The following is a 959,860-nucleotide window of genomic DNA, read 5'->3' as shown; positions in this document are numbered from 1 at the left end:
AGAGAGATACCTAAATTATGTTTCAGACTGCCTGTTTTAGGTCTTACTTCTGATTGCTTAATTTGTTTTCAGAGCTCGTGCCATCAAAACCAGAGCTGTACATGGAGTAGGTCTTTTGGTCAGTGATTGAATTGTTTGGGTCAGCCTTCTGAGGCCACCTAGATGTTATGAACTGATGTCACTGGCCTTTCCCTGACAGTATTATTGTGACCCCAAACCTTTGCTCTTTTTTGTCTCTATGCATGGGAAGCACCAAGTACCAGTCCCCTCTGCTAATTATGGGTCCCTTAGCCTCATGAATGCAACTCTATATTGTGTGGTCAATAAAGTCTTCCTGATCCCAGTTTCTGTATACATACATAGGCTCAGAAGTTGAACTGTGAACAAGAAGGGACCCAAGGGGGATTCGGACTAGGTACAGGCTGCCCCCCACTCACTCAACTTCTCAAAACAATGTGCCTGTCCTTATAACAAGGTGAAATCTCCCTTTACTTCTGTTAATTGGAATAATCTTAGTAGTGGGTGTGTTTTACTCCTACTACTGATTTCAGTGTCTACTGTCACGTTGTCTTTACCTATGCATTCCTAAAAACACGTGTGTGTGTACCTGTTAGTCCCTTGTGCAGTTCTTCCCTGTCACTCAACCCTTCTCTAGTGAAAAAAGGGGGAGGGGGGTTGGCAACGCCTCACGGGAGCAACCACCAAGGAGGATGTGTCAAACTGGTTCTCGCTTGACTCCCCACTATATCATCATCAGCAGTTGCCAACCATAAAAGTAAAGGGGATAAAAAATTGTGCTTTAGAAAAGAAACTCCGTGTAGTGATGTGAATGACCCACCTGCGTGATAGGGCCTACCCTCCTGGATGTGAATTGTAGGACCTATTCGGTTAAAAAGAACTTGGCTCCACTAGCACTTTCCCTTTTATTCTTTGCCGTGTGCCTGTTCTAATAAAAACCAACAAGTTTCATCGCCGCTTAATGTATAAAGCGGCGATGAAACATGTTGGTTTTTTCACTAGAGAAGGGTTGAGTGACAGGGAAGAACTGCACAAGGGACTAACAGGTACACACACACGTGTTTTTAGGAATGCATAGGTAAAGACAACGTGACAGTAGACACTGAAATCAGTAGTAGGAGTAAAACAAACCCACTACTAAGATTATTCCAATTAACAGAAGTAAAGGGAGATTTCACCTTGTTATAAGGACAGGCACATTGTTTTGAGAAGTCAGAAGTTGAACTGCCCTGGTTTACAATGGGAAATCCTACATCTGGTGGTACTAGAACATCTGCTTTTTTAATCTTGCACCTGCCTAATGCAAACTTTTGGTCAGAGAATGTATGAATTGTAAGCCTTCCCATGAAACACTCTGGCGGGTGTTACTGCTGAATGAAACAGATGCCTTATGTTGAAAGAGATTCGTTTAACACCCCCACTCCATTACCCAGTTCACTTCTGGCTTTGTACCTTTGATTGGGGCTTAGTGATGTCAGTGGGTTGGTTTTAGAAATGGGGGTCTTTAGTTGGCAGGTTGTTACCCTGTCCAAGTAGGGAACCTTCTTCCTAGTCAGGATAAGGGGGATACACTACTGAAATAACCCCTGCTCACCCCTTGGTAGCTTGGCATGAGCAGTCAGTCTTATCTCAGAGGAAGTGTGTAAAGCATTTGTACATACCCAACAGTAATACAGTGAAAACACTACAAAAGGACACCACATCAGTTTTGGATTAATAACCAATATTTTATCTGTGCAAACAAGACAAAAATCTATAGAATCCACCATACAATTCTCAGAAATATAAATATCAGAAATAGACTTAAAATACAGTGCCTTGAAGTCCGGGGCTACCACGACGTTATGAACCAAAAATCCAAACCGTTCTGGTTGACAGCGGCATCGCGGGCCAGCTATGGCATCGGGGAAACCTGTAAACCAGTACCTTTAGAAATGCAGGGCGTCGGTGACCTCTCGTTGAGCTCTGAAGAGCCAGCGTCAGCAGGCGCCGGTTTCCAGAGGTCAGTGCATGAGTCGTTGGACCCTTGAAGTCACACGCGTTGCAGATCGAACTCCTCGCAATTAAAGTCGTGAGTGCTGGCGTCGGCAAGCATCGGGGCTGCAGTGCGACATGCAGTGGTGTGGCATTTGGTGCCCCTCGGGTCGCGTTGCAGGCAGCTGCTCGGTGATGGTTGTCCAGTGGCATCAGTGAGACCAGGACTGCGGTATGTAGTGATGCGGTACTCGTCGCGGTGCTGCCATGTCACGGTGCATGCAGCGGCGTCGTTGTTGCGGAAGCGATTCTGTCGGCTGATGGACCGGAATTGATGGCGCCGCTTCAGTAGGCCACGGCTGTGGTGTGGAATGAGGGTGGTGTGTTGTGTAACTTACGAGCGGTGCCCTTGAACCATGGTGCAAGCAGGGACGTCGATGTCGATGTGGAGCAGCGTTGTCAAGGATACCAAGGGGTGTCAAGAAACAAGGTGGTGCGAAGTATGGTGCCCACAGGTCGTGGTGCAAGCAGCGGCTTGGTGTCGGTGTCAAACTATGTCGTCTGTGAGACCAGTGTTGCCATGCGCAGTGCGGCGGTGCCCTCTGTGGTGCCTTCAGAACACAGAGCTGGCAGCGCCATGGTTGACGGCGTCAGGTTGCTTTTTTTCTGTTGCAGCACAAAACACACAGTTTCCAGTGCTGGTAGCAGATGAACTTGAATTATTTGCTGTTCCTGAGACTTTTTGAACAGGGGGCATGCTCTACCTCACGCCATTGGAGAAACTCAAACAAAGAAGTTGCAGAAAGTTCAGTCCAGTCCTTTCTCTGCACAATACAGAAGCAGCTACTGCAGGCCAACACAGCAAAGCACACAGCAAAGTAGTAGATCCTCCTCACAGCCTCTCCAGCTCTTCTTCTTCGCAGGTTTCTGAGTCCAAAGAGTTCTAAAGACCCGGGGTCTAGCCCCAATATTTATACAGCCTTTTCCTTTCTTCTCTTGTGGCAGAGAGTCTCAAGCCAATTCTGTGCTCCATGGTCCAGCTTCCTGGCAGGAGGTGGAAGAAGCATTATGGAAGGCAGACCAGGCCAATGCAGGTGCCAGGAAATCTCCTCCTACTACTCTAAATGCAGCCCAGGTCTATTGAGCCCTGACTCATCCAGGAAAGGCAAGACACCTCAACCCCCCCAGTGGCTGTCTACAATGAATGCACATCCCCAGCCCCTGTCACTCCAAAGATAGACAGTCAATCCACATCCCAGCAGAGGCACACAGGATGGTTAAGCAACAAAATACCTACTTTCTAAAAGTAGCATTTTCAACCACACAATATAAAAATCATCTTTACTAAAAGATGCATTTTTATATTCTGAGTTCAGGCATACAAAACTCCCTTTCTCTACCATGTCCCAATGGAAAGTTACACTTGTAAGCTGTTCCTTTGTATCTCCCATTCTATTCTATGGAACACATAGCCTTTTAATCGTGAAAAACGAAATACACTGTATTACTCTGACAGGACATGTCACGCACACACCAGTGCATGTCCTACCTTTCACCTACACTGCACCCTGCCCATAGGGGTACCTTGGGCCTACCTTAGGGGTGACTTACATGTAACAAAAGGGAAGGTTAGGGCTTGTCAATTTGGTGCCCTTGCCAAGTCAACATTGCAGTAAAAACTGTGCACAGACACTGCAGTGGCAGATCGAGATACCTTAACAGGGCTACTTCTGTGGGTGGCACAACCAGTGCTGCAGGTCCACTAGTAGCATTTGATTTACAGGCCCTAGTACTCTCAGTGCACCTTACTAGGGACTTGCCAGTTAATAAAACATGCCAATCATGGAAACACCTATCCATAACATAATTTACAGTAGGAGCACTTGCACTTTAACACTGAACAGCAGTGAGAAAGTGTGCGGAGACACTAAACCAGCAAAAACAGAGTCACAACCAGGACTTCAGAAAGCAAAAAGACAGGGGAAACACGCCAAAAGATGCCAGGTTTAACAGTTGGTGTGCAGTTTGTCATCCTACTCTCTTAAAAGGGCTTAAAGCTGGATGGTATTGTGGCCCATTCACCCTTCCTTTTCTGTTCTCCCCCAACTGAAACATAACTGATCTTGACACTTAATTTGCAGACTTCCCTTACTGTGATTCTCTCAGCAAGTATCTACTATTTCTTACTCTGATTTGGCCCATGGTGCATCCACATTGAAGACCTTGTGATTCAAGATTCAAGTTTGGTTCAAATGTCCAGTGGTCTGCTGCTCTGTGTGCTGGAGCCAGCCGTTCTATGTGTTCTCTCCAGCTTTTCAGTGTGTTGTGTCGTCCACTTGAACAATGGATCTGAACCACCTCTGTATAAAGTCTCCACTATTTTTCCCCTCTGTTCTACGAGGAACTCTCCTTATCCTGATATTCTGCCAGGACAGGTTTTCAAGATCCTTGCATGGGCCTGTAGAGTCAGGCTTTGCATTTGCAGCATCAACAGTTCCTGCCTTCTGAATTCAACTTCCTATGAGTGGTTGTTACTGGATTCACCTAATGGAGAAACCTGCTGCCCCAGCTCACCCACATCCTTCTTAGTTTCTTGAACATCCGCCTTTAGGCCCCTCTCTGGGAAACAATGTCATCTCATTAGCCTTGGAAGAGTTCCTCCTCAAATTTCTTTGTGATCTCCGTGTCAGTAGTCAGATTCCCAGGGAAGTCAGAGTCCGTCGGCAACCGATCCCTTGTGTTTGCCCTACCTTAAGTTCTCTGCCTTCAATGCAGAGGGTTTCAAATTATCTCCCTCACTGATTTATCCTACTTCCCTGTAGTGGCCGCCATCTTTCCTGTGCTTGGCACCTATCTCCATTCTTCCACTGGAGGCCTGTGATCTCCTTTACTGCTATCTTGCACTAAGGTGTGGCGAACACAGTCCCCTGATGGACCGGAGAACAGCCGAAAACAAGATGAGTGCTCCATAGCACTCAGGACTGCCATCTCTATTTGCCCTCTGCACCACTGTTTCCTGTGAATATTGCTTTGAGTCTAGGACTATTGCCCTGCTGTGGTTCAGCATGGTATTACTTTTATCCTTCTTGACCTCCGGTCTGGCATGCCCTACAGGCCTGGGGCCATACCACCATCCCTGGGTCCACGCCAAAATCCCAGAATAGTTCTTTGCATCGCCTGCATCAGGAAATAAGGATCTGGGACACAGGATAGGGGCCATCCTGGCATTCCACATCATCTTAGCTCCTGGACGGTGTAGCACCTTCTTCCCACAATACTCGGTTGACTTCTTTTGTTTACTGTTTCTGAGTGGACCCCTGGTTCGCAGTCACTCCTTGTGCAGGTTGTACAACCTGATCCCTCCTGTATTAAACTTTGGCCTTGGGGTGCCCCTTCTCTATTTTGCCGTGGGTGGGAGGCCACCAAGTCCTCTCAGCTGTTCCCAGTTGGTGGGGTCATCACTATCTAATTCTGTGAGGTTCTCTTTCTGTGGGGTTCTCTTTCTGTGGAGATGGTGGATGTTCACAGTACCCTCCTGTCTATCCCCGAATGAGCACCAGTTGCCCAGGTGCCACCGTACACAGGAGTGTGGTTTCCCTCTGCAAGGGCCATTCCCAAGGAACCCCTTGTATTGTCTTGCTTTGCCTTTCTTTAAAAGAGGCAGGGTTTGTTAGTGCTTTCCACATTGAGATGTTGAGAATATTGTATACTGACCTGAGGACATTGCTTGTGATGCTAAGGCACTGAGGACACAGGCCTACGAATAGTGGTTTATGTACTGGCGTTTTGTGGAAACTGACCTTGATTTGTGGCTTTACATAATAGGGCATTACAAATACTCGCATGTGGATAGTGCATTATACTCAGGAACAATATGGACACTGGTCTGGAGATAGAATTTTACACAATGGGTCATTGGGAATACTGGCCTGAGGTTGATGCTCTACATACTGGGCATAGTGGATTTTGGCATAGGAAATGGCTAGTGATTAATATATTGGAGCATTAGGAATACTAGCCTGGATGTATGACATTACAACGCATGCTTTTACATCGCATGCCTTTACAACGCTGTTTTTACAACGCATGCCTTTACAACGCATAGTGCTTTGGGGCGCTGGATAGTGAATAGTTTAATTTACTATTCCAACTCCAGTCCCCGTGGATAGTAGGGAAGGTGTTGAACAGTAAATTAAACCTATTCCCTACCCTAGAGCGCCCCCCAGCGCAATGCGTTGTAATGGTTTGCGTTGTAAAAGTTGCGTCGTAAAGGCACTGCGTGGTAAAAATTGCATTGTAAAGGATGTTTCCCTATTAGCCTATGGACGGTGCTTTAGGAATTATGGATACTGGCTAAGCTACAGTTCTGGGGAAATACTGGCCTGGCATTGGTGCCTTACATACTAAGACATTGTATAAAATGGCCTGACTACAACATTCTATTTAAATGGACAATAAAAAACTGGCTTGCTCGGGTAACCCACATATTACAACTTTCTGTCAAGAATAGTGACTATAGTGCTGTGTGTGCTGGGCCATTGCAGATATGTGACCAGCTAATCATTTTCAAATAAAAGGAGCAGTGCTGGCCTATATAATGTGGTGCTTTACACTGTGGAGTTTTGTGTAAACAGCCCTTTCCATAATGCTTTACATCCTGGAGCATTGTGGGAATTGCCCTGTCTATGATGTTTTACATGAGGGGCGATGTGGAACTAGCTTGACAATTGAACATTACCTCCTGGAGAATTAGAATATTTCATTAATTTATCTTCAACACTGCTTGTAAAATCTATTGCTGTGGAGTAAATATATTTAATAAATTCTAGTGTAAAATGCACTGATTGACCCAATTTGTTCCAAGATTGTGTTGGTGATGAAAGAACCCCTCCAGCCCCAAAAAAGCATCTAATCTGTGAATGGTGAGAGCTCACTCTCAGTGCTCACTTGCTCAGTGCAATTTGTGGCTGGTATTAAAATGAATTCCAGGGATGTTACGTGTTTCTATCCCTCTAAAAGACAATCACAAGCCAGCTAGAAGTATCCCTTCCATCATTCCTGTGGGAGCTGTTCTCAAATTGCATTTTGTAGCACGTTTAGTAGTACCACAGTATTACTACTGAAGTACTACAAAATGCTATTCACAAACCTATGAGTGCAAATCTCTATCTCCACCTCTGCTACCTTTTCTATGGGGAGTTGCTCACACATGTAAGTTTACTACTTTGGAGCCGATTACAATGTTGTTAGGAAAGACTCTGGATGGGATTCGGTATTGCAGAATCGGATTCAGAGTCCTTGTTTCCTACCAAATCGTTCAGATTTCCCAACAACCGATTACGATGTGCGGAAACCATTGTTTCCGAAAGGCATCCAGACAGGCTGGGTCTTTCAGTGCTGAATCGTACAGCTTTATGGACACGGTTTCCGGATTAGCGATTGCGATGACCGATTCGGACAGCCATACCGATTCAGCTTGTGCGAGACGTAACAGCTGCCGAGATCAGTCTTTAGGGACCCGTTGCGGCCCCCCTTCACCCTGAGTCCTCCTAATGGGCCCCGTGGGGGTACCCATGGCATCCATCTCCCCAACCATGCACAGTGTGGCAGGCACCATGGGGTGCCCGCCACAGGGTTCAAGATTTTCCCCAACCACCCATTTTGTCAATGGTAGCCTGTGTTCACGTTCGGTACACAGGCTCCCATTGAAATCAATGCGAGTCTGACCGAATTATGTTGGAATGCATCGTACTCGGTCGTCCGGACTTACAGGACCCGAGGCGTTTGGAAACTGTTCTGGAACCGATTAGTTCGGGACAGTTTCCTAACGACATCGTAATCGGCCCCTTAGTTTTAAATGTGGGAGGGGCAATGGGGAGTGGCTCGAAAAAGGGGCATACATACTTCTAAATGGGAGTGGTTTAGGTAGGAGTAAGGAGGGATTTAGGGATGCATAGCGAAGGGTTTAAGGAGGGACATGCACCCACCCACAAAAGCATAGGCCCATTCCTATTTACAAACTGCATTTCTCAAGTTACTGCACCCAACAAGCATTGGTAAATGCATTAGGTTTTGCCTATGTAATTAATACTTTTTTGGGGCTGTAAATTTTAGCTTGGTCAGCAATATAAGTTGCTGAAACCTCATAAAAGTGTTATGACTTGTTTATTGAGAAGGGCAATATGTGCAGTAATGGCGTTTTGTACACAGTTATGTATTTGCCGCATTTGTCACATAATTCATCATCAGATGTATAATCTGCATATTTAAAAAAACAAAAGTTTAAAAGTTACTGAAAACGCAGTGACATATGTTGCCGCACAGTGGAATGCCCTTTGCAATGGTTGACTGGTCACCTTTCTGTTGCTTATTGCTATATTTGGGTGTTGCACTGATACTAATGAGCCGCGACCTATGCCCAGACAGTGTTAACAAGTGTAATAAGTGCTGGAGGTCAGTTCAAGTTTTGAGACTGACACCTCCCCCAGCAGGCACATGCATCCTTGCTTCACCTCTGTATGATGTACTTGAAGCTCCCTCCGTCAGACAGCTGAAAAAAGCAAGGCTCAGAGTAAGAATGTAATGGCTCAGACGTGGTGTAACTGCCAGAGCTGCCAACTTTGGAGCTGGGGGACCAGGTTTGAGTCTTGGCATCGACTCAACATCCTGTGATCCTGGGCAAATCACTTAACCGCCCTGTGCCTACGAAATGTGTCATCGTGTAATGTACCTGGTGATCAAATAAAGCGCTCCAATACCTTCAAGTCCATTGTGATGTCTAAAAAAAAAAGGAGGAAGTGATTTTTCCACAAGGGCTGTGATGACACTACTGGGAGGGTGACAGACATGTAAACAATCAGTGCAGCGCTTTGAGAGTCCATTACACAGAAATAATGTTCCAAAAAAGCACATGTTCACAAACTACTTGCAGTCGCAAAAAGACATTGATTATAAAGTAAAAAGAAAATCCTGCAACAAAAGCACTCCATTGCACTGAGGCCCCCTTGGTTGGAGCTTCGCAGTAGACACCTCCAGCAGCCATATAACATAGTTTCTATGAGAGGGGGCCTGCATTGAGGGCAGTGGTGTAACGAACCTTGAGGGTGCCCCCTGCAGGGTAAGTGAAGGGGCCCCCTCCGGACTCAATCTAGAGCTCCACAGCAGAAGTGCGGTGCTGACGGGCCCTTTGGAGAGTGGGGGCCCCCCGCACCGCGGGGGCTACAGGGGCCTGTGTTACGCCCCTGATTGAGGGGGGTTTGCGAGCTGCGGTTAAGGAAAGTTCTTCAGACTCACACCGGATTGTATTGGACTGTGAATGCTGGGAATACAGTGGAAGCAATGTTACCAAACAACTCCAGCACTATACACTGCACAAAAATGAAAGCAAAGCGTTTGAAGGCACGACAGCTTACCTAATGGATTTTATGCATGTACTCTGTAGTTTATGCAATACCTTCATGGGGATAACACTCAGAAGTATAGCAATTACAAGATGGCACATTTTACAATCCACCCACTCATTATACTACTTGTACACAAAGCAAGAGCCCTCTAAAAGGTTTATTCCAGCACACATTAGCAGCCTTCCCCTGTAATTTCAAGTTCTGGAGGGCAGCGTAAGTTTAGAGAGGGACAACTCCCACAGCAGGCACATGTATCTTTACTACACCTCTGCATTATATGCTTAAAGCACCCTCCACCAGACAGCTAAAGAAAGCAAGGCTCGAAGTAAGAGTGTATTGGTTAGGATGTGGCATAATAGCCAGAGCTGACAACTTTGGAGCTGGGGAACCAGGTTCGAGCCCGGTGTCAGCTCAACATCCTGTGAGTCTCTGCAAATCATTTAAACTTCCCAAGCCCACCAAAAAAGTTAATATGTCGTTGTGTAATGTAACTGGTGGTCAAATAAAGCACTCCTATACCTTCAAGTTGATCGCGCTGTCTAAAAAAAAAATCAAGGAAGTGATTTTTCCACAACGGTTGTGGTGGCACTATGCAAGCGGTCCCTTCTTTCTAAGCATGGGCGGATTTTGCGAATTGGCAATCCGCGAACTTGCGTATTTACGGATTCGCAATCCGCAAAATCCGCGAACTCTCGCGAATTTTTTTTTTTTGTGTTCGCAAGGGTTTCTGCCAGTTCGCGAGGGTTGTGTACCAGTTCGCAATTGCGAACTTACTTGTCGCTCGCAACGGCCGCGACTATGTTGTTTCTACGTCTGGTTCATCATCACAGGTTCACAGCACCCTCTGTTTCACCACTGCCACCCTCTGGTACACCCATGCCACCCTCTGGTACATCACTGCCACCCTCTGGTTGGTTTATCACTATAGATTATGGGGGTGAAAAAAAGCAAGCACACCTGCCCTGCTTCAACTGACATGAATTAATTTGGGGTTGATTAATGTGTCACTGAATTTAAACTTCCAGTCCGGCTGGCACCTGCTTCCTTATCTGTAATTTGCTTTCTGTTGCAGTGCAATTTTTTTTCACAGGACCTTTGTGGCCTACTTGTAGCTATTCTATGAGCCTGCTGTGAGGGTCAGAGCAGGGTCATAGAATAGTTGCAAGTAGGCAACTGAACTCTGAAGCGGCCCCTCAGGAAGCACTACAGGGAATGGTTACTAATGATAAGATTGAACGTTTGCACCTGCTGAGTGCTTTCAGTTTTGTCTGTAATTGCTTTCTGTTGCAGTGTAATTTTTTTAACAGGACCTTTGTTGTATACTAGTAGCTATTCTCTGAGCCTGCTGTGAGGGTCAGAGCAGGGTCATAGAATAGTTGCAAGTAGGCAAATAAACTCTGAAGGGGCCCCTCAGGAAGCACTACAGGGAATGGTTACTAATGATAAGATTGAACTTTTGCACCTGCTGAGTGCTTTCAGTTTTGCAAAAATCCAAATATCCAGCAGCATCCACAAAAAGTAATCCTTCCAGGTCAAGATCCAAATCAAAGTGACCAGCACATGAAGAAAGCACTGGGAGGAGCCTGCTGGACAGGAACAGGAAGTTGGAGACTGTGGGGCACTTCCTTCCTCCCAGCCCCCCCCCCCCCAAAATGGACTCCTTGCAAAGAAAAAGTGCAGGCAAATGTCAACCTGAGGAGTTATTCTGATAAAAATCATAATTTTCAAGGTTGATGCTGCCTGCTGGTGGATTTCTTGTGCGAAATTGCAAATTTTGCAATCTCGCAATTGCGAGATTGTCGCTGCCCGCCGCATCTACGTGTTCGCAAGTGTTTACTCCCGCGAAATTGTATAGAATTCTAGTTGGCAAGTGCGACCAAGCAAAAATTCCGCTTCGCACGGATTTTACGAATTTTCGGCAAGTTCGCGAGAGTTCGCGGATTGCGAATTTGCCGAAAATCCTCAAATCCGCGAGCGGAACGGATTTTCCGCTCATGCTTACTTCTTTCCCTTTTCTGTCGCTCGAGTAGATTTTTACTCAAACGGCAGCTTTCTCAACACGAACAAGCAGTTTCTCATTGCGAGCGGTGGCAGGCATACGCAACTACTCGCAATGAAAAAACCTGACCACCCCGCGTTGAGAAATCTCGCTGGGATGTTTATTTTCCACGCTCGCACTCGCCAACTTCAAGTTGACGATCGCGATCGAGGATAAATCTCATGGGAGTTTGATTTTCCTCACTCGCCAACTTGATGTTGGTGAATGCGAGCGAGGAAAAAACTCTGCTCCGCTAAGCGAAGCAGAGTTTTTCAGAACTCCGCGAGCTCTGTGTCACGCGGTGTGCGGGACAGTCCGCAAACTCCGAGAATGGAGTGGTGTTCACCGCCTAGGGTTAATACACTGATTACAAAGTAAACAAGCATTTACAATGCAATAGGTCTCGCAATGACAATATTTTGAGCTCTTGACATTGGTAAATGGCAATGCCTTTAAAAAAATTAAAAGGCATTGTTATTTACAAGACCAAAAGCCACACCTATTGCATTGCATAACGCGGTGTCCGTAAGACGGCGCCACGCTTATTAAAGCAAACATTTCATTTTTTTTTAAAGAGTGGGTTGGGGAGGAGCAGAGCCCCTGTGGTGACTCACTGGAGAGCACCTTGAGTGCTGTGCCCAGCTCGGCAGTGCCAATGCCGCCCTGCCAGGGGCTCCCCGCAATTTATCCGGGGCTAACATTATCATTTCCATAAGGCATCCCGTGTGCCGCATGGCAGGGACAAGGGTCCCTGACAGCCACCCCACACACACAGCACTGGCCGGTGTTTAACCACACTGTGCCCTCACTCCAGTAATCTCATGGACAGAGCACACAATAATAATATTCACACAAACCTCACACTCACCCGGGGCTCTTTGCTGCGGGGGGGACGGGAGCAGCCAGGGCTGTCTCTCCCTGAAACGTGTGTGGGGAGGGCAGCCTCCCTCCCACCAGGGCGGGTGCCTCAGATTCTCAGTACAGTAAGACCAGGGGAAGAGCTCACAATATTAATACCTGTGTACACACCCAGGGCTCTCTGTCTGCATGGGGTGAAAGGTCGTGGCCGTGTAAATCTTCCTGAAAGAGAAAGTCATGCAGACACCTCCAACCCTCCCCCTCACACACACAGCTAGGCATCTCACCACTCTGTGCCCTGCAGTCCCTAGAACTCTGCGTACAGTAACACCAGTGACAGGACAAACACTATTAATGCACGGCCACACATCCGAGGCTTTATCTGCTCGGGGTGCATTGCCCCAGCCAGGGTCGACTCTCTCTGAAAGGGAGGGGTGGTTTTTTGACCTGCTCCCGCAAACTCTGCGAACTGGGAGTACAAGATGCAGCTTTCAGCTTCAGGCGCTGACAGGTGGGAACAGGAAAACCAACTAGGAGATCGTCTTCTCCAAATGCTGAAAAATGTAACCCCCACCATCGTTCTTTATGGACTAAGTGATGAAAGATGGCGTTTTCTGCCAAAGGGCCCTTGTGCTTCTTTTGGCGCTTTGAACGTAAACACTCACTAGAAGCATCACGAAGTTAATGCATGTTTTGCAGACAGAGATATTTCGAGTTAGTGCACACGCTCAACACTAGTGGCACACTAGTTTATATCTTTATTTTACGTAGTGCTGCTCTGTCCCCGATACGTCGGTGTTTTTCTTGGCCTGGCAGAGTGCATCAGCCGGCCAGAATAGGGCACGGTAAACGGGCGCTCCTGCGTATGCGCACTCCTTCAGGAGGGCGTGGTTTAGTGATAAGGACCTGACACCAGTTATTGACCTTGCCGTAGGCCCAAATAGGACGCAGAAAAATTAACTATTGCATAATGTGAATTGATATGTTAGTTTCGGATAGAAAATACCTTGTACTAGAAATATGTTAAGGTTAGCCATCGGAATACCTGTATATATCAATTGTAACATTTTCTGCGTAATTATGTAAATATTGTTTATTTAAAATTTTGATTTATTTTGTATATTTGAATAAATACCCCGCCTTCCAAAGAAAGCCCTCTCACGTCCTGTTAATAATGTTATGTTGGTTAACGGAAGGGTGGGAGTCCTCCGGCAGTCCCATGCCATATAAAACGTTCTCCTTCACGCAATGCGACTGCCCATAGTATAGACCAAATGTGGAGGCTGAGGCTAGCAGCCACAATGTAAATACATTTAGGAATATAGCTGCTGCTATAGACAATTGCTTAGGCAGTTCCAGCGGTTGTACTCTGGTCACGTGATAGTAACATCTGACCCACGGGATGTTTTTTTTCAAGGACGACAGCTCTTTGCGGTGTGAGCTTAAAACCAGTTTTCTCGGAAACGAAAGCAGTGCTGATAAAATGCTCGAACAGCCCTGGGCAGCTGGAAAGAATGGTACTGGTGGGGGCCGCCACTGAGATCCAGAAACCAGCAGTCTTCATACATCCCCCTCCGCAGAGCTTAGTAGAGATTTTTCTAGGAATGTGACTCCTATTCGTGTAAATATAACCTCTAAAATTACTCTCAATAGGGACAGCTGGGACGTGTGTCACAGCGTCCTGAAATGTTACTAAGAAAGGCACAGCAAGTGAGACAAGTAAAGCGACAAGAGCTCCTGTGAAACTTACGGTGCGGCTAACTTTGCCCTCCACCTCAGGAAGCCTCAGGAAGCCCATGAACAATGAACAGAGCAACTCTGGGGAGTTTGCTTTTGGATGGGTGAAGGGGAGGGAGGAGCTGGTAGGATTTCCAATGAGGAGCCAGCGTTTCCCATAAACAGAGCTGGCAGCACACCCTCCTACGTCACGCCAAACAAAGATGGCGTGGGCCAGTCCAGGTGGGCCGTTCCAAAAGGCAACAGGGCGGTAACAAAAAAACCCGATATCGAATCATGCGCCACCGATTACAATGAAGGATGACTCAAGCCAATGGGAAAGAGGGGCAGGGCTTCAAATCCCCTTCTCAAATTATCAATTACTATAGCTCTCGCAGTCTGTTGGATGAGGCTCCCCAGGTTGGAGCTTTGCAGTAGACACCTCCGGCAGCCCCACACCACAGTTCTTATGAAAGGAGGCCAAATTGAGGGAGTTTTGGAGGTGTGGTGGCGAAGTCAGCCTAATGTAAGAAATACAATTTACAGCGCAAGTGAAACCAAAACCAGATAAACTAATGAAGGATATCGGATGGTGAAAACCTTTGACAAACTAATTAAAGCCTCCGAACAGAAATGACAGCACTTTAAAACTAAAAACAATTCAAAACCTTTAAAAAATAGTTTCACAGTAGCAGATTGAAAAAGTACTTGGTCGCCGGGAAACTGATGAAACTGATAAGAAAAGCAAGGAAAGCAAGGGGGCGGGATGTAAGCCCCTCGTGAGATTTATATTAAATATAATAGATTTCATAAGCACAGCCCAAGTGTTGTGCAGGCAAAAACCTCAAAATAGATCCACAACATTATTAAATTACTCCAACTCAGAGCTGGAGTACAACAAACACCATACATGGCTTACCAGTGATACTGCTACACCCTTCTATAGAAATTAAAGGCAGTAGGGACTTAAAATATTCCCTTTTAGGAAATAATGTTCCATTATATAAAATAGTTAAAGATATAAATAAATATAATTTATAATAGTATTTTTGATTTTGTTCTACATTTAGAATCCACATATAAAATTAATTTACATTAATATTCAGTACAAAATAATTTTTTCCCAATTTTTATGAGTTAAATAAACTGTTTTACTTTTCCCTATATTATTGTAGGGATCATCATGTGCCAAATTATAGGGACAACAACAAACAAGCATTTGCAATGCAATAGGTCTCGCATTAGGAAAGTTTGAGCTATTGGTATTGTAAATGACAATTTTTTTATTTATGTGTTGGTTTTGAAAATAGCGAAATTAATAGCTTTGTCATTTACAATGCCAATAGGTTTACCTTTCACAAATGTGACACCTATAGCATTTGTAATGCAATATGTGTTGTATTTACGTGACTTAGATGTATCGATATTACAAATAACAATGGCTTTTAATTTTTTTAAATAATTAATACTTAAATAAAAGTTATTGTAATTTATAATGGCAATAGCTTAAACTTTTGTAAATACCTTTTGCGAAGATTATGTTCAGTGTATTTTATTGTGACGAAAATCCAAGAACAGAAGTGAAATATTAACATCTTTTTGTGACATTTGTAATAAAGCTTGAAACATTGAGAGAACATATTTGAACCAGTTGTTGAATGGTTGCACAGATTGATGCTGTGGTGGCGCTGAGTGATGTGGTGGTGACGAGTGATGCTGTGGCGTTCAGTGATGCTGTGCTAGCGCATAGTGATGTTGTGGTAGCGCATAGTGATGTTGTGGTGCCCCTGAGTGATGCGGTGATGGTGCTGAGAGATGCTGTGGTGATGCGACAGATAGATAGAGTGAGGGCGATAGATAGATAGAGTGAGGGCGATAGATCGATAGTGAGGGCGATAGATAGATAGAGTGAGGGCGATAGATAGAGTGAGGGCGATAGATAGATAGAGTGAGGGCGATAGATAGAGGAGGGCGATAGATAGATAGAGGGAGGGCGAGGCGATAGATAGAGGGAGGGCGATAGATAGATAGATAGAATGAGGGCGATAGATAGATAGAATGAGGGCGATAGATAGATAGAATGAGGGCGATAGATAGATAGAGGGAGGGCGATAGATAGATAGATAGAGGGAGGGTGATAGAGAGAGGGTGATAGATAGATAGAGGGAGGGCGATAGATAGAGGGAGGGCGATAGATAGAGGGAGGGCGATAGATAGATAGAGGGAGGCAGATAGATAGATAGATAGATAGATAGATAGAGGGAGGGCGATAGATAGTTAGATAGATAGATAGAGGGAGGGCCATAGATAGATAGATAGATAGATAGATAGATAGATAGATAGATAGATACCATACAATCTATTCCAGTTCCAAGGAAAAGAATCATGTCCGCATTAAGAGCGGGGCAAGAAGGGGAAGAAGGGGTACATAGATTAATATAAAACAATAACATTTTTATCCATCAATGGTAGGGGGAGAAAGAGGAACCCAGTTTTTGTCCCACTTAAAAAGCCCTCTACGGAGTACAAAGTGTCTAGGCAGCAGTTTACTTAACAGGTCAAACGCACAGATTTTTCTTCCTGCACTTGCCTGGGGCCTGGCTCAGTGTTTACACTATAAATAGTTAAGGGAGCCAGGCGACGGAGCTACACGTCACAAGGATAAGGAATGAAAGAATGGAGAGATACACCAGACAAAGTGGAGATAGATGAAAGAATACAGAGAAAATGCAGAGAATGGATAGATAAAAGGGAGAGGACAGATGAGGAATGTGCGGAGAGACGCTGGGGATAAGGGAAGGAGAGAAAGAGTTAAGAGAACAGAGAAATACAAGGGAGAATAGAGATTAAGAGTGAAGAGCAAATGAAAGAGTGGAGAAAAACAGGTAGTACAGAGAAAAGAAGAGGGCTCAGAGATGCAAGGGAGAATGGAAAGGTTCCGGAGCGAGATGTAGAGCCTAGAGAGCAGAGAAAGAGGAGTTGGTCCAGAGAGAAAGAACGAAAGACAAAGAAGAAAACCATAAGAGGAGAAATGTGTGAACTGTAAATAAAGATAAAAAGACTGAGGGGAGAATGGGAGCATGTAGAGAAGAGTAAAATGAAGGGATAGAAGAAAAGGGACAAAAAGGGCCTAACGTAATTTAGTAGAAAAAAAGAGAGAGAAGCGGTGAGCTAGACATAGTGCACAATGGAAATATCTCCGGAGACTGGATAGAAGGGAAAGTGGAGAGATACGTGTAGGAAAGGTGGGGCGGGGTGAATGAAGAAAAGCAGTGAGATACAGAGCCACCGTGAGGCAGGTAGATGGAAGATATATATGGAAGTCTGGACAGATATGGCAGACAGAGGCAAGAGCAGGGGACAGTTAAGAGATAGAGGGGACAGAGCGAAAGGGACAAGAATTCGGTACTGCTGCGCAGTCACTCACAGTAAAGGTGAGGATTTCAGCAGACACAGGCAAAGGATCACACGCTCGGGTGAGAGGCTGACGAGATTCACAGCTCCTCCCAAGGTATCACTTGCACAAAGGAAGCCCTTATCTGCCAATAGTCCAATTTCATGCTGACAGGAAAGGGAAAACATCTCTCAACAAGCATTGGCAGCCGCAAAATTAACGTAAAAAAAAATCCATTTGGCCTCTGCGAAAAGCTTCTCCTCGGCAACTTGTAGTAAAGGGTGACAGTAGCACGTTACACATATAATAGGTACACACTCGCCAATGACCACTCGATAGCAACCGCCTTCATCTGAAGAACATAAACTTAGTCAGACAAAGAGAATGTAACCTCATGCAAAAGAGAGAACGACGGTTATCGCCACCCAAACTGAGTCCGTACAAACAGCAGCACACAATTCACACCAACACTGAACACTGACACCAGATATGAGAAAACTCCACTAGAATAAAAAAAATACATCACTGTACTTTTGATGGAGACTACCAAAAGCACATCAAAATATTCTAAATGCATGATACATACGTACTAAATATATATGTACACTCCACTTTTAGAGGACATTGGACCGAGCACACAGAACACAGTTTAGAGCAGGAAATAGCCACAATCCACCTTTGAGGGAAACAAACGAACATTTAGCAATCACGCCACACTCTTGAAGAATCTCCTCCCCCCCACATCTAACCCCGGGGCTGGTGGCTCAGTGGACTAATGCGTTCACTCTAGGGGACTATTTGACCTTATGGTCGCAGGTTCAAATTCCGGCGGGTCCACTCAGCCTTTCATCATTCGGAGATCGATAAAATGAGTACCATTGAGTTGGGTAACAATAAGCATCTGTTATTCAGCACTAAGTTGCCCACGGGTGAACGTGCATTTTGTGATGTTATAAAGCAGTTTCCTCCACCTCTCAGTAAGACAGGAGCACTCCGACTACCAATATGGAGTGAGGAAATGATTTATGTGATATGGTATTCAGAACCTATAACTATTTAGCACCAGGTAGGTCAGCAAACAGTAGAATATGAAATTTTGGAACAGGGCCAATACAAACAAACAAAACCCGATGCATACTGGAACCTCGGTAAAGAGCACATTGCTCTCATACAACACCCTCCATTCTTTCAAAGTGTCTGGAGTCAACACATTCGACGCCTTAGTGCTTATTCACTTAAGCAACACATTGAAGAGTGCACAGGTGTTTGCAACCTCCGTGAAGGTCGATGCACCAACCAAGAAGCTTGCTAGGCAATGGATAGCAGCACCTTCAAACACCACTTTATATGCACTGTTCTGCATTCCTTTTCCCTGGTGGATGCCTTTCCTGTCCTGACTCCCCCGGCCAAGTTACCTTTCCCGTACCTAGTGCACTCCTCCACCTCACCACCGTTTCTGCTCCCGCTATAGATTTCTATCCTGGAAACATCGGCGCTGACATGGCGTGACCAGCACAGGTGTGAGATAGGAAACACGACGGGTAAACAGAGGTGTGACGGCAGCGCGGCCGCGCGCATGCCGGAAACAAGGATCTTGTTCACAGACTTCAGCGTATTGGATCACGGCGCATGCGCAAGCACTGTGCTTTAAAGGGACAGCACACGGATGAGCTGCGCTCGCTAAATTATAGGTTTGTAAATAAAAGAGCACTATCCGTCCGCGCTTGCGCGGTCATTCTAGGCATGCTTCTGATCATCGGCTGACCACGCTCCACACGTCAATGGTTGTGCTTTTTGGATTTGTTTTTGGTCAGGTTGGTGCAACTGCGGGAATGCTAATGTAACAGGCTGAGGATCGCCTGGCGCGAAGCAGCGCGGTGGGAACGGACGTCGCCGTGAGCGTGCACAATGGATCGCCGGAGAAGTTAGCCGACCTCCGAGTCTGCCTGCTGCAGACACTGACCCGCTGCAGAAGGAGAGGGAAACGCGGAAAGAGCCGGTGAATGGGGGGGGGCAGAGAGGGAGGGTGTGTGTGTGTACGTGTGTGTGAACAGTGTGCTGCATGTGGCCATCTCTTGTCTGAATGCTGGTTTGCCTGCGGGACAGAAGATGTGCACGGCTCCGGGAGGCTGGGATGCGCGTCCACGATGTGCAATCGGCGCTCGTGCCCAGGTCTATGTCCCTTGAGACCCAACTCGGCAGCAATAGGTCTCGAGCGAGACCTAAAAATTAATTTCCATTTTCTGCTGCTACACTCCAAGGAAGAACTACCCTTCGCTTTAATCTACAATTAATGTATTTTATTGGGCACCACTATGATTTTTCACCACAAAACACGATTATCAAGTCTTGGCAAGGGCAAGTCATCACCACTAACTTAGCAGCAGTCAATAGTAGAAGCACTAGTAAATTCAGACCAAATAATTACAGACTACCAATTGCCACCAACCTTTACTCAGGCTCCTAAAGGCAACGATCCTTATGTTGCCCCAGGAATAGCACTTCACATACCTTGCTTCACCACAAGCTTGACTCAAACCCCAATGCCACCACAAGGGTCTAATATTCAACTTGCTTTCTTTGGCCGCCTAGTTCTTTCAAGTAGCTACATTTGTGAAATGCTTTGGCACTCTGTCAAATCCTACCCATGAACAAATTGTGAGAAGTGAAGAAATGTGGTGGACTCCGAGACAGTTGGCAGTGCAGGACATGTATGCAGACTTCGCTCAGGGAGAAGAGGGCCAATGAAGTACCCGAACAGGGTGGGAAGAGAAGCTGCTAACATGGGGTACAACTAGTCCCTTGAAACTTAGGGCAGATAAACACAGTAGACCTATGTGAATAGGTGAGTGTAGAATACAAGATTCAGCAAGAGGATGAAGAAGGGATATACAGACTAGACCGTAACAAGTGGCATGTTTCAAGAAAAACAGAACTTCAGAGGGCTTTGTTATACTGAAGGCCCTCAAAGCAACTCACAGGCAGCACATCATATCAGCCAAACGCAAAGTACTAGACCATCACCACCAATTAAACCAGCAACAAAATGCTTTAAGACAATTTGCCACTACATTAGTCCCCCTGCCAGGCTAGCCTATTCCTCACTCTATAGGAAGTCCAATGCCATCAACTTCTTCTTCATTGAAAAAAAATACAGAAGATCCAACAGCACATTGACGATACCAAGCCTGCCTCATCTATCACCTTCACTCCTCTCAGTAGGATCAGCGATAGGCAACCTTAAAAAGCTTACCTCTCACACATCGGGCTGACACATTAGTACCTCAAAGCCATTTCCTAGGAAGATTGTCTTACCATTGTCTTTCATTGAAACACTGAGGCTGATCTTACCCCTACTTACCATTGTTAATGCCTCCCTCACTCAAGGCCTCTTTTCAGAAGCTTTCAAGAATTGCCAGATCGTTCCACTCCTAAGAACCCTACACCAGACTGATGACTTCATGAACTAAACACATATCACTCTACTACCGTTCATCAGCAAGATCACTGAAAAAGCAGTCTATGGTAAACTCCAAGATCACAGCAACGCTAATAATCTCCGGCATGGCCTGCCAGTCTAGCTTCAGATCATGCGGCAGCACATGGACCGCTCCGTTACACATTGTAAACGATGCACTTTTGACCACAGATGAAGACGACCCCCCCCCCATCTCCTCTTATTTCTGTAAGTTGCCTTCAACAGTCTAGCATCCCTCCCTCGAGTCACAAATGAGATTCATCATCAATGTCTTTTAATGCTTCTCCTCCAACTGACACCAGTTTCTTCATAAAGGCAGCTCTGGGTCCCAATAGACCCCCATCAGATGTAGAGTCCTACAGAGCTGCTTATTGTCTCTTGCCACCTTGAACCTACACATGAAGCCTTTTGGTGCTCTTCTCACAGATAAAAACCAATCTGCTGATGAAACAACTATACTTAAGTCTCCTCTGCTTTGGAGAGCCAATGAGTCAAACGCTGCTTGTACATCACCCAGACCTGCCTAACTGAAGCTCAACCCAATCAAGACAGAACGCCTGCTATTAGCCTAGAACAATAGTCAATATACAGTGCAAACCTGTCTGAATGATATGACACGCGACTGCTTCAAACCCAAACTCTCACTGAATCCCAAATCACTTTGATTCATTCTGAAAACCAACCTCTCCCTCGAGGAACATGTTACCAAAAAACACAAGGAAAGCCTGGTACCAGCTCTCCCTTCTAAAGAATATCAAACTGTATCCTCCAGAAAGTAACTTTAGAACTAATGTTCATGCCCTTGAAGTCTATTATCTGTATTTAAGAAGTGACATACTCCATGGCCTCACAGACTCTACACTGGCACCCTGTAGGGGCATCCTACATGCTTCAGCACATCTTATCCACGGCCTGACGAAATATGATCACATCACCCCAATCTGATGGAAGTGCTTTGGCTCACATTGCCAGCATACACCATCTTCAAGACCAGCTGCATCATTTGCAAATCTATCACAACCAGCACTCCTGCTTATCTTGAAGGTAAGCTCACCCTGTATATTGGTTTTCAGAATACCTGCATAATGTTGGAGTGGGAATTTAAGAGCTAAATATGTTCACTTTCAGAGTTCTGATGTGTGCAGAGCACCTCTCGGGAGCTGTAGATCACCAGGTAGTGATCACATAACTAGTTACAAGACCCTCCTAAAGAACCCTGTATTGGATTAGAGAAACCACGTTGGAGAGAAAGTGTTGCTCTACTACTTTAAACCATTGGTCTGAATTAGTGTGTTTTGGTATTCTTGTGTTTATTTTGATTTGTTTGCATCTTTCCCCAACGTAACATACTGACATACTGACATTTCCTGCAATGTGCAGTTCCGCCTGACGTAAGAGCTTTGAAAACTTGCCCACATTAATAATGAGGCAGCATAAAACACTTACATAACAGACTTAACAGGTCCGAGGGCAGAACTCTAGTTTGTTCTGCGTGTATTTGCTTTCACTCTAGCTGCATCTAAGATGACAAAATAATTTGCAAGGTGCATAAACAGACCTGTCGCATAAGGGCAGTGCATGAATTCTGCTTAGGCGGTGAGGATGAAGTAAACATGCTTGCAGTGCAGGAATTCAAATACGGTGGAGGAGCGGTAGAAAGATGTGAATCGGGTATAGAGGGGAGGGTGGTCTCTGGAAGGATGAGGGAGTCATACGACTCGGATGGTGCAAGCCACGGAAGAAAGGATTGAGTAACACTGAACTGCAAAAGGGCATGCTGAAGCAGGAAAGTGTAGAGGATTACACAAGCACTACACAGTGGGACGGCTGGGGGCCCCATGGTGACTGCGGGCGAGGATTTCAGACTTACTAGTTGGGCACATTAAGAGGCGGGGAGGAGGGGGGGTGGTGGTGGTGGGATTAGGCCGCAAATGGCGGGAAGTCGGCCTGAGCTCTGACAGGAATGTCACCCGCCAACAAGCCTTTCAGGCAGGAGCGCCGCATGCCCCCGGCCTGAGGAGACCCGCGCCTCAGTCCTCCGGTCTGAAGTGCGCGCCCTGCCTGAGGAGCGCCGGGTGCCCCCCGGCCTGAGGTGCGCCTCCTTCCCCCCGTACCCGGTACCCCGTACCCCGGCAGTTAGTTCATGCCCCGTCCGGCGCCCCCCACACCGGCCTGTGGCCCGAGTTACCTCCGACTCCGCTGAGGAGAGGCGCTCCCTTCCCCGGCACCTGTCACTTTCCTCCACCGATGGCCTCCTCCCTTTCCCGGATCCCTGCCGCCCCGTTCTCCGTGCGGCCACGCGCAGGCCGGAAACAGTTCACAGACTTCAGCGTAATGGATCACGGCGCATGCGCAAGCACTGTGCTTTAAAGGGACAGCACACGGATGAGCTGCGCTCGCTAAATTATAAGTTTGTAAATAAAAGAGCACTATCCGTCCGCGCTTGCGCGGTCATTCTAGGCATGCTTCTGATCATCGGCTGACCACGCTCCACACGTCAATGGTTGTGCTTTTTGGATTTGTTTTTGGTCAGGTTGGTGCAACTGCGGGAATGCTAATGTAACAGGCTGAGGATCGCCGGGCGCGAAGCAGCGTGGTGAGAACGCACGTCGCCGTGAGCGTGCACATCGGATCGCCGGAAAAGTTAGCCGACCTCCGAGTCTGCCTGCTGCAGACACTGACCCGCTGCAGAAGGAGAGGGAAATGCGAAAGAGCCGGTGAGTGGGGGGTGAGAGGGTGTGTGTGTGTGTGTACCTGTGTGTGTATGTGTGTGTGAACAGTGTGCTGCACGTGGCCATCTCTTGTCTAAATGCTGGTTTGCCTGCGGGACAGGAGATGTGCACGGCTCCGGGAGGCTGGGCATGCGCGTCCACGATGTGCAATCGGCGCTCGTGCACCAGTCGATCTCCCTTGAGACCCAACTCAGCAGCTATAGGTCGAGAGAGCTCGACCTAAAAAGGTTTATTAAACTTTATTATACATTAGTAAAAAATATGTTTATATTAAATATTATTGTAGATTAATTTTATATATTTATTTTAAAATCTAGAAGAATTGAAAATAATGCTTCAGCACTATTAACGTAGCTTGTAATTAAATCTTTAACTACTCATTGTAATATATTAAATACAAATTATTTTGCAGATGTTTGAGAAATAAATTCCAACTCAAAGTAAAAAAAAGTATTTATTTGCATTAATGATGATTAAAAGTGATTTACAGAATTAATTAGAATAATGTAATCATATTTTATTAAAATGTAATATTACATTACTTTTTAATTCCATAATTATATAATACATGTGTTTTATTTTTAAATATATATTTTCTTAATATTCAAGTAAATGTACTTGTTTTTTTAACTATTTAAATGAGTTAATTTAACTTAACATTTTTTCCTAAGGGGGTTTGTTGTCGAAGTCTGTAACTCTGGTATTTTCAATAGGATGCTGTTGCAGTATCAGTAGTTGGCCATATGTGCTGCTGGTTTAACTTCGGTTTCAGTTTAGCAGTACAAAATGACACTTGTAAATTAAGCTACAACCCTTTTTCAAAGGGTGGAGACGTGTAAATCTCAGATTTTCTGAATAGCCGTAAGAAGTAAAGTTACTCAAAAATGTAAGAGTATACTAACGTGTAAATTACTCACAGGACTAAGCTACCTTTGTGAATAACACCAAGGGTGTCGAGACCATTTTATGTTTGATGGTGCAGCTCATTCATAAAGTGGGTCTCACTTTATTTTATGACCTCTCTAGGTTGGCTTCTTCAATTGACATTGTTGTATTCTTTCAAAATATTCTTTGGCAACTTCAGTTGACTTGAGCTGTAACTAGATGGAAACTATCGGCTTGATGTGTGTAGCTTTTGTGAATGGCAGGTCTGTTGGTAACTGATCTGAAACAGCTGAACAGAAACAGTGCACAGTGTTGTAAACCTCAGTGCTAAAGTGATAGCACATCATGCAGCAAAAAGGTAAATACGCAGATTGTTTGTGAGAACTGTGTTATCTAATCTAATGATTTCTGTATAGGGATTGGTAAATGATTGTGCAAAGCATTCACAAATAGTTAAGTTATAAAACATGAAAGTGCACTCACTCATAAGTGGTCATAATGCGGAAGCTGATGGTAACAAGGTACAAAGTATAAAAAGAGACCAAAAGGCAGCACCTATTTTCAAAATGGCAGACTTCTGTGTCATGATTAGATGGAAGCCAATCTTGGAAGCCAAGCAGAGTAGACAGGAGTGAATGTTATGCCTGTAGTTATATTGATGAAATAGACGAGGAATAAGTGTGTGGTAGAATCAGGAGGCTAGTCATCTTAGTCTCATTAAAGAGCTGCAGCCAGTGGTAGGCAATCAAACACTGCCCATACAGGCAATTCAAACACATGTTCTGGCCCTGTGTGCACTACTCTTGCTGCTTCTGTAAGCTACCTAACCACAAATGCCGTGGCTAGTGGCATATCACAGAGTGCTCTATTTAGAGCTTTCAGGATATTTCTGGACTTTGTTTTCCAAGATTCATGGACATAGCATTTCCCAAAATGCAAAGGTAATCTGCAGGACATCAACCAGCAATTTTCAAGATTCCAAACTTCCCTCATGTCATATGCTGTGACGATGGCACACATGTAGTGTTTTGTCTCCCCCGCACCAAAAACAAATAATTTTTGGGTGGCACACACACATTATTGTCTCCTGTCAGAGAAGCCAGCATTCAAAAAATACAAATGGTGAGCAATGCTAAATGTTTCAATGACATGTTGGCATGTCATACAAGAATCACACACAACTTATGCACGTCCGACCTCTCTAATGTATATGACTGGCTTGTGAGGGAGAGCTAGGATTAAACTGATGGTTAAGTGAGACACCAATACTAAAGAGCCACTATGTTCTTAGAGACATGCCCAGTGCACCTATAATGCCCATAACCCCTATTGCCCCTGTGGTTCTTGACATCATACTTATATCCACATATGGTATGGACATACAATAGAATATAGGGCACAAACAGATCAGATCTGTAGTGGAAGGCACGTTTGGAATGCTAAAAGGTAATTTCTTGGTGCCTACACCAAAGTAGCAGGACACACGAGTATTCCACCAAGATATGCTACAAAATCACTTCTACATTTACAGTGTTGCATAACATTGCAATCAGAAATGGTCTGTCTCCAGGGATACATGATGAGGAATCTGATTATGAGAACACCCCAGCCCACTTTGCCCTATCCTCCTGGACTGGAGTTCGTGGCAGCTGCAAAAGCAAAGGCTCTTAGGGTAGGAATACCAATATCTGTTTCAGAGGTAGGCAACACATATCTTATTAAAATTAATGCACATGCATAAAATACTCCACTGCCAACAACTGGTCTGTGTTTATTCACAGGTGCACAACAAACACAAGACCAGAGTCCACTTTTGGACTGTACTCGATGACGACATTGTCTAAGAGTACCATCAATATGAATAGATTGCAAATTAAACTAATCACGTCAACTGTATGACATCATAGCCTTGGTCTTTCTTCTCCTCTCTCTGCCAATGCAAGGGCTGTCACTATGGTGTCCCTTGTTACTGCTTCCAACATATCCACTCTACTGCTAGTATGCAGCACTGGGACATCTTCCAAAACAGATCTACTGCTCTTGCGTGAAAACTCCATGCTCTGTTCCACTGGTAGAGCAGCCCCAATTACAGCACTGGATAAACTGAGCCTTTAGTGCAGATGTGACCTTCACAAGAAAAAAAACCTTAAGACATCTCCTCTACAGTGTACCAACTCGACCTGTATGTTTTCAGCGCTTCTTTACGGGTCGCAGGTAGTAATGGCCAGTCTGTCAACAGATTGACTAAAACTCATTAGGCAACCTTCAATACGATGGTAGTAATGTCTATGTGCCAAGAATTCACCCTTTGCAACCCACACAGCCTGGTGGGTATTTGAAACATCTCAGGCACTGAGTGTCAGGGTCACAACAACATTGTTCACATTAATGTTAAGATCACCCACGTTCACATGTATGTATGTACGGGCAGTTGTATCTCGCAAACCCAGCTGGGAATTAACATAGCACTGACCGAACACATTCCTCCTCAGCACCTGATTGCTCTTAGATGCCTGTGCTGCACTCTCTGGATTGCTCTCTCTGATTCTCTGAATTCCCTAGTTGAACGTGGTACCACCGTCATCATTAGCTGCCAATGTGTGCTGTCCTCTAATGTTGGCCCCCTTTATTCATAATGGCTTTTGACAATGTCAATGCTGGTTCTCATCCTGAAGGGGTGTGTGGTACACAGCTCTTGCTGCTGACAAGTGTGGCAGGGGTGTAGATTCCCAGGCTCGTTGTGGAGCTGGTCCTGCTTTGGAACGGATATAAACACTTCTGCAGTCCCATTTGTCCCCATTGTTTGGTTGTCCTCCTCGTTTGGTTGTCCTCCTCTTCTGAATGCTTTACATCAGCATCATCGTGGACTTGTAGGCTGGCTGGATCCAAGCGCAGGGAGTTAAGGGAGCGTGCCAGAGTGTAGTGCTACTTAGCATCTGCACACTCTATATGTGTACAGAGGACACAGACCTGCAGCTCTTGACGGGAGTTATCATACAATGCATACTTATGTGTAAAATTATGGACATGTTGCATGTTTACACTAAGGTCTCAGTCCTCTAATCCTTGGAGGTTGTAACTCTCCCACGCACATTTATTTCTTATGTTACATTTTATTGGGTGAGTTCACATGGCACTGTAGGTTCAATTGTAGATGTGTCAATATTGCTTACTCCAGCATCTCCTTCAAGTTGTAATGTGCTCTCTATGAGTTCCTTCATGGTTTTTACACTTGGACATCACTTGTTGCTGCTGTCTCCTGTTTTCTGGTGTCAACCCTCTCTTCTATGCAACTGCAGGTTGTGCCACCTCTTATGGATCTCATCCTTGTATGGTTTGCATCCCAGAAACATTGGTCCTCTGCTGCACACCCATATTCGTTCGTTTTTGTGTTGCTTCTGAGACAGTTGGGGAGGCACGTTAAAGCAGCTTGCCAATTTGCAGCACACAGTGTTCCACTAGTGTCTCCAATTCAGGGTCACATACATTTTTCTATCACTTTCTACCTGAATCACTTGTCTTGTGGCTCATAGCCACAAGAACCACTTGCCACAGTGATCCAGGGATGTGTGCTGGTGCAGCCTTATTTTCCTATCCTATCCTGAATTACTGATAGTTTCAGCTTCTTCCGAATCACTGTTTATGTTTTAAACACTTATTTATACCGATTCCTTATGCAGGTATGATTAGTACCGACTGTCTTGTGATTCTTCATTTATGAGTCAGGATCATCCAACTTTCCAATAAATTGGAAATCAATATTACAAAGGCAGAGATCATGTCAATAGAGAACAGATCAGATGTTCCTCTGAGAATTAAATTAGGTAATTATAGTATAGAAGAGGTTAACACCTATAAATATTTAGGCTTCCACTTTAATAAGAACTTTAACTTTCAGACACACCAGCAGTACATGAGTAGAAAAAGTAACGCCTTAATACAAGCCTTTTGTGCACTTGTAAAAAAAGCTAGACGGTCCCTCTTGTCAGCCATTACTAGCAATCATCAATGCAAAATTCCTTCCCACACTAGTGTATGCAAGCATGGTGTTGTACGGTAAAGATGCTAAAATCGTTGATAAATTGCAAATAAATACTTATAAGCATGTTTTGGTCTAACTTGTAACGCTCTGCCTGCGCAGATCCAACTGGAATTTGGATTGACACAGCAAGAGATCTGCGACAAAACATCAATTGCCCGAGCTACCTTACCCTCTCAGTTTTTCACTACTACAGACACCAGGTGGATGCCAGAGTTGAAAGGCAGAATGGCACTTCAGACATAGGAGCCCTAGGGGGCTGGAGGCCCCTTCTTATGTCCCCAGGCCTGGGTGAGTCCTTGTTCTGCCAGGGGTGAGGTGGGACTCCTGGGAGGCACAAAGACCCTTTCACAGCTCCAGCAAAGCTTGGAACACCCGCGTGACTCACAAAGCTGCCCTATCTTGTGGCTCCCACTTGTAGGAGGGTGCAGGAACAAAAGGTTCAGTGCAGGCTTGGCATGGGGGCACAGGAGGCATTCCTGGCAAACCTGCACCACAGCTCTGGGTTCCTGCCAGGGTGAGCTCATGCAATCCTAGGCCTCTCAGGCTCTTCAGTCGTCAGTAAGATTGCTGGACTGCAACTCAACAGCTTTTTCACCAGAGAAAGATATAAACTCACTAAAATGTCTTAAATCATAAATAATTCAATCGTATTGCTTTATTAACCTTCCTGCTTCCTCGAATTTGCTTGAAAATGCATCATCTGTCCAATCCTTTTTTCAAAATTTTCTCGGGGGAGAACCTCCACGAACCCCCATAGGTTGTTTGTCCTCGCTTGCTATGCTCGCTCGCCACAATGCAGTAAAACAATAATTTTATGCCTCTACCACTTTCAAATGTCACCAGCCGCCACTGCTTATTCTGTGTATCAAAAGAAAAAGTTACTGGCTATTTGCCTAGGAGTACTGCCATCCATAGCGGACAATCCCCCTTGGAGATACAAAGGTCCTAAAATATGCAGGCTAAGTGGCGCCTTCACAGAGGATTTTTTGCATTTGGTCTGCATATGTTCTGCATTAAAGAAAGCATGCTTCTCTTTGTTAAAAAGTATCTTCAGCGAGAGGGGGATTTGTCCCTGCCGAAAGGCAATAATGAGGAGCCTTGACTCTACAGAACCTCAGCTAAATTGTTAACTTTGGAAATTTTTACAATTACATGACAAATTACTCAGCAGGGCACAGAGGGCACAGCGCCAGCATGAGAAAGCTGGTCTGCATAGCGATTAAACAACCAGATGACTGTGAATGTAAGACAGCTATATGACTCTTTAAAAACTTGGGACTCCGGTATTTTGCACAAATCGAAATAAAAAAACTTGTCACCTTCAAGCACAATGACACTTTATAACAACTTAGGTTTTTTTTTTCTTATTAAAAGTTTTGCAGTAGCATACAGGATAATCACATTCTATAACAACTTAGTTGAAAGACATTGACCATTTCATTTGAAGAAAACAAAATGATAACACCTGTGTTGCTAAATGAGTTTATTACATTTCATATTGTTGAAATAACAAAGTAAACGTTTAAGAAATTGTCAAACCAGAAAAGTAACCATGAAGTATTTTATTCAAAACGGTTTTATTATTTTTGCATTATCTGAAAAAAATATTGTGATGATTTCTATTAACTTATAGCAATACATCGAAATTGGAGTCAGGATCATTCACAAATCGAGAATCACAAGTTTTGATGTTTGAAAATCAGGCCTTATATTCTTGCCAACATATCCTTCCCCACAGCCAAGTGGTGCATTTGTATTAAACAAAGTGAAGTACCCAACCTCATCACTATCTTATTTACCTTTGTCTATTTAACTTGTCCTTGAGTTGGCACTGTCTAAAAGGTCATTGTTCCATTTTGGCACACATTAGTTGGTGTGTACATGTATTACTAACACATTTTAACAAAGGTCAGAAGACTGCAGAATCTAAATCGAGTATGTCTTTTATTGCACACTTGAAAGTCCTTCTCTGTGTAATCTTACACTTTCCTGCTGCATTGTTATTTTCCCTGATAATGGACCTTGTGACATGATTATTGTATGACATGGTGCTTCCGACCAATTAAACACGCTGGGTTACTGAGTCTCATCTTCTGGGTAGCTTGGTTAAAAAACACAAGTACTCAGTAGGCTTATTTTTATAGAAATTTTATGCATATATATTTATGAGTATTACGTTGATAGTACTAGATCTGGTTAATGGTGGTTGTTTACTGGTGTAGGATCACAAGAAGAAAGAAGATAACATCAGATTTCTAGATCTTTACTGGAAGGTATAATATTTTTTTTTTAAATCATGGCTGCGTCAACATCCCAAGGATATCATTCTCTGAAAAGGGGAAAGTGCCTTCTCCTCAAAGCAGGCCAGCTCCATACTTCCTAAAAATATCACATTTCTTGTGCACCAGGCGCCTATAATCATTCCTGATGTTACTGATGCAGGCAATCAAAAGGGCTGCTTAGCATGGGCTGGTTCCAGTCGTTGAGATGGGGACCACTATGTTGCTTAAAGCTTGAAATTGGTACACAGTCCAGGGCAGTGCATTATAACCAGATGACCATGAGAGGTCCTTGGAAAGATGCAACAGACCAATAAAGAAAAAACGCAACAGACCTTGCAAACTGCCATCTGCATTCTGTGTTGTTTCTCTACTACTTACTGATCGTTGTTTTAAAATCGTAATCCTATAGATAATCACAAATACTTGACTCATGTGATGCCTGTACCTGTGATCACAGCAGTACTGCCTCTGCTCCCCGCAAAGTGTCAATTGTGTTTCTCATCCTCCCTGTGGTGCTCCTTGAAGAGTAACCTTCTAAGCATCTATTTATTTAGCAATGGTCAATATTCTAAGTGGCATTGCAGTACATCATTTTCTGCCCACCATGCCCTCTCAAACATGAAACAGCAATATGCAAATCAGCCTTGGTACTGCTCCATTAGGAACAATTCAGCCCAAACATACATGGATCACAAATATGGGACGCAGAATCCTACTTCAAAATGTCCTTTGGGCTTTTAATACATGTTTGTGCTTTCTTCAGATAGCCTCAATGTTGCCACACTGAAGTATGGGACACTTTCAGCATTCTCTGGTGAGATCTATTTGATTTCCTCTGCTGCTTGCATGACTTCTTTTGTCACACGGCATTCAAAGTACTCTGTTGCCACCTGTACTGTTTCAGTGCTCCCTTTATGTAGTGTTCTTCTCGGGTGTATGGTAAGTGAATGTTACAGTGTGGTGGCTGAAAATATTGGTCTATGCTAAACCTTTTCTCCTGACTTTTAGTTTCATGTGTCCTCTTGTAAAAATATACTCTACCACATTTATTTGGATGCCATCCACAAACAGCAGGGCTTGGTTTGTGTGTTTCCTGCTCATGCTATCACAAAGCAAAGAGCATTTTCCAAATGTTCTTCAGATCACCATCAAGGGTGCTATTGCCTTTGCCTTCTGCACCACTGCATTGCAAGTTCCTGGAGACTGATATCATCTTACTTCTGGCTTATAGTAAACAGTGCTTCAAAAATGGTACCTTAGGGACTTTCTTATGTGTGTTTCAAGATGTCAATACACTTCCCCACAAACTAAATCCAATCCACAGTTGCCCTCAGCCTTCCCCGAGTGCAGGAGCGCTCTTCACAGAATCAGAGGTTGTTTCTTTATTGGTTCTCTTTATGTTGCAGCTTTCTTTTGACTCTTTAAATGAATCCTAATTAATAAATTGTGCTATCCTGCTCCCTGTTGCTTTCACTTGCCTGTTTTTGTTTGTTCCTTCTGAACCTATTGATTTTGAAGGTGCTAGTTGTAGCCCATCCCCAAACCAGGCCCGGTTCACCCAAACAGGAGCCTTGGCCCTCGCAGCGAGGGCTTGAAGGCAGGCGTGCAACGCACAGGTCGTGTGTGTCAGCCCGGGCCCAGACAGCTTCCCTGGCGCACACACACACAGTTAGTTTTAGAGATATTATCGCAGCCGCACCCGAGTAGTTCATAGGTCTTTAAAGACCATTTACATGTTAACGAGGCTTTGTTTATTTTTTCACCCCTTCATCTCTGAATGGCGGACAAATCCTTTCTTTGACAAGGGTCACCTTTAGTAAGCTTTGCCTACTGTCCTGCTGCGTTGATATTTCTTTTTCTATGCAGCACAGGAGAAAAGAAGTTTGTTTATGCCTAGTCACCTTTCCTGACCCCTGCTGTGGCTTATCACATCAGGCTGTGACACAAAGTTTGACTAATGGAGTAGGTAAGAGAATGTGTTACTACATTTTTTTCTTTTTAAATCTGCACAGGCCCAGCAGGACACATACTTCATGTGTGCTTCATTTAAACAGTTTTTATCATTATCATGGCCGATGCAGGACAGCAATAAGACAATACAAAGTGCCCAGATAACGCTGGTGATTAATGATCCTGCTGGAGAGCAATCATTTGTCTGTTAGTAGTTTTTAAATGCAGATGAACTGTATTTTGTGTGCATCGCTCAGTGGGATACTGCCTTTGTCACAGAGATCCTTGTGTTACCTGTAGTTCAGAAGTTTCAATCCTAACATAAGACAGTGGCCAATGAACTGTCACCAAAGAGATGCATACAAACATAAATGGTATAGTTATAACTTCGCTTTTATTGTTTTGTGATATAGTTAGAACTTCCCCAGTCTTTCATCATTTTAATGTTGCTAAAATGAGTATGTTTAGTCAGATATACATTTTTATCTGTAAAGCTGACCCCCATGGAATACTCTTTAAGTCCTAAGGTTGTGTTTCCCCAGACCAAACCCTCTTAAAATATCCTACCCACCAGTATGGATGACATGTGATTCATACAACCTGTAATCCTCATTGGTTTATGTGACATCCCCTGTAGGCTGATTTACATACTTGTATGATTCATTGTCTCTGTATATGTGTGTGTGGTGTAAAGTACTGACACACACTACACTATGAGTAGCGCTATACAACAAATGAAATGCATATGAGAACGGGGCTATGTAAAGATAAGGGGTACTGTTGGAGGGTGACAGTGAGGGAATCCGAGGAGGTGGTTGTGGGAGGGGCTACGGCGAGATGAGGGGCACTGTTGAAGGGTGGCAGTGAGGAAATCCGAGGAGGAGGTAATGCGAAGGCCTATGGAGCGATGAGGGGCACTGTTGGAGGGTGGCAGTGAGGGAATCTGAGGAAGAGGTAATGGGGTGGAGGGAGGAGCTAGGGAGACATGAGGGGCACTGATGGAGGGTGGTAGTGAGGGAATCCGAGGAAGTAGTCATGGGGTGGAGGAAGGAGCTAGGGAGAGATGAGGGGCACTGATGGAGGGTGGCAATGAGGAAGTCTGAGGAGGAGGTTATGAGGGGGAGGGGCTACAGAGAGATGAGGGGCACTGGTGGAGGGTGGCAATGAGGTAATCCGATGAGGCCAATAGCGGGGGGCTATGGAGAGATGAGGGGCAGTGGTAGAGGGTGGTAGTGAGGGAGTCCGATTAGGAGTTCAATAGGGGGGGCTACAGAGAGATGAGGGACACTGGTGGAGGGTGGCAGTGAGGGAATCCGTGGAGGAGGTAATAAGGGGGAGGGGCTATGGGGAGATGAGGGGCACTTGTGGCGTGTGGCAGTGAGGGAATCCGAGGAAGAGGCCAATAGGGGGGCCATGGAGGGATGAGGGGCACTGTTGGAAGGTGGTAGTAAAGGTATTTACGTAGAAAGAGGTTATTGGTGAGACGCCAAAAAAGACTTTCGCATCAGCGCTGAAGCCAGCCCTGTTATAACCTTTCTGTTTTTGTTTATTTAATTAGCAGTTAGGCCATAAGGGCTACTGTGGAACATACTTTAAAGTGTGTGCTAATTATATTTACTGCTATATTCAATGTTTAAAGTATGAAGGTGATTTTACTAATGTTTTTACCGGAAAAAATGAAAGTGGAGCCCGATGCTGCCTGATATGGGGCTGGGGCCCATGGTCATCTGTGAGATAAGGTGCACTGGAGAGGAATATTGGCTAATCAAGCCTGTAAGGGAGTGCATTGCAGAGTGCGTGGTCAGGTGGAGGTAGTAATGAAGAGGAATTCTCCCTGAAGGCTCGCACAGAGGGAGCCAGAGAAGTGTCACTTGCCTGATACTCCCACCTCAGAAACCTCTTCTTCCCGTCAAAGGAACATTACATGGAAAAACACTTTTTGAGAGTGATAACATTAAAAAGAGATTTGGAAAAGAGTGAGTTTTACTGGGCCTTGTAAGACTAAGAAGAGATAAATGAGGGACCTGAAGCAGGCCTGCCTAGACATATATGCGACAAATCAAGCCCGCAGTGGCCCACCCAAATGCACCATTGGTCCTCCCAAATAAAAATTCCTGGAGCCGGGCCTGCCCCTAACGTACTTTGTTCCATTGCTTCCAAAGTACAGCTCCTTCTGGCCATTAATATTTTTTTCATTGATTCTACCTAGATACCCATCTTGACTGAAGCAAATAGAAGATTATGCTCTTCAAACAGGACATGATACAACAGGGTAAAATATGACACCAAGGTAAGACCTCAAATTGAGATTACCCTAGTGTGTGAAAGCCAACACTGCTTGCTAAATACCTTTGTTTTAGGGCTCTTTTGTGTGTTTGGTTCACTTTTTTGTGCATTGTGTGTGATCAGCAGAGGCTGCTTATACTGTGTCCCTGGAAATGTGAAGCATTCTTTAGGAAGATTTGGTTCAAGTTGAAAGTTGGTATGGTATACCTCTTTTAGTGCCTGCCTCGTGATGCTTGATGGCCCTGTCTGCTTGTACAATAAACACTACATCAGCTCTTCGAGACGAACCAGATTGTACTGCCTTCTTGAACTCCTGGTGGTCTTGGATGTTTCTTTTCTTTGCTGGGAGGGCGTTGCATGAGTTTCCTGCCTACAAGGAAGCTCCACTGATGTGTTTGTTTTTAGAGGGGAGCTTGATCAAATGGGAGTTTGAAGCAGACCATTGCCTTCTGGGAAATGCAGAGAATCCTGAAGGTTACGCGTTTGCCTATGGGCAGCCACGGAAGCACTTAGAGGGCTTGTTAGATGTGGTACATAGGCGAAAATGTAGGAGGTGACTTGCTGACATATTTTGAATTCTTGAAGTATTCAGATCTGGTCCCCAAGATGTATTTATATAGCATGAGGCGTTGAAGCGCCTTACGATGAATATAGGATTTCTATTGCACTACATTATGTTTTGATATCAAATATGACGGTTGTACGTGAAGCACGAAAACTGTTTTTCAAACAGACTTCATGATTTTGGTTTTACAGCATCGCGTTTTGTAGGGAAGTTCGGCACACTTTATAATATAGCTCAGCCAACATAAGTGTGAATGGAATTCTGTCACAGATTGCGCTCCTAGGGGGGGTTCTACGAAAAATTCGGTGATATGATCATTTCACGAGAATTTCTCTGTATTTTATTAAAATTCCACTAGATGTCGCTGTTGCTACATAGTCATTGTATTGCAACCATGCTGCTTTTTTATTCGGTTGTGCAAAAAAAAAAAAAACACCCTGCCTCTCACCTTTAAAAGGGAAAAACACAACCACTTAATATGAGCCACCGATCTTCCCATAAAATCACGGATCTGTAAATGGCAACTGCCAGAGGCTTCTCCATTCCTCCGAGCATGATGGTGCATAGGGAAATAAGGAGATAGGCGCATTCTGAAGGATTTACAATTTGCAAAACTCGAAGCCCAACCTCTAAAGTTCCTTAATCAACCATCAGATGGCAGTGTTGTTTACTACAAAAATAAGGTATTTTGCTTCACTGTATTTGCTGCAGAAACACCCTAAGGCCGTACGTACTCAATGCAAATCAATGCAAATTATTATTGCTTCAAGGGAACCATGTATCAAGAAATAGTAATATTTCATTCACAGCAAGGTTCCATACTTTCTCCCCAGAAATTGCATGAAAAAAACCAAAAGCTGTAGTTTACCTTTAAATACCACCTCTCGCTTTTAATAAAAAAACAGTTTGATAAAGGGAGGCAAAGCTTGTAGCACGTTAATGTGGCTGATTTTATATACATACATTATGGCCCAGATCGTCTAACGCTTTGTGCCAGAGCACAGCAATGCACAACAAGTCATGAGCATTAACTATCCAGCACAACGGTGTTTTGTGCTGGAATGGTTCCCTTTTCTCAGCTCAAAAACATATAATGTGCTGCTTTCCATTGCATCAAGTGGGTTTTAATGGGGTGAAACTGTGCAAACATCCATGGGTTTTGATGCAAAACTAAATTCACTAAGATAGGCAGACTAGGCTCTAAGTCAAAAAAGTGCCACCTAATTAAAGAAGGGGAAATGTGATCATGCCTCAGAAAAGCCACACTCTGCACGTGTGCTACGGTGCACAACACACATCTAATGCAAGGTTACCTCTGAGTTTGTCTGCTCATAGAAATGTGTCCTGGAAGGGTATGCTTCCTGTAAAAACAGGATGCTAAACAACACACTCACCTCTGCACTGTGGTGTGAAGCTGTGCTTCCCACAAAGCCATCTTGTAATAAGATCAGCTCAGGGGATGACAGCAGCAGTAGGCCAATTTTAGTAGATATAGCTCTTTGCAAATTGGGATGCAGCACTGCATAAAAAATGACGAAATATGGGCCTGTAAGCTCTGATATGTGCGGCTGAACTAAGGGCAAAAACGTGTTTCTGGAGGGTGGGTGAGACCAGGATGGCAAGGAATGGCGAACAGGCATTGGGGTAGTATGCTTATAAGCCACTAGTGAAGATAGAGCCTTAGAGCAGCTTTGAAAAAAGGAAATGAGGTGATTGCTTGCAGGTCACCAGGCAGTGAGTTCTAGTTAATAGTTTCAGGGGGATGAAGGACCTGGATCTGGATGCACCACAGGGGGGTTTCAGTGGTTTGGGAGATTGTGGATGGCAGGTCTCAGATTTCTTGCAGGAGCGTAGATGGAAAGGGTTTAATTGAGGTCTACTGGGTACATTCTATTAACCATATTGAATTTAGAGTAAGATTTTTACATTGTGCTGTTTTTGGTGGGGAGTCAGGAAGGTGAGTGTTAGTATTTGATCTGGGTGTTTGTCATGAAAAGTTGTAAAGGATTCACTAAACAAAGTTAATTTTCTTATCGGGGGCTGATTACTTCTCTGCCAACCCTTAGGCATACAAAAGGCTGGTTGTATAATGCCCATTTCCCTGGGCCACCCCTCTGCCACTCCTGGGTGGACTCCTCAGGGATACACTATACCTTGCTGCAGAGTACCTTTTCCCAATGGACTCGTGTGATGGCCATTCCTATGAGTTGCTCCTCTGCGGCTCCTGGGTGGATTCCTGTGGCGCATGCTATGGTATTCTTGCATAAATCCAAGTCATATGAACCTGTTGTTTAGTGTCTATTCCTATGAGTTTCTCCTCTGCTGCCACAGGGTGGACCGTTCAGAGTATATACCATGGCTGGTTGTATAATATCCAATCCATTGGGGTGCTCCTGCTCCTCCTCCTGTGTGGACTAAAGAACATGTTCTATAGTCAATGGAAAATTCCACCTCCAAAGTGTAGCACTCTTCTATGGGCACTTCCTGACCCTGTAAGCACTGTGGGTTTAAACTTTATAATATAGTTCTCTATGAAGATGGTAGGTATTTACATGCATGACCAGGTTTATTCTTACACTCTTCTCCTTCATCCATGTGCATATAGAAGTACATATTTCCTTGATCTCAGTTTAACCCATCTCTTCCAAAAAGGCACAGAACCAAAACACTTCCTGTAAGGTCACACTGCACACACCCTTATTGTCCCTCCATACACTAGTGTCTAATGTGTAAGCCCTAATCACACACTTTTTCGCTTCAAATAAGGTCAAGGCACTGTGACAAAATATGCTAAGAGCACAAATCAAATTCAATATTGAAATACTACACATAGGCCGCATGATAGACAGGGTTTTGGTTGTGCCAAAGATTGTATGGAAAAAGATCTTGTTTATGATCAGAAACTGAAGTCTGTCTTCTCGACCAACAGTTCAAATGAAGCTTTGCTGGTACATTCTTCTGTGAAAGAGTACACCAAGGTTTCTAAAAGAGGGGTATAGAAATAGAGTGCTTTCAGGAAAAGAATAGGGTCATGTAGTGTGTGTGGTGGTAATGAGGCTGGGAAGTATAACATTACCATTTTGAGTATGTTCAGCAGAAAGAAATTGAGAACCATCCAGTTATGAAGGTATGAAGGGAGACAGGGAAGAACGATAGGGAGTGGAAAAAAATGGGTGTTCTCAGTCTGGTGTGATAGAAGTAACCAAATGGGAGTATTATTTTACCTAGTAAGGCTGTGTACAAAGATGAGAGAGGACCCATGAAGTGCTATGGGGCACAAAAGTGGGTATCAGAATTGTTGTCTAGTATTAGGAGTACCAGGTGTCTGAGAAAGATTCATTGGAGAGATGAGGGGAGAACCAATAAACCACAGGGTTAGATGCTAAGGGTTTCAAGTGTTGGGACGGTTTTAGGTTACCACAACACAAGGCACTAACACACACAGTTTTACAGCACAAGCTTGCAAAGCATACCATTACAGCATGTCTGCAGATTTATTACTAAATTGATAACTACAAAGCAAACCAAACAGCAAAACAACAATGCCCTGAATATAACATTTTAAATGCATGGTGAAAAACATTTGCATTAAATATGCAAAAGAACTACTAAAAGAAAGCAAACACAGTTGACTAGACACTTAAAAGAAAGCAGACAAAGGAAAATCTAAATACTGAAAAAATACCTACTCCAACATGGCTGCCAAACGAATTTGAAACACTGTAAAAAAATAGTACTTTCCACAGATCTTACATAAGGAATAGAATACTTTCCCAAAACACATTTATAACAAATGTCTTTTTACTATTAAAATTACTTTAAAAATCAATCTTAAGTCTGAAATTGTATCACTGCTGATAAGACGTCAAGAGAGTATACACAGCAACTGACAATAAATATTCTCAAACACGTTTGAGTTATATTTAACCAGTATTTCAAGATATGGAACATTAAAATCACATTGATTATAAGCCAATAACTATAACATTAGAAAAACATAAATTTTAGACATTTAAATTTATAAACATGTTTCAAATGAAATATATAGAAGCAAGACATTCACAATATTCTAAAGCCTTCCTTATATAGGGAGCCCCAGGCACCAAGATTGCGTGATGATTGATGAATCATGGGGGGCGGCGTCTGACGGGATGCACATACTATTAGCCTTTACGCTGATTATGTCTTTGTGACAAACAACATCCCCCTGTACTCCTGCAGCATTCTTGGTGGAGCTGCTGCTCTTCAGGATGGCATCCAGCTTTGAAGTACACTGCAAGAAGTTTCAGGCCCTTAGTCTCTCGGCCACATTGCGTCTTCAGGCGCAGCTGGCTACCCTAAACCCATTGGCTTGGGTCCCTCCTCTATTCCCTATGGCGACGTTCAGATAGCTGTCGCGATTGAGGACACAGTTGCCATCCACTATCGCTCTGTGCGGTGCAAGATTAAGACAGACCTCTCTCAGTGGAGAAACTACTGCCTCCTTTGGCTTGGCCATATAGCAGCCCTGAAAATGACGGTATTTCTTATGGTCCTAAATCTATTTCATGTGCTTCCACTAACACCCCTACGGCACACTTAAGATGATGCAGACAGACCTCCTCCAATTTTATTGGAATGGCAGAGGCCCATGCATGCACTGCTCCTTGACTTATTGCCCTGTGGCGGATAACAGACTGGGGGTCCCCAATCTAATGTGATATTACCAAGCAGCACAACTTTGCTTCTTAGGGCCCGAATCCGATCTTGCTTGGAAGGGCACCGAACGCGATCCAGATGGAAAAAGTATGAGCCGTATGCGTGTTTTCCACCCCACTCATACAGCTGTACGAGATTATTTTTTACATGTATATTTGAAAATAGTGTAAAAAGAAAATAATTCATAGAATAAAAACATTATATTTTAAATTGAGAAAATAGTAATATATATGAAGAATACGTGTTTTTAAATACAGTGTATGCAGTTATTTAAAAAATAAAATGTTAACATAATTCTTTCCTCTTAAAATAGTTAAAAATTAAAAAAAATGAAGAGGCAACGTAAATAAATTAAATAACAAGCAACAGGCTATTAATTTAAAGAATACAAATACTGCAAAGAATGAATGCACTACCCCAAAGCACTTTGAATATTGCTAAAATATTATAGTGATCAATGTCTAGGGTTGGCCATTTCTCTTGGGGATAAAGAATGAAAAGTAACAAAAGAGAGCCACACTGACTCTGCAGTAAAAAAAGGGATTAGAGAGTCTGTACGTACCCTTAAAGCTACAATATCTGCATCTTATACCTGATGATACCATAAGCATAATAGAAAGGCTGGAAAACCACCCTCGATTCATAACATAAAAAGAACCAATTAATAGAAAAAGATATTACGAAAAAACTATCTCCCTCAATCACTCCCTCAATCACTAACTTTATCTGGCATTAAAATTCCCAAATGTTCAAACATAACAGACACTAGTAAAGCTTTCCGACAGTATGATAATAACAATAACGCAAAGAGAGTACTAATTTTCACCACAACTTAACATTTGCTAACACTAGAATAGAGACAGGTTATTAGATGTTTGATAGTACCATAAAAGCATGCTCAACACTCTTCACCCAAACCTACACAATGCATTGAAAGATAAAAGAGCATACAGTACCTCTAATTTACACTTTGATTCCTGACAAAAGTAATCAGGTATATTCAGAACTTTTATACTGGCTGTTGTAAAAAAACCTAAATGCAATACTCAAAAAGTGTAATTCACTTTGAACTTCCCATGTTAAATACAATTTTAAAAAATCTATCCGAAAATACACATTTATGGTATTTTCACTTTGGGCAAGCTATGTGGAGAAAAATCCCCAAAACAACCTAACGCAAGAGTACATCAACAGATAGCAAATTACAGCATGAACTGAAAACAATAACATTGTTGGCTTTTGTTAATCTAATCAAGTTGACCAACACCATTAATGCTTCATGCCAGAGTGAAAACTTTGCTGAAAATGAAAAAAAATACCACAATTCTTAAACTAATTTGCGGGCACATGAATCAGAAACTTGACAAAATTGGAAAACAGGAGACTTCCTAAATTTGAAATAGACTGTTACATCTTTTATACACTTTGACTGGTAGGAGAAGCAAACCCAAACTATGCCATTGAAGGATTACGCAACTACTTCAACTCAACCACAGCAAAGAAACATCTTGACCTTTACAATTTCTTGGAGACTCTGGGAAAGGAACAGGGGGGGATATGTTCAAGGAAGTGGCAGAACGCGGCATTAGTCTCCTCGGCTTAAATCCGTGCTCGGCATGGATGGCAATGTGCTAATCCTATTCTTAAAGACTTTGATAGAAAAGCAGGCATTTGAGGTGAGCAGATTTAGAGTGTCGCGGGTTTTGAGAGTGCTCTATACTGGAGCTGCTTTCCATCTAAACTTGAGAACTACCCAGAGTTCTCTGCTTCTTTTTTGCATAATTTATGCATCACTCTATGCCTGAAAGGGTATTGTTTTGATATATGTATATACTTTTGTAAATGTGAGTGAAAAATTACTAGTATATGTTTTTGAAAAAAATATATATATAAATATATGTTTACTATCTTTCACTAATTTATGTTCTATTTTGTACAGGTTTCTTTAATAAAAATGCTCTTTTTCAATTAATAATATACTTAACCATTTTTTACTGTACCTAATAATCTAATTTATTATTGAACTACCTTATTTAAAATTGTTAATCTGTTAAGAAAAAAAAACTACTACATATTCCAATTTTATATTGCAAGTCATTTTATCTTTTATCCTACAAATGTAATGGATGTATATTATTTGCTATAAAAAAAGCTAATAGAGCATCCTATTAAAGTGTAAGTAAAAAATAATGCTTTCTATTTATTGTAGGCCAATTAATCTTACTCTCTCCTTTCAGTTTATGTTCTCAACCGTCCTGCTCCAATCACAGTGATAAGAAAAAGCAAGAGTAGGAGCATGGACCCACATTTTACAAGTCCATGTCGCTCCTGCAGGAACAAGCACTTAAGAATGTTAGTGCTTTAATTACTTTAAAGCTAATAACATCTTAAAATAATGTAAAATATATATAATATGGTGTATAAAATGTCTTTTTTTATTATAGGTTAGTTTAGATTTGTTTTTTCTCTCTATATAGATATTACTCCAATTTTTGTGAATTTTGTGGACAGTCAGCAGAGTCCAATATATATGGAAAAGGCTACAATGTATTTAAGTCAGTCTACTCAGCATGGCACTCTTGAATTTTACTTCGGAAACCTGGTGCAGGGGATGCTGACTTGGAGAGATGGTATGTCATAAATTAACAACCAGAGCTGCTGACTTTGGAACTGGGGTGCCGGGTTCGAGTCCCGGCATCAGCTAAACATCCTCTGATTCTGGGCAAATCACGCAATCTCGGCGTGCCTACAAAAAAATGAATGTGTCATTGTGTAATGCAACTGATGCTCATGTAAAGTGCTCCAATACCATCAGGTCACTTTATAAAACTGCAAAAAAGACGATTTAAGCCGAAAAGAAAATGCTGATTGGGAGCGTCCACTGTGATTGCCACAGTTCTCAGGGAGGAGCCTTTTCAGCAGCATCACTGGTACTTCATAGAGACTCACCCATGCATACAAGGCCCTCCACAATACCGGAGTAGCATACCTGAACTACCCTCTCTCATTCCAAACACCCAATATACCCCTCTGCTCAGCACAACTGTGACTGGCTACCGTCCCACAGATCACAGGACCAAAACCAGAGGAAGGTCCTTCTCCTACCTCACCAACAAGACCTAGAACACCATGCCCCTACGCCTCAGGCAATCCCCATCCCTGACCCAATTCAGAGCGGACCTCACGACCTGGCATTTAGAATGAACCCATCGCCCAGGCAAATCTAGAGTCCCCCGCGCCATGAGACTCTCTTGGGGGTGTAATCACGCTTTACAAACCCCTGATTGATTGATTCATTAAAGGTGACAGTGCCACTTGGTAGATTGCGCAAGCCTCATTTGAATCTTCATTCTTTCCAGAATGTCAAAGATGGACTGCTAAACAATGCACGTTTTTGATAGACACATATTAACATACTTATTGATGCACAGCCAATTCACTTTGTTCTCCATCTTAGTGGCACTAACCAACTCCATCCTGGTTTTCAGGATCTCTGCAACCATGCCTAATATTTAAATTGCATTATTTTGACAAGAAAGCAACCAGAAATAAACGAGTTTTCTCTATGTAGTAGGTTCCACGTAAGTGAATGCTGTTGTTCTACTAGTAGAACTGGTCTCTACAAATTTTAACTAAATTCATATTGGCCATAATTATAATTATAGCACAAAATAGTGGACCAAAATACAAATAGTTCACGTTTACCGCAGTTAGAGGTAATAAAGAAAATGGGAAAAATAACCAATCATCCTAATGTGCGTAGGCAATGGCACACAATTAACTCTAGATTGTATCCCCTACAGCTTTGATTCGAAGTTCTTAGGCTCCACCCTCTGTAATATTGATATAGCATGATCATTTTAATATTGAGAGTCAGAAGATTAGGTGTGCATGGAATGAGGATGTGGAATTTTAATACTGAAATATTCCATTGCTTCATCACGAGGATGAACATTGTAGAAATGTCCACGTGACTTAATAATATGAGTCACACATGTGTAATAAAACAAATAAGTATTCAAAACATGGTATCAGGTGTGGCTGGACCATCAAGGGTGGAACTTGATAGCCCAGTTTGTTGGGACACTTGTGCAGGTTTGTTAAAGTAGCAGTAGGGTATGAGCTGAAATGGGGCATGCAGGACACAAATAAGTGTTGAACGCAACTTAATTTTTCTTTACCATCAGCCCTATATTGCACTTAGCAAGTGAGGAGCAAGAATTGGGGGCTTATTAGGAGTTTGGCGGTCCGACTGCAGTAGGACTGCATCCTCCCCGCCAGCAGCCCACGGTGCTGGTGGTCCAAAGACCATCATGTTGGCCACGGGGCCGCTGGTGTGGAGGCGGGGCTCTTGCATCAGTGGTGAGTGCTTTTCTCAAATATATTGATGCCTGTGTGTGCATTTCGACTGCAGGTGTGTTGGATGCACACATATGCATGATATATGCAGAAAAATACCATATACCCATTACCAGGCTTCAGCCCATATTTTGGCAGTCATGGCAATGGGTATATGGATTTAAAAGGACTTACCTGTAGATCGCCACAAACAGGATCATAATCCTCGGCGTGAAGATCCTCCTGTGAAGGGGGACCTGGAGCAAGAGATCCACGTTGGAATCTGCCTGGAAGAACAAGAAAGTGGTGAGAACGCACCCCAAGTCCTTTGTCACTGCCACTTTGAAGCAGGCAGTCAGACGGCAGCGGTTCACTCATGGAACAGCCAACTTGTAATATGGACGGCAGTGCAGCTCCCCTTTACTGCCCTATGGTGGCTGCCTTTCCCCAATCACAAACCCAGCTGTCGGCAGTCTGCTGGTGGCCTCAGTGGCGGTCTTCGCACAGCCCAACTTGTAATACGGAGGTCAGATCACCAAGCTTTCCACGCTCGGACCGCTGATACATCGGTCCACAGGACCGGCAAACTTGTAATAAGGCCTATAGCGTTCTAAACCACTTATATGTCACAGCCATTTTCCAGATATACTCACAGTAGGTCATAGATTGTACTTGCTGTTCTCATGGGTAGCAATATTTCTTTGCAAGAGCAAATCATGTAAAGTACTGTTGGAAACTTGAGTGCGTCTTCCTCAGGGCTTCATTTGGGCAAATCTCAGTCCACCCAGCCTTGAAATCAGCGCCATGTCACACATCTGACTAGTGATGTCCCTGTGTCCAGTGCTGGGGTCAGAAAGGTGCAGGGGTGTAGCCCCCTTGACAAAGGTGTTTTAGTTAGTCATACACTTTTGTACCCCTGCACTGCAATTCACCTTCAGAGCAAGCCTATTCTCTGGCTTTCAGTGAAACATTAGGGCTTCATGATGCTTGGCAAATTGCTGCCTCTAAATTAGTGGGTAGGAAGAACAATTTCAGCAAGTTACGCCGAAGTTCCTCCAAAGTTCATAACTTATAAGGATATAGAACTGGCAGGAAAAAGCATCTACTATTTCCTCCTTGGATTAGCTTTAAAGTTTCTGAATGAAGAAGCATTACAATTTGAGAATTTTGCCTCCTATGCAAAGAAAGTTTTGCGGATTTTGAGGTCTTTTGAACCATAACATAAATAGTTATCCAAATGCTTATTTAAGTGCAATCTCGTTTTTGAAATTTCATACGTCTATACTATAAATAATTCAAATAAATCACGGAAGTGGTCATATTTTCTGGCAAGGAGTTACTTTTTTTTACGATTCCAGTTCTGTCTGTCAGACTCATTTGTAGATTCAGAACTTTCAGAGGGGCTTTTCATTAACTGAATTTTAAACTGTCAGTTTGAAATGATATTTGCCTGCATTACAGACAGGGCATATCTACAATGAAATCTCAAAGAGCGGATCCGTGCCAAATTTGGCAGTGCTGCGCTCTGACGTTTCCAAAATGCAGGGATGCGCCATATTTGCAACAATACGGCGCACCCCTGTGTTTTCCCTAGCGCTGGTACTAAAATTACCTGCCTAGCGCCAAAGCAGGTGCCTTTGCACCATAGTGCAAGAGTGCCTGCGTTGCTGGGAACAATTGTGTATGTGCAGGAAGGGACAACTTCCAGCACATATACAATCCATTATGGTGATTTGTTACTTCTATGTAAAGTGCTAAGTGCAATTCGAAGGACCTTTTTGCCACAAAGAAAAGTTGTAAACATAGACTCTAATTTAGCAAAAAAAGAGGCAGTTAAGACACAGGGATTCGCAGAAAAAACAAAATTAAATAGCGGCAGAACAGACATTTAATTCAATGAGACCCTGCCCAAAATGATTAATGGAAGAGAGTTCCATCGAGAGAATAAATCCTGGACTTTTCGCAGAAGTGGGGCAAAATTTAAATCAAATAATTCAGAAATTCCGTAAAATAAACACCCAGATATCTTTTTGGTTTTATATTCAGACAAGGAAGAATATTGAGATGTAAATCCATAGGCTCACATCTACACTGTATAATTTATTTTTATTGATTTTATATCCGCCGAGCAACTCCAATTGCTCGAAAATCTCAAAGGCTTTTGCTTGCACCTCCTTCTCAAGCTTTATAATGAGCATGATATTGTCGGGGTGTAATTTCAATATTCCCATAGTTGTCAGTGGAGGGCAGATATCCAACTGTTCCTAATGGCTATCGCCAATGGCTCGATAAAAAAGGCGAATAACACCGGAGACAGTGGGCAGCCTTGTCTAGTCTCCCGTTTAACATTGACTTGGCCGACCTCCTGAGGCATTGATGATAATGTTGCCTTCTGCATTCAAGTATAACTTCTGAATCAACCCCGAAATTTTGGGAGGTATGCCGAAATTTGACAGAATAAAAATTAAGGTCTCCCAAGCAACTAGGTCAAATGACTTCTCTGCGTCTAATAAGAGGACCAGAGCTGGTATCTTCCGAGTATCAAAATAATCAAGTGCTTCCGCTAGATAATGCGTATAGGTGCCGAAGGGCCTCCTGGCGATATAACTGTTTTGATCAGGATGGATCAAGTGCAAGGCAATATGATTAAATCGATTAGCTAACAGTTTAGTAATTATTTTAGAGCATGATGGGGCGATAAGAATTGGGATCTTCACTATCCTTTCCTTTATTCGAAAAGCTGACTATATTCCCTTTTCTAAATGAAAATGGTATTACCTCACCCCTCTTAAATTGAGTTAGCATTCAGCAAAAGATAATCCGAAATAGTGCTCAAAAAGGTTTTAAAAAATTCGTCCGGTAGGCCATCCGTGCCACAGGCTTTGCCGTTCAGGAGATTTTTAATATCCTTCCCCAGTTCTTCTTTCGTGAAAGGACCATACTCATTTTTTCGATGTCTGAAAGTACGGGCAATTCATATCTCTGAAGAAACTCTCTCAAAAATGTCCTGTCAATGGGCTGTTGTTGGCCATATATATTCCTATAATGTTGTGACATTATATCCCCTATAACTCCCGGATACTGGTTTTTGGACATCTCAGTGCACTTATCTGTTCGGTTACTGCCTGCTCCCTGGCCTGCCACGCGAGAAATCTCCCAGTATAATTACTCTCTTCATATACCTTTTGCCTATGGTGCTGATAAAAAGATTCACTTTTAACATAATATTTTTCTCTAAGATCCCATTTAGCCTGATCAAGTTGCCGCTGGTTAAAAGCGGAGGGGCCATTGAGAAATGTCTCAAAAGACCTTGGCACTTTCTGCTCTAAAATTTGCTTTTCTTCCTTAACTTTCCTTGAATTATCAGCATCTTTTCCGATGGCTAGTCCCACACATATGCTTTAAGCGAGTCCCAGACCACGTCCGGAGGTGCTGAGTCATGATTTCGCTCAAGAAACTCTTTAATCTCAGTATTAATAAAGAGCACCCATCACTCTTTTAATAGATATTGCCTATTTAATATCCATCTTTTAGAAGTCATGATATATTTACCCAACTCTAACTCCAAACTGACCATCGCATGATCCAAAAACCATTTGGAAGGATTCTCTGCTGGCTAAAAGCCAGTCTCCTGGAAATGAGAAAAAAATCAATACGTGAAGAAGTGCGAAACCTGCCTGAAAAACAAGTATAGACGATCTTAGCTGGAAATGCTTCCCTCCATGGACCAGATATGCCCAAATGCATGCCATAGTTTGGTAAAACTTTTAAAGTTTTGGGTTTTAGCTGTTATTTGGATCTAGCTGAGGAGTCAATTTTAAGGTTTATTAGAAAATTAAAATCCCCCCTATGATCCCTATGAATTAAAGATTGAAAAAACTCTTCATATGGCATAGGATTATCCTCTACTGGGGAATATATGCTGGCAAATGTTAAAAGTCTGTTCCTTAGATTACAGGTGGTCCAGCATCACCTTCCACTCTGATCGCTTACAAAATTAACTACCTCAGCCTGAAGTTTTTTGCTAAGGAAGATCGCCGTACGCTGATGGGATGCCGAAGAGGAGGAGAAGCCCCTATAAGCTGCCCAGGACTTAAACATTGGCAAATCTGCTAGTTTCCCCGCTGGTATATGAGTCTCTTCTATTAAAATGACAGCAGGATTTTCTGTCTTAATCAATGCGTCAATGGCCCGTATTTACTTATTATTATTGAGGACATTTACATTGAAAGAGACCACTTTCAAAAATTCCTTTTCTCCACTAGCAGATGGCAAGATAGTATCTGAACAGCCTAGCAACATAGACAAAAATGTTCTGGAAAACTACGACATTGGTCAATAGCCCCATCCTAAGTCTAACAAAATAAGAGTCTATTAATAATAAATGGATGAATCTGGATTTAAAAAATGTATTTTTTTAGTCCCTCATGCTGCCTCTTCCACCCCTGTGACACCACCCTCCTCCCAAAGCCACAATGAGCAGATCTCCGTCCCTGCTCACACCTGACAGGCTATCCCTCCCCCCCTTAACTGGCACAATAATTTGGTGCCAAGTGCTACCGGTCTACCTACCCCACCCTTCAATAGAGAAAAAAAGCAGGGGAAAAAACCGAAGAAAAAAGAAAAATAAATAAGAAAGACAGAAGGCAGTAGAAAAGAGACTGCCTAAGAAAGTATGCCTGAAAAGGAAGAGACATCAGTATAAAAGGCCAAGAATAAATATCAAAAGAAAGATAACATTTTGTAAACTTATTAGGTTACCACTTTCGCATGATATTCACATTTTGAGATCTATAGGCTATTAAAACTTATCCAAAGAGATTTGTTGCAGTAATTCCTGTGCTTCCGGAACATTACAAAATACATGGAACCTGCCTTTGACAAGCACTTTTAACTTGCTCTGTTGGGCTATCATTGCCTTCGCCCCCTGTTCCTTAAACAGATGCAACATTTTAACAAACTCTTTCCGCCTTTTGGCTGTGGGAGCTGACTTGTCTGGGAAGATATGACAAAGTGGGACCTCCGACGATGTGAACTGTCGCTGCTCTATGGCCTTGGATAGAATTTGTTGCCTGACCCTGAAATCCCCCAAATTAGCCAGGATTGTCCGTGGAAATTTAGCATTGGGAGGAAGATGTGCTGACACCCTATGGGCTCGCATAAGAGTTAGATCACCATTAAACTCTGGGAGGACTTTTTTTTAAATAAACAAGTCAACCCATTGTAGAGTCTGCTGGCCCTCGAGGCCCTCCGGAATACCAAGAATATTTCGTATTGTTGTTAATTCGACACATCCCTGTGCTTTGAAAATGCGCAGCACATCACAGCTAAATGGTTTGCAGCACCGTGCTGCATCATCTTCGTATAGATGAGGCCCGATGTCTTTAAAATGACAAGAACTAAGAGAATTAATTCAACTACATTTTTGATTGTCTTGTAATGTTGCCATACACACGTTCAAATAACTTAAAGAAGTAAAAAGTGCTCTACATGTCTCAATAGTGGTAGAATTTAAAAGGGCACAGGTGATGGTATAATTCACCTGTGAATCAAGATAATCAGTGAATGGGTAAACTATTTCAACAAACATGATGGTATCACACTTGCAAATTTCTTTCAGGCAAAAGTAGATGTGTAATTTTTCTCCAAATAAACAAACCACCTCAGAGGTAAATGACGATTGACTTTCCATTGCAGCTATCTAAACTTTCTGCTTTTTCGACCCTCGTACAACCAGGCAGTTAAAACTTGCATTTAATTCTACCACCTCGGGCTCTCCACTTGACCCCTGACTCCCTAAAATGATACAGTTAGTACCAGAGATCATAGGTACTCACCTCACAAACATTTTCAATTGAATGTTTAGCTCAGGGTATTTCCCAAAACAATGGAAAAAGGCATATGTACTTCCTTTAATAAAAAAAAAACCCAATCTCATCCCTCAGGGACCTATATTGTCCTATTTCGTATTTGCCACTGCTAGCCAAAATAGTGGAAATCCCATGTAACGGGAACTAGCCTCCTTTGTCAACATGAACCATCTCCTTGATTCCACTCAGTTTGGATTCAGGAGTGGACACAGCACTGAATCAGCCCTGATTGTTGCCTCAGATGACATAAGGCCTATGTTAGATAGGGGAGATAGAGGAGCCCTCATTCTAATCGATCTATCGCTGGCATTTGACACGGTCTCTCATGACCTATTGCTGACCATCTCCCTAATATTGGAATCAGGGAAGATGCATTACCTCTGTTGGGATCCTTCTCTCAGAACAGGAATTATTTGTTGCCCTGAATGAGTTTGTTTTCATTCACTTTCCCTTGCCCTGCGAAGCCCCCCTAGGGTCGTCTTTGAGCCCTATGCTCTTTTTAATATGTATGCCACACTACTATCCAGTGTAATCAAATCATCTGGCTTCTCTTTGGTGTAATATGCTGATGACACACAAATTGTGGTCTTGTTTTCCAGCAATCCTAATGATACTGCACCTAGATTCCACAACTGCATGGTGGAAGTAGGCAACTCGATGATTGACAATTGCCTCAAGTTGAATACAGGAAAAACTGAGGTGCTTCTCTTTGGCAACATTGTCTCCTTCTCATCCCCTGCCTCCTGGCCACAAGCACTAGGTACTCTTCCAACCCCGGTTAAGAAAGTAAGGAATTTAGGAGTCATGTTTGGCGACAAACTTTCATTTGAAGGTCAAATGAATTCCATCACCTCAGCATCCTTATATTCCCTAAGGGCAATTAGGAAAGTTCTCCCATGCATTACCTTCAAATTACAGAAGACTGTTGTAACAACCCTTGTCTTATCAAAAATAGACTATTGCAATGCTCTTTATCTGAACATACAACAAAGACTTCTTAACAAACAGAATGCAGCAGTTTCTATGCCTATAGGGATTCCCTGGTTCTAATCAGCTTCTCATGCCCTAGGAAAACTGCAATGGTTACCATTCAGAATGTGCATTGCCTTCAAAGGTTCTTCATGATACAGGCCCAGAGTACCTTAAGCTCAGTTTTACTTGGTACATCCCCAATAGGGCGCTCGGTTCCACTTCAGCCAAAAATGTCTCTGCCCCCATGATCAGGCAGTCCTTTTGGGGCAGCAGAAGTTCTGCCACCAAACTCTGGAACAGTCTACCCCTTAATCTGAAATCAATGACCAGTCTCCTGCTTTTGAGGAAAGCTTTAAAAGCCTGGTTATTTGTCAACAAGGAAGGACCCCTCTTGAAGGGCCCACTTTCCATCAGAACAGCAGCAGTGCAGAGACACCTCCGGCCATTCATGCGCTTTATAAAAATACCTTTCATTTCGTTAAAAATTTACAACCAGTGAGAAAATGTACCAAAGTCTCTGGTTCAGAGAGCCAAAAGTGGCATAATTCACTTGCTGATTTTATCTGTTTCTGTAATACTACCAAATTGAATACACATCAAATGCATTACTTTCTGGTGGACAAATAGATCATCATTTAACTCAATAGGTGGTGCATTTTTTCACATTGAAACATATATACAATGAGCAGTTTTGATTCACAAATAGCCTAGATAGGCAAGAAGAGATATGTGTTTAATGGATCATCTCACCTTTTGGTTTTTTAAACTGAAGCAGTCACACCAAATCCATAAAATAATTGATCAATCGTAAGCCAATCTGAGAAAAAGCAATGGTATCAAAATATTTTTTACTATTAGTCTGTGGCAATTAAAGAAAATCAAGATATCAGGTGCTGCTTGTACAATTGAGTTTAACTAGGTGAGAGTGTCCTTCAAGGTGAGAGCCGACATTGATGTTAGACCAATAGCCAGCCTAGTTAGTGTTTGTGTCAATTGGAAAATTAAAAATTGGCTGCCAAATGGGTCGTCCGTAAATTAATTAATGGAGTATATTTTGTTAAATATGTTTGTGCCATTGGCCATAATGAATAGTCCCATGATGAAGATCGACTTTTCCCAGCATGCCCGTGATTAAACATAGTGGTTTCCTCTTTGGTTTTTATAAAGCAACTTTAAGTAAGAACATTATTGAAAAGAAATCCTATATATCAAAAAGCTGTTATTAACTCTAGTTGTACTTTGTTTAAATAGTAATAGGATTTGAAATTATATTTATGAAACCAGAAAAGAAATATTCGTTATTCCTTCAAACAATTAACAAAGTGTTAAGCACTGAGTCATAATTGGTACAGCACAATGATTCAGCACACTAGTGGGTCTTGGGTTGCAATATTAAGATATAGCCTTGCTTGCTACTTTGGCGTCCCATGCTTTCTATCCCACCTCTGGGACCAACAGTGCATTTGAGCCTATCCACAAAAAAGGCCAAATCTTGACCCATCAGTCTGATCACCTTTTCCTTTAAAATCTTCACTCAGGAAATCTTACTTGAATATAACCACTAGTTAGATGAAACCAATCTTAATTCGTTCAGAGCAGTGGCTTCCTTTCCCACATGTGGGACCAACAGTACCATTATTCCTAACTGCAAAGAAAACTGATTCTGTATGATTTACCAGAGGTTACATTATACAGCCTCATCAGTCCAATCAATATTCACTGTAAATTCTTCTCTTGGGTAGTTATAATTACATCAAACTAGCCAGCAGACAACGTTTTATCGCGCATACAAGGTGGCATTCACCTTAGTCTGAAGCCACACTGTTCAGCATATTTATTTCAGCTCCACAAATGCATCAGTTCACTGACAGCTGATAATTTGTGAGCTGCTGTCCCTGTCAACATATCCATAATACAATTGTAAACTGAACATACATACTAATCACTTATTGAGTTATTTTGATAACATAATTGTAAACTGAACATACATACTAATCACTTATTGAGTTATTTTGATATTGATGCAGTTTGCTGCAACGAAAAATTAGCATTTCTTTGTGTTTATTTTCCTAGCAGCTCACCCTAAAGGGAAAAAGGTTGGTTCATTGAAGTGCTGATTAGTATTGAATTTTCCCTGGTTCATGGTAAAGAAGCAGATTTTCTGTCTCATTGAATTATCCCAATGCTATTTCATTTTTTAGGGTTGCTCAACATTGATCCACTAGTGTTGGATCTATGGTGGGTTATCAGAACTCTAATAACTATGTAAATGAGCGTCATTTAGATTAATATTATGTACCTTTATGTTGTGTGGTTAGCATAAATATATATCTTGTACTCATTGATCAACTTAGGACAGACCCCCTTGAAAGGTCTTAAGATTTCAATGCAAATGTCCATGTGCCCCAAAAGCTGCAAACGTTTGCACTGTCTGTGACTTCTTGTGGGAAGAGATTTATAGATTGAAATAGCAAGACAGATACGAAAGATAGAAATAGCAAAAGATAGAAAGAATGCGCATATTTAAGATTAAAATTCAAGCTACTGATCATCCCTGCATACTCAAGCTAATAGCAACATGGATACCAATTGTCTTTCATTTTGCATAGATCTCTTTAAAGCTAACATGGATGCTTTGATCTTTGCTTTTTATTTCCTGTAATGTGTGTCACTTACCTTAAACATTTTATGGAACCTTATATCCCAATCCTCTTGCCATTCCCCTTCTCTCCTCTTCTGCCCCTCGTGTCTGTTACAACTTTAAATTTACATTACCAAAGTTCTAAATACTGACTTTTTTACTGACTTTGCAGGAACATTATTTAAATCTGCAGCTTATGTTATGTTTTACACATTATTCTGGAACACTTTCATCATATTACCAAAAAGATATTATTAATATGTGACATTGACTGATTTTAATAAACTCTGGTGAAGATTTATAAACAGATGTCATGCAAACCGGCACAGCGTTTTGTTTTGGGATTTGCATTGTAAAGTAGCACCAAAATTCAAAAATCAATGCTTCCTTAGGGCTGGTGTAAAGTTTGAGAAAAATTTTGTTTTCTTAGAAAGATTCCAATTTTGCCTGTTTGCTGCACTGTACTACCCACAAACAAAAGGGTATAAGCACTAAAATATGTCTGAGCTTAGTACTTTGTACTGGAAGGGTTCACTTGTGGTACGAAACCTATGCTTGAATGTATGCTTGAATGTCTGCTACCAGTTGGGTCTTTGATGGTTCACAGTCCATATGCTGACCAGTTAGATGTTTATAAATGGTCAAGCTACCAAATAGCTGCCTTCCTAGACATCAGGAAAAACCTATTTCAATGGAATGATGTGCAGTGAAGGACTACTTGTGGTACAACATGGATTATATTCTGCACTTGCTAGCTTGCCCAATAGCTGCTACAGAACAAATTCCGATTGGAAGTGCTGCAGTTGCACCGCTTGCTGGCTCACATCTGTCTTCACAAATTCCACATGAACTTTTAAAGCCACGTCTATAAGATGATAATATCCATGGAAATGCACAGAAATCAATATCCAATACAAAACTAGTGAACACCACCTTTATCAAAATAAAATTCTATGCAATCAAACTGACAGTCTCAATTACCCCAAAACATCTACTTTAAGGACTTGCCCCAGATTTATACACACCACATCCATAGCCTCTCATACCAGAATCTGATCATCAATCTACCTTGATTAAAGCTTGAATATGGAGGACACCATGCATCCGGTTTTATGTATCTGTATGAGAAAGCTTCATCCTAAAAGTTTCCACCAAGTATAACCACTTCCTCAAATAAGAGCTGCTTTTAGGAGGGCTGGTTTTCCAAACTAGATTATCACTACATCTGGTCCCTTTGATTCAAAGATCAGCTACTGAGGATTTTTTTGCAAAAAACATACAATTCTGAAACACAAATGGTCACAGAGGCCAATCAATCCACTCGTACAGCCCCTAAAATAAGAAAATGAAAATGGGTCCCAGTCAGTACCTACATTTTCTTCATATTGTAATAATGTGATCATCACGTCCCAACTCATGCACGGATTTTGAAGTGTGCTATCTCAAACCATCTCCACACATTTTTACACATGCCGAAGATTTTGTGGAAAGCCTACTGTTCATCCATCATCCATGAGTGGGAAAAGAGATAGCATATCAGACACAGTTGTTGAATGCAGGTTTACCACGATGAAGGTCCTGTTGGTACTGACTGATAACCTATGTCTGCTGTTATCCTGGGATACTTCTATCATCAGCTTTGACAAAATGAGAGGCTGATTTGATCCACTGGGTTTCAAATGTGTGACCATGGGAGCGAACACAGATTCTTGTATTACACTAAGCCAAATGATTTAGTCCAGTGAGTCAAAACAATCGGCTTACTGGTTAGTGTCTGATGATCCTGTGATCCATTACTACCTAAAAAAATACATAAAATTTGCTGTAAACTCTTTGATATCAAACATTTCTGCTACCGATTTGATGTTAAGTAGTTTTTTTGTTTTTCTACGTGAGATGACCTAAGTGCAACATATATGCTCACTGTACCATTGGCCTGAAACTGCACCTTACTTGAGAGGCTGAACTAGGCCAAAAATGGTCTTTGGTTGTGTGTGTCCCTTTTGGAAGGGGCCTGGCCTGGTAATTCTGGCTGTACTGTTCCTATTGGAGCAGGACCATGTCTGATTTGCATATTGTCTCTGTCTAGGATGGCACACTGGGTACAAAACTCATTACAGGTAGCTGAGATTCAAGCATTCTGCTCATCGCTTGTTTATTCTCTATCGGACCTGTTGACAAAGGTAACTTACACTTGTAAGTAATTTACACATGGAAGTTTACTATTTTATTTATTTTTTTATTATTTTTTTTGTCCTCATACCACCGTAAGCGTCTGCAATCGTAACATGTTAGACCCCTTTGATCCTGGGCGCCCTGGTCCATGTTCCTGCATTCGCTATGGGCCGCCAGGCCTGCTTCTTTGTACGAGGCTTGGTGTAATCCTTGGACAATCTTATATCAACCTTAGTGCCTTCCCCCAGCACACCAAGGGCGTCCAAATGTTACCTTCTGTACCGTCAAGCCTTGCCATTGCAAATGCGGCCCGGAGCCATTTCTCCTACTCAGGAGCAGCTGGATCATAGTATGCATAATTCCCATCGGGCCAACAGAATCAGATTTAAAAAAAGGCCAGTCTGTGCTCTAGATATACAGTTTTCCAATAAAGAGTTTAAACCAAAAATGACCAATGCTGGGTCTAAATTAACCGTGCGATCAAATATACCCGTTAATGCCAATTCCACATTCTGCCAGTACCTTTTTAATTGAGAACATTCATAAAACATATGCAGATCGTCTGCCTTAAGCATACCACATTTAGGGCACCTAGGGATTGGGTTACTGACAAACTTAGCAATTCTATAAGGGGTATAATAAATCCTATTGATAGTAAAGAAGTGTTTTTTTTTTCAAAGAAGCTGATTTTACGAACTTGTAGAGGTTTATAGTAAATGGAAGATAAAACTCTACAGCTCCCTTTTCTAATATTGATGTTCTCCAAACCTGAAAAGATGGGGGAAGTTCGATGTCTTCTCTATCTAATAGACTCCTGTACCATATCCTGACTTCCTTTTTCAAGGGGGTGGGGTTTTGGAATTTAGACTCTATTTCCCAATTTCCGCCAATATTGTTTTTTTCTGCAATATACCATGAGCGTAGTTGTATAAATTTAAATCGTGAGAAAGAGTCTCCAATCCTTACTCTCAAGACCTCCCAGGGAAGAATCCCTTCTGCAGAAATTAATTCAGACCATATGGCAATGCCAGCGATTTAATCGGCACCGCCAAACTATCCTTTAGACAGTCAGGAAGCCCAGGAGAGTCCCAGATTGGGGCAAAATCTGAGTAATATTTTATACCCCACCTGGTGTTCAGATACTGCCATGAATTAAGTGCCGCCCGGGTTAACCTTTAGACGGACTTTCTTGAAAAACCTTGTAGCTCCAAATTTGTACAGAAAGCCTTCTCCACCCCCTTCATGTATTGCCATAGCCTTCAAGATCCTCCTCCAATTGTTATCTAGGACTGGACACAAGACTACGGATGTTTTTAAACTGAAAAGAAAGGCAATAGCAAAAAATATCTGGTAATGCAAGCCCCCCCTTAAGTAGTCTCCTCTTAAGCTTCTTCCAGGACAATCTGGAGCACTTGTTGGCCCATATAAAACTACCGATCTTACTCTGGATTTTCCCAAGAAGCTTAGAGGGGAATTCGAGAGGGATGGTAAAATTACCATCTTAACTATATTTATTCGGCCATATATTGTAAGTTGAAGGTTTCTCCATCTAAGGAAAAGTTGATCAATTTCCTTTGTTACTCTATTTAGGTTTGACAGGGGGATACTCAGCAAATCTTGCTCTATCATAATTCCCAGGTATTTAAATCCAGGTCTCTCTCGTCTTTCCCAACCTTCGACCCCCCAGCACATTATCTCGGTCTTAAGGGAGTTGACTTCGTAGCCAGAGAATCTTCCAAACTCGCTTAAAGAGTGCTCGACCTTTGGGAAGACCCCAGCTGGGTTGCTAGTATAAACTAGCAAGTCATCCGCGTAAAGAGCGAGTTTGATATTAAGATCTTGAACTCGGAAGGGGGTTATTTGGGGGTCTAGCCTGAGCATTTGCGCCAGTGGTTCTATGTAAATATTAAATAATAGGGGTGAAATAGGGCAACCCTGTCGGGTACCTCTCCTTATTTGGAACCTAGGTGTTAATTTTCCATTTAGGAGGAATGGAAGTTTACTATTACACTTTTGAGTAACTCTACTGCTCTTGGCTATTTGATTCGACTTGATTTATTCATTTATCAAGCGCACTATCACTCCAGAAGGAGCATTTTGGCGCTATGTGGGAGTGAGCAGAAGAATCAGACCGTTATAGATTACACCAAAGAGTGACAGAGGGACTCGGGAGCTGTATAAATCCAGGTCTTAAGCGCTTTCCTGACAAGCATCTCTCACTACAAGAGTCTTAGTTGTGTAGGCAAAAGGTTCCATTCTCTTGTTCCTAGACTTGCCACGGACTTTCCTCATCTAGATTTGAGTCTAAATAGGGGGGGGGGGGGGGGGGTTAAACAAATTAGCTGAGGAGGATCTGAGTGTTCTGGCAGTAATATAGGGTTTAAACCTCGCAGTCAAGTATGAAGGTACTGTTTTCCTAAAGGCTCTTACAATAATTAAAAGGAGCTTGAATACAATTATTTGATGGATCGGCAGGCAGTGATGGGTTTTCGGGGCTGCCCCAGCCAAGGAGCGAGTAGGCAGTTTCAAAACTAGTCGAGCAGCGGCATGTTGAACTATCTGTAACTTTTTTAGCACCTGCTTATTTGCCCTGTTATATAGGCTATTACAATAATCCAGTCTAGATATAATCAGAGCTACTGCTACCGTTTTCCTGCAGCTATGGGGATGAGATCAAATATTTTTTTTGTGATTTGATTAGATTAAAACACATCCTTGCCACTGCCAAGGCGTGTGACCCGATTGAAAGAGTGGCGTCAGATTTGACCCCAAGATTCTTAACTATGTCCACTGTATTGGACGGGCCGGTATATCTTCTGGCCACCATTTGACTGGATCAAAAGGGTTGTCTTTGCCTATTAGCATTATCTCAGTCTTATCTGCATTGCATTTAACCGCATGCGTGCGGCGGCTTTTTTTGCGCTGCGCGGCTTTTTAAAAAAAGACGCGTTACATGACGAGCTCAGCTCGTCATCAGCGTGCGAGCGGCGCAACTGATGACGAGCTGAGCTCGTCATCAGCGCTTAAGTGGTTAAGGTGTTTGGAAGACATCCACTGAATGACCTCTGATAAGCATTGCTTAAAATTCTGTTCAGATTCATTTGAGTCCTTATCCAAGACTAAGAGTATCATCTGCATAGGATATAGTTTTGTTTGGAATGATGAGATTAAAGATATTAGTGGGGCCATGTAGATGTTGAACAAAAAAAGGCTAAAGGAAGAGCCCTGTGGCACACATGTCGAGATAAAATGTTCTTTAGAAAGGAAAGTACCAAAGGCAACCATTTGCCTACAATTGTGTAGAAAATACTGGATCCAAGCTAGGACCGAGTGCGATATACCACAAATTTTCATTCAAGATAAAAGAATATCATGGGAAATGGTTTTGGATGCAGCAGATGGATCTAATGGGATCAGTACTGCATTCTTTCCGATGTCAAGAGTGAGTTTCAATGTATCTTCCACTTCTAGTAGGACAGATTCTGTTGAATATCTAGGTCTCAATCCTGACTGGTGAGGATGAAGAATGCTGGCCTCTTCTAAAAGGCAGATAACTGCCTATTAACACATTTTTCTGTAATCTTGCCGAGGGTAGGACGTAGTGAAATAGGACGGAGATTAAAAAGCGTGGACGGATCCCTGACTTGTTTTTTCTGGAGTGTTTTAACCACTGCCAGCTTCCATTCCTGAGGAACAGTTGCTGTGATTAGCAAGGAATGTATTATGTTGTTAATAACTGTATTAGCAATCCACGCAAAATTCACGAAATCTGATGTAAAGTTACTCAAAAGTGTGGACTTGCACATCTCACAGTGGAGTCAAAATTACAGGTGAAGGTTACTACTGCCAAAAAGAAACAATAGTAAGTCCACGCAAATGGCCAACTACTCATACAGCAACTTCCTCCCATAGAAAACAATTGAGGTAGGGACCTTTTCTAAAATCTCATATAAAATAATGTTACATCAAATTAAGTTATTTCAAATAGATACAAATTTAAATACATAACATTTTATGTTGATGACATTGATTAATACAATATACTTCTTTAATTATAAAATATTTAAACAGATTTATTTAACTTTTACATCTAATGTAACATTAGATTTAATAAAATATAGATAAATTAACTCTAATTGTATATGTGACTTTTAATACATATTAATGCATAGTAAAGCATTAATAGTTTTACATTAGATAGAAATTAAACTTCCCATTTTTTGAAAATTTAACATATTTACATTAATTAATTTAGAATTAACCTAATAGTCCTGTAGCATTTTGGTATTTAGTTTTATAATTGAAATAAATATATACAAATAATTTACGATAATATTGTGCGTAAAAATGATTTTACTAACTTTTTCAAAGTTTAATAAACTTTTTCACTTTTCCTTATATTTTACCATATGGACATCTCCACCACTGACTACACAGTTTCCCTATGGTAAATATGGTGCTTGGCTTACTTCAGCTCTGAGCTAGATTAATTTACTAATGCTTTGGGTCTTTTTTTTAACTGTAGACTTTAAGAAGGGCAATTTGGGAAAAACTGTAGCTTTACCCTTTTGTGGGCGGGTGCACATCCCTTCCTAAACCCCTCCTTGACCCTCCATAAACCCCTTCTCCCTCTTCTTAAATCCCTCCCCCTTAGTCGTAAATATTCCTAATTTTCCAGCCTTCCCCCCTCTGTCCCTCCCTCAATTACTAATGAAACTTATACTTGCATGTGCAGAGATTCTGCAGTCAGAGAAGACTTCGCCACAAAGAAAAAGAAGTGGCAGCGGTGGAACATCCACACGTAACCGTGTGAATAACATTTTGTAGTACGTTAGTAGTATTGTTGTAGTAGTACTACTAAAAGCACAATAAATTGCAATTTGTGAACAGGCCCCTACATGTTTATGTAGTTAGCCATTATGGAAAAGGAAGCATGCCATTATATAGCCTTATAGCCCGCCGTAGCGGGCTATACGACTATTAAAGGCCAACTGAATCGTTAAAGGCCCGAGCCGAAGGCGAGGGACTTTAACGAAACAGCGTGACTTTAATAGCCGTATAGTCCTGCTACGAAGGGCTATAAGGCTATTAGAACATTCTGCCACTAGAGGGCAGAATGTTCTAACAAATTAAACAAAGGGTTCTCGAAGCGCGAGGGGATATAAATCCCCTCGAACTTCGAGAAGCCTTTGTAGAACATTGGAATGTTGCCCTGCGGGCCTTTACCGGCCCGTAGAAGCAGGGAGCACTCCATTGCCTGCAATGGAGCTCCCAACATTCCAATGTTCTAATACACATTAGAACATTGGAATGTTGGGAGCTCCATTGAAAACAGTGGAGTGCTCTGGGCTTATAATGGCTGGTATAAGCCTGGAGCTCCAACATTCCAATGTTTCTTTGTTCACAGCTCTGGCTGTGAACAAAGGCTTCAGGGAGCCTGAGGGGATTCCAATCCCCTCACGCTTCCAAAAGGCTTTGTTTTTTTTGTTAGAACATTCTGTCCTCTAGTGACAGAATGTTCTAATAGCCTTATAGCCCTTCGTAGATGGGCTATACCGCTATTAAAGTCCCTCTCCCTTGTTAAAGGCCCTCGCCTTTGGCTCGGGGCCTTTAACGCTGGAGAGGGCCTTTAATAGCCGGTATAGCCCTCTACGGCGGGCTATAAGGCTATATTCATGTTTGTGAAGAAGCATATTTGACACCACACAGCTGTTGGCTACTTTGGCTCATATATCTGTCTGCTATCAGCTATATTTTTCACTCTCACGCCGTTCAACTACTTCATAATTGTATTTTTCTTAATCAGTATTTAATCGAAAGCATTAAAATGCAATTGGCATGGCATCATGGCGGCAAAAGCCGAATGCCAAAGCAGACAGGGCTTAACTCGGTGAAGCATTTAATATATGAAACACATTAGCACATCTTAGTTGAATTAGAGCACAGAGGACACAAGGCAGAAGTCTCCCTTGGGTCTTGAGAAATGTGATGCCCGGGTGCACTAGCAGGGAAGGTCTGTGACCTTCACCTCCCCTGACCACAGCCCAATTACGAGGTTAACCTTACCTGCTCTGTATGCTGGAGCAGCGACTGCGAGCAGAAGCGCCAAGCCTTTTTCTGATGTGTGAGTAACAGAGCTATTTCTTTAAAATATTTTTGAGGACTTGATAATGTTTTTTTCCAATTGCTTAAGAAACAATATCCATAACATATAATAAATAAACTGAACATTCAGCTATTGAAACTTTGATAGTGCTTATAAAGTTTACCCCCTTCTTTCCCTTGTTGCAAAATGGTAAGTTCTCGTTTTTTGAACATTTTTATTAATTTTCCTTGTTTAAGCTTAAATAAAATATAGCTCATATTTCAATTGGACACAAAAACCTCTAAGTTCTGTTTTTTTATCACGAACCCAGCTGAGATTTATATAAAGATCTCTTAAAAAGGCAACAACTTTCAGCATAAATTCAGATTAAAAAAATGCACAAGGCCTAATGTACAAAGAGCAGGTCAAAATTCTGTGAGTTTTTTGCACACTGACTAGTTTGTTACCTGACTTTAATTTTGCTCTGTAATAGCTTTAGTAGTTAATCGTAGCACAAAAATGCCCATTCAGCAGGACGTCGCAAAACTAGAGAGGAGGCTGGAGCGGTTTTGTGCCCCACTGCGAATGATTGCAATAGCAGAGACGGAGGCCTGTTAGGACAGCAGACCTCCATGCCTGCCTTCGCATTCCCCGAATGAGCACATTTCATGAATTGCATATTAATAGAACTTTACAGTAGGATGAATGTGAGGAGTGCGATGGGAAACATCCGGAACAACAAGGCCAGAGCTGGCGTAACGAAAATTGAGGGGGCCTCCCTGTAAGGTATGTAGAGGGGCCCCCTCCGGGCTCAATTAGGAACTCTCCGGACAGAGTGCAGTGCCGAGGGGGCCCCCTGGATCTTCGGGCCCCCCTGCACCGCGTGGGCTGCGGGGGTCTGTGTTACGCCCCTGCCAGAGCCACGAGTTCCAGAAGCCCGCATTGCCCGAACAACGACTGTGCCTTAACCATGCATGTGTGTGTTTAAGGCAAAGTCGCTCTAGTGTTCGGGATGGGCGGGGAGAGAAGGGTGTCGGAAAGCGGACACGGACAGGTAAGTGGGGTTTCAAGGTAGTTTCATGAAGGGTGGGAGTTCAGGGTACTTTTTAGGGGTAGGGGGTGGGGGTAATATTTAGGGGTGAGGGTTTGAGGTAGTTTTAGGGGTGGGGGTTCGGGGGAGTTTATAAGGCAGGTGGGGTTTCAGGGTAGTTTTCAGGGGTGGGGGTTCTGAGTAGTTTTTAGAGGGTGGGGATTGGGGTAGCATTTAGGGGTGGGGGGGATCTGGGTAGTTTTAAGGGGTGGGAGGTCCGGCATTGTTTTTTGGGGAGGTGGGGTTTCGGGTAATTTTTAGGGGTTGGGTGAGTTGGGGTAGTTTTTAGGGATGGGGATTCAGGGGGTAGTTTTCAGGGGTGGGGGTTCGGGGTAGTTTTCAGGGGCGGTGGGGGTTTCGGCTACTTTTAAGGGATGGTGGGCGTTTAGGGTAGTTTTAAGGGGTGTTAGGGTTTCTGGGTAATTTAGGGGTAATTTTTAAGAGAGTTGGGGGATTGGGGTAGTTTTGCGGGGTGGGGGGTTTGGGGTCGTTTTTAGGGGATGGGAGGGTTTGGGGTAGTTTTCAGGGGTGGAGGCGGGTTCGGGGTAGTTTTTTTCGGGTGGGGGTTTGGGTAGTTTTCTGGGGTGGTGGGGGCTCAGGGTAATTCAGGGGTAGTTTTTAGGGGAGGTGGCGGTTTTGGGGTAGTTTTCTGGGGTGGGAGCTTCGGGGTAGTTTTGAGGGGGTGGGCATCAGGGTAGTGTTCTAGGGTGGAGGGGATTTCCCGGGAACTTTCTGCGGGGGTTCGGATTATTTTCTAAAGGGGTTATTTTTAGGGCTCAGGGAGAGAGATGGGGGTAGTTTTTAGGGATTAGGTGTATATGGGAAATATTTAGGGCTCAGGGGGAGGGGGTGGTAACCTTAGCCATGCATACCCATTTACCATGCATGGCTTTACCACGAAAACTCATGGTAAAGGCATGCATGGAAAAGCAATTTGTGGTTAAGACGCAGTCATTATAGACACTGCGTTGTTTAGGTATGCGGGTAGAGGAACTTGTTGTTCCGACATACAACTGAGTGCCATATCAATTATGCATTGCCTTGAAAAATACTTACAGCTTCTAGAGTTAAGGCAACTGCAGTGCTTAATTTGTAAAATAATAAGTGCCGGGCCCAAACATTTTCTTGGTAACTACCACGGGCGCTGCCGAAGGTCGTGGAGCTGAATAGAAAGGCTGTGTAGTTTTGACTTGTCCCCCGCACCCTATGCATCTTTAATTCATTACCAGAAACTCTCTACCCCTCAATCTATTTCCTTTTCACCCCTGCTTTCTCCTTTTGTTATTATTTTTCTGTCTTTCTTCACCCCTTTTGTGTTTTTTAATCTCTCTTGTTCTGGGTTAAAGTCTGATGAGGAAAAATGAGTGCTGCTACCCAAAAATACGTGCCGGTGGGCCCCACATGCAACCACTTGCTCAAATTGGGCACTCGATACACCCCACCCAGGGTAACAAAAAAGAAAAATACTCAACTGGAGACTTAAAATCCTTGTACCCGCTCTCCAGTGAAGTATTCTCCACGTTCAATGGCATAACATTTAGTTAATTAATGATAAGCAAAGGCCCACACCTATGTTTTCATTCACATTGTCTTAATGATGCAAAATTGTCTATCTTTCAACTGCAACCCGTGCAGGTAAGAGCGGTGGGGTGGTGAGACTGGGTGGAGGGGGTTTTGACAGAGACAACGAGGGAACATTTATTATTTAATTTCTCCTTGTGGTCTTTTGTCGAACACTATTGTGTGGCTGTAAAGCCTGTGCTTTGTGGAATTGCAAGTTCTGCGACTGGAAAACTGTTTCGTAAAACAGGCCATTAGTTCAGTAGAAAAACATGAAAAATCAAATGGTTTCTACTTTGAATAGGATAAGAAGACAAAAACGGTACTTTAGCCTAATGGTAGAGCCAAATGGAGCACTTTATGTAGTTAATTAGATCTTTTATTTCTTCATATTTGGCCACATAGAATTTTGGCATCTATTGTGAGTATTTCATTGACTGGAGAACTGTAATCCATGAATTATTTTCTGTTGAGTGAGCCTTTCAGTTCCAATTGCAATTTCCAGATGCAAAAACACTAGGAATGACTGGTCTCACTTTGGAATCATCTTTCCTTGCCAACAATGCTGGGATTCTAGACCTCAAAATATGATTCCGTTGCAGGTTGTTCTTGGCAAAGGCAATCTCAGTTTTCTTTACATAAATTGAGCCAACCCTGCCTTGTCTTGCCAAGATTTTAGGGAAAACTTTTAAGAAAATATAGCGTGAGGTTAATTTATTTCAGTTATTGACAGGCCACTGACAAAGAGTTAGTCCAAATTATTGTTTTCTGCGTCTCCAATAAATGAAACATATTGAATATCACATTGCATATCAGAGGAGGACTCACTTTGATATAAATGCCAACATAGAGTTCAAAATAAAATACTCCAAAATAGTGTTATTTCTATTATTTAATGGTTTAATTTCTTCTATCATAAAATGGGCAGGCTGTTTTTTTGTTGAAGGCCATTTTTACTGATCCACAATAAATGTGTTTAGGTTTTTTGCTGCCTTAACTTTCACAAAACGCCTGTGTAAAAACACCTGTAGCATCTGAAATGCCAATGTTAGCATAATGCACAAAATTATTTTTTTGATGATTATCTTTTGTTGAAGGTTGGTCTTCAGAACGTGAATGTTTGAGTACTGTGCACATTGGAAAAAGCACCCATGTGAGAGCTTGTTAGATGAAGCCTACCAGGCAGCACAAGCTGTTTGGTTGCAAAACACCTATTGCCAGCTTACCAAGAATTTATTTTGGAATAAATGCCCAATGATTTCATTTTAATTAGTTGGCTTTGTTGTCACTCGTTATTGCTTGCTTCTTATTCGATGGCTTGCCTTGTCCATCTTGTGTGTGTGTTCTTCCCCCGGATCATCGCCTTTTTAAATGTGTCCTTCCACTGCTCACTTTTAGGGAACTGCTTTTTACTTTTTACTCGAGCACTCCGCAACAGTGAATGTGTTGTTTTCCAGATGTCTCTCACTTGTGTGCTTCTCTCTCTTCCCTGTACTCCATGTTGCTCTCGCTCATTCGTGTGTTTCCCTCCTCTGTGCCCCATGTTGCTTTTGCCTATGTGCTTCTCCTTTTGCCACGTACTGTTCACTCTCTCATGTGTGTCTCCCTATCCTCCTTGCTGCTCCCTCCCGCGTATACTTTTTCCCCTCTTCTCTCCCCCCAAACCCGAACCCACTTCTTTGCGTCCCCCGTGGTCCTATTTTTTATTTTAGCTTTGTTTGGAGGGCCAGGCATCATTTGCTGCCATCTCTTCAGCTTTAAAAATAAAAGCCCCTTGATGCTACTCCATTTTCAGAATGGGGGTTGCGTGCACACTGCCTCACATCCCAGCACAGTCCGCCCCTTTACATCTTGGTAAATGCAGTACACAGTTCATGCTTACTTATAAATTAGCTGGAGTTTTTCACCAGTTGGTGCAGACATTGCTGTATATCTCTAGACACATGTTTCTGGGTTGAGCCCTTCATCAGCTTGGCAGTTCGGGCTGGACTGTTTCCATGAGGCACAGGGTCAGACTGATTTGCATATGGCCATGTCTAAACTGGGGTGGCAGAGTGGGCTAAAGAACGGTGATGGATTAAACCCAGATCTGTTGACTGGGTGTGAGTGTTTGATTGGTTCAGATGCTCCGTCCATCACCACCCCCTTTTGTACTGCTTCATCAGTAGAGAGCAGCAGTATTAGAGAGCAAAGAAAACAATCTCTGGGGTTGAAAGAATGCCAAGTTCCTCTCAGCTCACAGTACCCCTCATAGGCACACAGGTGCATCTCTGTCAACTTTCTGGCTCAAGGGAGCCTTTTAAACAGAATGGGCATCCCAGCACAGTTTGCCCCTTTGTTACTTCATTTTCATATGTTTTTTATTTATCAATTGGTAAATGTAATAATGGTACCTGTCTTGCTAGTGTCCTGGATCCAACTGACACATAGAAGAAGTGGTGGAATCCTTATAACAAGTTGCCAGGAGGTCCCTTCATGTTTAGTCTGGAAGTTGGATGTATATGTGGGGAACGAATGTTGTACATTTTAGAGAGATCTAGAGCCTGCACATTTTTATGTAACCTGAGGCATATTTTGGTTAAAAGCCTTTGAAGATTTTGGGGAACGGTGCTGCATTGTTGGAATAGTCTGACTGGAATGATGGTAGTGATAGGGTGCCTCAAAGTTCAACACATCTCGTCCTCTACAACTGTAAATGTGTCCCTATGGATACAAATCTGGCTAAAAAAAGCCTCTATCATGATTTCTTTGTTAGCAGCACTGAAATGTAAGGAGTTTTACCCAGCAATGTCTTCACATTTTTCCTTATGTGGATTGTTCTAAAAGTGGCAAAAGCAGTGGCAAGTCCACAGAAGCTGCAGTGTGACCATCCATAGTGTTTAGGAGTCAGCCTGGAGAATGTTCTGTTTCTCAGGACAGAACTTCACTTGAGACGTCTTGGAAACTGCTCTTCTCTAACCCTTGGAACGACTGCTAAGCTCTGAGACATGGAGTGTTTTAAAAGAACAAAGACACACAGGAACCTTTTTGCTTCCTTAACCGGCAGCACAGCCCTTGTGACTCGATGAGTCCAATCAATTAAATCCTGTTAACATTATTCTTCTTGTACTCCTTATTTTAATCCATTTCTTTATTCAACTGTTTTTTTCTTTGTCTTCAATTAATTTTACTCATTGTAGTTCAATCGGGGATACATCTCACAAACACAGGAGGCAAGATGATTTCCAAATGCCACGAGTTTTATTAAGTAACCCAATGTATTTGGGGACGAATCCCTTCGTCAGGGGTATCTACAATACAAAAAATGAATATACATTGACACCATAGTTACACATCAACCTGTGGGGTATGCTAAATATAATCTGCATAATTGTGTTGTACATAATTTGTACTCACTACAGCGAAAAAACATACTGAGAACATAACAGTTATTTAAAAACCCATTAACAACGTCACCCTTCCTTTATTTTCACATAGACCATAAAAATTTGACTGATACCTCTGCCTTTCTTTAAAGCAATTCAAAAAGGGGGGTGGTGATGGACAGAGTATCTGAATTAAGCAGAACACTCCTACCCAGTCAAAAGATCAGGGCTTGATCCATCACCGTTTTTTAGCTCACTGCACCATCCCAGTTCAGAACCTGGCTACATGCAAATTAGTCTGTCCCTGGCCCAGTGCATCATGGGAACAGGGCAGACCAAACTACCGAGCCAATTCTTTACTGGAAAGGAAACAAGCTTCCGGGGACTGGTTTCTGGCATTACAGCCGTCTTCGGCCCGCCTTGCTTGAATCCTGATGGTGCAGTGAGCAAGGGACTCATGTCTGAGCATACCCTGCCACTCCTACAGTGGCCAAAACGATTCAGAAAAGGGGGTGGTGATGGACAGAGCATCTGAGTTAAACAGAACACTCATACCCAGTCAAAAGATCAGGGCTTGATCCATCACCGTTTTTTGGCTCACTGCACCATCCCAGTTCATAACCTGGCTACATGCAAATTAGTCTGTCCCTGGCCCAGTGCATCATGGGAACAGGGCAGACCAAACTACCGGCCCATTCTTTACTGGAAAGGAAACAAGCTTCCGGGGACTGGTTTCTGGCATTACAGCCGTCTTCGGGCCGGCTTGCTTGAATCCTGATGGTGCAGTGAGCAAGGGACTCACATCTGAGCATACCCTTCCACACTTGTGGTGGCCAAAACGATTCAAAAAGGGGGTGGTGATGGACAGAGTATCTGAAGCTTGTTTCCTTTCCAGTAAAGAATTTTGCTTGGTAGTTTGGTCTGCCCTGTTCCCATGATGCACTGGGCCAGGGACAGACTAATTTGCATGTAGCCAGGTTCTGAACTGGGATGGTGCAGTGAGCTACAAAACGGTGATGGATCAAGCCCTGATCTTTTGACTGGGTATGAGTGTTCTGCTTAATTCAGATGCTCTGTCCATCACACCCCCTTTTCTGAATCGTTTTGGCCTCTATAGGAGTGGAAGGGTATGCTCAGACATGAGTCCCTTGCTCACTGCACCATCAGGATTCAATGCCAGAAACCGGTCCCCGGAAGCTTGTTTCCTTTCCAGTAAAGAATTGGCTTGGTAGTTTGGTCTGCCCTGTTCCCATGATGCACTGGGCCAGGGACAGACTAATTTGCATGTAGCCAGGTTCTGAACTGGGATGGTGCAGTGAGCTAAAAAACGGTGATGGATCAAGCCCTGATCTTTTGACTGGGTATGAGTGTTCTGCTTAATACAGATGCTCTGTCCATCACCACCCCCTTTTCTGTTTCTTTAAAGCAAGCACACTTTGCAAACTGTTCAAGCCTTTCTGCTTTATACTGCCTTGTTATGTCTTATTGTGCTTAGTTATGCTTACCGTGACATCTGTAGTACGTCTTTCACGGTAAAGACCACCATGCCTGTGATTGCTTTTAAATAAAGCAATTTGTTTTTAAAATGCAACCGTTTTTTTTTCTGAAAGAAAAATGGAATGCGTTAAAAAAAAAAGGAAAATGCATGCTTTTTTTTCTGTGAGTATGCAGTGGTCCGTGGGACCACTGCCTACTCTTAAAATGTTTTGGTCAACATTTACAACGGGGAAGAGGTCCCTTGGGGATCCTTTCTCGAATGCAAATGTCCTATCACCTCCTTTGAGGAAGTGGTAAAAGATTAATGTTCTCTAACCATTATTTGGTAGCAAAACATTGATACATACTGTATTTGCAATGAATCCCTTTAATACACCCTTGCCAAATACTGCATCAGTATTAGGTCCACACCCCAAATTGCCATTTGGTAACTTGTTACTGAATCACAATTTGAGGTTTTTACATAAGAAAAGGCATTTTTCTGTGAATCAGGCTGTTTGCAGCCACAAAAATGCTTATATATCTGACACTTAGTAAATTGTTCCTCAGAAGATGGACACTCCCTCTTGTATCATTTTGCTTAACATTGAATGTAGAAGTGTGAAGGCATGTTTTATCTTCAGTTAGTGCAGGTAATGAAGACTACAGATCACCACTTTTAGAGAAACTTGATGGTAAGCATGATGGATTAGAGAACACTTGGGGGGGGGCAGGGACAACCACAGAGCTTTGTTGACAAGGTGCTTTCCAGGGGTGTTTTGAAGTAAATTGATGTTGCCACAGAAAGATGGCCAGGCCCCGGTGGATGGGGTCCCCGGGGCCAAATTCGCCCCAGGGATGGGGCATGCAGACCCCCTCACCCATTTGTAAATAGCCAGGCACCGGAGTTAGGGTTCCCGGGGCCAAAATCACCTGGGGAGGGGGATACGTTTCCCCCTTCCCTATTACATATAGGTTGGGCCCCAGGGGAAGGGCTCACCGGGGCAGGAAGGCTGTACGCCTCCATCCCCTATATAATTTTTTTTTTAAAGGCCGGGCCCTGAGGGGATGGGGTCCCTGGGGCCGAAATAGGCCAGGGAGTCGGGCTGCGTGGCCCCAGTCCACAATTTCAAATAGGCCTGGCCCTTGGGGATGGGGTACTTGGGGACGCAATTGTTCCAGAGAAGTGGAGCCACGCTGCCCCTCGACCATAATAAAAGAAAAAAAGGCCAGCCCCGGGAGAAGTGGCCAGAACCCTGCCCGATTTCTTAAACACTCTGCAAAGGGGCCTCCTGGCACACAACATGTTGGTGGGGTGAAGTCCCCTTCGTTGGTGAGGGCCCTTGGGGGCCAACAACTCCTCCTGTTGCCTCAAGTAAGTCCCACACTGTGGGATTGATGAGAGATTGGCGAGGCCCCTCCACCTTTCACCACCACTTTGCAAACACACCCCTTGCCACACTACTGGTTGGGGAAGACGTCCCCTTAGAAGCTGAGGGTCCTTGGGGTCCAGGAACCCTTCCTGTTATCTTTAGTTAGTTCCACACAATGGGGCAAACCACCTTTCTCCACCACTCTGCAAATGCGCCTCCTGGCACACTACTAGCTGGGGGATGAAGTCCTCTTGAATGCCGAGGGTCTTTGGGGGCCAAGAACTCCTCCTGTTACCTCCAGTGAGTCCCACAAAGTGGGATTGCTGTGAGCTGGTCAGAGAGCCTGCCCCCTTTCTCCACCACTCTGCAAACGCTACTACTTGTTAAAAAAATATAGAAATTCACTTAAAAAACAAAGGTTACAGGGACGTATTACTAAGGAAATAGAATACAAGAAACATTATGAATTCACTTAAAAAAACTAAAGGTTACAGGAATGTTATAGTTAGGAAATAGAATTTTAAAAAACATAGAAATTCACTGAGGTTTTAGGGATGTTGTAGTGAGGCTCAGATTTCACTCATACACAACCTGTGAAATTCAGCAGTTATAGTTACCTGAGTCTATTGTAGATTACCCCCGCAATGCACTGCTTATAACCTCACATACTACATCACTCATGACATGGTCAGTGACATCACTTATGACAACACTGATGACATCTCAAAGTCATCAGTGATGTCATTTGAGATGTCATCAGTGATGTCACTGATCATGTAATGAGTGATGTAAAATCTGAGGTCATAAACTGTGCATTGCCAAGGCATAAGTTATAGTCAGCTCAGATAACTATAACTGCTGAATTTCACTGGTTTTGTATGAGTGAAATCTGAGCCGAACTAGAAGGTCCCTGAAACAAGAGCAGTTTTGCTGTTCCTAATTAGTTTGGTGCCTTTTGACGATCTCAGCCCCTTCCTGGAAATTTTTGGGGTTATCGGTCAAACTGGAGCTGACAAAAAGTCAGTTCCAAGTTCCAAAACACTTTTTTTCCATGCACTTTCCTTATCGATTTTTAAACAGGGTACACAGAGTAATTGTCTAAATAGAGTTAAAACAAATAGATCTTTACTCAAAAAGTGTTCTTTTTGTGAGTTGGTGGAAATATGTTCAGCGTTTTTTGAGATATTAAGGTTAAAAAGTAATGACATCTGGTACTGCAGGACGCCAGCAGCAGACCCGCAGGAAAAAAAGACAGCAAAATAAAACAATCTGATTGGCTGGGCCCACGATAACAAGACCAGCCCCCTAGAACAGACAGCTGTTTTTGGCTGGCCTCAGCATGAAGAGAAATATTGTAACTGCCATTACAGGACTCTGTGACTCGTCCCTGAGTCCTAAAACAAGAATTAAAAAAGGCAATAAGGGGCAGTGCAGGGATCCCCTAATCCTTGTGTGGGAGGGGTGGTGTCCCAAATGGACTCTTCCTGTAGTCCTAATTCAAAAACAAATTGAAGGTCATCACAGTCCCGGGGGCACCGGAAGGAGCCAACGCGACCCTCGTGTACTTCCACAGGACCGAAATCATTTAGAAAAAGGGTTAAGATAGGGTAGGAATGTATGGGGCATTAACTGCCAGCGGGGGGGGGGGGTCGCCAACCACATGCCATGCCAGGCCAATGCAGTGCACAGTGTAAGGGTTGCCTGCAGACGTATCATACAAAGATCTTGTTGCCTTTAGACATAAGTCAGGTATTAAGAGTTTGACTTGCATTACAAAAGCCTTAGAATTCACTGAAAAAACTAAGGGTCAAAGTGGAGTTATAAGTAGGTCTTCTAATAATAAAGAAAAAATTCTTTAAAACTAATAAAACACTGAAATTCACCAGTTATACACAACTGACCTTAGTATAACATGCTACTTTACATACTACATTACTGATGACATATGAAATCTATGGCGGGAACCCCTTCTGTTCAAAACAAAAACAGTGAGTAGGGCATACTAAGTAGCTTGTACCAAGGTACCAGCGCTGGTACAGAATACTGCAAATTCTTTAAAAAATATATACATGGTGTGGGAACAGAAACGAGACAAGAGAGGGTGGGTGGGAGGGGTTGGGGAGATAAAGAACAGCAGGGACCATATAGACCAGGCGGGAAAGGGACAGCACTCAGACCACGTAAGGTAGGTGGGCAGGGCAGGGCAGGGGCAGCAAATAGACAACGGAGGAAGGCACGAGGGACAGCAAGCTGAACAACGAGGCCAGGTGGGAGGGGCAGACGCAGCACAATGGGCAATGAATACCAGTCAGGAGGGGCAGGGGCAGCGCCCAGACCATGGAGGATAGGCTGACTTCTGAGAGTAAACTGGAGCTGCAAGCGCAGCACAATGAACCAGGAAGGGAAGACAGGTGATGCATGGATAGTACACAGACCACGTATGACAGGCAGAAGGGGCACAGGCAGAAAACTGACCACAAGAGGAATGCGGGGGTGACAGGGGCAGAAAAATGGACTACGCAGCGCAGGTGGAACTAGCAGAGGCTGCGAATAGACCACATTAGGCAGGCAGGAATGAAAGCAAGCTGACCACAGAAGGCAGGGGGTAAGGCAGGGACAGCACAAGAGATCATGGACGGCTAGTGGGAGGGGCAGAGCCAGCAAGCTGGCCAAGGAGGTGTGGCAGGAGGGGCAGGGACAGCACAATGGACAGTTGAGGGCAGGTGGGTGGGCCAGGAGAAGCACATGGACCATGGAGGGAAGATGGGAGGGACAGGTTCAGCAAGCTGATCTCAGAGGACAGGCAGAAGGGGCAGGGCAGCAAAATAAATCCTGGAGGGTAGGTAGGAGGGGCAAAGGCAGCACAGTAGACCCGGGAGGACAGGCGAGAGAGGCTGGGTGGCACATGGACCATAGATGGCAGGTGGGAGTGGCATAGATAACCCAACAGGCCACCAAAGACAGGTAGGAGTGTCAGGGACAGCACAACTGACCACAGAGGTCAGGCCAGGGCAGGAAGCTGACAATGGAGGGTAGGCAGGAAGTGAAGGTGCAGCATGATAGACTAAGAAGGGCAGGCGGCAAGGTCAGTGGGTGCATATGGGCCATGGAGGGCAGGTGGAAGGTACAACGCAGCAAGCTGACCATGGAAGGCAAGCGTGAGAGGCAGGTAGAGCCCACCAGACCATGGAGGACATGTGGGTGGGGTTGGGCAGCACATTGACCACTGATGGCAGGCAGGAGGGGCAGCACAACAGACCACCAGGGCGGGTGGGAGGGGCAGCACGAAGACCACAGAGGGCAGGTGGGAGAGGCAGGGGTATCAACCTGAACACTGAGTGAAACCAGGAGGAGTATTGGAAGCACAGCAGACCATAGAGGACAGGCAGAAGGGGCAGGTGCAGCACAATGGGACCACTAAGGGCAGGTGACAAGGTCAAGAGATGCGTATGGACTATGGAGAGCAGATGAGAGACACAGGGGCAGCAAGTGGACCATGGAGGCCAGGTGGGAGAGACGGGGCAGCACAAAGGACCATAGAGGGCAGTCAAGAGGGGCAGGGGCAGCACAACAGACCACAGGGGCAGGTGAGAAAGGTAGCACAAAGGCAATAGGGAGCAGGTGGGAGGGACAGAGGCATCAAGCTGAACAGTGAGGCCAGGTGGGAGGGGCAGGGGCAGTTGGGGGACAGGGAAAACACCACAGACCACGAGGGGGCAGGCAGAGGGACAGGGGCAACACACTGGCCACAGAGGGCAGGTGGAAGGGACAGGGGCAACAAGCTGTCTTCAGAGGGCAGACAAGACAGGAGGGCAGCACAATGGACCACAGAGGGCAGGTGCAGCACAACAGCCCACATATGGCAGACATGAGCAGAGACAGCACACTGACCACAAAGGGCAATTGGGGGTGGTAGAAGCAGCACATGGATCAAGTAGGAAGATGGGAGGGGCAGACTAAGATGATCACAGAGGGCAGCCGGGAAGCACAGGGGCAGCACAACAGACCATGGAGGACAGGTGATAGGGGCGGGGTCAGCACAGAGCCCACACATGATAGGTGGGAAGAACAAGGGCAGCAAGCTTTATAAGGAAGGCAGGTGGGAGGGGAAGGGTAGCACAACAGACAATGGAGAACAGGTGGGAGGGGCAGGGGAGCACACTGACCACACAGGGCAAGCGAGAGGGGCAATGGCAGCAAGCTGATGGCTGAAGGTGGGTGGGAGGTGAAGGGGCAGCACAAAACACCAGAGAGGATTGGCAAAATGACCAGGAACAGCACAAGGACCATTGAGGGCAGACAGGAGGGGCAGGTGTTACACAATGGACCACGGGATAGGCAGAAGGGGCAGGGGCAGCAAGCTGAACACAGAGGGCAGGCGAGAGGGGCAGGGGCAGTAGACCTTGTGGTAAAAAAGCACTGTTCAGAACCTAGGCTGTGTGCATTGGGAGCTGGCCTCCTGCACTAGTTTGGGCACACAGACAAAGCATGGCTGCGCACTGCTGAAGGGCGTGTACAGCAAGGCGTTTGGATGCCCATGACGGGTTGGGCAGGGGGCCTGTGTAACCACCCACTGTGCATGGGCAAATGCCATACATAGCAGGAGTTTGGCCATCTGTGAGGTGGTGAGCCTGGGCCAAACCACAGTTGCGCATGGCTGATAGTCATGTGCTATGGGGTTGTTGGCTGAATATGATCAACAAACCTGAAGGCATTCTCTGACAAAAACGAAGATTAAAGACATGTTCTAATTAGATATGTAAAATGATCTTCCCTAACAATGAACCCCTACCCCAGAAATTTGCTGAAATAAACAAAGGTTACAGTTACATTAGGGTTAGGTGTTGAATTGGATTAAAAACTGATGTCTAACAAAGAAACTGATGTCTAACAAACAAACTGATGTCCATCACACAAAAAAACTCCTGAAATCACCAACTATAGTTCAGTGAGCTAACTCTAACCTTTGCCCTCGCCATGCACGGCTTATCATCTTACATATCTGATGAAATGTTAAATGATATGATTGATGGCATCACTGATGACATCTCAAATTACATCATTGATGACATCACTGATGACGTCAGTCAATGAATGTGGCAGTTTGCTACACACTTTTCTTACTAGAAGGTATTCAGGGAGCTACACCTAGACCCAATTTTCTTTCACCTGTGTAGTCCTAATGGGCATAACCTTTCGCAACATGCTGGACATGAAGAATATCTATGAAATTACCCACATTTAGTAGAAATTATTCTTATTTTACTGGTATTCAGGTGTGAGAGAGCGCTAAACTGAAGTGAAAAATGGTAGAGGTGCATCATATGTACAAGTAGTCAGTACCCGTATATATAAAGGGTTTACTAATCATGTTCAAATGCGATGTAGGGTTGAGAACTGAAGTATTTAATGTTAGAACTACCTGCAGAACAAATGATTAAGGGTTTTGAAACACTAATGATGCCGTTTTAATAGATTATCATTGCGTGTTTAGGCCTGCTTTATTAAAATTCATATTGCATTTATATATATTCATGATAAGCTTGCTTAAAGTAGAAAAATGCATTTACTTTGAGGTTGGAGGCCTAAAGAACGAAAAGATTGTTCATGTAAGATGTTGGGCCTATAAACGTGCAGAGGTCCAGTCCATGGAAATCGAGTAGGCCTGACTGGAAATGTTTTGCTTAGCATTAAATGGTAGAAATGTTTAGTAAAAACGGCCCTTGGCTAAAACTAATCAACGTTAAAGAATGTGTGAGCCGATTCTCATGTATTTCCTTGCAGGTGCCGGACCAAGTAGACAGTAGAGTAGAAGGGCCCATTGTGTATGAGTGTTAGAATGTTAGACTCAGACATGGAGGAGTAGCCGAGGAATTTAAAGATACAACTTGAAGCGACGGAGAGTCTGGGACCCAAGGACGTTTGGACCGACACGGATGGAAAGGTGCCATAATGGAAAATTCTGGAAACCAACACCTTCGAGAGGGGCGTACCTGAAGGCGTGTCGCCGTATTGTGGGGTTTTGCATTAGGGACAGCACCCCGAGGGTGGAGGTAGAGCAGATGGGCAGAGGAGTTAGAGAGAGCGGTTGGATGGGCAAAGAGCTTAGCTAGGACTGAGGATTCTCTAGACTGAGGAGAAGTGAGTGAACTTCTTTGGAAGTCACCACAGCTGACACCTTTTGCTAGGGTGGGCTATTGTTGAGTAGGGATGTCACATAGTGTAGTATAGGGATAGATTAACTTGACTTTTTCTTTTCAATGCATACCAGAACTCAAGTTACAGCAATTTTTGTTAGCCTGATGATTCTGGAATTGATTCTCGTATTATTCATAAGCCGCCTAAGACTTTTCCGTAGGATTATGTTTGTATTAGTGCCTGTGTATCTTCTGAACCTCGTGTTGAGGTGTTTGTATCTTCAGCTGTTTTCATTTCTGTAATAAATCTTCAAACATAGTTTTAGTCAGTGGTTCTTTGGGGGAAGCAACTGGGAATTCTAGAAAGTATTGACTGTTGGTACATAGACTGCCTAATTCACTCTATGACAGATAAAAAGGTCCAGTCGACCTGTGACGGGATTCTGGAAAGTGGTAAGCAGGTTCCAGAATGAAAATCCCGCCTTCTCAGTTGGTAGCAGAGGATGGTTTATCTTCTGGAGTGAGCGTAATCTAGAGTAGGTTGAGATTTCCCGAGGCCCATAGAGAACCAATGACTAGTATCCAGAAAATCGCGGACGGAGGATGGCGTTCCATGGAAACTGACGGAGAGTAACGGTGCGGCAGAAAGCAGCAGCTCGGAAGAGAGTGAGTATGAAAAAGGGTCATGCGTGTTAGATTGCGGTGATACGGTTGTATTGTTGTGTTGTATTGTCTTGCGGAGTTGAGTGCCTGTAGTGTGTGAGGAAGATCAGGTTGTGAGCGCGCAACCGGAGAAAATCTTAAGCTCAAGGGGAGTATAAGTGGTTCGGGTGTATCGAACGCCCATAAGTAATTGTCGACCATTGAAAAGGGGGTCATGAGGTACCATTGATCGCCCGCAGGACCGAGATAGGGGGAATGAATGTGTGAGTGCGTGGATAACGGACGCTGGTCGGAAGTTGCCGTGTGCCTGTAACCTATCAGTGAGGCGATTGTCCGGTCGTTCGTGGACAGACATTTGCCGGTTCGGTGACAATTACAGTTAGACTGTGGCCGTACAGTCAAGGAAGTGGCCGCTTGGTCGGAAGTGATCATTTCCAGTGTATGATTGGGATGCATGCGTGACCGGGAGACGAGCGGAGAGAGGAGGGGAACTGCTGCGAAACGGAGGCGAGTGACGTCAGAAGGAGCAGCGCGGGGATAGGGCGGCTAGTGAGGAGCCGCGCTGGGATTGGTGGATTGTCAGTGGGAAGTAAAAGAGCGCTGTAAACAAAGAAACATTGCTGTTTTTCATCATGAAATGTTTAAAAGTGTTGCGAGATTGTTTTAGAGGTGAAAAGAAGTTAGAACCTCGGGGTGGGGAAGAGGCTCCACCCGAGGATACCCCAGCCTATTATATGGCTACGAATGTTGGGTTGCATACCATATTGTGGCTTGAGAACTGGTGCAAGATGACTGACAGAAAAGAGGAATTGACTTTTCCTAAATATGGAACTTTTAGACTGGAGGTGCTGTGTCAGCTAAAAGCGATTATGACTTCTTTGCAGCCCCTGCCCAGACCAACGCAGTTTGAAGCATTGAATGCGTGGATCAGGGCAGCCCATGAAAGAAACAGAGATAGGAGACAGGAAAGGGTGAAAAGATCAGTTAGGGCGGTTCAAGATGCGAGATGGGATGCATTAGCCAAGAGGTGGAGAGTGCAGACCATCGAAGGAGACAGGTTGTACCCGTTATTGGTCAAGGAAGGGGACGCGCAGAGAAGGAGTACCGAGGATGAGGACAGTGAGACAGACGACAGCCTGATAGAGAGACTGTTGTCGGAGAGACCACCTCCATATAATCCGGAGACGGGAGGGGGGTCAGCACCGACGGGGAACAAGGGAGACCCCGACATAGACGGTGGTGTCCCGATGGAAAGCTGTTTGAGCTCCTTAGGGGACAAGTTTGGCCCGGCAGATGGAGAAAAGGCACCCCAACCATCCCCCACAACGAGAGTAGTGGGAAGATTCACGGTGCAAAAGGTGCACACTGAAGAGGGTGTAGATTCACAGAGATTGCCAGACGCCCTTACGGTGCCTGTTACCATAGGTCCCATAGTATCAGTATACAATCCAGAACAGACAAAGAGCGAGGGTCCGCTACAAACAGAGAGAGAGAGAAGTGTCAGTGAAGGGAGGAGTAATGTGGCGGATGGATGGTGCCAATGGCCAAGGCCGGTAGAAAGGAGCACCCCTTTGGCAGCATCGGCAGATTCCTCTGGAGAACAGGGGGGTTTGAGAGGACCGATGGATTTTAGAGGACCCCGGCCAAGGTCCATTAGAGAATTAAGGCCTGACTTGAGAACTTGGGATACGATTGTTGATACCCAGAGCAACAGGTCGAGGAAGGAGTTCGACAATGGAACCTAGGAAATTAGGGGGGTGTCTCACTGCGCGCCTAGCGAAAGCAGGCAGGAATGGGAACACGGAAGTGTGGAAAGTAGGGGGGTATCCCACCACACCCCTGGCGATAATAGACAGGAGTGGGACCATGAGGGTTGGGAAAACAAGAGGGTTCCCCCTAACACACCTGAAGAAAACAGACGAGGGAATCAGGACGGTGGCGGGAGGGACTTTAATGGAAATTCTAGCCAAGGAACATTGAGAGCAGCAATAAAAGCAAGAAGGATTGATGTGTTGAGACTAAAATCTGAAGTGGAGGAAATAGTGGAAGGTACATTGCCACTAGAGAGAATAGAACTCTATGAGCCAGATGAACTGTTGTTTGTGGCAAAGGATGTCACTCAGAGGGCTAGGACAGCACATGAGAAACTGTCTGAGTTAGCAAACAAGTATGTTGTGGATTTGACAAAGACAAAAGCACTACAGGGTGGCCATAGGTTACAGTACTCAGACCAAGACCTAGAAGAAAAGAGGGTGATCGGATTAAAAACCCACATCAGGGAACTGATAGTGGGAATCCGAACATGGACCCAATTGGACAAATGGGAGGAAAGGTGGTCAAAGAGAAAGAGCGTTAGACGAAGCGCTATTGAGACATCCCCGGGAGGAGGGTTGATGCAGGCAGAAGCGTACCCCTTACGGGAGGTGGCTCACGGGGGATATGTACATGTACCCTGGAGTAGGGAGATTTGGCTGCCTTTACGAACTCATTTCCAAAGCTGCGAGAGAGTCCAGTAGAATGGTACAAACAGGTAGAGAGGGTTGTTAAGATCTCAAAGGTATTGTAGATTGATCTAAACACACTGTTCGACATTGTAGTTCCAGGAGACCTGTGGGTTAGTGTCGAATCGCCCACAGAGGAGTCGGATCGAGACACTAGCACGAATGGACCCTCACCCAAGGTGATGATAAAATATGAGCAGGTGATCACGTGGTTGAAGACTAAGGTACCACCACAGGACATAGACTGGGTGAAGATAGATTGGACTAGGCAGGAACCGAAGGAGACAGTCCATGAGTATTATGAGCGGCTCTTGCAGATTTTTAAGCAGTACAGTGGATTGGACGTGATGGATCCAAAGGACATGGGACAGTTTGTGTCCAAGTTTGTCCTGGGTCTGAGACCTGATATCTGTCTCATGATACAGCAACATTTAATTTGCTGGCAGAACAAGCCTCTGGACGAGATCTTGAGGTTCGCGAGGTATTGCAGTGATGAGATAGACTCCAAGACAAGGAAGCTTAAGGATAAACTGATGTTAGTACAGATGCAATCGGGAGGGCAGGGTCAGACTGGCAATGGCACTTTGGGGAAAAAATCGGGGGGACAGAAAAGGGACAATGAGGAGGGTCCAAGGCCAAGGATAGACTTGGCGGCTCTGAAAAAGACGACAAGGTGTCACCAGTGTCACGAGATCGGACATTGGAGACGCGAGTGTCCCCATAACCCAGACAATCAAGTGCAAAAAGAGAAGGAGGAGGAGGTCCAAGCCCCTCCGGAACCGAGAGTAACAGTAACTAAATTTAAGACGACAAAAGGGGGGACTTCAGCCCCTAGGGCTCCGGTTCCCCAGCCACCGAAGATTACGACAGGAAACAAAGTTTACAAGCAGATGCCCTTCATTGTTGAAGGGGATGAGTATTATTATTTTGATCCAGTGTCAGGATGGTGCCTGAGTGGGGAGGAGGACTGCACCCTCGGGGCAGTGCTGGAGGTAGATCAGAGGGGACCATTCGTAGAGGCCGATGTAGCTGGACACCCCACCACCTTTTTGGTTAATACTGGTGCTTTCCAGTCTAGTGTGCGGTCTGCGGTTGTCCCTAATTTTCCCCTTTCAGGACAGACTATCCAAGTGGTAGGGGTTGCGAACAGAAGAATGACAAACCCTCTGACTGAACCAGTCCCGGTCAAGATCGGGAGTTTCAGGGATAACCACCAATTCGTGGTGTGTGATTCCAGTCCTGTGTGTCTGTTGGGGAGGGATCTCCTGTGTAAACTTAATTGTACCATTTATTGTACCCCACAGGGAGTAGAGTTACAGACGAATGATGATGATGCTGCTTCCAAGGTTGCAAATACACATGTGTGTATAGAGTTGTACCCTGCTTTAACTGTGGAGGAACTCCCTTGGGACCTGAGGGATGCAGTCTCACCGGAAGTGTGGGACTTCACAGGAGAGGAGATCGGGTTGATCAAAGGGGTAGAGCCAGTTAAGATTCAAGTAAGACCGAACGCTGAGTTCCCAAGAACACCTCAATACAAGTTGACCCCAGAGACTATTGCAGGAATAAGACCTGTGATCGAATCCATGATTAGACAGGGAATTTTGAAGGAAGTCATGGGCAGTCCATGCAACTCCCCGATCATGGGCTTGCAGAAGCCTAGCGGGAAGTTCAGGATCGTGCAGGATTTGCGAAAGGTGAACAACATAGTTGTTCCATGCTGTCCAGTGGTACCGAATCCATCAGTGATACTGTTTCATATACCGTTCCAAGCTGAATGGTTTTCTGTGATTGATTTGTGTCAGGCTTTCTTTTTGATCCCATTGCATGAGGAGAGCCAATTTCTTTTTGCGTTCAAAATAGAGAACCGCGTCTTAACATGGTGTCGTATCCCTCAAGGGTATACAGAGAGCCCTTCGATTTTTAATCAGCTACTGAAGAGGAATCTTGAGAATCTGGTGCTGCCACAGAACTCCGTTCTGGTACAGTACATAGACGATCTCCTTGTTGCGTCAGACACAGAAGATGCTTGTAGAATTGACACCATTGCTTTGTTGAACCATTTGGCCGAGAATGGACATAAGGTATCCCCTAACAAGTTACAGTACTGTTTGTCTGAAGTACAGTATCTGGGTCACAGGATAGAGAAAGTAAAAAGGAAAGTGTCGCCAGACAGGATTGAGGCGATCATGAAAATGATGGTGCCTACGACCCAGAGAGAGGTTAGGATGTTCCTGGGTATGGTTGGCTACTGTCGCCAGTGGATTGCCAATTTTTCCCTGAAGGCGAAGCCATTGCAGAAACTGACGCACAAGGATGTCAGTGATCTGGTACCATGGGACAAAGATTGTATGATGGCTTTTCTTGAGTTGCGAGAGGACTTGTGTCGCGCTCCGGCTCTGGGAATGCCCGATTACACCAAATCATTTTCACTGTACTGCTGTGAAAGGGAGGGGTGTGCTTTGGCAGTTTTAGTACAAGATCATGGAGGAGTCCGTAGACCAGTTGCTTACTTCTCGGCTACCTTGGATCCAGTAGCCGCAGCGTTGCCCGGATGTCTTAAATCCGTTGCTGCAACAGGTGTCAGCATTGAGAGGTGTGAAAGCATTGTGATGGGTCACCCACTGATAGTACATGTGACCCACTCAGTGGAATTGTTAATGACCAGGACCAAGACACAACACCTGACCAATAACAGGCTCACACGCTACGAGCAGGTTATACTTGCTGCGGAGAATGTGAACCTTAGGAGGTGTTCGGTCTTGAATCCTGCTACCTTGATGCCCTTACCAAATGACTTAGATGATGATTGCGAAGACCATGATTGCCTTGATGTGACTGAACTGTGCACCAAACCCAGACCGGATATTGTCGATGAGCCACTGGTAGACCCAGACGAAATTTACTTTGTGGATGGCTCATGTGTAAGGGACAATACTGGTCAGTTGAGAGCAGCGTTTGCTGTCTGCACTATCTCTGGAATAGTCGAAGCGGCCTGCCTGGAAGGAGTACACTCCGCGCAGGTGGCTGAGATAATTGCGTTGACGCGTGCCTGCCTGGCAGCCAACAAGATTCGGATCACCATATATACAGACAGCCAATACGGGTTCGGTGTGGTTCATGATTTCGGTCAATTGTGGTCCCAAAGGGGTTACATGACATCATCAGGTTCCCCTATCAGGAATGGAGAATTTATCAGGTTGTTGCTGGAGGCTCTGCAAGGTCCAGCCGAAATTGCCGTCGTGAAATGCACTGCACATACAAAGAATACTGACTTTGTGTCCATGGGCAATCGTTATGCTGATGAGGTTGCACGTTATTGTGCCGAGCAGGGATACTAATTTACTGAACAAACAATTGAGGGGGTGCAGGAAGGAACCGAGTTAAGCATGATGCTTGAGGTGGCAGATACCTGGGAAGAATTGAAGAGCATGCAGGAGCAGGTGTTCCGACTATGAGAAGAGAGTGTGGGAAATGGCTGGTTGTGTCCGAGGAGAGTTGGACCTATGGGTTTCGGCTGATGGGAGAGCGGTGTTGCCGAATGAGCTGGTGAGTCCGATGGCACGACAGATACATGGTCCTGTACATCTGGGAAGAGATGCCATGATGTGTGTGTTCAGACAAACTTGGTACAATCCAAAATTCAGGACGGCTTCGGAAGCAGTGTGTCAAAGGTGTGTTACATGTCAACAAATGAACGTTGGGAAAAGAACGCCAGTTACTATGGGTCACATTGGGAGGTCCGGCGGACCTTTCTACAGGATGCAGCTGGATTTCATTGAGATGCCGAGGTGTAACCGCCTTAGGTATGTCCTGGTGATCATGTGTGTGTTTTCCAGGTGGGTTGAGGCATACCCAACTCGTAGGTGTGATACACTCACAGTAGCAAAGTTGTTGCTGAGGGAGCTAGTGCCACGTTTCGGGGTTCCGACCTCTTTGGAATCGGACAGAGGAACACATTTTAATAGTGAAGTTGTGAAAATGCTCTGCTCTGCACTGAACATTGACCAAAGACTGCATTGTAGTTACCGACCAGAGGCTTCCGGCATAGTGGAGCAAATAAATGGGACCCTCAAGGCCCGAATGGCGAAGGTGTGCTCATCCACGTCCCTGAAATGGCCAGATGCTTTGCCGTTGGTACTAATGAGCATGCGTAGTACACCAGACAGGAGGACAGGACTCTCACCTCACGAAGTACTGATGGGGAGGGCTATGAGACTGCCATCTATTCCTACAACCGCCTTGCTAAATATCACAGATGATCTGATCCTTGATTACTGCAAGGGACTTTCTGATGTCATTCATTCTGTGTCCCTTCAGGTGCGGGCTGCTGAAATTCCGGCTTCCAGAGACCTTTGTCACGACCTGTGCCCAGGTGACTGGGTCCTGGTGCGGAAGCACGTCAGAAAAAGCTGCCTGGATGTGCGCTGGAGAGGACCTTTTCAAGTTATATTGGTGACGAACACTGCTGTGAAGTGTGGAGGGTTGCCAAACTGGGTCCATGCTTCTCACACCCGACGAGTACCAGCACCCTTGGAAGAAACAGCTCCTCTCGTGGAGGGCAACACTGACGAAGAGGAAGATCCACAGGAGGGGACAAGTCAAGCTGTGGGGGAGTCCGAAGAAGCTGGTATCTCCTCCAATAGAGCTGAAGGAGATCACGACAACAGTGACACTGAGTCTGCCTCTGAAGGGGGAACTGGCTGTGAAGGTGATCTGAGCGCAGAACAAGCTGAAAGTGGTGATGAACAGGGTGTGCAAACGAGAAGCAGAAGAGTGAAGAGTGCAGAGGCTCATTGGCCTGAAAGGCGGAGGCGCCTGAACGTGCGATTGGTCTCAGAAAGGGATCTCGCTTCTGTGTCTGAAGAGTCTGAACAGGGCGAGGGAGAACAGGAGATGGAGCAAAGAGGTCCGAGGAGGTCAAGGAGGGTGAGAGTACCTTGTCGAAGATACGCCACTCCCGAGTGGATGTACCCTTTGACAAATGCCAGGTGTACTGAGATCAGGGAGGGTGAGGTCAGTGGCAGTGACCAGTACAATCCCAAATGTTAAGTTGGAAGTGATACTGTTGGTACCTGGACTTGAGATTGAAGGCGTACTGACACTTACCATTCCCAATCCCCCTTAACTGAGCAAGATACGTGATCTAATCTTGGATAGACTGATTTTTCCTACATTTGGTCCAGAAATACCATCTTATGAAGCAGTAGTCCTTCGCATGGAACTGTTGGATTATGTGCTTTGTGCAGTTGGAGCAAATATCATCATAGATTATTAGAGACTTTGTAAATAGCTGTCAAGACCAACCTAGCGCCGAGTGGAGGAAGAAGAAAGTTAGGGACTTTCCACAGAGGACGGAGAAGGGCAAGGGTTGTCTATTGTTGCTGCAGAAGAAAAGGCTGCAAAAGAAAAGCGGAAGGGGGATTTCTGCCTTCAGAGGTGTGGTTCGAGAGACTCAAATAACCAAGAAAAGAGACTTTGAATAGTTGTTGAGAACAAACTACCCTGTCCTGAGACCATGGAGGCTGGAAACCCGACTCGTAGAGCTAAGTGTATAATAGGTACCCTTTTAGGAGGAGTGATACTCCTTATAGTATTAGTAGTTGCAGTTTCCTATTTAGTACCACACGAGCAGGCAGTGAAGGTTGAGGGAACACCGACACCCATCACTCCTAGCAAGAAAGAGGTCAAAGTAGGAGTAGAAAAAGCTTTGTTAGCAGAAGAAAGCCGTAGGTTACACGCAGATCTGTCTAAGGGAAATTTTGGACAGAATGCGTATGCAAAGTTGTTGTATGAATACATTGATGCGATGGATGCGAAAGACTGCTATGTGTGTATGCAATTGCCGGCTTCAGTAGATGAGGGTATTAGATACCATCACCTTCCATTGACATATGGAATTTCATGTAGTATACTGCTTAGCATACTTTATGGGCGTAACCATTTTGAGTATTTCTTTTCGAATTATGATGCTGTGTTACCGGAAGTCCCTGCTTATAAACACTTGAATAAGTTTGACTATTATAAGTCAGAGGACAGACTTGGATATTTTTTCATTCCGACACAAGAATTAGACACCTCATATGCTCACCGACACAATTTGACGTGCTTGTTATCAGAAACAGAGAAGAGGTTCATAGAACAGGTTGAGGACAGGTACACGAAGCAAAAACAGTTGCGAGATTCAGGGCAAGGTAAAGTTGATTGGACCGAGGAGGAGAAGCAGCACAAGTCTAAAGGGAGTTATGGTCCGATAGCCCTAGATGAAGTGCAGAAGGGGAAGTTATGCCTTCACAGACCACAGACGTATTATGAAAATGTGTATGTGGGTCATACTACATGTGAACATACTTTCACACTGGAGTATTATACGAAAGATTTCTTGAAGAGTGTGGTGCAGGTGATTCCAACGGTATACTTTGTCTGTGGAAGGAATGCGTATGTGAGATTGCCGGAAAAATGGTACGGGACGTGTTACCAAGCGATCATTTTTCCCAAAATTTACCATACTGAGGATTTTGCTTTCCTAGAGGGAGGACATCAGACAAGGGTAAAGCGAGGTGAAAGTGCGGGTGCGATAGTGGGAGATGTGTTTGGAGCAATGATACCCATGTTGAGAGTCATTCTGAATGACGTGAAGATACGGCGATTGGCAACTGTGGTGGATGAACTGTCAATGAATACAGCAAAATCACTTGTGTTGGTCGAGGGTGAGATGTTGTCGATAAGGACAATGGTTTTACAAAACCGTCTTGCCTTAGACGTCCTTCTAGCCAAAGAGGGAGGAGTCTGTAAACGTTTGAAGGTCCAGGAATGTTGCACATATATCCCAGATAATTCTAAGGATCTGGAGAAATATATCAGTAACATTACTGCCATTCATTATGAGATTGAAGATTTGACACAAGAGAACGTGTGGGAGAAGGTTGGCAAGGGATTTGAAACCGTGGGAAACTGGTTTGCCAAGTTGGGAAGGAGTTTCCTTGGGTTTGTACTGAAACCCCTCATCATAGCTGAGGCATGTGTGATTGGGCTGTGGGGTTTAGTGAGACTGTACAAGTGGTATAGGTCAACTAGATTGCAAAGATCGATGAGAGTGCAAGAACGAAGAATGGAAAGACTGCAGGATGGTCAATATCGCAGCCTGAGAGCATTGGAGATGCTTAAGAGAGGGCAAGTGGCCACAAGTTCTGTTTAGCTCGGTTCTTACCCTGAGGAATGGTGTGATGGTGGTGATGACACAGGTCATCAAAGGGGGGAACTGAGAGAGCGCTAAACTGAAGTGAAAAATTGTAGGGGTGCATCATATGTACAAGTAGTTAGCACCCGTATATATAAAGGGTTTACTACACATGTTCAAATGCGATGTAGGGTTGAGAACTGAAGTATTTGATGTTAGAACTACCTGCAGAACAAATGATTAAGGGTTTTGAAACACTAATGATGCCGTTTTAATAGATTATCATTGCGTGTTTAGGCCTGCTTTATTAAAATTCATATTGCATTTATATATATTCATGATAAGCTTGCTTAAAGTAGAAAAATGCATTTACTTTGAGGTTGGAGGCCTAAAGAACGAAAAGATTGTTCATGTAAGATGTTGGGCCTATAAACGTGCAGAGGTCCAGTCCATGGAAATCGAGTAGGCCTGACTGGAAATGTTTTGCTTAGCATTAAATGGTAGAAATGTTTAGTAAAAGCGGCCCTTGGCTAAAACTAATCAACGTTAAAGAATGTGTGAGCCGATTCTCATGTATTTCCTTGCAGGTGCCAGACCAAGTAGACAGTAGAGTAGAAGGGCCCATTGTGTATGAGTGTTAGAATGTTAGACTCAGACATGGAGGAGTAGCTGAGGAATTTAAAGATACAACTTGAAGCGACGGAGAGTCTGGGACCCAAGGACGTTTGGACCGACACGGATGGAAAGGTGCCATAATGGAAAATTCGGGAAACCAACACCTTCGAGAGGGGCGTACCTGAAGGCGTGTCGCCGTATTGTGGGGTTTTGCATTAGGGACAGCACCCCGAGGGTGGAGGTAGAGCAGATGGGCAGAGGAGTTAGAGAGAGCGGTTGGATGGGCAAAGAGCTTAGCTAGGACTGGGGATTCTCTAGACTGGGGAGAAGTGAGTGAACTTCTTTGGAAGTCACCACAGCTGACACCTTTTGCTAGGGTGGGCTATTGTTGAGTAGAGATGTCACATAGTGTAGTATAGGGATAGATTAACTTGACTTTTTCTTTTCAATGCATACCAGAACTCAAGTTACAGCAATTTTTGTTAGCCTGATGATTCTGGAATTGATTCTCGTATTATTCATAAGCCGCCTAAGACTTTTCCGTAGGATTATGTTTGTATTAGTGCCTGTGTATCTTCTGAACCTCGTGTTGAGGTGTTTGTATCTTCAGCTGTTTTCATTTCTGTATAAATCTTCAAACATAGTTTTAGTCAGTGGTTCTTTGGGGGAAGCAACTGGGAATTGTAGAAAGTATTGACTGTTGGTACATAGACTGCCTAATTCACTCTATGACAGATAAAAAGGTCCAGTCGACCTGTGACGGGATTCTGGAAAGTGGTAAGCAGGTTCCAGAATGAAAATCCCGCCTTCTCAGGTGCATAAGAAATGTAATGTCTTTGGAGACACTAATGTGATCGTAACCTTAAATGCCGGCTAAAAGAGTCTTTGGTCATTAATTATCTCAATGGTATGTATGTATTAAATACCTCATCTGTATTAGAATTTTAAGTCAATGGCTTCACATGTGTGCACTAGCCAATGAGGGTCAGCCAGGCCAATGGACAACCCTTTGCAGTTTGTAAACTACACTACACATGTTCCTGAAATGAGCATAAAGGCACGCACACTTAGAACAACCCTTACAATCATACTGCAACTTAAACCCTCTAGGAGTCACCCATACATTCTTTAACAATGTGTAATGTCTCAATGTTTCCACTGAATTTGTGTAACAAAATACCTGTACCTTACATATCTCCAATTTATATGGAAATTGTCTGTAACACTACATGACAACTTTTAACGCCAGCAAGTACACAGAAATCCATAGGTGAATAATGTATTGTAAGGAGAAGCTTTAGTTTTTCTCACATATATTTAGCAAGAAATCTTTGATTTACCACTAGTTGTGCTCAATCTCTGTCATGCTTAAACAAAGTACTTTTTGCACATCTAATTTTATTCACATTTTTGATGATTTAGGCCCAATTCACAAAGACATGGATGAATGTGTCAAATACTTTACATACTCCCCAATACCTTGGGAAATACGCCCTAGAAAAGGTAGGAGAGGCCAAGGTGTCTGCTGGTGGGTTAGAGAATCCCATTTTGTTGTACTTAAAGTAGTACTATTGTAGTAGTGCATCACATACTAAAAAATGCAGTTCGTGAATTGGCCACATTAACTTTAATTTCTGCCTGCAAGCAGGTTGGGTATCATAACAGCATGTATCGCTTAACGTGGTTGATAACTCAGAGCTAATGTTTGGGGGCTTTGCCCTCTTAGGTCTTTGAAGATTTCTTCCTTTGCAACAAATTATATAGTAACCCAAGTCACGCATTGCTGTGTTTTTAAGTTATCATTTTATTCAAGGGTGCACCAGGCATTTGTACAAGATGAATGCTGCCAAGCTTTTCATCACCTAAGCAATTTTTTAAAACATTTTGAAAAAGATGCCACATTTTTTTCGCTGTATTTATACATTCTTTGTAGCCACCTTATGTCTGGCTTCTTCACAAACAAGTCCAAAAGACAAACATTTTCCGAATTGGAAATCAAAAACTTCAACTTTATATCACCATATTGGGAAAAGAGTTTGATCATTCCCACCTGTTTTTTGTGCTTTTATAATCAATTCCACCAACTTGAGTTCATTGTAAATCAGTACAAAATACCCTTAAAAACAGCATCATCATGACATTAATGCCTAGTATTAGTTGCAGCCGAGCTGTGAAATATGGCTTCGTGGTAGCTTCACTTCGACTACACACTCTTTTTGACAGAAATTCAAAAATAATGATCTTGGTGCCAAATATTGTTTTCAGTTGTAACTTTTCCTTTGACATGTTTAATATTCAGGTATTAGTGCCCATTCTGGATGTCTGTTTGTTCAATTCATTCTGGAAAGAAGAAAGGCTTAGTTGATATTACTGTGCATTACCTGATTTGCTAGCCAAGTGGCACAGTTCAAATGCCTACTACTCGTAGATCTCAATTCTCCAAAATGCAAAGGTGGGGGAAGTGACATTGAGCACCCTTTCACTACAATGTAATCTCAGGATAATTCCTTGCACCAGCTTTCCCTCTTCATCGGCCTCCTGTTTTCTGCTTATGTAAGATGGAAAGGGCAATGTGTGGGAAAGCACCGAAATGGCTCTATCATTTCTATAAATTGCTATTTCTGCTTCTGCTTCTATGATTCTTTAAAGTAGGACGAGCAAGGGAGGTGATGTTGTACGAATGGTGTTGTTGCCCTTGCTACCACTGGCTAGCCCTAATGGATTGATTTGCTGAGTGTTAGGCACTGTTGTGTATTTTATTATGTAGAGCCAATAATGCTCGCCATTTTGTGACTTGGGCGTGAATTTATTTTGTGGTAATTTACTATATTTCTGATCATATGCCATTTTGGTTACATAGACAACACTGAAATAATTATTTGATCACTCACAAACTCGCAAACAGAGCTGCCCAGACTTGGGTAATAAGCATAATAACACCTAGGATGTCTGATCATTGAGGTAGAGGGGAATGCCCCTGGGTATGTCTTAGCGACAAGGGTTGTTAGTGCATGTGAAGAAAATTGGGCTCCTGAGAACCTAAAGAGAAGGAATCCAAGTGTTTTTTCTTGGAAACATGCAATCCTCTCATTCACACAGAGATTTGGAATGAATTCCAGTTTTTATGATGCACCCTTCATGCGCCAATCAAATTAAGAGAATGGGAACAACTATTTCAGAATGTGCCACAGTATTGCTGACATTATAGCCCCTGGCATCTGTTGGTCTAAAAGGACCAAAGTTGCTAAATGTGGGCTTTGTGGGACTGCTTCAAATACACAAGAGTCTTTGACATAATCATTAGATTGTGGCATTGGCTTGTATGCCACTATAAACCTATGATGGCTTGAGATGCACAAGTGGTTTCAACAACTAATTTAATAGAGAACATAGGAACAGGTATAAAAAATGTTTCTAAAAAGATTTGAATAGCGTTTTTACCCTAGTTAAGGGTTTAAGAAAGTCTGTATCATTGATGTGTCCTCCTAATTGACTCTATTAGACATGCATAGCCCTAGTAACAAAAATCCCCACCTGCTTTGTTGAGTAATTATGTGATCCACCAGGTGGAAATCCCTGGTAGGAATATATTACACAAAGTAATCACTCCTCATCAGGATAGATAGAGAAAAAGGCCAGAACCTTGTCCAGTCCCCTGGGCTATGGCCATCTTTTGCACAACAGGGTGGTGGGGAGGAAATACGTAGGCCCACCCGTTGGAGAGGACTAGTGTCACTATATGATGAATAGATCACTGTGTCCCATCCTTGCAGGTGGATGGCATCCGACGCACACTTCCAAACTCAGTGGGCTTCAAGGAAATGTAGGGCTAAATTTACTACATTCACACAATGTAGGGAGACTGCAGGACCGCACCATATCTATTAAGGGATGACAATGCTGCTGTCATCCCCTGCGCTGGTTCACTTTAGTCTGAGTTTCGCCATGCACACCGCCTTGCACCTTAGTGCATGGGTGTTTGCATGATGCCTAACATAGGTTTAGTACTTGAAGGATACTTTCCAGTATCAAATATTATTTTTAGAGATAGTTTTAATATTTTCTAACTTTGAGTGTGGTTGTTTATTCTCTCAAGCTATTCTCACACCTTATGCCTGTCTCGAGGAGGCGTAGTTTTAATATTTTCTAACTTTGAGTGTGGTTGTAGATTCTCTCAAACTATTCTCACCCCTTATGCCTCTCTCGAGGAGGCATACATTTTTGGTGCAACGCCTTGTCTACTTTTTTAGTAGATACAGTTTTGCATCAAAATCCATAGGAAGCCACCCATGGATTTTGCATGGGAACACACATATACCACTCATGGGCTTCCCCCTCTACACAACGTAGCACAAGCTACTTTCCTGCACAAGTCAAGATTTGCACTGGAAAGTAAAACCCAAATCAAGCCTTAGTGCCTGCTCGCATCATTAGCTAGAACGTTCCTCTGTCTACCAAATTAACCACAAACTTGAAGCTTTACTTCTTTGTGGGCATGATTTTATAATCAAATGAAAAGAAAAAATAAAGGCAATGCTGGCATGGAGGAGGATTTCAATAAGTTTCAAATATTTAAGAACGAAAACAGGCCCACTTGAAAATAAGTAAACTTAAGTTAATTTACATACAAATATCGTCATAAGCATAGTTATAAAAATAATACGAATGCAAGAAATATTAAATACCATGTCCACTGAAATAAATCTTCGCAAAATATTAGAAAGCATAGCACCATTGCTTCGGGCTTTTAGAGCCTCACAGAGCCTGATCAGTGATAAATACATGCATCTTGGCTAGAAAGGTTGTGTACGTCCCTTGACGCCACAACTTCATTTCTACGTCTAATAAGAAGTCCTTGGGCTCCTTGATCTGCCGCTGGAGGAAGACGATGCCGGTGTACTGGTTCAGCTTTCTGGTGCTGAAGTAGTTTTCCTCATTTCCTTTGGTGATTGTGAGTATAATGTTGTCTCCGGCGTAAGCCGGTGAGGGTCCAATGCGGAAAATATGCGACGGCACCACAATGTTGCTTGGGAAGGTTAGAGTATAGTACGTGATTCGCACAGGAGTGTTCTGGCAATCCATGTAGTTCATGCAGTTGATTCGTTCACACCTCCTAAGAGAAAGCAGAAGAATATATGTGAGACAATTGAGTTAGGTAGCTAGACAATCCACCAGCCTACAGTTCATAGGGCAAGCATATGCATGAAGCGGCAATATCGGTTAATGGTACCTTGAATAGATTGATCCGTCTGAGGACTCTTGGCATGATGGTTCTCGATCACAAATGTGACCAAGTACCTGTTCGACTAACCCCTTGGTCTGCCCACTCTATTTGGAGTTGGGCGGGCCATCCGTTTTTTGGCAGTGGCGCCCTCACTGGCATCACTGTCAGAAAATGTACTCCAATTGTGTGATGGAGTAGGGGACGTCAGAGTAAGGTATTAGATTACCCTTACTGTTTAAAGCAGAAGATCTAAAGTCCTTTTTTTCTGTCCTCGTGGTAACAAACAGAAAAAAAAAAATAATGACCCCCACACCCTGGGAGAAAATTCCCAGGGCATGGCTGGGTCTTTCGTTTTCAAAAAGAAACTCCCGCTTGGGGAGTTTTTTTTGAAACACAGAAAAGCTCAGTGCGTGGCCGCCTAAAAGATGGCAGACCCGCACCAAACTTTCAATGAGAAGAGATCACTGCTGGGCCGGCGTTGAACTCAAAATATAGAGAGCTTCTGTCTATAAGGGTGGCAGATATAATGTATTCCACCATTTCGATGGACAGAGTAAAGACCTCCAATGGTTAAATCAGATCTTTATTTACAGCAAAACATTTTTTTGCCGGTTTAAGTGTAAAAATGTTGCCCCATCTCTCTTCACTTTCAGTAGAGAACAACAAAAAAACTACACAAAAAGCAGTAAAAAAAAATACACGAAATGGCCACTGCTACACTGTAAACCTTGAATTTCACTGCTGTGTTGGATTTTACGCTCCACCTGTGCGTGGTGTATTATGATTTATTGGAATTTCTTTTACGTATGGAATTTTAATGATCTTCTCAGAATTCCTCTGTATTGTATGTATTATTTTTTCTGCAGATGGTGGTTTGTGCACCAGTTAGTAGTTAGCCTTTCCTTTGCGATCCACTCCACTGTCCATTGGGAGCAGAGGGAATGTCCGGCTCTACATTGATCCTATTTTACCGGGGCTATGATCTGTTAGGAGTTCCATTCTTGAGGCTTGAAAACTCTGTAAATTACCACTTATCTGACTGTTGGAGTAAGGTAGTAAAATTACTACACCCGGATGATCTTTGCTTCCACTTGTATCTCTTAATAGAAGTAAAATGTCTATTTAAGGTGCATCTTTTAAATTTGACGAAATTACTGTATTAAACTTGTGCTGGTCTTAAGTGGTTCAATGCTCTCACCCACTGCAGAGATCTGTTTGTAACCCCACAGTCGCAGGGTCAAGCCCCAGTAGGTCTACTCAGTATTTCATCCTTTTAAGTTGATCAATGGAGTAGTACAATTGAGTTTGTCAACACAAACTCTGAATTATACCATAAGAACCCTCAGGATGGCATTGCAGGTTCTACGAATATCCCTGTTATGGTTTTAATCTTTATTTAATTTTGATTATGTGACGCAGTAGTGCTGGGAAAGGGATTCAAATGTTTCAGTATGCTTGGGTCTATGCTGACTATGCCACAACTCTATCATTCCTTTAGATGCCATATTCTGCATCTACAGCTTTTCAGAGATGATACTGACGTGCCTACGCCCAGTACTGCACATTTTTCAGTGACATGCCTGTCACGTGACTGACTATTATTCAACAATTTTAGTTTTATCCAGGTGATATGACTACCTCTCTACAGTCCTGCCGTCCTGTCAGGTACAAGTCTGCAAATATTTAAGAGGGGATACTGATATATGACCGCACTATTTCCAAATTACTGGAGGCCATGGGTTATACCGCCAGGCAGGCCAGACCTTTTACCCAACAGAACCCTGCCTTATGGGACATGTAGTTTTGCTTTAACCTGTATGTATTTGTGTATGCTTTCAAGACTCAGCATGTGAAGAGTTGTTTAACATTAAACCATTTACTGGCTGCAGGTGTTGCACTAGACATGTGGGTGTCTGTCCCCCAGTCCTAGCAATCTTTCAGAGCCAGGTTACTGAGTAACCCTCATACATGCAATAAATACAAATTATGTCAATGGCTCAAGAAATCTCTTGGATTATTAAAATTATACTCAAATGATAGCTTTAAATATTATATTTCTATCTTTCCATCTATGAAAAACAAAGGCAGGCTCAAGATGTCAGAACCAGGTCACTGACAGTGGGCTATCGAAGGCTCCAGGTATGCAGAAGGCCGATAAGGTCACAGGGGTGCTGCCACTGGCAAATGAATTCACTTGCCACTTGGTAAAGAGGGCCAATCCACTGGACCTTCGATCAATTTCAGTCGATGCGAGGACATATTTCAAAACCTGCAGTGTTTTAACTTTTTTGGATAAAACTGGGATCTAATGATGGTTTCCTCCTGCAGGGGAGTGGTGGCGGGGCCCAGGGGTATATTAATGGATGAGGAATGCCTCCGAACTTTCAGGAGCAGATGTAAAATATTCCCTGTGGAGTCCCCAGCTCGGAAAGCGATGCAAAGCAGCACAAAGGACTTTTTGTGCTGAAAAGTGGACCCATTTAATGCTGCACCTGACATACAAGATGTGTTTGACAGTTCTTATCTGTTACTAATATTTTATTTATCTATCCTCATTTCAGCAGTGCAGAGCTTTTCCGTGTCTCTAACCCGCCCTGTTCAAATAGGTCTTCTTATCCTTTCACATTTCTACCTGACCCTTTTCTTCGTAGTGTGTGATTCTCTCTTAACCCTACTCTTTTCACATTTGAAGCCCCCTTCTGTATCCGACTCTCACAGTGGCGGCTACTCCTCTATGGCGGAGGAACATCACCCTACTGCTTTTAAGCAGTGTGAAGTAGAAACATAAAATGATAATAACTTTGAGTTATTATCATTTTATGCTTCGTGCTGCTTTGCCGGGGGGCGGGGCTGCTCTGCTCTCGAAGCAGGGCAGGGTTGGAGTGGTTTGCCCACTCTTAAGTGCGCAAGGACTGTTTGGTCAGCCCAAACCAGTCATGCACACTTTCCCCCTTCTCCATGCAGGCTGCATTACAGCTTGCATGGAGAACATGCCCAGGTCTCCATTCCCTGGCTGAGCGTCCAACCTGGATGCTCAGACCAATCACCCGAAGCAGGGCAGGGTTGGAGTGGTTTGCCCACTCTAAGTGCGCAAGGACTGTTTGGTCAGCCCAAACCAGTCATGCGCACTTTCCCCCTTCTCCATGCAGGCTGCATTACAGCTTGCATGGAGAACATGCCCAGGTCTCCATTCCCTGGCTGAGCGTCCAACCTGGATGCTCAGACCAATCACAGCGCTGCACTGCAGCATTGTGATTGGTCAGGGGAGCCTGGGTGCTTACCAATCACAATGCCTCATTGCAGCGTTCTGATTGGTCAGTGGGGGCTTCTGTGCTTCCTGTTCCTTGAGTTCCACGAGGAGAGAAGGAGAAGATATGCGGGACTCGGATGCAACGTAAGTTAATTTTATTATTATTATTTTTTTATATTCACCTTCTTGCAAAACACCCGCGACCTCTCCCGCAACCCCCCAGCGCCCGCCATGCCAACCATGAGCTATGCCTGCATCCACTGGACTCTCAACCCCTCTTTTCAGACCCATGTCTCATTGGAATAGACTATGATTCTATGCAGTAGTTCTAACTGCCTCAGTCATAAGACCTTGTTCTGATTGTGCAGGTTTATTCCATCACATTCGTCTTTATTTCAGTAGATTTAACTGCTACATTTACTAAAACAGAATCCCAATGCCATCGACGGCCTAGCCTTTTCCATAGGAAACCGAAGAAAATAACTTGTCAGTGTAGCACAACAACCATGCAGTGCCCTGAACGAGAACTAAACATACAAATACAGTGGAGTAGCAAGGGTGGGGAGAAGCAGTGCTTAATTTGTGAAGATGGCCGGAGGTGCAGGGCGATGGCAGTTATTTTTGGGGATCTGGACTTATATTTCATCATCATTCTTTGACTAAGAGAAAGCGAGTGATAGGTAGAAAAAGGAGAAAGATAGAGGAAAAGAAAGATGGAAAAAGAATGGCATGGGTAGAAAGGATGGATAAACGAGAACTGGCAAGAGTGAGATAAAGAGACTGTAAGTATAGGGTGTAGAAGTGTAGAAAGGGACATGAGGTTGGATCAAGGCTAGAGAGCCTTTGTATTCGGCTGTTCTCATGGGTGTTACAAATAAAGCACTGTGGTCAAGTCTGCAAAAGAAAACAGGACCAAGATAAGAATTTGGAGACACAGTAGATCCAGAGGAGCGATAAAGGCAGGAGAGAGGGGTGAGAGGGAGTGTAGGGGTGCTAGCTGCACCATGGTTGTCATCCTTTCTAAGGTTTCAGATTTTTACTGCCCTGCCTCATTCTCCTTGCAGTTCTGTCCTGCTCTCTGGTGAATTTATAGAATAATGCACAAGTAGCTTTAAGCTAGAGCTGGGGGTTCAGAACGGACTGTGCAGTACTAACAATTCTACTTTTACCAACTTCTCCAGAAAATGCCTCTACTAAGCTTGGTCTTTTGGTGTGGGAAACACTGCTTGCCCATATCAGTAGTCACACTGCACTGAATGTGTTTACAAACTGAATAGCAGACCCTAGTGCTGTGCATGAACTATATTTAGAAGCGCCTTGTTATTTCTACTCCAACTATAAAACCAGTGTGAATGACGTAAGTGTATGCATGCTTGCCCTATAGACAAATAGTCCTAATATGTAACCAGACAGCTTGTATAAAACACGAATCAAGGGAGCATTGTGTGAAGTGTATGGTCTGGCCTAGGAACCTGAGACTTGTCACACAGCTGCATGCTCTGAGATCATTCGTTTGATAATCATCCCCCACCTCCTCCCCTGGATAACATGCCAGAAAATAGAATAGTCCAAACGAAATAAAGGGTAAGTTGTGACACTGAAAATATTTTGTTAATTAGCCACACCATGGGCCCATATTATGGTGACTACCTTGCTCTGGGACAGTATGGACACTATTGAACTTTTCACCTACAGAACCTTTTTTTCAGGTGTGCAATTTTAATTACTTTACTTTAATGGAAGCAAAACGAGACTACAACAACCACAAAACCCCAAGACTGGAAAATGTGTCCAAAATCACCTGAAGGGAGGCGGTCACGTTCGCTCACATATTTATCTCAATAAAATAAACATTAAATAACTGCTGAAACCCGTAAAAGTAAAGGTGTGTTTGATACTTGTGCACTCTACAGCCAAGGACTGACAAAGCGAGTAAAGTCTTAACCAGTGAAACGTTCAACACAAAACATTTTTGCATCTTTAGTTTACGATCACAGCAACATATATTTAAAGAAAGTTAGACAAAAATAGAAATATGGACAGGGTACAAGCAGTGCCTAATTTGTTAAAATAAATCTATCTATCTATCTATCTATCTATCTATCTATCTATCTATCTATCTATCTATCTATCTATCTATCTATCTATCTATCTATCTATCTATCTGTCTATCTGTCTACCTGTCTATCTGTCTATCTGTCTATCTGTCTATCTGTCTATCTAGCACTGGATATAATTATGTGGTGCATGGGTGCCATACAGTTGTGGTGTGTTATGATGCTGTGGCTCACTCTGATGATCGTCCTGGTACTCTCGAGGATTGACTACTGCAACAGTCTATAATTTTATCTTGAAGTAGGTCCCAGGAAGAGGCTCCAGACTGCAGAATACAGCTCCACACTTCCATTTTAAAATACCAAAATATGAATCTGCCAAAGAAGGCATCAGGAAACTTCACTGGCTACCAGTCAGAAAATGGTGTAAGTTAAAGGCTCTCTGTTTGGCCTACAAATCACTGTATGGATCGGGACCAGGCTGTTTCAAGGACAAGCTCGCATGGTATGTCCCAGGGAGGACTCTCCATTCAGGTTCTGCCAAGAACCTGACTGTCTCCCATTTTTGGAAGACCACCTGGGGTGGAAAGAGCTTTTTTAGGGCGACTGCAGGGCTCTGGAATAGTCTACCACTGGCACTAAACACTGCATCCTCCTTACTCATCTTTAGAAAGTAGTTGAAGACCTAGCTTTTCTCACAAGACTAAGAGGCAGTTGATTCCCTGCAAGATAGATTTCTTTCTCACAGTTTTACACCTACACCCCCTTTCTGTAGCGCCAAGACGCCCCCGGGGATGAGTTTTGCGCTTTATAAATTACATTCACATTAAAATTCAAATGAATACTTAAAATCATGGAGCTTTCGCCACCCACAAGCAAATGACCAACTGCTCCAATAATCCGTTGGGTTATACCTAAGTGATTCTTTTTATGTCTGGCCTAGATACATCTTTACTGTTTCTTTAGCCTCTTGTAATGAAAAAATCGTAAGTGAAAAAAATGCATACATACACGCATAGAACAGCATAGGGTCAACCCTCTTCGTCCAAAGGTCTGTTTAGCTGTGATTAACGTTTTGCTTTCGCCCACCACTGCATACAGCATGGGGCAATGGGTAAACCAGCTTTATACAAAACAACTTATTTATTTAGGGTCCAAGGGCATATTTAAAGACCTCTTGGGTAGCATCCCCCACGACAAGATACTAAGCAAACAAAAAAGCGCCCAAGGGTCAAGAACAATTAACACTTTGTACTAAAAGTAAGACGGAAAACTCCAAAAGGAAGTGAAAGGCTTTCAGGGATAGAAATAAGACTTCTAGACCCTTATAGGTATTAAAGGATACCCATCAGTAGCCATCCTGTACCGCCCTATTTATCATTTGGGCTTCCTCGTATTCTCTATCGTAAGTAATCACCCAAAGGGAGTAGATGTATATCTCCCGTAGGTTGGTATGGGCGGGATAGAGAGAAAAAAACAGGGTATAGATGTTGTGACTACTGAATTTGCAGTGCAAATAGTGTTGTGAAAAAAGAAATATCTAGTGTGTGACAATTAAAATTGGAGAGAATGGGAGAAGAAAACAATTTTAATTGTGTCTCTCATTCGTCCAAATATTAAAAACAGTGCAAAATAGCAGTATGTAACAAATATCTGCTATATCTAGTATATGGTCGACATGTTTCAGCAGACTAATGGACACAAGTGTCCTCTGCCTTCATCAAGACCTGTAGATAGGTGTTTTATATAGCCACTGCAAAGTTAGGTGAATAAATTAAAGAAATATAAATGAATCAAAACCATATCACCTGAATCACTAGGTGTAGTTTATTTCTACCTCCTGACGTAGGAATTGTGCTGGAGAAAGATATCCGTCATAAATGAAGAACAAAGAAAAGAAAGATACACAAAAAGACACATCATATGTAATATATCAATCAATAGTATCCATCACGTCACGTTACGGTCTGCCCTGATTGTGCTGTTCGTGACGTCACACGCCAACAGGAGAGAGTCCGCAGCAGAAACCACACCGCGGACCCGGACCGCGGAGCCGAGAGCTTTCATCAAGCCGCGCCGCGACTTGCACCGGTTTTCACTGCCACCGGCTTTCATTATCATCTGAAGTCCGGTACCCGCCCGCCTGCATCTCCCCGCTCGAGAGCCAGCTCCGTAGGGGCCGCCAGGGGCTGTTAGTGAGCCGCGGGTCCGAGCGGTGGGTCCAGGCGGGTCCAGGCCGATCGCGCCGCTCTAGGCGCTCCAGCCCGCCCCAGCCTGTCCTGGTCCGGGCCCGCCCACCTGGAAAGTGATTACAATGTCTGAGGGCAATCGGGAGCAGCGGGCGCAGGGGCTACGGGATGCTCTGACCCAAGCCCGGTCCTCAGCCTGTCTTCTTCCGATGCCAGGGGCTAAAACAGGCTGAAAGCAGCGGGAGATTCAGCGAGTGAGTGAGTGAGCCTGGAGCCTGGAGAAGCGAGGAGCAGGAAGGTGAGCGGGGACTGCGGGTTGCGGTTGCTTGCTGTTGCTTGCTGTCTTCGCCGGCGCCATCTGGCGCCACCTGGGGGCTCTTCTCCGCTCGCTACAAGCCCTGCAACTCAGGTCCCTGGACCCGGGATTCCGGGACTCCGGGACTTCGGCAGTTGCTTCGCTTCGCTCCACTGTGCTCATTCGTTCGGCACTGAGGAGAAGAGGCGGAGAGGGGATAAAAGGTGAGACCACGCACCTGGAATCTCTTTTACCTATCATCCCCACTCACCTTCATCGATCATCGACCATCGTCCATCGGCGAGGCACAAGGTCTTCCAGAGGCGAGTCTACAAGCGCGAGCACCGGTAGAGGCGCCGCTAAGTAAGAGCCCGGGGGGGTCTGACAGGCAGTCCGACTAGGTCTGACTGACCTACGGCCTCTTTGCGTGCTCCGCTCCGCTCAAAACACAGCCCGCTCACATCCAGCCAGCAAGCTTCTCTGCAAGGCCACACACAACCAGCCCTCTCCCGTGATCTCCGCTACACCCACACATCAGCAGCTACACCTGCTAGAGAGTCTCAGGCGCGGGAGCTCCCAAACGGCTCCTACCGCCCTCGTTGCATTGTCTCAGCGCGCTCAACCCGGCGGGTGCTAGTCCACGTTTTCCAGGAGAGGAGAGAGAGGCGATAGCTGCTCCAGAGAGAGAGAGCGGGACGGCACCTTCAACTTATGGACAGAAAATCAGCGAGCCTACCATCATCGCTACTAACGACATGAGGTCAGGCAAGGTCAGGGGGCCCCTGGAAGTTAAACCAAAGCCCACAGCAAAAACTAACGAAAAACTGGGAAATGGGAAAGGGCACAAGAAAAAGAAAAGGAAAACGAGCGCAAACTCGACCACCGGCACGGAGCCGAACCTCTCTACTTCAGAGCAGGCATTGGGGCTGAGCTGTAATACAACAGAACAAGGTCCTCCAACGGTCCTAATACCATAGACCGTAGCAAGCATATCACAAATGGCTAAAAAACTCTATCAGCCCAAAATATATACAAAGTCTGAATTCCTAAAGGATGCGGGTGCAGCTATATTCTCGAGCAACGGACACCTGTCCGGACTGCAAACACCACTGCTTCCCGCTGTCTTGGGACTAGCACGCTCTTCACCACCACTGCTTGAACCCGAAGGCCCGTCGCCCCAAGGGGGCCTCTCGTCGGATCCTGCGCAGGGCAGCACCTCGGGGCACGGGAACACTAGCACTCCTCTGGAGACCACAAGCGAAAGAGGGAAGCCTTCTAATTCCGTTGTCTTCAACAAGAAGATTTTGCACGCTCATCCAGCTGGCTTGGCTCTTTGCAGCCGGGAAAAACATCTTATCACCCCCACTAGATGATCTTAAAGTCAACCTGAATGAGAAACTCATTTTAGCGCAAAAACCAGCTGACAAATTAGACAGTTGCACCACTAAAGGGGCTTCCGGGGCAGGCCTACAGACACCAGCGCCGGCACCAGCAAATAATTCAGCACCATGCCCGGAGCCAGACTTGCAACCCATGAGCCATACCCATATCACACTCATCAAGTCTCACCCAACGGTTGAACGCGCTCTACCAACTACAGATCAGGAAACCCTCAACTTAGCAAGAAGCGCCTCTGGCAGGGAGGCTGCAAGTTCCCACAATTCCAGCAGCAAAGTCAAAGCAAGGGCACTAGTGTCCTATCTCAATACACAAGAATGGGAAGATATGCTAGCCACTCACACACCTGATCACAAAGAGACTCATGCCCCTGACTCACCCTTGGCAGCCAACAACTTAAACATGCCCGGCAAGGACTCTAAAGAGAATGAGCGAAGAAAGGAACAAAACATCGGAATGTGGAATTCACTGCTAAATACAATCCAACTAGCAGTAGATACCCTGCAATACCAATCAGAGAAAATGGAGCTTCAACTTAATCTTCTCAATACACTGGCAGTCTTCACAGCTGGCATTGACGACAAGCTAGGCAACCTAAACAACCTGATTCTGAGAGCACAATCAAATACCTATCTGAGCTGCAATTGCAGTCAGGCATTAGACAAAGTAGCCTCACTGCCCTCAATGCTAACTGATTTAATAGGAGACATGAAGACTCTACACAGAGGATATGCAATTAAAGAAATTGGTACCACCAACTCTGAAGCAGGAGACATCAGGAGCGAAGCACCCAGAACCGCAGCAGAGCCAACCACCCATTCCACACCCGTAAACGAAGAGACAACCCATACGGGACAGGAGCACTCGCAAAAACTCAACGCCAAACAGCGACATCAACAAAAAATAAAAGGGCGTAAGCAAAAAACTGAAACATCCACGTCTAAACACTTCCCCATCTTCTATGACACAAAGGAGAGATTTTGGGATAACACAAACAAAGCTAACCTCATAGATAGCGAAAACCACTTGCCCTTAGGCTCACATCGGCAGCAGCACAAAATAAACAGCAGTCAGCCGAATCAAGAAGGGCAAGGGTCCCAAGGACCTCCGACAAGAGACCAAACGGAACAAACAGAGGGATTAAGAGAGGCGGCAGCAAAGATCAACCACCCTATATTGCCAAACTGTGCCAAGAACAAGACAGCAAGAGCCTCCGAGGATCAAGCAGGAATCTCAACACTGCAAAGCAAGGAGCCTCCTCTCCAAATGGAAAGGGGAACATCAGAACTAACTACCAACCAAGACTCACCATCAATAGATGTTAGGAAACATCCACTCAGTCCAAATTCTGAGGTGGGGGACAGGAACGGAAAACTTGGCCCAATGCTAAGCCAAACTCATGAAGCCCATGTTACAGAGACATCGGACTTAACTAATCACCCTGTTTCTAATCAGACTGAGCGTCCCCAAGTAAAATGGCCATCCGAAACACGAACAACACTAAACCAAACACCTTCATTCAAAGCATCAACAATTACCGCCAATATGCCAGGTGAAGGCTCTATCCCGGTACCTCGCGAACCTCACACAGGTCATGCGTCACTAACTCAAGAACATCACTCAACAATTCAAGGAGGCAGGAAGCACCAAACAAACAACAGAGACGCAGGTCTTTCTTCCGGAATATAAGTCACAAGGGCAGCACGACACGCTCAACCGTGGCAACATTCTCAAACTAATGGAACATATTCCCAGTCTGGAGGGGTTAAGCACTAAGGACTTAATCTCGGTTGAATTCTTGCCCCCCGCAAATCCAAACAGCCCGGAGGGGACCAGAACCACCTGGTCTTCTAACAATGTCGCGGAGTCCATTGCAGCAGAAGCAGAGCAATTCAAGATCTGGGGCATCAAGTTAGCCCCCATACTAAAACCAGCCTACCCCTCACCCCTTCAGAGGAGGACAAGCTCAAAATCGGAGGCAAGACAGGCAAACACCCTATTCAAACATTAATACATTGAACGTGGCTTTGAGCCACGTAGGATGAATGGGCACTTCTAGATATTGATATGCCAAAACCCGTCAGTCTAACTAATCATGTCCTAAAGAGCGTTTTTTTCCTTTTTCGTTTTTTCGCTTTTTCGTTTTTTAACATGCATATATGAGGTACAGAATGTGATGTAAGGACATTCGCTAAGTCTATACATAATTTCTGCCTTTTCAGCGTGGTGCTCCTTCTACCTGAGCTGCAACCAGGTGAGGTGAGGGAAATCCCTCCTGCACACTAGGTAAGAGGTATGAGTTCCCCTGGGAATCATTCTCAGGGGACATTAGTGTTGGATACACTACATGGGTGACGTGATGGATACTAATGATTGATATGTTACCTATGATGTGTCTTTTTGTGTATCTTTCTTTTCTTTGTTCTTCATTTATGACTGATATCTTTCTCCAGCAAAATTCCTACGTCAGGAGGTGGAAATAAACTACACCTAGTGATTCAGGTGATATGGTTTTGATTCATTTATATTTCTTTGATTTATTCACCTAACTTTGCAGTGGCTATATAAAACACCTATCTACAGGTCCTGATGAAGGCAGAGGACACTTGTGTCCATTAGTCTGTTGAAACATGTCGACCATATACTAGATATAGCAGATATTTGTTACATACTGCTATTTTGCACTGTTTTTAACATTTGGACGAATGAAAGACACCATTAAAATTGTTTTCTTCTCCCATTCTCTCCAATTTTAATTGTTACACGCTAGATATTTCTTTTTTCACAACACTATTTGCACTGCAAATTCAGTAGTCACAACATCTATACCCTGTTTTTTTCTCTCTATCCTGCCCATACCAACCTACGGGAGATATACATCTACTCCATTTGGGTGATTACTTACGATAGAGAATACGAGGAAGCCCAAATGATGAATAGGGCGGTACAGGATGGCTACTGATGGGTATCCTTTAATACCTATAAGGGTCTAGAGGTCTTATTTCTATTCCTGAAACCCTTTCACTTTCTTTTGAAGTTTTCCGTCTTACCTTTAGTACAAAGTGTTAATTGTTCTTGACTCTTGGGCGCTTTTTTGTTTGTTTAAACCAGCTTTAGCCAATGGTTGTCTTGCACTGTGATGGCAGCATTATGTTCACATCTACGTAAAAAATATGTCTTTTTCAGTGCCAGGACTGGTAGACTAATACTCTGCTCTGGTACTGCTTTTTTCTTTCCATTCATTATCGTGTTTTTATGTCATCTATGTATATTTTACTACATCCTCGAGTTGCTAGTAATTCAAAGCCAATAGTACCTTCTCTGTGCAAAAATAAAGAATCATATTTTTCTGTAATGTGCACCAGCCACGGTCCCTGCAGGTAACAGTGTTGGGCCAGGTAAGGGGGGATTTTGAGGGACGATGCGAGGGAAAATTAATTATTTATTTAATTTTCCCTCTGCATCATCCCTCGAAATCCCCTCTGACTTGGCCCGTCACCCCACCACTGGTACCTGCATGGACCGCGGCAGATGTGCACAAAAACTTAAAAGGATTTTTTTATCTGTTCTAAGGTTGCCTGCTCGCTTGGAAGGACCCGTATTGCTCTATTAAAATTATATGTGATCGTTAATTTACTTTTACATTTAACATTTTTTTTACAGGCACATGGCCACCAACTTTAGGCTATGGCATGTTGTCTGTTTTTTCTTCATTTCAAGTTTATGATATATTCTTGCAATAAAAAATTAAAAAATAACAATCTTACTACATTCCTAAAGCAAGACCTAGTAGCTTTGCCAATGCTTGTTTCTACATTGGTAGTCCAGCAGGCAAACAGATAAAAGGTTGATAAAAACAGAATACCAAGTGAAAGCAGACGAGAAGCACAATTTGAACTCTTATGATCTGGACAAAGAGCTTTAGACAAAGTGGAAAAGTAGTGTAAAAACAACAACATGAATCAGTGTAATCCTTGCTTTATCTAAGAGCTCAATTGAAATTGTCAATTCAGGTACCAAGTTCCATTTTCTGACCAAGCTTCACAGAACTTTAGTACCATTGTGTTGGGTAACTTAAAACAGTTCTATAATTGTTTATTTATTCGAATAGAGGAGTATTGGACGGCCGGCTGCAAAAGATCAAAACAGTTTATCATCCTCCAAGACTACTTTCAGGGCTAATGGCTGTTTAGGTTTGCACTACTAGCAGGGTGATCAATTATTTGGGAGGCCTGTGCACTGCAATCCAATTTCGCCATTTCCAAGCATCTGTCTGTATCCCCATGTGGTTTATTTTCAAGAACAGAGGTCTTCTTGTAAATACCCTCTATTGACTACTGAATTGCATGTGGGGCCTAGGTAGGTTAAGACTTACAAATGTAGCCGGTGCTATTTCTAAACTGAGTTGCAATAGGGATTAAGAAATACAGAGGTTCTAATTAGACAAAAAGTTAATTAGTGAAAGCGTATGTCTGTTAACACACAACTTTATGGAAGCAACTGTTGCCAAGATTTGTCACCTCCTCTTGCCTCCCAGATCAGGAGATGGTTCAGCTCGCTTATTTTTAGATTTAAAACCTCATTTTGAGGCCCACCTACCTTCAGAGCAAGCAGAGTCCCTCACCACCTCCTCCTCCCCAGCAGAAAGTACACCCACCAGTGCACAGGATGCACTTTTAACAAAGCTGAATTCTGAGCAGGCTGGCATTATATTGCTGCCTACTTTGAATATTTTTTTGATTTTCAGACCAAGCTCTCCTCCCAATATTGTTGTTTGTTTCCGAAGAACAAAAAAAAACTCCCTCACATTCAAGGGGTTTGTTAGGTCATTTTTCTCCTTTTCCCCCAGTTGTTGATGCTGGACCCTAAATAGGGCTGGCATACACCACTCTGACCGATCAACCTTGTTGCAAATGGGCTGCCAGGTCAATGGATTCCAATGGCAGTTAGCTGGATCTCTGCCATCAGAAACCTGAGGTTGCTAAACATCTAAATAGGATATGACTCACAGGTTTGGCAGAGTCCATTCATTTTATGGTTCAGCTCCTGCTATCCTAAATTCTGCTTGAATATGTTATTCTCTATAGATATGTTGGAGGCTTGCATCTTTCTTCCCCTCGAGGTATCACTTAGTCATATCTTACAACACCAGATACTATGCAAGATATGAATGAAGGCTTTGGGGTCTGAGATAGTCTGGTGGGAGATCTCACCACCACCTCTTTCAATGAGGATGAATCACTAGAGAGCTGCCTCCTCCTTCACTGGGATTGAAAAAAGGTAGTCACACAGGGAGTAGGGAGGATGTGTTGAGGGGCATCAATCCAAATACCAACTTATAAAATGGAAGTGACTGACACCGGTTTCACAACTCTGCAATGTGAGGTTGGGCAGAGGCATGATACAAGGGGAGATTTTGAAGTTAACTCTAAATCTACCAAAAAGGAAATGTTGGTGGTTGAAGACTACCATCTTTCTCTGCTGAGGTTTAATATTTACCATGGTAAGAAACTTTGAAAATTAAACTTAAAGGAATTATAACAACACAGACATGTTGTGTAGTCCTGTAATACACATTTTTCTTATTTCAGTAATGGAGGAGTACACACTTACATGTCTGCTACTTTTCTGTAGTTATCAGGACACACAAATGATAGACATCTGTAACTGCCCTGTATGTTGTAGCAAGACTCCCCCGATGAACAGTTGTGGGATCCTATAGAACATTCATCAATGTCTGAAGAGAAAACAAAAGAACACATAAATATTTGTTACATATAAAGGAGAAAACATTTGTCATTATCTAGAACATTTATTGTGAATCAAAAAGGACACTCTCATTCAAATATATAAAATCATTATTATTTAATATCACATATTTAGCTCCATATTCTATTGCTTCCAATACATAGTTCTACATACCTTTCTGCCAGTTGACATAGATTATGGTCAAGACAAAAAAGACTCGGTTGGATAAAAAAAAAAATCTTAGGCTCAATATTGTTTGACCATAAAAGTACAGGTTTAAAATGTATTTAACGCATGACAAGAAAACATTAAATGGCACTTCATCAGCAATCATCATCGAAATTGTAGTATATACCTTGGTCTACTACATTTCTAAATATATATCAGTAAGAGGGAAACAACCACACCTGATAAAATATTTAAAAACAGTCTGGATATTAAAACTCATAAAATGCAAATAGGCCACATAATGAAAAAGAGGAATAGGCTTTCCAATACAGATTTACATATAAGACAGTATTAAAAACAGAGTAACAGGCCCAATGATAAGTTGGAATCCTCCATAATCTCTATCACTCAGTTTCCAAAAGCACAAATCTGCTAAAAAAAACTACACTTATCTCATCAGATCCTTCTAAAATACAATGCAATGAAACATAAAGTGCATGTGACCTTACAAGAGCTTATAGAACAATACTTTCCATAATATGAACAGCGCCCCATATAAATCAGGCAATACTGAAACATATCAGTGGACCCGTCAAATACATACACATTTTAGGGCAGCCTTATGATCCCTGTTATTTGCAATAAAAAAAAGGCTTCAAATAATATCTCTGCAGTCTGTCATAAATCCGGCAAAAAAGCATAAAGTGCTTTGCTTTGAGGTATTGTCACATGGACAAGCACACCTATCAATGGGTCGCTATTTCATAACTGAAAAAACAACTAAAAAGTGTGATATACCAAGCCGCAGCCTTATTCAAATAAATTGATGGCGGGGCTGTGATACTATGGACAAGTATGGCTGCTGAAAACCTTCCTCAGAGGAGTTTGACATATATAGTGCAACTATATGTTTCGTACCTGCGCTAAGCATCCTATTTTCTGCCCTTGTGCCTAAGAGTAAAGTTTTTATTTCATTCTTATGCAAAGTGATGATGTGTGGTGATGTAATCAGAGTGTGGAAATATAGCCACCTAAATATGTCATTAATCTTGGCAAGCCAGTGTATATTAAAAGCATGATCAGGTGCTAAGCAGTCCATGATAATAGCTCTCGTGAAGGACGTTTAAGATTTGGCCCAGATGAACTGCCAGAGCAAAATTGGCTTAAGTGTAAGTAAATCTTCCAGATAGGTTAACTCGACCTCTTTGTGGGTGATATACGCTGAGGTAGAGAAGGGGATACTTGGCCGCCGTTTGAAGAAGACGTTCTCTTCAGTCTGCAACGGGCCGCACAATGCGAGGCCTTGAATTCCTCCTCTATACACGGCAACTGATAAGGCTTTGGATTTGTATATATTAATTATTTATCTTATAGGCCGACTGCCCAGCTCACAAGAGAATCTAAATACACCCTTGCAAATCCTACTCATTTTTGATCTTGTGTTTTGTACATCATTTCCCCAGGAACCATTGCTAGCAAATGATATACCTAGATATTTAAAAGTGTCATCCCTCACAATCAGGAAGCCTTTAAAGAAATTAGTTCTACATTTCTGGGGTTTTATCCCACAAATCATTGTGAAAGTCTTAGTGCTGGTAATCTTTAGCATCCTCTCCTCCATATAGTCAGCAAATGCGTCCATCAGCCTCTGCAGACCGACAGGAATTCTTGAAATCAATACCTCGTCATCAGCATAGAGTAACACAAACCAAACGACCGGTATCTTTTGACACTAGGCCATGTTCTTTTGTTAGTGGCAAGTTTGTTCTGCATTGGTGTTGCTATCGTTTCCACCTCACCAATGTAAACACAATGCAATTAGCTAGTTTATTTTCCTTACCTCTGCAGCTTCTTCCATTGGCCGCCATTGTATAGCCATGATCAGGACACGCACACTGGTAACTTCCTGGTACGTTTACACAGCGGAACGTACAAAGACTGCCGATACTTTGTACACACTCATCAATATCTGCAAAATGAAACAGAAAGTTTACAGTCCTGCAGCCATCGCAGCATAAACTTTTATGCTTTTCTATGCATTTTAAACATAGGTCTTGGAAGTTTAATTTAAAATATAAGTACCAAACTGACGCAGATAAGCTAAACAATACTAAGAGGTTAAATAAATGTGGATGGTAAGGAAAAAAGATGTTTTGGGAACTATTGGGGATTAATATACCACTGTTACGAACGTTTAACAAAATGTATCTCTCTTAATTATAAACTGTGTCTAAAAAAGCTGGGAGATAGTTAGACCATAGTGATTTGTGGGACCTAGTTCTCCAATCCAAGGGGCAGATATATAAAGACAGGGACGACAACTGTCCTCTCTGTACTGTGTGTATTACAACACAACTCCTTTATCGCAGCCCAAAGCCAAGGTGCAGGCATGCCTATCTGGGAAAAACTGCAGCTACAAAAGATCATGGCAGCAGTCTTTGACCATAAATGACATTGGGTACAACCAAGAAAAAGGTACTCAGTCCACTAAAAAAGGGGCTCTGGCGCCAATTTGTATAAGAGTGTTGTGGCTCCTTTGTATCTATATTTGTCTGGAAATCAAGCTAAATTGCAAGACTACGAAGGATGGCCGGGACGTGGTAGTGTGAAGGGTCCAACGCAACAAGTTCTACTGACATAATTCAGCCCTGCTGCAGGATCAATTCGATTATTTATTTAGTTAGTTATGAGACATTGTCCATGTATCCCAAGGTTGCTCCTTCAATCGTTGTTGAATGTGTTCTCGGCCTTATCCTCAACCCTTCATTGTCAATAAAGAGAACAATTGGAATATTTGTATATCCTTGTTGCTATAGCTTCTTTGTTCTTAATATTTGTTGCCCAAGAGCGACAAATAATTGTTCTTATTTTTTGATTGTCTTTGTCTCCTGAGGACTGTATATAATCACCTTTCTGACAGTTCTGCTGTATATGCAAACATCTTTCTTCATGAAATGCATAATGATCTTAATTGACTAGTCTGATTTACATAAAAATGCAAAAAAGCTTGGGAATTAAATTTTTTTTCTCAAATCAATCTAATCTTGTGTTGCTGGTGCTGGTAATTCAATACCTCAACGTAATAGCTATCAGAACTCTGTTTTTAATCTGAAAAGTGTTTCAGTCTTGCGTTATGCATTGGTTCAAATGGAAGCTTTATACGCTCCCATAACAATATTTTATTCCCAAGATGGTGCCATAACTGTGATGGAGGTTACATCTTTTTTGATCCTTCCAGAAATGATTTAATAATTTGTTGTCAAAAAAACTGTTTTCTAGTGACACCTATGTGAGTGCTAGATTTGTGAAAAAATAAATGAAAGAATGAATGAGCTGTATTTATAAAGTGCACAGCTGGCATATCACGAGAGTAACAGTGCTGTCTTAAGTTAAGACTTGAAACACTTTTGCAAATTAATTTTGGCAAAACAGCCAAGTTTGAATCTGTTCCCTGAAGAGCACCTCCTCACTGTTTATAAATCAGGGAGGGGGCAGGCAGGTCGTTCAATGCTTTTGTGGCCAGAAAATGCCAAGGATCTGTCTCCTAACTAATCTCATCTTTGAGGCATGACATAGCTTGGCTTAGATGATCTTATGATTCTCTTGGTGGTACAGTGTTTGAATCTGGCCCTTAAATACTTGGGGCCTGTCCCTTAGGAGGCTCTATCTGCAAATATGAGAGAATTAAAAAGAATCCAGTTGTGCACAGGTAACCATTGCAGATTTTTTAGGTGGGGTCTAGTGGGTGTTTGTTGGGGTTTAAGAACCATGCATGTGGCAGCATTCAGCACTATCTGCAGATGGATCATAAACTAGTTGGTAGTCCCAGGTAAAGACCGTTCACAGAATCAAGTATGAATCATGGTGTAGACTACCATTATTGTAATTCGAACGGTAGGACCTCCAGTGGTGATGGGAGATCCATGGACCACCAATCCTTGGCACAAAAAACGGTGATTTTCCATAGAGAAATATCTCTTATTTTATTTTTATTACACTTAAGATGGCTGTCGTTCATCCATTCCACTATCCTTCTAAAACTGACCTTAAATGTTTGTTCTGATTCAATGAAGTTCTTGTTCAGTGATAGAATCAATTGGGTATCATCTGCATAAGATACTACGGTGATACCACATGACTATCAGAGTAACTAAAAGAGCCATGTACAAAAGAGCGCTTTAGGATGATCACTGAGGTACTCCACATTTAAGAAGATTTTGTGAGGAACAAAACGCGGAGAGTGCCACTGCTGGCTTTCTGGAGGAAAGAAAGCATTGTTGTCATCTTAGTGCATGGCAAAATTATTTAAAATATTATATTCTTATGAATTATTTCCCTTCTAGGGGAAAGTGAATGTTTCCACCCTTGATCTCTGAAAAAGAACTACTTCTGGAGTATATGAGCGAGTACCTGAGAAAATGACATTACAAACTCCAAAGACATCTAAACATTGACTCCTTGTCCAAGCCTTTGACCCTCAACAGCCTCCTTATTTTTGCTGAAAGGTTTTGCGCGGAGTGTAAACTACAGAAAGTAAATAGAACTCTTTACCCTTGCAAGAATGGCCATCTTCTGCGAGCTGGTAGCCTTGTCTGCAATAACACTGATAGGAGCCGTAGACATTAGCGCACTCCTGACTGCATGGATTGCTCTCACATTCATTCACATCTGAAATAAGAAAAGCAAAAGATGTTAAATCTGATGAAAAATGCAAACTTGTTTTAGCAAAAGACATATTTGAAATGACATAATTTTTTTTAAATTAGGTTTGGTTATGGTATGGGCCTTTCTGTGACAGAAGGTAGGTACACTGGTGATGACATTCGTAACATCAAAAACATTGGTGTAGTAAAAAAATACAGACTTCTCATTGAAGATGCTTTTTTCTACAAGTCACACTGTGTTTTTTTATTTTTCCCGTTGCCTGCTTGGCAGCTAAAATTAAAAGTTAAGTAGATAATTAAAAAGCACCAAAGTTGTTTCAGACATGTATGTGCACTTTTTTGCTGGCTTAAACCGTGTCCATGACAATATTTTATCCTGGTATTTGGACAAAACATTATCACTGCAAAAAGGAATTGGAACTTTTCGTGGAATGGTCATCCAAACTGAAAACTGAAGAGTTCGGCCTTGAGCAATGAGCTTGAGATCATGATTCTGGCTGGTTTTCCTCACACTTCGAAGTGCTCAGTGTAAGTGCTAGCTGTACCTTGACAATGTGACTCGATGGGCAGATGTAGCATCCAAGAAACAGAACAACAATATGCACCAAAATAAAACAAAACAAAAGAAAGATAATGTATTTCAATTGAGGCTACAACATATGATTTCCACTAATATATGGCACGATTTATATTGAATTTTGCACATGACATCTTATGACTTTTATGAATGTCTTAAACATGGCACTACATCGACAATTAATGTTTACTGTTCTTTATTTAACGGAATTATCCAGTGTTTTAAGCACAGTAGGCCAAATACAGGAAGAAATGAAAAAATCTGCATATTACAGGATTCTGGCTGTTGTGTGTGATTTCTACACGTTTTAGGATTCACAAAGTCTTAAGGTGCACGTATCCGAAAGGGACACAGTCGTAGATTTCTATGTATCTTCGCCTGCCTTGCATTTTTCCATATGAAGAAAAGTCTCTCTCAACACTACTGAAAATATGCAGGTATTTGGGAAATGTTCACGAATTATTTGAACATTAACTATTGCAATTTGTTTATGATCAAAGTTGTGTGTAAATGGGGTTTGAAAAGCTAATACAATCGTTTGTGAATACTGACAGAGCTCCATCTTTGTGTGCCTTGACGACTTTTGATTGCGTCCCTACTGCTCACCTATGAAGTCCCATGCCCTCACTCTTAACCTGATATTTACACCACTTAACAATCTGCTGATTTCCACAGTTGTCTATGTCGTGTCTTGACATTATGAGCACTAGGACCCTTGCGGTTCTGGGCTGTCGCTAACCAGAATTACGTAATCTTCTGGGAGGTGTTAAGGTGTGGTTATAAAAGTTATGATGCAACGCGTGCAGTGTGTGATAGTACACTGAGGAAATAAGACGTCTGTTACAGAGCTCCGTGCTTGGCATGCCCATTTGCTTGCCTCAGGGCTGGGGAAGACGCTACAACTAGCAGCGAGTAGGGGATACTTGCCCCAAAGAAACAAGGCTGCTCTCCCTGAAAGTTTGCAAAAGTACAGCACACTGCTTGTGTGTGCCCTTGCTCCCCAATTCGATGCAAAGCAGTCTTCTGTTGGAGTATGTGGAGTCAAAACCCCACTCCAACCCATACACAACCATCGAAGAAGTTGAAGGCCCTGCAGAGGAGCACATTCAAAAAGTCAGCTAAAACCCGCTGATAAGGCTGAAAGAAGAGAATCTGCGCCACACCATAACACAGAGGTTTCATCCATACAAAACAAGCACTAAAGGCAGTGATGACCAAGAACAAAAGGCAAGCGTACTTACTGGCACAAGCGAGTGAAGTGCTATACAACCTCAAAATCGGACGAGACAAACAGGTCCAAGCATGCATGAAGAGTGCTGCCTGAACAGCACGTGCTCTCAATTGCGACGGAAGGGAGTGTAAAGTACAATGCAGCTACATTCCTGAAGCCACCACCACCGTTTGACACTGTGATAAAACTGAACATCGGTGCCAGGTGAACTGCATGGATCAAAACGTTTGATGACTTCATAGATGCAGTAGAAGAAGAAGATAAGAAATTCCTTAAATATTTGAAAAACTTTTCCCTTGATGGAGTGAAAGAAGTGCTAAAGAAAGTCTCACAAACTGATGCAATATAGTACCAAAAGATAAAGGGAGCATTGGATGCCAAGTTCAATCCAATGCCGAATGTCCACTATGAAAGGTACATCTTCACCAAGAACGACAACAGGTTGGTGAAATGATGAATGAGTTTGTTGAGAGACTTCATGCAGTTATCAAACAAGCATCAAAACAGTACAACTCTCTGGCCCCAAGCCAATGGTGTTGCTAAATGGTTCATGGGCACCTTCAAGAGGGTAATTTAACGAGCATGGATCGAAGGAATCGGTCTAAACCAAGCCATGTGTCAAGCCCTTTGTGCACATCAATCAACTCCCCAGTCCATAACTGGTGAGAGTCCTGCAACCTTGCTATTTGGGAGAGCCATCGCAACCAAACTACCACAATGGACATAGGACCGATCGATGAATGCCGTTAAACTTCATGTCACAGACGGACAGAGTGCAAAATGAAAATAAATGCCAGTCAGCGTCAAAACACATCCAGGATAAGGTTTTCGAAGAAGGAGATTGGATACTGGACAAACAGAAGTGGACGCGGAAAACGGACACTACGTTTGCTGCCGAACCTTTGAGGATTGTAACGTGCAAAGGACACATGGGGATGGAGCATTATCCTGGAAAGTTCATCACACATGACTTGAATTGAATTGAATTGAATAAAATGTATACCGCGCAAACAGTAACCCGAAGGCATCAAGGCGCCTAACAAAACAGATCAGAAAGAAAACGCTACATCACTGCAGGTACGCTTGCACAAAGAGGTATGTTTTTAAACCCCTTTTAAAAGCCTGAAGAGTAGACAGGGATCTTATTTCCAGAGGAAGAGCATTCCACCACTTGGGCGCAAGAGTGGAGAAGGCCCTGCCACCCCATTTCACTCTCCTGAAACGTGGGGCAGATAGCAGAAGTCTGCCCGAGGACCGCAGATCCCTAGCAGGGGTGTATCGGGACAGAATAGATCCCACACCAGTGGGACTGTTTCTGGCCAAAGCCCTATATGTCATACATAAGGTCTTAAAATGAATGCGAGACTCGACAGGAAGCCAGTGCAGCAGCTTTCTAGCCGCTGTAGCGGAGGTGCGCCCGGGAAGATCCAAGACGAACCTAGCAGCGGCATTCTGAAATACCTGTAAGCGCTGCAGTAGGCTCCTGTTCATGCCCGCATACAGCGCATTACAGTAGTCCATCCTGGAGCCGATAAGGGCAACAGCAAGCTGTTTCCTTGCCTGTAGGGATAAGTAATGTCTGATCCTCCTCAGGACATGAATAATGCCCCAACAGGTGGAAATGGTTCGGCTGACCTGCTTACCCATATCAAGGGAAGGGTCAATCACAACCCCCAAATTTTTTGCGGAGGATGTAGGGGTGGGACAGGCTCCTAGTGAGTCTGGCCACCAACAGGATGACCATATGTCCTCTCTCCCTCCGAACACCATCACCTCCGTCTTCTCTCCATTTAATTTGAGTGAATTTAAGATCATCCATTGACCGACTGCCTCCATACAAGATCTAAAATTGGAGGCAGTAGGGACGCTAGCCTGGGAGAGAGAGACAAGGATCTGGGTGTCATCCGCATAGGAGACTATCTCCATCCCATAAGATCTAATAAGCCTGGCAAGTGGGGTCACATAGATGTTAAATAGGGTCGGACTGAGAGCCGACCCCTGAGGGACCCCACATTGCACAGGAAGGGATGGAGATAGGAACTCCCCCAGCTTCACCCTTTGAACTCGGTGGGAGAGGAAAGACGTGAGAAGGTCCAGGGCTGCACCTCGCACCCCAATCTCCCTCAGCCGTGATGTTAAAACTGAGGGAGAAAGGGTGTCAAAGGCCGCTGTCAGATCTAAGAGGATCAGGAGGGTGGACTCACCACACTTTAAACACCTACCTCGATTTTCATCAACTCCTGTGGTCACCAGTGAGGCAACCCTGCCTAGTGGAGTAGTGTGGCTCACTGGTTAGAGGCGGCAGACCCGAGAGCAGAGGACGGCCCGGGACCAGGGTTCGATTCCCGACGCGGCAGGTTTCTGGAGCAGGGTCAGCGGACTCGATAATTCTCTCGCCTCGGTGCCCACTCTGATCAGCGATCACACTCGGCAACTCTGGGCACTAGCTTGCCTCATCTTCACTAACGGCCCCACCAGACCGCTGGGGATGCCTGGTCTCACCCTGGAGATACCCATTAAGGGACCATCTCTCAGGGAAGCCAGGAAGGGTTTCGCAGCGGTCGAAGCGCGGAGGTACCCCTTCGGGAGTGATTCCAGCGCTATATAAGCACATAATTAATTAATTAATTAATTAAATGTCCAGGTCAAGCATCTGAGCCTATGTCATCGGTGCCCAATCAAGGCACTCCTCAACTACCTCATTTCACCTGATCTGGCAGACCAGTGCAAGCACCTTGACGACTCATTGAGGAACTATGTGATCAAAGGCGTAGATTCAGGAGGGTTGTATGGGGTGTTTCACCCCCCTAAAAGATGTATTTTCTCATAAATAGTTGGGTACAGAGGCTTTCATCCAGGTATTGAGAGATGTCAGTCGGATTTCACCAGGGATGTTTACATAAACACAGGCAAAAATGTACATACACTCTTTATTTTCAAAGTCCTCAAAATATTGGTTATTTTTCTAAATATTATGTTTTCTCTCTTAGTACTCTTACCAATCCACATTCCTTTCCTTTTCCATTGCCCCTGAGGCCCCTCTCATGCATTGAAACATTATGTGCAAGCATGATTGTCAGAAAGTCTAAATTTCTCCCCGCCCAAATATTACTGACCAAGCATCGTCCCTGTATGTGATGATGAAAACAGCTTATGATTACAGCATGCATACATAGCAACTCAGTCCCAGGGTCGGGCACTTAAGATATAAATAATCAGCATCTTAAGCGTTTATTAATTAGTTCTGAAGCACGAGAAGCTGAATATAAGTCATCTAAGCATGCAGGGAAGAGGGAAACATTAAGCGTTAGTTCACAGCGAGTATGCTACGATAATGATACCGATGAGAAAACGTGGTATACAATCCCAGAGTTAGGCACATTAGTAGAAGGCAGTAAGGGCAGTTAATTTGTAGTCTGTGAGTTGATAGAAAAGTACTGGATATTGGGTAGGGTGCTAAGAGTAGCTCTGTGTAACGAGTAGGTAATTTCTGTGCACTGGTGTAAAGATAACAAACTGATTTCTGTGTACTATTTTTTGCATTTATAGTGACCCCTGAAGAAGTGCAAACATGAGCGAAATGCATTGGGTTTTTACAAAATAAACACTGTCCTGAATGTAAAATGCTTAGTCGTGTTTTCTCTGAGAGGTCCGGATGGACACGGCGGGAACACTAGAAACCTGGATAAAATGGCATGAACACTCCGATTGAGGAAAATGGAAAAACTTGAAAAGATTAATAATGGATGAACTGAGAAGCATGTTAAAATGGAATATATTATGGTATACTTGATGGACAATGTGCCAGAAGGCATTGATGCTGTGCGACGGATTGGCGCGGAATGGCGTTCCAAACTGGTGTTGCAACTACATTTCTGAACACAAAGAGCTTCAGTTTAAGAATTCACAAATATTCGTTTTTTTCCATAGTCCCAACAACTTACAAAATATCCTATGAAATAAGACAATAATATTTTGCCAATTGTGCAAAAATGTCTTCTTTTGTATTTTGATATAATGCCATTTGGTCATTATTTTGTTTAGTTCCAAAACCATAATTCACCCACTGTTTGGCATAGTATGGCTTACGAGGATGTTTTAAATAAACAGGGACAATGAGTTGGCAAGATAGCATATATATCAACTGAAGATATATGCACAACTGTAAGCAGGAAATTCATTTCTGAGATCTATACCCTTAAAAGATTTAAGACCTGCATTATAAAAAGTGCTGTCCTCAGCAAGAACGCTTTTGCCTCAAAACTCATTCAGCAGCACCACATGAGAGTCATTTCAGAAAATACAACATTCAAGAAAGGAAACGACTTATATTACATGGAAAGAAGCATAGCTTAGGCAATGGGGTTGGGGTCTGTGAATCTCAAATTTCCCAACTAAAAATGCAGCTGTTTGCAGGGTGAGGGGTGAAATGACCAAGGTTCAGAATGGGTGGTTTTCACCAGTAACAAGGTCGGCACTAATATGCATTAGGTGGTTCCCTGTCTAGAGTGGCACAGTGGACAAAAGACAATGGGTTAGAATGCTGCCCTGAGAGATTGCCACTGTTTAGACTGATTACAAGCATTCTCCCCACCCATCACCTTTTGGTGTTTGGTTGCCAGTAACATGCCTGCAAACCTGAAACTGGCACAGCTTTCCAAAACTACTATTGCCAATGTGTGTGAATTCCAAAAAAAGGACATTTGCACCCACTCAAGGAGACCTTCTATGGGTGCAAATGTACTATTTTTTTGATAAACCACTTTATACATTTAAGTTTCTGCTCCCCAAAAAATTAACAAGTAAAAAGTTCTTAGCGAAATGAAAACCACAGGAAAGCGGACACAGACATAGCAAATCTGACTCGGGGCCCTCAGGCCTAACTACCAAGCCAAGAATGCATTTGGAGAGTGTCACACCCAAAACAAAAAGCTACTCCCCTGCCCATCTCACCTGGGTATGGTAGTTTTTCCTTGAAACTCATGACTACGGTCACATACAACACAACAGCCTAGAATCCCCTGGGATCACTTATTTTAAATGTATTTTCACTGAATATACTCTTCTTCATGCTGCTACAAAAAGCCTTCATGCAGAGTTGTCAAATCTGTGCATGTAGGCAGGGCTCCAGGTTTCCACTCCTCACCATTTACATTTCATCAAGTGATAGGCGGTCCCATGTACTAAGCCCAAGTTGCAAATAGAGGTGGGTGTGCCTGTAAATTAATAGGGTGACCTAAGTCAGAGCCAAGTCAAGGGCCTGGCTTGACTCTATGAGTTCAAGCACGAACCAAGCCATGGAAACGTTTGGCATGTATGTTGTGCAACAAAAATATGATACAGTCTCCACAAAATTTTAAAAAAAGTGTACTTCTTTAATATGTGGAAGTGCTTCACCTTAGTACATCAGATTATATCACTACATAGATAGACGTTTATTAAAAGTGACAGTTTTTAAACATGAACTTAGAAACATTGTTGGCTCACCCTCAACCACAATGCAGCTAGAGAACTAAGAGGCAAGTCAGTAGTTATGTAAAGCCAAAACATTTCCCAAATTCTTATTATAAATGGAGCAACATTACAGTCTATTAAATCAAACATGATAGGTGCTTGTACAATGCACATCCTGAACTCAAGTGATTAAAAAGGCTCTCATATGTGAAAATAAAGAAAAGGGAGGCTCTGTCAAATTAAATGTTTGCCTGGGTTCTCACAATTGGGAGAAGCAGGAAAACTGGTATTGATCTGGTTTCACATTCTGAAATTCAGCCGGCAGATGTACATCTCCGTCCCTCTCTCTCTCTACTGTTTTACAACAATGGTCACTGTTTTGTATTTTATTCTTGGTGCAAGATGAGGAAATCAGACACAGGAACACAACTCAGAGCCCCCAGGCCCAACTTCCAAGCCAAGAATGCATTTCTTTGGGGTGGGTCACATCCCACACACTACTCATATATTGCTCATATTTTGTTGCTTCTTGCTACAGATTTGGTTCAGGCGGTAATCATGATGGAATTACCACCAAGTGATGTAGTGATACAAGTAGAGCCATTAAATAACTTGTATCCTAAGATAGCTCGTGCCCGACATGCCGACTTGTCATTACTGATGTCATTGCAAATTTTGCAGCGAAATTAATTAGGTCATAATACATGCCACAAGAGATGTAATATGCATGTAATTAGCTGTGCATGTCAAGGGCGTGAGTTATAGTTACCTTAGGGCACAAGTTATAGTTACCTGAAATAACTATACCTGCTGAATTTGAGTGGTTTTGTTTGTTTAAAATGGTATGATTTAACTGACATCTTCTCTGTGTAGTATTACTGCAGACACGAAACCAGGGCTGTTAGAGTGACACTCTTCAGCTAGCGTACATCTCTTGTTCGGGAAGGTATGTTTTGGTTGCTTATGCAAGAAGACGCTTAGTTTAAGTCTCTGACATTTGTGCACAAAGAAGTGTGCATATTAAAAACAGAATACATGTCTGCCATACCAGATGGAAAGAGAATTATGACCATTATCTAAATCAAATCCATTATTCCAAGGATGGGGGAGAAACTATCCCCTTAGTGGTTGCTCTATGGAATGACTTGCCAGAAGATCTTCGCCTCTGCCCCAATTTACAACCTTTTGAAAAACACACATGGTCTAATCCAGCGTTACTGATAGTATAGTGCTCAACGCTTAGATGCGAGATGTTAGATTAATAACAACAGTCAAATTAAGTACTCAGGAGGTCTAGGGTGAGAGCAAGGCGGCCCACTGTCCTCCAGGTGTGTCCTGGACATAGGCAGTCAACACTTTTATTCAATTTCCCCCAATTTGATTTGACTCAGCTCTATAAACAGCAGGAAGATGAAGATAATGCAGATAAAGGCAAGCAAAACTCGTCCTTTAAAGTAAAGCGATGAAAGAACTCTTCTGATGGAGGAGCACTCATAAAAAACACACAGGGAGACAAAATAATATGTTCATCATAATATAATGGAATGGATTAATAAAACTAATTGAACAGTTTAAACTACCTACACACACGAAGTGGATCTTCCATTCCTTTATCGCTGCACCTTAGGCGGGAGAGATCCCCAGACAATTTACAGGATGTGCGCACTGGCCTTTGGTGAAACAGAGACACCCCGACAAAAATCATATGAAAACCATTGAACCAAGGGTGAAAACATGTTGATGATTCATAGTTCTTTAAGTAGCAACTCCACTGGGGCAATGTGTCTCTAAAATCCCATCACTGAATGACTTGTTTCTTACAAAAGAGTCACAAGGGATTCAATTAGTGTCACTTGTCTTGTTTCTATTGGAGAAGTGAACAGAACACCTACACACTAAAGGCTGAACCAAAAGTATCACCTGATTTTACATCAGCCATAATACACAATCCAACATGATTGGATAATAGTCCCCTATGATGGATGGCCCATGTAGTGTAAGACCCTCTAACCTTGGGCTGAATATACATGCTAACCAACTTCCACAACATTGAATCTGTATCAACAACAAGGCAAAGCAGGTAAATTAAGAACAGTACCTTCACAATGTTTCCCGTCGAAGGCTAACCGAAAGCCAGAAGAACATGAGCAGCGGTAGGACCCTGGGGTATTTTCACAGGTGTGTTGACAGAGCTGTCCTGGATAATTCCAACATTCATTTATATCTGTCAGCAAAACAAGCAAAATGCATTCACTGTGAAAAGAATGGATTGCAACAAAGAGAGAGAGATGGTAGGATATTCTGACGGTGGCGTAGATTGATGTGTACAGTGCAAAACCGCAGAGCCAAGGACTTCATATTTTCTGAGCGTTTACTTTAATTGGGGTACAGTGCTGATGTAACTTAATAACATATATTTGGCTTGTCATGCGTTGCTACGATGAATACCCCTGTGACCTTCAGGAAGATGAATTTAGCCCACCTGGGGAAAGCAAGGTAAATTGTCTGAAGGGAATTGATGGACTAAATTAGAAAGCGTCAATGTATCAAAATCTGTGGAATCAGCTCAATTATGACAGAGAGGAATATGGAAGGTACTGGAAATAAGATTGGTCATGAAAAAAACGTGCCTTACAAGTGCTTCCTCATTTAGCAGCTGGGAAAGGAAAAACCCCAAGACATTAAATAATATTGCCAAATCGCATTTGGTTTAACAGATCATCAATCAGAGATCTCCCACCAATCATCCAAACCATCCTCCTGTCTCACTTACCAATGCATATCCTGCTGAACGCATCCGCTTGATACCCCCTCTTGCAGTCACAGTGGTACGTTCCTGGAAGATTGTGACACACCTGGCCCTCTCCACAGCGGTGTACGCCAGTTTCACATTCATCAATGTCTGCAGAAAACAAAAAGGAATAAAGTGGCAGTCAGATCCCTGGTGAGGTACACTATGTGGTGTAAAGATCATGAAAGGATCATTTACAACAATGAAATTCATTTATATGGCAGGAACGCACTGTCTTCGAGCTGAAGGGCACGCACACAGGTTCATGGAGAATGGGTTACACTTCATCATTGTATCCCATGGCAGAACTTTGAAGACATTTATATTTCTAGTGCTGGTGTTGAAAGATGCCAGAGGAATGCTCTCCAAAATAGTTATTTTGCTGTTTTTTTAAATAATAAAAAAACAACTTGTACAAAAGCAAGACACCTAGTTTTTAGATGGAGCCCAATTAGAACATTCCATTGATGACGTGTACAGCTAGAGCCTCAATTAATAAAGACACTTAGAATACTGGAATGTTCAGGTCTCCACTGAAGACAATGAGCTGACAGAGGGTCAGTAACGACTTCTCCTTTAACATTCCAATGTAATGTTTTTGTTTCTCCCTCTTTAATTTAGAGCACTCCACCAGTTTGGTGGAATGCTCTAAAAACATTCTAACCAAACTACATAAGTGTCCCCTAAGGAATTGTTTATCAAATCTTTACTATTTATAAATCGTCACATAGAGTGAACGTATATTACACAATACAAGGGATATTTTGCAATTCTTATTTATTTAAATCAAGAATTTTGTTATGGCAACGACAATACTACTGACATTTCAAATCCCATCGTAAGTAGTATATAACATCCTTTGCTATCTTTGCATGGACAGATAATATACCATACATCAACGAGTTTCAGTTCAACTTATAACTGTTTTCACAATGACACAGAGGTTCACTTGTAAGCAAATCGATGTTAATAGCGTCGACGTTTCGGTCCGCTAATGGTGAAAACATTCCCCTGGACCATCCTCAGGACGATAGATTGTTGCACATTCTCAGAGCTGAAGTCCACAGTAATTGAACGTGCTCAAATCAGAAATTTCACTTTTCTGCTGCTCTGTGTCTTGACTGACTACTAGAGTGAAAGGGCCACGCTGTCGTCTCCGACCGATCGGTAATCCTGGAGGATGGTCCAGGGGAATGTTTTCACCATTAGCGGACCGAAACGTTGACGCTATTAACATCGATTTGCTTACAAGTGAACCTCTGTGTCATTGTGAAAACAGTTATAAGTTGAACTGAAACTCGTTGATGTATGGTATATTATCTGTCCATGCAAAGATAGCAAAGGATGTTATATACTACTTACGATGGGATTTGAAATGTCAGTAGTATTGTCGTTGCCATAACAAAATCTTGATTTAAATAAATAAGAATTGCAAAATATCCCTTGTATTGTGTAATATACATTCACTCTATGTGACGATTTATAAATAGTAAAGATTTGATAAACAATTCCTTAGGGGACACTTATGTAGTTTGGTTATTATCATACCCAGTCCTCGAGGGATTATTGGGTGGCTCTGTCTTTTGTACTAAAAACATTCTAGACTTTCTGCCTCGGGCTTTATCAGTTGTTAAAGTTCCTCATCCACAGCTGGGGCCTATACCTTAGGTGCAGGGCATTCAACAACTGTTATCGCCCATTGCGGCGGGTATTAATGCTATATTAAGCACAAAAGGAGAGATCAAACAATAGCCAGAAAGTCTGTGGTTTTTCCAGTTGCACTCCCTGATCTAAACCGTTATTTAGTGGTTCGCATTGTTTTTTTAATTATGATGTACCATACTCAACAGCTCATAAAAAGATCTGTGAGCTCTATAATAATTCTAATACATTTGAATTTAATCGCAATTTATTCAGCTAAAATCTTTGGCAGTCATTAATTGATAAAACTGTTCTTCTCGAAAAAGTCCAAAAAACGTTCATGTTTTAGAAGATTGGTTGTTTGATTTAGGTTGGATTTTTAGTTTACCAGAGTTTAAAAAGCCTCCTCTCATCTGCCCTTGTAGCTCTTTTTCGAGTGCATGTGTTCTGTCACTTTTTAGATACTGCTTTTTGTCAAATAAGTATCAGTGTTGCGCAGATTATTCACTTTCCCCACAGTAGTAGACCTCCAGAGTTTAAAACCATATATGGAGTCAGAACAATTCCCAATCATTTTGCAGCCCAGCTTTTTTTAGAATATAAAAGAGCCTTCCTCCTCCACCATCACTCCCTGGACCAACATCTATATTAAAAGCTCTGTTTCTTGGTAGAGAGAGTCACACTTTATAAATCAAAAACTTCACTTCATACATTTATTATTTGAACATCCCTTGTGTATAACTTCCAGCACAGAGGAATATTACAGGGCTATGCAGAGTAAGAAAGCAGAAATGAAGGCTTCACATTAAATTGTGGTAAATGCTATTTTATATACCACTTACTTTGTTGAGCCCACAAAAAATGATCAGATTTAACTGGCTTGCGGGGAAGATCACCCTTGGCTTACATGTAATGCAAGCATTTAAAGGGAGAATTGTGCAAGGGAGCAAACCTGCATAGCTGCCTAACTTCATTTTATCACTTCCACTCAATGTCCTGATCAATGTGAGGGGCCATAGATCACTTATGCTGAAAAAGAACATAATAATACAGCTGGGTGCAAAACGTTTCAATTCCTGTTTGCAAGGACAAATGTATGTTCGCTGTGCTAGGGCAGCCATCAATATGGAAATTTAAGTACCGAACTACTAAGCTTTTTAACTATCACACTTTGCTAGAAATCCCACTGCCCTCAAATCTAATTTTAGTAGATGTAACATAACGTGTTTTTATAAAGCACATGCCCACCCTGAAGGGTATCTTGGCGCTGAATAACATATGTTTACTGTTACACAACGGTACTCATTTTATCGACCTCAGAAGGATGTAAGGCTGAGTTGACCAAATGGGATTCGAACCTGTGAACATGAGGTCTACTAGAGGACCCTACAGTAGATGAGTTAGTCCACAAAGCCACCAGACCCAGTGCCCTGTTATTTCTTTATGTTAAATTTTGTAAAGCTCATAAGCACTGCAAAGTAACAAAAAATAAATTTACAAGCGTGCAGACTGGAAACCTTTACCAATTCACTCACCCCAGTATTTCCTTAGGGTAACTAATTTGAAGGTCAAATGGGGATCCTCTTTCGGTTAGCAAGTGTTTGGATGCTTCGATAACAACCCTACTTTTCAACCCCCCCCCCCGTTTTCGTATCATCCCATCTCTTCGATGTGGATACTCTTTATCACACACGTCGCCTAACTAATCTAACCTATCTAACATCAATAAGCTCTGTCTCCTCACTTGTACGCCTGTGTAGCCTAAACCTGCTAAGATTCTCCTCAACTTCCTTGAGAATGAAGATGTGGCTTTCACCTCTACTTCATGTCCTTTCCCACCTTCTTCTCACATTCCCCATCCTCCTCTATCCTACCACGTGCAGCTAACCAACTCCACTCCGCCAATTCCCAACAGCTGAACAGTCTAGCCACTATTAACTGAACTATGTGCAAGTAAGTGACACAATATTTTATACTTAGACTTTGGCTTTTGCACTGACTTTTTCTTTTTTAAACTGAGCTTCTAAATAACGCTAGCATCGCTGTTGCACTTTATTGTCCGATGTTCCTTATTTTTAGTGGTACCTGCTTCCCGCACTGACCTAGAGCAGGGAACGAATCAGGCAGCAGGGGGGGGAGCCTGTAAGAGCTCAGAGCCCATATGTTGTAGGCAGCAGTGTGGACGTTCTAGTAAGTGGCAAAATATTTTAGCCTTATTACTTGTTTGGTGATCTGACTGCCGTAGGACCACGTTCGCCCCCACCAACAGCCCACGGTCCTGGCGGTACAAAGACCACCATATTATGAGTTGGCCACAGGGCCGGAGGTGTCGGGGAAGGGATCTTTCAGCGGTGGTGAGTACTTTTACCAAATATACTTGTGTGCATTTCAACTGCATATGTATCAGAATCACTCATATGCATGATATATGTAGGACAATTGTTCATGGTAAGACACTGAGAGTGTCAAGAGAATGGAGGCGTGAGAGTACCTTGATGACACACTTGCTTATATGAACATCAAACTCATTCACGGGCTAACCACACCACTATCAAATCTTCATTATATTTATCATCCTGAACCTTATTTTTTGGCAAAACCCAATTTTTTGGGGAGTTGCTTGTAACACTGTTTACCACTCCAATATGGCGTCTGTACATGCACAACGGCACAGGACACGGCCACCGGAATTCAGGCAACCGGACGTTAGGCAACAAGGACAAAATCTACATGATAGACGCCGCCCAACAGTGTGGCCACAATTCTGGCACGCATGGTCGAAGGTAGGTGCAGCGAGAAGCGCACTCGGCAAAACCGTAAGCAGTTCTATCTACCTACTGAAGGTAATAACAATGGGACCACGACTCATGCTAACAATGATCTAGGCTTTTAAACATGCCTCCTCTTTCTTCCCTGTTCCCCTTTGATATTGACAGTCCGTAACGGTGCAGTCACTGTGCACTAGCTAATGAAGATCGATTACTAGAAGAATTAGGTAAGACTATGTAGTCTGTCTGACTATGATCTGCATGGCGTTCTCACATTACTACGAATAGCGCAGCGTCACAGAAGTGATACTAACATACAAGGGGCATGTGGCAAGGACAATTATATCACAGTATATAAGATGTTCATAAAGTACTCGAGAGGCGCGATGACCTTGAAACAAACGATGGTGCCTGACAGTGATATTATGTGTTGTACGTTTTAATAATTGTTTAATGACCAGTGAGTCTTTGTCTGATGTCTGTGAACCAACTGGACATGATCCTGCTGGACACCATCTAATATGTTTATTTAATATGTTTGTCTATGTACTGTCTCTCTTCTCTCCTTTCCTCTCTCCCAGCTATCTAGGTCGAACCAACGGTGATAATTATCACGAGCAGGTGCCACCCTTCAAAAAGAGAGGGGGGTGCTCATTCTGAGTCTAAGAGTGGGGTTGACTCACTATTAACTTATATTCATTTTGGTCCTGATGAAGTGGCCAGGATCAGTTTGACCATTTCTAGGCATGAAAATGTTGACCTTTTTTTAGCTACTAGGGGTCATCATTACCCAATAAGTAACACTAACCTACGGGTTTTTTACTCTGACAAGGTAATCAGCATATTAAAACCATTGTGATATCCCCTAGAGACAGTTTTGATTATTTAGTTTCACACTCACTTCTCACTACCCCACTAGGACACTCGCACACTCATCAAACGACAAAATAACAAAGATCACCACTAAAGTGACCCTTTGGAGGACGCTTAGGGCTTTGGAGCCTTGGCCTGACGTGGAGCACCCGCCCGATGATGAAGCATGACATCCCTCGGGATGTGTGAGGGCAAAAAAGAACATTCTTGTTGACTGTCCTCTAAGAATTGGTGCAGTACCTAGTTACCTACTCTCTCGCTTCCTTTCTCTTGACACTCTTAGTGTCTTACCAGGAACAGTAACCCCCCTTGTTGAATTGGATATCGTCTTTTGGAGCACGGTTACTAGACCTTGATTAGCTCCTAGTCCCCCTCTCCCTTTATTTGATAATATGTGGGACAATACCGTATACCCATTACCGGTGTTCAGCCCATATGTGGGCAGTCCTGGCAATGGGTATATGGTATGAAAAGAACTTACCTGTAGATTGCCGCACAGAGGGTTGTAATCCTCGGGGTGAAGAAACTGCTGTGAAGGGGGGACCTGGAGATAGGGCTCCACATTGGAATCTGCCTGGCAGAAGAAGAAAGGAGTGAGTACGCACCCCAAATCCTTCCTTACTGCCACCTTGAAGCTGGCGGTTGAACCGCCATGGTTCGCTTGTGCAACAGACTACTCGTAATACGTACAGGGGTGGAGCTCTACTGTACCGCCCTTTGGCAGCTGCCGTTTCCCGACCGCGAGCCTGGCAGTCTGCTGGCAGTCTCAGTGGTCCAGCGGCAATCTTTGCAAAGCGGATCCACCCAACTTGTAATACGGTGGTCAGACTGCCGAGCACACCGCGCTTAGACCACCCACGCCGATGCGGCGGTCCACGGGATCACCAAACTCGTAATAAGGCCATCTGTCTTTTCCCCTGACTTATTGCACAACTTTTTCATTTTTAAACTGAGCTTTTAAATAACCCTGTCATGGCTGTTGCACTTTATTGGCGAGGGTTTTTGTTTTTAGTGGTTCCTGCTTTGTGTGCTGACCTAGAGCAGGGAACCAATCAGGAAGCAGGGCAACAGCCCGATGCGCCGCTGACACATCAAAGGTACACCAAAGGGAAACCCGCCTCTGCCAGGGCAGTGCCCAGAGCCAGCCCCACTGCCGGTTTCCCACTCCCAACTCAATACTTTACTTAGCTACATGAGGGAAGACTTGCTGAAGCTCTATTCTTCAGGTAAGAACTGCTATTGTTCCATTCTTGATCCCCTTAATTTTGCGGACACTCTGAAGTGTCCAGGTTGTAATCTCACTTCAACCAATCTTAAAATTGGCACAGACAATTTGTTAAATCTGGTAAATACCAACATACCTATATCTCAGCGAATAACATGCTACACTTTAATTAATGCCATAGCCCTTGTGCTAAACGCACTTGAGTTTTCTTAATTTTCTTCGGTCCTGAAACCTAGAATTAGCATTAAGCATTGAAACCTGGGCAGATGCCACTTCGGGTCCTGAACTGGTCCGTCCAATTCTAATGGGTATACCACCTTAAGGCTCGAACGAACAGCGAAGAGAGGTGGTGTACTCGTTATAAATTTCACAGCCATTGAACAGCCACTTTTTCAGCTGTGCCCCCCTTATTTGAGTGGCACTTTCATTTAAAATTGAGCTCAATAACAATGTCACCATCAAAGGTCTGTTGATCTATTGCCCACCCAGTATGAGATTATCGTATACTCAAGCTTTAAGCCACTTACTAGAATCTAAAGTTAACTTTGAAGGCTATACAGTCCTCAGAGATTTTAACTTTCATTTAGGAAACTCTCAGGGCAAGGACTCGGAATTACTGATGGACATGATGAGAAGTTTCGGTGTAGTTCAACTGGCCAACTCCACAACTCATGTGGCTGGCCATCTGTTAGATGGACTTTTATCAGATAACACCTTCGTTTCTCCTACTGATTTACTACCTCTTACCTGGTCTAACCCCATGGCAGTTATGTCTCTGTTAAAGATTCCAGCCAGAACCACGATGGGTATTACCTCTTAATCAGCCATGTAAAACCGACCTTGGCACAAAATTGACTCCACCCTACTAGATGCAGCTCTAGCCTCTCCATGCCTACAATCTCCAAAAATCTTGACTCTGTCACTTCTGTTTAGATTCAGCAACAAAACAGCTAGCTCTTGAAAGTGTTATCACCAATCAGAGAACCACTCCATCACAACCGTGGTTTTCGGTGAATCTTAGATGCCCTAAACAAGTCTGCTGCTGACAGGAGCGCAGATGGAGGCAGAATTATGATCCAATTGAAAAAGATATTTACAAACAAAAAAAGTATGAATACAAATCCTCTTACGTTATCCAGAAGATAGAAACTTATAAAAACTCCACCAAAGAGTTGTTTCCAACAATAAAAAAACTTGCCACTATTCCAGATAAAAACAATACCATCAGCAATCAGTCCTCGTGTAACACTCTAGCCACTTTTTTTCAGGCACAGGTAGAGGATATCTATAATATCTTTATCACAAATAGGCATCAGGCCATATCCTCAATAGAAATTATCACCTGAGCTAGAAACCGGGGACTCATCTCCAGGCCATCGTGTAAACTCTCCTCTCCCACTGGCACACCTATACTCTCTTCATTTCCATTGCTCACGGACGATCAGGTACTGAGCCAAAAATCTAGATCCCTTCTAGACCCAGTCCTCCTAAGATAATTCAATTAGTCCCTGAGATTATATCAAGACATCTGGTTAATTTCTTCAACGAAATGTTCAACCAAATGTTTATCCTTAGATTTTACAGAAGAAATCCAATCTCAGCCCCTTGGATCCCAGCAATTTCTGGCCAATATTACACCTCGCCTTTCCGGCCAAAATTGTTAAAAAGGCTACAAGCAAAGAACTGGCTTTGTTTATCAATTATAATAATCTCATTTTGGGTTCAGGAGTGAACACAGCACTGAATCAGCCCTGATTGTTGCATCCACAGATTTAAGAGCTACTCTGGACAAAGGAGTCAATCCAGATCTGATTTTGTTAAATTTTTCCGCCGCATTGGATACGGCCAATCACAATTTGTTGACTGTCTCCATTTTATTGGAATCAGGGGAGCAGCGCTTGGCCTCCTGAAATCCTCTCTGTCAGAGATGGAACAATTTGCTACTGTGGATGATGATTTCCCATCTAGAAATCCTTCTCATTTCCATGTGGTGTGCCCCGTGGCTTAGCTCCGTGTACGCTCCCGACTGGAGGAAGCTGCACCACTTTTATCCCCAGGCCAGTGCGAGGTGTAGAGACTACGCTCTACACTTGGCCCCCGGCCGACGAGACCCGATAGGAGTCTTAACGAGCGGAGAGAAGTCGCTCCATGCCTTGGGTTTGGCCTGTGAGGCCCGACTGGAATCTTTATGTGCGGAGGTGAAGGCGAACAACAGGGACGGCACCGTGAGCTGGCAGGCCACCCAAACAGGAGTGCTGGTCGAGCAAGTTCTCTGGAGTAAAGCACTGAAAAGCAAGGTTGGTGCAGGGCAGCTCCGCGTGGACCCAGGGAGCCGCTGTCTTTCTCCCTTGGCGCAACGGTCCAGTGAGGGCGCTTGTGATCCTCGGGGAGACCAAGAGAGAAATCTCTCCTAAACGAGGGCGCAAGTGGTTCAAATAGTGGCCCGCGCAACCTACACGGTAAGTGCTGAAGTGCTGTGGTAGCGTAGATGAGATAGAGGTGAGAGGGAGAGGAGTTGGCCTAACGGCTAGGGCGCTCGACCTCGGCCCTGGAGGAACTGGGTTCGAGTCTTGGTAACGACGCCAAACATCCTGTGATTCTGGGCAAATCACTTAATCTCCCCGTGCCTAACAAAAATGAATGTCTGTCCTCATGTAACGTAACTGGTGCTATGTAAAGCGCTCTGATACCCGATTCGGTTTGGGTCTAGTTCGCGCTATATAAAACTCTATAAAAAAGGTGCACGCACTTCGGTGCCAGTAACTGAAGTTGTCTAATGGGCAGATGTTGTCCTGATGTAAGGGCACGTTGCCGGTGAGAAGCCCATGTAGTTTGGATTACGTTGGCTGGACTACACCCTAGATATTCAGTAAGGGTGACCTGCAGATGCCTGAGGCGGGCATACTGGGATTAGATGTGCTCCAGAGACTCTGTGGGCATGATATCTCCCTGTGCGATGCCCTGCTAATTCTGTGTACCTAATGTGATATGCTTAGCAATCCTGACGTAATAGTGCTGTGGACTGCATTCCCAGTAATTGAGGGTTTCTCACTATTAGGGGGTGCTATGGTACACAGCTGATCATGATATACGCATAATGTGGGCTGTTAGGGACAGTCTCTGCCAGTAGTGACTGAGTTGTGCTAATGATTTAGTGCACTGTTGCTAATTAGGATGTTGGCCTAATATGTTTATGCTAAGTGTACCGTTATCAGTTGTTATTGGTTGTTTTCACTAACTGTAAGTGGTGATGTTATGACAGTGGCCCGATTGGCCCTGTAGTGTATATAATCCCTGTAAAGTAATACCTAGTGCTAGGTGGCACAGTGTATATATTTGATTGCGTTCTAATGTGTTTTATGAGTAATACAAAGGCTATTTGTTTATATAACCTTGTGTGGAGTTTCTTTTGTGGTGTGCCTAGTGTGTCGCTGCTGTGTGAGTGTGTTGCACAAATGCTTTACATATTGTCTCTGGGATACGCCTGACTGCTCGTGCCAAGCTACAAAGGGGGTGAGCAGGGAGTTATCTTCAAGGTGTAACTCCCTTGCCCTGACTAGAGTGGTGGTTTCTGCCTGGCTTAGGCGCTAGCCCTAGCCAACCAGAAATCCCATTTCCAACAGCCACCAACAATTTACACATAGGTTGAATGTAAGATTTTGAAACTATTTAATGCCTCCGATAATTATCAGTTGCGTTAGCCTCAACCTTTGTTAAATGTCAGCAGGTCAAACCTGCTGAATTTTAACAGGGGAAAACCATATGGTAATTACCGTAACATGCGGATTTTGGTGCACTGATCAACAAAATCTGCATGCTATTCCCTAGAAACTCATAATAGGTGCTATTTATCGTGCCGGTTAAATAATTAACGCTGTTGTATCGTTATTAACCAGGAGGAATAAATAGCACCAACATTTGTAATCAGGCCCATTGTGTTTTAAATCTACCGAAATAAATAAATGTACTTTTTGACTCCTTGAAGTAGTCTTCTGGACTAAAGTTAGAGGAAAAAAGAGCCTATACATACAGTCAGCCGCAATTAACATAATACCTGCGGCAAAATGCTGCAATCTCAAACTTTAAATCATGACTACTGTCGGCCAGCCAATTTTGACACAAAGCTAAGAAATCTCAGAACTTTATAAAGGAAACTTTCTAGAATAAGATGCAATCTATTAAATCCTGTGGTTTGTGTGGATCCTAGTCCCAGGAGCAATATATAAAAACGTTCTGGCTTTGTTGAGGTTTAGATAAAGCCTCCTAGAAACTAGAAACAGGTCTGCTAGACTGGGAAAAAAGGCTGTTCTGATTTAAATTGTGACACAATACCTTCTGTATTAAAGAACTGTCACTCAACTGAACAAACCCCATAAACAATTCAGAATACATTTTTTCATCCTGCTAAATTAAATGAATGGACTGATATAGGACTGTTACATCAAGTTATCTTTGTCGCTATTTGCCATAGTTGTCTCATTTCTTTATTTTTTACATTTAACCACTTCTAACGCCAACCACAAGGTTAGGGTCACTGAATACAACTATGACCGTTATGCACACCTTATAATCAGATTGAAATATTTGTCCTAATCATCACCCACAATCAGCTTTTACATAATTTGTTCTCTGTTTCCCAAAAAAGATAACAAAGGGAAGAAAGTAACGTCTTGTAGCTTGTAAGTTCAAAATTCAGAAATGGTCATTTTTTGACACCTCACTAGATATATGGACATGGGACATGTTACATGGGACATGTTGCCAAAGGCAGTAGGTATCTGGACTTGTTCTGTCTCGACTGTCCCCGAGTACATGGACTTCTACTTGTCCTGTGCGCCTTTGATCATCAAAGCTGCTCAGGCATTCTTGTTTCTCCTATGTTTATTTAACAGGGGCTTCAATAGCTCTCTTTTCCTGCTGGGGTCTCTGTGGCTTTAGTCACCACTCGAGTCAGCAGTTTTCATAAAGGTCTACCTAGCTAAGCCATCAATTTCTGCAGATCGTTCAAAATGCTGTGGTGCTGTTGCCTACAACAGATAAGTAGCAGGAGCAGGTGTCTCTTCCATGAGAAGTCTGCATTAGCTGAGATGTATGTCACAATATGAGTGACAAAATATTGTTGCGCAATGAAACTGATTCCAGTATATCAACTACCACAATATTGTGAATTTAAGTGTATCTTGGGTCAGTATAGATTTACCATTCTTAACTCCACATCTACCTACCGTGATGATGATGGCGTATATCTTCAAGGTACATATTTTCAGGGTTAAGAATAATAAATATGTAGCACCTGTCTACATACTTCAGTTTACAATATCTGATAGTTGATAATCTGAGTAAGATATCTTGTCAGAACGATATTTAAGGCTTGATATTGTGGCAGAACATCCACTGAAAGAAGTTTAACGAATTCATTGAATTTACGGCTCTCTGTATAGTGCACCTTATACTTCACTATATATGACCTTAGTTGACAAGGGACCACCCCACTATCATGTGCAACCCACAGCCTTAGATTCTTCAGCTCCTGGACCACTGATGCAAAGTCACTATTTTTGGTTTGAATTTAATGACATGCTAACATGTAACACGTATAAACAGTTTCTCCATTTATGCACATGATTTTACATTTGGATTGACTATAACGAGTGATTTTTATAATAAAGATTAGCTAAAATTAATGTACATTCATATCAATTAAGATTGAGTAGTGCTCAGCCTCAGAATGATAGCTCCATTTTAATGAAATGTTGTATTCTTGCTTGCTGTGCATAATCTTTCTTTCATGTCAGACTCCAGGAGCTACTGTGATCTTGTTAGTCTGAAATGTTTTGATTGAAACTTTATGCGACTAATTATTTGAATGTTAGTTTTTGCACCTGGGAAGGAAGGGAGTCAGAGGAGAAGAAGATCTCCCTTTGTCTGATATTTCCAAAGGCTGTGGGACTGGATCTGCTATTTGCCTTATCATGAGAAAGAGACCTACACCAAGTACACTGTGAATGTTTTGATTGTATTGCTTCTTACTCTGTGAGGACTTGTGTAATGTATCTTTATGTGGTAATTTCATGTTTTATTTGTGTGACTCAGACCCTAGTTAGTTAGACTTGTCCACCTTTGCAGAAGAACTTTCCTTTCCCTCTCTCAAGAAGCCTTATTCCTTATTTTTCTGTTCATTTGAGGCTCCAGGAACTATAGTGATGTTGTTAGTTTCAAATGTTATTGAACTTTATGTAAATAATTATTTGAATGTTAGTTTCTGCACCTGGGAAAGAAAGGAGTCAGAGAAGAAGAAGAAGTCCTATCTTTGTCTCATATCTCATAAGGCCGTTGGACTGGAGCTACTTGTTGCCTAATAATGTGAAAGAGTCCAACACTGAGCTCACTATGAATATTTAGATTTCATTGGTTCTTACTTTATGAGAACTTTGTGTAGCTTTTTTAGGTGTTTCAAGTTTTAATTGTGTGACTCTGGCCCTAATTAGTTAAACTTGTCCGTGTCCAACTTTATTTTTTTTTTATTTATTTATTTTTTTAAAAAACCTTTATTTGAGTAAGCAAAAAAGTACAAGGATGGGCCTACAACCACACGGGCCGGCCGCTAAAAGAGGAGTAGACACATATCATATATGCCCGCAGAGGTAAAAGTCAATCAACAATGCAATACTCAGCACTATTTACAGGACAAAAACAAATTTTATTTATATGAATAGAACAAACACACACAAAAGGCGAAAGTATAGTACCGAAGGTCAGCTCAATGGATGTAAGGGGGGGGACAGCAACAGAAGTACAGCAGCAAAACACTAAGCACTGAGGAGCTCGGAGGGGGGGGGGAGGGACACAGAAGTCAGTACAAAAAAGGGGAGGGGGAGGGCCGGAGACACCAGCACAACCCCTATATGAAAGGTTCCAAGAACGCTTGCCTATGGAGACAGGGCAAGCTCAACAGTGCCCACAAAGGGAGGAGTACAAATGTCGCCACGGTAGTCGTTCCATTGACCCCACATCTTCACCCATGCCCTGGGTCTGCCCCTGGCCACATAGACAGTTTTCTCACGGAACATGGACCAATCCATGTTATCCTCCCATTTCGAGAGGTCAGGGGGCCTGGAGGCCCCCAGAGTTGTGCAATGTCTCGCTTCGCAACCATATAGCCCAGGGTGGCCCATCTAGTCTGTGCCACCGAATAGTCCGTGGGCTCCCAAACATTCAAAAGACATCGACGAGGTTCCGGACACAAGGACACACCTGTCACCACAGCCATCACTTCAAGCACGGCCGCCCAATAAGCAGCCACCATCGGGCACTCCCAGAGAATATGCAGGAAAGTAGCACGCAAACCACACCCACGCTTACACAATCCATCGGAGGAAAAGCCCATCACCACCAGTCGCGGTCCCGTCACGTACACCCGATGAAGGATCTTCAATTGAACCAGACGGAGACGAGCCGGAATAGCCACTTCCTTCGGGGAGGAGAGGGCTGATTGCCAATCCTCATCATCAAGTTCTAACCCATCTCCCATCCACAATTCCCGAAGTCGGGCCAATAAGTCGGTCCGATTGTTAATCAACTTTTTATAGATCAGGGAGATAGTGCTATCAGGAAGATGTCCATCAAGGATACGGTCCTCAAGGGGGGAAGAGTCAGGCGGAATCTCACCAGGAGCAAACACCGAGGCCAGGGCGTGCCTGAGCTGTAAATAACGAAAGAATTCCCGACCACTCAGGCCATAGTCAGCCTGGAGGGCCTGAAACGAACGCACAGAACCCTTAGAGTACACATCCCCCACCTTGGAAATCCCAATCATGTCCCAACGGTCGAAACCCTTGGAAGACCAAAGACCGCCCAGACGTTCTGAAGCATAAAGCGGCGTCGCCAACGTCAAGCGATCCTCCCAGCCCAAGCTCACATTCGCGGCACGCCACACCGTCAAAGCAGTCAATGTAGGTCCCACAAGATGGCGCCCAGCGGAGCGAGAATAAAGCACTCTGTTAAAGTCACCTCCCGGAAGCTGAAGTTTATCCATTTCAAACGCCGGATTACGACCTGGCGAAAACATAGCGTGATTGATAGCGGACAGATGGGAAGCCCAGTAATATCTCTTAATATCGGGGAGCGCCATGCCCCCATCATACCACGGGATGGAAAGTTTCGCGAGAGCAATGCGCGGCCGCCCATCCCAAATAAGCTGCCTCTGAAGGCTCTCAATCTCCCGAAAATAGGACTTAGGGATAGGATCAAAATAATTCTGGAGAGCATAGAGAAACCGCGGCAATGACATCATCTTAAACAGGGCCGCCCGACCCAGGGGAGAAAGGGGAAGTCTGCGCCAACGGGCAACGTCCAAACGTAGCCTAAGTAATGGGGGAAGGAGATTATGATCAAAACGAAGGGACGAGTCCAAGGTAATAAAAACCCCCAAGTATTTGAAGCCATCCCTGGCCACCTGAAGAGGAAGTCTGCTCGGCAACGGAGGCAAGACACCAGACCAAACATACACACAGGATTTAGTCCAATTGATGACGAGGCCTGAGTTGGCGCCAAAGGACACAAGAACGTCAAATAAAACAGTTAAAGACTTGCGAGGGGAAGTAAGGTACAAAAGGATGTCGTCCGCATAAAGCGAGACGCGGTCCTCGAAGTCCGGGGCCCAGCGAATCCCTTTAAGGGACGGTTCCCACCGGAGCCAGGCCGCCAATGGTTCAAGAGCGAGCGCAAACAACAACGGGGACAGGGGGCAACCCTGACGGGTACCCCTGCCCAAGGAGAAGGGAGCCGACACTCTACCGTTTACCACAACTTGTGCCAGAGGTTCCGCGTACAACAACTGAATCCAGCTAATAAACTCGCACCCGAATCCGAATTTCTCAAGAGTCGCCCATAGATAGGGCCACTCCACAGTATCAAAGGCCATAGAGGCATCCAGGGACGCCAAAATGGCCGGCTCAGTCAGAAGCCCCGCCCTCGCCATCACGCCGTGAAGGCGTCGCAGATTCAAAGCAGTGTTGCGATGCGGGATAAAGCCAGACTGGTCCGGATGGACCAAATCCCCGAGAACCGAAAGGAGACGAGTCGCCAAAAGTTTCGCCAAAACCTTGGGTTCAACATTTAACAGGGATATGGGTCTATATGAGGAACAGAGGTCACGTGGTTTACCATCTTTAGGGATGACGACAATTGTCGCCAGGCGCTGATCATAGGGAAGGATGTTACGTTCACGAGATTCTAGAAACATGGCGCGAAGATACGGCGCCATCTTATCGGGGCGTAGCTTGTACAACTCAATGGGCAACCCGTTCGGGCCCAACGCTTTGCCCGAACGGAGCGAACGGATAGCAGTCGCTATCTCATCATTCGTAAAAGGGGAGTCCAAAGCAATACGGTCCAGGTCGGTGACACAGGGCAAAGTGATATCGCGCAAGAGTAAGCGGGAGTCAGCCACGTCCCTCTCAGACACGGGAGCATATACAACACGGAAATATTCTGCAAAACGATCAACAATGGCAGTCGGATCAGTCACATTCTCACCACTCGCAGACTGAATCACAGGCACCACACGATTAACTCTTTCCTTCTTGTCCAACCACGCTAGGAGTTTACCCGCCTTATCACCCACATCGTACAATCTGCCATGTTGCTCACGAAACATCACCTTAGCAGCGTCTGTGACCAGGGATTTATATGCAAACTGTTTTAGACCCAGGGCATGGAGTTTCTCAGGCGTGACACCAGATCCCAACTCATCCTCCAAAGCAGAGATCTCCCCCTCAAGGTCCACCACCTCCCTCCTCCCGGCTTTCTTGGCTTCAACAATCAAGGAGAGGGCCTGTCCACGAATCACAGTTTTAAAGGCTTCCCACAGGGACACAGCCGAAGGGACCGACCCCTCGTTCTCCAGGAAATATGCATCTATGGACTTGAGCAAGAGGGTACGAGTCTCAGGAGAGGAAAGATACCATGGGTTAATTGGAGCCACTCGGCCCGCTGTCTCCACCCCAACCTCGAAACGAAGCCAGAGCGGCGAGTGGTCAGAAATACCCCTTGGCAAATGCAAAATCTCGCGAACCGCTGACGACTGGGCCGCGGGCATCAGGAAATAATCCAGCCGAGACAGACTGCCATGAGCCCCAGAATGGAAAGTGTATTGGAGCTGAGTGGGGTGCAAAAGTCGCCAGCAGTCCACAAGGCCAAAGGTATCCAGAAACCCACCCAACCACTGCTGAGCCTGCGGAGTATCCCTAGGGGGATGGCGATCGTGAAGGCCGGAAAGCACCGAATTAAAATCACCGGCCAGGAAGAGAGTACTTTCAGGGAGATCTAACAAAACACGGCCCAAATCAGTGAAAGTAGAAGTCTGTAAACCCGGGGGAACATAAACATTAAAGAGAGATAGGGTGCGGCCCTCATATCTACCCACCAAGACAGTATACCTCCCACGGTCATCCTGAATCACCTCGTCAATCGCTAGGGGGAGGGAGGTTCGAACAAGGATACCCACACCCCTAGATCCGGAGGTAAACCCCGAGTGCGCCACAAGGCGGTAGCCCCATCTATTCATCGCATTACAAACATTACCAATCAAATGGGTTTCTTGCATGAAAACAATATCTGGCGACAAACGTCGTATACAATTCAAGACCACACTGCGCTTAATACGATCTCCCAGGCCATTAACGTTCCAGGAAACAAATTTCAACCCTCTACCCCCCATCCCAACCACCCGAGCCAAGACCCCTCATCCACGAGCAAGACACCAGAAACAGCAGCAGAAACAGGAGCAATTCGCCTTGAAAACAACACACAAAAAAGAAAGAACTTCCCAGCCCCCCTCCCCCAAACTGAAGAGAAACACCCCCCACCCTGCACCCCTGCAAAAAGCTAAAGAGCCACCCCAACCTGCAGTGTGCCTGTCGCCCCATAACCCCTAGTCTACACAAAGACCCCGGAGGAGGAAAGGTCTCCGGTCCACCCGCCCCTGACAAACATCAAGAACGAAAAGTAACAAAAGAAAGATAAAATAATCACAATGCAGAGGAACGCCGGTCAACAATCCTGAAAATGTATTCAAAATAAAACATGTGAGCCAAACAGTCAGATCTCCACACCACCCTCGGCACCACCAGGGTGAGCGGCGGATTCAGTCTCAGGAGCACGGTCAGGCAAGGAGTCTAGCCAGTCATTAACAGCATCTGGGCGATCAAAGAAAAGGGTACGCTCATTATACTCGATCCGAAGTCTGGTGGGATAGAGCATAGCATAACGTAAGCCCCGATCCCGAAGACGTTTCTTTGGCCCCACGAAACTCCATCCGTTGTTTCTGAACTTGTTGGGAAAAGTCCGGGTAAAAGTTCACCGTAGCATTCTCAAAGGCCACCGGGCCCTTCACCCGTGAGGCCTGCAGGATAGCGTCCCGGTCTCTATAGTGAAAAAGCTTCGCTACAATGGGTCTCGGCGGGGCTCCCGGCCGAACCTTGCCCCCTGGAACACGATGTGCGCGTTCCACCGTGAAGAACTTCGTAAGGCCGGAAGGGGCAAGATGATTCAAGACCAGATCCTCAACCAGGAGATCCACCGAGTGGGGTTCAGGGTTCTCCGGTACACCAACCAGGCGAACATTGCAGCGACGTGCCCTATTTTCAAAATCCTCCAGACGTCGGGTCATGAAGTCGTGCACCCGACGGAGATTTCCGACTTCTGTCTGGAGCTCGGAGACGTCCTTCGTGAGGCTGGACGATTTAATGTCCAACGATTGCACCCTCTCATTCGTCTTGCCGAGATCAGCACGAATAAGATTAACCTCAATAGCCACTGTGTCAAGTTTATGGGCCAAGGCCTCGTACTGTAGGCCGGTGGATTCCCTCACGCCCGAGATGGCGCCCATGATGTCCTGTAGGGAGGGCTCCGCCGACTCTTCCAAAACTCGTTCGGACGCTGTACTAGAGCCAGGCAGGGCAGCTCCGGGGGACCCCTTAGAATGAGTATAGCGGTCCATGACATTTGATTGAACCGGGGCTCCCCGCAGAGGTGCTTTCGTCTTGCGCGTCTCTCTGTCCCCTCTGCCCGCCATTTTGAAGATGCGTCACAGGACAAGCCACCAGGGTCGACGGGCCCGACACCCAAAGCACAGGATCAAAAGTACACAAAAATGAGGGGCACAACTCGGGTAGAGGTCGCCAAGCCAGCAAATAGTCCGCAGGAAAAACCCAACAGCCGATCCGCCTCCAGGTCTCAGCCGCAACTCGATAGTCACACCCGTGGCCCAAGTCGGAACAGAATCGAAACCGAAACTTAGGAAGGGGGACCCACAAGGCCAGATCTCCTGCCGTTGTTGTTCAATTCCAGGACGGCTACAGAACCGCACCCCGTCCCGGGCGCACCTCGAGGGCGGAGTCCAAAAGTTCAGACCATCATATCTCAGGAATAAGAGATCCAAATCAATTTCTGAAAGGTGCCAGGCTGATCAGCCAAACGTCCTCCACACGGATTCTTGCAAGAAATCAGGATTCAGTCAGGATAAAATGCCGGGGGCGGCGAGGGTCCGGAGAGCGCTGTGCTCAAGCGGCCATCTCGGATGCCCGCCAAGCTCCTCCCCCGTGTCCAACTTTAAAGGTGGAGTTTCCTTTCTCTCTCTGAAGATGTTATACTCCTTATATTTCTGTTCATAGAAACAGTTTCAACAGCAAGTACATTTCTCTCTTTCTTGACCGACACCTTCATTTGGTTCTATTTGCAATTCTATATTTGCTGACACCTGCTACTTTAAAATTCCCCAATTTGCCTGCACCTTAGCTTAGCGTTTGCGTAGTAGCAACCAGCACTGATCGGGAGTGGCGGGGTGGGCGGGTGGTGGAGTGGGGGGTGCACAGGGGAGAATGAGATGTAAATATAAAAAATAAAAACACTTGTCTTCTCGCCGCTCTCCCGCAACGCACGTCCTCTCTGTCTCTAAGGGCTGGAACAGGAAGCAGCCAGGCTCCCTCCCCTAAGCCAATCACAATGCGGCAATGCAGCGTTATGATTGGTCTGAGAGCTGTGGATCGACGCTCAGCCAGAGAATGGGGGCCTGAGCATGTTCTCCACGCAGACTGCTTTGGCCGTCCCCAGAAGGCCGGCCAAACAGTCACTGCACACTTGGAGTGGGCAAACCACCCCTGCCTCGCACTGAGAACAGAGCAGCCCCGCCACCCTGCAAAGCTGTGCAGCAGGAACAAATACAAGGATAATAACCTTAAGTTATTATCATTGTATTTGTTCTTTATTTTACTGCTTTGCAGCAGAGGGGCGATGCTTCTCCGCATTCGAGGGGGAGCTACCACTGCGTTAGGGAGTCTACTCTTAAGGGGGGTAGAATTTATCTAAGTTTGCATACGCTGTCTTTTAATAACTTGCTTTCACATTTGCTGTTTGACCCATTTAGATTATTATCACATATGCTGTATTCAGGTGATTATCTATTCAAGATTAAGCTGTTTCGATTTGTGATTATATCTTTATCAATTTGTTAATAAACTTCATGGTTTGCAAACGTACTCCTTTCTGTCATTACTGTGGGGCAAAGTCTGCTTCGCTGTCATTGAGATGCTACTAAATTGGTAGTTTTGAGCCTTAGTCTGAGATCAACATCCATCCAAGTGGTCATAGCAGATGCCAGAACCCCTTTCAGATGGCCAAGGGGCATGCAGGTGTTACTGGGCCTAACTTTGGTGGATGAGGCCTTTTATTCCTGATGCCCAGGGCCTGACCTACTGTGGATCCCGAGCAACTGGGCCAAGTACTCTTTCTGCACTTGACTCTCAGTGGTAGCTGTGGTCGAGCTGTCACGACCCCTCAGGGGAGATAAGAGATGCAGATACAGGTCAGTGACTCATAACTCAAAGTGCAAATACTGCAAACATTAATTCAATGTCCAGTCAAAACACATGCTTTTATAAGAAAAAGTAGTATTTTTATTTCTAACTCTACACCTGCAAAGGAATATGATATTCAGAAGCAACAACACAACCCCTTTGAGGTCAGAGCTATGGTAGTTGTCAGGCAAATCCCTGTCCTACCCTCCTTCATGTACCATGTACGCAGTTATTCCCGGTTCACTGGTGGCACATCCAGAAAATACTCACTATCAGGCCGTACTCAAGAGTTACCATTTGACTCTTCAGGTTTTAGTCAACAGTGTCTAAGGTGTCTCAGCACCATTAGCAAGAGAGTTACCTGGGGTCCAACTGGCCCAGTTCATGTCTTACTCGCACTTACAGCACAGAAGAGTTCAGTGGTGCAGTGAGTGCTTTCAGCGCAGGCACCTGTGTGTCCTGTTCTGCTCGGATAAGTCTGACTCCTTGTGGCAGCAATTGTTGATGCAGACCTTTTCTCCGGAGCGGCGCTGCTGAAGTTGACTGAGTTATCAGAGCAGATCCAAGCTCGTGGAGAAGTGGTAAGTTTGGCTTTACCCAATGGGAGGGAAGAATACTTTCTTCAGCTCCCGAATGATGCAAGCAAGGGTGCAGCGTCACCCGCGGCGCTCTCTTCAGTCTTCAGGGGTGAGTTGGGAGCAGTTCCCTCACAGTGCGGGTCCACCCAGCCAAACATAGCATATGTCTCTCCTTCAGGCAGCATCCAGAAACCTTTGGCAATGTTGGTACCGGTAGTGCCTCCTGGCATAAGGGGATGCCATGGTAGAGGATAAAGCGGATGCAGGCTCCTCCGGAACAAGCAGCCTTTGTAGACGATTGCAAGTCTCTACACCTCTCCAGGTAGCATCTTAACCTGTGGCCCCCTCTGGCATACGGGTCACCGCAGCACAGGGGTACAGACTTAGCAAGACCTGCACTGCGCTCAACACACGGCTCAGCCCATGGTGGCCCTCTCTGGCATGCAGAGATTGCTGAGTTGACACTGCACATGGGCAAGGACCTGATCAGTGCACAGCCGAATCCTCACACCTCGCATAGCAAGTCCCCATGGTAGGGCTCCCTACTGGACCTCGCTCCCTCAACACTCTTTTCTTCCTCACAGTGCAGCAGGTGCTGGTACTCTTGGCTTCAGAGCAGGTGTCTTGGTTTCCCTGGGTGATGTCCTCTGACCCAGAAGGAAACTAGCAGGCCTTTGTCCTCAGTTCTGGCCACAGGCAGAAGTCTTGCAGAGCTTCTTCTTCTCACACAGCCTGTGTGGCTGCTTGGCTAATGAAAAACCCCCATTTCTTCTAGTCCCTTTCCAGACATCAAAATGTAATTCAGAGTCTCAGTCTTTGAAGTTTTCTGTTGGGGTTCTGCTTCTCTTGCAGTAGACACTTTTCTTTTTCTTGCCTCATTAAAGACTGTCTGTCAAATGCTAGATTCTGAAGCTGATTGTCCCTCAACAATATTCATCTGAGTGACCAGAGTTCACAATTGGATGTCAGCCACAGTGGGAGTGCTGAGCATCAAAAGATTAATCCCAGATGCCCTGCCCTGATTCCCTTATTGGCCCCATCTCATTTGCTGAGATGTGTCCAAGCCACATCCTTGATATCTATTACTGAATCAAAAGAGCAGTCTTTTGAAGTGTGAAGGGAGTCTCTTCCTTTTCTCCTTCAGTGTGTGACAATTTGCCCTCTAACCTCCTTTGACTGTTTGTTTTTACTTTGTTTTACAGGCTTCAGGAATCTGGGTACTTTACCACTGAAACCTGTGCTAAGGTGCATGTGCTCTTTACTTAACCCCTTCTCTGCTGAGTTAATTCCCCCGCGGTGCCCAGGGGGCCAGGGCCAGTAAATCAGGGGCCCGGGGCCTTTAAATCAAATGCTACTAGTGGGCCTATGGCACTGATTGTGCCACCCACTAAGTAGCCCTTTAAATATGGCTCACGCCTGCCACTGCAGAGCCTGTTTGAGCAGTTTTAAACTCCCATGACAACCTGGCAAGTTAACCTACTTGCCATGCCTAAATATTCCTTTTCATTACATATAGGTCACCCCTAAGGTTAGACAGCCCATGGGCAGGGTGCAGTGTATTTAAAAAGTAGGACATGTACTTTTAAGTCTTACACTGCAGGAAATAAATGGACTCTATGCATTTCAAAGGTCCTACTCAGTTTAAGTACTGGACCTTTGGCACCGCCAAATCAGAACACTTCTGGTACTTGGGACATTTTACCAGAAAGAAGGACTGTTGTGCTGCTGGAGGGACTGCCAATTTACTGAACTGATTTGTTGTGTTGCCCTGCTGCCCTGTTGCCTGTGAGTGAGTAGGACTGGACCTGCATCTCAACATCCCAGAACCTAAGTATCTCCAAGGGCTTGTTGGCCTTCCTCCTGTTTTTGAAGTCTCAGGAATATCAAAGACTTCTCTCTTCAAACTGCAAATCGCACCTGGACCCTGTCTGCTGTGAGTAATGCTCTGCTACGTTGTGCTAACCCAGTACTGGGCCCTTAGAAGTGAGTATAATGTGCTGCTTCTGCCAGAACTGATTGAAACCAATGCATCCCCGCCGTCGCACTAGGAACTGCTGCATCTTGTAACCGGCGCATCGCTCTCAGAACCAATGCATCACCGCCGTGATGAAATTCAGTGCATCGCCTCTGGAACTGGAGCACCTCGCCTCTGGAACTGGAGCACCAGTACCGACACATCGCGGTCACTGCGATGGGGAGGATAGAAGCATCACCTGTGCAATGTGGGGAAACACATCGCATTCGGAACCGATATATCTAGAAAAAGGCACATCGCTCACAGGACTGGCGCATCATTGCCGTTGCGTGTAGCAATCCGGTGCATTACCCCAACTGTGTGTTGGATCATCAACACATCTTGTTGCTGGTGACTTGGATCAAGGTACTTTGCTCAGCGAGCCCTGCGTGGGTCCTATACCCAGCATATGCTCCATCGCATGTGGCCTGAACTCTTGACTCTGTTCTGTTTCAGCATGACCAATTAACTCATTAGGCGCGTACCACTTCTAAGAGCTATTTTCGCATTTAATCTTTAAAAATTCATATCTCCACTTCTACTGATTGGACATTTGCTGTTTAATTTATAAAAGTATTCTTGTTTTTCTACACTGGTGTGGAGTATTTTTGTGTTTTTTTACAGTGCTTCTGTTTGAAGTGTTGCACACATACTTTTCACATTGCCTCTTAAGTTAAACCTGACTGCTCTATGTCAAGCTACTAGAGGTTGAGCACAGTTTAATTTAAAGTGTGTAACTGACTTGCCCTGATTGGTATTGTGGTTCCTGCTTGGACAGGATGCATACCTCTGCCAACCAGAAACCCAGCTTATAACAGTGGCCCGCCCAGCTCTTAGGAATGCAGCAATACACAAATCTGTCTGAGGGGGATTGATCTCCTCCTCATGTCTCCACCAGGCAGGCCTTAGCTTTCTTGAAGGGGAACCCAGAGACTGCCATGTAACGTACCATTGCAGGCACACTTACTCACTGCACATTCACAGCACAATTACTGTCCAGCACTTTTACCCACATGTGTTGTACCATTATAGGCACACATGCATTCAGCACATACACTCAGACTGCATGCACTGTTCAGCACTGAAGCTGCCTATATATAACCACAGTGTGCTATTTACAAACACACACACACTACCAGCACACACACTCACCATGTGCATGCTGCACAACAACACTTCATCCTTCATGTATTGTAGTTTAAACAGGCACACATATACCCAGCACATGCTTTCATTTCTCAAGCACCACACAGCACATTTCTCATCTAATATATTCCTCACAGACATACATACTCTACATCTCAACAACATTGGATTATTTCCCTTCATAGCCATCAACCATTTCAGTCGTTTATATTCTGGTTCCACCACAAACCTAGTGGCTAACACATTCTGGATGGAACTTACGTAAGGCGCACACTATGACAAATCACACTTTCTCAATAGCTGCCCAGTTATGTTCTCAGGATAGTAATCTCCAACTAATAAAGGCTACCGAACACTCTCTACCTTTGTCATCCAGTTGAAATAACACTGATCCAACTCCTTTGTCAGAGGTACCCGTCTGCAAGAGTGAAAGGCTGATGTAGTCAGGGTCTTTCAGTACCAGTGCAGTGCATAGTGCCTTCTTCAGTTCCTCAAATGATTTTTAATCCGAGACGCCTAGCCCTACTTCTTAGGATTATTTTATCAGCCCCATCTCCTTTCCTGAAACATGTCCAGGCCCCTCCCTTGTGATCTACCACTAAATCAAAGAGCACTCTTTTGAATTGTGAACGAAGTCTCTTCCTTTTCTCCTCCAATGTGTGTCCCACTCAGCTCACAGAAATGCAGCAATACACACATCTGACTGGGGGATTCCTCTCCTTCTCAAGTCTTCACCAGGCATGCCTGAGCTTCCCAAAATGCAACCCATGGTTCTCAATATATTGTACCATTGCAGGCACTCTTAGTCAGTGTACATTCACAGCACACTTACTGTTTAGTGAATAGCTGACAGAATATCGGAAACAAAAATATTGTGTGGACAAAATATTGTGCCAAAAATATAGCCAACTTAAATATTGAGAAAGTAAGTGCAAATAAATATAGATTTACTCTTCTTAACTCCACGTCCACGTACTTTGAAAATATATAAATATTGTCAAGGTACATACATGTGGAATTATATATAGTAAAACTTTGCTTACCTACAGTAACTTACCTTCAAGATATTTTTGTCCTCGATATTCCTGACAGAATATTTTGTCCGCACAATATTTTTTCTTCTATATTTTGTCTAAACCCTGTCCAGCATTGTTACCTCCATGCATTCTACCATTACAAGTACACATGCAGTCAGCACACACACTCAGTCTGCGCACACTGTTCAGCACTGAAGCTTTTCTATGTTTAACCAGGGTGTGCTATTTACAAACATTCACACTGCCAGCACACACTGCCACCATGTGCATGCTACACAACATTTCACCCTTCAATTATTGTAGTTCACACAAGTATACATACACCCAGCACATGCGTTCATTGTCCATGTACTGCACAGCACTACATCTCTGATACAATGTATTACTCACAGGCATACATACACCCGGTACATGCACTAACCACAGTACGGCTCTATCCCTGTACGGTACCCTTCCAAAGCTCATATACACCCAGCACAGTCACTACTCTGGTGCTGCGCAGCACTCCACATCTACCTAATGAAGGTCAAGGGTGAGTTAAGCACACAGCAGTGGAACTTTAAAAACGCGAGTGAGCCTGTATGCCCCTCTCTAGTTACACAGGGTAAAAGGTTCTTGTTTTCTACTACTGAGCACTACATGGAATGCTCCCACCACAAACTCATGCTGATTAACTCCTGGTAAAGGCAGTATCCTTCCACCACTATGAGGGTATCGCTTTGGGTGCCCCTCCTGGTCCAACAAGACCGCTATTTGTGAGACAGGCCTATGTAATGGCGTACCTGCATGATGCATGTTTACCTATGACAAAAGATTAGCATTAGGGATCTAGACAATAGTACAGTTGGGCACTCAGGGCAGAAACAAACGTCTCTTACCATGCGCAAGACTTTTCCGCCTGTAGATTTTCGAGTTTGCGCCAAGAGTTTGTGGTGTAAATACCATCCTTACCTTTACAGCTATCACTTGTGAGAAATACTTTTGCAGGTAGCTAAGCCATTTTGGTACAGGCAGCCACTATATAGAATAAACTTCCTCTCACTTTAACATTAAAGAAAACCCTTATCATTGGTTTTTCAAAGTAAGGGCCATCTTTAAAACAGTGGTCTGTCATAGCAGGAATATACCGTTCCCTGATCAACAGTGAAACCTATAAGATCTTCTATAACAAAACACACTGCCATGATTACACTCACTAAGAATAAATAAATATCACAACTATTTTTTATATAGTCATTAATAGTATTTCTGGAGCGTAGATCCTACCGTAACCAAAGAAGAGTGCTTGGTATCAATCTAAGAAGAAGTGCCAGTAGTAATTGGGGAAGAGTGGTGAGGTAGATATACGATGAAGAAGTAAACAGATGTAACTGAGGGCTGGTCATATGAAGGGCCGGGGCGAATTGCAGACACTGTTTGCACATATCTGCAGTGGGACCCAACAGTCCACGATCAGGCTATTCTCAAAGATAACATTCATGACAGGTTTGTGGTTGCAGGGCAGAGGTGTTTTAAGGTTTTGAGATGGAAATTCACCAATTTAGTTCATGTGTTACAGATATCACATCCCGAAAATAGTGAGCAGTTCTCCCTGTTTCCAAGCTATAGAACACATCTTTCAGGATATTAGAGTGTACTAAGCTGTACCTCGAAATGAGAAAAGCTGAAATAATCACATCCTCAAGAGTGTGTGCAGGAGCTACCTACCATCCATCCATATCAGGTTAGCTACTTGTCGAAAAAGCACAGTTCACCGTTAGTGAACTGACTTCTGGCACTCAAGCTTAGTAGAGAGAAAGGTGTGATATAATTTCTAGAGATGCCTCTTTCCCTCCAAACCTCACTAAAGTTCAATATATTAAACATCAACAAAAGTGGCACCCCCAAATGTTTTACAGGAAACCTGAAACATGATATTTGACCCACATAGCATCACAGGAAGTGACTAAAGTTAATTTTCCACAACCTTGGAGGAGCTATAGTTTTTTGCAGTATTCTTATACTTGGATCAGTCTTGACAATAAAGTGGTGCAGCCACTTGGTGTGCTAATCAATTCATACATTAAAACCAGTATTTTTATGACAAAGTGATTCTACTTACCAATGCACCGGGAGCCATCCTCGCTTGAATGGTAGCCTCTGCTGCACATTAGAAGGTTCCTCTGACAGGTGTAGGAGCCCACGGTGTTTATGCAGTTAAATCCAACTTTGCACGGCTCAGGAAGGGACGTGCACTCATTAACATCTGTGAAATGAAACACAGCCGATGACTCTTGCAGTTAGTCAACACAAGAGCTACACTTAATACCATTTCTATTCATTCAGCAAAAAGTGACACCTGGGCAACACAGGTGCAGTGCTCCATTGAAGATATTTCTATTCAATGATTAACATTTATTGACATTTGTGAAACAGAATAGAGCCAGCCACTAAACCTGGGCTCGTATTATAGAAGTGCAACTGGCGTTTGCGCCTCCGTTGCGTGCCCCCGAGGCACTTCGGTATTACAGAAAGGGGTGCAGATGCTTGGGCGTCCTCTTCTGTAATACTGAAAGTGCTGGCGCACATACAGCTCCAGCGCTTCCTTAAGAGGGCGTTCCCTCATTTGAATGTGGGCGTGGCCCCATGCAAATAAGGGATCCCTTTGCCTCTGCACCCGCGCCATATTACAGATGTGGGAACAGAGGCCAAGAAGTTCTCAGGAGGCGCACTGTCAGTGCACCCCCTGATTGCAGCCCTCTGGCGGGGGGGAAAGGGGGTCCCATGGACCCACCCAGACATCCTCTTGCATGCGGGTGCAGTCACTCACTGCACCCGCCTGCAAGGGGATCTCTAATCTCCTTTAAAAGTGCAGGCGGTTGCCGCCTGCACTGTGAAAACACAGAGTGGGTTTAAAGCAGCTGGTCTGTTTACATGAATGCACTGCCCCAGGAAGGCCCTGGGGGCAGCGCATTCACCATATTGCGTTGCATTTTCCTGGTTAGTGCTGGGGGCATCTTTTGAAAGGTGCGCCGAACGCTTACCAGGAAATGTGCCACGTACATCATAAGGCCCCAGGTAGTCAACACAGGTGCTATGCTCCACTGGAGACATTTTTATGGGGTCAATACCATTCCATACATCTGTGAAATGGAATAGAACCCGTCACTAAAGCTGGGGCCATATTACGGAAATTACCCGGGGGAGAAACTAGCGTTAGCGCCCGCTTTTGCATGCCCCTTTGACAATACAGAAGGGAATGCAGATGCTTGTGCTGCTTCTTCTGTAATACTGAAAGCGCTGACGCACATACAGCGCCAGCGCTTTCTCAAAAGGCGTTCCCTTGTTTGCATGGAGACATAGCCCTATGCAAATCAAGGAATCCCGTTGCCTCTGCACCCACGCCGTATTATAGACTCGGGCACAGAGGCAAAGATGCTGTTAGGAGGCGCACTTAAAGTGCGCCATCTAAAAGTTGCCACACTGTCAGTGCGCCACCTGACGGCAGTCCTTTGGAGGGGGAAAATGGTGTCCTGTGGAAGCCCCTGACACCACCTTGTAGGTGGGTGCAGTCACTCATTGTACTCGCCTGCAAGGGGATCTCTAATCCCCTTTAAAAGTGCAGGCGGGTTGCCCCCTTCACAGTAAACACAGGGCAACTGCTTCAAAGCCGCTCTGTTTTTCACGTGAATGCTGCCTCCCCCCAGGGCACCTCGATTATGCGGCTGCCCTGGGAGCAGTGCATTCAATGTGATAGGGCACCCTTTCACCTGTTTTAACGTGCCCCGTGGCGCAAACAGGGAAAGTGCGCATTAACCATGATACGGCCCCAGGTAGTCATCACACGTGTCCTGCTCCACTGGGAATATTTCTATGCGTTCATTAACATTCACTAACATCTGTGAAAAGGAATAGAGACAATCACTAGACCAGCTAGTTAACACAAATGCCGTGCTCCATTGAAGAGATTTCTATGCAACCATCATCAGTCAAAAACATCTAAAAACAGAAGCTAGCCAATCCCTAGACCAGCTAGTCAACACACAAGCCGCTCTCCAGAGAAGACATTGCTTTCATTTTCACAAAGTACAATGTAAGGATCCATCACCAATGCACTGTCACTTCTTTCTTCAAAAGACTACGGGGCATATTAGCAAGGACCATATCGCTGCTTTAGCGGCACTTTTTGCTGCTAAAGCGGCAATATTTTTATCGCCCTATTAGTAAGCTGTCGCTAACAGCAGTTAGCGACAGCTTTTAGGCGAGAGCGACCGGTTTGGGGCCCACTTTGCATGTCAGCGATATTTATCGCTAATGACATGCAAAGTGGGCGTACCCAAACTGTTAGCTACTGAAAGCAGTCGCTAACACAGCTATTGCCTATTAGCAAGGCAGGCATAGCGATAAAAAAGTCACGCTAAGCACGATTATCGCTATATTCTAACGCCTGCTAAAAACATGACTTACCTGTTTATCCAATGGGAGGTGGATCTTCAGATTAAGTCCCCATTGGCGTTAATGCGTGAATATCGCTGGATTTCCAGCGATATTCACGCATTTCACCACTATTGCTGGATATTTTAGCACAATGGAGAAAAACGTTGCTAATAGCAGGTTTTCTTCGCTAACATATCCAGCGATAGGCAGCGATAAGAAAAAATGCGCTAAGCGCATTTAGCGATAAATATTGCTATTTCTTGCTAATAGCCCCTTCTCCCCAGTTAGGGGCATATTAACAAGGGATTTATCTCCGCTTTTTTGGCTTTAAAAGCCAAAAAAGCAGAGATAAAATGATCTCCCTATCAACAACAGGGTGCTAACATGCAAAATCGCATGTTAGCACCCTTTTTCTCTACGCTTCCCTTTGCATCTCTAATGAGATGCAAAGGGGGCGTTCCAGAGCAAAATAATAGGAGAAATGTCGCTAAGCAACATTTCTTCTATTATCAAGCTTCACGCTAACCATCTAAAAGATAAAAAAAAGCAGCGCTAACCACGGTTAACGCTGCTTTTTAAAGTCTGCTAATTTTCAGATTTAGGCATACCTGTAATGGGAGGTGGATTATGTGACTGCAACCACAGTCACTATCACCAAGGTTATCGCAGTTTTTCATTGAATATCGCTGGAAATCCAGCGTTATTCAATGTAAAACGGCGATATTCCTGCTATCCCTGTTTTTTTTTATCGCCATGGCGCTCAGTGTAGATAATACTGCACTACCATGGTGATTATCGCCACGGATAGCCAGCAAAATATTTTTTAACGCTAACAGTGGTCAGCGATAATTTTGGATGCCGCTTGTTATTATGCCCCGTGGTTCTGCAGCAGGCTTTACTTAATAAAAGAAATATCCCACAAAATACTAAGTATCCATTACAACAATAGTTGTTTGCCTCTTAAATTCAAAGGAGGTATGTAAAATAAATAAGGGTGGTCTTCTATGATGTTTTTCATTAAGATGTCTATTATTTCAGTGAGAAATATATCTGATTTTTTAGCTGAAAATTGGCCGTAAAATGTTTTCTTTATTTTTACATAAAGTGCACATTTAGGATCCCAAACCACCTCTCCTGCACTAGGGCATTTGACCTCGAGTGCAGAAAGACGTAGATAGGTGTACTCTGAGAGGTGAGAGGAAGAGATTGGTAGATTGTTATAAGACTTTGCTACCCTCTAAAGCTTCAGTGCGTCAGTAAGCCATCGGGGAAAAAATGAGAAGGGTTCTGGAATGGGCGAGTCAGTGCCTCTGGTTAAATAGGGTGGGTGGGGTAGGAGTGAAGCACTTCTTTGGTATGAAAAAGTTCTTATGCCTGGTCGTTTTGTGCTGTCACGCTACCCTCAACATAACATACACATTTGTTTGTAACAGAACAGGCCTTTATTGTTATCCAACGTAATGGTACTCATTTTATCGATCTCAGAAGGATAGAAGTCTGAGTGGACACGCTGGAATCCGAACCTGAGGTCATGACACTCAGATTTCTGTAGCGGCTGCATTAGCCTACTGAGCGACAAGACCGACTCAATAAAACGAACACGAGGTTGAATAAAAACAGATATTTCACTAGTTTGAGTTTGTCACAATTAAACCGCTGTTACTATGGACCATATGTATCATCAACCTGATTTGCGATTCTCAAATAGCGATTTTTAAGAAATCGCTATTTGAGAATCGCAAATAGGTATGTATGTACAAAATAGCATTTTTTTTTGCGATTTCTTAAAATTCCTTAATTGCGATTAGCAAATTGTGAATCGCAATTAAGGAATACTTTCACATTCATTTCTATGGGCCAAGAGGCCCATAGGAATGAATGGGAAGTTATTCTCAATTTGCGATTCGCAATTTGCTAATCGCAAATTGAGAATAATTTCAAGGGTGCAGGGGTGTCCAAATTACACCCTGTTGCACCCCTGAAATATGCATGGGTGCACATGTGGTCACATGGCACTTTGAAAAATGCAAAAATGTGCATTTTTTAAGGAATTCACAACTTTTGCGATTCCTTAAGGACATTTTGCTAATATTTTTAGCTTCATACAATGCATTTAAGGAATCGCAATATTTGCGATTCCTTAACTGCAATTGCAAAATAAGGAATCGCAAATTTTGCGATTCCTTGTTTTGCACCAGATTTTGCTTTATATATACCATTTAGCAAATTCGCATTCGCAAAGGCCGAAATTCTGCGAATTTCGGCCTTTGCGAATGCGAATTTGCTTGATACATATGGCCCTATGTCCTGTCTCGGATGTGTCAGTGAAAAGTGGACGTCACTGCCCCACTACTACATGCATCTGCTGGATTTGTGAACTCCCCTACTGCCCCTTCACACTCATAATTGTAAACGAAATCCAAATTGTTGGTCCCCCACTTTAAGGGTCAATGGTGGGAGACATGTTTAATGAGCTTCTCTTTAAGCCATCATTTGCTCTTTGAAGCAAAGTGTGCGCCATATAAACACCCTAAATAAACTGTCATAATGAAATAAGAATCCTTTGGGGTTTCACATAAAATACTCTAGTATACCAACTCATGTCCGGTCAGGTGCTGTCCTTTTACCAAACACAAAAAGAACAATTGATGGACGGAACGCTAAACAATGTTAAACATTCACGCCTAGTACAAAGATCTGGGCCTAAATCTATCGCTTTTTTTTGCTAGTTTGTTCCCAGCCATCTGAAAATCAGTCTTGACCCTGCTCCGCATGGGAACAATCCTGCCCGAATTTTCCAAACAACACATGGATCGCGCTAGGACTTTTGCCCCGATGGGGAGACTTGTCGCGCTTACCGACACAGTTTCCGGCAGGGTCTTGTATGAATCCATCACGGCATCTCTGCTTCAGTTCACAGTAAAATGAACCCTTTGTATTCTGACAAACAGAGTTCACCTTGCAGTCGTGAGTTCCACGCTCACACTCGTCAATATCTAAATAGGAGAGTGAAAGAGAAACAGGAGTCAACAATCTTGGACAGAGCATCGATAATGTACCCGTGTAAATGAACTATCGGTATTTGTGAAAATAACTGTGGGGCATATTATCAAGACAGGAGATAAAATTATCGCCGCTTTATCGGCAGAAAACTGCCCATAAAGCGGCGATAATGGGCTTGATAATATGCTCTATAGAATTCCAATCGAAGTCCATGTTAGACGTCCTCACTTCTAACATGGGCTTCGATTGGAGAGCTTATTATCAAGCCCATTATCCCCGCTTTTTCGGCAGTTTTCTGCCGATATATCGGCGATAATTTTATCTCCTGTCTTGATAATATTCCCCTGTTTTCTTTACCAATTAGTCTTAAGGGCAACAGAGCGATGTACCAGAGTACGTAATTAACAAGAAAAGTACAATGTATGTTTAGAGAGATACAAATTATTAGGCATGTTAGCTTTAAGAAATTATAATACATTATTTTTCATTACAAAACAGTAATAGTGATCTAGAAGGAATCTAGAGGGATATTATCAAGGGTGACGATAGGGAATTTTCACCGCTTTAGCGGCGGTTTTCGGCCACCAAGCGGCGATAATTCTATCGCCCTATTAACAAGCTGTCGCTAACAGCAGTTAACTACAGCTTTTAGGTGATAGCGAGCGGTTTGGGGCCCGCTTTGCATGTTAGCGATATTTATCGCTAATGACATGCAAAGTGGGCGTCCCCAAACTGTTAGCTACTGAAAACAGTCGCTAACATCGCTAGCGCCTATTAGCAAGGCAGGCGCAGCGATGGAAATATTTGCGCTAAGCGTGAATATCTCCAAATACTAACACCTGCCCAGACCAGTTCTTAGCCATGTTATCCAATGGGAGGTGGATAATATGGCTAAGAGCATTTCGTCGCTAATGCGTGAATATCGCTGTATTCTCAGTGATATTCACGCATTTCGCCGCTATCGCTGGAAAATGTATTGCTTTGGAGATAAACGTTGCTAATAGCACGTTATCTCAGCGATAAATTCCGGCGATGCTCAGCGATAAAAAAATCGTCACTAAGCCTATTTAGCGATAAATATCGCTACTTGTTGGTAATATGCCCCCTAGTGACATCCAATTGGTGTGATAAGAATCTGTTAGTGTTTTGGTGAGCTTGTGAATCACATGCACTCAATATGGTTGGAGAAGTGTGGCTCACTGGTTAGAGGAGGCAGACCTGGAAGCAGAGGTCAGCCCGGGGCCAGGGTTCAATTCCCGGCTCGGCGGGGGTCTTGAGTCCTAAAATGTCCATGGACTCGACAATTCTCGCTCCGGTGCCTACTCGATTCACGGGTTCACACTCTGCGACTCTGGGCAATAGCTTGCTTAATCTCCACAATGGCCCCTCGCGGCGGGATGCCTGGCTTTCACCTTGCGGATACCCTGCCGGGGTTATCTCACAGGGGAATACCAGGACGGGTTCCCTAAGCAAGCGCTTAGAAACTGCTTGGTGATTTGCGCTATATAAATTCCTGTACATTTACATGCACTCAATATGGTTATGAAGTAGCTGGATAAGTGGTAGGGACAAGAGGGTTGGGAGGCATAAGTTAAGAGACGAGAAGAGCTTCAATGACCCAAACCTCAGCTTGTGTCCTATCCCGATGTATTTACCTTTCCATTACTTACCAGACCTGCACTGAAAAACCAGGAGACTATATATGGGAGGCGGGAGAGTTCAACAGTGGGGTGAGATTGCATCAATCAATGCATTACACAACCAGAATCACCGGACTTGCACCATATGTAAACTGGTTTAGTCGTAGTAGAGGACGTGTCTGGTTCGAAGGGGGTTTAACACCACATTGGGTACAGTAACCAGCAGTGGTGGATGCTGGAAGGAAGAGTTATGGAACTAGTGCAGACAATGATGGTGCCGACTGTTTGGGGAGAAGATGGGATCAGTTCTCAAAACTGCCGAGGAGAGTAGGGGGGCACAATACTGGGGTTGTGAGTAATATATCCAAGGCAGATTACTAAAGTCAAGTGAGATGACAAGGGAAAGAGGACCTAGGTGAGGCACTTCGATCAGAAATAATCATGAACAAATGGTGGCAGCCATCGTACTTTTGGTCTTTGCACCTTGTGAAATAATTGTTTATGGATCCTCTTTGTAAGATAAGTTTCAAAGAACTGGCTTTTTAAGTTTTTCGTGGGACAATTGTGCAAAAGGGAGCAATGGAACTCTGATAGAAGGGATTCCCGCATTCTTGGAGTCCATCAGCCAAAGATTGTTTCAATGTTTGATTTCTCTTGAAAGAGGGGATCATCAAAAAGGCCTTCTTTTTATTGTGCACCTCTCAGGAGCCTCTGGATACGGATAGCTGGCCAGCTAACTGCCAGGTAAGTACCCTTATGCACTTTGGTGAATGATTTATTACTCAAATAGGCGCCTTGGAAAAAGCAACAAACATCAACTTGAAGCCAGTTGAGGATGATCAAAGAGTTTGGTGGAAGCAGGGCACGTCTGAAAATAAATAAACAGGTCTGTGGATATTGCAATACCTTTAGTAAGGGGTTGCTGTAGTCCAACCTTGAGGGGCATTGTTTTTAGAAGGGCTTTAACCCAGCCAATCTTCTGCTTCGTTAGGAAATACCCTTGACTCAGCAAAACGTTTATAACCATCAATCATCACGGTTCGTCTTTTTAACTCATCTTCCAGCATAAGATGAGTGAAATTCTCCTGGCCTGCTTTTTCTGCGTGGTCAGTTACAAAGACCATATTTCTTGAGTTAAAGTAAGCAATGTAAAGATGTAACTTCATGTGCATTTTTCTTAAAAGAATTCGGAAACTGATGTTTTATATTGAGGATGGAAAGGTGGTTTGTAGAGGTGGACATTTTCAGACTTAATCGGAAATGTTATTCATTCTCTTTTAAAATGCTTCTGTCTCTGCCTTGTTCTGTCTGTGTTTACATTATCTCTATCACACCTTCATGTTGTTCATAGGAAACAAGCATTGCGTGGCGGGTGTGATATTTACCATATACTTCCTGTGGCTCGCAAAAACCTCCTTTCTGTGATACCCACCTAAGGAAGGTCTGATTTATTTTTCTTATTTTAATTTCATTTGATCTTATTTTTCGTATGTAGGAGAGGAAACACTTTGCTGATAATACCTGTCATTTTGTTGTGATATGCACATTGTAAGTCTCTGGCAACCGTTTCTATGTATTTATTTATTTATTTAGTGTTTTATAGAGCGCACAGCTACCTCCGACGGAGGTGTCCCGGCGCTGAAGACCTTATCTCAGAGGAAGGAATGGGGGAGGAACGAGAGTTTAGATCTGGGAGAAGAACCAGGTCTTTAGTTTTTTTCGGGAAAGGGGTTCTGAGGAGGCGAATCTTAACTCTGTGGGTAACTGATTCCAGAGTTTAGAGGTGACAACGGCGAAGGCCCTTCCACCCGTGCGTGTGAGGCGGAAACAGGGGGTAGTGATTAGACGTAGGTTGTTAGATCTGAGGTTACGCTGTGAATGAGAGAGTCTCAGTCTGCGTCGGAGGTATGCAGGGCCACGGTCATTGAGGGCTCTGAAGGCCAGGGTCAGGGCTTTGAATTGTATACGCATTTTTATTGGAAGCCAGTGAAGTTTGATAAGGTGGGGGGAGATGGAGTGTCGAAAAGGAATGTTGTTGATTAATCTGGCTGCTGCATTCTGCACTCTCTGTAACTGGTTGATGAGATAGGCAGGTGCCCCCAAATACAGGCTATTTGCGTAGTCCAGGTGGGAGGTTATCAGGGCATGGACTACTGTTTTCCGGGAGTCAAGTGGTAGATAGGGAATGATTTTTTTTAACATGCGTAGCTTTCCAAAGCAGGCAGAGGTTACTTTACTGATTTGGGTTTTGCAGGAGAGAGCAGTGTCGAATTGGAATCCTAGGTTTCGGGCCGCTGGGACTGGCACAGGGGGAGGGTTTAGTTCGGATGGCCACCAGATATTGGGGGGTAGAGGAGATTTTTGATTAAAGAATAAGACTTCCGTCTTATCAGTGTTGAGTTTTAAGTTGTTCTCGCCATCCATAAGGCAATTTTTACCATGCAGTTGCGGAAGTTGTCAAATGATTTTTCATCATGGTCTTTAAAGGAGAACACCAGTTGTGTGTCGTCGGCGTAGAAAGTCACCTTGACTCCACATGATTCCACAATTTTTGCTAGAGGTTTAAGGTAAACATTGAAGAGGAGAGGGCTCAGGGCAGAGCCCTGTGGGACTCCCCAGGTCAGTGTTTTTTTGTCAGAGAGAAACGACCCTAGCATCACTTGTTGGGTTCTGTTATTTAAAAAAGATTTTATCCACAGGAGGGGAGGGCCGCCAATCCCTGTCTCTTGCAGGCGAGTCATTAGTGTGTCGTGTGAGATGGTGTCGAATGCAGCGGACAGGTCGAGGAGTACCAGCATGGCCTCCTCTCCCCTGTCCGTGCATTCTCTAATTGACTCAGAGACTTCGAGTAGTGCAGACTCGGTACTAAAGTCCGGTCTGAAGCCTGACTGGGTGTCATGAAACAGGGTGTTAGATTCCAGATAGTCTGAAAGTTGGAGCTGGACTGCTTTCTCTAGTACTTTGGCGGGTTTGGGCAGAAGTGAAATCGGACGGTAGTTACTCAGACAAAGAGGGTCCATCCCTATTTTCTTTTGGATAGGGATAAGGAGCGCATGTTTCCAGGCAGCAGGGACCACACTGGTGGAAAGGGAGGAATTCCAGATTTCGAGAAGGGAGTCGATAATTAAAGGAGCAATGTCATTCAGGATTGAGGCTGGAGCAGAGTCTAGAGGAGAGCCCGACTTGCAGTCCAGAAATAATTTCATAGCTTGTTCCTTAGTGAGAAGTTGGAATGCTGTAAAGGCCAGTTTATGATTGTGGTTCGTGTCGGGACTTTTGGTGATGACCTTGCCATTTTGTTGGATGGTGGTTGCAATGTTGATAAATTTCTCTTCAAAGAAATTTGAGAGACTGTCGCATAATGTTTGCGACAAGGGGATAGGGGCAACGAGGGCATTGGGCTGTGTAAAGTCTTTGACTATATTGAAGAGTGTCCTGGTGGAATTCTTAGCTTTGGCAATGGTATCAGAGAAGTACGTGCTCATAGAGTGTTGTTTGAGTTTACGAAACTCTTTAAGGCCTTGTTTGTAGAGTGCCTTGGCTGCAGGGTCATAGCTCTGTCTCCAGAGACGTTCAAGTTTCTTACACTTGCTTCTATGTGTCCTGAGTTCTTGTGTGAACCAGGGGGCAGAAGGTTTTTGCCTATTGGAGGTGAGAGGACGCATTGGGGCTATTTTTTCTATTGCAGAAGTGAGGTCATTATTTAGAGTGCACACAGCGGTGTCTAGGTCCTCCAGAAGAGGGCTGTGAGTTGAGGCATATATTTGTTCTAAGGCTGTAAGAGAGAGTTTGTGCCACTTTCTGCCATGAGTTCTTATGGCGGCGTTGTGTTTAACAATTTGGGGTGGGGAGATCTGAAAAGGTACTAAGTAGTGGTCAGACCATGTCAGGGGTAAAGGGGGAGAGGTTGTAAGTTTCTCATGGTTAGAGAAAATGAGGTCAAGAGTATGTATAGCTGCTACATTGCAAGTATTCCAAACGTGTCACGGTACATAAGTGACATGTTATGACTCATTTTTGGTGGGTTTTCATCTCACCTGTGTGTGTGCTTAATCTGCTGAATTGGGAGATGATAAGCAGTTGATCCAACCAATCACCTATTATGTGATCTTGAATCAAAAGATTGACCTGGACATAATGATGCTTAGAAGAGCACCCCTGTCTTCGGGTGAGCATGTAAATTGCTCTCTTAAGTCATTTGTTTGAAGAAATGATGAGTGAAACATTGTAATAGTTGTAATAGTGGGACTGGGAAACTACCACATTGGAGGTTTAGGTTCCACAGTAAGATATTTGAGTCACATGGTGGTCTGTGCCAATGAGTCTCTGCAGGTCGTTTGACAGATGGCACTGAACCATTTTTCCATCTGCATTATTATATTACAGTTTAATTCATGTAGAGTGTCGGTAAATTCTATGTGATTTGCCATGGTAGAACGGCGATTTGTGTGAGGCAGTTCAAAGGTGTCATTGCACTAATTGTGAAGGAGTTTCAATAGGAAGTTTTATACATTGGGGGTGTTATGTTTAAAAGGGTTCAGCCTGTTGCGGAGTCTATAGGATAAAGGTTGTACAAACATCTGGGTTCAACTGTTAAATCCAGTGATGTTATATGAAATATCACAACTGATAAAGCAGCATTCAAGTCACTCAAAAGAAATTGTTAAAGTAAATCTTGCCTTCATTCTCCAGGATCAAGCTATAGTGGTAGTAATTTCAAAGATACTAAGAAATGTAACAAGCATTTACAATGCAATGGTCTCTGCATCATTAAAGGTAGAGCTATTGGCATTGCTCATGACATTTCTTTTATTTTCTTTAAATCATAAATAAATGGCATTGTCATTTACATTGCCAATACACAGCACTCTGCACTCAACAGCACACAGCACTCTGCACTCAACAGCACACACCACTCTGCACGTGCACTCACTGTTCTGCACACTCACTCTGCACTCACTACTCTGCACTCACTACTCTGCATTCTGCACACACTACTCTGCACTCACACTCTGCACTCACACTCTGCACTCACACTCTGCACTCACACTCTGCACTCACTACTCTGCACTCACTACTCTGCACTCAATACTCTGCATTCAATACTCTGCACTCACTACTCTGCACTCTGCACTCACTACTCTGCACTCTGCACTCACTACTCTGCACTCACACTCTGCACTCACTACTCTGCACTCACTACTCTGCACTCACAACTCTGCACTCACAACTCTGCACTCACTACTCTGCACTCACTACTCTGCACTCACTACTCTGCACTCTGCACTCACTACTCTGCACTCTGCACTCACTACTCTGCACTCTGCACTCACACTCTGCACTCTGCACTCACTACTCTGCACTCTGCACTCACACTCTGCACTCACTAGTCTGCACACTCACTACTCTGCACACTCACTACTCTGCACTCGGCACTCACTACTCTGCACTCTGCACTCACTACTCTGCCCTCACTACTCTGCACACTCACTACTCTGCACTCTGCACTCTGCACTCACTACTCTGCACTCTGCACACTCACTCTGCCCTCACTACTCTGCACTCTGCACACTCACTCTGCACTCACACTCTGCACTCACAACTCTGCACTCTGCACTCACACTCTGCACACTCACTCTGCACTCACTACTTCACACTCTGCACTCTGCGCACTGCCCTCACTACTCTGCACTCTGCACACTCACTCTGCACTCACACTCTGCACTCACAACTCTGCACTCACACTCTGCTCACTCACTCTGCACTCACTACTTCACGCTCTGCACACTCTGAACTGTGCGCACTCTGCACTCTGCACTCACACTATAATAATCCTTATGTCCTGTAACCAAGGGTTTGTGTGTTTAATACACTCCAGCACTGCCAGTTACCAGCGGTTCAGTGCCCCTTTGGACACTGCACAACAAAGTGAACACAGTGTGCTCCGAGGGCAGGGGCTTGTCCCGGCTGAGAAGGGAGGGGGCATTGAAACTACAAAGATTTGTTGATCCTGTACAAATCCGGGCTGACGTTCTTTAAAGAGCCTAAAACAAATCAAGAGCAGCTTAGCGTGTACCTGTGTGCCATTGTACACCCAATTCAATAGTTACGCATAAATGAAAAAAAACTGTATAACAGGCTGGAACAGTTTTCTTGTGCAATTGTTCCAGCGAAACGTCCATTATTGATATAGTTCACTGCAATAACCTACTTTTCTTAGCCTTTGACATGTACTTTACTAAGAACCGGCATGTTAATAAATAAATAAATACGTGCGACGGCAATAAAGCAGCATTGAAAGCGATCACTTTCGCGATCGCTATTGTTAAAAAATGCACAGTGAAGGAGCACACAGCAAAGAATGGGGCACGCGCGCCCGGCATCTGGCTTCAATTACCACGGCCCCTGACAGCTGGTAATTGATAAAATATAGCCTTCTGCTGCGCGTCTCCGCATGGAATATGCAGGAAGCGGAGCAACTCCACAGCCTATGGCCTATTGCGTGCTGGCTTGTAAAAACACAGCCATGCGAGGGCCAATTGCCATGCAGCTGCCATTTATTTATTTATTTATTTATTCAAAGTTTTATATAGCGCGAACAGGATCCTTACAGATATCAGAGCGCTTCACACAGACAGGGTAGGGGCAGTAGGAGTCAACAGGAACAATGGGAACAATATAATAGTCAATAACATGGTAATAACATGGATAATAAAAACATACATAAAACCAATCCATATACAATCAGGTAAGGAAGTAATATAGGACAGCACAAGTCATTGATCCCACTACAGAGGTGTTTAGGTGGATCAGTAAACCAACGTGTAACATATCTTGGTCGGTAGTAAGAGAGTAGCGTAGTAGTGCCCCCAACAAATAGAGTATAGTGCCAAGGGATAGGGTGAGCAGTGGTATAAGGCAATGCAGAGTCTCTGAACCAACATCTATAACGATCAGGAGATCTTGGCCAGAAGGATTGTTTTCACCTCTTTCTTGAAGAGTGCAGTGGAGGAGATCAGTCTGGTTTCAGGAGGGAGCGCATTCCAGATCCTGGGTGCCATTCCTGAGAAGGAGCGCTTGTAAGTTTTCACTTTCCGCAATCTACGAGGTTTCAGGAGTAGATTTTTTGTACTCCTATTGGATCTCGAACCTCCTGATATAGACAGCTTTTGAGCGAGGTAGTTGGGTGCCTTGTGGTGCACGGCCGCGTGTGTCATAACTGCAATTTTTAGCTGTATTCTGGCTTCAAAAGGCAGCCATTTTAGAGACTTTAAGTCTGGGGATATGTGCGAATGCTTTCTAGAGCCAGTAATGAGTCTCGCGGCAGCGTTCAGGGAGGCTCTTAAGGGTGCTGTTGTGGATAGCGGGAGACCGCTGAGGGCCGCAATTCCGTAGTCTATTCGAGGGATGACTAAAGCTTGTACAGCAGTTTGGAAGTCTTTGGCCGGGAGGAAGGGTTTAATTTTCCTCAGCGTGTTAATTTGGAAATTAGCTGCTTTTGTGGCTTTGCTGACGTGCTGCTGCATGTTGAGCTTGGCGTCGAGTGTGATGCCTAGGGATTTCGCCGAATCCACGATGGTAGGTTGGACATTGAGTGCTGTTAGGTTGTTGAGCCAGGTTTGGGTGGTGGAGATTTTCGCCGGGGGTGAGATGAGTAGGAACTCAGTTTTCAGGGCATTTAGTTTGAGGTGATTATCGGCCAGCCAGGATTGGGTGTTAATAAGTGTGGAATTCAGATGTTTGATATCTTCCGGGGATTGTAACTTTAGATAGAGTTGTGTGTCATCGGCGTACATATGGAATTGAACATTGGAAGCTTGAAGCAAGGTGGCGAGCGGTTCCATAACGAGGTTGAACAGTGTAGGGGAGAGGGTGGATCCTTGTGGAACACCTAGATCTGCAGGCACAGGTGTAGATAGCACATTGTCGATCTTGAACCTCTGAGACCGATTGTGAAGGAAGGACGAAAACCACTTGAGAACAGTTCCCGATAGCCCCATTCTAGTACTTAGCAGCTCTAGCAAGTTCTCATGTTTGACCGTGTCAAATGCTGACGAGAGGTCAAGAAGGATGAGGAGGCAGGACTCATTGCGATCCAGAATTTGGAGGGCATCATCAATTATGTGTGTCATAGCTGTTTCCGTGCTATGTTTCGCTCTGAAGCCTGATTGATGAGGGTTGAGGAGGTCATATTGATCAATGTGTTTTGTTAGTTGGAGTTGGACACATTTCTCCAGCAGTTTGGCCAGGGTGGGGATATTGGTGATGGGCCGATAGTTGTTTAGGTCAGACGGATCAGCTGTAGGTTTCTTGAGTATAGGCGTGACTTGCCCCACCTTAAGGGAGTCTGGAATGTGGCCTTGTTGCAAAGAGCTGTTGATGATCTTGGTCCAGAGAGGGAGGAGCAAGGGGATAAAGTCTTTTACAGCGTTAGCAGGTAGAGGGTCTGTGAGATGATTAGAGGGCTTCAAGGTGCAGAGCAGTTTGTGTATTGCTTCTTCCGAATAGGTATCGAAGTGCTGCCAGGATGCCTTGTTTTTAGGTTGAGTGTCTGCCATTCTGGTGTGGTTGGGGTATCGGCTTACATCCATGATGAGGTCATTTCTTATGTTGTCAGTCTTTAGTTTAAAGAAAGCGGAGAAGGCTTCACAGTGTGGGGTATCATTTGTTGTGCTGTTTGATTGTGTGGGTTGTGCCTTTGTTTGGGTCTTGATTAGCTCGAACAGCTTTCTTGGCCTGTTCTTCGCTTGGTCCAACTGGCGGCTGAAGAAGTCCGACTTTGTGCGCTTTATTTTCCTAAAGTAGGCATTTCTCTTGTTCTTAAGCTTTTTGAGATGCAGTGCTGAGGGGTCCGATCTCCAGGTGCGCTCTGCCATTCGCATATTACGCCTTTCGTCATTGAGTCTGTCATCATACCAGGGGTTAGAAATTTTGGTGGAGACTCTCTTCAGTTGCAGAGGGGCGACTTCATTGACTATTGTATTCATAGAGTCAAGGTAGTGGTCAGTCAGTGATTGAACATCTGAGGCCCCTGAAGGGGGAAGGAGGAGGTTGCCGATGTGGGGAGGTAGGGTAGAGGGGTTGAGATTCTTCAAATCCCTTTTCCATGTTTTGGTTTGGTTGGTTGAGTAGGGTTAGGTTTAACTTTTTCGTTGATAAAAAAGGTGATAATGTGGTGATCTGACCAGTCGCAGGGTAGAATCGCCTCCAGATGAATAGCGTTCTCTTTGGCAATGATGAGATCGAGTATCGCGCCTTTGTCGTGTGTTGGTTTATCGCATAGTTGGGTGAGGTCAAGCGCATTGAGGAAAGTTTTGAGACTATTCACCACGGTGTCTTTCTGATCGTTCCAGTGGAGATTGAAGTCACCCAGGTAGACTTGAGTGGTCTGCCGACCGGCATTGGAAGTGATCAGGTCCATGAATTGTTGGGTGAATATGAGATTGTCACCAGGCGGGTGATAGATAAGATGTAAAGCACAGACTTGTTTGCCCTCACTGGTGATGTCGAGGCAGAGTAGTTCACAGGAGGAAAGGGAGGGGGAGGTGACTTGAGTAACGGAGAGGTTGCTCCTAAAAATGCATGCAATTCCCCCGCCCGTCTTGCCAGGAGACCTGTCCAGCCTAATGATGTGATAATTGGGGGGGACTAGTATGTCCATAATCGGGGTAGAGGCTTCAGTGAGCCACGTTTCCGTTAGAATGGCTAGGTCCAGATCCCTATTTGAGACGAGATCCGCGATGTCGGAGGAAAGTCTCTGGGCCGATCTGCAGTTTAGTAGGATGCATTTGAGTTTGGGAGAGAGAAGGGTGGTCGAGCTTTCTAGTGTGAGGGGAACTTTTCTGAGGTTGTTAGGGACGGAGCCTCTGTTGTTGAGTGTTGGGAGCCTTAGAGGGTTTGTAAGAATTGTGGGTATGGGGATGTGTGAGTTGGAAAAGTCTTTTACCGGACCTGGGCCATAAGAGCGTAGGAGAGAGCATAGGTCGCAGTCCGACAAGGGGTTGAGAACACGACGGGGGCGGTGGGAATTATTGCGAACGGGGATAGTAGGCCATTGCTGGTGTCGTCGGGGGCGAGGGTATGTAGGGAGGGTGCGTCGTTTGTAGGGTAGTGGGATGGTGGGAGGTAGACTGGGCTGTGAGGAGAGAAGGTTTTTGATTGCGTGGATGTCTTTTTTGATTTGTAAGATTTCCTCTTTGACTTGTTGGAGGGTGGATAAAGTCAGGTCAGGAGGGTCATTGGGGAAGGTGTTGGTGGAGAGAGCCGTTGGTGAGTGGTTGAGTAGTGGTTGAGTAGTGTGCTGGAGAGCAGGCAGGGTATCGGGGGGGGGTATACTAGCCTTGTTGAGGGGTTCCGCGGTGCTAATGAGTGGGATGGTATTCACGGTGTGAACGTGTTTGTGGGCGAGGGGTGTGGGTGAAGTGGGTGAGACAGGCGGTGGGTGGGAAGCATAGGTAGTGACTTCAGTGGGAGACGGTGCCGGTGAGTAGAAGAGTGAGTGAAGGCTGAAGACAGTGGGGGAGACAGGAGGGTAGTGAGGGCTGAGAATAGGAGGTGGGAGAGAGGGGGATGCTAAGGTAAGGGAGGAGGTATGTTCTGTATCTTTTGTTGGGAGGGAGATAGAATTGTGAGTGGGAGTGGGGAGGGAGCAGGGAAGGGAGAGTTGTCTGCCGTGGGGGGGATGGGTGGATAAACTCCGAGTGATGGTGTGTGCAGATGTAGGCGTGTTGTGGGTGGGAGTTGTTGTGTCAGGTGTGAGAGACTCGTGGGTGGGAGTGGGGAGGGAGATGGGGAGGGAGAGGTGTCTGTCGTGGGGGGGATGGGAGGGGGGTGGATAAACTTTGGGCGGTGGCTTGTTCAGATGGTGGTGTGTTGTGGGCGGGGGATGTTCTGTCCGGGGGGGGGAGGGATGGAGGGGGTATGGGTGGGGATAAGAAGGGTCATGTTAGAGGGGCTGCTAGTATGTGCGGTGGAGTTATTTGTGACTGTCCTTGGGGAGTGGGGGGCGTTAACAGCAGATGGGCCATTTACTGGGGTGCTAGGGGTAGAAGTGTAGTAGGTGGTGGATGCGACGTCAGGGGTGATAGTGCTGGCGGAGTTCTGGGTGGGGGTCCTCAGCTTGGAGAGGTGCTCTTTGAACTTGGGGAACAGGTTGTCTAGTAATTCCAGGTTCTTGTCCGTGGATTGGATTAGGACAATCCCGTTATTGTAGATAGTAATGGTAGACCTGCCCGGGAAGAGGTGGGAAGGTGTGATGGTGAGAATTAGGCCATGAGTTGTTTTCCTGGTGGTGGAGACTGTGAGTAGGGATAGGAAAGTTTTTCTCCATTGGGCTCTGCGTGAGGTGTGGAAGATGATATCAGTATTCAGGGCTCCATTGCCCAGTGAGAAGTAAGTGTCGGCAAAGGGTGTTTCAGGGTGCGACCTCAAGAAGTTGTGTTTAAAACGTTTAGTGGCATTTTTGGAGAGAGGAGTGGAGGGGTAGTTAATTCTAAAAGTGTGCTTGCCGTTGAGATCCATTTTAGAGAGGCTGTGGTGTTAGAAGTAGGAACTAGGACGATAGTACAAACTGTCAGCCGCTAGTTACAAGGCCAAGGAAGACACTAGTGAGTGTCACTAGTGATAGCCTATAATATAAACAATATACTGGAATAAAAATAGAATACCTAGGCAGGCAGTAAAATACCTGAATCGAAAGTGACAGTAGTGAGTAGTCAAAAATATGTGAGGTACATGTGTCAGTAACAAAATACAATTGCAAACAAAAGTCAAATGCAGAAAAAGTATTCTCATTCTGTGCATTACAATGTTCAAAATAAAGCTAGGAGTGTAATACTGCAATAATAGGCAGACATTCTTTCATATATGAGGTAGCAATCTGTGCGATACATATGTTCAAAATATAGGTAGAAGTATAATACTACAATAATAGGTAGACATTCTTTCACACTAGTCTAAAATACTAAAGTCCAATAGAGACTAGTCTAAAATGGCCGCCAGGTAGTACAGATCGAGACAGTAGTCCTCTGTTTGTTGCTTCGATAGCAGGGGAGAGCAGCTTCCCTTCACAACCATGCAGGCAAGGGGAGATAGAGACATTAGTCCTCTGTCTGCTGCTATTACTTTGAGATTACACCTTCTGTTTAAGCAGGCAGAGCTCAAGTCTAGCTGGGAGGAATTCTTATCTCTGTGTGGGGGAGTTAAGCTGAGGGGCCTCGTGGACAACAGAGGTAGGTGGGGGATTTATTACTACAGTTTTATGGCTCCAGCCATTTTGTACAAAAGGAGTTAGTTTTTAAAAGAGAGCAGGCGGGTGGGAGAAGTAAATACCTTAGGTTTCTGTGTGCCTGTTAATTTTGCCCGTAGAGTTATACAGGAGCAATGCTTTAGCCCATGATAATGATGATCCCTTCCGCTTCGTAGATGTGACATTTCATTCACTCCTATAAATAAGTTCTTCTTTTTTTTTTGTTTGTTGAGCTGTGCTTAGCATAGTGATGCCCCTGTGTTTGCTAGCAACCTGCGTCCCAGGCCCCTCTCAGCCCTCAAGACCGTTAGCGTTCCTCTGTTGGGTGAGGGCGGGAGGGGGGGGGTTGCGTTGTCGTGTCCCGGTGCTGCTATCTGCGTCCTCCGCTGCCTTCAGGAAGGGGTTCCTGCTTCAGGTCGAAAGTGGGGGAGGGGTCCGGTGCCCTTTTCGTTGCGCAGAGCGAGGACAACCGCTCTGCATATAGTGTCACCAGCTCCGGTGCAAGCCCACCACACTCCGGTGCAAGGGAGGGGGAGGGGGTCAGCTTCAGAGCCGGTAGTCACCCTCAGCAGCGGCTTTACCGCGCCGCGAGACACCCTCAGCAAACACTCCTAACGAGGTCATCAGAGGCCAAGTCCGGCGCCTCTATGGTTTGCGCTCCACTGCGGCACTGTGAAAGGCGAGAGGCTAGCGGCGGGCAGCCGGTGGGGCAAGGACGAGGACGGCGCCGTCGTCCCGCATCCGGCAGCCGGTGGGGCCAGGGTGAAGTCGTCGGCCTCAGGGGCAGGAGCCCTTCAGGTATCCACAGTCCGGTGGAGGGGATGAACTCCAAGCCGACCGCCGAGCCTCCATAGGATCGAGGCTTGTCGGGAGCAAGAGCCCTGCAGGGTATCCACACTCCGGTGTAGGGGGGGGAGGGGGGAGACTCAATGAGAGCAGGAGTCCTTCACTATGTCCCCAATCCGATGCCGGTTCCACCGTCCGATGCAGGCTCCTCAATCCGGTGCAGGGGGGGGAGGGGGGAGACTCAATGAGAGCAGGAGTCCTTCACTATGTCCCCAATCCGATGCCGGTTCCACCGTCCGATGCAGGCTCCTCAATCCGGTGCAGGGGGGGGGAGGGGGGAGACTCAATGAGAGCAGGAGTCCTTCACTATGTCCCCAATCCGATGCCGGTTCCACCGTCCGATGCAGGCTCCTCAATCCGGTGCAGGGGGGAGGGGGGCGAGCTTCGGAACCTCCGTTGTCCCTCCGATGCAGGCTCCTCAATCCGGTGCAGGGGGGAGGGGGGCGAGCTTCGGAACCTCCGTTGGCCCTCCGTGCAGGCTCCACAGTCCGGTGCAGGGGGGGAGGGGTGAACTTCAGAACCTCTGCCGACCCTCCGTAGGCTCGAGACAGTCCGTTGAGGGTGGTGATGTCTCTAGTCGATCCGGACTGAGAGACGAGTGGCTAGTAGCTGGCTCCAGCCCTCCGCCGTTCGAGGTAGAAAGATCAAAAATAAATAAAAATATGCTGGTTACAATCCTGTTACTCTCATGTAGTCGGTTTCACGGAGCGGTGGGTGCTGACAGGGATAAATCCAACAAGTGGGATCCCCAGCACAGGGAGCTCTTAGCAAGCTCCTGCTCCGTCGGCCATCTTGGCAAATGCCATTAATAACGAACAAAATTCACGCGCTTCTCTGGAATTCGTAGGTTAGATTTTCGAAGTCCTCTCAAAAGGACTCTGAAGCCACACCCACTTCGTGGGATGTAGGCCGAGCCCTAAAAATGATGATGCTGGAAAAGTGCAAATATGTTGTCCCCTCCCTCAAACCGATCTGAGCAAAAAATTGAATCCTAACCCAGACATGCTGTGGCGGATGGGGGTTGGGGAGGTGGCACTCAAACGCGCTGTGCTAATAAGATTTGGGTTAATGCGCCTCAAGTCTTTTAGTCAGACATCCTTCAGAACTCAGTAAAACTGACCCCTGCTGTTATTGGCAATTCAGGTCCCAGTTCATGCTGTATAGAAAGAACACCATTAATACTGAAACTGAATACAGCCATATTCATGCTGACTTTGACTTGAAATGTCACAATAAAGTTTGTAGCAAGCAATATACACACAAACAACACAACCACAGTGTTGTGTCTGTTTGAGTCCTTGTTTGTCCACTATTCCAGTGGATGGATTCAATTCATTCCATGGACTCATCATAACACAGAAGCTGGTCAGTAAGTTATAAAGCACAATGCTATATGACTTTAAATTGCATTAATGTATATATATTGATTAGTGGCCAATCTGAAGCACAGTCTAACCCAACGCTTGCTTTAGATTACTACTTTGAATGCATCTGCACCCCACCTCCTGTTCAAGATCCCTGCTGGAGACTAAAAAGCCAACTGCATGTGGGACTTTTAGTAGGATAGTAGTGTGAGAGTAGAACAACTTTCATTACTAGGAATAGGCATTAATGCACATTTTCTATGTGACAGATGAATCTCCCTTTCCCAAGATGAGCTGACGCAGAGCATGTGTACTGCCAAAGAAGGCAAGGGATTGGTATTAGAAATGTTGTTCTTGGAGATCACATTTGATCACTATGTTTACAAACAAGGAGAGAGCTGATGTATTGTTTTGGCTGCTCAAGCAACGTGTTTCCATGCAAACTTGTGCTGGTGTTGCTGTAGTTTGTGCTTCCTGCTCATTTCCAGCCATTGTGATCAATATTAAATCAGAGGTCCCATCTGCACGTCCCTGTGCTTACTTGTTAGCAGCTAACATTTAAAAGTGTTGCTTGTCACCAAGGAGCAAATAACAAAGCACATTCCTCTTAGGAATATAGAGAACTTCCTCTCTGGTGCACGTAGTAGGGAAAGAATTTGAACACAGGAACATTTCTTAGAAACAAGAAACACTCTGGGGGAATGTGAGAGTTTAGAAAAGGCAGGATTCTGACGGAAGGCTTTTACACTGATTTAAGTACATGGATGGGTGGTTCATTTCAAAAGTCACACTTTTACTGAGGTTGAGTTCATTTTTAATAAGCTGACCTGTTCCTTATTTTAGAATTCTGTAAAGTACTAAAAAGCAGCTGAACCCATTTAAGTGCCCGGAATCAGGAAACTATCAAAACCCAAGGTCTTTCAATGATTTGGTGCATCACAGGCAATAAAATGATTAACTTTTCTACTTGTAACAGTCAATGGACCGCAACCCTCTCCTGAAACAGGTGACCCACTTTTAACTCCATGATAATGTGATCATCAGCCATTTAATGATTTACTACTTAATTTCATAGTCTAATGGAATCTGAGAAAGTTTGGCTTAAAAAGACAATCCTGTGACCACAAGACCTATGGTCCACAGACCAGTGGCTAATTTGTGAAACAAATAGTGCCGGAGCTCTTGTCAGGAGGCAGTTTGCCCCAGCCCGTTGCTTCTATTAGCGCTGTCCATAACAGAACTAACTACTAACCATGAAACCCTACAAGTGGGGAGAGGATGCAGCATAACGGCCAGAGCTGCAAACTTTGGAGCTGTAGAACCAGGTTTCAGTCTTAGGCGTGGGCTCAACATCCTGTGATTCTAGGCAAATCACTTCATCTCCCTGTGCCTACAAATATGAATGTGTTCTTAACTGGTGTTCATAAAAAGTTCTCCAATACCTTTGGGTTGAGTTCGCACAATATGCGCCGGTGTTGACGATTAAGTGCCAGTGCAAAGCACCCAAAACCACCAGCGCAAATTGAGCTTTGCCGCAAAGTAGGGTCGTGTCCGTGCCGGACAAGCCTTTTATTTCACAGGGCATTTACCCAGCTGCCTGGAGCTCACGGAGATGGCTTTTGAAATTCCAGGAGTGCTCCTAGTGACTTTGCCACTTTCCCCAGCTCCCCGAGCTTCATAGCAACAGAATTGCAACAGAAACAAGAGGATTCAAGAGAGAAAGAAAGAACGAGAAGGAGGGAAGGGGAATGTACAGAGAGAAGTCGATCAGAGAGGAGGAAAGAGAGAATGGATGGATGGATAGAGAGCAACAGCACAAGAAGTTGAAGACAGCAGGCTGGTTTGAACATGTTTGCCTGGGTTGCTTTTGGTTCCTCAGTACAGACCTGGGCCAAATCAGTAGGTCACATGAATTCAAAGAAGGTTCTGCGCTGTGTCAAACCAGGTCCTTGCCACGCATATGCTCAAGAAAGACTAAATCACAACTACATACACTTTGACTTGTATTAAGTCACAGAACTAACTTTTTTTTCATCCCTACTAATGCTTCATTAGCTTCCTATAGGCTGCTGACTAGCTTTTGTACCGCTTTGTTAGCCATAAGTTGGCAGGGTATGCTCAGACGTGAGTCCCTTGCTCACTTTGCCACTGGATTCAAGCAAGCCTGGCTGAAGACGGCTGTAATGCCAGAAACCGGTCCTAGGAAGCTTGAGTCCGGTCCAGGGAAGGCATGACTTGGCAGTTCGGGCTGGACTGTTCCCATGAGGCACAGGGTCAGACTGATTTGCATATGGTCATGTCTGAACTGGGGTGGCAGAGTGGGCTAAAGAACGGTGATGGATTAAACCCAGATCTGATCACTGGGTGTGAGTGTTTGATTGTTTCAGATGCTCTGTCCATCACCACCCCCTTTTGTACGACTAGCTTGGGGAAGGCACAGGGTAGAAACTACAGAAGTTACAAGTTGGTAAGGCTCTGTGTGTTTTCTGTCCCTGCTGTCACCTTACTAGATTTGAGGGAGTCATAGCAAGGCCTGGTGTACCACCTGCTGCTTCGGACTAACCATGACTGGTATCAATGTCTGCAACAAATGCAACTTTGTCTGTTATCACAGGAGCTCTCTTTTTTTTAGAACAAAAAATATAATCATCGTGTTTAGTTTGCGCTACATAAAACTGCAAAATACATAACAAAACCAATGTGTTTTGGCCTAAAGCAGAGGATAAAAGTGGTGAGATCAGCTGTAAAGACTGAAGAATGCACAACAGAGGTACCTCTGGGTGCCGGGAATACCCAAGGAGCCAGACATCCTTCTAGAGTAGATAGCTGCTTTGATGTAAGGCTGCCACTGCTGTATTTGCCAAGAGTTATCTTGACGTAAGAGATTGCGACCTCTCACTAGTAAATTCTGATTGACCTTCCTGTTCTAATAACCATGATGTTAGCCATGTGCAGCTTCCTCTGGTGCATGTTTTCCAGAATGCAAGCAGCGCCCTCATTGTGAGAGTCTGACATGTGGGATATCACGTCATTATTATATCTGAGCTGCCAGGGGTAGTATGTAACACTACACAGAATAAATAACATTAAAAACCTATACTTCAGAGACTTGAAACAGACTTCCTAATATTTTATAAGGGACTGATGACACATTAATTCCAAGATTAATCTTTATCACCCTCTACCCTAAAGTGCATACTCGTCCTCATCCAAGGTTGTACCACTATACCTTGGTGGGTGATCTGATTGAAGACTTTAGCTGGAGTCAATTCATCTGTACCTACAATGTATTATCTGCACCCCTCGGGCTGTATTACACAAAGTGCTCCGGAGATGCAACGGGTGTGTGAGTCCACTTTCTGTGCCCCCGGGGCACTTTGGTATTACAGAAGAGACTGCTAACATTTTTGCACAGTCCCTTCTGTAATAGTGATAGTCGGTGCACGTATTGCACCACCATGATCCTCATTTGCTCACTCCCTCTTTTGCTTGGTGGAGGGACCGCATGCAAATGAGAGAAATACTTTATTTTTGCCCCTGCCCTGTTCTATGTTAAAGTCAACAAGGGGACTCCAAACCAGTCAGCATAGGACCTTGGGGAGCATACTATTTCAAAACAACAGTGGTCCCATGGAAAAGAGATGTTAATAATGCAATAAATATAGACACAATCGATTCTATATTCAAAATGACATGTCCAGCCGGACAGAGGTCTCAATCTTTACTAATGAAAAGATGCACGGAAAAGGATTTCTTTTTCAAAACAACAGTGGTACCATGCAAAAGAGATGTTCTAGACATGAGGGTAGAGGTAAAGAGGCCCTCAGGAGAGACACACGCTGTGCCGCAGACAGGTTAAGCACACCTTTTACATAATGTAGCACCAGGTGAACGACCACCTCAATGCCACCAGGCTAATCCATAGCTTCAGCAACCTCTTTTAGTGGCAGACCCAAAAATCTATCACCTTCGAAGAATACTGCAGCTACACCTGTATTTCCTATGTAAAGCCCTCCATACCACCCAAAGTGCTATGAAATGGATTTAGCTGTTTTGCGTGCATCACAATAAAAAAAAAATAATGTTTCAAAACATGACCTGATGCAAACAAGACGTAGATGCATACTATCAGTGCTCATAAGTCACAAGTAAGCTGCCAACTTACTGTCTACAGGATCTTTATGTAACTGTGACCCAACACTGGTGGTTTTGTTAGTTTGAAACTATACGTTAATGAGAAGATGGAGCATTTGATGTTTCCTACACTGTGGTGAACCTCTTTCCACAGTGGCACAGCAGCATAGCGAAGGTGTCATGGGCACTCGTGCAAGCATGAAAAATGACCCACCAGCCCCTGGTTTTGTAGTAAAATAGCAATATTTGGGGTGTAATGGCCCCACAGACCCCTTCACCCCTGGGCCACTGCACCTGCTGTACATGCCCAAAAACACGTAATGATAAACTACTTGAATTGTAAAGGCAAGAGATGAATAGCTTAATGTTGAGGACAGAATTCTAACAGTCTGTCCAACAAGGCTTGGTGGACTATTCCCTGGCCCAAATTACACCCAATGCTAGGTGCAAATGTTATTTATGATGATCTCTTTTGTACCCAATATTTATATATCGGTTTAAATGAGGATAGACGTGTTTCAAATGATTGCCCACTTATGCACAGACAAGCATTAAAAACACAAACACTAACTACATTTGAAAACTCGTCCTTACCCACACAGATGTCGTCCTTGTTTTCGTAGCCTGTATCGCAGACAACCTCTTTCAGGCACGTAAAGGACCCCACGCTGTTTATGCATCGCTCGCCCCTCTGACACGTGTGTTGCTCTGCCACACATTCGTTAATATCTGGAAGGAGAGCAGATTAAGATTTAGTCAATCATCAAGATGCAGGGTAGAAAGTATCTCAGACACTTTGGTCGTTTGCCAAGGAAGCTAAACTAAAGATGCAATAATTTTTTTCAGAAGCTTATATTGGTAAAAGATTTTGTATTACCCACTGGATATTTATTATATGTTGACTCAACATGGAAATATATGTAAATAGTGGTATTTATTAATCTAGCTTAGGAGCCCCAAAGGTCTGTAAATCATGACGATGCCATCTCATATACATCACATTGGGATTTACATCATTAAATTGTAAAATTTTAGTCCATGAGGGACGAACCCAAGTCAGCCTTCCAGGAAGTCACGTGAGATACATTTATACAAAATTCATAAAAAAGTCAAAGATTTTCATGAAAATGTGAAACAGCTCAACCAATTGCTTGCCAGCTGTGGATGATGCAATAGCCCATAAGCAGTCAGCTATTTTTCTAGATCCCCACCCTAACCTCATTTCCAGATATTTAATTATGGATGCTGCTGGGTTGCTTGGTTGCTTGGGGAGGTCTCTGGTGTAAATACAGCTACTATTTAAAAATAAGCACCGACAAAGCAAAATAGCTTGCAAACATTTTGAGACCTGACCAAAACATCTCTAAAAAACATTCTTAAAAAACCTCCTGCAGTGGAAAAACAAAATGAAAAAGCAATCATTTTCTGTATATAATGCATCTATGAGATACATAATTTAATGTGTGATGATCCAGTTCACTTTTGAAATGTAAAATAGCCCATCATGCATTGCAATGGATGTTCTTCACAGGAAGGGGAAAATACAGCAAACAGCCATTAAAGAAGTGAGTGAGAAATAGTCCACTAGAGAAGCGGAAGCTTAACATATTTTAAATTATTAGTAACAATGGCTTTGCATATAACTACAGTGTCAAACCAGACCTAAAAAAGGATTTTACATAAAAACACAAAGTATCATTTAGAAAACCATATCGAAAGACAGTGGAAGAAAGATATTTTTTAGGATCATTTTACAAGACATCACCAATTTGAATATGAGTGCTACTGCTTCTTAACAGTGATGATAATTGCAATGTTCAAGTTTACAGCTTAGTTTACGCTTCTCTTTAGATGCAGCAACTTTATTTACCTTGTAATGAGCATGGGTTAGGTAAGAAATTTAGCATACGGCTGATAAAAACAATATAGGGAAAGCATGAAATCACACGTTGGACAGGTGGAAACACTGAAGACTAAGCCAACTATATGGCCACCACATGTGAGTCTTCCATGCGAGAGAGACCACTCCACATTGTCTAGATCTGTGCTGGTCAATTGCTAGGGCTTGTTATTCCAACCAAACTAATGAGGCATGGTTTCATGGTACATTTCCACTAGAAGCGTCCCAAAGACTTCTGCGCAGATAGTTATCAAGTACACTTCAGACTATATTTTTAGCACCACCACATTTATTACTAATGGAAGGGCGAGATTTTGATCGATACCTCATCACTATTGATCCAAACCTCGATCTGGTCGACTGAACCTTTGTTGCCTGTCTTTGAGGAAGAAAGTGCATCTATTTCCAAGCTAGTTCACCCAATAAAGGACTCTGCTCCCAAAGATCACAAACAACTTCTAGCTTTCAAAAGTTTATTGTAAGGATATGATAAGCTGCAAATACAGGCATCTCAGAATGAGATTCACGAGATACACAGGTCCAACTACATACATGTGCTCTCTGAAAGCCCTCAGACGAGCAACGGAAATTACTAACACAAGTTCTAAGAATAATAAAGCTATCAGCATTGACGCATATCTCTCCTTCATTTAAGTTGGAGGAAAACGCACAGGTTAGGCTGTCCCTACCCTGCTCTAGATGGTATCCCTACTTAACCAAATCCCAACCTAACAAAGGTGTCAGCAGTGAATGACCCCCAAAGGAAGTCACTCACTCTTAGTCTCTTGGTGAAAACCTATAGTTCTCCAGTCATGACCCCTCTCTGTGTCTTAGGCGCATTCATTTTCATGATCGCCTCTATCCTGTCTGGTGACACCTTTCGTTTGCCTTTCTCTATTCTGTGTCCCAAGTACTGCACTTCTGTCAGGCAGTACTGCAATTTTCCCGGGGACACCTTGTGCCCATTGGCAGCTAGGTGATTTAACAAAGCAATGGAGTCCTCCCTGCAAGCTTCTTCTGTTTCTGACGCCACGAGGAGGTCGTCTATGTACTGGACCAGAACTGACTTCTGGGGCAGCACTAGACTTTCAAGATTTTTCTTCAAAAGCTGGTTAAAGATCGATGGGCTCTCTGTATACCCCTGAGGGATACGACACCATGTTAGGACGCGATTTTCCAGCTTAAATGCGAAAAGAAAATGGCTTTCTTCGTCCAGAGGGATCGAAAAGAAAGCCTGACAAAGATCGATCACAGTGAACCACTCAGCTTGGAATGGAATCTGAAACAGTATCACTGATGGATTCGGTACCACTGGACAACACGAAACGACTATGTTATTAATCTTTCGAAGGTCCTGTACTATCCGAAATTTCCCATTTGGTTTCTGCAGACCCATAATCGGGGAGTTGCATGGACTACCCACGATTTCTTTCAGTATTCCCTGTTTAATCATGGACTCGATCACGGGTTTTATGCCTGCAATCGTTTCTGGAGTCAATTTATATTGGGGTGTTCTCGGGAACTCAGCATGCGGTTTCACTACAATTTTCACTGGGTCCACCCCTTTGACCAATCCTATCTCTTCCCCAGTGAAATCCCATACTTCTGGTGCCACTGTCTCTCTCAAGTCCCAGGGGAGCTCATCTACTGTCAAAGTAGGGTACAGTTCCACGCATATTCTTGAGTTTGCAACTTTGAAATCTGCGTCATCATCATTGGTCAATACCTCCACTCCCTGAGGTGTACAGTATATAGTACAATTCAATTTACACAACAGGTCTCTCCCTAGCAGACACACAGGACTTGAATCGCAAACCACAAACTGGTGCTCATCGCTGTACTTCCCTATTTTCACCTGTACCGGTTCTGTCAATTGGCTGGTTATTCTCCTGTTTGCGACCCCCACCACTTGTATGGTCTCTCCAGACATGGGCAGGTCTGGAACTGCAGCTGATCTGATCGTGGATCTAGTGGCTCCTGTGTCCACCAGAAATGTCGTGGGGCACCCTGCTACTTCTGCTTCAACATAGGGTCCCCTCTGGTCCACCTCCAAGGCTGCCCCGAGGGTGCAGTCTTCTCTTTCCACTCTCTGTCCGGTTAATGGGTCCACATAATAGCACTCTTCTCCCTCTACAAACAGGGGCATCTGTCTATAGGTCTTACCCATAGTCCCTACTCGGGGAGGTTGCGGGAACTGGGCTCGGGGAGGAGCCCCCCCCCCTTTGAGCACCTTTCCCTGGTATGGCATCACCCCTCTTGTAGGCGCGCTCTGGACCTCTTCCTCCTCTATCTCTTGTTCTCCTATCTCTACATTGTAGGGACACTCGCGTTTCCAATGCCCCACCTCGTTACACTGGTGGCACCTAGTCGTTTTCTTCAAGGCAGCTATGTCTATTCTGGGTCTAAAGGTGGAACTCTCCTCATTGCCCTTGTTCTGACTGTACTGCTTCTTTCCTCCTGTACCTGTCCCTTGCTGCTGTTGCTGCTGTCCCCCCTTCCCTGCTGCCTGCATCTGTACCACCATCAACTTTTCTTTTAGTTTCTTAGCCTTGGAGTCTATCTCATCACAGCAGTACCTGGCATATCTCAGTATTTCGTCTAGGGGTTTACTTTGCCAACAAATCGAGTGTTGCTGAATCATTAAACTAATATCCGGTCTCAGTCCCAGGACGAACTTGGACACGAATTGCCCTATGTCTTTTGGATCCATTACATCCAAGCCGCTATACTGTTTAAACGCCTTCAGCAATCTCTCGTAATATTCGTGAACTGTCTCTTTAGGTTCCTGTCTGGTTCGGTCTATTCTGACCCAATCTATGTCTTGCATTGGCACTTTCTCTTTCAGCCAAGTCATCACTCTCTCGAATTTTGCCATCACAATCTCGGACGGCCCATTAGTCTTAGCATCTCTCTCTGGCTCCGTTGTGGGCCACTCAGCGCTAACCTTGCATGCTGTCCACAGATCTCCTGGTACTACAATGTCAAACAGCGTGTTCAGATCTATCCATAGGACCTTTGAGATTTTTACAAATCTCTCGACTTGCTTGTACCACTCCACTGGGTTTTCCCGCAATTTGGGGAAGGAGGTGGTAAAAGCAGCTAAATCTCCCCTACTCCAAGGGACATGCACATAATTCCCATTTGCGACTTCACGCAAAGGGTATGCTTCTATTCCCTGCAGTCCTGGTGTCATACCAAGCGTGCTTCTCCTGCCGGTCCCTTTCTTGGACCACCTCTCTTCCCACTTATCTAGAGCCCTCCATGTCCTTATTCCAGTAATCAGTTCCCTTATGTGCGTTTTCAGCCCAATCGTTCTCCTCTCATCTAGGTCTCGATCTGTATAATGTAGCCTGTGGTTACCCTGTAATGCTTTGGTTCTTGACAGGTCCACCATATATTTGCCTGCTAGTTCGACTAACTTCTCATGGATTGCTCTCGCTTTTCGAGTAATGTCCTTTGCCATATACAGTATTTCATCTTGCTCATACATTTCCATCCTTTCTAAAGGCAGGGTACCATCTATCATGTCATCCAGGTCTGACCTTAAGCTGGCGACATCAAGTCTCTTGGCTTTTATCTCAGCTCGCAATATGTCTTTCGAAGGGGGCTCACTGGTCTCCCTACCATCCCAACTCCGAGCTCTACGTTTGGGCTCGGGAGAGTTAATGAGTGGTCTCCCTTGCTCCCATCTCTCCAGGTCCCATGCTCGGCCATCCGATCTTGGAAGGTGATGGAACACGGGCCTGTTACCCCCACTCTTGATCTGCCCACTCTCTTCTTCTTCTCTCCTTTCACCGTACGCCTCTCTGTTATTTTCCCTCTGGTCGCTACTCTCCCTTTGCCTAGTATCGCTCAGTATCCGATACGATCCTTCCTGGTTCCCCATTTTCCCTGGGCTGCGCTCATTTCCGTCATCACAGGGACTATGGTGCGACCTCTCACAACTCCCATTCCGTTCTCTGGTGCCGGGCACACAGTGTGGACACTTAAAGCTGTTTCTGTACTCTTGCGCTCTCCTCTCCTCTTCACTGAGTATTGGGCGCGCCACCCTCCCATTCCCGGGGCCCCCGTTTTCCAGGTCTGTTCTACCTCCACTCCGGGCCCAATGGGTGACTCCCCTACTATCTCTCTCTCTACAGTCCCACTCCGGGCTGCTCTCCCCAGCCCCGCAGTGAGTCCGAGCTCTGCTGTCCTGACTTTCCCTTTCAGCTTCTGCCGCTATGATGCTCTTGTGAGCCTCCACTGCCTCATCCCACTTCTTCATGTACTCATTTAGCTCTTGAAAGGATTTTCGTCCAGATCCCCTCAGATCCACTGGCCATCTAGGGCCCCCAGGGTCCTTTTCTGGATCCCCTGCTGTGTGCATCGGGGTGCTCCACTCTCTGGGTATCGGCATCTGACTTGGGGAATTAATCGTATCGTTCCTCCTTGCCGTCCCTGCTCTTTCTCTGTCCTTCCGTACCCGTTCTTCCCCTCTTGCTCTCTCTTGGTCATATATCGATATTATAGGACCTATGGTAACAGGTACCTGTAGTGCATCTGGTAATGCGTAGGATGTGGCACTCTCCGTTTCCGGCGCTCTTTGTACCACAAACCTCCCGACTACCTGTTGCACCTGACTAGGCTGGGACAGCTCTTTCTTTGCCTCAGGATCCCACTCTGAACTGGGAAGCGGTCCATGCTCTCCTGCATTGCCCCCCTTTTCTCCTTCACTATGCTCGACCTCTCCCCCTGCTCTATTATACGGGGGTGGCCTGTCTGTCAATAATCTGTTTATCAGGCTATCCTCTGTTTCGCTCTCATCATCTTCTTCTAGGGGACTTTTATTACCGGGCACCTCTAACACTGGATACAGTTTATTTACTTCCATGTTATGCACTCTCCATCTTTTAGCATCCGCATCCCACCTGGCATCCTGCACTGCCCTTACCGATCGTTTCACCCTTTCTTGTCGTCTGTTCATATTCTTTTCATGCGCTGCCCTAATCCATGCATCAAGAGCTTCAAACTGGGTCGGTCTAGGCAAGGGTCTCATTGAGGTCATGACTGATTTTAATCGATGTAACACCTCTAATCTGAACGTCCCGTACTTCGGGAACGTCAGTTCCTCATTTCCTTCCGTAATCTTACTCCACTCTGATATCCAAAGGATCGTATGCAACCCAACATTTACTGCCATGTAACGAGCCGGCGTACCCTCCGGCGGGGCCTCTTCCCCTTCATACGATCCCCGCTTCTCTTTTTTAAACACCGCTCTCAGCCATTTAAAACACTTCATAATTATGCGCACAATATCCAGCCTCGCTACTCTGTTTACTTCCTGATGACAATCCACCAATCCTGTCGCGGCTTTGCTAACTTGGCCTATCGCAGCGCGGTCTTTCTCCGGTCGGCCAATCACGTCGCGACACTTTCTGACGTCTTTGCTAGCTGGCCTATCACAGCGCGGTCTTTCTCCTGTCGGCCAATCACGTCGCGACACTTCCTGACGTCACTTTTCTCCGCTTCGCAGCAGCACCCCTCCTTTCTCAACTCGTCTCCCGGTCATGCATGCGTCCCATTCATACACCGAAAAATGACTACTTCCGACCAAGCGGTCACTTCCCTCGACTGTACGTCCACAGTCTATATGTAATTGTCAACTCTCCGATAGGTTGCTTACACACACAGTAACCTCCGACCAGCGTCCGTTACTCACGCACTCACTCTTACGTTCCCCCTATCTCGGTCTTTCGGGTGATCAATGGTACCTCATGACCCCCTTCACACTAGTTAACAATTACTCTGGGTGTCCGATACACCCGAACCACTTAAGCTCTCCTTGAACTTAAGATTTCCACCGGTTGCGCGCGCTCACAACCTGTTCCACAGTCACTCTACAGACATTCGACTCCGCCAGACATTACAACATAGATACAATACAAAAACACCGCAATCTAACACGCATGACCCTTTATACTCACTCTCGACCGATACTGCTGCTTTTTCTGTCTCACGTCATCCGGATCTTCTTCAGCGGGCGGTTCTTCCGATCATCGATCTCTAGGGGCCTTGGGGTAAGCTAACCTGGCCTAGGTCACCGTCCTCAAGAAGGCAACCATCCTCTATAGCTACCAACTGGAAGGGCGAGATTTTGATCGATACCTCATCACTATTGATCCAAACCTCGATCTGGTCGACTGAACCTTTGTTGCCTGTCTTTGAGGAAGAAAGTGCATCTATTTCCAAGCTAGTTCACCCAATAAAGGACTCTGCTCCCAAAGATCACAAACAACTTCTAGCTTTCAAAAGTTTATTGTAAGGATATGATAAGCTGCAAATACAGGCATCTCAGAATGAGATTCACGAGATACACAGGTCCAACTACATACATGTGCTCTCTGAAAGCCCTCAGACGAGCAACGGAAATTACTAACACAAGTTCTAAGAATAATAAAGCTATCAGCATTGACGCATATCTCTCCTTCATTTAAGTTGGAGGAAAACGCACAGGTTAGGCTGTCCCTACCCTGCTCTAGATGGTATCCCTACTTAACCAAATCCCAACCTAACAAAGGTGTCAGCAGTGAATGACCCCCAAAGGAAGTCACTCACTCTTAGTCTCTTGGTGAAAACCTATAGTTCTCCAGTCATGACCCCTCTCTTCCTACCCATCCGCTCTCTAAAGGGTCCTCAGGTATCTGCTCTAACTCCACCCAAGGGTGCTGTCCCTAATACAAAACAGTCAACAACATTTGAGACGCCCCTCTCGAGACGCCCCTCACGTGGTGTAGCTTCTGGCTTTTTCCATGCTGCTTTGTGTTGGGCCTCATACGTTGGAGTTGACCTTGCTTCTCAGACTCTTCTCCGGCCCGCTGATACCCCTTAAACATTCCAGAACCCTCCTCCATGTCTGGGCCGTCTACTGAACAGACCTCTATTCATTTTATTTATAATTGGATTCCCCCTTTTCTCTTGCAGACAGACATCTGCAACCAAGATCCCAACTCTCATAGACTTCCAAAAAGGTTTGCAACATTTCTTGGCCCAGACATGTACGTGTAAATCAATGTTAAAACATTTCAGGCCTACAGCATTTCTCATAATAATTATAGCATTCAACTTCTTCATTAATTAAAGCATGTTAATACTCTTATTCTATTATTCAGTAAACACATCTATAAATCATGGCCCATTAATGCAATGACCAAAACATTAGTACAATCTATGTCGTGAAAAGAAACACCTTCCCTTTTTAGCTCTGGCCCTGAGGCCTACCACATTCTGCGTTTAACCACATACCATCTTACATTTTAACAGCTACACGACATGGATTCAGGAATAATCACATCTAATAAAATCATATAGTGTTACACATTTCTGTATTAGTTCCACTTCTACTTACATCTCTACATTAGCTATACATTCAGAATATAATTGCAGATACTACTAGCACTCATGGCATTTCTCCTCATGATTTGTGCTTACTACAGGTAAGTGTGATGCACTCATACATTTAGGTCAGTTTGCGCTCTCTCACTAACAAGAGCAGAGTTTACCATCTCAAATTCTTTTTTTATTCTTCTGTCATAATAAGCTATTTTTCCATCAGTAGCGGCTCGTGGAGGGAGTGTCGCAGGGAGGTAGGGCGGGGGAGGGGCAGGGTGGGGGGTAGTAAACTCTGGCTGAATGTAAATAAATAAAACGAATTTCATTGCGTGGCGTTTCAGCGCGTGCAATGAAAGTCGTTTAATTTATTTATTTACATTACTCCGGTCCGCCGTGAGCCAGATTTTATTACCCCCACCCTGCCCCTCCCCTGCCCCGCATCACCGCCCGCGGCACTCCCTCTTCAAGTACCAACTATTTACCATCATTAAAATTAAGCCTGCTAGAAATTTAAACGGCAACGCAATTCATGTAATTTTGGGAAATTTAGGTTATGCCAAATTTCCTAAAGTATGCCATTTCACCACATCGTGTAAGTATGCCACAGTTTGTGAAAAAAGTATAGTGTGGGACCCTGAGAACAATGCAAACAACCAGAACATGAGCAGATGTTAAGGAAATAGTGTTTTTCGCAATATGTTTTTTAATTGTGAAATGCATCCATGCATCAAAAAAGGAGGACACATTTCATGCTAAAATATAACACTTAAAGAGAGATTTGTATTTCACATAATTACACAAAATCCCACATCATTTTCCCAAGATTTCAAATAATTACACAAAAGCAGATTACACAAATGTTGCACACCACTTCTTAAAATGCAGGCTGTGTGATCAGCAGGAGTCCTAACTTTAGGACTCCTAAATACCTTCTGTGAATACTGAAAGTCTTAAAGTTAGGATTTTTCTCAGTTTAGTAGTAGTAAAGTTGGGACTCCTAACTTTAGGACTCTTAAATGCCTTCTGTGAATACCGAAAGCCTTAAAATTAGGATTTTTCTCAATTTAGTAGTAGTAAAGTTAGGACTCCTAACTTTAGGACTCCTAAATGCCTTCTGTGAATACCGAAAGTCTTAAAATTAGGATTTTTCTCAGTTTAGTACTAGTAAAGTTGAGAAAAATCCTAATTTTAGGACTTTCGGTATTCACCAAAGGCATTTAGGAGTCCTAAAGTTAGGAGTCCAAACTTTACTACTACTAATTTGAGAAAAATCCTAATTTTAAGACTTTCAGTATTCACAGAAGGCATTTAGGAGTCCTAAAGTTAGGACTCCTAACTTCTGTGAATACCGAAATGAGTAAGTGCCTTCTGTGAATACCAAAATGAGTAAGGGCCTTCTGTGAATACCAAAATGATAGTAAGTTTAGGATTTTGTCTTAAGTTAGTTCTGTGAAGGGGCCCTATTTTTCTTAGTGCAGTTTGTGAGCGTGATATTATAGAGATCAAAATACGTTTGTTTTCAATCACCATGGTGTCCTTAGATCTCTGTTAAGGGACTGTTAGTAAACAAAACCAAAAGCATTTATGCCACTTTAACTATATACTGTGTGGTGTTCTGCGGGTCAACAGAAACCTGTCTTTCACATTCAAGCGGTGGTGCATTGAACTAAGTTCACTCATGTCACCTGTGGGTGTGAAAAAAGCTGTGTAGTGCTGAGTCAAAGATGCAGTTTAAGCAACATTGGTGGGACCTGATTTTTTTTGGATCGCTTGAGTAGTATTTTTTGTAATGCACACATACATGAACCATTATTCCATTATTTGGGAGACATCCATAGTAATCGTGGTCACTTCCCACAGGGAATAAGGGAGTATCTATTGCCATAGGTTTGTCAAGGTTGACTTTTAAAAGGTGATTACCCATTCTGCGGGTTTACTAATTCTTTGAATTCATTTCACTTGAATTTGTATGTTTACATCGCAGCCCTAGTTGCGGAAGGAGTCAATTACCCTGTTTTAGTTGCTCAGCACCTCAAGCTTCAAGGTGTCCCCAATGTGGGGGGCAAGTACTTTCATAATAGCTGCTCACACAGTGTGTGCCTTTGAGATGTTTTAATCATGGGTGGAGTTTGAGGCTAATTATACTGCCTCTGGGCATTTTCAAACTTTTAAGATTTATAAGGCAGTACCACTGCATACACATTATAGGGCTTACCAAGATCTAGAAATGCCTTTGACTTACCCTAGAACACCAGAACTGGTTTGCTGCTCAGTTACCACACATGCACAGGAATGTCTTCCTGGAACCCCTGAGCAATGAAATGACTACGTGGCCACTATTAGCTGGTTAAAGACCTATTCTACATCCTAAATTAGCACTTGCTGATGTTGTAGGGATCTTGAATCACACAGTCGCTTTACACACTAGACTTGTACACTTTGTGCTAAGTGCCATAAACTCTAAATCAGCTATTGTGGTGGGACCAGTAGTTCAGACAGGTACAATATATCAATTCATGGACTGTAAAGGGTACCATGGGAAAGATGCCAACAAAGAGTTATGAGATTGCCTTCTGGGTTGCTCACAAGACCAATAAGTTAAATGCGATCTATCCACACAAGACACTCCAAGAAAAACATAGAATACTAACTATGTGTCTTTCTCTAGGGACAAAGTCACCCGAAGAGGAATGCAACACCTGAGGAAGCATATTTTCCTTCATCTATACTAATGCACATGGCACGCCTTCATTGACAGTTCTCTCCAAAGTATTAAAACAAGTACGAACGAACATGGAGCTGCACCAACTTTGGACTTAGAAATGTCATTAATTGGGAACTTTTCTACAGCTTCCTCAATCATCCTGAGCAACACTAAAGGAGGAGAGCAACACTAAAGCAGAAAGTTCGGTTCTCTACAGAAAATAACTGCACCTTTGCAGGTCATGATACCTTGGGTTCATGAGCCGTTAAGCCACATTTTAATCCCCTAAAAGTGACATTGAGGGTTCTGTTAAAGAGAAATCTGCAATTGAATGTAGAAAGAAGCAAAGGAGAGGAGAGCAAAGATGGACTGGATCTCCTGCACATCTTGGCCATTGGATAGGAGTGGTTATAATTTGAGAGACCATAGGAACATTTAAACAAGCATTAGAAATGCAATCGGGCTCAGATTTATTTGAGTTTGAGCTAATGGCATTGTAAATGCCAATGTCTTTTTGCCATGTGTTATGGAGTGTGTGCATGTGGTGTGTAGTGGAAGTATCTTGGTTGAATTGTAATTTTACCAATGGTGGCATGCTGTGCTTTATATGAATATGTTTAAAAGTAAAGTGTACCATACTGCGATTGCTTGGTGGAAAAGTGCACTGCCGGCTGGAGGTGTGTGTGCCTGGTGGAAGGGTGCACTGACGGCTGGTGGGTGTGTGCTTGGTAAAAGCGTGCACAGATGGATGATGGTTGTTGGTGTTTGTGCATGGTGAAAGCATTCATTGACGGCTGGGGGTGTGTTGTTGTGTGTGTTGTTTTCTGTGTGCTGGTGAGTGTGTGGTGGTGAGTCTGTGGGGGTGAGCCTGGGGAGTGAGTGTGGTGGTGAGTGTGTTGTGTTGAGTGGTGACAAGTGTGTGGTGTTGAGAGACTGAGGTGTGTGGTTTGTGTGTGCGTTATGTGTGTGTGGTGTATGTGTGTGTGGTGTTTTCTGCACACTCACACACTGCCCCTACACATTCACACACTGCTCACCCGCACACTCCCAATGTCACCCTGCATAGTCACACACTGTTTACCCTGCACACTCATTCTGCACACTCACACAATGTGCACCCTGACACACTGTCTCTGCAGTCACTCTGCACTCACTGTCACTCTGCACTCACTGTCACTCTGCACACACTGCCACTCTGCACTCACTGTCACTCTGCACTCTACAGTCACTCTGCACTCACTGTCACTCTGCACTCACTGTCACTCTGCACTCACTGTCACTCTGCACTCACTGCCACTCTGCACTCACTGTCACTCTGCACTCACTGTCACTCTGCACTCACTGTCACTCTGCACTCACTGTCACTCTGCACTCACTCTGCACTCACTGTCACTCTGCACTCACTCTGCACTCACTGTCACTCTGCACTCACTGTCACTCTGCACTCACGCTACAGTCACTCTGCACTCACTGTCACTCTGCACTCACTGTCACTCTGCACTCACTGTCACTCTGCACTCACTGTCACTCTGCACTCACTGTCACTCTGCACTCACTGTCACTCTGCACTCACTCTGCACTCACTCTGCACTCACTCTGCACTCACTCTGCACTCACTGTCAGTCTGCACTCACTCTACAGTCACTCTGCACTCACTGTCAGTCTGCACTCACTGTCAGTCTGCACTCACTGTCAGTCTGCACTCACTGTCAGTCTGCACTCACTGTCACTCTGCACTCACTGTCACTCTGCACTCACTCTGCACTCACTGTCACTCTGCACTCACTCTGCACTCACTGTCACTCTGCACTCACTGTCACTCTGCACTCATGCTACAGTCACTCTGCACTCACTGTCACTCTGCACTCACTGTCACTCTGCACTCACTGTCACTCTGCACTCACTGTCACTCTGCACTCACTCTGCACTCACTCTGCACTCACTCTGCACTCACTCTGCACTCACTGTCAGTCTGCACTCACTCTACAGTCAGTCTGCACTCACTGTCAGTCTGCACTCACTGTCAGTCTGCACTCACTGTCAGTCTGCACTCACTGCCACTCTGCACTCACTGCCACTCTGCACTCACTGCCACTCTGCACTCACTGCCACTCTGCACTCACTGCCACTCTGCACTCACTGTCACTCTGCACTCACTGTCACTCTGCACTCACTCTACAGTCACTCTGCACTCACTGTCAGTCTGCACTCACTCTGCACTCACTCTACAGTCACTCTGCCAATGTCACCCTGCATAGTCACACACTGTTTACCCTGCACACTCATTCTGCACACTCACACAATGTGCACCCTGACACACTGTCTCTGCAGTCACTCTGCACTCACTGTCACTCTGCACTCACTGTCACTCTGCACACACTGCCACTCTGCACTCACTGTCACTCTGCACTCTACAGTCACTCTGCACTCACTGTCACTCTGCACTCACTGTCACTCTGCACTCACTGTCACTCTGCACTCACTGCCACTCTGCACTCACTGTCACTCTGCACTCACTGTCACTCTGCACTCACTGTCACTCTGCACTCACTGTCACTCTGCACTCACTCTGCACTCACTGTCACTCTGCACTCACTCTGCACTCACTGTCACTCTGCACTCACTGTCACTCTGCACTCACGCTACAGTCACTCTGCACTCACTGTCACTCTGCACTCACTGTCACTCTGCACTCACTGTCACTCTGCACTCACTGTCACTCTGCACTCACTGTCACTCTGCACTCACTCTGCACTCACTCTGCACTCACTCTGCACTCACTCTGCACTCACTGTCAGTCTGCACTCACTCTACAGTCACTCTGCACTCACTGTCAGTCTGCACTCACTGTCAGTCTGCACTCACTGTCAGTCTGCACTCACTGTCAGTCTGCACTCACTGTCACTCTGCACTCACTGTCACTCTGCACTCACTGTCACTCTGCACTCACTCTGCACTCACTGTCACTCTGCACTCACTCTGCACTCACTGTCACTCTGCACTCACTGTCACTCTGCACTCACGCTACAGTCACTCTGCACTCACTGTCACTCTGCACTCACTGTCACTCTGCACTCACTGTCACTCTGCACTCACTGTCACTCTGCACTCACTGTCACTCTGCACTCACTGTCACTCTGCACTCACTCTGCACTCACTCTGCACTCACTCTGCACTCACTCTGCACTCACTGTCAGTCTGCACTCACTCTACAGTCAGTCTGCACTCACTGTCAGTCTGCACTCACTGTCAGTCTGCACTCACTGTCAGTCTGCACTCACTGCCACTCTGCACTCACTGCCACTCTGCACTCACTGCCACTCTGCACTCACTGCCACTCTGCACTCACTGCCACTCTGCACTCACTGTCACTCTGCACTCACTGTCACTCTGCACTCACTCTGCACTCACTCTGCACTCACTCTACAGTCACTCTGCACTCACTGTCAGTCTGCACTCACTCTGCACTCACTCTACAGTCACTCTGCACTCACTGTCAGTCTGCACTCACTGTCACTCTGCACTCACTGTCACTCTGCACTCACTGTCACTCTGCACTCACTGTCACTCTGCACTCACTGCCACTCTGCACTCACTGCCACTCTGCACTCACTGTCACTCTGCACTCACTGTCACTCTGCACTCACTGTCACTCTGCACTCACTGTCACTCTGCACTCACTGTCACTCTGCACTCACTGTCACTCTGCACTCACTCTGCACTCACTCTGCACTCACTCTGCACTCACTCTGCACTCACTGTCAGTCTGCACTCACTCTACAGTCACTCTGCACTCACTGTCAGTCTGCACTCACTGTCAGTCTGCACTCACTGCCACTCTGCACTCACTGCCACTCTGCACTCACTGCCACTCTGCACTCACTGCCACTCTGCACTCACTGCCACTCTGTACTCACTGCCACTCTGCACTCACTGCCACTCTGCACTCACTGTCACTCTGCACTCACTGTCACTCTGCACTCACTCTGCACTCACTCTGCACTCACTCTACAGTCACTCTGCACTCACTGTCAGTCTGCACTCACTCTGCACTCACTCTACAGTCACTCTGCACTCACTGTCAGTCTGCACTCACTGTCACTCTGCACTCACTGTCACTCTGCACTCACTGCCACTCTGCACTCACTGCCACTCTGCACTCACTGTCACTCTGCACTCACTGTCACTCTGCACTCACTGCCACTCTGCACTCACTGCCACTCTGCACTCACTGCCACTCTGCACTCACTGCCACTCTGCACTCACTCTGCACTCACTCTGCACTCACTCTGCACTCACTCTGCACTCACTCTGCACTCACTGTCACTCTGCACTCACTGTCACTCTGCACTCAGTCTGCACTCACTGTCACTCTGCACTCAGTCTGCACTCGCTGTCACTCTGCACTCAGTCTGCACTCACTGCCACTCTGCACTCTCAAACTGCACTCTAAAAATGCACTCTCAATCTGCACTCTCAATCTGCACTCTGCACTCTCAAACTGCACTCTCAAACTGCACTCTCAAACTGCAATCTGCACTCTGCACTCTGATTCTGCACTCTGATTCTGCACTCTCAAACTGCACTCTCAAACTGCACTCTCAATCTGCACTCTCATACTGCACTCTCATACTGCACTCTCAAACTGCACTCTAAAACTGCACTCTCAAACTGCACTCTCAAACTGCACTCTCAAACTGCACTCTCAATCTGCACTCTCAATCTGCACTCTCAACTCTCAAACTGCACTCTCAACTCTCAAACTGCACTCTCACACTGCACTCTCACACTGCACTCCCACACTGCACTCCCACACTGCACTCTCAAACTGCACTCTCAAACTGCACTCTCAAACTGCACTCTCAATCTGCACTCTCAAACTGCACTCTCAAACTGCACTCTCAAACTGCACTCTCAACTCTCAATCTCCACTCTGCACTCTCAAACTGCACTCTGCACTCTCAAACACCACTCTCAAACTGCACTCCCAAACTGCACTCTCAAACTGCACTCTCAAACTGCACTCTCAAACTGCACTCTCAACTCTCAAACTGCACTCACAACTCTCATGCTGCACTCTGTAACTGCACTCTCAACTCTGAAACTGCACTCTCAACTCTCAAACTGCACTCTCAACTCTCAAACTGCACTCTCAACTCTCAAACTGCACTCTCAACTCTCAAACTGCACTCTCAACTCTCAATGTGCACTCTCAACGTGCACTCTCAACTCTCAATCTGCAAACTGCACTCTCAATCTGCACTCTCAAACTGCACTCTCAATCTGCACTCTGCACTCTCAAACTGCACTCAAACTGCACTCTCAAACTGCTCTCAAACTGCACTCTCAAACTGCACTCTCAAACTGCACTCTCAAACTGCACTCTCAAACTGCACTCTGATTCTGCACTCTCAAACTGCACTCTGCACTCTCAATCTGCACTCTCAACTCTCAAACTGCACTCTCAAACTGCAGTCTCAACTCTCAAACTGCATTTACAAGTTGTGAAATGAATTCTTTGGCAGACTGTTCTAAAAACGACATAATCAAAGTATGTGTTCCAAGTTGCTAGACTTGGGGAGTTCTACAAACTTTCCTACCAATGTTCTTTACTTTATAAAAAATAAAAACAATAAAACTTAGCACACTTCCTCTTTTGCCATCGCGCAAACGCTGCAACTAGCAGGATACCTAGATTCCATTCGGGGTTTCTCCCAGAGCTCGGAAGAATAGAATTTAAGTCAAGAACGGAAATCTACTTCTGCTGCTCCGCCTTTCAGCACGACGGTCAATATACAGTCCCCAATGTTGATAGGGCGCGAGCATCTGTATCAGCCCCACGCAGCCCTCGTGACACGCTTTGCCAGGCGCGTCTTACAAGCGCAGCTGTGGGCAGTCAATTTTCTCGCAAACACCAATCCCATTAGGAAAAACAATACCAATAAAAACCCCAAACGAAGGTCCGTAACTGCAAGCAAACAGTTACCTCATCTTTCGTTGTGTCAACAACTGACGGGCTCCTTGAATCATTCCTTTAAAACTCTGCTTGCTGTCTGAAGGAAGTAACAAGGCGCATTATTCAGAGAGAACAAAACTGTTGGAAATTCGTGTGTGGAAAAAAGTTGACGCAGGCGGTATGGGAAAATACAAACAATACAGCAGCCTGTCAGACTATGCTGAAGTTCAACACCACTGCAGGACTCTGCCCAGAAAGCAAACAGTTCTAAAAGGCGCTGCCTGCCAGCTTGCTATTCATTACCTCAGCTCCGAAAACAAAAGCTGCTGCAAAGAAACACATTATAAACTCGAGAGAACAATTCCATTCACACCGGCCACGGACCATTCCAGAAAAAAAATGAAACTGAGATTAAAAGAACAGCCCATGACAGAACGTCAGACTCTTGTTCTTGAACTAATGAAGCCCTTTCCCCGGCCTGGCATGGAGCAGCTGCGCGCTGAGCGCTGCTGAATGGTGAACGCGCCCGGCCATCTGGATTCACTTACGGAGGCACCCTGACAGCTCCTAATTATAATTAATGTACTTCTTTGCGCGCACACGAACGAAAAATGCCCAACATGGCGGACGAAAACTACATTTACCCTATCACTTCATGGCTATTAAAACGACACCACAACGAAGACGAATCACTGGCCAGATGACATAACACACTAAGGAATGTGTGGAATTTGTCTCGCCAAAGCCCTAGGAGATACTTTTTTTTTTTCTTTAACATTAGGATCTCGAAACTCCTCCCACTTACGTGGGCGGAGGCCGAGCCCTAAAAAGGAAGAGTATTACTGTTCTGATAGACGCTCTTTATGTTCATTTCAAGACACTGAATGTGAACGAGCAGAGAGAGGCAGTTGATCCGAGTACCGAAGAAAGGCAGAGTGTAGCAGGAAAGGTGAAACAGGACAAGAGGCTGAAGTCAGAATGAAGAGGGAAGAGAAAAGGATGTGACCATAAGACTCCAGTTAAAAATATGAAAGTAGCAGGACTTTTTAAAAAAAACTTGCTAATAAGAGTTATGCATTCTACTGCAAAACAAGACTTGGATGAGAGTGCTTCTGGACAGTGCTGTCAGACATCTGAGCCTCAAGATAAACATTAGAGTCCTCCTGATGGGGTGTGCAATTTAGAATGACAAGTTTATGGGGATGTACCTATTCCCCATGTCATTCCATTAGCAGTGAACCTTAAGCACATGCTTAAAACCCTTTAAAGCCAGAAGCCTAGCTTGGTATATAAACAGTATTAGATCAATTGGAATAGCAGGGTATAATAGTACCTTGCCTTTTATCAATGAATATTCCCCTTTTTCCCTACTTTTAACTTGACTAATCCTATAGGATAATTTTAACTCACATATGCGAATATATGCGGTGCAAAATGCGCATAGCACAAGTTTAATGATGAGCCTGGTGCGGAAAAAATACCAAACAACCCTAGACATTCCAAATGGGTTTTTCAGTAAAAATATGATGCCTGAAAGTAAGTTTCTAACAGCCTTTAGTTTCAATAGGGTGTTGTTCTTATTTTGCCGCTTGCCTATGAGCTAAGAACAGTCCTGGCTTATTCTCAGCACATATCATAGAGATCTTACAATCAGATATTGTGATATTATCATATATTGATGATATCTAATTTACTGATGATGACTTGGACGTACACTGAACCTGGGGGAGGGGGGCAGAGCTGTAATACTATTAACATCACACAGTTACAGGATTAATGAGGCCAAGGGTCTGGCTTCTGATTTTCTGATGTGTGCTACCTTGCAACCTCCTCATACATTGAAAAAGTTGCAATCATTGCAGGAAGTCCTTAACTTTGGACCTACCTTCTGCCTCACTATGCTGAGCGGCTGAAGATTTTTTGTGACTTAATTTCCTTAAATACATAAACAACAAAATCTGGTGGTCAAAGCAAAAAGTAAAGGCGCGACACCTGGTTTCTTAACCCACAACAAGTATATGACACCAAATCACATCTCACCCTTTAGGTTAGACTAATATGTGAAAGAGTGACTATTATGAATATGATAGGATTTCCATCAACTGCCCTTAATGGCCAGTGTCATCATCTGGATATCCTTCTTTCCTACCACAGCACCTCTTATTCACAGAGGAAATCATGTGGATCGGATTTCATACCAGTCACTGAAATCTCGGCAGAAAAAAGGCAAGTGAAAATCTAATAATAGATGGTTTGCAAGATACTCTGACCCTAAAGGGTGAGATGTGATTTGGTGTCATATACGTGTTGTGGTTAAGAAACCAGGTGTCGCACCTTTACTTTTTGCTTTGACCACCAGATTTTGTTGTTTATGTATTTAAGTGATATTGGGGATAAAATCTGGTAGTTGGTCGTAAAACTGTCCCTAGGACCCTTTTTCCCGTATGGAATTGTATGTAGTGACTTAATTTCCTCCCATGTTTTCAGCAAAACAGTGGATGAACAGCCAAGATATAAGTACTCTGCATCCTGCAGAGCAGTGTAAATTGTAGTGAAAGACTGTGAAATCCCTCTGCAGCACACCCAAACTTAGATCTTAGGTGACAGCACTGCACAACACAGATCTCAATGCCCTGGTACTTGCATTACAGAAGGGTAATTCATCAATGTTTGCACTCATGGTGTCTGATTTATTCTTCTGTGTGCAAGGGTACAATGTTGACTTGCAACATAGGCATTTTAATAGATTCAAGGATTCAAAGGGAAAACCTATTAAAAATAAACAAGTCTGGTGAAAGGTAACTGTCTTACAAGATAAGCTCCCATTGGTGCATGTGAGGCACACTTTGGCCTATAAGCGTGATGGATTTCAGCCTATAGGGAACTGTGTCGCTAACTTAGCTGTCAAAGCTGGAATTCAGACTGTCATATAAGCAGCCTTAACCAGATCTCAGTTGAAAATTGACCCAGATATTTTAGCAGCCATACACACAATCAAACAAGGCAGAAAGCCTCATGCCGGCTTTCATCCTAAATATTATTACGCCCTTAATTTAGACAACCTTCCTTCAGCTACTCAACCAGGAGTGGGAGACAGAATATATTCTAATAATCTGGTTATATTAGATTTAATTCAGGAAGCACATAAGGAATTAGCATCTGCTCGTGTTGGGGTAAATACAACTGTGGCAATGCTACCGCAACAGTACTGATGGCGTTGTTTATATAAACAGACTTGAGACTTTGTTAGAAAAATTGACATTTGTCAACAAATCAAAACATCTTTTCTTTAGAGACCCCTGCCAACTCCCTTCAGTCTCTCCAACATCCCATTCAGGGTAATTTATGCTGACCATATCTGCCCAAAACATTCAATTAACCAATACAATTATATATTAGTAGCCATTGATTCAGGGTCACAATTCCTATGGATGTGGCCACACAGAAATGAAAATGCTTCAGCAGAAGTAAATGATTTGCAGGGTCTGGTAGCGATGGGAGAATCACATTTATTTCACTCAGATAATGGTTCCGCATTCGCCTCCAAGGCTGTGTCTGATATGGGAATTTTTCTGCAATTCAGCAATCCGTTTAGAACAGTATCCAAAAGGTTAGTTGAGCCTGCTGTTGGCATGATTAAAGAAGCCTTGACTGCTAGGGTACTAAGTTCAAGTTTAAGTTGGCACCATAATCTGTATTGAGTTCAGAAAGCATTAAATAACTTGCTTAGATGAGCATTTGTGGAAAGGCAAACTCCATACAGTGTTCTCTTTTTGGGGTTCCTATGTAAGTGCCTGGCCTAGATAATCTTGTGAAGGTGGGGATGAAGAAATGTTCAACCTGGAAAATGTTTGAATGTCTTACACAGTATCCAAGAGGTCAAAGCTAAGCTGCCTAATATGAATCATTCTGAAGCCGTCACAAGCTAAGGGAAGGTTCTAACTACTGCTGACGGGGGAAGGTCACTAAAATAAAGAATCTAGCTCGACAAAAGATCCATGACAAACAAGCTTTTGAACTGTCCTACAGACCATCCATTACAGTCGTTGGTCTAAAAGACAGATATTTAATTCCACCTTGGATCTTTGCTTGGACCTCTCTAGGAGTGTGTCTTTTCCTCTTATGGCTATCAACGATAATCACAGTTAAACTCTTACTGAATCGAAATTAAGTTCCTGAAAGAACAATTGCACAACCTTTGCTTTGTGAAGTACAACACATCTTTCATCTCCCAAAACTTGATGAAATTTCTGCACTGCAAACATCACATCTTATCCTGTGCCCTAGGGTATAGCTGAGGAAAAGACCCCTTATCAAATTATGGGACCCAGTGAGACATTGCAGGTACCTTATGTCTTAAATGTTTAAATGAATGATGTAATATTTCCTGGCTCTATTTTAGATGACTTGGACATGTCTGATTTATCACATATTTCACTTTGAATAATGAAGATCCTTATTTTAATTTGGTTAATTATAAAGAAATGTATTGCTATTATCACTATGCACACTATTACATACATAGAACTAGCTAAACTGGGGAAATATACAATTACACACAAATGGAGCATTTTGAAGCTTCGGCTACTAATAGTCACCCAAATGTCTTGAAGAAGTTTCCTTTCTTCCAGATCGAGGATAGGTCACATTACCCAACTTTCTATTTTTCACAAACTTCTCAATAACTTAAAACAAATCTAATCACCACTAACAGACTGGTCTATTCAAATGAATTCAGTCAGAAATTTGCTATGCAAGGCTCTGAGTTTTGAAAAATTCAAGGCAAAGAAGCCTTATTTTGGGAGTACATTATGCCTAAAGAAATTATATTTCTGAACAAAACCTTCCAGCAGACCACTTTTCTGTGATTTAGTACTATGAAAGACCTTAACAAATCTTCTATACCAACGGTTGATTTGACCCTGTTTGATAATTATCAGTTACTAATAAACATTTCTCATGCTGATTAAATGAAATGATCTAAAATGAAGCTCAGTTCTCAGCTGAAGATTTACCCTTATGCCTTATGATTCAGACACCTACATGCATTGTTTGGTTTTCTTTCCAACACCCCTGGCCCTAAAGCGAATCATACACTTGTAATAGTCACCACACACAGTGTGGGCAAGCTGTGCCAGTGCTGGTTAACACATTCCAGTCTTTTGGCTACAAAGAACATTTATCTTCAACTAAATAAAACATGGATTATTTTTTATTTCCTTCTGGGTCCAAGTCCCAATTGAAATAAATGATTCATGGTGACAGGATTACATGCCATTTATAATGAATGGAATAAATACTCAGAACGAGAAGCTGCAGAGAGAATTAAGCAAATATATCAAGAAAACATACAAACAGTTTTTAAAGTTATTGGCAATGGCATGCATACAATCTCCGAGAGAGTGTCCTCGCCAATCGACATCCTGTCCTCAGCTTCCTCAAGGGAGACTTTGGTCTGTTACAACATGGTCAAGCTCAATTAAGAGCTATTATACAACTAAATTGGGTTTTACAAACACTCAGATCAGTATGTTTTGTGCCTTGGCAACTTCTGAATGAAACAGCTTTTTTGAGCCTTATAATTTAGCCTTAGCACAAAAAAATAATAGCTAACAAAGAATCTACATAAACTTTGCTAAGTATCATCAAGTGGAAGACGCACCTTTTTCAGGTTGTGTCCATCTACCTGTTGCATGGTTAATACACATCATTATTTCTCAACCAATCCCAAATTTCTATTTTCATGACTGTCAGAAATATAAATCTTTAGGCTGGTACGAAACAATGCACAATTTACATCTGTGCCATTCATGGAAGTTTCCTTTTCTTACATGTGTTTGCAATAAGATAACTCTGTGTTTATAAGCACATGCAGCTGCAGAAACTGCTTAGGTCACTCCCTCCTGTGTAACACCATTTCCTTACATGGAGTGTGTAGTACTTTGATTCCAAGGTTAAGCTGTATTTTATCACTTACTCCTATTACATCCATACCCACGCACCATTAACTACTGTACAATGGTTCCTACTTGATACTAAATAATGTTACTTGTTGTTGTTTGAAACCAGGTCAATTAGACTTGATTACGGTTTCTAAAACAGTACAATATTGTGTTGTGGAAGAACCCTGTACCTAAGTTCCTTGGTCTAGTATTGATATGAGAGGCAGGGCGTTTTGACAAAATTGGCAAGTTGGTTGCTGAGTTAGTACAAAAAGAAGTCCCTTTGATCTCTGCAGCAGCAAAAATGCAATTTGCTGACAGCCAGAACTGCTTTAGAGATTGAGAGGCCATCACAAACACAATACCAACTCACTTTACTGATATTGTGCATATGATATTAAATTTGTCAACAACAAATGGTATTATAAATCTATTAAGGACAATGGATTTGGTCTAGAGACTGGATTAAAAATGGTAGTTGTTCTGATACCATTATTTGTTTCCACTCTTTATTCTCTAGTCTTTTTGGATGATTTCTGTCCTTTCTACTGGTCATCGGCTCCGGTCTTGTCATCTTTCTCCTGATCCGACAAGTAAATCAATAGAAACGAGTACACATATCCAGCCGAACAAAGATGCAGAGAACCTCAGTACGCTATTTGGGACATGCTTGTCTTTCCGAACTTAGTGAAAACTGAATTCTATCTTTTCGTGACCATCCCCACTTTATAGTTATCCACTGTGGTAGCAAAGATATAGGACACTTAACTGGAATGAGATTGGAAAGTGAGATGAAGGAGACATTTTCTATCTTAATGTCTATGTTTCCGTACACAGTTTTGTGTTCTCATATATTTGTCAGAGAGAAAAGTGGAAATGGTCTACTGTAAATGCTGCTAAGTTTGAAAAGACTCGAAGAGATTTGAACAAGACAGTGTCAGCATTTCTTCACAACCAAAAAATGTCATCCATTTGTCATTCAAATATAAAATATACCTATGCAACACTACATCCTCTTGATGGTGTTCATTTTCCAACCTATGGAAACTTTGTTTCCATTTCAAACCTGAAAACTTGGCTTGACATACAAATATAAATTTGTTTATTAATAAAACACATCCTATATTATGTCTAAGTGTATTCTGCCATATAATTGTTTTTAATATTTTAATAGGTACCACTAGATAACTTTGTGATAGTACCGTAGTACATCCTAAACCTTTAACACTTTCCCCTAACTCTAAAGACTTTGCTAAACTGCTTCAGTTCTTCCTCTACATTACAAAAAGGGTAGTAAGATATATTTAACGTAAAAACACAGAGCAAAGATAACGTGTGGTCTAAACAATATGATGACCTGTTTATTTTCCAAGAGCTTTGAATAACCAATAATATTGTGTTTGTTCATCGCTATGTACCGTGGTATACCGCGAAGGTACAGCTGTATCCTGTGGCCTGATATAGCCCTAAAATTTTGTCTTTAATTATTTGAACACAACTGAACAAATGAAGATCAAATAACAAAATGGACCCTTTCCACACCATAATCTATATTCTTGCCAAAATTCATGTTAATCCATTCAGCCTCTTTGCTGCTACATCTATTTGGAAAGTCTACGCAAAAAAAGACATTGGTAGAAAAATGTATTCTGGGACACCCACCTCCCCCGTTTTTTCTGTGCACCCCTTAGCTAATCACCATGAAATCCTGCATCATTAGCCAATCTTGAAAAAAGAATAGGTCTGTAAAGTTTCGTGGAGATTCAACAAACAGTGACAAAGTTATTACCAATCAAAAATCTGAGGTATTCCTATCTTTGGGAATTCTAACTATAACTAAGGAGTGGCTATCACCAGGAAACAGAATCAATAAGTTGAGGTTAATAAGAAGAATGGAGTAGTTGCGTGGAGGCTACCATGGATAGCAGGTGTTAGTGTGGTAAAAGTAACTGGTGGCTCAGGAACTCAGGGCCCATTTAACAAAAAAAGTAAAACTATTTGTTGAGCTTTTCACTCCTGTGTGGGCATTATGAAACAGTTTTTATGAGTCACAAAACTTTCTAAAGCTACGCTTGGAAATCTGTACAAGTCGCAGCTTCTTGATAGACGTTTTGTGGATTATGTGTTTTTGCATAATGGCTGCCATTTTAACACGCATTTGCAATGCAATAGGTCTGGCATTTGCGAGATTTTGAGCTATTGGCATTGTAAATGACAATACCTTTCATTTATGTGTTTAAAAACCTGCAATAATAAAAGGGATCGTCATTTACAATACCAATAGATCAAAGTTTCGAAAATGCGAGACCTATTGCATTGTAAATGCTTTTTTCTTTTGTAACTGGTCTAGTTTCCGACACCTTTTGATTTTATCATGGCAGAGACTGCCGAATGAAACTAATGGCACTACTTCCATCTTAAATGAGAGTTGTTGCTCAGTCAACTTTTTCAAGTCAAGGGCATGTGCTTAAGGACTTGTGTCCCTAAACTTAAACAAAGTGACACCCATCAGTATTTGTCTGCTGACATCTGGGTGCGGCACGACATTGTGCAAATGTAAGTACTGTCATGTTAGCCACCTGTGCTGATCCTGAGAATGCTGCAAAGAGGTATTTGTCCAGTTGGGGGCGGATTGCTTTTCGCAGGGTAGCAAACATCGCCAAAATCAAAAAAAGTGGACACCCTCTACACTGTCTCATTATAGTGCGATAATATGAAATGTAAAATTCGGTGTGCTGTTGGAGTTGTATTTTGCATAACTATAACCAACAGACTTTATTAAATGGCTTCCTGACCGATGACTCCCCTGCAAAACATACCTATTGCAGTTTATGGATCATCGTTTTCATGCCAGTCCCTTATGCATGTACACCGACCCCTGTGCATGAACTATTTCGAAACGACTTATGGCATATGTTGCAGAAAGGAAGCTTTCTTTGAATCGTGTTGCACATTTAAAGAGTGCTCATGAAAAATGTGCTTTTTAAGTATGGTGAAAGTGTAATGCGCCTTTGTCTATGGCCGAGTTACACCTAGAAGTGCTGAAGGGTTGTTTGTTAAACTAATATACAGTTTCCTAAAAACCAACTGGCATGAGAGAAGAAACTGCAAGAAACTTAAAAAACATACCCTCACTGTTCTTCAAGTTGCAAGCAGGAAACTGCTGGAGTTCTTGGCCTCGGGCGGTGGAGCAGACACTATGCGGGGCAATGGACCAAGTCAGACCAACCTCCAGTAACAGTTCACATGCAGAGCCGCCCTTGCGCCATGGAGAAGGAAACAAAAGCGGCGGCAGCCATAGTAAAGTCAAAGTGCGCTGTATTTAAATAAACATGGCACCATGGTGAAACAAAGCTTGGCGCCCGTCTTCATAAAACGTACGCATGTCTGTATGGTAATAAAAAGGAAAAGAAAGGCGGACTGCCATTGTAATAGTATAAGCGGGCGCTGAGCTGACACATTAAGCACGGCGCCCGGGGGCAGGATGGGGTGACGGACTGCGAGCCACGGGCGCATTGTTAAAAGTGTGCGCCCGTGTTATTGATAAAGCGTGATATGCGTTTGGGGTAAAAAAAAAAGTAAAACATAAGGCGTGCACGCTGGTATAATAAACAAGGAGTGAGGGGCACGAACCAGGCGCCATGGCAAAAAAACTACGAAGTAGTCCCTAAATTAAAAGATACCGCCCTGCAGCGTAAGTTAACTGTAGTTGGTTGATGCTGCTTCCCCCAGAAATTAAAGAAAACGGAAGTGACGTGTCGGACCACTAGCCAACAATGAGCGAGATAAGAAGAGCAATTCCAGATTTTACCAATGGCAAGCGACAAAACAAAGAGAGACGCTGTGGGTGGAGTTTCACTAGTAATACTGATTACTTGATGCCTCTGAGAGGCAGTGCATGCGCTGCCTATGCAAGACCTAAAAAGCGTAATTGTTCACGGAATACAACTGAAAACCGTCAAAAACAAGTGACTTTTCACACTGGCACTATTAGAAAAATATACATATTTTCCTCTCCCACCCCACAAAGTTTTGGGTGTTGTGTTGTTCCCACCATGGAAAGCGATTTACTCCTGCACTTGTCAGGAGAAATTCTCCAACTATTTTCATGGTGGAAAACATTCAGAGAGGAGTTAGTGAATGGTAATGCAATGGTATATTTGTATGACATTCACAAACCTTCAAGGCTGAGCACACATTGAAATGCTTTGGGTGGAATGTACGCCTGCATAATAGTATGCTGTTGTGTGATAACGGTCCATAGAAGTAACATGATTTAAGACTTCAAGGTAATCGTTTCTGAGTTCCTTGGAGTTGTAAATTCTGCCATTTGCGCCTGTAATATAGCCTTACAAGTGCAAATGAATTTGAGAATCTGCCCATTAGTATTTTAGTGGAAGGTACAGAGACCCTTATTTATGAGGCCTTGCGACAGTTTTGTGTTGCCGTTGCGTCACTTTTTGGGATGCATCAGTGGCGTAAAACATGCCCCTGTTGAGCCCTATTTACAAAGTGACGCATCTAAGCAGATGTGTCACTTTGTAAACCCCTGCGCTACATTATACTTGCGTCAGGTATAATGTATGCAGGGGGGCGTTCACACGCAAGTAAGCCTCGTAGAAGTGACGCAGTGAAATCTGTGAGATTTCACTGCACCACTTCTAGGACGCAAATGCATCCCTATCTTACGCCTGCCTCACAGCAGGCGTAAGACTGACGCAGGCCTTTTTACATGGGGCTTGCCCCATGTGAGCGGCCATATTGCTGGAAATGCGTCACTTTTGTGACTCTCTCCAGCAATGCGTCACTTTTGTGGCTACAGATAAGTCAGAAATACTGACGTATCTGTAAATTCTTGCAACATGATGCAACATACAGTAATATGACGCATCCATCATGTCACAAGGAGGGCACACTGAGAAGTGATGCATCGCTGCTTTCACGCAGCAATATGTCATTTCTCATAAATGAGGCCCAGAAAGTTTTGGTGTCAAACATACAACTCAAATGTGCATTATCTAGCAAAATTGTAATGAATGGTGAATTAAGAGTATTACTCCTCACCACATGCTCTGAGGCGGCACACTGCTACAACACTACAGAACATGCCCATCAGGAACAGTTGTGCTATTTCTGAGCATGCTCTGGTAGTTAATGTCTTACTTATGTGGACACATCGTAGACCTTCACCTCTATGCTGCCTCTAACCATGGAATTAGTGCTATTGCTCTTTGTTCTGTGGTGCTGTGAAGCTCTGTGGTGATTCACTATGCATTTGCGATTTGTGCTTAATTTTCTGGTACTGTGCTGCATGACGTGAGTGCTGATATTTCTTCAAGTGAGAGTGTGCTCTCCATTTGGTCAAGACCTGAGGCGGTATTAACTGAATTATGAATTATTGTTTACTACTTTCTAATGCTCATAGGATTAGGTGACTGCCCTATGTTAAAAACAACTTCACACAATTGGTAGGAGAGAGCTATTTTTCATTCCGATATCTATTGATGGTCAGACCAGGTTATTTGTGAAAAATTAACTACTGGAGCATACAGTGGAGCAGACATGGGAGGGTGAGCGGAAGAAGAGTAGGGTTGCTGATGGACTTACCATTGTGCACCAGGCACAACATCGAACCATATCTGTTGAGAGTGCCTAGCCACCAAAGATTTCTTTTGTTGAGATTCAGATTAGACTTGGTCCATTTTCTCGTGTCCTACCCCTCTAATGTTTATTTTCTGAGAGGGTTCTGGAGTTATGCCAATGTAATGCAGTTACTCCCCAATCCCAAATGCATATGTTCTTTTTTGTGAGCTTTATAAAGAACAAAGAAATCGTTTTTTTAAAGACACTTTTGAGAATTTTTTAAATCAGGATGTGCAAAAAGGTCTTAGAGCACATAAAATTGCTCCAGACAGATCAAAGGTGTATTACGTTATATAGATTTCCTGCTCACGTTATTAAATATAGGAAATTAATAATGAGTTTTATTAGATCTAGTCTTTTTATTAATGGAATATTTTATTATTAGGGTCATTGTTTTAAATCTGCATCGTATCTTTTTATTACAATATGTATTTTATGATGAATTCTCTGTATATAATATAATCTGTATAATGCTAAAGAACGGTGATGGATCAGATGCTCCGTCCATCACCACCCCCTTTTGTACCGATGATGAGTGTAGGCAGTGAAATGTTTTTTTAATACCTTTTATGACATAAGTAGCATTTGTACGGTTGCATGCCACATCTGCTCTTGATGTGATCAGTTGGGAATAAGGTCGATTTTTCAAAGTTATGTCTGTGCTTGGTGAGATACACGGGTTAGTCAGTTCCCAGGCTTCATGAGGATAAACACAGCACAACTAATTGTCTACGGCCCTAGAATACTCTCCAGAAAAACTGCAATGTCCTTATTAGATGTAGTGTTGTGTTGCCTCTTTATTCTGAGCTGGTTTACCTAAAACACCTTCGGCTCTCTTATCTAAAATGAATTGTTTACTGAATCTACCATACATATGTGTGCGTGTGTGTGTGCTTTAATCTTGGGGCACTCTTTAGAATGCATGTGCACATATAGTTAAAACAGGCATAGATGAATGCACATGAACAGATTCATGAGTGTGTGGCTGGATGGAGTAATGGATTTCTGTATGGGCGGAATTAAAGGTGGATATATGGATGAACCATTATATTGATACAAGTGGGTACACAAATATTTACATTGATGGAGTAGATTGATACAAGAGAAAATAACAGACATATTGAATTTGATTTTTATGATGTTGACAAGTTGACTTGTTATCTGCTATTAAGCACATTATTGTGTCTCCTCCTTTGACAACTGACAGTGTTATACATTTATTGTTGCAACAACAGTGGGTTTACACTTCAATTAAATATTTTTCTACACCATGCACAAAAATTAGTCTAAAAAAATGAAAGCAGAATTCTAATATTCTACGGTGAGTATTTCTTACACTGTTACATACAACTTTTTATGTTGGAGGGGTAGAGGAGACTGAAAGTAGCCAGCGTGAACAAATGAATGACCCACTTTAGTGTAACAAATGCCTTGGAAAAGTAAACATAGAAACAGTTGCAGGATAAGCAACCAAACCCTTTACATGAATGTTCAGAAATGAAGGCTATTATTGTAGAAATTTCACTTGACTTATTGCAAATGGTTTCTGCAGGATCAGCATCTGTTTTTTTCTAGCCATTAGGTTATGTGGATCCAGCAAAAAACAAAATAAAATCTATGAGATTAGGAACCAATAATCAATTCCAGGATGCAACTGAAATAAAATATTAACTTATCCAGGCAAGTTAATACTATGTACAAACTCTCATATGTTAGTAACTAAACGGAGCCGCAACCATTTGCAGCTGATCAAATGGAATTTCTAACAGATTAGGAGTAGGTGAAAATTCAGTACTTCTGCTCCACTGACAAACTCAGAAGCGACATAATTACACAATGAAATCAACATGGCATGCTTATGATTTGCAAGGGAGCAAGCAATGCACCTCTATGTATATTCAGTTGTAAATGATTAGAAAATGATAATAAACCAGAGTTTCGTAATTTTTTACCTTCCCAAAATATGTGTAAAAAACCCCCACAATTTGGCAAATATCCTGATGCGTAAGTACACAGTGTGTGCTTCAACGTCCTGCAGTACAAGTACCATGGCTTGTAGGTCTGACAAGAAACATACGTCAGTCACAGAAGATTAAACAAAGTCAAATGAGATTTGCCCTTGTATCATCAACCACATTGACCGCATAATGTAGCTTTATGCTATAGGACAAATATAGAGTATAGCTGTGAAGCTGTTCAACTGAATGGAACAATTTCCATTCTCATGTTCTGCAGAGGTGTGTCGAATGGCGCTCTTACATACCTGCCAATCTGAACAAAAATCTCACTGTGTGAGGAGGGGGTGGGGCCTTGGAGGGGGCGGAGCCTCGTGCCAAGATGCACCTAAGAGGGACTGTGTAGCCCCCAAGCAGCCCTCAAGACCCCTCCTCCAAAGACTACAAAAAAAGCTTGCTGAGGCTGGTGCTAATTTCATGGGCGTCTTCTCATCCCTTAATGGACATTAGCAGTTCAAAGCCTCGCAAAACGAGCTTGAAAGCCACAATTTACAGTGGTATTTAGCTTGGTGGAACCGTGTGAGTTGGAATGTGTGCTCGTAGATGAGTAAACTCCTAAACACGTTTCAAAACTGTGCTGGTATGGCTTTTATGGAATCTATTTTTCCACTAGTTAAGACCATAAATTCTAGAAATCACTCCTTGTTGCAACTGTTACAATCTTCAACCTAAACAATGCAAATTGATTTACTACATATTAAGATCAGTAAACTGGAGGTTAATGCCAAAGGAGAAAATTAAGCGTATATGTTTCTAAGAGACTGACAGTGGCATAGCGATGCTGTAGCAGAAATGCTGAGAGAGCCCTTTAGCACAGTTGGTTGAAATGCTTAGCATGATGGAGTGCGGCGCTGTCTTGCATGGCGGAAAGTGATTGTCTTACCGACACAATGCCTATAGATGTCGTTGTATATAAAGCCCTCTGCGCAGTTCACTCTCTTGTTGACACAGTCAAATGATCCCAAGGTGTTCACACATAACTCTTGACTGGAACAGGTGTGAATACCTGAGAGGCACTCATCAAGGTCTATGTTTGTAGGGCGTAACCAAAAAGGGAAAACAGAATTCCATTAGAAAGGTTATGGGAAAATGTACATCTTTCTTTGAGTACCTGTAGGAAGGTTGTATTCTTGTGGAGAACAAGATGTGGAGCTTCTGTTGAAACAAATCAAGTCTGTAAGTTATAATAACAATGTCCATGTACAAGTGTGTGGGTGCAAACCATTGCAAACTGCACCCAAAGGTTGTTTGATCTAGAAGTAAAACAGTATAAACAAGGTGCAAAGGATGTGCGAGCTTTTGCACATACCGCATCTATTTTCTTTGATTATTTAGGGCCCGATTCACAGAACTACCTTAAGACTAAATCCTAAACGTACTACCTTTTTGGTATTCACAGAAGGCACTTACTCATTTTGGTATTCACAGAAGACACTTATTAATTTGGGTATTCACAGAAGTTAGGAGTCCTAACTTTAGGACTCCTAAATGCCTTCTGTGAATACCGAAAGTCTTAAAGTTAGGATTTTTCTCCATTTAGGAGTAGTAAAGTTAGGACTCCTAACTTTAGGACTCTTAAATGCCTTCTGTGAATACCGAAAGTCTTAAAGTTAGGATTTTTCTCCGTTTAGGTGTAGTAAAGTTAGGACTCCTAACTTTAGGACTCCTAAATGCCTTCTGTGTATACCAAAAATCTTAAAGTTAGGATTTTTCTCCGTTTAGGAGTCCTAAAGTTAGGAGTCCTAACTTTACTAGTCCTAAACTGAGAAAAATCTTAACTTTAAGACTTTCGGTATTCACAGAAGGAATTTAGGAGTCCTAAAGTTAGGACTCCTAACTTCTGTGAACACCGAAATGAGTAAGTGTCTTCTGTGAATACCAAAATGAGTCAGTGTCTTCTGTGAATACCAAAATGGTAGTAAATTTAGGATTTTGTCTTAAGTTAGTTCTGTGAATCAGGCCCCTAGTCTTGTGACTTGCAGCTTCAACAACAAAGTGAGATTTCAAATGTATTGAAATTCTGTTGTTAACCAATAACTAAGCTGTACTCATTGGAGCAACGTTTAGGTGGAATTCAAATAAAGGGAAAAGAAATAACATAACTCTTAACATTTTTGGTCGACTTTTAGAAGGAATAGTAACCGAAGTAATCCGTGTTTTAAATAGAGTCCAAAACAACAAAGATAACTGGTGTCCTCATATAATAATATATCTGTTGTCACCCCAATTTAGTGAATAAGCAGATAGTGTGTTTGGAGTCACAAACATCCCATACGTTCTTAAGAGTAGCAATAGTGTGCTACACTCTAACACAGATTAAATTATTCAGTTCGCTAATAAAGTAGAATGATTACCAATGAAACATAGGTAACTGCTGTCTATAATGTATCAAATAAAATATACAAACTAATGTATGCAGGCATTTTTACTTCAAATTGTGTCAGCCTACATCTGACTATGTATACATGTGCAGCCAGGGTGAAAACCAAAATTAAGTGTAAAATGCCCTGCACGATTTCAGATATTGTTGATTGTTCTATTTGTTTAATTTGTTGTAATGCCAACCAGAAGCATTTTAATAAAAATGTCGGATCGAGCAGCAGAAGGGGGCGCGTGGCTCCTCTATGCATTTGGATGATTACATTTAGGAATTATACAGACATTCAAAAAACTGAACATAAATATAGTAAACAAACTAGACTGAATACTCCGGTAGGAAAATCACACTTAATACTTTAAAAAACGGAAAAACCTCATACAGAGTACATTTTTGTATGGTTTTAGGCAGGAATAAGGGCGAAAGACCTCAACTGCTTTTGCAGCTGCCATGTTTTCCTTTATCTCTGCAGGTTCCTCTGTATTTATGGTGCTGGCAACCGTTTGGCAGAGCCCCTGAAATGCTCTAATGTTAGTGTACCATGAGATTGTGAGACATAGTCAGGGAAAACGCATGCTGACCTCTACATGTACAGTAAATCCAATGATTAAAGGCAGATAGGTGCATATTTTTACTGCGTTTGAAAATATTTGTGAACATTTATATGCATAGGTTTTGCTTTAATGATCATGAACAACCGAACTTGTGCCATCAGGAGAATGTTTGCAAACACCAGCAGCCCACCTCTCATTGGTGTTACCCTTGGCAGAAAGTAGCCATTACAAGATGGATGATGATTGCACCACAGAGAAAAACAAGAAAAGAGACATACACCTCTTTTCCTACTCTCTTGCTCGCTTTTCCTGAATACTTTACATTTTTTTAAATATATTTCTATTGGGAAAGTTCATCGATATACACAATTCATGAACATATAACGGACAAGCTCATCAAAATTTAACACAATCTGACCGCTACCAGCACCTTTAAAATTCAGAGCATGATAAAATATGATCATTTTAACCAATCAATCACCTAAATACCTTTAAAATGTTTAGATTATATTAAAGGCATCAACACATTACACCATAAAACCCCACCTTAGCCAAATATTTACCACGGTTTAAGAAATTTCCTATGTGACCCAGATCTTAATGTGTATCTTTTTTCCAGCTCTTTAATCCTATTTATTCTGGCTCTTAAATGTTGAAATTTAGGAATTTCCTCGGACCGCCATTTTGGGAGAATTAAATATCTAGCTATTAAAGTCACAATGTACAGGTGTTTTTTCAGTGGCAGATAGGCTTTTAGGTTGGGCGAATACCCAACAACAGCTGTCTGAGTGTCTAATGGCTGTTCCTTGTCCTGGATACTTGTATAATGGTCATCTACAACATTTCCTATCAGGGCAGGTCCAGTAGAATGTACGTCTGGCTAACTGTTAGTAGGCTGTAACCCCAACAATACTTAGGGATAATGGCAAGCGGTGCCTTTTTTGTAAACCACTCTGACGATAGAATCTTCACCAACTTGGTTTGTTGGAATTTTTTAATTTAAAGATGTACAGTATCATTGGCAGTGAGTGTGCTGCTGCTTAACTGTCAGTGCATGGACAAATATGCTGGAGTTTCTCTTCAGTTTACCAAACACATTTTAGGCCCCAGGCCTGCATGGGCCCTGCTAAAGTAAGTGCTTCTGGAGCATGGAACAAGTGCTGCCAATCACTCCCCAAACTCTGAGATAATCTAGTTTTCCTTTGCCGGGATACTGTAACATGCCTGTTTGATTTGCAACAGAATTGATGTTGTGTTTCTTTGTGCTTGCAATCACCAGGTTTATGAATGTATGTGAACCATTAGAAAGTATCAGGTTTTTGTTGGGGGATTGCTTGCCTTCAGCGTTTATTCATGATCATGTACAGTTTGCAAATATTACACGTTTGTGAACAATGTATGACCAACTCAGTGGTATTACTGTAAATGATTTTTTTTTATTGCCGTATCATACCTTTGCATTTCTCTTTTTTATGGGTACCCCTTTATGCCAAGGTTTACATACATTATTTCTGCACATGAATTTAGCCCTTTGTACTGCATACATATATAAGGGTGACCCATATGTTAAAAATTACTCCCAGTATGTCACAGCCAACATTTCTCATTGTTTGTTCCCCCCAACAATGTGCCATGGTTGCCAACTAGTATCTCCAGTATGCCATCACCATCATTTTGCCATATGTGACCACTGTATGACTGTAGCCAGTATCTCAAAGCCTACGTTTTTCAACGGGTGCCCTTCTTGACACCAAGGATTACTTTCAATATGCCAGCAAGTTATCTTGGGTGTTCCTATCTGCCAGGAATAATGTTGATAATGCCATGACCATCAGCAGACTCACAAACATGAAAGATGCTAATGAGGACAGTCATACTCACTTATACTCATACTCACTCATACGTACTCTCTATCTCATTCACTCTCTCATTTACTCTTTCTGATTCATACTCACGCCCAGTTACTGTCACTAACATAAAAATTTACCCTTACACTCACTGATTCACACTCTCACTCACAAATACTCTTTCACAATAATTGACCCTCCCTCAGGCCTCTTGTTCCTGTTGCAAATGCAAGTCCTACATCATTAATAGGGGCACTCCTGACTCACTTCCACTCCCTCTCACAGTCTCTCCTTCATTCATTTATTCTCACACTACTTTACTCACTCCCTTGCCCTCACTTGTTTATACTTGCTCTCACGGTCACTCATTGATTCATACTCTCTTTCACTCTCATTGACACTCTCAAACACCCTAAATTAACATTCAAACTCTCACTCAATCTCAATCCCACTCAATCACTCACAAACAATCTTTTACCCACATATGCACAGAGAAACAATTCTATTTATTTTTCATTAGCTTTCTTCAGATGCTGGCAACTCAAAGGCTTTGTGGCAGAAGCAGGACAGAAACTCAGGCTAGACAGTGAAACCAGCAAGCCGTGATTTCCAGCAAGAAGGCAAAGAGAGCAACAGGGCCAGGTTTAAGAGGAAGACCCACCTCAATCCATTTCCCAGGTTCCTGATAGGACTGGAAGCACAGCCCTAAAGGAAGCTGGGACAGTGCTGGAGGTCCTGCCTCTGCTGCTCTGTGTGGCTACTCATTGGCCTCAATGAGACATTGATGTCCACCCTGACAGCCCCATTTTGGAGGATATAATGTACTCCGTGAGGCATGTGCAGTATGTCTGCTAAATTGAATGAATTATGCCTATGTAGAGGGTATCATAGTTAAACTATGCACCTCACATGTGCAATCCAGATATTCATCTACTGCGTTCTATGGTTTCACACAAAACTCTGTAGAAGGATTGGATTGTTGCTCAGCCCTGTCCCAATCGTTCAGTTATCAGGAGATCAGACCAAAGGCCAAGAGGGCTGACTTGCACACTGGTAGAGTTCACAAAAATCATATATTCATGAACACTGCAAACTTAAATGATTAGCAGTGCAGGCAAAGGCTCAGAGCATCATGTTGCACTTCACAGGTGGCATGGCTGAAAAGATACCAAGAGTGCTATTAACTTCTCTTAATACTACACATAGGGGCGTAACACAGGCCCCTGCAGCCCCCTCGGTGCAGGGGGCCCTCACCCTCCAGGGTGCCCCGTCAGAACCGCACTTCTGCTGGGGAGCTCTAGATTGAGTCCGGAGGGGGCCCCTTCACGTACCCTGCAGGGGGGCCCCCTCAAGGTTCGTTACGCCACTGGCTACACATATATTTATACCTAGACACAACACTAGACCACCTCCTTTCATTGGACATTCACTGCTCATCTATCTCTACCTGCAGAATCAAGGAGGCTTGGTCAGCCAACTTTCATTGCAGACCGAGTAGCGTGGAGCACCAGCACTCCCATCTTCAGTGGAGCATGATAGTCCTTGTGACTTTTAGGATCATGGAAAAACAGCCTGTCAGAATCGATGGTTCTAAGGTCATCTCTCATTGTGGTGCTCCACTAGAGAAAGGTGTGGTTTCAGGGCAGTTTTGAAGAGAGAAAGGTAATACCTCTGAGCTCATTGTGGACACAACTGTAATGCAAAGGAGCTACCGACCTGAGGGACTGGAATCCCCAAGAGGCAGAAAGTCCTTTTGCACATTTAGTAAGCTGATGCTCACTGATCACAGATCACAATTAAAGTATTTAAGGAGGCTTTCAGACAGCTCTCTTCATCCATTGGTCTGTTGTTGTGTCATTAACATTTTGCTTACACCCATTACAGAATAAAGCAAGGGGCAGCGGGCCAGCATACATCAGCCACTGACTAAATTCACTTTGAGTGACTGCATTTTGTTCTTTTACAAGGTTACATCCACACAGAATGTAGCTCCTGTCAATATCAGTGTTTTTTGTTTGTACTTAATTATTACTTTAGTGTTTAGAGTCTGATGTGATAGCAGTACACTGTCCAGCTTCATCAGTTCCTGTCTACTGCCGATGAAATTGTTAATTCCTTTTAGAGCTACATTTGTTTATTTGATTGTTGCTGTTTCAGTCTATACTATATTGTGTCTCTTTGGATTTATTCCTTGTAGATGAATAACTAGTTCTCTTTTTACAATGCACACAATGAAATGCATTTATAATTGCACTCCTGTGCTATCTATCTATCTATATATCTATCTATCTATCTATCTATCTATCTATCTATCTATCTATCTATCTATCTATCTATCTATCTGTCTGTCTGTCTGTCTGTCTGTCTGTCTGTCTGTCTGTCTGTCTGTCTGTCTGTCTGTCTGTCTTTCCGTCTATCTTTGCAACTCTATCTTTGCAAGTCGGTTTGACTTTGTGATCCTCTCTATCTGGTTTTGTAAGCCTCTCTATTTATCTATATTTTCAACCCTCCCTATATGTAATACAGGTTTACCAAAACATTTAGAAAAAAACATTACCAAAGGTAAGAGGATGGCAACCAGCACCAGATTGACTGACTTTTTGTAGGCTGGATATTAATTTGACACTTTAATTTTACTAAAAGTATGTGTGTAACATAGTTACTGATAGGGGTTTTCAGCCAGACTTCATCCATAAGTCTGTTGTCATTCACATTTTTCTTCTACCCGCAGCCCACTTCAGGCATTGCCCGACTTCAGTGTGAGATACAACATGCTTCCCTTTCACAAGGAGAACATCCACACACAAAGTAGTTCCCTTTAATCCCAGGACCTACTATGGTACTGTGTGCCTTTTCGGCCCAAAAAATACTTTTTCCTTTACTCATTGTTTATATAAATTGGTGAGGACCTGACAACTTCCTAACAATAACTTACCTGATGCTCGCTGTAAAAATAGCAAGGTGGGCTATCCCTGCCTCAAAGCCATTAAGGTAAAAGTAAACTTCTACTTGTCCCTTCCATTGGCTCCTCGGAACTATGAAGGAAGCCACTGAATCACTAGTAAGGAGGTTAAAAGAGGCAAATCCCGTGACATCAATACGAGTCAAAGTATATGTATACTCTTCTTGTATCTCACACTGAAGTCGGGCAATGCCTGAAGTGGGCTGCGGGTAGAAGAAAAATGTAAATGACAACAGACTTATGGTTGAAGTCTGGCGGAAAACCCCTATCAGTAACTATGTTACACACATACTTTTAGTAAAATTAAGGTGTCAAATTAATATCCAGCCTACAAAAAGTCAGTCAATCTGGTGCTGGTTGCCATCCTCTTACCTTTGGTAATGTTTTTTTCTAAATGTTTTGGTAAATCTGTATTACAAATAGGGAGGGTTGAAAATGGAGAAGTGTGGCTCAATGGTTAGAGCGGCAGACCCTGATGCAGAGGTCTAGCCCGGGACCAGGGTTCAATTCCCACCTCGGCGGGTCTCGGGCTCAATTTCCTCGGATCTGATAATTCTCGCCTCGTGCCTATTCTAATCATGGGTCCCACTCTGCAACTCTGGGCAACAGCTTGCTTCATCTCTACAACGGCCCCAACAACGCTAGGATGCCTGGCTTCACCTTGGGGGTACCCAGGAGTGGGCACAGGCGTCACTAGGGGGGTGCGGGGGGTGCGGACCGCACCGGGTGTCACCCATCATGGGGTGACACCAATCTTACGCTGGCTGTCTCGCTGTGTGCTGTGTTAAACACAGCACTGCTTAAACAAATACAGCTCTGCACTGCAGTGCATTGTGCAGCCTCACCTCTGCTCTCTGCTGCTTTATTAAAGTGCATGGTGCGCAGCACACGCACCGGCTTTCAGATGAAAATACTGCAGTCATTGCAGCGCACGTCGCCACGCACGCACGCACCACCTACTATAGTGGTGATGTGATTATGGTGCGATGCACGGCGGCGTACCCAGTTTGTGGATCCCAGGGCCGTCAATCTTTAGCTCTACCAATGACGGCCCTGGGACAACCCCCGCGCGCTGTGTTTCTCTGACGCTTTCCGGCGGTCGTGTCTGTGGAGAGACAGTCAGGGATTAAGAATTGTCACCGACACCTCTGTTGGTGTTTGATATTGCACGAGCGCCGTCGTCTCCCTCCCCTTCATCCGGTAATTGTGGAGGCCGAGGTGAGAAATATAATGTATATATTATTATGAAGTTTACGTGTGACACCCTTTCCCTCGCTGGGCCGGCCCTTAATATATGCAGATTGATTAAGGGCAGCAGGGGGCCTGAGCTGAAGTCGTCGCACATGTATTCATATGTGTATTCACTGTACAAGGCTTTAAGGTTGCAAATGACACTTTCTAATTCCCTGTGGTGTTATTGTGTTCTTTGTTTAGTGTTTCCTAACTGTGTCCTTAATGTCAGATATTACCGAAGCCTGTGAGCAGAAGCAATTGAATGTATCTTTTGTACTAGTGTTTTGCTTCATGACTGGGTAGCAATAAATACGTTCCTGAAGTTTGCTAGGAACTTTACGCATTACACAGCGATGGTGGCATGTACACATTTTGCAACTGATTCATAAAGGTTGAAATTAAATAAAAGGGGGAAAAGCTACGCACCTGATTGCCGCCACCGCCACGAGTCAGAAAGCAGCCAGCAGGCTCCAGGGAACGCCGCCATCTCCGCCGCCACTGCCAAGAGTCCCAGGATACCGGACTCCGCGCCGCCGCTCCGGGAGACCACAAATCCCGGCAGGCCTCGCGGCGGCGCGTACGCAGTGACGCGGGTCGCGCTGCTGAGAGCGCCAGAGCCCTTCAAAGGGAGGAGAGCCCCCGCGTCGCGGGACGCGAGCGGGACGCCCGGGGCGAAGCCCGGGCAAAGGGCGGGCCGTCTGTGGCCGTCCGGGGCAGGAGGAGGCAGGGCTGGGCCACCCCTCTTACATCTACTGCAACAGGTCCTAGTTCGTGGTGCTTCACTGCGGGTCCGGATTCCAGCATGTCAACCCGTTCCGGTAAGGCCTTGAGGGGTGGCGGTGAAAGTGCCCCAGGGGGCGCCATGTTCGGTTCTATGGACAAATTCCTCACCAGGGTGGCGGCTGTTATTGACAATGAGCTCGCCATATCAGAACGGCGCCTTTCTTTTGACTTCCCCCCTTCCAAAAGTCCATCTTCAGCATTAGTGATGTCCTCATCAATCTCCATTTCCCCTGCACCCTTGCTTGGGGATTTACCTGGGGTTTCTCACATTGCACCACTAGAGGTTGGAACAGATGGGGTAGAAAGCTTGCTGATTGATCCTCACCTCGTCAGCCCTTGTACCGTGCTCGTAGAGTCCCGCCCCGACCCTCCCACAGCCGGTTCTCCTGGCATTCAGTCCCATTACTGCTCTGATGCTCCCACACCCGATCCACAACTTCCGCCCAAGACTCGATCTATCCATGGGCCTATGAAAAGGAAGGGGAAAAGGGCGACCACCATCCGAAAGGGCTGTCACTTCACGCTTATTAAGCATGCCAGGTACCAACCCCAGAGGGGCCCCACACTCCCAGGTGCCGGAGGATCTGTACCACCTGGGAACTCTAATGCCCCTCCAATCGCAGCTGACACAGTGCTACCCCCCCTGCTGGTCCCACTAGTACCTGACCTAGCCAATGAGGGTCTCTCTCTGGAGTTGATCGAGAAACTGGTCAGGTCTCTTTTGGTACCACTTACTGACCAAGTCAAAAGTTTGGGGGATAGGCTTGACCGCTTCGAACAGGTTCCCTGAAAACCCTGTTCAAATTACAGCCGAAGCCCAGCGAGGATAGGACCGATAGGAACACTGGGAAAGAGGTTTTAGTGAGACACCCTTTAGGAGAACAGTTGACACAGCCGCCCAAGCGACCAGCTTCTGGGAACGCTTCCTCGGTTGCCTCCCAGGATGGCCCGAGGCAGACAAGGCCGAATGTCTCCACGCATGCTGCACAAGTGCATGCTATCCCTCCCCCAGTTGTAACAACCCCTGTGCCTAACCAAGGCCAAAGGAAACACCAGAAGGGAGGGACGGGTCCAACTTCACAACCGGGGGCCGCTTTACACGCCAAAACTGGCGGCACAGTGACAACCCTTAAGGCTACACCCACCACTCTTCCGCCCAAAAACCCTTCTCCATTGGCTCTTTCTCAGAAACCCACACGAAAGTGTCCCCCAGTTAACCTCCCGCCTGAGTGCCATCCGTTCGTTGTCGTCCTCACCAAAGTCCCCCCTATTAGGAGTACCCAGCAGGAAAACCACCAGGCGCTTAAGAATAAAGTCATCCATTGGCTGAAAATCAACAGGCCCCTCCCTCTGGGAGTGGATGGCATAATTCTTGGCGTACGCAGGGTGGGATGGATTGGTCACGGGAAAAAATCTATTGAAGGGGATTGTGTGGTGGTTAATTTCCAAGACGCAAGAGTCGCCCATTTGATATGCTCCCAAGGGCGATCCACGGCTGGAACGGGTATCGATGCAGTCGACTTAACATTCTTCTACCCACGGTCTATCACGACCACTCCTACCATCCACCTTGGACAACCCCCCTATAATAGCAGTCCTGGGGGCCAATTTTTCGTAGAAAATATCGTCCACGCTCACTCTTCCCCGGGAGTTTTCTCACAGCAGTTATATCCAGCTCCTGTGATACAGAATTGGGGTTCCTGGGGTTGCTGACTCTGTGACGTTCCCGGGGAGGCCCTTGTGGTTTTGAGTCCTGCTGTCGAGCCTACACCCCTCCTTAAAACCCGTAGCCCCTCGATTACATCGCAAAGCCAGGCTACTGCCGAGTTTGTAAAAGAGCAAGGGGAGACCGGGGCATCTTTTGACCTTCTGGTTAGCCTCCCTGGTGTGGGTGTTGTGGACATACCGCACCCTGTCGAGGACTGTAGCATTACGGCTGTGACGGACCCCCCGATTAGGGTTTTCAGCTGGAATGTGGCGGGCCTCGAGAGGAAGCTAGCGCTGCCGGACTGGAACGCGCTAGTGGAGCAATACTCCATATGCCTGTTCCAGGAAACCTGGAGTGGGGCGCCCCTGCACAAGGCAGGATATTCCACCCACTTTTTGCCAGCAGTTCATAGTACAACTGGTAGGGGCCGCCCTTCGGGTGGCCTATTAATTTGGGTGGCTTCAGAACTCAACTGCAGGGTGGTGGAGCGGGATACCAAATGCCCGGATCTCCTCAATATATTGTTGAGAAATTCCCAGGGCCGAGTTATCCTAAATATTTTTAACATTTACGCCCGAGGCACAAAGGGGGGTAGAGAATCCCCAGTAATAGCCTGTCTAGAAGCCCAGCTTCGCTCGTCTCCTTATAGGTCTTGTACCTTGTTGGCGGGCGATTTCAATTGTACCTTTGAGCCCCTGGACCTTGAAATTCTAACTGATCAAGAGGAACATGACAGTAGGTGGGGGATTCCGTCCCTTGAACTCAGTCCCATCAAAAAGTGGACAGAAGTGGCCCTCCAGATCAACTCATTAGCTATGGAGTTTGGTCTGAGGGCTGCCATTGGCAGGACTAGGTCCGACAAAGTAGGGGCCCATACCTACAATAGGCCAGGGCATACGTCACGGATTGATTACTTTCTCCTTGACATACACCTGTGGAGCATGGTGGAGGACATGGTGATTATACCATCTGTTGAGAGTGATCACAATCTCCTCTCTCTCACCTTGTCCCACAGGTGGCTAACTAGCACTGCGAGTAGAACTTCTCGTAACCCCGCCCCGGACCTGTCAGTAGTCGCCAACTGTGGACGGCGGCTAAAGTGGGCGAAGTTGGCACTTTCAGAGGAGAAAACTTCTGCCATTAGGCAGCTTCTTGCCTCAGCCCTAGTCAATCTTGACCCCCAAGAGGATGGGTTGATGGAGGTGGCCCCAAGGTTTTGTACCATAACCCAGGCTATTAGTGACCTCTTTGTAGTTCCAGCTAATACGAACAGAAGGAAACCAAGCTCACGAGCTAGACAGGGCTGGTATAATCAGAAGTGCAGGGAGGCGAAGTCACTTCTCATTGAAGCAGTCAAGTCCAAACTACCGTCCAGGACTAGGGAGGCCAGGAGACACTATGCACTCTGTCAAAAAAATGCTAGGATGGAGTGGGAGGATAAATTCTGGCAGGACCTCCTGGCTGCCAGTCGTGGGAAAGACGCCAAAGGTTTTTGGGACCTGGTGGGCAATAGGAACCGTCCCGATGACACCCTGAGGACCTGTACCATCAATGCCCAGACATGGTTCTCCCACTTCCAAAAACTTTATTCTGCCGCTGAAGGCCCACTAAACTACCCTTTTAACCTCCCGCCCTTTACCCTAGTTCAAGACCTGGAACTTTTTTCTGTTTTGGATGTTACAAAGCAGATTAAAACCTTGGTACCATTAAAAGCAGCTGGTCCGGATGGCCTACCAGGCGATATCCTCCGAGCTTATCCGGAAGAATGGGGGGTACTAATCTCTGCACTCCTCAATGCGATCGTTGTGGGAGGCCCTGTGCCAGATTCCTGGAGAGGTGCGGAGGTGGTCCCCATCTACAAAAAGGGCAGCCGGGATCTACCTGGGAATTATAGGCCTATAAGCCTAATAGACTCGAGCCAGAAACTGGCGGGGAAAGCCATTTTGGGGAGGATCTCCCAATGGGTGGACGATAACCACATCCTGTCCGATATGCAAGCTGGGTTCCGTTCAGGTACAGGAACTATCGAACAGGTCTTTAGGCTCCTGTTACTATACTGGAAGGTGGTGGAACTGGGCAAAGGCAGTCTTTACTTGGCCTTTATTGACCTAAAGACTGCCTTTGACCTGGTACCTAGGGAGGAACTTTGGAGGGTGCTTCACGGACTAGGGATGCCCCCGTATATATTAAACCTCCTTATTAAACTGCACACCAACACCTATGCCCAGGTCAGATGGGGGCTGAACGGGGAAAAGACCGATAAGATCAGGGTCGAGAGGGGAGTAAGGCAGGGTTGTGTCCTGGCCCCCACCCTATTCTCCCTCTATATTAATGGAGTGGTAGACCATCTACTCGGCGTACCAGCAGACGCTCCCACTCTGGGAGGCGTAAAAATTCCAACTTTGCTGTTCGCCGATGACACCCTCCTCATCTCTAAAACCCCCCAAGGTCTCCAGACACTTCTGAACCGCTTTCAGGACTTTTGCACTACCAAGGGACTTGTCATCAACGTGGAAAAAACCAAGTACCTAGTTATGCACCCACCACGCAAACTTGGCCGCCCTCCCATTCTGAACTCCATACCCCTTGAAAGAGTGGCAGAATTCGATTACTTGGGAATTCGACTTAACGACGCGATGAGCTGGACCGCCCACATCAATAAAATGACAATGGCCCACAAAAGGGTGGGGGGGGCCCTCCTCAAGGAGTTCAACAACTCAACAAAACACTGTGTTGCCCCTCTACTAGACATATACAAAGCACGTGCGGTCCCTGCGTCACTCTATGGAGCCGAACTGTGGGGCTTGGGCAAAGTGGACTTACTGAGCAAGGCCGAAAACAAATTCATCAAAGATCTCCTTGCCATTCCATCGAGTAGCCCGACTATCCCAGTGCTCATGGATACTGGCTGCAAAGCTATAAGGGATCAGGCCCGTCTTCGACCCCTCTTGCTCTGGGCCCGTCTGTGGAGGGTTCCTGAGCTAAAATCTTATGCCAATGGTCTAGCTGAGGTGATGCACTCCGACGGTTGGCATAGCATTAAATGGCTGAAGGACATTAAACATCTTTTAGGGGACTTAGGCCTGGATTCCTGCTGGCATGGCCACTCCGCTCCCCCGAAGGAGACCTTAAAAAAAATTTTTTGGGAGTGGGTTTGTGTGAAGCGCATCAGTAGCCAGCAGCACTGCAAAACCACCGCAGCTTTTCTGTTGTTAAAAGATGTTGCCACCTATGAGCCGTACATGGACATAATAACAATTGCCATGGATCGGTCCTTGTACATCAAATTCCGGTTAGGAACCCTACCCTTGGCCGACTTCTGCTCCAGGTGGAATAAATCCCAGCCCCCATCATGCTTCTGTGCTCTTTGTCCCGATAAACCAGAGACGGTGCCACACTTTCTTTTCGAATGCCCGGACTATGGTCGCCCCAGATCACGTTGGCTTGGTCCTATCTGCAGAGAACTGGGTACCCGCCAGCACTCTGTTGCCCTTCGGATTCTTTTAACCAACACAGCCCCTCCCATTGTTTGTGCTGTTGCTAAGTTTTTAAAATGGGCTTGGTTGATTAGATATAGAAGACTGTCCATATCAATTTAATCCTCTTTTTTAATTAATTTATGCTGATCTAATGTGTTTTATTCTTTTACCAAATGTACAGTCATACTTTTTTTCGACATGCTGTTTTTATCTTTTGTACTGCTTTTATGATATATGCATATCGAAATAAAGCAATCAATCAATCAATCAATAAAAGGGGCAAACCCCAGAAGCAGAACTCCGTTCAGCAAAGGCAGTCAGCCTACCTTGTTAAAAAGACGCCATCATATTGAAACAGACAAAGATGTTTTCAAACAAAAGGATTTATCTTGTAATAGATTCCCCGAAGGTGATGGTTAGAGGAGCATCTCTGTAGTCGTGGGGCAGAAGTTAGATTTATTTTTCAGTCCTTTTATGCTGTTTTCCTCCAGGCATTTTTTTTTATCTAAGTGAAAATAGGAAAATATTCCTCTGTTAGAGACCCCCGCCCCCCCTTCTTTTCATAAAATTAAGCCGAAGCAGTGTTTTGCGGAAAGGCAATCCACAAATGTGGGCAACTTTGTAGCATGCCTGCGCCTATTTTCGACCACAATGCAACTCTGGCATTTACACAGTATGCATTTTATTTCCAGCAGTAAGAGCGTGTATGGCCGTTCACTCTGGGCCCACACTGAAGTTTTTGAGCTCTCTAAACGACAGTCTGCTGCTTTTTTTAAACTGAGTGGCAAGCTCTGGGCTGGGGACCAAGGATTTCACATTTGTTAAATGAACAGTAGTTTTACGCAGAGGCATATTTGAAATATTCCTAGTGGATTAAGAAAGCCATTCCTTTTGGACAACTTGTACTTTACTCTATATTCAGCAGTCCTTTAAATTGGGATGAAAAAGGTGGGGAGTCTGTAAAAGGTAGTGACCAAGGAAGCATAACTAGAAGTCCTTTTCAAGAGACCTATGTGGCACACAACAATCAAATCGCAATCGCATTAGACTCCCAGTCCCCAAGGCTGGCCCAAGACAGTCACAGTGCTATAAAAAAGGAAGCTTTAAAGATGTGTCAAGGAGCGATCTAATGGTTTCAGCGCTGGTGCTCGCTATCGTTTCATTATTTATGTGCGTTGCCGTCTTTCTACTCTTTGGGGGTCGGGTTTGATACTGAAGGTCACTGCATATCCGATACCTTTTAAATATAACCAGGCGGCACCACCATGTCCAGGCACCAAATGTGTGCCACCAAACTCAAAACCCCCATTGAAATAGCAGCACCTGCACCATGATGCCGTGTGAGGAGCTGGCCGGTGTCAGGGCCTGGGTGCTCCGGTATCTGTAGCCAGCAGGAGCCAGACAAGCTTGTAGCTTGAAGGAAACTTCTGGATGCTTCGACAATTTGGATGCTGAATTACTTACGCGCGTGACATCATTTTCGCTTTTTTTCCCCCAAACAGGAAGTTTTTTTTTCAAGGGCCAACAAGAATTAGATGAACGATTTGAGCGGGAAGCTAGGGCTGATGGCGAGTGTAACAATGTGTGTGAATTATATGAGAATGAGTGCACAAACCATATATTGCTTAAAAACAACAATAAAATGGCGCCTTTTTGTAAGGACGGACAAAAGGCTTCCTATCTTGGATCTCACTGGACGTGCTCCTTGTTGTTTTTTAAGCCCGCTGGGGTATTGGTACAGTGCCCCCTCCCCAGTCTAAGGGAGACAGGCAGCTAACTGGTGGCAGCTATGACTAGTGAGTGGAACAGGGGGGCTTATTTACAAGCCCCTTGTGCGACCAGTGCATCACTTTTAATATGGGAAAAAGTGGTGCACCGGCGGCGCAAGGGGCTTGTAAATAAAATAAGTCCCAGGGTTTTTACTGGTATCCTTGGTGTCTTCAGGAGAGGAGTCTATTGACAGCCACTCTGTAAAATATGCTAGACTCTCCCTTTAACTAGTGATTCCCCCTTAACTAGCGTGTTCTTTTGTGGTGTTAGCCGGTGACTGAGTGCAGTATAAGTTGGAGTTTATCTCCAGGTTGCCTTCTGATTTTTCCTTCCCCCACACAGAGCCCCTCTACAGTGCCCTGATACCCATCTTGGAGAATCCACACTCATCCCTAGCCAGACGTGAGTCCTTCCAGAGGACACAGTACCTAAAACTGTTTATGCTTGTTACAGACCTGTCTGTAGCTCTGCAGAACTTTGATCAACTGATGGTTGATGTAACTGTTCTGTCTTCTCTTAAACCCACGTTATGTGGCCTGGCCATCTTTGGTCCTGCAATTACAACTCTCTTGAAATTGCAGTGATCCCATATAATAGGAGTACGCCCTCCTATTGAAATACAAGTTCAGTTCTTCGTGTCTGCAGCCACTCTTTCTATGTGGTGAAGTGCTAGGAACCTGTGCCTTTTGGTGGTTGACCTGAGAATATGATTTTGTACACATGGCACCTTTTGCCATGCCCTGACATCCCCCAAACCCTGATACTGATCCCCTTGCCAAAAGATTATATTTCATCTGGACATCAGAGGGAACTTGTTGCATCAGCACAAAGCAATGTTTGTCAGAAGCAGGGTTTTGTGTGCTTGTTCTTTTTTTTGACGAATGCCTATTGTGACCTGGCCAGTAAGAGGATGAAGCCATACACAAAAGCGTAGAGATGCGATGGACTCTGTCCAGGAGGACAAGAAGCGAGCAAAGTAGTAGGAAGCACGCATCAAGGTTGCTTTGAATAGGTGAGCCATTCAGGTACTGAGCGATAACCATCGAAAAGTACCAGCATCATGAGAAAAACCCATCAAATTATGTATAAGATAGGATGTGTGCATTGTTATGTTACGTGAATTTGTAGAGCCTGGCTAATCACCCGATTGAAGTATCACAAGCCCAGGGATGTCTCCTACCTCGACATATATGTGAGGTATTAACGTGAAGGAGATGGGGAAGTAAGAGTTAAGAAGGATTTGTTTAAGTTCTCATTTTTAGAAGCTGCAAGACAGAGTTTATTCCGGAATGTAGGTGGGATAGAATTCCAGACTCTATGTGCACAGCTTGAGAAGGTCTATATCAGGTTTTAGTTTTTTGAAGACCACTGTGTCAAAAAGCAGAGTGTCAGAGCTGGTGAGCTGTAGAGAGTCCTCTTCCCCTGCAGTTCAGATTTTTGGATCAGGAACATACTGCCATTATTGGCTGCTACAACACAATTACTACCCTGCTGGTGCCTTCCCCGACCAAGAAATGGCAGTGAAGTGGGAAATGCCACCAGTCAGCCACACTCCTTGGTGCTGCACACGATTCCTACAGATAGTTGGAAAAATGCATGTCGAGGTTTGTGTTTCACATTACCACATGCTTCAGGGAGCTTAGTCAAGAACCTGGATGGCTTGCAGGGCACAGTCAATCAGCAGATTGTAACGTGTTCAGTGGGACTAAGAGCTGCAAACTGCACTGACAGTTCTTCAGCACCCCCTAACCAGGGAGGAATGGCTAACGAGCTCAAGGTGCACATGGTGGTAGCTAAGCTCAGATGTGGAGTCACAAGGACGCTTAGGGTCACCACAGTTCTTGAAGAACTGGTCCTGTCCCGGGGGTTGCTGTGCTGGTGTTTCACGATGATCCAAGTGTAACCTTCCTCTGGTTAGCTTAATCTCTTCCAGGTAGCTGGGTTGGGATCCCCTTCAGCCAGTTTTCCTTCTGCAAAGGCATATCGAATACTTCGCTTCCCAGAAGCAAGGGCACATTCCTTTCCTGTGGGAGATCTTCGATGCTTCCAGGGGGATTCCTCACTCTTCAGGTTATGTTCCCTAAACTTGCAGTGAAACTGGCTGTCATGAGCACCAATTCTGGATCTGAGACGTTGGCTGTAAATAACTCCTCCAGACCCCAGGACCTTTCTTTCTGCCTTATTTCATTACACTGAGACCACTAGTGCTCATGCTTGATGGCCATAGGTGCTGAGATGCAACTAAAAAGCATCCGCAGACTTGGTACATGTCATGAGTAAATCAGGGCAGGAGTGACCATACTACAAAATGATGCAGCGGACATTCCCCACCCAGCATCTCCCCCATCAGCCATAATTCTGAGCATTAGCCTTAGCCCACCCATTATCATTAACTTGCCCCATTAGTTTTCTTTTTATTAGTCATAATTTGATACAATAGTTGTATCTCCTTTCATTAGTCCGAACGTTCATTTAACCTTATTGCTCCATCACGCTGGTATTAATTCTCACTGATAAATATAACTCTCAGAACTAACCTTAATTCAAACTGATAATTTTAACTCTCCATTGTAGCCTTAACTCTCCTAGTTTGCTCCATCTCTGCAAGTTAACTTGAACGTTCCAGTTAAATTAACTCTACCATTAAACTCAACTCTTGACGTCCTCCTCACCCTTGTTGACCAAAGTTCTTGTGTGATTAGCTTTCTCGCTCCCTGTTCACCGACCTTATCTTCATTCTTAGGTAAATCTTAGTGATTTCAGTGTTGGCTTAAACTTGCCTCATTTGTTTTAACTCTTCATATTGGACTTAACTCTATCCATTGCCATCTTTAACTATTGCTGTTAGTTTTAACTCTCAGCCTTAGATTTATCTATCCCATTAACCATAACTCATCCATTTATCCTAACGCCTCTCTGTTAACCTTAACTCATTCCGTTAATCTTGCTCTCAATATTAGCAGGCCCTTAAATTAGCCTTACCTTGCCCTTCAGCCTTAGATTTTCCAGTAGGCATATGTCACTTTTACCCCATTGCTGTACAACACATTGCGGAGAAAAACCATCACTTGAACTACTGACACACGTCAACCACTCCACCCCAATCAAAGCAAAATCTTCTCAAGAGTGGTAACAAAGCAGCCACAACTTAAGTTGAGGAAACGGCCTGGGTCTGCATTAAGGACTTTCAGAGATATACTCTATCCGTTTCAGGTAGGTGAAGAAGCAAGAATGTATTGCATCTGGGGTGAAGCTTCTTAGTTTTATGTGGGTGTTTTTAGAAAAACATCTATGGTAAACTGAAAGACCATATCTGTGCATTTACTCTTTCCACGCAAACATGTATTTTCTGGAGCAAATACATGTATTCCACCAGACAGCATAATTGTGGCACTGCTTTTTAGTAAATATAACTTTTTTTTTTTTTTTTTTACTCAAACCACGCAGTGCAAAAAATAAGATAGAGAAGAGGGCACTTTCAAGATGGTTTTGTAAAAACGGTGGAGGGGAAATGAATCAGTTATTCTGAGCTCGCAGTTTCCCAGGATACAAGCGTGAGGGGGTGACACCATGAGTTACCCGCACCGGGTGACACCAACCCTAGTGACGCCACTGGGAGTGGGCACTTCACAGGGAAAAGCCAGGAAGGGTTTCACATCGGTATACGTACAAGCGCCGAGATGCCTCATTAGTGATTCGTGCGCTATACAAGTACTACAAATTTACATTTTATATATATAGTGTACTAGTTTCTGCAGGCTAAGCATAACTAGAATCCATATCTGCTGCATATGTAACTTTGTTATCACAGGAGCTCTAAATTCTATTACTAGTAATAATTGTCATATCTAGTTCGCACTATAAAAAACCTGCAAAATAAATACATAAATGAACCAATATGTGTTGGCCTAATGAGGAGGATATGAATTTTGAATTTGGTTGTAAAGACAGAAGGTTGAACAACAGAGTAGTGTCCAGATGTTGGTAGTATCTAAGGAGCCAGACATCATTCTACAATAGATAGCTGCTTTGATTTCATGCTAAAACTGCAGTATTTGCCAAAGTGGGGAGGGATTGACATCTCTTGCTGGCAAATTCTGATTGATCTTCCTGATCTAATAACAATGATGTTAGCTATGTGCAGCTTCCTGTGGTGCATGTTTGCCTGAACACGGCCAGAACCCTCATTGTGAGAGTCTGACATGTGGGAAATCACTCCATTACAATATCTGAAGCTGCCATGGGTAGCATGTAACACTATACACACAATAACCAACAGAAAATACCAACACATCAGAGACTTGAAGTAGACTTCCTCAAATTGTGTAAGGGACTAAATACACCCTAACTCTAAGACCACTATGTATCATTCCCTATCCTATTGCCTAAACTTACCGGTATATCCCTCATTCAAGGGTGTACCATATAGCCATTCTTTGGTTGGTGATCTAATGGAAGATATTACCTGTAGTCCATTCATCTGCCCCTACTATTATCTGCACACCTGGGGTTGTATTACACAAAGTGCTCTGGAGGTGCAATAGGCTTGTGGGCCCGCTTTCCGTGCCCCTGGGGTACTTTGGTATTAATACAGATCACATTGGTTCATGTATTGCACCAGCACAATCATAAGGGGGCATTTCTGCATTTGCATGGGGGCGGTGGCCACAGGAAAGTAAGGAAAACACTTTGCATCAGCGCCCAAGCAGTATTATAGAAATGTAAGTAGAATTAAAGAGCCATCAGGACAAGACACACTGACTGTGCCACGGCACAAACAGAGACTGCACCCTTTACATAGCGCGTCCCCTGGTGAATTTCCACGCCAGATGCCTCCAGGCCAATCCATAGCTGCAGCGACCACTTTTACTGGGAGGCCTGCAAACTTATTATCTTCGGACATTGCTGTGGCTCCACCAAAGTTTCGTATGCAATCCTCCCATCCCACCCCAAGTGCTTTTGCTGTTTTGTGTTCTTCAGGAAACCATAACATTACGGAACAAGACCTGATTACTATAAGATGAGGCTGGGTGCTATCTGTGCTCATAAGTCTCAACAAGTAAGCCACTAACTTCAGGAACTTCAGGTATCTTTGAAACAACACAGGCTGTACGGTAATCCCAGAAAGAAGCAAAAGACTTGAACGTATACGTTGAATAGAAATTGGATAATTTCATTTGTCCCTACCCTGTGGTGAATCTCTTGTGACAGTGGCAGGTTACCTCAAAAGACAGTGGTGCAGCGAAAGTGGCATAGGCCCTCATTCAAGCAAGAAAAATGTCCCAATGCCAAGTTTAGGGGTAGAAAAGTAGCTATATTTGGGGCTTAGTGGTTTCCATAGAACCCTGGCCCAAGGCCCACTGCACCTGTTGTGCCTGCTCAAAAACAGGTAATGACAAACTACTAAAATTGTAAAGGCGCTGAACACCTCAGGAGCTTAAAAGGTTAATACTGAGGAATTGTAAGTCTGTCCTGCAAGGCGTGATAGACCATTGTGTAGCAGTTTTCTCATCTTAAAAGCTTATTTAGCATGTCAGTAAATGATAAAACGGATATCGATTTTAAAATTTACTCCCAAGAGGAGGAGCTGGTGTTCTTCCTCTTTTTCCAGCCACTCATAACCGACTTTCATCTGGTGGAAATTGCCACCGCAATACAGTGAAATACCTGCAACATGGACTTCAAATCCATTTGTTCGTTGATCTGTAAATGTGGTACAAATAACATCCAACGCTCAGTGCAAATTGTATTGGTGGGGATATCTTTTGTATCCGCAATTTATACATCGGTTTAATTGAGCATAGAAGTGTTTCAAAATGTTGCCTGGCAAGCATTAAAAACACAAAAAACCAACAGCATTTGAAAACACGCCCACTTACCCACACAGACGTCGTCCTTGTTTTCGTAGCCTGTTTCGCAGACGATCTCTTTCAGGCACGTGAAGGATCCCACGCTGTTTATGCAGCGCTCCCCCCTCTGGCAGGTGTGTCGCTCTGCCACACATTCGTCAACATCTGGAAGGAGAGAGCATGTTAAGCTTCAGTTTAGTAATCAAAATGCAGGTAGAGAGTAGCTTTGACACCAGGTCTTCACCCATAACAGCTAAACTAACAATGAAAGTATTTTTGCAGAAGCTCATATTATTAAAATATTTAGGGCCATATGTATTATGATTTTGCTTTTTGCGTAGGTGTTGTGCTACTTTTTTGGCACAGCCTGGATGCAAATCTATTTTGGGATTTACAAAGCCATGCAAAGCCCCATTCATTGCTCTGTAAACAAAAATGAAAATGTAACACAAACACTGCATACTTTGTGTCAAGGAAAATGCCCCTTGGGTGGAGTATTCACATTTATATGTATCCACTCATGTATTTTGACACAGTCCCATATATATAAAGATTTGTAAACATGGGGTTGTACCAAAATGGCATAACAAGAAGAAATATATGTATTTCTCCTCATTACTTCCTCTTTCCATGTGTGCTGCATTCTGCATACAAAAATGAATGAGCCTCAATGGATGTTTTTTGTGCCAGAAGGTAGCCCTTCCCGCACAAATACTACCCTGACCTTAATACAGTTACCCTGCGCCATGGCACAAGGGTACCCTCATTCTAAGGCAGCACAAGTTGCACCAGTGCAAGGCGAGAGCTGAACTACTGCACCATATTGTTGTAAATATGGCACAGCTCTGCTCTCTCCCTTTCACACAACGCAGTGCTGCAACATCCCTTGATGCACTGGATTGTGTGAAATCTTAGTAAATATGCCAGAGTACTATTCATTTAAAAACCTTACATATTGAGCCAATATGAAAATTGAAAACTATGTATATAGTAGTATTTGCATAGTGCACACCCAGCTAAAGATGCCTAGAGAACTAGACTTTGTGTCTTGGAAATGTACATCAAGTTGGGATTTACATCATTAAATTATCAATTACAATCACAAATTACCATTGCATTCCAAAGGCATAATTTGTAGTTATTTTTCTAAACACAGAATTTTGTATAAATCCTGTCAGTGGTCTAGAGCCCTTATAGATCTATTGTTATTCTGGTATACGTTCTTAGACATGTACTTCAGTCTTGGGTATCTTACTTTGGTCCATGAGGAACGAAGCCATGTCAATCTTCCAGAAATTCACTTGAGAGTTGCACAAAAAATGAACAAAAAAGGAATCATTTCCATAGTCAGCGGTTTTCCTGGAACTGTTTAACAGCTCAAACAATTGCTTACCAACTGTAGCGAAGGTGATAGCCTATAAGCAGTCACCTCTTTTACAAGATCCCTACCCTAACCTCATTTTTCCGAGGAAAAGCAAAAAAAAAAAAATTCTGAATATAATGCATCTAGGAGATAAAGAGTTTAATGTGTGATGATTCGGTTTACTTTCGAAATGTAATATAGTCCCTCATGCATTACAATGGAAGTATTGGGAGGGAAAACACACCTAACAGCCAATAACATGAGTTGAGAGAGCAATGCTTCTCTGGTAGAGCCGAAGCCTACGCTATGTATAATTGCAATTCTCAAGCTTACACATCAATTTCCAATTCTCTTTAGAAGTAGCAACTTTATTTGCCTTGGAATGTGGATGGTTTAGGCATTAAATCAGCAGACAGCTGATTTTCTTTCGGCAAAAGATGAAATCTTACATTGAAAAGGTAATGCAAAAATACCCTGGCCACTAAACCAAAATATATGTCCCCCACATGAGAGTCTTCATGCGAGAAAGACCACCCAAATTGTCTTCACTTGCGCAAGTCAATTGTCAGAACTTGTTTTTACTTCCAAAATAATGAGGTTTGGTTTTAAGTTGTATTCCCACTGAAAGTGTTTCCACAAACTACTGTGCAGCTAATTGTCAAGTCGATTAACACAAGCAGAATTTACCATCTCAAATCCTTGTTTTTAAATATTGTGTCGAACTCCTGATGACAAGGACCAAAACACAGCATTTGACTAATAACAGGCTGACAAGGTCTGAACAAGTTCTGTTTGCAGCAGAAAATGTACCTTAAAGCGCCGTTCTGTATTACATCCAGCTACCTTGTTGCCTGTTCCAAATGCTGATGGGGAAGATTGTGAAGACCATGACTGTTTGGATTTTACTGAGCTTTGCACCAAAGTGACATTGTCGATGAACCATTGTCTAATCCTGACCAAGTCCTGTTTGTTGATGGTTCATGTCTCAGGGACAATGAAGGTAATCTGAGAGCAGCATTTGCAGTTTGTACCATCTCTGGAGTTGAGGATGCTGCTTGTTTACAGGGAGTTCACTCCGCACAGGTGGCCAAGATCATTGTCTTGACCCGTGCATGCCTTGTCTCTGAGCAGATCCGAGTCACCATCTATACCAACAGCTAGTACGGTTTCGGGGTAGTTCATGACTTCGGACAGCTATGGTTGCAGAGAGGGTTCCTAACATCATCAGGATCTCCCATTAGGAATGGGGGATATATGAGACAGTTGTTGGAAGCATTGCCAGAGGAAGTGGCAGTCGTAAAGTGCACTTGACACAGGACGAGAGATGATTTTGTCACCATAGGAAACTGCTACATGGATTAAGTTGCTCGTTTTGTGCCCACACTCATGCATTTTCAATGAAGAATATGTTTGCGAGAGTACAGAGAAGACCGAACTCAGCATAATGTTACCTGTTGCAAATACATGGGATGAAGTTAGGCTGTTACAATTGGAAGCTACAGATCAGGAACAAGCGAGTTGGATTCGAGTATGCTGTGAGAAGGGAGAAGATGACATTTGCATTTCAACTGATTGTATGGTAGTGTTACCGAATTGATTGCTGAATCCAATGACAAGGCAGATTCATGGAACAGCTCACATAGGGAGATATGCAATAGTGAGATTGCTCAGGCAGACTTGTTTTAATCCGAGATTCAGTTTGATTGCAGAGGAACTGTGTCATTGGTGTGTTGCACGCCAACCAATGAATGCTGAGAAGAAAACCATTCTTGCTTTGAGCCACATTGTGAGATCGGGCAGTCCTTTCAATCGGATCCAGTTGGAATTTATCGTAATGGATTGAGATACATTTTGGTTGTTGTGTGCATCTTTTCTCGGTGGGGGGAAGCTTACCCAATTAGAAGGTGTGACAGCCTCACAGTAGCAAAGTTTTTATTGCTGGAGCTTATACCACGCTTCGGATTTCCAACTACATTGTAGTCGGATAGAGGAACTCATTTCCACAGCGAAATCATGAAGCTGGTATGTACTGCCTTGAATATGGATCAGAGACTGCATTGTAGTTACAGGCCAGAGCCATCAGGCCTTGTGGAGCAGATCAAAGGAAGCTAAAGGCAAGGCTGGCAAAAGTGTGTGCTTCAACATATTTGAAATGCCCCGATGCCTTGCCCTTGGTCCTAATGAGCTTGCACAGCATTACTGATAGGAGAACTGGGCTATCTCTGCAAGAGATCCTCATGGGAATGGTGATGCGCTTATCTGCAGTGCCGTCTACAGCTTTGATAAACATCACAGATGACTTGATCCTTGACTACTGCAAAGGATTGGCTGATGTGATTCGTTTTGTGTCTCACCAGGTTGGATCCACAACTGCACCGACATCGAAAGACCTCTGTCATGACCTGAGCCCCAGAGATTGGGTGCTGGTCTAAAAGCACATAAGGAAGAACTGTCTTGACTCATGGTGGCATGGACCACACCAGGTGATATTGGTGATGAATATCGCTGTGAAGTGTGGAGGAGTGCTGAAATGGATATACGCTTCACATACCCAACGAGTCTCAGAGTCCTCTGATGAAACAGCTCCTCTCCCAGAACTTATTCCAGCTGTGATCACAAGGTCACCAGAGAGAGCCAGCCAAGCTGTGGGGGTTACTGAAGAGGCTGGAAAACCGCTAGGTCGAGCTGAGGGGGGTCAAGCCGCACAAGACCCAGGTATAGACCTTGAAGGAAGACGGTAGCATTGTGAGTGGTATAGAGTCTGACTCAGCAGAAGAGACCGGTGTGGAAATTGGTCATGTGCAGTCAAGGTAGAAAAAGGTCACAAATGAGCTGTGGCCTGTGAGACAGAAAAGAAGAAACTTGAGACGTGCATTTGAGAAAGAACGTGCAACCGATAAGTGAATCACTTGAGTGAGTCTGAACAAGCTCAAGGAAGTGTGAAGAGATCAAGGAGAACAAGAGTGCCATGTCAGACATACTCCTCTCCCGAGTGGACTTATATAGCTACCAATGCCGGGGAGAGCGAGATTCAGGACTTTGATACTGATTGTTGAGATCCTGCTGAGAGTTCCTGGAACAGAGGCTAATGCAATCTTGTCATTGACTGTGCCTTATCCACCAAGGTTGAGTGGTTTATGTACTCTGATCTTGGAAGACATCGAATTCCAGAACTTTAGAAATCAGCCACCTCCTCAGGATTTTGCACTATTTAGAGCTGAACTGTTACAGCTAGTCATCGATGAGATTGGCTCTGACCTCATAAGGAATGCAAATTGAACTTTAAATAAAAACTTTGCTTGAAAGAAGATAACCTAGGTCTGAGTGGAAGAAGAGTACATTTAGGGATTTTCCATTTAGAAGACGAAAGAGGGTTAAGGAAGTCTTCCAAGCTGTGTAAATATTGTGCCAAAGACTGTGGTGAGAATTTTGGATCCAAAATGAAGTTCTTCAAAGGCTTTGTTGCTAGCACATAAGAGGCATAGAAAAGAGACTATGTGTCTAAATTCTCTTAAAGCTACAATCCGAGCCACTTTGAAAATGGAGTCTGGAAATTCGAATCTTAGGCACAAATGTATTATAGGTACACTGATTGCAGGAGTAATCATAGTGATAGCTGTGGTCATTACTGAGTCCATTATAAATGCACACAAAGCTGTGGTACAGGGAGTAGGGGTACATGGGACATCCACACCTACCACTGTTGCCTCAAAAGAGGGTACATTAGGATCCGATAGAGGCTTACTAGACCAATCTAGTCGCTTGTTAATAATAATAATAATAATACAGCTATTTATAAAGCACAAAACAGTTACCGCCCGATGGAGGTGTCCCGGCGCTAAAACAACAAAGCAACAGCACAATAAAAGGACAAGGGCAGAATCAAGAATCAAATTCCCCTACAGAATCAATCTTGGTTCAAAAGCTAAGTCTTGACTGCTTTCCTAAATAAGCATTCTAAGTCCATTTGCCTTAAAGTGGGTGGCAAGTAATTCCAGAGTCTAGCTACTCTCACCACAAAGGATCTACCACCCCAGCGCTCCTTCCTAATTCGTGGGGTGCATGTAGATTTGTCTAAAGGTGATTACACTCTGAATGCCTATGCAAAGTTGCTGTATGAAAACGAGAATACTATGGACGTGTGTATGCAATTGTCTACTTGGGTTGAGGAGGGCATCAGGTACCATCCCCCTACCCTTGACATATGGCATTAGCTGTAGTTTGCTCCTTAGCAAAACTGTTCTTGATTGCTTGGATGAAGAGAATAGGATCAGGCAAGTGGGACTATTGAGATCAAAAGGCAATTGATACAACATTTGCATATCATTCGAGGTATCAGTGTAAGATTCCGGTTGCCACCAGTGCTACTAGATTTTTATTCTCAATAGCTTAGGGGAAAATGGGATATTCACATGGGAATAAATGGCTCCTTGAAGATGGATGGGGATAGATTTTCAGATAAACAGATTTGTGGAATTTCCAGTGTTAGTTGGCCGGTGTACAAATGACATAGTTTCAGAAGTGTAATACAATTTTTGGGGGGTTATGAGAAGGTGTTGGGTTAACAAGAGAGGGGAAATTTCATAAAAATTGCTCTTTTTCACCAAATTAATTTCAACAGTTGCCTGAAAGAAAAGTGCACATGAGTTTATAGCTTGTCTTAAAAAATCACTTGAGACACCTACAGACTAATTAGAGTAGAAAATGTCTTTGGGCCATGGCACATGTAAGTTTCACAATTCATGTGAGACATATTCTGCTGAAATCAGGCTCCTGTGGGTGAAAATGGCCAGAAAGGGGAAAACTACACAACATATGCCGAACGTGAAAAGCTAGGATTACGCAAGATCTTACTCGCATGATGAAAATTTCAACCAGATCTCGTTCTGTAGATAAAAGCTCAACACTAAGGATACAACCATTGTGAGGATTGTGTGCAGGGCACCTATGTCGACTAAAAGCTAAACAGTCGGAGGTGAAGTAAGAGAGAATCTAAAAAGTCCAACAGGGTGATAAAAGCAAAATTGAAGACTTTTAATACAGGCAAATGAGTTCTGTGGGAGGCCAATAAAGAGGATGTTCCAGAATTCCAGCTTTCTGAAGACTAAGGTGTTGGTAATCGTGTCTTCAGTGATTAATGTGATGCCAGCAAATATCTTTTGGATGATGAGTAATTGAAATAAAATGGCTGCGACTTTTGAGCAGATACTGGTGGATAGGGATATGGTGACTGTCAAAGATTTTCTTTATCGTGTAGTAAAATGTGATGATATGTTAAAAAACATTTGGGTTGATTCTTAGGTCTGGTGTTTGCCAAGACATTTTGATTTCATAAAATATATATGTATAATATGCTTACTTCAAGGGGCTTTCAACCAGCTCTCTTCATCCATTGGTCTGTTTTTGTGTCATTCACATTTTGTGTACACCCACCAAAGCATACAGCATGGCGCAGTGAGTCAGCCTACTTCAGCCTCAGGCTAACTTAACGTTGAGTGAATGTATTTTGCTCTTTCATGAAGAGCAAATCCACACAAAATGTTGGTTCCACCAGTACCATTGTTTTTGTTTGTACTAAATTATTAAATTAGTATTGCCTTTGCGTTTAGAGCCTAATGTGATAGCAGGACTTTCTACCAGCTCTTCAAAGCATGCGACAAATTCCAGCTTTATCAGTTCCTGTCTCCTGTCAATGACGTTGTAAATCCTTTTGAAGCTGAATTTGTTGTTTATCTGATTGCTGCTATTTCCGAGTATACCAGATTGTGTCCATTGGAATCTATTCTTTATAAAGTTTATTCTCTTTTTTAAAATACGCGCAATAACACACATTTATAACTGCCCTCCTGTAATTATTCAAATTGAGGACTACAGGTATTCTTTTAAAACAATTTAGTCTGTATTTCGGCTTGTATGTCTTTCTAGTTTGATTTCAGTGCTCTTGTATGTCGGACTTACATAGCTATTTAACTATTGTATTAGTATTTGAATTTGTGCAGTGCGGTCTATCTATTGATCTATTTATCTATCTTTGCTAGTCTATCACTCTTTCTTTAAATTTATATATGTAAGTCTATCTGCCTGCCTGCCTGCCTATCTATCTATACACTACCTCTGTTTTTGTGAGCCTCTCTGTTTTTGCAAGCCTCTCTATGTATCTATCTTTTCATCCCTCTCTATTTGTAATAAATGCTTACTAAAATAGGACCAAAAAAAATAGGTAATGTAGGAGCCTGACAGCCAACACAAAATTGAGTGACTTTTAGTACATTGGATGTTAGTTTGACCTTTTGATTGTTCTAAAATTATGTGTGTAGCATAGTTATGTATAGGGAATTTCAGCTAGACATCATCTATAAGTCTGCTGTTGTGTCAACCACATTTTTCTTCAAACCACTTGAGCCATTTTATGAATTCACATCAACACAGAAAGTAGTTCCCTTTTGGTTCCAGGGACTACTATGGTAAGATGTGCCTTTTTGGACCAAAAACATATTTTTTCTTTTACTCTGTGTTTTTTTAGATTGATGAAGGCCTGACCACTTCCCCAACAATAATGTTTTGCAAAAGCCATGATTGAAAAAAAACAAGAACTGCCAAAGTCAAAAGGCTGGAGGCCAATGCCAGACCTCTTGGCTTTGCCAATGCTTGTTTTTTTTTATAAAATTTCAACGTAATGTGTTTTGTGATTTAGTTAAAAGTTTATGCTGGACTTACCTTCACATGAAGCACCATTAGTCATTAAAGTATAACCAGGAAAGCAGGAACACACAGCCTTTTCTTCAATAGTGTTGCACAATTGTTGGCAGGGTCCATTATCTATTTGGAATACATATTTGAAGAATGAATACTTACGATGCAACATAATACACAAATACCTGCACAGTTAACGCTCCCAAAAAGAAATAGATGAAATGCTATGAAGTGATGTCTATCACTTGCTTTTTGGTGAACGTTTTGTCTGGCAGTTTATGCTGCCAAAAATACCCCCTCCTTTTCTGTATAGCGGCATGTACGAAGAATGTAAGGCCTGAGTAAATCTGATGGAATATGCTCACACACCAAGATCCAGTATCTCAATAATTCTAAATTAAAAGACAATTTCAGAAAACCCAAATTATTTTCTGTTCCAAACGTCCATTCATAAGATTAGCCTCCAGTCCAGCTTTACTCCAAGCTTTAATTCACAAGCTTAGGTTCCAGCCCAGCCACAACATGTTTCGTCAAATGACTCAATGACTTCATAAGGGCTAGGAGAAATACAGAGGATTTGCCACAAATTGCTTGGATATAAACAATGCACTGAGATACCCCCACCAGTGTGGGCAATGCATAATTTCCCATTCATCACCATTTTATGCCTAACATGCCAGAGTTTAAAAAGAAAATATGTGACATGGCAGTAGATTGAACATTGCAATTGCATACATCAGCCTGTGTGAATGGCTGTGTGTACTGGGAATCAACTCAGTGCCCACAAATGCTTCCACAAAATATAGTAAGGGCACCACAACATTAACTTAAAAAATGTTCAGCTGTGTACAAAATGAAACATCAAAAGGGGAATTGAATTATCATGGCTGTGTGCATCACCTCTGTGTATTTAAAATTCGCCTTTGTGTAATCTAGGTAGTAAGTTCACACGCAAGTAATGGAGTGTTTATAACTATCTACTAAAGTGTTCAAGGGATGGCCCTACAAGAGTAGTTAACTTCACATTTCAAACAAGTAGCTGTTTTAAAATTTTAAAAAAGACCCAAGCATTTAGTATCATTCCCATTAGGTGGGAAAGTGTTTTGAGTAAGTTATCAGGGAGGTTTACGTAGGTGTTAGAGTGGAGGTCTAGACCTGGTAAAACAACAAGCATATACCCAGAATAAGAAGCCTCAAACGTGTAATAAAATAATATGGGTCCATAGTGAATCTGCATATCCTTTTACATAAGAAGAATGGCATCCTTCCACATCGTGCCGTGTGTCTCTGTATGCGCAACATGCATTTGAAGACATGTGTTAGGAAGTGTGATTTTAGACGCTTCTGATTCTGGGTGTACCACATATGTAATCAGGGTCTAAAAATGGTTAAATGTAAATGTCAAATGTCGGAATTTGTAAAGCGCACAGCTACCTCCACCGGAGGTGTCCCGGCGCTGTCCGTATACCGCTTAGGAACCCTTCCTGGCTTTCCTGGGAAATGTCCACTCCTGGGCACCACCCAGGTGCAGCCAGGCATCCCAGCGCTTTCGGGGCCGTTGTGGAGACTAAGCAAGCTATTGCCCAGAGTTGCAGCGTGGGACCCATGATCAGAACAGGCACTGAGGCGAGAATATCCAGTCAGGGGAATTAATGAGCCGGAGACCCGCCGAGGCGGGAATCGAACCCTGGTCCCTGGCCAGAGCTCTGCATCAAGGTCTGCCTGCTCTAACCATTGAGCCACACTTCTCCAAGATGTAATTCCTGTAGGCAGATTCTGGGTGCTGAAGCTAGTCTAAAAATAGCCAGATGGCATAAGAATGGGGATCACTGAGAAAATAATACATTGAAATATATATGCTCTGATCACAAATCGCCTTTAAATTCTGATGGGGCCTGTAATGGTTCCACCTATAGCTCCTTGAAGTTTGGGGTGTAAATCTAACTCAACGTGATCAACCACTAGAAAATTGGACTTGGGAATACTGATTTCTTTGTAGCCCTTCAGGTTTCCAACTCATATTGGGCTGGATTTTCCCCGCACCCTAGATATTTCTAAATCCCTGTACCTTAGGTATTTGTAACTCCAGGTCTACTACTAATGTTCTAGCTACACCATCATGCGGAGCATCTAGCATAACACAACTATTGATTGATGATTTAGGCATCAAGACCGGTATGTACCAAAGGCATCATGTTGTAAGACTATGATCGTATCACACGAGGGGCACAATGGCACACCATTGCCTTACGTGGAGCTGGCACATAGTGGAGGTAGTCTGCTATAGCAGAGACACATCACATCTGGGGCCAAAGGTCTTCAATAATATATGAATGCTACATACAAAATATATAACTGAAAAACATAGTTATGCTTATTCAAATAATAAAATTACATTTAATAAAAAAGGCATACCTATGCATTGATCTTCTTGCAACAGGGGAGCTGCAATGGTTGCCAGCTCAAATGCATTTTCTTGTAGAAGTTCTGGAGCAGGGGTATTGGGTAATAACACTGCATTCTCGTCAAAATCATCATTTTCTGCAAATACACATGAATATTGATTTATTAAGCAGACATGAATATGTATTAATTGCAAATGCATACTTAAATAATGCTTTATTAAAAGGTTGATTGTGATTTTGATTGCCAGTCGAATTGCAGCACTAGAATGTTGCTTTGTCCAGTGTCAGTTTTTAAAGGTGGATGTTCCAACATAGTGCACATATGGAATGTAAATGTTCTCTTTTTTGTGACACATTAACTGTTTAGTATCCTGTTTCCTAGTTTTACCAATTGTCACAGTTGCGATAATTGAGACAGGGAAAGATAGTAAGACATAGTTGTGTTGAGAGGATGTGGAAAATGACTAAAATTAGGTATATATAAGCGGCGTTCATTCATGCTCACCACAGCCACTGTTGAAAGTAAAGAGAGAATCGTGAAACAGTGGCCACGCCATCTTGTCCCTTTTAGGCCCCATCATGCACGTAAGTGGCAGCCATTTTGTGTGTCGTGACCTCTCTGCCCACTGCCACTAGCCTGCGCGTCTCTCCCCCTCACTCCCCGGCCCCGCAAGCATTCCCCCGCGCCCCGACAGCCCCCGGTCTCTCCTGCTTGGGCCATAAACGCACCTCTAACGCGACCCTGTCTCCGAGCCACATCCCGTGCTGAACCCCCTCGCTCTTTCATCTCATTCAAAGAACAGGCCCTTTTGATAACCTCTTCCTCCCTGCCCGATTGTCCGGCCTGATCCCAGGCCATCACCTAGCCCAACAGATGCAGTTTATTGCCCCCTACAGTAGGACCTCGCCTCACATCAAAGGAGCGGGGATTAATCAATGCTTTCACACCCCGAAGATCCGACTGATCACACACATCCCCGTTCCCAGCGGAATGTCCAGCTGCGCGATAACCACCACATGCTGAGATCGGGGTGGGAACTCTACTGTAGATGTGTGTGGGAACGGGCCTGGACCGGGGATTCCGAGGATGTCTTTTCTGTCCTTCAAAGAAACATTACGGATGCAGTGTATGTAATAAAGCCATAAACCTGTGTATAAGAGGCCAGGCCTCAGAGATGCGGTTAGAGCACCTCGAGAAGACACCCTGTTGTCTGATTTGATGTGTTCTGCTCCGTCGGAATAAACTCCTGTTTCCTGCCTTCTGTCTCCAGCGCCTGCCTCTTTGTTTGGTAATCTCGAATGGTATGAGAGGCGGCTAACGCCGGGCAAATACTGAAGGGTTCTTGGTCAAATTCGGCCCTACATTTTCACAATTGGCGTCCCAAACGTGGGGCCCATCAGCGACACGTGGATCCAGTGGGAGAGGTCCCAACGACAGAGTGAACGACTGCAACGATCGGGAAGTGCACCTGCCCGATAGACCCTCGTCTGGCAGCCGATCATCCGAACTTCACTGGTTCCGAGCAGACCTCTCTCGAGTGATCTACGGTCCTGACTGGGAACCATCAGTAGTGCCACAGCAATTACGGAGAATAGAGGATGATCAGGTGCTGGAAGCGGAAGACGAGAAACTGTCCATGCGGTCCGGGTAAGGTCCTGTAACACGACAAATTGCGAATTGATTGTTTGATTGTTTGAAAATACTAGTATTACTCATTTGATTGTTTCTGAGAGATTCTCTATTTGCAAACAAGCACAGAGTCGCAATACTCTGTTTAGTCTTTGCAGATAGTGAAGGGTAGGTAACGCAGGCCTTTGCCCCCATTGTAATCCGTCGTGCCTGCTTCCCTCTCCATTTGATTGATTGTTATCCAAGCATTTACTGTTTTGGAATTGGTTCTCTTTGGATCATTCTCTATTTGCAAACAAGCACAGAGTCGCAATACTCTGTTTAGTCTTTGCAGATAGTGAAGGATAGGTAACGCAGGCTTTTGCCCCCATTGTAATCCGTCGTGCCTATTTTTATCCCTCATTTGATTGATTGTTTGTCCGAACATTGACTGTTTGGAATTAGTTCTCTCTTTGGGTATTCCCTATTTGCGAATACTGTAGAATAGAAATATTCTGCCTAGTCTCCGCAAAGTAGTGAAGGATAGGTAGTGCAGACTTTTGTCCCCCTTGTAACCCGTCATGCCTATCTTCTCCCCATTGTTCAGTAGTTGGTTCAGCCCGGACCGTTATTAGAGGTCGATCATCCGGCTCCACTGGAGGACACCCCTAATAAAAAGGACATATATATAAAAATACGGATTAGCCGCTGTATCGTGCTAGCAAACTATAACATAAAAATCGTTAGGGAAAACAAAAGGAATCGAGCAAAATCAGTAGGCCACTGATGGGATCTTTTTGACCCCGCTAAAATAGAAACATTAGGAACAACCCCTCATGAGAAATATGAAACTAGTGAGAAGAGCCGAGCTCGACGCCATGATGGCCGCAAGACAGCTCGGCTCCGCCCCCCACCCCGCCCAAATAACGACAAACCCTATGCAAATATTATAAATATATACAACACTCCAGCAAAGTAAATGTTAAAACGTTTTATTATACAACTATTTACATGGCAGCCGGCTGCAACAACAATCCCAATACATTCGCTGTCTGCTTGACGCTGTTCCTGTCCCTCCTTCCTTAAAGTAGCAATGTTGGGCTACTTTGGGCTACTTTTTAGTTGGCTTTGGGCTATAGAAAGTCTACAAAAGCCATCAGCCGGCGAGGTAGCGTCGGTGGCGGCCTGGGGTGGAGGACCGTTGTGCAAATAGGCCGGAGGCAACCCAACGCGCCGAGACCCGTCCCCGGATCGTCCAGAGGTGATGTCCAGCAAGTCGTGTGCGGGGGATGCCTTGCTGATGGCTCCCCCCTTTGTTGCCTGGTCCAGCCATCTTGTATATCTACGCCAGGAGATGGCGTGGGGCGCCCGCGGAGAGACGGCACAGACGGTCCCCTCTCCCCCGCCCCCCCCCCAGGTGGAGGTTCCTCTCCCGCACTAAGACTGCCATTAGCGTTCCACTCAACGAGCCCCCGCGGTTGACTGGCCGGGGGACCCGCTCCGGCGGCTGTGGTGAAGGGCAGCTGCGGGAGGGGCTCTCAAGATGGCGGCCGGCACCCCGGATTTGGGCCTGGTCCGCTAGGATGGCTCTGGGCTACCATGGAACTCGGATGCTTGCCTGCTCGGGCATGAGCCCCACTCTTGAAGACGTCCTCTCAGTTTTAAAGATTCTACGAGAGTCGTTGGCCCTCGACTCCCGCGGACTTCCGGTGGGGGCAACCGCCACTGTTGCTCGACTATCCCCCATGGATATGCCGCTGCCCCGGGCGACCGCCGCCTTATCCACATCTGGTGCCGTAGGAAAGACTGATTCCACGCATCTGTGGAGGGATACGCCTGCTGTCCCGCTCTCCGGAGTGGCCACAACGTTGTCACAAGATGGTGGCGCTCTCATGTTGACACCAGCCTTTGTCCGAATTACTAAGAGACACTGTAGACTGCCAACTCGATCAGTTCCGGTGGGACCTCAGCGTGACCCGGTAGGGAAGATTTTGCCTTCCTCGCCTTTAAGTCGCGGTTCATGCCGCCTGTCCCTTCTGCTGGCGTTAACGGAATTTTCTTGAACTGCCGAAAGGGATTCTGGTCCGGCCGCTAGTTATTGGAGGCATTCGAACTATACTCTGGACCCGCCTAGCCTCGACCAAAATGGCGCCAGTATGGGCGGGACTTGCAACTCCTTATGACGTTCTAGTTGCTCAAGCCTTGATGTTATGGGGGATGTATGCGATCTTTGTGCACATGGCGGGCGGGGAAGTGTACTGACTGGACATGCGGACAACCCTATTGATGTCGTTTTTTTTTACTATTGATTATTGTATTATTAAAAGCTCCGAAGTAATGTTACTCATGATACTCGCCCATGGTATGCGTATGAACGATTTTATTGTAACTGATCCTGTTATACTTTTAATTATAAAATCAACCTTCACTGATCCTGCAACCGTTTGTCACGTTTAGTTTTTTTTCAATTAAATGGCTTGCTCGTTACGTACTCCTATACTACAGTGTAATCTCTCCTTACCTCATGCGTTTCCCGTCTGCCCCGTGGCCGGCCTGTATGGTTGGAGGCCCGTATTTGAATGCTGACATTTTTACAATCAAGGTTTTAAAAGAAAAATATATGAAACTAGCATCGTAACAGTCAGTTAGATTGATAGGGTTGTTTTTTTTTTAAATACCATGCTCTGCGAACAGGAACGACCCTATACCACCGTAAACCTTTTCTTTTCCTCAAATGAAAACATGAATCCGTCACCCCCCCACCTTATACTGAATACCCCTGGCTTTTGACCATCTCCTACACGCGGTCTGTACTACTGCCCTCGGGCGATCTATGTAATGAACAGACTACCATTGGTTATCTTTGCCGCACTACCAGTTCCTCTGGGCTTCAATGCCGAGACATAAGGGACTGCATCCCAGAGAGATACGTCAAGTACGTGGTAGGTAAAAACATTTTCGTGTTTATGCGCGCTGATGTGCTTTGAACGCTGCCTCCCCCCCTCTTTTTTTTTCCTTTTTGCAGGTTACATCGGAATTTCAGCTGAAGTATGGAGAAGACCTAAAACCGCACCATGTTCCACGCGAGGAAAATAGGCTAGCTCTGTGAGACGGTACATTATATGTAGGAGCTATCTCTGGGAGCGTGAAAAATTGAATGGTATGAATGTGCGCATGGGCCCTGATTTGTACGGTATGAATGCGTATGTGTGGCGCACGTCTGGGTCAATAAAAGAATGCTTTTTGTATGATTGAGGCGTTGGTCGAACGGTTAATGGGATAGGAAAATTAAGCCCGAACATGGTACCTGCATGTGAAAGACGAATAACAATATAGCACTTTCCTTACTTAGGAACGACTCTCTCTGGAGCTAGCGAATGGGAGAGTGGCCTACACCAGAAACTTGAAGGCTTATTTTAGTACGACGAACCCAACCCAAACCGATATCCCAAATGTACACCCAAAATAATGCGTACCAGTGAGTTAATTTATGTGCTGACTAAATAAGAAAAGTTAAGAGTACCCCTGTTTGGGGTTCATCCAGAATCCCCCTCAGCCCAGATATTAGGGATATTGTTATTTTTTTAGATTTACACCTTCTTCTTCCACCCTCATAGAAAAGTCAGAATTGTACCATCGCACGTCCGACTGACACCCCTCCTTTACCTCAGCTTGGATCATCATTTGCTAGATGTTGGAAGACCCCACCGTGAGTATAAGCGCGACTGGACTAGTGTCCGACCAATTAAAAAGGAGTAAGTATTTTTCGAAGCGAGGTTACCGACAAAAATTGTCTACTATTAGGAAGGAAGGAGAACAAAGAGCTCGATCCCCAAAATGAATTAAAAAGAATACTGAGAATACGCAACATACATGACAAAGTCCTTTTGCCCAAAATAGCTCTGTGTTCTGTCTTAGGTTTCCGTACTTGATGTATGTACTGTCGCACCCTATCTGGTATTTGTGTGTACATAAACTATGAATTTATGTTTTCCCTCAGCTTGTGTTTTATACGTGAAACCGACCCGTACTGTTCTATATGTGTGTGCACTGAATAACCTATTATTATACACGTTTCTCTCTCTCTCTCTCTTTATGTTGTACGTGTACTAATAGCCTATTTGGTGCACACGACGCTCTCTCCCTCTGAGGGCTCCCTTGCTCCCTTTTGAATAAATGACGACACTGTACCTCGCCGGCACAGGTATAATTGGCTTTAGACACGACAGTGTTTGAACAAATTGACAGAAACAAAACGATCGTATTTTGCCATATTACTACCTCTCCTTTCTGTAAAATGATGGAACTTAATTGGCTGAGAAAGAAAGGACAGGTAAGACGACTAATGTCCCCTAATCTGACCCTTAAAAGGGAACTATATGTCAGTGGCTTTTGTTTTAGTGCTTTAGTAACACCACCCTCATCATTTGGATTACCACCGCCCATTGCACAAAAGTAGAATGTCCGAAACGTCCCCGTTTTTCCAGAATGGTCCCAGTTCTGTAACCAGCCGTCCCAGAAAATCTTAAAGACTGTAGCTGATGACCTTGTTTTTAAAGATAAATCGTCCAAAAACTGATAAAAGTTAGCCGTTGCTGTCAGAAAAGAGAAAAAAATGCTTAAAGTATGTCCTTCCCTGGAAAAGGTAGCTGTAAGCCCATGATAATAAGCACTTCACATTTTTTATGAATTAGCAGACCTTGAAGAAAAATATAGCTCAACAGGATTTGTTTTAGAAAAACACAAGTCTCTACTGGAGGAGCCGGTTTTGAATTCGATAAACCATGTAATTGTTGGATATCAGACTTCTTGCCATGCTCGCGAATATAACAGGAATAAACACCAGACTGACATGATGTTTGAAAATAGAAAGATACTTGCAGACCTGCACCACAGCCATGATGCATGAGTTAACAGCATACACCGATGTAAGGGTTACTAAGCATCCACCCTATCGTGACCAATAAACGTTTCCCCAACTACTTGGGGTTGGGAGAGAAATTAAAGTGTGTAAACATCTTCCCCTGCCAGTTCTTTAAGACTTGTTTTTTTGTACTCATTTAAAGATAACGTGCGGTCGTCGGAGGAGATGGGCCGGACTTGACGCACAGCCTGGCTGCAGATCGGGGAATATCTATGACCTCGACCAAGGTGGAGCCACAGAGCAAAGGGTTGCGGGACAAGGCACCATTCTCAACGTGGAAAGTGAAGGAAAGAAGGGCTGTCCAGAAGCCCCTGCATGTTGATGAGCTCGTGCCGAAAGTCCCAGCCCATTGTGCCCGATTGATGGGCCCACTTGCTTGAAATTTCCGCCCTCCTTGGTCCGTTTCAGACCTGATCCCACTCCACCCTCTTTTCCCTCGGCCTCCCAAAGCACGCCCCCATCACCCCTTTTTCCATATGGAGTTTTTGAACTTGACTTAAAGAAGAAACACAGCACAAAAGATGGAATACGGGTACCCCGACTAAAGTACCTATGGTAGATTAGTTAGGCAACAGGACAAACATGACTGTGGTCCGAGAGCAAAGAGTGGCCACACCCTGCAACGCGAAATCTGAATCCGAGCTGGACGCATAGCTCCACCGCCGGTGCTCAACAGTGACAACGAAAGAAGAAAAACAATGAGAGCCTACCAGTGATGGCTCGCTGTAATAAGACACTGGAAAGACGAACCCTTTTTTTGAACATTGCCACCCCTTGACTGTCCCTTGTATTAAGTCGAATTCCTCTCCCAACCGCTTTGTATTGATTATCACCCAATTGAGCTTTCGAAACCTTACATCAGTCACTTTCAACTGTACATGGATAACTAAGAAGGCGTTAACTCTGTATCTTGATGATTGTAGAACACCAGTTATGCACATGAACATGCTGTCTAGTTTTGACCCCCATGGAGTCCAGACCTCAAGTGATAATAGCCCTTATCCTGCCAGAACATTTTTGTATGACATCATGTTTGTATTCGAACGAATCTCCTACATCGTTCAATGTAATGTCCCCGCCTCCAAGGTCTAACGTATGACGCAGCTAATGTAATTTTGTATGCACTGTCTCCCCGCCCATCACATTGACTACATATGGTTATGTACGATTCTGTCTGCATTGATAGCGGAATTATTTCCATCTGCCTGTAATGCATATGGGCTACCAAAGCGAATTGTATAACTAACGTCAGCTTGTACATCCTCACCTGTGACATGAACAGGAATGAACTAACTTATGATAAAAACTGGGGACTGTGGAAAATGACTAAAATTAGGTATATATAAGCGGCGTTCATTCATGTTCACCACAGCCACTGTTGAAAGTAAAGTGAGAATCGTGAAACGTGAAACAGTGGCCACGCCATCTTGTCCCTTTTAGACCCCATCATGCACGTAAGTGGCAGCCATTTTGTGTGTCGTGGCCTCACTGCCCACTGCCACTAGCCTGCGCGTCTCTCCCCCTCACTCCCCGGCCTCGCAAGCATTCCCCCGTGCCCCGACAGCCCCCGGTCTCTCCTGCTTGGGCCATAAACGCACCTCTAACGCGACCCTGTCTCCGAGCCACATCCCGTGCTGAACCCCCTCGCTCTTTCATCTCATTCAAAGAACAGGCCCTTTTGATAACCTCTTCCTCCCTGCCCGATTGTCCGGCCTGATCCCAGGCCATCACCTAGCCCAACAGATGCAGTTTATTGCCCCCTACAGTAGGACAGTAGGACCTCGCCTCACATCAAAGCAGCGGGGATTAATCAATGCTTTCGCACCCCGAAGATCCGACTGATCACACACATCCCCGTTCCCAGCGGAATGTCCAGCTGCGCGATAACCACCACATGCTGAGATCGGGGTGGGAACTCTACTGTAGATGTGTGTGGGAACGGGCCTGGACCGGGGATTCCGAGGATGTCTTTTCTGTCCTTCAAAGAAACATTACGGATGCAGTGTATGTAATAAAGCCATAAACCTGTGTATAAGAGGCCAGGCCTCAGAGATGCGGTTAGAGCACCTCGAGAAGATACCCTGTTGTCTGATTTGACGTGTTCTGCTCCGTCGGAATAAACTCCTGTTTCCTGCCTCTGTCTCCAGCGCCTGCCTCTTTGTTTGGTAATCTCAAATGGTATGAGAGGCGGCTAACGCCGGGCAAATACTGAAGGGTTCTTCGTCGAATTCGGCCCTACCTTTTTACAAGGAGACATTGTAAATATTACACAAATCTCAAAAATATCATTAGCCAGTTAGGGGGCTAGTTGGGAACGAGGGGTTAGCAAGATGCTATGGCCTGTACCAGCAGGCCATGAACTCATAGATAGTCTATTTTATTTTGCCTCACCTCTTCCAGAAACGTATAAGAGGTGTGTGATCTACTTGGTGGTAGAGTCTGCAAAAGGTGGAATGTGAGTTCTACTGCAGGGAATGGCAATAAGAGTGGAGGTTGGCACCAGTACGAGGATGGTGGCTCCAGCTGGCACATCAGGGTTATCTGGGTATGCATTTTCAGCATGTGGGGGCTCATTAATTGGGGTCACAGTCCTGAGAAGGGGTAGCAGCTAATGCTGTATGGACGCCATTGCTCCAGTTTTCTACCTTAAATTTGATGGCATCTTCTTGCATCTTAATTGCAAGGACATGATCTCAAGAACAGCCTGTTGCAAAATCCTCCTACAGATTTAGAGAAATAGACATAACAGTGTTAGCTCCTTCAGACTACCTATGCAAAGTGCTCCTAACATATATGAAGGCAATTTCATTGTAATGCCATAGGCCATATTTTCACTGAAGGTTGGAGCGCCCAATGACCTTAATAGAGTTCAGTTGATCATTAATTGTTTTTTTAAATATTTTAAAGATGGAACACTAGAAATGTTCCAGTCACTTTCCATACTTTATGCCTAATGCTAGCTTTTTTAAATAGAGGAGGTAGCCTTGTCATGCACTCTGGCGAAGATAATGTGCCAATTGAATCCCTCAATAGAAACTTGATATATTCTGTGAACATCAGGCAAGAATTGGCGCACAATATTCAGAAACTCCCACTTATTATACATGCTTCAATAGGTTAAATCATTGAATCAGGGGAAGCTGATGTGAGTTCAATATATATGAACACACCCTTTAAAGTTTAGTAAAGTGGATGGAATAGAGAGACCAAAAGAACTTCCAAACACCAGCCCTGCAAATTTCCCAGGTCCAGCCGTAATACATTGCTCCAATTTCTTTCTTTGAATTCAGGCACTTGTAGTTCTGTTTTTTTCATTACAAAACCAGGACTACTAGTTCTATAATTCAAAATATGAATACATACTTTAACACAGGGAAATGGTGAACGTGTTAGAAAACACCTTTTTCCTCAAGAAAACAGAAATGAACATGAATCTGGAACAGAAACCATTATCACAGCTATAGAAGATAAAAGCAATGTTTCCATTCAGAGTTATTTCTCCGTCTGGTAAGTGTGCAGCCAAGAATGTCAGTGTTTGCCCCCATCCTCCTGTCTACTATTCCTCTGCTGTTTATAAAATAACAAATTAGGGTGAAAGCAAACAATAGTTTTATAAACTGCACTTCCCCTCAGTTTTTTCTGAACGTCTAGGCTGAGCCAAATTGTATGAATGTAAAACTGCACATTTCTCATATTAAATTTTGTGAACCAACATATGTTTACCATGACATTGTCAAGGGAGTTGCAGCTTTTAGGGGCTGTGTTAAAATATCTCAAAGACTTAGAAAATGCGTGAAACACATCGGCCCTCATCACGAGTGGCCTTTTATATTGCGATCCATTCACCAACACTTGTTTATGCTGTTTACAATTACAAGCGGTGCGATGTTTATTGCACTCGGTTATTATCACGTGCGATAAAGATTGTACCATTCGCTAAAGTTCGTCCGGTAAAACCTGCTGGAATTTAACGAGGGGAACAGGTCTGGTTCCCCTCCATACCCCGAGACATGATGCTTTTGGTGCGAAAATCAGAAGCAGCTTGGTGCCTGGGATGGGTCTACCACCAGACGTGAGATGAATAGAGAGGTTAACAAGGTGCTTGAGGCAGCAGCAACCCTGTCCCTCCACCTCTTGTCCAGGTCCTTTACTGTCAGTATTACAATGTATAGTGCTGCTGTATGAGCAGCATGATAATTGAGAACAAAAAAGGTCCTTCTAGGTATCATTTGTCAACTCATTCATGGATTTGACCAGCCTGAAAAAATAGAGGTGGGAGCTGGTCATAGGGAGGGACTGAGAGGAAAGAGAATGAGATTTAATTTTAAGACACATACCCTAAAATGCAAAAATATAACTTCATACATAGGATGTGTGTGGTAAAGGAAGATGCGCAGTCCAGTTGTATGGTTGAGTAATCCTTTATTGTAACTTGGTTCCAGGAGAGAGAGTAGGAGAAGATAGATAGTAGAAACACAGCCCCACCAGGAGCAAGCTCCTAGCAGCTCAGCCTGAGATGACCACCAACTGACACTCTAGACACAGAAAGGCACTCAATCTGTATCTTCATTTACAACAATGTGCCTGATGTCCAAATAGTTGTCTAAAATGTAACTGAGTGTAGCAGGTAGACCCCGATGGAGGTAAATAAGACTCCCTCAATGGACTGGTCTGTCGCTGACACCTCAACTCTCCCCTCTTTCCAATCCACCCAGAATGACTGGAATTCGGACACGGAGACGCTCTGGGGACACCTAACAGAAGACAACTAGGATTACGCCTTTAAGGTGTCGTGTACCGAGCTGAAGGAACATCCCTGGTATGACGTAGGAACCTGCCGGTTGGAGAAAAAGGAGAAAGCCCCGGACTCGGTGTGTGACGACATCGAGAAGGAAGCGAGAGAAGAGTGGCGAGGACGTAAGCCAGAGGAAGGAGGACGTGAAGCCGAGTGAAAAAGGAAAGAAGCTGAAGAGGAGGACATGCCTGGAGGACAACGTTCCCGCAAGCCGCCCAGCCACACTCACGGAGGAGTGTGGCTCTCCCAGGTACGACAGAGGGTGTCGAGCTAGGTTGGGAAGCGGGGCGGGTCTGAGAAGAGGTAGTGCCGCTGTAAATATCGAAAGCACAATCCCTGTGACTCCACGCACCATTCTCTTCCCCCCCCTCCTATTTGCACCCCCTTCACGTCAGTGCACTTGAGACGGTCCACCTATTGTATAGTCTCACCAAAGCACCGGTGTTTCCCTCACTCCCTGGGCTCCTTGGCATACGAGTAATCAGACGGATACCTGATTGTTCCACTCTGTTTTTGTTTCTCCCACGCACATGGTCCGGAGGGTACGTCCTACAACTCAAAGACTTCTGCCTTGGTACGAATAGCCACAGAGGAAGCAGCCCTCAGAAGCGGGCCCAAAACCCCAAGGCCATCACGGATCCTGCTGCGCGCACTCGGGAAAGACTCACAACAAAGAAAAAGAAGTCCTTTACAAAAATAAAACCTTACCAGATCTAGTCTCCGGTCCCTTTCTCCTACCCCGCCACACTGAGCCTGGCAAGGGCCTGCGTTAGCCATAGTGGATTAGAAGCATATTTCTACCACATGGTTTCAACATGCCCAGTAAGGTGTACTGGGGTGCCATATCACATACACTAGAAATTACACTGACTACTGTTCATAAACCCGAGATGGACCTGCTAGGATTGATTACCCAAAATAGGAGGTAGAATTTGAGAGATGATTTCTTGAAGTAGTTCCAGTAATTGTCAAAAATGTTAAACACAGACCTGAAATTCAGCCAGAGTGTCAAGACACTGGCAATGGGTGAGACACGTATTATATTGGGCAGACGTTGAGTGAGAAGTCTCTCAATCAGAAAAACAGAAGGGTAAAGGTGGTGCAAATGTGGTCCTGTACTGCGAGGATGTAATCGTACAGCCTGTTTACAAGTATAGGTGTTATTTATCACTCCTGCTATATAGCAAGACCATGGGGGTTGTTATTTATTGGGTGCAATAAATATTACCTATTAAGGTTTTTCTGGGAAATAACAAACAGATTTTGGTGTTTATGGCACCAAAATCTGCATGATACAGTTAATAGTGTATGCTTGTCCTCATTAAATTTCGTTAGGTTTGACCTACCAAAATTTTACAAATGTGGATTTATTTAACGCATTTGATAATAATCAGATGCATTAAATAAAACCAAACTCGAAATTCAAGGGTCAGAATTTAACGAGCAACTTGTAATCTGGGCCTTAGTGTTTAGAAATACCACAATAGATGAAAGCCTGACCTACAAATATCAAGGAATAGGAACTGGGGTCTGGTTGGCTTCTCCCCTTGCAGAAATGGACCTGTAAGAAAAAGCTTGGCATCATCTACTAGAAAGTGCACCCGCCTTTATGGAACTCTGTGGTGGTATAGCAGCCCACTATTTATTTTATTTTAAACAAAATGTTTTATTTTCAATTAAAAACATAAAGCACTAATTACCAGGATATGCTACAAAAAAATTATTAATGCACTGTGACAGTACATAGCAAATAGGTTAAACAAAAAGACAACCAAACAAATACATATAATAAAGAGGATACAAATGACAGTTAAGCAAGTACACATAATAAATAGGTTGAAAATAAGAAGCCAGCAAGTACATATAATAGGTTACAAATGACAAGCAAGCAAGTACAGTCTGAGTGCAAAACATATTCAACCATACCATAGACCACTACAGCTTCTAGCTAGTAAACAACAACATCTAACTCCCCCACCTACAGTAAGCCCTTACCAAGCTGTCATATGTAGTGCACCACAGTGGCCAACATCTTCAAAGTTTAGCACAGTAGTTTTAAATCCCGGTCACAGTAGCCAACATCTTCAAAGTTCACCATTATAGTTTCAAATCCCGCCAAGATGATCCATGCAAGGTCATTTATTACCACCCTCTAGGGGCGCCTGAGAAATCATGGAGCTATTCAACATATCCGTGACATCATTCGGGTCCAACCAGCAAACCACAAGGTGTTCCCATGCTCTCGCCCTATCAATCAGTCCTCGCCCTATTTTCAGCTCTCGAAAAACAGCACTCTCAAGATCTGCTTACTTAACCAGTTCTTCTCACAATTTAATCATTTGAGGGTGTTGCGGAGACTTCAATGCATTGTCAATTCACGTTTTGGCAGAATCAATGCCAAGTCAAAAAATCTAGTGGTTTTCCGCTTTTTGGGGCGAGGGTATCCCCCGAGTAGGCAGGCCAAAGGAATACAGGGATCATTCGTAAAGTTATTTAATTAACACAGTTCATTACTGCTTTCCAGAACTCAACCAAGGATGGGCAGGACCATACCAAATGGAACTTTTCTGGCCCTAACTCCCCACATCTTGGACATATCGCAGCAGCAGTCACATAAAACCTATTGATTTTGCCTGGTGTAAGATAAGCTCTGTGCAGAATATAAAAATGTATTAATATAAACCTGGAATTACGAGAGATAGCAGGTATATATGCTAAAACACTTTCCCAGTCCATATCAGTAATCTGAAGCCCTAGGTCCCTTTCCCTTTCAGATCAGTGAGGGAAGTAGGAACAAAAGCACTAATAGCACAATATAGACACGTGACCGCTTTTACATGACCTGATGTTGTACAGAACAACTGACACACAACGTGTGTTACAGGCTCATCACCTCCATTCCTCCAGTGATTCCTAATCGTGGCAACCACTGCCATGTGCAACAGGAATTGACTTCCTGGTATATCGAATTCTTCAGCAAAGTCTTCAAACATAAGCAATATTCATTACCCTCACTAATCCCCTACATGATTAACCACATAGTCAGCCCACCCCTCAATACCCCCCAGCGCTCCTACGCGAGCCACTATTTTCAACCACTTTACTGGCAGATCAGGTGAATAAGGCACTTGAACAGGAGTCCATTGTAGACAAAGTCACCAGCACTTCGGTATTACTAGGAACTCCCTAGAGACCACAGTTAAGTGTTGCCAGGAAACCAAGAGGACCTGCAATGAGTCCTGCAAATCAAGCGGCGAGCCATTGATACTCTCTACTTCTGGATTCATTCTGCAGTAAACACACTGGTTTAACCATTGCAGTTGGGCCGCCAGGTAATAAGACTCTAGGTCAGGTGCAGGTCCTCCCTCCTCCACAGGGTGCTGTAATTTAGTTAGTGCCACCCTGCGCCTACCTGCCCCCAGATCAGTTCCAAAAGTAGGGATTCCCGGTCCTGGAACAACAAACAAAGCATGGTGAAGAAATAAAGCAATCTTGGAAGTGCCATCAATCTCAGCCACTGCTATTCTGCCAGCCATGGATAATAGAAATGTCTTGCAAACGTTTATTCTAGTTCAAAGAGCTCAGATGGCTGCCCCAACCTTACCATCTAGCATATCTTGTTGGTTATGGTATATTTTAACACCTAAATATTTAAGACATGTAGGGCTCCAGGCGAGTCTCCTCAGGTTCAGAGGAGGAGCGGCATCTCCACAGGTAGGGAACAAATAGGATTTCTGCTGAATAATATGCAGGCGAGAGACTGCACCTAAGTGCTCCAAAAAGTCTATTGTTTCCAGCAAGTCCACTCCAACACCTCGGAGAAAGAGTAGTATATTGTCAGAATATGATGCTGCATAATGGGACTGCCCTCGGGTTACTCCAACCCAGAGAATACCCAACTCCATGCTAGCAAAGTAGGCCTGGGGCTCCACTGCAATGGCGACTAATAAGGGTGAGATTGGACACTCTTGGCTAGTTCCGCATCCCACATCGTAAGGTTCTGCCAGTGTGAACCCGTACCTTGGGACCCATGTAGAGAAGCATTATCCAGAGAATGAAACCAGGACCCAACCCCATTCGAGCCACCACTTGATGCAAGAATTTCTCAACTTGAGCTATCAAAGACCTTGTCAATGTCAATCGCCATGACAGCAGCCAACCACTTATACACAAAATCATTTGTTCAGAAGTGAGATGAGTCTCTGGATAGTAAGTGTCCTATTACAACCAGGAAGAAAACCAGCTTGATCTATATAAATCAGAGTGGACACATGGGGCTGGAGTCGGGTTACAAGAATTCGAGTACGAATTTTATAGTCCACTTTGGGCATGGACAAAGGCCGGTAGGCACTGGCATCTGTGAAAGGCAACCAGGTTTCAGGAAAGGGATGAGAAGAACTTCACATGTAGACACCAGTAGCTGGCCTAACTACACAGCTGCAGAGTAAAGTTCTACTAGTTTTGGTGCCAAGCTGTCCCTGTGTGCAGCAAGGAACTCCACAGGCAGGCCGTCTGCTCCAGGAACCTTACCACACACCATGCTTTTCATGGCAGATTTAACTTCTTGTATAGTGATATCTTCCCCCAAATCATCTGCATCTTCCCCGTAAGTTCCCGCAGACGACTCAGGGACAGAAAACCCTCAAAGTCCAGCAGGTGAGGCCTGTGTGCTGGGGCATAGAGGGATGTATAGAACTCTTGAAATCTAGCGTTGATGGTGGCTTGGCTATATCTAGGTTCTCCTGTGTCAGAGTAGCAGCCCACTAGCCAGTGAGAAGTTGAGTGTCAACCTCGTCTGCACATTTAGACCCACACTGAAAAGTTAACACCCACCCAGGTTAAGGTATTCCGTGTTTTTGTAATAAATGATGAGTGAAATTACAGTGCCTTTACCTTCAAGTCAAAAATGTGGCCTCATAGTTATTACCAACAATTCTGTATGAAAAAGGAGTTGACATTGTTGAAAGTATGGTTACCTACTTACAAAAGCTGTTGATTATAAGGAAAAAGTTCAATACAATAAGTTGGGAAAAAAGCATTGCAGTATTGGGTAAAGGGAACTGTATTTTCCTTTTTACTGAATTAGCTGTTTAATATGCTTTAAAGACAACAAAGCACGTCACTACCCATTATTTGACCATCTCTCAGTCTCTCGCAATTTTTCCTGTACCTCTCGTTCTCCCTAATCTCTATTTCTCAAAAAATGTCTCCTTCGCCTTTTGATGCTTTTCCCATCTCTCTGTTCTTTTACATCTGGCTTTTTTCCTTGGGCTCTCTCCTGTTCTTTATCCTCTCTTCAGCTTACTTGCTTTCCCTTCTTTCTCTTTTTTCTCACTTCCTCTTCCACTATTTAGCTTCCTCTTAGTCTCTCAACAACTCCATTCTTCTCCTTCACATCACTTCTTTTATTTGCTCCCATTTATACTCTATATTTTATCTCTCCATGGCTGTCATTCTTCCTCTTTCCCCCTAACTCTGTGACGTGACTCTGTATCTCTCTCTTACTTTGCTGATTTCTTAATCTCATGCGTCCTCATCTTTTCTTGAATGTTGCTTGAAGGAGGGGGGTGGGGCAGCATTACTTACTTCACCCCAACTGCACTGTAATCTTTTCCCAAGACAATTTACCAAATAGTAAAATGGGGTCTGCTGTTTCACACAGGAAACACTGCTGCGCTCAACTAGTAAACTCTCTGTTTGGTATATAGGTGACTTTGAGCACTCTACTCCTAAATAAGTAACAATGGAAACCCTGCCCATTTGTCACTGCTCACAAATAAAGCAAATGCACAGAATGCGCACATTTAAATTCATGTACACACTCAAAATGCTTTCAGACGTGGCAGCTGCAACACAACACGGATAAAGTGATTTTCCATGGATCAAACAGTGTGATTGATTGGGGAAAACAGGATTATAAAATAAGCCAGGGAGTTCAATTTACCGCTACACCATATGAAAATCATTTTCACTCATGCAATCTCACAAAACCATGAACACAATGCATATTGTTACACAGGCATGAACGTCTCTTATTTGTAAAAAAAACAACAACAAAAACTAGTTGATGGTATCGATGCATAGTGCTTTCTTGCCACATTTACTCTTATCTCCTTTATTAAGTTCCATTCTCTAGTCACATGTATGCTTTGAATCAGGCCTTTCAATTTTTTTTATAATATAACCGAAGGGGTGATTTAGTAACATCTCACCAGCACAAAATGTTTTTTTTAGTATTTGCTTTTCAGTGAAAAACTTGTTTTGCTCTGGAAATTAACTAAAAGTAACGCAAAGTGCTCCTTGCATTAGTTAGCATTTACAGGGCATTGCATGGGCTTTCCGATGCAACCACCCAACCTTTTGACTCAAAACCCTATCCAAAAATGCGAGTCAGGGTTTTGCATAAAAACATAACGCCTTTTGAAACCAGGCATTTAAAGAATATGGGGCATATTATAGAGGAAGAGCGGTAAACATCGCTAAGCGCACTTAGCGGGTTTCTGTTTATCGCCATCTATCGCTGAATTACATCGCCGTGTTAGCGTCGTATTATCAACGCTTTGCAAACTGGCGATGTAATTCCAGCGATAGACGGCGAGAAACAGAAACATCGCCTGAAATCCAGCGATGATTATGGAGATGCTTGCTGATAGGGGAGTGGACTCGTAACATGGCGATCCACCTCCCATTATCAGCATAGCTAAGTAGAAGAAAAAGCAGACGTTAACTTCATGCGATAACCGTGGTTAGCGCATTTTTTTACATCAATGGGGCCGCATTGTTAATAGTGAGAAGGTCTGTCTGCCAGGTAAATCATGCAGACATTGTGAGGAACGCCCATTTTGCATGCCATTAGCGATAATAATCGCTGACATGCAAAATGGAGAGAAAACGGCTACTGAATCAAGGAAACACGTGTTTGCGTGTCCTTGAAAATAGTGAGATGTTTATTTCACCACTTTTCGGACGACATCGGCCGCTAAAGCGACGAAAATGGGCTTGTAAATATGCCCCTAAATGTTTTCATTTCTCCTTTCTTTTTCAGCTTTCCATGTGTGCTGCACTATACAGCACACATACAAATTAGGAAAAGTTTTAGAAGTTGTCTAAGCATCGTATTTAACTCTGGAAGGGAATTCTTCCAGTACAAAACCTTAGCTTGATTCTCACACACACCGTTGACTGATGTTAATTCTAGGTGAGAGAATCAGCTCCCATCAGTTAGATGAAGGAGCTGACCACATATGCTCACTCTGCCACAGATGCACCCATGATTGAAGGGGAGAGCCTCAGCTTTCGCCGGCGCCGCGCTGTATATATTCCAAGGTGAAAACGCTTCATTTAACCCGTTGCGTGCACATGACGGAACCACGCCGTCATGAGCCACAGGCGGTGTGTGCTCATGACGGCGTTGTTCCATCATGCAGCATTAATTCCGCCCACGCGCATTAATTCCCCGCTTGTGTGGGCGAAATAATGAGCGGGTGTGGCCATGAAGGAACCATGCCGTCATGAGAACAGGCCGCCCGTGACTCATGACGGTGTGGTTCCGTCATGAGCACAGCGGTGCCGCGCTCACCCCCACCCCCCCCAGTGCTGCGACGGAATTCGCGCAGCGGCCAAGGGGTTAAATAGAAAATGTGCGCAATCCTTAGTTTTATAATAAATAATTACCTATTTATTTCTGTCAAACCTTTATTACACTAAAAATTCTGCCAGCGTCAGGGTCATTTAGAGAGCTGCAAATGAACATTGCCTGGCCTGGCCCTCAACCCCCCTTCTCCCCATGGCTACGATCTTGCACTTTGCCATATTGATTTAGGTGGTTTTCATAAAAACCAGCATACAATTTCTGTAGGCTACGTTTTTTAATAAGTTCAGACTGAGATTCTATTTCCGTGTAGCATAGCTCTGTCTGCAACAATTCGCATCCCACAGACCGTAAGTTCTTCACATTTTGAACCGCCTTTAAATAAAATAACATGGGAATCGATAGGGTTTTCAGAGAACTAAATACAGGTCCAATTTTCACGCATGCATGGAAGCACTTTCCATCTGTCATAAAAATGTGTCATATTGAGTTCAGTAGCTAAGTTATATACCGCATACGGAAACCATTAATTGCATTTGTCTGAAAGCACAAAACAGGTGTTAATATGACCAAACTCGCATTTACTATCTTTATTGAACTCAGAAGAATAACACCTCTGCCATCCCACCGTGATCGAGAGTGGGACATCTTTCTAGCGTTTCATGGATGTTATGGAGAAATAGTATCAGATTGGTGCCATGGTGATGTTTTAGGGGCCCTCAAGAGAAGAACCCTGTGAGGGGGCTTTTCCTTTCTCCTACTGGCCTTATTACCTGAGAGTAGGCCAGCAGTGTTCCCAGTGGTAGATACATCTTATTAAGACATATCCTGTATATTGGCTCCATCAGTGAACCAACATGTATCCCGGAAGCCTTCGACCAGCAATGTCCACGTTGCAGTGCATATTCTGACGTGGAAATGGTTCTCTTCCATAAATAAGACCTAACTTGACTTTCACAAGTGAGGTGGACTGTCTGTGAGTGTATTCACAACGCAGTAGGACGCTGACCTCAAGAGCAATTTGGAATGAATGAATGAAGAATTTGTAGAGCGCTGGAATCACCCCCGGAGGGGTATCTCCGTGCTGACAGCGGTAGAAACAGAGGATGATGGGACGCTCAGTTAATAAAAAGTTAACTTTTCAATAGTTTCCTGAATTTAAGACGATTCGGGCACTTGCGTAGGAGATGGGAGCAAGTTCCAAAAACGCTGGGCAAGATAGGCAAAAGATTTGCCACTGGAAATTCCGGAATACGATACGACAGCATGCTCCAAAGAATTCCTTCAGCTGTAAACGATCTAGAACCCAATCAGCACCAACCCTGAGAGGTGATCGAGGACCTGCAAAATCAAGAGGATCACTACTGGATGCAAAATAAAAATGTGAATGCTCTAACTACAACATCCCTGAGAGGCGAGCCCGGAACAAGGACAATAACAGGATAGCAGGAAACCTGGGACTAGAATGTGTGTTGACTATGGACCGAGGAGAATGTGCTCTCCTTAAATAATCAGACACACATACAATATTTAACTTATTATTTTGGAACACGTGTGGCAAAATGCGCCACTCGTACCCATTTTTATAAGAACAAAGTCTTAGGAAGGTCCAGACACTATCCGGTTGAAGGGATTTTGCCCAAATAGTAAATCTCTTGTTCAATAACACAAATTCCCCATGATTATTGTGAGCAAATGAAACAGCCAATACCGCTGCTCTGACCATTGCACCAATGAATCTGATGGAATTAACAGTCATACTCCAATCTAGTTGAGTGACTGGTGTACACCTGAGAATTGCCTCTGAGTTTCTTTTAAGTGGATCATTCACTAAACTTTAGCTCAATATCGTCATGAACAACCTCAGTCTGTTGATAAAAAAGTGTCACCACCATCAGTATTACTTGGTCTATCTGCAGCTGACCACTGACATCATGGCCTGATAGGCTTTGCTAAAACTGTACTAAAAGGGGCTGTATGTTTTCTGTGCAAGCTTCACAATGGTAGTATCATTGCCCCTGTTTACATCAGTTTTCCATTCTTTAACTTGTGGTGTACCACAGGGGTCTTATTCAAAATCGTATTTTTAAGTTTCGCCTGAGACAGCACATGCACTGTTGTTGCAAAATCTCTGTAAACAAAAAAAACATCCTTAAAACGGGCTTAGAGTCCCCCCTACTTATCATTAGTTGCCATTGGTTGGCTTTGACACCATTCTCATTTCCTTGCTTCTCATTGGTCAGAGCCTCCTGCTTCCACTTTCTCCTTGTGTCTCCTGCCTTCCATGGAGCATGGACCAAGCACATATTCCTGCCTGCAGCAGTGTCCTTCACTGGCTGTACACTAGCAGAGGTACACATTTAGATTTTTAATCTATGCCATACGAGGGAATGTGTTGTGTACCTTCGCCGTCCATCCCACCCACTACCATGTCCTTGCTGCTTCCTCTGTCCCTCCCACCCCCTCCTGTGAACTTCTTTGCTTGTCTCTTCCACCCTCTATCTCAACTTTGTGGCTTCCCCGTCCTTCCCACACACTACCACTTTTTTGTTGTTTGCTTCTTCCCTCCCACCCCGGTCACAACTTTGTTGCTTATCCCGTCCTTCTCACCCCCTCCTGCTTCATCGTTGCTTGCCAAGTCCTTCCAACACCCTCTCGATCCGTCATTGCTTGCCCTCCCACCCTATCCACTTCCTTCTTTCCTTCTTTCTTGCCCACCCCAGTCCATCAGAAAAAGGTGCTATGACGTGTTTCAAAGGCTATGCCATGACACTGGCCATTGTAATTAGAACATATGGCCTAATTTAGAGTTTGGCAGGCAGCGTACTCTGCCACAAATGTAACCTGTCCTCCAAACTGGTTGTTCACTGGCTTAATTTACTCATGTTTCCGCCATTGCTGGCCCCATTGGCTCTGCCAGTGGAAGTCTTACAATGAAAGTAAACACCTAATGGTCCTGTACATAATAAAAACTCTTCCATGCCCAGGGAGAAAACTTCTGCTTTGGGAAACAAGAATGTTTGCTGAGTGGCCACATGAAACATGGTGTTCTCTCTCTCATCAAACTATCAGTGCCTCTGCCTGGCAGGTGCAGATCACTGAATATAGTGGGTTTGTATGCCACCAGGGCTGTGGAATGCATCCCTCTGGTCCCCTGGAGGAATTAATTGTATGCTGCCAGGGTCTAAATGACCATACGTTTTAGCCAGATGATGCTGGAGAAACAGCTGCTATTGCCCAGAAATAGGTAACAAAGGTAACCACTTTGTTCCTGATTAAATTAGGGAGCTTCAGAGATTTTAGTCCTTCTCAAAAATCTGATCCTTTGCTTGGAGCTAGTCCAAAATGCTGCAGCCTTTACTACTTTTGTATCTTCCTTGTAGGGGGCACTAGTTAGGTCATCTGGGAAAGCTCCATTGGTTTACTGTTAGAAACAAACATTGTCAAAGACAATAGGCCGGGTCTTTTTAATCTATTTGTTAAGCCAATGCTTTTGCCAATTATGTGCAGCATCGGCAAAGAAAAGTGCAATTGTATGCGCACATAGATCACCATGCATTTGGTTTGTTTTTTAATCATTTCAAGATTGCGGATGTCAATCTTGGAGTAGTAAATATAGAACAATTAATTGAAATTTGTCCAGAAGCACATTTCTAAACTGGAGAATATATATTTTCTAATGGATGTGATGGGTGGGGTGGCAGAGCAACAGAGGATTGCTTGGGGGAGAAGTCAACATGGGGTGAAATGGGAACTGAGCATGCGCAGGGGGAGCAACAGAGGCGCCAAGCCAGGGATGACACAAAAAAATTAATTTAAAAAGCCAAGGAGCGGTGGAAGAAGTAATGTAGGAGCTGGGATAGGAGATGTGACAGCAACATTTAGTGCACTTGGAGGGTGAGTATTTGAGGAGGGAAGCAGATCATAAGAGAGCAAGCCAATGAGAGTGACTAGAAAGCCAACCAAAGGTAAGGTTTTGCCACGGTCCACAATAGGTCTTTTGACAACCAACAGCTAAAAGCTTTGTATAGGCGACAACTCGAAACAGCAAGGTCTGGCTCTATGGACACTGCTGCTGATATCAAGTATCAATTTGCATGAAAAGGAGATTCTCCTCTCACATTTCCTGACCTGTCTTCCAGCTCTTCCCATTGAATTAAGTATTTACGTACATCATTTCAATCCAATCCAGTTCTATAATTTTCTCTATTGCTTTGTAGGATGTTATCCCATGAGCACTTTTTATACATTCCTAGGCATGTCAAATTGGTATGTCTTGGTCCACGTTGGATCGTTAAATAAATAAAATGAAAAAATGTATGAAAGTTTTCTTTTTAAAAGCGAGTTGTGTGGGTGGGACAATACATGGTGTGCGGAAGAAACACAGGTGGAAAGAGGGGAAGCAACATTGAGGGCTTGGATGGGACGAAGCAACACTGGGCTGCGGTTGGGGGAAGCAACACAGAGGGCATGGGTGGGGGAAGCAACATGGAGGGTATAATTGGGGGGTAGAAAGGTGCATGAGCAAGAAATTAACATGGGGTAAAGCACACGAGGATGAATTTATCACAAGGGGGTGGGGAGAAGCACAAGTGTGGGGGAGAGCAACATGGAGCACAGAGGGGAAGAGAAGGATATTAAAAAGACAGCTGGAAAACACATGCAGTTTTGTGGAGTGTTGAAGACAAACGAAGAAAACAGTTCCCTAAAAGTGTGCAGTAGAAGAACAAAAGTAAATTGGAAAAGCTGCAAGGGAGGGGCAGACAATCGAATGGCAAGACAAACCATTGAGTAAGAAGCAGGGAAATGGGAGTGACAGTAAAGCCAAATAATCGTTAGCAATGGGTGTGTTGCAAGCCCCTCTAGGTTCTTGGTAAGCCTCAAATATGTCTTCGAACTAAAAAAATAACATTTGCACCGACCGTCTAGTGCAAATACTATTTTTGCAATGATTGGTTAATACAAATGTAGAGGCATATTTACTAGTAAAGTGGCGAGGCGTGTCGTTAAGCCAAGAAAGCTAACAACACGCTCCGTCACTTTAGAAATGTAGGGCAGCACCATATGGTCAAGATTATGGTGCAGCCCTGCATTTCCCCCTGTACTAAATGTAGCTGCCTAGCGCCAACGCAGGTAACCTTGCACCATAGTGCAAGGGTGCCTGCATTGCAGGGGAAGATTGTTTATGTTCAGGAAGGTGTCCCTTCATGCACATAAACAATCTTTAAATGGTGTTTTGTAACTTCTATGTGTGCTGCTCAATGCAACACAAGTAGAAGTTGCAAACCCTATTTTTTTAAATGATTGTTTATGTGCAGAAAGGGACACCTTCTTGCACATAAACAATCATTGGTGTTTTGCTGTTTCCGTGTGTTCTGCACAACGCAACATGCTTGTAAGCAGCAAAAACAAGGGGAAATTAAACATTTCCCGCATTTCAGCAGGGTAAAACCAGGTTTATCCTGGTCTTAAATTTGGCGTAGCCCCATATTTATGCCACCCTTGTAAATATGGGGCAGCGTCAAAGTCAATTGGTGTTGCGGTGGAATGCCCACAGCAACACCCATTGCCCTTCCCTTTAACGCTATATGATGAAAGGGGGCCTTATTTACAAGGCAGAGTTAAGGCAGGGTAAGCCGCGTTAAATGACTCAACTCTGCTAGTAAATAGGGCAAAGCCCCTATCACCACCACAACATTCTGAAAAGTGATGTTATGGTGGCAAAAGGGGCTTGTAAATAAAATCCGTAGTTTGTTAAATATCTTTCTTCCCCTGGAAAGTTAGTGCAAATGCCAGATTCCCCAGCACTGTTGGTGCAAATTTTTTTGCACTGGTTGGTTATGTGCAAAGTTGCACAGCACAAACTACGCACCAAGCTCTGGTCAGATGTGCAACAAAACAAGCACTTTTAGAAGCATTATACTTCTTTGCGTTATCATTTTTTTTTATATAATTGCAAGGTGAAACTTTTTGGAGATGCTTTTCGTCTCTACTTTCCAACTTTGAAAAACACTTCTTTAAAATTCTCAAAACACAAATTCTCCATGGGCTACCCTAATTCGAATACTCAGAATCCCTCTAACAGCAGCAGATTTGTAAGTGCATTTAAGTTGCTCCCCTAAGATGTTTTGATGTGAGTTGTATATCTGCCTCGCCAGGTTCTAAGACATTAAAACAATTTGTTTGACTGATATGACAGAGACACTGACTGTAGCTTCCAAGGAGGGGCTCTTACAACACGACAGGAGAAGAAATCATGAAAGAAACAGAGACCCATTATCCTGACAAGAAGAAATGTCTTATACTTCAGTGGCAGACATTAAAAACCTTCACAGGAAAAAGAAATACCACATGAGACTCACGGAGAACTTATAAGAAAGTAAAAGCTCCGTGCTGCTTTTTTTTTATCACAAAACGAATGATCTATTTTCCATACATCATCACAGCGGACCTGACATTTGAAAACAGCAGGCAACCACAGGCTGGTATCAATAAATTGTATATGAAACCAAACTTCCCTCATCGAAATGAGACCAAAACACGAATGTAGAAGTTTGTTTCCAATTATTTTAACAGCAGTGAAATCTAATATCGGAGCGCCTGGCTCCTAACACCTGAAAGCTGCCAGCTGTGATATATAGAGATACATACAACGACATACCTTCTAATGCTTGATCATTCACTGTACAACTTTGGCCAAACGCAAAGAAAATGCCTTAACACTGAAATATAGGGCGAAAATGAGTACAAGGATGCACGATGATGATTCAGTAAAATTGCATTGGGCTGAAACCCAATACCGAATCGCAAAAAGTGGCTCGAGATTGTGGGGCACATGCATCAAGCAAAATACCGGTCGCAAACGGGCCGATTTTCAGAATCGGCCCGTTTGCGACCGGTAAAATGCTATTTGCGATGCATCAAGCCAAAGGCATTTGCAAAACAGGTAATCACAAAATACAGGTAATGGCAAAATACCGGTCGCAAACGGGCCGATTATCCGAATCGGCCCGCTTGCGACCGGTAAAATGTTATTTGCGATGCATCAAGCCAAAGGCATTTGCAAAACAGATAATTGCAATTTCTGCAATTACCTATTTTGCGAAGGCAGTTAGGGAATCGCAAATTGCATTTCTCTAATTGCAATGTATCATGCAATCGCAAACTGCGTTTTCCCAATTTGGAATCGCAAATTTCGATTGCTTTGAATAATGCACTAAAATGCATTTTTCAAAGTGCAATGTGGTGCACACACATGTGCATACTTACCTTTTTCGGGGGTGCATCAGGGTGGCCCTTTGGCCCCCTTGCACCCTTAAAATTGCTTGTGCAATTTCCAATTACCTATTTGGTAATCGCAAATTGCGAATGCTGTCCCATTCATTCCTATTGGCCTCTAGGCCCATAGCAATGAATGGAAAGGCATTCCTTAATTTGCGATTTGCAATTAAGGAATGTGTAGGAATCGCTAATATTTTAGCAAAACCTACATGCATAGGCAATTGCGATTCCTTGATAGTGTTTCCTTAATAATCACTATTAGGGAATCACAATTGCCTAGCTTGATGCATGTGCCTCTGTGACTCGAAATTGCGAATCCCAAAAGGAAAATTGCTAATTATATATACACGCAAGTTAAAAATTGTGTATAGGCCCAAAATTGCCAATTTGTACCTGCAAAATACCATCAAATGGAGTCAGGTGCGAGGTATTAACGCACCTAAAAGGCAATGTAAACATCCACAATGGTTGACTTCTTTAGGATGGTGGTGAGGAACATGCACTGGGAAAGTCACTTTATGATCAGCAGACAGATGAGAAGGGGTATGCCAGATCCAGGCTGAGAAAGCCAGTAAGGACCTGATTATGAGTCAGTCCTTTTTTACAAACCTGTGCGGAAGCCACTGTTTATACCTGGGTTGGAATTATGAGTTGAGCATTATTTAACGCATCTGAGACTATGGTGGTGAGCAACATGGACTGGTAAATAGACCCGACAAATGAGAAGGTGTGTGGCAGATCCAGGCTGAGCAAGCCAGTAAGGGCCTGATTATGAGTCAGTCCTTTTTTACAAACCTGTGCCGAAGCCACTGTTTACACTGGGTTGGAATTATGAGTTGAGCGTCATTTAATGCATCTGATAATTATCAGATGCGTTAAATACCTCAACCTTCTTTAAATTGGAGCAGGTCAAACCTGTCAAAATTTAACAGGGGAAAATCAAGAATTAATTACTGTATCATGCAGATTTATGTGCGTTAAACACCAAACCTGCATGTTATTACCCAGAAACTTGTAATCTGTGGTATTTATCGCACCCAATAAATAACGAATCCGTGGTATTGTTATTTTCCAGGTGCGATAAATACTACCTCTACTTTTAACCAGGCCTATTTGTATATAATGTATTTAGTGAGGTCCCAGACAGTGAAGCAGGTCTGGGGGGATGAATCTTAACCTAACCAAGAGCCTGATTTCCTCCCCCCATGTCCTTTTGTAGTAGCCATGATGGCCAAAGAGCCTCACACCCACCCCTCCCCCATGCTAAGGGGGGGTATTAAAGAAGGTTATGAATGACAAGTAAAGGCCGTAAGGAGGGAACGACTGACAGTCATGACTCAAAAATGACCAACTATGAGGGCACCTCACCATTTGAACCTACGTATGGGAGTGTAACAGGGCAGGAGGATAAAGGACCCTCCTAGAGTCCTCATCAGCAGTTTCTGCCCTGCAGGGATTGGAGGTACATCGCAGGCATCATGGTGTCGGAATTGGCAGCAGTAATGATAGAGGGCTGTCTCAAAAAGATCAATGACAAGCTCGCAGGAATGACTAATTGTTGCAGTCATCCCTTAACCGCTCACCTTGAGATACCAAATGGCTAGGCCACTGGGGTTGACCAGGAAGTAAACAACGGGGGGTGCAGTGCGGACATGGCACTTCCAGCTCAAGCACAGTGGAAGCGGCTGAAAACAGTTGCCAAGGTAACAAGTTAAGCTTAAACACCGCAGTTGGTCAACTGCAACTGGAAGCCATAATTTTGTTTCTCACTCCCTGTCGGTCAGTACTGTAGATCTGCAACAGGGTATTGTCATCAGAAGGCCAGTATTGTTTCCAAAACTGAGGGAAATGAGGATAGGCAATCTCCAATCGAAGGGAAGAAAACTTCAAATTATGACTCCATCCATCCCTGAGCAGAGAGTAACTTTGCAGGCATTTTCCCTAAACTTTCACACTCAAAAAGCAGAGAAGCTACAAATGGACTAAGAAATGTGAATTGCAAAATTACAGATTAGACATCACAAGTGTGTTAAGGTGTTACTTTGCAAATTGGGAAACTTAACTCCCCAAGCAGCTAGGCAGCCAGAGTGGTATGTGTCAGATGCTGTTTCATGGCAGAACTCTGGGCTTACATATACTGCAGTAAAAGAACCAGTATTTACACAGACCATTCTCCATGTGACCCATGCATACCACAACCAAACAGCATGCCTATAAGGTGAAATGAAGAACTCCAGGATTTGGATAAAGGGTCAGTAGAAACCGCTCCTAAGGGTGAAGGCAAAAAATCATGAACAACTGCCAATTGATGAGCGTCCACCAATGTTTACCCAACAAAGCAAGTACCTAACCACTACTGGTGTGGTTTAATTTAGGTATAACCCGAATCCATCTGAGACTTGTGCTCTACTAGGAAAGCAAAACAACTAATCAGTGTTACCCAGAAAAGCAATATAGGACAGGATGACACAGCTGTCTGCAGCACTCAGAGCTCTTTCAGGCATCAGCAGCAGGTTAGGATGTCTCATTATGAAACAGTACAAGTTTTTTTAAAAATTGGATAATTGCTCACTAATGCTAGTGGGAAATTTAATTTCATAACAGGCCAAGGGGTGTATGAGAAAGTCATAGGTGATGGAACGAAGAAAATAACAGCTTGAAATTTTAGAGAGACGTGATGAACCCTGGAGGTGGGAGGAACATTTGAATAACTTGATTTAAGATATGCTAAGACAAATCTTTGTGTTGTGGGGAGGACAGTGGTGGGGATCGTCAATGCTATGTGAAGTGCAGGTTTTCTGAAACACCATGTTTAAATGCCATTGCCCCAGCTCCAGCAGCACAGTGCAATAAATGGTTCAGCTGTGGGGAGTAACAGGCAATGAATCTGTTTTGAGACCAACTGCCCATTGTTTCTCATAAATACCTATCTTCTATGTAGTTTAAACAGAAGAGAAAGGGTTTAGGTAGGTGTTAGAAATTGGGTTTCTGGTTGGCAAAGGGATGCACCCTGTCCATGCAGAAGCCAAAATCCTAGTCAGGGGAAGCTAGAAACACACTAAAAGATAACCTGTGCTCACAGTCTGTCAGGCTTATCTAAAGAGGCAATGTGTAAAGTATTTGTGCAACACACACACAGTAACACAATGAATACACCACAAAAATACTCCACACAGGATTATGAAAATAGATTATTATATTATAAACAAAACAAAACTGAAACAACAAAAATCCAATGTATAGAAGTTGGGATATTGAATTTTAAAAGATTATGGGCCAGATGTAGGTGGCCCATTACCGATCGGTAAACCCGAAATTCTGTAAATTTCAGGTTTACCGACCGGTATTGAGCCATTTGCTATGTAGGGGAGATTCGGTAAATTCCGAATCTGTATTTACCGATTCTGTATTTACCGAATCCTCATTTACTGATTCGGTATTTACTGAATCGGTAAATGACATGTAGGAAGCACTTTGAAGAGAGGTTCTGTGCTTTAAGGATTTGTTATTTACCACCAACTATTAGTTGGTGGTAAATAACGAATACCTCTGTAAATGCAAATCTGTGCATTTACACCAGTGCCATGTGGCAGACATACATGCCCTTAGGGCATGTATGTGTGCAACATGTGCACACAAGCACTATTCAGGGGTGCAACAGGATGTCAATGTGACACCCTGCCACCCTTGACTCTTTCCCTATTTTACCCATAGGAATGAATGTGAATTACCGAACCGGTAAATACCGAATTTTTCCCTACATAGCATTTACCGATTCTAAAATACAGAATCGGTAAAATTCGGTATTTTAGAATCAGTAAATTTTAATTACCTACATCTAGCCCTAAATGCAGTAAAGCGCATAGAGGCAAGTAGTGCTAAAAGGTTACTTTAGATCATGCTGGAGTAGGGCAAAGTCAAAGTTTGGGCCAACCACAAAGAAGTGCAGGCCAGCTACAGAACCCACACAGTGCCCGGTTAACAAAATACCCTTCCTAGTCACAAACAGCAAAATGCATTGATCTTCTCTAAGCAGTGATGGGTATGCATCTGTTCCAAAGACGGGTTACAGAGTTGAGAGGCGTTGAGCGATGCGCGGGATTCTACCAGGCAGTCGAGGGGATGGGCAATGTCACAAAGCTTCAGCAGCGATGATACACTGTCCGATGCGTCAATCTCGGGAGGCAAAGCGCTGGTTCCAATTTGATGCTACACGCAGACGGGAGATGTGTCGAAATCCATGGTGCAAGTATCTGGAACCCCTTCCAGTGAGCCAGGCACAGAGCAGGGGTAGAGACTTTGATTTCCCTGAGTTTCAAGCAATAGGAGGCAAGCCACCAAGCCCTTGGAGATCACTTGGAGGGAAGACAAAGTCAAGCTCTCCTTCGGCAGAGTCAGAGAGCAGAAGGAAGCAGGGCAACACAAGAGAAAAACAGGCCTTCTAAGTCTGCAGTCCAAAGATGTGTTCTTTAAGCAGCACAACAGTCCTTGTAACAAAGGTTCAGTTCAAGATCCAGAAGTGTATGATTTTAGGGGGTCAGAGACCTAGTACTTATGTCCAAAAGTGCCTTTGATGTGTGAGTGACTTCAAAGCAGTTCTCTGAATTGCACATGTTCCACTTTCAGCCCAGTCCTGTCTGTTTGGCTATCAATGGGGGGTAAATCAACCCTTTGTGTGGCGGCAGGACACTACCTATTCAAGTGAAGTGTTAGCCCCCTCCCTTTCAACCTGCCCATCATAATGCAGATGTATGCAGATGGGAGCTCAGACACACCTATCCTTCCTGTATGTGGCTGTCTAATGGGAATGCACAAAGTGTAGCTGTCACCCACTCAAGATGTGTATTGGAAATAGGCTGTCAGGCACACAGAGCAGTAAGTGCAGAGAAATGTCCACTTTCTAAAAGGGGCATTTATACAATAGTAATGTTAAATCCAACTTCACCAGTAAGTAAGATTTATCAATACCATTCCAACCATATGAAACATGAAAAAGCTATCCCTCTCTGATCAGGAATTACAGCTTAAAAGTGTATGAAGGAATTCCCACTGCTAACGTATGAGAGGAGTAGGCCTCACTGTAGTGAAAAACAAAATAGGCTTTGTCAGTACCAGGACATGCAAAATATAAAGGACATATCCTTTATACTTTTTGCATAGATATTATCCTGCCCTTAGGGCTATCTAGGATCTACCTTAGGAGTAACTTCTATGTAATAAAAGGGAAGTTTGAGGCATGTCGAGTAGCTTTAAATGCCAAGTCGACGTGGTAGTAAACTGCACACATAGGCACTGCAGTGGCAGGCATGAAACAGGTTTGAAAGGCTACTTCTGTGGGTGGCACAATAAGTGCTACAGCCCACTAGTGGCATTTAATTTATAAGACCTTTGTATATGGTATACCACTTTACAAGGGACTTACAAGTAAATTAAATAGGTCAATCAGGTATACACCAATTACATACATGTTTGGGGGAAAAGCACATGCCCTTTAGCAATGATTAGCATTGGTAAAGGGCTCAGAGTCCTAAGGCCAACAAAAAGATTCAGCTAAACGTGGAGGCAAAAATCAAAAATATTGGGGAAAGACCAGCCTGAGCCTGACAGGTCTAACTGTATGGCGGGTATTTATAATAAAACAGCTTTTTTAATTATGGGCACATTGACAGCTGCTGCCCATGGGACCATAATTTCAAAAGTGCAATTTAAATGCAATGAGCAGTACCCATAAAGGTCCCTTACTTATATCCCTGTACAATGCTGGTTTTGTGGTGTAGTCCAGATCCCAAGCAGTACACACATGTTTTAGGGACCAAACTGCACCACATATTTTGCTACGGACACCACAGCCAATGCCAGGCAAAGGGTGTGGCATACTGAAGGGTAAAAATCATTCCACAAGTAGAGAACATGGAGGTCTTCAATTAGCTATGAAAATACCAAGGATTCGTTAAACAATAAGAGCGCAGATGCATCACTTTGGGTCCAATTCATAAAAAAGCGGTAAATATGCATGCAAATGTATTACTTGTTGATATTCACAAATATTCCCAGTAGTACGCCTGGAAAACTGCACCAGGCACACGTTTCCAAGCATACTACTGGAAATGTCAAGTGGCATATTACCCAGGCACCTATTTCCCCAATGTATAATCCAAGGTTGGCTCTGATCATGAGTGGATCAATTTCAACTCCTGTGCAAATCCTTGTCTGCACAGTGGTCAGAATTTCAGTTTGTGTGGTATTTATCTCACCTGGTAATTACCAGGTGCATTAAGTACTTCACCCTTTGTTAATTTTCGGCAGCTCAAACTTAACAGAATTTAATAGGGAAAAACAGTACAGTAATTACTGTAATGTTGATTTTTGTACAGTAAGCACCAAAATCTGCATATTATTCCCCAAAACTCGGAATAGGTGCTGTTTATTGCACTTGATAAATTCTGAACCTCGAGAAGTTGGATTTTATTGGGACGATATACAGTCCCTACTCCTCCAATCCACTCATAATTAAAGCAGAAAAAACAGCGTAGAGGAGCCCACTATACAAATGTACATCTTTTTCTCATTTGCTTTTGACCTGGAAGGAGAGTTCATTCGCATTGCGGAAATGGTTGGATATGAGTTTGTGAAGACCTTACGGTGACTTGTGCACTATATAAGAACGTTTGACATTGACATTGACATTGAATGCCCACAAACCAGAAGCTTGTGGGCATTCTCAAACTTGCATGATTACCCACTCCTTGGTACGTCCCCTTCCCACCCCTTGTATTAGATTTACTATCAATAATTTGTCTGTGCTTATTAAGGTCTTGGCAAATGTAAATGTAGGTATTTTTGGTCATGGAGGTTGGTTTAAGGACGAAAATGCAATTGTGGATTGGGCCTTTTATATCAAATTAATATAGGCAGACAGTGGTTACTTTGTAAACAAATAAGTGCAGGAGGTTTCGTCAAGAGGAAGCTTGCACCAGCTCATTTCTCTTGTTAGCGCCGCCTAAAACAGAACCAACTAACCCTGAAAGTAGGGAGAGGATGTGGCGTAATGGCCATAGCTGCCTACTTCGGCGCTGGGAACCAGTTTGGAGTCTCGGCGTTGGCTCAACATCCAGTGATTCTGGGCAACTCACTTAATCTTCCCATTAGCTTGTGCCCCAATCCAGTTTCGCTCTTGGCCTGCAGCCATTTTGTTGTTTGTTGTTGTGCCTTCCTGCCCGGACCTCCACCCCGCTACTGCTTCCCAGCTGCTCCTCCCTCCCACTGATACTGTAGGCTTTACTTGCCTGCATTCACGCTGTGACCGTCCTGAAGCCTTCAGAAGCGGTTGCTCCCCACGCAGCTCCCCGCACTGTTGTGGTATCGTAGCGCTTTGCACTGCCAGACTGCCTTAGTCGCATTGCCATTGTTGCCTGCTTGCTATTAATTATTCTATTGTAGCGCTTTATTTGTAAAACGCGCATTAGTGCCTGTCTGCTGCTCTCTTTAATTATTTATCGTAGCGCTATATTTCGAAAGCGCGCTTCCAACAGCATTGTATTGTGCTTGGCTGCCTTAGGCTGAATAATTTCCTCTGTGCATAGCGTTAATTGAAGGTTGGATTTTGATTTGTGCATAGCGTTTATTTTAGCTTGTGCCCCAATCCAGTTTCCCTCTTGGCCTGCAGCCATTTTGTTGTTTGTTGTTGTGCCTTCCTGCCCGGACCTCCACCCCGCTACCGCCTCCCAGCTGCTCCTCCCTCCCACTGATACTGTAGGCTTTACTTGCCTGCATTCACGCTGTGACCGTCCTGAAGCCTTCAGAAGCGGCCGCTCCCCACGCAGCTCCCCGCACTGTTGTGGTATCGTAGCGATTTGCACTGCCAGACTGCCTTAGTCGCATTGCCATTGTTGCCTGCTTGCTATTAATTATTCTATTGTAGTGCTTTATTTGTAAAACGCGCATTAGTGCCTGTCTGCTGCTCTCTTTAATTATTTATCGTAGCGCTATATTTCGAAAGCGCGCTTCCAACAGCATTGTATTGTGCTTGGCTGCCTTAGGCTGAATAATTTCCTCTGTGCATAGCGTTAATTGAAGGTTGGGTTTTGATTTGTGCATAGCGTTTATTTTAGCTTGTGCCCCAATCCAGTTTCGCTCTTGGCCTGCAGCCATTTTGTTGTTTGTTGTTGTGCCTTCCTGCCCGGACCTCCACCCCGCTACCGCCTCCCAGCTGCTCCTCCCTCCCACTGATACTGTAGGCTTTACTTGCCTGCATTCACGCTGTGACCGTCCTGAAGCCTTCAGAAGCGGTCGCTCCCCATGCAGCTCCCCGCACTGTTGTGGTATCGTAGCGCTTTGCACTGCCAGACTGCCTTAGTCGCATTGCCATTGTTGCCTGCTTGCTATTAATTATTCTATCGTAGCGCTTTATTTGTAAAACGCGCATTAGTGCCTGTCTGCTGCTCTCTTTAATTATTTATCGTAGCGCTATATTTCGAAAGCGCGCTTCCAACAGCATTGTATTGTGCTTGGCTGCCTTAGGCTGAATCATTTCCTCTGTGCATAGCGTTAATTGAAGGTTGGATTTTGATTTGTGCATAGCGTTTATTTTAGCTTGTGCTCCAATCCAGTTTCGCTCTTGGCCTGCAGCCATTTTGTTGTTTGTTGTTGTGCCTTCCTGCCCGGACCTCCACCCTGCTACCGCCTCCCAGCTGCTCCTCCCTCGCCCCTCCCCCCTCCACTACCCACATATGACAGATGCTTTTGCGCGCAGCGTTCACGCGCAGCGGAAGCGCCCCATGCGCGCCGAAGGTGCGCCAAAGGTAAGCCCGTCTACGCCCGTCCGCGCCTGGACTGCGCCCAGCGCCAGATCCCCTGGCCCCCGCAAAATCCACTCCGCCCGCATAACATACGACGCCTCAACCCTCTCCGCACTTAACCCCGGCCGACTCCCAAACTGCTACCAAGCCGCCCCAGGACACACCCATGGACCCTTCACCTGCAATTCCTGCAAGTTCGACTGCATCAAGACCCACACCAAATCCACTAACTCCAAACAGAACTCAGACAACAACCACCTAAAGTGCATCCTGCTCAACACCCGCTCGGTTCACAGACACTCCATTGAACTTTGGAACCTACTCGCCACTACATCACCGGACATCGACTTCCTTACAGAAACCTGGATGAATGCCTCATCAGCGCCCGACATCGCCATAGCTATCCCGGACGGCTACAAGATCATTCGAAAGGACCGCATCAACCAAACTGAAGGAGGCATAGCCATCGTCCACAAGAACACCATCCGCATCACAACCAGCTCTGACGATAACCTCGCTACCGCCGAACACCTTCACTTCCAGATTCACACCGACCCCAAGAACACACTCAGAGGCACCCTTATCTACAGACCTCCAGGACCCCGCACACAATTCAGCGAAGACATCACCGACTTCATCAGCCCACCTGCCCTCCCCTCCGAGAACTACATCCTAAAGGGAGACCTCAACTTCCACCTGGAAAAGAATAACGACAACAACACCACCACCCTTCTGGACAACCTGGCCAATCTCGGACTCAAACAACTTGTTGACACCCCCACACACCTTGCCGGGCACACGCTCGACCCAATCTTCACCTCCAGCAAACACATCTCCTTCGACCACACTACAACCCTCCACTGGACGGACCACAGCTGCGTTCACTTCAACTACAAAAAGACCACGACCCACAACCCCCCACAACCTATTTCCCGAAGAAATTGGAACAAAATCACCACCGTCCAGCTCTCCTCTTCGCTTCACCTAAACCCCCCTGCCAAATCATCGGACCCAAACCAAGCAGCCACCAACCTCACTCAATGGATCACCCTCAGCGCCGACGAACTAGCACCCTCGAAAAACCATCAAGTCAAGCAAGGCACCAAAAAAGCCCCCTGGTTCAACGATGACCTTAAGAAATCCAAGAAGCTCTGCCGTACTCTGGAAAAAGCCTGGAGAAAAAACCCAACCATTGACAACCTGGCCACCTTCAAGAACGCCACCCGCAAACACCACCAGCTGATCCGATCCACCAAGAAATCAGCATTCAAAGATCGACTCGACAACAACGCCCAAAACAGCAAGGAACTATTCAACATCGTAAAAGAATTTACCAACCCCACCGTCAGCACCAACGACATCACTCCCTCCCAAGACCTCTGCGACTCTTTATCCTCTTTCTTCCACAACAAAATCGCCGACATACACAACAGCTTTGATAACCAGTCCGAAGAACAGTACACTCCGCCCACCTCCGAACCAAAACAGCACTCTAACAACCTTTGCGCCTGGAACCCAATCACTACTGAAGACACCATCCGCCTGATGAACTCCATCCACTCAGGATCGCCAACCGACCCATGCCCTCACCACATTTTCAACAAAGCAGACTCCATCATCGCACCCCATCTCCGCGATGTCATCAACTGTTCCTTCAACTCCGCTACCTTCCCGGAAATCTGGAAACATGCCGAACCCAGCGCCCTTCTGAAGAAACCCACAGCAGACCCCTCTGAACTTAAGAATTACCGCCCCATCTCGCTCCTCCCATTTCCTGCCAAAGTCATGGAGAAAGCAGTCAACAGTCAGCTCGCCGCCTTCCTCGAATCCAACAAATCCCTCGACCCCTCACAGTCCGGCTTCCGAGCCAAACACAGCACCGAAACCGCCCTCATCGCAGCTACAGACGACATCCGAACGCTACTGGACAACGGAGAAACAGCTGCCCTCCTCCTACTTGACCTCTCCGCCGCCTTCGACACAGTCTGTCATAGCACCCTCATACAACGCCTCAGCAACGTCTGAATACAAGGAAAAGCTTTAGACTGGATCATCTCGTTCCTCGCCGGAAGAACCCAGAGAGTCCGCCTCCCCCCATTCAAATCAGAGGCCATCAAAGTCATCTGCGGCGTACCACAAGGATCATCACTCAGTCCCACCCTCTTCAACGTTTACATGAGTCCCCTCGCATCCATCGCGTGACAACACAACCTCAACATCATCTCCTACGCAGACGACACCCAGTTGATCCTCTCCCTCACCAAAGACCCAAACAACGCCAAAACCAATATACACGAAGGAAAGAAAGAAGTAGCCGAATGGATGAAGAACAGCCGTTTAAAACTAAACTCGGACAAAACGGAAGTCCTCATCTTAGGATCATCCCCCTCTGCCTGGGACAACTCATGGTGGCCACCAGCCCTGGGTACAGCACCCATACCTACAGATCACGCACGTAACCTGGGCTTCATCCTAGACTCCTCCCTCTCGATGACCAGACAAGTCAACGCCGTCTCATCTTCATGCTTCAACATCCTACGCATGCTCAAAAAAATCTTCCGTTGGATCCCCACCGAAACAAGAAAGACAGTCACCCACGCACTGGTCACTAGCCGACTGGACTACGGAAATACCCTTTACGCCGGAACCACAGCCAAACTACAGAAAAAACTCCAACGCATCCAAAACGCCTCAGCCAGACTCATACTAGACATCCCCCGTCAAGCTCACATTTCCGATCACCTGAAAGACCTCCACTGGCTCCCCGTCAACAAGAGAATAACATTCCGTCTCCTCACCCACGCACACAAGGCCCTCCACGACCTAGGACCCAAATGCCTCAACACTCGATTGTCCTTCTACACACCCACCCGCCAACTACGATCATCCAATCTAGCCCTCGCCGAAATTCCGCGCATCCATAGATCCACCATGGGAGGAAGATCCTTCTCCTACTTAGCGGCCAAAACCTGGAATTCTCTCCCCACTCACCTCCGCCTTACACAGAACCACCTCTCCTTCAGAAAGCAGCTAAAAACCTGGATATTCGATAAGTAAAGCACCCTCCCTCCCTCAAGCGCCTTGAGACCCTCTGAGTGAGTAGTGCGCTATACAAATTCCTGAACTTGAACTTGAACTTGAACATGCCCATGATTGTATTATTAACAGGTGCTCAAAAGCACTGGTGTTGATAATTATGTGCAAGTACTGAGTACCGGAAACCACCGGCTCAAATTAAGCACTGCATGCAGAGGACTGATATGCTGCTTTTTCCATGCACTGTAGCATCGCTTCGTCATACATCAGCAATGCACAGGCTGCTGCAGTTGCCCAAACTTTGAAAATACCATAGTGTTTTACTGTTAAAATAAGATTGATTTAGGTTTTGGCGCTGTCAGCAGCACTGCCGTAAACCCGGAGATCATTTTCCCAGGACAATGTTCTTTAGTGGAATCTGGCAGAAAATACATAGGGGCAGATTTATGACTTCTTGCGCATCTCTGCTAATCAGCAGAGATGCGCCAGAAGAGTTGTGATGCATCTGCCCACCCGTGCGCCACCACTGATGCGCCGCATTTACAATGCGGCGCACATTGGCGCTCGGATGGGCAGATGCATGACGCATCCCTGGCGGAAATGCGGAGCATTGCTGGAGTTGAGTGGCAAGCGCGACGCAGCTCCAGCAAGGCTCGAGGTTGCCCTATCTCTAACATGCTGCGTCAATCCTTACGCCTGCTTCAAGCAGGTGCAGAGTTTTGACGCAGCATGGCCCTAAACGTGACTGAGTGAAAACTTGTAGATTTCACTCATCCACTTTTAGGAGGCGTTCCTGCACCGGAACGCCCCCCCCCCTGCGCAAGAACGCCTTCTTGTGGCGCAGGGCTTTACAACGTGATGCATCTCCCAGATGCGTCACGTTGTAAGTACCCCACACCATGGCGCTGGATTTGCGCCGCCGCAGTGTCACAAAAGTGATGCAACAGCGGCGTAAAAGAGGCGCAAGGGGCTTGTAAATCTGCCCCGTACTGTTTAAGGCATGAAAATAGAACAGAGGCATTCTTCTTCCATCAAATAACTAAACAATTAAGAAAGAATGTCTGAACTTTATGAAATCCGCCAATGGTTTGAGCTCTGGCTGCCAGACGTCAAAACAACTGCAGCACAATGGCCTTTTTTGACATGACTTCCCGCTGAATTCTGAAACTTCAACCTAAAATATCTGGGGCAAGGGCAGGGATGTGAGATAAAATAAAAGCCTCTGGAATAAGACCATGTGTTTAGATTTGATAACAATTATCAGGGGGAATCGGAAAGTTATTTCTGGCTTGTCAAAGGCTAAAGGGAATGTGTGTAAATAAAGATCCTTTAGGATTTTATGGTAAAAAGATGAATCAGTGATAATAAAATCACTATTGAAGTACCTGTCAATTGATGTCTCTTGTGCATAATTGGCCTTCACATACTGATAAACTCTGTGACTGACCAATGGTTGCTTAAAACTGAATAACGTTTTAGTGTACACAAAAGTGATGGGTGGAATTCTTGAATTAATCTCAAAAGACACAAAATAGATGGACGGAATGAAGAACAAATCAAAACATTCACCCCCAGTCAAGAGATCTGGGTTAAATCCATCATTCTTTTGCTAACCATGCCACTCCAGTTCAGACATGGCCATATGCAAATCCGTCTTGACCCTGTGCCTCATGGGAACAGTCCAGACCTAATTGCCAAGCCAGGTCCTCAGCCACTAATAATTACTCTGGGCCGCATCCCACTCAATTGCTTTTCACCATCTATGCCACCTCATTTTGGACCCAGCCATATTCAAACACGTCTTGATGCTGCTCCAGAAGGAGCAGGGCTGCCAGGCCAGATCCTCCCTGGCCGGGAACACAAGCAACCCAAGACCGGCTTAACCCTGACTGGGGTTTGTCAGCAGGGTGTGGCTTGGTTACAGTAGCACCGTGAAGACGGGACTCAGGTATGGATATATGAGTCAGAGTGAAGAATGATAAAAGTGATGGATAGAATCTTGAATTAATCTCAGCCACTAGTAATTACTTGGGCCACACCTGTTATTTGGACACTATGCCACCTCAGTTTGGACCCAACCATATGCAAATCAGTCTTGACCATGGTCAAGTAAGAGCGGTCCAGCCCTAATTGCCAGGTCAGATCCTCCTGAAACACAAGCAAATCAATACCGGTTTTGCCATGATTGGGGCTCATCGGTCGGATGTACCTTGGTTCTACTGGCAGAGTGATCACAGCACCCATGTCGGGGTGTTCCAGTTCAGGGCGGACCTTGCCTGCCAGTTTGAGCAAATTGCTGGGTCCATACTGGGTCCAAACGAAGGAGGCATAGTAAGCAAAAGAACGAAGGGTTGTAATGTTACCCCGAGCAATTGCTAGTGGTTAGACTTATTGCAAGCATTCCTCCCATAAGCTGTTGTGTGCTTGATGTACCACCCTGAGTGGCAAGTGTATGCCTAGATGAAGGTCTATGCATATGAATGAGGCTGCTTGTGGAGTGTAGAATGTTGCATAAGTAAAAGAGGGTGCTCTTTGTGGGGTGTACACATTTTGTATGTCCAGGGCAGGATACCATATTCATAGTGTAAGAATGCTGCAATCGTTAGTAGAGTGTGGCATAAGCACTGGTAGATGATGCATTAAGAGTAGAGAGCTATGAGTGCACTGCAGGCTTCTCAATACAAGTGAAAATTATGCAAGATGAAGCACATAGAGTGCTAGATGGATGTGTGCTGTAAGGTGCTAAATCTGTAGCGAAAGATGCGCCATGTTCTACACAAAATGCTTTATATATAGTCTAGCACGTGCATTTCGGATGCTGGATGTGTAGTGCAGGGAGCTGCCCACGTAGAGCAGAACGCTCCTTATGGAGGGTATGAATGCAGCATGTGCAGTTCAACATACCACATTTGTAAAGCATTAATGCTACACAGTCAGTGTGGGGCATGATACACATTGTGGTGGGTGCAGAATTATAATTATGGAGTACTACATGGCCAGTGAAGGATGCTCTAGGTCCAGCTGAAGTTGTGAATGTGCGGTGGGGGTTGATGTGTTAACCGTGTCAGGTGCTGTATGTTCAGCCCAAAATACTATATGTTTGTGTAGGATGCTGTTGTGCATGTAGCACTATTGGTGTTGCATAGCATGCTATGTGTGCTGTGAGCGTTGCTATATAACAGTGCAGGATGGTATGTGCCATGTGCATAATGGCAGTGCATAATGCAGTGTAAGGTACTAAGGGGCACACTCATCGAGGTGGGATTTTGCGAGTCCTTAATTGTGATTATTAAGGAATCGCAATTAAGGACTTGCAAAAGCCTATGCATGTAGGAATCGCTATAAAAATAGCGATTCCTAAACATTCCTTAATTGCGAGTCGCAATTAAGGAATGGCTCCCCAATGAATGGGAGATTGCATGCGCAATTTGCGAGTACCAATAGGTACTCGCAAATTGCGCCTGCAGTTTCAAGGGTGCAAGGGTGTCAAAAGGACACCCTGGTGCACCCCTGGAATCGTGATGTGTACCCATGTTGCGCAAGGGCATCTGTGTGCGCAACATGAAACTTTGAAAAATGCACTTTAGTGCATTTTTCAAAGTTTTTGTAAATTACCGACCAGTTTAATTGCTCGGTACTTTGCGGCCCCAAATAGCAAAATCGCTATTTAAAAGTGGTTTTTGCATTGCATTTAAGGAATCGTATATTGCGATTCCTTAAATGTAATCGCAATTTAAGAAATCGCAATAAATTGCGATTTCTTAAATTGCGAGTGCCTTACACCTTGATGCATCGTAAAAGCCCTTTTTGCGGGTGCAAACGGCTGATTTTTGCGAATCCCACCGTTTGCGCTCGCAAAAAAGGTTGATGCATGTGCCTGCAAATGATTGGAGTAGTAAACTGTGCCCACACTGAAGGGTGCTGAATATTGAGTACAGAATCCTATATGCACTGTGAATCATGCTGTATTTGCAGTGGAGGGTGTTGTACGTGTAGCATGGAATACTATATATACAATGTAGAAATCTATATATGCAGTGAATGATGTTTTAGGCTGAGTGTAGTATGCTGTATGTGCAATGCAGGATGTAAATGTGTACGAGAGAATATTTATATAGCGCAGCTACATGATGTGCTTTATATTCAGTGTAGGTTGGTGGTCATAGTATAGTGTGCTTTATGGACGCTGCTGGATGTGCAAAGTATGATGTTGAGCATACATAAGAATTACATTTCTGAGGATTCCTATGCAGCTTGGGATGCTGCAGTGATGCAGTGCGGAGCACCGGACACCAATGCACATAGTCCAGTCCAGCCCAGCTAGACTAGTAACGCATCTGCACAGCACATAAAGCTCTGAATCACACCTCCCCTGTTTTTTTATGAACAAAATCTCATGGTATAGCCCTAATAAAAGCATTCGATCAGACACTGACAAAAAAAGTGTTAGTTCGAAAAAAAAATCATAAAGCCTGGGGGTAGCAGAAGCTACATCCCTTCTCTGGAATCGTATGCCGTGGCATTCGAGAAGTCGGCTAAGTCTACAGATTTTCAGAAAACATCTCAAAATTTGATGATTTACTCTTCCCATGTGGTTCTATACTACAGGCAGTTTTTGGTCTTCAGGCAGTCGGACAGTGCCAAGACGCCTACGGGCATATGCTGCTCTCTACAAAACTTAAATCAAACCTAGTAGTCAGCACCCTACAGACCAACACACTGTTTTATAAGTTTTGTAGCATGGGTCTGATATACCTTAATGTGAGGCAAGTGGACCTCTTTATCTCCTCAGTGGTTAATAAACCATAGTCACAATTGGGGTGCAGTTTGCCATCACCTCCTTGGGCTTGGTGCCAATGTACCACCCGCATCAATGATAGCTATGCCCTTGTGCTTCATTGTAAGACTGAAAAACCAACACATGTGAGGATGTTCTTTTCCAGATGCCATACAAAGGGCGTCACAGCATAACACAGAGCCACTGCCATATGCATAGAGGCCTCACCGTGAGCTAAAGGTGAACATTCTCATAATAACACTGAATTATTCATAATATGGCCAACAAGTTTTTGACTCATAGGAGAGGATGGGCCCATGTTGCTTGTATGAGAGCAGAGCGCAATCAAGCCCCTCCTAGAAGTTACTTCGGCACTACTTTTTTAGGTGGAGCCTCCAGACAAACCTTATTTGAAGTCGCAGACAATTGAACAGCTACCGACACCTCAAAGGAGATATTAACTGATTCGCAAAGGGTAAGATGTCCCCGTTGGACAACTTCTCCCTTGGCCACTTTGCTGGGCGACCCTAGGGGCACAGGCAGTGGTCCTGATGATGTGTTCCCAAACTGGGACCTTTTTTTTTGCAGCACGGACTCCGTTCAGGTGCAATGAGGAACAGGGCTGTTCTAAGTGTTTTGCCGCCCTAGGCGAGAATTGAAAAATGCTGCCCCCTCCCTTTTACTACCATCACTCTCTCCCCCTGTCATTCAGGCTAGAAGAATTAATGCATTAGAGATTTCCAAACTCATATTTTTTGCCACCCTCCCCCTTTTGCCACCCTAGGCGGCCGTCTAGTCTTGCCTAATGGTAGAAACGGCCCTGATGAGGAAGTGCAGGGGGAACCATCTTGAAACGTACACGAAGACAGAAAACTTCCAAAGCCTCCTGCCTCAACTCACTGCCTCTATAACTCACCCGCCTCTTCCCTAGTGACAAACCTCCACACTCTCGCAGAGAAGGGAGGCGCAGCAAACGCGTTTAGTGACAGCTTTCGACATGATTAGCACCGTGGAATGGGCTATTTGTCAAGCTCCCGCTGGCCGAACCACCATCGGCGCACGACTTCATGCCTGAGTTGAATTCCACAGGGGACATTTGCATGTATTTTGCATAAATAACAACTTGCCCATCTTATGCTAAACACCTTCAGCTTTTCTGTTCTCCTTTGGATCTTTTCAGTCAATTTTATTACCTGGCTTGCAGCTGACACCATCCTCCTGCATTATGAATCCGGGGAAACAAGCGCACTTGTAACTTCCCACTGTATTGATGCAGAGATGCTGACAGAGCTGTCCTGGATACAGAAGGCATTCGTTCAAGTCATCTCCAGGCAACATGTCATGACTTTCATCTTGGTTTTCAACAGAAAAGGCTTCATTGTGCTCCAGGGGCTCTGAAACTATGAATACATCAAAATTAATAAATACATTACGAGTATAACTTCAACAAAGTTCGGGAACTGGTGTGGATTACAACAGCCAAGTACATACTCTTATCAACAAATGGTATTTACCAAGATGTATAAATAAAATCAGAGAATAACTCATTAAAAACTGTCTACTAAAAGAATAGGTCCTTATTTATACCTGGGCAAGTAGGAGGCTTAAAACTGTGAACAACAAAACAAACTAGAACGTACAGGACCTCCTGGGGCTGTTATAATATGACAATTAAATGTATAGAGCTTTCATAGGATGCATATTCCTATTATATTGCATGCCTAATCATATGAATAATAATTGCATACTTCGACGATGCAGTGAATGTGATATTAATGCACGTCGATATAATTGATCAGTAATAATTATATAATGCCACACACTTCCTAGGAAGTTTCTATAGCTTAAACAACATATGCATTTATGTGCACTGAATGCACCCCCTGTACATCGTGAAGATATATTCATGAGGTGACCGGTTGATCTGACAGTTTCAACTCTATTGAGCAAGCTAACACATTGTCCTGTCAGTGAAATGCTTCGTCCATCTTAGCAAAAATGCCAGCAAACAAAATATTTTAATGCTGGAATATCTTCCTGCTACTACGGTTAGGCCAAGCTCACCCTGTGTCAAGTTTGGGTGAGAGAGTCAGTTTGACATTGTTGTAAGGTTTACTGGATTCCTTCTGGATACTCCACTCTGCTTGAGGAAATACGGTAAAGCTGCATCTCAGACTGCCTGGGAATTGAAAGGGATTTCGAGTGAGGAGTCACTCACAGGGGTGATGGATCAGTTGATTGCTTGAAAAAGCATGTTTTAATGCTGATTTATTTTGAAATGTTTAATGCTATCCTGCACCACCATCCTGCTAAAACCGCCTCCTTTGCATAAACCATTCGTAACCACCGACCTCCTGCTACCTCCTCCTTTACTTGAGCCATCCTGCTGCCATCACCTCCATTACATTAACCATTTGTAGCCACCAGCATGCTGCCACCACCACTTTGTTTGAAACATTCGTAACCATCAGCCTGCTGCCACCACCAGTTTGTTTGAACCATTCATAACCACCAGCCTGCTGCCACTACCTCTTTGTATGGACCATTCATAACCACCAGCCTGCTGCCACCACCTCTTTGTATGAATCATTCACACCACAAGCCTGTTGCCACCACCACTTTGTATGAACCATTCGTAACCACCAGCCTGCTGCCACAACCTTAAGTATGAGCCATTCATAACCACCAGCCTGCTGCCACCACCTCTTTCTACGAACCATTTGTAACCACCAGCAGGCTGCCACCACCTCTTTGTATGAACCATTCATAATCACCAGCCTGCTGCCACCACCTCTAAGCATGAACCATTCATAGCCACCAGCTTGCTGCCACCAAAACTTTGTTTGAACCATTCGTAACCACCCGCCTGCTGCCACCACCTCTATGCATGAACCATTCGTAACCAGCAGCCTGCTGCCACCACCTCTTTGTATGAATCATTTGTAACCACCAGCATGCTGCCACCACCTCTTTGTATGAACCATTTGTAATCACCAGCCTGCTGCCACCACCTCTTTGTATGAACCATTTGTAATCACCAGCCTGCTGCCACCACCTCTATGCATGAACCATTTGTAGCCACCAGCCTGTTGCCACCACCTCTTTGTATTCAAGTGTCCTGGTGGTACTCTTCTGAGACTCATCTTCTGATAATCATCAGCGCAAAAACTACAAAAAACTGTCTTCCATGGCTAATGCTAATTTCAACCACTCTCTCCACAACCCATACAATTTACACTTACTATACACCCACAATACTGTTAAGCAAAAAACAACTCTACCAAAGTTGAGACCTATCGGCAATGCTGTCAATGCTTGTTCGGTGTCGCCTGGCGTTGGAGCGCGCATGCGCTCCTCCCCTGCGAGAGATATTGTATATAAAACATTTCTAAAAGGAACTGTAAGCCCCGCCCCTCATTTCCATTGGGTAGCATCATCGATTATGGTAAACACTGGCTTCCCATTGGAAAGGAGGGTTTTTGGTTGCCGCCCAGTCCGTTTTTTGGACGGCCCCTCCGGACACCATTCCCCGCTTCGCAGCGGTCGTGAAGACTTTTCTTATCTGCTTGTTTATTTAACAAGCAGGCGCAAGTCCTAACAAGCATTTGCAATGCAATAGGTCTCGCATTTGCGGGAGTTTGAGCTATTAGCATTGTAAATGACAATGCCTTTTATTTATGTGTTTTGAAAACCTGCAAGTAGTGCTTAAACACGGACTTTGCAGTTATAGTCCTTGCTTACGAGAAGCAAGGCTGGCAGTAACTGTGCCTCTTTTACTGGCAGCCTTGCTTCTCATAAGAAAGTACTATAAGTACAAAGTGCGTGTTTAATCACTACTTGCAGGTTTTCTAAATACATAAATAAAAGGCATTGTCATTTACAATGCTAATAGCTCAAACTCTTGAAAATGCGAGACCTATTGCATTGCAAATGCTTGTTTTTATTAGTCACTCTGTTGTCAAATGTTCTTCTTTCAGCATTGGAAAATAGAGGTCACTTACTGAACAAGGAGGAGACAACCTTTTGCATTGTGAGGAGGTCCTTGTCTGCCTTGAACCTGATCATCTGTCCCTTGGACAATTCGAGTAGGCTTGAGTACCAGGTTTGTCTTGCCCATTGAGGGGCTATGAGTATTAGGCTTGTTCTTGGTTGTCTGGCTTTACCCAGAACCCATTGTAGTAGAGAAATTGGAGGAAAAGCGTATGCAAATATCCCTGACCAGTTTAGTGGCAGGGCATTCCCTTTTGATAGGTGATGTTGAAACCTGGAGGTGAAGGATTTTTGTTCTTCATTGTTGCGAATGGGTCTATTTCTGAAGGTCCACAGAGGTTGAAGACCTGTTGCAGGCTCTTTTGTTTTATCTCCCATTCGTTTGAGCAGCTGTTCTGTCAGCTGAGTTGATCTGCTTCAGTGATGTCCTTTCCTGGCATGTGAACTGTCTGGAGGCTGATTTTCCTTGGTTTGGCCCATTTCCATATTTCCTGAGCTAGTTTGTTCAGGGTGAATGATTTAGTTTCTCCTTGTCTGTTGAGGTAAAACATTGTCGTGGTATTGTCCATCTGCATCAATACTGTCTTCCCTTCCATGTGGGCTTGGAAGGCCTTTAGTGCCAGGAACACCGTTTTCATCTCTAGGAAGTTGATGTGCTTTATAGAGTCTGCATTGTTCCACTGATCCCGTACCCTCAGGTTTCCTGAATGTGCTACCCAACCATTGTGGGACACATCTGTCGTGATGGTCACTGAGGTATTTAGTGTTTTGAATGGTCTGCCTAGTGTTATGTTCTTGGATGCCCACCATTGTATCTCCACCCGAGCCTTTTCTTTTACAACCACTAGATCTTCCCAACTCCCTCTGGTTTGTGACCAACTGCTGCATAGCCACTCCTGTAGAGGGCGCATGTGGAGGCATGCATGAGTGATGAGGGGAATGCATGATGCTACGATGCCCATGCATTTCATGATAGTCCTCATTGTCAGAGACTGACCCTTCTGATAGAGGCGAGTTTCTTGTCTGATAGCTTGTATTCTCCTTTGGGTCAGGTATGCCCATGCAACCTTGAAGTTTAATTTTGCTCCTAGGAAGGTCTTTTCTTGTTCTGGCTTTGTTGATTACTTTGTGTGATTATTGCAACACACAATTTTTGCAGTGTCACCTCATGAATGTGTGTGTAACATCTTTGCTTTGAATTTACCTTCACCATCCAGTCGTCTAGGTCAGGATATATATGCATTCCTCTCCTTCTTAGGGATGCAGCAACTGCTGCTAGTCACTTTGTGAAGACTCTTGGTGACGATTTTATCCCGAAAGCCAGGACTTTGAATTGGTAGTGAATGTTCTCGTGGAAGAACCTAAGGAATTTCTTGTGAGTTTGGTTCATGGGGATGTGCAGATAGGCATCCCTTAGATCTATTGTTGCCATGAAATCCCCTATTTGTAGCTGTGGGATTACCTCCTGTAGTGTTGACATTTCTAAATGCTGCATGCAAATGAATTTGTTTATGAATCTGAGGTCTAAGATGGTTCTTAGTGTGAAATGTTGCTTTGGTACCAAGAAGTAAAGTAGATAGTTTCTTTTGCAGTGTTCCCTCCTTGATACCGTGTCTAAGGCTTGTTTTTGTAGAAGTCCACTAATTTCCTGTCTTAATTGTAAGAGTTCTGTTCCTTGGAACCTTTTCTTTTTTGGTGGGGGTTTGTTTGTTAGCTCTATACAAGAGCCATGGTGGACCATATTTAAAATACAACTGTCTGTGGTGATGTCTTTCCATTGAAGTAGGTGGTGCACTATTCTGCCTCCCACTGGTGTTGTGTGGGGGTCCTTTGTTGTGGGCAAGTCATTTGGAGTTTGCTCCTCCCCCTTTTGAGGGTTGTCCCCTGCCTCTTCCTCTGCCCCGAAAAGGGCTGCCTTGGTTGCTCTTGCCAGGCTTGGTATCTGGACCGCTGGTTTGATTGCTGTCCACCGCCCTGAGTTTGATGGTGTTGTTGTTGGCCTCTTTAAAAGACTCTCCTTCCTGTGTGTCTTCTGAGGTTAAAACCCCCTCTCTTGAAGGTGCCCCTCTGTTGCAGGGCTCCCACAGGGCGACTCCTGTGAAGGGTCTTTTGATTATTGAGGTTTGGACCTCTTGCTTGAAGCCTGATATTCGGAGCCAGGCGTACCTTCTTAATGTTGTGCCTGTGCTGATTTCAGGTAGGTGTTTGCTATGTTCTTTCCCTCCTGTATGGATTTAGTCCCCATTTTATCTTCTTCTGGGAGCTTGTTCATCAGTTCTTCGATGTCATCCTATTGCTGGTGGCCATACCTGTTCAAGAGGGCATTGGAGTTTGCAATACACCATTGTGTTGCAGCTTCTTTCTTCATCTTTCTCCCCACTATGTCCATTGTTTTGCTTTCTCTCTCTGGAGGTGGGCCAGTGGAGGAGTGAGGGGAGCACCTTCTTCTTGCCATGATGACAATGATGGAGCCGGGCACTGTGTTTCCCTGAATGTATTTAGGGTCATTTGTGGAAGACTTATATTTTTTCTCCACCCTTGGGGTTACCCCTTTTGCTGAGACAGGCTCATTGTAAGCCTCCTTGCCCTGGTTCAGGATGCTTGTTAGCATTGGGAGGTATTTTGTCCCCTTGGTGGATGGTGTAAAAGTCTCTAGGAGGAAGCAAGAGTCTCCTTTCTCTTCCTCTAAGGGGACCCGAAGGTATCAGCTGCTCTCTTAATGAGGCTGTTGTAGAAGGCTATGTCATCTGGTGGCAAATTCTTCGAGGGATAGCTACAGACCTCTTCTTCTGGGCTTTCTTTGCTGAGGTCATTCCGTTCTTCCTCAAACATCCCTGAGGCTTCCTCCTTTTCTGGAGCGTCAAGCTCCTCTTCGACATCCTCCTCGTGAGGTTCAGGACTTGCTGATGCTTCGAGGATATTTTCCTTCTCTTCTGCGTTTTTGTTAGTGGTGGGTTGCGCAGAAATTTGGAATTCCTTCAATGGCTTGTCAGACTCCTTTTTTCGTTGAAGAAGTGCCCCCATTTCCGCTTCCAGGTGCTTCTTCTTCTCCACCTCGAGGGCCCTTTCGGCATCTGTGGCTGCATAGATCCGCTACATGGTTGTGGTGGATTCTGCCTTTCGAGGATGTGGTCTTTCCCTTCGCGGCCTCTCGTTCGGTGCTTGCCTTTGTCGATTTCGACAATCTTCCCTCGTCGGTATCCCTTGGGTGGGATCCGTGGGTTTGCTGCATTGACGTCTTCTCGAGTCCCATACTGTGCATATCCCGGCATCTAGTGGTTGGAGAAGAGTCAAGCTGCAAAACTATTGTTACAGGTAAGTAACTAGTTTCCTTCTTTTGGCCGCGGCTGACCCTCAGTCGTCATTTTCTTTGACGCCTCAGCTGCATTTTGTGCCTTCTTTTCTGGGCCATTGGTTTCGGATGGGTGAGGGATTCTTACCTTGTCCGTCTTCTTCTCTGTGTGCTTTGTCGCCTACTTTGGGTACGCCTCTTCTCAGTGACCCCTTCGAGAATCTCGATGTCTGACTCCCATGTGTTGATTCTGCGACCACTCCCTGTCGTCCTTGTCGCTTGAGAGGCCCAAATCACTCAGCGATGGTTGTTTCTGGCTTTGGAGCATGCAGCGTGATGGTCTTCCCTAAGCTTTCGGCGTACCTTGAGTGCCTTCCACAAGAACACCGCGCGGGCCTAGCAGTCTTCATCCTTGCACTCTCTCTGCAGGCAGAGATTACAAACGTCGAACGGAGTACATTGTGCAAACTTGTGGTGGCACTTTTGGCAAAATTTGAAAGGGGTATTTTCCATGGCCCCAATCTCGCCCTCTTTCGATCCATCTGCGTTGTTGCTCCGTAGGGCTCCCCTGACGGTAAAAGGTGTCCGGAGGTCTTGCTCCAGTTCCGGTGTCTTCTCAGTCTGTGTTCGATGGTTTTTTCACTTTGGAGTGTCTCCCTTTGCTTCCAGACCCAACCCGGAAAAAAGAATCTGAAGATGGCTACCAGACACAGGAACTCCCAGGGCATCATCAGATGTCACACAAGGGATGGACCTGGTTGACGATGCCCCAAGTAAGCAGATTTATCTTTTTTTTAAACGAAGACAATTTCGTACCCAACCACTAGATGGCACATGTTGAGCACCCCTGTGTGCCTCAACATATGTGTGAGGCACAGGGGCCCCCTGTTAGTGGAACCACCATGAAAAGCCTGGCGGAGAGGAAACACGTAATATGCTTGGCAGGACCGCCAAGCATATTGCTGCCACTCACTGCTGCTTATTCGCCAGGCAACAGCGGTTCGTAATGGAGCAGTTGGACCACCGGTGGATGCGCCACCGCCGCACCATCACAAGTCTGGTGGTCCTCGAACCGCCAGACTCGTAATAGGTCCTAGGAGTCAACTTTAAAAAGCTACATGAGAGAAAATTTGCCTCTGCACACTTGCCATGACGATTTTGGAAAAATAGCAAATTACCAATTTTAAGGACTTACATTTGAGAAAAAGATGTGATTAATAACTTTGCCCACCCCAATAGAACACCAAGTTATTACTAACATTAGTTGGCAGCCAATTCATGCTTAGTGGGGTGCTTAATGAACCTTTTGAAATTAGTTTGAAATTATTCCATATGTGCTGCATACTTAAGTGGCAAATGTTTTATGAAAATGGCCTTTTAAATTACCTTCACAACCAAGTAACTTAAAGACTGTTTCACTATGTCATCATTAAGGAAGAAGTATATTTTTCTATTACATTTACTTTCATCGCCTAATCAGGCAACATTTATTTTTTAGCATCCAAACGAGAATGATTATACTTGTCAACAATAAAATGACTATTAAGTGAAGAGCAAGTCAATATATCTTGAGCTGCCTGTATATAAAAAATTAATTCCATTTATGACATTAATTTCTTTAGAGAGTCGAGCGAAGTAATTATGATGACGTCAGCCATTTAGTTCCAGAATATGTTCTATCACACTGTAGTTCCTCATTGCGATAGAAGACTTATGAGGATTGCACACATCTTTGAACGAAGTTCAAGCTATTTACTTAGCAGAGAGGCAACACGCAATTACACCACATTAGAAGTTGTTATTAATCCATACAAATGAAATATTTTACAACACGAGACTCGGAGTCAAAACATACATCTGAAAGGGATATTACCTAATCTTACTTTTTCAAAGGATCTCGAGCTAATGTGACTTAACAGAGGAATATGTTTTATTTTCGCCTGAAGCATTAATTACAAAATGTGTACTAGCTGAGTCAATTCTTATTAGAAACAGCAGTTTATAGGAGCCAGCTAGTGTAGAGAAAAAACAGTTCTCTTTATTTCGCCCTACATCTTTACCATTGACAATCAAAAGGCATTCTAGAGCTTTGTGTTATGTCCCTATGTTATGTGTAGACTATTCAATAATAGCGGCGGGAGCGTGTATTGACCGCTGCTGCTTCACGGGCTAAGGAGGGAACGCGGATCAACTCTGGAGCAGTGTGGCGCGGCTGGGCACCGAATTACACCCGGCGAGCAGGGGCAATTTTGGATTGGGCAACAAACGACATAGGGTGCACTGCGTTGTAATATTTCTGGCAGCCATTTAAAAAAAAATATTTTTATTATAAACAAACAATAAAAAAATTACAGATTTACCGGTGTTGCCATTATCACATTTCTGTGGGCTTCAAAGAACACCATTGCTGCCTTGACAATCAATAAGTCCACGATATTTAAGTACAAACCACCCTCTACATCTCCAAGTCATCCAGGGCGGTACGATCTGGTAATTGGGGCGGGGTACATATGTTTCCTCTATATGAATTCCACTTACTCCATATTTGCATCCACTTTTTGGGGCATCCCCTGACAACATACACTATTTTCTCCCTGAACATACACCAATCCATATCCTCAATCCATTCCTTTACTGTTGGTATCTCTTGTGCTCCCCATTTTTTTGCAATATTTCTTTTCGCTACCATTCTGGCAGCCATTTTAGAGGAAAATTATACGTTAACCTTTGCTTTCAAGGAGTTAGCAGTTAAGCTTCACAAATCCAGTGTAAAGATTGGCTACAAGGAGGAAGTGGCACAGCATTTTGTTATTTATGTTGCTAGTATTCAAATCGGTGTTTACAAAACGTGCGTTTAAAACCGATTTCACAGATTACACACATCAAATAAAATGAAAAAAATAGTCTTTATCACGGCAGTGTGTTGTTTCAGGAAGCATTTTAGTTGGTCACTTCTCACTTTGGAAATTACACTTTAGTTTGTGAAGAATGGACAGCGGGTTTTTGTACATTGTTGCACACAGAAGAATTCCACATTCTATATATTTATTCTACAGTGTGTATTGGATTGTTACTACAATGAGCCAATAGACATTTTCATTAAGTCCACCGCAGGCGTTTTGGGTGGCAGGATCGGAACCAGGGTTGAGAAGTAGCGAATGGAAGGAATATTTCCTGAATTATATTAAAACGGTAGATTTGGATGGAAAAATGTCTCCAGAACACAAAAAATTGATTCTGTTACATTCTCTAGGCCCACAAAAACTAAGATCCTATAACTAAATGAATACAACGGTTACAGGGGTGATAGGAGTGCTTTTATTTTTGCGTTTTGGGATTTGGATATGCATTTTTTCCAAGGGTTGCATAGGGATAACAAGGTTCACATTTTTTTCAAAGGAAACAATTGAAGTCTGAGTCCATTGACGATTATGTTAGCGAATTAAGGAAGTTAGTGACAGACTGTGCATTTGGTGGATTGTTAGAGGATTTAATCTGTGATCTGGTAGTTATGAATGTGTCATATCCTGCAATTCAAGACAGGCTGTGGTTGAATGGTGATGCAGGTTTGGATGATATACTTGCAATTGTACACGAAGCAGAAACTTCTAGGGGATGTGCGAGTGCATTGAGGACAGAAGTAAAAGAACAATTGGAGACTGTTGCAAAAATAAAAGCAAATGCAAAACAGAAAAGTGCATGGAATACTTCTAGAAAGGATAAGGTGTTTAAAGACTCACCCAAGTGGTATCGGTGCGGAAGTGATGAGCGTTTGCCGTTTGTGAAATCGTCTCCTGCTAAAAAAGTAAAGTGTAGCACATGTGGTGTGATAGGGCACTACTCAAAGGTTTGTAGGAGAACTAAAGCAGTCAAATGTGTAAAAGAATATGAGAAATCAGATGGCGATACTAGTAGTAATGAGGAAGTCTGTTCGGAATGTAGTTCAGAATTAAGAACTAAACTAGTTTTCAGTATCTCAGAGGAATGTTTGGTAGTACAGAACAAACCCAAGTGTTGGATGAAAATTGTGGGAGGGGGTTTGGAATCAAACTTCAGGCAGATCTCATGGCGCCTTATACAATAATAAACAAGGATGTATGGATTAGGTACTTTGTGGGTCAAGTGGGCAGGAAGCTTTTTTCTCCTGATATTGAACCCGAAAGTTATGGTGGAGAAAGAATGGCAATTGACAGGAGGCAGCTGGTTCAGCTTTGATTTTAAAAACAGTAGTGCTTCTGGAAAACTGTTTGTGGCTAAGAAGGGACCATCGGTACTTGGGTGGAAGGATCAAAAAGGATCGCATATTATTCTGGATCCTAATGGTAAAGAACAAGTTTTGATCATGGACGAAGGTGTAAATGTTAAAGAATTTTCCCTCTGTGTTTGAAAAAAAGATTGGAAAATGAAGAGGTTGCAAACATAAAATCAGTCTCAAAGAAGGGGCTGTATTGCAGATACACATAGTAAGAAATGTTTCTATATCACTGAGAGAGGATGTGGCGAAAGAATGTGATATGATGGTGGATGCAGCAATAATAGAACCTATTGAGGCATCCGCTTGGGTTTCACATTTAGTTGGGGCACACAAGGGTAATGGGAAATTGAGATTATGCACCGATTTACACCATGTGAATAACAACATTATATTTGATTGATTTCCTTTGCCAATGATCAATTAAATGTTGTCATTACTGAAAGTGGCCAAATGGTTCTCGTCAATTGATTTATCTTCGACGTATCACCAGATACCATTGTCGAGTGATAGCAAACTATACACTGCATTCATCATGCCACAAGGCTGTTATCAATATAGAAGGATGCCTTTTGGTTTGCCAGCGGCAGAGGCTGTGTTTCAACGATTAATGCACCACCTATTTGGCAAGATCAAGGGTGCAAAGTTTTCAGGTTGACATACTAGTGTATGGTAAAAGCAAATTCGAGCATGATAGTATCCTGAAGGAAGTGTTGAGAATTCTGGGTTCACATGGTTTCTATTGAATATGCGAAATGTACATTTGCAGAGAAAAGTGTCACCTATCTGGGACATTTAGCTGGACTTACTGTTGAAAAGTGTGTAGACTGCTGAGTATGAGTCAGATTTTTGTAGTGTAAAAAACTGCATTAAGAATGGAGCTTCTTTGAAATGTTTTGACCCAGAGGTCCACAGTGCAATTACTACAGACCAAGCAGTAAGGGGCTAGGGGCTGTCCTGTCCCAGGTTGGGGAGTAATGAAAAGGAAAATGTGATTGCTTATGCCTTCCAATCACTTTTGCCTATGGAGGAAAAGTAGTCCATCATAGAAAAGGAAACATTAGCTTGTGTTTGGGCGACTGATCATTTGAGGGTGTTTGTGTGGGGGAGATGTTTCACGCTGAGATGCGATCACAAACCGATGGTGAAAATCCTTACCACCAAGGGTACACTCAATACATCTGCTAGGGTGGTGACATCGTTGACTAAACTACAAAACTACAATTACACAGTATAATTTGTTTCTTGCAAAGAAAATGGGATTGCTGACTTCCTGTCACGGATGCCTAAGCAACTGGATGTTAGATAAATTGTGAATAGAGTATGTACATGACCTAGGAGATAGGGATATAATAAAGAAACATGGGATACTGAATACCTTAAGGATGAACTGTTAACCAATGTTAGGGAATATCTGGACAAAGGATTGCCAAGTTAAGCAAGATTGGGGACTTTGATAAAACCATTTTAGGAAGTGAGATATGAGCTAGGTGGGCTGGGAGAGTATGTATGGAGAGGAGAGAGAGTAATTCTTCCAACAGGTTTGAGAAGGTAGATAGTGAACTTATGTCATGTAGCAGATTTTGGCATTGTAAGAACTAAACAAGCTGTTAAAGTTTCATTTTGGTGGCCTGGCATGGACATGGAAATTAAGAAATATGTTCAAGACTCTGAAGTATGTAGAAGAACTGATGAGTTCTTAGTCACATGAGGCCTCCAATGGGAGGAAGTCATGTACCTAGTGTTCAATGGAAGTCTGTCACTATTGATATTATGGGACTGATCGGTATAGAACATGGTACTCATTGACATGTATTCTAGATGGCCTATTTTTAAGAGTGTGGAGAAAGTGGATACCAATGAAGTATTGCAATTTTTGGATCATGTGTTTTTGGTAGAAGGCACTCCAGCAAATGTACTTATTGATATTGGGGTGCAGTTTACATTAATCTGAGAGACTGTAGTTATAGATTCCTTTCCTTTAGAATTACCCCTAGGTGTCAGACTCGATCCAGAGAATTTTTGTGTAGCAGTATCCCTGCACGTTGGTAGGTGGCGTCGGTCGACCACACATCCGTCGTCAGCGTCGTGGTCGCTGGGATGACGTCACAATGTCTACTTAGACGCCACACCTACGTGCTAACGTCAGTTCTTTCCTTTTCCGCGTCAACCTAGCGCAGATCCGGAGAGAGCTACCCCTTAGTCACTTTTTGAATATCTTTTTTCTCGACTTTTGTCTACTTCTTTTTCGAATCTGTCGACTCTGGTGTATGAGGGATGTTCCATCGTTGGACTGGGTTTCAGCTGTGCGAAGCCTGTAACCAGCTAATGTCGGTTACGGACCCCCACCTCGTGTGCCTCTGGTGACTGGAGCACGACCACGATTCGAAGTTGCGCTCCGACTGCTGGGCTTTAAATCTGAAGCCTTTGCTGGAGCGGTCCTGAAAGCTCTTGGAGGCCCGGCAGTAGGCTCTGCGTCATTTGAGGTCCAGGTGGAGAGGAATGTCTTGGGACTGGGTACTGAGCCACCATCACCATTCGTCATCGAAGCTCGAAGAAGGCGAAGAAGCAGCGTCACTCTTCACCTGCTCCCCATCCGTCAGCCAATACGATGCAGGACGCGGAGCGTCGTCGATCTCCAGCTCCGTCTTCGGAGCCTGCTTCTTGAACGACTCTGCGCTTCCCTTCTTTTTCAGGAGCGTCCCCAGACCAGCTCTGAGCTTTCTATGAAGCATTTCACGGCATCTTTGGACAGCCCGACTCTGAGCTTTGGGCCCCGTGGACTCGGCTGGGGTCCTGGGCCTTCAATGCCGGCGGCTCTGGCCCCAGAGTCAGAGGGCCAGAGGAACCAGGCCTGTATCCGGATCAACGCCGGTCAACCTCATGGTACCTTCCTCAGCGCCAATTCCATTGACGATGCCCCAACGCCAGTTGTGCCCCGACCGGCGCCGACCCCAGCCTCACCCCTGACTTGCATATGGCACCCAACGTCGGTACCGGCGCCGGAAGGTGTGTTAGTGCCTCTGTTTGTTCCTGGTGTTCCTTTCAGGATGAGTGGCAACCAGAGGAGGGTGAGAAGGACTGGAGGGGTCTGTGGACCCTTTGGTTGACCAGCTTGACGAGCCAGACTGGTGAGAGGAATTGGGTGATGCCAGTGGTTTGGAAGCCTCCCCAGACCTTGGTATGCTCTCCCCTCTAACGTGGCTATGGAGGAGGGAGCTTTATATGCAGTGATGTTGCATAGGGCGGCTGAGGCCTTGTGCCTGGAGCTTCCTACAGTGGCAGTCAGGACTAACCTCCTGACAGAGGTGCTTCAAACCGCAGCAGCCTCTTTGGAGCCTCTTCTGCCTTTTAATGAAGCCCTCACTGATGTCCTTCTGGGCACGTGGTCCAAGCCCAGCACAGGGGCTCCTGTGGACAGGATGATTGCCCGATGACCCACTTTTCCTCCCTCAACATCTGACTCCTGAGAGCTTGGTGGCCCAAGCCTCATCCTCTAAGGGCGCATTCCCTACTGCTCCCCCAGATATGGAATCCAAGAAGCTGGACCACCTTGGGAAGAAGATGTTTTCTTCTGCCAGCTTAGCGCTGCAGTCGGTGAACACCGCATTCCTCTTGGGCTGTTATACCCTTACGGTGTGGGATACAGTTGCACAAGTGCCATCACAGTGCCCAGAGGAGGCCTGGGCCATTCTCACCTGCTCAGTGGCAGAGGGTAGAGATGCAGCTAAGTTCACCATTAGATGTGGGCTGGATATCGCTGACTCTCTGGGCATAACGGTTTCCATGTTAGTAGCCTTGAGGTGCTATGCCTGGTTGAGGACGTCTGGTTTCTCTGGGGATGTCCAATCCACCCTACTGGACATGCCCTTTGATGGTAATCATCTGTTCGTGACAAGGCGGACTCCGCGCTCGAGTGCTTCAAAGATTCTAGGGCTACGGCCAGATTATTGGGCCTCGCGGCAACCTCCCGCCCCATGCAGTCTGTCTTTCACCCCTTTCGTGGCTACGGAAGGGGTGCCCCATCACGTTCACCCCAGTCTAGCCATAGGGTCCTGCAAGCTATCCAGCCTATGCGTGGCCAGGGACATGGGACCCTGCGACCCAGGTCTGGGGCCAGGGGGCGGGCCAGTCCACCCATAACACCCTTGCAGCAGCCTCCAAACCCTCCTAGTCCGGCCTTTCAGGGCCACCAGAGACCAGTGGGTGGCAGGATTTGCCATCACCTACCCCACTGGCAAAACATCACTTTGGACAGGTGGGTTTTGCAGATAGTCCCAATGGGCTACTCCCTCTCCTTTGAGACTACCCCTCCCTCCATGCACCCTCCTTGCATCGCATGTCAGAGGATCACTTGGCCCTTCTCTGCCAGGCAGTTATTTTATTTTATTTTTTTGCAGAGTTTTATATAGCGCGAACTAGAACCGAATCAGTTATCAGAGCGCTTTACATAGCACCAGTTACGTTACATGAGGACGGACACACATTCGTTTTAGGCACGGGGAGATTAAGTGATTTGCCCAGAATCACAGGGGGTTTTTGGCGTCGTTACCGAGACTCGAACCCAGATCCCCAGGTCCGAGGTCAAGCGCCTTAGCCGTTAGGCCAACCCCTCTCCCCAAGAGAGCTATCGAGAGAGTCCCTGTGCCAGAAGTGGGCCGTGGTTGCTACCCCCACTACTTTCTGGTACCCAAGAAGGACAAAGTCCCTTCCCTCAACCACTTCTTCCGGAAGGAGAAGTTCAAAATGCTCACGTTGGCTCAGGTCCTGTCTGCCAACGACCCCGGAGACTGGATGGTAGCGTTCGACTTGCAGGATGCCTATTTCTATATTCCCGTCCTGCCAGCCCACAGGCGTTAGCTACAGTTCACGGTAAGCCACAAGCATTTTCAGTTTACTGTGATCCCCTTTGGCCTTACCACCGCCCCTCAGGTGTTCACAAAAGTGATGGTGGTGGTCGCAGCTCATCTGCACAGATCAGGGGTTCCAGTCTTTTCCTATCTCGACGACTGGCTGTTGAAGGCGGGCTCGCCCCAGGCTGTTGTCTCCCACCTCCAAACTATAGCGGATCTCCTGAACACGCTGTGGTTCACTATCAACATCACACCTGACCCCCTCTCAATAGCTCCTTTTCATCGGGTCAGTTCTAGATACGATACAGTTTCTGGCTAATCCTCCCAAGCAGCGAGTCTGGAATATTCGGGCTACGATACCGATGTTTCAGCTTCTATCCCGTACTTCGGTGAGATTGACTCTGAGGCTGCTAGGCATCATGCCACCTGCATCCTGCTGGTGGATCATGCCAGGTGGCATATGCGGGCTCTGCAGTGGAACCTGAAGTTCCAGTGGGTGCAGGATCAGGGGAATCTTTCCAACGTCGTCCAGATCTCGTAGGGGACTGCATGTCAATTGCAGTGGTGGCTCATGAACCAAGATTGGGTCAGCGGCAGATCCCTCTCTCTTCCCCAACCAGACTTCACAGTAGTGACAGATCCGTCACTCCTGGGATGGGGCGGCCACTTGGGAGAGGTGGAGATCAGGGGTCTCTGGTGGAGTTCGGGCAGAGTTCGGTCTCCACATCAACCTTTTGGAGCTCCGAGTGATTCGTCTTGCACTGAAGGCATTCCTTCCTTCTGTTAAAGGAGTAGTACAGGTGCTCACAGAGAACATCACTACCATGTTGTACTGCAACAAACAGGGCTGGGTGGGGTCGTGGATCCTATGTCAAGAGGCTCTTTGCCTTTGGACATGGCTGGAACATCAGGGCATATCCCTGGCGGTTCAACACCTGGCAGGTTCTCTGAACGCCAAGGCGGACGAGCTCAACCGTCGGCAAACATGCCAAACTCCCAGTTGTAATATCCGTTTGCATCTTATAGCTCAAGCTGGATAGGGGTGACTCACCTGCAAAGCAGATGTACGTATGCACTCCAGTTACCGTGCTGTCTTCTCTATGTGGCCAGACCTTGTGTGTGCGTGACATCCATTGTTTGGCTCCTGTACACAGGGCCATGAATAAGGTGAACAAAACAATGGGATGCAGTGAATTTATGTGCAAATGCATCAGGCAGTTGTGCATTGTAATGGAACAGGAGATTGGTGAATTCCTGCATGTCGCTCAGTAAATTATGGAGGGTTTTCATGGTGTTGGCTGTACAGCCTTGGGTTTATGAACAGTGGGGTTTTGGCAAAGGATATCCCTAAGGGTTACCAGGTGCTGAGATATGCTTGTGGATTTGATACTGACACTCTGGATGATCTTCAAATGTTCGAAGGCAGAAGTTCAACATGGGCTACAGCTATCAATGGTTCAGAGTCAAGTGGATTTTAAGTCTTAGACCTGTAATGTTATTGCTTACTTACCAGTGGAGGGAGCAACATCCACGTGCCTGGTGTTACACTCCCACAGAAGTGTCACAGATGAAAGAGGAAAAAGTTGCCTTCTAGCGTGAAAATATATCCCTGACTGACTGGCTAGGAAATAGCCACAAATGTTGTTCTTGGACTATTCAAACTATTTATTAACATCCCAATTCACTGGTGAAGTCAGATTTTTAATAAGTATTTTATAAACGGTAATTTTAAGAACGTTACCTTCCCCCTGCCTAAATAGCTACTCCCAGAACTAGCTTAGAGTGACCATAGAGGAGGGGGTGCATATTACCTTGGCCACGCCTCAGTGGTGGGTACACAGGTTCTGCACAAGGGGAGACAGGTTTCACCATCTTGGATTTAGACTGAGAGGGGCACTGTGGGATTGTTTACAATAAGGCACCAGGAAGTCCTGCAAATGTGGGTAGGGTAACCCCTGGGAAGTTTGACCTCATTGATTAGAGATGAGTCACTCCCACCTACATGAGACCTCACTGGTGATAAGTGCGCTATATAAGAGAATTTGACATTTGACATGTGACATGGTAGTGCGAGGCATAAATATGACACCCACCGTACCTCTTCAGAGCTTTACTTGACCTGTGGAAAGTCAGAAGAGAACTGAACCTTATGTCTGAGATGTTAGAAGACCCTAGAAGACTGGATCTATTCACCCTCTTGTACCCAGCACTAAGAAGTGAACTCCAAGGGCCATAAAGACGACAGGGTCACAATAAGTGACAAGAGGCATTTCCTGCAACTGACCAGCTGATCAGTTCCAACTGGATCTGCCGTGGACCCTGCTGCTGGCCTCTGCTGAAGTTGGTTTTGACCACCTGTTGCCGTCCCCAAGGTCCTGGGACTCTTGGCTGTGTCAAAATGCATTCCTCCTAATTTACTCTAAAACCTGGGACTTAAAACTTTATGGCTCTTTAAGATCTCGGGAGGACTATCATCAACCTCCCAAGTCAATCCAATGAAGGTGCATTGCAGTTGAGCTGAAGATTTAGGTTGCTCCCACTCTGAGCTTTTCCACAGCAGTAAATCTAATTCAACAGGACCTCGCAGTGAAGGTATCTGGCCTTGTGGAACCCTCTTCGGCTATAGCATGCAGCCTTGCTCCGCTCGAAGAATCTGTGCTCCAAAAAGGTGACTATGGATCTCATGTACGAAGAATGCATTAGGTAAAAGGGGTTCTAATTTCACACTGATTTTGACCAAATGCACTCCTATTTTGCAAACTGACATGCATTAATAAGTCAGAAGGCAAAATACATAAACATAGTGTGTCACATTTAGAACTACCTCATAAATATTATTGAGGCAGGTCGCAAACTCAGATCGGCTTCAATTACATACATCATGGCCTTCTGGGGTCAGCACATCACCATGTCTATGATTGATTTTAAATAAGTGAGTTTTCTTTTTAAATTCAGCCTGTTTTCCTAAATGTAAACTCGGATGTTTTCAAAAGCATAAAAATAAAATGCTTGGAAACTTTTTTTAAGATTAGGCAGTAATCCATGGGACCACGGTCTACTCTTAAAAAATGTGGTTCATGATTCACAATGGTAAAGGGGTCCCAAGGGGACTGCTTCCTATCCTATTTGAGAATGGATTACCACCTCCTGTGAAAATATTAATGCGTTGTGACTGGATTTCACCCTTAAAACACCTCTTCCAAATAGCAATTCCTTAATGTTTCCTAAACCTTTGTTGCTGCCTACGGGGCTTACCGCCATCTCACCGCTGTGCTGCCAGGACTGTAGCCTCCGCTGCCTTCCCTGCCGCCCCCGCCGCCGCAGACCACTCGCGGCCGCCGAGAGGGGCTGGGGGGAAAAACTACAATCCCCAGCGTCCCCTGCTCTGCGGGGACGCCGCCAGCCAGCTGGGACTTCCGCCGGGAGGCGTACTTGAGAAAGCCCTTCCTTCGGCAAAGCGGGGACCTTTGTTGCTGCCTATGGGGCTTACCGCCATCTCACCGCTGTGCTGCCAGGACTGTAGCCTCCGCTGCCTTCCCTGCCGCCCCCGCCGCCGCAGACCACTCGCGGCCGCCGAGAGGGGCTGGGAGGGAAAAACTACAATCCCCAGCGTCCCCTGCTCTGCGGGGACGCCGCCTGCCAGCTGGGACTTCCGCCGGGAGGCGTACTTGAGAAAGCCCTTCCTTCGGCAAAGCGGGGACCTTTGTTGCTGCCTACGGGGCTTACCGCCATCTCACCGCTGTGCTGCCAGGACTGTAGCCTCCGCTGCCTTCCCTGCCGCCCCCGCCGCCGCAGACCACTCGCGGCCGCCGAGAGGGGCTGGGAGGGAAAAACTACAATCCCCAGCGTCCCCTGCTCTGCGGGGACGCCGCCTGCCAGCTGGGACTTCCGCCGGGAGGCGTACTTGAGAAAGCCCTTCCTTCCGCGTCGCGGGACGCGCGCGGGCGACGCCGGGCGGAGCCCGGGCAGAGGGCGGGCCGTCTAAGGCCGTCCAAGGACGACCAGGGACGGGACGGGCCACATCCCTAACAGCATGGGTAAGCGTAAATTAGTCACTCCGGTGATAGGAGAAGTTAAAGCCAAGGTCCCAAAATATACGACCAGCATAATTACATACCTGACAACAAAAGTGGACGAACTATCCACCCAGATAGCTGTCTCTGAACGTGCACTGGGCCTGGAAACTACATCTGGAAGCCCTAGTTCTACAATTTCCTCGCCCATTAGCTGTGTTCCACTGGAGCCGAGGGTTATAATTGAATCATGCCGGACAAACTTGGCGCAGACTCCCACAGTTTTGCCTTCTCCAGTACTCCCTATTACTGTTATACCTCCCACAACTGAGGGTATGGATGTCAAAGAAAACACGGCAAACATTCAATCTGGGGATCAGCGGGCATCTTACATCACTGAGGAGGGTCTCAGGTTACTTCTGGAAAAACTTTTTTCTGATAGGCTAGAATCGGCCTTAATCCAGATTGCCACAGACATAACTGAGACTCTGAAGGATTGTGTTAATAATTTGCTGAAAAAATGTGAACGTATTAATGATTTTTTGATTAGTCAAGCCCCTGCACCACCATCACTAAATTTGATTTGCCCCCATGTCCCCCAGGTTTCAGTACCTTTAGAAATTGACCCTCCTTCTAACCCAGTAATCGATATGCCCGCAGAAAACTCTGCGCCTACTAAAGGGAAAGTTGTAAATGGAAGATACACGCCCATGCCGCCAACAACGTCTAACCTTGTTTCACTGGGAAAGCCGTTAGGTCTTCTGGGAGACCGGACGGGCAGGGTACCTCCAGTGCACCTACCCCCCGATGCAACACCTTTTGTAGCCGTGCTGGTAAATGTACCCAAACTAGATGTGGGGGAGACAGAACATCATGAAACGCTGCGTAACCATACGGAAAAATGGTGCAATGCAAATTGCACGGGTGAAAGCAATATCGCAGCTAATATACTGATGTGTAGAAGGGTTGATTGGGTGGGCAGAACTAAGAAGCGTGTGGCAGGTGACTGTGTTATTGTTAATTTTAAATCTCGTGATGTCATTAGCCGCCTCTTCTGGGATGCTTCCCCCTTGGATCCATTAGTCAAGGGAGTGCGCGCCATGCCGCTGGGTTTCTTCTACCCACCTGTACTTATGACAGCCGTAGGCGGGCATGGCGGGTCGCAGCTAAATAACAATCATGGGTTTCTGGGCAAAAAAATTCTCCCCTCTCAAGGGAATGGATGGGTGACAAAGAAAGCGAGGGGCGGCACCGTAGTTACTTCTGCAAAGCACACACAGCCAGATAACTTGCCACTCTCAAACAGATTTGCGGCTCTCGCTAATCATGACAACATGGATTGACTAGAGCCCGAGCAAACAAACCTGTCAGGCGATGCCCTGGATGACTTTACTAACATCTTCACCCCCTGTATCACTGTTAATATCCCCACCCCCTGTAATGTTGCAGCCAATGAAGGGGAGGTGACAACAGAACTAGGTAACAGAAAGGCTAGTATCTTATCCTGGAACATTGCTGGCTTACGCGCCAAACAGGATGACCCAACTTGGTTGGGTAAGCTGAAAGAACACGACATAGTAGCCATGCAGGAAACTTGGGCAAGGGATAATTCATTTTGGCTGGATGGTTACTCTTCATTCTTTGTCAAAGCACAGTGTACCCAGGCGGGAAGGGACATAGGCGGCCTGATGTTTCTGGTCTCACTAAAAATAGCTGGGAGTGTGAGGGAAATTTCTAGCTCCTCACATTATTTTCAGCTCTTAGAGATCCGCCACTCAGATAAAAATAAGACAGTTCTTATTAACTGTTATAACTCTCTGCAGGGCGGTCCCCAAAATTTTGTTTTAGAAAGTTTAAGTTTATTTATAACTGATTACATGTCAAAACAAACCACTTTCGTACAAATTATTTTAATGGGTGATTTTAACGTTCATCAGTGTGACTCAAATTGCCAGATCAAAGACTTTAATGGGCCTGATTTTACGACTCCTCCCCACTTTGAGCATAATTTAAAGGGATTAGCAATGGAACATTTGCTATCAGCAAATGACCTGTATGAACCAGGCTTTTCTGACCCAAATGATCGTGTGGTCACATATAGTGCAAGGGGTAGTGAATCTATCATCGATTACATTTTTTTGTCCCCAGGGCTTCTTCACTATGTTCACTTTTACAACGCTATTGAAAGTAGATTCAGTGACCACAACCCAGTCTGCTTAATCCTGGATGGGTCGCTTGGATTGCTCAAGGGGGCTTTGTTGGCCACCTCCGTGAAGCACGTTAAGAGCAAAGACCAAGGGAGGCGTTTAAAATGGACCAAAGTTTGCCCAGAGGACTTTTTGAATCTTATTGAACAAGATATGATGGTGGAATTTCAGACCTGTAGGGATCCTGCCAGGGGGGATAAAGCGACTATTGCCGCCTTTGAGGCTATCTGCTCAAGGGTGGATAAAGAACTTACTCTTAGTCCAAAAAGGGGACCTGCCCCAGTCTCCGGTTGGTTCGACCACTCTTGTTCAAAAGCCCACTCTGCATTGATTGCAGCGCTTAAACACTCCCCTAGAAATAAGTTAGTGATAGCGCAGCTAAGGAAAAAATATGCTGAGGCGGTAAAGTTACGGAAAAAAGCTCTAAAAGAAGAAGCATGGGACGCTTTTGTAGTGTAGTTCCTATCTTCCCAATAGGCTCTGCGCATTGGAATAATACCTACAGCAGTAAAGGCCTAGACCAGACGTTAACTAGGTCTACTACTGTCGATACTAGACTTAAGTTTTGGGTTTGCCAGCGTAGCTCAGAGTTCGCTAGAAACTTTCTCGAATGTTCAAGGAGGAATTAACTTCCCTGATTAGACAAGAAGGGATTTCGTTTCTGACAACCATAGAACATGACAACTTTGCTCTCCCCTAATCAAGAGTCAATCTCGAGAGTCGTGTGAACAAAAGGCAAATTATTTTACTCAGTCAGTACGTGCATTCTTAGTCTCATCAGAATGTAGAGAAAAGGAAGAGACGGGCGTGTTCAATAAAAAGGTGTTATTTATTGATCAGTCTCTTTTCTCGTACAAGAGAAATGGATCGATATTATTGCAATACTTATAGTTAAGTAAAGTGCATACATTAAAAGCAATAGTATAAAGTAATACTGTAAAAACATGGATATGGTTTCTAAGCCATAAGATGTTTAAAATGAATAAAATATATTTACATACACATATACATTTGACTAAACGTACTCAACTGGTGTTTCTAAATACGCCTACCCCGTGTACCTGACCTAAGCCTAATACGTGGGCGGGAATAGAAAGTTACAGTTTAAGTTAAGTTTGTTTTTGCCAAGTGAATAACTAAAGAATTCTCTGTGAGGGGTTATTCAGTTCTGTACCTGGAAGTTAGGATGAATGAGGAATGGTATCTCTTTCTCTGCTCTCGATATTCCAGGCTGCCTGCGAGGGCTACCCGGAAGCGCCGGTGCTGGGTCTCTCGGCAGGAGATAGCAGCGCGTCTCTCAGCGCGTCAGGAAGGCGGGGCTGCTGCCAGCGGGGTCTGCTCTGCTTCTGGGCTTCGGCAAGTGTGGCTGCTCCGTCTCGTCACCACGCGTGTGTTTGCATATGGCAAGATCGGTAATATTTATACCTTTAAGGTGCCGAGATTGACGTAAGGATGGACATAGATACGTCAATAAAGATGTCATACGATTTGCTCGTTAGCACATTCTTTACTAAAGTTCTCGGTGAAATCGAAACAATGGCCGCAGGGTTTTGCCCAGGTTGTCATAGGTTTGATTTGTTATGAGAACTCCGTATGCCTTATCAGGGGCTGGAGGAATATCGCTTGTCTAATTAGATCGCAAGCGTTATGACCTAATCAGATAACACGTTCCTGTGCCGTAGTGTGACTGCGTCAGATAACGGTATCTGCATCATGGGGAATTTCTGCCTCATGGGCTGACTGCTAGTTAACTTGTTGGTTTGTTTAACTAGAATAGGGTCAGGAATAGGGGGATCGATTCAGAACCGATAGGAATACATGATGACACCCACTCCACGCTAACTATGGACATATTTACTAATCTAGGCATAGTATAACATAGTACAACATACTATAGAGTAGTGTGTATACCATACCACCCCAAAATACATAAATGCATTTTGAAACTTTCAAATATACTGAAAAGTTGCAGACATAGTATGCACTCAAGCTGTAGAAAAAATGCCAAAGTAACCGCATTTGTATACATTATTGCTTATTTGGTATATGAGATTTACACATGAAATGATTTCTTACAGAAAAAAGTTTCAAGACCATTCCATCACAGAATAAAATATCTTTATGAACATGCCAGCGGGCAGCTAATGTCTATAAGCTATCTAAAATTTAGAAACCTTAGTTCTCTAAGAATAGTTCTTACTTTAAGCAGAAGATAGTGTACCGAAAAATATGCAAAAATATTTGGGGCTGCTGAAAAAACTGCTGTCCGTGAACTTGAGCGAAAATGTTCATGTGACTTTATTTTTAAAGTTGAAGGCCGAATTCAGGGAACGCCGTGTGCGCGCTGGCTCAAAAAGTCTCTATTTCTGTTCGGGTGAGAACATCATATCATTTAGGCTTTCGAAAAAACTGTCAACAGCTTCCTGGGAAAGTTCCACTAACTCGGAAATAGGTGTAATCATGCATTCTTGCGCATGATTGTCTCCATTGGCATTCTGATTTGCATTACTGACAGAAGGTCGTACCTGTTCGATGCTGCTTTCATCTTGAACTTCACTACCCATCAATCGTAGTGGTGAAGCTTCCACGAATGCCGTCATCAGGATTGGTAGCCTTTGAGGGCAGCACAAAGCATGAACCTTGATCGGGCTCAACAATGTTTCTGCATCCATCGGCGCATCCGATTGTAGCGTCAGACAGGTGTCTAACACGCATTCTTCTCCGCATAGCAGACACCTCAATACAGGTAAAACACATCTTTGCCACATTGGTCGAAATGATAGAAACCAAGTCATGTTCAGGTCTCTAAGCCGGGAGAGTCCCAGGATTTTTGATATCCGGTCCCGGTATCCAATGGCTAGGATTGTTTCTTCCCTTGTCGCAAGAGTTTTGTCTGTGACATGGGTTGCCATAACGAAAAATAAGGACTAAGAATAGTATTCCTGCAATTAGTCCCAGGATCAGGGGAAGTCCGCCAAAAATCGAATGGACGAAATCTGGAAAGATACCCAGTATGGCTTTGAATGGTGTTAATGCCATCGAAAATACTGTCTTAAATACCCCTGAGATCCCATTGGTATCAGAAATATTTAGGATTTCATTCAGGATTTCCGCGAAATGTACGGGGGAATTAGTTGATAATAATGTATGTATCTCTGCAGTCGTCCTTGCGACTTGTAGATAATACGTTTCTTTTGATGACGAGAGCCTGGTAGGCGTCTGAAGAAGGACTGTTTTCATTCTGCTTAAAGTATCTATTCGAATAGAAGTAATTTTCAAATCGGGCCATGCCCTTGCCTCCCTGTCTGGGAAGGAGCTGGGGAACAATGAGCGTCCACAGCACTTGACCTTCGCAGTCGTAGTAACTAGATAAGGAGTCCCGGGCATAAGACTACAACATCTGCGGTCTACAATAAGAATGTAACTCCCATTATAGAGTCTTTGAAAGAATGGTTCTATTTCAGTTGCAGGTGCGCCTTGCTGGTGACATGAAAGGTTGTATGAATTCCCTTCACAGGCTCCATGCAAACTAATTCCGTAACACAGAAGTGTGCCACTTAGTGACATCGCACAATTGTTGCCACTAAGAAACACTTTCTGGCCTTTATTACTGACACATGCATGTGAATAGGGCAGGTTCCAAGTTGTTTTAAGGTACCCCTTTCCCAATTTCTCGTACATGCCAGCCTGTATATATTTTTGGCAGTATTGAAACCTGAAGGTTGAGATTGGAATATTTATGATTCCGTGTATTATCCATTCACTGACAGGTCGTTCTGACATTGTCATTGGTAATCTTTCTAGTTTTTCAATGCTCAAGATTGTATAATCAGCACCCTTTTGCGCCATACCGATTTGTCTATCAGTAAGGTTAAAGATTTGGAATAGTGACGTTGTGTTGATTAAACGCCAAGGCACATAGCCTGAACGCAGATTTTGTAACGTCCAGCCAAGCTGTACAATAGAACGCAATTGTGACTGACCATGTTGTAATAACAGTAAGTCCTGCTGTAATATATCGATTGCTGAAGACACAATGCTGTCCAATGAAAAAATTCTGGAGGACAGAGTCATTAACCCATTGTCCACTACAGAAAGTGATTTTTCCAAATTAATACGGTCAATTTCCCGTATTCTTTCTGCTGTTTCAATTTGATTAACCTTCCAGGCCTCATTGTATGCTGCATATACAGAGGCTGCTATGAAACGCTTTTGACGCTGTTTGCGTGGTCCCAAAGTGAAATCACGCAAGTCAGCACCATCAGTAAGTAAAGTTAGGTTTTGCTTAATTTCAGGCAGTGTGGAAGTTTGTAGCCACTGAAGGCATAATTTGCCCACACTGTAGGTGGTTATTATCCCTGGGTGATGTCTTTGAGGATATCTAGGGTCTGGCCTGTTCATTTTGAAACCTTGTGTTTTGTTCAGGAATCTGTCTTGACAGTTATTAGTATCTGTGGGCCAGATCAACCACTGTTTCCAATCAGGATGTGTTCTGTTTTGGTTTAATATATTGTTTACGTCTATCTCTTCATCTTTAGAAGTGTTGCTAAACATTGTTGGCTTTGGAATAGACGGTTTATTTAAATCTTTGATTTTGGCTAGGCCAAGACAGGTGGTTTGTTGAACAGTGTCATTTAAAAATATCATTTGTTCTGGGATCATGCAGGCTCTAAACAAAGCTTCTATACCCTGTACTTGCCAATCTTTTGTACCCCAAACACTTTTCAATTCAACATTTTTGTCCCAATAATCAAATCCAAAGGTATTTATTTGTTCAAAAAATGAGTCTGAATATAACAATTTTGTGTTGGTTATCATGGTTTTGGTTCCTGTCTTGTTTGACAATTTAAAATAAAATGTTTCAGCATTACTTGTGTTATAACCTGAAAAATATGAATATTTGTCGTAAACGGTTCTTGAGCTCCCTTTTGGAGGTGTTGCACAATGTTCCCATTGATTAGAATTTAAAACATTTCTAGGTTGTGCAGATCTATGTAAAAAGTGATTACCATAGTGGTTATAGCAATACATACTGTCATAATTTGTAGAACCCTGCAAATAATCATGTTTGGTAAATTTAGCAGACATTACTAAGTCAGACATCATATTATTAATGCTTTCGAAGTCCCAATCATCAGCAAAAGAGTTTGGTTTTGCAAAGTCACTCAAGGAGATCTTAATTTGGTGTGGATATTTCAGGATCTCGACCGGACCATAAATTTCATAGTCAGTGTTGTCCCAGGCTACCCCACCAGGTATAGGATTGGCTGTGAAGTTGGCTGAAGAAAGTTCTCTTTTCTCGACGTGTGAAGATGTGTGTGGTTTGAGGATCAAGTTGATGTTCTGACTTGCTGTGTCCATTTTAGCATATTTTCCCTCAATGAAGCGTCCCAAAGTAAATACCATGATGAGCCAAAGTATGAGGATAAATGCACCAAAACCCACCCAAAATTCAATCCATGGAGAAATCAGATATGTTTCTTTCAGTTGTTTCAAAAGTTCCTTAGCTTTGTCTTTAAAGGGTTTTGATGATGGCTGTGTCTTTGATTCACTGAGGCTTTCAGAGGAATCATCGAAGTTTATGAAGTAGCCGGATGCAGTTCTGTCAATTGTTCCAATTGGTTCAGGATTTTTGTTTCTTGTATTTTCACTTGGTACTTCATTATAGATTGGTGTGTCTCTGCTAAATGTTTTTATTTGGGTTTTCAGAGGTCTGAGTTCTATTGCATTGTTGCATAGTCCTTCTTGTTCTTTTGTAGGCGTTTCGAATGTGATGAGCCTCTTCGTTAGGACCTCTGTACTGGTAGCAAACCTTGGTGTTCTGCTACTTATTGGGAGTCCACTTGGCCTACTGTTTGTTATCGGCCACATGTTGTGGTTTTACCAGGTCGATGGATACAACTCGGTTCTCCTTTTTTCCAGCAACCGTTGACAGACAAGACAGGAACTGCTTTTCTGTAAGAAGGCCCAAATTCCTTCTTTACCGCGATCTTTTCCCTGACTAGATCCCCGACTTTTGGAATCCAGACAGGTCTTGCTGGGACAGGTGGTGGTTCTTCAGTGGTTGTTGGCTGTTGTTTCAACTTTATGTTGCTCAGGTCTTTTCTTGTTTTGTTTAAGTCCTGCAAAATAGCCAAACGGTCTTTGATATCAAAGGTTTTTTCTTTCACCACTGAAGTCTGACTATCAATGTCAGAGATAATCATCCTAGTTCCAAATAATAATTCGTACGCACTGAATCCCTTCAGAGAATTTCTTGGCAAGTTATTGAGACTACGTTGGACACTTATTAGATGTTTGACCCACCCAGCTCCCGAACCTAATACCTTCGCCGTTATAGATTGCTTTATGTCACGGTTTTTTCTTTCAACAATTCCGTTCCCCTCAGGGTGAAATGGACAAGAGTACCGCAATGTCACGCCCATGCTGACCATGGCCTCCTTATAAGCCCGGGAGCTAAATGCAGGACCATTGTCCGAATGCAGCATGCCAATTGCGTATGTGCCGATAAAGACTCGCAAATCTTTTATAACAGTTCTTGCGTCAGCCGTTCGCTGGGGCCACATCCATATGAATCTCGTGCATGAATCCACTGCCACCAAGATATATTTATAGTTACCATCCCTTTGTAAGGGACCGCAGTGGTCTAGATAAACACATGCTAATGGTTTATCCGAGATTAGAAGGGGCGTCTGAGCTGGACGTCTCACCGTTGATACTTTCATTCTTTGACATATTTCACATTCTAGAACATAGTTCCTTGTTTGTCTTCTCATTTGTGGCCACCAGTATCTCTGTTTTAATAACGATACTGTGGCTGAGACGCCAGCATGTATAGAAGCCAGCCCTTCGTGTGCCGCTATTATCAGTCCTAACCTATGTTCCATGTTTGGAATTGCCCTATCCCCCACTCCAGGGATTCGAGCAAAAGGAACATTGTTTGCATCAGTTATGTATGAGTATTTTACTGGAAAGCCTTTAGGGAGTGGTTCTATCGAATCCTTTTCTGAAGCGCTGACAGCTTGTAATATTTCGCTGTCTATTTTTGTTTTTGACCGGGTGATGGCAGCTACGGAAGCCGTTTGCCCAGCTGCCTTCGCGGCCTCATCAGCCAATGAATTCCCTTCAACGTGAACGCCATCACGTTGATGACTCAACGTATGTATCACGTGAGTCTTTGGTAGTTCTTTCTGTAAAAGAACTACTTGTTCCCAGAGCATTTTATGCTTGATTGTGCCACCTTTCGCATCCTTGAAACCATTCTGAAGCCAGATCTGCAAGTATTCATTGTAAGATTGAACGCAATAATACGAATCGCACACTATGAGTGTGGGGAATTCTCGATCGGTATTTTCAAGCGCCATCTTGAACGCCAGTAGTTCAGCTCGCTGAGCTGTACAATCTCCCAAAGATTGTGTTTTAGTGATTGCTGGTTGAAATTTTCCTTCGTGCCAGCGGCCTTTAACGATCGCGCACGCAGCACTGTAAGCTTGCTTACCCCCCACTGCGGGTTGTGCTGATCCGTCTGTATATATTATACAGCCGTAGTGGTCTAGAGGCAGAATTTCGGTTGGCAGAGGACATTCAAATTCATATTGGAGGAATTCTTGTGTTTTTAAGTAAGGATCAAATTCGTACACCACGTCTGTTGCAGCAAGAGAATTAGCCCATTGTATCCATCTCGGATGGAGTGCTTTAGCATTTGGAATGCTTGCCTTTGTTACCGCCTCTAGGGCTGGTATTGGTGTCACGATTATTATTCGTTTACCTTGTGCCAGGGCTCGTTCTTTTGCTATAGCTGTCTGTGTTGCTGTAAGAATTTTTTCCGTTGGGCTAAATTTCATTTCAGCCTTAGTGTACAAGTGTGATTTGAATGCAATTGGTACCTTTTCTCCCTCATTAGAGGTCAGGTATGTGAATCCGCATCTCCCTGGGATGACTCGAATCACAAGATTGCGTGTGTTATCACGTGTTTCTAATTTTGTTTTAATTAGCATGTCTGTTTGTAAGGATCTCAAAATTTCTGTGTGTATTTGAGTCCAACTGGATCTTTTAAAGTCTGGTTTAATTAGATCATAAAGGGGTTTGACCCTTTCTGCGTAATTTGCAATGTATGTTCTTCCGAAATTTAGGAAGCCTAGAATCGACTGTAAGTTTTTTAGTGTTCTAGGTGCTTGGAGTACGGCACATTTCTCTAGGAAATTGTCAGCCAGGCTTTTGCCTTCACTTGATAACTCATATCCTAAGAATAGGACCGTCAGATGGGCAATTCTGGATTTTTTAAAGTTGAATTTGTAACCCTCTGCAGCGAACCCAAGTATTATGGTGTTCACTCTTTTCAAGTGAGTCTCCAAGTCATCATCTGTTAAGTAAATGTCATCGACATAAGATAATGCTTCATCATCATATAGTTGTAGTAATTCTGTTACTCTCGATGAGAATACCCCCGGGCTGTTCTTGTACCCCTGGGCTAACCGACAGAATTGTTTTTGAGTGCCATTTACTGAGAATGCAGTTAAATATCTGCTCTCTGGTGCTATGTTTTGACAAAAGAATCCATTGGAGATGTCCAAGGTTGTTTTGTATTTTTTGCGCACTATGTTATTCATTAGTGCAGCACTGTGTGAGTTTTGCACTGCAAAAGTTTTGCAACATGTGTTAGGGTGTCGGTAATCCAAAACTAGACGATATGAATTGTCTGGTTTGGAGACCGGAAACAAAGGATTGTTCATTTGTGAGGTGCAAGTTTCAATCACCCCCTGGTATTCTAGCTGATCTAGTATTTCATTTACCTGTTTTTTAGCTTCTTGCTTAATTGGGTACTGCCTTTGTGCAGTAGGTTGTGATTTTAACTGGATTTTGCGAGGAGGAGAATCCTCATCCCATCCTACGTGATTTTTATATAAAGCAGGTGCTAGAGCCACTGCCCACTTTCTAGCAAGTGTGTATTTTTTATGAATTGGAATTTGATTTGAGAAGGCAGGCATAATTACTTCTTCGCCATGAGGGCACTCCCTGACAAACTCTGGTGGCCAGTCTTTTTCAGCTAGAAGGATATCATAGCCCTTGGAGAGATTATCCCAAAATAGTCCCCTTATTTTCCTAGTCTTATCTCCCTCTATACGTAATGTTATCTCGTATATCTTGTGGGGTTTGCTAACTCTGGTGTCCGCAGTTTCCACTTGAAGATATTCATTCGTGTCCACTGTCTCCAGATGATTCATAAGGACTTTGCGAGCTATGCTCACCTCTGCTGTGCTGTCTAGCATTGTCTGAGCCCACTCTCCGTTTTTCAGTTGTGTCCTCAGTATTAACTACCTTGATACTGGCTACCTTCTTTTTTGGAAATTGTAATTTCTTTTTTAGTTGAGCAGGTTCCTTGTCTTTGGACTTGGCGTGCTCTTCTCTTTGTTCTGATCGTCCTCTTCTTTCCGATTTCTGTGAGGAATTCTGAAAAGATTGAGAGGGACGTGTATCAATGTCTTGATATCTATCAGGTTTTTTAATATTATCCCTATTTCTAAGGTTATATCTATTCCCAGAGGGGTCACTCTGTGGTGACCTCTGTCTTCGGTTTGGAGATTTTTCTCTTCGCCTAGGAGACCTTCCTCTGGACTGGAATTTCTTTTCTTTAGGATTGGATTGTTTGTTTCCATCCCAGTTCTTTTTTGGTGAATTATTAAAAAATATTTTTTCTGGACTTTCAGTCAGTTGCGGTTTTACTGGTATTCCACCTAAACTATCTCTACCTAGTTCCTCATAGGATTTTTCTATGATTCTGGCAATTTCAGCTGGTTGGTCTGCTATGTCTGTCTCTTTTAACCTCTGGCGGATCGCCACGTTTGCTGCTTCACCTTTTATGTTGGCTAATAATAATAATATAGCCGAGACCTGCTTGAAGTCTTTCAGTAATTTCATACCAAGGGTTAAAGCAGGCTCTGGACCGTATTCGTCTTGAATTTGTTTTAGCACATCTGGTATCACCGAGATGGATGGAACACCGTGCGTTTTAGTGTAGATGGAAGCAAAGACTGTACCCCAAGTGTCACAGTCCTCTATGTGTGGTGCGATTCCCATTGGAAGACAGATAGTCAGAATCCTGTGTTTTTCTAGCGGGGTGGTGTCAGGAAACACCGCCTCTATTTGGGTAATTTTCTGTGCCAACCAGAATGGTATTTGTTCCCGTTTAGCCGGTACTTTACCTAGGCAAGACTGGATGTTCTGTGGTGTAATCTTATTTGTGTTCCCCTGGTGAGGGGTCAGCTGTGGAAGTTTAATCGTTGGCTGAATTGTTGAAGTCCGCATTACATACTGGACTAATTGTCTATGAATTTTTAGTAATTGTTTCAGCTGTATTAACAGCTCTCCTGTAGACATCCCTTCGATGTCTGGGTGTGGTGTGTATCCGGCTAAGACCGGCCACGTTGCTCCTGGTCTACCTAAAGGACCGAGCCTTGTAATGTGATTGTTATGTATTAGGGCACCATCGAATAAGAGCAAATGCTCCTGGAATTTGAGTGGTACTTCCACCTCCTCGAAAGGAGTGTAAATGTCAGGTGGTACCTCTATTTTGTAATAGTGGAAGTACTTTGTTACAGCATTTGCTGCTGGAAAATGTATCCATGTATAGTATACCTCTGTCTGCCGATATTCGTGTGCCTCAATTACGAATATGACTGTGCCACCTCTAGGTGTCAGTCCATTTTCTAAAAGTTTTAAGGTTATAGATTTCCTTTTGCTGACCGGAATGAGTATTATATCCGCGTCTGCATCCTGTAGTGCAGTATCAGCTGCTGCTATTTCAGCTGCTAATCTAACTGCCTCTCTTTCTTCATCACTGTCTGTCATTTTACTGACTGGATGGTTATTTCTTTTGTTTGCAGATCAGGTTTCTTATGGAAACAGAGATTAGATGCACAATATTTTGGAACTGTGTATCCTTCAACGTTGACTATACCAAGAACCATACATAGGAGTTCCCTCCTGCGAGGTCTGGCGGATATAACCTTTCACCCACTCCAGACGTCTTTGGAGTATTTGGGAAAAGGGGTCTGAGTGAGAAAGCACGACTGAGTTACTCTAAATGTCTTACGTTAGTTTTATCGCCCTTTCCAAACGCGTTGGGCGCCATGTAGTGTAGTTCCTATCTTCCCAATAGGCTCTGCGCATTGGAATAATACCTACAGCAGTAAAGGCCTAGGCCAGACGTTAACTAGGTCTACTACTGTCGATACTAGACTTAAGTTTTGGGTTTGCCAGCGTAGCTCAGAGTTCGCTAGAAACTTTCTCGAATGTTCAAGGAGGAATTAACTTCCCTGATTAGACAAGAAGGGATTTAGTTTCTGACAACCATAGAACATGACAACTTTGCTCTCCCCTAATCAAGAGTCAATCTCGAGAGTCGTGTGAACAAAAGGCAAATTATTTTACTCAGTCAGTACGTGCTTTCTTAGTCTCATCAGAATGTAGAGAAAAGGAAGAGACGGGCGTGTTCAATAAAAAGGTGTTATTTATTGATCAGTCTCTTTTCTCGTACAAGAGAAATGGATCGATATTATTGCAATACTTATAGTTAAGTAAAGTGCATACATTAAAAGCAATAGTATAAAGTAATACTGTAAAAACATGGATATGGTTTCTAAGCCATAAGATGTTTAAAATGAATAAAATATATTTACATACACATATACATTTGACTAAACGTACTCAACTGGTGTTTCTAAATACGCCTACCCCGTGTACCTGACCTAAGCCTAATACGTGGGCGGGAATAGAAAGTTACAGTTTAAGTTAAGTTTGTTTTTGCCAAGTGAATAACTAAAGAATTCTCTGTGAGGGGTTATTCAGTTCTGTACCTGGAAGTTAGGATGAATGAGGAATGGTATCTCTTTCTCTGCTCTCGATATTCCAGGCTGCCTGCGAGGGCTACCCGGAAGCGCCGGTGCTGGGTCTCTCGGCAGGAGATAGCAGCGCGTCTCTCAGCGCGTCAGGAAGGCGGGGCTGCTGCCAGCGGGGTCTGCTCTGCTTCTGGGCTTCGGCAAGTGTGGCTGCTCCGTCTCGTCACCACGCGTGTGTTTGCATATGGCAAGATCGGTAATATTTATACCTTTAAGGTGCCGAGATTGACGTAAGGATGGACATAGATACGTCAATAAAGATGTCATACGATTTGCTCGTTAGCACATTCTTTACTAAAGTTCTCGGTGAAATCGAAACAATGGCCGCAGGGTTTTGCCCAGGTTGTCATAGGTTTGATTTGTTATGAGAACTCCGTATGCCTTATCAGGGGCTGGAGGAATATCGCTTGTCTAATTAGATCGCAAGCGTTATGACCTAATCAGATAACACGTTCCTGTGCCGTAGTGTGACTGCGTCAGATAATGGTATCTGCATCATGGGGAATTTCTGCCTCATGGGCTGACTGCTAGTTAACTTGTTGGTTTGTTTAACTAGAATAGGGTCAGGAATAGGGGGATCGATTCAGAACCGATAGGAATACATGACACTTTGATGGATTCGACCACCCTCAAACATAGCTCCAAATTCTGGTCCATAATAAATAACCCCATATTTGCCCAAACACGTAACCTAGATCTTGAGACAAATATACCTGAATCAGAGTGGCTTAATCATTTTTCAGTTATCTATGGGAGCAATCAAGTTTATGAAACATTTTGTATACCTTGCTACTCTGACATGCAACCCATTTTAGATTTTACTGAAAATGATGTCAAGGTTGCGATTATTGGGTCTGCTAAGAATAAAGCCCCAGGACCCGATGGGGTCCCTCTGGACTTATATAAATCAAACCCAGAGTTGTGGGCAACTATATTAATGAATGTTTTTAATCGTGTACTTGTAGGGGGATTCCCCAGCACCTGGGCATGTTCAATCATTGTCCCAATTTTAAAAAAAGGACTAAGAAGCGACCCGAAATGTTATCGCCCTATATCCTTGCTGGATTCTTCCATGAAGATCCTGGGTAAAGTACTGCTGGCGAAAATCAATATGTGGACACTAGAGAATGATATTTTGTCCAATGCCCAGTATGGTTTCCGGTCAGGCAGAGGGACAGAGGATCAATGCCTAAACTTGCACATGTTAATTTCTAAATACACTAAGGCAAAAAAGGGGGCAATTTTTGTTGCTTATATGGATCTATCCACAGCATTTGATTTAGTGAATAGAGCCAAGCTGTGGGGCATGTTATTAGAAATGGGATTGGATCCTCCTTTGGTTCACTTCTTAGCTGAACTCCATAAGGATTTAAAGGCTTCCATTAGAATGGATCAAGATGGACATCGTACAGCATGGTTTAAATCAGGCAGGGGTGTGCGGCAAGGCTGCATCCTTGTCCCTATGCTGTTTACTCTTTACATAAACTCTCTGGAAAGAAATCTTCTGGCTGCGTCTGCGGACACACCGCGTGCAGGAGACACTCATATCCCAGTGCTCCTGTACGCGGATGATGCCGCCTTAATAGCTAGGACACATCTGGGCCTCCAGAGACTTCTCAATGCATTCAGTGATTTTATGTCTTCTCTTGACCTTGTGGTTAAAAATGCAAAATCTCATGTTATGGTTTTTGGGGGCAGCTAAAAATAATACCAAATCCTTTTATTGTAAGGGGGAAGTAATCACTAACGTAAAAGTCTTCACTTACCTCGGTGTAATTTTTGACACTAAGGGCAGTTGGACCCCCAGTTAACAGCAAAGACCAAAGGAGTGAGGAGCTCTGTTAACGCTATTCTAAGCTTCTCAAGGAGACTTGGGGGGAAACGAAGTGGTGCACTATTAGCTTTGTATAGGGCAAAATCATTGGCTATAGCTAGGTATGGAGCTGGATTGTGGGGATATGTAAAAACTGAAACCATTCAAATAGAGGTTAATAAGTTTTTCTGTTCTATATTAGGACTTCCTTCATCAACCCCCACTTTTTCTGTCCATCAGGAGCTTGGAGTAGGATACATTACTGATATCCTCTCTATGGCACCTATTCTTTTGTGGATAAGGGTCTGGATTAATAATAACCTAGGTCTTAACCACAAAATTCTGATGGATTGTTTAAAACTTGACAAATATAAAGATATTGCTTGGTTGGCATATATTTATAAGTGCTCTGTAGAACTTGGACGTCCGGAGATTTTCTCCTCCCCGCTTGACCTAAAAAAAGCAGACTTAATCTGGGTGAAGGAAAACTTTTATAAGCTTAAGTCTTTGGAGAGAGAACAACTTCAGTTATTAAAACCTATGGTTAGAGCACATTTTATGACAATCACCTGTATAGCCATCCAACCGTATCTTGCCGTAGTTACCATTCCGTTTCACAGGTGGCTTCTGGTTAAGTTTAGATTTAACCAGATTTATTTGGTACTCTGCGACAGACAGGGTTGGTTCAAGCCTGAGGATGCACCTGTATGTAAATGCGACAATTTTTCTATTCAAGACAATATGCACCTTATGTTGTTCTGCCCTCTTTATCATGCTCCAAGGCAGAAGTATCTGTTACCTTTGTTAAAGGGGAAAGCCTTTATGCAAGCAAAACCAGCTCTTCTATTTTTACAAATGCTTGATTCGCCCCTGGTAATGTTTAGTGTAGCAAATTTCCTTGTTGCTGCTGTGCGAATAAGGAAGAGGAAATTACATGCTTAACAGTGTGGAGTGTGACGAACGTGGAATACCTAGCTTTTTTGCACATGTAGAGTCCATTTTTAAACCTGATCTTTTTATTGTGTTTATATTGTATTGTACTGTATGAAACTTTTAAACATGCACTTGGACTGATTTTTAATTGCTGTAGTATGCTTTTATGATTTTTAACAAAATCGAATAAAGTGGTTTTTGACTTGACTTGACTAAACCCATTTATCAATTTAGAAAGTATTTATGAATCGTTAAATGTGGTTAGTACATTTAAAAAAGTGTTTTAGCAATCACAAACAGATTTACAAAATCTGAGGGATTGCAACCATTAAAACACTTTGAACATAAGTCCTCAGGTCTGAATGCAGAAATCTTCACCGGGCGAAGGTGGTAAAATGTATCTGGGTGGGAAGAGACCTTCTCTGGTTACAAAATTCAAATTGCTGTCACTCTTTTCCACCAAAAGTCAACAGCTTCACCAAGACTTCGTCCAGCAGCTATGCGACAACTTTGAGCCCTCTTAAACTACGCCTGCTGCCTTTCCCCACTGAAGATTGTTGACTTCCACTTCAGAGACTAAGTCTGAAAGTAAAACCTCTGAGTGAATCTAAACTGGTTTCTGTATTCAACCTGCTCTCCTTAATCTGCCTTATTTTGTCCGAGGTACCGGTAAAGTGCAACCAGATAACACGGTTTGAGCTAAATGCTTTTAATGCTTTTTGGAACTAGTTTGAACCTTGAAATAGGTTAAAGCAGGTCCTTCGTGACAGCTCCCCCTCCCCCCTTTGCTGCTTCACTGCCTCTCTGGTTTTCTAAATAGTTTGTTATTGTGTTATTGTGCTCAACCTTGTTTAACTCATCTTTGTTCGATGCTGTTCAACTTGTTTACTTTTGTACTGCCTTTGTTTTAATTTCAGTTTTTTGTTGCTCTCCTGCTGTTTTTCCTGTTTCATCTCCCTCTCGCTTCCTGCACCCTCGCCGACCCCACAGACTGTTTCCCAGCGCCCCTCCCTCCCTAGGACCTACTTAATGGAGACCGCAGTGTGATCCCATTGACCAGGTCATTTGCGACAGCTTCCCCCTTGCTGCTTCGCTGCCTCCCTGGTTTCTGAATTGTTTACTTGTTTTTGAGTTATTATGCTCAACCTTGTTTAAATCATATTTAGTCAATTTTGTTCAACTTGTTTACTGTTTTTCTGCCTTTGTTTCAATTTCTGTTTGTTTTTTGCACCAGCTCGCTTTCCCGCTGTTTTTCTGGCCCCATCTCCCTTATGCTTCCCGCCTTCATTGGCCCTGCCCACCACCTCCAAGTGCCCTTCCCTCCTCCCAGGACTTAATTAATGGAGGCCGCAGCGTGGCCATGCTGATGGCATGTTGCCGGTACACCAAAGGCAAGCATGTATGTTCCAAGTTCGCGCTCTGACCATGCTCAGCCCCAGGAACACAGGCTCTTCCTCTCCTCGCAGCTACACCGCTGCCAAGCTCCAAGCCCTGGACCACAAACTCTGCAAAAATAACTGCTGCTGCACCTTCTACGATTAACTGTAAGACCTTTTTCTTGCTGACACTGCCTCTTTCCCAGCAAAGCCAGAGCACCCCACGCACAATGACCAGTACCACACTGACCATGTCCACTTCAGTACAACTCCACTGCCTCCTGCTCAATGCACGATCACTCTGCAAGCACGGCACCAAGATATGGGACAACATCGCCTCCCTCTCCCCGAGGTCATCTTCTTCACCAAGACCTGGCTCAACCCTGCATCCTCAGCAACTCCAGATGGCTACAATATAGCACAACAAGACAGCATCAACAAACACAGAGGTGGATACACCATCATCCACAAAGAAACCATCCACTGCACCACCACTCCAGATGGCACCACCTCGATTGTGGAACACCTCAACTTCCAACTCCATACCGAAGACAAAGCCACCATCAGAGGCACCCTCAGCTACAGACCTCCAGGATCTCGCTCCAGCTTCTGCTGCGCCATCCCTGAATTCATCGTCTCACTCGCATTTGACTGACTACAAGCACTACATCTTCCTTGGAGATCTCAATTTTCACCTCCACAACCTTAACAAAACCAACACTGCCAACCTCCTCAAAAGCATGAACATCGGCGTCACCCAACTTGTCACCAACCCCACACACATCGCAGGACACAGACACGACCCCAACTTCACAGCCAGCAACAGAGTTAGGTACAGCAATGTCACAGAGCTCACCTGACCATGCCATCATTCACTTCCCCATCACAGGTTCCCCCAACACCACCACCAAGGCACTCAGCCCCTCCCACTACAGCTGAAACAAAGTATCAGAGAGCCAGTTGACCAACGTCCGCAACACCTCCCACCCTGCCCCCACGACAAAACAAGAACAGGCTGTCAAGAACTTCTCCGCCAGAATTACCAACTACGTCGAGTCAGGCCAGTTGGTACACCACAGCACTGAGAATCACAAAACAAAACTGCATGTGACTGGAAAGGAAATGGCGCACCAGCAAGGAACCCACAGACCGAGCCACATGCAAGATATCCCTCAGCCAATGTTATGTTATATGAAGTGTTTTTCGAAAGTGCTTGCTTGCCCTAAAGGGAAAATGGAGGATGTCAAGAAACAGTTAATATGTGGCAAAAGGTAGCATTGCGCTACGCTGCTGTGCGCTTGGCGCTTTTTACCGCTGACTAGATAGCGTATTTTAAAACTTGCTGTTATTTCTTGTGTATTTTAGCTGGGATATCCTCCCCTTTTGTGTGCCCCCTTACCTGCACTATTATAGTTAAAGCACCGCCGCTTGTGCGGGTCCGGTTCTGGGGTGGGGTCCGTTTTAGGATTGGCCGCCATCTTTGAGTGGTGTGGGAGTGTAGTGGTCAGGGACTACTTCCGGCGAGCGCTCTAGTGCGCAGGAGCGACGGAGGGACAGTTACTTAAGGCGAGTCGCCCTGGAGCTCGCCCTGACAAGGTAGCATTGCGCTACACTGCTGTGCGCTTGGCGCTTTTTACCGCTGACTAGATAGCGTATTTTAAAACTTGCTGTTATTTCTTGTGTATTTTAGCTGGGATATCCTCCCCTTTTGTGTGCCCCCTTACCTGCACTATTATAGTTAAAGCACCGCCGCTTGTGCGGGTCCGGTTCTGGGGTGGGGTCCGTTTTAGGATTGGCCGCCATCTTTGAGTGGTGTGGGAGTGTAGTGGTCAGGGACTACTTCCGGCGAGCGCTCTAGTGCGCAGGAGCGACGGAGGGACAGTTACTTAAGGCGAGTCGCCCTGGAGCTCGCCCTGACAAGGTAGCATTGCGCTACGCTGCTGTGCGCTTGGCGCTTTTTACCGCTGACTAGATAGCGTATTTTAAAACTTGCTGTTATTTCTTGTGTATTTTAGCTGGGATATCCTCCCCTTTTGTGTGCCCCCTTACCTGCACTATTATAGTTAAAGCACCGCCGCTTGTGCGGGTCCGGTTCTGGGGTGGGGTCCGTTTTAGGATTGGCCACCATCTTTGAGTGGTGTGGGAGTGTAGTGGTCAGGGACTACTTCCGGCGAGCGCTCTAGTGCGCAGGAGCGACGGAGGGACAGTTACTTAATGCTCCCCGCCTAGCGCAGCGGTAACGCGCAGCGGGCGCGTCCTCGCGTGGCCGGAGTCGTGCCAGAGTCCTGCCCGTCTGCGCCCGTCCGCGACAGGACGCGCTAGACGTGGCTGGGCTCTGACTCTGCTCTTGGCTGTCCATCATCATGCTCTGCTATTCTAGAGATAATCTTTTCGCCATTAATCAGTCACAGGGGGTCTGTGGCACGCCTCGGATTGATCCCTTATGCGGTCCTTTTTCGTGTGGGTGCGGAGGTTTCACACTCTCCGCCCCCTTACGTAGGGGCTGTAGGGATGACATCGCTGTGGCAGTCAGTCCTCAGCCTCCCATCAGCATTTGGAATATAAATGTCAGGTCACTTGTCAAGCATCATCTAGACATTTCTGACCTGCTAGGCAATGATTCCCCAGACCTTTTTTGCCTGACCGAGACTTGGCTGCAGGACGCCGATACGGCTGTTGTCAACTTGGCCTTTCCGCCGGGATATTCGGTATTTACCCTTAACCGAGCTTCCAGAGGCGGGGGGATAGCTCTTGCAGTTAAGTCATGTTATACTTGCACCTGGCAGGCTCAAAGAATTTCTGGTTGCGAAAGTGCAATGTTTAAAGTAGCCATCACGCCTAATTTTACCTTGTCGGGGCTACTGATTTATTGGCCCCCAGGGAGCGAAGTGGCTTTTAGAGCGGCGCTACCAGATGCCATTAGTGCACTGGCGGCAGGGTGCTCTAATTTCTCCATTATTGGGGATTTAAACATGCACTTCGATAATCTTGCTAGCACGACGGTGTCCAGTTTTTTGGCAGATCTTGAGGCGCTCCAGCTGACTCAGCTGGTGTCACAGCCTACCCACTTAGGGGGCCACATCCTCGATCCGCTTTTCACTAACCTTTCGGAAACCTGTATCTCCAGCTATACACCACTGGCATGGACGGATCATTATTTGATACAGATCCATTGCCCTACACCGGCTATACAACCTAAGTCGGTGACGTGTTCCATCCCGAGACGACGATGGAACAAGTTAAAGCTGGATGAGTTTTTTCATCTTTTATCAACTAACCCATTTGACATCACTGGGTCAGTTGATCAGGTCTATGATAGGTTTTGTAACTGGGTCACTAGGGCTCTAGACACCCTTATTCCAATTGTATGCTGTAAAGTGGGGGCGGGCAAATCCAGCCCTTGGTATGATGACTCGCTGCGGGTATTGAAGGTCTCCTGTAGGCGTGCAGAGCGGGCCTGGCGTAAATCTTACAACAGCGGGAAGAAAATCTTGTACCTGTCTACGGTGAAATTGTATCACCGGGCAGTGTGCAGAACCCGTGCCGCCTTCTATGCCGCACAATTCAGGATGAGTTCTAACCCGTCTAAGGCTATCTTCAAGGTGCTGAAAGATCTTACGGCCAAAAAGGTAACGACGAACCACCAGAGCTCTGTCGAGCACTGTGAAAAACTAGCTGTTTTTTTCCTGGAAAAGGTTAATGCCATCTATCGGGCTTTTCCGTTGGCGACTCCCCTGGACATTTCACCTCCTAAGCCATTAACATCTGAGGAGTTGCACTCTTTTCCTATTTTAACATCAGAAAGTCTCAACACATTGGCCCACCAAGTGAAGTCGGGGTCCCCTGCGGATCCGCTTTGCTCAGCGGTGTTCAAAGACTTAGCGGTACATGACATCTCACCGTTATGTTCTTTGATTAATACATCGCTTACTTCTGGTGTAGTTCCACTTAAGTGGAAACAAGCAGTGGTTCGTCCTATCCTAAAAAAAACCAATTTGGATGGCAGTAAGCCTGAGAGTTACCGGCCAATCTCACTTTTACCATGGCCTGCCAAGGTGACTGAGGCGCATGTCAACGCGATCCTCTCGGAACATCTACGTCGTGCGGACATCCTCGACGTGACGCAGAATGGTTTTAGAGCCGGTCATAGCACGGAGACGGCTCTGCTGTATATGGTGGAACATCTTCGCTCCGTGCTTGATGCGGGTAAAACGGCGGCGCTGGTGCTATTAGATCTCAGCGCCGCCTTTGACACCGTATCGCACCCGATCCTTCTGCGTCGCTTAGAGGAAGTCGGTGTCACCGGCAGCGCTCTCCAGTGGTTCCGGTCGTTTTTAGCCAATCGGGCCTTTAGCGTGACCGTCCCGCCGCACCAGTCCAAATACCATTCTTTGGATCTGGGGGTTCCTCAAGGCTCCTCGCTGAGCCCTACGTTGTTTAATATCTACGTAAGGCCGCTAGCTGAGGTTGTCAGGCAATGGGGGATGACAATGGTGTCATATGCCGATGACACCCAGCTTGCGGTCACGATCAGCGGGGATGCCGACGTTGATGCCCCCAGATTCCAACAAGGACTGCGGGCTGTCGCTGGCTGGATGACGTCCAACTGTCTCCAGTTGAACGCTAGTAAGACCGAGGTCATGATTTTTGGCAAACAACCGGAACGCTGGGGAGAGAGATGGTGGCCAGGGGATCTGGGTCCGATTCCCATCCCAGTTGCCGAGCTTAAAAACCTCGGGGTCTGGCTGGACCCGTCCCTTTCGTTCGCTTGTCATACCAAGCGCACGGCGGCCTGCTGCTTTGGTATCCTGCGCGGGCTTCGTCCAGTGCTCAAGTTTTTTGATGCCCCCACCAGGCAGCTCATGATCCAAGCTACTGTCATCTCCAGGCTGGATTATGCGAGCTCCCTGTTGGTAGGTCTGAACCAGGCTGAGATTGGACGCCTGCAACGGATCCAGAATGCCGCAGCAAGATCGGTGGTAGGGCTACCTAGATCTTGCTCTACTTCCAGTACCCTGCGTTCATTGCATTGGCTCCCCGTGGCCCAGCGGATCCAGTTTAAGGTCCTCTGTGTCGCCTATAAGATTCTGAAGGGGTCTCCGGCTGTAATTCTGTCAACTCTTCTGGCCCACTACATTCCAACCCGTGCTTTGAGATCTGCTGAGTTAGAACTGGCAGTTGTCCCGCGTTTTAAGCGGAGCAGAGCGGGCGGGCGCTCCTTTAAAGTTCGGGCAGCGGTGCTCTGGAACTCCCTCCCCCCGGAGATTCGTGCCCTTGGGGACTTGCTTGCCTTTCGTCGTGCGGTGAAAACCTTTTTATTCCCTTGGTTCATCTGGTCTGATTATTGTTTCGTTGTGTTGTGCAGCTACCTTGTCGGGCGCCAGGACGCTCCTTGGCTGGAGCATCTGTGCGCCTAATAAAAACGCATAACATAACATAACATAACAAAAATCCAAGTGTGTAACTTCTTTTTAAAAGCCAGTAAATTAGTTAGGTCTTTAATATGTAGAGGAAGGGCATTCCAAGCCTTCGAGGCTCTGAGCACTAAGCTTCTCCCTCCCTGGTTAGCATATCTAAATCTAGGAATTGTCAACAATTTTGGCTGATACAGTGCACCGAGACTGACTTGGTAGATACCAATTAAAGTTCTTTCTCAGAAAGTTAGGGCCTATCTCGGGCAGCACCTTAAACACTGTACACAGGGCTTTAAACATGACCGTCTGCCTGATCGGAAGCCAGTGAAGTTTGGCAATGAATTGAGAGACCGATTTGATATTTTGAATTTTACACAGCAATCGAGTGGCCACATTCTGTTGTGTTTAGAATGTTATTAAGGACCTGGTGATGGGTTTTAAGATAGAGCTCATAACAATAATCACCTTTTGAAATGACAAGAGAGGTAACAACTGTTTTCAGGATATGAACAGGTAGAAAAGGAAGCATTTTCATTATTGTTTTTAAAATGAAAAAAGCTGCAGAGGATACAGTGTTTACTTGAGCAGTATAGGGGAGTTTGTTATTTATTAAACTCCTAGATTTGTAACACATCCGACAGGTGAAGGAAGTGGGCCAAGCTCACAGGACCACCAGTCAGAGGACCAGAATGAGGGCTGGGCACCAAATTCCTCCAACTCCTGAAAGAGACGAAAAGGCTCGCCTCTGCCAACCGCATCAAAGCCATTTCTAACCCCAGCAAATAACTCTTCAACATCGTCATAGAGTTCTCCAATCCCCTCAGCCACCGAAAACATCATCACCCCTTTCCAGGAACTCTGCGACACCCTGTCAGACTTCATCCACGACAAGCTCACCAACTACAAAAACTTCGAACCCCCAACCCACTGCCTCAGCCTCCTCACTCCCACAGATACACCTGTTGACCATATGGGACCAGCTCACCACTCAAAACACCACAGCCATCATGAACTCCATCCACTCAGGAGCACCCACGGACCCCTGTCCTCACTGTATCTTCAACCTCTGGAGCAAGACGATCAGCAACAAGCTCATCACCATCTTCAACGCATCGATCACCACGGTCACCGTTCCCGAAGAATGGAAACATGCAGAGGCCAAACCTCCTGCTCCTTTTTTTATTTTATTTTATTTTTGCATTACATTACATTAAGTATAGCAGCATGCACAGATGCGCAAGCAGCAACAGAATAAGATGATTCAAAGGATACAGAAATGTATCCCATCCCCCTGGTTACATCTTTAAATAAACATCTAGGTGTGCAGAGCAATGTAGTAATTACATCACATGCGTGGGTCTTCTACCCTCAGAGTTCCTGTAATACAGTACAAACATAAAAAATGCCAGTTACTCGTAAGTATTTTATACCATGTCAGGATGTTCCATCAAGTACGCAGTCAATGGTGACCAAAAATCTTTCGGTTTTGACGCGTCTACAGCTCCTCAGCATAAATGTCCATTTGTTCTTTAAAGTACACCAGGTCTTTGATCCATCTTACCAGAGTTGGCACATATTGACCCCCCAATGCATTGTGACAGCACATTTTGCGAACTGAGTAGAAATAGCAACTATGCATCTATTACTAGACTTTATTGTCTTCACCAACCCCAACCAGCAAAGTTCCAGCTTACATTCAACCATTTCCAATACCATATCTGATAGTACCTGAGTAACTTTCAACCAAAAGTTATGAATAGTAGTACAACTCCAGGCCAGATGCACAAAGTTCGTCCCATCAGCCTCGTATCTGATGCACCTTGCATCCTCCCTTAGACCAAACCACATAAATTGTTCGGGGTGTAATACAACTGGTGAAAGTATTTAAAGTGTATTATTCGAAGGTCACAGTTGGCAGTCAATCTCCCGGTCAGTGCACAGCACGCCTCCCAATCCTCCCAAGCCATAGGGTCCACCAGCTCATTATTCCAATTCTCAAGGGATGGGGAACTAGACACATAATCTTTCCTGCTGAGACGCACAGTATAACTTAGTAATCAGAACCTTGCTCTCTCTTATAATCAACACCAATTGCAATGCTTTCAACATCTTCAGCTCATGAGGGAACTCACTGCCTTGCGTAATCTGGTATATGTAAAGCCATGCATTGATTTATATGCTTGCCCAGCAACTAAACTCTCCAGGGTCATAAAAAGGCCATTTCTATACATGACCCCCATCGTTGTGACTCCTGCATTTTGCATTACATTTAGTGCCCCACGTTCTTGGGAAGCTAAGATACCTGGGTGAGCAGCAATTGGCATAGCAGGTGCATATAAATATTCCCTGTCTGCACGACCACCCAGAACCCTCCACCCCCTGACAGTGCTTCTGACCAGGTTAATCTCCATTCTGGGACCGCCATTTTTATCATGCAGGACCATATCAGTAAGTGAGACCGGGAAAATCGTGGCCCCCACCCCACAGTAAATGTGGCAGAAACCGCTGAGGAAAATACCAGTAATGCGTGAATTGCGTTTGAGCACACAAATAGTACAGTTGAAGTCTTCCGCCTCAAACCCTCCCCGCTCAAATGGCAGCATCAATGTGTTCCAGCTATACCTCGGCTGCCTTCCAGCCCACACCAGAGCCAACAAACAGGACTGTAATGTTTTAAAAAGTGCCCTATTTAGAGTTATCTGGATGTTTATGAACAGATAGAGACGCCTAGGGAGAAGGGTCATCTTTACCACTGCAATTCTGTCTGCCAAGGGCAGTGGGATCCACGTCCACCGGATAACTTGTTTTGTAATTTTGGTTATTGCCTGCTCATAATTCATACTGATCACTGTATCTGGGTCTCTATGCACCCAAACACCCAGGTATTTCACTGGCTCAGCGGACCATGTGAGTGGGTACTCCAATACAATTTCTTGAGTGCAATCAGTTAATGGGAATACTGTGGACTTCGCCCAATTTATGCCCAGCCCCAAGTGCCTCTCAAACAAGACATAATTACGAACACAGGTGCCAGATGCGTAGCTGTCTCTTGGACGTTAAACATCATATCGTCCGCATACAATGAAATGGTCAGTGGGCGCTGCCAGAATCCCAATGTAGCGTCAGAATGGAGCTGCCAAACCTTACAGGCCAAGGGCTCTAGCACCAACGAAAAAAGCATTGGGGAGAGACTGCAGCCCTGTCTAGTGCCCCTGCTTATTGTGATTGGGCAAGATACCCAACCAATGACCCGCACTCTGGCGACCGACCAGTGTACAAAAGTTGCACAAAAAACCCCTTCTCAAGAAACCGTCCGCTGACCCCAGCGAACTCAAGAGCTACCGTCCCATCTCTCTGCTCTTCTCTCCCGCCAAAGACCTCAAAAAGGCCCTTAACTGCCAACTCATGGAAAACCTGGAGAACAACAATCTTCTGGACGTCTCCCAATACGGATTCCAGGCCACCCGCAGCATCGAAATAGCCCTGATTGCTGCCATCGACAATATCAGAATGGGGAGAAAAAATTACCCTAATCCTCCTTGACCTCTCAGCAGCTTTTGACACCATATCCCACTACACACTATGATGAGGCTTCACCACATTGGAATCCAACTCAACACAGCCAAAATGGAAGTGCTTATCTTCAGGAACTCGTTAATAAGTAATAAGACATTAAAGCTTATGATAATTAATTAAGGTGGGTTTATTAAAACCTCATCCCAGAAACAGCCATCAGTAACTGACAACAGTCAGAACATTGTCAACACATACATTCTTAGAATATAGAATGTGGGAAAGGAATCTGAGGAATTAAAGGGGAAGTGTGTAAGACATTACACATCTCCCTCTTATACAATAAAACAAAGAACACCAAAGGTGATATACTGTAAAGGCTCTATATAATATAAACTCAAACATAGTCCTTCAGATAAGCAGGAGCTTTTCGTGCTCTCAGACTTTTCCTGGAAGAAACCGAGGACCTGCGAGAAGAAGAAAGGTTAGAGTCTAGACGAGTACCAATACACCGATTATCATCATAAGCAGGAGCATGAGAAGATATTAGATCAGCATTAACAACTACAATTCGACTCTTGTTCCAGATTCTACCATCATCAGTTTTAACAGCATTTTTAAAAATCTTGACTACGGATCTAACATCAGTGTACTTAGACCAAGGTTTACATCCTACAGGTGTCTTAATTCTTACAGCATCACCCACCTTGACCTCACATGGAAACGCACGTTTCCTGAGATCAAAGTTTGTCTTCCGAGCATCTTGTTTGAGGACCTCTTTGGTTCTCCACTCACCAACATCATTATCAACAAGACCCTTGTTAAAACACATCCACCCAGGACACAACAAAGTGTTGGGAGCCCTCCCTTTAAACAGTTCAAATGGAGACTTACCCGTAGTGGAATGGGGGGCAAAACGATAAACATTAATCCTGTCCTGTAAAGTGGACTTCCAATCTAAACCAGAAGAACGGGCAAGCTGTATGGACTCTTTTAGAGTCCTATTTACTCTCTCCACTGCACCATTTGTTTCAGGATGATAAAGTGAACACTTTTTATGGTTTATACCACACTTTCTCAGATAGTCAGCAAACAAAGAGGAACAAAATTGGGGACCATTGTCAGATAAAAGACTATTGGGAAAACTTTCCTTATTAAATATAGGCTCCAAAAACTTAATGACGGAATTAGAAGTAATTTCTCTGACTGCAGAAACTTCAATCCATCTTGAATATAAATCAATTAAAACAATAAGATACGGAGTATCAGAAACCCCAGAGAGAGGACCAAGAATGTCAATTGCAACCTCATCCCATGGATGAGCAGGTAATACCCTCTTCACCATTGGCATTTGTCTTGTCTTTAAGATTTTGTCGCTAGAGCAACATTCGGGACATTCACGAACCATTCTCTCAATCTCTAAGTCCATGCCAGGCCACCAGAACTGCATCCTAAGAAACTCTTTTGTCTTAACTATGCCCAGATGACCAGAGTGAGCAAGGGCCAACAATTTGTTCCTTAACGAGCAAGGAGGAACAAGCTTAGTTCCACGGGTTAAAAGACCATCATTTACCGACAGTTCATCAGCAACCAACAACCAAGGTTTGTCCAAACGAGAGTTATTCTTCAAGGAAAGAATAACCTTTGAAATGTCCTCATCTTTCTCCAATTCAGCTCTCCATTCAGACTCAACAATGGCACCATCGGTCACTTCACACACATTTACAAACTCCTCTGAATCACACACCTCATCTTGCTCAGAGTTCTCATTTCCAACCAATCTGGATAAACAATCCGCAGATTTGTTGGCAATCCCAGGGATATACTCAACTTCAAATTCAAATTCCTGTAATGAAACAATCCACCTTCTTATCCTGGATGAGATTGCATCTAAACCTTTTTTTGAAAAAACCTCTTTTAAAGGTTTATGGTCATACAAGACACAGATTCTGGTCCCCCAAATCAAATTCTTTAACTTTCTCAATGCCCAAAAAATTGCTAATGACTCCTTCTCTATTACAGAGTAATTTAACTCCGATCCTCTTAGACAACGGGAGGAACAACATATCAAGGAATCTTTTCCATCCTTCTTTTGAACTAAAACTGCACCAAGTCCCTTATCACTTGCGTCAGTAAACAAAATAGTGGGTAAACCAGGGACAAAGGCATGGAGTGAGGGTGCCTTATTCAAATCTTTCTTTAAATTCATAAATTCAGATTTGCAATCAGATGACCAGTTAAAAATAGAATTCTTTACTGTTAACTTTCTTAAATTGTGTGTTTTCTCCGCAAAATTAAAAATGAATTTCCCGTAAAATTCTACCATCCCCAAAAAGGAGAGAAGTTCATCTTTGCAAGAAGGTTCCTTCACTTTATCTATAGTATCAACTAATTCCTTTTTTGGAAAAACCCCATTACACGTGATACGATGACCCAGATAATTGACTTCCTGTACTCCAAACTTGCACTTTGTCCTTTTTAAAGTCATGCCAGCTCTTTCTAACCGTTTCAACACCATTGAAACACGAGTATCATGTTCCTGAGCAGTATCACCATAAATTAGCAAATCATCTTGGTAGCACTTCACACCAGTTAAGCCTTTCAAGATTCTAGACATAATCCTCTGAAAAACAGAGGCCGCTGAAACTAAGCCAAACGGCATTCTTTTGAACTTAAATGTACCCATAGGTGTAATGAAGGCAGTTAAGTCCTGGCATGAATCATCTAATTCCACCTGGTGGTAGGCAGAGGCAAGATCAAGAGTGGTAAAGTATCTTGCTCCTTCCAATGTACAAATCATTTCATCTATATTAGGAAGTGGAAACCTGTCAACTACCACCTCCTTATTTAGTGACCTTAAATCAATGCAAAGGCGAATCTCACCTGTGGGTTTCTTTGCTATGACAACAGGGGCAAGCCATTCTGTAGCTTCAACTGGGACAATTATTCCATTCTTGATGAGCTTATCCAACTCATCTTGTACTTTAGCCTGTTCTGAAAGGGGAATTCTCCTAACTTTGGCCACAACTGGGAGAGCATTGTCTTTTAATCTGATTAAATGTTTATATCCACGCAAACACCCCAAATCATCTTTAAAGACATTAGGAAACTTTTTTGCTAATATCTGAGATAAATTTTCATCACTCGTTGTATTAGGTGCATCAGATATTTCTTGAATTCGAACTTGAGGAACAGCATTGGGATCAAGGGTGACTCCCAACTGTCGTTGATGCAACCAACCTAACAATGCATCTCCTTTTCTTGAAATATATACTTTTCCTACAATTATACGAGAGCCCAGTTCAATTTCAGCCCAAAAATAACCCAACATAGAGATTGGTTTTTCACTGTAACCTAACGGAATAATATCACATTTAAACAATTTTACATATTTCGCAAATAAATCATTAAACATTTTCTCATTTATAATTGTTATCTTAGAGCAAGAATCAAACTTTAAGTTTATCATGTTATTCTCTACTTTGACAAGAAACGAAGGATGATCAGATTCATCATCATTTACTTCAAAGCAAATAGATCTTACTTGAGTTTGTGACCACCTCCTCCTAGGATTAATACCGTTTTGTGGTTTAGATCTGCAAAATCTAGCATAATGACCCCTCCTATTACATAAATTACATGTCGTTTTCAGGGCAGGACACATGGGAGAATTAGCTAAATGGTTACTTTGACCACATCTAAAACAAGACAATCTAGTGTTAAAAGAATTCATTTGCCCAAATGCCTTCTCTTCAAAATTTGCTCCATCAGTTTTTTTAACTTGGCAAATCGTTTCATCAACTTTTATTTCCTCTTTTGAATCTATAACAGAAGGTTTATCTTTCTCTTTTTTAAGTTCACCGACACATTTCGTCATGTGTTCCACTTGTTTGGCAATCTCCAGTACTTCTTCGAGAGGCGGTTCATCTTTCAACCAAAGTTCTTTTCTTATGTCGTCATGAGCACATCTTAAAACAAACTGATCACGAATTCTCTCATCAAGAGATTGGCCAAAATTGCAAGAGGATGCAAGTTTCCTCAAGGATGAGACATAGTCTTCCACGGACTCATCTTTCTTCTGTTCCCTCAGACCAAAATGATACCTTTCCATAATCGTGCTGAGTCTAGGTAAGTAGTGTCTGTCTAGTTGTAAAATAGCTATCTCATACTCATTCAAATTCCTTTGTTCTGCTGCTGAAAGGTCAGGCAAATGTTCCAGAACATCTTGTCCCTCTCCTCCTAAACAATGCAATAGGAGTGAATGTTTTCTTTCTGCACTGAGATTAGTTCCACAAACACTCGCATAGTTTGCAAAAATCTTCTTCCACTTTTTCCATTTTACATTTGGTTCACCAGGACTAACGAGAAAAAATGCAGGCTGAGTAACATTCTGCATCTTTATATTGGATTGTGTACTTGAATGTTTTAATATCCGGCCAAATAGTAAATAATAGGATGAATTTAACTTCAGGCTTCGTCCCTTTATTTATTTATTAAAATTTTTTTTAAAATTTTTTTTTTATTGCCTTTGTAGAGCAGAATTTAGTCTTATTAATTTGCAGAATGACAGAGAATGTTTAATTGAATTTGTTGAATGAGAGAGAATGTTCAATTGAGTTATTATCTTTCAAGTGGTTATGAGGTCATATTATTTCCATTCCATTAACTTCTTCAGGGAGAGATGTTCCTTAGCACAATACAAGAACTATTTGCATAATTGTTCTTTTGTTTATAATGCTTCTAATTGTAGTAGAAGTTCCAAAAGAATAAATAGAACTTGTTGAGAAGCAGTGTTCCTTTGCACTTGCGCGCTCGTTTAATTGTATGGAACGCTGTGTAGCTGACTCGTTGAGCTACTTCACGCTGAAACGCAGCGTTGCCAAGGGACTGACACGCAGCGCACGCCTTCTATCAAAGAAACGTCAAAGATATGCGCGCGCAGCTCTGTCTCGTGAGTAGGATCAGAACGTTAAGCTCGCGCATAAGAAATAGCGCGTCAGTTAAAAATCCCTTAAAATCTCCTTTCTTCCAATATCCCTGATTATTTTAATTTAGCGATTATCCTCCCGCTCTCCTCACCGCGTTGTTGACATTGAAGCAGCCGCTGGGAAGTCGACGCTTCACTTCATATTTCTTCGTTCAGCCGCTGGAGGAGAAAGCGAGGTACTCTTCTTTTCATCTTTGAGCTGGGACGCTCAAGGGCAGCCATGCGCTTTATAAATTTCTTTTCATTTCATTTCATCAAGTTGTCCTGGTTGAGGCGTCCAATCGTCGCCAGTGTGAAATTCGTTAATAAGTAATAAGACATTAAAGCTTATGATAATTAATTAAGGTGGGTTTATTAAAACCTCATCCCAGAAACAGCCATCAGTAACTGACAACAGTCAGAACATTGTCAACACATACATTCTTAGAATATAGAATGTGGGAAAGGAATCTGAGGAATTAAAGGGGAAGTGTGTAAGACATTACAAACACCTCCCTGTGGAGCAATGCCTGGTGGCCTTCCAAACTCGGACCCTCACCCACTTTGACAGACGATACCTGCAACCTAGACATCATCCTGGACAGCAAGCTTGCCATGAAAAACCAGATCATTGCAGTCTCCTCTGCCTGCTTCTTCACTCTTTGTATGCTTTGTAAGATATTCAAATGGCTCCTCATCAACACCAGATGAACTGTCACTCAAGTCTTAGTCACCAGCTGGCTGGACTCTGGCAATGCACTCTACATAGGAATTACCTTGCACCTCCTGAAGAGACTGCAAACCATACATAATTCAGCGGCCAGAAAAATCCTAGGCTTCCAAAAGCGAACCCACATCACCCCCCTCAAGAAGCTCCACTGGCTCCCCATTCAGAAGAGATGTCAACTCAAGATGCTGATCCACACCTTCAAAGCCCTACACAACCAAGGACCAGCATGCATCAACCACTGCCTGAACTTTCAACAACCCTCCAGACACCTGCGTTCCGCTTCCCTCTGCCTCGCTCACACTCCTCGCATTCGCCGATGTAACAGTGGAGGACACTCCTGTTTCTACCTCGCTGCGAAGTCATGGAAAAACCTCCCCCTTCTCCTCCCGACCTCATCTTCTCTGTTGGAATACAGGAAGGGACTCGAACTGGCTGTTCAACTGAACTATCCCTAAGCAGCAGGTTCTCAGCACCTGGATACCCTCATGGGTGATTAGCCATGCTTTATAAGCCCTGTTTGAATGAAACTTTAAAAATTCATGTCTTTGGTTCACCTTATTAGATTTTTGTCATTTTTGTCTAATTTTATTAAAATGTTTTCTATTTGTCTGAACCGGTTTGGGATTTTTCTTGTGTTGTGTTTTGACTTTATTACTGTTTTGGTACAGCATAAATAATTTACACACTGCCTGTAAATTAAGCCTGTCTGTTCTATGCCCCCATTACTAGGGAGTTGAGCTCAGGTTAATATAATGGCTTTACTGTTTCAACCCGACAAGGACTGTAGTTATTGCTTAAGGTGGGTCACCACCTCTTATAATTATTAACCCCAATGGTATTGTATTGAATACATATAATGATACCTTTTTTTCTGAATTCCTTTACAAAGCCTAAGCTTGCAACTGAGGCTAAAGGAACTATTTAGGGTCAAGGTAGAAGATGGGTACATTAAGCACGTGTAAGAGTGTGGACCTGCCTCACAAAGGTCCTCTGCACTCGTGGCGGGGGCCCCGCTGTCCTGTAGGAGTCAACGCACTTGGGTGGAATCTCCTCATTAGAATTCTCAATGAATCAGGCCCTTAATCTTTAAGTGTGATTACCGTACAGGCGTACATCACAGATATTCAAAAGGCCATGTGGTTGTTCGACTGGCATATTAACTTACAACATGAGTGTGAAAGTCTTGAACTTGAAGAAGATGCTACTTTAAACTCAATTTAAAGATGTGCAAGATTAGGTATATTTTTACTCCCTTTATATATTTTTTCTTGAGAAGGTAACAGACAATAGCCACATTAAGTTTTATATATATTAATTTGTAGCAATTTTCTTCTAAATGCAGTGATGTTTTGCACAATGTTTTAACATTTGGAATTTTATGACTTGCCAATGACTTCTTACCTTTTTCTGGCAGGAATGTTGGTTCCGGTTCAGGCTGCTTCTTGATTTCTGGTGGCATCAGCTGCTCTTTCCTTTCACAGCAGGCTAGCATCACTTGATTACAGGGATAGCCGAGATGTTGGTTTGATTCACAAGTCTGCCCCTCACTTTTTACCTTCAATCCAAGGGCACAGCACTCACAGCATTGCTATAAAGTACAGAGGAGCAGAAACAAAAAATGGTAGCTTGTTTTGATTGTTTGAGGTTGTTTTCATAATACTATTGTAAAAAAAATTACTTTTGCATTATCATGTTTTATTGAAGCATAAGAAATTAAAGTGCATTGTTAATGAAGAGTCAGACTGCGTATGAAGGGAGGAAATTACAAAAAGGAAAAGTAGGAATATGCTAATCTTCAACAAATTTATTTTAAAGAACTTGTAATGTTGTATAATGGCATGTAGGACATAATTCTGGCCACACTGCAGATCTCTGACAAGGAGGCTAATAAAGCAGCCAAGGAGGGTGTTAGACCTCAAATCAAATCAACAAGCCCCAAAACTGGGCCGGACTTGGAAACCAAAGCAGCCTTGGCAAATCTGATCAGACCAGCCCCCATATTGTGCACAGAGAGTGAGCACAGCTTGCGAGCAAGAGGTGCTTGGGGGGAGGGTCTCCGCAACCCACACTACCACTTGCGGGGACCGACACTAAAAATCGGACTCCAGGGGACTGAAACCAGCCTCCAAGGGCTCCAGCCTCCCTGGGGTTTGCCCGCTTGCCGGGCTGGCCAGTCCGGCCATGCCCTAAAAGAAATAAAGCTGACAAACAAATAAGCACTAGTCAAGAATCTGGATGCCTATGTTCACAGTAGTAGACAAGTACGTCATAGGTCGACAGAACACTAAACATGCTCAAAGAGAACCACAAAAACAGAAGAGGTCTGTTTGACTGAGAGTGGGAGGGCTCTAGGTATAACTAATGAGTAATTCAATCCAACTATCTGATTGTTTATCGGGAGGAATTCTACCAACAAAAAGGAATGACTGTTAGGAGGTATGTCACCCAGAGTTAAGTGATCTTTTTGCAGACGTGAGCTCACTAGGTAGACTTCTTTGAAGGCAACCTATCTATGCAAAAGCTGTAGGAAAAGGTGGTGAAGGTGGAGGGACTTGTAAATATGCCCCTCTGTTTTTTTTAGTATTAAGCTTTAGCTTTAGCCAACTGAACAATCATTACTCTGTTGATTGTTCAGTCTAAGCAGCAGTTGTGTGTTGTCAACATAGGTTTACAATTGGACAAAGATAAAGATGGTAAGACGTCTGACAGACCAGACAGGTAGGCAGAGAGCACAGATACCTGGGACACCCAACAGGGGAAGTGTTATCTTAAGGATATTGGGCGCCATGAGAAAAACATGTTTTGGGGCCCCGTAAACAACACATTTGAAAGTTATTACCCATTTCAAGTCCACATGATGCCAAACAATACTAAATTATGTTACATTTTTACACAGTCACACAAACACTGTTGAAATACCCTTTGCCTTAATTGTCCTAAATCATTACGATAACACTGGATATCGAAGGTTAGCTAGAGGTAATGGTGGGCAGAGAGGGAGAGAGGTTCAGATAGATAATTAGAATAGACAGAGGTCAAATAGATAAAAAGTTCATTTTTCCAGGTACCCCATTAGAAGGTGGGAGACCTGGGCAATTGCCCACTTTGCACAGGGAACTGAGTCGATTGGGAAGATGGAACATCCAAACGCTACATTCTGAGTTCCAAGTCGGGTCCTCCATTGGAGGAGGAGCATCGCCCCACTTAAATTACCCACAAAGATTAAAAATGAAATGGTAATACATTACCATTTTATCTTTCATCTTCCTGTCCCGAGCCAAGCGTCAGGACAGTGGTGGGGTCGTTGCTGAATGCCAGCAGCAGGAAGGATGGTGGGCTGTCCATTCATTTTTCAAAGTGCCCATGTCTCTTTGGCCGTCCGTCTTGCGACCACCAGTCAGACATACACAATTTGAAACCTCTAATCCAGCTTTCATAAGACAGCTTGGTTAGAGTAAGTGCAGGCCTCCAGAGAGCTGGGGAGCACCAGTGAAGGATGCGCCCTTCAATCAGGGTTCTGCTCTCACAGCCTGTGAGCAGCACCAGGATTGGTGCCCACACAGCAGCTTGCAGTTCATCAGAAGAGATCCGAAGCTGAGGACGTCTGTTCAGGTAAGTTTTATCTTTTAATATTTGCACATGCGCACCTGACCGCTACCCCCCACCCCCCAGGTGTTGCCAGCTGCCACTGCTGTGCTCTTTCTGAAAGAAGTGAGCCACTTGGACCTTGTTTCACAAATGCCAGGGCTGTGTGTGCTTGTAATAGCAGATGGTATATACTGGCATATACAATAAAATTACGGCATTAATACTGTTGATGTCTGCAGTTAGGCAAATATCGTTGCAAACACAATTATAGCACTTTTGGTCCTTCGGTTCGGACAAATACCAACTTTCACATTATTTGCATTCATACAGCGCATACTACCTCGGACAGCGTTGATGCTAGAATGTTCAAATGAAAAAAGGTGCAGAGTTGTTTGGCAGCATGAGATTCAGAAATCATGGATGCCTCAATCAGGAGAATAATGGGGCAGAAGTTGGACTTGTTGAAAAGCTCTGGTTTCTTCATAAGTGGAAGTACAATGCTCAATTTTAAAGGTGCAAGAACTGTCACATGGGTGAGAGACAATTTAAGAATACTATCAAGGTTTCAATACAGGCAAGAAGCATTGTGGAATAGAGTATAAAGGGAATCACAATTTTCGGCCTTCTATATTTGTACTAGGGTGGAACAACCGAGCAGCTCAGATTCTGTCCAAAGTTAAGAGTAGGTTTGACTAGAAGAAAAAGATAGTGATATATGTTGAAAAAAAATCCTTGGCCGAGTTGTCCTTCATCTTCGATCCTTTAGAAATAAAAAAAAAATCCTCCAATTCATCACCCAATGATTACGAAGTAATCAGAGTCTGCTGACGTGGCCGCAGAAGTCACATCAGTGGTGAATTTGATCTAGTGTTGCCCACTACCTGGTCTCTGATCTTGATTGTGTACTCCTTGTTGTTTCACAGTGTTAACCTCCATTGTACGGAGTTTATTCATGCTTTTGCCTCTGTGTACAGCGCTCTGACACCTGCAAGGGTCATGTTCACACTTTATAAAACTTTCCAAATAAATGAAAAAAATCCTTTTGAGTGTTTTGGCTGCCAACATTCTGGAGGAATAGAAGTGTGGGGAGAATCTTTTTTATTGCTGCATTACAACTACGTAGAGCAGATTTTATATTCCATTTTCATCCTGTGATAATGGTTTCACCTCCGCTGGTGTTCATGCGCATCCGTCTATGGGAATCAGGGACTAAGGAATCCCGACCCTAAATGATCCCATCATAGTAGGCTGTGTAGTTTACTGAAGAGCCACCTTGGAGAAGGTTGAAGGGAAGGGATGACTGCAAGGTATGCTCTAAATGAGCGAGCAATAGATTCCTCTAACCTCTAGGCTGTTTTTAAAGGCTCGAAGGCATGTGAGCATGAACTGTTTCAGGAAATGATCTGACGAGCCTGTAGGGGAGATCAGAGTAGGGGATACAGAATCATCAGGGTTCATGACCAAATGTAGATTATGTCCAGATTTATGGATGGTTATGTGTGAGAACTGGGATTACACATGAAATTACTGAAAATTGAGGAAACTTTGAACAACAGGATCAGATAGTACATCAATATAGAGACAGGAATCACACAAAATAATAGGAATTGAGTGGGGGTGCTAAAAGAGTTAATTGCATCACCAGAGGAGACATGCGGAGGAGGGGTTATAGTAGTAGACAAAAGAGGATTTGGTGATCATAAGAGGATGCTCTTATTACTAGGACCTTTGAGCTCCTAAGAAGGAATGAGCAAATACCCTACTGGAAAGAGTTGTGGGCAACGGAAATGGAAGGAAAATGTGGAGATTAGTGGGAGAGGTGTTGGGAATACTGTTTGTTATGTTCTTAAATTGGAAAACTCAATAAAGAACATTGAAATCTCAAATGCAGTTCTGCCACTCACTTATCATCCATGTGATCAGCACAGAAGTCAGAATATAGCTCCGACCAGAGCCATGTTGAACAAATCTTTTATCCAAATTTCCATCCTAAAAGCGATATGAAGGTCTTTTTTCTACTATAAACTCGGGAATTAAATGAGCATGTTTTGTGAACAGGGCAATACTTTATCAGTGAAACCTTTGAAGGTTTACAAAGGCCTGAGGAAAAGCACGACTAGTGGTTGCTGGAGTGCTTTAACAGTAATAAATAATCTAATGACAGATTCAGCAGGAGAAATCCGCCCTGAACTAGAATAAAACAGTTGGGAGATCTGATTTGGATGAGTTTGGAGACAAATAGAGGTTCTTGGTTCTGTGTTTGGCTGGGCATAGCCTGACCCAGGCAGACGCTGGCACGACTGCCGCACGTGCCTTCTGCGCAGCTGCACAACGGGTGAGGAAGTGATATTACCGCCAGACCTGTTGACTTTAAAGGTGAGGAAGAAGGTTCAAGTCCAGGCATCGGCTCAACATCCTATGATTCTGAGCAAGTCACTTAATCTCCTCACACTGAAGAAAAACCTTATCTTTGGTAATGTAACTGGTGCTCATGCAGCACTCCAATGCCCATGGGCCAAGTTCGCGCTAGATAGAACTGCAGAAATAAAATAAACTCTTTTATGTCAGCAGGTTTCCAAGCACATGCAGGTGATGTGTAGGAAGGATGCCATTCTCCTGTCTCTGATCAGGCATCCAGGGAGGACGCTTCTACTCTTCAAAATGCGCAGGTGCATATTCCAGAATGAGCGACATGAGGAATGAGAATATTGGACCTTATTACAATCGTAATAATGACATCATTGTCTTCATATAGTGGTAACGCAACAGTCTTAAAGACTTTGCGGTCTTTAAATAGCAATTTCTAAGTTATGTTACTAAAACTCCCATCAGTGCACGTACACAAACAGCCAGATTCATCAAAGGAAAATCGGCTCGCAAAGGGCCAGATTCTGCGAATCTGGCCCTTTGCGAGCGCTATTTTTGCATTTGGGATTCATCATCCCAAATTTAAAAATCGCATTTGTAGAAATCGCAAATTTGCGAATAACTGAATTTAAGGAATCTCAATTAGAGATTCCTTAAATGCAATTCATAAGCCATTTAAAAATTGCGAATTCGCAATCTGGGGCCGCTATTTACCGCGAAGTCTGACTTCGTGGAAAATAGCGAAAAATTTGAAAAATGCACTTTAGTGCATTTTTCTAAGTTATATGTTACAGACACACATGTCCTGTGGACATGTGTGTGCGCAACACTAATGTACATGAGCATTTCAGGGATGCTACAGGGAGTCCTTTGGACACCCTGGCGCCCTTGAAATCGCTTCCTTATTTGCGATTCGCTAATTGCTAATCGCAAATAAGGAATGACCCCCCATTCATTCCTATGGGCCTTTAGGCCCATAGGAATGAATGGGAAAGCCATTCCTTATTTGCGATTAGCAATTAGCGAATCGCAAATAAGGAGGCAGTAGAAATCGCTATTAATATTGCGATTTCTACATGAATCCCGTTTTGAGAGTCTTTAATAGCGATTCCTTAATAATCGCTATTAAGGACTCGTAAAACGGGACTTTGATGAATCTGGGGGAAAGTCTTTAAGGGTTGTAGGACAGAACAATGCAGGGAAATACTCTGCATGCCTTTACCACCATTTTTTCACCTGCATTTCTTTAGAACCCATATGCTTTCACAACGTATGCCTTTACCACGCATTGTTTATATATATTTTTATACATATAAACAATGTATATGTGGGAGGAGACCCCCCACACCCTCGAACGCGTTGTAAAAGCATTTGTGTTCTAAAACCATGCCTGGTAAAAAAATGTGTGGTAAAGATACAATGTGGTAAAAACCTTGTTGTAAAGGCTATTTCCCGACAATTTGACCTTTAAATATGTAGGTTGCACACACGTCTCTGCAGCAGTCAAGTTAACTGAGCTGAGCAGTCTTAGCCATTTAAGACGTTGTTGCGGGTACATTGGAATGATTCCTTAATCCTGAGAAATATTTTATAATGCGCTATAACAACTTTTATCCAAAAGAACATAAAAACTGAAATTGCTATTGTAAAACAACTGGAAAATTGATATCTGTGCACCATTGTGATAATGATAAACAGCAAAGAACTGCACGAAGCTCCCTCCTGGGCAAATCGCATTGTAATCCTCAACAAGCTCCTTAGCTAGATTAGCCTCTACATGACATTGGACACATATTAATTCCTGTGTTCTTATGTTGCTGTCACCTAGAGCAGAGTTGAGCTAGAACATAACACATGTAAAAAGTGTTTGATCTCTGAGCTGACATTCTACTTCAAGGTTGGTTTATTTGTTCAGGGAGCTGCCTGAATATATTTAGGGAGACACTGGCTCTGGAAATAATTGCATTCCTTTGTGCAAATGAGTATATTTAGGCTGTAACAATGATCAACCATGCTGTGCCAATTACAGGAAACGTGTTGGACGAGTGTGTATCTACCACCGCCAGGCCTGGATTCCATGCTTCAAGGGTCAAATATTGTTGAATTATTTTCAAATTATGTTCCTTATTATGTTGCCATTTTAACAGACGAGCAGTAACAAAAGCATTTAAAAGAGCAATGCACTGCCTCGTCATGCATGTCAAATAGACCATGAGTTTGCATCCTGACGCCACCTTTACGTAATTACTTGTAATCATTAACATTAGTTGGATTACCACTTGTAATTAGTGATGCACGGCTGCAATAGTACATTATCAATAAATAGGGTTAATGACGTCATGGAGACGACATTTCATAGATAATTCTCCCAAATTCATATTGGTATCACTTGGGGGGTAGTGGATGTGAGCTATACAAAGTGTACCATCATCGTCAAAGGCAACCTCATAAAGAGGTACCCTGTAATTCCGAAGAGGCTGGTAATAGAGGTTATGGCCCCATCAAAATTACAAGATTTATTGTAACTTCTCAGATGTGATGTTCTTCACCCAAAAAGCACAGTGACAGATGCCTTCACTTGAAGTTCTGGTGGTAAATGAAGAACGTGGGATCGTTTTATCTAGGAAGTGGAGCGGCTGAACACGCCACATCGGAGCAGGTAAAGAAATTGACCCAAAAAGATACCCATGTGGATGATTGGATTAAGCATCACTAGGAGACGTTTTTAAATATCGAAGACTGCCAATAGATGCATCTCGATAGAAGATAGAAAAAAGGTTTATATCTCAAAGGACTCCATGAATAAATATATGGAAGCATAGAATCTCCGCCCATGATGCACACTCTATTCGAGCTTTAATGAAGATTTGAGGACTTTAGATTCTTGGGCTCTGATCATTTTCGAACTAGGTGTAATGAATTCATGACAACTATAGGAGAGACTAATTATTAATTGTCCTGAAGAAGGTGGTTGCATAAACTGTCTAATTACCACCGAAAAGCGTTGACGCCCTGTTGGTTGAGAGTTATACCCAAGGAACTTTCGGGGTCCCACTTGATTATTGAATAGTGGACATCCTTTTATGTTTGATTGATTCCCATTGGGATAACCGTTTTTATGATGTTTTTAATGTTTCACATGTCTTTTGTCTCTCCCAAAATTTTAATATATTTATATTTGTGATATTATTTTGTGTAAACACGCTTGTGATATTGTACTGCACTGCAATTTTTAATGAATTCTTTATGAGTATAAATAAAAGTAATTTTCATAGAGATAAACTATATGTGTTAATGAATATCTCAGCAATTGTTTTTCAGGGTTCGTTTATATACATATATGTGTAAGGAATGTGTAAGACTGATAGATGCATATGAATGGTTTGAGTATAAGCTTTCTTCAAAATAGTTGTTCCAAGAGAATTTCTGTTTTACCTACCTCTGGTACCCTGTCTCTTGGTCAGTGGGGTCACTCCCTTTTGTTTCCTACAGGTAAATGAAGACTAACCGAGGGAACTGAGATCTCAATTTAAAATTTCCAGACTAATTCCTTATTTCTAAGGGGATCTCATAGTACCACATGCAGTACGCAGGATATCCTTCCAGGTGATAGTGGGCTCTGCCAATCTACATTACAGATCAAAACAATATACCCATGCACTGTAACCCCTGTATCAACAACTCCATACAAGCAATTTCAGCGGGTGTAACTCCAGGGCCCTCGTAATGAAGCCAAAGATCTTGAAATCAGATGCAGAGCGGAGAAACTGTTGGAGACACCCGCTTGCAGGTTCGTCATCTCATACAGGCTTGAGTCCCCAGGGTACATTTGATGCCTTCCAGTACCAATTCTTCTGGAAGTGGAAGACCAGTGTGAGAGGATCTGCATGTTTCCTCACCAGGATGCTGCTGCTCAATTCCTATGGGAAAATGAGCAAGGGACCCACATCGGCCATAGCTGTTACATTTGGTCCTGCACACAGAAGAGAACAAAAAAGTGAAGTATGGAATGTTTGAGTTTTTCTCAGCTACTGGTAATTACTCTGGGCCACACTTACATTTTAAAAATATTTTAATCATGACTCAATAATGGAAGTGCCTTTGGCTTCGCCAATGCTTACTCTAAACCTGCGTTTTTCAGTCCACCCTTCCATGTACCATGTAAAAAAACCACTACCTCCCTCACATTCACCTCTCCATAGCTCATGCTCTGTTGAGCATGTTTTTTTTTATTTTAAAGTATTTGATTGATTTTAATTAACAGATACATCAGCATTACTGTCGCAGGGTTAGCCAAACTTAGCCTGTGTTACAGTCATTACAGGTATATGGGTATATGCCTAGCTAAACCCCTCTACGTGGTTTGCAGGAAAAGAGAAAAAAAGAAGAAAGAGAAAAGGGATAGGGTGACAGATAGAAAGAGACAGTAAAGAAAGAGGTGAAAGACAGGTACGGGAATGGATCCGTAGCGGTTAGTCTGACTGGGGCTATAGTCAACTGACATCCCACTGGTTAACCTATGGCGGATATTGCAGATCCGCAAGTCCCCCCCCCCTCAGGGGCGTAGCAAACACCCCTGCAGCCCCCGCGGGGCGGGGGGGCCCCAGTCTTCAGTGACTGATGGGGGCCCCCTCAGCTCTTCGGTGAGTGCTGTGAGAAAGAGGCTTTCTCTAAAGCAAGCCTATCTCTCTAACCAGTAGCTGTCTGCACTGAGCTGCTCCCGGTGACCCAGGACTGAAGAGAAACAAAGTATCAACATAAACAGAGGTTTTAAGGCATGGGCAAAGAGGATCCTGGCCCAGGGCCCCAGCCTTTAAGGGGGCCCCCTGATAGAGCCAGCTCTGTTCTGCAGAGAGTCTTACCCTGATGATCTTGACTAATTCTTAAACAGTTGCAAATAGCATTTTTCTTTAATTTATTTTTCAAGTAGTTAATGTGTGAGAGTCTAGTGCATACATTTCACAGGCAAATGTGTTTATGTTTCATGCAACATACATATAAAAAAGTTTCTTTTAGAGCCCAACAGTTTATCACATATGAGAAATGGCTTGGTGTTACAGAGATGTTTTGCAGTAATATTAGTGAACACATATCACTATCCTTGAATATTAGATGTAAACACATTTAGAATTTGGACCAGTGTGCCTGTACATTGTCAGTGACCTGGACAAAGAGGACATGAAAGAGCTGAAACTGGATCAGAAATTCAAAGCTGATCCGAAGAGGGGTCCCTAAAATATGTTTGACCCAGGGCCCCCCAAATCCTAAAGATGTCCCTGCTCTGTAAGTAGGTGTGTTAACCCAGTGACCTTTCTGCGTGGGGCGGTGGTGGTTGGGATTTTGGGGGGAACAGGATTATGTTGCAGTGGAAGATTGATCATGAATTAAATGGTGCGCAGGGCATGCCCGGCCTCTTAATAAATTAAATGGAATGCTCGCCCCCTGGGCCCCGGCCTTGCCTCAGAGGCTCACCTCGGCTGGGTTCTGAGTGTCTGCGGGCCTCCTCTACTTCTAAAATCCACCAGGAGGGCTTATGCAATCTGAGGAGTGTGGTGTTCATTATATCACCACTGAATCTGGTGTTGGGTAGTGAGAGGCCTCCTGCACCACAGGACACGTGGTGAGGGGCCCGCAGGCAATAACTCCGTGTGCACCCTGCGGGGTTGGGGCAGGGCTGGGGGATAATCTATCTGTTGTGTGGGGGAGAGGTTTGCAGGGCCCTTGGTGTCATGTCACTCAGCGAAGTGCTAGGCAGTCAGGATTGATGTGCCGGCACTGTTGACTTTAGGTTGCGGACACTGTCCTTTTCATCCTATGGCGGCCCTTCCAAGAGGGCTGGCCTGGTACTGCCCATTCCTGCACTGGTGCTGGAACGGTCCATTTCATGCAGGGTGTCCATTGCTTGTGACTGGCACTGTCCCTTGTGGTGATCTGGCCAAAAGTGCTGGTACTGTCCATTTAACACTCTGGTGTCCCTTGAGAAGTGCTGCACTCTCCTTTTAGGCGCAATGGGGTACTGTTCAGAAGTGTCGCCACTGTCCATGAAATGCTTTAGGACCTGTATTTACTGCCTATGAAATGTCAGAGGTCTGCAAGGATTAATGTATGCAGTGTCCGATTTGTGTATGCACTTTTCATTGGAATGCTGTGTGTCTTTTTAGAAATGTGGTTCTGTCCTATGAAATTGTCTGAGATCTGACTGGGTGTGCCTATATTATCCCCTGAAACATTTGGGACTTGTACTGTTGGCACTGTCCAAAGAAATGTTCTGGGAACTGTTTGTACTGCCCCATGGAATGCTCAGGGATATGTTTGTACTGTTCCGTGGAATGCTCTTAGGTCTGGTGGTGCTACTGCCCGGTAGAATGATCAGGGATATGTTTGCACCTCCCCATAGAATGCCCAGGGTTATGTTTGTAGTGCCCCATGGGATGCTGTTACATCTGTTACTGCTACTGCCCCATGGAATGCTCAGGGATCTGTTTGTACTGCTCCATGGAATGCTCAGGGATATGTTTGTACTGCCCCATGGGATGCTTTTAGCTCTGTTAGTGCTACTGCCCAGTGGAATGCTCAGGGATCTGTTTGTACTGTTCCGTGGAATGCTCTTAGGCCTGGTGGTGCTACTGTCCCTTGTAATGCTCAGGAAACTGTTTGTACTCCCCCCAGGGAATGCTCAGGGATCTGTTTGTACTACCCCATGGAATGTTCAGGGATATGTTTGTACTGCCCCATGGGATGCTCATGGATATGTTTGTATTGCCCCATGGAATGCCCAGGGATATGTTTGTACTGCCCCATGGAATGCTTTTAGATCTGTTAGTGCTACTGCCCAGTGGAATGCTCAGGGATCTGTTTGTACTGCCCTATGGAATGCTCAGGGATATGTTTGTGCTGTAGCATGGAATGCTCTTAGGTCTGTTGGTGCTACTGCCCTGTGGAATGCTCAGGGATCTGTTTGTACTGCCCCATGGAATGTTCAGGGATATGTTTGTACTTCCCCATGGGATGCTCAGGGATATGTTTGTATTGCCCCATGGAATGCCCAGGGATATGTTTGTACTGCCCCATGGAATGCTTTTAGATCTGTTAATGCTACTGCCCAGTGGAATGCTCAGGGATCTGTTTGTAATGCCCTATGGAATGCTCAGGAATATGTTTGTACTGCACCATTGAATGCTCTTAGGTCTGTAGGTGCTACTGCCCCTTGGAATGCTCAGGGATCTGTTTGTACTGCCCTGTGGAATGCTCAAGGATCTGTTTGTACTGCCCCATGGAATGCTCTTAGGTCTGTTGGTGCTACTGCCCCGTGGAATGCTCAGGGATCTGTTTGTACTGCCCCGTGGAATGCTCAGGGATATGTTTGTACTGCCCCATGGGATGCTTTTAGCTCTGTTAGTGCTACTGCCCAGTGGAATGCTCAGGGATCTGTTTGTACTGTTCCGTGGAATGCTCTTAGGCCTGGTGGTGCTACTGTCCCTTGTAATGCTCAGGAAACTGTTTGTACTCCCCCAGGGAATGCTCAGGGATCTGTTTGTACTACCCCATGGAATGTTCAGGGATATGTTTGTACTGCCCCATGGGATGCTCATGGATATGTTTGTATTGCCCCATGGAATGCCCAGGGATATATTTGTACTGCCCCATGGAATGCTTTTAGATCTGGTAGTGCTACTGCCCAGTGGAATGCTCAGGGATCTGTTTGTACTGCCCTATGGAATACTCAGGGATATGTTTGTGCTGTAGCATGGAATGCTCTTAGGTCTGTTGGTGCTACTGCCCTGTGGAATGCTCAGGGATCTGTTTGTACTGCCCCATGGAATGTTCAGGGATATGTTTGTACTTCCCCATGGGATGCTCAGGGATATGTTTGTATTGCCCCATGGAATGCCCAGGGATATGTTTGTACTGCCCCATGGAATGCTTTTAGATCTGTTAATGCTACTGCCCAGTGGAATGCTCAGGGATCTGTTTGTAATGCCCTATGGAATGCCCAGGAATATGTTTGTACTGCACCATTGAATGCTCTTAGGTCTGTAGGTGCTACTGCCCCTTGGAATGCTCAGGGATCTGTTTGTACTGCCCTGTGGAATGCTCAAGGATCTGTTTGTACTGCCCCATGGAATGCTCTTAGGTCTGTTGGTGCTACTGCCCCGTGGAATGCTCAGGGATCTGTTTGTACTGCCCAGTGGAATGCTCAGGGATCTGTTTGTACTGCCCTATGGAATGCTCTTAGGTCTGTTGGTGCTACTGCCCTGTGGAATGCTAACGGATCTGTTTGTACTGCCCCATGGAATGTTCCAGGTTCTCTTTGTAGTGCCTGTGGAATGTTCTGGGATACATTTGTGTACCGTCCCGTGAAATGCTATGGGATCTGTCTATGCTGTCCCACGAAATGCTGTGGATTTGGGTTGGGTGTATTGATACTGTCCTATAAAGTTCTGTTGAGAAGTGCTGCTTCATGTCCTAGAAGATGCTCTTAGATCAGTTTGTGTTTTCACTATTCCACCGCACATGCAGCAGACTCGCAGAGATCCGCATCATATGTACTGCCCCATCAGCAGTGGTGGATGCCTGCTGAGACTGCTGGCTCTGCCTCTGCCCCACTAAAAGTAATCAAATTCTTCAGAAAAGTGCTTCTGCCAGTCCGTGGAAAGCAGTACAGGTATGGTGAGATGTTCCTGGGGTGTCCTGTTAAAAGTGTGCTAAGCCTCAAGCTCGCACTGTCCCTTTAAACGTGATGCACAGTTCTTAATACTAAGTGCTGCTACTATGCCATTGAAAGTGCTTGAAGGGGTGAAGCAGGCGGTGTCCCTTTAAATGTGATGTAGCTGTGGATGCGAACTGCTATCACTGTCCCATTGGTGCGGTTACAGGTTTTGGTTGTGAATTGTCGGTAATTTGGCTGATTTGGCTGATTTATTCTTCGTCGTGTATTGGGTGAGTTACTGCGTTTGTAGCTGCTGTTGTCATGTCACCGTTAACTCATTCAGGACAGTGGGTATTTTGCTGGCCATCCAAGCAGGGAAGAGCCAATGTAGTTACATGAAAGGGACAGCTCTATCTGTAAAGTGCCGCTACTGACTAAATGAATGTGTGTTCCCCGTTGTGAAGTGCAGCAAACAAGTACATTAAAGGCGCTACAGTTAGATATGTACTAAACACATTAGAAGTGCCTTACACCCACTTGGCAGTAGTGTAAGGCTTGCTTTTTTTATGTATTGTTTATGTTGGCCTTCATGTCCTTTTCTTTAACATCAATGGTGTTCTTGCAGAGTGTTGTGTGAGCGACTTTGAAGTATTGGTCCAATCTTTGTGTCTACATCCAACAATGAAGGATTTTGTTTATTTTTATTTTTTCTGTAGATCAGTTTGTCAGGTCTCCCTATGACGTGTATATAACATCGACATGGTCGTGTGTGCTGCCAGGTCCCATTGGATGATTATCAGTGTCACTTCTACAGCGCATAACAGTTGCGCTGCGGATGAGAGTGACAGCCTTGGCCACGAAGAAGGATGTATGGTGGCCAAAGCAGTGTTGGCAAGTGTTGGCCGCAATGGGTTTCTTCCTTTGGGGATTTATAAAATCCATCAGCTAATGGACAATTCCTGTGGCATTGTGAGCTATAGAAAGAGCGGGTCATCCCTACATACTCCACAGGGGCCTACAGTTGTAGTCAAGGGCACAAAGACATGTTGGGCCAGTCTGAGGCATGTCAGCAAGAGGACTTCATGGGGTCACACCTTCTTGAAGGTTTGCAGAACACTAGCCATGAAAGGACAGATGCTCATTTAACAGAACAAATATATTAATAAATACATGATGCCAAACAATAGATAATTAGAATAGACAGAGGTCAAATAGATAGAAAGTTCAGTTTTCCAGGTACCCCATTGGAAGGTGGGAGCCCTGGGCAATTGCCCACTTTGCCCATGGCTTAAAAAGCCTCTGCACAGGGAACTGAGTCGATTGGGAAGATGGAACATCCAAACGCTACATTCTGAGTTCCAAGGCGGGTCCTCCATTGGAGCTGAGGAGCATCGATGAAATGGTAATACATTACCATTTTGTCTTTCATCTTCCTGTCCCGAGCCAAGCGCCAGGACAGTGGTGGGGTCGTTGCTGAATGCCAGCAGCAGGGAGGAGGGTGGGCTGTCCATGCATTTTTCAAAGTGCGCATGTCTCTTTGGCCACCCGTCTTGCGACGACCAGTCAGACATACACAATTTGAAACCTCTAATCCAGCTTCCATAAGACAGCTTGGTTAGAGTAAGTGCAGGCCTCCAGAGAGCTGGGGAGCACCAGTGAGGCTGCGCCCTTCAATCAGGGTTCTGCTCTCACAGCCTGTGAGCAGCACCAGGATTGGTACCCACACAGCAGCTTGCAGTTCATCAGAAGAGATCCGGAGCTGAGGACGTCTGTTCAGGTAAGTTTTATCTTTTAATATTTGCACATGCGCGCCTGACCGCTCCCCCCAACCCCCAGGTGTTGCCAGCTGCCACTGCTGAGCTCTTTCTGAAAGAAGAGAGCCACTTGGACCTTGTTTCACCAATGCCAGGGCTGTGTGTGTTTGTAATAGCATATTGTATATACTGGCATATACGATAAAATTATTGCATTAATACTGTTGGTGTCTGCAGTTAGGCAAATATCGTTGCAAACACAATTATAGCACTTTTGGTCCTTTGGTTCGGACAAATACCAACTTTCAGATTATTTGCATTCATAAAGCGCTTACTACCTCGGACTAGGCGTTGATGCTAGAATGTTCAAATGTAAAAAGGTGCAGAGTTGTTTGGCAGCATGAGATTCAGAAATCATGGATGCCTCAACATGAGAATAATGGGGCAGAAGTTGGACTTGTTGAAAAGGTCCATCTCTGGTTTCTTCATAAGTGGAAGTACAATGCGCAATTTAAAAGGTGCAAGAGCTGTCACATAGTTAAGAGACAATTTAAGAATACTATGAAGGTTTCAATAAAGGCAAGAAGCATAGTGGAATAGAGTATAAAGGGAATCACAATTTACGGCCTTCTATATTTGTACTAGGGTGGATCAATCGAGCAGCTCAGATTCTGTCCAAAGTTAAGAGTTGGTTTGACTAGAAGACAAAGATAGTGATCTATGTTGAAAAAAAATCCTTGGCCGAGTTGTCCTTCATCTTCGATCCTTAAGAAATAAAAAAAAAATCCTCCAATTCATCAACCAATGATTACGAAGTAATCAGAGTCTGCTGACGTGGCCGCAGAAGTCACATCAGTGGTGAATTTGATCTAGTGTTGCCCACCACCCGGTCCCTGATCTTGCTTTTGTACTCCTTGTTGTTTCACAGTGTTAACCTCTATTGTACGGAGTTTATTCATGCTTTTGCCTCTGTGTACAGCGCTCTGATACCCGCATGGGTCATGTTCGCGCTTTATAAAACTTTCCAAATAAATGAAAAAAATCCTTTTGAGTGTTTTGGCTGCCATAATTCTGGAGGAATAGAAGTGCGGGGAGAATGTTTTTTATTGCTGCATTACAACTACGTAGAGCAGATTTTATATTCCATTTTCATCCTGTGATAATGGTTTCACCTCCGCTGGTGTTCATGCGCATCAGTCTATGGGAATCAGGGACTAAGGAATCCAGACCCTAAATGATCCCATCATAGTAGGCTGTGTAGTTTACTGAAGAGGCACCTTGGAGAAGGTCGAAGGGAAGGGATGACTGCAAGGTATGCTCTAAATGAGCGAGCAATAGATTCCTCTAACCTCTAGACTGTTTTTAAAGGCTCGAAGGCATGTGCGCATGAACTATTTCAGGAAATGATCTGACGAGCTTGTAGGGGAGATCAGAGTGGGGGATCCAGAATCAGAATCATCATGGTTCATGACCAAATGTAGATTATGTCCAGATTTATGGATGGTTATGTGTGAGAACTAGGATTACACATGAAATTACTGAAAATTGAGGAAACTTTGAACAACAGGAACAGACAGTACATCAATATAGAGACAGGAATCACACAAAATAATAGGAATTGAGTGGGGGTGCTAAAAGAGTTAATTGCATCACCAGAGGAGACATGCGGAGGAGGGGTTATAGTAGTAGACAAAAGAGGATATGGTGATCATAAGAGGATGCTCTTATTACTAGGACCTTTGAGCCCCTAAGAAGGAATGAGGAAATACCCTACTGGAAAGAGTTGTGGGCAACGGAAATGAAAGGAAAATGTGGAGATTAGTGGAAGAGGTGTTGGGAATACTGTTTGTTATGTTCTTAAATTGGAAAACTCAATAAACAACATTGAAATCTACAATGCAGTTCTGCCACTCACTTACCATCCATGCGATCAGCACAGAAGTCAGAATATGGCTCCAACCAGAGCATGTTGAACAAATCGTTTATCCAAATTTCCATCCTAAAAGCGATATGAAGGTCTTTTTTCTACTATAAACTCAGGAATTAAATGAGCATGTTTTGTGAACAGGGCAATCCTTTATCAGTGAAACTTTTGAAGGTTTACAATAAATATTCCAATGACAAATTCAGCAGGAGAAATCCTCCCTGAACTAGAATAAAACTGTTGGGACATCTGATTTGGATGAGTTTGGAGACAAACAGAGGTTCTTGGTTCTGTGTTTGGCAGGGCATAGCCTGACTGTTGAAATTTTACGCTATTGGTAATCCTCACATGTTTGTTACATATGTGCTATAGTGCAAACATTTTCAAGTGTATAAAAGTGTGTTGGCTTTCCTTAAGGTAGTGAGCCATTTATATACTCAATTAACATTGAAGTGCTCAGTTGTTTTGAATTTTGCTTATATATTGATTAAAATACTACACTGAGTTAGTATATTTAATGGAGGGAGCCATTCTTATGCTCAACTTAGGTTGAGGTGCCCCGTTGTTTGAAATTCAATTTTCTGGTATGTAATTTCTTTTATGAAATCAGCCATAGTGCAGAACCACTATTTAGGTGCTCAAAATTTTATTGAGGTGTTCAAATTTATTAATTCTTACTTTTAATGAACCACATTACTCAGTACCCTAAAATTTTAGAGGGGTTCATATATGTTACTGAGAGGAGTCATGCATTTTCTTTTATTGTTGTGAACCACAAATGTGCTCAAATTATTTTGAGGTGTTCTTTTCAGAGAATTAGTTATCCTAATATTAAATTTATTGGATGTGTATTATGCGGAGCCACATTTTGTGCTCAATTTTGAGGTGCTCCATTTTTTCAAGTTAGTTTTAAGAGCAGTGCTGTGCTCTATTTTGCGGAAGATGTTAATTTATACAAGGAGTTATGCAGTGTTATACGAGGAATTATACTGCTTCTAGATTTTATGTATAAGGTTTGCATCCGAGGATGAGCCATTTCTCAGAAATTTCATTGTGTTAAAAGCGTTAGTGCTGTGCTGAACCACTATATTTAGTGCTCTTATATTTTAGAGGCGTTCAGTTTGTTAAGTTTAAAAGAGCCGTTGGTGGCTCTATTTACAAATGTATTTATGTATCTAACCCATCCATTTTCATTCTTGTGGATGTTATTATGTATCAAATCCATATTTTCCATTCTAGTGGATTTTATTAAGTTATGCATCAAATCCATATTTTCCATTCTAGTGGATTTTGTTGTGGATGTTGTTATGTATCAAATCCATATTTTACCATTCTAGTGGATTTTGTTATGTTAAGGGTGACTGTACTTCTTTCACCAATTGAAGTTTTAACCTTTTCCTATTCACTTTATTTATATATAAAATAATTACTGTATAGGTGTAGTATGTTCTATCTTCTCTACACTATTCATTTTTCATTCTTGTGGATTTTGTGTTTTTATGCATGATTGTATTTTCTTCCATGCTTTCACTATTTTAACTTCCTCCTTTGTATCTTTTCAATAATATTTGTCATGTAGACATTGTATGTTCTTTCATCTACTTTTCTACTTTCTTTGTTTCTCATCTAATTTTATTTCTATTAAAGGGGGAGATGTGTTACATCCTACTTTTCTTTCTTCTCTGTCCTTCTTTAGTGTTTGTTATAACTTGCTCAGCATACATCTATGATGTCACATAGAATACTGGTTGTGTATGCTTGAGAGGAGAGTCAGTTACATCTGAGGCTGAGCAACTGTCCAACTGCTCCTGGTGGGATTATAATTGAATATACTTAATACTTTATTATCATCTTGATCTAATACAAATCTTCAATAAATCAGATCTATTTCTATCAACTGGATTCAAGGCTCCTCTTTTAAATGTTACACTGACCCAGGCAGCCGCTGGCACGGCTACCGCACATGCCTTCTGCGCGGGTGAGGAAGTGACATTACCGCCAGACCTGTTGACTTTAAAGGTGAGGAACCAGGTTCAAGTCCTGGCATCGGCTCAACATCCTATGATTCTGGGCAAGTCACTTAATCTCCTCACACTGAAGAAAAACCTTATCTTTGGTAATGTAACTGGTGCTCATGCAGCACTCCAATGCCCATGGGCCAAGTTCGCGCTAGATAGAACTGCACAAATAAGTAAAATAAACTCTTTTATGTCAGCAGGTTTCCAAGCACATGCAGGTGATGTGTAGGAAGGATGCCATTCTCCTGTCTCTGATCAGGCATCCAAGGAGGACGCTTCTACTCTTCAAAATGCGCATGTGCATATTCCAGAATGAGCGACATGAGGAATGAGAATATTGGACCTTATTACAATCGTAATTATGACATCATTGTCTTCATATAGTGGTAACACAACAGTCTTAAAGACTTTGTGGTCTTTAAATAGCAATTTCTAAGTTATGTTACTAAAACTCCCACAGTGCACGTACACAAAGTCGTTAAGGGTTGCAGGACAGAACAACGCAGGGAAACACTCTGCATGCCTTTAACACTATTTTTTCACCTGCATTTCTTTAGAACGCATATGCTTTCACAACGTATGCCTTTACCACGCATTGTTTATATATATTTTTATACATATAAACAATGTATATGTGAGAGGAGAACCCCTACACCCTCGAACCTACTACCTTAAATACGTGGTAAAGGCATACGTTGTAAAAGCATTTGCGTTCTAAAACCATGCATGGTAAAAAAATGTGTGGTAAAGATACAATGTGGTAAAAACCTTGCTGTAAAGGCTATTTCCCGACAATTTGACCTTTAAATATATAGATTGCTCACACGTCTCTGCAGCAGTCAAGTTAACTGAGCTGAGCAGTCTTAGCCATTTAAGACGTTGTCGGGGGTACATTGGAATGGTTCTATGACGTTACAACACATACTTTTACAACGCACACCTTTACAGCACATTTTTTATAACGCAACATCCATTACAGCGCATTCCATTACAACGCATGCCAATACAAAGAATTTTTAAAAACTACCTTTACAGCGCATTCCATTACAACGCATACTACCTTTACAACGCATACCATTACAACGCATAACATTACATTGCATGTATGGTAAGTGTTGGATAGTGTAGGGGTAAAAATTACTATTCTAACTCCAGGGTATGCAACAGTAAGGTAAGTGTTGGATAGTGTAGGGGTAAAAATTACTATTCTAACTCCAGGGGGTGCAACAGTAGGGTAAGTGTTGGATGGTGATGGTATGCGCTGTAATTGTATGCGTTGTAATGACTGCATTGTAATGACATGCGTTGTAATGGTATGCGTTGTAGTGTCATGCGTTGTAATGGTTGCGTTGTAATGGCATGCTATGTAATGGATGTTGCGTTGTAAAAGTTTCTTTGTAATGGTAGTGCATTGTAAAAGATGCGTTGTAAAGGTTGTTTCCCCATTGGGTATGATTCCTTGATCCTGAGAAATATTTTATAATGTGCTATAACAACTTTTATCCAAAAGAACATACAAACTGAAATTGCTATTGTAAAACAACTGAAAAATTGATTTCTGTGCACCATTGTGATAATAACAAACAGCAAAGAACTGCACGAAGCTCCCTCCTGGGCAAATCGCATTGTAATCCTCAACAAGCTCCTTAGCTAGATTAGCCTCTACATAAAATTGGACACATATTAATTCCTGTGTTCTTATGTTGCTGTCACCTGGAGCAGAGTTGAGCTACAACATAACACATGTAAAAAGTGTCTGATCTCTGAGCTGACATTCTACTTCAAAGTTTGGTTTATTTGTTCAGAGAGCTGCCTGAATATATTTAGGGAGACACTGGCTCGGGAAATAATTACAATCCTTTGTGTAAATGAGTATATTTAGGCTGCAACAATGATCAACCATGCTGTGCCAATTACAGGAAAAGTGTTGGACGAGTGTGTATCTACCACCGCCAGGCCTGGATGCCATGCTTCAAGGGTCAGACACTGTTGAATTATTTTCTAATGATGTTCCTCATTATGTTGCCATTTTAACAGACGAGCAGTAACAAAAGCATTTAAAAGAGCAATGCACTGCCTCGTCAGGCATGTCAAATACATAGAGACCATAGGGCAGATTTACAAGCCCCTTGCGCCACTTTTGCGTCACTTTTCCCATGTTAAAAGTGTTGCAAAAGTAGCGCATGGGGCTTGTAAATCTGCCACCATGAGTTTGCATCCTGACGCCATCTGTATGGCAGTAAAGCAACTATTAAAATACTAATATCACTGTAATGGAGGACTGTGGGAAGTGGTTAGAAGTTTGGTGTGTTGACACGTTTCTGCTCTGTTCCTCTAGCAAGTTTTTAAGAACTCTATTACTAAAGGGCATTCAAAAGTAGCGTTATATTACTTAAATAATTTCCGTGATCTTCATTTAGTTATCAGATACATGCCTACCACCAAAAATATTAAGTCATCTCCATACATTTTCACTGTGATCCCTTTACGTAATTACTTGTAATCATTAACATTAGTTGTATTGCCACTTGTAATTAGTGATGCACGGCTGCAATAGTACATTATCAATAAACAGGGTTAATGACGTCATGGACACAACATTTCATAGATAATTCTCCCAAATTCATATTGGTATCACTTGGGGGGTAGTGGATGTGAGCTATACAAAGTGTACCATCATCGTCAAAGGCAACCTCATAAAGAGGTACCCTGTAATTCCGAAGAGGCTGGTAATAGAGGTTATGGCCCCATCAAAATTACAAGATTTATTGTAACTTCTCAGACGTGATGTTCTTCACCCAAAAAGCACGGTGACAGATGCCTTCACTTGAAGTTCTGGTGGTAATGAAGAACGTGGGATCGTTTTATCTAGGAAGTGGAGCGACTGAACACGCCACATCGGAGCAGGTAAACAAATTGACACAAAAAGATGCCCATGTGGATGATTAGATTAAGCATCACTAGGAGACATTTTTAAATATCGAAGACTGCCGATAGATGTATCTCGATAGAAGATAGAAAAAAGTTTATATCTCAAAGGACTCCATGAATAAATATATGGAAGCATAGAATCTCCGCCCATAATGCACACTCTATTCGAGCTTTAATGAAGATTTGAGGACTTTAGATTCTTGGGCTCTGATCATTTTCGAACTAGGTGTAATGAATTCATGACAACTATAGGAGAGACTACTTATTAATTGTCCTGAAGAAGGTGGTTGCATAAACTGTCTAATTACCACCGAAAGCGTTGACGCCCTGTTGGTTGAGAGTTATACCCAAGGAACTTTCGGGGTCCCACTTGATTATTGAATAGTGGACATCCTTTTATGTTTGATTGATTCCCATTGGGATAACCGTTTTTATGATGTTTTTAATGCTTCACATGTCTTTTGTCTCTCCAAAAATTGTAATATATTGTTTATATTTGTGATATTATTTTGTCTACACACGCTTGTGATATTGTACTGCACTGCAATTTTTAATGAATTCTTTATGAGAATAAATAAAAGTAATTTTCATAGAGATAAACTATATATGTTAATGAATATCTCGGCAATTGTTTTTCAGGGTTCGTTTATATACATATATGTGTAAGGAATGTGTAAGACTGATAGATGCATATGAATGGTTTGAGTATAAGGTTTCTTCAAAATAGTTGTTCCAAGAGAATTTCTGTTTTACCTACCTCTGGTACCCTGTCTCTTGGTCGGTGGGGTCACTCCCTTTTGTTTCCTACAGGTAAATGAAGACTAACCGAGGGAACTGAGATCTCAATTTAAAATTTCCAGACTAATTCCTTATTTCTAAGGGGATCTCATAGTCCCACATGAGAACCCTGTTGGCTCGAGAATTGACTACTCGAACATTCTTTATCTCGGCCTGCCAGAATATCTGCTCCAACGGTTGCAGGTGGTCCAGAACTCAGCAGCACGGGCAATTTTTGGACTATCTCGCCGTGCCAGAGCCTCGGGCCTCCTGCAGGCACTGCACTGGCTTCCCGTCCGGAAGCGGATTATCTTTAAGACCTTGACTTTGGCGCATAAAGCTTTGCATGCCTCCGGAGCGAAATACCTTCAAAAAAGGTTGGCTTTTTACCATCCAGCCAGGCCCTTGAGGTCAGGATCCTTGTTCCTTGCCGCAGTCCCTCGGGTCAAAAGGGCGCGTATTGGAGGCCGCTCTTTTAGATTGCTGGCTCCCCAGCTATGGAATGCGCTGCCAGTGGCCTTGCGCAGTACTTCAAACCTGCTGGCCTTCAGGAAGGGGCTCAAAACTTGGCTTTTTACTTCTTAGCTGCTTCTTTGTTTTTTTTTTTTTTTTTCTTCTTTCTGGATTTTTTGTTTTTCTGTTGTCTTTTCTTGTTATGTTATGAGATAGGTGTGCAAACCAAAGCGCCGGGACACTCTTTGAGTAGCCGTGCGCTATACAAAACCAAGTATAACATAACATAACATAACATAACACATGCAGTACGCAGGATATCCTTCCAGGTGATAGTGGGCTCTGCCAATCTACATTACAGATCAAAACAATATACCCATGCACTGTAACCCCTGTATCAAAAACTCCACACAAGCTATTTCAGCGGGTGTAACTCCAGGGCCCTCGTAATGAAGCCCCAGATCTTGAAATCAGATGCAGAGCGGAGAAACTGTTTGAGATACCCGCTTGCAGGTTCGTCATCTCATACAGGCTTGGGTCCTGGCATTCTCGGACACCCCCGGTTGCGAACAAGTCTCAAAGGGAAGAATGTCGGCTTGAGAATGACTCTGAGAAATTTCCCACAAGACAGTTTCAAGTACATTGAATGGAATTAGCACTGACAGAAACCCACCTCAGACATTGGTTATGGCGTCTGATGCCTTGAGTCCTGCTGTCATATGGAACAAAGACTAGAATGTAAAAATGGTTGAGTAGTTTTGGAAGATTAATGTAACAGTTTTGGTTAAAACGACATTGTACTGCGGTGCTTGCCTAAAGTTGGTTTGGTTTGGTTTGCATTTGTATCAAGTGTAAAAGATCGAAATGCTGTATAGTGCATCAACAAGTTCACAAGAGCCCACCATGGTGATGATGCTCCTTTTCGCCAATTAGAAATACAGGTGACAGCACATTAGTTTGATGGCAGGTTCATCCCCGGTTTGACAGCACCATAAAAACAAAAAGTAAAGCAGCCAAGTCCTAAGGTAGAAAGTAACAAGCTTAGTACTATTTAGTGCACTAAGTGAATGCTTCCCTAGTAATGCTGCTTATGAGCAGAGAACTTCAGATTATCTGTTCATCTTGATGTACAGAACATGATTAAAGAGGTCTGAATAATACACAACTTGGACAATATGTACTGCTGTGCACTAGATCTGAATGAAAGATGAGCCATACCACCGTACCTCTTGACTAGAGACTCTTTGTTATGTTATGTTATGTTAGTCCTTTTTTAAAGCACTCAGATTTCTCCTACTGGAGCATCCCCACGCTAGGATCGCTACCCTGTCAGAGCAGAAAAAGACAGAAAGGCGACACAGGGAGGCTAACAGAACCCTAGAAGAAAATGGCAGCCAAAGTACAAAGTGAATGCCACGGCCTCTAAAGGCTAGAGAATTAACTCTGTCTAAACAGCCAGGTTTATAGTTGTTTCCTAAATATAGCCTCAGTAGGTTTAAGTCTTAGGTACAATGGAAGGGTGTGCCATAGCTTGGAGGCTCGAAAGTCAAAGGAACAACCATGCATCCTGGCTTTTTTTGCTCACAGAATTATAGCTATTGCTATAAATGAGGATCTAAGACTCCAACCAGGTGACTAAGGTTTCACCAAATTTGGCAACTAATGTGGACCTCTATTGTTAATTCTTTTTTCACAGAGGCACACAGCCTTAAAAGTGATGCATTTTTCCAGTGGGAGCCAGTGATGTTCAGACAAGGGCTGGGAAACGCGTGCTCGTCCAGGGAGTTTCAAAAGAAGTCAGGCAGCTGCATTCAGCACTCTTTGGAGCTTCTGGATTCTCCCCTGGGAGACTTTGATATAAAGGCTGTTACAGGAATCTAGGTAGGTACAAAAGGGGGTGGTGATGGACGGAGCATCTGAACCAATCAAACACTCACACCCAGTCAAAAGATCTGGGTTTGATCCATCACCGTTCTTTAGCCCACTCTGCCACCCCAGTTCAGACATGGCTATATGCAAATCAGTCTGACCCTGTGCCTCATGGGAGCAGTCCAGCCCGAACTGCCAAGCCATGCCTTCCCTGGACCGGAAACAAGCTTCCGAGGAACGGTTTCTGGCATTACAGCTGTCTTCAGCCCGGCTTGCTTAAATCCAGTGGCAAAGTGAGCAAGGGACTCACATCTGAGCATACCCTGCCACACTTATGGCGGCCAAAGCGGTACAAAAGGGGGTGGTGATGGACGGCCTCTAAAGGCTAGAGAATTAACTCTGTCTAAACAGCCAGGTTTATAGTTGTTTCCTAAAGATAGCCTCAGTAGGTTTAAGTCTTAGGTACAATGGAAGGGTGTGCCATAGCTTGGAGGCTCGAAAGTCAAAGGAACAACCATCCATCCTGGCTTTTTTTGCACACAGAATTATAGCGATTGCTATAAATGAGGATCTAAGACTCCAACCAGGTGACTAAGGTTTCACCAAATTTGGCAACTAATGTGGACCTCTATTGTTAATTCTTTTTTCACAGAGGCACACAGCCTTAAAAGTGATGCATTTTTCCAGTGGGACCCAGTGATGTTCAGACAAGGGCGGGGAAACGTGTGCTTGTCCTGGGAGTTTCAAAAGAAGTCAGGCAGCTGCATTGAGTACTCTTTGTAGCTTCTAGATTCTCCCCTGGGAGACTCTGATGTAAAGGCTGTTACAGGATTCCAGTCATGAGATCACAAAGGCCTGCCAATCTAATAAATATAACTATGCTAGTGCAGACAACTGTTACAAAGAAATTAGGGAGTTGCAAAAATGCAGCTTATTGATTTGGCATGAACTAATAGCCTGTGCAGGCTCCTGGGTGATCTGACACCGCGTCAAGGGAGCCATGCTTGGACACCTGTGCAAGTCTGTGTAACTGATGTTGTGTAAGATGAGTCTGCAAAACTAGTCTGTCCAACACAGTGGTGCTTAACACTGTCGAGAACAGGGGTCATGGGCATTTGCACTACAAACGATTCTTCTCACTTAAGACCAAACAAGTGCTCAACAAGAAGTTGGCTGAGACCATTTGAGACCCCAGGGCACATTTAATGCCTTCTAGTACCAATTCGTCTGGAAGCGGAAGACCAGGTTGAGAGGATCTGCATGTTTCCTCACCAGTATGCTGCTGCTCAATTCCTATGGGAAAACGAGCAAGGGACCCACATCGGCCATAGCTGTTACATTTGGTCCTGCACACAGAAGAGAACAAAAAAGTGAAGCATGGAATGTTTGAGTTTTTCTCAGCTACTGGTAATTACTCTGGGCCACACTTACATTTTTAAAATATTTTATAAATGACTCAAAAATGGAAGTGCTTTTGGCTTTGCTAATGCTTACTCTAAACCTGCTTTTTTCAGTTCACCCTTCCATTTACCATGTAAAAAAACACTACCTCCTTCACATTCACCTCTCCATAGCTCATGGTCTGTTGTGCATGGTTTTGAGGAGGTCATCACACTAGCATGCTTCATGCTCCATGTTAACCTCTCCTGGATTTCAACAATAAATTGCAAATTTCTAACAAAACTTACTTTTCTTGTGGATTTACCCTCAAAGGCCTCCCTAGGCACCGTTAATTTACTATTTGTTTTTTATTTTGCATTTCAAAATCAGTAATGCACCAGAAACAGAGTATAGCTAAATATTTGGTTGGTAGAAAGAAATGCCTGCAAACCATGGCACACTTCTTTTTAGGTTGAAGTTTACCAGGCAGCACGCTGTTCGGTTTCAAAGACATATGAGGGACATTCAAAAAGCACACCTAGGAATGCATTAGGACAATTGCTTTCTACTCGCTTTGTGTTTTGCCACACACATTTGCTTGGTTTCTATTCACTGACTTTATTTGTTTTTAGCTCGTCCAGCTTGTGTTTGTCCCTCCCATGGAGCATAGCCTGTTTACCATCTCTCTGATCGTCTCCTTCTATGCTTTCATCAACGTCAGATTGTTTGTTTTCCATGAAACTTCCATGAGAGTCCATTTGTTTTCCAGCAGTCTCCCTTCTGTGCTTCTCTTCTCACCATTAGTGCTAGGCCTGGGCAGAAAAGTACTACGCGGTACGCGAATTGCACATAGCACAGTGCAAAAATGCGTAGCGTAGCGGGCATTTTTTGCTAGCTCGCGGTCCTCAACGTCAAGTTGCAGATGGCGAGTGTGGAAAATAAACCTCCCGGCAAGATTCTCAACGCGGGGAGGTCAGGTTTTTCATTGTGAGTGGTAGCATATGCTCGCGACCGCTCGTGATTAGAAACATACCAGTCCGCTTTAAGAAAACTGCTGTTCGGGTACAAATCTACTTGAGCGTCAGAAAACGACCGTCCGCACTGTGCAAGATGCCGTTTGCAATGATTGCACAGTGCTGACAAGCATCCGGCACTGTGCAATCATTGCGATCAGCATTTCCCTACCGCACTACGTAGTTTGCGTAGTGTTACGCGTAGCTCGCAGTCTACTAACTACGCCCAGGGTTAATTAGTGCTCCAAATTGTTTCCTCCTTTGTGCTCTGTTGTCCTCCCGCACTCTACTTTGTTGTCTTTTGCCCGGATCCTTCTCCCCCTGTCCTCCATGCCTCCATGTTGCTTTATCCTCCACCCGCCCCCGCCCATGTGTTTTTAACCCATGCTCCACATTCATCTCTCTCGCCAGTGGGCAGTTCTCCCCCTTCCAGAAGCTTCTAACCATCTGCCCACCCTCCCTTTGTTGCAGATGCTGTTTTCTCTCAGGCCACCATTCCTCTGTTGCAGCTGCTACTTAGTGTCTGCCCTCACTCCCTTCTGACCCCCGGTTGCTGCTGTTGCTTTTTCCCTGCCCTCCCTGTAATCTCTCTGTTACTATTTTCCTGCCCAACCTCCATTACACTATTTAGTAGTATCCACCATACCTCCCTCCCTCTTTTGCTGTTGTTGGTTTTTCCCCGCCCAACCTCCCTCCGTTCCCTCTGTTGCTGCTCTTGCATTTAACCACTCTCCCTCCCTTCATTGACGCTGTTACGTATACCCCATCCGTCCTCACTTTGTTGCTACTGTTGCCGCTGTTGTTAGGTGTCTGCCCACCACCATTGCTGTTGTTGCTTTTACCTCATCCCTTACAGAGTGTCCCTCTACTGCTGCTATTGCTTACTGTTTGTCACCCTCTCTACATTCCCTCTGTTGCTACTATTGCTGTTTCCCTACCCATACTCCCTCTGCTGCTGCTGGTGCTTAGTGTCCGTCCACCCTCATCTCCCTCCATTGCTGTTGTTGCTTTTTCCCTGCCCATCCCCTCACTGCTGTTACTGTTGTTTAGTGTCTGTCCACCCTCCCTCCATTACTGCTTCCTGCCTGTTCACCCTCCATCTGTTTTAGCTTAGTGCCCTCCCATCCAACGTCCCTCCATTGCTCTTTCCCGCCCATCCTCTGTCCATTGTTGCTTTTTGTTGCTTTTTGCACACATAGCCTCTGTTGCAGTTGCCCACTCCCTATTGTTGAATTTCGCCTTGCCTAGTCACCCTCTGATTTTGCTTCCTCTGTCACATCCCGTCCTCCATTTCCATTGTTACTTTCCCCATGGTTTCATTTTCTAAAACTCTTTGGCGAAATCGGCTTTTCCAATGGGTCTTAACAGCGATACCAATTAGTTTTGCCACTGCTTGTTTTTTTCACACACCAGTTCAGTCTACAATGTTAATTAGTACAAGATTCACAGAGTTGGGAAGATGAAAGCATTTGTGAAATGTGGAATGTATTACTTAAAACGTAGTCCAAACCACAAAACTCAGTGGGCAAGTAAGAACTCTGTACTAAGCATGTGCTTTGTTTATTCAACTTCATGTGGTCCAAAAATGTCATTGAATGCAGAAATCCATTCCTTTGTTTCTACACCGCTGCCATCATAAGTATCTACTCCTCAAATCCAAATACAATATACAGAAAACAGTGTTCATGCTCGGACCAGTGCCATACAAAATGTTCAGAGTTTCTCTAAATTATTTCCAAAATGAATGTATGTTCTCGGAAACAATGTCTGAGTTGTCTCTCAGGGCCATACAGAAGGGTAAAACATAAGTTACTTAAAGATTTATGAGAAATAAAGGGTATTCAAGAAAATGGAGCAAAATATTTTCAATTTTAATCTGGTGATATGTGGTGAAGCAGTAAAATAATGTACTCTGATGAGTGGGATAACAAACATTTCCCCCCCGTTTTGCTGCATCTACAGATTTGTGGTAATCACCTCCAAGCGTGGTAGTAATTACCAAAATGCCATCGGCATATAAAGGCTACCAGTGAGGTTGTGGTACTCACTGGCGTTTATTAAGGTACTGCTAATTATTCCCAATGTGTATAAGCTTTCTTTACACACTGTGGTTATTTCCATTACATCTAACTTTAACGTCCTGCTGTGATTACCGACAGCTGATGACTATTCCAAGCAAACTCAGTAAAGATGCAGAATTTGCCAGTAGTAAATATGATACCACTGATTACTCTCCAGTTTGACTGGTAAACTCCTAATTACTGTGACCTGTAGTAACACTATTTGTACCATAGGTGTCCGCAAGGGGGGAGGGTAAGGGAGGCACTTGCCCCCACCCAGGATCATGGATTATTCCCTCACCCTTTGAAAAAAATTAAAGATCGCACTGACGGTATTATACCGGCAGCGCGATCTGGATTTTTTTTTATTATTCCCCCCCCCCCGAAAAAATGTACGCGGACGCCCATGATGTGTACTGGTGGTAATTACTGTGGAATCTGGGAAAACATTGCTATCTATGTTCCTGAATTTAAATGAGGTAGATGGAAGTGGGGGTTGATCGAAATATGGCGGGAAGAGGTATAACGTCCTCGACGTTATGGAACTGTGAGTTTAGTGTACGATTAAGGAAGTCAATTTCCATCCCGCTTGATTAATAGTAGAAAAGTTGATGAGGATAGTGCAAAAAAGGACATATAAATTTTCCCAAGAAAACTAAGTAACTTCTTTATTCGAAAATGTTATATATTTTCAGATAAATAAAGGAATTTGAACAGATAATCATGAGGCTGGTAGAAAGGCATCACTAATCAGCATTTACGCACAGGGCATTTACAAAACCATTTCAAAAATATATATGAAAGAAACACTGCAAGAAGAGGAAGAGGGCACAGAGGCCTTCATAGCCTTGCCCAGTAACCCCCAATAATGGGACATTGCGGTGCCAGAAGGTGGACCAAGACTCGAGCCTTCAAAGCCCAAACGTCCGCTCTGAATTACCCTTACTTACCTTTTCCATTAGCCACCCTTAAACAAAAAAAAAATCACACTTACCTCCCTTTACCACTACCGGCAGATAAACCATTTTTTATTTGAAATATCACAATAATTAGATTATTTGAAAAAGAATACTTACCAAGTATGGTAAAGGTACAAATACTCACCTGTGTGGTACTTATTGGCATGGTAAGGGCTGCGTGGTAAAGGCATTGCATGGTAAAGACTGTGTTGTACAGTCTGCCTCCCAATTTTCACCAGGACCAGACTGGCTACCAGGCTTTTCAGAGGGCTGGTGGGGTAGGGGGTCGGTGTCACTGCGGTGGGGGCCAGTTTTTATTTTTGGGAACTGCTGGCCACGTTCCTACTTGCAGCGCTTCTAAATAAACAATGCAAAAACAAATGGTTATAAAGAGTGCTTAAAGCATACTTTAAAACCATTTGTTTTTGCATTGAGGAGTGCGAATCTTGGAGCGGGGATGCCCGGGAACGTTTTTGTATGAACACAAAACTGTGTTTGTGTGTAGTGACAAACATCTTCTCAGTCCATTCTCTCACTGGACACAGATGGAAATGTACTTCTGTCTAGAGAAGGAGTACATCTGTTTCTAGGTTGGGAAGTTTTAGATTACACCCTAAAGATTGGTCTGATGTAGGCTAAGTGGTGCTTAATTTGTGAAGATGGGAGCTGGTGATGGACACCAACACTCATTTTGGGGACCTGGACTTTTATTCATCATCAGCCTTTGACCAGGTGCAAGAGGGAAGAAACAGAAAAAGAGAGGAAAAAGGTCAGGAAAGATAGGAAAACAGTGGCAAAGGAAGGAAGCCTAGATGAAAAAAACAGGCAAATTTCAGATAAAAAGACAAGAAATAGAAGATGTTGGAACAAAAAGACATGCAGTGGAATCAAAGCTATTCAGCCATACATAGTATTCAGAATCTCTGGAATGCGTATATTTGAAAGGAACCCACAAAAGGATACGGGGTACCCTTTGGAAAACTAAGCCTCCCAGAGGAATTCATGAAAATCTTTGTTAATTCCAAACATATATGTCTTCTTCAAAAGCATAAATTAGTTTTTTTTGTCTGAGACAGAAGTAGCAATAAATGCAAAACTCCACAAGATATAGGCATGAGCCCAGGCACCTGGGGAGTTACATATGTTTTGGGCAATGTAGCCAATAGTTATTGAACACTGTAAGAATCTTATTATTATAAGTATGAAATGATTTATGAAAGCACATCGTGTTGCAATGCTTGCAGTACATGTTAACGATATGAATCTATCTGGCAGTTTTCAGCCAAACTGCTGTATTTGCACTTTGCTGAGAGAAACCTTTTTATTTACTACAGTTTTTTCTAAAGTATACAGTAAAACAGAATGTATAACCTTCACATGAAACAACAGAAAATGGCTCAAATGTCATAATCTATCACTACTTAATGGCTTGATAGGGTACTTTCTAGATAGTACTTGGCAGGTTTCAGCAGAATAGCACGCATCATTTACACGAGCTAAGTGTTATATTTTATTTATGGGCCGCATCTTCCAAACATTTATTTTCTTGCTAAAATATGTTTTCTTTGGCAGCAATATCCACTGCCATAGCTGACTGACACAAAAACGCTATGAAATACTTCTCTGTCATGCATTTTTTAGAAATCCTTGAGTAGGATAATAAACTGTAAGTTCAGTGAGAAAGCTAGGGGGGGAGGCTAGGGGGGGAGGCGGAGGTGAGCAAGGCGTGTCTGTCAACTACCACCATTCCCCCGCCCCGAGAACATGTTGTCTGTCGGCCACCAACCCCCTCCCCGGAACAAGTCGTCTGTCGGTCGCCACCCCCCTCTTACCTACAGAGGGCAGCAAACTTAGGGTCTGCCCCGGGTTGCAGTAGGTCTAGCTACACCACTCTGTAAGTTCTGTCACACTGATTTTAGGTACGACTTACTTTGCCAAAAACTTGAAAAACGTTTGCGTCTACTTTATTCTAGTGTACTCTTGGCCAGTTCAATGTGCCAGTTCAATGTTCCACTATACCCTTGACCTTTCTTAACATTTTTGTATTTCAATATATCCTTGCACTTTCTTAACATTCATGTATTCCACTATATACCCTTGACCCTTCGTAAAGTTTTTTGTATTTCAGTATATATATCCTTGACCCTTCTTAACGTTTTTTGTATTCCGGTATATCCTTTTTTTTAAACATCTTTTTATTAAACAGAAGACATTTACAACTTTAAACTGACCAGAGCGCATTGAGTACTACATTTATACATATAGAGAACATAGACTTCCAGAGGTATACAAATAATGCAAAATACAGTTAATAGGTTTAGGAGTCCTCCAGATCTACACCTGCTGGGTCTATCTCAGGTGGTGTACAGATGTCCCCCCGATAGGCGTTCCAAGCACCCCAGATCTTACCCCACTTACGAGGATGCCCCTTAGATACATACACAGACCTCTCCTGGAACATGCACCAATCAAGGTCCTCCATCCACTTCCCAACCCGAGGTGCCTGAGTCGCACCCCAGAGTTGAGCATTATTGCGCTTAGCAAGTGCGCAAGCAAGAGTGACCCGGATCTTGCCATGGACCGAGAGGTCGGAGGGCTCCCAGACATTCAACAAACAGCGACGCGCTTCCAACTCGATCCGTACACCCCACACTTCACTCATCTTCAAGTGTATCCTTGTCCAGAAATCACAGACACTCCCATAGTATATGTAGGAACGTTCCTGGCCCCCCACACCCTCTCCGGCAATCCGCAGACACAGCCAACCCCATCTTAAATAATCCAAGACCCGTGGTGTAGGAGCGGTGTAGAATCCTAAGTTGGACCAAACGAAGTCTCATTGGAACTGCCACTATTCTAGGGGATGAAACCGCCTCTCTCCAGTCCTCCTCATCCAAAACAAAGCCATCTGCGACCCACTGATCCCTAAGCTTCGCAAGGGGGTCCTCAGTATGATTAATCAGTTTATTGTATGTCAGTGATATGGCTCTGGTCGGCATGTGGCCGTCAAGTAATCGATCCTCAAGCGGAGAAGCCACCGGAGGCTTCTCACCATGAGGGACCACTGCACGTAGAGCATGACTAATCTGAAGGTACCGAAACCGGTCAGTGTCGTGCAACTGGTATTTGGCCTGCAGCTCCTCAAACGTCAACATCCCTTTCTTACCCCACACATCTCGCACCTGTGCAATTCCAATCAAATCCCACCGGTCAAACCCTTTTGTCTTCCACAGTGTCCCCAACTTCTCTGAGCTCCACAAAGGAGTAGCCATTGTTATATGCCCGGCCCAGTTAAGGGCCCTTGTAGCCTCGTGCCAAATCTTCGTTGTCGTCGATGGAGGACCTACCAAGGGGAAACAACCGCATTTCACGTATAACACCCTAGTGTACTCTCCCCCGGGCACTTGGCCACGATCCATAGCGAAACCCGGATCCATCAGCGAGCCATAGACTATCTGATTGATGGGTACCAACTGGGACGCCCAATAGTATTTCCTGACCAATACCCCCGTCGTACCAGGGCAACATCAATTTCGACAATGCAATACGAGGCCTCCCCTCCCACAAAAGGCCTCTCTGCAGTGATTCTATCTCCCTAAAATACGACGGGGGCACCGGATCACAGGAATTCTGTAAAGCATATAAAAAGCGCTGGAGGGCCATCATCTTGAAGAGGACCGCACGGCTCAGTAAATAAAGAGGGAGTGTTTTCCACCTAGCAACATCACTGCATAATCTGGCCAGTGGGGGCAATAAATTCAATCGGAAGCGAACCTTGGGGTCTCTCGAAATCTGGATACCTAAATACCGAAAGCTAACTAGTTCCAACTTCACTGGGCAATTCTCTGGAACTCTGGGAGGCTCCCCACTCAACACGAAGAGAACCGACTTCACCCAATTAATAGCGAAGCCCGAGTACCTCCCGAAAATCAAAAGTATATCCATAAAGACCATCAGGGAACTACGAGGGGAGGTCAAGTATAATAATATGTCATCTGCGTACAACGAGATCTTATCCTCCCAGTCCGAAGTCCAATGCAATCCCCTGATCGAACGGTCCCACCGCACCCAGGCCGCGAGCGGCTCGAGAGCCAGGGCGAACAAGAGAGGTGAAAGAGGGCAAAGCTGACGAGTGCCCCTCCCAAGTAAAAAGTCGCTGGATTTATGGTTGTTCACGACTACTCGAGACAGTGGGCCCGAGTAGAGAAGGTGGACCCAACCGATAAACTCGGGGCCAAACCCCATCTTCTCCCGGAATATCCTTAACCCTTTTAAAAGTTTTTTGTATTCCAGTATATCCTTGACCCTTCTTAACGTTCTTTGTATTTCAGTATATCCTTGACCTTTCTTAACGTTCTTGTATTCCACTATAGCCTTAACCCTTCTTAACGTTTTTGTATTTCAGTATATCCTTGACCTTTATTAAAATTCTTGTTTTCCAGGATATCCTTAACCACTCTTAACGTTGGCTGAACACATTCACTTTAACCAGTGGCATAACGGAACTTGAGGGATCCCACCTAAAAATAACATGGAGGGGTCCCCCCATGCTTTGGACCCATTTGGAGTTCTCAGGCCAGGGGCCCACTGCCCTTTCACAGTACCGGAGGGAGACATCTGGAGCCCGGGGGCTATTGTTACGCCACTGAATTTAACAATGTTCCTTTAGTTCCGAAAATTAAGATTAGTTATGTTCCTACTTGTAGAGGAACAGTACGTATCAATTTTAGGTGCGACTGTACCCTTTCATATTTATTACTGCAACATATCGTATACCGGGGGCCAGATTTCCAAAACCTTTTGCCCCGGATTTGTGTCAAAAACTTGGAGAAAATGTTTTTTGCTGGATTTACTTTTCAGCGCAAAGCAAGTTTTGCACTGAAAAGTACAGTTTCGCATAACTCTGTGTCAAGTAGGCGTTCCACGGGTGGTACTTGTATGTTCCCATGCAACCGCTCAGGGTTACTGGACCAAATCTCTATGTACTAACAATAGTAGACTGGGTTTTGCACATAAATTAATGCCACTTTGAAGCCGGTGTTAACCTTTTCCCCGTCCGACGTCACTGTGGGCGTATGCGGACGCGTCATTTTTTTCCACACCGCGGCGGAATGGCAGCCGCAGCAACTCAGCTAAAAAGGAGCAATGCTTTTCTTTATCCTAACTTTTCCCACTTTGCATCTGTGTTGCTCTGTGCAGTATACACCCGAAGTGGGAAAGCTCTAACGTTAATTTAAGCATGGTATTTTGTACTGGAATGGTATCCTTCCATTACAAACCCTATGTTAGGTTCACACAGACACATTTGCACTATAATGCACGTGTGTGTGTGTGTGACGCTCCGCTGCTTGGTTGTGTGCCAGTGCTAGAGCAAGAGCTGGATAGTGCCATATCTCTGTAGATATTGCGATTTCCTTTTGTGTGACAGATTGGTAAATCTGGCCCCAGGTGTCCTTTTTTATGGTCTGACTTGGCAAGACAGCTGTCGCCAGACAATTATGTGAGCATCACTAGAGAGGGTTTGGCTGTTCCCACATGTTGGGAGCCGGGAGTACATGGTTTGTTTGGGCAGAAGTTGTCTGCTTCCACAAAAAAGTACTAGCCCCTCACACATCTATGATCATTCGATTTATTTGTTTAGCTACTTGAGATTTAATGTTTAGGGCACACACATGACATTATAATGCTTTTCAAGTGTCTTAGAAAACTAGATAACTTAGGGTGTTTTCTCTGGCAGCAGTACAGAAGGAGGAGGGCAGTCATTAACCTACATGGATTTGTAGGTCTGAATAATTAACTTACATTAGTATTATTCTACAGTTCTTGGCTTTCACACAAATGCATCAATCAATCTATCAAACAGCATTGGTATAATGCATCACTGTCACCCCTATGGGTATCTCGGTGCTGTGCCTCCATTGAAGAGCCAGATCTTGAGTCTCTTTCTGAGGTCTGCCAGTGAGGGGGCTGTACAGAGCTGGAAGAGAAGGTCATTCCAGGTCTTGGCAGCGACGTATGAGAAGACACGGCCGCTGCTGCGACTGATGCCGCGGGTGTGTGCGAGTGCAAGTGAAGAGGAGTGTAGGTTTCTTGAGGGCTGGTGGAAGTTCAATTGATTGTTGATGTAGACATTACAGTACATATCCATTACCATCCTATTTACTCATTATGCTTTGGGTTACCATACAACATTCCTTTAAAGCCAGACTTATTGGCCTTGCCAATACTTGTTTAGCTGATTACAGCCAGGGCAGAATATTTGGCGTGGTGCTCTACTAAGAAAAGCTACTAAGGTTAGGCATTCTGCCATTTATATTTCCACTCTAGGAATAATTACATCTTTGGAAATTCAGTAGCCATTTACATGTTTGTGAGTGAAGAAGCTCTTGTACATATGCTGGAAAGTCCATTCCACCACCATCTCCAACTTGTCCACATTCGCTAAAGGTGCATAACATCTAGTCCAAGAATGCTAATGATTCGGAAATACTTTTTAAGTGCCATCAGGCTTCTAATAATCAAAAGACTTGCATCTTAGCACAGTCATCAACTTTACATTACACCTTCATCACCCGTATGCACAGTGTTAGAACACCAGGGATTATATTATCAAAATATTCAGGTGGACTGTTCCCATGGGGATTAGGGCCAAGACGGATTTGCATAGGGCTTGGTCTAAACTGGAAGGGTATGCCCAGACGTGGGTCCCATTGTCGCTATGCCACCAGATTCAAGCTAGCTTGGCTGATGAGGGGTGAAACCTCGGAACCACTCCCAGGACGCTTGTTTCTGGTTCAGGGAGGATCTGGCCTCACAGTTCAGGCTTGACTGCTCCCATGGGGATCAGGGTCAAGACTGATTTGCATATGGCTGGGCCTAAACTGGAATAGCGTGGCATGCAAAGAAATTGTGGATTTAACCCAGATCTGTGACTGGGGGTGAATGTTTGATAGGTTTAGCATTCCGTCCATCATTGTTCTTTTTGCCTTTGTGGCCCTAAGTGGGAAGTGTATGTCCAGACGTGGGTCCCATGCTTGCTACCTCATCAAATTCAAGCTTGCCTGGCTGATAAGGGGTGAAACCCCGAAACCGATTGGGTTCATGCTTTTTTTGTCTACTGTTATACCCAGCGGTGACTGTTAACATGTTACGCTCCATATTATCTATGGTTCTTCACTCTGCTCTAAAGTACTGAGTCCTGCTCTGTGTAATTTATGCCAGTAGCGAGATCCCACGTATTGCAATATTTACAAACTTATGTCATGCTAATCATGTTGACATAAAACAGCATCCTTTTTGCCTCAATCAAGTAACACTATAGCTGCTTTGTGGCCAAATACAATTATCTAATTAAGTTATGTTTTCATGCTGAAATAAGCCAGAAACATATTTCTTAAAATTATCCTTTGTTTTTGGACTCATTTGTTTGTTTTTGTTTCAGCGTTATTGTTGGGTGGATGACATACTTCAAACATGTTGAACAAGAGTGATATTTCTCAAAGCAAGTACCTGAAGAACTAGCCAAGCTAGACTTGTCAGAGGTAGTGCAGAACAGGGTTTAGTTTGGCTTTAGGATCCAGATGACTTCTCAAGCCAGCACGATCTGCCTTATTTCGCCTTTTCTGTTTTGCATCATTTACTTCTCAGTAACTCTCGTTAAGCAATATTTGTATAACTTTAGCTGCAATTACACTTTGCTACTCTGGGAGGAGGACCATGGTTATTTATATGTTTGATGCGACACTACCCTGGCTCTCTTTGTTGGCAGGGAAGTTTTCTAACAACAAAAGTAAGGTCGTACAAGGAAACCAATGTACCAGGGAGGATAGCTCCTTTTCATTATTAATGAAAATGAATGCAAAACCAAAAAAATGAATGGTCAGCACGAAAAAACATACATTTAATCAGCTGTGCCTAAAGCGTGAAAGAGCTTAAAACAACCTACTGCCTGTAACCTCTAGTTATGAAGCAAACCTGGAGTTGTCACAAGGCTTAGAAACTTCTATAATAATGTCAATAATCAATAATGACTTCATGATTAGAGGTTTACATCTGTGTATCTGTATGGTTCTCTCTCTCTTTTTCTCTCACACCTTCCACATACACACACACACACACACACACACATATAGTGTGACAATAAGTGGCTGGCCTTGTTGCAGGCCCTGCACTTTTAATCACAGTCGGGGTGTTGACAAACTGGCCTTGCATTGGTTGGCTGGCCAGTGCCTGTGGCCTTTGCTCTTTGCTGATGCCTGCGTCTGATGACGCCTCCCTGTCACATGAGTCCAACCAGGATTCACTCTCTCGCCCACCTATTTGCATCCTGAGGCCAGCGCAGTAGAGTCAACCCGCTGCTGGTCAGAGGGCCCAGCTGCCCAGGTCCAGCATTGTGCAGCACACATAAAAACAGCAAAACGCCATGCATGATTGTTTATGGACAGGAAGATGTCCCTTCCTGCACATTTTTTTTATTTATTTATTTGAAAAGTTTTATAGAGCGCAAGCATGACCTGAACAGGGTATCAAAGCACGGTACATGTAAGCAAACCATAAAAGAAGTTAAGCAGACATAGGGTGATCAACACAGATATAGCATAGATATCTGGAGACTAAGCCAAATATGGTTAAGTGGTAGATCCTGGCTGTAAAGCATAAGTGAAAAGTAAGTTTGGTGATTTCAAGTCTAGAGTTGCAGGCAGCTTTCACGGAGAAGAGCGTTCCATATTCACGTAAACAATCATTCCCCATAACTCAAGCACCCTTGCACTATGGTGCAAGGGTGCCTGCGTTGGCGCTAAGCAGCTGAAATTGGCACCAGCACAGGGGGAAACGCAGGGCTGCACTGTATTGTTGTAAATATGGTGCGGCCCTGCATTTAAGAAGTAGCAGAGCGCGGCGTTAAGCCAAGAAGGCTAATGCTGTGCTCCGTCACTTCTTTGTAAATATGCTCCCTTGTGTCATTGGTTCTCTTTATTCAGAATCATCATTTCATCAGCATCGTAGGGGCAGCATAAGTGGCAACACCCACTCTTCAGACACCCTACCACTGACAATGACATCACAGAAAATGACATCACAACATGAAGTTTGATCCCACTGATGAGCATTTATCCGAAAAAAAGGAGAGCAGTGCAGTTTGATGTGCAGTGGCTCCCAATAGCCACACACAACCAGTCATTTAAACCAAAACCATCTAAATTAATGATTAATTTTAGCTAGTGATTATTTTCATTTACGGCAAAAGTGCTATTTCCTTTCTCTTTCAAAACCCCATCTCCTCCTTTTTATGCTCACCTCCCACCATAATAAATTAAATGACTCCCTTAGCTGAGCTGGCAATTTCTGAAGAGTGATTGCTTCGCACAGAAAAAGGCCAGCTTTAAAACATCAGCGTTCCCGCGTAAGATATGTAATTTCAGGCTAATGATTCCATCAAACTGCAGAGAACATGTTTCTGATGGCTTTTATTAAATACGTTTTTTTTGTTGCAACAGACATTCTTGAGTTGTAAAACCAGCATGTCTTCTGATATCTCTTTCAGAACTGCCAGGAAGAAATGACCCTCGACTATGCCATTATATCATCCTTCAACCATGCTACCGCGCGGAACTGTCTAAAATCTGTTAACCAAGCAAAGCACTCGAACAGATCTCAATCCAGTGCTGTACTTCTCTTCTGCATGCTTCATGAAGACACTGATGATACTGGCATTTTTTAGTTTTTTTTTCCTTCAAGCCATTAGGGTATGCATCTTCGTGGAAGAACTACTTATTTCTTTACAGCGTTGCTAAAACTCATAATAACTTTAAGACCAAGCCGCATAATTAAAAAAATGAATAGGCCATATCTATTTTATAAGTTTATTGGTTGTTCACTCTGATTTAATGGAAATGTCTAGCTTTTTGCTATTTTTGTACCACGATCTTCGATGTGCGCTGAGATTAAAGGCATTTAACATCTGCCTTCACTTTCCCTCATCTTTTCCTGTTTAAATTAACCCAGGGCAAAGCACTACGCTACGCTCACGTAGTTTGCGTAGTTTACGCAACTTCACACTACGCGAACTGCACGTAGCACAGTGCGAACATGCGTAGCGTAGTGCAGCGGCCATTTTTTGCTTGCTCGCGGTCCTCAACGTCAAGTTGGCGACCGCGAGCAAACAAAATTACATCCTGGTGAGGCTTTTTCCTTGTTCGCGATCAGCAACATCAAGTTGCTGATCGCGAGCATGGAAAATAAACCTGCCGGCGAGATTCTCAACGCGGGGAGGTCAGGTTTCTCATTGCGAGTGTTCGCATATGCTCGCGACTGATCGCGATGAGAAACTACCAGTCCGCGTTGAGAAAGCTGCCGCTCGAGCGGCAGAAAACTACAGCTCGCACTGTGCAAGATGCCATTTTCAATGATTGCACAGTGCCGGATGCTTGTCCGCACTGTGCAATCATTGAAAACGGCATCTTGCACAGTGCGAACAGGGTACTACGCAGCTCGCGCAGTGCTACGCGTAGTTCACGTAGTGCGAAGTGCACTTCGCGTAGCTACGTTTAGCGCTACTTCGCGAACTACGCCCAGGGTTAGTTTAGATGTCTAAGCCTTCCTTCATGTCTACGTGCAATGAGGTGTATGTCTCAAAAGCCACCTAAAAAGCAGAAGATACAGAAATTGATGGCAGATCATGAGCCTCAGACAAAGAGGCACCAACAATGTGTAAAAAGCCCACAGGAGCATCAGTAGTTGAGGGAGATTATCACATTATAAATCATGTGTACGGCCCATACTACATCTAAACAAAATTACTTGGCTACGGTAATACATCTCACGATATGCATTTTTTGCAAACATACACAATGTGTTTTAAAAGTAAAAATAGTAAAATACCTAGTCTAAAGGTGGAAGCCCTTTAAAAAATAATTTTAAAAAACTTAAATGAAAGCATAAATATAGTGTCAGATACTGGGTCTGCAAACAAGACGGACTCGCCCTATAGACGGGTAAATGTGCCGGAGTAAAATCTAGTCACTCACAGAGACGAGAGACATTGGCTGAAGTGAGCTCATCCATTGTACAATGCTAGATGCTGTGATGTGGAAGATGGAAGCAAATTGTGAATGGTATTTGGACAGACCAATGGATGAAGAGGGCTGATCAAAAGCCCCTGCATATATATATATATATACACACACACACGCAAACACACACAAATGCACGCACGCACGCACGCACACACAGAGTCTTTTTAGGGCTTGCGCCCTGCGTTGCAGAGCGCAGTCCTGCTCGCGCAGGCCATAGTCCTTTTGTCCGGGGTTTGAAAACTGAGCCTGGAATCGCACACGCTCTTCTGTGCTTTTCCTTTTGTGTTCCGCTTTTGGGCTTTGTTTGCGTGTTTTTTTTAAACAGAGCACGCAATAGGCCAAAGGCTGGCGCATTGCTCCGCCCATGGCCTATTGGTGTCTGTTACGCGCACCAAAACCCATATGTTTTCAATGATCGTGCCCAGACACGGGCGCGATAATTGAAAACATATGGCTTGCATAGGCGCGCGAGCACCACTCGCAGGCGTGTTTTTTACATTTACACTGAAATGCTCAGTGTTCCTTTATTTACCAGCCTGTCACGGTGCCCCACGCCACCTCCAGATGGCGCACTTGCCTTCCACTGGGTCAGCACCCTCTCCTTGTCGGGCCTTCCTTCTCCCACTGGGCGCTAGGCCCGCTACCGCTGAACATCGCAGCACTGCTATGCCCAGGTTCTTCTCCTCGCCGGCTTAATCTCCGGCGCTGGCCAAGTGTCGGGCCCAACCGGGGCTGCTTCCTCAGTCCTGCCGGCCACGCACCCACTGCAGCCACGGGCAGGGCACCATCGCCGACACCCACAACATGACAACATGCAGCTGGAGACCTCCTGCAGGACACCGTCACTTTCTTTCCCCCCAGGGTAAGTGCTTCTCTCGATTGACCACAGCCTCCGAAGTCGCCACGCATATTTGTTGCCAGTGTGGCCTCATTTCCTTTCTGGCAGCGGTCAAAGGTTCTTTCCCGGCCTGCACAGGGGCTTCACGCTGCCTCTGCACCACTCCTTCCTCTGCAGGCTGAGCACTACTTTGACCACACACAGTTCACAGAGCACTGCACCTCATCTCTGCCCTCAGTGCTGTTTGTACTGGGGTATGCGCAGTGCTATTTGTACTGGGGGATGCACAGTGCTGTGCTGTTTGTATTGGGGGATGCACAGTGCTGTTCGCGCTGTTAGATGATAAGTGATGATTGTTCTGTGTGATGCCTTCGCTGCTTGTGATGAATAACGCGGTGCATAATTTGTGGTGCTCCGTGTGATTTGTGTAGTGTGATGCATAATACTGTCTGTACCCTGTGATGTCCTGTGTAATAAGATGTCCAGTGTTTTGTGTCGTGTGATGCTACATGTTGTGTGTGCTAGACAGGACTGCTTGTAAGTGATGAGCACAGTGTTCCTTGTACAGTGTGATGATAATTTTCGTGTGTGCTCTGTGATTGGCAGTGTTGTAGGATTCCCACTGCTGTTTGTGCTGTGGGACGACCGTGCTATTTGCACTTTGTGATATCAGCATCTGGGACATAACATGGGCCATACTGCTGGTGCTCTGGCACGTGCCATGTTGTTTGTACCAGGGACGCACACTTTTGTTGCGAATTTGTGGTGAACAGTGCCGAGTGGTGCGTGCGCCGCTTTACTTAAGGTGTGATACACTTTGTTGGTGTGTCGTCCAGTGCACCGTGGTGTCTGTGAAGGATACTGTGATATAAGCCTGCACTGCGTGATGCTCAGTTCTTTCTGTGCATCATGCGGTGGGTGCACTGTGCTCTTCGTAGAGTGATGCACGAGACAGTGTGTCCTGCTTCGGGCTGTGATGTTGGTGTGCTGTTGGACAGGGTTGTTTGAGCTGTGTGATGCACATTACTATTACTGCTCGTGTCGTGTTGAATTGTGCACCATACTGTTAGAGTGAACTATGTATAGTGTTTGATAGTATAATGTGTAGTGCTATTTACGCTCTGTGATAGTCTGTACTCTTTGATAATGTGATAGAAAGAATGAAGAACAGTCTGTGCTGTCTGATGGATAGTGCTGTTTGTGGTGTATAATGCACAGTGATGTTTCTCCTTGTACTGTGTGATACATTGTGCTCTATGCTGCTTTGTGATAGGTAGTGCTGCGGTGTGCCTGCAGATTTCGGATTGCAGTTTCTTGCCCTTCCTGGAGTACTTTGAGTGTGTGCTGTTTCTGTCAGTTTCTCTAGGCTTTGGTGAAGTGCTGCACTCTACCTTTCTCTTTTGCTCATCTTTCTGATCTTCTCAGATGTCCATCGCTCTGGCTACTCAGATCTCTCTGGGCCTTGGGTGCCCTATACTAACGATCCCTCCATTCTCTTCAGATTCGCAGCAGTCCATCTCTTCCATGCTTTTGATGTGGCACATTGAAGTGGCCTGTGAGCAGCACGTGTCGACCAATAAATCATTGATACATATTGTAAAAAATAAAGTTCTGGCTCAAAAACACAAATGCAATAGGTCTCGCATTATTACAATTTGAGCTATTGGTATTGCTAAATAATGCAACACCAATAACTCAAACTTTAATAATGCAAGACCTATTGCATTTCAAATGCTTGTTTAAAACCTGAGGCGGTCAAGATATGCAAACCCAGGCTAGGCCTAAAAAAGGGATATAGTGCTGTCCTATTGAAGCATTAGTGGCTAAGTCTGCACTCTCTCCTCGGTTATTCTTGTTGGTAAGAGTCACAATGTTATAATGGCTTATGGTGCTTAACAAGACAATTTCGGCTCTGATTACCTCTCAATCAAGCCCTCGCACATCAAGTGCTCTATCTGTAGGCTCTAGGATAGTAATGGAGGATACACAGGCAGTAACCAAAGGCAGTGCAATTCAAAATGATACTCCTGCAGCAGAGAAGCAGACAGAGGAACTAATGGAATTTAAGCTGTTAGCATCAAAAGTAGCTATTGATGTTGCAGAGTTGAAAGTCCAAGTTGGAATGCAAGCAGGAATGCCACAGTACTAGAGATGATTGAATAGCTAGTCACTGATGTGCGTCAGGCTAAGGGCATTATTTGCACTGTGGCAATGTGGGATACTCCGTGACATTTTGATGAAGTCTCCAATCCGTTAAAGTCTAAATAAAGCCTACCCCTGACTCAGGCAGTGACTGCTACCTTGCTCATTAAGATGATGGACAACATTGACACCAAACCTGAAGTGCTTTCAGAACAATGGGGCATATTTAAAAGGGTATTGTATCATTTTTTAGGACACTCCTGTGGCACAATGCCCTGCTCCAAATTTACAGAGCGGCGTTAAGCCACTTAGCGTGGCTTAAAAGCCGCTTTGTAAATATCATACCTTTTAGCGCAGGTATCTGCTTGAACGGGATGTGTAATGGGTGTTGCTTTGGGCCTTCCACCGCAACACACATTACTTTTTGACTTTTCCCCAGATTTACAAAGATGTGAAAATCTGAGGCAGTGTCAAAAACTAACACCACAGGAAAGTAGGCATTAGATTGGCGCACCGAGGAGAGATACTTTTATTTCTCCTTGCTTTGGTTTTTCTATGTGTGCTGAATTTTGCGGCACGTACAGAAGGAGGAAATTGCCTTTAATTATTGTTTATGTGCAGGAAGGTGCCACTTGCAGCACATAAAGAATCATCCCTGCAACACAAACATTGTTGCACCATGGTGCAATGGTGCCTGAGTTGCAGGGATGATTTCCTGCAAAGCAGGCATCCTTGCACCAAGGTGCAAGTATGTCTGTATTGACACTAGGCAGCTTTTTTAAGTGTCAACTGAAGGGGATAACCCAGGGGTGTACCTTATTCTTACGAATATGGCACATTCCTATGTTTTTGAAATGACGCAGCACTTCGCAGCTAAATTCCTTGCAGCACTGATCTGTGTCATTTCTTTGTAAATATGCCACAATATGTTTCACATGTTGAGACCTCACAGACAAGAATGCAGACTTAGGCATCACTTATAAGGAAGGAACTGTTATCCATACAAATTAAGCAAGAAAATTTGGAAAATCTGTCTTCTCACACTAATTTGAGACGATTTGGTATTCCGGAGTAAAAAGAGGAGGGCTCAGATCTAATTGAGTTTCTTATCATTTTATTGGCAGGGCCTATTGTCCTGGATGCCCTAGGGGGTTAGACTATTTATTGGGCACAGAGTGTGCCATGACTGGTGTAGTAGGAGTGTGTTAAACCCCACACTATTTTAACCAATTTATCAGAAAATATAGTGAAAGAGCTAGTCTTTTCCAAGGCAATAAAGCTGAAATCTGTGAATGAGCCAAATGAAGAGAGTTTTGCTGGGCACTCAGATCACTGATGTGCTGTTTCCTGGCAGAGGTGGGATCTGGGGCCTACATTCAAGAAGGGCGGGACACAGGCACAACTCCTCCCAATCAAATGGAGAACTGACATCTCACTGATACTTAATGAATCAAGTAAGAAGACTGCAATTCTACTTGTGGCCTATTTGACACACTCCAGGCAGTGAGCGCCATTAACTAAATATACTCAAGAAAGTGTGATCCAGTCGAATCTGAAGTTGAGCCAGCCAAAATGAAAGAAATGGAACACAACCCCTTTATTATATATTCATATAATGTTGATGTATAGGAAATTAACCCTACAACAGAGAAGAAAACCTTAACCTCCACTCAAAATAGACTAGACTCGGAAACGTCTAGATCCACTCATACAAAAGAGGATCCTGATCTCAATCATCTCTATTCACAATCAAATAAGACCTACAAAGCCATGCTTGCAGCCATCAGAGACATGAAGAACTTGCTTTGCTTATCAGAAAACTGGTTGGCAAAAATGAAGGCCCTTCAGTCATCCTCTTTTGTTACAAATGATAATCGCCGCTCTACTCCCTTAGCGACGTGAAACAGAATATGCCGCTCACGCACGCAACTAAACTACCTGACAGACAATGACTTGACATCCATTCTATCCACATATGACCCTTTCCATACTTCGCAAACTAAGTTAAGTGTAAACAATATCAAAACTATTGTATCTAATATGGACAGAACATCCCAGGTTAACAATAGAATGGCCAACACAAGCAACCTAAAAATAGTGAATCTAATGCCTGAAACGTTAGATCCACATATGTCCAATTCCCAGAAACCCTTTTGTTGCATATTACTCAACTGTCGATCTGCAAATAAACACACAGCAGACATAGCCGACCTCATACTAAATCACAAAATTGACGTTACCATTTTAACCGAAACTTGGCTTTCCGACGCATCTTCCCCTTGTCTGGACATGCTAGTTCCCCCAAACTACCAGATTTTGAGACTGGACAGACAAATCAGATTGGGGGGAGGCATCGCGTGCATTCACAGGTCAGACATTACCATTACCAAAATTCATTCGGATCCGTTAGAATCTTGTGAATATCTAGGCATGTCTTTAAGATCTGCGGACAACCAAAACTGTAAACTCCATGCATTCTACCACCCGCCTGGCACAAAGACTAAGTTCCTAGACCAACTGATGGAAATCATTACAGTCAACTCCAGTCTAATGATATATTCCTAGGTGATTTCAATATTCACTGGGAGAATCAGGCTGACAATCAAATCAAACTATTTAAAACGTTCCTGGAAGAACAATCCTTAGTCCAGGGATGTCATCTCCCCACCCATTCCAAAGGTTCAACGTTAGACTGGATCATAGCCAAAGAAAAAGGAATTGAGAACATTACAATCACACCATGCGGTTGGTCCGATCACCACATAATTACATTCGAAATTCCTCTGAGGAAAACTAAACCGACCTCACAAGCTGTTAAGCCAAAAAAATGGAGCAGGGACACCAGAGGAATCAATATGGAAAACATAGCAGCTCGTTGTGAAAATGAACTGCAGACACCCAAGAACATGATTGATGTCAATGACCTCACTTTGCACTATAATAAATCTATTTTAAGCATTATCGAGGAGGTCGCCCCTCTAAAACTTAAAAGGATCTCTGACAAAGACAAAAATCCATGGTTCAATAGTTCCCTAAACGAAGAAAGACGTTCACTCAGACTCTCTGAGCGTAAATGGCGTCAATACCCTACCGCATCAAACTTAGGCCAACTGAGACAATACAGGAAAGCTTATAACAAAAGCATCCTTAAATCAAAAAAAGACTTCTTTAGGAAAGAACTAGACAATGCTACAAACAGACCTAGGAAACTATTCGATATACTCAAAGAACAGTCGAATAAATCTGTCAAATCAGCACCGATCTTCGCCAAAACAAGCTTAAATAGTGAGGATTTCTCAGTCTTCTTTAACAACAAAGCTAACACTCTAGAAAGGGAACTTAAAAAATCAGCGGATGACTTGGAAAGGGAGAAAGGTTTCTTGGATCAACCACAATTCCAACAAGAAGATGACAATCCAAAAAACAACGCGCGATAGTCAGGATTTAAGCCAATCAGCGAATTAGACATTTCAAAGATCATTGCATCTACTAAACCTAACAACCATTATAACGACCCCCTTCCAGCAAAGTGCTGGTCCTCACTTAACCATTTGTTAATCCCATCGTGGACTAAGATCATAAATGCCTCGTTATCTCAAGGTCAAATCCCAGACTGCCTAAAAACTGGGGAAGTCACTCCTCTTCTAAAAAAACCAACTGAAAACCCTTCCGATCCAAACAACTTCAGACCTGTTACTAACATCCCTATGCTTGCCAAAGTTCTGGAAAAATGTGTCCAGCAACAACTGAGTCTTCACATCTTGGATTTCAATCTTCTAAATGATTACCAATCAGGGTTCAGACCGAACCATAGTACAGAAACTGCAATACTGCAAATAGTAGATGACGCACTAAGAGCTCTCGATCACAATGACACATGTCTCCTAATACTGTTCGATTTATCATCTGCGTTCGATATGGTAAATCATGCCAGAATCTTGGATAGGTTGGAAAAGAGAATGGGGCTAGATGGTTTAGTACTTAAGTGGTTCAGCTCCTTCCTAGAGAATAGATCTCAAAAATTCATTGTCAACCAAACCCTGTCAGGATCTACCAGAAACACAATTGGAGTTCCTCAAGGCTCTACGCTATCCCCGGCGATTTTCAATCTTTATGTAGAACCACTAACGGCTATACTACAAAAAGCGAACATTGCATTCCATATGTACGCTGATGACACGCAACTGTACATCAAGGTAACATCAACTGAAGACATAAAAACTATGAACCAAGCCCTTACGAGTACCCTCCAATGGCTAACCCTAAATCACCTGAAGCTAAACCCGCAAAAAACTGAATTCTTACTGATTACACCTCAGAAAAGTAAACTCAAGTCAGCAGAGTGGTCAAGCTTTATCACAGCTTTAAAATGCACCCCGAAGATTGTCGACTCAACTAAATCACTGGGAATTACTCTTGACAAAAATCTGAACATGACTGCACACATTAACACTATGGCAAAGAACGCCCGTTTCCACCTAAGCTACCTGCGGAAACTAAAACCATTCCTAAATAAAACAGATCTGAAAACAGCAGTCCAGTCACTGGTCATCTCAAGGATAGAATATGGGTGCACTACTCTGGCAGGGCTTCCTTAGATCACAACAGCCCCTTTGAAAGCATGTCTTAATGCAGCCGCAAGACTGATATCTGGATCAAAAAAGTACGACCACATCTCCCTCCATCTGAAAGTACTCAACTGGCTACCCTTCGAGGCAAGAATTCACTTCACGTTAGCGTGCATCACCCATAATGCATTGCACCATACAACTCCGGTCTATCTTGCACAAAAACTCACGCTGTCAGGAGGAAACAGAGGCACCAGGAGCAAAGACAATCTTCTTCTGCAACCAGGTCGTTTTTGTAAGAAAAAAACGTATGACCGAGCGTTCTCTGGGGCAGCACCACGAATTTGGAACGCTCTCCCCCCTAGCATTAGAAGAATTCCATCCACCGCAGCATTCTTTCGCCCCATCTCGATGCTCCCTGCCGCTGCGAAGATGCTGGAAACGCATCTCAATAAGCATCTTACGGCTTTTCTAGAAAACTCTGGTCATTTAGACCATTCGCAGCACGGATTCAGGAGGGATCATAGCACCGAGTCGGCCCTTACCATAGTGCTAGATAACATCCGCACCCGAGTTGATAAGGGCCAGACCACCCTCCTCATCCTGTTAGATCTTTCTGCTGCGTTTGATACCCTTTCTCCCTCGGTTTTAACATCTCGCCTGAGGGAGATTGGGGTGGAGGGGTCCGCTCTTAGTCTGCTGACCTCCTTCCTCGACCAGAGGGAACAAAGAGTGAAGCTGGGGGAGTTTCTATCTCCATCCCTGTCTGTGCAATGTGGGGTCCTTCAGGGGTCGGCATTAAGTCCGACCCTCTTTAACATCTATGTGACCCCACTTGCCAGACTGATAAGATCTTTTGGGATGGAGGTAGTCTCCTATGCCGACGATACCCAGATCCTGGTCTCTCTCTCCCAGTCTATCAGCGAGGCTGCCTCCAATTTTAGATCTTGTATGGAGGCAGTCGCTCAATGGATGACTTACAATTCATTGAAACTCAATGGTGAGAAGACGGAGATCTTGGTGTTCGGAGGAAAGGAGGATATCTGGTCGGCAAATTGGTGGCCTGCCTCATTGGGAGCCTGCCCGGTACCCGCTGCTCTGGCTAAAAACCTAGGAGTTTTGATCAACCCTACCCTCAATATGCGTCAGCAGGTGAATAGAACAGTCTCTACCTGTTGGGGCATAATCCACATCCTGAGGAAGATTAAACACTACTTATCCCAGCAGGCCAGAAAGCAAGTCGTGGTTGCACTTATAGGCTCCCGACTCGACTACTGTAATGCGCTGTATGCAGGACTCAACAGGGGGTTGCTGCAGCGTTTACAAATGGTCCAAAACGCGGCGGCCAAGTTTGTGTTGGATCTACCCAAACGTGCGTCAGCCACCTCCGCAAGGAAATTGTTACACTGGCTCCCCATTGAGGACAGGATTTCTTTTAAAATCATGTGCCTGACTTTTGGCGCTCTAGCGAGAAATAGGTGAGTAGGGATTGGTGCTCTCCTGGCCCCCTACAGCCCCTCTAGAAATGTGCGCTCTGCCAACAAATCTTTGTTATCAGTACCACGCATTCGCAGAGCTAAATGGGGAGGCAGAGCTTTCTCCACCATAGCACCTAAAATGTGGAATGCTCTTCCTGTGGAAACCAAGGCCCTTCCTACTCTGCAGGCCTTTAGAAAAGCCCTGAAGACACCGCTATTCGCCAAAGCATACCTGTAGTTTTGTTTTTGCCTTTTATGATTTATTTTGATAGGCGCCTTGATGCCCTCGGGTTTTAGTTGCGCAATATAGATTTTCTTTCATTCATTTCATTCAAAAAAGAAGCGAAATTGTTCTATATGGGAAAATTCTACAATGAGTCCTGACATCATTAACTCTGGATATATTCTCTCCACATTTGTACCATTCACACGCCAGCATCTCTCTTCACTCATTTGAGAGGGCACATTTGTAACATACATGGTGGGGTGATATAGTTACGCTTCGGATATATCTGTTATACGCTTTCCCGAAATGTACTGTTGTAAAGAGTTTGTTTGTTTTCTGCAATCTATGGTTATAAATGGTTCTATTATTGAGACATCTCTGTAAAGCGCTCTGATACCCCCGACAGGGTCATGTTCGCGCTATAAAAAACACGAAATAAATAAATAAAAATAGAAGTGACTACTTCTCTTTCTTGAAAGTTTATATGGAACATCACAACATTCTCTAACCTAGCTAGCACAGGTAAACACATTTCAACCTAAATAATGTAATGAACAAAAATGGAATTCAAAATACTATTAAAAGCTGTCCATACAACATCTCCGACATTGGGTATAACCATGGCAGCCTTGAGAAAACCATGTACACACTAGGCTCAAGAAAATAGCTGCATTAGGCAACAATCATTCCATGGGCCCATGCAGAGCAACATTTTTTTTCAGTTTAGCTATCTCTATCTAACAGAGGGGATCATTAATGGCTAAGAGTCTGGAGACATTCTAGAACATATCACCAAGTAGCAGGAATCAGAATGCTGATTGTTTTCATAACACAAAAAACAGTTGGGAAGCCTGATACACCCGTAATATCCAGAATCAGATAATATTTCCTAGCAGTCTATCATGTGTAATCCTTTCAATTTAAATGTACAAAATCCACTTAAAGATAAATAATTTTTTTTGCTCAAACTGCCATTAATGTTTTTTTATTTCATTGATGATAATTCACGTAATAGCCAGCATTAAATACCTCAGATTTAACGAGAAATGCATCTTATTGTCCTCCCTACTAGAGGTCAGAGAAAACAAATAACTATCTCAGTTTCCTTGATATTTACGTGCATTCACATTAACCCCTTCACTGCTAGGCCTCCCCCCACCCCCACCTGTGCAACGCCTTTTTTTGGTAATTTGGGTAGTTTGTGCTTAGGCCCGTACCTTTTTGTCCACATAAGGTATTCACGCCAAATTTGAGTCCTTTTCTTCTACCATCCTGAGGATTCTAAAGGCACCCAGGCTTTGTTGATTCCCCTGGAGGGGACCAAGAAATTAGCCAAAATACACCTAAAGTTTGTTTTTTTAGGGAAAAATGGGGAAAAGTGCTGCAGAAGAAGGCGTCTGTTTTTTTCCTTGTAAATGGTATCAATAAAGGGTTTGTGGTGCTACAATCACCATCTTCCCAGCCTTCAGGAACAGGCAGACTTTTGTCAGAAAAACAAAATGATCTACACAGTTTTGGCATTTTACTAGGACATAGCCTATTTTTTATGCTTTCAACCTCCTTCCAGTTAGTGGTAGAAATGTGTGTGAAAGCAATAATGGATCCCGGAAAGCTATTCATTTCTGAAAAGTAGACAAAAGTTAGACTTCTGCAAGGGGTCATTTGTGTAGATCCTTCAAGGTTTTCCAATAGAAACTAACAGTCAAAATAAAATCATTTTGAAATTGAGTTGAAAATAACCAGCCAATTGTGCCAACGTTTTCACCTGTAACTTCTTGTAAGTATGGCATATTTTTTAAAGCAATGCACCGTTATATCTGCCGGACACTTCTGGTTGCAGGGACATATAGCACTTCTAGGTTCAACAAGAACCCGAGTTACCCAGAGCCAATAACTGAGCTGCACCCTGCAATGGTTTTTCATTGTGTACTGGGTATATAGCAATTCATTTGGTAAAATATAAATAGTGAAAATAGGTATCAAGGAAATCTATGTATTTTCTAAATGGGAACAAAATATTGAGTTTAGAAGCAATGGTTATTTGCACATTTCCAAATTTGTGGGTACCCGTACTAGCATGTGAATTAGAACACATTTTTCAAAATGTCTTCTTTTTTACACATTGTCTTACATTTGGAAGGCAGAGATGCATAGAAAGTCAATTGGTAATAACACTTGTTCTACTGTTCTGTGTCTCCCCAAGTCTCCTGATAAAAATGGTACCTCACTTGGGTGGGTAGGCCTGGTGCCTGGGACAGGAAATGTCCTAAAATGCAAAGTGGACCCATCACATTTTTACAGTGAAAAGGGACACTTTTTTTACAATGTGACTTGCTGTAGATTTTCGACCCTCGCTCAGTTGGCACCTAGGGAAACATAGTGAACTTGTACATTTTATGAAGACTAGACACCCAGGGAATACAGGACTTGTGTGGCTCTCACAAGCTTCTATTATCCAGAATCCCTAGCAAACCTCAAACTTTGTCAAAAAAATACATTTTCCTCACTTTTCTGTGATGGAAAGTTCTGGACTCTGTGCGGAGCCACAAACTTTCACACACCCAGCAATTCCCTGATTCTACTGATACCTCACTTGTGCGGGTTGGCCTGCATATTTTTAAAAACTGCACACTCAGGGGAATCCAGGATAGGGTGACATGTATGGCTCTCATTAGGTTCTTTTACCCAGAATATCTTGCAAACCACAAACTTTGCCCAAAAACAAATTTTCCTCACTTGTCTGTGATGGAAAGTTCTGAAATCTGTGGGGAGCCACAAACTTCCACCCACCCAGCATTCCCCCTAGTCTCTCGATAAAAGTTGTACCTCACTTGTGTGGATAGGTCTGCTGCCCGTGACACGAAACAGCCCAAAACGCAACGTAGGAACATCACATTTTTCCAGTGAAAGCGGGCCGTATTTTTGCAAAGTGCCTCGCTGTGGATTTTGGACCCTAGCTCAGCCGGCATCTAGGGAAACCTAACAAACCTGTACACTTTTGAAAACTAGACACCGATCTGCCTCTGCAGGGGGCAGGAGACTGTATAATTTATTTGGGGGTGGATATGGGCATTGGCATGCCCATTCTGGGCACCCCCCACCCCTACATATATAAAAAGCATAATCCATGGTGCCTAGTGGGATCTCTGCCCCCCGGGGAGGCAGATAAGGGACTATTGCCCCATAACACTCCGGGGGGTGGGGGGGGTGCAGAAAGACTGTGGCACATATTTTTGGGTATGTGGAATTGGCATGCCCATTGTGGGCAGCCCCCACCACTATGTCTAAAAAAAGCCATAATTGCTGATGCCTAGTTGGTTTTCTGCCCAACCCTCCTGGGTGAACTGATATGGGGCTACTGCTGCCATTTGCCTCGCATGGTGGGAGGCAGAAAAACAGTGGCAATGTTTTTTGGTGGCTGAGGGCATTGGCATTCCCATTGTGGGCAGCCCCCACCACTATATACATAAAATAAATACACCTCTGGTGCCTAATGTGCTTTCTGCTCCCAGGAGGGTGGGGGGGGGGGTAGCAGATCAGGGGCTATTGAGCATCTGCCTCCTGTGGGGGGGCAGAAAGACTGTGGAATTTTGGAGTGGCATTGAAATGCCAATTTTTGGCAGCGCCCATCCCTATATACATAAAAGAAATAAATCCTTGGTGCCTAGAGTGCTTTCTGCCTATTGCTTTCGGAGTCTATTGTCCCCATCTGCCTCCCGGGTAGGGGCAGAAAGACTGTTTGCAATTAGATTTGGGTGGGGGCAGCCACAACCCTATTTTATATAAAATATAATAAATCCCTGTTGTCTAATGGGCTTTCGGCCCCCTTGGGGATGGTGGGGCATAGGCATGTTGATTTTAGGCAGGCCCCACCCCTACATTTGTATAAAAAAATCACTGGTGGCTAGTGTGCTTTCTACCCCTCTATAGGGGGGAGGAGCAGAAAGACTAAATATGGGCAAAATATTTTGGGGGAGCAAAGGCTCTTGCCCATCGAGCCACTCTCGCCTTCCTGGTGCCTAGTGGGTGGATTCTGGCTTGGGGGTCGCCCTACTGCCACGATCACCAAGCAGGGATCCACCAGGGAGGAGTACCATTAACAAGGGGAGATTCTCCCCTTTCCAATGATACCTCTCCCGCCTGCCTCAGTGCTCAGGGGGCTGCTATAGCCCCCTGAGCACTGAGGCAGTTAAAACTGAAATGAGACGATCAGCTCATTTCAGTTTCTGTTTCACTGAAATGACGTCAGCGCGACCTGTGTGGTGATCGTCATTTCAGTGAAAGAATCAGAACAGCCGCGGGATCTGGGGAAGCTCTTCCTCAGCTCCTGAGGCATTTTTTGATTTAACCCTTTAGGTGCTGCCGTCGGCCAACGGTCGTCACGGGCACTACCTCCCCAGTGCTGCGTGCGACCGCTGGACGTCCAGTTCAGCACTGGATAATGGACAGCGCAGCACTGGGGAGGTTTGTTTACGAAGCTCCTAAGGTGTTAAAGGAAATCCTTCTGGTGCCGGCACCAGAGGGATTTCCTGTGTCATGTGTGCGGATGGCAGGGAGGCGTCCGACACACATGGGCACTGTAGCGTCGGATGGCTACCTACCATCTAACGTATGCAAAGGGTTAATTAGAGACTGTCCTCAAATTGTCTTCGAACGTCTTTCTTCATAGAACATTGGGCATCTTACTCACTCAATTTCACTGGGATTAACCTGCACTCAAGATACAAGGACATAATCTTTCTTAATTCAGAAACTAAATATCTTCTGCAACATATTTTTTAATATAATTGCAAGCATTTTTTTTAATTTACAGTAAATAAAAAAGTTGCCTCCTCGTTACCTAGTTGAGCCAATTTGCAGTTGAATGATCAATAATCTCCTGAGGGTTGGGTCAAGTCTAACTAAACTAGATTACTTTTAAAACTACCCATCCACCCAGAGGGTTGGGAATAATGCCATATAATCCTATAGAATATTCCCTTCACTCATCAGACATATTCCTTGATAGCAGTAGAATGCGTTCGCTGAAAAATGGTACTGTATACAGGAATGTTTAGTAAATTAACCCATACTACTATGAATACATTCATCTGTTCATTACTTTACATATTAGTATTTCCAAAAAGAAAAATTCCATCTGCAACTCACTCAGTTTTGGCACTATGGGTGTCCGTTGATGTCTAAATGCATACCTTTGCAACTGTTAGTGAAGTGGTAATCCATCTATGCCATTGGTTGTTTATCTAAGTGATGCTAGAGGTCTCATGCAGCACAGCTAGCTATGAAGAGGCAGTAAATACAACAGAAAATGATATACTTTCCCGAAAAAAACGGACAGAAATAACCTGATTACATATTGTATGGTGTAGGGGTGCCAACATTACAGGGTCTGGGGTTACCAACTCCCACTAGGAGTTGCACTCCTGCACTGTGCAATTATGAGTTTCCCACCATGCAGACCCTGAATTGTCAGATCCTTTTCCACATGGTTATCCCAAACTCTGAAAACAATTATGCTTCTCTGAGAAGGTGCTAAATGGAGCAGGAGGACAATTAAGCTGAGCTTGAAGGTCTTAAGGGTGTATTCAGTCTATGTATGCAGCCACTGTATGGATCTGCACTTGATATCACCTATTGGCATTGCTGCCTGGTAAAATCAGCCACATAGTCCCTGCACTCTGTAATTCTGGGTGTAGGAACACAGAGGCACTCGTAAACGGTTACAGCTTTCTCCCAGAGGGATACCGAAGGGGAAGATACTGCTCTACTCAATCTGTAATCTGCCCCAGAGTATATCAACTTGTGTTAGTATTTATAAATGCCAACCTGTCGTCATCAGACTTAAATTTATCCTAAAAATCCGAATTGGCATAAAGTGTATATTGTAGATTGTGTGTAAACTTTCAAACCATCCCAAATGGTTGTTTTCTATATGCATCTCTACAGAAAGAATGTTTAGAACATTTCTGCGAAATAAATAAAGCAACTATTTGTCTAACATTAATGTATGTCACCAAATCTGATTCCCATGTAATTGCTCAAATTATTTAATTATGTAATTGCTAAAATTATGTATCTTAGGGTGTCTTGCCACATTTCGTCTCAGAAGCTTTAGATGGTCTCATATTCATGCATAATTGCTTTATACTAATTGATGGAATTTAAAAGTTATAAGAACTCTGGTACTGTGAGCACCTTTATAACAATTACATCCACAGGGATGGGCAGTATGAGCTGTGTGATAATTATCTCACCCTTTCAGTTTTTCCCTGATATATTTCGGTAGTTCAATTTGTCAAAATTTAACGGGGAAAGGGCTTGGAAAATAAGGCAAATCAGGTGAGTTTCAGTATGTTAACACTGACTCTGCATGTTATGCCCCATTTTCCATGTGAAAATGCAGAATAGGAGATATTTACATATGTGAAAAATACCTCATCCTTTGTAACAGTATTCCACTTGTAGAAAATACACCGCTTGTTGCTTAAAGTGTGAAACAGATGGTTTCTGGACTGGGGTGTCCGAGTAAGGTCCAGGAGTGCTGGTTCTTAGTCAGCTGGATCCAAGTCAGATTTTCTGAATATTCACATAAATTTAAAAAAATTGAAACTGAACCCATTTACATGGTGATTGGTTGTTTTAAATATCTGTCACGGATCTGGTCCATTGGGACATTTGTTAGCCCAACCTTATTTAATTCATAGTTGCTAAAATTTCGACACTGTGTACTGATCATAAGGATTACAACCTTGGTGATTTTGCCCTTTACTTCTCATACTACAACCTAATGGAAAACATTTTTTAAATGTGGGCTCTGATTGACCCCTCACTGTACTCTTGTTTGTTTTCAACATTGTAAAAATGAAAGTCCACCAACAGTTTATGCCAAAAACTGCACTTCAATTGAAAGTAAAAAAGATGGTTTTACTGAAGGCAAAAATGCATACTGTTACAGTTCATGACTACAAAAGTAACAAAACATACATTTAGTTAACAAAAAAAAAGGAAAAGAATAAAAACAGAAATTATGGAAACTTCCTTCAAATACAGAACAATACGATTTGTTAAAAAAGTAGAATGGTCTTACCTTATAATAAGATCCTCCACACGTGTCAGTGTCATCAATCACACAAAAATCACCTTCTTTGGCTGCGATCATGCCTGCCACACAGCTGTTTTCTTTTAAGTCGGCTACACAGCAATGATTCTGAGCAATTCTGCAATGGAAAAATAGGACCAGGCATCAGCTGAGAGATATGCCATAGTGCTCACTGGTTACAGGTGTAGGTTTACCAAATATACGAACAAATATGCATTGAATACATAAATCTGAAGGCATAATGCATAGATTACACACATTTTTCACAATGGAAAAATTGAATAATAATGTGAAGGTAGTCCAGATCATCTGAAGCACTGCCGAATATAGCGCAGGAAGCAAGAGGTTTCCAAATACACCACATATCTAGTAGGGTCAATGTGAATTAGCCTCGGGGTGTTCTTTAACTGACTAGAGATACATCTGCTAACATTATGGGCCAGATGTAGGTAAATATATTTTACCGACTCATAAATACCGAATTTTACCGATTCGGTATTTATGAATCGGTAAAATATAAGGAGGGAGATGTAGGTAAATCCAGATGTGGATTTACCGAATCTGTAAAAGTCGGTATTTACCGATTCGGTAAATACCGACCGGTAATGCCCATTCATTCCGATGGGCTTTGAAGCCCATAGGAATGAATTTATTTATTTATTTATTTATTTGTTTATAGTGTTTTATATAGCGCGGACAAGACCCGTGGGTATCAGAGCGCTTAACATAAAAAGATTACAGATTACAGATTGACATTATAGTAGCAATTATAACAACAAACATATATGAGGTAGTAGGCGATATGCTATCAGGGGTGATTAGATAAATATATTCCTAACGTCTGTGTCATTAGCATTAGGAGGTGCATAGGCTTAGCTTGTGTCATAGTCATATCGTCAGGCTCGGTGAGGTAGGGTTACATAGTATTATCAGTACAATTCCATGAGTAATTAGCAATAAGAGTTGGATAGGTTTAGCTTGTGGCAAGGATTAAATAGATAAACCAAGTAGGGTAGAGAATTATATCATTATGGGTGTGAGATACAGTGTAGAGATCACATATATATGAGGTAGCCTTAAAGTGCATAGCCGAGGTTTGATCGGGAATCAGTCATTTGTCTAATTGATCTTCAAATTATTCATGATGAGTCCGATCTTCTTTGTCTTGAGTGTTCATATTAATGGTCGGTGCGTGAAGAGGTGTGGCGCCGCGGCCAGGGCGACTGACGCTGGAATCTGGGGACCACGGTTCGATCCCCGGCTCCGGCGGCAGGTTAGCCCAGCACCATATGACTCTGGGCAATAGCTTGCTTAATCTTCCCGACGGCCCCCCAGCGCCTAGAGACCCTTACGGGTGATTGTGCGCTTTACAAATGTGGACTTTTGTGGACTTTATCTCTATGTAGGGTATTTACTCATCAAGTGGTTCTTCAGTTCCTGTATGAATGTTACAGTGTTTTGAATCACCCTGATGTTAGGAGGGAGTGAATTCCAGACTCTGGGGGCGGCTCCGGAGAATGCTCGGTCATAGGTCTTTTTCTTCCGGAAGAAGGCCGGTCGTAATAGCAACTCTTTAGCGCTTCTAGTTGGTCTGTTACCTCCCGATAGCTTAATTTTCTTGGCTAGATATGTAGGCGTGTTGTAGTGAACCGCTTTGTGGGTAATACAGGCCATCTTCATTTTAATTCTAGCTTCGTAGGGTAGCCAGTTTAGTGCCTTTAGGTGGGGAGATATGTGATCGAATTTCCTCGTTCCCGTGATGAGTCTTGCCGCAGCGTTGAGACAGGCTTTTAGTGGTGCAGTGGATGTTTTCGGTAGGCCAGCTAACGTGGTGCAGCCATATTCAATTCTCGAGATCACTAGTGATTGGATAGCCAGTTTTAGATCTGCTTCTGAGATAAAGGGTTTCAGTTTTCTTAGATAGTTCAGGTGGAAACGGGCGCTCTTGGCCATTGTGTTGATGTAGTCTTTCATGTCGAGGTTCTCATCTAACGTAATTCCTAGTGATTTAGCTGAGTTAATTAGGGTCGGAGTACAGTTTAGCGCAGTCACCAATTTAGTCCATTCTTTTACCTCTGGTTGACTCCTTGCTGGTGATATTAGTAGGAATTCTGTTTTATCGGCATTAAGTTTCAGATGATTAGCTGTTAGCCATTGTAACGCTCGCTTTAGTGTTTCATTCATTAGGTCAATGTCATCCCGACAGGCGATCTTCATATATATTTGCGTGTCGTCTGCGTACATGTGATAGGAGATCTGTGATTTTCGAAGAATCTCCGTGAGAGGTTCTACATACAAGTTGAATAGATCTGGGGATAACGTTGAACCTTGCGGGACCCCTATTGCGTTAGGGCACGGGGAGGAGATTGCTTGGTTGACCAGGAATAGTTGTGTCCTGTTCTGTAGGAAGGAGTTAAACCATTTCAGTACGTTTCCAGATAAACCCATCCTGTCTCGTAGCCTGGTCATCAATAATTCGTGATTTACAGTGTCAAATGCTGATGACAAGTCTAGTAGGATCAGTAGGCACGCATGATTTTGGTCTAGGGCTTGTAAGGCGTCATCAACAATATGCAGGATCGCCGTTTCAGTACTATGTCCGGTTCTGAAACCTGATTGGCAGTCATCTAGTAATGAGAACTTAGCGATGTGTTGACTCAGTTGGCCCTGCACGCATTTCTCAATAAGTTTGGCAAGTAAAGGGATGTTGGTCACTGGTCGATAGTTCTTCGGGTCTGTTGCATCCGCTGTTGGTTTTTTGATGATGGGAACTACCTGCCCAGTTTTTAGGCAGTCAGGGAGGGTCCCTTGTGCAAGTGAAGCATTTATTATCTCAGTCCAGATCGGAACTAGGGTGTGGCTGATTTCTCTTACACACTTTGCCGGTAAAGGGTCTTGATAGTGGTTGTTCGGTCTGAGTTCTGCTAGCGTTTTGGCGATCTTTCCCTGGTCATATAGTTCAAATGTGTCCCAATTTGCCTTATTTTTTGTTTGAAGACCTTCAGTTGTCGCATTAGCCTCATTTATAGGTGAGGGAAGGGTCATGAGGTTAGCTGCTGCACTTGTGAGCTCAACTTCTAGTAGTTTGTTTTTTTCCGTGAAAAATGAAGAGAATTCCTCGCAGCTTATGGGAGTTTTTGAGTTCTCTTGAGTCGTTTTGGCTAGTTTATTTGACTGTTGTTTTAAGATCTCGAAGAGTTTTCTTGGTCTGTTTGTGGCATTGTCGAGTTCAGTCCTTATAAATTCTTTTTTGGTGTCGATTATCTTTTTGTTATATTGTTTTCTAGTTTTTCTGAGGGCTTTCAGCTCAGGGGAGGAGGGATGTTGTCTCCATTTCCTTTCAGCCATTCTCAGTTTTCGCCTGTCCTCGTTCAATGCCTCATTAAACCAAGGATTTTTTGGCTTTTCCGAGACACTTTTCAGTTTTTGAGGCAAGGTGTCATTGACTATATTACTGATCGAGGTTATGTAGTGATCCGTCAGCTCGTTGACATTGACATTCTGCCTGTTGTTACGAGGCTTCAGGTCTTTCTCACATCTTTCAACCAGTAGTTCAATATTAGCTTCTTTTGTATCTCGAATCAGTTTTTTGCACTTGCTGGGTTGCACGGTCCTGCCCTTTTTCATTGTGGGTATCGTGAATGTTATGGCGTGATGGTCAGACCAATCACACGGGTCTATAGCAAGGATTGAAGTCTCTTTGTTTCTTGAAATAATCCAGTCTAGAGTCGCTCCTTGTGAGTGAGTGGGCTGGGTGCATGCTTGCGTAAGGTTTAGCTCATTGAGGAAGTCTTTAATCGAGTTAACCATTTTGTCATTGCCGTCGTCCCAGTGGAGGTTAAAGTCACCTAGGAATATGTTGTTGGCATCCGAGTTAGAGTTGGCAGTTATGATCTCTATTAGTTGCTCTGTGAACTTTGTGTTATCTCCCGGTGGGTGGTAGAACGCATGCAGGTTATAGCTTTGATTATTTAGTGATCTTATGTTAAGACCAAGGTATTCACAGGATTCTATGGGGTCAGATTGGAATTGGTTGACCTTAATCTCCGAACGGTGAATGCACGCTATACCTCCTCCCACTTTCCTTGGTCTGTCTAACCTGACAATGTTATATTGAGGTGGTACTAGGAGATCAATGGTAGGAGATGATGATTCACTAAGCCATGTTTCCGTGAGGATGGCCAGGTCGATTTCCTTGTTGATGATGAGGGCGGCTATATCTGACGCATGTTTAGTTGCCGAACGACAGTTAAGAAGTAGGCATTTTAGGGCTTTCTGTGCGTTAACGGGGTTTTCATTTTCAGTTTCGGTTGTAGTTACCTGAATATGTTGTAAGTTGTGGTGGATTGCTTTCCTGTCATTCTTTCTGGACGTTCTATTAGAGTCAATAGGTACAATTTCGATATACTCCTCCTTTCCCCGAGCCGGTTGTTCATAAGATCGAAGTAAGGCCAGGGCTTCTTCATTTGATAAGGGATTGGTCCTGTTTGGTCTGTTGGGTCGGAGTACAAGATTCTGGATGTGTGAGACCTTCGTGTGCGTATTTATCGTCATCTCCCAGATTTTCTCAATTGTCTTTGCGACATTCATCGAGTCTTGTGCCAGGTTGCCTATTAGTTTATTGAGCTCATTGACTTCTTTCTGTGTTCGGGTAGATTTCTTATGTGAGATAGACCTGGCTGTATGCGTTCTACATTTTGCTTTCCTCCGTGAAAGGTCTGTTCTCATTGCCACCGATCTTACCGCTGTATCCTTAGTTTTGTTATGATTCTTGACTTTATTAGGGGGTCTCCATTGCTTCCTATGTTGTTAGGTGTAGAGGGTGTTTTTGTGGATAAGGATCTATGGGACTCCAGACTCGCATTCGAGGGAGATTGGGGAAGGTCGATAACCTCTACCTTGTTCTTTTTGTAGTTATCTTCATAGGCGGACTCACTCGGAGCTGGGCCACCCTCTTCAGGTGTTGTGGCGTCGTGTGGTATCGGCAACGGCTCTTCCATTGGTGCCTGGTTCTTCTCTTTGTTTCGAGGGTTAGGAGATACCGCTATCCTTTCAATCTCCTTCTCCGGTATGGCCATCGCAGTTTCAGGTAAATCTCCGGCGTTAGGGATATGATCGTTCCGGCAGTCCGTTTGGTTGGCTTCTCTGGTGACAGAGTTGTTTATGTCATTTGTGATATCTGGTGGGGTCATGTTTTGTTGATGATTAGGTCTTTCTATGGATTCCTTTAACGTTTGGAAAGTTATCTCAAATTTCTCGAGTTCTTTGTTCGTTGCTTGTATCAGCACAATTCCTGTTTTATACATAGTAATGCATACTTCTGTATTACATCTTTTAGTTAATGAGGTCGTTATTTTTGTGCCATGTGGTATGTTTTTTACAGTTTTTGTGAGCAGCATTTTTGTAAGGGCATTGCGCCATTTAGCTGTTTTGTCTGTGTAGAATATCAAGTCATTCATCATGACACCTTTAACTCTATCGAAATATGGGTCAGCGAACAGAGTGTCCGGGTTTTTTCTCAATGTGTTATGTTTGAATTTTTTGGCAGCATTTTTGGATAGAGTGGAAGGATATTCTATCCTCTTTGCATGAGATCAGGTCGACCCTCGGTATCTTTCCTCCATTTCCGCTTCACCTTCACGTTGTGCGTCTTCAGAAGCCATTGACTATTAGTACTGTGTAGTTCCCTGTTGGTGCTTTGTACTGTGTAGTTCCCTGCTGGTATATCGGGGAGGATATAGGAATCTAGGTAACTCCAGTACTACTGTTTCATAGTGGTAGATGTGCTTTCTTTGTAGTTTGGTTAGCTCTTATTATATATTTGTAGTCGTGGAAGATATAGAGGTTGGAGTGACTTCTGCGGTACTGTTCCGTAGTTCTTTGTAGTTGGTATCCTCTAATTAGTCCTTTGTAATTATGTTATCTTATTGTAATCAATCCTTTGAAATTATGGTGCCATCCACAGTAATTAATTACACCCTTTCCTATCCTTATTTGTGAAGAGATTTGTCTTAAGAGTCTCTAATTAATCCTTTGATGTTATGTTGTTTTATTCTAATCAATCATTTGTAGTTTAAGGTGCTATCATCAGTAAATTAATTAATTGATTGACTATCCCTGTTTGTGAAAAAGGGGTTGTCTGGTGATAAGTTAGCCAGTGCAGGATGTCAGCCGAATCTGTCCATATTATTTCCTGAGGGGAAAGGTCTTTCTCTCTTTCCCCTCTTGAAGTTGTTTTAGTCCCTTATCACTTTTCTTTGTCCCTTCTCTCTTTCCAATCAATCTTGGTTGGTCCCTTGTCACTGTTCCTTGTTTGTTAGTGGGGGTCTGGGATGATTCACTTCCTTTCTTCCACTCGTCAGTCCTCTTTCTCCGTCTGTGCCCCTGTGTTGTTGATCAGCAGGTACATTTCCGATTCAGATTCATCAGACGTCTCGCGCGGCCACCATTTTAGGGTCAGGCGAGCCGTTTTTCATTCCTCTTCACTTTTAATATCCCGCGTTTTCCCTTTTGCGAGTCCTAGGGGTGTTGTAAGCGGTTGTTGGGGCTGCGCAGGGGGAGAGGATGACCATACCTTCTCCAAAGGTCAGCGCGGTCTCTCAGCTCCGTCTTCCGTGATGGCCAGTCTGTGTGTCTACCGGCTCCGGAGCTGCTGCCGATGGCTCCTCCGAGATCCCCCGCCAAGCGCAAACCAGGGAGGCATCGGGTGGCTCCTTTCTTATTTAAGGTCCGCTGAGGGTCTTCTCCGCCCGCTCCACATCAGGCTGTTCGCATCACGTGGGGTCCGACGTCCTAGGAGTCCGAGGAGAGGAGGCAGCCTTGACCATCGACCAGGTACTGTATTCTTTCCTGCGTCTTGTTTCTCCTGTGTTCCTCTCGTTTTCTATTTGTTCCGAAACATGCAGCAGTTGTTCCGCTTCGTCTTGGGCTGTATTGAGGGTTGTTCTGGGGTTGTGCAGGGATTTAATCCATATTTGGAGATCCCTAGCCCCAGCGCTCCTCACTAGAGCTCCCCTTCAGCCGCCATTTTCCTGTAGTTGAGCATGAATGGGCATTGAGTTGAATGGGCATTACCGGTCGGTATTTACCGAATCGGTAAATACCGAATTTCACAAGGGTGCAGGGGGTGTCACTTTGACACCCTCTAGCACCCCCAAAACAGGTTTGGGTGCCATGTGGCAGGCAAACCTGCCCTAAGGGCAGGTCTGCCTGTCATATGGCACAGGTGTGCATGCACACAAGTGCATGCACACCGGAATCGGTATTTTACCATCAAATTGAATTTGATGGTAAAATACCGATTCTGTAAGGCTTGTGGGACTCAGAGGAGTCCCACCTACATATCAAATTTACCGAATCGGTTAAAATACCGATTCGGTAATTTACCGATCGGTAAATTTACCGATTCTGCCCCCTACATCTCAAAATCCATTTACCGGTCGGTAACGGCCGAAATCGGCCGTTACCGACCGCCGTTACCGACCGGTAAAAGCCTACCTACATCTGGCCCTATGTATGTTAGTATGTATGTTTACAAAGATGTAAACTATCCATCTATGTATTACAATGCCTTTTATAATGTTCCCGCTGGATTCCCAGCACTGAGCTCCAAATAAAGAAAATACTTAAGAGAAAAAATAATCGAAAGGATGTCTAAATGGGCAAAATAAAACACGTGAATATATAGTTAGCTCCAAATTTCAATGCATGAACTCTGGGAGAAAAAAAGAGTCTTCCAGAATATCAACAGCAGGACACCACAACCGAAAATATCTTTCCAAACTTACGATTTCATCAAAAATCTGATATTCAGTCAATGTACCAGTGGCTGAGCACATATCCCATGTTTCTCAATAGTGGGTAATCCTACTGTGAAAGATAACTTACCAGTGTGGTATAAAACTTAACAAATAATGTTTACATTTTAAAATACTGTTGCATAATTAATTAGTGGAACGTTCGATTATAATAAAATATTGAATCAATCAATCAAACCAGATTTGTAAAGCTTGGCTAATCACCTGTGAGGGTATCGGGGTGCTGTAGATCGTTCTGCGGGGGCTCAGGCCTACAGCCAGGTCTTGAGTCCTTGCCTGAATGCCAGCAGCAAGGGTGTGGTCCAGGGTTGAAGAGGGAGGTATTTCCCGGCCCTGGCCAAGAGGTACGAGAAGGAGCGATCTCTGCTGTGGCTTTGACATATGTGAAAGGTGTGAGCAAGGTGAAGGGAGGTGGAGTGCATGTGTCTGAAGGGTTGGTGGTAGTTGAGGCGGTGGTTGATGTGTGCTGTGTTCCGTGGTTGTGCAAGGCTTTGTAGGTGTGGATCAGCATCTTGAAGTGATATCTCTTCTGAATGGGGTGCCCCTGGAGCCTCCTGAGGTGGGGGATGATGCGGATCCACTTGGGGAGGTTGAGGTTCAGTCTGGCCTATATTGTCTGTTGTCTCTTCAGGAGGTGCAAGTTGATTTCTGCGTAGATTACATTGCCATAGTCCAGCCTGCTGATGACCTGGGCTCGGATGATGGTACATCTGGTGTTGACCAGGAGCCATCTGAAAATCTTGCAGAGCATGCGACGAGTGAGGAAGTAGGATTCTCTGGGTTGTTCTGGTGAGAAAGCAAGCGATCCACCTGAGGGCATCTCCCTGAATTTCAATGTGGCGAAGTCTTTCGATGAGGGTATGCTGGGATACGGTGTTGAAGGTCACTGAGCGATCGAGGAGGATCAGGGCTGCTGTTTCCCTAGGTCCAGGAGAGCTCTTATGTCATCTCTGGTGGGAGATGTCCAGGAGGTTGTTGTTTTCCAGGGGTCTCGTGAGTTGGCGATTGATGGCTTTCATGAGCACCTTGGAGGGGAAGAGGAGAAGAGAGATAGGGTGGAAGTTCTTGACTTCCGTCTGGTCGGAAGATGGCTTCTTGAGAAAGGGCGTGACCTCAGCATGTTTCCATTCGTTGGGGAAGATGGCCGTAGTGATGGATACATTGAAGATGCTGGTGAGTTCTTTCTTCATGTTTTGCTCCTAAGGTTGAAAATGTGGTGGCGATAGGGGTCCGTTGGTGCTCTTGAGAGGACGGAGTTCACAATGTCGGTGGTGTTTTGAGTGGTGAGCTTGTCCCAGTTCGTTAGTGTCAAGCCTACCTGTTCAAAGAATTCCACAGGAGGAGAAGCTGAACCCAGTGCCTGTCCTTCAGTATTTACACTGATGAGGGCAAAGGGGAAGTAGATAGAGAAACATGAAAGACTGCCTTGTAGAGGATGATATCACTGCTATTCTTGGATTTCAATCTTTTCCTCTTGTTTATGGGTTATACTTTATTCAGAGCCTGCAGTTTCAAGTGTAAAATTCACATGAACATTTCCTATATATATATTTAAAACTTCAAACTTATTACACCACATAACATGTATCATATATAGATATATACATTTGCCTAATATACACAAAAATGGCAAGGTTTGAGCCACTCTCTCACCAGTAATAATCGCTGCTAGTTCTTGTAAAGAAAATGGTTGAAGTTGACACTTGTGACTGGTTTTATGCACATGACAGTCTTAAAAAAATGTTGAACAATTTCAATTAATGTTCAAATGGGTTCCAGCATATTAAAAAAGTTTCCAATAGAATGGAAAGTTTTTGTAAGAGATCTAAATTATATACAATGGAAGAGCTTGTCCTGGTTTCTCATAGCTTCAGATGAATTTAGCTAAATTTCTCCATCAGCAATATTGCTTGTATTTTTTGGCTGATACCTCCATTGTCTTTAAAGATGAAATGGAAAGAATGCCTTACCAGATAGTCAGCTGAGATACTACTCTTCTGTGGTAAAAACGAATACATAGCCGACCTGAATGAGAGGAAGACTGAGACACTACTCCTTTCACAATTCATGAGTTTCTGTCAGGATTTGCTGCAACGTAAATTCACAAGATTTCTGCTCAGATGCAGAGTGGAGATACTAATCTGCATGCGCTTCACAAGCGCTGAAAATGGAACACTACTTTTTCCTTGAGTCTCTGTCAAATTCTCCTCATGAGAGAGGCGCAAAGAAGAGACACTCCCTGTGGCTCAAAAAGATATCGTTGAAGTGTGACGTTTCATAGCTGAAAGTGCGTGTTGAGGAGATCTGAACAGTGCCTGCACTCAGAACTGAATGCTGACCTTGTTTTCACATCAGACGTCCACCATTTTCTCGAACCAATTCTGGTGGAGACTGACAGAAAGTGCAAAATAGAGTCTAAACATAATTTTGTAAATGACTGTGTGAGTTTCCAATGTGTGCATTTTTGTGCTCTCGTCAGTCTGAAGCCTTTCTTTGATTTTGATGCAGAAACAATAACTCCCACTCCCATGCTCCAGACAGTTAGCAGGTGGTCAGGATTTGGTTCTGTGGGAGCAATGAGGATTAGGATGTCAGCGGTGATAGGTTGGGGTGTGCAGCTCTTGTAGATGTTGGAGATCTTTTTGTGGATGAAGTCTGCCAGGATGTTGATGTTTTCGGAGGCTGAGGGGTTGGTGATCTCTCTGACAATGTTGAATAGTTCTTTACTGCAGTTAGCGCTTGCCTTGAAGTGGTTGGTGAAGGAACTCATCTTTGTCTTATTCAGAAGTTGATAGTATTGGTTGAGTGATGTTTTGTAGGCAGGTCAGTCTGTGGAGTTCTTGCTGGGGAGCCACCTTCTCTCTAGTTGCTTGCAGTCATGCTTAGACGTTATTAGTTCGCATTGTACCAGCTGGCCTGCTTGGAGAGTCTCCGGTTTTGCGTGCTTTATGTGGGTGACTGGTATCGGTAAAAAATCGATTGCTGGGTTATAGCACAAAAACCAATGAATCACTTAACCCCATGCTAATTATTTTGTTACCAACATGTTTCGACCCCTATGATAGCCTAAAAGGTCTTAGGTCTTCTTCAGGGGAAAAATAATTATAGTTAGTGATGTAGACACATTGTGCATGCAAGTAAAATACTCAACCCCTGCCAGTTACCTCGTGCTGTTTGCATCATCTGAGATATGCTATTCTACAGGCTTTATGGTACATTGTGGGTTGCAAAGCCTCCATAGTCTCCATAGTCACACATTCATCAGAAAGTCAGTGCTTCCACTACACCTACAGGTGCCACCTTCAATGCCGTATTGATAGAGGTGTCTGGATAGCAGGAGTTGAGGGCGTCAGTCCATTGGTTTTCTGACACTTTGTTCCAGCTTTGTTGAGTGGTGCAGGGCTGTCTGGTGCTGGTGCTGGGTGGCCATGAAAAGATTAAATGAATGTGGTATGTCCAGGTGAGTTTGGTGATTTGGTTGTACTTAACTCTGTTGCTGGCTATGAAATTGGGTTCAAGTGTGTGACCGGCAATGTGCGGGGGTTGGTGACTAGTTGAGTGAGACAGAAGGTGTTCATGCTTTGAAGGAGTTTGGCGGTGTTTGTGTTGTCCGGGTCGTCAAGGTGGAAAATGAGGTCTCTGAGTAGGATGCAATGCCTGGAATCAATGGCGAGCGGGGCCATGAAATCTGGTATGGCGTGGAGAAGTTGGGTCAGGGTCCTGGAGGTCTGTAGGCGAGCGTGTCTCTGATGGTGGTTTTGTCACCAGTGAAGAGTTGGAAGTTGAGGTGCTCCTTGATCGGGGTCGCGTCATCTGTGGTGGTAGTGCAGTGGATAGTTTCTTTGTGGATGATAGCGCGATCCCACCTCCAAGTTTGCTGACACAGTCTTGATGTGTTATCTTGTAGCTGACGTGTGGCTAAGGCCATTGGGGGGCGTATGCGGGTTGATCCAGATTTCAGTGAGGAAGATGATGTCAGGGTGAAGAAGGCGGTGGTGTCCCAGATGTCGGTGGTGTGTTTGCAGAGAGATCGTGCATTGAGCAGGAGGCAGTGGAGATGTTCTGGAGCAGTAGTGGTGGTTGCTGTATGCGGAGGTGATCCAGTGTTGCAGGCAGAGAGGCAGTGCCGGCAGGCAAAAGGTCCTACAGTAGACTGAGGCGAGGTGCAGCAGCAGTGGTTGCTGTGATGTCCTGGGTCCATATCTTTGAGGTCTGAGGCAGTGTGGCTTCAAGTGGCGGGAGCACCAGGGTTCTTGGTGCTGGGCTCAGTCCAGGCACAGATGGGTGAAGACGGACTTGCCTTTGGTCTCCATTAAGTAGTTCCTCGGAGGAGGAAGAGGTGATGGAAGGTGGGAGTGGGTGGGAAAAAAGAACGGCGAAACAGTGGGAAAAAGCAAGAGGAGGTGATGGAGCATGGGAAAAGAATACAGAGTACAGAAAGGAAAAATAATCGGAGAAACAGCAATGAGGTGCAGAGATAAGCAAACTGACGCGATACAACACAGGGGCTATGAAAACAAGTTATTGGCTATACGGGAGGGAAATTCAGCAGAATCGGATAAAATGTAACAGCCTGATAACAATACGATACAATGTAGTCAATTACAGTAAAAGGCTATGCAGTCAAACCGTTAGCTCTAGCAGAGTGTACAATGCAGATAAACATGCAGCTGGGGGCGAGCGAGTGACATTCAGCTAGGGGAGCTGTCACAAGGACCGGCTCAATGGAGTCGCGCTGCGGCCCCCATTAAATAGGTCCTGGAAGGAGGTAGGGGTGCTGGGAGGTGGGAAGTAGGATGGAAAAGATCGGCAAAACAGCAGGAAAAAGTGAGCAGAGGCATGGAAGCGACATGAACAGAATACAGAGCACAGAAAGGAAAAATAATCGGAGAAACAGCAATGAGGGGCAGAAACAAGCAAACTAACGAGATAGAACACAAAAGCTATGAAAACAAGTTATTTGCTATATGGGAGTGAATACAGCAGAATGGGATACAATGTTACAGCATGAGAACAATAAAATACAATGTAGTCAATTACAGTAAAAGGCTATACAGTCAAAATTACATTAGCTTTAGTATTGTGTACAATGCAGGAAAACAGGTGGATGGAGGCGAGCGAGCAACACACAGCGGGGGGGGGGGGAGGGGGGGGAGGGGGAGTGCCAAGAAGACCTGATTAATGGGGTCGCGCTGCAGCCTCCATTAAGTAGGTCCTGGGAGGAGGGAGCGGTGCGGGTAGGTGAAGAATCAGTGAAATGCCAGGAAAACACGAGTGGCGGGAAGAAATTACGGAGTACAGAAAGGGAAAATAATCAGAGAAAAAGCAATAAGGGGCAGAGATAAGCAAACTAACGAGATACAACTCATAAGCTATGAAAACAAGTTACTGGCTATACAGGAGGACATTTAGCAGAATGGGATTCAATGTTACAGGATGAGAACGAAAAGATATTGTGAAGTCAATTACAGTAAAAGGCAACGCAGTCAAAATTATACTGTTAGCTTTAGTAGAGTGTACAATGCAGGAAAACAGGCAGCTGGGGACGAGCGACACACAGCGGTGGAGCTACCATGAAGACCTGTTCCTTAAAGGATAAATAACTCCCTACTATACTTTATAGGCATATTGCAAGTCCTAGAGGAGAGCTATAACCTTCAGCCGAGTTCCTTTATAAGGTTATGGAACCCCGAGTTCACTTGCCATATCCTTATCATGTATGGCTGGGGACAATTTATTCCATATAATACATGGTCAAGCCATAACCTTTCTCACACACCACTTAAAACCTTGGTGTGCAGCTCCTTCATTTGAAAGAGAGAGAATGTTTTCAAATATGAAGAATAAAAATAGAACCAAAATTAAAAACGTCAAAAACCTGTTAGATATTTGTTTAAAAAAGATGTTAGAAACAGTTCAATACTTGTCAGTTTAAAAAAGTAAAAGCTGCAGTCTCAGAATGTGTAAAAACATGCACACAGATTCGAACTTTTTAGGTCTCGCGACCTATCGATGCGCGCATGCGCATCGAGCGGAGCGAGAATTCAAGCGGCGAAAACATCATGAAACCACCAGCTTTTTGCTGGCGTTTTCATGGCGTTTTCATGCAGTTCATGTGAACCACGTGAGCAACATGCACGCGCATTCACGGCCAGGGCTTCTCCTCCCCTAATTATTCATGGCCGGCCACAGGCCGGCCGTACTTTCAGTTTCCCGCTTCTCCTCCCCTAATCATTCATTCCCGGCCGCTCACAGCACATCAAAGGGCTTCGCCCAGCGTGCGCTCTGCATTCTCTCCCCAGCCAGCTTCCCCCAGGCCGTGTTCCCTCATCCCTCGCACCCCCTCCTTCTTCAGGCCCCCACCATTTGCTTCCATTTGTTTTTGCTTGTTTTTAAATGTCTTCCGTCCCCTTTCTTGCCTTCCTTCCTATTCCAAACATTATTCCCTCGGTTCCCGCGTTTCTTTTTCTTTCTTCCGTCGTCCCCTCCCATCCATCCGTACTCCCTAGCTTGCTTGCTCTCAGCCTTACTTCCCCGACTCCCTCCTATCATTCCTCCCGCTTTTATATCGTCTGGTGATTTCGTTTTGCGTATCCAGTGTTAACTTCAATATGTTTTGTTAATAACATAGCATAGTAAATCCGACGCTCAATTCGGTGAATACTGGTGGTGTGTTGGGGGGGTCGTCACAATACCTTTCATTACATCGTCGCCTTTCAAAATGAAGACTACAGTACCGGAGTGCAAGAAAGCAGGGAAACGAACTAGTCACATTTGCCGTCGGACACCGCCCGACTAATATTCCATATTACAGACTCCCTTGCTTCTTACGCCACAGAGCCATGCCGCGCGCCGCTGGTGCGCCATGTCCAAGCCAGAGTTGTAAGACTAGCCAAAGACGCACAACTCCAGCATTTCTTCCTTCGCTGCGTGCCTGGCTGTGCACGCCAGGGGCGCGCGCATGCTGCAAGACGGCTACACGAACATGTCCAGTCATAGCAGACGCAAGTGACGGTCTTTTTGGTGTATTCTGGGACTTGTTGTTTTGCCGTTCACGATAGTTGATCAAACGCACGAAGCAGACGGTGGGCTGCTCATACGAAATCCATACTCCAGACCAAAGGAAAGTATAATTGCCACTGGCTCCAGAGCCGGCCCTTGCTCCAACAGCACCATCGCCACTGCTAGTTAATGAAGCGAGGCAGCAGCCCGTTCTCACTGGCTGGCTAGCTATATTAAAGCAGCGGCAAGCCTCGAATATACATCGCCAAGGTAGAAGGAAACTGGTTTGCAGTAAGTTTTTATCGTCTAGCCCGCCCATGCGAGATACCGCACGGCCCGGCTGCCTCACACAGCCAATTAAAACGGAGGACATTCTTCCAAGTCAGATTGTGCTTCTCGTATTAAAAAGAATAAAAAACAAGCATTGGCATAGCCAATAGGTAACGCTTGTGGGACCTTATAAGTATTTAGTTACAAGGATATTGTGCTGCCAAACAAAATACTTATAAGGTCCCACAAGCGAGACCTATTGGCTATGCCAATGCTTGTTTATATCTATTTAAGGATTGCAAAAATAATCTTGTTCATTCTGCTTGTCACTGTAAGATAGAAAAAGAGAGCAGAAGAAAGAAAAGCAATGTTTCATTTTGGTTGCTTTAAACTACTGCTCCATGACCCAACCTGCCTTTCACCTTAGCTGCTGGGGCTGGCGGCAGGCACTGTGATGTCAGAACTCAATTACAAAAACTTATTACAGTTGGATTCTGACACCTTTCCTTTGTAATTCGCGACTCAGTGCATCACAAGTCACTGTTTATAAAGAAATAAGAGACAGACGTTTATGAAGGGATTGAAGAATACCATGCATTATAAGGTTATATAAAGCTAGCTGGAGTGTTCTGGACTACATCTCTATAAACACAATGGTGGCCAGAACAGTTGAAACCTGCTCTTCACGTAAAGAGTTTCTTGAGAATACTAACTTGGAGCAAGTATGTTGTTGAAAGTTCCTTAACCAGCCACTCCTATGCAACGCACAAATTATTGGTAAATCCTGCATTTTTAATCCCAGAAATAGGTTTAGGACAAGAACCCATCGGATTAGGCCAGAATGTGGGACTCAAAAATCCTTCACTCCCTCCCACCACTGTGGTCTCAGTCTTATCTGAGTTGTATTTAAGCCAATTGCAGCTCAGTTAGTCAGCAATCACCACCATGCACTACTGAAATCACGCAGCTACAGCATCCAGAGGGCCTTCCATTTTCAGAAGAACCTGGGTATCAGTCGCAAACGTGTGGTAAAGGATGGGCGTTGTAGGAGGTTTGACATAGAGGCTGAACACGATGGGGAAGAGTGGTAAGTCCTAGGACACCCTGCATACCAGCAGCTAAGAATGGCAGTGGTACCTTAGGAGATCTTTTTTTGAGAAAGAAAGAAAACCAAGTAATTAAGTTCTCGTGTTTGCAATCTTCTTACAGTGGACGGAGATAAGGATGTTAGTCAATGATGATCTTACCCAAAGGTGACGTAATATCATCGCAGTGACACCACTGATATTGGTCTCATATCAACTACACCTAAAATATCCTGAAACTCATTTAAACTACCAGCGGTTTCAGTGTAGTCTTAGAACTGTCATATTCTTTCTGAAGGCTAGTTAGAACAAGAAACTGGAAGATAGGCCTGAAAATAGAAGCCACCAAGGGGTTCAATGATAAAAAAAAAAAAAATCTCACAGGACTTCATTTAAAGCGAGACCATATCAAACTTATCTAATTGGAAAAATGTCAGACAGAAATCCCTATATAATATATTCTCGTTTAATTTATGAAACTCGTTTAAAAAGATGGTACAAAAGGCCTGGGATATGTGATGATGCATAATATTATACTATAATCATTTATACAGGTGACAATACAAAGCAAGTACTGCAACAGTGATCACTATACATTAGTTAATTGTAGAAAGCAGTCCAAAATCTAAAAATAAATACACATTTACAATGTGGAATTACAGTTGTACACATGAATTAGCATCAGTTATTTGTTTGAAATAATGTGGATGCCACCAATGAATGAACACCAATAAATGGATGCAAGTTAAAAACAAGCATGTGCAATGCAATAGGTCTCGCATTAGGAAATTTTGAGCTATTGGTATTGTAAATGGCATTTTTTTTATTTCTGTGTTGGTTTTGAAAATAGCTAAATTAGTAGCTTTGCCATTTACAATGCCAATAGTTATAACTTTCGCAAATGTGGCACTTATAGCATTTGTAATGCAATATGTGTTGTATTTACGTGACTTAGAAGTATTGCTATTACAAATAACAATGGCTTTTAAATTTTTTTAAATAATTAATACTTAAATAAAAGTTATTGTAATTTATAATAACAATAGCTTAAACTTTTGTAAATAACTTTTGTGAAGATTGTGTTACGTGTATTTTATTGTGACGGAAATCCAAGAAGAGAAGTGAAATATTAACATCTTTTTGTGACATTTGTAATAAAGTTTGAGACATTGAGAGAACATATTTGAACCAGTTGTTGTTGAATGGTTTCACAGATTGATGCTGTGGTGCCCCTGAGTGGTGGTGCTGAGTGAGTGCGATAGATAGAGTGAGTGCGATAGATAGATAGAGTGAGTGCGATAGATAGATAGAGTGAGTGTGATAGATAGATAGAGTGAGGGCGATAGATAGATAGAGTGAGGGCGATAGATAGATAGAGTGAGGACGATAGAAAGATAGAGTGAGGGCGATAGGTAGATAGATACATAGACAGATAGAAAGTGCCTATAAATAAACCCATCAAAAACATAAAAACCTAATAAACAAAAATGCCTGATTATTGAAAAGGAATAGACCAAGATATCAGATTTGTGCAAATACAATAAACAGAAGCAAGACAGTGAAGGGGCAGGAGAGAGTGAGACGGAAATAGAGGAAGAGTGGAGACGCCAAGACAGTGAAGGGGCAGGAGAGAGTGAGACAGAAATAGACGAAGAGTGGAGAGGCCAAGACAGTGAAGGGGCAGGAGAGAGTGAGACGGAAATAGAGGAAGAGTGGAGAGGCAAGACAGTGAAGGGGCAGGAGAGAGTGAGTAGGAAACTGAGGAAGAGTGGAGAGGCCAAGACAGTGAAGGGGCAGGAGAGAGTGAGACGGAAATAGAGGAAGAGTGGAGAGGCCAAGACAGTGAAGGGGCAGGAGAGAGTGAGGCAGAAATAGAGGAAGAGTGGAGAGGCCAAGGCAGTGAAGGGGCAGGAGAGAGTGAGACAGAAATAGAGGAAGAGTGGAGAGGTCAAGACAGTGAAGGGGCAGGAGAGAGTGAGACGGAAACTGAGGAAGAGTGGAAAGGCCAAGACAGTGAAGGGGCGGGAGAGAGTGAGTAGGAAACTGAGGAAGAGTGGAGAGGCCAAGACAGTGAAGGGGCAGGAGAGAGTGAGACGGAAATAGAGGAAGAGTGGAGAGGCCAAGACAGTGAAGGGGCAGGAGAGAGTGAGGCAGAAATAGAGGAAGAGTGGAGAGGCCAAGGCAGTGAAGGGGCAGGAGAGAGTGAGACAGAAATAGAGGAAGAGTGGAGAGGTCAAGACAGTGAAGGGGCAGGAGAGAGTGAGACGGAAACTGAGGAAGAGTGGAAAGGCCAAGACAGTGAAGGGGCAGGAGAGAGTGAGGCAGAAATAGAGGAAGAGTGGAGAGGCCAAGGCAGTGAAGGGGCAGGAGAGAGTGAGACAGAAATAGAGGAAGAGTGGAGAGGTCAAGACAGTGAAGGGGCAGGAGAGAGTGAGACGGAAACTGAGGAAGAGTGGAAAGGCCAAGACAGTGAAGGGGCAGGAGAGAGTGAGTAGGAAACTGAGGAAGAGTGGAGAGGCCAAGACAGTGAAGGGGCAGGAGAGAGTGAGACGGAAATAGAGGAAGAGTGGAGAGGCCAAGACAGTGAAGGGGCAGGAGAGAGTGAGGCAGAAATAGAGGAAGAGTGGAGAGGCCAAGGCAGTGAAGGGGCAGGAGAGAGTGAGACGGAAACTGAGGAAGAGTGGAAAGGCCAAGACAGTGAAGGGGCAGGAGAGAGTGAGTAGGAAACTGAGGAAGAGTGGAGAGGCCAAGACAGTGAAGGGGCAGGAGAGAGTGAGGCAGAAATAGAGGAAGAGTGGAGAGGCCAAGGCAGTGAAGGGGCAGGAGAGAGTGACACAGAAATAGAGGAAGAGTGGAGAGGCCAAGGCAGTGAAGGGGCAGGAGAGAGTGAGACGGAAACTGAGGAAGAGTGGAAAGGCCAAGACAGTGAAGGGGCAGGAGAGAGTGAGTAGGAAACTGAGGAAGAGTGGAGAGGCCAAGACAGTGAAGGGGCAGGAGAGAGTGAGACGGAAATAGAGGAAGAGTGGAGAGGCCAAGACAGTGAAGGGGCAGGAGAGAGTGAGGCAGAAATAGAGGAAGAGTGGAGAGGCCAAGGCAGTGAAGGGGCAGGAGAGAGTGAGACAGAAATAGAGGAAGAGTGGAGAGGTCAAGACAGTGAAGGGGCAGGAGAGAGTGAGACGGAAACTGAGGAAGAGTGGAAAGGCCAAGACAGTGAAGGGGCAGGAGAGAGTGAGACAGAAATAGAGGAAGAGTGGAGAGGCCAAGACAGTGTAGGGGCAGGAGAAAGTGAGACGGAAATAGAGGAAGAGTGGAGAGGCCAAGACAGTGAAGGGGCAGGAGAGAGTGAGACGGAAACAGAGGAAGAGTGGAGAGGCCAAGACAGTGAAGGGGCAGGAGAGAGTGAGACGGAAACAGAGGAAGAGTGGAGAGGTCAAGACAGTGAAGGGGCAGGAGAGAGTGAGACGGAAACTGGGGAAGAGTGGAGAGGCCAAGACAGTGAAGGGGCAGGAGAGAGTGAGGCGGAAACTGAGGAAGAGTGGAGGGGCCAAGACAGTGAAGGGGCAGGAGAGAGTGAGGCGGAAACTGAGGAAGAGTGGAGAGGCGAAGGCAGTGAAGGGGCAGGAGAGAGTGAGACAGAAATAGAGGAAGAGTGGAGAGGCTAAGACAGTGAAGTGGCAGGAGAGAGTGAGACGGAAACAGAGGTAGAGTGGAGAGGCCAAGACAGGGAAGGGGCCGGAGAGAGTGAGACAGAAATAGAGGTAGAGTGGAGAGGCCAAGACAGGGAAGGGGCCGGAGAGAGTGAGACAGAAATAGAGGAAGAGTGGAGAGGTGAAGACAGTGAAGGGGCAGGAGAAAGTGAGATGGAAACTGAGGAAGAGTGGAGAGGCCAAGACAGTGGAAGGGGCAGGAGACAGTGAGGCGGGAACTGAGGAAGAGTGGGGAGGCCAAGACAGTGAAGGGGCAGGAGAGAGTGAGGCAGAAATAGAGGAAGAGTGGAGAGGCCAAGACAGTGAAGGGGCAGGAGAGAGTGAGACAGAAATAGAGGAAGAGTGGAGAGGCCAAGACAGTGAAGGGGCAGGAGAGAGTGAGACGGAAATAGAGGAAGAGTGGAGAGGCCAAGACAGTGAAGGGGCAGGAGAGAGTGAGACGGAAACAGAGGAAGAGTGGAGAGGCCAAGACAGGGAAGGGGCAGGAGAGAGTGAGACAGAAATAGAGGAAGAGTGGAGAGGTCAAGACAGTGAAGGGGCAGGAGAGAGTGAGACGGAAACTGAGGAAGAGTGGAGAGGCCACGACAGTGAAGGGGCAGGAGAGAGTGAGACGGAAATAGAGGAAGAGTGGAGAGGCGAAGACAGGGAAGGGGCAGGAGAGAGTGAGACATAAATAGAGGAAGAGTGGAGAGGCCAAGACAGTGAAGGGGCAGGAGAGAGTGAGACAGAAATAGAGGAAGAGTGGAGAGGCCAAGACAGTGAAGGGGCAGGAGAGAGTGAGACAGAAATAGAGGAAGAGTGGAGGGCCAAGACAGTGAAGGGTCAGGAGAGTGATTCAGAAATAGAGGAAGAGTGGAGAGGCCAAGACAGTGAAGGGGCAGGAGAGAGTGAGGCGGAAACTGAGGAAGAGTGGAGAGGCCAAGACAGTGAAGGGGCAGGAGAGAGTGAAACAGAAATAGAGGAAGAGTGGAGAGGCCAAGACAGTGAAGGGGCAGGAGAGAGTGAGACGGAAACAGAGGAAGAGTGGAGAGGCCAAGACAGGGAAGGGGCAGGAGAGAGTGAGACAGAATGCTTCATTATTGTAAGTGTGTGCAAAGAAGGTAGGCATTGGCCCACGGAGCTTTTGTGGTGAACACAGGTTATATAAAAAGCTGTATCGGTGGAACCATAGGTGGATGTATGTGGCCTCCCAGCAGCACTCACTCTGGTATAGGCAAACAGTTGGTAGAAGAAAGGTAACAAGGGGTTGTGCAGTAAGTCTCTGCCTATCCTAACCGGGGTATGCTCAAAGGACAGGAAGTAGAGTGTAATCCAGACCTAGGTGACTGGAGAGTGGGCAGAAACCAACCGGGGGACCGGAAGCACACAGGTTTGTCCCCCATAAACAGGCAAAGGTGGTAGAAGCATCAGAGGAAGGGGCTTAATAGGGACGAAGGCAGGAAAGGGGGCACAGTACAGCAGAGGTCCGCCATTACTCACAATTGAGAAGAGAAAGGAAGGAGAAATAAACAGCAAACAGCAGTTTAGATGACGAGCAGAGGGAGACAGGGATTCGTCATGTTTTACGACGTCCTAAGTGTGTCTTCAATTAATTGCAATTTTACTACCCTTGCCCTGTCAATGAATAGATTAAAAATACACTTATGTGTGATTAAATATGTAGTGTGCTCAGAGCGTAACCAAATACCTCAAATGGCGACTTGCTTTTCTTAAACGTTTAACATTTTGCCTCACTTTTGGGTTTCAAGTGGTTATTTTCATAAACCTTGAAAAGGACTTCCACCACTGGTGAAAGTGTGATTTCATGCACAGGGATTTGGAAAAGAACTTGAAGAGGTAACCAGCTTTCTGAAATTACGGCAGAATACCTTTCCGATCCCTAAGTAGACAATAGTTAGGCTGATGTTAGCGCCCAGAAGCCAGGGTGTAGTGATTGTGAGCTTTATGAAACTAACTATGTAATGTAGCAGACTGAGTCTTATCGAAGCCGACATTTCCTTATCAAAAAGCAATGTAAACAAAAAGGGTAGCTGAACCGTTCCTGGTAGTGAAGAAGCTGTGTATTAGGCGTGACCATGGGTGTGTATGTGGCACCCTTGGGCATCCATTTTGTTGGAAATATTTGCCTCACACACCCGGATGGGTGTCATGCTTCATCATCGGCGTTCCTCCTCGTCGGGGAGGCGGTGCAATCCCCGACGGGCTCACCTCAAAGACGGGCTCTTTGACGGAGATCTTTTCTTCCAACAGCCTTATGGTGAAGTGCGGGTATGTGGGCAATGGAGTAAGAGAACTAGAAGGTGATTAAAATGTAGTAGGGGGTACCAAAAAAGTACTACTTTATTCTGGGGGTCTCCCTCTACGGTTAAAAACGTGAAAACAACTTCCTAAGTACCACTAAGTTAAGTGTGGTGGGACTCAGTGAAGTTGGATATTGACATGGTCAACATGTTTCTCGCACAAGGAATTTTCCGCGATTCTTCAGGACCTATAAAATATGTACTATGCAGTCATTCAACAACATGCAGGTGTCATGTGTGTAAATGCAAGCACTGTCGGTTTATTTTACCTCTGTAGTAATATCCTCTGCCTGGATTGGAGAATAAAAATCATGTAAACAAAGTTAATTGCATTGAGACATAGCAAAGAACTCAAGTGTGATCACGCGAAAGTCACACACAGGGTGTCATGCCAGTGTTGGACAATAACATGTCTACTAGCTATAGTGAACTAACGCTGCCAAATGGCAGCGTGCAGTGAGCACATTCCACCAACCATTCGTGTCTATGAGAGTGCTCTACAATTAAAAACAAGGCTAAAAACAATTTAAAAGTAGCAGTATAATGAGGAACTTATATTGTGGTGCACATTGGTTATAAGTCGTGCTAGTCCGGTGATGGTGAATTATGAGGGCAAGCACACATCCATCTCACCTAATAGTCGGGGGTTAATTACCACATGAGTCTTCGGCGGTAATAGAACATCAGGAGAGAGCCATAAGGTGTAGCTGTAGGGGAACAAATGTATAGGCTGAGGGGGACTTGAGTGGAACAATACCCATTAAAATATAGGGCAAGTGGGCGATACCGCGAGGGCATAGGTCAGGGGTAGACATATCATTACCAAAGCATGCCATTTAAAATAACACTCCCCCATCTTTAGGTCTATCTTATGGTCTATGGCCATGAGTGAAAACAGGGGGGCAAACATCAAGGATGGACCCGTTATTACCAATTTATGCCGATTAGAAACACAATCCCCCGTTTCTCAATCTATGTTGTGGTCTATGGCCACGAGCGGACATAGGGAGGTATACATCATGGACGAACCCGCCATGTAAATACCGAGGGTCGCCTTACCTCCATCAGCCCGTGTTCCTGCTCCTTGACCTACCCGTGACCGGCGAGCTCGAATAGGTGATAGAGCTCGGCGGCGCCCGCCATATCAACTATTTCGTGTTGATGGAGTCCCGCAAAGCTCCGCCCATCCGCGGGGATCACGTGACGCGTCTCAGTATCGCGTCCGCCATGTTGGAATGGCAGAGATATCCAATATAACCGGGTGAAATCTCGGATAAGGGGGTAGAATTATTGGGTTCAACTGCGTCTGTAACATTATATGCAGGGCCAATGTGAGTTTCTTAATAATACCTTCGGCGGCGTGGTGCACTGGCCATTATATGTTGGACTTATGTGGGGGTGCTCACCGCGGTCGCCATCTTGGAGAGGTTAAATAAGGTATAAGTGCAAACCGGATCACCTATATGTAACCACATTAGGGCTATGTAGATATAAGCGTGTGTGTTCCGGTGGTCTGCAGGAACACCTAATTTGTGGGAAGATTGCGATGGAGAGGTTGTACCCTGGATATATTATATATAAGTGAGCGATCAGAAAACTCATTAGGCATATCAGTATGTATATTGATGATACAAGGCGGTTGAGTGTGGGCCCTGGCCCTGTGATTTATCTGTCAAGAATAAAGGAGCCAAAGTCATGGTCTGATAGAATTGTGATGACATGAGGACTGTGGGTATATCCAAATTGTATATTATCATGGGTGATACGAGGTATGGTGTCCCCATCATGACACTGGAGGTGGTGTGGTGTCGGAAATGGCACTTAAACAGCGATAATGCTGAAGTGTATCCTGAGTCCCCTCTTCAGTCATAAGGCTCATGTGCCTCCATGGTGTATAATGCTGTCGTGGTAGTTGTAGCAGTGGGGAAACAGGGGGGCCTGTGGATGATTGTGATAGAAGACTGTAATGTGTATACAGTTGCATAGTCACCCTGGCAAGTTGTATTTAGAGAGCATGCCAGGGAATATCTTCATTCAAGCCTCTACTATCGGACGCTAATCGGTGGACCCATCTTTGCTCTTTGCGAAACAGGGCTTGTTTAGGGCAATTGGGGCTAGATTCCAACACAAGCCATTTCAGTGAATCTGCAGTGTGATTCAAGTCGAGAAAATGTTTACACATTTTGGTGTTCGTCTTCTTGCAGCGGAAGTTACTGCGATGTTCTATAATGCGGGTTTTGATTGGGCGGGTTGTCATCCCAATATATTGTAATCCGCATGGACACGTAAGCATATAAATACAGTGGGAGGTATTACAGTTAGTATGGCCCCTTAATTCCCAGCTGAAGGTGTCACTTAATTGGATGATCTTGTGTATGTCCGTATAAGTACATACTCCACAGGATCCACAGGGATAATGGCCTCTGACTGGAGGTAAGTTCCACAGGGTTTGTTGGGTCACTTTCTTTTGTACTTTCGGTCTTGTGCTGATCAGAATGTCTTTTACATTTTGAGATCTTTTGAAAGCAAATCTGGGTGTCTCGAAACTGAGACTGCCAGTATTGAGAATACCCCAGTGCCGCTTAATTACACTTTTGATCTTATTGGACCCTGAAGTATAGGTCGTGACACAGGTCATGGGTTGATTCTCAATCGGTACCACTTCACGTGGTTCAAGTAAGGCTTCACGATTATTGTTTCTAGCTCTTTTTTGGGCCATGGTCACCTCTCTCCTGGGGTAGCCTCTGTCTAATAAATTCCTGGATAGAATAGCAGATTCATGCTTGTAATCAGCTAGCGCACTGCAATTTCGCCGGACCCTCAGGAATTGTCCGAAGGGAAGGTTTGACCGTAAGGCTTTGGGATGGTGGCTAGAATAGTGTAACAAGCTGTTCCGGTCAGTGGGTTTCCTATACATGGTGCTGCAAAGTACTCCCTCTTTCAGTTTTATCGTGAGGTCTAAGAAGGAGATCTCCGTGGGTGAGGCAGACATTGTGAAATGGAGATATGGGTTGATAGTGTTCACCCAATCAAAGAAGGTCTCATGTAGGGTTGGTGGTCCTGTCCACAAGATGAGAATATCATCTATGAATCTTTTCCACATCCTAATATTGTCAAGGAAGGGATTGGACTCATGATGAATGTGCCGTTGTTCAAATTCTGCCATATACAGGCAGGCCACCGAAGGAGCAAATGTACTGCCCATTGATGTCCCTTGGGTTTGATGGTAGAACTGACCCTTAAATTCGAAATAATTTTCCGTAAGTGCTAGAGTGGCACACTCCATGATGAATGTCTGTGGAGTGCTTGAACTCCAGGTCTCAAGTCCAAGTCTTTCCTCTATTACCTCAAGTGTGGCCCTCTGGGGAATGTTCGTGTAGAGGGCTTCTACATCAAGGGTAATTAGAAGATTAATCTGCCCTGTATCATGGACAGTGTCCAGAATGCGTAGGACATCTGAAGTATCTTGAATATAGGAAGGGATTTGTTTCACTAAGGGTTGTAGAAAGTGATCACAAAATTGTGATAATGGTTCCAAGATTGAATCAACTCCTGAGACAATTGGCCGCCCAGGTATAGGTCTAGTATCCTTGTGGGTCTTGGGGAGGATGTAAAAGTATGGGACCCTAGGGTCTTTTTTGGACAGGAAGTCTGCTTCTTTCTTGCTAATCCACTGTTCGCATTCTGCGTTATCCACCAAACCTGTAATTATGGTACGTAGGCGTGGTGTAGGATCACCAGGGATCGGTGTATAGTATCGTCTGTCATTGAGTTGCCTCATACACTCACGATCATAATCTACAGTATTCATCAAAACTGTAGCACCCCCTTTGTCCGCCTGTTTGATGGTAATCAGTGGGTCTTCTGCAAGTGATTTTAGGATGTCCATCTCTTTGCGGGAAATATTGCAATGTTGTCTTTGATGGTCTACGGTTTTCAGGTCTTTCAGTACGGCCTGTTCGTAGGTGAGGACTTCATTGGGAACCATCCCATTGTGAGGTGTAAAGGTAGAGGGATTATGGAGGCCAGAATCTTCCTCTTGGTCCCTGGGTCTCCCCTCAAAGAAAGCTTTCAATCTGATCTTTCGAAAGAAAGACTGGATTTCCCGAGTTTGTAAGAAGAGGTCAGTTTTTGGGGTCGGTACAAAGCCCAGTCCTTTTTGCAAAACTTGCTCCTCTTTGTCTGTCAAAGGGCGGTCTGATAAGTTAACCACCAGGCTTATCTTTGTCCTGACCGGTTCGTGTTCCGTGTGTCCATCCCCTGTGGTCGGGTGTCCTCCCACTGTACTGTCTTCTCTGGAGCGTTGCCTCGCTTTCGCCCTCGCCCTCTGCCCCAGCCTCTGCCTAAAAAAGGGGGGCGTGGGTTACCTTGTGGGGCATAATAGGGTGGATACTGCGGTGCAAAAGGTGGTTGGAAGTGGGGGAATTGTGGGTATTGCCACATGTGTGGGCCCACGGGAGGTCCCTGCGGTGGAAAGTTTTGATAAAACTGTTGTCCACGTCCCCTCCCTCGTTTTCCTCTTGATTGTATATGTGGAGTTCCATAGTCCCCACTGTTATCGGATCCGCTGCTAGATCCCCTTCTGGAAGAGTTAGTGCTTGAATCTGAGTTATAATTATTGCCTGATGGTACATAGTCCTCCTTCAAATAAGGGTAGACTTTTTCTTTTGAGAACCTCTTAATATCCTTTTGTAACTTCGTTACTTTTTGGTTCATGAGGTATTCTCTGTGTTCAGCCATTTCTTTATTGAGTTCCACCAGTTTGGTTTTAAAACCTGGATTGAGAACTGCGGTTTTCAAAGCCGCCTCTGCCGCTTGAATGCGAGTCAATAATTCATCGGCCAATCGTTTGGCAGTGTTCACGATCAGGATGAGGAGGTCGTGGGTACACTTCCATGAAATCTGTGACCACTCTATTTTGAATTGTCCATCTTCCCAGAAGATTCTTGGGAAGTTTTTGACAATTAAGCCGTTTGGTGCTATTTTGGCTTTGAAATATTCGGCCATCATTGCCCCATGTATGGTAATCCTGATCCATTCTCGTTTGAGATCTGATATAGTTTGCCATTCCACTGTATTGCTCCCTGTAGCCGGTTCAATGTCTAAGCCATTAAGTGATGGAGTCCTCATTATAGCTGCTGCATCTTCCTCCCCAAAACTTAACCCCTGGCCATCCATCTTGACGTCAAGCAGACATTTTCCTACGTAAAACCAGAGATTAAGACTTTACCTTAATGGTTGCCTGTCAATCACTATGATTCAACTCCACCAATGGGAGTGCATGAAGTGGATCCCAGAAGCTCGCTTGAGGAGGCAATACAAGCCCCTACACCGTTCTGAGCGGACAAGCAGCGTGTAGTGCCAGAACCCTACAGAAGGCTGTTATTGCATCCAGCACAAAGTGAAAGAGGGTGGGGGCGTGCTGCCTGAGTGTGAGGCAGCATGTTAGTGACTGGGGAATACAAACAAGGGCAGCAAGGTGTGCAGACGTGGCTTAAAGACAGACAAATCGAAGAAGCGGTGATACAAAGCACACCCGCCGGTGGCTTGAGTATGGGAGAAACATCCGGGTGCTAATTGCTGTAAGCCGATTGTGGGGTTTACTCCCACGAGAGTGAAGGTACCACGCAGCCAGGAAATGTTGAGTAGAGGGAGGTTTATTAGTACGGTAGTCAGGGTAGCACACGACACTCCCTTGCAGCTGCTCCAACAACAACTGCTGGAACCGCCACGAGGGACCCTCCATGCCACGTCCCACAGGCGTTCCATAAAGGAACAAAGTACCCAACATGTAAACATAAAGTAAACCGAACACTAACATACTTTGAGACCAGGTGGATAGAAGCGGAGTCAAGTACGGAAACGGCAGAATCCCCGTGTGGCCATACGGTAGCAAGTGGTGACTGCATATGCGCCCGAAAATACAGGCTCGCGGGAGTACAGGATGGTCTGTGTGGAATGCCTGCATATAGGACGCACGCGGGTTTGGTACAGTGGCTGTCACTGTAAGGGAAGACAGTTCAAAACAGACAGTTAGGTATTTAGTTTCCACACACGTTAGTTGAATGTACTGCACACGCGCTGTGACAAAATAAAAGATCAACGCAAAGATTGGAGCGGAAATGCCCCAAACCACCATAGTCGCTGATTTATTGCCTCCTCCCCTCGGGTAAACGAGTCAAACAAGCATTGGCGGCCGCAAAAAAAAATAATCGCCCGCGAAATGAAAATAAAACAAAAAACACGAGTGAATACGCGCGTAGCTGTGTATGTGAAGTAGTGTGCATATAGTGCGTGCGTGTGTAGTACATGTGGATGCACGGATGGTTTGTGAGATTGGTGTGTGTGTGTATGTGCGCATTTCTCTATTGTTTACTGTTGTCAGTGGCCACAGGCTGTCTTGGCATTGCTGTAGGGGCGGGGGGGGGCGGGGCGGGAGCGCATTGGCGGGGGAGCAGCTGCCTTTGATGTGCGAGCGAGTGTGAGGGAACACCATATGGGGTGTGATTAAGAAGTGACCTCAAGCACGGGCTGAGGAAGTGTCACGCTTGAGTAACTCACATGCATTGTGGCAAATCCTCTCTGGTTTCAAGAGCTGTTTTGCCCACTATAATCTCGCAGAACATCGCATGCACATTGATTCAGCGAGACCTAACAAGAAATATTGACAAATTGTGCAGGAAAGGTGGACTGGTTCAAAATAGTTGTGTAAGACAGTCTAGAGAAATTACAGGTTCTATTGGGAGTAACTAAACAAATGTATACTAGAGGCACGGTTCTTCAAGAGTGGATGCAATGGCACCTTTCAGCCCAGAAGAAACAGCAAGAGTGGTCAGAGAGATCATTAATGATGATTAAGGACCAACAAGCCGTTGAGTCAATATCATCATGCATACTAGATGCTGTGAGTCTAGCGGCACAAATCCCTTTACGGTGGAGCACAAGGTTTGTTCACTGCTATTAGATCAAAAGTATGGAAAAGGTGAATTATCAGTAGCATGGCACCTGTAGCTGCCTTTCCCCTCAGTGAAACGTCTCTTTCTAAGATATTTGACCACAGTTGGTAGTTTTGTTTTTTTTCTAAACAAATTCTAAGACAGTACTTTAAATGGGCAGGTCGTGCCAGGTACTGAGCACCTGCACTTCAATAATTTTAATGGCGTGCCTCAGCAGGGAGGCAATGCTTTTAAGGGGAGAGTACCTGCACTTCTTGTTAGCTAACACACTCGGAGACAGTGAGTACCTGCACTTCTATATTTCCATTTCAAGCACTGTCTAAAGAGGATGACAACACCCCATGGAAGGCTCTTGCTACTGTAAACATCACTGATTGCAGGGGCATAGCTATCAATAGTGCAGCAGGTGCAGTGGCTCACTGCATCCCAAACACAGATGCACTTTACTACCAACTCAGGAAGAGGGGTACTGTTTTCCTTGCTTGAAATACAGTAAAATACACCCTTGCTAAGTCTTTAGGAGGTTAATAAAGGCAAAGAGGTATAAAGAATATTGTGCCATTCGAAGGTTAAGAAAGGATGAAAACATGAATTTTCATTTTTGGGATGATTTACAGAACCTGCCTGAGCTGCATTTGTAGCAGGGTCAGAAAGCCCAGCAGTGAAATATGCAAACCGGAGCAGAAGATGTACTGGATTTAACAGGAATGCATGCATCAGGTTCAAGAGCTTTGAAATGGTTGGCAATAGCATCAAACAGAGATTGCCATCAAATTTTTGTTTGGAATGAGAAGCAGATGAGGGTACCCACAGCTGACGATAAAGCGACTACTGGTAACTTTGCCCAAACTTCTCACTGTACTTGCTAACAAAGATGCTTTAACAGTTTTAAGAACATCTCCAAGAAGCATTTTACTGCATATTTTTATAGTGTATTTATCATTAAAGGCTTACACACAGAGCTATTCAGGATTTATTCCCATGCCCAACTACTTGATGAAACTAAGTTCTCCCTGAGTGTTTTATTATAATTCGGGTACCCTGTAAAGAGGTCCACTGCTGTTTTGGCTGGGTCATCACCATAGAAATATGTATAATAAATGCATCTATTCAGAGATGTTGCACCACAGTATAGGAGACTAGTCTGAATCCAGCCATTTATATAATCATCCTTACATCTTAAATATCTACCTTCGAATCTCACACCCAATAGACTTAAATAATAGTAGCCATTAGCTAAACATGTGAGCTAACGTGCAGCACCCAAAGACTCTGCAGACATCTAAGAACATTGCAATCTTTCTGGTGTGATGCGATTAGGGAGCATCAGTGCTCAGCCAGACTCCAGTGAGCCAACCAGTTGGTTTCTAGGAAAAAGAACCAAACCTTGTCATGCCTGCTTTTAAGGCTTTGTATTATTTGCGTTCAGTAAAAGATACAGCGCGTTTGCAGACAGTGTTATTCAGAATCAGTGCCATCTGGAGGAACCAAAGCAACTCATGGAAGAATGCCCAAACCAGCCCTGCTCCCTTCGTCTCCTCGCACAATCATTTGCTTTCCATCAAGCCATGCTCCCACTTTCCTTCTAGCCTCTCTCTCTTCTCCCTCTCTGATCGCTTTCTCTCTACCTTTCCCCCTCTCTCCTCTTTCTCTCTCTCTTGAAGCCTTCCCATGCTTCGGGGAGCTGGGGACAGTGACAGAGGCACTAGGAGCGGCCATCTACCCTAAAAACCATCATCCCAGGGCTCCAGTCCACTGGGGAAATGACTGGTAGAATCAAAGGCCTGTCCAGCCCTGTTCAGAAGCCAATCCATGGTCTCCCCGTGGCTACCCAACCAAGGTTCTCAAGACTTACCAATTGACCAGATGTTTAAGGTCCATCCAGATCAGCCTCCTGGCCTTTCAGGCATCCAGGTACAAAGCATTTGACATAATGTTCTTTCATATCATGGACTCTGCACTCTTGAAAGTCTTCGCGCCACATGCGAACTTGAGGAAGTCAAAGACCGGCCCTGACTCTCATTACAAATGGTACTTGTGGATCCTTGGTGGGCGCGACCACTCTAAAGGGTCAATTTCGTCTCATCAGGGCAAGAAATTGTATTCAACTCTGGCATGGGCCTACAAGATTGCACATCTCAATTTTGTCTTTTGAATTTGTAGAACTGCCCTGTCACCCTTTCAAAAAGTGATCTGGATTGGCTGAAATTCAATCAATTAATAGTTTATTGTATGATTACTTAAAATCTTTACAATGCTATTCAGAATGCCAACCCACGTTAAAATATTGCATTAAAATCACTGTAGGCATAAAACATGGTGTCACCATAAGGAGATAGTAAGTCAAAGTTCCAAAGTGCCACGTGCAGTGGATCAGATTAAAAGCAAGAGCGAAAATAAGAACTATACGAAATACGGAGACACTGACTTACGGTCTAAACCACCTCAATTAAAAAAGAAAAACATAAAGGGTGGGTGACCAAATAGTCTAGAAGTAACATAAGTAACACTGCATCCCTACGAGTTACAAACACAGCAGGAGTAGACAGTTCAAATGAGCAGAGCTTTCAAAGTGCAAGGTGCCAAGTTATCAGAAATGATAGAATTTCTCAAGTCAGTGGAGTCTCCAGACAGAGACCAGCAGCATATGGAGCAAAGGTGCAAATACTTTAAAGTGCCAGGTGCAGATTCGACACCGTTTCAAGACTGGCACATTTTTCAAAGTGCAAGGTGCCAAGTAGTCAAGCCATAAGGAATTACTCTGTACAGTGAAACTATGAGCAAGATTTAAATCATATGGGCCAGCAAAGTTTATAAACATGCAAGTCTTAAAGTGTGAGATGCCACGATGTCAAGATATGACGAGCCTATAGACTCGCTGCTCCGTGCTTATGTTCGTACTTGATGCTATCAGAGGGATGGAACCGGGAGTGGGCCAGCGAATCACAGTAGCCTTCCAGCACTGGCAAAAAACGTGCTAATCCATGCTAGTTCCATCGAGACATCAGATGACAAAAATGTAAGATACTGCCTCTTTGCATGTTCTTACGCCCTGCTGCAGGAAAAGTGGGCTTCTGAGGGAGCAGTATTAGGCAGCAACGTGATCTGTGTGAAACGGATTCTAGAGAAAGAATATGAGCACAGTCTGCACTGCCTATGTCCTGGTAAGTTGCTCTTCCAGAGTTCCCTGTATTCCCATACCGGCAATGTCAAGAGGTGGCCAGGAAAATGTTCTTTAGGGTTTGTCTTCCCAAGGCTGCTTACATATATGGCTGGCAGGCAATATCTTCATCTGAAACGCTCCTCAGATGTTTCTGATTGTGTTAATATCTTGTTCCCTTGATATGAGCTTGCCCTGTTCTTTTAAAGCCCTCTTTAGGAGCTGTACTATTACAAGTGGGTCATTTAGACACTCTGTGGTCAAATTCAGGGTGCCTATCGCATTGCCAAGGTACCTTGACCAGTACCTCTTTTTGTCCTGAAATATCACTCGCAAGGCTCCTTTCATTGAGTCCGTATTTGCTCTGGACATTTGATGGCAGTTATTTTATTAAAAACGTTTCACATTCAATATTCATTTTTGCTCATCCAACCTCTAAGCGAATAAGAGTGGCTCTAATAGTTTTGGGGAGACTGAGGGGCAGATTTACAAGCCCCTTGCGCCTCATTTACGCCGCTGTTGCGTCACTTTTGTGACGCAGCGGCGGCGCAAATCCTGCTCCATGGTGCAGGGGTACTTACAACGTGACACATCTAGGAGATGCGTCACGTTGTAATGCCCTGCGCCACATGTAGGCGTTCCTGTGCAGGAGGGGGGCGTTCCGGCGCAGGAACGCCTCCTAAAAGTGGCTGAGTGAAATCTACAAGACTTCACTCAGTCACTTTTAGGCCCTTGCTGCGTCAAAACCCTGCGCCTGCCTGAAGCAGGCGTAAGGATTGACGCAGCATTAACTAGATAGGGCCTCCAGAGCATTGCTGGAGCTGCGTCGCGCTTGCGACGCAACTCCAGCAATGCGTCACCGCCGCATTGTAAATGCGGCGCATCCATGATGGCGGAGCTGTGGCGCACAATTACTGGCGCATCCCTGCTGATTTGAAGGGATGCGCCAGTTATTGTAAATATGCCCCTGAATATTTTCCTGTATGCAGCTGTACATCAGCACTCTAAATTCTCTATAAGCATGCCAGGAAATGCGAGAAGCCCATAGCTTATGGTGGGTAATAATTTCACCCTCGTTACTGTTCGGATCCACTCAGTCATAGGCATACGCGGTCGGTAGTGGGAGTACCTGCCGGGCGGTGACGTGGGGAGGGGGAGGGGCAGGCTGGGGGCTGGTAATCTATGGATTACAGAGCTTTACAGGTAAGTAAACATATAAATAAATAAAACGAATTTCCTTGCGCGCACTGCATCGCATTTGGGGATGCAGTGCAAACAACAAAATTTGTTTTATTTATTTATATGTTTATTTACCTGTAAAGCTCCATAATCCATAGATTACTACCCCCCACCCTGCCAGTCCCCACGTCACCGCCCGGCACGTACTCCCACTACCGACCGCGGCTGGTCATAGGGCTCTGTAGGTTGTAATGCAGTTTGGTTAAAGCAAACGTAGTTTTGGCTGCTTTTTCTTCCAGGGCCTTTGAGTGCAGGAAGGAGTTGCCAGTGCTCGTAACCAGATGGCAAGATAATTGTATTTGCACGTGGTGCATATACTTAAATGGCCCAGCTGCCATTCCAGCTGATGTTTCTTGGCTCTATTGGCCAAAAAGCAGGACTTTCGTTTTTGGAGCGTTTGTAAGCAGGGCGTTCTTAGTGTTATAGGAAAGTATGCCCAAGGCCCGTTTCATCCCAATTTGTGTGTAATCCAACAGCACCAAGTCATCCGCTTACTGAATGATAGGTAATTTGGTGTAGCTTAGCTGAGGTGGAAAAATATTTACTTTCAACAACTCCACACCTAAGTCAGTTGTATATAGGTTGAACAGGGTGGGAGCAAAACCGCATCCCTACCACTGACCTTTGTTTGTTTGTATTTTTGCTATGGTGTGAGTTTGAGTTATCTTAATCCGGACCCTGGTGTCTGTGTACAGTGCTGTGATAGCAGCCAGGAGCTGCCTTGGTATTCCCCAATCCGCAAGTTTAGCCCCAAGATTATTCCCGTAAATTCCATACAACGCATCACTTAAATCAATAACACAGGTGCAGAACAAGGCCATGAATTTTCCAATGGACTTAGCGCCCAGGTAGGAGAGAGCTATCACATTGTCCATTGTTGAGGTATTCGGGCTAAACCCCATCTGACAGCATGGGATGATGTTGTTATCATTAATCCAGCCCTCCAACTCATGTAAGAGTACCTTCGCAAAGGCTTTACCATCCACATCTAGTCAGGCTATTAGCCTGTAATTTTCAGATAAGTGTTAGGCCCTTTTTAAGTAGTGGATGTAGAATGGAGCTTTTCCATGAATCTGGGATGGCAGACAGAAGAGTACATTTGTTAAAAGGATTGCACATATAAGGGCCCAAAATTCTTCCAGATTCTTCTTGAAGTTACTCCCAGGTAGGGCGTTTCGGTCCAGAGCTCCATCCTTCCTGACTGACTTAAGGATGCTTAATGTTTCCTTTTCAGTGACTTTGGATACACGAGCAACCCATTTTGCAGTTGAAAATGCGTTCGCCTTGTTTGTGGTTTTACTTGCCAAGGGCCCGATTCACAGAACTAACTTAAGACAAAATCCTAAACTTACTATCATTTTGGTATTCACAGAAGGCACTTACTCATTTTGGTATTCACAGAAGGCACTTACTCATTTCGGTATTCACAGAAGTTAGGAGTCCAAACTTTAGGACTCCTAAATGCCTTCTGTGAATACCGAAAGTCTTAAAATTAGGATTTTCTCAATTTAATAGTAATAAAGTTAGGACTCTCAATTTTCACATCACCCGCCGAGCTATCTCATTTTACCGAGTCGTGAATACTCATTTGCGAGATCTATCCCTTATACAGACTTGGTCAAACATGTTTGTAAAGCGCCGATGTGAAAGGTCAAATCCAATGATGTCATTGTCCTAGTTGGCATTTTTGAAACGTCAGAAATCCTATTTCTGGACCTGGAATGTTGGCATGCATGCCAACGCATATCAACCACTTTCTGCATCCCTTTGAAGTGCGACGCCGCAGCACAGTGCCGGGAGTGTTGACATAGGGGTAACGTGAGCTCTGGGAAGAACATGGAGGCCTCTGGTGGGAGCGCCCCACTGATGAGATCAACCCCTCCTCCCCTGCCTAGCTGATCATCGACATTGAAACAAGTGGGTGTGATCCCTAGACCAGGCCTGCTACAATGTCAATAGATGCAGAAGATAAACTATTTAAAAGGACACCGGTACTAGGGACTAAAGTCATAGAGCACGGAAACACGCGGAATGCTTGCAGTATAAAACAAGAAGAACAGGTACATCAGTAAACATGGTGGATGTGTAGGTGTAAGCGAATGACGTTTTCCACTCCGAAACAACACAACCACCACTTATCGTTAGTACTTTGGCCATTCACATGGTGCAGAGCAGTGCTTCAAATGGACATGGAATCACGAGCACTCAATACATGCACTTCTTTAATTTAAAAGGGAAAGTATCTGCACTACTTGGCAGAAGTGCAACACTTTTAACAGGAGAGTACATGCAATTGTCAGTAGAGAACAGGTACTCGCGATGGTAGGCACTTTCATTATTTACCAAATAATGAAGAGCACAAACCGAACAGTCCCGTTTTTGCGCTCTATTGCTCAACATGTTATCAGTCAGTGAACGAGGTCAAATAAATTAGGTAAGTACCACAAAAAAGTACACATATTTTACTCATCTGGGTTGCAAAAGCAGTTTGAGTAAGTCTAATGAATAATAAAATACATCGAAAGGATGAGGTAGTGAAATAAATCGAAGCTATGAACATTTGCGATGTCTTATACCTTGTATTCAGTGAGTCCTGTTTTCAGGATACATATGCGTGGACCTGTTAAATGCTAACAGAACACAAGCCTGCCTGCATGACACACACCATCCTAAATGCACATCTGATGCAAAGCTGAAGTAGCGAAGGCTCATTTCCTGGCGCATAAGAGATGAAGAGCCGGATCCCGGGGCGGCGGCAGGTGTCTGACCGAGAATAACCCTGCCGTGGCAGACAGGCTGCACGCTCAGGGATCGGAAGCTTCCTTCCCATACAGCTAATGAAAGCCCACACACAGGCCTCCCACCCACATGTCTCTGTGTGTCTTACACACATGCAGCGTGTCCTCACCTGACGGCGCAAAAGGCGCGCAGTGGGATGCAACCTTCACGTCATCCACCTGTCATTCTGTTGACAGCGTTTACATAGGGACGTGTGGTTCACTGCGTGGCCTGCAGTACCCCGGAGCACAAGCAGGTATCCACTTCTGTCATTACAGCTGATTGCAGCAAAAAGACAGAAGTGGATGGCTGCTTGTGCCCCGGGGGATTGACATAAACAAATAGGCGTGCGTGCCTCGCGCTGGCAGCAGGGGGGAGGAAGATAGGAGGGGGCCTGTGTCTGCTTCCCTCACGGAAACGAGCGCTGACACCATATGTTTGTAAGTTAATTACAAACATATGGTGTCAGGGCTCGAGCCCGCAAGGGAATAGCCACAAATGCACGCGTTGCCATTAAAGGCAATGGGACACGTGCATGTTTTGGCATGAAAAGGCGCATCCATGGCATTAGGTCTCTGTCCTAAGCAGCGCATGCACGCTGCGTAGGCGAGACCTAATACAAATTTAACTGTTCGTTTGTTCAAAATCTTAAATCTCCGAAAGTTCTTCACCGATTCCTTTGAAATTTTGACAAAACGTTGGATTCGCATACGCGCATGTTTTTCTATACACAACATTGGATTCGAATACTCGCGTCGAATACGTGTTATTAATCGAAATTCCGAACAGACACATAAAAATGTAAATGTTCGTTTGTTCAAAATTTTAAATCTCCGAAAGTTCTTCACCGAATGCTTTGCAATTTTGACACAACGTTGGATTCGATTAACCCCTTGCATGCTGGTGACGAACCCCAGCCGTCACGCTCCGCGGTGCTCGTGTGCGGAAGACGGCTGGGGTTCGTCACGGCCCCGCCCCGTTCGTTTGTTTACCGCACAGCGGCGGAAACGGGCCAGCATCAAAGGGGTTAAGCGCGTGTTTTTATTTACAAAACGTTGCATTCGAATACGCGTATGGCCAATACCCGTGTGTTTCTAATCGAAAGCCCAAACAGACCCTATCGATTTGGTTGCTGCGCAACAACTACAAGGGACGCATAGAGACAACAGTCTACATATATTACGCTTGTGGCCAATACGCGCATGTTTTTAATCGAAAGCACAAACAGACCCTATTGATTTGGTTGGTGCGGAACAACTACAAGGGACGCATAGAGACAATAGTCTACATATATTAGGGATGGACAGTTGGTGTCATGATGGCAGATCAGGAAGTGGGTGGAGGGAGGGGGGAGGAGTTGGTTCAGATTGCAACATAATTTAAAAGAACAGGGAGGGGGGAGGAGTTGGTTCAGTTTGCAACATAATTTAAAATAACACGTTGCAACCAAAAATAATAAATAACAAAGCTCAGGGCCAATCTTTAGAATTGTGCTGTTTAGATTTAGACACGGATTGCTTCTCACTTGGACAATTATATGTTGCGTGTTCTAGAGTCGGCAAACCACACAATCTCTATATCTGCACAGACAATGGAACAAGAAAAACATATTGTATACTCACAAGCATTGTGAAATTAAACATATTAGAAACGTGCGCTTACTCTTTTCTTTCTTTTCCATTTAACCAGACTGAGCCATAGCAACGTGTGGCTGGGTACAGCTAGTAAATAAATAAATAAATTAATAAATGAATGAACTATTGAATAAATAAATACGTAAATGCCAACTGCATGTTTGGCCCACGCATGGTTATGTACTACTCAATATTGTGTGTAGTCGGGCTGGTGGTGAGTAGCAGAGGACTGGTATTATAAAGTCTGTCATTAGGATACTGTGCACATTTGAAACAAGGATTTGCAATGCAATAGGTCTCGCATTTATGAGAGTTTGAGCTATCGGCATTGTAAATGACAATGCCAATAGCTTAAACTTGCACATAAGCGAGACCTATAGCATTGCAAATGTTTTTTTTTTAAAGCTCCCCATGCCGCGCTTTCACATTAATGGTGGCTGCGCTCCTCTCTTTAGATCCAGCTCGTCTAAAGAAAGGGTGATGGCCTGCATTAAAGTGAAAGCGATGTACAGATCCCTTTTACAAAAGAAGAATCTGTATATCAAGTTGAACAACAAGTGCTTTGTTTTCAACAGGGCCCCATGCCATGGTTTCACTTGAATTTTGGCCGCAAACCTCTCTTTACACGACCTGCGTCTAAAGAAGGGGGCACGGCCGCCATTTAGATGAAAGTGCAGTGTTGGGCACTTGTAAACAAAACAAGCAGATTTCTTTAATTAAGACAGCACCCCTTTGCGGTATTCCGTGCAGCGGGGTATGGAGTGGGGGAACGTAGAGCATTTAAAAGTTATAGCGCAACGCCCATTAAGCGGTTGCTGTGCTGAGTTACTAAAACCAGATGAAGCGGCAAAGAGTTTGGCAAGCTGTGCATACCCGCGCATCCACCACTGTCAAGAAATTAAAAGTAAAAAGATAGAAAAAAATTAAAGTAGTGCGGTGAGCTGCAAATAAAACAAGAAATGCAAATGATAAGTCTGTTAGGAAGTGGACGCCATTACAGAGGCTAGCGTCTCGTAAGTGCTGTGTACATTATTTAAGTAAATAGTTCTTGGAACTGCTAATGAGAGCTCCCGAGTTAGGACACATGTAAAAGGGCTAGTCCACATGTGAGGTGACAACAGAAGACAGGGACGTCCTAAGGAGGGACTAAAAAGCCTATCAACAAATCAAAAGCCAACATTTACAAAGGACAATGATATGAGCCAATTAAAAATATGGGAAAGGAGTGGGTGGGGCTTCAAGTCCACATCTAAAAAAAAGCATTTCTCACAGAGCAGTGCATGTGCTGCCCAGGCTCGACCTAAAAATTGTTTCTGCAAGGGATGAAAATAAATATGATCTATGCATTTAAATGGTCTGATCAGAGCTCCATATGGGCCACACAGTTAAGGTTGCCAGCTTACTCCATGTTACAAATTATACAATGTTATAGGCCTTTCTATTACATATCGTTGTTTTTAGGTGTGCTAGCATCATTTAATCAATTGAACATCACCAGAGTGCACTAGGATGCTAAACTAAAACATAGTAGTGTGAGCACTACATCCTAGATAATATGAGTCATTTGGTAACTTTGCTTATAGTACACATGGTGGAAATGTATACTGGCTGCTGGCACAATAGAAGTTGTGTGTGAAATGTTGTCATTTATGCCACCTTGTCTATTTAAATGTAATAAGTACCCAAAGGGTTAGAAATGAAGATAATAAGGACCTGGCTATACATTTCCAACTCGTACTTATAACACATTAGTAGTAAGTAGCCTAGTTCCAGCTCAGTCGTCTCATCGTGCCTGATTCTAGTCTTAGAAGCTCCAAATATTCAAGACCCACCAATGTACATATTCTGCAACTACACGCCAAAATAAGGGGTCATTTACAGTTTGGCAGAGTGGAAGCACCGTTGTAAATTGACAGTGCTACTACCCCCGCCATACTTGCCATTCTTCCACTCTATTCAGAGTGGAGCAAAGTGTTTAGTTTCCAATGGCAGAGCCTCAGCTGGCTCTGCTGTCAGAAACCTCTGACCTGACGGGCCACCACCAGAAGGTCATTTGCTAACAGTAAGAGTCACCCTCCCTACTTAAGGTAGAGCAACTGTCACTAGAAAAGGCATATTTGACTGCCTTCAGTGGAGCCATGGCAGCTCCACAGTATGCAGTAAGTTCTCAACCTGCCTGTCATATACTTAACACGGCCCCAAAATGGCCACTTGGAGAAATTATACTATTATTGTGGTAATTGCACACAATCTGTAACCCACTGAAGTTCACCATTATCGGTAACTTATACATTAATAACTGCCTCTAATGCATTGGTCTTGACTACACAATGTTGCAGATTAATGATTACATCCCTGATGACATCACATATCTATTCAAACTTCACACCATTGGAAACATCACTGAAGTAATTCAATTACAATGCAGTCCACAGTTCACAGAGCTCAACCTTTCAATTAACCATCTTGCTTGAAGTGCCAGAATGGGTCCAGCACTTTAACTTTAGCATTACACAGCAAGTACTGAATTCAGGGTTTGGCCTTTGGCTTGGCTTGCTGAAGGGGAAGTGGTTCAGAGGCATGAGTCTGCTTTGACTATATCCAGGGGTTCTGTGGGAAAGTTCTTTGACCAGGCCTGCGCGGACTTACACATTGCACCCCTTTTCCCTTCTGCCAAAGCATTCTTCTATACCCAGTGGGTTCTGGGTGTGCACACATGCCCCCACATGCATACACACCCACACACACACACACACACACCCTGCCTGGAATAAAAGGCCTAAACAGTTAGTTATATCTGGACTGTTGGTATCCATATATGCGTTCACATTTATGGACACCAATGTCCAGATATAACAGTTTAACCCTTTTATGACCACTCTGAACACCTCCATAAACTAACATTTCTCAAACATGCTGAATGTATTCACACCAAATAATGAAAAGCCCACTTTCTTAGTAAAGTTCGAACTTTCTGCCAAATGTGGTGTAATTCTGTTAAACCATGTTCCTGTATTACTTTCCAATTTAACATGGGAAATCAATGTTTGCCCCCCTTCCCTTTTCTTGGCCACATTTGATGGACCAGATTTCCTGATTCACAACTTTTTAAAGGGGACTGGTCAATTGTGATTGACTGGCCACAACCCTAACATTATGTTCTGGCAGCGATTGTGGGAACGAAGGACATGGTTCCTGTGTCTTTAATTAAAAAATATATAAGGAGGCAGGGTGAGCACACCCTGACCCCAGGGGGCATGGGAAAGGGAATACTGGCTGGCCACAACATAGATACCATATTGTGGCAGCTATTACCGAACTCAGGGGCATGCTGTGTATTAAAATGCATGTAGTGAAAGCATGTTTTAAGAGGGTGACAAAAATGACACATGAAGGGTGATAACAGACGTTAATCACAATATAAATCATTAGTTAGTGATACCATACCAGTTTTAGGAATTTTGGTGTGTTCTAACGTGATTTTAACCTGTGGAAAATGTTGATCCTGTGCTGGGATTTGATGAACCATTTCGAGGGAAAACTGTTTTTGCTTATAAATTTCTCATAGACGTTATGAAAGGTGCTTTAAAAGCTAAATGAGAGCACTAACACTTGCAATTTAGACTACCAAAACTTAAACTAAAACCTACTTATTAAAAGTTAGTAGTATAATTAATAGCCTAATTGACAAAATCACAGGGTTCACAGGTCTGACCCAAACTAAAACCTTGGAGCAGGTATGAGTGGTAATTGTTCCGCAAGCTAGCACCCTTTAAATGATACCAATACATGCTTATTCAAAGGAAATACCAACAATGTTAATTATTGAAACACTAATAGAAGGCCTCTGACTCTCCTTTCTACACGTTTTATGTTACAACTACGTAATGTTTTAGTAGGCTGGTGATTAGAATCAGTATTAGGTGACTAGGGATGTGCAAAAAATAAGATGAAAATGGCTAGTTAAGCATTAACGTAGTGTCAGCAGCACAAACCACAGACAGGGTGGGATCTCTGAAATTTCAAATGTGGCATCTGGCAATGTTTCTATTTGTAAATTCTGTAGAAATCATACTTATGTCACACAGCTTCCAAGATTCTGTCTTTGAAAGTAAGCATATGATATTCCCAGATTCTATGGATCAATCAACTGTCTAAGCTGCCAACGCCTGTCCATTGTTGTTCTACAAAAATCCGATCGAAAAAAAAAATTGTCAACAGTGAAAGGCGATCAAGGACCTGCCTTCAGAGAAACAGCCTGCCGAAGCAAAAAGTTCCCAAAATAGATAAGAAAGGGACGTAGAAAGCGAGCATTTTGCCTTCGTTGCGCAAGTGGGAGTCTATGGGCTCTTTGTATCTGACAATCCCAGTCCCAGTCTCGAAGGTCCGGAAAAGCCCTCTGCATTATCTGAAATACACATGCTCTAGAGTCGGACCTCTCGAGTCCTTCTGGAATCCAAAACAGTTTCAAATTCTGCCTCCTTTGACAATTTTCCAAATCCTCTATTTTAAATTGCATTTTCTCCAGCATCTCATCATGTCCCTGAACCCTACTGGATGTTTTGAGTGTTATTTCGTCGCCTTCTGCAACTCTAGTCTGTAGATCTGTTACTTCGTCTGTGAGGGTCACAACCTTTGAAGTTATTTCATTCATTGTTTGCTATATACCTTGATTATCAGCCCTGACTTGGGCAAAGAGTTCCTGAGTTTCCTCTCTTTGCTCTTTAAGAGATTGCAAAATTAATGCCAGCATTGACGTTTCACTTACTTGGGAGTCCTCATCCCCATCAGATATCTCTCCCTCCTCCTCCCTAGCCGGTGTTCTCTCACCATGCTGAAAGCAAGTCTCCTCTAATGTTTCCACAGGAGTCCCTTCAACTGAAAGTCTGGGAGCCCCACACACATCATCAACTAGGCCTGCATCCGATAGCCTAGAAATCAGGGATTTAATCCTCCCTTTTGCTTGCACCCTTTGTCGCATAGGGCTCACAGTCCCTGAATATTTAGCTTCCGTCTTTTTCTGACTGCTGAATTGCTGACCTGACCGAGCAATTAACTCCCTCTTTGCAGCCCTAGGTGTCTTAGACTTAGACTTGGCTCTTGAGTGATTCTTCTTACCATTCAGAGGGTTTAAAATGTGCTTCCTTTTCACCCCTGATGCTGTTACTATTGTATTCTGCAAGGAATTTTGAGGGTTTTGTCCATTGTCACCATTCTGCTGTTTAATATTATTGTTGTTATTAACTGCTAGAGACTCATCCAGGAGATCTATAGCCGGAGTAGTAGTACCAGTTTTTTTCTTCTCCTGAATAGGTAAAGAGCTACCCTCTGAATCATGCCCGATACTCATTACTAAATTCAGACCCTCAATCTCATCACTTCTCAAGTCCAGCACCTCGGGTGTTAATGTTGATGGCCCCTCTTCACTTACTTTAATAATTTCCTCGAGTTCAATATTAGCAGCATGTTCAGTGGTCGACTCAGTTACCATTTCAGCCTCCAGAAAAATATCTGCTTCAACAAACACCTGATCCTGCCTTTCCTTGCAAATGTCAGAGCAGTTTTCTTCCGCTCTCTTTGGGCATATACTGGCTCCGCTCTCACTATTTGCTGCCAAAAAGCCGGGGGACACCATGATACTTTGTTGCTCATTCATAGCATGTTCAAGCATCTCTGCCAGTCTATTGCCAGCGTTTGCTTCAATTGCCCCTTCCGTCATAAACAACTCCGCCGACTGCTTCGTTTGCAAGAAGCGCAAAATCGGCTTCCCAAGTTTTTCAGTCCCCCTTAATTGTCCGGGAGCTTCCGTTTTCTGGGTCCCATCGCCTAAATCGCCCTCCACAGGGGCACAAATGTATCTACAGGAACCAGCACGCTTGAAAGTAATACGGGGAGGGCATTCACAGTTCTTTATGTCTGAAAGGGAAGCAAAGGAAGTGCTTTTTGAATGGCAGGAATCGGGGGGGGGATAGGTACTAAGAGCCAGAGGCAGATATAGTATTTGTTAAGGATCAGCTAGGGGTAAAACCTTAGATAGTAGGCATAACAATTATTTTTTAAGTCAGCAATGGGGAGTGAGCCTCTGGAGCTATCGCGGGGGGCTGGATCTCAGGTAGCTGCCAATCCAACTGCAGCTTTTGAAAGAGGATGAGTCCTCCTTCCAGATGCGGGGGGTGGGTCAACCTCCCACGGAGGTTGGGGAGGTGGGGGGGATGGTGGTGGAGGGGTTTGGAAAAAAATGAGAAAAGTCAACTAGAAGTTGATTAAAAATAAAAAAGATAATAAAGAAGTTGCAAAGGGCATTGAAATGATAGAGAACAAAGCGATAGGAAGTAGTGTGTTATTTTCGCATGGCATGGTTTAATTGTTTAGCATGGAATGTGGCAGGTCTGAATAATAAGATTAAGAGACAATTAGTGGCAGAGGAACTAAAAATGTGTAAAGCACAAATGGCATTGCTGACAGAAACACACTTGGCGTATAAGGATCGTGGTTTACCAAAACAATTAGGATTTGAGGTAGTAGTTAGTACAGCCCAAAGTGTTTCCATACGGGGGTGGCCATATTAAAACACAAAAGGTTTATGGGGGAAACGATTAAGACAGTGACTGATAAAAATGGGAGGTGGCTATAGCTCAGATGATGATCAGGGGGAAAAAATACATATTTTGTGTTGTATATATCCCTAATACAGATGACCCTACTATATTTGATATGATAAATGTCGAATTGTTGAATTGGGAATGAAGGATGTGTGGCGGACACTATATCCAAAGGTTCCAGTTTATACCTATTACTCTGCTCCACACAAACTTTATACACGGATAGATTTGGCTTGGGTCACAACTTCTATTTTGTGGACAACGGACATGGAAATATGCCCAAAAGTGACTTCAGATCACAACCCTATCCTTTTAAAATTTCTGATGAGCATAAGGCACCCAGAAACTTCTCGTTTCCAAGGTATCTATTGCTAGACAAAAAATATGTAGATAAGACTAGAGGACAACTTGAAGCTTTTTTTAAGGAAAATGCAGGATCTGCCTCCCCCACAGTGATATGGGATAATTGTAAGGCTGTTATCAGAGGCCATACCCAACAATATGTCTTACAGCAAAATAAGGATTTGAGAAAGGAAGCTAAGGAAACTATGCTGGCAATAAGGTTGGCAGAAGATCAGCATGCAGAGGCAGCTTTGGGTGGGGTTAAGGATTTGGGAAAATTGGAACAACTGGGATCTAGTCTAATTGACCAGATCAAAATTGAAGAGTAAATTCAGGGAAAAAGCTATAGCAAGTTATAATAAACATCGTAGGACGCAATATGAATTCGGGGAGAATATTGGCAAGATTCTGTCCTACAAGGTAGCAGATGACAGGGCCAAGGCTCACATAAAGGCTATTAGGGGGTTGAACGGTATTTTGTATGAACAACCACAACAGATATTAGAACAGTTTGTTCTGTAGTATCAAAGTCTGTATACTCCATTATCTTACCCTAAGCAAGAGGATATTCTTAGCTATATTCAGAATAGCTCCCTGAAAAATATGGGGGAGGAGGCGCTTGACTTACTTGATTCAAGCATTTCAGTTGAAGAACTGGACAGGGCAATTAGTGCATTACCAGCGGGTAAGGCAGCAGGGGAAGACACAAATCCCCTAGAATTTTATAAGACCTTTAAATATGTTTTGCTAGCACAGCTTAATCAGGTAATAGATTTCATTGGTAATAACGGCACGATTCCTGATTCATGGAATAAGACTCAAATACATTTTTTTCTGAAAAAACATAAGCCATCGGAGAAATGTGGCTCATACCGGCCAATTTCACTTCTAAATGCTGATGTAAAAATATATGCGAAAACTCTGGCCAATCGGCTATCCCCTATAATGCCTAATCTGGTTTCCTGCCACCAGCATGGGTTCATTCAAGAGATGGACACAACAGCCCACGTCAGCATGGCAATAACCGCTTTTGATGCGGCAGATGTTAGATCCACCCCACTTGGCATGATCCTATTAGACGCGGAGAAGGCGTTTGACCGAGTGGGGTGGAGCTTTCTATGGGCTACATTGTCTGCTTTTGGGATCAAGGGCGAATGTAAAAGACTGATACAAGCCCTATATGATAAGCTGTGTGCTAAATTAACATATCTAGGGCTGCACTCCTCAGCTTTCCCAATACTTTGTGGCACTCGTTTGGGGTGCCCTCTCTCAACCTTACCATTTGCTCTTTATATAGAGCCGTTTATCCAAGCCTTACAAAACAATCAGCAAATACGGGCTTTTAATGCGGGAACTAGTTCGCTTAAAGCTATAGCATATGCAGACGACATTGCTGTTTTTCAATAGACCCAGTAGAAGCCCGCAAGCGATAACAGAGGCAGCTAATAAATTCGACTTAATCTCAGGTTATAAGCTAAATGTCAATAAGACACAGGTTCTTCTTAATTACAAAACCACAGTTCCACTATAGGGAGTTTGCTCGGTGGTCACATATCTGGGTGTTAAAATAGCTGCACAAATAGGTAGAATTTTTTCTTTAAATTACGAAGAGCTACTGAAGACAACAACATTGGGCCATATGTAGGTGGCCAAATACCGGTCGGTAACGGTCGATTTCGGCCGTTACCGACCAGTATTTGTAGTTTCAGATGTAGGGGGCCAGATAATTACCGATTCTGTAAATTTACCGAATCTGTAAATTACTGAATCGGTAAATGTACAGAATCGGTAATAAGGGATATAAGGGTGGCACTGGAAACAGTGCCACAGGCCCTTAGGAATTCGTTATTTACCATGAAATACTATTGCATGGTAAATAATGAATTCCTGTGTACATGCACATCTGTGCATGTACACCTGTGCCATGTGGCACACCTACATGCCCTAAGGGCATGTAGGTGTGTCACATGGCACACAAGCCAGAATCAGGGGTGCAACAGGGTGTCAAAGTGACACCCTGTCCCCCTTGACAAATTGGTAATTTTACCGAATCTGTATTTACCGATTCGGTAATTGCCATTGATTCCTATGGGCCTCAAGGCCCATAGGAATCAATGGCAATTACCGAATCGGTAAATACCGATTCGGTAATTACCGAATCTTAACGATTCGGTAATTGTTACCGAATAATTACCTACATGGCATTTACCGATTTGTAAATACCGAATCGGTAAAATTCGGTATTTACGATTCGGTAAATGCCATTTACCTACATATGGCCCTAAGTCTTTAAAAAAACGGCATAAACTGCATATAGGCATTATTGGTAGAATTAATACTATAAAAATGAAGGTTTTACCTAAGTTTCTTTATCTTTTCCACTCCATTCCATTACTGGTTCCGAATTTATTTTTTAAGCGATTGGATGGAATTTTCAGTAGTTTTATATGCGGATACAAGAAAGCGCGACGAGCGATAGATCAGCTAAAACTACCCTTTAGGCAAGGGGGATTGGAATTTCCGGACTTCAAAATGTATTTTTGGTCTGCCTGTTTTACTCATTTTCGGAGTTTTATTAACTCAGCAAATACCCTTTTTGTCACGAATTCACATTATCTACTGAGATTAGGATGTTTCTGTACAGAATCAATGACCCAAATTATTTTAAAAGGGTTAAATTTAAGACAATAAGAGACAATGTATATATATGGTGTGCAATTATTCTTGGCAAAACCATTTCTCTCTACCATTGTAAATTTCCACTGTGGCACAATCCAAGCCTGCCAGGGATATTTCAGGATGTAGCGGGCTGCAAATGGGAAAGCTGTGGGGTTAAAAGTTTGGGGCATCTGTACGACCACAACAACTTTATTCCATTTGAGAGACTGCAGACTAAATATAAATTACCTGATAATATGCTGCTTAAATATTTTCAGATCCAGGATTATTTTTTAAAGGATGTAAAACTGGTAAATACAGTAGATTCTGAGATTTGGGACTTTGTATATGCAGTAGAATCTAAGACATTGATTAGTAGGGTGCATAAATGGTTAAATAGCTTTAGAATTGATGACGGGGGAGATTATAGGATAAATGGAGCAGGCTGCTGGGTGAGACAGTGGCACCCAATACTATATCGCAAGCCTTTGGAATAATAGATAAGGCCGATCACTCTACTAATCTACGATTGCAGCAGCACCATATGCTGTGTTTTTTATACTACACCCCGAATAGGATAGCTAAGTGGTCAGCAGATAACACTATGATTACCGATCGTACAAAGTGCCCTAGATGCAAACTATTTGCAGCTGACATCACACACATATTTGTAACATGTCCAGTACTAGATACTTTCTGGCTGGATGTTGGGAGGGTTCTCTCTCAGAAATTGGGGATAGGGGTATTGCTTTCACCCTTGGAGATTATGTTGGGGTATAGTACGGAATATCTAAAGAATAATAGCTTATATTCCATACTACTGGTTTCGGCAAGATTAACTATAGCCAGAAACTGGATATCACCAAACCGCCATCTGTTATGGATTGGTGGGTTTTGGTGAGACAAACATATGATATGGAATAGGCATTGGCCAAAGTTAGAGGTCTTCGCTCAATGGTAAAGTCTACAACAATCTGGGGGTCTTTGTTTTTGACGGAATTAATTTCTTCTTTGTTTAATTGCAATAATTCGGAACAATGTAAATTCAATGGGTATATTTGTTTCTTTTTTTTCTATATATCATGTATATTGTTTTTTGTTTCTGTAATATCTTTCAGCTGACAAAATAAAAATATTTTTTTTAAAAAGATAATCCCAGATTCTACTGCATTAAAACTTGCTAATATTTAGCCAGAAATATATCAACATTAATATTTTAACAGATATAATACATATCTAACTGGATTATTCAGCATATGAAATAAGTAAGGTTGATCCAAGTAAGCGTAAAAGTCATGGCGAGAGGAGGAACAGTAGAAAGCCCGGCTGGGCGTTAGTTAACATAGATCACTTCCTCATGTCAGCTCCTACTGGCAGATACATTATTCAGAGAAAGTAAGAGCGCAGGCAAAGAAAATGATAATGCTGTCACCCTGCAATCAATTAAGAATGTGAGGCTACAGTATCAGAAAATTGGCCAGTTAATGGATAAAGTTAGACTGTTGTAATATGACTCCACAAACTATGGTTTGCAAAATGGAATCCAGAAGGTCAGTAAAAGCTGGGGTGGCAGGAAAATAATGGTAAGGACATGAAATAATATTAGATCTTCAAAACAATGAGAGGCACATTAAGGTATCCCCATATAAATCTTAGGGGTATGTTAATAAAGGCATTTTAAAGTATGTAAACTTGTATTCCTGTAGTAGTCCTTTACATAATCATATTAACTTTATTTTAATCTCCAGGATCATCAAAGTGCACATATAAACATACACCATCACATCAATATACAAAACATATTTTAAAACATCAAAAAATAAAACGTCATATGTTTGAAATAACATGCTCGCATAAAACCCATAATAGTTGAGTGTCCGGCTACTCAAAAGATCTGAGTCTGCAGTGCAAATATTCACATACCTCAAGTTCCCCTCTTTCAAAATAGTCCTTCAAACCAGTTGGAATAAGGGGACATGTAGTAAAACATAAAATTTAAAAGGTCAATCATTACCCTCCCCACAAGAGTACACAGCTGACATTTTTTAACTACCCAAGTTAACATGCGCAAATTAGTGATAAAATACATAAAAAATTATATAGCCAGTAAGACAACATTGCTCAATTTAAATATAAAATATTAAGACATTTTTACAAAGGGGTATTCAAAAACATTCTTAGTTACTGCTACCACTTTTGCAATCCGCCTTGGCTTAGTACAAATTGGCAATACAGTAAATTAATGCATTATCTGTCCAACATAACAGCACTAATTAATTGAAATATAAAAACAGATACAAAAAAATGAACAGAGGACTACTTAGCTCAGTGAGAATATAATCCGAATTTCCTAAAACATGATTGTGATATACTTTTACAGGGCCAGCCCTTTAACACCCAGGAACAAGTACAGAACGTTCAAGGCGTATTACCTGCAGAAAGGGTATATCATCACTTCTCATCCCTGGCTCGCATACACTTACTGCGTCAGATCCAGAGTGACATAAGAAGTTTCGCAATACAATATACCACAAACCTGTTAGTGTCTGTACTAAGGATCCTAAAACAATTTAGTGGCCGGTGACCAATTTTCTACAAAGGGGAACTATCCACTTTGCCCTTTGGTAGAGAAAGGCAGGACAAAAAAACATATAGCATCTATTACCAGGCATGCCAAAACTACGCATGGCTTAACAATGCAGTCAAACCACGACTGTGTTGTTACCACGAGTTCCATTAAAACGTAAGTCATTACAATGACTTGCTTTAGGGAAGCGCTGGACTTTGAAATAGTTTGAATTACTATTCCAACTCCAGTCGATTTATCAGTAGGGAAGGTGTTGGACTTAAAACCCAACACCAGTCCATCACCGCATTCCCTAAAGCAAGTCATTGTAATGACATGCCTTCTAATGGAACTCGCAGTAACGTCGCAGTTGTGGTACTGACTGCGTTGTAAAGGCACTATGATGTAATGCCTGCGTTGTAGTAGATGTTTCCCCAGAAAAAACATTATATGGGTTAAGGACTCAGGAGCACCTTCACAGGCAGGACAAAAATCTCCTCCAGGTACCGCTTCTGTCCACTTGCTACAGAACAATGTTGTAGGGAGGGATTTATAGCTGCATTGGATGTACTGCGTTTGTGCAAAAGGGGGCGTTATTTCATCTATAGTTAGCTCATACTGAGGAAAGGGTTTGAAGTCAATAAACTCCATGGTCATTGTTCCCTCACATTTACTAACAGTTTAAACAAGCACTAATTCCCAGAACAATTCTTTTAAACATGTGTTGGAAACTGCACCTAAATCCTCTAGGGATAACCAAAATCTCTCTAATTACAATTTCCCCAGCAACACCTTAACATGGCTTAACCAGGGAATTTTCCTTACAGAGGCAGGAGACATAAGGTTTCTTAGGCCATCACGGTAGGTTTCCAATTCTTTCACAGTCCATAATCGATACCAATAAGTCAGTAGTCTGCACTCTACTTTCTGGGCTATTCATCTTAAAGCCAAATCCCAAAACACTGGAGTCATTGGCGTACTTGATGGCAGAACCAAAAGTGCTCTTACAGCTTATTTTCATCCATTGACAAAATATTAGCATTCGCACACACCCAGATTTCTGAACCATACTGGTGTTCCCCCAGAGCCTTAACGTTATATAACTCTAGGGCTGGAACAACCTTCTTGGATGCTGTCCTTTTGTGTACCTTTGAGATGTTAGTTGAATGTAAAAAAAAATTTGATTTCTGCTCTTGCAGAACTCAATCTAGATTTGGTGTTAATCTAACACCCAGATAGTGAAAGCTTTAAATCTGGTCAATTGGATTCTTGCCCACATACATGTTACTCTTTCGATGTTTTTGCTTACCAAGTCTAAATGTTATAAATGTAGTCTTGGAGCTATGCAGCTCCAGCCACCGTTCAACACAGAAAGCATTCAAACTAGTTCACAAATATTGTAAGCCCTGGAGGGATTCCAAGAGCAACTAGTTTTCATCTGCAAAAAGCAGGACTGGCACCCTTCGTCCACCCATGTTTGGAGAAATACACCAGTCCCTGTCCAGGCCTTCCGCAACCGCTACAAGGTAGGGGCAAGAGCTCCACCCTGTCTTACACCATGATTGACTTTGATAGGATTTGTTAGTTGACCATGCTCCTCTCAACTTACTCTGGCAACATTTCCTGATTGTAGGCACACCAAAATGGCCAGCAAGTTTGGAGGAGTACCCATTTCTTCCAAAACCCTCCACGTGTTACCCCTGGGGACAAGATCAAAAAGCTGCACGCAAGTCAACAAAGCAACATACAAGTTGTCCCTATTAAGTATCGAAGTCTTCCAATAGAGGCTATTAAAACAAAAGATCTGAAGCCAGCCTGAAAAGCCATCACCCAGTCATTTTCCTGGATCCAATCTTGAAGATGCGGCAACGCCTGTTTACAAAAAATCTTTTGTAGTGCATCAATCAAGCTTATTGGCGGGTAGTTACTCTGTGAAGCATGCTGTATTAGAGTATGGACTTGAAGCCCCGCCCACTCACAGCCCATATTTGTCATTGGCTTGTGTCATTGTCCTTTGTAAATGCTTGCTTCTGATTCGTTAATAGGCTTGTTAGTCCCTCCTTAGTACCGCCTTCAGTTGTAACCTCCCATGAGAACTGGCCCTTTTACTTCTGTTGTTACACGGTATGTCTTATTTAGTCTGTAAGCACTATTTTCTTTAATGAGCCTCTCCTACTGCAGGCACAACATGCTTTCCTGCAGCGTTCAACGCACCATGCGCTATTTCACTTTCCAAGTAGCCCAGGACAATGGCGGGCGCTACTTTGAAATGAAATAAGTTCCGCATTTACAAGAGTTTGAGCTGTTTGTAAATGACAATGCATTTTATTTCTGTGTTTTTTTGCATTGCAAATGCTTGTTAAAGATAGGAATAATCTCTGCCATTCTTCAGGATGGGGGAATATCCATACCCTGGAGAATATCATTTGATAAGGCATTGATGTTGGGCACCAAGCCTCTGGATGGCCCAAATAGAGGTCATTATTAGGAATCATATCAGGCCCTGGAGCACTTAAAGCAATACTAGACTTAATGGCCAGTACGGTTTCACTAAGCTCAAATTTAAGATGCTTTTATTTACCCAGGTTAGAGACAGCCAATTGACCTTCCTGGTCCCTACAAGAATCTTCTCCCCTCATATATAAGCTGCTAAATTGACCACCCAATCATGGGGTTGTGCACACATTTCAAGTCTCTCTGGTTACCAGTTGCACTCACTGAGGCTTTTTTCCAGCAGGCTTTATTGTCCTTGGATAACATTGCACTGTGTAGATTTTTCCACATGGCAGTCTCCCAATCTCTCTTGGCTTTAGCTAACTCCCTCTTATATGTAGGTCTACATCTCACCAAGGCATTCCTATTCTTGGTTTTGACTGCCACTAATAGGTCAAGTTCTGTAGTCTTGCATGCCATATTATACCATGCCACCTCCTTTTGATTATTGTTATGAACTACTATGTCACGGGCTAAAAGCTCTCTTATCCGTGCGAACAATATTTTGTTGTCTTTCCCTAGCACCACAATTCTTTGCTAGGAGGAAAAATCTTTAAGTTTTTCTACCTCCACATTGTCCTTCCTAGTAACTAGCGCTATATAAACCCGCAATCAATCAATCAATCAAGGCCTCTGGATGCTTCACTACCCAATCCAACATATAGTTTTTCCATTATTGGAATGGGAGATATCCCCTATCAATAGATTCAGGCTCGGGGTATTATGGTCACTATTCATCCTATCCAACACAATCATGTTTGACAAAAATGGCCAGAGTTTAATGTCAACCAAAATTAGTCAATTCGACTGGTATAATAGTCCTTTACATACTCTTACATGCATTCTTGAATTGGCCACAAAATGTCACAACGCCCTAATAGTAAAAATGCAAAGAGGGCACAGTCCTTTCTATGTTATGTATTTGTATATGAACATTCCCTGAATGTTCCTTTTTTATTGTTGTTTTAGATGTTTGGGGCTGATTCAAATAGGCCTGCTACAGTTTTAAGTATCCTAAATACTTTTAGTTGAGTAGCTTGTAGAAACAATACTGGATTCTGATACACAGTTGGTGCATGTATAAGGACCATAGAACTTCAGTGACATGCAATGTGATAAGTGGTTTCATCTTACAAGGGCTATTGGTATTTTTACAATATGGCCAGTAAAGTGCGTGATGGAGGAGACTCTGAAGTAAGTTCCAATTAGTATCTTGGGAAAGCCAAAAATGCATCCAGGGAGGGACTACAGATCAACCAATAACCACAATACTCCTGTAATTGACAGAAGCAGTACTTCATTATCAAAAATAATATCCTCAGATAAGGCTGATAGAAGCCAGATAGAAGTCACATTGGTAATCTAAATCGTGTTGCTTCTTCAGAAAGGAGGCAAAGAAAGGCAGTGCTTATTTCTGACTCTCGGGACAACACACTTTGCTTTACCTGTGCTAGAAGATGCATCGCTCAAATATGTAGGCACTTGTCTTTAATAGCATTTTTCATCTTAAAGTTACTCAACCTTATTCACTTAAATATTTAATATCTTCTTAAAACTAACCACCCACAGTAAATAGATTCTTTCAACTCAAACACTTTCCCATCGTTACTGCATGATGGGCATGTTGTCCACAGCACATTTGATTTAATCTGCAATGTCATTTACCAGTCCATATATAGTTCACTATGTGAGCCGTTCTGTACGCTTGTTATGGATGGCGAGAAATAGGCCCTATGTAGCTGTTCTTTAGGGGGTTCTGGTTGCAGGGGGTGGGGGTGGGCTTGGCCCAGCTGCTGGGTACTAATCTGGTGTTCTAGCACGGGGACACTCTGTTGGAGTATCCAGGCGCTCTATAAGCTGTATAATAATAATAATATATGAACTGTACACATGGAAGCTCATTCATTGGACTTACATTAGCTGTTAAGATGTTTGTGGCTCTAGAACCCTTCCTTAACTTAAAATACCCCAGATTTCTGAACATTTCTTAGAGTTTTCAGAAAATGTGCTCCATGTAACCTTAGAATTACTGTCCAATTACCAAGATCAGTTTTCAGCACGTCATCACATTAATTCCTGCCATGTTATACTTTCCATTGTTTTCCTTCAACTTGCTTAATTTTTAATTGTACTTTTCTATTTTTTCTTCTATTTTTCCAATCCAATGATGTGTAAAATGGTAATGAACTGTATTGTAACGGAATGATTGATATCTTCCCAATTAAATACTGTACTGAAACCATTGCGCATTACTGCTTTATGAAAGCAGTCCATGTGGACCAGATCAATACCAGATTTTCAGAATATGTGAATAAAATGAATTTACATACAAATACTTTGAGGGGAGCTCAGGCACTAAGTGGTTATCCTCCTAATCTGTCTTGGATCCAGTAACTTCTTGACCAACGTTGGAATGCCAGGGTCTATAAAATCCAATCCAACTAACAAGGCCTCGTCAACTGATGATGCATCAATAGATTTTAGGTTTTTCATATGGAATTCTAAAATCCAATTTATTCCAGGATATGGCTCACTAGAACATAATGTACTACATAATGTACTACATATCATGACTAGATTCCTTTGTGAAAAGGAGTTACCAATGGCAGACAAATTCCTACCTGGTTAAGGAAAACATTGGTTGATTGAAATACTTGCATGTATGCCAGGTAGAGGTGTGCATTTGCATCAATTCTACTTTCTCTGGTACATCAATGCCTTTAAATCCTGCTGATGACTTGCCAATGCAAAGAACATCTTTGATATTTCACTTTACAATCTATGTCCCCTGGTTTGGTCTGTATACTTACATTGACATCACTGCAGATGATGAGCATAACCTCTAAGGACTCTCATCTTCTGGATCGTAAAAAAGCTGAAGCACAACATAAAGGGGTATAAAGGGAATATCAGGGCGATCTCAGTTTTAAATGGAGCTGCAAAGCTGCCTTGGCATTGGTGTACTGAACTGCAAAAACTCCAGCTAGTAGCTGCCTCTTCTGCATTTAAAAGGTCTTTGTTTCAGTTGGAAGAATATTAAGTCAACATGACTTTCTCAAGTCATTGATTTGTACAGTCATGACTTTTTAAAGCCTACGGATACTTTGGGCATCAACCCTATTCTTGTAGTCTCTTGTCACTAATGATGCCATTGATGATGTCATTTGTGATATCAACTGTGACACCATGTGTTAAGTCACGAGCAGGGAATTTGTCGGGAGAAGTTTGTCCATTCTCTTATCTAACCATAACTGGCCAATTATAGAGCTGTTTAGGTTTTGTTTCATGACCAAGTTATTTGTTTGTTTTTTGTCACGGAATTTCTGAGCTATTTTAAACTTAGCTTAATATCTTATGATAAAAAGAAACCATAGCTTACACTTAATATTTTTAAGTGAATGCAACCCGGTGTACAGTTAACCCAAATTGACTGGGGGGGTTTGTACACCAGGGTTTAAGCCCTCTCCCCAAACAACTGCACAGCTCTAACGGCTGGGCTGTGTAGTTGCCATGTGTTTTTCATGTCCCAGGATCCTGGGTTCTATGGAGGGCCTCAGCAAAGTTTTGCCTGCAGACCTCGCATAGAAACTGCAGTTTATTTAAGCCTGCATGGACTCCTTTGCCCACATTATACCCCCACCCTTATAAGATATGCTCCGCATGACTCCTTAGGCCCCCGGTATCTTTTTTCACATTTCGGGATCTAAGCCCCGCATTGCATACTGGTAGCCACAAGTAGCCAGCCAGATTGTGTTTTAGTTTTTTTAAATCTGGTTTGTCAACCCTTGTTAAAATCTTACTCAGCAAATAGTATGTCAACGAACCTTTAGGCTATACAACTGATTAACCCTTCAAAGCCCAAACAACACCTTTTTGTAATGCAAATATCACAAAAGCATGCACCAAATTTAGTACAAATTGGTCAAATGATGCAAAAGTTATACGGGGGTTCCAAAAATATCACAATTAGAAAGTTAAAAAAGAATTTTCACATTGCTAATTTCTGGCATGCATAAGTCTGTAACCTCTGGATGAAAGTCCACAAACTTTAATGATGAAGAAACCATTCCATCATATGCTGCCTGTTTAGTTTGGTGACTATTTATTACAACAGTTTCAGAGGTACAAGACAAAATGCGAGATTCTAATGCAGATGCACCACTACTCTATATTTTGTAAGTTGTTGCAATAAAAACATTAACAACCCATCATAAACAATGAAAATAAAAAATAGTGTTCATGCCAAATTTAGGGGCTTGTACAGTAGGCACTCAATTCTCCCTCTTTCCTTAGGTCCACAAACTTAGCAGTGGTTACTAGCACCCCCACCCCATTGTAGGCAGGTCTTCCTCGTTGCCATAGAGGGATTCGTTTGGGGCCCACCCTCCTGCTGTTGTTAAGGGAAGGGGGTTTCATTTTGCTTTCCTCTTCGGCTTTGCCTCAGGACCAGGGAAGGCAATATCTTAGATCTGCCAAGTACATTGAAATATATCATGGTGTCCCACTACCCCACCACCTTTTACCAAGTACAAGTGTGGTACTTCTTACATCCTATTCCTTGCCCAAGGATGCATTGCTTACTAGTAAATCCCCACATTGCCAAAGATTGAAGGGGCATATGCTTGGCTCCTCATTACACAAGGGCTCCTCCAGAGACTCATGGTAAGGCAGTATGCTTTTTCTAAAGCCGATCGTCTGATTTGTTAAAAATGTATTTCAATGCTCTCACCACAATTACTCTGCACTTTCATTCATGTTATTTGGTCAAATTTCCTCTAAAATCCTTAGAATTTAAGGGTGAGCCAGAATCTTTTAGGCGCTACTAGAGATACAGTCTGATTTCTTACTGTCTTTGCTGCACATTTGGGACTTGGCATTTTCTTTGATTTTGTCACTTTTCTTTACTGGTGGCCTTTATTACAATTGATTTCTATGTAACACAACTACTTTTGCATTTAATATCTTGTATTGTATTGTAGGTGGGAGAGGTGTGGTGCTGCGGCCAGGGCGACTGACGCTGGAATCTGGGGATCAGGGTTCGATCCCCGGCTCCGGCGGCAGGTTAGTCCAGCACCATGCGACTCTGGGCAATAGCTCGCTTAATCTTCCCGACGGCCCCCAGCGCCTAGAGACCCTTACGGGTGATTGTGCGCTTTACAAATGTGGACTTTACTTTACTTTTGTACCCTTGTATCTCTAATTTCTCCATACAACTCACTTATTGTCAGTCCTTTCTAAATTGACTGTATTTTTGATATGCTGATTCTATAACTTATCTTGGGACACACTGTGTCATGAAATTACAATTTTAGTTGACATGCTATTCAAAGAATTAAGTTGACATACCTGCAAACAGCACTGTCATTTTCCTTCAGAGGGATTCCAATACATTCACCATTATAAATCGCCCACTGACGCCCTTCCGCACAGCAAGTATCAATCGCATCTTTTGCTGAGACTAAAAATAAAAGATAGGCAAACATGAAGGTGGCATCTTTAATTTCCATGCTAGCAAAGCACAACATATGACCATTACAGTGGTGTAATGCAAAAGGCGGCCTGTCGCAAAATGTGGTGAGGGTGTCTTAAAATGTAAACTACAATGCCCATGTGACAGATCCACATACGCCTACAGTTGAACGACCGCTTTAGAGTTGTGTGCCTCACATACTGCCAGGGCTCAGATATTGGATGATCTATTATGCCATATTAAATAATGGTTTCTTAGTTAGTCAGTGTGCAGTATTTGCAAGTGATTTCTGGGCCTAGTTTCGAATGCTCTCTTACAGGAAAGTGAAACATTTTTAAATCTTAATTGACTGCCTGTCTTGGGTAAGTGATTTCACTTGTTACCCTCTCCCATTTCTGCCTACTGAGCATAGAATTTTCCTTTGCTATGGCCTCTTTCCAAAAAGCAAGAAGAGACATGTTTTTAGTAACTGCATGAAGTTATACAGCTATGCGTGGATGATCTAGTATGTAGATTGACTGTTGCACAGAAACATGCATTCAACAGTAAGTGTATGTCCTTTGCAGATTTTGACGAATACACTCAATAATATAAACTAATTTTGGAACTGATTTCTTTTTATTATCCATCTTGTGTCATATGTCTGTTGTTCATTACTGTTGGTCAATTACACCCTTCTAGGATTAAGAGTCATGCATTGAATGAATGAATGAAATGAATGAATGAATGAATGAAAAATAACTTGTATTGCGCAACTAAAACCCGAAGGCATCAAGGCGCCTATCAAAAAGTTCAAAAGAAGGCAAAACAAAACTACAGGTAGGCGTTGGCAAATAGCCGAGTCTTCAGGGCCTTTCTAAAGGACTGCATAGTAGGAAGGGACTTAATTTCCACAGGTAAGGCGTTCCACATTTTCGGTGCTAAACTAGAGAAAGCTCTGCCACCCCATTTAGCTCTGCGGACGCGGGGTACTAATAGCAGCAACTCATCAGTGGAACGCAGATTTCTGGAGGGGATATAAGGAGCCAAAAGGTCTCTTATCCCACCTGACCTATTTCTTGCTAAGGCCCCATAGGTCAGACACATTATTTTAAAGGAAATCCTGTCCTCAATCGGGAGCCAGTGTAAAGATTTCCTTGCAGAAGTGGCTGACGCACGTTTGGGTAGATCTAACACAAACTTGGCCGCTGCATTCTGGACCATTTGTAGTCACCGAAGCAACCCCTTGTTGAGTCCTGCATATAGCGCATTACAGTAATCAAGTCGGGAGCCTATAAGTGCAACCACGACTTGCTTTCTCGCCTGTTGAGATAGATAGTGCTTAATCTTCCTCAAGATATGGATTAAGCCCCAGCAGGTGGAGACTGTTCTATTCACCTGCTGACGCAAACTGAGGGTAGGGTCGATCAGGACTCCCAAATTTTTAGCTAAGGCAGCAGGTACCGGGCATGTTCCCAATGATGCGGGCCACCAATTCGCCGACCAAATGTCCTCCTTTCCTCCAAACACCAAGATCTCCGTCTTCTCACCATTTAATTTCAATGAATTGCAGATCATCCATTGAGCGACTGCCTCCATACAGAGTCTAAAATTGGAGGCAACCGAGCTGACAGGCTGGGAGAGGGAGACCAAGATCTGGGTGTCGTCGGCGTAGGAGACTACCTCCATCCCAAAAGATCTAATAAGTCTGGCAATTGGGGTCACATAGATGTTGAAAAGGGTCGGACTGCATTCAACACACCTTTCTGAAGTACTACTACCATTACTACCACTACTACATATATGTACCAGTACTAGCACTACTACTACTATTACAACAACTAACAATAAGGATTATTAGGATTATCATTATAAATATTATTATTTGTATAGGTTACACCTAAAATGTAACTGCTGGTTGAGATTCTATAGCATATGTTGTTAATAATTAACAATGTATTTAATAAACCATGCTGATCGACAGTGATACTGCTAAGACTAGTATGTTAGTTCACACAAGTTGACCACCTAGGCCTGACCTACAAATGTCAGGTCTGAAGGGACTTTCTGCTGTTTGCAACCCAACCTCAGTATTGTACTTAGACTGATGTAGAAATGAGTTGCAGCGCTAAACTACCACTGGCAAAGAGTCACAAGTTCTGACTAATGATTTTCATTAGGCAGGATTCCTTTTGCAACTCGTTATGAATGGCTGTGAAAGCTGGAATGCAGGCCTGCTAGGAATAGCAGAACTCCAAGAACAGCAGAACTCTAACCCTACATTCGTATTTGCAGAATGCCCAGTTTTATTTTTATTTCAGCTGCAGTGATAATGCGTGCCTGATTCACTTGAGGTCTGATTTTCCAGCTGTAGACACCATTGCCAAACGACCACATATGGTGTAAACATGCACGCACCTAGTACCCACATGAGTGGAGAATAAACAGAGACTACATGTGTGCCAAGTAATAGCAGCTGTGCGCACATGCTCCAATCAGCATGACCGTTATACACTAACAGGACATTAAAAGACAGAACACCACCACTCACTAGAACGAAACAGACTACATTGGAGGTTTAAAGCAGTGACAGGGTTGGGGGAGGGGGTGATTTGTGGATGGGGCAAGCACCCGGAGGTGCGAGTGAGCAAGCAGAGATGGGAGAGAGAAGGTGAGGGAAAGAAAAATAAAAAACAATAGGAAAAACTGTGAAGTAGGAGGGGTGATCTGTAGACAGGGCATGAGGGTGAATTGTGGGAGACAGAGTTGGTAAAAGAACAAGCTCTGTGTAGAATGCTGCAAAAGAAAGAAAACAGTAGGTCCTAAAATGGTCATAAAAACGGGAGCAGTTGATGTTTATAAGAAGTAGTAGTAGTAAAGTCTCATTATTCGGTTAAATAAATAACCATAAAAGATATAAAACAGATAAAAATTAATGAAACATGCAAGTCCAATCACAAGTAGATAAAATACATTAAACAGGGTCCAAAAAACATAGGTGATAAAACAAGCATAGTTACTGCATGTATCAATAAAAGAAAATGGATTCAATATATGGAGCTGAAGGGCGGGCAAATAAAATACAATCAATTAGTGCAGACAATTAAGGCCAAGTGCCTCGAATCTTAAAAATACTACTTTAAAAAAATGACCCAAGTTTACACTGGTGCACATCTCTCCCAACATAGAGAGGAATACCATTGCTGGCCTTACTTGTCGAAACTGAGCCTCTCTCAGAATGGGAACCAAAGCTTTTTCCTTGGAAGAGTGTATAGTGTACAGAACATTATGACATGCATCATGGACTGACCTGATGTTTTATCACACTCACAAGGGCCTAAAGAGCCATCTGCAGCCCGCACTTTAGGAAAACGTACCAGTGGGAGAAAGGAATTCAACCTAAACCTAGATAAAGCTGAAAATGGTTGACGTTATTAACCCAGGTAAGGTATGGTTAGATGTAACTAACCGTTTTTATTAAACAGAGAGCTCAGACAGCTGGTTTGTATAATTCCTGGTCCTCCCAGAGGAGTGATAGAAAATTCTGCTTGAGCCACAGGTAGATAACCGTAACAATTTCCTCAGGTTGCCTCAAAAGGTTAGGGCGGCCCAAGGCTGTCAATGCAGGCTAGATGTAATGCAACCAGGAAATTGCGTTAGAGTTGGCTAAAGAAAGGCAATCCCACATAATCAGCCTATTAAAAGTTGAGAGCCAACATAGTATGGGCCTGAGTTTGACAATATGCGAGATGTATCTGAGACCAAGTTCCTCATGTACAGCAAATGCTGGTGAACTTGCGGGTACCCCCAGCAACAGCCTAAAAACTTGTTTTTCCTATAACTGAAGGGTACAGTAATCACGATACCCCCAGATATGTAGTGAAATGCAGGATTTCTATTACTTGTGCACTGCTATAATATAATGATGCAGCCAAAGAAACCTTTCAAAAGAGACTTTTAAATTCCCTAAAATGCACCTTTTTAAGTTCAGACCACAGACTGCAGGACTCTGTTTAATGCAAAAAGAGAAGGCCTGCTCCCCACGAAGTGTAAAGAATTCGTTTTTTTTCTAAGACAAATTTTCTCTCTGTAATTTACCTTTCAGTCTTACTGGCTATATCCTCCAATCCAAGTTTTCATTCTATTTTAAGGCAGCTTGGGCTCAAGCGCCTTACGACACCATTAGAGGTAATTTAACATATCTGGTTTTTATACCTAGTTACAGAACCTGGGCCCAGATGCATCAAGGTAAAATCTGCTCGCAAAGGGGCAGATTCTCAGAATATGACCTTCTGCGACCGGTATTTTTGCATTTGGGATACATCCCAAATGCAAAAATCGCAAATTAAGAATTCGCTAAATTGTGATTACTTGCATTTAAGGAATCTCAAATTGAGATTCCTTAAATGCAATGAATCAAAGTTAAAAATTAGCGATTTCGCTATTAGGAGTAGCAAATTACCATGAAGTTCAACTTCATGGTAATATGCAAAAACTTTGAAAAATGCAGTTTTGTGCATTTTTTAAAGTTTCATGTTGTGCACACACATGCCCTAAGGGCTTGTGTGTGCGCAACATATGTGCACAGATCAATTTCAGGGGTGCAACAGGGTGTCCTTTGGACACCCCTTCACCCTTGAAATTGCATTCTCAATTTGCGATTCGCTAATTGCGATTCGCAAATTGAGAATGTCTTCCCACTCATTCCTATGGGCCTCTAGGCCCATAGGAATAAATGGGGAGGTATTCCTTAATTGCAAGTCGCAATTTGCGAGTCGCAATTAAGGAATTTTAAGAAATCGCTATTTTTTAGCAAGTTCTTCTTGCATAGCATTTTGCTATTCCTTATTAGCGATTCCTTATTTTTCGCTAATAAGGAATCGCAAAATGGATGCTTGATGCATCTGGGGGTTAGTCCTTGCGGCATTTCCTTCCCTTTGAGTTTATATCATCTATTTCTTCATTTCAGAGTCCATACATACCATCCTACTCCGTTTATATATGTTGTTTATCTTCTTCTGCATGGTCCATAATTCATTTTTTAATGGTAAGCATCAAAATCATGTATTCTTTCCTATTGGCCACTTACCTTTTCAGTTTATCACGGTGATATGGACAACACAATGCTATCCACTTTTTAAGCATTATGTCTCTCCTGGAAGGTATTGCATGACCTTAGGGCAATATCTATACTTTTTTAACGGGTCATTCATTCATGGTGAAGGTTTACTCCCTTTAGTCACTCCTTTTTCTTTTGAAACTTTATCACAGCTATCTTTTCTTTTCAGTCATAGAGTTAGAAAGGTTTTTAAACTTGTTTTAGTTGTTATTTGCATATAGACTCAGTGTACACTTCTTCATTTTCATGTTTAGGAACTATTGTGGCTTTCCTGAGGAAGGCGTCTAGTACGCCGAAACGCGTGGATAACGAGAAGATCCATCAATCAGCCACTTGATTAAATTATATTTCATTTGAAAGATTGGGCTTATTTTTTTGACTTAATCTTGTAGTTTAATAATATTTGTTATTTGTTATGTTAAGTTAAAATGCACGTTTGTCTTCTGTATTTTTCTGTTGTGTTTATTTTGTGAAGCATGCTGTGAAGATATTGTTTAGTACCCTATATCTGTGGAATTATTTATACATTTTCTTTGATCAGATCAAATGAAATTATATTAAAAATATGAAGTTTTAATGGAATTTTGTGTTCAACGCTTTATGCCACGTTACATAAAGGGGGCTCCTATGGTTGGTACATGTGCGTTCCCACACTACTACCAGTTTTTTTAACGCAAAGCCGAATTTACTAAACATAGGATCATTTTTTTAATTTCTTTAAATGTGCACACATTAAAATGGTGCTGCACCAAATAGCACATGTTAAATGTGTGAAAAGTTTAATCGTTTTTCTGGGCATTGTGTTTTGTAATGGAAGGCTACCCTTCTAGTATAAATGCTATGATGTTCATCACTCATACACCTTTGCATGGATGTCTGCACTATGGTTCAAAGATGTGTGCATGCCACCAGGCAGTATGTTGATGCACCTGCGGTGGGGAAAAGAACAGGAGCACAATATTTTAGTAGACATGTCTCTGTACTGGTTTCTTCCCCCAGCGCTACTTTGTTGCGTGCACTATTTTTTCAAGTAAATTTGCCCCTTGTATGCTGGTAAGTGTTTATGTTTATGGATTTATAGAGCGCATAGCTGCCCAAGGGCTTCCCATTGCTGAGGAGAGGCAGTGAGGTGTGAGGGAAATAAGAATCATCAAGGGAAGAGCCACGGTGTTAATTCATTATTTGCCTGTTAACACTCAAATGTCTGTTTTTATCAGTCCTCAGAGCCTCTACAAAGATATTTTCTATGAGGTTAGTCAATTTATTTTCCGTGTAGCTAGTTAATTAATTACATCTTTACATAAAATGTTTTAACAATGTAGAAAAATATGCTTTGGAAAAAAGACAGCTGATAAGAAAATATACATTCTCACATAACTATGGTCACATTCAAAATTCATTAAAATATGTCATGGCTAGCACATTGCATCTTTTAAGGAGTAACTCGTTATCATTGTTTCTGAAGCTGCTGCTCTAATTACCACTTACACCAAGTCTATTATAACCTCTAAAGGGAGCTGCAGTTATGCTTAAAAGATAAAAACCATAAATCGAGCAACATCAATTTTAATTGGATGCTTGCAGTGCTGGGCTGTCTCACATAATGATCACATGGATCTGTTGCCTGGGCTGAACTGAGGTCACCCAGATAGAAAATTACAGTTCAGTGGAAGAAACAATTCGAAAGTATTCATGATCACCAGACCTATATGCACTCTGTCCTCTTAAAGAAACCGATCCTGTACACGCTCCAGCTACACACTTTATTTCATAGTATTGTACTTTGGGCATGATTTAGGGTCTGATTATGAGTCTGGTGGTCCACAGACCACTAGACTCACGGTGGCGCGGTGGTTGTGGTCCAGTCACTGTAGCACCGGCGGACCGACCACCCCATTACAAGTAGAGCAGATGGACCGCCATTGCACTGCCGCAACGGCCATGGATCAGAGATCACTGGCGGTGGCATGGCAGTCTTGAGGCCGCAATATACTTGGCGGGATCGCTGCGATCCAGTTAAGCATAAAATGAGTTTCTTCTCCACCACGTTTTTCATGGTGGTTCCTCCTCCATGAAAATTGTGGCAGAGAGGAAACAAAGGGGGCCCTACTGGACCCCCTGTTGCCTCTGGGCCATGGGGTGCATGCAAGGGGGCAAATGTTGTGTCGCCCTGTGCGCATGCACCCCCAGTACTTCTACAGCATGGATTGCACCAGTCCATGCCGTGCAGGTACTGCCTTTGACGTTCCACTGTGGCGCCGCTGTGGGAACGCAACAGAACCGCTCACCAGTGACTAAAAAAGTCACAATCTGGCATGTGGTGAGCACACAAGTTTGGCGGTGCGGGAGCAGGATGGTGGTGTGGCGGTCCCAGTCCCGCACCCAAAACTCGTTATCAGGCCCTTAGAGTTTGGCAGATGGGGTTACTCCGTCACAAATGTGACAGATATCCCGTCTGCAGTATTACAATTCCATTATATCCTATGGAAATCATAATATGGTGGACAGATAACTGTCGCGTTTGTGATGGTGCAGTAACCCCTCTGTCAAGTTCTAAATCAGGCCCTTTGTCTGTGTAGGGACTTTAGATTAATGAATACATACATTAATTAATGATGAATGAATCAGTAAAAAAGAAGTTAGTGATTAGACTTGTACGGATGCCGGAACTGCAAAGTGATTCAACAGTTACAGACTGATTTTATGGAAGGGGTAAGTGGTGGGACAATGGGACATCAGGTTTAGTTTAATTGTGTTGAGTTTCCAAATTAAACACATTGCGTGCACTGAACATATCTAATAATAACAATATCATATTCTTATATCACTTCATACACCAGATTCCCCTATTGCTAATCATTGTAAATATCCGGTGCTGCATTTGGTAACATGGTGCATTGTCCACCAAGCTTACTCTCAGGAAGATGCACAGTTTCTGACTGGGACAATTCACCAGATAAAAAACAAGCCAATGTCCCCAGGAGAGAACATTTTCCTGTACTGGGGAGAGGGTGGCTGTTAGAACTAGTTGGTAATGGTGTACACCTTTGACCAAATAGGGACCCTTGCTTCTAAGTCAGGACAAGGGAATTACACTCCTAGATAACCCCTGCACACCCCCTTGGTAGCTTGGCACGAGCAGACACGCTTATCCCAGAGGCAGTGTGTTAAGCATTTGTGAATATACACAGCAATACAGTGAAAACACTACAGATGGAACCAACACAGGCTTTTATAAAAATAAGTATTCTTTATATAGACTTAAAACAAGACCACAAACGACAAAAATCCACAATACTATACTTAAAGTTGATTTAAAGATGATAAAAGTTGCTTAGTTCTAAACAAAGTACCTGGATGCGTCACGCAAAACAAACATAAGACTCGCAGTGTAGGAGATGCATTGGTTCCATGATCCGGGGGAAAGGTTGCGTTCTGCATCAATGCTTGCGCAGAATAGGGGATGCGTTGTGATCCTTACCGGTGCGGAGATGATGTGTAGATTCTCGGCCTGTGGGCCCGTTGCGATGCGCAAGATGGTGCTGCGATGCGATGATCCAGTTGCAATGCGAGAAGATGGTGCCCTTGATGCGACGATGTGATGATGGGTGTACGCCCTGGCAGCCTTGCGACAACTCTGTACTTTGGAGCCGCGACAGGCCCTGCGACGCGCTCCTCCGGTGATGCGATGGCGACTCTCTCGATGACATCACGCTTCTCCGGTGATGCGACAGCAGGCAGCTTCGATGAACACACGCTTCCTGGGAGATGCGGCGGCGGCGCGCTTCTCCGGCGATGCGATGATTTCAGCTGCGGCGGCGACACGCTTCCTCTCGGTGCGTTGCGCTTCCAGTTCCCAGCGACAAGCAAATGTCTGTAGGTAGAATTCCCAGCAAGGAAATTCACAGGGGGAGCTGGAGGTGAAGTCTTTTGTCCCTGAGCCTTCAGCAGGAGGCAAGCACAGTTCAAGCCCTTGGAGAATATTCTGTAGACAATGAAAGTCCTTAAAAAGTTATTTCTCCTTTCCTTGGCAATGAAGTATCCACTACAGGCAACCCCAGCAAACAGCACACTGGCTGAGGGGCAGTCCAACTCCTGCAGAATCCTATGGAACATCTCCTTGGCAAAAGGTTTCTTGTTCCCAGAAGTGATCTCAACTTTTTGGGTCTGAGTTCCAATATTTATACCCCAAAATCCTTTGTTCTCTGAAGGAAGAGAGGCCTCTGCCTGGTCCAAACCAGTTCCTGAGCACTTTGTTTACAGGACTCCTTCTTCCCTTTCACAGTGCAGGGCAGAAACATCAGACGCCCCACAGGAGGTGGAGCCAGCACAGTGGAGGGAAGGCACAGCCCTGGAGCACTTTGTTGACATGATTTCTTCTCTCCTTTCACAGTGCAGGGCAGAGACATCAGACAAGCCACAGGAGGTGGAGCCAGCATTGTAGAGGGAAGGCCTAGCCATATTCAGGTCCCAGGTGCAACTCCTCCCTCCCATCTAGATCCAGATCTCTCTATTCACCACTGGGCTACCCCAGCCTGTCTCCTTGAATCCCCAAGCCCTGTCACTCACAAGGATAGGCCCATTATATTCTTTTATTAGAACATTGGAATTGCCAATGATGCCAAGTCTAACAGTGGCATTAAAAGGTGGAACTGTGGTTTGAAATCTCAGTTGGTCTTTCAATAGTAGGGTCCAAGCAACAGAGTTTTTAGGGGGCAGGGATCTCCTACAGCTAACTTCTGTGCATAACAGCACTCACCTGAGGGGATACCAATGGGTCCCAAGGACCCCAAAGTCTGGCTCCCAGGAGGCACCCTTTGGGGGCCCTCTGACTGTATGCCACCTCTCGCATGGCACACTCAGTGTATATCCCATCAGACACATGCCCCTTCACCCACTGTTTAATAAGGCGCAAGTGTATGGACAAAGGCCTTGCCTCCTTTGCATGGGGTCATACCTCCTTGCAAAAAGAGAACCATCTTGATATTGTGCAATGCATATTTTATGTCACCGTCATCCATATTACAGAAGAGCTGCACAATTATCTATGGGACGTTCTATACTATCAAAGTGCTTAAGGTATGCAGACAATGGGTGAAAATGCCCACTGCACCCCCAGAACACCATATGGAATGTAGACCCTTGCATTACTATTAACTAATTTAGGGGCCATCAATCTGGCAGCCTGCATTGGTGTTACTGGGATCTGAATACATGACCTGTACAAAAACAGCAAGGGTTTAGCTTAATGAGTCGTCTTGCTGGTTTGCAGAAATGTAAATAAGACATTTCAGAAGCCAAATTACTGGTTAGGGGGTACTAAGGGTGATTACGGTACAGTTAAATAAACTAAAAATTGCATGTAATAAAAATTACCTTTAAAATTCGACAGTTTTTGAATTGCCACAGGTAATAATGAAGGACACAACACCATTGCCTTGACAATTTCAACTTGACTTTAATGTAGTCAACATTTTTATACATGCAACCATGCGCGCCCTGGTGTGCTGGTAGTACCCTGAAGGTTTGCCAAAGGAAAATCCATCTGTACCGTTCACAGCCGTGGCACCGTTTCACACACCTGACAGGAAACACCTGGCTTGCCAATCCTAGTCTCAGGAAGATCTTGTTGTTTACTTCATAACTAAAATTAGGATCAAAGATACCTCTTTGCTGGAAATTGCTCTTTGCTACCAGTCCTGTTTATACAATCATCCATCTTGACTTAAATAATTGCATGGACAAAAAACAACAATCAATCCTGGGAATCCCTGACCATGCAAGCTCTGGACACTAAGGGTGCACCCAAAACAGAACATGTCTTCTTCAATATCTCTACAAATACTTTTTCTAACATCATAGTTATCTTGGTTTATCATCCTCTGGGCATCGCCACTTAGGTTTGCATCGGGTTCGCATATTGCATCTTGCTGGAAATTGCGTTACCGGTTGAGGTGTGCCAAACTCTACTCAAGCCTGAACAGCAATTTCGGTCAGAGTGAAACACAAGCAAACTCCAAATTAACCTGTGCTTAAACCTCTGATAAATAAGAGCATTTTTCTGGATATGTTTCCAATACCCCGTATTAATGAATTGTTATCAGTAACAAAGGGAATGAAGTGGTTCGCCACAATAAACCTCACATCGGCTTACCACCATGTACCACTACATCATAGCAGTAAACATTTAACTGCCTTCATTACCCCTAAAGGATGCTTTCAATTCAAAAGGGTACCTTTCGGGTTAGCCTTAGCTGCCGGCATGTTCTAATGTCTCATGTTTAAGTTATTCCAGGTTAGGAAAATGTTTATCTTTTTCCAAAATTACATGTTGATAATGGCAAAAGTCAAAAGAGACCACGACCAAGAGTTGTGTGAGATACTTAGAACATTATGGATTTACAGCAGAGGAAACTATACGTGGGTTTGCGGAGAACCCAGTAAAGTAATGTATTTGGGACATAACATTAGTTACAAAGGTTTCACCCCTAAAACCGAGTTGGAAGATGCTATAAGAAAGGCCCCCATGCCAAAAAACAAGGGTGAACTGCAGTCATTTTTAGGATTGTCAGAGTTTTCTCTAAATGTATGTATAATTTCTCTGGGAAGATGTTTTATATCAGGCAACTACTGACGAAGGGTTGCAAATTCTTGTAGACAGAGGATTGTCAGAAAGGTTTTGGGAGTATTAAGGAGGACATTTGCTCAGCTCCGGTGCTTCATGGATTTGACCCAAGAGCTTTATCACCATGGATGCTAGTGGGAAGAGCTTAGGGAAAGTTTTGTCCCAGCTACAGGAGGATGGTACAGAGCATGTTGTTGCCTTTGCTTCTTGAGTGCTTACCCTGGCAGAGCAGAAGTACTCTGTCATTGAGAAGGAAACTCTTGGATGTGTTAGTGGGCTAACACATTTCAGACATTTCATTTGGGGAACTAAGGTAGCTGTAAGGAGTGACCACAAACCCTTTACCAAGGTCTTCCCTTCCCAGGGACTTAGTAATGTATCTCTGATAATAACCAGGCTATCTATGCAGCTGTTAGATTATGTGTATGAAGTATGGTATGTCCCTGGAGCTCGTAATGAGATAGCTGATTTTTTAAGCATTTGACTATAAATGAAGAGACTAAATGTGATTGGGATGTTTGTCTGGTTGCTATGGTAGTTGCAGAGGAATTACAAAGTATAGAAACGGATATATGGACAACATCCCTAGAACATGATGTTGTATTGACTACCGTCATGAAGCATATCAAGGATGGATGGCCAGAGAAGAATCAATTAGAAAAGGAGTTGGTACCGTTTTGGGATGTGAAGAACAAATTATCTGTTGAGGAAAAGTTCTTGATGAGAGGGGGCAGATTGGTGCCTCCCAGAGAGTTCAAAGAGAGAGTTATCAATTATGCCATGAAGGTCATCTTCGCATAGTAAAAACCAGTAGCACAATCAAGCAATCCTACTTGTGGCCGGGTGTTGATAAAAATATTGAAAAGAGGGTGAGAGAATGCATCAAAGGTACTAGTTCTGTCAAGGTGATGATTACATGTGAATTGCCTTTACATCCTGGTAAAGGTCTATTTGTGACATGTGAAGTGGTAGGAGTGGACGTGTTTGGTACGGTGCAGGATATTAATGGTGTTTTCAAATATCCTGGTAATGGTGGATCATTTTTTCTAAATTACCTAAGACCAAGGTGGTGTAAAAAGCAACTCCTTGGGCTTTTGTGAATTTCCTGGATGAAGTGTTTTGCTGGGAAGGTCTACCATAGGTGGTAGTTAGTGACGATGAGAGATAGTTAATTTCTGATGTATTCAAAACTTTTGCTAAGAAGACTGGGAGTGCCCACAAAACCACAGCTATATATCATCTGTTGGACAGGCCGCATGGTCGGGCTGCCCCCTCCCCGCAATGGGACCTGGACCCTGGCTCCCCCTGCATCCCCCAGCCAGAGTCCCCGACGACCACCCGAAGTACACTGCAATTCCTCACCCACAAGACACCAGCTCCGAACCCAGCTGGCCCGGGTCACCATCCACACCACGGCCTCGGCCCAGCCGCCATCTTGGACCACTACAGCACGAGGCCGCGTGGCCTCAACTCGACCCTCACCCCGGGCCCGGCCGGGCCCGACATCGAGGCACCAACCTCCCCCCGGGAGGCAGAGTGACCACTTGGCGAGTCAATGGGAGAAAGGAATCGTCAACGGCTCTCCTCCGCCAGGTGTCGATCACCCCCGGCCGCCTGGGCGCTGGCTCCACCCCCATGCTGGGTGTCTGGACTCCCTCATCCCGGACCTCCCGGCCCCCCAGGCGCGAGGGTCCGGACATCAAAGGGGACCAGACCTATAACTGGGGCAGGACCAGACCAGGAAGGCAGTTGTATCCTGGAGTCGAGAGACCCGAGAAGAACTCATCCGTGACTTGGCCTGCTGGCGCTGCCGCGGCCCCTGCCTCGTGAAACCATCGTCTTGGCCTGCTGGCGCTGCCGCGGCCCCTGCCTCGTGAAACCATCGTCTTGGCCTGCTGGCGCTGCCGCGGCCCCTGCCTCGTGAAACCATCGTCTTGGCCTGCTGGCGCTGCCGCGGCCCCTGCCTCGTGAAACCATCGTCTTGGCCTGCTGGCGCTGCCGCGGCCCCTGCCTCGTGAAACCATCGTCTTGGCCTGCTGGCGCTGCCGCGGCCCCTGCCTCGTGAAACCATCGTCTTGGCCTGCTGGCGCTGCCGCGGCCCCTGCCTCGTGAAACCATCGTCTTGGCCTGCTGGCGCTGCCGCGGCCCCTGCCTCGTGAAACCATCGTCTTGGCCTGCTGGCGCTGCCGCGGCCCCTGCCTCGTGAAACCATCGTCTTGGCCTGCTGGCGCTGCCGCGGCCCCCTGCTTTAAGAGACTATCACCTTGGCCTGCTGGCGCTGCCGCGGCCCGATCCCCAGACACTCCAGCTCGAGGATTGTGAGCTCGCCTGTTCCCACTACCTGTACCGATCCGGTACCAAGACTGTCCCGCTACCCCCTTTCCCTACAGAGACTAGAAGTGAGAGGACCCCCGGGTCCAAGATCTCCTGTATCGCTGATATCCTTGCCTTACGAACCTTCTATAAAGCATTGAACTCGACTTGGTGTGGTGCCTGTTTGTGGGGAGGGAGGGTACTTGTCTGTACGATCGCCGGAGACGGTCCCCCTCGGGGATCTCTCCCTCGGTATCCGGCCGACCCTCAGGGTCCCCGTCTAACATTGGTGGCCAGCGACGGGATCCGAACCTACGCATAATCGTACAGAAAGTCACTCGCCCCACCACACACAACAACCATGTCAATAGAGAGCGGAACAACGGAGAAATTTCAGATGGAAAAATTGGAAGACTACAACCACCGGGAACTGAAGCAATATTGCATAGAACTTGGACTTCCAACCACAGGTCTTAGCACAAAGGAAGACTTCAAACGAGCCCTAGAAGCTTGGGCGGAAACGGGTACGGCCGTACCCCGAACACAAACAACCGAGACGAGCCCCGCACCAACTAAAGAAAGAGCGGATCTCTCCCTGGAAGAGATCCGAGAAAGAGAAAAAACCAGACTCCACGAATTAGAACTTGCCCGACTTCGCTTGGATGGGGAACTCAAGCTGGCAGAACAAAAAATAACCCTGGAACACTTACGGCTCAGGGAAGAGCGGGAAGACAAGCAAAGACAGAGGGAGCTAGAGGAAAAGAGACTAGAGTACGAACATGAGCGCAATCTCAAAGCCCTGGAGGTCCAGAAACAGAATAAAGACCTCGGGCTCCCCGAACGACCGACCCCGTCTGCCTCGACCGAACCCAAGGTTCACATCCCCAAAGATGTCATCCGGGAATACCACAAGAACGATGATATACAGCAGTGGTTTAAAGCCTATGAGGTGGCAATGACCTCCCACCGGATTCCCCGAAGCGATTGGGGGGCCGGTTTATGGGGGAGGTTTGTCAACGAAGGGCGGGACGCCCTGCTACAACTCCCGGACCAGCTGATGACCTCCTACGACCACATGAAGGCCGCCCTCCTCACTCGATACGGGCTCACACCGGAGATGTACCGCCAACGGTTCCGCGACTGCAAACGGATTCCGGGTACAACTTGGGTGGAGTACGTGAACTTTTTTAGCCGAGCCTTCGAGGGGTGGATCAAGGGCAACAAAGTAACCACCTACGAACAACTCTTTGACCTTATCGTATGGGAGCACCTGTCGAACAACTGCTTCGTGGAGCTCCGGCAACACCTCCTGGACAGTAAGCTAACCGACCCTCGACAACTAGCCGTCGAAGCCGACCGGTGGGAAAGCACCCGAGTTGGCAGGAACGCACCCAGCGAATTATCCAGACCGTATCGCCCCCGAGGGGGAGGAGGAAGTCAGGGTCGGGGGAGAGACCCCGGCCCCTCGTCACCCCCCAGAAACCCCTCGACCCCGGTTGGCCGAGGAAGCCCTGCCGTCCGGGCCGGTTTCCGGGCCAACATTACGTGCCACAGGTGCCAGCGACCCGGCCACTACGCCAGTGATCCCAATTGCCCAAAGAACCCGAACACTACCCCCCGCCAAGTTGCAGCGGCGGCCCTAGGGGAAGAACTAATCCCGGAAGACCAGGAAGAGTACGAGACCGATCCCTCCGAATGGGCACCCGCCGCCATGGCACTGGTCTGCTTAGGGGAGAGAGACATGATTCCGCGGGCCCCCCTTCCCGCCAACACCCAGAAGTACGGTCAATGGGTCAACATTAATGGCCGCCGGGCGGAAGCCCTCCGCGACACCGGGGCCAGTGTAACGGCGGTCCGACGCCACCTCGTCACTCCAGACCAAATCTTGCCGAACATTCTTTGCCCTGTCCGATCAGCCGACAATTCCGAAAGCCTATGCCACATGGCCTGCGTCCCCTTCGAGTGGGGGGGAGTAACAGGGATGTTAAAAGTAACTGTCCGCGATGATGCCCCCGTGGACTGCCTCCTAGGAAACGACCTTGAAAGCTCTCCCTGGGCAGCTGTCGAACGGAGGGAGCACCTGGGGATGCTTGGCCTCCCCGAATGGGTCTGCGTCACGACCCGGTCCATGACCGCCCGCGCGGTCCCCAGCCCAGAAGAGCCCGAGTGGCCAGAACCTCCTCCCGCGCTCATCCCCGAGGAGGCCGCCCCAGAAGCCAGTCCATTGACCCAAACCGAAGAAGGATCCGACCAGCTTCGGGACGTCCCTGACCTGGCACAATGGCGGCAGGAGGGAGGCCCCACGCAGGAACAATTCCGGGCCGAACAGAAAACCTGTCCCTCTCTCGAAGGACTCCGGCAGCAAGCCCTGGCCCAGAGCGCCGGGGATACCTCGGGGGCCCACTGGATCTACTGGGACCAAGACCTGCTCTACAGCGAGCAGAAAGTTGCAGAACTAGGGGCCAGTCGGGTGCTGGTGGTGCCCCTTCGCTTCCGAGACTTCCTCCTGAACTTAGCCCACGATGTCCCCCTTGCCGGACACCTGGGGCAGGATAAAACCTACGACCGCCTGGTGACCCATTTTTTCTGGCCCCACATGCGGAAGGATGTCACCAACCACTGCAAGGCCTGCCCCACCTGCCAGGCCAGCGGAAAAAGTGGCCGAAAAATCAAAGCACCATTACAACCCTTTCCTGTCGTCACCACCCCGTTTGAACGAGTGGGAATAGACATTGTGGGGCCCCTCGACCCTCGAACAGCCCAAGGACACCGGTTCATCCTGGTCCTGGTAGACCACGCCACCCGCTATCCCGAAGCCATCCCCCTTCGGACTGTGACGGCCCCCGTGGTGGGCCGGGCCCTGATGGGGATCTTCTCCCGGGTGGGGTTCCCCCGGGAGGTCGTCAGTGACAGGGGCACGAACTTTATCTCCAGATATATGAAGTCCCTCTGGCAGCAATGCGGGGTCACCTACAAATTCACGACCCCCTATCACCCGCAAGGAAACGGACTGGTCGAGAGATTCAACCGCACCCTCAAGGGGATGATTATGGGTCTAGAAGAACCCCTTCGACGCCAGTGGGACGTACTGCTTCCATGCCTCCTGTTTGCCTATCGGGAGGTCCCGCAGAAGTCCCTCGGCTTCAGCCCCTTTGAACTACTGTACGGGCACCCCGTCCGGGGCCCCCTCAGCCTAGTCAAGGAAGGTAGGGAGCAGCCTCCCCAGAAAACTCCCCCGGACATCTACCGATATCTCCTGGCTCTCCGCAACCAGACCCGGCGGTTCCGAGACACCGCCAAAGCCAACCTCGAGGCCAGTCAGGAGGACATGAAGAGGTGGTACGATCAGCACACGTCCTCCATTGAGTTCGAACCTGGACAACAGGTCTGGGTGATGTCCCCGGTTGAGCCCTGTGCCCTCCAAGACAGATGGTCCGGGCCCTTCAAGGTAATCGAACGCAAGGGGCCCGTCACCTATTTAATCGACATGGAGACTGCCCGGAACCCCCTACGGGTCCTCCATGCCAACAGGCTCAAACCCCATTTTGTGCGATCCGAACTCAGCCTCCTGATGGCTACCGATACTGGGACAGAAGAAGACTCCGAACCCCTTCCAGACTTACTGAGGGCCCTCGAGCAGGATGGCTCGGTGGAAGGGGTCCAGCTCTCCGAGGCCCTGTCCCCGGAGCAACGCCAAGACTGCCAAACGCTCCTGAGGCAGTTCGCCTCCCTGTTCTCCCTCACCCCCGGAGTCACCCCCTGGTGCCTCCACGATGTGGACACCGGGGACAGCCCTCCTATTCGACACCGGGCATACCGCGTACCAGACCGGGTACGAGCCTGCATCCAGACCGAGGTGTCCAAGATGCTGACCCTAGGAGTGATCGAACCCTCAGACAGTCCCTGGGCGAGCCCAGTCGTCCTGGTTCCCAAGGCAGCTGCCCCGGGCGTTGCCCCTGAGCTCCGGTTCTGCGTGGACTATCGAGGGCTGAATGCAGTTACCCGGACCGACGCTCATCCCATCCCCCGGGCAGACGAGCTAATTGACCGGATGGGGGCCGCCCGCTACCTGAGCATCTTCGACCTAACAGCGGGCTACTGGCAGATCGGCCTCACCCCTAGGGCCCAAGAACGATCCGCCTTCTCTACCCCAGACGGGCACTACCACTTTAAAGTCATGCCCTTCGGCATGAAAAACGCCCCGGCAACGTTCCAACGGCTGGTAAACCAGGTACTGGCGGGCCTGGAAGACTTCAGCGCCGCCTACCTGGACGACATTGCTGTGTACAGCCACCAGTGGACCGACCACCTCCGCCACCTGCGGGAGGTTCTACACGCCCTCCAGCAAGCAGGGCTCACCATCAAGGCCAGCAAGTGCCAAGTTGGCCAAGGGTCCGTGACCTACCTGGGACACCAAGTGGGAAGCGGGCTGGTGGCCCCTCTCCAACTCAAGATTGCTGCCATCCAGGCCTGGCAACCCCCGACGAGCCAAACGGAGGTCCGGGCCTTCCTGGGGCTCACCGGATACTACCGGCGGTTCGTGAAGGACTATGGCAGCATCGTGGGGCCCCTCACAGAGCTCACCTCCAAAAAGAGCCCCAAAACCGTCAACTGGACCCCGGACTGCCAATCAGCCTTCGAGAAGCTAAAGACCGCCATGTGCACGGCCCCCGTGCTCCAGGCTCCCGACTACAGCCGGGAATTCCTTGTGCAAACGGACGCCTCCGATCATGGTGTGGGGGCCGTCCTCTCCCAACTCAACGCCGAAGGGGTCGACCATCCGGTGGTCTTCATCAGCAGACGCCTCTTGCCCCGAGAACAGCGCTGGAGCACCATTGAGAGGGAGGCCTTCGCCGTAGTCTGGGCACTCAAGAAGCTCCGGCCATACCTCTTCGGCACCCACTTCCGGGTGCAAACAGACCACCGACCCCTGCAATGGCTGATGCAAATGCGGGGGGAGAACCCGAAGCTGTTGCGCTGGTCCATCTCCCTGCAGGGGATGGACTTCACGGTGGAACATCGTCCAGGCCAGGACCACGCCAACGCCGACGGCCTGTCACGCTTTTTCCGCCTCAGCGAGGAGAGTCCCCAGGAAGATGGCTGACTCTCCCCGCCTTCAGCTGGGGGGGACGCATGTTGGACAGGCCGCATGGTCGGGCTGCCCCCTCCCCGCAATGGGACCTGGACCCTGGCTCCCCCTGCATCCCCCAGCCAGAGTCCCCGACGACCACCCGAAGTACACTGCAATTCCTCACCCACAAGACACCAGCTCCGAACCCAGCTGGCCCGGGTCACCATCCACACCACGGCCTCGGCCCAGCCGCCATCTTGGACCACTACAGCACGAGGCCGCGTGGCCTCAACTCGACCCTCACCCCGGGCCCGGCCGGGCCCGACATCGAGGCACCAACCTCCCCCCGGGAGGCAGAGTGACCACTTGGCGAGTCAATGGGAGAAAGGAATCGTCAACGGCTCTCCTCCGCCAGGTGTCGATCACCCCCGGCCGCCTGGGCGCTGGCTCCACCCCCATGCTGGGTGTCTGGACTCCCTCATCCCGGACCTCCCGGCCCCCCAGGCGCGAGGGTCCGGACATCAAAGGGGACCAGACCTATAACTGGGGCAGGACCAGACCAGGAAGGCAGTTGTATCCTGGAGTCGAGAGACCCGAGAAGAACTCATCCGTGACTTGGCCTGCTGGCGCTGCCGCGGCCCCTGCCTCGTGAAACCATCGTCTTGGCCTGCTGGCGCTGCCGTGGCCCCTGCCTCGTGAAACCATCGTCTTGGCCTGCTGGCGCTGCCGCGGCCCCTGCCTCGTGAAACCATCGTCTTGGCCTGCTGGCGCTGCCGCGGCCCCTGCCTCGTGAAACCATCGTCTTGGCCTGCTGGCGCTGCCGCGGCCCCCTGCTTTAAGAGACTATCACCTTGGCCTGCTGGCGCTGCCGCGGCCCGATCCCCAGACACTCCAGCTCGAGGATTGTGAGCTCGCCTGTTCCCACTACCTGTACCGATCCGGTACCAAGACTGTCCCGCTACCCCCTTTCCCTACAGAGACTAGAAGTGAGAGGACCCCCGGGTCCAAGATCTCCTGTATCGCTGATATCCTTGCCTTACGAACCTTCTATAAAGCATTGAACTCGACTTGGTGTGGTGCCTGTTTGTGGGGAGGGAGGGTACTTGTCTGTACGATCGCCGGAGACGGTCCCCCTCGGGGATCTCTCCCTCGGTATCCGGCCGACCCTCAGGGTCCCCGTCTAACATCATCCATGAGGGGTTAGAAATGTTGAGCACTTCAATAGGGTAATAAAAGGTGTTATTGAATTATTGAATGATAAGGGCTTGAATTGGGAGAATAATTTGTGGGAAACTATTGATGCTTATAGAATGGCACTATGTTAAGCGACAGAACATAGTCTTTTTGAGTTGATGAGAGGGATGTCTCCCCGCACAAAGTATATTATGGCTTGGTTAGGGAACAATAGAAGAATCAATTGGTCACTAGGAAGAGTGAGGACTCACATGGAAACTAAGCAAGTGAAATACAAAGATATAACTTTTTGCATGGGGGAAGGAAGTGAATCTCAAGGTGGGAGATGTGAACATGAAAAAAGGAAGATTTGTGAGTAAGGGAGAGAGCAGGTATTCTGTACCTTTGAAGGTAATCAATTCTGTGTAATTCTGTTCTCTTTTATGATAGTAACATGTGGTATGCTAAGAGATCAGCAGGGTTCAAGGGGAATGTCCAGAATATAGTTCCTGGAACAAGGAGGCATGCGCTTAGAGCTAGGAAATATGATTGGATAGATGATACACCTACCAGTGTGGATCATGGTCGAGTGCGGAGCATAGTCAATCAAGGGAGAAGGTGAAAGCTGGAGTAGGTCTAGCAATGAGGAATGTGCAAAAAAAATGACCAAGTCGGAAGAATAAGTGTGAAACCCAAATTTCATGGAATGTCGTGAGCTCATGAGTGGGATGTAGGGTGGTGAGCTCCCGGGGAAAATGTTGGGAGCAGATTGAAGAGAAGGACGGTTGCGGGAAGTGGTATCCTATCCTGCTGATGGCAGGGGCTTGAGTCTATGAAATAAACCATTGAACTTGATCTAAGTGTTGCTGGTGTTATGGACTTAACATATAACACATTCCAAGACTGCCTTGTTTCCATTTTTTGCTTTTAAAACATTGTGAGCACAATTCCGTCTTTCAGCCGGTCTCTATTGCCCAGGGCAAAAGACTCAAGACATTCAGAGCTCTTGCGAGGCACTCTAAGTTGCAGACAAACATTCGAAAAGTGAATTCTGAATTTTGTAATGCCTTTGTAAGCATCTATTGAAATGCTAATATGCTAGTTTAGGAGGGGCATGGGACTGGAAGATGCGCTAATTCCAAAGAAGCTTTACAGCTGCCGTCAGCACTGAAGGTACAGTTGGATGTTAATGATAGGCATTATTCGTCAAAGGAAAGTTGCGAATTGTTGTGTTTTTGTACATGGTGTGATTTATGCAAACAAAACAGACCCGGCAAATGAAGCGAGCATGCATTGAGAGCACAAACATAACAGCTTGGAAGTTTACATCTGAAGTGGCTATAAATGGCTTTGTGACGCACATTAGAAAGAATACCGCGCTTTCCACCAGCCTTTCTCACATACCTTTCACTGCATGAATAAACACAATTGCAAGCTGATTTAAACGACGGGAATAATTCATCACAAATACACAGTGCCATTCGCTAGCACAGAAGCGCTGCATATGTATTAGCTTCGGTAAAACCTTGAATTCCGCACGAAAAATGTAATTATCCTTATCAGCGAGATTGCAGTCGGAAGCAAAAAAAAAAAAAAGTATTCACCGAGAAATGAATTCTAAATATCCACATGTCCCCTCAAAGAATGCTTTCAAACTGCTATCTGATATCCTGTAATTTTCAATTTACTACCGTGTAAAGAAGTGCCTCTCGGAGTGATATTTTAAGATTATCTTTTAGTTGAATACATGATGTATTTGGGATGTTTGACAGCGAGGATAAGGCCAGGCCTCTCAAATTGTTCCAAGTTTATTTAGAAAAGTTGAGGGACGTGCCGTGGAGCCATCACATATATTAAAAATGTCAACACTATGCAGTCAAATTTAAAAGCAGCAAATAATTAGAAACTTTTATAACGAAAATTCCTCCAGAAAGGAAAATGGATCTATGTGGCCAGTAGTCTGAAAGTCAGGAAACAATATATTCTCGGATAAGGGAACAAAAAGGCTTATTTTTTAAACAATAAACCTGATGACTGTGGATAATGAAAAATCAAAGCGACCCTATCCTACCTATTGTGATGAGCGACTTTGTTCCCCCCACAACTAAACATTTTGGTAGAAAGTGCTCCCCATTCCCCACTTTTATAACAACCTGTGAACATGTGCATCATAGGTTACTACTTCACCTACTCCCACCGCCTCCTATCAACCTGCTATGTTATGTGTATTTGTATAGCGCACAAGTCACAGGGGAGTGTATCCTGGCGCTGAAGCAGGGGCTGTGTGGGCCAAGCCAGGGTCGGGGCTAGCAAGAGGGGAGGTGCTGGTAGGCAAGGAACCGTATCCATCCCGCACCAGGAAGCAGGGACTGTGGTAGTGTGCACTCAGAACATCCCGCTTACCAGAAGCAAGAGGGCATCCCTGAAGAATGGGATGTAGCAGGAGGATGCGGGGTGGTAGACTCCTCATAAGACACAGGTAGCTCAGCAATGCAACAGAAGGACAGATGGATAATATATTTAGGGACTCCTTAAAGGTGGGGGGAGAGGAGTGAAAGCAGACAAAGTACACCCCATGAAATTTCAAATTCTATGGTCATCTATAATTCCCAGTGGGGAGACCGCTGGATCATGAGTTTGTCCCTGGGGTTCACAGTAAAATGAGGTATTACCAATGGAATAAGGAATACTGTCTACAAATTCATTCCTCACTTCTCCCATTGTTCATCCGGACATGCTGCCTGCTGTCTGCAAAGGAAGTATCTAGATGAAGCACTCCTACCCAACCTGCGGTATTCCATTAAGATTTGTAAGCCATATGGGCCTAACAACTAATGATACTGGACCCATAGGGGCTTATTTACAAGCACCTTGCACCACCGGTACGTCACTTTTTCCCATATAAAATGCAGCGCACCTGCGGCACAATGGGCCCCATAGGAATTAGAGAGTCCTTCGTAATGAGAACCTAGGAGGTGAGGTGCCAAACAGTCAGCAAGTCAGGCTCTGAGGAAACTGTGGGGGCCATGTAGTATGAGACGCACAGGGAGTTGCGTACAGCTGCACAGCATGTACTTACGAACAGACAGAGTTTGAGAGTGAGATCATGCATGAAACCACTTCCTTTGCACCCAGTATGAGTGAACATGTATTTACCACCTCTACAACAGATGTGTTGCTGTGTATGCCTGTACATCAAACAATATAGGCACTTCACATTTGTGCTGGCTAGAAACACAAATTCAGGAACATTGCTTAGGTGTGTGATTTACAAATGTTGCAACAGTCTGCAAGTTTCGTGCACCTGGGACTCAGTGGGAAAATGGAGAGGGGGTGGCAGGAATAGGCATGGCGATGCAAGCAAAATCTTGCAGATGTTGTTATATTGCATGGCATAACCCTTTGCTGGATGCGGCCCCTACAGCCAGAAGAATCTTCATGATTCTGGGTTTGTCACGGGAGGGTCTGTATACCTCTGGAAGATAATCTTAAGGATTACTGGGGCTCCCGGAAAAAGATGAGGTGCAGTTTACAGCACTCAGACCCTAGTCTCCACGGTCAGCTCATCACCAGCCTTCCTTGCCACATAGCCATTTAAGAATCGGGATTGTTTTTTTTTTTTTAAATTCTTTTTATTAACAGATTTTTAGATATTTTCCACCCTCTGGGACTCAGAGGGGGTGTGGAACAAATAAACAGTAGTACATAATCATAAAATATTTGCACAGTACAACTCATTATGCCATAAACAAAAAACTTCATCTTCGTGTCAAAATGTTACGTCAGTCCCTATTAAGATGGAATCACTCTCCTTGTAATTACATATTGGAGTCGTTTATATACATTATATACATTAGACACTATTTACCAATTATATACAGAGTATATACATTTCCTATACAAGTCATCCTTCTTCCTTCCATTTCGTTATTACCTCCCATATTTTCAGACCTAGCTTCCTCGAGTTTTTCCCCCTTCTTGAGTAGATTGCTCTTTCTAGATTGTATATACTCAACAACCTAGCTAACCATTGCTGGAATGATGGTGCCATTTGTTCTAACCATGCAGAAGCGACACATAGTCTGTACACCGCCATGGCAATAAAAATACAATATTTCCCTGCCTCATCTTCATTACTTCCATCTACCCCTAGCAAAATAATCACAGGTGTTAAGTTAGCGGCTAGTTTTAATGCCCTTTGTAAGAACATTTCTATCTCCTTAAGTGTTGTAACTAAGCATGGACATGTTGCAAACATATGAATAGCATCTGCATTTACACTCATGCACCTAGGACAGTTTATACCAGTTGTCGCCCCCCATTGTCCTAATTTAGCCGGGGTGTAGTATAGCCAGTACATAGTCTTGTAGTGCTGTGCCTGTATTGACGCAGAGCATAGAATTTTTATCCCTAATTCTAATGATACATTAAAGCATTCTTGTTCTATTCCCAACTTCATTGACCAAGTTTCCCCCCATTTAGCCATGTCGTCTGGTCTAGGTTCATTTAACTCAGCGTATAACCTTTTAATTGTACAGTCTACTCCAGTCTCTATTATTTCTAATATGTTGTTTTTTACAAATCCTCTTGTCCCACCTCTTTTATTTTGCAAAAAACTTCTTACTTGTAGGTATTTGAAGAAGTGACTTGTTGGCAAATTAAATTTCTTCTGTATTATTGCAAATTGTTTCATCCCTTGTGTCCCCATAACATCCCCCAGTTTTGTTACCCCTTTCCGATACCACTCTGCATATACTGAGTCAGAGAATATATCTCCCGGAAATACCATATTCTCATATATCCTCGTATACCTATTGAATTTTCCCAAACCAAACTTTTTCATAAAAGCCTTCCATATATTGTATGCTCCCAACATAGTCTTGAAGCGTGTTCTTTTAAAGTATGCCGTGTCAAAGTTTTTCAAAAAAATATTTTTGGTTTCTTCACCCATTAGTATGCCATATATTGCCAATGACCCCAGATGGTCTTCTCCTTCAGCTTCAGCTCCACCTATTAGTCACATCATATACTGCAGAGCAGTAGCCCAGTAATAGAGCTTGAAGTCTGGTAATGCCCATCCTCCTCTTTCTCGTGGGAGTGCCAAGAATCTCGCAGCCCTCCTAGTTTTGCCTTTGGACCAAATGAATTTATTGATCATATTCTCAATCTTTTTAAACCAAACATTGTCAAACCATAAGGGAATTGTTCGAAAAAGGTACAAGAATTTCGGCATAATTAACATTTTTACAATATTTACTCTTCCAACCAAAGTAAAGTGGAGGTTATTCAGTCTATCTAACTCTCCCCCTACTTTCCGTACAATAGGATCAATATTTAGTTCAACTATCTTTTCTAAATCTGAGGTTATGGTTATTCCCAGATAAATTCCCGTCTGCGCCACCCGAGAGTCCTGGCATAGAGCCTTATTATTTTTTATAATTTGTGTTTTTCCAGTGTTCAAGGAGTACCCAGACACCTTCCCAAATTCTTTTGCCTCTTGTTCCACGTATCTTATAGCCTCTGTGGGTGAAGATGTTATAACCGCCACGTCATCAGCATATGCCAAAATCTTACACTCACCCCTAAGTGTAACGATTGGGGGAATATTCCTATTTAGCTCCAGTCTTCGAATTAACGGGTCTAGATATATGGCAAACAGTAGCGGGGAGCATGGGCAACCCTGCCTTGTGCCCCTATCAATTTTTACTTTATCCGTTAACCCCGCATTAATTCTAATTGCCGCAATCGGATCTCTATACAATGTCTTTATCGCTGTCAAAAAGCCATTACCAAATCCCAACTTTTCCAAAACACTCCACAAATATACCCATGATACACAGTCAAAAGCTTTTTCAGCATCCAGTAATAATACCGCAAATGGGTCCCCACTAGCCTCTGTATTATCCATAAGGGTAATTAATTTCCTTACGTGATGCGTAGTCCCCCGTCCTGGTATAAAACCATGTTGGGTGGTAGTAACTAGAGGTGTTATTACACTGGCGAGTCTAATTGCCAGTGCCTTCGAATATATCTTTGTATCTGTATTCATGAGAGTGATTGGTCTGTATGACCCCGGATCTGTTGGTATTTTTCCTTTCTTAAGGATGACCACAATTTCAGCCTCAGACCAGGTATTCGGTATTGAGCATCCCTTCTGTGCCTGTTTCAAAGTATAAAGCATATCTCCTCCTAACTCCTCCCAGAACACCTTATAAAACTCTAACGGGATTTTATCTGGACCGGCAGCCTTTCCTGATGGTAAACTCTTCATAGCTGCTTTTAGTTCCTCTAGATCTAACAAGTTATCGATCCTCTGCTTCTCTGTTTCATCCAGCTGCCTCCCCTCATAGTAGTTCAAATACTCCATTATGTCTTCAGGATTTTTTTTTGGACTTTCAGAGTATAACTTCGTATAGAAGTTCCTGAAGACTTCCCTTATTTGTTGTACATTGATTACCATCATCCCTGAGCTATCTTTTATTGCTTTTATCTCACCAAGAGATGCCTTCTGTCTAGTTCTAGCTGCTAGCATTTTGCCAACTCTTTCATTCATCTCATAACAGTTCTCTCTATTCACTGTATATTGTTTAGCTGCCCTCTCTGCTATGTACTCTTCTGCTTCCATTCTTATTTTTACAATTTTCATATATGCAGAATCCGTTGGAGCTCCATTATCAGTTTGCTCTGTCCTATTGTTTAATTCCTCCTCTGCCAACAATAACTCCCTCTTTACCCGGTTATTTCTTTCTTTCTCCAGTTTCCTTTTTCTAGCTCCAAAGCTAATGGTCTCACCCCTTACTCCAGCCTTAAAACAATCCCACACTATCCCTACGGGTGCTGTATGCCTATTTATATTAAAAAATTCAGTTATCCATCTCTTCATATGTTGAATGTATGCATCCTCCACTAACAGTGCCTTTTCAAATGTCCACTCCGATATCTTCCTTACCGCTGTCATACCCTTCAAAGTGGCAATAAGAGGATTGTGGTCCGATAAGAGCCTTGGTATTCTTTCAATCTCTACCCCATCAATACGTTGACTACTAATTAAAAAGTAATCTAATCTCACGCTTATTCTATGGGGTGCTGAATAGTATGTAAAACCATCTTGTCCTGGGTTAAGGGTATCCCATACATCAAGTAATCCATTATTCCTGGCTAAGTTATAGATTGCTTTAAAAACTCTTTTCTTCCTTCCCTTATATTTGACTGGGGGTCCTAGCCCCAACCCCAATCCCCCTGCTCCATTAATATTAAAGTCTCCTCCTATCAATATAAAGGGAGCCCAGGTTGCCAACTCAATGTCAATTTCTTCAAAAATCTCCGGATCATCTCCTGTAGATCCGTAAATAGACCCAAAAGTAACCCATGTTTGCCCAACCAAGCACTCTACTAAGGCCCATCTGCCCCAAACATCCTCCCATTTTTTTCCAGTGGTGATATCTCTTTGCTTTGCCATCACAGCAACCCCCCTATTCCTAGTTCCCTGCCTGGAGTGTGCTATAACAGTAAGGCCTAACTGGTCTAGGAGCCTAATTTCAGACACCTGTATGTGGGTCTCTTGGAGTATTAAAAAATCTAATCTTAAGTTTTTAATCAAGACTGCTGCCTTCTGTCTTTTTGCCTTATCGTTAAGACCACATACGTTCCATGTCATTATTCGAATACTCATCCTGGATTTTTGACAAATATAACCATAGTTTTAATCATTTCACAAAAAAAAGTAACACACTTTGTTGCCACGGCTTTACACATCACAAATATTTCTTCCATTTTGTTTATCCTCTTATTCCATATTATTTCCTGTGTACCAGATTTCCAGCTTACTCTGTGTTCCTTGCCCCCCTGTGTCCCCCACCCTGGACCCCCACCCCAGCTATCCCACCCCCCCTACAGGCAAATAGGTCCAAGGGACCTATGTGTGACAGCTGTGTCTGCTTGGACCCCGCGCCCCCCCGCCCCCCCCACTCCTGTTGTCTTCCTACCCATTGGCAAAGAAGATGCACACTTATTGATACCTATCTACAAATTTACATAGCAATACAATACTATACAATTTTACATTCTTATGCTTCTTCTTCTGCTTCCAGAATCCTTACCCTATATCCTGCTATATCCGGCTATATCCTGCTGTCTTTAGCTAATAGATCTACCACCAGTTCCCTATCAGCATGTGTCTGGGAGTGTGTGTGATTCTGCGATTTCCTTTCTTTAAGCCATGCCAAAAATTCGGCCGCTCTGATCTCAGAATAAAAATTTTTGAATTGTCCATCTTTTACCACCTTCAGCCTACTGGGAAACATTAAATATGCCTCGCAGCCAATGCTCTGAAACGGGGCTATTAGTTCCTGCAATCTCCACCTACGTTCTACCGTTGTGTGGCAGAAGTCTGGTCTAGCAAAAAACTCTACCTCCTGATATCTGCATTTTGCCTGTGGCCTTGCCTTGGCCATTATCTCTTCTCTTAGTAAATAGTTGCCCACATAGATTAAAATTGCTCTAGGCTTATTTGAACCATCCCCCTTCTTCTGCATGAATGGAAATCTATGAGCACGTTGAATCTCTGATTCCCAGTCCCAGCCTTTTATGTCTGGGAGTGCTCCCTTAAGAAGTTCTATTGTATAGGCTCTAACATCCTTTCCCTCTCTTCCTTCCGGAATACCTAGGAGTCTGACATTATTTCTCCTCTGCCTATTCTCAAAATCTTCGAGCTTCCATAATACATCACTATTGGTCTTCTCTTGATCTTGTCTAAATTCCTTCCAGCCTTTCATTTAATCTTCCAAAGTCACAGTTCTTCCTTCAACCTCCTTAAGTCTCCCTGCCAATTCTGTGCATGCTTTATTTACTTTTCGAAGGGAACTTTGTATTTTTTTGCTTTCCTGTCTGGCTCTCTGGCTCTCTACCCTTGCCTCAGTTTGAATTTGTTTAAGCATAGAAAAAATCATTTCGAGCCCCATAGGTGAGTTTTGATGTTGAGATTGTCCCTGGCTATGGGTCCGGGTTTCAGGTTGGCCTTGCTTAACTCCCTCATCATTCATCCGTAAAGAGCCCATGGTCTCATCTAGGGCCGCAGCACCCTCTTTATACATCTGAGATGTAGCTGCATAACCCCAATCAAGCCTCTTTACAACATTCATAGCTGCTGAGCTTATAGATCCTTTTGCTCTTCTCCTTTTTTTAGTCAAGACTTTAGATTTGCGTTTTGCAACTATATCTTGGCCAGAAACCTCTCCAGAACCTGATGTTGATGTAGACCCTGTTTCTAGCCCTGACAGTGTCTGATCACTCCCCAAGTCAGCAGTAGAAGAATCCTCCGACTCACCTCCCCCAACCGCCCCCACCTCTGCTCCTTCCTCCTCACCTTCATTAACAGAGAAGAAACATTCATCATTCGGAGAACCAATTAGAGCTATCAGAACCTTGGGGTCACTGTTAATCATGTCATTCATATTATTATCACCATTACCATTTCCTTTTCCATCCCCCCCCACATCGGAATGTTTACTTATATTGGCCTCGTTATTATCCACCCCTTTAACAGACAGATTAGGAGCGTTAAGACTTCTTTGTCTCCAAGATGTTATCTGATCCCGAGTTTGGAGGTAAAGTACTCTCCTCAGCAAGATATACAGTACTGCCATTCTCTATAATGCCAACGTCTACATCTATATTGCTTGGTACGCTATTAGCATTGCCATTGTCAGTTACCACTTCTCCCTCCTTTGTATGCCTCTGTTTGTCCTGCACAAAAAGGCTCCCTTCTTTCTCCTGTAATGAGCCTCCTTGTGGTGGTTCAATATCTCTGCAACCTTCCTTATTCAGAGTTACCACCTTATCAGTCTCTGTTGAGAAGCTAGATACCAAGCTAGATACCAACAGGTTACTGCCTACCTCTTTCACGAGGGGGCCGCGGTCAGGGTCAGGATGTAAACTCACAGTTTCCACAATTTCCACAGACTCTGGTTGAGCTATAGCGGTACCAGACACCAGGGAGTTAGTTACAGAAACAGGAAAAAAGGTCTCTGAAACTAGCGGCTGCCTCAAGTTCCCTTGATCCGTTGGTTTTCCTTTATTTCCTTTATTTGTCAAAGCCGTCTTATTTTTGTCTTTTTTCTTAGGTTTCTCCCCCACGCCGCTGCCAGCCTCCTTACTTCGTACTGTGCTCCTTCCTTGGTCGGCAGGCTGTAGATCCTCAGCCCCCTCCTGGGTCCGTGTCGGTTTCTTTGTACGGAGGTTAGCCGCCGGAGCATCAGACTCGCTCCAAGCAGCTTTCTCCTCTCTCAAAACTTTTGAAATCTTCGGCGCCATTGAACGCCAAGTTGTGGACAACGCTACCGCTGTGGAGCGCTGCTGCCGATATCGCTTCAACTGCCGATACTGTTGTTTCCAGGTATTCTCCTTCACCATCAGCTGACGTGCATTAGCCAATGCCCGCGTCAGCACTACATCCACTGCCGGGAAGGTTAGTACCTCCGTAATTGCCTGCATAAACAGCCACATAGACTAATTTTCTCCCCGTTTTTTTCCAGAATGAAAGCCGCTGCCACACAGAGTAGATGTAGGCTTTCAAAAACGCCGCCGTTCTATCGCACCATTCTTCCTCTTTCCGCACGTAAGATCAGGAGCCGGGGAGCAACAGGGAGCGCGTCCTCTCCCTACAGACTGTCAGCAGCCATCTTGCCCCCAGCTATCTAAGAATCGGGATTGTGATGTTCCTGCCATATGATTGGTCATATTCTCTCTTCCTGCCACATTGCAATTGGCTGCTGAGAGGCAGATGGGAGGACTGTGGCGGAGGGAGGCTGGATTTTCTGGCCACCAAGGTTGAAAGAGAGGTCTAATTGATGGATAATTTGCTCTCAGATATGGAACATACGGGTACAGATTGTAAACGTCCAGTTAATATTCTTATCAATTCTCAGCACATGGGAAAATGGGAATGAAAAAAAAAACGCACACAACTGTATCATTGCAGGCAGAAAAATGTCAGCCAGAGGGTCTGAAAACAAGCAGACATTCCAATTTAGGACCCCAAAGTTTAGGAAAATAATCATTTTTTGACGATCTTACCTTTTCTTTGAAACTGAATATGCCGATACTTTATTGTTGAATGGCACAGACGTGGAATGTAGTGATTTGCGTGGTATATGGAGGTAAATAAGCAACCTGGCATCTTTGGAACATGCATGATAGAGCCCAGCACAAGGTACTTATTTTCGCCACAGTTTAAAACCATATACACAGGAATATTATGTACAATGAAGAAGAATGCTTTAATTGTCAAAGCAGGTATGTAAAATCACGAGCTGTGCTCAGTCTCATTAGGACATAGTCATTCTCTTTCATCAGAGTTACAGAATGGCTTTATACCAGGGACCACAGTATCCGTTCTTCGGTGACGTGTAACATGGTATCTAACAAAGAACAAACCACTGACCATTTTCTAATAGAGGTGTGCGAAGCTAAAGAGTGAAGAACACAACCCTTGCACCTCGTGAAGTTACCCATTTTGTGTGTGTCAGGAGGCATACTTTTCCTGCAAAACATTTCTTTGCAGGAGGAATTCGTAAAAGAAAAACGTAGAGAAAAACTCTTCAGCTAAAACTTGGATTATGCTCATTTTATTTCAATCAACCATAAATTGCACCCACAGTTTGAGTCATCATCTGAAGGGATCCAGATTATAAAAAAATATTCTAAATTGGGGATTAGAAGGTTATTTTGTCTTTTGCGGCAATACAACTATTCAGTAATTGTATTAGTGCATTGAGTAAATTTAGCATTAAATGGGGAATAACATCCAGAAATGGATAGCCTATTTATATGTCAAATGCAAAAAGAACAGAGGATGGATGGAATGCTGAGCAAATCAAGCATTGCACCCCTCAGCCACAAATCTGGTTTAAATCCACAGTGTTTTGTCCACCACGATATTCCAGTTTGGACCTAGCCATATGGAAATCAGTCTTGACCCTGATCGCCATGGGAGCAGTCCAGCCCAAACTGCCAGGCCAGGTCTGCCCTGGACCAGATTCAAGCATCCTGTCACAAGTTTCAGGGTATCACCCTTCATCAGCCAGGCTAGCTTGAATTTGGTGGCATAGGGAGCACAGGACCCGTGTCTGAGCATACTCTTCCCACTAAAATACAAAAAGAACAGATGAAGCACTGGTAAATGCAAATCAAGCACTGGCAAAGGCAAGAAGCAAGCAAACAAACAGTGACACATAATAAACAAGCATTGGCAAAGAGAAACAAGCAATTGCAAGTGGAAAAGTGACATTGATACACCAGTCCAGAAATGTCAAATTCGCCGCACCAAAATGGTGGTGGTGCCGCATCAGCCGCCCCGGTTGCAACTGGAGTTTCACATCTGCATCCCCCGGAATCACTGGCCCTGGTGGCTGGCGGAAGCATGGGCGCCAGATGGCAGGAGTGGCTAGAGGATTTTGAGGACTATCTTGAAGGATCAAAAGTCACGGGAGACAGAGACAAATTAATTGCACTACGCAATCTGGTCAGTAAAGAGGTTTGCAAATTGATCAAAGAGTTGCCGACAGATGATAAAGGAACATATGACAAAGTGCGAGGTGCGTTAAACAGAAAGTTCGTACACAAAAGAAATGTGGATTACGAGAGATATGTATCCATCAAGCCCGTCAAGACAAGGAAGAAATGATGAGCACGTTCATATCTAGGCTACGCCGACTGTCTCAGTATTGCAACTTTGACGCGTTCTCGACGGAGGATGCTATCCGACTACGAGTCATCGAGGGTTGTCACTCAGAGACTCTCCGAAGGCGGCTGCTAAGGAAAAGCCATAATCTCGACGAAATAGAGGAAATGACCAGGGTGCATGATCAAGCGGAGGAACATGCCAAAAGTATGGAGACGGGCGTAGTGAGAGAAGAGAGCAAGCATATTGGATGCAAACTAACAGCACTCGCAGAAGATCAAATGAGCGACAGAGAAGGTCCCGACCGGCATCCCGTCATCAATACAAAGGTCGCCGACGCTATGAGTCTGGTCGGAGAGACAAGAAATCAGACCATGCAAGAAAACCAGAGCGCTCAAGAAAATGCTATCGATGTGGGTATGACTTCCCACATACAGATGTGTGTTCAGCGATGGGTCAACAATGCCGAAAGTGTGGACGGAAGAATCACTTTGAGGTGATGTGCGGAGTATATAGCAAAGAAATAAGGAGTGAAACAACAAAGTCGTTTCGCCCAGATATCAAGCGACATCATGCAAAAACCGTACAGGATAGAGCGATGTCATCCTCTGGTTCTTCACATTCCAGCAGGGAGTCTCGCAAATCCCAATGGACAAGAAGGTCGCCGAGACGGTCCTCGTCGAGAGAATCGAGATCGACATCTCGGGAGTCTGAATACACGGATGAATATATCTGCATGGTATCGGACCCGGACCAGCTAAAGAAATATCCCACGTTAGACATCAAAGTAGGGACACATGCGACCAAGTTTGTCCTAGACAGCGGAGCGTCACTAAATTACATGCCCGTGACCGAATACAACAAAATGAAGCCACCACCCCCCCTGAGTCCAGCACATGTCAGGGTGTTCACCTGGATGGCGAGAAAACGACTTACATGCCTGGGCAAATTTGCAACGACACTCAAACATGAATCTACCTCTGTGTCGGCGAATATTCATGCCATTGAGGGCCCGGAGGCTGATTGTCTCCTCAGTCTGCCTACAGCGGAGCGCCTCCAACTGGTCAAAATCTTATACCGAGTCAGTGATGATCCGGACATTGTCAGTAAGTTCCCCAAGTTATTCACTGGGCTTGAAAAAATGAACAAATGTCTGATTCGCCTGCACATCAATGATCAAGTGCGCCCTGTGGCCCAACATCCCAGGCGAGTGCCTTTTCATCTTCAGCAAGCGGCCTTCGACACCGTCCCCCACGAGGGGCTCCTCGCCAGACTTTATGACATCGGTCTGAGGGGGACGGTGCTCAGCTGGTTTAGATCATTTTTAGCAGGCCATCGACAAACGGTCTGGGCCTCTCCTAGCACCGCCGTAATGCCGCCTTTGGGAGTCGGAGTCCCGCAGGGCTCTGTGTTGAGCCCGACTCTCTTTAACATCTTTATGACTCCCTTGGCGGCACTGGTGGAGTCTTTGGGGGCCCAGATCGTATCCTATGCCGACGATACCCAGCTCCTCTTTACGAGTGGGAAAGGAGAGGATTTGGACGGAGAGAGTATTCGTGAGTGTCTTGGGGCTGTTTTTAATTGGTTCCAGCTGAACAGCCTCAAATGTAACTCAGACAAGTCTGAGGTACTCTTTTTTGGTTGCACCTCAGACCCTGATTGGCAGAAATGGTGGCCGATTAATATGTTCCCCCCAGCACATGCGTCCCAGCTGGCAACAAATCTGGGAATCAAGATCGACAATGGTCTGACGTTGAGATCTCAGATACTCGGTCTTTCGGGTACATGTTTCGGCATCCTTAAGATGCTCCGGAAGTTTCTTCCTCTGCTCTCAGAAGAGCACAGGAGGATTACGGTGCAAGCCTTAATTGGCTCCAGGTTGGACTACTCCAACGTCCTTTATCTGGGCCTACCGGAGTATCTTTTACAGCGGCTGCAGGTGGTGCAGAATTCAGCCGCACGTGCCATTTTTGGCCTTCACAGGCGAGCCAGAGCGTCCGGCCTGTTGCAGTCGCTTCACTGGCTGCCTATCCGGAAGCGGATAGTTTTCAAGGCTTTGACTCTGGCTCACAAGGCTCTCTTTGGCTCGGGAGCAAAATATCTTCAACGCAGGCTTGAGTTCTATCGCCCGGCTCGTTCCCTGCGATCTGAATCCCTGTTTCTTGCGGCGGTCCCCCGAGTAAAGAGGGCCCGCATTGGGGGTCGCTCTTTTAGACTGAGAGCACCACAGCTCTGGAATGCCCTGCCGTTGGCTTTACGCGGTACTTCTAATTTCTTCTAAAACCTGGCTTTTCACCCTCTAGTATGTATTTTTTTTCAGTTTGTGGATGTCTTTTTTACTGTGTTATGTTTCTTCTTTTATGAGCTGCCAATAAAAGCGCCGGGACACTCCAATCGGAGTAGCCGTGGGCTATAGAAATCATAATGAACATAACATAACATAACATAGAAGACGAAATCCAAGAGCTGTTACAAGCCGACATTATTGAAAAAACGGACGGTCCCACACCATGGGTGTCACCAGTTGTCATCGTCCCAAAGAAAGGCACTCCTGCAAAGGTGCGTTTATGTGTGGACATGAGGCTTCCCAATACGGCCATAGAAAGAGAGCGTCACCCAGGGCCTCACCTGAGTTACATGATATCAGCATTGAATTGAGCCAGGGTATTTTCCAAACTTGATCTGAATAAGGGATACCATCAGCTGGAATTACATGAGAGGTCAAGGTACATAACAACATTTGCCACTCATCTGGGTTTGTTTCGATACAAACGGCTGAGTTTTGGTATCTCCTCTGCGGCGGAAATATTACAAGAAGTCATCCGTCAGACCATCAGACACATACCAAATTCACTGAACTATAGTGATGATATTCTGGTGTATGGGTCGAACACACAGGAACATGACAAAGCGTTTGATCGAGTATGCCATGCTCTCCTAGAAGCTAATCTTACTCTCAATAAGGACAAGTGTGAGTTCCATCAATCCACTCTTAAGTTCTTCGGACATGTGTTCTTGGGGGCTGGGATGAAGCCCGACCCTGAGAAAGTGACAGCGCTCAATACCACCAAGAGCCCTCAAGTATCGAGTGACATCCGATCGTTTTTGGGCATAGCGAGCTATTGTGCCAGATATATAAAGGACTACGCCACTATCAGTCACCCACTACGTGCCCTCACCAAGCAAGGACAACCGTTTGTCTGGAGCTCCCAGTGTGAGCGGGCGTTTCAAGAAATTAAACAGGCGGTGGAATCAGCTGACAATCTAGCATACTTTAACCCCAAGAGGAAGACGGAGATAACGGTGGATGCTAGCCCAGTGGGGTTGGGTGCAACCTAGTTCAGTACGACAATGACTCTGATCAACGACACATCGTGGCTTATGCCAGCCGCAGCCTATCAGACACCGAGAAGGCCTATTCCCAACCAGAGAAAGAGAGTCTCGAGGTCGTATGGGCCTGCGAGCATTTTCATGTGTTCATCTATGGCAAACATTTCACCATGGTTACGGACCACCAGGCGCTCGTCACCATCTTTGGTAATCCCAAAGCCAAGATGCCACCTTGCATTGAACGGTGGGGTTTGCGCCTGCAGGAATACACCTACACAATAATACACAAACCGGGAAAGGCAGAGAATTCTGCGGACTACATGTCCCAACACCCTCAAGCATCCCAGGCCTCACCTCCTTCAATAGCCGAAGAATACATACATTTTGTAGTGGGCTTAGCCCGGCCACCGCCAGTCCCTTTGGAAGCAATACAGGAAGCCACTGCGCAAGACAACATCCTTCAGAAAGTAGTGTGCCGACTGCGCACACATCGCTGGAGACATGACAGTGAGGAGGAAAAGAATGATCCTCAAGTCCACCAGGAAATGCAAGCTTTCAGGCATATCAGTGAAGAGTTATCTGCTACCTCAGAGGGGCTCCTACTGAGAGACCATCGGATTGTCATCCCGAGGCAGTTACGTCAAGGTGTGATTAACCTAGCCCACGAGGGTCATCGTGGAGTTGTTGCGACAAAACAAGCTCTCCGGGAGCAAGTATGGTTCCCACTACTTGATCAAATGGTTGAGCTCACCTTAAAGGACTGCCCCCAGTGTCAACTGGTTAAGCACGGGGATTCCCCAGCTCCTCTTCAAATGACCAAGCTACCCAGTGGGGTATGGCAAGAACTTGCCATGGACTTTTATGGACCACTCCAGTCAGGCAAATACGTGTTGGCTATTATGGATGAATACTCGAGGTTTCCAATAGCACAGTTTGTGTCCTCCACCAATGCCTCCAGCACAATTGCTGTGCTAGATGAAGTGTTCGCCGCCTGGGATTGTCCCCAAGGAACTCAAAACAGACAATCGTCCCCCCCTTTAATGGACATGAGTTTAGTGAATTTGCAAAACATCTCACCTTCCGACATCGCAAGGTCACGCCTCTGTGGCGACAACCCGATGGCACTATTGAACAGTTCATGGCAACCTTAAAGAAGACATTTCAACAAGCTACTTTGGAAAAAAGAGATTTACAAGTGGCTCTCAATGAGGTCCTGAGAGCGTATAGAACAACACCACATGCTACTACAGGAAAGTGTCCTGCCACTCTCATGCTGGGGCGACCCATTAGAACATGGATCCCGACATGGGAAGGAGCTCTGCGATCAGTGTCTCCGGCACGTGTCCATCAAGAACTAGCATTGGCTGATCAAGTCGGCAAGAACAAAATGAAATCTTATGCAGACACTCGAAGGAAAGCAAAGTTTCCATCTCTGCATACAGGAGACTGTGTGGTGGTTAAACAAGAACAGTCAAAGAAAACGGACTGTAGATTCAAAGATGAACCTTTGGTTATCACCCAGCAGAAGGGTACCATGATTACTGCAGAGTCTGAGAACAGACGGATTACCCAAAATGTTTCCCATTTTCAAAAGTGTACCCCAGCCATGTAAGAGGTCCTTGACAGAGCCACGGATCAACGAGATGCAGAGCAGGTGTTAGTTTCCTGCTGCTAACGCGCCTTATCGCATGTTTTGAGCTCTTATCGCCGATCTGGCTGGTCGTTGAGAATGTTGTGGAGAGGTGTTGTCGCGGCTTTTTGCTCGGGAACGCCCACTCTGCATCTCATTAGCGATAGTTGCGGGGTCATCTGTGACGATATTTTTTACAGCTGCTATTGCAGGTAAACTGGTGCTATGGGCTGTTAGCACCCGCTTGTGAATGGGGCGTTAGTTGTATCGTGACTTTGACTGCAATAAAGTGCCGTTAACTCGGCGATAACTCCTTGAGAATATGCCCCATAGAGTTAACACTAGCCATTTCAGCTTCTAACAGGCGCTTATTTTGCATGCAACGGTGATATATTGATGCATCTACTGATGTGATAACATCCCATCACTCAAAATAGCAAAATCACATAATATGCAAGGAAATCCACTTTCCACACAATTTACATGGTTTTCAGAACTACCCACCCTTCTTTGAATTAGGGCCTAAGTGTCAAATGTGAAACTCTAGATCTCGACTGTACCTTTATCCCAAAGAGGCTTTTTCAGACACTATAAATACAATGTTTAGGACTTATTATGGGTATATAAATACTTCAAGTGTTGCAGCAGAAAAAGCACTCTGTTCTTGACCATTATCTTTGTGAATGCAGGGTCGTAAATATATACTGCCACTGAGGATGTCAATTTATGATTCAATGACACCACCACACTTCCCATTCCACAGGCAGTGACATCTGGAAAGAAGAAACTCATAAATTTCACGAGGAAAGGTTGTAAAATCATCATTTCTACTGTAAATTCTCAGGAGATGTGTTGTTGTATTTGCAGAGGGGATATTACATTTGTTCAGCTCTTCAAAATATCTTTAACTACGATAGTTGAGGAAACATATGTTGGTGTTTTTATTTTATAAAAAGCACTGTGAAAAAACCCATTATATTCGTCCTTCTTTTACTAAGGCTCAACAAAATACAAGCCTATGGTATTTACAAAATCACAAACCAAGTCAGGCTGTTATTTTAACCAGGGCACCACGAAATGACGACAAAAATGGACAGTTTGCATAAATGATGGGTCAAAGTTCTGCAAGAACGATTTCCAGTAATTGCAGGAAATGGGAAATTACCCGAAACAGCAGGTCTTCTGATGAAAGCTAGAGGGCCCACTTAAACATAATTCAAGTAATTTTTGCTCAGTGCTGCGATACCCAGCATCGCGAGACATTTAAGTTCTCAGTGTGGGAATTATTGCCATTAAAAGTTAGGGTTGATGATTGCAGCAAATGAGTGTCTCCTCGAGTTACTCTCTGCTGCAGCACTGCACGGTAATTGAGGAGTGCAGATTTCAGAAATGTAGAATGAAATAATTTCATTCCATAGTCTGTAAAGGCTACAACTAAAAGCAACAATATTCATTGTAGTAATTTGCTTTTTTATTAATTAGTAGTTTGAAAGACTACACACTTGTGTTATTTAAACCTTATGCAGGTATTAAGACCACCAGCATAGTTCAGCGGGTTGAATGCTGGCAAGGCAAACTCACATTTACGTCCTTCTCAATTATTTACAGCACTTGGGAATGCATATAGAGCGGGTTGGAGCGCTAAATGAAAAGAAAATGCTTTAAAAATATTTTTTCTCTTAGGCCCTAGACCGCCCGTGGCGACCCCTGTGTTTGCCGCCCACAGCGGCCAAATGTAAGGCCAAATGTAAGAGCGGGGGTGCTGGTGATATCTGTGGCCGCCCCACCCCGCGACAGACACTGATGAGAGGGAAGGGACCACCCCTCACCACTCCCCCCCCTTCTTGACACGCCATTGTTTTAGGGCCTTTATTCAAATTGACATTCTCATTATGTAAATGTGAGATGGATTCCTTGTCAAAACATAGCAATCTTTAGTATAAAGCACTTGAAGATGGGGGCCTCTAACACTTTAGTTGTCTAAAGAAAACAGATGCCACCATTGCAATCCACTTCCACACAAACCTTTCCCATTCGAAATGTAAACGTCACTAAATAGCTTATTACCTTTGACTTGTGACACTACAGTAAATAAAAAATCTATTGCCTATTCCAAAAAAATATAAATTAAGCCAGTGAAGTAGTTAGACCTTTGGCTGCCCCTGATGGTCAGGTAAAGATAATGGCTTCTCTGACAATGCAATGCACAGGATTAGCCTACCTTGTGGTATCCTGGCTGAGCAAAAAACACATACAATATAAGGTATGGGTGTGTAATATAAACGCCTCACAGACTTTTACAAAATGATGGATTAATAGTTATAATATTAACAATAATAATTATAATAATAATATATAAAAATATAATAATAACAATAATATATACAAAATATAATAACAATGATATATATAAATATAATATATAAAAAATGAACAGCTGTGATAGATAAACTATGGTTTAAACAGAAAGCTAACGGATATTAAATGACGGTTACCCTGATTAACAACCCTCTGTATTCCACATTCTCAATAGTAGTACAAAACTATTTGATGAACAAGTCCATGATTCCTTCTTAACCCCATGTTGATGAAGAGTTAGGTTTAGGAGCAGAAAGGAGAAAATGTTGTCGCCTTTAAGGAGCAGAGTGCAGGACACCAACCATTTCCCATGATAGTTTAGCAATTGACATGCCAGCATAGTAGCCTGAAACCAACCCATATGAAATGATTGTTATCTAAAATATCTCACCAAAAGTAACCTCTTTAAACTCCTTTATGTAACTGTGTTACACATTTAAGTTACATGTATTTTGCTATAGCTATGTCTTATCCCTTTCTTTGTGTCCCTGTTCCCCAACCCTTCCAGAATTCCCTTGTTGGATTCTAGTGCTGTTCTTGGTAGAGCTTCTACTTGTGTCAGTTACTCGACTGGTCTGCTGGGGAAGTGTTTGTTATGCTGCTGGCTCAATAATCTCGACATATCCTACTTTAAGAAGTGTCCAGACTACTTCATTTACAACAAACTGTCAGAGAAATCATATATTCTGGAAACTGAGATATGGGCATCCATCAGATAATAAACCCTGATCTCCAAATTATTCTCACCTCGTAAAGTCAAATCATGTTTCAGGAATTGCAAATCAGCGGTGGGAAAGGGACTGCAAGCAAGACCTCGTTGCAACTCACAAGCAGGTTATGCTGAACTCACACAATACACTTTATGTTCAGTCACATCGAATGTTTCAGAATTCCGCTATGTCATTTCTCAGCCCATTCAAGTTGAAAGATTCTCAGAATTGCCTGTATTCATTCCAAGCCAAGCACTGTGTTCCAGTCTAAGTATTTCTTTTAGCCCAGCTGGGACCCAGAAATGAAGTGAAACATGTTTTGCTTAGAAGAGAAAACATGTCATTTGCTGATCGATAACAAGTAGTTAAATGACAAAATTAAAACACGACCTGTTTCATATTTCAAGATGCATCTGTTAAAGAGCATTTTGGTAAAACGTATGTCACTGCACTAATATTGAGAAACAAAAACAGTTTTTCCTAGATTTATGCACTCAACCTCTCTCGAGCTGAAAGGACTTTCACAAATGACTAATCCCTTGCAAATAACACAAATATTTATGTAAGCAATGGAAGGTCTGTCATAAGCTTATGAGAGGTCCGATTCACAAACATCATGAGGGGCCTAGAATTCTGGTACCATGAGCACATCACTCAAAATAAAATTATAACTAGCAATGTTCCAGGGCTCATTTTGAGGCAGCTTCAGCTAATTGTGCTACCCAGTGAAGACTGACATTGACTGACATTGACTGCTAATCATTAATATATCACAACAGCAGTCTAGGACCTATATATATATATATATATACCTATATATATAGACCTATATATATATATTCTTTTCATTAATTACATGAGCATCTGCACTGTCGGATTGGCTTACAAGCAATTGCATTCATGCAGCTAAACAGTTACGACATCATCATAGTATGTTGTTTATGTCTAGTAATAATTATTAGTATTATTAGCACTAGCACTTTAAATTTGAGCACATACGCCCCCAACGTTGTCATGTGATCAAGGCCGTGGTCGGCCGAAACGCGTAATGGTGGTGTGGTGGTGAGCGGAATAAAATAATTGGCACTGATTCCTGGGTTCGTCTCGTCATTCTACAATATTGCTGTGACGTTCGTTTGCATATATATATATATATATATATATATATATATATATATATATATATATATATATATATATATATTACCTACTGGCGGTCGCCAGTAGGTAGTTATAGTTAGGACCTAGTTTCCATAGGAAATCGTCAACATTCTATTTGGATTAACTTTGGCCCTGGTGGATGAATCTTTGCGAATTTCTCAAAGAAGATGGCTCGGTCCGCTGCGCTCCTTCCCTGAAAATTTGGGGGGGATTGGTGAAGTGGGGGCTGAGATAAAAGGGGGGTCCCAAAACGTGTTTTCTCCATGTTATTTTCCATAGGACGTTTAGACACGGCTACAGGTCGAACGGCTGAATGGATTTATAAGAAATTTGGCAAAACTGTAGAGTCCGGCTCGCAGATTACGCTTTTTGTGGAATGGTGTAAATCCGTTCAGTAGTTGCTGAGAAAATGAAAGTTAAAGTCAATTATATATCTATAAGCGCGGACGGGTGCGCGCACTCGAGCGGAATTTTTTTTTGCTGCGTGACGTCTGTTAACGTTCGATTCGAAGGAAATCAGGAAGTGTTGACCGCCATTTTGTCACTGCGAGTAAATATATTGTCATTTCAAAGCGTTGGAACATGGAAAGGGGAGAAGGGAGAGGTTGTTTTGCTGCGTAGGTTTTCTCAGGGTGTGCAGTAAGGTCCTTAAAGGCGAAAATATATATATATTTTTTTTTCAAAAAAAAGTTGCGGGGTGCGCGCACTAGGGCGCGCACACCTATTTACAAGAGTGTGAAAATGGAGATAAATCAGAAGTTTGAGTGCTTTGATATAAGGTGGCTCTGAAAAGAGCCCTTGTGTTTATTGAGTTGTTTCTGCATTTATAAGTAAGTACCGATGCAGAGTCTGATGTTGCAGAGGAAGATTTTGTTTCCCTCATACGTGAAATGAACACCATCTGTCCTATAGATGTCTTGCATGTGGTAACGCAAGTTGTTGTGGTAAATAGAACCCATGCTATAATCTCTGAGGAAAGCAGAAACAGATTTATTAACATGTCTCCTTGCTTTCTCAATTTGTGCACAATGTTGATTGGACCAATTCCATTTCTGTCTTTGGCATATATTGGAATATACCAAGGCAGTTCGAGGAAAAAGTGTCATCAATTGTCTAAAGGTGTCTTTTAGAAGCATTTCCAGACCTACCCCAGTCAATGTGCCTAGATCGTTCCCACCACAGTGCACAATTATAAGGTCTGGTTCTGGGAGACGCATAAAAGTTTTCACCAATGGTATTAATTGGTGACATCTTAATCCTCTTTGCCCAATCCACGTTATCTGCACATTTGGTAAATCAAGGTTGGAAATTCGTCTGCTTGCTGCATATTTTCCACTCCAGTGAATATAGCTGTGTCCTAAAAGCCAAACCTTCATTTTCAAGGCAGATGCAGTCGTGCTCCGATGGGTTGTGGAAGTGGAATGGCAGTTAGAAGCTGAAATTCAGGATAAAAAAAATGGATGAGGCTTGGTGTGGTTGAAAAACAAAAGATGATTGGTTGATTCTAATACGTGAAGATTGAAGACTACGTTGCATGTTAATGTTATGTAAAAGAAAAAGTAGTATTGGGTGTGAAAAAAATGACATGTAACAGAGCTGTGGATAGGCAGGTGTTTCTGGAGGGAAAACAGTGTTGTTAGTTTGCTGTAGAACTTTGAGATATGAACTTTTGACCTGTGCCTTCAGCCAGGTGCAGAATGAGGTGTTACCATGGAAACAGCCAGAGATGGCAGTGGGTGATGGGTGACTTTTATGTGACATTGAAAATATTGTGAGGGACAACCAACTGAAATGTGAATTTGAATACAAAATTTTGCGGGAGGAAATATGATTGGCTGAAGAGACATATATGAGTCTGTATTGACTGGATATCTGTGCCATTGAATTTTGGTTGCAGTGATAGCAGCATAATTGAGACTTCTGTCAAACGAATATCTATTTTGTGACTGTCACTGTTGTACATCGTACCAAGCATTGGTAAAGGTAAGTCTGTAACTGTTTGTTTTGTCATGTACTGTAAAAGAAAGGGTTCACGGGCTATTATAGGCCTGTGGGTTCTAGTATGAGTAAATCAGGTCGACAAAAGAAAATATTAAGTTAGTACAGCTGAAGTTACGTGGAACTCATGAATACTGTTTCAATATACAATCATTTTAGTTGAGATTATGGATTAAAAGAGAGAACGTGTATATTTGAAATGTTTATTCAGAAATGCACTGTTTTCAAGGCAAGTTTCTTATCTAATACGAGTGCAGACATTGTAAAAAACAAAGTAATCGGTATAGCCACTAGTACATAAAATACAAACGGTATAGTTGATGAAAAATGAATATGGTTTAGCAAAATTAATTATACACTCTTATGAGGAAGTATATTGGGGCAGATTTATGAAGGCCTTGCGCCGCCGGTGCGTTACTTTTAACATAAATAAGGCTCATTATATGTTAATAAATGGATGAAGGTCTCTGGCCTTTCAGTTTAGGAACGATACATGAAAATGCTAGTGGTTAGACCAGTGTTTCCCAAACTGTGGTCCGCGGACCCCCAGGGGTCCTTGACCCATTCTCAGGGGGTCCGCAGGCAGCAGTTTTAAAAGCACTTCAAAGTTCCTTGCAGAATTATCAGTTTTGGAGCAACAATAAAAGTGTCAAGATAACACCAGTGATTAATGTACCTGCTGGAGAGAGGAGAGTTTTGTCCAGTGGCAACTTCAACTTATCTAATGTAGCACAGAGGGTTACTGCAAAGAATATGTACCATGTATTTAATTAAAAAAAAAATTATATGCATAGGTCAGTGGGTTACTTACTGCTTTTGTAAGTAACTTATTTTTCTTCCCAGATTGTCGTATCCTTGTGCATAATAAGGTCTTCATTTACTATTCTTTGAAAGCTAATAAAATTCAATCTGTAATGATAACTGTGTTGTAGACTGCACCATTGTTTCCCAAAAACCTTTGGGGGAGAGCATTCCAAAGCACCCTCTGTAGTGGTCAGGCTCACTCATTGCACTTGGTATGCACCGTATGGGGACTGGTCTGAAAACATTTTCTAGGGCTGCTTTTGGTTTCCAGACTGGCCCTTGCAGGAGCAGGAGCCTCGAACAGCAAAATAAAACCAGCCATGTAAAGGTTTGTCACTGGGATGCAGCACCAATCTTCCCATTAAATTATTTAGTTTTTTTTAAATTCACAGAAGTGGAGGAGCGTGTCGTTATCCTCCTTGGCTTAATGACACGGTCCACCACTTCGGAAACGAGGGTTTTGGCCATATTTACAAGAATATGGTGCAGCCCTGTGTTTCCCCCTGCGCTTGCGCTACACTTAGCAGGGTAGCGGCAATGCAGGCACCCTTGCACCATAGTGCAAGTGTGACTGCGTGCAGGGGAAGATTGTTTATGTACAGGAAGATCCTCCTTCCTGAACATAAAAAAATCAAGGCGTTTTGCTTTTTCCATGTGTACTGCATAAGGCAGCACACATGAAAAAAGCAAAATCGAGGAGAAATAAAGCATTTATCCTCGTTTCGTCAAGTTAAGTCCAGGTGTTTCCTGGTTTTAATTATGGCGCAGTCTCCTATTTACGCTGCCCTTGTAAATAGGAGGCAGCGTTAAAAAAATCAATGGCTGTTGCAGTGGAACGCCCATCGCAACATCCACTGCCCACCTCTTTCACGTTAAGTATTTCATGAAAGTGGTTCTTATTTGCAAAGCAGCGTTAAGCCATAGTAAGTGGCTCAACGGTGCCTTGTACATAGGGCGAAACCCATATCGCCACGGGAATATCGCAAAAAGTGACGTTCCCATGGAGATAGGGGTTTGTAAATCTGCCCCAAAAATTGTTAGTAATTCGAGTTTTTCTTTTGTGTACACCTGAAACAATTTCCCTGAGATATGTGGCATACAAGGTAAAACAGAACAGCGGGACCTTTATCGATTGCCTTATGTTGCACAAAAGAAAAAAATACACGTAACAGACTTGGATCATTTACATTTTCACTATTTCTGGACACTTTGATTTTTGACCTTTCAGTAACCGACTTGCTTTATTTCGCCTGTATTTTACGTAGATCGGAAACAATGGCTATGTATTCGAACTTACCAATTCAAGAGCTACTATTATATTTGGTTTTCACAAAATCTTTATTAAAAAATGATGACGTACAAATGCAGGCATACAACCACGTAAGTGATGACGCACAAATGCAGGCCTAAAACTACGTGGGCCAGCCACGGAGCAGACTGGGGCTGTACAAGAGGGCATATTTATCTGAGGAAAACATAACTGAGTCGGTGGTCATTTTATTTCATCAAGGTACGATAAGTGCAATAGAATCATATCGAAAATTCATTGTGGGCTAGTACCATCAGTGTTGAAAAATCGACCTTTCAATAATACTGTAATTAATGATGATCAGAACTTAATATCAATTCATTGTCCGAATGTTCAAGCAATACTCATCCCCTCCCGCCATGTGCTTCAAGAACTGCATCCATATTTCATGATCTGAAGTCTGAGCATCCGGAACACAACGGGGAATTGCGAGTTTCGTTTATATCGGCGCCATTTTGGGTGGGGTCAGGCGGGCCCAAGTATAGTCAAAATGTCTCCACCAACTCGGGGTTGGACCAGAATCTCTTTCGGCAGTCCAGAAGTTCCGTTAAGGGGCAACAGAAGGGACCGGTGACATGAACCATCAATCAAAGAAAAGGGAGGGGCAACAATCTTTCCTACCGGGTCATACTTATGTTCCACCGGAACCGATCGAATCAGTAGTCTGCAGGATTTTTGGTCATTCAAACTGAGGCTGGCGTCAGCATGAGAGCGCCAACGTCTCGTGGCTACGCTTTGGTCGTTCTACGGGCAATCATGGCAGTCCTTTTCCATCGGGGGCGGTCGGAGGCCCGCGGAGGCCGAGGGCCCTCCGCAGCTCTCGTAGAATCTTCAAAGTTGAGGAGAACGCCTCTGGACAGGTGTCTTCCATTCAGAAAATATTGTTGGCAGCATTTTGAAAGGAAAGACAGGGGCCCATTTTCTGGTTAACAGGCGACCAGGCCATCTTTTCACGCCAGGCCCATTCCTGCAAAGTCGACCGCCATTTGTAGGAGATCTGCAACCACCGGCAGTCACTGGGTTGCAGGAGCAGATGGACTCAAGCCTGTCGGGCGAAGCATCGTTGCACCGCCACAGTGGACGAGACCCTGCTGGGTGAGTGGAGCGTCGCTGTACCGCAACAGTGGGCGAGTCCTTTGCTGGGCTCGTGGAGCGTCCCTATACCGCCAGAGTATGCGAACCCTTTGCTGGGCTCGTGGAGCGTCCCTATATCGCCACAGTGGACGAACCCTTTGCCGGGTGCGTGGATCGTTGGGGGTGCAGCTGAGGGGCCTCCACCTGGGGAGGCGGGAGAGGCTCGTCCGCGCCGCCTCTCCCTCCCAGTGCACCCCACGGCGTCTTGCTGACATTTGTTATGGCCGGACCAGGCGATGAAGAGAGGGGGGGGGGTCGGAGGCATATGCAAGACATCCCCCCCTTGTGGCCTGCAAGGCGCCGAAAAAAGAAGAGAATGGGAAGACAACTACAACTCGGGTAGGGCCCATGCCTTCTCTGGCCGATGGCGGCCGGCCGCTCTTTGCCACGGCCCCAGGAACGGATCCCTTGGTTCATCCTGGGGACAGGCCTTGGCGCGTGGTGTCGCCTCCGGACTATTCGCGTAATGGTTCTCCACCCCAGGCCGTTGCCGACGGCTTTTGTAGACTTTCTGACGCTCAAAAACCCTACTAGAAAGCAGCCCAAAAGTAGCCCAACATTGCTACTTTGGGGAAGGAGGGACAGGGACGGCGTCAAGTAGACGGCGAAATGCATTGTGGGTTTGTTGCTGCGGCCGTTTGTCATGTAAATAGTTGTTTTAATATATTTTTGTTCAAGAATAAAAACGTTTTAACCTGTTATTTTGCTGTCGTGTGGTATATTTCTAATATTTATCGCTCTGATGTCGTTTCCCCTCCCAAATGTAACATGTGATTGTAATCTACAGCCGGACATTCCGACAGGACATGAGAGCAAAAGGGGGGGGGTCAGATCTGACGTTGGGCAGGCGATAAGATCACGTTTTGCTATGTGGGGCTATCTATGTTCGTGATGGGGCCTAAAAGGGGGCTAGATGGCGGGGCCACTGTGCCGTGACTTTCGCTTTAACTCCAACAGTGGTGAGGGTGAACACAAATGAACGCCGCTTATGTACATATACATCTTCATTTTCTACACCACATGAAACCTGCGTCAGGTTTCATATAGGCGTTTTGTTGCAGGGTGGGCATTCATTTGCATGAAAGCCCTGTAAAACTAACACAGTGAAATTTAGAAGATTTCACTGAGTCAGTTTTATAGCATTGCTGAATCAAATCCTTACGCCTGTTTGAAACAGGCATAAGGAGTGATGCACCATGCAATGTGTGGCTTGCTCCTGTGCATTGCAGTAGACATGTCGCGCTTACGACGTGATTCCTGCAATGTTCTGCTTTTGCGGCACAGATGCGTGACGCATCTGTGTTGTTTTTGCTCAATGGTGCTCCACATTGTAAATGCGGCACACCATGGGTGGCAGAGCAGCGGTGCACATTAACTGGTGCATCTCTGGGGATGCGCCAGTTAACATAAATCTGCCCCTTTACATTTAAGTATGAGCAGGGGACACAGAGTTGGTGAGGCTTATCCAAGGTTAAAAAGAGATGAGTCCTGTTCACTGAAAACTTGGACATAGGACTCACCTCCTCAGCATCGCTGGACATGGCTAAATAATAGCTGCAAAATGTTACTTTTGTTAAACAATTTTACTATTATAGTCTCTGAGATTTGTCTCTTACTCTGCAACATCTCATTGTTGTTCTCTTTCTTTAAAGATAACGACAACATTAACCATGAGTGATAATGAGCAATCCGTTGATCTCGATCTTATCGTTGAACTTGTCATTGAAACGTCAGTGGAAGTGGATCCCTTAGATGATTTAAATCCTGAGGATGATGAAGAACATGATGAGGATGCCGATTTGTCAGAATTGTATGACATAGGGTGGGAAGCTGACGTGCTTCAGCATATGGAACTATAAACATTTATTTTTAAAATTTACTGGAAATAAAAAGTGAAAATGTAAACCGTTTCATTTAAAATTAAACATAACTTGAAAAACAGGTTATGTGTAGTGTCTTTAATAAAATAGTCAAATATGCTCATAAAAATATTTCTAAACCAATGAAAAGCTTTATTAACAAGTCACATGACCTGTTATGCTTACGATACGCCCTCCGCGCCGCGCCCCGGATTGCTTCCGGGAAGCTGCGCTTCGCGCCTCGCGCCTCGCGCACCAGAGGACTTCCGGGTGCGCTAACGTGGCGTGTCATATGACGCATTATGCAACAACGCTGTGACATCGAAGCATCTCAGTGACCAAGCATATGCAGAGTCCTTTCTACAGCCTCTGCGTTCCTTCTTACCTAGTTATGGTTTTTTCACTGCCACTCCAGGCTTTTAGTCTGTGGATGGCAAACTATGAACCTACACTCACCTATGAAAATCTTACTATTGATGCTTGACTGAGGACAAGGAGATCAGTGAAGCGCTGGGGTGTAGCTGAGAAACCTCCACCTGGGGAGGTGGGGGAGGCTCGTTCGCGCCGCCTCTCCCTTCCAGTGCACCCCACGCCGTCTCCTGGCGGAGATGTTGCAGCAGGCTGCCATGTAAATAGTTATTTAATTAAACGTTTTACCATGTTACTTTGTTGGTGTGTTGTATATATTTATAATATTTGCATAGGGTTTCTCGTTATTTTGGGCGGGGTGGGCGGCGGAGCAAATTCACTGAAAAAACCATAGGTTATAGACCATATATAGTTAAATATCTCAAGTCCTTCTGTGCACTCGATGGAGATACAGGTCGTCGATCAGAAAATGTGCTGGCCACCTCTAATGGTAATAGCGTGGCCAGGGCTTTTGTCGATGCCTCTGCAAATTGCACAGGGTGCACTTGTTTGACATGCCGCACCATGGTATGTATGGAAAAGAAATATTTTTTTGTTGGATTTCCTCTTGAGAGAAACGAGTCACATATCGTGCAGGTTACTTTTAGTGCATTTACTTTCTTTTGATCTTCAGGATAAGTAAAAAATTGCCAGATGAAAGATTCTTTTTTTCTTCTTAAAGGTAGTCGATCATTTTGGAAGTGTTGTTTTCATGTTGCAGCAGGCTGGCATGTAAATAGTTATTTAATAAAACGTTTTACTCTGTTACTTTGCTGGTGTGTTGTATTTATTTATAATATTTGCATAGGGTTTGTCGTTATTTTGGGCGGAATGCGTTACAACGGAATGCTATTTACACGCCTATCTTTTTCCACGTATTTTAGCGTGGTGACGTCATTAGTAAAAAAATGCCGATTGCCTGCATATCACGTCTAATGGTGAGTGTTTTTTTGGGGGGGGGGAAGCCCTCCCCAAACCCCCCTTTTTTATATATACCCTTTACCACACATGCCTTTACTACGTACCTCGTAGTAAAAGTATGCGTGGTAAAGGCTGTCGTTGTAACCACGCATGCATTGTAATGCATGCGTGGTTAAAGTTTTCGTTGAAACGGCCTCGTTGTAGTGGTCGTTTCCCTTCAGGCCCATGCTGTTTCAAAACTGTGCATGTGCTTGAAGCAGGCGTAGGTATTGACGCAGCATAGAAACTACTAAGAACCAATTGGAAGTGTTGTTTTCAAGTCACATGACTTCACATGCGCGTCTCAGGACGTGTACGCGGTGATAGTATCTAGTCACGTACGCCATTTGGAAGTAGCGGTCTAATTCAACGAAGTTTCAAAACGTGAAAAGGAGTAAATTCAAACATATCCGGATTTAATATATCTTTTGAGCTAGATTCAAGCATACAATTGTTAAAGTATAAAACCTTTTATATATTTTTTTGAAAATAGCAAGGTGTGTACATTCGGTCACACACAAAAGTTTAAAAAGACATTCGGCTCCATTTAATGAAAATTTTCATAATAATAAAAAAGAAGCCTAGGTTTAGTGTCTTTGACGTAGTATAAGTTCTTTGATGGGTCTATGAAGAAATTTAATAAGTTGCAATTGTAAAGTTTTCTCGAAATATATAGGCGAGTGCGCGCACACGGTCGCGCACGAACGAAAGCCAAAAAAGCGGAGATAAACCCCCTTTATAATATGCTCCTGGAGCTCTTTTTCATACAATGAGTTAGTTCTGAAAAGAACTTTTTTTTTATTTTTTAAAACAAGTGTTATGTTGTGTTTGATTTTTTAAACTTGCAACAACATTTTCATGTGTGACACAGGATCGAAATGAAATGAAGAAATTTATCTTTTCTCGGGGCATTTATGACTCTCAATTTTTAGTTTAGTAAGAATGAGGCTCTGCTCTCCGTACAGAAGAATTTCTCCACACTCGTTGCATTTCATGTGCACCTTTGCAAGATATGGTCTCAAGTCCATCACAGCACTCGATGGAGATACAGGTCGTCCACCAGAAGATGTGCTGGCCACCTCTGATGGTAATAGCGTGGCCAGGGCTCTTGTCGATGCCTTTGCAAATTCAACAGGGTGCACTTGTTTGACATGCCGCACCATGGTATGTATGGAAAAGGAATATTTTTTTCTTGGATTTCCTCTTGAGAGAACCTTATTGCATATCGTGTAGGTAACTTTTGGCGCATTAACTTTCTTTTGTTCTTCAGGATAAGTGAAAAATTGCCAAATAAAAGATTCCTTTTTTCTTTTTAAAGGTAGTCGCTCATTTCCTTCAGATTCGGAAGATGAATGCGGGGCGGCAGCCATTTCAGCAAAGTCTTCCGAAGGATGTTGAACGTTGTTCTCTTTTGAGAGTACAAAAGATAGTGAGGGAAGTGGGTGGAGTCCTCCGTGTAAATTGCAGAATAGAAACTACTAAGAACCAATTGGAAGTGTTGTTTTCAAGTCACATGACTTCACATGCGCGTCTCAGGACGTGTACGCGGTGATAGTATCTGGTCACGTACGCCATTTGGAAGTAGTGGTCTAATTCAGCGAAGTTTCAAAACGTGAAAAGAAGTAAATTCAAACATATTCGGATGTAATATATCTTTTGAGCTCGATTCAAGCATACAATTGTTAAAGTATAAAACCTTTTATATTTTTTTTTAAAATACCAAGGTGTGTACATTCGGTAACACACGAAAGTTTAAAAAGACATTCGGCTCCATTTAATGAAAATTTTCATAATATTAAAAAAGAAGCCTAGGTTTAGTCTCTTTGACGTATTATAAGTTCTTTGATGGGTCTATGAAGAAATTCAATAAGTTCAGATTGCAAAGTTATATAGGCGGGTGCGCGCAGTCGGTCGCGCACGAAAGCTTGGAAATGCGCTATCCATTTTATTGAGAACTGTTGCCGAGAGTGCGCACACCGGGTCGTGCACGAAAGTTTAGAAAGGCTATTTTTATTTATAGACAAATTTTAATGCGTTGAAAAAAAGGCAAGGTACAGACTTTCTAATTCTGTATCGCTTTACAAGGAGTCTCTATGCAACTTGAACAGTGAAGAAAACGGATTTTTTCCGAAAAAAATATTGCCAGAACTTTATTGACAAAAGTATAGGTTGCATACACGAGATATTTCTGAATTAGCATTTTAAAAACCAATGAAATTCACTGAAAAAACCATAGGTTTTACACACGTTATAGTTAGGAACTAGCATTTACAAAACCTATGAAATTCAATGAAAAAACCATAGGTTTGACACCAGTTATAGTTAGCTGGAAATTTTACTGATATAAAACCAATGAAATTCCACGTTATAGTTAGTTGGACTCACTATAACTTGCGCGTGTAATGCACTGCTGATGACGTCACATATTACATCACTCATGACATCACTGATGACACCATCCTTGTGACACAGTGACAGACCTCCTTTCACTGTAATCTAACCCTTGAAACACATATTCAAAAATAGAAACTAAAATTTTCAAAAAAATGGAGATACCCATACCAGTTACAACAACCAATTCAATAATTCCACCATCTATATACACATGCACTAATTCACCAACAGTTCTATATATTCACTCATACATATATTCACTAATCATATGTAGTGATACACCTACACATCCTGTTACACACCGACAGTCATCCAAAAGTTATTCACACACATACTCACACATGCAAATAAACTATTGAACATCCATTTATTTGCATAAACAGCTATACACACACTACCACTTTACTTCTAAGGAAACTTACACATACTTACTCTCTTAAAAAATCACTTATAGAAACACATACTAATTTAAACAGGAACTCTTACAATCCCTCACTCTCACATATACTCATTTATATACATCAATATTCACATATACTACATTAAAACATATGTAGTTACTGATAAAGACACTAATAAGACAGTCATTCACTCACTAACACAGACATATGCACACTAATCCACCCATACAGTCCTGCACATATGCTGTCTTCAAAACACATTCAAACAGAGACTCAGTCATTCTTGCATCTATGTAGTAAGTAATACTCCCACCAAACACCAAACACCAAATTGCCCATAGGGCAATCTATGGGAAAGCCCCAACTTACATCAAAGATCGTCTGCAACTTTATTGCCCCACGAGAACACTTCGATCCTCAGACTCCCAACTACTGGTCTGCCCCCGCTACAGGCTAGTGACCAAGGGAGGGAGAGCCTTCTCAGTGCTAGTCCCTCAGTTATGGAGCAGGCTGCCGGAGGCACTGCGTCGGGAAGGGAACTTACTACGATTCAGGAAGAACCTAAAAACACTCTTGTTCAGAAAAAGCATGAGCACAGTATAATCCAGCTCCCATCTTGCTAAGTTACTGTTACTACCATCTTTCCTGGCGCTTAGAGGCCTGTAGGTGATTAGGCGCGCTATAAAATCCCATTAACAATAACAATAACAATAACAAACCATGCAAACACTCATACTGATACTAAGAAAAACATGTAATAACCTATATACATACACATGTACCTACTCATCAACCCATGGAGCCACTTATACACAAAGTGAAACACTAATACATATATTTAAATATTTAAGCATTACTCAGTAATATATGTATTCACTAAGATATTCAATAATATATACATATATAACACATATTTATTTTTCAGAAAGACACACATTCACTGGATGGTGTCATCAGTGATGTCATGAGTGATGTAATATGTGACGTCATCAGCAGTGCATTACACGCGCAAGTTATAGTGAGTCCAACTAACTATAACGTGGAATTTCATTGGTTTTATATCAGTAAAATTTCCAGCTAACTATAACTGGTGTCAAACCTATGGTTTTTTCAGTGAATTTCATAGGTTTTGTAAATGCTAGTTCCTAACTATAACGTGTGTAAAACCTATGTTTTTTTTCAGTGAATATATATATATGTGTGTGTGTGTGTGTGTATGCCTATATTATCTACTGGCGGTCACAGTAGTTTCAAGATTAATCGCGAATGCATGCGCCATTGGGAATGCTCTGATTGGCTGGACCGAACCTGAACAGAAAGTTGTGCCCGACATTTTATTGATCAAGAACAGTTCCTGGGGCTGAACATTTCTGAAAAAGTTAAGATAAGGGGTCAGAGTACCTCTACTGTTTGAGAAATGGGTGCGTTAGTGACACAAGTTATGTGTTCAAAATTGTTTTTTTTCCATTGCGTGCAATTTTTGTGATGACGACGCGGCTGTCAGCGCAGCCCTGGGTACCATCGTCATCCCAAATATTTGTGGGAATATGACATATATATCAGTGAATCATTAATACGCATTGTTATAGAGATATTGAGATTCTGATAAATGTTTTTATAGAATTATTTATATAGTGAGTTATCTACTGTGAGGGTTAGAATTATTATATAGTTATAATTTTTGATAGTGGAGGTGGGTTTTGAATTCCTGCTTTTGTTTTTCGTTTTCACGATGAGTCTGGGAGATCGTGATTACCAATGTCATTGTGATCTCCAGAGTAACAGCAAAAACGTAAAATAGGTTTTAGACATGGTTTTTAGAGAAACGCTCTAGAAAAACATGACTTTGGAGCAGGGGTCTTCAAACTAGGGGCGGGCTCCCCTAATGGGGGCCTCAAGTGATAAGGGGGTGGCAGGCTCCGGCCAACAGGAATATTGTGCTGATAACAGTGCTTTGTTTTAAGCAAGTGTCAGTAAACAACTCGAAATGGGACATCACTAACATCTTTTGTCATTTATCTTCTGGCTTGTAGTATATGTCAAAAGGGAAGGGGCTCCAAATATTCTTCAAAACTCTCACCCCCATTTCTAATAATCACACTGTGGAACGTTTGCACTTGATTAAGGCCTGCCAGACCAGAATAGTATGCTTGAAAATCATGTATTTGATTGCATTTTTAAAACTGCATGAGAACTCCACTGCAATGTTTAATTAAGTCTAATTAAGTGGACCGCGTTATCCAACAACCTCAGGAGCGGTTATGACCATTTTGGTGAAGACCTTAACCTCCAGTGGTCCAGCTCTTGCTGGTGAATAGTTTGTCTACTAAAATAATGATCAACATATTATATGTCTTGCAATAGGGTGCAGTGGTTTCATCACAGTTTCGGGCTGCCATGATTCCAATGATTTAACCCAGTCACCAGCCAGTAGATATTATTAGGAATTTTCTTTATTCCCTCAGAGAGTCTTTGTAGAGGGTCCCACAAGTTTAGTGCAACAGTTTGCGGGGTTCCACTTTTGCTCTACCGATAGTAGCTCTGCTTTCTTCCAGCATATATGGTTTATTCTGGGGAACAGCCATTATAACACAGTTTTTACCACGCGTTGCTTTTACATCGCATGCGTTACAACGCATGCGATGTTACAACACATGGTAAAAACCACACATACCATTACATCGCAAGCGCTTTTGCAATGCATGCGATGTAATGTGTAATGGCGGCGGCGGCTGCTATCCAAGTCATTGTGAGGAAACTTAGCCTGTTTCCTTACAAGGACGTGCACCAAGCAGGAAGGAGGAAGCAGGAACCGGGAGCAGAGAAGAGAGGTAAGGGGGTTTGAGCTCAGGGTGGGGGTTACTTTTGTAGGGTTTAGGGTAGTTTAAAAGTAGTGTTGTAATGTTTGTGTTGTGTGTTTTTATAACGTTTTAGTGTGTTTTTTTCGTAGTGTAGTGTAGTGTAGTGTAGTGTTGTAGTGTTTGTTTAGTGTAGTGTATTAGGGTTTAGGGTAGTGTAGTAGTGTTTATGTAGTGTAGTGATTTAGGTTTTAGGGTAGTGTAGTAGTGTTTGTGTAGTGATTTAGGTTTTAGGGTAGTGTAGTAGTGTTTGTGTAGTGTAGTGTTTTGGGGTTTGGGGTAGTGTCGTAGTGTTTGTGTAGTGTAGTGTTTTAGGGTTCAGGGTAGTGTAGTAGTGTTTGTGTAGTGTAGTGTTTTAGGGTTTAGGGCAGTGTTGTAGTGTTTGTGTAGTGTGGTGTTTTAGGGTTTAGGGTAGTGTAGTGTTTTAGGGTTTAGTGTAGTATAGTAGTGTTTGTGTAGTGTTTTAGGGTAGTGTAGTAGTGTTTGTGTACTGTTTTAGGGTTTAGAGTAGTGTAGTAGTGTTTGTATAGTGTATTGTTTTAGGGTTTAGGGCAGTGTAGTGTTTTAGGTTTTAGTGTAGTTTAGTAGTGTTTGTGTAGTGTTTTAATGTTTACTGTAATGTTGTAGTGTTTTAGGGTTTAGGGTAGTGTAGGGGTGGGAGGAGTGTGGGTAGTGTTGTAGTGTAGTAGTGTTGTAGTGTAGTAGTGTTTTAGGGAAGTGTAGATGTGGGAGTAGTGTGGGTAGTGTTGTAGTGTGGTAGTGTTTTTGGGTTAGGGGTAGTGTAGCGGTGGGAGTAGTGTGTTGTGTAGGTGTAGGGGTAGGGATGTTACTTACCTTGCAAACGTTTACTACGAGTATTGCTTTACCACGCATGCCTTTGCGTTGTAATGACATGCGTGGTAAAGGCGTACTCGTGGTAAAAGTATGCGATGGAATGGCATGCGATGTAATTGACATTGCGTAGTAATGCCCGCTTTGTAATGGCATGCGTGGTATTACTATGCGATGTAATGACATACATAGTTTATTCTTTGTAGGCAGGCTGATGTAATAGCCATAGGTATTTTGGAGATGGTTAGGTTGCCTTTCCTTTGAGAGGAAAGACAACTGCAACTGTTGCATTGTACTTGAAAGATCCACCTTAGAGTTACCCAGCCTGCAGAACATATGTATTTCACTTTTTAACTGCTGCTCTTAATCTGGTGATCAGCAGCTTTATCTTGCAAGCCTTAGGATAGAGAAAACATTTGACACATCCATCAGTGAATATCACGGAATGAACAAGAAAGAATACAGAATTGTTGTTTGAAGTCACCACTCAGTGTGGTAACACCATCTGAGTATTATGAGCCTGTATGAGAAACTCTACATCCGGATTTTCAAAATATAATTCCGTGGTTTCATATAAACATTAGGGTAATTGACTATACAGACTGATCTTCTGTTATCTCAAGGTGTGGCATCAATTGTTTATTGATGACATTCACTATTCCTTAATGGGAACTGGTGCCCAGGCCACAGTTTCATTACTTGGAGGGTCTGCTGGTCTAAGGGTATGGGTTCTTCATTGTGTGGCCCCTGACTCCTTTGTGGGAGAAGAATGATAAAATTAGATGTTATTCAGTATTTTAACATATCAACATTTGCCCTTATTATAGACACATTGAACCATGTTGCTATTAGTTAATATTAACTAGTTTGTATTAGGTTTATTCATAAGCTATTCGATTAGTGACACCAACATATTTTGACTAGGATATCCACTTCAGTCACTTCTAAACAGCTTACACTAAATCCCTCACTGCAGAGTGCTCTGATATTAATTGTGGTGTATGCTCCTTTAAGAAAGAACACCACTACTCAACAGCTACGAAATGATCTACTTATAATTCCTCAGGCTGAATAATGATGCCAAGTTTTTAAAGTGCCACCTTTTTTTCCAACCTAGGAACCCTCCTCACACACACGTTATATAGCTAAAGGCTTACAGCTAAAAAATCTGACCTTCCCCAAGTTAAATAATGTGATGATGTCATGATGCTGTAATTCACATCCTTCATTAGAGCAAAACCCAGAGGCACAATCGCCATACTGATTATACTAATCATGACATGGCAGCATCATATTTCATCGGAATCTTTCTGTGTATCTTTTGGTCACGGTCAAAGTCTGAGAAAAATCACTGGTGGAACAGAAGTCTGTAAAAATGGGTCTAAAGTCCTCATCCTGCTTTTTTTTGGACCCCAGGTCATGCATGGAACATCCCCCTCTACCAAATAGACCATTTGGACAAGTACCATTTCACACTCATCACCAGATTTCACAGAGACTATTGAAACAAAGACAACCAAGATGCAGAATCAACAAGTCTTGCTCGACACCTCCATCCACACCCCAGGTCTTTCCAATGGAACCACCAACTCCCTCAAAGAAAACATCGACCTGTGCATCCACCAATTCTAATCCACCAACTCCATTTCTGACCAGGGCTCCCTCTAGTACTGCTACCCAACAGCAATAACAGTGACCTCTGCCCATGTTTTGGTCATTGCTGCCTACTCGACCCAATTGTCTCCAAAATGTTGTTGAATGTCACCCACCAGTATTAATCATCTTTACCATTTGTCATAATTCCATCATTAATATTATTTTAAATTGTAAATTTGACCTAGAGGGGCCACATTTATTTGGTGGGAATGCGCTCAGACAGACTCAGGACCTTCTCACTTTCACCTAAAATGAAAGTGTGTCCTCATGTAACGTAACTGGTGCTATGTAAAGCGCTCTGATAACTGATTCGGTTCGGTTCTAGTCGCGCTATATAAAACTCTGCAAAAAAAAAAAAAAAGAAAGTCACTGAAAACGTGGTTATTCCAGAAATAACACGCATACCAAACTCTTGTCAGCACATTGGCAGCCCCGCCAGGTGGTCTTTCAGCGCCAAGGCATTCTATTGAGTAGGTGCACTTTATAAGTACCTAATTAACATAACATAATCATAAGGCTGTTCAGTAGAGACTCTATGGAGCTTGAGAAATGATGCCTAAAGAAATTCACTCAGCCTTCTACCATGCAACAAACTAAATACAGAACTGTAGCATAAAGTTATATTGACTGCACAAGTATGAATAAGTGGTTACTTTTATATTAGAAATCTTTGCCTTTTCGGCCCCCTGCAGCCGGCGCGCCCATTGACTGGTCCCTGTAATTGACTGTGTTACATATATAAAAGAGCTAGTGACAGGGAAATTGAAGTTAATGATTTTATGAATGCACAGGAATATTTTTCTGTACTTACTGAACATTTAACAAGACTGAAGCCTGAATTTGAATTTCACATAATAGCACTTTATTACTCAGAAATGAAGTAGATTTGCAGTTTTCGGTGAAGTTAGTATAAAAGCAATGCTGCGCTTTTATTGTGCAGAATAATGGCATATATCAAGAAAAGATGCCTCATTAGTGATGCATAAAACATTCAGAGTAATCATTTCCTTACGATTAACAACACGTGCCCTTACGTAGCTTTGTATTAAACACTCAGATTGCCTTCAGCTGGGCAAAGAGATTTGTATCATACAGAACAGCTACACAGCAACAGAGATGACTTGGGATATTCGTACTTCACATGCGTATTTCTAAAGTATGTAAATTAAATATGGAACCTTAAATTGTAACCAGACAGTCCCAGCGAGAACAACAATGATGTCCTTAAAAGATCTGTAACTTGGAAAGCTCCATGCAAAGATATTGCACCCTGGGAGCAAATATGAAATCAGTCTGGAAGATCAGCCACCGTCAACCATAAACCTCATGCACACTCTCGCTGCAGAATTACAAGGGCTGAGTACCTCCAGATAGCAACATAGGGGAAAAATACGTCACCTTATTTTAGTGTGTTGTACAAGATAATCAAACTCCATTGTATTCTGCTCTTAAAAAGCATCATGTGTCTGTCTACAGAAATGTTCTTTCTGAGTGACTACGTCTACTTTAAACCTTGTAAAAAAGGGTTACCACAATTAGAAACATATATGAAACAAACTTGAAAAACTAGAAAAGGAGCAATAGAAATGGAGCCTACATGAACAGGTTCCACCACTACCATCTGGCGATTGCCATTGTAATGGTGTGGACATCCAGCCGCGGCAGGCAGTGGGAAGAAATGCAGGGCGGTGACGTGGGGAGGGGGAGGGGCAGGGTGGGGGGTAATAATGTATGGATTACGGAGTTTTACAGGTAAGTAAACATTTAAATAAATAAAACGAATTTCGTTGTGCGCACTGCATCGCATTTTGGGATGCAGTGTACTCAACGAAATTTGTTTTATTTATTTAAATGTTTATTTACCTGTAAAACTCCGTAATCCATACATTAATACCCCCCACCCTGCCCCTCCCCCTCCCCATGTCACCGCCCTGCATTTCCTCCGCCGGCCGTGGCTGTGGACATCTTCCACAACAAACTCCATAGATAGTTCTGAAATAGGTATAACATCAGGGGCGGCCAGCACGGCTCGTGGGTGGGGGAAGGGTAGTGCAAGGGGGGGCAAGAGACGCAGGCTGCTTAAAAAAAATAATACCTTGTTGCCGCCGGGTCACGCGTCTTTTCTCCTGCTCGCCTGTGTCCGACTCCAGGTCGGAAGAGGAAACAGGCAGCCTTGCTCCCACCCCTAAGCCAACCACAACGCTGCAATGCAGTATTGTGATTGGTCTGAGCACCGTGACACAGCTCTCAGCCAGGGGCTGGAGGGGTGGTCATGTTCTCCCTGCAGGCTGTAATGCAGCCTACATGTCCACCAGGTAGTGTGCCTGACTGTTTTGGGCTGCCCAAGAAGGCCGACCAAACAGTAAGTGCGCACAGGAGTGTTCTACCACTATCCCCCTGCAGTCCTCCCGCCCCTCACACACTGCCGCAGCAGGAGGAAAAAAGAAAATGATAATAACATTCCATTAATATCTTTTTATTTTTTCCTTTCTTTGCTGCGCCTGGCAATGGGATGACGTTCCTCCACCTTAGCGGAGGAGCTGCCACTGTATAACATCAAATCTAAACATGAATTCCTAAGGCACCACAATGTCTCTCTCAGAACAAGGAGAGGCATCAGTATTAGTGGTTAGATAAACACAGAAAACTTAGTTGAGTCAGATGGTAATGGACAATATGTGGGTTAGAACCTGAGGGACTATCCATGTATTCACATATCCAAGGAATGCACCATATGTTCATGCACCACACCTGAGATGCCCAGTGAGACAGAACATGAAAGACAGGTGGTAAGTCAACAGTTGACCGTCCAGCCACACTCTTCGTGGTATTTCCTAATGCCTAATTTAGGAATGAAAACATGTTTAATCCACATTCATAAGTGATCCAATAGAATTCAAAATGTATCTGTGTCCTAGGCAAAGTCCTGGGTTGTTCGGTTTCCTACACTCAGCTAGGTTGAGACAAGTTGTACTTCTGCTTGTCAAGAATTAGATTATAGTACAAGAACTAACACCCAGTGCAACCTTAGAATATAGGATGTGCAACAGCACAATTGGCACACTTATGCACAATAGGTTACAACATATTTTCTTCGGCATGGTGCTGATTTAAAGGCTTAGGTCAACTAGTCATCTAACAGAACTGTTGGATTAACCTAAATCTTTTTCATTACTTCCCAGAGGTCGTCTTCTGGACTAAATCTCTTGTCTGACTTTCTCTAGGAAAGATAGTGCATACCCAATTTGAGCGATAAAACAATTTGTTTCCTTAAAGCAATTTTGTTTCCTAAACTGATTACCAAATTGATTCCTGACCCCTTGGTAATAGGGCCATTGTCACTTGCTGAAGTCCTGGTCTCAGCAGTTTGTAGTTTTGGAGAGAAATCAATCAGCGTCACACGTTTAAGTCTTCACACAGTCACCTTCCGCACTGCTCACACCATTAATACCTACTTGTTTTCTCCCAAATCTTTTAGTATCATCAGCAACGTCCCGCAAACATTTTTGATTCTGTGTTTACATCTTAATGTCAGTCTTCATTTTGTTCTTAACCAAGGTCTGTGATGAAGCTGATAAAATGCTGAATCCCTTAGTTGACACATGAAAATGTTTTGACACCTTTCAGAGAAAAATTTACAATGTGCACAATTTGTGCTCACTATACGTTGAAGAATCTTGAGAAGGATACATAAGTACTGCATCGAAAATCCCTCAGAAGAGTGTAGACTAGGTGATAATACTTGTTTGAATAACATAGGTTCAAGTTTTACTAAATTACACTGGTGTATTCTTTCAATGTGAAATAGAAATGTGAATGTGATGACTCACATATAAAAGAAATGTCATTAATCATCCTCTTTACTTAATAATGTAAGTGAAGAATTAGTTAAACTAAATGTAATTTAGATGACACTATGAATGTTTATTGAAGAGTTCTGTTTCAACTCTTTCTTTGCTCATGTCAAAATGTGCACCAAGTGAGAAAAGAGAAAATGGTGCTGCACGTTTAATACTATTTCAAATTCTTTGAAACTTTCTGAGAATATTCTTCGTATAGGTATTGATATGTCTCACCTATAAACAACATTAGTTATTAGAAGTTTAAAATTAATTTACACGTTGGTACTTTGGAAATGCATCATAGTATTATAGTTACACATGCAATTTATAATGAAATGTGCCTGTTTACTAAGAGAAATTATGTTGAAAACAATACCTAAATGTCATATTTTCCAATGAAAATTTATATATATTTTAATACTTCATATATTGCTTATATTAGCTTAAATTCAATGCAGGCCTGCCTGCTTGCAAACATTTTTTCCTTGTTTTTTTTTTTGTTTGTTTTTGAAAACCTTTATTGGTCATAAACACATGAAATACAGCTCAGAGCCTACAACCCACATTCCTGGGCCGGCTTTCACAGTGCCTCGAAAGAGGATGGACTTGTAGTCCTAATAAAGTTATGGGATGCACACAGCAAGCCGCCTACAACCCATCCGGGCCGGCCGCGTTAGTATGAAACATGGGTCATAGAGGAAATTGCAGGAAATCATCTTGGTTACACTGTGAGTCCTGAGCAGCAAAGCAATGAGGTTACTTTTTACATTTATAACAACTTAACAACATAACATTTCCATTTCCTGCCCCCAGCGACTCTTCCATACCGGGGCAGTGGAATGACGGAGCTTAGTCGCGCGGGGGGCGCAGGGTCGAGGTCACTATCCAGCATCGGACGCCAGTCAACGCTGGCCGTGTCTTTACTACTGCTATAATGTTGACTCAACCCCGGAGAAGGTAGTTTGCTCGCTTGCCATGTAGAGAGTGCGATATTGTGTCTTGCTATGGATGTGTTGCAGTGGATGATCGTCTGAATGAGAATATCAGTTCCGAACCAAGTCCGAATAATACAAGAGGTGAGAGGGGGAGGGGGGGATGTTCGTCACCCCGCAATCCCGTCACACCTCGATCCGTATGTTATGTACCAGGGGGGGCGTAACAGTATGTGCTGCGCGTGTTCACTTACGCAGGCCCTAAAGTAAGCCATGTCCAGCAGGGGGTAGCATATGTTGGGGGCGCGTGTTGGGGTAATGCCATTGAAAGTGTGTGAATGGGCACAGCCCCCGTGTGTGAACAGAGCGGTTATCGCTGCAGTCCACCCCTCAATTATCCCCCTCCACAGAATGCTCATCATTGTGTAAGTGAAGTAGGTACGAAGTAAGAGGGCTCCATAGATCTTTGGGTCGTGATTTAGGTGGTAAGAGGTCAGCATAGTTGTGTAATTGTTCTTGCCAGGTAGCCATGCAACTCAACCAGTCCTTAAATTTAGGTGCCCGCCCTCTGCCCCATCTGCATGCCACCTGACGTTTGGCCAGAAGGAGGCTCAGTGCAAAAAATTTTCGGTTAGTCTTAACAGCAGGGTGAGCTAGTCCGAGCAGCGCTATCCTAGGACAAGGGTCTATGGATAGTCCGAGCATTTCCGAGAGAGCTTCAAACACTTCCACCCAGTACGTGGCGACTGCTTGGCATCCCCATGCTAGGTGTATAAAATCTGCCCCCGGGATGCCACATCGGAGACATCTATCGTTGTCTTTGAGGCCCAGACGGTGCAGTTTTGCCGGCGTGAAATAGAGCCGGTGCAAGAATTTATAATGGATCAGTCGGAGACGTGTGTTTCCGGTTACAGCATGTGTGTGAGAGCAGCTCGTCTCCCACTGCTCGTCTGATATGGGTTCGGGTAGGTCAGCGTCCCAGTCCTGACGGGCTTTAAAGGAGGGGGGCGATGGAGCCACCTGGACGTGTTTGTACAACATGGAGACTACATGCTTCGGGACCGTGGCCTGGAGCAGGGAGTGCAGAGGCGCCATGATTTCTGGTTCGTCCGGAAAATTGGGCGTGACGGATTTTATGTTTTGTCGGAGGCGGACATAGAGGAAAGTATCCATCATCGTGGGGGTGTTGTCCCCAAAAATCTGCACAGCAGTGCGGAAGGCGCCCTGCAGGTAAAGATCTCCCCATGTGTTTATAGCGTATTTGGCAAGGAATTTACGTCCCAATTCTTCTCGGGCGATACTCACCCTGGGGTCATTAGCCACCGCCATTAGAGGCGAGTAGGCGAATAGTACTCCCATATGCCCTGCAATGCGCTTCCAGGCTCTGACAGTACAGTCCACCGTAGACGGGTCTCTGTCGGTCATACTGACCGTAGTGTAGAGATACCCAGAGGGTTTTTCTGGTCTCATATAACCATCCTCAACCGCCAGGTGGGCCATAAATGGAGGGGGATGGAACCAGTACGCCGCAAAATGGCCCTGGGCACAATCGTAATATTTTCGGAAGTCCGGGACTTCAAACCCTCCCTGGTGGTAAGGTAACATCAGGGTTTTTAAACTAAGTCTAGTTTGCTTGCCTCCCCAGATCAGTCGCGAGAGCTGGGAGTTGAGGGCTCTAAAAAAGCAAGACCCCGGGCTATAGGGAATATTCGTAAAAAGATACAATAGTTTGGGGAGGACCACCATCTTAATAAGTGATATGCGGCCCGCCATGGATAGAGGAAGATGTATCCACCGTGTAACGCTGTCTGTCAATTTGTCCAGGACCGTCCCATAGTTAGCTCGGATAAGGTCCTCTCTATTCCTGGTGATTGTGATGCCTAGATACTTTATTTCATCGGATTCCCACACCAGGGGGTAGTCTAGGGGAAACTCCGAGGTCTTGTCTGTCAAGGGGAACATAGCAGATTTCGCCCAGTTGATCTGTATTCCCGCTATAGCCCCAAATTTAGTAATCTCGCGCAATAAGGGATTTAGATTATCTCGTGGATTGTCCACGTATAGGGTCATGTCATCAGCGTATAGTGCAATCAGGAGTTGCCGTTCCGGGTAGACTAGTGCACGATGTTTGTGGTGTTGTCGAAGCTTCGCGGCTAGGGGTTCGATGGCGATAGCGAAGAGTATCGGGGACAGAGGGCAACCCTGTCGGGTACCCCGATAGATTTCAAACGGAGCGGAGCACGCCCCATTGAGTAGCACCGTAGCTTGGGGTTTATAGTATAACAGCCGAATCCAGTCAAGAAAATTAAAGGGGACTCCCATCCTCTCGAGCAGTGTAAGAAGGTAGTCCCACTCCAGGGAATCGAACGCCTTTGTAGCGTCAAGGAAAATGGCAGCAGCCTCGCACCTGGGGTTAATATCTTGCAGTACTGCTTGTAAGGTACGCAAATTATGGGACGTGGCACGGTTCGGAACGAACCCCGCCTGATCTGGAAGGACGAGTCTTTCCATAAGGAGGTTAAGACGTGTAGCGAGAACTTTAGCTAAGATCTTGCTGTCCGTATTCAATAGCGAGAGGGGCCTGAAGGAGTCGCAATGTTCGGGTGGTTTACCTGGTTTCAGCAGCGACGTTATTAAGGCTTCCCGCATCGTGAGGGGGAGTGAGCCTTCTTCCAATGCCGCATAAAAGACCTGTTTCAGTATGGGTGCTAGTACATGTAGAAAGGATTTATAAAAATCTATCGGAAGGCCGTCCGACCCCGGTGCTTTCCCTGACTTCATGGACATGATGGCATCCTTGATCTCATCAAGTTCGAGCTCATGATGAAGGAATTTTTGCTGGGACGGTCCCAGCCAGGCAATAGCAGTGTCCTCCAGATATTCCTGCAAATTGAGCGTGTCGTTCCTATGTGAGGTGTAAAGCGAGGTGTAGTGTTCAGTTAACACTTGGAGCTGTGTCTTGGTATCGTGGTGCGGTGTGCCATGTTTGTCCAGTAAAGTCGGGACATAATTTTGATATCGAGGGGTTCTGACTGCATTGGCAAGCGCCTTGCCAGGTCTGTCTCCCTCACCATATATCCGAGCATTAAAGGGCTTACCCAGAAATTTGCCTTCCCTATCCGCCGCTTCTGAGTATTCGTTCAGTTTGTCCCTGATCTGAGCATGTACTGCGCCGTCCCAATCTCCATTCGCCATTTCTCGCTCCAGCTGACGGTGCTCCAATTCAAGCTTGTGTATGTCTGTTCGCAGCGCCTTGAGAACTCCCCCCCCTTTGGCGATACAGCTCCCCCTCATTGTCACTTTAAAGGCCTCCCAAACTGTAGTGAGACTAGAAACTGAATTAATATTTCGTTCAAAGAACTCTGTGATTTCCTGCTCCAATTCAGCAGTGAAGGCAGTGTCAGTCAGGTGTGCGGGATTTAGGCGCCAGTTCAGGAAAGGGGGAGTTGTAAGGGGAATGGTGAGGGAGAGAAGAACCGGGGAGTGGTCCGAGTATGTACGCGCCAGGTGACTTGCTTTGGTTAACCATGGGGATAGACCTGCTGAGACAAATATATAGTCAAGGCGGGCCCATGTGGAGTGGAATGCAGAGCAATGAGTACCCTGTTTGGCGGTGGGATGCATATGTCGCCACGCATCCACCAGGCGGTGCTCCTTCAGTATTCCCATTAGTGATCTCTGAGTATTAGTATAATGAGAGGCATGTGGGTGCGATCTATCCTGTGCGGGTATGAGGGCCGTGTTGAAATCTCCCCCCAGCACCACGTGATCTATCCCCAAAGCCTGTATTTTCCCCCATAGGGTGAGAAGAGCATCAGGGTCATCCGTGTTAGGACCATAATAACATGCAAACAGTATTGTGTGTGAGTGTAATTTCCCCCATAGCATACAGTAGCGCCCCTCAGCATCTATCTCAGTTCCAGCTGGAGTGAAATGTATTCCCCGTTTCACCAGTATTACCACACCTCTAGCGTAATTAGAATAGGAGGAGAACACCCTGCTCACAGCCCATTTAGAAGCGAATGGAGGGGAACCGCTAGGCATCAGATGAGTTTCTTGCAGCATAGCTACAGATATCCCGTGTCTGTCAAGATATCCCAGTATTTGTCTTTTTTTCTTTGGGTTGTTCAGCCCCCGTATATTCCAGGAGGCTACTCGGAACTGCGAAGCGGGCAGTGGTTCAGCTACGTCTCCCATATTTCTAACGGAAAAAGTGAGCGCCAATCATCCACAACATCCATGCACAAATAACAAATGGCAGCAAATATAGGAATCGAAACCCAACTACCCTCTCGGTATGCCCAACTGCTAACGTGGACAACTAACATTTCTGTCCCGCAGGTAACATGTCGGAACATTCCCCCACCCACTCCGGCAACCCCAACTCGCCGGGCATCCTGAACCCACCCAATCCCCATTATCCCTCCCACTCCCCAACTTAAAAACCCTAGAAATGTCACGTATCCCTCCATTCTACCACAAGAAGGGGGGGTTTGGGGCTCGCCCATTGGGGTACCGCACTAGGGGCACCAAACCTGCCATCCACCTCCCTACTCGCACCCACTTGGAACCAGGCAAAGACCCGGTCTCTCGGCGTGGGACAGAGGTGGGCGATCGAGCCTGCCAAATATGTGTACCAAGTCAAGCAACATTATCGATTTGTATCTCACCGTGGTGTAGGCTTCAAGTCCGTCACCACTTCTTGTCCATAGAGCGGTCACTGTGAATATGGATTATTCCTGCTGGTTCATAGGCGAAGTGGATCTGGAGTGATGGGAGTCAGCGCCTCCTCTGGTTTCGTCCGCCCTGTGGTGCTTAAGAAAGTCCTCCACCTGTTGAGGATTTTGAAAGAAGTGTTGTTTGCCCCCGTAGGAAATCTTCAATTTAGCCGGGTACAACATGGCGTATGTCATCTCTCGATCCTGGAGCTTTTTCTTTACACCTATGAATTTCCTCCTGGCTTCCTGTACTGCTTGGGTGAAGTCCGGGAAAAATGAGAGTGTAGTGTTACAGTAACTCACCGTGCCAATCTCTCTCGCTCGTCGGAGCACTGCGTCCCGGTCTCTATAATTGAGAAATCTCGCTATGATGGGCCGAGGTTGGGCACCTGGCGGTGGGCGTGCGGCCAAGGATCTGTGGGCTCGCTCCACTATTAAGTGCGAGGAGAACGATTCTTTACCAAAGAGTTCGACGACCAGATTTTCAATGAACACCTCCATTTTTCCAGTGTTGGTGGACTCTGCAAGGCCCAGGACGCGGATGTTGTTGCGCCTGGACCTGGCTTCTAAATCCTCGTTTTTCTCCGCGATGATTTTTAAGAGCCTGTCCATTTGGGTCACCTGCCTGGCGTTCGTAGTGGCACCATCTTCCAGATCTGATATTCTATCTTCCGCTTCTTTGATTCTGGTGTCGTGCTGTTCCAGTTTGGTAACCACACTGTCCATGCGAGTATTGATCGTGTCAACCTTGGCGTCAATGCTTGTCAGACTCTGCTGCATGGTCAGCAGCAAGGCTTTCCAATCGTCCCCCGGTGGTCCACGGGCAGGAGGGCTACCGTCGGGTTCGTGCATGGTTCTGGAGGCCCGTTTAGATTCAAACGGTATTTTGGTCTGCTTGGCGTCATTGCGGCCCATGTCGTGTCTAGGTGCACGCGCAGCCGGCGTGGTAGGAGCAGCCAGTGTGTGGTGACGCGAAGTGGCGTCTATGTGACAAGGCGGAGTGGCAGGGCGAGAATGAACACTTGTGGAAGTGGCACTATGGGCGCAGTGCAGCTCAGAGGTGACGTCTGTTTGAATTCTACGGCTCACGAGCCCAAAGTAGTGAGGCAGGGCTAGTGAACAATGTCTCCCCGGCCCCCGGTGAAGCAGGAGAAGCAATCAACTTTAGCTAGATCCGCCCATCGACACATCAGCCAGGGTCCCTCTGTGCGGACTACAACAGGAGAGTAACCAGAAGAGCAACCAGGAAAGCAGTACCTGTAAGGGGGGCCAGATCACATCGCAAGTTGCGTCCTGTAGCAGAGCAAGTGGTTTTGGGCAGATATCGTCGGCCCTGTGTCAATGTTCAGCGTAGCCGGAGGGCAAGGTCACGTAGGCATGCGAAGGAGCAGTGAGGCGGCCTCCGCGCCCCGCCAGTGTGCGCTGGGAACGATGTGCTCTCTGGGCCGGTGTGTTGACAACCCCCCGGCAGTGCACCTCGTGTGTTGAAAGGCGGGAAGGATGCTTCAGGAGAGCAGGCGGGTGCAGAGAGCGCTGTATGAGATGCATGCAGGGTCACACAAGCAGCATGAACGAGCCCACAGCCCTAAGGGAGCCAGCAGGTAGACCACAGTGCTGTGAGGGCGGCGGGAGGGTCAGAAATAGCAAGTGGGACTAGCGTAGCTTCAATGCGCTACAGCGCAGGATATATGGCTGCTCCCTGCAAGAGTTCAGTAGTGCCCCAGCCGTATCAGCGCCTCTGCAGTCCCTAAAGTAGTGTGGGAGGCGGCTCCTGATATTGCGTCCTGTCACTGCTCGCTGAAATCCGCTCCGCCGCTAATGGCCGTGTTCGCGCCTTTTTCCGCCTTTAACGGCCGTCCGCAGTCACTCCCAGGACGCGGCAGTAAGAGGAAGGGCTCACCTTCAATGCAGGGAGGTCTCCATCCAGCAAGAGGCAGGCGTAGAGGAAGCGGCGGTTGAACGTGTGTTCCGCAGTTGATTTGTCCGCAGCCCCGATCAGGCCGCAAATCCCCGGAGTTTCCTGGCCAGTCGGTCCCGGAGCGGCGGGTCACTGGCAGACAACTCGAGCCGCCTCCGAGCAAAGCCGCTGATATCTCCGCTTCCAGGCGGGCGATTTCGACGCTGCTGGCACCGCCGAGTGCAGGAAAGCGCTGCGGTCACCACGGTGGGGAGAGAGAACAGGTATCCTCGGTCAGGATGGTCAGCAGGATCGGTCAAAGGCTCGATCTGGCGAGAGCCTCACTACAGTGCGGCCATCTTGGTTTGGCGCCACCTAGCGCCCCCAACATTTTTTCCTTGTTGCTCAACTTAATTCCCATGGGAAAGTGTGCTTAAATCACAAAGTGAATTGAAACTATGTTTTATTTTGAGAGTTCCCACTCGAACACGAGGACTATTTGAGACAATTTTTGTTACTTTGGGATCATCTGCCTGAGAAACTGTCCTTTTGACTTAGCTCATGTCCCTTTTTGCTTAGGATCTTTGTTTAAAAGTATACTCCTACCGGATGGTCGGACAGGTTACTATTTTGCACCGCCTATATTCCTACAAAATGTGTCTTCTTTATGTTGCATGACAATAACTGCCCAATAGACTGGGTGGTCTGATCAGATGAAGTGACCCAGGAGGTATCACCCCGGAACTTAAGAAATGTATTATACTTTATGGAAGAGAGAAAGATAGTAGTCTTACTTTACATTTTGTTGGAGATCTTTTCAGACTGAGAGATACTATCCATTTCCTTGCAGACTCTACTGGCTGGCATTCCTTGGGCTGACAAATAAGTTGTGTGCAGCGTTTCCAGACTCCTTTCCCTCATTGGGAAAGAACCTTTGAGCTGATATGCCTAACGTCCTTTCCGGTACTTTTCTTCTATAGCTTTGGTAATTGATGGGTCACATGAGATTAATTCGATTATTCTGTATTCCTAAATTTAAATGCCTTATATTGATGCTTTTACTCCTCTTGAATTTGTTGATAAATGAAATCATCCTCAAATCCTGTTTCTGTCTCTCCATGGCTCCTCTTCAATTATTGTGCATTCCAATTGAGCCTTAATGGGGGATGGAATCTAAATAGAGAGATTTCTGGACAGCAGATTTCAGTGTTACTTTTCTGCATTGCTTTAATGAGTTATTGGTTTGCATGATTTTAGCCCAACTGAATTTCTTCAGGAGATTTGCCCTAGCTGTTATATTTCTGTACATGTATAGCGTAGTGTTAAGGGTTATATATATATATGAATCGAACTGCCAGTTTGTAGGTTAGTTATTTAATTCATGGTCCTCATTGGATAACTGGATTGAATCCCCTATATCGGACCCCTCTCAACATGATTCAAGATCCAACGGAGGGCCATGTAAATTAAATCTGCGGTGTAATGTTCGGACACAAAGTGAGACAAAAGTAAATGGGGCCAGTCGCCCTACAGCATCTGCTTGTGGCATTAGATTGATATGGATGGTGGGGAATAGCTCCATGAATTATTTTAAGTTACCATTGTCTCTGGCATTGGTATGCTCAGCATTCTTAAATTTGAAGTGATGCATATTTAAACCAAATGTCAACAATAATTGTTATCTGGACTGGTGATTTATTCCACTTTATTTTTTCTGTAGGCTATCTGAACTTCTGCATTAATTATTGTTTAATCTGCCCCAGATATTATATTGCATTACCTGCCTTTCTCCAACTGAGGCTTAACTTGATTTAGACTTGTATGTAATGTTTCAAAAGATGTCATCAGCACTCACTCATACTTGGTTATGCAAGATAGGGTGTGCAAAAGACCAAATTCCACTATGGCTGCCTCCCTTGGATGCATTGCATGACGTTTATGAAGCTTGAGACCACTTATGTTGATTTGCTGCAAATGCTGGGTAGTTCTAGCCTCTGTTAGCCAATTATGCAACTAAGCATAGTTGAGCGCAGATGAGGTACCTAGTGAATGCAAGTACATCATGTCACTTCATTTATACCTATGTTATGCTTATATCACCCTATGCAAAACATTGATGATTCATTAATCTTAATAGCTTTCTCACTTGCTTGGGGGTGGTGAGAGGGGCTCACAGACTAACTCACATTCCACCTTGTAGGCTATCCGACAACTCATACTGTTATTCTGGCTTCCCTTTGCTCCTTCAAGTACTTTAAAAAGTTTCGGATAACCTGGAATAACAGAATAGAGTTGATTTTCCAGTAACCTATGATCTTACTGTACATGTCATTTTCCGATGTATCTGCTGCATGTTTAGGAGCAGTACTGGGCTACAGCGAATACGCTGTTCAGCTGCGACCACCCACTTTGAGGCCATGGACAAGGTCAGCAAGGAAAACCTAGTGTTGATATAGAACTGGAACCTGAGGGTTTCCTACAAGCTACCAGGGTCCCCCAAGCATACCTCTGTATTGTCCTTAGGATATTATAGATTTCCATTCTGTAGTCCTCTTAGCTCGGCCTTCTATAGGTCGTGAAACGTCTACATCCATTGGTCAGGAAAGGTTTCAAACCTCCATTGGTGCACGTGTACAAACCGGCCGCAGCTGAGGTGATCCCATTATAAAATTCTCAGAATATGCTTCATGTTTGAAGGTCGGTGCATATTTGCCATTCAAGAAGCCTTGCTTCCTTTTCACATACGTGTGAAGGCCATATGACTTAGCCTTCAGAAGGAAACTGAAATTACACCTTTTCTAAGCATGCTTGAGCATCTTCTATGGGACAGTAGGCCCTAATATGATAGTTAAGCAACACCTCCTAGGTAAGAAAATGCATTCCAAAACCAATATTTTAATAAAGGAAATTAAAGAAACTATTTTCCTGTGCATAAGTGACAGTGGGGTGCAAAAAATGTTGACACTATTAAAGTTGGTCAGCAGATAGCGAGTAATATGACTGATACCTCAGCTACAGTGAAATAAATTAAGGTAGTGCAGGGTGCACTCACCTCTCACTTGACTCAAGTTCTGATGATAATCCCTTTATGTTTGTGGATCAAAATGCAGTTGAAAAACTATGCAGACCTGCTGTAATAATTATATTGAGATATACAGGCTGCGTACAGATTGTGTAAATTATGTTACGCTCATTGTGTATTTGTATCATCTGCGCCCGAGCACCAAGCATTTTTTTTGCAGCCTACTGTGACTTATGCACGTGAAAATTGTTTAATTTCCTTTATCAAAACATTATTGTTGGAATGCATTTGTTACTTCTGAGTTGTTGCGTAACTATCATATTAGGACCACTGTCCCTTTAAAAAATTGATAATTTAGCCACACCCCAATAGTTTCCAGGGTTACCTTTATGTTATAAAGCTATGGCAAGAAAGCACCCAGAGGCGATTCAAATTGTCTTGCAATAAAAAGCTCAACATTCACTCATTATTCTGAAATCATATTAAACAAATGACATTAGCCCTTAGAGTTACAAATGACTTAGGGAAAGACATTTAATTCTCAGTTTATAGAAAATATGTGTGTTTAGCTCAGACATGTATTTTACCATCCTTGCAGGAAACTGTGTTAAAAAAAATCTTTATTTCAACAGGTGTCACAGGGCACAGGATACGCTAAATACACTGCAAGATACCAGGTCGAATGACACTTTCCTTGTTATTTTCGCGTGAAGAAAATTTGCATCAAGGGAGTATACGGATCTTAGAAAACACTCAAAGTCTTCTCTCTATTAAAACGATAAGACCAAAAAGTTAGGACCTATTGACCTTGTGAAAAGTACAAACATAGCTACAAATTTAAAGTAGTGAAAGAGATGCCAATAAGTTCTTCCTCATTTGAAATAGGAAAGTGTTTCAGGAACCGCCCACCTTTGAGAATAGCATGAAATTTACAGATTTTTATCTTATATTTATAAAACGTTTGATTACAAATATTAAATTCAACATTTGATCAAATTAGATCTCTACTGCAGTTTAGTGAGCACATTCAGCTTGTTGTGCGACTATTTCCTTCCATATTACCTCGTCTGGAAGCAATTTACGTACACTATCATTAAATGCATGCAAAGACTTTCTTTCAATCTCTGCCTGCTGTAAAGTATCACTCAAGTGGAATCGAGGTCAAAGTTATAAAACCATAAGTACACTGCAATTACCTAGGTAAGTATCCAATAACTACATTTAATTCAGTGTAATCAGAAGTTGCTATTAGCAATTAGGTTCAACAAATTGTGCTATGCTGTAGGCTTTGATAAGGATCAGGAAGCAGAGGGCGGCTACTAACAAATTACTGTAGCAATGAAAACTGAACACACACATTTAAGCCATAAACTATGACCAATTAGGTTCACCAAATTGTGCTATGCTGTAGGCTTTGGTAAGGATCAGGAAGCAGAGGGTGGCTACTAACAAATTACTGTTGCAATGAAAACTGAACACAGCCATAAACTATGAGGTGGATTTGGGCTGAAATTGCACCTGTAGTTGGCAGGAAAACCACAATAGTGATTTCTCCTAATGTATGATACCTCCATAATTGAAGACAGGACTACCAATGGGGCTATGTAGCTACCTTATCTGGAGAACTGCATCCATGCCTGGATATTTAATCTCTGGAAGAACAGGAATTTGGAGGGAGTGTGTCAAATTTCGAAGAGGTACTCTATAAACATTATCATATGCGCATCCAGACAAAAAACCCTCAGTTGGCTAACTCTAGAAGCCTCCTGAGGCAAGCCATATTTTTGCTGAATAGGATTATTCTCATTAACTCCAACCACCAACTGATTGGGCTTTACTCTCCAGTGAGACACAATTTTCAAATACCAGGCAAATATGAGTGGTCAATTGAAGCATACAAAGATATTTGTCTACCACAAATAAATGGTTCAGTAATACAAATATCAAAGAAATCATGTACTGAGAACGCTCAGAGCGTTTTACCACATCAAACAAATGATCTGAAAACCTACATATGTCTCTTCTTCCATTTCCACTTTGTGAAGATCTGTTTGGACCACAATAAATCTTTTGTTCTCATGTCTAATAAGACTGATAATGATGTGATAAATATTCCAGACCCGCTAAACCATTTGTGAGAAAGGTGGGAATTTTAATTGGATAAATACAAGGAAATGGGTTGAGGAAAAAATGGTGGCTCATGAAAATGGTAATACTGGCCTGCCCAATATTATTCCAGGTTAAATACTTTCATAGGATTTATTATATTCCAAAACGGTTGTGGAAGATGATGAGGGGGAGTAGCAGCCCCAGTTGTCTAAACTGTGGCCAAGCCAGAGGTAACTTTATACATGATTCAGGAGTATTGGAATTGAGTTTTCTGCACCCTAGAGAGGGTATGCAAGTTCCAGATAGAACAGGATCCCAAATGGGCAATTATGGGGGTATTGGCAATTATGGGTGTATTCCCAATTTGGGAACGGTGGTCAGAAATGGTTGGTTGGGATAGGAAATGTTTTAGCTAAGCGAGACCTAGAGGCCATTGAAGATCTCAGAAGGCCCCCCAATGTCAAAGTGGCTACAGGGGGTGGATTATTGCTCTTTAACTGAAGAAGCAGTGTATAGGTCGAGAGAGTGCCCCCAGAAGTATGACAGAATCTGGGGGGAGTGGAAAGTGCATCACAAACTACTCTGAGTTGGCCGCCCATTGATAAGTTCTGGGAGCATATGAGCAGAGATTAGTGGTATAGTCCTTTTCCAAGGGCATTGGGGTGGATAAGACAGACTTAAAGGGGATCACATTATGGATTTATGGTATAAAAAGGGGAGGTTGAGCGGGGTTAGGGGGATTGGTGATGCAGTATTACCGTGTTGTATTCTTAATATTGTTGTTGAACACTCAATAAAAAGATATAAAAAAAGACTGAAAATGATATTGCTTTCCAGACCATCAATCCCTAACACTATCCCATATCATACAGCAATATCCCCTTCTTCCCCATGAAAACAGGTGATACCATTAAGATGGTCCAAACTAAATACTGTGGACACACTTTGGTAGCCTTCATTTATCGGCACCATAAACACAAAATTCACACTAGCAACATGGCCAGATACATTAAACAGTCTATGTTAAAACGTTAGTTAATTTTCACTAGCTCTAAACACACAGAGCAGGTAAATCCCCTAAGCTAATTACATGTGAGTTCCTGGAACAAGTGGTGGTCACGAAGCTCCAAGAATATTTCAAACAGCTCACATCCCAGCCCTATTAGTTTGATTTTAAACCCAACCATGTGACTAAAGCCACAAGGGTATCAATCTAGGATGACATCTATACAAAAACTAGTTTAAATTTCCTGACCATGTTCATGTTCCAAAATTGTAACTCTGGTTTGACACACTCTAGACAACACCTTCTTTGAAACATTACACACCATTATCTAGACTTCCATCCATAATGTAATGTGTTCCTCTGAGACATAGAGCATTAGGCCATCGGGACCTTCATCTTAGACACAGTTACTATCTTACACAGTTACTGTCTTCTGTGTCATTTCTCAAGAGTCTTAATCCACTCACTATTACAACAGGACATAGTCTTGCTTATTCTCCTATATCAGGCTATAAGGCAACCAAAACTGCTTTTCAAAATTTTGCAAAGTCTTTGACACACCAGGATAAAGAAAGGACAAAGCAAGACTGACATGTAGAAAGTCCAAAGAGAATGGCATTCCAATTGACCACTTTCTTACCTGATTTGGGATTCTACAATAGCTCTTCTTTTTAACATATGTATGGCAGCCATAGCAGAAATAATGGAAGCCCACACGGTCAACAATTGTACAAAGAGGACATCCAGATTTAACTAAAGTTGCAAGAGATGAGGGTGTAAACCGAAATACAAACTACTTGAAAGATTTGTGTGTTGGATGCAGAAGCAGCATTGCCTTAAGAGCAGCAGCAGGGCTCTTGTTCCTGTGATCAGTGCACCCCCCCAATACCAGCGAAAAATGCATGCAACTTGGGTCTCCTTTTTAACAGCAATTTTACCTTTACACTCAGTTAACCCCTCCCAAGCTGATGGGTGCTCGTGTGCTCATAACGAGCTCAGCTCGTCATGGTCGTTAAAACGCTCACACGTGGGGATAATTTCCCTGCTGTGCTGAGCGTTCTAAGGAAACGGGTGTGGCCGTGAGCACATGAGCACTGTGGCTCATGACGAGCTGATCTCGTCATGAGCACCAGGGCGCTGTGCGGCCCCCGCCCCCCCAGCTCCGCTGGGGAATAACCCCTGCAGTTAAAGGGTTAAACACCTTGCAAAGAACACAGTCCATCATCTATATCAACTTCATGGTGCCCTCTCCATATTGCAACTATCGCAAAAGTTTGCCCTACTGCTTGCAATAGTTACGTCAAGACGGGACTATTGTGATGCTCTCTAAACTGCATTGCCAATAAAGTATCACCGGAAGCTTGATCAAGGCCTGGATTAAGCTGCATGGATCCTCACTGAGTTCCTGCATTGGCTGGCAATTAAAGAGAGAACTCAGTTCAAGTGCTTATGAATAGTTAATAAGGCATTACAATGCCTTGTTCTCAGTATACTACTGTCCTTAATCTCAGACTCCGTCCTCACATGTGCCTCAGCACAGACTCATTCCTACTATTTCGCAGGTCCCAAAGAATTGCCAGTAGACTCAATTCTTCCCAATTTTCTCAGCATAAGGAGAGCATGTTGCTGATCATAGACTCCTTCCATGCTGAATCCTGTGTGATCCTTATTTCCTCCCAATCAGTTCTCTGTATTTCTCATCAATAAGTGATCTGGGGAGGCCTAGCAAGTAGAATTTAATTGTGTAAGAGTTTTACATAGGGCTGCACATTTTCTCATGATTAATGTGGAGTTCTGCACAGTTCAAAGTACAAGTCCAGTGCCGGGGGGGTTGAGGGAGGGAATAACTCCAACCGTGCACAGGGCATGACCTCCTAGTCCCTATTCATTATTCTTCAGTAGTTACCACCAAAGCTATTGTATAGTTATACTCCAGTCTGAATAACTCATAACTTATTTTAGGAGTTTTAGGAGTTTCCGGGAACCTAGTTTCCTGGAAAACAAATAGTTGAATGTTGACCATATAGTCATGTTCAATCAATTCCACAGCTTTGAGCCTTGAAACCCTAGAGATCTAACTTCATGTTTTAACCTCTTGAACGTTTCTTGAACAATATGATACACATACCCAACCACAAATTTCATAGTGGGGTGTAATCAGAGCATGTCTTTTCGAGTATCCTTGTATTTTCTTCCAAATGTTATTATGCACTGTAAAGAGACCCTCATCCCCTAGTCTTTCTTCCAGTTAAAGCCAATAAGATGTTTTCACTACCAGCTTTAAATGGCAACACTTCAGTGATTCAGGCACGGTATAGTTGCCGATTCTACAAGTGTTGTGTTTTTTGGGATATTAATTTGTATAGTCCTAACTTGCCTTTTCCCAAAATCTCATAAGTTTCACATAATGGGTTCAGTGGAGTGCAGCAAGGACAACTGGCCATGGAGATGATTTGAATTGAAAATGATGTGTTTATGCCAAATAAACGTATGTGACGAATTCACAAAGGCATTTATTGGTATGTGAAGTGCTACTCTTGTAGCACTCTTAATTACTTTTGTGGATTGACACCAATACATCGAAAATGGCAATTTTAGGGAAATATTCATACACAAATAGTAGAAATAGAAAAGGCTATGCCTTCTTTGCACTTTTACTAATTGGGAGTTTGACATTTTATTTGCTAAATTCACAAAGGCATTTATGACCATGTGATGTAGTACTATAGGAATACCTCAACGCTGAGCACTCTTGTTGTCATCACTCAACCTATACATGTGCCCTTTGGCCCAGGAACCTAAGAGATGATGGGGTACTCTTTCATGAGTATACCAGAAACATCGTAATGCACATTCTACTAGATAAGTCTCAGGAATATAAGAACAGAATCACAAATAGTCTTAACAACATTTACTACTGGATGTAAGAACATTTCCTGTAATCAAATATAATGATGATTGAGATCCCTTTGTTTGATGGAGGAGACCAGAAATCCGTCTCCTTCAATTGGTCACGGAATTTGGGGAGGCCATCACTTGCATGTTTACAGCGAAAACTGAGGGGTGTATGTGAACTAGTGCTGTAGGAGTACTTCTTCATGTGAAGCACTACTTTTAGGAGTACCACTTCACATGCTCATAAATGCCTTTGAGAAAAACTTGCAAATTCGGGTCAAGTTCGCGCTATATAAAACTCTGTAAAATAAAAATAAATAAATAGTTCACCTACTTATAAATACTTTTAAATTCTACCATTCAACAGCCCTCTCCTTAACAGAATCCATCAGAACTTCAATAGCATGAGAAGCTTTACAAAACGTAAAAAATAAATAAATAAGATGCTTCAATTAACTACGACCTCACGTCCCTCTTTCTTCACCAATCAAATCACTATCACCCAATTGAAAAGGAACCTGACATTGCACCTCTTGGGTGTTCTCAGGTTGCCACTCCATGTAGTAGCACTAAATAAGGCATCCTTCTTCCAACTGATACACCTTAGAACTTAGAAGATGTCTCTCCAACCAGCCCTTCAGCTCCATGCCATTGGGTTTAACACCATGACCAACACCAACCTAAACTACTTCTAATCCCTCTGTGAAAACCTTCCAGAATTACAGTAGCCACCTACAAAATGAAGCAGAACTTGTTCCTGGTGTACAAAAGAGTGTGCAACGGAAAAGACATAAGCAGAGTACACTTTTCTATTCATGCCCACAGACCTTGGAATGAGCCAACGTCATTCATAAGGTCTACAACACCCTCTCAGATGTGGACATTCATGACATTGTTCATGCCAGAGTTCAATTTCAAATCTACAAAAAGTAGAGATAAGGGAGACAAGCAAGCAAAATCTCCTGTCTACCTTATGACTTGCCTAGTTATACGATAAATCTGGCTCTGCCTTTCAGGGTGAGGTTTTAGTGAACCGTTTGGCTTCTTCGCATCTCTTCTTGGACTATTGATCGTTTAGAATTGTCTAACACAGCAAGCAATGTTCAAATGGTATTTCCTTGTTGCCCATCTTAGTTATTGGCAATGAGATAAAACTTAGGGATCTTGGGGGCATATTTACAAGTGCCTATCGCCACGGGAACATCACTTTTTACGATATTCCTGAGGCGATAGGGGCTTCGCCTTATTTACAACGCAGCATTAAGCCACTTAACCTTGAGACCTGTAAGGGTGAGTAGTTCGCGCTTTACAAAGACAAATTTATACAGGAAATCATTTGTGTGGACAATGTGTGACACATTATTTATTTTAAAGCATACAGTACCAATGACAAGAGTCTCAGGCCAATAACACTTCAAACATTTTACAGCAGGCGCAGGGTGCTCCCGCAACACATTTTAACAGGATGGATGGTAAATGTTACATTTAAATACATGGTCGGTGAGGAGACCACATGAGAAGCAAGTTTCGGGGTTGTAGTTTGTACAATATTTGGTGTGAAATCTTGTTGCGTTCTAAAATACACACCACTACTGCTAGTATTGGTAGTAGAACTACACAAGCATTTCCAGGGGGATTGAAAAATTTGTGAAGCACATTTCTTTTAGCATTTAGCTGCAAGCATTACTTTCAAGTCCATTGTCGCACAGGATGTTAGTAAAAATCACAGCTCCCATGCTGGCTCTACAATGCATCACACATTGAATTTGTACTCCACAGTCTTAGGTTATAATTCTAACCTCTAGTTCCTGTCAAGTATTCTGAGTTTTGAAATGCAACCCACATTTGTAAAGATGTTGCTGTAGAAATACACACGAAGCAGAGAAAATTAGCAAAAAGTGTGATATTCTACCCACACTGCGCAAGCACACAACTGACATACATGCTTGAACACTGACTTAAACAGAATATTAGATAGAAATGGAAAGATGCAAAGATGAATAATTGTTCCATAGCTTAAGTCTAAGGATATTTTACATTTGTTTTAAATTTAAAACAGTAACTGTATATTTTAGTAGAATTCTTGTGAGAGCCAAAGATATTATAAAACTGCAAAAAAAACTTGTTGGGGAAATGTTCAAAGGTAGTATAAATAAAGTGAATGATAAATGTATAAAACCGGTTTCTAACAGAAGTGGTATAGATAAATAAGAAATAGATTGAAAATTGATTTGTATAGATAAATAAATAGATTGAAAATTGATTTGAACAATTGCAATTATGGTGGTGCAAAAAGACTACATACTAGGGTCTACATTATTACAGCAAACAGGAAAGTAGTCTGTCCTAATGCCAAAGTCATCTGAAATTCAGAGGCAGAATACTGGATATTGTGAACTGGAAGCTGGTACTCAAGACCAGGAATCAAGCCGCTAGGCTTGTCCATGGCCAGTCGAAATTCAGCCACGTGAAACCCCTGCTAAAGAGTCTGCACTGGCTCCCAGTGACCCAGCGCAGCCTCTTCAAACTTGGATGCCTGATTCACAGAGCATTGTCTTCACACGGACCTGTTTTTATCGCTTCCAAAATACAGCGCTACACTTCATCTCGCGACCTACGCACGATCCTCCAGCTCAAATCTTCTGACTCCTTGTCTATTCAAACGGAAAAAACAAAGTGGCTTAAGATTCTCATCCCTGGCACCACAGCTCTGGAACGCCCTCCCCCCGGTACTGCGCCAAATCCCCTCTTATTCTCAGTTTAGGAAATCGCTCAAAACATGGCTTTTTTCCCTGGCATATAACTAGTCCCCCCCCCCCCCCCCCCGGTCCCCCCCCTCCTGCCCCCCTCGCCGCATCTGTCAATGCCTTCCCGCCTAAGCGCCAAGAAACCGCTGGTGTACGTGCTCTCAATAAATAGTTTTATCATATCATATCACCAGGGTTCTACAAGGTCCCGGAGCGCCGGATCCATGCTAGATTTTTAGGAGAACTAAATTTATCTAAATGGTGATATACAAAAAATCTAGCATGGATACGACCCTCCAGGGCCGACTTTGGAGAACCCTGCTCAAGACCATGAACACCTGCACTTATTATTTTGAAGCATCCGCGATTTGTAGGAAGGCGCAGAGGGAGGGAGGAAAAAGCAATGTGTGGGAGGAGTTAGGGTCGGGATAGGGAAGCAACACAGGGGTTCGAGGCAAGCAATACAGAGGGCACAGGTGAAGGAAGGAGCTATATACACGGTGAGCCAAGGCAGATGTGGGTGGGGAAAGAAATATGGCGGGCATGAGAAGGCAATGGAAAGTAGCATGCATGTAAGTGGAAGGGGAGAAGCACTTGGGAAACAGAGAACAACACAAGTTCCAATGGAAAGCAATGGGCGGGCTCCTCCAATCCCCTCTTTGAACTTGGCAAGCCCAGTATATGCCTTGCAACAGACGCGCACGCCCTGTCTATCAGGCTCGACCAAACGAACCATTGCGCCAGTTTTCGGAGGCCATTCCTATTGGCTTCGGCAGCGTTTTTCGACAAAAAGCTAGATGACTGGTTTCTGGTACACATTCTCAAGTGCGATATCTGAACATGTCCTAAAATGTGGCTCTGTGGTGGTTGAAAAGTTAGCTTTTATATTAAATGATTGTTAGTTTGTGCTCTTCCTTTTAGAGCACAGCGAATCTATTGGGTAAAAATCCTCATCCTGTGAACTCAAGCTGCACACATCACACGAGTTACACATTCCAGTGGTTAAAACTCCGAGGAGTAAATCCGTTGACCCGGCTCCCGAAGGAGAGATAGCTTAGAAGGTAACACGGACCTTACCAGACTGTTCGCTGAGGTAACCTCTCGAAACGACAGATTTATCAGAGGCGGTTCATCCCCAGGAATGCTAAAATCGCAAATCCTCTCTGGGACCATCTGTCACGGCAAGACACGCTGATAACAGATTCCACTTTGAGACCCCTTGACATGCCTTCATCCAGAAACCCCCTCCAGCACCCCCCACGTGCAAACGCATCTGCGCTGGAGGTTTGCAACTTCCGGTGTGAGGTAATGCCATGCTCCCAGCCACACTTATTCATGCAAGTGTGTTGGTTTTATTTTTTACGCTTTTTAATTGGCATGGGAACGTATTTTTTTCTTTAGCACAGCACAGTTGTTTACAAGGCCCTAAACCTGCACCCAGAGTCTATTGAGGGGTGGAGGCGTAGAGGCACTGGAACACCTGTCAAATATTGTAAATAGCGCCTGACATTTCTGCCACCAATTTTATATATTTTCTGTTGTCAGAACTGAGCTCTTGATCAGACACCTCACTGGCAGAAAAAAGGGTTGGGGAGAGCAGGGTCCTCTGGGCAGAGAAGGCCCCTGTACCACGGGGGCTGGAGCCAGGGTTGGCATCAGGCCTCCACCTGTGCTAGCTTGGACTATTATTTTATTGTGACTTAGTAAGGTGCCCCCAATGCAAGCTAAGAAAATGCTGGTGGTGAACAACGTCAGTTAATGGGGTGCAATAGCCCCCTCGATCCACGGGGCCCTGGTGTGACTGCTCCTATTATAATATTTATGTTCAAGTTCAGGTATTTATATAGCGCACTTCTCACCCAGAGGGTCTCAAGGCGCTTGGGGAGGGGGTTTATTATTTGTCGAATAGCCAGGTTTTAAGTTCTTTTCTGAAGGAGATGTGGTTTTGAGTAAGGCGGAGGTGAGAGGGAAGTGAGTTCCAGGTCTTGGCAGCCAAGAAGGAGAAGGATCTGCCCCCCATGGTGGATTTTCGGATGCGCGGGACTGCGGCGAGGGCTTGATTGGAAGATCTTAGTTGGCGCGTGGGTTTGTAGAAGGATAATCGAGTGTAGAGGCATTCGGGTCCAAGGTTGTAGAGGGCCTTGTGTGCGTGGGTGAGAAGACGGAACGTAATTCTTTTGTTGACCGGGAGCCAGTGGAGGTCCTTAAGGTGTCCAGTGATGTGATCATGGCGAGGGATGTCCAATATGAGTCTCGCTGATGAGTTTTGGATGCGTTGGAGTTTTTTCTGCAATTTTGCAGTGATTCCGGCGTACAGAGTGTTACCATAATCCAAACGACTTGTGACTAGTGCGTGGGTCACAGTCTTTCTTGTTTCGAGGGGGATCCAGCGGAAGATCTTTTTGAGGATGCAGAGTACGTTGAAGCAGGAGGAAGATACTGCGTTAACTTGTCTGGACATCGAGAGAGAAGAGTCTAGGATGAAGCCAAGGTTACGTGCGTGGTCGGTGGGTGTGGGTGCTGTGCCTAGAGCGGAAGGCCACCATGAATCGTCCCAGGCAGAGGGTGTGGATCCTAGGATGAGCACTTCTGTTTTGTCTGAATTGAGTTTTAGGCGGCTCTGTTTCATCCATTCGGCTACTTCTTTCATGCCTTCGTGAAGATTGTTTTTGGCGGTGTTAGGGTCTTTGGTGAGGGAGAAGATTAATTGGGTGTCGTCGGCGTAAGAGATGATGTTGAGGTTGTGTTGGCGCGCGATGGATGCGAGTGGGCTCATGTAAACGTTGAAGAGGGTGGGACTGAGTGATGACCCTTGTGGTACTCCACAGATAACTTCTGTGGCTTCTGAGTTGAATGGGGGAAGTCGGACTCTTTGAGTTCTTCCGGCGAGGAACGAGATGATCCAGTCCAGGGCTTTTCCTTGTATGCCGATGTTGCTGAGGCGTTTTATAAGGGTGCTGTGGCAGACTGTGTCGAAAGCGGCGGAGAGGTCGAGTAGAATGAGGGCCGCAGTTTCTCCGTTGTCCAGTAGTGTTCGGATGTCGTCTGTCGCTGCAATGAGGGCGGTCTCGGTGCTGTGTTTGGCTCTAAATCCGGATTGAGATGGATCGAGGCAGTTGTTGCATTCAAGGAAGGTGGCGAGCTGGTTGTTGACGGCTTTTTCAATGACTTTGGCGGGGAAAGGGAGGAGGGAGATGGGACGGTAGTTCTTAAGTTCAGATGGGTCTGCTGTGGGTTTCTTCAAGAGGGCACTGAGTTCGGCGTGTTTCCAGCTTTCTGGGAAGGTGGCAGAGTTAAACGAGCAGTTGATGACATCGCGAAGATGGGGTGCGATGATGGAGTCAGCTTTGTTGAAGATGTGGTGTGGGCAGGGGTCGGTGGGCGAGCCAGAGCGGATTGAGTTCATTAGGCGGATGGTGTCTTCAGTGGTTATTGTGTTCGAGGCGCTAAGGTGGTTAGTTTGCGGGGTGGTGTCTGAGGGGTGTGGGGAGGGTTGATCGTTAGGAGTGTTCTCGAAGCTGTTGTGGATGTTGGCTATTTTGTTGTAGAAGAAGGAAGATAGCGCGTTGCAAAGGTCTTGGGAGGGAGTGATGTCGTTAGATGCAGCGGTGGGGTTGGTGAATTCTTTGACGATGTTGAAGAGTTCCTTGCTGTTGTGGTTGTTGTTGTCGAGACGGTCCTTGAAAGCTGATTTCTTGGAGGATCGGATTAGTTGGTGGTGGATGCGGGTGACTGCCTTGAGGGTGGTCATGTTGTCTGTTGTTGGGTTTTTTCTCCATATTTTCTCCTGGGTGCGGCATAGTTTCTTGGATTTTTTAAGGTCATCATTGAACCAGGAAGCCTTTTTGCTGGTTGTTTTGATTTTATGCTTTTTAAGGGGTGCTAATTCGTCAGCACAGTGTGTGATCCATTGCTTGAGATTGGTGGCCACTTGGTTTGGGTCCAATGAGTGGGTGGGAGGATTTTTGTTGAGTGATGAGAGGAGTTGGTCAGAGGTTATTTTGTTCCAGTTTCTCCGAGGAATAGGTTGTGGGTGGTTGTTGTTCAGGGTTGTTTTGTAGCTGAAGTGAACACAGCTGTGGTCCGTCCAATGAAGCGCTGTGGTGCGATTGAAGGAAATGTGCTTGCTGGAGGTGAAGATAGGGTCGAGCGTGTGTCCGGCTACATGAGTGGGGGTGTCAACGAATTGTTTGAGTCCGAGATTGGCCATGTTGTCAAGAAGGGTAGTGGTGTTTCTGTCGAGTTTGTTTTCAAGGTGGTAGTTGAGGTCTCCTAGAAGAATGTAGTTCTCGGAGGCGAGGGCAAGTGGGCTGATGAAGTCGGTGATGTCCTCGCTGAAATGAGTGCGGGTTCCTGGGGGTCTGTAGATGAGGGTGCCTCTAAGTGTGGTCCTAGGGTCGGTGTGGATCTGAAAGTGGAGAAGTTCGGCGGGTGCAAGTTTGTCGTCGGGGCTGGTCGTGATTTTGATGGAGCTCCTATGGATGATGGCGATGCCTCCTCCAGTTTGATTGGGGCGGTCTTTGCGGATAATCTTGTAGTCGTCCGGTATGGCTATGGCGATGTCTGGTGCTGATGAAGTGTTCATCCATGTTTCTGTTAGGAAGGCGATGTCCGGTGACGACGTGTCGAGTAGGTCCCAGAGTTCGGTAGCGTGTTTGTGGATCGAGCGGGTGTTGAGCAGGATGCACTTCAGGCAGTTGGGGTCGGAGCTGTGAATGGATGAAGTGGATGTGGTGAGAGTTCTGAAGCAGTTGAACTTGCAGGAGAGGCAGGCGAATGGGCCGTGGGTTCGTCCTGGGAAGGCTACGCAGCATTGTGGTGTACGTCCGGGGTTGAGCGCAAGGAGAGTTGCGGCATCATAAGAGGCTCTAGTGTGTTGGGTGTGGTGGGGACCAGGGGGTCTGGCGCTGGGCGCGGTCCAGGCGCGGACGGGCGTAGACGGGCTTACCTTTGGCGCACCTTCGGCGCGGCCGCAGCGCGTGGACGCTGCGCGTTGATTCATCTGATTAAAATAGGGAGTGGAGGGGGCGGAGTGTGGGAGGGGCAGCTGGGAGGCGGTAGCGGGGAGGCGGGTCAGGGGAATGGACAACAAGTAAGATGGAGGTCGGAATGGAAAGCGAAACGGGGGCAGAGGCAACAAGAGATAAAATATTCACAATAAATGCAGCAGCACGCAATTATCCTAATCAAGTCAAATCTACATCTATATCTACTATTTATTTATATCTATTTATATCTACACCCCTGTTGTTTTATATTGTAATGCATTTACCTTTGTTTCATGTACACTGTGAGAGGGAAACTCAGGAGCCCAGCTGTCTTTCAAGCATTATAATTGAGACACAGGTGCTGCTGATCTAATTGAGTTCTCATCCCATATTTGGTTCTCATCCGGTATTTGTTAAGAAAGTCACACAGTATGAGCAAAAGCAAACACGTCTTTTTCAACAGATAATTAGCTTTCCCAACTATCGTGTTTCATGACACTTTCATTCAATCGTGGATCCCTAGGGGCCACTACAGCCATTAGCTGCCCTGGCCAGAATTTGCAGAAATGCATGAGTAATTATGAAGGGAGTTGAAGGATTGCTTTGAAGCCATGCACTTTAATGATGGATTCAGATCAAAAGCAAACCCACTCACTCGGTTTAAAGCAACGTAAACACAAACATCTGCATGCCTTGCTTTGGATGCCTTATCAAGCTATGTTACTAGGATTTGTAAATCATATGTGCATCCTTTGTAGGACTTCAAAGTCTTGGCACCCCGTCTCCACAGTCTGAGATGTCTCATTGACCCGATTATTCGCGGTCTAGTGACATTGCGTTTGGACACCAGATTCTCCATGACTATGGAAGTGCCTTCCCAGTGTGTTCTTATGGTTTGAGCGTCTGCCATTTATTGCAGTACTACCCTTCTACCTGTGTTTGGTACTCTTTTGTAACATGCACACGTCACTCTTCTCTTGTAACACACTGTTTGCTACCTCTTACTTTTTGTTTGCTTTCGATACTTGCACAAGTGCCACCATTGCCCACGTAACGTTTGTTCTTGTGTTTGAGTGTCCTCCATTTGTTGCAGTATTATACCTCTACTTGTACTTTGTATGCTTTGTAACCTGCACACATGTCACTTTTTCCTCCTGTAATGCACCGTTGCTACCTCTTGTATTTTGTTTGCTCATGGTTGTCACTTTGCCTCATGTAATGTAACTTTTGCTTTTGTAATTTGTTCACTTGTAATGTTCTCTTGTATCAGTTCTGTTCCTATTGTGAAGCGCTCTGACACCTTCGTGTAAAGTCCGCGCTATATAAAAACGCATAAATAAAATGTAGTGTCCCCACCAGTGCTTTGAATGGGCAGGTGTGGTTGGGTAGAGATTTCCTGCATCGGACAGTACCAGAACTTCTCAGCAGGGGTGAAATATGTATGTGAGCGTAAAAGAACTACTCTGTAGCAAATGTGTAATTTGAGGTAATAAGTACAGCCAATTAAAAAAAATTGATGCACTGGTCACCACCATGCTCATTTCGCCTCTCACAACAACACATCTGATAATCGCATACAAAGGTGGGTGGGAGCTTTGGTGCCCCCATCGGACAGAGCAGAAATGGAGGAGAAGAGAGTGCGGAGCAACATGTACAATGGACCAAGGAGATATATTAAGTGTACAGCAGGAAGGGTGGAAGTGAGGAATCAAACAGAGAGGAAGTCATTGGGTGGAAAGAGGACAGCATAAAGTAAGGCAGACACTGAAGTGGTACACTATTAAAAGACAATGAGATATAGGATACGTTTGCCGTCATTTGGACAAATCTGGTACAATTACATGAAAGAATCACAGATTCTGTAGAAACTGGAATCACATTCAGACATTGTCTGTGCTTCACTCAGATTTGACCTCACTGTCACCCATTATGGGATTATCAGAAACGATCTGAAGGTAAATAAACAGAGACCATACCTGCTTGCACATATGATGACCACCTCCTAGCTTGGCAGCCAACCTACACCAACATAAACAGTGAAAAGCGTTTGAGTCTGTTGTCTATCTTTGATCACAATGTAACTCAGTAATCAGGCTCTCCTCACACCCTCCTATAATACTGAGGAGATTGCTGTCTGTACTGGACCCCCTTTACGGCTCAAGTAGCCACTGCCCCTGTGCTTTCATATCTGGATCACTTCCATGACCTCTACATTGGTGCTGCAGAATAATTGCCTCTTAGACTCCAACAATTACACAAAATTGCAGAAAGATTTCTCCTGTATCTTAAGCCATATGATAACATTAGCTCTGCTCTCCTTCTCCTGCACCAGCTTCCCAGAGCTCTCTGATAAGCTCTCTGCATTGCAACAATTTGTACCTTCCTTCTTCCAGAGGAAACCTTGAACTGCTCAGACGCAACATTCACCATCCTGAATGCAAAACATGGAATGTCCTCCCTCTCAACTTTAGGAACCATCATGAACACCCGAAAGCCTGAACTTTCATCAACTTGGCAGACATGGCAGTTACTATAGACCTTAGTGACCCACTATGAGAAGCCCTCAAGCCCTCATGGGGGCAAACCTATTGAAGACACTAGTATTGCACCTAATGCAAGATCACTGCAAATAAAAGGACGACAGCGAGAAGACGTGGTTGCTTCCCAAGTAACCCACTCTGAAAAGTCCTCGGTGGAAGCAAATCTGATCTCTGCTTAACCAATGGGAACTAATCTGAATGGTCTTCCTTTCCTCTCGATCAAAAAACGGGGGGAAGTAGAGGGATATGCTAGGTCCACCCTCCTGTTGCAATAGTAGACCTACAAAATCCGAGATGTCGGATAAGGAACCTAGCAAAAAAAAGGGAAAAGATTTTCGCTCAATCGAAGTCGGAAAATCAGCAGGAAAGAAAAGATTTCCTTTCTTGAGTCCTCTCACTCACCAGGGTTTCCCCTTGGTGACATGCTTCATCATAGGGGCCATCTCAATCTGCTGCGGATTGAGGCACTTGCAGTGAGGAACTATGTGTAGTGCAGTGATGTTGTGGATTGGAGTGAGTGCTGATTTTCCAACTCTGATTGAGTGAAAATCCTTTCACTTTGTTTTCTAGGTTCTGTATCCGACATCTCAGATTTTGTAGGTCTTCCTTTCCTCTCACCAGTAGCCAGTGCTCACTGCACCATGATGGGAGCTCAACTCTGACCAACACTTAAACACACACAGACAGCCTCTTCCACAACCTCAGTACAGCTCCTCTAACCTTTACCAGCCATCCTCAGCTTTTCTCCTCCTACTGCTCTTTGCACTACAATATGAGCACATCCCTGGCCCTAACAGAGGACACATACACACTGCTCACCTCCTAACCAACACCGATGAGCTTTCAGCGACATTTCGCTCAACATTTCTCCGCATGCATCTACCACTCTCTCCTGCAACATACTCAATTTAACACACCTGGAGTACTCTGCAGTCATCATCCAAATTACACATCCTTCTTTACATATAGATCACAGCAAGCGAGATATATAATAGCAGTGTCCAATCATATAAAGGTAAAACTCCATTCTCTACATCCATACACTACAAATACAGGATATGGATGAGAAAGTGAGGTTTCTCAACTTTTGTGGTAAGGCACAGTGTTCACTTGCGTTCACAGAAAAATTAGGCCTTACACTTCACAATGAGGTAACGTGCCTGCCTTGTATTAATGAATGCTGATGTCAGCCGAGTGGTGCATCTTATTCAATAAACAGTATTAGAAGTCATGATCTCATTAACTTGGAGTAAGGTCTTCTCCTTCAGAGTGGGTTACTTCCTGGTTCTTGGCATTCTGGGTGATCGTTGCTCTATTTAGGTCGTTAAATGCATGTGTGTGTCTCTGATATTCCTGGATTAATTACTGTTTTATTTAATGTCTCCTTCGTTTATTATGATTGTTTACTAAACCATCATTTACCTTATTTATTGTAGTTGGCTGTTTACTTTCATTTAAAAAAGGGAATTCCCAAATGTAATTTGAGTACCTGTGGATTACTTTCGAGAAAGTTTTAGTTGCATTTGCTTTTGATTGGGGCTGACTTCGAAGTCTGTTTTTAAATGTTGCTGCTGACCTTGTTCCCTCGTGGGTTCCTTGAGTTATAAGTGCTTGTTTCCATTTATTTACGTACATCTGGTAAGGTAGCTCATTGGGTTAATGCACACACTTGAGCGATCTGTAGGGACCTTATTGGTGACAGGGATGACTCCAATTGTACTCATCTAACATCAATGTAGTTAAGCACATTTAAGTTTGTATAAGTGACCTCTGTTACTAATGACAGGTTTGTGCTGCATACTATGTAAATATGGTTGACATTTACTTGCATGGGTTCCTGTATTGCTTTGCAGTCAGTCGGCGTTGTTTGCGCTCTGATCTCACACGTGGATTGAATGTTAGTTAGAATTAACTTTTGCACTGTAAACATATGTCACCATAAAATGCTCTCGTTTCAATTTTCGATGCTAACATTGCCGCGTTTTGTACCCTTTCACAAAAGAGATTCATTTCAGCAGCTGGTGCTACTGAAATGTTTAATGCAACGAATGCCATTGAGTTTGCTATGCAGAGCGTTTTGTTGAATTTCTGTTCATTTTATGAGAAGAATGCGGATAACTGTGCCAATTCATAAGAATTACCCGATTCGCTGAAACAACCAAGTGCGAGAGGCACAAATTATGGAGCTCCAAGCTTCATGGATAATGGAAATGCTATAAAAATCCCATTGGCGCATCCTCTTCCCACAAAGAATGCCTGCCCCACATGTGCTGTACAGATGTTGGCTACCGTGAAGACAAATCTTCAAACCTTGTGTATGTGTTTTGTCTGCATGGCTGTTTTAAATGAATACTTCTTGTTTGTTCAACTACCCAGTAGAATCATTGACTCACAATTATCGTATCCCAAGGATCTTAGATTAGGTGGTCTGATGAGTTTCCATGGTATTTTTAATATTATCTTTAAGGTGTCCATATATCATCATAGACAAGTTCACTTATGAGTTCCTAAATAGGCTTAACATATATTGAAGAACCATAATCCCTTATAAGAATCATAGGAAGCTTTACACTTCCATCTGAAGATACAGTTCACCCCTATTTCAATCTTCCCAAAAGAAATAATTTCCCATTTACCTAACACTATTTTGTCCTCTAGTGTTCTTACCAGACATCTTCTAATTACTTCAGATCTTTCATTCTCATTTGTGATCCGTTTCTCAAAGCACATTTCCCCCATACTTTCATTCGACATCTCAGATAATTAAATGGAGCATTTATTTTTTTATAATGAAGAATCAGATAAATATACTACAATGTATGTGATATTGAAATGATGTTTACTAAGTTTCTTTTTATGCCCAGCACTATATATTCCATGGTTTGCTCCACCAGAGTCTGAACAAATGAACATATTTATTTAATTTCCCATATCCAGTATTATTCCAACTGAATGTATAATTAAAATGTATGCAGTAATATTTCTTCATCCTCACACATTTTGCAGCTAAAGGATGTATTATTGCTACGTTTCATAATTCAACTGAGGCTTGAGCAAAACGCAATTTTATAAGGCTAGAAGAGACAAACAGTGAATAAATAGAGATTTCGCTAAATATTTGCCCATTAAATCTCCCTTCCATCTATCCGTTATTTAACACAAGCCAAGCCATCTCAATCTACACGCTTAGAATCTGGACCAACATTCCCATTTGCATCAGAAGTTCTCCTAACCTCTTTACATTCATAAAGAAACTGAAGACAGATCTTTTCACAGAAGACAACCTCCTCACCCGTTACTTACCCTTCCTCTCTCTCATATCCCGAAACATCCTTATTAATATTCCTTGTGCTCCCGTACGGTGATGCAGCGCTGCATTGCTCCACTGCTAGGTTTCTGTACATTGCTCCATTGCTAGGTTTCTGTACATTGCTCCATTGCTAGGTTTCTGTACATTGCTCCACTGCTAGGTTTCTGTACATTGCTCCATTGCTAGGTTTCTGTACATTGCTCCACTGCAAGGTTTCTGTACATTGCTCCACTGCTAGGTTTCAAACTTTCTGTACATTGCTCAACTGCTAGGTTTCTGTACATTGCTCTATTGCTAGGTTTCTGTACATTGCTCCACTGCAAGGTTTCTGTACATTGCTCCACTGCTAGGTTTCAAACTTTCTGTACATTGCTCCACTGCTAGGTTTCTGTACATTGCTCCATTGCTAGGTTTCTGTACATTGCTCCATTGCTAGGTTTCTGTACATTGCTCCATTGCTAGGTTTCTGTACATTGCTCCACTGCTAGGTTTCTGTACATTGCTCCACTGCAAGGTTTCTGTACATTGCTCCACTGCTAGGTTTCAAACTTTCTGTACACTGCTCAACTGCTAGGTTTCTGTACATTGCTCTATTGCTAGGTTTCTGTGCATTGCTCCACTGCAAGGTTTCAGTACATTGCTCCACTGCTAGGTTTCAAACTTTCTGTACATTGCTCCACTGCTAGGTTTCAAACTTTCTGTACATTGTTCAACTGCTAGGTTTCTGTACATTGCTCCATTGCTAGGTTTCTGTACATTGCTCCATTGCTAGGTTTCTGTACATTGCTCCATTGCTAGGTTTCTTTACATTGCTCCACTGCTAGGTTTCTGTACATTGCTCCATTGCTAGGTTTCTGTACATTGCTCCATTGCTAGGTTTCTGTACATTGCTCCACTGCTTGGTTTAGATACATTGCTCCACTGCTAGGTTTCTATACATTGCTCCACTGCTAGGTTTCTGTACATTGCTCCACTGCTAGGGTTCTGTACATGGCTCCACTGCTAGGTTTCTGTACATTGCTCCACTGCTAGGTTTCTGTACATTGCTCCACTGCTAGGATTCTGCTATACAAGTATTCCTACATGCTTACTTGCAAACAAAGAAATACTTTTTGCATTGACTTAAGTTTGAGTGGATAATAGTTCATATACTATATAGAAATCTTTTCCCAGAGCTTCAGTTTGGAAACAGGTCTTAACAAATATTGGTTTTCTCCTCACGTTTGCTAATTTTGTTATCACTATCACCACTTGGCTGTTCAATGCAATAATACATGTAGTGTACCGGCATCTATTGCTAACCTTTTGAGGAAAGGAATTTTTGCTTTGTGAGGTCATATCTCTGAGCAATTAGCTCAGTCATCACTGCCATTCCCAGTGATTTATTAGGTGAAAGATTTCTGAAAGGGGTAGATTAGCTTCCCCAAAACTTAAACTGAGGGCCAGGATTTAGGATTCCCCTCCTTTGGGAGCTGCATAATTTTGTAAATGATAAAAAGGAGCCAAGGACAAAGGATAGAGCCGAGAAATAACTGGGCAACATTGTAGAGTCAGGACCACAAGGAGCAGCTTTGTACTCAAGCTACAGGTGGTCAAAAGGACAAGTTTACTGACCCTGCTCCAGGATGCCTACCTCCTGAGCTGGACGAGAAAATAGTACAGCCACCACAGTGCAGGTCCTGGCTTTACGTTCTCATGCCATTAGAAGAATAGGACACCCGCTATCCACAAGAGGGCCATCTGAATGGAACATGGCGAAGGTATCTCTGGTTACGCAAAGGAGCGAAAGACCCAAACCCTGACTGCAAACTTATAGGGAGTTGTAGTATACTGATCTTTAATGTAATGCAACCTTCCTGATTCTCTCTGCCTTGCTGCTCAGCCAGTGTGGATGTTCTGTGGAATGTTGGTATGTGTGGTGAGGTAATAGAATGCTGGTATGCCTGTGTGTGGAGTGTCAATTGAGAGGATGGGCTGAGCAGCAAGGACGCTGCTCCTGGTGGGACTCGCCCTGTGGGCATTCTCTTCTGTACTACTTAATGCTTGATACTTACCTACAACTAAGAATTGTATCAATTAAGCATTCATCTTATACTACACCTCGGCTACATTGGACTTATTACAGGAGTGAATACGGAAAATGCATTCTACACTAACAGACGTTAGGTTGGAAGGCCACAAGGTCAACTGCTTTATCGAATAATTTAATAAGGGTAACCCTCAAACTCGTTATCACACTGTTACTCAAATGTGGTTCAGAAACATGTCAAACTGGCCTATAAGGCAATCAAAGCGAAACCAAAGGAAATGATGGACGGAGCGTTGACAATACAAGCACTCACCCCCAGTCAACTGATCTGGGTTTAATCCATCACCATTCTTTAGCCCACTCTGCCACCCCAGTTCAGACATGGCCATATGCAAATCAGTCTGACCCTGTGCCTCATGGGAACAGTCCAGCCCGAACTGCCAAGCCATGCCTTCCCTGGACCGGAAACAAGCTTCCCAGGACCAGTTTCTGGCATTGCAGCCGTCTTCAGCCGGGCTTGCTTGAATCCAGTGGCAAAGTGAGCAAGGGACTCACGTCTGAGCATACCCTGCCAACTTATGGCGAACAAAGCAAAACCAAAGGAAATGATGGACGGAGCGTTGACACTGGAGTCAAGCAAGCCCGGCTGAAGAGGGCTGTAATGCCAGAAACCGGTCCTGAGAAGCTTGATTCCGGTCCAGGGAAGACATGGCTTGGCAGTTCGGGCTGGACTGTTCCCATGAGGCACAAGGTCAGACTGATTTGCATATGGCCATGTCTGAACTGGGGTGGCGGAGTGAGCTAAAGAACGATGATGGATTAAACCCAGATCAGTTGACTGGGGGTGAGTGTTTGTATTGTCAACGCTCCGTCCATCACCACCTTTGGTTTTTCTTTGTTCGCCCTAAGTTGGCAGGGTATGCTCAGACGTGAGTCCCTTGCTCACTTTGCCACTGGAGTTAAGCAAGCCCGGCTGAAGACGACTGTAATGCCAGAAACCGGTCCTGGGAAGCTTGATTCCGGTCCAGGGAATACATGGCTTGGCAGTTCGGGCTGGACTGTTCCCATGAGGCACAGGGTCAGACTGATTTGCATATGGCCATGTCTGAACTGGGGTGGGGAAGTGAGCTAAAGAACGGTGATGGATTAAACCCAGATCAGTTGACTGGGGGTGAGTGTTTGTATTGTCAACGCTCCGTCCATCACCACCTTTGGTTTTTCTTTGTTCGCCCTAAGTTGGCAGGGTATGCTCAGACGTGAGTCCCTTGCTCACTTTGCCACTGGAGTCAAGCAAGCCCGGCTGAAGACGGCTGTAATGCCAGAAACCGGTCCTGGGAAGCTTGATTCCGGTCCAGGGAAGACATGGCTTGGCAGTTCGGGCTGGACTGTTCCCATGAGGCACAGGGTCAGACTGATTTGCATGTGGCCATGTCTGAACTGGGGTGGCGGAGTGAGATAAAGAACGGTGATGGATTAAACCCAGATCAGTTGACTGGGGGTGAGTGTTTGTATTGTCAACGCTCCGTCCATCACCACATTTGGTTTTTCTTTGTTCGCCCCAAGTTGGCAGGGTATGCTCAGACGTCAGTCCCTTGCTCACTTTGCCACTGGAGTCAAGCAAGCCCGTCTGAAGGCGGCTGTAATGCCAGAAAACGGTCCTGGGAAGCTTGATTCCGGTCCAGGTAAGACATGGCTTGGCAGTTCGGGCTGGACTGTTCCCATGAGGCACAGGGTCAGACTGATTTGCATATGGCCATGTCTGAACTGGGGTGACGGAGTGAGCTAAAGAACGGTGATGGATTAAACCCAGATCAGTTGACTGGGGGTGAGTGTTTGTATTGTCAATGCTCCGTCCATCACCACCTTTGATTTTTCTTTGTTCACCCTAAGTTGGCAGGGTATGCTCAGACGTGAGTCCCTTGCTCACTTTGCCACTGGAGTCAAGCAAGCCCGGCTGAAGACGGCTGTAATGCCAGAAACCGGTCCTGGGAAGCTTGATTCCGGTCCAGGGAACACATGGCTTGGCAGTTCGGGCTGGACTGTTCCCATGAGGCACAGGGTCAGACTGATTTGCATATGGCCATGTCTGAACTGGGGTGGCGGAGTGAGCTAAAGAACGGTGATGGATTAAACCCAGATCAGTTGACGGGGAGTGAGTGTTTGTATTGTCAACGCTCCGTCCATCACCACCTTTGGTTTTTCTTTGTTCGCCCTAAGTTGGCAGGGTATGCTCAGACGTGAGTCCCTTGCTCACTTTGTCACTGGAGTCAAGCAAGCCCGGCTGAAGACGGCTGTAATGCCAGAAACCGGTCCTGGGAAGCTTTATTCCGGTCCAGGGAAGACATGGCTTGGCAGTTCGGGCTGGACTGTTCCCATGAGGCACAGGGTCAGACTGATTTGCATATGGCCATGTCTGAACTGGGGTGGCGGAGTGAGCTAAAGAACGGTGATGGATTAAACCCAGATCAGTTGACTGGGGGTGAGTGTTTGTATTGTCAACGCTCCGTCCATCACCACCTTTGGTTTTTCTTTCTTCGCCCTAAGTTGGCAGGGTATGCTCAGACGTGAGTCCCTTGCTCACTTTGCCACTGGAGTCAAGCAAGCCCGGCTGAAGACGGCTGTAATGCCAGAAACCGGTCCTGGGAAGTTTGATTCCGGTCCAGGGAAGACATGGCTTGACAGTTCGGGCTGGACTGTTCCCATGAGGCACAGGGTCAGACTGATTTGCATATTGCCATGTCTGAACTGGGGTGGCGGAGTGAGCTAAAGAACGGTGATGGATTAAACCCAGATCAGTTGACTGGGGGTGAGTGTTTGTATTGTCAACGCTCCGTCCATCACCACCTTTGGTTTTTCTTTGTTCACCCTAAGTTGGCAGGGTATGCTCAGACGTGAGTCCCTTGCTCACTTTGCCACTGGAGTCAAGCAAGCCCGGCTGAAGACGGCTGTAATGCCAGAAACCGGTCCTGGGAAGCTTGATTCCGGATCAGGGAAGACATGGCTTGGCAGTTCGGGCTGGACTGTTCCCATGAGGCACAGGGTCAGACTGATTTGCATATGGCCATGTCTGAACTGGGGTGGCGGAGTGAGCTAAAGAACGGTGATTGATTAAACCCAGATCAGTTGACTGGGGGTGAGTGTTTGTATTGTCAATGCTCCGTCCATCACCACCTTTGGTTTTTCCCTATAAGGCAATCAGGCAGTGCCCGAAGAGCTGGTCCCGAAATCAGTCTGCATGCTTTTTTTGGCTATTTGAAGGCCTGTTTATTGTTGGCTGGGCCGAATTCTACTGTTGATTTCCCTGCTATTAAAGAATCATTGCCTGCAGCAAGACAATCATCCATAGCTCACAAAACACTTATACAGTGTGTCTTTACAAATGAGAGGTTACCGCAGTTTGCAATCAAGGGCCCCCTTTTTAGCTATTTAATTCACTAATGGGGGCAGTAGCGGTCGGTGATGGGAGTAGCTGCCGGGCGGTGACGTGGCGAGGGGCAGGGTGGGGGGTAGTAATCTAAGGAATCCTCCGTAATCCATAGATTACTAACCCCCGCCCTGCACCTCCCTCTCCCCACGTCACCGCCTGTCAGCTGCTCCCACCACCGACCGCTACTGAATGGGGGCCACTTTTAATTTAGTGCCAGGGTTTATTTTGTGTCCCAGTCCGACTCTGACTGTAGGCTAGGTCACCAGCGGACACCCACCAAAGTTACCACCTGACCTTACCTGTTAGGTAACTGAGCAAAACTATGTGGTTATTCTTTTTATTAACTTGTGGGTTTGTATAGCACTTACAAGACCCACCACAGACCGCCTTGGAAATGGTAAAATATACAATTTATATGAGAATGTAAAGTAAACAGTATACATAATTTTTCATCTATAGATACATTATATGATGAGAACAACGAGAGTTCCTACATTTACAATAAGCAATTGAGAGTGTAAAAAATATAGTACAGCAGGTAAGTGAATGTGCATGTGGATTCACTGTAGAACTGATGGAGCATAATAAAAAAAAAAAAATAAAAAAAAAAGATAAATACAAATATACTGTTACCCGTTGAAAACAGGTTAAGTTGGGGAGTTACTCTGCATAAAATGGGGAATAAATACTGTGCAGTGTTTGACCCACAAAAACTGGGTTTGCATGGTTTTATCTCATTCTGGGGGGATTAACTCATATTAGCTGGACTGAGTGTGAGAATACCAGGCACAAACTTCATTCCCAGCCACATAGTATCCTCACACTATTAATCAGGACCTTATTTCAAATATTGGAGCCAACACAGAGTGAAAGACAAAATGTCTTTAAATCTCCCCTATCTGCAGATCCCAGCACCCCCTCTCTTTTGAGCATCAAAATAAATATGAAGCTGATTTGATCATTTTTGGAACTGTAGAAGTTTTTATCTTGAGCTACGACTAGAACATATTTTACATGTTAAGACAAATTACATAGATTACACAGTAAGGTTGGCAGACTAAAATATGACTGGGTGTCCACATTTTCCGTTCTATTACCTAAGAGCAGCCTATATGATGTTAGAGAAATAGTCTATATGACTCTGATTACAAATGGGCTGGGTAATTGTGACAGCTGTACAAACTGTGCAAGGCTTGCAATTATGAGTTGAATGTACTTTACTGTGTCTGATGTTTAGAAGATGCTCAGTTAAGATGTGAGAAACTATTTGCAAAGTGTGTGCATAGATGCTACATTGTGGCGGTGTTGGTGGTCACTACTTCCTAGAAGCCACCGCTTTACCCCTTCCCTATGAAGGTACGCGTAACTATTTTTATTTGTGCTGAACATCTGCAGCACAAATAGATTTTATGTTACTAAATTCCATCTGCAGATGTAAACATTTTTGGAAACTGATTCTTGAAATCAGAATTTCGTAGCTAAGCCCATATAGTAATTTTAAACTGAATTTTGATGTGTAATTACATTGTTGGGTCCTAAATGTTTTGTTGTGAATGGGATGGGAATCAGTAAAACGTTCGTGATGTACTTGTATCTATAACTGTTGGTAACAGATAGGGTAAAGTAATCCATTAAAAGAAGTTAAACACCAAAAAAGCACAAACAGCAGACCAAGGTCAAGCACATTAGTCCCGTGTCTTTCAAATATCAGGTGGTGCAGTCACTTCCAACATCCGCTGTTTAAGGATGTCTCAATTAAATACCTTTTGCTATATTGACTTCATTGGAGTGCACCTTCCTTTTTGTTTTTGTATACCATTAAAGAAGTTTCAATTTAAATACCTGTGCACTTTAAATTGAATTCAAATGAATAAACTGACAATAACAAGAGTTCGTCTCTGAAACGAGTGAGCTTAATAAAAAACAGATTTCATAACAAGCTGCTTTCTGGCATGTGCAGATGCTGCAAGGCCATATGTGAGGCACAGACATTGAGGCACGCACATGGACAGGCAGACATGTCTGTGGTCCAAAGGTAGGAATCACTTTCACAGTGCTGTAGAACAGGAAGTTGAGATGCAGAAGAGCCCCCTAGACCAAACCTCACAGACAGGGTGAGTTCTCAACAGAAGTCAAAATAAACAAGAGCAGCTCATAGTGTACATGACTACTATAAGAAACAGCAACAAGCAACAAGCAACTAGGCGATGGAAGGAATGCTTGAACTGATCTCCGTCACAGGCGATTACTCTGCCCGCATTCCAGTTTTTCGGCCATACTAGACAGAGATCTGGCGTATGAAACTTAGTCTTGGTCCTGCTCTAATAGAGTAAATAAATAAATAAATGAATAAATAAATAAATAAACAAACAAACTGTCCAGCCAAGCTAGGTCCCCACCAGAGAGGAATCCTGGCATCTCCAGACTGGTTTCTGCCTAAAACGCCCTCATGAATGAGGTACAGGTGGAGTCTTTTGGCACAGTGAACACAGGACCCGCGTCTTCAGCATACACGTCGTACTTAGGGTGCCAACTGCAACAAACAACAATGTGATGAATGGAGTGCTTGATTTATCCTCAGGACCAGTTATCACTCTGCCAGCATTCCAGTAAATTGTTTTTCACCTCCTATGACAATCTAGACAGAGACATGCCATCTGCAAATCAGTCTTGGCCCTGCTCCAAAAGGAACAGTCAAGCAGAAGCTGCCATGCCAGGACCCGTCCAAACAGGAACGCAGGCAACCCCGAATGTTTTGGGATCACTGAGGCCTAGTTAGTGAGATGTAGCCTGAATCCTGTCCCACGTTTGGGTACACCCCATGCACCTAGGACTTGAATAGTAACAAACAGAGCAAGGTGATGGAAGGAATGCCTGGTGTTGCACTCAAGTCCATCATTGTTGTCAGAAATGGGCCAGACATGATTCTTGAAGCATGCAGCTCTCCTATCTGTTATCCTGCTGCAGGCTCTATCTCTTGGCATACATAGAAATCCGTAAAATCGTTTTTAGAAATTATTCATTCTGTCACTCATGACTTGTCATTTGGATCCTGAAGGGCTGGTTGCAGGTGTGTTACCATGATTGAGACGACCCTAAAAGTCCAAAGTTACACAAATGTTAGAGGAACTTCCATCAGATCTGACGTAGATCCCTGCCCATTTCCTGTCTATTTCCTGCAGTTGACCTTTGCGCCGGTGCACCAGCCCATTTCCGTTTCCTGAAGTGCTCCACTGACTAAATCAGTTAAACTGGCATGGGAGCACTTTAGAGGGGCACATCTGCTAAAGTTTTTTTTGTAAACGCAAACAGATATTACACATTCATAGCATAAGCAATTTCTTGTTAATCTCGGATTGATCTCTGATAACGTATCCTGACTGAACTGTTAGGTTGTTGAATTTTACAATTATTCCTCTAAATTGATCTTTTGCTTATTTTAAAGCCTTGCCAACTCTGTATTATATGGGCGTGTTCTAAGCATGGGGAGATTGGAAGGAACAACATTCCAGAAAAACATACACATGAAACAATACAAGGTCTTGAATAGATCAAAAAAATATTATACAACTATATCGAAAGCGTTGTATTATTCACTCCTTTTTTAAGCACACATCTCTCCATTGTAGTCATAACCCACGAGGAAATATCTGTTAGGCACACGTTTGGATGGAATGCAAATATCTGTCATAGCAAGCTGTCTGTCATAAAAATTACTACTGTGTGAATGTTTACTATTACAAAGATTGCTTATCGCTATCATGTAGTGACAGGGAAATAAAATGATTATTCCCCATTGGATGATTTCTGATGTTCAGGTCTGAGACACTGAGCCTTCTTCTATCCAATGAAAAGACAAGCCATGTGGCATACAAAGAACCAAGCTCCAGCTGAAATGCTGCCGTAAAACCTGACGAAGGTCATAACATATTCATATAAAATGTTGATTCGTGTTGGAAATAAAACAAAACATTGTGGCATCCTGGATTCTTCATGTTTGTTTATCTGTTTGGTGCCCGATAAAGTGCCAAGTGTCAGTCTACAATAACCTCGGAGCGCTAATCTTTGCCCCATACGTTCGTGGGCCCCATCAAGAGTTGGAGGCTCAAATGAGGGGATGTATGACGTTACAACGCATACTTTTACAACGCATACCTTTACAACGCATTTTTTACAACACAACATCCATTACAACGCATTCCATTACAACGCATGCCATTACAACAAATTTCTAAAAACTACCTTTACAACGCATTCCATTACAACGCATACTACCTTTACAACGCATACCATTACAACGCATAACATTACATTGCATGTTTGGTAAGTATTGGATAGTGTAGGGGTAAAAATTACTATTCTAACTCCAGGGGGTGCAACAGTAGGGTAAGTGTTGGATAGTGTAGGGGTAAAAATTACTATTCTAACTCCAGGGGTTGCAACAGTAGGGTAAGTGTTGGATGGTAATGTTATGCGTTGTAATGGTATGCGTTGTAATGACTGCGTTGTAATGACATGCGTTGTAGTGGTATGCGTTGTAGTGTCATGCGTTGTAATGGTTGCGTTGTAATGACATGCATTGTAATGGATGTTGCGTTGTAAAGGTTTTGTTGTAATGGTAGTGCGTTGTAAAAGTTGCGTTGTAAATGTTGTTTCCCAAATGAGGTGGTAACATCAGGTTTGATATCAGGTATACCTAGTCGTGGTGCCAGACTATTTTACAGCGATTACAAGAGTGAAACCTGGAATAGTAAAGAACAGGTGGCACCAGGTATTAAGGGACTGTTTACCGCATGTTTTTCTTAAATGCCAAGCCCTGTTCAACTTATAAATTCCATCTACTCCGATACTCCAAGCTGGTGAAATTTGTTACTGAAAAGCAAGTGATAATAATGGATGAGGTATTACGTACGGTGTAAAGTAATACCACCTAGTTGTACCACACACAGTAACATTTGTAATCAGGTATGCAGGTAACAGCGGTGGGGCCGCGTGAGGGAGGGATTTAGAGTGACGTTGCAGAGGAAAAATGTATTATTTATTTAATTTCCCCTCGACATCGTCCCTCAAAATCCCCCCCCACGCGTCCTCACCGCCCCACCGCCTTTATCTGCATGGACTGCGGCTGATGTATAGTGTAAGAAGTATTACCACTGAAAACTATGCAAAACAGCCACCACACTCTACTATTAATGAAGACTGCGTTGATTGAGGATAATTGCTCAGAGGATGAAGCTATTTGACCTTGTAAGAGAAGGTGAGGAAATGTGTTTTCTTGCCTGTGAAACTTGTATTAAAATATTTCCAATCCTCACTTTACTAACTCAGTCAGTGTAGAATAATTGCCCATTTGGGCAGATCTGATTATACTTCCTGAGATACCCTTACTTCATTCACTTTATCTCTTAAAGTACCATGTCTTACCTTATTTCAGGGGAATCCATTTTAGATTCATGAGGCCCGGAACTATGTCAAATTTCAAGATATCCCAACTCATAGACTTGCATAAAATGAAACTCAATGGAAGTAATGTATATTGTTAGAGATAATCCGGAATGTATAGAATCTTCTTTGTCCTCCTTTGGCAACTTTGGACACTCTTACCATAATTCAGCTCTTATAAAAATTCTGTTTATAGTCACGTTCAGTTGATGATTTCAATGATTTTCTCTAGTGTGTTGCCATTCTAATTTTGGCAGCTAACATCAAGCTTACATGGGATTAATGTTTCCTGGCAATGAGATATACATCGGTCGGTATGTGGTTAGGCAGCCTTCCTCTTCACTGCCCCATAGTACCTTATCTGAAATGGGTCACCTTGAACAGCTGGCAGCTTTTCAGGTAGCCTTTGTGAGGAAAGCTGAAAGGCCTAAGCCTGCTGCAATCAGAAGGTCTGTGCATGATTTAAAAACACACTGGCATAATATGCACATATTGGGCATCTCTGCAGAGGTTGCACGAACTAAGTAGACTACGAGGTTGTTGGAATTATGAAGCAAAGCAAGACCAAATTAAGTGGATGGATTCACTTCGCCACACATATAGGGCATGTCACATGAGTGATTTGCCAATACAGATGATTCCCCCTGTATTTATTGTTAAGATCCAAAATCGCTATGTGGATGTTTAATTATCAAGAGAAGAACAACAGATATAAAGCAGATGTAAAAAAAAATAACCAATTGTGCTCCAACCACAGCATTTAGAGTCTCATAAATATTTATATCTTTTGTATTGGTTTAGCCCAACCCTATCCCCTGTGCCTTTATAAAAGGGTTTACTCTCTAAATTATTGATGTCAGCATGAGTGATATGCTACATTTTTGCATCATTACATTGATATTATAAAGTGTGAACACATATAACTGTCAAACAAAAACCAATGTTTTAAAAGGTAATCCAGTTTCTTAACAATGACAATCATACACATTTATCAAATACTGTTCAGAATGTTGCTCACCAACATTTAAAGAGGTTGTTTTGCATTACAGCACAGAAGCAACAGGCTATTACTATCCACCACACTAAACCTCCAAAACTAAAATTGGATCTAATAAACATATGCAAGTTTGCACTTGTCACAATTCAAGCCTTTGCAGACACATTTCTTGACAAAAGTTTTTCTTTCATATTACCCACTTCAGTTATGTTTAAAAACTCTTAAACTGGCTCATGGTTGGATTAATTCTGTGTCTTTGAATATAAAAATTGGCCTGTCCCACCTTATGAGGGTTACTTTCAGATTCTATAATTAAACATATCAAACCTATTGCTTTAGTTTTTGGCTGACACCAAGCATCATCTGCAATGAATTTATTGTGTAAGTGCCAAAGTTACTCACACCTTAAATTTCAATTTATTAGACCTTAAGGTTCTGACAACTTTCTAGAAATACATAATGATTTGAGAACAGGGTGATGCAAGAATAAACTAGAGTCATCAGTGAAGAAAGCCACATACTTGGCGAATGATTAACCAATACTTCAAGCATTGTTATTGTTATTGAAGGTAAAACAGGGACGCCACTCCCACCCAATCCATAATTGGCTACAGCACAATTGAACATTTTACACCATGTGGCAGGAATTCTCACTCCTTCAACGCCCGAATAAAGCAATCTACAGAGTTCTACAGAGGAAGGATGAACAGTTGACATTTGTAAAGTGACAGGAGCGACTTCTCATCATATACAGAACATTCATACTAACTTATGTTCTGATTAATCCACAAAGTCATATTTTAACATCTGTCAAAGCTGATAATCTACTGTAGCTGTGGAAAACACATAATCCCAATTGACTTGGTCATATGCTGCCATCAAGCCCTACAGGGAAGCATTGAGTTCAAGTGGCGAAGTCAGTGCATACAAACACAAATGAGATTATTGACATCCTGGACCTATTAAATGAAACATTGGAATAATTCCTGCTAACCACTGCGTTTAATGCACATTACATGCAAAGGCATTCTCAAACAAGCATTGGCAAAGCCAACAAATCTGGCTTGTATTCTGAGACCTGAATAAAACTTTAAAGAAAAGTCTGCTTAGGTGAAAAAACAAAATAAAAACAGTTCTTTACTGTACACAATGCATCTATAAGATGCAAAATGTAATGTGTGATGTTACATTGTACTTTTGACAAGCAAATTAGTCCCTAATACATTGCAAGCATTGCCACTCCATAGGAGGTGGAATGATATACCCACCACCTGAGGTGAGAGAGTTATAACCCAAAGGGAGGAGCTAAGGTACACTTTATGTATATTTCAAAGAATCAGTTGCTCCAGGTTTTGTAGACCCTTGTGCTGTCAATCAGAACTAAAAAGGACCAGGAAGTAGTTTGCTCTGAACTGTGGGTTTTGCAAATTCAAACAAATTTGTACCAATTTCTGCATTTGTTCTGCACCATTTGACTGTCAATGTTCTCAAAACATATATTCGACAGACAGCATATACATGGAGTAGAAGCCCTGTGGAGCAGATGTCTTGGTAAGCCTATTATATATGAAATGGATGAAAATGTATGGGTTGCCTTAACAACTATTGTGGAGTTTGCTTTACCCATTGTGAAATATAATATCCTGGAAGATGCCGTGTACTGAAAAGTGATTTTCTGCAACCCACAATCCTGCAGTTTTCCAACCACATATTAGTTCCAAGAGGAACTAATATGTCCAAGAGGAACAGAGACTTCGAAAGGTACTGGAACATGAGCTTTTTGGGAAAAACAAGGCAATTCTACAATGAAACCACTGGCCATTGCAGGTTAATAGACAATTTCCTATTTTTATGTAATTTCAAGCACCATATGTATCTATTACAAATTCAATACTAAGGATCACTTAGGATTCGTTGTGTATGCTTTACATTGGCCTCTGATGAGCTGAAAAAATTTTGCAAAATTATGCTATCTTTGGCGTTTTAAAAAAAAGTACTTAGATTATTCAATCTTGGTTTTCTATTCCCTTTTACATCGATAGTATTTAAAGCAAATCTGTAGCTAATCAAAATCGCGAAGTTTTCATTAAAAATTTCAAAGATCCTGGTATAATCCACACCATGGAGGTCGAAGTGCCAAAATTCACATACATTTTAGTAAGCAGTGGACTTTTAATGACCTCTCTGCAGCAGGTGCAACGTGAGCTCCATTTTGGCGCACTGGTAGGCGTCCAAGTTTTCAACATGGTGGAGAAACTGCCCTGGAAGCCACCATCCTGTGATCCAGGGATTGTAAATTAAGTGAAGGAACAGAACATCTCTTCTTGAGGACAGTGGCTCAGATGGGTGGCACACCTCAAGACTTACCTATGGCACCCTGAGTCTTCTGAAGCTGTTGCCATGCATACGTTGCAGTAAATTGGTACGTCAATACAAATATTTTAAAGTAATGAAGATTACCTGATGGAGCCAATTGAGGAATAGAAGGACAATATGCAAGATGCATACATTTTATTTCACATTTTACTCACTGAATCTGGTTAATTAAGCCTAACCTGCAGGCTGATTGGCACGTAAAACAACCTGTGTCTGGTATATGTTGGCCTGTTTTACAGTCATAGGGAGAAAAAAAACAGCCTACTAATTTAGAAAAATAGCAACTGATGCTATAATTGGAACTTGAATCCTCCACAGGCTCCCAATATTTTTCTTTGGCTCATCTCAATGGTCACAATTTTATGAAGAAAAGAAAAAAACTAGGATTCGAAGATTTTTTATGTGAGTGAAATGTTGTGAAATTCCTGATATTTGTCTTTCACATTCCGTGCATAATGTTTCCTTCAGATTACCATTTTTTGCCTAATTTCTTCTCATGAAAAAATGTGTCAAACCAATCTCCTTCTGATATGCCCCTGCATGCAATTTTTACACTTACATCAGACAAGATGTACGTCACATAAAACTGATAATTTTTTATGAAAAATATTCATATTACATGAGGATTTATTTCAGAATGTTGACCAACCCTAGAAACAACACTGAGGTGAAAATAGCTGGGCTTCCACCAGAGCTTTAAAGTGGATGAAAAGGGTGGTGTTCCATAAAATGGGTGTAGCTTGAGAAGCCTTCATACAATGCATGCTCTGTGTAATTAATAAATATGAACTAGCATCCTGTGTTGAACACATTCATAAATGGGGTCTCGCTGGACAACGCATAACCAAAATAGTAGGGTATTTTGTTTAACAGTTTATATAACACCTTATCACCTTTATCAAAGGTGAAAATCAATTTTTAAAAACCTGACTCAGTAAGTTCAAAAAATAAGAGGCAATACTCTAGTGTAGTAGTGTGTAGGTAGGTAAATGTCATAGTGTGATGTGTTCCCATAAAATAGAACTTGTAGAATGTATTGGTGTTCTGGTATTTATATGATGACATGGAATGTGGGGATCACTGAGAGATGGTGCAGAGCTGAGATGCATGTGCACATCCTTGTACGAAAATACGTACAATAAATGTCTTGGAACTTTAACTTATGTTTGCATCTTTATTACAGTGTTTTGGTAATGAGAGGAAGCAGTAGGTTTCAAGCAAGCACCTGCTTTTAGACTTATTTTGACAAAGCTTCGATCAGCAATTATTGAAGTTCCATGTAAAGGTTACACGTATGTGAAAGAAAAATAAAGGAAGTGTACTGGTGACATAAGCATAACTAGTTAGATTCTGCATGCAGTGTTCAGTCCTTTTATGCAGGTGTGCAGCGCGGCATTTGAAGTAGGCCAGCACGAGTCGGTAATGGCAGACTCATTAACATCTAATGTAACCTTAGCGCGGGCGACATTCAGAAGTTGCAACTGGGAATGTGCATCATGTCAAATTAGGTGCTCGGGGGTACACACGTCATTTCGTAAGGTCACACAAACGTTTGGCCATCTGGGATTGTTTATTTGGGAAAATGTATCTCCTCACAGCACTCTATGGTGCAGCAGGATAATCGTGAGTTCAAACCCGATAAGAGCAGCGGAGGCATAACTCGTATAGCAACCCAGCAAGGATCATTGCACCGTTTACTCAGTAGTGCAAACAAGGATGTATGCAGCTTTGTAAGTGAAAAACACATTCTGAGATAAGTTTGTGTACTTTGTTGTGCACACGTTAAACAAACATGTCCAATAAAGCTACAGCAGCTTAATGCAATGGGACCGCACATCATCTACATTTAAGTTCACCCATGGAGTTTTTGGCAACTCCTGGGGAACCTGCTGTTCAGTGGAGTGAGTGGAAGGACTACCTTCTGAACTATATAGTTAATATAGAGGATAGTAGTGGTTTCTTGACAGCAAAGATGAGAAAAAGAATTCTTATGTACTGTCTGGGGCCTGTAGGGCTACGTATCTATAACCAGATACAGAACCCAGAAAGGAGTGTGGGTGATATAGATGACTTCAAAAACGCAATCTTGGATCTGGATGAACACTTTTCGCCAACAGTATGTATATCAATGACAAGACGTGCCTTCTCTCAAAGGTGAGTCTAACCTCAAAGTCACTGTGCCAATTGTAAAGAAGGCAGAGCTGTCTGAGCGTTGCACAAAGCTACCCTAGCACAGGAAAAGAAGTTGTAGACTCTGTGAATAAAGTGTCAGACAGCAAACAGAAGTGTAAGCAGAACAGTGGGCGGTACAACGATCAGAGAAAGGAAAGAAGAAAGGGGAGAATTTGGGAGCAAGGAGTTAGCATTAACATTGTTTGTTTTAGTATGGCAGTGTGTCCCACTCGACTAGGTTTGATAAGTGTCCTGCAAAAACTTAGAGTGTGGCACAACAAGGCATTATTCTAGAGTATGCAAAAGAATGTGTGTAAATTGTACATTGCCAAGAATGGACCCTCAGTACTGGGGTGGAAGGATCAAAAATGATAAAGTATAGTTTTAGATCGTAACAGCATAGAACAGGTCTTGGTAGCATGCGATGAAGAGGACACAAAAATGGGTGCTACAGGACTTTCCCTCAGTACTCTAAGAGAAAATTGGAAAACTGAAAGGGTTTGACTATCAAATATGATTAAAGGAGGGGACCACACCTAAGATACATAAATCACACAACATCCCTTACATTGTCAGGGATGAGGTAAAGAAAGAGTTAGAGAAGTTGTTGGAATTACATATCATTGAACCATGGGAGGAGTCAGAGTTGGTTGCTCCATTGGTCATAGCCAGGAAGGCAAATGGCAAGGTGTGTCTGTGTGTAGACTTGAGGGGACTGAATAACAGCATAGTGGTGGGTCAGTTCCTATTGCCTAGAATAGATGAAATTATGTCATTAACTAGCCAAGCGATGTGGTTTTCCACTATCGAACTGTCTGAAGCGTACCACCAGTTGGTGTTAGATCACAGCAGCAGGCATCTTACAACACCCTTCAGCTGCTACCAATTCAGATGCATGCCGTTTGATTTGGAGTCAGAAGCAGCTGTGTTTCAGAGGCTGATGTCACAGTTGTCTGGGCACATACCAGAAGTTACATTCTTCCAGGATGATATTTTGGTTATGAGGAAAAACAGAAAACATCATGATGAGGCAAGGTGTTGCAGATTGTAATAAATGCAGGTATGCAGAAAAAAGTCACATATTTAGGCCAGGAAATCAGGGATGAGGAGATCAAACCCAAAAGGAAGCTGGTGGAGGCTACAATGGGTGCCCCTTCCCCGAAGTCTAAGATGCGCTAAGATAATTTCTTGGACTAGCTGAATTTTATTCATAATTCGTGGAACATTTCTCACAGAGAACTCATGACATGAGACTTTTATTGAAAAACAAGACCAAGTATGTGTGGGATGAGGAGTGTAAAAAATAATTTAAAGAGATCAAGCAAGCAATCAGCAACGTTCCAGCATTGCAAGATTTCGATCCCACTGCAGACCACTGAAGTGCTAACCACTGAAGTGTTATCCAGAACATCAGCAAGAATTGCAAGATTATCTATGAGACTGCAAGATGTCTTGCATGAAGTGCAACATGTACCAGGGGTCAAAAATGTCACAGCTGATTTCATAAGTAGAAGGTCACTATCCCTCAGAGAAATCAACCAGGACCCCTGGAATGAGTGTTGTGTGGCTGGTATCTTTACGGATGAAGCAGCCAATAGTCTACCGAAAAAGGAGTGGATGGAAGCGTACAGTGAGGGTGATGCATTAAAAGATGTGAAGGCTAAGATTGTGAACGGTTGGGGTAATACCGGTAAATGTGAAATAGTTGTAGAAATGAACGCTTTCTGGGAGGTACATAACAAATTAAGTGAGGACAAAGTGTTTATTTGCGGAGGCGAGAACATCATTCCACCCAATGGAATTAGTGAGAAAATAATCTCAATTGGTCATGAGGGACACTCAGGCATTAAGTACACCAAATGCTATATACAAATGTTATATTGGTGGCCCAGAGTGGATTGATTTAGAAACAGAGAGAGTTGTAAGAGCATGTATTGATTGTGACAATACAGACAAATCCCAGACCTTAAACTCTCATATGTCCCAGTTGGGTAAATTGCTGTGCGATGAGATAGCACTTGGAGACTGTTACGTGATGTGATGGCTCATGCAAGTGCAGTATAGTCCTTGTGGATATGTTCTCCAGGTGAATTGAATTGGAGTTGGTTAATAAGGTGGATACAGCTACAGTAATTACATTTCTTGAGGATGTTTTTCTAAGACAGGGGTTTCCTGCATCAATATTGACAGACAATGGGGTACAGTTCAAATCGGAGTAAATGAAGAAATTTGACAAGTTAGCTGGCATAGAACAGAAATTTACTGCGTTATATCATCCTAGGGGAAATGCTGTTGTGGAAAGGGAAAATAGAGTAGTGAAAGGAATAATACAGTTGGCAAGCAAGAGAAAGAAAAATTGAAAGTATGAATTAAAAAGGATGATGTGGATGTATAGAATGATGCCACATGAGACAGTGAGTGAAAGTCTGTTTGTATTCATGAGAGCCTGTTACCACTTTCCAAAGTGAATCCAGGTTGGATGAAAAGAAGTAAGACATTTAATTGGGGTGTTAAGGATGTAAGAAAGTGCATTTTGGCTTCGTAGGAAAATAATAAAACTTACTTTCATGCCAAACATGGTGTTAGAGAAGTATATATAAAAGGAGGTCAAAGGGTTCATGTGAAATCAGTCAGGAACATAGCCAGAGGAGAAAGCAAAGTCATAAGTCCTAAAGAGGTGGTGAGAGTTATGGAGAATACGGTGGAACTGGACTATGGCAGTATTTGTCACATGAGCCGGATTGCTCCTGCTAAACCTGGCAAGGATAAAGAGAGAAGCATGGAAGATGGGTTGGATAGACTTGGGTTGGACAGATATTGGTGGTTGGAAGTGTCAGATGATAATGAGTAGGAGGAAAGCAGCAGGATTGTGGATGAAGGGAGTGTTCAAGAGACTGCTGAAGTGAGTGGAAATGATCAACAGGAGGTTGGTAGAGAGGATCAGGGTGGTCATTACGGTAAGACTAGTGTGTTTGGAAGAATTATTAGAAAACCTAAGAAGTTAAAGAATTATTTATGGAAATAAACGTTAGTTTCAGATTATTTTTGTTAAATTGAAAAAAGGGGGATATGGGATATCGTTTTATTTTTTATTTTAAGGGAAAGGGATGTGCAGTATTGGGTAGGTAGGTAAGTGTAATAGTGTGATGTGTTCCCTTTAAATAGAACTGGTATACTGTATTGGTGTTTTAGTATTTATATGATGACATGGGATGTGTGGATCAGTGGGTGATGGTGCAGAGCTGAGATGGCTGTGTACATCCTTGTACGAAGATAAATGCAATAAATGTCTTGGAACTTTAACTTATGGGTGCATCGTTACTACAGCTATTCATTCAGTTGAAACAAAAAATATTTTAGTGCCTAGAACACCAGCGACAAACAATAGTAGATACCAGTCACTCAGTCCCTGTGTCACAAAAGGAACTTCTGGTGACAGTGCTTTGCAGCACTGCCATGTGACAGGGAGGAAGGTAGAGCTTTTTAAATATGCTGGTGAATGACAGAAATAAAGAGCCCAATATGTGAAGGCAGTTGAGAAATTGGTGAACAACCAACTTGTGAGCTTTGTGAAGGACAATCTTCTTCTTCACTCCTCCCAATCGGGTTTTAGGGCGAAGTATTCTACTGAGACGGCCCTCCTCTTCTCCACCGAACTGCTTCGACGCAAAGTGGATGACGGTCACACTGCGGCACTGATACTATTGGACCTGAGTGCGGCTTTTGAAACCGTGTCGCACTCGGGTCTTCTTGTACGCCTGAGTGAGATAGGAATAGCGGGCCAAGCCTATGATTGGTTTAGCTCTTTTCTGGCGGACAGGAAATTTCAAGTTCATTGCCCCCCATACAAATCCAGTCAGAGATCTCTTAGACAAGGGGTTCCGCAGGGCTCCATATTGGGCCCCACGTTGTTCAATCTATATATGGAACCCCTTGCAAGACTGGTGGAGTCTTATGGGGTGGATATTGTCTCATATGCAGATGATACCCAACTGGTGATAACGTTATCTCATAACCCAGTTGGGGCTGCAGAGAACTTCTCCTCCTGTCTCGTGGCTCTGGCTGGCTGGATGAAGGGTCATTGTCTGTGTCTTTATGGCAATAAGACTTTTGATTATCGGTCCGTCTCCCTCCATCTGGACCTCAGCCTGGTGGCCAGCTGACTTGGGTGCTATGCCCGCTCCATCTGCCTGGGTGTTATCTTAGATTCAAACCTCTCTTACTCCCAACATGTGAGGATTGTAGCCGGGAAATGTTACGGTACACTCAAGGTCCTCCGTAAGATCTTAGCTCTTCTTACTTTTAAAGCTAGGAAAACTCTGGTGCACGCCCTAGTCCCCCCACACCTCGATTATGGGAACTCACTGCTCTGTGGGCTTAGTAGAAAGGGCCTGAGCCAACTCCAATGTGTCCAGAATGCGGCGGCTAGGCTAGTTTTAAAACTGCCTAGGAGGTCATCTGGTAAGCGGGCACTCCACATCTTGCATTGGCTTCCAATGCAGGAACGCATTCGGTTTAAAACCCTGTGCATTACCCACCGCATCGCTCACGGCCGTGGCCCCACATACCTCCAGAAGATGATGACCATATATCACCCCAGACGGTCGCTGAGATCTATGGGGAGCATGCAGATGACGGTCCCACGCATCCGCCGTGCTCTGATGGGAGGGAGATCCTTCAGGTTCCTTGCCAGTAAATACTGGAATGAACTCCCACTCGAGCTCCGGATGGAGCCTTCGGAAGCACGCTTCAGGTTGAAACTGAAAACGTACTTGTTCCCCACGGTCTAGTTGTTCTGCTGCTTTATGCTCTTCTCCCCCCGGGTGGCTGGGCTTTCATTCAGAGTTCTGTCGGTATGCACCCACAGCGCGGGGACGCACTGTCTTCCTGTGTAACCAGGCGCTTATCAAATGTTTTTTATTATTTTAATTTTTATTATTATGTTCCAGGTTCAATGTCCCATTTTTTCAGGTCCCAATCCAGGCAGGCCCTGGCCCACTTAGGTCACTGGCTTCTACCATCTGGTCCCATTTTTTGCCGTGTGTTTGTGGGACGCTAAGCAGCATTACAAGAAACCTAATCACATTTTACATTTCACATTCGGTGGTAAGTTGCATTGTGCTAGGCACATTAAAAAAACTGAGACGTATTCTATGAGAATGAAAAAAGTGAACATTTCTTGTTTAAATTTTCTCTCATTACATTATGCTTTTGTACAGTTCCTGTACACATGCTAAAGTAATTAAGAAGCAAAATGTCAGCAGAACATGTTCTTTATTTGTTGAATTTGGATAGAAACCTGGCTTCTCTAAATCATGGACCTGCTTTTGAATAGCATTGCAAATCGTCTGTAAATGCCAGAATTCCTGTGGGCGCCTGTTCCTTCGAGCATCACAGTATTTAACATGGAAATGAAAGCGCATCCAGTATTTTCACATGACATAACAGACAAAAAACTATAGCTTGTCTAATTTCAGAAATTAGAGGTGAAGCAAGAATTGTGGGAACGTGAGCCAGCTCACTTACTTAGGGTGGCACAATTGCCTGTGCATGTTATTTATCCAAACACAGGGCTTGCAAGCATGAGAAACTGTTTTCTAACTAAGTGCAATAAAAAACAGACAGATCTAAAGATAATAAGCTTGGCTTTTTCACGAGGGGTGTTTGGTAACAATTGGGCGACTTTGTGTGTGTTGCCCCAGCTGTACTAGAAAGAGAACTCCATAAAAATGCAATGCTTTAAGCTAGAAAATTACAGAAGCAGGAAATAAGGTCCTGTTGGAAAAACACACATGGCAAGAATTTGGGTTTAAAGTGTACACCCCTTTGTATTCTTCTTTACAAGTTTAGTCTTGAGTACATCAACAGCGTCATTGATATTCCTGAAATTTACCAGGTTTAAAAATGTAAGGTATTTTGACCATGTTATTTCCCAGATGTTGTCCTCTCCTCTCCCCTCTTCCATTTCTTTAAACACTTTTCACATAGAGGAACACATTTCTGTTTGTACATTTGGTATAATTCTGGTGGCGACCTGTTTTCCCATTGGCCCTAGCTTGTGAGTATGCCATCTATTTCATTATCAATCTCTTCCTCTGTCATCTTCCCATTACTAGCTGAGTGTGGTCAGTTGTTACTTTAGGGTCGACTTGAATTCTTGTTCTCTTGTAATGTTGATCTGGGGAACATCATTTCTTATAAAAGTGGGGTTTGCTACCAGGGTCAAATTATCATTTCTTATTTATGGCTGTTAAGGTGTGTTTGGACCCTTGTTGTTTCAACGGTAGGGCAAGAATCTGTATGTTTCTCCCCTCTCTCATAGTTTGATACAGAAGAACGTGTGTTGATCACTAGTTGTGCATGAGTGTTGAGGCCATATTTTGCTTTGATCAGTGTGTGTATTGTATCTTGCGTGGGGGATTTAGCATATTGTTTAGTTAGTCTAAGAATGTCAACCTCCAGGCACCACTTTGGCTGCCTTCTCTTGGATAGCCTTAACTCTCATAATCACCTCTTAGATATGCTTTACTAGTGGCTCACTAGATTTGTGCTGACATGACTGTGCCGCCATTCTCCTTTAATTTTGACAGCACGAAAAAGTGAAACTGGTCTTTGTATTTCAGCATTTTGTAATGGGGTGCATTCATCTGCCAGCAGCTCCCCAGCTATGAACAAATAAATCTAGGTTTCTTTTTGTAGACTGATTTTGTGGTTGTCAGAAACACTGTTAGGTGTGATTGAGGTCTCAGAAACTCGGGTCACTAGTAGTGCTGAGATAAGTTAATCTGTACTTGTCCCATGTGTACAGAAGCTAAATATGTAGTCGCTGTCCATATTACATATTTATGAGGCATCCCTCCATCCCTAGAGTGGTGTATTCATCTATTATCATCGAGGTTGATTCTTCATTAATATGTTCAACATCACAATCCCCAATCAATGCACTTCCTGTCTTCGACCTACTTCGGTGACTGTTCCTCTGTTCTTTGCTTCACTAGTAAAGGGACATATTCAGCAGTCATTCACTGAATAGGATGGCCTTTCTTTAACTATTCTCTCTGGTATGTGGGATGGGCTTGGGAGCATACAGTCCTCCAGCCTTCTATAGGTCCATCGTACTCTGGGAATATTTCTCCGTTTTGCCCCAGCAGCTCCCTTGTTCATCTTCCTGAGCCCAAATGCCATCAGACATATGGCTGATGGAGTATGTTTGCTTACTTTCCTGAGAGCTTGCTATTCATATGAGGCATCGTCAATGTCTTTTAAACCTTGCTTTTATTGCCCATGTCTCCATCCTCTGCATTGTTTGCTCCTTTTTTCATTTTCCTCCCTTCTTGTATGTTGTGGAGAAAGGCTGGCCACCATTTGCTAATGAGAGCAATCCTCTTTCGATAACTCTCTGACAAGCACAGTAAAAGTCACTACTGATTCCCAGTTCTGCAACCTGTAAGGGTCAATTAGTGCTTGGTGTGGGAAGGCTGTTTTCTCTCCAGTCATCTCATTCCATCCGCTCAACTTTTTGTGTTGGAAGCCAATGTATGTCCCAGGGTCTCTGCCATTAGGCCCTGCATCAGCCTCTTGTCGTCACTGTCTTAATCAGGATTGGGCACTGCTTTGGTTAAAGTGCTGCTACTCTGGTGTTTCTTTCCTAGATTAACTCTTGCTTTAGCGGTGCCATCCGGGGCCTGTTGTCATCCTGCCTGCTCCGCGGTTGACACGAAAAAGGAGGGGATCTGGGCCTTATTTATGTGGGCAACACTGCAAGGTTTCAGTGATATCTGCTAACTTCTACCCACATCAGGGATCTTTTGTCGGTGCATCCCCCTCCCAGTCTGTCTCTCCAGTGGTCTTTTGCGAGTATATCCGACTGCAGCCATTATAATAGACTTAGGTTAGTGGACTATTACGGAGCTTCAATTGGAAGCAGCCAAAATCTTTGACTCCAGGCTCTGCCCTCTAAACCATCTTCTTGGAAAGTAATACTCTGCTTTGTTGAGGAGGAAGGAGATTCTATACTGGTTTATGTTGGATGCATTTTGCAAAGTGCCATGACCTCAATGTGCGTATTGAGCATATACTGAAAACTTAGTGCCAGTCTACTGTGATCTTGTAGAGAACACAGAACATGATTGGGGTATTTTAATCTTGAGAACTGATCAAGTACTTATAGCATTTCAGGGAATTATTTTGTGTGATACTATTCAGGTTCATAACTTGCACATATTAACAACTGACTCTGATCTCATTGGCACAACTGATGATCCTTCTTGACTTTCCAAAATAAATTTGGTGTTCAGTATGTCATTCACATAGATTGCACATCCTCAACACCAACATTTTAAAATCCATTGAACTCACACTCCCCTAATAAAAGGCTTTTTAAGACATTGATTTAATCAATTAGGTGTGATGGTGGGGTAAGGCAGGGGTGTGCTGACGCATTTGCACAAGAAATAAACCCACACACATACATGATCCTCAATCATCTCACCATTCATAAACACACCAAAAAAAAGCTTCTCTTTAGTTACACAATTTGTACACTTAAAACAAAACATTTCTTCTTAGTTAGAATGTCCTGAAGCTTATGCTATAGATTATATCCTAACCCTAAATTTGTATATCCTTTTCCATCTTCTCCTCATCTTCTTTAAGCGTGTGTCTGAAGAAGAACCTACACCTTTCAAATATTATCAGAAAAAACAAATCATTAACAAAAACCCTGTTGTCAGAGCAAGCGGACTCAAAAACATGCGCTTTATACTAAATAAATAGACAACTAAACTAAGGTCAATGGACAATCAATATTTGCCCGGCGGTATCGCCTCTTTAACCCACAAAATATTAACCAATGAAGAGGCAGGCGCTGGAGACTGGAAGGCAGGAAACAAGGTTTATTCTCTCCGGAGGAGAACACATCAGTTCAGACAGCCAGTATCGTCACGAGGTGCTCTAACCGCATCTCTGAGGCCTGGCCTCTTATACACAGTTAAATGAATTTTATTGCAGGTAACACAGTCTTGTAATGCTTTGAAGTATGAAAGGACATCCTCTGAATCTCCCCTACAGGCCCGTTCCCACACACATTTACAGTTGAAGTCCCCACCCCGGTCACAACAGGTGATGATTATCGCGCAGCTGGACATTCCGCCGATTCACGGAATGTGGGGGTTTGATCGGATCTCATAGGGTGGGGGCTTTGATCAACTCGGGGGTCCTTTGATGAGGGAAGCTTTCTACTGTACGGGGAGGGGTAATAAACAGTACCGGCAGAGCTAGGTGTCGGCCTGGGAAAGAGGAAGACAAATGGGCACACAGAAAAGGGGGTTTGTATCAAAGGGCCTGGGACCATGAAAGGAATGAGGGGAGGTGTCGCGTTGGGAACAGGATGGGGTTCTGAGGCAGAGCTGCGCTGGAGAGGGGTTTATGACCTGAGGCATGTGCGGGCGGGGGGTTTGCCAGCGTGCGGGCTTTGCGAGGGCGAAGGGCTATGCTGTGGGCCAGTGGCGTGCAGAGGGTGGTTCTGATCGAGGCACCTAAAATGGCGGGTGCACACGACAAAAAGTGTGGCATCCGGGGAAAAGGCAAGATGGCGCAGATAATGTTTACCAAACCGTACTAATTTTCCACAGTCCTCCCTTTAACATATCCAAGACATCTTGCTGGCCTATTTCCTACCCATGTCTACTGTGGCGGTCATAAGTAAAGAAATGGGAACCCAGGTGAAGGAGCTATAAACATTACATTTAAAATCTTTCGTCTTAGGAGGCGGGTCCATCGATAAACTCGTATGCAGGAGGATCATAGTAATGCAATATTGGGCAAAACGATTCTGTAGTGTGAGCATTGAGTACATTTCATAGATACTTGTAGTCATTCGGAATGTGAACTGATAGGTTATTACATATGTAAGTTCTGTTCATTTTTTAGTTGGCGCATAATCAATACAATGGTGGCTGGGAGAGAAATGAGACGTAGTAAAAACAATAATCAGAGGCGCCATTGTTCGAAGGGGAGGTCCTATTGTCATGGACCGTTATTAGTGAGTTCTCAGCATCCTTTGTCGTCTTCTGTTGGCACGGTGGAGCGATGAGTCCAGCTCTCTTCTGAGCTCCGCGTTGCAGGGCATGACCTTTTTCTCGCTTTCCTGGTTAAAAAGGTCCTTTTCGCCCTGTGTCCTTTGGAGTCGATTGTCAACAAGTTCAGGCGGAAGAAGAGTGTGTGTAAGTAGTCCATAGGGTAGGTCGGAGAAAAAAGGGGGGATGGAGCAGGGCCAAATCGGGAACAGACCAGGGGGGCGGAAAATTTCAGGTAGGCGGGCTCATGACCGAATTCAGAGTGCGGGGACTTTTCGGCACACGTTGAACATTGAGCAGGGGCATCGGGTCAGCCCTTTCCTCTCATTTTGTCGGAAACAGTGCCTCGTCCTACAGCTCCTTTCTGTCGCGTTCTCGCCTTGGCCAATGTCGCAGATGTTCCACGATCTGTAGTTAGGCCACGTGCTCCCACATCCGGTCTCTCTTTCCTCCGACAGCGGTACCCTTAAATGAGTTTGAAAAGACAGTCTTTAGAGAATTGGCAGAGGAAGGTAATCACATAAATCTATTTCTCTCCCAGCTCCACGCAAATGAGAAACATCCGTTACATTGGGGTTCACAACCATCATATAAATAATTGATGATGGGCTTGTTGGATTTCCTATAACTTTCCTTCGTAACTATCTCTTTGGTGCTTGTTGGTGTTACATTCATTGTCGTGGTACGAAATCTGGTGCCTATTCACCGTATTTTGTGTATTACAGTTACGTCAGTTCTTCTGACAGAGACCCACCTTCCTAGTACGAGCCTTACAAAGCTATACCGTTCTCCAGGACTTTATATTTTTCAAAAAAGTGCAACGTGCTATCACCATGGTCTGATGGGTATCTTTCTGAGGGACGAACACAGGCTAAACATTTTTTTTTTCATCCTATAAATGCATCCTACCTTTCAGCTAAACATTTTACTTTCAACAGGGTTAATTGCAACGATTTCTTCATTTCGGCCTAATCTTTAACTTCGCAAACATCAGTCTAGTTCCTACATAGCCTCTTCCAACCTTATTACTTTATTAAAAAACCGGGGTCTTATGGAAACAACTAGGGACATAGCAAACTGTGGTTAGGGACTATCATCTTGCTTTGTGTCATAAGGGCGTTATTTAGCAGAAGGCCACCGTTCAGTTGGTAAGCGTTCAGTGACATTTCTCGAATTCTAAACTCTGTAGCTTGCTCATCAACAGATCGTTTCTAGGAACAACGGCTGGCCTGTGTTAGTTGTAAGTCGACTTGTTTCTTACAACAGGGGTGAGGGACATTTTTAAAACTCTCGTCCGGGGCAGCTGATACAAAACTGAGGGGTTCTGGGAAGATGGGGATGTTTCGATCATTTTTTTACTGTTCGGGGATTGCGACAATTCGGGATGGGGAAGGTCGCATTATCCTGAGGCAATTTTTTTATAGAAGCCACTGACATGTAGTTCCCTTATTACGGGCCAGATTAGGGAACCTTAGTCGTCTTACCTGTCCTTTCCCGTTTGGCCAATTCTAGGTTTCATCAATATTTAGCAGAAAGGAGAGGTAGTGACACGGCATCAGGGTGATTATATTTAAGACAAATTTTGTGCAAATACTTGCGGTATTTGGAGCCAATTGGGGGGTGCACTAGGGGTGGCGGTTTGCCAATTTTGGTGTTAGTCGTTCGGAAGAGCGAGAGTGTGGAGGGGAGGGAGAGAGAGAGAGAGAGAGAGAGAGAGAGAGAGAGAGAGAGAGAGAGAGAGAGAGAGAGAGAGAGAGATGTGCAACAATAGGCTAAATAGTACACGTGCGACATGGGGGGTGGCCGTGTATTAAGATAGGCTATTCAGCGCATTACACAACATAAGACATTACGGGTCCGTGTTAGAATTTCGAAAACATGCAGTTTGGGACGGACGAGCATTAGGCAGGGTAGAGGGGGCATGCATTGAGTAAAAGACACCATTGTATCGCACTTCTCGCACTCTCGGTCCGCCGACCAGTCAAGTCAGCGCCTCAGTCGCACAAAAACATGTTCTCATAGTTTCAGACATACGTGACACGTGCCCATTCACGCAACACGGATTAGGGGTGACCGTGTTTTATCATATTATACAACTTATTAGCTCTTTCGTTACAAGAGCAGTTTGTGGGTGTGCTTAGGTGCCATCTGGCAACGTTAGTCCGCTTCGTGTATCAGACATGGCGGGGCTTCAGATCTTCACCATACCTCGGTCGTGATCTCCAGTGTAACCTGTAGGGGGAGGAAAAGAGGGGAAGGGAGGGGGACAACATTCGCGCATTTCAAATGCATGGGCACGAAAGTTCTTTACTTACCTCATACTCGTCTTGTCTCCTCGGGATAGAATCCCTGGGGTCTTGGTTTCTGAAGCCAGGGGGGGGAAAAAGGGGCAGTGTGTCCTTATAGGTCGCGTGTAGGGAAACGTTAAAAATCAGGGGCTCTTAGTGTGGGGTATCTAGTTGGTAGATGTATCTAGCTATCGGGGCCCTTAAATCCTTTCCAATGCTGTGATGGTCTAAGGCATACCAGCTCTTCGGCCAACTCTGTTCCCTAGTACCTTTGAGTGTCGTACCTTCATAACGTTCTATTATTTACACCACTTCACGTTACCCATCCTCAGAAGTCGAGGTCCTTCTCCATGCGTTAGTTCCAGAGCCAGTCGCATACCTGGAGGCAGAGTATCGTGTCTTAGATTCGATCCTCCCTCTGGAGCTGAGCAATCATCTTCTAATAACCTTAAAAAGAGAACAAAGCAGGGTGCACAAAAAACTCTCCCGCTGACCCCACATTTTTCAAAAAGTATGCAATAACCATTTCATAGTTCGGAAAACCTTTATTTGCACAATCGTTCAGCATGTAGATATGACAGTGCAATCGTATTTGGCCGGGCACGGCAATGGCTAAAGTGCGTACAGTAGGGGGGTTATTTTGCAGTATTGGGAATATTAAGAATATTAAAAAGGCTTATTCATTCATTTGCAGGGAACTAAAAGGTCTATCGATAGTTGAGGGATCAAGGGGCATTCATTTCATAGTTGGCAGTACAGTTGGACTAGTTGCAATCAAATTTCCTATATGTATACCGTGTGCGTGTGTCGTAAGCGAGGTTATGTATCGGCTATAATAATATCATAATAAATTGTACATTTGAAAAAACATTTTTCACGGGGCCCTTTTACATGTTCGTCGAGTGAACCCTCCCTCTTTTTTTTTTCGTCAAGTGTACAAAGGATCATATACATATTTCAGAACATCGAGTCTTTTTAGCTAAAAACACCACGAGGCGTTCGCAAGTTCTTATTGATTCCGGCGCCATTTTGGGCGGGGCCGGGTTAGTCCGGAAGTAGCATCAGAGACAAAATGTTTCCCATAACCGGCGGTTGGACCAGAGTCCTCTTCGGCAGTTCAAAAACTCGTGCTAACAGAAGGGGTGGCTATGTCGTGGTTATTTTCGTTAGCGACCAAGGCAGTCGTTCCTCGCCGGGAGTCGGCAGGGGCCGAGGGCTCCTGGGACTTTTGTAGAATCTTCAAGGCTGTGGGGATGCTGTCGGAGGTGGGGGCTCGTGCCCCGGTGGACAAGCGTCCGAGTTACATTGCTGGTCAAAGTTACTCTAGCGGCCTAGACCCGCCTTCCAGGGGCCCAGACGCCATTTTGAGGCCCTGCAGCAGCCGCCCTTCGTCGAGTCTGCAAGAGTGGAGGAGACCTTTTGGAGTGAAAGAAAAGGAACTCTGTGTCGTAGGAGCAGGACATTCGGCTAGGGTGCAGCTGTGGCGCCCCCACCTGGGGGGGCGAGGGAGACTCGTTCGCGCCGTCTCCTTCTCCCGGTGTACCCCACGCTGCTCTCTTTCATGGGCATGCATGATGGCCACTCCACATCCCGTGTTCCTCAAGTCCCATGTCCAGTGCTGCGGAAGTATGGCCACCTGCGGTGCATGTTCGGTGCTGTGCAAGTATTGGCGCAGCCGTTGTATGTTCGGTGCTGCGCAAGTATCGGCACCGTTGCATGTTCAGTGCTGCGCTAGTATTGGCGCCGTCTGGCTGGAGGATTTCGGTGCCGGGCCGGGGGCTGGGAAGCCTCCTACCCGTGGAGGTGGGAGAGGCTCGTCCGCGTCGCCTCTCCCTCCCAGCCCAACCTGGACAAATTTCTGCAGAGGTATGTACAAGACATCCCCCCCTCCAGAGTTGTCGCAGCCATTATTCAAGAAAGAAGTGGCACCTGGCGTGTTGCTGCTGCCATTACGGAGGAGAAAAGAAAGAAGTGGCGCCTGGCGTGTTGTCGCTGCCATTACGAAGGAGAAAAGGAAAAAATGTCCCGTCCGTCTCTGGGCCGGGCTTCCGGTGGATGTCGGCCGGACGCCCCTTGCTCTGGCCCCATGAACGGGTTCCTTGGCTCATCGGCTGCAGCCGGATCCAGTTGGCCCCAGTCCCCGGCCATTGGTGGCCGGACCGGGGGAGCATGTGGCGGGACTATCTGCAACTATCACGTGCCACCGCGGCCGGACTGGGAGAGAGAGGGAGGAAGGTCGAGGACATAGACATTCCCCCCCTTACAACTCTCCAGTGTGGTCAAGGCGATCCCCTGGCTGGGTCCCGCTGGCCCCTGTCTCTCCTCCGGCTCCACCCTATGTTATGATTTCCTGGCCGACTGTTGGCAGCAGGACCCGCCTTATATGGGTTGGTGCCGGCTGGGCGTAGCCGCAACCCTGCCCCACCTTGGAAGTTTCCAGAGTGGGGGGGGGTGTTCTGCTGACTTTCATTTTCTACAGTTTACCGTTCTTGTTTCTAACGTTTCCTGTTGTTAGGGCATTAATAGGTGTTATTATTACGTATTGTTATTGTTTCTTGCTCGTTATGTTAAATAAAAGTTCATGTTCATCAGTGGCCTACTGATTTCGTTTTCCCATTCCTTTCTTTCCAGGTTGTTTCATGCTAAAGCTTCTGATAACAGAAGTTAAGTAACACAGAAACACAGGCAGAGGGATGACGTAGATTCATGCATCACGTACACACAAACTCAGACGGGGAGACAGTACAAGTATTATATACAAAGACCCAAGACAAACATAAAACAGTTATTGGCCATAATTATCTTTTTCTGTATGCTGCGCATACTTATTGTTCTGAGTTCTTTTTACCTGTTCCTTGTCTTTTTATTCGTTGGCTGCCTTTTTCTGGTGGCTTTGATTGTACGCACTTACGCCTTTGGCAACTGGTCATGAACTAACCTAGTCGGGCTAATGTTCACAGAGGTTTTTTTTTTTTCGAGTCACTTTAGCAGGTACGTTTCCAGGCTGAGACAAACCGTTGGTGTCAATTGGAGAGCAATGGGGCAGCTTTTAGTTATATGCCTATAAGGATGCGGAAAAGGAGGTAGGAGGTTTTCAAATATTGGCAATATCCTTAGTCCTCTCGGCGGAGGATACTTGTGTAACCCTTACCTCGAAATACCCTAAACTTTTCCCTACTTGGCTAAACGTAAGAATGCTTGATCACGCGTGTACATTATTCTTTTTGCTTTATTCGGGGTTTGTCGTGGTTAATTTAGAGCTAGACTGGGTTTCCCGTCTTAGCGTTGTTTGATCTATGAGGACTCGAACATGTCGCTGAAATCGGCCTGGCGAAATCTGTGCCATCGGGCATAATCAAATGTGGTGGTTCTATCTGGCCTGTCCATGTCAGTCTGATTCGTCTTTGTCTCGCGCCTTTTCCCTTTCTGCCGGCCTGTTATTCCTGTCGGCCCTCTGCTCCTACTCTCGTTCAGTAGAGTCGGACATTGGGCTTTCCAGTGCCCGGCATATTTACAAAAAGCACATTGGTTTTGCCCTAAGTCTGGTCGCCCTGTGCGCAGTGTCGGGGGATTACTTTCGGGTCGTTGTGTCCTGGGGTTGTCCTGTCGATATATTCCTTTACCTACTCTGTCCTCGTCTCTTTTCTTTCGTTGCATTGCTTCTTTGCGCCACATACCGAGACTGTCGAGCATAATAGGCGTTGTCTTATTATTACGAAGGGCTATTTCTAACGTTTCTATTTTATCAAGATCGAAGGATCCTATCAGTGGCCACTGTTTCTCTTGATTTTCTTTGGTATACCTGTGCCACAGTTTACTATAGGCTATGGTAACTAATCCATAGTTTATGAACATGTCTTTATTAGGGGTGCCTTCCAGCGGAGCTAGATGATCCACCTCTAATAAACGGTCCGGGCTGAACCAATTATCGACCAGTGGGGAGAAGACAGACATGACGGCTCGCGAAGAGGACAAAAAGTCAGCACTGCCTATCTTATCACTGTGTGCAAAGACTAGACAGAATATTTCTATTCTACGTTGTTTGCAGGCAGTGAATACCTCATGAACCAATATCAAAACAATAAATAAACGACCAGTGGGAAGAATAAGTAGATCCGCAAAGGTCTGCGTCCTCTACCCTTTCACTATCTGCAAAGGGGAACCTGTTCTTTCCTGTTTGTAGACAGAGAATCTCCAGAAAACAATCCGCGAACAGTAGCTCGGGGTCAAAAAAACAGTTAATCAGTGTGGGAGAGGGAATCTCCCGAAAACAATTCGTGAATAAATAATCAATCAGTGGGGGAGAAAGATAGGCACGCTGGCTGCGTTACTTATCCTTCACTGTTTGCAAAGAGAAAGAGCCTACTGTTTCTCCGTTTGCAGACAGTGAATCTCCAAATAGGTCAACAAAGAGTAATACTAGTATTTTCTGAACAATTAAACAACTATTTCGCAATTCGTCGTGTCTACACGACCTTACCCGGACCGTATGGACAGTTTCTTATCTTCCGAATCCAGCGCCCGATCGTCCTCCTTTCCTCGTATCCCTCGCGGCACTCCTGATGGTTCCCAGTCAGGACCGTAGATCACTCGAGAGAGGTCTGTTCGGAGCCAGTGAAGTTCGGATGATCGGCTGCCAGACGAGGGTCTATTGGGCAAGAGCTCTCCCGATCGTTGCAGTCGTTCACTCTGTCGTCAGGACCTCTCCCACTGGATCCACGAGTCGCTGATGGGCCCCACGCTTGGGACGCCAATTGTTAAAACTAAGGTCAATGGACAATCAATATTTGCCCGGCGGTATCGCCTCTTTAACCCACAAAATATTAACCAATGAAGAGGCAGGCGCTGGAGACTGGAAGGCAGGAAACAAGGTTTATTCTCTCCGGAGGAGAACACATCAGTTCAGACAGCCAGTATCGTCACGAGGTGCTCTAACCGCATCTCTGAGGCCTGGCCTCTTATACACAGTTAAATGAATTTTATTGCAGGTAACACAGTCTTGTAATGCTTTGAAGTATGAAAGGACATCCTCTGAATCTCCCCTACAGGCCCGTTCCCACACACATTTAAAGTTGAAGTCCCCACCCCGGTCACAACAGGTGATGATTATCGCGCAGCTGGACATTCCGCCGATTCACGGAATGTGGGGGTTTGATCGGATCTCATAGGGTGGGGGCTTTGATCAACTCGGGGGTCCTTTGATGAGGGAAGCTTTCTACTGTACGGGGAGGGGTAATAAACAGTATCGGCAGAGCTAGGTGTCGGCCTGGGAAAGAGGAAGACAAACGGGCACACAGAAAAGGGGGTTTGTATCAAAGGGCCTGGGACCATGAAAGGAATGAGGGGAGGTGTCGCGTTGGGAACAGGATGGGGTTCTGAGGCAGAGCTGCGCTGGAGAGGGGTTTATGACCTGAGGCATGTGCGGGCGGGGGGTTTGCCAGCGTGCGGGCTTTGCGAGGGCGAAGGGCTATGCTGGGGGCCAGTGGCGTGCAGAGGGTGGTTCTGATCGAGGCACCTAAAATGGCGGGTGCACACGACAAAAGGTGTGGCATCCGGGGAAAAGGCAAGATGGCGCAGATAATGTTTACCAAACCGTACTAATTTTCCACAACTACCCGACCTCTCCCAATTCTGCTTTGATTATAGAGTTGCTTAAATTATATTTCACTTTTAATGTCCCTTTGGTCTTTAATACAAAGTATCTTATAAGAGGGCCATTTAGTTAGTCACAGTGGGAGCACCACCCTAATCTGACGAAGGCATGGTTCTTCCAATCAATTTAGAGTTGGGGAACCGCTAGGTTTTCAACTGAGGAACCGCAGCTGACTCCACTATCAGAAGCCTCTGAAATCACTGTTGATTTCCCTCAGGCCTGGCGATCATATTGGGGCTCACCTAATACTATTTAGGACAGGGTCACCAACACTGGATTTTCTTCTCTGGGACTTCCATGTGAGGGAACATGGTCAATGGAAGGGAAATCAAAACAATGGACAAAGCACAAAGGAAGAACGCATCCTACATGTGAGGGTCATTGTGTCTTTGTTTTCAGGAAACAATATTCCACATTTGAGTATGTTTTTTGAAAGAAAAAAAGATGGAGGCTGGTTGGCAAAATTCAAACTCTTCAGTGTAGTTATTGCTCCAGCAGGTCACTGAAAGTCTATTGCCTACCTGGTGTGGATCTCTAAATTTTGCATGCAGTCCCATGACAGGTGAGTGGATGTCGTCACCTCTGCTGGCTTGGTTAGTTAGTGGGCTGCCCGCAAAGGTATAAATGAGCCTGTACATTTTCAAAATGTCTGGATTCAATTTTCTTCTCTTGATTGTTTATGTGACACTTTTGACCCAACATTTTTGCAGCATTTGAAGTTTTGATGTCTATCTAGAGTCCTGAGATTAGGGCTTACTCTCTGATTTGGAGAGATATTTTTACAAAGTTCAGTAAGTACAGTTTACTTTCCAGTGATATTGTTAACTCTGAGCCCAAAGGCATATAATAACCACAGAACACAATTGAGGTAAATTGTTTGTACCACAAACGTAAATAAGTACATTGTGCTTAAGAGATGTTCACTGGTAAGATTTGGGAGGTTGAAGAAGAGCACACTTTTCCAAGAGTGAATCGTATCATTCATAAATGAAAACGTTGTGGGCCTATTTGTTATCATGATATAATAGTGTTCCACAAAGTTACACAGAACAGCCAAAAACAACAACATCTAGGGAATGCAATTCCTGTGAAAGCCAAATCTTTCAATCACATTATCAAATTGGCAGAACAACATCATTTTTATTTGGAAGTGAGTAAGCAGAGAAAATACTCAGAGAGAGAGATGATGTAAATTGGAGCCAGATCTGAGCCAGTGGACGTACTTGGTTCAAAGAGCTAAAACACCAACCTGAGAAAGGTTTCCAGTTTCAACATGTAACAGAGTCATTTGATAAATAAAAAAGCAAAAGAGGACCCAAATCCTCATTTGACCTGTATCAGTGAGATCACCCTTAATAAATAGAATGATGTTGCTACTAAAAGGTTTGCTTTCCACAGTGGCCAACCTGGCCACCAAACATAACCAGAGTCTTTTTAATTGGCGAATGAATAACACACCAAATCAGTGTATCATTAAAATTACTGACTGGCGATGTTCCAGCTCTTTAAATCCCTAATCAATGCCAAGCCGACTTGGATCATGTTGGTGGAGATAGGAATTAGGGGGGCTATTAAGATGGCGGAAGGAACTGCGTCCGTCCGCCATCCCCGAGGTGGAGGGACCATCCGCAGGGGCCGCGGCGGTGCCTCCGGTGCAATTAGGATGTGACCGCCACCCTGGCGGTCACATCCTGTATCTTTAACCTTACGGCGGGTGCTGCTTGAAGCAGCACCCGCCGCAAGGTTAAAAAGTATGTTTAACATTTACATGCAAAAAGCGGCAGGCACCGCGCGGTGCCTGCCGCTTTGTGCATGTAAATGCTGGGGGGTACCATAGGTACCCCCCATGTGCACCCCCCCACACCCCGACACCCTGGGGGCCCGCAACGGGCCCCCAAACGCCAAAGACCACATGCTTTTCCACGGCGGAAAACCCACCGTGGAAAAGCATGTTTCCGCATGCATCCTAGTATGGCTGGCGGTGTCTGATAGACACCGCCACCATATTAGAGCTTTTCCACCGCGGGACCGCGGCGGAAAAGCGGCGGACGGTCTTCTTGTCCGCAGATGACCCCCCTGCCATCCTAATCTGGTGGGGGGTCTTTTCAATCACCGCAGCGGTGAATCCGCATCCTCGGGAGGATGCGGATTCACCGCAATCCTAATCGGCCCCTATGTTTCTGTGCCTGTGACCTTTCCAATAGACACCGAAATACCATCAATAGAGCAGCACGGTGACCTTGACTGTTGTATTTGATGTCTATGTAGATCACAAATGGACATCCTTTGATGAAAATAGGAGTAATGAAGTTCAGTAAATTTAATATGGTGCAGAACTGATCTTATATGAGACTTTAGTAATAGTTTGTATTAATGATGGTGCCCTAGAAAGTTAATGCTGCATGGCATCATCAGGACCGGTGTCTCCAAGCTAGTGACCCTATTATTATCATTATCAGTAATGCCATTTACAATCACTACTAGTGTGCCCATAGCAAATACACAAGAAACGCTCACTGCTTAAGGACCCAATGTTTCTGGGCACTATCAACTCTAACTTATCAATGCTAAACTTCTAATTTCCAGTACCCCAGTTAATTCAATTCAAGTACAACCCTATCTAAAACTGAATATATGTAAATATGTATCCAGAAAGGCCACTAGTTCAACATTGGTGGAGAGTGGTAGTAAAAGAAATGCAGGGGAACCCTTCTCATGTTGTAAAATTACCATATACAATATAAGGGGTGTAACTGCCCAGAGCCAGGGATGAAGGGAAGAGGTGTATCACCCTGATCCTAGATGAACTCCCTTTGGCCTATGTTAGCATCAACAAAACAGTCCTATTAAGCTGGCTCCATGGGTGGCAGACATGAGGGCAATGCACTGTTCGTCTCATGGTAATGCCCACTTGGTCAAGCTCTTCTCATTCTTAAGATTTCATTTAATTGAAAATAGTGTGGGGTTCAATGTGTATGCTTACATTACTCAGATATGCCTGCAAAAAAGAAAAAAATCCTTTACATATGCATTAAAGAGGGATATTGCTGTCAACAGAAAACCCAGCACTCTGTAGGTTAACTATCATTTGATGAAAATGTGAGGAGAAAAACCCTGGCCTAGCTGCCTATGAGGGAGATAACACAATTCAAAAGCCTGCTTGCTCGACAAGGAGCTGTAAGCTCAGCTTTCTATGGTGGAGTGTTCACATTCTAATAGCCAGTTATTGAAAAATGAGTGGTGGCAGAGCCCTACACACAGACAAGGTTTATCACTGTACACATCCCCTCTCCCCACAACTCATATTCAAATAGGACTTCCTGCAATTTATGGGCGCCGATTCACCAAAATGGTGGTGATAGCAAAAGTGACATAACATACCCATTGACATTAATCACATCACAGAAAGTGACATCATCATATGACCCTGATTTTTTCCAGGAAGACATGTCAAATGGACGAAACTTCACAACAATTGAGGATTTGCAGTGAATAGTATCACAAACAAATGAACACTAAGGGGCCGATTCCGATTCGGTAAAATCCCTTACAAATAGCCGTACGGAGCATATTTCCCGTACGAATCGTACCCTTATATGTCCCAGTACGTACGATGAAGAACGATTCGGACCCAAAGCAGATCTCCGTACAAATCGTACGAAAGACCATATGACTTAAAAATCTGTACGAATCACATTCGGAACACGCAGTACGCGACGTCCGTACGGACGAAGCAGCATTTTCCGACCCAGCAAGTATGATTCGTCAGGTCAACACTCCATACGACTCTTTTTCTACGGGAGCTCAAAACGTCCGGAAAAGCAGATTTCTGCGTACGAAACGGACCCCCCCGGGTATGGTGCGTACACCCCATGATTGCAGGGGTACGGTGCGTAAGGGTATGGTGCATAGGGGTACGGTGCGTACACACCATGATTGCAGGGGTACGGTGCGTAGACCCCATGATTGCAGTGGTACAGTGTGTACACCTCATGATTGCAAGGGTATGGTGCGTACACCCCATGATTGCAGGGGTACGGTGCGTATGTGATTGTGTGGCTCTCCTTATGAATCGCTCATATGCGGCGTTTTCCGTACGAATCGCGTTCTCATTCCCCAGTCCGGATCGTACTTGTCGGGTCGTACAGCATGTTTACGATTCGTACGGTTCACTGTGAGGGTCTGTGTCGTATGGATTTTCACTTTCTTTTCGTACGGTTCGCAACGATTCATTCGTATATTTTTCGTACTACGAAATTCGGAAGGAATTGTACGAGTCGTACGGAAAGGGCTACGGATTCGATTCGGTCGTACGATTGTTTTACCGAATCGGAATCGGCCCCTAAGTTGCTTGCCATTATTTTGTATCATGGAGGCGTTCCATGGATGGTGCATGCATGCAACCACCCATTTTTTGTTATGCAAATTTCTATTTACAAACGTTGGTAGACAGGAATTTTTACCCAAATCGTATGCATTCTTGAAGCAGGCATAATGAGGAGAATTGTGTTAATTTCTTCTTTTTTTGCAACTTTGCATATGTGGTGCATTAGACAGCACACATACAAAATTGGCAAAAGCCTTCAAGCATAGTTTTTGTACTGGAAGGGACCCCTTTCAGTACAAAACCTAGGCTTCAGAAAATGCACAATCTTTGTACTCTGGCTCACGGGTACGTGCATCTATGCATGGCTGCCAAAAGTGCACCAGCACACAGGAAGAGAAGCAAGCATTGGTAAATGCATTAGGTTTCACCTATGTGATTAATATTATGTTTTGTTTGGTTGTAACTTTTAGCTTGGTGAGCAGTTGTGCAATATAAGTTGATGCAACTTTATGAAAGTGTTATGATTTGTTTATTGAGAAAGACAATATATGAAGTAACAGCATTTTTCACACAGTTATTGATGTGATGCATTTGCCACATAATCCATCATCAAATGCATAATCTGAAGATATTAAAAAAAAAAAAAAATAGCCCAAACGGTTCAAAAGTAAAAGAAAATACAGTGACACGCGGTGGAATATGGTTTTCAAAGTTTGACTGGCCATCTTTCTGTGGCTTATTGCTATATTTGGGTTTTGAACTAGTACTAATGAGCTGCTGCCTATACTCAGACAGTGCTGGAGGTCAGCGCAAGTTTAGAGACGGACACCTCCCCCAGAAGGCACATGCATCCTTGCTACACCTCTGCATGATCTGATGAAAGCACCTTCCGTCAAACAGCTGAGGAAATCAAGGGTCGGGATAAGAGTGTAATGGCTCGGATGTGGTGTAGTGGGCAGAGCTGCCAACTTTTTCTTTTTTAGAGTTTTATATAGTGCGAACTAAACCAGAGACATCGGGTATCAGAGCGCTTTACATTAGCAGCAGTTTCATTACGGATGGACACATTGATTTTTGTTGTTGTTAGGCACGGAGCTGGGGAACCAGGATTGAGTCTCTGCATCAGCTCAACATCCTGTGATGCTGGGAAAATCACTTAATCTCTCCAAGTCTACCAACAAAATGTATGTGTCATTGTGTAATGTAACTGGTGCTCAAATAAAGCGCGCCAATACCTTCAAGTCCATCGCGCAGAGCGAGCAAGCAAGCAAGGAAGACGCCAGAAGAGGCCAGAGCTCCCGGCTCCTGACTCCCGGTTTCTAGCTCCTCAGCCCTCGACACAGCGGGAGGCCCAAACCGGTCTTTTCGAGCACGCCTCCCATACCTGTCTTTCCTGTTGTTGGTGGGCGAGCCGCGAGCACATCGCAGCATTTTCAGCGTTTCCATCCCCCTGTGTTTCTGTGATCCAGCGGTGTGCGAGTAGGAGCGGCGGCGGACACGGCTGGGGTAGCTGACCAGATGTAAAAGACGGATGAGTCTTGTGAGGGCGCTTGCGGTAAGTGGCAAGCACGGCCACCATTAGCAGGCGGCCACCGTGAGAGTGAGCCCCGCGGAGGCAGCACGATTAGATCGTGGTACTGCCTGCGACCTCGCCCTGTGAGACCCGCTTGCCCGCGCTTTGCCTCTCCACTGTCCCACTCCTCTGCGGTTCCTCCTGGCGCTCCGGCTGTAAAAAATATATATAAAAAAAAGCAAGCACCACAAAAGCAATAGTCAAAGCCTGAGCCAGAGACTTAGGACTTAGGGCTCAAGGATCACAACCAGGAGTAAAGTAAAGTAAAGCACACAAAGCAAATAAAGCGAACAAAGCAAATAAGTAAAAACCTCACCCAGGACACAGAGGCGCAAGGTGGCAGCAAGCAAACCAATAAGTAAACCAATAAGTGCTTCCCCAAGCAAGTCGCACTGCTTCAGGCGCTCTTGGTGAGCTAAATTCTGAACAAAAACTAAATGATTTTTTTGTCAAAAACCTATCATGAGATCAGGAAAAGTCAGGGGGACAACAGGCCATCGGCAAAAATCCAGAATGAAGAGAGAAGACCAAATAGCAACGGAAAACTTCAGCAAGATACAGGAAATGGAACAGGAACTAGATTTGGAATCAGACCAAGACCAACAAAAAGATAGGGAGAGTAAAACAAACAACGTCCAAGAAGACAACCACACCCTTACTATTGCCACATGTTTCCCCATCCCCCACACCCTTACCATCGCCACATGTTCCCCCATCAAAACCAGCATCAAAGCTAACAAGAGGGCTCTCCTTACAGATTTCTTAAAAGTCATAGTTTATTCCCGGGAAGCCAAAGGCTCACAAAGAAGCCAAGAAGACCAAGAGAGGCAGTCTAGGCAACGAGACACACAAAGATAGTGTTAGCAAAACAGTCAATAAGGAAGGCACAGAACTAGTGGGTTTAAAGCCTACTACATTAGAAGACCCAAGTAGTGCCAGTCCCACACAGAGCTGTTTAAGCTCACTTACTGACCATCAAGCATCCCATCAACAGTCGGTTCAGGCTGTAGTCCACAATGACCCGGGGTTAAACTGGGAGTCCATGTCCAAACAATGGACCTACCAGGTTCAATCAAACCAACTAACCCAACAACACCAGCAACAACAAACCGCCCAGCAGTGCCCTGAAGTGCAGAGCCTGGAGGACAACGCGGCGCTCTGGCAGGACAGTATTGATAGTTCATGCGCATACCTATACTCACCGCAGACTCTCAACCCTCAGACAGGCATGGGGGACAAACAGTCTATGGCCAAGAACAATCCTCCACTAATTAAAAAAAAACAATAAACCAAATTCAAATTGCACATCAGCTGGAGCAGGGTTCATCTCAACAAAAGAAAAATGGTCCAACATCCTACGATTCCTACGAGGCCGAACAATGCAACCCAGTCAGCCACCCACTAGGTCACTTAGAAACACATAACCTTTCTGCACAACGACAAAGTACTAAGGAACAAGTAGGACAATATTCAACGGGACAACAGAAAGGTCTACCAAAAGGACCATTTTGGGATCAGCTATTATGCACAATGAAAACGATCGGATCAGCTCTGACCTATCACGCCGACAAACTGGATACTCAAGTCGAGCTACTAAACATCCTAGCACTCTATGTTCAGGTGATAGAACAAAAACTACACAATCTAAACATCATGATAATAAAGGTACAACATGCGCAGAACATCACATATCCACGTGCCATTGCTACCAAATAATCGATAAGCTTGCTACTGTCCCAACTATAATGTCAGAGCTATTGGGGGCAGTCAAGGAAACACATCTTAATTCCACTACATCTATAGAAAGAGACCCGAAGGAAGCCGACAGAATTAGTGGGGCACCCCCAATATTAATATCAAACTATTAAAAGAGGAAATTTACTCTGAAGAAGGCGAAAGCAGAAATTTATCAAACGCTGAGAGGGGGTCCAAACAATCACATGAACAGCCACATCCAGAAGGCTCATCACCAATTCTGAATCAAAGCAATTTATCAAAGGAAGCTGTAGAAGTAAGGAAGAAATAAGCATGAAAACATCCCTCACAAAGTGGGAACGGAAACGTCTGCGGAAAGCAAGGAAAAGTGAATGAAACAAAGCCATGTCAGCACCATTATTGACACCCACCCAGAAAATACAAGATAAAGGTGTTGCAAGCATTAGCGGTACAGTCAGTACGCCGGATTACAATAACCCGGCAATAACAGAGGCTGCCGCCTCAAGAAACCATGATGCACAAAAAAAGGAAATAAGTAAAATATATGACATATTCAAACCCTCGGTTAAGAAGGAACAAAACAACATAAAAAGTAAAGAAACAGTAAAAACAGATACAATTAAAATATCACAGGAACTAAAGATAAAGAAAAGTGACATTTTTTCACAGGACGTAGCACTAAGTTGGAAAGGAGCCACACAGGCGCGAACTGTCAATAACGAAATCAAAAATAATCCACAGTCCCAGGGGTTAAGAGAACCCATTGAAAGTATACAAAAAGACCAAGTCAAACATACCCATCACGTCGAAATACACCACCAAGACCTAATAGAAGCATCAAAAGGGACCCCGATCGACCATACAAAAACACAATCGCTAACCGCTCAAGGCCAGATAGAATTGGTGCCACACTATAAATAGAGGGGAGCCCACGATATATTGAATTGAAGCGCAATAATAAGGTTACTAAATTCTCTACCTGCCCTGAAACATATCACATCCAGGGACCTGGAAAGAATAGAATTTAAACCTAACCCAAACCAAATAGGGCCTGAAATAACAATAGCCATCTGGATAAATTAAGCTGTCATTGAACAGATCTTGAGGCACAAGGAGGTATTCGCATCATGGGGTATAGAACTAAAAAAAGGTGGAACCTCCTTGTTATCCGAGCCCCCTGCAACATCCCCACCGCACAGAGGGCGTACTAAAAGGAGCAAAAGGCCCTGAGAATCCAGACCAAACAAAGGATGACGCTCAATCTATAAGACAAATCACGATCACAATCTCACACTCAGAAACATCTAATAAAGAAGACAATCAGTACTGGAGGAGATCCCTAAACACACAAAAAGGAGCAGCATGAGTAAAAATCCATGAAAACCCCAGAACATTGCAGGACTGTAAAATCTGCTCCTGGAACGTGAACGGCCTAGCCTCAAAAATAGAGGAAATCGACTTTGCTGACTTCATCCTACAGTACGACATACTGCTATTGCAAGAAACTTGGCAGATAACACACACCCCAACTGTAGGCTATAAAGAACATCTTATTCCTGCTAAAATGGAGTCATCACGCGGAAGAGCTAAAGGCGGCCTATCAATTTATATCTCAAAAGGGATTCCATGGGCAGAAGAAAACATCGACTTAGACTCCTGCTAGATGCAATGTATTAAACGTACAGTCTCCATCTCCTGCACTTTGCTAATTTTGAACATCTACAGGCACCCAGCTTATAAGCATAAGCGGAGGGATATCCAACAATTGGTGGCCGCCATCAAAACTCTAAAGCTAATCTTCCCACATGCCCATATGATATTGTCTGGGGATTTCAACAAGAACTTGAGGCAAGCCCAAGAAAAAAACCTATCCACCCATATAAATGTCAGGAATGGCAGTACAACTAGGAGTGACACCTTGGGCAAGAAATGCTCTGCATTATTGGATAACCAATCATTGTATACTTTAAATGGTCAAGGCCCACAAGATAGCCCAGCAGCTTTTACAAGAGTAACGGCAAAATCAGGAGCAACCATCGACTTCACTCTAGCAGACCTAGACCTATTTCCCGTCATTACGAACTTTCAAATAATCGAAAGAGTAGATAGCGACCACTACCCTCAATCTTTTAAATTAACTAACATTCGAGAAAAGTCCCAGCCAACCAGCGCCCTCACCCAACTCACCCAACTGTACAATTTAAACCGATTAACATGGAACAACAATACAATAGACACAATTATGGATCTCTGCTCGACTCACTTGGCCGCCACTGATGCAAAACCATTAGGGATAGAGGCCTGGGAGTCACTTATCAACAGCCTGAATAGAAAGTTTTGACACAGTTCTAGACACCAACAATCTGCCAGGACAAGTGGGTCAGTATGGTACACTCATGCCCTAAGGATAAAAAAAAGACAACTAAATAAAGCTCTCAGACAAATGAGAACTCATGGCCATCAACCCCCTCGGAAGGCCCTGACCATAATTAAACAAATGAAAAGCGACCTAAAAAAGAGATTCGTTCAGAAAAACGCACATATAACGAGCAATTTTGGACGAAAATACTCCACGTAAGCCGACAACAAAATTCAAAAGAGTTTTGGGCCCAAATTAATGTCCTACCAAACGGAAAAAATCGGCATCACAACTCTGACATAACCGAGTACGCATGGAGAGCTCAAATAGAAGCTACATTTAACACCCAGAAAGCCTCTGGGGCTATCGTAAAAAACAACACACTGAAGGCAAGACGGCTCAGTGCCAGTATTCCTAGAGACACTCCAATTAGAGAGCATTAGATGGCTCAGACACCGCAATTAACTTCCCAGGCCTCAGATTCCACGACCTGTAAATTGAATTTGAATGATTACAACAACCTCCAAACTCAACAACCTGAAGGCAAACTTCAGCGAGGTCTATCTGAAACACTAGGGTCAGATCAACCAATCCTCAATCTACAGATCACACAAAAACAAGTACTGAACGCCATAAAAAAAACAGAGGCCTAACGGGGCACCGGGACCAAACGGCCTGCCCAACACCCTATTTAAAAAAGAACTAGCATTTTGGTCTAACCATCTATCATTACTGTTCACTCACATTCTAGAATCTCATACAATCCCAGACTCTTGGCTAGGAAGCATATTACACCCAATATTTAAATCAGGAGCTCGTTCAAACCCCTCAAATTATAGGCTAATAGCCCTCATTGATGTTGAGGCAAAAATCTATGCCGCAAACATACTGAAAGATCTAGAGGATTGGGTTGACAGCATTAAACTGATAGCTTCCGAGCTGGAATGGGCGCCTTAGCAAATAAATCTGCCATTACGGTTTTGGCCAACCACGTCATTGCCAGCTCCAAAGTTCTGTATGCATGTTTTGTGGACCTCAAGGCAGCCTTCGACAAGGTCCCTAGACAAGCCCTGTGGGCAAAAATGGAATCCTGCGGAGTCCCCACAAACCTCCTGAAAGCAGTAATTAGTTTGTATTCAAAAACATGGGTTCAAATAAAAATGGGAGATGGTCGAACTTTAACAAATAAAATTACCACTACCAACAGCTTAAAACAGGGGTGCGTTTTAGCCCCCTGTCTATTTAACATATGTACAGCTGACTTAGATAATAACTTACGCTCGACATAAGGGGACCCCCGAAATTGGGGAATGTGAGAATAGTACGTCTGCAATACGCCGATGACATTGTACTGCTATCTCAAACGCCTTGAGGCCTTCAACGACTGATAAACCAACTAACAGAATACACAGTTTCAAATCAATTAGACATAAACTTAAAAAAAACAAAGGTTATTCAAGTCCACACAAAAAATATACCAAAATTCACTTGGACGATAAACAGCAACCACCTGGACCAGTCGAGAATATATAAATATCTGGGAGTAACTTTGGATCATCACCTTAATTACAAGCAATACCTAGAACAGCGGAAAACAAAAGCAAAACAGCTATTATTTGCATTTAAAATCTTACAAAAATAACATAGTGACTGTTCGACGACCCATTTATTAAAGGTTGTGGCAACAAAATATTTACCTTCAATTACATACGGTTCAGAACTCTTAAACACAAAGGACGCAATAAGTCTGAACATCGCCCAAACCAGCCTCTTCAAAAATCTATTCAAAATTCCGTGCCACATCTCTCAAGCTCGGATTAGATTAGAATTTGGGTTAAAAAACCAGATCCCGTCAAGACAAGGAGTGCTGGTAAAATACTACTGGAGAATGCAAACAGCAGCGCAAGAGTCTCTGGCAAATTACTGCTGGCTGGAGACTGAAAGGCAATCCAGATTGAGTAAATCGGTTTATCCATCTTTAAAGCAATCAATTGAAGATTTAAAGTTAGAGGAAGCTTGGCACACAATACCATCCTACTCGGAGTAAAACGAATAGTCAACATAATGATCAATCAAACTTTTCAAGAAAATGACAAAGCCTCATTGACCACGAAAATCAATGCATGGATTGTGTTGCCAGCATACAAAATGTCAAAGCCTCAATCATACCTGTCGGAACATTTTGCAACTCGCATGAAGCAGCAACTGACATTATTGAGACTGGGAGTTTATTCAACTAAAGACCTAACCCAGAAATGGAACCAGCCTTTGCCCTCAATGGACTGCTGCCTTTGTGGACAAGGAGATGAATCATTGCTCCACCTACTTTGTATTTGTCCAGCATAGTTAACCATACGGAAAGAACTTTTGCGGCCAATAATGAAGAGAGCAAATAAGGACCTTTGGATCTGCCGTAATAAAATGTTTGGGAGGCTCGACAGTACAATTGGCATGTAAAGCAATAAAGTTTCTGAGTCTAGCTGCAAATGAACTAGAAAAGAGAGACAGAGAACTTGAACCGGTAAAGGATGGAAAGTGACAAAGTGTAGTTAATCAGCCTACAGCTTACATAAGAACTACGTATCTTATAGCTTGACTCACTATTACAAGACTGAATATTACAAGACTGAAAAACCAATTGCACTCTGTTTTTAAAAGTTTTAATTACAATAATTTTTCAACAAGAATTCGTCAAATAATCTGTATCTTGCTTATGAATTTTATGTGTTTTGGTGGCTAAGCCGCTTTTTTTATGATTTAAACTAAATCAAATAAAGTAATTTCTTCTAGTCCATCGCGCTGTCTATAAAAAACTAGAGTACAATATCACCCATAGGCAACCGTGCAACCTTTAGTAAATGTAAGCGCTAGCCTTTAATGTGTGTGTGTGATTATGCTCCTTATAAATAATATTATAAAGCATGCTTCAAATGTACGCTTAGAGAAAGCAAATAAATCAAGCATGTGGTTTACTAACAAATGTATGGAGCTTGCCAGAATGCTTTAAACAACTCTATTTTATTTGAAAGAGTCAGAGTCCCAAAAGCGTATAAAAGCAAAGACATTAGAAGCACAGTTCACCAAAAGATGCACCAGTAAAGGTGCCATATGTTTTTGCTTTTGTTGTATTTACATTTTTTATATAGCGTGAACTCCACCCGAGGTACAAGTGCACTTTTACATGAGCCCCTGTTACTTTACACAAACACACATTTTTAATTATAGCAATGGTGAGATTAAGTAATTTGACCAAAAAGACTCCTGTTGAGCCTGAGCTGAGACTTTAACCTAGTTTCCGAGTCTTAAAGGCGACAGCTTTGGACGTGCAATCATGCAACCCTTATGTAATGTAGGCGGTAGCTTTAAGTAGATGTGTGATCCTGCTCTCCCATTTGTAACAAGCATTTACAATGCAATGGTCTCGGCATCATTAAAGGTAAAGCTATTGGCATTGCTCATGATTTTTATTTTTTTTAAAATCATAAATAAATAGCATTGTCATTTACATTGCCATTAGCTTAATCGTTAAATAAATGGCATTGTCATTTACAATGCCAATAGCTTAATCGCTTGCATATGCATGACCTATTGCATATACACCCACACAGAGCCACACACACACACATACAGAGCAACCCACACAGTCATTCACATAGAGCCACCCACACACACAGAGCCACCCTCACACAGACAGCGCCACCCACACATAGAGCTACCTACAAAAAAGGCTATCCACACAGAGCCTCACACACACACACACAGAGCCACACACACACACACATAGAGCCACACACACACAGAGCCACACACACACACACACACAGCCACACACACACACACAGAGCCACACACACACAGACACAGAGCCACACACACACACACAGAGCCACACACACACATACACAGAGCCACACACAGAGCCACACACACACACACAGAGCCACACACACACACACACACAGAGCCCCCCCACACACACACACACAGAGCCACACACACACACAGAGGCCCACACACACACACAGAGCCCCCCACACACACAGAGCCCCCCACACACACAGAGCCCCCCACTCACGGCGAGAGCCGGGGGAGGAGGGTGGAGGGAAGGGGGAGAACCCAGGAGGAGAGCTGGCGCAAAGAGGGAGAGCAAGCAGAGGTGGAGGAAAGCAGCACCAGCGAAGGGAAAGAGCACAGCGAGAAGGAGGGGAGGCAGTTCATGTCTAGGGAGGGCAGACAAGTGACGGAGGAGAGGGAACAGACAGGCGGGAGGAGGGTGATTCGAGTGGCGACAGAGAGGGATGGGAAAGAACTGAGACGTGAGAGATGAGACGAAGACGAGCAGAGGCGACCAGACCAGCCGGACAAAGAATAGAGAAAGATGGCTTATCTGTAAAATTGCCATTCATTTTAGAAGCGTCGTTAATTATTATGCAAAGTTGTAAATGATGTCGATTTTTATGATAAACTGAGAATATATGCTTTTTATGTTTATAGTGTTTCAGAAACTGATGATAAACTATTATTTTGATAAACAGTAGATCAGTGGAAGCAAGCAAGAGCCGAGAACTGCTGGGGTGAGAGCCGGAAGTGGGTTCTAGGTCAAGGAATGGAGAGATAGCAGAGGTGTAGAGAACAAGCACAGATTGAGAGAGAGAGTGCAGGAGAAGAAAAAGTAGGCAAAAGAGGGAGCACGGAAACTGCAAAAGCGGGAGGTGGGGGCAGTGAGCAGAGGGGGAGAGGGACAGGTCAGACGGTAAAAGAGAGGGCAGAAAGAGACAGAAGAGGGGAGCAGAGGGCAGCAGTGAAGAGGGGAGGGGGAAGGGAAGGCTTGAGGGATGGGTACAGGGCAGACGGAGGGACATGAGAAAGCGAAGGGGAGATGGAAGGGGCGAGGGTACAGAAAGAGCAAAATATATAGAGGGGGTGGAGGCGAGTTTAGGAGAAAGAACGGAGATAGGACAGAAGAGAGGGAAAGAACAGATGGATGAGAGGGAGAAGAAACAGCAGCAACACAAGGAGAGAGGAATACATACAGGGGAGCAGGGAGAGGATAAGAGTGCGGAGAATCGAGATCAGAGGGAAGGAAGACGGGGGAGAGGGCTGGGGACAAGTAGAGAACAGGGGAACTCCAGAAACCGGCGGTGCGGAGAGATGCGTGCACTTTAAGGAGAGAGGGCAGAGGGAGTACATGGAGGCGAAAGGAGAAATCTGAAAGAGGATGAAAGAGCGGGCGCTGTGATGCGATATGAGGGGTGGAGGCGAGGGTGGTGGGGGTGGAGGCGATGGTGGGGGGGTAGAGAGGAGCAGATGAGGAGATAAAGTTCCGGTCTGAGTTAATGAATGAGAGCTGGGGTGGTGGGGAACTGGAGGTACGCCTTGTAGAAAATACATTGATTAATATCCTGGATAGAATTAAATAAGTAGGAAAAAGTCCAGGAGAAAAAACCCACTCATGGGCAAACAACAGGCAGGGGTAGTGAGCCGGAAATGGGTTCTAGGTCAAGGAATAGAGAGATAGCAGAGGTGTGGAGAACAAGAACAGACAGAGAGAGAGAGAGTGCAGGAGAAGACGAGCATGAGGGCGGCAGAGCTGTAACCCGAGGCGCTATACTCTGCAGGCACCGCCCTGACGGAGGCCGAGCAGCGCATTCCTGGCACGGGTGACTTCACTCCAGCTCGGCCTGTGAAGCGCTGCGGGATTACAGCGGCTGAGGCCACAGAGCGCAGAGTGTGGCCCGGAGCTGCATATAGAACACGATTGTGCGGTGAAATATATACATATAAAAGCAAACACCGTCTTCCTGCACAGCAGAGCCCAGCCGTGCTGCACGGGCACAACTGCAGGGCCAACTCACTCCTTCAGCCTCCCGAAGTCTACAAATGAAGGACTGCTGTAATATTGTATCAGCTCGGTCTGTGTCCTGCGTTATATGAGGGGGACTGTAACCGTGGGCGCTATGTCCAAGACACCACGGCGTGGAAGGCCTGTGTGTGGCAAACGCCAATAAGCGCACCAGCCTCGCAAGGCACTATAGGGTGGCACGGGCTGATGAGCAGACATGTTGCGCTTTAATGTGGACATGCCAACCTGCCACACACACAGCTTCAGCGAGGGTCTGAGAAAACACTATTGCAAGGCCTCAAGGGACACTGGCGGAGTCCACAGAGGTGGCAGTGGGGATATATAGGCAGGGGCTACCCCAAAATCCAGGAAAGTGGCAGCTCGGGGCGTGAACCGTTCCCACCTCTGGCTCCCTGGTGAGTCCTGTAGTGAGGATTTACGTTTATCGTGTTTTTTCCTGTCTTAATGTTATGCTGCACGCCTGCTACAGGAAGGGGGTGCTGGCCCCAGAAGCAGGGGTCTTCATCCGGCCCTGAGGGCTCCACCTGAGGCTGGCAGACACCGGGGGGCCTCACAGCTCGCACGCCCTCTGTTGCAACACACATTCCAACATGTAGCACGAAGCAGCTACAACCAGTCAAAAGGAACAAGTTAGAGAGCAAGGAAACAACTGCAGCATGGAGAGTTTCCCGTAAACTTTCACGGAGGAGTTACGCCAGCCCCCCCCCGAAAATGACAGGCGTTTCTCCGAGCCATTTGTGAATGATCTTGGAGAAACATGGTGGTGTGGAGCGCTCCTCTCTTGCCTTACGATCTCGGAAGGCAAGAGAGGAGCACTCCACACCATCATGTTTCTCCGAGGTCATTCACAAATGGCTCGGAGAAATGCCCATAATTTTTTGGATTGAGAGGCGTGTTTTTCATTCTCTCAGCCAATGAGTAGAAAAGGAGCAAAAAACTAAACAAGAGGTAGCAAAAGGTACATTACAGGAGGAATAGACTGGGAGTCTGGGACCTCAGCGAGAGGGAGGGTGTAACACCCACCACTAGAAAAGGGGCGGACCTTAAAAAACGAGAGAAAAACGCCCCCGAATCTGCTCAAGGCGGGGCTAGAACCGAGTGACGCCCCTCTCATCCAATGGCTGGCCAGCATTTACGAGGCCAGCCAATGGAGAAGAGGGGCGGGTTCAAGCCCCCATACTAGACATCATTAAATCTTCGGCTCCGCCCACCACTGCTTACAGCAGTGCGGACGAGGCCTCGACCTAAAAACGTTTGTATTTCCTCTTGTTTAAAATGTTAATTGATGCTCGTAAGTTCACCTTTAAAACCGGTATGTATGCGCACAGAAAATCAATAAATTACGCATAAATGTGTCAACTCCATGTGCAAACGGCACGCAAAGATTAATTTTAAAGCCTACGATGGCAAAGGCATGCAAAGATGAATCTTAAAGACTAGGGTGCCAAAGACATACGAAGATGAATTTTAAAGACTACGATGCCAACATACAAAAAAATGCCTATTAGCAGAATAACTGAATGAAAGGCCTAAATAAATGTGTGTTCACTCAAAAAGCTAATATCTAAATACTTGTTGTAGAAGTGAAAAAGCATGCTTTAAATGTGCGCAGTGTGGGAAAGTTAACTAAATGCTGGACTAAGTAATAAAAGATAAATAACAAGGGTAGCTAGTGAAATGTAAGTATTGATGTGTGTCACGGTTGGGTTTTGTTACGTTAAACCGCATATTTTATTTTATTGATATTTCTGTGTGGGAATTTTAAAATTAAAGTATTTACTGTATCGCTGTTTGTACCGTGCTCCTGGAGTTTAAAAGTGCTGGTAATAACAACTACTCATTTGAAAGATTTTGCATGAGCCCTAGTTCCGGTACATAAAGACAAATTTTGTTTGGTAGGTACAGGGAGTTAAAGTGAATTGCCCAAATTTACAGAATGTAATGCTGGCGCTAAAACAGGAACCAGTTTCCCTAGTTCCCTAGTCGGCAGATGGAGACGGCAGTAATGTGCGACACGGTTTCACTCGAAAATGAGCAAGCCGTGAAAGCTATAACCCGAAAGAAGTTAAAATAGGGTGACCAGACGTCCCCGTTTTCCCAGGACGGTCCCCGTTTTTGGAGAAATGTCCCTGTGTCCCGACACTTGTCTCCAAGAGACTCAAATGTCCCTGTTTTCAAACAGTGTCCCTGTTAAACACAGAAATGTCCCTGTTTTTCATTGGCTGCCCTTCGGCAATTTAGCATTCCTCAGTTTACCTCCCATGCTTTCTGTCATGAGCAACTAAGCAACATTATTGAGTTGTACTTTACGTGGTGCTGACGCGCAGCTATAGAAACGAGCATTGATAAAGCTAGTAATCTGGCGTTTGCTAGCCTGTGATTTATTGATTTTTGGCAAATATATGTTATAGTCCTTAAAAGTGTAAATGTAATAAAAAGTACTAATGCTGCTGCGTAAAGGAGAGGGGTGCCAATAAAAGACCTCGGATTTGTTGTCTGTAATGCTTCATCTCCGTCTGTGGAGGGAGCTGTCATTGTAGTCCTTTTTCTATGTCTATGACAGCTGTCAAATAGTCCTACTTTTATGCCGATGATTACTGCAAACCATAGTCCTACTTCTATGTCAATGACCTGTCCCCGTTTTTTGTTTTGAGAATCTGGTCACCCTAAGTTAAAAGCCTTAAGAAATTAACCAAATTGGAGAATCAAATAAATGGAGACGGCAGTGCTGCCAGGGAAAGTAAACAAAGTGTGCGATACGGTTTAATGCAGCCAAGGAAAGTAATGCCAAAACAAAAGTTCCGCACAAAAGCGCTTTAACACAGTACTTCGGCAACGGGAACTAATGAGAGCCCCTTTTAAGATATATTGAATACAAGAGATTTCCCACATGTGTAGGCGAAACCTAAAAAATTGCATAATCTCATCAGATATGGCACATTGTTTCTCTCTTTTTTGCCACAAGACAGCGCAGCAACTTTGATGCAGTGTTGCCTTGCGTAAAAGAACAGTAAATCCGGGCCTCAATGCAACCTAATCTTATTCACTACCTGTCACTTAACTCTCACTCACTCACATTCACACTCACTCACACATCACCAAAGAAATTCTCACACATACACAAACTTTTTTCTCATTTAAATATACTCTCATCTGCAAGCACACTTACAACATACATTAAAAACCAATTTTACTTACCACAGATGCCACCATAGGTACTATGTGTGCTCCATTTTTTATTACACTAATAGTGAGTAATAGGATATTATTCACTATAAATTTAATGAAAAACAGGCAGTCAATAAGGAATGGGGACCCCCCCCCCCTGCGTTTTTGGCACTGATTTTGACACCTATGAGGCCAAGGGTTGCCTAGGCAGTGCAGAGGTTGCAAGGGGCAAGCTAGAGGTCGCAGCTGCAACCCCTGGAGACTCCTTACTGACGTCCTTGCTGCAATCCTGTTATGGTACGAACATCTCTGCCTCCAACTAGGGACTGAAGAAAACTACTTAAATTATGACAAGGGCCCCCAGGGATCTTCTTTAAGTCCAACACTTTTCAACGTGTATGTACGTCCTCTTGCAGAGATAGTACAATCACATGGATTAACGCTAGTCTCCTATGCAGATGACACTCAGATTGTCATCTCCCTCACAGCAGAATCCATTAAAACTTCCAATCCACTAAATGCCTGTTTTAAACAAGTCACGCACTGGATGTTCTCCAGTAGTTGAAAAATGAACTTGGTTAAAACCGCGGTTCAGGTTATAGGAACTAATCCTTCTCACTGGTTGGAATTTAACTGGTCGGACAAGCTCAGTCCACTCCCATCACCCTTCCCAACAGTTAAATGTTTGGGAGTCTGCATCGATGATAAGCTCACCATGGAGGTCCAGGCTAAGAAATTGTCTGCATCTTGCTTTGGTTTGCTCTGAACCCTGAGGAAACTGCTAAAATGGGTCCCTGCCCCACTCCTTAGAATGGTGAGACAGGGATTAATCATCTCAGGCATGAATTATGTAAACTCCCTCTACTTAGGGAGCCCAAAATACATCATCAATTGACCACAGTTGATGCAAAATGTTGCGGACCAGATTCTTTATAAAATCCAGAAGCAAAAATCAGCAACACGAGCATTGCACTGATTGTTGCCAATACAAACAAAAAAATCAGTTTAAAACCATGTGTCTTGTTTATCGAGCAATCAACAATAGAAGTCACCACCTCATACCGAACCTACTGGCCCCTTCAGGCCGAAAAGAACATTGAAGTCAGAGGGATAAAATCTACTGCTGGTTCCTAGGATTAAAAGAATGAGATGTGGTGGTAGTTTATTCATATACCTCGTGCCTAAGTGTGGAATGCCCAATCAGCACATTTGAGATTGGACAAATCAGAAACAAACTTTAGGAAAATTCTGAAAACCCATCTATTATAGTAGTATTCTAGCTATGCAAGTTTGTAGAGGAGATGTTGTTACCAGTGCTGGGAGGACCTTTGAGAAGCCATGCACTATATAAAGCTCGGTGAATAGAACATATAGTTGGATGGTATTTTTTTATAACATTCCCATCTGTATTTATCCATATTTATTTTTGGCCATTTTATCAGTATTTATCCACGTTTATTTTGTATTTTGAGAATAAATGAAGACATAAAATTGTATATTTCCACATGTATTTAACCAATAGTCATGTACCTGTTCTGTGATGCCTGTCGTATTTTAGCAAATTAAGAAGCCAAATATAATAAAAACCTATGCCTGTATTTAAATAAATCTAATCCTGTTTTTTAACTCCCTGGGTTGCATATCTACTCTGCTGTTGGGCTGGAATTCATGAAAGACAGCATGGAGAGTCACTCACTTGTAGCCCATTTTTTGTCTTTTTATCTGCTTCTAAAAATAAATACAGACAGGAAACACATTGTCTATATTTATTTGTAAAAATTGAACACTGGGAGCCCTAATTATGACTAAGAATTGTGGTCTAGCATTCTCTCCACCTTAGATGCTTAGATGATCAGAAGCATTTCATTTGTCACCAATTTATAGTTTGTAGATTTATATAGCTAAGCTTATCACCCGTGAGGGTATCCACGTGCTGTTCATGGGCACCGGAAGATTAAGTGATTTGTACCGAAACACAGGATGTTGCACCAATACCATGACTCGAACCTGGATCCCCAACTCCCAAGTAGGCAGCTCTGGTCGCTACACCACATCCTCTGCCCCAGTAGTGCCACTTAAGGAAAAAAAACAGGTGACTGAGCTTAACTCAAGCATTCCACCCATCCTGCTTGATGAACCCATGGTCTGTTCCTATTGTAGCAGGACCAAGCCTGATTTGCCTATGACAATGTCAAGCATAGGTTGCAAAAACCTGTTCGTCCAGGAATAGGGCCCGAGAAATTAGCAGTGGCTGAAATTAATGCAAACATTGAGTACACATGTGCGTTAATACTTAAACATGCGGCAGGCTGTTAAAATTAGAATTTAAATATTGTATCTCCTCATTCATAGTTTCATGACATATATACTTTCAGAAATGTGTAAACAGATGTGCAATCACAGGAAACTTTATTTCTTAGCAAACTTGCCATATCTGCTCTTATGAGGTAAATATAGCCCTGGGGGGGAAAAAACTCATTAAATTGAAGTAAAGGTTCCTGTCTTGCAAACTGTTTTACCATTTTGTTTTTAACTTGAGCCTTCCTTTTTATATCCGTGTTTTCCAGTGTGTCTTATTATTTTTTCAAAATTCCACACTAGGCTATTGCATTCTTAGCCAATGTGACAAGTCGCAGCATTTTGTGTGAGAAAGGGAAACCGGAGATAAATTGGTATAATAATATTTACGGGCCAGTTTACTGGGCTTTCATGAGATTTCATATGTTTTGCTTTGCTTGTGTAATGTCAACACAAAGCCTGGGAGAACACGCTTTGATTGCGGCAAGGAAATATAATTGAGATAAAAAAACAAACAATGCATTTTTAATAAATAGCATTGTCTAGATGAGGAATGAGTTAAGATGGATTGCCCTAGACCTAGTAAAATTGCAGACTGTGGAAATATACACTGTATATTTGTTGTTTCTGCAGGTTCTTCCGTCGTAATAGAAAGGGGTGTAGTCGAGGGAAATTAGCCATACCATAGAATGTGTTTTCACATGGGCCAGCCACACTCACTTTAGTGATATTCGTTTAAGAGAAATAACCACAGCAGGAGTTTTGTTTAGTTTAGCCATTTTTAGAGTGCATGGTTACACCACTGGTGTGTCCACACGCTAAAACGGTCCCTCTTAAAGATTTCAGGAGGTAATTACGGCATGCCCAGTAACTGTGTTTAGTGTGTAGTTATGAATTGCCATGTCTTCAATTGTTTGCGAAATCTGGTTTCGCATTGTTCTGTTCTTAGGTCTATTGGTAGAGTGTTTCACGCTTTTGCCGCAAGATATCTGAAGGAGCATGCACCCATTCTAGCTTTAAAAATTATGGGTACTGTCACCAATGCCCTACCCTGGGATCTTAAGAACTGGCCTGGTGTGTACTGTGTTAACAGTGGTTGTAGATATCGTGGATCTTTTCTTGATAAGATGCAGTGACAGTGACACATTGCCATGAAATGATTCTTTTTTCTACTGGCAACCAGTGTAGTTTTTGCCAGAGCTTTCTTAGCAGAGGCTCTCCTCGGGAGGCTTAGTACCAGGCGAGCCGCCGCATTTTGTACCGTTTGCATTTTGGCCAGCCCTTTTTTTTAAGCCCCTAAGTATAGTATATTGGAGTAATCCATTTGAGAGGTTACCACGGCGTGAACTATGGGTTTCCTCACATTTGGTGGCAGAAGGTCAAGGATCTTTTATAGGATTTTCATGGTTCCGTAGCATTTGCCTGCTACTTTACGAATTTGGCTGTCGAATGTCAATTCGGAGTCAAACCAAACTCCAAGATTTTTTACTTCTGACTCTGCTGAAGTTTGGTAGAACTTTAATTTTGGAGTCCTGGATATTGAACTAGGTATATATCATGAGCGCTTCCGTGTCTATATGAGGGCAGGCATAGGGTGGCACCTTTCATGAGTTAGGAGGTCAGAACATACTCTAAATGCCTGAACACGGTGGCAGTTCCCTGCCATAGGGTGGCAGAACTCGATACTACATGCAGCCCAATATGCACATGTTCTATACCTGGGGGCACCAAACAAACTGTTGAATAGGTTGCAAAGAGTGAAGACTGCAGCAACAAGGTTGGTCCTAAGTATGTCCAACCTCAGCAACATTTCGGAAATGTTTTGGTGGTCAATAAACCAAAGCCCCTGACATAGAAAAACGGTCAGAAATTTTAATTTTGAGAAAACAAAAACCTCAGCCAATCGCAGACTCACTATTTAATGATGGAGCACTGAAATGTAGAGTGATATATTATGGAAATCTCACCCCCTGTACCGGTGACCCGATCCAAATGTGACATAGTATAACCTTATGCAATGGCCAGCACAATATGTCGTCCTGAATTCTTATTTAACCCCTTCCGCGCTCATGACGAGCTGAGCTCGTCATGAGTTACGACGCTCGTACGCTCATGACGAGCTGAGCTCGTCATGTAACGCGGCTTTTTAAAAACCGCCGCGCACAGCGGGAAAACCGCTAGCGCGCATGCGGTTAATGATGGTTCTGGGACGAAAACAACATCCCATACGTTGTCATTCAATAGGTTCCAAATCTCAAATTTATGCTTAGGCAGAGATCTTATATTTATTAGACATGCCTTAAGTTATGAACCCGGTCTCTTTTTGTCTAAACACTCAAAAAAACGTGTTCCCATTTTGGTAACTGAATCCTCTTGATAAACAATTCCCTCACCAAGCATAAATGTGAATCCACATTTATTACATTTGCATGCTTCAACTAGATCAATATCTTTACTAACATGCTCAACACGTTTTAGCTGCTTAAGGGACATAAGCAACTCTTTACTATAAACTAATCTTAGCTTCCCATCTGAAGGGAAAAGGGCAGTGTGGCTGGCACTGGTCATGTTCCAGTCGTGGGTAGGCGCAGATGGTCTTGCCTTTGGCACGCTATTGGTTTTCCAGGGCAAGTCTGCTAAAGTGGTCATTATAAGGGTGAGGAAGTCCCAAAATCCCACCCCAGACTTCAAAAACTAGAGCGTCTATTTCATCAAATTGTTGTACCTGCAAGTGCACTAGTGTGCTTTAGCAGCAATTCGAACCTCTCTAGTACATGAACATTATACACTATAAACAGATTTGCAGCATGAAAGATTGCCATATAGCGAATCCTAATAAACTAAATCTGTCTAAACTTGACTGCCTGCCTAGATCTGGGGATCAAGGGTCGTGGTGCATATCTGACCACCTGCATCTGTGTTAACCAACCTGTCTTCCTGGGTCTTTGGATTAAGGCCTGTGAGGCATACCTGACTGTCACCATCTGTCTGATCCTGACCGACTGTTTAGGTGTATGGATTGAGGTCTGTAGTTCATATCAGACTGCCTGCATCTCTCTAATTCTGACTGGTTTTCAAGGCCTGTGGATTAGGGCCATCGGTGTATATCCGAATTCCTAGATCTGTCCCACCCTTACTGCTAATCTGTGGATTAGGATACCTGGTCGGTGCATGTGTGATTGCCTGCATTTTTGTAATCCTGACTGTTTATCTAGGATTTTGGATTAAGCTCCCTTGTCTGTGGTGCATATCAGACTCCTTATATCTTTCTGATCCTGCCTACTTAGGTCTGTGGATTACGGTTTGTGGTACATATTCGACTGCCTGTATCTGTCTAGTCCTGGCTGCTTGTCTAGATCAGTGGATACAGGGCTGTTGTCCATATTTGACTGCCTCATTTGCCTGCGACTGGCTGGTGACTTATTTCTAAACTGAGTTGCTTATTCTGTCTAACCGTGAAACTCGTACCTTTGTAGATGCCTGAAATGACCTAGTGCATTAGTGAATTTAGGACTGTGTTATATGTTTGACTGACTGTATCACAGGCCACGAGCTTGCTTAGCAAGGCTGGGTCGGTATGAGCCTGCCAATATGTGAACTGCTGACACAGGCTCCTGGTATTGCTCCTGCAATGATGTAAATTAGTTTATCATAAAATGCCCTGTTTAAATAAATCAAGCCCCATTCCTAAAGATTCTGGCTTAAATTAATTCAATTGCTTCTAAAGATTTAGCTGTCTGTAGCATTTACAAAATTCCAGCTCTTACTACACAAACAGAGGCCCCTAAATACATCCCGTGAGCCTTGTTCTTGGACCCACATTCTCTCTGACATAAAACAATAAATATTCTATGATTATCTGGCCAGCCGTCTGAATACAATCCTGCTTGGGGCAATCAACAGCGGTGGTTTATTTCTCCTTTCATTTTTCAGACAAGAATTTGTTCAGTGGAAACGACTGTTGTATATCTAAGTGTCATGTTTCCCTACATGGGAAATGCTGCATTCTGAAAACTGAAACACTACACAATGATGTGGCTGCGGAGAGCTGCAGTACAGGTTCTTGTTTCTAGACCTGAACTTGCAAATCATGGACAGTTGATGGACAGCTTCCAGTGAGAGTCATTTTAGGGAGCTTACCAGGTACAAATCACCATTTTCCTGTCTGAGGTTGTCTCTTCTCAGACCCATCCAGCCTTTAGTTATGGCCAATAGCATCTGCCCTTGGAAATTCCACAGCCAGCCACCTCCATCCATCAGATTCCTGACAAAGTTTGCTAGTGATGCTATACTTTATGTTGCTCTTCGTAAACGTTGATTGGCTCATCTGCTTAGGTAATGAAACTGAAGGAAAGTTGTGTGAATACATAGAGGACGGACTAACCAAAAGCACAGGGATAGCAGAAGTGACATCACAAATCCTTTGACGTTCTCATAGGGTTATCCTCTTTTTCCTCCCTTAGCCTTTCAACAGCTTGATGTTGGTTTTAGGAGACCCAAGACCAGGTGCAGCACCCAAGGGATCTGAAGGGCAAGTTACAGGGCCCTGAGGCCCCCTCCCTGGCATCTATGTGTTGTAACTTGTAAGTATACATAAGCTGGATCCAGCCTGCAATGATGTAATACAAGTTATACTTAAAGCAACCTCCCAAGTGTTCGCTGCAGATAATAGTCAATAGGTCTAGCTTCTGTATAGAGAACTAGCAGCCCGTCCCGACGTTGTCCGGGTATGAAATAGAATGTGTGTAATGTGTGTATTTGGCAAGGGCAATTTATTTTAAAATCTCGCGGTAGACAATATTTTTTGTTTCATTAGAATAGGGACGGAGAAGGCCCAGCTGCAGCCCTGGTTGATGTTAGCATGCGCGTGTTATTGGTGTAGTGATCCGCCGCCTGAGCCCGGCTACAGCCCTGGTTGATGTTAGCAGGCACGTGTAATGTCGTTGAATGAGAGAATTATCAGCCGCTGGTAAATCCGTTTAATGAGAGAGTTGAGTGACAGCGAGTAGGAGAGGCTGCAGTAATTGTCCCCGCAGACACGCTCATTTGCGTGTTCCCCCGCTTGAGGCCCAGATGCAGGCCTGTTTGATGTTAGCAGGCGCGTGTTCCCCCGCTTGAGGCACAGCTGCAGCCCTGGTTGATGTTATCAGGCGCGTGTAATTAGTGTACTGATCCACCGCCTGAGCCCGGCTAGAGCCCTGGTTGATGGTAGCAGGCGCGTGTAATTTCGTTGAATGAGAGAGTTCAGTAACAGCGCGCAGGAGAGTCTGCAGTAACGTTACTTACCAGGCCTCCAGGTGAACACGTTTTTCACGCCCCCAGTACATGGCCACAGCAGACGATTATCTGATTAATATAAGACCCACATGGCATGAAGGGCTGAACGTAGCACACGCCCCCTGCATTTCTCACACCCCCAGCGGCCCCTTGATGCGGCGCAATTGTGTTCACTTGGCATGAAGGCCGGACACACGCCCCCAGCATTTCTCACGCCCCCAGCGTGCCCCTTGATGCTGCGCAGCAACGTAATTGGCGCTTGTATGTACGACTCACATGGCATGCAGGGCGGATAAACACGCCCCCATCGTTTGCCACACCCCCAGCATTTGTCACGCCCCCAACACACGCCCCCACATGCCTCCAGCGTTAGTCACGCCCACAGCACAACGCAGACACACCCACAAGGGACTACTTTGCTGGCACGGTTCTTTTACCTTTTAAATGTATAGAGAAGTTGGCCTAACGGCTCAGGCGCTCGACCTCGGACCTGGGGATCTGGGTTTGAGTCTTGGTAACCATGCCAAACATCCTGTGATTCTGGGTAAATCACTTAATCTCCCCGTGCCTAACAAAAATTAATGTGTGTCCACATGTAACGTAACTGGTGCTATGTAAAGCGCTCTGATACCTGATTCAGTTCGGGTCAAGTTCGCGCTATATAAAACACTGCAAAAAAATATATATATATGGTGGCCGTCTGCATAGCCTATGTCCTTCTGCTGCAACTGCCCTTTCCAACGCTGTATTGGGTGTTGTGATTGGTGCTGTGGTTACTGAGATTACCCGCCTCAAAGGTTTGGGCTCTCTCTTTATAATATTAGTATGGATGTACACAAAGAAATATACCCTATAGGCACACATGCTGAGTCAAAGGACCACAAGTGAATATGTCCATGCGCAAACATACCAAAGCACATGTAAGCATCCCAGCACATAGACCAACAAATAAGCAATCACCCAAGCAAATAGAGCAACATTGATATGAAGTTCTTGGTCAATGTCTAGATGAATCAAACAGCCAAAATCCTAACCTTATTGATCCATGGGAAGCATGTGGAGTTTGTGTTTGTTTTTCGGGGAGCAGATTACATTTGGAAAATAATTTTGTAAATGTCATCCTACACTCAGCGGGTATCTTAGCACTCAAGCACAGCTCTACCAGCGAAACTCACCGAGCATGAGAGCCTTAATTCATACGATGGTGTTATAGCCATGTCTTTACATTTCCCCAAATTTAAACAAGTCGAGTTCAGAACAAATAGAAATAGTGAGAAAGTTCCATTTAATGGCAGTAGCTAGACAGAAAATTGTGGTTCTAATCATTTGTGTTATATTAGAAAATGGAGATCTGTGTTGCTCTCCTGGGGATGTATGACGTTATAACGCATACTATTACTCCGCAGACCATTACAACGCGACTTTTACTCCGCATACCGTTACAACGCATAGCGCCTTGGGGCGCTGGATAGTGGTAAGTATAATTTACTATTCTAACTCCAGTCCCCGTGGACCCTAGGGAAGGTGTTGGATAGTAAATTATACTTATTCCCTATCCTAGAGCGCCCCCCAGCGCAATGCGTTGTAATGGTATGCGGAGTAAAAGTCGCGTTGTAATGGTAGTGCGGAGTAAAAGATGCGTTGTAACGGGTGTATACCCTCTCCTGGACAACAAAGGGAGCATTAATCTGGGTAAAATGGCCTTTACGTGAAGCCACCCTGGTAGGAGTACATAGTAAGGGTATTTTTAAGTGGTTTAGAGTATTGTACAATGATCCATGTGCCAAGTCTTTGAGGAAAGTCACGCCTTCCAGCAGGTTCACTCTGAGGAAGAGGATGATGGATAGATTGCCTCTCTCATCCCTCCTGTTTGCTCAGTGATGCAGTTCCTGATCAGCTCCATGAGTGAGCACATGCATGTTTCTGGTATTAAGAGTGAGGGAGCTCTCACTATTCACTGATGGTGATCTTTGTACTCATTAGCAAATTTAGTACAGCAGGATTTGACCCGCAGATTTTTTCCTCCTAATTCTGTCTTGGAGTGGGGAGCACAAAGTGAGGAGACTGAGATGTATAACATATTAGCCCCTGATAGAACAGAATATCTGAAAGCAAGGTTCCATAAGGAACTGCCACAGTCCTATGGACCATCTGTACATCACATAGTTAGACCATGAACACTGGTGAAAAGCAATCTTCTTTTCAAGATTTCTTTCCTTTGCACAACGTTACCCTTATATCTCACAGATCAGATCTTTAGAGAACTAATACAGCTCTACTTTAGGTGTTCAGACATGACAGAGTGCGGGAATGGATAAAAGAGTGTTGTATTGTCCTTGACTGCAGGAGTTTATATACTTTAAGATATACACATGCATAGTGATGACTGTTGCTTGGCCAAGTTAGGCTGGAGGAATGCTAAGGGTCCCACTAGGAGAAGGTCCCTTAAACTTTATAAATAATTAATTTATAAATAAATAAATAATGCAAAGTGTTGCAGCCTTCAAGTGATTAGGGACATTTGGAAACATTGGAAAGTCATTGGTTTGATCTTAACATGATCTTACCCCAAGACCCATCCATTTATGGTCCTTCATTTACTGTGGGCAACGATAATGAGAAAAGATACCTGTCGTGACTAGATGCTAGGGGGGAGGGGCATCTGCTCTGCAAAAATGGTGTCCTTGAGTGTAAAAACATTAAAGCGGTCTGCAGGAAACGTTTATAAGTATTTGAGTGTTGAGGATATTCCACAGATAAGGCATTGAAAAAATAGGTTTTGTAGAGAAACACTACAGTGGATGACAAAGGTCTAATTTCCGGGTTGCACCGCTGTATTGCAGTCAGCAACTCTGGAAGGAAATCAAAGTTGAAACTGGACTTGGAAAGGGACCTAGGCAGGATTCTGCACAACAAATTGTGGAGACAAATTTGGAAAAACGTATTTCACAGCTCTCATTTGGCATTGGGGTTTAACACCTTGGGCGCGGCCGCGATTCTGCGCCTGTGCGGCAGAATCGCGAGTGGGCGGGTTTATGACGGCCCCCAGCCGTCATCAGCACACGAGCCCCGTGATGCATGACGGCTGGGGGCCGTCATCAGCATCGAAGGGGTTAATGGCTTCCATGGACCAGATACGGTACCATCGATGTTTACTGGAACCTCACAATCTTAAAATAAATTACCCACACCTAGGTCTCTTATATAGGAAGTGTATCTGCAGGTCGGTTGCCAGTGTGGTGAGAATGTGTAAGGAAACTGGTAATCCATACAGCGATAATGCTTGGGTCTTAAGGCAATTAGATTAATTAAAAATCTTTTTTTTTTTAGCTACATCTATCTTCATAGGGCAACTATATAACCATATGTTGACCATCTATCCTCAGTGCTACCGTTGGTGTTTTATGTATTCCTTGTTAGATCCCATGCATTATGAACTCCAGAGGGTGCTAAAGAGCACAAGCATAGAGAATATGGGCATGGAGATAGATGATGAAGGGAATTTATAGTCAATAGTTGGCAAGTATAGGCATGGTCATATGGCACTTCCCAGATGTCCCAGAAAACAGGTCTCTCTTAAGTAGGTGTCCTTGTAAAGTTGAGTTTTCCAAACTCTTGGCTGAAGAAGATGTACATTCTTATACAAAGTGGCGTGATAGATGCATTCCTGTTACAGGTGCCAAACAGGTGCCATATTAAAGGCCACCAAAGGCTCTGAGCTATATGGTCACTGCAAATGTCCACACTTGCAGCACGTGTGCTCGAAAAGGCTTTGTTGCTTGGAGAAGGAAGCACTCAAATGGCAAAATGTTATTTTGCCTGGGTCTCTTTTGATTCTTGCACCAGAGATACTACCTCCTTGGCATTTACTTCATTAGTTTCTGTGTCTCTCATCAATGAGGCTCCCAGCTGTATAATATATTATGGGCCTGGAACGGATCCCCCTCTTTGCTTTTCTTGTTCTCATAGGTTCATGTAACAAAACAGTAAAGACCAACTTCAGAAAAGTAATAAGAATGACCCATGTGTTGCCTGATTGTGATTTTCTTATAGAGTGATTATAAACTAGACACATGTTATTCATTGCCATTATCTTCTGATTACCTTACTCTACAGAATCTGTTTCGAAGCCAAATAGCTAGTGTGGTGTCATGACAAAGCCTCTAATGAAAGGAGAAAACTAGATTACCAAATATGCTGTGGCAGCCTGCCAGTGACCTCAGGTAATCCTTCCTTGGAACTGCAATCTGACCTGTTGACGTCAGCCATGACTTCAGCACTTGGCAATGTCCAACATCTGCCCCACCACTTTGATTTAAAGTCCCATTTAACGTGTTAGCACAATGTTAGTATCTTTTGGTTCAAGATCAAAAACGTGTACCCTAACTATTCATTAGAACAAGCATTACCTAGAGTTTAAACTATTTCCAAGACAATAAGTGTGCAATGCAGTAATGGTAAGTAGCTAGCAAAGTGCATGATCTGTAATATTAACATTCTGTTACTTTGGGGTAAGGAGTGTAACTCTGCAAGCATCTGCTTCCTGTAACGAACAACAGCGAGGTTCAGTTGTATGTTTTTATGAAGTAGTGTCGTAGAAATATATGGAATCGTAATGATTCACAAGGCGCAGAAGCTATTCTTACTGGCCAAAGCTTAGTCCATGTTGAACTGCAAAGTGTAGAATGAAAAGCATTCCTAACTATTGTATGTGGTTTGACGTAAGGATTTATAGGAAAGAGCATTATGAATCTCCCAGGTTGCTTCTGAGTGTGTGCTTAGAGCAAGGGTGTCCAAAGTAGGTCCAGGGGAGTCTATGCCAAGTTTTCAAACTACCCAGAGAAGATAAATATACATACAATCTCATTCCAAACCATTCACACTGTCAGTGTTTATCCTAATATTTGTCTCATTTTCAAACTTTCCTAGATCTACGTTGGAGAACCCTAGACTCGAGTACATGGGAGTGTGGGATGAAAGCAGCATTGTATTTATAGAAATGCTACATGGATCCTAGAGTATGGCACATCAAGCAGGCATATCCCATATGCATAGGAAGCAGCTCGGTCGCAAATCAATATTTTATCCTCTAGAATGGTATCTGAAATATCAGTCAAGATCCTTGCACCCTCAACCAGTTGTCTACACTCTCCAGACTTAACCTCCTTCAACCATGTCAAAATTGTCAGTCATGCGGTTTTAGACCTGAGAATGCAGGATAAACAATACATGGAAAAAGACTCTGGAGGACAGCTTGTTCCTTTTCGATAAAGTGCTCTGTGTACAAGACAAAGTAGTGTGAAATTGATGCATTGGATTAAAAGTGCATAATCCAATCCTACCAGTTCGGGGTGAAAGACAGTCTTCTTTTCTTCCTGATGATGGCCCTGACAGCTCTGTTTTGCCTGAGTTCTAACCTTTCAATCAAACACAATGGCAGAGAGCCCTTTGTATAAAAAATATACACATGGATAAGAGAATTGCCTTAACTAAAACTGGGAGACGTTTTTGCTAAAAACAAAGATCTTTCTGTTAAATGTTAGCTCATGTTTGAAGAAGGCCTCCAGGTCCATCACCACCAGAGATGTTGACGGGTAAGCCCAGAAGGTATAATGATGGTCATAAAGAGCCAGACATAAAGCAGGTCAGCAGCCTTGCTGCTGACCAATCGGAACTTCCTGGTCTCACTGGGAGGAGATTCGGGATGAGGAGGACTAGCCAGGATGTGAGGAGGGTAGCTCTTCATTAGTAGGCTAGATGTAAACTAGCAAGGGCACCCTTTAATAATAACAGCCATAACACCCTCACGTCCCTGCTTTATTAAAAAGCCAGGCTGTCGGGAGGCCGGCCATGATAGGAAGCATCACACAGAAGGTGTGTTCAAAGAAGAGTTATGGGTCTTAACAAAAAGGAAGCCACCTCCATTACGTACTGTAACAGGAATCTGCACCGCAGACCCATCCCCCACAAACCCAGCACCTTGAGACCCTCATGAGTGAGTAGTCACGCTTTACAAGATTCTGATTGATTGATTGGTTGAATACACGCTCAGATATAAAATGGACTCAATCATAACAGTGCTAAACCTACAACATGTTTGTACTGTATTATGGTCAGTATTTTGTAGGCAGAGTTAAAGTGACTGCTATGCATGAGCTATGCAAGTAGAGTATTAAGAGGTCAGTGTGCCACAATTTTTAATTAACTTATGTGCCTACTGGCATGAGCACCTTAGAGATTCTAGTTATTCATTCATTTGTAGAGATCTATGAAAAGTGTTTTGGAAATCCACTGCCCTGAGAGAAGGGTACCTTAAAGTTGAAGACTGGACGGTAATATACTTCCTCATGTTGAATGTAATGTGAAGGATAAGGTTAACTCCTTGCCTTACAGAAATGGTTGCAGTATATGGATAGCCATCACCAACATGGCGGCACTTTTGAAATATTTTCATGTTTTACACCAAATCGTCTAAGACACCAGCTACTTTAACTAAATACATTGACTTTGAGAATGGTAAAAGAAGAAATTGCAATTTCTCACTTTTAAGCTTATTTGGCAATAGGCAATACATTTGTGAAATGTTCAAAGCACACAAAGAAGTTTTCTTTAACCCCTTCCACGCGGGGCTAATTCCCCCGCGGTGCGGGGGAAGGGACCACGTGCGGCGCCGCGGTGCTCGTGACGAGTCCAGCTCGTCATGCTGCACAGTGGAGCTGTGCTCATGATCAGCTGGGCTCGTCACGACTCCGCCCACTCCCATAGAACGCCCGCACAGACGGGGAATTAGCCGCGCGTGGGAGGGCCGCGGCAGTTATGATGAGCTCAGCTCGTCATGAGCACAGCTCCACTGTACCTCATGACGAGCTGAGCTCGTCATAAGCATTGAAGGTGTTATATCTACCCTTTCTTGTTCTTCTAGCGACAGCAAATATTTACTTACAAAAATTTGGAAAACTTGGCTCTATGAGGCTTCTTTAGTGCAAACGACAAAAATAGTATATTAGATGGAAAGGATTCAGCCTACACCTCTGACAGAATTTTATAGGTGAGCTAACATTTTAATTTAGGTTGATACATTTTCTTAAAACAAAAAAACCCCAAGATTATTGCTTCTGAAGCTTCTGGAAAAAAGCATGGATTTCCTTTCACAGATTATGAATAATTAGGAAGAGATCACTGGCCAGGAAGAGCAATGGTCTGTCACACAATTTAATATTTGAAATTAACCAAATAAGGACAGGGATATTTTCAAGACAATGTCAGAGCAGGAATGTGGTGGCCTTCAAAGGCCCTGATTACAAGTTGGTTGGAATTTTCTATCCACTCAGTAAACTCCTATTAGCGCATGTATAGAATTCTATGTTTTGTGGAAATTACTGGGTGTGCTAAATATCTCACTGGTGGACTTGGCCCTCTCTGCAGGGTCACCCCCACAATGTTTACTTTCACCATTCCTGTTTTCAGATCCCATTTTTGGTGCCTTTAGGACTCTATGCACTTTACCACCACTAACCAGTGGTAAAGTGATAGTGTTCTCTCCTTTAAACATGCTAACATTTTCTTACAACCAATTGGCACATTTAATGTATGTATAAGTCCCTTGTAAAGTGTTACTACTTGTACCCATGCCTGTAAATTGAATGCTGCTAGTGGGCTTGCAGCACTTACTGTGCCACCCACTTTAATAGCCTTTTAAAACATGTCTCAGGCATGCCATTGCAGCCTATTTGCATTTTTAAACTGCCTTTTCGACCTGTCAAAAAAAAAAATTCCAGGCCTAAATCCTCCTTTTTAATACCTATAAGTCACCACTAGGTTAGGTCCTAAACAGTCCGCAGGGCAGGATGCATTGTATAGAAAATGTTGGACATGTACTTTTAAGCTTTACATGGCCTGGTAGTAAAAAAAACTCTTAAATTCGTTTTTTACTACTGCAAGGCCTACCTCTACATAACATAGTGTTACCGTATTACATCTAATAAGTGATACCTTTTACATGGAAGCAGGGAGAAATACCATGTTTGGTCTCTTAAGAATTGTAATTTACAATCCTCCTTAACGGTAAAGTCAAATTTTAAGCCGCAATTCTGAAAATGCCACTTTTAGAAAGTTGGTATTTTCTTGTCTTAACCATTTGGTGGCTGCAGCCTTATCCAGGGTCACATGACTAGGTGTAGTTGGCAGTTGGCTTCTGTGCACTTCTCACAGACAGTATCCCAAAGGGGGGCTTGTTATGGAAGGATGGGCCATCCTGACCTGATCGGAGGGGCGGAACTCTCACCGACCACACTTGCAACTTTTAAGGAGCTGCCAATGCACACACACAAATAACTTTACACTAGCCTTTTGTGACTCCAGACATTCTAGGCCCAGGGCAGGGAGGAAAGAAAATCCAGAACTAGATGTGGGCGGGGGAGTCTAGAAGTTCTCCCACTTCAACTCTGGCACCAGATATATATATATATATATTTGTGGAGTAATATATATATATATATATATATATATATATATATATATATCGAACCCTCAGACCCTCTTTAGTACACTCCTGGACCTGTGGCTGCTGCAGAAGAAGGACGGCCCAGCTGCCCAAGCACTGCCCTGCTGCTGGACGTCTGTCCTACTGTCTAAGAAGGAAGACTGGACCTGCTCCCTTCATCCCAAGCAGAGTGAATACAGGGGTCAGCGGACTGACCTCCTGTTCAGAGCTACAGAGACACAACGAGCTCCAGAGTCCTCCCTGCAACTGTCCAGCTGACCTGCTGCACTAGGATTACCTGGACCTGCAACTGGACATTCTTGATCCCTGCTTGTCACTGCTGGAGGGTTTTCCTCATCCATAACAGGTGCCTTCTAGGTCCTACACCCTTGGTAAAAATCAGTTGAGATTCTCCTGTGAAGAAAAGGAGACATCCTGAAGTTTTTGGGCTATTTGGGACCGTGAAGAGGCCTGTTCGTACCAAGATTTTGCTGCCTGCGGCGACTGCCAACAATACCACACAGTTCCAGTGAACCTGACTCTTTGTGCTACAACCGCCAGTGATAACCGGCAATGCGAGATCAGCACTTCGTACTACAGCTTTGACAGCCTGGGGGGGAACGCTAGCGTGAAGCTCCACGTGAAGCTCCAGCAACAACCACATGCAAAACTTACTTACTTACCAAAACTCATATTTAGGGCTATTTATCACACCTAATAAATAATATACCCCAGGGTACCTTTATTTATCTGGTGCAATAAAGAGCACCTGGGTGACTTTCATTTCTCACTTTGCACACTTCGGCTGACTGCCCTAGCAAGGGATATCATTGAAAAAAATGCATTCACATGAATACATTCACACTGTTACACTCACTGATCATAAATTTATCTGATTTTGGGATTCTCATATGCAGAGCCTGGGAACCGATTGAACAGTTTTAGATAGGTGACGTATGGCACCATGAGCAAAGGGCAGCTGAAGACCCCAGATGGCAGCTGAGAACTGTAAATCCGTTATTGTTTAGAGGTGAGGAGGAAAATCAGCAACATTTTATTATGCCTCTGTCACCAAAATCACTACACCATACCTGCTGGTATGTTGTCTAGTTTTTCATGTATACTCACAGTATTCTTCTTTGGTGTGTTTGCTACTTTTGTTTGCAATTTAAAATGTAATAAAATCATTTGGTTAAATGGCTTACATCACTCAAATGGCTTCCATCATCCAAAGTAAACTGAGTCAGCAGGATTCAGTCATGCCGACCATCAATTTGAAATATTTGCTGTTTTTGAGAATTGTATGTGCCCCTGCATCAAATCCAGCTGATTCAAGAGTATTGTCCAACATAAATATTGTGTCCTAAATAATATTTAAAAAATATTGACTGTTGAAGTTAATAATAGAAAAACTACATCCACTTGGATGATATTATTATAAAAAATATTTAGGACACAATATTCCAGTCAGACAGCATTTGTGGAGTTAATATAATGACATATTACCTGGGTGCTAGCAAAGACTATTGTTACCTTAGTGTATCATTGATGAGCTGTGCAGTCACCATAACATTGTCCCTGGACTTGTTTAACTAAAAGTCCAGGCACAGTGATTTCTGTATGTTGACTGTTATCAGGAGGAAATCACTGACACAATAGAGGTTGTTACATTCAAGGAGAAATAAAGAGACACCCAATGAATTTCACCTGTAAATGGAGCAATAAATACCCTTTTTGGCACTGCAAGCTTTCGTTGTTCTCATTAGTAATATATACTCAATTTCCACGTGAACTGATGGTATTCTTCTATAAGAGAATAAATTGCCTTACTTCATCAATGCTTCAGGAGAGGATGAGTTTCTCTGATTACCTTTGGCGATTTATACCCTAAGCACACAAATTGATGATCAAGGTTGCAATTTAATATACACATCTTTAAATGTTGTGTATGGAAGCCAGTTTTTGAGTAAATACAGGATACTGAAATTTATTTATTTACTTTGAGGTATTTGTAAAATGTAGATCTAGCTACAAGATATATCGAAGCACTCTACAGAAAACAGGAAAAGTTTAGAAAATTTCAGGCAGGAACGTGCAGGGGAAATGATGCAGGGACACCTTACCAGGAGGTATGGCGGTGAGGGATAGTACAAAATGACCTGCATACCAAGGGAGAAAACTCCCATGGTGTGGGAGTCATTAGTTTTTCATGTTTTCAAAATCAAACTAACTTTTTTGGAGTTTTTTTTGTAAAATGAAAAACTGCAATAGTGTAACGGGCATGCAGTGCTATTTGATTGAACCATCCGTCAAAGTATTAAAACATTGACATCAGCCCTGTGATTGCAGTTCCTGTCAATGTTTAGAGTTGTCCGCAGGGCTGGCAGACAACTCTAGATTTGATGGGCAGAGGTCCTTCGAATGGCAGAGGAAATGTCCTTTGCCTTCCTGACGGAATACCCTTAGTTGACCAAAGTCTAAATCAAGCCCTATAAGAATCTATACATACTGCTATTTTCTCAGAAACCTTGGAGCAAGGAACTGAAGGTCCAACAATGTAACCTAGGATGACTAATAGCAAGTACCATACCTAACATTGAACTAAGAGAAATTCTTGCATGATAAGCTTCTTTCTTAACAATGAGGTATGTTTAATGATTGTGTTAACATTTACATTTTCAAAATGCCAAAATATTGACTGTTCAACTTGACTTAGAGTGTAAACTAAACCAAAACCAGTTGCTTATTCAATAAGAAGCTGATCTTATATGAAAATGACTCTACATACAGATTATGCAAACTGTCAACCTCAGGATTAGTAGTAGACAGGGTCAGAATCTTTGTCATGCATTCAGATCTCATTCTCCTCTTGCCCCAAGCAAATAGATTCCTGCTCCTATATCTTAGGCAAACAGAACCCCAGTCCTACTACAATGCCCTCAGTATACAGTGGACTTTCCAAAATCATAACTAATTGAAGAAGAGGCCAGAAGATAGGGCGGTGGTTCACCCTACACATTTTGAAAGATAGCAGAGTGTTTGTAATGTCAGCCCTCACTAGAAACACACAATTTAAGATGGTCCCTTAGAAGAGCATCTTTGTACTACTCACACACAATCCTAGAAAGTAAAAGATAGGTACAATAGGCAATTGTCTGGCTTATCCCTTGCATAATATGGCTCATCCTTGATTTGGTGTGCATGACTGCAATATTCTGAGTAAAATAGTAGCCCATCTTTTACAAAATGCGGGTGTTTTTTAGATAACTCTTACTAGCCACTGAGTGATGGTGTTATTTGGACAAAATATGAGGAAAAAATATTGTGATACAAAAATAAAATTGAAAGGAATATCGAAGGTAATAACATCATTTTAAGTGTTTTTTTTAATATTGTTGCACAAAATAAATATGTAGAAAATATTGTTGTATATAATATCGCTTGTAAGTGTCAAACACTATGTAATTTATTGTAGTGTGTTTGTTTATTTGTGTTTTTAGAAATGTAATTGTTTACTTATAAAATTGTTGAAATGTGTATTTTTATTTGTATTCATGTATATAAATATTTGTTTTTTTAGTAGTGGGATATTGGGTTTTAGGGCATTAGGGTGGGTGGATTAAAAAAATGCATATTTTGAATTAAATTGTAAGTTAATAATTTCAAAGATATACAAATTAATCATTTAGGCCCCGATGTAGGTAAAATAGATTTACCGATTTTAAATTACCGAATCATACCGATTCGGTAATTAAAAATCGGTAAATCTAAGGGGTTGAGATGTAGGAACATCCAGATGTTCCTGCTACCGAATCGGTAAAAATCGGTATTTACCGATTCTGTAAATACCGACCGGTAATGTCCCATTCATTCCTATGGGCTTTGAAGCCCATAGGAATGAATCGGGCATTACCGGTCGGTATTTACAGAATCGGTAAATACCGATTTTGACAAGGGTGCAGGGGGTGTCACTTTGACACCCTCTAGCACCCCCAAAAAAGATTCGGGGGCCATGTGGCAGGCATACCTGCCCTAAGGGCAGGTCTGCCTGTCATATGGCACAGGTGTGCATGCACACATGTGCATGCACACCGGAATCGGTTTTTTACCATGAAGTTGGATTTCATGGTAAAATACCGATTCTGTAAGGCTTGTGGGACTCAGAAGAGTCCCACCTACATCTCATTGTTACCGAATCGGTAAAAAATACCGATTCGGTATTTTACAGATTCGGTAAATTTACCGATCGGTAAATTTTCCGATTCTGTAAAATACCTGGACCTACATACCATTTTGTGAATCTCGGTCGGTAACGGCCGAAAATACCGATTTTCGGCCGTTACCGACCGACCTACATCCGGCCCTTAGATTTTTTAATTCATTTTTGTTATATTCATATTGTTTTACATTTCATAATAATGAAGATATATATTGATGAAAAAATTAAATAGTATAAAATAAATAGTTATATAACAACATTTTAAGAAAGTAAAATATTTAGAGATATTTTTATGTAAAATGTTATACATTTTGTACAATAATATTTAATATTTTAGAAATATTTTAAATACTTTTTGTTTTAAAATTGTAATGTTATTTAAACAATATTTTCTTCATTTTTTAAATTATAAAATGTATCTAAATATTGTTCTATTTTGTGGTTGTTAATTTTGTGTTATGATTTTGGTAGTGTGACAGATAGTGATGGGCTGCAGTTTCAATGCCAGTACAAACAGTAAAAGGGGTCATACTATGGCCAAATGATTGCTGCAAAGTCATTGCGTTCCTGTCAAAAAGATGGAGGCTATATCATCCCGGTAAGCACCTGAAAGGGGTAGCCGCACTACACCCAATCAAATGCTTTTAGGGCATCAAGGGAGACGGACACCTGTTTATCTTGTGAATGCCTTGATTCCCATCAGAGATATGGCAGGGCATGCATAGGGTTGCATCAAGAGCGCCATGGTATAAATCTAACTAGAATCTCATGTACTAGTGAAATGATGACTTGGTGCAATCTCATTACCAGGATCTTGGCCAACATCTTGATATTACTGTTGATTCAAGATATGGGCCTCTAGTTTACTCATCCTCTACTATCAAAGTAGATTCTCAATATATACTTGGATGGGAAAGGATGGAAATACAAACTGAAGAAAGACGTGATATGCTTTTTGATATATGAGGCTATGTGAAATTGCATAGTTAGATTTGTGTTTACCTATTTTTAATACATATAACCCTTTGTCCAATTGTGCTGAACAGTCCACTATTTTGATATAATGTTTTCAAAGACTTTTTGAGGATGGCAAAGTTTGCCTCGAATACCATAAAATACTGTATTAATTCATTAGTGCCCCTCATGCACATCTAGGTTTTTTAGTACCTTTATGTGAAAATAGTGCTATAAAATGTAGGTGGGTCTAGCGCTAAGGACAGTGATGAAAGTCATTAGCACCAGTGGTAAATGTGGGTAGGGAAACATTCACAACCTGGGAACTGATTGTGTTTATTTAAGCAAACAATGGACTAGATTTAGATATACGGAAGTTGCCTTGTGACTGAAATGATCTTCTCTAAAAAACCTGCACTTCAGCAGATAACATAATAGTATATCTATTCTCGAGTATATCGTGCTAGCCAGTATTAAGCATCTGATTGGCTTGAAGGAACCGAGGGAGCAGGACATATAATGGAGAGAATGTGCACCCTGAATATTGACACCAGAATATTGATGAGGCATAACATTGAGGAAAATATATTGAAAATAAAATATAAATAAGTTTTGATATTTAGTAGCACAACCACGGAGAGAGGGAAACATGAGTTCTACAATGAAACGAGAGCGAGAAGGAGGTAGAAGTAGAGGGGTGGAACGATGAGAGTTGGAAGTGCCAGGGACCAGTAGAAAGTTGACAGTTTGGGACCCTTTTTCCCACATTATCAACAACTATACCTGTCATGCAACCTCCTTCTAGTAGTTTGGTTTACCTGTGGGGAGGGAGGTGGGGGGAGTTAAAAAATGAGAGTTGGGAGCTACTTGTATTTTTATGTACTTAGACTTCTGGAAGAAAACATTAGGGTTCAAGGAGAAACACTCCACAGGGTTCCGAAGGCATGGTACTCACTAGTCTTCCCTAGTTATTAATGGCTTGGACTAATCTTTCATCACTCAGTACCTCTTTATAGAGCGCCTTGCACTCTTTTTAAGTGAGTCATTGTAGCTGTGTCTCAACGGGGCTGATGTTCCTAAAGAGGATGCATAGTTTATTCCAAAGAATAGAGTCCTGTTAGTTTTACCCAAGGATTTTAGATAATGGAGCCCTGTCCATTTCGCTTTATGATATCAAGTAACATCATGTAGGTTTGTGTTAACTGATTTAGAAGTGCTAAGGAAGCAAGAGTGGATTGATGAGGGACATGTGCCTGTGGGGGTGCAGTTTAAGAGAAAATGAATGTGGCAGAAGTACCTCTATGAGGAAGAACAGAGGATCATTTCAACCAACAACACCACTCTTCCCACTGCCTTATATCTGCAACTCACTAAATCAAAACCAGGTTTGTTTCCCTGTGAGCTCATTTCAGCCTGGTTTCAGCACTAGCCCTAAAAGGTGGAATGCAAACACAGATTTTGGAATGCGGCTTCCTCCCCACATGGCCAATGTTTCTGGCAGGTTCATGTTTATAGCCCCCAAGAATGAAATTGTTATATGTTGTACTTCCAGAGGGTGACATAAAATTCAGGAAAACGATGTCAGACTTGTCTCTACTGGCCTATCATTCGTCTGTCTAGCATCTGCCTAGGAAGCTGCCTGGCAGATGCGGCTACAATTCTGCATACACTGCAGACACATGCAGTGTCACTTAGAGTGGAGAGATATTTACACAGTCAATCTTGGAGCTACACTCTTGTCAGCTATGCACAGTGCGTGAAATCCCTATGTTAAAGTCCGAATATAACATCGAACATTGAGTCTCCCTTAATTGCATGGGTTTGAATTCGTGTTTGCAGATTTCCTCGTTAGTCAGTGATAACTGAACCATCTTGTCGCTGTTAAATTACCATGTACTTGTTCAATCTAGCCCTCTACGCTCATAAAATGCAACACAAACAATGAGACCAAATCGTTCACACATTTCTAGTGACCTGGGTCACAGCGATGATTGGCTGCGAAGTTGTACTTCCAAAGCAAAATAGGCAGAGACAGGAAAGTGCTCCTGCTTGTGCTCAGGCAAAACAACTAATGAAACAGACATTGGAAATCCATCCTCTTGACACTGAATCAGGCCCCATCTTAAAAGGGAAGCCTTTCACTGTGAATGGTACGCAGTATTATTCGACTACAAAAAATAAAATAAAAAGGCACTGTTGTATTGCAAAATAATGTTTCCTTTTCCAAAATAGTATATGTTTATGTCAAAACGGATTTCTTTGTAATGGAAATGCATGTACATACGATAGCGGTGAGAGGGAAAGAGTTACCTGTGGGGTGACACAAAACATATATTCAACCTTGCCCACATGCAATGGGGAAACAAGACGAACAAGCATTGAAAATGCAATTGGTCTCGCAATAACACGAGTCTGAACTATTAGCATTGTAAATGATTATGCCCTTTATTTTTGCGTTCTGGTTTTTGGAACATAAATAAAAGGCTTTGCCATTTACAAGGCCTATAGCTTAAATTTGCGTTAAAACGAGACCTATTGCATTGCAATGGTGGTGGTGCTGCTGAGTTTTCTCTGAATCTGCACCCACAATCTGCACCCACAATCTGCACCCACAATCTGCACCCACAATCTGCACCCACAATCTGCACCCACAATGTGTGAGTGGCGTTGCGTGTGTGAGTGGCGTTGCATGTGTGAGTGGCGTTGCGTGTGTGAGTGGCGTTGCGTGTGTGAGTGGCGTTGCGTGTGTGAGTGGCGTTGCGTGTGTGAGTGGCATTGCGTGTGTGAGTGGCGTTGTGTGTGTGAGTGGCGTTGCCTGTGTGAGTGGCGTTGCGTGTGTGAGTGGTGTTGCGTGTGTGAGTGGCGTTGCGTGTGTGAGTGGCGTTGCATGTGTGAGTGGCGTTGCGTGTGTGAGTGGCGTTGCGTGTGTGAGTGGCATTGCGTGTGTGAGTGGCGTTGCGTGTGTGAGTGGCGTTGCGTGTGTGTGGCATTGCGTGTGCGAGTGGCGTTGCGCGTGTGAGTGGCGTTGCGCGTGTGAGTGGCGTTGCGTGTGTGAGTGGCGTTGCGTGTGTGAGTGGCATTGCGTGTGTGAGTGGCGTTGCGTGTGTGAGTGGCATTGCACGTGTCAGTAGCGTTGCGTGTGTCAGTGGCGTTGCGTGTGTGAGTGGCGTTGCACGTGTGAGTGGCGTTGCGTGTGTGAGTGGCGTTGTGTGTGTGAGTGGTGTTGCGTGTGTGAGTGGCGTTGCGTGTGTGAGTGGCGTTGCACGTGTGAGTGGCGTTGCGTGTGTGAGTGGCGTTGCGTGTGTGAGTGGCGTTGCGTGTGTGAGTGGTGTTGCGTGTGTGAGTGGCGTTGCGCGTGTGAGTGGCATTGCGCGTGTGAGTGGCGTTGCGTGTGTGAGTGGCGTTGCGTGTGTGAGTGGCGTTGCGCGTGTCAGTGGCGTTGCGCGTGTGAGTGGCGTTGCATGTTTGAGTGGCGTTGCGTGTGTGAGTGCCGTTCCGTGTGTGAGGTGAGTGGCGTTGTGTGTGTGAGTGGCGTTGCCTGTGTGAGTGGTGTTGCGTGCGTGAGTGGCGTTGCGTGCGTGAGTGGCGTTGCGTGTGTGAGTGGCGTTGCGTGTGTGAGTGGCGTTGCATGTGTGAGTGGCGTTGCGTGTGTGAGTGGCGTTGCGTGTGTGAGTGGCATTGTGTGTGTGAGTGGCGTTGCCTGTGTGAGTGGCGTTGCGTGTGTGAGTGGCAATGCGTGTGTGAGTGGCGTTGCGTGTGTGAGTGGCAATGCGTGTGTGAGTGGCGTTGCGTGTGTAAGTGGCGTTGCGTGAGTGAGTGGCGTTGCGTGGGTGAGTGGCGTTGCATGTGTGAGTGGTGTTGCGTGGGTGAGTGGTGTTGCGTGGGTGAGTGGTGTTGCGTGGGTGAGTGGCGTTGCATGTGTGAGTGGCGTTGCGTGGATGAGTGCCGTTGCATGGATGAGTGGCGTTGCGTGGATGAGTGGGGTTGCGTGGGTGAGTGGTGTTGCGTGGGTGAGTGGCGTTGCATGTGTGAGTGGCGTTGCGTGGATGAGTGGCGTTGCGTGGATGAGTGGCGTTGCGTGGATGAGTGGGGTTGCGTGGATGAGTGGGGTTGCGTGGATGAGTGGGGTTGCGTGGATGAGTGGGGTTGCGTGGATGAGAGGGTTTGCGTGTGTGAGTGGTGTTGCTTGGGTGAGTGGCGTTGCGTGGGTGAGTGTGGTGTTGCGTGGATGATAGTGGGCTTGCGTGGGTGTGAGTGGCGTTGCGTGTCTATAAGTTTTAGCTGTGTGGTGAAAGTGGCACAGAGCCTTTGATGTGGCCTGGCGCAAGAGAAATGCTGCTGCTGCTAATTAAATACAAGAGTGGCCGGGAAGCGGCCGGGAAACACAAGTACGGCCGGCCACATAATTAGGGGAGGAGAAGCCGCACAGCACACGCTGGGAGAAGCCCTTTGATGTGCTGTGCGGCCGCGATGCGCGCTCTGTGCTGGGGGAGGGGGGAGGGCCATTAGCCTGAACTCGCGGCAAGATCAAACGAAGGGTGGGAGGGACATTGAGGAACAGATGGCCATGAAAGTGTATGGGCCAAAAGCGCGTGCCTGTACGTGCACTCGAAGAAAACGCCACGAAAAAAAGCGGTGGTTTGACAATCAGTTCGAGCACTTGAATTCTCGCCATTTCCCATTCCTTCGGAATGGTAAAGGCGAGCCCTAAAAACGCTAAAGAGGGAGCAGCAGGAGCGGAAGGGGGAAAAATAGTATCTTAATTAAATCAGGAGCAGAGGACGAGCACTGATTAAGTTTAATCAATCTGTGTTTGGTCCGTGCTCCACAGCCAGCACCAGAAGTGACGTTTCGGCTGAATTAGCCAATTAGGAACGCTGGAATGAAGATTGATGCTGCAGCACACAAATGGTAAGCATGGGAGGGCTCCAAGCCCTTTTCTGTATGCAACAGTGTCTTGCAAGAGAGATGCATGTTCAAATGTATGCACTTGCAGGTTCGACTCTAAAAAGGAAGTGAGAAGTCTGTGGTACACCACACCAGGAATGTATGTGCACATGGTATACCTATTTACATAACTTGTCCAAATCATAAATTTCACTGGGAGATTTTTGAATCAGGAAACCATTCATAAACTTGGCAGTGTGTAACCACACATATACATTTTTAGCATTTATGTCTTTTCTTTGTGAGTCACGCCCACTATGGAAAGAATGGTGATTTTATCACTAGTCTTAAATGAGATATACCATCAGAATGAAGATACAGTCCTGTGAAAAAGACGAAAATATCACCTGTTAGTGAAAACCTCCCACAAGATTACCACCACATTACAGTCACTGATAAAATTCTTAACAGTGGTAAATGTGTTACAACGGGCTTTCTCTGTACAGGAAATAAGACCATTCAAACATGGTGGTCTTTGCCACTGAACGAAGATCACCCCTGAAATGCTTTAAATAGTGTCTGATTCCAGAATAACTAGGACCCGCATTACAAAGGTAAACTTACACTTCTGTGTGAGTTTACGAGTAGTATCTTTACAGCTACGGAGTCTCTGCACTAAGGAGCCCATTAGGATCGCGGACGGACTTGAGTCCGTCCGCGACCCCTGAGGAGGAGGGAACGTCCGCATGGGCTGCGGCGTTCCCTCCTGTGCAATTAGGATGTGACCGCCACCCTGGCGGTCACATCCTCTATTGCTAACATTGCGGCGGGTGCGGCTTCAAGCTGCACCCGCCGCAATGGTAAAAAAGCACGCATTGCATTTACATGCAGAAAGCTGCAGGCACCGCACGGTGTCTGCCGCTGTCTGCAGGTAAATGCAGGGGGGTACCATAGGTACCCCCCATGTGCACCCCCCACCCCCCCTTCACCCTGGGGGCCTGCAACGGGCCCCCGAAGTGCACATCCATATGCTTTTCCACGGCGGAGAACCCGCCGCGGAAAAGCATATCTGATACGCAATCCTAATATGGTTGGCGGTGTCTGAGAGACACCGCCACCATATAAGAGCTTTTCCGCCACGGTTGTAAGCCGACCGTGGCGGAAAAGAGGCGGACATAAACCAAGACCCACCAGCCATCCTAATTTGGCGGTGGGTCTTTGGAGGCTCCGCGGCGGTTTTCCCGCATCCTCCGGGCCGGCGGTGGCTTCCGCCGGCCCGGAGGATGCGGGACCGCCGGCCCGGAGGATGCGGGAAAACCGCGATCGTAATGTGCCCCTAAGGGCGGAGATCCCACATATACAAAGATATGTCTTTCCTATCTTTTTATGTGCAGAGTCTACACTATGAGTGCAGAGACTCTGCAGCTGTAAAGATACTACTCATAAAATACCTTTGTAAATAGGAAAAAAACATGAAAAGTGTAAGTTTACCTTTATGAATCGGGTCCCTAGATTGCAGACCTACCCAAAAGCACACCATCAGTATCAGGGCTGGTAGGCCAATATATTACCACTAATATTTTACTGCTAACGTTGTCTGCTTTCCATGCTTTATTCTTATATGTTTTAATCATTTGTGTATGTTTATATATCCATTAGATTACTGTAAATTAAGGTTAGTAGCACATATTGCTTTCACCACTGACAATCTTATTTTCTTGTGATGTCTATTAAAAGTAATAAAAAGGGTGTCTATACCTGTTTTAAGCGTACTTGGTTTCTAGGACGTGCCCACTCTGTTCTCTCGAAATGATAAAATGCTTACTTTTGTTCAATTTAAAATATGAATTATTGCAAGCATACGCCAGCCACTTCTAGGCGGCTGCATTTTCTTTTTGTCATCATGTTAGTTTTGAGGTATATGGTTGCAAAAAAAAAAAAAAATTAAAAGTAGGCAATTCAACAGCTTGACCAGGCCAGACCTTCTGGCCTTTGCTATGTTCGTTACCTACGTCTACCTATCTCAATTGAGTCAATTCTATGAAAGAAGACTGTCTGCAAAGCCTAAAATCTGCGAAAGTAAGGTTAAAAAAAATGATGAGTTGTGTATTGTTTTTCTCTTTTTACATTCAAGTTGAAAACACTTATCCATGTGAAGAAATCACTTACACTATGCCAATGTGATCCACATTTGCAATCACACTCTGATAGGAACAATAATTTCCCAACCCTGCCTTATAACAAATGTGGAAAATCTGAAAACGTGACAGACTTTCTGAAGCTTTAGGTACTATCTGTGTACTACATTCCAAGTTGATTTATAATAAGGATTGAGCGGAGAAATGAGTTTCCACTCCAAATCAGAATTATAAATTATACAATAAAAATTAGCAACATTGCACAAATTTACTGTGCTAAATATGGAGGAATCTGAATAACACAAGTTACCGGAATTCAGGATAATCATCCAAAAATTGCGCAGTAATACTGATTTCAGCATGTTATTGCCTGTTCCTGGCAAACTCAAGATATCCCTATGATATCGCATCGAAGGAATATAGATACTCGCAGTATGAGTAATACCAAGTGCATGGGTGTCTTATTACTGCCCAGCATTGAGCCTGTTGTGTGGCGTTTTAGGCTCCGATTAAATTTTCCCAATTCATGCCCTTATATAGGTAGAATTCACATTGCCCTTATATAGGCATAGAAATCAAGCCCTTATTTAGGCATAGCTCATGCTAATCAAATACAGGCATGGCTACTTGCACCCGTACCAAACGTCACAACGATTTCTTGGAAAACCAGCTTAAGCAGTCAGGGGCTTCCACATGCTTGAATATTGATTTGTGCAGGAACTCAGTTACTTTACAAAGAACAACTATTCCCTAGGGGTTCTTTCCTGACGTTCATATGCCTGACTTTACATCAAACTATGGCATTACTAACCACCATCAAGGTATAAATATACCTTCACTTGCTCTAGCAAGATACGGTGGTTCGGAGCAGTTCAAAGACCTACTTGCCCGACGCAGCTCGCTACAGCAAGTGCAGAAGGAAGCCGACTCTCCAGCTGATGCACTGATCAGGGAGCTGCCTTTCTCCTGCTGAGAATCCAACTCCAGTGTTTCTGGCTCCCCTTGCGGAGTTTTGGGAAATCGAGTCCCGAGACAGAGATACCAGACCTCCTTCATTCTAAACAAGGTATGGAGTTGATAAGAACCTAGAGAAACCTTTGGTAGATTCTTGGCAAAAACTAAACCTATGCTACACAATACTTACTTCTTCCCTTGTACTAGACTTAGGTTAGGTACATTGGGGTAGGCGTATTTTAGAAGAACCAGTTGAGTATTTTAGTAAATGTTATTTATGTATGTATTTTTATATGGCTTAGAAACCATACAATGCTCTTACAGTATTATTTTATAATACTATTCTCGCTGTAAGTATTATACTTTGCAGTCTGCATAACGATTGTAGCAGGTCACTTCTCTTGCATGAGAAAGAAGACTGTTCAATAAACCTTTTTATTGAAAACGCCCATCTCACTATTTCTCTGCAACTCTGCAGAAACGAAGCATGCATGGTTGACTTAGTGAAATACTTATCTATTGTTTCCTTGACTCTGAGAGATATATTCTTATTCTTGGCAAACAAAGTTGTCATGTTTATGCGGCTGTCAGAAACTAATCCCTTCTTGTGTATTCGAGAATGTTTCTAGTGACCTCTGAGTTAGCTGGCACACACACAATTAAGTTTAGTATATTCGATAGAGACCTAGTTGACCTCAGTCCAACGTCTAATCTATATGATATATTATTCCAATGCGCAGAGCCTATTGGGAATATAGGAACTACACTACAAGCCTGCTAATAGTGAGTTTATAGAAGCATTTGTGGGATGTGCAACATTTGCGTCCATGAAAAAATGCATCTTCCCCCATTGACCTCTGATGGTCTTGTTGGCCCCTGCTCTTGCTAAATGATGATGCATCTGTGGCCCACATTTGAAGCGTGCAACTGTGAACACACACCATGGTGCCCAGATGGTCTGGCTCAGGCGACAAACATTTTTAGTCCTGCTCCTAAATAAGCAAGTGAAGTCATGAAAGGAATCCATGCATTTTTCTCCATTCCAAGTTTTGCTTCTCATGAATATTTCAATATAAATGTTCACATTGTGCCCACAGTGTGACCACAGGCATTGTGGACATAAGCTGTGTAAAGTGCCTTATGAATGGCCACCATTTGTTTGTATGTGTGGCTTTGTAGTCTAGACAGGGTCGTGCACAGTTCAGTTTAGCAGTTCTTTTGCTACTAAAAACCCCAGGACTGCCTCTGCCGAGGGAGCCCTTGTTTTGAGGAGGACAGAGAACTATGATCACATGCAGAGAGGCGGCTCTAAACCAGCAGGTAACCAGACCTCAAGGCTTGAATGCAGCTGCTCCACTTGGCATTTTCCTGGAAAGGTTAATGGTTAGTTCACCTCTGGAAATAGTGACTAATTTTCAGCACATCAGGGATCTAGTTGGAGGGGAGATATGGAATGTTTTAGATCTTTAAACAGATTAAGCTGTCAGGTCTAGCTTACTCCCTTAAAACAGATATAAAGTGATGTAGTGCTCATCTATGCTGACCACATTATTCAATCTCATATTAGCATGATGGAGACTGCTAGTTGGAGCTTTGGAGTGGTATGGTTCTAATTATGAAAACAAGGAAATGCTCCAGCTGTTGTCAATAGCAGTGCCATTGGCAATATGGAAATCACTGTACAATTGTCTGGAAGATATTGTGTAGAGATACCGGAGTCAAGAAATGAATAAAAGACTATTAAATCCAACTTAGTTTACATAATTGTAGGAATTTCAAGTACTGTCCCAGGGGGATGTTGAACACTATATAAGTGTGTATTACTTACATTTACCAAAGGCCATCAATTTGTTTTCCTATTGTGCTTCAAAGGTGTATTTTAACTTGATGCAATTATAGCAGGCTTTGTGTTTCTAGGCGAGTGTTTAGTGAACTATTTTAAATAAATGCAAGGACTGACAGGAAAATTAAATAGGAGCAAAGAAGGAAAAAAACGTGCATTTAAATATACAATCCCAATGTTTTGGACAGCAGGGCAAAAGATTTTTGTTACAAAAGTAGGGCTCAAAAGTCAAAGTACTAATCAAAAATGTGATTGGGCAGGCATGTTTTGTGTGGAGAATTTAAAACTTTGTCAAACATCCTTTCCCCAGTCTTGAGTCATGGCCTTGCCCTTCATTAGGTCCGGCGAAGTTCACAAAGAGTTGATCATTTACAGAGCCCTGTCACTTGCGGTTGATGCAGCATGACACCACATATCTAAGTTCCAGTCTAGGCAGTTGTCCACCCTCTTGGTTAAATGTGGAGGAGGAAAGCAAAATGGAAGAGCAATAATCTGACCCATATCAAGTGCAGAAACCCCCTATGGTAAGAAGGATGTACTGGTGCAGACAACCAACTTATTAGGATAGAAAACTGCAAAAGGTGAATGAACTAAGAAGGCCTGAAGCTCTCAGACCATACATAATTGCCAACAATTAAAAGTGTAAGAAGTTGAACTGATAAACTACATTGTTTGCAATGGAGATGATATCAAGAAGGTCAGTACAAGATTCAAATCTCACATAACTTGGAGTAGGAGGAAACAAGTAAAGAAAACATTTTTGAAAATTCACAACTTGTGACAATCTAAACAGAAAAGGCTGGTCAGGAAGGCCATGAAGGAAGACATGGATGCCAGGTAGCATATATCTGTAACCACCCCCAGACCCTTCTGTACAAGGGACAGCATAAGTTGTAAGACTGAAAACAGGCGAGATTACATGAGATTGATGCCTTCTAACTTGCATCACTGGACAAATTGGTTCAAGCTACAAGCCTTGATAGGTTTGGGAGCAAGCTTCCAGGCCACCAAGATCACATAAGCAATCTCATTAGGATGACAAAAGGACTCCATCTGCGACCACTCAATCTCCATGGTTGCAGCTGCAGTGTTTGGGGATTGAGATGGCAGGACCTCGCAATCCTGTTGCAAGAGGAGTTCCACCCTGCATAAAAAGAAGAAGGGATGACTGAATGATGAGTGCCAACATATTGACGTATCCATCCTCCACATTCAACCTATGACAATCAGGATCAGCTGTGCTTAATCCTGCTGCACTTTACACAGACATTTGAGAGACAGAAATGGTGGAAGAATGTACAGGGGGCCCTGAAACTAGTTGAATCTAAAGGCATCTGAGGATACTTCTCATTCTGGTCTATGGCAAAGAGATCCACAAATGGAAACATCAATCTAGAGAACATCCCCTCAATCACTAAGAGCACAAGCCCACTCATAGTCCACCAACAAGAGATGACTGTTCTGCATTTGCTCTCATGTTGAGGGAGCTTGCAAGATGAATTCAGAACGAATTCCATATCACTGCATCCACCTCTAGAGGTGATTCACCACCCCACACGGGTTCAATGACCTTACCCTGCCCTGTATGTGTATTTAATAGACAGTTATGGTGTTGTCTGGTAGAAGCTTCTCTGTAAGATGGAAGGAAGAAGGCCTTTTGTAGCAAGCAGGACCGTACATATCTTGTGCACTTGTATTTGCAGGCACCACACTGAGGATACTCAGATGCTGACCAAAGGCTCAGCACTAGCATCTCACCCAGATGAGTATTACAGCCCAGTGATCAGATGTCTGTAACCATGGTTCTCTGTGTCAGCAGGGGGTTGAATGTGCGCCCTATCAAGAATTCTGAAGGGTCAATTTACCAGTGCAGACCTGGATGCACTGAATGCAACATCTGCACAAGGATTGTCTCTGATATTGAGGCTGTTGCCTCACAGACACCACTGGAGAGCTCTAGCTCATCATCTGGTGTGTGATACTAATAGGATTCACAGGGTCATGGGGCAAAGTAGGTGTAAGACCTGCAGGAGCAAGATCAGAGCTTGGGTCAGTAACCTCTGAATCATTTCCAAAATATACTTGATAGTTTGAGGAGGAGCAAATGCATTCACTTGAGTTGTATTGAGCACCATACATATAAAGGGCAGCTCGATGTGGGATAGAGGTGGGACATTTGGACATTGATGGTAAAGCCCAGGTTATGCAGGATAGTCATTGCCCACTGGAGGTCTTTCCAGACCAGCACTTGAAACTCTGCTTTCACCAGCTAGCTATCCAAATGTAGAAATAAATGGGCTCTCAATCACTGAAGTGAAATTGACACAACTGGCAGCACCTTTGTAAAGATATGTAGGGGTTCTCATAAGTGTGAGTGCTAGGACCACAAATTGATAGTGCTGGGATACCACCATGATTCTAAAGTATGCAGGTGGGGAGAATGGGAAGATGACAATAGTAATCCAGAATGTCCATGTACACCAACAAATCTCTTGTATTGAATGCCAACAGGACTTGGCTCAGGGACAACATTGTGAAGTTGTCCTTTTGCATGAACACATTCAGAAGGTGGAGATCCAGGATGGGCCACATGCCTCCACCCTTCTTGGGAACCAAGAAGCAAAGGGAATACAATCCTGTGCCTCTCCGTCCAGAGGTACTTTCTCTATAGCCTCTTTATTCGGCAAGTCAGGAAGTTTCACCTTTAACATCAAGGTATATGCTGGAGAGCAGACGATGGAGAATGGAGGGTGATCTGAAGGGAAGTTAGGAAAGAGCCACAAAAGACAATCTAGATGAAGCAGCAATCTATTGTGATTACCAGTTAATTTGTATACAAATGTGCTCAGCATCCACCCCAAAAGGAGGTATATTACTGCTGTGGTGTCTGGAGCGGCTGAAAAGGTGGTCTCTGCTGATGTATTTCTCTGCAGTAGTCTCAGAACTTTCAGTACTGTTGGTGGATATGCCCTGCTGCGTCAGCAGTTCATGCTTGTAACACTAATTTTCTTGAAGCTCTTCAAGGAGAAAATATATTTTTCTTGCAGCCACTCACCATCAAAAGCCATGTCCAAAAGGGTAGCGTAGACATCTCTGGAGACAACAGTGGTGACCATGTAAGCAACCTTCCACAATGGAATAAGCAACAGTGTCCACAGGGCCCAGTTTGCAATCTAAGCTCAGCTTTGATTAATCCATTCTTCACCAAATCAGAAAATAGCTTTTTCATATGCATATGGTCTGGCAATCTGGAACTTGAAGGGCCTCATTAAATGGAAAGGAGGGCCCCACAGGGGAGGGGGATGATTGTTAAATCTATTTGTAATAGAATAATAGACTTTGCTTCCACTGAGGGCAACACAATTCTAAGACCTATGTCGCATTTCAAACTATGTAAGAGATAAAACCTCAACTGTGGCAGGTCCAGGAGAATAGGGGACAGAAGAATAGGAATGTCACCTTGTGGCAAAGTTTCCAGGACACTCTCTTTTTGGAGGTGATCAGTTTCCAAAACATCATCCTCCGTAAGAGTATCCTCTTTGTTCTCCAAAGCATCTGAGGTTGAGATTACCATTTTCCACAGACAGGGAAATCTCTGGACACTGGAAAGATGCTCAGTCAAGAGAAAATCTTAATAGTTCACTTTATCCTTGGATAATCATGGCTTCTTGACTGTTGTCAGTTCGGTTGGAGACATTGCCAGCAAAGTTAACACCCAAACGAACAAAGGAAGGACAATATCCTGCATTGACTTTATTTAAGTTCTGAGACTGAAGCCAGTGGAGACATCAGTGTCACCAAACCCCAAGGTACGAGTAATCGACTGGCAAGTGGCCCAGAAGATGGCAGAGCCATCCTGAACCTATTCAGCATTGCCAGCTGGAAGGTATCAACCTGCATTGAGCAACCAAATGGATCCAGAATCTCCAGAGGCATATTTATTGCCACCAGAGTCTACCCAGATGATGACAAAGAGTGTTGCATCAGAGAAGGTGCCAAGACATTGAGCAATACCAGGAGTAGGACCATTTCCTCAAGAAAAAGTATTTGACCTGTCCTTCCTTTGGCACTTCTTAAATTGTTTGAGGAAAACTCTCTTAAGAGAATGTTCCTGGAAGGCAACTTACTCTAGAAAGAGGGACAGTACTTTGGTTTTTCCCTATGGACCGTCTCCAGAAACATTTTGTCATAACACTTCCTGATAATCTTCCAATGGAGGCACACGTGTCACAAGTTGTGGCTTCCTATTCCAATAACAGACATCACAACATGCAGAAGATGTTAAGGGCATTTGACAAAGACATTTAGTAATTGCAGCCACAACTAGACGTGAAACATTACTTTTTAGGAAGACATTTGACATAGTTGCTGTCGAAATGTTGAGGAATTTTATTAATGAGGCACCAAGGGAGCATGGTAGTACATTCATGTTGTGCGACTGGAGGCCAAGTCGCTACTCGATGCACTTGGTGCCATCTAGCAGCACTAAAGAGTTATTGTTAGGTAAAAGCTTTTCCAGACAAGTCTACAGCCTGTACAAAGTATTCATAAGCTGAGGAATCTGTGGGAATGATATATCCATCACCAATACATGTAAGAGGGAAAAGAAGGGAGCCTGCATTGGTCCTCCCAAACCCAGTAGTTACAGACAGATATGCACTACCAGATAGGCAGAGTTGTTAGAATGCATATGAAAGTATTCACGCTTTTTTCCCACTGGATGCACTCCGTGTCTCAGACAGTCAACAGGATGGCTCAATGAGCTGAATGCACCTCTTTGAAACTTGCCTCAGCAGGTCTCCAGTAAACCTTTTTTTCAGAGAATTTTTAAGTAAGATTTTATTACAATTCCTAACTATAACATCACTTAAAAGTTTGTTTTTTCAGTGAATTTCTATAATTGTTTCAACATACCTAAGAGGGCCTTCACAATGCAGGTGTGGGGTCGGGTGCTCTACCCACACTGCACAAGGCCTTTAGCCATGAGCGGCTTGGGCGCAGGGCCTGGCCAACCACCCGCGAGCGCTCATGGCTGACTATGTGATACAACAATATAAAGTGTGTCATTTTAAGTAAGTCAGATATACTGACTTTGTCCAAGGGCCAGAACACCAACATTTAAAAAGCCAATATATAGGCTTTATCAAGGGTTAGCACATCAACATAGATAAAGCAGACTTCTTGTGTTTGTCAAAAAGTCATCAAAACTAATAATCAAATGTATATTTTATAAATCCAAACATAGAAATGTTTAATAAAAGTGATTGTCATAAAATATTTTCAATTAAGCATTTGAGTCTTTTAAAAAACATTTTCTCCATTTTTCAGGCCATATAATGCAGCTATAGAACCAACCACAAAAGGTCTCTGCACTCAAGCTCGGAGTTCTTAACAAAAATATGGTCTCCTGGAGCTCTCCTGGTGTCATGGATTCAATGAACCAAGAAACTTATTATGTTTTTTTTTTTAAATGTTGCTAGGGGGCTGCTGCACTCCCTGCAGTTCTTAGCAACATTAAAAGAACTGCTTGGTGGTGCCCCTACCCCTTCTAGGGACACAATCAGGATCCAAATATATATTTTTTAAAGGCCTTGCAGGACATCATGGGGCACTCCCCAGCTGGAGTTGTGAATTTGAAATGAGCGCCACTCCCCTCATTTCACAGTCACAATTATTTTTGGAGAATGTAGGAGGCCATAGCAGAGAGGGGTGCGTGGGGCTCCATCCCTGACCCACTTAAGGGACCTGCGGACCACATCCTCCGGGCCAATTTTGGAATTTGGGGAGAGGGTGCGGGGCGCCCACCCTGACAATTTAAGGGCCCTGGTAACCCCATCCCACAGGGCTGTTTTTTGGCGACAGGCTCGGGCCCCTCCTCTCTGACATATCCACCAGGGCCATAGCAGTTTTTTGGGGAGGGACCTGAGGCTCCCCCTGCCCAATGACAGCAGTGTCTCTGGGACCCTGTCTCCCTTGACACTACAGTTCCCTGCCTGCAAGAAGGTGGGCAAAGAACATAGGTTTGCTTTTTGCCCAGTGGGAGCAGAGAAAAGCTTTTCAAACCAGGCAAGAGCAAAGAGCTGTAGACAGCCCTTGCTGCACTGCAATGGGTACAGGTAGGGGATGCGACAGGGATCGCAGGGGCCCTAGGACCCACCCTGTGGCCCCATGGCTAGCAGTTCCTGTTGTTGACCTAGGTGGGCAAAAGGGCATTCAAATAGTGTTTAATGTCTTGGGGGCATGGGGTATGGACTCCCTGATGGGGCCTCGTAATGGCCTGGGGGGAGGGGCCACACACCGCCCTCCCCTAAAAATATAATGCACCCCGGGGCCTGATAATGGCTGAAGGAGGAAGACCGCATGGCTCCCTTTCCCATAGAAAAACATTGCGCTGACACCCGGGACCTGGTCCTGACCGGGGAGCTTTTTTTTTTTAATGGCCTGGAACCAGCCCTTTTTTCTTTTTTAATTTTATTGTGGATCCACGGATCCTCTGAGAATTCACTAGTACTTATCTGCGACACACTACCTCTCAAGCACAAGGACCACAATATGCATTCGTACTAAAAGAGTGTATTGGGAACTCATCTGCTCCTTTTTACTATTCATGATGCTGCGAGAGTCCCGCGAGATCGTAAACATTAGTTAAAAATAATATACATTTATTATATTCTCAGTAATTATCCCCTATACACCGCCTCTCTAAATCTAGGGGGACAGCATGACGTTCTGAAGCCCCCTTATTTACCTTTTTTACTTCATTTCCACAACACCTTCAATTTTTCACAGTGAACAGTAATGGCAGCCATTTAATTTCTGACATTCCAGCAGCCAGCTAATTAGAGCGCTCGCTATCACGAGACTTATGGGAGCTTCTCGCTACCACAATAGCATATAGGCTCACTGGAAAAACAGGCCTCTCAACCAATCACAGGGCTCAATTTTGATTTTGCGCTCTCGCAAGCCCAACTGCCAAAATATTCAATTATTTCTTACCCTCAGTATCTCAAAAACTACTGAGCGTATTCACACCAAATCACAAAACGCACAATCTGTGAAGACCAAGATCTAGCTTTCTGCCGATTTCGGTATAATTCCTTCCAGCAATAAACCTGTCTTAAAGAAGTCTATGGAAAATGCATGGAGATTTTACATTTTGGGACTCCCATTTTTTCTTGGCTCCCGCTGAACAGATCACCCCAAACCTTTCCATGAAGGAGCTGAGGCGGATGAGCTTATTTTTTTGGAATGTTTCATGGAGATTCGTCAAACGGGGCCAAAGTTATTAGCAAACCAAACAACGCTCTGTCTATTGAAAAGCAGACCTAATTATAACTACCTACTGGTGACTGTGAGTAGTTAATATATATAAATATATGTGTGTGTATATATTTTATTTCGATTATATATTTAATATAATGTTTTTTTTATTTTTTAGGGAGATATAAATATAGCCCCAATCTTAACACCCACTACCCACCCATACACCCTAAAATTAATATTTAATTTGATTATTTTCAAAAACACCCTTTTGTTTGTAATTTACTCCTAACCTTCCTTTACCACTACCTAACCCTAAACATACACACACACACACACACCTTATATTTACTTTATCCATACCTTATCTATAGTTACCATGCATGTTAATGCATGTGTGCTAAAGGCATCTACACTGGCAAAGGCATATGCATGATAAAGCTCTGCGAGGTAAAGGCATGCCTGGTAAAAGATGTTTCCCTTACAGTGCCAATCAAGAGGGGGGGTCAGTAGAATTCTTCGCCTTACAAGTTGAACTCACCATTACTTGAAGAGCTAATTTTGAACTTTGGACTGTGTTGGAAGACCCATGTAATGGCAGGACTTCAAACATGCTTAAAGATAAACATGAGTACCATAGGAGGGCTCAAAGTTTGGAACATACCAATGAAAATATGTCATTGGAAAAAAATACTCATACATTTCAGGAAGTTTCTAACATTCTTTTTGTTTGATTTGTTTAGTGTTAGGATACATTGTGACCTCTCCGAAACCTTTTTCGGCTTTCTATTTACTTTAAACTATTTCAAGACATTGTTTATTAAGGAATATATTACCATTACTATCCTTGACAGGTTTCATTTGAAGTTCTGCAAGTGCGTTTTATGCCATCCATGAACTAATAGGAGGTGAAGTGACATGCAATAAAATCATATATCATAAGGCAGCATGCTCTTCTCTGTAATGAAACATTGGGCCTGGTACAACTTGGCTGAAAGTCTTTGCAAAAGCTAATTTCCTGCTGACGCTCATTTTCCTCTACCACTCCCTCTAGAAATCAATACATGTCATACAATTACAGTTCTTTCCCAAAGTATGTGCACTTTCTATTTAAAATACGTTTTATATTTACTAGGTTGTCCTTGTCGTAAAACCATATCAAAGAACTGTGTTGTAAGTGTATTAGATGGGGTTAAATAACTTATGTTTGGAAAAACAATATTTTATTTAATTTGTTCACATTGTAAAAGAAGAAAATTGGAAGGGCATGATGGTGAATTTGTCTTTTTCTTTTGATAATCACAATTGTTGAGCTTTTTAACTTGATTGCATTCCCATTTACAACGAATCTCATTGAAGTACAAAAGTCACTCAAAGGGCAAGGACATGTAAGGGAGTAGCCAGAGAAAATAAAATACCCATATTTTGAACCACATCACACTTCATGAGTGACTGAAACATGTGATCGCCACTCTTAAGAATGAGCGACAGGAACTCTTGCTCCAATTCTTTCATTATTCTATTTTTTCACATTTCTATCTTCACTACTTTACATTCTTCTTTACTTCCTTCTTTTGCATTCTCTTTCCATTTGCCTTTCGCATATTTTTTTATTTTCTCCATTTTCTTTTATCAGGGTCGAGTCTGCCAAAGAATGCGCTAGCGCATGTGTTTCAGGCTTGGAGCATGCCCATTGCTTACCATTTGATGGCTTCCGTGTCCCTCTTCTTTGCAACTACTTATTTAGCCAGTGCTGGTCAAATGTCACTTCCGATCGTTTTTGTGGAGCAGGGACCATGTACAGATGAATCCATCTTAATCAGTACCCTTCCACTTTTCCAGATGTGATTTCGATTATATATTTAATATAATGTTTTTTTATTTTTTAGGGAGATATAAATATAGCCCCAATCTTAACATCCACTACCCACCCATACACCCTAAAATTAATATTTAATTTGATTATTTTCAAAAACACCCTTTTGTTTGTAATTTACTCCTAACCTTCCTTTACCACTACCTAACCCTAAACATACACACACACACACACACACCTTATATTTACTTTATCCACACCGTATCTATAGTTACCATGCATGTTAATGCATGTGTGCTAAAGGCATCTACACTGGCAAAGGCATATGCATGATAAAGCTCTGCGAGGTAAAGGCATGCCTGGTAAAAGATGTTTCCCTTACAGTGCCAATCAAGAGGGGGGGTCAGTAGAATTCTTCGCCTTACAAGTTGAACTCACCATTACTTGAAGAGCTAATTTTGAACTTTGGACTGTGTTGGAAGACCCATGTAATGGCAGGACTTCAAACATGCTTAAAGATAAACATGAGTACCATAGGAGGGCTCAAAGTTTGGAACATACCAATGAAAATATGTCATTGGAAAAAAATACTCATACATTTCAGGAAGTTTCTAACATTCTTTTTGTTTGATTTGTTTAGTGTTAGGATACATTGTGACCTCTCCGAAACCTTTTTTGGCTTTCTATTTACTTTAAACTATTTCAAGACATTGTTTATTAAGGAATATATTACCATTACTATCCTTGACAGGTTTCATTTGAAGTTCTGCAAGTGCGTTTTATGCCATCCATGAACTAATAGGAGGTGAAGTGACATGCAATAAAATCATATATCATAAGGCAGCATGCTCTTCTCTGTAATGAAACATTGGGCCTGGTACAACTTGGCTGAAAGTCTTTGCAAAAGCTAATTTCCTGCTGACGCTCATTTTCCTCTACCACTCCCTCTAGAAATCATTACATGTCATACAATTACAGTTCTTTCCCAAAGTATGTGCACTTTCTATTTAAAATACGTTTTATATTTACTAGGTTGTCCTTGTCGTAAAACCATATCAAAGAACTGTGTTGTAAGTGTATTAGATGGGGTTAAATAACTTATGTCTGGAAAAACAATATTTTATTTAATTTGTTCACATTGTAAAAGAAGAAAATTGGAAGGGCATGATGGTGAATTTGTCTTTTTCTTTTGATAATCACAATTGTTGAGCTTTTTAACTTGATTGCATTCCCATTTACAACGAATCTCATTGAAGTACAAAAGTCACTCAAAGGGCAAGGACATGTAAGGGAGTAGCCAGAGAAAATAAAATACCCATATTTTGAACCACATCACACTTCATGAGTGACTGAAACATGTGATCGCCACTCTTAAAAATGAGCGACAGGAACTCTTGCTCCAATTCTTTCATTATTCTATTTTTTCACATTTCTATCTTCACTACTTTACATTCTTCTTTACTTCCTTCTTTTGCATTCTCTTTCCATTTGCCTTTCGCGTATTTTTTTATTTTCTCCATTTTCTTTTATCAGGGTCGAGTCTGCCAAAGAATGCGCTAGCGCATGTGTTTCAGGCTTGGAGCATGCCCATTGCTTACCATTTGATGGCTTCCGTGTCCCTCTTCTTTGCAACTACTTATTTAGCCAGTGCTGGTCAAATGTCACTTCCGATCGTTTTTGTGGAGCAGGGACCATGTACAGATGAATCCATCTTAATCAGTACCCTTCCACTTTTCCAGATGTGATTGAGGTACTATTTCTTCCACCTATCCACGCGCCTTGCATGCTGCTCCCTCCATAGCACTTGATGTTTTTTTTTGTTTTTAGTGAAGTGTTCACATAAAAACCTGCAGGTTCCCAAAACGCATATTCAGTAAATCTGTCCAGTAGAACCATTTGTAACTGGTCCTCTGGATGTTCCATTAAGGTCAATACCTGTTGTAGATTGGGGGGTTTGGTGGGAGGGACAGTCTACAAACACATTTTTTGGTTTTATTTTAGAGGTGATGATAACTCTGTCAAAAAGAGCCGTAACCAGTAAATGCTTTCAGTGCGACTCCACACTATTAAGAAGATTACTTTTAAAACTTTGATATTTTGACAGCAAAAGAGGCTGCTGAGCTTTCATACAGCGGAGCAGTAACTCCAAGCAGCAGTTAAACACATTTGTGGTTAAATACAGAAGATACACATATCATTGGTTCACAGAGGTTCCACGTCAACCCCGCCCCCACCTCCTTATCCCAGATCCCTCTGAAATCATTGAAGGTGCAAAATTTGCAGATTAAATATGCTCCAGCCCCAACAGCACTTTTATGTGCCTGCTAAGCTTTAAGTGCTGAGATCCCCCTCTGTAGTGCATGAGCGTAGAGGGGAATAGTGCCTGGAGTTAGCAACACTTGAAGATATGCCATTTTACATGTACAAATAGCTCAAAAAGAGCCTTTTTTTCATTGGGCTGCTACTTCTTATTAAAGGTGGGCTGAGGCTAACACACATAAAAGGTGCATGTGGAACGTGCAGATGTGCTAGTTTCTGGTCAGTGCTTCTCAACTCTGTGAATGGTGTGGTCTTGGACGTATGACGTTCTTTTCCATGAACAATAATTTCTTTTCATAGCAGACTTTGGAGCACATATGTCCCATAGAGGTTATATAGAATCTTGGCATTCACTTAGTCAGGAGAGAGTTTTGTGCAATATTATCGTTATGTGCGTGTTAATCCAATTTCAAACAAACTCATATGATTGTCAGGCATAATTCATCAAGCAGTGAACCAAGCGCCTCGTGCTTGGGCGTGTGCAGTGAAATGGGACAATGACAGTTTATCTTGTGGTTGAGCTAGTGCGTCTTAGTTTTCCCTTCCCCGGTTACATTGTGAGTGTAACCCAGTGTTTAGTCTGCGGTGTACTGGTGTGCCTGCCTCGAGGCCCAGGCCGAGCCCCACGTCTCTCTCTAGAACAGTCACATCTCCAATGGCAGTGGTGGCTGGCATGTACGGAGAGTGATGGCTGGGTGGGACAAAAATATATAAGAAATAAAATAATAACAGTTACCTTCCTGGCGCAACGTCCTCCTCACTCGGGTGTTCTCAGGGCAGGCTCCAACGCAGGACCCAGGAAACTGCAATAACCAATCCTGGTGCTGCTCTCATGCAGCATTAGAGAAGCACCAGGATTGGAGGGAGCGGGCTCCTTCAGAGCTGCTGAGGACACTGGAGCCCTAACCTTAATCCTACCCAGCTGGGCTGGAAAGGTTTAAAATGTGCATGTTGGCTAGCCGTCGCAAGATGGACGGCCAAAGAGACATGTGCACTTTAATCTTAAAGCCCATCACTGCTCTCTGCTGCTGCCAGTCAGCACCAGTTCCGCTCCCTGTCCTGACACTCGGCTTGGGACGGGGTGATTGACAAAATAATATGGTAAAAAATTAACTTTAATACCATTTTATTTTTCATCGGGGGCAATTTATTTAGTGAGGCGACACTCCTCCGCCGTTAACGGAGGTGTAGCCCCTGTCATGGGCCATCCTGCAGCCAAAGACTGAAGTTCGTCTACATATCCAGCTCTCAGGTAGGCTTGTCTCCTGCTGCCTCTCGTGCTGCAGGCCCTGATTTGCTGGTAAATGGCAATGAAGGATGTACTGGCATCTGAGTGGGCTAGCATTGTTCCCTGGTACAGGCACGTGGAGCTGGCTGATAAGCAGAAAGACCCAGAGGTCTGATGGCTGGGCTGAGCGCTCCCTCTGGTCTTTGCACACATGGTCCTGAACAGTCTGTACTTGCCCATAGAGTGAGGATACATAAAGAGCTGCACACAGTTGTGTGCTCTTGTTTATAGTGGTGTCAGAGGTCTTTGCTCGTCCTATTGACACTAGGGGCCTTATTTCGATGTCGGTGGTGGGACTGCCACCCGCTATCACGGTGGTTAGGACACCGCCTGACAGGAAGGCAGTGGTCCGACCACCGAATTAGGATGCGACCGCCAGGCTGGCAGTCGCGAAGTGCTCCATTACATGACGCAGCACGAGTCTCTGTGAAATGGAGCACTTTGTGCACATCCATGCACCGTGGGCCATGTTTGAGGCCTGCAGAGTCTGTTTCCGACAGTTGGACCGCCATGATAAGACTGTCGGAAACGTACATTGTAATCCCAATGGTTGTGCCTGACTCGGCACCGTCTCCATACGGGATCATGATTCCGACCGCCACACCATCGGGATCACTGATCTTGGTGGAGGCGGTAGTCTGCCCCGACCGACAAGGTTCCAACTGCCAGCATTGTATTGCAGCTGTTGAACTGAAGGGCTGACAGCGGTCAGACCACCATCAACAGCCTATCAGGGGCAGTCAGACCACCATCGTAATAAGCCAGAGCTTCTGCAAAAAAGACACTTATGATGAAATTTTGTGAGGTTTTAGAGGGAATTGTGTTATGAAGGGGTGGCAAGTGTTATAAAAACACAAATTCTAGAGATCATTAGAAGGGGTGCTAGTTGTAAGTAGGCATGCGATGAGCATCAGCCGAGGTAATATCTTTATTAATTAGGGAGCTTGCTGAGATCTCCTGCATCTGTATTGGTCTGTGTATGTGAGTACCCTTGTGTGTATGTGTGAAATAGTACTTTTTTTTATATGTATTATATATGGACTAAGGTACTTTCTGCTCTACAATATAAAGACATTGAAAGCAATTAAATAGTTCTGTGACTGTTTAGCGGAATGCAGTCTGGTGCCCCTTTTCATTTATAGGGACATGGAGACCAGAGGTTACTTGAAATATCCTTTGAATGAACAGCAGGTGATACTTTATTCCTTATAATACATGGTGACACCATCACATGTCTCATAAACCAGTTAAATCTTTAGTGTCCTGCTCCTTCAAATGAAAGAGGTAGAATGGTTGCAGACTTGAAGAATATAATAAGAATGTATAGTGCAAAATTGAACACACCCAAATCAGAAATTTGCTTCAAAAACATTAATTTAATCAGATTATTGCAAATCAGATCAACATATCCACAGCTCATAATGATTGTAAAATGCAGAGGCACTATATTTTCTGTAATGAACCATAGAATAAATCTTGATATATATAATGATATGATAGATATAAATCTCTCCTTTCTGTTAATCACTTCTCATTTTAGAAAAACAAATCATTTGTACAACGTGTTTAAACTGTACCTTAGGAGTCTTATTTGTATAAAGATGTGCTCCTTGTGAAAAATGGATGAAGAGGTCTAGTTGATAGATACTGTAAGGAAATGGTTCACCACCAGACCTTAAAATCAAATTGTAGTTTCCTTTTAAGGAATATCACTCGTACTGAGGCAACAGATCATCCTCATGGACCCCCGAGAAACAAATATTGGCAAAGCCAATAGGTTTCACCTATGCAAGATCTATTGGCTTTCTCAGGTTTCTTTTTTGCTCAGTTGTATAGCAGTGATGAAAGTAAAAAGAAGCATTGGCAAAGCCAATTGCTCTCGCCTATGCACTGACGTATTGGCTTTGTCAATCAATCAATCAATCAATCAATCAATCAATCAATCATTTGTAAAGCATAATACATACCCACGAGGGTCTCAAGGTGCTGGGGGGGGGCGCTACTGATCGAACAGCCAGGTCTTGAGTATCTTTCTGAAGGTCAGCAGGTCTTGGGTCTGTTGTAGGCTCAGTGGGAGGGTGTTCCATGTCTTGGCGGCGAGGTGGGAGAAGGATCTCCCACCAGTGGTTGTTCTTCAGATGAGCGGGGCGGTGGCGAGTGAGAGGTCGGCGGAGCAGAGCTGGCGGTTGGGTGATGTAGAAGGAGAGCCGTCTGTTGAGGTAGGCTGGGCTGGTCTTGTGGAGTGCCTTGTGTGCGTGGGTAAGGAGCTTGAAGGATATACTCTTGTTGATGGGGAGCCAGTGCAGGTTTCTCAGGTGGGGGTGATGTGGCTGTGGCGTGGGATGTTGAGGATCAGTCGTGCTGAGGCGTTTTGGATGCGTTGTAGTCGTTTGATGAGCTTGGTCGGGGCACCCGCGAAGAGGGCGTTTCCGTAGTCGAGTCTGCTGCTGACGAGGGCCTGGGTGACTGTCTTTCTTATATCTATTGGGATCCATCTGTAGATCTTGCGGAGCATGCAGAGGGCGTTGAAGCAGGAGGAGGAGATGACGTTGACTTGCTTGGTCATTGAGAGCGTTGAGTCGAGGATGATTCCCAGGTTGCGGGCGTGGTCGGTGGGTGTCGGGGCTGCCCCCAGTGCCGTCGGCCACCAGGAGTCGTCTCAGGCTGAAGGGTTGGAGCCGAGGATGAGGACCTCCATCTTGTCAATGTTTCTTCTTAGGTATGTTACACAGCAGCACAGTAAAGTAAAGAAACTAAAAGAGGTATGACTCAGTCAACACTGGCCATGTCATAGCGCTTTTTTAACTTTCAGCCGTGTAGTACAGCAGCTGCAATGCAACATTGATGAATGCAGAGCACTGGTGCGTCATAGTGCTTTTTGCAAATAACTTCCAGAGATGTTGCACAGTAGCCATGCTGCTGTACAACGTGGCCAAAAACAAATTGACAAAGCCAGTAACTCTCAAAGGTGAGACCTATTGGCTTTCCCAAAACCATGTTTTGTTCCTTTGCCACCGTTCAGTCCCGACCACACAACTGTGCCTTAATGCCTTAAGAGTTAAGCAGGGTCATTAATGACTAATGAATCTTTCCATGGCAACCCCAGCAGAAGCTGGCATAGCTAGTGCTTCAGCTAAGCCTTTGTGGATGTGGATGTGGTACCATTGCCAATATCTGAAATGAGAAGTGCTAATGTAAGAAGGCAGTGTGTTTCAGGTGGGAGGTATACCAGATTGAACATGAAGGGATGGGCAAGAACAGTGGTATGGGAGAATGAGAACAGAGAACTGACTCATACTAGTGGGGGAAACTGTCCCCAGGCTAGGGAGGCTGTGACCTCCGTGACCCCTGCAAGTGAGATTAGATTAAGTAAATATTTTATAACTTTGAACACTTTTTTGCTTGAGGAATTAATGTCTTCACGAATTGTTCGCTTCTGTGTGTGCTGCCTTGGCACAGAAATATGTGTTTTTTTATTGTTTTCTTCTCTGATATCAAATGGTAAGGTGATCATCAGGTTACAGTTGGTGCACAAGTTTTTCCTTGCTTGTATACAGTATTGAAGGCTGAAGATGATCACAGTGCTGGTGCTAGCTCTGCTTTTTATCACCTTACCTTTAATGGTGGCAAGTTGTGTATCAACTTTGCAGTAGTATTGTGATAATGGCTTTGAGTGGACGTATGCTTTTATTGTATGCAAATCTAGACCAACCTGTAAATGAAATTCAAGTACAACTACGCCTTATTCTTTGAAACTTTGCTTTTGCAGTGTTTTGCTGCACCGGCCATCTCATCATGTGGAGGTAATTTCAAAGGGAAGAGGCATGGTTGTTACAAACTACCTCTTACTAGGTTATGGGTCTAGTTATTTTTATGATCATCTTCAGCTTCAGCAATTTCCCTTCTTTTTGAGCCATTGGAGAGCAGAGCTGTGTGAGGTAATGGCAGGAGTGGTTCATACTGGGGAAATGAGGCGGACAGGGGCAGGTGAGGGGGTCGGGGGCAACGGAGATAAACATTTTGATGACAAAAGAGGCGGGGGGAACGGGGGACAACATATACAAAAAAATAAAACATACCTGCTGCCCTTCAGTATTGCATCGACCTCTCCACTCCTCTCTGCTGCTACAGTCAGTCACAGGCTTCCAGTCTGCCCTGCGGCCAATCCTGCAGCTGCTCTCACATAAGAGCAGCTTCCGGATTGGCTTGAGCACCGACAATGTGGGCTCCAGGACAGCCTGGTAGACTGTGCCTGCTCTCTCCAGCCCCAGCAATGCAGCTGGGGTTGGGGAGGGGTTACTGCGCATGTGGTCTTTGATTGGCCTGAGACGGCCGGCCAAAAACCACATGTGCAGTGTAGGTAGAGCCCACCACTCCCTATCCAGCCTATCATAACCCTGGCCCCACCTGAATAGGTGTCTCCTTCCAGTACCTTATGTAATGCTTTCTGCATACTATGTAAATTGTCTTGACATTCACACCTTCTGGGATATTGTCTTACTTTTATACCCACCTGATGCCCTGGCACATGCTAAAAACCCCCATGATAAAACAGGTTTTTAACCCGCGTTATTATCATTTTATTTTTACATTTTTTTAAGTGCTGGCGGGGGGCGTTGCCGCTGGGGAATAGTGTTTTTGTAGTGCACAGGTTCTATGGAGGGAGTATCACAATTACAAGGAAAGTAGCATAACAAGGATTCAAGTCATTCAAAGAAGGATACAAATCCTTTTGTCACCAACAGGAGTGCTTTCTCCATTAGTGGCATGCTTTTGACCCCACATTGTAAATGGGTTGACATGTTCGGCACCTTATAAAAGTTTTGATTCTATGAAGGAAACAATTGCACTTAATCTTTTGAGGTGGTGTTAGGTGTACCTAAGTTCAAGTAAAATTAAACTTCATAAAATGAATCTAGTATTACCTACATGGTTAAAGCACCTCCAGACCAGATAACACACTTCAATCTGGGATAGAAATAATAGAGATGGTCATACAAGGATTTCTATAGTGAGATATATTATTTCACATATAACGTTGCTGATGACATGTGGGGGAAATGATTCGGTTGGACTGAACACACATTAGGATGCTCAGCTGTAATCCTGTTAGAAAATGACGATTCACTGGTATTGCTGGCTATTGAACTCTGCACATTGGCGGCACTGCTAACCAGTCCCCAGTGTATGAACTCTGACCCCTAAAAAACTGATAAAATTGATAACCCCCCAATCAGCATATTTAAGTTTCCACTAAGGACTTGGTATATGGAGAATGACACAAATCAATGGCATGGAAGATAAAAGTCATCTGAGGACTGAAGCACATATGGGGCCATCTACTAATCTGACAAGGAAAACATGCATTTAGGTCTACATGTGCAAGCTGACTATTGCAGCATTTAAACGTGTAGGCTAATGTGCCAAAATGATAAACTTTTGACAGACAGGAACCTCACTTTTAAATATTAAAAAAGTGACCTCTAATTAGGCTGTGTATCCCACAAGGTAGGATGACTTGTATATAAAAGTTGAACATGTTAGAATTTGAGATTGGAATGTTGCTACAGTGACTAGCCCCTACCAACTATTTTCACAGTGTAGGGCAGCAGCTCCTTATATGAGAGTTCGAAACATCACTTACAACGCAACTTTTACCACGCAATGCTTTTACATCGCAACTTTTACAACGCAAACCATTACACCGCATTGCGCTGGGGGGCGCTCTAGTATAGGGAATAGATTTAATTTACTATCCAACACCTTCCCTACTATCCACGGGGACTGGAGTTGGAATAGTAAATTAAACTATTCACTATCCAGCACCCCAAAGCGCTATGCGTTGTAAAGGCATGCGTTGTAAAGCTTGCGATGTAAAAGCATGCGTGGTAAAAGAATGCGTTGTAATGTCGTACATCCTATGAGAGCCATTTATCACTAGCCTGTCACAACTGCCCTTCCTGTTAGTGCTTTCCGCTTAATGAGGTGTGAAAACTGCATAAACAGTGGTGTGGGCAGAAGGGCCTGGGTAGGAGGTATGCAACTAATAAGGGTGTAGTGAAGCACCCCCTTCCTAGGTCAGCGCTACCAGTGCTTCTGGGGCAGCTTAAATCACCTTTAAGAACCTTCTTAACTTTGACCTGTGACTCGCAGGTCACAGGACAGAACTTAGGAAATACTGCAAAAATAAGGATCCAATCACACAGCGATTGGTATGGGAAAAGATGTATCAGAGAAGTCAAACACAACGGCAGATAAACGGATAAAATGGCAAATAATAGAGTGTGCACAAAAGGAAGGACAGAAGGAGGCACACACTGAAAGGAAACAATATGGAAAGAATTATAAAAATAAATTAAACAGAATGGAAATAAGGCACAAAAGAAGTATTAACAGCAGGCAGGAAAGATGGAAAGGAACAAAGAGAAGGAAAAGAGAGCAAAAAAGAAGGAACTAAGGAAAAAGTATAGAAAGAAGGGATAATTTAAAGAATGGAATAAAGAAGCAATGAAGAAAGGGACTAAAATGGAAAAAGAAAAGCAGAATGAGGGAAAGAAAGAATTCAAGAACATATAAAGAAATAATGGTAAGAGAAAAAGAACTATTGATGGCTTGTGAACATCGTAATAGAAAGTTTTACAGTGATGCAACACAAATAGGTGATTATAATACAGAATTTCTATGGAAGAAACATTGGTAGGATCTATATTCATATAATTAGTTTCGTAAACTTGTGGCATTATTAATATGGAATAAATGGGTGAATTGATAGTGATCTCAGTGACTTGCTGAGATATGATTTATATTTTTATGGATCATAAAGGACGTTTCAAAACATAAAAAGGTTCATATGATGCAACAGAAGACTCCATTAATTGTGTTTCAAGATTAGGGCCAGTTGGGCCAGTGAGATTGAATAATAAGCCTTGCTCTGACAATGGTAAACACATTGGATAGCACCTCATTTGTGCTGGATGATCCCCCTAGGCTTATGTCATGTTAAGTACTGTAAAAAGAGAAATACTGTTCACCCATGTTTCTTAACGTTTTGACTTTTGTGGGCCTCCACTTAATCATTACTGGAATCCAGAGAGCCCCCTCTGTACTATCATTGGAATCTGGGGACCCCCACTGAATCCTTATTGGAATCTAGTGACCCCACCTAAGCAATTTTGATTACATGAACCACAGAACAATACACAAAATACAGAAACATGCATCAAATAAATACGCAAATAATCAAATATTACATTCACAAATTTTAATGGGATGTTTGGAGCTTTCTAAATTCAGTTGAGGCCACACATCGTCCATAATAATAATATATTCTGTTTGATGCACTGATCCCACAACTCAAACTGATGAAATCAACTTAATTTTTAAATTTCAAATTCTTTCACTTTTACAGAAGAGTTTATCATTTAAAAAGTCAAATTTAGCTTCTTTATTTATATGCATTTCATTAATCTGTTAATATTGCTTGATTTTCTAAGCAGTTGTGGACTCCCTGAATAGGCATCAGAGACCCCACGGGGTCCCCGAACCACAGGCTAAAAACCACTGCTGTACACAAAGAGAAACGCATGAATCACTGGAAGTCATCTAGCAATGCCTCATTGTGGCACTTGTTAGAAGTACCTGTCTGAAACTGAATAAAAACAGCAACATTTGATATGGTCATTGGTTTACAAACTAGATTGCACAATTAGAAGAGGCAGGTTGATGTCATCTAGCATGTTATGCCATTATTAGTTAATGACTTGTATAGTGATGTGAGCCATGTCTACAGTGTTTCGTTTTTTGAATGCTTATGGAAAATATAAAACTCAGTGTTTTAAAAATGTCGGATGTGTAGAAATTCCTCAGTATTTCGAATCTTCATTAGATTATAGAACTATTTGAAATTTAAATGTACAGATTACTTGCATGCATTTGGTCTATCTATCCTTCTTTGCTGCACATATTCTGTGATTTTAGTTTGTACAATACACCTCTATTTCAATAAATCATGTATATATAGCCCTAAAAGAATATAAGATGTCGCAGTTTGGGCAAGCTGAAATGTTCATATGTCTTCGGTGGTGAGACCAGCATACGTTTGATACAGCCAAGGTCTGAGTTTACATCCAAGCTGACTAAATATGGTATATGTTAGATCGGTTGAAATAGAAGAATGCTCTGGACATGTGAACGCTTACGAGACATTTTGTCACATTGTTGATCTTGGTAATGAAGGAGAAATGCAAGTGAAAAAGGACTCAGGATTAAGGAACCATAAAATGGTGTTTAATGTTGCATTGGAATCACAGATCCCACAGAAGACATGCTTCTGTGACTTGGAAAGCAAAACAATTGTCACACCTCTATTCATCAATTGAGATGTATCACGGTATCCACAGAAAATCTTAATATCTTAATTTATCAAATGCATAAATACATCAATTCGTTTAATTTTTTTATTTGTAAAACTTTTTATTAAATTGAAATACAACAGCAGATGAAAACACATCATGGCATATTAGTTCTGCTCAACATCATAAACAGTACCCAGCACTGTCACTAATAATCTAACACAGCCATGATGCCAACATCGCAGAGCGGGCAGGTGGCAGTATTCTGTATACTCTAAAGCACAATGTAGTAGGGGCAGCAGTGACAAACTCATATCAAAAATATGGTGAAGATGCACTCCAATGGGCGACCTCCCTCACCCACTCCGGGTCAAGCACTCCAAGCTAATACCCATCCTCCCAATCATCTAGCTAATCGGTTCAATCCCAACAATTACTTCAGCCAACTCCAGCAGGCTCATTAACATTTGAACCATCCAATTCACCCCCATTCGTTGCCTCTTCTCCACATTCGCTCCTCACTCCCTGTACGTATGTAGTATATAGTCCCCCAAAATGTTTTGGTCGCTATAGAGCTCCGACTGCGTAGAGCAATACAGCATGTCCCGGGACCATTGCTGCAGAGTCGGGACAGGCCCCCTCAACCAGCACATAGCAACTCTTCTCTTGGCCATAAGCAAAACCATATCAACCAGCCTGCGGATTGCCTTTGGGAGCATTTTGGTGTACCCAAGGAGGGCAACCAGCGGGTCCAATGCAAGCTCAGTCTCAACCACCCTACTAAGCTCCTCGATTACTCCCCTCCAAAAGGAGTATACTCCTGGGCACAGCCATGCCAGATGAATGAAGTCCGCTGTATCAGAGTGGCATCTCTCACATTCTGCATCTTCTCACAGTCCATATCTATGCAGCCTGTCTGGGGTATAGTATATCCTATTAAGGTACTTAAAGTGGACCATAAATAAGTAAATCACATGAATCTTTATTACAGGGGTAAAGAATAGTTACTTGCTCTGCCCAATGACCCTTCTTTCTATAAAAGATGATAGGAACTAATGTCACAAACCAGATTTGCACTTTGTAGGCAATACTGATTATTATAGAAAGAAATTTGAATTTCATTGTTTGTGATAAGTGTGCCATTTGTTATCTACTGTATGTAAAGTGATCACATGTCATTTCGGATCCATACATACCCAATGAATTAGACCTAAACTTCTGTGTAAATGCTTCTACTCATGAATCCAGTATTACCTAAAATATTGTGAAATTCTCTAAAATTTTGTACGTGGTAAAAATGCATCAAAATATTGTAATGCCTTTTGATTTAGAAACGAGAAAACAAAACAAGCATTAGAAATGCAATCGGGCTCGGATTTATTTGATTTTGAGCTAATGGCATTGTAAATGGCAATGTGTTTTCCTCATGTGTGATGGAGTGTGTGCATGTGGTGTGTTACGGGCTCCCAATGTCACCCTGCATAGTCACACACTGTTTATCATGTACACTCATTCTGCACACTAACACAATGTGCACCCTGCACCCTTACACGCTGTCTCTCTGCACTCACTACTCACTATTCACTACTCTGCACTCACTACTCACTACTCTGCACTCACTACTCACTACTCTGCACTCACTACTCACTACTCTGCACTCACTACTCAATACTCTGCACTCACTACTCACTACTCACTATTCTGCACTCACTACTCACTACTCTGCACTCACTACTCTGCACTCACTTCTCACTACTCTGCACTCACTACTCTGCACTCACTTCTCACTACTCTGCACTCACTACTCTGCACTCACTACTTACTACTCTGCACTCACTACTCACTACTCTGCACTCACTACTCACTACTCTGCACTCACTACTCTGCACTCACTACTCACTACTCTGCACTCACTACTCACTACTCAGCACTCACTACTCACTACTCAGCACTCACTACTCACTACTCTGCACCCACTACTCTGCACTCACTACTCACTACTCACTACTCTGCACTCACTACTCACTACTCTACACTCACTATTCACTACTCACTACTCTGCACTCACTACTCACTACTCTGCACTCACTACTCTGCACTCACTACTCACTACTCTGCACTTACTACTCACTACTCACTACTCTGCACTCACTACTCACTACTCACTACTCTGCACTCACTACTCACTACTCTGCACTCACTACTCACTACTCTGCACTCACTACTCACTACTCTGCACTCACTACTCACTACTCTGCACTCACTACTCTGCACTCACTACACACTACTCACTACTCTGCACTCACTACTCACTACTCACTACTCTGCACTCACTCACTACTCACTACTCTGCACTCACTACTCACTACTCACTACTCTGCACTCACTTCTCTGCACTCACTACTCACTACTCTGCACTCACTACTCTGAACTCACTACTCTGCACTCACTACTCTGCACTCACTACTCACTACTCACTACTCTGCACTCACTACTCACTACTCACTACTCTGCACTCACTACTCACTACTCTTCACTCACTACTCACTACTCTGCACTCACTACTCTGCACTCACTACTCTGCACTCACTACTCACTACTCTGCACTCACTACTCACTACTCTGCACTCACTACTCACTACTCTGCACTCACTACTCACTACTCTGCACTCACTACTCTGCACTCACTACTCTGCACTTAATACTCACTACTCACTACTCTGCACTCACTCACTACTCACTACTCTGCACTCACTACTCACTACTCACTACTCTGCACTCACTACTCACTACTCTGCACTCACTACTCACTACTCTGCACTCACTACTCACTACTCTGCACTCACTACTCACTACTCACTACTCTGCACTCACTACTCACTACTCTGCACTCACTACTCTGCACTCACTACTCACTACTCTGCACTCACTACTCTGCACTCACTACTCACTACTCTGCACTCACTACTCACTACTCTGCACTCACTACTCACTACTCTGCACTCTCTACTTACTACTCTGCACTCACTACTCACTACTCTGCACTCACTACTCACTACTCTGCACTCACTACTCTGCACTCACTACTCTGCACTCACTACTCACTACTCTGCACTCACTACTCTGCACTCACTACTCTGCACTCACTACTCACTACTCACTACTCTGCACTCACTACTCACTACTCTGCACTCACTACTCACTACTCTGCACTCACTACTCTGCACTCACTACTCTGCACTCACTACTCTGCACTTAATACTCACTACTCACTACTCTGCACTCACTCACTACTCACTACTCTGCACTCACTACTCACTACTCACTACTCTGCACTCACTACTCACTACTCTGCACTCACTACTCACTACTCTGCACTCACTACTCACTACTCTGCACTCACTACTCACTACTGTGCACTCACTACTCACTACTCACTACTCTGCACTCACTACTCACTACTCTGCACTCACTACTCTGCACTCACTACTCACTACTCTGCACTCACTACTCTGCACTCACTACTCACTACTCTGCACTCACTACTCACTACTCTGCACTCACTACTCACTACTCTGCACTCTCTACTCACTACTCTGCACTCACTACTCTGCACTCACTACTCTGCACTCACTACTCTGCACTCACTACTCTGCACTTAATACTCACTACTCACTACTCTGCACTCACTCACTACTCACTACTCTGCACTCACTACTCACTACTCTGCACTCACTATTCACTACTCACTACTCTGCACTCACTACTCACTACTCTGCACTCACTACTCTGCACTCACTACTCACTACTCTGCACTCACTACTCTGCACTCACTACTCACTACTCTGCACTCACTACTCACTACTCTGCACTCACTACTCACTACTCTGCACTCTCTACTCACTACTCTGCACTCACTACTCACTACTCACTACTCTGCACTCACTACTCACTACTCTGCACTCACTACTCTGCACTCACTACTCACTACTCTGCACTCACTACTCACTACTCTGCACTCACTACTCTGCACTCACTACTCTGCACTCACTACTCACTACTCACTACTCTGCACTCACTACTCACTACTCTGCACTCACTACTCACTACTCTGCACTCACTACTCTGCACTCACTACTCCGCACTCACTACTCTGCACTTAATACTCACTACTCACTACTCTGCACTCACTCACTACTCACTACTCTGCACTCACTACTCACTACTCACTACTCTGCACTCACTACTCACTACTCTGCACTCACTACTCACTACTCACTACTCTGCACTCACTACTCACTACTCTGCACTCACTACTCACTACTCACTACTCTGCACTCACTACTCACTACTCTGCACTCACTACTCTGCACTCACTACTCACTACTCTGCACTCACTACTTCGCACTCACTACTCACTACTCTGCACTCACTACTCACTACTCTGCACTCACTACTCACTACTCTGCACTCTCTACCCATACCCAAAGACGCTAGAGTCCCCGCAAATCCCACAGATTCCGGCAGCTGGCAGGCACTTCACCTCAAATTACCTTGGCCTTCTTTCAAGGGCACTTCCTCACACGCCCACTTCCCCAGAGCTTTCTGCTTCTTCCCTTGTAGCTCTGATGTTCATCCACACCATATGTGTTGTTTTATGTCTACGTTTTTAATATAGATATTCTAGCCTTTCATCGATTAGTCTTTTATCTATACCTCCTTGCGTCTTCCAAAGCAAAAAAGCCAACCAACATGTCCCACGTAATCGGAAATAAAGCGCAGGTCCTTATAAAATGCGCAGCACAAGCAGCGCTGCACCTTGCTGCCCAAGTGACACCTAATCCTACGGTGCTCATTTCATCAACCATGAAATAATAAATGGCGGAGCCGGCCCTAGTTCATCGTAACAATCCTTGTGTCACACAGATTTTGGCAACAGGTGCTAACCTGTAAATTCGGATTTTCATGATATTCAGAAAAGACACATTTATATAAATCTAATATAAATGGAAGTCATCCACAGAATCAGTGGGTATCTTAAAACATCGGCATGGACTGGCCCTCCTGGACCTAAGTTGGACACCATAACGCGAAAACTACTGCGGTAAGTTTACAGAGTAGCAGGTAAAGAATAAATACCATAGCAACGGAGGGAAGGAGTGGGTAGGTGGCGTCTCTCTCTCGGCTAACGTGTGGCATCGCGGGGTTGTACTAATTAGTAATATTTAAGAAAAGTGGCTTCTGTGCATCCCTTTTACCACCTACGACACAATTAGGTCACAATTATTATAATAAATAAATAAACTCCAGATTCAAATGTGCCTGTCTTTTTCTGTCACACTTGCGGTTCCCATCTTTCCCTGCCTCTCTATTTAAGGTTGGTTTGCATTTGTTCATGTTCTCTCCTACTTTTCTCTGTTGTTCTCTGTCTGTTCCTTCATCCCTCCGTTTCCCTTAACAGCAGTTTCTGCCTCCATGACCTTCGCTCTGTTTTGCCCTTTGTTTCACCTTTGCCTTTTGTGATTTATTTCTGCCGTTTTTAGTTTATTTTGGGCTTTCTGCGGCACACATGCCGTGTTTTCTTTACTTCCATGTGCCGTGCTGTTCTTCTCATATTGACCCGGCCCTCTTCTCTCTCTGTTTTCCGTCCGTCCTCTCACCTGACCCAGAACAGTGCAGACTGCACGAATATTCTCTGTTTTGCCAGAACCCCCTGAAGCGCCTCCTTTAATTTCCCGCGCTCCTCGTATAGCTCAGTGGCAGCGTGCGCCTGCTGCAGTCGCGTGTGGCAGGTTGTGAGTGCTGCCTGATAGCTTCACTTCGCCGGTTTGAATGAAAGCGGGGACTGGCTCAGCATTTCATCCTTTTGATGTGGATAAAAGGAGAATACTTTTGGTGGAAATACCAACAACGGCCAGTAAAGCGCCATAAGCACCGCGCAGTGTCCTCTACATCAGTTTTTGAAAAATATTATATTTACTCCTGAGTCCATGCTCACCACACTCCGACCCAAATACACAAGACATTGACAATGTAAGCACCGAGTTTAGGCAGTAATCCTAATATTGAAAATATTAAACGTGGTACCGCTGCAAATGGTGACTATTGTCATATCGATTTTATATGTCATTGGCTACCACTTGCAAGTACTAACATGACTTAGTAGAGCGCTTCAACGCAGCTTCCCGTAAGAGCTATACACATGAAATGAATAGCGCATCATGCTACATAACTGGCGGAATTACTTCAAATAAAAACGCAAACGAGTCCCCTTTTATACACTTCTATTAAACACGAACCTTAAGGACCAGAAAAGGCCTTTGCAGGAACACGTTTCACTTCAAATTAAATATATTTAAAAACTGTGAGAAAACGAGGTCTGTGGTGCGGAAGCAAAGCGATGAAGCGTTATTATGGGGGTAAAAAAATATATATGTACTCAAACCTGGAAGAACGTGTGTGTGAAATACGTACGTAAAAATCAACTCAAGGTGATGGTAAATAATACACGCCGCAATCTAGGTGTTTTTGTTTATTGCGAAAATCTCTGTTAAACTCTAACATATTGAAGGGAGGAGAAAACAGCAACGGAAATCACTCCTCGCAGAGAAGAGGCAAATGTCCGTGCAACCCTAGAAATATCTTTTCAGAAATCTTGAAAGCCTGCGCACTTTTATTTTAGAAGACACGCGGATTGGCGAGGCAAGGGTGCTTGTCTTAGCTTGAAGAATCTGCGAGGTATCTTAAAAAGTACTGTGACTGGCCTTGAAGCTACAGGAAACTTCTCGCTTTTTCACTTCTTTTTTTTTAAAGGTTTTACACTTTCCTTTGATGCGGACGCTTTCTTACACTGTGGCATGGAGTCATCGTGCTCAGCTCTCGGCCTCGCGCGCGCGCCACGGCAGGCATATGCTTTCAATTATCTCCGCCGTGAACGCGGCACTCTGACAGCTCCTAATTAAAATTAATGGACTGCCGTGCGTGAAACCACACAGAAAATGCCAACAATGGCTACCGGAAATTACATGTAGCCTATCGCGTCAAGGCTACTAAAAAGACAGCACAGCGAAGACGAATCACCATGCAGATGACATAAAAAAAAAGCGCGCACTAAGGAATGTTGCTGCCCGGACCCCTAAAGACACTTTTTTTTTTTTTTTCTTTTACAATAGGATCTCGGAGCTACGCCGCGAGCTCTAAAAAGAATAGCAATGAGGCAGCATCTATTTTTCATTTTAAAAAAAAGCGCTGGCAAAATATTTCTGTCTATTTTACTTTCGGCAAGGTATAATTAGTGCATGATCACTTTACTGAGTGTTAGCCCATTGTCAAGTCTTAGTCTGGCATCCAGGGTGCAAGTCAGGGGCACACGCGGTGGACAGCGTCCACCCACTATTTTCACAGGGTAGAAGCTGTCAGGGCCGGACTGGAAATCCAAAGCAGCCCTGGCAATTTTCCCGAACCAGCCCCTGCCTGGCCCCAGAAGACTGGGAATGCTTGTTTGTTGCTTTTGTCACTGGGGGCCAATAATGCAGCACCACTGCAAAGCAGACCCATAGCAACAAAACCGGCCTCCACCGCTGGAAAATCGCCCCCCACCCTTCCAGCCTCCTGGGAAAATGCCTGATGCACAGTCTGGTCAGTCCAGTCCTGGAAGCCGTCCATTCTGTGAAGAAGTTGGGCTGCACTAAAATATGGTGAAATCATCCCAGTGTAATTTTCAGACACTGGGACACATTCCAGTGATGGCCAGCACGGATCTGGGGTGGTGGGTGGGATGAAAGGGGTAAGGAGGTATAATTTTAAAAAAAGAAAGATTTGCTTAACCTCCTCGCCGCTCTGTCGTATGTCGTCTCGCCTCTGAACAGGAAACAGTCATGCTCCCCTGAGCCAATCATAATGCAGCAATGCAGTGTTGTGATTGGCTCCCATAAACCAAGGCAGCATTGTGATTGGTTTGAGCACCGTGGTCCGGCCCTCAGACGCAGACTGGGGGCCTGTGCATGTTCTCTATGTAGGCTGTAATGCAGTCTGCATAGAGAACATTCTAAAGTGTGCATGACTGTTTAGCCGGCCTGAGAGGGGTGGTCAAAGCATCATACATACTTTAGTGTGCACACCACTCCTCCCCTGCGCTGTCAGCAGAGCTGCCCTGCCCTCATGCTGATACAACAGGGAAGAATAAAATGATAATAACATTGCGTTATTATCATTTTATTTTTCCTATCTTTTACTAATGGGGTGATGCCCCTCCTCCTTAGCGGAGGAGTCGCCACTGATACATTTAGTTGTGCCTGTGCATTGTCAGGTGCAGGCAGCAAGGAGGCTTTGTTATTTTTAATTCCAGCTGGGCACAAAACAAAGGCCCTAGTTAAGTTTGAGTATCCATGGTGGAAGCTATCTGGAGCTTCACACCTAGATGCGAATGCAATGGAGGGGAAACAAAGGCACACAGCTTCTTGTTATTTCACAAGGACTTAAGAGGGGCGTGATTTTGACTATGTTCAGTCTCTGTATGTAAGAGATATGCATGCACTGTAAGAATGCCAGATGTGTTGGTCTGTCTCAGTATTTACACAAATAACAATTTAAATACCAATATTTATTTTTTAAACAGCGCTAATGTTCCCAATGCAGGGTGTGAGAGCCTTTTTCCATCACACGTAAACATTATACAGTGACAATTAATCATATAAGTGTGCAAATCAATGTACAGGATGTGTTACAAAGTATTGGAGGTACCTGTCCTTAATATCTCACTACACTATATTAGAAGGATTACAATTTATGAACTGCACTAAAGGATCTCTGTGTTAAAAGCGGTGACACACTTACCTTTGCACATAAACTAAAATCTGGCATCTGCATTTTATATGATGTTCTTTGCTGGAGACACATTAACCCTCAGTACTAATTTGATTTAAAACTGGGACTAGTCAAAACAACAATCTCTCCAGCGAATGCGTTAAAATGATCCGAATGAAAGAATTTGAAGAGACCTACGCTAAAAGGGTTGGTGCCATTAAAAGATATACTGCTGTATGGAAATATATGGATGAAGTAGAAAGTCTGCAAGTGTGAAAATGGGTTAAAAAATTACAAAAAAGGTTCTTTTTGAGCTCAAGGAATTAGGGAATTTTATGCTAAACTGTTTAGGCATAATCGCACCTTATATCATGAGTTGTTTGCTGCTAGGGGTGGAATACGAGCTGATGCACTTTATTTTAGATTATTTTATTGGAAGGCAGGGATAAATGCACTTTGTGGGAGTTAAATGTACTTCACTTTATCAATAGCACTTTGTTTAGCTTGAATGCATCAATCAATGTGTTTAAAAATGGACGCTCGATTAAAGGGAATAGGCACAATACTTGATTTACTTTTTACTTAGGCTACGAAACAATAGGGAATATAACACCCAAGTAATAGAGGATCCCAAACTTTCAAATGATTGTGTTTATTGGTGAAACCGATTTTGTATTTTATATACATGATGTAATAGTTTATCTTATGCTTCTGCTTAATAAAAAATGAATAAAAATTTAAAAAAGCAAATGCGTTAACCCCCAGATATCTTACCATTATTATTATTATTATTGCCAGATATCTCAGCAGTTGCTGCCTTAACCCCAAAAGATATTTAAAAGAGCAGACTTTGCAACTAAGTGAGCAGAACAGATTTACTGCCACAGTTCTCCTTTTTGCCAATTTCTTTGTGGCAGCTTTTTAAAAAAAAAACCTATATGTTTAAGTTGAAGCCCAGATGTTGTGTTGGGATTGCATCACTTTTTGAAACAATCCCGATGAAAAATCTCGTAATGCACTCAAATGTACTCACGATAGACCAGCTAAACACATATGTGAGGTGTTAAGATCTGATGTACCTTCCTGTGAGGTCATGGGTTGTGAAGCAGCTTCCTGTGATGCCACGTGCGATGTCACGCGCCGTAACGTCACGCTCTACGTAGTCACTTGTACACTTCCTAATTTGGTTAGTCCCCCCACTTCCTTTTAAGGACTTGTGCCCTGCTGTCATCAGTGCTTAATTTGTGCAGTGTCTGTCGTTTGTTGCTGGGCAACTTTTCCTAAACATGGGCATGTATTTACCCACCACATGGTGGCGCTCTGTGCCTATTTTGTTAGCAGAATTACTTGGTGGCGATTTCATATACTTTTTAAAAACTATTACATAGGTACTGCTGTCAGTGACGTTTGGCAGCAGTGACAAGAGATGGATGGCAGGGCCTGCCAGCTGCAGCCGACTTCCATGAAATATGATGAGTCTCGGCGGCTCAATTTATTATTATTTTTTTTTACAAATTAAGCACTGCAGTAGAGTGGCCTAACGCATCCATATTAAGTCCTGTGTTTAAGCTAATTAGAAACGATGCGTTGGGTTGCAATAAACGTTTACCATATATCCAGTTAAATACTCACTCCCACTTCTCTTAACCTCTGCAGGAATTGCGTTTGGATCCTAGTGAAGCATGTTTGCCACTAAGTAATGGTTTCATTAAGTATTCTTGCAGAGTGGTACACGTCAGGCCTTGATTATCAGGAGAAGGAATCTGGGCTCTGCTTACAAATATTAACCAAAACATTGTGTGCGAACGCGGGACGAAAGCTGCCAGGTGATGAAAAGCCAGATCGCCCTATCGCCGAAGAATGTCGGCTAATTCAGGCCTGCTTCTTATCATACCTCTGCAGGGTCGAGAAACAATTCCAAGCATTTATTGTTGTAAGTTCCTCCATTAGCTGTTTCCCACCAACAGGAAGGCCATTCATTTATTTCCTTGTCGCCAGAACAAAAAAAAAGTAGTGTGTTTTGTGTGAGACTTGAAAAGCCTAATTAGGTGAAACACTTCTCCAAGTAATTAACAGTGGTGCACTGGCAACAAACACTCCACGGATGTGGGGCCAGCGAGTCTGTATTATTTAATGCGGTGTCAAACGCAGACCCCTTGTTTAGTCTGAAGGGGACACAGACAAAGGCGGATGCTTGCAGATAGCCACAGACAGGAAGAAGAAGAATGTGCAATAAAAAGGCCTTCTTGGGGACTCACAATAAAAGCGGTATTGCATTTTGTAACACCAATAAAACTTAGAAGAGTGAATAGCAATGGCTTGCAGAGCAGTTGCTGCAGTGCCATATGCAAAGGTAACCTCAAAAGGACCCAGGGGGCCGAGAAACCACGAACACTTTAACGCTATTTCTCGGGGAGGGCATCCAAGGTATGAAACCTTTGCCTCCCACAATCAGGACAAATCCCTCTCGGTTAACTCTCATAAAGAGCTGAGAGTGCTGTGTTTTATATTAAAACATTGAGGGGTGCTTGTAGAGTGTTAGAGCGTATAATACCTTCGCCTAACTGAAGGGATTCATTTTAGTGCAATACTGTTAGCGACACCATTGGGATACTTCGTCTCTTGTGAGTTGCTTCTGTCTGATACGAATAAAATTATATAGGGGGCCACATGTATCATTATTTCAAATAGCGATTATCTAAGTGCGATTATCTGCACATCGCAATTAGGTAATCACTATTTGAATGTATGAACTTCCATGAGTTTCCTTTAACATTTCCTAATGGGTTGCAAAATGACCAACCTCATTAATATTACTGAGGCATGTCGCAATTGTGACCCTTTGGGAATCGCATAAATCACAGGGATGGTGGCCTGCTCGATTCAGCAGACCACCATGTCTGTGATTGCTTTTAAACAAAGCAATCATTTTTTAAAAATGCTGCCAGTCTTTCCTAAAGGAAAACGGGATGCGTTTAAAAAAGAAAAATGAAAGGTTTCCTTAAAATTTTTGAAGAGTAGGCAGTGGTCTTTGATTACCCCTTCCCATTTGCAAATGGGTTACTACCTACTTGAAGTAGGTGGTAAAATGCAAATGTTTTGCGACCTCATTTCCGTCGCAAAACATTCCTGATAACCTCTGCGTTTTGGTATTAGGAAGGGACGCCCTGAACACGCCACTTCCTAATACCAAATCAGTATGCATTTGTTGAACAAAACTATTCAATATGCTCAGTCAGAGGGGCCTATTCACAAAGGTAAATTTACACATGAGTAAATCTTCTACACTTGTAAGTTTACTCTTATACTTTTGAGTACCATCACTACTTTATGTTACGCACCATTTATAAGTGCAAAGCTACTCAAATGTGTAGCCTTACAAGTCCCCACTCATGAATGAGGGAGGGTGGAGCCTAACTTTCCACAAGTAGGTGGAGGTCTCCCTATGAAGTATAAGGAAAATTACGACAGTTTATTAGCTAGTAACATGTAGCTTCGAATTAGCTAGAATTTCCCAGTCTTGCTAACACTTACTATCAACCAGAACTTCACAGCAGCACATTAGGTGATACTTTGCAACTTCTCATCTGCCAGTGGTGTACATACTTGCATCAGCCCACTTAGACTGCTTCACCCATTGCCTATTAGCTGCTGCTGAGCCATCATCAACTTCCACTAGAGAACCCAAGGTTTTAGAAATGAGAGAGAGACTCTATTTGTTATGAATGTTAAATTAGTGTATTTGCATTCCAACTTTTCTCCTTTCTTCCCATGCCACCAATTGTGCTCTGAGAATAGCTAAATAGAATGTTATTTGGGGAGCCCTTAGAGACTTTCGATGTGAGAATGTATCACACATATGTTCTGCTTATGGTCCAAACCTAAACATTCATAACAGATATAATATCACGCTGATTAGAGTAAGCTTCCTTAGTTGCTAGTAATCCCATTTAGAAACCTTTTCCCAGGTGGGCAGTACAACATTCTGACTGTCTCTTTTTATGGCCCAATGGTGTAAAGAGAATTGTTATGTGAAATCCCTTTCTGTGCCTACAGACAACATTTGATACCTGCTGTGAGTGGTACATTTCTCTGCGTCACATGCTCCAGCACTGCCAAAGCCAGTAGGTCTCGCTGACGTGAGGTATTTGCTTTGTCATTGTTTTTTCCATGTTATACTGCAGTGGGGTGTCTGTGCAGATGGCTGATAGTTAAAAAAAAAGGCGCAATGATGCATCCAGCTCTTTTTTTGTATCACTGGCAGGAGGACAAGGTGAGAGGTATCATGAGCATTCAACATGGAGGGACACGGAAAGGAAACCGAGGGTGTGGGGGAAAAAAGTGCTATGACAGGCCAGCAGTGTCTGCGTCGCAGTGCTTTTTTGTTCTGGCGGTGGGTTGGGGCAAAAAACGACAACCGGGTGAGTTACAGCGGGTGTGGGGGCAAGCAATGACAATGAGAGAGGGCGGATGAGTGGAGGCTAGCAATGATGAATGGAAGAAAGGAGGTTGGGTGAGCTGGGCCATGCAATGACAAACAGATGGAGGAGGATAGGTGATGGGGCAAAGAAACAAATGGCAGGAGGTAGGGTGTGTAAGGGGCAAACAATGATAAACGGAATGAGGAAGGAACGGCAGGTGAATGGGGCAAGAAACAACAATGGAAGGAGGAAGGATGGGTGTTTGAGAGGGGCAAGCAACAACATAAGGAGTGGGCAGGTGGGTGGACGCAGCCAATTTCAACAGAAGACAGAGTGGGTGAGTATGGTCAAGGAAAACAGCATAAGGAGAGTGTGGAGGCCGGCAATGATGAACCAAAGGAGAGAAGGCAGGTGAGTGTGAAAGTAATGACAAACAGAAGGAGAGAGGGCAGCAGAGAGCAATCAACAAAACAACAAAGGGAGGCCAGGAGGCACTCAGAGGAGAGAGAAGAACACTAGAGAGCAAGCTGAAAAAATGCACTCTAGTAGATTGCTAAAACAGAAAGAAAAAGATTGTGCCTAATAAATGAGCAGTGGGAGGATACAAGTAAGGCATCCATGCTCCAGGGGAGGGACAAACACACAAAGAGGAAGGAAGCCTACAGCATCCGGCCAATTAGAAACAAGAAAATTAGAGTTATGAGTAAGCCAACCAATGGTAAGCAATGGTCAGTCTAAGCCCACTGATAGAAACCAAAAGGTTTAACAGCTCATGCGCTATCTAGGTGAAACCTGAAAATGGCATGTTGAGTGCCAGTTTTTTTTAAAGTTTACCATAGTTTCCTTACCTTCACTTACTGCCTCATTCATTATAAAAACACCTGTGGCCTGAGTCTTACAAACTAATGTGTAATATACACTTGTTGCTTTACTCCTAAGCTTGTATATACTCACTGCTGTTTGTTTAAATGTACTAACAAATCTAAATGTGAGTAAATATGCTTGCAAAGCTTAAACTCTGAGAAAACAGAGATTCTCTTTTTTTGGCACTGACTGCTACCCTTATGCCTACAACTGTTGGCCCTTGGAGCTTGCCTGCCCCATCCCCTTCCTGCAGCGGTGGTAAGAAACCTTGGGGTCAAATTTGACTCCAATCTATTCTTTGAACCTCAGCTTAGATCTTTTTCTGCCAACTGTTTTTGACACTGAAATCAGTGAGGAAAATAATCCACCAGATCCTGGAGGAGCACGGTAAATCGTTCATCCATGCTCTGATGGCTTCAAAACTGGACTATGGCAATAGCTTGTACATTGGTTTACCCTCCTGCCTGCTTCACCGCTTGCAGATTATTCGGAATGTGGCAGCTTGGCTGATTTTGAGGTTACCTGCACATGTTTCAGTCTCAGCCCACATGCGCAGTCTTCACTTGCTGCCTGTGGCCAGCCGTATAAAATTCAAAGCCTTAACAGTCGCCCATAGAGCTGGCAAGCATAAAGACCCTGGTTACTTCAGAATAAGACTTCTCCCCTGCCATCAGGCAAGAACACTTTGATCTAATGGACAGAAACTATTTAGGGGCAGATGTATCAAAATACCTATTTGTGATTCTCAAATAGCGATTTTTTGAGAATCGCTATTTGAGAATTGAAAAATGGTATGTATCTACAAAATTGCAATTTTTTAGCGATTTCCTAAAATTCCTTTTTTGCCAATAGCAAATTGCAAATTGCAAATTCGCAAATAAGGAATAATTTCCCATTCATTTCTATGGGCCAGGAGGCCAATACGAATGAATGTGAAGTTATTTGTGAAGTTAATCGCAAATTGAGAATAATTTCAAGGGCATATGGCGCACATACATGCCCTAAGGGTATATATGAGCGCCTCATGGCACCTTTACAAATACCAAAACGTGCATTTGTAAAAGAAATCGCAAATTACCACCAACTACAAGTTGGTGGTAATTTGCGATTTCTTAGTGTAAATTTGCAAAATCTGAATGCTTCATGCATAGCATTTCAGGAATTGCAATTTGTGATTCCTTAAATGCTGACGCAAAATTAAGGAATCACAAAATTTGTGATTTCAATGATACATCGCATTTTCCGTTGTTTTTTTGTCGCAAACGCTGCTATTTTGCGAATCGCAGCGTTTGCGACAAAAAAAACTTTGATACATCTGCCCCTAAGTGTCTCGAGAATTAGTAAGGTCTTTCTCTTATTTAACCACCAAACTTTGGAACTTGCTGACTCGAATCCTCCGTCTTGCGCCCTTTAAAACAGTTTTCCGTAGACCACTGAACACATATCTGTTTGACAATTAGGCTCCCTGTATCGTTGTGGCTTATTCTTTCAGTGCACTTTACAACCACTAGCACTGGGACGCCTCTTCGGAGGCAGCTGTGCTCTTTGTAAATCCTATTGTATTGTTAAAGCATGTTTTCTGAATGGAAAAAGTGTCTTTACACTCATGAAAGTGCTATCTGTGCACGTAACCTAAACTTAAAGTTTCAGATAACTCTGAGACTGGGCCTACCAACGTCTTGCCAAAAAGGTTTGGGCACAGATGTCTTTCTAAGCAAAAACCTTCAAGAACATCCTTGGAACCAATGTAATTGAAAGATAATGTAAAACACCTGGGGCTGGAAGATTCCTAAGTCAGGTCGGCCATCAAAAGAAGTAAATGAAAATAAATTCTTCGAACATTATTTTGGCATGCACAGATGCATTCAGATCATTCCAAGAACACTTCTTTATTAAACCCAACTACTCATGCGAGAGCTCTGCTGCAAAAATGACATGATACTCCAGCCCTAAGCCCTTGAAATGTCCTTCAGGGGAAGCAATGTTGGCCAAAATGGGCTGTGTTATTTTCATCACCTTAACCGAGCTCTACAAAGAGCTGTAAAAAAAGAGAAGCACTGAAATAATGTATAGGCACTTTCTACAAAAAAAAAATGGGCTGACCGGCCTGCCATTAGGCCCACCCATCCTCCACTTAGGTTAATTGAAGGCCTCTGTATATCTGTGAGGCGGCCATGTTAGTTCTCAATGATGGCAGATGGGCCTCTGTATATCTGTGAGACAGCCATGTTAGTTCTCAATGCTGGCAGATCGGCCTCTGTATATATTTGATTTGCATATAGCCATGTCTGAACTGGGGTGGCCGAGTGAGCTAAAGAATGGTGATGGATTAAACCCAGATCAGTTGACTGGGGTGAGTGTTTGATTTGCTCAAACGCTCCGTCCATCATCCCCTTTTGTATCGCTTTGTTCGCCCTAAGTGTGGCAGGGTATGCTCAGACGTGAGTCCCTTGCTCACTTGGCCACTGGATTCAAGATAGCCTGGCTGATGAGGATTATGAATCCGAAACCGGTCGCAGGATGCTTGTTTCCGGTCCAGGGAAGACATGGCTTGGCAGTTCGGGCTGGACTGTTCCCATGAGGCACAGGGTCAGACTGATTTGCATATAGCCATGTCTGAACTGGGGTGGCCGAGTGAGCTAAAGAATGGTGATGGATTAAACCCAGATCAGTTGACTGGGGTGAGTGTTTGATTTGCTCAAACGCTCCGTCCATCATCCCCTTTTGTATCGCTTTGTTCGCCCTAAGTGTGGCAGGGTATGCTCAGACGTGAGTCCCTTGCTCACTTGGCCACTGGATTCAAGATAGCCTGGCTGATGAGGATTATGAATCCGAAACCGGTCCCAGGATGCTTGTTTCCGGTCCAGGGAAGACATGGCTTGGCAGTTCGGGCTGGACTGTTCCCATGAGGCACAGGGTCAGACTGATTTGCATATAGCCATGTCTGAACTGGGGTGGCCGAGTGAGCTAAAGAATGGTGATGGATTAAACCCAGATCAGTTGACTGGGGTGAGTGTTTGATTTGCTCAAACGCTCCGTCCATCATCCCCTTTTGTATCGCTTTGTTCGCCCTAAGTGTGGCAGGGTATGCTCAGACGTGAGTCCCTTGCTCACTTGGCCACTGGATTCAAGATAGCCTGGCTGATGAGGATTATGAATCCGAAACCGGTCCCAGGATGCTTGTTTCCGTTCCAGGGAAGACATGGCTTGGCAGTTCGGGCTGAACAGTTCCCATGAGGCACAGGGTCAGACTGATTTGCATATAGCCATGTCTGAACTGGGGTGGCCGAGTGAGCTAAAGAATGGTGATGGATTAAACCCAGATCAGTTGACTGGGGTGAGTGTTTGATTTGCTCAAACGCTCCGTCCATCATCCCCTTTTGTATCGCTTTGTTCGCCCTAAGTGTGGCAGGGTATGCTCAGACGTGAGTCCCTTGCTCACTTGGCCACTGGATTCAAGATAGCCTGGCTGATGAGGATTATGAATCCGAAACCGGTCCCAGGATGCTTTTTTCCGGTCCAGGGAAGACATTGCTTGGCAGTTCGGGCTGGACTGTTCCCATGAGGCAGAGGGTCAGACTGATTTGCATATAGCCATGTCTGAACTGGGGTGGCCGAGTGAGCTAAAGAATGGTGATGGATTATACCCAGATCAGTTGACTGGGGTGAGTGTTTGATTTGCTCAAACGCTCCGTCCATCATCCCCTTTTGTATCGCTTTGTTCGCCCTAAGTGTGGCAGGGTATGCTCAGACGTGAGTCCCTTGCTCACTTGGCCACTGGATTCAAGATAGCCTGGCTGATGAGGATTATGAATCCGAAACCGGTCCCAGGATGCTTGTTTCCGGTCCAGGGAAGACATGGCTTGGCAGTTCGGGCTAGACTGTTCCCATGAGGCACAGGGTCAGACTGATTTGCATATAGCCATGTCTGAACTGGGGTGGCCGAGTGAGCTAATGAATGGTGATGGATTAAACCCAGATCAGTTGACTGGGGTGATTGTTTGATTTGCTCAAACGCTCCGTACATCATCCCCTTTTGTATCGCTTTGTTCGCCCTAAGTAGGGTATGCTCAGACGTGAGTCCCTTGCTCACTTGGCCACTGGATTCAAGATAGCCTGGCTGATGAGGATTATGAATCCGAAACCGGTCCCAGGATTCTTGTTTCCGGTCCAGGGAAGACATGGCTTGGCAGTTCGGGCTGGACTGTTCCCATGAGGCACAGGGTCAGACTGATTTGCATATAGCCATGTCTGAACTGGAGTGGCCGAGTGAGCTAAAGAATGGTGATGGATTAAACCCAGATCAGTTGACTGGGGTGAGTGTTTGATTTGCTCAAACGCTCCGTCCATCATTCCCTTTTGTATCACTCTGTATATCTGTGAGGCAGCTATGTTAATTCTCAATTCTGGCAGATGGGCAGTCCACATCAAGGGGTAGAAATCTCAGGGGCCTATCACGGCATCATTGTGCATGACATCACTGGGCGTAAAGTGAATATTCTATGCCACTGGGTTTAACCTGAATATTCTTCACTGTTGTTGGTTGGAGTATGGGTGTTGTCAAATTCTCAGGGAGTCACAATCTTGGAGCAGCTTGAGACAAAAGGGAGGACTAATGTCGACCAATAGATTTAGATTTTAAAGTTGCCGATTGTCCTTTTTCTCGCAGGAGCAAATGGTCACATATGAGAGGAATCCACTGGGCTGTAGACTGTAAGCAGTATTTTCAAGTTCCTTATATTATGGGGACGGGACCTGTGACTCGATGAGACTAACCCCCTAGTGACCTAATTGTGTTTGTTTTCTGGCCTACACTATATTATAAAAGGAATACTCTAGTCCAGTTAATCCTTGTTAAGATTAGAATGTATTTGTTTTATTCCACTCAATTCCAGTGAGAAGTCCTGAACTTAGTACTGTTCTGCGCAGAACTGGCCTTAACAAATAGATTTTGTGGTATGAAGATGTATTTTTACAAACAGGCGGAACGTCAATGGGCAGTTTGATAGCTACCAGCCTAGCAAATCTCTATGTCCATTCTTTCACAAGTGAGGCTACATTTACAAATGCCAAACCCTACAGCAAGACCATTAATACTTGTTAAACATTTATCAATAACATTCGCATTGGCTGGGAAAAAACTAGATGTGGAGAAATTATACACCACTGGATAAATGATCAGAATGAGCATTTTAAGTTCACCATAATGATGGAGAGACAGTGTAGTGTGCCTCTTCATGATCTACGTATAGAAGCAAAGAATGGAGAAATGGCAACCAAAGTGAGTTTGGACAATCAACGCCCAAGACCCTAGTGAGAAAATGGCCACTGTGGCCCTTTCTTATGTATTAGGAAAATGTGTTGACATTATTAATGATATTTGGCACCATCAAATGTAAATGTAAATGTAAATGTATTTCGATTTATATAGCGCACGAATCACCCAGGGGTCTCAAGGCGCTTGCTTAGGGAACCCGTCCTGGTATTCCCCTGTGAGATACCCCGGCAGGGTATCCACAAGGTGAAAGCCAGGCATCCCGCCACGAGGGGCCATAGTGGAGATTAAGCAAGCTATTGCCCAGAGTCGCAGAGTGTGACCCCGTGAGTCGAGTAGGCACCGGAGCGAGAATTGTCGAGTCCGTGGAATTTTGAGCCCGAGACCCGCCGAGGCGGGGAATCGAACCCTGGTCCACGGTCAATCTCAGCTTCCGGGTCTGCCGCCTCTAACCACTGAGCCACGCTTCTCCACCCCACTGAGCCACGCTTCTCCACCGTCAACCATCAAACAAGGTGTTTTATTAGAGAGACTAATATTTGAATTTAAATGCTGAGCAAAGCACCAGACATAGAGACATACTTAATGCTTCATGAATTCAAAGTGCAGATTAAGATTGTGGACCACGATAATCTGTATTGTCTATCTGGCATCGGTGCATGGGCCCTTGGTACACACTGAATCTCGTTTACTGCAATGCGAGAACTCTGTCCCTGTTGCCCTTTTAGGAATGGAGCCACATTAGTTGAATAAAGCAGCTTTGCTAGGTGGATCACTGTAATGCACTGTAATGCACCCCAAATCTGGCTTGGAGAAGAAAGCACTCAAAAATGTTGTAACCCATGTTTCTTATCACCTCTTCTTCAGTGGCTTATTGACTGGAGTTGGTGCATAGCCAGATCATAATGAGGACGTTAAGATCTGTAAATCAAAACAGCATGTCTAAAGATTCCACCGATCTCGTCCACCAGCAGAATCTTGAATAATGTCATCGGTATTGTTTGCACGTCATAGCCTATCAATGTTATGCTATTTTTTATATCTCACATTTTTATGTCATTCCAGACAAATATTCCAGAAAATAACCCATAAAAATGCTACTTGATACCACTAAATAGAAAGTTTCATTTATTTTTGGAGCAAAGGGATGTATTAGGATTCGAGAATCTGAAAAGAAAGTCATGGCTCAGAATGGCATTAAAGTAACTGGTTGTGGCTTCTAATATTACAATATTTGCAGCTACTAAAGGTGAAGATTGAGGTTAATAGACGTCTTGCAAGTGGAGTCTGATAACAGAATATTAGGTGTTGCAGAAGATTAAGGTTGAATTGCCTCCTTAGAGCTTTGTATAGATCTTATCAGTAGAACAGCAGCGGTTGCTACTACAAGTCGTGATTGAGGTGAATGGCAGGATTGTGGATCCCAGTATGGGAATAGAAAAGAGTGCTGAAGTTAATGATTTAGAGGTGTACTCTGAAGAGGTGGGTGCGGGTACCAGCCTATGACTAGCAAGAGCGGCTTCAGTTTAACCCCCTGGCTGCGGCCGAAATTCTGCACCTGTGCGGCACATTCCGATCGCAGGCGTGGTCATGACGGCTCCCGGCCGTCATCAGCACATGCCCACCGTAAATGATGACGAACGGGAGCCATCATCAGCACCGAAGGGGTTAAGATTAGGGTATTGATGAATGGGCCATGTGCCGAATTGGACTAGCCTGGGGTGATGCATTTCAGGACTGAGTTGACATGGCCGGGCTAGGTGTTGGCTAAATTCTGGACTTGCAAGCTATACTTCACGTGAGGACTAAGTTGTGGTGGAAGTGCTGTGTATGGGTCTCAATGAAGCAACTGGAGATAGTGCTGCACGTCAGATTCACACTGGCAGACAACTTCCAAGGCCCCAGTACAGGGATAGCAGGGGTGATGTGAGTCAAGTGATAGCAGGTAATTGGCAGAGGTGTGTGCTGATGATAATTCAGGACTAGCAAAGAAAATAGATGAAGTTTGAGGAGCACTGACAGACCTTTCTGTGGGTCTCAATCAGAGAGCACTGTAAGTTGCTGCAGGACATGAATGATGTACATTGGCTGAGCTGTGTTTTGGCCCTAGTAATGGAATAGCAAAAAGTCAGACTAGAGGTGCATTGTTTGAGCTGTGAAAACTAAACTTCGCTTCGGACTCAATATTTGAAATACAGGAGGTGATGCGGCTAAAAATGCATGCACACTGGAACAACAGGGTGTGGGTTGAGGCCGTGGGACTCAATACGTTTCGGTCTGGACTGCTGTCGAATGATGCTCTGAGGCTTAGAGTGAGATCAGCCTGTGTGAAGATCTGCTTGTGTGAGTGTCTCCTTACATGTGTGTTTCGTGTACATCTGCCGGTGTGTGTGTGTGTGCACCATGCACCTGTCTGTATGTGTTTACATGTTTGCGTGTGCTAAGATGCATCTATGTGCGTGTTCTTGTGTGTTCACGTGCCAGGATCTGTATGTGCCTGCCTCTGTCTATCTGTGCCTCATGGGGCAACAACCAAGGATATGGAGCAGGGAGGCAGAGCTTTGCTCGGTCTCATTTCTAACTCTTCCCTAATATAATCATCATTGCTTTACATAAATGATACCACCACACAATTGCTTTTATTACCAAGCAGGAGCATTACAGATAACTTTACTGGAGTGAGAGAGTGTGGGTTTGACGTGGCTCTGTTGAAAAACTCAATTTAAAATGCGAGGTATGCTTCTGGTCTAGGAGGTATGGGATAGTAAGGCATTCGAGGAACAGGTTATGTAGGAAGAAGGAATTATCTATTCATTATCTCTCTCTATGCTCCTTTGAACGCTTGCTCACTCTCTCTCTCTCTCTTGAACCATACTTAGGGCCTAATTATGACTTTGGTGGTGTGGGAGTGGGCTGCCATGCCACCGCCCTGCTCCCACACAGCCAGTCAACCTCCGCCCAACCACCCGCCGGATTACGAGTTTCCTCGTGGTCTGGCGGGTGGGGCTTTGGCGGTCTCATGGAGGTACAGTTCTATGGCCCATATGTATGCCTTAGAACTGCAAACGCCAAAGCCTGCTCCTGCACATTTTGCCCCCCCTGCTTGCACCCCCATGCACAGGGGCACCAGGGGTCCCTGTATGTCCCCCTTACTTTCCTGACCGCCATACTTTTCATGGCAGGCTAACCGCCATGAAAAGTTTGGAGGTCTGGAAAGTCGTAATATAGTTGGGATATTGCTGCTCCAGACCATCGTGCCACTGTTGAGGAATCACGGATACCCTGTTGTCCCATGGCAGTCTGACCACCACAGTTGTGATACGGCGGTCAGACCGCCGTGTGGCGGTAGCTGCACCGCAACGGCTGCACCACAGTCAATTTGGCGGTCCACAGACCGCCAAACTCATAAGCAGCCCCTGAGTCTCCTGTACGGCTGCAGTTAATCTCGAGATCTGGAGACAGTGACCGAGATGCACTAGTAACATCCCTGGCTTTCAAAAACGACCTCCAATGGCTCCAGACCATGGGGACATTCTTGGTGAAATGAAAGGCATTATCCGGCCATAACTTACATTTCCCCTAGGGAAGCAAGAATCCTTATAACACACTGACTTTGATGAAGCAACAAGTTCAGAATCTTTGGTGTGAAACTTTCAGTAGACATGAGAGGCTCTCTGAATAATACATGGATGAAAACTACAATTACAAAGGAACAGTTTAAAGTCATTTTATGAGTGAATTGTTTGTTCTGCACGAGACTGATTCAAAATATCACGAACTACTTTGAGATACAGAGGTACCCTTGACAGTTTCAAAATCTATCATAAAGTTTGTATTCTGATGAAATTGTGTATTACCTATGTTTACGTTGCACAAATGAGACGCGGTCCTAACGAAGTGGTTTAGGATATCAAAATATCATCAAGTTCAATAAAAGACAAACATGACTTATTTATGATACATCATTGACAAACGTCTGAACTTTGCTTGTTCGCTAGAAAGGCCAGAAAGCAAACTTGGCAGAAGAAGTTACAAATCATGTATCATTCTGGAACATAGCAGTGAATGACTAGATTTAGAATCTGGTGTTCATGCTTATGGTTTTCGGAGAGAGCCATTCATAGCAGTATACTAAACACCCATAAGATTCTAAACCAGTGACAAAAGCCTCATCTTGGTGACTGTGTCTTGTTGATTACTGGCAAAACAATTAAACAGAGTTAATTTAGTCGTTTACTCTCATGCATTGTCATGCAATGTATTCAATAAACAAGTTGGCTATATCTGAAAAGGACCTCTTTGCATTTCAAGAATAAAAGTATTCAGTATTTTATAACATTTATACATTTTCTCTGAGGATTATTCTCTTTGAATTAGCATCTAATGCATATATGTCTTGAGGGTAGTACTAGTTAACTATTTTTTTATGGACAATACTTAATTTTCTTACTGTCAATGTGTCTAATTTTTAGTTTTTCCAGCTAATAAGAATTTAGACAAAAATGTAATTCATTAGGCATAGAAACTATAATTTTCAAGGACAGCAGTAATAACATTTAGTAGATTTGTGTCTTTGATTTCGTAGTGGTTGCCTGTGACTCAAATAGAAGAAGATCCTTCCTGCTGGCAAACAACAGACATTAAAGGACTGCTTGTAAAGAATTGAAAAGGCCTGTGTTTTGACAAAGGCTGTGGCATTAAATGATTGCAATACATTTTACAACCTTAACAGACTTCAGACGACATCAACCACTCTATATCACTGCTCTAGCACACCGATAGGCATCTGAATAGTTAAAATTACTTAAAGTAATGATGATGGTAGATGATTAGGGTAAAATGTTTGAGGAAATAAATCATGACCCTTTTAATATTTTGGATAATCTGCGCATTGCCTAATTATTAGGTGGAAATTGCATGTTCTTTGCATAGCTTCAACGTGAACAAGAAGTAGAAATTTACTACATGCATCTCATATCTATTGATAATTTACACATCCAGGTTGGGTGATTATATGGGGGGGGGGAGTAATAAGTGGAGGAGATTACAGTGCAAGATGAAGAGGATGGAACTCTCAAAAAGATACACAGGAAGCAAAATCCACTCTACTTTGGGTTTGCTTGAGTATACAAGCTTCTTTGTCAGACACCTTAGGCCACATTAGCAGTTTATCTGAGTGGTATTTCCACAGGGAATACTGCCATGAGCAACTAAGAGATTCCCAGAGTCTCTGGACCTGGAATTATCGGGTCCACAACTCCGTCCATGATAATTCTGGACCCCGGTCACACCAGACTCAGATAATTGCAAGGATCGGCAGGTGCTTGAGAAACCTTCTGCATTCTGCCTGCAACTGCATACTTGAATATGGGGGAACAGAAAATCACCCCCAGCTAAAAGTAAACCCTCTGTGATTCTGCCTCCCTCACGACCCTGAAACACAACTGAGAGAAACATCCCCACACATAATTTCCCCGCCTGCACTAAGCAGTTTTTTTCAACATCCTGGCCACAGTAGCTTAAATCAACAGCTATATTTTATGCCCCAAGTACAGAATACTCAAAGAAAATTCATAAAACATCGAAAAAGTGGGTCAGGGTTCTAAAAAGACTTTGTGAACCACTTCTCTACACTACACTGAGTTGATTCAAAGGGGTGACAGTTTTTCCCTCCACAACTTCTCATCCAGCCAACATTTTCTTGCAGTGTGGACACATAATGGGGTCGATTCCGATGTTGTTTGGAAGGAACCCTTGTTTCGGACCGAATTGTACACACTTTCCAACGACTGAGTAGGATGCCTGGAAACTGGTAGGGCTGTTCAAATCGGTCCTGAAAGGCATTGGGACAAGTCACGTCCTTCAGAATCGTCAGCTCAATCGGCTCATTTTCCAAGTGAGCGAGTACGAGGAACGATTCGGACAGCCGTTCCGAACAAATCGGCTGCCGAAATCTGTCTTTGGGGGCCCATAGCAAGCCCCCCTTCACCAGGGGCCTTCCGAATTGGGCCCATGGAGGTACCCAAGGGACCCCCCCTTTCCAACCATGCACATAGAGGCAGGCTCCATGGGATGCCCTCCACAGGGTGCAAGGTTTCCCCAAACACTCCTTTCTTCAATGGGAGCCTGTGTTCTCATTCGGAACACAGGCTCCTATTGAAGTCAATGGGAGTCTGATCGAATCGTATCTGGAAGCATCTGGATACATCCAAATCGCTCAGTCAGACTCCACCGATCCGAGTCGTCCGGAAGGTCTTTAGGAACCGATTCGGTAGGAATGCTTTCCGAACAACATCAGAATCGAGCCCTTCGTGTGAATACTCTACTGCCTTCCTGGGAACTAATAGTAGTGAGCAAAGGATGGCTTTGTGGGGTTCTTCAGTATACTCACTAGAATGGAATACTTAGAAGTATTGAAAGTTTGGGTAGTTGCCACTGCAAAAGTTTGAGGGATCAGGTTTTCCAAAGGTCAGATGATCTTTGTTGCAAAGTGGCAAGTGCTTTAAATGTATGTGAGAAAACGATCCAATTCCATGCGTAGCATAATCATATGCTGGGTAATTAGTAAATTACATGTTTAAAGATCTTATCCAATAGGTGGTGTCAGCAGTTTGCTGATGCCTTCACATGTTGCTAATATGGAGCCTTCAATCAGGGCTCTTCTTAGGGGCTTATACAAATACTTAACCTAAGAAGTGTAGCCTTTTAATGTGCACCCATTTCTGTGCAATATGAAACATGGGGTACTCTAGCTCTGCCTCCTGGGGTACCCTTTTTCGCTATATAATCTTATGTTTACCTACAACCAGCCCTGTTCATCTGCCAAGGTAGTTGATTTGATCATTTATTAAATGCTAAATCCTTGCACTTTGCACATTGCATTCAGTGGTCTTCTTTTAGATTCATCTTAACTCCAGTCTATTATATATCACTTATACCTAAAGAAGAAAAATATGAAATATTTAGTGTCTCTCCGAGGAGCTTCTAAACCGTCATAAAATTATTTGATTCATGAAAATCTGTGGAACAAAAACACTGAACTGAAAAAACATGGGAATTGAGGAGGCCCAATGTTAGCATCGTAAATGTTTTTTAATGAGTTTTAAATACATTTTTCAATCAATCCACTGACTGCTTATCTGGTGTTTTTGTCTAATTTCTAATTACATTCCTCTGATCATTAAATGTATGGGCCAACTTTACATTTCCCCTATTAAATAAATAGAAAGACTGGGTTGTACTAACTTGTAGCATTATTCGTTTCTACAATTATGATGTATGAAAACATAATTTCTGCATCGGCTTCCATCATATTTGAATTAATTTATGTTGGATAAAAAAGTGTTGCTTACTTTCTGATGCTCTGTAGCAAGACATAAGTGGTATACTTTCTCATTTAGAATGAATCCAGTGTTTATAATGAACATAAAGCATAGACTCAAGCGTGTTTTGGTTCGCAGGTTAGCAGGAAGGGGCGAGGTTGTTCTCAATACTTTATGATTGAGTGTATTCTGGCAACCAGTCACAATAAATGTGTCAGAGTGAATTAGGAACTTGCTTTTCGGTTCGACTATTATCAGAGAAGGAAACGGTGTTGTAGCACAATGCATTGATACCTGGGAGGCTGCTAGTTCACTTCCAGACTTAATGAACTGCCTTCCTGCACCTGAATGCCAAATAGGGAGACCCAAGAAACAAAAGCTTGCATTCAATGAACAGCAACGTTAAGAAATGGAAAAATGAAACATGGCACTGCATTTCATAAAACATGTATCCTAAATGCAATATGGATCCTGATATGTCAAGAGAGCGACCGAGTCTGCATTCGTCAGTGCAATAAGGGCCACACACATTAACCATAAACTTCCTAACTACTCAGAGGCAGAAGTGAAATATGAGCCAAGGTCTGTCTATGAAAGGCATCATACAATGCATCCCAAATAAATAACCAAGAAAAAAACTTCTGTTACTTTTTTATGTGCCCTAGTCATGATAGGCCCTACTCTCTGCCTGCCACTCACCCTTCATTTGGTATTTCTAATCTGTAGAAAATGTGAACCATGTATTCAGATGTAAACTGTTTTAACAATAAATTGATGCTATGGCGTATTTAAGGGTAGCAGTATGAAATGAAAAGGTTGTGCTTTTTTTTGGGATCATGTTTTTTTAACATTTAGTGGCCAATCAAAAATCCATGTAACTTTTTTTTGTCTGTATAAAACCCTCAATGGAACCGCCTCAAACCACTTTGAAGATTAGGAGGGTTACATAGGAGAGGGAGTTGGTCAGTGGTGCACTAAAGATGTCTTAGGCCTTAAGGCATGCCTGAAGAGAACGGGGCCTCTAGTTTTGTTCGTAAAAGACAGCCAACTGAGGTTACCATATGAGGTATTTTACAAAAATATTAAAATGAAATAAATATTTGAGATGCAGTGGACCCTCACACTCCTCAGGCAGGTGCTACACTTATGATGCCTGCACCGCCTGTGATTGCATAGCAGTCAAGACCTATAAAGATGAAGCTGCAACATTTTACAGAATTGTGGGGTTTAAGCCACCGTCCAGCAATTCTTCAGGTCGGTCATTCATGCATTTGAAGTAAGGAGCATTATCAACAGAAGAGTCTAACAGCTAGATTCATGAACGAAAAATCGGCTCGCAAAGGGCCAGATTCTCAGAATCTGGCCCTTTGCGAGCGCAATTTTTGCATTTGGGATTCATCATCCCAAATGCAAAAATCGCTATTTGCGAAATCGCATATTTGCGAGGAATTGCATTTAAGGAATCTCTATTTGAGATTCCTTAAATGCAATTCATTAACCAATTTTAAATTGTGAATTCGCAATATTTGGCCGCTATTTACCACGAAGTCTGACTTCGTGGTAAATAGCGAAAAAATAGGAAAAAGCACTTAAGTACATTTTTCTCAGTTGCATGTTACACACACACATGTCCTTTGGACATGTGTGTGTGCAACACCTGTGTAAATTTGCATTTCAGGGGTGCTACAGGGTGTCCTTTGGAGACCCCTGGCACCCTTGAAAATGCATCCTTATTTGCGATTAGCAAATTGCTAATCGCAAATAAGGAATAACTCCCCATTCATTCCTATGGGCCTGTAGGCCCATAGGAATGAATGGGAAGTTATTCCTTATTTGCGATTAGCAGTTTGCTAATCGCAAATAAGGAAGATGTAGGAATCGCAATATTTTTTGCAATTCCTACATGAATCCCGTTTTGCAAGTCCTTAATAGCGATTCCTTATGAATCGCTATTACAGACTCGCAAAACGGGACTTTGATGAATCTAGGTGTAAGTGAGTTAGAGGTCTCCAGCTTTAGGTTTGTGAAGTCCATTTTTAGTTTGTGAACTTTACAGAGTACAAAATGCAGTTTGTGCACCAGGCCCATTGTGTCTTCATTTTTAACCCTTTGCTTGATGCAAGAAGGGCAGATAAAGGGACAATGGGCTATGGACATCTGAGATATCATTCTGTGTATATTTTAGCTTATGTATGTAACCATCAGGAGATGACTCCTCACAATCCCTAAAGAGAATGATTCCCTTAAATGTGGATAGAGATATACAGAGCACAGCGACATTGACAAGCTGGTTCTTGTCCGGTGTGAGATGTTCACGTTGTCAGTGACATCAATTCACCAAAATGACAGGCATTCCAGCAGGGACAATACATGTGCTTTGATCCCAATAACAACCCAGTAAGTGATGTCACATATTCTGTGACCTCCTTTAGTGACCCATTTGTTTTCTTTTTACTATAATAATCATTTGGGTAGTGGTACTACAAGTGTAGCATTTTACGTACTCGTACATGCCTTTGTGAATCAGTACTCAAATGCCCCACTCCCTATTAGCAAAAGTGGAAACAAAAATACAGTTCTTTCCAATTTATATAAATTGAAAAGATGGATTCACTGAATAGTCCCATTTTATTTTTTTACATTTTTATCAACATCTTATCAACAAGGAACAATATCAAAGCTATATCGGTATTAGCATATGATATCGCCGAGAGACTTTCAATTGTATTGCCATTTTAGATGTTTTCGGGTAATTCACAAAGGCATGTAAGAGTATGTAAAGGAGTACTACAGGACTACTCCATTAGTGCTTCAAAATCCCTTTATGAAAAGCAGTGCCTTTAGCCGCCGGTAGCCTCAGCATCGCGCCACCTCTCCTCTTCTTCCTGGGTCCCAGCTGCCCCTGGGACAGATTCCCATCTAATCCCTGTGCTGCAGAGCAGCTCAGGAATTGGCCTGAGTGGGCTCAAAAGAAGACCTGCTCAGACCAGTGTGGGGATTTTTCCAGCCCAGCATTCAATGCAGCTGGGCTGGAGAAAACTTAAGTGCGCATGTGTGTTTTAATCAGCCTGAGACAGCCGGCTAAACACACATGAGCACTTAGGGACTGGAGTGCACGTAGCACTCCTACTCCCCTTACCATGCCTAGATCCCGCCCTTCCTTACAGGGTTGGCTAAGTGCCGGCAAATGCAAAATAAAATGATGCAACAACATTGTTTCATTTTACATTTGCTGGCTCTGAGCCTAGAAGTGGGGTGACGCTCCACCGCCATTGCTGAGGAGCCGCCACAGGTGAATAGTCACAAAAACTGAATCTTGACAAAAGTCAGTGATTGGTAAGAGACAAAATACGTCAAAGCTGGCACAAAAAATCAAAGCTAAAGGCATACATTCCTTTAAATGATCAGTAGCCTAATTGGTGAAATCATATAGGTGCAGAATGTAAAACAAAGATTGCAAAGATTAAACTAAGAGTAGTAATTACAACTCCTAACTGTACATAAATGTTGTGGTTGCACCAATCCTAACATGTATACCAACATAACTTTAACTCCTGCTCTTGTAATCTTATTTTTAACGGAAAAAGTGAAATAAAAGTGATGTGGGAAAGCTTGGAATTGTAGGCCACCTCACACAGGCCTTGGGGAATTAACTTGAAATCCCTGCTTGTACCTCTACAAATGTGTACAGCTCAGGTTAAATATTCATAACGCGTTAGTATGCAGTGTGGTGCCTAATGCTCTTTTTGATTAAGAAACACTTTGTATGCACAATTCAGGTGGAACAGCAGCAGCAGTTTTCACACTGATAGTCAGAAGTCTTCCGAGAACTTAAGGACCGATTTTCAAGTCATTCGGATGTTTTAAGCAAACACATCAAAAGACCCGTTTGATGCATATGTGGCATTTTTCTGCACGACAGCTCATTAATCTGTGAGAATATCAGCATGGAAAGAAAGAGTTTGAATAATGTGCCAGTGAATGATTTTCTGCAACCCTGTGGTGAGCACTATATTAAAGCGCCAAATAGCAGCGGAGCCGCAAGATGCCGCTGGCAATGTGCTACGGAAACAGAAATGGCTCAATTGTCAATTAGAGATTTTTCTAAAACACTAAAATACATGCCTTTTAAAAACTACGTATCATAAAAGTCAGAAGCAAGGCATTGGAAGGAGTTCTTACCTTCCTCCTGTCTCGAAGGTACGTGAATTGAGTTGGGGTCCTCCTCTTCGTCTTGTTCGTATTGGTACAGTGTTTGCGACTGCCTTACCGCCACCTCACTATGGTCTTCGAGTGCAATAGGAGGGATTGCTGTTGGGCCAAATCTAACAATAGGGAGTGAATTCTCCTCTTCAATCTCCTCAACTGTCTCTTCCAAAGCATCATTCTCATCGCTTCTTTCTTGTATTGGGTCCTCTGTAGTTTGTATAGCTTTGTCTAACATTTCTTCAGATCCTTGACTTTCCTCCTGGTTGTAGGTTGCGGTTGTGTCTGGTTCCACTGATGTAGGCTGTCTCTCCTTGCCAGAGCTTTGACTTGCCTCCTGAGCTGCTGTGTCTGGTTCATTCACATCTGTGTCAGGAACTTCTGTTGTACTAGAATATACTTCATTCTCTTCTGACACTCTGTTGATGCCAGACTCTGTTGATAGGTCATGCAAATATGAGCTAGTAGACACCTCATTGGGTGGTACGGGTGAAGATATGTTTTTCTCAAATTGAAAGTAGTCCTCTTCTTGTTCTGTATTGCTTTCAGTGTCTGAACTCCTGTGTTTCTTAGAGGTTTCTGGTTGTGTGGGATCTCTTTCGGGGGCATCCTGGTCATCACTGTACAGATCATCATACTGTCGTTCGGGTTCAAGATCTTCATTTTCTGAATTGGACAGAGGATTAAATGTAGATACATCACATTCTGGCAAGGGGTAGCACATCAGCTGACCTCCAGAACTTGGGCAGTGGCAGACTTTGCAAGGAGGCATATGGAATGTATGACCAGCAACATACTTTTCCTCTCCGTCTATACAGCCAATGCTCCCGCACTGGGGGCATCCATCCGCTGGCTGCAAAACCTCAATACAATTTGGGGGAAGCTCCTGGCAAGGAATGAACTGGCAGCTAATCTTACCACCTCCTTTTGGGCACGCGCATTCCGTACTGCCAAAGTCAACAAAGTAGGATTGCCCTTCTGGTACTTTGCCATGCCTAAATCCAAAATTCACGCAATCATAGTACTGGTATCCTTCACAAGTGCAACCGTGTTGTAAACAGGAAGCGCAACAGGCATCTGCTTCGAGCACTTCCTCAAGACAGTGTTGGAGTGGTTCACATTCCACTCCTGTGCAGTCCTTTTGAGCTTGGGACATTCCAAGCCAGACCAGTATGAAAATGGCAGAGCTGAGACATCCCAGGTGTAGTACTCTGAGCATATTGAGAGTCTTCTTGACCAATTGAGTGGAAGGTTAGTCCCTTTTCTACTTCAGTGTAAAAAGTACGACCAGGCCCCAGTTTTTCACTAATTTGGTGAATTAATGCTTCCTTGAAGACCCTAGGTGTGGGAAAAAGAACACCATTAATGAAGAAATGCAATTTAAATTGAGTTTTTTTTTTTATGACAGCACGCAATATAGTATGCATAACAACTACTGCATTCTTTTCTATGCACATAGGAGCTAACATTTTTCACATATTATTCAAAGCCAATAATATCCTTTTAATGTGCCAACAAGAATCATATTTTATTGTAATGTGCATTCGAACTAAAAAAGTTTATTTTCTTAACCTGATTTAAGTACATCTGCCTGCTAGCAAGCCCTCAAACTATTCTATTGAAATTATATGTTGATGGCTATTTTTTTTATCATATTATCTACTTTGTTTATAAAAAAAATTTATTCTTCTGGCAAATGCTTGCAATAAAATAAATAAATAAATAATCGCAGCGGCTAGCGAAGGTCCTGTGTGTTGGTTTTGAGAACGTTTGTTTAGCTTTACTGATGCATTAAAAGATGTCCGTATTGTAAAGCGTACTTTCTGAGCATCAATGTGATGAGGGAAATTGGTCTACTGCTCTTGAAGCCCTTTGACATTAGAAAGGACTTGATACATTTCTTCCGAAGTTCGGAGTAGAAAAAATTCTGGGATTATTTTATCAAATCAGAAACTTGTGGACAACCTGATTTTTGATGCACCAGCTCTACCCAGAGCTATATCAACAAGGTCTGGTCATTCCCATTGTTGATTTACCGTGAGCAATCCACAAGGCCTACACAGCATTTCAAAATCATATTTCCTGTATGGTAGAAAAGAGTTCCAAATCAATTTTTTAGCTCTTGCCTACTAGACAGCTTTTAGCTGTCTATAGGTGAAAGTCTCTTGTGAACCGTACCAAAAATGTAGAGTGGGTTTAGAGCCTATCCAATTTTTGCCATTTGTTTGCTTAATTGTCACTCTTATTTGTGTCATTTCTATTTGATAGCCTCCACTTGCGTTTGTCCCTCCCCTGGAGCATAATCTCCTGTACTATCCTCATGATTGGCTGACTTGTATCCTTCTATTGCTCATATTTAGACAGCGACCTTTTCTTTTTCAATAGGCACTCCATGAGCGTGCACTTATTTGTTTGCTCTCTCTCTCTCTCTCTCTCTCGTGCTACTTCCCCTCAATTTCCCTTGATGGTTCTCTTCCACCCTACCCCTGGCCTGCTCCTCCATTGTGCCCCCTCAGCGCTCATGGTCCTTAAAAATATGCTTTCATTTAAACTTTTTTGAGAGAGTCCAGCAGCTTTCATTTTCTGCAGGGCCACTCCTTACTTCAAAATAACACTTTCTTGAGTACTCCTATCACTCCCTCACACCAGCCCACTCTCCGTTGCTTGTCTCCAACTACCATCCCAACCTGCCCCCCCCCACCCTCGTGGACATTTCAATAAAACATGTATTTATTTATTCATTGGGTGGGTCTGACACTTGCTATTTGCAGCTGGGCTGGTCTGCATTGCTAAAAATGATTTCACGCTATTAACATTTTACTTATAGGTGCATCTGCTATTTTAGGTCGGTAAATTAAAAAAAATAAAACAGCTGCTTCATTCCTAGGCTTCTGTATGTATGGTGATCCATAGACCTGCATATGTGATTGGACATGTGTGCCTATAAGGAATGATACTGTTATTTTTTTTGCCTGAGGATGCACAGCATTAGACAAAAACATTGGCAAAGCAAGTAGGTCAACATGATCAGACCTACTGACTTTGACAATGCTTGTTTCTCCTTTGTAACCAATACTTTTTGACTAACCATCATTTCCTGTCTGACTTAGGGGCCTATTTACATGAGAGAATATTTGCACGAGGAAATTTCTTCTTGCACTTAGTAGCACTTTTACAACTTTTTGCTATTCACCATTTCCATGTGTATAAGTTGCCACAAAGTGCAAACTTAAGTGTCTCCACCCCCTGAAACACAGGGTGGAGCCACATTTTCAAATTTGAAATTACTACTAGAAACTTTCCACACGTAGGGCCTCATTATTTATGATGCATGCCGGACTGGCTTCCATGGTCCTGTAGGAGGCGGTCGGACCACAGAAATCTCGTCAGAGGCAGTTGGTCCGACCGCCGAATTACGATGCAGGCATCCTGTACTCCGACCGTCCTCTGAAAGACCGCCGACTCCAACAGCCCTTCTCCAACAGCCGACATGGCAGTGAAAGAAAAACAGCATCCGTAGAGAAGTACAGGGATCTCTGACTGCCGTTCGGACTATGATGAGCTTTCCGATGACCCGACCATGGCGGCCCGACCGCCTGCCTCACATAATCATAAGCAAAGGATTTGGGGTTCATACTCACCCCAATCTGCTTCTCTCCTGCACTTTCTGCCGTGTATCCTTTCCTCCAGGTCCCCCCTACACCTGGACAGCTGAACCCCTCTAACTACAATCTTATGGGTGCCGGAATCCAGGTAAGTCCTTCTGTGGTATGTATCCCCATTGACAAGACTGTGCACATTCCACACACTCCAACAATGGGGTACATGGATTACAAGGCTTATCCCCACATATAGTGATGATAACAGCCACGGTACACAAGGATTAGCCATCATTCTATCTCGAGTAACAATTTGTTAAATCTAGTCTCCTGGGGTTGTACACGTTAGTAAGTATCTTGACGTCCTCATGAGGGTCATGTTGTTTAAAGAGTGTTACGAGCGCAGTACACAGTGTGCAATTGACTACCTACTTTGAGTAAGGGCTTGGTAATGTATCACGTAGTCTTGTGGGAGGTATCAAGATCAGGAAGGTGGGTGACTGTATGAATAGAACTACATTATTCAGACACCCGTGATACACATGTTAGCACTGTTAGAGACTCCTACTTCCGGGCAATGCCCCCAAGTGGACGCTGGTATGTCACAAGCAGGAAGCTTCTGAGCTGTGCCGCTCCAGCAATGCGATGTACCAAGCGGCGGGGAGTGGAGCGTTTTAGGTTGCCAAGAGTGGCATGCCTTCTGATGAAGTAAGAAGCAGGGGATGGGCTACGGACCCTGGGCCAGGGTTCTTTATGCTTACCACTAGTGGTGGGTTACCATCTGAGTAGCAAGTGGCAAATGGGGCAGATAGCCGCTCGTACTTGAGTTCCGACCACGTGTGGCTTACAGTATTATTTCCAGAAATGCTCCCAACAGACCTGGCATTGATTAACGTTTTACATGTGGTAACCAAAAACATATTTTCTCTGTTTTATTGCAATACATCACTTCTATAAATGAAGCCAAATTTCTCACACTAATCCCACCCAGTATACCTGGTGAGTTAGTATGCATTGTGTGTGGTACCACTGGGTATATTTTCATTGTAACCTACCAGCCTCTATGCATATACATTATGGCTGGTAATAATGGTGAACATTTGATCTACAACCGACAGAGCAAGGGTTTGTCTGTGTTACTCCAATGCCCTATTTCTTGTTTTATGTACTGTTAACACACATATGGTATCGATCTGTAAAGATAACATGACATAAGTTAAATCGAGGTCTAGTGATAGCCAGAATTGACCTTCTTAGATGTGATGCCTTACTTATGTTACCTAAGATCTTAATTCAATTACAACCATGAGATCTTGGGTGTGCCTCTGCCAGGAGTGGTGCATTACGACCTATTTGCTTTGGTCCCCAGAACGAGCCCAATATTTGCAACCGCTATTTAGCCAGTGAATATGTGAATACGGGAAACATCCTTTACAACGCAACTTTTACAACGCACTACCATTATGGCGCAACTTTTACAACGCAAGTCATTACAACGAATTACGCTGGAGGGCGCTCTAGGATAGGGAATAGTTTAATTACTATCAACACCTTCCCTACTATCCATGGGGACTGGAGTTGGAATAGTAAATTAAACTATTCACTATCCAGCTCCCCCCAACGCTAGTCGTTGTAACGACTTGCGTTGTAAAACCTGTGTCGTAATGGCATGCGTTGTAAAAGCATGCGTTGTAACGTCATACATCCGTGAATACTGGAACATACTACATGAGTCTTTTTTTGTACAGCTGCCATCGTCTCCTCCAGGGGGGAACTTCCCTTTCGCTTTTTGTACCCCTATCACATGGATGATATTGACTATATGTACTTGTGGAGTCTTACATACAACCAATGTAATGACACACCCTCCTACCTATTATATGGACCCCCGCACTCACAATCTGTTTTTAACTGACTGCACGTGTTGGGTGGGGTAAAAATCCTGATAGGATGCCTGTGTACATAGTCATGTGGTTCACTACAGAATGGTCTCCGGCATGTGTGTGATGAGCACATTATGGATGGAAAATGCCTTTTCACTTTTCTCTTTTTATTGTGGCTCCCCTGATGACGGTGAATTACGAAATGTATACATTAGCATCCCAGGTAGGACTCACTTCTTCCTCACATTAGCACGTAGAAAAGCAGTGGACATCTGATTCCATTTCTGATAAGGATCCGACAGCCATGACGAATGCCCCAGACCGAGTAGGCTAACAAATATGGTCAGAAACATGTTGGCAAGTTTTAAGATGGACTAGAGTCATCACTCTCTAGGGTTTCCATCACTTGATTTGATTTTAGTGTAACTTAGGTCCTCAACAATAAATGTGACAACCAAGGAACCTAAAGGTAGTTTTAATTAAACTGGATTCCAACCTTTAGACCATCAGTCCATCCGGCATCGTAATGAGGCCCGTAGTCAGAGTTCTTCCTAAAGGTAAAGTACTGGTAAAGTGTATTAAACTTTTTAAAAAGCTTGTAAAGATATTTATGAGTTAAAGATAAATATAAAATAATATAATAAATTTATTTTAAAAGCATAGGCAAATACAAAATGCTATAGCACTATTAACTTAATTTTGAATTACATTTGTAATAATTTAAATATACTAAAATAAATTAAATACATTTTTAATGATTTATAAAAATTATCTAGAGTAAAATATTTATACGTATATATTATGTATTAGAGATTACTAACATTTATGTAGAGGATTAATTTAAATTAATTGAATTACTAAACAAAAATGAAGTTAAACCTATTTTTGATTAAAAAAGTAATTAAAATATTGTTTTTATTTACATTAAATTTTGAACAGTGCATTACATTTATTATAAATGTCTGTGTCTATTATTTTCTATAGGAGGGTGTTGCAGTGAAAGTATGTTGACCATTTGTGGTGCTGAACTTACTGCAGATCCGAGCTAGAGTACATTTTCACAATCTTGGATCTTTTTTGGCTGTAGAATGTTTAGAAGTGCAGCTTGTGAATAGGAATGGACTTAGTCTTTTTTAGGTGAGTGCAGAGTGCATATCCTCACTAAATCCCTCCCTAGGCCTCCCTAAGCCCCTCTCAGGTAGCCGTATGTATTCCCCATTTTTCAGCCACTTTCCTCGTCCGTTCCAGGTTTAATAACAAAATATAGAGAAAGAAGAGTTCGCCACACAGAAAAGATAGGCAAGGTGGAGGCTTAGACCTCCGCAAGTAGGTTAGTGATTAGCATGTATACGTGAGTAGAGCTATTGTAGTGCAACTAAATGTAATACTAAGTGCAGTTTGTGAATAGCCCCCTTTGCATGCACTTCCTCAATATATTTGATTCTTTTGATATTGCAGGAATGGTGTAACCTCAAAATATCACCACTTGCTATTCTCCTTAAGCCCCACAACCGCTACAAAACACAACAGAGCTAGTTGTATTGTCCTAACTCCAGGACCGGGAACAATATTTTCTTTTTACGAACCTGTTTTCTGCAGTCTGTATAGATTCTGAATAGATATGGCCACAGATCCCTGGTCCAAAAGTTGAATCAATTGATTAGATCATTTCTCTTGCAGATTCTCAACCTGGTATGTTTTGGTTTACCACATGGTTGCTTGAAAAGATATAAATTATGGCCTGAATGTAGGCCCTTTCCCCTGAGCACGCATGGAGTACCAATTTATTATTTTGCCAAAATCAATGCCTAAATGTGAAAAGGAACTGGACTAATTAAGAAGGTTTCATTAATACACTTCAGCATTCTGTTCAATGACTTTTGTCCTGTGGATATGATTTGGGACTTTTTCAGAAAAATCCTAGAATCCATTTGCTCTGTAGTAACAGCATGCTGTTAGTTTAAATGTGAAAGCCCACAGGATGTCCAGGAAATCAACATAGCATCATCAGCATATAGTAGGAGGGGATGATTCTTGTCTATATCTAAGTAGAACCATGGCACTCACCCCTTACCTTCTCGTCCAAATGGTTAACACACGTACAAGAGGAGTGGGGACGGAATACAGCCCTGCCTCACCCCTTTATCAAGTTAAAGAATCTGCTCATTCTCATTTTTGTCCGGGTCTAACTATGACAGGTGATTGGCTGTGCATTTATTGATGGGAGCTAACAAAACTCTCCCCCACCACCGAACCGCCAAAACCAGGTGAGAACCGCCTGACGTATTATGTTTTTTAAGGCACTGGCAGGCTGTTTCTTTGACGTTCCTGCGGCAGTGCCTATAAAATAGGTACCACAATGGGAGTGTAAAGTTTATGCCATGCTGGAACTAGGAGTGCATGCACACAGGAAGCACATATTGTGCCCCCCTGTGTGTATCCACATGGAGTGAGGCACAAGGGGGCACTGTAGGGCCCCATTTCTTTCCTCATCACCACTGTTCTAATGGGGGAAAGACCTCAATGAAATCTGTGGCGTGAGGAAAGTTGTAATATGTTTGGCGGGACGGCAGCGCTCCTGCCAAGCATATTGCTGCTTCAAGCGTGCCACTGCCAGGGAATGGCGATTCCTCGGTGGAGTTGGTGGTTCCAGGGTTTCACGAATGCCAAGGTCCTAATGTGGCGGTTGGTAGACTGCCACCACCGCCCACCATGAGTTTGGCGGTCTGAAGACCACCAGACACGTAATTAGGTCCTAATTGTTCGCAGAAGATGTGTAGATTATGTTGCCATCATTTTAGTGCTACTTTAGTGTCAAAGCAAATACATTTTCATGATATGCAGTTCCAGCTACTTTACCCTTCAAATCACGTCATTGACAGATACACCATTTAATTTTCTGCAAAAGATGGTTGCACAACATTTATTGCACTTATTCCTTATCAGAGAATTTGGATTAAGTGGTTCTGAAAAGTGCCCACCAGTAATCCATCACAAAGGGGGAAGTTTAACATTCACTAAGGCAGCTTTTATGAAAACGTCCAACCTTTATCACAATGAGCGTGCTGCTTATGCTTTCAACATAGCAAATTAAATCATTATGTGGTGGAGAGATTGAAATATCAGATCTCTATAGATTGTGACAGCTTAATGTTGCAAAGCATTATATATATTTTTCAGAATTGTATTGAGTTTGGTACTACTTATTACAACCAACCAACAACCAACATTATGGCCATACAACCAGCAATACATGCCACCCATTAGAATTATCACCTGGGATCAAGAACTCACTGGAAAAACTCTAGCCTTTTCTAATTAATTCATATGAGAAGGGTGAAAAATATGCATCCACTGCTTGGTAATTACTCGCTTTGACCAGAAAAGTGTGAATTGCAGGGCCAGTGACACGGATCTAAAACCCCTCCTATACCTTCACATCTGTGCTCGGTGACCATATTTACCTACAGATCATGTGGCAGCACCTGGTTTTAACCTCAGCTCTTTCTAAGACCAGACAAGAGCGATCATGTTTGGATGGTCATATTTCCTGTTACTAAAATCAGGGGTCAACTTGTTGGACAATTTTAAAATGGAACCCGTTCATAAGAGAAGTATGGGTTTATTTATTGAAATTCATGCTGCAATTGGAAATCTGGGTTCAAAAGAGACTGGTCAGAACTCTAATTGTTCTTAGTTGATATTTCCAAATAAATATATGTCCTGGTTCAAAAAGGCACAATAACCACAGATGGTTTTTTCATGCTTGATTTTTGATAAGAATGATAGAGGCGGGGCCACTGTGCTAGTCATGTCCAACAGTCATGCATGCTCCGTGCCTCTGACAAGAAAATTTGTACGGGCAGCCGCAGAGCTTTAAGCCCATCTTCTGCCCTCAGTCCGGGAGAAGTGCAGGAACATGTGGCACGGGTCTTGCCTGAGGATTTATCCTACCACATAGGACTTGGAGACATTTTAATTCCAATAAAATGGAGTCCAGTGATGCAGTTTGCTCACAAAATGGTACAGTTCATGAAGGATCAGTAGATCTGGAAAACTGTGCAAGAGATTTTCATAGAATGTTTCAGTTATCTCTCAACCAAGTGCAGCCTTCCTGAACTCTGATTGATTAAAGGGGAGCCAGATTGGTTATTCACAATGAACTGCTGTTGTAGTCACACAATTATGACATACAGAACCTGCTCTGGTGCAAAACGAGAAAAATCTGCTACCTGTAACACATTTGAAGGGATTCAATCACTTCATCATTTATGAGCATTTCAAGATAGAGATGATCCTTATCATTGGGATTTCTGCTACCTAGAGATTACATGGGGCATCTCAGTCTGAAGGATGCTTTTCTTACTCTACTGCTTGTTAACCTGCACCAGAAATGTCTCCACACTGAGAATTACATTTTCTAGCTTCCTCTGCATATACCAAAAATATTCACATATAGTTCAGGTTTAGACCTTATTTTACATGCATCACATTATGTCATATAGGCAGAAGTGTGGGTCTTTGAAATCTTCCAATTAGTTTCCAGGGTCCCTCCATTATAGGATTCAAAGTTTTAACATTTATAGAATGGTCTACTATAGGAAAAGTCAGATGCAGACATGATTTTGTTGGAATCCACAAGAAGCATAACCTAAATATGTGAGCAATATTTGTAATAATGCCGAGCTCAAGTAATCCCAAAAACCTTTAATTTAGAGTGTGCAGCTTAGCTCCCCTTCTTTTTCAATCTTCTTCCTTATGGCATCCAGATTGGGTAAGGTTGTGTTCATCTGTGGAAATAGTGCTTGTTTCGCAGCACTATTTGCTTCACAGGGGTTTCCCCTCACCTAAGATGGCTGTGGTGTTCACCATAATGACATGATGACCTGCACCTGAAAACCCTTCATATTGCACCAATATCACTGGTGGAGAGGGGTTTCAGGTCATCTGATATGCCTGTTGTGTTGGAAGAGGCTTAGGAAGCTAGTAGTTCTTCTTTTATGTGAATGACTAAAGCCTAGTTTTTATTCTTGCCAGGGCTTTTCCTAACTAGTCATATCTCATGGTTCCCACCAAGTTCCACAGTGTGCAGTATTGCCGTCCACTGCCTGTGGACTAGCTCCACTGTTGAGCATCAGCGCTCTGGTGGCTCAGGCAACGCCCATTCTAAACTTTCTCGCTGTTCAAAGTCCACCCCTTCACAGGGTTGGAGATCTATTGTGACTTTCGCTGTTTGCCTCTTGCTGCTTAAGTGAGTTGCACAGCAGCAGCCCACAAGCTGCCCGCTCTGCAGACTCAGGCATCCACAGCCCCATTTCAAACTCATGAAGCAGAAACTGGTTTACCCTCACCAGTGTCTGTGGCATTCTAGTCTTGTATTCATAGAGGCCCACCATCACCTTCCAGATTTACACTTCACTGTCCATAATCCTCATCTACCCCATCTGCCACTCGCTCAATCAGTTCTCCCCATGAGTACACTTAAGAGAAATGCAGTGGATTTGAGAATGGAGTGTAATTGGTTAAACACTGCAGTGCATTTACTGGTTACAGCAGAAACCCTTAAAGGGGTCGAAATAATACAAATAATTAGAAAGTGCTTCTCATATTGCGTGAAACAAATTTTGCTTTTCTTTTAACAGCCCCCGCGTTAGCCTGTGATGAATACAACATCTGTAGGTACTGTGAAGGTCCATGCCAATTTCAGCTCCACCCAAGTAAGGGTGCTTAGCTGGCACTGCTTAGAGGTTGGATATTACATCAGAATGTTTGTCTATTAGACTTTGTGTTATCTTTGACCAAGCGTATTTGATTTTCCATGATTGGTTTCCCCTTCCTTATGGTAACAACCCATGGCTTGGAAAACACAGTTCATTAAAGAGTTTTTAAACAATGCATTCCATGGTTTTCCTTAAGGGGCCATAAAGAACTCATACATAACAGCCCTTGACACATTTGTGGTGTTACAATAACTACACGGTTCACTTGAAATCACTGGGGACTTTTTTGTCAATGTGATTAACATCTGGTTTCTCGTTATTTACATGCCAATTTTAACAGTTGTTAGCAGTCCGTACTTACGTCACAATGGTAAAACAAAAATTGAATTTGCAGAAATAGAACATAATACTGAACGAGAGGTGTTTCAATTGGCAAAGCCAATACCTTGTTCCTCTATTTCAATTCCTGCTTTTGAAGCGCTGCTGTGTAGAGGAGATGTCTTTATAACACTGATAGATTATTAGAACGTCAGAAAAAGGATATATAAATGTGAGAAACTGGGTTATTGGTTGAGGGGGTGTAACACAAGCAGATCCCAAATAATCTACTCTCATTGGCACAAAAGATGTCAGGCTTAACTTAGAGGCAATGTGAAAAGTATCTATGCAGCACACAAAACAGTAACAAAGTGGAAACACAACACAAGAAAAATCCCACACCTATTTAGAAAAATAAAGTACATTTTAATAAATTATCTGATACCAAAATGACAGAACTCCAATCAGTAGAATTGGAAATATCCAATTGCCAAGATTTAGGTAAAAATTGATCTTAAAAGTGCTCCAAAGGTCGTTATCTGTTCAGGAGAGGCAATTCAGACCGACTGCGATGGCGCACAGGTCGGATACAGGGACCAGGTTAGGCCAGCTGAAAATTGTACCTTATGTCCCTGCTGCAGGGTGTTGGGCCAAGCAGAGCAGGGGTGGTTTCAAGGAGTGATGCAGGCTCCTACACCAAAGGCTGTGATGACAGGTCTGGGTCGAGTTGCAACGTGCATTGTAGGTTCCTATGAGAAGCCGCGAGTCCTGCGTCAGTTTGCATTGCGTTGCGTCAGTGCTGAAGGGCACAACAGCTGGGCTGGAAGAGCAACTTTACCCCACTTCCATGGATCCAGGACTGGAGAGACACGACTAGGGGATTAAGGTCTCATAGCAGGCAGAGTCCAGGCGCAGGGTTCAAGATGGTTGGAGCCTTTTCTGGCTCTGAGACTCTGATCAGGAGGCCAGCCAACTAGCCCTTGGAGTAACTCTGGTGGTCCTTGATTCAAAGTACAGGCCCAGGTCCTTGTTTTGAGGCAGAAGGACAGCAAAGCAGCAGAGCAGTCCTTCTTCTAGGAGAGTAGCAGAGCAATTCTTCTTCTGAGTCTTCCACAGGTTCAGAAGTGATCTGAAGAGTGGATCTGAGTATCCGCAAGTTATATCTGGTGCCAATTTTGAAGTGGGAGAAGCTTCTGAAGTTTCCCCTACAGCAGTGTCTAGAATTTCCTGCCTCTCTTCCCTGGTCTTAATCGGTCTGGGGGGCAGGGGACATAATAGACTAGTGTGAAGTCAGGTGTGTGTGAGCTGAGCCAGGGCCTTTGAAGTACAAGTGTTTTAGGTGACAACTCCGTCCCTCATAAAGTCTGAGATGGCCCATCCTGCCAAAACCCAGACCCTCTATTTTTATGATGTCTGGGAGGAACATACAAAGGCCAACTGCCAACTACACCTAGTCATGTGACCCAGGAACAAAACAAACCGCTGGCACTAAACGGTTAGGACAAAAAATGTCAACTTCCTAAAAGGGGCATTTTCAGAATTGTGACTTAAAATTCGACTTTACCATGTAAGAGGATTTAAAATTACAGTTCCTCAGGCACTAACCTTGAATTTTCTACCTGCCCCCAATCAAACATTAGCACTTCTTAAATGTAATAAGTTAACCCAATGTTACCCTATGGGAGAGGTAGACCTCACAGTAGTGAAAAAGGAATTTGTGAGTTGTTCAAAAGAACATGTCCAACCTTTTAATTACAATGCACCGGGCCCTCTGGGCTGTTTAAGGACTACCTTAAGGGTGACCATTATGAATTAAAAAGGCAAGTTTAGGCTTGGTAAAGGGGTTATTTTCCTAAAATGAATTGGCAGTTTAAAAGTGAATTGGCAGTTTAAAAATGGTGGCAGGCTGCAATTGCAGACCTGGGCTAGGTTTTAGGGGCTACTTAAGAGGATGTCACAAAAGGACTTCATGCCAACTAGTAGCATTTAATTTCCCAGCCCTGGGTATATGGTATACCACTTTTCTAGGAACTTAAAAGTAATTGAAAATGCCAATCAGATGTAAGCCAATTTTACCATGTTTAAGGAAAAGAGCATAAGCACTTTAGCATGCTATTTTTTAGGTCTCAGCTCTAAATGGCACACATGCGTTGTCTCTAAAAGATAGCTATTGTGTGTACTTTTTAGGCTTTAGCCCACCCATAGGCTTGCCATTTGCTCCACTATTCATTCTCCCCATTTGCCCATAGCATGCATGCATCATGCCTTTTCCTGTCTTTAGCCTTCTCCAGGAGCAGAGACCAATTACTGCTATATATACTCAGGGGCCATTTTAAGGCATTGTTTTGGGACTACTTTTTTATTAATTTAAGAACGCTTTTTGTGAGTGCTACTATTTTTACTCGTACCATCCTTTGTTTCCTGCTATGGCTCCCTTATTATTTCCTTACTTCTCTTTGCCTCTTGCAATCCATCTATGTTGCTCTCTCACACCCCGTTCTTTCACTGGCAGTTGTTGCATCCTTGCTATGTATCCGGCTAGTTTTCATTTTTCCGTTTTTTATAGTGCTATCTCAACCCGAAGGAGTGGTGGGCGTTTACATGAGCACCAGTTACATTACACAAGGATACATTAATTTCTTGGTAGCCCTGGGGAGATTAAGTGCTTTGCCCTAAATAACTGATGTTGAGCCGACACCAAGATTTGGACCTGGTTCCCCAGCTCCAAAATTGGCAGCTCTGGGTGTTCTGCCACACCTGGGATTTATGATCGCTTGCACAAACATTAATAAGCGAGCATCAAGTTAGTAGGCAGGAAGTCTCACTGCTGCCTGTAGGTAGCTCCCAGATCCTCCAACAACATAGCTGTCGAGGCTAGTTGCTGTCTTTTCAGAACGCACACCCATGAGCCTCTGCAGCCTGTTTGATTTGATTGGACGCCTGAGGTTGTCGGACAAAAGCGGATTTGCTTTACAGAGAAATTTAAAAAAATGTATCCACCTCACTGCTTTTTTCCGGAGAGCAAGAAGTTGGAAGGAAGAAACTACATCCTTGCAACCATTGGCAATAAGTAGATGTTGTAAATTTCATGGGATGCCCCCATTTTTAGGTCTCGGCTCTAGACGGTAAATATGCGGTGTCTCGAAAATAGACCTGCACTATGTACTTAGTGGGCTTCCACCCGCTCATGAGCTTGACATTTGCTGTCCCTGCAGTGGATGTGTTATGGAAAAGTGCTTCTTTCCTCCTTTCACTCACCCCCACTGCTGGACGATGCGATTGACAGCCAAAGATACTAACAAGAACACATTTGGTACTAGGGGAAAAAAAGTAAGGCAATAATCATATATCATAGTGGAGAGATATAACACTCCAATGAACAGCTGTTCATTGGAGTGTTTATCAGGGACTTAATTTCTTTTACATGGTGAAATGGGGACAGTGTGGATAAAGTTGGTTTTATCTCCATCATCTTCTGGTTTATTCAGGACTTTGTGTAATTTATTTGTCTTGACTTGTTTCCTGAATAAAGAAAACAGCTGTTTTAGCATATCCTGCGTCAAGAAAGTCTAATTTTGCAAAACCCATGTTTAACTTTGCCAGAGGCAAAACTGGTTTGAAATTGGGACACTTTGACCAAGGGAAATGAGCCCAAATTCCACTTACTTCATCGATTAAATCCATACTAAAGCAGTGCATTCTCTGTACTGGCTGCACAAGGAAGACCATAGCAGCCCTGTGTTCATTTAAAAGACCTCCTGTTCAAGCCAATCACAGAAGCCCATTTCTATTGGACCAGCTTCCCCCTAGTGTGTCAATTCCACTAGATGCACGGGTCCTCCAAGGAATTAACAAACTCTTTCTTGCCTAAATTACAACACAAATATCGTAGGCAATTTTAACTGGATGTATGATGTTACCACGCGATCAAAATGATCGCGGTACATCACAACGCAGCTTTTACAACGCAAGTCATTACCACGACTTGCGATGTAGGGTGCTGGACTTAGGAATAGTATGATTTACTATTCCAACTCCAGCCTACGTACAGTAGGGAAGGTGTTGGAATAATAAATCCACTATTCCTTAGTCTAGAGCGCCCTCCAGTGCAAGTCGTGGTAACGACTTGCGTTGTAAAATCTGTGTTGTGATGGCACTGCGGTGTTTTGACCGCGTTGTAAAGGTTGTTTACCACTTTAACTTCATAGGAGACTCAAGCACCAACAATATGTGTAAATCTCAATAACAAGGATTGTGATGGATATCCCTAAGATAAAATTTAATTGTAATACAGCGGATGGGGTATCAGTCACTTTTGTGACTGAGTAACCCCATCCGTCCAACACTAAATCAGGCCCTAAATCTTCAAGTGCAGCTCTGCAAGTACAGACTTACTAATTCTCCTTGTCAATTGTTCCACAGTTTCCATCTTGACTATCATGGAATCGTACCTGGAATTAATTTTGGACATTGGTCAAAGATTCTTTCTACAAAAATAAGATTAAGTTGGCTACCTTTGATAGTTAATTGTGATATATGGCACAAAAGAAAATAGAATACTTTTAATGTAATGTGTCCTTGTGACATTGGGCATCTTTAAGATATTATTTTGTTTCTTCTGTAAATAGTACTAAAAAGAGGAATGAACGCTCAGGCAACACACAGCAGAGGTGTTTTTAAAGGACTTTTAACTGCTTACTACTGAGAGACTCTCAATAAACTGTGGTGCTATATTAAAAGGTCATTATGTCTATTAAGGATCGGAAAAAACGATTATTCATAAGTTTTGTATACATGGAAATTACTAAAATTGCGGTGTGTAATGAGACCTGTTTAGAATGAGATTTTGATTTTAAAGTATATGACAGTGCATCGTAAGGAGCATTTTAAAAAGGATATTACTTTACATTCTTTCGTAGAACTAATGGATTACCTACGGCTTTGTATACATGATGGTACCTGAGTATGGATAGAAGTAGGACAGAGTACTGAAGTACGAAGAGAAACCATTGCTCCCCTGCCTTGTTGCATCCTTCAGAACCTTGCTTTCTATTGTTTTGGTGATGGTGTTAGGAATCTAGAGCATATTTAGTTGTTTGTACCTAAGTTCATTTTATGACGAATTTCATGTACTTGTTTTTATGGATTATTTTATATACATCCAATTAAAACGTATTTAATTGAATTGATGATTGATTTCAATGGAAAGAGTGAGGGCAGAAGAGAGGTTGATTTTGTAAAATTTGTTGTATGCAAGACACCCTCCAAACATTAGTGGATACCTCATCTGGCCTATTTATATCATATACATGGGTCATATGTCCTGCATCCGCCAAACTCTAATCATCCCTCTCAGTTTTTTTAAGTTCCAGTAAGAGGGTTGCTTGCCATCCATAGTTGGAACAAGGGTAAAAATTTTACTTTGGGCTGATTACAAGGGCAGTGAACCCGCCATCAACAGGCTGTCAGTGGCAGGTTCACCGCCATCTTAAGGCCATTTTCCCGCCCGCCATATTATTATGGCAGGAGGTACCCACCACACATCCGACGGGATCCTTGAGCCCTCTGGTGCGGCGGAGGGCCTCCCTATCCCTGATACCACTATAGGGATTAGGATGGTCCATCCCCGCCAGCCTTTCTATAGCGGTTCACCCGCAATGGAAAGGCTGGCGGGGATGGACTTTGGGGGCCCGTAGTGGTACCCCTATTTCCCCCGGGCACTATGGATATGGGTTTATGGGCACATAAAGTGCCCCCTTACATTTCCCTGCATCATGTGGCAGGCACCACATTGTGTCTGCCACGTAGTGCAGGGAAATGTGAAATGGGCCATTTTTACATTGCGGCGGGTGCTGCTGTCAGCAGAACCTGCTGCTATGTAAAATATGGGGACTGTGACTGCCGTGGTGGGGGTCGCATTGTAATCAGCATTGTGGGACCGCCGCCTTGTAGGCAGGTGGTCCAACTTCCTGAAACGATGGCGGATGGACTGAAGTCCGTCCGCCATCGTAATCACCTCCTATTGTACCTATGTTTTTGTTTAACTTCCAAGCAAGTAAAGGGTTCTGATCAGTATTCAGCAGATCTGGATTTTGTGCCAAGAGAGATGGTTGAGGAATAATAAGTTATCAGTTACATTACTTAGGAAGAAGGCCACAAACGATCTACTTGCTCATGAGTCAGTATTTAAATTCTGGGTCAAGTAAGCATTTCATTTCCACCATAGGAGCAAAGAGGGGTGGATTCATTACAATGCTTGAGTGGGCTCTTACCCCGCGATTCCTTACCTACCGGTTCTAGGTTGGAGAAGGAGTGTTTCAGAGAGACGGAGTGTTAGTGGGGTACACTAAGCATGGAATTCTCCCCTTCTGCATTCAAGTGCAGTCTGCTGGCATGATTCACCCTGAGGCAAGCTGCCATTGTCTCTTGCATGCATGTATACGTTTTTATAAAGTGTGAACCTAGTTGTCAACCCTCACAGGACTGCAGATTATGTGAGAGGCTGGCAGGCAATGTACAAGGTCATGTAAATATATTGGGGTTCATACAAATTCATTTTACACACATTGCATTTTTTGGCACAGGGAGATTAAATGATTTGCTAGGAATCACAAGATGTAGAGTCTAGTGTGAAGGCTGGGATTTCAACCTGGTGCCCCATATTCCAAAAGCGATACAGAAAAGGGGGTGGTGATGAACAGAGTGTCTGAATTAAGCAGACCACTCTTACCCAGTCAAAAGATCAGGGCTTGATCCATCACCGTTATTTATCTCACTGCCCCATCCCAGCTCAGAACCTGGCTATATGCAAATTAGTCTGTCCCTGGCCCAGTGCATCATGGGAACAGGGCAGACCAAACTACCAAGCCAATTCTTCACCAGAAAGGAGACAAGCTACCGGGGACCGGTTTCTGGCATTTCAGCCTCTTCGGCCCGGCTTGCTTGAATCCTGATGTAGCAGTGAGAAAGGGACTCATGTCTGAGTATACCCTGCCACACCTATAGTGGCCAAAAACGATACAGAAAAGGGGGTGGTGATGAACAGAGTGTCTGAATTAAGCAGACCACTCTTACCCAGTCAAAAGATCAGGGCTTGATCCATCACCGTTATTTATCTCACTGCCCCATCCCAGCTCAGAACCTGGCTATATGCAAATTAGTCTGTCCCTGGCCCAGTGCATCATGGGAACAGGGCAGACCAAACTACCAAGCCAATTCTTCACCAGAAAGGAGACAAGCTACCGGGGAAGGGTATACTCAGATGTGAGTCCCTTGCTCATTCCACCATCAGGATTCAAGCAAGCCGGGCCGAAGACGGCTGAAATGCCAGAAACCGGTCCCCGGAAGCTTGTTTCCTTCCCAGTGTAAGAATTGGCTTTTGTAGTCTGGTCTGCCCTGTTCCCATGATGCACTGGGCCAGGGACAGACTAATTTGCATACAGCCAGGTTCTGAAACTGGGATGGTGCAATGAGCTAAAAAACGGTGTTGGATCTAGCCCTGATCTCTTGACTGGGTGAGAGTATTCTGCTTAATTCAGAGACTCTGTCCATCACCACCCCTTGTTGTAAATATTTTTGTCCACCCTAAGCGTGGAAGGGTATACTCAGATGTGAGTCCCTTGCTCATTCCACCATCAGGATTCAAGCAAGCCGGGCCGAAGACGGCTGAAATGCCAGAAACCGGTCCCCGGAAGCTTGTTTCCTTCCCAGTGTAAGAATTGGCTTTTGTAGTCTGGTCTGCCCTGTTCCCATGATGCACTGGGCCAGGGACAGACTAATTTGCATACAGCCAGGTTCTGAAACTGGGATGGTGCAATGAGCTAAAAAACGGTGTTGGATCTAGCCCTGATCTCTTGACTGGGTGAGAGTATTCTGCTTAATTCAGAGACTCTGTCCATCACCACCCCTTGTTGTAAATATACCATATTCCAAAAGCGACAGCTCTCTATCCGCTAGACCACATCTCCTCCACTTTGTCAGTTGACTGGTAAAGGCTTATCTGGGTCAAGAACTCATTACCTTGAAGGACAACAGTCAACAGCTTTACCTGACAGTCCCTCATTCCCTACTTGACTGCTTAATATACTCTCCTATTACATTTAAATAGGATAGAACAGCATTTGATTATTTAGGATCACACAATTGGGAGCTACATGGTCGGTCCTACAGTGTCCTCAGCTTAGCCTATAATTCTTCGACCTTATATTTATTTCCTGTGCAGAATCCTTATTGAAACTTACAAAAGAATTTTTGTGGCACCACCATTTTTGATTTTTAGTGTGCAGGCATTCAGCTTTGCATATTTGAACCTGCTCAGTAAATGCCGAAGATCTTACAAAAAATTGCAAAATATGTAATACAATAGATGTCCGTCCCAGTTGGTGTGACAAGTTAATAGTTGTGAGGGAACACTCGGTTGAAAGCTGTATATGTGGCATGCAGACCCGCGAAGTGGATTTTAAAGGGATTCTTAAAAATATTTCAATACACTTACACCTCCTAAAGCTGTCACTGCTTGCTAAAATTGGAGTTATGAACTGAAGTGCGATAAAAACTGAAAACCAAGACACAGTTGCCTGCTATCAATGTTAAAACTCTTTTAATGTTCAGACAAAATCCACAATCGATCATTTTCTGTTAAATGGTAGCACAATCTCCTCACTTGAAGCTTTCATCTGTCACTCGGTTAATAAGATGGCAACAACAAATATATTTCATCAATCAAAAGCAAACTCTCGGCACATTTTCTGCAAAAAAAGATTACAAAACTAATTTAGTTTGTTGTGTGCAAACCTGAATAAATGCAAGCTTTTCAGTTTGTGAAACTGTCCATTAATCAGTGGTAGCACCCCGAAGTAGCACAATCTAAAGTCACTAGATTGCCTGATTGGAAATTTCCAATACAGTAAATGACCCTACTGCAGGCCATGTTTCTGCTGCACTGCAACAAAAGGGTGATTAAATATCAATGCCTGAGGAGGTGTTATAGATAAATATTATTCATTGAATGTGCGTATAATGGCTGCCGCTGTCACATTATCATGCCATAGAATATATAGAATAGTCTATACTAGAATCTGCATTGCTTACCAAAGTTGTGATAACCTATTTAAAGTTAGTGATTACAGTTTATCATTTTATATGAATTTAGATATGAATGTTACCACTTTAATGTAGAACTCTGTAGAGTATACTGAGACAGAACTAGTTCAAATAGTACAAGTAGCAATGCTTTACCAGGATTTAAGAATATTTATTGAGTACCTTTGCAGTTAACCCTTGTATGTTCACAAAATTACTTATAACTTCAAAACTGTAATTGAGTAACTTCACCAAAGGATTGCAAGATCTTGGTGATGTGTAGTGGAGGCTAGTGTCAGGGCAGAGTGGTGAGCGGGGGGACGAGGACGGACTACGACGAAAAAAACAAAGAACTTACCTGCAGCCAGCCACATTGCTCTCTTCTGCTCCTCTGCAGACAGGGTCCCTGAATCCCTTGCAGCCAATCCTGATGCCGCTTTCATGCAGCATGAGAGCAGCATCAGGATTGGCCTGAGCGCCCTCGATTTGCGCTCCCAGTGAGACTGGAAGTCTGTGCCTGCTGTCTCCAACCCAGCAATGCAGCTCGGTGCGCATGTCGGTTTGGCCGCCCTGAGATGTCCGGCCAAACCCACATGTGCACTGAAGGCAGTGCATACCACTGCCCCCTCAGTGCCTATCATCCCCCTGGCCCCGCCACCAAGATGTTTTATTTTTAACGTTTTTGAGGGTGCTAGCAGGGGGTGGCGCTCCTCCACCATAGCGGAGGAGCTGCTGATGATGATGTGTTAGTGTGATCATCTGTTTCTCATTTTATCTTTGAAGCATATAACGTCCACATTTTTTTCTGATTCCCTGTGTGAAGTCTGTCTACCTGACTCTATCTGAAGTGTGAATGGAAGGGTTTGGGTATTTTGTGTGGAGTACTTATTTCTTGTTTCCCTATATGTATGTAGACCTTAAGGCTGTAGCGTGCTTCATAAGGTTAGTGGTAATCAATGCTGTTGTCTCCCAGACTTTATCTGCATTTTCCTCTGCACTCCTTCTCTGCACTCCTCCTCTGATCCCCCTCTACCCTGAGAGATCTTTGAGAAACAATGCACAACTCTCAGGCTTGAGCTATAATCTTAGAAAAAGGAGAAGGAACAATCTTTTGTTTCACTGGGCGTTGATGTCAACCAAAAAGTTCTAACAGGGCAGGCTTCGACTTTGCCAGTGCAACACCTGAACAAATGAGTGGTCTTGATGCATGGCGAAGACTACATGCACCTGCCAGATAAGTTGGGCTGTCTCCTCAACCTAACCTGTGTGTCTGAGATTGAATGCATAGACTGAGAGTGACTGTTTCCCTTGAAACCTATTGCAATGAATCTGTGGCCTACTGAGAGGAAAAAGCGCTCTCAGATGATTTGCTACCCCCACCCCCGCAAAAGAAGGTTTGAAGGGACTTTTAAATTTGTTTTTAAATTTGGATAGGGCGAGCTGTCCCTGTACGCTATCCTGCAGCATACCCAGTGTTCAACCCTCACTTGGAAACGCTCTGCAAATTTTTGAAGAGGAAAATGAGGACAAGAGACAGAGGGTCCGATTTAAAGTTTGGTGGGGAGGGAAAGTGGGAGTTTGTTTCTAAAAACCCCAAAAGGTTTGTAGGAAACATTCATCAAAACTGTCAATGGCCTCCTATCAACCTTTTGGTACCTTCAGAGGACCTGCCATCACAGTTAGTCCTCTGAAGGTACAGAGGTCACGGCTGGGCCAGCAGTGACCTCTAAATTTGGCAGGAAGTGGTCTAGCTGTGCAGCACACATAATGTCCTTGGCCAACTTCACTGATGTCTAGTGGCATGGCAAACCTTAAATCCGCCCCTAGATTCTTATCAGTATTCATTTGAGGAGTAAGGATTATTCTCCTAGGACTGAGGAGTGAATCCAAGCCTCTAACTGCTGCTGGAGAATGAAGTAAAATACCTGGAATACTGAAAACCCGTCTGGTATTGCCAGAGTCTGAGATCCAGTTCTACCCATACTGCGCTATGGAACTTATCCTTTCAAAGTCAGACAGAAAGCTGAAGCACTGAACTACTACCCATCCCAGCTCACAAAAAACTGATTTTCTTGAGTGCCCTACTCAATAACACAGTGCTTTGCAGGTGTGAGGCCAGTGTGTGACAATGTTGTGCACCTTTGTTTAGTAACCTGTCAGCATTGTGATTTCTGCAACTGAAACATGCAGCTCCCATTATCAAGCAAACTTTGCAGGTGTGAGCCTGGTATGTGTGACCCCATCGTGTCACCAAAGATAAACATCTGTATCAAGAAGTTGAATGTCACCCACCTGGATCATCAGCAGGTGTGAGGCTGCCATGTGTAACTCCATCAAGGAATCCTCATTTGGTGGTCTGCCACCCTCTGTGAGCCCCTGCACCCGACAAACCTGCCTCCCATGACCCAGCTGTAAACGTAAATATTACAAGGAGTTGGAGAAGAGGTTGTATCTCTCTATAACCCCCAAATAATCCTGGAGGCCAAAGTCAAAATGAATAACTGAATCTTGTCACCACAACCTTTCTGTATCTGTGTTCAGCAGTGCAAGCAGCAGAGCTTGCAATAACTTCTAGTAGCTCTCCCTGTTAGTGAGGCCCTTGCACATCCCATTGGTGAATTGCACATCAACCGCCACATTTCACTACTTGTCCTGCCTAATTAATTGGTGGCCTCTGCAGAGAACACAGATTTTCATGAAGACAGCTACATAGTCAAAACATAAAACCTATGCTTAATGAGCAGTGCTCATCCATAAGGATAAGTATAACTGTGATGCAGCGCAAACGTTGCCCCCCGTTTATACGTCACGAATACGTCTCACATTAGACACACAGTATGAAAGTGCATTTGACCCTTGTTTCTTGTACAGTCATACAAACTAATGTATGTGTTGCACTTGACATCATTATTTAAGAGTGCATTCACTGTAGAATTATAGAATGTACTCATATCATCTCTTTTATCATAATTGATTGTGATAATTAAACCATCCTTATTTATTAGATGACTAGCAGCCCGTCCCGACGTTGTCCGGATATGGATTGCTGCCGGCCAGTAGTATATTGTTTTGTAGGATTTCATTCAGATAGCATTTCTTATCTGTGACAGGCCTATGAAACGCTCCTATTCACAGTGCACTGCTGATGCACTTAAGAGTGCGCGTTCAGTAGTGTGTTAACTCGAGTTTCCCTACTTTATTTTTCCTTGCAATATTATATAGCGCAAACTCGACAACATGGCATTAGCACAATTTACATTACAGAAGAACACATTCATTTGTGGTAGGCACGGGGAGACAACGCGATTTGCCTGGAATCACAGGATGTTGAGCTGATGCCGAGATTCGAACGTAGCTCCCCAGCTCTAAAGTTCCCAATTCTAGAACTTGTGGCGGGAGGTGTGTCTAAAAGTGTATGTCGGTGCTGGCCATCAATGAGAGAGACCTGTACATTTTTCAAATGGGTGGTGAAAAAATATGAGTATGTTGCTGGAGATGTGGGCCGCCGTGCCACCAATGTACTTACCGGGGGAGGGTAAACACCCATTATTCCGCAACTTTCTTTCCGCATACCATCACTCCGCATACTTTCATTACGAAAGTACCATGACTCCGCAATGCCTTTATAACGCATGGCATTACATTTTATATGCTTTTACCACGCATGCATTTACAATGAAATTCGTTGTAAATGCATGAATGGTAAAAGCATGTTTTTTTTTAAATGTTTGGATAAGGTAAGTAGGGGTATAGGGTTATATGTTTTGGGGTACTGAGCTATATGTTTTGGTGTGTTTGGGTATTTTAAGGGTTCAGATATAGTTTTGGGTTATGGGGTACAGGGGTAGTTTTAGGGTTTAGGGATAGGTATGGGTTTTGGGGTACAGGAGTATTTTTAGGGTTCAGGGCTAGGTTTGGGTTTTGGGGTATAGGGGCATTTTAAGGGTTCAGGGGTAGGTTTGGGTTTTGGGGTACATGGGTATTTTAAGGGTTCAGGGCTAGGTTTGGATTTTGGGGTACAGGGGTATTTTTAGGGTTCAGGGCTAGGTTTGGGTTTTGGGGTACAGAGGTATTTTAGGGTTCAGGGGTAGGTTTGGGTTTTGAGGTACAGTGCTATTTCTAGGGTTCAGGGCTAGGTTTGGGTTTTGGGGTGCAGGGGTATTTTTAGGGTTCAGGGGTAGGTTTGGGTTTTGAGGTACAGGGGTATTTATAGGGTTCAGGGCTAGGTTTGAGTTTTGGGGTACAGAGGTATTTTAGGGTTCAGGGGTAGGTTTGGGTTTTGAGGTACAGTGGTATTTTTAGGGTTCAGGGCTAGGTTTGGGTTTTTGGGTACTGGGGTATTTTTAGGGTTCAGGGGTCGGTTTGGGTTTTGAGGTAGAGGGGTTGTGATGTATTCCTATAGGTTCTGTATCGATCCCCCTATTCCTGACCCTATTCTGGTTAACAAGTTAACTAGCAGCCATCCCATGAGGCAGAAAACCCCCATGATGCAGGAACCGTTATCTGATAAAGCCACACTACGGCACAGGAACGTGTTATCTGATTAGGTCATAACGCTTGCCATCTAATTAGACAAGCGATATTCCTCCAACCCCTGATAAGGCATACGGAGTTCTCAAAACAAATCAAACCTATGACAGACCTGGGAAAAACCCTGCGGCCATTGTTTTGATTTCACCGAGAACTTCAGCAAAAGAATGTGCTAACGACCAGGTCGTATGACATCCTTATTGACGTATCTATGTCCATCCTTACGTCAATCTCGGCACCTTAAAGGTATAAATATTACCGATATTGCCCTATGCAAACACACGCGGTGGTGACGAGATCGGAGCAGCCAGACTTGCCGAAGCCCAGAGCAGAGCAGACCCCGCTGGTGCAGCCCCGCCTTCCTGACGCGCTGAGAACGAGACGCTGCTTTCTCCTGCCGAGAAATCCAGCTCCGGCGCTTCCGGGTAGCCCTCGCAGGCAGCCTGGAATATCGAGACCAGAGACGAGAGATACCATCCCTCATTCATCCTAGATTCCAGGTACAGAACTGAATAACCCCTTGCAGAGAATTCTTTAGTCAGTCACTTGGCAAAACAAACTTAACTTAAACTATAACTTTCTATTCTCGCCCACGTATTAGGCTTAGGTCAGGTACACGGGGTAGGCGTAGTTAGAAACACCAGTTGAGTACGATTAGTCAAATGTAAATGTGTATGTATTCATTTTATTCATTTTAAACCTTCATATGGCTTAGAAACGATATCAATGTTTTTACAGTATTATTTTATACTTCTGCTTTTATTGTATGCACTTTACTTAACCATAAGTATTGCAATAATATCGATCCATTTCTCTTGTATGAGAAAAGAGACTGATCAATAAATAACATCTTTTATTGAACACGCCCGTCTCTTCCTTTTCTCTACAATCTGGTGAGACTAAGAATGCACGTACTGACTGAGTAAAATAAGTCGTCTTTTGTTTTCACACGACTCTAGAGATACACTCTTGATTAGGGGAGAGCAAAGTTGTCATGTTCTATGGTTGTCAGAAACTAAATCCCTTCTTGTCTATCCAGGGAGGTTCAACTCCTCCTTGCCTATTCGAGAAAGTTTCTAGTGAACTCTGAGCTAGCTGGCAAAACCCAAAACTTTAAGTCTAATATCGACAGTAGTAGACCTAGTTAACGTCTGGTCTAGGCCTATACTATTGAAGGTATTATTCCAATGCGCAGAGCCTATTGGGATAATAGGAACTACACTACATGGCGCCCAACGCGTTTGGAAGGGCGATAAAACTAACGTAAGACATTTAGAGTAACTTAGTCGTGCTTTTTCACTCAGACCCCTTTTTTCCCATAATACTCCAAAGACGTCTGGAGTGGGTAAAAGGTAATATCCGCCAGACCTCGCAGGAGGAAACTCCTATGTATGGTCCTTGGTTTAGTCAACGTTGAAGGATACACTGTTCCAAAATATTGTGCATCTAATCTTTGTTTCCATAAGAAACCTGATCTGCAAACAAACTAAATAACCTTCCTGTCGGTAAAATGGTAGACAGTGATGAAGAAAGAGAGACAGTTAGGATAGCAACTGAACTCGCAGCAGCTGATAATGCACTGCAAGACACAGACCCGGATATAATACTCATCCCGGTCATCAAGAGGAAATCTATAACTTTAAAACGTATAGAAAATGGACTGACACCTAGAGGTGGCACAGTCATATTCGTGATTGAGGCACACGAATATCGGCAGACAGAGGTATATTATTCATGGATACATTTTCCAACAGCAAATGCTGTAACAAAGTACTTCCACTATTACAAAACAGAGGACCCTCCTAATGAGTACACTCCTTTCGAGGAGGTGGAAGTACCACTTAAATTTCAAGAGCATCTGCTCTTATTTAATGGCGCCCTAAAACATAATAATCACATCACCAGGCTCGGTCCATTAGGTAGACCAGGAGCAACGTGGCCGGTTCTAGCCGGATACACACCACATCCAGACATCGATGGGATGTCTGCAGCAAACCTTTTAACACAGCTAAAACAATTAATGAAATTACATAGACAATTAGTCCAATATGTGATGCGGACTTCAACAATTCAACCAGCAATTAAAATTCCACAGCTGACCCCTCACCAGGGGAACACAAATAAAATTACACCACAGAACATACAATCCTGCCTAGGTAAAGTGCCAGCTAAACGGGAACAAATACCATTCTGGTTAGCACAAAAAATCACCCAAATAGAGGCGGTGTTTCCAGACACCACCCCGTTAGAAAAACACAGGATTCTGACTATCTGTCTTCCAATGGGAATCGCACCACACTTGGAGGACTGTGACACTTGGGGTACAGTCTTTGCTTCCATCTACACAAAAACGCACGGTGTTCCATCCATTTCGGTAATACCAGATGTGCTAAAACAAATTCAAGACGAATACGGTCCAGAACCCGCTTTAACTCTTGGTATGAAATTACTAAAAGACTTCAAGCAGGTCTCGGCTATATTACTAGCCAACATAAAGGGAGAAGCAGCAAATGTGGCGATCCGCCAGAGGTTAAAGGAGACAGATATAGCAGACCAACCAGCTGAAATTGCCAGAATTATAGAAAAATCCTATGAGGAACTAGGTAGAGATAGTTTAGGTGGAATACCAGTAAAACCACAACTGATTGAAAGTCCCGAAAAAATATTTTTTAATAATAATTCAACATCACAAAAAAAGAGCTGTGATGGAAACAAACAATCCAATCCTAAAGAAAAGAAATTCCAGTCCAGAGGAAGGTCTCCTCGGCGGAGAGAAAAATCTCCGAACCAGAGACACAGGTCACCCCAAAGTGACCCCTCTGGGAAAAGATATAACCTTAGAAATAGAGATAATATAAAGAAGCCTGATAGATATCAAGACATTGATACACGTCCCTCTCAATCTTTTCAGACTTCCTCACAGAAATCGGAAAAAAGATGACGATCAGAACAAAGAGAAGAGCACGCCAAGTCCAAAGACAAGGAACCTGCTCATCTAAAAAAGAAATTACAATTTCCAAAAAAAGAAGGTAGCCAGTATCAAGGTAGTTAACAATGCAGAGAATACTGAGGACACAACTGAAAAACGGAGAATGGGCTCAGACAATGCTAGACAGCACAGCAGAAGTGAGCATAGCTCGCAAAGTCCTTATGAATCTTCTGGAGACAGTGGACACGAATGAATATCTTCAAGTGGAAACTGCAGACACCAGAGTTAGCAAACCTCACAAAATATATGAAATAACTTTACGTATAGAAGGGGATAAGACTAGAAAAATAAGGGGACTATTTTGGGATAATCTCTCCAAGGGCTATGACATCCTTCTAGCTGAAAAAGACTGGCCACCAGAGTTTGTCAGGGAGTGCCCTCATGGCGAATAAATAATTATGCCTGCCTTCTCAAATCATATCCCAATTCATAAAAAATACACACTTGCCAGAAAGTGGGCAGTAGCTCAAGCTCCTGCTTTATACAAAAATCATGTAGGATGGGATGAGGACTCTCCTCCTCACAAAATCCAGTTAAAATCACAACCTACTGCACAAAGACAGTACCCAATTAAGCAAGAAGCTAAAAAACAGGTAAAAGAAATCCTAGATCAATTAGAATACCAGGGGGTGATTGAAACTTGCACCTCACAAATGAACAACCCTTTGTTTCCGGTCTCCAAACCAGACAACTCATATCGTCTAGTTTTGGATTACCGATACCTCAACTCATGTTGCAAAAACTTTTGCAGTGCAAAACTCGCATAGTGCTGCACTAATGAATAACATAGTGCGCAAAAAATACAAAACAACATTAGACATCTCTAATGGATTCTTTTGTCAAAACATAGCACCAGAGAGCAGATATTTGTCTGCATTCTCAATAAATGGCACTCAAAAACAATTCTGTCGGTCAGCCCAGGGGTGCAAGAATAGCCCCGGGGTATTCTCAGCGAGAGTAACAGAGTTACTACAAACATATGATGACGAAGCATTATCTTATGTCGACGACATATACTTAACAGATGATGACTTGGATACTCACTTGAAGAGAGTGAACACCATAATACTTGGGTTCGCAGCAGAGGGTTACAAATTCAACTTTAAAAAATCCAGAATTGTACATCTAACAGTCCTGTTCTTAGGATACGAATTATCAAGTGAAGGCAAAAGCCTGGCTGACAATTTCCTAGAGAAATGTGCCGTACTCCAAGCACCTAGAACACTAAAAAACCTACAGTCAATTCTAGGCTTCCTAAATTTCGGAAGAACATACATTGCAAATTACGCAGAAAGGGTCAAACCCCTTTATGATCTAATAAAACCAGATTTTAAAAGAACCAATTGGACTCAAATACACACAGAAATTTTGAGATCCTTACAAACAGACATGTTAATTAAAACAAAATTAGAAACACGTGATAACACACGCAATCTTGTGATTCGAGTCATCCCAGGAAGATGCGGATTCACATACCTGACCTCTAATGAGGGAGAAAAGGTACCAATTGCATTCAAATCACACTTGTACACAGAAGCTGAAAAGAAATTCAGCATTAAAGAAAACATTGTTCATGCAGTTCAAACCACAATAGCTAGAGAAAAAGATCAAGCGGACGGTAGACGTATCACAGTCAGAACAGCAGAATCAGCCTTTGAGGCATTAACAACACCTTGTAATTTACCAACAACAACATTGAATCCGGAATGGATACAATGGGTGAATTCAATTACAACGGACAAAGTATACTACTACTTTGATCCAGAACTAAAGGAATTGAAAAATCTAGAATATGAAAGAACATTCCCTCTGCCTATCGACATTCTGCCCTTACGACAATACGCGTGTGTAATCTATACAGACGGACATGCTCAACCCTCCGTTTGGGGAGAACAAGCATACAACCCAACATGTGAGATTACAAAAGAAGTGTGGCGCGGAGGTAAACTAAGACCTCTATTAACAAAAACACACTCAGTAGAAACTAATTCAGAACAACAGACTGAAATAATAGCATTGAAAATGGCGCTAGATAATGCGGATCGCGAATTCCCGACACTTAGTGTCCGATTCATATTACTGCGTCAAATCATATAACAACGATTTGCAGACATGGATTCAAAACGGTTACAAAGATGACACAGGTGCAACAATAAAGCAAAAACTGCTTTGGGAACAATTAGCTCTTTTACAAAAAGAACTACCAAAGACTCACGTGACACACTCACTGAGTCATCAGCGTGATGGCGTTCACGTTGCAGGGAATTCATTGGCTGAGACAGCCACAGCGGTAGCAACTAAATCGGCTTCCGTAGCTCGAAAAAAGCGTACAGTGAAGTATATTGACGGTGAAACAGTGCTGGCGGTGAAAACGTCATCAAAAGGCGACTGCTCAGCGCTACCGATCAACTATCCACTCAACTATACATACATAATCGATGCAAACTCCGTCCCTTTTGCTCGAATCCCTGGAGTGGGGGATAGAGTGATTCCAAACATGGACAGGAGAAACTTGTTAATAGCAGACACACATATGGGCGAGGGTCTCAGACACCTCAAACTAAAAGATTCTCTGGAAGAATTACAATCAAGGTACTGGTGGCCAGGCATGAGCCTGCATCATACCATTTTTGTAAAGAACTGCCCAAACTGTAACAGAAATCGCAGTGGTGAGAGAAACGGTGTAATACCGTGTCGTTTCACTCCAGAAAAGATCAACAGTAAAAAGCAAAGCGTCCGATTAACATATACAGGCTAGTTTCCACTTATAATGTAGATCATCAGCACTCGGCTGACGTCTGGACTGTTATACAAAGATTTGCGAGTCTAAATGGCATATACGCTAAGAGCATGCTACGTTTGACCATTGTTTTCAATCTGGCCCTCCAGCCTGAGGGGAAACATGGCCAAGTGAGCATAGCACAGCGGGACTCTTCTCACTTCCTTCCTGAGGGATACGGGATGGTGTAAAGAAAAAACCAAGGCATACAGCTATCTATAACAGAAAGGATATTAGGTTCGGGAGCTGGGTGGGTCAAACATCTAATAAGTGTCCAACGTAGTCTAAATAACTTGCCAAGAAATTCTCTGAAGGGATTCAGTCCGTACGAATTATTATTTGGAACTAGGATGTTAGTCTTAGACCTCGACAGTCAGACTTCAGTGGTGAAGGAAAAAAGCTTTGATATCAAAGATCGTTTGGCTGTTTTGCAGGACTTAAACGAAACAAGAAAAGACCTGAGCAACATAAAGTTGAAACAGCAGCCAACAACCACTGAAGAACCACCACCTGTCCCAGCAAGACCTGTCTGGATTCCAAAAGTCGGGGATCTAGTCAGAGAAAAGATCGCGGTAAAGAAGGAATTTGGGCCTTCTTACAGAAAAGCAGTTCCTGTCTTGTCTGTCAACGGGACAAGATCAGTTGTACTACCGCCGCTTGCTGGTAAAAAGGAGAACCGAGTTGTATCCATCGACCTGGTAAAACCACAACATGTGGCCGATAACAAATAGTAGGCCAAGTGGACTCCCGAGAAGTAGTAGAACACCAAGATTTGCTACTAACACAGAGGTTCAATCTAAGAGGCTAATCACATTCGAAACGCCTACAGAACTACAACAAGGACTATGCAACAATGCAATGGAACTTAGACCTCTGAAAACCCAAATAAAAACATTTAGCAGAGACACACCAATCTATAATGAAGTAACAAACGACTATGCAAGAAACAGTAATCCTGAAGCAATTGGAACAATTGACAGAACTGCATCCGGCTACTTCATAAACTTCGATGATTCCTCTGAAGGCTTCACTGAATCAAAAACACAGCCATCAACAAAAACCTTTAAAGATAAAGTTAAAGTACTTTTGAAACAACTGAAAGAAACATATCTAATTTCTCCATGGATTGAATTTTGGGTGGGTTTTGGTGCATTTATCCTCATACTTTGGCTCATCATTGTACTAACTTTGGGACGCTTCATTGAGGGAAAATATGCTAAAATGGACACAGCAAGTCAGAAAATCAACTCGATCCTCAAACCACACACATCTTCACACGTCGAGAAAAGAGAACTTTCTTCAGTCAACTTCACAGCCAATCCTATACCGGGTGGGGTAGCATGGGACAAAACTGACTACGAAATTTATGGGCCGGTTGAAATCCTGAAATATCCACACCAAATTAAGATCTCGTTGAGTGACTTTGTAAAACCAAGCTCATTTGCTGATGATTGGGACTTTGAAAGTATAAATAATATGATGTCTGACTTAGTGATGTCTGCTAAATTTACCAAACATGATTATTTGCAGGGTTCGACAAATTATGATAGTATGTACTGTTATAACCACTATGGTAACCATTTTCTACATAGATCTGCACAACCTAGAAATGTTTTAAATTATAATCAATGGGAACATTGTGCAACCCCTCCAAAAGGAAGCTCAAGAACCGTTTATGACAAATATTCATACTTTTCAGGTTTTAACACAAGTAATGCTGAAACATTTTATTTCAAATTGTCAAATAAGACAGGGACAAAGACCATGATAACAAACACGAAATTGATATATTCAGACTCATTCTTTGAACAAATGAATACTTTTGGTTTTGATTATTGGGACAAAAATGTTGAAGTAAAAAGTGTTTGGGGTACAAAAGAATGGCAAGTACAGGGTATAGAATCTTTGTTTAGAGCCTGCATGATCCCAGAACAAATTATATTTTTAAATGACACTGTTCAACAAACTACCTGTCTTGGCTTAGCCAAAATCAAAGACTTAAATAAACCGTCTATTCCAAAACCAACAATGAACAGCAATAGCTCCACAGATGAAGAGATAGACGTAAATTATGTATTAAACCAAAACAGAACACATCCTGATTGGAAACAGTGGTTGATCTGGCCCACAGATACTAATAACTGTCAAAACAGATTCCTGAACAAAACACAGGGGTTCAAAATGACCAGGCCAGACCCTAGATATTCCCAAAGACAACACCCAGGGATAATAACCACCTACAGTGTGGGCAAATTATGCCTTCAGTGGCTACAGACTTCCACACTGGCAGAAATTAAGCAACACCTAACTTTACTTACTGATGGTGCTGACTTGCGTGATTTCATTATGGGACCGCGCAAACAGCGTCAGAAACGTTTCATAGCAGCCTCTGTATATGCAGCATACAACGAGGCCTGGAAGGTGACTCAAATTGAGACAGCAGAAAGAATACGGGAAATTGACCGTATTAATTTGGAAAAATCACTTTCTGTAGTGGACAATGGGTTAATGACTCTGTCCTCCAGAATTTTTTCTCTGGACAGCATTGTGTCTTCAGCAATCGACATAATATCGCAAGACTTGCTGTTGTTACAACACGGTCAGTCTCAATTGCGTTCTATTGTACAGCTTGGCTGGACGTTACAAAATCTGCGTTCAGGCTATGTGCCTTGGCGTTTAATCAACACAACGTCACTATTCAATATCTTTAACCTTACTGATAAACAAATCAGTATGGCACAAAAGGGTGCTGATTATACAATCCTGAGCATTGAGAAATTCGAGAGATTACCAGTGACAATGTCAGAACGACCTGTCAGTGAATGGATAATACATGGGATAATTAATATTCCAATATCAACCTTCAGGTTTCAATACTGCCAAAAATATATACAGGCTGGCATGTACGAAAAATTGGGAAAGGGGTACATTAAAACAACATGGAACTTGCCCTATTCACATGCATGTGTCAGTAATAAAGGACAGAAAGTGTTTCTTAGTGGCAATAATTGTGCAATGTCACTGAGCGGTACACTTCTGTGTAATGGAATTAGTTTGCATGGAGCCTGTGAAGGGAACTCAAATAACCTTTCATGTCACCAGCTAGGCACACCTGCAACAGAGATAGAACCATTCTTTCAAAGACTCTATAATGGGAGTTACATTCTAAATGTAGATCGCAGATGCTGTAGTCTTATGCCCGGGACTCCTTATCTCGTAACTACGACTGCGAAGGTCAAGTGCTGTGGACGCTTATTGTTCCCCAGCTCCCTTCCAGACAGGGAGGCAAGGGCATGGCCCAACTTGAAAATTACTTCTATTCGAATAGATACTTTAAGCAGAATGAAAACAGTGCTTCTTCAGACGCCGACCAGACTCACGTCATCAAAAGAAACGTATGATCTCCTAGTCGCAAGGACGACTGCAGAGATTCACTCCTTATTATCAACTAATTCCCCCATACATTTCGCAGAAATCCTGAATGAAATCTTAAATATTTCTGATACCAGTGGAGTCTCAAAAGTATTTAAGACAGTATTTTCGATGGCATTAACACCATTCAAAGCCATACTGGGTATTTTTCCAGATTTCGTCCATTCGATTTTTGGCGGACTTCCCCTCATTTTAGGACTAATTGCAGGAATCCTATTCTTAGTCCTTATATTTCGTTATGGCAAACCATGTCACAGACAAAACACCTGCGACAAGGGAAGAAACAATCCTAGCCATTGGATACCGGGACCGGATATAAAAAATCCTGGGACTATCCCGGCTTAGAGACCTGAACATGACTTGGTTTCTTTCATTTCGACCAATGTGGCATCGATGTGTTTTACCTGTATTAAGGTGCTTGCTATGCGGAGAAGAATGCGTGTTAGACACCTGTCTGACTCTACAATCAGATGCGCCAATGGATGCAGAAACATTGTTGAGTCCAATAAAGGCTCATGCTTTGTGCTGCCCTCAACGGCTACCAATCCTGATGACGGCATTCGTGGAAGCTTCACCACTACGATTAAGGGGTAGTGAAGTTCAAGATGAAAGCAGCATTGATCAGGTACGACCTTCTGTCAGCAATACTAATCAAAACGTCAATGGAAACAATCATGCGCACGAATGCATGGTTACATCTTTTTCCGAGTTAGTGGAACTCTCCCAGGAAGCTGTTGACAGCTTTTTCGACAGTCTAAATGATATGATGTTCTCACCAGAGCAGAAATAGAGACTTTTGAGCAAGCTCGCACACGGCGTTCCCTGAATTTGGCCTTCAACTAGAATAGCAAAATACCATGAACAATTTTCCCTCCAGTTCACGGACAGCAAATTTTTTTTTCAGCAGCCCCAAAATATTTTTACGAATTTTTCGGGACACTTATTTTCTGCTTAAAGTAAGAACTATTCTTAGAGAACTAAAATTTCTATTTTTAGATACTTTATAGACATTAGCTGCCCGCTGGTATGTTCATAATTATTTTATTCTGTGATGGAATGGTCTCGAAACTTTTTTCTGTATTAAGAGCCATTTCATGTGTAAATTCTCATATACAAATTAGTGATAATGTATAGATATGCGTGATTACTTTAGCATTATTCTACAGCTTGAGTGCATATATTACATGTGACTGTTTCCGTATATTTGATAATTTCAAAATGCATTTATGTATTTTGGGGTGGTAAGGTATACACGATACTCTACAGTATGTTTTACTATGCATAGATTCGTAAATATGTCCATAGTTAGCGTGGAGTGGGTGTGATGTATTCCTATATGTTCTGTATCGATCCCCCTATTCCTGACCCTATTCTGGTTAACAAGTTAACTAGCAGCCATCCCATGAGGCAGAAAACCCCCATGATGCAGGAACCGTTATCTGATAAAGCCACACTACGGCACAGGAACGTGTTATCTGATTAGGTCATAACGCTTGCCATCTAATTAGACAAGCGATATTCCTCCAACCAAGGCATACGGAGTTCTCAAAACAAATCAAACCTATGACAGACCTGGGAAAAACCCTGCGGCCATTGTTTTGATTTCACCGAGAACTTCAGCAAAAGAATGTGCTAACAACCAGGTCGTATGACATCCTTATTGACGTATCTATGTCCATCCTTACGTCAATCTCGGCACCTTAAAGGTATAAATATTACCGATATTGCCCTATGCAAACACACGCGGTGGTGACGAGATCGGAGCAGCCAGACTTGCCGAAGCCCAGAGCAGAGCAGACCCCGCTGGCGCAGCCCCGCCTTCCTGACCCGCCGAGAACGAGACGCTGCTTTCTCCTGCCGAGAAATCCAGCTCCGGCGCTTCCGGGTAGCCCTCGCAGGCAGCCTGGAATATCGAGACCAGAGACGAGAGATACCATCCCTCATTCATCCTAGATTCCAGGTACAGAACTGAATAACCCCTTGCAGAGAATTCTTTAGTCAGTCACTTGGCAAAACAAACTTAACTTAAACTGTAACTTTCTATTCCCGCCCACGTATTAGGCTTAGGTCAGGTACACGGGGTAGGCGTAGTTAGAAACACCAGTTGAGTACGATTAGTCAAATGTAAATGTGTATGTATTCATTTTATTCATTTTAAACCTTCATATGGCTTAGAAACCATATAAATGTTTTTACAGTATTATTTTATACTTCTGCTTTTATTGTATGCACTTTACTTAACCATAAGTATTGCAATAATATCGATCCATTTCTCTTGTATGAGAAAAGAGACTGATCAATGAATAACATCTTTTATTGAACACGCCCGTCTCTTCCTTTTCTCTACAATCTGGTGAGACTAAGAATGCACGTACTGACTGAGTAAAATAAGTCGTCTTTTGTTTTCACACGACTCTAGAGATACACTCTTGATTAGGGGAGAGCAAAGTTGTCATGTTCTATGGTTGTCAGAAACTAAATCCCTTCTTGTCTATCCAGGGAGGTTCAACTCCTCCTTGCCTATTCGAGAAAGTTTCTAGTGAACTCTGAGCTAGCTGGCAAAACCCAAAACTTTAAGTCTAATATTGACAGTAGTAGACCTAGTTAACGTCTGGTCTAGGCCTATACTATTGAAGGTATTATTCCAATGCGCAGAGCCTATTGGGATAATAGGAACTACACTACAGGGTATTTATAGGGTTCAGGGCTGGGTTTGAGTTTTGGGGTACAGGGGTATTTTTAGGGTTTAGGGATAGGTTTTGGGTTACAGGGTATATTTATAGGGTTAAGATGGGTTAGTGTTTAAGGGTGTTGGGGTATTTTAAGGAGTACGGGTGGGTTATGGTTATGGGGTGCAGGGGTATTTAAAGGGAGCAGGGTGGGATTAGCACACGATATGAGACACGGCATGAAGGGCGGAACATACCACACGCCCCCAGTGTTTGTCACGCCCCCCAACACACGCCCACAGCACAACGCAGACACGCCCACAAGGGACTACTTTGCTGGCACGGTTCTTTTACCTTTTAAATGTATATGGTGGGCATCTGCATAGCCTGTGTCCTTCTGCTGCAACTGCCCTTTCCAACGCTGTATTGGGTGTTGTGATTGGTGCTGTGGTTCCTGAGATTACCCGCCTCAAAGGTTTGGGCTCTCTCTTTATTATATTAAAATGGATGTACTCACAATAAAGGTGGAATTCGACTTTCACAATGTGTGCTTTGATATTTTAAATAAAATGTACTGTTTCGTTAACCGGATAGAAATCATCCTCACATAGGCAGAATGGGATTTTACTTAAAGCTATCAATGAATTTGGTAATGTGTGCATTAATACTTCATAAATTTGAATAAAACGTAGTTCTTAGCCATACTGACGTGATTATTTTGAAGACTTACTGAATGTTGCCAGTAATGTGAATCTAATGCTATTGAAACTCATCTTCGCATAATAAATGTGCACCATTAAGTTAATGTTTTAACTTGCATTAAGTAGGCCTGTATTTCACCATGCTGCATAAAGACTGTTTTTCATTTTCTGCTAACGTCACATTTCTTGCAGGTATTCACCTGCATTGTTAGTTGTAGAATAGCTACATTACTGTACTAGAGATACAGAAAGAGCCTGAGAAGAAGACCTTGACAAAAGAACATGGGAAACCAGAGCATCAACTGAAAGGCCTATTGAACAAATGAAGCAAACTGATGTGTGCGTGAGAAGGAGATGTCGTTCCAATGTCCAGTGTGGAACAACCTGCTGTTGTTACAGTCTGCAACATGACAAGTGGACAAGAACAAGGGGCCCTTGATGCGTACAAAGGGAGTGTTTCCTAGTGGGCTTTGGGTGTTATAATTTAGTGTTCACACCGTTAGAGATTCAGATGCCCCTCCAATGCTTTGCTGATACTTTCCAGACTTCTATAATATTCCCTCGTGAAGCATTCCAGACCCCTGTTTGCAGATCCTAATGCTTTCCCCTGAATGCTCAGAGAATTTTCCCTGAACCATGGGAGGTTCAGACCTCTATGCCTACAGTTACTCCCTGACCCATTGACAACTCTTGAATGAGCTTCTGAGATGCTGACACTTCTTTATCAAATCCTTTCATGCCTTGTTCTGATTTTGTTTATGGAAATGTTTTGATGTTTGAGATTCTTTAGGTTATCCAACCATCCTCTTAGTTTGGACTAGATTTCCGAAATATAGATTTATTGATGCTTAGTCATCAGAACTTGCAACTCTTCACAGAGCATCAAGTGTTATTGTTAATCTTTTATATTGCTATGCCTAAATTGCTTGTCTGCCTTATCCTAGTTCACTTTAATTTCTTTCACAGGCTTGGTCTTCCTGTGTCTATTCTGTATTTTTATAGCATGGTTTTAGGAATTGTGTATTTGAACTTAATTTTAAATCTGTAATAAACATTTTAACCCATAGCTACTGGTTCCTGATCCTCATTGTGTAACCAAATGGGTTGCACTGTAAATTGATTTTGATTGATGATTTATGGTAACTCTCACCACCTTTCAGTTGGACAGAAAGGTCTGTCAGAGGACCAATGGTAAGCAAGTGGGCCCAGAAAACACTGTATCAATTATAGATGTTATCACTGATTTCCTGCACATAATCCACCTACTAAACAAAAATGTTTTACAGAGTATGTTTTGTGATTATTGTGATTATGCTATAGTAGTGTAAGTGTTATACAATTTCTCAGACTTATAGAGCACATTATGATAATAAAAGGCTTATATATTTCTATAAAAGAATAATACTGCTTACATATTATACATATTTTGCACAATTCATGCACTCCTTTGAAGACTCATTCTTTTTTACAACTTCCTCCAAGAGTAACTATTTGACTTCTCTACCCTATGAAAGTTGAAGCCTGAAGAAAAGGTGCTTGACAATTCTGTGAGCTTGTACAATACCTGTTTCCATTGTTCCCAAGAGCAGCGGCAATTTTTTCAAAAGTATTGTCTAACTGCCCGTGAATCGTATAAGCCAAAGAAGCAGGCCCAACAATTACTCACCATCAAGCAGCATCATTCAACAGCCCTGCTCTAAGGAGTTCAGGGGTGATGATCTCTGCAGTCCAGTCAAAGATTTTAAGACTTTCTAACTGTATGACATAGTACCTCTAACAAAAACAATGCACCCATCAATGTTGTGTTACTACAAGCAAAATATGCACAAGAGTATACAAATGTAACTATAAGACAGCAAAATATACAGATAGATGAATATAACGCATTTAATCGCATTTAAATCAAAGACACAGGATCATGAAGTGCATCAGTAAACATCCAATTCAAAGGTTACAATACAGAATATTAACATCCAGACAGCATTTAGGGCACAATGGGCCACAAGCATCAAACTGTACATTTGCGATTCCTAAATTATGATTTTTAAGAAATTGAAATTTAGGAATTGCAAATGCTTATGTATGTAGCAATTACAAAAAAAATGCAATTCCTACACATTCCTTATTTGCGTCTTGCAAATTGCCATTCGCAAATAAAAAATTGCTTCCCATTCATTCCTATGGGCCTAGAGGCTCATAGGAATCAATGGGAATTGCATGCGCAATTTGCGAGTACCAAATAGGTACTCATAAATTGCACATGCAATTTCAAGGGTGCCAAAATTTCACCCTGAAATTGGAATTTTAACACATGTTGCACACACACGCCCCAAGGACATGTATGTGTGCAACATAGAACTTTGGAAAATGCTTTTTTGTGCATTTGTCAAAGTTCTCGCAAATTACCATGAACTTTGAATTGATGGTAATTTGCGTTTCTTAATTGCAAAAAAACTATTTTATTTTGGTTGTTGTATTGCATTTAGGGAATCACACTTTGTGATTCCCTAAATGTAATCACAATTAAGTAATCGCAATTTTAGCGATTACTAGAATAGTGATTTTTGCATTCAGGATGATGCATCTCAGGTGCAAAAATTGCAGTCGCAAAGGGGCAGATTTGCAGAATCTGCCCCTTTGCGACCGCAATTTACTATGATGCATGTGGCTGAATATACTCAACCCTTTTCTGATTGGAAAGCATGTTGTTTACAAAATCACATGCTTTGTGACTTCAAAATGGCAAGTTGGAATGCACAAAGAATATAATGTGTCTCGTAAATTACCTTTCTGACTAGCAAACTGCCCGCTGCGACAGACTGTGGTTTGGAAGGAGGATGGTGTGTAAATGGGGCATCATACTCCTACTGATCTCAATTAAATGTAGCTCACGTCTGTGACTGCTATTGGAGTGAAACACCATTAATCTGTCACCAACTCCCTGAGGTAATGGTATCTCGCTCGCAAAGTGGAAGCTGTCCCACACAAATATTGTACCTGTCTGTCTACTTCTTAGAAAGTGTAGAATGGCCAGTTCCATAATGTCCTTCATGAAACAATGAATTTATTTTTACATTTTTAAGTCTACAGCATTTCGGAACTACTGCCTTGAGGTTACATAGGCCATGGGCACAGTTTCATTTTACATGCTCACATTTAAAGTTGATATTTTTTTAGACAATGACTTTTAACACACATTTTTGTGTGTGGCTTCATGAGAGGTAATGAAAGGGTAACACAGGGGAAAGTGTGCTGGGGATAGGAAGGTGGGAGACATTGATGTGTAGGGAACCAAGGAAATGATTTGGAATGCGATAGCCCCCTATGAGGATTCTGCCAGGAAGAATTTCACCAGACAAAACCTGATGCAAATCTTGTCAACAATTTGCAGACATTTTGAGTTTGTGCACTTACTTAGAATGTAGAAGAACAGTCATAAATTAGTTTTGGTGACTTCTTTTTCTATACCTTGTAGCAATTAGTGCCAAATGGTAATAATAAGTGTAAAGATGCAATAAGCTCATTCACTACCCATAACAAATCATAATGTTAGTTAGACAACTAAGAGTCAGTGACAAATGTGTTGGTATTCAAGTAGACATAGCTTGCATTTTTTTAACAAAGCATCACCCAAATTATTTTTAAACTTCTTCAAATATATAGAGTAACATTAAAATTGTATTAAATTTAATATTTACATCTCACCTTAGGGTACACAAAGAAAAACAACAAATATATGCTTAGCAAAAGATTATGACATCTGAATATGATATTATATGATATAGATGAATTGTACATTTGCAAAGCAGTACCTAGGTAACCACTTAATGCACCATCCCTGCTCGGGGCACCAATAATCCAAACTGGTTACACTCCAAGAAAACATAAAACAGTGGGCAACTCCGAGGTGGTATTAAAATGATAAACCATAAGAGGGTCGCGGGTGCTCTGATCTAACAGGTGATCATTACTTTGAGTATACCTGTTCCGACTTTCCCTGCACCAACCCTCCCCACCTTTGTAATTCTGCTGTATATCTGAAGTGTAGGCTCAACTTCCTGCCACTGTTTCATGTTAGATATTGCGAGCAGAGCAGAGGTGGCAGGGTATAGCATCCCACCTCATTCTTTGTGTAAAGATAAGATAGACCTACAGAATGGGGGCCCATAGGAACCATAAATACACACTGGAAGGACGTATATCAGATAGGCTGTCAGCATTAAGGTTTATGGACCAATGCAACCTTGTGTGTCCTATACACACAACAGGAGTCTGATGGCTGCAGCCTGAATCTTTTGAAACCTGACCAATGTGATATGTAAGTAATGCCAGTAAATGAGTAACAGTAATCCACACAAGTGATGCTGTTGTTGAATATATGACAGCATCACTTAAAAATATAACTGATAGGCACAAGTATGAACAGTGTCCATGAAAATGTGTTGGCACAATCTGTGATCTATTAAGTAAGAAGAAACATTGTCCCTATTATTCTGTTTTTGTCTCCTTTTTCCTGGTGCATTTTTCTTACTGAAGTAATTTGCTAACTTACACCAACACACTCAACTCATTGTGCTGCCTAATATCAGACACAGTCACAGCAGTCGCAGAGAAAATGCATGACATATGCTCAACAGCTGTTATGCAAGAATGGTGATGGAGTCTGTCACCATGGGTGGGGAAGAAATGAAGGATGCAATCCATGTCCTTGTTAGGTTTTAGTGTGATGTCCTTGTTAGGCTTTAGTGAGATGAGCTGTAATGTGAAGTAGTCAATCTTGTGCTGAGTTCTGTTTTCAATCCAAATAATTGCATGCAAATGTGAGTGTTTCCAGTACTTAGCATCCGTGCCTGTCTCATATGTATTTGGGCCTTACTTTTAAAGTGATCACTGCAAACCTTCACTATAGGCATGATAATTATCAAGAATGTTTTTAATTTACATCTAGTAAAATAAGGTACTTGTCTGCTGACAAGAACTCAGCAGTGATGCCCCTCCTTTTAAGCACTTAGGATGTTGATTCATGTTAGAAGTTGCTGAATAACAATCTGCTATGTCTACAGATCTATTATCCAAAACATTTTTTTTATAGTTGCCATGTTTATGTGTACTATAAAAATGTCCCAATCAAAACTGGTGCACAACGTGCTGACTTTAGAAAGATGAAAGGCTGGGGGATAGGGTCACCGGGGCCTGGCAAGGCTCGGGGGTGCGAACCCCCTCCACTAAAAAATAAATACAGTCTCAGGGGTGGGGTCCCCAGGGCCTATAAAGGCTTGGGTGGACACCCCCTCCTACAATAGAAACTGAGTGCTGGCAGGGGAGCCACAGGGCAGTGGGGGCCTGGAGCTCCCCTCGCAACCACCAACAAAAAATAAGTATCTGGGTGTCCTGTGTGGGCAACGGGACACCCATAATAGAATAGAAAAAAAGGAACAGAAGAAACAGAAGTCGCTCATTTCTTATTCACTGCTCCTTGAAGGAGAGCCCCATTATGGCCCTGTGAGGGCGCTTTTGAAACTTTTATTTTTAGCTTCCTAATGTCCCTACAACCGTCAGGGGTACCGCCAAACATTTTATAATGGTGTGGGTGAATGCAGGGAGTACAGCAGCCACCCAGCAACATTAAAAAAGCAGATCTCCTCAGTCACTAAATCCAAAAGCACTCCTAGCTGTATCTCTATGCTCTTCAGCTGGAGTGCAGAGCCCCCTTGTGGCTAGCCCCTTAGAAAGATAGGACCCGTCCTCCGCTGCCATATCCCAGGCATTAGCTGGTTTGAGACGGACGTACCCGCCCATCTCTGAGTCCACAGTGACTCACTATCACTGATTCTTTCAACCCAGACCCCAGACGCCGGGTCGGAAATATCACGGCTATATCGACCGTTACCCCATTTGTGCTTACAGCCCTGAAGAGTCACGGGCTCCTTGCCTGCTTGACGAAACACGTGTCAGCTGGTCATTTGCTTTTGAAGTTACCTTTCAACAAAGGAAGGTCAAATACAATCCTTTGAAGATCAAAAAGACTTTCTATCGTGTCCACTTTGTTCAAATCAAATCAAAAACAAGCTTTATTCGTTTTTCAAGTTAAAAATCATAAAAGCATAATATAATCATCCGATACATTTTTAAAATATGTTCCATAGTATTCAAAATAAGCTTGATCAGACAATTATTATAAAAGCGTCCTAATGTTACGCATAAAATCTTATAAGATAAAAAATCATTGATACTTCATCGAGCATGGTTGTACTGCAAAGATATTACATGGTATTCCTGAATTTAATAACAAGTTTTAAAAAACTGGAAACTACAAAAATAACATCATCGTCTTCTAACTGTTGTAGTTTCACGTAAGCTGATCTACAAGTGCGAATCCCCCATGCCTTAAGGACAGGTAACAAGCAACCCTTTGTGGTCCCTGATAGAATTTGCAGAACAACACGCAGTGTATGTTTGATTGTGATGAGGTGTCGTCACAGGGGCATAATACATTTTCCATAGACCAATTATTACAGACAGGGAAGGTGACCAGGCGGAAAAAGGTGCCTAGTCTAAGGCGGGTCAACAGCATACGGGCGTAGGGACTTAAGTGCAAGGTAAGATAATGTTGTAACCCCTCATGATGAGTGATTTCCTGGCATCTGAGGACTGTGTTTTTCTTCTTTTCGAGATTCCATCTAACACTTGCTAAATGGTCAGAAACCCTCTTTTTAATGAGCCTCTCGAAATCCCTTCCATGCTAGTTGGCTTCTCAAAGAATTCTATCTCGATGAACATGTTTCTAACATAGGATAACCATCTGATGTTGGCTGCGCCATCGAGTGCGAGGCAATCGATTATTAGGTCTCTATTTAATGTAGTCTCCTTGGTGACCCAGACCTTGTGCCACAGCAGTGTGGGGGAAATCCTTATGGTATCGGAGATATATGGGATTCCTGCTTCAATGTGTGTCATGTAAGTTGATGCAGATTTAGAGACACCCAATAGATGGCAAATGTACATGTACAGGAATTTATATAGCGCAAATCACCGAGCGGTTTCTAAGCGCTTGCTTAGGGAACCCATCCTGGTATTCCCCTGTGAGATAACTCCAGCTGGGTATCCGCAAGGTGAAAGCCAGGCATCCCGCCGCGAGGGGCCGTTGTGGAGATTAAGCAAGCTATTGCCCAGAGTCGCAGTGTGTGAACCCGTGAATCGAGTAGGCACCGAAGCGAGAATTGTCGAGTCCATGGACATTTTAGGACTCAAGACCCCGCCGAGCCTGAAATTGAACCCTGGTCCCGGGCTGACCTCTGCTTCCAGGTCTGCCTCCTCTAACCAGTGAGCCACACTTCTAAACTGATTCTCACAGCATAGAATCATTTGAGCATTCTCTACCCCCCAAAGCCCGGCACCATATGTAGCTGTAGATACACATTTAGCTTTATAAATGTGTATCAATTCCTTTACCGGTTTCCCACCTAATTTTGTGGAGAAATTACTCAGGGCACCTATGGTCCGTGTGAAGGCTAGTTTCCTGGCAGTCACTGCTGGATACCAACTTCCCCTCCTGTCAAAGGTTACGCCTAAGTAGCAAAACCTATCTATTGTTTCAATTTTCTTGCCTTCTAAGAAAATTGGGCAAGACACCCTCTTAGTCCCTGACCCACAGGACATTGAGTAGGTTTTAGAAATATTCACTTTTAGGCCTCTGTCCCTCATGAAGCTGGTCAATTTAACCACGGCCCTCTGTAATCCTAGCCTAGTCCGTGCCATTATCGCCGCATCGTCGGCGTATAATAATATTGGTACAGGTGTCCCATTTATGGAGGGGTAGTCGTGTTGTGAATCTCTGAGGTGTTGTCCGATGGAATTGACATATAGGGTAAATAACTTTATTTCATTTACGACCTATTGTGTTCTTTTGATTAAGCATGATACATGTATACACTTCGCTTAACGTGTGCACAGGATTCTTGTCATGCAGAGCCCCCTTGTGATGGGCTCTCTAGCTGCAGCTTGAATTTATTTTTTCAAAAACGTTGTTTTTTTAATTAAACTTTAATTAAATGTGTATGACAATCACTTATATTAAACATTGCACTGTGTGATTTATTGAAATATATATTTCACTGTAATTGTTGTTCATTTTTAACTAAGACAATATGTGCCCTTTATATATGTTGGCATCCTGACTCCTTCATAACTTTAATAGGCCCACATGTTATATTTTGGTGTTCTGATCCTTTGACAACGTCAGTTGGTCTGCCTTACTTAAAATGACATCTAGGCCCAGTGCCTAACACCCCATATGTTGCCCATGGCTCAAGTTAAGAGGGAGGGGGTTGGGCACCAGCGGGCTATGGGCACAGGGCCTGGCCTGTGCCAACCCCACACAATGCATGACTGAGAGTCCTGCATGGTGTGGGGTTGCCTGATCAGACCCGTGACCAGACTCACACCAAGCACGACCATAGGCCATGCGCGGCATGGGGTTAGCTGCCCACGAGGGGTTGGATGTAGGCCCATGTCACATACAGCCAAAGGCCATGCACTGCGTGGAGTTGGCATTACGTATGATGATAAAATATTACTTGACATAGAAATAACTGTAAAATTCACTGAACAAAACAAAAGTTAAACTGACATTATAGTTAGGTATTTAAATAATACCTTACTTTGCATGAAAACAAACTTTAGAAATTCACTAAAAAAAACAAAGGTTAAAGGGACTTACACTTAGGTAAAATTGTCTGTTAAGACATAACAAAACCACTGAAATTCATCAGCTATAGTGTTCTCAAATAACTATAACTAGTGCCCTAAAGTAACTATAACTCGTTATAGACAGACCTACATATTTATGTGCGGAATTCTCCACACCAACTGGGGAGAATCCACACTCCTAAACTCACTATTAAAATGCAGTTTTGTAAATACTGAGAAAGCATAAACTTAAACAAACGTGTGAGTTAACCTTTGGGAATCAGGCCCACAGTATGTATTTATTGTAAACCTCTTATGTTTGTGTTTTTACAGATGCTTTTTGTCTGTTCATGATCTGGGCTGTATTTTTTCTCAGCAGAATTGGCTTGAAATACCATCTGTTCTGCACGCAGGGTGCAAAAATTGCATACATCACGTGACATGCCATTACCAAAAGCAATAGGAACTTTTGATGTAGGAGAAGGAAATTCAGTCACAGATAATTAGGGAGATGACAAATTGTTTTTGTTTTTGGCTTTTTACTGCATGGGCCTTGCCAAGAATGTGTATATCTTTGTCATCACAGATCCACCCAAGCCTTCAGGAAATGCAAGCTTTTAGGTAAATCACATACGAAGAAAAAAAACATAAATGTCTTCTGAAACATGTCTGCAATGATGAAATGTTCCTTTTTCAGAAAGTGTTGCATATTATTAACTCACACACAATGAATCGAGTTATTTATTTCCTTAAATCCTCCTGGATTTCACACAATATCATGGAATCCACTGTTATTCATCGCTGTCCTTCGTTGACTGTGGTCTATAAGGAATAGTGAGCACAACTAGCACTTGCCAACACCAAGTAGTAGTAGGTATATTGGATATATATATCATCTAATATATGTGTATCTCATCATCCACTCTTCCTCAGCGTTGTCTTAACTTCAGTGAGTTTTAGTAGGAATAGAGGCTACAATTAGCATCAAACACATGCATATCTCAACATCCACTGTTCCGCATCTCTATCTGTACTTCAGGGAGTAATTGTAACAGTTCGAGAGGACACAGATACCACCTAGCACATGAGTTTCTCATCATCCCCTATTCCTAATTTCTGTCTTAACTTCAATGAATAGTTGTAGCAGGTCGAGAGGACATAGATGCCACCCAACACATGCATATCTCATCTTGCACTCTTCTTTATCAGGGCCTTAACTTCAATGAGGAGTGGTCAGAGTAATCGACAAAGGTTCTGCTTAGCACTGGCATATGTCATCAGCTACTCTTCCTAGGTCGGTATCTCGTTTTCAGTGAGGAGCAGAAGGTATAGTGTAAACAGATACCACATTTCACCAGCATATCTTATCATCCGCATTTTATAACCTTTGTCTTAACATCAATGAGGAGTAGCTGGAACAATGGTTCCACTTAGCACCAGCATATGTCTTCATTCACTGTTCCTCATTCCCTCTCCTAAGTTCAGTGAGGAGTGGTAGATATAGTGACCACATGTGCCACTAGGCACCAGTGATTCTCATAATCCACTCTTCCACACAATTGTCTTAATTCCAGTAAATAGTAGAAGGTATAACAGACACAGGTACCACACATCAACATTGTATATCATCATCCACTCTTACTCACCATTGTCTTCAGTTCAGTGAATAGTGGTAGGTATCGGAGACACAGGTACTACATATCACCAGAATATCTCATCATACACTCTTCCTCACTATTTTCTTAAATGCAGTGAGCAGTATTGGGTATTGTTGACACAGCTAGCACATATTACCAGAATATCTCCTCATCCACTTTTCTTCTTCCTTGTTTTAGGTTCATAAAGGAGCATTAGGTAAGGTGGTCAAATGCCAGAAAATCTCAATATTCACTCCTCCTCACCACTGTCTTAAGTTCAGTGAGGACTCGTCTCACGGAGATCCAGAATTCTTCTTACATAAGGCATTATTAGCTTGATGTGCTATGTTTTTAACTGCATTTTCTTTTTGTTCTATATATGCTACAATTCAGTAGTGGCTGGCAGGGAACGGGGGGGGGCAAATAATATAAATGAATAAAAAAACACTTACCTTTTCAAGGCTGCCCTCCTTCCTCAGCGTTGTTTCCTGATGAGTCCCAGAAGCAGGGTTCTGATTGGCTTAAGTGCCATGGTTCGATGCTCAGACAGGAACTATGAGCCATGCATGTTCCCCACCAGGCTGTGCATTACACCCTGGTGGGGAAAATGTAAAGTGCGCATGACTGTTTAGCCGGCCAATGGCAGCCGGCAAACCATCATGCATGCTTATGAACCACTCCTCCCCCCGTGGCACCAGCCCTGCCCTAACCCAACCCCGTAGCTCTAAAAAACGAATGATAATGATATTATCATTTTATTTGTCCTTTTTTCTGCTCAGAGAGCAGTGGGGCGATGCTCCTCCGCCTTAGCGGAGGAGCCATCCCAGCTACAGTTACTGGATTTTGCTTTTTGTTTGTCAAGAAATCCCTTTAGATTTGGTTGTACAATTCACTATTAGCCAGACAGAAAGAATAAAGGCATGTTGAGTACTAAAGCAATTGCCTGCCAGCTCCATGCTTCTGACTTTTGTTTTTGAAGTGCTGAGGGAGTATTCTCAAATGATTTGATATAATTTCACATTTTCTTTGTGGATCTCTCACTATTTGGCACCAATCATATGTACTTGAATGAACTTCACAAACCTCTTCCTCTCTGGTCTTTAATGGTACTAGTTTGTATCATCAACGTGTATGTTCTATCCTTCTGCCTTTTAGATCGAATATCTACGGTGGATTGTTTTGAAGGAATTCCAGTAAATTATTTTTGTTGGGATACTCCCACTTTGGGTGTTGCCTACAGGTCTTTGATGCTGAAAACCACTTTTGCTAGTTTGATGCAGCATGGAGGATGGACATTTGACTTCCAAGGCAGCCAACAACCATACACAGTGCTTGTCGTCCAAAAACATTTGAACAGGCTTATGCATAAGTGCAATACAATTAAAGGTGTAACCTTGCACACCACCCACATGCTCAGACATCCAACGCACTAGTGCATAGTTACCACAATGCAGACCAAATATCTCACACAAACTGCAACACAAAACTCACATAAGACAGCATGAATATTGTACCTCGATACATTCCCAGATTCTCATCTTGTTGGATTTTTCATGCTGTGTTAAACATGTAAATCCAGAAAACATTGCTTAATTTGAACCAGTGGTTGCAGGTGGGGCCAACTGTCACTCATGTTTGAGATGGCGCTTATTTTTGTCTCATCAGAGTTCAACCCAGAGGAAGAGAGATAAAAATACACCAGGGGGAAATAAGGAGGAAGAGAAAGATGCACAACCTGTGTCAAAGGGTGAAAGCAGAAACTTGCAATAGTGAGATAAAGTGGCACAGTGTGTCTGGTAGTGGATTAAAGAGGCATTAGGTGGAAAGGAGACTACTCAACCTTGGTATTTGGCACCCCAACATTCAATTCTGAGCAAAACTTTGAGCCACAGCATTTGCTCTTTTACAAATTAAGCACTGCTTGAAAAGGTGGATATTGTAAGCCATCTAGGAGTTTTGTGACCCTAGGGAGGCATCAGAGCCACCTAGATCTGTGTTTGTTTGAGGCTATATTACTCCAAGGTTGCATGCAATATCAACATAGCACACATTGGGATACTCAGGCCCCTATTGCAGGTTGAGTGTTAGATATTTACTGACCCGACTAAATACCAATACCCGAGTGAGACCTGTTCCTCTTTATTTTTTGCTTTTTTCCATCAAAAAGAGGAATTACACAGGGAATTGGTGCTTTCCCTACCACTTTTCATGTGTATGAGGATTGAGCCCGGGTTTAATTGTGCCACAATTCACCTGATAGAGAACTTCAGGCTTAGGTAATTACTGCACATATCAAAATTCCAGTTCCTACTTAAAGTGAGGATTTCACTAGCACAGGGATCTGAATGTATTCCTGACGATGGACACAGGACTTCAGTTGCATATACTACTAACGCTCTGAATGAGAAAGAGTGAAAGGGCGTGTCAGCAATTTCCCTTCCAGCCCTTCCCTGTTTTGATTTTCATGATGTGGTAACAAATGTCATGACAAACTACAGTGTTGCCTTTTTTTAAATCCAAGAATTCCTGAGTTCAGGTTGAAGTAGGCTAAATGCAAGATCATTAGTCAAAACATTATGGTCATGTGGATCAAGTTTAATAAATAAAGAAAAACTGCACTGTAACTTTATTTCTGTTTCCTTCAATAACCTGGTCAGGTTCTTCTGATGTTAAAAAAAAAATTCTTCAAAAAGCTTCGACCTGCCAATTTAGTCTTGACTAATTATCGACTGATTCATAAAGCTGAAGTAAGAATATGCACTCAGGGTAGAAAAATACATTTTGGAAACAGTTATCCAATTGTGCAAACATGTTTTCCATCCTTAAAAGATTTTACTGATCAATGTAATCTTATTAGGATCAGGTGATTAAAAGGTCCAGAGAACAGGAAAACAAGAGTGTTATACCATAAGTTGCAGAAGGTTAGCAAAACAAGATTTAGTGAATTGCTGCCCGAAAGAACCTCGCCAGCTGGCTGAAAGCGAACTCACTCTATGAGCAAAAGGAAACAGTGAAATATTCTACCATTATCTTATAAGTGACCCAGCACACCAGCAGAAATGAAACGTGAGAAAATTGTGGGAAGGTATGTAAAATAATATGTATGAAGTAAACGTACAGTGAAAGTAAATGAAGAAATATGTTGACAAAAATCGCATGTTACGGTGAATAGTGTATACCCAATAGGGTAAGGAAGGACGAAATTGAGATTTTGGAAATGTTTGCCTTGGAAGTTATGTTATGTTATTTGAGTTTATATAGCGCACAGCTGCCTCAGCAAAGAGGCGTCCCGGCGCTGCCAGCGTCAGAAAGAACCAAGAGACAAGGAACCAAACAGGAAGGCACACAAAACAAACAGCAGGGCAATAGAAGGCTAAATAGAGGAAAAGAGAAAAGTTTTGATAGCTTTCCTGAAATCCAGCAAGCAGTCCAGGCTACGAATCTGGGGTGGCAAGTAATTCCATAGCTTAGCTGCTAAGCAACGGAAAGATCGACCCCCGATCCGAAGACGCTTCACTCGTGGGACTCTAACCAGGTGCTGTCCCAAAGCGAGCAACTGGAGAGTCGGGACATACGGGTCTAACAAATTAGCTAGAAGGCATGGCGATACAAACTTCAAGATCTTAAAAGACAGGCAAAGCGCCTTGAATTGGATCCATTTGGCCACGGGTAGCCAATGTAATCTCCGAATGGCATCCATAGAGGGGCACTTACGTGGGAGCCCCAGTTGGGCTCTAGCTGCAGCGTTTTGAACACACAGCCAACACATGACCTCAGCCTGATTAGCCCCCAAAAGGAGCGAGCTAGCATAGTCTAGTCTGGATAAAAAAGCAGATTTAACAATCAGCTGGCGTGTAGGAGGATCAAAGAACCTCAATAGCGGCCTAAGTCCCCAAAGGAGCCCAAAACAGGTGCTAGCAACTTTTTTAGTGTGTTCTTAGAAACTGAGGAAGGAGTCCATCCATACCCCCAGATTCTTGACCACCAATTTAGGTGTGGGAGCACTACCAAGAACAGATGGCTACCATTGCTCACTCTAAAGACTCCTATCCTTCCGCACCAGCAATACCTCTGTTTGATTTGCATTCAACTGGAGGCAATTAGTGGTCATCCACTCTGCAACGGCAGCCAGGCCGCTCCTAAACCTAGCAGCATCCTGCGTGGAATCATCAGAGAGGGCCACCACCAGTTGCGTATCATCTGCATACAAAACCATGGTGAGGCCCATGTTCCTGGCCACCCTTGCAGGAGGTTGCACATATAGATTAAACAATACAGGGCTCAACGCAGAACCCTGGGGCACACCCTGACCAATGGAATGGGCCTGGGAGAGAAACGGGGGGCCGGCACTCGGAATGATCTCTCAGTCAAGAACGATTTAAACCATTCCAGCGCTGGGCCCACAACACCCGCTGCCTCAAGTGACCTTGTTATGGCTTAGCTCTGCATTGAAGAAACACAACTCTCTGGGCCATTTAGTAATGAAAGTCTTTAAAAGAAGCAATTGCTTCTGTAAACCCTTCATTGTGTCTGAAATCCTTCAGAAATAGCATTTGCATAGAACAAATTTTATATGCAGTAGCAACTGCTACCAGATTGGGTAGTAGTGCAGAGAGGGAGGGGAGGGCGAGGGGGTAATAAAAGAAAAGAACTTACCTGGGTGCGGCCGGCCACCGCCTCCCCCCATCCTCTTCATCTTTTTCCTGTCTGGAGTCCTGAGACCAGGAAGCACCCTGGCTCCCAGGCTCCCCAAAACCAATCACGATGCTGCTGTCACCATGATAGCAGCTTCGTGATTGATCTGAGTTCCATGGTTCAGCACTCAGAGAGGGACTGTGAGCCTGGGCATGTTCTCCACCCAGGCTATACAAAACAGCTGGTGGAGAACATGCAAAGTGCGCATGACGGTTTGGCCGGCCCAAGGCGACCAACGTAAACCTCATGCGCTCTTAGAGAGTGCCACCACTCCTTCCCCCTGCTCTGGCCAACCCCGCCCCGCATGAAAGTGAGCCACATCAGTGGGAAAAATAAAATGATAATAATGTTGCATTATTATAAAAAAAATCCCTTTTGAACTGCTTTGAGAGCAGTGGGGTGACGCTCCTCTGCCTTAGCACCGCCACTTTAATGATAATGTACTTCTTTCATATTGAAGCCTTTAGCACAAACACAGACTTTTTTAACCAGTTGGTTATTTACTGCTTTGACATCACAGCAGTTTAAAAATCAGGCTTTAGCTGTACTTTTGCCAAGGGTAGTTCTCCACTTACTCTCGCTCACCAGAGATCGGCAGTGGAATGGCTCCTGAATGTCCACAGTCTAACCAACTTTCCCCCACTGATCCCGGGGTGCCGCAGACCTAACAGATTCCGAGTAAGGTGGTTGGTGCTTATGTACAGCCAATCATCTCCTCTCCTGTCAGATGGGGCTCTCTCCGACCTTACTTAACCAGGATTGTAGTCTGTGCTAATAAGCAGCTCTCACAGAGCTGCTGTGGGCACAGTGCTGGCTCTCTGCACTCAGACTCAGAGCCAAGAGTGTCACTTGGGGTAGACACAGAGGAAGATGTACAGAGGCACAGAGGATAATGGAATAACAAGATGTGGAATGGTGGCAGGATGCCAGGAATTATTTTGCTTTTTATGAATGTGGGAGAGTGCAACTGGGCAGTGGCATAATGAAACTTGACGGTCCCCCCTGCCAAGTACATTGATGGGGCCCGCCATACTCCAGACCTAGTCAGGAGCTCTCAGGTCAGGGGCCCGCCGCCAGTGCACAGTGCTGGAGGGGGCCCCTGGAGCTCTGGGGGCCCATGCAAAGCGCGGGCTGTGGGGGCTAATATTATGCCATGGCAGCTGGGTGGACAGTGACAGTGTCAGTGACATTTTGGCTGGGGAGTAGATTAAGGCACTTTGGGCAGTGGAGGTGGGTAACATAGCGGCCTGTATATTAAATATTCATGCTGAGAGAAGAAGACCTTGACAAGGATGGTCAGATGGGTGGTAGTATGATAATTTTTTTTTATATTTTGACATGAAGATTTCCAGAGCGTATTACGAGTGGGAATCAGAACACAAGGTTTGTGAAATTTTGAAAGTAAAATAAGGGTTAATGGGCTGGCACAGTAAGAAAATGTGGTGCATAGCTCTACTGTGACTTCTGTTTCCATGCACTGCTCATCTGAGCAGGGGTATGGGATTGGACAGGGACAGACACAACAAAATTACAGATGTTTAGTTGTCAATAACATGAAGAATTTCCATCTTGGGCTTCCAAGTGGCATTATAGACAACTGAAGCTTCACTGTTGTGTATCTGATGGCTCCTGCAACACTTGTCTGATAACATCCCTGCAGTTGACAGCTACCCATCTTGTATGATACAAGTATGTGATGTTCAATATATAGGTAGGTGCATTTGTGGAGAGTGCATCGATATATAGTTTGGGGTATGTTTTTCTCTGTGTGTGGATGGCTTTTGGCGTGCAGGATGTTTATGTGTTGTCCTATGATTGGATGAATGCTACAATTGCATGCCATTTATTGTCCTCATATGAATGAGCAAAGTGAGAGAGCAGAACAAGACATCCCCAGCAACCTCACTTTTAAATAATAAGGAAGCCTCTTGAACTATTTATAAGTTGGTCTGCAGGACCCAATTCTAAAGCATGTTCTGCTACAGAATTTTTTAGAAAAAACTACTTTCTATGGTTTTAGCATATGGCTTCATCCTATAATCATAGTCCAACAGGAGTTTCTCTTCCTTTATGGCAGAGCGGCTAGCACAGAGGGCTAACTCATGAATAATTTAGCAATAGGCCTGCTGGAGTGTGGTGTGTGACACTCCGAATGGTTACTATGTCAAAAGCTGAAGCTAGTCATGATTGTAGGTGTGCTGCAAACCATATACGACACAGTAGGAAGGCTACATTTTAAAGGAAGTTGTAGTGATTTCCAGCTGAGCTGGAGGATAAAAAATAAACACACTGCGTTGCTGTGAATGGCACTCCTCTTCAGAGTTTTAAAAATTGACCTACAGGATCTTTTCTGCCTAGCAGCGCTGCAAATAAAAAATTAATAAACAGCACACTTCCCTCTGCGCGTTTTCCTATACAGGGCTTAAATTTAAAGTATCACAGGGCAAGCCAATCACTGTACAGGAACCCTGCCAGTTGGGGTCAGTCACGTAAACAATCCTCAAAATGTCAAACAGCTTGATTACATCTCCTATTCCCTTTCATACATAGACAGTTTTGGAGACAGTGATTCATATGGAGAGATTATAATAGTCGGTATTATCTGGTCCTTATACTTATTTCTCATTAGTTGGGTGACTTTGTTTCGTGCAGGTTTTATTCAGTATCATGGCTTTAATTTGGTGGTAGCACTATTTGGTGAGTGCATTCTGGTAATAGCTGCAATTTGCTTTAACAAACTGAACAAAAGATATGCGGCCTAATGTCAACGCTGCCAACTTTGGAACTTGTGGAGCTGGTAATAAATCCTTGCCTCACATTTGACTCAAAAAACTGTGTGCCTCTGGAAAATCACTAAATGTACCTGTCCCTAGCAATGTAAATTCAATGATTGTATATAATAGTGTAATTCAAATATATAAATTCCCAATCGATGGAAACAGTATTGTAATTGTCGCCCCACACCCTCCTTAATGTACACTTACCATTGCTGGGCAGTTCATGTTATGTTGCATAAACACCAATGAATATGGTATTCATCTTTTAAAAGTGGTGAAATTACAACTTGTACGCTAGTACCTCCTTTAAGTTAGCCACAGAGCTTGGTCAAACTCCCAAACATTAATTGGGTTCTTCTCAGACAGTAGATAGCTGCACCTTTATTTGACAGGAGCCCTCTTTTCATAACCATGAATGCCCTTTAGAATTCCTCCCTCTATCTCTAAAAGCAACAAAGTCAGATGGGGCGATAGAGATTTTTGCTCTCGTCCTCCTAGAATCTGGAACACTCTTCCAGCTGAGATCAAGGGACTTACCTCCCACTCTCTCTTCCGAAGGCTTTGAAGACTTGGCTCTTCAGGGAGTCCTACTACTAACCTTCTCATCTCGCTCACCACTTCACCACTCACACAGCTTTTCCATCTCTAGCGCCTTGACGCCTACGGGCAAAGTAGCGCTTTATAAATTTTATCTCAACTCAACTCAACTCTTACCACGTCAGTGAATTCTTAGAAAGTCGCAGACATATTTGAAATTGATTTAGATGTGTTCACAACTTCAGAAGTGTGTCAAGGGTAAAGTTTCAGTTCCCTCGATCCAAATGTAACAATGAGACAAAGTAGTAAGATTGTTTGGTGAAACTAGTGCTGTGCTACTTGTTACGTTATGTTAAATGAATTTATTGCGCGCCAGCTACTCATAAGTGTCCCGGTGCGGAACCATGGGGGATGGCAGAGGGCGTCACATGAACAGATGCGTCTTCAATTTTTTCCTAAATACACTAAGGTCCTGAATGGTGCGCAGGCTCAGAGGAAGGGCATTCCAAGCAACTGCCGCTTTAACTGAAAAGGAACAGCCCCCTATCCTCTGACGCTTAAAACGCAGGACCTGGGCCAGAAGTAAAGACAAGGAGCGCAGAGAGCGCTTAGGAGTATAAGAAGAGACCCACTTCTGAAGATTGATAGGGCCATGCCCGTGAAGCGCACGGTGTGCCATGACCAATGTCTTGAATTTCACCCTAGCAGCCAGGGGCTGTCTTCAAGTTAGAAAAAAATTATCTTGTTAGCTAAAGACACCAAGCATTTGCAAAGCCAATAGATCTGACGTTAACCCCTTAACTGCTGGGCCTTTCCCCCTCCAGTGCTGAGCCCCTTTTTGGCTATTTAGGGTAGTTTGCGCTTAGGGCACCATAACATCTTTTCCACTTAAGCTATCCATGCCAGAGTTGAGTAATTTTTTCCAACATAGTGGGGATTCTAAAGGTACCCAAGGTTTATGGATTCCCCAAAAGGGGACTGAGAAAATGGGCATCATATAGCTACATTTTAAGTTTTGGGGAAAAAATAGGAAAAAGATGCTCCTGATAAAAGTCTGTTTTTTCCCTAAAAATGACATCAATGAATAGTTTATTGTGCTAAGGTCACCATCTTCCCAGCTTTCAAAACATGCAGAACTGAATAAATGATCCTATATTTTTATTATAGTGTTGCCATTTTTCAAAGAGATAGCCCATTTTTCCTATTTTTTGTGCCCTTAACCTACTTCCAGTGGGGGGTCCAGAAATGCTATAGATTTCCAAAAAGTAGACAAAAGTCGGAATTCAGCAAGGGATGTCATATGTGTAGATCCCGCAAGGATTTCCTAAAGAAACTAAGGGGCCTATTTATGAGGGCTTTGTGTCATGCTTGCACCATGCAATGTGGTACATGCATGACGCAAACCTCTAAGTAATATTTATGAAGCCACGCAAAGCCCCTTTGTGGGGCTTAAAAAATATGGAGTAATACAATGCAGCCAAATTGCTGCGCTGCATTACTCTGCACAAGGAAGGCATTCCATGGACGTTGTGGTGGGTGTTCCCACGCAAATTCCATGGTTTTTGATGCATTTCCAGATTTTCCAAACCTGGTAAACCTGGGAATGCTCCAAAAAGATATACCTCCCCAGGTGAAGAGTAACAAGGAGAAATATCTTTATTTCTCCCTAGTTTTATCCTCTTTCTGTGTGTGGTGCATTTTGCAGCACACGTGGAAAGAAGAAAACACCGCTGTGGATTGTTTTTTGTGCAGGAGAGTGCCCCTTGCGTAAGGAAATGGTCCAAAACCCAAGATGGACACATCACATTTTTCCATCCAAAACTGACCCTTTTTTTCTAAGTGTGTAGCTGTGGATATTGGGCAATAGCTCAACCGACACCTAGGGAGACCTACCAAACTTGCATATTTGGAAAATTAGACATCTGGTGAAATCCAGGCTGGGGTTAGTTGTGTGGCTCTCACCAGGTTAGTTTACGCAGAATCCCTTGCAAACTCAAAATATGACTGAAAAAAACACATTTTCCTCACATTTCTGTGATGGAAACTTCTGGAATCTGAGGGGAGCCACAAACTTCCCTCCATCCAGCACTCCCCTAAGTCTCCGATAAAAATGGTACCTCACTTGTGTGGGTAGACCTAATGCCCATGGCACGAAATAGCCCAAAACTCAACATGGATACATCACATTTGTCCACTCAAAACTGACTCTTTTTTGCTGAATGGGTTGTTGTAGATTTTGGGCCATAGCTTAGCCAGCACCTAGGGAAACCCAAGAAATTTTCACATTTGTGAAAACTAGACAACTAGGGGAGACCAGGGGTGCATGGCTTGCGTTGTCCTCACTAAGTAATTTTACCCTGAAGACCTTGCAAATGTCAAACGTTGGTAAAAAACACATATTTTCCTCACATTTCTGTGATGGAACGTTTTGGAATCTGTAGGCAGGCACACATTTCCTATCACCCTGAGTTCCCACGTGTCCCCCGATAAGATCACCCACTTGTGTGGGTGAGCCAGAAAGACCACTACACTGAAGCGATACGTGGATAGAGAAGCAATACTGGTAGCTGTGGTATTTGTATGCTGCGGCATCACCAATGCAGACCTACAAACCACAGACATTTTTTTAAACTAGACAACCAGGCGATTCCAGGATGGTGTTCCTTGCATGGTTCCCATGAGTTTTTCTTACCCACAATGCCCTGAACACGCCAAACTTCACCTGGATTCATGTATTTCCCCTAGAATTCTGTGATGGAAACTTCTGAAATCTGCAGGAATCCACAAAATTCCTACTACCAGCATTACCCCACTTGTACTGACACAAACAATGCACCACTTATGTGGCTGGGTCTAGTGCTCGCAACAGGAACGGATCAAACCGAGGACAATGTGAGTCCCCTCACAAGGGCCCCCATTGACCTTGTGTGGTATTTCCCGCTTTGTTTCCCCCCTGCGCTTCTGTATGTGATGGAGTAGCTCGCGGTGACATCACTTAGAATGTCACCGCGACCAGCATTCCAAGGCGAGCGCCGGCGGGCAGTGTGAGGCTGCCACCTGTTGTGGCCCGTGCTGTGGCTGGGGTCGCTGTTCACTGTCATAGCATAACGAACCCTAATAAATGCTATTTGACTCTTCATGGATTTCGTGTCCGTTACTAAGGCGAATGTTACACTGGCGACGAGGGACTTTCGGTGACAGCGACCTCAACACGCAAATGAGGTCAGAAGCGCAAAGAAGCTGAAGAAGAACAGCAAAGTGCGACTTAAACAGACTGAAGTGCCGTAAAATAAATAAGGATAGGAGCTGGCAACTGGAAACGAGTTGGCAACTGTACGGTGAGCGACTTGTGAAAAAAAAAAGGATACTTCAGAGTGGAGGTCGACAGAATGAGGAGGCACGAAGCCGGTATCCATGTGGTAATTCAACACTAATTGCTCCCGAAGCCGACTTAAGCAACTTGGATAACATATGGTAAGGGGCGGCAGCGGTCTGACACTGAGCGGTGTGCAAAATATGCAAAGGATCTGATCCGGCTAGAGACAAGGTATGATGGGAGTGACAGCAGTATGAAGAGGCACTGTGGCGGTATCGGCGAGTGAAGGGCGCACGAAGCGTGGAAGCTTGGCGAAGGTCACGGAAGAGTGGTGAGTGGCCGGGGAGAGCTAAATGTTGGATGTCTCTTCGAGTTAGGAACACCAGCTGGGAGAAGAGAACGGCGTTACCGGAGGTGTCTGCTGGAAGCGTGGAGGTGCTACGAACAATTGAGGCAGTAGGAGCGCTAGCGGCGCGTGACAGTGTGACCTTTGATTGAACGCTTTGCTGTTGTCATCTGCCCTAGCCTGCCAGTGTGAAGTGGCGCAGGCACAGGGTTAGTACCCTGACTAGATTTGACGTAGTGGTGGTGACGGGCGGTGCGAGCAGCGTGCCACTCGTAGGTGCATCGGACTCCTAAACACAGGGACTTTAGCCCTCTCGTTTTACAAGTATTTGAAAACACCACCCTTTGGGCAACCACCAGACTTACTTGGCCTTTTTCCCATGTATTGTTAGTCAGCCACTCCTAGGAGGAAGTGTGGAAGTGGGCTGGTCTCTTCTGACTGGTAACGCCCTCCTATGGTCAACAACAGGGCGAATTTCATGTTGGTAACTCGCCTCAGTGGAAACTGTTCGTGCCCCACAGTGCCACCCAGTGGTTCAAGAAGTTTTGTCAATATTATCTGCAAGGTTACAGTACAGGGTGTTCCTGTGTAGAAATCTCCTGGGAGAGGTGCATTTAATTTGCTGCATTACTGTCTTGAGCCTAATAATTTTTGTTTGCTCAATAATCTGTAGTCCCTGAACTTGATCTTCCTCACCGACCCGTAGGAGAGTTTCTAGTGACTGTGCTAGCATGCAGAGTGTAACACCCCCGCCTTTCTTTTTGACCAGCCCTGGGGAACCTACCATACTGTGGAAAAAGTGGAAAAAAGTGTTCTTGAATTATGCTACTGTGTGTGGCCCAAACCTTGGGTTAGAAAGAAAGGTAGCGTTATTGGCATATGACCTAGGAGCGGAAGGGGAAGAGGTTCTAGATCACCTCCCAGATCTAGGGGCACAGGAAGCAAGAGGTCTTAATGAGCTAGAAGTGAGTTTGAAGAAATTAGACTTACACTATCTCCCTAAGACAAGTACAGTAATGGAACGTTACCATTTTGGGAAAAGAGTACAGAAGGAAGGAGAATCAATTGAAGATTTTGTATCTGAATTGAGGAAACTAGCTTCCACATGCAAGTTTGGTGGTGCAAGTTAGGAAAGGATCAGGGACCAGTTTGTGCTAGCTTGTAGGATGGAGCGCGTGCGGGAGGAGTTGTGGCTGAAGGATGACCCACCCCTGAGGGAGGTTTTAATTATAGCCAAACAAGTAGAACACATGTTACTGTGCGTTAGTGAAATAAAGCAGGACACCAGTGAGAAAAGAAACAAAGAGAAACCAAAAGTGAGCGAAGTTGTGACTGAATGTGAAGCTGTGTCTGTGGTCAGGGCCAGAAAATAGTGGATAAAGTGCAGAAAGAGAACAAATCAGGAGGGTCATTCAAGGGCTCCTGTTATAGATGTGGGAAGCAAGGGCACATGGCCAATGACAAAGAGTGTCCTGCCCTCAAGTTCACGTGCAACACTCGCGGAAAGAGAGGTCATTTTAGGCAATATTGCAAAAGTGGACAGGGGTTCAGCAGACAGGGTAAAGACAGGACCAACACTGTATGTGACGAAATAGTTGTGCGGGTGAGCGAAGGGCAGAGCCGCAGTTTCACAAACACCACATGTGAAGAAATAGTAGTGCAAGTTGGAGAAGGTCAGGTCTGCAGCCCGAAAGACACAATAAAAGTAAGGGGCACAGAGTTAGAGGCATTGTTTGATTCCTGTTCAAGAATAACAATCATCAGTGCGAAGGAATTTTCCCGTGTGTCAAAGGGGAGGATAATCTTGGAGAGAATGGATGTGAAGCCCGGGGGTATGCTGGTCGCCCTATCTCAATGAAAGGGTACTTCTGGGACAAAGTTGGATACAAGGACAGAACGACAGTATCCAAGGTATATGTGTCCACAGTTGGTGATAACATTTTGGATTGGCAGGCACAGAAGGAATTAGGAGTCTATCTGAATCCCAACAGCAATCCCCAAATCTTAATACAAGAAATACAAGAGTCAAAGGGAGACTTAGTGACTGAGTTCAAGGTGGTATTCAGCGAAGAGCTTGGATGTTTGAAGAACTACTGCCACAAGATCAAGTTAAAAGAGAACGCGAAGCCAGTGGTGGCCAAGGTCAGGAAGCTACCCATAGCCATCCAAGAGGCGGTGAAGACGGAACTTGAGAAACTGTGCAAAGCAGGAGTCATCGAACCGGTAGAAGCGACGGAATTGCTGGCACCTATTGTGGACGCCCAGAAAAAGGATGGGTCGGTTCGGCTATGCATTGATCTCAGAGCTCTCAACAAAGAGGTCGTAGTCAACCGATTCCCACTACCCAACATCACCCAGATGATGAGCATGCTAGAGGGTGCAAGAGTATTCTCCACACTGGACCTTACCTCAGCCTACTTTCAGATCAAACTGCACGAAGAGTCGCAAGAGCTCACAGCGTTTGTGACGCCCATGGGCGCGTACAAGTTCAAGAGGATGCCTTTCGGGTTAGTCTCTGCGGCAGCCGTGTTCCAGAGGCTGATGGGAAATATCCTGAAAGAGATTCCTGGTGTCGTGTGCTATCAGGACGATGTGCTGGTGTTTGCAAGAGACCATGAGGAGCATGATGAGAGGCTGAGACGAGTGCTGGCCAGGTTTAGGTCACAAGGTATAACGGTGAGGAGAGAAAAGTGCGTATTCGGTTGCGCGGAACTGGATTTCTTGGAACACAAGGTGACGGCAGAAGGTATCCGTCCCAAAGCAGAGCTCCAGAACACCATTGCGAATTTGGTGCCCCCTAGGAGCAAGGACGAAATCAAGTCCTTTATGGGAATGCTGGAATACTACGGGAAGTTCATACAGAACCTGGCAGGAAGAACGTATGCTATCAGACTGTTGTTGAAGAAGGAGACAGCGTTCGACTGGAGTCAGGAGTGTCAGAGAGAGTTTGAGGACGTAAAAAATGCACTTGCAGAAGCACCCAGCCTAAAGTCTTTCATACCCAACCGGGCGACAGTGATCACTACCGACGCTAGCGCAAAAGGGTTGGGAGCGGTCCTCACTCAAGTGGGCAAAGACGGAGAAGAAACGATAGCTTTCGCCTCAAGATCCCTCCAGAAGTCAGAAAACAACTACTCAGTGATCGAAAAAGAAGCCTTAGCGGTATTCTGGGCATTGGGCAAATTCAGGGATTTCCTGTGGGGCACAAAATTCACCCTTCGCACTGACCACAAACCATTGGTGGAGGTTTTCAGCAAGAAGGGCCTGGATGCAATCTCAAGCAGGATCAGGCGCTGGGTGGTTGGTCTCCAGGAATACACATTCCATGTCGAGTACGTCCCTGGAACGCGTAATTTTGCTGCGGATTGCCTGTCAAGGCTCGTGAATGAAAATGAGGCAAATGAAGCTAGCGAGAAAGAAGATGATGAAATGGAAAACTATCAGACGGAAAATGTGTGCGCCATCCAGAAGGCGATAGGAGAAGAAACATGGAAAAGTGCGCAAAAGAAGGACGGAGTCCTGGAGGAGGTGTGCAAAAGAGTAAGAGACGGATGGAAAAATAAAGATAAACGAGATGAGGACATGCGGCCATACTGGACTATCAAAGACGAACTGTCCGTGGTCGATGGATGTCTGTTCAGGGGGACGAGACTGGTACCCCCCGCAATGGTGAGAGAGAATCTGATTGACATGGCCCACGATGGCCACCTGGGAATCACCAAGACAAAACAAAGGTTGAGAGAAGATTACTGGTGGCCGGGCATGGATCTCACAATTGAAAGAAAAGTAAGAGACTGTGTTCCGTGCAGCATCAGTGACAAAGTACTGAGACAACAGACACCCCCAATGGTGTGCAGGCCACCACCTTCTGGACCCTGGGAAGAGTTGGCGTTGGACATCGTTGGTCCATTGACGGGTGAAGTGCGCACGCCGTACATTCTAGTACTCATGGATCTGTACTCCAGGTGGCCGGAAGTGAAGGTGGTGAGTGAAGTCACAACTAAGGTCGTCATTGAGTTCCTGCAAGTGTTGTTTATTAGGGAAGGATTACCAAGCAGCCTGCTCACGGACAATGGTGTGCAACTGTGTTCGAAAGAGATGGAAGACTTCCTTGAGGAGAGAGGAGTCACACACAAGCGGTGTGCCCTGTATCACCCGGAGACCAATGGCATGGTTGAACGTTTTAACAAGACCCTCAAGGAGAGTATCCAGTTAGCGAAGGCCAGTGGCATGAACTGGAAAGAAGAAATATGGCGGCGGATCGAAGCATACAGGTTCACCCCGCACCAAACAACGGGAGTCACCCCTTTCGAGTTGCTCCGCACAAGAATACCCAACACCAAACTATCCCCAAGGTGGATGGGGTGGAATAAGGGATGGTCAGATCACTCCAAAGAAGCGAAAGGATTAGTGAGGCAGGAAGGAGTCATGGTGGGGAGGAAAGAAAGATTTGATAGGCTCCACTCTACACAGGAGGCCGAGTTTAAGGTAGGAGATGATGTGAAGATCAGGACACCCACAGGCAGGGCAAGGTGGTCAGAGTACAGTAGACCCACCAAGATCACTAGATTGTTCAAGAATGCAGTGAAGACCCAGGAAGGGAGGATCTGGAACCTGGGAAGAGTTGTGAGGTTTCACCCGCCCGGGCAGGATTACTGTAGAGAATACGAGGGTAACGACGATTCCAAGGGTAACCTGAGTCCCACTCCCAAGAAGCAGTGGCCGGTCTCCCACCCGGGTGTAAGGACTAGCCGGAGAACGACCAGACCACCCAGACATTTAGAACAGTACGTGATGATGTAAGTTTCTGTTGTACCTTATGGTTCCTTTGTTGTAATTCGATGTTTCATTCTGCAGGGAAGGGGGATGTGTGGTATTTCCCACTTTGTTTCCCCCCGGCGCTTCTGCATGTGATGGAGCCGATCGCGGTGACATCACTTAGAATGTCACCGCGACCAGCATTCCAAGGCGAGCACCGGCGGGCAGTGTGAGGCTGCCACCTGTTGTTGCCCGTGCTGTGGCTGGGGTCACTGTACTAAGGCGAATGTTACACCTTGGTTTGATCCATTCCTGTGGTGTGCATTAGTCCCAGTTACACAAGCAGAAATGTGTGATTTCAGGCATAATTTGTGGTTCACAGGGCATTGCGGACAGGAAATCCTCATGGGATCCATGCAAGGCACGCCATCCTTGAAATGCACAGGGTGCCTAGTTTTCAAAATTGTCTGTGGTTCATAAATTCCATTGTGACAGCTGAGCACAGCCACAAATCCCTCAGCTACCCTTGCTTATCTCTCCACATAGCATTTTAGGGCATTTTGTGTCAAAGTCTCTTGGCCCACCCACATAAGTGGCACTGTGGGTAAGAAAATGTTGTGAGATACACGCAAAGCACACTACCCTGAACGTCCCCATGTGTCTAGGTTTCAGAACTGCCTGGGTCTGAAAGGTTCTCCCAGGTGGCAGCCTACCCAACCCCAACAAGTGCAGCCATTCCCCATTTCAAGTGGGATGATATTGAGAGTTAGCAAAACTCTCCAGGCCCTTACGTAAAAACAACACCCAAAGAAACCATATGTTCTCTCATTTGCCATTGCCACAGGGGGGAAGAAAGACTGTCAAGGCTTTAGGGGGTGAAGTTGGGACAGATGTTAGGATTGTCCAGAACGGCCCCAGTCTTTTATTTAAAAATATTATTCAGCCGTTGTTTGGGCTTTCTGGCCTCCAGGGGCAAATTGGGGCAAACCTCTTGTCTGCCACTCGACGGGGGAGGCGGGGGGGGGGCAAAAAGACTGGTTTGTTCCTTTTTTGGGTGTGCAGGAGTGGCCAATGAACAAGTGCCACCCCAGAGCCTCTTTTGTTTGCCCCCAAGGCAGAATCTCTGGTGCCAGGGTGTCAGGTGGGCTTTCTACCCCCTGAGGGCATATTTGGGTAAATCTCTTATTCAACTTGGACCAAACTTCTACCTTCCCGGGCAGGGCAGAAAGACACTATTGCCCCTTCTAGGGAGGGGGTATGGTTAGATGCCAGGGTAACCACATCCTCCTTTTGGTTTTTTTGGCTCTGTTTTGAAATGCCTAGTGTTTAGTGGGCATTCTGTCGCCCGGAGAGCTGATTGGGTGTGAATACCCTTATCCACCCCTGAGGTGATAGAAAGTCTATTGGGCTGTGGGGTGGGGGAGAGCATGGGCCCATGGGCCCATGCCCTGGGAGGGGGCGCCTTCCCCTCCCCCACAACAAACCTACATAATGTAGTTTCTGGTATCTAGTATGCTTTCTGCCCCCTATGGGGACAAATTGGGGTAATTGCCCCATCCAACCTTGAGGGGGCAGAAAGACTGTGCCCTTTTGGGGTGAGGCCACGCCTATGCACATGGTGGGCAGCCCACACCCCTATGTTTTTTACCCTGTTGTCTAGAAGGCTTTCTGACCCCACCTGGGGGGGATGCTGATTGGGGTATTCACCTCATATGCCCTCCAGGGGGACAGAAAGGCAATCACAATATCTTTTTAGGTGTGGGGCATGGACATGCTCACAGTTGACAGCCCCCAACCCTATATTTCTTTTTAATTGACCGTGGTGTCTAGACGGCCTTTTGTCCCCCTTGGGGGGCAGATCAGTGGTAATTACCTCCATCTTCCCCCCAGGGGGCAAAAAGACTGTCTGACCTCTTATTGGGGTGGGGGCATGGCCATACCAATGGTGAGCAGCCCCCAACCCTATAATCTTTTTAAAACAATACATTCCTGGGTGTCTAGTGGGCTTTCTGCCCCCCCCCCCCAGGTGCAGATTAGGATCAATCACCCCCATCTGCCCTGAACAGGGGCAGTAAGACTGTCACCGTATTTTTTTTAGGGGTGGGTCATGGCCAAGCTCATAGTTGGCAACCTCACTCCTATATTTTTTTTAATTGACCCTGGAGTGTAGTGGGCTTCCAGATCAAAGGTAATTACCCCATCTGCCCCAAAGGTGGACAGAAAGACTGCCTGTCCTCTTGTTGAGGTGGGAGGCAGCCCGCACCCCTAGTGTGCTCCCTCTCCGGTGGGGCAGACTAGGGGTAATTATTATTATTATTATATAAAATTTATAACGCGCTCAGTTACCCAGGGGCATCCCGGCGCAATACAGAGCAAGGGGAGAAAGCTCAGCTCAATCGCTACACTGGAAACAAGTGGGTCTTCAGGAGTTTCCTAAAGCGTAAGATCTTGGGCTCTGATCGGATCTTAAAGGGCAAGGAGTTCCACAGTGCCGCCACTTGCACTGAGAAACGCCTGCCTCCAGAGCGAGCTCTCTTTACTCTAGCCGACTGTAGAAGATGTCTTTGGTCCGAACGCAGTGGACGTGTGGGCTTGTAGGGGCGTGCCATAGTGGAGAGGATAGAGGGGCCCTTACCATGCAAAATGTTATGGGCCGTGCATAATGCTTTGAATTTCACCCGCTCCTTAACGGGGAGCCAGTGAAGAGTTTTCAGGGCAGGGGCAGCTGAGTGTCTTCTGGGAACCTGCATCAAGACTCTAGCGGCTGCATTCTGTACCTGTTGAAGGGTTTTAAAAGTCGCTTCGGGAGCCCCAAGAAACAGCGCATTCCCGTAATCAAGCCTCGACAAGATTAAACCACGAATAAGAAGCTTCCTAGCTGGATCAGGAAGCAGTGGTAGTACCTTGCGCGCTGACCGCAACAGACCAAAACACACCCCCGCGGTCTTCCTGGCGTGGGTCCTAAAGGACAAATCCTCCTCCAACCAAACTCCCAAGGTCTTGATCTCCTTCTTGGGAGATGGTGGGTCACCCAGAGACTGAGGCCAACAGCCAGCGATGATTGAGGGACTGGATTTGCCCAGCAGCATCAGCTCAGTTTTCTCCCCGTTGAGCTTAAGGGCAGAATGGGACATCCAACGATGGACATTAGCGAGACAGTCATGAAAGACTTCAGGTTGTTCCACCAGCTGGGTGAGGCCTACCACCAGCTGAGTATCATCAGCATAGCTGATGATCTTCACTCCTGAAGGGGCGACCACTCTTTCAAGTGGAGTCATATAAATATTAAATAAGGTAGGGCTCAAAGATGAGCCCTGAGGGACTCCACATTGAAGAGGGAACAAGGTAGACTGCTCTACCCCTTCCCAAACTTGATAAACACGATTGGAGAGGAAGGATTCAAGCCATTTCAAGGCCATCCCTGTCACACCCACCTCTGACAGGCGTTGGAGGAGCACCTGATGACTTACGGTGTCAAAGGCAGCACTCAAGTCCAGGAGGATCACTGCCACTGACCCCCCTGTATCAAGAATGCTCCTTGCTTCCTCCACTACTGCCAGTAAGGCTGTGTCCGTCCCCTGACCAGGGCGAAAGCCCGTCTGGGAGTCTCCCAACAAATGATGGGACTCTAGATGGTAAGAGAGCTGACGGTTGACCAACTTTTCTGCGACTTTTGAGAAGCCAGGCAGAATTGAAATAGGCCTAAAATTGGCCAAATTAGAAGAGTCTAATCCTGGTTTTTTCAAAAGTGCTTTTACCACTGCCTTTTTCCATCTCTGAGGCACTATGCCCTGGGAGAGTGAGAGGTTAATAAGGTCAGTAAGCGGAGTGGACAAAGTATTTGCCACTAGTTTGAGATATTTCATAGGCACTGGGTCAAATGTAAATTATTTATTAAATTATATAAATTCCTGTACATTTACATTTACTGGGTCGCTAGGAGACCCGCTCTTCATCCCTTTCAGAACTTTTATAACCTCATCCTCCGAGAAAGGGCCGAAAGAGGACAGCTCAGCGGGACATAATACCGAGCTAAGGTCCATCTCCGGGATCTGAGGGGACGCAGGCAATGAGGACAGAATCTTCTCTATTTTCGAGTGAAAGAAGTCAGCCAGTTCTTTGCATTTTTCTTGAGGGTTATCATGCACAACTGGGGGGACCGGAGCCTTCAGGAGTTCCTTAAAAATTTTAAAGGATTCCCCTGGTGAGTTACTTGCCCTCTCGATCCTATCGCTGAAGAAATTCCTTTTGGCATCCTTCAACGCGACTTTATACTTCCTCATTGCTATCTTATAATCTTCTCGACTTTCTTCCGTCCGCTCTCTCCTCCATGCACGTTCTAATCTTTTACATGATGTTCTGAGACCCCTAAGTTCGGGGGTGTACCAAGGAGCGGAGCCAACTCTTCTTTCCCTGATGGGCCTTTTTTTTTTGGGAATCAGAGAGTCCAAGGTGTTAGTCAGCCAGTTTCCCATATGCTGGTCGGCAATAATGGGGTCAGTGACAGGGGGAGGACAGGTTCTTACTAACTCTGCCGCCCAGCTATCCACTGGCAGCCTTGACCAGAGTCGTTCCACTGTATACCGTCTAGGTGCAGGAACTCTCCACCTCTCCAACTGCCATCTAAGAGGGACTAAGTAATGGTCCGTCCAGGGGAGAGCCAGCGGCTGGAGAGCCTGCAGGTTCACTGAGTTGGCAAAAGCAACATCCAGCTGGTGACCCTTGTTATGGGTAACACCAACATTGGCAAGGTGTAAGTCAAGTGCATTCAGCATACCCTGTAGGTCTCTCGCCACTACATCACAAGGATCATCAAAATGTAAGTTGAGGTCTCCGAGAACTACAAAATTGGAGGACGCGGCAGCCAGTGGTATCACTGCCTCAATAAAAGAATCTACGAAATTTCCCAGCGCTACAGGAGGCCGATAAACAAGAAGACCAGAGATTGAGATAGTAGAAGATATGCGTAGCGAAAATTGACAGCCTTCAGAATTATTAATACCGCAGTCTACCGCTTTGCATACATATTTATCTCTATCTAAATATCACAGCCATCTGCTTGCCCGGGGGGGCAGAGAGGATGTTGACTTATTTTGTAAGGGTGGGGGCATGGCCATGCCCATTGTGGGCAGCCCCCACCCCTGTTTTTTATTACTTGTGGTGTCTAGTGGTAACTATCCCATTGTCCCCCCGGGGGGGGGCAGAAAGACTTACATTTAAAATGTCCTCCTGGGGAGCACAAGCCCTTGCCTAAGGGGCCACTCCCACTGTCCCTGCTGGCTAGTGGGTGGATCCCTGCTTGGGATCACTCTCTTGTAGTGATCCCCAAGCAGTGATCCCCTGGGCAGAGGTGCCATTGGAAAGGGAAGGTTCTCCCCTTCCCAACAATAGAATCAGTGCTCAGGGGCTGAGATAGGCCCAAGCACTGATTCAATGAAGTAAAATTAGCCCATCAGCTCTTTTTACTTTCCCTTGCAATGACATCAGCACACCCTGTGAGCCGATCGTCATTGAAATAAAAAAAGCACTCAGGCTGCTTTTCCAGCTCTTCACGAGCAACTTGAGCTAAAATAAAATAAAGGACTCTCTCTGATGCAGAGCACCACATGGACCTTTATATACTTCCCCAGTGTTAGCCAATGGCCAAAAAATGCATTTTGGAGGTAATGCTGGTTGACACCTGCACTCAAAGGGTTAATGTACCAATATATCCAAGCACAGGCATTCACAAATACTGTTTACATATGTTGCATGGACAAATGCTGTTTTTCACATCAAAGCAGGGGCAAAGTAACAAAAGCTGATTGCTTTCAGCATGTTATGTTATGTTACATGTATATGTAATGCTCAGTTTCACCAGCAAGAGTATCCAGGAACGCTCACATGAGATACAGATTTGAATGTGGCAAACGGCGTGACTATTGAGTGTACTACTCAGGTGTAAAATAGTTCTGTGTACATTCCAATGGAAGTACTTCCTGGAAGCTGGAATAATACATCAAATGGCCAATAGAATGAGGTGAGAGTATAATAGTTCTCTGGGTGGAGCCAAAGCCCACTCTTAGCCAGACATAAAGGGACATATACATATACAAAAAATTAGAGGAGATAAAAAATAAAGTACTGTGAGGCAGCCAAGATAACTAAACTCACATTTAATGAAAATGTAGTTCTGGCAGGCAACCAGTGGATGGGTTTCTCAAGTTTAGTGTTTAAGTTTAATGACCTGCTTCAAATGTCAAATACCTGGTGCCCTGGTGAGGGACTATCATGTGCTCCAAAGAAGTGTGTGGACATTGTCTCCTCTGGGTTTTCTGATACCCTGCAGCAGAGCAAGGATTCAGGGCTCAAGCTGTCCCTGCCCTTCCAAGCAGTCTCATCACAGCACAAAGTGTTTATCTTTCTTGAATAATTGAAAACAATTACCTTTAAAAACTCCCTTTACTTGTGTGTTTCAATTTTCATTTGAGACAAAGGAGATCAAAAATTAAGCAGGGCACCGACCACAAGACCGCAAGTCAGACTCTCTCACTAACAGTCAAGTTTGCTGTGAGTCTTTCTTTCAGTTTCTTGTAATTTTTACGGATGTCAATTTGAGGTGCAGGGGGCATCAATTAACTGTTGCTCCTTGGCACTTCTGGTACTGCCACTGATAACCTGATCTCAAAGGCCATGCAAGCAGTAGAAAGAGAAATAACATGGAGCTTATAGAATCCCTTGTTTAAGTTTCTCCTTACTGCTCCTAGCCCTAATCTATCCCCGCTGTATCAAATATGAGTTGTTGAGGGACTGATGGGATACGGGGTGATGGAGCCCATAAGGAGTCAATGGTATCTGGAGTAGATTCAGCTACCTCTGGCATTTGGAAGTATTGGCATCAATTGTGATTTTATTTGTCATTAGGCCTCATTTGCGAGAAATATTGTATACAACAAGAGACTTGGAGCCCACCCATTACTCAGTATTCATAAGCTTCATTGTCACTCTTATTTGCTGCCTTCTAATTGACCAGTGCGTGCTGGCCTCACTTCCTCTTCTTTCGACTGGAGCATGGACCGAGTACTGATTGCTTCAGCTTGACTGCTTTCCTTCCGCTGATCGGGCTGTGATCAAGAAACTTTTTTTTTCTTTTTCCCTGTCATCCTTATTGAACCTCTTGCTATTTGCAGCTATGTTTTACTATGCCACACAAACTTCAAAGGACCCCTATGCTCCTTTTAAATGGATAGTTATTGTGACAACAGATGTTATCTGCTTTTATTGTGACAACAAGTGTTATCTACTTCCAAATGTATTTTCACTGAGCTGTGGGTGCAATTGCTTTCTTTATGTGATCAATTTTTTTGCCAAATGTCATATTTGTTTTCTTTTTCATGCCTGGGCAGATGAAATGATTTGCGCAGAATCGCAGGGGTGTTATGGGGAGACTTAAAAAAAGCATTTGCAAAGCCAATAGGGCTCGCCTGTGAGACTATTGCCTCTTCCATTTCCTTTTGTTCATGCTGTACAGCATGGGTATTGCCGACTTTGGAAATGATTTATAGCCGTGCTATATAGCAGTGTGGCTGCTGTGCATCGTGGCTAAAAATAATAATAAAAGAAGGCATATAATCATTCAGTGCTATTGCACTTTCAAATAAAAAGCGCATTAGCCCTGGCTGCGTCACAGCACATTTTCAAATTTTGTTTTAGCTACACTGCAAAACATTCAAGCTGCTGAACAGCATGGCTGCAAAGCATTGCTAATGCCAATAGCTCTCAAAGGTGAGACCTATTGGTTTTGCTAATGCTTGTTTATTACATGCTACTGTGTTCTTTATTTGCAAGAATGTATGTTGCATTTGGCTAAGTAACCACTATGGCTAGAACACACATATTCTGCTGTTTTTTTATTGTTTTTCCAATGTTTGCTGTAGAATGGTAGTCAAGTAATGGTGTAATGGAAGGAACGACAAATAAAAATACATCCTTCTCTCCACGTGGAGTGCAGGCAGTGCCTTTGGAAACATCCTTCCAGTCTGCATCAACCCTGATTGGGTTGGACCTCATCTGAACGGCCATTCAATCCATGGCCGCACTGGCGAGATTATTCAAAATAGTAATACCTAGGCAACTGAAGGGTCCTGCTAGGTGATCCGGTACATACAGACAGGAATGATAAGAACACAGAAGGAACTGACATTATACCAAAACCTATGTTTGCACATAGAAGAAACAGGAACATCAAAGACCTGGTCACCCGGTCTAGATTTAAAGAACATCAACCCCTGATCCAAAAAACCATTGATGGAAGCTGCCCTGTCACTGGCACCTACCCCTGTAACACATGTGTTGCTTGCACATCAGCAATTACGGGGGCCAGTTACAATTATCAAGGTACCATTATTCGTCCAGCACACATGTCCAACTGTAAATCCAAAAACATCATTTATTTGCTGGTATGCCCATGCGGCCTTGGATATGTCGGTGAAACAGCTAGACCCTTCAGCACCAGGCTGACTGAACATCGTTCAGCTGTCAGGACCTCTAAAACAGGGGCACCCTTAGTGAAACATTTTAGTGAACAAAAACACCAATCCACAGATATCAAATGGTACATCATTGAGAATTGCAACCTCACCCCCTCAAGCAACATGGAAGCTAAACGCAAAAAACGTGAGGTTTTTTGGATATTCCATCTGTCCACATTTCCCAAGGGTCTCAATCATGAGATACCCTGGGAAAACGCTATAAAATACAATAATAAATGATCATTATTCACATCCTTAAACTCTTCATTTCCGGGACTCCCGAGCACACGGGAGTCTCTCTTCCCTGTCCATGCTCCTCTGTAAACTATCTGACATAGAGCAGTTTCGGTTTATTGGCTCGCGTTTCGGGCCGCCTCGGGTGATGTCATCTCCCTGAGCCACCTAAGAAGCTATGCACCTCGAGGCGGCCGGCGTCCACACTATTTAAGGAGCCTCAGCGATAGCGTCCTTATTTGCATCAGAACCCCATTCGGCGGCCGCAACCACAGATCCGGCATGTAAGTACTTGTTTGCACGCCGATGTGTATTTCCACCCTGCTCCCCTTAGACATTTACAGAATTTCACTAGCGCACCTCGCTGGACATAACTGTCCTTGCCCGGCTGCGCTTCCCATATATCTTAATACCTTAGAGCTCTCGAGTAAGTTGCATTTCCCCCTGACTTACATCCGACTTTTTGCTGCGTGTTACCGCCTTAAATACGGTTATTTTCTTTCCGTATGTGCACTTAAAATTCATAGCATTGTATCCAAAACATGATCAGAGCCAGAGGCTATGAGTAATCTAGACTCTGCACATTAGAGACTAATGCTCGCACATATTCACGTTTATATTTATGTTCACACCCACAGCAGATCATGCAAATTATCATATAATTGGGTATTGCTACTGTTATCTGACGCCAACCACCAGGATAGAAATTACCTTTTACAACTTGTATTGCAGATTCGGTCTATCATTGCCTTTGAGTCATCCATGCTCATCGGCACTTTTCCCTAAGGAACCTGTCCCGCTATATATACAGGTAACTATCAAAGTGGGCAAGGTAATAAGTTGAAACCCGTAATTCATGTGAATACATATACATTTTTCCCTGTTATTGTCTTTTCACAGAGTCAAATATACTTTTCTGCAAGTGATGATTACCTTGTAGTTTGAGCACTATATCAATGTACCTCGTGAACACCTTAATACAATAGCAGGAGGTATGTATCAAGCCCTACCCCCAATACACCTTAGTTGTGCATTCCTAAGCTACTTAAAACTACCCAGTTGTCTTGCATTTTGTCCCACCCTATAGGTTTCTCATCCCCTGTGGTTTAAATAGCACCACGATAATCCCAATACTGTAACCTAATGGTACAGCAGCTTAAGATTTAAAACAAGCTGTGGTTCTTCACTACCAAACAGATATTTGTTAAATAGGTAAACAAATTTTTTTTTCACTACATTTAGTTGCTAATACAAAGAGGAATCTGTACATTCCTTGCCTAATTTCTGCAATTTGGTATTCATTCTAAGGAAGCAAAAAGCCACGAGTCATCGAAGTCCATCCCGCGACCCAAGATATGATATATCTCTGTATGTGGTCTTAAGGAAGGACGTCCTCATTTTTAAAGGTACATCCCTGACTGGCTCACCATAATGATATAATATCAACATCACTGCTATCTTTGGGGTGAGCTTCATAATTCCACTCTGCCTGGCATGTATCCATAGCCCCTCAGGACCCAGCCTCTTCAGACAACTTGTCTTCTCTCTTTACTCAATAAAACACTTCTTTCACATTATGTGTAAATGTAGGGCCACTATTCTAGGTGTGGTGAGTGGGTCTCCTTCCACTTGAGCACGAACCAGTTCATTCTATTCGAGTCTCTTTCTTTATCCTCTCAGTGAGAGCCAATTTCTGAAGTGTACAGCTGTTTTTATGTGATCTTATGTTCATTATCCTTCCTCATTTCCAGAAATATCAAGTGGTCTCCCGAAGAAGGCGTGCGAATACGCCGAAACGCGCGTAGAGACATTCCTATTCATCACTTGTTTGTTCCTGTTTGTTTATTTGATGTATATAAAAACACTATTTTACTTTGTGTAAATTATTTTTACTGTGATAAATATGTTTCTTTTAGTAATTATTTTGTATAGAAATTGATTGTGCATTTGCTTTGTGTAATAACTTTTTAACTACGTCTATAGATTGTTTTATGATATCTGGTCAATAAATTTGTTTTATATGATATTGCATCACTGAATCCTTTGGACTGTACACTGCCTCACTCAACAGCAAGTCTGTGTTCTTATCATTCCTGTCTGTATGTACCTGATCACCTAGCAGGACCCTTCAGTTGCCTAGGTATTACTATTTTGAATAATATTGTGCCCTGACCTAGGAACTTGTATCTAGTCGCAGGGGGTCCCTTTCTTATTTACACGCACTGGCGAGATTGCCAGTATGAGTGCCAAAGGATGTCAATTATGATTGTGGAACTAGAGTACTATTCTTTCTGAGACCTGGATTGGAAGAGCAGCTTTCTACCAGACAATCTGTCAGCTCCTCACAGCTGTTCATCAGGATCAATCTGGGTTAATCTCGGAAACAAAACTGATAATGTGGAGGATGAATATAGTACCATAATTTACTGGAGAAACTATTGGTTTTTTTTTGTTTTTTTTTTAAATGGACATAAGAAAAAAATCACTTGAGAACAAAAGCTCACTTGCCCAAAGTAGTTTTATAATTGAAATAATACAGCAGCGACGTAACTCCCTGAATGATGTGAGAGAAAGTGTTGTGAATACTTGATTACAGTTAACGCAGTCTGGCGAATCATTTCAATATCCTGAATACAATCTTTAAAATAATAATTACAATTTATTAATTTGTAAGCAATGTTGTTAAAGGCTTCTTGCACTGCATCAGTTGTAAGATCGGACCAATCATGCACCTATTGCCCCAAAATCACACACAAGAAATCAATACCAACTGATTATCAGCCCAGAGCCGCATGGAAACCTTATGATCACAAGACAACACAGATTCCAGTCAAAAGACACTCATCCTTCTGGATCACCACCTACCTGACCCTGTCTGTAACCCACAAAACGGGAGTCCATAATACCAACACTTCAGACAACACACTACTGCATGTAAAGTGCCAGTTCCACATCAAGGCAATACCTAGGACCTTCTCAAGAGATGGACACTAATGAAGGATCCACCAAAAATAGCTAATCCCTTATCCCCACCTTTATTGGGATGACTTCCTGATTTAGGGATTCACAGTTGACAGGCAAAACCCCACTGGAGACTTCTCAGCGTCAATTATCGGGTCGGCCAAGGTCCACAGTCAACACTGCCAAGCAGGGTGGTGAAGCAAGCGCTCAGTGTTAGATTGATTTGTCTACCTCTGTGTAAGCCAAATTGTACATTATGAAAGAGCGCCATGGAAAAGGTAGAACCCTTCCATGGAAAGGTACGTTTGGTGTTGCTAGCGTGGCTGAAAAGCTTGGTTTATGTGGAAGATGAAATGTGTACACTGACAATGTATTCCCACATTCTGGGTAAATTTCCAGCAGCCGGGTTTGGAGGTAGCTATAGACGACTATGAAATATCTGCCAAAGGCTTTTCCCCCAAAGTGGCTCCTGATATGACTGATAGGGTTGATTTGGTGAAGAAACGACTTGGGTAGAAATTTAAGAAGATTATCTGAGGGAAATTCCACCAGTCAAACTCTAATCGTGGACTGAAGGCTCCACCACCTGGGTGTGGTAGGGCAGGGGACCGGATCACCGAACAACCAGCACTGCCAAGGGATGGGGTAGTAGACATGCCAGTTATCCTCTGGTGGCCTTGTTGTAAGTACTTCAGGATACTTCTAGTTAGGTTACATGTAGTTTTCTTGTAGAACACAGCTGAGCGCACACCCCGCCAGCTGACTAGACCGTCAACTGACAAGAGTAGAACACTCTGGTACAAGTTACAACACACATAGGTATTCTGAAAGGCTGAGGAGGTAAGAACACAAAGAAAGGGCTACTGACCACTGTCAGCCATATTACATGAATAACTAATATACAACAGGCCACTACCCTGCACATGCTTCACAAGTGTGTCAAACTCTGGATCCTGAGTGTGCACTCATATGACCTGCATATGACATGCACGCTATGCACACAGACCTGGTGCACCAGCACTCTGTGAACACAGCAACACCATTAAATTAGGAACACCAATACATAGCATCAATGAACCCAATAAACAATAAGCCTATGCTAAAACAAAAAGTAAGCGATTTATGTGGAGTACTGGCAAGTCGAGCACAACACACAGCGCTTTCAGCAGGGTCGGCAGGAGTTGGAAAGTGCGCCACCTTTGCCTGGCGAAGCTTTCCTCCCGGCAATAAAACCGACGCCTCCGGTAACAGACAAAACCAAGGCTGCCAAGGACGGGAAACAGCAGCAGCGGAACGTGACCGTGCCACGGAACAATGTGTATACGTCTATCCGAGTTCTCTTGCTTTTTTTCATTCAAGTTTATGTTCCACATAAAAAGAAAGGCGCACAAGTGCGCCTTTGAGAAGCAGTAGCAGGCTGTGTTTTTCATTTCCTATTGAAAGTCACGTCTGTGCCAGCAGCTTCTATGGTAAGACCTTTTATCGCCCTCTACCGACAATGCCAGGTATTGTCCCGTCACTGGCAGGCGCGCCTGCATGCACCGGTTACCCATATTATATTGTAGACATTGTAAATTGTAGACATTTTAGCTACTGCCAGCCACACTGTTGCGAGCAATTATATTTTGGTGACATGTTTGGAAAACCCTACGCATCGCATAGTGTGCGTGTTACATGGAAGTCTTGTTTTCCGATTCCTAGTTTACATAGATGGAAATAAAATCAAAAAACCTTGTAAAATACAGATCAAGGTCTAAAATAGGAAGAACATTGTGAAAATTGCCGCTGCCCTCGTTGAAATGAGACTGGTGCAATTCTTCTGCACCCTAATGCGAGATGTGCCTTTTTGTACGCTAGACTAAAGACATTAGGCAAAAAAAGAGGGGGCTGTTAAAAAATGTACTCAAAATCAATAGACAATACAGGCACTGATAAAATGGTTATTAGAGCCCTTATGACATCAGGGAACACCATGTTCTTGCTTTTACAACTCACTGCTTCAAGGGTTGTTAGTGCCATAGCTTCAATGGTAATTAACCTTGACTACAACTTCCAAAATGCCTTAGGGTGTTAAAGAAAAGGATAGGATTTGAAACGTTACGTGTTGCCCCTGTTGTCATGGAACCAGCAGATGATAACCTCGTCACTTCCAGTATACAATCGGACCCAACGGGAATTGGCTCCGTAATAATGATTTAAAAGCTCCAAAGCTGAAGTAAATCATATTTGTAACGGGTCAATTGGAATTTCAGTCAGGGTGTGAAGCAGACCTCCACCAAATTATTTTTCTAAAGAACAAAAAGTGCCTTAGTAGAAAAAACACACAAAGTCCTAAAAAGTTAGCAGTAGAAAAGTAGCAGTCCACTCCCAAGTTTGGAGCCATCGAGGGCTGAACACGACTGAAAACCCCATATGCATTTCTGAAGAAAATTGCAAATGCATATTTCGAAACTCCCACACGCATTTCTAAAAATGTATTAATAAAACCCTAAAAAGTAAGCAAGAGTGAGTGAACGACATCGTTACTGGTATTTTCGTATCTTTACATTGCCTCATGAACCCCCGCTCACTCAGCACTACTTTCTTATTAAGCATTAGCAAAAAAGTTGCGGTGCTTCGAACGCCCCCGGTGTCAGAATCCCCTCTGAAAGCGCTAGAAGGTTCTGGGCTAACCTGCACAGGCTGACGACGGGTTGTGGCCGGCCGCCTCTCCTCTCCAACCCTGCTCCCGGCGTTCTGCGCTCAAGTGCTCCGATTGTCTGACTAACTCCCCTTTCCTGCCCCGTTTTAGGAGGTGCCCAGATTCGGTGGTGTAACCTGAGCAGGCAAGTACCATGTGCACACGATATGGTACACTTTTTCCACCCAGTGATTTGTGTGGGAATAACTGTGCGTTTCAAAGGGCTGCTATCTGCCCAGTCGGATCAGGTATAATTTAAAGCAGTCTGTGAACTTTCTTCCAAGGCTTGAAGTCAGATATTTAGCTTAATCTGAACGTTTATGGTCTCCTCGTGCTCAGAAACAAAAAAAAAGAACCAATGGATGTATGTTAAGGCACTGTAGAGATGGTATTGTCGTACAAACTGCTGCAATCGCTGTCTCTCTGACGTGCAATTCTGACATCATCAAACTATGACGCACTCGTGTTCAAACCCTGTTATCTGTAGAACTGGGTTGATGTGTAAAGATTTGTTTTCATCCTTTTAATGCTGTCAAGAATCAATGCTTAATTTGTCAATGAAAGGGTGCCGGTGCTCAAAGCTCTGCTCTGAAACTCGGGACTGGCGCAATTAAATATACACACACGGAATTCCAAAGCTGTGTATTCTTAAATCCACCTCATTCATATTTAATTCACTATCAGACACCACATTCACCATGATCTCACTTTTGCATGTCGCTGCTTTCGCTGTTTGTGATGGTGATTTGATACCACTGGCCCAAGTTAAGCACTGGCAAAATAGCTGAGGAACATTTCAAAATGTTTCCCGGTTTTTGGTTTGCCCCAACCCTGTGAAAATTGCAGCCTCAGCCCGTGCAGGTAAGAGCGGTGCGGTCGGTTGTGGAGGGGTAGGCGGGGGGGGGGGGGATTTCAAGTGATGATGACGAGGGAAAATACATTATTTAATTTTCCCTTATCATCGGCGTCGAGTTCCCCCCCCAACCCGGCACCACTGCTCTTACCTGCACGGGTCGCTGCTGGAAAACTGTGACTTTTATGACAAATGGAGAGTAGGTTCATTATTTAACAGAAAATAAAATGGTTCTTCTGCATAGGATGGGATTGACACAAAACAAAACAGGGTTCCTCTAAGCATTGCACAAAAAACCTCAGACTTTGAGAGAGAAAGTCTATGCACATTTGCCATTGTGCATAGAAAAGATCTTCACAACGTAAAGTTGCAGGAAACAGTTCTGCATACTTGTTTTCTAATTTGATTGGGTGAGATCAGAAAGTTCTCATTACTCACAGTAATCTTCATTACTCCTAGTCCTGTTGTCCTTGCCACATTCATTACTTTTGAGGTGAAGTCCACCTCACAAGACAGATTGGAATGCTAGTGAACAAGCCCCGCCCCCTGCGGCTGGAGGCAAAAGAGGCTGCTGAGTTCACTGAGACACCAGAGCTTAATCTGTAAATACATAACTGACAGAGCTCTTTCAGGAGGCCACTGAAGCTTGCAACACACATTGCCCCTGCTATTGTGCCAATGATAGTAACAATATATCTATTAACCATCACACTCCTACAGGTGTGGCAGTACAGATTATTCCAAGCTCCCAAAGCTATAGGCTTTCAGAGAAATTTTGTGCAGGCTGTTAAATCCCTCTATTCTAACCCCCAAGCAAAAATCTTAGTTAATGGTGCTCTGACGGAATGGTTTAGCATCTCAAGAGGCACTAGGCAGGGGTGTCCCTTGTCACCATTATTGTTGGAAAGGCGACCCCGGGGGCGGCAGAAGGTGTCTGACTAACCCCCCCTCGGTCCACCTCTCCGTCAAGAAGTAGCCGGGCGTTACTGAGAGGCCTCCTGGGTGAGGGCCCTCTCCCAGGATCGTACAGCAGAGGAACCACACACTACAAACGGACACCACACCAGAGGTTGAGTTCGTAAGCTTTATCAGGAAATAAAGGCCGCTGGTTCCCAGCGATATGTACAAGTAGACCGAGGGGGTCTGTAAAGTCTCGAACAAGGGGGGTCAGGGTAGCGGGACAGTCTCGGTTAGGGTGTATGAAGGGATACCCTGCGCACAGCTCTCAATCCTCGAGCCGGGGGGTTCCGAGAGGTGGAGCCGCGGCAGCGCCAGCAGGCTCTCAAGATGGTTCGGCAAGGTGGGCCGCGGCAGCGCCAGCAGGCTCTCCAGATGGTTCAGCAAAGGTGGGCCGCGGCAGCGCCAGCAGGCTCCCAAGATGGTCCAGCAACGGTGGGCCGCGTCAGCGCCAGCAGGCTCCCAAGATGGTTCAGCAACGGTGGGCCGCGGCAGCGCCAGCAGGCTCTCAAGAGGGTTCGGCAAAGGTGGGCCGCGGCAGCGCCAGCAGGCTCCCAAGGTGGTTCAGCAATGGTAGGCCGCGGCAGCGCCAGCAGGCTCTCAAGAGGGTTCGGCAAAGGTGGGCCGCGGCAGCGCCAGCAGGCTCCCAAGATAGCGTCAGGTTACAGGCAAGTGAGTTCTTCTGGTGTCGGCCGTGACAGCGTCCGCAGGGCTTCCAGTCCAGGATACAACTGCCGTCCTACTCCGGGGCTGGCCCAGATATAGGACTGGAGTCCTTTGATGTCCGGACCCTCGCTCCTGGGGGTCAGAGGGGCCGGGAAGATGGTGTCCAGACACCCAGCAGGGGGGTGGGGCCAGCACCCAGGGATGCCGGGGGCGATCGATACCAGGCGTCCGGGGACAGTTGGAGGGCCATCGAAACCTCCCTCCTCCGGGATCTGTCGAGTGGCCACTCGACCACCTGGGTAGATCTTGGCGTCTCGATGTCTGGGCTTCGCTGGGCCGGGGCCGGGGCCGCGTGTTCATGACGTGGTGGTCCCAAAATGGAGTCGGGCGAGGCCTCGTGCTCAGGACATGATGGGCCCATGATGGAGTCAGGCCGGTGTGGTGGCCCGGGGTGGTAACCGGGCCGATAGTGTTGGTGCGTGCAGGGTCGGGCGGAAGGGGCCGCCCGGGGCTCTGTGGAGGGCCGATGTCGTCCGGGGCCCGCCATGCGGGAGGGGTAGGACCACGCCATGAGTCCGGGTCCAACAATTATTATTTAATTTATATATTGAACCCCTAGTCTGCTGACTCAGGGTTGATCCTTTAAAATCGCAGAATTAGAGTTAAAATTTGCTCTGTATGCGTATGATCTCCTTATGTATACATCCAATCCAGCAGAAGCTATACCTAGGTTGTTTGAAAAGGCTGAACAATTTGGTGACGTTTCTGGATATAAAATCAACAAGGACAAGACTGAAATAATGGAATGGAACCGAGCCAATGGAATACAGGGGGCGAAGTGTCAAATGAGATACCTTGGGATCCATCTAGCCCAGAATCCGGTTAGATATACCAAAGATTAACTGGAAGAGGGTTTCTAAAGAGGTTGGCAGCCTGTTAACAAGCTGGGCTAACATTCCCTTAAATATTTATGAGAGGGTCAACCTCGTTAAAATGATAATTTTGCCCAAAATAACTTTCCTGTATAACTCAATCCCATTATCCTTCAGCCCAAAAGGATATTGCTAAACTGCAGGGTAAAATTTGCTCTTTTATATGGGCCACTAAAACGCCCAGAATTGCATGGAAAAAGCTTAGGAGAGGTCTCAATGTGGGAGGACTTGCTTTACCTGATTTACTCACTTACTGCCATGCATTCCATTTTAAAAATGTTAGAATTCTGGCCAACAAAACCGACTCATTAGGTTTACTATTTCAGGCAATGCTACAGGACGTTCCTCAGGGGCAGGAGTTTTTTCTCTATAAATTTGGAGATCCCAAGTTCTACAAAAAAGTTAGGCTCAAGATCTTGGGTGCAGCATTAAATAACTGGATTCATATTAGAAGGAGTTTTAAAATTCCATATTATACAGCACAGGCGCCAACATGGGACTCTCCTGGTACTCCTGAATGCCTTCAGGAGCAACTCTGTCAACCTTTTAAGCCGGCTGGTATTTGATATTGGGGAGACCTCCAGAAGGACTTGCAGTTGATTGGTTGGGAGTCACTCTCCAGTTTAACTTGTGGGACACTGACAAGATTTAAGATTTATCAGCTATCTGCATGGTGGGCAACGCAGTCCTGGGGCAACGAGGATGCAAGCCTGAGATTTGATTCAGTCTCTAGAACGGGCAGTTGGAAACGGAAAGTCTCGTTTTGGTACTGGGCCCTTTTGGAAGCAGGTGAAGTGGTTGAATCGGAAGTAAAACAAGCATTGGAAATGCAATAGGGCTCGCATTAGGAACGTTTGATCTATTGGTCTTATAAATGAATTTTTTTTATGTATGTGTTATTTTTTAAAATAGTTAAATTAATTGCTTTGTCATTTACAATGCCAATAGTTATAAGCTTCGCAAATGTGACACCTATAGCATTTTTAATGCAACATGTTTTGTATTTACGTGACTTAGATGTATGGATATTACAAATAACAATGGATTTTAATTTTTTTAATATAATTAATACTTAAATAATTTATTTAATTTGTAATGGCAATAGCTTAAACTTTTGTAAATACCTTTTGTGAAGATTATGTTCGGTGTTTTTTATTGTGACGAAAATCCAAGAACAGAAGTGAAATATTAACATCTTTTTGTGATTTGTAATAAAGCGTGAAAGCTTGAAAACAGCTTGAAACATTGAAAGAACATATTTGAACCAGTGATGCTGTGGTTGCGAGGAGTGATTCTGTGGTTGCGCTGAGTGGTGTGTGCATCGGTGGAGCTTAGTGGGTGCATTGGTGGAGCTTAGTTGGAGCATCGGTGGAGCTGTGTGGTGGGTGCATCGGTGGAGCTGTGTGGTGGGTGCCTTGGCGAAGCTGTGTGGTGGGTGCATCGGCGGAGCTGTGTGGTGGGTGCATCGGTGGAGCTGTGTGGTGGGTGCTTCTGTGGAGCTGTGTGGTGGGTGCTTCTGTGGAGCTGTGTAATGCGTGCATCGGTGGAGCTGTGTGGTGGGTGCATCTGTGGAGCTGTGTGGTGGGTGCCTCGGTGGAGCTGTGTGGTGGGTGCATCGGTAGAGATGTGTGGTGGGTGCCTTGGTGGAGCTGTATGGTGGGTGCCTCAGTGGAGCTGTGTGGTGGGTGCATCAGTGTAGCTGTGTGGTGGGTGCATCTGTGGAGCTGTGTGGTGGGTGCATTGGTGGAGCTGTGTGGTGGGTGCATCGGTGGAGCTGTGTGGTGGGTGCCTTGGTGGAGCTCTGTGGTGGGTGCATCGGTGAAGCTGTGTGGTGGGTGCATCGGTGGAGCTTAGTGGGTGCCTCTGAGGAGCTGTGTGGTGGGTGCATCGGTGGAGCTGTGTGGTGGGTGCATCGGTGGAGCTGTGTCGGTGGAGCTGTGTGGTGGGTGCATCGGTAGAGCTGGGTGGTGGGTGCATCGGTGGAGCTGGGTCGGTGGAGCTGTGTGGTGGCTGCATCGGTGGAGCTGTGTGGTGGATGCATCGGTGGAGCTGTGTCATGGGTGCATCTGTGGAGCTGTGTGGTGGGTGCCTCGGTGGAGCTGTGCAGTGGGTGCATCAGTGGAGCTGTGTGGAGGGTGCATCGGTGGAGCTGTGTAGGTGGAGCTGTGTGGTGGGTGCATCGGTGGAGCTGTGTGGTGGGTGCATTGGTGGAGCTGTGTGGTGGGTGCATCGGTGGAGCTGTGTGGTGGGTGCCTCGGTGGAGCTCTGTGGTGGGTGCATTGGTGAAGCTGTGTGGTGGGTGCATCGGTGGAGCTTAGTGGGTGCATTGGTGGAGCTGTGTGGTGGGTGCATTGGTAGAGCTTAGTTGGAGCATCGGTGGAGCTGTGTGGTGGGTGCATCGGTGGAGCTGTGTGGTGGGTGCATCAGTGGAGCTGTGTGGTGGGTGCATCGGTGGAGCTGTGTCGGTGGAGCTGGGTGGTGGGTGCATCGGTGGAGCTGGGTGGTAGGTGCATCAGTGGAGCTGTGTAGGTGGAGCTGTGTGGTGGGTGCATCGGTGGAGCTGGGTGGTGGGTGTATCAGTGGAGATGTGTGGATGGAGCTGTGTGGTGGGTGCATCGGTGGAGCTGGGTGGTGGGTGCATCAGTGGAGCTGTGTGGGTGGAGCTGTGTGGTGGGTGCCTCGGCGGAGCTGTGTGGTGGGTGCATCGGCGGAGCTGTGTGGTGGGTGCATCGGTGGAGCTGGGTGGTGGGTGCTTCGGAGGAGCTGTGTGGTGGGTGCATCGGTGGAGCTGTGTAATGGGTGCATCTGTGGAACTGTGTGGTGGGTGCATCTGTGGAGCTGTGTGGTGGGTGCCTCGGTGAAGCTGTGTAGTGGGTGCATCGGTGGAGCTGCATGGTGGGTGCCTTGGTGGAGCTGTATGGTGGGTGCCTCGGTGGAGCTGTGTGGTGGGTGCATCAGTGGAGCTGTGTGGTGGGTACATCGGTGGAGCTGTGTCGGTGGAGCTGTGTGGTGGGTACATCGGTGGAGCTGAGTGGTGGGTGCATCGGTGGAGCTGTGTCGGTGAAGCTGTGTGGTGGCTGCATCGGTAGAGCTATGTGGTGGGTGCATCGGTGGAGCTGTGTGGTGGGTGCATTGGTGGAGCTGGAGATGTGTGGTGGGTGCCTCGGTGGAGCTGTGTGGTGGGTGCATCAGTGGAGCTGTGTGGAGGGTGCATCGGTGGAGCTGTGTAGGTGGAGCTGTGTGGTGGGTGCATCGGTGGAGCTTAGTGGGTGCATTGGTGGATCTGTGTGGTGGGTGCATTGGTGGAGCTTAGTTGGAGCATCGGTGGAGCTGTGTGGTGGGTGCATCGGTGGAGCTGTGTGGTGGGTGCATCAGTGGAGCTGTGTGGTGGGTGCATCGGTGGAGCTGTGTCGGTGGAGCTGTGTGGTGGGTGCAACGGTGGAGCTGGGTGGTGGGTGCATCGGTGGAGCTGGGTGGTAGGTGCATCAGTGGAGCTGTGTAGGTGGAGCTGTGTGGTGGGTGCATTGGTGGAGCTGGGTGGTGGGTGCATCAGTGGAGCTGTGTGGGTGGAGCTGTATGGTGGGTGCATCGGTGGAGCTGGGTGGTGGGTGCATCAGTGGAGCTGTGTGGGTGGAGCTGTGTGGTGGGTGCCTCGGCGGAGCTGTGTGGTGGGTGCATCGGCGGAGCTGTGTGGTGGGTGCATCGGTGGAGCTGGGCGGTGGGTGCTTCGGTGGAGCTGTGTGGTGGGTGCATCTGTGGAGCTGTGTAATGGGTGCATCTGTGAAGCTGTGTGGTGGGTGCATCTGTGGAGCTGTGTGGTGGGTGCCTCGGTGAAGCTGTGTGGTGGGTGCATCGGTGGAGCTGCGTGGTGGGTGCATCGGTGGAGCTGGAGCTGTGTGGTGGGTGCCTCGGTGGAGCTGTGTGGTGGGTGCATCAGTGGAGCTGTGTGGAGGGTGCATCGGTGGAGCTGTGTAGGTGGAACTGTGTGGTGGGTGCATCGGTGGAGCTGTGTGGTGGGTGCATCGGTGGAGCTGTGTGGTGGGTGCCTCGGTGGAGCTCTGTGGTGGGTGCATCGGTGAAGCTGTGTGGTGGCTGCATCGGTGGAGCTTAATGGGTGCATTGGTGGAGCTGTGTGGTGGGTGCATTGGTGGAGCTTAGTTGGAGCATCGGTGGAGCTGTGTGGTGGGTGCATCGGTGGAGCTGTGTGGTGGGTGCCTCGGCGGAGCTGTGTGGTGGGTGCATCGGTGGAGCTGGGTGGTGGGTGAATGTGTGGAGCTGTGAGGTGGGCGCATCGGTGGAGCTGTGTGGTGGGTGCTTCTGTGGAGCTGTGTGGTGGGTGCATCTGTGGAGCTGTGTGGTTGGTGCATCTGTGGAGCTGTGTGGTGGGTGCCTCGGTGGAGCTGGGTGGTAGGTGCATCAGTGGAGCTGTGTAGGTGGAGCTGTGTGGTGGGTGCATCGGTGGAGCTGGGTGGTGGGTTTATCAGTGGAGATGTGTGGGTGGAGCTGTGTGGTGGGTGCATCGGTGGAGCTGGGTGGTGGGTGCATCAGTGGAGCTGTGTGGGTGGAGCTGTGTGGTGGGTGCCTGGGCGGAGCTGTGTGGTGGGTGCATCGGCGGAGCTGTGTGGTGGGTGCATCGGTGGAGCTGGGTGGTGGGTGCTTCGGAGGAGCTGTGTGGTGGGTGCATCTGTGGAGCTGTGTAATGGGTGCATCTGTGGAGCTGTGTGGTGGGTGCATCTGTGGAGCTGTGTGGTGGGTGCCTCGGTGAAGCTGTGTGGTGGGTGCATCGGTGGAGCTGCGTGGTGGGTGCCTTGGTGGAGCTGTATGGTGGGTGCCTCGGTGGAGCTGTGTGGTGGGTGCATCGGTGGAGCTGTGTGGTGGGTGCATCGGTGGAGCTGTGTCGGTGGAGCTGTGTGGTGGGTACATCGGTCGAGCTGAGTGGTGGGTGCATCGGTGGAGCTGTGTCGGTGGAGCTGTGTGGTGGCTGCATCGGTAGAGCTATGTGGTGGGTGCATCGGTGGAGCTGTGTGGTGGGTGCATTGGTGGAGCTGGAGCTGTGTGGTGGGTGCCTCGGTGGAGCTGTGTGGTGGGTGCATCAGTGGAGCTGTGTGGAGGGTGCATCGGTGGAGCTGTGTAGGTGGAGCTGTGTGGTGGGTGCATCGGTGGAGCTTAGTGGGTGCATTGGTGGATCTGTGTGGTGGGTGCATTGGTGGAGCTTAGTTGGAGCATCGGTGGAGCTGTGTGGTGGGTGCATCGGTGGAGCTGTGTGGTGGGTGCATCAGTGGAGCTGTGTGGTGGGTGCATCAGTGGAGCTGTGTCGGTGGAGCTGTGTGGTGGGTGCAACGGTGGAGCTGGGTGGTGGGTGCATCGGTGGAGCTGGGTGGTAGGTGCATCAGTGGAGCTGTGTAGGTGGAGCTGTGTGGTGGGTGCATCGGTGGAGCTGGGTGGTGGGTGCATCAGTGGAGCTGTGTGGGTGGAGCTGTGTGGTGGGTGCATCGGTGGAGCTGGGTGGTGGGTGCATCAGTGGAGCTGTGTGGGTGGAGCTGTGTGGTGGGTGCCTCGGCGGAGCTGTGTGGTGGGTGCATCGGCAGAGCTGTGTGGTGGGTGCATCGGTGGAGCTGGGTGGTGGGTGCTTCGGTGGAGCTGTGTGGTGGGTGCATCTGTGGAGCTGTGTAATGGGTGCATCTGTGAAGCTGTGTGGTGGGTGCATCTGTGGAGCTGTGTGGTGGGTGCCTCGGTGAAGCTGTGTGGTGGGTGCATCAGTGGAGCTGCGTGGTGGGTGCCTTGGTGGAGCTGTATGGTGGGTGCCTCGGTGGAGCTGTGTGGTGGGTGCATCGGTGGAGCTGTGTGGTGGGTGCATCGGTGGAGCTGGAGCTGTGTGGTGGGTGCCTCGGTGGAGCTGTGTGGTGGGTGCATCAGTGGAGCTGTGTGGAGGGTGCATCGGTGGAGCTGTGTAGGTGGAACTGTGTGGTGGGTGCATCGGTGGAGCTGTGTGGTGGGTGCATCGGTGGAGCTGTGTGGTGGGTGCCTCGGTGGAGCTCAGTGGTGGGTGCATCGGTGAAGCTGTGTGGTGGCTGCATCGGTGGAGCTTAATGGGTGCATTGGTGGAGCTGTGTGGTGGGTGCATTGGTGGAGCTTAGTTGGAGCATCGGTGGAGCTGTGTGGTGGGTGCATCGGTGGAGCTGTGTGGTGGGTGCCTCGGCGGAGCAGTGTGGTGGGTGCATCAGTGGAGCTGGGTGGTGGGTGCATGTGTGGAGCTGTGTGGTGGGCGCATCGGTGGAGCTGTGTGGTGGGTGCTTCTGTGGAGCTGTGTGGTGGGTGCATCTGTGGAGCTGTGTGGTTGGTGCATCTGTGGAGCTGTGTGGTGGGTGCCTCGGTGGAGCTGTGTGGTGGGTGCATCGGTGGAGCTGTGTGGTGGGTGCCTTGGTGGAGCTGTATGGTGGGTGCCTCTGTGGAGCTGTGTGGTGGGTGCATCGGTGGAGCTGTGTGGTGGGTGCATCGGTGGAGCTGTGTCGGTGGAGCTGTGTGGTGGGTACATCGGTGGAGCTGAGTGGTGGGTGCATCGGTGGAGCTGTGTCGGTGGAGCTGTGTGGTGGCTGCATCGGTAGAGCTATGTGGTGGGTGCATCGGTGGAGCTGTGTGGTGGGTGCATTGGTGGAGCTGGAGCTGTGTGGTGGGTGCCTCGGTGGAGCTGTGTGGTGGGTGCATCAGTGGAGCTGTGTGGAGGGTGCATCGGTGGAGCTGTGTAGGTGGAGCTGTGTGGTGGGTGCATCGGTGGAGCTTAGTGTGTGCATTGGTGGATCTATGTGGTGGGTGCATTGGTGGAGCTTAGTTGGAGCATCGGTGGAGCTGTGTGGTGGGTGCATCGGTGGAGCTGTGTGGTGGGTGCATCAGTGGAGCTGTGTGGTGGGTGCATCGGTGGAGCTGTGTCGGTGGAGCTGTGTGGTGGGTGCAACGGTGGAGCTGGGTGGTGGGTGCATCGGTGGAGCTGGGTGGTAGGTGCATCAGTGGAGCTGTATAGGTGGAGCTGTGTGGTGGGTGCATCGGTGGAGCTGGGTGGTGGGTGCATCAGTGGAGCTGTGTGGGTGGAGCTGTGTGGTGGGTGCATCGGTGGAGCTGGGTGGTGGGTGCATCAGTGGAGCTGTGTGGGTGGAGCTGTGTGGTGGGTGCCTCGGCGGAGCTGTGTGGTGGGTGGATCGGCAGAGCTGTGTGGTGGGTGCATCGGTGGAGCTGGGTGGTGGGTGCTTCGGTGGAGCTGTGTGGTGGGTGCATCTGTGGAGCTGTGTAATGGGTGCATCTGTGAAGCTGTGTGGTGGGTGCATCTGTGGAGCTGTGTGGTGGGTGCCTCGGTGAAGCTGTGTGGTGGGTGCATCGGTGGAGCTGCGTGGTGGGTGCCTTGGAGGATCTGTATGGTGGGTGCCTCGGTGGAGCTGTGTGGGGGGTGCATCGGTGGAGCTGTGTGGTGGGTGCATCGGTGGAGCTGGAGCTGTGTGGTGGGTGCCTCGGTGGAGCTGTGTGGTGGGTGCATCAGTGGAGCTGTGTGGAGGGTGCATCGGTGGAGCTGTGTAGGTGGAACTGTGTGGTGGGTCCATCGGTGGAGCTGTGTGGTGGGTGCATCGGTGGAGCTGTGTGGTGGGTGCCTCGGTGGAGCTCAGTGGTGGGTGCATCGGTGAAGCTGTGTGGTGGCTGCATCGGTGGAGCTTAATGGGTGCATTGGTGGAGCTGTGTGGTGGGTGCATTGGTGGAGCTTAGTTGGAGCATCGGTGGAGCTGTGTGGTGGGTGCATCGGTGGAGCTGTGTGGTGGGTGCCTCGGCGGAGCAGTGTGGTGGGTGCATCAGTGGAGCTGGGTGGTGGGTGCCTGTGTGGAGCTGTGTGGTGGGCGCATCGGTGGAGCTGTGTGGTGGGTGCTTCTGTGGAGCTGTGTGGTGGGTGCATCTGTGGAGCTGTGTGGTTGGTGCATCTGTGGAGCTGTGTGGTGGGTGCCTCGGTGGAGCTGTGTGGTGGGTGCATCGGTGGAGCTGTGTGGTGGGTGCCTTGGTGGAGCTGTATGGTGGGTGCCTCGGTGGAGCTGTGTGGTGGGTGCATCGGTGGAGCTGTGTGGTGGGTGCATCGGTGGAGCTGTGTCGGTGGAGCTGTGTGGTGGGTACATCGGTGGAGCTGAGTGGTGGGTGCATCGGTGGAGCTGTGTCGGTGGAGCTGTGTGGTGGCTGCATCGGTAGAGCTATGTGGTGGGTGCATCGGTGGAGCTGTGTGGTGGGTGCATTGGTGGAGCTGGAGCTGTGTGGTGGGTGCCTCGGTGGAGCTGTGTGGTGGGTGCATCAGTGGAGCTGTGTGGAGGGTGCATCGGTGGAGCTGTGTAGGTGGAGCTGTGTGGTGGGTGCATCGGTGGAGCTTAGTGGGTGCATTGGTGGATCTGTGTGGTGGGTGCATTGGTGGAGCTTAGTTGGAGCATCGGTGGAGCTGTGTGGTGGGTGCATCGGTGGAGCTGTGTGGTGGGTGCATCAGTGGAGCTGTGTGGTGGGTGCATCGGTGGAGCTGTGTCGGTGGAGCTGTGTGGTGGGTGCAACGGTGGAGCTGGGTGGTGGCTGCATCGGTGGAGCTGGGTGGTAGGTGCATCAGTGGAGCTGTGTAGGTGGAGCTGTGTGGTGGGTGCATCGGTGGAGCTGGGTGGTGGGTGCATCAGTGGAGCTGTGTGGGTGGAGCTGTGTGGTGGGTGCATCGGTGGAGCTGGGTGGTGGGTGCATCAGTGGAGCTGTGTGGGTGGAGCTGTGTGGTGGGTGCCTCGGCGGAGCTGTGTGGTGGGTGCATCGGCAGAGCTGTGTGGTGGGTGCATCGGTGGAGCTGGGTGGTGGGTGCTTCGGTGGAGCTGTGTGGTGGGTGCATCTGTGGAGCTGTGTAATGGGTGCATCTGTGAAGCTGTGTGGTGGGTGCATCTGTGGAGCTGTGTGGTGGGTGCCTCGGTGAAGCTGTGTGGTGGGTGCATCGGTGGAGCTGCGTGGTGGGTGCCTTGGTGGAGCTGTATGGTGGGTGCCTCGGTGGAGCTGTGTGGTGGGTGCATCGGTGGAGCTGTGTGGTGGGTGCATCGGTGGAGCTGGAGCTGTGTGGTGGGTGCCTCGGTGGAGCTGTGTGGTGGGTGCATCAGTGGAGCTGTGTGGAGGGTGCATCGGTGGAGCTGTGTAGGTGGAACTGTGTGGTGGGTGCATCGGTGGAGCTGTGTGGTGGGTGCATCGGTGGAGCTGTGTGGTGGGTGCCTCGGTGGAGCTCAGTGGTGGGTGCATCGGTGAAGCTGTGTGGTGGCTGCATCGGTGGAGCTTAATGGGTGCATTGGTGGAGCTGTGTGGTGGGTGCATTGGTGGAGCTTAGTTGGAGCATCGGTGGAGCTGTGTGGTGGATGCATCGGTGGAGCTGTGTGGTGGGTGCCTCGGCGGAGCAGTGTGGTGGGTGCATCAGTGGAGCTGGGTGGTGGGTGCATGTGTGGAGCTGTGTGGTGGGCGCATCGGTGGAGCTGTGTGGTGGGTGCTTCTGTGGAGCTGTGTGGTGGGTGCATCTGTGGAGCTGTGTGGTTGGTGCATCTGTGGAGCTGTGTGGTGGGTGCCTCGGTGGAGCTGTGTGGTGGGTGCATCGGTGGAGCTGTGTGGTGGGTGCCTTGGTGGAGCTGTATGGTGGGTGCCTCGGTGGAGCTGTGTGGTGGGTGCATCGATGGAGCTGTGTGGTGGGTGCATCGGTGGAGCTGTGTCGGTGGAGCTGGGTGGTGGGTGCATCGGTGGAGCTGGGTGGTGGGTGCATCGGTGGAGCTGGGTGGTGGGTGCATCGGTGGAGCTGTGTGGTGGGTCGTTCGGTGGAGCTGTGTGGTGGGTGCCTCGGTGGAGCTGTGTGGTGGGTGCATCGGTGGAGCTGTGTGGTGGGTGCATCGGTGGAGCTGTGTAGGTGGAGGTGTGTGGTGCGTGCATCAGTGGAGCTGTGTGGTGGGTGCATTGGTGGAGCTGTGTGGTCGGTGCATCGGTGGAGCTGTGTGGTGGGTGCCTCGGTGGAGCTCTGTGGTGGGTACATCGGTGGAGCTTAGTGGGTGCATTGGTGGAGCTGTGTGGTAGGTGCATTGGTGGAGCTTAGTTGGAGCATCGATGGAGCTGTGTGGTGGGTGCATCGGTGGAGCTTAGTGGGTGCATTGGTGGAGCTGTGTGGTAGGTGCATTGGTGGAGCTTAGTTGGAGCATCGATGGAGCTGTGTGGTGGGTGCATTGGTGGAGCTGTGTGGTGGGTGCATCAGTGGAGCTAAGTGGTGGGTGCATCGGTGGAGCTGTGTGGTGGGTGCATCGGTGGAGCTGTGTCGGTGGAGCTGTGTGGTGGCTGCATCAGTGGAGCTGTGTGGTGGGTGCATCAGTGGAGTTGTGTCGGTGGAGCTGTGTGGTGGCTGCATCAGTGGAGCTGTGTGGTGGGTGCCTCGGTGGAGCTCTGTGGTGGGTGCATCGGTGAAGCTGTGTGGTGGGTGCATCAGTGGAGCTGTGTGGTGGGTGCATCGGTGGAGCTTAGTGGGTGCATTGGTGGAGCTGTGTGGTGGGTGCATTGCTGGAGCTTCGTTGGAGCATTGGTGGAGCTGTGTGGTGGGTGCATTGGCAGAGCTGTGTGGTGGGTGCATCAGTGGAGCTGTGTGGTGGGTGCATCGGTGGAGCTGGGTGGTGGGTGCATCGGTGGAGCTGTGTGGTGGGTGCATCTGTTGAACTGTGTGGTGGGTGCCTCGGTGGAGCTGTGTGGCGGGTGCATAGGTGTAGCTGTGTGGTTGGTTCATCGGTGGAGCTGTGTGGTAGGTGCCTCGGTGGAGCTGTGTGGTGGGTGCCTCGGTGGAGCTGTGTGGTGGGTGCATCGGTGGAGCTGTGTGGTGGGGGCATCTGTGGAGCTCTGTGATGGGTGCATCGGTGGAGCTGTGTCGGTGGAGCTGTGTGGTGGTTGCATTAGTGGAGCTGGGTGGTGGGTGCATCGGTGGAGCTGTGTCAATGGAGCTGTGTGGTGGGTGCATCGGTGGAGCTCGGTGGTGGGTGCATCAGTGGAGCTGTGTGGTGAGTGCATCGGTGGAGCTGGGTGGTAGGTGCATCGGTGGAGCTGTGTGGTGGGTGCATCTGTGGAGCTGTGTGGTGGGTGCATCGGTGGAGCTGGGTGGTGGGTGCATCGGTGGAGCTGGGTGGTGGGTGCATCTGTGGAGCTGTGTGGTGGGTGCATCTGTAGAGCTGTGTGGTGGGTGCATCTGTGGAGCTGTGTGGTGGGTGCCTCGGTGGAGCTGTGTGGTGGGTGCATTGGTGGAGCTGTGTGGTGGGTGCATCGCTGGAGCTGTATGGTGGGTGCCTCGGTGGAGCTGTGTGGTGGGTGCATCGGTGGAGCTGTGTGGTGGGTGCATTGGTGGAGCTGTGTGGTGGGAGCCTCGGTGGAGCTGTGTGGTGGGTGCATCTGTGGAGCTGTGTGGTGGGTGCCTTGGAGGAGCTGTATGGTGGGTGCCTCGGTGGAGCTGTGTGGTGGGTGCTTCGATGGAGCTGTGTGGTGGGTGCATCGGTGGAGCTGTGTCGGTGGAGCTGGGTGGTTGGAGCATCGGTGGAGCTGGGTGGTGGGTGCATCGGTGGAAATGTGTGGTGGGTGCATCGTTGGAGCTGTGTGGTGGGTCGTTCGGTGGAGCTGTGTGGTGGGTGCCTCGGTGGAGCTGTGTGGTGGGTGCATCGGTGGAGCTGTGTAGGTGGAGGTGTGTGGTGCGTGCATCAGTGGTGCTTTGTGGTGGGTGCATTGGTGGAGCTGTGTGGTGGGTGCATCGGTGGAGCTGTGTGGTGGGTGCCTCGGTGGAGCTCTGTGGTGGGTGCATCGGTGAAGCTGTGTGGTGGGTGCATCGGTGGAGCTTAGTGGGTGCATTGGTGGAGCTGTGTGGTAGGTGCATTGGTGGAGCTTAGTTGGAGCATCGATGGAGCTGTGTGATAGGTGCATTGGTGGAGCTGTGTGGTGGGTGCATCAGTGGAGCTAAGTGGGTGCATTGGTGGAGCTGTGTGGTGGGTGCATTGCTGGAGCTTTTTTGGAGCATTGGTGGAGCTGTATGGTGGGTGCCTCAGTGGAGCTGTGTGGTGGGTGCATCGGTGGAGCTGTGTGGTGGGTGCATCGGTGGAGCTGTGTCGGTGGAGCTGTGTGGTGGCTGCATCAGTGGAGCTCTGTGGTGGGTGCCTCGGTGGAGCTCTGTGGTGGGTGCATCGGTGAAGCTGTGTGGTGGGTGCATCGGTGGAGCTTAGTGGGTGCATTGGTGGAGCTGTGTGGCGGGTGCATTGCTGGAGCTTTGTTGGAGCATCGGTGGAGCTGTGTGGTGGGTGCATTGGCAGAGCTGTGTGGTGGGTGCATCAGTGGAGCTGTGTGGTGGATGCATCGGTGGAGCTGTGTCGGTGGAGCTGTGTGCTGGGTGCATCGGTGGAGCTGGGTGGTGGGTGCATCGGTGGAGCTGTGTGGTGGGTGCATCGGTGGAGCTGTGTAGGTGGAGCTGTGTGGTGGGTGCATCTGTTGAGCTGTGTGGTGGGTGCATCAGTGGAGCTGGGTGGTGGGTGCATCGGTGGAGCTGTGTAGGTGGAGCTGTGTGCTGGGTGCATCGGTGGAGCTGGGTGGTGGGTGCATCGATGGAGCTGTGTAGGTGGAGCTTTGTGGTGGGTGCATCAGTGGAGCTGTGTAGTGGGTGCATTGGTGGAGCTGTGTCGGTGGAGCTGTGTGCTGGGTGCATCGGTGGAGCTGGGTGGTGGGTGCATCGGTGGAGCTGTGTAGGTGGAGCTTTGTGGTGGGTGCATCTGTTGAGCTGTGTGGTGGGTGCCTCAGTGGAGCTGTGTGGTGGGTGCATAGGTGGAGCTGTGTGGTTGGTTCATCGGTGGAGCAGTGTGGTAGGTACCTCGGTGGAGCTGTGTGGTGGGTGCCTCGGTGGAGCTGTGTGGTGGGTGCATCGGTGGAGCTGTGTGGTGGGGGCATCTGTGGAGCTCTGTGATGGGTGCATCGGTGGAGCTGTGTCGGTGGAGCTGTGTGGTGGTTGCATTAGTGGAGCTGGGTGGTGGGTGCATCGGTGGAGCTGTGTCAGTGGAGCTGTGTGGTGGGTGCATCGGTGGAGCTGGGTTGTGGGTGCATCAGTGGAGCTGTGTGGTGAGTGCATCGGTGGAGCTGGGTGGTAGGTGCATCGGTGGAGCTGTGTGGTGGGTGCATCTGTGGAGCTGTGTGGTGGGTGCATCGGTGGAGCTGGGTGGTGGGTGCATCTGTGGAGCTGTGTGGTGGGTGCATCTGTGGAGCTGTGTGGTGGGTGCATCTGTGGAGCTGTGTGGTGGGTGCCTCGGTGGAGCTGTGTGGTGGGTGCATTGGTGGAGCTGTGTGGTGGGTGCATCGCTGGAGCTGTATGGTGGGTGCCTCAGTGGAGCTGTGTGGTGGGTGCATTGGTGGAGCTGTGTGGTGGGTGCATTGGTGGAGCTGTGTGTTGGGTGTCTCGGTGGAGCTGTGTGGTGGGTGCATCGGTGGAGCTGTGTGGTGGGTGCCTTGGTGGAGCTGTATGGTGGGTGCCTCGGTGGAGCTGTGTGGTGGGTGCATCGATGGAGCTGTGTGGTGGGTGCATCGGTGGAGCTGTGTCGGTGGAGCTGGGTGGTGGGTGCATCGGTGGAGCTGGGTGGTGGGTGCATCAGTGGAGCTGTGTGGTGGGTGCATCGGTGGAGCTGTGTGGTGGGTTGTTCGGTGGAGCTGTGTGGTGGGTGCCTCGGTGGAGCTGTGTGGTAGGTGCATCGGTGGAGCTGTGTGGTGGGTGCATCGGTGGAGCTGTGTAGGTGGAGGTGTGTGGTGCGTGCATCAGTGGAGCTGTGTGGTGGGTGCATTGGTGGAGCTGCGTGGTGGGTGCATCGATGGAGCTGTGTGGTGGGTGCCTCGGTGGAGCTCTGTGGTGTGTTCATCGGTGAAGCTGTGTGGTGGGTGCATCGGTGGAGCTTAGTGGGTGCATTGGTGGAGCTGTGTGGTAGGTGCATTGGTGGAGCTTAGTTGTAGGATCGATGGAGCTGTGTGGTGGGTGCATTGGTGGAGCTGTGTGGTGGGTGCATCAGTGGAGCTAAGTGGGTGCATTGGTGGAGCTGTGTGGTGGGTGCATTGCTGGAGCTTTGTTGGAGCATTGGTGGAGCTGTATGGTGGGTGCCTCAGTGGAGCTGTGTGGTGGGTGCATCGGTGGAGCTGTGTGGTGGGTGCATCGGTGGAGCTGTGTCGGTGGAGCTGTGTGGTGGCTGCATCAGTGGAGCTGTGTGGTGGGTGCCTCGTGGAGCTCTGTGGTGGGTGCATCGGTGAAGCTGTGTGGTGGGTGCATCGGTGGAGCTTAGTGGGTGCATTGGTGGAGCTGTGTGGTGTGTGCATTGCTGGAGCTTCGTTGGAGCATCGGTGGAGCTGTGTGGTGGGTGCATTGGCAGAGCTGTGTGGTGGGTGCATCAGTGGAGCTGTGTGGTGGGTGCATCGGTGGAGCTGTGTCGGTGGAGCTGTGTGCTGGGTGCATCGGTGGAGCTGGGTGCATGGGTGGAGCTTTGTGGTGGGTGCATCGTTGGAGCTGTGTAGGTGGAGCTGTGTGGTGGGTGCATAGGTGGAGCTGTGTGGTTGGTTCATCGGTGGAGCTGTGTGGTAGGTACCTCGGTGGAGCTGTGTGGTGGGTGCATCGGTGGAGCTGTGTGGTGGGGGCATCTGTGGAGCTCTGTGATGGGTGCATCGGTGGAGCTGTGTCGGAGGAGCTGTGTGGTGGTTGCATTAGTGGAGCTGGGTGGTGGGTGCATCGGTGTAGCTGTGTCAGTGGAGCTGTGTGGTGGGTGCATCGGTGGAGCTGGGTGGTGGGTGCATCAGTGGAGCTGTGTGGTGAGTGCATCGGTGGAGCTGGGTGGTAGGTGCATCGGTGGCGGTGTGTGTCGGGTGCATCTGTGGAGCTGTGTGGTGGGTGCATCGGTGGAGCTGGGTGGTGGGTGCATCTGTGGAGCTGTGTGGTGGGTGCATCTGTGGAGCTGTGTGTTGGGTGCATCTGTGGAGCTGTGTGGTGGGTGCCTCGGTGGAGCTGTGTGGTGGGTGCATTGGTGGAGCTGTGTGGTGGGTGCATCGCTGGAGCTGTATGGTGGGTGCCTCGGTGGAGCTGTGTGGTGGGTGCATCGGTGGAGCTGTGTGGTGGGTGCATTGGTGGAGCTGTGTGGTGGGTGCATCGGTGGAGCTGTGTGGTGGGTGCCTCGGTGGAGCTCTGTGGTGGGTGCATCGGTAAAGCTGTGTGGTGGGTGCATCGGTGGAGCTTAGTGGGTGCATTGGTGGAGCTGTGTGGTGGTTGCATTGGTGGAGCTTAGTTGGAGCATTGGTGGAGCTGTGTGGTGGGTGCATGTGTGGAGCTGTGTGGTGGGTGCATGTGTGGAGCTGTGTGGTGGGTGCTTCTGTGGAGCTGTGTGGTGGGTGCATCTGTGGAGCTGTGTGGTGGGTGCATCTGTGGAGCTGTGTGGTGGGTGCTTCTGTGGAGCTGTATGGTGGGTGCACCTGTGGAGCTGTGTGGTGGGTGCATCTGTGGAGCTGTGTGGTGGGTGCCTCGGTGGAGCTGTGTGGTGGGTGCATCGGTGGAGCTGTGTGGTGGGTGCCTTGGTGGAGCTGTATGGTGGGTGCCTCGGTGGAGCTGTGTGGTGGGTGCATCGGTGGAGCTGTGTGGTGGGTGCATCGGTGGAGCTGTGTGGTGGGTGCCTTGATGGAGCTGTATGGTGAGTGCCTTGGTGGAGCTGTGTGGTGGGTGCATCGGTGGAGCTGTGTGGTGGGTGCATCGGTGGAGCTGTGTCGGTGGAGCTGGGTGGTGGGTGCATCGGTGGAGCTGGGTGGTGGGTGCATCGGTGGAGCTGTGTGGTGGGTGCCTTGGTGGAGCTGTATGGTGGGTGCCTCGGTGGAGCTGTGTGGTGGGTGCATCAGTGTAGCTGTGTGGTGGGTGCATCGGTGGAGCTGTGTCGGTGGAGCTGTGTGGTGGGTGCATCGGTTGGGCTGGGTGGTGGGTGCATCGGTGGAGCTGGGTCGGTGGAGCTGTGTGGTGGCTGCATCGGTGGAGCTGTGTGGTGGGTGCATCGGTAGAGCTGTGTGGTGGGTGCATCGGTGGAGCTGTGTGGTGGGTGCCTCGGTGGAGCTATGCAGTGGGTGCATCACTGGAGCTGTGTGGTGGGTGCATCGGTGGAGCTGTGTAGGTGGAGCTGAGTGGTGGGTGCATCGGTGGAGCTGTGTGGTAGGGGCATTGGTGGAGCTGTGTGGTGGGTGCATCAGTGGAGCTGTGTGGTGGGTGCCTCGGTGGAGCTCTGTGGTGGGTGCATCGGTGAAGCTGTGTAGTGGGTGCATCGGTGGAGCTTAGTGGGTGCATTGGTGGAGCTGTGTGGTGGGTGCATTGGTGGAGCTTAGTTGGAGCATCGATGGAGCTGTGTGGTGGGTGCATCGGTGGAGCTGTGTGGTGGGTTCATCAGTGGAGCTGTGTGGTGGGTGCATCAGTGGAGCTGTGTCGGTGGAGCTGTGGGGTGGGTGCAACGGTGGAGCTGGGTGGTGGGTGCATCGGTGTAGCTGTGTAGGTGGAGCTCTGTGGTGGGTGCATCGGTGGAGCTGGGTGGTGGGTGCATCAGTGGAGCTGTGTGGTGGGTGCATCGGTGGATCTGGGTGGTGGGTGCATCAGTGGAGCTGTGTGGTGGGTGCATCGGAGGAGCTGTGTGGTGGGTGCTTCGGTGGAGCTGTGTGGTGGGTGCATCTGTGGAGCTCTGTAATGGGTGCATTTGTGGAGGTGTGTGGTGGGTGCATCTGTGGAGCTGTGTGGTGGGTGCCTTGGTGGAGCTGGGTGGTGGGTGCATCGGTGGAGCTGTGTAGGTGGAGCTGTGTGGTGGGTGCCTTGGTGGAGCCGTGCGGTGGGTGCATCACTGGAGCTGTGTGGTGGGTGCATCAGTGGAGCTGTGTGGTGGGTGCATTGGTGGAGCTGTGTCGGTGGAGCTGTGTGCTGGGTGCATTGGTGGAGCTGGTTGGTGGGTGCATCGGTGGAGCTGCGTGGTGGGTGCATCGGTGGAGCTGTGTAGGTGGAGCTGTGTGGTGGGTGCATAGGTGGAGCTGTGTGGTTGGTTCATCGGTGGAGCTGTGTGGTAGGTGCCTCGGTGGAGCTGTGTGGTGGGTGCCTCGGTGGAGCTGTGCGGTGGGTGCATCACTGGAGCTGTGTGGTGGGTGCATCTGTGGAGCTGTGTGGTGGGTGCATTGGTGGAGCTGTGTGGTGGGTGCATCTGTGGAGCTGTGTGGTGGGTGCCTCGGTGGAGCTCTGTGGTGGGTGCATTGGTGAAGCTGTGTGGTGGGTGCATCGGTGGAGCTTAGTGGGTGCATTGGTAGAGCTGTGTGGTGGGTGCATTGGTGGAGCTTAGTTGGAGCATCGGTGGAGCTGTGTGGTGGGTGCATCGGTGGAGTTGTGTGGTGGGTGCATCAGTGGAGCCGTGTGGTGGGTGCATCAGTGGAGCTGTGTAGGTGGAGCTGTATGGTGGGTGCATCGGTGGAGCTGTGTGGTGGGTGCATTGGTGGAGCTGTGTGTTGGGTGCATTGGTGGAGCTGTGTGGGTGTCCGTGGAGGTGTGTGGTGGGTGCAACGGTGGAGCTGGGTGGTGGGTGCATCGGTGGAGCTGGGTGGTGGGTGCATCGGTGGAGCTGTGTAGGTGGAGCTGTGTGGTGGGTGCATCGGTGGAGCTGGGTGGTGGGTGCATCAGTGGAGCTGTGTGGTGGGTGCCTCGGTGGAGCTCTGTGGTGGGTGCATCGGTGAAGCTGTGTGGTGGGTGCATCGGTGGAGCTTAGTGGGTGAATTGGTGGAGCTGTGTGGTGGGTGCATTGGTGGAGCTTAGTTGGAGCATCGGTGGAGCTGTGTGGTGGGTGCATCAGTGGAGCTGTGTGGTGGGTGCATCAGTGGAGCTGTGTGGGTGCCCGTGGAGCTGTGTGGTGGGTGCAACGGTGGAGCTGGGTGGTGGGTGCATCGGTGGAGCTGGGTGGTGGGTGCATCGGTGGAGCTGTGTAGGTGGAGCTGTGTGGTGGGTGCATCGGTGGAGCTGGGTGGTGGGTGCATCAGTGGAGCTGTGTGGGTGGAGCTGTGTGGTGGGTGCATCGGTGGAGCTGGGTGGTGGGTACATCAGTGGAGCTGTGTGGTGGGTGCATCGGTGGAGCTGTGTGGTGGGTGCTTCGGTGGAGCTGTGTGGTGGGTGCATCTGTGGAGCTGTGTAATGGGTGCATCTGTGGAGCTGTGTGGTGGGTGCATCTGTGGAGCTGTGTGGAGGGTGCATTGGTGGAGCTGTGTGGTGGGTGCATCGGTAGAGCTGTGTGGTGGGTGCCTTGGTGGAGCTCTGTGGTGGGTGCATCGGTGAAGCTGTGTGGTGGGTGCATCAGTGGAGCTTAGTGGGTGCATTGGTGGAGCTGTGTGGTGGGTGCATTGGTGGAGCTTAGTTGGAGCATCGGTGGATCTGTGTGGTGGGTGCATCGGTGGAGCTGTGTGGTGGGTGCATCAGTGGAGCTATGTGGTGGGTGCATCGGTGGAGCTGTGTCAGTGGAGCTGTGTGGTGGGTGCATCGGTGGAGCTGGGTGATGGGTGCATCAGTGGAGCTGTGTAGGTGGAGCTGTGTGATGGGTGGAGCTGGGTGGTGGGTGCATCAGTGGAGCTGTGTGGGTGGAGCTGTGTGGTGGGTGCATCGGTGGAGCTGGGTGGTGGGTGCATCAGTGGAGCTGTGTGGTTGGAGCTGTGTGGTGGGTGCCTCGGCGGAGCTGTGTGGTGGGTGCATTGGCAGAGCTGTGTGGTGGGTGCATCGGTGGAGCTGTGTGGTGGGTGCTTCGGTGGAGCTGTGTGGTGGGTGCATCTGTGGAGCTGTGTAATGGCTGCATCCGTGGAGCTGTGTGGTGGGTGCATCGGAGGAGGTGTGTGGTGGGTGCCTTGATGGAGCTGTATGGTGGGTGCCTCAGTGGAGATGTGTGGTGGGTGCATCGGTGGAGCTGTGTGGTGGGTGCATCGGTGGAGCTGTGTCGGTGGAGCTGTGTGGTGGGTACATCGGTGGAGCTGGGTGGTGGGTGCATCGGTGGAGCTGTGTCAGTAGAGCTGTGTGGTGGGTGCATCGGTGGAGCTGTGTGGTGGGTGCATCGGTGGAGCTGTGTGGTGGGTGCATAGGTGGAGCTGTGTGGTGGGTGCCTCGGTGGAGCTGTGTGGTGGGTGCATCAGTGGAGCTGTGTGGTGGGTGCATCGGTGGAGCTGTGTAGGTGGAGCTGTGTGGTGGGTGCCTAGGTGGAGCTGTGTGGTGGGTGCATCAGTGGAGCTGTGTGGTGGGTGCATCGGTGGAGCTGTGTAGGTGGAGCTGTGTGGTGGGTGCATCGGTGGAGCTGTGTGGTGGGTGCATTGGTGGAACTGTGTGGTGGGTGCATCGGTGGAGCTGTGTGGTCGGTGCCTCGGTGGAGCTCTGTGGTGGGTGCATCGTTGAAGCTGTGTGGTGGGTGCATCGGTGGAGCTTAGTGGGTGCATTGGTGGAGCTGTGTGGTGGGTGCATTGGTGGAGCTTAGTTGGAGCATCGGTGGAGCTGTATGGTGGGTGCATCGGTGGAGCTGTGTGGTGGCTGCCTCGGCGGAGCTGTGTGGTGGGTGCATCGGTGGAGCTGGGTGCATGTGTGGAGCTGTGTGGTGGGTGCATCGGTGGAGCTGTGTGGTCGGTGCTTCTGTGGAGCTGTATGGTGGGTGCACCTGTGGAGCTGTGTGGTGGGTGCATCTGTGGAGCTGTGTGGTGGGTGCCTCGGTGGAGCTGTGTGGTGGGTGCATCGGTGGAGCTGTGTGGTGGGTGCCTTGGTGGAGCTGTATGGTGGGTGCCTCGGTGGAGCTGTGTGGTGGGTGCATCGGTGGAGCTGTGTGGTGGGTGCATCGGTGGAGCTGTGTCGGTGGAGGCTGGGTGGTGGGTGCATCGGTGGAGCTGGGTGGTGGGTGCATCTGTGGAGCTGTGTGGTGGGTGCATCTGTGGAGCTGTGTGGTGGGTGCCTCGGTGGAGCTGTGTGGTGGGTGCATCGGTGGAGCTGTGTGGTGGGTGCCTTGGTGGAGCTGTATGGTGGGTGCCTCGGTGGAGCTGTGTGGTGGGTGCATCGGTGTAGCTGTGTGGTGGGTGCATCGGTGGAGCTGTGTCGGTGGAGCTGGGTGGTGGGTGCATCGGTGGAGCTGGGTGGTGGGTGCATCGGTGGAGCTGTGTGGTGGGTGCCTTGGTGTAGCTGTATGGTGGGTGCCTCGGTGGAGCTGTGTGGTGGGTGCATCAGTGTAGCTGTGTGGTGGGTGCATCGGTGGAGCTGTGTCGGTGGAGCTGTGTGGTGGGTGCATCGGTGGAGCTGGGTGGTGGGTGCATCGGTGGAGCTGGGTCGGTGGAGCTGTGTGGTGGCTGCATCGGTGGAGATGTGTGGTGGGTGCATCGGTGGAGCTGTGTGGTGGGTGCATCGGTGGAGTTGTGTGGTGGGTGCCTCGGTGGAGCTGTGCGGTGGGTGCATCACTGGAGCTGTGTGGTGGGTGCATCGGTGGAGCTGTGTAGGTGGAGCTGAGTGGTGGGTGCATCGGTGGAGCTGTGTGGTAGGGGCATTGGTGGAGCTGTGTAGTGGGTGCATCGGTGGAGCTGTGTGGTGGGTGCCTCGGTTGAGCTCTGTGGTGGGTGCATTGGTGAAGCTGTGTGGTGGGTGCATTGGTGGAGCGTAGTTGGAGCATCGATGGAGCAGTGTGGTGGGTGCATCGGTGGAGCTGTGTGGTGGGTGCATCAGTGGAGCTGTGTGGTGGGTGCATCAGTGGAGCTGTGTCGGTGGAGCTGTGGGTGGGTGCAACGGTGGAGCTGGGTGGTGGGTGCATCGGTGGAGCTGTGTAGGTGGAGCTGTGTGGTGGGTGCATCGGTGGAGCTGGGTGGTGGGTGCATTAGTGGAGCTGTGTGGGTGGAGCTGTGTGGTGGGTGCATCGGTGGATCTGGGTGGTGGGTGCATCAGTGGAGCTGTGTGGTGGGTGCATCGGTGGAGCTGTGTGGTGGGTGCTTCAGTGGAGCTGTGTGGTGGGTGCATCTGTGGTCTCTGTAATGGGTGCATTTGTGGAGCTGTGTGGTGGGTGCATCTGTGGAGCTGTGTGGTGGGTGCATTGGTGGAGCTGGGTGGTGGGTGCATCGGTGGAGCTGTGTAGGTGGAGCTGTGTGGTGGGTGCCTCGGTGGAGCTGTGCGGTGGGTGCATCACTGGAGCTGTGTGGTGGGTGCATCAGTGGAGCTGTGTGGTGGGTGCATTGGTGGAGCTGTGTCGGTGGAGCTGTGTGCTGGGTGCATCGGTGGAGCTGGGTGGTGGGTGCATCGGTGGAGCTGTGTGGTGGGTGCATCGGGGGAGCTGTGTAGGTGGAGCTGTGTGGTGGGTGCATAGGTGGAGCTCTGTGGTTGGTTCATCAGTGGAGCTGTGTGGTAGGTGCCTCGGTGGAGCTGTGTGGTGGGTGCCTCGGTGGAGCAGTGCGGTGGGTGCATCACTGGAGCTGTGTGGTGGGTGCATCTGTGGAGCTGTGTGGTGGGTGCATTGGTGGAGCTGCGTGGTGGGTGCATCGGTGGAGTTGGTTGGTGGGTGCATCAGTGGAGCCGTGTGGTGGGTGCATCGGTGGAGCTGTGTAGGTGGAGCTGTATGGTGGGTGCATCGGTGGAGCTGTGTGGTGGGTGCATTGGTGGAGCTGTGTGGTGGGTGCATCGGTGGAGCTGTGTGGTGGTGTAGTGTAGTTCCTATCATCCCAATAGGCTCTGCGCATTGGAATAATACCTACAGCAGTAAAGGCCTAGACCAGACGTTAACTAGGTCTACTACTGTCGATACTAGACTTAAAGTTTTGGGTTTGCCAGCTTAGCTCAGAGTTCACTAGAAACTTTCTCGAATGTTCAAGGAGGACTTAACTTCCCTGATTAGACAAGAAGGGATTTAGTTTCTGACAACCATAGAACATGACAACTTTGCTCTCCCCTAATCAAGAGTATATCTCGAGAGTCGTGTGAACAAAAGGCAATTTATTTTACTCAGTCAGTACGTGCATTCTTAGTCTCATCAGATTGTAGAGAAAAGGAAGAGACGGGCGTGTTCAATAAAAAGGTGTTATTTATTGATCAGTCTCTTTTCTCATACAAGAGAAATGGATCGATATTATTGCAATACTTATAGTTAAGTAAAGTGCATACATTAAAAGCAATAGTATAAAATAATACTGTAAAAACATTGATATGGTTTCTAAGCCATAAGATGTTTAAAATGAATAAAATATATTACATACACATATACATTTGACTAAACATACTCAACTGGTGTTTCTAAATACGCCTACCCCGTGTACCTGACCTAAGTCTAATACGTGGGCGGGAATAGAAAGTTACAGTTTAAGTTAAGTTTGTTTTTGCCAAGTGAATAACTAAAGAATTCTCTGTGAGGGGTTATTCAGTTCTGTACCTGGAATCTAGGTTGAATGAGGGATGGTATCTCTCGTCTCTGGTCTCGATATTCCAGGCTGCCTGCGAGGGCTACCCAGAAACGCCGGTGCTGGATTTCTCTGCAGGAGAAAGCAGCTTCTCTCAGCGCGTCAGAAAGGCGGGGCTGCGCCAGCGGGGTCTGCTCTGCTCTTCGCTTCGGCAAGTATGGCTGCTCCGTCTCGTCACCACGCGTGTGTTTGCATAGGGCAATATCGGTAATATTTATACCTTTAAGGTGCCGAGATTGACGTAAGGATGGACATAGATACGTCAATAAGGATGTCAGACGACTTGCTCGTTAGCACATTCTTTTGCTGAAGTTCTCGGTGAAATCAAAACAATGGCCGCAGGGTTTTGCCCAGGTTGTCATAGGTTTGATTTGTTATGAGAACTCCGTATGCCTTATCAGGGGCTGGAGGAATATCGCTTGTCTAATTAGATCGCAAGCGTTATGACCTAATCAGATAACACGTTCCTGTGCCGTAGTGTGACTGCGTCAGATAACGGTATCTGCATCATGGGGGTTTTCTGCCTCATGGGCTGACTGTTAATTAACTTGTTGGTTTGTTTAACCAGAATAGGGTCAGTAATAGGGGGATCGATTCAGAACCTATAGGAATACATCACACCCACTCCACGCTAACTATGGTCATATTTACTAATCTATGCATAGTATAACATAGTACAACATACTATAGAGTATTGTGTATACCTTACCACCCCAAAATACATAAATGCATTTTGAAATTTTCAAATATACGGAAAAGTTGCAGTCATATGTATTGTATGCACTCAAGCTGTAGAATAATGCCAAAGTAATCGCATTTGTATACATTATTGCTTATTTGGTATATGAGAATTACACATGAAATGGCTCTTAATACAGAAAAAAAGTTCGAGACCATTCCATCACAGAATATAATAACAATGAACATACCAGCGGGCAGCTAATGTCTATAAGCTATGTCTATAAGCTATCTAAAATTTAGAAACCTTAGTTCTTTAAGAATAGTTCTTACTTTAAGCAGAAGATAGTGTCCCGAAAAATATGAAAAAATATTTTGTGGCTGCTGAAAAATTGCTGTCCGTGAACTGGAGGGAAAATTGTTCTTGTGACTTTATTTTTAAAGTTGAAGGCCGAATTCAGGGAACGCCGTGTGCGAGCTTGTTCAAAAGTCTCTATTTCTGTTCTGGCGAGAACATCATATCATTTAGGCTTTCGAAAAAACTGTCAACAGCTTCCTGGGAAAGTTCCACTAACTCGGATATAGGTGTAATCATGCATTCGTGCGCATGATTGTCTCCATTGACATTCTGATTCGCATTGCTGACAGAAGGTCGTACCTGATCGATGCTGCTTTCATCTTGAACTTCACTACCCATCAATCGTAGTGGTGAAGCTTCCACGAATGCCGTCATCAGGATTGGTAGCCTTTGAGGGCAGCACAAAGCATGAACCTTGATCGGGCTCAACAATGTTTCTGCATCCATTGGCGCATCCGATTGTAGCGTCAGACAGGTGTCTAACACGCATTCTTCTCCGCATAGCAGACACCTTAATACAGGTAAAACACATCTTTGCCACATTGGTCGAAATGATAGAAACCAAGTCATGTTCAGGTCTCTAAGCCGGGAGAGTCCCAGGATTTTTGATATCCGGTCCCGGTATCCAATGGCTAGGATTGTTTCTTCCCTTGTCGCAAGAGTTTTGTCTGTGACATGGGTTGCCATAACGAAAAATAAGGACTAAGAATAGGATTCCTGCAATTAGTCCCAAGATCAGGGGAAGTCCGCCAAAAATCGAATGGACGAAATCTGGAAAAATACCCAGTATGGCTTTGAATGGTGTTAATGCCATCGAAAATACTGTCTTAAATACCTTTGAGACCCCATTGGTATCAGAAATATTTAAGATTTTGTTTAGAATTTCCGCGAAATGTATGGGGGAATTAGTTGATAACAATGAATGTATCTCTGCAGTCGTCCTTGCGACTTGTAGATCATACGTTTCTTTTGATGACGTGAGCCTTGTAGGCGTCTGAAGAAGCACTGTTTTCATTCTGCTTAAAGTATCTATTCGAATAGAAGTAATTTTCAAATTGGGCCATGCCCTTGCCTCCCTGTCTGGAAAGGAGCTGGGGAACAATGAGCGTCCACAGCACTTGACCTTCGCAGTCGTAGTTACTAGATAAGGAGTCCCGGGCATAAGACTACAACATCTGCGGTCTACAATTAGAATGTAACTCCCATTATAGAGTCTTTGAAAGAATGGTTCGATTTCTGTTGCAGGTGCGCCTTGCTGGTGACATGAAAGGTTGTATGAATTCCCTTCACAGGCTCCATGCAAACTAATTCCGTTACACAGAAGTGTGCCACTTAGTGACATCGCACAATTGTTGCCACTAAGAAACACTTTCTGTCCTTTATTACTGACACACGCATGTGAATAGGGCAGGTTCCATGTTGTTTTAAGGTACCCCTTTCCCAATTTCTCGTACATGCCAGCCTGTATATATTTTTGGCAGTATTGAAACCTGAAGGTTGAGATTGGAATATTTATTATCCCATGTATTATCCATTCACTGACAGGTCGTTCTGACATTGTCACTGGTAATCTTTCGAGTTTTTCAATGCTCAAGATTGTATAATCAGCACCCTTTTGTGCCATACTGATTTGTCTATCAGCAAGGTTAAAGATTTGGAATAGTGACGTTGTGTTGATTAAACGCCAAGGCACATAGCCTGAACGCAGATTTTGTAACGTCCAGCCAAGCTGTACAATAGAGCGCAATTGTGACTGACCGTGTTGTAATAACAGTAAGTCTTGCGACAATATGTCGATTGCTGAAGACACAATGCTGTTCAAAGAAAAAATTCTGGAGGACAGAGTCATTAACCCATTGTCCACTACAGAAAGTGATTTTTCCAAATTAATACGGTCAATTTCCCGTATTCTCTCTGCTGTTTCAATTTGAGTAACCTTCCAGGCCTCATTGTATGCTGCATATACAGAGGCTGCTATGAAACGTTTTTGACGCTGTTTGCGTGGTCCCATTATGAAATCACGCAAGTCAGCACCATCAGTAAGTAAAGTTAGGTGTTGTTTAATTTCTGCCAGTGTGGAAGTTTGTAGCCATTGAAGGCATAATTTGCCCACACTGTATGTGGTTATTATCCCTGGGTGATGTCTTTGGGGATATCTAGGGTCTGGCCTGGTCATTTTGAACCCCTGTGTTTTGTTCAGGAATCTGTCTTGACAGTTATTAGTATCTGTGGGCCAGATCAACCATTGTTTCCAATCAGGATGTGTTCTGTTTTGGTTTAATACATAATTTACGTCTATCTCTTCATCTGTAGAGCTATTGCTGAACATTGTTGGCTTTGGAATAGACGGTTTATTTAAGTCTTTGATTTTAGCTAGGCCAAGACAGGTAGTTTGTTGAACAGTGTCATTTAAAAATATCATTTGTTCTGGGATTATGCAGGCTCTAAACAAAGATTCTATACCCTGCACTTGCCATTCTTTTGTACCCCAAACACTTTTCAATTCAACATTTTTGTCCCAATAATCAAAACCAAAAGTATTCATTTGTTCAAAAAATGAGTCTGAATATATCAATTTTGTGTTGGTTATCATGGTCTTTGTCCCTGTCTTGTTTGACAATTTAAAATAGAATGCTTCAGCATTACTTGTGTTAAAACCTGAAAAGTATGAATATTTGTCATAGAAGGTCCTTGAGCTTCCTTTTGGAGGGGTTGCACAATGTTCCCATTGATTATAATTTAAAACATTTCTAGGTTGTGCAGATCTATGTAAAAAATGGTTACCATAGTGGTTATAACAGTACATACTATCATAATTTGTAGAACCCTGCAAATAATCATGTTTGGTAAATTTAGCAGACATTACTAAGTCAGACATCATATTATTAATGCTTTCGAAGTCCCAATCATCAGCAAATGAGCTTGGTTTTGCAAAGTCACTCAATGAGATCTTAATTTGGTGTGGATATTTCAGGATTTCGACCGGACCATAAATTTCATAGTCAGTGTTGTCCCATGCTACCCCACCCGGTATCGGATTGGCTGTGAAGTTGACTGAGGAAAGTTCTCTTTTCTCGATGTGTGAAGATGTGTGTGGTTTGAGGATCAAGTTGATTTTCTGACTTGCTGTGTCCATTTTTGCATATTTTCCCTCAATGAAGCGTCCCAAAGTTAGTATCATGATGAGCCAAAGTATGAGGATAAATGCACCAAAACCCACCCAAAATTCAATCCATGGAGAAATCAGATATGTTTCTTTCAGTTGTTTCAAAAGTTCTTTAGCTTTATCTTTAAAGGTTTTTGATGATGTCTGTGTCTTTGATTCACTGAAGCCTTCAGAGGAATCATCGAAGTTTATGAAGTAGTCGGATGCAGTTCTGTCAATTGTTCCAATTGGTTCAGGATTACTGTTTCTTGCATTTTCACTTGGTACTTCATTATAGATTGGTGTGTCTCTGCTAAATGTTTTTATTTGGGTTTTCAGAGGTCTGAGTTCTATTGCATTGTTGCATAGTCCTTGTTGTTCTTCTGTAGGCGTTTCGAATGTGATGAGCCTCTTCGTTAGGACCTCTGTACTGGTAGCAAACCTTGGTGTTCTGCTACTTATTGGGAGTCCACTTGGCCTACTGTTTGTTATCGGCCACATGTTGTGGTTTTACCAGGTCGATGGATACAACTCGGTTCTCCTTTTTTCCAGCAAGTGGCGGTAGTACAACTGATCTTGTCCCGTTGACAGACAAGACAGGAACTGCTTTTCTGTAAGAAGGCCCAAATTCCCTCTTTACCGCGATCTTTTCCCTGACTAGATCCCCGACTTTTGGAATCCAGACAGGTCTTGCTGGGACAGGTGGTGGTTCTTCAGTGGTTGTTGGCTGTTGTTTCAACTTTATGTTGCTCAGGTCTTTTCTTGTTTTGTTTAAGTCCTGCAAAATAGCCAAACGGTCTTTGATATCAAAGCTTTTTTCTTCTACCACTGAAGTCTGACTATCAATGTCAGAGATCAACATCCTAGTTCCAAATAATAATTTGTACGCACTGAATCCCTTCAGAGAATTTCTTGGCAAGTTATTTAGACTACGTTGGACACTTATTAGATGTTTGACCCACCCAGCTCCCGAACCTAATATCGTTTCCGCTATAGATTGCTTTATGCCTTGGTTTTTTCTTTACACCATCCCGTACCCTCAGGAAGGAAGTGAGAAGATTCCCGCTGGGCTATGCTCATTTGGTCATGTTTCCCCTCAGGCTGTTGGGCTAGAGTGAAAACAATGGTCAAACGTAGCATGCTCTTAGCGTATATGCCATTTAGACTCACAAATCTTTGTATAACAGTCCAGACGTCAGCCGAGTGCTGGTGATCTTACATTATAAGTGGAACTAGCCTGTATATGTTAATCGCAACCCTTCCTTTTTACTCCTGATTTTTCCTGGAGTAAACCGACGAGGTATTAAACTGTTTCTCTCCCCACTGCGATCTCTGTTGCAGTTTGGGCAGTTTTTTACAAACATGGTGTGACGCAGGCTCATGCCTGGCCACCAGTACCGTGATTGTAATTCTTCCAGAGAATCTTCTAGTTTGAGGTGTCTGAGACCCTCGCCCATATGTGCGTCTGCGATTAACAAGTTTCTCCTGTCCATGTTTGGAATCACCCTATCCCCCACTCCAGGGATTCGAGCAAAAGGGACGGAGTTTGCATCGATTATGTATGTATAATTGAGTGGATAGTTGATCGGTAACGCTGAGCAGTCGCCTTTTGATGACGTTTTCACTGCCAGCACTGTTTCACCGTCAATGTATTTTAATGTACGCTTTTTTCGAACTACGGGAGCCGATTTAGTGGCTGCCGCTGTGGCTGTTTCAGCCAATGAATTCCCTGCAACGTGAACGCCATCACGCTGATGACTCAGTGAGTGTGTCACGTGAGTCTTTGGTAGTTCTTTTTGTAAAAGAGCTATTTGTTCCCAGAGCAGTTTCTGCTTTATTGGTGCATCTGTGTCATCTTTGTAACCGTTTCGAATCCATGTCTGCAAATCCTTGTTATATGATTTGACGCAGTAATATGAATCTGACACTATAAGTGTCGGGAATTCGCGATCCGCATTACCTAGCGCCATTTTCAAAGCTAATATTTCAGTTTGTTGTTCTGAATTAGTTTCTACTGAGTGTGTTTTTGTTAATAGAGGTTTTAGTTTACCTCCGCGCCACACTTCTTTTGTAATCCCACATGTGGGGTTGTATGCCTGTTCGCCCCAAACGGGGGGTTGAGCATGTCCATCTGTATAAATTACACAGGCGTAATGTCGTAAAGGCAGAATATCGATTGGCAGAGGATATGTTTTTTCATATTCTAGATTTTTTAATTCTTCTAGTTCTAGAAGATTGTAATCCAGGCTACACTTGATAATTCATATCCTACGAACAGGACTGTCAGATGGGCAATTCTGGATTTTTTAAAGTTGAATTTGTAACCCTCTGCAGCGAACCCAAGTATTATGGTGTTCACTCTTTTCAAGTGAGTCTCCAAGTCATCATCTGTTAAGTAAATGTCATCGACATAAGATAATGCTTCATCATCATATATTTGTAGTAATTCTGTTACTCTCGCTGAGAATACTCCCGGGCTGTTCTTGTACCCCTGGGCTAACCGACAGAATTGTTTTTGAGTGCCATTTATTGAGAATGCAGTTAAATATCTGCTCTCTGGTGCTATGTTTTGACAAAAGAATCCATTAGAGATGTCTAATGTTGTTTTGTATTTTTTGCGCACTATGTTATTCATTAGTGCAGCACTATGTGAGTTTTGCACTGCAAAAGTTTTGCAACATGTGTTAAGGTGTCGGTAATCCAAAACTAGACGGTATGAATTGTCTGGTTTGGAGACCGGAAACAAAGGGTTGTTCATTTGTGAGGTGCAAGTTTCAATCACCCCCTGGTATTCTAGCTGATCTAGTATTTCATTTACCTGTTTTTTAGCTTCTTGCTTAATTGGGTACTGCCTTTGTGCAGTAGGTTGTGATTTTAACTGGATTTTGTGAGGAGGAGAGTCCTCATCCCATCCCACGTGATTTTTATATAAAGCAGGAGCTAGAGCTACTGCCCACTTTCTGGCAAGTGTGTATTTTTTATGAATTGGGATATGATTTGAGAAGGCAGGCATAATTACTTCTTCGCCATGAGGGCACTCCCTGACAAACTCTGGTGGCCAGTCTTTTTCAGCTAGAAGGATATCATAGCCCTTGGAGAGATTATCCCAAAATAGTCCCCTTATTTTCCTCGTCTTATCTCCCTCTATACGCAATGTTATTTCGTATATTTTGTGAGGTTTGCTAACTCTGGTGTCCGCAGTTTCCACTTGAAGATATTCATTCGTGTCCACTGTCTCCAGATGATTCATAAGGACTTTGTGAGCTATGCTCACTTCTGCTGCGCTGTCTAGCATTGTCTGAGCCCATTCTCCGTTTTTCAGTTGTGTCCTCAGTATTCTCGGCATTGTTAACTACCTTGATACTGGCTACCTTCTTTTTTGGAAATTGTAATTTCTTTTTTAGCTGAGCAGGTTCCTTGTCTTTGGACTTGGTGTGCTCTTCTCTTTGTTCTGATCGTCCTCTTCTTTCCGATTTCTGCGAGGAAGTCTGAAAAGATTGAGAGGGACGTGTATCAATGTCTTGATATCTATCAGGCTTTTTAATATTATCCCTATTTCTAAGGTTATATCTTTTCCCAGAGGGGTCACTCTGAGGTGACCTGTGTCTTTGGTTCGGAGATTTTTCTCTTCGCCTAGGAGACCTTCCTCGGGACTGGAATTTCTTTTCTTTAGGATTGGATTGTTTGTTTCCATCCCAGTTCTTTTTTGGTGATGTAGAATTATTATTCAAAAATATTTTTTCAGGACTTTCAATTAGTTGCGGTTTTACTGGTATTCCACCTAAACTATCTCTACCTAGTTCCTCATAGGATTTTTCTATGATTCTGGCAATTTCAGCTGGTTGGTCTGCTATATCTGTCTCTTTTAACCTCTGGCGGATCGCCACATTTGCTGCTTCTCCTTTTATGTTGGCTAATAGTATAGCCGAGACCTGCTTGAAGTCTTTTAGTAATTTCATACCAAGAGTTAAAGCGGGTTCAGGACCATATTCATCTTGAATTTGTTTTAGCACATCTGGTATTACCGAAATGGATGGAACACCGTGCGTTTTTGTGTAGATGGAAGCAAAGACTGTACCCCAAGTGTCACAGTCCTCAATGTGTGGTGCGATTCCCATTGGAAGACAGATAGTCAGAATCCTGTGCTTTTCTAGCGGGGTGGTGTCTGGAAACACCGCCTCTATTTGGGTGATTTTCTGCGCTAGCCAGAATGGTATTTGTTCCCGTTTAGCCGGTACTTTACCTAGGCAGGACTGGATGTTCTGTGGTGTAATTTTATTTGTGTTCCCCTGGTGAGGGGTCAGCTGTGGGAGTTTAATCGCTGGCTGAATTGTTGAAGTCCGCATCACATATTGGACTAATTGTCTGTGTATTTTTATTAGTTGTTTTAGCTGTGTTAAAAGGTTTGGTGCAGACATCCCATCGATGTCTGGATGTGGTGTGTATCCGGCTAGGACCGGCCACGTTGCTCCTGGTCTACCTAAAGGACCGAGCCTGGTGATGTGATTATTATGTTTTAGGGCGCCATCAAATAAGAGCAAATGCACTTGAAATTTGAGTGGTACTTCCACCTCCTCGAAAGGAGTGTACGTTTCAGGAGGTTCCTCTATTTTGTAATAGTGGAAGTACTTTGTTACAGGATTTGCTGCTGGAAAATTTATCCATGAATAGTATACCTCTGTCTGCCGATATTCGTGTGCCTCAATTACGAATATGACTGTGCCACCTCTAGGTGTCAGTCCGTTTTCTATACGTTTTAAGGTTATAGATTTCCTTTTGATGACCAGGATGAGTATTATATCCGGGTCTGCGTCTTGCATGGTAGCATCAGCTGCCGCGAGTTCAGTTGCTAATCTAACTGCCTCTCTTTCATCCTCATTGTCTGACATTTTACTGTCCAAAACATTTTTTCTTTTGTTTGCAGATCAGGTTTCTTATGGAAACAAAGATTAGATGCACAATATTTTGGAACCGTGTATCCTTCAACGTTGACTTGTACCAAGAACCATACATAGGAGTTCCCTCCTGCGAGGTCTGGCGGATATAACCTTTCACCCACTCCAGACGTCTTTGGAGTATTTGGGAAAAGGGGTCTGAATGAGAAAGCACGACTGAGTTACTCTAAATGTCTTACGTTAGTTTTATCGCCCTTTCCAAACGCGTTGGGCGCCATGTAGTGTAGTTCCTATCATCCCAATAGGCTCTGCGCATTGGAATAATACCTACAGCAGTAAAGGCCTAGACCAGACGTTAACTAGGTCTACTACTGTCGATACTAGACTTAAAGTTTTGGGTTTGCCAGCTTAGCTCAGAGTTCACTAGAAACTTTCTCGAATGTTCAAGGAGGACTTAACTTCCCTGATTAGACAAGAAGGGATTTCAAAGTCAAAGTCAAAAAGCTTTATTTCGATAAAAGTAATTATCATAAAAGCAGCTCAGTATCTAAAAATTTACAGTTAAAAACAACAACAATAAATTAAAAAAGTTTTGTGTCTGTGTACAAAACATTTAGAAAAGACAATAATTTCAATGAAAAAATGCTTGTACAATCTTAAACTAGCCAATTAATTGATTGAGTTTTTACAGATCAAGCAAGTATGGCAGTATTTTCAGTTAAGGCATTTCTCTAAAAGTGGAATTAAACAGATTGTTTAAGCTTTTTGGCTCGAATAGCCCAAGCCCAGGATAGAAATTTGGCTAGGGCACAAGCATAGGGTACGCTACTGTCCGAAATGAGTATCCTGATTGCCACGTCATGGCTCCTAGTCCCCAGCTGACGGCAAAGGTTTTTAAGCCAAACCCTCCTTGGAGTCGCGTACTCGCCGCACACGAACAAAAGATGTGCCAGTGTTTCCGGTTTAGAGAGACATGCTGGGCATAGCTCAGACATTTCCATACAGGATTTCCATCTTTTGGTAAAAGTGTTAAGTGGGAGGGTTCCCACTCTGAACCTGAAGTACAAGGCCCTATCAAAGGGTTTTCCAATTGCATCCAGGTACAATTCACGTCTAGAGCAGTCTTTAAACCTCAAAAAGTCCTCTGTAAGCCTGCCCAAGGAGGTACTAGAGTTTCTTTGTGAACTAACCCAGTCCCAGTAGAGTTTTTTGAGTGTTTGCTTTGGGGGTGAAGTTCTGTTCAGCCATGATTCAAGTTGACCCAACTCAGTTAATAGACTCTTCATGTCTTTTAGCCATTTGATTTTATGCCAGCTTGGCGATGACATGATTTCCTTAAGGCCTCTGGCATATCCGCTTAGTTCTTCCACCCGCCAGATGCGTGCCCATAGTAATAATGGGCGGAATTTTGCAATTTCGCCAATCTGGGTGCAGCCAAGGTCCATAAATAAAGGAAGTGTGGGTGTACCTTGTGGGAGGGACATTATTGCTCTGCAGAATTTGTTTTCAGATCTCTGCAGCGCATCGGTAGTCGAAGAGCCCCAAAGTTCGGCCCCGTAGAGGGCAGAGCTAACACCTTTAGCTGAATAGATCTCAAGGACTGTACCTATGGGCCTTATTGTACTGGAACGTTGCTCTCTCAAAAGGGCACCTGTAATCCTTTTGTGGGTCAACAGCATTTTGTCTAGGTGTGGCGTCCAGTCCATTTTATCCGATAGGCGTATCCCAAGGTAATCGAAGACTTTTACCCTTTCCAGAAGCTCAGCATTTAGGGTGGGAGAACGCACATGTTGCTTCGGTGGATTGAGGACAAGGTACTTCGTTTTGTTTGTATTTATTACCAGGCCTCGTTTGGTACAAAAGGATTGGAAATTGTCCAAAAGTCTCTGGAGTCCCATTGGGGTTTTGGAGATTAAAAGCGTATCATCCGCGAAGAGGAGGGTCGGTATGCGTTCGCCAGCCAGGGATGGCTCGTCAGAGGGATGTTTGAGGAGATGCTCAACCACCCCATTGATGTAAAGAGAGAAAAGGGTGGGAGCCAGAACACATCCCTGGCGGACTCCTCTCTCAACCGGAATACTACCCGTTTTCTCCCCTCCAGGGCCCCACCTGACTTGGGCAAAGCTGTCCTGATGTAATCTAACTAATAAAGACAGCAAATAATGGGGCAGCCCCATGTCAGCAAGTACTTCCCATAATGAGTCCCTAGGTACAAGGTCAAAGGCAGTCTTTAAGTCGATAAACGCGAGATAAAGACTGCCCTTGCCTATAACCACTACCTTCCAGTATACCATCATGAGCCTGAATGTTTGCTCAATCGTTCCAGTACCCACTCTAAAGCCCGCCTGGAAGTCAGAAAGAATTTTATTTTCTTCTACCCAATTCAGAATTCTAACTAACAGGACTTTGCCGACAACTTTTTGGCTAATGTCTAACAAGCTGATCGGCCTGTAATTAGATGGGTCGTCCCTCGAACCTTTCTTGTGAATATGGACCACCTCGGCCCCTTTCCACGATGAGGGAATGGGGGCACCTTTACAAATGGCAACAAGGAGGGAGTAAATCAATTTACCCCAGTTAGCACTGTCGGATTTTAGCAGGTCTCCGGGAATCCCATCAGGACCGGCCACTTTTTGTGGAATAATAGTGCTTATTGCGTATTCCACTTCCTTTATCGTAAAATCAAGGTCAATGGGGCAATTTGCATAATTTATGGTGGGCAAAGGTGTAGCAAGCCCTCCCTCATCATGACAGGTATACAGTTTGGAAAAGTGATCCGCCCACGCCTGGCTTGGGATATTGCAGGTTAACAAATCGCTGTCTGGTCTATTGTGTGCCCTTATAGTGTCCCAAAACCATTTTGAGTCTTTTTTCAGGCTGGCTTCTCTGAGGTTTGACCAGTAGGCGTCTTCCCACTCCCTTTTCGCTAGCCGTAATACTCTTTTGTGTTCCATCCTAGCTATTTGTATTGATAATTGGGACTTCCCTTTGACTGCCTCAATTAGGCGTGTCTTGGCTTTCCTGCATGATGCAGAGTACCAATCGTGTCTACCTTTGGATTTGGTTAGAGGCATAGTTTTCCCTGCAGTCCCTTTTACCCAAAAAAGGTCCCCTATTGTTTTTAAGGCTACTTCATAGATAGGTGTTACCTTATCTGCTGCCATAAGTAGGTCTATGGAGCTGATTTCTTTTTGTGAGCCTTTAATCACCTCTTCAATAGTGGACAGTTTATTGGCATTGGATGAGATTTTATTCCACTTAAGGCGTCTCCCACAAGAGGAGACAGTAATCTCCTGAGGACAATTCGATGGTACTATCGGCACTCCGGGGGACCAGGAATTCATTAGGGTTAGAGAAAGGGAATTGTGGTCACTCTCTATGGTAGGAATAACAACCATATCGATGACCGAGCTCCAAAGCCCCCGGTCCAACAGAATATAGTCTATCCTCGTGGAGTGACCAACTCTGTTGAACGTTGGGGCACCCATCTGATCAGAAGGTGTGCGGCCATTGGCTGCTCTTAGTCCGAACTCTAAAGTAAGTGCATTAAGCTGTATTGCCTTACGAGTCCAGCGCTTAATGGGGGTAATAGAAAGCATGGGAATACCCCACCTGGTATCCTCTTCTCCTAGGTCAGGTATTCCTTCTAGGGGGAGTGGCTCATATGTGCAGTTAAAATCTCCTGCTATTATAATGTGGCCAGGTTCGCTATGGTCCCCTAGTTGGGCCTCAAGCTCAGATATTGTTGGTGAGATACACCCATTTTTGGAGCCTCTAGCGTAGATATCGTAAAGATCTAGAGGTAGTCCCCCACATTGGCCCGAAAGAGAGATACCAAGGATATCTGGATTACCTGTCTGCTTTATAGATATTCGGCAGTTAAGCGAGATGCTTACCCAAATGATAAGCCCCCCTGATGGCCGCCCCTTCCCTGTCTTAGATCTTACAGCTGGTGTAAAGAAGGTGACAAACCCAACACGATACAGTGGCTCGGTGCTCCAGGTCTCCTGGAATGCACAGATCTTGTGGGCATCAATCAGGACATTCCACTCCGGCAGGGCTAGTTTCCTAAAGATCCCCGCAAGGTTCCAGCTAAGAATTTTTATCTCGCCATGTTTCGGATCGCCATCAAGAATGGTGGTAGTTTTGGGGTTAGATGGATCTACACTATCCCTAGTTGGTACATGGGAGAGTGGTATAGCAAGTGCCAATGTTGGAGTTTCGGGACAGATAAGAAAAGGGGTAGCTAGGGGAACATCCTCCAGATCATTATTAGTAATAGTAAGATTTGGATCTGGAGCTTCCATACGGTTGAGTCAATCTACCTCATCTAGCACACAAAATCTATTGGGGTGAGTGAACTGTGAGTACAAAGGGTCAAAGGGAGGGGGCAAGTCTTGCCATGGCTGTTGCCACTGATGGTTAGCGGGTTGTGAGGACTGATGAGGTTGCTGCCACTGCTGAGCAGACTGGTAAAGAGGTGGTAAGGGTTGGAAAGGTTGTTGCCACTGGAAACTGGTATGGTGTGGGAGTAGAGATGGGAAATGAGATGATTGCTGCCAGGGTTTGGTAGTATGTTGCGGGGGATACACAAACCCTCTGTTATTTGAAAAAGTGGGCCGATGAGGATTTAGTCTTGGCAGCGTGGGAAGAAAGTAAGACAAAGGGAGTGGATTAATTTGGGTAGCAGGTCCACTATTGGGTGTACTGCATATGTAACTTGCTGCCCCTATGTCCCTGAAGTTAACTGTAATTACATCCCCTGCTATTGTTTTCTTATTCCTGCCCACCCAGTCCCCTCTACGCACAGTAAGAATTTCACCACTCATATGGCTGGGCAAGGGTTTGTTTAACTGGAGCCACTGAGCACATTTATTTCTTAGCTCTACAAAGGTTTCTTTTACTCCCTCCTTCAGTGGTGGAACAGCTGTTAGCACGACCACGAAAGGAGAAACTTCCGGTGGCAGGCTGATTGTCTTAAAACGTACATGTTTTGTCTTGGAACCTTCGGGCTTGTTTGTGGAGAGAGGAACTGTTGGGTTTGTGGACTTCCCATTTAGATCTTTTGCTTGTAGGATGGTGGTTTTATTCCCACCAGCAGGTGATTGCAATGCCTGAATAGGATCCACCACCTTCGGGGTTGATAAAGATAAGGGTTGAGCAAAGTTGTTCCCTGTTTGGGACAGATGTAGTGTAGCTGAATCCTTGGTAGCTAATAGTATTTTAGCCTTGTTGGATGTGTCTTTAGGAAACTTAGCGCAAGGTGCAGACTTGGGAAGTGTTTCTTCAATCCCTTGCGGCTGAGTAGGCCCAGACCCACTCATCTTATTAGGCCATTTCGAGTTCAACAGTGACGTAAGTCTGTCGAGTTTGGAAATTAAGGGCTTGATTTGCGCTGCTATTGTGGCCTCAAGGTCCAGTTTGAGATCTATTACCATATTTTCTACCCAGCAGGGTATGCCAGATGCAGAATGCGGGGTAGGCGATATCAGGTTGTGGTTCCTGGCTTTAGCTTTGGGTTTTTCCTTAGGCTTGGACTTGGGCGCAACCTTTATAGGAGTAGTGACTCTTCCCCCTGAGTCGATAGATACAGGAGCTGTTCCTTTATCAAGTAGCCCATCTGCACTCAGATCTGTCCTGTCAGATAGCTGGCAGGCTTCTAGGTCTGGGGTAGCCTCAAGATCGGCATAAGACGGATCAGAGTCAGATTGGGTAACTGACAAGTCTACAGCATTCGGTACTGTGCATACGCCAGCGGAGGTTAAGGGTAGGGATAGGGAACAATTGTTCAAAGCTTGCTGGGGAGGGGACTTTACAGTTGCAAGAGAACCCAAGGACGAGCGCTTGGCGTTCATGAGATCCAAGGAGACTCTTTTTTCCAGCAATATAATACTTTTATCGATGGTTTCATTCACCCTTGAAATAAAAAGATCTATAGGACCAGTCACTTGTGCTACGGCCATGGCTTTTTTTGTACAGCTTCTGGTTCTATTGCGCATGGTTGACATCTATAGAGACAACCTCATAGAACGGTAAGTGTTGAGACTATGAGGCGGCCACAAGGTATTTGAAGAAAGGATGGGAATCACAATACCGCCTACCTTGCCAATGGATTGTGGGCGAAAAAGCAGGGGTTCAGGGCCAGGGCCGCCCTCTGCCGTCCTTGAACGGCCTTAAACGGCCCGCTCTTTGCCCGGTCTTTGCCCCGGCCGTTGCCCCACGCGCGTCCCGCGTGTGCGTTACTGGCACAGCTTATCTAAGGAGAGAGCAAGTGAAGGGGGCGGGAAGAGGACCAGCTGCGGCCGATCCGCGCCGCTGGGCACGCTGGTCCTCGCAGTCCCGCCTCTAACCTTGGTGATCAGCTGTTGGAATCCAGGAGGCGCGTTGGTGCTCAAATGCACGTGGAGGAAACAAGAGGCAGAATCCACAGCAAAAGTCTTTGCCTACGAGCGGCTCCCGCGAAGCGGGGGCCGCGAGGCGTGGCGAAGTGGCCGGAGAACAACGGAGAGCAGGAACAGCACTCCAAACAGTAAGGAACCCCTTAAGAAGGGATTTAGTTTATGACAACCATAGAACATGACAACTTTGCTCTCCCCTAATCAAGAGTATATCTCGAGAGTCGTGTGAACAAAAGGCAATTTATTTTACTCAGTCAGTACGTGCATTCTTAGTCTCATCAGATTGTAGAGAAAAGGAAGAGACGGGCGTGTTCAATAAAAAGGTGTTATTTATTGATCAGTCTCTTTTCTCATACAAGAGAAATGGATCGATATTATTGTTAAGTAAAGTGCATACATTAAAAGCAATAGTATAAAATAATACTGTAAAAACATTGATATGGTTTCTAAGCCATAAGATGTTTAAAATGAATAAAATATATTACATACACATATACATTTGACTAAACGTACTCAACTGGTGTTTCTAAATACGCCTACCCCGTGTACCTGACCTAAGTCTAATACGTGGGCGGGAATAGAAAGTTACAGTTTAAGTTAAGTTTGTTTTTGCCAAGTGAATAACTAAAGAATTCTCTGTGAGGGGTTATTCAGTTCTGTACCTGGAATCTAGGTTGAATGAGGGATGGTATCTCTCGTCTCTGGTCTCGATATTCCAGGCTGCCTGCGAGGGCTACCCAGAAACGCCGGTGCTGGATTTCTCTGCAGGAGAAAGCAGCTTCTCTCAGCGCGTCAGAAAGGCGGGGCTGCGCCAGCGGGGTCTGCTCTGCTCTTCGCTTCGGCAAGTATGGCTGCTCCGTCTCGTCACCACGCGTGTGTTTGCATAGGGCAATATCGGTAATATTTATACCTTTAAGGTGCCGAGATTGACGTAAGGATGGACATAGATACGTCAATAAGGATGTCATACGACTTGCTCGTTAGCACATTCTTTTGCTGAAGTTCTCGGTGAAATCAAAACAATGGCCGCAGGGTTTTGCCCAGGTTGTCATAGGTTTGATTTGTTATGAGAACTCCGTATGCCTTATCAGGGGCTGGAGGAATATCGCTTGTCTAATTAGATCGCAAGCGTTATGACCTAATCAGATAACACGTTCCTGTGCCGTAGTGTGACTGCGTCAGATAACGGTATCTGCATCATGGGGGTTTTCTGCCTCATGGGCTGACTGTTAGTTAACTTGTTGGTTTGTTTAACCAGAATAGGGTCAGGAATAGGGGGATCGATTCAGAACCTATAGGAATACATCACAGTGGGTGCCTCGGTGGAGCTCTGTGGTGGGTGCATTGGTGAAGCTGTGTGGTGGGTGCATCGGTGGAGCTTAGTGGGTGCATTGGTGGAGCTGTGTGGTGGGTGCATTGGTGGAGCTTAGTTGGAGCATCGGTGGAGCTGTGTGGTGGGTGCATCAGTGGAGCTGTGTGGTGGGTGCATCAGTGGAGCTGTGTGGGTGTCGGTGGAGCTGTGTGGTGGGTGCAACGGTGGAGCTGGGTGGTGGGTGCATCGGTGGAGCTGGGTGGTGGGTGCATCGGTGGAGCTGTGTAGGTGGAGCTGTGTGGTGGGTGCATCGGTGGAGCTGGGTGATGGGTGCATGAGTGGAGCTGTGTGGGTGGAGCTGTGTGGTGGGTGCATCGGTGGAGCTGGGTGGTGTGTGCATCAGTGGAGCTGTGTGGTAGGTGCATCGGTCGAGCTGTGTGGTGGGTGCTTCGGTGGAGCTGTGTGGTGGGTGCATCTGTGGAGCTGTGTAATGGGTGCATCTGTGGAGCTGTGTGGTGGGTGCATCTGTGGAGCTGTGTGGTGGGTGCATTGGTGGAGCTGTGTGGTGGGTGCATCGGTGGAGCTGTGTGGTGGGTGCCTTGGTGGAGCTCTGTGGTGGGTGCATCGGTGAAGCTGTGTGGTGGGTGCATCGGTGGAGCTTAGTGGGTGCATTGGTGGAGCTGTGTGGTAGGTGCATTGGTGGAGCTTAGTTGGAGCATCGGTGGATCTGTGTGGTGGGTGCATTGGTGGAGCTGTGTGGTGGGTGCATCAGTGGAGCTATGTGGTGGGTGCATCGGTGGAGCTGTGTCGGTGGAGCTGTGTGGTGGGTGCATCGGTGGAGCTGGGTGGTGGGTGCATCGGTGGAGCTGTGTAGGTGGAGCTGTGTGATGGGTGCATCGGTGGAGCTGGGTGGTGGGTGCATCAGTGGAGCTGTGTGGGTGGAGCTGTGTGATGGGTGCATCGGTGGAGCTGGGTGGTGGGTGCATCAGTGGAGCTGTGTGGGTGGAGCTGTGTGGTGGGTGCCTCGGCGGAGCTGTGTGGTGGGTGCATTGGCAGAGCTGTGTGGTGGGTGCATCGGTGGAGCTGTGTGGTGGGTGCTTCGGTGGAGCTGTGTGGTGGGTGCATCTGTGGAGCTGTGTAATGGCTGCATCCATGGAGCTGTGTGGTGGGTGCATCGGAGGAGCTGTGTGGTGGGTGCCTTGGTGGAGCTGTATGGTGGGTGCCTCGGTGGAGCTGTGTGGGGGGTGCATCGGTGGAGCTGTGTGGTGGGTGCATCGGTTGAGCTGTGTCGGTGGAGCTGTGTGGTGGGTACAGCGGTGGAGCTGTGTGGTGGCTGCATCGGTGGAGCTGTGTGGTGGGTGCATCGGTGGAGCTGTGTGGTGGGTGCATAGGTGGAGCTGTGTGGTGGGTGCCTCGGTGGAGCTGTGTGGTGGGTGCATCTGTGGAGCTGTGTGGTGGGTACATCAGTGGAGCTGTGTAGGTGGAGCTGTGTGGTGGGTGCATCGGTGGAGCTGTGTGGTGGGTGCCTTGGTGGAGCTGTGTGGTGGGTGCATCAGTGGAGCTGTGTGGTGGGTGCATTGGTGGAGCTGTGTAGGTGGAGCTGTGTGGTGGGTGCATCGGTGGAGCTGTGTGGTGGGTGCATTGGTGGAGCTGTGTGGTGGGTGCATCGGTGGAGCTGTGTAATGGGTGCATCTGTGGAGGTGTGTGGTGGGTGCATCTGTGGAGCTGTGTGGTGGGTGCATTGGTGGAACTGTGTGGTGGGTGCATCGGTGGAGCTGTGTGGTGGGTGCCTCGGTGGAGCTCTGTTGTGGGTGCATCGGTGAAGCTGTGTGGTGGGTGCATCGGTGGAGCTTAGTGGGTGCATTGGTGGAGCTGTGTGGTGGGTGCATTGGTGGAGCTTAGTTGGAGCATCGGTGGAGCTGTGTGGTGGGTGCATCAGTGGAGCAGTGTGGTGGGTGCATCAGTGGAGCTGTGTGGGTGTCGGTGGAGCTGTGTGGTGGGTGCAACGGTGGAGCTGGGTGGTGGGTGCATCGGTGGAGCTGGGTGGTGGGTGCATCGGTGGAGCTGTGTAGGTGGAGCTGTGTGGTGGGTGCATCGGTGGAGTTGGGTGGTGGGTGCATCAGTGGAGCTGTGTGGGTGGAGCTGTGTGGTGGGTGCATCGGTGGAGCTGGGTGGTGGGTGCATCAGTGGAGCTCTGTGGTGGGTGCATCGGTGGAGCTGTGTGGTGGGTGCTTCGGTGGAGCTGTGTGGTGGGTGCATCTGTGGAGCTGTGTAATGGGTGCATCTTTGGAGCTGTGTGGTGGGTGCATCTGTGGAGCTGTGTGGTGGGTGCATTGGTGGAGCTGTGTGGTGGGTGCATCAGTGGAGCTGTGTGGGTGTCGGTGGAGCTGTGTGGTGGGTGCAATGGTGGAGCTGGGTGGTGGGTGCATCGGTGGAGCTGGGTGGTGGGTGCATCGGTGGAGCTGTGTAGGTGGAGCTGTGTGGTGGGTGCATCGGTGGAGCTGGGTGATGGGTGCATCAGTGGAGCTGTGTGGGTGGAGCTGTGTGGTGGGTGCATCGGTGGAGCTGGGTGGTGTGTGCATCAGTGGAGCTGTGTGGTAGGTGCATCGGTCGAGCTGTGTGGTGGGTGCTTCGGTGGAGCTGTGTGGTGGGTGCATCTGTGGAGCTGTGTAATGGGTTCATCTGTGGAGCTGTGTGGTGGGTGCATCTGTGGAGCTGTGTGGTGGGTGCATTGGTGGAGCTGTGTGGTGGGTGCATCGGTGGAGCTGTGTGGTGGGTGCCTTGGTGGAGCTCTGTGGTGGGTGCATCGGTGAAGCTGTGTGGTGGGTGCATCGGTGGAGCTTAGTGGGTGCATTGGTGGAGCTGTGTGGTGGGTGCATTGGTGGAGCTTAGTTGGAGCATCGGTGGATCTGTGTGGTGGGTGCATTGGTGGAGCTGTGTGGTGGGTGCATCAGTGGAGCTATGTGGTGGGTGCATCAGTGGAGCTGTGTCGGTGGAGCTGTGTGGTGGGTGCATCGGTGGAGCTGGGTGGTGGGTGCATCGGTGGAGCTGTGTAGGTGGAGCTGTGTGATGGGTGCATCGGTGGAGCTGGGTGGTGGGTGCATCGGTGGAGCTGTGTAGGTGGAGCTGTGTGATGGGTGCATCGGTGGAGCTGGGTGGTGGGTGCATCAGTGGAGCTGTGTGGGTGGAGCTGTGTGGTGGGTGCATCGGTGGAGCTGGGTGGTGGGTGCATCAGTGGAGCTGTGTGGGTGGAGCTGTGTGGTGGGTGCCTCGGCGGAGCTGTGTGGTGGGTGCATTGGCAGAGCTGTGTGGTGGGTGCATCGGTGGAGCTGTGTGGTGGGTGCTTCGGTGGAGCTGTGTGGTGGGTGCATCTGTGGAGCTGTGTAATGGCTGCATCCGTGGAGCTGTGTGGTGGGTGCATCGGAGGAGCTGTGTGGTGGGTGCCTTGGTGGAGCTGTATGGTGGGTGCCTCGGTGGAGCTGTGTGGGGGGTGCATCGGTGGAGCTGTGTGGTGGGTGCATCGGTGGAGCTGTGTCGGTGGAGCTGTGTGGTGGGTACAGCAGTGGAGCTGTGTGGTGGCTGCATCGGTGGAGCTGTGTGGTGGGTGCATCGGTGGAGCTGTGTGGTGGGTGCATAGGTGGAGCTGTGTGGTGGGTGCCTCGGTGGAGCTGTGTGGTGGGTGCATCTGTGGAGCTGTGTGGTGGGTGCATCGGTGGAGCTGTGTAGGTGGAGCTGTGTGGTGGGTGCATCGGTGGAGCTGTGTGGTGGGTGCCTTGGTGGAGCTGTGTGGTGGGTGCATCAGTGGAGCTGTGTGGTGGGTGCATTGGTGGAGCTGTGTAGGTGGAGCTGTGTGGTGGGTGCATCGGTGGAGCTGTGTGGTGGGTGCATTGGTGGAGCTGCGTGGTGGGTGCATCGGTGGAGCTGTGTAATGGGTGCATCTGTGGAGCTGTGTGGTGGGTGCATCTGTGGAGCTGTGTGGTGGGTGCATTGGTGGAGCTCTGTGGTGGGTGCATCGGTGGAGCTGTGTGGTGGGTGCCTCGGTGGAGCTCCGTGGTGGGTGCATCGGTGAAGCTGTGTGGTGGGTGCATCGGTGGAGCTTAGTGGGTGCATTGGTGGAGCTGTGTGGTGGGTGCATTGGTGGAGCTTAGTTGGAGCATCGGTGGAGCTGTGTGGTGGGTGCATCAGTGGAGCTGTGTGGTGGGTGCATCAGTGGAGCTGTGTGGGTGTCGGTGGAGCTGTGTGGTGGGTGCAACGGTGGAGCTGGGTGGTGGGTGCATCGGTGGAGCTGGGTGGTGGGTGCATCGGTGGAGCTGTGTAGGTGGAGCTGTGTGGTGGGTGCATCGGTGGAGCTGGGTGGTGGGTGCATCAGTGGAGCTGTGTGGGTGGAGCTGTGTGGTGGGTGCATCGGTGGAGCTGGGTGGTGGGTGCATCAGTGGAGCTGTGTGGTGGGTGCATCGGTGGAGCTGTGTGGTGGGTGCTTCGGTGGAGCTGTGTGGTGGGTGCATCTGTGGAGCTGTGTAATGGGTGCATCTGTGGAGCTGTGTGGTGGGTGCATCTGTGGAGCTGTGTGGTGGGTGCATTGGTGGAGCTGTGTGGTGGGTGCATCGGTGGAGCTGTGTGGTGGGTGCCTTGGTGGAGCTCTGTGGTGGGTGCATCGGTGAAGCTGTGTGGTGGGTGCATTGGTGGAGCTGTGTGGTGGGTGCATTGGTGGAGCTTAGTTGGAGCATCGGTGGAGCTGTGTGGTGGGTGCATCAGTGGAGCTATGTGGTGGGTGCATCGGTGGAGCTGTGTCGGTGGAGCTGTGTGGTGGGTGCATCGGTGGAGCTGGGTGGTGGGTGCATCGGTGGAGCTGTGTAGGTGGAGCTGTGTGATGGGTGCATCGGTGGAGCTGGGTGGTGGGTGCATCAGTGGAGCTGTGTGGGTGGAGCTGTGTGGTGGGTGCATCGGTGGAGCTGGGTGGTGGGTGCATCAGTAGAGCTGTGTGGGTGGAGCTGTGTGGTGGGTGCCTCGGCGGAGCTGTGTGGTGGGTGCATTGGCAGAGCTGTGTGGTGGGTGCATCGGTGGAGCTGTGTGGTGGGTGCTTCGGTGGAGCTGTGTGGTGGGTGCATCTGTGGAGCTGTGTAATGGCTGCATCCGTGGAGATGTGTGGTGGGTGCATCGGAGGAGCTGTGTGGTGGGTGTCTTGGTGGAGCTGTATGGTGGGTGCCTCAGTGGAGCTGTGTGGTGGGTGCATCGGTGGAGCTGTGTAGTGGGTGCATCGGTGGAGCTGTTTCGGTGGAGCTGTGTGGTGGGTACATCGGTGGAGCTGGGTGGTGGGTGCATCGTTGGAGCTGTGTCAGTGGAGCTGTGTGGTGGCTGCATCGGTGGAGCTGTGTGGTGGGTGCATCGATGGAGCTGTGTGGTGGGTGCATAGGTGGAACTGTGTGGTGGGTGCCTCGGTGGAGCTGTGTGGTGGGTGCATCAGTGGAGCTGTGTGGTGGGTGCATCGGTGGAGCTGTGTAGGTGGAGCTGTGTGGTGGGTGCATCGGTGGAGCTGTGTGGTGGGTGCCTTGGTCGAGCTGTGTGGTGGGTGCATCAGTGGAGCTGTGTGGTGGGTGCATCTGTGGAGCTGTGTAGGTGGAGCTGTGTGGTGGGTGCATTGGTGGAGCTGTGTGGTGGGTGCATCGGTGGAGCTGTGTGGTCGGTGCCTCGGTGGAGCTCTGTGGTGGGTGCATCAGTGAAGCTGTGTGGTGGGTGCATCAGTGGAGCTTAGTGGGTGCATTGGTGGAGCTGTGTGGTGGGTGCATTGGTGGAGCTTAGTTGGAGCATCGGTGGAGCTGTGTGGTGGGTGCATCGGTGGAGCTGTGTGGTGGGTGCCTCGGCGGAGCTGTGTGGTAGGTGCATCGGTGGAGCTGGGTGGTGGGTGCATGTGTGGAGCTGTGTGGTGGGTGCATCGGTGGAGCTGTGTGGTGGGTGCTTCTGTGGAGCTGTATGGTGGGTGCATCTGTGGAGCTGTGTGGTGGGTGCATCTGTGGAGCTGTGTGGTGGGTGCCTCGGTGGAGCTGTGTGGTGGGTGCATCGGTGGAGCTGTGTGGTGGGTGCCTTGGTGGAGCTGTATGGTGGGTGCCTCGGTGGAGCTGTGTGGTGGGTGCATCGGTGGAGCTGTGTGGTGGGTGCATCGGTGGAGCTGTGTCGGTGGAGGCTGGGTGGTGGGTGCATCGGTGGAGCTGGGTGGTGGGTGCATCGGTGGAGCTGTGTGGTGGGTGGATCGGTGGAGCTCTGTGGTGGGTCATTCGGTGGAGCTGTGTGGTGGGTGCCTCGTTGGAGCTGTGCGGTGGGTGCATCACTGGAGCTGTGTGGTGGGTGCATCGGTGGACTTGTGTAGGTGGAGGTGTGTGGTGGGTGCATCAGAGGAGCTGTGTGGTGGGTGCATTGGTGGAGCTGTGTGGTGGGTGCATCGGTGGAGCTGTGTGGTGGGTACCTCGGTGGAGCTCTGTGGTGGGTGCATCGGTGAAGCTGTGTGGTGGGTGCATCGGTGGAGCTTAGTGGGTGCATTGGTGGAGCTGTGTGGTGGGTGCATTGGTGGAGCTTAGTTGGAGCATCGATGGAGCTGTGTGGTGGGTGCATTGGTGGAGCCTTGTGGTGGGTGCATCGGTGGAGCTTAGTGGGTGCATTGGTGGAGCTGTGTGGTGGGTGCATTGCTGGAGCTTCGTTGGTGCATTGGTGGAGCTGTATGGTGGGTGCCTCGGTGGAGCTGTATGGTCGGTGCATCGGTGGAGCTGTGTGGTGGGTGCATCAGTGGAGCTGTGTCGGTGGAGCTGTGTGGTGGCTGCATCAGTGGAGCTGTGTGGTGGGTGCCTCAGTGGAGCTCTGTGGTGGGTGCATTGGTGAAGCTGTGTGGTGGGTGCATCGGTGGAGCTTAGTGGGTGCATTGGTGGAGCTGTGTGGTGGGTGCATTGCTGGAGCTTCATTGGAGCATCGGTGGAGCTGTGTGGTGGGTGCATTGGTGGAGCTGTGCCGGTGGAGCTGTGTGCTGGGTGCATCGGTGGAGCTGGGTGGTGGGTGCATCGGTGGAGCTGTGTGGTGGGTGCATCGGTGGAGCTGTGTAGGTGGAGCTGTGTGGTGGGTGCATAGGTGGGGCTGTGTGGTTGGTTCATCGGTGGAGCTGTGTGGTAGGTGCCTCGGTGGAGCTGTGTGGTGGGTGCCTCGGTGGAGCTATGTGATGGGTGCATCGGTGGAGCTGTGTGGTGGGGGCATCTGTGGAGCTCTGTGATGGGTGCATCGGTGGAGCTGTGTCGGTGGAGCTGTGTGGTGGTTGCATCAGTGGAGCTGGGTGGTGGGTGCATCGGTGGAGCTGTGTGGTGGGTGCTTCTGTGGAGCTGTATGGTGGGTGCATCTGTGGAGCTGTGTGGTGGGTGCATCTGTGGAGCTGTGTGGTGGGTGCCTCGGTGGAGCTGTGTGATGGGTGCATCGGTGGAGCTGTGTGGTGGGTGCCTTGGTGGAGCTGTATGGTGGGTGCCTCGGTGGAGCTGTGTGGTGGGTGCATCGGTGGAGCTGTGTGGTGGGTGCATCGGTGGAGCTGTGTCGGTGGAGGCTGGGTGGTGGGTGCATCGGTGGAGCTGGGTGGTGGGTGCATCGGTGGAGCTGTGTGGTGGGTGCATCGGTGGAGCTCTGTGGTGGGTCATTCGGTGGAGCTGTGTGGTGGGTGCCTCGTTGGAGCTGTGCGGTGGGTGCATCACTGGAGCTGTGTGGTGGGTGCATCGGTGGACTTGTGTAGGTGGAGGTGTGTGGTGGGTGCATCAGAGGAGCTGTGTGGTAGGTGCATTGGTGGAGCTGTGTGGTGGGTGCATCGGTGGAGCTGTGTGGTTGGTGCCTCGGTGGAGCTCTGTGGTGGGTGCATCGGTGAAGCTGTGTGGTGGGTGCATCGGTGGAGCTTAGTGGGTGCATTGGTGGAGCTGTGTGGTGGGTGCATTGGTGGAGCTTAGTTGGAGCATCGATGAAGCTGTGTGGTGGGTGCATTGGTGGAGCCTTGTGGTGGGTGCATCGGTGGAGCTTAGTGGGTGCATTGGTGGAGCTGTGTGGTGGGTGCATTGCTGGAGCTTCGTTGGTGCATTGGTGGAGCTGTATGGTGGGTGCCTCGGTGGAGCTGTATGGTCGGTGCATCGGTGGAGCTGTGTGGAGGGTGCATCAGTGGAGCTGTGTCGGTGGAGCTGTGTGGTGGCTGCATCAGTGGAGCTGTGTGGTGGGTGCCTCAGTGGAGCTCTGTGGTGGGTGCATTGGTGAAGCTGTGTGGTGGGTGCATCGGTGGAGCTTAGTGGGTGCATTGGTGGAGCTGTGTGGTGGGTGCATTGCTGGAGCTTCATTGGAGCATCGGTGGAGCTGTGTGGTGGGTGCATTGGTGGAGCTGTGCCGGTGGAGCTGTGTGCTGGGTGCATCGGTGGAGCTGGGTGGTGGGTGCATCGGTGGAGCTGTGTGGTGGGTGCATTGGTGGAGCTGTGTAGGTGGAGCTGTGTGGTGGGTGCATAGGTGGAGCTGTGTGGTTGGTTCATCGGTGGAGCTGTGTGGTAGGTGCCTCGGTGGAGCTGTGTGGTGGGTGCCTCGGTGGAGCTATGTGATGGGTGCATCGGTGGAGCTGTGTGGTGGGGGCATCTGTGGAGCTCTGTGGTGGGTGCATCGGTGGAGCTGTGTCGGTGGAGCTGTGTGGTGGTTGCATCAGTGGAGCTGGGTGGTGGGTGCATCGGTGGAGCTGTGTCAGTGGAGCTGTGTGGTGGGTGCATCGGTGGAGCTGGGTGGTGGGTACATCAGTGGAGCTGTGTGGTGAGTGGATTGGTGGAGCTGGGTGGTAGGTGCATCGGTGGAGCTGTGTTGTAGGTGCATCTGTGGAGCTGTGTGGTAGGTGCATCGGTGGAGCTGGGTGGTGGGTGCAACTGTGGAGCTGTGTGGTGGGTGCATCTGTGGAGCTGTGTGGTGGGTGCACCTTTGGAGCTGTGTGGTGGGTGCCTCGGTGGAGCTGTGTGGTGGGTGCCTCGGTGGAGCTGTGTGGTGGGTGCATCGCTGGAGCTGTATGGTGGGTGCCTCGGTGGAGCTGTGTGGTGGGTGCATTGGTGGAGCTGTATGGTGGGTGCCTCGGTGGAGCTGTATGGTGGGTGCCTTGGTGGAGCTGTGTGGTGGGTGCATCGGTCGAGCTGTGTGGTGGGTGCATCGGTGGAGCTGTGTGGTGGCTGCATCAGTGGAGCTGTGTGGTGGGTGCCTTGGTGGAGCTGTGTGGTGGGTGCCTCGGTGGAGCTGTGTGGTGGGTGCATCGGTGGAGCTGTGTGGTGGGTGCATCGGTGGAGCTGTGTCGGTGGAACTGTGTGGTGGGTGCATCGGTGGAGCTGGGTGGTGGGTGCATCGGTGGAGCTGTGTCGGTGGAGCTGTGTGGTGGCTGCATCGGTGGACTGTGTGGTGGGTGCATCGGTGGAGCTGTGTGGTGGGTCGTTCGGTGGAGCTGTGTGGTGGGTGCCTCGGTGGAGCTGTGTGGTGGGTGCATCGGTGGAGCTGTGTGGTGGGTGCATCGGTGGAGCTGTGGAGGTGGAGGTGTGTGGTGGGTGCATCAGTGGAGCTGTGTGGTGGGTGCATTGGTGGAGCTGTGTGGTGGGTGCATCGGTGGAGCTGTGTGGTGGGTGCCTCGGTGGAGCTCTGTGGTGGGTGCATCGGTGAAGCTGTGTGGTGGGTGCATCGGTGGAGCTTAGTGGGTGCATTGGTGGAGCTGTGTGGTGGGTGCATTGGTGGAGCTTAGTTGGAGCATCGATGGAGCTGTGTGGTGGGTGCATTGGTGGAGCTGTGTGGTGGGTGCATCGGTGGAACTTAGTGGGTGCATTGGTGGAGCTGTGTGGTGGGTGCATTGCTGGAGCTTCGTTGGAGAATAGGTGGAGCTGTATGGTGGGTGCCTCGGTGGAGCTGTGTGGTGGGTGCATTGGTGGAGCTGTGTGGTGTGTGCATCGGCGGAGCTGTGTTGGTGGAGCTGTGTGGTGGCTGCATCAGTGGAGCTGTGTGGTGGGTGCCTCGGTGGAGCTCTGTGGTGGGTGCATCGGTGAAGCTGTGTGGTCGGTGCCTCGGTGGAGCTCTGTGGTGGGTGCATCGTTGAAGCTGTGTGGTGGGTGCATCAGTGGAGCTTAGTGGGTACATTGGTGGAGCTGTGTGGTGGGTGCATTGGTGGAGCTTAGTTGGAGCATCGGTGGAGCTGTGTGGTGGGTGCATCGGTGGAGCTGTATGGTGGGTGCCTCGGTGGAGCTGGGTGGTGGGTGCATGTGTGGAGCTGTGTGGTGGGTGCATCGGTGGAGCTGTGTGGTGGGTGCTTCTGTGGAGCTGTATGGTGGGTGCATCTGTGGAGCTGTGTGGTGGGTGCATCTGTGGAGCTGTGTGGTGGGTGCCTCGGTGGAGCTGTGTGGTGGGTGCATCGGTGGAGCTGTGTGGTGGGTGCCTTGGTGGAGCTGTATGGTGGGTGCCTCGGTGGAGCTGTGTGGTGGGTGCATCGGTGGAGCTGTGTGGTGGGTGCATCGGTGGAGCTGTGTCGGTGGAGGCTGGGTGGTGGGTGCATCGGTGGAGCTGGGTGGTGGGTGCATCGGTGGAGCTGTGTGGTGGGTGCATCGGTGGAGCTCTGTGGTGGGTCATTCGGTGGAGCTGTGTGGTGGGTGCCTCGTTGGAGCTGTGCGGTGGGTGCATCACTGGAGCTGTGTGGTGGGTGCATCGGTGGACTTGTGTAGGTGGAGGTGTGTGGTGGGTGCATCAGAGGAGCTGTGTGGTGGGTGCATTGGTGGAGCTGTGTGGTGGGTGCATCGGTGGAGCTGTGTGGTGGGTGCCTCGGTGGAGCTCTGTGGTGGGTGCATCGGTGAAGCTATGTGGTGGGTGCATCGGTGGAGCTTAGTGGGTGCATTGGTGGAGCTGTGTGGTGGGTGCATTGGTGGAGCTTAGTTGGAGCATCGATGGAGCTGTGTGGTGGGTGCATTGGTGGAGCCTTGTGGTGGGTACATCGGTGGAGCTTAGTGGGTGCATTGGTGGAGCTGTGTGGTGGGTGCATTGCTGGAGCTTCGTTGGTGCATTGGTGGAGCTGTATGGTGGGTGCCTCGGTGGAGCTGTATGGTCGGTGCATCGGTGGAGCTGTGTGGTGGGTGCATCAGTGGAGCTGTGTCGGTGGAGCTGTGTGGTGGCTGCATCAGTGGAGCTGTGTGGTGGGTGCCTCAGTGGAGCTCTGTGGTGGGTGCATTGGTGAAGCTTTGTGGTGGGTGCATCGGTGGAGCTTAGTGGGTGCATTGGTGGAGCTGTGTGGTGGGTGCATTGCTGGAGCTTCATTGGAGCATCGGTGGAGCTGTGTGGTGGGTGCATTGGTGGAGCTGTGTCGGTGGAGCTGTGTGCTGGGTCCATCGGTGGAGCTGGGTGGTGGGTGCATCGGTGGAGCTGTGTGGTGGGTGCATCGGTGGAGCTGTGTTGTTGGAGCTGTGTGGTGGGTGCATAGGTGGAGCTGTGTGGTTGGTTCATCGGTGGAGCTGTGTGGTAGGTGCCTCGGTGGAGCTGTGTGGTGGGTGCCTCGGTGGAGCTATGTGATGGGTGCATCGGTGGAGCTGTGTGGTGGGGGCATCTGTGGAGCTCTGTGGTGGGTGCATCAGTGGAGCTGTGTCGGTGGAGCTGTGTGGTGGTTGCATCAGTGGAGCTGGGTGGTGGGTGCATCGGTGGAGCTGTGTCAGTGGAGCTGTGTGGTGGGTGCATCGGTGGAGCTGGGTGGTGGGTACATCAGTGGAGCTGTGTGGTGAGTGGATTGGTGGAGCTGGGTGGTAGGTGCATCGGTGGAGCTGTGTGGTAGGTGCATCTGTGGAGCTGTGTGGTGGGTGCATCGGTGGAGCTGGGTGGTGGGTGCAACTGTGGAGCTGTGTGGTGGGTGCATCTGTGGAGCTGTGTGGTGGGTGCACCTTTGGAGCTGTGTGGTGGGTGCCTCGGTGGAGCTGTGTGGTGGGTGCCTCGGTGGAGCTGTGTGGTGGGTGCATCGCTGGAGCTGTATGGTGGGTGCCTCGGTGAAGCTGTGTGGTGGGTGCATTGGTGGAGCTGTATGGTGGGTGCCTCGGTGGAGCTGTATGGTGGGTGCCTCGGTGGAGCTGTGTGGTGGGTGCATCGGTCGAGCTGTGTGGTGGGTGCATCGGTGGAGCTGTGTGGTGGCTGCATCAGTGGAGCTGTGTGGTGGGTGCCTTGGTGGAGCTGTGTGGTGGGTGCCTCGGTGGTGCTGTGTGGTAGGTGCATCGGTGGAGCTGTGTGGTGGGTGCATCGGTGGAGCTGTGTCGGTGGAACTGTGTGGTGGGTGCATCGGTGGAGCTGGGTGGTGGGTGCATCGGGGGAGCTGTGTCGGTGGAGCTGTGTGGTGGCTGCATCGGTGGACTGTGTGGTGGGTGCATCGGTGGAGCTGTGTGGTGGGTCGTTCGGTGGAGCTGTGTGGTGGGTGCCTCGGTGGAGCTGTGTGGTGGGTGCATCGGTGGAGCTGTGTGGTGGGTGCATCGGTGGAGCTGTGGAGGTGGAGGTGTGTGGTGGGTGCATCAGTGGAGCTGTGTGGTGGGTGCATTGGTGGAGCTGTGTGGTGGGTGCATCGGTGGAGCTGTGTGGTGGGTGCCTCGGTGGAGCTCTGTGGTGGGTGCATCGATGAAGCTGTGTGGTGGGTGCATCGGTGGAGCTTAGTGGGTGCATTGGTGGAGCTGTGTGGTGGGTGCATTGGTGGAGCTTAGTTGGAGCATCGATGGAGCTGTGTCGGTGGAACTGTGTGGTGGGTGCATCGGTGGAACTTAGTGGGTGCATTGGTGGAGCTGTGTGGTGGGTGCATTGCTGGAGCTTCGTTGGAGAATAGGTGGAGCTGTATGGTGGGTGCCTCGGTGGAGCTGTGTGGTGGGTGCATTGGTGGAGCTGTGTGGTGTGTGCATCGGCGGAGCTGTGTTGGTGGAGCTGTGTGGTGGCTGCATCAGTGGAGCTGTGTGGTGGGTGCCTCGGTGGAGCTCTGTGGTGGGTGCATCGGTGAAGCTGTGTGGTGGGCGCATCGGTGGAGCTTAGTGGGTGCATTGGTGGAGCTGTGTGGTGGGTGCATTGCTGGAGCTTTGTTGGAGCATCGGTGGAGCTGTGTGGTGGGTGCATTGGTGGAGCTGTGTGGTCGGTGCATCAGTGGAGCTGTGTGGTGGGTGCATTGGTGGAGCTGTGTCGGTGGAGCTGTGTGCTGGGTGCATCGGTGGAGCTGGGTAATGGGTGCATCGATGGAGCTGTGAGGTGGGTGCATCGGTGGAGCTGTGTAGGTGGAGCTGTGTGGTGGGTGCATCTGTTGAGCTGTGTGGTGGGTGCCTCGGTGGAGCTGTGTGGTGGGTGCATAGGTGGAGCTGTGTGGTTGGTTCATCGGTGGAGCTGTGTAGTAGGTGCCTCGGTGGAGCTGTGTGGTGGGTGCCTCGGTGGAGCTGTGTGGTGGGTGCATCGGTGGAGCTGTGTGGTTGGGGCATCTGTGGAGCTCTGTGGTGGGTGCATCGGTGTAGCTGTGTCGGTGGAGCTGTGTGGTGGTTGCATCAGTGGAGCTGGGTGGTGGGTGCATCGGTGGAGCTGTGTCAGTGGAGCTGTGTGGTGGGTGCATCGGTGGAGCTGTGTCGTGGGTGCATCAGTGGAGCTGTGTGGTGAGTGCATCGGTGGAGCTGGGTGGTAGGTGCATCGGTTGGAGCTGTGTGGTGGGTACATCTCTGGAGCTGTGTGGTGGGTGCATCGGTGGAGCTGGGTGGTGGGTGCATCTGTGGAGCTGTGTGGTTGGTTCATCGGTGGAGCTGTGTGGTGAGTGCATCGGTGGAGCTGTGTGGTGGGTGCCTCGGTGGAGCTTAGTGGGTCCATTGGTGGAGCTGTGTGGTGGGTGCATTGGTGGAGCTTAGTTGGAGCATCGGTGGAGCTGTGTGGTGGGTGCATCGGTGGAGCTGTGTGGTGGGTGCATCAGTGGAGCTGTGTGGTGGGTGCATCGTTGGAGCTGTGTCGGTGGAGCTGTGTGTTGGGTGCATCGGTGGAGCTGGGTGGTGGGTGCATCGGTGGAGCTGTGTGGTGGGTGCATCGGTGGAGCTGTGTAGGTGGAGCTGTGTGGTGGGTGCATCTGTTGAGCTGTGTGGTGGGTGCCTCGGTGGAGCTGTGTGGTGGGTGCATAGGTGGAGCTGTGTGGTGGGTGCATCGGTGGAGCTGTGTGGTGGGTGCATCGGTGGAGCTGTATGGTGGGTGCCTCGGTTTCCTGGTATCTAACTACAGAGTTCGTTACTAGAGGTCTTTCCTGCAATTATATGATTTCAGAGAGACTAGATGCTAGCTAATCCACCAATTAAAGGCAACTTTTAAGTTCAGTATTCTTGTTTAGGTTTTGATGCAAATAAATGACAAAAACATTTCTGACTATACAAACATAAAAGATGCCATGTTAAAATAAACGCGAGACACGGCCTGGCGGCCGAGTAAAGTGAAAGTATGGCCGGCAGTGAAAGGGGAGGAGGCAGCAGCAGCCTTTGATGTTGCCGCCGGCCGTGCAGTGAATAATTAGGGGAGGAGAAATGCCGGCTGGGGGAAGCTGAGATGCCTGTGGGAGGGAGGCTTTGATGTGCTGGTGACTTTGATGTGCACGCGCTTTTTGCCAATGCGCTTGCGCATTAAGCTTTTTTTCTCGGGCACTGCAACAAATCGCCGAGATGGTTAAGCTCTGGATAAAACACTATAGAGCTTCGCCAGCTATGCGCAAGCGCATCAGCAGGCGAGCCCTAAAAACTCTGGGGTAGTGATTTTGGAGGCAGCGATCAGGAAATGTGTAACCTCCGGTGTGACTCTTTTACTATGTTGCAGGTCGTAGTTAAAGCATTTGCACCTAGGAGGAATCATCTTTACACTGCCTACAGAGTTTACTGGACTCCAAGGAAACTTTCCAAAGTGACCAGGAGGATGTATAACTGTCCCAGGTGTAAGTATCCAGCAGCAGATGATTTCCACATGTTTGCGGATTGCCCGAGGATTAAACTTTTTTGGACCGAGGTACGTGGCTTCTTAGAAGATGTGCTGCATCAGCAGGTTGAAGTTAGTCCTAGGTTAATCTTTTTTGGTCTTCTGACGGATTATCGTATGAATGCTCCGGCCTCTAAATTTGTGTTTTATGTAATAATCCTTGCAAGGAGGGAAATTTGTAGGGCTTGGAAATCCGAAATCCCTCCGTCCTTTGCGGAATGTCTGAAGCATATTATCTTTACCAGCGAATCTGACATGGCCTGCGACAATACAAGTATATGCATGATATGGGTGGCTCTAGTGGCCTGGAGGGAGAAGTAAAGCTGGTCCTATGATTATGCCAGGGTACTGTTGGTCCTGTTCTCCCGAGTAACAGACGGTCTTCCAGGTGCTGTGAACAGGAGTGGGATAAGGAAACGGTATTATCTTGAGGGAGTTCTCCTTTTCTCTTTCCATAAGCTTTACATAAAGGTTGATACAGAATTGGCCAGCATAGAATGGATGGAGGTATCCCAACAAGAGCGTCCCTTAAGGCATGTATGAGGACAAAAAAAAATGTTTTTTTAAGAAAAAAGCTATAGGAATGGCTTGGGCGGCAGATAATAGTTATGTTTAATGTAGATTGAATTAATAATTAACTGTTATTGTGGTCATCTCTAAATTAGCCAGACAGCGCCACCTTGTGGCAGACTATCACAAGTGCCGGTGTTGACAATTAAGTGCTGGTGCTGAGCACCGGAAACCACTGGCTCAAATTAAGCACAACACACAAGATGATGGACGGAATGTTGCACAATAGCAAAACATTCACCCCCAGTCACAGATCTGGGTTTAATCCATCGTTATTTTGCTCAACAAGCCACCCCAGTTAAGACATGGCCATATGCAAATCAGTCTTTACCCTGTGCCTCATGGGAACAGTCAAGCCCAAACTGCCAAGCCATGTCTTCCCTGGACCGGAATCAAGCATCCTAGGACCGGTTTCTGGCTATCAGCCGTCTTCAGCCAGGATAGCTTGACTCCAGTGGCTTAGTGAGCACGGGACCCACGTCTGGGCATACCCTTCCCACATAGGGTGAACTGCAAAACACACAAGATGATGGACGGAATGTTGCACAATGGCCAAACATTCACCCCCAGTCACAGATCTGGGTTTAATCCATCGTTATTTTGCTCAACAAGCCACCCCAGTTCAGACATGGCCATATGCAAATCAGTCTTTACCCTGTGCCTCATGGAAACAGTCTAGCCCGAACTGCCAAGCCATGTCTTCCCTGGACCAGAATCAAGCATCCTAGGACCGGTTTCTGGCTATCAGCCGTCTTCAGCCAGGATAGCTTGACTCCAGTGGCTTAGTGAGCACGGGACCCACGTCTGGGCATACCCTTCCCACATAGGATGAACAGCAAAACACACAAGATGATGGACGGAATGTTGCACAATGGCAAAACATTCACCCCCAGTCACAGATCTGGGTTTAATCCATCGTTTGTTGCTCAACAAGCCACCCCAATTCAGACATGGCCATATGCAAATCAGTCTTTACCCTGTGCCTCATGGGAACAGTCCAGCCCGAACTGCCAAGCCAATTAAGCACTGCTGAGCACAAAATAAATGATATGAAGGCCAATGAACCCGGGAGGGAGAGGGTATGTAATGAATGAGGTGAAGATAACAGGATTAGGAGTAACAGTAAGTAATTAGAACATATCCCCACATTTAGTTCTCACCACTTTCATTACTTTTGAGGAATACCCAAGAATACTGTGAATATTGTTCCTATCACAATAAAAATACAACAAACCACTTTCCATGAAAAAAACAAAAAGTGATTTAATCTCAATGTAAATAGAAACTGATTTCAACACTCTTGAATTAAAACGTGTGTTGTTTCTGAAAATGTTTTGCAATCTGTAATATTTAGCAAAAGTGTTTGGAACAGCCCTCATTGCAAATTTCAGAAATAGAAACTGCTACACTTCAGACACTCCTCTGGTTGACCTTCCCTGAAACTCTTCTGAAGAAGGAAGATCCAGAACTGAATAAGCCAAAGAAATTGTTTGCTTCAACCATCTACTGATTGAGACTATGGAGGCCTCTGACGCTTGAGTAGGAAACCCAAATGTGATAAAAACGAGTCTGATTGCCTAAAACAAGATCTCTCCAAATAAATTTGTAATGCCCTTTTAACTTCAATCAAATTCCACTGTAGCTCTTGTGGAGACTCAGAAGTGTTGCATAAGGCTGGAGAACAAACTTTCTGAGATTTATGAAAACAAGAAGACACTTTAGGATTGGAAGGACGGGTTCTCTAGCCATAAGAGCTCCTAGCGCCCTAATCCATCTAGGAGAGGTGATCGCTACAAGACACACAACCTTCATTGCCACACACTTGATATCTACTTCTTGAAAGACACAAAAGGATGAGAAACCAGAGTCTTTAGAACTAAAGATAAATTACACAGGGGAAATGGAGGTTTCACCTCTGGGCAAGAAAGGGTGAAACTTTCAAACAGTCGAGAAACCAAATCTTCCTCATTAGAAAGACTTCCCCATGGACTTCTAAAAGCATTGATAGCTGCTCATTGAAATCTCATGGTAGAAACTGACAGAATATTTTCATTGATGTGTGTGAATTAATGGAAAACGAAAACTGAGAAACCACATTGGAGGAAAAAAATCATAGAAAAACAATTTTAAGGAAATACAAAAAATCGAAAATTAAAGAAAACACTTCAAAGAAAAGGTAATTTTGAGGATAAATCCAAAATGACATTAAACTTGTGTGGAGTTTAAAACTACTGCCGAGGTTTGGGTTTAAGGATAGGTAATGTTTAGGGTGATGAGGGTTTTTTGGGGGTCAGGAATAATTGGAGTTTGGGCATAGGAAGTTGTTTTAGGTTCAGAGATGGGTGGAGTGTAGGGGTGGTGAGGGGCTTTTAGGGTTCACAGATAAGTGATGTTTAGGTGTGTATGGTGTTTTTTGATTTCATGAATGGGTGGAGTGTGAGGGTGTTGAGGGTTGTCAGGGTTCATGGATGGGCGGAGTTTGTGGCTGCTGAGGGTTTTTAAGGTTCAATTATGGGTAGTTGCTGGGGTGGTGAAGAGTTTTTAAGGTTCATAATGGGGTGGAGTTTAGGGTGGTGAGGGGTTTTAAGGATCCAGAGATGGGTGGAGTTTAGATGTAGAAAGAGGTTTTAGGGATGGATAGTTTAGGGTGATGAGGAGTTCCTATGGGTCATGGATTACTAGTGTTTAAGGCTGGTGAGGATTGTTATGGTTCTGACAGTGGCAGCTCACATAGGGCTTGCTGTGGGGCGGTGAGGTGGGGAGGGGCAGGGTGGGGGTGTAGTAAACTCGGACATACAATGGAACAGAGGAACATATTCCTCTGTTCCATCGTATGTCCGAGTTTACTACCCCCCACCCTGCCCCTCCCCTGCCCCGCTCCACCGCCCCACAGCACACCATATGTGAGCCGCCACTGGGTTCAGAGATGGGTGGAGTTTGATTGTGCTGAGATGTTGTGAGGGGTATGGGATGGGTGGGGTTTAGGCAAAGAAAGGGGCTTTAAGGGTTCAGGAATGGGTAGAGTTAAGGGTAGTGAGTGATTTTATGGTTCGGGGATGGTGAATTTTTGAGGTAGAAAGGGCTTTAGGGATAAGTGTTGTTTAGGTGTGGTGAGGGATTTTAGGGGACAGGGATTGATGGTGTTTAAGGATTGTGAGGGTTCAGCGATGGAAGGTGTAATAAAATGTTAAACATATTTCCATACATTATAATTTAAAAGCTCATTCAATTAAATAGTGGATAGTAAAAATTCATGGTTAAAAATCCTCTTGCTATCTCAAAGTTAAACAGGCCTATCATCCTAGAAACTATCTTTCAATCTTCTTTATATACCAATCTATTCAAATGTATATAGGCTTTCCATCTTTTTACAGCCCAGGCAATATAACCTGTAACAGCTTGGCACACTATTTCATTTTCAAGAGTACATATTAAATTCATGGCATACTCATAATAGAAAGGTTTCTTGATTACAAAAAATGTCCGTAAAAAAGTCTGCCTAATATCTTGATAACATCTATAAAAGAGCAGAAAGTGCATCTTAGACTGGGTAGTTGTGCCATCACATGGGCACCTATAAATTATTTTCTTTGATTTTTCATGTCTTGGGAATGCCACTTGTTCATGAATTGCACCCAGCTGCAACCAAGTTAAATAAAATCTATCTTTCATGCACATTTGTAACTTTTACTAGGTATTCAGGTAGTCCTGAGAAGGTTATTCTAGCTATATAAATTGACACACTTATTTTTTGCCCTTCTCTGCTGTCTCTATCTTGAAACTGTTTCTGCAAGCAGATCATTTTAACTTCTTTTTTTCCATATTGCAATATACTTGCAGGTTTTATCACTGATAGATATTCATCAACATCTTTAAGTAGCTTATCCATATATGCTGACCATGGGATTCTGTTATAGTATTCCAGGGTTAGACATTCCTCAATTATTTCCCCGGTAAACTTTGTTCCCTCCTTGCACCAGATGTTATACCAGGAACATAGAGCTCTCACCTGTATTAAATCAGAATAATATCGTACATCCAGTTCCTTATGTAAAATATACATAGAGGAAGACCTTGGTTCTGCCAACAATCGGCAAAGAAAAGCCTTTTTACAAGTTTGTAATGTGAGTGCGTTGGCATTGCCCCACACTATAGCACCATTTGTTGCTAGTGAGATATATTTACTGCTATATAGTTTGATTCAGAAAAGGGGGTGGTGATGGACAGAGCATCTGAGTTAAACAGAACACTCATACCCAGTCAAAAGATCAGGGCTTGATCCATCACCGTTTTTTGGCTCACTGCACCATCCCAGTTCAGAACCTGGCTACATGCAAATTAGTCTGTCCCTGGCCCAGTGCATCATGGGAACAGGGCAGACCAAACTACCAAGCCAATTCTTTACTGGAAAGGAAACAAGCTTCCGGGGACCGGTTTCTGGCATTGCAGCCGTCTTCGGCCCGGCTTGCTTGAATCCTGATGGTGCAATGAGCAAGGGACTCATGTCTGAGCATACCCTGCCACTCCTATAGTGGCCAAAACGATTCAGAAAAGGGGGTGGTGATGGACAGAGCATCTGAGTTAAACAGAACACTCATACCCAGTCAAAAGATCAGGGCTTGATCCATCACCGTTTTTTGGCTCACTGCACCATCCCAATTCAGAACCTGGCTACATGCAAATTAGTCTGTCCCTGGCCCAGTGCATCATGGGAACAGGGCAGACCAAACTACCAAGCCAATTCTTTACTGGAAAGGAAACAAGCTTCCGGGGACCGGTTTCTGGCATTGCAGCTGTCTTCGGCCCGGCTTGCTTGAATCCTGATGGTGCAATGAGCAAGGGACTCATGTCTGAGCATACCCTGCCACTCCTATAGTGGCCAAAACGATTCAGAAAAGGGGGTGGTGATGGACAGAGCATCTGAGTTAAACAGAACACTCCTACCCAGTCAAAAGATCAGGGCTTGATCCATCACCGTTTTTTGGCTCACTGCACCATCCCAGTTCAGAACCTGGCTACATGCAAATTAGTCTGTCCCTGGCCCAGTGCATCATGGGAACAGGGCAGACCAAACTACCAAGCCAATTCTTTACTGGAAAGGAAACAAGCTTCCGGGGACCGGTTTCTGGCATTGCAGCCGTCTTCGGCCCGGCTTGCTTGAAACCTGATGGTGCAATGAGCAAGGGACTCATGTCTGAGCATACCCTGCCACTCCTATAGTGGCCAAAACGATTCAGAAAAGGGGGTGGTGATGGACAGAGCATCTGAGTTAAACAGATCACTCATACCCAGTGAAAAGATCAGGGCTTGATCCATCACCGTTTTTTGGCTCACTGCACCATCCCAGTTCAGAACGTGGCTACTTGCAAATTAGTCTGTCCCTGGCCCAGTGCATCATGGGAACAGGGCAGACCAAACTACCCAGCCAATTCTTTACTGGAAAGGAAACAAGCTTCCGGGGACCGGTTTCTGGCATTGCAGCCGTCTTCGGCCCGGCTTGCTTGAGTCCTGATGGTAGTCCCTTGCTCACTGCAAAATCTGAACAACTTCTGATGAGACTTTGAGATAGGCACATGAAAATAAGCATCCAATGTGCTCTTAAAGTTGTCTTTGGAAATGAGAGGATTTATCCTTTGAAGAGTTTCCATTTTGAATGGAATAGTTCTCGAATATTTGTGGAGTCACTTGAGATCTAGCACCATCCTGTATCCTGCTGAGGCCTTGGGGACCAGGAATACTCTGGAGTAAAAGCAATTCCTGTACTGTTCCTTGGGAAGCAGCGATATTGCATCCTTCATCGGTAGAGTTGAATTGCGTTAGGAAGAGCCATCTTCATCTCTTTATTGTGTGGCCATGGCATAAGAAATAATCCTTAGGAGATTCCAAGAACTCAATACCCTAATCTGACCTGACCAGCTGGAGAAACATTCATCTGAGGTAGATGTGAGCCTGGGTTCCAAGAAGTGATGGATTCTCACACCAACCACACACCCTTGGCCATTTTTAGCATAGTCATTCTCTTGGTGTATAGGGGGTCTTGGGTTGCTTCTTATCCCCTCCATACTTTGATTTAAACTTGCCTGCTCTCAAAGCAAGGTGGGCTCCAGAATAAGCTTATGTTAAAACAAAGTCAATTATCTTGACAGCTTGATCCTTTCTGATAGACTACTCTGTTAAAGAAGTCCTCCCTACAAAACTAGCCACTAATGAATCAATAAGGATGGAATCAGGCATTGCCCTTTGCATATCAGCAAGTGGATATAGTTTGTCTTGAATCTAGGAAGAATTATTTTATCTGGATTCTTCCATTCTCGCTTTAAATCTAATCCATAATATGAGGGTGAACTAGAAGATCTCATTGCACAGAGCGCTTAAATTATCAAAATATTTGGGCTGATGAAATCTCTGGAGTTTCCTACTCCTGAAATCCCAAATTAGCCTTCACATGCAACAAAATATCAGACAGCATCTCTTTTGAGATACATTTTCCTTTCCAATCCTTTGGTACACCTCTCTTCTTCTCCTCAGAATCCGAAGAAACATCAGAAAACATGACATTTTTCATTTTACTTGGAGATACTTTGTAACCCTTATTGTCTGGCAAAGTCCCTCTTATCAGGCACATTCAATGTATCATCCTACTCCTCTCTTCCAAACCTCTTCTTAGGAGAAGGGGAGGACTAAGAATCTGAATGGTATGAGGTTTGAACATATCTCAGTTTCATCAAGTGTTGTTTCCCATGCCACCAAAGCTAAGCACCAAGGAGTCTTACAGCAGGATAGAGCACAGGACGTTCTCTGCTATGAGGACTTACCTGTACTCCATCTTCCTTAAAACACTCTCCTTCCCATCCCAAGAGTGCAAACGGAAAGCATGTGCAGACTGCTGCAACTTCCACGCATGCTCCCTGATGCCCATCAGTTTATCCAAGCCAGCTCGATGGTTTCTCCAGTCAATCCAGGCAGGGATGAAAAAACAACACAATGCTGTGTCTGAATGAAAACACTGCTTCTCGCTGGTCCAGCCAGCAACAAATGAAGAGAAACTCCACATTCTTATATGCCTCAAGCCCAGCAGGAGCCGTACCTGAGGTAATCCAAGCAATCTCGTCTCAGAGGAGACAGAAAAAGCGACAGGAGGAGTGCTGGGTGAGGCAGCCTCTTATGGCTCAAGCTGGAGGGGCTGGGACTTGTTTACTAGCATTCCAGCCTGTTCTTTTTCTGTCTCGTGAGGTAGGCACCTACTCAAAAGTAATGACTTGGGTGAGGACTAAAGGACGGCGAGGTAATGAAACTTACCTCTCTGTGCAGTTGACTCTGAGTTGGCTGGACATAGGTTTGGAGGATATCGCAAGGTCAGAATTAACATTTTCTGCCAGTGTCCAGCTATGACAAGTTATTCGGCTTGGAATGGGAAATAACATGAAGACCCAGTTTTACTGGGTCAAAACCCATGTGCACATACCTATTCAGACAGAAAATGGCAATTTCCACCACTCTCATGTACCAGCTACTTTTAGCTGATGATATGTGGTAGCTAGCAGATCACTGCAGGTCAGAGGGCTATTCCAGCAGATACTAGGCCCTTTTTGATCAATTTATATCACTATCTCTTTCTGACACTCATTTGGTCCTCTGAGGGGTCGTGTTTTGTGCCGATGAGGAGTTAGACATAAGAGGATTCAATATTTGGCTATCCAACGAGGACCAGGAATTGCACAACCAACATACAAGCTAGTAATTAAATTATTGTACATAACTCTTAAACCCATACTATATAAGTAAAGAATTATGACTGCATGTCCAAATCGTATGAAGAAATTTAATCGGACCAGATTCATACAAAGCAATAATTCTGTTAAGGCAATGCAAAACCATAACATTAGTACCAGGTGTTTGGGGACTTCTCTATGCCAACCTCTCCCTGTCATAAATACATTAATTGGAATGCACAATCAACTTGAGAAAATAAATCATGATGAGACAGAACCTATAGTTTAGTAAAAATTAGATTTTATCAAAAGTATTCAAAAGGGCAAAGTACATATTTTTTAAGCATTTAAGATCTAAAGAGTGCAGGGCAATCTAATTGGTTTGGGACTTGCCATATGGTGACAAGGAGCTCTTGTAAGTTCAGCAAGGTAATGAGCCAAGACAGCTGATGGATAGTGTCCCTTCAAGAAAGAGTCAAAGAATGGCGCTCACAGTGAACGCGTCAATTCGAAAGAAGAGCAATTAATGTATTGTAATTGCATTTATATAGCACTTACTACCCCAGATGAGGTGTCGGAGCGCTATTTCGACAAGTAGCATGCTACTCCGTAACCCATAAAGGATTGGTGTTGAATTAATATATTGAAATATGAAAGTAATTGGAGAGGTGGATATGTTAGTCAGTTATTTGGATTCAGAAGAACAGCGGTGGGATAGAAGAGGGATAAAGGTTTGCATTTATATAGCGCTTGTTACTCCTAATGGGGTGTTGAAGCGCTTTTTTGACGAGTAGCATGCTACTCCAGAACCCATAAAGGATTAGTGTTGAATAAGTATAGTGAAATATGAAAGTAATTTGAGTGGTGGATATTAGTCAGTTATTTGGATTGGGTAGGATAGCGGAGAGATAGAAGAGGAAAAAAAGGTTTGTATTTACATAGTGCTTTCCACCCCTGATGGGGGTTTGAAGTGTTTTTTTGGCAAGTAGCACGCTACTCTGGAACCCATAAAAGATTAGTGGTGAGTTAGTAGAGTGAAATATGAAAACAATTTGAGTAGTGGATATGTTAGTCAGTTATTTGGATTGAGAAGTGTAGCGGAGGGATAGAAGAGGGAAAAGGTTTGCATTTATATAGCGCTTGTTCCCCTAATGGGGTACTGAAGCGCTTTTTTGGCGAGTAGCACACTACTCCGGAACCCAGAAATGATTAGTGTTGAATTAGTATAATGAAATATGAAAGTAATTTGAGTGGTGGATATTAGTCAGTTATTTGGATTGAGAAGGATAGCGGAGAGACAGAAGAGGGACAAAAGGTTTGCATTTATATAGTGCTTGCTACCCCTGATGGGGGTTTGAAGTGTTTTTAGGCAAGTAGCACGCTACTCTGGAACCCATACAGGATTAGTGGTGAGTTAGTAAAGTGAAATATGAAAATATTTTGAGAAGTGGATATGTTAGTCAGTTATTTGGATTGAGAAGGGAAGCGGAGGGATAGAAGAGGGAAAAGGTTTGCATTTATATAGCACTTGCTACCCCATATGAGGTGTTGAAGCACTTTTTTGTTGAGTAGCACACTACTTTGGAACCTATAGAGGTTAGTATAGGGAAAGAGGAGTGGACAGGTTAGTCTGTTATTTGGATGGAAAGGGATAGTGGAGGGATAGTAGAGGGAAGGATTTAGACATTATTTGTTTCTTTGTTTAGGAAGTCATAGCAGTTGGAGGAGGCTTGGGATGAGAAAAAGAGATGTGGAGGGGAAGAGTCAGAGGGAAGGGTTTAGAAAAGCTTGTTTTGGGGGATCAGTATAGTAAAAGAGGTATGAGATGATGCAAGGAGGGTAGAGTATTGAAGAGTCTAGAAAGGATTATTTTGGGGATCATAGTAGTGGTATGGGGTTTGGGATGAATGAGCGAGTGGTGGTAGAGGATATATTGATAGAGTTACAGGGCGAGAAATAGGGTAGTGCATTGGAAAGAGTGGTAGAAAGAGGTTTGAGATGAGTCAGAGTTGAGATAGAAGATATATTGAGAGAGGTATAGGGGGAGAAATACGGTAGTGCATTGGATATGCTGAATTAGAAGAAAAGTAATAAATATATAGATACATAAATACATGGAAAGTAAATAGATGCATAAAGGAAGTAAGTATATGTATATTAAAGATATTAGTAGAGGTATAGGGTGAGAAATCGGGTAGTGAATTGGAAAGAGTAGTAGAAAGAGGTTTGAGATGAGACAGAGAGTTGAGGTAGAGTTAATATTGTAGAGGCATAGGGTGAGAAATAGGGAAGTGCATTGGATATGCTGAATTAGCAGAAAAGTAATAAATATATAGATCCAAGTACATGGAAGGTATATAGACGCATAGAGGAATAAAATATATGTAGATTAAAGATGCATTAAATCAATTCCGGCTTTCAAGTGTTATACTTAAAAACGAATTTTATTAATTTGTTTAAAAACATATTCTACAAGTTTACACAAAGCAATACACATATATAGGTAAATATCTATAGTACAAATACATTCTTATATACCGAGAGATATGCTGTTTATTTCTGTCTACGTGTGGCGCCTATGTGGGGAAGAGCCAATTCTTGAGTAGTTTTCTGACGATAAAGTGGTTGTGCATGGATCTTATGTTGGGGAGTAAAGAGCTCCATAGTTTGGCTGCTTGAACAGAGAAGGATGTGCCCCCCATGTTTTTTTTCTTGTATCTTGTGATTTTGAGGCGAGGTGCCACCCTAGAGCAGAGGTTCCTTTGCTGAATGTGTTTGGTGATTATATTCCTGATGAAGAGCGTTCCCGTTCCATGTAACATTTTGTGGATGATACAAAGCAGCATGAATGTGGACCTTCTGTCAACCGGTAACCAATGCAGGGCTTTTAAGGCAGGGGAGATGTGGTCTCATAGTTTTATATGTAGGAGTAGTCTGGCAGTCGAGTTCTGAATTTGTTGTAGTCTTTTTATGGTCGTTAAAGGTGGTCCGTGGTAGAGGCTATTAGCGTAATCGAGATTGGACAAAACAAGGGAGATGGTAGATTGGACCTTGTGTGGAAATCCCAAATGGGGGAAGATGTCGCAGAGTTTTAGAAACGAAGCTTGATCTTTCTAGTTTGTCCACTTGGGCATTCATTGATAGCTTAGAGTCCATGGCCATTCTGAGGTTTCTTACTTCCTTTGATACTTCAGGCAGTGATCCCAGTTCATCAGGCCAGGCGGCGAGCGGGTCATAATGTTTCCAATCGCCATACATGAGTATTTCCATTTTGGAAGCATTCAATTAGAGATGGCTCCACGTCATCCATTGATCCACGGCTCTGAGACAACTAAACATTGGCGAGTTTCCAATGTCTTTGGGGCAATCCAGTTGAAGGAGTATTTGCTTGCCATCTGCATAGTTATAGCACGTGAGGTGAAATTGATTGATCAGTACTGGTAACGACTTCATGCAGATGTTAAAAAGCATTGGCAAGGTGATTGAGCCTTGATGGACCCCTGCTTTTGTGGAGTACGGTTTGGACGAGAAAGGTGGGGTATGGATCACATTAGTTCTGTTGCGAAGGTAGGATGCGATCCAGCCTAGAGAAGTCCCCTCTATGCCGGATTCCTAAAGGCAGTCTTTCGGGTCCGAGAGTAAACCAGATGAACCTCTTGATCCAGAAAACCAATGTATAGTATAATCTGCAAGTTCTGGGGTGACACCTCCTTAGTCACTTCATCGTGTCTGACTACTCAGTCCATTTGTCAGTTCATATAGGATGATTGTCATGCAACATGAAGAAGACATGTATTAGAGAAAGAGGTGGTGCTGATCACGTAATTAGTCAGATCATCCAGTATACGTAAACTTTCAAACATTCAAACAATGATCCTTTAGCAGCAGACACATGAGTGAGTTCAAAGAGGAGAGTTTCCCATAGCAAATGTTCCCAAAGTATCGACTTTGTTGCAATCAGTCCTTGTAAGCGAGTGAGAACTCTTCTAGTAAGACTCAGTTTCACTTCCCATAGTAAGTTTATGAAACCTCATGAGTGCAGGGCAAAGCAGAGTAGGAAAATGCAGGCCTATATTACATTTTATTTAAAATCATGCAGAATATAAAGTAATGGAGATATACATTTCATAAGGGAAAACAAGATTCTAAAATTCCTTTCAACTTATAAGCACTCAGAATATATGATTAGTTGTATTGCAAAACTCCCATGTAACTATGACATATTACTGCATTTTCAAAGTACCAATGTATACAATTATTTCAAATCATAAAATATTCATATCGTTTTAAGTGGTTTACACTGGTATATATATGAAGATCATAATCTGAAGATTTTGTTTAGTTTACATTTAATATGACTGCAGCACCATTTCTTCTTATCTCATTTGGTGCACGATTTCACATATGCAAATGATGGAATTCAGAGTAAAAGCGTTCAATATCACACATAAAGCTATTTAGAATATGTTAGATTTCATTAATTCTTTACACACATGAGTACATCACTTTAACATTCTGATACATGTTGAAATAATATTCTAAGGCTGGTTAAGAAATATAAACCTACATTATTCAAATGAATATGATTTCATCTAGTCTTCAATCATCTGCATGCTTTTACGATGCAGTAACTACGTTCTCTCACATTTATTTCTCATGTTTTCTTTAACATATAATTGGTGCACATTTATTCATAGATTAATCAAAATGTCTCATAATAGGTTTATGTGTCAAGTTATGGATTTAGCAGCTTTTCACCTTCATCAGGGCTCAGGGTGGGGAGAGAAGTCCAGGGCTGGGGCGGGTGTTGCCAGACATGGGAAGTGTGCTCCATGCTTCCCCAAAGTAGATATTGGGTGGGTGCCGGGCTGTGCTGATGCCCGCGGTCACGGCTGAGTTTCGCAGTATTCTTACTGAGTGCAGAATCACATCTGGGATTGATGTTCCCTAACCAAAGAATAGTGGGTGTGGGAACACTACAACAGTTGTGATTGGGAAGAGTGGTATCCCACAAGTGATACTGCTCCTGCTGACTGGTAATTGGGCTTAATACTATGAAAATCACCTCATTATTCATAGAAAAGATATGCTCATGGATAGGCAAAGGCAATTTGAAGTAGTTGAGGGACGCATAGGTGAGAAAAAGCAAAAGATTCATTACTCCAACAAGAAAAGACCAGGCACGACAGGCAGTCTGCTGAAGCAAAACTCCAAGTCATCACAATCATAACAAACTCCAAATCATAACAATTCTCACAAGAACCCAGAGCCATTCTCGAACCCATGAAGATTCTTTCATCCTCATCAGCCATTACAAGATATAACAACACAAACCATGAAGCACTGTAAATGTCAGAAGGGCAAAAATCAGCAATTTTCTAAAACTACACCAGGTAAAACAAACATATTGCATACCGTTGATAACACCCTTTCCTTCAAATTTAAAAAAGATGTTTACGGAAATATGTAAAACAAAAGCACAACTGAACAGTGTACTGTCCCATATAAACACTGCACCACCCTCCCGATCATATCTTGATTTCCGTCACATGTTTTCAACCAATCCCCACGCCTCAAAACAGTAACTTGGTTCGATTTAGCACTTATTATTGCAACCTTGGTGTTTCAAAGTGTTGTAGAAAAAATTGTGCAACGTTCACCCAATGTTTAGATACTAATACTATTTTACATGATGTTGAGGTGCTCCTACTACAAATTTGCTTATGATTTCTCCGTTTTCGTTGGCTGTCAATTATGTTCACTGTCAAATGTTGCTGTAAAGAAGTAACGCAAAGATTCTTCCAAAGTAAGGAGGTGTTTATGGACTTAATTAACATATACATTTTTTGCCACATGGTTAAAAATTGAACTCTGAAGAATCTGCAAATCACTATATTATGAAGTAAATAAATGAAAATGCTAAGTCAGTATGCTTCCTACAAGTACAATGCCGGCAGGAATGAGAAAAACATATTTATTTATTTATTTTAAAAATTTATAGAGCGCAGCGTATACCCGTGGGTGTCTTGGCGCTATAACTTTGCTGAAAATCCCAAATTGAAGATGTATCTACCTTAAAACGTATTGTACTGGACAGATTATTGGTCGAATAACCAGGTTTTTACCAATTTTCTAAATTGAAATAACTAGGGTGACAGTTTTATTTCCTTTGGAAGCATATTCCAGAGTTTGGCAGCCGCGTTGGTAAAGCTTCTATCGCCCCATGTCACCGTCCTGGTGCGTGGTACTACCAGTAGGTGTCTCTGTTCGGAGCGTAAGGATCTTTTTGGTAGATAGTAACAGAGTTTCTGTTTGAGAAATGCTGGTCCAAGACCCTTGAGGGCTTTATAGGTGAGACACAAGGTCTTGAATCTAATGCGATTTCTCACTGTTAACCAGTGGAAGTTTCTGATCGCTTGCTTGGTGGACTGAAACTTAGGAATGCCTGCTAGTAGCCTTGCGGCAGCGTTTTGTATGAGCTGCAGTTTGGCCACCACCCGTGCCTGGGCATTTACAAACAGTCCGTTAAAGTAATCAAGTGATGAGAGTACTAAGGAGCTCACCACTGTTTTCCTAGCACTCTCAGGGAGATAGGGCAGGATTTTCCTAATGATCTTAAGCTTGTAGAAAGCAGACGACGCAACCTGGTTGGCATGGTTGGAAAAGTTAAGATTGTCGTCAAATATATTTCCTAAATTCCTGACCTTTTTCACTGGTTCTGGGGGGGCTCCGAGAGGTGTCGGCCACCAAAGAGTGGACCACTGCAGCGATAGATTTCCAAAGATCATTACCTCGGTTTTCTCCGAGTTGAGGCGCAAGCAGTTCTCAGACATCCATTCCGTGATGGCAAGCATGCCTTCTTGGAATCTGGCGGCAACCTCCTCACCATTGTTCTTAATTGCGATCACCAGTTGGGTGTCGTCGGCGTAAGAGGTAAGGCTCATCCGGTAGTTCTTAATCACCCTTGCTAAGTCCGACACATAGATGTTGAAGAGTGTCGGACTTAGGGATGAGCCTTGCGGGACGCCACATGGGAGGGCGAGCTGAGGGGATTGAAATGCGCCCAATGTCACTGCCTGCGTTCTATTGGACAGGAATGAAGCCAGAAGCTCCTTGGCCTTTGAGCAAATGCCCATCTCCTCGACACGGTCAATCAGGACAGCATGATTGACCATGTCGAAGGCCGCCGAGAGATCCAGCAGGACCAGTATAGCTGTTCCTCCTTGGTCCCTAATGGTTCTGATATCATCGGCGGCCTTAATGAGGGCAGTCTCCGTTCCATGAAGTTTCCGGAACCCAAACTGCGACTCATCCAGGAGGTTATTTTGTTCGATATATTCAGCTAGTTGAATATTCATTGCTCTTTCCACTATTTTAGCCAGGTAGGGCAGGCTGGCAATGGGTCTGTAGTTTTTGAGAGTTGTTTTATCAAGACCAGTTTTTTTCAATAGGGGTTTCAGCAGAGTGTTTTTTAACTTATCTGGGAAAATCCCAGATTGGAACATGGCGTTACAGATGGGAGTAATGACTTTGCTCACCACATCAATAACTGGAATGAGGATTTTAGGGGGGCAGTTATCTAAGGATGAACCTGTTTTTACCAGTCTCATGAGATCTCCTATTTCCTGATTCGTCATATCCCTAAATCGAGTAAACGAACAGTCCAAGCTATTTTTTGATGATTTAGGATGTATGCTGGTACTTGATGGAGTAACCGAGAATTCTGCATATATATCGTTTACTTTTGAAAAAAAGAAACCTGCTAGATTATTGCAGAATTCCTGAGTGTGAGGAGGGTTCAGATCTACCACCTTCCCTGCCAGCGTCTTAACTACTTCAAACAGTTGTCGACTCGAATTTTTTGATTTATTAATTTGCGGCTCGAAGTAGTCCTTTTTTACCTCCTGAATCATTTTTTTATAGATGATGAGTTCATCTTTATACTGGGCTTTGCTTAAGTTGTCGTATGTCTTGCGCCAGGTTCTTTCCTTGTTTCTACAGATCTGTTTTTGCTTTCTGAGGGTTTTTGAGTACCACGGTGCTGAAGGCACCTTCCTGTTTTTTGATATGGTTTTTAGTGGAGCGTGCATGTCTACCGCATTGCCTACATGGATGGAATTTGTACAGTTCAATGACATATCATTCAAACTGCAGGCTGGTGAATCAGGAATATGATGCATTTCAAAATGTTGCGCAACTTGCTCATGTGTCACTCAAAAGAAAGATCTATGAGCAAATTCAAATTTTTGCGGTAATGCAGATGATCACATTCATGGTAAGCCAAGAAATCCATGGCGTACGTCAGAATATGAGCTGACTCTTCCAAATATTGCAATGCTACAATACCCAAAACAAGAAGGACAGTGAATATCCTAGACTAAGGTGCTCTAACATATCAATAAACAATATCTGGACTAGATGGATGGCATTGGTGCAGGTGCAGTTATGAACCTATATTTCTGGATTGCCACGATGCTGGAAAACATTTTGCACCAGCATTTCTGGATTGCACTGATTCCACTACTGCAGGTGAAATGTAGCTCCAGCATTTCTAGATTACATGAATTTCATTGATGCTGGAGAGGTGTTGCAGCACCCTTTCTAGATTGCATAGATTGTACTAGTGATGGTGAAATGTTACATCAGAATTCCTGGATTCAATTTATTGCACTAGTGCTGGTGAAAGTTTGTGCCAACATTCGGGCTGACCACCTGGTGCACAATGTATTTGTTTTGGAGTCCAGGTGAAGCAAAATGTAGCCTTTCTACTTACCAGATGGTGCAAATACCAGTGCAAAATAGCACTGGAAACAACACAGTCTATATAATGCTTTTATTTTGATGCTTAACTGCACTTGTGCAATGTATATAATCTGAACCCATGATTCTCTTATCCAATAATGCAGTGAATATTACAAATTCCGCAGCATCATCTTTATGTAGTTAGCAAGTGTTCCAATGGAGAAGCGAATTATCTTGCTAATATGCAGGGTTCTTCAATTAAGGGACTACTAGTTACTTTACCGAGGACTCTAAAGACGGTCTCTGATGAAGACAGATGGCACCAGGTGAATGTGCCAATGGTGCAAACATTTAAACAGTGAAATAGCCTGCATTTGACTTAGACGTGGCAGCAATTCAATCAGAATAAATTCCAATAGCAGTGCTTAATTTGGGCCAGTGGTCTCTGATGTGGTCTCTGATGGGGCCCACTGCCACTCATTTTTGGAGACTAGCACTTATTTTTCCTCATAAGATATTGAACGTGAACAAGAGAGGTAAAAAAACAGAAAGTGGAAAGAAGGAAGAAGAGAATTATTAACAAGTTGGCACAAAGGGAAAGAGTAAGAAACTACAAGAGTGAGATAAAGGGGCAGCACTGTCTAGTAGTGGATTAGAGAGACCTGAGGTGAATTCAACACCACGCAGCCTTCATATTCAACAACTGTTTTTGAATATCACAGCGGGAGCAGAACTTTAGGCACTGACACTCATTATTTTACAAATTAAGCACTGGCCAAAATGCAAAGGCCCCTGGTAATCATTCGTTGCATTTCACTATATGACTGACATTTTATGTGTTTTTAAATATATCAGAGGTACTCGCGGAATAAAGAATATTTTGAGTATACCTCTAGGTATATTTTATACTTTTTCTTGCCCCACCAAAAAAAGGACCCAATCAAATTGTCCTGAACATAGATTTATAAGATATCTAAGGGATAGATTAGCTTCACTCGGTTGAGCTCGCAGGGGTGGCACTGTTCCTACCCTGGAGGGAAAGGTCGTCAATTGATGAAGCATGCCTCAATAAGTTGAGTCTGAGAGGACCTCTCAAAAAGTTTGTGATGACCTACAGCTTGGAAAAGCAAAAAAACATAATGTGTTTATTTTGGTTTTTGTGCCCTTAATTGACGTATGCCGGGTTAGGCAAAATGCAAAGAAGACCCATCTCACTTTGATGAGAAGTTTGAATGCAGTCCAGAGAGAAAGGGAAAGCACCTGGATCACAAGGTGCATAGGGAAATGCATCAGGAAATACTTTGCATATCCTAACTTCTTTTTAGTCCTGGTCTCGTGTAACAGAGTCTCTGAAAAGCTCTGTAACCAACCCAACTCACTAACCTCCATAAAGCAACTGCAGGCTTATTGGCTACCACAATCTTACTGATATCTGGGATATCATCATTCTCTCTAAGTACATGAGTAGGATTGAACAGAATGACCCTACCCTGGGAGTTATTGGGGTGTAAGCTGCATGCTCGTCCTTGTCCTTTGTCCTGTTCTACTTCTGTGACTGGGTAACCTACACAGAGCAGCATACTTATCGAAGAAATACTCAAAAAAGTTATGCAACATACTGCACCATGATTGTTTCAGGTGTTTCAATGATTGGGCCCTTCTTAATGGCAGCGGTTTGGCCACAGAGTGACTGGAATGATTTTCTTGTTGTGCCTACCCTTATTGGTAAGTGTTTTGTTAAATAAGACCACCCTTTATATAATTTATACCAAACACAGGCTGAATACAGAAAAAAGAAATGTATCACCTTTTGTTCTGGGAGGCAGAGAAGGATTTTCTTTTTTCTAGTGGATGCTTTTTTAGTGATTAAAAAAGTCAGTGCCACTTTAGGATACTTTGCAGGATGTGGAGCATGCAAAGTCATCTAACTAGGGCTTCTCCTTTCAAATACTGTAGGATATTTTCCATGCACGCATTGGATCGCAGGGCTCGGTGGTCTCAACCATCCGAATAGGCATGAGTGAACTTTTTGAGAAGTGGACCTCAAATCCTTTCATACAGGCCATTGTAAGGGAGGGTAGCTGGGATTAATTGCTTTGGGTCCTGCACTTTCTTTTTAAATCCATGTGCTCCTCTTGCATTAAGTAATTAAAACACAGGTCTGACCTAGTACTTTGTGATGATGATATTGAAGGAACACCACTATGTTGTGCAAATTACCCTGCTTTTCCTTTACCCAACCTACATATTTTCCTAGGATCAGAAATGAAAGAGAGGCCCTGCAAAATGTTTGGCCGCTGGCCACACAAAGGTTTCTGACATTGTCGAATTGCACCTGCACATTGGTAATTTTGGGTTCTTCGTGGGTCACGTTTGGATTCTGCTGTAAGGCATAGAAAAGCTGTTCATAACATAACTGCTAACAGTGAAATGGTTGCAGACAGGGTGCAACAGAGTGAGTTTGGAAGTTGAGAAACAAGTCAGGAAAGAGGTGGACAATGGCTAAGGAACATTTAAGACTGTGCAGTACAATAAATACAACTGTAAGAAACCTAGGGACATATTTACAAGTGAAAATCACAATAAGGAGAGACAAGGGAATAAGCCTTCTCTAACTCCCCCTCCAAAGCTATTAACTCACTATAAAGAAAAGGACAAAAAACTAAAAAGAACTCTTGGACTTCAGTGTAAGTTTTTGCTAATAAGATACTATTACATATTCCCACTACAGACTACTCTAATTCTACAGTTAGAAACTGGACAAAAAAGGGGGGCGAAGAAAAAATCGAATTTCTTAATAATGCCCTCACACACTTTTCATTGTCATGCTTCATCATTGGGCCGCATCTGGAGCCCAGGGGCAGACCAACACACTGGGCGGAGCGCCAAAGAAATTTTTTCAGCGGGAGTCCTCTTCCCAGTCAGAGTCCATCGTCGGTGGGAAGAGGACTCCTACTGATCTTGGAACAAGTGTGATGAATAGATCACGGTCCCACTGCGGACCCGGGTTTAGCAAATAGCTGTGAAACTCCGTAATTGGGTTCCTCTATGCAAATGCGTAGAAGGCGAAATGGAGAATATCCTGTGATTAGAAATTCGAGACCTGAGTGTGGGTTAAGACCATGACTTTTTAAGGGATCAATACCCTGATGAAGGCCGCCTTGACCCATGGTGGCATCTGATAAAGGCCAAAACATGTTGGTTCCTGCAAACAGGATACAGGGGTACTGATCTCCCTGGTGTATCCTACACATTGATTTTTAACCCTACCGAGGGCGACAAAGAATAGAGGTAACCTCCAGTTCCCCTCAGATAGTTTTAACACTATTGTTTGTTTTTTTGCACTTTATGATTCCTTCTTGAGGGAATAACCTTTTCCCTATTCTTTTGTTTGTTTGTATTGTTTCTTTCCTCAACACTCTATATTGAAAAATAAATTATTTTGCACTCTGCTGGAAGTATCTGATAGTAAAATCAAAATATGAGATGACAAATCTGCAGTTGATCATCTAGCTCCTCGGGTTAGCCACATAATGTTAATTGTCAGTATGGTCTATGTATATTGAATCCACTAGAATATATTGAGGGTCAACATTATAGAATTATTTTGAAAACCTGGCACTGTCTCTACAGAATATATATATTTTTAAAAATCGACATTGACAAGCTCATTGTGTACCCTCACATCACAAAACGAATCGATGTAAACTGAGACAACTAATATTCAAAGTGCTTCGTTATCACCAACATAGTTGTAGTAATTCAGTCGTAGGCAGATTGATCTACAAGATGATTTATTGTAACAAGTGCTGCGCAGCAGCTCACACAGCCAGCAAGATCATCAAATACAGTTAAGGTTTAAACAGCATTCTAAATAGGAATACAGTTGGCAAAGGATGTAGAACACAGTGGATAGGTAAATTCTAATAAAGACTAGAAGGCCAACCTAATCAGAACACTACATCATCCTCTCTCCTACAAACAAAAGCAGAAGAGAAGAACAGTAACAGATCCAGAACAGAAGAAACAAGAAATTTAGCGGAACCTGGCAGGAATGACTCGAGTGCGAGAACTCCTACAGGCAACACAGAAGGAGCAGAAGCAGAAGAGGAAAAAGAAGAAGCAGAAGAAGAAAGAACAGGATGAGCGACAGGCTTGTCTACTTTTACAACTCTGGCAACATTCCACCAGTTTTTCATATTGACTCTCACGGAATTCCCACAGACTTTATCAATGACAAATGGTTCAGAAAACTTAGGATTACCCTTGGTAGAGTGAGTGGGTAATTTGATCCGAATCCTATCTCCCACAACAAATGACTGGGAAACCACCTTCTTCCTGGAATCAAAAACATCTTTCTGTTTAGACTGGGCATGCAAGACATTAGATCTGACTACTTCATCAACATTATCAATCGAATTCAATTTCACCCATCGTGACATCCACCCAGGACAGACTTTTGAACACGGTTTTCTCCCACGCAGCAGTTCGAATTGAGAAACCTTGGTGGAGGAGTGGGGAGTGGTACGATAGAACCACAACATGGACCTGACTGCGTTCGGGACATGACAGTGTTGAGCAATGGCCCACTGAATGCAATTGTTGAGCACCCTGTTCATGCGCTCAACGAGACCATTCGTCTGAGGGTGATAAAGTGCACTCCTCAGATGATCAATGCCACTCAAATTGACAAAAGAACCAAATTCTTGACAAATAAATTGAGGACCATTATCACTCACAATGGAGGACGGAAAACCTTCACGCAAAAACAAGTCTTTCAAAAAATCAATGATATTCTTGGATGTGGCTTCACTTACAAAACGGACCTCTGGCCATTTAGAATAGTAGTCGACTGCAACTATCGCAAATCTGGAGGCAGGAGGAAGTAAATAGAATGGACCAACCAGATCGATACCAATCTTTTCCCACGGTCTGTCAGGAAACGGGATTGGTTGGAGGGGAGGAGAACGTGTTTTCAAACATTTTTCAGCACTGGAGCAAACAACACATTCAGCAACCACGGTGTCTATGTCCTGATCCATCTTAGGCCACCAGCAATGCTCTCTAATCCTCCTTTTGGTTAGTGTTTTGCCAAGATGGCCTTCATGCGCACCTTTGACTATTCTAATCCTAAGATCACTGGGAGGAACGAGTCTATCACCCCGCATGAGGATACCACCCTCCATAGAGAGTTCATCAGAAACTTTGACAAAGGTCTGAAGGGACACATGAACATTCTTTTCCCTGGGCCACCCTCCTCTGACAAATTTGATTACTTCACACAGCAAAGTGTCTCTGGATAAATGTTCCCTCCACTCTCTCTCACTAATAGAACGCATATCATCAATCCCAACAAAAGCCACAAAACAGTCCTCTTCATCATAATCTTCCTCACAATCCTTTTCAGGATCAATATCAATAGGATTTCTAGAAAGATAATCGGCCCTTATGTTCTTATTGCCAGGTATATAGCTGACCTCAAAATCATATTGGAGCAGTTTAGTTGAAAGTCTGGCAATCCTGGGAGAATGATCTTTGATCCGAACACCAGTAAGGATAGAAACCAAAGGACTATGATCAGTCCTCAGACGAAAGCGTTTACCCCAAATATATGGATGAAATTTTCTAATAGCCCAACAACAAGCTAAGAGTTCTTTTTCAATAACAGCAAAGTTGGACTCCGCTCCACGAAGAACTCTTGAAGCATAACCAAGAGTGTGCTCCACCCCATCAACTTCTTGAGTGAGGACAGCCCCTAAACCAAAACTACTGGCGTCTACAGTGATGGTGCACAACAAATTGGGATTAAAGGGTTTCAAAACTTTAGACCCAGTAAGTTCTTGTTTGATCCAAGAAATTTTTTTTTCACAACTTGCATCCCATAAAAAAGGTACTTCTTTCTTAAGCATGTTAGACAATGGTTGGACTCTAGTGGCATAGTCAGGTAAGAACCTAGCATAGAACTCACACAGTCCAATGAACGACTTCAAACCACACTTGTCTCTGGGTGCAGGACTGTCGACAATGGCTTTAACAAGACCAAGTCTGGGTTCTACCCCCTTCTCGGATAGCACGTGTCCAAGATACTCTACCTTTGGCGCTCTAAAAATGCACTTCTCTTTCTTTAAAACAACACCCGCATTACTCAGAGCTTCCAAAACTTCTTTTAAGGTTTTATCATGGTCATCACAACTTTTACCATGAATAAGCACATCGTCTTGAAAAACGACCACACCCTTGATGTTCTTCAAGATATTGGTCATGATCCTCTGAAAGACTGCTGCCGCAGAGGCCAACCCAAATGGCATACGGCAATATTGAAAAGAACCTATTGGGGATACGAAAGCAGTAAAGTGTCTGGAAGCAGGATCGAGGACCACCTGGTGATATGCGGATGCTAGATCCAGCTTGCTGAAACAGCTGGAACCATCAATAAGTGACAACATGTCTGGGATCTTAGGCAGGGGAAACGAATCGACCCAAATATTCCTATTTAGGCTGCGTAAGTCAACACAGACACGAAGCTCTCCAGTCTTTTTCTTAGCAACTACAAGGGGAGAAAGCCATAGAGAGGATTCAATGGGTTCAATTATTCCCCTGCTACAAAGGTCATACTGAATGGGACGTTCCTTAGTTTGTGTTTAATTGGGATTGCATTGTCTTTGACACGGATGGTGTGCATGAATCCTTTCACTTCCCCCAACTTATTGCTAAAAACCCCAGGAAACTCTTTGGCTAAAGTGCAGACAAAATCAACATCTTGGTAGGAAAGGGGATCCTTTGTGGGAGAACAGTCCTCAGATTGAACAACTGCAATGGAAATGGGATCTTTGGTTCCAGGGCGGAGAACCATCTTAAACAACCCTTGGTGAAACCACCCAAGGATGTTCAAGCCTTTGACTGAGACATACACTTTGCCAAAAATTTTCCTCCCTCTAAATTCTATGGAATCTTCAAAATATCCCAAAAGTTCAATCTTCCTGCCTTCATAATTTAAAGGTAGTCTGTCTGGAGGAGAGAGTTTGCGATTACCCCAAACTTCTTCGAAAAGTTCCTGGGTCAGCATAGTTATTCGGGCTCCAGAATCAACTAACAGGCAAACTATTTTATCTCCGATCCCAAAATCGGAATAGGGATCTACACATTCTGACTCAGGATCTTCAATGCTAACCACTGCTACCATGTCTCTCAGATCGTCTTGAATACTAGAATCGTCCTGAGAGAGATCAGATACATATGCAACTGAAGTGGGGTTATAATTAGTGTTCCACTGTTTACCAGATTGAGAGAAAGAAGAATTTCTTTTTACATTTTGGCATACTTTAGCAAAATGTCCCAATTCTGCCACAAAGTCTACATGTGACACTCCTGGCCGGACAAGGACGACCAGACTTCGAATGAGGAAAATTCCCACATTTAAAACATATGTTTGTTTGTTTGAAAAATGTGTTGTCAGCACGACTTAACGTCCCCATCTTATTATCAACAACCTTTACAGCACTGACCACAGTTTCATCTTTAACACTGGAAGAGGAAGATCTAATATCTAATTCCTTGACAGAAACTTTAGAAAATTCGATACTTTTGCTACTCGCACAGTCTCCTCTAGAGAGGGATTATCAAGTGAGAGCAACTTCTGTTGAATATTTTTATCTAAACATTTGCAAATATACTGGTCTCTTATCATTTGGTCCCTAAAATTTTCGAACTCGCACTCGCACTCTGCACTCAATACTCTAAGTGTAGAAATAAAATCCTCCACCTTTTCCCCTTGTTTTTGCTCTGACTTGAAGAATTTGTGCCTTACCACAACTATACTAGGTTTAATATCAAAACGTAGTTCAAGCAGTTTCACTGTTTGGTTATAGTCATCCAAATCTTCTTCTCCAGGAGGATGTACCAAGGGGGGCAAATGCTTGAAAATTGAGCGTCCTTCAAATCCTAGACTGTTCAGCAGCAGGTACTTCTTTCTTTCCGCCCTGTATCTGGACGCACCAACCGCCCCTAAGTACGTGGTGAAAGCGTCAAACCATTTTTTCCAGGTGATTGGAGGTTCACCCGGAAGATCAAGAAAGGGTGGAGGGGGAGAAACAGCTTGTAAGCTCATGTTTATATGGGCGATGAAAAGTGGTGGAGAGATACACAGTCAAATTGTAGGATGAACGTAGGAACAAACCAAAGTTGTAGTATACTGCTGACAAATGACTCTATTGGTTACCATAACCGGGATAGACCCAAATTGTTCCTTCGTTATGTGAGGGAAAATGGTTAAAACCTCGTTTTCTTGTTTCGTGGTTGGCTGACAATTGACTCAATTGGTTACCATAACCGGGATAGAACAAAATTGTTTCTTCGTTATGTGAAGAGAAATGGTTAAAACCTTGTTTCCTTGCTTCGTGGTCATACAATTTTAGAGGCGATTGCCACTCACCTTGTGAACGTTCACTTCGTGTAAGTCAATTTTGTGGAACAGTTCTGCATGACAATTCTGCAATAAAGCTACTACGTTTGAGCTTTGTAACTCGCTAACTTTTGTTGTACGTTAGCGCTGTGTCAATAAACTTTCAGAGAAAAAAAACGGAGATGATCTCAAAATGGCCTCTAACGTTGCGTTCCAACGTAAGGGCCTTGCGTTCCAGTGACGTTTCTGGAATTTGCCTACGCCAGTTGCGTAGAAAAATACCTTTGCTCCAGTGGCTGGGCGTATAGTGATACGTAATTTTCGTAAATGAGATACGCTTGGAGCGCAACTGACGCGACTGAAAGGGCTGACAGGAGACTGCTGCCGCTTCTCATAAGAAGACTTTCAAGAAGGTACAGTACCTTTATCTTGTTTTCTTGGGCTCGGCGAGGTAAGAGCAGGTGAACAGGTTCTCTCATCCGCTTGCCTCTCGACGTAATCTCGAGTGGCAGTTTGGTTCTTCTGGGCGCTCTTCGTCGTCTGTTTTCAATATATGGCCGAAGATCAGATTCGCCGCATTTTACCCAGTAGATGCACGCGTGGAGGGCAGACACTTGTTCAGGAATCGTCGCCACGTTTTTTGTAGTAATTCAGTCGTAGGCAGATTGATCTACAAGATGATTTATTGTAACAAGTGCTGCGCAGCAGCTCACACAGCCAGCAAGATCATCAAATACAGTTAAGGTTTAAACAGCATTCTAAATAGGAATACAGTTGGCAAAGGATGTAGAACACAGTGGATAGGTAAATTCTAATAAAGACTAGAAGGCCAACCTAATCAGAACACTACAATAGTGGTACAGTAAGCTGTCAGAGAAATTCCATCTTTAATGCTGGAAGGAAATACAATATCTATCTATCAGGATTCGGCAAAGGGAACCTTGGCTAAAAGTAAATAATTTTCAGACTTACGCCCCCCAGACTTAGTGACGCAAGTTGTAAGTATAGGCTTTTTGATCCATCAGTTATGAAGATATAGATAAATCAATAGCTCTAAATCTTTCACTTCACCTATAGAACTGGTCACTTAACCTCATCTGTGGAACTGGTCACTTACCTAGATCATCATAATGTTATTGGTATGGATGCTCAAGCTTCTACAAATGCTACATGATATTTTTATGCTACATAATGACACTGTTTTTCTTTGTTAATAGGCACAATACCGCTCTATTTCCTTCTTGGATTGTACATTCAGGGGGATATGTAAAATGAAGTGGTGGAGTGTGATGTTAGCCTCCTGGGCTTAACGACATGCTCGCCACTTCAGAAACCCAAGGCTGCACCATATTTACAAGAATGTGGTGCAGCCTTGCTTTTCCCCCTGCGATGGGACTAAGTTTAACAACTTAGCACCAACGCAGGCACCCTGGCACCAGAGCGCAAGGGTGTCTGTGTGCAGGGGAGGATTGGTTAAGGGTAGGAAGGTGTCCCTTCCTGCACATAAACAATCCTAAAATGCCATTTTGTAAAGGTTTGTTTATGTACGGGAAGGGGGGCACCTTCCTGTACATAAACAAACCATGGGCCATATGTAGGTAATTTTTGTTTTGCAATTCTCAAATTGCGATTTTTTGGGAATCGCAATTAGAAAATCGCAAAACTAAATGTAGGTAGGATTAGCAATTTTTTTTGCCAATCCCAATTATTCCTTATTTGTGAATCGCAAATTGAGATTCGCAAATAAGGAATACCTTCTCATTCATTCCAATGGGCTAGAAGGCCCATAGGAATGAATGGGAAGACATTCTCAATTTGCGATTCTCAATTAGAGAATCGCAAATTGAGAATGCAATTTCAGGGTTGCAAGGGTGTCAATAGGAAACCCTTTTGCACCCCTGAAATTAACATGTGTGCACATGTGGCCCACATACATCAACTATACCCCTGAACCCTAAACGATTTCCTGGTTCTAATGATAATACAGTGGCATTCTATAAATGTTTTATGACCCAAGTGGAGTAATAGAAGAAAAACAAGGGAGGTCCCCATAACAATCCAATTTGGGACAGGGGGGGATTTGAGATTAAAGGAAAAAGTCCCTGTTTGCATTAATGCAATCCAGAAAAACAGGTAGTGTTATGTATCTATAAACTCAGAACAAGCAAGTACTAACACCATATTGAAAACATATTAAGTGCCCAAGACCTGGTCTTATCCATTGTTTGGTCTTGGGCACTTAATATATTTTCAATATGGTGTTAGTACTTGTTTGTTCTGAGTTTATAGATACACAACACTACCTGTTTTTCTGGATTGCATTAATGCAAACAGGGACTTTTTCCATTATTCTCTTATGACCCAAGTGTCCATTCTCATTTTGTATCTATTTTAATACTTTGCAATTAATGCTTCAGATGAGGGCTCTATTACGAAAGCGCCAAATGTTGTTCTTCCACAAGACTATATATTGCTTTTTAATTACCACCCAATTTCTTCTATGAACCAAATCTGTAACAAATATGCAAAAACATTTAGAAAATAAGCCCTTCTACAAATTTGAACTCCACTATAAAATAAGGTCAAATTGGTTTTATGAAGGGTAGGGTTGTATCACATAATACCAGATTACTTTGTCATACTTTATCGTATCGAAATAAAATTAACTAACTTACAGCATTAATAGCTTTGAACGCTGAAAAAGCATATTATAAGGTAATTGGAATTTTCTATTTAGAACTACAAGGAATTCCATCTTTGTATACCTTTATACTGATGGCTAAAGCACTATATTTATCTCCTTTGGCAAGAATCTATGTTAATGGTATTATGTCTTCTTTTAAGTTATTTAGAGGCACAAGATGCATTACATCTGATGTACTGACTATAAGAAAATACTGATAAATAAAGTTTAAAATAAAAAAGATGCATGCCCTCTATCCCTTTTCTTACTTATATTGGCCTTTGAGCCATTGTATGTCTTATTCGTAAATCTGTAGATAATAACTTTGTTACTATAATAATACATCTCTTCAAATGTCTGCTTAAGCAGATGATTTATTTTGTTTATTAATGACTCGATTCATGCCATTCCAGTTGTATTAGACATTAAGTATAGTTACTCATCAGCATCGGAATATATGCTGAATATTTATAAGAATGAATCCTTTGCATTAAATATATTGTGCATCACTGATGCATTGCATAATACTGGGAATAGTTCATATTTATTTTGGTATTTACTTTTCTTTTTAAACACAATTAAACATACAGTTGAATTTAATTCTGAAACATTAATATCTAAAACTACAGAGAAACTAGGAAAATAGTCTTCTTTAAATATATTGAGGTTGGTAAAATTGAGGCTTTTAAAATGTAATCTCGTTGCAAGTGTTGTATATACAATCTATGCTACCTGTTGCCTTTCATCATACCTTCTTCAAAAATCAAAATAACATTTTTGGCAAATTCATTTGGAATAATATAGCTCCTCAGTTTATATTTAACAACTAGAAGTTTCTAAATTAGAAGGTGGATTTGATATTCCTGACTTAAAAAATGTATACGTTCTGTTTTTCTGTTTTTGACTGTGAAAAGTATATTTTGGTTTCAAATTTTGAGCCAAGCATGTTACCCAAATGATCCAAAATTGAGAAAAATATTATGCATACAAAAAAGATATCACAGCACTCACTAAACAACAAAATACACAGACTCGTACGTAAGGTCCAGGTACATATATGTGATCCAATAAGTGAGAAATCCAATTTGTGGAATCCAAATGTCTTTATTATGTGTAAGTCAAAATCTTCATCAATATAGAGTCGGTGACATCATAAACCACAGCCACAATATGGCGTTGGTGACATCAAAAAGCTCAGCCAATACTTGTATCATTACACAACTGACTTCTTCAAGGCTGTTTCTAAAGCGAATCTCACATGAATGATCCGTCTGAAACAGGTTGGCCAGCTTTGAATTCCCAATCAGAATCCAATTGAACATTGTGTATGTGGTTACTTAATGAGTGCTGTGATATCTCTTTTGAATGCATGGTAGGTGCAGTGGTCCAGGAACCGCTGCGTTTTTGACACTTTTGGTAGTAGGGTATCTGGGTTTCTTGATATAGCCCCACAATCTTACTTTTGGAAGATACTTACATACCCACAAACACTGTGTAATATCAGGAGGTGCAACTCATTGGCCACTACCACCGTTTTGTTTGTTTATGAGAAAAATACTACGGCACCTTTTCAATTAAGAGCAATCTTTACTACAGATGTTAAAAAAGGGGCTCATGTTCCACAATAATCAATATCACCAAACATGATTCGTCTAACTTAAGATGCAAAGGGGCATATTAGCAAGAACCTCGTTAAAATTATCACCATTTTAGCAGCAGGAAACTGCCGCTAAAATGGCAATAATGGGCTTGCAAATATGCGTTATAGAATTGCAGTAGAAGCCCAGGTTAGATCTGCAGGACATCTAACCTGGACTTCTATTGGAATTCTATAACGCATATTAGCAAGCCCATTATCGCCGTTTTAGCAGCAGTTTCCTGCTGCTAAAACAGAGATAATTTTAACGAGGTTCTTGCTAATATGCCCGGGAGTTTGTTATTAGGATGACGTCCTCTAAGAAAGTATCTGTACAATTAAACTGAATAAACCAATTTTGAGTTGGGAAACATGGTTTAAAGCTGGTGTATCAGCAATGTCTCAGATATTTGACAAAGTAATATGTTTTTATCTTTTGTTGATATAGAAACTACGCTTTCATATTTCTTCTTCTGATATCAGAAGTGTGCCATATTGTGTAATGCTGTTCTAAATACTTATAACAAATGTATTTGATACACTCTATGTTTTGGTGTTGATCTTTTCCTTAATGTCTATAGTATATCTGGTCATTTTAAATCTAAAGCATATAGAAAGTCAATCTATACCAATTGTATGAACCATTGAAAACCCAGTGAACATTAGAATTCCATTTTATATGATCATTTTATGACACAAAAGTGGAAAAGGATCTGGGTACATAATGTTTCCAGCTGGCTTCCATCATTTATTTGTTAAAGCAATTCTTTAATTTTATAATTGCTACTAACCTCCTATTAAGTTACATAACACAATATAATTGGATCTCTTAATTTCTTCAGCTATGAAATCTGTTGCTATGTATTGGATAATGTTTAAGAGAAATGGAACTGAAATTTCTTTTAACAAGAATGCTAAACCACCTTCAATTATCCTCCCTCAGCCTGACACCGTTCAACATTTACATGGCCCCGCTTGCACACGTCGCCCGACAGCACGACCTCAACATAATCTCCTACGCCGATGACACTCAACTGATCCTCTCCCTCACCAAGGACCCCATCACCGCCAAAGCAAACCTCCATGAAGGAAAGGAGGCCGTCGCCGACTGGATGAAGATCAGCCGTCTGAAGCTGAACTTGGACAAGATGGAGGTCCTCTGTCTCAGCTCCAACCCGTCAGCCTGGGACGACGCCTGGTGGCCAACGGCACTGAGGGCAGTCCCGACCCCCACCGACCATGCATGCAACCTGGGAACCATCCTCGACTCAACGCTCTCAATGACCAAGCAAGTCAATGCCGTCTCCTCCTCCTGCTTCAACACCCTCCGCATGCTCCAAAAGATCTACAGATGGATCCCGACAGATACAAGAAAGACAGTCACCCAGGCCCTCGTCAGCAGCAGACTCGACTATGGAAACGCCCTCTACGCGGGAGCCCCACCAAGCTCATCAATCGACTACAATGCATCCAAATCCAAAACGCCTCGGCACGACTGATCCTCGATGTACCACGCCACGGCCACATCACCCCCCACCTGAGAAACCTGCGCTGGCTCCCCGTCAACAAGAGGATATCTTTCAAGCTCCTCATCCACGCACACAAGGCACTCCACAAGACCGGCCCAGCCTACCTCAACAGACGGCTCTCCTTCTACACCCCCAACCGCCAGCTACGCTACGCCGACCTCTCACTCACCACCGCCCGCGCATCCGAAAAACAACCACCGGCGGGAGATCCTTCTCCCACCTCTCTGCTAACACATGGAACACCCTCCCACTGAGCCTACGACAGACCCAAGACCTGCTGACCTTCAGGAGGACACTAAAGACCTGGCTGTTTGATCAAGAGCATATTATCCCTGGTGAGTTGTTAAAGCGCTTTACAAAGGCCAGCACGCTGATCCAAAACCAAATGTTAGTGGTAAATCCAAAAGTTATTGCAATTAGTCTTGTATGCTCAAGAAAACTAGCAGATGCACGCATGCACTTCAGTTTGTTAGTGATGGATTAAATAGGAGTTAGTTGTGATCATTAGTAGTGGGGAGAATTTGTGAGTTCATGCAGATGACTAGTTGGGTTAATAAATAACATTAGGCTGTTGGGTTGACGATACAGATGGAGTTGAAGTGATTTTTTAACGTTTGGAGAAAATGAGTGCAATTTGCAGAAATACTATAATAAGGATTAAGACAAACATGCAAGGGACTTAATATAGGCTGTACTCTGGGAGAGAAGGCATGCAGAGAATGCAAAGCAAGGAGAGGGTTATTTGAAAGAAAAGAAGAGATGAGTTGCTCATGCAGGGTTTTGGGAGTACAGAGGAGGCTTGTTCAAATAGCAGGCTATGTGATGATGAAATGAAAGTAAAAGAAGCAGACGTGCTCACTATTATGTTCTGATTCGTTACATACTATATTTAGCAGTTAGAGTTTGCTTATGCTGACCACCCACACCCGCTTAGCTTCCACTTTGGTTTAAGCTCCCCTTGTCACTCCTTTCACATTTCTTCTCAACCATCTGGCATCCTGGGCCTGCTCAGAGGCATTTACTTAGCCACACCCCTCCACCCACACCAGTGTTGCTACTCATTGTAGGTCTACCTTATTAGTCAGTGCATGTGCTCTCTGTTGTGTGTTGGGCTGTTTGCTTACTGTGAGTTTAGATCCTGGCCATTGCTCTCTTTTGCTTGCCTCTTATTCACCAGCTTGTGTGGGCTTTTCTTCATCGTCTTGTGTTTGTTCCTCTCTTGGAGCATGGAAGCATTACTTCCGTTCTAAGCACTACCTTTTTTTCAAGCACTCAGCAAGAATGGATGTGTTTTTCACCTGTCTACCTGTTGTACTACTCTCCTTTCCTCCGCTGCATGTTGTGTTCCTCTCTCTCACCTGTGTGCTTCTCCCCACCAGCTGCAAGTTGATCTCTCCTGCCCATTTGCTTTTCTCCCATCTGTGCAGTTACTTTTGCCCCAGCCGAGCCTTCAGTGCTGTTTGTGTCCCCTACTCTGTTATAATTCGCCCCACTCACACACATGTGTTGTATCTAGCCCCACCCATGCCTTCCTGTGTTGCTTCTGCCCCCTCTTTGTTGATTCCCACCACTCAAGCCCCTGTGTTGCTTGTACCCCAACCACACCTTCCGTGTCCCTTCTGCCCCCACACCCCTGTGTTGCTTAACTCCACCTGCGACCTCAGTTTTGCTTCTGCCTCCCATTACCTAATGCCCCCCAGGACCTCAGACGAGGCACTTAGAGACTTACTGTGTGTGAAACAGAGGCCGACAGCAGGGCCCAGTCCAGGTCCAGTTGCAAACAGTCAGTGTGGCAGTTGCAGGGAAGGCCTCCTGTAGCTTGTTGTATGCCTATAGCTTGAACAAGAGGTCAGCTTTATGACTAGGCATTATAGAAATTTAAATTACACTGGTCACATAATTTCAGGATTTTCACCTTAAGCGTGTAAAAGAAATTCCCGAAATTATGCCATTAAGACTTGCTTAATTACCCAATATTGGCGATGAACATTTACAGAGAATGATTACAGTAAACATTTACCTCGAACACACAGGAACAATTGTTCGCGGTGCTTTTTAAGTAAGTCCTTACATCAAAAATTGTTATGAGGATGCATTTTGAGTCAAAATACAGCACAAAACGACTTATGTACATCTTGCGTAAATGCACATAATTTTATTTAATTTTGCATAATTACATGAAAAGAAATTGCACACATTCTGCACACCCCTTAGAAAGAGCATAAAAAGGGTGGAAGCACACTGTCTCACAGTTTGCCCTAATACATCATGTTAAATGCAGTGCATGATAAAACGTACTTCAGTGACAGTCTTTAGTCTTTCACCATTGTTGATGTAGCCATTGCTGTAAATCTCATTTTCTAGACACATGTTTCAGGATACTTGTCCTTCTTCAGTAGAGAGCAACACATTCTTTTTGGGGCGCAGGAAATGACATCCAAAGTCCTCTCAGGTCTCTGTACCACTCACTAAATGCAGGTCCATCAGCCAGAGATCGTCAGCTCATTAGATAAAGGGAGCCTTTTCAAACGAAAAGAGGTTGGGATCACACTGGCTCACATCCCAAGAACTGTCCTGAGGTGGGTGCTTGTAGTTGCCACCTTTATGCGTGGTACAAGCTAGTGGGTGGGAAACACTCTTGGGCACACCCTAACCAATGGGGTAAATATTCCCGGGGCCAACCCTCTCCTATTTGGACATTTTCAAGATGGCAAAAGTCTTTGCCCACACTGAAATTGTGCTGTGAGGGCTGTTTGTTTTTGTGTGTGTGTGTGTTGGAGGGTACTATGATAATTCAAGTGTATTCCAACATGTAACACTAAAATCCAGTGTGGGGCAGCCACTGTATCCACAATAAACCCAGACACAGATGTCTGGTGGAACAAATGTAGGGGTTTTCAGCAACCAGACATGGAATATGCAAGATAGTTTTGGCATCCCAATTCCCATTCTTTCAAGCGTGCCCCCAGTGTTATATGTAAAACACAGAGACAGAAGTCTGGTGGGACAAAGCAGGGTTTTCAGCAGTCAGACAGTGGATACACAAGAATTGTTATGACATCATGCTTCCCTTCTTTACAAGCTTGCCCCAAAGTGTTATATATATAAACTCTTCAGACCTGTCAAGTGGGATTTGATCATTCATGTAGGATTTGACACTTTAAATGTAATATCGACATTTATGCTCACAGCCCCACCTTACATATTCAGTCAGGTTCAGAGATGCCATCTCAACTTATTCATGTCAGCCTATTGATTGCTTCGGAGAGGCATTTCACACCTTCTTCCACATGTATTCAAATGAAAATCACTGACTGGCTGAATTGGGAGAGCAAACACAAATGTAGCCTTCAGGAACTTCAAGCAGGGAAAATGTAACTTTCTAAAAGGTACTGTTCTGTAATATTTATTACAATTCTGACTTCATCATTGAATAACTAATAAAAAATTGTAATTTAATTATTTTTCCAGCAAGGCCCATTCCTGAGATGTATAATATTAATATTTTTTATTTGTACTCTCGATTTCTACATAGAACAGCTAGGCCTGCCACAGTGAAAAAAATGTTTTTGATACTAGTTACTGTAAGGGCATATTATCTCTTAATGTTTACAGGTCCTACTTTTAAATATTTTGCACCAAGCCTTTTGGACTACAAGGCCTACATAGGGGTGCTTTATTAATAGTTAAAAGTGAGGTTTTGCCTTGTCAAAAATGTTTATTGACAGGTTGATTTGACAGTCTTTATATTGCTACGGTCAGGCCACACAAGTTAAGCCTGATGGCACAATAAGTGCTGCAGTCCACCAGTGGCATTTAACCTCCATGCCCTTGGCACACTTTGGACCATACACTGTGGACTTTGAGATATGTTAAATATACCAATTAGGAGTATTCCACTTCACTGTACTAGGCACTGTACTACTTGTTAGCGGGGGTTAAGTGCACAGAGTTCTAACACCAGCAAAAATAAGTGGCCCAGCATAAGGCATAAAATAGTGTGATTATGCTGAAAAAACAGATTTACTACACCCCTAAGTATTGACATGCATAAAATATGTATGACAAGTTGTTACCAATTATGGTGCACGCTCTGGGGAGCAAAGAAATGTGAAATATTTATTTGAATAATCAAGCCAAACTCATATTAATTTAATATACCACAAATAAACTGGAGTACATGCATTGAATGGTTTCCCTGAGAGCACTAGAATAATGCAAATTATCAACAACAACCACTGTATAATCCACTAACCTTACATTTCAGGGTAGCGAGTTATTTGCCAGAAAGCACCTCAATGCCTTTTCATGATAGTAAGAATGTATAAACGAAATTACAATACAATACAATGAAAGAATTGGGCCTATAATTTCTGGGAAGGTGATTTTTTAATGAAAAGAAATTCTAATCCATGTTCTGAGTGTTCCTCTTTAATACTGCTAAGGAGTTAAGTAAAACATTCATACTCATCGACACAAATATTGTGTCAAAAATATATTTAACTGAAAATATGAGGGGCCGAATATAGAAAGTAAGAATATTGTTTTTTTAGGCGTATACGTTTTTTTAAACAGCATATAGTATATTTTTGTTTTTACTATAGTTCTATAAAATATGTTTTTTTAAATTTGATCATGGTAAATATTGTATCATTATAAGACATTAGTATTACTGTGAATGGGATTGTAGGTGATTATGTGTGAAGTTAAACAAAATATTAAATATTATTTTTCACTTTATAATTATTTATTTAAATAATTTAACGTCTTAGTTGGTGACTAATGACACGTAATTACTTTATTGATTTATTGCTATTTTATGTATTTGCTGTTTTTTATTTAATTGTTAATTGGTTGATCTGCATATTCAACTATCCATTTTTAATGTTATATTTATTCATTGTTTTCATTGTAATTGATTTATTTAATAATTAATTGAATATTAATAATGTTTGCTTTCTATCATTTTGGTGAGTATTTTTGGGCAGTAGGGAGGGGTTGAAATTATTTGAGGTATTTATATTTTTTCTATATTTTTTAATTTATGTGTAATATAAACATTTAGGGGGTCATTAGGATGGCGGGCGGACTTAGTCCGCCCGCCATCCTATCGGTAATTGGGACCGCCCGCCATAAGGGCGGGGGTCCCGCGCATCTTGCATTTTTAACATTGTGGTGGGCAGTGCTCTCAGCACCGCCCGCCACAATGCTAAAAATGCACGTATGCATTTGCAGAAACAAAGCGGCAGGCACTGCTCGGTGCCTGCTGCTTTGTTTATGCAAATACAGGGGGGTACCACAGGTACTCCCCGTGTGCACCCCCCACCTCTCCTTCACTCTGGGGACCCGCAGGGGGCCCATAAAGTGAAGACTGCATCTAAAAAAGCTCATGCTAATATGGATGGCGGTGTCTATTAGACACCACCACCATATTAGACCTTTTCCGCCCCGGTCGCAAGGCGACCGAGGCAGAAAAGCGGCGGACGGTCTTACCGTCCGCCGCGGTCCCCTCGCCATACTAATATGGCGGAGGGTCATTTAGGTGAGGATGGTGGGCGGATTGCCCCCGCCAGGCCGGCGGGGGCAACTGCCCGCCATCCTAATGGGCCCCTTAATGTTTGGAAATTAATGCGATTTATATGATTATTATTTTTATTAGCTTATACGTTTTTATTTGTTCTGTATTTAATGGGCCCCTTAATGTTTGGAAATTAATGCAATTTATATGATTTTTTTTATTATCTTATACATTTTTATTTGTTCTGTATTTAATTGGGAGTTGGAATAGTAAAAGATTTTTCCTGCTTTTACTTACTTGGAGTGGGGATAGTAAATTTGACTGCCTCCAAAGTCAAACACTTTCCACTCTGTTGCTCAGATTGGAGTGGGAATACTAGATCTACCCCCTTCAAAGATCAGCACTTTTCTTACTGTTGTTAGTGTTGGAATGGGAATAGTAAATCATCCTCTTCAAAGTTAAACACTTTCCCTGCTTTTGCTTATGTTTGAGTGGTAATAATGAATTTGATCTCTCCAAAGCCTAACATTTTCCCTACAGTTGCTCACATTGGAGTGTGAGCAGTAAATCTAGCCCCTTCAAACAGTTTCCCTGCTTATTCTCAGGTAGGTGTAAGAATAGTAAATGTGATCCCTCTAACATTTAACCCTTTTCCTACTTTTTTGTACGTTAGAGGGGAAATAGTAATTCGGACCACTCCAAAATCCAGCACTTTTGCTACTGTTGCTACGTTGGAGTGAGAATAGTAAATCATACACCATTAAAGATCAACAGTTTCCCTACTGTTGTTTAGTTTTAAATACATTTGATATATTTTTTAATTAAATAATTCGTAATTTTACATTTATATTTTCTTTTTATTGGTTTGTTTTAATTATTTGTTCAATATATTTTTAAATGTTTTGTTATATGTATGTGTTTTAATTTAAATTTGTAATACGCTTTATAATTGTAAAGTGATTTGTTCATGGTTTGGATAGTGTTATAATTGTTTATGTATATGTATATTTTTATTTTACAATTATTTCTAGAAAAATTTAATTTTTTTATTATAATGATATTATTAGTTGAAACTTTATTATTTAAAATAAATGAAAGCTAATGATATCACACAATGGCGTTCACCCCTGGGTAGTTATAGTTAGGTCAGAGATTCCATACGCAGCACATTTTTCTGATATATTTCCTGCGATATTTATGCATTGCAATATATTTGTTCCTGATGTTTTATCATACCAGCTGCTCATCATATCTGGACAAGATGGCTGCCATGTAAGCTTGGTTGAGCTGTATGTCACTGTTTAGTTATGGGGTAAAGGATTAGGATGCTGACCTTTTCATCCTTATGAGAAAAACTCCCAATAGTGCTGAAGATGAAGAACATACCATCTAGAGGTGATTTAAGAGTCGTAACAAATACAGTTTTGGTAGGCTTTTTGATCGCCATTTTTCGAATTATTGTAAACACATACAACATTGATCTAAGGAGCAACTCACAGCTAACAAGAGGAAATAATCTTAAGATTTGTGTAGAAAAGGATCAGGTGATTTCAAACTGAAGGTTTAGCACTTGTGCACCAACAGGATAAAAGTGCTCACAAAGCTGGTGAGCCTCATCTACACAGCCCATATCATATTCTTTGTGATTTTAAGCATAGGTTATATTGGGTATGATAGAAATGATTGGGCAGGAGTCATACGTTCCACAAATCAGAGAAGACTAACTGGTAGGCAGATGCAGAGGTTGGTATACTTTAGGGCGAGTGAGTTGAAGAGCCCCCATTACTAGACTAATGCTTTGCCAACAGTTGCACCTATGAGCAGACCAGAGAACAAGTGTGTGCATAAAGTATAAAAATGTGATCATAGAGTCTCCTAACTATGATTGTTTGTGCCCTTAGTTCTCAGTCTGCAAAATGGGCAATGATTCAAAAGTAGAAGGTTGAAAGAGAGAACTCGTTACTGGACTACTAGCTGTAAATATGCAGTATAAGCAGGCTGGTAAAACAGGGCCACATTCCTCATCAATGTACATGGTGTATATTGTTAAGGGAGGTGACCCTCTTTGTGAGTAGCCTGTGCGGGCAAGATCTGGAGAAAACAGATTCTGTGGTGCCCACTTTGAATAGGGGGTTTTGCTTTTACTTACCATTCCATTCCTGACACACATGATGCCGAGTGTGTGTTTCTTAAATGCAGCATATGTGGTAATGGAGTGACTTTCATAGTATGCCTTATCAGGCACTGAGGTTTGCACACAATGCACAACCCATCTTCATTGTGAAAGTTTAGGAAGAGGAACATATATGGAAATATGAACTTCAAATGTTATTGGGAGGGTAAAAGAAAAGCTTTTGGACTGCTAATGAGAAAAAAATACATTATGTAAACACCTTTTTAATCTTGGACTGAAAATGGGAGACTGTGTGTGAAACGTTTATTCCTAACACTTGCATATTCTTTTCATTGTATCAAGTGTATCAGTCAGCATATAACTTAAGCACATTCTTTGCATTTTAAACAGATGGTATCAAAAAAGAAAACATTTTAAAACACACTTTATCGACCTAAAGCTATTACTGGGAGTGTGAGGAAATTAGCTGCCAGACACCACCGTATAAATCTATTCTTCAAAATTCGTTTCTTGTTTTTCTTGTTCAAAATCCAAGCATGAGCAAAGTGATTAAAGTGATTAACAGTGCAGATTACACTAATCACTCTTGTTTAGTCTGGCAGTTGCCCAGATGACCAGCATGCATTTCTCCTTCACTGTGACTTTTGACGTGGGTCCAGTTCAACCAATGTCACGGGACTGTTTATTTCAAGTGTTCAAGATGGAAGTGTGTTGCTCGTTCAAGGCTCTGATGCTGAAAATTCACTTCCAATTAGATCCCTATTTAGCTTACGTCTGAAAACAGTCGCCTAGATAATGCATAGTAGTTTACGAAGGACTGTGTTAAAACTTTATAGATGTTTTTATTTATAAAAATGATGGTAAGTGATGCAATTTTCTACTGTGTGACCAGATAAGATGATCGGTGGTTTGTATTTCTCATACAGTTATTACTTTAAATTAACATAACACTTAGTATTTTAGATAAGCATAGCGAAAAACACATATTCAGTGGTAGTTAGAGTTAGAATGGGCAAACTACAATACCTAAAAATATGGAATAGGTGGACCACGCTTTGGCGAATCACAAATAATTTACAAACCTGTTTTGCAAAAAAGGCAATGTTCATAAGCATGCTAATTAGGTTTGCATTGCCCAGGGGGGCTCCTCCATTACAGCGGAGGAGCGTCGCCCCACTGCTTTCTCGCAGTGCGAGAAGTAGAAACTTAAAATGGTATTTTAAATACCATTTTATGTTTCCACTTGTTGAGCTGCGAGAAAGCAGAACGGTATGCCTGGTTGGGGGCGTCGGGGAGGAGTGGCTTGCCCAATGCTCTGGGCCCTGACTGCTTGGTCGGCCCTCTGGGCACTGACCAAACCAGTCATGCGCACTCTGGATTTTCTCTATGTAGGCTCCCCAGAGGCACTTGGCTGGGCGCTGTCCGCACCAATCACAATGCTGTCATTGCAGCACTGTGATTGGCTATGGGGAGGGGAGGGAAGATGCCGGCTTCCTGTTCCTGGAGAGCAGGAAAGCAGCAGTAAAATGAGGGTGCATGACTGGCCAGGAGTGGAGGCGGCTGGGACCCGGTAAGTTTTCCTTTTAAAACATTTATACTCCCCCCTCCCCCGGCGCGAACCCCTTCGCGACCTGCCTCCCCACCAGCGAGTCATGCGAGCCGCGTCTGGCATTGCCTAGTAAAACCAACTTACAAATCACCTTTCATCAGGTTGAAAAATGCAGGTCGCAACATGGAACTGTAGAAAAAAATCACCAATTGCCAACAGTCACACAGGTCACAAAATCTGAAAAAGGAAAAAGGGAAAATAAAGACTGTCCAATACTTTAGATGCAGTATATGAAAGGTTACACACAAAGTGCTTTTGGCAGTGGTCAAACAGATGATTGTTTCGGACAGCCGCGGCCCATGCAAGTAAGAGTGGTGGGGCCCGGTGAGGGGGGATTTCGACAGACGATGACATGGGGAAATTAATTATTTATGTAATTTTCCCTCATCATCGTCCGTTGACATCTCACCTCACCCGGCCCCACCGCTCTTACCTGCACGGGCCGCAGATGGTTTTGTAAGTGCTATTTGTATGGCATAAGGAAGAAGTTTATGAAGGTACAGACTCAAAGGTATGTAATTATATATATTTTATAGTGGATAGGTTCCCTGCTAGTGGGGCTCATACAACACTGATTCACATAGTATGAGTTTGAATCAGGAAACTAGATATGTACCGCACTGATAACAGGCGTATACTCTGAAAGTGTGCCATCTTGGACATTCAATGAAATCCTGGACACCAAGCTCATGAGATTAAAAATAAACATACAGCCAGCTGCCCCCGCCTATCCTTTCCTCCCTACCCAAGGACAATGCAGTTATTCTTAAACTTGAATAACTCTTTTCTGAGCCCTCAAAACATTTGTGGCGGTACATGGTCTATCTTCTGATTAGTCAACCTGGGTGAGCTAAGCAAGGCATCTGGGCAATTCAGACTCAGTCAGAATTTTATCCACACAGGCAACCAGTGCATTGGGGCACTATAAACCCTTTTGTCACATATGCTATGAAGTTTTTACGAATATCCCTCTCTCTGTACTGGATCATTTTAACCACTTACTTCAATAGAAGCCACATCTTCTGCAACCAGACAACCCCAAAGGAAGGAATGAGGGCCCCCAACGACCTAGAATCACTTCTGCTAGTAGTAAATGTGAGATAATATTGAACAAGTAATGGTAGGTATGATGATTTTGAAGGGTTCCTCAACAGTATATCCTCTGCACACAATGCTAGTCTTGAACCTGTGTCCTTCTCAATTCCATTAAGCACATCCTTCCAGAAATAGATTATGCTGATTAGGCCACATCACATAAAGAAGTGTATTTACCTCCCTCACTACAAACCCACCAGCATCGCTTATTATTGGATTTGCCAATTGGCTGAAGTTTCCTGTAGGGAATAGCACTAATGATAACAAATCCTGAGGAGAGCAAGTCTCCACCACCTTGTGTGACAGAATCACTTGCTCTTGCCATTATGTCCTCCCACTGGCCATGGTCTACATTAATGTCCAGCTCATTTCCTCATGCTTTTAAGAAGGGAAACCCTTTTTCTGCTCTCTCTTGCATTTGAAGATTCAGCACATGCAAGAAGAAGTACATGAGGTTCTATCACTCTGCTGCAGTAAGATATTTTTGGAGGTAAGCCAGCTGATTCATCACTCATGCCTTCACTTGTGTGTTTTGCACCCGGTGCCTCATTTACATATGATGGAATTGGTCTCCCTCCTGTAAGCCAAAGCCTTTTTTCACCTGCATAAACTATTTGACCTGTCCACACACCAACCAATCTCTCAACATTAAACAACCTTCTCTCTACACACTGCGTATGCTCTTCTTTCCATTCCTGTGGTAAACACTGCATTTCACCAAAGTGAGAAAAACTGAGATCGCAACAAGGTCAAGCCCTGACAGACTATTGCATGGTCCCAGTCTTTTATGTTTTCTCTCATCACTGAGACATACAATTTAAGGTTCTAGAGCCTGAGATGGTCATGGCACCTCCCACAATGGCCATCTGCAGTTATGTGCCTACATGTCAGTGAGGGCCCAATTAAGATACCTGTGTCCAAAGCACGATTCAGAAAACACATCCTACATAATTACCTGGCAAACCCTTTTGAACACCTTTTCGATGACGAGGGATAGCAGCAATGACTTCAATCCTCCTGTCTTGCCTAAGTCTATAAGGTGGAACACCTTGTTTGCATTGTGTCATGTCTGTCTGCTACAGATGAAACCTTTTTGGCTCTGAGTATTGCAGATCACACTGTGCTTCCTTTCCTTTAGGCAGTGCTTACTTTGAGCTGGTGGTTGCAAGTGGGGCCCACTGGCACTCCCTTTTGCATCCCAGCACCTATTTTTAATGATCAGGCTTTGACCCAGAAGAAGAGAGAAAAAGACAGAGAAGGGAGAAAGAGAGGAGGATAATGATGGAAAAACAGTGACAGGGGGGACAACAGAGATTTAAAATGACCTACAAGAGTGTAATAAAGGGGCAGGAGATGTAGGGTGGTGGACAAATGAGGCAGGAATTGCAATCAAGGCTTCACATCCTTGTTATTTGTCAACCCCAACATTCTGAAGTGTTGGCTTTGGGTTTCTGAGAAAATGTTTGGGCACCAAAACTTTCTATTTTACAAATTCAGCACTGCCTTTATGCCAAGGCCGATGTTAACAACTTTGCATCTGTGTTTAACAACCATATAGGCCTATAGGGGGCACAGTCCCCAGGAGGCTAGACAAATTTGAGAATCAAAGAGATTGTAGTCACAGTCATTGACAAGGGCACTGTAGGAGAGGTGGCCACCTCATTAAATATTTTCAAGAGACCATCAGTAATTGTGTTACAAAAGGTTTTAGAAAATTACACAGAGCATTCGTACATATTCACCACATTGGCTGTGTAGAGGTTTTTGATAGTTGGGAAGATTTCACTAAAATATCATATAGAGCCTGGTGGTATGCGGTGTGCCACAATCTTAGGTTAGATGCATCTTTTATTTACCCTATACATATGGCAACGAAACGACTAGAATTATGGTCACCTGTTACATGGTATATTGATGCAAATGCCAAAACATTCTCCCGGTTACCAACATCTCAGAAAGAAAATTTTAAACCACCTTGATCCCCTCAAATGTTCCTAAAAATATTTCTTTTAATTCACTGCTATTCATATTTCCCTTATATCGTATAGCTTTCTCTGTGTTTATCATTTAGTCCAATTCATGCTTTCTTAATGTAGTAAATTTGCAATGTTCGGATGTGAATATTGATACTTTGTAGTGTATACAGACACCTATATCCTTCTTAATAAAATCTTTCTTGAACTAAAAAAAAACAAAAGAGGTGTTTGAAAGTTCCCAAATTCTCATCCATGGCAATCAATGCTTCCAAATTCACCCAGAATGTAGATATTTGCATCGAGTCTCTTTCCCAGTTGATTGTTTGAGAGGTGTGGCTCACTGGTTAGAGGCGGCAGACCTGTAAGCAGAGAATGGCCCAGGACCAGGGTTCAATTCCCGACGCGGCAGGGTCTTGGACCAGGGTCAACAGACTCGATAATTCTCGCCTCAGTGCCTACTCTAACCAGGGAACATACTCGGTAACTCTGGGCATTAAGCTTACCTCATCTCTACAACGGCCCCCCACAGACGCCGGGGATGCCTGATTTCACCCTGGAGATACCCAGAAAGGGACCATCTCACAGGTAAAACTAGGACGGGTTCCCCAGTGGTCTACAGCGCCAGGACACTCGGGTAGAGTAACAGTGCGCTTTACAAGTACCCAACATTTACATTTGGCTCTGTGTAAATCTCGCTAAATGGTTCCTAAACCATTCTGATTTCTCCTTTCCCCTGCTGCAGACTAATCCTTCCTATCCTATATTTCAGTTTTAAAACTGCAGTTGCAGTGGGCTCACAAGGACACAGTTCAATTTCTTCCTCACCAGTATGGTGTCACAGTGTTCTTTACATAGGTCCACAGTAGCCGTCCCCTTCACTCCACAAGGAACTCACCAACCAGGTGCTTGCTCTCACCTACCATCCATGTAATCTGTTTTCTTTTGGTTCCTGTGCCACTGCTGAGCAGTGGTGTGTTTTAAAGCAGTTATCTTGATTCTGCCTTTCATTTGATTTGCTTTGCCACAGAGATGGCATTACTATGTCCCTTTCCGTCGTCCATCAAACTCTGCTCCCTCGAAGCACATTGTAAACAGATGTGTTTATAGCTTCCTTTAGACAGTCATTATTATGGTCTCTACACGTCAGGTCTGATAGACGTGAGTTCTATGGAGAAGATGCTGCACTGCAGAATGAGGACTGAGTTGCACTTTAGGAGTTCTGTTTTTTTGAATTTCCAAAGTCTGGTTGTATAACTGTAGAAACTAAGGTCGGGGACAATCGTTATTTGCCCGGCGGTATTGCCTCTGTAACCCACGAATTATTAATTAATGAAGAGGCAGGCGCTGGCGACTGGAAGGCAGGAAACAAGGTTTATTCTCTCCGGAGGAGAACACAACAAATCAGACAGCAGGTATCGTCATGAGGTGCTCTACCCGCATCCCTGAGGCCTGGCCTCTTATATCCAGGTTTATTACTTTATTACATATTACATATTCATGGCGAAGCTTTGATGTACGGAAAGACATTCTCGGAATCCCCGCTCCAAGCCCGTTCCCACACACATTTACAGTTGAAATCCCACCCCGGTCACAACAGGTGATGATTATCGCGCAGCTGGACATTCCGTCGATCCATGGAATGTGGGGGGTTTGATCGGATCTCATAGGGTGGGGGCTTTGATCAGCTCGGGGGTCCTTTGATGAGGGAAGCCTTCCTACTGTACGGGGAGGGGCAATAAACGGTATCGGCAGGGCTAGGTGTCGGCCTGGGAACGAGGAAGACAAACGGGCACACAGGGAAAAAGGGGTTTGCATCAAAGGGCCTGGGATCATGAAAAGGAATGAAGGGAGGTGTCGCGCTGGGAACAGGATGGGGTTCTGAGGCAGAGCTGCGTTGGAGAGGGGTTTATGACCCAAAGCATGTGCGAGCGGGGGTTTTTGTCAGAGCGCAGGCTTTGTGAGGGAGGAGGGCTATGCCGGGGGTCAGCGGCGTGCAAAAGGGTTGTTCTGATCGAGGCACCTAAAATGGCGGGCGCGCACGACAAAAGTGTGGCATCCGGGGAAAAGGCAAGATGGCGCAGATAAGGTTTACCAAAGCATATTAATATTCCACAGTCCTCCCTTTAACATATCTAGCCAACTTGTCTATTCAACGTCAATCTTCATCAAATTCTTAACCTCGGCGTCATATAAAGCTCCCATGCGTTCGTTTCCAGAGCCCACAGTCTAAGGGCAAATACAGTTTGCGCATAATGAACACAGGGGTGGCAGACATTGGATTCCTAAGCATAGACCACATATTACAACTACAGGAATCAGGATAATGGTGAACAGTCTCCAGCCCCAGGTCTTAACAGTGTTCCAGAACCAGCCACCAAGCGACCACTCTTCCTGCTCCTGGTGGACTTCTGAAGAGAGTCTGTGAAGATGTTCGATGGCCTTGTACACTGAGGGCGAGTTGTCCGGAATGTATGTACAGCAGCTGGACCCAATAATGCGGCATGCTCCACCACGGTCCGCAAGAACCACATCCAGGACAAGGCGGTTCTGAAGGGCCACCAAGCGGACTGCTTGGAGTTCAGCGGTGTTGTTAGCAAAGATACCAGCCGTGATGTTCATTGTTGTCTCAACTGCCTGAGTTAGATGTCGGATGGCACGGCTGTTCGCCATCGGGCCCCAGAGAGGAACAAGTCCCTTCATAGCATCGAGGAACTGCGCCCCAGTTGAGTCGGCTTGTTCAATGTCCTTGGCACGTCTTTGTCTATGGTGATTCGCTGGAGCCACATAAGTCGGAGGAAGGATGAAAGAGATGAAACAAGTGCCCCCCCAGCCTTTGGGGAGCCAGGTGTAGGCTTTTGTGCCACAGACGAAATACATGTTCGGGGACGATACAAAGGAAGGTGGATCCATGGAGTCCAAAGTTCTGGTAAAACGGCAAGCACTGTGGCCCACCAGCTGTGTCCCAAGTCCTTCTATGCACAGGTGGCCTGTGACGTTGATGACTGACAGGGCTACAGTCAAGGTGGCGGCCGTTCGTTTCCGCAGGTAGGAGAAGGTGGGCCTGGTTGGATTGTTGAACACCTGCATTTCGACTCGCTCTTTAGCAGGGATGTCCATTTGAGCTGAGTCGTTGGAGGTCTGTGGGCAGAAGTGTGTCTTTGTTTTGTTTCGCCTGACTCCGTGGGAGAAATTTGTTGCGGTTTTGCTGGAGGTGGTATTGTCCTTATAGCTTTCTTGCAGGAGGATCAGCCAAGCAAGGCAGGAGCCATGAACTGAGAAGGGCGAAGGGATGAATGGTATCGAGTGTCCAGTGGCGTGGGGTAACAACCCACAGATCCAACAGTTGGTAGCATTGGTGGCGAGATTGTGTTGGTGGAGTAATTGTACGAAAGAGTTATTCCAAAACTCCTTTCGCCTCTCTCGGAGTTGAGGAGAGAGCGAAATCAGATAATGTTCCTTTATGGTGGTAGGCCGGGCGGTGGTCAAGAATGTTTCGTGAGCAGGTGCATTCTCTTCCACAATCCAGAGTGTGGTCATGAGGAGAAAGCAGAGGAGGATGGTGATGAAGAGTGCAATCGTCTTTGAGCTGTGGAGTCTGTCCGTTCTTGGGTTTCTGTAGCGGGTATTTCCTGTTGTCTCCATCATCTTCTTATTTGGCGCTTCCATCATCTTCTTATCTGGCGCTTCCATCATCTTCATCTTCAAGGTGCTCGGTAGTGGGCAGAACCACAGACTTAGTTTAGCTTCTCTCCAGGTAACCCTTGGTAGTTTGGAGTCACCGTTCTGAGACTTTTTAACCTAGTCAGTGGCCTACTTAGCCGAAGCTCCCTCCTTTCGACGCAGGAAATACCCTTCTCGAGATGGCACAGTGGGATCAGAATGTTTTGAAAGTTCAAGTGTCTCTGTGTCGGGATAGCAGCTCAATGCTGGTCGGTCTTTGTTAAGGAGCTCTTCTTGGGTACTGACGTTGTCTGTCGTGGCCAGGGCTGAGGAGACCTTTTTGCAGTGATGGGCGTGCAGCCAGTGCTTCTTCCCCTCCACTCGAAGAGCTGTCCGAGTGGTGATCAACACTTGCCAGGGGCCCATCCACCGGGGTTCCAAACTCTTTGACCGCTGAAAATTCCGGATCAGCACGAAATCCCCAGGTTGGATGGCGTGACCCGGACCCCTGGAAGCATCGGGGATGGCCTGCTGCACCTGCTGATGAATGACAGACAGAGTTTCAGTCAATTTATACAGATAGTCAGACATTAGGACGTCCGGGACGTCATGAATGGAAGTTGGTTTTGGTGCAGACCAGATACTCATGGGTCGGCCAAAAAAAACCTCATAAGGGGTTAGGTGATGTCTGGTGGGGGTGGAACGCATCGATAGTAATGCCAGTGGGAGGGCGTCTGGCCATTTCAAACCCGTGGTAGCTACTATCTTGGCCAGTTTAAGTTTTAGTGTGGCATTGTGTCGTTCAACAAGTCCAGCGGACTGGGGGTGAAAGACTGCGTGGAATTTCTGTTTAATGCCCAACCCCCGTAAGATGAATTGGATGACTTCGGCTATGAAGTGGGGGCCGTTATCGCTCCATAAAATACGACAAAGGCCGTAACGGGGGAAAAACTCCTTTAATAGTACTTTTGCAGTGGCCATAGCAGTGTTGTCACGGGTTGGGTATGCTTCCACCCATTTGCTAAAGGCGCACACCACGACAAGTACATACTTCAGGCCTTGGCACCTTTCTAGCTGAATGTAGTCCATTTGCAGGACCTCAAATGGGTGGTTTGGGACCCCAAATCCTCCCCGGGGCACTACAGTTCCTTTCCCGGGGTTGTGTTGCAGGCATATCAAGCATTGTTGGACCAGACGTTTGGCGGAATCTGTGATTTTATCATTGTGCCAAACTCGGGAGACGAGTTCAATCATGGGGGCTGATCCTATGTGGGCAGGGGAGTGTGCCATAGCCAGTATGGGAATCAGGTATGACTCAGGTAGTAACCATTTGTTTGTGTCTTTTGTCCGCCAGCAGCCTTCATCGTCTTTTAGTCCCACCCGTGTCCATTCAGTCAACTCGTGTGGTGTGCTAGCCGTTTGAATGTCCCTGATAGTGTCTCTAGCGTCAGTCCATTTTTCTGCTTGTGACCTGGTCACGTACATATGTGTTGTCATCCTATTTTCAGCTGTCGTTCGGGCAGTGATGTCGGCTAGTGCATTTCCCTGTCCAATAATGTCTGTCACCTTTTTGTGTGCCTGGCATTTGATGACGGCGAGCTTCTTGGGGAGGAGGACGGCTTCGATCAAGGCGGAGACTAGATCCCCGTGCAAAATGGGGGTGCCGTGTGAGGTCAGGAATCCCCTTTCCCTCCAAAGGAGCCCAAAATGGTGAACCACCCCGAAGGCATACTGGCTGTCGGTGTAGATGTTCGCTGTGGTTCCTGCTGCCAGGATGCAAGCTCGTGTCAAAGCAATCAGTTCCGCTGCCTGGGCAGATCGCTGTGCGATGCGGGCTGTTTCTACTACGGTCCGAGCCATGGTGACTGCATAGGCAGCGGAAGTGGTACCATCGGAGAGTTTGATGCAAGAACCGTCCACCCACAGCTCCCCGTCGGGGTCAGGGAAAGCCGTGTCTCTGAGATCAACCCTACTTTTTGTCTGTTCGTCAGTAAGAGTCACGCAGTCATGCACAGGGTGCACATTGGGATCGTTCTCTGGCAAGGGTAACAGAGTTGCCGGGTTCAGTGTGGTGCATCTTTTCAGGGTGATATGGGGCGCAAGCAAAGTCAGTTCGTATCCAGTCAGTCGTGCACTCGTTAGATGTTGCGTCTTGGTTTGGTTCAGGAGGGTGTCGACTGCATGGGGTACCAGTACCGTGAGGGAATTCGAGAGTACAATCCCCTCACTCTGTCGGATAGAGATTGCAGCAGCAGCTACAGCTCGAAGGCAGGCAGGCAAGGCTCTGGCTACAGGGTCAAGAGTGGCAGAGAAGTAAGCGCACGGCCGTTGCTTAGGGCCAATGGCCTGGGTCAGGACAGATAAAGCGCACCCCTCCCTTTCGTGAGTGTAAAGGGAGAAGGGCTTTTCGTAATCAGGGGTACCTAGGACGGGGGCTGAACAAAGGGCATCTCGTAGTTCCGTAAAGGAAGCTTGACACTCAGGGGTCCAAGGGAGTGGGAAAGGGACGTCTTTACTTAGCAGGGAAAGCAGTGGTTTCACAACGAGGCTAAAGTTTGGTAACCACTGTCGGCAGAAGGAGGTGAGGCCTAATAGGGAGCGAACCTGCTTCTGGGTCTTAGGGACAGGAGTATCTAGAATGGTTTGGATTCGATCAGGAGTGAGTTTTCTTCCTTCTTTGGACAAAAGGTGGCCTAGGTAAGTGACCTGGGGTTGGCAGAACTGCAACTTCTTCTTGGAGACCCTGTGGCCGTTTTCCGCAAGGAAGTGCAGGAGTTGAACGGTGGCTGTGACTGCTAATGGAGTGGTGTCGGCTGCTAAGAGGATGTCATCGACATATTGCACTAACACCACTCCATCGGGTAACTGGGCTTGATCCAGTTGTCTCTTGAGGGCCTGACTGTAGATGCTAGGGCTTTCTGTGTAACCCTGGGGTGCTCGGCAAAATCTATATGAGCGGTTTCTTAGGGTGAAGCCGAAGAGGTATCGGCTGTCTGGATGGATGGGGATGGAAAAGAATGCATTTTTGAGGTCAATGACAGTGAAGGTGGTGGCGGTGGAAGGAATCAAAGTCAGGATGGTGGTGATGTCCGAGACCACAGGGTACTGGGGTACTACCACTTTGTTGATCTCTCGAAGGTCAATGATAAAACGGTATGCTTTCTCATCTCCCTCTCCCTGTTTCTTGACGATGGGCAGGATAGGGCTGTTGCAAATGTTACTAATTACTTCCTCTACCACTCCTGCATCTATCAGTGACTGAATAATCTTTACCAATGCCTTCTCGCCCTCGGGCGATATCCGATATTGTGGGAGTTTTGGGAGTGTGGCGTCTGATCGGACAGTAATGTGTACTGGGTCAATTAACATGCGCCCTACGTCTGAGTCCGTCTTAGCCCACAGATGCGGAGGCAGAGTGTCGAGCAGGGACGTGTCAGCGTCGGTGATGGAAAACATGCGTCGGGGAGGGCAATGTCTAAGCAGGGCGGGGTTGTCGTAAAGGAAAACTCGAACTCCGTCTTGGGAGCATCTGATCGTTGCTCGGAAGTGTTTCAATAAGTCAAGTCCCATAATGGCGTCAGGGCTATTAGAGGAAAGCAAAAACGTGGTGTCAGTGGTGTTATTTTCTACGTCAAAGAGGATCGGGCGGACAAAGGGTTAGTGGAGGGCGTTCCATCGAAACCTGTCGATGTTATAAGTGAGCCAGACAAGGGTGCCCCCGGAATCAGTCGTTTAGATAACGCACTACGTGTTGCGCCAGTGTCTACCAGAAATGGAGACTTGGTGCCCAGGACCTTAGCAGTGACATAAGGGCCTTGCTGGTCAACATAGAGCTCGACTGGATCCCTCCCTTGCCCCTGGCAGTCCTATGCAAAGTCGTGGGCGTCATCGTAGTCGGATTGCTGGTATTGGTTCTGTCGGGGTCGATCAAATGTATTGGGTCTGCCTGATCTGTCGTTAGTCGTGTCGTTTGGAAGCCCTCGCTGTTGTCCCTTATTTCTTGGTCCATTTACTATGTCTTTGGGGTCTTTGTTTCTGATTATTTCCAGAAGAACTGGGCACTGGGATTTCCAATGGCCAGTTCCCTTGCAAAAGGCGCACTGGTCCTGTCTAAGGTCTGTACGTCCGGGATGGGGAGTCAAAGTGCGGTCCTGGGGAAATGTAGCCCTAGGGGCGTTCGTCTGGTAGTTTCCCCGGTGTTGGTCTCGCCCTACAGTCACCCCTTGCAGCTGGGCCATCATCACCCTCTCTTTCAAGTCCTTCTTCTTTTTCTCTGTTGCCCTATCGTTTTCATTTTTATGATGTTCATAATATTGGGCCATCTGGAGGATAGCCGTAGGTTTGGAGGCTGCCCAACTACTCTCGCTAGCTTGCAGTTTCTGGGAGACCTGCGACAACAGACCCTTGACATAATTCTGGACAAACAGATGGTGTCCGGTTGCAGTGGTCATGTCCTGGCCGCTGTAATCGGAGAACACCGTTTCAAACCGGGAGAAGTATTCCGATACATCCTCCTGGGGTTTCTGGCGACAGGCCGTTACTATCGACCAATCCACTTTCTTTTCTGGGATCAGGGTTTTTAATTTCAGTACAATTTTATCGGGAAGGTCTAGAATGGGTTTTAAAGGCTTTTGTCCAGGTCCTCGTTGTTTATCGAAGGTATCGAGTTGTGACCAGGTATGTCCGAACAGCTCAAGGTGGTCGACTTTCCGGATTTGCTTCCACACATCAGCCGGTAGACATAACCCGAAAAACAAGTCGATGTCAGCCAAGGTCATGATTGTTGAACCTAGGGCTGTACCTAATTCAGTATAGAAGGCAGTGGGGTTTTTACGCAGGTCAGGCAGAGATTTCCGGAATGTCGGAATCTCTTGCCGGTCCCATGGCTGGTAGACCCAGTTGTACACTACCCTTCCTTTTGCATCTTGGTTGTTTGCATCATCGTGAGTCCCTGTTCCTCGGGGAGGAACCCAGTAAGGGGCAGCCTCTCGTATCGGCATCATGGTGTTAGATTGCTCAGTTTGTGGTCCGGTCGCCACGGATGTCGGGGATTTAGTTCCTGATTCTCGTTCAGTGAGGTGGCGGAAAACCTCAAGCGTACGCGTGAGGAGGTCCGTCACATCATTCTCGCCCTCATCCCCGATATCGACCTTCCGGTACAGAGTCGTTAGGCTCTCGGGACCTTGGTCTCGATATCGGTCCTCATATGCGATCAAGACATGGTAACACAGTCGTACAGTAAAGTGTCGTCTGTGACTCCCTGTATATGATTTAAACATATCCGTGATGTACTCTTCACCTTCCTTCCTTTCTACCAGTGTCCTTGCTATCTTGTCGATCCCTGTTAGCTCATCTTTGCTTAGTCTGTTCGTTCTCGCGGAACCGGTCCTTCGGGTCTCAGGGTCACCTAACGTTGTCGTTTGTGGAGTATTTGGTGCAAGAGGTTCGGCCGGTACAGAGGCCATGGGGGCCGAAGCTGTGGCACTGCCTTCGTTTGTACCAGGGGGTGGTGAGTGTTGTGCTAAGGGTTGGGAGGGGGCATACGGAGGGGGCATGTAGATGATCGGAGGACCTAACAGCAGATCATCGTTGGTTCGTTGTTTCGAGGGTAGATCAGGGTAAAGCGTGGAGGACGTTCTAACCGGGCACTGGCTTGAGGTTTCTCTTTCTAGTTTCTGTTTGGCTTTTTCCCTTTCCTTTATCTCTTTCTCTAGTTTCTGAGCAGCTAGGTGGGCTGCTTTTCGCAGCTCTTTTTCCAACCTACTCTCAATTTTCCTTTTACGTTGTTCAGTTTCTTTGCGCCACATGCCGAAACTATCAAGCATAGTGGGCGTTGTCTTGTTTTTACCAAGGGCTGTTTCTAGCGCATTTATTTTGTCATTATCGAAGGATCCTATCAGTGGCCACTGACTTTCTCGATCCTTTTTCGTATATTTATGCCATAGTTTGCTATAGGCTATAGCGGTCAATCCATGCTTCATGAACATGTCCTTATTAGGGGTGCCTTCCAGAGGAGCCGGATGGTTCACCTCTAATAAGCGGTCCGGGCTAAACAGGCTATTAATCAGTGGGGAGAAGACAGACATGACGGAGTACAATGGGGACAAAAAGTCAGCACTGCCTATCTTATCACTGTGTGCAAAGACTAGACAGAATATTCCTATTCTACGTTGTTTGCAGGCAGTGAATACCTCATGAACCAATATCAAATAGTTAACGTTCGGTAAGAATAAATAATTCGGTGGGGAGAATAAGTAGGCCCGCAAAGGTCTGCGTTACCTACCCTTTCGCTATCTGAAAAAAGGGGAGGGGTGGGCCCTTTCCTGTTTGCAGACAGAGAATCTCCAGAAAACGGTCTGCGAACAATAGTTCAGTTTCAAGTAATTAATCAGTGGGGGAGGAAGATGGGTGCGGCGGTTGCATTACCTATCCTCCGCTGCTTGCAAAGAGAGAGCCTGTTGTTTCTCCGTTTGCAGACAGTGGATCTCCAAATAAATTAACAATGAGTAATACTAGTATTTTCTAAACAATTCAAATAATCATTTCGCCATTCGTCGTGTTTACACGACCTTACCCGGACCGCATGGACAGTTTCTTGTCTTCCGAATCCAGCGCCCGATCGTCCTCTTTTCTTCGTATTCTTCGCGGCACTCCTGATGGTTCCCAGTCAGGACCGTAGATCACTCGAGAGAGGTCTGTTCGGAACCAGTGAAGTTCGGATGATCGGCTGTCAGACGAGGGTCTATCGGACAGGCGCGCTCCCGATCGTTGCAGTCGTTCACTCCGTCGTCAGGACCTCTCCCACTGGATCCACGAGTCGCTGATGGGCCCCACGCTTGGGACGCCAATTGTAGAAACTAAGGTCGGGGACAATCGTTATTTGCCCGGCGGTATTGCCTCTGTAACCCACGAATTATTAATTAATGAAGAGGCAGGCGCTGGCGACTGGAAGGCAGGAAACAAGGTTTATTCTCTCCGGAGGAGAACACAACAAATCAGACAGCAGGTATCGTCATGAGGTGCTCTACCCGCATCCCTGAGGCCTGGCCTCTTATATCCAGGTTTATTACTTTATTACATATTACATATTCATGGCGAAGCTTTGATGTACGGAAAGACATTCTCGGAATCCCCGCTCCAAGCCCGTTCCCACACACATTTACAGTTGAAATCCCACCCCGGTCACAACAGGTGATGATTATCGCGCAGCTGGACATTCCGTCGATCCATGGAATGTGGGGGGTTTGATCGGATCTCATAGGGTGGGGGCTTTGATCAGCTCGGGGGTCCTTTGATGAGGGAAGCCTTCCTACTGTACGGGGAGGGGCAATAAACGGTATCGGCAGGGCTAGGTGTCGGCCTGGGAACGAGGAAGACAAACGGGCACACAGGGAAAAAGGGGTTTGCATCAAAGGGCCTGGGATCATGAAAAGGAATGAAGGGAGGTGTCGCGCTGGGAACAGGATGGGGTTCTGAGGCAGAGCTGCGTTGGAGAGGGGTTTATGACCCAAAGCATGTGCGAGCGGGGTTTTTTGTCAGAGCGCAGGCTTTGTGAGGGAGGAGGGCTATGCCGGGGGTCAGCGGCGTGCAAAAGGGTTGTTCTGATCGAGGCACCTAAAATGGCGGGCGCGCACGACAAAAGTGTGGCATCCGGGGGAAAGGCAAGATGGCGCAGATAAGGTTTACCAAAGCATATTAATATTCCACATAACCTCCTTAAGTGTTTGTTTGTTTCCTACAGTTCTAGAGGTGATCATAAACAGCAGTAGGGAAAGTGATGGACTTTGGAGGGGTTAGGTCTAGTATTCCCACGCCAATCTGAGCAACTGAGGGGAAAGTGTTTGACTTTGGGGCAGTCAAATTTACTATCCCCACTCCAAGTAAGTAAAAGCAGGATGGGAGAAATCCCTGGCTGGTGTAGTCCCATCGATTTTAATTTATTCTCGTTTCCAGAGTGAGCGAATGAGTATCTTTAAGGACAGGGTCAAATATTAAAATTTTTCCTCATTCCCCTGTTCTACCTTATCACCCGGGAAGCGAAGATGCCCCTGTCCTTGAGTGGAGTAAATTTTTAAATCCCTGACGGTGTTCAGGGTGGGCAGGAGCACATGAATGCCTAGAAGCTCAGACGTTTGTGAGTGTTCACAAGCTTTCAAGACGAACCAACCAAAAAAAGCAGAATGGTATGCCTGGTTGGGGGCGTTGGGGAGGAGTGGCTTGCCCAAAGTTATGGGTTGTGACTGCTCGGTCGGCCCTCTGGGCACTGACCAAACCAGTCATGCGCACTCTGGATTTTCTCTATGTAGGCTCTCCAGAGGCACCCGGCTGGGCGCTGTCCGCACCAATCACAATGCTGTCATTGCAGCACTGTGATTAGCTATGGGTAGGGGAGGGAGCTTTCAAGACGAACCAACCATGTCTTGAACCTCCCACCCGCACCCCCGCCACAACCTGCCAGCTATTACTCTGGAACTTTGTACAGTCGTGAGATACACGCAGTCATATTATTTATGCCTCTCAGGTATAATTTTGTGGACAGATCTCTGGCGTCAACGGAGTCATTTTAGGTCTTCAACATAGATTTACGGCCCTTAAATTATTTTGTAAATCATATTCATAATATCAGTAAGACTTGTTTCTATTTTTCAGGAAATAAATACTTTTCGAATTTGAATATTTCTGGAGAACAATCATTGCTATTTTTTTTTTTTACACAAAAGTATATCCAAAATCTGTGAAAGCTGCTACTTATGTAGAGGGTTTGCAAAAACAAAACTCTGGAGCTGATTGTAACTTCTGCATCCTAGTTATGCTGTACTTGGGGAACATGAGAGATTGCAAGGATTCTCATTATCATTTGACTTTCTTTGGATTTTGAACTTGCTATCTTTCTATTATAATGATTGAAAGGTAATGCTGGAAGTAGACTGTTTCTGGGCATATCTGATCGCTGTGTGGGAATGGAGTTCACGATGTGAACCATGTGCTTTTTATCTGTCATCACTGAAACGGCCTTAGACGGTCCTCGTTACACCCCGTATTGATTTTTGATGTACATAATGCTCTGTTCCTTTTAGCTGTAACGCAATGTCCTAAAGCTTTTATCGATTGTCTACAACTGTATCTGTTTTATTATGTATTGGAATGTGGACAGTTATAAGTGCTGCACTGAACATCTGATAGCAAATAATAACAAAAACAAGGATTTAGTGTCTGGATGGTTCTGCTATTCCCCCCAGAAGTTTAGTGTATGATGGAATAGAGTAACATTTCATCACTCTTATGCCAGTCAAGATATGGGGCTCGGACAGAGGGCGAATTCTGGGGCTCATTACGATGACGGAACGATCCCCACCGCCGGGCCGGTGTTGGCGATCGTTACGCAATCGTAATGAGATTTACCCACCTCCATATTAGGATGGCGGTGGGTATCGCGGCGGCGCAAAGTCCGTCTGCCGCTTTACCGCCGGTGGCAATCGTAACGATTGCCTGGTGGGCGGAGCAGGGGCACTAATATGGTGGTGGGGCTTAGCAGGCACCGTCCGCCATATTAGGATGTGGGGACTGAAAGGCCTTTCCATGGCGGCATCACCTGTTGCGGGCCCCCCTTGTATCTGGGGAGGTGGGGTGCCCTTGGGGGCATTTCGCTGCACCAAGTGGCAGGCACTATGTGGTGCCTGCCATGTGGTGCAGTGAAATGTCAGACATGTGATTTTAACATTGTGGCGGGTGCTGCTGTCAGCAGCACCCGCCAAATGTTAAATTGCAATATGCGACCGCCATGGTGGCGGTCGCATCTCATTCGCTGTGCGGGACCGCCATATGTCTGGCGACCTGTCCCAACACTACGGGGATGGCGGGCAGACTCAGGTCCTCCCGCCATCCTATTGAGCCCCTCTGTGCTGTCTGAAGGGGAATGCACTTGTAGGTTTAGAAGTTCCTGAACCTCTCCAGTATCTGATGCAAATTTGTTGTCAGCCATGCTGGGAGGGAATTAGTCAGAGCACAGATTGCCATACATCACCACATTCAAAAGGCTAAGCAAATGTGCATTTCTATGGTCTGTTTTGACAGGGCAGCTGTCGCCAGACAATTATGTGCTCATCACTAGAGAGGGGCTCTGGCTCCTCCCACTTGTTGGGAGCCAAGAGTACATGTTTTGATTAAGCTTTCCCAATAAAAGTGCTTTCCCTCCACCAGCTGCGATTATATTGTTTACTTATCAAACTTCCTAAGATTCATATTTAACTTTCAGGGGTACACACAGGACATCGGAATGCTTAGATAACTAGATAATTGATGTTGTTTTTTGCTGGCATCAGCACAGTTGGGAAGAGGGCAATCATTAACCTACGTGGATTTTAGGTCTGACTTGACAGGATAACTGTCAGCTGACTTTTTAATTTACACCAGTATTATTTTACAGTTCTTTGCTTCCACACAAATACATATCTATTCCCATGCTAATTACGTGCAGTGCTTCACATTACCGTACAACATTACTTTAAAGCCACAACTACAGGTATTGACAATGCTTGTTAATATAAAGGAAGCCACAAGCTGCCAGAAAAGTAATCTGCAGTTTCCCAAACAGAAAAAAAGGAGAGACTCCAAAATGTTCAACATTGCAAAATATTATCTTCCACAGTATTGTATGGTATTCCAGTATCAGGTATCTAGTGACACGTTTCACCTTAGGAGCTTTTTGATGCCAGGTTTTAATGGTTCCTATTCAAACCTTTGATGGAGCCAAATTGTGTGCTAAATTATTGAACAGTGTCCTGTTATGACACTGCAGAATTTGTATTATATCTATTTCTTAAACGATTGAACTGGACCTCTATTCCCCTGTGGAACGATACTAATACTAACTTGCAGTAGCACTGATGATTATTTGGAACAGTAGCACTCATAGTGATAGGGACACTACAAATTATGGTAATATCAGTATTTATTATAATTAGGGTTACCACCATTGATTTGAACAAAGGTAAATTCCGTAAGACTAAGGAGAGAAACAAGAATTGATGGAGGCAGGTGACTTTCCCAATGAAGGTGACAGAACCACTTAAATAAGGCCACTGGCATAGGCCTCCCCCGGGACAACCCATTAAAATTAATGACATGTCAGTGGAACAGAGAACGGGGTCAGTAAATGCATTGTTTGCTGTGTATACTAAGCGCTGGCTTTCTTCCAAATACCTTGAAGGTTGTGATGTTCATGAAATGCCAGCAGTCTGCTAGAAATTTCTGGACCTTTTGTAGTTTTATATTGTAATTGCATTTATATTTTGCTCACTACACCTGACAAGGCGTTGAAATGCTTTAAGGCAGGAAGCCTGGTGCTCCGCAACCCAACGTCAGTGGTTAATCCAATGGTTATTAATTGCTATTGGTCTTGTGTTCCCAATCAAACAGTTCCACGCATTCACTCCAGTTTCTTTGTGGAAGATTACATTAATACAAATAAGATGTGAACATTAGTGGGGAAGGGGTGACTTCACCCAGACGGTTGGTGGACTAGAGAATGGGCTAGAGGAGATTAGGTATTGTGAGTTTGCTTGGGAAAACATTCAAAGAAGGAGAGGTTGCGATCTTGAAATGAGTTATGGGCAAATTGCAGAAACACATTGATAGAGATTAAGGAAAAATTTTCATGAGTTGGACTAGGCTGTGCTTAGAGAGAGGCGGAAAGCTGTGCATGGAAATTAAGGGAATGGCATTTGAAAGAAAAAAGGAGGGGCAACAATCAGAGGTTTTCAGTAAAGGACAGTTTTTCATGTCGAGTGTTTAGAAATATAGAGGATATTTATGGCAACAGCATGCATATTAGAATGGAAGATGGTAGATAGAAGCATCATTATCTGTCTTTTGGAATACTGCTACATTAAGTACTTTTCATAGGCACTTAAATCAAGTGAACAGTCTGTCACTACTAGGCTACCACAAGACCACTGCTCCAGCAAAGTCATCTGATCTTCTAAGGGGTTGGAAGCATGAAGTAATGACTGGGTGCATTTAGAAGGCAAGAAGGAGATCTTTAGGCTGTGCTCAAAGGAAGCAGTAAGCTCAAGATCATATCAATTTGAGAAAATATATGTGTAAATAGTGCAAACATTAAAAGCAGATTCTCCAAATGCTGAGGGGCATGTCGTCTAATGCTCATCCTCAACTTTGGCTCAGTGTATAATTACAAAGTAAAGTTGAATCCATTTTGGATGCCTCTGGCTTAACATGGTAGAGGAGTCCAGCTCTAAAGACAGTGGAAGTGTATTGCTTGCATTTCTGTGGCTGAACTGTGGAGACCCAGACACTAAGGTGAGAAGCATTGTGGAAGGTGGCAGACCTCCTGAAATAATAAATGGTAGTAGTGAAGGGTGGAAACTGCAGATACTGTTTTATAAGGTGATGCAGACCCGCAGATGCGGCCCAGCATAGTGAAGGTCCTGTTTGTCCTGAGGGACTATTGCTCTCAGTTTTGTAGAGAGATAACTGCAACTGATTATAAATTGGTCAGTATGTTTGAAAAATAGTGTGAGGATTTGCAAAACTTAAAACTACTTGTATACATTTTCTCCAGTTCCAGCCACTGCATCAGGATTTTACACCACATCACCAAGTATACCAGCAGGCTTGAATTATGGATTCAAACTCTTAAATCAGACTTGGTGCCCTTTAACTGGCACAGTTAGTGATCAACACACAAATGCAAACTCCAGCACCCAGCCTAAAGCGATTCTAGAGTCTGAGATCTGTCTCAAATATAGTTGAATTTATTCCACCTGCACCACCAGGAAAAAGTACTGCAAACTGATTTAATTTCAGCTTAATGACTGCAGAGCCGGGCTCGACTCTATTATCCCAATTGACTTTCCAGGCATCTCTACACTTTAGCCAAGTTCAACAGGACTTGACACCCTCTGTGACACATTCAACCTGACACTTCACATCTGCTTCAAGTATTCTTAAACACCAGTAGGTTGACTCATCCGAACCCCTTGCCAGTTAGAACTACCATTAAAATGCAGGCTCAAAAATGATTTGAGGTGATTCTGTTTTTTGTCTTTATTCCAAATGACCTTTCTCTTTTTTTGTTGAACACTTTGATATCTCTGCTCCTTATTTTTCAGAACTGTTTTATGGTTAATGATTCAACCAATCTGGCCCAATATTTTATTGTTTTTGTTTTTGCCTAATAATCCTAATTGATTATTTCCCATCTTTCTGTATCTAATCTTGGTTGGAACTTGATGCTCTTTATAATATTCTGACTATACTGTTGATGTGAATTCTGCCATGCACCAAACACACTTTCCAGTAAACTGTAATCTTCGAGCTAAATTTGCATTTCCAAAGGTGAGTGAAGAATGGCTATGGGGAAATCTAGTCTGCCTGGTGGGACTGGCCAACAGCCTGGATTCTTACATTGAAAGTGAGGCACTGAAGATTATTTTGAACACTGGAATTGATGGTCATTGAGGACATTGACACTTATGGTAACTGAGGGTACTGGCATTGATGGTAATGGAAACATTTCAAAACCACTTATGTGACACTTTTGCCGATTTAGACACAAACCTGAATGCTCATATTGCCCACGATGAACGGAGTGATACAGCAATAGAGACACATGAAGTAACAGCACTGTAAATGTGAGCCTGAAAGAGTTAGGAAAAGGGAAAAGACATTTCTAAATAGTTATAATGCATATTTTTTTTTGTGTTGAAATTTTTTATTAAAGTTCGCAGATGAAAATACAAATACAAATGTATTAATAAATCAGAATAATATATTGGTAAATGCAAGAAAATATAAGTGAAAAAAGATCTCACATAAGGTATAACAAATATGAGGAAATAAGCACAACATATATTCCATTATCCTATATGTGGTAATAATAGGAAGAGAAGTAGGTAAATGATACCATAAAGGGAGGGATAAAGAAAACAAAGAAAAGGAAAAGAGAGGGAAAGAGAAAGAAAGAAAGAAAAGAAAGCAAAAGAATACCAGAGTAACAAGAATAGCTAAGAAGAGAATCGGTACGAAGGAATGGGAAAAGGCAACAATAGTAAAGTAGCAGGGAAAGGCTCATGGAAAGAGGAAAATTAAGCAGAAACAGTACATGTAGAAGAAGGAGTAGGAGCAGAATCATCATCCACCGTGGCTTCCAGGAAAGGGGACCAAATTCGGAGAAAAATGGAAGCCTGATCTTGTAAATTGTAAATTGTGCGTTCTTGTAAGGCTGTTTGCATCATTGCCACCGGCACCAACCACTCTTCCTGAGAAGGAGGCGAGGGGGATTTCCAGTGACGCAGGATACAAATTTTGGCCGTAGCCAAAGCAGTATGAAGAAGACGAATTTGCGGTTTGGAAAGTGTCGGGAGACCACAGAAATCGTGTAAAATAATGTTGGCAGGTGTAAAAGGTAGAGGTAATGTCATTGTAGAAGCCAATGTCTTTCTTACAAAGAGACAAAAGGATCTAGTACGAGGACATTCGCAAATGATATGTGTGATATCACATCCGGAAGCAGAACATTTCCAGCCGGAAGTGTGTGATAACAACTTAGCTTGGTGTAATTTAACAGGAGACCAATGCCATTCATGAATAATTTTGAAAATACAGGATTTGAGACGAGCTTCCCGGACCCCCTTATGTAGTGCTTCTAAAAGTCGATCCCATTGAGTATTGGAATATGCAACTGATAAACGGGCTTGCCATTTCAACTGGAGAGTTTGGGAGAGGGGCTGCGAAAATAGAGGATGAAGGAATGTCTTATAAAGACCAGAAGTCACACCTTTAAGATTTCCCCACAACTGCAAATAAGACAGAATAGGAGACACGGAGAGTAAGTCTGGTGGGGGGCCTAAGTGCTTCGTGATAGCTTTTTGAAGTTGTGTATATTTATAGGATTGCGTAGGAGGCAAATGGAATTCCTCGCTAAGTTGGGAAAAGGGTTTAAAAATTCCATCATGAAAAAGTTGATCTATAAAATTGATGCCAGCTTCTTGCCATAAAGGCCAGGACAAAGTGCGACCACGGATACGAATGGCTGAATTAAGCCATAATGGAGCTTTAACGTGAACTCGCGAATTAGATTTAAGAATACGATGACCTCTCTGCCAAGATTTATGCATTGCAGACAAGACAGGATTTTCAGGATCAGAAGAACTGGTCCCCTTACCATATAGAAGGGACAAACCTAAACCAGGAGCCAAAAGGTGACGTTCAAGTGGAACCCATTGAGGTATATCTTTAGATTTGGGCAGAAAAAAAGTAAGTTGTGAGATAAGAAGGACTAGTAAATAATGCTCAATGGAGGGAAGACCTAAACCCCCATGCTGTTGATGAGCCTTTAATTTGGCCAAAGCGAGGCGTGGTTTAACCGTACCCCAAATACAAAGTTTTATTTTGGAGTCAATGGATCGAAGGGTAGTTAGGGGAATGTGTAGAGGAAGCATGCCTAGAACTTAGAGAAACCGTGGTAGAGTAACCATCTTAACCACCTGGACTCGTCCCCAGAGAGATAATCCCAGAGCTTTCCATTTATCAAAGTCTCTTTGCATTTGCGTGATTAGAGGAGCCAAATTATCTGCAACCATATTATCCAAACCTCCGGGACGGTTGCCAATGAAAGGGAAAGCCAGAGATTGCTGCTTTTGTAGTACCAATGGACATGGGTAATGCTTCACTTTTATCCCAGTTTATTTTGTAACCTGAGAAAGAAGAGAAATCGGTGATAATTTGGAGGAGAGCGGGAAGAGAACGGGGAAGATCAGTAAGGGTAAGGAGAATGTCATCTGCATATAAATAAATTTTAGAATGGCCAATTGGAAGAGGGACGCCTACTACTTCAGCAGATTGCCGGATTGCTGCAGCCAGAGGTTCCATTGCTAGGAGGAAAAGTAGAGGGGAGAGCGGACAACCTTGACGAGTGCCTCTTCGAATTGGAAATGAGGTAGACAGAAAACCGCCGCAGTTAACTTGAGCTAATGGGCTATCATAAAGCAGACGTACTTTATCTATAAATTGATCCCCTAAGCCGAACCTCTGCATGACTGTAAAAAGATAGTACCATTCAATGCGATCAAATGCTTTTTCAGCATCAAGAGAAAGAAGTAATGCATTGTCTGCAAGATGTTTAGCTGACCATAGAGCATGAGATAAAGTACGGAGATGATTCCGAGATGATCGACCTGGAACAAAACCTACTTGTGAATTATGAAATAAAGAAGGTAAAACTTTACGAAGACGTGATGCAAGAATGCTAGCCAGTATTTTAATATCAGAATTCAAGAGAGATATAGGCCGATAACTGCCACACAACAAGGGATCTTTACCAGGTTTTGGTAAAACAGCTATAATTGCTTTGTTAGAAAGCGATCCACAAGAGGATTCCTCAACGGCCTCTTTGAACGCGGCATGTAAGGTGTCAATCATGCTCTGGCCAGTCCATTTATAAAATTCAGGAGGAAAACCATCGTCTCCTGGAGCTTTATGGTAAGGTAAGGCAGTTATAGCAGAGGAAATCTCATCTTTTGTAATGATACCATCAAGCAAAGCTCTACCGTCATCTGAAAGCCGTGGAAGTTGTATTGCATCTAAAAATTTGGACATTTGGAGTTTATCTATATGAGCACTTGGAGAATAAAGAGATCTATAAAAGGAAGCGAATTCTTCAACAATTTCTTGAGGTCTAGTACGTACCGTGCCGCAACTGGATTTAATGGCCGGAATCGCCATGGCGGCCTCCCTCTGGCGCAGTTGCGCAGCCAGTAACCGACCAGCTTTTTCCCCCTGCTCATAGTGTCGCCCTTTCATTTTTTGCAAGGCGTACTCGGCCTTAGAAGTAAAAAGACTGTTGAGAGACATTCGTGCCTGTTCTAACAATTTACGATTCCGGAGGGTAGGATTTGAGATATATGAGTGAGAAAGCCGTTGAATGTCTTGCTCAAGATCTATTTGTTTGGCAGCGTTGTTCTTGTTAATAAGAGCAGCATCGCGCATTAATTGACCTCTGATAGTCGCCTTAGCAGCTGCCCAGACCGTTCTCTTAGAGGAAATTGAATCCTCATTAATAGTGAGATAATCCTGAAGGTGTGATTGTAGAAGAAGTTTACCTGCAGGTGTTTTATATTTGTTTATGTTCAACCGCCATGGTTTGCGTCCTGGACTAGAGAGACCTAGTCAAGAGACAGAAGAACAGGAGAGTGATCGGATATGGCCGCTTCCAAAATCCTCGACTCTGTAACCAACTGAACCGCCTTTTGCGAAAGAAGGAAATAGTCGAGACGAGAAAATGTGCCATGAGTAGAAGAAAAGAACGTATATTCTTTATCCTGTGGGTGACTAAGTTTCCAATGATCAACAAGACCATTGTCAACGAGAACATCACGCATGATAGCTCTATCTGAAGCGTTAACAGTATCAAGACATCCTGTTTTATCAAGGACAGGATCTGGAGCCAAATTCCTATCCCCTCCAATGAGAAATTGAGAGGCATTTATTTCTGTGAGAAGGCGATTTAATCGAAGGAAAAATTGTTTTTTGGTACCAAGTGGAGCATAGATAGAGCCGAGACAAATAAAAGAGTTCCCAATTTTCAGTTTAACAAAAACATATCGACCCTCCGGATCAGACCATGTTTTGGAAACTGTGAAAGGAAGTGACTTCCGGAAAAGAATGGCTACACCACATTTACGGACAGGATTAGGATTAGTGGGATCAGGTTTAGAAACACTACTATGAATAACTTTCCCGACCCAATCTCTGCTGAGTTTACTAGATTCAACATCATCCAAATGTGTTTCCTGCAATAAAGCAATGTCCACATGTTTAGAGTGCAAATAGGAAAGGACTTTCTTCCGTTTAATATAATGGGTGAGACCATGAACATTCCAAGAAATCACTGATAATGGATGAGCAGAAGGCATAATGGAAGAAGTTAAGAATAAGATAAAGAAGAAGAAAAGAAAGAAATATACGGAGAGAAAGATAAAAGGATGTTACTCTGGAGGAAAAAAGAAAAAAGAAAAATAAAGAAAAATAAAATAAAAAGGGGGAATGCGAAAAGGATTAGAAAAGCAGAGTAAGTATACGGAATAAAAAAAAAAAGGTAAATAGAAACGGAGAAATAAGGTAGTGAAAGGAGAAAGAAGAAAATAGAAAAATAAAGAAAAAACGAATAAATAGGATAAAGGAGATAGAGGAAGTGGAGAAAAAATAAAATAAAGAAGGAACCGAGACTGTTAACCGCGGGTCTGGGCGCACTAAAGCAACGCCGTGGGACAGGACCCCATCCGAGGAAAGAAAAATGTGAAGCAAATTAATAAAGGATAATATGGAATATATGGAAAATGTCAACATGCAAAATATTAAGTGTAACATTATCACAATCATAATAAACCCTAACACATTACTACGTAATATAAAGCCATAAAATAAGAACATTGACATCAACAATATGCCATAAGTATAAGAAGAGATTAAGATAAGATTGCAATAAATGAAGATAGAAAATGTTGAGAAGGAAGAAAGACATACTATAGAACATAAGGAATGTGAAAAAGAACAAAAGAGTACGAGGAGATAGGAAAAATTGTAGGATATAGTTTATAAAGCAAGAGGAAGGAGGAAAATGAGAAAGAATGGATAACGTGTATGATAAAAAATAAAGGAGATAATAAGAGGGACCTACCGACACATAGAACAAATAAATAGCAGTGTAAAAAACTTCCTGTGAAGAACTAAGTATATGAAATATGCATAGGTAAATTGAATAATACTAGTAGCTCCTAATGGAGAAAATCAACAAAGTAGAAAAGAAATACAACATATGAATTACCATGACCTAAACCTGCAGAAATTGCACAATGAAATTAGAGTGAATACTGCAATATGAAATATGAAGGAAAAATAAATATGTTATATAATACAACAGATCAACAAAATAAACAATTGAATTTCAAAATCAGCATCCATATCAAGAGATCAGAGAAATACATGAAAGAATAAGAAGAACATCGGAGCAGAGAATGCAACATGAAAAGGAAAATAGAGTTAAAGTCAGGATAGGAGTGAAGAGATAAGAAAGTACAAAATAAACAAGTGAACAATAAGGAAGTACCCAATCAACATCTGGAATAATCAGCATCCGTATCTAGAAATCATAGAAATACATAGATGAAGAAGAAAGAAAAACATCAGAGCAGAGAATGCAACATGACAAAGGGAAATAGAATTGGAATTAGGATAGTAGTGAAGAGATAAAAAGTACAAAAATAAACAATTGAACAATAAAGAAGAATTCAGTCAGCATCTGAAGGAGTTTTAAGAGGCGATCTAGATTTGTCTCGCTGCGGGTCCTTAGTAAGAGTAGAAACAGAGTGCAGGGCTGACAATCTATCATCCTGAGAGCGAGGAAGACGACTTAGATCTCTACCCCTCTGCCTGGAAGTACTAACATTACGTGGATGTTGTAGTGACTTATGTGAGGAAGGAGAAGGAGACCACTGAGACTGGTCACATTGAGAAGAGTGTGTTTCCATGTCTTGAGTTGTAATGTCATCTAAGAATTGTTGTAGAAGAGCAGGATCATAAAATTCTTTGGATTCTCCATTCCAGGTAATACGGAAGCGTGCAGGTTCAAATAAGCCATACTTGATGTCCAACTGACGTAATTGAGGTCGCATTGAAAGGAATGCCTTCCGTCGGTCATTCGTTTCTTTGGAAAAATCTGCGGCAATATGAATAGTGTGACCTTGAAAGAGAAAGGGACCTTGTGAGCGAGCCGCTGACAAGAGTTGTCTGGTTTGTTCATGCCTAAGAAAACAAGCAATAATTGGTCTCGGACGCGCGGAAGTATCTGGACGTGAAGGGCCGAGTCTGTGGGCGCGTTGAATTTCAAGAGGTGGAGCAAAAGAAATACCAGTCATTAGAGGAAGAGTATCATAGAGGAATCGTTTCATATCATTCTTCCCAATGTTCTCCGGAAACCCAAAGAAACGGACATTGTCTCTTCGACTGCGATCTTCTAGATCAATAATTTTACTATGAAGAAAGAGAAGGTCTTGATCTGAAGTGTGAACTGAATCCAAACGATTCTCCATGGCCAATATTTTAGAGTCTAGAGATTCAATTCTTGTTTGAAAAGTGGTGAGATCTGTCCTAATCGATTTGGTTTCTTCAGCCAAGGATGTAATGGTGACGTCCAGCCCCTCCAATCAGAGATTGACCCCAGAAAGCTCTTGTAATATTCTTTGCATGGTGTCGGATAATGCCTGGTCACCGTGAGGCGGTGAAGCTTGGGTAGGAGGTGATGGCGAAGACAAGGCCCCTTTCGATGGCAAAGTAACGGATTGTTTCACAACCTCAGTAAAAATTGGTTGCTTAGGTATTTTACTGCCATTCCTGTGGTTAGACATCATCACTTTCCGCTTCGCAGGTGTTCTACAGAAGCAAATTGATGTTGTAGCTCTGTATGAAGCAATGATGAGAACAACGTCTGAATGAATGACAGGAGGCAGAAAGAGTAGCACAATATGTAGCACAGTGATGGAAAGCTACGTGCAGATCACGCAAGAAAGCAAAAATAAAATGCCATACTGAGGAGAAAGAAGCCACATCAAATCAGCAAATATGTCTTTGTGTAACAAATAATCACATGAAAATTGTAATAGATCAATTAAAGAAAAGGACCTGTAATAAAAGAAGGGTTAACATCAACAACAATCATCATATAGCAGTAGGCATGGTGTTGTAATTCATAACGTACATATAAAAGATGCATAGCTAAGAAATAACAAGCTTAAAATAAAAGAAACGTTGCAATATAGGAAAGAATGTAACCCCATATCTGACAAAATGGGTGAACACCTTAACTGTATGATAGGAAGACTGGCCACCTCAAAGATACAGGCTCATTAGAGTAACAAAAGTATTATGAGTGAGAGCAGATATAGCAAAATTAATTAGGAAATAACATGCGCCGGACAAATGAGGAGATTAGCGGGAATCCTGCAGAAAGAAGGAAACGCTGTCAGGGAGAAGCGCAAAATGAGCGTGAAAGCCTGCAAAGAATAAGGGAGCGCTCTCGTGTGAGGAAAGGAAAACCAATCAGTCCATGACAGAATATTCCATGAGAGCAATTTGTATTAAAGAGTCATTTTCCCCATAAGGTTTTGTCAGAAAGTATTAGGCTGGAGCCAGTAGATATGGAATAAAAGTACAAGTAGCACAGGAAGAATTGACTTTAAAAAATAGAAGCACGCAGCAAACTGTAAAGTTAATTAGTCTGTCCAAAAATCATGAAGAGATAGCACATGGCAAAGTGTGTGAGGAAAAGTTAAATGATAGTTAGGAATGATATTCGCCTCTATCCCAAAAAAAAAAGCCACAGCACATGAAGAGGCAGGGAGTGAGCTGAAAGTCAACGTCGAATAGAGGGGTCTGTAAAAGGGAAAATTATGGTTGAATACTATTTCCCTCCTTGTGCCTTTGTTATATATTCCGCCTCTATTTCGTCATGTTTGTTATTTTGCAGGCTCATGCGCAGGTCTTGAGGAGGCGCGGCCTCTGAAGCGTGAGGAAGCGCGGCCCTGGAGTTAAGAGAAGCGCGGCCCTGCTGTGCGAGGAGGCGCGGCCTCAAATGACGCACACAGTCGGGACGCGGCAGCAGAATGGGCGGTCACCTCACCGGCAGGTCTTAGTGAGTAGGCAGCGCTGCTCCAGCAGTAATGGGACCACCAGGGCCGTCCGCATGCCCTCCGACGCCAACGGAGCACACAAAGGTAGGTCCAGCAGTCCACATGTAGAAATGCAGCTCTTCAGGGGTCCGTCCCACGACGGAGCTCGAACTTCAGGCGGCCATATTCCTGCGTGGCCAAACCAAGCCCCGTTATAATGCATATTATTAGATTTTTAATACAAGATTATACAATCAATCAAATAATCTTTATTCGATCATTTCCCAGATGATCATACAAGACTTACATGATTTAAAACACACATAATTAATAGAAAAACAATCAAATATTTAAAATGTTTCAATAAAAATAGAATACACAAAGCCATAAAAAAACCTGTTCTTAAAACTTGAAATAATATAATACATGATAAGCCTTGAACAGGCAATCACAAAAACACGACATAAGGTACAAGTAGAATTGAGTGATCATTGTTTAGAATAACATTGCAAGATTACTCATGAAATGTTTATTCACGTACTGATGAAAACTAAGGGTTCTAATGACGAGGTCTAACAGTTCTATTGCCTTTAATTGCAAATGCATTATAAATAGATTGTGGTGCAATTATGCAATAACATTTGTTAGGAAATTGAAACTTTCAGATGTGGTAGTAGAGACACTAATGATTATGAAAATATGAAAAGATTTTAGTAAAATGGTCTTTAAAAATAAGGTACATGTATGGATGTTGAAATGCTGTGGCAGTAGGCCACAGCTAACACTAATCAATTTTGTGTAATAATGCATTCCTAAAACATTTAGTATCCTTCACTTATTATGAAATAATGGTTCAATGCAATATTTTTTATAAAAAAGCTAAGTCGTTAACATGAAGTGCTTGGGAAAGATGCAGGAGTAACTAAATGTATTTAGTGACTACATATGTAAACTAATCACACAATGAGCTAACTAGTGGAGCGACACCCTGTCATTAAGGTAAAATAAGAAACCACAAAGGTGTGGAAATGCAGCTAAATTATTTTTCTTTGGGACACACATCCATTTAACACCATTATTTTTCTTTTCCTCACAATGCGAGGATGCCCACATTGCAATGGAATGCCAATTTTCCTTTCTATTGGACACAACTTATCAAACTTTTGATGTTATCCTTTTATCACAATGCTCTAATTTTCCTTATCATTGACTGCCTTTATGCTGATGCTGCTACATTCGTGCAGTAGAACTGGGATTCTTGTTTGCCAAATGAATAGATTTTTGCTTCATATTTCCTTTTTGCCAATGCTCATGGACTCACCCTTAGAGGACTTTAAAATTGATTCCTTTACCCGTTTGCTTTTGAACTGTAGATGCTGTTAAAAAAGGACAGAACTATCCTTCTGACTTTAATTGTGGTAGGAGTCTGTAACCTTGTATCTGATGTTTGTTTGTTTAAACCAATACTCTCTACATTTAAATCTCTGACTAAATTTGTAGTCTAATACTACATGCCTTAATATTCTTGACTGAGATGCTTAAGAAATTGCTTATCTGTATCGATTTTGGAACATTAATACAATAACTAAACTATCTAAATTCCCTGAGTCTATTATTGTGTCCTGATGTTCTTTATTTGAACTGAGTTTATTTTTCTTTTTCTCTAAATGTGTTGTAGGGAGAATCAGTGAATCTTTTCAGAATATCAAATTCTGCTTCTTCTATTCTGAGCCACAGTAGCAGAGCTTCTTGTGTATATATTTCTAGTTAGACTTAATTTCTTTAGGCGGTTGGGGCTCCCCATTGCGATACTTTAATTTTACAGTATGGTCCCGAGGGTGGTGTATTTGAACTTTATTTCAAACTTGTGAGTTAGTCACCAATTAATGGTTGTCATTGGGTGGCTATCATTGTGTTTTAGACATCCTTGTACCATCCCGCCTATCGACAGAGAAAGATCCATCAGAGGACCATTCGCCTCTGTGGTGAGGGTAATGCTGTAATCCATCTAGCTGTAGGGGGCCCAGTACAGTTAGAGGGACAAATGAGTAAGTAGTGAATTGAAAGTTAAACTTAAAATATTTATACTGCTTACACTGTATCCGGAAATTGACACTAATGTTAACTGTGGGCATTGCCATTGATGGTAATGGGGGACATATTCCCCAGGGAAACTGATGGTTATTGGTAACTCTGATGCTTATGGGCTCTTGGAACACTGGAACAAATGGTTACAGGAAACAGTAGCATTGATGCCAGCTGTGAACACTAGAAATGATTTTTATTATTGACATTTGTTCTGATGGTTATAAGGACCCTCAATGGTGACTGGGGACACTAGTACTGGTAGTATCATGAATACGGGCATTGATGGTTGTATTGACATATAGTAAATGGAACCTGAGAAAGTGGAGTACTGATACACCGAATATCATGCACAGTTGAAATTAGTTCCAGGAGACATTGTTGCGTCCTGTCATTGAACATACATCACCTAAATGCAGATGACATTCAACCCTGCTTTAATGTCACTTCCCTGATGAGATCTGTGTTCTGGATGAGACTCTAGACAATCTAAAATGCTGGATGACTGGCAATGATCTTACTACAACCCTTGCAAAGCAGTGTCTATTCTTATCCCTCATACCTCTCCTCTACCAGAATCCAGATTTGAGCGGCTCCACGAATATTCTAGTAAGCATATCATGGAAAACATTTCTTGATTTCATTCTAAATAGTCACCTCAATTTTCACAAATCCATTGCCAGTATAGCCAAAAGCGTCAACTGGCAGCTGAGACTCATCAGTGAGATAAAACTCTTCTTACCGGGTCGTGACCTCAAGGATATTGTTTAATCTCTGGTCATCTCCACATATAATTGAATTCTTATATGTAATCCTAAAATACATTTTGTGCTGTCCCGTTCCTACCACTGACAATGTGGCTAGGAAACGGAGGATTTTGAGGCGATTGCACCAACTATGCTTCTCTGATGATGTTCTCCTTACCTTCAACTAATGACATACCTAGAATAAATGATTCTGCAGTTATACACCTAAAAAGGGTTGACCTCTTAAGCCCATTCATTCAAACTATTTCCTCCTTTCAAAAAGAACTAAAACAACTGCTTTCTCACCAAACTATTTCAAGGGCCTGTAAGGTCCTATAAGATCAGACAATTAATACATTGTGAGAGAGTGCATTGTGTCTATGATATTATTTGCGTGGAGGAAATGTGGAAAGAACACATTCGAGCACTGAAAGTTTTTGACAAATGACCTGTTTGGTGAAGCATTCCTCTACGTACTGAATCAATGTTAAAAGACATCACAATGTTTGGAATTTTGGACATGTTGGTAGACAAAAGATGAAGCAATTAAGAACTGGTGTTAAGAAAAAAAGAAGCCTTCTGGATTTACACATTGAACACAGTAAATTGACAAACAATTATATATTTTTTTATGAGAGTTTACTGTGGAACTTTATGGTGGTATGATTAGATTTCAGCAACCAAGGTTTGCCGGTGAAAAAGCGTAATCAGGAATGTATATTCGAATGGTACAGCCAATACAAAAGGTACAATTGTTATGTAGTTGCAATCGATAATACAAGGTCCAATTAAAAAGTGGCTCATCCTGCACATGACACATGTCGATTAAGAAATTTTAAAGACTCATTTTAAAGATTTACAGTTAAAATTGTCAACATAAATATGTTTTGGAGGGGTCAACAAATGGAAAAGTAAAAATATGCTGCAGCCATAAAGCAATAACAGTAGGACACATTAGAATATGGCTTATAACGAACAGGATAAATGTCAAAAAGAAATTATGGAATATTATACATATTGTATTGCAGTAGGGCCATCACCAGACCTGATTTCAGGAGTATTTCAGGAAGTATTGTGGCTCCCAGATGTTTGCTCACCTGTGTACAGCTTTTGATTTGGTCAAAGCTGTGTGCTTCCGCGGAAAGAGCGCTTAATTTCCAATCAGCTGTGATCATTTATTTATCAAGCTACGTAAACAGGCGGTTATTAAGTCAAGCTACTGTGTTATGACTTGTTGTTTAGGTCACACGCATGCCACTGCAATTTGATATGTCTGCTGGATGGTTAGATAATTACAGAATATGTTCTTCCCTGGTAGCAGCACAGACGGAAGAAAGGCAGTCAGGAGTAATGTGTTGTTACATTGTAGTCCCAGTCCCCTCCCCCTCATCAACTTCGGAGATACCTTAACATGGTTCTCTTTGACAGAATGATTCCTTTTCTTTCTAATTCTTAGATTAAATGTTTATGGGGTAGAGAGATGTGCATTTAAAGGCTCTTTCTGAGCTCCTTTGCTCATATGTGCCTACTCGCCTCTCTATACATCCTTGCCCATGGCTCTGTCAATTGTTTCTTCACTAACCTTTACATCACCCTGTCAACACATCAAGGTAGGTACATTATCTTTATTTTTAGATCTGGTATGCCTTTAGTTTACAAACATTTGTTTAGCTTTATATTTTTAATTTCTAAAACGTTAATTTGAATATTTATTTAATTCATAAAAAATGTTATTACTATACTAATACTATCCTAATACTATATTTAATTTATGTCAAATGTAATTTTTGTATATAGTAAAAAAAAAAATTGTTTGATATAATGTGCATCTTGAACCCTAAGAACTCCTTAATACCACTTAACACTCGCTCAACTTTGGCTGCTGAAAGCAGGTGGAGACGAAGTGAAATACCTGAAAAAATTAGGAATCAAATTACTGTTTTTCCCAGATAATACTACAATTGTAAAGGCAGCCACAGCGTCCCATTTTCTGATTCCTGCTTTTTTGTTTGCCAATGCTCCCTCCCCCACAGTTTTCAATATCCCTGATATCACTAACTCTGGGGAGGATGTACCCAGTGATATCATAGATGATAGGGGTGACTTTCAAGCGATGAGACCGGTGACACCGCACTGGAGCCAAGCTTAGGGACGCTGTGTTCTGAAATATCTTATAGATTTAAAAACATTTGCTGTGGAGTTCCTTGTGTGTCCAGCATTTTTCAGCAACAATAAAAATGTCAAGTTTAACCCAGGCAATTAATGCACCTGCTGGAGAGGGATCAGAGTTTTGTCTAATGGCAGTTTTCACTCATAATAAAGTAGTGCAGTGTGTTAATATGACTGCTGCAAAGAACATCTACCATGCAAACCACAAAATTATACTTTTTGGCCTCGCCTGGTGTTGCAGCGCAAAGCGCAGCTCGCTGGGCAAGAGATTTTGTAGGAGAGTAGATTTGAGAATGGGGCTTGAAGACCCGCCCCTCATTTCCAATGGCTGGCGTCACCGTTTATGCTAACCGGTGGCCTGTTATTGGAAATGAGGGTTTTGTAGTGACGCCTTTTCGTCCGGCCGATCCGGACTGGCTTGTCTGCTTTGCAGCTGTTGCAAAGCACTTTCTTATCTTAATGGGGCCATGTGTTTCTAATTAGCTTGGAGGAGCGCACTGCCCCCTACCTCTCAAAGGTTTCGTCAAGATTTTTTTCCTTTGAGAGGTCGGGGCAATGCGTGCCTCCACGCTAATTTGAAACACATGGCCCCATAAAGAGAAGCATTTTTGCCTAAGCCCCTATACCGAAAACTGTCTGTCTCTCACCCTTGTGCAGACCACAGAGGTAAAATGAGGCAATAGCTGCTTAAGCAGGAAGTGCCACACAGGAAACCGCTTTGTTGTCTAAAATCAGGGTGGGTCCAAATGTCCCAGAAGCAGTTTTACATAATTGTTCTCTGACACCTTCATGGGGCAGAACACCCCCAAGGTACTTCTTGAGTTTCTGAAACAGTTTAGATGGCGCTCTGATCAGAATTAATCATCCTGGTAAGCGCCGAATGCTGTCACAGCTTCTGGTATATTTTAATGTGGGCGTGCACTTGAAACATCCTAGCGCCGTCGGACGTCTTCTAGCAGTGTGGCCCCACCCTTTGCTAATCTAGTGATAGTATCACCCGATAACCAGCAAGTCTACCGTACTGTGCAAGCTTGATTAACAAAGCCCATAGGTCTCACCTGTGAGTCCTTAGCTCTTGACTATGTCAGTGTTGTGCATGTTGACACGCTGCTGCTGACACACCACTGCTGACACACCACTGCTGCTACACCACTGTTGACACACCACTGCTGACACACCGCTGTTGACACACCATTGCTGACACACCACTGTAGGTACCACGAACGCGGAACTTCTGTTTGGCGTGCTGAACTGCGAGTTTTGCCAAATTATGAGGCGAACAGTTGGTTGAAACTCTATGACCACTACACTTATAAATTGAATCCAGTTATAGAAGTGCTGTCTATATCCGCTTTGTGCACCATTTAAAGTATTTCTGGAAGACCTCAATTAAAGATTGGTCTTCCCCCTTTTAAATTGAAGATAATTATTACTCAAGAAAAAAATTAAAGTCCTGAAGATGACCGTAAAATAATGTATCGGTCGAAACGCCGTCGACGCTTCTCTGTGGCTTAAAATGTACTAAGGACACAGTATCTGTGTTTATGTTGTTCCTTTATTTTGATGTGTAGTTCTGTTGCCACACGTCTGGTTTGTATGTTTTTCCCTTTTGTACACCAGTGTCCTTTTTTCTTGAGCTGATTTGTATGTTTATGAATTTTTTTAATATTTACTGAAACTTGTTATAATAAATATCTGATTTTGTTACTAGCAATTTGTCTAGAAGGGCTTCTTTATCACTATTTCACTTTTTCTTTTCACAAATTATTGGATGTATCCCCAATTTTAATGTTCTCTTTCCCTGAACCTCTTTGTTAGATAAACTGACACACCACTGCTGGCACGCTGTTGACACACCACTGCTGACACAACGCTGCTGACACATCACTGCTGCAACACCACTGCTGACACACCACTGCTGACACACCACTGCTGACACACTGCTGCTGACACTGTGCTGTTAACACACTGCTGCAGACACCACTGCTGGCACACCATTGCTGACATACCACTGCTGACACACCACTGCTGACATGCTGCTGCAAACACCACTGCTGACACACCACTGCTGACACACCACTGCTGACACACCACTCCTACACTCTGCTGCTGACACACCGCTGCTGACACCACTGCTGACCCACCGCTGCTGACACAGCCCTGCTGACACTCCTCTGCTGACATGCCACTGCTGAAATCACTGCTGGCACGCTGCTGCTGACACATCGCTGCTGACACATTGCTGCTGTCACATCCCTGCTGACACATCACAGCTGATGCAGCTGCTGACACACTGCTGCTAACACACCACTGCTGACAGGCCACTGCTGACACACCACTGCTGCTATACCACTGCTGACACACCACTGCTGACACACCATTGCTGAAACATTGCTGCTGAAACCACTGCTGACACGCCACTGCTGACATGCCACTGCTGACACACCACTGCTGACACACCGCTGCTGACACACCACTGCTGACACGCCTCTGCTGACATGCCACTGCTGAAACTACTGCTGACACGCCGCTGCTGACACATCGCTGCTGACACACCGCTGCTGACACACCACTGCTTACCTACCGCTGCTGACACACCACTGCTGACACACCACTGCTGACATGCCACTGCTGACACGCCGCTGCTGACACCACTGCTGACACACCTCTACTGACATGCCGCTGCTGACACACCGCTGCTGACATGCCGCTGCTGACACACCGCTGCTGGCACACAACTGCTGACACGTCACTGCTGATGCTGCTGCTGCTACACCACTGCTGCTACACCACTGCTGACACACCACTGCTGACACACCACTGCTGACATACCACTGTTGACACACAACTGCTGACGTGCTGCTGCAAACACCACTGCTGACACACCACTGCTGACACACCACTGCTGACAAACCACTGCTGACACTCCGCTGCTGAAATCACTGCTGACACGCTGCTGCTGACACATCGCTGCTGACACACCACTGCTGCTATACCACTGCTGACACACCATTGCTGACACATTGCTGCTGAAACCACTGCTGACACACCACTGCTGACATGCCACTGCTGACACACCACTGCTGACACGCCTCTGCTGACATGCCGCTGCTGAAACCACTGGTGACACGCCGCTGCTGACACAACGCTGCTGACACAACGCTGCTGACACACTACTGCTGACCTTCCGCTGCTGACACACCACTGCTGACACACCACTGCTGACATGCCACTGCTGACACGCCGCTGCTGACACCACTGCTGACACACCACTACTGACATGCCGCTGCTGACACACCACTGCTGACACATCGCTGCTGACACACCGCTGCTAACACACCACTGCTGACACGCCGCTGCTGACACATTGCTGCTGACACCTTGCTGCTGACACCACTGCTGATACACCACTGCTGATACGTCACTGCTGACACCCTTGCCGACACGACTCTGGTGACACTCCGTTGCTGACACGCCGCTGCTGACATGCCACTGCCGACACACCGCTGCTGACATGCCGCTGCTGACACACCGATGCTGACACACACCTGCTGACACATCACTGCGTATGCTGCTGCTGCTACACCACTGCTGACACACCATTGCTGACACACCACTGCTGACATGATGCTGCTGACACACCACTGTTGACACACCGCTGCTGACATGCCGCTGCTGACACCACTGCTGACACACCACTGCTGACACACAACTGCTGGCACATCCCTGCTGACACACCACTGCAGACACACCACTGCTGACACACAACTGCTTACACGCCACTGCTGACAACCCCGCTGCTGACACACCACTGCTGACACATCACTGCTGACATACTGCTGCAGACACCACTGCTGACACACCACTGCTGACACACCGCTGCTGACACACCACTGCTGACACACCACTGCTGACACACCACTGCTGACACATTGCTGCTAACACACCGCTGCTGACACACCGCTGCTGACACCACTGCTGACACACCGCTGCTGACACATCACTAAGACAAGGACAAAATCCATTTGATCCCAAAGCAGAGTCACGCGGGTGTGGGATAAGAAGGTTAGTGCAAATAAAAGAAGTAGAGTAGGAGGAGGCAAGAGCTCTGATGTAAAGAAACAACTAGCTCCGTAGAGCAGATGGACGACAAGGGGTGCTACCGGGTGAACGAGGCTTTACAGAGCAGATTAAGGCTGCTCGGCCCTCACTAAGGAAAGTCGCAAGTGCAGGTAGAAGGGATGTTTGGCAAGGATTTTGGGGGGGAGGACATGGGAGAGTTACACGAATAGAACAGGCATTGAAAATGCAATAGGTCTTGCCATTGATTAAGTTAAAGCCATTTGCTTTCCTGATGGTATTGTATAGCAAAGCAAAAGGCTTTAACTTAATGAAAGACGAGACCTATTGCATTTTTAATGCTTGTTGTAAATTGGTCAATAGGTTATTGTCAAAGACACCCTTTTGAACTTGCAGTTTTTAAATTACAATCCTCAGAGCACAGTGAGCTATGAAATGCCATCAAGAGAGCTGCATTCAAACTTCAAGTTATAGGTTAGAACATTATGGGCCTCATTCACAAGCCCCTTGCGCCACCGGTGCATCACTTTTTTTGATGCACGAGTGGCGTAATGGGTTTGCCCATATTTACAAGGCCACTTAAAAGTCACTCTGCGTGATTTTTCATGGCCTTGTAAAGATGGACCCCTTTCACGTATTATACTGCATAAAATTAGCGTTCCATAGGTGCTGTTGTGGGTGTTCCATGCAACATCGATTGAGCCTGACATATTCCAAGATTTACAATGTTTTGTAAAGCTGGAAATGCGTCTCCTATGCCTCCCCATGGGAGGCATAGGATTGACACATAAAGAGAGGAAAGAACGAGAAGAAATACATTTATTTCTCCTCCTATGCGTGCTGCATAGAAAGAGGAAATTGGCATCAATTATTTTTTTTTGTGAAGGAAGGTGTGCCTGCCTGCACAAAAACAATCGTCCCACAAAAGCAATCATCCCAGCAGCACAGGCACCCTGACGCAAAGTTACCTGCACTGGCACCTGGCAGTCAATTGTGCACTGGCACAGGGGAAAGCAGACGGATGCACTGTTTTTAATATGACGCATCTGTGTACTTTGAAAATGATGCAGCTTGGTGCAGCAAAAGGGTTTGCAGCACAGCACTGTGTAATTTTCTTGTAAATTAGCTCCTATGTGTTTCTGCAGGTTTTTATTATTCTAATGTTGCTAAAAATTGTTTGTTTCGATAGAAATAAGTTCCTCTGTGTAAAGCCAACCCCAGCCACTGTGTTAAAATCCTGAGCATGTTCTTCTCCATACCAAGCACTCTTAAAATGTACTGCCCAATAGTATGGATGCCATATGACTCCTACACCTTCTTGTCCTCATTTTTATATAACATGTCCTATACACTGATTTACAGATGATTCAATGACTCTGTATAATGTGTGTGTGATGTAAAGTGCAATGACACCCTACACTGGTATGAGTAACAATATTGAACAAATTAAATACATGTGCGAGAGATGATATGGAGAGATGAGGGGCACAGTTGGAGAGTGGTAGTGACGGAATCCATGGGGAAGGAGGTCACTGGGAGGCGCCAACAAATATTATCGCATTGAGCACAACCATCACTAATGCAGAGCCCGAAAGATGTTGTTATAAGGATCTCAGGGGTGTCAAGCAACACAAAAGAGCTTACTTCTTGAAAGAATTAGAAAAAAAATTTTTAGACATCATGGAAGCACTTTTTAGGTTTTGCCTGCACAGCACCTGCACTTGGCTTGCAAACTCTGTTGTAAATAAAAGTAAATTGGACTCAGAACCTGCCCTTACTCACCTGAACTTACCATTGGTTTAGTCCAACATCACTCTAATATACTTGCTTCTGATTGGTCAGCACGTTTTCTCCATGTCATCCGCTTTCACTTCCACTCTTGCTTTGCTGTCCTTGCCTGGTGCAGAGCTTGGACCAAGTACAGCTTTGGTGCACTGGTCACTGTCCTTCCACTGCCTACACACCCTGAATGTGCTTTTTAGGTTTCGGCTACCGTCCCACTGCGTAAGCAGTGGGTGGGCGGAGCCGAAATCTTTTGTTGTTAGTAGGGGGCCTTAACACGCCCCTCTTCTCAATTGGCTGGCCTCGTAAATGCTGGCCAGCCATTGGAGGAGAGGAGCGTCACTGAGTTGAGGGCCCGCCTAGACGCGATTCGGGGGCGTTTCCGGGTCTTTTTTTAAGTCCCGCCCTCTCCTCTTCCCATTGGCTGGAATTTTACCTTCCAGCCAATGGGAAGGGGAGAGCACGCCCCCGAATCCCTACAGGACGCTGTGTTTTCTGAGCAGCTACCGAGGCTTTTAGGTAAGCCTCTGCCCCCCTGTTTGTGCCGTTGTTTCTTGTTGTTTTTGTTTTAGATTGACGAGGGCCCGGTAGCTCCCTCGGCAATATAGATTTGTAAAAACCTTGGCAAAATAAAATGAGCATTGATAAAACAAAACGGCTGTCCGCCAACGTCAGATTCATTGGTTTTGCCAAGACTTGTTTATGTTGGAGTCTTAGAAGGCATACACCCTAGTTACTAGCTGTTGTCGTTGTGCATGTCGCACTATTCGGGTTTTTAAAGAGGTGGATTGCGCTTGTTTCTTAAAAGAGTAAACGATATAATTAGGTCCCGCGCAGCAGGTGTAGCTTATCTTTGTGCACGACCGTCAGCAGTCGCTGGTGCCACCGCCTCCTTTTAGCGCACGTTTGGTTCTTGAACCTTGGTGTGGGAATCTACGGAAGCTACGGAATCGACTGAAGCGAAAGCGAGATCTGTATTTAAAAACGTAGAAGGAAAAAGAGCAGGTTTACTTTATTTTGCGTATCGTAGCATGCTGCATCTATTCACGAAACCTTAAACCAATTGCACGAGGAAACGCCGACTTATGGGGGAGGGGGTGGGGCGTTGACGAACAGCTGCCTAAGGGTCCTGCGTGTCAAGCGTATCTTGCATTCCGTCAAGTCTTTCTGTGTATCTCAAAAAGAGTGTTTCTAAACGCCCATTGTTTTAACTGCTGCTAGCTACAAAGCAAAACATGTCGATGTAATGGGAGACTTGGCATCTAGGCCTGCACTGAAGGGAGGGCTCGCTGGGATGAGAGGATGGCTGATTTTTGCAGTATTTGCTGTCCATCTCTCCTCCCTAAGCAATGCATGTTTCTCATGGCGCGTTGGCACACGGTTACCGTTTCCATCCTATAGTAGACCTTTGTGGTTGACAGAGTCAGAAGTATGCAACTCTCTGTTACTCTATTCCCCCCTCCCGCTGTCCATGTGCCTGCCCGCCCCCCTCCCGCTGTCCGTGTGCCTGCCCGCCCGCCCCCCTCCCGCTGTCCGTGTCCCAGTCTCTGGGTCTATCACATTCAGAGGAGGCTCGGGTGGGGGCTGCCCCCACCCTCCTCTGGAGCGAGAATAACCCGATCATATCCATGTATTTTAAGGCAGATAGCGCCTCGTTACCATGTCGGCGCCTGTCGCCTCGGGGACGCCCCGGGCATCCTTGCTGCGGGCCTGGCTGTTGGTGTTCACAAACATGCGCCGTACTTATCCGTTACTGTTCGGAAATAACCATATAAACACGTTGTGAACATATTTCTTTAAAGATACAGCAAAAAGCAAGATTTAGGAAACCCGACTATAAATCTGACATGCTTCGATCTTATTTCAATTTTACAGCCGCCAGTGTGTAGCAAAGACATCTTCTTGGGCGCGAACTTGTAATTTATGCCCAAGCGCCTTGGCCATGTAGGCGCTGTATTATGGCACCCATAGCCTCCCCAGCCCCGGTTTCAGTCGAGAATAGGCGCCTCTGGTATCACATACGGATTGGGTGACGGTTAAAGAGAGCCAATACACAACAGACAGCTCTTTATTATGGGCCCCAATGTTCTGGTGACATCCAGCCATTCAATATGTAGTTGGTTCGTAACCAGCAGCTGCGTATTGCCCAATGACGTCATGTCTTGTTCCTGCTGACGTGATAATAAACCACGACAAGTGGGCTTAACTATCACCAGCACTCCAAAGGGCTTTGTTAACCTTTATAATGCATGCATTGCGTGCATTTTTGTCAACAGTCGTCCATTTTATTTGCCTTTGAATAGCTCAATCACACCGTTTGAATGGCCTCAAAGCGCTTTATGACCCTAGATGTTTTTGCGATGCTGGGGCTCTCGTTGCGCATAGTATTTTTAACAAAATTATATTTATTCGTGTTTTTTTCGAAACAGTGAAATGTGTGCAGAAATGAGTAATATAGGGACTGCGATTATAGCTTATACGATTATAGCTACTGGGCTTCCAAATGGAGTAGAGTTGTAATGGGAAGTATTTGACAAGTCGGAAAAGGATGACCCAGGAAAAATGTTCTTGCTCTTTGTGGCATGATAACACACCAGTCAGTCGTTTAGCATTCGGGCGTGCATAGAAGGCGGCTCTAACCAGCAGATTTCCATGCTGCCAGGGCAGCTGGGGAGGTTAATGCACCTGTTGCCCAGACCCGCATAAAAGCAGTAGGGCGCGGGTTTCATTCCTGCTAGAAAGCTCAGTGGGCTGCTGTGTCTGCTGCAGACCCGGTGTCTAATTACTACTCCGAGCGCTTGAATCTTAGTAACATAGCTCAGGGGGTTGAGTGAATACTACAGAGATATGTTGCTGACTCGCTGGACACCGGTCAGTATTTAACAACTATAGTGTTACACTAAATATTTAAACGTTGCGGGACACTTTGGCATATGGTGGCGCTTCATAATTGGACAGTGCAAAATATTATTATTCTACTATTGTAAGTTGAAAAGAACTAAATAGGTGTTGCATTTATTTATATAAAATGATATTTGACCGAAAGCAGCTCACATTTATTTTATATAAATAACACGAGTTATTTTCAAGAAAATACAGGGCTTAGGCAGGCCATACAGCTAAATGTACATTTCTAATACTTGCCAAAGGAATTCCTTTTTCCAGTTCCTTTTTGGTTGCACCATTTGAGTCATGAAAACGTGCATTTCTGTGTGATCATTAAGACGACTGAACACTTAAAAAATAATAACAATTGTATTGTGCCCAGGAAAAGCGCGCGCAGCCTCTCATACTTTTTCGGCAATGTATTGTCAGCATACAGTGCAAAAAGAGAATTCTACTAAATATGATAGTCCTCAAGCAAGCGTTTTCCAAGTTTTCGAATCTAGTAGGACTGTGATTGGTGTGTTTGTGCTGAGTGCACTCTGTCTCATGTACAAAACCAGTGTGTATTTTTAATTTTTTTTGTATAGTTTTTTTTATATAGCGCGAACTCGGCCCGAAGGTATCTGGGCGCTATACACGAGCACCAGGTTGCATCACATAAGGATGCATTCATTTTTTGTAGGCACGGAGAGATGAAGTGATTTGCCCAGATTCACAGGCTGTTGAGTCGACGCCGAGATTATTCAGTCCTTGTTCTTCAGTCTATCAGGTTTTAAAAGACATGGCACCGCCGGAAGCGGCCTCTTGTGTATTTCTGAGTTATTTTGCTGACCCACGGGTTTTGTTGCAACATAGTTCTTTTTTATTCTGCATATTGTAGTGTTTGTATTCCCTTGCCCTCTTCAGATCTCAAAGAGAAAGCAGAGTGTTTTTCCCCTAGAAAAATAACAAGCATTTACAATGCAATGGTCTCGGCATTATTAAAGGTAGAGCTATTGGCATTGCTCATGACATTTTTTTCTTTTTTTTTTAAACATAAATAAATGGTATTGTCATTTACAATGGCAATAGGTGAGCATTAGAGAGTATTCGCGGACACAGAGCACACACAGAGCCGCGCACACACACAGACAGAGCCACGCACACACACAGACAGAGCCACGCACACACACAGACAGAGCCACGCACACACACAGACAGAGCCACGCACACACACAGACAGAGCCACGCACACAGACAGAGCCACGCACACACACAGAGCCACGCACACACACAGACAGAGCCACGCACACACAGACAGAGCCACGCACACACAGACAGAGCCACGCACACACAGACAGAGCCACGCACACACAGACAGAGCCACGCACACACAGACAGAGCCATGCACACACAGACAGAGCCACGCACGCACACACACAGACAGCCACACACGCACACACAGACAGAGCCACGCACACACAGACAGACAGCCACGCACACACAGACAGACAGCCACGCACACACAGACAGACAGCCACGCACACACAGAGCCCCGCACACAGAGCCCCCCCACACACACAGAGACACACACACAGAGGCACACACACAGCCACACACACAGAGCCACCCCCCACACACAGACACACAGACACACACACACACACACACACACACACACACACACACACACACACAGAGTCCCACACACACACAGAGCACCTGCTTCCCATGACCATAAAACAAGCAGGTGTTGCACACGGCACCTTTTGTTTTTATTAAAATAAAAATCTGTTATTTGTGTAGCGCTTTCACAAAAGTGCTTTACGTCGAATGCGGAAAGGAACAGGAGTGGTGCCAATGCACTCGCAACCATGGAACATATGCAACAGGGAGGCTAAGTCTAAGGGGGCGTAAAATGCAAGTTTGTGAGCAGCGTGATCTGCATTACATAAATTACTCTCTTACAAGGGGGTTAGTTAAAGGCCTGCCCCTGCCCTTGAAGAATCCTCCATTCCTTCCCAAACAGACCACACACACCTAATAAATGAGCCCATCCTAGGAATATACACTAGTAAAGGAGCTCTTCCAGCGTGCCATGGTTTTTGTGCTTTTAATGTAAAGTTGTAATTGTGCCTTGTATGGAGATTAAGAAGAAGATGTGCAAAAATAACTAACAGAAGTAGGTCCCTCAACCACCTGAAATGTCCGCCATTAATTTAATTTGAAACAAGTTATATTGCGTGACGAGTAGTGGCTTCCAGCCCTGGTCGGGAGGGGGGGAGAGAGGGGCTGTGGGGGAGAATGCTGGAGGGCTAATGAATAACGCTTCCGCATGCCACCTGAGCTTAATAGCAGCACTCATTGTAAAACACTATTTATAATATGCAGGCTACAAGTTTAAAATCTGGCAAACGCATTGTTTCTTTATACTTGGCAATACGTATCATTATCAAAAGTGTATTGGCAAGGCTGCTCGATTTCTGTTCGATGTTGTGCGCTGCTTTTCCAATTGACAATGTTTTCACATGAATGTTGAATTTCAAGCATTGGAGTCCTTTGTCATTTAGGCAACATTCTGCATTGGACGACTTGTCAAGGGTCGGGTCTTTATGGCTGCTTTTAGCTGTCATTCCATGTACACAAAGAAAGCCCACCCCTAAATTGTGCATCTCTTTGCTACTCCTGTGGGGTTCCATGTTTGCATCTTCAGCATGCTCTGTAGGGTGCCACAGGTTTACCTCGCCAGCACTGCCTGGAATGATCATCAGTAGTACTAGCGGTCATAAATACCCGGGTGACTTTACAGGCATTGTATAAACCGGCATTGCCATGTTCGTGCACCCAAGGATAGAAACAGCAGTGCAGAAGACTTCACGTTAGCAACACATATTCTTTGGTGCCAGGTGAAGATACTTAGTTACAGTGGAGCGGACAATGAGACAATGGGTCCTAACTCAAGAAGAAGAATTATCCTCCTACCCTCAGTTTTAGTAACCAATTGGCATAACTGAAGTTCAGTGCTTCGTCGACTCCCTGGGCCCCATTGTGACCCTACCTGCAGTGCTTATGATAGCTACGCCCCTAAGCATGTGATGTCCACACTCACTTCGATTGTTTTTCACCTGCTCCTTTCCAAATGTGTGTCTATCACATGTGCTGCCTTCTCTCACTCTATTCCCTCTGCCCTCCTTCTTGCTTTCTCTCTCTTCTACCATCCCTCTCTTTTCTGCCTTCTTACTCCCTCCTGCCCTCCCTTTCCACCTCTCTTCTGCTCTCTTTCACCTTCTTGTCCTCCATCTCTCTCTTGTTCTCTCTCCTTCCTGTCCTCTCCTCCTCTAGCCCTCCTTCTCCTTCCTGCCCTCCCTCTCCTACCTGCCGCCCTCTCCTTTCTGCCCTCTCTCACACACTCCTACCTTCCCTCCTGCCCTCCCACTCCTTCTTGCCCTCCCTCTCCTTTCTGCCTCTTTTCCTTCCTGCCCTCCCTCTCTCTCCTGCCCTCTCTTCCTTTTGATCTCTCTTCCTTCTTCTTCCTTACTCCTGCTCTCCTTAACTTCTATATCTATCACTTCTTCTCTTGCACTCAGTCTCCATCTCTCTCCCTCTTGCCCTCTCTCTTTATCTACACTCTCTCCTTCTTGCCCTCTCTCTCCTGTCTTCTCTCACACTCCTGGCTTCACTAACATGCTAAAATGCTTTATGAAATAACTTGTATTCTAATTCACTGTACATCTGCATCTAATTGCATTATAAATGCAATCCATATTTCTGTGTAAAGTAAAACACATCAACGTTTTACACATAATTCAAAGAAGTTAGAAAAGACCATTTGTCAAAAGCAATACCAAAAGCTCAAACTTTAACAAAGGCGAAACCATTGCATTGTAAATGCTTGTTTAAAATGTATTTGGTATTGAGCACTTCATGCAAGTGCAGGGATTGCTCAGGGCATGGTGTGCGCCCCCCACAGACACTAGGCCTGGGCCCGAAAATACCCACAGGCCTCTGCCACGCCCCTCCCCACCTTCTCCTCACCTGGACATCGACACTGGGGCTCAATCTGCTGTGCTCTCTCTGAATCTGTGACTCAGACAACAGGCGCCTCAGCCAGGCTGGATTTCACAGGCCTGGGTACAGCAGTCGCCGCCATGTCTGCTGGGGAACCTCCTGATGCAAGTGATGCAACCGGGCTTTCTTCGGTGAGGAGTGGGGGTGCTCCCGCCACACATGTTCGGCACAGTTCAGGGTTGTCACCCTCCACAGCGTCCGGGCAGCGGCACCTCCTCCGTCCTGTGATGCAGAGAGGCACAGCCCACCATCAGCACTCTCCTCCGTGCACCCTGGTGTAGTGGTGGTGCGTGTTATGAAATGCAGACCTACCCAAATCAATACGCAGGAGTGCCTCTACTGATAACAGATCCAAGAGACACCAGGTGGTCTTCTTACACAGGTCAGCAATGTGTCTCCATGCAACCCGTAAGACTTCACCACCAGGTAAGGGCAATGGCTGATGCCTGCCCTCAATGTATACCGCCGCAGCCCACAGACTCGGGCCAGGCACAGCCGGCCTCCACCGTCAGGCTGCAGTAACTCCACAGCACTGGCGTCTCTCACTCCGGGTCTCAGACACAGACCCAGCAAGGCCTCCAGGCCCCGGGGACGGTCCACACTTACAAGCATCGGCCACCATGGTGTCAGAAGGATGGTGCAATAAAAAGTGCTGCATCAATGTTAATTCCCAGCGATGCACAGCTATTAAAAATAAGGCTCTGATTCTGCATTTCCTCTTACCCTGAGACTCTGGCTGGTCATCCCGGCTGTTGGAGGGTTTGGGGGTGTTGTTGACCCGTGCTGAACTTGGTCCTGGCTGCTCCATTCTGCATTCCAGTGTTTTTTTATTTTATTTTTTCCTTAGAGGTGTATTTTTAAGCTCTTTTTGCCTCTAGAGACTGAAAAGGGACATTGGGCAGACTAACGTGATTTTTGTTGCCGCTAATTAGGCGGCCGTCACTTTTTTAACGCTAGTGTGTATTTTTCTATCGCCTTGACGCTAGTGTTAGCGACAATTTTCCCAGCCGCTGGCTAATTTTAACGCCATGTAGCAACTTCTTGTAAATACATAGCAAACATAGCATTTAGCGATCGGCAACGGTAAAAAATTGCACTAAGCAACTTCAAAACTGCTTAGCATCAATTCTTGTAAATATGCCCCTGAGTGCTTTAAATATAGCACATGATTGAAAATGAATGCTAGGGGTTGTTCTGGTGCCTCCTAATTATTGTATACAAAAGGAGGGAGAGGAGATCTTTTGGATCTAGAGGGCAAGATTACCACTCGGGACAAGTGGAAGGTCCAGCCGCAGTATTAGCCCTCAGGTAATATCTGATACAAAAAAAGGACTGGGCTGTTCCTGGGGTATAGGTGCAGGTCACTGGGGTGTGGATATGTAACGGTGGTTAAATGATAACCTACCAGTGGGTATCCATTTTGTTGGATAAGTTGGCCTCACACACCCTTGCAGGTGTCATGCTTCATCATAGGCAATGCTCTTCGTTGGGTGGGCGGTGCAATACCCAACGGGCAACACCTCAAAGAGGGCCTCTTTGGCAGAGATCTTTTTTCCAACTGCCCATGGGTGAAGTGTGGGTGAGAGGCCAGAGTAGTTGTAGACGGAAATGTGAATTTAAAATGACGCAAGGGTACCGGAAGTAACTTGATTCGGGTGGTCCCACGCGTCAACTAAAAACAATAGTTAGTCTGGGAGGTCTGGAAAGTAATGTTTTCCATGCTCAAGACTATACTAATAGGTGTAGATAGTGGTTGACATGTTTCTCGCTCGGGGTGCATTCACCAGCGATTCATCAGGACCTATCAAAAGTACTCGCAGTCTACAATATAGCTGATCTATCTAGGTATCAGTGCTTATATTCATAATTGGGAATGAAGTACCTGCATATACATTGTTCCATGCCTATGTCGTGTATTTCTATAGGTTCTGAATCAGTCCCCCTATTCCTGACCCTATTCTGGTTAAACTAACTATCAAGTTAACTAACAGTCAGCCCATGAGGCAAGAAAACCCCCATGATGCAGATACCGTTATCTGACGCAGTCACACTACGGCACAGGAACGTGTTATCTGATTAGGTCATAACGCTTGAGATCTAATTAGACAAGCGACATTCCTCCAGCCCCTGATAAGGCATACGACGTTCTCATAACAAATCAAACCTATGACAACCTGGATAATCCGTGCGGCCATTGTTTTGATTTCACAGAGAACTTTAGTAAAGAATGTGCTAACGAGCAAGTCGTATGACATCTTTATTGACGTATCTATGTCCATCCTTACGTCAATCTCGGCACCTTTAAGGTACAAATATTGCCGACCTTGCCCTATGCAAACACACGCGTGGTGACAAGACGGAGCAGCCACACTTGCCGAAGCCGAGAGCAGAAGCAGACCCCGCTGGCAGCAGCCCCGCCTTCCTGACACGCTGAGAGACGCGCTGCTATCTCAAGCCGAGAGACCCAGCACCGACGCTTCTGGGCAGCCCTCGCAGGCAGCCTGGAATATCGAGAGCAGAGAAAGAGATACCATTCCTCATTCATCCTAAATTCCAGGTACAGAACTGAATAACCCCTCACAGAGAATTCTTTAGTTATTCACTTGGCAAAAACAAACTTAACTTAAACTGTAACTTTCTATTCCCGCCCACGCATTAGACTTAGGTCAGGTACACGGGGTAGGCGTATTTAGAAACACCAGTTGAGTACGTTTAGTCAAATGTATATGTGTATGTAAATATATTTTAATCATTTTTAAACATCATATGGCTCAGAAACCATATCAATGTTTTTACAGTATTATTTTATACTATTGCTTTTAATGTATGCACTTTACTTAACTATAAGTATTGCAATAATATCGATCCATTTCTCTTGTACGAGAAAAGAGACTGATCAATAAATAACACCTTTTTATTGAACACGCCCATCTCTTCCTTTTCTCTACATTCTGATGAGACTAAGAATGCACGTACTGACTGAGTAAAATAATTGCCTTGTGCTCACACGACTCTTGAGATTGACTCTTGATTAGGGGAGAGCAAAGTTGTCATGTTCTATGGTTGTCAGAAACTAAATCCCTTCTTGTCTAATCAGGGGAGTTAATTCCTTCCTTGAACATTCGAGAAAGTTTCTAGCGAACTCTGAGCTTAGCTGGCAAACCCAAAAATTAAGTCTAGTATCGACAGTAGTAGACCTAGTTAACGTCTGGCCTAGGCCTTTACTGCTGTAGGTACTATTCCAATGCGCAGAGCCTATTGGGAAAATAGGAGCTACACTACATGGCGCCCAACGCGTTTGGAAGGGCGATAAAACTAACGTAAGATATTTAGAGTAACTCAGTCGTGCTTTCTCACTCAGACCCCTTTTCCCAAATACTCCAAAGACGTCTGGAGTGGGTGAAAGGTTATATCCTCCAAAACCTCGCAGGAGGGAACTCCTATGTATGGTTCTTGGTATAGTCAACGTTGAAGGATAAACAGTTCCAAAATATTGTGCATCTAATCTCTGTTTCCATAAAGAAACCTGATCTGCAAATAGACATAATACCATCCTGTCTGTAAAATGGGAGACAGTGATGAAGAAAGAGAGGCAGTTAGATTAGCTACTGAACTCGCAGATGCTACCATGCAAGCAGCAGACCCGAATATAACACTCATTCCGGTCATTAAAAGGAGATCTATAACCTTAAAACTTATAGAAAATGGACTGACACCTAGAGGTGGCACAGTCATATTCGTAATTGAGGCACACGAATATCGGCAGACAGAGGTATACTATTCATGGATACATTTTCCAGCAGCTAATGCTGTAACAAAGTACTTCCACTATTACAAAGTAGAGGAACCTCCTGAAACATACACTCCTTTCGAGGAGGTGGAAGTACCACTCAAATTCCAAGAGCATTTGCTCTTATTTGATGGCGCCCTAAAACATAATAATCACATAACCAGGCTCGGTCCTTTAGGTAGACCAGGAGCAACGTGGCCGGTCCTAGCCGGATACACACCACATCCAGACATCGACGAGATGCCTGCACCACAGCTGTTAATACAGCTAAAACAATTACTAAAAATTCACAGACAATTAGTACAGTATGTGATGCGGACTTCTACAATTCAGCCAGCGATTAAACTACCACAGCTGACCCCTCACCAGGGGAACACAAATAAAATCACACCACAGAACATCCAATCCTGCCTAGGTAAAGTTCCAGCTAAACGGGAACAAATACCATTCTGGTTGGCACAGAAAATCACCCAAATAGAGGCGGTGTTTCCTGACACCACCCCGCTGGAAAAACACAGGATTCTGACTATATGTCTCCCAATGGGAATCGCACCACACATTGAGGACTGTGACACTTGGGGTACAGTCTTTGCTTCCATCTATACAAAAACGCACGGTGTTCCATCCATTTCGGTAATACCAGATGTGCTAAAACAAATTCAAGATGAATACGGTCCAGAACCTGCTTTAACTCTTGGTATGAAATTACTGAAAGACTTCAAGCAGGTCTCGGCTATATTACTAGCCAACATAAAAGGTGAAGCAGCAAACGTGGCGATCCGCCAGAGGTTAAAAGAGACAGATATAGCAGACCAACCAGCTGAAATTGCCAGAATCATAGAAAAATCCTATGAAGAACTAGGCAGAGATAGTCTAGGTGGAATACCAGTAAAACCGCAACTGACTACAAGTCCAGAAAAAATATTTTTTAATAATAATAATTCACCAAAAAAGAACTGGGATGGAAACAAACAATCCAATCCTAAAGAAAAGAAATTCCAGTCCAGAGGAAGGTCTCCCAGGCGAAGAGAGAAATCTCCAAACCAAAGACAGAGGTCACCGCAGAGTGACCCCTCTGGGAATAGATATAACCTTAGAAATAGGGATAATATTAAAAAACCTGATAGATATCAAGACATTGATACACGTCCCTCTCAATCTTTTCAGACTTCCTCGCAGAAATCGGAAAGAAGAGGACGATCAGAACAAAGAGAAGAGCACGCCAAGTCCAAAGACAAGGAACCTGCTCAGCTAAAAAAGAAATTACAATTTCCAAAAAAGAAGGTAGCCAGTATCAAGGTAGTTAACAATGCCGAGAATACTGAGGACACAACTGAAAAACGGAGAGTGGGCTCAGACAATGCTAGACAGCGCAGCAGAGGTGAGCATAGCTCGCAAAGTCCTTATGAATCATCTGGAGACAGTGGACACGAATGAATATCTTCAAGTGGAAACTGCAGACACCAGAGTTAGCAAACCCCACAAGATATACGAGATAACATTACGTATAGAGGGAGATAAGACTAGGAAAATAAGGGGGCTATTTTGGGATAATCTCTCCAAGGGCTATGATATCCTTCTAGCTGAAAAAGACTGGCCACCAGAGTTTGTCAGGTAGTGCCCTCATGGCGAAGAAGTAATTATGCCTGCCTTCTCGAATCAAATCCCGATTCATAAAAAATACACACTTGCTAGAAAGTGGGCAGTGGCCTTAGCACCTGCTTTATATAAAAATCATGTAGGATGGGATGAGGATTCTCCTCCTCACAAAATCCAGTTAAAATCACAACCTACTGCACAAAGGCAGTACCCAATTAAGCAAGAAGCTAAAAAACAGGTAAATGAAATACTAGATCAGCTAGAATACCAGGGGGTGATTGAAACTTGCACCTCACAAATGAACAATCCTTTGTTTCCGGTCTCCAAACCAGACAATTCATATCGTCTAGTTTTGGATTACCGACACCTTAACACATGTTGCAAAACTTTTGCAGTGCAAAACTCACACAGTGCTGCACTAATGAACAACATAGTGCGCAAAAAATACAAAACAACCTTGGACATCTCCAATGGATTCTTTTGTCAAAACATAGCACCAGAGAGCAGATATTTAACTGCATTCTCAGTAAATGGCACTCAAAAACAATTCTGTCGGTTAGCCCAGGGGTACAAGAACAGCCCGGGGGTATTCTCAGCGAGAGTAACAGAATTACTACAACTATATGATGATGAAGCATTATCTTATGTTGATGACATTTACTTAACAGATGATGACTTTGAGACTCACTTGAAAAGAGTGAACACCATAATTCTTGGGTTCGCGGCAGAGGGTTACAAATTCAACTTTAAAAAATCCAGAATTGCCCATCTGACAGTCCTATTCTTAGGATATGAGTTATCAAGTGAAGGTAAAAGCCTGGCAGACAATTTCCTAGAGAAATGTGCCGTAATCCAAGCTCCTAAAACACTAAAAAACCTACAGTCAATTCTAGGCTTCCTAAATTTCGGAAGAACATACATTGCAAATTACGCAGAAAGGGTCAAACCCTTTTATGATCTAATTAAACCAGACTTTAAAAGATCCAATTGGACTCAAACACACACAGAAATTTTGAGATCCTTACAAACAGACATGCTAATTAAAACAAAATTAGAAACACGTGATAACACACGCAACCTTGTGATCCGAGTCATCCCAGGGAGATGCGGATTCACATACCTGACCTCTAATGAGGGAGAAAAGGTACCAATTGCATTCAAATCACACATGTACACAGAAGCTGAATAGAAATTCAGTAATACAGAAAAAATTATTTGTGCAGTTCAAACCGCAATAGCTAGAGAAAAAGACATAGCTGACGGTAGACATATCACAGTCAGAACAGCAGAATCAGCCTTTGAGGCACTAACAACACCGTGTAATTTACCAACAACAACATTGAATCCGGAATGGATACAATGGGTGAATTCAATCACAACGGACAAAGTATACTACTACTTTGATCCAGAACTAGAAGAATTAAAAAATCTAAAATATGAAAGGACGTATCCTCTGCCAATCGACATTCTGCCTCTACGACATTACGCCTGTGTAATCTATACAGACGGACAGGCTCAACCCTCCGTTTGGGGAGAACAAGCATACAACCCCACATGTGAGATTACAAAAGAAGTGTGGCGCGGAGGTATATTAAAACCTCTATTAACAAAATCACACTCAGTAGAAACTAATTCAGAACAACAAACTGAAATAATCGCATTGAAAATGGCGCCAGATAATGCGGATCGCGAATTCCCGACACTTATAGTGTCAGATTCATATTACTGCGTCAAATCATATAACAGCGATTTGCAGACATGGATTCAGAACGGTTACAAAGATGACACAGATGCACCAATAAAGCAGAGAATGCTCTGGGAACAAGTAGCTCTTTTACAAAAAGAACTACCAAAGACTCACGTGACTCACTCACTGAGTCATCAACGTGATGGCGTTCACGTTGTAGGGAATTCATTGGCTGAAACAGCCGCAGCGGCAGCCACTAAATCGGCTCCCGTAGTTCGAAAAAAGCGTACATTAAAATACATTGACGGTGAAACATTGCTGGCGGTGAAAACGTCATCAAAAGGCGACTGCTCAGCGTTACCGATCAACTATCCACTCAATTATACATACATAATCGATGCAAACTCCGTCCCTTTTGCTCGAATCCCTGGAGTGGGGGATAGAGTGATTCCAAACATGGACAGGAGAAGCTTGTTAATCGCAGACGCACATATGGGTGAGGGTCTTGGACACCTCAAACTAAAAGATTCCCTGGAAGATTTACAATCACGGTACTGGTGGCCAGGCATGAGCCTACATCATACCATGTTTGTAAAAAACTGCCCAAACTGCAACAGAAATCGCAGTGGGGAGAGAAAAAATAAAATACGGTGGAATCTGACTGCAGATAACATCACCAGTAAGAAGAATGGCTTGCGATTAACATATACAGGCTAGTTTCCACTTATAATGTAGATCCTCAGCACTCGGCTGACGTCCGGACTGTTATACAAAGATTCGCGAGTCTAAATGGCATATACGCTAAGAGCATGCTACGTTCGACCATTGTTTTCACTCAGGCAATCCAGCCTGGGGGGGAAACATGGCCAAATGAGCACAGCCCAGCGGGAATCTTCTCACTTCCTTCCTGAGGGTACGGGATGGTGTAAAGAAAAAACCAAGGCAGAAAGCAATCTATAATAGAAAGGATATTAGGTTCGGGAGCTGGGTGGGTCAAACATCTAATAAGTGTCCAACGTAGTCTAAATAACTTGCCAAGAAATTCTCTGAAGGGATTCAGTCCGTACGAATTATTATTCGGAACTAGGATGTTGATCTCTGACCTTGATAGTCAGACTTCAGTGGTAATAGAAAAAACCTTTGATGTCAAAGACCGTTTGGCTATTTTGCAGGACTTAAACAAAACAAGAAAAGACCTGAGCAACATACAGTTGAAACAACAGCCACCTAACACTGAAGAATCACCACCTGTCCCAGCAAGACCTGTCTGGATTCCAAAAGTCGGGGATCTAGTCAGGGAGAAGATCGCGGTAAAGAAGGAATTTGGGCCTTCTTACAGAAAAGCAGTTCCTGTCTTGTCTGTCAACGGGACAAGATCAGTTGTACTACCGCCACTTGCTGGAAAAAAGGAGAACCGAGTTGTATCCATCGACCTGGACAACATGTGGCCGATAACAAACAGTAGGCCAAGTGGACTCCCAATAAGTAGCAGAACACCAAGGTTTACTACCAGTACAGAGGTCCTAACAAAGAGGCTCATCACATTCGAAACGCCTACAGAAGAACAAGAAGGACTATGCAACAATGCAATAGAACTAAGACCTCTGAAAACCCAAATAAAAACATTTAGCAGAGACACACCAATCTACAATGAAGTGCCGAGTGACAATGCAAGAAACAAAAATCCTGAAGCAATTGGAACAATTGACAGAACTGCATCCGGGTACTTCATCAACTTCGATGATTCCTCTGAAAGCCTCAGTGAATCAAAGACACAGCCATCATCAAAATCCTTTAAAGACAAAGCTAAGGAACTTTTGAAACAACTGAAAGAAACATATCTGGTTTCTCCATGGATTGAATTTTGGGTGGGTTTTGGTGCATTTATCCTCATACTTTGGCTCATCATGGTATTTACTTTGGGACGCTTCATTGAGGGAAAATATGCTAAAATGGACACAGCAAGTCAGAACATCAACTTGATCCTCAAACCACACACATCTTCACACGTCGAGAAAAGAGAACTTTCTTCAGAACTTTCTTCAGCCAACTTCACAGCCAATCCGATACCTGGTGGGGTAGCCTGGGACAACACTGACTATGAAATTTATGGTCCGGTCGAGATCCTGAAGTATCCACACCAAATCAAGATCTCCTTGAGTGATTTTGCAAAACCAAGCTCTTTTGCTGATGATTGGGACTTCGAAAGCATTAACAACATGATGTCTGACTTAGTAATGTCTCCTAAATTTACAAAACATGATTATTTGCAAGGTTCTACAAATTATGATAGTATGTATTGCTATAACCATTATGGTAACCATTTTTTGCATAAATCTGCACAACCTAGAAATGTTTTATATTATAATCAATGGGAACATTGTGCTACACCTCCAAAAGGGAGCTCTAGAACCGTTTATGACAAATATTCATATTTTTCAGGTTTTAACATAAGTAATGCTGAAACATTTTATTTTAAATTGTCAAACAAGACAGGGATGAAAACCATGATAACCAACACAAAATTGATATATTCAGATTCATTCTTTGAAAAAATGAATACTTTTGGATTTGATTATTGGGACAAAAATGTTGATTTGAAAAGTGTTTGGGGTACAAAAGAATGGCAAGTACAGGGTTTAGAAGCTTTGTTTAGAGCCTGCATGATCCCAGAACAAATGATATTTTTAAATGACACTGTTCAACAAACCACCTGTCTTGGCTTAGCTAAAATCAAAGATTTAAATAATCCGTCTATTCCAAAGCCAACAATGTTTAGCAATAGCTCTGATACAGATGAAGAGATAGACGTAAACCATATATTAAACCAAAACAGAACACATCCTGATTGGAAACAATGGTTGATCTGGCCCACAGATACAAATCACTGTCAAGATAGATTCCTGAATAAAACACAGGGTTTCAAAATGACCAGGCCAGACCCTAGATATCCCCAAAGACATCACCCAGGGATAATAACAACCTACAGTGTGGGCAAATTATGCCTTCAATGGCTTCAAACTTCCACACTGCCTGAAATTAAGCAACACCTAACTTTACTTACTGATGGTGCTGACTTGCGTGATTTCATAATGGGACCACGCAAACAGCGTCAAAAGCGTTTCATAGCAGCCTCTGTATATGCAGCATACAATGAGGCCTGGAAGGTTACTCAAATTGAGACAGCAGAAAGAATACGGGAAATTGACTGTATCAATTTGGAAAAATCACTTTCTGTAGTGGACAATGGGTTAATGACTCTGTCCTCCAGAATTTTTTCATTGGACGGCATTGTGTCTTCAGCAATCGATATATTATCGCAAGACTTACTGTTATTACAACATGGTCAGTCACAATTGCGTTCCATTGTACAGCTTGGCTGGACGTTACAAAATCTGCGTTCAGGCTATGTGCCTTGGCGTTTAATCAACACAACGTCACTATTCCAAATCTTTAACCTTACTGATAGACAAATCGGTATGGCGCAAAAGGGTGCTGATTATACAATCTTGAGCATTGAAAAACTAGAAAGATTACCGTTGACAATGTCAGAACGACCTGTCAGTGAATGGATAATCCATGGAATAATAAATATTCCAATCTCAACCTTCAGGTTTCAATACTGCCAAAAATATATACAGGCTGGCATGTACGAGAAATTGGGAAAGGGGTACCTTAAAACAACTTGGAACCTGCCCTATTCACATGCATGTGTCAGTAATAAAGGACAGAAAGTGTTTCTTAGTGGCAACAATTGTGCTATGTCACTAAGCGGCACGCTTCTGTGTAACGGAATTAGTTTGCATGGAGCCTGTGAAGGGAATTCATACAACCTTTCATGCGCACCTGCAACTGAAATAGAACCATTCTTTCAAAGACTCTATAATGGGAGTTACATTCTTATTGTAGACCGCAGATGCTGCAGTCTTATGCCCGGGACTCCTTATCTAGTAACTACAACGGCGAAGGTCAAGTGCTGTGGACGTTCTTTGTTCCCCAGCTCCTTTCCAGACAGGGAGGCAAGGGCATGGCCCAGTTTGAAAATTACTTCTATTCGAATAGATGCTTTAAGCAGAATGAAAACAGTGCTTCTTCAGACGCCTACAAGGCTCACGTCATCAAAAGAAACGTATGATCTACAAGTCGCAAGGACGACTGCAGAGATACATACATTATTATCAACTAATTCCCCCGTACATTTCGCGGAAATCCTGAGCGAAATCTTAAATATTTCTGATACCAATGGGATCTCAGGGGTATTTAAGACAGTATTTTCGATGGCATTAACACCATTCAAAGCCATACTGGGTATTTTTCCAGATTTCGTCCATTCGATTTTTGGCGGACTTCCCCTGATCCTGGGACTAATTGCAGGAATCCTATTCCTAGTCCTTATTTTTCGTTATGGCAACCCATGTCACAGATCAAACTCTCGCGACAATGGAAGATACGATCCTAGCCATTGGATACCGGGACCGGATATCAAAAATCCTGGGACTCTCCCGGCTTAGAGACCTGAACATGACTTGGTTTCTATCATTTCGACCAATGTGGCAAAGGTGTGTTTTACCTGTACTAAGGTGTCTGCTATGCGGAGAAGAATGCGTGTTAGACACCTGTCTGACGCTACAATCGGATGCGCCAGTGGATGCAGATACACTGTTGGTTCCTACCAAGGTTCACGCTTTGTGCTGCCCTCAAAGGCTGCCAATCCTGATGACGGCATTCCTGGAATCTTCACCACTACGATTGAAGAGTAGTGAAGTTCAAGATGAAAGCAGCATCGAACAGGTACGACCTTCTGTCAGTGATGCAAATCAGAATGTCAATGGAGACAATCATGCGCACGAATGCATGGTTACCCCTATTTCCGACTTAGTGGAACTTTCCCATGAAGCTGTTGACAGTTTTTTCGAAAGCCTGAATGATATGATGTTCTCTCCAGAACAGAAATAGAGACTTTTGAGTAAACTCGCACACGGCGTTCCCTGAATTCGGCCTTCAACTTTTAAAAATAAAGTCACATGAACAATTACAATCCAGTTCACGGACAGCAATTTTTTCAGCAAGCCCCTAAAATATTTTTCTTCGTATATTTTTCCCGGGACACTGATCTTCTGCTTAAAGTAAGAAACTATTCTTAGAGAACTAAAATTTCTATTTTTAGATACTTTATAGACTTTAGCTGCCCGCTGGTATGTTCACAAATATTTTATTATGTGATGAAATGGTCTCGACCTTCCTTTCTGTATAGCCATATTAAGAGCCATTTCATGTGTATTTCTCATATACCAATCAGCAATAATGCATAAAAATGCGTGTTTACTTTTGCATTTAATCATAGCTTAAGTGCATACAATATATATGACTGCAATTTTTCAGTATATTTGAAAATTTCGAAATGCATTTATGTATTTTGGGGTGGTAAGGTATACACTATACTCTATAGTATGTTGTACTATGTTATACTATGCATAGATTAGTAGATATGACCATAGTTAGCGTGGAGTGGGTGTCGTGTATTTCTATAGGTTCTGAATCAGTCCCCCTATTCCTGACCCTATTCTGGTTAAACTAACTATCAAGTTAACTAACAGTCAGCCCATGAGGCAAGAAAACCCCCATGATGCAGATACCGTTATCTGACGCAGTCACACTACGGCACAGGAACGTGTTATCTGATTAGGTCATAACGCTTGAGATCTAATTAGACAAGCGACATTCCTCCAGCCCCTGATAAGGCATACGACGTTCTCATAACAAATCAAACCTATGACAACCTGGATAATCCGTGCGGCCATTGTTTTGATTTCACAGAGAACTTTAGTAAAGAATGTGCTAACGAGCAAGTCGTATGACATCTTTATTGACGTATCTATGTCCATCCTTACGTCAATCTCGGCACCTTTAAGGTATAAATATTGCCGACCTTGCCCTATGCAAACACACGCGTGGTGACAAGACGGAGCAGCCACACTTGCCGAAGCCGAGAGCAGAAGCAGACCCCGCTGGCAGCAGCCCCGCCTTCCTGACGCGCTGAGAGACGCGCTGCTATCTCAAGCCGAGAGACCCAGCACCGGCGCTTCTGGGCAGCCCTCGCAGGCAGCCTGGAATATCGAGAGCAGAGAAAGAGATACCATTCCTCATTCATCCTAAATTCCAGGTACAGAACTGAATAACCCCTCACAGAGAATTCTTTAGTTATTCACTTGGCAAAAACAAACTTAACTTAAACTGTAACTTTCTATTCCCGCCCACGCATTAGACTTAGGTCAGGCACACGGGGTAGGCGTATTTAGAAACACCAGTTGAGTACGTTTAGTCAAATGTATATGTGTATGTAAATATATTTTAATCATTTTTAAACATCATATGGCTCAGAAACCATATCAATGTTTTTACAGTATTATTTTATACTATTGCTTTTAATGTGTGCACTTTACTTAACTATAAGTATTGCAATAATATCGATCCATTTCTCTTGTACGAGAAAAGAGACTGATCAATAAATAACACCTTTTTATTGAACACGCCCGTCTCTTCCTTTTCTCTACATTCTGATGAGACTAAGAATGCACGTACTGACTGAGTAAAATAATTGCCTTGTGCTCACACGACTCTTGAGATTGACTCTTGATTAGGGGAGAGCAAAGTTGTCATGTTCTATGGTTGTCAGAAACTAAATCCCTTCTTGTCTAATCAGGGGAGTTAATTCCTTCCTTGAACATTCGAGAAAGTTTCTAGCGAACTCTGAGCTTAGCTGGCAAACCCAAAAATTAAGTCTAGTATCGACAGTAGTAGACCTAGTTAACGTCTGGCCTAGGCCTTTACTGCTGTAGGTACTATTCCAATGCGCAGAGCCTATTGGGAAAATAGGAGCTACACTACACCTAGAGGTCAATTTTTAAATGTAACAGCAGTGCCTGGCGGGATGAACATCGGTGAGACAAGCCAGGACCGGATAGGAGAGGGGTAGGCGAACAAACGCAGGCACAGGAGCATGAGCCTTAGCTACAGAGGCTTGTCTCACCGATATTCATCCCGCCAGGCACTGTTGTTACATTTAAAAATTTAAAAATTGCTAGCCCAAGTGTCACTCATTAGGGGTTTAATATACTATAACTCTTTTCCCTGAGTCAAACGGCTGCAACTAAAAAACTTGCAATATAAAATACCTCCCTTGGGTCATTCAGCAACTGTAAATAAAGTAGAGCGGGTTTGACCTGTATAAAACCTTTACCCCTTAAAATTGGTAATAAAAATCTCATTCGAATGGCACTATAATGTTCACAAAACATTATAAAATGCATAGTATCTTGCATTGAGAAATTATCACACGTACACAGACCTAAATCACATACCCTACTCCAACCTTGCGAATTACCTAAGAGGGTATGGATTAAATTAAAACGAAACCTCGTTAAAAACTGGCGATGATAGTGCTTCTTGACTATTTTCAGATATGGTTCAATCGTTGTTGTAGTTTTTAGCAAGAAATAGGCTTTTACTGTAGATTTTGTTAGCTCTGTCTCTTCCCGCTCAGCCGCCCTCAGGTTCAAGAATTGTAATCTGACCCTTGTTACATCTTTTTTTCTAATTTGATCAGGAAAAAGAAATAAATCTAGGCGCCCTAATTCACTGAAAAAATTCTTTACATAATATAACCACAGGATGCTATTAGCGTTCTCCAGGGCCACACAGTCCCTGATGATCTGATGATTAAGGGTTAGTTCAGGATTAAGCCATGTCTTTAACCAACAGATTACCGGGGCTAACCTCGACAGATCCGTTACATAACCCGCCCCAACCTCTTGTTGAATTATAAACGTTGAGGTATACTGAGGAACAAACAGAAGGGAGCATAAACATGTTTTTTTAACTATCTGTACCACCCTCACCGATCTTGTAACCTCATAGAGCTGAGCCATACAAGGTGATAGCCATGCATTTGGACCTATAAATATTAAGTTGAAGTTGAAGTTGGGGCAATTTATAGAGCGCACGTTTACCAAACAAGGTTTCATGGCGCTAGTAGTGTGCAGTTACTGTAAAAACAGTTTAGACTTCAACCGCTCTGGTGAATAACCAGGTCTTCAAACTTTTACGGAATTCCAAATAAGAAGGAGAAGAACGAAGACTGTCAGGAAGGTCATTCCAGAACCTGGGCGCCAGAAAAGAAAAACACGACCCCCCATGCTTCTTCCTAACAAAGCGAGGGATAACCAAGAGGTTTTTTGACAATGACCGTAGGTTCCTGGAAGGAGTATAGGTAGAGAGCCTAGATGCCAAATAGTGGGGAGCTAAGCCCGCCAAAGATTTAAAAGTGAGGCATCCTAATTTGAATTGGCATCTATAAGAGACCGGCAACCAATGCAATTGTCTAAGGAGAGGAAGGGCATGATGGAATCGAGAGCGACTATAAATCAGCCTAGCAGCCTGATTTTGAATAAGCTGAAGTCAGCGTAATTCATAGGCAGGAATACCAGTATACAAAGAATTGGCATAATCCACCTTAGAAATTACAAGGGCTAGGAGAATAACCTTCAAGGCATCAATAGTGAAAAAACGAGAGACCTTCCGAATTACACGAAGAGACAGGAAGCAAGAAGAAACGATCATACTGATCTGAGTATACATCGACTGATCATCGCTGATTTTAATGCCCAAACTTTTCACGGATTTGGACGCCAAGGGAGGGGGACCAAGAGAGGGGGGCCAGAAGTTGGAGCACCAAGGATTGGGCGAACCTCCGAACAAGACGAGCTCCGTCTTGTCAGGGTTTAACTTTAAGTGGTTCGTACACATCCAGTCATGGATGAAAATCATAGTGTTCTGAAAATGAGTGACTGAATCAGGGGAAGCAGAAAGAGTGAAAATAAGTTGGAGGTCATCAGCGTAATTAAACACTGTGACCTCCAAACGGTCTGGCCCCCAACCTTAGTGCAAAGCCATGAAGAGCAGCAGTTGATCTCGCCATCAGATTTTTTGGGAATAGCTGTTGGGGCCCCCATGTTCCCCTCTCATCAAATAAGACCCCCAAATAGGTAAAAGAGGAAACCCTGGTCAGCTCAACGCCTTCACAATAAAAAGTTTTTTATTTTTAGTTTTTTTGGCCCATGGACATTGATTGAGATTTCGCTATATTAAATACAAGATCCAATGATTACATGTAGGCCCCAAATGAGTCCAATAGCCTCTGCAGCCCTAAGGCTCTACGGGCCAATAACACTGCATCATCGGCATAAAGGAGCACAGGAACCCCCATGTCCCCTATTTGTGGGATGTCCTTACTCGCTGTTTCAAGAGACTTATCTAAATTATTAATATACAAGGTGAATAGTAGTGGCGCTAAAATGCATCCCTGTCGGACACCTCTACTAGTGTTAAAGTGCCTTGTGCATTTGTCTTCCTGATTTACCCTTACACTTGCAGAAAGGTTCCCGTGCAAGTATGCCATGAGGTGAACCAGACTTGGATCAATGCACATGTCCAGCAGGATCAACCACAACTTCGACCTACTGACCAAGTCAAAGGCCGAAGTGAGGTCCATAAAGGCCAAATGCGATTTGGCCCTTATATATTTACCTGCTAGTAGATGTAGATTAAGGCATTGATCCAAGGTGCTCCTTCCTCTTCTAAAACCATACTGAATATTGTTTAAAACCTCGTTCTCATTCAGCAAGTCCATTAGCTTGGTTAAAATGACTCTCCCTAAAACATTTACTGCGGAGTCAATTAATGATATTGGCCTGTAACACCGTGGGTCCCCTCTCTGTCCTTTTTTTAAAACTGGGATAATCGTAGATAGTGACCAAGAGGATGGGAAACCCTGGTGACTAGATACATTAACAACATTTGTCAAAGGTTTGGCCCAGAAGGTGGGGTATTCTTTATATAGATCAGCCGGAACTCCGTCAGGGCCAGGAGCCTTATTACTGGTCATTTGCATTATGGCCTTCACCTTCATTAAAAACAATTCTTTGAGAATCCCTGCGGTACTCATAGCTACCAGAGAAAACCATTATCGTGGAGGCCTCATATATAGAGTCAAAGTGAGAAAGCCACTGGGTATCAGCAATATTGCTATCTAGAGGGGTATTCTCTGTGCCTAGAAAAAAGGGTTTGTTAACAATAGTCCAAAATCCGGAACTATTTTTTAGGACTTCCACTGATAAAAGCTCCTCCCAGGCCTCCTCCTTTATTTCCTTTTTACACAGAGCCAGTGCCAGCTTGTACTGCTTCCTTAATATGGCTATTTGATCTTTATCCTGTGGTACCATTTTTAGGACGGCAATTAATTTGCAATGAGCTATGGAGCAATTGCTGTCAAACCACCCTTCCCCAGTTTTTTTTTGCTATAACTAGTTGCTATGGTGAGGTCTGATGCCTGCACACAAATTCATTCAAAGGCTTTACGTACCTCTGCCCTCTCACTAAAATCATCAAGGCAGGTTTCTAGCCTGTCCTCCACCTTCACACAGAGTTCTTTAAAGAAAAAGGTCTGTGATTACCTTTGCCCACTTTAGCCTACGTCCCTGGTCAGCTACTTTCACACAGTTGTCCCTACCAAGCTTTTCCAGGTTCCCCTTTAAGCCGCAGCCTCTATTCAAGGCAAGAATAACTGGGTTATGATCACTGTAGGAGGACCACCTAGCATTTTAAAAAAACTACGCGGGATAACAAAATAGTATCCTTCCCTCGTCCTTTAAAAGTGGGAACCCTGTCATTGGGAACGACATAACTTGGTTCAGAGAGGTCTACCAAGGCCAAAAACTCCTCCAAACAAGCCCCACTTTGTGTATGCTCAAAATGAGGAATCAAATAGTTCCCTGGGCCTAAAGGATCTTCTAATTGACAGCTTATCTCACAAGCGTGCACATTAAAATCACCCATTAGTACAATTGAGTAAGAAGTGGTTTGCTTCAGACAATACTCCTGTAAAAAAAAATCAGATTACATAAATGTTCATTTAAAAAACTACTTTCGCCAGAATTGTAAAAATTAACAAACACGTTTATTGAGTCAATCCTTTATTATTTTTCTGTACTTTTGATATGCTGTTTTCTACCTTATCTTTGGACACATTTCTGAAAATGAGGTACACCACCCAATGCATGGTTACACTTTTGAGGGTAATATTTTAGGGGTATGACGTGTCCACAGTACATTAATTAAAGCAAGACCTATTGGCTTTGAAAATGCTTGTTTTTAATCTTAGAGGCAAAGTAATCAAACAATTTTGATTGCAGTGTTTGATCCCTGCACATGCATTGAAACTGTCATAAATATTGGTAGAAATATCAAGGAACATGTTGATTTTTTGTGGTTTTAGTTTGCTGATAGTAATAAGTAGTTGAACATGGAGAGTAGACTACATTGGGTGGAACATAAGTTTTCCCACAGCATGAATGTAAGATAAAGTCACCTCGTTTGTAAAACCACCAGTTTAAGTACTAAATTAATGAAGAGCTTCACTTCTGTGTCTCCCTGCACTCCTGAGAAACTAACACAAGTAAATGTTGGTGCGTTTCTCATGATTTTAACGTAAAAATATACACAAGAGCATGCCAAGAACAGTTTAATATGACACACGTAGCAACTTAAAGGAATAGAATTTTGATGTCAAAATTGTCTTTTTATGTAGTTTTGTTTAACCTTTATTGAATCCAGGATGTAACATGGCCTATCAGATTTATGTATAACACCCAGAGTAATCTGTTGGCAAATATTATAGGGATGTGACATATCGAAATCAAATATAATGTGTTGAGCCAAAAGAAAATTAAATTACAACATGGTCACTAAGATAATTTCTCTATTTTTACTTTCACCCAAAACGGTATAGCGTTGATTTGAAATATGGAATTGTGCTTACATGCAGTGGACACCCATTATTCACTAATTAATAGAGTTATTTAGGAATTAACCATATATAGCACCCACTGGCATGGCATACAAATACCTGTGAATCTTATCTAAGATTCCTTGAAATCAGAACACAAACATATCAAATAGAATTGAGTTGAGTGTACAAAAGGTTGGTCTCTTTGGGAGAAGTAGATTTACCCTATTCTTTCCAAATTCTCTCTTACATGTGAAAAAGCATTGCCACATGTTTTATGTGTGCTCCACTTGCATGTTTCTCCATGGGATTGAATTATACTTTGTTATTAATGTGATGAATGAATTTTGATGTAGGACTCAATGCTTCAGGGAGAGTTTATTTTAGTTACTGAGCACTATCTAAGAATAATGAATGTATGATCTCATGTTTTCTTCCATAATCAATATTGCTATATACATTTCATAGTCACAACCCTGAGGAAGCAAATTTGCAAAACATATGTTGGCTGTTTGTCAGATTAATTTTGAAGCCTCATAGCAATCTTGAAGATATTTGATTTGAATGTATTGATTATTGAATACATGTATGGAAGAATTCATTTTTAATGGCACAGGCAATTTAATCATTTAATCCATTCTTTAGATATCCTATTCAGATTTTAGACTCCCTGAAAATCTTGTGCATGAGGTGGATAGTGCCAAACTTGGTGCAATGATAACTGCTCTGTGCAATTCCTTTTTCAATCAATCACCACCTCAACAAATTAGCACTGAGAAATCCTTGGGTAGTGTGTCTGATTTCTTTACTATCTGATCTGATCGCAAGTGCAGCTGAAATCAGTGCCATTGTCAGATGACCTGGATTTATTCTCTGGATAAATTTGTGCGTATTAACGGTATGCTTCTATTTACACCTGATACACTGCAATTCTCTATAGTTTGCATACAAATAGATGTGCACAGCCTATTCCCACCAGAAACAGTGGGCCTGTATATGACTTTAGGTGTTATTTAACACATCTGATATATAACAATACCAGGGGGAATGTTATTTATCTGGTGAGATACATAACACCTATCACCAGTTTGTGAGGAATTGCATGCAGATCCACATGATTTGGTAAATACCATATGCTTTTATCAGGTTACATTTGAACATGTCTGACCTCCTAAAATTTAACAAAGGTTGAGCTACTTAACTCACCCGATAATTATTGCATTTGTTAATACCTTCAAACTCAAAATTCTAACCCATACGTAAACAGTGGTTTAAGCATGGGTCGGAATTAACTGACTGACCCACTCGTAATCAGGTGTGTTGATTATAAGAACATATGTTTTAAAAGCTCTAGATCTTTGGTCATCTGGAATAGCGTCTTCTTCATATTGTCCTCTTTGAGTGATGAGTTCTGCTGAGATTAAGATTAAACAAATCAGCTGGCCCTTGGCCTGGATCCCCACACATGCACCTGTATTTTTTTTTATTTACCATATATTATTATACCTTCCTATTTATGTCATGGCTACAGTTTTCTATGTGTGTAGTATTTACGAGCATATGTTCTTGCCCTCAAATAACTGCAGTTGGTAATTCTTGGAAATGCTTAACTCTGTGTTAAGCGCTTTGACGCTCTTGGGCCCTGTATGCGCTATACAAAACAGCTAAATACATATATAAAATAAATACATACTTGATACATCTATTTGTTTGACCAGCGTGTTTGTAATGATTAAATCCTAAAATTGTTTTCAAATGAAAGCCAGGATGTTTTACTGGCCAAAGCATCTCAAATGGGAAACTACAGTCGTGCACTCTTTTTACAAAATAAGTGATGCTATATTGCTTTAATAACTCAAATGCACTGGGAGGCAACTACAAAAGATTCAGGGTAACATCTTTCCAAATGTTGGATTACTGCAAACTCCTTTCAGATTTAAAGGTAATTTAAGAACACATGAAGTATATCTAAGGCGCACAACATTTTCAGCCCTTTAATTTAGTGAGCACTTGGGAGGTAAATGCGCTGTAATGTCTCTTATGTCAAATTGTTTTACCCTCTGGCTTCAAGCACACGCACTACTTCAAATGAAAAAAATAACAGTCTCCTCTTTTCTCTGGAAAATCTATACGCCATCTGTGAGCTGTGACATAATGCATAACATTCTCCAAGGAAAGTCTAATATTTCCTGCAATTATCGTTTGCTTTACGTGTGTCTCTTGCACTACAGAATGTTCATAACTACGGCCTTGCCAATATCATTACATTGAGTAAAGCTCGCACTGGAAAACTTTTTTTAAAGCTGTTGTCTTTTTGTCCGTTTTGTTTGACAATGTGTCAGGCTTTTCCAAAATAATGAAAGAAAAGTTTGAACTACAATTCAATTTCATGAAGCTTATGAAACCATTTTGGGTTATATTTCTCCTGGGGAACCTTGTTTTTTGTGTTTCCATTACAATCTAAAGGCCTTTGAAGACCACATGTTACTTAATTGTTGCATCTCCCATTAAAGGCTTTCTCTGTATACACAATTCAACAAGCGCCAGTGACCAGCATAACAGAGATTTGGAACTGATGTAGAGTTGGGTGGTGAAAGTAGATTCTTCCCATTTGTGGAGAAAGTGCAAAATCAAGATCAGAATCCGCCACCAGAATTTCTGGTAGCACAGGGACAGAATAGGGGCAGGAAAGTCTGCCTGTAGTTTAACCTATAGATTTAGTACTTGCTCCACAAAGTGGAGGAATTTCCTACAACAGCAAACTCTAAAAGCAGGCTCCCCTGAAATACACAGATAATCAGTGTGTATGATCTTTTTTTATAGGTTTATAGCATCAAAACCATGAAAATGTAACAATTCAGTATTTTTTGGAAATGAAAGAACCCATAAAAATGATTGTGCACATCCATTAACCAGAATTAAAAGGAAATATCCATTATGCAGTGTTTTCACCTTTTCAAAAACTTAAGCCCATCATTTACTACAAAGGACTCATTATGAGTCGTGGAATTTCATCCGGAGTGATTACTACAAGTGGAACTCTACCATCCACTATTCCGAGTGTCTCTGGGCTTAGAATTACTAGGTCCACTAACTCTGGACTTATTAAAAGGGGCAGAGGCGCAACTAGTGTCAAATTTCGGGGGGAGGGGGCTACTAAAAATGTCGGGGATGGGGCAGAGTGGCTCTTAGGAGGGGTGAAAAACCAACAAAGCCTAAATGATCTTTTAAAGAACTGTGAAGTACTTGGGTGCTGCTGCAATAAAACCGACGCCAGACCAGCCAGCCCACAGCAGCTCAAAAACTGTCTGTGTATGTGCCCTGGAAGCTGCTGACACACAGGGCGGTGGGGGGGGGGGGGGGGGGCGGTTTGAGGCTGAAGCCCTTTGAGCCCTATGGGCGTTGCACGCCTGAATTGGGGACCCAGCAACAGTGGCCTAGTTACATGTTGCAGGAACAGACGCCAGGTGCACAGCCCGGCCTTCACAAAAACCCCTGCTGCAGATCCGTGCTGTCTCCCCTTTCAATCACTGTCCTCGGACCTCCCGCCTGGCATACCTCTACCCCATCAACCCTCCTGCTTATACTTTCCATCTGCTCGGAGTAGGTGGAAAATGCCAGCTATTTTCTTGAGGGAATCTGAAAAAGCTTAATGAAAGAGGACCAAGTATTACTGATCCATGCAGATATTCCAGATTACAGGGGTAAAAGTTATAATCAATGGATTTTGGTGGGGGATATCAGCCCCCTGTATACCCGCAACAAATGATGCCACACCCATAAAAAGAGCCTTGGTATATTGTTTGGGTTTCTTTTAAAATAGTATTGTTTTCGTACACATCACTGGGCAAGTGCACAAGGAACAGCACACTTATAAATGATGTAGATCGTATAAAATAAAAAAACATGAGCCACTATTTTCTGATTGATGCACATCTCAAAAGATAAAAATACAATAAATAATAATTGGGGTACTTTAGAAGGAATTATGTAAGATGTTTTTTGCAAACCCACTAGCAGACAGAATTAATATTTCTTTTTCTTTTTTTTAACATGTTTTTTATTGGTATTTTCACATTACAATATATGACATGACATATAACAAATAGCACATTTCGCGGCTGGTTCCATCTGGGCGCTCGTGTTACAATATTGGCTGCATGTATTAGTGGGGTAATCGATTGAGCCTATCTTAATATTAAAAATTACTTTTTCAGAACAACATGTGCCATAGCCCTTTGTGACTCTTTCTTAATGCTTGTCATTTTCAGATGTTTTCCCTTTGTCCCATAGGAAGTTAAAGAGTTAAGCCCAATTAAAAAGATGGTCGCATGCGGAATGTTTCAATTGAAGCAAAAAATCTCTTGAAGATGACTAAACTACAGGAAAGACTTTAAAGGGAATTGTCAATGAAAGGCTCTGGCAGGAGCCAGGCATCAGTGCATGTTGTAATTAGCAATGATTGATGGGCCATTGCCTCTGGTTCCGAGTTAAATAAACACTCCATGCTGTTGGTCAGATTAGGCTGAACACGTCAGCTCCCGCCACTCTCCGACCCGCGCGAGAGGTCCCACAGAGTACAACAGATGCTGTTCGCACTGCACCGCATTGGGCCAGTCCGTCCTCCCCCTGTTTTATTTCTTCTGTGGTTTGTTCTTAAGTGTCCTCGTGGGATCTAAAAGAATGGCTCCTCTGTGGGAAACCGAAGGCCATTTCGTAGGGGTCTGAAAGTTAATGTCCTGCGGGGTGAATTACATGGAGAAGAAGAAAAAGTTTTAAATGAAAGCTACCCTGTCTTTTAGCCCAGGCTTCCTTCCCCCATGAAGCAGTCGACATTCCTAATTAGCCCTCCTCCTTTTAACCTTTGATTCTCCGCGCTCATTCCTTGAAAGAAAAGTCACTTCAGATTTCTTTCACTTCCATGCACTGGCTCTGTTTTTACACGTGTATGTCATGCGTGCTCATGCGCTGTAGCTGCGTCGATTAAATGCATTTTAAATATTTCCCAAACATGTTTTACTTGCCGTCTAGTTTCACATTCTTTTAGATATGTACTGAATTACCTCTGTACTCAGACTTGCAAACAGGGCAGTAGCACATAGCCTGCAGTAGCCTCTGCACGCGCGTCACTCAGTTGGTTAAACCCATAAATCAGTTTTGCATAATTCTGCGGTCTTTCGGAGTCCAAGGGCTGCAGTTTTAAATACATAACTGACATGCTTAACTCTCAGGTGAGTAAATGATAATAATTACAACTGTTCAATAATATTCACATCATTTAATATTTTTTGTTAAGTTTCAGCAGTTCTACAACGACCATTAGCCTGGCTGTTCTTTTATTGGGAGGACCCCCCATCTACAGTTTACAATCTTTCCTGACTATCGATTGTCTATGTGACTGAGCTTGAGATGTCAGGGGGGCCGGAGGGGGGTGGGGGGAGCGGTTGGTTATGGGGGGTAATGAACCAGAATTCCTACCCCTGGGCCTTGCACTTTTTGAGGCCCTCCGCTCCAGTTTCAACATGTGTAAAACAAACATTTGCAATGCAATAGTTATCACATTTCTGAGAGTTTGAGCTATTGGCTTTGTAAATGACAATGCCTTTTATGTGTTGTTTTTAAAACAGACCCATTGCATTGCAAATGCGTTCAGCCCTCGTGCTATAAAGATTAAAACAATATGTAAGGAGAGAGAGTATCCTGCCTGCGGCAGTAGGCAGGACAGAGCTATTTGAGAAAATAGTGTTCAGAGGCTGTAATTAAAGCCAACCGAGTAACAACACATGTAACGGGGTGTCCTCATGCGTGGTTACAAAATGAGACAAGGCGGTACTAAGGAGGGACTACTAAGCCTATTGACCAATGAACAGCCACAATTTACGGTGGACAATGACGCAAGCCAATGAAAAATATGGGTGGAGCTTCATATCCATACCTGAATACAGCATGCCTTGACTTGACCTAAAAGCAGGCCTGACCAGTTACTACTTGATGCATCTGCACCTGATGCAAAGTCACTAGCTGGGACCAAAAACAGTGTGTTCGCCATTGCCCAGCAGACATGATTTCTTAATTATGAGGTGCTCTGTGGATGAGGAACCAAAGAGGGTCCTGACAAAATATTGTAGCCTCCTCCCTACGAAAGTTCCTGACATGCTATTGCTGGGCACCTATCAAACATGGACTGCAAGTGTTGTTTTTGGCCTAGGGGGTAACCCCTTCCTTCACTTCAGTGACTGGCTCTGCTGTTTGGCATCCCTTTGCTCGCCATTTTAAAGGTTGCCCCCACCGGCTGTCCTATGAGCTGTACCTTACTACCATGTATCTGGCCTCTTCATTGTGGGTTGGTTGTCCTACGGCTGGTTGCTCAATTTCCCCTTCCGGCATGTGTGGGTGGGCGACTCACAATTCCTTAGATAAGGTGTTATGAACATCTGGCCTATTGGCCATTTTTATTTTAACTTATAGGCTCTGATTGACCCTTCAAGTGGTGCAGGTAAATAAAGAGTTCTATATACATTTCCTAAACTGACCATTGAACCCGTTTCTTGAAAGTCTTCTCGCTGCCTTTTGTCTACACCCTTGTTGCTGGATACTTCACCAGAGAGGTGCGGTAATGTCTTTAAGGTGCACTCCATGCACCAACACAATATGGCAACCCTAAACCCGTGCCTGGGTTACTTTTGTGACCCTTTTAGACCCTTGTACAAGCCCGTCCCTTTGCTCTTGTGTTGGACAATTTTGCACCATTAATTGCAGCAACCAAATGGTGCAAGAAAGACATTGACATTAAATGACCAGTCCAAAATAACAATTTGTGCCGATAGGTTCCTACACTGCCATTTTGCAGCCGTCACTATGTGCCACAGATGCCAGTGTCAATTTGAACTGGCTGGGGTGTCACATTCTACAACACTGCTGCAAACTATGTTATCCCAGCCTGAGCCAGCAACACCACTCTCTGGACCAGGATGCAGGTCCTGATCCACTTGAATGTTGGTGAAATATTGTCTTGTTTGCATAGCAATGTTAAAATCGAAGAACACTGCACCAGCACGAATCCCTTCACTATGCTATTCCTAAGTTGGGGGGGGGCGTAATGTGCTGTTTTATACTCCTCCAGAGTTATTACTTCCTCCACAAATTGTGAGGACTTAGTTCTATCACCCAACTCTAAATCAGGCTCTAAATGTCTAAAGTTTACTAAAACTGACCATGTCACACATAGGTATTATTGCTGATAAGACAACTCACCACTGTTCATTAACTCCAGAAAACAATTAGTAGATGTTGGCTTCTATGCAAGCTTGATCCTACACCAAATCCTGTTTTATGGGTGTATTTACTTCTGAATAAAGATTATTATTATTATTATTATTATTACTCTAAATCCAGTACACAGTACATGTTGTGGAAAATCATTACATTCAGGTGTTGATGAGGGCACGGGTGTGTTGATTTGCTGTTAAAGCAAATGACTGAGTCACAAACGTGGTAATGATGACATTGAGAATTATTGTAAAGAAATAAGCAGATGGAATTCCATTTAATCAAAAAGTGTTGAAAGTTACCAATGTTTAGTGACTAATTATAGAGTGCCAACCGGATTAGGGGCTAGCTTGTCGAGAACATGCACGTCACACATACAGTGATATATAAAGGAGACAGCAACTTAGTGTGGCCTCCAATTGCCGCATGATCTTGAGACACCACTGCTGTCCATATTATCTGACCCTGAAGCAAGACCTTTTTGTAGACAACGAATATGGTCTCCAGAATCTCAACTTCCACAATGCTGTGAAGGCAAGTAGATGTAGGTGAGTATAGAGTTACAGTACTTAACTACTGAAAAGTAAACTGCAAATGTTGATATTGCTTATATAATCTTCTTGTCAGTGCCTCCACTACAACATTAATAATTACCTTGATGAGTAACATTCTCAACTCGAATGACTCGGTGACTCGCTTCGCTCTCGAGCTGAGTGGTCGCTCCCCTGCTCCCCTGGTGACCTGTGGTATCGTTGCTCCGCATTTACTTTATTTACTGCCTCCTAATTGTTGCCTGCAGTCTGCCCTGCTTGCCGCTTTACTCTTTTAGCATTTTTAAAGCGCTATTGCTACTTTAACTGGTATTGCGCGTTTATCCACAAGCGCTCCGCTCTGCTGACCCCTCCGCCTCCATTTTGTTTGTTGTGGTCGCCCTCTGGAGCCCGCCCCGCCTCCCAGCTGAGCCGCCCTCCCACTAAGCACAAACAGCGCTCCGTTACCTGAACGCGCTGTGACTCGCTTCGCTCTCGAGCTGAGTGGTCGCTCCCCTGCTCCCCTGGTGACCTGTGGTATCGTTGCTCCGCATTTACTTTATTTACTGCCTCCTAATTGTTGCCTGCAGTCTGCCCTGCTTGCCGCTTTACTCTTTTAGCATTTTTAAAGCGCTATTGCTACTTTAACTGGTATTGCGCGTTTATCCACAAGCGCTCCGCTCTGCTGACCCCTCCGCCTCCATTTTGTTTGTTGTGGTCGCCCTCTGGAGCCCGCCCCGCCTCCCAGCTGAGCCGCCCTCCCACTAAGCACAAACAGCGCTCCGTTACCTGAACGCGCTGTGACTCGCTTCGCTCTCGAGCTGAGTGGTCGCTCCCCTGCTCCCCTGGTGACCTGTGGTATAGTTGCTCCGCATTTACTTTATTTACTGCCTCCTAATTGTTGCCTGCAGTCTGCCCTGCTTGCCGCTTTACTCTTTTAGCATTTTTAAAGCGCTATTGCTACTTTAACTGGTATTGCGCGTTTATCCACAAGCGCTCCGCTCTGCTGACCCCTCCGCCTCCATTTTGTTTGTTGTGGTCGCCCTCTGGAGCCCGCCCCGCCTCCCAGCTGAGCCGCCCTCCCACTAAGCACAAACAGCGCTCCGTTACCTGAACGCGCTGTGACTCGCTTCGCTCTCGAGCTGAGTGGTCGCTCCCCTGCTCCCCTGGTGACCTGTGGTATCGTTGCTCCGCATTTACTTTATTTACTGCCTCCTAATTGTTGCCTGCAGTCTGCCCTGCTTGCCGCTTTACTCTTTTAGCATTTTTAAAGCGCTATTGCTACTTTAACTGGTATTGCGCGTTTATCCACAAGCGCTCCGCTCTGCTGACCCCTCCGCCTCCATTTTGTTTGTTGTGGTCGCCCTCTGGAGCCCGCCCCGCCTCCCAGCTGAGCCGCCCTCGCCCCTCCCCCTCCACCACCCATATATGACAGTTGTTCCCGCGCGCAGCGTTCACGCGCAGCGATCGCGCCCAATCCGCGCCGAAGGTGCGCCAAAGGTAAGCCCGTCTACGCCCGTCCGCGCCTGGACCGCGCCCAGCGCCAGACCCCCTGCCCCTCGCACTGCCCAGCCCTCCCGCATTACCTACGATGCCACCACCCTCCTAGCCCTCAACCCCGGCCGTTCCCCCAACTGCGTCCAAGCCGCTCCCGGACACACCCATGGACCTTTCTCATGCTACTCCTGTAAATTCATCGGTACCGTCACCAACTCCGCTACGATCACACCTCAGATTCCCGACACCAACCACCTACAATGCATCCTTCTCAACACCCGATCGGTCCACAGGCACGCCATTGACCTATGGAATCTACTAGACACCATCTCTCCAGACGTCGCCTTCCTAACAGAAACATGGATGAACGCTTCCTCCGCCCCAGACATCACCATTGCCATCCCTGAAGATTATAAGATCATACGCAAAGACCGTACCGGCCACACAGGAGGAGGAATCGCTATCGTCCATACAAAATCTATCCACATCTCAACCAGCTCAGACGTCAATCTCGCCAACTCTGAACACCTTCACTTCCAGATCCACATCGACCCCAAGACCACACTCAGAGGCACCCTCCTCTACAGACCACCAGGACCCCGCGCAAAATTCAGTGAAGACATCACGGACTTCATCACTCCACACGCGCTCCCCTCCAAAGATTACATCCTTCTGGGAGACCTCAATTTTCACCTTGAAAAGAACAACGACCGCAACACCACCACCCTCTTGGACAACCTCGCCAACCTCGGACTCAAACAACTGGTCACTTCCCCCACCCACATCGCAGGTCACACACTCGACCCTATCTTCACCTCCAGCAACCATGTCTCCTTCAGCCACACTACGGATCTCCTCTGGACTGACCACAGCTGCGTTCACTTCACCTACAACAAGCCGAAACCCATCAACCACCCCCAACCAACTCTGCAAAGAAACTGGAACAAAACCACCATTGACCAGATCTCCTCATCGCTCCTTCTAAACACCCCAGCCCACTCTTCTAACCCAGACCAAGCCGCCACCAACTTCACCCTATGGCTATCCAACAGCGCCGACATCCTAGCACCACTGAAAAAACGTCAAAGTAAACCTGGCAGCAAGAAGGCCTCATGGTTCAACGATGATCTTAAGAAGTCCAAGAAACTCTGCCGCTCCCTTGAAAAGGCCTGGAAAAAAGACCCAACCACTAGCACCAAGGACGCCTTCAAAAACGCCACCCGCACACACCACCAACTAATCCGAAAGGCCAAGAAATCAGCATTCAAGGATCGACTAGACAACAACGCTCACAACAGCAAGGAACTTTTCAACATAGTCAAGGAATTTACCAATCCCTCGGCCAACTCCAACGACATCACCCCCTCTCAAGCCCTCTGCGACTCCCTGGCTTTATTCTTCCACAACAAAATTGCAGACATCCACAACAGCTTCGACAACCAACCCGGAGACCAACCCACCCAACCATATGCTGAACATTCTCCCCCCTTGAACACCCTTAACGACTGGAACCCAATCTCCACTGAGGACACCATCCGCCTGATGAACTCCATCCACTCAGGATCCCCCACAGACCCATGTCCTCACCACATCTTCAACAAAGCAGACTCCGTCATAGCACCGCACCTCCGAGACGTCATCAACTGCTCCTTCAACTCCGCCACCTTCCCGGAAAGCTGGAAACACGCTGAACTCACCGCCCTTCTGAAAAAACCCACAGCGGACCCCACCGAACTCAAAAACTACCGCCCCATCTCGCTCCTTCCTTTTCCGGCCAAAGTCATCAAGAAAGCTGTCAACAACCAGCTCGCCGCCTTCCTCGAAGCCAACAAATCCCTCGACTCCTCACAATCTGGCTTCCGAGCAAAACACAGCACTGAGACCGCCCTCATCGCAGCAACAGACGACATTCGAACTCTACTGGACAATGGAGACACAGTCGCCCTCATCCTCCTCGACCTCTCTGCAGCCTTCGACACAGTCTGCCACAGCACCCTTTTACACCGCCTCAGAAACATCGGAATACAAGGAAAAGCACTTGAATGGATCACCTCGTTCCTCACCGGAAGAACCCAGAGAGTCCGCCTTCCACCATTCAAGTCCGAGGCCACTGAAGTCATCTGTGGCGTACCACAAGGATCCTCACTCAGTCCCACCCTCTTCAACGTATACATGAGCCCCCTCGCGGCCATCGCCCGCCAACACAACCTCAACATCATCTCTTACGCGGATGACACTCAACTGATCCTTTCTCTCACCAATGACCCCAGCACCGCCAAAACTAACCTACACGAAGGAATGAAAGAAGTTGCCGAATGGATGAAACACAGCCGTCTGAAACTGAACTCAGATAAAACAGAAGTCCTCCTCTTAGGTACATCCCCCTCTGCATGGGACGACTCTTGGTGGCCGGAAGCCCTTGGAAAAGCACCCATCCCGACAGACCACGCACGGAACCTAGGCGTTATCCTGGATTCTTCACTTTCTATGAACAGACAAGTCAGCGCCGTCTCCTCATCCTGCTTCAACATTCTTCGCATGCTCAAAAAAACATTTAGCTGGATCCCCACCGAAACAAGAAAAACAGTCACCCATGCTCTGGTCACGAGCCGACTGGACTACGGAAACACCCTCTACGCAGATACTACCGCTAAACTCCAGAAAAAACTCCAACGAATCCAAAACGCCTCAGCCAGGATCATATTAGACATCCCGCGTAACGAACACATCTCTGATCACCTGAAAAACCTCCACTGGCTACCCGTCAATAAGAGGATCACTTTCCGACTTCTAACCCACGCACACAAATCACTCTACGATATCGGACCAGAATGCCTCAACTCACGACTGTCCTTCTACACCCCCTCCCGCCAACTACGTTCTTCCAGCCAAGCCCTCGCCACTGTACCTCGCATCAACAAGACCACCATGGGAGGTAGATCCTTCTCATACCTGGCAGCTAAAACATGGAACTCACTCCCCACTTACCTTTGCCTTACCCAGAACCACCTAGCATTCAGAAAGCAACTTAAAACGTGGATATTTGACAAGTAATCCCCGTCCCCTCCCTAAGCGCCTTGAGACTCTCTGGGTATGTAGTGCGCTATATAAATTCTTTGACTTGACTTGACTTGACTTGACTCTCAACATGCAAATCAACTTAGGGGAATAACCATACACACGCTATCGTTAAAATAAGCAGATATAAATTGATGCTCGTATTAGTATCATAAATAGATTCTATATCAACATGGTAATTCATAAACATGTAATCAAGCAAGTATTCACTACGGGGCAGATGTATCAAGGATTTTTTGTCGCAAACGCTGCGATTCGCAAAATAGCAGCGTTTGCGACAAAAAAATGGGAATTGGAATGTATCATGGAAAAAGCCCAGCAATATTAAGGAATCGCAAATTTTGCGATTCCTTAATATTACGTAAGCATTTAAGAAATCACAAATTGCGATTTCTTAAATGCTATGTATTAAGCATTTCAGAATTGCGGATTTAGGCTAAGAAACCGCAAATTACCACCAACTTGTAGTTGGTGGTAATTTGTGAATTCTTTTACAAATGCACATTTTGCAATTTGTAAAGGTGCCATGTGACGCTCATACATGCCCTTAGGGCATGTATGTGCGCCATATGTGCACACATGTCAATTTCAGGGGTGCAGCAGGGTGTCCTTGAGACACCCCTGCACCCTTGAAATTATTCTCAATTTGCGATTAGCAAATTGAGAATCGCAAATTGAGAATCATTTCACATTCATTCCTATGGGCCTCCTTGCCCATAGAAATGAATGGGAAATTATTCCTTAATTGCGATTAGCAATTTGCTAATCGCAATTAAGGAATTTTAAGAAATCGCAAAAAAATAGCAAATTACTACATACATACCATTTTGCAATTCTCAAATAGCGATTCCTTAAAAATCGCTATTTGAGATTTGCAAAAGGATATCTTGATACATCTACCCCTAAATGCCTTCTCAGTGTATAGAAACAGTCTGATGTAGCACTTAAACCAACTGGTATCTTTATAATTACGTTTAAAATGTGAAAAATGACAAAATGTATATGTACATAAGCGGCGTTCATTTGTGTTCACCCTCGCCACTGTTGAAGGTAAAGAAAGTCACGAAACAGTGGCCCCGCCATCTTGTTCCCTTTTAGGCTCCATCACGAACATAGATAGTAACCATCTTTGTGTCATGACCTCTCTGCCCATTGCCGATAGCCATCTCTCTCTCTCTCTCTCTCTCGCTCTCTCTCTCTCTCTCCAGCCCCGCAAGCACCCCGCGCCCCGACAGCCCCCGGTCTCTCCTGTTCGGGCCATAAACGCACCGCTAAACACGACCTTGTCACCACTCTGGACCCCTGCCCCCTCGCTCTTTCATCCTACTCATAGAACGGGCCCTTTTGGTAACCTCTTCCTCCCTGCCCGGTTGCGCGGCCTGATCCCAGGCCATCACCTAGCCCAACAGATGCAGTTTATTGCTTCCTACAGTAGGACCTCGCCTCACATAAGAGGAACGGTGACTAATCAAGGCCTTCACACCCCTAGATCTGACCGACACCCCCACATCCCTCCCAGGAACACCCTTCCTCTCTTCTGATGCCCCCCCCCCCGGCTACACCTGGCCTCTCGACCCAGTCCCACATCATAAAACTAGGTCTCGTGGATGTACCCCTCCGGCCCCGCATAGCGAAACATGATCTTATCGCCTGCCCAACCTTAGATCTGACCACCCACTCCTGCCCTCGTGCCCTGTTGGAATGTCCGGCTGCAGATTACAATCACATGTCACATTTGGGAGGGGAAAACAACATCAGAGCGGTCGGTATGGGAATGGGCCTGGAGCTGGGGTCCCAAACATGCCCTTTTTGTACTTCAAAGTGTCTTTATTGCAATAAGGAATGTTTGTACATCATAAACCTGTGTATAAAAGACGGAGCCGTAGAGAAACTTTTCAGAGCACCTCGAGAAGATACCCTGTTGTCTGATTTGACGTGTTCTGTTCCGTCGGAAATAAACTCCTGTTTCCTGCCTTCCAATCTCCAGCGCCTGCCTCTTTATTTGGTAAATCGTAAGTTGGGTGAGAAGCGGCTAACGCCGGGCAAACCTAGAAAAGGGGTAAAACGACCTGATCTGCCTGAACCCTTTTTCATCAATTGGCGTCCCAAACGTGGGGCCCATCAGCGACACGTGGATCCAGTGAGAGAGGTCCCAACGACAGAGTGAACGACTGCAACGATCGGGAAGAGCTCCTGCCCGATAGACCCTTGTCTGGCAGCCGATCATCCGAACTTCACTGGTTCCGAACAGACCTCTCTCGAGTGATCTACGGTCCTGACTGGGAACCATCAGGAGTGCCACAGCAATTACGGAGAATAGAGGACGATCGGGCGCTGGAAGCGGAAGACGAGAAACTGTCCATACGGTCCGGGTAAGGTCGTGTAAACACGACAAATTGCGAATAGATTGTTTGATTGTCATTGGAAAATACTAGTATTACGCATTTTGATTGTTTTGTCCTGAGAGATTCTCTGTCTACAAACGGGGAAGGATAGGAGTATTCTCCCTTTGCAGATAGTGAAGGGTGGGTAGCGCAGGCTTTTGCCCCCGTTGTAACCCGTCGCACCTACTTCCCTCTCCATTTGATTGATTGTTATCCAAGCATTTATTGTTTTGGAATTGGTTCTCTTTGGATCATTCTCTATTTGCAAACAAGCACAGAGCCGCCATACTCTGTATAGTCTTTGCAGATAGTGAAGGATAGGTAACGCAGGCTTTTGCCCCCGTTGTAATCCGTCGTGCCTATTTTTATCCCCCACTGATTGATTGTTTGACCGGACCTTGATCGTTCGGAATTGGTTCTTGGAAAGGATCTTCTCTGCCTACAAACAGAGAGGAACAGGAAGATCTCTCTCTTTGCGGATAGTGAAGGGTAGGTAGCGCAGGCTTTTGCCCCCGTTGTAACCCGTTGCGCCTGTTTTTATTCCTCATTTGATTGATTGATTGTTTGTCCGAACTTGACTGTTTGGAATTGGTTCTCTCTTTGGGTATTCCCTATTTGCGAATACTGTAGAATAGAAATATTCTACCTAGTCTCCGCAAAGTAGTGAAGGATAGGTAGTGCTGACTTTTGTCCCCGTTGTAACCCGTCATGCCTATCTTCTCCCCATTGCTCAGTAGTTGGTTCAGCCCGGACCATTTATTAGAGGTAGACCATCTGGCTCCACCGGAGGACACCCCTAATAAAAAGGACGTATATAAAGAAAATGCGGATTAGCCGCTGTGTCGTGCTAGCAAATAAAAGAACATAAGAATCGTTAGGAAAAACAAAAGGAATCGAGTAAAATCAGTAGGCCACTGATGAGATCTCTTTTCAACCTCACTGAAACGGAAGCATTAGGAACAACCCCTCAGGAAGTATGAAACTAGTGAGGAAAGCCCAACTCAACGCCATGATGACTGCGAGACAGCTCGCAAATATTAGAAATATACAACACTATAGCAAAGTAACAGGTTAAAACGTTTTTATTTGAACAAAAATATATTAAACAACTATTTACACGGCAAACGGCTGCAACAACAAACCCACAATGCATTTCGCCGTCTGCTTGACGCCGTTCCTGTCCCTCCTTCCCCAAAGTAACAATGTTGGGCTACTTTGGGCTACTTTCTAGTAGGTTTTTGGGCGTCAGAAAGTCTACAAAAGCCGTCGGCGGCGGCCTGGGGTGGAGAACCATTAAGCGAATAGTCCGGAGGCGACACCACGCGCCAAGGCCTGTCCCCAGGATGAACCAAGGGACCCGCTCTTGTGGCCTGGGGTGGAGAAGCGGCTGGCCGCCCCTCGGCCGGAGAAGTCGTGGGGTGAATGGCCCGGCCCGGAATGAACTCGTCCTCCCATTCCCTTCTTCTCCCGGCGCCTTGCAGGCCACAGGGGGGGATGTCTTGCATATGCCTCCGACCCCCCCCCCTCTTCTTCATCGCCTGGTCCGGCCATAACAAATGTCAGCGAGACGCCGTGGGGTGCACTGGGAGGGAGAGGCGGCGCGGACGAGCCTCTCCCGCCTCCCCAGGTGGAGGCCCCTCAGCTGCACCCCCAACGCTCCACACCCGGCAAAGGGTTCGTCTACTCTTGTGGTGCAGTGTCGCTCCACACACCCGGCAAAGGGTTCGTCCACTCTTGCAGTATAGGGACGCTCCACACACCCAGCAGGGTCTCGTCCACTGTGGCGGTGCTACGACGCCTCACCCAACAGGCTGGAGTCCGTCTGCTCATTTGAGCCAGTGACTGCCGGTAGCTGCAGAACTCCTAAAAATGGCGGTCGACCTTGCAGGAACGAACCTGGCGTGCAAGGATGGCCTGGTCGCTGGCCAGCTAGAAAAACGAGTCCTCCGTTCAGAAACGTTCTCCTCAGCTTTGAAGATTCTACGAGAGTTGCGGAGGGCCCTCGACCTCCGCGGGCCCCCAACCGCCACCGATGGGAAATGACTGCCATGATCGCCCGCAGAACGACCAAGACGTAGCCACGAGACGTCGGCGCCCTCATGCTGGCGCCAGCCTCAGTTTTGAATGACCCAAGATAATGCAGACTACCGATTTGATCCGTTCCGGTGGAACATCAGTACGACCCGGTAGGAAAGATTGTTGCCCTTCCCTTTTCTTTGATTGATGGTTCATGTCACCGGTCCCTTCTGTTGCCCCTTAACGAAACTTCTGGACTGCCGAAAGAGGTTCTGGTCCGACCACGAGTTGGTGGAGACATTTTGACTATACTTAGGCCCCACCCAAAATGGCGCCGGTACAAACGAAACTCGCAATTCCCCGTTGTGTTCCGGATGCTCAGACTTGATATCATGAGATATGTATGCAGTTTTTGAAGCACATGGCGGGAGGGGATGAGTATTGCTTGAACATTCGAACAATGAATTTGATATTAAGTTCTGACGCATCATTGATTACAGTATTATTGAAAGTTCGAATCTTTTTGACACTGATGGTACTTACCCACAATGAATTTTCGATATGATTTTATTGCACTTATCGTACCTTGATGAAATAAAACAACCACCGACTCAGTTATGTTTTCCGCAGATAAATATGCCCTCATGTACAGTTCCAGTCTGCTCCGTGGCTGGCCCACGTGGTTGTAGGCCTGCATTTGTACGTCAACATTTTTTAAATAAAGATTTTGTGACAAACAAATAGTCGTAGCTTTTGGATTGGTAAGTTCGAATACATAGCCCTTGTTTCCGATCTACGCAAAATATAGGCGAAATAAAGCAAGTCGATTACTGAAGGGTTACAAAGCACAGTACCTAGAAATATTGAAAATGTGAACGATCCAAGTTGTTGCATGTGTTTTTTACTTTTGTGCAACCTAAGGTAATCGATAAAGGTCCCGGTGTTCTGTTTTACTTTGTATGCCATATATCTCAGGGAAATTGTTTCAGATGCCCCTAAACCAGACCCGCTACCACTGTAGACCACCCCGACTCCTCGAAGAAGAACACGAGTTCACCCACTTTACCCTGATTGCCCTTTTATTTCGACCCCCCCCACACGAGATCCGCAATACCACACGTGGACGATCTATGCAATGTGCAGTCCATAAATGATTATGCCTCCCGCACCACCAGTCCCTCGGGGCTTAAAACGCCGAGATGGAAGGGACTGCACCCCGCGGAGATAGGTCGAAATACGTAGTAAGTAAAAAGCCTTTTGGGTTTATGCGCGCGAATGTGTCTTTAAACGCTGCCCCCACCCCCTTCTTCTTCCCCTTCTTTCTGCAAGTCGCATCAGAACATCGACTGAAGTGTGGAGAAGACCTAAGCAACGCGGATTTGGGTGATATGAATGCATGCGTGTATGACCGAATGTGTGTAACTCGACTGGATATACGTTGCACGCGTTGACCTGATAAGAGACATGTTTTTGTACGACTTGAATGATGATTGGACGGCCGATGGAATGGTGAAAAAGGGGGTCTGAACATAGTACCTATACACGACGAACAGACATAGATATAACACACCCTTACTTAGAAACGACCATCTCTCTAATAATGCAACCAAGAATGACGTGCACCTACGAGTAGATTCTTACGCCATGAAACTCGAAGTTGCCCATTGTTCCCCCAACTAACACCCTCCGTTGCCTCAGCCTGGATACCCGTCCGCTAAAAATGATTCAAAGATCCCACCGTAAGTACTAGCCCGACCAGGATAGTTCCCGAACAATTGACAAAAGTATAAGTATTTGCAACAGAGACGAACAGCAAAAGACAGCCAGGCAAATTAAATAGGAAACTAAGGATGCGCAACATGCAGGAGGAAATGTCTTTGGCCAAGTACTGTTCTATGTTTTGTCTTGAGTTCTGTATGTAAATGCATGTACCCCCCCCCCCTCGCCTGAATTCATGTATACGTAGTATATGGGTTTACGTTGTCCCTCAGTCTGTGTTTCTATATAATATGACCCCTACTGTTTTGTGTTTTGTGCGCACCAAAATGGCCTATTATTGTACACGTCTCTCTCTCTCTTGTCCTTTCCCTTCATGTTGTACGTGTACCGAATAGTTAATTTAAAATGCGAACGACCCCTGCTCCCTCTTCCTCTGTGTGGGAATGTTGTGCCCCGCCGGCACGAGCCTAATTGGTTTTTCGAACACAAAGGTGATCGACAAATTGCCAGAAACTAAAACAATTGTAATTTGCCATGTTACTACCTCTCCTTTTCTGTAAAAATGATAGAACTCGAATTGGCTATAAAGGAAAGGACAGGTAAGACGACTGATGTCCCCCTAATCTGGCCCTTTTTATAGGAGGACTATACGTCAGTGGCCTTCTGCTCTCAGCACGTTAGAAACACAATCTCCTAGGCCCAGATTGCCCCACCCCTCCGCACCCAAATATGGATGTCCAAAACGTCCCCGTTCCTCCCGCTTGACCCCAGCTCCGTAAACTCGAGGTATAACTGATGACCCTTCTTAACTATTGCTCCCCGAGAAAAGAGTGTTTAGCCTCTACCCCTCTCTCATGATGATAAAAGACTGCCAGGGCTAGGGTCAGAAAGCCACATGCGACATGAATGAACGCCAAATAGACTTAGTTCAAACTCAGTAGACATGCCTGTATACATACTCCACAGTGATAACTTCTGACCGTGACCGATGAAACGTACCCCCAGCTACCTAGATCTGGGATGGAATTGAAATGTATAAATGCCTCCTCTTGCCAGTTCGCTAAAACCTGTTTTGTACCCATTCAAGGATACACAGCCACCGGAGGAGAGGGGCTGGACGTGACGCACAGCCTGGCCACAGATCGTGAGGCGCGTGTGACCTCGACCTAAGATGGAGCCGCAGAGCAACGGGACGCGGGACGATGCACCACTCTCAAACGCAGAAAACAAAGGAATGGAGGGCTGCCTTGAAGCCCTCTGCTTGTTGACCCACGCGTGCCAGAAGTCCCCGCCCTTTGAGCCCGATTGATGGACCTGCCTGCGCATCACCCTTTTGCTCCCTTGGTCCGTCTCAAAGATCCGGTCCCACTCCGCCCTCTCCTCCCTCGATTATCCGACAAAACCCCTTCTATCCTTTCCACGTGGATTCTGACTCCGAGAAAGAAATGCAGGTGCCCAGCATAAGGCACCCTTAAGAGAGATTAGCTAGGAAACAGGACTGTGGCCTAACGGCAAAGGACAGATCACACCCTGCGACGTGTAAAGAAGGACCCGAGCTGGACCTATAGCTCCACCGCCGGTGCTCAACAGCGCCAACGGAAGAAAACGAACTACCAGAACCTACCGGTGATGACTCGCTACTAAAAAGACACTGTGGCGAAGACCCCCCTTTTTCGGAACTTTCTACACCCCTTGACTAATTGCTTGTATTGGACTAAATTCCTCCCTCAACCACTTTTGCCTGTAAAATGTTTAATCGGTCACTCTTAAGTACGACAAATGTAAATTTATATGTATTCCACCTCGTATGTCGCATCAACTACACACGGTTACCAATATTGACAAACGCTATTTCATTGACTACACACGACTATATGTATGATAAACACGGAAATGATCTATCTTATGTAAAAAGCGGCGACTGTGGAAAATGACAAAATGTATATGTACATAAGCAGCGTTCATTTGTGTTCACCCTCGCCACTGTTGAAGGTAAAGAAAGTCACGAAACAGTGGCCCCGCCATCTTGTTTCCTTTTAGGCTCCATCACGAACATAGATAGTAACCATCTTTGTGTCATGACCTCTCTGCCCATTGCTGATAGCCATCTCTCTCTCTCTCTCTCTCTCGCTCTCTCTAGCCCCGCAAGCACCCCGCGCCCCGACAGCCCCCGGTCTCTCCTGTTCGGGCCATAAACGCACCGCTAAACACGACCTTGTCACCACTCTGGACCCCTGCCCCCTCGCTCTTTCATCCTACTCATAGAACGGGCCCTTTTGGTAACCTCTTCCTCCCTGCCCGGTTGCGCGGCCTGATCCCAGGCCATCACCTAGCCCAACAGATGCAGTTTATTGCTTCCTACAGTAGGACGTCGCCTCACATCAGAGGAACGGTGATTAATCAAGGCCTTCACACCCCTAGATCTGACCGACACCCCCACATCCCTCCCAGGAACACCCTTCCTCTCTTCTGATGCCCCCCCCCCCCGGCTACACCTGGCCTCTCGACCCAGTCCCACATCATAAAACTAGGTCTCGTGGATGTACCCCTCCGGCCCCGCATAGCGAAACATGATCTTATCGCCTGCCCAACCTTAGATCTGACCACCCCCTCCTGCCCTCGTGCCCTGTTGGAATGTCCGGCTGCAGATTACAATCACATGTCACATTTGGGAGGGGAAAACAACATCAGAGCGGTCGGTATGGGAATGGGCCTGGAGCTGGGGTCCCAAACATGCCCTTTTTGTACTTCAAAGTGTCTTTATTGCAATAAGGAATGTTTGTACATCATAAACCTGTGTATAAAAGACGGAGCCGTAGAGAAACTTTTCAGAGCACCTCGAGAAGATACCCTGTTGTCTGATTTGACGTGTTCTGTTCCGTCGGAAATAAACTCCTGTTTCCTGCCTTCCAATCTCCAGCGCCTGCGTCTTTATTTGGTAAATCGTAAGTTGGGTGAGAAGCGGCTAACGCCGGGCAAACCTAGAAAAGGGGTAAAACGACCTGATCTGCCTGAACCCTTTTTCATCAATAATGCCCACTTAAAAATCTTTGGGGCAAATGAGTGTTGCTGCTTTTTAGCAACAACCCTTCGCTCTACTTTCCATGACTAAATCTGCTGTTAAATGTATAGGTGTATGTTTCGAGAACTTTAATTGTTATAGAACTGGGGTCTGTCACGCTAGTCATAAAGCTGATTATCACAATGGAAGGATGGATAGTAGAAGGTGTTCCAGAATATATATTGACGATAGAGGCAAAGGTATTAGGATGTACACCAGCTACCTTATGATACGCAATTCTAAATATTGTTATCTGTGTCTTGTTTTTTAATTAATATTTGCTCCATGTCTTATTCAGAGAATGTTGGATGAAATCAATGACCCACAGCAACAAAAGAATAACATTATTGTAAAAGGTTTTCACACCAGTCAAAATAAGTATTTTGTGTCAGTGGAAGTCAAATAATCTGTAGAGATGAACTAGAGAGAGAGATGAGCATAATTCCTCTATACACACAGAAATAATTCAACAGGTGTAATCTTACAGACAAATAAATAAGCAGAACATTACAATGGATATCAATTGATTTTATGATCCCAATTATTGCACAGTATATAGCATTAGCCTGATAGCATTAACCTAAAAAAACTAATATCTGAAACTGTCATCATGGCTGCAATCAATGTTTTAGGACAAATACGAGACAGGAAGTAGTACCATCAGTGCAAAAACTCTTTACATGGAAACATAGCAGTTTACAGCAGCACATCTTTAGGCACACCAACAGTTGCCTTTTACTAGGCACACCGGTGGGTCTCCCCAGTTTTTGTGGTCTATCTATTTTTTGCAAATATATAGGGCCTGATTACGAGAGCTAAAAACATGGTGGAGGTGCAGTGGTGGTAGGGGACGGCCGCACCAGTGGTCCGAAGCGCCATATTACAACTACGGTGGTCGGACCTGCATGACACCGCTGCAACAGCCAGGGATCCGCAATCTCTGGCTGTGGCGGTGTGAGGCCGTAATATGCTTGGTAGGGCGGCTATGGCCCTCGAAGCATATTACAAGTTTACTCAATGCAGTCTCATGGCAGTGGTCATGCCATAAAACTGCTGGCAGTGAGGAAACTAAGGGCTACTGCACTGCCAAACTCATAATCAGGCCCTTAGTTTGCATATGTGTGTTTGTGCGCAGGATGTAGGTTGGTTGAATAGGTTGTATGTGGTGATGTGGACTTGTGTGTATATGGTGGTAGCAAAAGGTATAATGTGTAGGTGTAATACGGTGTAAGTGATGTAGTTGGTGAAGGATGTAGTAGATTATGTTGGGTGTAGATTGTGATTTACATCGTAGGATGTAATTGAGACGGTTGGTCTGTAGGGTGTAGATGATGGAGTTTGGTCTAAAGGTGTACATTATTGGGTAGAATATAGTTGGAGGTATATGTTGTAGGTGCTTGTAGGTAGAGGTGTAGGGTGTGGGGACTGTAGAGGGCACAGTGGAGAGTATGGGAAGTGGTTTTGTTGGGTGTAGGTGATGCCCACATTTGTAACGTGGGGATAAGGCTTTGTGTGGGAGTGATGGGGTAGGATGCAGGAGGTAGTTTAGGATGTGGGTGATGTTGTGTTGGTGGCATACATGATTGGATCTGGGCATTTTGCTTACGATATAAGGGATTGTGTAGGAGTGTCTGTAGATTATAGAGTACATGTAGCTGGTGATGTCTGTAGTGTGCATGTCTTGGTAGTGGTTGTCAGGCCAGGTATGTCAGAGAACGCGAAGCAAGAGCATAGGGTTTGTTGTGTACTGACAGGTACCCAAGATTTAAGGCCTCATATAAATTAAGAAGAAGTCAGGCATGGAGACTGTGGAAGACAGTGACACGGAAATTAGCATTGGACAAAGCACAGTTACACTTCCATGTTGGGGAAGGAACTCCTGCGAGAGACACAGCAATACTGCTAAATGAGACCCTCACAGGTACTGGGTAGGTGCCTGGCAACACCCTAGTTGTTTTGGCTTTCACTTTCCGAATCAGTTTCTCTCTCTTGTGTCCCTACTGTTTGTTGTTTTTCTCTTGTTCCCTTTTCCCCCATCTTCGTTCCTTTTTAGCGAACTCTGGTTCAGGACTTTCACGTACAGATTCACCAATCCACAAACTTGCCAGCCTCCCAACTACTCATCTGGGCTCACTGTTAATAACGTAATACCATCGATTCTTGTGTTGTGCAATTCACTATTTGTTTTATTACAAGATTTTCTCAACTGGTTGTCCTATATTTTGTTTTGACAAGATTACCGCGCAGTGTATTTGTGATGATGTGATGCTGATGATGGCACCAATCAGTAGATTGTAAGTAGTGGCATGGGTTTTAGGTTGGGTGTAAGGGATGCAGTGTTTGTAGAGTGGTGGTGCTCGTAGTGTAGCATGTAGGGAGAGGTTTTATGGTGCAGATGGTTTAAAGTGGAGGTGGTGATGTAAGTGGTGATGTAGTCTATCAGTGACCTTCTAGGTTATAGGTGGGGTTCTTTGTAGGCATAAAGGGTGATGTAATGTGCATGTGAGACTGTAGGGTGAATGTGTTATAGCTTTATGTTGTATGTGTAAGGGGGTGTTGTAAAGTGCCTGTTCTGGGTAAGAGTGTACCATGTAGGTAGTGCTGTAGAGTGCAGGTTGTAATGCAGGGAATACGGGGGTTATACAGAATGTATAGTATCAGCAATATTTATGTGGGCTTTAGGTGTACGTTAGGTATGTAAGGCTTGGCACAGATATAGGTTGTTGTGTAACTGCACTGCCATTGTTGCCCTATGCAACAACAACATGGTGATGGATGGAATGCTTAAATTAATCTCAGCCCCTGGCAATATCTTTGGGATGCAAACCAGTCCATTATTTATTACCCACCATACCACTCTAGAAAAAGTCCCACCTTATGCAAATCAGTACCGACACCGCTCGCACTGAACTGCCCGGCGAGGCCCCGCCAGAAGGAACCGCAAGCAACTACAGACCAGTCTCATCCTACTTGAGGCTTGTTAGTAGGGTGCAGCTTGAGTACTATGGCACAGTGAGCACGGAACCCACATCCGAACTTAGGACATCAACTGAAACAACAACAAGGTGATGAATGGTTGCTTGAATTATTCTCAGCCACTGACAATCACTGTGGGCCGAATTACAGTCCATCATCTTCGACCATCATGCCCTTTGGTTGCTGCCAGTTGTACCCTGAACCTCTGCCCATAAGCCCTCCCATATAGTTCACCCAATCCAACTCTGCTTAAAGCAATGACTGTTCTAAAATGATGTGTGTGCTAAGCTATCACCATTATGCGCTTCTGCATGATGCACAGCAAGGTTGTAGCCCCTTTGAAGAAGTAGAGATGTGAATCTGAGCTGACAAAAACTTACTTATTAACTATTACCTTTGAATGTGTTATTATTTCTTGCTCTGTATATTTAAGGAGCAACTCTGGTTTCAATTGCAGTTTCAAATTCCCATTTTATTTTATTCAAAATGATGTGCTTTTCAAGTGCATGATTCCATCAACATAGTTATGAAGCTTGTTTTCCTAAAAGTCATTTTTTATATTTTGACGTGTATAACAACCCTGATATATTTGATGTACGTTTTTAATTAAACTTCGAAATCTACGTTTTTAAATCAAGAATCAATAAAGTAATGACGGAGTGCACAGTGAACCTCAAAACTCAATTACAAAACAAACAGGTATTCAGTGAGCGGTAGGGATTACATTTCCTTCTTTGTGTTTATCAAATATTTACAGTCAATTAAATAGCCATTAGGGAGCACTTTAATCTTACATGGAAAACGTTATAGCTTCATTTATTTAAAAAAGGCCATTTAATTATCAAGAAAGAGTATAGCTACAGAAAGTAAAGGACGACCAGGTTTTTTAAACAGCTAATAAAACATTTAAAATTAAATGTAAATATTTATATTTCAATTAATTCTTTCATAGAGTCATACAGTACTATTACATGGAATTTTAAAGAATCAACCTAACTTTGGGCTATAGGGGGTCTATTCACAAGGCACTTTGGGGTACATTATGTAATACTCTTGTAGTGCTCTTTTGCCTTTGTGAAGTGTCACCTAAACATGTGAAATGGAAATAAAGTGGGAATATTCATGTACAATTTCTACAAACAGAAAGGACAGTGCCCTTTTTGCAATGTTACTCATAGAGAGTTGCATGTTTCTCACAAGGCAAGAAAGAGTGCATAAAAGAGTACTCCTGTAGAACTACTTCTCGTACTCCTAAATGCATTTGTGAATCAGTCCTTATGTGGTTTACATTGTGTTTGCCTAAAGAGCACTATTTAGCATTTAAGTGATTATCGTTGTGGATAACTGTTATTAAGTATGTCTGAAGTCAGACTCCAGAATCAGTTAGCAGATGCACTTTACAGAATTGTTGTTTTTACTGTGCAAGGGGACTTAGCGACAATGAGGCAAATTCACAAAAGCATTGATGAGTACAGGAAGTAGTACTACAGGATTACTATTTTATGTACTCTTAGATTTCTTTGTGAATTGGCACCAAAATGTGCAACTCCTCATTAATAAAAGTACAGAGAGCACAGTCCTTTCTATTAGTACTAATTGCACATGAGTAGTCCCATTGCATTCCCGTTTTAAACATTTTTGGGCCAATTCACAAAGGTATGTAAGCGTAGGTGAAAGAATACCATGTAGTACTACTTTAAGTACTCCACAACATCTTTGTGGAGAAGTGTGGCTCAATGGTTAGAGCGGCAGACCCTGATGCAGATGTCTAGCCTGGGAAATTTCAGTTCAATTCCCTGCCTCGGCGGGTCTTGAGCTGAAAAATTCCACAGACCTGATAATTCTCGCCTCGGTGCCTATTCCAATCATGGAGTAATCTCCACAACGGCCCCCAAAACGCTAAGGATGCCTGGCCTCCACCTTGGGGGTGCCCAGAAGTGGACAACTCACAGGGAAAGCCAGGATGGGTTCCACAGTGGTATTCATACAAGCGCCTTGAGACCCTTGCGGGTGAGTAGTGTGCTATACAAGTATCAATTTGCAATTTTTACATTTTTGTGATTAGAACCATTTGTGATTAAAGTAACCCATTGTTGGAACCTACTTTCAGGCTTGGGTGCATAAGACCTCTGCCTTCCAATGTTTGGCCTGTCTGGTGATCCTGGTCTCATGGCTCCTGACCACTGAGTCCTGTTTCTTGCTCCTCTTAATCCTGCTCAAGGGTAATTTATGGCTGTAGTTTACACAGTAAGTTTGGAGTCCTGTGTAATGAAGGTTTATTGGGTTAGAGGGTGTGGTTGGAAGTGGATTCAACGATGGAGGTGCAAAATACCACAGTTCTTGCATAAAGTCTTTTTTAGGTCGAGGTTACTCGAACTAATGTTGTCAACCCAAAAAATTCCTTTCCGAGGATTTTGGACAGTGCACGAGAGTCACGTGACTCCTTGTGGACGAGCATGCCCAGCCCTCCCACTGCCAGCAGCATTTCTCCACCCACGGCCGCCAGGCCACATCAAAGGCTTCCCCAGCACTGCCCCGCCCATCAATCACCCTCCCACTGCTGCCAGCAGCATTTCTCCACGGCCGCCAGGCCATGTCAAAGGCTTCCCCAGCGTGCGATCGGCCGGCCTCGTATTTCTCCTCCCCTAATTATTCACTTCACTTTGGCCGCCAGGCCGTGACTTACTCGCATCCCCGCTTTCCGCCCACCCCCGCCACAGCAATGCCGAGAGCTTGTCCTTCTAAGTTTCAGGTTGATTTTGTTTCCCTTACTCCTAGTTATAACGATACGATCACGATGATACTTTCCTTAAGCCTCCCAGTTATGTAGCATGCCCTCGAGCATTTCGTTTTCACTTATGCACAGTCAAGCCGATAACATTTTCCCCATGCCTCCTAGTTTTACAGCATTCCATCGAGCGCAACCAGGGTTTATTTCTTTTACAACCAAGCTAAGCAAGCTCTCACCCAGCCGATCGTACTACACCATGTACGGAAGCCAACATCACTTTTAAGTTTTTCTCCAAGTGTGTTTTTTATTATTATAATGAATCGGTATTTCCCACGACGTGTTGCTTATGGAGTCAACCTGGCAGAGTCTAAAATCACTGCGGAAATGGGGTCACTACTGTCCCGATGCGTGTTGCTAGAAAGGCAACAAAAAGAGTCTGTGAATAAAACAACAAGTGGGTTCGTTCAGGAAAAGGGGTTTTCTTGCACTAGCTGGCAGGTCGCGGTGTGTGTCCAAAAACGTAGTATTTAAAAAATGTTGTTACGATCACGATGATACTTTCCTTAAGCCTCCCAGTTATGTAGCATGCCCTCGAGCATTTCGTTTTCACTTATGCACAGTCAAGCCGATAACATTTTCCCATGCCTCCTAGTTTTGCAGCATTCCATCGAGCGCAACCAGGGTTTATTTCTTTTACAACCGAGCTAAGCAAGCTCTCACCCAGCCGAGCGTACTACACCATGTACGGAAGCCAACATCACTTTAAAGTTTTTCTCCCGAGTGTGTTTTTTATTATAATGAATCAGTATGACCAGTCAAGCCGATCCCAGGACGTACCATGTTAACTAAGTTGCAAGACATTGTACTCCAGCGATGCTCCCTGCACAGGGCACTCAGCTTGAAAACACTTGACTTGCTAGCTGCAATGCTACATCCACTATGCTTTGCCTCTAGACACTCACTCACTCTCACACCCTCATCTTCCCCCATCACCGTCACAACCCTCTCACTCTCACTCACCCTCACCCCCTCACACACCCTCACCCTCACACACCCTCAACCTCATCCCCTCTCACACCTCCCCACCCTCACACCCTCACCCTCACCCTCAGAACGCTCTCACCCTTACCCCCTACACCTCTCACCCTCATACCCCCTCACCCTCATACCCCCTCACACACCCTCACTCACCCTCACTCACCCACCCTCATCAGCATAGCATAACAAAACATAGCATGGCATAACAAAAAAAGCATAGGATACACAACCTCACAACCCTCTCACCCTCACCCTCGCTCTAACACACTCACCCTCACTCACCCTCACTCACCCACCCACCCACCCGCCCTCACCCACCCACCCTCACCCACCCACCCACCCACCCTCACTCACCCACCCACCCTCACTCACCCACCCTCACCCACCCACCCTCACTCACCCACCCTCACTCACCCACCCTCACCCACCCACCCTCACTCACCCTTACTCACCCTCACCAGCATAGCATAACAAAACATAGCATAGTATAACAAAACAAAGCATAGGATAGGAAAACATAGCATAACAAAGCATAGCGTAACAAAACACAACAAAACATACCATAGCATAACAAAACATAGCATAACAAAACAAAGCGTAGCAAAACAAAACATAGAATAGTATAACAAAGCATAGTATAGCAAAACATAGCAAAACACAACAAAACATAGCATAACAAAACATAGCATAACAAAACATAGCATAACAAAACATAGCAAAACACAACAAACCATAGCATACATAACAAAACATAGCATAGCATAACAAAACACAACAAAGCATAACAAAACACAGCAAAGCATAGCATAGCATAACAAAACATAGCATAACATAACAAAACATAGCATAACAAAATACAACAACACATAGCATAACAAAACACAACAAAACATAGCATGGCTTAACAAAACATAACAAAACATATAGCATAGCAAAACACAGCATAGCATACCAAACACAGCAAAACATAGCATAGCATAACAAAACATAGCATAGCAAAACAAAGCATAGCATAATAAAACACAACAAAGCATAGCATAGCATAAAAAACATAGCATAACAAAGCATAGCAGAGCAAAACATAGCATAGCATAACAAAACATAGTATAGCATAACAAAGCATAGCCTAGCAAAACACAACAAAACATAGCATAGCATAACAAAACACAACACAACATAGCATAACAAAACAAAGCATAGGATAGCAAAACTAAACATAGCATAACAAAACAAAGCATAGGATAGCAAAACAAAACATAGCATAGCATAACAAAACATAGCATAACAAAACATAGCATAACATAACAAAAATTAGCATAACAAAACACAACAAAACAGCATAGCTTAACAAAACAAAACATAGCATGGCTGAACAAAACATAACAAAACATAATAACATAGCAAAACACAGCATAGCATACCAACACAACAAAACATAGCATAGCAAAACAAAGCATAGCATAATAAAACACAACAAAACATAGCATAGCATAACAAAGCAGAGCAAAACATAGCATAGCATAACATAGCATAGCATAGCAAAACATAGCATAGCATAGCAAAACATAGCATAGCATAACAAAACAGCATAGCATAGCATAACAAAACAAAACATAGGATAGCAAAACAAAACATAGAATAGCATACAGCATCACTCAGCACCACCACAGCATCACTCAGTGGCACCACAACATCACTGAGCTCCACCACAGCATCAATCTGTGCAACCATTCAACAACAACTGGTTCAAATATGTTATCTCAATGTTTCAAGCTTTATTACAAATGTAACAAAAAGATGTTAATATTTGACATATGTTCTTGGATTTTCGTCACAATAAAATACACTGAACATAATCTTCACAAATGTTATTTACAAAAGTTTAAGCTATTGCCATTATAAATTACAATAACTTTTATTTAAGTATTAATTATTTTAAAAAATTAAAAAACATTGTTATTTGTAATATCAATACATGTAAGTCACGTAAATACAACACATATTGCATTACAAATGCTATAGGTGTCACATTTGCGAGAGTTATAACTATTGGCATTGTAAATGACAAAGCTATTAATTTCGCAATTTTCAAAAACAAAACCTAAATAAAAAATGTGTCATTTACAATACTAATAGCTCTAACTTTCCTAATACGAGACCTATTGCATTGCAAATGCTTGTTTTTCAGGCCTTGGAGAGCCAAATGAAATTGATGGAAACAGTGTTCTTGGTTGACTGGGGTGTGTGTTCTGGTCAAGCAGAAAACAAATCCCAGTCAGGGTAAGGCACCAGCAATCTTCAAATTAATCTGTGCTCACCCCTTTGTAGCTTGTCACAGAGCAGCCTGGCTTAACTTGAAGGCAATGTATAAAGTTGAAACAAATATTGGCAGTCAGGGGACCTATTGCTGTGCCACCTGAAGTAATCACCAATTAACAGACAAAGTTGCTCACCTCAAATGACCAACTACCAATTGGCTTACATTAAATAAATTATAACATAGAATGAGAGGCAACAAAAAGGCCAAAGTGTAAGAGACAAAGAGTTATACACAGGACCAAATGAAACTAGACGAGTCCGTCCTTGCATGCGTTTTTCTTTTTTGTTCCATTTCTCTTCAAGAATTACAGGCAAGCGCAGCCAACTCATTTGTCCTAAACATAGGCTTCTTAAGGGCAATATCGTCTGAAACTATATTCTAAACACTTACTCTGAAAGACAGAGCATGACAATCTAGCACAGTATCCTCAACAACCCACCCAGTGTTTGTAGTTCACTAAAGTAGATCTCAATAACGATTTAATCCTGGTACCATAAATGATGGTACGAGAACACAATTTCACATGATATTGCCATGAGGAAGTCTATGTTTAGGTGAAACATGTTGGCTGTGCTTGCCTGTAATCCTTGAAGAGGAATGGAATAAAAAAGAAAACCACAAGCAGGGACCGACTCATCTTGTTTCCATTGGTCCTGTCTATAACTCTTTGTCTCCCATACTTTGGTCGCAATGTGTAAAATATTTGTGCAACAATTCAAACATTAAAAATAGTGAAAACACCACACAAAAAAATCCCATACAAGGTTAGGACAATAAAGTATATTTTAATAGATAAAACAAGACCAAAACAATAAACCCCCAACAAGTATAGCCAGAGATATTGATTTTTAAAGATTTAAGTGAAAATAGCATCAAAAAGCGCAAAGTGGCAACAAGGGATATCTGGATGTGCCCGGCCAGGACAAAGTGAAATGGGCAGGCCAACTGCGATGGCTCGCATGTGCCGGCAACAGGGACCAAGTTAGGCTCACTGAAGCAAAGTACCTTAATCCTGGTTGAGTTGACATCGACAATCCTGTTGACGAAGATGATGTGGGATACAGAGGAGCCGATACATCGGTGGCGATTCACGCAGCAGTGGCGATGTACTTGTCCCCAAGCTTGAAAGAGTGGGGTGCTGCGATGCGGAGCTTCATCCTCATCAATGAGGCTGCCATCGACAGAGATGCGAGGACCTAGCTCCGGGAAGAGTGCATTGCAGTGGTGGTTCCAAAGGTGATGAGTGTCAATCACACAGCAGCAACCATGTGTCAGTGTCGAACCACGCAGCAGAAGCGATGAGCCAGTCCCATCCGCGCTGGCCTGCAGTAGTGATGGATGGTGTCGATCATTGCAGCAGCGGTGACGCATTCCCTCTGATCCCCACAGCAGCGGCAACGTGTTGACTGGAAGACTGGCGTGGCACCATTTGGCAGGGTAGACTCACAGATGGCAGAGTCCAGGTGCAGAAACACAGTGGTTTTAAGTCTTTTTTGTCTATGGGACTTTAGATCAGGAGGCCTGCCAACTAGCCCTTGGGGTCACTCAGGATTCTGGGGTCAAAATATGCAGGTCCAGTCCTTTCACCCAGGCAAGAGGACAGCAGTCAGCAGGTCAGCACAAAAGGGTAGCAGTTCTTGCAGAGCAGAGGAACAGCAGAATGGCAGTCCTTTGGCATGATAATAACCCTTCTTTCTTGCAGAGTATCCACAGGTCTATAAGTGTACTGCAGAGTTGGGGTCTGAGGTCCAGTACTCATACTCAGAGTTTTTATTTATTTATTTTATTTATGTTTCTTGTAAAGCGCAAGGAATTCGATCTCCAAGGAGATATCTCCGCGCTGTGTTGTTCCGGAGATAGAGAATGACAGCAAGTTTGTATGACATATCAAAGGATTAATTAGACAGGGAACAAGTACGTCTTCAAGTGTTTTCTAAAAGTGAGAAGATTGGAGTTTTGTCTTAGGAAGGGGGGTAAGGAATTCCATAAGGTAGGACCTCTAAATGCAAGGGCCCGGCCTCCTTGTCTTTCTCTTTTGATCCTAGGGATCTGTAGCAAAGCTTGATTTCCAGATCTTAGAGTTCTTCCAGGCTGATAAAATTGGAAGATTTCTGTCAGATACCTGGGGCCAGTGCCATACAAGCACTTGTGGATGGTACAACAAATCTTAAATTGTACTCTCTGACGTATAGGGAGCCAGTGTAGTTTATTCAGTAAAGGGTGTGAAGGGGATCTAGCCGGGACATTAAGGATCAATCTGGCAGCAGTATTTTGGACAACCTGTAATCTCTTCAGCTGTTCTATGTTAGCGGATATAAGCAATCCGTTGCAGTAGTCAAGCCTACTCATAACTAAAGTTTGTACTAGTGTTCTCCGATGATGGTCAGCTAAGTAAGGGAAAACCCTTCTGAGTAGGCCAATGACTCTCATGCAGGTTCCCGTGACCTGTGTGGCATGATCTTTTAGTACCAGGGATTGATCTAATTTAACGCCCAGATTTTTCACACTTTCCTTGGGGCAAGGAGCTGTCCCTAATTCCGGCGGCCACCACTCAGGCGACCAAAGGAGGGGGGCATTTCCAAAGAGCATGACCTCCGTCTTGCCCACATTGCACTGTAGGCAATTGGAGGTCATCCATCCAGCTATAGCTCTCATTCCAGCAGCAAAGGAGTTCCTTACTGCAGAAGTCATGTTTTGGAATGGAAATAGCAGCTGGGTGTCGTCTGCATAGGATATTGGTATGAACCCAAATTTCCTTGCGACCTTCGCCAGGGGGGCCACATACACATTAAATAATGTGGGGCTTAGGCATGAGCCCTGTGGAACCCCCTTCGTGAGCTCCCTTGAGATGGAATAGTGGGAGCCCAGGCGAACATTTTGTGATCTATTGGAAATGAAGCTTTTCAGCCAAGATAGAGCGGTTCCCTCCACTCCTATTCCCTCCAGACGGTTGATCAGGGTGTCATGAGACACCGTGTCGAAGGCAGCGGACAAATCTAATAGCACTAGAATCATGGATTCTCCTCTATCCTGTGCCATTCGGATGGTATTGGTCACGGAGAGGAGAGCTGATTCTGTGCTATGATTTGGTCGGAACCCAGATTGAGAAGGGTCCAGACCGTCCGCTGCCTCGATGAATTTAGACAAATAGGTGTTGACATGTCTCTCCGTCATCTTACTGATGTACGGTAGGAGGGAAATAGGACGTAGATTGTTAAGGTCAGACCATGGTAGTGCGGTGTTTTTACAGATGGGGTTAACTACCGCCATCTTCCAATCATTAGAGATCCTTCCTTCCTTTAGGGAGATATTGATTAGAGTTCTAAGGCTTGGGGCCAGAATGCTGGCCAAAGATGCAGTCATCATGGCTGGTAGTAAATCAATCGGTGATCCAGATTTGATTAGTTTAAGAAGCAAATCTACTTCAGTGGGACTGATCTCTGGGATCGAAGTTAGCGTGGGTCTACATGTTCCATTATCAGTGGACTCGTCCCTGGGACTATCTATGATATCTCTGTTATTGTATGATGTTTTGGCGATTTTGTCATAGATTAAGTCTATCTTTTCCTCAAAGAATATCGAGATCTCGTCACATAGTTGCCTTTGAAGTGGGGGAGACTTCAAAGACAGGTCTTTGAAGTGAACATAGGTCCTCCTTTCGCCCCCTGGCTCCAGAATCACTACAGTGGGGCGTGCAGTCCTTTGTGTGGGGATAGGACACAGCCTATGCAAGAGGGTAAGTGAGCCTGGGTCAAGCTCCTCCCTCCCATCTGCCAGAAAAACCTGTCAAGTCACACCTAATCTCC

General features: G+C 44.4%; 1 protein-coding gene across 1 annotated transcript; it reads right to left on the bottom strand.

Annotated features, from left to right (window-relative positions):
* Nucleotides 1-92,534: 92,534 nt before the first annotated feature.
* On the bottom strand, nucleotides 92,535-762,192 carry FBLN2 (fibulin 2). The gene is made up of 19 exons (XM_078661453.1): nucleotides 762,095-762,192; nucleotides 683,238-684,599; nucleotides 453,927-454,038; nucleotides 395,960-396,089; nucleotides 338,204-338,390; nucleotides 284,747-284,953; nucleotides 240,753-240,878; nucleotides 238,362-238,463; nucleotides 230,312-230,446; nucleotides 208,603-208,746; nucleotides 176,786-176,920; nucleotides 155,816-155,953; nucleotides 150,643-150,786; nucleotides 123,386-123,514; nucleotides 122,711-122,836; nucleotides 113,238-113,354; nucleotides 110,527-110,655; nucleotides 108,384-108,507; nucleotides 92,535-93,473 (listed from the first exon to the last, which is right to left on the bottom strand). The coding sequence occupies exons 2-19, from the start codon at nucleotides 684,478-684,480 to the stop codon at nucleotides 93,116-93,118; spliced, it is 3,786 nt and encodes a 1,261-aa protein (XP_078517579.1). The 5' UTR covers nucleotides 684,481-684,599; nucleotides 762,095-762,192; the 3' UTR covers nucleotides 92,535-93,115.
* Nucleotides 762,193-959,860: the final 197,668 nt, after the last annotated feature.

Source organism: Lissotriton helveticus, chromosome 9, assembly GCF_964261635.1.
Source record: "Lissotriton helveticus chromosome 9, aLisHel1.1, whole genome shotgun sequence".
Classification (NCBI taxonomy): Eukaryota; Metazoa; Chordata; class Amphibia; order Caudata; family Salamandridae; genus Lissotriton; species Lissotriton helveticus.
This window is presented reverse-complemented; position numbering and strand designations above follow the sequence as displayed.

What these genes read in the sequence shown, in the direction of transcription:
- FBLN2 (XM_078661453.1), bottom strand. Translation starts at nt 684,480, where the DNA reads ATGCTCAGAGTACTACACCTGGGATGTCTCAGCTCTGCCATTTTCATA. An exon ending in CATCTATAGGCATTGTGTCG is followed by an intron (nt 176,921 to 208,602) that starts GTAAGACAATCA and finishes CTCTCCTTCCAG; the next exon opens with ATATTAACGAATGTGTGGCA. An exon ending in CAAGGACGACATCTGTGTGG is followed by an intron (nt 155,954 to 176,785) that starts GTAAGGACGAGT and finishes TCTCCTATTTAG; the next exon opens with ATATTGACGAGTGTGAGCGT.